General features: G+C 35.4%; 2 protein-coding genes and 1 pseudogene across 25 annotated transcripts; all 3 read right to left on the bottom strand.

Annotated features, from left to right (window-relative positions):
- Positions 1-13,135: 13,135 nt before the first annotated feature.
- On the bottom strand, positions 13,136-109,686 carry ETV1 (ETS variant transcription factor 1). Of its 12 annotated transcripts, none has more exons than XM_063637053.1 (14): positions 109,294-109,686; positions 108,999-109,195; positions 108,738-108,869; positions 107,817-107,904; positions 106,378-106,425; positions 97,137-97,190; positions 58,955-59,084; positions 55,558-55,746; positions 51,295-51,542; positions 31,370-31,436; positions 29,755-29,825; positions 26,553-26,722; positions 20,619-20,720; positions 13,136-15,938 (listed from the first exon to the last, which is right to left on the bottom strand). In XM_063637053.1, the coding sequence occupies exons 3-14, from the start codon at positions 108,780-108,782 to the stop codon at positions 15,717-15,719; spliced, it is 1,434 nt and encodes a 477-aa protein (XP_063493123.1). In that variant the 5' UTR covers positions 108,783-108,869; positions 108,999-109,195; positions 109,294-109,686; the 3' UTR covers positions 13,136-15,716. The 12 variants fall into 12 exon arrangements, with proteins under 12 accessions (XP_063493123.1, XP_055128536.1, XP_063493125.1 ...); XM_055272561.2 differs by lacking the exon at positions 108,999-109,195 and adding an exon at position 30,644 and having other exon boundaries at positions 29,755-29,823; positions 31,369-31,436; XM_063637055.1 differs by lacking the exon at positions 108,999-109,195 and having other exon boundaries at positions 109,294-109,685.
- Positions 109,687-271,275: 161,589 nt separating this feature from the next.
- Positions 271,276-1,070,711, bottom strand: DGKB (diacylglycerol kinase beta). Of its 13 annotated transcripts, none has more exons than XM_055272542.2 (26): positions 1,070,650-1,070,711; positions 958,344-958,600; positions 864,308-864,384; positions 860,620-860,640; positions 842,755-842,908; positions 824,667-824,810; positions 815,038-815,087; positions 811,455-811,529; positions 807,974-808,093; positions 799,235-799,352; positions 796,753-796,841; positions 796,553-796,669; positions 786,972-787,070; positions 747,962-747,997; positions 739,042-739,158; positions 731,043-731,116; positions 725,154-725,228; positions 702,842-702,927; positions 700,635-700,724; positions 694,024-694,184; positions 599,362-599,426; positions 463,973-464,063; positions 457,215-457,410; positions 304,395-304,515; positions 303,162-303,222; positions 271,276-275,446 (listed from the first exon to the last, which is right to left on the bottom strand). In XM_055272542.2, exons 2-26 carry the CDS (start codon positions 958,411-958,413, stop codon positions 275,339-275,341), a joined length of 2,415 nt encoding a protein of 804 aa, XP_055128517.1. In that variant the 5' UTR covers positions 958,414-958,600; positions 1,070,650-1,070,711; the 3' UTR covers positions 271,276-275,338. The 13 variants fall into 13 exon arrangements, with proteins under 13 accessions (XP_055128517.1, XP_055128516.1, XP_055128519.1 ...); XM_055272541.1 differs by lacking the exon at positions 1,070,650-1,070,711 and adding an exon at positions 1,022,958-1,023,497; XM_055272544.1 differs by lacking the exon at positions 1,070,650-1,070,711 and adding an exon at positions 1,022,958-1,023,497 and having other exon boundaries at positions 747,962-747,994.
- Positions 1,070,712-1,105,930: 35,219 nt separating this feature from the next.
- LOC129478546 (transcription factor IIIA-like) lies at positions 1,105,931-1,120,917 on the bottom strand (annotated as a pseudogene).
- Between the last annotated feature and the right edge of the window lie 32,516 nt (positions 1,120,918-1,153,433).

The following is a 1,153,433-nucleotide window of genomic DNA, read 5'->3' as shown; positions in this document are numbered from 1 at the left end:
CTTTTTAGGTGCCAGATTACTTATTTTATCCTAGATTTCTATTTTCACAGTTGCCACAAGTGATTTTTTGATCAAGCAGCTTTGGGAAATATTGGCACAAATAAGTGATTCTTAAACTATGTTGTTCTTCAAAACTACCTGAGGGCTATTATTAATGTATCCCAACTCAAGAGTCTAATTAAGCGGATAGTCCTTGAGAAATAGGCTATAATCCCTGCTCTTTACCTTGCCATCAAAAGACTTTTAAACTTTAGTCTCAGCTTTCACTAGTCTCCTCCCCTGGCATACTTTCCTTAATCACCCACTCAAAATCAGCGAGGTCAATGAATCACCTACAGTACAATTATGTGAGATAGATTCCTGAACTTCACCCAAGGGCTACATCTGAAACTCAGGAATTTCTATTTTAAAATAAAACCCTAAGTAATTTGAATGTTAAAGAACCCAGCCCAGAACTCCAGTTCAAAACATGGAGTGGTGGTGGCGTTCATACAGGTTAAAGATGAATTAAAATCATCTTGTAACTTTGATCAGAACGAGTGTACCTCCAGATTTCTGTTGTCTTTGGAGTTAGGGATTGGGGTACATAGTTTAAGAAAGTTTTCCAGAAGAATCTGAAAATCCTAGATTTTCTCCGTTTCTCTCTCTTTCTTCTTTCTGCCTGCCCCGCCACATTATCCACCTGAAATTGTCCATCAAATTTATATCTTCAGGTCATATATCAACTCATCTATAAAAATGTCTACATATTCACATTTGAGCAAGATTAACTGCTCTCATAACTGTACTCAAATACTTATTAGATATTTATAATACAAAATTTCCTACATTGAATTATAATCGATGGCCTCTGTGTCTTTCTTGCCTACTTAACTGAATTCAAGAGAAGGTGTTGTCTTCTTTACCTTTGTTATGTCCAGAGTATGCTCGATAAATTATATTAAAGTAATTAAGAATTGCATGTTTTATAAACACAATAAAACAATTCCCTCAGTAAAAGTAATAGACAAGTAAAGCAAGTTCCAGTTTTGCAATGTTGACACCCTTGTCTTCAGCAAACTCTGTGTGGCTAGATGCACAGCAGTTCTATCCATGTGTTCTTAAATTTCTCACTATGAATATCAGTGCAGTCATCATCATCTCCTTTAAAGGTGTCATCTCCACTGTGGGAAACTTTATGATGAATTCCAATTTTATTTTCCTTTAAACTCAAAGGGCGTTATTAAAGGCTAATGGCAGATTGTTTTCACATATTAAATGCCCATTCCTGCAAAAAGATTGTATATCCCCACTCACTTCAACTCAAACATAGCCATGTGACATTCTATGGCCAATCACTATGAATGAAAGTGCTGAGCGTTAACTTCAGAGCAGAAACTCCAACAGCCAGCAGATGATTACCAAGTTGCTTATTTTTTCTCCTATGCAGCAAATATTATCAATGTTCTGGGTTGATACTGTACCATCAGAAGGAAAACTAAAACAGGACTGCAGTTTAGTCATGTGGATATGTAAAGAAAGAATAAAATACACCACGCTTTTGCAAACCACTTAGCACAGTTTGGTATATCCTGCCTGAGGAAATGCTCTTGTGACATTGAACTCTTGAATAATCATAAGCATCTTAGAGTTTCCCAAACACATATGACAATTAGCCTGAACATGGAAACCTCAGCTACTGGGTTTGCTATGGTGTATTCAACAGTGTTTTGAGCTTTTTGTGGGGAGAGAGTGAACACGGGGACATTTAGAACTCTGTGGTGTGTGTGTATGTGTGTAGGGGCTTGGTTGTTATAGTTACGGGGGACCTACTGTCATGTAGTACCTAGGGGCTACAGATGCTATATATCCTGCAATCCAAGAGAGAGCCCTGCTTAAGAATTGTCAAGCCCAAATACCCATTGCTTTGGTGGAGAGACACTGGACCATGCAAACCAGTGACAAATGTGCAGATTCATTAGTTATTTTCATAGTGGATTTATCAAAAATGTGTACTAGAATTTAGCCTTCATTTAAATAGATTACTGAATCTACTAGTTTGTCAAGAATATTCACATGTATTCTTCCAAACCCTTGTTCAGAAAGTCATTGCATTTCTAATTTTACAGTACATTCTTGAGCCAATTCGTTAATCAAAGGGTGATGTATGAAGACTTTTTTCCTGACATAACCTGTTCCCCCTCCCACCAAGATTTTTAATTGTTACTAATGTAGGTATAAATTTATTTATGCCTAGTTTTACCGGTTGTATGTTTTCCTGCCCTTTATCTTTTGCTGCTATCCTTAACAGATGTTATATATCTGCAGACTGACTTTATAGCTCCTTTCCCCTTTGTTTAACAATACCATACATATTTTGATTTTTCATCATAGGCTGATCCTGCCACTTCACATCATTCCTCTTGCTATGCTCTGATTTTCCTCTGTACCTTTTTGTTATTCTAGAAAGAAATGATTCTAAAGAGAATAAATTCTGCCTTCCAGAAGAAAATTTAATATTATATTCAGAAACCGATGAATCTTGTTCGTCTTCTTCTAATAGATCAAACATTGTGTTATATCTCTTGGGTGATACCTGACACTGTAAACTCATACGCAAGTTGCTGTTTCCTGTCAGCTCATTGCATCCTTAGCGTTGCTGCTGCGTGTTTCTCTCCTTTCCAAGTTACTCTTGTGCATTGCATTTAATATATGTATTTCTTACTTGTGCCGGGGCATTGGTGTAATTTTGCTGGCCTCACTGCTTCTAGTAGCACCTTGTATCAACTGTGAATTTGGTTGGAATACTTCTGCTCCCTTCTGTTTATTTAATTAAGTATCATATTTAACTTTCACCTTGAGGGCAGTATCTTACTTAAAGTATCCACAGACTATGGTGGAATCCATGTATCCTGATCACTAAAAAGTCAAGAAACCAAGAGTGCCTCTGTCATCTTTTCCATGGATCCTTAGTATTAGACCAGGAAGATTGGATGACTGAAAAAATTGGCTTGTCCTAAGACACAAGAAAAGACGAATAAAGGCATCCATGACCGAATTTTAGGGCGTGAAGTGAATAAATGAGTTAGTAATATAAGTAACTTTCAAAAGCAGCAAAAATCTTTGACGCGAAATCTATTTTCTTCTTTCTCTAAATCTGGATTGATTGTATATATTGTCTGTAGTCATAGGGTGCATTCTAAGTCCTTTATTCCGTTTCTTTTTATCAAGCCCAAGAAAGCAGTGTGAATGTTAATAGGTACTGAATAAACCCTGTGATCACTGTAGTACCTTATAATGATGTGTTCCCAAGCTGCCATATCACGGTTGATTATTACTTCTTTTTCTTTGCAATCCTTCATTTAATTTCCATTCCTTACCTTGCTGTTAATATTCCTGACTATTTGAATTCGTTTGAGAGTGCATGAGATGCTGTATCAAATGTTTTTGCTAAAATCCAAATGTATTACATCTCTCACGTTGCATTCATCCACTAATCTTGTAATTCAATAAAAAAAAAGCAATCAGATTTGTTTGGCATGATTTGTTCTGTGTAAATCCATGCTGCTTATTGCTCAATGGTGCTTAAATGATAAGTAGTGCTCAATGCAAATTTCCTCATCTAACTTCTCATTTTAGCTCAGAAAAGTCTATACTGTTTTTGTTCACAGATTTCTTCCTGGCACACAGCTAGTTTCTAGGTCCTAAAAACCAGAGAACAGAAAGACTACACTAGCTTTATTACAGTACCTTTTTTTTTTGCTTTTATATTATTCCTTTCCCAATTTATTATTCCTACATTTTCTCATTAGATTTCCATTAAATTTACAATAGGAGTAATTTCTTTATTCTTATTTTCATACACTATCTATTTAAGAAAAGTGTTAATGAAGGTACATGAAGACTACGAGAATACAATTTATTTCAAGCATCTCCATTGAGAATAACGGACGATGCCTTGGTTATATTTATACAATTTCTTTCTCCATATTAGTCATGTAGTATAATAAAGATAGATTAGCAATTCATCTCTTAATCTCAAATATACTGGTGGTAATCATTTTATTTATTTATTTATTTTTTTATTTTTTTTATTTTTTTGAGATGGAGTCTTTCTCTGTCCCCCAGGCTGGAGTGCACTGGCGTGATCTCGGCTCACTGCAAGTTCCACCTCCTGGGTTCACGCCATTCTCCTGACTCAGCCTCCCTAGTAGCTGGGATTACAGGCGCCCGCCACCACGCCTGGCTAATTTTTTGTATTTTTAGTAGAGACAGGGTTTCACCGTGTTAGCCAGGATGGTCTCGATCTCCTGACCTTGTGATCCGCCGGCCTCGGCCTCCCAAAGTGCTGGGATTACAGGCTTGAGCCACCGCGCCCGGCCAATCATTTTATTTTTATGGATCACTTTCATTTGGCCGTAATTTAAGAACTTGTTATGGGTTGTATTGTGTCTCTCAAAGAAGACATGTTGGAATCCTAACCCCAGTACCTCAGAATGTGACCTTATTTAGAGATAGGGTCTTTATAGGCGTAAGCTGAAATGAGGTCATTTGGGTAGGTCTGAATTCCAGTATGACTAGTGTCCTTCAAAAAGGGGGAAATTTAGTCAGAAACAGAAATGCATACAGAGAAGATGAGAGAGACAGAGAGAGGATGCCATCTACAAGTCAAATAAAGAGGCCTGAAACAGATCCAGCCCTCAGAGTTTAAACCACCGTCTGTGCTACTTTGCTACAGCAGCCCTGGCCATCCAATGTGGTACCTATCGTACATGTACATTATTTTGTTATCATTATTCCGTTTAGATTACACTCTTCTGCAATGTGACAAATATTTCTGGTTCTTACTAATTACTGTTTTTATGCACATGTACCACCACAGCAAGCTTCAAGATACTTTAGGAATCAAAATATTCTTGAAAAAATGGAAGAAAAAAAGGATATTATATATCCAGCAGTTTTACACTTCTAAAGATGGATGATACTATTTTTAGTGACTTTGAGAAAGACTTGACACCCAGGAGTTAATTTTACTTCTTTTTAAGTTTTCAATTACCTCTCATCCATCGGGCAAGGGCTAAATGAGATGGTACAATAAGACCCCATGTCTTTTTATAGTCACGGGGTAGTGACACAAATCAAGGGAAAATTTTTGGCTTCTCTCATTTGGGTTCTGAATCTTGTGAGAAGTAATACAAGAATGGAAAGATAGTTGGTGATCATTGATTTCAGCAACAGTGACCTAAATAGACCTATGATTGTCTCCTGCTGGAAGAAGCGATAGGAATAATCCAATAAATAAGAGTTTTTAAACCAAAGTTCTCTGTTATTCCATCAGTTTTGCCATCTATTCACATCCTTCTACTATGCTCTTTGTCTACTTAAAGCAGGCATGGCCATGCTACATTCATTTTCATGAAGATATATCTAAAATTTATAAACCTTAAAATCTACCCAGTTCAGCCTCACACAAACTCAGATGCATATGTCCTTAATTCCTATAAATTTCCACAATTGGTTGACTGATATAATAGAAGATGAAAGCTATTATGGGTCACCATAGATAAATAAGGGAAAAAAAGGTTAATTTTACCAGATATAGAAAAGTTTTCCTGTTTGGGATATTTATTCTGGAAGGATGTTGTGATAATTCAATCATAAAATTTCTCCTGCAAGGCAACCCATGAAGAGCATTTCAACCAGGTTTTCCGATCTAGGGTGTAGGTAAAGAGTCAATTTATTTTCTAAACTTTGAGAGTAAAAGTGGGCGCTGTTAGCAATATGCTGAGAAAATAGATGTAAACAGGAACTGTCCTGAGACAAACTGTTGTACATAGGCAGTACCAAGTTAGGAGCTTCCTTTTACAAAATAGTCACCGCAATGGACAGGTGGATCAGGGATTGGAATCCCTCAATGTCGGAAAGATCCCGTGACTCACTTCTAATGCCCTTTCTGAGCTTCTATGGTGGTGGGGTCGAGGCAGGGGGCCAGTTGTTAGGTGTGTTCCACAGCATCCACAAAATGGGGCCTCTTGGCTTTGAAAACCTCCTAACCAGTTGGTAATCGTTGCTTGGAACCAGCAAACACTCACTAATTCAATGACCCTTTTAGAACACAGTGAGGATTCCTAGTATGTACGTGTGCACAGCAAGTGGGCAGTTGATAAATGCTTTTAATCAAGATGGTCATGATCAAGGCAGTCCACAAGTTAATGAGTCAGTGATCTGCCCTGCCTTGATTTTAACTTAAATTTTCAACATCTTACTGCATTTTATGCCATATAGACCTACTTTAGTGATTAATTACTTTATTTGATAGCAACAGATATGATTGAACTTAAACATTCATAAATTTGAATGAAAGTATCCAGGCTTTTCACTGCCATCAGCAATCTTAAAGCTAATTATTTGCTGTACTCCTTTTATATAGGGTCTAAACCATACTGTTGAGCACTAAATGAGACATAACATCATATATCACTCAAGTGTGTGTTAGATCTATGTGGGTTAGTCTTAGTTTGAGGACAGGGATCACTTTTTATAGCTCTATTATATCTTCCATAGAATCTACCTATGAATTTGGATCCAGAAAATACACAGTCCACTGATGCTATAGTGGTGTTTAAAACTGATTAGGAAGATATTCATATTTGGGGATTCTGAAGGATTGAGTAAATGGATTTCCTAACATAGAACAAAGTGAAATGAATAATCCAGAGTGTGTTCTAATATGAGTGAATTAATACCCACTCAATGAATGAATCAGTGTACAGTTTTTCTCCTTTAGGATGTAAATTGTCCAAATATTTATTTTCATATTTCTTCTTGTTTTGGTTTTAGAAATACTGCCTCAAGCGTTCTACAGAATCACAAATTCTTGTGAAAATAAGTGAACAATAAATGCAGGGGAAGAAGTCTTTTTTCACTTGATTCCGTTTCACAATTTTCTTGATACTGGATTTCAGAGGTAAACATGTGACATAATTTGAATGGCAATTTTATGAGTTATATTTGTAATATTTGCTATTTATACCTGCAAAACAAGCTCTTCATAAAGCCAAGTCAGAAACAATGAACACACTTGGAATTCATCTCATTAGGGGTTGGTACCACAGGTGTCCCATGGTATATGCTAGAGATTGGTTCCAGGACCTCTATATGTACTCAAATCTGGCCATTCAAGTCTGAAAAGTCACAGAAAAATATTCAGTTTCCGTTTTAATTTAGGAAGTTCTTAATGTTTAAACCAATAATATGGTAAGAGGATAGTGGAGAGAGGGCCAATTTATCTCATTAGCCTAATTTTACTTTAATTAAATACTGTTGTTAGATCTAGCATGTTTGTTTTGGAATTTTTTTTCCTAAAAAAAGGTTATCTGAAATTATTACAGTCCTAAAGAGTTTAATAATAATCTATGCAATATGTTCGTGTCTTTGTGATGTTAATCAAATCTATTAATTCAAACTAAAGAAACATGAGTTCAAAAGATCAGTTTGTTGTTTGATGTGGTTTAAGGGGCTGTTTGTAAATATAAATATAAATTGCTGAGTGATTTCAAAATATTCAATAGGCTAGTTACTTAAACTTTTTTTTCTTGCAACGGCTATTGGAACTATGTAAAATTGTGTTTTACACAACACTATTTATATACAATATTCATTTTTTTCCTTAATAAAGCTATTAGGCCAGGTGCGGCGGCTGACACCTGTAATCCCAGCAGTTGGGGAGACCGAGGTGGGTGGATCACGAGGTTGGGAGTTCAAGACCAGCCTGGCCAAGATGGTGAAACCCTTTCTCTTCTAAAAATACAAAAGTTAGCGGGGCATGCTGGGGGGCACCTGTAATCCCAGCTACTCGGGAGGCTGAGGCAGAGATTTGGTTGAATCCAGGAGGCAGACGTTGCAGTGAGCCGAGATCTCACCACTGCACTCCAGCCTGGGTGACACAGTGAGACTCCATCTCAAAAAATAAATAAATAAATAATAAATAAAGCTATTAAACTACAGTATAAAATCAAGAACAACCTATTAGTAAGTAAACTATAATTAATTTAAATTATCAGAAGGCATAAATTTGCATGTTTAAATTACTAATTGTAATATATGAAAAAGCATTTCTTTGACCATTTTTATTTTTATTTATTTTTACTTAAATTTTTTTGTCTTTTTTTTTTTTTTGAGATAGAGTTTCACTCTTGTTTCTCAGCCTGGAGTGCAGTGGTGCGATCTCAGCTCTCGGCAACCTCCATCTCTCAGGTTCAAGTGATTCTCCTGCCTCAGCCTCCCGAGTAGCTGAGATTACAGGCGCCCGCCACCATGCCCAGTTAATTTTCTGTATTTTTAGTAGAGAGGGGATTTCACCATGTTAGCCAGGCTGGTCTCGAACTCCTGACCTCAGGTGATCCACCTGCTCCAGCCTCCCAAAGTGCTGGGATTACAGGCATGAGGCACCATGCTCGGCCCTAAAAAACAATTTTTTAAAGACAGAGTCTTGTTGTCACTCAGGCTGGAGAACAGTGGTGAAATCTCAGCTCACTGCAACCTCCGCCTCCTGGGTTCATGTGATTCTCCTGCCTCAGCCTCCTGAGTAGCTAAGATTACAGGTGCCACATCACCACGCCAGGCTAATTTTTGTATTTTTGGTAGGGACAGGGTTTTGCATTTTGGACAAGTTGATCTCTAATTCCTGACATCAGGAGATTCACCTGCCTCGGCCTCCCAAATTACTGGGATTACAAGGGTGAGCCACTGCACCTGGTTTCCTTGACCATTTTTGATAATACTTTATGAATAAAAACATCTAAACAGTTTGGAAATAGATAATGGTAATGGTTGTACAACACTGTGAATGTAATTAATGCCACTGAATTGTACACTTAAAAATGGTTAAAATGATGAGTAGTATTTCATATACATTTTACCACATTTTTTTAAGTATAAAAATATTTGTTTAAAGAATGTAATGTTTGCAAATATTTTTAAGAATAAAGAAAAATATTTCTGTGGTCATTGAAAGTAGAATAGTATTTTGCAGTTTAAAAAGCAATGGCCAGCCGGGCGTGATGGCTCACGCTTGTAATCCCAGCACTTTGGGAGGCCGAGGCGGGCGGATCACGAGGTCAGGAGATCGAGACCACGGTGAAACCCCGTCTCTACTAAAAATACAAAAAAAACTAGCGCCGGGCGTGGTGGCAGGCGCCTGTAGTCCCAGCTACTCGGAGAGGCTGAGGCAGGAGAATGGCGTGAACCCGGGAGGCGGAGCTTGCAGTGAGCCGAGATTGCACCACTGCACTCCAGCCTGGGTGACAAAGCGATACTCCGTCTCAAAAAAAAAAAAAAAAAAAAGCAATGGCCAGGCATGGTGGCTCACAGCTGTAATCCCAGTGCTTTGGGAGGCCAAGTCAGGAGTATTAATTGAGTCCAGGAGTTCAAGACCAGACTGGACAACATAAGATCATGGGGATACCCCATCTCTGCAAAAAACAAACAAACAAACAAAAAAATTGTGAGACCTCACCTCTATAAAAAAATACAGACATTAGCTGGGAATAGTGGTGCACAGCTGTGGTCCCAGCTACATGGGAGGCTGAGGTGGGAGGATTGCTTGAGCCTGGGAGGAGGTCAAGGCTGCAGTGAGCCATGTTCTCATGAAACTGCAGCCTGGGTAACGGAGCAAGATCCTGTCTCAAATAAAAATAATAAAAAAAAAAAGTAATGTCACATGTGTAATCTTAATTTTTTTCTTCCCACCAACCTTGCCAATTAAATTCTCACATTAAACTTTCTATAAGATAGTTTCAATGTTACTTAAATGTGTACAAGAATGCCATAGTCCCCTTTGCAGAAATATGTCATTTAAAACAATTAATATTCTTTCATACAATAATTTCTATGTTTCTAGTCTTTCTTTCTTTCTTTTTTTTTTTTTTTGAGACAGAGTCTCGCCCTGTTGCCCAGGCTGGAGTGCAGTGGCACCATCTCAGCTCACTGCAAGCTCCGCCTCCCGGGTTCACGCCATTCTCCTGCCTCAGCCTCCTGAGTAGCAGGGACTACAGGAGCCCACCACCACATCCAGCTAATTTTTTGTATTTTTAGTAGAGACAGCGTTTTACCATGTTAGCCAAGATGGTCTTGATCTCCTGACCTCGTGATATGCCTGCCTCGGCCTCCCAAAGTGCTGGGATTACAGGCATGAGCCACCGCGCCCAGCCTCTAGTCTTACTTTCTATTTTAAAAACCATTTTTTGGCTTTTTCTGAATCATTTGACTTGAATCTTCCATGCTTTAAAAGTTTCCTGAAAATTCTATTACTTTCAGAAGTCCTGTCTAATAATGTAAATGATGGGGACAGTATATATAACTTTCTGAAGAGTTTGATTAGTATTTGTTTCTTCATTAAGCTGTACCCATCTCCAATAGAAACAAAGAGATACTTCAATCAGTTTGATTTCTAAATGTTTAAAGACACTTAAAAAACAACTCAGTTTATTGTTGCTGTTGTTTAAATAGTGCTTGATTTCTTTTTAGATTTTTCTACGAGGAATATTCAAAAATGAAAAAAATTAACACTGTGTTTCAGCAGAATGTGTTATTATTATAGATATTTCTGTCATTAGAAATTAAATCAGAAAAGTAGCTAGGTCCAAGTTCCACAAAAAATGTAGGGTTCATGAATTGCCTGGGACCACGACATCTTGACACCAAGACATTCTGGTTTTGCCGTTAGCTTCAGTTTCTCATCAGACAAAACCAAGCAATTTGGAGGCAGTAACATAATTCACATATCTGTGCTGTCTGGCACATGGGAGTCACTGAAATAATTTAGTTAGTTCCCTTCCCCAAATTTCTCCATGATATATTTATTGAAGGATTTATGTGAAACAAGGTATTTACAGAGATTAGAACATAGAACTCAAAAAGGATTTATCAGGGTCCTGGTATCTAAATTATCTTTAAAAAAGAATAATATATGGAAAAGTAGTGCAAAGACATTACTTGAGTGCTGTGGTCATAAACTATTAAAAATGACAAGATGATTAGAAGGCAGTCAAAAATTTAGATGACATTTATCAGTTTTAGATGTGCTACCTTTCAGAGTGATCATGACAGTCCAATATTTTCGGTTTCTGGGCTTTTATTTTAGATTTAAATTTTGAGCATATTTAATTTGCTATAATCACGATTTTCATAGCATGTTTTCTCAAACCATAAGTATAATTTTAATACAACCAAGTGAATTAAAAACTTTCTTCCTCATAGAAACATAAATATAATTTTAGAATGAAAGTAAATACTATTGGAGTCTATATGCAAAAAAGACCCTGCCTTACATATGAATCCATAAACAATAGCTACGGTATATACACTTTTCATTGAAAATTCTGAAATCACTAATATTTCTATAAAGATATCCACTTAGTCTAATCAAATTCTCCTCTTAAACTATACTTTCCATAAACTGTTTTTTTTTTAAGTATGTCAAAGTGAGTCTCATGTATATAAAAAAAGAAGTCCTAAAAGTACTAGTTGAGCTCTGAATAAACTGGGTGAAATTTTCTGCTATCATGTCCAACTATTACCATCTTTTTGAAACTTGGTTTTTGCAATTCTTAGTAGAATTGCGTAATATGTACATTTGCCTTCTTTATATTTTTTCCACCATCACTTTTACCCAATTTGTATTTTTTTTTGTAATTCTATTTCCTCTCTTCTCCATATCAAATTGCAACTGGAAAATCGCTTACTCCCTTCTTATTTTTAAATTTTAGTTTTTGTTTTCTAGGATTCCAAGTAATAAACATCCAAATGACCTTCTCCTCTGTAATGTTTTCTCATTATAAGCTCTGCGAAGGCTGCATGATAGACAAAGTGGCTCATTTTAGAAACTGCTATCATCTGGCAAAATTCTGTAGCTTCTGGCAATATATTTCTTTCCTGGTTATAGAAAGATAAGTTGACTCATTTTTACAATTGTTTTTTTGAGGAATAGACATATTTTACACATTGTTCTTACCAAAAAGTAATAATCACTAGCAAATGATAAGATCACATAGTAACCCATATTAACACCAAAAGAAATGTATTAAAAAATAAAATCTGGATTAGACCACTGATTTAACTGTCATTACTATTATTATCATACCTTCTGTTTTTCTGTCTCATGACTTAGTGTTTTCCTGGCGGCTGGGGAAGGATTTGAATAATCTAAAGGCTTGATGTGATTACCAGACATTTTAGTGGAATAGATGAACTTTAATATAGCAAGTTTTCAAAATTATTTATGCAGAGCAAGGGAAAAATATCTCAGTGGTAAATAAAAACAAACTCTAGTACTTTCAAATCCTAGATCCCTCAGCAGAACTCCATTGTTCCTGAGTAAATCAATTAGAGTCTTTGCTCCACAGTCTTCCTCCTTCGTGTGGTGTTCTGAATAACAGCCCTGCCCTCACCCCTTATATCCATGTTCTAATCCCTGGGACCTATGAATAATTATCTAGCCAAAGGGACTTGGCACACGTCATCAAGGATCTTGAGATGGAGAGATTGTCCTGGATTATCTGAGCATCCCCTAAATGTAATCACAAGCATCCTTATAAGAGGCAGGAAGGAAATCTGACTATAGTAGAAGAGTATGTGACCATGGAAGCAGAGATTGAAGTGATGTAGCCAGGAGCCAAGGAATGTCAGCAGACTCTAGAAGTGAAAGCTGGAAGAATCTCCCCTGGAGCCTCCAGAAGGAACCAGACCTAAGGACATCTTGGTTTTAGCCTCTTAAGGCTTCTTTTGAACTTCTGCCTCCAGAACTATAAGACAAATTTGTGTAAATTACTGAAGTTGTGGTAATTGGTTACAGCATCTGCGGGAAACTAGACCTCCAAGATCCGCCTATGATTTGAGAAAAATGTTCTGCACTGTCAGCCTTGTGGATTTTTATTTTGAAGCACTTTTCATGGACATAACTTAAGAAAAATTATTCTTACTTAGTTATTTGAGATATAAGTGTTTGTTGCAATTAATCTATTGGGTATTAACATGTCATCATCAAGAGACAGCAAACAGCAGTGAAGATAAAAGCTGACAGAAGATATTACATCATTAATGAATGATTTCTATGTTTGAGTAGCCAATTCAATGAGAAATTCAAAACACAAGCATCTTGCAGAAATCAGCTGCCAGATTTATTAATCTACCTGAAAATAAAAACATAAAAACACAACCAAAAAGTGGAATAAAAACAGAACTTAAAAAATTTTAGATACATTTTTCAAAAGAGTTTATAATGTAATATTTTCAACCCTTCTGTATTGGAAATACACTTAATGTTGGTCAATTATGTATTTAGTTCAGTGAGTCACACTACGTTAAAACAGCAAAACATATAGTTTGTCCTTAAATATTATATAATTAATACCATTTCTGCCATTGTTGTGATAACCCATGGCCCAATTCTTCCTCACTGACTGACTAAAACTAGACTATTAAAAAGAAGAAAAAGGAGAAAAAAGAAAAAAAAAGGAACAAAAATGAATCCTCAATAGTTTTCATTCAGAATATATTTTAAAGACTCACTTAAATTTTCTCCTTCAATTTCACCAAATCTCAATTATATATCTCAATTCTTTTTCCAATAAAACTTTCACTGAATATTTTAACATCTGTTTTTATTCTAAGTGCTGTAGATGGCCACATAAGCATAGTGGGGGGAAAAGGTTCTGATTTTTAAGGCATAGTTTTCTTTTTTAGGCCCATAACGGGCCAAAATAATACATGATGTATATGAACAACAATCATTGAAATCGCAGGTTACATACATATTTTGAAATTGGAGTATTTTTTGTAGTATTAAATGTGAAGAGTAGCAATTTTGGTGTTTGGGTTTCTCGACAACTGCTCCACTTAGAGAAATGAGCTGTGATCCGTGTAGTTTTGGAAAATAGGTAGCTGGGGGGATCATCTTTAAAGAATCTTTTTCATGCTCATCACGAAATGCTTTTACAATAGGTTTATTTTGACTTTGTGTTTAGAATTTTTTTTTTTTTTTACTTTTTGCTATAGACTCTTTAAAAAAGTTGTTCTTCTGGATATTATTGATAGATGGAACAAAATTCAAGTCCCTTGCTTGAATCTTTTAGCAAGCTATTCAGAGATTCTATATCCCCATTTACTCATGTTTTTTTCAAGGTGAATGAAACAACATACCCTGCTTTCAATATTTTCTCCAAATGCAAAACAAAAACAAAACAAAAAACTTTGAAACTTTACATCTTCTTTCAAACAATCCAATCACATTTACAGAAGTGTCCAAAAAGAGATGATGGATAATATCAGTGCCAGCACTATGTCATACAGCAACTTCCTCATATTCTTTGACAGTTTGTACATAATTTTCCATATCACCAAAAGTTAAAAAAGGTTCCACAGTTTCCTTTAGCAAGCTGAAGCTTACTCTTCATTTGTCAATGTGCATAAAAGCTGCTTATAGCATAGCATGGCGTAAGCTATTTTTTAAGCAATAAATGGTTTGAGTCATCTATTTTGTCCTGAAATGCTATCTGTAGTTAACTGCACTGCTTATAAATGGTCATAGTAAATTCAGCATGAAAGAGAATACTACAGAAAAGACAGCAGCAGAAGCATTAGCATTATCTAATATTTATATATGTTATCAACATAACACAGCAGTAAAATGTTTAAATGCATATCAATGGGTACCATGTCTAAAAATTACTATAGTACCTATTTAGTGTATTGGATATTTTTCTTAAAGAGTGTTTGCTGTAACTAGAACAGCATAATACATGATTTAGTACAGTTAATTCTTATTGATTAAATAATGTATTTATGTACTGAAGAAAGTGAAAAGGAGACAGATATTTTTTGCTTCATTTTGATCCCAGATTTAACATTTAAATGAAGATTCCAAAGGACCATGACATGTCATTATTTAACTGAAATGGGCTTCAAAATATTTAAAAGACAGTATGATTTGTATCTAAACAGCAAGGTGGCACCAGATACATGTAATGCTACTGGCCTATGACTCAGTTTGGAGCCAGAGTCCAAAATTGTGCCCCTCATTTACAGTCATGGTGATTATTCAACTTCAGAGAGAATTACCCATTTTATGGTTATCCTCTGCAAGTCATATATAAAGCAAAACAAAACAACAAACAGCAAATGCAATCGCTAAATACCTTTTTACAAGAGGTGCAAAAACAGTCATTTCTAACAATTAAACTGCCATTTACAGTAGATTGGGGTTTTTTTGTACACCTGCAGAGACTCATAAATGACAGGGGAAAATGCCCAAGGCAAACAGTCTCCAAGTGGATATTTACACAACGTGAAATTAACTGTACCATAGATACCCAGATAAAATAAACATTATCTTATGTTGTTATGAAATCAAATAGACATGATATAGTTTCATTATACTCAAAACTTGTAGGACCCCATCCCGAGCCTAAGTACAAAGTAATCCCCAAATCCCTCTGCCCATTCACCCATTAGCTTCCTGTTACACAGAATAAATGTTTAGATTACTCCCACCCACCCTCAAATAAAGTGCACAGTCCATGGCAGACCATAGAATAATGCAACAGGAAAAGCCCCTTTTTGTGTATTATTATTTAAAAATAAAATACAAATAACAGAAATAAAACAAAGATTCAGCGATTCTCTGTATCTTGCAGAAAAAAGGAAAAGCGCGAAAACGCCCTGCTTGACTGTCACTTGTGTTAATACACGTAGCCTTCGTTGTAGGGGTGGGGGTTGCAGCAGCCCCCTTCCGGCATGTAGGCCATGCTCTCATCAAAGTGAGATAGAGGCACTGTGTCCTCCTCATTGATGTGACGTTCCATGTCTGTCTTCAGCAGTGGGCGCTGATTATCTGGAAAGGCCATGGAGAAAAGGGCTTCTGGATCACACACAAATTTGTAGACATATCTCTCTCCAGCCACCTGATGATAACATGGAAGAGAAAAACCCATCCTCACCATCGCCAGATGGAGAAGGACAGGGAAGGAAAAGAACAGAAACGTGGTTTAATATACCGGCAAGGATGGGTAACTCTGGCCCATAAAAAGCAAACAACTAATAGCAGATACACATAAAAAAAAAAAAAGTCTTTACATTGTGGAATAATCTACAATTCAGTCAAGGAAGATGCAAAATGTTGACCTTGAATAATAATTAATTAATTCCAGATATAGCTAGGAAGCACAGGAATTTGCTTGTTTTAATATACAGGTAAACTTACATTGTTGTTTTGAAAAAAAAGTCAAGTATTTAATGCAGGCATTTCATATTGAAAGCTTTTTTCTGCATTTTGAAAGGCAGTGTCTACAAATCTGTACTTTTAAGGTATACTGTCCCTCTTAATATTACATATCTGAAGTGGTAGAAAAACTAAATTCAAAATTTAAAAGAAAAATGTGCTTTATTCTCAATAAGACAAGACTAGTGATTCACTGATTCACAGAGTAAATGGATTCTGTACTTTTTGTCTTTGTTGGCACTGTGTGTTGAAAGAAAGAAAGAAAGAAAGAAAGAAAGAAAGAAAGAAAGAAAGAAAGAAAGAAAGAAAGAAAAAGAAGAAGAAGAAGAAAGAAAGAAAGAAAGAAAGAAAGAAAGAAAGAAAGAAAGAAAGAAAGAAAGAAAGAAAAGAAAGAAAGAAAGAAAGGATACATAGCCTCATTTAAATGAAAGATGGATCAAAAGGACAGTATTCTGGGTACATCACTTTTAAAAATGAAGGCAAGATGCATTAGACAGAGTTAAGGATGTGTGTAAAGTGTCAAATTGAAGTAAGAGGTGTAAAAAAGTGAAAGGAATTTAAAATACACAATGCATAGGGAGGAAATGAGAAAAAGAAATGTGACAACTGCCTGGAATAAAGAAATAGCATAATTTACAGGGTATGACATACCCCAAACTTAAATTCTGAGGAGTAATGCTTCCCTAGAAAATTATAAACAACTGAGTGAGACGAATACGCCTCTTGTTAATAGACAATGCTGAGATCCTCTCAAAACCCGGGGGGGGTGGGGTGGGTGGATGAATACAGTTCTTTCTATTAACTTTGATAGTCACTTTGTATGGGTGTGTAGAGGTATGAGATTTTAGAAAGCTGAAGGTGACACGACACCTCCATGTTCCTGTATATGAACAAGGCATTTGCTAGTTGATTTTTGATGTGGGGCAACAGTGTGTTCCTGGGTTATAAAGTATCGCTATATCTTTGAGGGAAAAGGAACAATTGCCAATGAACACTGCTGCTCTGAATTCAACTTTTGAACATTTTTTTGTTTTGTTTTGCCCTGAATTTAAGTAAGAGGAACCACTTTAGAGAATTCCAATAATCTGAATGTACCTAGGTTTGAAAGAATGAACATGTAGTAGTTTTTGTGAATTTGGACCTGTTTCTTAGACTACCTCTCATTGGCCTTTGCTGTGAAATGGAGACAGGAATGGCGCCTCAGAAAGCCCGTTGCGAGGCTGGGATGGAAGTCTACAGCACAGAGCACTGTGCCATAAAGAGGAGTCTGGCATACATTTATTTACTTTAGTCTTTCATACAAAGAAAACTAAGATCTTAAAGGCGAAATGATGAAATGACCATAAACATAAAAATAGGCACAATCAGGAACAAAGCTGAGATAGTAAATCCTAGTTTTCCTTTATTTTTTTCTTTGTTCAAAGAAAAAATAATTTTTTGGAGAAAAAATAAAATAAAATAAATGGCCTGCATACCTCTGAGTGTTTTATAATGTGCTTTGTTTTGTTTGGGGCTGTGGAGGAAGAGACATTTGCTTTAAGTACTGGACTTCCTTTGACGGGTTGCTATTGGCTATACTTAGAAATTATGTAATAAATGAATTAAAATGTGTAACATGTAATTAAGCTTATACAATCTCTTAAGACTCTGCCTTTCCTCACTGCTTCCTTCTGTATTGCTTTTGAATAAACATTTTTAGGGCTACTACTTCATTTGCTGGACTATGTTAAACGCTACTGAGTTTAGAACAAGGGATGACAACCAACCAAGGGGAATGATGTCTTCCATTATGAGTAATAGAAGCACTAACGTGAAAAATGCTGTACATTAAGTATAGCCAAAATGCAACACTGAGACAGACAGAAAAAACAGGAATTTTTCCAGGGAGATAAATCAAAAGTAAACAAGAAGATAGCTTTAGAGCTGTGCTTTCAATGGCTGGATATTTAAATTATGTTTTATCTCTTAAAAGTTCAGAAGTAATATGGGGATACTGAAGGATAAATTAGAAATTATCAATTAAGTTAAAACAAAGGGTCTATAATTATATCATCCAGAATATAATCACTGTTAACATATTGGTATATATTGTTCTAGGCATTTCCTAATTTTGAAATAGAAGTACACATAGGCATTGTCTGTAAGGTAAACATACACCGTTGCATTGTTTCTTACTTCTTCCGTATTACTAAAATTAATTACTGGTTTTCAATTTTTTTACCATGTTCAGATGTAAGTTATTTTTATTTTTCTCTAATCTTCTAATTTTCTATATTACATACACCACATATGCCCACAAAGTTTTAAGTTAATGAACAAATATAGCCATATAAATATTTTCTCCTACATGTTAAAATATATAATTCAACATCATAGTTTTTGCTATTTAAAAAAGGACAGCCTAGTTTTCCTCTGAATGACTATACTAGAATTTACTTGAACATCAGAATGGTAGGCATCTGAGAATGTGATTAGCTGGGTGCAGTGATGCAAACCTGTAGTTCCAGCTACTCAAGAGGCTGAGGCAGGAGGATTGCTGGAGCCCAGGAGTTCAGAGATACTTTACATTGTGCCAGTTACAATGTAAAATATCTCAAGAACATTATTTCATTTAATAATCACAGCAACTTTAATGAGGTAAGAATACCACCATTTACTAGGAAAATAATCTGTTCAAGAATGTAGTCTGGTGAGAGGCTAGCATTCAACCCTAATTCCTGACTGCCTTATCTGTTACTACGGTGCAATACTGCCCAGGGACACTGCTGAGCACCATCTGTGACAGCCCAGGTGATGTGCCCCTGCATTAGGAAGATGGTGGTGAAAAGAAAGGAATGGAATGTATTTGAAGGATCTGACTACAAAAAGGTAGGTGAGAGAAAGGGAGGAATTAGAAATGACCCCAGGGTTGAGATGAAAAAGACAGGAGGAGCAGGTAGTAAACAGTTATACATTTTGAAGGCATGATTCAGAAAACAGGAAGCAAGTGAAAATCGAAGTCAGCCTTTTCTTTTAAGGATCATGGAAGTTCTAACGTCTGAGCCAGCAAATTCTAGAGCACTGAGATAATATGCCTCTTGTTAATAGACAATGTTCTAGGAAAGTCAACAGTGCTATTTTTCGCTGCTCTAATAAGCTTCATGTAGCAACTGGTCTAGTTTTTCTCCGTATAACTATGGTGACATAAAAATGTGCCACAATCTATAACATGTAACTATGTTTACAAACACTAAAATAAACAAATGATACAAAATAAAACTGTAACGTTCATAATAGGTAAATCACAGACTTGGTTCACAGTCAAAGCAATTAGATTTCTGTACACTTGCAAAGCTAAAGGGTGTGATAAAAACAAATATCCACGTTTTATCTTCATTCATTTATTTATTCCTTTCTTCAAAAATTTTATATTTTATTTTAAGTGTAATTCACTTGTTTTATCTCTACTCTTTTTTAAGAAGCTACTTTTGGCCGGGTGCATTGGTTCATGTTTGTAATCCTAGCCCCTTGGAGGCCAAGGCAGGCAGATTACCTGACGTCAGGAGTTCAAGACCAGACTGGCCAATATGGCGAAACGCCATCTCTTCTAAAAACACAAAAATTAGCTGGGCGTGGTGGTGCGCACCTGTAGTCCCAGCAACTTAGGAGGCTGAGGCAGGAGAACTGCTTGAACCTGGGGGACGGAGGTTGCAGTGAACCAAGATCACACCATTGCACTCTACCCTAGGCGACAGAGCTAGAATCTGTCTCAAAACAAACAAACAAACAAACAAAAAGCTACTTTCAAATATTATGGGAAGCTCATTTGAAATAAAATATATTGAACTTCCACCAACCAAATGAGATCAAATGTTCATTTTTAATGAATGGTTTGGGATGTCAAACTATCAGATGATAAAACTAGGCAAGATTTGAGGCAAGGAAAAAAATGTTTTTACAAGTGAGAAAAAGAAATGTCTGTTTTAAGAATCAAAACAAGAAAAAAGAACAAATTTATTCTAAAGATTCTTTATGGCTATAAACAAAAGCATTTCAAAATTATATAATTGTAGACAACATGCAATAAAAACTTCTGAAGATAGATGTGATATTAATACTAAAACAATCTTTTTTAACCATGTGCAGCAAAGTAGGACCTTCCAGAAAGCCTATTATTCTGAATACAATATCACTACACATTTGTCTACAATGTCTATGCATTTATACATAGAAAGGCTTGTAATATCAAAACCAAGAGCTAAGCATTTGTTAAAATGAGTGAAAACCTTGCTTCAGCAATGCAACGATATGTGGCGTTTAAAGTATGATGTGCAGATTAATGTGCAACATTTCAATGAATTTTAATGCTGTATTAGCTGCTCACCTTTTGCATAATTCCTTTCTCATAGTAATAGCGGAGTGAACGGCTAAGTTTATCATAGTTCATAGCTGGCCTGTTTTTCTGAATGCCCCAACGTCGGGCCACCTGCCGCAAAACAGAATTACATTGTAGTGTTAAGTATTAACTTATCAGCATATTTCATAAAAATTATCTAATTAATTAATTACTTCCAAACCCACAAAAATGTCCAACTCAAGGATATAAGTAAAGTGGCAAGAGCTATCGTAATCTGGATTTCCTGTGTCCTGGTTTTTTTTTTTTTTTTTTCTTTTTGAGACAGAGTCTTCTTCTGTCACCCAGGCTGGGAGTGCAGTGGCGCGATCTTGGCTCACTGCAACCTCCGCCTCCCGTGTTCAAGCAATTCTCCTGCCTCAGCCTTCTGAGTAGCTGGGATTACAGGTGGGCCCCACCACGCCCGGCTAATTTTTGTATTTTTAGTAGAGATGAGGTTTCACCATGTTGGCCAGGCTGGTTTCGAACTGCTGACCTCAGGTGGTCCACCCACCTTGGCCTCCCAAAGTGTTGGGATTACAGGCGTGAGCCACTGCGCCTGGCCTGGTTTGCATTTTAAACCAGGCGTGCAGTGATCCTTCTGAAACACCACAATAGAATTATTTGTCACTATTGTTTTGGATACAAAATTAAATGGAAATAAGGAAATGTTTTTACAACAGGAATGAACAGGCTACAGTTCACCAAAATGAGGCATGTTTTTCATTCTGAGATATACTGTCTGTTTTATCCTTCTTCGTTTTTCAGACAAAAACTATAGATAAAGAGCAGCTTAGTGATCTCCTTGTAAAGGTGTTTTACTGAGGTTATGATAAGCCAAAGGAAAAAAGATACTCTGCTCAACACTATATGAAAGAGTGAACAAGTGGCAATATGTGTAGCAGAGGAAACAGTATACAAATTAATAAGCTGAACTGCAAATACTTTTTATTGCCTAAAGCAGCAGCAGAATAAAACTGTGGGCAATACTAAACTGATGAATTAAGCATTCATTCAGAGAACAGTAATTGGATGCTAAAAATAAGAAGGAAGTGGAAAAGGTCACCATGTATATGAGTCCACAAACAAAAATCTCTAAAGCAGAATGTCTACTCTGTTGTTTAATAAAAAAACTCAGAGCTTTTTATTATGTGGCTTTGGAGGAGCAATGTATCTAAGAGTTTTTCAATAGCACTTAAAAAAAAATCCTCTCTCCTCAATGTATAATATCCCTACCTCATCACCACCCCAGGCTAGCCAAAGCAGTATACAGAATAGTGTAGCTTGCTTTTCCTACCCCAGCTAAAGTCACTCTCTCATTAATTTCCACTTTTTATTAGTCTGAGAAGAAACTGCAGCTGCCATGCAAACCTAGGCAACCCCAAGAGGACATTATCTAATAGGGCTAGGGAGCGCCTTCATTTCCATAAAATTCCGAGTTGTTGCTATGTAATATATACTAAAATAGAATGCTTTTCAAAGAGATCATTCTGTCTCTCTTCGCTTTATTAGTAATAACCTTTCTCCAGGTATTTTTTTCTTTTAGAAATACTGATCCTAGCTATTTTCTCTCTCAGTAATTTTTATTCTCTGAATGAAGACATAAAGTACTTTAATAACATGCATCAATATGTTTTTTAAGAGTAGAGAGATGTGATGTAACAGGGACAACATCATACATCCCAGCAGACAATCACAGTGGCAGGTACATCTTAATTTTCCAAAGATAAACTTTTTTTAATGTAAATCTTCTGAGCAATAGTGAATTGAAGCGGGGGTGGGGAGGCTGGGGGGAGGCAATAAGAAATGAAAGCCATTTTCTAAAGAATATTTCATTCAAAAACCTAACTATGGACATCAGTGAACCTTTAATAAGCATAGCAGCCGAACTACATGCAAACCTGGAGGGGATGTGAAAATAAAGTATTAGTATCTCCTTAAACAATAATTTCTGAATCCTTATTCATTTATAAATGATTATTTTCTAGAAACTCACCAGGATGCACCTAGAAAATAAAATACAACAACTTTAAGACAATGTGGTGGAGGTCTCTGGAGAGAGAAATATGATTTTTAAAAATACCACAGATGCTAAATGACGAGGTAATGGGTGCAGGAAATCAACACGGCACATGGATACATATGTAACAAACCTGCACATTGTGCACATGTACCCTAAAACCTAAAGTATAATAAAAAAAAAAAAAAAAGAAAGTAATTGTTGGTTGAGATAGGTCATGTTTTGCTTTGTTTTGGTCCATTAAAAGAGTATTAGAACAGAAAAAATAAAAAATAAAAAAATAAAAATAAAAATACCACAGAGTTTGATGCTTCTCATGCCGGCTCATTCTCAGCATCACGGGTATTAGCGGACATTTAAAAACAATAACATGTATTCTTAGAGTTGTTTTAGTGTGATATTCCTCATAAAGTTGAGGTAAATGGGAGAGAGCAATATGCTTAAGAGATGCAGACAAGACAAAAGTTTTAAATTAACAGCATAAATAATTCCAGGCCAGGTAGACCAACCACCAACTAAGAAAGTTCATTCAGCCTGCACATACGACTGACCAATCGCCACCATATCCGACACCACTCAAAGTCAAGGCATAGTTTCCAATATGGAGTGGGAAAAATGGTGGGAAAACTTCCAGTGACTTCCTTATAATACGCTTTCAAATGAAAACTTAAGTTGTTAGCGAAGAGAGTAATAATACGCCTTCAAATGAAAACTTAAGTTGTTAGCGAAGAGAGTAAAAAGATGATGGCACTATGGCATTCACCCTTATTGTCAAGTAAGACAATGTAATAGTTCAAGCATTATTCAACTTACTTTAAAATATCATGCTTGAATATGTAACACTGAACCTGAAAATAACAATCACGGCCTGGCTATCAGACTTTCTAGTAACTCTTCCAGCTCAGCAAGCTTCAATTTCATCAAAAGACTTTTATACTGAGTCTTATAGACGACTTTCTATGTTAATAATTGTTTCCTGGCCAGGCACAGTGGCTCACACCTGTAATCCTAGCACTCTGGGAGGCTGAGGTGGGCAGATCACCTGAGGTCAGGAGTTCAAGACCACCCTGGCCAACATAGTGAAACCCCATCCCTACTGAAAATACAAAAATTAGCTGGGTGTGGGGGTGCACACCTGAAATCCTAGTTACTGGGGAGGCTGAGGCAGGAGAATCACTTGAACCCGGGAGGCAGAGGTTGCAGTGAGCCAAGATCGCACCCCTGCACTCCAGCCTGGGTGACAGAGTGAGATCCCATCTCAAAAAAAAAAAAAACAATTGTTTCCTGGAACAATTCCCTAGGAGTCATGACTAATTCAAAAATAATATTTCATTATCTCAAATATCTCAGAAAAAGAGATGTTATGTGTTTTCTAAAGTTACCCTAAACACACTGAGCAGATAACCTGTGCAGGTCTGGAGTCTCACTCAATGTCATTTTAAACTGCAAGATGAAATATAAAGAAATGGAGCCCATCAGTAATTCCAATAAGATGGCTTCAGAGACATTTTTCACGGACTGTGCTGACACAGGCACCCAATGAGCTGCTAGGCAGTAGAGGGAACAGGGTGACCACAGGTCACAAAGACAAGAAATTTCACAAACCCTTTCCAAAGAAGAAATTTAAACAAGACCCTACAGTCATTGCCTGATGGAAGTAATTGCAACAGTCAGCAATGCAGCAATCAGATATGGGATGTTTCATTTTGAACAAAAGCCTTAGGAGACATTCAGTGCTTATTGCACAATTCCCATTGAGTTAGTTATTATTTGGAAATGCTCTACTGACTCTGAATTATCCAGCCTCTTTTTAACTTTATGAGGCTGCTACAGAAGAGTTGTCTAAATGTCAGTCTGTTGTATGGAACAGATGTAATTCTACTTCTTCCCTCCATTTAAAAATCACAGTAACTCAGAATTTGACAAAAATTAATGGTCATCTGGTGAAATCCCCTACTTATTCAAATCTGAACATCATAAAAGTCAACAGTTGCTATATAAAAAGCTTAATCATTTGCAAAAGAATTTTTCTTCTTCTGAGTGGATCAAGAAATACTGGCATAATTCAGTAATGTTCCCTATCTTAACAAATATATGGCAGGAATAACAACGACAAAAACCTCTGCTCAGTTTATTTTAATCACAGGTGAAGGGAAATAACTGTTTAACTGATACAAATCCCTGTAGAATGTGCTCAGTTCCAGCATGAACCAACTCTTGCAGTGATTATTAACATCTTCCATGAGGTGAAGTGCACACACTCCCATCATGCGAAAGGGCTTTCAAATTACATTGTTAAATGCTTCTAGTCTCAATTTGTTAGTGCTTAACATTTTTGTGGTTCTTTCACTTACATCATTTAAGAGTATCTATGAAAAAACTAATCTTCTTTGACAGCTAAGTTAATTTTAAACACACTACAGCATTCAAACACCCAAACATCATCCTAGATAATGAAAATTTTCAAATACTGACATTGAGTCTTCTGTGTGTGCGTGCTTGATGTGGGGCAAGGAAGATACTGCAAAACTAACCCTCTAGTGTTACTAAAGTATTGATATAAACTGAAGGAGACTTGACTGTTCTAACCAGTGCCTTTTATTTCATACTTTCAGTACATTCTTGAGTCAAATAATCTCTTAAATTTTAAGAAGTTATGTAACCTTATCTTCTGGACATCAAATTAGGGCATGTTATCTGATTATAATTGAATACGTGGTTTAATAAAGACAGAAAATTCAAGACCCAGTAGTCAAGGCTGTGGATGTTCAGTGTATATGAAAATCACTTTGGGTTCAAACATTTTTTAAACTTACTGAATTTTTCAATATTACTGAGGTGTTTAGATTCAATACCTAATATAATCAGTTAGAGGTATGCTAGCTAAAGATCTTCCATTGCTTTTTTGGCTGATATAAACTACAGTCAATTTTAATAGTAGCAGAGAAAGTATCTTTAGTAATGAAGACACAACAACTTGATATTAACTTCACCTTTCCATCAGCAGTCCAAAATGCTATTGATGAGTTATGCTACAGGAACAATAGTAGCCTTAAGCCTAAAGCTAGTTCTGGGAAGAATAAAAACTGAACTGAGAAATTCTTCATGGAAATACTCCATTAGTATGTGGGGAGTGGGAAGGAGGGGACAATTGAAGTTAGTTGAAGGTGTCCTCCATTTCTCCGTACAGTATTATCTCTGTCCCGACTCTTCTTATTTTAGTAATTTTTTATGTGCTGTGGCAACATTTTAAACTTCATCCCAACCTTCCAATGGAGTATGCCAGTCCAGCTGACTTGGAACAAGTGTCACGGACAAAGGAAAATGTTTCTACCAGGCCTGTGCCTTGTAAGAGACACTTAAAGGCTGAGAATTTTCCACTGTTGCCCTTGCATCCCTTTATTCGCCACAGCTGTTTTTCCCTAATCTTCTTTTGAGCGTAACTTTGGCCTCTAAATGCTCCTCTCCAACCCTCATGACAAAATCCAAGTTGTCCAAATAATGATTGCTAATTTGAAAGAATCATTCGCCCATCCCCCAACCAGTTGACTTTTGCAGACATCGTTCCTCTCCCCTAAGGACCATAAAACCTCCCTCCTGCCTCTTTTCTCTAATTCAGATGCTCCTTTAGAAAGCCAGACATTCTTAAATAAAGGTGCAAAGCATGCTCTTGTTAATTTTCTCCAACATCAGTTTTGTAGGATTGTATACAACTGGAAGGAACATGCAATACATTGGTGATTTTAAGGGTAGACATGTTTTATCTTTGCATACTTTTTAATTCAGAAAGTTTCCCTAAAGTCTTGAAATGATTAAGAATACATTTTTGGTATATTAATCAAATATGTCAGTTTCTTTATGTTATAACATGTCTGAGTGTCCTAATTAAAATCTATTAAACTAACCTCCTCAGGCTCAATCAGTTTAAATTCCATGCCTCGACCAGTCCAGGCAATAAAATGAGAATTTGAAGGGTCATCCAGAAGAGCTACCAAAAACTGCCAGAGCTGAAGTGATCCTCGCCGTTGGTATGTGGGTCCTTCCCGATACATTCCTGGCTCTTGTTTGATGTCTCCTAAATTAAAACATTTTTAAGTTTCTATTATTAGCAATACTATGCTATCTTACATAAAATGTACATTAAATCAATCACTAATATGGTTAAACCACAATCAACCACTTTATGCGTGTTTATGAAATATATTATTACCATTATAGAGGAATTTAAAATAGTTAAATGGTTGAATATAAACGAGCAAGCTGTACAAACTTACAGATAACTATATACAACACAGGTGCAGAATAAATCCCGTGTCAATACGAATGACACACATCATTTACTTACAAAAATATTGTGGAACTATCCTTTTTTTTAAATTGACTTCTTTAAAAACCATCGTACCTAATCGGACTTCTTTGCTTTTATTGTTAATGCTATTACCCACTGCTCTAGGCAACACTGAAGAGGGAATAATCAATCTTAAGCTCTGGGCATTTGATTCATACAAATTAAATTCTGCAAACTATAATTTATAAATATCTTATTGACCTGCTCATGACAGACTATTGAAAATTTTAATGCAAATATTTCAAAGCAAATTTAATAGTATCCTAAACTGAGTTAAGTAATCTTCACTTTATATAAATAAGGAAAATCTTGTGGGTAATTCAGGGCATACTGCATTATCATAGTACTACCCTTCCTTCACCACATCATATACCTTCCTACTAAAGCTACTCCTTTTTCAACTGGTAACAAAAATTCTCTCTCATTTTTCTTTACCTCTTGTTTGTACTTCACTCACTTGAATTTAACTTGCTATTGTTTTTTCTAAAAGTCCAACTTAAAAATGCATGCACGAGAGATTTCTGTAAGTATGTATTTTTAAGCACAAAAAGTTTGTGTTGCATTTATTTAATATTCATATCTAGTGTAAAAATCTGTTAAATAGATCACAGCAATAAAGGTGTCCATGTTGCAATGCTTCTGGTATAAATCTGGTCAGTTATGTTAATTTTACAAAAAAAAAATACAAAGTTTTATAACTTCTGATTATTTACTTCCATCTCCAGCCACATGTCTCAAAAATATGTGGAACTGCTCACATTGGGGATTGAGTGTCTAGGGCCCTGCCAATGTATCATTGTTAATGCATAAATTGCTCTTGCTCTTCTCCACTAAAGAAACAATTCAGACAAAATATATCTAAGCCTATGTAGTCATACTAAGTGTGAATTATAAAATAGACCAAATTGCACACTTTCTAAAACTTACCTATGGTCAGCAGAGAGACATATACCTCTTAAAATAATTACAGAAAGGGCAACATTTGAAAAATCTAAACCAAAATATGAAATGTATGAGTCAATAGCTGCTAAAATCATTATGTTGTTTTGGTCTTAACATGATAATATAGAAGTGTATCTTCATATTGATTTCAATGACAGTTTTATTTATCTCAGTTTTTCCTTCTGAGATTTACAGTTTTTTTTTATGGGAGTAACTGAGTAATTATGCAGATAGAGTGAAACACTTAAATTTTATAGTCTCTATATTGCTTCTGCCTATAAATGTGACTCATCACACTGACCATGTACAGTGAAAAAATAACCCCCTCATTTTTCTTTCTTCTTGTTCTACATTACTTATAAAATACAAGACAAATACGATCTTCAAAAAAATGCTTTATTAGTGTAAAATTTAAGAGTATTTAAAAGTCGAAGGGAATAATCAAGGCAGCTTGTCCCCTAAATATTAGTGTGACTTTGGCCTGTCAGATTATATTGCAATTCTGTCCATAATTTTGAGATATTTTTCTTCCTTATATGCCCTTACTAATTTTCAAGATCTCTGAAAATATGAAGCTCACCAAACACGAAAGAAACTAATGAAGGTCATTCCAAGAATAAGAGGCTTTATATACTTGGTCTAAGAGAAAATGCTGTATTTTAAGAATTCTGATGCTCTGCTAATGTTGCTAAATAGTACGGTTCACCCCTCTGAAATGCAAAGCTTAAAGCTAACATCTATTGTAGAATAAAACCAAAAATGTGATTCCTATAGTTTTTTTTTTTTTTTGACTTTGAATGAATTTAGAAATTAAAAGGAGGATAAAAAAGCAGATCTTCCCTAGACTTACCAGACCTTCTGAGAAGGGTAAGGGTAGCAGAAAGCTCGGGAAGATGGGGTAATCTTTAAGCAACTAATCAGAAATTGAAAAGCAATCTGAGCATGTACATTGCTGTTTAAATAATGACAATTTAAAACTTTAGAGAGCACCCAAGTATTTATAGCCATGATCCCCAAAGTTTGTGCAGTTAATCAGAGGGCCCCTGCTCGTTTCCTGTCAAACGATCAAAGCAGGAAATATGAAAACCACTCTGAAGAACCACTAAATCAATTAACTGTTTACTTTTTACCCAACCTTCCTAAAGATGCCAACTTTTGTCACCTTTGTAAAAAAAAAAAAATTCAATTTAACTTGACACCCTTTTCTAACATCTGAGACCTTTGCATTGCAATAGCAAGTGATATTAAAAGGTAATGCTTTCCTAACTCCCTTTTAAGCAATTACGAAGTCATGCTACATTAGTAACATACATCTTCCCCAGTAAAAAAAAAAAAAAAGGGGACTAACAATCACTAACTAAATGGGCAGTTATGTTGTTCCTGTGTTCCATAATGCATCTTTTCATGAACAATGAAAGAAGAGAGGCAGCGTTAGTCATTGGCCCATCCACAGCAGCACGTTTTCTGCTCTGCTTTGTTAATTACAGGATCAGCTTTCAATAAATCTCGAATAACAAGCTGCATGTGCTCAGCAGGGCAACGGAAAGCCCCCTCTTAAGCTACACAAAGCTCAGCAAGAATGATGCTCTTTGGCTATTTCTCCAAAAATGAACTCTCCCCTAACATAAAAGAAAAGGTTTCTTACTGGGGCAAGGAAGAGATAAATTGTAATAGGTCAACGTTAGCTAAAATAAAGTGCATGATGAATTATGTGCATAGGAATCTTTAAGTAGGGACGTCCACTGTTTTCAGAAGAAGTGAAAGTAATCACTCCATCTTTAAAAAAATCAAAACTTGAGGCAAAGTGTAAAACTTACCATCGAATTTTTCTGGGACAACACAGGTGTCATCATAGAACTGCCTGGGGCCCTTTTCAAACATACAGCCTGTGGATGATAAAGGAATACATTTATTCATGATAGAAATGAAGCTCACAAACACTTAAAATATAACCATTTAACATAAAAATTGTGATAGAAAATGACTCAGCCACCACCTTTCAGTTCCTTGACCCCTGGACACATTACTTAACCTCTGTGCCTCAGTTTCCTCATCTATTAAATGGGATGACAGTAACACCACTTATCATGTTATAGGGTTGCTGTAGTTTAGAGTGATGCCTAGTACACAGTGAAATATAAAAGTTAGTTATTTATATTGTTAACTCAAGCCAGAGCTCACCTAAATATTGGCAAGGATTTATAATGTATCGTCTCTTTTTTCAGATTCATCTAAATTTTATTGTTCAATGAAAAAGTGAGAAAGCAAGGTGAATTACTGGTATTCACATTATATTATTAGTCTGATGCTCTGAGACAGATTTATTTTATCCCCTTACTTTCTTGTAAAAATATTTAGGTGGGTTAACCTTCCTGTACTCAATTAGCAAGATAAAAGGAAAAAATAAGTTTCCCTTTTTTTTTTTTTTTTTTTTTTTTTTGCTGTAAGGTAAGTCCACAGAAAAAAAATGCAAAATAAATCAACAGCTTTTCATAATAATTTCCTCTCTCAAATATCCTTCACTGTGAACTTTCGTTGTTGCTATCTATAACTACCAGGAATAAATTTCATAGTTTACTTTTATTTCTCAAATGTATTGGTCTTTATGGTGGGTATATAATACTAACAACAGAAGCAATGATGATTACATTGCATTTGTGCAAAACTTTTAATTTCAAATATTTTACATTTACCATCTCATACTACCCTTTAAAATTCTACTAATATCATTTATACAAAATAACCAATATTAGACCTAGCCTAAAAGAATGCATCCAAGTCGATCCTATTAAAGAGATGTAAAGTGTTTAGGTTAGGAACCATGCACATATTTCAGAAATCCTTTACTGACGATTATATCCAGATGAAATCATTTTTACCATTACTTTTTAGGTATCAAAGTCCTTTAGAGGCAAAGCTTTCCTACCACGGTTACCACAAACCTGTCTACGAGAAAACTCTTTCTCTAGGTCTCCTATGTGAAATCTCATTCATATAAATTATTTGTCCAAAAATATAAAATCCAGAACATTTAAAGGTGAAAACCTTTAAATCGATGGTATTTTACTCCAAAACTATGACTAGGTCTGTAAAAGCAAAACCAAATATTCCTCGAAGATACATTTCAGTAGTAGTAAAGTCGGCTAATCTATAAAGCATATGTTCTATTTTAAAAGGATGTGGTTGTTGACAAAAAAGAACACAGAAATCCACTTTTCAGTTGTTTCTATGCATATGACTCATGTTAACAACAAGATAGCACTACCTGAAACATCTTCTTTTTACTTTGGAGATAGTCTTAAAACAATTGCTTAGGGAACATAAATGATTTTTCCCAAATAATATAATGATTAATTAAATGACGTCATATTTGGGATGTCTGATTATTCTGAACGGTATTTACACGGAATTTCAATGGTGGACAACTTAACTTCTGTTCTGCTGGGATGAGCCAGGAAGCCTTCTTGCCTCATATAAATGGAGTGGCAGCTAGGCACTTCTGAAAGAGGAGACAATATTGGTCAAAAAGTCTGGAACTGAAACGCTGCAGTTATCAATGGACAGGGTGCAGACAGAGAAGATACAGAAACGGACACAGGTTCCCATGTGGGGAACATGTCAACATATAATCAACATTTCAGGCAGGGCCCACACATGAAAGGAAAGAATGAAGAGTATATATCTTGGTGAATGCTGATTCTCTTGAATAGGAAGGTGAATTCAAAGTTTTACCCAAATAAACCTTGCTAAAGGTCAGCTCAAATAGCAACCCACATGAATGTGATGGTGTCCTTGAAACAGGGTCACAAGTTTTAAATATGCACCAGGACATTTAGCAAATACATTTGTATAATTCCATAGCATTCTATGAATATAGCAACATTTGAAATACTTAGAAGCTTTCAAGTTGAAAATACTGTAAAATGTATTATCAAAAGCTTTATTATGCTATTATACTATGCCTTCTTCATATGAAGTATTATGAAGCATATAATTCTGACCATATAAAAGACAGAGTTAACACTGTTTCCTGATATCTGCATTTATAATAGGGTTGCAGGCTAGTTAATCTTTCGGGTTACCAACTAGTTAGCAATCCATTTTAGCTCAACTTCTTAACCAATGGTACTTCAAATTAATTTTTAATGCTATTTTGATTTATTCCCAGACATAAGGTCCCTTAAAGCAGCTGGGGCTGGAAGGGACAGTGTTAATAACTCTGCCATCAGCTCAGCAGCTGCTTTGAGGCAAGCATTTTGTTGAACTAATGTTGACACCCTGCCACAAAATACTTTTATTGACTGCTGCACACCTGGATTGCGGCTATAAAAACAGCTGGCTGACTCTGGAGGCAGCTAGAGGAAAACAGATAGGCTAAACTCTATTACATATAAGTGTGACTAAATGCAGTCTTTCCTTCCCAGAGTGGGAGAAAAGGAGGGAGAAAGGAAGTGCAAACATTTCTGAGAAATTCACTATTTAATGTCAAAGAACACCTTATAAAAGTGTTTTAACATATTACAAAATTAGCATAATCCTGGAAAACTAGGTATTTGACATCAGATTTGAGATCTGATGAATAATTTCACTAATACATACCATCTCTACTCAAATAGCTGATTTGTTTATTGCTATATTTACTTTATAACATTCTTAATAAATTCTAATCTATGATATTTAAGATATACTAATGTAAAATTCATAATAAATTAATAACTTATATAATAAGGCTAATGCCAGAATCTCCATTACACTTCCAAAGGCCAAAACTTGTGAACTCAAAAAAGCAATGGATGGCAATTTAGAAATATATGGAATACGACTGTGTTTTTGCCAATTCCTGTTACTATTTATACTCTAGTGTAAATAAAATTAACATCTAGCTCTTAAAATGGATACACTTGGCTAGCATTGTTTAAATCTGGTCTATACTTAAAATTGGTGTCCTTTATACAGTCCAGAGAAGCCTGAAAAAATATGGCTAAGGGGAGATTATCCCTATAAAGTAAGTAAAGTCATGTTATCCTTAAGTGATATCAGTTAATTTATGACTATCAGAGTGGGTCAGACTCTAATCAAATTGTAGAAACATTTCCAAAGTGATTATTCAATCAAATGACTAACATGGTTAATTAGGAGCCATAAACATTGCTCTGAAGTTCATCAAAGTAATGACTTGCCCAGAAAAATTACTGCTAATTAAATTGCCTGCTGCTTTCATTTCTACCTTATCTAATAAAAAATCCAACCAATGAAGTTTGGCATTACATTTTAACTTTTGTTAAATGCTTGACTATGATCCAAACTAGCTAAGTGGCGACTTCAAAGGCAAATGTTTTGTGGCAGAGGAAGGAGGCATTGCATATACATTCACTTCTGTTTCTTCACAAATAAAATGTACATAGTTCAACAACTGTAACAAGATGTAGTTTAACCCATGCAAAAATATTAAGATGACAGCATATTCACACTGTCCTATTATGCATCCACAGATTATAGTTTTAGGATCATTAGTACAAGTACAGCACAATGGTTATAAACAGGCACCTTGTCATCTGATAGAACTGATTTTGAATCTCAGTTCTGACATTGCATGGGAGTATGACATTTTGTTGTTATTTAACATCTCTAACTCCCAACTTCCTCATCTGTAAAATGGGAATAATAATAATGACATCCTTAAAAGAGTTGTTGGGAGGACCATATGGAGTAAGTTACGTGCAACATTTTGCACAGTATCTGCACACTGTAAGAATTCACCATACGGGAATTATTAATAACACTCTATTTTTAAGTGATCCTCACAAGTATTTAAACTAAGTACTTTAACCACAGTACTTAAAACTAGAAATAATTATATATCTAAATAAGTTACATTTGTTATCTTACTCTGCTGTTCTTAAATTATATGAGATGACTGATTTGTTGATTATTAGTGTACCTATTCTGGAATATTTTTCACAAATCTATCTATTAATCTATGATATCTAAAATACAATAAAATTCATTATAAACTTATAAGATTTAAGCCAGACTCTCCAGTAGATGCTTTAACTATTTGGGGGTACCTCTTTTTTTTGTTTTTTTGAGACAGTCTCACTCTGTCGCCCAGGCTGGAGAGCAGTGGCGCGATCTCGGCTCACTGCAAGCTCCGCCTCCTGGCTCACGCCATTCTCCTGCCTCAGCCTCCTGAGTAGCTGGGACTACAGGCGTCTGCCAGCACGCCCGGCTAATTTTTTGTATTTTTAGTAGAGATGGGGTTTCACCATGTTGACCAGGTTGGTCTCGAACTCTTGACCTCAAGTGATCCATCCGCCTCGGCCTCCCAAAGTGCTGGGATTACAGGCATGAGTCACCTCGCCCGGCCGGGGGTACCTCTTTTGAGCTTCTTTTTACAGTATTACCCCCTCATGTTAGCTCCTAAAGGGCTCTGGCTTTAAAAGTTTTAAATTAAATCTAAAAATTAAATTATGTAAATTTAATTTAGAACAAAGAATTTTATTTGTTTCAAAACTTGTGGATCAAAGACCTCTATGACATATTAGTACTGGCCAAATCAGCTTACAGAAATTAAACTGCCTATAATTTGTTACAGATGAGTTCATGGTGATGAAAGCTGATCTAATATGCTGTAAAAATTCAAAGCAACAAAGCACTGCTGTCATTTTAATGCACTAATCAATGTAGTGGAAGTTAAGAATAATAAACTAACAACCCAAACTATCTAATTTGATTAGTCTTCACGTTTAGTAACATCAGTAAAGTTCTCTTCAAATTAAAATACACAGACAAGAAACTAAAAAAAAAAAAAAAAAGAAAAAAAACTTACTTTCTTCTCTGTCTCTTGATTTGCATTTTCAAGCTATGCTGGGAAACATAATATTGATTTGGGAAGCTTTACCAAAGGTTTGACCACAAAGTGCAGTTTTGAATTTGCACATTTAAAATTGCTAGGCACTCTCTGATTTGCATATTTGCTGCCTCTATGGCAGAATGGAGGCTCTCCTTTAGGGGAGAGTTTGCTTAAAATTTCAAGGAGCTACATCAGGCCACGGCAAAGAGCAAAGATTTGCCACAATTGTCTGAAATATCTGTACAGAGGTGGCTGAAATTGCTCTGCTATCAAATGGTGTGTAAATCTGGAATTATAACATATTATAACCTCTAAATAAGGGAGAAAAACAAGTCTCTTTCATTTGATGCTTTTGGTTAAATTCCTCTAGCAATAATGAGTGTATAACTTAATTAAGCATTCGAATCTCTTAGAGTAAATGAGAAATCTCAGTAAAATATAAATATGTTTGATGTTGTATTTTAATATGGTTTTGCTTTCCTGTAAGTATATAGTGCAAAGCTGGATTGATTATACACTTCACTAACTCCTTGTGGAGGTGATATGACAAAATCAAGCCCACATAAACTTGTCTATTGTATACTGATGATTTCTAAAACTTGGCACATAAAATATCCACAGCCAAAATGTGTATGTAAACACATACCTGAAATTATCATATACTCAGTAAAAAATGTGTGTGTGTATCAATGCATACCTAGGAGTTTCAACTAGTTTTTCAAAAACATTTGTCTATTATGTAAAAAATACTGAGTTATATTAAGAATTAATGTCACCAATCTCATTCAAGAAAGATGAGCATACTGACAGATCTTGCCAATATTCTATCTCTTTTAAACTTAGTACTTTACTAGATTTTTTGTTTGCTTACTTCTTCTCATTTGCTGTTAAGCTCATAGTTTATGTTTAAAATCCAAAGGTTTACAAGGGTGCATAAATAACCTGAGTTTTATGCAGATGTGTTTAAATGCAAAGGCATCACATATATGCCATACTTTTAGCCTGCTTTTCCAATTGTCACATGTCAAATTGAGTGCAGTCAATTGAGAAAACTTATTTCATAAAGTTTCCTGAATGAATGATAATGGAAATAAATTTTTTTTTTACCACTTTTACCATATGACTACTCTATTGTAGAACAAGTCTAAAAGTAATTATCTTCCAAAATAAGGACATATATATCTGAATTCATGTGAGAATGATAGCAAAAAAGTCAAGTTTTATAAGACCTATTTGCTGTTCATTAGTAAGCTCAATGTGAATATAACATCTTAGTTACTAAACTTGATGTGAATGTAACATCTTAGCTACTGAACTGGATGTGAATATAACATCTTAGTTACTGAACTTCACATGAATGTAACATCTTAGTTACTGAACCTCATGTGAAGAAGGCAGCAAAGCTGGAGAAATCCTGACAAGGGAGTGACAAATTTAGTATTACCTCACTCACACTTAGATGGGATCTTTCTCTTTAGGGTTTTAAGTAAACTGTGAATATAAATAATGTAAAATCTGCAGAGATACTTACTTCACAATACTCAGATGTACTGAATCTACTATTGATTGAGTATAGGGGGAGAACTATGTTAATTTTTAGATGGTTTTAATATGCTTGTAATAGCATTTGCAAAATCTTAAAAAAAGAGAGAGAAAAGTAGGGGTCAGAGGTGGTGGCTCACGTCTGTAATCCTAGCACTTTGGGAGGCCAAGGAGGGCAGATCGCTTGAGGTCAGGGGTTCCAGACCACCCTAGCCAACATGGTGAAACCCTGTCTCTACTAAAAATACAAAATTTAGCCAGGCATGGTGGCGTGTGCCAGTCATCCTAGCTACTCGGGAGGCTGAGGCAGGAGAATCACTTGAACCTAGGAGGTGGAGGTTTCAGTAAGCCGAGATTGTACCACTGCACTCCAGCCTGGGTGACAGAGTGAGACTCCGTCTCAAAAAAAGAGTAGGCAGGGCACAGTAGCTCATGCCTGTAATCTTGGCACTTTGGGAGGCCGAGGTGGGAGGATTGATTGAGCCCAGGAGTTCAAGACCAGCCTGGGCAATATGGTGAAACCCCATCTCTACCAAAAATATTTAAAAAGTTAGCTGGATGTGGTGGCACACAACTGTAGTCCCAGCTACTCAAGAGGCTAAGATGGGAGGATGGTTTGAGCATAGGAGGCAGAGGTTGCAGTGAGCCCAGATCATACTACTGCACTCCAACCTAGGCAACAGAGCCAGATCTTGTCCAAAAAAAAAAAAAAGTAAAAGTAAACTAAAGAAAGAAAAAGTAAAAGTAAAATAAGTAAATAATGAAGTTATAGCAGTTATCTGAATTTAGGTGCTTTTGAAAATTTAAGGCTACATGGCAAAAAGTAACAGTATAGAATTTTATCGGCCGGGCGCGGTGGCTCACGCTTGTAATCCCAGCACTTTGGGAGGCCGAGGCGGGCGGATCATGAGGTCAGGAGATCGAGACCATGGTGAAACCCCGTCTCTACTAAAAAATAGAAAAAAATTAGCTGGGCGTGGTGGCGGGCGCCTGTAGTCCCAGCTACTCGGAGAGGCTGAGGCAGGAGAATGGCGTGAACCCGGGAGGGGGAGCTTGCAGTGAGCCGAGATTGCGCCACTGCACTCCAGCCTGGGCGACAGAGCGAGACTCCGTCTCAAAAAAAAAAAAAAAAAAAAAAAAAAAAAGAATTTTATCTACACAATTATAAACTTCTCTTGTAAGCACTTGGGGTTTTCTTTTGGACAGTACCCCACACAAATAATGACCAGATCCAAACAACATTAGATTATATGATCTACTAGGCTCGCACTATTACAAGTTTTACAAGCCTGTGATAGTCTTACTAAGCTGAAATTTTAAAATAAAGTTGAAGTGATAGAAAACATGGGCACAACTGTAACTTTGAGTATTTATTTATTTATTTATTTATTTATTTTGAGATGGAGTTTCACTCTTGTTGCCCAGGCTGGAGTGTAACGGTGCGATCTCAGCTCACTGCAACCTTTGCCTCCCGGGTTCAAGTGATTCTCCCGCCTCAGCCTCCCTAGTAGCTGGGATTACAGGCATGCACCACCATGCCCTGCTAATTTTGTACTTTTAGTAGAGACAGGGTTTCACTATCTTAAGTCAGGCTGGTTTTGAACTCCTGACCTCAGGTGATCCGCCACCTAGGCCTCCCAAAGTACTGGGGTTATAGGCGTGAGCCACCACGCCTGACCAACTTTGAGTATTTATTTCATACTACCATACTCTGACAATTAACAGAGGTTTAAAAGAAAATATGAGGCCAGGCGCGGTGGCTCACACCTGTAATCCCAGCATTTTGGGAGGCCGAGGCGGGTGGATCATGAGGTCAGGAGATGGAGACCATCCTGGCTAACACGGTGAAACCCCATCTCCACTGAAAATACAAAAAATTAGCCAGGAGTGGTGGTGGGCGCCAGTAGTCCCAGCCATGTGGGAGGCTGAGGCAGGAGAATGGGGTGAACCCAGGAGGCGGAGCTTGCAGTTAACCAAGATCGCGCCACTGCACTCCAGCCTGGGAGACAGAGTGAGACTCCGTCTCAAAAAAAAAAAAAAAAAAAAAAAAAAGAAAAGAAAAAGAAAATATGATACAGGATGCCATTAGCTGCCAAAATGGGCCACACAAAATTCTGAAGAGATAGTGGTTTTAATGTGGAATTTCAATGCTAAATTTCTCTCCTCCTGGAATCTACATGATTTGAAAAAAAACATACCATGAACAGCTTTGTCCTCTTGTTTTCATCTCTCCTTGGATCACCACAATATTCAGATAACTTTTTCTATTTGCTTTGAATATGAATAATACTAGTAAGAAGTTCAGCAAGACTGTTTCTCTTGCCGGACTAGCACAATATGACTGTTTTAAGAGTATTGTCTCTCTTATTTTATCTTATCCTGTAGCCCCAAATATTGTACTTTTAATTATTAGAAATAATAATGGCATCTTAATAAAGGACTAGTAGTCTTTGAAGAAGTATCTAGTCAAAATAAAATCATGTCAATGGAAATCCTTTATTATTGCCTGCACCCCATTATGTGCTAGAAACTGTAACTTTATAAACATAACCATATTTATATATTTATATCAGTAACTTTATAAACATAACCTTATTTACCATTACAAAAACACTAAAAGATGAGAGTTATTTGCCCTTTTATAAATGAGGAAACTGGAGGCATAAGGGGTTACAAAACATGCTCAATATGACACAAATTGTAAATGGATGTCAGGCCCAGGATTTAGTATAATATTTCCAGTGTCATACTAAGTGAGTGGTTTTTTTTTTTTAATACTAAGAAAAACAGATGAAGCAGTGAAATGTACAGACCCACATACTAAAAAAAAAAAAAAAAAAATTACCAGAACGGAGAGTTGAAAAATACTTTTAAAGAGAATAGTTAAATGAATCACAGTAACACATGCTTGTTGTTCTTTTGGTTTTTTTTTTTTTTTGATACTTTTCATATTTATCTTTGAATTACTTTCCTGTAAAATTTTCCAGATTGTTAGAGAAAACTAAATAGAAACCACACACACACACACACACACACACACAATAAGAACAATAACCATCCATTTAATCTGATAAAAATTCCTTGAAAATTTTTTCAAGTTGTTCATATCCTAGTTGAAAATATTTTATGATATAAAATGTCTCTTTTCCTCAAACCTATTAGTTAACTCATTTAAGTATAGAAATTATTTAAGTGTAAAAATTCTAAAACTATAATAGAAACCTAAAAACATATACTTAGTTATGTAAACACTTTAAAAAATGTTATATGTTCCCTTCTTTTGTTCACATTCATGAAACAGACAAAAACACACAAAGACACACACACACAGCGAGAGAGAGACAGAGAGAAGAGAGATCCAAACATGTATCTTTAAACTGTCTCATTTAATTTCAAATCTCAGTTCCACTTATAAAAACAGTTGTATGTTCACTTTACCCACTTGAAATAAGCAGTAATATTACTTACTAAATATCCTGGTTGTTTTATTAAAAAAGAAACTAAAAGTCCCACACTATAAAAGCACACTCCACCCCCTTCTAATTGCCTTTTTCCAAGCTAGTACAACTCACAAGCAGATTATCCATCCCTTCCCCCTTTCCTGCCTGTAAAATCCAAGTTAGACAAACACTGTGGGGCTGAAATGACATATTTGAATGGAATTCAGACCCACCAGTTCCTGTTTATGTTTCTGATTTGAGAATGTTGTCTTCTCATTCACTATACATTAGGAACACTGCAAGGCCATAAATAGTGTCAGGTTACTTGCAAGCAGGACCAATGAGCATTAATCATTACTTCCAGTCAACTGGCAAAAGCAGCAGCTGATGGAACACTACACCCTTCAGCTCTGTATAAATGGACATTCCAGAGACCGTGAGTGTGTGTGTGTGTGTGTGTGTTTCCTTTCAGTCTCCATTTTATGAATGAAACTCCAGGCTCTATAGCGTCCATTCATGTAAGAGAAATGCTTACAGGGCTCTGCCCCTAGGGATCAATCAGTCATGGGTAAAACTGGTATGATTGGTTTAAGACAGCCTTCAGCCTTCCATTACTGACTTAAAATGCAGTCCCTGTCCATTTGGCCTGTGTTAATGCATAAAGAGTAAATCCAGACTGTAGTCTCAATTCTCAAATCAAATCACTAGAGCCAATGCCACTTACTGTAACTGTAGATTTAGAGCATATTTAAGTATTTCTTAGAAAAACTGATACAGTGGGCCAGAGTACTGGTTTGGGAGATTTGCAATTTTAACTCCAAAAGGAATGAGGAAAACTCATATGAGACATGCTAAGCAATAAAATGCAAAGTCAAATTGTGAGGCCAATCTACGACCTCTATTATAATAACAAAATCAATTAGGAAGACATCACTGTCACTTTTCACGATTGAAGCACCTAAAAATCAGAGATTAAGTGATCTACTAGTCCACAAATCACTGGCTGAGTTAAAGAAAATTATCTTTGGATATTGAGAAAGAGCTAAGATGTTAACATTTTCTGAAAGTTCAATAGCTCATTCTTTAAAGTTCCCAAGTGATCCTATACCTGAATGTCTTTAAGCAATAGTTTTAGAGTTAGGAGGGAAAAAATGAGCTGCCATGTTTCAGGAGAAAATGTAGCCATAAGCAAATGATGTTCCGTACTGGCATAAGGCCATAGTTTGGCCTTTGGAAGTGTTACATATCAAGTACAAAAGGCCAAAGTTCATGGAATCATAATCATTGCTGCACTGGAAATTACTAAAGATGGCAATATTTAAAAATATCCAGAGTTTTTAGGGAGAGGAAGCAATATATGAGCAATTATGGAAATACTTTTTGAAGAGTCAATCCTATCCTGAAGAGTGTTAAATATGGAATGGGTTTTATTAGCCATTTGTAATTTGGTCCTTGACTCCAAAGGGGAAAAAAACACTTTTTTCTTTCGGTGACCTGAAGCCATGTGAGAAAAAAGTTGCAGTAAACAGTCCCTGTGTATATCTCTAAACCACTAATCAACAGATCCTTACCATGCCTACAGAAAAGGAAGAGGATAAACAGAAAAATTGCCCAGTCTTTGGTTTTAAACCTGGGAAGGATTATTTATTATGGCATTATGACAAATATTTAACCTCCAATTTCTAATATCTGATTAATAAAGTCATACAGAATAAATAAATTTATGGCCATATGTTAGAGCTCAAAACTAAAATACTTAACTTAGGCAGGTGGGAGACGAACCCACCATTCAGAAAAAATATGGGACAGAGGAAAGTCACTAAAGAGTGAACGTATACCGAATTATTAATTTTTTGCGAACTTTTTTTCCAGGGCTTTAAAAATATTCAATATTTTCTAAGGAATTACTCTTTAAGGTGGTTCAAAAATATGTAAATAAAAATGACAAACTGAAGATGAATATCTTCAAATGTAATATTTCATATTTAAAATAATTGTAATATGTTGTCTAACTTCCATTATTCAATATATTTCAAGTCTGATCAATGTAATACATGAATTACAACTTTATAATTATTAGGGGCTGGATATAAAATTCATAATAGATTGATTTAAGAAGTATATGCATTATCTATATTGAAATAATTCGTTTAGGTGTTCAGAGTTTTAGATATTGTGGTTTTTATCATTCTAGGCCTTCTCCTATAACTATATAAGAGAGAGGTGGGTCTTGAGATAGACTGCTGTATAGTTGCTGAGAAGAGAAGAAGGCATACATTCATAACAACTTGGTGACTCTTCCATACTTTCAAAGGGAATATGAATAGAAAAATACTACCCTACTTCCTTTCCTCCTTAGCTGCCTAATTAGAATCCCAGCAATAATACAATTTTTAAAAAATAACTGAGATAAAATAATTTCTTCAATGTGAAAACACTGAATAGTGACATTGGAATGTTCAGACAGTGGTGGTGTGCACGTGTAATCCCAACCACGGTGAGGCTGAGGAGGGAGAATTGCTTGAGGCCAAGAGTTAGCAACTTACCTGGGCAAGACAGCGAGACCCTATCTCTTTAAAACACATCAGGCAAAACAAAACAAGACACACACACACAGAATGTTCAAGAGGGCAAAATTATTGATCATGGGCTTTCCATTTTGGAAATAATGAAGCCTGCTAGTTTATGGTAAGCCTTGAATATTCAAAATAATATCAGTTACCTTTATTTCTACTCCCTGTGTTCCATCTGACTTTAATTAGTGTCTTTCAACAGCTTTCCTTTTTGTAATCACTGCATACTTTCTGTTTCCTGGATAATATTTTTGGTTGTTTATGTGTACCCCAATTGTTCAGAAAGGATGAAAGAAAAGTGTATTAGAAAATATGTGTGAGGTTAGTTTCCCTAGAATACGTATCTCATCTTGTAAGTAAATAGTAATAAATTGTTTTTTAAGGTAAAATATCCTGATGACACAATTTCTGAGATATTGCTAGATGAGTAGTAGTAATAAATGCAATAGTAATAGTTTAGAAATAAATGACTGGGATATTTTAGCCCTCTGAATGTTGTCATTTTTTTCTTAAGTTTTGTGCAAGTTTAGTCAGTTGATTGAGGCTCTGACACGTCATCTCCAAACTATAAAACACTACACATTTATATTTTTATATGGATGCAAAAAATAACCATGTTGTTCTTGCTCCATTACCCAATTATTTAATCCTACAACTTTCACTTTCAAACCATATCATAAACTCTGCAAGGGAAAGCCCACGCAATGCTTGCTACTACAGGCAGCATTAGGAATTACTTCACTACTTTTCCTACTATTTGATTAGGATGAGTATCCACCAACACAGCAAAACATAGAATAACATTTACAATATAAAAACATTCCTCTCTTGCCATTTCAGAAACCCAAGAGTATTTAAATTTCTTGATTAAAGTGCCAGCTTGGGCCTATGTGAATAGCAGATAGATTTGTCAGCTCTGACAGATGAAAGTTAAACATATTCCAGTTTTAACATATTTAACATAAGGTAAATATTTTTTCAGTATTTATTTCATCATTTTTCTGCCTACACATAATTTTTCGATGTGCTAAGGACAGATAACCGTTCTCTAAATTTACAGGCTTTTCTACTGGCTTTTGTCAAAGCCCTAATAGGGTAATAAAGAAGTATATGAGGAGCTTGGGAGGGGTTGTTGGGGTGAATAATGGATGGATTTTAAATGAAGAATGGGCCGGGCATGGTGGCTCATGCCTGTTATCCCAGCATTTTGGGAGGCTGAGGCGGGCGGATCACCTAAGGTTGGAAGTTTGAGACCAGCATGACCAACATGGAGAAACCGTGTCTCTACTAAAAATACAAAATTAGCCGGGCATGGTGGTGGTGCACGCCTGTGATCCCAGCTACTCAGGAGGCTGAGGCAGGAGAATCATTTGAATTAGGGAGGCAGAGGTTGTGGTGAGCTGAGATCGTGCCATTGTACTCCAGCCAGGGCAACAAGAGTGAAACTCCGTCTCAAAAAAAAAAATAAATAAATAAAATAAAATGAAGAATGGAAAAAGCACCCTATTCCTCAAAAACAGCTTTCTTTACATCTGTTTGAGATCCTGTAGTCCCTCATAAGCTTATTTGTGAAAAATGGATTCAGCTGACAATGGTCTGAAAAGCACAGCTCAAGGTGAAGTGTAAGCCACTGAGCCATCAAGGGCATTAAGAAAGAAAGAGTGAGGTCCAATGAGAAGACTCAAACTAAGTTCATGCAATCAAGGACTTAGAGCTTGGAAGGGCCATTAATTAGCCACTTTTTCTTCTCATTATTTTTCAGCCTTTTTCAAAAGAGCTATTACAAAAGATCACTTCTTTGATAATCTCAGTTCTTAAGAATGCTCGTGGTATATTTTTTAAAAGAAAGCAGAATGCATCTTCATCATTTATATCGTTGAATTGCTCTATTTTTCTACCTCACTGCAGTGAACACCTTAACATTTAGAGTAAAATGTGGGCACTATTTAATGTGAAATGTTCTCCTCCCAAATTAGTGAAAGCACACCTCACATCTTCAAGCAGATGCCCTGGATCATGAAGAGCCTTCGAAAACCATACAAAAACACTCAGTATTTCCCTTAAATCTGAACAATTATGTAGAAAGACAAATCATGAACTCTCCACTAAACTAAGAATTAGAAAATACTAATTTTAGTTTTGGCTGCTTCACAATATATCTGTAACTGATGGTAAGTTACTTCATTTGGATGAACCTCAGATATTTATCTGTAAAATTTGGGTGTGAAGAAGTAGTTTGAAGTAGGTGAACTTCAAGAGCTTTCATGATAAAAGGATTTAGAATTCTATGAAACATTTATTTGTGTCAACTTCCCAATTTAAAATAGCACGAACAACATTTGCCGCCAAAGAGTTACGTGCCTCCAAATTGAAAAAAGGCCTTATCAGCAGCGGCAGGAGTGGCCTTAAGAAACACAATTTAAAAATGCAAAAACATTTTCTTTGGCAAATATATGATGTTGAGTTCTCACCCCTGCCCTCTGCTTTTATTTCCTACTCTCTCCAAGCTCAAAGTACGCAGCACTGTCCTTTATTTTCTTATTTTAGCTATCTTCCTCTTGCCTTTGAAAGTTGTTCTTTCCCTCTCTTCATTCCCTACTCAGATTAAGTTGCTCCGCCACATGGCTGAGAAGCATTGTTTAATTAGGATAACAGAATAGGTCTTAAGGGCTAAAAACACCTTATTAATGTACATTACTCCTCCAACCAACTACTGGGTTAAGATTTTTAATAAACTACAATGTGCAAAGGAATAAAATCCTAATGGTAGGATTGCAAGCACTGTGCCAGGTGAACATGAATCCCACTAAGTAGGGCATTATTTTCCCTCCCTCCTCGAAGGCAGTCCTAGACACAGACCAATAGAAAGTCATTTACGCTTACAACATATGAGACTGTAACATCCTTTACTTGTTTTCACTTATAGGACTGACGTGATGACTTTGGACACTTCTCTTCTTCAACTATAAATTGATTGATTTTTTTTTTTTTTTTTTGAGACTGAGTCTCGCTCTGTTGCCCAGGCTGGAGTGCAGTGGCGTGATCTCGGCTCACTGCAAGCTCCACCTCCCATGTTCACACCATTCTCCTGCCTCAGCCTCCCGAGTAGCTGGGACTACAGGCACCCGCCACCACGTCCGGCTAATTTTTTGTATTTTTTTTAGTAGGGATGGGGTTTCACTGTGGTCTTGATCTCCTGACCTCGTGATCCGCCCACCCCGCCCTCCCAAAGTGCTGGGATTACAGGCGTGAGCCACCGGGCCTGGCCAGATTGATTTTTTTTTTAAAAATACTCATTCTGTTTGATTAGGAAAGCAGCACATAAGCATTGTTAAAATATAAAATATTAATACTTCACAGATACAAAATATCACCTGTAATACCACCTATATATAGCCAAGGTATTTCTGTACTGGCTCTTAATTTGCATGAGTTATGCTTTGCATACTTTTAAAAACTCAGTAGTCTCATTTTATTAAATATTTTTCAAAAATCTGACTTCTAATGGCTGCATAATATTTCTTTTACAGGTACCCATAACTTACTTTACCATTCACCTATTATATATTTTTAATATTTTGCTTTCTCTCTGTCTCTCTCAAACATTCACTATGCATCTTTCACTATTTCTTAGAATAAATTCCTGAGAGTGAAATTACCCCCATCAAAACATGTGAACACTGCGTGCTGATATTTTTTAAAGTCAAAGTTTAGTTTCATGTGCCCACTACCCCTCTAAAAAAATCTACTGTAAGATATCAAAAAGTAAAATAAAATGAAACAAAATAAGCAAAATATCAACCAACCAACTAACAAATTCAGCTCTAATAAAATATATTGCTATAAACATCTAAAATATTTGCCTCACTGGACATTCTGAATTTGCAAAACCTCATATGTGGTCATGAAAATGGGAAAACAGTCTTGACTCTAAGAAAAAAGAATACTTTGTACGGGAATCTCCACGAGGCACTCCAGATGAAGCACTCAATGTGTATTTAATACTTCTTATGTGGGCATTTGACCATAAGGGAATGAAAAAAAATACCATGTTGGATTTAGAAAAAAGCAACCAACCAACAACAACAAAAAATGTGTACTGCTTTATGCAGCATAATTAAGGCTAGAGAAGACAAGGAAAGGGACAAAAATAGATGGATTGGATTGGATCTTTTAGAACCTAGTATCATGATACATCATGATCATACTGTACTGGTTCATCAAATTGGCCCCAAATATCTGTTTCTTGTTTCCTCACTGTCTTCTGATCGAAGTTATTTTCTTTTCTCCTGAATAAAAATTTATACTCTACTAACATAGTATTTTGCATTTTTTATCTTAAATATTAGGCAGTTGAAATTGCATTCCTGTAATTATAACTAATAGACCTTCCATTTCCCATGTCATAATTAATGTCAGGCTTTATTAGAGCACAATCATAAGCTACCTTTTCCCTTACGAGGCTTCTTTTATTTTCACAACATTTATGGTGTATAGAATTAAGCAATAAAGAGTTCTAAAGGTCTTCTGTAAGAATAGCCTTTGGATCATAGATGCTGAGTTAACTGACTTAGAAAATGCTTTTTACGGCAGGGTGCAGTGGCTCACGCCTGTAATCCCAGCACTTTGGGAGGCTGAGGCTGGCGGATCACTTGAGGTCAGGCGTTTGAGACCAGCCTAGCCAACATGATGAACCCCTGTCTCTAATTAAAAACAGAAAAATCAGCTGGGCATGGTGGTACACGCCTGTAGTCCCAGATACTCATGAGGCTGAGGCAGGAGAACTGCTTGAACCTGGGAGGCAGAGGTTGCGGTGAGCCGAAATCACACCACTGCACTCCAGCCTGGGCGACAGAATGAAACTCCATCTCAAAATACAAAAACAAATAAAGAAAATGCTTTTCACATTGTTTTTAAACCACATATAAATCTATGTGCTTCCTAATGTGCTATTTGTTCAACACCAATAGGTGAAAAAATAAATCACTGATTCAGTGATAAATGCATTAGATTTCCTCAAAGATTATTAAGCATACTTGCAGCAAGGATGAAAAAATTAATGACAACCAAACAAAATATCTACGGATCATATTTGTTGATTGCAATGTATGACATTTACACATGTGTCAACTTAACTGCAGCAATCTCGTGGCGAGTAAAATACATTTTGATACCCACAGATTAATTTTTCATAGGCCCTGGTTATGGGGTTACTATATTTATTTTAAATCCTATCGGAAAGATATAATTTTACCATTTAACTATTCAAGCAAAATACAACTGTATCCTACTGCGAACTGAAATTAGAACTCAAAGGTGGTATACAACTTTGGTAATTTTAAATATAATTTAAGGCACAGAATGCAATATAAAATTAACAGCTTTTTAGGTAAGAATTTTACAAGTAATCTGCAAGACATGGCATACTTACAAAAGAGATGCCATACATACCTTCGACAAACGATGCTGGACTATGTTTTGAAGATTATATATGACTCAATCTGTGCTTTTGAGCGTCAAACAGTGACTGGTTCTGAAGTCCGTATTACATATGAATGTAATTCTTACAGCACAAGATGCTATATTTCGCCCTTATTCGAATTTTAAAATCTCTTTTCCATTAGGTTCACATCTTCTTAAGAAAAGTTATACATTCTCAATACCACACTACATATAACTGTATATACAATATAAATATGAGGAGAAGATATACATGGAGCAATCATAGAATCAAGAAAAGAGTTTCAGGCTGGGCATGGTGGCTCACGCCTGTAATCCCAGCACTTTGGCAGGCTGAGGCGGGCAGATCACTAGGTCCAGAGATTGAGACCAGCCTGACCAACATGGAGAAACCCCATCTCTACTAAAAATACAAAATTAGCTGGGCATGGTGGCACATGCCTGTAATCCCAGCTACTCCGGAGGCTGAGGCAGGAGAATCGCTTGAACCTGGGAGGCAGAGTTTGCGGTGAGCTGAGATCGTGCCACTGCACTCCAGCCTGGCAACAGAGCAAGACTCTATCTCAAAAAAAAAAAAAAAAAGAAAAAAAAAGAAGAGTTTCAATGTTGCTCTTTTTGGTATCATACATATAAAAACATTTCTAGGCAGGGCATGGTGGCTCACACCAGTAATCCCAGCACTTTGGGAGGCCAAGGCAGCCAGATCACCTGAGGTCAGGAGTCTGAGACCAGCCTGGCCAACATGGTGAAACCCCGTCTCTACTAAAACTACAAAAATCAGCCGGGCGTGGTGGTGGGTGCCTGTAATCCCAGTTATTCGGGAGGCTGAGGCGGGAGTATTGTTTGGACCCGGGAGGCGGAGGTTGCAGTGAGCTGAGAATGCACCACTGCACTCAAGCCTGGGCGACAGAGCGAGACTCCGTCTCAAAAAAAATTCATTTCTATAGCACAAAAAGAAATATTTTAAGTGCTATGCTATACATGTTCTTTGGAATGATTGAGATAATTTATATGATTTCCACATAAAGTTTCTTGAAATCATGATGAATTTTAAAAACTACAACAAATTAAAATGTGGTTTTGGGAATAAGGATAATATAAATTAGCAGGATTTGAAATTTACAGAGATAAATGTGTACTATTTATAATAAAGCCCACTGTATTGCAGGGTTCTTAATTATAGACACCAGTGGACGATACAAAAGGTTCTAAACTGAGCCCACAATGGGAATTTCAAGATACTCCCCAAATTACAGTCCCTGGGGCAAAAATTCAAATAAAGACTCTTAAACAATCTGCTAAAATTTCTTAAATTATAAATCAGCCAAGTAAACTGATAAATAAGGTGTCTTCTTATCTTTGCAACTGTATACCATAACAACCTCACAGCCATGTCAAATTTAGTAGTTGAGGAAATCTCTAAAATGAGCCTGGAAGAGTATGGTATGGAGAGAGCTAGTACCCAGTCTTCAGATCCTGACGCACCCCACTTTTTGTCTCTCTTCCTATCCTTGAGCTCAATACTGGGCCACGCTGTGAGAGTTTCACACACCAAGATCCATCCTCATGCCTTCACAAACAGCTGCCCTTTAGCCACCCTTGAACCTAGCACTATATATAGGAGCAATGTGCTCTGCTTTCAGAAAACAGGGCCTGGGATGAACTTGCTCAGGCCCTGGAAGTAGACTCAAGGCCACTTGGGCAGAGAATTCATAGGTTTTGGGGAGCTCGCATGCTTTCTAGAAGTTGAGGCATGCCTCAAGGGGGCCAATTCCCTTCGTCCTTTGAACTTATTGGCCAGTGTAGAAGGATGACCAGAGGGAGACTTCTAAGTCACAGGGGTCTCTTTTGCAGAGCCTTAAGGGCGTTCATTATCAAGCAGGTAATCTCATATGCAAACTGGTAGCTCCAGACCTGGAGATAGTTTTCTTTACTCAAGTAGACTGATGATAGAAAAACTCAGCAGAGGAAGCAATACTCCCTTCATAAAGAATGCCCAAACTTTATATCCAGACAAAAGGAAATGAAACTGTTCTCAAATATTTCCATATCCACAACCGTCTATTGACCAGATACAATAATGTTAACAATATTTTACAGGTACATGGTAACCTTATAAACATTAGCTTTTATTTCATAGATTATTTTTCAAAATACCTGAGATGTGTTAAAAACAGATGTCCTGACTTGGCGGATTATAGAAGGAAAAACTCAGCAGAGTTAAGTAATTCTTTTAAAGTCTCAAGGTTCAAATATTGGCAAAGTTGGTGGTACTATTTGGAAAAAAAAATTTTTTTTTTTTTTGAGACGGAGTCTTACTCTGTCACCCAGGCTGGAGTGCAATGGCACAATCTCGGCTCACTATAACTTCCACCTCCTGGGTTCAACCAACTTTCCTGCCTCAGCCTACCAAGTAGCTGGGACTACAGGCACGTGCCACCATGCCCAGCTAATTTTTTGTATTTTTAGTAGAGACAGGGTTTCACCGTGTTAGCCAGGATGGTCTTAATCTCCTGACCTCGTAACCCACCCACCTCGGCCTCCCAAAGTGCTGGGATTACAGGCATGAGCCACCAGACTGGAAAAGATTTTAAACCTTCCCTCCTTTCAGGAAACCCCTCTCCCCTACTTGACGCGCTGCTTTGTACTACTTTCTAGCTCACAGAGACAAAGCTAAACTTTACGAATAATCTGTTATTCCCCTCTTAATATAATATGTAAGAATTCTTACTTACAAACACTTAGAATCTTTGCCACCAATAATTTTTTTTTTTTTTTTTGAGATTTTTGAGACGGAGTCTCTCTCTGTCACCCAGGCTGGAGTGCAGTGGTGCGATCTGGGCTCACTGCAACCTCTGCCTCCCGGGTTCAAGCGATTCTCTTGCCTCAGCCTCCCGAGTACCTGGGACTACAGGCACGTGCCACCATCCCTGGCTAATTTTTTGTATATTTAGTAGAGACGGGGTTTCACCGTGTTAGGCAGGGTGGCCTCGATCTCCTGACCTCGTGATCCACCAGTCTCAGCCTCCCAAAGTGCTGGGATTACAGGCGTGATCCACCGCACCAGGACCCCAGTAATTTTTTTAAAAATGTTATAAGCCATATGTGACCTAGTTCAGAAGAATATTACTTTCTGTAAACATTTTTATTAAGTAGCACTGTAGTAGCAAAATAACAAGAAAAAAAAGTGCAGAATTAAGAAAAAAATTGCAATGTCCCTCTTGAGCTGAGACTGTGCATAATTCTGTAAAGTGTATTTTTCTTTAAACTGGTTTTGTTTCCAGACACTATTTCAACCATCACCTCATGTCAAAATGACCTGATAGTCCAAATCTTTACACGTAGATGAAGTTTTAATGAAGGGACAAAATCTGAAAGATCTTATTAAAAAATGATCAGGAGCTACCTAGTCTGATACCAACACTAACCAACGTGACAAGGGAGGTGAAAAAGTGCCTTGAATGTAATTTGAGCAGAGCACGGGCCTACCTGAGTCATATGCAAAATCTCTGGGTTCCTGTTTAATCATCAGAGGAGGGGGAAAGCTTTGGCTGGCCGCACTGCCAACCATGGTGTTGTGTTCATACACTGGGTCGTGGTACTCCTGCTTAAAGCCTTGTGGTGGGAAGGGGATGTTTGGCTCAGACATCTGGCGTTGGTACATAGGACGTCCTTCCCTTGGCATTGTCGGCAAAGGAGGAAAGGAGTTACAGGGTTCAGAAAGCTGGCGGCGAAATCTAGGGAATAAGAGAGTGTGTTTCAGATGAAATGGTAACATGGAACATTCTTTAAAATACGGATACGGTTTTTCATTTCTTAGTGAATGAACATGATACCAGCTGACCTGAAGTGTAAATCTTTAACAAGCATTACATTTTTCTTTCCTGGGTTAATAGCTCTATGTTTTTTAATCATATGACTTACATTCCCTTTCTAATCAGTCTCTTGCAGCACTGTTGCAGTATATGAATTAAAGATGTACTTTGAGTAAGGATTGGAGAGCAATGAACAACTTTGAGGATTTTACACACACACACACACACACACACACAACGATTAATGGCTAAAATACCTAGTTCTAAATCAATTGGATCACTGATAATTTCCACACAAAAGAGTCTTAAATGATTATATACCAGAAAAAAAAGGGAGGAGGGAAATAGAGTCTGATCTCAAACTGCATCCTCTATCTTTTAATTCTGTTACCAAACTGATCAATAAACAAAAAAACCAACCAAACAAAAACCTACTTATTGGTTTTCCTTCCATTACCATCCATTGCTGAGGAAGTAAGAGAGGAATGACTCTTCTCAAATCAGCAGGACTTTCAATTCCTCAACAATGTCCTAATTAACATTGTGTTCTAGTAAGAAACAAAACTGGGTATTATAAGGACTCAAACCCAAGCTGGTTTTAAAAAGACTACCTCTTTACTGTCAAACAGCAATGCAGACCATATTGGCTTCCAATAGATTCAAATACAGTATCAGGTTGATAAAAATAAGCATAAATCCACAGCTGATCTCCAAAGGTGAAAATAACATATAGTGTTGTATAGGTCTGGGGCAAGTCCCGCTGTTAGGACATGAGGAAGTTCTGAGGCTTCAGCAGAAGGCTAGAAATGAGTCCTATGCCTCTTCCTTCTTGGTTATACTTCATAACGATTGGCTAATCACATAATCGTTCTGTTCTGTGTTTCTCATCCATAATATCATTGACCCACCACAAAGATGTGGATTAATTAAAGATTTAAAAGTGCTCTAAAAATGCCCCAGGAGTGCTTAAAAATAACCTATAAAACACTTCTATGAGCAAATATAAGCCTATTAACCCCCCCACTAAAAGCATTCCTGAGACTTTAATTTGGAAAGTTAGCATTTAATTTCGGTAATGTTAAATGAAAATAAGGTAAAAGCTAAAGAATGGCAAAGCGATTGCTTTAGCATTTCTAAGAACACTCCATCCTGTGATTTAACTCTAGGCTCACTGGTGGTCATGGAAAGCACTGAAATTCCACCTACACCTGCAGAAAATAAACTTAGAAACTCGGATATTGCAGAGCAGTTAGGCTGACTGGCACTGCATTCATTTCCCTTCTCTTGCTTATTTCATTAGCCAAAAAAAGAAACAGAAATTATCATTAAGAACTGTCAAGGAGTGAATCAGAAAATTGTAACTTGAAGTTAAAATAAGAAACTGGCTCACTTGTGAAGCCTTAAAAGGAAGTTAATAATACTTGTTAACTGAAAGCTTTGTAAGGAATCAAGCCATTTGTTTTTACGAGTCGACCTGATTCCAGTTGGAAGTTGCTGGGGAACATGTATATATCAAACACGCATGCTTCTCAGGAAGTTGCAAGGTTTTGGTGCAATTCTTAGGAGCCACTGACCAATGGTAAAGAGAAAGTGATTCAAGAAGCTTCTGGAAAGGAGTTAACAGATAAGGAGACATACTGATGAACTCCCAGATCAAGAAAAACAGGGTGTAAGTGGTGGAAACACTGAGAAAGAGAGACAGGGCTCCTGCACAGTGGGTTCAGGAAAAAGTGCCAAAGGGCTGGCCCGAGGAGCAGAGTGAGGCTGAGGAAAGGAAGCAGGGTGCAGGCCAGTTGGCCGTAAAGCGTTCCCAGAGTGAAGTGGGGTGCCTGGCTGGAGGGGGTGTTTTGGGGAAAGGATCTGTTCCCAGAGCAAATTTGCCATTTATAACTGAGGGACTGTCATTTGTTGGCCAGAGCCCTCTAAGAAATCCTCCTCAGAAACATACGGCTTTAGAGATTTTCCTGGGACTGGCCAGCTGGTACTGTCCTCAAAACTCAGTCAGGGGTCAGTGGGAAAAGACCCCGAGCTTCCCTCTTGGAGTTCCGGGCCGGCTGTTCGCAGTCTCAGATATTTGACTTCAAGTAGAGAAACTAAAATGGATTTGGCTAAAGCATTTCAAGTTAGGTCACCTAAAACCAGGCACACTGCTTATTCAGCAGTCACCTTCCCTAAGAAATAACCAGTTTGCACAAAAAGCGAATTATACAATCTGTAATTCTGGCACTGATCAGAAGAGTGAGATTCAGTTATCAAGAACTCCGAGAAGTCACCAGTAGTGGAGAAAATAAAACTTTGTTTGTTCATACTTTTTTGTTCCCTTTTAGCTCCGCACAATGTGCATCTGTTTAATGGCCCACCCTGCAATAAGAATTCTTTCATCTGTATTTACAAAACTGTTTACACAGATGCACATACCACTGCACTCTGACAAAGTCTCAAGGCTACGGGGTGAGAAGAAAAAGATAATAGGAAGCATTTAATAACTACCCCACAAGAGGACTTAGTGATGGAAACAAGGGTGGAAAAGACAAGGCTTTGTATCACATTGTAAAGAACGCTTTCATCTTATGCCCTTTATAGCAAAATGAGTTTCTGAATTTGAGATTGAGTCCCATGAAAAAACCTATAAAAAGTAGATTTGAGTGCTCCCTTATTTTCAGAAAGTTGCCAGTGGCACATCTTCTGCTTTCCTCTGCTGATCTAGAAGATTCCTTTGGCTGAGTTATTTTTACAATGGTGTCTCAGAGCCAGTTTGCACTGACTTATTGTCAAACTTGCAGGAATTTTTTGAGCCAGTTCTTAAACACAGCCACTATTAAGAGTTAAATTATATAACTTCACAATCAAAAAATATGTTAAAAACAAAAGATAAAAATGCAAAACTCATCACTTTCTAATGATCTTACTACATTTCATTACCAATTATACACCTGAGGTTACTTATGTCTCCCGTATCCGTATGCTAGAAATACTACATTACGCTGTGCTATTGCATCTTTGCAACTCGGCATTCAGGGTTGTCACAGTGACGGCTCATAGTGGGCCATGAAAGCAATATGTACATCACAGACCCAGCAAAAGCTACTGATGAGGGCGTTTTGTTTTTCTCTCATGCAGGCTGTTGCTAAACATTTACCAGCACACCACTGCATATAGAAGCACAAGGCAGAAGAGATAAAGAAGGAGAGATGCTGTATATAAGCAACCTGGATTTTAAGCTGTATATTAAGGTAGTACATCTCAGAACCTCTACAGGTTTTATTTAATATTTTATTTAAATATGAATTTCTTAATCTCAAGGAGTCAAGAATTACCTAACACAGTATTCTCCTTAGATCTTCGCTATGTTTCTTGCCTTGCTCCTTTCTAAGTAATACTAATTGAGTCTCTATCTCTTTAATTGTATATTCTCAGTGTCCAGAGTCATGTGTCTACTGATATTAAATATTTATCACCTGGAAAAGATGGTCAACAGTTTTAATCAAATAAATTATATTCTGCAAAACTATGTACAGCTGAACCATTCAATATAAGGTAAAAAACCTAATTCCATAAGCTACCTACTAAAATTAGTCTCCTAACTTTACAGAACAAGTACACACATATGCTCATAAAAATGGGATGATCTGATTTAAAGTTTAAGTGAAGCAATTTAATTCAAGCAAAGCGAAAGGGAAATGCTCAAATGTCAGTAGATAGATTAATTTTCCATTTTAGCAACCAATTTAAATGTTTATAAAAGGAATGTTTATAAATGACTTTCTCCACAAATTATAAGTATAGATAGAGTGAGCTCTTTCTAAAAATATTTTGCACAGATGTGCAAAATTAATAGGCTCACCTTAGATCTACTCTAGGCCTTCAGAATTGTTAATACAAATTTTTTCCAAGAATGCAAAAAACAGTTTCTAGAAAACTGGTATCTGCAGGTTACCTGTGGTCCATGGGGTAGCTGCTATCTGGTATGGACTGCGATGGAGGGAGGTGAGCTGGGAAGGCCCGGTCAGGTTTCGGTGTATGAGTTGAGTTTGGAGATGCATGATGCAGTGGGGACACTGGCGTGCTGGATGGTGTGGGGGGGTTGGAGGGCCTCATTCCCACTTGTGGCTTCTGATCATAGGCACTACCCAGGGGACAAAAGAAAAGAGAACATTTCTTTCTTTGGAGCAATTTTTTTAAAAAGTTTCTAATCCAAAGGAAGAAAAGATATTTTAGACTTAAGTCAAGTGGAAATGAAAACTTTGTTGTTGCTGTTGTTGTTTAAACCCAGAACAGATAAACTTCAAAATCACAACACCCTTAAACAGAAAATAGGATAATTAATGCAAAACCTTGTAACACAACAGATATTAAATGTGTATTTTTAATGCATATACAAACAACTTAGTATAGGGAAAATTACGTCCAAAAAAGCAGTGGTATTTTTTCCATCTATTCTTGATTTAACAAAGTTTGATAGATCTTCCCTAAATCATTAAATACTTCTGATATTATATTCTTCTTTTATATTACGTAAGATTTTAAAACAAGAACATCAGCTTAATAAGGTAGAGACTATACCTGGCTTGCTTTTATTTGTGGTGGGATTTTAAGAAGGCAATGCCTTTACTTTATTTTCATTTTATTATATTAAATAAATGATGCTTGGCATTAACTTCCTCACATGGGATAATGAAGATTAATGAGGTAAATTAAAATGTCTGATATATTTAAACTTTCTTAGAGAATAAGTACAAAATAATGTTATTAGGAATAAAATCCTATTATAGTCTAACTTCTAAACACTCACAGTTACAAAAGAATAAAATGAGTAAGCTTGATTTTATATTATGATTTTAAACTGCTTTCCTATGTGTAACTTTCAGGAATGTGATTTAACTAATTTTTGTCATCTATAAAATATTTTACTAAAACTAAATTTTCTTAAAATTTTTTAACAACAGCACATTTCTAAGTTAGAATTGCTGTATTTCATTTTGCTGGGCACAGTGGCTCTTGCCCGTGATCCTAGCACTTTGGGAGACTGAGGTGGGAGGATCGCTTAAGCACAGGAGTTTAAGATCAGCCTGAGCAACATGGTGAAACCCCGTCTCTACTGAAAATACAAAAAATTAGCTGGGCGTGGTGATGCATGTCTGTAGGCTCAGATATTCACGAGACTGAGGTGAGAGGATCGCTTAAACTCGGGAGGCAGAGGTTGCAGTGAGCCCAGATTGCGCCACTGCACTCCAGCCTGGCTGACAGAGTGAGACCCTGTCTCCAAAAAAATAAGTAAAATAAAATAAAAAGCAATCATCAGTACACTTTTTTCTTTAGAAAGAAATATTTCTTTTTGAATTAAATTATGTAATAATTTATTCTGTTGCTCCATCAATGCAACGGAATTATTTCCAGCTGCAAAAATCTTTTACAAGGAGTAAAGGAATATATGCTGCACCAGGCTGCTCTTGCTTTAAAGCAAAGTCAACAGTGTTCATATAATGAATTGCATGTTTGGTTCCACCTATGTTCTTTACCAGTATTTCTGAAGAAAAACCCACTTCTTTTGTGAAATGGTTCACCTAACTCATTCTCATGAATGAAGAAAAAAATGATACTATTCCCCCATGAAATGCTGTACTCAATAATATTTTCTGTGTAGAGATGGAAGTACCAGAATTTATTGCATATACCATATATCACTGTGGGGATTATTCATCCCCCAAAAGAAACACAAAATATTCAGGTAATTCCTTTATTATTGATTTGTGGATGTCAGATATGGCATATAAAACAGTGATGATTTCACAGTCACAATTCTGATTAATGCTGAAAGGCAATGACAATTCTATATCTAACTGGCATTGACTAGAAATTCCTCAATATGTTAAATAATTATGCTGTGGATACACAGTACTTATAAGGAGAAAATGCAAAAACAAAACTAAACTATAAAATAAAACTCCGATCGATCAATACTGTCTTATCTGAACTCAGTATGCTTTAATAGTTAGCTTCTACAAGAGACCTTTTTTTATAAAACTTTGCAGTTTCAATTGAGCTAGCTCATACTTTCAGGCTCTGGTGAACCTCTTAGAAAAGCAAATATAAAAGACAAGTTTGCAAGAACAAATGGTAATAAAATATCTGAGCATTGGTCAGCTGCCATAATGGCACAAGTCTATGTTTCTTTTTCATTTTTGAGATGGAGTCTCGCTCTTGTTGCCCAGGCTGGAGTGCAATGGCGTGATCTCGGCTCACAGCAACCTCCACCTCCCAGGTTCAAGCGATTCTCCTGCCTCAGCCTCCGGAGTAGCTGGGATTACAGGCATGCGCCACTATGCCCAGCTAATTTTGTATTTTTAGTAGAGACGAGGTTTCTCCGTGTTGGTCAGGCTGGTCCTGAACTCCCGACCTCAGGTGATCCGCCCAGCTCTGCCTCCCAAAGTGTTGGGATTACAGGCATGAGCCACCACATCTGGCCTATGTTTCTAGAATCTTACATGTCTTGGACATAAAGAGTGTATGCAATAAATATCTAAGGAAATATTTAATAGAAGACCCCTTTGGGTCATAATGTACAATGAATCTGAATTGATATAACTTATAAAACAGTACGAATATTTGGAATAATTTGTGTAAGTTTCCAAACTTCTTTTAAGAACTAAGTTTCTACTGTGATTGAGAGTGATAATACTCAGTAGAGGCAGCCAACTTTTTCTTTATGCAATTAAAGGCCAATATGAAAAGTAGCATCATGCAATTTACTTTGAAGGGTTTTTAATGAACACATATGTGATCAAATTTTCTAATAAATGAACACTGTACTTTTACTGCACCACCCTTTATTATCATAAGAAGAACAACCAGCTTTTTAATAGATAATAGCCTCTGCTAAGCCTTATGAAATTCCATTTTTATTGCCATTGTCCATGAACTCATCTTATAGATCATCTGCAAAGCCTGACAGATAACTAATGTACTGCTTAGACCTGCCAAATGTTTCATTTTTTTCTACAAACTCTCTATCTAAAGTGTATAATGCATTCATTCTAATGGGAACTTTCAAAAGCTGCTTGTGCCAAGTAAAACCCCTTTTTCCAACCCAAGATGCATCACTACAGTAGAAAAGCAACTAATGATCTGGATAAAAATTATTGCTTTAAAATGAATCCAAAGTGTGTGATTGGATGGTAAATAGTTCTTTAGAGTTCTGCTAAATGCATTACCTAATTAGCTTGTTACATATTAAAGATGTAACTCATAAAATATGACTTGAGATTTCATATTATTCTGGACTTTTTGATTCAGTAAGAACCACTATCCTACATACATACACCTGGTGGCTTTACCTGACATTGTACAGGCACTTTTCTCCATAGCTGAATTTAAAGGGCTGTTCTTGACTGCAGGCAGAGCTGATTTCTGAACATGGACTGTGGGGTTCTTTCTTGATTTTCAGTGGTAGGCCATGAAAAGCCACTAGAAAAAAGAACAAACATATCCACAAAAATTAAATGCTGTTAGGAATTATGGAGATTAATGTGTTCTACTTCTCTTGTTAAAAATGTCATTCACATTTCATATTAACTTATATATGTAAGAAAAATCACGTTTGATGAATTTCAGTAGCAGAAGATTTCAGAGAATCTTCATATACTCCTTTTCTGCCTTTATTGTGTAACAAAATGCATGCTTGAATTTTCTCTCATTACTTAAGTGAATCACTTGTAATTTGCTTACCTAATATTAACAATGCTAGAAGCTCAATTTCAAGAAAGTACATTTTGAAAACATATCAGAAAGGTTTCCAATGACTAAAGCAGAAAAATTACAACTGATTAGCCAAGAATCAACTAAAGACCAAAATATAATTTTAAGCATTATTGAAAGGAAAATATATCAACTGCATCAATAATAATAGTTTAATGAAATGACAACTAGACTGGGACAAAGAAAATCCAGGTGCAGGTCCAGAAGTGACTGATATTACTTTGGGCAAAAACTCAACATCTTTGAGGCCAGTTCTCATCTATAAAATAGAGATTAAGTATCTGCCTATCTAATTACCAGAACTGTGAAGATGAAATCTGAGAAATAAGTAAATGTTGTTTGTCACATGTAATCTACCATGAAACAATTATTTGATATGAAATGATGTTTTCACCTTTTTACTGTGACTTAATGCATAGTAACGCTTACATGTATTTATGTTTAATAACGTACAAAGCTACATCACAAAATATGAAAACTAGAAAAATACGTATATGGGGAGGGAATCACAGCTGTAAATTCAATAATTAAAAAAACATGCTATAGGCCGGGTGCTGTGGCTCACGCCGGTAATCCCAACACTTTGGGAGGCCAAGGCAAGTGGATCACCTGAGGTCAGGAGTTTAAGACCAGCCTGAGCAACATGGTGAAAGCCTGTCTCTACAAAAATACAAAAATTAGCCAGGTATGATGGCAGGTGCTTGTAATCCCAGCTACTTGGGAGGCTGAGACGGGAGAATTGCTTGAACCGAGAAGGTGGAGGTTGCAGTGAGCCGAGATCGTGCCATTGCACTCCAGCCTGGGCAACAGAGTGAGACTCCACCTCAAAAAAAAAAAAAGAAAAAAAAAGCTATATATTTTTTATTCTTCGATATGAAACTGAAGAAATGCCTATTAGAAATCATATTAGAATAATTAAATTTTTGGTATAAATGGGAAATTGGTTTAAAAAAGGAAAAAATAGTCATAAGAATAGATTTTGTAATTTACATATAATATCCACAGGTATGAATAGTCAAGGGATAAACACATAACAGAGACACACGTTCTGGAGATTTATTCTAACTCTTACACAAACTAAAATTAAAACACAGTATGTTAAGTCCGCTTTCCAAAAAGGAAGATATGACAAGAGGAATTTTGTGGTTTTTGATGTCATTTGTCATTCAATCTTAATTATGCCATTATAGAATTATAAACTTGCATTAGCTTGAATGTTATATATAATTTTTAATATAAAAATTTGGTATCACAAACTACCAAGCTTCAAGAAAACAAATACTATTTGTTTTATATGCATATAATTTTGATACAAGTGTTCAATGGCAATCAAGAGTCATCTGAAATATTCTAGAAAACAAATTTGCCAAATAGGCACATTTTACTTAAGTGATCTAAGAGAAACTTAACACATAATAATAAAATAATTACCCTGGGTATACTATTTCAAAGCATTTTTTAACGTAGTGTGTGTGTACATACATGTTTAGTATGCCTATTCAAAGTAAAGAGAAAAGAAAAAGAGAAATTTTGTCTATCTCCATATATCAAGAATACTCATGTGCATTAACTTTACCAAGTCAGAAAGCTCTAATTCTTCTGATAGAAAAGGCCTAAGAGCCTCAAGAATCAATTATGAGGATTTGAATTCTGATTTGAACAAACCAACTATAAAAAGACAACTCTGCAATAAATAAGACATTTTAGTATAGACTAGTTATTAGATAATTTAATAAATCATTGTTAATTTTGTTGGATGTAACAATAGTTGTATTTAAAAAGTTTTAATGTTAGAGGCTCTTAAAATATTTACAGATAAAATATCCAGAATTTTCTTTAAAATACTCCAGAAAAAATAATTGTGTATGAGGAAAGTGATGAATAAGACTAGAAAAATGTTGGTAAATGGTAAAAGCCAATTGAAGGGCAGGAGGGAGTTAACATTATTCTCTTAACATTTGTCTCTGTGTCCTAAATTTCCTGGGTAAACATTTTTTAAATGTGAAAAGAAAACCCACGAAGAATTTAAAGTAGTGCCCTAGGCCCAGTACGGTGGCTCACACCTGTAATCCCAGCTCTTTGGGAGGTCAATGTGGGGAGATCACTTGAGTCCAAGAGTTGGAGACCAGCCTGGTCAAACCCCATCTCCACTAAAAATACAAAAATTAGCCAGATATGGTGATGTTCACCTATAATTCCAGCTACTCGGGAGGCTGGGGCACGAGAATCACTTGAACCCGCGAGACAGAGTTTGCTGAGATCGCGCCAGTGCACTCCAGCCTAGGTGACAGAGCGAGATTCTGCCTCGAATAAATAAATAAAGAAAATTGTCTCCCAGTGTATATCTGCGTGTTGTGTGTGTGTACATGAGATCTTAGAATAACAAATACTAAATGACACAGCTTTGTAATACATTAACCATGCATTTCTTTTTTCTTTTTTTTTTTTTTTTTGAGACGGAGTCTCGCTCTGTCGCCCAGGCTGGAGTTCAGTGGCGTGATCTTGGCTCACTGCAAGCTCCGCCTCCCAGGTTCACGCCATTCTCCTGCCTCAGCCTCCCTAGTAGCTGGGATTACAGGCGCCCACCACCACACCCAGCTAATTTTTGTATTTTTAATAGAGACGGGGTTTCACTGTGTTAGTCAGGATGGTCTCGATCTCCTGACCTCATGATCCGCCTGCCTCGGCCTCCTAAAATGCTGGGATTACAGGAGTGAGCCACCGTGCCCAGCCTCTTTTTTTTTTTTTAAATAAGTGGTTTTCAATTATTTATTACATCTTTGAACATATTTAGCAAAATGTGTATTTCCAAGTTTTGTTTTGTTTTTTAACTTTCATTTTAGGTTCAGGGGTACATGTGCAGATTTATTATATAGGTAAACTCGTGTCATGGGGGTTTGTTGTACAGATTATTTCATCACCCAGATACTAAGCCTAGTACCCAGTAGTTATTTTTTCTGGTCCTCTTCGTCTTTCCACCCTCCATCCTCAAGTAGCCCCCAGTGTCTGTTCTTCCCCTTTGTGTCCATGTGTTCTCATCATCTAGCTCCTACTTATAAGTGAGAACATGCATATATCCAAGTTTTAGCACTTCAGATTAAGTATTGAGTTGTACATTTTCATAAGAAAAAGTAGTAGCAACATATAAGGAATTCAAGTAACAAATCATATTATACCTGAGAGATTAGATCAGGTTTACATGACTAACAATTGATGACCTCTATAGCTAATAAATATGCATGCAGTATGATATAAAGTTTATCATATTTATCAAAATGTCAGCCATACTGGAGACTATAATGTTTAATATTACTATATTTTAAGTCTTGAGTACTATGAAGTAGGAAAATATTTATAAACAGGACACAAAAAGTACTAACCATAAAAGACAAAATATCAGCAAATTAAGCTTCAATGAAATTAAGAACACCTTTTCAAAAGACACTATTAAAAAAAGGAAAGTAAGTCACAAGCTATAAGATGTTTTAAGTAGAAAGATCTGACGAAGAACTCATATTTAACAAAATAAGAATTGCAGCATATCAGTAAGACAAGACAAATTCCCCATTTAAAAAATGGGCAAAAAGTCTTGAAACAGGCAGGTAGTTCACAAAAGAGGATATCCAGATGGCAAAACAAATCGGAACGACAACAAAATATATGCAAAGGTATTTAAAATCTTTATTCTTCAGCAAACTGCAAAATAATCCACATGAGATTATCACTGTATAGCTGTATCAGATAGATATAGATATCACTAGAATGACTAACCAGCAAAAGATAGACATTACGAAGTTTTGGTGAAGACATGAAGCAATAAGCTGCTGAGAGTATGGATTAGTATAATAAGCACTTTGGAAAACTTTCTGGCAATATCTACTAGGGCAATAGAAATCTACTCTATGATCCATTAATACGCCCTTAGGATATATCCAAGAAAAACGAGTGCATATGTTCACCAAAAGACATGTGTGAGAATTTTCAAAGAAGCTTTATTCATGATAGCAAAAACTGGAAAAACTCAAATATTCATCAATGGGCAAATGGATAAATAAATCATGGCATATGCATACAATGGAATGAATACTATACAGGAATAAAAAGGGACAAATTACATGCAAAAACACAGATGATCTCACAGGTAAAAAGTTATGGAAATACATCTTGCTGGAAACATTTTATATCTTGCTCTGGGTGGTGGTTATATGGATATATACACATGTAAAATTCGTCAAACTATACACTTCAGATTTTTGCATTATGATGAATGTATATCAATATAAAATTTAAAAAACTGAGGGACATTAATTGAAGCTACACTAATTAAGTTACTTGAACATGTCTGGCCTTCTGACCCAGCTGAGACATCTGAAAATGTGCTTCAACTTCACAGGAGAAATTATTCCAGATGGGTAGGGAATGGAGGGTGGAGAGAAATGGCATGTTTGGGGCACCATCAAGAATGGCTGCTAGCATAACAACAGCCTTCTATCAAAATGTCAATTAGCATGGACCTAGAAGCAAAAGGCATGATCCATGCTAGTGGAAATGCTATTTGGTGCTCTATTGCTTTCAGATTGGCCCAGTGAGTTTCCTGGAGTGACCTTAGAAGAAAGGGCATGTCTTCGTCTGTTTAGGCTGCTGTAACAAAAATACCATAGACTGTATGGTTTATAAACAACAGGTATTTATTGCTCACACTTCTGGAAGCTGGGAAATCCAGCATCCAGTCACCAGCAGATTAAGTGTTTGGTAAAAGCTCACTTCCTGGTTCACAGGTAGCCATCTTCTTGTTGCAACTTCACATAGCAGAAATCACAAGTGAGCTCCCTGGGATCTCTTTAGTAAGGGAATAGGGGCACTAATCCCATTGGCTCCATCTTCATGACCTAATCACTTCCCAAAGTCCTCACCTCCAAATACCATCACATTGGGGAGTAAGTTTCAAAATCCGAATTTGCTGGGGTGGGGGTGGTGGGACGGAGACACAAACATTCAGTCTACTGCAGGGCATAAGGATTCTCAAAAGGTTATCAGAGGCAAGCTGATCCCTGAACACAGGATCCCCAAATCTGGCACATCATCAAATTATCTAGGGAGCTGCTGGAGAAACACAGATTCTCAAACCTCGTTTGTTATTGGTTGGATTGTGTCCCCGCAAAATTTACATGTTGAAATTTCAACACCGGAATCTCTTATTTGGAAGATTAAATTAACATAAGGTCATTAAGGTGAGCACTAATCCAATATGACTAGTATCCTTATAAAAGGGGGAATCTGGATAAAAAAACATGCACACAGGGAGACTGCTACGTGAAAATGAGGGCATAGGTAAGAGTGAGGCCTCTACCAGCCAAGGAATGCCAGAGGTTCCCAAGAAACTACCAGAGCTAGGGAAGAGGCAGGAAATAGATTCTCTCTCACAGCCCTCCGATCCCTGCTGACATCCTTCATCTTGGATTTCCAGCCTCCAGAATTGTGAAACAACAAATTTCACAAAGCAACCTAGTTTGTGATACTTAGTTACAGCAGCTCAAGAAAACTAATACACCACTCCCAGAAATTCCATTCATTAGAGCTGGGTTGTATCAGGATTCTGAATCTTATAAAACTTTTTAGGTGATGCTCATAATTGGGCAAATTTGAATCCACTGTGATCTGATGTATGCTGCATTCAAATAGGTCCAGTAGTTGAAAAGAGTTTTTTTTTTTTTAAAATCCAGCAACATCTTCCTTTTCCTTAGATGCCGACACTCAAGGATTCTTACAAGTTCTTCCGCTCCAGCAGTTCTGGGATCCCCAACTCTCTCCATAACAGGTTCAACCTATGTGGGCCTCAGTCACTATGGGTCCTTGAAACTGATTTTTTTTTTTCTAATCGTAAGTCAAATAAGTAATCCAATGAATCTGAGATGGCAAAAAAAAAAACTTTTTTTTTTGAATTGCTACATGTGAGGAAAAAAGAGAAAGCCAACCTAAAAATCTTCAACTTATAGCACAAAAGCCGTAGGCTACACTATTTTCCTCATTTTAACTTTCCTGCTTCCTGGAGATTCTATGTCACAAAAATGACTTCTCTTATTTATTCTTAAATAAGAGTACTGTAGAGACCCCCCATCAGAGAGGGCTGAGTTGAAAACGTGTTGGGTATTTCATCACAGGGCTGAGAATCTGAGTCTGCTAACAGGCGGTTTTCCAGTTCATTGGCACAGGCACAAGCGAAAGCAGCACATTCATTTTGTGCAATTTGCTTTACCTTCCCACATGGAGTTGGTGCATGTAAAAGGCTGTTAAGTACTAAATTATTCCTTATCAAATCACCATCATCTGGAGTCATGATCAACACTAATTAAATTACTTTCGTTGAACACGGCTCCAGCCTGCTGCCGAGGCTGCTAGGTACTTTTCATTTCTCTTACAGTACCGTCCTTGCTGGGTCTGGAACAGAGTTACAGGCATCTGCATTGTTTGTAGTTTTAATTAAAGTGAATCTTTCCTTCTTCAAGTGTACCAAATCAAGTGAGTTAAGTCCTTCATTTCATTTGCAAAGCGGTGGTTCAAAATGATATTATATTTTTTATCCCTGACTTCAGACAGGTCAGATAATTTATCTAGAAAATCTGCAGTCTTCCTCTGGCATTCTTCAAACACATTTTCCATGGAAACTTTTATGATCCACAACTCCTCCGGACAATCAAATTTTTGGGAGGAAAGGCAGAAAGAACACTCAAGAGATGTTTCGTGCATTTTTTCTTTGATGGAAGCTTGACCTTTAAAACCACATCTTAAGGCTGACTAATGATCACTTGAGTTCTTCTAATGGTTAAATTTAAGAGCTCCAAAATACCAAGACTTTAAAAAATGCACTTCCAAAATAAACTTAACCACTTCTTAATTCAGAAGTTTACTTGGGGTTATGGTATTCCTCATGAAGTGTTTGCTTAACTAGTAACTGTTTTCATTTTAGAACTATGAACTATGACACATCATTGCTTTCAATTTTTTCTACCTATATTTTAGAAAGAGGGCACAATCTCATCATTATTATTCTACCAGAGGATAGAAATGCCCTTAGCTTTCTAAAAGCAACAATGCTTGTATACAACTACAGCTTTGGCTGAGGGTAGATACATAGTGTAAAATCACATCTGAACACTTGAAATATAAGTGGAGAATATGCATTTATTTATTTACTTATTTTATTTATTTATTCATTCATTTATTTATTTTGAGACAGAGTCTCACTCTGTCCCCCAGGCTGGAGTGCAATGGCAGGATCTCAGCTCACCACAACCTCTGCCTTGTGGGTTCAAGTGATTCTCCTGCCTCAGCCTCCCAAGTAGCTGGGATTACAGGTATGTGCCACCATGCTCAGCTAATTTTTTTGTATTTTTAGTAGAGACGGGGTTTCACCATGTTGGCCAGGCTGGTCTCAAACTCCTGACCGCCTCAGCCTCCCAAAGTGCTGAGATTATAGGCGTGAGCCACCACACCTGGCTGAGAGTATGAATTTAAAATTTGCTCATAGGAGAATAATTTCCCAAACAATCATAACATTGGGGCATTATTTGTATCCTTACATTGAAAACAGATAATGTTTGTTACAACTGACTGGTTAATGTAAATCCAGAGAATGAACAATGAAATCTATGAATCACGTATGTTTTTGTTTATATTTTTACAGTGAAGATGATGATGTCTTGTAAATTTAACAAAGATAACATGTTTAAGTGTTGACTGAACAAACTCTGGTTGAGTTTGGAATCCTAATAGAAAACACTAATTGTAATCCTAATAGAAAACACTAACTATACAAAAAAAAAATAAAATAAAATAACTCAAACACACATAATATTTAACCATTTTCAAAGAATTGTCCCATATTCTATTTGATTCTCATGAGTTAAGAAAAGAACATATATAATCCTTCCCATTTAACAGACCTTTTAAAAAGGCACAAAGAAGTTAAGCACCATGTCTGACTGAAGGTCTCACACTAAATCATAACACATCAAGAATTACAGCCCTGGGCTCAATCTTAAGATTGTAACTGTTGAACTCTTGAGTATATAATTCAAATTGATTTATACACACACACTCATTATTTCCTTCATGCATGAGCACCACTTTCACATTATACGAGATTTTTATTCATTCATTTCTTCAGCAATTAATTCATTAATTCATTTGTTAATTCATCTACCATGCCCCAGACACTATGGCAGGTCCTGAGAGGGTGAAGGAGTATGGAGCTATGGAATGAAGATAAATAGTAAGACACAGTCCTTATTATCAAGAGCTCATAGAAGTCCAATTAGAGCTTTATTTGGTGTTTTAAAAATTCCCTAATAAAGACATTAGGCAGTATTCTTTAAGTTTGACTAATTCATGTGTCTCTGATACATGTATCTGTATGTATGACCTTAGTACTATATTCTTGGCACATGTATCTAAATAAAAACACTTCTCAGAGTATTCATGTTTGCTTTTAGGCAATCTGCCTTCTTTCAATTTATTGCATTTAAAAATTCACACCACTCATATTCCACTGAAGGAAGAATGTTGCTATTCAACATTTGAAGCTTCCCCTATACTCTGATAACCAAAATGTCACAATGATGGAATGGTCTCCTTCTATATGTGGACAGCGAAAGTAAATACAGTGATAAGTTGTCTTGGCTCTGACCTTTCACTCTGCTTTCCTCCCAACTCTTGTCATAAGAGTGAAATAGGGTATCAGTTTCTGTGAGTAGCAAACAATTACCCTGGGAAGAGAAACACATCACATTTTTAATTCTTCTCTAAACAGAAATAAAATTTATAGTTTTGGAGGAAGAGCCTTGAAGACAGTCTCTTTATTTTGAGGTTGTGTTTTCTGGTCTGTTCAAAAATTATGTTTTAGAATCGTCTTCTGTATGCTGTTCTAGAACAGAGGTTGGCAAATTACAGCCCATGGGCCAAATCTGGCCTTCCACCTGTTTTTGTAAATGAAGCGTTAGTAGAACACTCTCCCACCCATTCATTTCGGTCTAGTCTAGGGCTACTTTGAGCTACAATGGCCAAATGGAGTAGTTGTAACAGAAACCATATGACCCACAAAGCCTGAAATATTTACTATCTGACTCTTTACAGAGAAAAGTTTGCTGATTCCTGTTCAGAATATAGTCTATAATAAAAAAAGGAGAAGGAAAACACCAAAGTGGCTGGATGGAAAGTGACACCTGCTAGTGACAGAGACAGCTCAACTAGTCAACAAAGGACACTTAATTTTCATCCCTTAACTCTTGGTTTACTCTGACTCTCAAAACCAAAAATGTGCAGACTTGTGTAGCCAATTTTACAGCAATATACACAAACTAGCTGATTAAAAAAATGACACAAAATTGAGACTAAAGCTCTACAAATTTATGTGCTTTGAGAAATTTCAAGGCATTTACTTAGATCAGGGTAATGATGTATAACATGGAGAATTTTTTGCACCTGTCTAAAAAATATAACTGAAAAAGTCAGAACAAATCATAGTGTGGATACTAAAGTGCTTGTAAAAAAAATTTTCACTTGGCTATAGCAGTGATTTAAAAAAAAAAAAATCTCTGTAAAAGGGAGGGGGGAAGTAAATGGTATACATAAATTAGATTATTTAAGACCAGATACAAGCATGGCATGAAAAATGCACACATCGTTTTATACAAATATATGTAGTTAGGAATACACTCAGTAGATGAAAAGCATTCACTTTAAGTTAATATCACTTCAATTTCAGGTAATAAATGGATCGCAATGACCTCAATTAGTGCTCAGTTAAATTCTAGAAGCAAAGGGGAAGGCTTGAGTATAAATAAAGACAATGGTGTCACATGCTTTGTGAATCCATCTTCCAAGACACACAGAAGCAGAAGGCACTTTCAGCTGCATCTGAGGCTCTCAAAGATTCTTTCTAGTACATTCACCTCTTCCAAGCCCTCCCCACCCCCACTGTGTACATATACCACTCACACATACACACACCAATATCCATTACTAAAGGGCCTAATCTGAGCCATCAGCAGAGTGCCTTTATGGGGCCATTAAACCATTTCTCTTGTTTACAGTGCCTGAAGAAAGATGTGAATTATGTCTGTGACAAAACAAGCGATAACATTTCTAAACTGCTATCAAAATGCAAACTGAAACACATTTAACGACAGGGACCCTGATTCGAGTTTTCATGATTTTCCATCATTTGCAGCATCTGGAAATACATTCACCTATAATATTTCCGAGAGAGGAATTTAGACCATAGCACAGCAAGTTGATATGTATTTTTTTCTTAAATAATATTCTTTAAGGAGAGCAGCCATTTAAAAAAAAAAATGCCACCAAGTTTTAAAGGAGTATTGTCAGTCTGCAGAGATCAGATACCCAGTTTGCCCCTGGAAGTTATTTTGGCAACACAGGGGAAAAGTGATGTGAACTCTCATCCCTTTTTAGGAACATCAGGGTTTTTAAATTGAAGCAGACATTAGATATGATTAAGTTTTCAGGATTGAGCCAGTGTTTGTTTTAGCTTCGGAGACCTTTGTACTAAAGGAATCACAATTGGAAGCCCAATGTGCAAAACAGGTAAGAGTGGAGCTACCTTTATGGGGCAGTCATCAATATGCCCCCACCTTGCTTCCTGAAGTAGATCCTTAGCACGTGCAAGGATCTTCCTGGGCAGTTCAAAAATCAGTGCTGAGTCTCAGAACTCATTTCACAGAAGGGAGCATCAAACTTTTGTGAGTGTGTTTGTGTGTGTGAGTGTGTGTGTGTATGAGAGAGAGAGAGAGAGATCCCAAACTCCTACCAGTAACAGTAACTTCACACTCTCTTGCAGGGATCCCTGAGTAGTCTTGCCAGGGTGTACCTAAATGAAGGAGATACAGTTTGAAAAAGCCCCGGAAGTGATCAGGTGTCTACAGACTTGGAAACTAGTGCTGAGGACAGAGTGGCGGCCTTCGGATGAATGCTGCAGCCTCATAAGGCAGCTGTTTCTCAAAAGCAGACTTAAACATTCAACTGTCTCTACATTGGAGAATACCATAACATCTTAATAGAAGAGAATGGGTAAGTATTCCAGATTGGGGTCCATCTTTCATCTTTTCAAAAAGTAGTGGGGATACCAAGATGTGGCCAACTCTCACTTTCAGAAGGTCACTTTCCCCCAGCCCTGATGATCTAAATCAGAGGTTGTCAACATTTCTTTGTTTCAGAGTGGTTGCAAATAACTTCAATTAACTGTGGTCATTTAAAAATCAGCTTCAAAATCTTCTGATTTAAAAATCCAAACTGCTGGCTTCTCTAGGAACACACACACACACACACACACACACACACACACACACAATATCAAGCAATACTGGGTCCAATTTCCTGCTTGAAAAACAGGTCGGGAGTTGGCTGAGCCACTCTCAGCTGCCCCTTTGGCCAGGACCTGTGCTTTCCTATATGCCACAGTCCCCACAGTCCCCACCACTCCATTCCCCATACCACTTGGGCTAAGTTCACTTCACTCACTTATCAGCCTGCCTACCCCCTATTTAACACATAGATAAGAAATCATGTTTACAAGTAAATGTGCACGTGCATGTTCTCTCTCTCTCTCACACACACATACACATCATCTCTAATTAGCAAAAATAAATATTATAAAACTTATGTTACACTCATGAGTTAAATACTCAAGTACCTACTCACGGGCAATAAGACATAGTGGCAAAGCTAGCAGGCACTTAAATCTGCCTAGTTCCAAATCTTGCCACTGCCACTTATTAACTGTAAGACTGGGCAATCCACTTAACCTCTCTGTACTTCGGTTTTCTCATCTATAAAATGGGATAATAACAGCACCTGCCTCACAGAGTTTCTGATAGGACTAAGGGAGCCACTACGTATAAAGTGTATATTGAGTCCTTAATGATGTTAGTTGTTGGTGTTATTATTCAAACCCGGAATCATCAAGTGTTACAGCCAAAAGAGAACATGTAGATGACCCGGTCACATAAAAGCTGACCGATTACAAACATGGAGACTAAATCTTGGCTTTGCCACTTACTAACTGAAGGGCTTCTGGTGAGCTAGGTAACCTTTGTGTTACTCAGTTTCCCCTTTTGTAATATCAAATATTGTAATATCAAAATTATTCATTATAATTTCAAATATTGTAATGTCAAAAATCCCACAGAACTTGCTCATGGGATTTGTGTAAGAATTTAATGAGGTAACACATATGAGAACTTAATAGTACCTGACATGTGGCAAGTACTCACTAAATGTTTGTTACTACTAGTAATAGTCCAACCACCTCCTTATACGGAAGACAAACAGACTCAAGGATGTACACTGACTTGTAGAAACAGAGCTTCAAGCCATCAGATGTTACTTCACTACTTTTTCTATTTAATCTTGTTTCCAATTTCTCTATCAGCCAACTACACACTAAGAGCAAAAAAATAAATAAAAATAAACATGGAAAAAGTCAATTAGGACAAGGTATCCTGACAGAAGGAAAAAGCAAAAGGTGTGGCCTGGTAGAAAGAACACTGGATTAGGAGTTGAGTAATCTCTACCCAGTTCCTACCCAGCTAGCTGCATAATCATGGACTAACTGTGCAACCTCCCTGGGCTTCTATTCCTAATCTGCAAACTGAAGCCGTTAGGCCAAGTCATCTTTTTTGTAGCTCTAAAATGTAATGCCTGTGTGTAAGTGCCTGCTTATTTACTGATGTAAGAGAGAAGAGGAAAATGGCAAAGGTCTGATACAAGAATTCCAAGGGCATAACATTCTAAAGCCATTTACTAATAAGGGCACAGAGCTCTACAAGCTTCAATAATAACTGAGGGCATTTGCTGCATTTTAGCAAAGGGTGGCAACCAACGTTCATAATGGCAACCCTTAATCACCACGAAAAAGCAAAATTGGGTATAAGTACTATATTTAAGAACGGAGGGAGGGTACATAATGCACATTAGAAAGAGGTACATGCAATACGGTTAACATTTTAGAATACTTGATGCTTTAAAATGTGACTACAGGGACCCCCCACTTTTCAGTAGGAAATTTGGGAAAGTAAGATGTTATTATATTAATAAAGAAAAGGCAGAATTGAAAGACAAAGTTAGATTCCTAATTTTAAAAGCATCACAAGCATCATCAATTGCAAAATAAAGAGACCAAATGCAGAATATGTTGATTCATTCCTGTAAATTTTAAAGCCAAAACTTAATATAATGGTACTTCAGCAGTAGTGGTACTAAATGATCTTCATCTTCACAGTCTAATTGCCAGGAGAAAGTGCCCTGGGAGGAAACTGGTTCTTCCATCTGGAAAAAGGATAAGAACAGGGAAAGGAAGGCCTAATGTATGAACAATCCAAATCTAATCAGTTTTGCATTTTGCATTGGCTTCAAATCAGATCTTCCTACCCCTACTGGTCCAGTAGATGGAAAGCAGCACGACACTATTTTTTTGGAAACAAATTCTGTACAGGGAGCCCAAACATACAGTACTTCATATCCAACTGGCAGGAATAAAACCTGAACAAGCTGCAGCTATTTGAGAAACAGATCTAATAAATTGAAATGAAGTGCCTGAATCAAGATACCCATCCAAATCCACACCTCTCAAAATTTGCTATACTTAATAAATTACCTAATTATGACCTTTATGAATATTGAAAACACCTCTTCTACAGAAATTGTCCCACTTTGCTGTAATAGGGACACTCTTTAAGCCCTGCAAAGTTCCAAAAATAAAAATATCTTCTCTGCCTAGTAATGCTGTAAGTTTTTTTAAATAATGGACAATACGTATTTAGAAGAGACTGGGAAGTATTTGTTGTTATTCGTAGCTGAGTAGAGGTTGGAAGATCCCAGCACTTGCGGGTGTTTCTCAGGCCAGGATGAAGTACTGAGGAATGCTACGGCAGATGGGCCTGCAGGACGTGCAGACACCAGAGGTGCTTTGTCCTGGCTACTGAGTGACTATGAAGACAGGTTCTTCCCATAAGAACATGTAAAAAAAATAAATAAATAAAAAGGTGGCCTTCCTTCTACCCTGCATCCCCCACACCTCCACCAGGATGCCAGAACAAATTCCATAGTGCTACCGTCTGTAGGCAATCTGTATAGATCTCTAACAAATAGTTTAGAACAAAGTGGTAAATATATTCCTTGAAATCCAGTGCTACAAAAAAGAAAGCAGATCATAAACAGCAGAAAATAGTGGATGAAGATGTAGCATCTAAAGATAACTTATTCAGAAGTAAATGATAAATGTGATCTTTAATTTTCCTTTTTTATTAAATCACAAACACAGGAGCTCCACCTTAAGATTTTACATTAGTTATTTTATCAATGCGCCATAGTAACATACGAAATTAATATTGCTACCAAACACTAATATGCCTGTCATCGCTTTGAAATAATAATTACTAAAAAGGCATTTCTAAGATGTGTAAGTATTACTCACTAAGAACAAGTAGTCAAATAAATTTATTAACATGAAATAAAATAAAATCATTTTCTCCAGCAGTATTTTAAAGGCAATAAAATAGGTAATCAGTGATGCAAATACTTGCTTAAATGAATTTATTACTGCGGTCTTCAGAACCAGAGCAGTATAATTCTAAATTTAGAATTCATCTCACATGGATTGGCATGATCTAAACAATTCTTCAAATAAGCCCAGAGGTAAGAGCAATAGTACATGGGTTACAAAGTGGAGAAGGCCAACACCAAGACAACTAAAACTCCACATCTATACACCACACTCATGAATCTAGGGAAATACTATTATTGTTCCATTCTTCAAATGTTTGTGCATTACCTGTTTAATATTTAGCTCCTGGAAAGGATCTTTCAATCTCAGTTTGGTGATCCTATATTGCTTGAAAAATTTTATTCTCTTTTGAGTTATTGAATCCTCACTTTTGATACATCATTTCACATACTTTTCTTCCAGTCTGTATGTAAAAAGGGTCTGTAGTTTGAATGGTCTTAAATTGACTATTTTAGCACCAAAATGACACGCTGGATAAGTAGGAAACAACCCTCAATGGTTGAAGTACACCTGCAGCATTCTTATGTCACCCTACTGAAGACATGATTGAGATTAATTCAGACATCACTAGTCACTTGGCTCCTTGTTCAAAACAACCCCATTGGTAGACAATCAAAGCTGAAAATATGTTCTGAATACCAGAGCTAGGAAAGTTTGCCCAAAAAAAGAAAGCCAGCTGGCTAGGGCCAAAAAAAGTACCTTTCAGTAAATGCCAATAAAACTTTACAGGCTGCCAAAATAACAAAGATAGAGTAATTACAAAGGAAACTTCACAATTTTCCTGACAATAAACACCTTCTTAAAACGAAATTTTCTGTCACCTGGTCTCAATTGTTACAGCTGTTAATACTGGCTGGGGTAAATCTTGCAAAAACATTTTATTTGAACCAACTACTAATTTGGCACAACATTTTTATAATTTTTACCCCAAAATAAATTTGAAAAATGTTCTTTAAAAATCCCTTCTTATATTTAATTCAATGTATATTGAAGGAGTTTCCATGAGGAACTGCCACTCGTACAGAAAAGCTTCTACCCAAAGTATTTCACCCAAGTTGAAAATTTTTCATTTAACTGTATAAGATTAAGAATCCCCCCTCAAAAAAAAGGGAGATGTATGACATACAAAAGTAAAGACTGTGATTGGGCAGGGCCACTTTTTTTTAAAGTAGTCAAATCCTTTTTTAATTTCTTAACAATAAAATAAATATTAACTTAAAAACATTTACAGCAAAAGAGCTACATCAGAATAATGAACTCTAAGAGTCTCTGCTGACACAAACCCAGCCATTGCCAATAAAACAAGTAGCAAACAAGCCAAACGCTGACAAGGAAAGCCAAGCAAGAAAGCCTTGGATAGACTTAACCGTGGCCATGAAATACACAGTGAGGAGACACTGTGTAAGACACCTATGTAAGAAACTAATTTGAATGCCTCTTTAAATATTTTGCAAGTATTGTAGGAACTAAATGTATTGGATCAGTGAATGCACAGATCACATTTCCATACCTAGAGGATATACTCCCAAGAAAATTATTATTGGAATGAAGAATTTTTGAATTATATTAGCATATTATGAGTAATTTTTGTGATTTCTTAACACACTTTTTTCTACAAGAACACATCTCTAATTTTCCATCGGGATCCATTTGGGAGTTCTGAATCACAAATGAACCAAGCCAAATTACAGCGTTTCATAAGGAGTTTAAGAGATTACTCTTGTCCATCTGCACAGTCTTTAAAATGAACAGTTACTGAGAAGTGCTGTAATCATAGATACGCAGCTTGTTAAATCTGATTTCAATACCAATACCCCGCATGCAGTTTATATTAAGTCATATTTATACAAAGTTACAATTACATTTGACTTAGTTGATATGATCTAGTGATAAAGAAATATTACAATAGCTGAAAATATAAAATCAAGTATTGTACAACTATTCATTAATTACATACACTTGTAACCTAAGAAATGTTCTTAATTTTCACCCTATTTATAATAATCCAGAAGGGCTTCTTAAATGTTCGTTAAATTCTTGTTACACTTTATAGAGTTGTTGATATAACTTCCCAGCTGCTAGTTCAAAGGATTTTTGTTTCTTTTTTATCGGCTCTAGAGTCTCCCTATTACACTGTCCCAGGAGTGTACCCTTAAGGCTATATTACAGGAGAGAACTCCATATAATAAGATCATTTCCATCCTTCAGGAACCAAGCCTTGTCTGATGGGAACCAAGATAGTTCACCTGTTACTAAATTTGCCTCCATAGCAATAGTGTCATGGCAACATTCCAACGTATATTTTTTACTTTGACTTGCTAACTGCAAATAAGGGGAAATTAGATTACTACATTAAGCATAAAATGTAGAGCATAACTAGGTAGCGGTGGTGTACAGGTGTTACTGGAAATAGAAAATCTCAGCATGGAAGCAATAATACTTGAACAGTACAAATCTTTTTACTTCTATCTTGGGCAGAGCATTTTGTAGTAACATCAAAATACATATCAAATCATACTAATCCTTGCACAATGCAAGTCTTTATGTTATACATAATATACAGTATACAGAGGCACTACATAGGAAATAAACTCTGCATTTGATTTTATTGTCACATAAATTTCATTTAAGTAAATATCAGTTACTAATTTCTGTGGATTAATAAAATTTTTAAAAGACTCCAAGGAAAATTGCAAAATGTCAAAAAAATTAAGATGTGATTATGAAGATGGATCTCTATTATTAAATGAGGAGGTATATCCAAATACTCAAGTGTTCTAATGTTTAACTGCCTTTTTAAAAAACATCAAACTATATTTACTGCTACGTAAACCTAAGGCACCTATTTATTTATTTTTTATTTTTATTTTTTTTTGAGATGGAGTCTCGCTCTGTCGCCTAGGCTGGAGTGCAGTGGCGTGATCTCGGCTCACTGCAAGCTCCACCTCCCAGGTTCACGCCATTCTCCTGCCTCAGCCTCCCAAGTAGCTGGGACTACAGTCAGCCGCCACCATGCCTGGCTAATTTTTTGTATTTTTTAGTAGAGACGGGTTTTCACCGTGTTAGCCAGGATGGTCTCGATCTCCTGACCTCGTGATTTGCCCGCCTCGGCCTCCCAAAGTGCTGAGATTACAGGCGTGAGCCACTGCGCCCGGCCTAAGGCACCTATTTAAATGTAACCTTTTGAGATGCTTAGATGGTGGCATCAAGCCCATTTGAATGAACAGTATTACAATGTTTGCTCTAGATCACAGATCAATTAAAGGGATAATCATTTTTCTACAACTTGGTGATCAAAGAGGACGGTAAACAATGACAACAAACAGCATTGGTTGTCTACCAACACAATACAATGGTGGAAACTTGCATATGGAATGAATTTTTTAATATTTCTGTCTTATTTTATTTTCTGCATTATAATCTAGTTCTTTAGAACAATGAGCTCTGCCAAAGCGTCTGCTGTAACCCCAGGTGTAAGGTGCATCAAATACTGTAGCCAGCTGATATATTCAGCAGCTTATATTAGCACTTAAACACACAAAGAAGATTTATACAGCACTCCTTTGTAATTGATAGTTCCAAAAAACTAGAAAAGTATGAAGATGAAAGAGCGCTCTGCTCTCCTTCCAAGTGTGCAAATAGAAAAGATGAACAGTGGAGAAACACATGGATACCACCTGCAAAACAATCCTATGATCACAACCATGATAGGCCTGGTTTGCATTCTCCTCCTCACCCCTTTGAAGTAAATAGAAGCTTTGTAAATTGAGGGTGTGCGTAGGGATAAAAGTTAAGTCAGATAAAGCCTGATTCTCCTCTTACCATACAAGGCATACATAAATTCTTAGCCAGTGACTATTTCTTTGAATTACTACATTTGATTCCACTGACATAAAATTTCTGGTATATATGCATTATTTAGCATGTATTTGTTTTAAATATGGTTAACTAGAAGTGTGCCTATATGCTAAAATCCATTTACAAAAATACATTATACCCTTTGCTTTTTTCTTTCCACTTTCTCCTCCCCAATAACACGACATTTTCATCCTCAGAAATTTCCAGGTTGGCCCATTTGTTGTTGTTCAGATAAACCTTGAATACATCTGACTTTTGCTAACCCACAAAATGACCTATCAAACTTCATTCCCATTGCTATCCAGTGTATATGTCTATATTCAAACACTGCTACCATTCTCTCTGATGGACAGAGCAATTAATACCTGGTCTTGTCCCAACTTAATAGGCCCTCCCCTCATCACTCGGTAAATCATACAAATCTTGAGAAGCCCAGTTGATATGTGGTAAGCACAGATATATTAAAAATTAGGTGCCAAGGAAGATCGTTCCAGTTCTGTCACTACTTGGGTACTGTGTTACTTTGGGCAAACTGTTTTGCTCCCGACAATCTCAGTTTTGGCACACAGCTCTATCTAGGAGACAGTGTAGTATCGTGGTTAAGAGTATAAACTCTGGAGCCAGATCTACAACTTGGCTGCTGTGTGACACAGGACAATCCACCTAACTGCTCTGTGCCTCGATTTTCTCACCAAAAGAGGGAGATAATAATAGTTTCTACTAAATAAGGATGTTATGAAAATTGGCTGCATTAAGATATTTATAACGTGTTTAGAAGAGGAACTAGCACATAGTGAGTATTACACAAGTATTAGCTATTATTATCCAACAAATACAGAGATATTGGGTGAATAATCTCCAGGTTCCTGTCATTTCTAATATTTCATTGAGTAGATTTCTCATTCTGTTGTAGGTGGGGCTTCATTTTCTTCATGAGGTCTTTCTCAAGTACTCCAATCTGTGCTGATCTTACTTAAAAAAAAAAAAAACACTATAGAATTTAGTGTCTGTAAGGACCACTCATTTAATTTGTAGTCAGGTAGTATTTTTTTAATTGTTAATACAATAATAGTAATAATATTAATAATTATGAATGCTCTATTTTATCCTCCTTACACATCTATAGTATCCTCACTCTTCAAAGCCCCTTTGAAAGATGAGGAAATGGAAGTACTAAGAGATTAATTGACATACCAAGGTTACCTGGCTATCAATAGGAAGTAGTAGATGGGGCACTGAGCCTAACTAGTAAGACTCCAAAGGCTGCACTCTTAGGTGCTATTTTAACTTCCCACTCTACTGTACCTTAACTAGTCCCAGCATATGCTTCCCCTTCTTCCATACTTCACAGTATGCTTTTACAAGGCAGGAATCATGTTTTTTTAAATATTTTTATGCATAAGAATTATATCCCATATAAGCAGATACTTAAGTACCTATCTATCTTTATCCTGGCATTATAACTATGCAAGTAATTCATATAATGTCTAAAATGGAATAAGTCTCAAAATGATTGCTTAAAAATGGTTTGTTCTGGCCAGGCACAGTGGCTCACACCTGTAATCCCAGCACTTTGCAAGGCCGAAGCAGGTGGATCATTTGAGGTCAGGAGTTCCAGACCAGCCTGGCCTACATGGTGAAACCCCGTCTCTATTAAAAGTACAAAAAGTAGCCAGAGTGGTGGCACATGCCTGTAATCCCACCTACTCGGGAGGCTGAGGCAGGAGAATGGCTGGAACCTGGGAGGCAGAGGTTCCAGTGAGCCAAGATAACACTACTGCCCTCCAGCCTGGGCAGCAGAGTGAGACTCTGTCTCAAAAAAAAAAAAGACTTATTCTCTGGAACTTTTTTTTTTTTTTTTAAATTGGGAGCCATACATAGATTATTTATCTTTCTTAAGTTAAATACTTAAGAGTACTGTGCACAGACAACCTACCACATAAAATAAAGAGCAGGCTCTTTCACAGATCTGTAATGTATTTGCTGCTACATCTAAAGTATTTCTTCTCTTTGAGTTGTTAGTGGAGGACAATGGAAAGGAAGATGGTATTCACCTCTTAGAGAACAATCTATAATGAATAATTACATCTGTCTAGGGAAGATATGCTACCAGTATGTGGCAGCAGTAATGACATCACAAACCAACTCTTCCATGGCTAAATTAATCAAATGCAATCATCTTAAATTCTTTTAACTATATTATCAACATTGCTATTCTGAATTTTCATTACTGTTACTGTAGCTTATAAAGTCCTCTGCCCTCAAAACAGTACATAAATTAAGTAGATATTGATACTGCCTGACTTCTACAGAGCTACTGAGTTATTCAATACTCATCTTTGTGCCAGATTCTTCAGACAAGGTACCTCATTTAATCATTACATTCACCCATTTATTTTCCCCTTTTACTTACACAGCTTAAAGAAGTTAATCAGTTCAAAATCACAAAAATGGCAAATTATAAAACTTAGATTTAAACCTAGATTTAAACCTACTCCAATCTATAAATCTATAAAATTTATAAATCTATAAAACTTAGATTTAAACCTACTCCAAAGCTCACATGTTGCCATGTGAGCTTATAGCGCTACTTTAAGATTTTACCTCAGTGCCAAATTCTCTGATGCTAGTAATTCTTTTTGGAGAGAGAAAAACTAGAACCTATTTTTCTTATATTTAGCATGCAGAATCCAATTGATGAAACTCAAATTCTAATTTGTTTTGTTGTTGTTATTGATTTTTCTTGGGAGCTGAAAATATAAGAATCTGTTATCATATGCCAGGAGTGGTGGCTAATGCCTACAATGCCAACACTTTGTGAGGAAGGATCACTTGGGTCCACAAGTTCAAGACTGCTGGGCAACACAGCAATACCTCCTTTCTACAAACAATAATAATAATAATTAAAAAATAGCTGGGCATGGTAGTGCACACCGGTAGTCCCAGCTACTCAAGAGGCTGAGTTGGGAGGATCGCTTGAGCACGGGTGGTTGAGGCTGCAGTGAGCCATGATTGCCCCACTGCACTCCAGCCTAGAAAACAGAGCAAGACCTCATCTCGAAAAAAAGAAAAAGAAAGAGAAAAAGAAAAAGAAAAAGAAAAAGAATCTGTTACTATATAAGAATGATAGAACTAATATTTGTGAAATACTTTGGGTCAAACACATCTGGTCCTGTAGAAGCCTAGCCATAGCCTAATAATTGATTGATTGGAAAAGTAGCTATTTTATAAGGTGATCTTTGGTCATTCACAATTTAAGCAGCCCATTAATTTAAAATGGGCTTCAAGAGGACCATTTTAAAGCTGAATACCACTTCATTGCAAATAGTGTTACAGCAAGGGTCCTGTGGATTCATTTTTATTATTTAAATAGCAATGATCATAAAATTAGCACCCTCGTAATGTAGTTCTCATCTTGATTATTGCTATTTAACTAGTGAAATTTTTTCTTCAGGCTGAGTGAACACTATAATTATTACAGCTTTACATTGTAAAGGTTGCATCTTAATTGAAAAATCAACACTTTTTTTTCCCCTTTCAATGAATACATCAACTTTGAAAGCAAAAAAAACATTGAGGATAGAAGCAATTTTGTTAGACCCACAAATCAGGGTGTCCTTGATTGACCAGAATTCATAACCCATAATCTTACACATAAGATGCTAACTGATCCTATAATAGGGTCTGTATTATAAGTATCAGAATGTTTCCAGCACAACACTTTTTGTTTTTGAATTCCTATGGTCAAAGTAGATTTGAACAAACAACACTTCTGAGTTTCTTCTGACAGTATCATTACAGATATGCACTGAACTACTTAGTGTGATCAACAGCAAAAGGTCAAGTTGTTACAACTATTTACAGTATGTATAGATACAGTAGATAAAGTCCACATGTTGGTAGGTGTAGACATTATTTATGAGTATGAAGAAAAACACTAAAAGGTAAGTTGATCAGAAATGAATGCACATGTGATATATTATGAATGTTATGTTTTGTGTATTTCATATATCTATATATTTTTGTATATACAGAATAAAAGCTTATATAGTATGTTCCATGTGCCAAATATATTACTTAGATATTTCACATAAACATATACAATGTTACACACACACACACACACGTGTATATGTGTATCTACACACACACACACACGTGTATATATATATATACTCATTTAGTCACCCTAGGGAAGATAATATTTATCCCATTTTTATGCAAGAAGATACTGAGGCACAATGATTTAAATTGCTTATACAAGGTCACACACCTAGTAAATAGTAGAGATTTGAACTCAAGAGGCCTAGGTCCAATGTCCTACTCTTATACAGTACAATGTACTCAATCCCATAGATAAATCTCATCACGTTTATATCATATGGCTTTAGCGTCTTCAACATCAACATTATCAGTAGCATGAAATAATATAAAAAAGTAGTATCAGACAAAATGCAAAATGCGATATTCAATTAATTTCAGCACATTAGCAAATGTTCCTGGCCTAATTATGTGTTGCCAAACAGAGTCCAAACCAAAATTTTAAAATTCTCTTTTGAGAGCATCATTATTTTGTTAAGCAAACATTCAGGATTCCTGAAGCTGAAGACCTATGTATACATAGAACTTAACCACATTTCTACAATCCAAAGCACAAGCATAAAGATTTTCATAGACAAACAGGGAACTTCAGGGATTGTCTACTCTACCCTTGCTTTCCATAGATGTATTAGTTTGTGCATTATGTTATAAATTAGAATAATTCCATGAAGAATAAAAATCATTTTTGATAAATTTTCCATTTTTCTTTTATTGTATTACACAAGCATACGAATATATGTATGTATACACAGATGTGGCTAAAACACTTATTTTACATCTTTAATTCATTTGTATAGTCATGGCAAATCAATGAATAACAACTTTGTACATTTTACTGGAATGCATACAAGGGAAAATGTGTTACAAGGTGAGTTTTGGTTCTGCCATTCAACACCTATGAATGTAGTTCCTTATATAGGAACCACAGTAAACCTGCATGAGCTTTGTCTACTCTGTCTATATCCCAAGGTCATTGTGAGAATCAAATGAGATACAGGATGTGAAAATGGCCTATGAAATGCTGAATATAAATGATTAGTATTATTGCTAGTATTGTATTCATCTTTCAGTTCACAGCACCTAGCACAATGCCTGGCACTATGAATATTTGTGAACATAACTTATTTTTCATTATGAAAAAAAGCTATGGTAAGAATTTAACCAACAGGACAAGCTGCATGTTACCAAAATAAAAATGCCAAATCTAAAGAGTTATAAAACTGCTATTCCCTTAACTATTATAAATAATATGAAAATAAGAGCATATTTTTCCAATTTTGTAATCACAAAATTCATGTGTGTTTTACTGTATTCACAACTATTGAAATTTTGCATTAAGGTTTTTGAAAACATTTTAATACCAATCTTGGCAAAAAAAAAAAAAAATGTAATGCACACACACACCTATACATATATAGAGAAAGAGAAGTTTACTGATGACTTCTCATTTTCTTAGAATTTAACAAAAGTTTACTGATGACTTCTCATTTTCTTAGAATTTTTGTTAAATTCTAAGAAAAGAATGTTATATTTTACATAAAATTCAGATGCTTGTATATATTAGCCTGCTTATATGTACATCACGCACACATAAATTCATATGTCCATCTCTACATAAGACCTATAAATAAGAGGATAGGTCTATATATTCCATAAGCACATTATCCGAACTTCAGAAATTGCTGTGTAAAAGCCAAAAGCCTAAATTTCCACTTTGATCAATGGGACAGCTTTATCACAAAATGGGATGACTGACGTTTATAGATTAGCTGATAACTTTCTAATGCGACAGCCTTTAATCTGCAATAAAACTATGAATGAAAATAGAGCTTTCACAAAGGAAAACAGGGGTTGATTTTCCTGAAAGACTACAAGAACATGGAGATTTCAGATGGCAAAAACATCCAGAGAAACAGCAATGACATCCAGGTATTTGGCTTTCCCTGCAGACCCATGAGTTGAGACAACTGCATCACCTGACATTCTGGCCCCAGTGCCAAGGACTAAGGAATCAAATCAAATCAACATAATAAGGCTGTTGTGTTCATGAGGATGGAGAAAAACAACCCCAAACAGCAGTAAAAGTTCGCTTCACAGCAGGACCACCATTTCAAAGGAAAAGCTAACACTACTGAGAGGTTTGCTTCAATACTACCCATACATCTTGATAGGGATGAGCCATTTTTAACCATGTTGGGTGGCCTTGATAGTATTTGACAGAACTTTTGCTGGTAACTCTGCAGCTGGAAATAATTCTAAGAAAAGCATCTTACGGTTTAGGACTAAATTCAGTGTTGAAAAATTCTGGGGGATAAATGGAGAAAGGGGGGCATATATTTCTAATAAAAATTTATCCAGAATTTTGTATTGGTTTATAGATCATGATCATACTTAATGTGAAAAATCTACATAATACTAAGCTAAGAATTATGCATAGATACATTAACATTGATAAAGGAGACAAAACCTGGCATAAAAATATTGAATTGAATTCATTCCTTCATCCAACAAATATACATTTGTGCTAGTGATGTAGCAGAATTTAAAAATACCCTTTTGAATAACAAAATGGGTGAGAAAAGTATTTCTTATTCCAGTGTCACAAATAGTGAATCTGATAAAGAAAAAAATCACTAATGAGTGAAAGTATCCAGGTTCATATTTTTTCTTATTTGCTATTTTCCCAACACACAACTAAGGGTGTACAATCTTTCTTTTAAAATCATAAAGAGCCTGATAATCTTTTTGGATTTCAGTTTTCCATCTTTAAATTAAAGGTGTTGATATCATTAATCTTTATCGTCTCAAGCTACAGCTTTGAAATTTCTATGAATATTTACTACTATAATGGGAATTCCATGAACACTAGTAATACTCCTACTGCTACTACTGATACCTCCGCCGCTGCTGCTACTACTACTACTGCCTCCATTCCCAAACGGCTGTTCTCCTCCAGTGAGAAAAATACGCCATGTCTGAAACATTCTGGGGCCAAAACCTGTGCATAAACAACACATAAATACACAGTGTTATCATAAACATCTCTCGAATTCTGGTAAATAAGAGAAAATCTCTGAGGCAGAGAAGTGCACACACTGCAGCCTAGACAAGGACTGGAATAGTTCCTGAACACCATGTCCTCCCATCTATTTTTCTCACAGCTATTCACTCAGATGAGTTCACAGAATATCTTTCTTGAGACAAACCTCTATTGGAAGGAGCTCTTGGTCTCTCTTCATCTATCATAACTTGGTGAGAATAATTTTCAAAAACTATTAGTGAAACACATTCTTTGTTAGCCATGCAGATTTTTTTTTTTCAGAATAGAAACAGTTTTGAAGCTTGTATGTGTAGTCTGAGTATTGGCTATCAGGGATCTGCACAGACTAAGCAACCATGAGTTGGGATTCTCAGCTGTGTAATTTCAGTCATCATGTGCCTTAGTTATTTGATTATTTTATGCCCTGGGTTTCTCTTCATGTAAAACAGGAACAATATCAAGTTATTTCAGAGTATTTGTCCTAATAGAGATTATTGAGAAATGTGTGGTGAGATAGGAGTATCTAATAATATTTATTAAAGTGCCCTAATCTGGTAACTGAGATTTAGCTCTAATGTTACATAAATACAAACAGCTTTCCATTAGCCCTCAAAGAAAAATAAAACAGAGGGAAATAAAAGCAGATATTGGCACTCGTTTTCAAACAATTCAAGCCACCTGTGCATGAATACGTTTTTTAAAAAATAAGATTCTAAATACCCAAGAAACTATTCATTCAATTCAGTATTCAATGAATACCTCAAACATGTGAATCATACACATAAACAGGGCATGAACCATCCTCTATAAGCCAATGAAAACAGGATTAAAATTAGGATCTATGTAAAGTATGTATTGGCACATAGAATTTGTTAATTCTGACTAAGATAATCAAGGGAAAAATAACATCTGATCTGAATCTTAAAGAACAAATATGATCTCAATGAATAGGACAATACTTTGTAAATAGTAATAATTAACAGTAGAGTACATCATTTTTTAAAAGTCCAAAGATATTCTTGTCAGTCCCCTACAACATGAATTTTAGCGTAGGTCAACAAGGTGTTAACACAGACACTGATAGCCATCATCCACTAGGGAATCCAGTGGCCTTGCCTTTGGAAAGAGTACATTTTGTTAAAGTAAGTATAAAATTAAGTCTGGGTGTGGTGGCTCACACCTGTAATCCCAGCACAGTAGGGGGTCAAGGCGGGAGGATTGCTTGGTCTCAGGAGTTCGAGACCAGCACGGGCAACGTGGCAAAACCCCATCTCTACAAAAAAATACAAAAATTAGCTGGGGATGGTGGTGCATGCCTGTGGTCTCAGGCTGAGATGAGAGAGTCATTTGAGCCCAGGAGATTGAGGCTGCAGTGAGCTGAGATCATGCTACTGCACTCCAGACTGGGTGACAGAGTGAGACCCAGTCTCAAAAACAAAAACAAAAACACACAAAAACACCTAAAATTACATGAAACCTAAGCACATTTTCTTCAATATGTAATAGATCAGAGTCTGAATACACAGTGATTATGCATAGATTTCACATCACTCATATAATTTCACATTACTCAATATGTGATAAATACAACTTCATTTATCAATTATATGCAGTAAGAACATAAGCTCCATGATAGCAGATATTTTTCTGACTTTTTTCACCACTGTATCGCCAGTGATTAGGACAAATCCTGGCATATAATAGGGACTCAAAACTCATTTGTTGAATGAATAAACATCTAGAGTCTTATAAACCTACGTAACACCTGTACAGACTACAACTGTGTAGCATATGTACCCAATAAATAAATTAATTAAACTAAAATCTCATAGGTAAAATAAGAATTGTTACAGTTAAGATTTATTATCCATATTTAAAAATCATAAAAATAACAGTAATGGATACGGATCTCATTTGCAAAATATAATCATTCCAATTTTGCAAACAGAAATGTGAATACAAGATTCTGCTACAATAAAAGATAATTAAAGGGTCCATCACAATTCAAACCTCTTCAACAGGACCTAAAAACTAGTCAAAACAGGACTATATAGGCAATAACTAGGAGTAACTATGAAACAAATCTCTGAATAGCTTAATAATGTCACACCTACAGCAAAACAAACCAAAAAAACTTCTTTGCTAAACTCTAGATTTACAAAAGATTCAAAAGATTACATGCAAAACCATTGCACAAAGGTACTTTTCTGATCTTAAAGCTTAATCAGACATTGTATAAACAGTATTTTTAATCTAGCCATTCCTGATATATTGCCAATAATGGAGTTCTTGAGTTAACATTACCCTTAGCTACTGTCAAATGCAAATAGTGCTTTAGATTTAAGAAAACAATAGCATCTAACCAAAATTTTTACCTAGTAAGACACAGCACCAACTCTCTTCAGGAAAAAATTCAATAACAGACAGAAGCAAATACGCATCGTGCATCTTAAATAGATGTTTATTATGATTTAAAAAAAGTGGAAAAATGATACCAATAAAAACCCATAACAAACACTAAACATACAATTACGATGTGAAGGTCCACATGTACTAGTTTAGCTCAGGTTATTTCTTCTTTATATCTTATTTTATGAAACTTACATATTCTTTGAGGTGGTAGCCCCCAAATATATTTATTTTCATGACTGCTTTTATTTTAGTTTCAAATACTAATAATTGTTGTGTTTACTTTTTTACATATCAGAATATATAGATGTATGTGTATTTATAAAAAATATGGGGACAAAAAGTATAATATTTGGTTCTACAAATAATTTTCCACTGACATCTTTTACCTAGATTTTTCCAATAAATATTGTTTGGCTTATATTTCTATCAAGTCCATTCATTGTATAACAAAATAATTATTTAATATGAGGTCAAGTTCAACCAAAGAAGGTATAGATTACTTTCTTCAAAATAACTTGTAACTAATTATAGGGAGGGTAAGTAAAAAATATTTGCTGACATAACTTCCTTTGAGCACATTTCAAAAGTCAATTTCTACAATATATTGTTATATTAAGGACAAAATTAAAGAAGAAAAATAGGAAAGAAAAAGCTAAAAACTTGGGTTAATATACATATTTTTAGCTTTCAGCTTTGGAAGAGCAAGCACCAGTTTTGTAGAGTTTTGAATTTTAGTTTTTGGTTTTCATCTGGGCAGTAAGCTTGCCCTATCTACCTTAACAAGAATAAACTGGTAAAACCAAAAATAGTGAAAAGTATCTACTAGAGCATACTTTACTAAAATCAAGACTAATATAATTTTGTCACTGTAAGTATACAGAATATAAGTATTGGCTGCACCTGTCCAACACTTATATTCCGTATACTTACAGTGAGAAAATTATAAGTATACCAATAAAGGAAAGTACACCTACTTCCTATAAAGGAAAGTGTCCTTCATAGCAAATTCTACATACATTATTCCCCCATGAATTATGTTTTTTTCTAAAACTCACTTTTCAATTCAAGCACGCATTCACCATATTTAGATAGTATCCTATCTCTTTTCTTTCTGGCACAAAATCATAATGTGGCTCTGGGCCTGAAAGATTTGTTTCCCTGTCAACTTACAGATAAGTAAATAAAGGTTAGGAGACATACCCAAGGTCTATGATTTAGATTTTATTTATTTTACTGGACTTGATGGATTCCTGGGAGGGTATCTAAAATAAAAATTATTGCAAGAGATTCTACTTGCAAGATGAAGAGTACATTTCATTGGATTTTCATTTTGATTTAAAAAATGTATTCCTTGTAAAACAATCAAGCACCAAACTAAAATTTTTGCTTTACTGGAAAGGGGGCTGCTGGGCTTTGTGACAGACATAGACCGCATTTGCACCAGTGGAAGAGTAGAACATCTAATGACAAGAATTCCTACTAGACACACCTAGAACAGGGTGGGTCATCAATGCCTTGGCTCTCTCTAATCAGCATTGGGAAGTTCCTTCTAAACTAGAATTGGTTCCAGTATAACAGAAATCTACAATCAGCAATGACTTTCTCACAGCTAAAATAGAGAATAATCTTTGGAAGTGGAAAATATATATAATTCTAGCAAAGATGATAAAAAATAAGAATATATTTAAAATATCATTTTTATATAGCCTTCATTTTTTGATTCCCTAGTATATTTTAAAAATAAGATGACAACATATTACTTAAATAATATTTTCCAGAAACTGATTGCCTCTATCACATAACGAATTGTATATGGGTATGAATGGCAAGGTTCATCTTACAACTTAATTGCAAAAGACTGATACTGCTGTCTTTATTTTTTAATTAAGTATATGAGAAAATATCTAACCTTGCACTCCACGAAAGGCCTGCATCAGAATCACCTAACAGCTCCTTAGAGATACAGAAGCCTAGTTCTAGGCCTCTAATGTCAAGCTCTCACAGGACAGGAAACAGGAAGCTGCATTTGCACAAGCTTCCCAAATGATTTTTATTCATGCCCAGGTCTGAATAAGATTAACAGACTGAAGTAGAATCAGACAGCGGATTACTGGCATTAAAGTAATTAAAACCTATCCAAAATGTTTTTCTATCTTCGTAGGACAACAGGTAAAATCTAAAACCGATAAAACAAGAAGTTGCAGTACAAGCATATTATTTAGTATGTAGGACAACTAAAAGGCAGTTGCTTCTAGAAAGGACTGTGAGTTGTGGGTTGCAGGAATGGGGAATAATTTTATTTGCACTTTTTCCTACTCTGTAAATATACTGCTTTGACAAAATATTTAAACTGGGCCAGGCGCAGTGGCTCACGCTGGGAGGCCGAGGCAGGAGAATCACGAGGTCAGGAGATGGAGACCATCCTGGCTAACACAGTGAAACCCCGTCTACACTAAAAATACAAAAAAAAAAATTAGCCGGGCATGGTGGCGGGCGCCTGTGGTCCCAGCTAGTCGGGAGGCTAAGGCCGGAGAACGGCGTGAACCCAGGAGGCGGAGCCTGCAGTGAGCCGAGGTCACGCCACTGCACTCCAGCCTGGGCGACAGAGCGAGATCCCGTCTCAAAACACACACACACACACACACACACACACACACACACACACACACACACACACAAAGCAGCAACTGCAAAAAGCATACCCAGAAGAAACTCAGAACCATCAAGAGGTAGCTATCGTATAGCTCTCAGGAATACTAACTTGGGTGAGAAGGTATGCAACTAGTCATGCTTGAAATGGATAGTTTGAGTCTATTTGGTAACATGTTTAAATATGCCTCAAAGAAAGTTTTAAATTTTTTTGAAACTGAAAACAAACCAAAAAACTCATGTTCTTAAATCCAAAAAAAATGCCATTTCTCTTTCAGTGTGTGCTCTCATTTTGGTAAAGCAGTCAGAAAAACGAAAGAAGACGAAGTTTTCCTGACCAATCATATGAAAAAAACTTAATCGGGCAAGAAAGTTTTCAAAATTAGTAATAAAAAAATCAACTTTATAAAGTACTCACTGTATGTGTTGAAAGAAACAAGATGTAGGAAGGTAACTTAGTAAAAAGGCAGGAAATTATGAAAACAAACCATAAATGGAATTTTTCTGATCCTGGACAAGTATGTGTTAACATAAATTATTCAGTCAGGGTCTACACAGGCCTGACTGACTTCAGTTTTCTAAGAAGCAGATTTGTAACAGTAATCTAAGTACTCCTTTTTTCCACTTCATTGCAAAAAAAAAAAAAAAAGTCAAATGCTATTCTTTCTTTTATTTATTTTATTTTATTTATTTATTTTTTGAGACAGAATCTTACTCTGTCACCCAGGCTGGACTGCAATGGCACGATCTCGGCTCACTGCAACCTCTACCTCACAGGTTCAAGTAATTCTCCTGCCTCAGCCTCCTGAGTAGCTGGGATTACAGGCATGCGACAACACGCCCAGATAATTTTGTAGTTTTAGTAGAGACGGGGTTTTGCCATGTTAGCCAGGCTATTCTCGAACTCCTGACCTTAGGTGATCTGCCTGCCTCGGCCTCCCAAAGTGCTGGAACTACAGACATGAGCCAATGTGCCCGACCCAAATGCTATTCTTAAACCAGAAATTCTTAAAGAAACAAAGTGTAGTTATGATTTTCATTTACTTAAAGTGTCATCCATGTAATAATAATAGTGGTTTTAAACAGTTGAGTCCCCACACAAGGGTTTGTCTGGATGATTTTTGTATGGTCCACTAGTATTGTCTTACAGTTATCTGATAAAGTATAGAAGTTTGCAAAAGATTTACTTTTGTAAATAGTGAAGAGTCAGGGTTATTATTATTTCTTTAATAACATTTTTTCCAAATTGACTTGCATTCCAGTGTGTTTTACTGACTGTAAGACAAAGCAGTAGAGTTACAAGGATCTATCCTGTTGGGAATTTTGCATAACCCTGGGACTTATGCACACTCCTGGAAATGCTCTGGAAGAAGATAAAATGTAAATGTGAAAGTCATTATCATGTGAATCACTACAGAGAAAAGACTGAAATGAACTAATGTAACCAAATGGAAACAAACTAGTTATAAAAAATAAGACATAACTTTGTTACGAAGAACAAAATGAAAGGTGGTAGATTTTTAAAGATGAATGATATAACGGCCAGGCATGGTGGCTCATGCCTGTAATCCCAGCACTTTGGGAAGCTAAGGCGGGCAGATCACTTGAAGTCAGGAGTTTGAGACTAGCCTGGACATCAATAGTGAAACTCCGTCTCTACTAAAAATACAAAAATTATCCGGGCATGGTAGCGCATGCCTGTAATCCCAGCTACCTGGGAGGCTGAGGCAAGAGACACTTGAACCCGGGAGGCAGGAGTTGCAGTGAGCCGAGATCGTGCCACTGCACTCCAGCCTAGATGATACAGCGAGACTCTGTCTCAAAAAGAAAAAAGAAAAATGATAAAACTGAATTTAAAATACACGATTTAAGGCTGGGCATGATGGCTCATGCCTGCAATCCTGGCACTTCAGGAGGTCGACTTGAGCAGATCACTTAAGCCTAGGAGTTCAAGACCAGCCTGGGCAAAACCCCATCTCTCTATAAAATACAAAAATTGGCGGGCATGGTGGTGCATGCCTGTAGTCCAAGCTACTTGGGAGGCTGAAGTAGGGTAGACTGCTGAACTGAGGATGCAGAGTTTGCAGTGAGCCAAAATCATGCCACTGCACTCTAGCCAGGGCAACCAAGCAAGACCCTGTCTCAGAATAAAATAAGATTGAAAACATAAGATTATTGATGTAATTAAAGTAAACAATTTAGGAAAATTCTGTTTAAATACAAATGTATATCCACTTTAGAAACATAAGGATCACCTATGTTTGAAATACTCCTTAATTTGTCCTTTTTGAGAAGATACACTTCTATTTCTTCTGGACTAAAGCACATCATAACATAATTCTATTTTTTCCAACAAAGTGTCTGAGTTATGAAAAGATTTATTGCTAAGGAATAAACAATTTGTTAAAAGCATGTTATTGTTTCTCTTAGCCTTCATCGATTTCCTGGCATGCACATGTAGGAACTTGTTTTCACTTGGTTTTTATTTTTATTTTCTGATAGATATAGGGTCTCATTAGGTTGCCCAGGCTGGTCTCCAACTCCCGAGCTCAAGCAATTCTCCACTTCAGCCTTCCAAAGTGCCAGGAATGTAGGCATGAGCCACCATGCCCAGGCTCTGTTTTCACTTATTTTTAATGCCTATACTTGCTTCAAAGTTAGCATCCTTCAAAGGTTAGCAATCTATAGTATACCATCACGGGATTCCACATTTCCAATTAAAATATTTTGTAAATAGCAACAAACGATGCTTAGGGAAATTTTTAGAAAGTTCTCAAGTGTTATGGTTTAATCTCATTTTCACAATTTTTGGATGCTCTGATCTCTATTATTCTACATGCATTTAAACATGTTACAGTCAAATGCATGTTCTATAATCTAGTATTGAGCAAAATTTTGTTCTTCATTCTCTTAACCTTCATTTACCAAAGGACTAAAGCAGTAAAAGCTAAGGCAGAAGCATCTTATTTCATTGAGGTATGCAAGGAAAACTGATTACTCACATTTTTAAAAATATCCCCCTAGAATTTACAGACAGGCCACACAAAGGGGATGGAGTTTCTTTCTCTTTCTAGAGATAGGATCCCTCTGCCCCCACTAAGCATACCCAGACGAACAAGAATCAAACATCTGTTTAAAGGCATTTTGGAGACCATCTAACCTCTCAATTCCAATATTTGATAAACTTCTGCATCCAGAAATCCTCTTTAGTATCTAATACAAATGCCCTATTCTTCTTTTTAAATCATTTCCCTCTTGTCCTTTCTTCGGTGAAGAATAAAATTAGCTGGTTATTATGATCTGAACAATAGTCCTTCATGTCTGTGAAAACCTGAAATAACATATCCCTCCACTTTTTTTTTTAAATTAGGCTATTTCAGACTTATTTTTGCCTCTGTTTATAGGTTTTTTAAAATTATTATGTGTCTTATTTACATGTCCCAAAGCCATATTTGTTAAACTGTAAATATTCTCTAATTGAAGTAAAATAAACCTTCACAATTCTGAAAACATTTGGTTAAACTTTCATAGTTTCGGCAAGTTTTCCCAGAATGAGACTATACGTGCAGTTTTAAGGCATATCATATGTTTCTACCTAAGAAAGGAATTAAGACTCTGAAGATGCTTAGGAGGAAATAAGCACTAAGAAGGTGATCATGAATACAATGATAATTTTACTTATTGTTCTTCTATAACATGTAAACCATGCTGAATGTGACGTGCTTCTTATACCCTCAAGAAGTTCACAATCTTATCAAAGACATAAATGTATCTAAAATACTATAATACAATAAATATAATATACAAGATGCTGTGGAGTCCAGCTAACTCTGTGGGGTCAGGGTGGCAAGAAAAGGCTGAGAAAGACTTCAATGAGGTGAAATCTAAGCTAAGTCTGAAATAGGAGGTTCACCAGATTGCAAAGCAAAAATGAAAAGTTTTAAAGCAAAATGAACATATGCAAGGCCAAAAAGATTTAAAACAACTCAATCTGCCCAGAGAACTGAAAAATTAGAAGGGCTAAAGTACAGAGGAAAGGAAAAGACAGGGTACTGGAGTAGCAAGAGTTTAAACCGAAAGGATAGTCAAGGCCTGGGTTATAGAAGAATTTTCCGTACAGCTAAAGAAATAGGACTTTGTCCTGCAGACAGTTTAAGAAGAAAAGTAACAAGGCCAAATAGTTGTGTGTTAATGCTACTGCACCGGGTGGCTTGCAAAGAGGGAAAATCAAAAGACAAGAAAACCAACCAAAAGGCTGACTCAGAAGTTCAGTCAAGGCAGAATGTAGGTGTGTGAACTAAAGCAATGAAATAGGGATGAAAGAGAGGCCATGAAATTAAGATATTTTTGAAAGCTAGGATCAACAACTTGGTTAGCAATTTGAGGTTTATTGTAAAGAACCGAGGTCTCTGAGGATAAATATCAGGATTTCAGTTTGGATGGTGATGCCACTAACTTAGAAAGGCAACAGAAGTAAAAGAGCAACGTTGGTCAGGAAAAAATCATGATTTCACTCTTAGACTTGCTGAGTGTAAATTGTCTGGGGAGCGCTGCGTTAAAGATTGGAGTTGGCATGTAGATGGTGTTTTGTGCAATGCACAGCCAAGGGCTAAGGGAGTGAGTCCAGAGGTGCTGCCTTTTTCTAATCTGCACAGGGACACTAGGGGGGATCAGGTGAGGATGTCCAATAGACAGCTTCGGAGGGAAGAACCAGGCTGGAGACAACAATGTGGAAGACATCGCTGTTCGAAGCTGTGCTGACCAATACAGTAGCCAGTAGCCAGACATGTCTAAATTTAAAATAATCAAAATTAAATAAAGTTAAAAATTCATTTCCTCAGTCCCACTAACCATATTTGGTGTGCTCAACGGCCAATGTGGTTAGTGGACACTGTATCAGGTGGCACAGGTGTAGTCATTTCCATCACAGAAAGTTCTATGGGACAGTGCTGGCATGGTGCATGTAAAATAAGAGGAAAGGGGCCCATACCTGTGATCCCAGTACTTTGGGAGGCCAAGGCAGGCGGATCACGAGGTCAGGAGATCCAGACCATCCTGGCCAACACGGTGAAACCCCATCTCTACTAAAAATATAAAAAATTAGCTGGGCGTGGTGGCAGATGCCTGTAGTCCCAGCTACTGGGGAGGCTGAGGCAGGAGAATGGCTGAGGCAGGAGAATGGTGTGAACCGGGAGGTGGAGCTTGCAGTGAGCCAAGATTGCGCCACTGCACTCTAGCCTGGGCAATAGGGCGAGACTCTGTCTCAAAAAAAAAAAAAAAAAAAAAAAAAGGAAAGGTCTGGGGACAGAACCCCAGGGAAAGAAGAGGTCCTCAAAGAGGAGGGAAGGAAGATGAGTTGAGTAAGAAGGAGTGGTCAAGGGAGTAACAAACAAAAAAAAAAAAAAAAAAAAGGAAGAAAATCACGCCAGTGTGACCTTCAGAAAAGAGTTCAAAGAGACTAAATATTCAAGAATAAGAAAACCTGAAAAGAAGTCAAATAAGAAAAGCAGTAAAAAATTACCTGTAGGTGGTTCATTTTACCCTGACAATTGGTATAGTATTGGAATTGCTACCAATTACTTTGGATGTAAAATATCAACGAGATTAATTCTTCTACTCAGACGACCTGTTTAGCTTTTAGAAAGAAGAATTCAATTGCCCACAGGAAGGGAAATGTTGGAATAGGACCATTCTCTTCCCATACTTTAATCAAGAAGGAGAGGACTTGTATGAGCCATCATCCTTCTGGGAGTGTTTCTAAGGGTGTCTAATTAAGGTCTATATAGTTGCTGAGTAAGTTTCTTGGAAGCCTATGTCAAATACCTGTATTTAGACATCAAACAGCATTATACAGTTTTCTTCTCGGATCAAAAATAAAGCTAATACAACAGTGGTTACCAGGGACTGAGGGCAGAGAAATGGGAGTTATTGTTTTACAGGTACGGAACTTCAGCTTGGGATATAAAAAAGTTCTGAAGTTGAATAGTGCTGAAAGTTGTACAACAACGTGAATGTACTTAATGCCATTGAACTACAAACTGAAAAATAGTTAAAATGGTAAATTTTGTGGTATGTATATTTTACCACAGTAATTTCTTTATAACCAAGCTGAGTTGAAACATGTAACATGTTAGAGAATCTGGACAAAACCTTGCACAACCCTCTACGCCTGAGAAATTTAACTTACCAAACATAAATGCTGAAAACATTGCCCACAACATCTGTTACTTGAAGCAATGCAGGTATTTGTATTAGAAAAAATAAAACAAATTTAGATGTCACCAGAACAAAAATGCATTAGGCCAGTTTCATAATTAAGATGGCATTTATACCCTTTTCCTTACTATTTGCTCCTTTGGTCAGTAGCGGCAGTTAGCTGGTAGAATTGCAGATTATAAATACCAGCAGTAAACCCCAAGGCAACCACGTTTGTACGGGCAAAACGCTCACTCTGCAATTAAGGGACAGTGAATACTACATGCATCACTCCTCGTGCATTCTCTGACAGACCCGGGAGCAAGGCTCAGAGAAAGGAACGCGGAAGGAGGAACCCTGAGAGAAGCCAATGGCTGCTTCCATTTGTGCTACTGCAACCAGGAAGCAGAAAATTTCAGGCTAAAAATTAAATAAAAGCAGGTGACAATTCATGAATGTACAATACTACAATAAGCCAATGAATGTTTGGTCCAGAATCTTTTATAAATTATACAATAACTAATCTCAAGTAGTTTTTAACTCTATCTCCCATCAGCATCCAGGCATTTCTCTGTAAGCATATTGGCAAACTGGAAGTAAACATGTGCATGTTCATGGATCACACCCTATTTCCTCCCAAAGATATTTACCAATATGAAGAACAAGACCATCTTTCAATCAACGCAGTCTTCCTTGCCTGCTATTTGGAGTTCTCTTCCGATATACAGAATTCAAGGATTCTGCTCAAAATAGAGTTTCTGCTGATGTCACAACCTAACAAATCAAATCATCTTATGGCTGTAAGTTAAAAAGGCGCTGGTACAATGTAATACAAGACACTGGACGTGAAAACCAACCAAAGAGAAAGAAGGAAAGAAGGAAACCAGAAAGACAGAAAAATACAAGAGATGAGTCATACTATACTTACAACTTTCAGCCTGATAGTCTGGTACAAACTGCTCATCATTGTCAGGTACCTGAGCTGAAGAAGAAAAAGAAAATTAAAAAAAAATTAAGAGAGAAACTGCCAAAAGCATAAGGAATGTCAAGTAAAATCTGTCAAGTAAGATCTTCTTGGGCTAAGATCAAACCTATGATTATTTGCCAATGAGCTCCTATTTAAAATGGTATTGACAACACTACTTAGGAGGAGAAATGGAAGGGGATCATTGATGTCAACTAGGAACCATACATATGTCAGAAATAGGATGATGGCAGGTGTATTCCCTCTGAATTTCACCTGCCAGATGGAAATAAAAGAGATGCAAAATAAAGAAAGCTATAGAATTTCCATTTCCTGCAGTTTTTTTTTTTCAAGAATAGAGCAAAAGCTATTTCAATTCACCCACTGCCAGTGTGTAAGCAGCCCATTTAAATTAACCACACAATTATTTTAAGTGATGTGCAGTTATCACACACGTCCCTCTGCTTTTTTAGAAACGTCTGCTGGTATGTTCTCTGTCCTGCAAAATACACCATATTTTAAGATGCTTGCACTAAATTTTGCCAAAGTATGCTACAAAGGTTTTTAAATGGAAGAATGGTCTTTGATTTGGCTCATATATGATAAAGTATTATATTTCAAAGATTATATTCACATTAACAAAATAACAAGCAATAACACAAATGTCATCTTTTCATTCAAAATATTTTCCTGGCAACTACTAGGCGTTAACAAAAAGAATATCACTAGTTCATCAGTCCTAATGTCAAAAGACTTTCCTATTTTTAGTAAAGGAAAAATACTGAATAGCAAGGACTTAATGCATTTGGCAGCAATCAAAACACAAGTGCATTTTTCACTTCTAAAATGTTTTCATCACAGTTGATTTAGACATCGAAGTAACCTATTCCAAACTGAATATTAATAATAAGCTTTCACAAACACACATAAATACATGCAAACACACACACATACACACATGCCCAAAAAATAGAAGTTAGGTTACTTTTAATTTGATAAAAATATAATGAATTATCATCCTAATTAACTTTAGCTGTCATTTGACTAGCTAGTATTACTTTATTAGTGTTACGTAATACTGAAACTTTTTTATCCAGCCAAGTCATATTTAAATAGATGTTAATTAACTTTCTTAAATGAGCCTATTCTGTATGAGGAATGCTTATTAAAATAAACAGTCTCTTTTGAAAATGCTTCAGGTTGGTAATTGAATGGCTTAAGAAAAAAATCTACATGAAAAGGAATTCTACATTTTAAAAAAATTTTATATAAAAAAGAATACAATATACAGAATTAAAGTTTCTTTTTATTAGTTTAATACTATTCTTCAAAAACAGACATTTGGCTGAATAAAATTTATGTTGTATTATGAAGAGCATAAAAATCTGATAATTGTGCCTGTTATAAAAATGAATGCAGTTTGACATTCAACTGTTTTCTAACAACTCTCTTCTGTACACCAATAATTAACCTTATTACGAATGCACTCTATCCCCACTACCAAACAAAATCAAACAAATTAAGAATTTTTTCAAGTTTTAACTGATGCCTATTTGATCAGCCTATATTGCAAGGAGAACTTTTTTCTCTTCATATTGCTGTAATATCTGATACTGTGGGTAACAACTTTAAAGTTAGCAAACAGCAAATCAGCAAATCTTAATTCTGTGACATGCTAGTTGTGCAACTTTGGTTAAGTTACTGAACCTCTTCGAATTGAATTTTACTTATCAGTTTACTAGTGAAAATACAGGTTTTTTGGTGAGGATTAAATGAAACAGTCTAAACACAATGCCAGCTACTCAAGAAATGTTTCTTATTTTCTTCTTTCCAGCCCTTTACCCACCAACCCTTGTCTTTCAAGTCATCCACAAAAAAGTACTTGTCATTACAATGCTCAGTTTAATATCTTTACTTCTAATGAAGTCTACTAGAGAGGCAAAGAAACAGCTAAAATCTGTACATTAGCATCCTCTCAGCTATTAACACAACATATTTTTTTGACACTGCAGAAAAAAATGTTCTAAAAGTTTCATAAATTACGAGGCAAAGGGTGTGCTTTCAAATAAGTCTTCATACCAAAAAAATTACAAGTGTTTTAAATATATATTTAATAAATAACAGCAAGTACACAGATTCAAATCCTGCACATTTTTCCCATTATATCCTTGTTTTGGTTTTCCCTCAGAATTAACAGCTAAACAGATATAACTATTGAGATGCAAATATATCAACCACAACAATTACTGGGCTTTTAAAAAGCCAACATTTACAGGAATCTAATAAAAATATAATATCCCTTTACAGGAAAAGTTAAAAATAGCTGGTGAGTAACAAAAGTATACTTGTAACTGAATATGATGGTATGAATGTCCTAAAGGTCTTTTGTTTGTTTTTGTAGTATCATAAGCAGATTTGCAACTTTATAATATATGTCACTGCAAGAGCAGCACAGAATCATTGATGGGTGTGTGATGTGTGCTGGAATACGTGTGAGGAAAAAAGGGCCAAATTTTAGGGGTAGAATAACCTAGAAGTTGTATCTCGCAAATATACAGAAAATAGCTGCACAATAACAACCTGTAAAGAGTAAGAATAAGAACTCCTATTTCTGTTCTAACTCCTTAACATACTGAATAAATACTTCACACTTATTCCTGAACATATTACAGAATTTTAACAAAAAACATGACTCACGTTTTCACAGAAGCTAATCTTAAGAAACTGAATAGACCAAATGAAGCAGCATGCTACTTAAATAGACAAAGGCTTAAGTATACATCTAATTTCAAGTTAGAGTAAATGGAAAGCAGTTAACTAAAAACACAAGTTGGATCTAGGCAAGGAAAATATGACAAAGTATTGCCACACTTGTATCATACATTTTCTTTTTTCTTCAATTCAGGGGAATACTGTGAAGGAGCAAACTGCAGCTGCCTGAAAATTTGCAGCAAGCCATACCAACTCCAAAGCTGAAAATTAACAATAGAGGTCAACCTAAAAAAGCAATGTTTTTGCCACTACTATCTATTATAAACTGTGCTTGATATAATCACCTTTGGGGAATGAAAATGTTTCCCCACACTATGTAATTAAAGATGAAGGGGAAGAGGAGGAAAGGAGAAAGGGAGAAAGTATATACCAAAAGACCAATAAAATGCTTTCAAGGAGATTAAGCATGTGGATTTTACTGGGAATAGCTGGAGCGGCTCTATCAGTTCATTGCACATTAATAGACAAGTTGCCATCAAGTCTCAGGATCTCGGCTTTAAAAGGGCAGTATCTGCACTCTCAGCTATTTGTTTTACCTAGATTATTATCCAAAGTTGTTTTACTGTTTTCTCTCTTTTTGCAACGTATCAATACATATTATCAGAAAGAAATTCATAAAAATATTAATCATGACCTATATGTCACAAACTCACCAATTCTCCTTTTTAATTTTAATACTTTTCTTAACTAATATTGCCTTAGGGATGGGTAATTTTAAATATAGCTTGCCTTTATGTTATGCTTATTTTTAACTTTCAAATGAAATAATAATCATTACTTAAGAAAAAGTAAGCGATGAAAAAGTTTCCAAGGTTGGCTGCAGGGAAGCGAAAGCCCTCCTATTCTTACAAACTATGTGCCTATTGGGTTTTCTTTTAAAGCTAAGGAAAAAGTGGAAGAATTACAAATAAAACAAACGTCAAGTATAAAAGGGGTTAATATTTAATTAAAACCAGTTCTATCCACTGTAACAATGACCTGGAGCCAAACAAGGCGGAAGATGTATGAGTCATTCTTTCTGCCCGTGAATGAGACAGCTGATCTCCTCAGCAATTCCTCAAGACAAGCAGGCAGAACTGGAGTTCTGCCTCCATTCACAAAAACACAGTCCAGCATATGAGCCATGTGGCCCAACCACAATCTTTTCATGTCACACCCTTCCAGGGAGCTAAAGCAAGTAAACTTGGACTTGCAATATAAACACACCAATTTTATTGCTGTCTCAGAGCTCAGATCCATTAAAGGAACACATTTAAATAAATGACAAGTTTACAAAGTTACATATATACATACATATATATATATATATATATACACACAAATACATACATACACATATCCCATCCTGCTTTACAAAGTAACTTGTTACAGAAACTTGCATGTATAAAACTAAGGAAGAAAAAAGGAAAAGACACACAGATGCAAAGAAGGTTTCAAGAAAGGGAAAAGAAAAACCATTACAGAAATGCCTGATTTTTCTTGCCTATTATCCAAGTATTTTTATCATAAGAATACTGTAGATTGTTTGCTGAACTTTGTAGCATTTCTCTTTGAATCAAAGAGTTAGAAACAAATTTCTTGTGAGAAATTTAAATTTTATTTTTTAAATAAGAAGTAAAAAAAGAAAAATCCACCTTCCTACAGTGGTATGCTGTTTAATCCTAAATTGAAGCTACAGGCCATGGAACAAAATAATCATGAGTCCACTAAGCTTGGTTTTATACCACATCCACTTTTAACATTAAAATGATTGTGCAAATGTAGAAGCATTAATTATGCAGAAGTATAAACATATTTAAACATACAAAAAAAGGAGGCAACTTTCCAATGACAAAAACATCTTTAATACTTGATTAAGGCATTATTTCCATATTTCTGTATTCTTACTATAATAGTAAAGTTTTAGTTGTTGTGAGTGTCAAATCAGCTTAAATTCCTAACTAAAATTGACCTGCAGTAACTTGAAAACTTAAAGGAAGCTCAGAGCCAACAAGCTGTTGTTTCTAGCCAAATATTTTCTCTAATGCTACAGAGGTCTGACTCTACTTTTTTTTATTATAACATTATACACAAGTCAAAGGGAATAAAGTTATACTACAAAATGTAACAAACTGCACATTTCCTATAACTGAAATAGAAAAGCTTAGCAATATTTCATTTATTAGGATCCTCTGGAAAAACTACACTATACTATACCAAATCCCATTTTTCTATTTTTAAAAAAAATTTTCTATTTTGTAAATAAAACATGGATGAAAAAACATTTATGCAATTCCAATGAATGTTTAGAAATAAAATATACTTACTCTATCTGCTGTCTTTAAGTCAAACTCAAATGAGAAGTCTTTCTCTCATATTTTAGATTATTTTCTAGTACAACAAAAAGAGGGGTGATAGCCCATCCTCTCCCCGCCCACACACAAATGAAATTATTGTTGTTCAATTATAAGAAATTATATGGACTTCTCTAATTCAATGCTTAATTCTAAATTCATGTTTTATGTAAACCACATAAAATAATATAGTTTTTAAACCTTTAATCCTTATTGCACCAAGTGGGGGAAAATAATTCATGAGCACATAACCAATTTTATGTTCCATTAAAAAAAAGTAGGATTTCTGAAAAATAAAAATGAGTGTATTATGACTACTGTATATTGTGGATGACATTACACATAGTGAGTAACAATAGCACATATTACTTAAGAAACATCACATAATGATTTTGAATATAAATTTAGCATCAGCCATTAAAGCGAATTGAGGGGAAAGTAATGACATCTCTGCTTTTAAGTCAACCTGACTGTTGTTTGAAGGTCACATAAAACCAAGAGGAAAAAATCCTTATTTGTATGATGTAATAACCTTTGCTGTAGAAAGGTTGTTCTTGGAGATAAAACTCCTACTCGAAGTGTGGCGGCAGCACTAAACTTGACTCAATACAAAACCACTGAAAAACATTTTAGCCTGAAGACAGAGAATATTGTTGATGAAAGTGAACCTGAAAGAACATCTAGACCCGAAACAAAATAACAGTCAAGAGAGCAGCTATACATTTACATCAGATATATACTGAAAATTATTATTTCCCTTTAAGTTGTGTTAGTAGGTGAGCTTTAAGAAGCAAGTTTGGAAGAATGCAATCCTTTCTTAATTTTTTACATCTTTCTATTTTTGTTCCCGATACACAAGAGGTTCCATTTTAACTATGACTTTCAGGTTGTTAAGAATAAGACATCACCATGATGTTGATAGGATTGATATTTAAACTCATTATTTCATGGAATCAAATAATTGCAATTGCCTTTCTGTCAGTAGCAGTCTAATTCAAAATACAAAGAATCAATAAAGAATTGCACATAGTAACATTATAACATAAAGTGACTATGGCAACATTTTAAAATTGGCATATTCCCTGACTTTTTTTTTTTTTTAACTACTGTGGTCACTGAAAACATTAACTTTTCAGTTTTCTTCAGAATAAGATAATTGTTTTAAACTGTGTTTAGATGTTAAAAAAAAAAACCTTTAAATTGCAGTGTTAGTTCTTGGGAAATGATATTAATGTAAAGTTATATTCTCCACCAACATATTTAAATCTCTGTATGGGAATTAACTTTCTTGGTAGAATGCAAGTGTATTTTTACAGAGGACTTTACTGAACTGAAAATACTGGTCCCATCCCCACCCTCAAACACTACTGCCTTATCTATTCCAACTTCCCCTTAGAAATAAAACAAATTTTATAATCCATAATAATTTACCCATGAGTAATCCATATGTTGCATTTGGGGTAAAATTTATGAAAAGTCTTACAGAAAAAAACAAACTAAACATGCTAAGATATCATTTCACAAATATTTGAGCACTTTTATAATTTTTCAAAAACAATTATCATATGACATATGACAACTAACTTGACTCTTATGTCTAATAAGGTTTTTAGACCTGTTTACTTCCCAGTGGAATTCTAACTCATGGAAGAAACTTGGTTAACTGCCAATGATCTTTTTTAAAAGGGTCAAGATGTCTTAAAATTCCGTGGTCACTTTCTTGGCTATGGAGCATTATGAAAAGAAATATGTAAACGGTTCATAGTCTGCCAATTTGGCAATGTTTTAATTTCTGGATGTCCAGAAAGACATAAATGGACACATCGCACTACAAATAAACTAGGGTAATTTGGGCACTCTTCTTAGCTAATACTGTTCAAGACGTGGGATAAGTTAAAATATCAGTGCAAAATAATATATTTAATTTCTCAAAACAAAAAAAAAGTGGAGTCTAGAAATAAGAAGTTAAAAAGATCTCTTTTCTCACTATTAGATTTTAAACATCACATTAACAACTTTTTGCTTACATCATGATTAGGTAAATTAATGTAAACTATTTTGAAAATGCTTAAATTATTCTAAAATGAAATCTTATCCATAGTTTGTAAATAGTAGTCCACCTGGGAATTCATATAAAACACTCATGATTAATTCCTGACCTTAATTGAAATTATAATTCTTTTCTAAGTAAAGGTCCACGTTCTTCCAAATACATTGATCATTTTCTAGGTTTATTTTTTGTAGTGCTAAATCTTCAGGTTTGATTTACAGGTATGTTAATAATCCCGGAGAAAGGCTATTCCCTGCAGAGTTTTAAAAGATAAATTTGGGTAAATTATTGCAACCACTTATCTGAGCTACAAGACACAAAACAAGTCAAAAGTTAAAAAAAAAAAAAAGGACTGAAACTGATTATAAAATTGTTAAGAGTCTGTCACAGATTCCACATTTTAAAATTCCAGGAACAGAGTTGCTATGCACATTCAAAATCTGCCAGCAAGTGCACTGACTTGGAATCAATGAGATTTAAACATCTAAGAACCAACAAACCTTCCAGAACAATTAAAATAGATATTTTAAGTTATTTTGGAGAAGCAAATAAATTCTCTCATAAAGGTAATGTTCTCACAACCTTTGACTTTGCAAAACTAATAGGCATAAGTTAATACAAGAATCTCCATGCAAATTTTCCTTGAAAAACTTGTATTTGAATATGATTTATGTTACAATAAAAAGTAATCTATTGCAGTAAGTTTCATTTACACAGACTAGCAAAATGATCCTTAAATATAGCCAAAACTTTCAGTAAGTCTTACCTTCATTAACATATAAATACAATCATCCTTTCAAAGGACTATTAGGAAAGCTATTTAACTTTAAAGATTGATAAAGATTGAAAAAGCTCTTTGGAGAACTAGACTATCAGCAAAACAAAGAAACTTATTTTACATGCTAACAGCAACTTGATCAAGTGCATTCAAGACCACGGATAAAACACATCAGTCTGCCTAAAAGTAGCTACAGCAACACCTGGGTTCCATTTAAAGAGACCCACTCTCTCCTTTTTAACCATCTTAAAATCTGTTCCAAAATTTGCATGTTTCCCATATAATGTGAACACACAAATAATACTGTTATACACTCAATGCTTAAATAGCTATAATTTTTCTCTTTGTATTTCCCACAAAACACACCATAAGATTAATATTTCACATTTTTATGCCAAATCCAAAAGAAAAATTTCAAATTATGAATGCCAACAAAAGTCCCTCAATATTAGGCATTTTTGAAGTTGTATAAAGCTTTATGAAGCAATCTCATTTTCCTATAAAGTTGCATACAATAAAAGATATAACAGATTGCACCACAAAATTTTAACAAAAAATAATTCAAAATAAAAGTAATGCCTTTAAATGTATCCTTGCTCTATTAAATAAATCCTAATAAAACTGACAAAATAGCAAAGGTCAATTTCAACAAACATCACATGAATAGTAACACATGGAAAACATTTTCAAAATCCTCATATCTCCCATTTATTTTAAACCCATAGATTTCCTAAGTATTAGATACACACCTAACGTTCTGTGTTGTGAACAAGGTGGAAAGAAGACACTTGCACTTAAATCTTGAAGCATCCCGTCCTGATGAACCCAGAGAAACTAATTTCTGCCATCAGAAAAGTCCTCTACCAGAACACCAAATAATGATATGCGCTGCTCTAAAGGAAACAGCAAGCCAGCCGGGTTCTGGCTCTAGGAGGTCTCTGGAGGTACAATAATATAAACCTGATCAATTGCAATTAAAATCTGAACAGAGGCTTAGAACTTGAAGTCTTGGTGCATTAGTTCTTGCCAAAAGCAGATGTGATTGTGAGCTGGAAGCAATTTCTCCTGGTAATTTGTGATGACACTGGGTAGTACAGCCCCAGAGTCCCCAAAGACAAACTCATCAGAGGCTCTAATGTATGCATGACACATGAGGTGGCTCTTTTAGAGCTCAATTAATTGGGCTGATTATTAAGACAGCAAGTTCAGGACTTCTTTTTTTTCTCCTTCTAGAGTTGCTTTTCCCCCCTTTTAAAGCAAATTTTGCCTTACCTTCTGCAAGCCATGTTTCCTGTAATTGACTTAGATCTTGAAAGAGTTCTAAAAAACAAGTCAAAGACATAAACGTAAGATTTGCAAATCTTTAGTCTTCATTAAATGGAAATGTTTGTCATGAAATTGGTGTTAAATATAAATTTAATTTCAAGAGACGCAGTCAACATAAAAATAAAAAAAGAGGCATAACTTAAATATCTCAATAATACTGCCTACTTTTCATGCCTATTAAGCAACTCTTTAAGAAATTATTTTAGTCAACTGAAGAATAAAGTCAGTCATCTTTTCTTCTTCCTTTTTAACAAACAGCTTAATAAATAAGCTCAGGGATACCAGAATTCACAAAAAGGCTGAGGTGAATGTGTGTCTATTCACTGAAATCTTTCTTAAATATATTTAACTCTTGCTAAAATAGTAGTAGGGGGAAGATTAGAAAGACTGAAAAGCATTTTATTTATATCTTCTGAATCTTACATAAAAAATATAATGGTACATGGTACAACTGTCAAAGTATTATGTTTTCAACTTAAATACCTCAAAACTAAAAGAAATCACTTCAAATACAAGTTTTTAGAGGAAAATTTCTACATTAATAGGTTTATAAAAGTCAGAAAGATAATTCTTTGGCACCAGGTTATCATCAATTTCAAAACTATATGGTCATGTTAGGGAGAGAGGGAGGTATTTAAATAGTATGAAGATTTGAGGAAGTTTCAGAATTCAGTATATCTAATTAAAATTGCCAACTAAACTTTGATACTTAAATCTAAGTATATTAAGTTTATTATGAATGTCCTCATATGGCTAAAATAATTTGTAATATATTGACTTCCTAGCAACAGTTCATAAAAAGAATCTGCAAACTAATTTCCCAAATAATTATTAAGGAGGCCGTAAGTATGATTCAGTGAACATATTATGGTCAATAAACAAGGTATTATGACCTCACAATTTAGTCATCAAAATCACCCTTGAAAATTCTGTTAATAGTAGATGGTTTTAGTGTAAAGGAGGTGGGAAACCAAACAATCACTAATACTGTTTAACTTGTAATAAAGGAGAAAGAAAAAAGTAAGCAGTGTACATAGCTGCTGAATTTGTCCCACTGTATTGGGTATTTTTAAATTGTTATCTTAGTGAATGGGGTGAGTTATATGCCATATGGACAAAGGTATTTAAACACAAAACAATGATTAAAAGAAGGTTGTCATTGAGAAGTTTTTATTTCCTTCTTTCATTAGTTTGTGATAGGACCATAAAATAGTCTCCCATGCAAACTGCCACATTGTGTAAATTTTTCCAAGTTAAAGTCTTAGTTAAATTCAGTAATTTCAAAGTTTATTATTTTTAAGATAAGACTGAAGTGCTCCTTTTCTTTTAGCAGGGTGGAGGGTGTAGGTAAAAAAATGGGGATTCAGCCCAAAATCAAACCTCACCTTCTGAATCATGAGCCAGATCTCTGTTAATGAATTTTCTTTTCCTGACATTTGTTGGTTTCTCGTTACAATTTCTCCCACGCTGACTCTACAAAGGGAAAGATAAAATGCTTTAAAAGAATGTAAACCTCAGATCACACACACATGCACACGCACACACACACACACACACACAGACATGCATACATAAGTCTAATGGATCTTCTCTCTGAATAGAAAAATAAAAGTCCATAGTATCAACTCTAATATTCACTTTCTCACTTATTTGACAGTGAAAGCTTATGTTAGGCAGGGAGAGTTGCTTCCCAGTGCCGATCTTAGCACATTACTATTTATCAGTCATATATTCATGGTATCTCAGCATCAAAACAACCTTAAGCATTTACACTTAAAGTTGTTTTTAGGCTGGTTCAATGCTAGATTAAAACAGTGGATTTTATTCTCTCTTGGACAGCCCCTCCTCCCCACCCCACCCCCACAAAAAAAAAAAGCAAAAAGAGTAGAGAAATGAAAGAAAAAAAAAGAGAAAATGAGGAAAAAAAACGAAACAAAAACACCCCATATAAACAAAAAGTGTCAGCATTTGTCTCAACTTCATTCTTTTCAATGTGGCAGACAAACCCAGCCAAAAACTTTGAGTGCAGCAGCTGCTGCTGCCCTCCATCTCCTCTTCCACTCATCTTGGGCACTTTAATCAGAAAAAGGGGTCTTAAAAACAAAACTATGCCTTATCCAAATCACTGAAAGGTAAGCTCATTTTGAAGACTGGGCTTCTAGAAGCAGAGTCGCCCTACAGTGGCAACAAAGCAGATAAGTATCTGCAATCCCAACCCCCGTGCCCCCTCCCTTCTCATTTTCTCCCTCTCCCCACCCCCGACGGAGTCAAGTTTATAAACAGCAACTTTCAAACTGATCACTCACATTGGTGACCATGTAAGGCACTTGCTGGTCATAAAATCCATCCATGCTGCTGCTCTTCGCAAATCTCAGCTCAGTATTTTATATTTTGAGCATTTAGCTGGAGATTTCCTCAGGATCTGGACTTCTATCAACCTAGAGGGGAACAAGATGGCTTTTAGGCTTAAAAAAAAAATCATGAATGAAGCTCTTGAATTTGCATAGCTAATTACCCTCCGACAGTCCCATTCACAAAAATAACCCTCCCTACACCGCCTCCTTCACCTGGATCCAAAGAGAGCCAAGAGAGTTCACAATTTACATATTTTCGGTAGTAGCAAAAATCCGAACAAGAGGCGATGTATTTATTTACACTCTCGATGTTTCCCTGCGCGGTCGGTGTACCCCGGGCAGCTCTGATTCGCAAACGTGTGCAAAACTAGCAATGGCGATCAACGAGACTTGCTTTGCACCTAACGGGACTAAAGAGACGGAGACACCTCTTTCATCAGGATAGTTTTTGCGACCCACAACCATGCAATTATCTGGAGAGACATAAAAAGTTGTTGGAAAGACCCACCTGAAGGCCACGCTAGGCGAAAGGCTGCAAAAACTTCCCTCCAAATTTAATAAAAACATTAATTATAGCGCAGCACTTCCCCCTTGGAAGCCGAAAGCGCCTCTGACAGAGCTCAATTCGGTGGTTTTTCCTCTACTTCTCCTCCAGGGGCCTCCAATCCAAACTGATGGATCGCTGCCTCCCATTGGCTCCGCGTCTCTTTCACAAGATCAGATTTCGGGCTGTCAATCAGGCGGCTTGCTGCCCCTTCCCGCCGGTCTCCCTCGCCCCTCTGCCCTAGGGGGTGCTCGGCCGGTAGGCGCAGGGTCCTCAGCCTGGAAGCGCCACGGAGAGACTCGATTTCCTCTGTAACCCGCTGCTTATTGTTAAGGCGCCTGGGGATACTGAAACCGTGTGTTTCGACTCGCCAGTTCCCATTATTGGAGTGTTAGGTCCACTATGGGGCTGGTTTCCTTAAAGCACTGTTGTGCGGTTCTGGTATACACTTAGAGGCGCGATCCACAAAGCCGGTACCACCTTATTCAGCCGCCCTTCCCTCAGGATCTCCAACCCCTCTACTCTTGCCCTGACTAGGAGCTCACCTCGCTGTCTATCCTCATTCTCACTAAGCTTTTGGCCCAATTTATTTTTCCGTTTTTCAAAACCCACCATCACCATTATGGTTTATCAAAACATTTTTTTAACAGTCATCCTCAACTAAAATTAGATCCTATCGTTCGTGGGACAGAAACATAAAGAATCTATAAGGAAGGCGCCTAGGAGATGCAGAATTGCTGATTAGCAGAGGTTGTGATGGGAGGACAACAGAGCAAGCTGGGTGAAAAAGTATAAGTCGAAATTGTCCCTACATGTGCACTGGGAAAAGGTACTTCCAGTCCACTGTGGCTGTGGGGAGTAGGAGGGAGGGCTTGGGGTTGCTCGTATATCCTAGGACCCGCACGTTTCCTGAGCTTTTGTTATGTATACACGGAGGCGGAGGGTGTCACTTACTGTACTTGACGCTTTCACTTCCTCTCCAGCTTTTAAACAGCCAGAGCCCAGGGTTGGGGGCGAGCGGTGAGATGGCTCGGGTTTCAAGGACAATAACTAGGACGTTAAGAAGTGAGGGCTGCATCTCTGAAGCCACTTGCCCTGATCCTCCTATGGGACTCAGAACAGTAAAGCGTCACTTAAAGGAGCCAGTGTCCAGCAGGGGACGGGAGGCCGCGGGGATAGGACCAGGGATTCAATGCTGTTGAAATTCATTTGTGACCAGAACTAGTGACCAAAAGACGTTTCCGGCAGCTGTTGCGCCCGTTAGGAAACGTGCTGCAGTTCTCAATTTCTATTTGAAAGTTTCCTTCCTTAAATAGAACGTTGTGGAGACACATTAAAATGGAGTGTAAGAGCGCACAGCACTCAACCCCGGACCTGGGCAGGAGAAAGACCTATTTAAAAAACAAGCAAACAAACAAAATCAACACTTATTACTGGGAAAACAGCCAATACCTATGGACAGCAAAGACAGACCCCGCGCATTCCCTGAAACTACTAAATCGGAGTTCACAACGCGCGCACCTATAAGCATTTTGAGCGGGAACTGCATTCTAACCCCGGCCAAGGAGAGATTCCAGGAAGAGCCTGGGCCCCGAGGCTGGAACAGTGAAGCTCGTGGGTACTATCTGAGGGTGCAACCAAGCAGGGGGTCAATAACAAGGGTGCTCCACCACCCTGCACTCCTGGAATAACCCAGCGCCTGTAATCTGAGCAACAGTTTCCAAAGACCTCTGCAGCCGGAGCCTGACGGGTATCCAGGGTAACCGCGAGGGGGCGGAGCTTCGGGTTAGGTCCCGGCGAGGTTCTTCCCGCAGCCAATAACGAGCCGTAAATCCCCAGCCCATTGTTGTTTATTGCTGACCCCTCAGCGCTCCGCTAGGAGATTGGCCGCTTTAGGGAAGGGGGCGGAGTCCCGCCCGCCCCAACAGCCACCTTTCGTCTCATTCACAAAATTCCGGCCCTTCTTGGTCACGTGGTGGGGGGCGTGGAGGGGTAGAGGAAATGACACAACAAAGGCCCAAGTATCCCAAACCACAAAACTTTTTTCAGCTCGCTGCCTCCTCTTTGTCCTGTCCCTGAAACAGATACTAGATGAGGAAAAAGAGGTTGGGATCTGGGAGTAATAACAAGAGAGAAAAAAATTAAGACCGAAATTAAAGGAAGGCTCACGTGGGGATAATTCCGGCGTGCACTGCTTAGACAGCTTTTGCACTAGAGGAAAGAAAGAACTGAGAGTGGGGAGAAAGTCTTAAGGACTGGGATCTTTTGCTTGCTGCTTCAAGTCATTGCTTTTAAAGGTGCAAACTGTTCGACTGTAGATGGATTTCAGTTTTTTAACTTAACATTCTGTAACTTTCATTTCTACCTTTTTTTGTATCCCACAGTGTCTTGTTAGTTTTTTAAAGCTTTTATTTATGATTATTATTATTATTATTATTATTATATATTTTTAGGAATATTGATGGTTTTCGCTGGCTGATAGTTTCTATTTCCAAAGACTTCTCACTCCTTCCCAGGCCCCCATAAGGTCTGCGCCCCTTCTCCCTCCCTTTAGTGGACTGGCACTCTCAGGCGCTGCGCTATTAGCCTCAGATTTTACTACGTATTGCGGTGGCTTCATATTTTCCCTTTTGAGTTCTTTAAACGAACTCATATCTTTTAACTCTTTAATCTTCATAGTAACTGAAAACGATATTCTCGTGTGAATAAGCAGCTAGTCTCGCTACAGCTCGGTTTTCTTGAAACAGCCTAAAATTTTGAGAGAAATGTGTCCCTCTTGCCCGTGAACGATTGAACCACGCTCTTTTCTTTCTCCCACTTTCTCTTCTGTCCTTTCTCTGCATTGATACTTAATGAAACACTATCTCTTCTGTCCTTTCTGTGCCTTGTGAGCCACTAGCTTCTAGGTTGGCAGTTGTTTATCTTCTATGCTTGGCACTGGGAAAAACCGATAGACCAGTTGCTGAAGACAGTGGAAGGGCTGAAAATTTGTTTTTCAGAAAATGTAAGATCTTGGAAAATATCTGCAAAGGCAGCTGTTCTGTCTACAAGACAGGAACATAAAAAGCTGGACAAAGTTTCCACTACTTTTTGAGAATGTCTTTAAAAAATCAGTTTAGTAAATGCCAGTCCTTTTGAACGGAAAATTTCATTTTGGCAGGATTTCAGGCATAGAATGGCAGAGCAGAGGCCAAGAGGCTTTGACATTTATTTACTTGTATTTTGAAATCCCATTTGGATTTTGAAATAGGAGTTCTTGAGAGAAAGCTACCCCCCTCCAAAAAAAAGTCCATTTTTGAGTTTCGAAAGTTTTTAGGTTGCATGTAAAACTGTTTAAATTTTTATATTTCCCTTGTTGTTATTTAATAAAGTAAAATAATATTCATTAGTGACTTCTCTACAGTTAACTTACTATGGCATTATGCTGAAAATGCATGTTGTTAAAGAAAGTGAATTTCTAAAAGCAGTTACAGAAAGGAAACAAGCTAAAATGGCACTGCTTGTTTTAAATGGTTGCTATAATTAAAATCAAATGAAGTTTGCTCAAAATTGAGTAGAGTATTAAGAAAAACAGTAACTTTTACAATTTGTTGTATTAAAACAGTATGTAAGGGAAATTGTTAAAGATCTAGTTTGCACAGAGTTACATCAAATAGATAAGAAAAAGATATAAAATTAAACAGCAAAATTGGCCAAGAAAATGAACAAGTGAAAATAATTCCAAAGGAAAACATAGAGTCCTCACAGGAGGGTGAAAGATAATCAGTGACTTTATGAACACTGTATGTGAGGACTAGCAGAAATTTGGGAGGAGGGTGGAGCCTGGGAAGAAGGTAAGGGTATCAAGGAAACTGATACTATGTAGATGTAGCCTCTCTCACTCTCAATACTGCCATTTTCACTGGTGAGTATATGTAAACTCCCTCAAGTAGAGGAATTGCAAACAACTTACAAATGTGGAAAAAAAAAAAAAACTTTTAACTGCCCCCCAAATCAGTACATTATACTGTACACTTAAAAAATAAAGAATTTTTTTATTATTTATTTATTTATTTATTTATTTATTTTGAGACAGAGTCTTGCTCTGTCACCCAGGCTGAAGTGCAGGGGCACGATCTCGGCTCACTGCAACCTCTACCTCCTGGGTTCAAGCGATTCTCCTGCCTCAGCCTCCCAAGTAGCTGGGACTACAGGTATCTGCTACCATGCCCAGCTAATTTTTGTATTTTTAGTAGAGATGGGGTTTCACCATATTGGCCAGGCTGGTCTCCAACTCCTGACCTTGTGATCCGCCCACCTCGGCCTCCCAAAGTGCTGGGATTACAGGTGTGAGCCACCGCGCCCTGCCTTAAAGAATGTTTTAACTCACCAATTTGGAAGTAAGTTTCTAATATACTTAGAGTTGGATACTAGGATAAGGGCACTCATGTGTATTGCTGGTTGGAATGTGACTTTTTGAAACCTTTTTAAAGTAAGCTTACAATGTCTACTAGACTTTAAAATGAACATCTATTAGACCCTAAAATTATATCCAATAATCCTCATTTGGGAAATCTATCCTACAAAAATAAAAGCAATGGTGCATAAAGACATTTATTGAAATATTAGGTACCAAGGAAAAAATGTGGCAGCAACTTCAGTATCCACCAATAACGAAATGGATTTGACAAAGTATGATACTCTTATAGTTCGGAATTCAATTATCGTTATATACCTGTTAAAAAGTATGCTATATGGTTGGTTCTCAAATTTGAGATTATATAAGACACTCCTTGTTAAAAAGTGACATCCCTGGGTGGATTCATAGAGTTTACGATTGTATAGGCTTGAGCAAATCACATGGGAATTCTGTTGCAGGAGGTTATGTTGCAGTTATTCTGTCAACATTTCTTTGAAAAACCATGGGTTGAACTTCTACCTAACAAGTCCAAAGGAAGCCAACATTGTGTGCTAGTCCAGACCTGTTTTGCTTGACCCACATAATGTTGACCCTCATGGGAAAGTTATTGTCAACATTCAAAATTCATATTATACATAAAAATTTAGACTTCCATTGCTTGAAAAATTAGAGAAGGTAGTAACACTGGGCCTAAATTCCCACATAGCAACCATCAGCACTAGCTGATGTAAAGGAACTGATGTTCCTTATAAAGAAGCATGGCCTCACAGTTTTGCCATGGTCTACACTCTTCCCCAAACCATGTTTGTCTTGTTGATGTTACCTACCTTACCTCTGAAATGATTTGCTTGCAACTATGATTTACATGTGACATAGCATGTTGAATGATAATAAAAGCAAGAGACAGAATATACAGTACCATATATTCTGTTTTTATTAAAAAGAAAAAAACTGTACATAAAGGTATGTGTATATACACTTACACATATATATATATTCACAACCTTTTTTTTGTTATTGCCCCCAGGGAGCTTTTTTAGACATTTTTATTCCTTATCACCTCCTTCTCATTATATTTTAATACCACAGTTTTAGTGTGTATCTGTTTGTGTCCTGTAGTCCTTTAGAGTGTCACAAACCATTATAACACCTAAGATACATCCCTTCAAGAACCAGTTTTCAACACTTGGGGGTAATATCACCGCCACTAACAACGTATGGTATATATATCTATAGTTTTATTTTTTAAGATACTATATTACCTATAAATATTAAAATTTTTATGATCAAATGAGTGGCAGGGAAGGATACACACTTATTTTTACACTAAGTTACATTTTTCTAATAGGTTGGATTGCAAGCAGGAATCAAAATATAATATTTTTTCTAATACTTGAAATGGTTTGTTACAACATGCATGTTTCATAGACGTATTTTTTCTTAATCCACTACATGAAGGAAGAAATTAGTTTGTTAGAGTTAATTAGAGATAAATTATTAGCATTCAAATTAGAGTTTGCAAGGACAACAGAATTTTTTATTTATAGAACAGCAATATATCTAGGTTGTTACAGATCTTCATTTTTGAGTGATACATAAAGTTTGCAAAAACTAATAAGCAAGAAACAAAACACGAACCTCTACCTGCCTTTAAAAATATGATTGGCCGCGCGCCGTGGCTCACGTCTATAATCCCAGCACTTTGGGAGGCTGAGGCGGGCGAATCACAAGGTCAAGAGATCTAGACCATCCTGGCCAACATGGTGAAACCCCGTCTCTATTAAAAATACAAAAATTAGCTGGGCATGGTGGCATGCACCTGTAGTCCCAGCTACTTGGGAGGCTGAGGCAGGAGAATCACTTGAACCCAGGAGGTGGAGGTTGCAGTGAGCTGAGATCGCACCACTGCACTTCAGCCTGGTGACAGAGTGAGACTCTGTCTCAAAAAAAAAAAAAAAAAAAAGGATCATTTGCATTTCTTTTAGAATGAAAAGTATAACTTTGGTGACTTTAAAGTAAACAGTGAAACATCACCAGACTTCACTAATCTCCACTTCATGGACAGCAGCGAGAGATGCAGATGTGGTGGCTATGGTTTCTTTAAATGTAAAAGACAGGTTAGCAACAAAGACAAAAAAGCATCACAAAAATTTGTTTAGAAAGCTAATTTTATTCTCTTGAGTTACAACTTGATTTGGAATGATTTAAAGCACAAACAATAAAGTTAGCGTTTTATATGTATTAGCCATTAAGAGGAATAATATTTCTAGCCTGGCTGCCTAAAGTACCTCCTCTGTAAGATCTTTCCGGAATAAGTTGGTTTTCCCCAGTTCTGAACCTCAAATTAGCCTAAGGGAACCTCGTCTTGTGAACTTTCAAAGCTGGCATTTCTCCATAGGTTTATATTCTGTATAAATATTTGTTACTGTTTTTTCATTTGATAAACTTTTTAGGACCTTGTGTTCCTATTCACTGGCACATAGAAAGTATTTAATGCATGTTTTTGGATGAATGAATTAATGAAAGGATAGCATACTTTTGAACTGCCTTTCTCTACAGATTTAAACTAACTTTAAATATTAACCTAGGCCAGGCGCGGTGGCTCACGCTTGTAATCCCAGCACTTTGGGAGGCAGAGGCGGGCGGATCACGAGGTCAGGAGATCGAGACCACGGTGAAACCCCGTCTCTACTAAAAAATACAAAAATTAGCCGGGCGTGGTGGCGGGCGCCTGTAGTCCCAGCTACTCCGGAGGCTGAGGCAGGAGAATGGCATGAACCCGGGAGGCGGAGCTTGCGGTGAGCCGAGATTGCGCCACTGCACTCCAGCCTGGGCGACAGAGAGAGACTCCGTCTCAAATAAATAAATAAATAAATATTAACCTAAGCAATGTTTTGGGAAATGACTTTTCTGAAAACAAACAAACAAAAAATACTGGACAATTAAAACAGCCTGAATATCTGAGTACAAATAAGCTTTAGTTAAAAGATTTTTCTTATTTTTGAGAGTAGATCTCTTACCATACTCTCCCCGCAAAAAAAGTAACTATGTGCAGTGATGAATATGCTAATTAACTTGATTGTACGAATCATTTCACAACGTATATACGATCATGAATAGCTTAATGATGGGGATATGTTCTGAAAAAAAGGTTTGGTTAGAGTATTAGTCCATTTTCATACTGCTATGGAGAAGTGCCTGAGACTGGGTAATTTATAAAGAAAAAGAGATTTAATGGACTCACAGGTCCCCATACCTGGGGAGGCTTCACAATCATGGCAGAAGGCGAAGGAGGAGTGAAGACATGTCTTACATGGTGGCAGAAAAGAGAGCGTGTGCAGGTGAACTTCCCTTTATAAAACCATCAGATCTCGTGAGACTTTATTCACTATTACGAGAACAGTACAGGAAAAGCCCGCCCCTCATGATTCAATTACTTCTCACAAGGTCTCCTCCCATGACTCATGGGGATTATGGGAACTACAATTCAAGATGAGATTTGGGTATAGCCACAGCCAAAACATATCATTCTGTTCCTGGCCTCTCCCAAATCTCATGTCCTCACATTTCAAAATCAATCACGCCTTCCCTCCCAACAGTCCCCTAAAGTCTTAACTCATTTTAGCTTTAACTCAAAAGTCCAAGTCCCAAGTCTCATCTGAGACAAGGCAAGTCCCTTTTGCCTATGAGCCTGTAAAATCAAAAGCAAGTTAGTTACTTCCTAGATACGATGGGGGTACAGGCGTTGGGTAAATACACCTTTTCCAAGTGGGAGAAATTGGCCAAAACAAAGGGGCTACAGGCCCCACACAAGTCCAAAATCCAATAGACCAGTCATTAAACTTTAAAGTTATAAAGTGATCTCCTTTGACTCCATGTGTCACATCCAGGTCACGCTGATGTGAGAGGTGGGTTTCCATGGTCTTGGGCAGCTCCACCACTGTGGCTTTGCAGGGCACGGCGCCCATCTCAGCTGCTTTCATGGGCGGGCATTGAGTGTCTGCAGCCTTTCCAGGCACACAATCCAAGCTGGTAATGGATCTAACATTTTGAGGTCTGGAGGACTGTGGTCCTCTTCTCACAGCTCCACTAGGCAGTGCCCTAGTAGGAACTTTGTGTGGGGGCTCTGACCCCACATTTCCCTTCTTCATTGCCCTAGCAAGAGGTTCTCCCTGAGGGCCCCGCCCCTGCAGCAAATACATAAACCAGTAATAGTCATTTATTATTATTATATACTGTATGTTATTGTGTGTGCTATACTTTTACATGACTGGCAATGCCGCAGGTTTGTTTATATTGGCATCAACACAAACAGGTGAGTATCACATTGCACTATGATGCCTTGCCCACTAGACAATAGGAATTTTTCAGCTCCATTGTAATCTTATGAGCCCACCATTGTATATGTGATCTGTTGTTGACTAAAAGATTGTTACGCAGTACGTGAATGTATATTAAAACATCACATTATATATCTTAAATATATACAATTTTTATTTGTCAATCATACCTCAATAAAGCTGAAAAATAAAAAGAAATGAGTTTTTTCTTAAAATCATTATCGAAAGAAAATTAAAAGCTGTACTGAACTAAATACATTTCTCTAATGCGTAGGTTTCTTTCCTTTTTTTTTTCCTTTGGCACAGAAACAGATTCTTTGTGATTCCTAAAGATGTGGTATTTATGTGACCCACACAGAGTATCTGAAGTTTATAATTCAGAATCATAGCTTGTACTAATGTGAACCTTCTCTTTCTCTTTTTTTAACTTATTAAATAAAGGATGTGTACTTGGTGCCCTTAAGATCCATTATAAAAGAAATCCCTGATTTTTTTTTTTTTATTTTTAATCATTGGTTATGTTGAGCTCACTAAGGAAAAAAACAAAAAACAAAAAGACAATGTAGTGGAAAGACAATTTGGCATGAGACAGTCATAGATTTGAATGTTGGCTCCATCACTGGTTAAACTACTTCATCTCTCTGAGTCTGTTTCCACATGTGGATAATGTATATAAAACCTATATTCCAAAATTGCTGTGAGAATGAATTATGCTAACATATTGCAACTGTCTTGCAGAGTTGGTACTCTGTAAAAGTTGCCATTCTTGTTTGTTAGAGCTTTTTCTCTAACATTTGACAATAGACCTCTCCTCTCTAGTTCAGCCTCCATGACCTGTTCCCATTGAGATCTATCCATAAGACCTTCCAGATGGCTTTTAGGACTGTCCTTTACATCTGGCAATAGCCTGACATCCTGCCTATGTTTAGAAAACTTTTCTAGCTTCCCATCCAGGTAGGAGCAAATTCCTGATATGCAATACTCACTTTGCCCAGACAGGGAATTGCCACATCAGAGTCCTCTTCCTGGTCTCTGGTGGTCAGCTGACCTGATGCCTGACACAGCATACCAATTATATTGCAGTTGAGATCTCACTGAGTTCAAAATGTCTAGCACAACAGGAGAATTAGTCTTAAGGAAGTTAAACACAATAGTGATCCAAAACCAAGAGTTTCTGAAAAGGGGGCAAAAGAATGGCCTCATGTCTGTCACTTCCTTAAACCCTAGAAAGTATCCCCTGAATAAGGGTCACCAATGGTATTTAAGTCAGCTTCTTGATATTTGAAGAACAATGTGTCTTTGAACTTTTATAATAGTGATTTCACTTCTTTGTGATCTCCCTGAATTCCCTTTTATATTTAAAATGTTCCTTTTGTCCTGAATTTCTTCTCAAGTTTAAAAATAGCCGTTTGACTACAGGCATTTCATGTGAGCACATCAAAGAAAGCTACAAATCTTCTTTGTATCTTATGACACACTCTAAATAAAACTCAGATTTTTGTTCTTGATTCACTTTTACATTGTAAGTTAAAATTACTCATTTCTATTGTGTCATATCACATCAATGCTCATTGGTTTATCAAATATATTTGGAAGCAAGTGATCCACCCAAAAATAAGTTATTTAGGAACAAGAGTCTTACCTTGTTTAGGAAAAATTTGTATGTAACACACTTGACAACATTTGAGTCAATAAAGGCAGGCAGCATTTTCAGAAAGGCATTCAGGAAGCAGAATACCATTACTTCAGGTACGTGTATGGATGGGACCTAAAAATAATCTTTGCATTTAGAGTTAAAACAAAAATATTCTTTTCTATACATACGCACGTTGTCACACCCACTCCTACTAAAATCTACTGAGAATTCTTAAAATAATGTGTTATCAGTTAAAATAGAGGAAAAGGCCATGACATTTATTATAAATAGCTCTTGCTACTTGACTCATTTCTGATGTAATGGGGGATATCAGTGCTTGGATTCTGGATACTTCAATCTTAGAACAGGAAGAGGCATCAGTAGATCATCTAGTTTATTATCAATGGCATAACAACTCTTCTTATTTTCCAACACAGAGTCATGCTTAATAGGAATTTGTCAATTCATATTTAAGCCTTGAATATCTTTTTATTGGCCAAGAACACTCTGAATTATTGCTTCCCAAACTATCTGCAGTGAAGGATCTGTATTAGTTATCAATCACTGAGTTACAAACTATCCCAAAATTTAGGAGCTTAAATTAATCCACATTTATAATCTTACAGTTTCTATGACTCAAGAATCCAGGAGCAATTAGCTGGTAGATTCTGGCTCATGGTTTCTCTTGAGGTAGTAGTCAAGCTGTTGAGTAGGGCTACAGTCAACTGTGGCTAGGAAATCTGCTTCTAAGCTCACTCATGGTAGTTGGCAGGTCTCAGTTCCTTGTTGACTTTTGGCCATATACTTTCACTTTTTGCCCCGTGAGTTTCTTCATAAGGCTGCTGACAACATGACCTTCCTTGTGTGAATAAACCGAGAGAGCCCGAGATGGATCCCATGGTCTTTTGCAATCTTATCTTGGAAGTGACTTAACCATCAGTTCTACCATATGTTATTGATCACACAGGTCAATCTTCTTACAATGTAAGGTGGGGTGTGAATTCATAACGGTGCAAATACCAGGATGTTGGCTAAAGACCTTTTTTCTTTTTAGGACGTTCAACCTATCACAGATTGAATAAATTTATTTGCTGTCCTTGTTTATGCAATATTGCTTCCACAATTAAACGTATGACTTCCAGGAGGACAGGCATTTTATCTTATTCATGATTGTATTCTCATCATTTAGCAGAATGTTTACCACATTGTAGATATTCAATGACTATTTGTTGATGGAATTAATAAGTATGCACACTATTTTTAAAACTGCTAAAACACAGAAAATCCATAGCTTCAAGTAACAGTTTTATTTAGGGAATTAACATCTTGGGGTTAGGTTATGTTAATTATACCAAAACTAAATCTGCTATACTGAAGTTTAAACTTATTTCCTCATATTAAAATCTCTATTCACATTCATCATCTACAGTGTGCAAACATTGTATTATATTAGGAATGCACAGATAATATAACATCCCCCCACCAAATCAAGAGAGTAAACTAAAAGTAGAGACATAATAACCACGAAACACCTCTTCATGGGGTCTTCTGTAATCCCCCTCATGTTTCCTCTGTTAAAGAAAAGATAGCAAGTTCAAAATGGAGTTACTCATGCTAAAGCTCCACACCACCAAACTGAAACCTAAGTTGATTACTTGTAAGATCTGAACTTCCAAGAAATCAAGAGGAAGATAATGGCCAAATCTCATTAAACCAGCATGTTTTTGTTTACATCCCTACCAGGAAAGTAACCTTGAAATGGCCAATCCACTATTTGTTCCTTTTTCCTGCTTTCTTTCCCTTTTTTCTGCCTGTAAAACTCACCCACTCAGTTTAGTTCATCAGAACTCCCTTCTAATTTACAGATTGAATGCTGTCTGATTCATGAATCACTAATAAAAAGCTAATTAGGTCTCTGAAACTCAATTTGTTGAAACTTATATCTTTGACACCTCTAACTCAGTACCTAACATATTAATCTGTTTTATTTTCATCATAGGATTTAGCCTGTTTGAGGCAAGATGGAATCTATTACTCTTTCCTATAAATCTTGTTTCAGATTTTCTGTGACAAGGTGTAAATTCTACTTTGTTTCATTTATGCTTTCACTTAAAGTCTTACTTCTCAACATTTTAATCACTGTTTCATTTTTACTCTGAGTCTTCATCCTCTCCCTAGTTTTTAAATTTAAGTTGGGGAGCCACAATATGAGCACGAGATTCTTGTGTCTATTCAATGATTTTGCTTTTATAATTTACATTACCTAATTTAGTTCAGAACTAAGTGATGTCAATGGGTGTTTTGCATGAATAAGGACTGTAAATGAATCTCTTCAAATTAAATGGAAATTAAAGAGACATTTTCAAGGACATTTGTTCTGAAAATTGATCTGCTTTGAAATTATCCATATGTAAAATTATTTTTCAGTAGTCATGGAAATAACAGATAGCCCACTAACCCAAGATTAGTACAGTAGACCATTTCCTTGGGATTTATAAAACTTTGAATATGAGAAGCATTTTTTAAAAATTTAATTTTTACCTGTTCATTTGTTAAATGTTGGGTGGTGGAGGGCTGAGAACAGACATTTAATGGAGTTCTGCTTGGTTCTAGGCTATGAACTGGACACTTCATTTACTGCGTGAATTATTTCACTGGATCTTTAGAACAACCCTGCTTCGGCAGACCAGTGTGTCATTTTACAGCGAAGGAAACAGATGCTCAAGAAAGTGAAAGGATTCATCCAAAGTCGTAGAGCCAGCAAATGAACCAACAGAGCCCCTCAGACTATGAATAGCTGGTTGCTAGTTAATTGTTCAGGTCTGATTGCAAGCCCTTTCTAATGTGCAGTCTAAATACCTGTGGTTACACAATAAACAGAAGGACACAGTTTCCCGAAGTACATCCTGAGGAAAGAACATTATGTTGGAATGATAATAGAAGTTATCTGGAAATGAAAAACAAAAAGTTGCCAGGGTAAGTTTGAAAGTTTGGGAAATGTTGGGTTGGACACAATTAAATTGATTTTAAACAAAAAACCCTCTGGCACTTTTCTTTTTTTTTTTTTTTTTTTTTTTTTGAGACGGAGTCTCGCTCTGTCGCCCAGGCTGGAGTGCAGTGGCGCGATCTCGGCTCACGGCAAACTCCGCCTCCCGGGTTCACGCCATTCTCCTGCCTCAGCCTCCCGAGTAGCTGGGACTATAGGCGCCCGACACCACGCCCGGCTAATTTTTGTATTTTTAGTAGAGACGGGGTTTCGCTGTGTTAGGATGGTCTCGATCTCCTGACCTCATGATCCGCCCACCTCGGCCCCCCAAAGTGCTGGGATTACAGGCGTGAGCCACCGCACCCGGACCCCTCTGGCACTTTTCAAAGGCTTTTTTTTTTTTTTTTTTTGAGATAGAGTTTCGCTCTGTCGCCCAGGCTAGAGGCTAGAGTACAGTAGCGCGATCTCGGCTCACTGCAAGCTCCGCCTCCCGGGTTCACGCCATTATCCTGCGTCAGCCTCCCGATTGGCTGGGACTACAAGCGCCTGCCACCACGCCCGGCTAATTTTTTCTATTTTTTAGTAGTAACGGGGTTTCACCGTGTTAGCCTGGATGGTCTCGATCTCCTGACCTCATGATCCACCCGCCTCAGCTTCCCAACGTGCTGGGAGTACAGGCGTGAGCCACCGTGCCGACCTTTTCAAAGCCTTTAGTAAGCAAATGTTTCCTGTGAATAAATCTCAAGGTAGTGTTTTGGTAGGGAGGGTGCCTCCAAGAGATGGGGATGGGGAGCCAGGATGAGGTAAAGACTATGCTAAACTTTCCAAATGTGTTTGATTATTTTATTCCCTTGGCAAAACATCTTGTAAGACTGATGCTCTATGGATTACAGTTTGTGAAATAGGTGTCTAAATTATGACAGTAAAAACAGTAAAATAATTTTCAGGGAGTTTACCATGAGGACTGATAAATATATTGATTCGATATCACCATGTAGACATAAAAATGCTGTTTTCCAAGAAAAGGTTATAAAAAGACTAGTGTAAGTTGGTATCAATTAATATTATCCGAAGTGATTGCTCGAGGCACATTTCTTTTTCTTTGCCTTTTTTCCCATCTCTATTTTTCTTTTTTCTTCTATGGTGCCCTGAGTCTATCGGTTCATCAAGTACCACTTAGTCATCTAGGAAAATAGAGAAATTGTTTCACATTTAGAATACCAGGAACAGTTTTTTGTAGAGACTTGATGGTTTCTGAATAGCTCATCAGTTTGCTCAAATTTTAGGTTGATAAAATTTTTAAAAAAGGTATTGAAAGGTCAACATTAAGCTAACAACATTTTATTTTGTCAGATAAGAATACAACTATTGTAAACATGGTGAATACATATTTATCATACTCTTACATTTTTCAATATATATGTATTGTATTGAAAAATTGAAAAATGCTAAGAGTAGATTTTAAGCGTTTTCACCACAAAAACGATAACTATGTGAGGTAGTGAATATGTTAATTAACTCCATTTAGCCATTCTACAATGTATATATATTTCAAACATCATGTTGTATATGGTAAATATATACAATTTTATTTGTCAATTAAAAGCAACAACAACAAAAAAGGTGGGGGAATAACCTAGTTTTGACTCTCAAATTATTTTATGAAAATAATCCATTTGTTCAATTAAATTTCTAGGAAGCCATTGGTTTGGAATGAACTCCTGTACTACACTCAACAGACCAAAACAAAATGGAGTTACTCACACTGGCGTTTCAAACGACCAAGTAGAAATTAAGCATTTATCTGATACTTGGTGAAATCAGGAAAGAGGGATAATAGCCAATTCCCCACAAGCTAGTTTTAGCCAGTATGATGAGGAAGTCCCGTCTGCTTAGACCTTTACAAAAAACAAACAAGCAAACAAACAAAAACATCCTTAGAAAATACCAGTCTGCTTTTGTTTTTTGATTCTGTTTTCCTCAGCTCTTTTCTGTCTACGTTAATAAAACCAAGTTTCTCTGCTGGGCTCATCAGAACACACATTCTATTTTATGGAATGAGGTGTTGCTGGATTCTAGAATAGTAAATAAAAGCCAGTTATGATATTTATAAAGTTGTTTAAATTTTGTCCATTGATGCATTTTAACAAAAAATAAAATGGTACAAAGAACATACACTTAGAATAAGTTCTATATGTTAAATTGTATAACCTTCTAAAACCTGTGTGTGTGTGTGTATGTATGTATTTCACTTTGCCTCATACTTGTGAAAACACTTTTTTCTGTATAAGCACTTGACTGTGGACCACAATTGGAAAACTACGTTTCTAACTTGAATCTCTAAACCAAAGTACCAACCCACAATCTGTTATTTGAAACTTCTGTTATTTTTCACAGTATGGAAAGGAAATCTATATCTCAATATACTGGGCATTGTATAATTCTTAGAGTATGGGACAACTCTCTGGAATATAATACAGTAATACTTTTGCAGAAAAATATATGGATATATATTAAAAATTGAATAAATATAGATTATAAAAAGGCCTAATGTCAGTTTACATAAAGATGCAGCATCAAAACTATCTTTTGGTGGCCAGGCATGGTGGCTCATGCCTGTAATCCCAGCACTTTGGGAGGCCGAGGCAGGAGGATCACCTGAGGTCAGGAGTTTGAGACCAGCCTGGCCAACATGGTGAAATCCCGTCTCTACTAAAAATACAAAAATTAGCTGGGCATGGTGGTGTGCACCTGTAATCCCACCTACTTGGGAGGCTGAGGCAGGAGAATCACTTGAACCTGGGAGCCGGAGGTTGCAATGAGCCGAGATAGCACCACCGTACTCCAGCCTGGCGACAGAGTGAGACTGTGTCTCAAAACTAAAAACAAAAAACCAAAAAACTACCTTTTGGTTTTCAGAGCATTTTTGGACTATGCTGTCTACCCTGTCCCCAACTACCCACTGCACCCCAATATATCTGGCTTTCCATTAATCTGGCCTGGTAAAAAAAAAAAAAATTCAGTCTCAGAATTTGTGAAATTCACCTCACCTATGTGTTATTGAGTCTACAAGCACTTTCCCTTATGATTCTGAGTATGAGATTTAGCAGTAATGAATGATATTTGCAAGAAAAGGAAGATGGTAAATAATAGGTAACTTATTGGGAAAAATTATTTTCACAGCTACATTTAAGAATGTTTGACTGTGAACGTTATTTATTAATGAGAGGTGCATGGCACAATGATTAAGAAAATGGCCGCATGTTGGTTTTCATGGGCCCTGGGTATTTTTTCCTTAATTGAGGAGGCTGCAGCGTTCTCCTGTTTTTCCCTAGATCCAATTTGTGTGAAAAAAAAAAAAAAGAAGCCAGGCGCAGTGGCTCATGCCTGCACTGCTTCCAATTACATTGACTGTATATATCATTGGTTCTAAGGAAGAATCTTAGATAAATAACTATAACCAAGAATGACTGAGATAACATTTAATGCAGGCCAATCCTAAATATTTTTGGGACCTGGGACAAAAGTACAAGTGAAGGCCCACAGACCATGTTTCATGAAAAAGTATGAATTAAGCTAAGCTCACACCCCAGCAACAGCCTTCATCGCAAGACAGACCATTTGCTAGAGGCCAGAGGACCTGAGCACTGTTGTCTGTGAGTCTGTGCTATGGCTGGGCAGAGCAGGATGGAAGTTGGTCCCGGGAGGGGGTTGAATCTGCCTCAGCCTAGGATGGGGACTGTCCCATTCCAACACTTCAAGAGCCAGGTAGGCAGGTTTCCATCTCCTGTATCTTACTTCTGCCTCTCGAGTTTTGGGCAGTTCTAGGCATCTATGAAAACTAGACCAACCAAGAAGAGAGGAGGAAATGGTTATCTGGGCAACCAAGTCTGTCTGGATACCTCTCTTGGGGTGATTGGGTGTTGTCAGTTTAAGCAAACTCCCCACTCCACCTGTGATTTCAATGGTGTCCTCTCCAACATGGACTCCTGGGCTCTCTACCCTGGTCCTCTGGCCTGAGGACATCCTCTTCTACATTTCTGTTTTTTGAATTCCCGTTTACTCAACAGGGTACCAAACTGTCAAGAAAACTTATTTATATGACAGAAAATTACACACACATACACAGACACACACGCACACATAAAAACACTGTTTTTGTATTTGTAAAGCAATGAGTTTTTCTTGGCTGAGTCTAAAGACAAAACTGCTTAGAGGCATCAGTCTCTCCCACTCTCTTCTCTCACACTTTTAAGAATAAAAAAGAGTGGGATATATACATATATTTGGTATTCATTATCTCATCCTAATGACTGGCTTGTGTTCAACAAAAGTCTCTAATTCAACGAAGTGGTATATCTTTAATGGAAGAATTACAAAGAAGGGAAATCTGTATTTTCTGTTTAGTAAAATCAATACAATACATAGAATTTAAGAAGTGGCTGCTAGTATTGTCAGGAGGTGGTTTATATACTATTACAAAAGATTTACTTCCTGACTGAAGTCGTATATATGGGCTTAATTTTTGTGTCTATAAAGGAAAGAGTTGAGAATTTTAAACCAAGAATTAAAAACATAGGTACTTTAGGGTAAGTCTTTGTGGTGTGTGTGTGTGTGTGTGTGTGTATATATATATACCTATAAAGGTAAATACATGTTTCAAAAATAACACGGGGAGGGGAGAAGAAACATATTTGTTACATATTTGTCTATTTATAAAAACTTTTTCTGCATTTTGACTGCTTAGCTTATTTTCTGTAGGTCAAGGAAATCAAATATATGATTTTTTTGTTGTTTAGATGTAAAACTGGCTGGGCACAGTGGCTTATGCCTATAATCCCAGCACTTTGGGAGGCTGAGGCAGGTGGATCATGAGGTCAGGAGATCGAGACCATCCTGGTCAACGTGGTGAAACCGCGTCTCTACTAAAAATACAAAAAATTAGCTGGGCATGCTGGTGCACTCCTGTAGTCTCAGCTACTCGGGAGGCTGAGGCAGGAGTTATCGCTTGAACCTGGGAGGTGGAGGTTGCAGTCACTTGAACCCGGGAGGCAGAGGTTGTAGTGAGCTGAGATCACGCCACTAGACTCCAGCCTGGCGACAGAGTGAGACTCTGTCTCAAAAACAAACAAGCAAACAAACAAAAACAAAAACAAAAAACTTTCACAGATACTTCAATAAGACAGGCTGCATCACCCATGGTATTATTGGGGCTCAGAACACAATATCCCGAAGTGTGGTTGCTTGGCGTGATAGGTACTTTGAACTGAAGGATATTGAAAAGGCCTCAGAAGCAAGATCTGTCTGACCTTCTCTAATCCTCCCATCTCCCCCTCCCCACTTTCTCTACTGAAGCAAGTTATTGAAAGCAGAATTCAATTTCCCCAAGGCAGGTCAAACAACTAGAACCCTTCTTCCCCAAAGTAAGCCATAAAACCTGGAAAGGTCACTCTCCTCCCTCTCCCTTCTCCCTGATGATCTCTATTCCAGAGGGGTCCTGCCCCATATCTGGGATGGAGAAATGCTACCCACTGAAGGACCAAGAATACGAACAGACAGGCTTTGTTGGGTTCCCTCCCAGTCTGTTACCATAAGATCATACTGTTTTGTCCAATCATATTTCTACCTGGCTGTCCATTCTTCATCAAACCTAAGCATCAGAAGACAGTTTTCCCTGGATCTTCGGGTCTTCATTTCTGAGGTTTCCCATGTAATTTAAATACATTTGTTATGCTTTTCTCTTGTTAACCTGTCTTTTGTTATTGGAGTGTTGGCCATGACACTTACAATGGGTCAGGAGAAGTATCACACTTTTCTGTCCCTACAGTATTCTCTATTTTGTATTAGTTCTTTATATTATTGTTTCTTTAGAGAATGTGAGAAAACTTACTTTATTGGCTAAATATTCTTGCACTTCAGTAAGTACAAAGTATAACCAGAAAGGTTTACTGAGAGAATGAATCTATCTGACATTAATTGTAATATCTATTATCATCGAAATGAAAGACAAATAGCATAAGATTATTTGTATTCTAGACTTGATAGTGCCTACTTCATAATTTTGCGGAAATCAGTGATGTCTATGCTGTAGTTTTCTGAACTATAAAATGGAATTACTACTTTTCTCTGCTTTCCAGTCCTAAAAGCATGTGGGCAATCCAAATATTTGGAGTTCAAATGAATGCCTTCATTTTAGTCTCAGTAAAGTATTACCAATAATTCTCATTGAGCTAACGTACAAAAATATGTATACAAATTGTGATTTTTACAGGGATTAGACCGATTTCCAGCAAATATTTAAGAACTTTAGATTTAAAAGAATGCTGGTACTCTGAGATTCTGGATCTTTGTTCCGCAGTTGGCACGTGCCTAATAGATGTGTCTAGAAAAAGGCATTTTTTAAAGAAAATCATAAATGAGACTAATGCACATTCCTTGTTTTTAGTGAATTGAATACAATATATACACTAAAAGATGATGCTGATTTCAAAGATGCTGCCGTTGCCTAAAACATTTTCAGATCTCATCCTTTGTAGCTGGTGTCAAGGCTGGCAACATACTCTTGGTAAATAATTTTAATATAAGATAGTCTTTGAGTGTGGGTTTTCATTGAAACAACTGAAACTATTTGGAGGGCTTCTTGTGAACAAAACAAGGTGGGTAGTGCTGTCTTTATTCAACAGTGATGTGAGTTTAACTAGTAGCATTGAGACTTTGATGTGTTGTTACTCAAATGGACTCTTAAGACAATAAGAAAAGGGAATTCTGAAAATTATAGTTGATGACAGAATCATTTCAGTGACTACTTTAACTGGCAGTATTTCTTTTAGATAAATGATAGTGAAGATGGCAAGGTTTGGGATATTTGACTAAAGATCAGGAAAATAAAATGTTTGGAAGAATTATGATTATAAAATAAATTTGAAGCTGGTGGAAGCTATAGAATCTCCTATTACAATCTTTTTAATTTACAGATGATACCGCTGAGAATCAGAAGAGTTAACCGATTTAACCAAATCCACAGTGTTAAGATCAGAATTGGGACTAGAGTCACTATACTTGACACAGTACGTGAATGGTGACAAGTTCACTGGGTTCTCTTTCAAAATAACTAAGCTTTATAGAGTCAAACCTCCTAAATGTTTGGTGATATATACAGATAAGTGCTAAAGAATGCTGTATTATTTTAATTTTAGGTTTCATCGCTTGGGTTTATAAAAATAAATTTAAGAGCTTTACATTTTTGTATGCACTGAAAAATCCTAGAGGATCTTTACCTACAATAATCTGTCATAACAAACTATAACAGTATTTTCATTCTATTGTAACGTATATGTTTATTCAATATATATGGTTTGAACATTGCTTTTTGATGTGCACAGCTGAGGAAGATAATTTTAATCTCATTATTCAGAATTATGTTTATAATTCATTTGCTAAGGACATTTTTATTGCTCAATACTTGCAGTCATTATAATTTTTAGTTCCTAAATTCACAAGCAAGAAATGTCATATTATCTTCATGTCATTAAATCAAATTGAATCTGATTCCAAACCTTATCTTTTTTGGCTGTTAAGGGAGCCAACGTTAGTTATTCTAGCAATATCCATCCACCTCTGTAGAGCCACTGGGGAATTTAGGATTTTGCTGGATGACTGAAAAATGAGGGAAGATCTCAGTGGCTCAGTCAAGCACGACTATGATGACATGCTCATTATCCAAACCCACTTCTTCTTTTTTAAAAAAATATTTTTAGTTTTGATTCAGGAGGGACATGTATTTGTTACACAGGTGTATTGCATAATGGCGGGGTTTGGGATTCTAGTATACCTATCACCCAAGTATTGAACATTGTATCCAACAGGTGATTTTTCAACCTTCACCCTCCTCCCACCCTCTCACCTTTTGGAGTCCCCAGGGTCTATTATCTTCTTCTTTATGTCCATATATATATCCATTGTTTAACTCCTGCTTACAAGTGAGAATATGAAATATTTGATTTTCTGCTTTTGAGTTTGTTCACTTAGGATAATGGCCTCCAGCTGCATCCATGTTGCTGCAAAGGACATGATTTCATTTTTCTTTATGCCAAGCCCACTTCTTCTTGAAGGTAGATAGTGTCAGCCATAGGGAACTTTGCTAAGTCCTTCAGGAACGTCCCTGGACATCTCATGTCTCAGCCAATCTCCCCCAATTCTTCCATACCCCAGGGGGTTCAGCAGGCACTGGGGCATGGATCCCTGTTAATCATGGGCCCAGCAGGTCTCCATCCCTTTCCTAGTCAAGACAACCTTCTTTCTCTTCTTTGATGTTTGTGGTACCCAGCACTTTCCCCCAATTCTTTGCTTCCCTCTCCAACCTTCAGCATCACCCCTCAATAAGCTAAGCCTTTTGAAAACAAAAGCTGGAAAAAGAGTTTACCTTCAAGTAACAAAAGGAACACAAATTCTGGCTACTTTTTGGAATGAGGAAGGAGAGGAATACAGATATAAAAATAAAAATAGATCTGATTTTTTCTAATCCTTGTGTAGCAGTGAAAACAAAACACAAAATAGTATCTCAACAAATTATCCTGTCACATGCTCCACACCTAGGACAACCTATAATTATGGATTGATATTAAAAAATAACTAAACAGAAGTCTCTACTACTACAATATCTTAAGATTAGAGGAAGCACTGGAGATGATGTCGTACTAATTCTTTATTTTACAGGAAATAAAATTAAGGACCAGAGTGGACATTTTACCATTAAATACTTTGTTGCCTGGTGAAGTTAGTATTAATTACCAGTTCAGCATTTTTTGTATTAGAAAAATTCAAAGGCTTTTTTCTTGTGAATGGGAATAAATGATCCTAATGAAAGCTGAGTAGGTTTTTAAAGCACCAACACTGCCAAAGTTAGCAATAGTTTCAGAGCAATTTGCACATAGCTCTTGCCTTGACCTGAACCCTAGTTAAACCAATTAATAAAACACTGGGTAATCATATAAAAATAAACAACTTATTTTCATCACAAATTGTTTCAAATTGGAATTCTCCTCTTGCCTCTCCACCCCACCTTATAGACACGGCAAAATAATTGAAATGCTTAGACAATAATAAATAATTTTTGGTATATTTTCTTTGATGATGAAAGTTTGAAAATGGGGGTCCATTTTCCTATGGGACCTCCTTTACCCATTCTTACCTATGGTGACTTGGGATGAATAACACACCCAGTGTGTCACCTTCTTCAGAATTCTTGGAAAAAAAGAGAGCCTGCTGTTATTAAACTGTATGTGGCAAAAGAAAAACAAAGTCAGAATTGTTCACTTGGACATGAAATTTATTGTTGTAGGCATCTTGTGTTGCTCTAAAAGAATCCTGAGGCTGAATAACTTATTAAGAAAAAAGGTTATTTGGCTCACAATTCTGACGGTCAGAAAATTCAAGATTGGACGCCTGTATCTGGAGAGGGCCTCAGGCTGCTTTCACTCACAATGGAAGATAAAAGGGAGCTGTGTGCAGAGAGCACATGGGGAGAGAGAAAGCAAGGGAAAGGGGAGGAAGATGCTAGGCTTTTTTTGTTAACAACCTGGAACAGTGAGAACTCATTCACTCCTCCCTCCATCCAACCCCTCAGGATACTAACTTATTCATTAGGGATCCACCCTCATGACCTAAACACCTCCCATTCGGCCCCATCTCCAGCTTTGGGAATCAAATTTCAACATTACATTTGATGAGGACAAACAAACCATATCCAAACTATGGCATTTATTATAAAAGTCAGCTAAGGATTTTTGATAGCCAATCTCAAGAGATTTAAAATAACAGAGAATTCAGTATTTAATTTTTAAATTTTGCCATAATAATACACCATTTATTTATTTATTTTAGATAGAGTCTCACGCTCTCGCCCAGGCTGGAGTGTAATGGTGTGATCTCAGCTTACTGCAACCTCTGCCTCCTGGTTTCAAGCGATTCTCATGCCTCAGCCTCCAAGGTAGCTGGGATTACAGGTGTGCACCACCAGGCCCAGCTAATTTTTTTTTCAGTAGAGACGGGGTTTCACCATGTTGATCAGGCTGTTCTTAAATTCCTGACCTTAAGTGATCTGCCCATCTCAGCCTCCCAAAGTGCTAGGATTATAGGCGTGAGCCACAACGCCTGGCCTACTTTAAACTATTCTTTTACTTTCATTTTCAGCTTCAAGGTTTTAGGTATGACTGTTATACAGCAGTTACTAGTTGCATGTTAATTTAAGAAAATAGTTATTAAGCTCTAAATTATCGAATCACTTAGTGCTTTCTAACACTGTCCCATCTTATATAAAAGAGGCTTGAGAGGAATTTTAGGGTTTGACTATCATATTATGAACAAAAATACAGCCAAATATGCAGTTATGGATTTTATTGAGTCGCATGGCAAAGTAGTAAACTTTTTGAAATAAGATTATATATAAATAAGATGGCCTAGCAAAGTATTTATATATAAAATGTTGCTTAGATTGTAGGTAATTATGCAAGGAGCCAAAGACTTGGTAAAATTATTAAATGTTGACTACTTTGTAAAGTGGTATCATTTTCACATGGAAAGTAAATTTATTTTTATTTTATTTTGTTTTTAAGCCAGTAAAATTTAGCCATGGGAGTTGTATACCAACTTTAGTGGCAGTAATGTTAATAAGTTCTGATAATCCATATAATCAGACCAGCCAGAAAGTCAATATATATGTGTAAAATATTCTGCAGTGTATTTATGTGCATGCTCCATGAAGTTTTCTTTAAAGAAGGGTTTACTGAAACTGATCTTGAGCAACATGTGTCAGAGTCAACCAAGGTAATTGCTAAAAATTCAGATCTTAAGAAAATTTCTCATAAATTTTATCAGTGGAAACTAAAAATTATATTTTTTCATTCTTCTGTTTCGTGCAAACAGGAACTAGAATCCAAATCCATTTATATATATATTTTTTGTTGTTTGTTTGTTTCTTTTTTTGTTTGTTTTGTTTTGTTTTGTTTTGAGACAGAGTTTTGCTCTGTCACCAGGCTGGAGTGCAGTGGCGTGATCTTGGCTCACTCCAGCCTCTGCCTCCCTGGTTCAGGTGATTCTCCTACCTCAGCCTCCTGAGTAGCTGGGACTACAGGCAAGTGCCACCACACCTGGCTAATTTTTTGTATTTTTAGTAGAGACAGGGTTTCACTGTGTTAGCCAGGATGATCTCCATCTCCTGACCTCGTGATCCGCCCGCCTCGGCCTCACAATATTTTTACTGTTTTACTCATTTAAATTGCTAGGCTGAATAGAGTCATTGTAATCTTACACAGTAATAGAACTATGAATAATAAAGAATAGTAGCCATACATATGAACATTTTGTCAAGTTCAAAGTCAAAATGAACCATATATTTTTCAGTTTCATAATGGTTACACAGAAAATATATTTCTATATGGCTAATTTTCACTTAATTTCCTACAAGTTGCAAAATGTTACAAAGAGTAACTACAATTTTATCTTTAGAAATGAAGTATTTTGATACATGCAATCCAGTTTTCAGATATTAAATATAAATATATGCATAATAAAAAGTAATTATAGAGACAGGTGGTAGGTTGGTCAGTGTGCTCATCACATCTTTCCCATGCCTCCAGGCACTTTGCTATGTGGCTTTGGAATTTTCTCCACTAGAAGTGGTGTTGTTGGGCTTGACCAAATATTTCTTTTGGTCAATGGAATGTGGGCATGAATGATGGGGTCTAGTGATATGCCAAGAAAAAAGGTAAGCCCCAGGTAGTTGCTGCCTTTTTAACTTGGCCCCTCAGAAAGAACACACATGAATAAAACATTAACCCCATTGTCCGTCTGTAGCTAAGCCCACTGAACTGCAACCTGAAGCAGAAGACAGCTGAAGTAGTTCAGCTGAACCACAGTCTCCTAAGCACGAGGATACATACTTCTATACACTACTGGAACTCTGTGATTGTTAATTATGCAGTGTTGTTGTAGCAATAGAATAAGCTTCTACAAAAATAATAAAAAATACCAATTCATGGCAAAATAAATGTATAAATCATTTGGGTAGAGACTTAGTTCCAAGTACTTTCGGTCCCAGTGTCATTCTTAGCAGTATGATTTGAGCAAACCATTGTGGTTCTCAGATTTATTAACTGTAGTGAGAATGTTTAGAGGTGGTGAATTCTAAGGTCTATACACTTTCAATAATGTAAGAATGCCTTTTCATTCCAAGAATAATTAAAAGTACCCAAAGATAAATATTTCATAAGTTGGGTATCTCTAGAGAATCATTATTGCAAGTTACATGTTACTATCATGTATTCATTCAGTGGTTACTTTAGAACAACTATCTCGAGTTCAGAATTATGTCAAGCACTATGAGGGATCATAGGATGAAGAGGCAATGTCTTCTTCACCTGTATGAAATTAAAAACCTAATGAGGGCATAGCAATACAAAGAAAAATTTAAGGGTTATAAAAGTGCTCCAAATTAAGGGTTTTAAGAGGGTACACTCCATCTGGAGAGATTAGAAAAAGCTCTTGGGAGGAGATGGTATTTGAGCTGGATCTTGGTGGATATGATTTCAACAGGAAGACATTTAATGTCATTTGCTGATAGAAGGAAGGGCTTGGAAGCAGGACAGAAGAAATTATTTAAAATGGTAAGTTTTTTTTTTGTTTCAGTGGAGTATACTATTTCATAGACAGTATAGAGATATGGCTGAACAGAGAGGCAGGGGCTGTATGTTTTGAGGATTTTGATTTCTACGTTCAGGAGCTCAGAATTTATCATGTAGAGAATGATTACTAAAAGACTGAAAAAGAGAGTGTCTAATGAGTGTTTTAGAAAAATCCAACTGATAATGTGCAGGGAAAAAAGAGATGAGTAAGACTCAAGAGAAGATGGCCTCAGAATGGAAGCAATTTTACATGGGCCTGAGCTCAGATGGCAGTGGGGTTGGGCGCTTCAGACAGAAAGCCCAGCAAGGTGCATTTATTTTCTTCCAGGAAAAAGAAAGCCTGTTGATAAGATAACATGATACAGTTACTTAAAAGAGGCTTTATAGTGCTGCTACATTATGAGAAAACAGTATTTAAAAATGAATTTATTTTTGGAATTACCTTGAAATTTTAATGTGCATAAGAATCACTCGGGTTCTTATGAAAAATACAGATTTCTGGACTTCAACTCTAGAATTCTTGAAACAGTAGGGGTTGCGACAGACCCATGAATCTGTATTTTAACAAGTACCTCAAGTTATAAGGAAGCAGGTGGTCTGCAAATCACTCTTTGATGCTGGCTGGAGAACATAATATTAACAATAAAAGGAAACATTTATCACTCACTTCCTGTGTACCCAACACCTGGCTAAGTGCAGATACAACATTACGACATTTCATCCTCCATAGTAAGCCTAGGAAGAGACTATTAATATTATTTTCCAACTTACTGAAAATCAAAACTAGGAGGGGTTCAACAGCACTTTGCAAGTCACAGAGCTATTAAGTGATGAATTCAGGATATGAATCAAAGACTGCCAACCTCAGAACTCACATTGGAGAAGTTAATGATATTAAAGAGTGTAGCTTTTGTCTTTTCTCTTGTACATTCTTTTTTTTTTCAAAAGTTTCAACTGATTGGGACCAGTGCCACATTTAACAAGATTGCCTGATTAAATTTACTCCAGTAAAAAATTTCATTCCTAAGTAGAGAAAGACCAGCTGGAACATAATCAGTCATCATAGTGGGATGCCCTAGATATGAAGATGCCCATCCTACCAAGAATAATACATATGCACATAGCAGTAATTCCAAAATAAATATAGAAAATTTCTACAGCATGTGTTATTATAACCATTTAAGCAAAAACACAAGAACTTTAAAGTGGGACATTATCATTGCCTTGAACATTTTTTTTCCTCCCTGTCTTAAAACTGACATCTCAAAATAAATTCATGGTCTTGAAGCCTAAGAATTAATTGTCTAAAGGAATGGCCCACAATAAAACACGATAAAAGTCAGATTTAATTTTATTCTTCTTAACTATCTCTTGGCCCAAACTACTGTGTCTTTTTAGACTGAAAGGCCACTCATTTATCTACATTACTTATGGTAATGGAAACATAGTAGCTTATGTTTCTTCAAGAGAAAAAAATGAGGTAAAATATGTTATGAGTCATGTTCAAAGTCCAATCAACCCACCACAGATGTTAATTCTCTCCACTTTGAGAAACAGGCTTAAAAAAGGAATCATTAATATAAATTTTCCTCCTAAAACTTAAGAAGAAAAAAATACAAAAAATTTTCCATGAGTTGGGGTAGCAATTAGTATTTGTCATCAGCTGTAATTTTCCAGTTTAAAACCCAAGAGCTCTTCATTGTGATTTTATTTGCTCTTGAAGATAGTGACTGAGGAAAAGGTGATGGTGGTAGTATGTGTCCATTTGAATTGATACAGCGTTTAAATTTGCTTTTTTATCAGTGATCATTTTTCATGTAGTGATATTTTCCCTTCATCCCCAGAAGTGAAGATGATAGTGTTAGAAAAAATCTCCTTTTAATTTCAAACTTAGTAATAAAATTCTATATATCAAGTTTTTATTATTTGTCTAGGCCTTTGTAAATCACTTTTGTTGAAAATCAGCTGTTTCCCAGACACTGTGCTAAACTATGTGCAGGACACCAGTGGACACTGATTTCTCTGCTTTACTTTCCATTTGTATCCAGTTGCCGTGTATCTTCTTGTGTCTTTAAGGAACTTATTAACCCCCCAAAAAAGAAAGGAAAGTAAAAAGCCTATTCGATACCAGAGACAGGAAGTTTAGCATATGATAAAAAATATAAAAAACTAGATTAAAAAACAATTTAATTTAATTAATTTAAAAATTAAATTGAAAAAAATACCATATGCAGAAGTTGCAGAATTTTAAAAATTTAACGAATCACGCATCACAGGTGCTGGACAGAAGGTAGGCTGGATAACCCTCAAGTCCCATTCCACATATGTCCTCTGATCTACACTTAGAAACATACTTTTTGATTGCCTGATAATGTGGAGAGAGCCTGGCAGCTTTTTATAGAAATGAAAGACTGAGAACAGAATTGCAAAATTATTATATACTTAAAATAAGATTATTTACTGGGAAACCAAAGAAAATCAACTGAAGCAGCATAAAACTAATGTATAAATATAAAAAGTGAATAAAAATGAATACATTTATATCGATAACATCCTTACAAATAGCCAAAAATAGCTAGAAAATAAAATTATTCTATTTTTAATAGCAACATCTCCAGTATAAAAATGGACAGAACTTATATGGAAAAACAATAGACTATTAGTATCTTTTTTATATAACAACCTTGCATAAATGAGACATAACATGAAAATAATTGCAAATATGTTGATTTTTTCAAAGTGTACTATAAATTTAGCATAATTTCACTCAATATCCCAATTAGATTTTTCTTATAAAAATGAACACATTCTAAAAAGCCCCAAATTTTGTCTTAAGAAGAGTATTTGAGGTACAATTTAAAATGTATTTTTTATCATTATTAATGAATGCAATGTGGTATAGGCACAAGTTTTAACAAGCAGATAATTGGAATGAAAGAGAAAATCTAGAAATGGAACCTAGTATATGTAATAACTGAAAATATAATGAGGTAGTTCTTGACTAATAGGGAATATAATTAAATATTTGATATTGAGATAATTGGCTAATCATTTAGGAAACATGTATTAAGAGTTCCTGATCTCATTCTACTTTACTGCCATTAGATTTGAAAAGGACTAAAGATAATAATAGCTAATCTTAGTTGGTTGAAAAATTTGAACAAGAATTTGGCAAAATGTATTAAAAATTTTAAAACATGGTGGCTCACGCCTGTAATCCCAGCACTTTGGGAGGCCGAGGTGGGCGGATCACGAGGTCAGGAGATCAAGACCATGCTGGCTAACACGGTGAAACCCCGTCTCTACTAAAAATACAAAAAATTAGCTGGGCGTGGTGGCGGGCAGCTGTGGTCCTGGCTACTCCGGAGGCTGAGGCAGGAGAATGGTGTGAACCCAGGAGATGGAGCTTGTAGTGAGCTGAGATGGCGCCACTGCAGTCCAGCCTGGGTGAAAGAATGAGAATCCGTCTCAAAAAAAAAAAAAAAAAAATTTTAAAACACACATAGGAAACTAATAATTTAAGTTCTAAGAATCTATAGTAAGAAAAACATTGAACAAATATGAAAATATTTATGTATAAAAATTTAGCATATTTTTAATAGGGAAAATTAGAAATGACTAAATGGCTAATAGTTGAGAATTTTTTTTGATAAATTATGGCAAATATTATATAATGAAATATTACATAACCATTTAGTATGATGACTGGAATGTTTATTCAATCCTGTGTATTCAATGTACCAAAATTTTCTTGTGCATGTAAATATAATTTTAAAATGTTTACAAAGACACATACCTTGAAGGAAATACATAGAAATTTTAATACTAGTTATCTCTTGATTGTATGAACACTTGTTTTTGAGAACACTTTCCTTCTTTTAATTCTGCTTATATATGAATTTTCTTATTTTCAAAAGTAAATATGCTCTGCTTTTAAAATTAACAGGGAACAAAAATATTCGTTTTTTTCTCCATCCTGTAAAATGGAACAGATGAAAAATTAAGAAGATATCTTTCAATGCAATGTAAACTTTCATTGCCATTTTGATGAATTTTCTACCCACATCAGTCTTGTGAGAGTAAATTCCCAAGTTATTGGTACCAGGACTCATTCACTGAGTTGTAAAGACCATTTCGTATCTCAGGGTAACACAGAGGGATTGGGGTCATTTGCTTGGAGGATCTTAGGAGATTCGACTAACTATATAACATCTATTTTGCCATGAAAGTTAGGCAACACCTTTGCACAGGGAAAACAGAGGGAATGTTTTGAAAAACTTCAGTATACCATATCCTCTCCAGTCTCTTCCAAATGTAACTTTCTTTAGTCATAGCCCACAGAACAAAAGGGTAAGTAGAAATGTTTCTGCTGTTTGTCATGTCACAGGCATTAACTTCTCTTTGATATGGCATGGGCAATCACTTGGACATTCCATGCCAGGCATTTTAAATCTTAGATTATCTTGATCATGTGGTAATGATCCTGTACAAGAACTCCACAGCCAGTGTGTCTGGATTGAAATTCTAACTTTGCCTCTCAGTCAGTTGTGAAATTTGGAGTACTTTGTACATTGGTTTTCTCACTTTCAGTCTGGGGAACTGGATTTTGTATGAATTTTTCTGATTTTTAAATGTCAACTAAAGTTTCCTCTGTAAACACTACACTGTTTTAACCAAGTACATACACAGGCAACTAAGTCTGGTCTAAAGCTATCAACTTGATTGACCTTTTGAGGCATTCAGGATAAACTTTAAACTACATGGGTTGACATGAAAGACCCATCTTTGATCTGATCCTGTCTTTCCTCATCTATTTCTTCAAACTTTCTAGTCTGCTTTCAATCCCTCACGCACAGCACTCAACTCAATGCTTTTGCATGTCATATCCTTCTGCCTGAATTCTATTCCGACTTGTTTCTTTCCTGAAAAGCTCTTCTCATGTAGAACTCAGGCACCATGTTCCCCAGGAAGCATTTCTAACTTTCACCTTTAGTCTAAGCTATATTCCCTTCCTAGATTTTCACAGACCGTCATATGTATTTGCATGGAGCAAATTGTATATTTACCTCTCTACACTAAACTACAAAGTCTCTATACTAAACTAGAAACTCTCTACACTAAACAACAAACGCTCTACACTAATTATACCTATCTCTCTCTATATATAGATATACCTGTCTATACTAAGTTATATATATACGTATCTACTTCTCTATACTAAACTACAAACTCTTTGAAGACAGACACTGCATGTATTATTCTAAGATCCTTGTGCAGTTCCTTGCCCCAAATAGATGTCAGCAAATTCCTTGTGTTTCTCTCCCTTTGCACCTGGCAAAGATGAACAAATTCACTCTTGTTTATTTCTCACAATCTTTAAGTATGGCTCATTTTCTGATCTTTACAGTAATTGTAGGTCCCCTAATGTAATAACACTAATGACCAAATACTTACCACTTTATTACTTTATTTCTTCAAGGCCAACTATTTGCTACTCTACTTATGATGCTGTGCAGAAGACACATAAAACATGAAGGATTCTGAATGTTTAATCATGGGTATTCTGTTTTTTTTTTTTTTTTTTTTTGAGACGGAGTCTTTCTCTGTCCCCCAGGCTGGAGTGCAGTGGCGCGTTCTCGGCTCATTGCAAGCTCCGCCTCCCGGGTTCACGCCATTTTCCTGCCTCAGCCTCTCCGAGTAGCTGGGACTACAGGCGCCCGCCACCACATCCGGCTAATTTTTTGTATTTTTAGTAGAGACGGGGTTTCACCATGGTCTCGATCTCCTGACCTCGTGATCTGCCCGCCTCGGCCTCCCAAAGTGCTGGGATTACAGGCTTGAGCCACCGCGCCCGGCCGGGTATTCTGTTTTAATGTTTGCCTTCTTCCTCTGTTTACTATCTGGTAGGTGACTGTTAAAATGGAGAGAATCTAAAGTGAAAAGGATAGAAGAAGAACCACTTATAAAGAATATGAGTAATCTATAAATTGGATAAAAGTTGTTTTGAATAGTTGAGAATTGACTGCTTAACACTACTGCAACTCCTCTTCTTAAGAGCAAATAGCTATAGTGTAATAAACTGCTTTAAACTCCTATTAGTAAAGACATTGCCCATTTAGGTATAAACTCCAAAACGAAGTTTTATATTAGAGAATAAACAATTCTCTAATCTCAGGGTTAAACTATTATTCCTTTTTTTGTTGTTCATAGGAGATATAAAATAAATCAAAGGGACAAATAACTAAAACATAAAATATGCTTATATTTTAATCCAGAAAGATAACCTGAGCCCGTAGAACCTGGGAGCCTTCTTCAATTTCACTATAGTCCACTTCCCTGCCTAGCCCCCAGCATTATAGCATGCCTGCCCAACATCACATCACAATCTCGAAGATCTATGTAGGTCTAACTCTATTCGAGTTTCTCATCACATTCATTCAGGACTATATCATCAGAATCATCTGGACATGTTTATTAAAAATGCAAATTCCTTGGCACTATTCCAAACCTACTAAATCATTTTCTGAATATTATCAGCAGAAAATCTTCACTTTTTCACTAGTTCTCCAGGTGGTGATTACTCACACTACAGTCTGAGAACCACTGCTACAGATGGGGAAAAAAATGCTATGTGGTGCTGCATAATTGTGGAAAAATTATACAAAATGAAAAATAATATCAGTTACACAAACCCTGAATCATGAGTCATAATTTTACTTGTTTGTCAACAACAAAAAGCACAAATATTTTATTAATATATTAGAATACAGGTACATATATATACACACACGTGCATGCACACACACACACACACACACACACACACACACAGAGGGGGAAAAAACCCTTGTAATAAAGATATTTATTGCTTTCTCATCAGATTGTGCTCCCGTTTGCATTTTTTCCCACTCAACACTTAGGGTAGAATTCAAAAAATCTGTTCTTTTAGCTTAAAAAATAATTACGACAGACTAGTTTCTTCCTTGAAATTAGTGCATTTTTTTTTTCATGAAATGACTTCCTACTTCCAACTTTTACTTCATCTTCTGGCAACTATTTATATTCTTTAAACGAATTATCAGCATGCAAACTTCCTGTTATTTTTCCTAGTTTGAAAAAGTCTCTCTGGACCTCACTAACTCCTCAAGCTACCACTTGTTTCCTCTCCTTTCTTTACAGCAATACTCCATCAAAGATTTGTCTGTACTTACATTTAAAAATTTCCCTTTACCTATTCTTTTGTCAGTTCACCTCATGTCTCCACCAGAATTCTGTTATCAAGGCCACCAATGACTTCCACGTGCTAAAACCTATGGTCCATTCTCAGTTTTTATTGTACATGACTTGCCAGCAGCATTTGACAAAACAGATGTGTTTAAACACAACTTACCTAAGCAGTTTTTTCTCTTGACTTCTAGGACACTGCACTTCCTGGTCTTATTTCCTGATAATCTGCTGTCTTTCAGAATGCTAGTTATCAATTTTCTGCAGCTCCCTGACCTCTAAATTTTGAGATGATTTTCAGTTTGGTACTTAGATTACTTCCCTTTCTATTGACGTGTAGCTCTAGAAGGTCTTATCCAGACTCAAGGCTTTAAATGCCACCTATATTATGCATATTCCTAAATTTATATTTGCAATTTGGACCTGTCCCCTGATCATTTGATTCACACATCTAGTTGATCACTTGGAGCTTAACTTGCATGTCTAACAGGTATATTAAATGGGGCAGACCTCAAACTGTGCTTTCATATCCTTCATCTTTAAATCTGCTTCTCTTATAGCTTTCCCCATCTCTGTATATAGCATATTAACCTTGTCAGATACTTTGGAGACCTTCTTGACTTTTTCCCTTCTTTCTTACAGCTTACCTCTATCCCATCAACAAACCCTTTTGGCTCTTTCTGCAAATGTGTCAGACTCTGACCACTTCTCATCACTTCCCCTGCTTCCACTGGAGTTCAGGTCTTCATCATCTCTCACTTGAACTAGGAAAATAGCCTCTAAACTCTTCTTCATGTTTCTGCCTTTATTCCCCAAAAATCATACTCAATGCAACAGCAACAGTAATCCTTTTAAAATGCAAGTCATCATTCCTCTTCCCAAGATCTTCCAATGGTTTTCCATCACATTCAGAGAGACGCAAAGTTATCAAAATGAACTATAAGATCTTAAGTAGCATATTATTAGTCATCTATGACTGCATAACAACTTGCTCTAAAATGTCACAGCTTAATACAACAAACATTTACATATCCCAGTTCCTGTGGGTCAAGAATTTGGGTGCAATTTAGCTGGTTTCTCTGACTCAGGGTCTCTCACAAGGTGTCCGCTGAGGCAGTTGTCTCCTGTGAAGAATCCACTTGTGGAAGATCCTTTTCCAGTATTGCTGATGAGGATGTTGGCAGATTTCATTTGTGTTGGATGGAGGCCTCTCTTCGTCCTTGCTATGGCCCTCTCCTTAGGTCAGCTCACAACACGGCAGCTGGCTTCCATCAGAGGGTGAGCAAGGAAGTAAGAGAATATGAGCAAAATTGGAACTAGAGGCTTTTTGTAACCTAATCTTGAAAGGGATATCTCATGATTTTTGCTGTACTTTCTTCATTAGAAGCAAGTCAGTAGGTGCAGCCCACACTCAAAGTGTGAATGTTAAACAAAAACATGAATACCAGGAGGTGGGATACATTAGAGCCAACTTAAAAGCTGCCTACCAGAAATAAACGGCACCCCTCCCATTATATATCTGACTTTATGTCTTGCGACTTTCTGCTTGATCACTCTGCTTCACTTACACTGGCTCTTTTGTTATTCCATGTGTGAGTCATACCCTTTCATGCCATTTGGGCTAGACATGTAAAGAGATGTTTGATTTTTAAAGGTTACATCGAAATTCTAAGAAGTTATCTGAAGCAACAAGGATGGTGGTGATCTCATATCAACATCATAGGAGTCCATTGTTGTCTTGAAGTCAGTAGCATGTTTAGAGTCTTGTTGCTGAGAGTGGGCTCTGTAACATATCACCATGAATTTATAGCATCATGCATGATGAAAATTATCTCAGGAGTCATATGGAGCTGGATTTGTGAATTACAGGATTCTCTTGGCCAGTTGCAATTCTATTAACAGGGAGGAAGTGAATCTCTATTATCCCAGAACTTGTTTATTGGTTAAGACAAGAATTCCCTGATGGCTGCAATGCCGAGAATGATCAGAGGAAAAATACTGTGTAAAACATCAAAGTCCAAAAATCAGATGGAAAGCAAAAAACAACATACCATATAGCTATTCATTAAAAAAGAAGAGGAAAACAAAACTACTACTATACAAGTTAACCAGATTGAGCTTCACAAGAACTTGCAGCAGAGTCTACAGACAACCCCAAAAATCCTCATAAATGAAGTGCAAAACTTAATATGAAAAGATATGGGTAAAATAAGCCCTTATTATCGGAGCAAAACCAGAGATATGGCCCTGAATTGTAACTATAAAAACAATGTACATTAATAATCTGTTTTGATAGAACAGTGATAGGAAGTGAGAAAGTCTAAAAAATAAAAATATTATTAGAATGCCATTTTGGTAAAATGTTTGTCTTTGTTCTACTAGATCTTTCATTAGTACCTCCTTACAAAGGTTGGTTATGTTACTATACATTCCCTCAGAGAAGGATCAGGATTTGTGGGTTTCCAATGAACTTTATAGATGCTTCATAAATATTAAATAATCAATTTCAATTCAGCAAGCAATGACAAGATCTTCAACAGCAGCACTACGTTTTCCTGACCATTACGTTGTATACAAATAAATGGATTTTCTAAAAAGATTGAATAGGACATTTATTTAAAATATTTCTTCTTCATTAATTTACTCTCTCCTATAAAACAGTCATAGCTCATTTATTATGAAATCATGTTTTCTACTTAAATATCAACATAATCTTTGAATATTACAATTGGTAGTGAAAGTATCAAATGCTAAGAAAGAATATTTTTAAAAAATAATTTCAGTATGTTTTTTAAAAGCCTAGAACTTAAAAATTTTTTGTTCTGGAAAAATTTTACAGTAAATTAGATTAGTAAAGCAAACTTCCCAATTTCTATATAGTGCACAAAGAGGAAGGTTTTAAATATTATATATTAATAGGAAGGGGCCATAGTTTTGATTAAATGTATCTACTACTTGCTAATCATATTCTGAGTCCTCTTTACCCAACATTGTTTACTTAACATTTGAAAATTAAATAGAAAGAAATGCATCAAAATCTATGCTATACATTTGAAATTGATAGTTTATATTCAGTGTAAAAGGGATAAAATTTATAGTCCTGGGTGACAATTTTATGTAACAAGGCATGAGAATGTAAAATTCCATTCAAATTCCTTTCTTATCACTATTCATGAAAACAGCATTTCTCAGCTGGGAAAGCTAACAGTGATATTACATGGTGACATTATTTCAGAAGAGTTGTCTACGATGCAGAATATCTAATTTTTTCACACATGAGTAAGGACTATGTAAAATTTAGCATTTAATTTGCATTCTATATGCAATATTTTAAAGGGCAAGGTTAAGTATTTTTTGAAATATTATCATAACCTAAAATTAATTTAAAAACAAGAATTTAATATTTATGTACCTCTTTTCTCCCAAGTTTTTTTCAAATAGCTTTGCCAAAAAGAATAGTATATCTTGATATACTAAAGATACAAACACTATTATTGCTGTTTTAGTAAAAAGAAAACTGGAGCATGGAATTGCATAAATGATTTTTCTAAGGCAATCCAAATAAAGTATAGGAGCATAGGAATCATAATATAGCCACAGCTTCACTATTCCTCATTTCAGTGTTTGATAATTTTCTTTAAAATATCAAAACCAGCAAAACAGCCTAATAACATCGTGTGCAGGGGATGAAGCTGTTAACTGCACTGTTTTCAAGACATTATGGAATCATGGTTAATGCAAGATCATGCAATTTAATTGCCTAACCTTATGGACAAGAAACCTTAAATCTATAAAGATTGTGACTTGCCCGAGGCCATGGAGTACATTAATAGCACAGACTACACTGAAACCCAGGTGTCCTCTATTCCTTGTACAGTGCTATGTCCACTATGATTAAAGTGAAAAATTGAATCAGGCTACCAGATGCCTTGATCCTTTATGTAATTGGATTAATGATATAAAGAGTTTTGTTGCAGTAGATTCTGACTTTAATATGTTTCAAATATAATATGCACTTGAAGCATTATTCGCACTCACCTTTTACATGTAAGAGACAATTTTAAAAATTATTTTTGCATAATCCAGAAAGATAAAATGTTCACTACTCTTCAATTCTTATTCATTCTCCACTTTACTTATTTATTTATTTCATTTACCAAACAACATCACTAATCTTGTATTCTTGCAGTTTAATCATCAAAAACGGGGTCAAAAAATTTATTTGTAAAGTGCCAGATAGTAAATGTTTTTGTAACTACTCAATTCTGGTGTAATTACTGTTGTTTGTAACACCAAGGCAGCCATAGACAGTGTGTGAATAAATGGAAGTGGCTGTGTTCCAATATAACTTCCTTTACGAAAATAGGTGATTGGCCTATGGGTTATGATTTGTCAACCCTAATCTAAAGCCTGATGATTGCAAGAACCAAGATGATGACAACTTGTGGTATTTCAGCTCAAGAGTATTTTAGTTCTGAAATAAAATCACCATCAAAGTCTGGAGCTCAAATTTTTCTAAGTTATGTATATCGGCTTGCTGAATTGGCATACCTTTTAAAAATAAAACTTTATCCTCTCTGGGATTCTTTTTTTTTTTTTTTTGGTAAAGTTATCTTTAGTATTATCATTGGCATAATTTTTTTGTAGGCGAGAAAACCCAAGAATTTGGCAATACATAGGGTTTAAATAACACATTATATGATTTCTTAATTTAAACAAAAATATTCCAAAACCTTTTATCCTCATCCTGATTTGTCTCATCTCTCACCTCTGCCTCTTTAGAAACCCCATGAAATGTCAATAAAATAATTTAAAAAGGTATAAGCCCACTAAGTTGTAGAGAACAGGAGAGAAATCAATGGAGCAGAATTCTCAGCACAGTTTGGAAGGTGAAAAGGAGGAGTGACGGTGACTCAGATTAGTGGAGGAGGCTAGCATCAAGTGCTGCAGAGGAGGGCATGAATGAGAAGTGGGCCAATTCAAACTTCGAAGTGCAAAATTTCAGGGAGATTCAGAACTCGAAGTACCAGTTAACAAGGAAGTTAAGATATAAGGCATGGGGGAAAAAAAGTAGGAAAATCAGGTTAAACTTTGCATGTAAAATATGTACTTGTATCCTTAGCCCACCCAGATCCCAAACTCTTTTGCATTCCCCCAAATCTCCTTGACACCTCCGTAAATAGACTGGAAACTTACTCTGAAAAAACGGAGCCATAGAAGCTCAGGGCTCAGGGACAGCCAGCCCAATAGCGAACTGCAGAGAGGAATGGAATAGAAGCAAAGAGTCAAGTCACAATCAGCACAGTGAATATGAAATCCTCTGGGATTCTTTTTCTATCTTGTTTCTAGAACATCACCCACAAAGCCAAAGGAGACTCCTCTTGGAAAATGCATGGTCCTTCAGAAGAAAATCAAATAGTAAACATTCACTATATATTGACGTATGAGGGTCCCAATTATCCAACTTTAAGTTCCCAAATTTCTTTCTCTTCCTTCAATCTCTTCCTCTCCCCTACCCCCTGCCCACAGTTTCTATCAGCTTTTTAGCTTCTCATGATTAGATGTGATTTATCAGCTAAGGATTACCAATTAATGTAAGAAAGTCTCCAATATGAAGAAAAAAGACACCAAAAAAAAAATTAAAAACAATAAACAAACTCCCAAAACAGAAACCCGGAGGAAACAGACCTAACACAGAAATGGAAGGAAATTTACATTTAATGTTATCAGAGAGAAGAAAATACTTATTGAATCCCTGAAATGGGAACAGAAAGCTATTATAAAGAAACAGTAGCAGAATTAGATAAATCTCTTAAAATTAAAAATATGACAATATAAATCATGGGTAGGAAACCAAAAAAGAGAAAATCTCATAAATTGTAACAGAGACAAATAAGTGAAAAAAAAAGGAAAAAAAAACTTAGAAGATTGATCCTAAATGGCCAAAATCCAACAAATAGTTTCCAGGAAGAGACAAGAGAAGGAGTAAATTATTTAAAAAAGCAATAAGGGGAATATTTTTGAGAAATTATGCATGTTTTAAAGAAATGTATAAAGTGTCAAGAATATTTGAATATTTTCTAATCTATGCTTTTTTTTTTGAGATGGAGTTTCACTCTTGTCATCCCGGCTGGAGTACAATGGCGTGATCTTGGCCCACTGCAACCTCTGCCTCTCGGGTTCAAGTGATTCTTCTAGCTCAGCCTCCCAAGTAGCTGGGATTACAGGTGCTCACCACCTCGCCCAGCTACTTTTTGTATTTTCAGTAGAGACAGGGTTTCACCATATTGGCCAGGCTGGTCTTGAACTCTTGACCTCAGGTAATCTGCCTTCCTCCGCCTCCCAAAGTGCTGGGATTAGAGGTGTGAGCCACCGCAACCAGCCTATGCCCCTTTTATAGAGAGAGAATAGTTGTATTATATATCTGAGAATGTGATACCTGAAATTTAGAGCAAGTTTAAAACTTTTACGATGGAAATAAATTACGTAAAAAAGGTGAATTTTGATCTATTTTGTTTTAATCAGACTTCAAATGAGAGTAGTGTATTCTGTGTTAGGTACCATAATTTCATAGGGAAAGAAACTCTAAGAGATTGGGTAAGGGGAATGGGCAGTTTGCTGTATTTATTATTTATTGCTGGGTAATGAAGCACACCAAAACTTTGTGGCTTCGAACAACAATCATTTTATCTGTTCATGCTTCTGGTGGTCAGCAATTTGAGCTTGGCTCAGCTGAGTGGCTCTTCTGCTAGTCTCATCTGGGGTCATTCATGCAACTGTAGTCATCTGGTTGTTCAACTGGGGCTGAATGCCTCCTATAAGTGGCTGAAGGTTGCTGAGGGCTGACAGCAGAGCTGGTCTCTCCACAAGGAGGCTAGTTCGGGCTTCTTCACAAGGATGTCTCAGGTTCCAAGTAAGCAAGAGTGGAAGTCATAAGTCTTCTCAAGGTTTCTGCTTGAAATTCCTCTAATATCACTTCTGCTGTGATGCTCAAAGCAGGCCACAAGACCAACCCAGATTCAAAGTTCTAGAGCACGTATATCCCCCACTTCTTGGGACAAGCTGCATGTGCATTCAGGGATGGAAAGAATTTGTGACTATTATTTTGCAATTGACTGTATTTACTCCAAACCACATCACATGAAGAATAGTTAAAAAAAAATTAGGCCAGCCGGGTGCGGTGGCTCACGCCTGTAATCCCAGCACTTTGGGAGGCCAAGGCAGGCAGATCATGAGGTCAGGAAATCGAGACTATCCTGGCTAACATGGTGAAACCCCGTCTCTACTAAAAATATAAAAAATTAGCTGGGCATGGTGGTGGGCACCTGTAGTCCCAGCTACTCGGGAGGCTGAGGCAGGAGAATGGTGTGAACCTGGGAGGTGGAGCTTGCAGTGAGCTGAGATTGCGCCACTGCACTCCAGCCTGAGAGACAGAGGGAGACTCCATCTTAAAAACAAAAAAAAAATTAGGCCTGATTAGCCTACAGTATAGTATAGGAGCTATGGTAACTATTTTGGACATTTGAAGTGTTGTAATGTGAAAGGGATATTCTTTTTCTTACAAACCCTAAAGGTCAGATCAAAGATGTGGATGAAAGTTTGAGAACGCCAATTTCTGCCTAATGCAAACAACAGCTCTTTAAAAATTGTGAAATGTTGTATCACAAGAAGGCTTTGGGTATATGTTGGTCCAACCCACAGACCGCGGGCTGCGTGAGGCCTATGATGGCTTTGAATGTGGCTCACACAATTTATAAACTTTCTTAAAACATGAGATTTTTAGTGATTTTTAAAAATTCATCAGCTATAGTTAGTGTAGTTTATGCATTGCTGAAAACCATTCTTCTTCCATTGTGGCACAGGGAAGCCAAAAGATTGGACAGCCCTGGTTTAGAATATGGCAGAGAGATTTGCTTTAGAAGGACGCTAGGCTAGATGACTTTTAATCTTTCTTCCAGTGCTGGATCCCTATGAGTCTTTGCAATTTGTAGGGAGCATAAGTTGGTGGTCAAGACTAGATATTATGTTTGAGAATGATCTGTGAATAAATTACTCACCTCAGTTGTGAGTTTATGAACAGGGGGAAGAACAAAAAAGAAGAGGAACAGAACCTTGGGAGATACTGAGACTCCAGGGAGGAAGAAGAAGCAATGCCAAAGAAGTAGCATGGGAAAGAAAAAACAAATCAGTACGACTGATTTAACATAGTATGTCACCTCAGCATTTATCTCCTTATGTAAAATTTTGTACTGCATTCAGAATATCTTTTTCATCTTATTCCTCTCTGATACATAAATCTTTTTCATCTGAAATTCCTATTTGTGAAGTTATTACTTGGTTTCAGAGTTATTCAGGCTCAAATGGCTCCCTCCCCTCAGAGTTTTCCATTTATTATAGCATCCTAACTAGTATATCTTTCCTGGGAGGATAAATTACTACGGCTGTGGGTTTAAAATCTATGGTTACCTCCCAACCTCCTGCATTTTTAACTGAGTTTATATTCAAGCTCTTCAGAGAGAAATATGACTGAACAACCAGGAGAAAGTTGCATTACCTAATCCAATTGTACATTAGTGGCAGGATAAAGACAAACTCTAGGTCCAATAAGCAAGGTAGACAATTTCCTGGAGACTCTTGTATCTGCTACTTCTTGATTTAACTTTTACCTGGGACTGATTCCAGTATGATAATGGTGAAAGTTATTGATAAAGAGACATCCACACTTTTATGAATCCCTCCTTATTCATATAGCAACAAGACATTTGTGTTGTAAATTTAGCTGATGGAAGACCACAGAAGAATAAAAACAAAACTGTCCGTAAAAGACTATTTAAAAAATTTCAAATGGAAAATGCATGCTGCACGTAAATCAGGTCAATCTAAAAGAGATACTTGTAGTATAAGCAGGACAAACTACGAGCAAGCAAGGCTCTGAGTGAGGTTTCCTCCACAGTCGAATTTAGAATTGCATAGCTTTTGAATGTGGGTGTGTCATTTTGTTAAGTGAGGAGGAAGGCATTTCTGGTGCTTGGGAAGATGGCGTGGCTTGATCTCACGTATTCCTCAGGCTTTGCTCGACTGTGACCTAACAATGCACAGGTATGCCTGCCTGCCTGTTTTCCTATCTGGAAATGCCCTGACTGGCATAATTGACATTTATTTCCTTGAGGAATTTCTGTTAATGCAGATGTCTCTTCTAATACATCCATTACTAATATTTCCCTATGTTCTATAATTACACTGTCTAAAGAATTCACATTCTCCCTTCTAAGTTCTAGATACTAGTGACGGCAATATTTTGCAGCAAGGTAACCCATGTAGTGTCCTTGTTCCCTCAGCTTTCTAAACAAACTTCTAACTTCTAATTTGGAGATATATATACACACACACACACACACATACACATATACATATATATATAATTATTTCAGTTTTTTCCCGTATATCTTAGGAAGATTTGAATAATCAAAACAGGTCTTTTAGGATCCTTTACGCAGCGTTTCCTTCCTGATTCCTGTGAGCCTTGGTTTTTGTCCTCACTTTCCAACAGTCAGAATACCCAGCACTTTATTTATACTCACAAAATAGAAAACAGTTTAAAGTAAAATGATCACATTTCAATAACTCCAGCACCTAATTTGTGTATCTTCTTCTAACACTTAAGCAATCTGTGCTTCAAATACTTATTGCACATTCTTCAGATTCAGGAGGAACATCCCTCACTTACCTGAGATGTCAGTAGTTACTATTTTTGCTGGTCCATGTTTTATGTGTCATTACTGGTAAAAAAAAAAACCCATATTTACAACAAATTTGAGGAGAATATATCAAGTAAGAAGTGAAAATTCTCTACTCTTTTACTAAACTCAAGTCTTTTTTTTCTTTTTGAGACAGACTTTCACTCTGTCACCCAGGCTGGAGTGCAGTGGCGTGATAAGTGCAAAAAAGACAAACAACCCAATACAAAAGTGGGCAGAGGATATAAACAGTCAAATTACAAAACTAGTAAATGACAAATAAATATGTGACAATGATTACTTCCACTAAACATTCAGTAATTACCAACTGAAGTGGTTTTTTGCCTATTAAAGCTCTAAACTTTAAAAGTACTTTGACATGGATTATTGGAGAAAAGATATTCTCAAGAACTGTTTGTGAGAGTACAAACTGATACAACTTTTTATTGGCAGGTAATTTTTAAAAATTACTCAACAATTCCACTTCCGGAATTATGCTTCATAGTAAAAAATAGTCTCTTTGTCCCTCTGTTTGTATATACATGGATTTTCTCTGCAATATTGCAACAGAGAAAACCAGAAATGCATCTTACATGATTATTAATAAAGAAATCATTAAATAAAATACAGGAATATTCTTCAGCTATTAAAAATAATGGGATAGGACCATTTTTGTTGATCCAGAACAATGTCAATGATATGAAGTTATCAAAAATCAAAATGTGTGGCATAATGCCAGATAATGAGGAGAACAAAAGAACAAGGTGGAGGGAGTTGGAAATGCTGTAAACATTAAACGCTCAGCAGCGATGACTTTAAGGCTTGAGTTGGCCAGGCACAGTGGTTCTCACCTGTAATCCCAGCCCTTTAGGAGGCCAAGGTGCATGGATTGTTTGAACCTAGGAGTTTGAGACCAGTCTGGGCAACATGACGAAACTCCGTCTCTACCAAAAATACAAAAATCTAGCAGGATATGGTAGTGTGAACCTCTGGTTCCAGCTACTCGGGAGGCTGAGGTGGGATAAGTGCCTAAGCCGGAGAGGAGGAGGTTGCAGTGAGGGGAGATAGCACCACTGCACTCCAGCCTGGGTGACAGAGCCAAACCCTGTCTTAAAAAAAAAAAAATATATATATATATATATATATATATATGTATATATATATACACACACATACAATTTTACCATATATATTTATATATATTATATATACATTCTATATAAAAATATATATTTATATCTCATATATACATTCTATATAAAAATATATATTTATATCTCTAAATTATGTACACATTTAGAAGCAATATGGTGCTAAATTTTGCTTGTTTTTGAACTCTACAAAAATGAATTTCTACTGTTTTTATTCTTGTGTACTTTGCTTTTTTCACTCAATAGTATATTTCTGAAATATAATTCATGTTGGTATTTGTAGCTGTAGTTCATTTCTTTTCACTAATTAGTCATGTTCAAAAAAAGTTGCTAAAACCTATTATTTATTTATTTATTTTTGAGATGGAGTCTTGCTCTGTCGCCCAGGCTGGAGTGCAGTGGCGCGATCTCGGCTCACTGCAAGCTCCGCCTCCTGGGTTCACGCCATTCTCCTGCCTCAGCTTCTCTGAGTAGCTGGGACTACAGGCGCCCGCCACCACGCCCGGCTAATTTTTTTGTATTTTTAGTAGAGACGGAGTTTCGCCGTGGTCTCGATCTCCTGACCTCGTGATCCGCCCGCCTCGGCCTCCCAAAGTGCTGGGATTACAAGTGTGAGCCACCGCACCCTGCCTAAACCTATTATTAATTATAATAAATTGTCCATGCATTTGGTTGTATTTTCTATGTGGACAATCATAACTTTACCAAGTAATGACTTCTATTTCTTCCATCCCAACTACTATTCCAATTATTTTTCTTATCTAATTGTTCTAACTTGGCCCTTACTCAATGTTGTGTTGACAAACCAGTGCCCTTCTACTCACCTCCTTACTCTCCCAATCCCTAATTTTTAGTATTGCCAATTTCCATAATGCAAATACTTCCACCATGGTCAAAGATGTGCTACAATAGGCTTGTGCTTGGGGAAGTCAATGGTCTTACCATCTTCCCCATTAACTTGAAGCAGCTGGCTTGATAGAATGGTGAAATGGCCTTTTAAAAACACAGTTATATTGCCAGGTAGGTAACAATACTTTGCAGGGCTGGGGAAAAATTCTCCAGAAGGTTTTATATGCTCTGAATCAGCATCCAATATATGGTACTGTTTTTTCCATAGCCAGGACTGACACTACCAACTTGATTCTGTATGATCAGGGTCCATCAGGCCACTAGATTGTAGGCACGCTAGTCTACTTAATAGTTCCCAAGCTTTTATTATTGAATCAGATGTTTGCTGTAAGTTTTGTTTTTTAAATAGATACCCTTGAAAGGTGAGAGAGTTCTCTTCCATTTCAAGTTTGCTACTAGTTTTCATCATGGTTTCTGAATGTTCTAGCAGTTTTCTGCAACAGTATAAGATTACCTTGTCTGTTTTTTCTCTACTTCCTCCTTTAAACTGTTAATAAATGAAGTTTATAAATTGTCCTGTGCTGATACTCTTTTACTCCTGGGGTAGCCTCACTTGGTAATTATCCATTATCTTCTTTACATAATGCTAGAGTCAGTGAGTATGATTCAACTGTCTAAAGGTCCCCTTCTCATGTCTCTGGATTCCAAAATACGTATTATCAGGATGAAGTACGCGATTGGTTCTACTTTGGTTTCCAGTCATTTCTAGAGCAATCATCCAAGGTCAAAGGTGGAAACATCTGTAGAATAGCTCTCCTTGCTGGAGCACTCGACATTGAATTAAAGTTTTCTGAAAAGGAGACACCATTGTTATGACATTGGCAGCTCAACTGAGAGATGTTTATTTATCCAATATGAAGGGTACTCTGAGTATAATGTATACTAGGCATATTCTACTTTTTGGAGTACTTTAGGGGAGAATGTATTGATCATCATGAAGTAAATACATCAATTTCATAAAGACAATTCAATGATAAACATTACATATGCAATGTTTTGTTTTTACATACACAAAATTCTTGACTTTCGAATTTACCACTTTCATGTTTTGGATGACATTACTGCCAAAATGTGAATTTTAAAATTTAATTTAATGTAATTTTCAATTGACAAATAATAATGGTATATATTTATTATATTAATTGCATATATTAAGTGAGGTTTTGAGATATGCAAAAATTATAGAATGATTAAATCAAGTTAATTAACATAGCCCTCACCTCACATACATTTTTTAATAGTGCAAATAATTAAAATCTGCTCTCTTCACAATTTTGAAATATATGTTACATTATCATTAACTATAGTCACCATGCTGTGCCATGGGTTTCAAAACTTTACTCCTTCTGTCTAACTGAAACCTTGTACTCTTTGACCAATATCTCCTCAATCTTCTTCACTACCACCCCAGCTCCTGGTAACCACCATTTTACTCTCTGCTTCTGAGTTCAACTTGTTTAGATTTCATGAGTGATATCGTGAGTACTTGTCTTTCTGTGCCTTACTTATTTCACTTATGTCCTCCAGGTTCATCTATGTTGTCACAAATGAGAGGATTTTCTTCTTTTTAAAGGCTGACTAGAATTCCCTTATGTATATACACATTTTCTTTATCCATATATCTTTGTCCTCAAGTGTCTTGAGGGACACTGAAGTTGATTGCATATTTTGGCCATTGTGAATAATTCTGCAATGAACATGAGAGTTCAGATATCTCTTCTACATGTGGATTTTATATACAAAGTTTCCTTTGGCTATATACCCAGTGGTGGGATTGCTAGATCATATGGTAGTTCAATTTTAAATTTTTTGAGGAATCTTCATACTGTTTTTCATAATGGCTATACTAATTTAAATTTCCACCAACAGTGTGAAGAGTGCCTTTTTCTCCACATCTTTGCCACACTTATCTTTTTTTTTTGATGAGAGTCCTTTTAACAATCATGAAATAATAGCTCATAGTTTAACTTTGCATTACCCTGATGATTAGTGATATTGAGCATTTTTATATATCTGTTGTTTATTTATATGTTCTTTTTTGAGACATACCTAGGTAGGTTCTTTGCCTATTTTTTAAACTGAGTTATTAGTTTTTTGTTGTTGTTGTTGTTGTTTTGAGACAGTCTTGCTCTGTCCCCCAGGCTGGAGTGCAGTGGCTCAATCTCAGCTCACTGCAAGCTCCGCCTCCTGGGTTCACGCCATTCTCCTGCCTCAGCCTCCCGAGTAGCTGGGACTACAGGCTGCCGCCACCACGCCCAGCTAATTTTTTGTATTTTTAGTAGAGATGGGGTTTCACCATGTTAGCCAGGATGGTCTCAATCTCCTGACCTCGTGATCCACCCGCCTTGGCCTCCCAAAGCGCTGGGATTACAGGCGTGAGCCACCGCACCCAGTGAGTTATTAGTTTTTTCTTTTTGCTGTTGAGATGTTTGAGTTTCTTATACATTTTGGATATTAATACTTTATCAGATTCACGATGTGTAAGTATTTTCTCCTAATCCATGGGTTGCCTTTTCACCCGGTTAATTGTTTCCTTCGCTTTTTAGGTTTATGAAATCCCATTTGTCTATTTTTGCTTTTGTTGCCTGTGCTTTTCAGGTCAACAAAATGTAAGTGCAGTTCTTTAAATAGATATTGGAATCTAACAGTAAAAGAAGTAAGCAATATTAATTTCACTAGGAGGTAAAAATATAATTTCTAAGATAACGAATTTATGCTTGTTATTACATTGCTATTCATTTAATGGATAGAATAGTGATTGAAAATCAGGGAATGTTACTTTACTCAGCTATGAATAGAGACTAATAATTTTGACCTATGAAAGGAGAGATTGTAAGAATTAAGTAGTATCCTTAGAGGTATTTAGGAATAAAATAAAAGTTGAAAAGATGACATTGTAAAGTTTATTCATGGTGTACTTTTTCCTGAATACCTTTACCGGATAATTTTTAGCTTATGAATTCCCTAAGAACAACAACCAAGTTCTTGTCACTTATTCCTAAAAACTGTGGCGAATGTTCAATGACTGTGCATATGATAGAAAGATAGTGGTCATGTGGGAAAAAGATAAATGGAATTACAATACAAAATATACTTAAAATGAGAATAATAAAACTGTAATTGTAAACGTGAACTGGCATAGAGACTGAACAGGAATGTGCACACAGAAGGGGGAGAATTGGAAAAGTAGAGGTCATATCTAGGCTGGCCCAGAACACAGGCACACACTGGAGGACTTGATCATCTCTTAAACTCTGCTACCCCAGGCAGCTGTCAATCTTCCTCTTGCATTTGTGCCAGCCTTTCAATCTTCTCTGATTCTATAAAACCATGCAGATTCTGTAAGAGTCCAAGGAATATTTCTCTTTTATTGCTTTGAAACTTTAAATCACATTGGGTTGATATTTGACATACTTGTTGACAGCCTAAATGGATGTTCTTAAATAGTGTAGCTTAGATAAATCTTTCTTTTGTTGTAGGGGAGCCAAAAATGTTTTTATGGCTAACTCAAGCTTAATAAGCAGCCAGAGATTTTTTGAAAAATGCAACCATTTAATTGTTAATATAGATTGGTTCCTTTTGGTAATTAAAAACTAACATTTTGTAAAATTGCCAACATTTTAATCAAAATAATGTAGGATTTTATACATAAGGCATTTAAATATGTTTTAAACCTTTCTGAGATGGAATCATGAAATAAAACAGATTGAAATAGGGTCTTTTATTGCCTATTTTCTATTTAGACCAAAAGTCATATATAAAGTTCAGCAAAGGCTCTATTAAATTTTAATAGAGTCTAAAGTTTACTTGGAGTAATACATGTCTAAATATTTTGTCACTATACTAACATGTGGCACCAGGAGGTATAAGAACTAGGTATCACGTTGGTTAAGTAGGCCTTGAAGTTTTTGTCACTAGTCAAGTTTGATCAATGATGACCCAAATCTCTTCCATTTTTCTCACTAGTGGCAGTGCCAGTATGTTGCTTTTAAGTCAGGATAACAATGCAGCCAGAAGGTTTTGACAACTGGAGATAGACGGTCTCTTGTTTAGCCAGAGACCAAATAAAAGAGGCCAAGAGGAAAGTTTTACTTTCTTTTGTGTGCTTAGAAGTCTATATCTCTGGTAAGCGTTCAGACATAAGCATTATCAAATATAATCATCTCAAGGGCCTTGAAATGGTTATACTTTGTGCATTTCTATACAGTGTGCTGCATTTCATTCACTTCTTTCATTTCTGTACAGCCAGAGGTATCTTGGAATTTCTTCTGCTGTCTTAGCCATTATATCAGTAAAACAGAAATCAAATACTAGTTACCTTACATTACTTTGTAATAAACATTAACATAGTAACATTCTTAATATTAAACATCATGTGTTTTGCTCTTTTACTAATATCTTACTAATTTTCCAACTTCAAATTCTAATTATTAAATATATATTCTATAATGCCATCCTGACAGCTTTTTTAGTTTATTCAGTCTTAGATAATTTGTATGTAAAGAATGATCAGACATATTTTGACTATCTCAATTTCATTCTTTCAAAAGGTTAACTGAGACCATGATAAAGTTCTTAATTCTGAACTTAATTTTTCTCAATAAGTAAAGCTAGTTTAATAATATTAAATAAAAGCCATCAATTAAATAATGAGCTCCATTGAAGTCAGTTTAACAAACTGAATTCAAAAGAATATTATCTCTGCTCAAAGGCAATGCAACATCATTATAGAGACCTAATAGGTTCCAAGTGCTAATAGTTTGGCCTGCATCACATTTAGAAGTTTTAAGCACTTCAAAATAATGTGAAAGTATATGTGGAGATGGAGTTTGGGCTGAAATTTGAACTGCTGTATAGATCTGTCTGCTTCCTCCTGATTGTTAGTTTTTTCATGTATTTTTGCAGTACTATGAAGGTGAAGATCACTAGACTCTTATTTTCTTTATGTTGATGGAGCCACTGAAAGCCCCAAACTACCACAAAGTCAGGAAATGCAAAGTGTGGTCACTTGCCACAACCTATTATGAAATAAAATTGCTTAGTATTCTTGCGTTATGTGAGGTTTCAGTTATTGATCTTGAGCACATCATCAACAAGCAAATAAGTGAATTGTGGCCCTCTTTCCCCCCTTTATTTTCTATAAAGAATTAGCCTGATATTATAGCCAACCACAAACTTTACTCTGCCCCCAAAACGATTAGTGCACATACGCTACAAAAAGCAATGATTAATGTGTTATTATTGTATATTATTAATGTGTAGTTTATGTTTGTGATAAGATTCTAAAATTACTGTTTTTTAAAGGTTAGCTGTAGTTCTGTGTTTAGGAAATACAAGCATAAACATTAAGAGATGCTTCAACTAAAATAAATTGTGCTGAATTTTTGGTCTTTGGGGTATAAGGCAATTGTATAGATGCCACTGACCTGAAATGGTCTTTAATTATTCACTGATCAAAAGATAAGACTTATATTTTGCTAATTAATGCAGCTTTCCAAGTAAAAACATACAAACACAAGCTTCTATTTAAAATAAATTTTCTCCACACTGTGAAGTATATCTGTTCTTTAAATTTTTGATGTTTCCTTAAAAAAATTTATCAATTTCCCCCCAAAATGATCTGTCTTCTTCTTGCCTATGAACAGAAATTGGTAAGAGACATATGGAAACCCTCCATATTTTCTCTAAGGCTGCCCAAAGTCTATAATACAAAGACTATAGGATTTAAACTTGTTCTTTTTTTTTTAGCATCATTCTTCATCTTTAGAGAAAGACATAACACATCTAAAACAAAACAAAAAATGAACTACTCCCCAGCTGCAAAAAAATTCTGTAAGTACAATGTGGGTGTTGAGGATGGAGAATTTGGAATCAGATAAACAATTTGGGTTTGAATTTCAGCTTTCCTGTATTGCCTTGGACAAAATATGAACTTTTCTCAGCTTCAACTTCATATGTAACATTCCAGGCAATGACTGAGTTAGACTTACAAGATTCTTATAAAGATTGTGTGATATACTCTGCCTAGCAGAGCACCCGGCCCACTCAGGATGTAGTGATTAGTAAGACAAATGCTTGATGGCTCTCACCTTTGTGTATTGTTATGGGTTGAATTGCGTTCCTGCAAGATTCACAGGTGGATGCCCTAACCCCAGTACCTCAGATTGTAGCTGTATTTGGAGATAAAGCCTTTAAAGAAGCAATTAAGGTAAAATGAGGTCGTATGGGTGGGCCCTAATTCAATACAATGGGTGTCTGTATAAGAAGAGACAATAAAGACATAGACATGAGCATGCACAGAGGGAAGTCCATGTGAGAACACAGCAAGAAGATAGCCATCTGTAGGTCAAGGAGAGGGGCCTCAGGAGAAGTCAACCCCGCCAACAACTTGATGTTGGACTTCTGGCCTCCAGAACTGTGAAAAATCAATTTCTATTGTTTAAGCCAGTTAGTCTATGGTACAGTCTGTCCTCCATATCCCTGGGTTCCCCATCTATGGATTCAACCTACCATGGACCAAAAATATTTGGGGGAAAATAGTCAATAAAAATAAAAATAACAATAAAAAATAATAAAATTAAAAAACGAATGTTGAACAACTATTTACAGAGTAATTACATTATATTAGGTATGATGAGTAAATCTAAGTAATCTAGAGATCATTTAAATAATAGGGTAGGATGTGTGTAGGTTATATGCAAATGCTATGCCATTTTATATAAGGGACTTGAGCATCTGTAGATGTTGATATCCACAGGGGTGTCCTGGAACAAATCCTTCATGGATACCAAGGGATGACTGCATTTTGTTACGGAAGCCCTAGCAAACAAATATGCCTACCCAGAACAACTTTCTTCTCCAGTTTTTGGATAAGACTTATTGCATTGGACAAAAGTGTTGGGCCTATGACTATGCTAGGCCATGATCATAATAACTATAGCAACCACAGTCATTGCCCAGGCCCAAAACAAGGTTAGTCAGAGTCCTTTTCTAGGCTTTTTCTGTTGAAGGACACGGGGTTATTTTCGAATTCTTTACTTAAAATTGTGGTCCTGGAACATATACTCAGTGATACAAAGATAAGCCTGAGAGGAAACGCAGGTACTCAAAGAGAAGAAAAGGTGAAAGATAAAGAGGGAGAGTCCCAGAGCTACCCTTAGTTTCAACAACTTTCTTTAATTTTGTGAACTTCCCTCCAAAAGATTTTCTTTTTAAGTTGGCTTATTGTCATTTTTAGCTAAAAGAAATCCCTACTACTCTTTTCACTTTTGTTATAAAACTGAATATACAATTCCATGAGAAAAACGAATCCTTGCATCAACAGAGTTGATACATTACGGGTTGAGTTGTATGTTCTTCTCCCCATCCAAAAAGATATGTTGAAATCCTAACTCCCCAGTTCCTTAGAATGTGACCTTATTTGGAAATAGGGTTTTTGTAGTTATATTTAATTAAAATGAGCTCACACTGGAGTCCCGTGAGCCTCTAATCAAGTAAGACTGGTGTCGTTATAATAAGACAGCCATGTGAAGATGCAGAGATGCAAAGGCAGAATGCTATGTAACAATGGAGGCAAAGACTGGAGTGATGCATCTACAAGGCAGATAATGCCAGTGATAGTCGGCAGACTACCAGAAGCTAGGAAAAGGCAAGAAAGGATCCCCCTACAGATTTCAGAGGAAGCATGGACATGCCAGCATGTGGATTTCAAATTTGTAGCTTCCAGAACTGCGAGACAATAAATTCAGTTTGTATTAAGCTTCCCAGTTTGTGGTAACTGTAACTTGTTGCAGAAGTTCTAAGAACCTAGTACAGCATATAAAAAAGGGGTTAAGGTTCATGGCAGTCTTAGTTTTTCATTGAGATCCCACATTTTGTGTAAGACCCTCCTCTGATCTCCTCTACTCTTTATTTGCACTTTTCAGTTTTTAAAAGCACAATGCAATTTGTATGTGTTTTAACAATTTGTATGTGTCAACAACTAGATGGTAAGTTTTTTGAGGTCGGGATCTATGGCTTTTAGCTCTCCACTGCCCAGCACGGTGAATAAATTCATGTACATCATGTTGTCATTGTCATCATCAACAGCATAAACATCATCACTATCATAATCATCACCATCATTACCATTAATACACCATTAATACAGCTACTGTTTATTTATTATTATACGGTTAAACAAGGTGCCTTTCATACATTATACCATGTAATCTACACAAGACCCATGTTAAAGAGCTATTAACCTATTTAAAGAAGATGAAACTGTTGCTGAAAGAGAAGTTTGGGAAGTACATTCTCAAAGTTCCCACGGTTGATGAGAGAGGAGGATTAAACATAATTTTAAGGATCTCCAAAGTAAAAGTCTTGAAGACAATGTGATTGTTATTTTGTAAATCTTTTCTAATTTTGCAACTGTTAAGCATTCTAGAATCCCACTCATGCTCTGAGTCACCCAAAATGATGCTCTTACACTTTTTCAGGGGCTGCAACTCGAAGTTTCTATCTTTGTTATTCCAAGAGATTATTATAATTATTGTATTAGTAATACTTCTATCTTCATCTCTCTCTCTCTCTGTCTCTTTCTCTCTCTCTCTCTTGCCTTCTCTCACTTTACTTAATCTTCTGGCTGTTATTGTAGTTTAGGTTGGATGAAATGAAATTACTACTTTTTCAATACTATAGAGATTTAAAATTTCATAATTTCATAAACAGATTTTCAGAAAATAAATGATACAGACATTAACTATTTTTCTAATTTCTGGAACAAAATAAGACTCTCTTAAAAACCACTGGGACGACCCTCACTCCCTTTCATTCCCAACTCTGAACTAAAGCTGCCCTGTTGGGTTACCCAGCACCTCAGATTTCAGCTCTTTCATTGTTTTCTCAGAAAACTTTTCTTGGCTTCCCACTCTAGATCAAGCTCCACATTATGTATTTTAATAGTACCATGCACTATCCTTTTATAGCAGTTATTACTATTAGTTTTTAAAACTGTATTTGTGTGATTATTTTTTCATTTTTATCATTGACATGATCCACTTTTCTGTAAATGTCATGAACACATGACAACTTCTACCTTTTTTTACTCAACACTGTCCCTGGTAAGAAACTAATTCAGTGTCTCGTATGGAAACAGTATTCAAAAAATTGACCAAATGGATGAATGAATACATGGCCCTAAGTGTAATGCCCCTTTGGTTCTTCCCAGCCTTTATTCTAGGCTTATATGACTTGAGTGGTTGAACAATCCTCCTACCTCAAACTATCTTTCGCTTTGTTTCCGTGACATGGTACCCTGAGTTCTTCCATCTCTGTTCACACTCTTGATGTCTTCTAGATTCGTGTCGTCTTCTTCCTCTTTATGTGGACATTTTCACAGTCTACTTTTTTCCTTCTGACATTTTTTATTGGACAATCAGTGTCAGTTGTCATCCTGTCTCCCTCTTCAGTCAGCACCTTCTCAAGTACCAGGATTGCAGCCTGTATCTGGTGCAGTCAGATGTTTTCATTGTGGTACAAAAGCGTCAGCTTTCATAGCATTTCCTTGCTTAATGTGTCTGTCTACACTCTCCTGTTTCCCTAAGTGATGAGAAAAATTTATGTCTTCCTTATTTTATCTAGCATGGTGCCTTATACATATATGTATGGAAGAAAGATTGAATCAACTGTCTGCTCAAAAGCCTCCAATTGTGTTTGTCACACTTAGAGTAACAGCCAAAGTGCTTGGCATAGTCATCAAGTCCTGACCTCAATTACTATCATTTGCTCTCTCACTTAGCTCAAGTTAAAATGGTCTTTTTGCTGTTTCTTGACATACTACACACCTTCTCATTCCAGGATTTTTTTTTTAATTTTAATTTTAATTTTTATTTTTTGAGACGGAGTCTCACTCTTTGGCCCAGGCCAGAGTGCAGTGGCGCTATCTCGGCTCACTGCAAGCTCTGCCTCCCGGGTTCACGCCATTCTCCTGCCTCAGCTTCCCGAGTAGCTGGGACTACAGGCGCCCGCCACTGCGCCCGGCTAATTTTTTGTACTTTTAGTAGAGACAGTGTTTTACTGTGTTAGCCAGGATGGTCTCGATCTCCTGACCTCATGATCCACCCGCCTCGGCATCTCAAAGTGCTGGGATTACAGACGTAAGCCACCGCGCCCGGCCCATTCCAGGATTTTTGATCTGCTGTGCCATAAGCCTTGATTCTATTAATGCATAGATTTTAGGACATCTGTGAAATTGTTTCCCCCATATATTCCTAAGGCTTGTTCTCATTAAAGCCTCCATTCAAATGCCATCCTCTTGGAGGAGGGCTTTACTGACAACATTATCTAAAATAGCAACACACTTTACTTTCCATCCTGTATTCTGCTCTACTTATGTTGCTCTTCATAGCACTTAATATCAAAGATTACAGGTTTATCGCCTATTTATAGGCAATATAGGCTTCTGCTACTACAATGTAGGCTCTGAGACAGAAGGGTCATTGTCTATTATACTCATTGCTGTATTCTCAGCATGGGAAGAGACCCATGGTAGGTATGCTGAGTGAATGAGCCAATCAATATTCTCAAGCTTTTCAATGACAGGCATCATTTCATGTTCCATTTTTATGTTACCAATCACCTGGCACCCTGTCCTCAATACAGCAGGTTTTCAAAAACAATTTGTTGAAGCTACATTCCTATGAGGTTCCCATTTCATGAGAGGGAGGAGCTCCAAAACAGGTTCTATTTGAAACTTTAGATCACTATTCTGTTAGAGATCAGAAAAGGGTCTTGACTTTGAATTTTTGATTTTGAATTTACTTCTTACTTTTTCTGCCATCAAGTTATTTTATTTCACTTTCATATCTTATTTTTCTTATTGTGTATTCAGTTTTCAACATGCTATAATATTAATTGTATAACATATCTAAATGAATGAGCACATTTGTAATGGAGCAGGGTCTTCTAGCTGGGACACCTCTCGTACTGACAAGAATTGCGATATGTTTCAGACACAGTTATAGTAGATACATTATAAATAATTAAGAAATGGAATAACCTTTTACTGAATAATTTTCATAAACCATAACTTTGTTCTTTATGGACAAATGAAAAACATAACAGACTAGGTTTTTGATACCATATAGATGACAAATAGTGATCACTTATCAGAGAAGAAAGAAAATGCATAACTTCACTAAAATGATTATACTTTTGGGAAATATTCTGGAAAGTTTTTTACCTAATATGGGTGAGCAATAGGAGACCCTGAACTAAATTTCAGAAAATCAGATTGAGGTTTAACTGCATAATAATTGTGATTTAGAACCAAATGACTTAAACTCTTAGCATCTCAGCTTTCTTATATATTATCTTCAAAGCATCTTATCAAGATAAATGAAAAAGAGAGCATTATTCATCTCTTCTTTGAACAAAGTCTTATTCATACTTGCATGTGAGGGTTCAGCCCTTTCTTTAAAAGCAAAAATACATGGCACAGACAGTCCCGGGAAGTTGTAGCACTTCCTAAAATGAAAAGTTAAGTAGACATATAACTAGCACACAGTAGGGAATCCAGCCTTTGGTTTTCTCACTTAAACTTTACATTTTGATCATACCATGCAAACTAAAACAAAAAAATGAGACATTTTTGCCTTCTCTCAGATTCACCCAAATAACTAGCGTTTAGAGAATTTTCCATTTAAGTCAAACACAATACAAGCTAAAGGGATGGGGAAAAAGACAAAGAAGGAATCAAATCTGTGTTCACTGTGAAAGGAATTAAAAAAACTAAACAACTTCGTGGAAGACATTTCAAATTGTAGGTATTATAAGGAAGGCACTTTTGTAAAATTTAAAATTTTATGTCAGAGGTTCATAACATCAGGTTCACCAACCCCATGGTCCATAAATTGATTTCAAGGGCTGTGTGAAGTTGGATGGGGAAAAATTACATCTTTATTCTCATTAGCCCCCAAAAGAAATTTAGCATTTCCTTCGATTATGAATGTAGGCAGCAATGGAAGTAGCAGTACTTATAATTTTATCATGAATAGATATTAGAGATATATTTAAGTCACATTACAGTTCTTGGCGGTATCCCAAATTATTGTTTATGATCATCATTGCTTTGGTAGTTATTTTGCATATTGCTAGATCTTGTTATTTGATGTGTTAATAGAATTACACAATTGAAAAAATATTTGAATATCAGTATTTCAATATAGTAGGTTTCCTTTATAATTCCACATATTTTGTTTATGCATTCCAAAATATTTTTCTGATAACTTAGGCTTCAATAGACTACCAAAAAGGTCCATGGAACAAAAAAAGGTTAAGAATCTCTGATAGTTTGGTATTTTGTATTGAATTATATATTCAGCTAAGACTTTTTTTTATTATACTTTAAGTTTTAGGGTACATGTGCACAACGTGCAGGTTAGTTACATATGTATACACGTGCCATGTTGGTGTGCTGCACCCATTAACTCGTCATTTAACATTAAGTGTATCTCTTAATGCTATCCTTCCCCCCTCCCCCCACCACACAACAGGCCCCAGTGTGTGATGTTCACCTTCCTGTGTCCATGTGTTCTCATTGTTCAATTCCCATCTATGAGTGAGAACATGTGGTGTTTGGTTTTTTGTCCTTGTGATAGTTTGCTGAGAATGATGGTTTCCAGCTGCATCCATGTCCCTACAAAGGACATAAACTCATCATTTTTTATGGCTGCATAGTATTCCATGGTGTATATGTGCCACATTTTCTTAATCCAGTCTATCGTTGTTGGACATTTGGCTTGGTTCCAAGTCTTTGCTATTGTGAATAGTGCCACTATAAACATACGTGTGCATGTATCTTTATAGCAGCATGATTTATAATCCTTTGGGTATATACTCAGTGATGGGATGGCTGGGTCAAAAGGTATTTCTAGTTCTAGATCCCTGAGGAATCGCCACATTGACTTCCACAATGGTTGAACTGGTTTACAGTCCCACCAACAGGGTAAAAGTGTTCCTATTTCTTCACATCCTCTCCAGCACCTGTTGTTTCCTGACTTTTTAATGATCGCCATTCTAACTGGTGTGAGATGGTACCTCATTGTGGTTTTGATTTGCATTTCTCTGATGGTCAGTGATGATGAGCATTTTTTCATGTGTCTTTTGGATGCATAAAAGTCTTCTTTTGAGAAGTGTCTGTTCATATCCTTCGCCCACTTTTTGATGGGGTTGTTTGTTTTTTTCTTGTAAATGCTCATGGGTAGGAAGAATCAATATCGTGAAAATGGCCATACTGCCCAAGGTAATTTATAGATTCAATGCCATCCCCATCAAGCTACCGATGACTTTCTTCACAGAATTGGAAAAAACTACTTTAAAGTTCATGTGGAACCAAAAAAGAGCCCACATTGCCAAGTCAATCCTAAGCCAAAAGAACAAAGCTGGAGGCATCATGTTACCTGACTTCAAACTATACTACAAGGCTACAGTAACCAAAACAGCATGGTACTGGTACCAAAACAGAGATATAGATCAATGGAACAGAACAGAGCTCTCAGAAATAATGCCGCTTATCTACAACCATCTGATCTTTGACAAACCTGACAAAAACAAGAAATGGGGAAAGGATTCCCTATTTGATAAATGGTGCTGGGAAAACTGGCTAGCCATATGTAGAAAGCTGAAACTGGATCCCTTCCTTACACCTTATACAAAAATTAATTCAAGATGGATTAAAGACTTAAATGTTAGACCTAAAACCATAAAAACCCTAGAAGAAAACCTAGGCAATACCATTCAGGACATAGGCATGGGCAAGGACTTCATGTCTAAAACACCAAAAGCAATGGCAACAAAAGCCAAAATTGACAAATGGGATCTAATTAAACTAAAGAGCTTCTGCACAGCAAGAGAAACTACCATCAGAGTGAACAGGCGACCTACAGAATGGGAGAAAATTTTTGCAAGCTACTCATCTGACAAAGGGCTAATATCCAGAATCTACAATGAACTCAAACAAATTTACAAGACATGTTTTTTAAACAAAAAAAAATTTTTTTTGAGATAGGGTCTTGCTCTGTAGCCCAGGTTGGACTGCACTGGCATGATCTTGGCTCACTGCAGCCTCAACCTTCCATGCTCAAGTGATTTTCCCTTCTCAGCCTCCCCAGCAGCTGGCAGTACAGGCTTATGCCACATGCCCAATTGTTATATTTTTTGTAGAGTTGGGTTTTATTGCCCAGTCCAGTCTCAAACTCTTGGACTCAAGCAATCTGCTTGCCTTGGCCTCCCAAAGTGCTGAGGTTATAGGCCGAGCCACCGCACTGAGTCTTAAACAAATTTAAAGGTCAAAATAATACTAAGAATTAGGGGAGAAGAATTTCTTAAAAATTTTGAAACTGATATTGTAATGAGTTTAATACAAGAAATCATTATTGAAAAGCATATAGATTAAACGTATAAATTACATATTATAAAATAATAAAATAAATGGGAAGGTAACTATCTTCCAGTAAGGAGTATCCAAATAATCCTGAACATTGACTCTGTGGCAAAAAGAAAAGCTTTATGACCGGTCAGAGCATGTCGATAGCATGCATATGGCCTGCCAGAGAACAGATAGCAAGACTTTCCATTGTCTTTATACTGCCTTTAAAGTTACACATGTATAAATCACTTAAGGATGATTAGATTTCTTGATATATTTAACATTAACTCTTCTATTATTTGCAAATTTTTGTTAAGAAATTTCCTAGACAATATTGTTTTTCTGATGAAAACAATAAAAAACAGGTTTTGTTTATTTAGAAATCTAAAAAATGAAATTTTGAAATGTAACATTGGATTTGAGGCACTGCAAATACAATGTATATCAATCTGTACTTTGAGGACATCCATCTCTGTTTCTAGAAGGATATAACTGAATTCTTTTTATTTTAATTTCTGAGGAATTATTGAGGTATTGTTTCTTTCTTTGAGTTCTATTTTTTTCTTTTTTTAAGTAGAGGTGAATGAGTTGTATGTTAACCATTATATTAAATAAATGTGTATACAGCAGTGAAAAATCACCAGATTGGTTCTGAAGATGTGAGGGAAACATGTTGACAAAACAAAATAAGCCCCAACATCAATAGCGAAGGAGACTGATAGGTCGAGGAATTACTAACCTATTTTTAAAAACTAGTGGGCTTAAGAATAGAGTAAATACATATTATTTACTTTAGAAAAGCCATACGCTGTTTCTATTACATCATTTGCATATTAGTTATGATTTATACATGAATGTGTCTTAAGGTCTTCCAAGTTTTTCTCTGAATTTATCTTCTTAAACTTATGGAGTGCGGTGAAGGAATGAGGAAGAGAAGAGGGATAATGAAATATTTTAAAAGTTCCCTTTAATTTTGCTTGAAAAGGTTACAGTGTGGTAGATACCATTTCTCTCTAATCACAATATATATACTAAGGTAGATATTATGATACCTTTTAATCTCTACTTAGAGATTTTTTGAAGGTGCATTTTATGAGAGGTTAAACTAAAAATAAATATGCCTTTCAAAAAAAGGTAAATATATTTAGATATTATGAAACTAAGGCCACATGTATTAATAACTATCTAGTTTATATTTATTTCTGCACTTTGATAAACAACATACAATCCACAAGCTTACAATAAAATATGCAGAGAGTTCACCAGAATTAATACATAGCTCACTGTCTATGCACTGTGAAAAAGGTGTTACTTAAGCTTCTTCACCATTTGTGTCTCTTATTATCAGATGGAAAGGATTCTTAATATCAAATGGTACTCAAAATTCCAAAGATAACTAGCTCATAACTTAAATCTCTTAGAAGTTGTATAGTTGGCCCTTCTATGTATAGAGAGATGCATGTCTAAACAGTAAAATAATAAACCAAAAAGAGTAAATTGATCAACTCTGTAGACATTGAGTAAGAAAAGGTTAAAATCTTCTTCCATATTTATGGTAAGAAGCTTTTTTTCTATCTCACCTAAGTTAAGTGAGAAACTTAACTTGTTCATTAATTTTTAATTCTTCTGTTTGAGGATACATGATAAATTCCAACAAAAATAAGGCGGTACTATATCTTTTCCTTTTCTTATTTCTGCTATAACATCTCAAAATAACACTTTATATTTATATAGGTTTTGAACAAATTTAAGCTATTATTATTATTATTATTATTGAGATGGATTCTCACTCTGTCATCCAGGCTGGAGTGCAGTGGTGCGATCTTGGCTCACAGCAACCTCCACCTCCCAGGTTCAAGCGATTCTCCTGCCTCAGCCTCCTGAGTAGCTGGGACTACAGGCACAAGCCACTACGCCTGGCTAAATTTTGTATTTTTAGTAGAGACGGGGTTTCACCATATTGGTCAGGCTGGTCTCCAACTCCTGACCTCGTGGTCTGCCTGCCTCAGCCTCCCAAAGAGCTGGGACTACAGGCATGAGCCACTGAGCCCGGCCTAAGCTCTCCCTTATTATTTTATCCAACCCTTACTAGAGGGCAAGAGTAGGTATAGTGATGTGTTGGAGCCAATTTATCTTTACTGAAAGCTGATTGTTAAATTTTATTAAAAGTAACAATAATCTTAATAAAATTTATTAAAGTTAATAATTTTAATAATATTAAAATTAAATTATATAAACTTCTAATTACATAAATTATATTTAAAACAGAAGAACTAAGCACTCAAGAGTCATCGTTTTCTAATTACTTTGCCGCAAATGCTGTCAATAGTACTTTTTCCCTATACTAAGTATGATATGGTTTGGCTCTGTGTCCTCACCCAAATCTAGAATTGTAATACCCACGTGTCAGAGGAGGGATCTGGTGGGAGGTGATTGGATCATGGGGACAAACTTCCCCTTTGCTATTTTTGTGATAGTGAGTTCTCACGAGATATGGTTGTTTAAAAGGATGTGGGATTGCCCCTTTTGCTCTCTCTCTCTCTGCTGCCGCCATGTAAGACAAGCCTTGCTTCCCCTTTGCCTTTTGCCATTGTTTTAAGTTTCCTGAGGCCTCCCCAGCCATGTGGAACTGTGAGTCAACTAAATCTCATTTCTTCCTAAATTACCCAGTCTTAGGTAGTTCTTTATAGCAATGTGAGAATGGACTAATATAAAGTAGCTATTATGAGCCTAATTTTATTAATGAGAAAAACTGAATCTTTTTTTTTTTTGAGATGGAGTCACACTGTCACCCAGGCTGGAGTGCAGTGGCACAATCTTGGCTCACTTCAACCTTTGCCTCCCAGGTTCAATGATTCTCCTGCCTCAGCCTCCCGAGCAGCTGGGATTACAGGTGCATGCCACCACACCCAGGTAATTTTTGTATATTTTAGTAGAGACGTGGTTTCACCATGTTGGCCAGGCTGGTTTCGAACTCCTGACCTCAGGTGATCCACCCACCTTGGCCTCCCAAAGTGCTGGGATTATAGGCATGAGCCAGTGCGCCTGGCCAAAAAACTGAATCTTAAAGACTGTAAATAATCAACCTACTCAACACAGTAGTGACTAGTGTTGGACCTCTACTGCATAGCTACTGCCTTTCTTTTTTTTTTGGTCAATTACACAGTCAACAAATATTAAATGTTGTACCTACTAAGTGAAAGACATTATAAACAGGAACTTACAGAGAAACCTAATGCCTCCTTCCCCATCCTCACTCTCAGCTGATGACTTCACTTTCTATTCCACAGTGAAAGGAGAAAGTCTCAGAAGAAAATGCCAAACTTCATTCTTACCTGTGCTTATTCTGCTGTTCTTTGAACACACTTGGCACTTTGCCAACACAAGGCCTCTTTTGTTCTTCTCTCTGCCTAGAATTTTTCAAGTGTGTTCATAGTAGTGCTCTTATTTTCCTCAAACTTTTACTCAAAAGTAACCTTCTGGGCTCGGCGCAGTGGCTCATGCCTGTAATCCCAGCACTTTGGGAGGCTGAGGTGGGCGGATCAGGAGGTCAGGAGATCGAGACCATCATGGCTAACACAGTGAAACCCTGTCTCTACTAAAAATACAAAAAATTAGCCGGGCGAGGTGGCGGGCGCCTGTAGTCCCAGCTACTCGGGAGGCTGAGGCAGGAGAATGGTGTGAACCCAGGAGGCGGAGCTTGCAGTGAGCCGAGATGGCACCACTGCACTCCAGCCTGGGCAACAGCGAGACTCTGTCACACACACAAAAAAAAAATAAAAAAAAAGTAACCTTCTGGCCAAGTCCTTCCATGGCCACCTTATCTAAAAGTCATCCCTCCTTTTTTTCTTCAGTATACTATACCCCCTTTCTTTGTCTTACTTTCTTTTTCTTAGCATTATCACTATCCTATAAACTATATTTAACTTATTTATTTTCTTTATTGTTTATCTCTCTTTCTATGATGTAATTTTCAGCAGACTAGGGTTTTTTGATCTTTTTTCATTCAACATCTTACTCTAAAACCTAGAACAGTGCCTAATGCATAGCAGATGCTAAATAAATATTTACTGAATAAAAGATAAAACAATAAGACACAAATGTAAAAATTAGAGCAGTGAACTATCTAGTTAGGTCTATTTTGGTATGAAAAGCGAAACTCAGCCAAGCTTCTCCACACTTTGGGGAAGTGATTGTGAGTACATATGCCCAGGAAGCCAGGAATTTTGAGGTTTACTCCGTGATAGTTCCCAGTCAATTCAAGGCAGTCAAGTGTAAGCATTCGTGGGTCCTTACTCTCATACTGAACCATGAACTCAGTTTAGCAACTCCAGTGAGGTCTTGCTCTTCCTTCTCCCATTCAGTTATATAATATATACAGAACATACTTTCTGTTTTGCCTAGTTTCTATTTGCGTATACTTTCTGCTTAAATGTAACTCTTGTCTGCCCTGTACCCCACACAACCACACTCCTGTCTCTGTTCATCATAAACTTTTGGCTTCAGTTTCCACTACTGTTTGCTTTTCTCTGTCTACTACATGAAGATTATAAGAGACACTATCTTCCTTAGCAAATATTTTTACAATTTAGGTAACTGACCAGACTAAGAACTGACTGTCTTCAGACAAACTCCCAGGACACCATCTATGACCATGGCAGTACTGTCTTATAGTACAGAATGGTTTCCTAAGGACTACTTGTTTAGTAGAGGCTCTAAACAGGGCATGGTACTTAGAAAGAGTCATAGGAAAATTATGGCATCAAGACTGTTGTGTTCAGTAAGACCTAAATATATAAAAAATATCACAATTATTCTAGAAAGCTCACACTTATGACAACATATGCTTGATTGGTCAGTTGCTGAGCACATTAAGTGAGCATTTTTAATCTCCATATACTGTTCTAGGCACTATACCATGGTGGCAAACGAACAAGTTCCTTGTTTGTGACACTTAATGCTGAAGGACAAGATGGACAATAAACAAGTAAATTAAAGAAGTTCTGAAAGCAATAAATGTTATGTAGAGAATTAAGGTATCAGGTACTATTTTAGAGTAGGAAAGAACATCCCTCTGAGATGAGTATTAAGCTGAGATGTGCATGATAAAATGTTATCAGCCAGGTGAGTATTGAGAGGATAACATTGCAGGCCAGTGGAATACATTTGGTAAGTTCAAAGATAATTGATAAAATTTTGGTTGGGGCATACTGGTTGAGATGGTGACTAATATGCCATGAGACCAAAGAGACATTCTGAAGTGAGAATCTTCAAGCTGTAACCATCCAAGTGAGAAATGAGAGTGGCCTAGACTAGGAGGTGTTAGTGGAGATAGCAAAAGGAAAGGACCTAGGATTGTTTTAGAAGTTGAGTTGATAGGACTTGCCTGATGTGCTGTATGTGAGTTACATGTAAAAAAAAGGACATGGACACATAGTAGGGAACAACACACACTGGGGCTTGTTTGAGGGTGGGGCATGGGAAGACAGAGAGGATCAGGAAGAATAGTTAGTGGATGCTGGGCTGAATACCTGGATGATGGGATGATCTGTGCAGCAAACCACCAAGGCATATGTTTACCTAAGTAACAAACCAGCACATCTTGCACACTTATCCCTGAACTCAAAATAACTGGTTTGAAGAACTGAATGTATTGTAATATTATTTATTGAGTTAGAAAGGCTGAAAAGTATGAAGTTTGGTTGTGTCTAGATATTGCTTATCAGTTCTCAGAAATTTTACTCTTAAATTGTCCTCTGTATTGTAGTGACAGAAAACCTGGAATCTACCTTTCTTAGATTCACTTACCAGCAATTACTGGTTTAGGTTTTGCCAATGAGAAACTCATGTGTGAGACTTGGAAGGTGAACAAGAAGAAGAAGCCATTGTTCTTCAGTGGGAGCTGCAGGCAGCTATATGGGCATTGGAGATGGCAGGTATGGAATTTTCCCCAGTGGCTTCAAGATGTCCTCCTGATAATCACCTCCCTGAGTGCTGCAAGTAGCTGAGACTATTAACAGTGGTTTCTGTGTTTTCTGCATATCCTGATTTCCTGTCCCTTGCTGTGGCTTCCGCAGTCTTGCCAATGGTTGTACAACAGTCCCCCCATTATACACAGGGGATATGCTCCACAGCTTCCAGTGGATGCCTGAAACTGTGGATAGTACCAAATCCTGTACATACTATGTTTTTTTTTTTCTATACATACATATCTAGGATAAATTTTAATTTACAAGTTAGGCACAATAAGAGACTAATGATAACAAAATAGATAAAATAAAACAATGATAACAATATACTGTAATAAAATCATGTGAATGTGGTCTCTCCCAAAATATCTTACTGCATGTAATATTTTTGGACTGTGGTTAAACATAAAGTAACTGAACTAAGGAATGTGAAACCATGGGTAAGGGAGGAATACTGAATAATTCTCTAGTTCTCTGAGTTAAGTCATTTCTTGTATAAAATGCTTAGCGTGGTTAATATTCTCCTCAGCAAACTGACTGATATTGAGAGAATAATCAATAGTTCTGCTTTCTGGACTTCTAGAGGGAGAGGTGTGAGCTGGAGATAAGGATTTTGGAGTCACTGGTGTTTATATAATAAACATGGGACTAACTGAGGTTTCTTTACAGATAAGAGAAATGGAAATGGGTGCCGGGCATGGTGGCTCAGGGCGTGGTGGCTCACTCCTGTAATCCCAGCACCTTGGGAGGCCGAGGCCAGGAGGGCAGATCACCTGAGGTCAGGAGTTCGAGACCAGCCTGGTCAACATGGTGAAACCCCGTCTCTACTAAAATACAAAAAAAAATTTAGCTGGGAATGGTGGCACGTGCCTGTAATCCCAGCTACCCAGTAGTTTAGGCAGGAGAATAGCTGGAACCCAGGAGAGAGAGGCTGTAGTGACCCGAGATTGCGCCACTGCACTCCAGCCTGGGCGACAGAGTAAGACTCCATCTCAAAAACAAACAAACAAAACAAACAAACAAACAAACAAACGAGAAAGAGAAATGGGGCAGAGGGGAATCCAGGGAATATAAACCTTTTGAAGCCAAATAAAAGACAAGTCAGAAAAGAATACCAAACAGGAGAAGGTCAGTGAATCAGAAGGAAATTCAGGTGGACATGGTATTATAAATGCCAAAAGAAGAAAGTATTTCAGCAAGAAGGTGTTGGAGGCCTTTCTCCTTAGCTCAGCTAAGAGATGGGTTCTTGTCACACGGCCGTGAAATATTAGGCACGCAGACACTTTGAAGGGTGAGAAAAATAAAACTTATTGGGTGAAAAGGGAAAAAAAAAAGGGGAAACAGGGACTCAGCAGAGTGAGAGTCCTGCTAGTATAGGCTTCTCGCCTGGCAGACTGAATCCCAGGTTCGACACAGGAAGATGAGGGACCCGCTCCACACCCCTGCAAACACACGAACTTCCCCAGGCTCCACCCCAGTGTCCACTCCTCCCAGTGTGCAGGCCAGTCACAGGCTCTCCGGGGACCTCTTCATACTTGGCTGTTTCAAAGGGAGGTCATTGAAGGCTAGATGGGCTAAGGAAGGTTTCGCTGAAGTAAAGAGGCCTTTGCAGACGGAGGAGGAGTGTAGGGAATGGGTAGCGTAGTATTCAGGGGAGATGGTTTATCTGCCAAAAGGGCCCCAGGTTCTTAATTTAGCTAATTTAGAAACCAAATTAAAGAGCATTATGGCTAAAGTCTACTGCTACTCTCTTGGTCACATAGAAAACCCTCCCTGTTGAATCTTTTGAAATAAAACATGCAAGTTCTCTAGGCTGCGTAGCCTGCATGCTGTCACCTTGAATTCCAGAGAGCATCTGTGCATGGAATAGTTCTCCACCTCTCTGCCTCCTCCTCACTTTCTGTGCAAGACGATTTCCTGGGTTAACTTCCTTCTTTCCATCCACCCACCCACTGGAATCTTTTTCCAAGCACTTTTCCATTTTCTTGTAGATGGGCTTTGATTTTCTGCCCCCTCTCCATGCCTGTAAAGCTCCAAACTTTTCTCAGGGAGAGGAAGCCTGGACCCGACTGGACTGCCCAGTGAACCGGGATCATTGAGTACAATCAAGTGCTCATGGATCATGGATCATGGATCAAAGGGGTGTGCTCCTTCTCATCCTAGATGCCTTCTCCATGCCTTTCACAGCCCCCTGTCTTATTATGCCACTGCCCCCATCATGCTCAGCCATCCCAGTTTTCCTTTGCCAGTAAGCTTCAGCCTCATCTAGGAAAGGGAGAGTGGGGTGCAGTCACACTGCAAGACTGGGTCTTCCCTTATCCCAGCGTCCCCATCATCCCAGCAGGTCAAAATATCAGACAGCCCTCCCCGACCTTCCCCCTTGTAGATACCAATTCCCGAACAGAGCCATTTTTACTCTATATTTATAGTCACACACCTGTACAGCATTTTTCATAAGTTATATAGTAAATCGTCTGAGTGATTTGTGTTTCTAGTGCTCTCATTTGGAACTGAGGCAGGGTTCTATGAAATGTGAGGGGAAAAAAAACACTTTGTATATTTTGTAGTACTATCTCTGTGGCCATGCCTGCCCTGACACAGTCTTTAAATATGTGGGTTAAACCAGGGCAGGAGCTGTGGCCATCTTTGTACGCCAATGATTTTTAAAAATTGAATCCTTGTACTTGCATTGATTGTAATTTCTTTTGTTTTTTTTTTACTTGTTGTGGGAAGAGATAAATAAAAATAATCAACTTCCCCCCACCAAAAGAAAAAAAAAAAAGAAAGTAAAGGGGCCTTGACAGGTGAATATATGTTGGATTAGAAAGGAACAATTGTTTAGCTGCTTATTGAAGGTAGCCAGATGAGTGTGAATGTGAAAGTAGAAGGGCTAATGCATGTGGGATCTTTGTGGATGGAGTAGTGCGAAAAAGAGAGTGTAAAAGAAACAGCAAGGCAAAGATGATCAGTTGCAGGTGGCCGTGAGAGGCAGCCAAGGAAGTCTGGACTTTTTAAGTAAGCAATGAGAGTCACTAGAGGTTACTGTGTTGGTTATGAGTGGGGCAGGCCATTGAGAAAATAAGGTGAGATAAGCAAAAGGCATTTTGATGGAAGACGTGTAGTAGGCTTTGATGACCTTAAGTATTGACATAAAATAGATGATTTTCACAGTTTTAAGTTGAACTGATTAAGAATAGGATAATATTATTGATAAAAAGGGAAGAGAAGAGGAAACTGATACTGCCTTTTCTGTAGAGGTGACTTAATTTTTTTAAAACAATGGGGTCTCACTGTGTCACCCAGGCCGGCGTACAGTGGCATTATCATAATTCACTGCAGCCCCGAACTCTTGGGTTCAAGCTAATTTTTTTTTTTTAAGTAATTTTTTAGAGACAGGGTTTGGCTATCTAGCTCAGCCTGATCTTGAACTCCTGGCCTCACACAATCTTCCATCGGCCAACCGAGTAGCTTGAACTACAGGTGCAAGCCACTGTGCTCTGTGACATTTTTAAATATAGTATAATGGTCAAAAATTAAGAGTCATTTAATAAAAATTTTATTTGGAAAGAATTTGGTTTGCTTTGTTGCTCTCATCATTAACAACATTTCAAACAAATACCAAAGTAGAGAGAACAATAAATAAGTCTTTGTGTGTGTGTGTTTTTTTTTGAGACGGAGTCTCGCTCTGTCGCCCAGGCTGGAGTGCAGTGGCGCCATCTCGGCTCACTGCAAGCTCCGCCTCGCGGGTTCACGCCATTCTCCTGCCTCAGCCTCCCGAGTAGCTGGGATTACAGGCGCGTGCCACCACGCCTGGCTAATTTTTTGTATTTTTTAGTAGAGACGGGTTTTCACCATGTTAGCCAGGATGGTCTCGATCTCCTGACCTCGTGATCCACCCGCCTCGGCCTCCCAAAGTGCTGGGATTACAGGCGTGAGCCACCGCGCCCGGCTAGTCTTTGCATTTCTAATATCCACTTCAACAATGATCAACACATGCCGAGTGTTGTTTCACCATTGCCCCACCTACTTCATGTCAATCTCCCTATTACCTTGAAGTGAATTCCAGTCATTGTATCATTTAATCTGTAAATATTTTATGTGTGTCTCTAAAAGAGAACTCTAAAAAAAACCCCATAATATCATACACATCTTAAAAATTGACATTATTCCTTAATGTCATTTAATGTTTGGCCAGACTCCAAATTCCCCGATATTTTCATAATTTTTTTGTTGGTTTGTTTGAATTAGTATTCAAGTTATGTGGACAATTCTCTTTTTAAAAAAATGTAATTTTAACACTCACAAAATAGTAAACATAGAACTTATATGTAAGATATGAAGTATAATAATAAAACAAATACTCTGAATCCCAAATCCCAACTCAAACACTAGAATTTATCAATGCTGATAAATCCACCTGTTTTTCCCTCCACTATCCAAACGTTGTACCATTGTATCAAACATTAGCTAGCACTGTTAATGTAAATTTCACCTAGAGCTGCCTCACATATTTTAAGTATAGCCAAATGTTTCTCTGAACATAGTAAATTAACCTAACTGGATGAGGAAACAGACTGTGGCTCATTCTTATGCCAATCACCAAGTTTTGACCTATCAAAGACAGCCAACTGTTCAAACTGGGTTCAAATAAGGCAAACGTGGAGCTGTAACCAATCTGACTACTTCTGTACCTCACTTCTGCTTTTTGTACTTCACTTTCCTTTTTCTGTCCATAATGTGGCTACATGGGAGTCTCTCTGAACCTATTCTGGTTGAGGGGCTGCCTCATTCGCAAGTTGTTCATTGGTCAATTAAAGTCTGTTAGAATTATTTTGTCTAAGATTTTTCTTTTCACAGCTCTATCCTGACTTTTATATTTATTATTCCCTTGCTCTCTTTTCTTCTTTTTTTAAAAAAAGTTTTACCACATATGTACGTGTTCTTAAACAATATATTGTTTAGTTTTGCTTGTTTTAAGCTTTAGAAAAATATCATATACTGTGATTTGCTTTTTTTTCATTCAACATAATGCTTCTAAAGTTCATCTAAATTGTTTTGTGTAGCTATAGTTAATTTCTGTGGCTGTATAATCTTTCAAAGAGTGACTATCATTGTTTACTTACCTGTTCTGTTTGTAAACAGGTTATTTTGTTTGTTTCTAGCTTTTTCCACTATGAAAAAATTTTATGAACAATATGTCTCCTATAATTTGTACAAAAGTTTCTACAGGGTGAACCAAGGATTGGAATTGCTAGGTCACAGATTACTGCCATGTTCAACTTTGCAACGTAATGCCAAATTGTTTTCCAGAGTACTTATACCAATTAACATTTTTACTAGCAGTTCATTAGAATTCTAATTACAGCACATCCTTATCAAATTAAGAATTTTCAGACTTATTAAATGTCGCCCATGTAGTTAGTAAAACAATATCAAGTCTTGGTTTTAAAACGTATTTTTTCTGAGCACTAGTGAGGTTGAACACTTTTTCGTATGATAGTCATTTAACTCTCTCACTTCTGTAAAATGACTGATGTCCTATGTTTGGCTTTTTTATGGCTTGATTTTTAAAAAGCCTTAATATGCAGGTATTAGTGTTGTCAATAGTAATCCTTTATTATTTACATGGTTTGAAATATTTTCATCTGACTTGTAGCTCCTGTTTTTCTTTTATGGTCTTACTTGATAAAGAGAAATTCTTAATTTTAATTCAATCAAAAGAATAAATTACGTTAGTGTTTGTGATTTTGGGGTCTTGTTAAAAATCCTTTCTATTAATACTTCAAGTTTACAAAAATTATATTTTCTTATAAAAATTGTATGGACTATAACTTTAAACAGGCAACCTCCTTAGACCAAAGTAGTTCCTGGTGAGGGACTGAGGTCTGGGCCTTCAGTGACTAAAACTTTTGGCGGGTAAGGAATAATCTTCCTGAAGAGCATCTGGTAGCACACAAGGTTGCTATGATGACTTTGCAAAGTAAGATTAGAAAATTATGCTGGCCGGGCGCAGTGGCTCACACCTGTAATCCCAGCACTTTGGGAGGCCAAGGCGGGTGGATCACGAGGTCAGGAATTCGAGACCAGCCCGGCCAACATGGTGAAACCCCATCTCTACTAAAAATAGAAAATTAGCTGGGCACGGTGGTGGGCGCCTATAATCCCAGCTACTCGGGAGGCTGAGGCAGGTGAATCGGTTGAACCAAGGAGGCGGAGTTTGCAGTGAGCCGAGATCATGCCACTGCACTCTAGCCTGGGCGACAGAGTGAGACTCCATCTCAAAAAAAAAATTATGCTAATTGTTGTGTCTCCAACAACAACACAAAGTCAGCAACACAGTAGGCATCCAATAAATATTTGTTGTGAGAGTGAATGTATCATGAAGTTCACACAGTGGAAAAATATTTCCATTCCCCCTAAGTTGCTTTTAGCCATGCATTAAACAGTTCAATACAGCACACTGAATAGGCTTTAGGGAAGTCTAAGTTTTGATCATCTTAGTTGATAATTGTTGTTGTACTTGATAACACTCTGGCTGCATGTGATGGAAGTTCAAATGGAAATAGCTTAAGAAACAGAGGGTAATTTATTTCCATTTAGAATAAAATAAAAGTCTAACAGACATTTCAGGTGTCATTGGTTCTATGGACTGAAATGAGTTCAAAATGACTCTCTTACTTTACTTATTAGTTCTTTCTTTATATTGACTTCTTTCTTATTCAGGCCCTCGCTACACAGAAAAAAAGATGGCAATCAGCAGCTTAAACTCAGATCCTACTATGATGGCAATGGCATAAAGATTGAGCTTTGCTCCTAATCACTTTTAAGAAGGTCTAAGTAAGACTTGAAGTGACTTGGCTATGTCCCATACCCAGCCTTCAGTCATTTGCTGTAACTGGCTGAACAGAATACTCTGACTAGGCCTGACTCACGAGTCTCCCTAGGAAGCACAGAGAGCAGGTATCCACTTCCCTGCAACTGCATAGCCTGAATGGCACTGCTTCCACTGAATCTCGACCCTATGAACTAAATTACATGGTGTCCACTTCACCCAAGCCACAAAGATTGAATACCTTTATGTCCACCTCACTCCAACCATATGGACGGAACAGGAGTCTTATGAGGGTAGGACGGTTTCTTAAACTAATGGTAGAAAGATATGTATAAATATTTATGTACCTGTAATTTTTCAGTTTTAAAAATTTTATTTTGTATAATAAAGGAAACAAATCTTTCTTGCAAAAAGAAAATAAATGATATTATGTCCTTGCAGAATTTAAAAATTGTTAGGCCCATTCAAAATAATATACTAAGTATACTACCTCTTTCAAATTAAGCTCCTTAGTTTAAAAAATTAAATCTGCTCCAAAATAATAATATGTCAGTTATATATAAAGTTATAAAGTTTATCATTTATTTTGTATTTTAAACTATGACTCAATAGCTATTTATTTGCACATACTTAAAAATTAAGTATAATGAACACATCTTCAAATATAAATGAAGACTTTCCCTGGCAGCATTGTCATATCAAGAAATCCAGATGGACAAAGTTGTATCAATTTGGAAGGATTTGAGCCTCCAGACTAGTCTAGAAGTAAGGATCCTTTAGGCAATAAGTATCCTATTTCTACTTTCTAAGTCAATTTTTGAGAAATTATCAATAGCTTTTAAAGATGATTGTCTCTCTTCCCTGCCCAACTTATTCACTCACTCAGCCTTCATTGCACCTTGTGAACTCCACTGAGTTGACTTTTAACTTTATCATTATATTAAACAGGCATGAGATTTAGGTTTGAGGCCTTTTTCCTTTTTAATGAAATGATATAATGATTAAAAATTATCATTAAGGTAATCATCGAGATAATGATAAATCTTGAAATATTTAATCTTCAGTAATTTCATCAGGCCATGAATGTTATTTTGCTTAATAGATGGCTATGTCAATTAATGTATATAGAACACAATACTTGTCTGAGACATTTCTTCTTCTTTATATGTGAAATTGACATAGCTGGGGTAGTTTTTGCCATGTTGTTTATTATTTTTTCACGTGGCACCCAAGCTTATACCACTATACAGTCTATACTGAGAAGCCATGGTTAAGGTTCTTCTACAGTTGCTAATGAAGTTCTGTTTCAGGATTTGTGATATGTTGGACAAGTATGGTTGGATAGAATTTTCTTTTTATTCTCCGAGGGAAACAAAGGGACTTGCCAAACAAGTGAACATTATGCATTATGTTACTGAGGAAAATATTCTCTTAAGAGAAGCAGATGCTTTCAACTTTTGATGAATTTTCCATGAATCTAAATTATATCTTCACTATAAACCACATAATTTTAGTCTTTGACAGGTACTGTTCAGCTCATATTGGTATTTTGCCAAATTAATTTTAATTATTTTCTACCCAGTAAGGTAAAATATCTAAGTTTTTTGGTTATGCTTGTTGAATGTAAAAAAATATCTTTTAAAAACAGTCAAATATTCAGGTTGTATGGTAGTTTGAGTAGGTTTTCTTCAATTAATTTCAATTCACAGGATTTTTTTTGGACTACTTAATTCTTTTGTGGATAGAAGGAGATGGCAGAAAAGAAGTGATACACTGAGGAGGGTAGTTATCAGAGGTTTTCGGGAAGTATTTTTACCTAAGACAACCAAATATTTTTTTAATCGAGTGATAACATATGAGAATGGGAAGCATATGTGTAATTTTTCTAGACATTTGATTTCCCTCCACATGATTATGCAGAGCACCTAAGAAATTGATGACCTGTGATTCCTTCTTTTGAAAATTAACTCCTACTCTCAGGGATATGGTTATAGGGAGGCAGGAGAAGTTTGGCAGAGCATCTCTCTGTGCCTCTTCTCATAGTTTCTCAATCCAAAGGTGGGCCTTGGACTTAAGTCTGGTTGTTCAGAATCCTGTCTCAGGATTTTTGGAATGGGCAACCAAATATAATATAATACGATATAATATAATATAATACATATTTAATATATATTAAATATATATATATATATACTCCAATCACTCTCTCAGGGCATGGCCTCTTGCAATGAGGAACTATCCATCTATGACTTCTGCTGTAGAGGGTTTTCTGGGAGCATGTTTTTTATTATGTGACTCAGCTCCAGGTACAGAACCAATTAGACTAGGAATGGGCTGCAGAACAGTTCATGTATATGCTTAATGAGGCTGGCACAAAACAATAAAGTTTGTTAAATAGGCTCTCTCTTTCAAGAACTTAGGATATTAACTACTGATAGAAAGCGTCATTTAGAAATGGAAGTTGAACTGAAATGTCTCATACAGAGAACAGTTAGAGAGCTCGTGATGGTCATGTACAAGGTAAAATTATATAGAGCCTAGGTGCGGTGGCTCACATCTGTAATCCCAGCACTTTGGGAGGCTGAGGTTGGTGGATCACCGAAGTTTGGGAGTTCAAGACCAGCCTGACCAACATGGAGAAACCCTGTCTCTACTAAAAATACAAAATTAGCCGGGCGTAGTGGCGCATGCCTGTAATCCCAGCTACTCGGGAGGCTGAAGCATAAGAATCGCTTGAACCCGGGAGGTGAAGGTTGCGGTGAGCCAAGATAGCACCACTTCACTCCAGCCTGGGCAACAACAGCAAAACTCCATTTCAAAAAATAAAATAAAATAATACAGAAGGAAGCCAACAATAGGGCCAGAAGGATAGACTGAGAATTATATTGAGAAAAAATTTTCAGTCCAGAGAGAGAAACAAACCAAAAAACTTGTTTCTAAGTACAGACTTCATTCCTTATGATTTTCTAGTGTCAGTTATTCCATTCTCATCTGTGCAATAATTATCACTTTATTGTCCCTCAGCTTTAAATTCACCCTGTAGTACCTGCACTGCAATAATGGATTGATCTCCAAGCATTTCTCTGTTATGGTGAACACATGTTAAGTACTGTCAGTAGAGGATGCAGGAGAGACATTGAGAGAGGATGAAGGATTCTTCTAATTCTGTACACCTGCCACAGTCTCACCTCAGCTGCCTGCCTAGAAAGGCTGCTTCCCATGACCCTCTCTACCTGAAGACCACATGTTCTAATTCTCATGCAAAAGCCCCATCCTCACTCCCTTTATACATTCACTTATGAACTGTGGCTCTCTGCCACCTCATTTCCTGCTTGCCCAGTGACAATGGACCAGGTCTGATCTGAGTGTCCTAGGAAACTTCTCTGGAGGTTGCAACTATACCTTTTCCAACAAGGTGGGCCTGAACCCCACCTTGGAATCCCCACTTCAACCTTGTCCTTCATTGCATCCTTTCCCTGAGACCTAGGCTAACCAGCAGAGTTCTCTTTACATCCTTATATTTACTTCCCTGCCATATTTAATAATTCTTTACATTAAAAAGTTCCTGTTCAAATTACTGTGATTTCTTTTTCCTGATTGAATTTAGATGGATATATCCTCTTTATAATAAATTCCATTTCTCTTGGACTAATTTGAATGAATGTCTGTTTCTTGTGGTCACAAGAGCTGGCTACAAATAGGCAGGACACAACTGATTTTCCTCTGTTTGAGATTCTTGTCCTTGTCCTTTGACTCTCACAGAATTTTATGAAACTGACCTCAGTGCCTACAACTAACTGCACATGACAAAATGCAGAACACTTATATTTGATGAACGCAAGGCTTGACATATTTGTCAATAGTACCAGGAATAGTTTTGCATACTATAATATTTAACAGCCACAGGAGAAGGGCAAACCAATATAATTAAGGTTAAATATATGTGGAGTAATTGAATAAGAGAGGCTTAATGTGTCCCTATTTCTATTTTAATTTGTTCAGTCTCATGAATCAATGAGCTAAAGCAAAGATATGTAAAAAGAGTAAATATCTAAACAGGATTTGCTTGAGTTTCCTTAATGAATTGTTAGCCAGGCAGGTTAATTTATCCTTTGAGAAAGCATGTAATTTTGCTGACATACCCATATGCTCTGGGGCTGTAAGTCAACACATGGACACAGGGAGGGTAACATCACACATTGGGGCCTGTTAGGGGGTGGGGGGCTAGGGGAGGAGTAGCATTCTGATAAATATCTAATGTAGACGATGGGTTGATGGGTGCAGCAAACCACCATGGTGTGTGTATACCTAGGTAACAAACCTACATGCTCTGCATGTGTATCCCAGAACTTAAAGTATAATAATAATAAATAAATGACAACTTGTACTCCATCTAAGGGCAGAAAGGAGTACAATAGGACTGATATGGTTTGGCTGTGTCCCCACCCAAATCTCATCTTGATTTGTAGTTTCTATAATCCCCACATGTCGTGAAAGACACCCAGTGGGAGGCAATTGAATCATCGGGGTGTTTACCCTCATGCTATTCTAGTGATAGTGAGTGAGCTCTCACGAGATCTGATGGTTTTTTTTTTTTTTTAAATACTTTAAGTTCTAGGGTACCTGTGCACAACATGCAGGTTTGTTACATATGCATACATGTGCAGTGTTGGTGTGCTGCACCCATTAACTCGTCATTTACATTAGGTATATCTCCTAATGCTATCCCTCCCCCCTCCCCCCACCCTACGACAGGCTGAAGCTGGAAACCGTCATTCTGAGCAAACTATCGCAAGGATCTGATGGTTTTATAAGGGGCTTTTCCCCCTTTTGCTTGGCACTTCTCCTTCCTGCCTCCATGTGAAGAAAGATGTGTTTGTTTCTCCTTCTGCCATGATTGTAAGTTTCTGAGGCCTTCCCAGCCAAAAAAAAAAAAAAAATTTTTCATTAAAAAAAAAAAAATCTCAAAATATCTTCAGTGGTTATTCAATGATTGGTTTCTCTAGGATGAGTGCCCAAAAAATTTCTGCAGAATTAGATTCATAGATATTCGTCTACTGTGGCATGGAAAACTTTACAAAATGGAGAGTAGAAGTGAAGCTTTTCTCCATGTGAATGTGCTTAGTCATTAATTACATAGCTAATACGCTAAAAATTTGCTGTACAATTATTTTTGGTAAACATTGATACAAAAGTATAGAATAGAATTAGGAAAAAGATTTAAAGGATATAACATGGTAATTTATGGGATTTTTAAATATAATACGTATTTTAAAATGATATATACCAACAAGAGAGAATTAAAAGTATTCTGTCAATCAATAATTATGCGATAATACTGGAAAAAGCAAAGTACAATGGCTTCCAGTATAGCTGACTCTTTAATTACAGCTAAAAGATCTTATAGAATTTGAAGAAATGAAGAGCATCTCTGCTTAGAAAAGCTGATTAAACATTATAGTGTGTAATCAATATCGTATTTGCAGAACATCAAAATTTAGTACCTAAATATTAACTTCCTCAAAGAAAATTATGGCTAGATCATGCCATATTAGAGAGTGACATTGAAAGGAGACATTAAAAAATGTCTGTCTTAATAATTTACTCTTTTATAGTTGAAAAGTATAAAATTAGATTAAAATAGCAAATCAAATGTTTGGGAAAAGCTTTTAAAATGCTTTAAAATATATTTTTGAAATAGCACTCAACTGAAATCTATGTTTCTACTACCTGGAGTTGAAAATAATAAAGGCTGCCAGCCGCAGTGGCTCATGCCTGTAATCTCAGCACTTGGGAGGCCAAGGTGGGCGGATCACCTGAAGTCAGGAGTTCGAGACCAGCCTGGCCAACATGGTGAAACTCTGTCTCTACTAAACATACAAAAATTAGCTGGGCATGGTGGTGGGCCCCTGTAATCCCAGCTACTTGGGAGGCTGAAGCAGGAAAATCGCTTGAACCTGGGAGGCGGAGGTTGCAGTGAGCCGAGATCACACCATTGCACTTCAGCCTGGGCGACAAGAGTGAAATTCCATCGCAAAAAAATAAGAAAGAAAAAGAAAATAATAAAGGCGTGAGTGTTTTTGGTGAGGAGAGGTGAAGAACCAATTTCGATACCACAGGAGTGCTTTCTTCTCAATTAAGTAAATAAATAGCATTTAACTATTTATAGAGAGTAATGAATTTCTAAAGCAAGTATCTGTATTCTAAAGAACATGCTTTTATGCAATATTTTGTGGGTATTCTCCTTAACTTAAACATTTTATTTACAAGTAGAATTATCTACTTAGAGTATAAGTCAGAAGTGTTCAGATATTTTAAAAGCGTTTAATAAAATTGAAGTGAAAAGATTGTAAGAAAACACCCTCAAAATGAAGTATTATAGATTGTTAGTGAAAATACTTAAATGTGAAAAAGAAAAGATTCCAGGAGAAAATATTTAATAACTAACTCAGGCCCTACATAAAAGGAATTCATGAAAAGAACACAATGAAAACATATACAGAAAAGTAAAGTTCTCATGCCTTTTTAAAAAGATAATTGAATGTCTGGTGAATATAGTTCAAGAGCTGATAGGTGACATTTGATGAAAAGATTTCAACTATTCCTTAGAAATGCTGAGCCAAAATTTGAAATATTTTATAGGTGAGTCCACATGTTGTCTATTCCTACTGTTTTTAAAAAACTTTAAAATCCTGTTATCTCCATAGGATTATGGAATGATAAGATCAAGTATTGATATACAGTGCCACTCAGCTCCATATCTTATTACCTGAGGTGAACTTGGACAATTTTCTTAGCTCTCTGTGCCTCAGTTTCCATCTGTAATAGAAAAAAATAATACTTAACCTCATAGAGTTGCATGAGGATTACATAAGTACATATAAAGTGTTTAGAATAATATTGAACCCATAATAACCACTCAATAATATTATAACATAATCTGGTTATTTAGTGTCTTTTCAACAGTATTTGTTTTTATATATACATGACAGTTATCATTGAAGAATATAATTGTTAATTTTATATATGAGACTACTCATTGCTTCCAGAATAGTCTCATTTAAATTCTTTTTTTTTTAATGCTACTTCATTGCTCAAGAACTTCTAATGATTCCCCAGTGCCCAAGCCATCAGAGGTAAGTTACATCTGGATTTTAAAACTCTCCATAATCGAAACCAATCTTACTTATTTAAGTACCTTTCCGGTTTATCCAGCATGATAGCCCATTTGTTTCACTTTAGATTTCCCACTCTTTCCTAACGTGCCATGCCTTTGCCTTTGTTCATCTATCCTGCCGGCCTAAAACGGTGTTTCTCCTTTCCAGTCTTTCAGAGACAATTACAAAATATTTCATCAAGCTATTTTTGTGCTGGAGTTGCCATCCTCTTCATTCCTTTTTTTTTTTTTTTTTTTTTTTTGGAGACAGAGTCTCTCTCTCTATCCCCCAGGCTAGAGTGCAGTGGCACGATCTCCACTCACTGCAACCTCCACCTCTGGGTTCAAGCAATTCTCCTGCTTCAGCCTCCTTTGTAGCTGGGATTACAGGCATGCGCCACCATGCCAGGCTAATTTTTGTATTTTTAGTAGAGACGGGGTTTCACCATGTTGGTCAGCCTGGTCTCAAACTCCTGACCTCGTGATCCACCCGCCTCAGCCTCCCAAAGTGCTGGGATTACAGGTGTGAGCCACGGCGCCCAGCCCCTCTTCATTTTTTAATCAGCAATATTTATTAAGTACCAAATCATTGCAAGACTCAGGTAGGTATAGCAGAGAGTCAGTGGGCATGGTCCCTGACCTTGTTAATCTTACAGACTTTGAGGTGAACAATGAAATAAGCAACTAGGCCATAATCAATCTGCCTAGATTGTTCTTCCCTAAACTCTTCACGAGGCCAGTTCCTTCTCATCATTTGGATCTCAGCTCCAACATCAACTTCTACAAGATGCTTTTTTTGGCCATCCTCTCTAAAAGCTACCCACAGTCAGTATGTATCATAATACCTGTTGATTAGTCTTTATAGCATTTTACTATTATCTGAAAGTATCTTTCCAGAGATGGATTTGCTAGTGAAGTGGAGAGTTGCATTGTCCTCCACCCTGCAGCATCCTTTGACAATAGTGATGTGGTTACTTGGCACTGATACATTCCCAGCTATAAGGTGGGACCTGATTGGCACAAACTCATCAGAATAATTTCTCCACCCTTGGCAAATTAAATGGTTCAGTAAAAGGCAGTAACCCAGGGCTAAGTCCTTCCATGCAAGAGATGCCCCTAACCACAATTGTATAAATCGGAGTTGCTCTGGAGAGTGTGGTATATGCTTATGAAATCTGGAATTGCTACAGCCATTTTGCTGCTCCAAGGGCAATTAGCTTGAGGTAGAAGCTGAAATGTTAAGGAGGATAGAGCCAGGGGATTCCCAGAAAACAGAATCCCAACTTTGATCAAACCTATTTTGAAGGCCACATTCCTATGGAAGTTCTGTCATAAGAAACAATGAACTCCTTGATTTTTAATCCACTGTTCAATGAAAAATTTTATTAAGACAATTATGGATTCATATGTGTTTATAAGAGAGATAATAATGAGAGACAGGACTAGCTGGATTTCCTAAGCCAACTAAGAATCCCTAACCCTAGCTGGGAAGGTGACCGCTTCCACCTTTAAACACGGGGCTTGCAACTTAGCTCACACCCGACTAATCAGGTAGTAAAGAGAGCTCAATAAAATGCTAATTAGGCAAAAACAGGAGGTAAAGAAATAGCCAATTATCTATTGCCTGAGAGCACAGCCAGAGGAACAATGATCGGGATATAAACCCAGGCATTCCAGCTGGCAATGGCTACCCTTTTTGGGTCTCCTCCCTTTGTATGGGAGCTCTGTCTTCACTCTATTAAATCTTGCAACTGCCTTCTCTTTTGGTCCGTGTTTGTTACGGCTCGAGCTGAGCTTTCGCTAGCAGTCCACCACTGCTGTTTGCTGCCATCACAGACCTGCCTCTGACTTCCATCCCTCCGGATCTGGCAGGGTGTCCGCTGTGCTCCTGGTCCAGCGAGGGGCCCATTGCCGCTCCATCGGGCTAAAGGCTTGCCATTGTTCCTGCACGGCTAAGTGCTCAGGTTCATCCTCATCAAGCTGAACACTAGTCACTGGGATGCACGGTTCTCTTCCGTGACCAACGGCTTCTAATAGAGCTGTAACACTCACTGCATGGCCCAAGATTCCATTCCTTGGAATCCATGAGGCCAAGAACCCCAAGTCGGAGAACACGAGGCTTGCCACCGTATTGGAAGCAGCCCGCCGCCATTTTGGAAGCCACCCGCCACCATCTTGGGAGCTCTGGGAGCAAGGACCCACCCCCCCATCCACTGCCCTGTGACAATAACATTTACAAAGCCACTATTACAATATCAAATTCAAGATGTTGGCACTGATATAATCTACCTGTCTTAAACAGATTTACCGTTTTTGCTTATACTTATCGGTAGGTGTATGTGTGTGTATTCAGTCTGTACAATTTTATCACATAGTGGTTTCATGTATCCACCACAGCTAAGAGAAAGAACACTTCCATCACCGCTAGGATTCTTTCTATTGCTCTTTTATAATCACATTCACCTCCCTCCCCACAAAAGTTTTCCATCTCTATCCCTTGCTGACCACTAAGCTCTCTTCCATGTTTAACAAACTATGGCACATCCATACTATGGAATGCTTCTTAGCAACAAAAAGGAAGGAACTATTGATACATACCAACTTGGATACATCTCCAGGGATTTATTGAATTTTAAAAAGAAGTCCATCTTAAAAGGTTATATATGATATTACTCTATTTAGATAACATTTTATTTATTTATTTTTGTATTATTTTCTTTGTACCATGTATATAACTTTTTTTTTTTTTTTTGAGATGGAGTCTTGCTCTGTTGCCCAGACTGGAGTGTAGTGGCGCCATCTCGGCTCACTGCAAGCTCTGTCTCCTGGGTTCAAGCAATTCTTCTGCCTCAGCCTCCCAAGTAGCTGAGACCACAGGCGCCCACCACCATGCCCAGCTAATTTTTTGTATTTTTGTAGAGATGGGGTTTTACTGTGTTAGCCAGGATAGTCTCCATATCTTGACCTTGTGATCCTCCTGCCCCAGCCTCCCAAAGTGCTGGGATTACAGGCGTGAGCCACCGAACCCCGCCTATATAACCTTTTAAGATGAAAAATTTTAAAAATAGAAAAAAGATTAGTGACATTACATTGTGGTTTGAGTTTACATTTTCCTAATGTCTAATGATATTGAACATATTTTCGTATGCTTATTACTGAAGGATTTTTATATCTTCATGGGTGATGTATCTCTTTGTATTTTGCCCATTTTCTAATTGGATTGTTTGTTTCTTTAACTGTTAAGTTTTGGGAGTAATTTATCTAGTCTGGATACTAGTCTTTTGACAGATATGTGTTTTGAAAATATTCTCTTTCAGGCTTTGGTTTGTTTTTTCACCCTCTTAATAGTATTTTGCAGAGCAAAAGTTTTTAATTTTAATGAGGTTGAATTTATACATTTTTTTCTTTATGGATTGGGCTTTTGGTGTCAAGTCTAATAATAATTCATTGCCTATTCCTGGACTGTAAAAATCTTTATATATATGTATATATATAATGTTATATATGTAAAATTATATATGTATATATAAAGTTATATATAAAATTATATATATGTATATATAATGTTATATATATAACATTATATACGTATATATAGTTATATATAACATTATATATGTGTATATATAAAGTTATATATATTAAAAATTATATATGTATATATAAAGTTATATATATAAAAAATTATATATATAGAAAAAATATATAACATTATAGTTACGGTTAAAGAGTAAGCCTTAACGTTGAGTAGACTGACTCCTCTTGCATTATTCTCTTTTATTCTGTTTTTCTTTCTTTCCTTCTTTGTCAAAATTGCATAAGCTATTGTAGGTCTTTTGGAATTACATTAAGTCTATAAACCAATTTGAAGAAAATTCCAACCCAATTCATGCAAGGTATGATTCTCCATTTACTTAGATATTCATTCATTTCTTTTGTCAATATCTTAAAATTTACAGCATGTAGGCCGGGCGCGGTGGCTCATGCCTGTAATCCCAGCACTTTGGGGGGCCGAGGCAGGCAGATCACGAGGTCAGGAGATTGAGACCATTTAGCCAACATGGTGAAACCCTGTCTCTACCCTAAATACAAAAATTAGCTGAGCGTTGTGGTGAGTGCCTGTAATCCCAGCTACTTGGGAGGCTAGGGCAGGAGAACCGCTTGAACTAGGGAGTCAAATGTTGCAGTGAGCCAAGATTGCGCCACTGCACTCCAACCTGGCAACAGAGCAAGACTCCGTCTAAAAAAAAAAATTATAGCATGTGGATTCTGTATATATTTGGTTAAGTATAGACCCAAGTATTTCATTTTCTTTGGAGTGATCATAAATGATACTGTTTTTAATTTCCGTTTCAGAATGTTCATCATTACTGTATAAATACATGATTCATTTTTGTGACTTGATCTTTTATTGTACCACATTGTTGAACTTCAGGAGCAGTTTCTTTATAAGCCGTATCCCTTTTATTTCTTTATCTTGCACTATCGTAGTAATTAAAGTTTCCAGTAACATGTTCAATAAGAGTAACGAGAGTGGATATTCTTATCTTCTTCCTGATCTTAAAGAGAAAGTGTATAGTCTTCAACCATTAAGTGAAATGTTGACTGTAGGGTTTTTACAGTTGCTCTTCAGCAAACTGTGGTACTTCTTCTCTATCCCTCATTTGCTGAAAGTTCCTTTTTTTATAAATCATGAATCAATGTTGGATTTTGTTATTTTTGTGGGCCCTTTAAAATGGTCATATGATTTTTTTTAGCTTATTGACGTGATTGTGATATGGTTTGACTGTGTCCCCACCCAAATATCATCTTAAATTGTAGTTTCCATTATCTCCACGTGTTGTGGGAGGGAACCAGTGGGAGGCAATTGAATCATGGGGACAATTACCCCCATGCTGTTCTTGTGATAGTGGGTGAGTTCTCACGAGATCTGATCATTTTATAAGAGGCACTCCTCTCCTGCTGCCCTGGGAAGAAGGATGTGTTTGCTTCCCCTTCTGCTATTGAGAGGTGACAGCATGCTGGCAGTCCTCATAGCCCTCGCTGGCTCTCGGTGCCTCCTCTGCCTGGGCTCCCACTTTGGTGGCACTTGAGGAGCCCTTCAGCCCACCGCTGCACTGTGGGAGCCCCTTTCTGGGCTGGCCAAGGTGGGAGCCGGCTCCCTCAGCTTGCAGGGAGGTGTGGAGGGAGAGGCACGGGCGGGAACTGGGCTGCGCGCGCCGCTTGCGGGCCAGCTGGAGTTCCGGGTGGGCGTGGGCTTGGCGGGCCCCTCATTCAGAGCAGCCGGCCAGCCCTGCCGGCCCCGGGCAATGAGGGGCTTAGCACCCAGGCCAGCGGCTGTGGAGGATGTACTGGGTCCCCCAGCAGTGCCGGCCCACCGGTGCTGTGCTCGATTTCTCACCGGGCCTTAGCTGCCTTCCCATGGGGCAGGGCTGGGGACCTGCAGCCTGCCATGCCTGAGCCTCCCACCCCCTCCATGGGCTCCTGTGCAGCCCCAGCCTCCCCGACGAGTGCCATCCCCTGTTCCACGGTGCCCAGTCCCATCGACCACCCAAGGGCTGGGGAGTGCGAGCACACGGCGCGGGACTGGCAGGCAGCTCCACCTGCAGCCCCGGTGCGGGATCCACTGGGTGAAGCCACCTGGGCTCCTGAGTCTGGTGGAGATGTGGAGAACCTTTATGTCTAGCTCGGGGATTGTGAACACACCAATCAGCACCCTGTGTCTAGCTCAGGGTCTGTGAATGCACCAATCGACACTCTGCATCTAGCTGCTCTGGTGGGGCCTTGGAGAACCTTTGTGTGGATATTCTGTATCTAACTGATCTGATGGGGAGGTGGAGAACCTTTATGTCCAGCTCAGGGATGGTAAACGCACCAGTCAGTGCCCTGTCAAAACAGACCACTCGGCTCTACCAATCAGCAGGACGTGGGTGGGGCCAGATAAGAGAATAAAAGCAGGCTTCCCCCAGCCAGTAGCTGCAACCCTGCCGGGTCCCCTTCCACGTTGTGGAAGCTTTGTTCTTTCGCTTTTTGGGTCCACGCTGCTTTTTTTTTTATGAGCTGTAACATTCACCGCGAAGGTCTGCAGCTTCACTCCTGAAGCCAGCGAGACCACGAGCCCACGGGGAGGAACTAACAACTCCAGACGCGCCGCTTTAAGAACTGTAACACCGCGAAGGTCTGCAGCTTCACTCCTGAGCCAGCAAGACCACGAACCCACCAGAAGGAAGAAACTCTGAGCACATCCGAACATCACAAGGAACGAACTCCGGACATGCCGCCTTTAGAACTGTAACACTCACCGCGAGGGTCCGCAGCTTCATTCTTGAAGTCAGTGAGACCAAGAACCCACCAATTCCAGACACACTGTGATTGTAAGTTTCCTGAGGCCTCCCCAACCCTGCGGAACTGTGAGTCAATTAAACGTTTTTCTTTTATAAACACCTAAAACACCAGTCTTTTTTTATAAAGTCTTTTTTTATAAACACCAGTCTTTTTATAAACACCAGTCTTTTTTTATAAACACCTGAAACACCAGTCTTTTAAAACACCTGAAATACCAGCCTCAGGTGTTTCTTCATTCAATGGATTACACTGAATGATAGTCAAATGTTTAATCAGTCTTACATACTTGGAATTAATGTTATTTGGTAATGCAGGAAAGTTCTTTTTATGCATATTGTTAGATTGGGTTTACTAATATTTTTGTTGATGGTTTTTCATGTAAATTCTTTTTTGTTATCAATTATGTAATTTGGTTCTTAAGAAATTTAGAACACTAATTTGTGAGGATAAGTTCCATTTGTCAGTGCAAACACAGATGCAGGTGGTCCTGGAGCTGAGGAATAGCTTTCATTTTGGGGAAAATTTGTGAGTCCACAGTTTTCTGATCAATCTTATGCTGCCCTGTAATCTCGTATATGTTTTTTCTGTGTTGAAGATCTCACCGTCCTGGTGTGTGGGCTTCCATAGCCGCTTCTTGTTGAAATGTCAGTAAGATATTTTGGGATTTTTACATTACTGATATTAATTTTGGTTGAGATGGCAATGACGAATTTCTGGTGTGTTCTTTGTAGAGGAACTCAATTAAGGACCAGAGATCCAGTCACAAGTAACAAGCCACTAGCCACCCGCTTCAGGAAAACCACCCACTTGCCTCTGTAGCACTCAGTGAGAATGATCAGAATCATCCCGGGGGCGACTCTGGCTGGTAGTTTTCTCAAGTGCTGACTGAAGGGTTTTTTGGCTGTGGCTCAACAGCTTTCGAGGCACATCTTAAGTAGAATAATATCTAGGGATTTTGTGAAGTTTAACTACCTGGGCACCACCCTACTTGTCACCACACAGCTTTCTTTCATTTTTTTTTTTTTTTTCAATTTGGATTTAGCGGCTAAGTACTTCCACCTGTACATGGCGCTCCTGCAATATGTAGCAGATTGGGAATATCTGCCAGTTCCTCAGACAAGGACAGGATTTTAGCTGCAATGAGGCTTCCCTTTCATGGGCTTTTTAGCTTTGAGGTCACCCTTTTTCACCCTGTCACCATCAGCCTTCTTGGCTTTGAGTTTCTTCTCTTTAGTATCTGGCTTATCAGCTTTTTCATCTGCCATCTTGCAAGATGGGAAAGAGTCATGTAAATTCTTGAGAGATACTGGCTGGTAATTTTTTTTTTGTTCTGTCTTTGGCTTTGGTAAAATAAATTAGAAAGTGTCCCTTCTTCTAATTCTGAAATAAGTAGTGTAAAATTTGCAAAAGTGATGTTAATTCTTCTTTAAATGTTTGGTTGAATTCACCAATAAAACCAGCTAGAGCTAGAGATTTCCTTTTTATGTCCTTTTAAAATATGAATCAAATTTCTTTAATAGCTATAGGAATATTTATAACATTTATTTCACCTTGGGTCAGTTTAGGTAGTTTGTAGCTTTTGAGGTATTTGTTACATTATCAAATTTATGTATGTAAAATTATCTGTTATACTTTCTCATTATTTTATTATTTTTTTGAGATGGAGTCTTGCTTGTTGCCCAGGCTGGAGTGCAATGGCAGGTTCACACCGTTCTCCTGCCTCAGCCTCCTGCGTAGCTGGGACTACAGGTGCCCGCCACCACACCTGGCTAATTTTTTTGTAATTTTAGTAGAGATGGAGTTTCACCATGTTAGCCAGGATGGTCTCGATCTCCTGACCTCGTGATCTGCCCGTCTCAGCCTCCCAAAGTGCTGGGATTACAGGCGTGAGCCACCGTGCCTGGTCTCATTATTCTTTCAATGGCTATAGAATCTGTAATGATATCCCCTGTTTAATTCCTGATATTGATGATTTGTGTTTGTTTTATTCTTGTCAGTCTTGCAGAGGTTTGTCAATTTTGTTGATTTTTTTGGAAGAAACAGCTTTTGTTTAGTTGATTGTCCCTATTGTTCTCCAATTTTTAAATTTTATTGACTTCTGCCCTTTATGATTTTCTTCCTTCCATCTTTTTTATGGGCTTTTTGGTGGTTTGTTGTTTGCTTTCCATGTATTTAGACATTTTCCTGTTGTATTTCTGTTATTGATTTCTAACTAGACTCATTATAGTCAGAGAACACACTCTATGATTTCAATTCTTTAAATTTTCTTAAGGTTTATTTTCTGGTCAGGGTATGACTTATCTTGGTAAATTTTCCATAGGTAATTTAAAAAAATGTACATTATGCTATTGTTGGGTAGAGTGTTCTATGTAAGTTTTTCATAATTTTTTTGTTCAATTCATCTGTAGCCTTGCTTATTTTCTGTCTAGTTGTACCATTAGTTGCCAAAAGGAGATATTTGAAGTTCCTGGCAAATTACCCCTTAATTCCTGAAGAAGAAAGTTAACAGTTTCTTTCTTTCAGCACTTGAAAAATATTGTGCCATGTGCTCTGGCCTTCATGGTTACAGAAGAGATATCATGTGAATTGGTATTCCCCTGTAGATAATGTGCTGTCTCTCTGGCTATTTTCAGAAGTTAATGATTTTGTGCTTTAGTGTAGATTTGCTTGGGTTTATTCTGTTTGGGGTTCGCAGGACTCCTTAGATCGAAGGTTTGTGTCTTTTGTCAAGTTTGGAGAGTTTTCAGTAATGATTTCTTTAAATACTATTTCAGTCCCATTCTTTTTTCTCTCTTCTTATGGGACTCTAATGATATGACTGCTGTATATCACAGGCTCCTGAGGCTCTGTTCACATATATTTTGTGTATTTTTCTGCCTTTTATTCAGATTTGGTAAATTCTATTGATTGTCGTCAAGTTCACTGATTTTATCCTCTGTCATCTCCAGTCTTACATTGAACCAAGCCAGCAGTTCTATATTTTCCATTTGTTTCCACTGGTTCTTTTTATAAATTCTATTTCTTTTCTGAGTTTTCTGTTTTTATTTATTTCAAGAAAATCTATAATTGATGTTGAAGTGTTTTTTGATGACTGTGTTAAAGTTTTATGTCAGATAATTCCAACAGCTGCTTTATCTCAGTGTTGGCATTAGTTGATAGTCTTTTTTCATTCAAATTTTTATTTTCCTAATTTTTAGTAAGATGGGTGATTTTTTTATTGTATTCTGGAACTGTTATCTATTGTGTTAGGAGATTCTGGGTCCTATTTAAATCTTTTATTTTAGCAGTCAGTCACGCTGTTAAGCTTTAGCATGCACATCTTAGCCTACTTTTGTGGGCTGCTGTTCTAATAACAGTTTAATTTTATACTTTTTTTTGGGTCTTTATGGTTTTTATTTTGGCCTTTGGTTTATCTGGGACTACCGAGGCTCCCACTGCTCCCTGTTCATACTGCTTGAAGGGATGGAAGTGAGAGGGGGTTAGCCAGGCTGGGCTGCCTGGTGTTGCTCAATGTGAGAAGAAAGTCTCAGGTCTAGAGGGACAAAGAGGCCTTCCTTTCCCGGCATTTGATGTAGTGGGATACTCCCTGATTGCAACCCTTCACCTCCGTGGAAACAAGCTCCCTCATGGGAGGCAGGCAATAACTTTTTTTCCTTCCACTTCCTCATATGAAACTTCAAGATAATAAAAGAGGCAACTATTCAGAGTCTAATTACATCGAAGAGAAGTCCTGGGATGGCTGATTAAAATTGGTATGCAAAAGGAGGAAATTGATAGTGTGATCACCTGAAGCTTGGTGGAATTTCATAGGAAATTGTGGGATTCATAACCATCTCTCCTCAAATACCCCCTGATGTTAAAAACATCAAGAAAGACATACTCAGCTTATTTGCACCTAGATAAAATACAAGCAAAGAGAAGTTCTAATGAGCTTCCAGTATTAGATGCCAAAATGCTCTCTTTTAACATTTATTTTGTAATATAAGAATAAAATTGACATGAAGGTCAATGCCTTTAGATCCAGTCTCCAGTAATACATTGTGTGGTTGAAATGGCCTGGAGGTGGAATGGAAACTATTTGAGGACTGTTAGATAAAGAAGCACAGTGTATAGGGCTGCCTAGTCCTGCTCATGAGTCTTTTAGGGCTAACAAAATCAATTTACAGGGATGTGGGGATGCTATTGTAGTAGGGTAAAAACTTAAAGTCTGGATAGCATTTGTAATGTATGATTAAAAACCCTTGAATTCTCTCCTATAATGTTGTGATATGATAACATGGGTTAACACAATGGCAGTTTTCTATTGATGATATTATAATTATTTTAGAACCTAAGAATCAAGCCAAAATCAAATTTACTATAGTCATAAATTGCATGATAATCAGGAATGGTTGATTAACCTCACAAAAATTCAGAGCCCCACATAGACAGTGAATCTTTTGAGCATTGCATGGACTTGAGCAACCTATGACTTATTGCAGACCACTAAAAATGAATTATTTTTTACTGCCTGTTTCTTAACCTGAGCAATGTTTATTGGTCTTTCTTGACTTTTAGAGAAATCACATCCCTCACTTTGGAATACTGTTGGATCTGATCCTTAAAATCATTTAAATAAGGCCATATTTAATTGAGGGCTGTAATGCTAGTTATTCTTTTGGATAACATGGTCCTAATGTTGAAATGATACTAGAAGTGTTGGCCACTCATATTTAGCCAACTGGAGTCTTTCATAAAACCCCATAACCACTGCTACTCAACAGTTATCTCTTGTCTTTTGAATTATAAAATGACCAGATGCTCCTCTCTGGTGTACTCCTTTTAAAAGATAGTTACTGGCTTATTATTGGGCACCTACACAGACAGCCCAAATAAGTAAATGGTTTAAGGCCATATTAAAGCCCCAGTAAAACATTGCAAAAAAAAGAGGGAGATGCCAAAAGAAGTTTCCACATAAGACGGAATGAAAAGGGCACATATAAGAGCATCCTACCAGATAATTTATAGGAAAGACTCCTTACATTAGTAAGCAAGTAGCCTTTTTCTTCCTATGACCTACTGTAAAGCTGCTTATGGACTTGTTTGGTACTATTGTTGAATGGGCATATTTTTGAGCAATTGTCTTAGAATGTAAGGCAATTTCCCTGGTTCACAAAGGACAGTTCCAGAAGCAAATGCCAAGACTTGGCGTGAAAATCAGGGCTGGGTGCAATGGCTCACACCTGCAATCCCAGCACTTTGGTAGGCTGAGGTGAAGGATTGCTTCAGGCTAGGAGTTTGATACCAGCCTTGTCAACATAGCAAGACCCTGTCTCTAAAGCAAAATAAATCAGCTGTTCTGCATTCAGCAAATAATAAAATACTCATAGAAAAGTAAAGAGCCTGTATTACAGGCTGTGTTCTTCACACTGATAGAAGAACTTAAAAAAATAAGGCTCTACTCTTTGGCTTTTTAGAATGACTATATTGACTTTTAGGCTTTCAATTTGTTCTGGAAAATGGATCAGATGGACCACAGAGGGGCCTCCACATTGTGTACTGCTCTTTGTAAATCTCTATGGAAATTCTGAGAAAAAAAAATCAAAGGCACACTGATGCTCAACACAGCAACCCTGTGTCAGGATCTGAGATGACTGAACTCAAGAAGTTGATGTCCTAATTGGATTTCTTGAAGTGGTAACCTCGGTCCATGACATGGGTGAACACACACAAATTCAAACCATGCAATGATGTGCCATATTACGACACACTCTGGTGGCCTCTACCAATATAATTTTTTCTGTATGCCAATGGAAAAGGCAAAATCTGCAGTTCACCCTTGCCAGCATATAGTTGGCAAGTAGATTACATTGGCTTTTAACCTATTGCTCCAGGGGAGGGTACTTAAAAGGATATTGACAGAACTTGATACACATTCTGGGTTTGGATTCCCATACTCACTAACTGAAGCCAAAGCTGCTTATGTTATCAAAGAACCATGACAAAAAAAAAATACTGTATCATTTTGGTCCTCTTAATTACATTTCATCAGATTGTTATTAACTTCTAGAGAAATGATGGGTAAAGAAACAGAAATATCACATTCAATAGACTTTTAAAATATATTCCCAAAGTGGTGGGTTAATGAAAACGGACATGTGCAATTAAAACACCTATTTAAAAAGATGCAGGTAACAAAGGATTGAAGGGCTGCCCTACAACTTCCAGCTTTATCTTTATTAATTTTATTTTACCAAGAGGATTATTATGGGTCTTTGTTAGATAAATTATTGTGCATTTGAAGTAAAATTGGAAAAGACGGGAGAAGAGACGATGCAGGAGCTTACATTCAAATCTTCCCTTGTATGTAAACAATTTCTTTTCAGTGCTATACCCAATTATTCCTAGGTTAGAGTTACTGTTCCAGAGGCTGGTAATATCCCAAAAAAGAAATTATGTCTATTAATCCGAATATAACTGAAAGAATCCCAAAGCGATTGATGGGATAAATTATTTCTTCTCCAAACTTTGCCAAGTTTGGCCTGACAACCTTGTGGCAAATATTCTGTGCAATGGTTCTATTTCTTTGTACTTTTCCCATCTAACTCACTATGACTGGGAATAGAATAAAAGAGGAAGCCTCAGCATGTGTCATCTTGTTACCAGCAATATGGACTAGACCATTGGCTGGACCAGAGAGACCCATCTCAGTGGAAAAGCTTTAGATAAAAATTAATGACAGAAGGAAGAAAAGTGAGATTGTAAATGAGGGAAAGAGAGTTAATTAATGGCAGTTAAAAAAAGGAAATGCTAATATAATTTTGTCTCTCCTTGTGAGAGACTTGGAGCAAAAGAATACTAGCTCATTTAGCTTTGACTCAGATGCCCTGGGGCAAGCACTCTGCTGGAATCTCTTTCTCTTCCAAAGGAAGAGAAGGACTAAACTGAGCTGGCTAACAGGCATACTAACAAACTCACATGAAGGAGTGGTCTATGTCCTCAAAATGGATAAACTGATAAAAGCTCTGACTATGACTACATGAAACAATATTAATATGGCCATGTATTTTGATTCTTGTTTCTCAAGATATATTAACAAAGACCCATGGAAGGAAACAACTTACTGAGAATATTTATCAAATGAAATCTGAAGAACACAGATTCATAGTAATCTGAATGAACATTGTGTGGCCATTAATTGTGATGATGAAGATTAAAAAAAGGAGCTGGCATATGATCATAGAAGATTTCCTGCTGTATGTCCCATCTGTTACACTATCTTATATACAAATAATTGTTTACTTTATTTTTATTCTCTCTATTACATCTTTTTCATCACAGTTAAAAAATTTAAAAAATAGCCTAATGTTGATGTGATGTCAAATGCATTAGCAGAATAAATAAAAAACTTCTCAGATAATTATGCCTATGGAGGAGAATTGACCTGAAGAGGATTCAGACTTGATTTAGCAGATGTATACTATAAAATACAGATAGCTGAAAATTAGAAAGGCAAAGGACTTGTAAAGTTAATATAAAAATAACAAGAAAGTTTGTGCTGATATTGATGGCTAGTCTAGCTATCTATTTCAACACATACCAACCTTTAGCAGGCTATTACAAAAGTACAAATGTAACCTGCAGGTGGATTTTTGCTATCTTTTTTCTTTTTTTTTGAGATAGAGTCTCACTCTGTTGCCCAGGCTGGAGTGAAGTGGCACACTCTCTGCTCACTGCAACCTCTGCCTCCTGGATTCAAACGATTCTCGTGCCTCAGCCTCCCAAGTAGTTGGGATTACAGGCACGCGCCACACCCCTGGCTAATTTTTGTATTTTTAGTAGAGACGGTTTCACCATGTTGGCCAGGCTGGTTTTGAACTCTCAACCTCAGGTGATCCACCCGCCTTGGCTTCCCAAAGTTCTGGGATTACAGGTGTGAGCCCACCGTGCCGGGCCTACTATCTATTTGATTATGCAATGCTATCAGACTAGTGAGTAGTTAATGACTAATAGAATCACTACCACCCCCGAATCTTATTTCACCATAATAAATGCGCATTTGAGTCCAGATTACATTCTTTGTTTCCAATACTAATGTACTAATAAGTCTGGGCGACTATAAAGAATTAAGCCACCAGGCTTAAACAGCAGAAATGTCTCATAGTGTTGAAGGCAGGAATTCCAAGATCAGGGTACCAGCATGATTGGGTTCTGAAGAGAGCCCTCCTTCACTTGCAGACTGCCAACTTCTCATTGCAGCTCAGATGGCAGCCTCTCTGTATGCTTGTTATTAGGGCACTAATCCCATTCATAAGGGCTCTACTTTCATGACTTAATGAACTCCCAAAGGCCCCACCTCCAAATGCCATCACATTGAGATTAGGATTTCAACTTACGAATTTTGGGGGAACACGAGCACTCTGTCATTTCAAATAGTAAGTTTTTTGAAATGACAAATAATCAGGGGTAAATGTCGTTTACTAGCCCAACTTCCTATACAAAAAAATTTCTACTTTAGAGCTCTATTGTTTCATTTGAGACAGCGAATGCTAATAGATTTACCAAAAATTGGTTAGATTTCAAGAAATAGAGGTGAAAAGTCCATTTCTTTAAATGACCAAAACTGCTGTGATAATTATTAAAAAATCTGAGACTTTTTCCCACTTATAAATTTTTTTAAATCAATGGTACAATTACAGTAATTATTATTGCCTTTTGTACAGTTCCACTAAAGAACTTGACTTTTCAGCTGCCTTCATAGTTTTGAGACTTTCATCCCTAGTTAGAATAGTTAATAACATGCTGGATTATTAATATTGACTATAACGTGTATTTGAAATTTTTTTGGTGAGATTCTTATGGAGCAGATTGGGGATAGGATTTTCAGAATAGTTTTGAGTAAAAGAGAAGTGCCAGGTAAAAAGTGCTCTAAATATTTCTACCAGCTTTCCTAATGCATATCTAATTATCCAGCCATCTATATATATGTATGCATATATATAATATGCATTAACTATATATATACACATAATATACATTAGCTATGTATATTCATATATATATATAGCTTTCCTAATGCATATTATATATATACATTTCCTAATATGCTTCCCTAAAGCTATATAATCTATGAATATAGAGATATATATAAATATAATGCCTCATTTATATATATATATATACACACACAATACACATATGTATATACACAAACATGAGGGGACTTCAAAAACTTTGCAGAAAAATGGAATTGGGCTGGGCACAGTGGCTCATGCTTATAATTCCAGCACTTTGGGAGGCCAAGGCCGGCAGATCACCTGAGGTCAGGAGATCGAGACGATCCTGGCGAACATGGTGAAACCCCATATCTACTAAAAATACAAAAAAATCAGCCAGGCATGGTGTCACACACATGTTGTCCCAGCTACTTAGGATGCTGAGGCAGGTTGCTTGAACCCGGGAGGTGGAGGTTGCAGTGAGCCAAGATCGTGCCACTGCACTCCAGCCTGGGCGGCAGAGTGAGACTCTGTCTCAAAGAAACAACAACAAAAAAAAAACACGGAATTAAGATAAAAATAAAAATTATAAACTTTGTTTCTCAACATAAACTCCATCAAGGTCAAGATGCTTTTGTAAGTAATGATACCAGCCATTTAGTCCATTCCTAAAAAAACTGAGGGTCCTGGAAATTTAACTATGTCAATACAGCCTTTTTTACATTATTAATTAAAAAAAAATGGATGCCTTTTAAAGATGTTTTATGATTGGGAAACAAAAGGAAGTCAGAAGGAACCAAATCAGGACTGTAAGGTGAATGCCTAATGGTTTCCCATCAAAACTGTTGCAAAATTATTAACGTTTGATGAGGGGAATGAGCAGGAGCATCGTCATGGTGGAGAAAGACTCTCCGGTGAAGCTTTCCCAGGTGTTTTCTGCTAAAGCTTCGGCTAATTTTCTCAAAACACTCTCATGATAGGCAGATGTTACTGTTCTTTGGCCCTCTAGAAAGTCAACAAGCAAAATGCCTTCAGCATCCCAAACAATTGTTGCTGTGATTGTTGCTCTTGGTTGGTCTGCTTTTGCTTTGACTGGACCACTTCTACCTCTTGCCCTTGCTAGTCATTGATTGTGCTTTGTCTTCAGAATTGTACTGGAAAGGTCATGTTTCATTTCCTATTACAATTCTTCAGAGAAATGCTTCAGAATCATGATTGCACTTTTTTTTTTAGATGGAGTCTTGCTCTGTTGCCCAAGCTGGAGTGCAGTGGTGCGATTTTGGCTCACTGCAACCCCCGGCTCCTGGAGTTCTCCTGCCTCAGCCTCCTGAGTAGCTGGGACTACAGGTGCATGCCACTACACCTGGATATTTTTTTCTGTTTTTAGTAGAGTTTCACTGTGTTGCCCAGGCTAGTCGTGAACTCCTGAGCTCAGGCAATCCTCCTGCCTCGGCCTCTGAAAGTGCTGGGATTACAGGCGTAAGCCACTGCACCTGGCCGATTCTACTTGCTTAAAATTTCCATTGAAAGCTCTGCTCTTGTCTGCAGCTGATCTGGGTGCAATGATTGTGGCATGCATTCAGTGGAACGTTTGCTCAACTTTAATTCTTCAGTCAGAATTGTGAAGCTGAACCAATTGAGATGAGTATGGTGCTGGTTTTTATCTGTGCTGTTAATCATTTTATCTGTGCTGTGTTTATCTGTGTTAATCATTTTATCTGTTTTATCTGTGCCGTTAATCTGTCCTCTCAAGTTAAGTCATAAACAAGATTAATTTTTTCCTCACAAACTGATGTGGATGATCCGCTGCTGCAGGCTTTATCCTGCAGATCCCCTTGTCCCTTCGTAAAATGAGTTACCCATTTGTAAACTGCTGCTTTCTTTGGGGCATTGTCCCAAAAAACTTTTCATAAAGCACCAACAATTTTACCGTTCTTCCACCTAAGCTTCACCATAAATTTGATATTTGTTCTTGCTTCAATTTTAGCAGAATACAAGTTGCTCTGGACTCTTTTCAAACTGATATCTTGTCCTTTTCAGTGACTCAAACTCGGATCCTGTTCAGACATGTTTAACAAGTTAGTACCATTTTTTAAATGCAAAAACCTTGAAATTCATGCTTGTTTTTTAAATAATATGCATTGTTTATGAACTTTTGGGAAGATCCCTTATGTGTATGTGTCTGTGTAAAAACTGAAGCTACAATTATCAATAGTCATCAACCAATCTTTTCTTCAAAAATGATACATTCACAAAAGCCTCTACAAAGTCTTTATTAATTTGAATGATGTTATAAATTTGGTGCTTTTTTGAATTTCTTAATATTTTTTTCTTGTATTTTTTTCATTTATCTAATTGGTCCATTTCAAAGACCATAAAACTTAAAGGTAGGGGAAGCATCCTAATTCTCTCATGAATTAGCTTCTGAAAAAGACCTCTAGACCTCCTTTTGTTAAAAAAAAAAAAAAAAAAAACTAGAGTAAAGCACTGATAGCATCAATTACATTGTTTTTTTCTTTTTTAAGTGATGGAAAAGTTTATTCAAGTGTATGAAGAATCTTAACATGTAAACCAGATGAAAATCAAACTTCTCTGACGAGGATGTGAAAGCATCTAAGAACCCTGCTTATTTACATTACCCACATTTCTCATGCCCTTGTTTCCATCAAATCCCCACCCAAAAGGATTCTTCAAAATTGTTAGAAATCCACTTAGTTGAATTCGAAAACCTGTGAATTTAACTATTTCCAGCTTCATTTACTGACCTAAAGTTCTAAGTACAAGACTTAGTTTACATTTTAATGATTCACCTGAAAACCAGTCCAATATTTTAGCACATTTCTAATTAATAATTTACAGTAATTAAATAAAATGTTATTTATATTTTGTTCCTGCAAGGCTTCAGGACAAAGTAACATAACAATACAACACTATGTAGTTTCATATTTCTGTTCTAAGGGAGCCAGAATTTGAGATACAGTAGCTTATAGCCTCATAAATTAAAGTAGATTCTTTTCTGTGTGTGATAGCCAAGAGAAAGTATAAGATTCCTAAGTTATTTAATTCAAGTCAAAACAAGACTGGATGCACGAAATAAATGTGTTGTGTTATTAAAATTCAGAACTTAAGAACTCTAGCTCCATCAGAACATTTACATTTTAAATCATTGTCGAGAGGACATTGCTATACTCTCATTTTGTGTCAATGGCAATTCAGCATCATGGAGTAAAAAAAGCACTCAGCCCAGAAAAGGTAAAACAAATGCCTAGAGGAAATAAGGTACAGAGATGCTTTGGGCAACCATGTCATGAGTATTCTGATGCTCAGTTTAATTTTTGTTTCATTAGACCCAGATGGTGCAGTTTCTCAACATACCTAGTAGAAAAGCAAGAGCAAGATGTTCACAAACTAACAGACTTCCAGTGATGAAAATGTGACTGTTAATTGCAAGGTTTTATTTCCAGATGTTCAGATAGCTGAATGCTTTTCAGACAGCATGGAAAGCTTGGCAGAATAGTTCCAAGAAAGTAAAAAAAGACAAGAGATAAAAAATACTAAAGTTTGAGAAATATAAAACTACCATAAAGGACTGAATATCCAAAAAAATCTTATTGATGGGAACATCTGGAAGATATGTAGAAGAAGATGCAGCAGGAAATAAAACCACTAGTAGTTTAGGTTCATGTATGGAAGATAAAACTCATCATAATTGGTTTAATTTGTATAGTAAAATATACAATATCTTTCTTTTATTAGGCCTTTAATATGAATATCAAGAATTCAAGAAGAAAACTAATTTAATATATAGGTACATGTTTAAATAAGTAAAATGATTCTCTGCAAAAAGTATATGGTTCTTAGCTGTTTAAAAAAGTGCTCCTAACGACATGGACATAAAAATGGGAACAATAGACACTGTGGACTTGTACAGTGGGGAGGTAGAAATGTGTGTGTGGGTGGAAAAGCTACCTATTCAGTATTATGCTCACTACCTGGGTGATGGGATTCATACCCCAAACCTCCACATCAAGTTTGTCTCCATGTAACAAACTTGCACATGTAACCCCTGTATCTAAAATAAAAGTTGAAGTTTATTTAAAAATGCTCCTTTAGTTCATCATTCTTCCAAAGAATTCCACCAATGAAGAATATTGCTTTATTTTTAAGGACAGTTGCAAACATCTGTGTGTATATATTTTCTATAAAAATCAGTTTCTTCATATGTATAAATATTTCTCAGCAAATATTGAAGGACTTGAATTCATCTGAAGTCGATTTGTGAACATGCTCAGAAATCAAATATGGGTGGCCTTTGGAGAAGTGTAAGAGTATAATTTTCATGAATTGTGATGACCAAACACTGTTATACCCACATCCGTAAAGCAATTTTTAAAGTATGTTCCCCCAGTATAGTGTATTGATTTTGGCAATAAAGAATAAACTTGTACTTCTACTCTAGGGTTCGAACTACATTGTAAAATATATTTTAAAATATCACTTAAAATGAAAAAGGTGGCTTCTGGGACAGAAGACGTCTGCCACAGCAGACGAAAATAATAGATAATTTCTAAAATCAGAATTTTGAGAATATCAGAGTACTCTATGTGAGTGAAGACTAGGTGAAATAAAATTCCAGAAATGAAAGAGACTTTCCTAGGAGAGCTACAATCTCTAGACCTCCAGCTGTTTTCTTTCCTGGCGGCATTTAGAAAATACTGGTGTGAGGTGAGAATAGTTTGGTTTAGATAGGGGAACTCTGCTGTGGGAAAGAGAAGCCAGCAGAGCTTTTAACAGTTGCATAGTTCTAAATTTAGATTGACGCTTGAGGAATCCCAAATATATGGCAGGCATTTACCCTGATATATTTGCAGGCTTGTGGAGTGGTATGGGAGACTGGAGACTGAGTTGGAGGCATCTTTAAAAGAGACTGAAGGCCGGGCGCGGTGGCTCACACTTGTGACTCAGCACTTTGGGAGGCCGAGGCGGGCGGATCACGAGGTCAGGAGATCGAGACCACGGTGAAACCCCGTCTCTACTAAAAATACAAAAAATTAGCCGGGCGTCGTGGCGGGCGCCTGTAGTCCCAGCTACTCAGAGAGGCTGAGGCAGGAGAATGGCGTGAACCCAGGAGGCGGAGCTTGCAGTGAGCCGAGATCGCGCCACTGCACTCCAGCCTGGGCGACAGAGCGAGACTCCATCTCAAAAAAAAAAAAAAAAAAAAAAAAAAAGAGACTGAAATATTCTGTATTTTGAAACCTCCTCCTGGAGGAACTGCTTGCTTGTCTTTGCCTCAAGATACATGTTGGATTTTGAACCTCCATGGCCCGAAAGCCTAAAAAGCCAAGCTCAAAACCTGTTAATGGGGGAAATGAGTCTCCTACAATGTTTCACAGCCAAGGAAGCAGAGATTAGCTAGGCACTCAATCAAAACTTAGATGAAGACCTAATTAAAACCCAAATTCACCTAGACTACCATTTCTTTTTCTTTCATTGCTTTAAATAATTGATTCCACTCTCTTCTTGCTGGTAGTTTCTGAAGAGAAATCTGATGTGATTTTTATTCTGTGCCGAGATAGGTAAGCAATTATTTTCTCTTCTGGCTTCTGTCAATATTTTCTGTTTGTCGTTGGCCTTTTGAAACTTGAATATGATATGCCTAGATGTAGACCTTTTAGTGTTTATCTTGTTTAATGTTCTCTGAACTATGTTAATCTGTGATTTGGTGTGTGATTAAGTTTGGAAAATTTTGAGCCATTATTTCTTCACATTTTTGTGTTCCTCTTTCTCATGTCTCCTTCTGGTTTTCCTTCTGGTATGTGAATTTTTTTTTTTTTGAGACGGAGTCTTGCTCTGTCGCCCAGGCTGGAGTGCAGTGGCGCAATCTCGGCTCACTGCAAGCTCCGCCTCCCGGGTTCACGCCAGTCTCCTGCCTCAGCCTCTCCAAGTAGCTGGGACTACAGGCGCCCGCCACCACGCCCGGCTAATTTTTTTGTATTTTTAGTAGAGATGGGGTTTCACTGTGGTCTCGATCTCCTGACCTCGTGATCCACCCGCCTTGGCCTCCCAAAGTGCTGGGATTACAAGCGTGAGCCACCGTGCCCGGCCTGGTATGTGAATGTTACATCTATTGTAATCATCCTGAAGTTTTTGGATCTTCTATTTTTTGCTGCTATTGTTCCTTTTTGTGTTTGGTTGGCTTTGTTCAGTCTTCTGATCAGGGCATCAAAAGCATTCTTCATTTCTGTTCACAGTGTTTATTTCTAGCATTTTATTTTAATTCCCCCTTAGTGTTTCTATCTCTCTGCTTATGTTACCAATCTGTTCTTGCCTATTGTGTATGTTTTTTCATTAGGGCTTTTAGTATATTAATCATAGTTATTTTTGATTCCAAGCCCGAGAATTCCAAAATCTCTGCAATCCATACCTATGTCTGGTTCTGAAACTCGCTTTGCCTCTCCAGACTATGTTTTAGCATGCCTTGCATTTTTTTTTCTTGAAAGCTATACATAATGTATCAGGTAATAAGAACTAAGTCCACACTAAATAGGACTTTGGTGTGAAGTTTATGTTTATCTAGCCAGGAGTTAGGCTGTGCTTAACGTTTGATGTAGGTGTCAGAAGTTTCCTCTAGACTTCATTCCTTTGTCTTCCTTGTTGTGTTTGAGTTTACATAGAAACTATTTTTCACCTCTCTTATAAATCTATTACTGGATTTCCATAGAAAGTGTATCTTTTACCTCTCTCAGTTATAATTCATTATTACACTGGGCTCTGTTGATGTGGTAGTAGGCATAGGGGAGGTGAAGCTTTTCTACAGTGTGTGTTTTATTTAAATCTCAGATTTTTTTTAGTAGGCCTGAATCCCTGGGATGTGACTTTCAGAAGAGTTTCTTAGTCTTTGTTTTTTCCTCTCTTTATTTGAAACAGGAAAAATAGCATGGGGTAGAGTTGTTTCATTGACCTTCTAGGTCAGATAAGGCTCTGGTAAAGAAGTTTGCCTTCAAGGTAGGCCTTTGATATGGAGAATTGAATGTTCCAGGCATATTTCAAAGTGTTTACTTTTTCCTTGTGTGTTTTCCAAAGTGGTTACTTTTCCTTCTCCCTTCCAGAAGCACAGAGAATCTTTTCTCTGTTCTTTATCAGGAGAATCAGTTGGGACTTCTGGAGGTAAAACTCATAAAAATGTGAGGAACCTTCCAAAAATTGTCCTGCTAGGAATTTTAACCCTCAAACTAGTCATGCTCAGCCTCTGGCAATTTGTTAACTATGATTTCAGAGTTCTTATAAGTTATTAGCTCTAGCACCTTATTCTTCTAGTAAGCTGAACTCAGCTCTGATGTTCTATTTGTTTGTTTGTCTCTGTAATTTTCAGGGTTTGGGGTTGTTCTGTCATCCCAGTTCTCTGAAAGCTCTAAGAATAGCTGCTGATTTTCAGTTTGTTCAGCTTTTTTCTCATTGTGAGCATAGAAATGATGACTTTTAAGCTAATTAAATATCATAACTAATACTGAAGACTTATGGATGATTTTTCAACAGAAACTATGGAAGCCAGAAGACAGTGGAATAACATGTAAAATACTGAAAGAAAAAGTAAATATCAACTCAAAATTCTATAACCAGCAAAAATATATTTATACAACAATGAAGGCATTTCTTGTTGTAATTCTGGTACCAGGCCGGGCGCGGTGGCTCACGCCTGTAATCCCAGCACTTTGGGAGGCCGAGGCGGGCGGATAATGAGGTCAGGAGATTGAGACCATCCTGGCTAACACAGTGAAACCCTGTCTCTACTAAAATAATACAAAAAAATTAGCCGGGCGAGGTGGCGGGCGCCTGTAGTCCCAGCTACTCGGGAGGCTGAGGCAGGAGAATGGCATGAACCCTGGGGGGCGGAGCCTGCAGTGAGCCGAGATCGCACCACTGCACTCCAGCCTGGATGACAGTGAGACTCTGTCTCAAAAACAAAAAAAAAGAAAAAAAAATATTCTGTTACCAGCAATTGCAGACTAAGAAATAAAAAATGGATAGAGGAAAAAAGATCCTAAGTCAGAAGTATGGAACTCTAAGTGAAATAAAAGTAAAGGGTATTATAAAGTTTACAGATGTGGGCAAATGGAAAATAAAATTATATTTTTAAAACTTCCTGCTTGTTTGTGTCTGTGTTTGCATATAAGACATTTTATAGGACGTGGAAAATTTCTAGTTTAAAATATATTGTAATAATTTAAAGATGCATATTGAGAATGTTAGGCTAATGACTAATATAATAGCATAAAAATGTAAAATCATAAAGCTAAAAATGAGAAAAAATGATTATTAAAAAGGAGGGGGTTGAAATAAGCACATATACAAGTTTTACTGTCTTATTTTGCATTCTGCTGTATCATCTTGTGTATCCATTTTGGTTCACATACTTCAGTTTGGAGACCATTGGTTAAAAGAACCCAGTATTAGACTCAAATCTTGAATGCATTTGATTGTTCCTCTTCTATGGTATTTTGAATCCCCTTTGTTTAAACAACAATTATTTCGTAAAAAGAGCTTCATATTAACAATATATATGTTAAGCAAATAAATATCAAATGTAGGTGGCTGGTTTACACTTCTACAATAGTTCTATGGTAACAGTTGCAATTAGTATATCTAAAGTCAGGTTACATATGAGACTTAAATTTATAAAATTATTGCTAGTTTTTGTTGCTTTCCAAAATAAACATAAAGTATAAATAATTTTGGATTATTTTAAAAATGTCATCTATAACATTTACTAACTGGTTTTAGTGCCAAATCCTTGAATTTTCTGTGACCTTTAAGTTAGTAAATCTAGAAATGCAATTTTTATGTGAGGTTCTTTGTACTAAATTATTTTCTGTGGCTGTGGTAACAAATTTAGGAAATGTGTTTTATTATGTTCCATTCATTCAAACAATATTTGTGAAAATACTTATAAATCACAGTGAGGGAATTAAGCAAATGCTTAAGAAGTATTCCAATGCTATTCTGATTGCTAAGTGATCATCTGTATGTTTTCTTTCTTATATAGAAGATCAGGTAACAGCTAGATGGTAATGCAGTTTAAGCTAAGTCCTTTTGAGAGACAATCCATTTTCTAGTGAAATGATCAGTGAAGGTTGTGAAGAAGTACCTTTTCTTACTTTTAAAATATATATTAACTTTTTTCACATTTAATGATAATTGTACAGTGAGATTTTTCGTTATAGGAAAGAAACTCATATTTGGAACAAAATATAAAAATCATCCTTCAGTCCCCCCGGTTGCTATCTTCTCAGAGGTAACTACTTATCAAATTCTGGTGTGCCTTACATTTCTAACCAGGCAATCGCTCATTCTGCAAACAAGGTAGTTGTATCTCTTCTTTTCCAATGTGTTAGACTTGTCCTATGTGCCACTTTAGGTCCTCTGTGGTTCACCTGTCCCCAGTCTTGCATAATGTCACCCACTGTTCACTCCTTACCTCAAACTTCATGGCTTCCCTCTTGATAATAAGGTATAAGATACTATACATTTTCAAGCATTTGAAAACCAAAAGTTTGGTAGTATTAACTCTCAATGAGAAACCAATAGAGCATAGGTGTTAATGGATGAATCTTAACTCCATTTTTTTCTCCAAGACTAGACTTTTTGAAGACAGCACTGAGACAGAGCAACCAGTTGTGCTTGACTCCAAATAGTGGCCAACTCAGTAATGCAACCTCGTATTGTTTGTTTTGCCGTTCTTGTTTCCTGGCTCACTCCTGCTGCGTCTCACATATACTGGTGATTGGTTCTAGGACCTTCAAGGATAGCAAAATCCGAGGTTGCTAAAGTTTTTTACGGTCAACCACCTGTATTTCTGAAAAAATAGTAGCACACAAATTTTTGCCTCAAGGTCTGCTTCTTTGGAAATCTAAGCTAAGACACCACTCACCACTATTTGCCTGTCCTTATAACATTGACTGGGAGCTCTAGAAACATGTTTTTTTTTTTTTTTTTTTTTTTTTTTTTTTGAGATGGAGTCTTGCTCTGTCATTCAGGCTGGCAGTGGTGTGATCTCAGCTCCCTGCAACCTCTGCCTCCTGGGTTCAAGTGATCCTCCTGCCTCAGCCTCCCAAGTAGCTGGGATTATAGGCGCCTGTCACCATGCCTGGCTAATTTTTGTATTTTTAGTAGAGACAGGGTTTCACCATGTTGGTCAAGCTGGTCTTGAACTCCTGACCTCAGGTGATCCGCCCACCTCAGTCTCCTAAAGTGCTGGGATTACGGATGTGAGCCACCATGACTGGCCTAGAATCATGTTTTAAAAAGGTGGTTATAATAGAGATTTCTTATATGTCTAAAAATTATTGGCCTATTCATTCAAATTATAATTTTTATGTATAGACTTATAAATTCAAAGTATTTTTACTCTAAAATGTAAAATGTTTTGGTCTGACTTCCTATTTGTGATGAGAATTCTAATGTCAATTTTATTGGTTTTTTAAGGGATCATATACTATTCCTTTTAGAAGACTTTAAAATTTTCTTCTTGTCCTTAGCTTATTACCTTTATTATTTTTATTCTTAACTTTAATGGAAGGTATCTTTATATAAGTCTTTTGTTCTATAATATATTCCAATTTTGTTTCTGATATTCTCTTTCCATCTGAAGACTTGAGTCTTCAGCTTGAAAATAAAATATTCTCTAGTATTTCTTTCTCACTTTTAAATTTCTTCCTTTCATTCTTTCCTTCTAATAATTTTCTGGGGACTTGATGTTGGAGTTCCTAAATACATACTTTATGTCTTTCAAACTTGACATTAACCATTTTCATCTCTGCGTTTTGCCTCTATATTCTAGAAATGTATTTGATTTAAATTTTCACAGTACTGATTTATTCTTCATCCATTTATTCTATTGTTTGGCTTTTTAGTAAATGTTTAACTTTGGCAATAATATTTATTTATTTTCTTCTCATACTGATTCTTTTCCATAATCTCATCTTCTCTTATTAGTCTTATGGTGTTAACAGTAACTTCCCCAATAACTTCAAAAAATTATAATTTTAAAATTTGTGTCTGTTTCCTAAGTTATATTCCTTTTCTATATGCTTATTTGTTCTGTTTATTTTTCTCAGTCCTTCTCTTTTCCATAATGACAGATAAAACTTAATCATCTGCTAGGTTTTGCTTAAGCCATAAGGAGTATTTTTGACTTTTATAAATGGAATCCCTAGGAGTGATGAAGCATGCTGAAACAAGATCTCTCTCTTCCATTTCAAATCTCTGTTTTCTTATAGGTTCTTTTTATTTTCAGACAGCAATCTCGTAGTAGTAGAGATGGCCTCTGCCAATTCCAGGCTGGTATAATACCATCTAACAACACCGAAACACTAGCTTTGCTTTTGACAACTTCAGCAAATATTCCAGAAAATAATCTGTTCATCCTGATTTAGATCACATACCATAAGTTCATTATAAAAGAATTACCAAGAAAATACATGTTAAGTATAACACATTTCAATCCTAAATCAAACATAATATTCTTTTCAAAAATAGTCCTCCCACTCTTATTTCAAACTATGAGATAGATTTTTTCAAAATCTTGGGTTATAGAAATCAATCATTTTTTCCAATGAGATTTAAAAAGTAAATGTTTCTTTTTCAAATTGCTGTCACTCTTTTCCATGTAACTCAGGCTTTAAAATTCTGCCTTTTGATATATTATGATATCACAAATGAGTTTTTTTTCCATTAGAATAAATGCCAAGATACTAGACAGTTCTCTTCATAGAACACAGATGAAGGGGTGAAACCCTGTGAAAATGTAAAATGTTACCACTTATTTACATCTTCTATATTTGAGCATTTATTCCTGAACCTACTTGGACTACTAGAACAAAATACAGACTGAAAACTATAAGAAATCATTATTCTTTTTACTATAATTGGTTCATAAGTTCACATTTATTATAGGGTTTAGTTTGAGTTCTATAAACTTGAAAAGATCATATATAACTTATGACTTAAAAGAATGGTTATTTGGTATAATCTAATCCATTTACTATCAAATCTATAAATTATTCAAAGTTTGAAACATCAGTAGAGTTGTAGATTAAGTTGTATTGATTTAGGATAGGAGGACTAGCTTATTGGAAAGGGAAATATTTTCAGTACAAAGAGATTGCTACCAACTAGTGAGAAGTTGAAGAAAGAACTGTGGAGATCAGCATGAACCTGGGACAATTGCATAAGGAGAAGAGCTCTAACCTAGAGATAAAAAGCCTATTTCAGAAAAGGATCAAAGTGCTGATGAGAGAAAAACTGCAAAGAGCAAATTGCTGGAGGAGATCATAGAAATAAGCTTTCTCCTCTTGAAATGAACTTGCTGAAATTTTGTTGTACCATTCAAAAATGCTTTAAATACATCATTGAAGGGTTTCTTCAGAGACTCTATCTAACAGCCAAAAGTTCTTTGGTTGAAAGAGAGAGAAGAAAAGGTTTTATTATGTAATGTGCTATGCTTGCTTTGGAAAACTTTGCAGGTATTGAATATCTATTGTGTATATATATATATATACATGCAAAAAAGTGGTACACAGGGAACACACTCTATGTAACCAAACAATGCTAATTCAAGTGAGGAAAAAAGTGCATTCTGAGGTGCAGGCTAGAAGATAGATATAATAGAATGTAGGGTACTCTTGACATGATAGATTTAACACACTGCTTAAGATGATTGTTGAGAGATTCCAAAGGTCTGTGTATTAATCCATTTCTGCTGCTGTATAGATTACCACAGACTGGGTAATTTATATAGAAGAAAGATTTATTCAGTTCATTGCTGTCGAGGCTGAGAAGTCCAAGAACCTGGTACTGGCACCTTGTGAGGCCTTCTTGTTGCTTTATTTAATGGAAGAAGGGTAAATGAACATGCAAGGTAGAGAGAGGAGAAATTGGGTCAAACCTGTTCTTTTTATCAAGAGCCCAGTCCCAAGATAACTAACCCATTCCTTGATAGCAGCATCAATCTATTCTTGAGGGTAGAGCCCTCACCCTCTAATCATCTCTTAAATGTTCCACATCCCAATACTGTTATTCTGTCAATTAAATTTCAACATGAGTTTTGAAGGGGGCACTCAAATGATAGACGTCTATATTATATAGTAATTTGTAATTTAGCTAATTATGAGCTTGAGCAACTAAAAGCAAAAGGCTAGAGTGTAGAAATGAGCTCCAGGTAGTGAGTGAGGTGACCACTGAACACCCACATTTCATGGTGGCTTTACGTTCTCAAATGTACAGCATACAAAATTCCAGTAGAGTGCTAAAAAAAACTCTGTTTCTTTATAAAAATGACTCTGGAATTGTGGCTTTACGTTCTCAAATGTACAGCATACAAAATTCCAGTAGAGTGCTAAAAAAAACTCTGTTTCTTTATAAAAATGACTCTGGAATCAAATCCAGGTGCCAGTGGTGGAGCTTTATTAAAAGTATTAATGGCTGTATCCAGAAATTAACAGTTTCAATAAGTTAAAAATGAGTGTGTCAAATTATATGGCAACATGAAAATTTGAAGTTATCAATCCTACCATAAGTTCTATATGAAAACAAGAAAAACTGATTGTGAACCTGATTCAGCAAATGTTCCAAATAGTACAAAATTTGTTCTTGTTGTGAAAGATAAAACTTTAGTAAAAATCTGAAAAAGCAATTAACTTGTAATATGAAACATGTAACTTTAGAAGAAAATGTGCTTTTGGAGACATTTATTTTAATAGCTGTGTAAATACACTGTGGTCCCATATTATAGATGCATTTAAAGTCTGAAGGTATCATTGACATCTTTCAGTTATATTCCATTGCATTTGAAAAAATAAAATTCATGCATCTTGAATTTGAGAAGGTTTCAGAAAGCACTTTACCAGAATTTGGAGGGTGTTCTATATTCACTTACCATTATCAGGAAGAATTCATAATGTAGTATAAATAAAACATGATTGGAATCCAGGAAATCTGGATTCTAGGCTTGATTTTACTATGGGCTAGATGTGTAATTTAGTTCAGCCCATTTGATCTTTCCCTGATTTCTACCCTTTCTCTTTTAACTGTAGGGAGTGAAGTAGTAAAGGTAGATATAACCCTTCTCATTCTAAGTTGCTAGCTTCCTTTGATGTTCTTTGTACACAAAAGAAGTTATCAATGTCCCAAAGTGTGTGCAGATGATTACAAGCCACTTCAGCTGCTCCTCACTTTGCATGTTGGCAGCACTACAACTAAAAAAAGCTTTCTGCCATGAGATGAGTAAGAGATTGAGATCCATCTACTCTGCGAGCAGACTGGCTTCTCTCCTCTCTGCCATACGCCCTCAGAATGAGTGGGATGTGACTGCCAAGCCAAACTTGATGAAACTGTGTATTTGAACATTAGCCTAAAATACAGAAAAAGTTAAATGCTATTACAACTGCCTACAGTTCCATCTACCCTTCAACTAAGTATTCATTGATGGGATTCTGTCATTTTAATACATTTTGGTATTCAAATATTTCTGTAGCTTTCCCCCCTCATCCTTTTATCCTTAAGAATAATGTTTGTGGCATTTTCTTTGATCTTTGAAGACATGTAAAGAGGAGGAAGTAATGGGTTTCATAATACAAACCACTTATGCTCTATATTCATCTGTGACTTTTGTTAGAGAGAATTAAAGAAGAGCAAGAAATCTAGAGCTCGTGTCAACCCCATGCCTTCGCCTAAAGTCCCAAGACAGATGTCAAGATAAAGTTTTATGATACATTTAATTTTAAAGGGCAGAAACTTTTATAATGCTTCTTGATAGCTAAGATGTTTAATCACTAAAATAGAATGGGTTTTTCAGTCAGGCTTCAAGGATCCATTCAGGTCCGACCACATTTGTGAATCTGGGCTGTTGCTGCTGAGCAGATGTAGTTGCTCGTTTCCCCCTCTGTTCCCTGTTCCACAGTCCGTTTTGGATACGTTCACTGCAGCACCATCACTATTAAATGAAATCTATCGACTTACATGCTTACAAATACAATGGAGCAGTTTTTGAGGACAGACTTGCTCACTTTTTTCTAATCTAGCACATATTAGGTACTTAATAAATGAAAGTTGAATAAATGTATGGGCCATGCTTCCCAAATTCTGGTTGTACTCTCCGGAATTTCTTTTACAGATCTTCAATAGGTGATGGTGGCGCTTTGCCCAACAAACTAATTGTCAGAATTTAAGAGACATTGAGGTGGTTTTTCTGAAAATGAGAGAAAACTATTCTAGCTAATGTTTATTATAGCAAATATTCATATAGAGCCTAATTTATGCCAGGCTATGTCCTAAATTCTTCATATGTATTAACTAATTTAGTCCTTACTCAAACATATGTGAAAGATAGCATTATGATTCCCACTTTATAGATAAGGAAACACACATCAACAGGCTAAACAACTTTTATCAGTGCCACACAGAAATTGGTAGACTCAGGATTCCAAGGCATGCAGTCTTGTTTCAGCATTCATGTTCTTAACCATTATGTTCTGGTTCGTTGGAACTATGCTGTCATCAGCCAGATGGAACCATACTTTTAGAATTAATAAAGCTGACAAATAATTAAGATTGTAATACGTTATTCAGAGGAATCCTTAGTTATACCAGTTAATATATTTCATTTGAGGTTGTTTATATTATTTAAAAATAATTAGCTCTCTAGAATAAATGCAAAGGATTGTTCTAATTAGAAAGAGAACTGGTTTCTTAAAAAATATTTTGCCTTTGACTTTGGTTTGCAAATCTGAGAAAGTGTACTACTCAGCCCTGCCACATAGTTATTGTAACTAAGTTGTAGAATCAATGAGCAATTCAAGGAAGCTTTGAAAATTGTCGCATGGCTAGCCACTCATGATTTTCGTTTTCCAAATTGCCTCACTGACCTCCCTATACTATGTTGGCTGCCTAGTGATCCTTGTCAACACAAGAACAGTGAAAGTATGACAATATGGATTTCGATGGTCCAGATATTGAAAATAATTTGGACAATTAAGAAGAGCTAATAACTGGGACTCCCTGTAACTCTAACAAGCAGATCGCTACATTGTATTTCAGCATTGAGGGGAATATATTAATCTAAGGTTGCCTAAAGGAATGGAAGAAAAGGAGAAAAAAAGCCAAAAGTAAACATGCATTTGGCCTTTACTGTAAAACATTTTGAATTTTCTAGGTCCAGAAGTTATTACAATATTGAGCAAATTATGAATATATATTATGTGGTGTATATATATATTTTTTAACTCAAAAAAGTGTTAATAAAGCTGTCAGACTTAAGGGGCATATCCTAAATTGTGGAAGGATTTCTTATTTCTTCAACTTCGGCTTCCTCTTTGTAAGCCCTAACTACTGTAAATTAGTATCTCAGGACTTGAGTTCAGGACTTGACAGGATTTATAGTAGTTATAAGTTAAATTCCTTTTAGTGAATAAATTACATTTTCATTACATTGAGTGCTAAATTTTGTTTTGCTTAAGAAAAAATAGTCACTTAAGGCGCTCTACATATAATAATTTTTTAATTTGGAAATTGAAGTTGATATTATTAACTTAAAAGTTGTTTACTCAAGTTCAATAGATACTGTATTTAGTATAGGAGATTTACTGCACAATAGTCATCTGTGATAAATTACTTTTCTCTACAAATTATTTCGCCACTATTGATACATATTTAGAGTATACTCTAACAAAACTGAACTAATGTCTGTACTGAAAATGGCATTTGCAGAGGCTGATTTATTAGTTTTTAAACTGCTAAATACATTGTCTAACAATAATGCTATTTAAATCACTATGCCTGAAATAAATATTTTAAATTGCAGACTATGAATAGAGCAGTGAAATTATTATATTATACTCAAGTCCATTGAGTATACTCAATATTCCATTGAGTATAATTATACTCAATTCTCCACTGAGTATAATATCTTATAATAATCTAAACTTCCCAGTGCATTGAAAATAATGGAATAATTTTCAATGTTCAAGAAATCTGAATACTTAGTAGCGTCTCATTCCAGAAAATTCTGGGCAGCTACGCAAGTAGAAACTATGGGTGTTCCATGTCGTAAAAATCAACTGACATTTTAAAATCTTCTCGCTTATTTACCTGTTGGCATCTGGCATCTTTCTGACTATTGATTTATCTCTCCTTCCTGTTGTATGGCTCTTGTAATAACACAGGCTTCCGAAGGTTTTTCTCTGACCTGTCTGGCTGCTTCTTTTTAGTCTGTTTTGCCGGTTCTTCAACCTCTACCCAATCCATAAATGTTGATATGCCACTATTTCCATATCCCAGACAGCTTTTTCCTCTGGCAGATACTCAGTTCAACGTCTCCATTTGAATCATTAATTTATCTTTTTTCTCCTTCAATAATGTTTCAATGAAACAGGCTACAATATCTATGTCCTTGGGCAATGTTCCCCATATAGTCATAGCTTAATGACAGGGATACATTCTGAGAAATGCATCATTAGATGTTTTTGTCATTGTGTGAACAGCATAAAGTGTACTTACACAAACCTAGATGGTATAGTCTACCACACACCTAGGCTACGTGGTATTCCCTACTGTTCCTAGGCTACAAACCTGTGCAGCATGTTACTGTCCTAATACTGTAGGCAATTGTATCATAATGGTAAGCATTTATGTATCTAAACATAAAAAAAGTGGTAAAAATGTGGCAAGAAAGATTAAAAAGGGACTGGGCATGGTGGCTTATGCCTGTAAACCCAGCACTTTGGGAGGCTGAGGTGGGCATATTGCTTGAGGTCAGGAGTTTGAGACCAGCCAGGGCAACATGATGAAACCCCATCTCTGCAAAAATTTAGCCAGATATAGTGGCGTGAGCCTGTAGTCTCAGCTACTAAGGAGTCTGAGGTGGGATGATTGTTTGAACCCAGGAGGTTGAGGCTGCAGTGAATCATGATGGTGCCACTGTACTTCAGCCTGGGTAATAGAGTGAGAACTTGCCTTAAAAATAAATAAAATAAAAAGATAAAAAAAGATACATCTGTGTAGGACACCTACCATGAGCGGAGCTTATAGTACTGTTAGTTGCTGTGCTTAGTGGGTAAATGAGTGGTGACTGAATGTGAAGGACTAGGACATTGCTGTCCACTACTACAGACTTCAAAAACATTACGCTTAGTCTACACTAACTTTATTTTAAAAATTTCTTCAATAATAAGTTAACCTTAGCTTACTGTAACGCTTTTACTTTATAACTTATTTTTTTAACTTCTGGACTCTTTTGTAATAACGTTTAGCTTAAAACCCAACACAGGGTACATATAACTACACAAAAATATTTTCTTTATATCCTTATTCTATAAACTTTTTTTTCTACTTTTAAACTTCTTTTTCTACTTTTTAAGCTCTTTTAAAAATTAATACTAAGACACAACATACACATTACCTTAGGCCTACACAAGTTCAGGATCATCAATTTCACTGTCTTCCACTTCCCCACCTTGTCCCTGTGGAAGGTCTTCAGAGGCAATAACATGCATGCATCTCCTATAATAATAACATGATCTCCTATAATAGTAATGCTTTCTTCAGGAATACCTCTTGAAGGGCTGCTTTACAGTTACCTTTTAAAAAATGTAAGTAGAAGAAATACACTCGAAAATAGGAACACAGTCGTTTATCGTCATTATCATTGTCCGTTCGTACTTGTACGTGCTATCTTTTACATGGCTGGCAGCACATTACGTTTGTTTATACCAGTATCACCACAAATGCATGGGTAATGCCTTATGTTATGATGTTATGACATCTACAGTGTCACTAGGTGATAGGAATTTTTCAACTCCATTATAATGTAACAAGACCACCACCGCATATGTAGTTCATCACTGACTGAGAGTTTGTCATGGGGTTCTTTTTTTTTTTTTTTTTTTTTTTTTTGAGACGGAGTCTTGCTCTGTCACCCAGGCTGGAGTGCAGTGGCGCAATCTCGGCTCACTGCAAGCTCCGCCTCCCGGGTTCACGCCATTCTCCTGCCTCAGCCTCTCCGAGTAGCTGGGACTACAGGCACCCGCCACCACGCCCGGCTAATTTTTTTGTATTTTTAGTAGAGACGGGGTTTCACCGTGGTCTCGACCTCCTGACCTCGTGATCCGCCCGCCTTGGCCTCCCAAAGTGCTGGGATTACAAGCGTGAGCCACCGCGCCCGGCCGCCATGGGGTTCTTGATTGTATTTGGTAATGACACCAAAAGCCATTCCATGGCTTAAGCCACAAATAAGGAATCATTCTTTTCTCTTCTTTCTCTCTTATCTCATAATCAATCACCAATAACTATATATTCTACCATTCAAATATTCTATCATTTGTCCCATTTCTTTCACTTCCTCTCTGTTCTTCCATCATGCTAGGGGAAGCTTCTTTAGGGAATAATTTAGAATAATACTAAGAGTATTGCCTCCATACCATCTTACAAACTGTGCATACTTTTTACCTCTCTTCACTCCAGTCACCAATTACCACCAGATGTTGGAGCTCTGCAGTTTATATTATTATTCTAGTCTTATCTCTGTACCTCCTTTGATATCCACTAAGCAGGCCTAAGCACCCACAAATCTTTCCAACAACAACGTCTAGGTCACCCTCTCTGTAATCAGAAAGCTCCCTTGTATCCTTAGCCTCCTCTTAGAATAGTTTTCTTTCATTCTTCCTTTAAGTGAAATCTAGACATTTACTAGGTTCAATTCTTCTTCTTTTTCATAAATTGAGGTTGTTTTACTTCTTACTTACCACAGGATCTAGGTATATTTCTTAGAATTTCTTACTTTCCATTGTTACTTATAATCCATTACTTCCTTGAATTCATTTTTTTGAGATTCATTACTCTGGATAAAATACCTTATCCATTTCATTTCTGCTGTCATCTAACAACTGACTTTTCACCAAGTTTGTTCATGAAAGACTCAAACTTGATTTTCATTTTAACTCAAGTCACTTTTCTTGATAACTTTAATATGTACAAATCTTATCCCCTGGCCTCTCAGCTCCCTGACATCCTGTCTTCCAGTGACCTTTACTTTTATTCTATTGCCACCTTTCCCTTTTATAATAATATTCACAAGCCCTGTTATCAACAGACTAAAAAATGAGACCCAAAGTAATCCACTCTGAGGCAAAGAACTTTATTTCCATAGCTCTTCTATCAGATATTTCTGTGGCCACAAATATCTGGCTTCACTAATCTTCCCGATGCATTGACTTCATCACTTTTAAAATATCCATCAGCTTCTTAGATCTGCCTTGCTTCTATGGTCCATAAACAGTTTTCTTTTTCTGCAAATATTTTCAGTTTGTTGTCTGTTTCTCCCTCTGTTTTACTCACCTTGGAAAAAAACTAGCTCTGGGTGAACCCCACCACCTCTCTTTTCTGTGTCTAATGTGAGCTGCAAAGCTTGGAGGAAATTACCCAACTGAGCCAAGGGGTTCTCCTATACATTTGATTACATATTTAAGCTTATTGACTTAATACATTTTTGACTTATAGTCATCATGGCCCAGCGATCATATGTCAAGTTGGCTGATTTCCTTACTATCTGAAATTGTTTCACACTACTTTCTTGGTTATCAAACATTTAATTATTCATCAGAAGCAGAAACTAGTTAGCTTCTCTCCAATTTCCTCTTTCTCCTGGACTCACAAACTGACTACATTTTCCAGCGTCTTTTGCAGTTAGATGTAGCCATTTTCCTGAGTTCCATCCAGTGAAATGTAGGCAAATGTTATATCCATCACTTTCAGATCTGACCCGTAAAAATATCTTCTACACACAATCCTCTTTCTTTATCTGCTGACTGAATAGAGAAGATTCTGAAGAACTGAAAGATGGTGAAGTCACAGGCTGGAAAGAACTGGGTCATAAGTGACCATGAGGAAGATAACTTGACCATTAGGAATACTCATTGAATTTTGTGTGCACAATAAATACATTTTTGTTTCTTTAACCTGGAAAAGCGGCACATTAAACATTTTGTGCATTTTTTAATTTTAAAAATAACTGCTATTATTTATTCCAGCTAATCCAATATCCTCTCTTCCTACTGTATTCTCAGACAATGAAGTGGTTACTTAATTCATCAAGAAAACTGAAACCACCAAAATTAGATTCTCTATATTTTCCATCCCTAAACTTGCAACCTGCTTATATTTGTGCCTGTTTTTCTCTTCCTTTGTTTTGTGACAGAATAACTGGCACTCCTTATTTTCAAGGACAATCACTGCTAGTGCTCTGGGTCCCATCCTTTATAACCTCTTTAGAAAACTGTTTTCCTTCACTTTGTTATCTCCATTATCACCTTCAGTATCAATGTTCTAGATATATAGGATCCTTCACATCAGAATAGAAACATCCTCTAGTTTCCTCTATTTTAATAAAAACCCTATTTTAAGCCCACGTGTCCTTTCCATTATGGCCTTTTCTCTGTCTTATTCATCACCAAACCTTTTCAAATACTTTTCTACATTTCTCCTCTTTCTTACATTTACTCACCTTACTTCCATGCATTGGTTTTATAATTTTTTGACAGTAGGATGGGGTGAGGGAAACAGAAGATTGTAGAAAAACACAAAGAAGAAAATAATAATTTACATTTCTACCATTTGTAATTAATGATATTTAACATTGTGAGGTTTTTGCTTTTGTGTTTTATTATTTTTTATAAATCACTTGTTTCTGCAAAAGTGATAAATACTAATTATATAGTTTTCAAATTATGCACAGAAATTATAAAAATGAAAGTTTAAAAAAAATCTGAGTATCACTCCTCAAATTTACCTTCATGTACACAAAGCAAATATATATGTCATTCTATACATAAACAAATGACTGATAAAATATTTTTAAAAATAAAATTATACTGTCTGAGTTCTTTTATATAAAATATTTTCATTTTAATTGAATTTTATTACCTTTAATTTGTGTGTCTATATTGTTATATACACTGTATATTTATTACTTATTTCTTCTGTGGAAATGATTACTTTTAACATTGTTCTGATTTGTTTTTCTATTTTATTAGGTTAATGTTTACCATCAACCACTTTGTGCTTATGTTGACTTTTCTATTTGAGCTTTCTCTTAATTTGCTAAATTGCTTTGTCCAAATTTTTGTCCAGAAGGGTTTGTAGGTTGTATATTCTTTGATATTTTTCAAATCTGATATGTCTGTGGCCATTATACTTGACTGATACTTTGGCTGGGTGTAATCTTTTGGGTCACACACTATTCTAAGAACTCTGTAGAAATCACTTCATTGTATTCTGGCTTTGAAGGTTGCCGAAGAGAACTTTGGCAGGTCACTGATTTTCTCCTATTATACATGATTTGTTTTTTCATTTAAGATTCCCAAAAAAGCCTTTTAAGAAATAATACTTAAATATCTAACTTAGCTTATAGTTTGATATTGAGATTTCTATATCAAGTTACCCTGGAGCAGTGTTTTCCTTCAATCTGAAGATTCAGTTATTTCTTTATCAGAGAAATTCTCTTGCATTAAATTTTATAATAATCTTCTATTCTATCTTTTGTTTTGTTTTTTACTTCAAGAGCACAAATTATACTTATGTTGGCTTATCTTGCTCTATCCTTTCTGTCCAATTTCTCTTTCTAATTTCTTTAATCTTGTGTATACTGTGATGATCTCAAACCCTTCTACCATGTTAGCAATTTTATTTTTAGCTGAGTAATTTTTTTTGTGTGTGTGTTTTCTAATGTATTAATTCTATCACAACAATTTAATCTTTTTCCCTTACATTTGCAATCATTTTCCCCTTACATTTGCAATTATAGTGAAATTGTTTTTTTCTTTTATTTTACCTTGGAGCTTCTATTTTATAGAAATCATATTTTTCCTAATTTGTTCTGCTATGTGAAGCAATTTTAAAGAATTTCCTTCTGTATCTCAAGCTATGTTTCCTTATTGGATGTGCTCTTTTTCTTTCGTTTCCATACTTTCTTTCTTTAATAGTTTTGCTTTAGTATGCTTGCTTAATTGTCATGCCAGTTCCTTGTATCTGTCTCATTTATACCCTGTTGTCTCTGCCTAAACACTCTAGTTGTTTTGATAATTGGGTTAGTAATTAGGCTGTCTTCCCACAGTATTGAGGCCAGCTTTGTTTTATTTTCTCTAAGATATGTGGTGTAAAATCTGGAGATATTGCCTTTATCCAATTTTGTGGGATAGGGAACAAAATGGGAGTGAAGGTGGTGGCAATGTCATTTGCAGCAGGATCTCTGCTTTTCCCTTCATGAATTTTGTGTGTGTGTGTGTGTGTGTGTGTGTGTGTGTGTGTACCATACAAAAGTTTACTTTTCCTAGTTACAGACAATGGTGAATTGAGGTTTAGTGAGTTTATACAAATGTAAGTGCCTTCATTAAGGAAAATAATGCAAAATTCTGAATATAAAATTAGGTTTAAAGTCTTAGAAGAGACTCATGTCAGTGAGGGAAGCCTGAAGCTTAAGCTTCCTCAGCCTTCGGTAAATCTTCTTTAACTTCCACTCTGTACCCATGTGGCTTTAAATTACTTTTCTTATGGAATGTGTAGTCCAGAAGTCTTTTCTTCTAAAGAGGTCATCCTCTTTGTTCTCTGTTTCTGCTTTACAGCAATCTTTCCAGATGTTGTTTCCTTTGCTTCACGGTGAGAAGAAGAGAAAATGAATGTACTACCTTTGGTTGTTTCATTTAGGAATTTGAGATATTGCTCGGGACTCTGTGCAAACACCAGCATGATTCTGGGACCTGGGGGGTAGGATCTATTCCATGCTCTCTTTTCCCACTCTCTATAAAATCTCAGACTTCTTCTTTTCCATCTTTACTGATTTAGGTTGTTATTACCACTTGTTTGGCTACTATTTTAAAATTTTATCTTGGGTTTTATTGTATTTGAGGAAAGAAGACATAAATTTTATGAAGAATTTCTTAGAGAAGCCCTGCACCTTCTCTGCTCCTTTCAAAGGTGCAGTGACCTCTTTCTTTGAAATTGTCTTCCTAGATATCTCAACATAGTTTACCACAATTGTTCATTGTCTTTCTTTTGAAAGATGACCCCCCGCCCCTCGAGCTTCCCTGAAACAGCCTTCTCCTACTTCATTGCCAGAAATTTTTGCTGTCTCTTGGTTAGAGTTTTCTTTCTTAATTCTGAACAAAAGTTTTCTTCAGAGTTCAACCTTAAGCCATCTTCTTTTTCTCCATACTCATTCATTGGCTAAATACCGATTGCAAGCTAAAGATTCCCAAACTCATGTTTATAGCAGACTGCTCCTTTGAGCTCCAGAAATGAATACCTATCTCAACTTAGATATTTCACAACCAGCTGAAACTTACCTGAACACAGTAGGATTTTACTTTCCCCTCTTAAACTCTACCTTGGATTCCACATGAATTCTTCACTTTAGTAAATATGAATAATAAATTATATTTGTGCTCACGTATTTACTGTTGACAAAGCATATGTGTGAAAGGTATGTAAATATAATATACATGTACAATGTAATGGTTATTAATATAGGTTGAGTATCCCTTATTCGAAATGCTTGGAACAAGAAGTGTTTTGGATTTTGAACTTTTTCAGATTTTAGAATATTCTCATATACATAATGAGATATCTTGAGGATGAAACCAAGTCTAAACACAAATTTACTTATGTTTTATATACACTTTACACATATAGCCTGAAGGTAATTTTATATAACATTTTTAATGATTTTGTGCATGAAATAAAATTTTGACTGCCTTTTGGCTGAGACCCATCACATGAGGTCAGGTGTGAAATTTTCCACTTGTGGTGTCATGTTGGTGCTCAAAAGGTGTCAGATTTTGGAGCATTTTGGAATTTAGATTTCCAGATTAGGGATGCTCAACCTGTGCTTCCTACTGAGTTTAAGAAATAGGCCCAATATTAGCGGCCTTTGAGATCACCTGTGTGCTCCCCTCAGATGTGTCACTTTCCCAACTCCCTCCTTGAATCACAATCTTGACTTCTCTTGATTTTCCTTATAGTTTTTCCATATATATGTAGATATCTATATAGCTGTGTGTGTGTATCTGTAGGCAGGTAGCTAAAGATAATGTTATATGACTCTCCCCATATATATGTAGACATATAGATATAGATAGAACATATATAGAAATACATATATTTACAATTTCAGAAAAATTAATAAAAATATAGTGAGTCATGAAACTGACATTGACATGAAAATATGACATATAACAGAGGTGGTACTAGACATCGTTGGGGCAAAACTATTGCGTAAATAGCACTGGGACAATTAATTCTGTGTATGGAACAAAATTAAATTGGATGTCTACATCACACCATTCATACGAAAACACCCTTTAAACAAAAACAAACAACAAGGCTTTGAAAATAAAGGTGGCACACATCAGAACAGGAAGACTTGCTATCCTCTTATACATGGCAGCCACTCTCTTCACTGTTCAGTCATCAAGAGAAATCATAAAAATAAAAATAAAGAGCAGATAAATTTATGAGCAGAGAAATATGGTTAAAAAAAAAAGGGACAGTTGTAAATCAAAACAGAAGCAACATTGTAAACCAAACAATTGGTTTAAGTGAGAAAGAGAAAATTAAAACAAGAGGCTAAAATATGGAAAATTATGAGGCTAAAGATTTCATATTTTAGAATGAAGTAATACTTAAGAAAAGTAAAAGTTAGGGAGATTTTTTTAAAAAGTGATAAAGTTACAATAAATCTAATACCGGAAAGATAAAGACTTAATAAACATTTTAAAGAAATGAAATTAAGGGTTGACAGAAGAGAAGGAAAAAAAGAAAAAAAAAAGAAAAAACATTAGAAAGAGACAAGGAAGGTGCATCACACGAAGGTTGCTGAGGTCTGTCCAACTTCCTTGGGTATATTGTCTTCTACTAAGAACTTCATTGTCTTTGCTTTCTTCTCAGAGATCTGAGGGACAGAGAATCACAGACTGCCATTTCTTTATTTTATTATATAATTTATTCTATACAAGTTGACAGAAATCTTTATTTCTGATATACACCATAATGTTGCCATTTTACTCTTTTTTTTTTTTGATCACAAGAGAAAACTTCAGTTTGTCCATTTCACATCTCTAAAGTTGTAAGGTTGTTTTCATGTACAGATAAAACCCATGCCATACTCAGACAGAAAGCTTTTTACAGTGTACTGAGCATAATTTACGTATTTAATGGGCAAGTATTTGCTCCCCAAAACTTGGGAGCAAGAAGTACCATATTATTATTATTTAAAAACGAGTTTTACTCTGATGTCCAATAATGAGAATCTTTGAGGCTTACAGAAACTCAGGTGAAGATTTGGTCCTTAAGCTGTGGTAAATTCCATTGTTATTTTTTCTCCTTCTGTTACTGGTAAAGGAGGGTCTTGACGATGAGTCCTCCAGGTTCTTGGCATTTTGAATAAAGAATTGGACAAAATGCACTAACAAAGCAATGAAAGAACGAACCAACAAAAGCATAGATTTATTAAAACAAAAGTACACTCCATAGAGTGGGAGCCAGCTTCAGCAAGTGGCTTACCAGCCCTGGTTATAGAATTTTCTGGGGTTTAAATACCCTCTAGAGGTTTCCCATTGGTTACTTGGTTACATTCTGTGTAAATGAAGACCTGGCATGTGGCCAGTCTGATTGGTTGTGGGAGGCAACCAATCAGAGGCTGAAGTGAAATTACAAAGGTACTGCCTCTATAGAGTTGGCTCGTGACCAATCTGGTTGCAGGAGGTGACCAATCTGGTTGGTTGCAGGAGGTGACCAATCTGGTTGGTTGCAGGAGGTGACCAATCAGAGGTACTTTCCATTTTTCATCTGCGATGCAGAAAGGTGAGGGGTTGCAAAAGGAGTGGCCTCTGATCCTTTTGTTACTTAGGCATGGAGAGCTGGGGTTTTCCGTTTGATCCAGTTCTAGGAAGTCAGCTTGAACTGGCCTTAGGTTCCCTGCCTCCAGACCCTATTCTCCTGCTGCACTTCTGCTGCACAACCAATGACAACCTCCTCCTATTGAATGTCACTCAGAGCAGACTTAGCCGCAAAGAAACTTGCTCCTGCTCTCACGTGCTGTGTTTCAGAGCCAGGCTTGATAGGTGTCCTTTTTCCACCTCCCCTCAGGCCTGCTGAAGACAAACACTGGCTGTATATGTCACCATTCAGTATGTCATTACTGAAGAGCTACACTAATTTCCTCAAAAACCCCTTCTCTGAAAGAAAAATTTTAGGTTGATATTGACCCTATACCTTCTATGATACTTCTTTTTTTTTTTTTTTTTTTTTTGATACGTCTTGAATTGCAATCTAAAATAGCACCTCCATTCTCCAATCCACTTGCAATGATACAGAACTTCACGAGGTAACTGTTTCCTGTCCAGTTCCCTGTGGGCTACAGAGATTCTAGCGAACTTCCATACTCAGCCAAATCGTGAAAAGATTTTATTTAGAAACTCACACTCAAAAAGGAAAGCTTTCCTTTTATCGGCTAGCTTTGTTTGGCAGTGTCTTCTTTGTAGCAACTGACTCAGCTCTTACCTAGTCTGACAAAACTGAGATGGGGCTTCGCTTCTATTGTCTCTCTTAAACGTCTTAGCTCTTTCATTGTTTCGTGTTAGAAAAGATTGAGGGGGGGATAAAAAAGCAATGAGATTTACCTCTGGGGTTTTGGAAACAATCTAAAACTTTGAAATTTTCATTTTTGTTCTAGAACAATTCTCTGGGTGATAAAATTTTCATTTAATTCAGGTATTTTCTTCTTCCACAAAATGTTGCAGTTTCTAAAACCCACCTTCTGGAAAATACTGGTCTGGTTTAGCCCTCTGCTAAAAAAGGTTACTATTGTTTTATTTAGAAATACTTAAATGAATCCTTTCAATTTCCAGAATTCTCTTAACATCCAGAGCCTTATACAGGAAGATAAGCCTAAAAATCAATAATCAGTTGGTAATTTATTTTCCATAAGTCACAAAGTCAATTACATTAAGTTCTTAGGTTAAAATGTACTTTTCTAAAATAAAAAGTTATGGCTTTTATGTTCACAGGGCATTATTATTTTTGTAAATAACAGAATAAACACCGAGAATCATATTACTTTTTAATAATTGGGACTGGAGTTTTTTCGGAAAAAAATCACTTAAAAATTCTTCAAATACAAGTTGGAGTAAGAATATGTACTTTATAACTAAACTATAGAAAAATTCCTCGGCTGCCTGGATGTACACTAAACACAGCCATCCTTGGATAGCACTTTTCTGTTACTTTCTTATTCTATTAGCGCTATTTTTGAAGTTTCTGACCTTCACTGCCAGTGAAAGTTCTTTTGATGCCAGTCTTTGATCCGTGTGCATTGTAATTCAGATGGAAAGTATAGCATAAATCTAGCTTGAGAGTAGCAAAGATATTTATATATTTGAAAAAGTTTGCCGGTCTTGGCTAAACATTTAAACTTTCAAAAAATAATTTATTGGAAGTTAAATGTGAAATATAATAATAGTACACATTGTAGTTATGCAGGGCTGAATATATTTTATACTTCTTTAATAGGCTATTTTACATATATGATATACATGAAAATCTGCAATATTTTTTCTTTGCTTTCTATGTTTTGTTATATGCAGAGAATGACTCTTTTACCCCTTGCCTCTGCTCACTATATAACTTTACCTCTTCTTTTAAACAAGCCATGAGGTGACATCATCTCTTAGCACAGACAACAATTTATTCTTTTGATGTAGAGAGGTTCAAAAAGTTAGCCACACTAAATATGGTTTTGGTTTTTCTTATATAACAAATGCCACAACCTATATTGACAGCAGAGTCACATCTCTGTACTGCAGATATAAAGTGAGAGAATGGGAACTTGCTGTGCTAAACTGCTGAGATCACCATCATACATTATTAATTAAAATAAATAAGAAATAAAAGAAAAAATGACTTTTGCTCTTGCTATTTGAAAGGTCTGTAGTGCATTATCTAGTCATCAATTCAATTTCTTTTACCACATCATGCACCATGTTTATACTATGTGGGTGCCAAAATTCTCTCTATGACCTTGTCACTTTAAGTTTTCATAAATTCTCCCCCTCACCCGAGAATCTATCTCATATTCACAAGAAACTCACTTCCCTGAATCTTATATTTACAATCACAGAGCCTAGGAATAAAAGCCAAGCTATTGTCATCGATAGGTTATTTCAAAATAACTAAAAATAATATGAGCAAATCTGTCACTGGGAAAACTTAAACTGGATCCCACATTTGGTTTGGTGACCTTGGAAGAAACATTTAGGCTATATCTATTAGATTCCAAAACAGAGAGCTGAGGTGATCATTGAGTAACTGATTTTAGAAGAAGGAGGAGGAGGAAGATAAAGAGAAAAATGAGAAAGGAAAATGGAAGGAAAATCAATTTTCTGAAAATACCAAATATTTTTAAAAGAATTTCTTAGACATAAGACTAAAAGAATTATCACTTAATTTAAAAAATGTGGAAATCAATCTACCATGTACTCTTTGATAATTTGAAAATATTTCTGCAAACTCACTACTATTCCTTCCTTTAAAAAAAGAAGCATAATTTCTCTATTCTTGAATGTGGGCTGGACTTATGACCCACTTTTAACAGCTAGAATATGCTGGAAATCTTGCTATGTGATTATAAAAGGCATAATAGGTTATAAAAGGGATAGCTTTTGCTTGGCTATGGTTCTATTGTATCACTTTTGAAGGAGACCAGTTGCCATATCGCGAGGACACTCAACTTCCTTGAAAAGGGTTTATATGGAGAACAAGCAAGGCCTTACAACAGTCAGTGTCAATTTACCAGTTATATAAGTGAGCCAACTTGGAACTGGATCCTTCTTCCTTAGTCAGGTATTCAGCTGACTGCAGGCTTAACCAACATCTGGCTGCAACATCACAGGAAATCCAAAGCCAGAGCTGCTCCTCCAAACTACTCCTGAATTTACGACCCATGGAAACTGAGAAATAACAAATGCTTACGGCTGTTTTTAGATATTAAAGCTTTGGGGTAATAGCAGTAGCTACATAGCAATGATAATTAATATTTAGTCAAAATGTTAATATTTTATTTACTATCTACTCTTTGAGTTAGAGAAATGTCTATTATTTTATACATCGTCTACTACCAACTTGGTTCTTATATTTCTCCACTTGAATTGCAAAATTAAAAAATGTTTAATGGAAACAAAGGTTAGTATTAAAGATGAGTTTTTAGCTATGATGCTGTAAGCACTCTCAAGAATAGCACTTATTTCAGAAATGACACTTTTGATGGATAGAGGATAAAATCTTATAACCAAAGTTTTTCCAGAAATGGTTTACATTGTTTTTTCATTTTATTTAATGTCATACCACCTTTTCTGTATACTATGCATTTTTCCTTTCATCATTCTTTTCTATGGTCTATATTAATGATATATTAATAAGAAATCAGTTATAATGCTGACCAGTAAATTTCTCAGTAATGGTTGAAAGATAGGAAAATGCTGTTCTTTTGGAATGGGGGAATATATATATTTTCTATCCTTTTTGTTTGGCATATATCTGGGAACGTGCCCCCGATGGTCATGTAGGTTCTTTTCTATTTTCCCTAAGCGTCGGCCGGGTTGAGAAATAAAGGGACAGAGTACAAAAGAGAGAAATTTTAAAGCTGGGCGTCCGGGGGAGACATCACATGTTGGTAGGTTCTGTGATGCCCCACAAGCTGCAAAACCAGCAAGTTTTTATTAGTGATTTTCAAAGGGGAGGGAGTGTATGAATAGGGTGTGGGTCACACAGATCACGTGCTTCACAAGGTAATAGAATATCACAAGGCAAATGGAGGCAGGGCGAGATCACAGGACCATAGGATGGGGCGAAATTAAAATTGCTAATGAAGTTTCGGTCATGCATTGTCATTGATAACATCTTATCAGGAGACGGGGTTTGAGAGCAGACAACAGGTCTGACCAAAAATTTATTAGGCGGGAATTTCCTCATCCTAATAAGCCTGGGAGCGCTATGAGAGACTGGGGCTTATTTCACCCCTACAGCTCAACTATAAAAGATGGCCACACCCAAGGGGGCCATTTTAGAGGCCCACCCTCAGGGACGCATTCTCTTTCTCAGGGATACTCCTTGCTGAGAAAAAGAATTCAGCGATATTTCTCCCATTTGCTTTTGAAAGAAGAGAAATATGGCTCTATTCCACCTGGCTCACCAGCGGTCAGAGTTTAAGGTTATCTCTCTTGTTCCCTGAACATTGCTGTTATCCTGTTCTTTTTTCAAGGTGCCCAGATTTCATATTGTTCAAACACACATGCTCTACAATTTGTGCAGTTAATGCAATTATCACAGGGTCCTGAGGTGACATACATCCTCCTCAGTTTACGAGATGACAGGATTAAGAGATTAAAGTAAAGACAGGCATAGGAAATCACAAGGGTATTGATTGGGGAAGGGATAAGTGTCCATGAAATCTTCACAATTTCTGTTTAGAGATTGCAGTAAAGACAGGCATAAGAAATTATACAAGTATTAATTTGGGGAACTAATAAATGTCCGTGAAATTTTCACAATCCACGTTCCTCTGCCATGGCTTCAGCCGGTCCCTCCGTTCGGGGTCCCTGACTTCCCTCAACAGGTATAAGCATTTATTTTGTTTCATTCTTTCAAATGCATTCTAATATAAAAGCAATGTTTATTTATATTATTTATTTAGAGCTCCAATTTGTAACTACATAAACAAATATGATTTTCAAATACCCGGAAGTAGAGTAAGTAGAAAAGAAAGTTAATGTATACAAAATAATTTGATTATTTACCTTGTCAGTAGGCTAGTATATTGGAATTTTGGAGTCAGAGCCTTCAAATTTATCTGGTATGACCTTCTCAGTTTATGTCAATGAAAAATTAAAGCCCAAATAAGTTGAGAAAACAGTTGGGGGAATAATACTAGAATGCAAGTCTAGTAGACTGTCCATTCCACTTTATCGTGTTGCTTCTTATTTTGAAAATATTTTTATCAGCTTGCCAAATTTACATTTGTTACCAGAGTCGCTATCTTATTGTCAAAATTCTATACCATTGTTTTCCTTCCCATCTGACTAGGCTATGAAACATAAGCTTTTGTCTTTGTTGTACTCTCTTGGCAAAGCCAGCGTGTGTCACATATACATCTAACTTGTCTCCCTTCTACTTCTGCCCAGTAGAAAGCTGGCTGGAGGAAAGCACACCACATCACTTTAAACATGACCACAAATTTAAAGTGAGCTTTTAATGATGCCTAGAATTCACATTGTGGCTTCCTAATCTAGTCACTCTCCCATTTTCCTTGATGACTATTTCAAATTGTCTTTCCTGTCTTCACATCTTCAACACGTACTCCTTTATGCTCATTCTCAGTCCATGACCCAACATGCTATTTTTCTGAGAATATTGGAGCACTCAAAAGAGAATTACAGAAAGCCTCAGGAAACACATTTGCCTATCATTACCAGAGCCTGTGAACTGTGTCTGTTGCCGAAGCCTATCTTTACTGCAAGCACTGGCCAATTCTTCCATCTATGTGCCAGTCTCTGTGTGCCCACTCAAGTATATTGCTTAAGAAAATCTTCTCTCTTTGCTGTGTCATTCTTTTCTCTCTACTGAAATTGTTCTCATAAATCAAATTTTCTATGTATCTCCCACCTTAAAATAATTCTCCTTGGATCTTTCACCTCTCCCTGGTTACCACACTAGATTTTTCCATTACTTAGAACTTCTCAAAACAGTTGTCACCAGCACTCTCTGATTTCCTTGCATTCACCGTAGTCAGGCTTTCATGCTTACAACTCCATTGAAATCACTCTTGACCTCTGCATTGTGCCTATTCTTAGTCCCATCTTTGGTCTATCAACAGCATTGGACAGAGTTGAAGGGCTTCTTGTCCTGAAAATGCTGTCTTCACTTGGCTTTCAAGATACTCCACTGTCATGGTTTTCCTCCTGAGTTATAAGTTGCTCATTCTCAAGCTCGTTTACTGATACCTCCTCTGCTTGTCTATCTAAAATTAAAGTGTTCCAGGGTTCCATCTTTTGTTTTTAATTCACACTTGAGCTTTAGGTTTAATAAAATATCAACTTTAAGATAATCAAATCTTGACTAATCCTAAATGAACCAAGAACTCATCCTTGAATTTCCAACTTGCATAATTAACTGCCTATTTGACATTTTCACCTGGACGTCTAATGGTCTAATGGACATCTCAATATTAACATATTCAGAAATAAATTCCTTATATTCTTCATTCTAAAAGCTGGTTTTTCTTCAATCTTTCTCATCACTTAAAGACAATTCCATCCTTCCAGTTGCTCATGCCAAAATTCCTTGAATCATCCTCTTTCTCTAATACCATAAATCAGTCTGTCAGCAAATTGTTTTGGCTTTGTCTTCAAAATATATCCAGAATATCATCATTTCTCACCATATCTTCTTTTACCACCCCTGTCCAATCCACTACCATCATTCTCAAGCCCCTCCACCAGCATCTGCCATGAACCCCTTCAGTTTGTTCTTATCACAACTGTCCATAGCTTTTTATAAACATAAATTGGATCAGATCAACTCTCTGCTCATCATTCTTCAAAAGGCTTTCCATCTCATCTCAAGTAAAAGCTAAGTTATGGCCGGGCGCGGTAGCTCACGCCTGTAATCCCAGCACTTTGGGAGGCCGAGGCAGGCAGATCACGAGGTCAGGAGATCAAGACCATCCTGGTTAACACGGTGAAACCCCATCTCTACTAAAAATACAAAAAATTAGCTGGGCGTGGTGGCGGGCGCCTGTGGTCCCAGCTACTCAGGAGGCTGAGGCAGGAGAATGGCGTGAACCTGGGAGGCGGAGCTTGTAGTGAGCCGAGACCGCACCACTGCACTCCAGCCTGGGCGACAGAGTGAGACTCCATCTCAAAAAAAAAAAAAAAAAAAAAAAAAGCCAAGTTATTGGAAATGATCTAGACTCCTGTTAAAACCTCTGGCCTCATCTGCTACAATTCCACCTTGCTCACTTTGTCTAAACCACATTGGCTTCCTTGCTCTTCTTTAAACAAATCAGACATGCTCCCACATCAGAGCCTTTGCATTGGATGTTTCCTCTCCTGACGCTTGCATTTCCGTTGGTATTCATGTGGCATTTTTTACTTCCACCAGATCTTTGCTTGAATGTCACTTTCTCCATGAAGACTTTTTGTCAACTCTGTTTAAAATTGCACTTCCATGTACTCCCTACAATCCTTCCCTTCTTCTGTTTTCTTGATAACACTGTCTATTATGGTGTGTGTTTGATACAGTTTATCTATTGCCTGTACCCACTCATTAAATTAAAAGTCTTGTGAAGATAGAGCTTTTGCTCTTTTCACTACTCTATTTCTAGCACCTAGAATAGTCCCTGATACAGAGTACAAATATTAGTGGGATTTATATTATTAGTGATATTACATAAAGGAATAAATTGAGCAATAAATATGGGCTGAATTAACTTTATAAAATGTTGTATTTCTTTTACATCCATGACGATATGAACAACATGTACTAGAAAGTGTGTTGCTTTTAATTCTTTATTTTATTTAGCATCGGGTGGTTCCTAGCCCAGGTCCAGAGATGAACAAGAGTGGAAGATCAGGATTCTTCTTATATTGGGTAGATATGGCAAGCCAGCTTGAACATGGTTAAGAGGGGAAACATGAGGACAATTAGTATAGGTAAGGAAGGCCTGTTTTTTTTTCTGTGGGTTCAGAGCTAAAACAGAGCAAATAAATATAGTACATATGCACACATCAAGGCATGGAAGACAATTTTATGAGCTACACATATGTCCAGTAATTCAGACCAACAAAAATGGACAGTCTTATAGGCAAATAAAAATAGACAAGGTGGAGCCAGCTTACACCTTTTAAAGTAGGTGCTGAGGAGTAGCAATTATTAATATGGACTCTTACTCTCTTACCCTTTACTGATTTCAAAGATGTTTTTGCATGAATTCACTTACTTGATCATAACACTTGGAACAAGGAAAAGACTAATTTCAGTTTTACTGAAATGATGTTTAGTAGTTATGTGCCATGCTCCATGTCACATGTCTTCAAATGAGTAGAGCTAGTGTCTTTGCCAGTCTCTTAGTCCAAGCATTTCCCTTTGCAACATTCAGACATTAATCTGGGAACCCTGATAGGCTTGAATGTACACAGAGAGATGGCCTTCATCTATTTTGCATGAAGTTGCTGTATGGCCTTTGGGCTGGGGCCTTCTGTTCCAAGATGCCATGGGCTATTTCATGTGGACAAATCCTTTCAGTGAAGCAGCGCTCCATAATTATTCAACAAGGGGTACTGCTGCTATATTAGTCACCTAATATGCATAACAATTTATCCCAAAACTTAGTGGCTTAAAACAATAATAAACATTTATTATCTTTCACCTTCTGTAGATTATGGATTTGTGAGTAGAATAATTGTTTGATTCTGGCTTAGGGTCTGTCATGAGGTTATAGTTAAGATATCTGCAATCACCTGAAGGCTTGATTGGGACTAGAGAATCTACTTTTAAGGTTGATCACTTGTGCATCTGGAGTGTTGATGTTGGCTCTTGGCAAAATGCTTCATTTCCTTGACATAACACTTTGCCCTAAGGCTTCTTGACTATCCTTATGTAATAACAGCTGGCTTCCCTGTGATAAGTGATCCAAGATAGCAAAGTGGAAGTCTTAATGTCTTTTATGAACTAGCCGAAGACATCACATGTCATCATTTTTGCAGTATTCTATTGATTATACAAGACAGCTCTATTTGATATGAGAAGACACAACACAAGGGTGTGAATACCAGGAGGTGAGCATCATCGGGGTCATTTTGAAGGCTGACTGCCACAGCTGCCCACAAGAGAACTTGTTCCCACATTTCTATCAAGAGCATTATATTTATGAGAGGATGGGTATGAATGATGAGACATAGATAAATGAACTTTTCTAATGTTATAATATTAGTTACTTTAACTCAGAAAAGTAGTTTCCAATTCATACTTCCTTGCCTGCATTCAAAATACACCTCAGCATTCAATTCTTCAGGAAGCTTTGCCACATCAATTAGTGTACAAGCAAAATAGTGAGGAGACGGAATCTCTCTACTCACATAATAATAAAACATCTATTACTGGCACTCTAAGAGTAGTGATGGTTGCATAATCCTCATTAATTTAACATTAAATATCCAGCAAGCATTATCTCATCATATAGGTCCTGTTGATACAGCACTATTGGTTCAACTATTTTCTAATCAATTTAAATGTACCTTTTAGTGGAGATGGTGGTGAAACCCAAGTAATGTGTAGATTTACAATGTAATTTTTAGATTGGAGGTAAAAACACATGATCCAATTGAATGGGATTGATTGCACTGAGAATTTAATCACTCTTAGGGATTTAGTATTGTTCTTTATTTGTTAACAGATAAGAACATGTTATCTACGTTAGCAAAACAATTTGCTCCAAATCAAACAATAAAAATACACAGTAATTATAATTTTAAAGTGTCACATAAAATTTAAAATAATCTCATCCAATAGTTAACCCAATAACCCCTTTTTCAACGTGCCTAACAGGTGAGCATCTTGACCAGCAGTCAGCTAACTTTTTCTGTGAACAACTAGATAGTGAATATTTTAGATTTTCAGACTACTACAAGGTCTTCTGCAAACTACTAAATTTGTACTTGTTGTGTGAAAACAGTCAAGTAATTCACAAGCTAATGGACATGGCTGTGTCACATACAACTTTACTTGCAAAAACAGGGAGCAAGCTGGATTTGACCCATGGGCCATAGTTTGCCAACCTCCAATCTACAACATGGATCATACACTGACAACCCAGACTTTATATATGGTCAGGGTATTAGTTTTGTTTATTGTTTATTGATTCCACGTTCTTTTAGAATGAAGCACATTAAGCAAAAACATTCTTGGAAATACAGTCACCTTACTTCCTGTTTTTTCAAAATGCAATCAGCTTTTACCCAAGTGTGTTTATTGTACACTTCCAAATGCACTTGGGTCCAATCAAGATTTGACTTCAATACCTCCTGTGTTGGGGATTGCAGTAGCTTTTCAGGTAACCCATGAACTGATTAGCCACATTTAAATGTATTAATCACCACATCTCTGTGTTCCCTTAGCACACAATTTACATTACTTTATCACATCTTGTTGCTTTTAATTTTGTAGCTATTGGCCTTTTCTATTCTGTCTCATTTAAAACACTTTGAGAACTGTTATCATGTCCTATGTATTTTTGTACCCCAGCATCTAGCACAGTGTTGCAACATAGAACATATGCTTAAGAAATGTTTTTTGTTTTGCTGGATTAAATGAGAAGATTCCTTATCTTTCCCTCTTGAACTTCCTTCCATGGGCCTGTCCTGCCGTGGGGAGACTGATTCTAATATCACTTCCATATCAAAGTCACATGAATTTTTACAGAAAGGTGTCATGCCACTAAATTCATCTTTTCCCTCAGGCTTAATAAATTCAGTTCTTTAAATGATTCTCACCTGACATGGTCCTTAGATTTGTAAACTAAAAATCCTAATCCCTCCAACTAACTGAACAGAACCCCTCTTGGTCAAGGGGACTGACCCCCAGAAAAGCCTGAAAATCTGAGTTCTTGTCCTAGATAGGAAGGGAGTTCAGGCATGCCTCATTATACCCCTTTCCTTTTGGAGTTTAGGCACAACTGATCAGCACTGATGTTAAAATAGACATTAGAAAACTGACAAAACAGACTCTTTGTGGCAATAAGATACCAAATTATAAACAAGACATAAGGCTATGCCAGGCAAGTGTTAAGTTATGCCAGCAGGCCATCAATCTTGCTTCATAGCATCCGTATCTTAAAACATTCCTTTCTGCTGACTCCAAGTTTTAGACAGAGCCTTACTCCTTTAACCAATTACCAATTAAAGAATCTCTGAATCCACTTATTACCTGTGAACCGCTGTTTCAATATATCTCACCTTTTTGGGCCAAACCAATGTATACCTTCCATACATTGATTTATATCTTTGCCTGTAACTCTTGGCTCCCTAAAATGTATGAAACCAAACTAGTTCAACTGCCTCAGGCGCACTTACTTGGGACCTCTTGAGACTGTTTCCCGGGGCTATGGTCACTCATACTGGCTATTTAGAATAAATCTCTTTAAAATTCTTTACAGAGATTTTTTTTTTTTCTGTTAACAGACTGCTTGTTACCTTCAGCATCCATCACTAGCCGTGCTCTCAGTTGTTGACATCCCTCTTAAGATGCAATGCCCACAGTACCACCATATTGTTTAGTAAATATTTATTTAGCACTTACTGCATGTCACTGCACTGGGCAAGACCCTAGTCAGCACTGTGCTTAACAGCACAAGTACAGGTGGCACTTTTTCTTTTCTTTTCCCTTAAAAGTGTTTACAGATCATTTTAAATATTCTGAAATTTAGGTAGGAATGGCTGTTAAGCCTTTGATCTACCAGGACTGTCTCTGCACAATTCTCACCTTTTGACCTCTCCATTGATCTTCACAGAGCTTCAAATATAATGATAGGGACTCTTTGGAATCCTGGGATATCATGCTTCTGGACTACAGATAAAACTTCTTAAAACAGTCAGTGCCCTCTTTCAGAGTCCTCGTCTATTTTTGACTAAATTCAGCCTGGCAAGTGAAGAGTTTGTCAGATGCTACTGGGACTCTTTTGGAATACTAATGAAGTAAGACTCCTTCATCTGTAACACATATAACTGACAGAAGATTACTATTCAGAATATGTAAAAAAAAAAAAAAAAAAGTTTCTAGAGATCCATGGAAAAGAACGAACCAGCAGATTGATGGGCAAAGATAAGACTACAAATACACAGAAGAGGAAATTTGCACAACCAATAAACCTCCTTAGTAATCAGGGAAGCCCTGTAATAATTATGTGGACATATGTAGCTACTTATGATAAAATTTCATGTTTATCTTATCATTCCCTGGGTATTTACATATAAGAATCTGATGCCAAAATTATGTTCCTGACACTGTTTTCAGTTGTTTCAGTTATGTTGGTTACTCTAATTGTTATTTTTTAAAATTCTTTTTTCTATGTACTTATTTTTCTGAGATTTTTAAGCTCCAGCCTTCAAATTTCCTTTAAATCTCTTCTTTAATCCAATAGATAGATAGATAAATAGATACAGAAACTTTTTCATTTCTATATTTTTTATTTCCCTTCCAAACTCCTAATTTCCTGTAATGAAGAGTTTGAAACCATCAACGGTACCCACATGACTTCTGATTTCTTATCACAAAAAGATGTAAGATATGTTTCACTTCTCTTCTAGAAACATCCTAGCCTTCAGCATTGTAGAAACTCAATAAATATTTGTTAGATTGAATTGAAATGCAGAATTTGCATTTTTGTCTTTACATGAAATCATAAAAGCAGCCAGAAGTGAGTGGGGTTGATAAAGAACACTTTCCTTATAGCCATGTTACACTAGGCATCTTAAGTAACACTCATCAATGGGTAGTTTACAAGCCAATTGGTATGAGAATTGGTATAAATATTCTTCATCTCTACTATCACCCGGTGTCATTTTTTTATTTGAGATTTTTTTCTTCCCAAGCCTAGATTGCAGTATTGCAAATTAATGCATCATGAAATCAATTCACAATCAACATTAAAAAAATCAAGCGATATCTTAGTCTGGGTTTCTCCTAAAAAGAGTTATTGAGCCTAGAGTACCTGTGCAAATCGTTTATATGGAGTTTGATCCTAAGGAATCGCAGTTGGGGACTGAGAGTAGTGAAGCTGGCAAGAAGGAAGAAACAATCCACAGGTGTGTTATTCTGTCATTATGTGCATGAAACCCCCACTGCCGTAACTGAAAAATTGTCATTCATGTGCTTCAGAAGAAGGGAAGAATATTTTTTTTCACTGACTCCAGTCCCCTAACAGTCAAGGATTATTCCAAAATATATTATTTACCTCACACTTTTAGTTTTATGCATCTATCAGAATGGTTGATGGCATTCTTATCTAGTGCTGAGCAGGAATGGTTAAGCCTCAGGGCAGAAAGCAAGAAATACATGATGCAGCTAGGGCACATCTACCATCTGTATGCGTAATGGCAATAGCAAATATCTGGAGCACAAAAGTTGCCCCAACACAGGTGAAACAGAATAGAATAGGATAGGATGAGATGAGATAACATGGAAATTGTAGTTTTCATAATCTTCATGTGTCATGGGAGGGATCTCGTGGGAGGTGATTGGATCAGGCGGCAATTCCCACATACTGTTCTCTTGATAGTGAGTGAGTTCTCATGAGATCTGGTGATTTTATAAGGGGCTGTTCCCCGCTTTGCCCTGCATTTCACTCTCCTGTTGCCATGTGAGGAAGGACATGTTTGCTTCCCCTTACATCATGATTGTAAGTTTCCTGAGGTCTCCCTAGCAATGTGGAACTGAGTCAATTAAACCTCTTTCCTTTACAAATTACCTGGTAGCAGGTATTTCTTCATAGCATCATGAAAATGGACTAAGACAATGAGATGGATAGGTTGGAAAATACTAGAATATGTCCCACATAATGATAAGTGCTATTTCATGAAAATCGTGTTTTAGCTCTTTCTCTTCTCATGTGTGTGTATGTGTGTTTGTGATGGTGTATGGGCATATGTGTATATGTTACTGGATGATGAAGTTGGATGTATTTCTTGTTCTATTCTGTGTGTAAAAGTTTGAAAGGCACTTGTGCCATGCTCTTCAACTCTTGCACATAATGACTCTCCCTTAATTTTTGTCCCTATAGCCCAGATTGGCTTTTTTTTTTTTTTTTAGTTTCTCTGTGATAATTTTATCTTAAACCCTCTCAAATAAACAGAATAATGAAAAGCAGTTCCTCAACATTGTTCATCTTTCTTTTACAATTTATATCTGAGTCTTTGTAGTTTGACTATTTTGAACCAAGTGCAAATAGCATTTGGGCTGGAGTGTGGTTTACCCAGAAAATTAGGCAAAAGCTCTACATTATACTTTGTTCACGTAACTCAGAATACACCTTTGAGAAAATCAAACAAAAAATGTGGGCAATGAATAGAATCAAAAAAGAAGGAAACTCCTGGAGTTTGAATGCCATTATTATAAACTAAATCCCATTTTAATCACTTGCTTGATGCCCAAGAAGAAAAACATACAAAATAATATTCAAAGGCCTGCAGATAAGGTACAACCTCCTTTTCACAACTTCTGAGTTTTGATTATTTGATGATCTTTTCTGATTTCCTTCTTTATACAAGTGTTTTTTAGCTACCACTGGGATATTTCCCAAACAGTGGTAAAACGTTAGAGCCTGAAGGAAAAACAATGAGTTGGATCTTTCACCTTCTGTGGCATTCATGTTGAAAGAGTACATTAGGGCATATGAATTGACAGCTTTAGATGAATTATTCAAAGCCCTCTATATATTTTGGTTGATCAGGGGCAAAGCATTTTTCTCCAAGATGTTCTACCTGACTTTCTTCAGAGAAATGTTATAGAGGTTAGCATGGCCTGGAAGGTGTGAGTAGCATAGCATGGAAGGTTTTATTTCATGTTTAACTTATTTGGTAGTATTAGTAATGTAAACACTTTCAGATAGACTAAGGAAAGATTGTGTTTGCTTTGAAAATATTATATTAGTGATATATAGGTTTATAAGCATTTGAAATATAATTGTAAGCAACAGAAGTCAAATAAGAAATTGTTGATTTTTCAGCTTCGGATTTGGACACTCATTTGTCATCACTGTGACACTTTCTTATTTAATACTTGGGCATTTCTAACTTTTAAATGAGATAATACTTTCTTCCTTTCCATTTTTTATTACCTTTAGTAGCTTGAATCCTAATAACGATTTGCAGGCTAATCAGTAGCATTTTAGCTTTTATGTGTGGTTTTTTGAATTCAGATATCATTAAATGAACTCACCTGGGAAAGGTACCAGAAGCAGTTTGGATAATGATGAAAATGATCTCTCCTTGAAAAAAATCATTTGAATATAGATAGATGGATACTTAGACTGACAGACTGAGAGAGAAGGAAAGACAGAATTGAGGTGTCATCTTGATGGTAATTACAAGAATCTCAAACTATCAATTTTTGATGGCCTTCTGATATTGCACGATTACAAGAAAAGTTACAATATAGGATGGCGCCAATAACCCCAAATCCCTGTTTACTCTTTCATCATACCAAAATAGGCAGGACCTTGTGTGAGTCAAGATTCCTTTTGCTTCTTTAACTTAAGACTGAGACTAAGTCCAGCCAAATAGTATACCTTGCTCTTTTTCCTGGTCTTAGACCTGAAGATTTACTACCCTCATATGTGTAGGAAGCATAGGAAATGTAACTCACAGAAAAAGAATGCCTATCTCCATAAAAGTGTTCTCCGTGGTCTCAAACCTCAGCTGGACCTGCTAGTCTTTTCAAAGGAGGAGAAGCAGGTCTGTGCTTGTCTCTGTATATTCTCCATTTGGGAGGGAATATACAGAAGAATGAAAATGCTGTCCAAATTCATTAATATAATATGCAATTTTTTGGCTCTTCTGTGCCAGAGTACATGTAAGCTCTTTATATATAGTATCTTATTTTATTTCATAGAATGTAAGAACTATTACTCATGCCATGGTGTAGATTAAAAACTGGGGGCAATTAAGAGTTTAGTAGAAGGCCAATGTCAAAAAGCTAGAGGAGGAGCCATGGTTCAATGGGGAATTTTGAGACAGTGTCACATAAATGAAATGCTTTATTCACCTCACTCTTCCCACCTAAAGCCTTGCTCTCTAGCCATATGGCTCCATCATGCACACTGAAGTCCTCCTATTTAGGGTATTGTAGGGACAGTCAGAGAATTTGGTCTGCAGAGAAGGTGTTTAAATATTACTATTTATTTTTAATTTTTTGCCTCTATTATTACATTCTTTCCTATTACAGACTTCCATCGACTTCCAAGGAGGGAAAGTCATAGGTTTCTTGAGAATGGAATGTGTTGAATTATATGCATTTACAGAGGTGGTTCTACAAACATTTAGCTTCTGTTTAATACCAATGTCAAAACATCCATGTGTGCTCACAGAATCGTGCATAGCTAATCATCTAAAATTATCTATTCAGAGCCTGTGCCATTGAGAGTTAGTGTCCTAAGGGATGTCCTTACTTAGGATGCAGTTTAGAGAGGAAGAGATATTTTTTACCAACTCCGTTTTTAACATTTATTTTACTCTCCTGATGAACTTGCTTCTTCAAATATTCTCTAAGGACAGGAGAAATTAATAGTAATGAGCTCATTTAGAAAGAAATGGGCTCGTGATCATTTTGGCTTTGTTCACTTTGCAGTAATGCTCCTGCTCATTTTATTTTAAGGAATTTTGCTTAGGCAAGGTGCTGAGTGAAGCAAGGTGGTTTTCACTAAAATAAACTTATTGAATTTTGGTGAGCCTCTGGGACAAAAAAGGAAAGACAATTGCCTATAAAATGTGGAATTGTTATCTTTTGGTGAAGAAGAACAGTAGGTGTATGCAGCTTCTAAGTGATAAACATGTACGTTTCTAACTTCATTTGTACACCTGCCAAATCTCCCCAGCAGGTGTCTTTATTACAGCCATCTGAGCACTAAGAGAACAAGTCCAAAATTTTCTAAACAACATGCATCATAACTAAACTTTCAAAAGGTTTTTATATCATACGTTGGAAAGTTTCTGACAGCATGCATAGTAAATTTTAGAGTGCAAACTTTGTGGAGATCTTTTTTTTTGTTTGTTTTACATAAACACTATGGTTTCAGAAGAGAGCACATTTAATAAATGAGAAGGAAAACAACAGAGTCACTTTCGTGAACCGAAGTATCTGTACTGCTTAGAGAGATGTTGGCTAGTAAGACTGTCTTAACTTAATATTCTTAAGGAGATGATCATATCCTGTCACAGGCTATTATTTTCAACGCACGCAGTTTTAAATACCTGATTCCCTATTTTCTTGTTTGAAAAGCTTGGAGGAAATATTTTCTTTGTTTCTGGTGGAGATTCCTCAAGGCAATGGTCTTAGGCTGAAGTCTGACCAACTCATTAATTTGCTTCTCCAATGTAAGCATTATAAGGTAGAATTTGGAAGTAACCTTATTTGTCACTCTCTATTGTTCATTGGTGTTTTTGTACCAGAAGAGTAGGTAAAACAACATATATATTTTTTAATTTTTAAAGTTGTACGTCCTGTCAGATTCTGAGGTCTCCTGATAGACTAGATAGTTGATGGACTTTCAAAGCTGTCACAGTTAGGTTTGAATTCAGCATTTCATATGGCTAGGGAGTTTTTAGTCTAGTCAATTTCTTGGAACTGAATGTCCATGTTGAGACAATGATGGATTTTAATACTTACCTTATATGATTATTGTGAAAATCAAATTGAGTGATGTATGAAATACCTAGGCGTGTGCCTTATTGTAGGTGCTTGAGACATACTATGTTAATCTCCTTCCATTTAATAACAGGAGGTATTATGTTAAACCAGGAGGATGAGGTAGCTAAAAAGTTGATGAATATAAATAAGAAAAGAAGTTTTATATAAAATATAGTAATTGAATCAGATGGTATTAGGAGAAAATAAGTAAAGCCAAACAGTAATTGAAAACTAGTTTATTGAACTCTTATTACATGCCTGACACTGTTTTAAGTTCTTTACATACATCATCACAGCCAGTCCTCACAAAAGCCCTATGACAGTGATTACTTACATCTTAAAAATGAGCAAACAAGCCTAGAGAGATTTAGCGCTGTGCTATTTTTCTTGGTTAATGCTAAATATTGCTCTCATTACATATATAAGATAAAAAGCAGATGCAACACATGTACATAAATAGGCAAGTTCTGGCTAATTTTCTTAAAACTGTTATTTTCTAATTTGACCTAAAACAGAAGAGGAATGTAAGAATTTTCCATATTTTGGTTTCAAGTAAGACATTTAAATTACTGAGAGGAAGTTGGATACTGTTTTGAAGTACTGTTTGTTTTTAATAATGACACCATAATAATGATACCTTAAACTTGCCTGTGGTATATATTTCTGAGAGTTTTAGAATTTCACTAACCTTTCACGGGGATCCTGGGGTTTTAATTCCAAACCTACTGCAATCTAACTTTGTAACTTTGAGAAAGTAAAACTTTTTGGACCTTTCTTTTCCCAATCATGAAAATGAGAGTGTGGGCTAGATTTTCTGTTATGTCTTTTCTCATTCTAAAGATTGTTTCAAGGTCACATAAAAAAACTAATAAAAAAAATTTGGAGTGACTGCTTTTCAGTGTAAGGTTATCACCACAGTAAAGTAGCAAAATGTTTCCTTCTTCATACTGGGAAGAATCGGCTGTCTCATTTTCACAACATGGTGAAGTGAATATTTGAAATTATTCACAAGACATTCTCATAAGAAATATTCAATTAGATTTGTAATTTTATTCTTTCAAGGGTTGCAGGTTGGTTATGTATATGTTGACTCAAATTACATCTGAATTTAAATTATCTTACATTGTAAATGCCATCGTTGAATAACAGATATCAGTAAAACCCTTTCCAAATCAATCCATATTAATTGCTTTCATATTCTGATCTTTTGGTTATACTAACTGTACATTTTCCTATATGAATGACATGTAAAATTATAGTGCCACTAGTAATAAAACATATAAAAAGTGTTCTGTAATCAATTAATATTGCATATTAAATTTACTCTTCTACCATTTTCCAGAAGAATTCTTAAAGTTGGCATTATAAAAGACTTTTATTTAAAATTAGGGGCAAGTGGAGTGGTTTCAGATTCTGGTTATATGAGGGAAACATTAGCAAATGAAATAAACGTGATTTGGGGCCTTCTAGCACTTAGAGGCATGGTTCACTTTGAACTCTAAATTATTTATGGCACAGAAGGAGACACTTGGTAAATAACAGGAAAAGCACAGAAATCAAATGCAGATTGTGGTATTTGCTAACTTTAACACTTAGGTTACCAAAACCCATGTCTGGTGATAATTTATTCTCCCTGAATTACTTACCAAAGAATAGCTTTATTTCTGAACGAAAAAATAAATTAGACCATTAGCAAATGACTAAGAAAACATAATTTGGAAAAATAAAATAATAATTTTTATTTGATGTTAAAGCAAATTTTTATAAAGCTGCAATGAATCTGAAAGTATTTTTTCTTAGAACTGATGGGTATTTTATAAATAGCTAGTCTTATTTCGGTATAAATTAAGGACAACATCTATCTATGAAATGTAATACGTCACTGCTAGGGTATTAAATAAGCAAAGATAGGAAAGTTGAAATCTAGGTGTATGTATAAATTGTTACATATGTGTAAGTAAATATATATGTATATGTATACATATATATCAAAAGTTTGAGAGAGCTACTGACTCTTAAAAAACGAAATCAGAAAAAACACTGTGCAAAATACCATGAATTAAAGTTTACCTATTCTAAACCAAATTAGAGTTACAAAAATGTTGAACTCATGAATTCTCTTTCATTTAATGCATTTCAATCTCCTCTGTGATATGCAAATAACTATCCTGTACTTTTAAGCATTTTCTTTTAGAACTTCTCAAGAGTTTCTTTATTCTTCATTTGAATTGGTTTTACTAGTGAATTTCACTTCAGACACCATGGGCTTGTATCCCAAGGATCTGGCTGGCCTCCTTTTTTACAGAAGGAAATGGTCATAGACGATGCTTCTTTCTATTGAATTCAGTAGTAAAATCTTTCATTGCCATCTGCTTCTGATGACATCTGAATTTTTTGTTATGAACAGATTTACTTTTTATAATGGCTGAAATCAGAATACTATTTTTTTCCCCCTGGAATTTCCTTTTAAGTTTCACTCTGCATACCTTTTTAAAAAATTCCGTATTCATTATTTATACTTCTCAAGTTCATGGCAAACTCCCTTGAAATATAAACACTGCATCATTCATTTCTGTTTCCTAGTGGCACAGTTTAAATGCAATAATGACGATTAGTACAAGAGCAGCTTTTACTTCTTTTCTCATTAATCGTTGCACACTTCTTCTGTGCCTTCTTTTCCTTCTCTTTTTATTTTCATTGTTTCAGGATTTTGGAATTATGTCTGGCTGACTGCAAACCCAGTGAGCTTTCTGCTATTCTAGATTGTTTCTTAAAGGAAAGATTTTGTAAAAACGAAACCCCTGCATATCAAAGACCTGGTAATAAATATTCCACACTAATGTGGGTAACATGATCAATTGCTTGATCACTGAATCAGTAATATCAGTTTCAGTGGGAAATATTAATCAATTTTGATAGAATGCAATAATCTATAGTTGGCACTGGCAAGGGGATTCTAAAAGAGGTGAAGAAACACTGAAGGAGGGTAAGCTTTGCTAAACTAACAGTTTTTACCTAGGCCAGACAAGGGTACACACACTGGTATAAAAAAGGGTGCTCGAGCAGGCAGAATTTAGTTACTTATGTCTCCCAGGAGAAGCTGCAGGTAAGTAGACATCTAAATTATGGATTGTGAAGGAGAGGAGCTGAGGAAGGTGAGAGACCTATAAAAGGATATAATAAAACTTCCTGTGAATCCATCACGACTATGAGTTCTTGAGGTTCTTGCTTTTCTTCACTGGTTACAGGAAATGAGAAGGAAATAATGAGATGATTGTGAGACATTGTACAGAAATCTCAACCCTTTGCCCCTCCCTGAGATTTAAAGGTAAAGAAGCAAGAATGGAACAGGGTATTTTCCAAAAGCCCTACTAGTAGGAAAAAGAAACCATCTCCTAAAATAAAATATTGAGGAAGAGTAGAATTTAAGCTGGTGTTTTTGTTTGTGACAAAGGTCTAGTGGTAATGAAGGAGAGCTGGTATGTGTGCAATGTTTACGTGAAGGAGAAAGCCAAATTCCACAGAGCAAACATTGCATGGTGTCGTATTTGGGGATAATAATGGTCAGGCATGAGTAAGGAAGAGAAATGCAGCTTCAGAGCTTACACTTGGGGTGTTGTGGCTCCTGCAGGACTGTCAGGCAGTTACACCAGCACAGACATCAGCACAAGCAGATTGTCAAGCTTGCAAGACAGTCTTCAACCCTGTCACCTAGTGGGTGCGACAACACAATTGTATTTCACAACTCTTCTTGGCCTTACTCTGTGTCATCGTACATTCCCTCACATATTACAGGGTCCTGATGATTCCCCCACCAATAGGAGATATTGATTGGTTTCTGTGCTGATAGGAAATGTGATAAAGTGAGCCATCAATGGTAACAAAAAAATATGTGATTATATTTAAATGCTGGGTTGGTGGAGGTCAAAGACTTAAACATATACCCATTTTCTTCTCTCTCTGCCTCCAGCTTACATAAGTGACCAGAAAAAAGACCCTGTAAATCCACTGAAAACACACTAACAAGTGGCCCAGACACCACTGCAGAACAGAAGTAGATGGGGAGTGGCTGAGCAAGCACAGGCAGTGGTGTAAGAGGGAAGCACCCTTCCTGGCCATTTCCAGGCAAAACAAAGGCTGAAGATAAGCCTTGGAGGTGGCTTTTGACTCTAGTTTAAAATCCATATTAAGTTGGTAAAGAAAAGCTAAAAGTGAGTTAGCACATTACAAAATATACATAAGGCATTTACTCTTTTAAGTGTTGAACTAAGCATCTCTATTTTATTGGTAAAATGGCTTCAAATCAGCTTTTAATAGATACATTTTTTGTTACCATAAAGTAAGAAAAGTATGCCCTTCTCTATCTAAAATCAAGTGATATTATAATACTAATCTTACTTTTTCAGATGATTGTGGCTAGACAACACTTTTGTTACCTGGCCATGGTGTTTCTAAACCAAAAAATCTTGAAAGAATCAGGAGCCTAACATTTAAATTAACAAATAATATCCTAATAGTTAATATATGTGTGTGCATGATTAAGTTTTCTTTTTTCTTTCTTCTTAACAAAATCTATCTCTTAGTATCAGTTGTCGTTTGTTTTTTGTTTTTGTTTTTGTTTTTTTGAGATGCAGTCTTGCTCTGTCACCAGGCTTGAGTGCAGCCGTGTGATCTTGGCTCACTGCAACCTCCGCCTCCTGGGTTCAAGCGATTCCCCTGCCTCAGCCTCCTGAGTAGCTGGGACTACAGGCGCACGCCACCATGCCCGGCTAATTTTTTGTATTTTAGTAGAGACTGAGTTTCATCGTTTTGGCCAGGATGGTCTCAATCTTCTGACCTCGTGATCCACTTGCCTCTGCATCCCAATGTGCTGGGATTACAGGCGTGAGGCACGGTGCCTGGCCTAGTATCACTACTAGGTTCTTTTCCCCAGCCGACTTCTAAAACATTAGTTCTCAATTATTATTATTATTTTATTATTATTTATCACAATCACCAGTATGGCTTGTTAAAAGCAAGTGCTGGGCCCTATCTGCAGATATGATCTGATGTGTAGGTTGGCCATGGGCCCTAAGAATATGCATTTCTTGCAAATTCCCAGGTGATGCTAATGCTGCTAGTATGGGGCCCATGTTTTGAGTACCTCTGTTCTAAATAAAATTGAGGTGACTCATGGAAATTACTCTTATTGGCCACTATAATAGCTAATACACCTAAAAAAGTAATAAATAATCATCTTAGTTTCTCCTCAGGAGAAGTAACTCAATCATATTTAATCTTCCAATTAATATCATTTTAATCAATTCTACTGCTCTTCCTTAAATTCTCTGGGTAAAAGAAATTACCCTGAAAATACAAAAGTTAAAATTGGTCACCATATGTTAATAAGGGCCTAATAGTGAATTAATTGGAAGCAGCATTCCTTGGCTCTTGCAAATAACCCAATAACTTAAAAATATCCAAGTATCATATTAACTTTTTGGGTTAAAGTATGATATTGCTCATGAAAGGCCCCACTAGGCTACTTAGCTAATCCAGCAAAAAATGTATTGTTCAGATTTCCTGTTTTCTAATAAGTATATATAGAGAGAGGTAGTCTATTTTTCTTTTAATGGTTTTTTTTTTCCTCCAACTTTTATTTTAAGCTCCAGGGTCATGTGCATGGTGGGGAGGTTTGTGACATAGGTAAACGTGTGCCATGGTGGTCTGCTGCATAGATCAACCCATCACCTAGGTTCCAACCCATCACCCAGCATCCATTAGCTTCTTTGCCTGATACTCTCTCTTCCCCTGCTCACCCCCAACAGACCGTAGTGTGTGCTGTTCCCCATCATGTGTCTATGTGTTCTCACATGATTACGTTTTCTTCTGGTGTTGCTGCTATTTTTCAGTTACTTCAATGATAGCTTTCAATTAACTAAAATGATTTGGGGTTTTGCATTTTACCTAAGACATATATTAAAATTATCTTAAAAAATTGCCAACTACTGTCAACCCCACTCCTCAATTATCCTCATTATCATCAGACATTGTTTATTCAGGGGAAGCAAAGTAATTCTAATACTTGCTTAATAAAACATAATTATGTAAATTGCCTCTAAAATTATTCATACTGTTATCTAAAACCAAATATTTTGGAAATAACCATTCTCTCACTCAGATTTGACTATACTTCTTTTGTTTAAAAAGTCTCAGGATTTTTTTTTTCTTTTTCTTTGCCAATTTGAGCTATTTCTGGAGATAGGAGAAGTTCTGGAGTAAATGGGTACTGTATTTCTAGCTTTACCATTAGTTAACTCTAAGAATGTGGCCAAAGACTTAAGTTGATACAGGCATAATTTTAAAAAGTGTTTAGTAATGAGTTCTTCCAGCTCTAAATATTTTTTGACTCTAAAATGTGCAAATTAGAATTATGATAGAAATTAAACATCTAATAGAAAAAAATAATACTTTCGTTCAGATTAAGATCCCAGAGAGTGAGCATGCTATTCAGTATTTGAAATACACATTCTTTAAGATTTAGAAAAATAATAATTTAAAAAATTAAAATGAAGTTATATACTTTAAAATGTTAATGTATTTAAAATATTTTCAAATTTGAAAAATAAAATTCCAACATAATTCTAAAGTAAAACAAATTCCCAGGAATTTCACTATAGCTACAAAATTAGTTGCTATTATGCTTTGCAAAAAATATGTTAACTAGAAACCAGTAGAAGACTGAGGTCTAGAAAGAAGTATAGATTTGATGTTATTGTTTTCTATTTTTAAATTTTATTTTCATTTCTCTTAAGTTGACAGGAGTTTTAAATTTAAGAGCATTGATAAAGTAGGAGAATGACTAACACTCAGAATAAGATAAAAATAACTGTTTGTTCTTAAATTTATACATTTTCTTGTTCTAAAGTGTTAATAGTATGTATTTGGCAGCAAAAATAAGTAATTTGAAATCAATGGATTATTTAGAAAGCTTCATTTATGCATTTATTAAGCAACAAACCATTTTGATCAAAGGGTCACCACTGACCTTTTAGTTGCATGAACAAAAGGGAACATCTCTTTTGGCCAGTGTATTTTCTTATTCTATAAAAAGACAAAAGATATAAAGTAACAACCAAATGAACACTTATCAATAATACTTTTAAATTCCATTCATTAATATAAATTTTAATGCCTTATAATGAAAATATGTTATACATGACTGCAATCTCTTCCATTTCTCAATTAAGTTTACTTTGCCAAATTGTGTGAGGTGGCCTGTGTATGTGTGTGAAGAAATGAGTGTTAGACAAACTTGTCTTGCTCTAAAAAAGCCTCTAAAAGGTAGACACCACAGATTGAGAACAAGAGAAAAAAACCGTATCTATGATATAACAACGTTAAAAGAAATGCCAGATATTTAGAACTACATCTGTTAAGGTAATCCAAAATATTACAAGCCAAAACCCAACTAATTCTTCATGGATATGCAAATAGAGCTCATGGCACGTAGTTTCTAGAGAGCACAGAGAAAGTTGCAAATATATATAAACATTTTGAAAATATTATTTAGCCCATCTGCAGCTTTTTATAGATTCTAAGTGCTTTAAACTCCTATTTTATCCATTATTCCTTACAGCAATCCATTGTAAGTCACGAATTTGTTTTATGACTGGATACAGTGAAACAAGCTTTGAATGCATTAACGAGTTCTCTAGTGAACAAGTACACATTAAAAGACATGCATTTTCTAACATAGTAAGGATAGAAGAGGGTAGTAAAAAAAATATGAGGGCAGAAGCCTTGGAATTCCTTGGAGAATTCTGATTATGCTAGAAGGGTCTTCCAGGTCAGCTATTATCCAAAAACGTTTTCTACCAATGTGTGGTCCATTCTTCACTACCACCCACCTAACTGAACTCTGGATTATGATTTTGATAAGATGTTGCTGGTATGTGTTTCTAATAATCTTGTCCTTTCCTAACTCATTCAAAGTAGATTATACTAATACAAAGGGTTAAAGACACATTATCATATAGGAACTTTGAAGCTAATTCACAAATAGGTGAAAAATAAAAAATTCACTTTATTCAGTAATGAATAAAAAGTAATTCTTCAGTACGTTTTGGTAGAATATTAGTAATTCTTTCATCAAATGATTTGTGATACCTTAAAATTAATGGTCATATCATTTATTCATTTCCTTAATTTTGTTGCATGCCCTCTGTGAACCAGGTTTTATGCTAATTATTGAGTAAAATAAAATGTAAATATAAGACAATTTTCACTATCTTTATGAAGATTACTTTTCTCTGAGAGAGAGATTAATTTAAAAAATACATAAGTGAGTTGGAAAAGTGCTAGATGCCATGGAGTTGGGATATACAATACTATGAGAATATATAGCAGGATTTTTTGAAGTTGAGATATATAATGCTATGAGAATATATAGTAGGATTTTTTGCAGATTTTCTGTTGGTTATAACTCCAAACATGTTGTCTTTTGTACCTCCAGGGTTGGAAATCTGCAAACTACATTTCTTAGAAAACTTTGCCATTTGGCTTCTTTACTAATAGGAGGTACTCTCAGGAGGCTCAAAGCAAAAAAGAAGGCATTAAGACTGTTTTTCCTGCTGCCAGTTTGTGGCTGCCAGTGTAGCAATATCAGCAGACATGGTGACCATATGAAACTCCAAGTTCATCCCAGCAGCATCAGGAGAGATTTAACACCAGTGAAAATCTGGGTTCCTAAATTTCTGCTAAATGGTGACATTGTGATTCCAACAGCTGCAGTTGCACTGGTGGCACCTCTCATAGTTAGTTGAACAACAGCAAGCCCAGGGAAAGCTTTTATTAGAAAGGGCTGTTTTAGCTATCAGAAAGTACAGGCTACTTGGCTCTGCCTGCAAGATACTTTTTTCTTCCTTTGTTATCAAAGCAAATAGGCTATGCAAAGAAGCCCTCTATGGAGGTATATTTTAGGGACTAAATGAACGTCTATATGGCTGAAGACCAGAAAGCAAGGGGAAGGAGTAGTAAGAGAAAAGGCTGGAGAAGAAGGTAGGTGAATGAATATGCAGAAAATTCTAAGTACCTTCTGATAGTACAGAGAAGCCATAAAAGGATTTGAAACATAACATATTTTCAGTTTTTCATTTCAAAATGTTAACTTTGAACTTTGCCATTAAAAGATTGCCATGTAATATATGGGAAGTTTTGTTCTAGATTACTTGAAATGGAGTTCTCATTCTTTGGGACATAACAGGATTTTGTTTGTCCATTTGATCTACATAATAATAGCTGTGATAGCAACAGAAACAGTGGTCATAATACTGTGCATAATAGCCCGTTTTTGAGCACTTTCCCTGTAGCAGATACTGTTATAAGCGTTTAACATGTATGTGATAATTCTAACAGAATTAACCTTGGTGGAAAAGTCTAATTTGTTTTCACTTTATAAATGAAGAAACTGTACTTTAAGTATTATTAACTCTCAGGAAGTCAAATTGCTAATATGGTATAATACTGTCCCATTCCCTATAATTTTAGCCTTGTACTTTTCTGCTTTCTAACTGCCTTCTTAAAAAAGAGGAACAAATATGTTTCTCATCGTTGATATTTTGACTAAAAATAAATTTTTCTTTTTCCTCTCTCAGTTATATAGTGTTTTCAAGATATTTAATCCTGAATTTCATCTGTTTACATGGTTAAATGTGGGATAAGTGGATTAAAAAAGAGGGGGCATTGTCTTTGCACAACTAAAAGTATGATACACATAAGGTTACTGTGATGGCTACAATGCCATACTAACCAAATTCTCTTTTAATTTTCTTAATTTTGGCACATAGAAAATCTAGATTTTTGACTTCCTTGCAGTTAGGTTAGGGCCATGTGGATGGAGTCTGGTGTGACTTGTTCTGCTAATAGAATGTGAGCAGATACGATGCAAGCCACTTACATGCCTGTTTGTAAAGGATCTCTGTGTTTATCCCCACTCTCCTTTCTTCCTGTAGTGACCTCAGAGGCCTTATGCTTAATTTAACAGCATCATATCATCCAATTCATGAGAGATTATAATGTGAGTGAGAAATAGACTTTTCTTTTTTGTTCGTGTTACCACTGAGATTTGTTTTTTTAAAAATATGACCTAATGTTAACTACCTTGGCCACTAGAAGACAGGCCAGCTGTAGTTGATTTAGAGTGTTCTGTACCTTCTTTGGGAATGTCCATTCTAAGTACAACTGCTGGTACTCTGTTCTAGAATTACTCTGTGGTTGAGGCTGTAAAACTGGATCCTGGAACCTACTGCACTTGCAAGATCTCTTCTGTTTTCGCCTTTATTTCAGAAGAATTCCTGCTATTTCAGTGGCCTGAGAGATCTACTTATTGTTAATAGTATATTAATTTCTACTATGCTATCTTTAGCTTCCCAGGGTATAATTTTGGCCTGAATCATATCTAAAGTCACACTTTGGTGATCATAGCTTCAAACTCTAGAAGTACAGACCTTTATCTTATTAACTTATCAACGTGAGTTTCCATCCACATTTAATTCAGAGGAAGAAACAAGGGGGAAATTGCAGCTGCTTAAAGACTCCTCAGATTTAGGGGACGATAAGAAGATATTGGAATATTAATACCTGAGATGAATAAATAGGGAGTTGACATTGAAAACAAGGGGGATTCTTTTGAGGAGAAGGCTGGTGTGCTTGTGTGTGTACTAAATATTATAAATGCTGGGAATGTAAAGATGAACAAGGATCTGTTGTTACCCTTGAGAAAGTTCAAATCTATTTAAGAATTAGGTATCTATGTAAATTATTGCATTACTGCAATAAAGCAAAGAGTTTACATGGTGAAATTAATAGATTCTAGATTGGGAAAGGGCTTCAGTATGATCATTAAGCTGATCAGTAAAAGAGAAATGGAAATTTGCACGGTGATCAGTATGGTTAACTAGCAAAGATAGAAGTGTCTTGTAAGATGAAGTCTCTTGAGAATTATATTAGAGAATAGTTTGAGTATAGAATATTAGAAGGTTGGAGTAGCAGGAGATCAAACTGTATAGGAAGCCATAGAGTTGATCACTAAAGGCCTTGTTCACTGGGTTAATACATTTAGATTTTATAGTAGCTTATGGGAACCAGTGAAAGGTTTTGAACAGGTAAATGGCATGAAAATATTTTTCAGAAAAATTTGTTGCGTCATGTGGTAGAATCAATTGAAAGCAGAAATTATTGCAAGGAGGTTAGGTAATTTTTTAAAGAGTTCAAATGAAAGATAAGGACCAAAAATTAGACAATAGCAGTAGAAACAGAAGTAGAAGATGAATGAAAAGGTGTGCAATAAATTGAATGGAAAGACTTGATGACTAGATATAAAGGAGTGGGTCATGCTTCTGCTAAGGTAGAAAACCAAATACAAAGTGGAAAGCAGATTGTCATGTGAGAATGTGGTTGAGTCACATTTTGAAGATGTTGAGTCTGTGATGCCTCTGGAACATCCAAGTAGAAATACAAGTAGGTTACTGGTCTGTAACTTACAAATGAGATCCCAGCTGTTGGTAAAGATTTGAGTGTGGGTCAGTGGTTTCCCAAAGCACCTTCCAAAGTTCTGACTGCATAAACTAGGGAGCTTGGGGGAATAATTTAAGTGACCTACTGTAAACATGAAGTTTTGCTTTAATTTGTTTTAATTTATTTTTTCCATCTTACACATATATGGATTTGTGTTAGTTTTTGCATAAATTTATTTTTTTCCCAAATGTTAGGTAAATCTTAGATTCCAGAAGAAACTAACTTTCCCTTCTGGCATATTGTTACCTACCCTACCTTGAGAGGCATTCATGCAGGGTAGTGAAAAGTATTCGAGGGAGTCAGAGCTGTATTCACTTCCTACTTTGAGCTATGCGATCATGAGAAGATTATCACTAGCTCCAATAATAAAAAATAGCAACATTATATAATGTAAATAAATCACCTACGACATTGACTTTTTAATCCCTTTCATTTTATTATGTGGGAGTAGTGGTAAAAGCCCTGAGTAAAATAAGAGTCAATTAAGCTGATTAGAATACCTGAGTAAAATAAGGAAAGAGCAAAGGATGAAACAAACACTGCAAACCTAATAAACAAAAAATATAACATGAAAGCCATTGCTTCTGGTATAAAAATACTTGCATGTAAGCATCCCAAGTATTAGTACAGGTTATGAAAGTTACAAATTATAATTCTTAGATTAGGTAATGGTTTACAGAAATGGCCCAATAGTCATACCAGTTAGAATATAATCCACATGAGGCCAATGGACTTTGGCTGTTTTATTCATGGATGCTTGTTTAGCTTATAGGCATTCAATAAACATGCCGTAAATTTATTAAAGGATTCAAGAGATACACACTTTTGGTACATCAGTGTTTCAGCACATTTAATTTCAGTATTTCAGTTGAAACAAGTCATGGCAATTGTGATTCCGAATATGATCCAATTTTGCAAATAAATTGGAGCTGGTAAGACAGTAGTGAGTCTTACCATTGTCAGATAAACACATGGTTCAACTACTGACTTTAGATCTGATATTTTCCAAGGAAAAATGTTTTCAAATAAAAGGTGATGAGAACTTAGATTTCATGGGTTAAATGAAATTTACAGAGGTATTTTTGTCTATTTGTCAGAGCATTTTAAAATTAAGAGGTGTCATATAAAAATATTAATTTGTCACTTTCCTTGAGTAATAGGATAAATGGCAATGGCAGTCTAACTTTTTCATATAGCAACAATTTGCTTATCGTGAGTACCTATGGCCAGCTATAAACAAAGTATGCATTCTCCAATTGCAGTACAGTCCTCACCATCATCCAGTGCCTGCTTATGCAGTTTTACCCAGGGGATTTCACTCTTTATGTTACTCTTTTGGCCTCTTGAGGCATTTGATATGCAACTTTTCCTTTAACCTTTGATATTTAGGTCCCTTTAAAAGAACAAGCTTAGGCCAGACATTTATACTGTCTTTGTCTGTGTTCCCTCAAAAGTAGAGCCTGAGACAAGGACTTGGGAACTGCTAATTTATTTGGAAGATAAAACTAGGAAGCTAATGTAAGAAATAGAGAAAAGTGAGACAGAGAGGAAAAACAAGCCAATAAAGGGTACATTAATGAGTGAGTTACTAATGTGGACAATTTGGGCTCCGTCTCCCTGGGTGGATCATACCTTTGAATTGTCAGACCTAAAAGAATAGGGACGCTGGGACATTTCTCAGGGATTCCCATCTCCAGTTGGTTGGGAGTTGAGCCAGGGGATATTACTTTGCTGCACTTCTGAGTTGAGCCTAGGTATGCCTTAGCCTGCTTGCTTCCTTGTAGGAGAGTGTTCTCAGGCACAGAAGTGGTCAGTGAGTAGGGAACTTTCCACAGCCGCAGGTAAACTCAGCTGGGGTCTGAGAGTTATGGCCCTCTGACAACTGTTCATGTCATGGAATTGCAAATCATCAATTTTTCAAAGCTTTGCATGGGCAAAAACAATTATTTCTACTTTCTAATTTAAAATTTATTTTTTTGATTATTGTAAATCTACTTGAATTGGAATGTAGGGTGAATAATGCCATTAAGGAAATGTTAACTAATTAATTAATTTATTTATTGAGGCAGAGTCTCACTCTGTTGCCCAGGCTGGAGTGCTGTGGTGCGATCTTGGCTCACGGCAATCTCCGCCTCCTGGGTTCAAATGATTCTTGCTCCTCAGTCTTCCTGAGCTCAAGTGATCCACCCATCTAGGCCTCCCAAAGTGCTGGGATTACAGATATGAGCCACCGTGCCCAGCCTGGGAACATTATTTTACATAACTGCAATTCTGGAACATTCCTTAGGCTCTGATAATATACAAACTTTATGCCAATCTTCCATTGTACCAAAGCAAAAGCTGTACTCAGAAGACCATTAAATAGATCAATTAATTTCTTCCATATATATGGATAGCAATAGAATATCTAATAGTTAGAACTAACTCAGTTACAAGAGTGAAGGTCTTGGAATAGGAAAAATCTCAAGAACATGCCAAGCTTTCATTTTGCTGGCAACCTTTCTATGACTGTAGAAATTCTGATGTATGAACAAGACAAGAAATCTAGAAAGTTTTTATACTGTAAAATATTTGCAAAGAACTTTAATTTTTCCCTCTAAACACCTAGTAATTTACACATAAACTAGTTTACATTCATTAGCATTTGTCAGTACACTTTGCTTCTGAAGCTTCAAACTGGAATATCAATCCAAATGCAAAAGTAGGACTCTGACCCAGCTTGCAAAGACGCCTTCATTAGCAACTCTGTTCAGTTATTGCTCCCACTGAAGCTGAACTTGTGAAATGAATGTACCAGAAAATGTGGAGCAGACATAACATAAACAATTTAACTTAAGAGGAGCACTCTAACCCTCTCATTTACAGCCATCTATATTATTTTGTTATACCTACAGACAAAAGAAAGTGCCTTAATTGTCCTGAGAATGGGGGAATACACATTATATTGCAAATTTTCCAATACTTAAACCCAGAATTAAATAAATCACCTGGAAAAATAAATTGAGATAGCTGTCTTCAGTGAAGTAGGTCTCATTACAACAGATGCTTTTACTTTTTCATTTTTTTCCCTGTTAGAATGACATCAATAAAAAGCTATGAACCAAACAATAAAATGAATCTTTCTCTCTCTCTCACCAATTTATCTATGTTAGAATCAAAGATAAGAACATATATGTACTGGGTTCTAGCAATCCAAATGCAGTAAGTGAGGATTAAACTATCCAAACATTTTAAGGATTAAGTGAGATGATATTTATTTTAAAGAGCATCAGTGTGTAGTCTGCTTGCCTAGAGCAGCAGTTCTGAACAGGAGATCTTACTTTAATATCTCCATATCATAGTTTCCAATTGCTACTGTAACAAATTACCACTAATTTTATAGCTTAAATAATACAAATTTATTATTTTATAGCATTTCTGGTCAGAAGTCCAAAATGGGTGTCATTGAGTTAAAATCAAAGTATTGACAAGGCAGCATTTCTTTTTTAGGTTCTAGGGGAAAATCTGATTCTTTATCATTTGCAGCTTCTAAAGGCCTACTGCATTCCTTGGTTTGTGGTCTCTTTCACCATCTTCAAAGCCGGCAGTGTAGCATCTTCAAATCTCTCTCTGACACTGAGCTTCCTTTCTGCTTCCCTCTTTCACTTTAAAGGATCCTTGGCATGGATAATCCAGGATAATCTCTTTATTTTGAAGTCACAAGATTTGCATCCTTAATCCATTGCAATGTAAATTACCTATTGCCATGTACCATGGCATATTCACAGATTCTGAAGATTGGGATGTGGACATCTTTTGGGGTCCATTATTCTGCCTACCACCTTTCAGCATTCCTTGGAGAATCAAAGACAGCTGTCCATGACTCTCCACCCCACTAGCATGCAGATCCTAAACTGGCCCAGTGATTGCCACTGTGAGTTACAGTGTGCCATACTGGTTATTGAATCAGCTGAAAAGTTAGAAATGTTTGGCTGTTGCATCAGGAAAGTGGCACGAGGTAAAAAGGACATCAGGATGAAGTGTACGTTTCTTCAGCCAAAGTTTATAAAGAATAATAAAAATACTTCTTTTATAATGCTGACATAAATTTATTATGCTTTCCCCAGTATAGATGGTTTGTTTTTTCTTTTTATATCTGAAACAAATAATTTATTGCAACCCAGAAGTATTTTTTGGCAGCTGTCAGTTATTCATTCAAAAATGATTGGATATGTAATATGAGATTGCCTGAGGGGAATAATAGTGAATGGGACCCAGGGCTGGCTTTCAAGTGACTCACCAGTTCAATAAAAGGATAAAACAAGTAATCATTTAAAATACAGAATAAGAAGAACTTTAGTATGGGTGTCAGGAGGTCTTAAGGGAGTGCAAAAGAGACTCACTAGAAAGAGTCAACATAATCTCTGCTGGGTCACAGTAGTTCCAGATATTCTTCCAAAGAAAGTGAACCAGTCTTTGAGGAAGGGGATGTGGCAGTGAGTATAAAACTTGCAAAAGTGCACAATCATGAAAGAACATGGGTGAAATGCAAGTGCAACAGCATCACTGTAGCTAAATACATGGGGATAAAAGGGGAGCGGGCACAGGAAAGGTTGACGAGGTCCGGCCCACGAACATCCTTGCTTACCTGAGGACCCTGGACTTTTATCATATAAAAAATGGTGATCTAATAAGGGAGATTACCTATTTGTAAAAAAAAATACAACTGGCATTGTAGAAGAAGAATGATAGTAGGGATAAAGAAGACTTCATGCTGCTGATAGAACTAGTATGACTATGACTACTGTCACTAAAGATATGACTTGAATGCTTGCCAGTGGAAAATAATCTTGAAAATTATATCCATTTAATCCTCACAACAACTCTCAAACAGGTGCTATACTTATCCTTATTTGAACAGATGAGAAAACTATAGTTGAGAGAGATTTAGTAACTTTCCCCGGACACACATTCTGTAAAAATGAGCAGCTGGGGTACAGGTTTACACCGCTGTCCCCAGGACCCTCTTACAGCCCCCACAGGCTGACTTACCTTGAAGTCCTCAGGCTGAAGCTACCAGTTCCCTCATTTGCATAGGTCCTTTCCCAAACTTGATGAATTCAAGTAGGGAGCAAGAACCCAGTCAGTCACATGGCAGAGTCACAGACTGCTGCCCCACTATGGGGGCCACCATATCCGCCAGGACCATATCCACCAGACAATATCCACCATATCCACCAGCCACTATATCCGCCAGACAATACTCTGAATAGCCTAGATGAGCATCTCCACCAGTCTTGACTCCAACAAGGAAGATCACAAAGAGATGGTACTATAACCTGTGCTTACTGGGCATTTCGACCCCAGCCACCTATTCTCCTGGCCCTGTGTAAACCTGAATAAGCTGGACCATGACCAGCAAGGTCAAAGGTCCAGAATTCTCATAGGCACCACCTGGGCAAGACACTGTAAAGGAATTACTGTTGTGACATTAACAACAGAAATTAGGAAGCCAAAATAAATTTCTAAACTATCAATTTAAAATCTTTTTAGCCATTCTAGAGAAAAGATTGAGTTATATTTATATCTTCTCGGTAGAAGAATATTATAAAATTGTTGTCTACAGAGGATCAAAGATGCAGCCAAAAATACAGGAAAAATTATGGAAATGGGTCAGGTATTAGTTTTCTTTCTAAATATCTATTTTGCCTTGTAATTTTATATTCCATTTCTTAGTGAGATCTCCCTAAATGTGGGAGCTTCAGGACCCACAAAAATTGGATCCACCCCTGCCTACAGCTATAATTTATGCAGGAAATGATGAAGGTCTGAACAAAGGTGTCCACCAATGGAGGTGGTGAAAAGGAATGGACTTGACAAATATTAGGGTGACAGGTAGAGTGGATGGGACTCATAGGAATGGCAATCTAGAAGAACGAGTGGTTGAGGATTTTCCTGGGATGCTAACTTAAAAAACTAGGTAGGTACTGACTGGTGAAATTCACTGGGAAAGTTACACAGGTGGTAGAACAGGTTAATGTTGGGAGGTGAGATGAATTTCATTTGGAAGATTTTAATCTAATATGCCTGTGAGATATTTAAGTAAAGCTGTAGGAATAGCCAGTAAAGTTATCAGCTGAGTTCAGAAAAGGTTGGATTGGAGATATAAATTTGGAAGTCCTAGGCATATAGGTATATTCAAATCCATGGATAAGGAAATGTATATATAATTTTTAAAAAAGAGAGATGGTTGAAAAAAGCATTATTAAACTGATAGGTCAATGAGCCAGGGCTAAAATCTGAAGTATTCAATAGCCTACATTAGTGGTACCCAACCTTTTTAGCACCAGGGACAGCTTTTGTGGAAGACAATTTTCTCCGTGAATGGGGGGTGGGGGAGGGTAGGGTGGGAGCAGTGTGTAGTTTCTGAATGAAACTATTCTGCCTCAGATCATCAGACATTAGATTCTCATAAGGAATGTGCAACCTACATCCCTCCTATGTGCAGTTCACAATAGGGTTTGTGCTCCTGTGAGAATCTAATGCCACCACTGATCTGACAGGAGGTGGAGCTCAGGCAGTAATACTTGCTTGCCCGCTGCTCACCTCCTGCTGTTCAGCTTGGATCCTAATAGGCCATGGACTGATACCGATCCATGGCCCCAGGGTTGGGGACCCCTGGCCTACATAACAATATAAATGAATTTATGAATCAAAAGTGTTTTTATTTTTTTAATTCTCAAAAGAAAATTATCTATTCATCTATCCTTCTATCCATTGATCTGTTTCTCAAATGATATACATTTTATCATTTGAGTGCAAGTAATCCATCAAATCATTGTAATGATTTTAAAATTACTTGTTACAATACAGAAGTTGCTGATGTGATCTTTTATTTGATGTGGTTATTGCCAGATGAGTACCACTTGCCTCTGAGCTGTGTTTTGACATTAAAAAACATCACCAACAACTTCTCTATTAAATTGATAGTCATTAGGTTATTCCGAGTTTCAATAGTGTCCTTTTAACATCAGTGATATTGTTCATGGTCTTGAATCTTCTTGTGGCAATTGCCGTATTAGTAGCAATTGAATCAATTTTTTTCTACTCATACTATGAGATGAGAATTTTATTGTTTAATATTTCTATTACGAGTTAAGTAATAAATATAGTTTATTATCATGTTACATTTAACCTAATCTTTCAGGCCAGGTGAAAGATGAATGTATCATAGTGATTATGAAAAGAAGATCCGTTGTTGCTTTTCCGGGCTCCATTACTGACTCTGTCAGAGAAGGGTTTTTCTTTTTTTAGTTTTAATTTTTTAATTGACCAAGAATAATTGTACATATTCATGGGGTACATAGTGATGTTTTGATACATATAATGTATAGTGATCAGATCAGTGTAATTAGCATATCCATCATCTCAAACATTATTTGTGTAGGAAATATTTAATATCCTCTGTCGAGCTATCTGAATGTACATAATATATCATTCTTAGCTGTAGTCATCCTACAGTGGTATAGAACACTGGAACTTATTCCCTTTATCTAGCTGTAATTTTGTATCCTTTAACAAATCTCTCCCCCTATCGCTCCCTTCTGAGCATATCTAGTATCCTCTGTTCTACTTTTTACTTCTGTGAGATTAACTAGAAGTTCTAAGTGATGTCTGTGGACCTCAATTTTCTAATGTGTGAAATGCAAATGGTGTTGATAATTATAGAACTCCAGTGAGTTCATTTATGTGTAGAATCATGCCTGGAACAAAGCAGGCACTATATAAACATCGGCGTCTACTTTTATTACTAAAATTAACATTGTCAATGCCTGTGATGAGTGAGGTTTTGGTGGGTTTCAACAAACTTGTCCACTGAAGTGGAGGGGTAATTTGTCAGGATAGCGCAATATAGGATACCTATGAGGGGCCACCCCTGATTCCATAGTGCTCCACTGGCCTTCTCTATCCACTGCAGCCTCCTTTTTGTAGCTCAATGGCCCTGCTTATGCCACAGTGGCCTCTCCTTACTGCCCGCCCTCCTACTTTTCCAGCCTCTCCTCTGTTTTTGCACAGTCTAAAGTCCATGAAATCCATGGATTCTGCAGTTTCTACCAGAGCCCTTGAGAGGGCAGCTATGGAGAAATGCTGGCTGGCAGGGTGAAGCCTACTGATGCCCTTGCTGGTGTCTGACCAGGGGCAAATAAGAACGACACCAGTGTGTGGGAGCCATGGAGGTGTAATGGGCTATAGACAGGGCCTTCCAGGCCTGGGTATGTGGTATAGCAGGAACAAGGGGAGCTTTCTGGATCCCTGCTGGGTGGGTTAGTGGGAGGAAAGACTGGCAAAAGCAATACCAATGATGTGGGGCTTCTGAGATCTGACAGGCCTGAGCACCAATCAACTATTATAGGTCCTGGTGTTTTCCAAAGAGAGGTGAGTCTCAGGAATGTCAGAGGTTAAGATGCGCACTCATTGCAGACTTTGAGTGTTGACAATGAAATTTGGATAAAACTAATTTGGGTTTGAAGGATGATGTGTGGGGTGGAGGGAGAAGCACAGAGAAGAATATGAATACAAATTTAATGGAGACTTCAAGAAAGGCATGCCTTTGGACAGTGGCCATGGATTCTGGTGATGTGTCTCATGATGACATTATATTACTTTAATTCTCAAAATGCTATGAAGTTGTACAACTGTAGAATTCTCTTCGTGGTCTAATAACATTTGCTCAGATTTAGAGATTGTAGGAGGTTATTCTGACATATATGTCTATGTCCAGATAATTTTGTGAGGCAATTAGTTTAGGGAGAGTCTAATGCTACATACATAACCTGAACATACAATGACAAGTTATTTTGAAACTGAAGATGACTACTAGCTTTCTAACAGATAGACACCAACCATTTGTCAACTGTTTTTACAGAACAGAATAAGATCTTCTGCGCAATGGATTTTTATTGTCCTGCTATACCACACACCCAGGCCTGGCATATTAATGTCTACATGCCAGAACTGCTCTAAATTATTTGATGTATTAATTTATTTAATTTTCAATACATATTTCAACTTCACAGTTGAGAAAACTGAGGCTCAGGGATCATAAATGACTTGCCCGAGGTCACACAGCAAGTGAGCAGCAGATCCAAGAGTTGTACTCAGGTCTGGCACCAGAGCCCTCATGCTGAAACATGTCAGTACGCTGCCCTCAACTGCGAAGCTGAGAAGGCATTGGGAGACGCACCATGGGGTGGTCTTCGACCTTTTCACAAAATGTTGAAAGAAACTTTTGTGAGACTGTAAAGTCCCATCATTTTTGAGTTGAGTGGCAAAAAAAGATGTAGAAGCACTACATGCTACTTGAAGGTGGAAGATCTTAAAAATGCAGCTACAGTAGAAAAAATATACACACTAGGCAATCTTTTTTTTTTTTTGAGCAGAGTCTCACTCTGTCACTCAGGCTGGAGTGCAGTGGTATGATCTCAGCTCACTGCAACCTCTGCATCCCAAGTTCAAACGATTCTTGTGCCTCAGCCTCTTGAGTAGCTGGGACTATAGGTACGTGCCACTACACCTGGCTGATTTTTTGTATTTTTTGTAGAGACAGGGTTTCACCACGTTGGCCAGGCTGGTCTCGAACTCCTGACCTTGTGATCCGCCCGCCTCGGCCTCAAAGTGCTGGGATTACAGGCGTGAGCCACTACGCCTGGCCAACACTGGGCAGTCTTTCAGCTCAAACATGGTTTCTAATTTTTCAACCAATATATTATCAAGTCCTTGGTAATTTAAGGATTATTATTACCAATACTATTTTAAACAGAAATGTTTTTCTGAGATCAACTGACTTCAAGGGATGAATGTTTGGATACAAATGTGGAGTAAAAGAGAGAGAGCTTTTTGGACCTGCTAGTGACTCTGCCACCAGTTGCGATTTGTTGGAAAGATTTAATATTCTATTATACATTTTTAACATATTATTTTATATGTATTTTTAATACTTAATTTTTTTTAAAAAACTTAGCATCAACATTTTACAATTAGTGTTCTCTAGTTAGTTTCATGAGCTTCAGAGTTTATGAAGTCACTTACATTCACAGAATATAATCTAATCAAACTCCCTGGAAATGGAGAATGGGCAGATATTGCTTTCAGAGTTTTCAAGCCAAAACACCTGGGAATTATTTATTTATTTTTTCATTTTTTTCTCTTCCAGAATGTAAAATTAATTTTCTAATTTGAGGGGTTTGTGTTATTCTTTCTCCTTCCCTCTCTTACTTGCTTCCTTGCCTCTTTCTTGTACTTTCTTCTTCTCTTGTTCCTTGGTGAGCTAATAGTTTTAAGTATAAGCATTATCCAAATCATTCATCTGTAAATTCCCTTTTTTATGAGATGAGTCAGTGAAGAATTTAGGACTTGTTTTCTGTTTCCCTGCTCCCATTCGCCTTCTCTTATTATGAATTTCCTTAATTCGACTTCTTTCCTCATGTAAAGTTTTAGCTTTTCAAAAAGTCACTTGCAGATTTACTTTCTCTAAAGGCCTTTTCAAATTTATTCACCAAATCATCTTTTCCTCCTTTGAATATGTCATATCATATTTTACTTACCTTCATTCTTCCCTTATCCAATTGTGTAATATGGTCATCTGTTTACTTAATTCTTCTAAAAGATTCAAAGGCGTTTAGAGAAGAAATTGTTTCCTTAAACATCTTTTAATTGCTGCAGCCCCTTTGCATAATATGTTTAACCTAGTCAATGCCCAAGAGATATTTGTTGAAGTCTGCTACACAAAATAAAATAAGAAATTGGTTTCATCCAGAAAATTCAACTTGAGTTCCCACAGTTACATCATTCAGGTTGTTGGCTTACTTGGAATCTAAAATTGCTGGAATAATATGCACAGCAGCAACTTGGGGCCCAAAGCACCACAGATTGGAATAATTTGGTTCTTAATTGCCTATAATTCAGTCCCTAATTACTCCCTGACAAAAGGTAAGGTGTCTGGCCTCATATCCCTAGTGGATATATTCAGTGGGGTAGATGGATTGTTGAGCTGCTGGAGGAGTTCATTTAAGAGACAAAATCTGTCCAAAATGGCAGTAAGAAATGACACTGAACTGAGTGGTTAACATTTTTATTTCAAAAAGCAGGATATTGTATATATCATTTCTGAGAAAATAATTAAGGTACTATAATTAAATGAGTTCCATGTTTTTAAACACAATAAGGTTATACAGAGTCTCTCAAATGTGAGTTTACTCAAACTTTATTTAAATACAGCAGAATTTAATTGGGAGTTTTAAGTGGTGATTTCTGCCTCTCACAAAATAAAAGCTCTTTTACAGGGTTTTATTTATTTTCTTAACGTTTACAGCTTTAATATATGTTACAAGGGTTTAATCTTTTAATAGAGATATTATTCAGTTATTTGAATAATAACGGAGAATATGATTCAATATTAATTATTCGGTATTGAATAATCCTTTGGGGGTTATATGTGCCATGAAAAGTACATTTTCCTTTTTTTTTTTTTTTTTTTGAGACAGAGTCTGGCTCTGTCACCCAGGCTGGAGTACAGTGGTGTAATCTCGGCTCACTGCAACCGCAGCCTCCCGGTTTCAAGCGATTCTTCTGCCTCAGCCTCCCGAGTAGCTGGGATTACAGGCATGCGCCACCATGCCTGGCTAATTTTTGTATTTTTAGTAGAGACGGGGTTTCACCATATTGGCCAGGCTGGTCTCGAACTCCTGACCTTGTGATCTGCCTGCCTCGGTCTCCCAAAGTGCTGGGATTACAGGCGTGAGCCATTGCGCCTGGCCACATTTTCCTTTTTATAACCAATGAACAACAAACTAACATTGACACAAAAAGGAAAAGAATGATCTCAAAATCTTGTCTCATTCAAGGAGAATACAGTTGTGAGATTCAAGGAGAATACAGTGTGAGATTCAAAACATATTCTTCCCTGAAAAATTGCAACTACTTCCCATACATCTAAAAAACGAAAACAAAATAAAATGTGGAGACACGTATGTGATTCATTAGCCCTCAGTGGATTTAAATTTCCATCTGCAGTAGACTACGCTAAACATCTGAGCCTTTTGTTTTATTCTGGCTATGATCACATGAACCTGTTTTAAATAAAATAAAAACTGTTTTAAAATGTTAATTTTTAAACTTCCTACAAGATATCTCCTTCCACCACAATAAATTGACCAGCATTTTCACATGAAATACATGGTGTACACATGGAAGTGGAAAAAATAAATTTATGTCTTTTAAACTTTCTGTTTCTATGTAGATACCTCCCTTCCTATTTCTTAGAAGTGTGGATATCAAGGTTTACTCCGAAATCTCTCTCTGGAATCTCATCAACTCAGTGCCTAGCAATGTTTAGCAGAGTGCGTGTCTGTTTTCCCTCTTTGTTTCTGACTGCTGTTAAGTCCAGCATTAATTTACATTTAAGAGTTTCATCCACTTAAAACTTTGTTTCCTATATTAAAAGAGGGCGACTCAATAGCTGAAAATTTATCTGCACACATAGAAGTTTCCATCTTGTAAAGCTAACATTCATCATTCAATATTTTAATATACTATAGAATTTTCCTTAAACTATATATTTTTCATATGAAGCTGTCATAAAACTGATGAGAATATCTTCTCTGATTTCAAACCCATCAAGTTACGTTTTTAAAAACTACTTTCCAAACCCCAGGGGCAGTATACTTGAAGGGGCAAGTACATCAGTGTATTTAGAAAATGAGTTGAGAAAAGTCAAATTGGATTCATATTTGAACATTTATTATTGGTACCAAAGAATCCATCTGACTGAAAATGTAACCACTATTAGCACTAATTGTAGTTATACAGCTACATTGAAGTGAAGCTGCGTCCCATTATTTCAATTATTGAAATCTTACAAGCAGGTTGTTTAATTTGTCTCATCCCACTGTCTATCCAACAGCTTTCTACTGCACAGATTGTTAAGAATGATTCACAAACTGTTGCTGCCTTCAAACTATATACTATAAAAGGTAGCCAAGACGTAATTGCATGTTGTAGCGAACATAAAATAATTTGTGGCTTCAAAATACGTTTTTGACACAAAGCCTGCCTGCCCATTGTAGAAAATTTTGTCAATTCATGTGAAAATATTTATTACCTGTAACCATAGATACAAAAAAATCAATGTGTGTGTTATGTAACATTATGTCAGTAATGTACTTGTTACTGTTTTGAGATTTCTTTTGGTCTAGATTACTGTTCTGCCAAACAACTTTTTTATTTTTTATTATACCAGGGCAAGCGATTGCTGTACTAAATTTGCAATTGTAATCATAATTTTCCTGGGAATGCTAAATTATGTCTTAATTTCATTCAAAAGCTTTTATTTTTAAAGTAATTAAGCTTATTGTTGATTGATATTTACGGTCCAGTGTTCCAGGAACACTAAAAGAATACACTTTGTACGTAATCTTCCATTATAGCATATTGCTTGAGAGCAGCTATTTGATATAACGGCATTCAGTTGAGTTTTCAAACCAAAGAACTAAAATTATAGCAATTTCACTTGAAATCCATAAATCCATGCACAGGACTGTGTTCAACAGAATCACTAAATGCTATTTGTTATTCAAAGATGAATGAATCAATAACAAAATAGAACTGATAAATCATTAGCACTTTAATGCAGAGTGGAGAGAAACTAATAAATCATGCAGTTCAAGCACTCGTTTTCCTTATGGCATGTTTGAAAACATAAAACATGCAATGATGAGATGCAGGTCAATATGAATGAACAATATTACAAGGCTGCTCAGAAGCATTTCATTTTACATCATAGGCTTAATGAAACACTAAAAGAAAAGTACTGTTCCATGATTTCTTTAAACAATCAGAGACTCCAACTATGCCATGAACACCTTCAACAGTGATCTAGGCTGTTGTTTCCAAATAAACATTTGAAATGTCATAAAGATGGGAGTGGAGTAGGTGAGGAGGAGGGAGCTAATTGCATGCATGATTCACTTCCAAGAGCTCAGTATTATTACAGGTGCCCATTTATACTAGAAAGAAACTGATAGAATAATTTACTTCCTTCAAGTGTACTTAACTGATCCATGAAAAATTACACCTATATTTATAAATGACTAAAAAAACCAAGAAATCATCTATTGAGCTTTGATTGTGTTGTCTGGCTTATTGTCTGTGAAAGGTGAGAATTTTAATCATAATTAATGGGTAACTCACTCTCCAGCATTTTAGTTATCACAAAATTAATCACAGGAACCATAAATTTGCTCCACAATGCTTAATTAATTATGCATTAACCCATTTCTCTCAAGCATCTTTTTCTGAATCTTTGGTGGGAAACACATTGATTAGGCACATAGTTTAAAACATCTATTTCGTTATTGGTGTGGTTATGAATTCTCTCCTAGATTCTCATGCAGAAAGGAACAAGGCTTGCCATATTACCACACTTGACTGTCAAGTAACGTGTTTTCACTTATTTATTTCTGGAATTAAACAGAAAACTAAACCAAATAAAAACCGTGTTCTATTTTTCAGCAAGGGAAAACCTTATACCTGATATTTTTGTTTCCGCTCAGAAGAGTTAAGATGTTGATGAAAAACTATGTATATATAGCAAGGTATTGTAGTCAACTATTTAATAAAATCTTTGAATTAAAAGTTTCTCCTCAAGTCATAGGTCATTGATACACTGATTCTAAAAGGGAAACGTATAGCAATCTGCAATTATGATCATTGTAGCGTTACTGATTAGTGCTTCGTAATAATTGGAATCACACTGAGAATTACGTTTCCCATGGTATTTCCTCTTTCATGTTACACAGGTTTTTCTCACAGGTTAGTAAATGGAAATTGAGGAAGAGATGGGTGGGAGATTTAAAAATCTATGGGAATGCATGCAACAAAAATATGCAGTATCACTTCGGGTAAACTTCTGCTTTCTTCATGCAAAGATGCCTATAAAAACTGAGACAATAACTTTTCTAATAGCTGAATTTTACATTAGCTTAGTAACAAAAACTGTTAAACCACTTCCATGATTTTGCATGAGCAGGAGACTTGAAATGGTTCAAAGAAAGATTTCCAGCATATGTGTTCCATGGCCCAATTATGCTAATTCAATTTCTAAGAATGAAACAATACAGGATTATTCCTTGCTTCGGTTTCTTGTCCTTTTGACCAGGGAGCAGAATAAACCGGTTTTTGGAGGAGGGCCCATCAGCATTGGGGCTTGGTTCTTGTGTGTAATTTTTATCTAGAAAAAAAGAGAGAGAAAGAGAGAGAGAGTAGAGTAATCTCCAGATACAATACCAATTTGTGAAACTCTCTGTTAAGGTTAATAATATTTCATGAGTGACTGAAACACCACAAGTGTAAAATGTAATTTCAGAGTTTCTATTATTTCAAAAATGTTTTTAAGGGAGATAGGGATATGTACTTAAATAATATCCCAATACTCAGGATAATAATTTTAAAAATTATCTGAAGTCGTATTTTAAATAGTATGTTACCTCTAACCTCACTTGTAGTAATATTCCAGAACTGCTTGCTTAGGTTACATGATTATTCAGTATTATTTCTTGACCATTAGTTACGTATTATTTATTGAAGTCAGGAAAGAATGCACCACTGTAGTTTCCAGAGTCCTAGTTATAGCCCAATATCAAGATGTACTTGGTATCAAGGCAAGCCTTATTTATCTTGCTAATCAGATTGTTTCTCTCTTTCAACATGAACTGCAGGCTTAATTTCAAAACAGTCATTAGAAATGAAAGTTAAAAGTTAACATGCATAAAAGGTCAGAAATGATGAACTAGCTTTCTAATTTGTTAATTAATTGGTAATATAATAGAATCAAATATTGAAAAGCCTGCTTAAAACACTTTGAGAGACTGTTCTAAAGCTACTCGTTTTGATTTCTTTGATATAAAACTACGAATCACCTTAAATGAGACAACCTTAAAGTAGATTATGTCTGCAATTTTCTCTAATTCAACTCTAAATTAGAGAAGACATTTTATGAATATATGCTATGCTCAAAGCTAATTGAAAGCAATTATCAAAGTGGCATTTTGTCTGTGACTTTAAGATACATTGTAAGATAATAAATGATTCTCATTATGTAATAAAAAGGTCACATCTTGCCTTTGGGCTAGTGACGCTAAGAGTTTTTCAAAAGCAATCTGAGACATTTTCTTTAGCGAACTGCGACTAATACAAGAACCATCGCTTATTAAATATCAGTTGTCACCTGCACAGCATTCGCATCAGAGATGAGTATTTCTTTCAAAAAGAAACACCACCTCATTAAAAGCTGCAAAAAATATATCTCTTAAAGTGCATACCTGACATTTTCAAGTTAAAATGAATATCCTTCACTTGTCATTCACTAATAGCAATGAAACAAAAAATGTATATCACGTGGACAGGATCATTAAAATCTGCAATGGGGCTTTTGGGAAATGGAAATTTACTTCACAGTCTAGAAAGACAGAAGTATGTGAAAAACCTTGAAAGAATGAACAACTTTATTTAAGTCTGCTGGAATCAGGCTATTCTGGAGGGATTCAGTGTTCTCTTTCCTGCAAAAATAAATTGCACCTGTAAAAGGCCACTAAGGCTAACCCAGCCTCAAACTCTATGGATATCTGACTTCATCTTATTTTTGTTATCTTGTGAACTAGGGAATTGATAGTTAGATAGTTAAGACACCAGAATGCACTTAACTATGTAGACTGAAAATGATCTATACCAGATTTTCTCTCAGTAAGTCAGCATTAGATTATACTGTACCTTATGTCATTGAGTTTTAAACTCCTCCGAAATTCTAGCTGTAGACAGGATCTAATACTGCATCATTCATCATTTATTCATTTCACAAAATTTGTTCAGCCCCATACTATGCTTCAGACACTGTATCAGGAACTTTGAATAAATAGACAATATACAAGCTCTGCCCCCACGAAATTATAGTCTAGCAGGAAAGATAAATTGAACAAGCACATTGAATAGTGTTACAGAAGCTGAAATGGGAGGCTAAGCAGAAAGACACTATTTTTTAACATTGAAAATGAAAATGAATCATTTTATGCACAAATGTCATTTTTAAATGAGTACTGGAAAAGCAGTTATCACATATTACTTACATGATGACCTTAGATTCAAATAGAACATTAAGAGCTAAAGTAAGAAGGTTGAGATTTCTGGTTCATGATTTCTGGACTAAATGCTTTACAGAGTATAATAATATTAGGGCATTTTGGGAAATTAGATCATTATTTCCAAATAGTTGTTAAGACTATGAAAGAAATATATCTTCCTAGCCATTTATATATATATATATATATATGTTAGTATCAATTTATGACAAAGCATAGCCAAAATGTCACATAATTATTATCTATAAGACTTAGCTTCTTCTCTGTGTTTTTTTTTTGGGGGGGGGTCATATAAATTTTGTTTGATTATGACTATTCTTATATTAAAAACTTTTTTTTTAAAAAAAGAAATTACATGATTTTATGCCTTTGAAAAAATAGCACAGTATCTCATTCAGTGCTCTTGGCACAATGGGACCTTTAATCTATGTGACTAATTAAAACACAAGTTCTAGTTTTCAGTCACTAATCAGAACAACGGCCAGTACTATTTTAAAAATTAGATGTAACCTGTCTTCTTGTTTAATCATTTCTATAGTCAAAGTACACAACTGTTTCTTTAACTTTATTTCTGCAAAAAATGAAATCCACATCCTTTTTGTCTGTTGTTTGTGGAAACGAGAACCAATTGGTTGTATTTTCTTCTTTGTTAGGGGAGACCACATGGAGGAAACTAGCATTCAATAAATGCCTATTATGAATCCTGACTCTTCACTTGCCTTATTTCATTGGATATTTACATGTCTTGGTATATCTGGGCAGAAGCAAAATTCTATGACAATAATTCCAAGCCACATGGATTGTCGGTGTCACAGTTACAGAAATTCCAGGTGTAGGCTCTAGGAAGCTGCAGACACTCAAGTGAACCCTCAGACTCAGGTTGCTCATGTGGGAAAATCCTGGTTATGGGGGGGTTAACAGGGCCTGTAATTATGACTCTGATGCCTGTTTTGTATACATTGAACATTCCTTTTTTTATTATTCTTAATTTTCTATCCACTAGAGAAATAACAATGAGTAAAATTTTATCCTCAAAGACTTTAGAATATATTAAGTTTCAGCAATCTGAGGACATGAACCAAATGGCCTTTGAGTGCCTCCTTAATCTATTAAGAGTCAGGTAATTACTTCTCAGTTATTCCTTGATACATCAAATATTTTGGGGGCACTGGCTGTGAACAAGGCATTTTGCAACACGATTTTGGTTGTTTAGTTTCTAAGAGACTCTGACATTATTATTTGAAAGAGGATACTGGGCACTCATAAACAGTGGTGATGGGGCTCCTAGAAACTGGAATGGTTCCATGAAGGTAGAAGAGCATTGCTTACAACATGGAAGGCAAATTCTATCAGATACAGAATGGTGTCCTCCTATAAAACTCTTCCTTCTCCTTATCATGTACCCTTCTAGAAAAGCAACAGTGGCAGAGAAACGTTCTTCCGCTGCCCATGACTATTTCTACTTCTGTCTTCCTGTTTTAAATTAAGACTGGCCACTTCCAAAACTATAAATGTGAAAAATGTGGGTTCAGTTTCACTTTTATAATTATTCAATATGAAATAAGGATGCACATATAGAAACCAGTAACAGAATCAAAGATTACAAAGCATAGTCTTCATCTTCTTATTTCTATTACATTTGTAAGGCTGCATAGTTTGATAGTTGTGATAGTTCCACCTCACAGTTGTAATGTTAAGAATAACAGCCCAAATAAAAATAATATTGATCTGGCTCTTACTGTGTGCTAAGCTTTTTGCTAAGTGTTTTACACATGTTATTCAGTTGCCACCTATTTCACCCACCTCTTTGAGTTGCCCTCAAAGTCCACTCCCATAAAAAATATTATTAGAGAAGAGTGCAAAACTGAAGTAGAATTTCATAAAAGGGATAGAAGAGGGTATTTATAGCTCACAGCACATAGCAAATAATGTTTATTCCCCAGATATTTGTGTTCTCTTCAAAGACTTTCTTCAGCCCAACTAAAATCAGAGGGAAGAGAGATGGGTCTTCCCTGAGTAGTTTTCCAGACAGTATTTGGTTCAGCTCATTGGTGATTTCTTTCTTGCTTCCCTGTCTTCCAGCATCAAATATTTCCAAACCCTTTATTATGAAAAGTAGCATTTCTCTTTCTTTTGTTATCTGAACAACTGCTCAACATCCTTTCCATAAGCATTTATTGAAGCATTCTGATAAGTTTAGAACAGAGGTGGATCTATTTTCTTTCAGGAATTCTTGTACCTGCTATTGAAATTATTTTAAAAATAATTTTACTTTTATAATATCTAATTTTGGCCTCCTAACAACTCTGGGAGGTAGCTATCAACATCCTTATTTTACACTGAAGGACAAAGAGACTTAAAAGGGTTCTGCTACCTGCATAACATCACTCAAGTGGGTAAATGCAAGAGCTGGGTTTGATAGTTGACTCTCAAATCTCCTAGGCCCTCCTTGGTAATTCCCACCTCTGCACCTTTGTGCTAGTTATTGCCCTAGAGAGCATTCCCTCTCTTTTTTTGCCAATCAAATTTCTATCCCTGTCCTGCCTAGCTTAAATCACACATTATTGTAAAATTTCAAAGTGAAGGGATAAAAAGAAGATTCTAAATGTCCTCAGAGAGAAAAAAAAATAGGTCACTTACAGAAAAATAAAAATCAGCATGGCATCAGGCTTTTCAAAAACATTAGTGCTAGAAGACAATGAAGAAACACCTTCAAACCCCAGAGGAAAAGTTAATTTTATCTGAGAACTCTATACTTAGTCAATGTATTGATTAACTGCAAGGGTAGAATGAAGACATTTTCAGTCACAAAAGTATCTAGAGAATTTGCCTCTTACATACCCTTTATAACATATTTGGGGTGTTCTCTAGCAAAGTAAATGAGTGAGCTAAGAAGACGAGTCAAAAAACAAAGGATTCAACTCAGATTCAGGATGACAGATTTGCAAGACAGCTAGACAGAAACCTAAAGGGGGAAGGGCTTCTGGCATATAAACAAAAGGAGTGTGGATGATAGATAAATTGATATGGTAGAGTTTTGTCTTTTTTTTTTTTTTTTTTTTTTAAGAAAAATGAGAACTATTATAAGGATCACTTTGCAGAGAGAAGAAAGAAATTCTAAAGCTTTACAGGAAAGAAAATGTGATTGTGGGTCAGTACTTGGTTCTGCAGTTGACAATATTTTTATAGTCTCAATGATTATATATTTTTTATTGATTTAAATAAAATTATTATATACTTCTCAGAAGCAGAACAGCTTAGTGGCTGCCTGGGCCCACCATTTCCTATCTAGGGACTTTGAGCAAGTTACTACGATTCATTTCTCTCATCAATACTGTAGAGCTTTTCATATAGTGTCTCATTGGTTTCTTGTAAGGACTAAATGAATCAATGTACACGAAATGCTTAGACTGTTACCTGGTACAAAAATAAGCACTCAGTAAATGTTAACTATTAGTAATAGAGGTAAATACAGTAATGCAAGAGTGTTAGAAACCACCTTTCTATAGCACTAAGTAGAGTATACCTAAAACTAATCCATAAAAAAAAACAACAAAGCATATTTCCAGATATGGAGTAAATAATCAGAAGAAATTGGTAGCATCTGATGAGAAGATCTGTTGACACAGAAAAAAGGACACGGGATGGCTATTTTTCTTGCAAGTCTATACATTCTGCTTTTTTTTGTTACATGTGCATATACTGTTTTGGTACCAACTTCTAAATACTTTTCAAAAATCCCTCTGCAGGTGATTCTCCTGCACTCTAGTGTTTTAGTTCTCCAAATGTGGTCCACAGGCTAGGAACACTGACATCATTGTTAGAAATGCAGACTCCCCGGTCCCATCACCAGATCTTCTGATTCAGATTCTGCTTTCTAACAAGAATGCCAAGTGATTCCTCTGTGCTTTTAAATTTCAGAAGCCCTAGCCTATTTGTCATTTTACTTCTCTTCTTAAGTGGCAAGACCAATAAGAATCTGTTGACTGACTGACCAACTGAATAAATGAATGAATGAAAGTCCCCTTTTCTACACCCCCAAAACACATGAAAACAAATGTCCTAACTTACTCAACTTTAATTACCTTTATTGTTAATGTACTAGGTACCAGCCTACTTTATTTTAGTGTGGAGGACTGCAAGTTAAATATATATATATATATATATATATATATTTTAAACCTAACTGAGGTGCTTGTAGTATAATGATGATAGAAGATATGTGATGGTAGATTGTAATATGCTTTGAGCTAGGGATATTCTCAGGGTACAATAAGATTAAGAAAATATGCCATTTAGATCATGGCGGAAGGACAGTGGCAGAATTAAAACTGAGTTTTAGTCACATCACTCTGACAGCAGAGATTAGGGGCTGGTGCCATACCAGAGGCATGGAGATCAAATGGAAGGTTAATGTAGTAATCCAGAAAAGAAGTGAAATAGACTTTAGTCAGGGCAGTGCCAATGGGAACAGAGTGGAGGTAGATTTAAGAGATATTGAGGAGGCAGAAGTACAGGATATGATAGGTAAGTGGATGTGTGCGGCACTGGAAAAAGAGGAAGATTTTACTGCAATTTCCATGCTTTTGCTCTTCGTAATGTGTGTAGTGATGCTTTTTATAGAAAGAGAAGCATTTTTGGTAGGGGTAAAAACCAGGAAGTTGGTGAACCCACTGTTGAGGGTGACATTCTGAAGGAGATGCTCAGTATCTTTTGGGTCCGTGGATGTGGTGTTCAGAAGGGAGAACAGGTCTTGAGATAGATTTGGGTTTGATCATCTTATAACAATGTCAGCAATTGAGAAGAAATTACTGAAGACCAGTGGGGCAAATATAAAGAGCAGATGTTAGACTTTGTAACTGGGGAATGCTGCCATTTAAGAGTGCAGCAGGAGAATACAAACAGAGAGGTAGGAGAAAAACTGAAAGAAGTGCTATCATATAAACATTTCCAATCAGTCCTCAGAGTGCCTATTAATTAGGCAGTCTTCCATTAATTAGGGTGAAACCTTCAAACTAGATGAAATAAGGTGAGGCATGCCTCGGTTTGGTACAATGGTCTATATGTCCATCATATAAGCTGTTAAATTATTTAACTTAATTCTAAATATAGAATTATTATATTAGAGAGTGATCTATTGAATGATATTTAAGTAGTCATTCATATTGCTTCAGGGGTTGGCAAACATGTTCTGTAAAGGATTAGATAATAAATGATTTAGGCTTTGTGGTCTCTGAACTACTCAACACTGCCCTTATACAGCAAAGGCAGTTTTGGGCAATATATAAATAAATTAATGTTGCCATGTTCCAATAAACTCTATGTCTAAAAACTATAATTTTAATTCCATATAATTTTCACATTAGGAAATATTACTCCTCTCTGAATTTTTTCAGCCATTTAAAAATATGAAAACTATTCTTAACTCTTTGGCTACACAAAAAGAGGCAGCTGGTCAGATTTGGCTCACAGGCCATAATTTGCTGACCCTTGATATAATTAAGTCAAACACTGAAAATTAAATTTAGAATTATGAGGCATAAGGTGATAGAAATAATTTTAATTTAAAATCATGATTTATTGGGTCAATAGCTAAAAGATGGATAAAAGTGGAAACAATTTTCTTTGGCGTATCTTTATTATACTAAGTGCCACCATTCAGAAATCGCTCTGTGAAAATTCTGAATTAGAATGTATACTAACATTCCTCAATTTTGATAATATACCAACTGATCAAATTTGGCTTAAATGCATTCTCTTTTTAATTAATTCTCATTGCTTTGCACCAGAGTGGGCTTAATAATATTATGGTTCTTCAAACATACCTCAGCAGGTAGCATTTTTCCTGTTAAATATTCACCCTGTATCTAGCCAAAAATTTTCTCCCTGCTTCATCTCTTTAAGAGTTTATTATCACTGAATTTATTCAGCTACCTTAAAAATGAATGGGGTTTTCAGAGCAAAATAAATGCCATAAAATATCTGTGAGTAGAGCTTAATTTAGCAATTATCTGGAACATTATAAGTTACTTAGCTTGATTCTGGAATAAGATTGTCTCCTTCTAATAATGGAAACCATTTTGAATTCATGTGTGTAGCTGAGCCATATGACAGCGGGAATAAAGTACATGCTAAATTTTTCAGGTCCATAACTGCCAAAAAAGCAAAGCAATGAAACATAACAATTTTCTAAAATCCTTTTGCCAGTTTTTTTTTTATGATTCTAGCCATTATTTTCTGGAATGATAATTTCCAAGTTTAATGTTAAAGTCTTTGATCTAACATCAAATTCAGAGAAATCATTGTGAAAACTTAAAATCCTTAAAAAATAGGGTTGGGAGGTTTACTTGCCAATGAAATTCACAGGAAGTTTAAATATGTATGGAAAATTCCTGAAAGTGATGGACTGTTTGGCCACATTGCATGGGAAATATTCATACCTGGATTTGAAATCTCTTTTAACATATAAATTGTATTCTTCATTCCAAAATATTTTTGTGGCTCTAAGTTAGTTGCCAAGGAAGGTCAAAGACATTTTAAAAGCATTTTTATTATTTCCATGTCTCTACAGAGAAATGATCCTCACAATTTTAAAGCAGTAACTGTTTATCTTTTCTCACAGTATCTCCAAATCTTTGGTCACATGGAAAATAGAAGTCAAAAACATAACAAAACAATACAAAAACACTTCTTTTCCTAACTAGAGAATATTTACAGCTTGTGACTTGACTTTTCTTACTGAGTAATATTTCAACTAAAATTTTCTATATGGCCTTTTTCATGTAGTAATGGTGTTAAGGACATAGACCCAGGACATGAGGCAAGGATTTATTTCCCAGATTAGTCACTGGCAGCTATAAAACCCTGACCAAAGAATCTCAGTTTTGACCTTCAGTCTCTGTTTGCTAAGGTAATATAACAACAGCATCTACTTTGAAAGACCACTACAAATACCAAATAAGGCTATGCATGTCATATACATGCTTAATAAATGTTATTATTTTTAGTGTTACTATATTTAGGCCCGTGGAAACACATTTTGCTAACCCCTCTTCTATCTGAGACAACACAGCTTTCTGTGTTCCTTGGGTGGCATTGGGAAATGGCATATTATGGCCATCTGCCTTCTCCCTGTGGCACCTGGCAGCAATCCTGCCACATGCCAGACACCAATTTTACCCAAAAGAAAGATTAGAAAAAAATTAATATGGGGCATTTACTAACCATCAGAGAGCATAATTATTTTTGTTTTTTTGTTTGTTTAACCAAGGGAGTCCAATAAGCTCACACTGTCTTATTAGAAGAAGAAACTTCTTTAATGGCCCAATTTCTAGACTCTGCCATAACCTTGGCTATTTGGAGCATCATAACACTGATCTGAAAGACTTTCTCCTCAACGTTAAACTACATCATGGTAATACAATTGGATACAGATGTTCAATTTTGATAACTTATCCATAAAAAATTGCCATCGCTTGGTGTTATGATAATTGATATTTCTTTTTTTTTTTGAGACGGAGTCTTGCTCTGTCACCCAGCCTGGAGTGCAGTGGCATGATCTCGGCTCACTGCAAGCTCCGCCTCCTGGGTTCACGCCATTCTCCTGCCTCAGCCTCTCCGAGTAGCTGGGACTACAGGCGCCCGCCACCACGCCCGGCTAATTTTTTTGTATTTTTTTAGAAGAGACGGGGTTTCACCGTGGTCTCGATCTCCTGACCTCGTGATCCGCCCGCCTCGGCCTCCCAAAGTGCTGGGATTACAAGCGTGAGCCACCGCGCCCGGCCGATAATTGATATTTCTAACAATGTGCTTAAGGTATTGAATAGGGAGAATAATTCAGTTGAAATAGTACTGGACTAGAGAGGAAACTGATTGTTTTTCCAGGTCCTCCTGGTTCAAGGTATGGTTTCATCATTCATTCAGTTGTTCAAAATAATCCAGAAATCCAGATCATCCTTGACACCTTCTTTTCCTTACCTCCTATAACCAATCATCTATTATTGAATCTAATCATTTTCATCCCTCAAATATTTTTTGTATATCTTGAAATTTTTTTCCTTTTTACTACCATGTTCTAAGGCCTGAACAATTATATAATTCTTCTAAATGGTCATTGCCTCTCCCGCCAATTAATTCCTCACCTAGAATCATCTTGTCACCGTGCACATCTACTCACATCACTTTCCTGTTGAAACCTCTCTTTACTTCCACGTTACCCTTAAATTAAAGCTAAACATTTCTCCAGAGGGCTCCCAGGTCCTGCCGCTCTGCTCCCACTGGAGGACCGTATGCCTCACCCCACACTGCCTCTCTTCTTTCATGTCTTCCTTCTGAACCCTGTACACACCATGTTCCTTCCCACACTGTGCTGTTTTCTCTGCATAAGACACTCTTCCCTCTCTTTGGGGCCTAGTTACATCCTCCTCCTCTTTGAGTTTTCAGGTCAATTTTGAGTTTCTTTGAAAGCTTTCCTGGACCTCCTACAATGAGATCAAACACCTCTATTATACCCTGTCACAGTACAATACTACTACAGTACCGTAGTATCACAGTTCAGAGGATCATGAGCTTTCCTTCACAGACCTTATATCATTATTGAAATTTTATATTTGTGGGACTATTTGAGTTATGTGTACCTGCACTGAGTTCAGAGATCATGTCTTTTTTTGGTTCACTTCGTATTGTTTTCTCTCCATTGTAACACTAGGACAAAATGTCAGCAGCTTCATAGAGATGGAATGCAATAAATGTTTGTTAAAAGAATAAATGAATCACTGATACTCATTTTTTTTTTTTGAGATGGAGTCTTGCTCTTGCCACCCAGGATGGAGTGCAGTGGCGCCATCTTGGCTCATTGCAACCTCCGTCTCCTGGGTTCCAGTGATTCTTCTGCCTTAGCCTCCTGAGTAGCTGGAATTAATAGGCACCCACCACCACACCCAGCTAATTTTTTGTATTTTTAGTAGAGATGGGGTTTCACATGTTGGCCAGGCTGTTCTTGAACTCCTGATCTTGTGTGATCTACCTGCCTCGGCCTCTCAGAGTGCTGGAGTTACACGCAGGAGCCACTGCGCCTGGCCAATCACTGATATTCTTGACCTGGCTTGGATAAAAGAGTTGTAAATTATATTTATGGATTTAAAAATCATGTTTAATAATAGCCATTTTGTTCACCTCACAGATTTGTCATGAGAATGATATGATATAATATATTAAAAGTCTTTGAGTTTTTCAAAATAATAAGAGCTATTTATGACAAACCCACAGCCAATATACTGAATGGGCAAAAACTGGAAGCATTTCCTTTGAAAACTGGCACAAGTCAAAGATATCCTCTCTCACCACTCCTATTCAACATAGTATTGGAAGTTCTGGCCAGGAGAATCAGGCAAGAGAAAGAAATAAAAGGTATTCAGATAGGAAGAGAGGAAGTCAAATTGTCTCTGTTTGCAGATGACATGATTGTATATTTAGAAAACCCCATTATCTCAGCCCGAAAACTCCTTAAGCTGATAAACAACTTCAGCAAAGTCTCAGGATAAAAAATCAATGTGCAAGAATCACAAGCATTCCTATACACCAATAATAGACAAACAGAGAGCCAACTCCTATTCACAATTGCTACAAAGAGAATAAAATATCTAGGAATACAACTTACAAGGGATATGAAGGGCTTCTTCAAGGAGAACTACAAACCACTGCTCAACTGCTCAAGGAAATAAGAGAGGACACAAATAGAAAAACATTCCATGCTCATGGATAGGAAGAATCAATATGAAAATGGCCATACTGCCTAAAGTAATTTATAGATTCAATGCTAGTCCCATCAAGCTACCATTGACTTTCTTCACAGAATTAGAAAAAACTACTGTAAATTTCATATGGATCCAAAAAGCCCGTATAGCCAAGACAATCCTAAGCAAAAAGAACAAAGCTGGAGGCATCACGCTACCTGACTTCACACAATACTACAAGGCTACAATAACCAAAACAGCATGGTACTGGTACCAAAACAGATATATAGACCAATGGAACAAGGAACTTAAATCTACAAGAAAAAAAACCCCATCAAAAAGTGGGCAAAGGATATGAACAGACACTTCTCAAGACATTTATGCAGCCAACACACATATGAAAAAAAGCTTATCATCACTGGTCATTAGAGAAATGCAAATCAAAAACTACAATGAGATAACATCTCACGCCAGTTGGAAAGGTGATCATTAAAAGTCAGGAAACGACAGATGCTGGAGAGGATGTGGAGAAATAGGAACACTTTTACACTGCTGGTGGGAGTGTAAATTAGTTCAACCATTGTGGAAGACAGTGTGGTGATTCCTCAAGGATCTAGAACCAGAAATACCATTTGACCCAGCAATCCCATTACTGGGTGTATATACCCAAAGAATTATAAATCATTCTACTATAAAGACAGATGTACATGTATGTTTATTGCAGCACTATTCACAATAGCAAAGACTTGGAACCAACACACATGCCCATCAATGATAGACTGGATAAAGAAAATGTGGCACATATACACCATGTAATACTATGTAGCCATAAAAAAGGATGAGTTCATGTCTTTGCAGGGACATGGATGAAGCTGGAAACTATCATTATCAGCAAACTAACACAGGAACAGAAAATCAAACAGCACATGTTCTCACTCATAACTGGGAATCGAACAATGAGAACATATAGACACAGGGAGTGGAACATCACACACCAGGGCCTGCTGGGGGGTGGGGGGCAAGGGGAGGGATAGCATTAGGAGAAATACCTAAGGTAGATGACGAGTTGATGGGTGTAGCAAACCACCATGACACATGTATACCTATGTAACAAACCTGTACATTCTGCACATGTATCCTGGAACTTAAAGTATAATTAAAAGAAAAAGTCTTTAAGTCTCCTCCAAAGAAATATGTGCAACTGTCTTCTGAATATTCAAGGAAATAAAAATAATAAACTATGATATTCTAGTCAGTTCATTTTTATTAAGCACTTTAAGTTCAAATTTTTATTTAAAATTAGTATTCTATCCCAGGAAGATCCCTGTGAAACACTGGACTAGTTCTGTATTAGTGATAAGCAGGCTCACTCTTTAAAATTTTCAACAATACAAAAAGATTATTGCCCTTTAATGAATAGCTTAGAATATAGTAGCCTTGTTTTCTAATTTTAATACACAAAATCAGAGATCAGAGAAAATTAATAGTTAGAAAAGGCAAGGTCAGAAGGCAAATGTGAGAGGATAGTCAGGCCCAGACCTTGTGAGTCTATAGTCTGTATCCACCAGCAGAAAGATTTCTAACTGCTGAAAGCAATCAAATCTGTGCATTATTATTCTGATGATAACCATCAACTGGGAGATTATTTCCAATTTTGCACATTCCAGAGGAAGATATTCAATTTCAAACTGGATGTGAATATTGGTCTTCTTGCAAACTAATGACAAAATTCTGATAAGTACATACAGTTTTATCATTTTTATCGTATTTACAGGCTTGGGTCACATCAATATAAATACATAAGGTATTACATATCTGGCATATTTCTCATTTAATTTTTAACCTTTCATGTTTTTAGATATTGTGTCCAACATAGGTTTGGAGTTCCTACATGAGAATATGATTATGAGAGATATTACTATCTGCTAGCCAAAATGAAATTAATTTTTTGAATTGGAAACTAATGACTAGATTAATTCAGGTTTCAAAGTAAAGAATAAAAGAAAAACTTACATTCATTGAACAATATTTAAATTGAATGCATTAAAGTGAAGAATGACAAAAACGTAAGTTTAATTGTAAACATAACATTTGGGATGGATAACATTTAAAATATGCTATGACAAGAAAAAAATCTTTAAAATATTTTTATACAAAAAGCAATCATATCTAATCAGCTTGGCATTAATTAAGCTCTAATAATGTACTTCAGTATCTTTCCAAAGTAGTGTGATCCATTTCCCCTTTATCCAGGTCGATTTGTGCACATTATGGTGTCATCATAATTTTTAAACATACTGAGAAAATGACAGAGCTGCAAAATTAAAATAAATGATTAATGGTATTTTTTTCATGTTTTGTACTAATAGGTATTACTGAGCCTTTAAATTAATAGAGCTGTCAAGCTCACGGGTGTTACAGATCCAGCAATGAACCAAAATGGAAATTATATATTCCAGAGACACCTAAAGATGACACCTTGGAATATTTTAAATTTTAATTAGTAGGTGCAATGGTTTTGTTCCCCTGTAACTACTGCAAATTAATTGGAAATTAGTCACAATCAATCCTTTTTTTTAACCAATCTGAAATGAAAAGATTGGTGCTTTACACCTTAACATTGTTGTTTGAGGGCCAGAAAGCATACATGCAGTAAATTGTGTTGTCAATTACAAAAAACAACAACTGTGATGAAATTAGGAAAAATTATGCACAGGTAAACAAAACTAATTAATGCATAAGTAACAGAGGAATGCACAAAATAATGTCCAACTAAACACTAATGTGCCAGTCTTTGGAAAAATAAATGTTTAAAAATGTAAATTTATGCAAAAGCCTTTACTAATGAAGATTTAGATAAAAAGGTGCTTTTAGTTTATGTTTTATTTAATTGCTTTTGGAGTCTCACTACCACTCACACCTTAAAACATATACTCACAAGAACAGCAGTCTGCTCATGCCAGTATGTTTCAAGGGGGCAGAAGACTATTAATTTTCTATCTCTTCAAAATATCAACATTTAGGCTTATTAAATAACAAACTGGCCAGGCGCAGTGACTCACGCCTGTAATCCCAGCACTTTGTGGGAGGCCGAGGCAGGCAAATCAGCTGAGGTCAGGAATTTGAGACCAGCCTGACCAATATGGTGAAGCCCTGTCTTTACTAAAAATACAAAGATTAGGTGGGTGTGGTGGCAGGCGCCTGTAATCTCAGCTACCCAAGAGGCTGAGGCAGGAGAATCGCTTGAACCTAGGAGGCAGAGGTTGCAGTGAGCCGAGATCATGCCATTGCACACCAGCCTGGGCAACAAGAGAGAAACTCCATCTCAAAACAAAACAAAACAAAAAAACCTCACCACAACAACAACAAAAAAACAAACTAGTATTTATTTCTTTAACAGATAGCTATAGTATTTAAATATTAGGCAAAATGCAATTTCTAGGCACATCAGGAAAATACTAAATATCTACACCTACCTGTTAAAGCATTTTCTTACTGTTTACATGTGGGTTACTCTTTTTCTTTTATCACTAAAAATACACATGTTCTTCTATTGATTTTGTCTCCCACCCTGGTAAAATAAGCCATTAGAGCAACTTAAGATTCTTTAAAAATGGTGTATCTACCAAGTCAGCGAGTGTTCAGTTACAATTGCTGTGCAAATTTTGACTAGAAAATAATATTCTTTTCACACTTTCAAAACAAGGCTACTATCCAGATAATGAAACTGGTACATTAAGAATTATTTAATGATATTTAAAGTTTAACAATTTAATGCAAGGGTCTTGGGAGATTTGAGAGTTATGTACCTATGTGGATAACCTTCATTGCACTATTTCAGAGCACTATTTTCAGTGCATCTATTCTAGATGAGTTTTAACATAATTTTCTTTTTATGTAATTATGAAAGTTAAATATTATGATAAAACAATGTCCTTTAATATCAGTTTAACTGTAAATGATAATGAGGAAACAATAATGATGTTGCTACATTTTCTGTAACACTTTGGTCGAATTTCAAAGATGTCAAATATTGTCCCACTGTAGACTAACATGGGTTTAACTTTTTGGGGGGGTATAATTGGAGATTACAGGGAATTCAGTCTAAATTATGAAAAAGAAGAAAATTCAGATGTATTATTAAATATAACGATACTTAATATATACCAGAAATTAATTAATGCTTTCTTAATATCACTAAATGTGATACATGGTAATTTTCAACAACCATTCAATATTTCTTTGTGACTTGTAGGTAGCAGGTTTTAGGACTAGGAAAATAATTCCAAGAAAAATATTACATAACTCTCCAAAGTCCAGAAGTCACTGAAAAAGCAAAGACAGGAACGTGGATTCCAGCCCTCATTTCTATTTTCTACCCCTTTGGATAGTAATCTTCCTAAGCAGTTTTTCCCTTCCTTCCTTACAGATATCCCAGAAAACATTATTTTCAAGGAGTGAAAAATATTTTTAACCTCAGACTACATTGAATTTCTGTTAAAGTGCTAGCAAAGTTGACTATTTCAGTTGCAGATGCCAACTTTCTCAAAATAACTTTTAAAATAGTAGAACCTAGAATGGGTTTTAAATACAAATCTGGTAAACAGAAGTTTTAATAAAATGGCTGAGATTCTGTAATAAAAGAGTGGTAAAGTTGTATAACTTACTAATTTGTTTCCAGTCCTTTGTTCTGTGATTAGTTAATTTACGTAGGAGGTAAAAGGAGATCCACCTATCACAAAAAACTGCGAATTCTAGCTATTTTTTAATTTCTCAAATTTGCCCTATTCCTGCTATAAATCTTTTCTCATGTACTGTTTATATTTAGGCTTTAGTATCTTCTAGTCAAGAAACATAGTTCTATCCCCAAGTGAAATTAAAAAATACCTATTGTTTCTTGAACTAAAAATTAAGATAGAAGCACATAGACTCTGGGAAAAAAGTGATCAACAGATTCCATTATATTTTCCAATATATATTATGTGAAGTGCTTATTTAAATGGTATTTGAAATAGAAAGGATTTTCATGATATTCAACTTTGAATAGGCCTTTGAAAGGACCATTAAAACAATCTCTTCTTACAATGGTTTATGTTGCTTCTTCACTTAGATGCCCTAGGCTGTGTTTGCTAAGTGTGGAGCTGCTAAAGAAAGCCAAAATATAAAGGAGTCTCATTGGACTACTGTCTGTTTTACACCCGTGCTCCTTTATTCATCACGGCACATTTCAGAAAGCCTCAGAAGCATGGTATTTCTTCCTTTCTGAACCTTTTATCCTTAGGCAAACAAGCTTAACGAACTGATGACAATTTCAGGAATAAGAAAATGTAGGAACAGTCCCGCTTGTATAACTGTTTGCTTCATGACCTTGGACATTCACCTAACCTCATCCGTGTAGTCTAAAAGTCTCTCATACTAACAGATAATTTACTTGGGATAGTCCTAAAATGTGTTTGCCTACAATGTAATTTAAAAAAGAAAATCTCATGTGGTCATCCACATCATTACTTGCCTATAGAAATACCTAAAACCTTAATCTTATAAGTGGGTAAAAACAACTAAGCTTTTTTTGTCAATTATTTTCTCTCAACATGGTAAATGCTGTCTCAAACTGCTTAAATGTGGGGCACAAGAGTAGAAAAAATATCAGTGATGTTTTCTCAAATTGGGTATGTTTTAAGATTCAAGGTTTAGGGCATTTATTAGACTTATTTAGCATTTTTGTAAGGAATATGAAATGGGGAATAATCTATGAAATCTCCAAGTCAGCACGTAAGTAGTTCTAGCTAATAATATGCCAATCTGATGGAGAGAATTTAGCCAGATCTCAAAATAGTCATAAACAAGAAAATCTAATGGGGTGGGGGTGTGGGTTCCAATTTCAGTTAAGAAGGAATAAGCACTCTTCACTCTATCTTTCCCACTGAATGCAACTATAAACCCTGGGCAGAACACATGCAGCAGATATCTGAAGTTGCTGAAAAGAAAATAATAAAAGGCAAATTGGGGAAGAAAACCAGAACATGAAGTGCCATCAAACCAGTGATGAGTTTTTAGTTTTCAGTTTTTTTCTCTACTTTTGCATCTCCTGGCCTGGACTTAAAAGCAGACCAAAAACTGGAATTGTATACCAGGTACAGATAGAAAGCGCCAAGAAAAACCCTGTCCTACTGGTACAAAAATAGGAAAGAAGGGCCCTACAGATCAGAGTGAATGGGAAATATATTCTGTTAATCAGGCCAGACACGGTGGGTGGTTTGCGCAGGTAATCCTAGCACTTTGGGAGGCCAAGGCAAGCGGATTGCCTGAGCTCAGGAGTCTAAGACCATCCTGGCTAACACGGTGAAAACCCATCTGTACTAGAAATACAAAAAATTAGCTGAGCATAGTGGTGCATGCCTGTAGTCCCAGCTACTAGGGAGGCTGAGGCATGAGAATCACCTGAATGCGGGAGGCGGAGGTTGCAGTGAGCCAACTTCATGCCACTGCACTCCAGCCTGGGTAACAGAATGAGACTCTATCTCAAAAAAAAAAAAAAAAAAAAAAATTCTGTTAATCATTTCCATCCCAGTCCTCTGGCAATTCAGTGGCAGTGGAAGGTAATTAAAACTCCAATGGAGGAGACATCTTTTCTCTGACTAGAGAAACTATGTTCCCAAAGCATGGGGGATTCCTACTCCTTTTTTCTCTCTCTATTCCTTTATCACAGAGCCCTGGAGGCAGATGCTACTTCAAGAAATATATGACAAAGCAAGGAAACAAAAACCTTGGATTCTTAGTCAGAGAAACAATATGAGAGCCCTGGGAGTAAAAAAAAAATATATATATATATATAATCAGAGAGATCATGGAGAGGAGGTGGCTTGAGAAAGCTATCCTATGAAGTTGCATTTGATTACCTGAGTTTATCCCTGAGCTGTGTATGCATAGACTTGACCTTAACAAACATACTGATGACTTTGAGAACTGCATTTGGGGGTATATCATCACCAAGTTTTCAGATAGGCATATGGATCTTTTACAAGTAAGTTACATCTGAATAACATTGCAAACACTCTGGAAACCAAACATATTGGAACCACAACTCACAGAAGATAGATCAGCTTTTGTAACCTGAACCTAACAGAGTCAACTACCTGCTAAAATAATAACAGCAACAACAGTAAATTAACATTTCCTGTGAGAATTGAAAATACCTAGAGTCTCATAACACAATATTAAAAATGTTCAGAATATAATAAAAAGTTTCTCAAGATATGAATCACAGAAAAATCTCAAAAACACACAAGGGGAAATATAGCCAATGATGCAAACCCTGAGATGATACAATTGTTGGAATTAACAAAAAAAGACTTAAGAAGTATTATAACCATGCTCTAAGAAGTAATGGCAGATACTCTTGAAATGAAATGAAAGACAGAGAGCCTGAACTGAGAAATAGAAGACAGTTAAAAAATGAATCATTGGAAATTTTAAAACTGAAAAATACAATGAACAACATAAAAAATAACTGAAAGGACTCAACATCAGAATGGAGAGAAAAGAGAAAAATGTCAGTGAATTCAAACACAGGTGAATAGATATCCAATGTAAACAATAGAAAATATAGAAGGAAATAAAAAGTGAACAGACTCAAAGATCTATGAGACAATACATAAAATGCTTAACACATGTCATCAGGGTTTTAGAAGGAGAGGAGAGTGTGTGGTGTAGAAGTCAATATTTGAAGAAATAGTAGCTGGAGATGTGCTGATTTGGCAAAACATACAGCTACAGATTCATGAAGCTCAGTGAAACTAAAACAAGATAGGCTCAAAGAAACCCATGTCCAGACTCATCAAAGTCAAACTGCTGAAAACTAAAGGCAAAGAAAAAAATCTTGAAAGCAGTCTAAGAAAAATGACGTATTACATATTGTGAAGCAATGATTCAAACGACTATGAATTTCTTATCAGAAATTGCACTATGTAAAAAGACATTTGCAAAGTATGAAGGGGAATTAAAGATGAAATTTAAAAATGCTTACAATTAAGTCAGAAGAGCTGGACGCAGGCATGTGTAGCCGAAATACAAGTCTGTGAATTGGAATGCTGTTAAGAAGATATCAACAGAGCCACAGGAGTACAAAGGACCAGGCAAATATTTCTGACAGATGGGAAGTTAAAAAGGCTTCATGAGGAAATTGCTTCTAAGCTTGGCATTGAAGGAAGAGATTTTATTTTATTTTTAGTATGTATGTATTTATATCTCATTGCCTTCCAGAAAGATTTTGAAGTAACTTATAAAAATACATATATCCCAATAGGACAGAATAATTAATTCAGGCAATCTGAGTAAAAGGGAAAAATTAAGTGTATGAAATTAATAAACCATAGGTAAGACTAGATGAAAGAAATGCAAACCATGTGCCAGGTGCAGTGGCTCACGCCTGTAGTCCCAGCACTTTGGGAGGCCGAGGTGGGCGGATCACGAGGTCAGGAAATCAAGACCACTCTGGCTAACACGGTGAAACCCAGTCTCTACTAAAAATATATAAAAAGAAACTTAGCTGGGCGTGGTGGCAGGCACCTGTAGTCCCAGCTACTCGGGAGGCTGAGGCAAGAGAATGGCGTGAACCCAGGAGGTGGAGATTGCAGTGAGCCGAGATGGTGCCACTGCACTCCAGCCTGGGCAACAGAGCAAGACTCCGTCTGAAAAAAAAAAAAAGAAAAAAGAAATGCAAACCATGGGTCCTAGATAACTACTGGAAGAAGCCACAGATTTGGAGGTAGCCTGCCTGGAGACCAGAAGAATGAATCTATTTCTAAAGCACAAAATAGAGGGTAAGGATTTGAGGCAAAAAACGAGGTACTATGCATGGTAAACCTCTGGGAAGTGGTTCCTATGAGGCATAGCAGTCTGGTCCTGGCCTTGGGAGAATAATTTAATGTCATGACAAAGATTCCGAACTTTTTTCTATGTAAAATGAGGAGGCATTGAACTTTGAGATCAAGGAGTAAGATCATCATAGCTGTGTTAGTCAGTAGTAATTCTGGCAACTATATGATGGATAGCTTTGGCTGCATTGGGAAGCAAAATATGTATTACATAAAAATAATATAAATAAGATGAAAAGGGATTTTCTGTTTTAAACGATAGAGTTGTAATCAATTATTAGTATTAGGAATACATTAAGGCAGCCGGGTGCCATGGCTCACACCTGTAATCCCAGCAATTTGGGCAGCCAAGGTGGGTGGATCACCTGAGGTTGGGAGTTCAAGACCAGCCTGACCAACATGAAGAAACCCTGTCTCTACTAAAAACACAAAATTAGCCAGGTGTGGTGGCACATGCCTGTAATCCCAGCTACTTGGGAGGCTGAGGCAGGAGAATTGCTTGAACTCAGGAGGTGGAGGTTGCAGTGAGCCGAGATCACGCCATTGCACTCCAGCCTGGGCAACAAGAGAGAAACGCCATCTCAAAAAAAAAAAAAAAAAAAAAAAAAGACATTAAGCCTCTGAAGAGTGACTGAGTGAGGCAGCAAAGCATCATAATTAAGAGATTAAAACCCAGTGGCCTATTTCTGCCTTTTGCTGTGTGGCCTTGGGCAAGTTACTTGACTTCTCTGGCTTCAGGTTTTTTCTTAAATTTATAATATGGGGATTATAATAACTTTACTGACATCCTAGGGTTGCTGTGGGGATTAAATAAGTAATAAACATGTACACATACAACACAAACTGGTACATGGTAAGCAAGGTAAATTTTATATCTAGGCATTGTCACCAGGGTTTCCTCTAAATATCTCCAGGCTTTTCTTATGTCTTGAAAAATCCAGCGACCTTTGTCTAGTTGATATTAACTTGCGGGGTCTTGAAAAACTTAAATTTATACAACCTTTTACTTTATATCTTAATGGCCTGAGATTATTGTGTATTTAACAAGTGATTAAAGGGTAACTAACACTTTAATGTTATCATTTTAACGATTTGAAAAAACAAACACATAAACAAAAAATGTAATAAGCTCCAGAATACTGTTTTTCTTTTTAAATAGCTTGTATTTTAAAGTTATGGTGGGATGTGTGAAAAGAAGTGTCAAAATGAACTCCAGATAACTGCAGTGGCTAGGGCAATAGAGAAAAGACCAAGTCTTCCTAGTAGAGGACACAAACAAAGGCAAAGCAAATAGTCAGTGTCCAAGTCAAGGAGGTGCTAGTGTCAGGGAGGGGAACTGGCAGTCAAGTCAGAAAATAGCATCTCATGGAATGGGTCACACAGTAGAAGTCTGGGCAGTAGGAGACAGGTGCTCATAGGGTACCCAGGATTTTAAAGGATCATACCTAAGACAGCAAGACTACCAGGCTTGGTGGGGATTGGTCCCGCACCAGGTCAGGGCTCAATTGCACATTGAAGGTAGTTGTAAGCTAAGATTGGGTAAACAGGTTTAAGATCTTAAGAGGTATTATGCCAGGGAAGGTAAAGAAAAAAGGCAAAGAGGGGTTAAAACATACGTAAATGTTTTCTAGAAGTTGCCGTGGCCTCAGCTATCACTTTGTAGAGTCTTCTTAGTCTACCTGTGATCATTTCACTATTTAATGTATAATCTGTTCATGATTTCCTTTCCGTTCTCTACCACATGGAAGGAAGTTTCAGGAGTTTTTTCTGTCTTTATCATAACAAAATGCCCAGAGTAATTTTGCATTAAAATCTTATTCACATTACTTTTCATAAATGTGTCATGAGTAATAATACATGCCTATTAATATTTCAAGTAATTAACAGAATGCAGCTTTTTTAATGTGAAAAAGCAATATACAATTGATAATCCAGAGGGAAGTGGCCCAAAGAAGTTTAATCATACCATACAGGAAATAGAAGGATTAAATCTTTTGAGATTGAGAAAGAATTTCTTTTCTGATACATTCAAATTCTTTGCTTTGAGAATATAATGAATAAAGATAACTCAAAATAACTTTTACATGTATTTATATATAAAAATATGTGAATGAATTGCTAGCCAACCTACATTATGTTCAGTGAAAGAAGATTTAGTAGAAAAACACTTTTTAAAAATGTTATACTACCCTAAGAAGTATTTCAGAAATTTGCAAATTCAAAGTGCGTTTGGTATTGGCAATCTAATTATGTGTGAGGCACAGTGCTATGCTCTGGGGCTACCAAGATGATTCAAATTGTGGTCCATGACCTCAGTAAGCCTGTGTCTAAAAGGAGCTGGACATATAACTGAGAATTCCAACGTAATGTTATTGTTTTGATAAAACTGAAACACAGGCTGAGCTTTTAGGCTATTTGGAGAAAAAGGAGTGGAGAAGTGGAAGGAGGGGTTGTGTTCAGGGAAAGATTTATGGAGGAGGGACAGCAAGGAATGAGTCTCAAAAGATGAGTTGTGTTACCAAACTAAAGAAGAGGAAAAATTTGTTTGGACAAGAGGGAAGTGCATGAAGAGACTTTTTAAAAAGTAAGAGATTATGTTGGTAAAACAGGAAGCCTCACTCAAACTACATTTTATCAGACAGAAAGTAACTAAACGATATTTTAAGTAGAAGAGTGCCATGGTGAGATTCATATTTTATAGTGACTATTCTGATAGAAATGTGAAGCATGGACTTAATTGGAACAAAAATTGAGATGGGGAAATATTGATGTGGTTTTGCCAGGAATGAGAGAGAAATGAATTGGGCCAAATCTAAAACAGTGGTTAATAGAGAAAGAAAGGAAAAGATTCCGGAAATAGGTCATATCATTATATGGACACGTAAATTGGATTTGAGGGTATAGAGAGAAGTACAGGATGACTTTCAGATTTCTAGCTTAGGAAACACCAGGTGTTTCAATTGTTTCACTATCTCAGTATGATATAGGGAAGAATCGCAGATCTAGGATGTGAGAAGACCTCATCTGGGGAAGGAGAGATGTGGGGAAGCAAATGATGAGTCCATTTTAGTTGTAATAAATTTGAGGTTCCTGAGGCTTTGAATAGTCACTTCTCATTTAAACTTTACTGGTCATGTATCACTTAAAATAAATGGGTAGTAAAGGGGTGCTGTTTGTACAGATACAAAATAAAATGTTACCTAGTCTGTGTCCTCTCCTATCCTACCACTCTATTCCCTCTACCCTCCACCCCAAGCTGCTCTTTCTTCTTCCCATTATAAGAACATATTGACTACAGAATCATATGTTCTACATGCTCAGGAGGAAGGATGGGGGAGGAAGAAGAAAGAATAAAATAGACTCTGGAGTCTAGCCTAAAGACAGCTCTTCTAAAACGATTTTCAATATACACTCTTCTAGAATTAATATTGTCTTGAGTTTGATATGCTTATTATCACAAGCAGTAGTTATATGGCTAAAATAATGGTGTTAACTCAGTGACTATTACAAAACAATGAATACAGGAGCACTTAAAAAATTTATGTTGATGGCTTTACAGTGACAGAATCTAGACGGTCCTAAAAATAATTACCAAGTACGTATTTGAAGAGTTAGTACTAAGCTCTTCGGTTTTTTCTTTTCCTGATCTTTGAACTCAATATTGGTGAAATTTATAAATAAATCTTACATTAATTTTTTTCTCAGTGACTTTTTTATTGTGGTAAAATATACATAACATAAAATTCACCATTTTCACTTACATTTTTAAGTGTGCAGTTCAATGGCACCAAGCGCAATTGCACTGTTGTGTCACCATCACTACCCACCAGCTCCAAAACTTGTATTATCTTGATATTTAAGCATTAATTGATATTTCTATTTTATATATTCTACTTACAGAAAAAACAGAACTTCTACTCTCCTCTAAAATTATGTCTAGAGCAATTCTTTCATAAATTGAATATCAGCTTACAGGTATTTAAATTCAGCAGAGAATTTTAACATTGTAGCATTCTTATTTTCTGTAAGAAAAATATTGGGTTATTCAACTGAAGCAAAAAACGCTCCATAGTTAACCATACCAATGCTATGAATACTAAATATTCTCTTCAATTACAGTGAAATTTACAGTTCAGAACCCCATGTGGCTCTAGGAAAAGTAGAGTATGCCAGAATGTAAAATCACAATAATGAGCCATAGTCTACTATGATTCTTGGCCTACTGTAAGCTGCAATAAATGTTTTAAATGAATAAGTGAGTTTACAAGGGAAGAAAATTAATATAAATTACATAAAATTATTATTTAACAATTGTAAATCATGATAGTTAACAGTGAAATGAATGTCTTATTATTGAAATAAAAATTAACAAAAGTAGTGTTAAAAGTGCTTGTGTTAAGCTTAAATTCTTCTAACACATTAATTAAATTTCAGTAGGCAGACATTTTCAAGCTGGAGAAGCTTGAAAGGTAGTCAGGGAGAAAGGTAGTCTGTCATTTACCAAAGGTCACACACTCTGGAGGGAGATTTACAGCATGCACCAGGGCCATTTTGTGTTGAGCTTCACAATAAGGAGCAGAGATGAAGTGTGCAGATGCTGGAGCCAGACTACCTGGGTTTCCATTTCTACTCTGCTATTTATTAGCTGTGTAGAATCAGATGAACTATTTAACCTTTGTCTTCCTCAGTTATTTCCTTCATAAAATAAGGCTAACCATAGAATTTTTGTGAGAATTAAATGCATCAACATGGGTCAAGTGCCTCCAACTGTATGTACAGGACATTCTAAGAACTTTTTTTTAGATATTATCATAGCTGTGACCGCTTTTTGAGTCAAAACATGGAATAAGGGCTAAATGCCTCTTCTCCTGAGAAGAGTCCAAAATAATACAAAGAGTATTCATGGAAGCTAGTTGGTTTTATTGTCTTCGATTTACTTATTCTTTTGTTACTAAGGCTGATGAAAAGTGACTTTTCATTAAAAACAACACTACTAACCACTACTATCTTGCATCACAACCACCACCATTGAAACTACCATCACCACCATCATCACAAGTTTTCCCACTATTTCCACCATCACAGTAGCCACTATTACCCCCACCACCATCATAACCATCACCACCCCTGCAATACCATCACCACCATCACTACCACCATTATCATCACTATCACCATCACCATCATTAAAAACAACATTTTTAACATCCATGTGATTAGAATAATGTGAATTTAGAAGTGTCACTTGGAGAGTGAAGGATTACAGAAAAGATGTATGTGTATACATACTGGTGAAGGGAGGAAAAAGATGTAGTGTTCAGGCAGCTAAAGGAATACACCAGAAACAAACAAGAAGTTATGTTTATGTGTTGTACACGAAGTTTGAGCCAGTAGCTTCAGAGTAAAACCATTACAAAGGTAAAATGAAAAATTCCTTCTTACATGCTAATCTGTGCTGTTTGAAATCTGTAGCTAAAGTTGTTTACACTAGTGGTTGAGAGAATGGGCTTTAATTAAAGAGTCTTGGATTTTAGTTCCATATCTACTTCATACCTGACCTTGAGCATGCTATTTAACCTCCCAGAACTTTGTATTTTCTCCATCTAAAAAATGGTGGTTCCATTATTTAGAATTTGTGTGAATATTTAATAAATACTCACATATAACATAAGCATTTAGCACAATGCTTGTGCAAGATTAAGACCTTCCCCTGTTGCCCTCTAACCAGTTTTCTCTCCGAATTTTAACTACTCAGTAAATGACACTATCATTCTTAGGTAAGAGTTAACTTCAATTCAGCCCTTTCTCTCCTCCACCTCCTGCACCCCCAGGAACTCATTAATAAATGTTTCCTGTTCTACCTCTGGAATATAGCTTAAATTCATCCACTTTCATTTTACTTCCCTGCTGCCGTCTTTGCCCAAGCCCAGAGTACTAGGATAGACCAATCTCTCAGTTGCTGCTCAATACAATCAATCCTCCACAGAGCAGCCAATGTGAACTTAAAAAAAGGTAAATCAGATGATGCTTAAAGTTTTCAGTAGTTTCCTATTGTACTTAGGATCAAAATTTAGCTCTTTACCATCATTTTTTCTACATGATTTGTTCTCTGTCTCTACCTTTTCTATTAACCTCTCACCATTCTCCCCTAATTCTAGAAGCTTTGGCCATACCACCCTCCTTAGTGTCTTTTTTTTTTTTTTTTTTTTTTTTTTTGATGGAATTTCACTGTCACCCAGGCTGAAGTGCGGTGGCACAATCTCAGCTCACTGCAACCTCCGCCTCCCAGGTTCAAGTGATTCTCCTGCCTCAGCCTCCCGAGTAGCTGGGACTACAGGTGTGTGCCACCAAGCCCAGCTAATTTTTTTTGTATTTTATACTAAGCTTTTGGCTGTGTCCTTTCAAAGAGGTCTCCCTTATCTCAAGTAGTATTCTCCACACCTAATCCAGTTTCTCATCATCATTTCACCTTAGTTTTTAATAACTCTTGCAGTCTGAAGTTATATTTATCATATATTTGTTTATTTATTTGGTCCTCTATTATAGGAATGTAAGTAACTTGAAGGAAATTACATTGTTGGTCTTGTTCATGTTTCTACTCCCCGTGCCAAAAGCAGTTCCTAGCATGTTTTTGAAATGCAATCAAATATTCACTATGCAAATGAAAACTGATTTTTTTTTGAGAGGGGCAAAGTGTCTGACTTAAATAATATCTCATTCTGGAAAACACAATTATGGTAGAAACTGGAGAGAAATTTTTTTCTTATGGCGAAGAAAGCCCTCAAATCCCCAAATGGAGGCAATAGAAAAGCTGAGAAATAAATTCACATAGTCTGCATGTCTCATAAATAATATTCTCAAAATGTGCTCTGAAATAAACACAAAAAAGCTTAAAATAAACTTTTATTAATATTTTGTTTAGCTCCGTAGTTTATAATTGATCTATGGTTTATAATTGATCTATTTAAAAGATCTATTTATACTTAGGCTAACACAAACATTCAAGGGCTAAATCATTGCCAAGGGTATATAATGTCTAAAGCCTAAATGTAGTGGCTCTGACACACAAATAACAACAACAACAAAAAGACTATTTGTTGATAGGTTGAAAAGACATGAAAAAAATCAGTTATTGTGGTTATTTAGTCAAAGAGGAAAGCAAAACTGAGACTGACATAGCATATCAACTACTCTGTACTCACTGTACATGGCGTCTGCATCCATGGCTCCCCATCAATTTGCATTGGCAGAGACTTGCTTGTCCTGGGGGAAAATATTTCATTTTAAGTATTGCAAGGAAATACTTTATATTACAGACTATATGTGAGATATAAGATGATGAGACCAGAGAAGGCAAATATGGTAATAGTTGGGCTGTAAATTTATCTCCTATGAAAGGAGCTTCAACTCTCCACTATTAATAAATACCCTGAAAAGTACCTTAGTCACAGGAATATTATGAGCTTCCTGGTAAATGTAGTGATATTAAAAAAAATTCTGGATGCCAAAAGAAAAATTTCAGGGTTTATGTTTAATGACACGATCAGAATTTCTACAGCCAAAAGAGATTCCTTGTTTTTATAACCCTACATTACAAACTGGGAGAAAGGTGTTTCTCCCAGTTTTTCCAGCACAAACACTTTCAGATAAATAACATCAATTATGCCTGTGCTACAATCTGTGGTTTCACCTGGGCAGATCATGAGGTCAGTAGCTTGAAACCAGCCTGACCAACGTGGTGAAACCCCATCTCTACTAAAAATACAAAAATTAGCCAGGTGTGGTGGCGGATGCCTGTAATCCCAGCTACTCGGGAGGATGAGGCAGAAGAATCCTTGAAACCGGAAGGTGGGGTTGCAGTGAGCCAAGATCATGTCACTGCACTCCAGCCTGGGCAACAAGAGTGAAACTCCGTCTCAAAAAAAAAAAAGAAAAAAAAAGAAAAAAAAACAAAAACGAAAACAAAAAAAACCTTTTTTTTTTTTCCTGCAGGTGAAATTTTGGGGAAAAAAATGCTTGAAAAAGTTAAAATTTAAAACATATATAAAATCTTAATGTGGCACTTTAGTCCATGAAATGATTTAAGTCAATGGTGTCTCATCATTGTTTTCATTAGATAATCTGCCCAGTAAATACTTTGGTGCTTCAGCAGACTAATATGAGTATAAATCATAAAATTTGTATGTTTGAATTCGTGCATCAATATGTCCATTGTAGTCAACAAGAGAATCAGATTCCAACAAATCAGATAAGTAATAGCTAACCAATATTTTATACAATCTGCCAATGTCCATTATTTTGAAATATATTAGTATTAATCACTGATTATTTGGAGCCCAAAGAAGACAATGTTACTATCAGAGTTCTGCATACTTTTAATTAGTTTGAGGCTATGCCATATCAAATGCTTTTGTCAGTTACAGAAAGGGAACTACCTGATGAGCACGCAGGAGCATTGAGCCAGCCGCCGGCCAGCACTTTTCAGGCCTGTGTATATTTGCCCCATCTCCATGGCTCCTTCTAAGCCGACCACCTCCAGCAGCTGGTCACTGAGATCTGAAAGAAAGTAGATGCCTTTTAAGTTGCAATGTGTATACATATGTCCAAAATTTAATGCCATTTGATATTATGGAGATTAAAAAAGAATAACAGCCACTTCAGAAAGAAAGCTTGTCTTAGAAACTTAAAGTAATAAAAAGATGGCCTACTTTTATAACTCAGTTTAACTAAACCTTGAGGTTCTGTGGAAAATGATTTGCTGTCAGCTTATTCTAAAACAAAATGGGAAGCACAGATTCTGAGCCAAATAATACCAAAAAAAAAAAAAAATACCAGTAGTTTTTAACATCAACAAACTTAATGTTATTCCACATGTATATAAGGACCATTTATACATCCCACATCAGACATTTGGCAGCAAATACACATTTCAACACTATAAATAAAATATGAGGATATGCTGTCAAACATGATTTTGCTAAATTAACTCGAACAAGAGACCTTGGAGATCATGGAGTTGGAGCTTCTCATTTTATACATTAGAAGATGGGAGTCCCTAAATCTTTGAGTAACTTGTCTACAGTAATAGGTAACTGTACAGAAGTTCAAGAAACAATAGTAATTTTGTGAAATGTTTTTCCGATGTTAAGGAATATTCTACAAAATACTGTTTGGTAGTATACTAGATACTTAGTCCCATGCAATCATTATTATTAATTTTTTTCAAGCAGAAGACATTAGAAAGGGGCTAATAGTAAGAGTTGTCGCTTGTTGAGTATTTACTAGGACTAATTACTTTATATTATCTCATTTGCTCCTGCTCCAGACCAATTTAAGATAAATGTGATTCTCCTTATTTACAGATAGAGAAGCTAAACATTGGAGATGTTAATAATTATTCATATTCACATACCTAGGAAGTTACAGAGCCAAAAGGTGAACCTAATTGCTTTGATGCACTATGCTACATTTGATAAATCAATCATATGAAAAGGACAGAATTTACAAAATTTTAGAAATCATCTTAACATAAAGGTGGAGGTTGGACTGCGTGAACTTCAAGGTTCCTTTCCAATCTGAATATTTGCATTCAGCCAGAAAGCAGAAGCTGAACTCACATCAATAGAATCCCATACAGTCCTGTCCCAAGACTCAGTGACAGCCCATCTGCTCACCTATTTAACTCAGAGTGCTGAGACCCTTGATTTGGAGGCCAAAGTCTAGGTGCATATATATGGTTCTTTTCCATTTTAATATCCTTATGTGTTTTTGTGTATTTTCAAATGTAAATACATAATTGTATATTGTTTAGTAGCAGAAAAACTAGAGGAGTGGAATACAGTGGGAGGCATGATTATTATACAAGATAGCCATGTAATAGTTGGTCATATTTGAGGTCGGACTCATAGAAAAACAAGCAAATGTGTTTTGTATGGAATCCACTTTGTACAGAAAGTGCTCACTCCTCACTAATGACTCCATTTTAGCATAGCGTTTAGAGATGCTAATGATTTATTTTCAGTGTAGTTCAACTGTGTGGCAGCAAATAGTGCTTTGCAGTCTCAAAGTTCGTTAAGCCCAAGATCGTAGGTAAATTTAATAAAAGCACTTTAAAAAGAATACGCAACCAAGCCACCAAACTTTTAAGTAAATAATAAAAATCTATTATTTGTAACTTTAAGCTGTAGCTGTAGCATGAGATTACTCCAAGTAAAAACAATATTTTAGCTACAAAATCAAATGTTAACTTAGAGCTTCCACCTTGCTGTTCTAAACCCCATTTAGACTTATTTCTCATGAAACTTATTCTGTGTTTCTAGTTTAAATTCATGTTGCCAAGAACAGATGGACAAGGAATGGAAACATATTCTTTCAGCTGTAGCCGGCACTAAAATGTGCTTGGCTCTATAGCCTGGGTGTTAATATACGCATTTCTTAGATATATGTCAACCAGAAAACGACATTGTGGCAAGCACTAAAGTCCCAGATGTGTGCCTGCTGATATTTATAAAACAACAACCACCACCACGATGATCACCACCACAGGATTGGAGTTCGCATTTAGTATTATAGATTTTGCACGGCCTGATTCCTAAATAGGTAGAATTCTGTGTTAATTTCTGCAATGATCTGAAACTGGTTGATGGGAACCATTCTATAAGAAATGAAACACTTTCTCAAGACAGAGTTAATCTGTGAGCCCTAACTTTTTCATGAATCACAGGGATCTGTCTACACCCACACCATATTGCTACTGTCTACCACCCTCCTTCTGATTTTTTTCTTTCTTTTAATTTGTCTTTGTTTTTCTGCTTGCAAAAATGCCTTGAAAATCAATTCTGCTGTTAATAATTAGTAATGAAGATATTTCTCATAGATTTAGAACACCCAGGCTTTTAAACTTTCATGTTCTTGCTAACACAAATAATTTTATAGGAATAGTGCCATGTTTACTGACTCTAGCAAAGGCAAATAAATACCATACTCCTTTTAATTAGGCATTCAGGGAGAGAAAACAAAAACAAAATGAAACTCTAAATTTGTGTTGCACAAATTTGCCCCCATAACACTTCCACATTTTTTGATACAGCACAATCTGCAATCTGTCTATATACAATTGATGCCCCCTGCATGTTATCTCTGAGATCAGGGTCCTGATTGATTTCAGACAGAGAGAGTTTCTATCTATGCAATTTTGAATTCTGTTTCTATATGTGGTATCCTTTGGAACATCAGACTTCCTCACCTCACATTCTAGCTAAGAGTTATTTTAAGAACAGTTCTCCTTGGGATGGCCTAACCAGCTAGATCAACCTATTTAATTGGTTTGCTACCTGGCTATTGGCTTCATATTTGAGTGCGAGCAGCAAAAGATGACCTATGGACCAAATCTGGCCTCTTGCCATTTTTGTATGGCTCACGACAATTAAGAATGGTTTTATATATTTAAAAATATAAAAAATAAAGTACTATAACATGTGAAAATTATATAAAATTCAAATTTCAGTGCCCACAAATTAGTCTTCATTGGAACACAGCCACGTTCACTGGTTTAGGTCTTGTCTATGTCTCTTTTTGTACTACAGAGGCACAGTAGAGACCATATGGTTGACAAAGCTGAAAATATTTCCTATGTGGACCTTTAGATAAGTTTGCCAACCTATGCTTTAGAGAAACATGAACACTTTCAGGTCACTAAGGTTGTCACTTTAGTACTGCTGCTAAATGCTAAATGGCAATTTATTTTTTAGTGCCTGAAAGACGTAATGTTCCAGCATTAATTCTACAGTGTATGTAACCATGCATAGAACAGCTGTTCTCTACCAGGGAGTCTCACCACACTTGTGTACTACGAGCATTGCCACAATCCATTGATTATTTATCACGGAACACCAAAAGTTTCCAAATAATTTTATTACAAAAGAAAGTAGAACAGTTTAACATTCATTAATGTGCTCAATCATTGCCTCTGGTTGGCTTTCTTGAGTGTGAGAAAAAGAAGAATCATAGATAGGAAGGCAGAAGTTGCAACCAGACCTGGAGATTCAGGTGGGAAACAGCTCTACCTTCAAAAGTAATCAGTCAAGAACTGTGAAATCCTGACACCATGATACTGAGATGCATTTGTGTCTATCTAGAGGAAGATGTTGCTTTTGTTCAATTTAATGTTATAAAGTATACTTTTGAAGGAAAACAAAGTACGTTTCTGAAAGAGTTTACATGTCTTTTTAAATACCTCCATGGGGGTAAACAGAGACAAGACAAGCTTTCAAATTAGGTATTTTCACATTTAAAACAGAACATCTATAAAAGGTATTTCAGAGGGAAGAAACTTAATAAAATCATCAAAATTGGGTCATATTGGATCAAGATTCTTAACACATGGTCTGTGAATAGGAAAAATGCAACTTTATTTTCACTAACATGTAACTGAAATTAAGCATTTCTTTCAAATATAAATGTAGTCAGGAATGCCTGTGACTTTGTCACTGATAAATATCATGTTATAGTTGTTACAATATCTCCTACTTTAAGAAAGGGTAATACATTTTAATTATCCACAATACCAAAATATCTACAAGTCTCTATAAAATAAAATAATACATTAAATTTTATTTAAATTTTTTATTTTTATCTTATGTAATTTTTCAAAATGATATTTATATTCATTATGTCAAATTTTAATAATTATTATACTTCTAGAATTTAATTTGTTAATAAGAAAGCATATATATCTCTAAATCAAAATTTCTTTTTTTTTTTTTTTTTTTGAGACGGAGTCTTGCTCTGTCACCCAGGCTGGAGTGCAGTGGCACAATCTCGGCTCACTGCAAGCTCCGCCTTCCGGGTTCACACCATTCTCCTGCCTCAGCCTCTCCGAGTAGCTGGGACTACAGGCGCCCGCCACCACGCCCAGCTAATTTTTTGGATTTTTAGTAGAGACGGGGTTTCACCGTGGTCTCGATCTCATGACCTTGTGATCTGCCCGCCTCGGCCTCCCAAAGTGCTGGGATTACAAGCGTGAGCCACTGTGCCCGGCCTTAAATCAAAATTTCTAACAGTATTTTAATTCAATTTTTCATAGAAAAGCATATATATCTCAATCAAAATTTTAACAGTATTTTAATATAACTAACTCCCTTTTTTAGCCTACATATTTTATTTTATAAATTTTAAAACATTATGTCTGAGAAGAGTCCGTAGATTTCACCAGACAGGCAAAAAAGACTACAGCACAAAAATGGTAAGGAACCCTACTTTAGAATGGAATTCGTCATTTTAAAGTTTATAAATCTTTATAAATTTTAGAAATCTCTTTGTGAAAATAATTAGTGCTGCATTCATTTGTTACACAGGTAATCGGGATATGAATGTAAATCTGAAAGTCAGGGGCACGTATAGATTAGAGGACACATGAGCAGCTCAGCTAATAAGTGGGTAATATTTATTCATAGCTTAGTCTTCATTTTTGACAGTTATGCCCTGATAATATATCTCATTATGTAATTGTTTCAGACTGCCATATGTGAAGGAACAGAAGAGAATGCATTACAAACACAGAATGAATGTGGGTTGTAGCATTTCGCAGAATATAGTGGGTACTGAAGAAAGGGGGAGAAAGGCTGGAGCAGAGTAGGATAAACCCCTTTGTGCAGAGTGTCCAGCAACATTCTGCACCACTGTCGGAGGCCATGTGGAGGTACTCATTGACTCAGCAGGAGCATTCTGAAATCAACATAAATTGCTAATTATATTGACACTTATTGAGTCATTATTTGGCCATAGTAAGACCAGGTTGGCTATGGAGTTGTACCTTTTGAGTGTTTGTAGATTGTATGCCTTCCAGTGATGTTTCATTTATCCAGCAACATTATGAAACATGTCTGAGGACCAAGAATAAACTTTTAAAAAGCCAAGGAACATATGAAATCCATTCACTAAAGTGAATAATTCAATGATTTGTCTTCAAAATGTCCATCTATTTCTAATTGATTCTTAATTTAGATATACTTCTCACAAGCATAAATACCTGTTTTTCCTGACCTACATAACCCAGAAGACATAAATTTTAAAAAGGGGTGAGTAGAAAGAGTTTTAGCAAAAATTTATTAATATAAACTGTGTTTCAGAGTACAAGTATGTAAAACATAAAGGCAGGCTTTTCACACCTGAAGGAACATATAATCCAATTGTAGGTCTATTCATAAAGGAGAAACTGTGTGGGGAGGGCTAATATATCTACTATACGCCTGCTATGAGCAGGCTCCCTGCTAAGGGATTTACAGGGATTTTTCCATTTAAGACTCTCAACAGTCCTTTGAGATAGGTATTATTCTCCTCATTTTATTGACAGGGAAACTATGTCACTTGTTCAAGTCTTTACATAGAATTGAAAATCTGGTTTTCTAAATAGGTATGCTTGACTCTAAATTCCATGTTACTTACTGTGACAACAGTAAGAACTAACCAATTAAATGTTAACAGTTCTCTTGGATCATCATGGTGGACAGGAGGCAGCACTAGATTGCAGCTCCAGACAGAGCAGCTCGCGTTGTAAATTTTAGCTTGATAGACTGCAAGAACAAACCAGCAATCTCGAGAGGACATACAGACCCTCTGAAGGAAGTGGACTGCTCCTGCGGAACCTGGGAGACCCCCCAAATACTGTGAGTGCCCAACTGAGGAAGTGGGAAAGGGAGACCCTCCTCTCCTCAACACACGCCCCCACTAGAGAAGCTGATGGTCCATTTGCAGGAGAAGTTTCCGGCTTTACCTGGAGCTGAGTCGATTTGGAGAGCCAAGCCAAGTACAGGAGTAGAGGAAGCAGCAGAAAGGCCCTGGGAGCTCCTGGAGTCCCTAACTGGCCATTCCTGCCTGGCAGCACACCACAGGGATCCAACGGGAGGGTGACCAGAGGAGCAGGGGGTAAAACTCCACAGGGAGAAGGAAATCTCTAGCTAAACTTTGTAAAAATTTGAACGGGGTGAGAAGCCACCTGGCTAGAACTCAGGAGAGGGCGCACATCTGGTGTGCAAACTTCACAGGCAGGGGAAGAACGAAGACCTTTTCTTTCGCAGCTGGGAGGTGGGTTTTCAAGCCGGTCTCACCTTCTGCCTGGAAACTAACTCGGGGCTGCTGGTGGGGGCACGGTGGGAGTTAGAACGGGCCTTCAGTTTGCATGGAAGCTGTGTGAGGCCTGTGACTGTGGGCTTTCCCCCACTTCCCTGACAACCTGCATGACTCAGCAGAGGCAGCCATAATCCTCCTAGGTACACAAGTCCGGGGACCTGGGAATCTCACCCCCATCCCCCATGCTGCAGCTGCAGCAAGACCCACCCAAGGAGAGTCTGAGCTCAGAAATGCCTAACCCTGCCCTCCTCCTGACTGTCCTTCCCTACTCACCCTGGTAGTGGAAGACAAAGGGCATATAATCTTGGGAGTTCTAGGGCCTCGCCCACCGCCAGTTCCTCTCTGGAAAGCACCACCTCCTGGCAGGAGGTGCAAAAAAAGCATTTGATTAAATCCAGCATCTCTTTATGATTAAAACTCTCAGCAGAATCGGTATACAAGGGACATACCTTAACGTAATAAAAGCCATCTATTACAAACTCACAGCCAACATAATACTGAATGGGGAAAAGTTGAAAGCATTCCCTCTGAGAACTGGAACAAGACAAGGATGCCCACTCTCACCACTACTCTTCAACATAGTACTGGAAGTCCTAGCTAGAACAATCAGACTAGAGAAAGAAATAAAGGGCATCCAAATTGGTAAAGAGGAAGTAAAACTGTCACTGTTTGCTGATGATATGATCTTTTACCTTGAAAACCCTAAGGACTCCTCCAGAAAGCTCCTAGAACTGATAAAAGAATTCAGTTTCCAGATGCAGGATTAATGTACACAAATCAGTAGCTCTTATATACAATAACAGCAACCAAGTGGAGAATCAAATCAAGAGCTCAACCACTTTTGCAATAGCTGCAAAACAAACATCTTAGGAATATACCTAACCAAGGAGTCGAAAGACCTCTACAAGAAAAACTGCAAAACACTATTGAAAAAAATCATAGATGACATGAACAAATGGAAACACATTCCGTGCTCATGGATGGGTAGAATCAATATTGTGAAAATGACCATACTGTCAAAAGCAATCTACAATTCAATGCAATTCCCATCAAAATACCACACCATCATTCTTCACAGAATTAGAACAAAACAACTCTAAAAATCATATGGAACCAAAAAAGAGTCCACATGGACAAAGCAAGACTAAGCAAAAAACAAATCTGGAAGCATTGTATTACCTGATTTTAAACTATACTGTAAGGCCATAGTCACCAAAACAGCATGATAATGTACAAAAACAGGCACATAGACCAATGGAACAGAATAGAGAACCCAGAAATAAACCCAAATACTACAGCCAACTGATCTTTGACAAAACAAACAAAAACATAAAGTGGAGAAAGGACACCCTTTTTAACAAATGGTGCTGGGATAATTGGCTAGCCACATCCAGAAGAATAAAACTGGATCCTTATCTCTCACCTTGTACAAAAATCAATTCAAGATGGATTAAGGGCTTAAACCTAAGACCTGAAACTATAAAAATTCTAGAAGAATAACGTTGGAAAAACTCTCCTAGACATTGGCTTAGGCAAGGATTTCATGACCAAGAACCAAAAAGCAAATGCAATAAAAACAAAGATAAGTAGCTGGGACCTAATTAAACTAAAGAGCTTTTGCATGGCAAAAGGAACAGTCATCAGAGTAAACAGACAACCCACAAAGTGGGAGATAATCTTCACAATCCATACATCTGACAAAGGACTAATAACCAGAATCTACAACAAACTCCAACAAATCGGTAAGAAAAAACCAATCCCATCAAAAAGTGGGCTAAGGACATGAATAGACAATCCTCAAAAGAAGATATACAAATGGCCAACAAACATATGAAAAATGCTCAACATTACTAATGATCAGGAAACGCAAATCAAAACTACAATGCTATACCACCTTACTCCTGCAAGAATGACCATAATCAAAAATCAAAAAACAATAGATGTTGGTGTGTATGTGGTGAATAGAGAACACTTCTACACTGTTAGTGGGAATGTAAACTAGCACAGCCACTATAGAAAAACAGTGTGGAGATTCCTTAAAGAACTAAAAGTAGAACTACCATTTGATCCAGCAGTTCCTCTACTGGGTGTCTACACAAAGGAAAAGAAGTCATTATTCAGAAAAGATACTTGCACACGCATGTTTATAGCAGCATAATTCACAATTGCAAGATTGTGGAACCAACCCAAATGCCCATCAATCAACGAGTGGATAAAGAAACTGTGGTATATATATTCAATGTAAGACTACACAGCCATAGAAAAGAATGAGTTAAGAGCATTTGCAGTGCCCTGGATGAGATTGGAGACTATTATTCTAAGTGAAATAACTCAGGAATGGAAAACCAAACATCGTATGTTCTCATGGATATGTGGGAGACAAGCTATGAGGAAGCAAAGGCATAAGAATGATACAGTGGACTTTGGGGACTTGGGGGGAAGAGTTGGAGAGGGGCGAGGGATAAAAGACTACAAATATGGTGAGTGTATACTGCTCAGGTGATGAGTGCACCAAAATGTCACAAATAACCACTAAAAAACTTATGTAACCAAATATCACCTGTATCCCAATAACTTATGGAAAAACAAATAAATAAATGTTATCAGTGATGGAAGAGAAAAAAGTGCTACAAAGGAATACATATAACACCTTAAAATAGTCCAGCAAACAATCCTACCACTAAATTATTTCAAATGTAATCACAAAATTAAAATAAGGTACAAGGCTCCCATATATAATACCATGTGGGGTAATGTATGAAGAATACTCTGAAGAATCTCAGTAAGACGGCTAAGAGCCTGGCCCTGCTGTACTCACATGCACCTGTGCCTGGCCCAACAGCTGGTTCAGCAGCAGCCTTACCTCCCTGGACAGATAGCCACAGGCCTGCTTGGCATCACCACACCTGCACACACCTGAGCCCAGCCTGACAGCCAGTCTGGGTGGCCCCATTTCCCTGCAAATACCGTTGCAGGAATGCCTGGCACCATTGCTCTCATGCTTGGTCCAACAGCTGGTCCAGTGATAATTCTGCTTTCCCAGACAGATTGCCACAGGGTCCGACAACCAGCCTAGCGCTCCTGTCCTCAGCAAAACTACACTGCTGCCATCACAAACTCCTGCAGCCTAGAGCACTGAGGCAATATATATCACTGATGAGGATTACAGCTGAAGAAACTGCACGAAGACTACAGTACTGAGTCGACCTAGAGCTAAAGTCAATGCACCACATTTAACCCTAGGACTTGTTTACAGGAAAACATTTATCCCTACAAAAGCTACTCCATAATGTTGGAAAAAAGTGACTATACAATTAGATCCACAGATATAAATGTAGGGACACAAGAAACATAAAAAAGCAAATAAACATGGCACCCACAAAATGTCTCCAGTAACAGACTCCCAAAAAGGACATTCATATAATATCTGAAAAATACATTCAAAATTATGATTTTAAGGAAACTGTGCAAGATAGAACACAGAGAAACAATTCAATAAAATCAGGAAAACAATCCATGATCTGAATGAGAAATTCAACAAAGATATATATAAAATAAAAAAAAAAGAACCAAGCAGAATTGGAGCAGAAATATTCAACGAACAAAATGAAAAAAATATATAACTGACAGCTTCGACAACAGACAAGATGAAGGAGAAGAAAGAATTTATGAACTTGAAGACAGGTCTTTTGAAATAGCCCAGCCGGGGGCCGGGCAGGGGGGGAAGTAAGTAGAAATAAGAATAATAGAGAACGAAGAAAGCCTACAGGACTTATGGGACACCATCAAGTGAATAAATTTTCTCATAATAGGAGTGTTAGAGGGAAAGAGATGGAGAAAAGCACAGAAAATTTATTTAACAAAATAATAGCTGAAAAATTCCCAAGTATTGGTAGAGTTATGAACATCCAGATTCAGAAAGTTAGAAGATCCCCAATTATATTCAATCCAAAAACTTCTCTCTGAGGCATATTATAATCAAACTGTCAAAAGTCAAAGACAATGAAATAATTCTAAAATCTACAAAAGAAAGGTATCAAGTCTCATATAAGGGAATCTGCATTACACTATTAGCAGATTTCTCAGCAGAAACCTTAAAGCTGGGACAGAATGGGATGATATATTCAAAGTGCTGAAAGAAATAAAAGCTGTTAGTTGAGAATATTATATAAAGCAAAGATATTTTTCCAGAAATGAAGAAGAAATAAAAATTTTCGCAGATAAGAAAAAGCTAAGGGAATTCATTACCATAAAGTTGGTGTTACAAGAAACGCTTGAGAGTGCTACAAATGAAAACAAAAGGACCATAATTACTAACAGGAAAACAAGTGAAAGTATAAAACTCATCAGTAGAGTAAGTTAATAAATCAAATTCATAATATTTCCAGTGATATGATACATCTTTCAATCCTCTAGTATGAACGTTTAATGTCAAATGGTCAAAACCAAGAATTACAATTAATGGCAAAGGAACACACCACAGATAAATAAGTGAACAAAAGTATAAATTTTGGGGGGAAGGAAAACTGTCTAGAGTAATTTTATGTGACCAAAGTTAAGTTGCCATCATCTTAAAATAGTCAATTCTAACTACAAGACTCTTTATGTTAGCCTGTGGTAATCACAAACAAATAATGTACAGCAGACAATCAAACAAGAATGATAAAATAAAGCTTAGCACCACAGAAAACCACCAAACCACAGAGGTAAATAGCAAAAGAAGAAGAAAGAAATAAGGAATCTACAAGATAAGGAAAAAATAATTAACAAAATGGCAGAAGTAATTTCTTATCTAACAATAATAACCTTGAATGTAAATGGATTAAATTTTCCTATTAAGAGATAGAGTGGCTGAATAGGCAAAATAAAATAAAATAAGACCCAACTATATACTACCTAAAAAAGACTCACCTCACCAAAAAAGGCAGGCTGAAAGCAAAGGGATAGAAAAAGATATTCCATGCAAACAAAAACAAAAATTGAACAGAATAAGCCATAATGATATCAGATAAAAGATATTTTAAGTCAAAAACTGTTAAAAGAGGCAGAGAAGGTTATTATATATAATGAGAAAGGGATCAATTCTACAAGAGGATATAACAATTGTAAATATATATGCAACCAACACAAAAGCACTCAAATATATAGAGCAAATGTTATTAGATCTAAAGGGAGAGATAGACCACAACACATAATAGTAGGGGACTACACCCACTTTCAACAATAGGAAGCTAATGACAAAAAATCAACATAGAAATATTGGACTTAAACTTCACCATAGACTAAATGGATCTAACAGACATTTATAGAACATTTCATCCAACAGCTGTAGAATATATATTCTTTTTGGTTGCACATGGAACATTCTCCAGGATGAATCACATATTAGGCCACAAAATAAATCTCAACAAATGTAAGAAGAGAGATCATATCAGCTATCTTTTCAGGCCATAATGGTCTAAACTAGAAATTAATAAAATTTTGGAAATGTTACAAATACATGGAAGTTAAACAACATCCTTTTAGATAACCAATGGGTCAGTGAGTAAGTTAAAAGGAAAATTAAAACTTTCTTGAGACAAATGAGAATGAGACACATCTTACCAAAACCCATGGAACACAATAAAACCAGTACTAAAAGGGAAACTTATAGTAATAATTGTCTACATCACAAAGGAAGATTTCTAAGAAACAATCTAAGAATGCATCTCAAAGACCTACGATTTGTCATTGATTTAATAATAAACTGAAGCCAAAATTAGCAGAAGGAAGGAAATAATGAAACTCAGAGCAGAAGTAAACAAAATTGATACTAAGAACAAAAATTCAGAAGATCAACAAAATGAAGAGTTTATTTTCTTGAAACGATAAAGGAAAATCAATAAACCATGAGCTAGGCTAACTAAAAAAAAAAAAGACTCAAATAAATCACGTCGAGGATGAAGTAGGAGATATTAAAGCTGATACCAACTTTGTTTTGCAATAGGTTTGCAGCTAGAACACCAGTGTCATGAAAACCATTCCTGAAGTCAAATGGGAAAGAAAAGAAAAAGACTCGCATCAACATTGTCAAAACTGGACACATTGATTCAGGCAACTCCACCACTACTGGTCATTTGATCTACAAATGTGGTGGGATTGACCAAAGAACTATCTAACATTTTGAGAAAGAGGCTGTTGAGATAATAAAGAGTTACTTCAAGTATGCCTGTGTCTTGGATAAACTGAAAGCCGAACCTGAACATGGTATCACCACTGATACCCTGTGGAAATTTGAGACTAGCAAGTACTACTTGATTATTATTGATAGTCTGAGACACAGATGCTTTGTGAAAAACGTGAATACAGCCACATCTCAGGCTGACTATGCTGTCCTGATTGTTGCTGCTGGTGTTGGTGAATTTGAACTGGTATCTCCAGGAATGAACAGACCTATGAGCATGCCTTTCTGGTTTACACACTGGGTGTAAAACAGTTATTGTTAACAAAATGGATTCCACTGAGCCACTCTACAGCCAGAAAAGGTACAAAGAATCATTAAGAAAGCTGAAACTTAAGAAAATTGGCTACAATGCCAACACAGTAACATCTGTGCCAATTTCTGGTTGGAATTGTGACAATATGCTAGAGCCATGTGCTAACATGCATTGGTTCAAGGGATGGAAAATCACCTGTAAAGATGGCAATGCCAGTGGAACTATGTTGCTTGAAACTCTGCAATGCATCCTATCACCAACTCATCCAACTGACAAGCCCTTATGTGTGGTCTGCCTCTCCAGGATTTCTACAGAATTGGTGATTTTGATACTGTTACTGTGTTCTGAGTGGTGACTGGGTTACCTTTGCTCCAGTCAGTGTTACAACTGAAGAAAAGTCTGTTGAAATGCACCATGAGGCTTTGAGCGAAACTCTTCTGGGGGACAAAAGGGGCTTCAATGTCAAGGATGTGCGTGTCAAAGATGTTCACTGTGCCAACATTGCTGATGACAGCAAAAATGACCCACCAATGGAAACAAATGGCTTTCCTACACAGGTGACTATTCTGCACCAAACAGGCTAAATCAGTGATGGCTATGTCCCTGTACTGGACTGTCACACAGTTCACATTGCTTGCCAGTTTGCTGAGCTGAAGGAAAAGATTGATTGCCATTCTGGTAAAAAGCTGGAAGATGGCCCTAAATACTTGAAGTCTGGGGACGCTACCATTGTCGATATGGTTCCTGGCAAGCTCCTGTGTTGAGAGATTTTCTGACTATCCTCTGAGTCATTTTGCTATTTGTTCTATGAGACAGATAGTCACTGTGGGTGTCATCAAAGCAGTGGATAGGAAGGCTGCTGATGGTGGAAAGGTCACCAGAGTTGGTGAGGAAGAAATAAAAGGCATCCAAACTGGGAAGAAGGTAGTCAAATTGTCCCATTTGTAGATAGTATAATATTTTACATAAAGAAAACTCTAAAGACTCCACCAAAAACTGGTCAGACTGAAAAACAAATTCACTAAAATTGCAGGATACAAAATCAACATACAAAAATCAGTAGCATGTCCATATGATAATAGTGAACTCGCTGAAAAAGAAATTTTAAAACTTTCTTTTACCATAGCTACAAAAAAACTAGATACCTAGGAATATATTTAACCAAGGAGGTGAAAGATCTCTACAATAAAACTGTAAAACTTTGATGAAATAAATGGAAGAGGACACAAATAAATGGAAAGACATATTATATTCATGAATTGGAAGAATATTTTTAAATGGCCATACTACCCAAAGTGATCTACAGATTTAATGCAATTCCTGTCAAAATAACTATAATATTCTTCAGAGCAGCGGTCCTCAATGTTTTTGGCACCAGGGACCTGTTCATGGATGACAATTTTTCCACAGACCAGCCACAGGGTTGGGAGGTGGTTTTGAGATGATCCAAGTGCATTACATTTATTACATTTATTGTGCACTTTATATTATTAGCACTTTATATTTTTACATTGTAATATATAGTTATATATTATTTCATTATGTATTACAATGTAATAATACAACTGACTGTAATGTTGAGTCAGTGGGACCCCTAAGCTTGTTTTCCTGCAACTAGATGATACCATCTGGGGGTGATGGGAAACACTGACAGATCATCAGGTGTTAGATTCACATACAGAGTGCTCAACCTAGATCCCCTGCATGCACAGTTCACAATAGGGTTTGCACTCCTATGAGAATCTAATGCAGATGCTGATTTGGCAGGAGTCTGAGCTCAGGCAGTAATGCCAGTGATGGGGAGCAGCTATAAAATACAGATGAAGCTTCACTCTCACCTGTTGCTCACCTCCTGCTACGCGACCCAGTTCCTAATAGGCCACAGACCCATATGCCTGTTTGTGGCCTGGGGGTCAGGGACCCCTGCTTCAGAGAAATAGAAGAAAAAAACAACTACAAAATTCTGTAGAACTACAAAATACCCTAAATAGCCAAAGACATACTGAGCAAAAAGAACAAAGTGGAAGGGATCACACTACCTGACTTCAAAATACACTATTATACAAAGATATAGTAACCAAAACAACATGGCGCTGGCACAGAAACAGACACACAGACTAATAGAATAGAATGGAGAGACCAGAAATACATTCAACACCTACAGCCAACTGATTTTTGACAAAGATGCCAAAAACACACATTGGGGAAAAAGTAGTGTCTTCAATAAATGGTGCTAGGAAAATTCAATAATCACATGCAAAAGAATGAGATTAGACCCTGACTCATGTTATGTACAAAAATTAACTCAAAATGGATTAAAGATTTAAATGTAAAATTTGAAACTATGAAACAACTAGAAGAAATCACAGAGAAAATGCTTTATGATGTTAGGGTGGGCAAGGACTTTTTAAATAAGATCTCAAAAGCACAGACAACGAAAGCAAAACGAGACAAATGGAATTATATTGAACTAAAGAGCTTTGAAGAGGAAACTATTCACAGAGTAAAGAGATAACCTAGAAAATGGGAGAAAATATATGTAGACTATACTTCTAACAAGGAGTTAATATATAGAATATATAAAGGAACATAAACAACTCAATGGGAAAAAAAACCCAAATAACTCATTTTAAAAATGGGCAAAAGACTTTAATAGACATTCTCAAAAGAAGACATACAAGTGGCCATTAGTTATATGAAAAAAATGCTCAATATCACTAATCATAAGGAAATGTACATGAAAACCACAGTGAGATATTGCTTCATTCCAGTTAGACTGGTGGTTATCAGAAAGACAAAAGAAATCAAGTGCTGGTAAGGTTGTGGAGAAATGGGAACACTTACATGCTGTTGGTAGCAATATATACTAGTACAACCATTATGGAAAACAGTACGGAGGTTCCCCAAAAATAGTCAAAATAGAATTAACACGTGATCTATCAATTCCACTACTGGATGTATAGCCAAAGGAAATGGAATCAGCACGTCAAGAGAGATATCTGTACTCTCAACTTCTGTGTCACTATAATAGCCAATATATGGAATCAACCTAAGTGTCCAACAGTGGATGAATGGATAAAAAATGTGGCAAATATACACCGTAGAATATTATTCAGCCATAAAAAGAATAAAATCCTGTCATTTGTGACAACATGGATGAACCTAGAGGACACCATGTTAACCGAAATAAGCCAGACACAGAATGATAAATACCACGTTATCTCACTCATTTTTAGATGTGGAATAGTAAAAATAATCTTTAAATATAACAAGAAGATTAGAATCTGGTACATAAATGGATTAACAAGAGTCATTTAAAAAATCTAGCAGTGTGAAATGTCGCATTCCTTGTTGAAATCTAAAAAATGAGGGGTTAATATATGTTATATTACGTTATATATGTATATAGAATACACATATTCTGTTATATATGTATACAGAAATACATATATATTCATAGTGGAAGCCTGACTTTAAAAAGAACTTTTAAAGAATGGATTTGATCATCTCTTTTAAAGCCATCTAGTTTTTGAAAACAACCAGCCAGAGCTGACTATAACTTTGTTTTTATGCTAAAATTTTGAACTCCTTTAAATGAGTCTAAAATAAGGAAAGACCAGAAATCACAGTACAGCATATTGTCAACAACCTCTCTATAGTGACCAAAGGAGCTCAGGGCCTGCAAGTCACTGTGTTATAGTGTACTTGAAAAGTCATCTACACCACAGGAACACAACCAAATAAATCATAAGTATTTCACTGACAAAACCCATAGAGAAAGAGTTTAAAGACTTCCCACAGCAATCCATTGTTGCCACTGGCCATGTGTATTATCAGTAAATGTAAATGGAGTTTATGAGGATAAACTAGTGGTGAATATGAACACTGCTGCTTCTGGGTTCTTGAAGCAGTTTGTTCTCTTTAAGCTTTGTGAAGGGACTGAAGGCTTTCACTTGTTTTCTGTGTGAATGAGCCGTTAGTGTGTGTGGGAATGTTTTCACAGCACCATGCCTCTTCTGCCCTTTTCTATAAACTGAGCTACTTCACGTGTCTCCTCATATTAGTGCCATCACTAAACAAAGCAAGCGCTCATGAATGAAGGCTGATGTCAGCAAATTCTGAATAGCTTCTGGAGGGGCATCCTGCACCCTAACACTGATGCCAGCTAAGGGGATGAAGTCACCAGGGAGATCACCCACTCTTATTCTCCTAAGAATTGAGCAGTTCCAGCAATGAAAAGCAATACATAGCAAACAAACAAATATTCAAATTAAAATGCAGTGTAATACAGGGCAGTGCCAATATTACTTTACATATGACTACACGGTCTTTACACTAAATATCCAGAAGTACTGTGAAAATCAGTTATTTTCTTGAAATATATTATAAACTGTAATGAGATGTTTCTATGGTCCCTTTAGTTTCAGTGAAACATGAAAAACACATAAAAATAAAATTTTAGAAACATGGTAGTACATTTGAACTCACTTATAAACTTAATAATGCTGAAAATTAAAATAAGGACAGAACATGATGATGAGGAAAAGTGATTTACAGTAAACATTTCCTTGTAAAACAGAACTGTTTCTGGTATCCAATTTACCCTGGTTACATATGAGTCTTACATGCTTAGCAAGAGATTGAAAGACTTTATAATATTTGAGGTTATTGTGCATAAAACCATTGCTGGTCAGAAGTAAATCTTACTGTCTTGGCAGTTTGTCTTCAGAGAATAGGCTACATGACTAAATAGAATTAAATCTCAGCAACCTTCACGTAGAACTGCTTGGTGCCGAAAAATATCAGATTATATCATGAAGTCTGGTGACTTGCCAGAGAACCCTTGAAAACCTGCTGAGTTCAAGGCTCTGCACAACAGGAATGTCATAGTTTCTGCTTAGAACAGTGTGTGTATTTAAGGAGTTTTGCTGTTAATGCAGGACTGAGGACCCCTCACTTATGAACCGAGACAGGGACTGTTATTGTCAAAAGAACTAAACACACTTTCCTCATTGCCTCACCATTTAAAGATGAGCAGTTTTTGACTCACGCCTCAAAGAAAGGATTATTCTAGTCAGTAAAGACTGCTAAAGTTTTCTTTTTTAAAGCTTATAAACAGACTGTGGGCAGACGGACCATCATATCTAATAAGCTAACTGTTAACAAGTTAGTACAGTTTAGTATACACCTGAATACTTCTATTTTCTATATTTTGCTTCTCCCCCCACACTCCCTTTCTTTTGAAGTAATTTCATTTCATGACCTTATGTCTACAGAAAAAGAATTATATTACTGTCTTGGATTACTAAATTGAATTAATGTTGACAAAAATAGTTTTATTTGGATGGAATTTTAAAATTAATTCCATTTGTAAATAACCATAAGAAATACAATCTCCTTTGTCATTTCGATCACAAAGTAGCAGAGAAATCTATTCCACACATAAAATCACTTAGAAGAGAGAACTTGCAACTTACTACAGTATAAGAGATTTTCAGTATCTAGTCACCTTATGACTCATATTAATCATGTACTGACAAGTTTCCAAAGAACTTGAATTAAAAAAAATAAGCCCTTGTATATAGACATGTTGAAGGACTTAGATAAGTACAAAAAATCTCTGTGAAAAAGTTTTCATTGATGTTTTAAAAAGCATGTTATTTTATCTTTACAAAGGAACTGCACTAATACTAATCTAGCTTTTGGAAAATATAGCAACATTCATGACTAATAGTAGTGTGAAAAGTAGAAATGGACATGAAAAGTATCATCACCTCTAGCAACACTTGAAACCCTAAGAGAGGTTCAAATGCAAACTTTCAGATTTTCGACACTGAAAAACTAAGGACTTTATCTTCCCTTTCAAGGAGTTGCTTTGTGGGGCGGGGGAAACCAAAACCTCTTTTGTAGTACAAACTTTGCCAATATATCTAATTCTTTTTCTACCTCCTCTTAGAAGAGATATACCCCCTTTTTAATAGTTTAAAAATACTATTGCAGTGAAACTCTTGGTACAAAGGAAAATTATTCTATTTAGTCGTATTCTTTTAAAAGTTATTTGTTTAAAAGGGCTTCACTGTATTGGTCTTGCAGCCCTTCATACAACAGAACAAAAGCAGTTCTATGAAAGAAGACTAAACTTGAACAAACCGTAAAAAAAAAAGCAAAGTTCCTCTCTGTTTTTATCAAATTTGATTGCTGCAGCTGTTCCCAGTTTCTGTATTTTAAAAATAGCCTTATTCAGTGCCTTGTTGGCTAAAGGCCAGAGTGCCATTAGAACATGCTGTACGGAAAACCTCTATTCAGTTACAGATACAGAAATATATTTAAGATCAGTGGGGGTCATCTGCAGCAAACACTTGTAAAGGAAAATAGAATTTTAATGTGTTTGGACTGATTGCCACTTTTACCAGATAGTTTAAAGCTTCCATATAGAACCTTCCTATTATTTTTTCTTTTAGGTAAAAATGCAAAATGAGTATCAACTTCATTGGAAAAATATTATTAGAAAGGTCTGTTTCTCAAATAACAATTGTACAGCTGAGATACACATTTCAAAGAATACCTACTAGTGGTTTCTGTTTGACAAGCTCACAGGCATTCATCGGGTAAAAAGGTATGATTGAGCAAATGCTACAAATGGAATCATAACTTCTTTCTGATGTAGGCCTCCTAACTAAGGTCACGAGGTGTGAAATAGATTGATCTGCCCAAGGAAAATGAGTCTGGGGACTCATTTTGGACTTAAAGTGTGTGGGGAAAGGGTGAAAGAATTGAGTTATTCAGTCAGTGATGTTTCAGAGTTGACCTTCACATCTCTTCAGTTCTTTCCTTTGCCTCAACAAAGGATTGAAATTAGCATTTGGGACTAAACAGATTCCAGTAGGAGTCCTAATCTGAGTTGTAACTAAAAAGGATCTGCTTTGCATAAATCATCAATAAAAAGGAATTTTGATTCCAGGTATTGAAAATAGTAAGAAAAAATTAGAAAGCAGAGGTCTAGGGAACACTAAGGTGAGAAGAGAAAATTTCATTAGGGAAATATATACCAGTTGTCAAGGTATGGGAACATCTGAGATTTCACCTTTCTTGAGAGCTAACATGTTAGCCTGCCACAGCTTTGTTGAGGCTGGCAGAAGACATGAGTCCCCTGCATCAGAGACCCAAGACTTCACTACCTATAGCAACAGCAGTAGCCAGTCTTAATATCTAAATCAGTCCCCCAAACCCCAACTTCCGTTGGGTGAAACAAAGAGGTCTGGGAGATACCTGCACACATAATGGGCTGCATTATAGAAGAGAAACCCATGGCTTAGGATACCTTGATCTTTCATAATGGAAAATAAGCCTGCCTGGTCTCTTCCCAGCTGCCAAACTGGCTAAAAAATGAAGCTCTTATTGACATTTTTATGGTCATATGTGAATTGCTACCATGATGGTATTAAAATAGAGGAGATATCAAAATATTTCACAATCAGCAAGAGTACTGGCCACAGTGTATCCTAGATATTGTAAGAAAATAGGGTCCCAGAGGTCTCTAAGGTACCTGGCATTGACACTTTAAGTGTTGGATCTGGAAAAGTCTGGGAGGTCATGAGGGAGGGACAGGGGGAACCTGGAAGGACAGGGCAAACTGTACAGAAATATTTAAATAATTTAACATTTGGTACAGCTATGCTGAAGGTCCAAGTGGAAGGTACTAAACTGAAATATGTCTCAGAAGTTCTGATTTCTAGTCCTAAATTTTGATTTAGCTAAAGGGCAACTTCAGGTAAGTCATTTAATGTTTCTGGGACCCAGTTACCCCATCTCTAAAAGAGAAATGGTACTGACCTTACATTGTGATTAAATATATTGTTTCAGTCAGTCACATAGTAATTTTTTTGCTCATTCGCTTTCTCCCCTAGACTAAATAAACTTTATGTATAAGTAGTAAAATTATAAATTCTGTGGCTATTCCACTTTTGATAGACAAAAATTTCCACGAGAATAGCTTGAAAAATACTGGAAGTGAAGTAATTGAGCGTGATGGGTCTCAGATGAAAGACATTTGGCTACAAATATTAAAGTGGTGGGGGGAATGCAGAATGAATAGGAAAAAGGAATAGAAAAACAAAAGAACAACAAATAAAAATGTCTGATCTAAGAAAGCATTTGGATCAGATGAATGGGAAATGTAATTAGGCTGGACACCTCAGGAAAGGGCGAAAATATGAGCATTTCCACCATGAAATCAAAGTAAGATAGAGTAACTAGGTCAGCACTCTGCAGGCTGCCTAGGACAGGACTGGGCTCACTGTGAACCTAGAAGCAGAAATAAAATCCACATGGTCACATTTCCACAAGGAATGGAACAAATAGATGATGCCCAAGTGTTTTAGACATTAGGCATTGTAGAGCAAAAAGTTCAGTGGGATTCAATTAGTAAGTAGAACAAAGCTTCACTATAACTGGGCAAGTGGCAGTGCACTATAATGAAGCTCTTAATTAGCCTAATAATTTAATATAATTATGTTACTATGTTATTGCTTTAAGATTCTGAAATAAAAGCAGTAGTGATAACAAAGTATACAATTTCTTAGCTTTCTGGATAACAATATTGCAAAGCAAGATATTTGTCATTTAGCAAATACTTATTACAATGTCAGAAATTACGAAAACAAGGATCAAAACAAACAAAAACAAAATCTAGCTCCTGAGTATATAGTGGTGTACAGGGCATAAAAAGAGACCTTTACTACAATAATTGACAAGGAGATGTTCAGATTTCACTCCAGGTTCAGAGCTGGCCATAAGTCTAGAACTTCTGGAGGCCAACGTGCCACTGCATGGAGGTCATTCTGGTTAATAAATGGAGCACAAGGATTCGCCCATTCCTGAATCTAGTTCTTTAAATTTGTTTAGTAACAATTCTCCTTTAATACTTTCTCTTATGTTGCCAGTCCTTTGCTAAATGTTATAAAAACACAATATGTTTACGACTCTTTGGTACTCAACCTATACTAGGAGGCAGCAATGAGAGAATCAAAAATTTACATAGTGTGGCCCCCAGAGTGCAAGACCTAGCAGTTAAAAAATGATACATATCACTCTGCACTTTGGCTACCTCATTACCTAGTGAGACACCTCCTCATTGTTGAGCGTAATCACTAGGAATATTTTAGTGCAACTCATTTATTCCCCACATTACCCACAAAAGCCATCCCCATTTTTACATAGCTGTTATGAATTTCTAATTGTCTCTTTTTGTTTCTTCTTGATTACGAATTAGGCAAGAATTTTTATTTTCCTGGCTTACATTTTATCTCGATGATTATTTTCTTATACATATTGTTTCATAATACTACGTATGATTTCTTTGCCCATTTATCCATTTACCTCATCCAACAAAGTTACATTGAGCACCAATAGATGCTTAGTAGATCAATGTATGCCAGGTACTCTGGAATGTGACTGAGATAAATGTAAAAAGCTATTAGTCTCCTTAAGAGCACTAACATGTAAAAAAAAAAATGTAATGTAGCATTGTCAAAAAGGGAGAGTGTTCAACTCTATGGAGGATGGTTGGTGGTGGGGAGAGAGTTGGGATTGTAGAAGCTTAGAGAAAGCCTAAAAAGTTGTGAGAAATTAGGTAATGAAGATTCAGTCATGAAGGGCCTGAGAGCTTGGATTTTCCTTACGTTTGACTAGGGTGTAGTTAAGAATTCTAAGCTAAGTAGAGAAGCAGTTAGATCACATTTTATAAAGGACATTTAGGGAGTTGTGGAAGATGGTTTCTTCATTCATTTAGGCTGCTATACAAAAATACCATAAACTGGATCACTTATAAACAACAATGTATTTCTCACAGTTCTGGAGGCTGGAAATCCAACATCAAGGCACTGGCAGCGTCTGGTGAGGGCCTGTTTCCTAGATAGCTGTCTTTTCACTGTAACCTCACAGGATGGAAGGCTTGAGGGATCCTTGTGTGGTCCCTTTTTATAAAGGCATTAATCCCAATTATGATGGCACCACCCTCATAACCTAATCAACTCCCAAAGGTCTCACCCCTAGTAACATCACCTAGGGGTTAGGATTTCAACATATGAATTTTGGGCAGACACAAACATTCAGACCATTGCAGATGGATTCAAAGGCAATGAGGTAAGAAACAGCAGGGTGATCAATTAGAGAAGCGTTGAAATAATGCTGATGAGAGATGATAGGGAGTTAAAGTAAGCTGTGACGAGGTGCATGAGAGTGACAGTTGCTTAGGAGGTAGAACTGACAGCATTATGAATAGCCACCTGGGGAGTGTCGGAAGGCATCGCAGTGGCCACCGGGGTTCAGGGTTGGTAGACAAGTTGATGATGATGTCACCAACTAAGATGCAAAATGCTGGGGGAAAAGCAAGTGGGAAAGTAGAAAACATGGTAAGTTTGATTTTGGATGTGCTGGTATTGTGGACTCTGTGGAACATCCACATGGAGCTCTCTATAGAGAGGACGGCCGGGTGAATATATATCTGTAGATGTGAACATTATTTCCAAATTAATTACAAATTAAAAAAATAAGAATCATATATCATGTTGCTTTGGAGTTTGTTGTTTTGTTTTTAGATGTCCAAATGCATAACCTGGCACAGAGCAGACAATCAATAAGCATACGTTGAATTAGTAATAATGTATTATATTAAGTACACTTGAAGCTTTCCTGATAGTCTTCTATAAGAGGCTCCAATAAAGGATAGACTCACCTTTAAATTTGGCTTACAATGAGTACTAGCTAGGAACAAAATAATTGCTCATGACTTCAGAGAACACTTCTTGAAGTGACAAATGTATTTCTTTTGATAAAGGTAACCATTAATGGATTATCTTTAATGTGATAATTCTTATATTTATCTAGCTCTGTTTAGTTTCCCATTCATTTTTATGATTTAATATACTCATAGTATTTATATGCTTAAACCATTGTTAACTGGATTTTTTTTCTGGTAACCAATAGCATTTCTTACTGATACAATTTTACAGATGGAGGAAAGAAGTCAGAGAAGATGAATTGTTTGCTCACAGTAATTCAGCAGTGTCTAGGGTTCTTCCCATGATATCATAATTCCTCTCAACATCATGAGGCTACTGATGGAAAGTGCCTTTAGGTATCTGTCATTAATTACTAATATCAAGGTATTTTTCAGGGGCAAAAGCTGTTGTTACTTAGCCACACTGTTGAAAACTCCTTTGTCATGACTAACTCTTGTCAATCCTGACAGTGATTCAAGAAAACTGGTAACTTCATTATTTTTATACTGACTTCACTAAAGATTGAAATCAATTTGCTACATTTTTGGTGTCTTTTAAATAGTATAAATTAATTAGAACCAAATCTGTAACAATAAAATATTATATAGAACTGCCTATTAAATGTTTTGTGTTTTCAAATATTTCTAAAAATGATTACAATTTGATAGTATTATTAAAATTTAAGAATTCTTTTTGTTTTCAAATATTTTTAAAAATGATTACAATTTGATAGTATTATTAAAATTTAACATTCCATCTTTGAAACAGAAGTAGCCAGGTACTGATCTGTTACTGTAAGATGCCAATCATGTTATCACATTTCTAGTTGCTAAAGTATTTTATGAATTTTGAATTCTATTAAATGGTGATTTATTTTTTTCCAGATAAGTCACCATGCAAGAGGCACTTATTACACATGTTTTTCAGCATATGTTGCAAGTTTATTTTAATGCTGAAGAGGCACATTATGATCAAAGCAGAATTCTGCCCAATTTAAACTGTTCCAAGCTATTTTCATACATTCACTCATGTAATACTGTAAGATTTACATTAAAATGAATGCTCGTCTACAATTAAGCGATTCAGTCAACATTTTAAAAAAAGGTGCAAATGTGTGCAACGTGAAAAAAAATCAACAGATGTGCGAATAATCTCTACTTCGGGGCCAGTATCAAAAAGAACAGTAGCCAAAAAAAAAAAAAAAAGTTAAAAGTTTCAGCATTTATTTTTTTGTCTATCCTCTAAGGTTTTCTATACCTAAGTTAAAGGACACACACATAAAACAGTCATAAGACATTTCCTTATGATGATAATTGGATTAGTCAATAACAAATTCGGTTGAGGAACAAATAATAAACTACAATATTCACAGTAGAACTTAAAGATGGATATATATTTTGTTTTCTTCTGATTCTTATACTCTCCTATTCTGATGATGAATATATTCCAAAGCAGCAATGATTCACCTCTGTTCAGAGAAGAGTACACATGTAAAACCAGAATATTTAGCACTAATGTATTGAAAGATAGCCAGCTAGGATATAACAACAAAAGCCAAAAAAGCTTCTGATCCTAGAGGTGAATAAATCTGCAAGCCAGTGCATGCATGCAGTTTTGCAGGCTGTATAATACATAACTGAAGGGGTCACCATTCACATTGTGGTCTAAATGAATGGCATCTTCTTGAATTTTATAGAGCACATCCTGCACAATTATAATGTACTGGGGCCATGGAAGACATCATGAGTATGATGGAAATGTAAAGAGTTTGTTCAGATAGGATAACTGAGATCAAAGTGCTTCTTAAAACCTCATCTCTGTTCCATGAGATATATTTTGGTGACCATTGGAAAGATGTCCAGTTTTCACCTACTTCAGTAGTAGATGTGGGGCAAAGAAAACCTTGATGCCAATTGACAGTCTGTAATATTTAGACAGTCTAAAGCTTCTGGTCTGATAACATGGATAAAAACTACTCAAATCTCATCCCTATTCTCTCCTACCCCAGTGAATTAATTACAGGATATTTCTTCCTTTATTATTTTAACTGAGCTTCCCAGTGACATCTATTTGAGAAAATAAGAAGTGAAAATGGCACTCACTGACAAGCACATTCTTAGATAGGGAGAAAATGAATTGGTATAATTTTACTTAAAAATATTGTCCATTAATGTTTTTCAACATGATTAACATTTATGAAAACATTGATCTATGTTATAGTAAATTACATACTGTACTTTAAAATGAGGACTGTGCTTTTGTTTACAAATTTCAACATGCTTTGCTATCCTAGATGAAATCTGAATACAGGAAAACTTGAGGGGCCTTATATATGTACCCATGTTGAATCCTGATGTGGCCCAAGGCTTCATCTGTTCTAATTTATTGCAGCTCTTCTATACAGTTCTACAAGTAGCTTGGTGAGCTGACACATTTCTGTGTCTATATGGATTAATCTGAGCAAGAAAATGATTAGCCTGAAGTCTCTGGTTAAATCACTAACCATACTTTAATCCATTAGATGAGACCACCTCTCTACTTACATTTTAAATTGGGAAACATACAACTGCTGAGAAAATACAGGACTTATGTTTTTTGATGAGCTAATATAGCCTAAATTGTCTTGGTAAACTCTTCATTGGCCGTTTGCCCATGAGAACTAAAAGGTTCAAGTGCCTAGTCAACTGGCTAAAAGGAAGTTTAGCATGTTTCTGGAAATTACAAAATAGCCAAGACCTGTGTTGTCACAACAGGGCAGCAAAAATTCTCCACATTGAAAAAAGGGATGTTAAAAACAGGGCCACGAGTATGGGAAGAGAACGTATGTTCATGTAGATCAATTCTAGGGGAAAAAGAAATGTATTACTATGAATTGTTGGTAGTTATTTTCTAGCAATTCTTTGATATCAGGGAATGTATTTTTATTTGGAAACACTTTAAGCACTTGTATAAGCTTTCGTTGTGTGTGTATGTGTCCACAACTTTAGCTATTCAAGAAATATCATATGTTTTTATCCTCTTAACTTTATTCTGCCTTCATGTTCCCATTGCTCCAACCTATCAGTAAATCTACTCTCAGATATCTTACAGGCTTATTTCCTCTCTAAAGATTGTATAATAGCTAGGAAAATGTGAAAATAGCCTCTTATCTTAGTGTGTCACACTGTCACTGTGTATTCATGTGACACAAGCTTGCATTCTGATGCCATGTCCATGTGGGGCTGAGGAAACTTGCAGAGATTCATCCTGACATCTGCCTCCCCAGATGCATTCACATCTCTTTCAACTGATAATGTCTTTCCACCTCCTCAAAACTCTTCCAAGGGCCGGGCGCGGTGGCTCACGCTTGTAATCCCAGCACTTTGGGAGGCCGAGGCTGGTGGATCACGAGGTCAGCAGATTGAGACCACGGTGAAACCCTGTCTCTACTAAAAATACAAAAAAATTAGCCGGGTGTGGTGGCGGGCACCTGTAGTCCCAGCTATTCGGAGAGGCTGAGGTAGGAGAATGGTGTGAACCCGGGAGGCGGAGCTTGCAGTGAGCCGAGATTGCGCCACTGCACTCCAGCCTGGGCGACAGAGCGAGACTCCGTCTCAAAAAAAAAAAAAAAAAAAAAAAAAAAAACTCTTCCAGGGAGCAGCTATGGTTCTACATTGTTCTTGAGACCCACCCAGAGTAACCATCTTCTCTGCTTGAACCATCAGAATCTCTCCTGTCTCTTTTATTATGTTTTAAAGCTTCTCTTTCTTGGGGACACCTCATATCATCTCTTCTGGGAGCAGAAGTTATACATTGTTGGCCAGAGGGTTGAATCTGGTTCACAGAATTATTTGGCTCATACCGTATTATGTTCTAAATTTTCAGCATTTGCTAAAGGTTTTAAAAAGTAAGTGGATTCTACATAAACATGTGATTCTGAGACTATTTTCAAAGACTGGAGGATCAGAAAACATTGGGCCATCTTATCCTTCTTATAATCCTTTTCACCTTTAGACAGGATATGCTCTTTCCAATCACCCAAGTCCCTGCCCAGTGTGCTTCATTTCTGGTCCACAAAGCATTTGTGATTTGTCTTCTGATCTTTCATTCTCAACTGCTTCTATCTCGTACTCTGCAAAAAATCACATGGCCAGAATGAGGGAACGAACCTTACTACATATGGGAAGTAGAGTCTTACTGCAGCTTACTAAAATAGGATGGCAAAATACAGGCAGATGAGCCAAATAATATGATATATGTATGTATATTATAGAAGAGAGATCAATTGATTGACAGGTAGATAGAGGCAAGAAAAACTATAGACTTTGGATAAGATCGTTTCTGGTATACAATACCAACTAGTTGATAATTAATTTAATAATGCACATATTCAAAATAAAAACTTGCATATTAACTACAAAATGTAAATTCTCTTAAAACTTGGCTTTACTGAAATGAGCTACACAGACATAATATGTGTCCTTGTAGAGATTACAGTCTATACTAAGAAAGACTGTAAAGAGATGTGGAATCCACATAGGAAAATGTGTAATTAAAACACCAATTGAAAAACATAATAGGGGTTATGACAGGGCTAAGTCCTAGGTGATAGATAGTTTGTAGGAAGAAAAAATTAACCAACCTTAAGGGAAGATTTGCCTGAGGAATTAATGTGTAAGCAACAACTGGAAGCATGTGAGACTCATATCCAGGTGAAGAAGGAGGTGATGGTGGTTTCAGGAGGAGAAACAGCAAGTGCAAAAGTACTGCGAAAGGTGAGATGAAATCTAGTGCTTAAATCTACCTAGAAACCATTCAATATGGTTGCAGCACAGAATTTCAGGGCATGTGGGAGAAAAGGCATATTAGGCTCAATAAGGCAAGCAATACCTGGGCATATGACCTTATAAATCATGTTAAAGAGTTTGAACTTGGCCGGGCACGGTGGCTCATGCCTGTAATCCCAGCACTTTGGGAGGCCGAGGTGGGCGGATCACGAGGTCAGGAGATCGAGACCCTCCTGGCCAACACGGTGAAACCCCGTCTCTACTAAAAAATACAAAAAATTAGCTGGGCGTGGTGGCAGGCACCTGTAGTCCCAGCTACTCCGGAGGCTGAGGCAGGAGAATGTTGTGAACCCGGAAGGCGGAGCTTGCAGTGAGCCAAGATCGTGCCACTGCACTCCAGCCTGGGCGACAGAGTGAGACTCTGTCTCAAAAAAAAAAAAGTTTGAACTTATATAAGGGACTGTGGGTCCCCATTGAAATATTTTTTACAGTAAACGACATAATCAGATTTTTGATATTGAGAAATCACATGAACCTGCTGAAATTTAGTTTCTATATCCATAAAATAGGAATAGTGTCATATATCCTGGTTGCCTCATTGGAGGCAAAGATGAAATCAAATAATATATGCTAAAATTCAGCAAATTCTAATATGCAAGTAATATTATATTGCATAAAATTTATTTAATGTTGCAACTATTTTTTGTAGAAAGTATGTGAGCCAATCTCTGATAGGCAAATAGATTGTACTACAGGACAATGAGTAGTAAAGCACAACTCATATCAGTTATTAGCAAACATTAAATTAAGAAACGTGAAGAAAACCTCATAAAAATGTATGAGATGGAATTTATAAATATTGGCAATAACTTTTAATTAATCTTTTATTATACGGTTTTTCTTACTGGGAGTTGAAGAGATTGGTCATAGTTTCTTGCTGCCCAACACTTTTTAAGCAACTTCTATGTTTCAGGAATAGGAACCCCGCCTTTAGACGGCTACAGAAGCTCTCTCCCTCCGCCTCCTTTGAGGTTAACATGTGATCCATCAGTATGTGATCCATCAACATATGATCTGATAGCACCTGATCCCTCAGACTGTAATCTATCAGAGTGTGAGTTGTCGAGTGTGGGAACTTTCAAAGTGTAATCTGCCAACATATGACCTAAGCTTTGCCAATCGGGTGCATTGGTGTGAGATGTTTGGAATGTAGTGGCTTGAAGAGGGAGATAACAGGCAGAAACAGTTCTGGCCAGGATGGCATGGAGACATTCTGTTCTCTGAGGGCATGAAGTCCGAAGTCCTAGGGGTAACATCAACATCCTGTGCCCAGCTTCTCTATGGTGAGGTGTTGGACTCACGCACAGAAGCAGAGACATTAAGGTTACCTGTGGGAATGCCAGGCTATGTACTTTGTGAGTGGTTCCTGGCTATATGGCTTTTAAGCCTAATTATCTGTCCTTTGGAGATATTTTGGGGGTAACTAATATCAGTAAATATGTTCCTTTTCTCCTTCCACAAATGAGAGCGGATTCTGTTGTTTACAAGTAAAAATCCTAACTGATATATATGTCAAAATGAAACTATTTTTTCATCTTAAGGTGGCAACCTTTTTTTACTCCTTTATTGTACTTGGGAACCAGGGCACGAAAACCATGAGGTTGAGTGTATAAATGTGGAACAAAAGAGGGGAAAGAAATGGATTCCAATATTCTATCTTCAAAGTGAACTAAAGAAATTTAAAATGAATAACCCCCAAAATTATATATGACTTGTCAGCACAATTTCTCATTTGATCCTTGAACCAGCATCTACAGAACTTTGTAGATGAACTTCTATAGAAGTTTGTTTGTAAAGCTCTACTCTATGATATTCTCAGTAAAGTTTTATAGTGATTAAACATGCAAGCTTTTATATGAGTTCTGGGTCCAGATTGTTGCTCCTTAAGTTATTAATTGTGTGACTTTGAAAAAAGTATTTAATCTGTATAAGCACCTGTCTCTCCAGTAAATTAAAACAAAATATCCAGTGAATGAGTATATCCAACACATTTAGTGCTATGCTTGGCCTAAGACAGACCTTTAATAGTTGCTAGTACTGCTAACAATTAAAATGAAACATTTACTTGAGCTTGAAAAAATATTTCAAGGGTGGAACAGGAATAGTGGGGACTAGTATTCGGGTTTTTAAACTGCTGGTGGAAGTGCAATATTAGAAGGCCTTAAAAACTTGAAGAAAACAAAGACCAGTCTAGGATAAAGAAGTATATTCTACTTAATCTTCATGTTTGAAGTAGGAGGCAGGAAGGATTAATGTGGGTTCAACTTCTACTTCAAACAGTTTCCCTCCCTTTTGCTGGTTGCAAGGGATTGTAAACAGCCTCAATTTCTCCCTCGTTATACATCTTCTTCTTCCCTCTTTCTTCTGTTATGCATTGATATTTCTTTATGTTTGTGTGTACACATATACCAGTATTTCTGTATTGAATAAAAGAATTCAAAATGAGAATAGTTGCATTAATTTTACAATAGTTAAAGGAACCGGCTTTATTGGTTCCATTCTTTATTTTTCTGCATTCTAGTCTTCTTTCTTTGGTTTTGAAATATAGAAGTACTAGGTAGCCTCTGCAGCTAGCTTGATTCTTTATTCACTGAAAACACAGCTAGTGTTTTTTCAGTCCTATATGAGTGCTCCAAGAGTTGTTAGAAATAAACAAAAGAATATTCATAGCCTCCTGGAAATAGCTAGTTTTTTTTTCATTTATCCTTTTTACTTTCTTCCTTTTGGATTCTCCTCTTCTTTCCACTCCATCTCTTAGTTGGCTTGCTTCTTGGTAGCCTATATATTCTATACAATGACTTACTAAATTACTGGAGCAATATCGACATACTTGCATACATCGTTTCTCTTTTTTTCTGTGGGGCACATGTCTCAACCAGAATACAATTATAGCTAGATGCTGGGTGGGAAACAAGCAGTCCTTATATATTGAGGACATGAGTATAAGCCTGAGTAACTATTACTACTGACAGAAAAAAAAAATGCCAAACAAATTTAAAAAACCATCACCTTTCTTCAATTTTAAAATTGTATCTCATGTTTAAACATTTATTTGCTTCAAATGAATAATTAAAGTCAGTCCCATCTCCCCCTAAACTAAAATTAAGTAGCATTGTAATTCCTTTTCATAGAGAGATATATATGACAAAATTGGGTATTTGGAAAGATACAGACACTGCTTGCAACTATAAAAACAAGATCAAAACATTTGGATGCCCTTTCTCCACTTCAGTAGGACAGCAACTACACAAGGCTATTCTCTGGAGTAATGATCTTGTCTCCCTCCAAAGGCTTTTTCATGCTATATTCAGGAGGTCATATGCAGTCTTCAGCTGCACAGAGCTCCACTCCTATTAATTTAAAATGGGGGCTCCAGAGGTTCACATTCAGCAAAATCTGCCCCTTAAGAGGTAAGCTTTACCAATCTCCCATTCGAAGAAAAAAGAAGCATTTATCTTTGGAAAAAATAACCTACTTAAATAATCTATCTTCCCTAATAAGAAATAAAGAAAAGCTTAAGACATAAGTTAATAAAATATCCTTTTTATTAAACAGAGTTCACTTTATTTTCATGTTTTGGCAACATCGTTTTAGTGGATTTGCACGGGGTGGGGGGGCTCTGATATTGTTATTTTATCATTATATTATCATTTTGTTAAGCTATCTGGCAAATTGAAAAGGTTGTTCACCCTATGGCTGTCTTTTTTTTTTTTAATATTGAGCATTCATTGAAAAGAATGAAAGAAATCTGGTTGAATATGCAGGTGCACTAATAAATGGGTGGTCTTTGGATTACGGTATTTATGTGTACTGTGGCAAAGCTGAACAGAAACCTAAATGTTATACATACAAAGTGGTACAACAAGAACATCTGTGTTGGGGGGATTGAACTGGCATGGCTAACACCTCCAGTGCCAGGTGCAAAGGAAATTTCAATACAGCTTGAGTAATCTTGACTGCTAGCATCTGCCTGCATCAGATTATCTCCTATGTTCCTAGGCCACCACTATCCATTAGAGTATTTATATGATACATCTGGTGGTGCAATGGCCAAGCAAGAAGTAGCAATGCCTCCGTTACTGGGGGCAAATGCCTGACTCTTTAACTCAGTACAAAGGCAAACAGGAATTCATTTCAGGCCCACAGGCAGCCAGCCAACTCTTCAAGACTAATTAGCAGATAGCACTCCAGTGTGATGGCTGCTTTGTCCTTTCAGTTTAGTTACTTACATATCCATGTGCATAATCTGGAGACATTTAACTTTTCATTTTAAAATCCTATTTCTAAATATCATTTCCAGGAAAATAACAGGGTTTTAATATGTTGCCAGAATTACAACAGAGCTTTAATGTGACTTGGCTCAATCCAAAGTCTCAACATACATCTGATTTTCAGAATGAATCAATGTGGTCGGGTGAGAATGGTGGAGATCATCAATCCATTAGTCTCCACAACATCAAATCTCACGTGTCCAACAACACAAAGATTATGTCCCTCTCTTCAAGTCTTCAAATCTTTCTCACCTCAAGAGATGACTGTGTCACCTAATGCAGAGAAAATCAATGGGCATTGCTTTAGCAGTCCGCCATCTAAGAATCTACATAAACCAGCACCTACCTTTCCTCTCTGCTTCCTGTTACCATAGATGTATGACACCTCTGTCTTTGACTTTATAAAGCAAACCCATCTCTTCCTGCTTTATATACCCACATTTCCCTGAATTTTGCATGCACCCCTCCTCTCCACTGTATCCTTGCCATCTGAATATATTAATCCACTTGCAATCCTCTTCAAAGAAAACCTCTGTAGATGTTATGTTCCCGTACAACTATCACCTTCCCTAGGGTGAAGGTATTCTTTCACAATCAAACATCTTTATAGGTTTCTTCACTGTGTTCTCCTCCTACTCACCTCTCAAAGTGTTCAAATCTGGCTCCTTTCCTCAACATTTCATGAGACTGTATCATATAAATTTTATAGGTCCCATCTCTTCACACTGCTAAAATCAAAGGGCTTCATCATCCTAATAGCTATTCCTGCAGTATTTGAAATGTGTGACCATTACTTCCTCATGAAGTCTCTTTCCTTAGCCTCTACTATGTGATATTTACTCTCATGTTTTGTGATATTTACTCTCATGTTTTGTGTTCCTCTACATCTCTGGACACTTATTCCTAGTCTTCTTTGGCCTCCCTTTTCACTGTAGTTAACAATTAATGGATGGAATTATGCAGGGATTTGTCCTGAGTCATCTCTTCACTGTACTTTTTCCTTAGAAATTCTCATTCACCAATACGGCTTCAATTGCCATCATCTTGCAGATGAGCTACACATTTTAATCCCCAGCTTAGAGTAAATCTGTCTTCTAAACTTCAAGCCCTAGCATCAAATCATTCATTCAACATCTGAATTTAATACTTCCGAATCTAACTCATCGTTCTCTTTGCCACCAAAATACTTTTTTTTCTAAAGTACCTAGTCCTTCCAAATTTCACCACCATCCATCTAACTGATTAAGCTAGATAATTCACCATTTTTGACATCTCTGTCTTGTTCCTTTTCCAAATCGATCAATTAGTAAGTGTCACCAATTAACTTTTAAAAAAGTAAACATTATACATGACTATGTTCTTTATAAAAAATGGCAATAATGTCCTTTCATCATCACTCCTAAACCTTGGGCATCTTTCTTTACACAGAGGTAATACTAATTATGAAATATATTCATTCAAATTTTTTTCTATTCTTATATATGTACCAGTTCAATTTGAAATATATCAGTTTTGTATATCAATTTTTATAAAAAAATGGTAACACATTCTAAAATTTGATTTATTCAGACAAAACCATGTCCTGGAAAGCTATTTTTGTATATATATCAATTTGATTCATTTTAATTAATGCCCAAAATACCACAGTATATATATCCCTCTGTTAGAGTTTCTTCTATTTAAAGTTGAGCTTTCTCATTTTTTCTGTTACAATGCTGCAATGAATATATTCAAGCATGGCTCCTTATATGAATGATTCTCAAGATAGAGAAATAGAGACTGAAAAAATATTGACAGATTACATTCCCAAGTGGTATTGGGAGAAAATTCTCCATGGATTTGTCACTTTTCTGTATGTCTGGGAAGCAAAGCATTGTCTGTCATTGATTCCATAATATCTTTTAAAAAGATGTAGAGTGAACAGCCTTGGAAGGTAACAAGTCTCCATCTAGAGCAACAGGAAGGCATGCTAACTCTTCAGTATAATAGCATTTCCCCTAAGCTTGGAGTTCTTCTCCTATGATGCAAACCATTGCAGAAGCAGGTGTTACCTGGCCCCCTTAGTGTCATCCTGTGGGAACTGGGACTTCAGGAACTAGTGCAAAAATGCTGATTATTCTGGTTGCTATTATTGCTCTGAATAATAAACTAAATTTATCTCTGGCCCAGGATTCTTGTGCCTTCCACCAGCTTTCACAGAGCTGTGATGATGGTGATACAGTTTACCCTCTCATCATACAAGTCTGAACAATTTCAGCTTCTCCACATTACAGCCAATGATTGATAGTAATAAATGTTTCTTTTTTTCCAAATAAAAGAAAAAAGTATCTTATTTGAGTTTGCATTTCCCTAGTTATTAGTATTGTGAGGTTTTACATGTTGTATTCTCTCTTTCCTTCTTCCTCTTTTTCTCTCTTGCCATTTATCTCTTCCCAAGTACTCCTTACACTTTCACTTTTGTTCATCTCTGATGCCACCATCCTAGTTCAAAGTAGCTGCAATTATTTCCTAACTGATCTCCCCAAGTCTACTCAGCCTCCCTCAAAGACAGATCTGATCACATGGCTTCCTTCCTTAAAAACACTTGGTCTTTCCAATTGTCTTTAGGATGAAACTTGAAACCCTTGACAGGGCCTACATGCTTGGGATAATCTTGTCTCTAGCTCTATTTGTTGACACTCTTGTCTTCATTTTCAACTTACATTTAGCTTTTCACTTTCTTGGATTTGGCACATTCTTTCTTCTTTTGGGGATTTCATTCATTTAGAAAAAAAATCCCATGTGCTATTTCAAATTAATGTTTTTTAATAAAGAAAATGTTAATGTTTAGGAAATAAGGAGAAAAAATATGCTTTGGCTGTAAATTGCAATGAAAAGAAAAGAAAAAGTTTCGGAAGAAAATATATATAAATATTATAGGGTACTTATTTCTGGATAAGGGGATAAACGCATTTTCTTATTTTAGTTATTTTAATTTTCTCCTTTCTTTCTCCAACAAACATATTTTCCTCTATTAATTAGAAAAAAAATCTTAAAAAACTTCTTTTTTGGCCTCTATCCTGCTCTCTTCTATTACATAATTACAACAAAGCAAGTAATGAAGTTTCAAAAGAAAAAGTTTAGGAAGAAAATATATAATTTTACCAACAAAATGTAGCACAATTTCAAAAATACCAAACGAAAACTAAATGCCCAAACAGCTTCTTTGTCATCACCTAAGCTAATTTCAAATGAATAAGACTAAGGGAATGCAGTACTGAATTGAGAGGAAAGTCCATTGCCTGCCTCACCAGTTTTAGAGTCAGAGTCACACGGTACTGTCCTGACATCCATTTGCTCCTCCCTCCTTATCCCGCTCCTTTGCTTCTCCTCCCACTCAACATTTAATAAGCACTGTCTATATGCAGTGAAGTGAAAGTCCAAGAAGTTCATGCTGAAATAGAGGAGTTGATCTGTAAGTACCTACACTCATCCTGATGGCAAATGAACAGACAAAAGCATGAACGCAATGATTATGATCGGAGGCAGCAGTTGAGTGGTCTTGAGAAAAGCATGGACTCTTGCCTGGTGGCTGAGAGATGTAGTGAGATTTCTCATACAGAATAAACAGGAAGAATATGGCAATCTAGGGCAAATATAAACAATCCCATAAGAAAGGAACCTGTAGTATAGGCATGCATGTGCGTCAAGGTGATTAATGATGAACCTGGGAAAAAATTGAGGTTTTCGAGCCACATTATTCTCAAGGGTAAAATAGAGGTAATGTATTTATAAAGTGCCCCACAAAATGCAGGTCCCCATAGTAAGCAAAAATATTATTCATTCTTCCTCTTCCATCTCTTGCATGCACACTCCCTTTCAAATTTCATAAAAGTCTCTGTCATGTAGATGTATTCCAAATAATAATAAAGATGGTAATAATAGTAAAAATAACCACTAATATGTAATAAGTACAATTAGTATACAAATGTTTTACACGTTTTATCTCATTTAATCTTCAATTACTCTCATAAGGTGGCTACTGGTATTACCTTCATTTCGCCAGTGAGGAAACTGAGACACAGAGTTTAGTAACTGGCCTAATTAAATTAATTCATGGTTGAGGTAGGATTTGCAATCAGCCATTCTGATTTAGGATTGGAGCTCCAAGATAATAACAGTAACTAGAAGTGTAATTAGTAACCAGTGTTACTTCTCTGTGCAATGAAATTATATGTAAATGGAAAAAACAAGATTTGAAAGGTATGCATTTTATTCACAAAAGTCAAACATTTAAAAAAATTATTTATACAATGTTAAGCATGTTTCTCTCTGTATGTTTACCGCTTTGTATATATGGCCTGCATATTATTTCTTTAAGCTGATTAATTTTCAGATTCATTCACAAACAGTTACAAAGCTCTTACTATATATCAAGTTTTATGTTAGAAATTTAGAGTTGAAACAAGCAGATAACATTCTTGCCTTCCTGGAATTTATGGTCTAATGAGTATAACACATTTAAAACAAAAACGAAGATATATAATTGTAAAATATAACAAATGCCATTAAGGAAATAATATGAACACGTTATGAAATAGAACAATAAGAAGAAATAATTTAAATTTTTTCTACTTTAACTTTTTAATCTGGGCAGAAGTGGAGATAAGGAATGTGGTTAGAGAAGAAATAAAATGACACTGGTAAATATCAGTAAATATTACTCAACTCTCAGCCATGTCTAAGATTTTTTTGGACTTTCAAGGTCACACTGGTGTACTGTTATATGTCATGAGTAATAAATTTGGTTTAAATATTATGAACCCAAATTATAGAATAAAAAGGTGACTATGAAAATGCATATAGCAGGCCGGGCACTGTGGCTCACGCCTGTAATCCCAGCACTTTGGGAGGCCGAGGTGGGTGGATCACCTGAGGTCAGGAGTTTGAAACCAGCCTGGCCAACATGGTGAAACCCCATTTCTACCAAAAATACAAAAATTAGCCAGGCGCAGTGGTGGGTGCCTGTAATCCCAGCTACCTGGGAGGCTGAGGCAGGAGAATCGCTTGAACCGGGGAGATGGAGGTTGCAGTGAGCCGAGATTGCAACATTACACTCCAGCCTGGGTGACAGAGCAAGACTCCGTCTCAAAAAAAAAAAAAAAAAAAAAAAAAAAAAAAGAACCACATAACAAGTTCCCTCTTTTGTCAATGTGTATGTGTATATGTATGTGTGGGTGGGGAGGGAGGTGTGTGTGTTCTTAAAATAACTTACAGGTCTTTTAAAGGATTTATACCAATGTGTTGGTAATTACTGTCTTTGGTAGATGGAATTATGAATGATTTTTTGTTTCTTTCCAACAATCTATTTTCTATACAGCTTATCAGTTTTTATGTAGTACACTGAACAAGAAAAATGTACAAATATATAGTTTTAAATGATTTTCTGAACCTCTAAGCTAGTATCTTATTTCATCTCACACAGTGAATGAAAACTTATGAATTGAGAAAGCCACTTCATTCCCCGGCCTTCACATCAAATGACAAGAAAAAGGGCCAGACAGTCTAGTCTCTAAGGAACCCCTAGAGAACCAGAGTGTATCTAAAGCAGATGCCTAAGTATTGTAAAGTCCTATTTATTTATTAAAATTTTAAAGTGAGAATAATTCAGTTTTATCTGTAAGTAATATTTTTTCAGTAATACTTTTTATAATTGTGAACAATTGTTCACTACTTTCCTATACCTTTATTTGAATTTCATGTTTGGATTTTTGTTTGCTTCCTCGGGACATAGGTTTTTTTCCTAGACGTCAAATCTCTGAAGCCAGTACCTTATTCCAGTTGCGATCTCTATAATTTCACTTTTTCCATTTTTAGTAACATTAAAGAAAAAAAAAATCACAAATATTATTGGTTGTTTATCTGGACGAGTGTTCTCAACTATTCCAAAGCTCTAAGACCACTGTAAACTTTTGAAATGAGTAATTACACCAGGTTTATATAAAAGTCGTATGCTGACCAGTGACATGGGAAATTAAAAAAAGAACTAGAACATACATGAGAAGGGCAAGAACGGGCCTCAAAACAAGCTAAAAGTGAGATGCAAGTGAAAAAAAAATCATTCTTCCACATATAGACCTGTATGAATATTTTCCACATGGAGCTCAAACTATCTAGTCCCTTACGCTTTCCCTGTGTGGTCACCATGGGCGTAACGAATGTACCAGTGCTTGATAGAATGTTAGGTTCTCCTCAAGACAGTTGACTCTCCATCTTTCTCACTTTTTATCTTTTTCTTTCTTTGTCCATTGAAGTCTAGGTGGTGTCTCTCTATTGCATCTGAATCCATGGTCCTGTCCACACTTTTATAATAATAAATACCTTTGTAAATAAACCCTTCTGAGGACATCCTAACTTGTTTGTTTCCTAGTAGGATCATTACTAATATGCAAATATTAGCTTTCATTTGGCTTTAAAATAAACTAATCTTTATTTGGAAGGGTGGATTCATATGAAAACAGACACATGTCCCATATGAAACTTTGTGTTCATAACACTTAAGCCTTCAAAGTGTTCAGATTATGTAAAATTTGAGAGAAAAGAATAATCATTTTCAATATGAGGTATTCCAGTATTAATGTGTTCAAAATAGAGAAGAGGAAAAGAAATGGAGAAGGAATTTGAAATATTTTCTAAACAGTTCATACACTCGACCTCTAGCTTAACTTAGCTATGATACTTGAAGTCATATTTACAAGGTCATAGTTTTAAAAGGAGATAAATCTTGATCAAGATTACTCTATTTGTCTCTACACTGAAACCACCTTGCAAAAGCACTCAATAGTTAAATAAAAATATCGTTCTAATGAAAAACTAGTGAAAACCACAATGATATTTGCTTAACCCCATAGGTGAATTTGTTGGTGGTCTAAGATGTCTGCCAACAGAAGCTCTTTTTGTGCTTTGAATTGACCAAAGGCCAAATGCTAATGGAAATGAATACCTGATCTGCTTTGAAAGTGAATCCTGCCTACAATGAATAAGAGATGGCTTGAAGGAAGATAAGGGGAAGCTGATCATATTTTTGTCCATTTATGGACTTTCTAAACTAAAATATTACATTATATCCTTTGAGAAAGAAGCTGAACCACCATTCCCGGGACAGAGTTTTTTTTATAGCTTTATTGAAATGTAATCCACATATCATTCACCCATTTAAAGTGTGAAATTCAGTTTTTTTTTAGTATATTCAAAGATATGTGCAACCATCATCACAGTAAATTTTAGAACATTTTCATCACTTCAGGGAGAAACCTTGTATCTTTTAGATATTGCTGCTCTATTCTCCAATCCCCCACCTCCCACCCTCAGTCCACTATTCTCCCAGCAACTAATGATCTACTTTCTGCCTCTGTAGATTTTCGTATTCTGAATATTTCATACAAATGGAATCATAGAATATGTAGTATTTTGTGCTTTGCTTCTTTCACTTAGCATGTTTTTAAAGTTACTCCATGTTCTAGTTTGCATCAGTACTCAATTCGTTTTTATAAGTGAATAATATTTATTTGTATGAATATACCATATTTTCTTTATCCACTTATCCCCGATTGGCATTTTGATTGTTTTGACCTTTGGCTATTATGAATAATGTTGCTTTAAACATTAATGTACAGGCTTTCTGTAGACATAAGCTTTCAGTTTTCATGGACTCTGACCTAAGATTGGAATTGCTGAGTCAATGTTCTAAATCTATGTTTAGCCATTTGATAAACTTAAAAGAATGTTCTCTAAATTGGCAGCACTATTTTACAATGTGACCAGCAGGGTATAAGGGTTATGATTTCTCCACATTCTTGTCAACACTTAGTGTTATCTGACATTTTTATTCTAATTGGTGTGCAGTGGTATTTCTTTAGGGTTTTGATTTGTATTTTCCTAATGACTAAGGATGTTGAGCACCTTTGCATGTGCTGATTAGTATCTCTTCTATACGTATATATACCATTTCTATGTGTTCTTTGGATAAATGTCTATTAAGGACATCTGCCATTCTTGAATTGGGCTATTTATTTTTTGTTATTGAGTTGTATCATTACATATTATAGAAATAAGTCTCTATGAGATGTATGATTCCAATTATTTTCTCTCACTTGTGTTGTCTTTTCACTTTCTTGATAGAGTCCTTTGAAATGCAAGTTTTAAATTTTGATGAAGTCCAATTTACATATTTTTTCTTTTGTTGTTCATGCTGTTGGCGTCATATATAAGAATCCATTGCTGAATCAAGGTTATGAAGATTTACCCTTGTTTTCTTCTAAAAATTTTATAGTTTTAGATCTTACACTTACGTCCTTGATTATTTTTTAGTTAATTTTTCTATACAGTCACGTGTCACTTAATGACTGGACTACTTTCTGAGAAATGCATCATTAGGTGATTTTGTCATTATGAGAACATTATAGAGTGCACTTACACAAATATAGATGATATAGTCTACTACACGTCTAGGCTAAATGGGATAGCCTATTGCTCCCCGGCTACAAAACCGTACAGCATGTTTACTGTACTGAATACTGTAGACAACTAACTGTAACACAATTGTAGGTATCTCTGTATGTAAGCATGTCAAAACATAGAAGAGGCATCGTAAAATTAAGTTATTATAATCTTATAGGACTACCATTATATATGCAGTCCATCATTGACTAAAGCATTGTTAATGTGAGGAATGACTGTATAGTACGAAATAAGAGTCCAACTGCATTCTTTGTATGTGGATGTCCAGTTGTCTAAGCATTTTTTGTTGAAGACTATTGTCTCCATTAAATCGTCTTGGTGCTCTTATCTAAAATTAGTTGACCACAGATACATGCATTTATTTATGGACTCCCAATTCTATGCTATATATATATGTCTATCCTTATGTTACTACCACACTGTCTTGATTACTCATGGTTTGTACTCTTTTTTCGAAATCAGAAAATGTGGATACTCCAACTTTGTTAATATTTTTGAAATATTATTTTGGCCTGAATCTCTTTCAATTCCAAATGAATTTTAGAATCAGCTTGTTGATTTCTGTAAAGAAGCCAGCTAGGATTCTGATAGTGATTGCATTGAATCTGTAGATCAAGTTGGGGAGCATTGCCATGTTAACAATATTAAGTTTTCCAATCCATGAACACAAGATGTTTATCTATTTATTTACATCTTCTTTAATCTCTTTCGACAATGTTTTGCAGTTTTCAAATGTTTTCTTTCAATTTTAATTTTTTAAAATTTTTTAAAAAATTATTTCAATGATATTTTGCAGTTTTGAATTTCATTTGCTAAATTTATTTTTAGCATTTTATTCTTTTCTGAGGCTATAACAAAAATTTTTTTTGATTTCATTTTTTGTTGTGTTGCAAGGGTCTAGAAGTACAATTGATTCCTACCTATTGATCTTGTGACTTATAAGCATGCGGAACTCATTGATTAGTTCTAATATTATTTTGGTGAATTCCTTAAGATCTCATATATATATAAGAACATGTTATGTGCACGTAGAAATAGTTTTCCTTCTTCCTTTTCAATCTGATGCCTTTTATTTATTTTTCTTGCCTAATTGCCCTAGCTGGAACTTCCAGCACGGTGTTGAATAAAAGTGATGTAAATGGATATCCATGTCTTATTTCTGATCTGAGAAAGCATCTAGTATTTCACCATTAAGTATGATATTAGCTGTGGGTTTTACATAGAAGCCCTTTATCAGGTTGAGTACCCTCTATTTCTAGTTTGTTGAATGTTTTTTATTATAAAAATTATTAAATTTTGTTGAGTACTTTCTCTGTGTGTACTGAGTTGATCATGTGATTTTTGGTTTTTATTCTGTTGCTATAGTGCATTACATTGATTGATTTCCAGGTGTTAAACCAACTCTCATTCCTGGGATAAATATCATTTGTTCATGTTGTATAATTCATTTTATATGTTGTGAATTCAGTTTGTTAGTATTTTGCTAAGAATTTTTGCATCTATATTCATAAAAATATTGGTCTGTCATATTCTTTTCTTGTTATATCTTTATGTGATTTTGGTGTCATGATAGTACTGGCCTCATAGAATTAGGGAGTATTTCCCCTCTTATTTTTCAGAAGGGTTTGTGAATAGTGGATATTAATTTTTTGTTTTACATATTTGGTAGAATTTGCCAGTGAAGCCATCTGGGTCTTTGCTTTTCTTTATGGGTAGATTTTGGTTACTACTTTGATTTCTACACTTATCAGTTCAGATAGAGTCCATTTCTTCTTGAGTCATTTTCAGTAGTTTGTGTCTAAGAGTATGTTCATTTTATGTAAGTTATCTGATTTATTGGCATTAAAATTTTTATAGTATTGTTATAGTCTTTTCTTTTTTAAAGGCTGATATTAATACTTTCTGTTTCATTTCTGATTCTACTAGTTTGAATCTCTTCTTTTTCTTGGTCAATCTAGCAAAAGGTTTGTTAATTTCGTTGATCTTTCAAAAAAACCTGTTTTTGGCTTCACTGACTTTTTATATTTTTTTCACTTTTCTGTTTCACTAATTTCTGCCTTAATCTTTGTTTTTTCCTTCCTTCTGCTTAGTTCAGGCTTAGTGTGCTCTTCTTTTTTTGTTTGGCAGTGTCTGAAGATAGATTGAAGTATAGGCTATTTATTTAAGCTATTTATTTTTTTAATGCATACATTTAGTGCTTCAAATTTCTCTCTAAACACTGCATCCCCAAAATTTGGTATGTTATGTCTTCATTCATCTTAAGGTGCTTTCTAATTTCCCTTTTGATTTCTTCATTGATTCATTGGTTATTTTAGAGTATGTTTTTGAATGTCTAATGTTAGTAAATTCCCAAAATTTCTTTTGTTATTGATTTCTAATTTTATTCCATTGTTGCCAAACATGTTTTGTATTATTTTTCATCTTTGAGCTTTACTTTATGGGCTAGCATATGGTCTACCCTGGAGAATGTTTGATGTACACTTGAAAAGAAAAGCATAGTCTACAGTTGTTGGCTGGAGTTTTATATAAATGTTATATATTTATTATATTGGTGTTTGTACAGATGCTGATACATATACAGTGGTTCACAGAGTTCCAATGTTCTATTTCCTTGTTGATTTCTACCTAATTATTCTACCACTTTGAAAGTGGGATATAGAAGTCTCCAGTTATTACTGAATCATCTATTTCTCCTTCCACTTCTGTCATTTTTTGCTTTATTTTGATTTTCTGTTGTTAGGGCATATATGTTTACAATTCTTATATCCTACTGAAGGATTGACGATCATTATTAAATGTCCTTCTTTATCTCTAGTATCATTCTTTGTTTTAAACTCTATTAGTATAACCACTCCAACTTTTTTGTGATTGCTGTTTGCATGATCTATCCTTCCCAGTCATTTACTTTCAATCTATTTTTGTCTTGTAATCTAAAGTGTGTCCCCTGAAGGCAGCATATAAATAGATCTTGTTTTTCCTCCCCATTCTGACAATCTCTGCCTTTGATTAGGTTATTTAATCCATTCACACTTACTACCATTGTTGATATGGCTGGATTCATGTCTGCCATCTTAATTTTTGTTTTCTATAAGTCTGATGTCTTTGTTGTACATCTATTGCTTTCTTTTGCATTTAGTATTTCCAAATGCAGAATTTATCTTACTTTAATGATCTTTTTACTATCTCTTCTTAAGCAACCTTAGTGGTGGCTCTAGGGCTTACCATCTACATCTTACCAGAATCAGCTTCATATTTATACTAACATAATTCCAGTGAAATACAGAACTGCTACTCCTACATAATGCAATTTCCTTTCTGAATTTTTATATGTTTATACCTATTACATCTATAAATGTTACAAACACATTACTTTCCTACATTATTACATTATATAATCTTGTATCTTTTACTGAAGTTGAAAGAAGAAAGAATAGCAAGGAAATATTTATAGCTTTTGCTAATTAACTTTCTTATTATCATTTCTGGATCTCTTCATTTGTTCCTGTGGATCAAGTTACAATCTGGAGCCAATTTCTTAGCCAATAGAGCTTTACTTTCACCCATGTCCTTTCTGCTATTACTGTCAAATATATTACATTTCCGAGCTATGGGTTGAATAATATACTATATGCATAATTTCTTATACTATCATGTATTAGATAAGTTAAAAGAGGGCAATGAATATGTATCTGTACTATCTTTTATAATTAAATAACTATCTTTATCAGTGCCTTTTGTATTATAATGTGGATTCAAGTTATTATAATATCTGGGGTCAGCTGCTTTCAACCTGCAGACTTGCCTTTGTTACTTAACGTGAGTGAGTTTGCTGGCAACAAATTTTCTCAGTTTTGGTTTATTTGGGAATATGTTTATTTTACTTTCATTTATGAGAGACTTTTGATCAATATAGAATTCATGGTTGATTTTTTTTCTTTCAGCCCTTTAAATACAGTATCTCATTGCATACTGACCTCCATTGTTTTAGGTGGGAAGCCATCTGTTAGTTTTCTTGAAATTCACTTGTAATTTATCGAGTGGGGGTTACTTCTTGCTGTTTCTAAATTTTTTTCCATGTCTTAGGTCTCCAAAATTTTTCCTATGTGTGTATGTGTGGATTTCTTCATGTTTATCCTATTTGGAGTTTGTTAGCCTTACTAGATATGTATATTAATATTTTTCAATAAAGCTGGGTAGTTTTTAGTCTTTTTAAAAAATATTTCTCCTGCTTCCTCCTATCTTTATTTCCCTTCTAGTACTCCATCATGCATATGTTAATATTTCTCTGAGTGGCATTTTTCTTCATTGTTAAAAATTGTTTGGAATATATAATCTTTACTGATCAATTTGCGAGTCATTAATTATTTCTTTGCCAGTTCAATTCAGGGGAATTTTCACTTCAGTTATTTTTCAACCCTTGAATTGAAATATGTTTCCTTTGAAATAGTTTCTATTTTTATTTATAATGTATTGATAGCATTTATTTGCTGTGTTATTGTTATTATTCTCTACTTTAATCATGATTTCTTACTTCTTTGAATGTACTTATAATGGCTAATTTGAAGGCTTTGTCTGCTTAACTCAACATCTGTTTGCAATCAGGTAGTTTCTGTTGCCTGTTTTTTCTCCCTTGTGTATGGGTCAGATTTTCGTTTCTCTTCAGGTATCATACTTTTGTATTAGAAACTTGACACTTTAGGTAATGTAGTTTAGCTATTCTGGGTACTTATATTGGGACTTGTTTGCTTGTTTGTTTTGTGACTGTCTGGCTTATCTCTGTGAATTCTAGTCCACCACCACCACCAAATGCCCCATTTTTCCCTCTTGTGGTGTGAAGTTTCTAATAATGCCCCTAAGGGAATACAGCCTTGGCTATATGCCCTGCAATGATGGTGACTTTTTCAGGACACTCTTTGACTGTCTCTTTCTTTGACCATATTCAGTTTCACTAATTGCCAGCCTCTTATGCTCTTGTTTTTAACAATGCCCTGGTGCATAGATTGCTTGACCAACAGATCCAATCAAATTCAGGATTATTTGAAGAGATAGTTCCTGAGGTCAGTGTTTGAGACATGTTTTGAAGTTAGGAGGACACTTCCTAGTTGCCTCTATTCATAGTTCACTCCAGCAAAGTAGCCAGCCTCCAGTGCAGCCTGTATTTCCAAAGAATCCACCAATCTCCTCCCAATTGCCTTTCATCATTACCTTCACTGTTTTTGAAAGCACCCTTAGGTTTGAACTCATTCACACTCTATGACAAATTAAGTCAGTTCTTGTGGGAAGAGATATGGAGCTTTCTGTTTGGCAGTCTGTTGCTTCCCTTTGCAGAACCTCTGACAGCTTTCAAACTGGCATGGGGACAATAGTACAGTCTTTCTGCCTGACACTCTAACTTTAGTTGCTGAGTATGGGAGACTCAAGAGTTTTAATAGATTTTCTTGACTACATATTTATTTATTCATTATATGGTCCATGTGTGCCTTTTTAAGGAACATTTCCAGAGATTTGTTGCCCCTAAGACCATGTAGAGAGACTTAAACACTTTCTTAAAGAGGTTTTTATCAGTTTCACCGAGGAGTGGGTCCACAGAGCTCCCTATGTTGAAAGAGAAACTTTTACTTTTAAAAAAATCTAGCTACTTGTATTAATGAAATGTTTGTCCTTTTTTTATAGCTTGAATGTGGCTAAGGCCACATAAGCAAGTAATTCTTGTATATAGATATAAATAAGAGTGATCAGAATATTGTGATGGATTACTTTTGATCAGGTTAATGATATAGACAATCACATGATATATTTTTAAAAAGTGACAGAGATTGAGAAAATAATAACAATTAGTGGAGTAATTCAGAGTATAATTTTCTACTTTGTCTACCACACAAAGGCCTAAATTTAGTCTTTAAATATAGCCAGTCAAATTTATGATAATAAAATGTGCTATTATTATATAAAGGGAATTATTTATTTATTACTTAAAAATTTAGACCATTTAATCTTATAATTAATTTCTCTAAAATGAATTTAAAAATATTACTGTCCTCTATACTTAGTAAAATTTCTATTTATTTTTGCCTCCCCATAAGTCACTGATCTCCTAGTTTCTAAACTAGTTAGTAAGTTTCCATTTGAAATATCTGAAGGTCAAATTATTATTTGGCTATAGATATCCAAGGATTGAGAAAATGTCCAATCACATAATAAATAACCTTTTAGAATCCCAAGAAGGTATAATAGAAGTGAAATAAGTAAAAATAAATCCACACACAGAGACAGAAGCATATCAGAAATTATTATAAATGGTTGAATTTCAGGGAAAAATGCTATTACAAACATATAATCCCTAGTAACTCATTTTTTTTCTTGATTCTTAGATTTAAAGCCAGATTCCTTCATTATTTCTGACCTGATATGAAACACCATCTGGCATGTGCGTGCTAAGAGGATTATATGTAAGCAAAATAGATATGTTTTTTTCTCCTTCTGACTCTAAGACTTTTTAAAGGCGTGTAGATTATTTAGGTTTGAAATGTGAAAATTAAACTGGTAAAGAGAAAAGACAGTTTCTAGTAATATATTTTTTAAAATTAAAGCAATTATACATTGCTTTAACAATGAAGTATTTTAATTGGCATTCTGCAATATCTCTTTTAAATTTTAACATCATGACTATTTTCCTTGAAGATTATAAATTAAGATTCCCTAGAGGAAATGATAAGGATTTTCATAATTATCTTATGATTTATACACATGTCAAACTGAATCTCATAGCTCACTAAATCTATGTTGGCCAAATTTTTCAGATAATTATCAAATATTTATCAATATCCAGTTTTATTTAACTTATAATACATGAAATGAATCAATTATATAACACATAAGATTGCAATTCATGTTTGTGGTTACTTTTGAAAATTAAGAATTTTTGCTGTTTTTAACATTTACTTTAAATTACAAAATTTTAAAGCTAGTAGTTTATAAGTCATGTGGTTAAAAAAGAATCTCATATATCTATTTAATGGGGGTCTCACTATGTTGCCCAGGCTGCACTCAAACTTCGAAGGGCTCAAGCGATCTTCTCACCTCAACCTTCTAAATAACTGGGACTACAGGTGCCCCCACCGCACCAGGCAAGAATCTCATTTTTTTTTGTTTGTTTGTTTTAAGAGAAAGCTGCCATCCAGAAAGGATATGTGACTTAGCTCAAGGCCCACAGCTATTCGATGAGAAGTCCAGGGTTAGACTGCAGGTGGTCCAAGCTTTGGTCCATTCTACTTTGGACACTACTGTGTTTCCTTCACAATCCTGATGAACTTTTGTTCAAAAAATGTCACTTTGGAGGGTCTGAGAATATATATAGTTGCCCAGACTTCATGCACACCACACTGTAAATTGAACCAGATTCACACTTTGGAAAGTAATCTTTTCCTACATTCTTACTCAAATGATTATAGTGGCTAATGTTTGAATTTCAAAACATTTCCTAAATATGCAAACTACCAGAGAAATCTATGAGAAACAGCCAAACAAACTAGGCAATGCAAATGAAAAGAATAGATCATATGAAAGTATCCAAAAAGGATCTGCTAAGGTCAATCTACCAGGCATACAAGTGATCTAAATTTCTATTTTATATATGGTATAACTAAAACTTATATGATTTTATCTTGACAAAATTACACAGAAAATAGAAGAAGGAAGGAGGGAGGCAGAAAGGAGAAGGAGGCAACAATCTTGTTTATTGGCCTAGTCCTTCGTGCTGGAGTATATTAAAAATGCAAATACTAAAAGCATGGAACAAGGGCATATAATGGCATATATATTTCACACCTACCCATGTGATAACATTTATCCATAATTTCATTAAAACAAAAAGCAGCAGGCAAAATGAGAGGGCACTTAAGTTGTGAAATTATATTAAAATTTTATCTATTCTCTTTTATCTCTTGCATATAAAATCATATCTATGTTCAGAATTCTGAATGACTACGTATGCCACAAGAAAATATAAAATAAAATAGTTTAGCAAGCTTTTTGTTATTGTTGTCAGCTGTGTCTGACAAGAATATCAATTAAGATGGCATTTGTTAAGCCCTTGTCTATGCTGAACTAGCTACAGCATAGAGTAGTTTAACCCATCTTATCCTATAGGCTCAGAGAACTCAATTTCAGAATCATAGAGAATTTCTGGCTTTGAAGATGAGGGTTATTATATCATCAGCTTCTGTGTCTCACTAATTCCAGTGATGACAAGATTTTTCATCATTTATTTTTATTTCATTTTTACAACTGGTGCATGTTAGGTTTGTAGAACACAGGGTAGAAACAGCTGGAGTTAGTGTTATTTTTCACTTTGAAGGAAATAAGAGGCTGACAACAGTGAAGGACAAAGACAAAGTTGTTGCTGGACATGCTGTGGCACATAGGCCACCTCCCACTGCAACAAGTTCTAAATTAATTATTGTTATTTTAATTGCTGTAACTTTCTGAAGTGTCCTATCTATTGTGAATGGGAGTTTCAACTCATTATTGTTTTGTAAAACCTAAGACTCTAACTTGAAGCGACACTAAATTTAATATGAGTAATCTGAAAACAATTTTAGAGTTGTTTATAGTATACACACACTCGCACCCACACACACACTCGCACACACAGTACAGTGCTACACTGGCTGCTTCATAATGCCACTCGGACAGGACTACCCACAAAGCACACTGGCTTTGCCCAAAACTAATGGATGTGAGCAAAAGTGAAGCTTCATGCTAAAAACTCTCAATAAATTAGGTATTGATGGGACGTATCTCAAAATAATAAGAGCTATCTATGACAAACCCACAGCCAATATCATACTGAATGGGCAAAAACTGGAAGCATTCCCTCTGAAAACTGGCACAAGACAGGGATGCCCTCTCTCACCTCTCCTATTCAACATAGTGCTGGAAGTTCTGGCCAGAGCAATCAGGCAGGAGAAGGAAATAAAGGGTATTCAATTAGGAAAAGAGGAAGTCAAATTGTCCCTGTTTGCAGATGATATGATTGTATATCTAGAAAATCCCATTGTCTCAGCCCAAAATCTCCTTAAGCTGATGATTTTGAATTTTGTAGCGATCAGTAAAATCAATCATGAGAGAAATTAACACTAAGATTTTCAGGGTCAAATGAATACTCAACCTCTGCCATTGCTCTGTACATATTAAAACACTTTCAAAAAATGTATTCTTTTCTGTCTCAAAACTCATTACTTCTGTCATCACCAAAGAAGAGTAAAGCTTCAACTACCTAGCATCAGTTTTTTTGCCGTGTGTGTGTGTGTGTTCAAAAATAATTTGCTGTGAATGGTGATAATGAATTAAGAAGAGTAGCATTTAGAAGTACTCACGGTAAATTTGAACATATAAATTTCATTAAGAAAATGAGCAGGCTGTGCTGAAATTATACACAAAACCAAAGTATATGTATGAGAAAATCTATTCTACAAAAGAAGGGCAGAACGAATTTTGCATTATCCCAAATTAATTTACTTATATATAAAATCCAGCAGATCTGATTATTTCTTTGTTAGAGAAGTTTTCCAATTTTAAACTTTCTATATTGTTTTACTTGTTTATAATATGTGGTTAGTACTACCCATACATATATACACTCATATACAGTAATGCATTGCTCAACAATAGGGATACATTCTGATAAGTGTGTTGTGAGACGATTTTGTCATTGTGAGAGCATCAAGAGTGTACTTACACAAATATAGATGGTATAGTTTACTACAAACCTGTATAGCATGTAACTTTACTGAATACTGTAGGCAATTGTAACATAATGGTAATTATTTGTGTATCTAAACATATCTAAACATAGAAAAAGTACAGTAAGAATATGGTATTATAATTGTATGGGTCTAGAGTTGTATATGCAGTTGTCATTGACTGAAATGTCATTATGCACTGCATACGTGAATAGATATGGGTATATATGAACATGTGTATGTATATTTATGTCTGTAGCATTATTTATTTGTTTCTATGAAATTTATACCTCTATAGAAATGCCAGAAAATTAAGCTATCCGAGGAGAAAATTACTTGGGTTAATCTTCAGGGATATTGTTTTTTCAACAATTACAAAATACACTTATGATCAATGACCATCCTTCATTCCCAAGAAATCTGTCTCTAAGTATAAAATTGTTAAATAAAATATTTTGTTAAGTGTAACAAGATAAATTATGATATATTCCATCCATGCCAAGATAACCAAATAGTTTTAACTGATTGATAGAAAAAAAATGTAAAAATAAATATTAGACAAATTTTATATGTATTAATAATAATAATGCAAAAGTCAATGTAGTTTGTACATAAATGAAATGTAATGAAATTTTACTATCTTTGCCAAAAGGCAAAACTGCTTTATAGTGAAAGACGTGTGGTGGAGGAGGTGTGAAAAAGAGTTGGTCTTTGGAAAAGTCTTGTTGCATCATTTTTTTCTACTATTGTTACCTCCTATGGGCTAATACTTATCTTGTACTAAACCTGAACTTAACATTTTTAGGGCAAAACAAATATTTAACAAAAGAGTGCCTCAAAACAACAAGAGTAGAGTTCATGTGCAATAAACTGAAGTACTTTGTCTTCATTCTTTTACTTGGCAAATACACACAATTCAAATTTATTCCATATGATTTTCTTTCTAGAAAATGTAACTTCACATAAATTGATGAATGCTTTTTTTGCCTGAAACCATGATGTCAAAATAATACTTATCATGGCCTAGTCACTTAGTGTGTTTTTGGGGTAAATGTCATTATACTGAAGGAAAAATTTCTCTTACCTGAAAAATGGTGTATGTTTTCAAAAGCTGTTATGGTAAAATTTCATTAATTAAAGAGTTATTATGTGAGGTAAACCGTAAAGTCAAAAATACTCCACAAATTAAAAACAGGAGTAGAAATCAATGCCATCAAATAAGACAGAGCAATAACTAAACTCTTTCAAGTGAAAAACGCATATAATAAGAGAATTATTGTAACACTGCCACATTTTATTATAACTCTATAGATTCAAACATACTTTAAAACCTTAGTTTAAACTTTAGAATAAGCTTCTGAGATCAACCGATCTTTCTTACTAGTCTTATTTCTTTTCATTCTCCTTGTTTACTTTGCTCATTTCACTTTCTATAAAGAACCATTCTCTATTCAGAGTAATGTTTATACACATTACTACCTCTGTGTGTAAAGCTACCCTCTCCATATTTACTACTAAGTCAAAGTACCTCAGGGAAGTCTTTCTTCCTCTCCTACCGGATGAGATGTGTTCTTAACATGTAAGACTATTATAAATATTTTCACAACAATTAAATAATTACTATGTTATAATTTGTGTCTTGACTACTATTATGCTGTGATCTTCCAGGAGGACAAGGGCTAAGTCTCTAAGTCTCTGTTGTTCATTGTTGGCTGACGAATTGTATTAAACAAGGTTAAAAATACTTTCTTTCTTTCTCTTTCTTTTTCTTTCTTTCTAAAAATTCTTTCTTTTCTTTCTTTCTTTCTTTCTTTCTTTCTTTCTTTCTTTCTTTCTTCCTTTCCTTTCCTTTCCTTTCCTTTCTTTCCTTCCTTCCTTCCTTCTTTCTTTCTCTTTCTTTATTTCAGTAAAGTCTCACTGTGTTGCTCAGACTGGAGTACAATCATAGCTCACTACGGCCTTGAACTTCTGGGCTTAAGCAATCTTCTCACTTGTGCCCCTAGAGTAGCTGGGACTACAGGCCTGCATCACCACCATGCTCAGCCAATTTTTAAAATCTTTTCTAGAGACCAGGTCTTACTATGTTGCCCAGGCTGCTCTGGAACTCCTGGCCTCAAGCCATCCTCCTGCCTTGGCCTCCCCCAAAATATGCTTTTTAATGACTGTCCAGTTCATGTTATATTTTCTGATAACATTCTATAAAAAACTATTTAATAAAAATAATTTATTAGCATTTGAAAGAGCTATATCAGAAAATCATGAAAAGATTTCTGCAGGAAAATAATTTTCATATTATAAAATTATGTATATTTTATGTGTGTATATGTTTATTATGCATAAATGTAATTGCACATATGTGTGTGTGAATGTGTGTGTGTATATATTTATATATAGTCTTTTGGTATGAAATGGATGGTAATTTTCTGCTATACAGAAAAAAAATAAAACTCATACTGTGTTCTATTCCCTAATAGTGTCTGAAGGTTCACTTTAATGTGATTCTGATTAAAGATGATCATCTTTATTGATTTTCAAAGAAAAAGGGAGGAAAAATAAGTCGAGTTGATGTGAAGTTTTGACATTTCTAAGGAAAAAATACCTTGTGCTTGAAGTATGTCAGTAACATTATTCAAATATCCCAAAGTAATCAAGTCTTCCTTGTAATGTTTAACTTAGCTTAAGCCTCATTCGGTGGGTTTGAGAGAAGTTGATGTGTTTATTGGATTTTATGCTTTCAAGACCCAAAGATAGGCCAGGTGGTTGTGTTCTGCAGAGCACTAGCCAAATTCTTCTATGGGCCCATCCCGGTTTGCTAAGGACCACTTCAGATTGCTTTTATCCTCTCATATCCTTTTGCCTCCCTCTTTTCCTCTCCTATGTGTGATAAAATGAAGTGAAGATCTAAGAGTAATATAAGAGGATTAAATGAAGAACTGTAAAAGGCTAAAGGAGATTAGATATTCGAGCTCCCTAGAATCCATCTGTCTTATTTTCTCAGAGACCCCTACATACTGGCCCATTTTGTACTCAATCCTTCAATATTTTGGTGTTTTAGAATCCATATGTCTTTTTAGGCAAAAGTCTGCCCTGCTCAAAATTCCTTGCCCTCAAAATCTAGAGTAATTTAGTGAAAAAAAAAAAAAGAATTTAATCTCTTCAGGGGTTAAACATGGCTTATTATTATTATTATTATTTGTTTTGAACTTAGGATGATTGGCCATATGACCATGCATTTGCTTTAGGGGAAGAATCTCATGGCACTATATCCAGACCCTGGAGACAAAAGCAAGAGAATCATAAGAGTGAACCAAATGTATCTCAAAATTTGTGTGATTCCATCTTAAACTACCTAGCGTATAGCGTGCAGTCAGGACTAATTCAAATTCCTAATTCAGAAAGCAAAAAAACTAACTTTTTAAAGGGCACAGCCTGATTAGAAACACCCCAAATGTGTTACTAATTAGAAAACAATATTTAGTGTAAAGTGTTTTATCATTTTACTAGCTTAGGGTTTCATTGCTCTCAAAATAATGAAGAGGTACTTATAAGACAAAAAAGTACTCACTAAAGTAGCAACTCCCAGAATGATGAATCTGTTTTAGTGACAAATTCTAGGCTCTATTCTACAAGCAAAACTTTGCAAGCTCTAATGTGTCAATTTCCAATCTCCAACAATTTTAAGTTCTTGACTACATCCAGAGCAACAGGAAGAATCTGCTGGTCACTCTGAAATAGCATTTTGTGTTTGCTACACAAAGACTATTCAAGCTTATTATTCATGCTTGTTATTTTGCCTTAATGGTTGCAAAAAGAAAGAGTAATTTCTTGAGGTGTCTTGGCTTGAGTTGGAAGACAGAGGGGAACACACTGAAGATCCCTCAAGACAATGCAAGCTTATGTGTAAGAAGGGACTTGCCTTAAGCTATGCACAGGCAAAGAAGGAAAAAAGGGACATAGAAAGGAAGTGGTGGGGAAACAATTTTCAGACAATTCCCCACCCTAGTCTGGTGATCCAAAGACAAATGGGACTGTCTGAAGCAACTCTGACTGAAGAGCAATGTCAAAGTCTCTCTGTCTCTCTTTTTCTTTGCCAGGGGAGGATGTTCATATTTGCTATTTTGTAAAGTAATATTTCATGCCAGTGTCCTTTGTTCTTGCCTATAAATTGAGTCCCAGAATTTCCTTTTTGCTATCTTGCAAGCGTAAAGTGGGTGTGATTGGGGATAATATCCCCCATTGGCAGTCCACACTCCACACTAATGACTCTTCTCTTAGTCAGACGTGCTGTGAACTGAATCATTGAAGGAAGGTTGATAAAGCAGCAATATTTTCAAATGATTTTTCTACACACTTCTATAAATTGCCTAAAGATGATCATTATCATCTGAGAATATGAAGTATACGCTGCGTGGAGGAGGGGAGAAAAAGTGGACAGGTAGTCCAAGAGGAAAATTATCTGCATCATTAAGAACCAACTGTCGGCCGGGCGCGGTGGCTCACGCTTGTAATCCCAGCACTTTGGGAGGCCGAGGCGGGCGGATCACGAGGTCAGGAGATCGAGACCACAGCGAAACCCCGTCTCTACTAAAAATACAAAAAATTAGCCGGGCGTGGTGGCGGGCGCCTGTAGTCCCAGCTACTCGGAGAGGCTGAGGCAGGAGAATGGCGTGAACTCGGGAGGCGGAGCTTGCAGTGAGCCGAGATTGCGCCACTGCACTCCAGTCTGGGCGACAGAGCGAGACTCCGTCTCAAAAAAAAAAAAAAAAAAAAAAGAACCAACTGTCAAAGCAGAGAAACCAGAGTCCAGGGAGTGTGTCGAGGTCGCAACCATAGGTCGATGAAGAGAAGAGCCACGCACTTCTCGATCCCCCTCCCACTCCACACCTACCCCCGAGAGAGTGAGAGAAAGCTGGAAATAAAGCTTCTGTTTGTCACTCCTCACATCACAATTCCACTTAACTAAACAAAGGCCTGGCAAAGGCAGTTTTAACCCTAAACCTCAGAGTGAGAAGTGCACCTGTTTTAGATTCAACAAAATAGCCCCAAATGCCTGGAAGGCACGGTATCTTTGTGGTCCCCCTTGCCAGGCAAGTACAAGCCCTTGTGAGCTACAAACCTCTGGCTATGAGTTCTTTCTTCTTTGTCTCCTTGGGATGAAACTGTCAACTATGGAGAAAAAGTAAGGAACCTTGTGATGGACTTTGAAATTCAACATAATACCTAAATAGTAAAGACAAAAGAATCCTCTCCTCCGTCTCACAAACACAGTTGCATGAACCTTTGTCCTTGCCAATTGACCAAGGGATGAAGTAGAAGATAGCAACTACAGATTTAAAAGGAAAAAAAATTTCATACACTATTCTCCAAAAGTAAGTGTAAGATTTCTGAAATTTACAAACACATATGCTACGTGTATATTTATGGTTCTTAAACTACTTGAATGTATCTTAGCAGTAAAATATCCCCCAATAAAATATTCCTCTCCTTCTTGAAAACATGAACCACACAATGCTAAGTGAAATATTTGTTACAAATATTTTTCCAGTGGTTTAAACACTCCAAATGCCAAATAAATTGCAAGGAATGAATAGTATTTTTGAAAATAGTTTTATGCGAATGAATTGTTTATGCAAACATAGATTTAATAATCTGAATCCAAATAACCAAAAACCATTCCAAAATATTTTACCACCCTATCCAGTTTTTACTAACCTTTATGCCCTCAGAAAGTTACTTTATTTTTATGCGTTTCTATTGGCAACAGTAAAATCTCAAGGGACTTAGAAAAGGTGATGTAGGGGGCGTATTCTCAGTCTTATATCATTGCAGTAGTCACTTTAAAGCAATGTAGTCCTTTTCTGTTTCTGCCCCAACATTTCATAATTATATCATTTTACAAGAATTGTGTAATTTACATAACCACCTAAATTGTCATAATTGCTAGAAAGTGCTGAAAAAGCATACGGTAGGCATTTCACATTCATTTCTGCTCTCTGTTTGAAACTCATTTTAAATGCCTTTTGCATAAAAATTCTTTTGGTCAACAAAAAAGTAACTTGGATTTAATTTTGCGGGAACCTTCTCTTCTTCTCCCTCTCAGACTGACTTCTCTTCTTTCAAGAAGCCTTTCTCAGGTATTAGACCTGAGTACTAACAGGGTCACCTGGTAAACAAACCCCTCCTCTTGATCTTACAGAAGAAGCTGAGACCACAGAGGTTAGCTGACTTGATCTGAGTACCACAGGTCACATCTGCGGAGCCAAGCCTAGAAATCACTTTTATTTAACTTGCATGTTTTTTCATTGTTCCACACTGTTCTACACTGCATTTTGAAAGAGGAAAAGGAAAAATACAAGAATGGAATGGTCTCTCTACAGTTTTCTCAGCATGCCATTTCTATTATAATTATCTTAACCATCTGTTTTGCTTGGAACAGGCAAAAGAATTTGATATTAAGAAACAAAACTCATTCTATACAACAGAGAAGGGCTTCAGAAATGGGACCTTATTTCAGAATACAAGAGTGGATATCAATTTTATCAAAGGTTTCATCCGTGAAGTAGAATGCCAGTATTTGACCATTACTGTTTTGAAAATCAGTGGCTCATGTGGTTTTGTAAATAAAAATGTGCAACTCAAAGTTATTGCAGCATATTGTTTATAATATTTGCTAAGAGTATAATGTGGAAACCTGAACTAAAGCACTACTAAACAGTCAAGGGCATTGGAAAATGGCAACTTTTCCCAATACCCTTAATGGTTTTTCTTTCTTGAATTCTGCTTCAACTTCTCTCCTAAAAAGCTAATCTATCCTTGCATACTTAAAAGACAATGTATTAAGACAATGTATTAATGTTTAGCTCCTTGAAACTAATTTAGCTGTTATGTGAGGCTATAAAACTTAGTGGCAACATATGTGATAGGCATAAATAATGGACCACATTTCTGGAATGCTTACCTAGTGCACGTGTGCACATATATGGACACACACACTGCACAACACACACACATGGATGCATAAGACGTACGCGCAGATACACAAAAACAATTTATGCTACTAATAATTCAGAGTTTTGAAATAAATAAGAAATAAGCTGGTTCACTTATTTTCCTTTCTGTCAAAAATTACTGTAAAATATGTATTTTATTGCAAATTAAGAAAAAAATTGAGAGTGATGTACCTGTCTTGCAGTTATAGGCTTTTCAAATTATGGATAGTACTTGAAAGAACCAATAATACTTCAAAATCATTATTTTAAAAAATTATAATTATTACAAATTAACCAAGCTTCAGAACAGGTAAACTCCCAACATGAAAGACAGCTTATCACTTTTGAAATAAGCAGGGAAGGCAGAACAATTTTCATAGAAAAATGGGGAGTATTCATTCCAATTAATAAAAAGAAACGAGCTATTTCGGCCAAAAAAAGGAAAATTAATAGCAAAGGTAGGACGAACCAGAGACCCTTTCAATATTGTCTTCTAGAACATAAAGTTATTATAATAACACTAAAGAAGAAAAAAACTTGAAACAACATATACATTGATAAAAGAACAATTTTTCTGTTCAACGAGAATCAAATTTTTTACAGCTGATAGATGTAATATAGTTCTGTAATTTTTGTGAAATAATTTTAGAAATGCTGGGAAATCTCAGCTAAAGGAAACAAAAAGTTCATAAAATTTTCTAAAAATCAGTCATGAAATTATTTCCCCTTATGAATTATATATTAGAAACAAGTAATTCAATTCCAACTTTCTCTTTCCTGTGATAGTTAAAAGACTTACAAACCAATAACTTAACACACGAAAGCCATTTTAATTCTCACACCAGCACACATCTCACAAAAATTGAAAATAAATAGAAAAATATGTAGCGAAAACAGTCATGTAGACCCCTAAACATTTTCAGAATTTAACATTCAGCACTTTTTTTTTTTCTCGTGGTCACTTTTCTTTTTCCGTTTCCTAAGTTGTAATGTGATATTTATCCTCCACTTCTTAATTTCTTGGCAATGTGGTAAAGGATCAATAAATCAATCTGGCATATTAACCCTAGTAATCCGTTTGGATTGTGGATAAACTTCTTTCTGTTATTGCTTAAATTCGTGCTCTTCTTGTAAATGAGGTTCATTTTATAAACCACAGGTAAAGTTCCATAGTCCCACATTACACTCGCCTAACACATTTCTACATGAATCATTTGTGATATGCCACTACTTTGTTTAAAATATATACACCCACATATATAAGTATTTATATGCATATATATTATTTATGTATAAATGTGAAGGTGAAATTGACTCCTTCACTGAAACAAGCAACATGGGCTGTAAATAGTATGCTCAATGTATTCATGTTTCATTCTTCCCTTCCTCCATTCCTCCCTTTCTCCCTCTATCCTTCCTTCTATTACTTTTGACTTCCCTCTGGTTTGTGTATTGTCCTTTATTCCTTCAAGAGGCAGGCTGTGAAAGTGCTAATATATGAGGAATTTATTCTTTAATGTAGTGTCTTCAATCCACTAACATGCCTGACTAGCCACCAAATAGGCATTAATGTGAGAACACAGTCTTGAGTAAGTATAGATAATATATATTTTATTTATAATATTTTACAGTTACTCAAGGTAATTTTAAAAATGCCATTTGAATTTTCATTCATATATAATTCATGCATTTATTTTGAATATGAATGAGAAACAGGCCTGAGAGCAACAAAAGTTTATATAGTGGAATCAATAATATGATTACCTAAGATATGCAACAAGATGCTAAAATGCATTGTTATCTTGGCACCAAAAAATAGATCATCTTTTTTAATTTGCCTTGTTTAAGATAACATAAAAAACAAGATATTTGTTTTTTATTTTTCTTGATAAACTTTGTAGTGTTTAAGGAATGTTAATCATTCATTCATTCAATATTAATGTAAAAACAAAAAGTAATCAAGAATCTTGTCCCTAGTAGAGGTGATAATTATTAAAGGCCATTTATATTACTACATATATCACTAAAACTTAACAATAGTATTTTAGTATTAACACATTTTGAATACGTCTATTAGATTGGTGTTTCCTATATATACAACCATATGACAAATATCTCTCAGGGGTTGGTGAAAGAAAAATTTCTCTGAAACTCATAACTCTTTTATCAGAAATAAGAATTAATGAAAACTGTTTGATACAGTTTGGCTCTTTGTCCCCAACCAAATTTCATGTCGAATTGTAATTCCCATGTACTGAGGGAGGAACCTGGTGGAAGGTGATTGGATCATGGGGAAGATTTGCCCCATGCTTTCTCATGATAGTCAGTTTTCATAAGAACTGACGGTTTAATAGTGCTTGGCAGTTTCCCTCTTCATTCTCTCTCTTTCCTGCTCTGACATGTGAAGACTGTGCCTTGCTTCTTCTTCTGCCCTAACTATAAGTTTCCTGAGGCCTCCCCAGCCATGTGGAATGGTGAGTTAATTAACTTTCTTTTCTTTATAAATTATCCAGTCTTGGGTAGTTCTTTATAGCAGCACAAAAACAGACTAATACTTTTGATTTTTTACTTAGTTTCCAGGAATTTCCAGGCTACATTTTGGGCTTAACAAGAATAACTTTCCTTAGAGTACATTTTCTGATTTAATAAAAATAAAACTTGGCAATGATCATAGCAAATCATTCTGAAAATGGTACAGGACAGAGGGTTAAAGTTGTTGTCTTCTGTAGAGAGAAGACAGGTGGACGTGAAGTTGAATCTAGGCAGGGTAGTTACAAGCAATCCTCTCTATGTGGGATGTCTGGGTGGTTGAATTGCTGAATGGTTACAAATGGTTGAATTTCATATTATATCTATGTGTACTTAGTAATTAATTTTTAGATGCTTATTGAAATATCATGAATACAAACTAAGGATGTTAGCATGCTTTATATTGGGTCTTACATTTTTAAAAAATAATTTTTTTATTTGTTGTTTTTACTAGGTCAAAAAAAGATAGAGACATCTAAAACAATGATTATGTTACAGTGAAGAAGGACTTTGTTTTGTCAGCAATGGAGCATTTTCCAAGGGAGATAGATGAACGCCCACTCCCAGTGCCTAACTTTGTAACCGCTTTTGCTGTTTGTTTCCTCTCATTCATTTTGCATTCGTGTTAGGCTTGCATCTGTTTATGTTACTTGTCTATTATTCATCTACAGGATAACTGCTCAGCAGTCGTTACTTCCTTTCATATCTTTTCTGCATCTTTTGTTTCCATGGGTTGTTTTGGCAATAAAACCAAGAAAAGGGTACAAAGCTTATAAAAAAGTGCAGTTGGAACATCATGTTTTTACAGCTCTAAGAACATTATTGCTGATTTCAAAAAGTTTTTTTAAATGTTAAAATGCATTCAGCAAAGTTTAAAGCTCATAGGTATGAAAAATTTGAAAATTTGAGAAAATGAAATTAAAAAATGTTTCCAAAACAGCTCACTATTGTTTGATCTTCACATGGCAGTCTGCCTTGTGCAATTTTCTGTTTACTGTACATTTTAATACCTAAGTTTCAAGCAATGAAGTCATAGTAATTCCTTACATTTATATAGCACTTCATAATTTTATTGTGTGATTACTCATTCATTATGTCCTCTAATCTTTCTAGGTAGATAATTAGCATCTTCATTTTAGGACAGGAAAAAACAGAGTAATAACTTTGTTAAATGACATGCTAAGGTCAAAAGGTCAATAGATCTCTGTGCCTGGAATCTACATTAACTTGATAGCTACCCAGCCTGGTATGGGTCAGGAGAATCCTCACAATATAAAGTTGCTCCAGACTTCCTGCAAACCTAAGTGGTAAAATAAGGTTTGGGGATTTTAGATTATGTTAGCATAGTTTTATGTGTGATTTTAAATCATTATTGTCTCCAAACTTATTAAGACTCTATTATCAGGGGATTGAAGTTTAGTTGGGAAAGGGGACTAGTACGTATCTATTTTACCATATTACCTTTATAAATCCTTAAAGGAATATACTTTAGGTCTTATTTTTGACATGAAGATAAAATTAAAAATAATTTGATACGGCTACCTTACCAGCCACTGCATATACGTTTTGTTTAGAAAATAATGGGAAGAAAGATGTGACAAAAGTGGAGAAGATAACACCATAGAGGCACACATATGTTCTGTATCTTCCCTTATCAACTACATATTACCAATATATACATGCCCAATAAGCAGAAAACTTTTCTGCCAAAGAGATTTCACTTTTGTCTCTCTGTTAAATAATTTCTACATTCTACATCCCACTGTTGCAAAAGAACAACCCAGTAATCCCTCAAAGCCTAGGTTCCATGTAAAATAAATTTTGTACGATCATTATGTAGTACTTGTGAAAAGTCATAGGATTTTAACAAAGCATTTGATTTGCACCTAAAACAACCAAGAAGTGTCAATGTTTCAATATTTGCATAATTGCTTTTAAAGTTATCATCTTTGGAGTGCTAAAGCTATCATTAAGTGATGAATAGCAACATAATTTTATTTTGGCCTGTGCCATCCTGGACTCTCCTAAGAAAACTTAGTTCATACCTCCAGATCATTATCAGAGCTGTCCCTGTCACCATGGTGTAAGATGACTCCTAAGGAAAAATGAACTATGTCTCTCTATCTCCTCAATCAAAAATGTCAGAAAGTGCTCCCTTACCTTTTCTTCCCTCCCCAAGAGAAAGATCTTTGGTGAAAAAACTTAGTTTCTGCCACGTGGGTCTCTTTATTTACTTATAGTGGCGAGAAGCCACCTTTCTACTCTGACATCTTGCTCTCTGTTGCTATCTTTCAGTTGTTGAGTAATCAACTCTTAATAAGCTGAGTGACAGTAAATGGTTACAGTTTAGGAGGATTAATAAAAGGTGCTATTAAAATATACATATTTAATAAGTACAGAGGTATCTGAAAATGTTTATATATTCTCCTTATTGAATTTGTAGAATCTGTTTCAGTAATCACTAACCCTTTAGATAGGGTCTCTCCAAGTTTCCTTCAATAGATATGGCTTTAATATCAAGTCAGCTCTGTCCTTTTGTTGACTTTCAGTCATAAATGCCAACTAGAGGTTGGAAACTCAAGCATCATCAAGAAATGGTCTGACAGTGACTTACATTGTGTTCTGGCCTAGATTAAGTCTTTCAGAGCAACTATAAATGTACGGCGCTTTCATCCAACCTAGCCCCATGGGCATTTAATGAAAGTAAGTGCTCATTGTTATTGTTACGAATTATAATATAGAATGTATATAAGACAAAATCACAATAGAAAAAACAACCCGCAGCCTAATTTACATGGAGTAGTCCAAACATACAATTTCTCCCACCTAAAATTTTCACCTTGGCATTTTCTTTCATGGCTATCTCTAATTCTATAAAGGTCAGCAAAATACTGAGCTATTTTGACCAGGCAAAGAAGGGTTAAACATAAATCCTAATATACTATAATTAAATATATAAATGTTATGTTCCTAAACCCAAGTTATATAGCTTAATATAAAAAACGACATATAAGTAATAACCTATAGCATACATACATCAGGAAATTGTCCTTAAGAAATCAGCTGACTTTAAGTAGCTTATAAATACTAAATAAAAATATATTGCAAATGAAAAGCTTTTTTAAGTTGAATTGGAAATTTTTTTTATAACTGGTTTGATTTTACCTGAAAGTAGGAAAGCAAAGTAAAATGAACAAGTAAAATTTATTTCCCTAAACCCCAGGGAGTTTATAAATATATCATGAGAACATTTATGTAGACACAATAACAGAAAAGGAGAACATTAGAGATACAATATGCAAATTATGGGAGAAAATATTAAAAAAACAGTTTTACTAACATTATAACATGACTGCAAATTAATGATTAAATCATTAAGAAAATATCTCACAATAAATTATTTTTAGAAGCAGACAATCGGGATAAGACAAATTGCATCAAGATATATACACACACACACAGATACACACACACACATATATATAGACACAAAAGTGACCTAATTTATACATTTCAACACATTTATATTGAAAGGCCAATATGGAGCAAATCAACTTTATTTAATTTATATTTATTAGGCAGATGATGCCTGAAGAATGCAGAAACCTTAGCCATTTTGATTTGATTCTTTCAGTCCCTGACCTGCCTACAGGCTGACATAATTTTCCTTCACAGAAACCAGTCTCCAGTGGTTACCAATCTTGATCTTCCAGTGTAGAATGAATTCTCTTTGAATTGCTGGAGCAGGGTGTATGCGAGGATGGATAAATCAGCCAAACCGAAAGGCCCTGCAGGGCAAAGAAGCAGTAGGGCACCTGTCCTTACATTGTCCTGAAAGTGACCTCCAGTGTGACTTTCTGCGAGGTAAGAGGTCATTCTGCCTCTACTTTGGCTTAGCTTATGTCACTCACAGTAAAGGTCACAAATCCTGACAGCTTTCTGTGCTTGAGACTCAGATTACTGTGTGTCTGAGAAGGAGCAGAGAGCTGTGAGACCTGCTTCTCTTAGGAATCTAGGTCAGAATTCATTCAGTAATGCCACCCAGGCCCTTCAAAGCAATATCTTACATTGTAGAAATACTTTGAGCAAATCCTGACGGTTGTTCATAAATTATATTACAACCTGAAGGGAGAAAAAGTTATTCTGTCCCTTTTTGACTCCAGCTTCTCATAAGATAAGTCATAAAATTTAATTGGTGTCCTCAGAGCAAGGTCATAGTTCTTAAATTCACCTATACCCTTCATAACCTCCAAGTCAATAATAATAACTGAAGATGATGTTAGTGCCACTAAATTTGATGAAAGTGTCGGCAGCAGTTAATGTACAAGAAACCCATCCAAATATATGAAGGCTGTTTTTTTTTTTTTAAAGTATGTGAAGCTTTCTGAGTGTCTCTGAAATACTGCAAATGTTTGGAATTTGGACTTTATGTAAATAGGAAGCATATGCACATTTGTTAACAGAGGCGACAGTATGAAGATTGGAGATTGGAAAAGGGTAAGATCGAGGGAGAGAATAATCTTTTAAGAAAGCAAGTTCAGGCATTAAATGTAAATAAATGGAAAAGTCTATCAGGAAATGCTGTAAGCCTATTTTTAGGTAATTTACCTTTCCTATACAAAAAGAGAGGTAGGAAAAGAAAAAAAATATAGAAAAGGGGAGACTGAAGTGAAAACTTGCTTATTGCTTTGAGGTTGTATAAATGTTGCCAAAACTATGCCCAATGCCTACTTAAGTGTGGGAAACAGAGTTGACACTTAAAGAATTGTGGAGTGGTGACTCTGGAGTCTAGAAGCCTGTCGCTAGTGTGAATGGAACTGAACTCATTTCCTTTAAGGGAAAGGCCAATCAAAGACAGTGAATAAGTGATAGAAACTTGTGGTGAGAATCAAGCAATGCAGAGACATTAAAAAATTCCTAGAACCATATGGATGCTAACATATTAGATTTTAATAATGAATAACTAATTCAAATATCCTGGTTCTTTTTAAAAATCAAAGTCATGTGTTGCATCCACCTCAGACACTATTAGAAATATAGGAGCTATACTTTTATACCTTGGCATGGCATTTCACTTTCCAAAGCAAATATTTGAGACTGTCTCTTTTTAAATGTTTCATTCAGGGATAAAATATGACGTTTGGATTATCCCCTTAACCCATTGCATCCAATAAATAAAAATCTCTCCTCTTAATATTACCTCTATTCTCTCAGTAAGACTGATGATAACTCAATCTTCTTTGACTGCAACTTCTCTTTCCAATTCATCTACAATATTGTCAGATCTTGCTTCAAAATGACCCCAGCTTTGTTTTTTCTATTTCTACAGCCATTGTCATAACTTGAAACTAAACTGGGATCCATGATAACTGATTTATTGTACAATCTTTGCTATTTGATGTTGGTCAAATCACCTAACTTGATTAAAATGAAGGAGTGGAAGACCTCTAAATCTAAATCTAAATTTCTCTTATTGATATTTTCCTTCTATAAAATAAAGTGTTATGAGAGATTCTGAGAGAGAGAGACAGAGAGAGGAGAGATCAATTTACCTTCCAGGTGCTTATTATCACATAAGGGGAATAAGGTGGCTTCTGACAGAGTGATTAGGGAAGACGTAAAAATGAGATCGAATGTGGACTAGGCCTTGAATAAGGTGCAGAATATTAACAAGTCAGAGGAAAGGGCAGTAAGATTAAACCACTGTTGCTCTTGTCAACAACGTTTTCTCAAAATTTATTCTTTCATAAGAGCTTTTAGCACAATGACACTGTTATAGACTGAATGCTTGTGTTCTTCCCACATTCATCTGTTAAACCTGATCCTCAACGTGATATTAGAAGAGGGTGCTGGCCAGGCACGGTGGCTCAGGCCTGTAATCCCAGCACTTTGGGAGGCTGAGGTGGGTGGATCATGAGGTCAGGAGATCAAGATCATCCCGGCTAACACGGTGAAACCCCGTCTCTACTAAAAGTACAAAAAGAAAAAAAAGAAAAACAGCAGGGCGTGGTGGGTGGCACGTGCCTGTAATCTCAGCTTCTGGGGGAGGCTGAGGCAGGGGAATAGCTTGAACCTGGGAGGCGGAGGTCGCAGTGAGCTGAGATCGCGCCACTGCAATCCAGCCTGGGTGACAGAGTGAGACTCTGTCTCAAAAAAAAAAAAAAAAAAAAAAGGGGTGCCTTTGGGAGTTGATTAGGTCATGAGGGTAAAGCCCTCGTTAGTGTGACTGGTCCCTTTCCAGAGAGTTTCCTTGGCCCTCTCACACGTGAGGGCACAGAGAAAAGACAGCTCTCTCCTCTATGAAAAGTGGTCCCTCACTAGACACCAAATATTTGCCAGTACTTTGATATTGAACTTTCAGCCTCCAGAACTGTGAGAAGTAAATTTCTGTTATCTGTAAGCCACCCAGTCTATAGTATTTTTGTTATAACAGCCCAAATAGACTAAGACAGTAATGAAGTTCGGGCAACTCTTTTTACCCCATGACTCGCATTAATTCTGTTCTTCATATCACATATGCGGGAGAGTCATGTATGCAGTACTTTTTGAATGGAAGGAAAATTGAGATTCATGAAGATGTCATGAGTAAATCTCCCCAAATCTGAAACTAATTTAGCCTTCAGATTTACTGTATTTATATTAGGGAAATATGCATATGTACACATACACACACACACACACACACACACACACACGCACAAAACACACACTGTGCTGAACTTTAAGAATAATAAGAGAAAAGACTATTGGCTAAAATAAATGTCCTACTCAAAAGTTTACTAAAATCCCATATTATGATTATTTAACAGTGATATCAGGTAAGGATGATGTACATTTGAATGTAATTGATTAAACAAAAATATAGAAAGCATTTTTAATTAAATATACCCTATTGGGAAAAGTACTCAAAAACTAAAAGAATGGAGCTGAATAAGCCAGGTAAGCGTCGGAAAAGGGATATCACAGAGGTAGATTCTGGCCAAGAGGTATGAAGCCTGTCACCAAGCAGCCTCCAGCATTCAAATATTGTGGGTTCCTTGGCAAGACTAATGGTATAATGAGTAAGATTGCTTCAGGCTATTTTAATTAAAGGACAAGTTTACCAAGAAAAATTATAATAATTTTTTCCCCCATTTAACATGATTTCTGCCAGGCGAGATGGCTGACGCCTGTAATCCCAGCACTTTGGGAGGCCGAGGTGAGTGGATCACCTGAGGTCAGGAGTGTGAGATCAGCCTGGCCAACATGGTGAAACCCCGTCTCTGCTAAAAATACAAAAATTAGCTGGGCATGGTGGTGTGCACCTGTAGTGCCAGCTACTTGAGAGGCTGAGGCAGGAGAATTGCTTGAACTCGTGAGGCGGAGGTTGCAGTGAGCCAAGATCACGCCACTACACTCCAGGCTGGGCAAAAAGTGAGATCCTGTCTCAAAAAACAAAAACAAAAACAAAAACAAAACAACAGAAAACATGCTTTCATGACGAGAATGTGCTGGCTAGATTGGACTGAAAATAGAATTATTTGACAGTTATTTCAAGTTGCACATAGGAATTGGCATTCTGGATAGAAAGGAGCCTTATTAGGGGACATTTCTGTACTGGTTTGTCTGCAGTGTTCCTGAAAGCTTCAATTAGCCTAGGCTTCTCTATATATTACTGCTTGAATAATATACTTTATCAGTATATGATATAAAATAAAACCTATATATATTGGCTAATAACTTTTGAGTGGTGATTGTTTGACAGATGTTGCTTGACGTGCTTCACATCTAATCTGTAACAGGACTTTATGTTATCTGTTTTAAAATTAATGTAATTTTATAGCCAAAAGGACTGAGGAACAGAAATGTTAAGTACTTTGCCTAATACCACACAGCTGGTAAGTGAAGGAGCCCAAATTCAGAAGAAGATAATCTAGCTTCTGAACCCACATTCTTAACCCCTGTGGCAAACGGCTTGTCAGATTGGGCTGACAATGCTTAAATCCATCTTCCCTGCTGAGAATACCATATATGATTCGCTATAAACTAAGTAACAAATTATAAAGAATATACTCTGTAAGTTTTGAAATCATACTCAATTTTTTTGTTGTTGGCTAAGAAACTTTGGGTAACTTTAGCAAATGTGGCTCAGAGATTAGTCCCCTGATTTATTATCACCCTTCCAGCTTTATTGAGGTATAATTAAATAGTGTATATATTGGAGGTGTACAACATGATGTTTTGATATACATGCAAATTGTGAAATGATTACCACAATCTAATTAACATATCATCTCACATTGTTACCTTTTGTGTGTGTGTGTGTTGCAAGATCTATTCTCAGAAAATTTGAAGTTTACAAAACACTATTATTAACTATACTGCTGTATGTTATTAATGACACTGCAATACATACTTTATATTAGATCTTCAGAATATATTCATCCTGCATAACTAAAGCTTTGTACCCTTTTTAAAACATAATCTCCTCATTTCCCCAACTGCTAGTTACTGGCAATGATCTTTCTATTTTCTATTTCTAGAAGTCTGCTGTTGTTGCTGTTTTTTAAGATTACACATATAAGTGAGATCATGCAGTATTTGTCTTTCTGTGTCTAGCTTATTAACTTAGCATAATGTCCTCTAGGTACATGCGTGTGGTCACAAATGACAAAATTTCCTTCTTTTTAAGGCTGAAGAATATTCCACTGTGTGTGTATATGTGTGTTAATGTGTGCATGTAGCACATTTCTTTATCTATCCATGAACACACAAACACTAAGGTTGGTTTCATATTTTGGCTATTCTGAATAATGCGGCAATGAACATGAGAGTACAGATATTTCTTCAACACATTGATCTCATTTTTTTATATATACCCAGCATTTAGATTGCTGGATCATATGGTAGTTCTGTTTTTAATTTTGTGAGAAACTTCCATACATTTTTCCATAATGGCTGTGCCAATTTACATTCCCAGGAGCAGGGTACAAGTGTTCCCCTTTCTCCATATCTTCTTCAACATTTATCTCTAGTCTTTTTGATCATAGCCATTCTAAGAGGTGTGAGGTGATATTGTGATTTTGATTTGCATTTTCCTGATAATAAGTGATGTTGAGCATTTCTTTGCATATCTTTTGGCCATTTGTATGTCTCCTTTTGCAAAATGTCTATTCAGGTCTTTGCAAATTTTTTAATCTGGTTATTTGTTTTCTTGCTACTTAGTTGTTAGGTTCCTGATATATTTTTACTATTAACTCTTTATCAGACATGTAATTTACAAATATTTTCTTCCATTTTGTAGGTTGTCTCTTTATGCCTTTATTTCTTTTGCTGTGCAGAGATTTTTAGTTTGATGCAATATCACTTGTCTATTTTTGTTTTTGTCGCCCGTACTTTTGGGATTATAGCCAAAAAACAAATCATTGCGTAGACTAATGTCGAGTAGCTTTTCGTAATGTTTTCTTCTAGCAGTTTCTAGTTAAAGGTTTTATGTTTAAAATTTTAATCCATTTTAGGTTGATTTTTTTTATATGTTGTGAAATAGGAGTTCGATTCTATTCTTCAGGATGTGGATATCCAGGTTTCCCAACACCATTTGTTGAGGAGACTATGATTTCCTGATTATGTGTTCTTGGCACCTTTGTCAAAGATCAATTGACCATAAATGAATGGATTTATTTCTGGGCTATTTTGTTTCATTGGTTGACATGTCTGTTTTTATGCCAGTACTATACTGTTTTGATTACTATACCTTTGTGGTATATTTTGAAATTGAGTCGTGTGATGCATCAATGCCTCAATCTTCTGCTTGTACAAGATTGCTTTGGCTATTTGGGGTCTTTTGTTGTTCCATATAAGTTTTAGGATTGTGTTTTCTATTTCTGTTGAAAAATGCCATTGGAATTTTGGTAGGAATTACACTGAATCTGTAGATAGCTTTGTATGTAGTATGGACATTTTAACAATATTAATTCTTACAATTCAAGAACATGGATATTTTTCCATTTATTCATGTCTTCTTGAATTTCTTTCATCACTGCTTTGTAGTTTTCAGTGTATAAATATTTTACCACTTTTGACTTTGTCCCTAAATATTTTATTTTTTGATGCTATTTTAAATGGAATTGTTTTTTTAAATTCTTTTTCTGATAGTTCCTTTTCAGTTTATAGAAATGCAACTAATTTTTGTGTGTTCATTATGTATACTGCAATACTATTCAATTCATTTTTAATTCTAACAGTTGTTGGTATAGTCTGGAGTTTTCTGTATATAAGATCATGTCATCTGCAAAGATACCATTTTACTTCTTTCTTTTCAATGTGAATGACTTTTATTTTGTTCTTAGCTAATTGTTCTGATTCAGAGTTCCTGTATGTGCCATATTGAAAACAAGTGGTAAGAGAGAGCAGTCTTGACTCATTCCTGATTTTAGGAGAAAAGCTTTCAACTTATCACTGTTGAGTGTGTTGGCTTTGGGTCTCTCTTATATGGCGTTTATCATGTTAATGAATGTACATTCCTTCTATACCTAATTTGGTGAGTGTCTTTATTACAAAACTATGTTAATTCTTTTTCACATGTTTTTTCAGCATCTATTTAGGGGATCACATGGTTTTTGTACATCATTCTGGAAATGTGGTATATCACATTTATTGATTTGTGTATGATGAAGCATCCTTACATCCTTGGAATAAGTCCCACTTAATCATAGTGTATGACCCTTTTAATGTGCTGTTGAATTTGGTTTGCTAGTATATTGTGGAGTTTTTGCATCTATGTTCATCAGGAATATGGGCCTCTAATTTTCTTTTCTTGTAGTGTTTTTATCTGGCTTTGTTGTCAGTGTAATCCTGGCCTTGCAAAATTAGTCTGGAGGTATTCCTTCTTCTTCTTCTTCCATTTTTTGAAGAGTTTAGGAAGCATTGGCATTCTTTTTAAATGTTTAGTAGAATTCACCAGTGAAGCCATCAGTTCCTAGACTTTTCTTTGTTGGGAGGTTTTCATTACTGATTCAATCTCCTTACTCATTATTGGTCTGTTCAAATTTTCTATTACTTTATAATTTAGTTTTGGTAGAGTGTGTGTTCCTAGAAATTTAACAATTTTTTCAAGGTTATCTAATTTGTCAACATATAATTGTTCATTATAGCCTCTTATGATCCTTTGAATTTCTGTGGTAACAGTTGTACTGTCTTCGCTTTCATTTCTGGTTTTAATTGGATCTTCTCTTTTTATCCTAGTCTAATTAAAGGTTTGTAATTTTTTTTATCTTTCCAAAACACCAACTCATTATTTCATCACTTTTTAAAATCATTTTCTCATGTTTATTTCATTTATTTTTGCTCTGACATTTATTATTTCCTTCCTTCTGCTAATTTTGGGTCTAATTTGCTCATTTTTTAGCTTCTTGAAGTAGAACATCAGGTTGTTTATTCAAAATCTTTTTCCTTTCTTTTCTTTTTCTGTTTTATTTTGTTGAGACACAGTCTTGTTACGTTACCCAGGCTGGAGTGCAGTGGTGCAATCATGGGTCACTACAGCCTCAACCTCCTGCATTCAATGGGTCCTCCTGCCTCAGCCTCCCAAGTAGCTGGGACTACAGGTGTGGGCTACCACACTTGGCTATTTTTTTTTTTTTTGGTAGAAATGGGGTTTCACCGTGTTGCCTAGGCTGGTCTTGAATTCCTGGGCTCAAGCAATCTGCCTGCCTTAGCCTCCAAAGTGCTGGGATTACAGCCATGAGCCACCACACCTGGTTTCTTTTCTTAATGTAAGCATTTATTATTAAATTTCCATCTTAGAACTGCTTTTGCTGTATCACATGGGTTTCAGTAGGTTTTGTTTCTATTTTTATTTGTCTCAGTATATTCTTTAATTTACATTTTAATTTTGGCTTTTATCTAATGGTTGTTCAGGAGTATGTTGTTTAGTTTCCTCATATTTTTAATTTTCCAATTTTCTTCCTGTTATTGATTTCTAGTTTCATAGCATTTTGGTCAGAAAACATATTTAATATTATGTCAATCTTCTTAAATGTGTTAAAATGTGTGAACTAACATATATATCTTGGAGAATATTCTGTGTGCCCTTAAACAGAATGTACATTCTGCTGTGTTGGATGGAATGTTCTGTATATGTTTCTTACGTTCATTTGGTCAGTAGTGTTGTAGAAGCCCACTGTTTCCTTATTGATTTTCTGTCTGTGTGAAGATAATGGGGTATTGAAGTCCCCTACTGTTACTGCATTGTGGTTTATTTCTCCTTTCAGTTCAGTAAATATTTGCTTTATATATTTAGGTGTGCCAATATTTGGTGCGTATATGCATACAATTTTTATATCTTCTTGATGAATTGACTCCTTTATCATAATGTAATAACCTTCTTTGTCTCTTGTGATAGGTTTTGACTTAAAATCTATTTCATCTTATGTAAGCAGAGCCACTCTGCTCTTTTTTATTATTATTCGCAGGAAATATCTCTTGATTTCTGTAAACTTTCAATCTATGTGTGTCCTTGAAGCTACAGTGAGTCTCTTTTAGGAGGTGTGTAGCTGGATACTGTATTTTTATCCATTCAGCCTCTCTGGGTCTTTTGACTGGAGATTTTAATCTACTCAAATTTAATGTAATTGTTACTAGGACAGGACTTCCCACTGTTATTTTGTTGTTTTCTGACTGCTTTGCATTTCTTTTTTTTCCTCTGACTCTATTACTTCTGAATTGATGGCTTTTTGTGGTGCTATACTGTGATTCATTTCTCTTTTGTGTATCTACTACAGATTTTGTTTTGTGGTTATCTGGGGATGATTTAAAACATCTTATAATTATAAAAGTCTTTTTTAAAGCTGGTAACTTTGACTATAGATAATAATTCTACATTTTTACTTCTCCCACATTTTATGTTATTGATGTCACTGTTTACATTTTTTATTTTATGTATCCATTCACAAATTACTGTAGCTATGGGTTTTTAAAGTTTTGTTTGTCTATTAACTTTTAGACCAGATTAAAAATAATGTATATACTATCACTACAGTATTAGAGTATGCTGAATTTGATGATATTTTTACCTTTATAGGGAGTTTTACTTTTTACTTTCATATGCTTTTGTGTTAATTAGCCTTCTTTTGTTTCAACTTAAGAACTCTAGCTTTTCTTTTAAGTTAGGTCTGATGGTGATCAATTTCCTAGCTTTCGTTTGTCTGGGAAAGTATTTTTCCTTTATTACTGAAGAACAGCCTTGTTAGGTATTATAATTCTGGTTAGTCTGCTTTCTTTTATCTTTTGTTTTTATCTCACTTGATATGTCACATCTCCTTTCCTGGCCTGCAAGATTTCTGTTGAAAAATCCACTGAATGTCTTACAGAGATTCCCTTCGTGTAACAATTCACTCTTCTCTTGTTACTTTCACAATTAATTGTCTTTGACTTTTGAAAACTTGATTATAATGTATCTCCATGAAGATCTTTATGTTTAATCTATTTGGATTATTTGGGCTTCATGGATTAGGATGTTCATTTTCCTCTCCAGGTTCAGAAGTTTTCTGTCATCATTTCTTTAAATAAGCTTTTTTGCCCGTTCTCTTGCTCTACTCATTCTGAATCTTGTATAATGCATATTTGGCTTTCTTGATAGTGTCCCAGAAGTCCTGTAGGCTTCTTTTAGGCTTTTTTATTCTTCTTACCCAGATCAAGTCTGCTGTTGAAATTTCACCCAGATCAAGTCTGCTGTTGAACCCTTGTGGCTCACTGAGCTTCTTTAAGATGAATATTTAAAATTCTTTTGTCAGGCAGCTTGTAGTTACCAATTTCCTTAGGGTTGGTTACTGGTGCTTTACTTTGATACTTTGATACTATCATGTTCTCCTGATTATTCATGATTTTATGGCTTTGCTTGATGTCTGCTTATTTAAAGACATGGCAGCTCTTTCAGTCCTCATAGACTACTCAGGAAGGGAAAACTCTTCACAAGTCAATCTATCCAGAGATTCTGGATGAGATCCAGGGGCAGGCTTGATGTCAGAATACTCTGACAGTCTGGCTTGGTGCCTGGGTCAGTGGGTAAGCATTGCTGGCACCTGGGTCCACAGGGCTCAACCAGGCGCCAGTCTCCACAGAAATGGGCCTTGTCCCTAGGCCTTGTCCCAAGGCCTGAAGCCTTGGACTGTGGGGGCAGGTATGTCTCTGGAATGGGCTTAGAACTTAGGTCCATGGGGTTTAACTGGAGCTTGGGTACACAGGAGCAAGTCTGGGGCCAGGGTCCACTGGGATGGGCATGGTTCTGGGGTTGACAGAAAGTGGAGTACTCGTTTCACTCTTCTTTTCCATGTGGAGGATATCTCTCTCCACGTTGTGCTATACGGGCTTGGACAAACTGGTGTTGTGTGTAAGGTGAAAATGTTCTTTCTGCCATCTTTAATGTATGTTTGTTTTCTTCTTTCTGTGTTCCACTCAGGTGCTATAATCTGTCATCCAGATTCCTTAGCTCTTGTGAAGATATCTTTGCATGCAAATGATTGCTTAAATTCATATTTTTTTTTTTTTTAGAGGTGGAGTCTTGCTGTGTCACCCAGGCTGGAGTGCAGTGGTGCAATCTTGGCTCACTACAACCTTTGCCTCCCGGGTTCTAGCGATGCTCCTGTCTCAGCCTCCCAAGTGGCTGGGACTACAAGCATGTGCCACCATGCTCCACTGATTTTTGTATTTTTAGTAGAGATAGGGTTTCACCGTATTGGCCAGGCTGGTCTCGAACTCCTGACCTCATGGTCCGCCTGCCTCAGCCTCCCTAAATGCTGGGATTACAGGCGTGAGCCACCACACTCGGCCACTTAAATTGATTTGTATGTGAGGGCAAGAGTGCTGCCAACTCCTATTCTGCTGTCTTGCTGTCACTTGAGGAGTCCCCTGATTTTCCTATACGTGATCTCCTCTACATCTCCAGCTGTCTGGCCCAGGCTATTAGCACTAGATTGTCTAACAATTCATTAAGGGCCCTATTGCCTAATCTTAATAATTGATTATTAACATCTGAAATAACTACAGCTTCCTATCCCTCTATCCTTACTGCTATTATGTCTGAAATCTCTCTGGCATCAAGTTTATCTTACCCTCAGTGGGATTAGATTTTTGAATACTGCGATATAAATGCAATTTTAAAATGCATTCAATTAAATATTTTTATACTTGAAGTTGAAAACTAAAATGACCTCTTTACTTTTTATTATCCTCTCAGAAATATGCATCTCCTCTGTGTTAGACTTCTGTCAGACTGCATCCATGGGGCTTCTCTTGTATGTGTCCATTTGTCTCCCAAATATATAGTATGTGCCTTTGGTTTAGGTACTAATACTTGCCAGTATCAGTTATGACTAGGTTAATAAGATCATATTAAAATGAATGATAGTTTATGCTCAGAAAACAAGGTATGCCTAGGTTATAAAGGTTATGTGTTATTTATAACTGTCCAATGCAACTGATAAACATTTCCCTGACATTAAACTGTTTAGACTCAATATTATGTGGGTCTCACTTTCGTTGATACAAACTTGTGAAGACAAAGAGAAAGAAGGAGTGAGAGGTACAAAAGAAGAAGTAGGAGGGGACTATATTCTATAGATGAAAATTTGCGATCTAGAGGAACAAGTAGCTTTTCTGAGGCTATAGAATCAAGAGAAAGGACCAAGATTTGAGTTGAAGGCATTGTACCTGCCTTATACTCTCTTGCTACATCCAGAAGAGATTTCAGATTATTTTTATCATGCTTTCTTCACATCCTCAATCCAACCTCAATGAAAGTATTCAGCCATTTGTTGAGGGTGCAGGAAGATATACACAGCTAGTGAATTATTGGAAAAAATGAATCTATTTCTCTGATCTTGATATCACATGATGGAACATAGAATTTATCCTCATTAATGAGGAAGGGTGCTATTTAAAATGGACCACAGAATATAGAATCAGATGATTGCATTTGAGTTTCAACTCAGATATACACTAGATAAAATGTTAGTTACATCACCCAACAACCCTGAATCTTACTCAGTTTAACCATATGCATGTTAATTAGCATTGATCTATTTTAAACTGTTGTAATATATATTGGAAAGTACTTCTCTATATATTTTATCAACCCTACATATCCATACGTAGAGTACTTTATATATTTCAATTATTATTTTTAGCTACTTCTAGATACCTAAAAACCTATTTTTCTGTGCAAAATTGTGTCTCTTTGTTTGTTTTCCTCCATAGCAAATGCAGCAGTGTGTGATCAAGTATATTCTGAAAGTAAAATAAGAAATAAAAAATAGAACCCATCTGAGATTTTTCCTTCTTTACCCCATTTTCAGCCCTTCCATAATAACCTTGTAAGGAATTTTCTTATCATGAGTATTCACAAATTCGGATTCATTCCCTAGAGTTAACAATGTCCCTAGCACTGGGTAGTGTAAACAACTGGGTTTTTCTTTTAAACGTGGCAAGGCACCAGTAGAAGTTGGAGGAAGTCCCACATTCAATTCATTATAGTAACAACATGAAAAATTCACAAAATTTTAAAATAAATAATAAGTTATGAAAAAAAGACAAATGGGCACGACAATGTGAAGAAGTCCGAATATGGTGTCAGAAAAAAGTAACTTTCTTAAAACTGTTCTCCATTGCCTGGGTAAGAATTATTTGTAATCAACCAGCTTGAAAACTCCTTTTGAAAGAAGATGTAAACTTGAAACAAAAATGAAAACATTCCCATTTAAGCCTTGGAAAAAATAAAATAATTTAATTAGAGGTGTTTTAGTGATTAAATATTTTAATATTAATCACCCTCCTATTGCTACTACACATAATGCAATCAGCAGAGTCAATATGTGTATACTCTTATGATGATAAAGATCAAGACATAGAATTCAATTAAAGACATTTCACTCTACTTGCAGCATCTCCCTTGGCCCCTAATTAAGTGGGAAGAAAGAAAAAAATAATAAGAATTCTTGAAATCTTTTCAGAGCACTGCGAAACACGAAGCACATCCAGAGATAACTGGTGACCCGTATGTTGTTGCAAAAGTAAGAATAAATAACAAGGTTAAAATAATGCCCTTGCTAAAGACTTTCACGTATAAAAAATAATATAATGTATACCTACTCCTAGCTCCTGAACTTAATGTTAATTCTCTCTATTGATTCATTCACCATAGTTTGTAAAAAAAAAAAAAAAAAAAAAAAAAAAAAAGCCCTTCATCTTTATTACACTGTCTTCTCATCTCTTTTTTTTTTTTTTTTCTCCTCTTCTCCTTGCAGCTAAGCTTTTAGCACGGTTATTTGTACTTTCTTCTTCACTTTCTCACCTTCCATTTCCCTGTTCTGTAAACTGCAATCAGGCTTTGAGTATGTGCTCCAACCCCAACGAACCTGTCGCAGCAAAGATCACTGAGGTACTATTAAGTGTGAGACACAGTGCACATATTTCTGTCCCTATATTCTTGACCTTTCTGAAGCTCATGAAATAATTCTATGTGCCACAAACCCTTATTTCTAGCTTTTTAAGATAGTGTTCTCTTATGATTCTCCTCATTCTTTATTAATCATTCTGTCTAAATACTGGCAGAGTTTTGTCCATTTCATTAGACTTTCAAAGAACTAGCTTGTTTATTTGCTTATCTATTGAATCTTTGCTTTTTACTGAATCAGCTTTTACTTTTATCTCTCATATTATCTTCCTCTTCCACATTTTCTGCATTAACTGCCATTTTCCTAAATTTCTGAGTTGATCTCTTAGCTCATTTATTTTTATGCTTTCTTCTTTCCTGGGATTTCTTTCTTAGTACTTTCTTCTTTTCTAGTACTTGTATTATAGTCATATTGATTTCTTAGCTCATTAATTTTTAATCTTTTTTGTAGTACTTATATAATTTTCCCTTTAAATACCACTTGAAAGCCTCTCTTAATCTACAGTATTTTATTTTTATTTCCATTCTAAAATAAATATTTTATTTATTTATTTCATTTTGATAGTTCAGAATTTCCAAATGTATGAATACTTGAAGTGCTATTTTTTGTACTTTATAAAAAATATTTTAAGTGGGAAAATGAAATGATCTGTTTTACATGTTTTAAAAGATTACTCAGGTTGTTATGATAGTTAATGGAATATAGCCAGAGTGGATATTTTGAAAATAAATTGGAGGTTATTGCATAGTTTGAGAGAAGATGGTAGTTTTATTAGGATACTCAGTAAAGGCAGAAGAGATGTAGACAGATTCAAATATGCACTGAAGGTATAATGGACGAAATAAGTAGTAGCATCAAAAATAACATTAAAGAGAAAAGTGAGGAAAGGGTGCGCAAGGGCCAGGGCCAAGAAGCTTCTCCTTGGTTTTTCTATATGTATCTCTTCTAATTAAATTATGAGAATAACTCAGCTGGGCGCAGTGGTTTACATCTGTAATCCTGGTACTTTGGGAGGTTGAGGTGGGAGAATCGCTGGAGATCAGAAGTTTGAGACCAGCATGGGCAACATAGTGAGATCCTATCTCTGAAAACAAACAAAATCGCCAGGAATGGTCGCATACTCCTGCAGTTCTAGCTATTGGGGTGGCTGAGTTGGGAGGATTAATTGAACACAGGAATTCAAGGTTACAGCGAGCTATGATCTTGCCAATGGACTCTAGCCTGGGTGACAGATTTTTTATTCTGTCATTTATTAGGCAGAATTTATTCTGTCATTTATTAGAATAAAATAAAAAAATTATTCTCTTATTAGAATAAAATTTTATTCTAATTTTTAAAAAAAATTAGAATAACTCTTATTAGTTCTAGGCTTTCTGTTATCTGAACACTAAATGCATTTATGATTTCTACCCTCAACAAAACACAGACATTTTTATTAGCTTGGAAAACAGACTGTAAGTGGTGTCAATACAAAAGAATGGCATTCTTTATTTGGAAGAGTCTCTGAGTAGGATAACCAAATAAACCAACAGACTATGATGTGTGATAGAGTTTGGCTGTGTCCCCACTCAAATCTCATCTTGAATTGCAGTTCCCATAATCCCCATGTACGGTGGGAGGCACACAGTGGGAGGTAATTGAATCATAGAGGCTGTTACCCCCATGCTGTTCTTGTGATAGTGAGTTCTCATGAGATCTGATGGCTTCATATGGGGCTTTTTCCCCTTTGCTTGGCAGTTCTCTTTCCTGCACCCCTGTGAAGAGGTGTCTTTCATCATGATTATAATTTTCCTGAGGCCTCCACAGCCATGTGGAACTGTGAGTCAATTAAACCTTTTATTTATTTTTTTTTTGAGATGGAGTTTGGCTCTTGTTGCCCAGGCTGGAGTGCAATGGCACGATTTCAGCTGACTGCAACCTCCGCCTCCCGGGTTCAAGCAATTCTCCTGTCTCAGCCTCCCGAGTAGCTGGGATTACAGGTGCCTACCGCCACGCTCAGCTAATTTTTGTATTTTTTAATAGAGATGGGGTTTCACCATGATGGCTAGGCTGGTCCTGAACTCCTGACCTCAAGTAATCCACTTGCCTCGGCCTCCCAAAGTGCTGAGATTGCAGGCGTGAGCCACCGCGTCTGGCCTAAACCCTTTTTCTTTTAAGTTACCCAGTCTCAGGTATTTCTTCATAGCAGTGTGAGAATGGACTAATAAAATGAGTAAAAGTTGATATATTTAACAGAAAAAATTTCTTCTAACTGTGAAAGGGATTAATATAAGTTTTATTCAACATTCACATTTTCGTAGACCAGTAGGACTTTGTGATACCATGTATTCAAATATGGTTGAATTTAATTTTTAAAAGAATACCAGAATAAGAAGACTGTGTGTTAAGAATAGAGGTAATCATGCTTGGAGAAGGTATTCTGGATGAGAAGAAGAATATAGATTAGTTTTGTTTGTACATTATAACTTTTTAAAGTTAAGAGTCAGTAAATAGTCTGGATTAAACACTTTTTAGATTTGTTGACTAGGAGAATAATTAACGATATGTTTTCAAAGACTACAGATGAAATTTATAAACAGCTGAAATTAGGGGGAAATGCAATAGGATATTCTGCCACTTTGTCCTATAGCTTCCTTGCATAATCCAAGAACATTTAATCAGTTCAAATTTGCCTGAATGGAAGAGAACAAGAATTGCTAGAGGGTGAAAGGAATGGGAGGGAACAACCCCAGAGAAGGCAAATGCAGCTGCAGCTCTCCAATGGCAACAAGTGTTATGGAAATACACATAAGCACAATCAAGTCTATGTACAGCAGGAACTTGGTCTTTGGTGCAAAAAGGAACAGACTTTTCACAGTTGATTTAATTTGTCTATGTTATAAATGGAATAGTAATCATATAAAGGAATAAAAAGAATCCATAGCCCTAGGGTACGTGTGTGGCTTCAACTGTGCCTATTCCTCAAAAACATGTGATTCTTCCTAAGAAAATCTGCAGCTTTTGAATTATTATTGGGGGGCACTTTTTTTAAAACCAAGAAAATTTTGACCCTTAAAGCCTGATTTAAGTCCTGCTCTAATTTGTAATGTAGATTTTAGATGGCTTTGTCTATGAAATTTGTTCAATAGATTCAAAGCAACCATTCTATACAGTGTAACTTTCCTTGTTGAACATGGTTTAAAAAAAACCCTTGAACACTCATCTCTGTCTCTCCTAGTATAGAGAACAGATTCACAAATGGGCATTGACTGTCCCTGTCCTACCTAATGAATTTCTTCATAGAAAGGCAAAAGGTGAATACAACTCAAAGACGATAGCGCAATTATGTGTAGAAATTGTTGTCATATAAAAGCCTGTTTTATATATTTATGAGCAAAAATTATGTAAAAATGCAATACTGGCAAATTAACAAGGTCTATTAAGTTAACCTCAATTAAATCTTTTGTGTTCATTCAAAATACAGTAAATTCTCATCTAGTAAAGTTTCTCTCTCTCTCTCTCTCTCTCTCTATATATATATATATATAGATGGTTTTGTTTTGTTTTAAGACGGAGTCTTGCTCTGTCATGCAGGCTGGAGTGCAGTGGTGTGATCTCGGCTCACTGCAACTTCTGCCTCCCAGGTTCAAGTGATTCTCCTGCCTCAGCCTCCCACGTAGCTGGGATTACAGGCGTGAGCCACCACATCCCGCTAATTTTTGTATTTTTAGTAGAGACAGGTTTTGCCATGTTGGCCAGGAAGGTCTTGAACTCCTGACCTCAGGTGATCCACCCACCTCAGCCTCCCAAGGTGCTGAGATTACAGGCATGAGGCACCGCGCCCAGCCAAAGTCAATATATTTCAAATGTTCATTGTCATTGCATTTGCCTTGTAACTATAGATCACAGGTGGTGCCCAGTGGGTAGCTATGGGGTTCTCTTTTCTGGTTCGTAATAGGAATGTCTGACATTGTCATTGAAACATTAAAATTATAGGAATGTTTTATTGTTTGCTACCATTTCTCTTTTTACCTTTGATCCAATATTAAATGGTGTTCCTCAATTTCACAAGCATGTTATGTAAAATAAACACATTTCAAATTGTTGAGCACTTTTATCTTCTGGGTTTGAAATTATTCATGTCCTGACTTTGAAACTTTATTGCAGATTAAAAACAAATTAAAACACATATACATCCCTACATATGTGTACACACACACACACACACACACATGCACACGCACACACACACACAGTTGAATTTGCTTAGGAAAGAAATCCATCAAAATAAATAATTCATGTTGGGATGGACTGAAATCTAGTCTTTTAGGAGGTGCCAACAGATGGTTTACATTTATAGAATGCACACTTGCTGACTTCCAAACAGAAATTAAAATTCATAAAGTATATCATTAGGACTCCTTATAAGCAGCATTATGTTTATGGTATGAATTTGGATTTTCCCAGGTGAACAGTTTTCCATCATAATTTTACTAAGAAAAAGTGAAACAAATTACTTTCCAGTTACTATTTTGTGTTAGCAAGTTTAAAATCAAACCCTGCTGCTGATCATCCAGCAGCAAGCACATGCCAATAAACTCAGACCTCAGTAAGGCTGTTGTTCTCATGATGATCATCATTTTATAAGAAGTCTTGGGCATTTTTAATCCTTAAAACAATGGGCATTATTGCAACTAATAAAATAAGGCAGTTTCTTTAGCTTTCACTTCCTATTACATCAGTTAGGTTAGGAACTTTCTATCAGTATAATTAGGGGTGAGACCTCAGCTTATTAAAGTTCAGGCAACAAGGCACTTTTAGTTAATTTTAGCAACCCTTTTGGCTTAAGTAGAGCTACTTAATACCATGGGATAATAGTAACATTTTATTTTTAGTAAATGTTGTTGCTACTCACCAAAACGTTAACATTTATATCAGGTAAGGATATAATTAAAACTTGTTTTACGTCTACAAAAAGTTAATTCATTGCTCATGAAGATTTTGTCTACACAGTACAAAGTAAAGTGGATTATGATTGGTTATACATTTAATGAAATCAAAGAGTCATGAAAATCACTTAAAACCAAAACAAGCCTGAGATTTTATTCACTAAGTGTGTCTAGTAGTTCACTTGCTCAAATTAGCTAAATAAATGACAAACCCTATCCAGAATGGTAGTATTTACAATATGGAGAATATAAGAAAATATAAAAAAATTAATTGGGCAATTGCTAGATTTTCTTAATGATATTTTAACTGGTCTAAATTATGCAGGCAATTGTTTTCAGTCTCTTTTTCAACATGTTGGGTTGCCCACTGCCAAAATAATTTAGACGAATATTACAGTGGGAAAAATCTGTCATTTCAGTGAAAAAAGCCAAACTATAAATGTTTTGTATCAAGAAATAAAATAACTAGTGTTTTAGGCTGAATTTGTTGCTTTTAAATCAATGATTTTAATAATGTATAGGTGGCCTCTTCATATTTTTGTGCAGAAATACCTAAGTATTGGCATAGATCATTCCAAGCAAATACAATATTCTCCGTCTGTAAACTTTAGACATCATATACCATATGGTGAAGGATGAGTGAGGAACAGAAGTTTTAGACACATCTATTCAACAAAAACACCTAAGGTTGATATTTTTGCCTTTCCAGTGATTGACTTGATATCCTCAATTAGGGGAAAAAGCTAGATATTATATTTGGATTCAATTAATCCATAATCAATTCAATATATAGTATATATGTGACTAAATATAAAATAAGATTGAGCAGCACTTTCTTCCTTAAAATGGATATAGGAAAGAAATAAAAACATAGTTTATATAGATATAATTTGTGATGTTTAAATAGAGGTAAAATAATCTAGTGATATTTTTGAATTTTATATTGTAGAATTCAATATTTTAATCTGTCAGCCTAATTCTTTTACAATTAGACACAATATTCCAAAAGCTTACATTCCATATTTTTCTTGGAAAGCAATTGGCATTAAATGTCATTAAGAACACAAAGCTGAAATAAATTCTTCCCTGTAAAGCTCCTTAATTAAATACCTTAACAGCAAGCCATGATAATAAGATTATGCATAGTGAAAGGTGCCTTACACACTACAGAAAACTGTGAATGAATCCTGGGTTGTGTGGCGAATAATCAAGATGTATTTATCCTATCTTGTCTTAGGTTAGGAGAAAGTATAAGTGAGAGCAGAGGAGTCCTCTGGAATATAGGAGCTCCCAAGATAATGACATATCAGTTGAATTTGCAGCCTAAAAAAGGAAACCCAGTAGTCCAATGGTCTTGGGTAGAAAGAGTTTAGCATAATTGAACCCTGTAGAATTTACCTTGTAGAATGGATGGTACTGTGGTTTGAATGTTTGTGTCGCCTCAAAATTCATATGTTAAATGGGATAGCATTAAGAGGTGGTGCCTTTAGGAGGTAATTAGGTCATGAGGGCAGGACTTTCATAAATGAGATTAATTTTTTTATAAGAGACACTGAAGGGACCTTGCTTGCCCCTTCTACTTTGTGAGGACACAATGAAAAGAAGCTGTGTATGAGTGAGAGTGAGAGCACAGGTCCTCTTCAGACATTGAATCTGCCTGGGCCTTGTTCTCACACTTTCCAGCCTCCAGAACTGTGAGAAATAAGTTATGTTGTTTAAAAGCCACCCAGTGTGTGATATTTTGTTACAGCAGCCTAAACAAACTAACACAGATGGGACCCAAATGTAGTTACTGTTCCTAGAAGAATAGCTTGGAAGATTTCCGGGCTCAGAGCCAGGCATCTTTCTCAGGGCTATTGCAAAGGCCAGTCCAAGAGGATGAAGGGGCAAGATAGGGAGTGCATGTGGAATGATAAACTCAGAATTAGGGCCAAACCAGCTCCAACTAATCAGACCACTTTAAAGTAGAATCAGACTGCAGCTTAGAACACTAACTGGGCCAGCAGCAGCAAACTGAACAAGGGTCATTGCCCAGGGAACCAAGAAAATCAGAAGACGTTTTATTAAACAAATCATTCCCAGCAAGAGGTAGCTTGGGCCACAATTTTCCCATCACACATCAAGATGATGTCTTGGAAGGAATCTGAGGACTAAGATGGGTAGCTAACATCCTGAAGGGCTGCACATTCTATTTTAGAAATACTAGGCATTATGTAAAGGGATTCATTAAGAATCAGAATAAGCATGTTTTAAAGTAGGTAGGACTATACCTTGTTTTTCTTCCTCACTACTCAGCAAATGGAGGTGAATTCAACTAGATTAATTATTGATAACATAAACTGTTTTCTTTTTTTTTTTTTTTTTTTTTTTTTTTTTTTTTTTTTTTTTTTTTTTTTATTATACTTTAGGGTTTTAGGGTACATGTGCACAATGTGCAGGTTTGTTACATATGTATCCATGTGCCATGTTGATTTCCTGCACCCATTAATTCGTCATTTAGCATTAGGTGTATCTCCTAATGCTGTCCCTCCCCCCTCCCCCCACCCCACAACAGTCCCCGGAGCGTGATGTTCCCCTTCCTGTGTCCATGAGTTCTCATTGTTCAATTCCCACCTATGAGTGAGAACATGCGGTGTTTGGTTTTTTGTCCTTGCGATAGTTTACTGAGAATGATGTTTTCCAGTTTCATCCATGTCCCTACAAAGGACACGAACTCATCATTTTTTATGGCTGCATAGTATTCCATGGTGTATATGTGCCACATTTTCTTAATCCAGTCTATCGTTGTTGGACATTTGGGTTGGTTCCAACTCTTTGCTATTGTGAATAGTGCCGCAATAAACATACGTGTGCATGTGTCTTTATAGCAGCATGATTTATAGTCCTTTGGGTATATACCCAGTAATGGGATGGCTGGGTCAAATGGTATTTCTAGTTCTAGATCCCTGAGGAATCGCCACACTGACTTCCACAATGGTTGAACTAGTTTACAGTCCCACCAACAGTGTAAAAGTGTTCCTATTTCTCCACATCCTCTCCAGCACCTGTTGTTTCCTGATTTTTTAATGATGGCCATTCTAACTGGTGTGAGATGGTATCTCACTGTGGTTTTGATTTGCATTTCTCTGATGGCCAGTGATGAGGAGCATTTCTTCATGTGTTTTTTGGCTGTATAAATGTCTTCTTTTGAGAAGTGTCTGTTCATGTCCTCTGCCCACTTTTTGATGGGGTTGTTTGTTTTTTTCTTGTAAATTTGTTTGAGTTCAAACAAATGGAAGAACATTCCATGCTCATGGGTTGGAAGAATCAATATCGTGAAAATGGCCATACTGCCCAAGGTAATTTATAGATTCAATGCCATCCCCATCAAGCTACCAATGACGTTCTTCACAGAATTGGAAAAAACTACTTTAAAGTTCATATGGAACCAAAAAAGAGCCCGCATCGCCAAGTCAATCCTAAGCCAAAAGAACAAAGCTGGAGGCATCACGCTACCTGACTTTAAACTATACTACAAGGCTACAGTAACCAAAACAGCATGGTACTGGTACCACAACAGAGACATAGATCAATGGAACAGAACAGAGCCCTCAGAAATGATGCCGCATAGCTACAACTATCTGATCTTTGACAAACCTGACAAAAACAAGAAATGGGGAAAGGATTCCCTATTTAATAAATGGTGCTGGGAAAACTGGCTAGCCATATGTAGAAAGCTGCAACTGGATCCCTTCCTTACACCTTATACAAAAATTAATTCAAGATGGATTAAAGACTTATATGTTAGACCTAAAACCATTAAAATCCTACAAGAAAACCTAGGCAATACCATTCAGGACATAGGCGTGGGCAAGGACTTCATGTCTAAAACACCAAAAGCAATGGCAACAAAAGCCAAAATCGACAAATGGGATCTCATTAAACTAAAGAGCTTCTGCACAGCAAAAGAAACTATCATCAGAGTGAACAGGCAACCTACACAATGGGAGAAAATTTTTGCAACCTACTCATCTGACAAAGGGCTAATATCCAGAATCTACATAAACTGTTTTCTATGTGCCCGAGCAAACTGTGAGTTTGCAACCCTACAACAGCAGGTAGTATTACTACGATTGTCATCACCTTTTTCATTGTATTGTCTTACAGTTTCCTTGCAGACTAGTATTTCTAATACACTATAGCTGTAGCTCTCTTTAAAATATTTTGGTGGATACATAATGATGAGACGAACCTTTGCTTTTTAAAACCTATTTATCTCCCTAAACTCATCTATTGCCATTTTGCCCCAACCCACAACTCATTTTCCAGCCAACGTTTAGATTGCTATTCCTGAAGCATGCCATTTTCTCTTTTGCCTCTGGGTTTCTGTACATGACATGCTCTCCTTACATGCTATGCATGGCTAAATCCTGCATATCTATTAGGAATCAGTTCAGACATTAACTTTTCCAAAAATCTTCCTAATTTATGTTGGCCACCTTCAGAAGAGCAACATTCTTTCTTGCTCTTGAGGACTCCTCAGAACCAAGGTTGAGAAATGATCATTCTTGAGAACATTGTAGATTCATGAAGTTAAAGGCAAGATCTTCCTAATCTGAGATCTCCACTGTCCTAGGAATTGCTACTTGAGGTTTCTTCATCCCTTAGGCAATCATTTTTTATTGTATTTGTTGTTTTGGCCAAAGGAATACTTTATGTTATATGCCACTTCACACACTGGAGGTTTACATTGAAACACGAGAGTTAAGTCTCCAAGTAATGCTGATTATTTATTCTTAATGCATAGCAAGGCTTCTGTATGAGCAGAGTCCTGACATCTAGAAAAAAATCTTTTGCGGAAATATCACGATTTTTGTAATAGGGAGAGCGTCTATGGTTTGAAGTTTGTAGAGGGAGTGCAGTTCTATTTTTGAAATGTATCCAGGGCTTCCAATAGGTAGAGTCACAGAGCTCCATGTGATCAAAGCAGATTCATCATGAATTGCCAGTAGTAAGATGAGGGACTTAATGGTATGAAATAGACATTGGTAGATGACAGTGGATTGACTGTTATATGTTCTGTTCTTTATTGTATGATGATATATCCAGGTGAAGCAGAGAAACAGGAAAAGATAATTCACAGCTCTTCCTAGGATTAATGCATTTTTATCAGAAATTTATCTGAAATAGCCAAACCACACACTTTCAGGTTGGCCCTGATTTCTATATTAAATAGGCCCTAAAGACAAATGAAAACAGCTGCTTCTGGGGACCTCAGTAGCCTGATTGTGACACACATACGCATGCCTCTGTTGCTTTGTTTTTTTAGGTAGAGGTCCTAAGAGAATACTGGTAAGTCCTGACCATAATTAAATATCTCACCCACAGTAGAGGCTCAACTCACGAGTACTAGAGATTATTAATGAACAGGGCCTAAACCTTAAGAAACTCAAGCAACTTCTATTTTTGTAATTTTTAGAACTATGAGTTGCCATATAAGAAGTCTGGCTGTTCTACACAGTGACTTTTAGAGAAGCCATGTGGAGAATGATAGTCCCTGAGACAACATAGAAAGAAAGAGAGGTCAAGGTGTGCAAGCATCCCAGTATAGGTGGCAGCTATGCAAATGAGACATCTTGGATACTTCAGCCCATTTGTGCACCCAGATAACCACAGCCACAGCCAACATCACTAGAAGCAGAAAAGCTGCCAAATTTGGCCCAGTAAATGCACAAAATCATGAGAAAAATGGGGGTTGTTGTTTTAAACTACTAAAATGTGTGAAGGGTTGTCATACAGTAATAAATTGCTGAAACAAAGACTTTACCAGAAGTAGGGCCTTGCTGTAACATAAATAAAAAATATATGGCATTTGCTTCGTGATGGACACTGGCAGAATCTGTAAGGACTTTAAGGAGACTGTCAGTAAAAGCTGGAGGGACTTCTTTTTTCAGGTTTCTATCCCCGCCGCACCCAAATTTATGCAACAGCATCTTAATCTTCCTGTCTCCAATCTGGAGATCATTTTTTTTTTTTTCACCTAAAAACAAGTCTAAAACATTCAGAGACACTCACTAAACACTAAACCATATTTTTCAGTTTCATACAGAGGGCTTCATGGTTTGGCTTGGGCTTACTTCTCTGATCCTACTGGTTAGCATACACTTTCTCAATTTGGAATGCTGTCTTTTCTCTTGCATTTTTTTTTTTTTTTTTTCTTTTGCTTAGTCTCATTCAGAAATTACCCATCTTAACATTAACTAGCCATGCTTTTCTGCTACTCTCCCATACTGTGCTAATTGCTCCAGCTAGCATATTTCCCCCCTAATCCTGTGACAGTTTCGTATTATCCTCTTTCTTTGTGTCTTCTACATCCCTTCCTTGGCCAGGCTAATTCCCACATGCCCTTCTGGTACTTCTTTTGGAAAACCTTTACCCACTTCTCTAAGACTGAGTTAGATGACTTCTTCGTGTATTCCATAATATCTCATCCTTGCTCTAATAATTACATTTTTTAAGCTGTGGTATAACTAGCTGTTCGTATCTGCCTTTCCCTTAGATTCTCAGAATATTGAAGGCAAGAACTGTGTCTGTTTTTTGATATACCCTCATGGTTGACAACAGTATCTGGCACATAGGAGGTTCTTTATCAATATATTTTAAATGAATAGATGATTGGGCCAAGTACTTGTGTACTTTTTTCCAAATACCATGCTCATTCTGGCAAAGTAAACATATATAAAACAATTTCCAAATTGGGGTGTTTATGTGAATTTTAGTTTGTTTCTTATCTTTACTGCAAGGGGATTATATAGTAAGAACAGTGGCAAAAGAGGGTAGCCTATTTTGTTTTTGAAGCATCCTCTTGCCCCTGCCCCAGACTAAGTAGATAAATGCTACCGAGTGCATGTTAGTGCTACATAAAAGGCAACCTTTTCTGTGGCGGCCTGTTCTCTGTGCTCATTCAATTGTTATTTTTATAAGGCAAATAGCTATCAGTGTGTAGAGAAGCCATCAAGCTCTTATAGCTGGTTTTAAAATACTGTTTTTAGTTTGTATGCCTTCAAATTGCGCCTAAATAACACAGTTATTTTTGACTGATTGATTCTAAGAATTTTGCTATTACAGCCAAACTATGACATTTTGCATCATATATTTTTAGCATTTTAAAAGAATGAAATGCATTTCTATTTTTTAAAATGATTTTTTCATTTTGAGTTTCAGCCAAATATCTCAAAAATCCATAGCTCCTAGAACTCAACAGAAAATTTGCAAGGCCAAATAAAATATATGTGGCTTACTGCTGCAGCTGGATGTTTTAAAGAAAGCTAATATATTGACTAATTCTTAGAAGAGCATCCATAAATTGCTGTCTTTGAAAAATGTTTATAGTTATAAAGGCTAGAGATGATGTCATTTTTGCTGCTACAGGTAAAGAGGCATCTGTGTTTTTGACCTTTTAAGTATTTCTGTTGAGATTCTAAATACCAATGCACCAAAATACATCTACCATTATTTATCCAACAACACTCTAAATAAAATGACAACATTTTGTCATTCCACTCTATCAGTTTATGTCACTTTAACCCTTTGATTGCTTTAATGGTTCAGTTGCTTTTAATACACAAAGGAATATACAATTGTTTAACTAAATGGACAATACTGTTTATTTTAATGTAACCTCATAAGGTGAGGTTTCTGTAACCAATTTCTTTGATATTAATGATCATCACTATGTTAAAATACATTAGTACTTAAACAGACTGATGTACATAACTGTAACTGAAGGTTTTTTGTTTTAATTTCTTTGTCATCTAAACATTACCTTATATTTTAAAGCCAATTTATTTTGTAATATAGATAATGAACAAGTTGGTTTCCCCCTAGAGATGTCTATGATATGTGAAACATGTTTGTGAATGAGTACATGTCTTTGTGTGTATTCTATGGTGTGACAGATTAAAATGCCACAAGTTTTTTGATGTTTTTCCTATCAAGTCTTAGAAGATTCTATGACTGCTTTGACCAAAAGAAAATAACAGAAGACAACTGCCAATTTCTGGGCCAGATCTTAGGAGAGTGGCGGCCTCCACCTCCTGTCTCAACACTTGGTCTTGGAGCCCTGAGAAACTGTGTAAGAAATTCAACTAGCTATTCAGCTACAAAAATCATGTGAAGAGGCCCTGAATCTACATGGAGAAGAAGGTGGACCTAGGTGAACTCAGCCTTTCAGACACATACTGAAATGCCAAGTGATCTTGTCATGCCACATGGAGCAGAAAGATGACTAGCCCAATTGCTGGCCCAGAAAACCATGAGTTGTAATAAGTGCTTATTTTTTTCTTTTTTTTTTATTATTTATTTTTTTGAGATGGAGTCTCGCTCTGTTGCCCAGGCTGGAGTGCAGTGGTGCCATCTCAGCTCACTGCAAGCTCCGCCTCCTGGGTTCATGCCATTCTCCTGCCTCAGCCTCCCGAGCAGCTGGGACTACAGGCACGTGCCACCATGCCCAGCTAATTTTTTGCATTTTTTAGCAGAGACGGGGTTTCACCGTGTTAGCCAGGATGGTCTCTATCTCCTGACCTCGTGATCCACCCACCTCGGCCTCCCAAAGTGCTGGGATTACAGGTGTGAGCCACCGTGCCTGGCCTATTGTTTTAAGTCACTAAATTTCAAGGGATTTGTTATATAAATATAGGTAACTAGAACATAGGGTAAATGGCGTGATTATCTGAGCTGACACCCCATTTTATGATTCTTTCTCATCAAACTATTTTAGAACAATTCTACTAACTAGGTTACAACAAGATAAATATCTAAATACCAGAAAATTACTCACAAGGGTACACAGAAATATTGAAACTATTAAGTCTGTAATTCCAGGGTTAATAAAAAAATCAGGATTTTGCCAGCCAAGTATTATCCAGTTTCCATATTCGTTTTGGAAATGAGTCAAGTCAAGTCTGCTAGCTTACTATCTAGCTCACTGATCTAACCACTATACAGAACTACATGACCTCTAGATTTAAAAACCTTTATCTTACACATTAAAATCACACACACCCGTAGTCACTGTACCACACACACACACATACACACACACTGCCTCTCTTCAAATATTTCTCACATCACCAGATTATAGGACATTTTCTAAGGATGCTGTGAGATTCACCCACCACCCACAGGCAGCTGCTCTGAAGAGGAATTAATCTACAACAGAAATAAATAAATAAATAAATAAATAAATAAATAAATAAATAAAACATGGAATGAAAAACACACGTATTTTAATATTCAGATATACATATATAAATACACGGAGATACTTCAAGCATATGCAAGGTTATTGATTTAGAATTCAGCAGGAAGAGGTACCCAAAGAGTTCTCAGAATAACAATGTAAAAGCACATGAGAAATTCTTCTTTCATTTGTTTTTTTCTAAGATTTAAAAATGAGATTAGTGCAATTTAAGAAATGAATAAAAGAAATATGTTAGAAGATGTAGATTCTTTGGGGATTCCTAGCATTCAGTTTTGGGGAAATTTTGCCTTTCCTTTAATGAAGCAGGTACATCTTATGTTGGTTTAGCAATTTAATCTATTTAACTCCTACAAAGCATAACTTATTTAGAACTTAAAGTATAAGTATTTATTATTAAACTTAAAGTATAATAATAATAATAATAAAAAAACAGTTTCTTTAAATATGTGGCAAATATTCAATTATCTGTATTAAAAGCCTGTAACACTTCATAAAATTAAGACAAGGAATTAATAAGTAGGTACCTTGGCAAGATTAAAATGTACTGACCTTTCTCAGTTGAGGGTCATTGATTCCTATGCCATTCACTAAGTTTATTATAAGGCTTTTTTTGCAAAAAAAAGAGAGAGAGAGAGAGATTCCTGAATGCACTTCACGATAAGGGGGTTTTATATATAATGTGCATGTAAGATGGTAGTAGAAACAGAAAAGTAAAATTGTCAAAAGTGATGCAGTTCTAGCCTTAGGTTACTCAGTTTCTCTCTCATGGGCTATGCTCTCCATTTCTCAAGGCATCTCCATTTTTAGTGCACATATGCTGCATTCTCTTTTCTTTCTCCTTTCTAACCAATTTCCTCTGCTTACTCATAGTTTCTGCTCCGTCACAATCTTAGCTGGCATATGAACCTTCCTAGCCTCTCTTGCCTCTCTTTATACCTTGTTAGCTTCTAAGTCACTGGTCAGCCTATGGTTTGTAGTGTGTAATATGGGTCAGGGTCCCTCTTATCCTATCAACCAATCAGCTCTAGATGGGGTAGACAGGGGCACAGAGTTTACAAAGCACTTCTTTTTCAGGAAGGGCTGTGGTCACATTCATTCCTTTCAAATGTGAGTTATTGGTAGTACAGACAATCTGAGTCTTTGTCCATGTGGTGCAATGATAAATAAATAGGTGCATAAGTTAAAAACTATATTTTGGTTCTCTTTTCTAATTGATGATCTTAAGAAAACATATACATAAGAAATATTTTCTCATCTGTCAAACAGAAATTCATTTGCTCATTTACTAAACAGATGTCCTGAAGGTCTATCGCCTGTGAAGCCCTGTGCTGGAATTTGTGGGTCTTGAAAGTTGCTTAAGAAGATTTCCCACCTTCGAAAGCTTTCTGTAGAGGGGGTGGGGTAGAAGGGTTAGGTATTCAAGCAAACAAGTAAAATATGATGTAGAAAGTGATTTTTCAAGAAGAGAGAAAACTTAAACATATGGTTACTGGAGTCCAGATTAAAACTAAGTAAATCAGAGATAATAATATCTTCTTTCCCATCTTACAGAACTACTAACATGTTAACTGTTACAATACAGGTACAAGCCTAGAAGGATGATTTTGGGGAGAACAGAGTTCTACAGAAATACAAGCTGTCTTATGAGTAAATAATAACAGAAATCGTTTACAGGGCAATTTTTTAAAACTGACTTGAATTACATAACATATTTTTTATGACTCATATCTTTTTCAATAAAATGTGGCCAAATTTAAGTTCACTTTCCCTTGTATTTTAACAGAAATCTGAACTTCCATTCAAAGAGAGATAACATGAGAAGCAGAATATATAGTGGTCCAAACTGTGTTGCTCACTATTTTTATGATCATGTGCGTATCTTTGAACATCCAAGGCCTCAGTCTTCCTTAAAAATATGAGATGATTAGACCAAAGCATCTTAAAGGTCCTTGTAGCCCTGTGATTCTATTGAGCCTGAGCCAATTAGTCAGTTACCTGTCATTACAGAGGCTGCGGTGTACACATACATTTTAGCACCAAACCACAATTTAATAACAGGGCACAGAGGCCGCAAAGCCTCCTGATTCTGTTCCATTACTAATTTATCAGGGGCTAAAAGCAACCAAACTTAGGATCCCAGGCAGACAATGGAGCCTTTGAGGGGCAAGGGAAGCATCATTTAAAAGGAAAGCATTACCATTCTAAAATAATGGCAAAGCACATGAACTGAGTGCTCTGAAAGAGAGCACTACAAAAAAGGTATTCTCAGCTTAAATGCCCCAAACACAAAAGCTTTTAGTTGGGACTTAGAAGGGAAAAAGAAAATAGCTCCCAATAAATTGGTTTTACCAGTATCCTTTTGTGTGTGCTGGTGCCAAGGGGGTGAGGGTACAGGCAAAGCGTGATTTTCCAAAACCTAGCTGAATTATGTTTCTTCTTTAGAACAAAACCCAACATTTTGCTAATGAGGATAAAGACAGCAAAACGGATATTCCTGTGCTCTTACTAACTTGGGTATTGAAAGATCATTCATACAATAATTATACCATGTTAGCACTATATTTGCACATCTTCTATTATCTCCTCTCCTTGATATTTTGATTTAAAACCAGTAGATAACCATACAGTACCATATATGCATATACAACTTAATAATCTGATGTGCAAGGCAAAATGAGATTAAAAACTGAACACTTCATGCTAACCAATTGTTATCTATATACTATTTTTCATAAACAATGCAAGATGACAGTGTATTTATTTGAAGAACTTGGTAAGTTAATGGTGTGTCAATTTAAGACAATATAAAACATGTAAAATCTTTTAGCATCCCCAGTCAGGTAGGCAAGGTGTTTGTTCATAGATTCTCAGTACTAACACTCTTTTTGAAAAATTCTACACAAATGCCAGGCATCATTATTAGCAATACATATGTAAAATTATAGGTTTGAAGAAAAATCTCATATGATAAAAAAGAAATGCATTTTATAGATCTTTATAGGTGGCAGAAACTATAAAAAATTGAAGATTTAGTTCAGAAAAACCTATTTTCCAACCATTTTTTTATTGAGATTTATGTCTTTGAAGAAGCTATGCACATAATGACTTCAAGATTCATTGCACAGTAGTTATCTTTATCTGCCATACTGTTAGCACCTCCTTAACTATATCTATGGTCACTCTACTTTTGTTGCTTAAAGCAGATGTCCTACATGACTGAAAACATTTTCTCATAGACCCATTAGTGTCTATGAGACATACATAAAAAAGTGAATCCCGTAAGAACTAGGAGATGATCCTAATGCATATTGTTGGTTTTTAACTATTTAGCAATTTCACTTATCTTGCAGAAATGGCTGTTGCCCTACCATCCTTAAGTGAAAGATAAGTTCCAATCGCAAATTCTTTCTGAATAATGAGTTTGAAAGCAAAAAAAAAGATATAAAATGTGTAGATTTGCATATTGAGACTAGAGAATCTATTTGGGGGAATACATGGAATAGTTGAGTGAAGGGATGCACCTGATAATATCTGATACACCAGGACCAGGAAATGGAGACAATGTGACCAAATATGTTTGTTACACTATTAGTTCTGAATTCATTAGAAAGATCACAATGGGGTCTAGCATGGTGGCTCATGCCTGTAATTCCAGCACTTTGGGAGGTGGAGGCAGGTGGATGGCTTGAGTTCAGGAGTTTGAAACCAGCCTGGGCAATATGGTGAAACTCCAATTCTACAAAAAATACAAAAAATTAGCTGGGCATGGTAGGGAAATCCCATAGTCCCAGCTACTCATGAGGCTGAGGTGGGAGGATTGCTTAAGCCCAGGAGGTGGAGGTTGTAGTGAGCCATGATCGTGCCACTGCACTGCAGCTTGGGTGACAGAGCTAGACCCTATCTTATAAAAAATAAAAAATACATAACAATAAATAAAGAAAAGAATGATCTGTAACAGGATACATGATAATATGTTTGGCAATCTCATTTCAGATGTAACAGTAAAGAAATGAAATGTGCACATGTAGCTTACGGATTCAGGGTCATTGTTCTATAGTCATAGCTAAGATATTTATATCAAGTACTGTGGGCTTTCTGATTTATTACATTGTTGTATTGACACAAGGCAGAAGTGCTAGTTTTGAGAATAATTTGGGATATTAGTTGAATGGTGAATTTTCACATGATAAGGTTCAGAAAATAGATTTTAACTGAATGACAACTCTACATACAAATACTGGCTGTATCTCCACTGGCTAAGCTCATTTTTCTTTTGAAAGGGTGTCTTCTAAAACTATACAGACTCCTAGGTAGTCTACTTACAAGGGATGTGAAGGACCTCTTCAAGGAGAACTACAAACCACTGCTCAATGAAATAAAAGAGGATACAAACAAATGGAAGAACATTCCATGCTCATGGGTTGGAATAATCAATATCGTGAAAATGGCCATACTGCCCAAGGTAATTTATAGATTGAATGCCATCCCCATCAAGCTACCAATGACTTTCTTCACAGCATTGGAAAAGAACTACTTTAAAGTTCATATGGAACCAAAAAAGAGCCCGCATCGCCAAGTCAATCCTAAGCCAAAAGAACAAAGCTGGAGGCATCACGCTACCTGACTTCAAACTATACTACAAGGCTACAGTAATCAAAACAGCATGGTACTGGTACCACAACAGAGACATAGATCAATGGAACAGAACAGAGCCCTCAGAAATAATGCTGCATATCTACAACTATCTGATCTTTGACAAACCTGACAAAAACAAGCAATGGGAAAAGGATTCCCTATTTAATAAATGGTGCTGGGAAAACTGGCTAGCCATATGTAGAAAGCTGAAACTGGATCCCCTCCTTACACCTTATACAAAAATTAATTCAAGATGGATTAAAGACTTACATGTTAGACCTAAAACCATAAAAACCCTGGAAGATTTCTAGGCAATACCATTCAGGACATAGGCATGGGCAAGGACTTCATGTCTAAAACACCAAAAGCAATGGCAACAAAAGCCAAAATTGACAAATGGGATCTAATTAAACTAAAGAGCTTCTGCACAGCAAAAGAAACTACCATCAGAGTGAACAGGCAACCCACAAAATGGGAGAAAATTTTTGCAACCTACTCATCTGACAAAGGGCTAATATCCAGAATCTACAATGAACTCCAACAAATTTACAAGAAAAAAACAAACAACCCCATCAAAAAGTGGGCAAAGGACACGAACAGACACTTCTCAAAAGAAGACATTTATGCAGCCAAAAAACACATGAAAAAATGCTCATCATCACTGGCCATCAGAGAAATGCAAATCAAAACCACAATGAGATACCATCTCACACCAGTAGGAATGGTGATCATTAAAAAGTCAGGAAACAACAGGTGCTGGAGAGGATATGGAGAAATAGGAACACTTTTACACTGTTGGTGGGACTGTAAACTAGTTCAACCATTGTGGAAGTCAGTGTGGCGATTCCTCAGGGATCTAGAACTAGAAATACCATTTGACCCAGCCATCCCATTACTGAGTATATACCCAAAGGACTATAAATCATGCTGCTATAAAGACACATGCACACGTATGTTTATTGTGGCACTATTCACAATAGCAGAGACTTGGAACCAACCCAAATGTCCAACACGATAGACTAGATTAAGAAAATGTGGCACATATACACCATAGAATACTATGCAGCCATAAAATAGGATGAGTTCATGTCCTTTGTAGGGACATGGATGAAACTGGAAACCATCATTCTCAGTAAACTATCACAAGGACAAAAAACCAAACACCGCATGTTCTCACTCATACGTGGGAATTGAACAATGAGAACACATGGACACAGGAAGGGGAACATCACACTCCGGGGACTGTTGTGGGGTGGGGGGAGCGGGGAGGGACAACATTAGGAGATATACCTAATGCTAAATGACGAGTTAATGGGTGCAGCACACCAACATGGCACATGGATACATATGTAACAAACCTGCACATTGTGCACATGGACCCTAAAACTTAAAGTATAATAATAAAAAAAGATCCCCCCCAAAAAAAATAAAAAAAAAATAAAACTATACAGACATGATACCACTCAGTTGTTACTAGTAAGTAGCTTTAAGTTCATTCTTTAATTAACTTTTTAAAAATTTAGTTCATATTGAGGTGAGTATGTATATATGTGTGCAAAAAAGATGTCTGAATGTCAGTAATTTCTCATTGTACTAACAGATAATCAAGATGACAATATCTAAGATTATTTACAAACTTTACTTCAGGAATTACTCTTTAGAGGATTTTAAATTATTAGAAACATACTTGTATTTCATTGTTTTGTGGAAGATTATCCTAGACCTCATGACCAATGTCCCTTTTTGATACACTTGAGGGGCTTTAGCTAATAGGAGTACATAATTTGCTTTGCTCAAGTGCAAGACGGTTCCAGGATTTACAGTAGCAGGTGATTGCCAGTTTGGTCAATGAATGGCTGTTAGCTCCTGAATAGCTCCTCAAAAGAATGTGACAGCCCCATGATCCACATGTTCCTCTGCTCTTGGCACTGTGCTCAGGAGATTCCTTGAAGGTGATATGCAGTGATAGTTTCTTTGTTTGGCAACAGCCTCCAAATTTTATTTTATTTTTTTCTCTTGGCAACGACTAATCCTACATTAATCCACCTGGCCAGAGTTTTCTTACTAAAATGCAGACCTTCTCAAGTCACTTTCTACTAAACTCTTCAGTGAATCCTAGTTACCCCAAACTCAAAATTGTTGGCATGGCATAAAAGGCCCTCCCTGCTTGCTTTTATATTATCTTTATCACTTGATACCTTTCCTCATTGACATCAGACTTATAGTTTCTCACTCTGTATTGTTTCTAACTTTATGTGTGTCTTAGTTTGTGCTGCTATTAAAAAATGCCATAGACTGAATGACATAACAATAAAATATTCATCTCTTACAATTTAGAAGGCTGGGAAGTCCAAGATCAAGGTGACAGTGAATTTGGTATCTGGTATTTGGTATCTGGTGAGGGCTCTCTTGTTGGTTTGTGTACACTTTCTTCTCGTTGTATTCTCAAATGGCAGAAAGAGGGAGAGGGCTCTGGTCTGCTTTTATTTTTCTTATAAAGGCACTAATCCCATCATAGAGGCTCCACCTTCATTACCTCATCTACACTTCATTACCTCTAAAAGGCCCCACCTCTAAATACTATCACATTGAGGATTAGAAGGTCAAATATGCATTTTTGGGGGGGGCACGCATTCAGTCCATAGCAGTGTGTGTGTGTGTGTTATAAATGTGGTTTCTTCTGTTTGAAATGGCCTTCTCTGTTGGCCTAGATGAAAGCATTTTCCTTCTTTAAAATTCAGATTAAACATCACTTTCTCTGAAGCATCTCTCTGTCACCTCTGGGCAGAAATAATTCAGTTTTTATGTTACCATTGCCTTGAATATACTTAAGTTCTATGTTTATTCTCATGACATTATAGATTTGTTTTGCTTTGTATTGTTTTGCTTTTAAATGTGCATATCTTCTCATCTTGAGGCAGTTACCATATTTCATATCTTTATAGTCCCAACTCCTAACACAGGCACTGGTAGAGGGTTGACACACAATAAAAAGTTTTTGTATGAATATTTCTTGAAATAATATTGGATTATGAGCATTCTTTTCACCAAGAATGAAACACAAAGTCCTTGGTCACAATTTGACATGAGTCTACTTCTTCAACTAATCCAGGCTTACATTTAAATTTTTCCACATTTTTTTCCTTCTAATAGCTTTTCATACAGACAGAGGAAAGCAACATTTAACAAGCACTTAATTGCAACATGTGGGAATGAGTCAAATAGTGTCCACGTGTGGAGCTTTTAATAGTGCCAATTCACATAGGGTCTCTGCCCGCTAGAAAGGCCATGCTTCCTCTGCCTCAGATATTTGACAGAAGACAAGCAACAACTGAAACAAATACTGTCTTTAAAAAAATCAACTAGCAATTCTTAATAGTGGTAGGTTTAACAATTACATAATGTCAGTGATGTCCCACCAGTAACAGATTAGAATAATTCCAAGTTTGGAAACATCTCTAAAACTAATTCATAATTGCCATGATATGATGATGAGGCCAAATTTTGGCACAATGCAAATTTTAAATTACAGAATAAGCTGTCGCTTAGTCTTGCCTTTGTACATTAGGTGAGTGTTTAATTCATTCTTATCTAATTCATAGAGTAAAGAAATTACTCTTTACTAACATAAACACAAATTTCTGAAATCCTGTTCATGCTTTTAGTTGCTAGCCTCACATACTATAGTGATAGACCTATTTGTATACAGGGAATATTTGGGGGCTTTTTATATTCAAAAATTAGATGGTACAAAGTTCCTATCACTATGAGGTAAATCACTGAAGCTTTATTCTTAACTTAGCACAGTTCCATGTAATCTGCTCTGCTAAGAATTCAGCCTCAGTATTTAGTAACAGAAACATTTCCAATGATACCACACAGATCTCCATTCCCTAAAATAAAGGCAAGTAAATCTATGCATCATTCTCATTGCAGAACTATATATTTTCTTACATTGTATCGACACCATGCAAGCCAACATCTTTTAATAGTTTAATATTTCTTGCTATTGTACTTCTTTCAAAAAGTATTTTCTCAACCAATAAAGACATGAGAAAATATGAATTAAGTCGATTACAGTATGTCTACATGATAGAATACTATAATGCCATTGCCATCATATTTTAAAAAATATTTCTGACATAAAGGAAATACCCAGAGTACATAAGTGAAAATTTTTGTTCTGCAATATTATATATATATTATTATATATATATATATTACTATTCTACATTTTTGTAGACTATACATCATATGCATGTTAGAAAAATTACTGGAATATATATATAGTAAATTATTAGAGCAATCATGCCTCAATTGCATTACTATGAATGGTTTCTAATTTTTTGATGCTTTTAAGTATTATAAAAATAGTAGCTATTGATCTTTAGCGAATATGTGAGCCACTTTGCTAAGATATTTTATATGGATTATCTCACTTAACACAATAACCACATGATGTAGATACTATCATGACCTTTAATTTACAGATAAAGGAAGAAAACATTTATATTTTTAAATTATTATTGCTTTATAATTTTACATCTTTTAATATTTTTTAAAGAAAAATTATAATTGTATATATATGGGTACAATGTGGTGATTTGACATAAGTCTACAATGTGGAATGATTAAATCAAGCTAGTTAACATATCTTTTTTGTGGTGAGATGTTTGAAATTTGCTTTCTTAGTTATTTTAAAATATAAGATACATTATTATTGACTATAGTCACTCTACTGTGCAGTAGATCTCAAAGTTTATTTCTAAAAAATATCTAACTGAAATTTTATACCCTTTGACCAACAACTCATTATTCGTTTCCTATACTTCCATGAGTTCAACTTTTAAATTTTCTTACTTTATTTTATTTTTTTAAGATGCCTGGGCTAGAGTGCAATGACGTGATCTTGGCTCACTGCAACCTCCACCTCCTGGGTTCAAGCGATTCTTGTGCCTCAGCCTCCCAAGTAGCCGGAATTACAGGTACATGCCACCATGCCCAGGTAATTTTTTTTTTTCTTTTCTTGTAGAAACGGTCTTTGCCATATTGGCCAGGCTGGTCTTGAACGCCTGGCCACAAGCCATCCACCCACCTTGGCCTCCCAAAGTGCTGGGATTACAGGCGTGAATCACTGTGCCTGGCAAGAGTTCAACTTTTTTAGATTCCACATATATGTGAAATAATGCAGTATTTGTCTTTCTTTGTCTGGCTTATTTCACTTATCATGATGTCTTCCAGATTCATTCATGTTGTTACTAATGTCAGCGTTTCCCTCTTTAAGACTGAATAGTATTTTATTGTGTACATTTACCACATTTTCTTTATCCATTCATCTGTTGAGCATTTAGGCTGATTCCATATCTTAACCACTGTGTATAGTGCTACAATGAACATGAGAATGCAGATATCCTTTCGACATATTGATTTCAGTTTTCAATTTCTTTGGATATATACCCTGAGGTAGGATTGATTGCTGGATCATATAGTAGTTCTGTTTTTATTTTTTTGAGGAATCTCTATACCATTTTCCATTAAGGGCTACACTAATTTTCATTTCCCACCAACAGTATACAAGGGTTCTGTTTTCTCCACATCCATACTAACCTTTGTTATCTTTCATATTTTTTATAAACACCATTTTAACAGCTGTGAGGTATCTCACTGTGGTCTTAATTTGCATTTCCCTAATGATGGGTAATGCTGAGAATGTTCTTTGTGAATTTGTTGGTCATTCGTATGTCTTCTTTTCAGAAATGTCTACAGATTCAATGCAATTCCTATAAAAATCCCAATGCCATTTTGGAAACAGAAAAAACACTCTTTAAATTCTCATGAACCCACAAAAGACCCTGAGTAACCACATCAATCTTCAGTAAAAAGAGCAAAACTGGGGCATCACATGCCCTGAGTTAAAAAAAATATTATGAAGCAATTGCTATCAAAAACAGCATAGCACTGGCATAAAAACAGGCACACAGACCAATGGAATGGGATAGAAAAACTAGAAATAAACCCATATATTTATGGTCAATTGATTTTAGGCAAAGATGCCAAAAACACACAATGGGGAAAGGACAGTATCTTTAATACATGGTATTGGGAAACCTGGATATCCACATGCAGAGGAATGAAACTTGATCCCTATCTCATACCATGTTCAAACATCAACTCAAATGGACTAAACACTTAAATACAAGACCTAAAACTATACAACTACTAGAATAAAACATGGGGAAAATGTTCATGACATTGGTCTGGCAAATGATTTTTGGGGATATGACCCCAAAAGCACAGTCAACAAAAAGTAGAGAAATGGGATTGTATCAAACTAAAAATGTTCTGCATGGGAAATGAAATAACAGAGGGAAAGGACAGCCTACACAATGGAAGAAAATACTTGCAAATTATACATCTGATAGGGAGTTAATAAGCAAAATAATAATAATGAGAATAATAATATAAGGAACACAAACAACTCAATAGGAAGAAAATAACCCAATTAACAGTGGGTAAAATGTTTATTATTTTAAGAAATGAATTGGAAAATTCTACTTCTAAACCTTACTTAGTGAGTGATACTTTGTCACTCTGCATCCTTAGAGACCATTATTTCTTTACATTGAATAAAAAATAACATGATTTACTTCTATTTTCTAATATATGTATCTTATTAATTTGACCATATAGGTATGCTCTGCCCTAAGAGGGCTCCTAAAATATACTGCCATTTGGTGGGTGCTACAAAGTTGAAAAAGACGTGCAACTTACTAGCTTGTGCAGAGGCAAGTCACTGATTGAGTCCACCACAATTACTGCTCTAATAGAGGGGCTACAAATTGCTATTGGAGCAAAGAGGTGGGAGGATGTAGTAAGTACATGTCTCATACAGAAATGCCCTTTTCACTGGTGTTTCAGCTGCTCATCCTATTCATCTTTCTCAAGGCATTACAAGTGCAGAAGTCTGAGTGAAGACAAAAAAACCTAAAATTAAATATACACTGATTTAGCAAAAGCCAATAAAATATTATTTTCAGCTGAAAGTCTCACAGACTACTTCATGGATGAAGTATCAGTTGGGCTGGGCTCACTAAAGGTTGTACTAAACTGCACTTGATAATTCACATTGTATATTAATTGGACACTAATATGTGCTGAAGGATAGATATGAAATGCTTTTTATATTTGAAAACAATTATGAAATACATTTTTGGAAGGTACATCTATGTATGTAGGAAGATGTTATATAAATGATTTAGAGAAACAAAGAACACATTTATGAGACAAATCCATATTTAGCATATTTGAGAAATACTTGACCTTAAAATCCCTAATGGCAGTCAGCATTTTTGGAGTAAGTTCAAATACTTAAATATCACGTCTTCTTTGTGCTTAAAAAAATAAAAAGAAAACCCTGTGTTTGGATCTGCCTTTTCTGTATTACTAGAAATTGTATGCATCATTGGATCAGTATAGGTTTATGTTGTAGTTGTTTTCTAACTCCCTTCAGAAGGTGACAGAAATTAAAGGCTGGAGATCTCCTTGCCTATTGACTCACAAAGTTTGCAATGTCAGAAATCATTATTTACAATTAATGCCAGTGTACAACCAAGCATTCTCCTCAACCAGAGGCTGTCTGTAACCATAAAGAAATTTTAGGGAAGCCCTACATGAAATCTATCTTACAGATTTCACACAACACCTGTGAGTCAGCCTTGCCCAGTGCTATGTCATTTCACTTCCTATCCATCTGAAAAATGTGCCTCACTGAGAGGGCATAATACTTTGGAAGGGCAGAGTATTTATAACTGAAGACATGCAATATAGCTTCACATGTTAGCATGGTGACGATATCAACTTTTTGGCATCTAAACTTTGAATAGTGAAAGAATACAGAGAATGTATTACTTGGGTACTAAAGTCTGCTCTAAAGGATATAAGATAAACCAAGATTTGGAATTGGATGTTAGAATCTCGTATGGTTAACTATTACTATTTTAAAATGGGAAATACGTCTGAATTAGGAATTGGGTAAGTAGTCACATAATGGAAAAGTTTGCTTGTGAACTTACAGCTGACTTTGTTACTTATACTCAATACTTTTCTTTGCCCTAAATTTTCATTTTTGCAGTCCTTTAAATATGCTATGAAATACATGTTTTTCAAGTCTTTCTGGATAGGAAACTTTCCTAAGTTTATTGAACATTAAATGTCTGGATAATTTCTGAGATTCCAGACTGTGTTTCAATAACTGTAGTTATAAATACATAAGCATATTATAACTTAACATATTTTGGTTATTATTAGAATTACAAAATATGTGCCAACAACCCAAGATGATTTTAGAAAAATGTTTCAATGGACAAAAAGGCATGAACAATATGACATTTTTTCACCTGCAACCAACACATTCGCCACTTACATTACCTTTCCTATTGGTCACATCTTCCTAGATAAGGTGATATATATACACATATGAACTTTTACAACAAAACGTGTTATTCTTGGTGCATGTGGGGGTGGGGGAAAAGCAGCCCCATGTGATCTCAACCGTTTCTTTCAGCGTTAAAATTCTGTGACTGTGATGTAAAATATGGTATTTTTGTCCATTAGAAAAGCAGATTTATGACCTTATTATTACAGAATTATTAATCAGACCCTAAAGACTCTAGAATTCAAACATGACAGAGTAAAATTTAGGTTTTGAGCATGTTGAATATATCTGATTTAAAAATAATGAAACTAGAAGGTTTAAGATTTTATTGATCCCTTTACCATCTGTCCTTTTAAAACATTTTAATGGGTTCTCGGGTTCTACATTTCAGTGTATCTCTTCTGTTAAGATTAGCTTTATCTCAATGAAATCGGGTTTGTGATGCCACTTTTTCTTATATCTAGAATTTTTAATAGAAAATTGCTAGGAATTTCTAAGTTGTTCTAAATGATTTTCACCATGGTTGGCATTTGGTAAATACACAATGAAGATGTGTTGAATTAATATCAGCTTATTTTCCTATAGTTGTCTTTTACTTATCTCTCCTGCATGGTCTACATGGCTGATAATGAAACTGCGTCACTATAAATAACAAGAGTAGTATCTGTGGTTAATGTGATATTAGACCCTCAACAGGAATACGCAGACGACTGATAGACTTCAATCAAAGCTTTAAAGTTAAGCATGTTCTTAAAGAAGGTGACGAGTCATGAAGATGGAAAATAGAAAAGTATCTTTGATCACATGGGTCCTGAAATGGAGCTTTCCAGAAGTTGGTGTCCAATTACCATTTAATATTTCATGAACATGTTTAGATCTAAGACATTTTAACAATTTTAATTAATAGAAGGACAGCCTGACCTCATAGAAGTCATTGTGAAGTATATCTAAAAGGTGAGATTTTTAAACATAATTATTCTCTTAATACTGGGTATATACCCAAAGGACTATAAATCATGCTGCTATAAAGACACATGCACACGTATGTTTATTGCGGCACTATTCACAATAGCAAAGACTTGGAACCAACACAAATGTCCAACAATGATAGACTGGATTAAGAAAATGTGGCACATATACACCATGGAATACTATGCAGCCATAAAAAATGATGAGTTCATGTCCTTTGTAGGGACATGGATGAAGCTGGAAACCATCATTCTCAGTAAACTATCGCAAGGACAAAAAACCAAACACCGCATGTTCTCACTCATAGGTGGGAATTGAACAATGAGAACTCATGGACACAGGAAGGGGAGCATCACACTCCTGGGACTGTTGTGGGGTGGGGGGAGGGGGGAGGGACAGCATTAGGAGATATACCTAATGCTAAATGACGAGTTAATGGGTGCAGCACACCAACATGGCACATGGATATATATGTAACAAACCTGCACATTGTGCACATGTACCCTAAAACTTAAAGTATAATAATAATGATGATAATAAAAAATACTGCCTCATTTCCACATTAGTCCTGTTGGAATACACTGGACCATATAATGGAGAGAAATGACAGAACCAGCCAAGGCTATGATGCTTCAGGAATAGTGCAAGGTTTTTCTGCAAATAGCTTCTTAAGATTCTTATGGTTCTTATATTGTTAAAAGTAGAAATAGAAGCAATGGCAAGTAGTATCATATTGGAGCCAGAAAGACCATGTTTGCTTGTATATAAGAAATTATACTTTGAACTACCTGAACTGATCAGGCAGAATTTCAGGGTTTCTAGAATTCTTGATAATGTTTTATTTTATTTATTTTTTTATTTTTATTTTTTGTAAAAAAAAGAAAAACAAACTATCCTGAGTTTTTTTTTTTTTTTTTTTTTTTTTTTTTTTTTTTTTTTTTTTTTTTTTTTAACTGGTGTAGCTCTATACTGCTGCGACCTGGGAGAGAAGGATCACAGTGTTTATTTTTAAATAAATTTTAATGTCATTTCTGTGTTATATTTCATATACTGAATTCAAATTCCTCAATTTAAAAAGAACTCAGGTATTGATTGCAAAGATATATTTCTAGTAGTTATGCCTAATTGACAATTGCTGTCATTTACTTCTGGCCAATTTAATAGTCCCAGGAATAAAGTGCATCTTTCACTTTTAATCATTCATTACTCTCTCCTTTTCCTCCCTTGCAAAGTTTTTCCTGATTTTCTTTGTTTTCCTCTTGGCCACCCACCTTACACCCCTTATTCCTACTCTTTGCCTTCATCATTTTGTCCTTGTAGAGTAGCTCAAGTCAGCCTTTGATTGTTAGTCAGACTCCATGGGCAATTCCCTCAATGTTTTCATTGTTTACATGAAAGCATCCAAATGTATAGCAAATAGACCAGCTGGAAACCTCCCCACAGACAGACGCATCCAAACAGGAGGTTCCTTGACGTGTTGTGGTGGGTCAGTCTGGTTCTGCTATCAGAAAGAACAGCCCACACCCATATGCACTGTTGCTCTTGAGTGGAAGGCTTGTGATAGCATCCACATGGACTGGGCCTCAGCCAAAACTTAGCCTTTAGCACATACAGCAATACAGAATGATGTGACAACGACAGAGTTTTGGAATACTGTTTGTAGCATGCTGTTCTTTGGCATACTTTTTCAGAATGTAAGAACAGATTTCTCCTAATTTTCCCAAGACATATTGTTTATTATAGAATCAGGCTTTAAAAATGACTATAGATTTGAAGGCAATTGATCAACTTAATATTAAACTCAATATTTAGTGTACATATCTTGGAAATTTATTTTGAAATGTTGCATTGGTGACTCGTGCTTGAAAAAACAACCTAATTTTAAATATTTCTCCAGGATGTGAAAAGGGCAACAGTAATGAGACAAATAGAGTGATCCTTGACTCTAATTAGAGAAATACAGTGAAAATTTATCAATAAAAGTAAAATGCTTAAAACCTAAAGCAAATATATTTAAAGACATTTCACAAATATAATATTGGCAGTTTCTGAACAATAATAACATATTTGCATGAGTATACATTCATGTTATACACTACACTAAAATCTTGTTTAAAAAATAAGCATAACATTTATACATTCTATTTAGAAGATGATATATATTGTCTAATAACACACATTAAATCAGTACATATTTTTATCATCAGTGACTTGAAAGAATAATGTGTTATAAATTTCTATCTAATTCATAGCACTATGCCATAATAAAGATAATACTATTAAAAAATAACCATCTTGGTTTCATTTTTTAAGTCTCTTTCTTTACTTATCACTATTGTTTTAAAATAAATAAAGCAAACATAAATCAGAAATGGACCAAAAAAAAAAAAAAACCCTAAGGAAAGCAATTCTATGGGGGCAAATGTGGTTTGAGAAACATGGCCTTAGCCTATTCTAAACAAACACCTTGATAAAGGCAAACAGGACTTTGCAAATCAAATATCATCATTAGTGAGAGGAAAAAACAGTGGCACTTTTCTGCCTTTCATGCTTGTTACTTCAGGTGGTTAACCTGAACTACAAACTCATTACTTGACACTCAAGATGTAGGCAAAATCAAATGCTATATTCCAACCCAAAATGTACGTAGCAAGTCCCCAGATTTGTCATACAACATGGGCAGCATGCAACCACCAGTTTAAAGGGTTGCAACCAACTTCTTCTCTGTGTTCACAGACAAACTGCAAGAACCTGACCTCAAAGCCCAACCAGGCTCTGGAGGAAAAGCTGTGTGCCTCATTCCAAGCAACCTCAGAGTTTCAATGGATTTAAGACCTAGAAAGAGATCTGGAAAATAATAAAAGAGTAAAAATAACATTTCTTATCCCTCTTGATGAAAGACATATAATTGAATTCCAGAGAATGACTGATTGATTGAAATTTAATTATTTGGTTTTTTCCAATTTGCTTATCTAGTGTAGACTTCATTTATAGCCTGAAAGCCTATAAATTATGAGAGAGAGAGATATAATACCACTCACAAGAAGCTAGGTTATCCTGCACACAAAGAACCTCAATGTGTTTGTGGTTTAAAACCATGGAGCTTTATTTTTCACTGGTGCTCATGTCCATCAAAGCTGAGTTGTCAACTGGCTTCATCTTTCCTTCCCTCAGACTCAGGCTGCCTGAGTACCCTCTACCTGATTATTGTTGGTGGTTGTGATGTAGAGGGAAATGACATACCAACCACATGTTAGCTCTTAAAGCTTCTTCCCAGAGGAGACACTAACTACTCTTCACATGCTATTGGGTGAAGAGTCTTATGCCATGGTGAATGTCAACAGGTCATACAAGCAAATATAACTATCTCCTATCAAGAAAACATCTCTGTGGACAATAATATAGTTTACCACAGGTAGCAACAGGAACCATATATTCTGAGAGTTAGGTAGAGGAATGGCCTGCTACTACGGACTTAAGTAGAGAATGTTGGCCAGGCATGGTTGCACATGCCTGTAATCCCAGCACTTGGGAGGTTGAGGTGGGTGTATCACCTGAGGTCAGGAGTTCGAGATAAGCCTGGCCAACCTGGTGAAACCCTGTCTCTACTAAAAACACAAAAATTAGCCAGGTGTGGTGGCACATGCCTGTAATCCCAGCTACTTGGGAGGCTGAGGCAGGAGAATCACTTGATCCCGGGAGGCAGAGGTTGCAGTGAGCCGAGGTCATGCCACTGCACTCCAGCCTGGGCAACAAAAGCGAAATTCCATCTCAAAAAAAAAAAAAAAAAAGAGAGAATGTTAGACTGATTGATAGATACTTGGATGAGCTATGACTTAAGTAAGGCCAAGTACAATGGCCATGAACAGCAGATCCATGGTGCTACCATTAAAGTATTAGGGAGGAATTGGCAAAGTATCATGCTATCTAAAAACAGGCAGATGTTATTCAATGTTAAGTATAGGGAGATGAAATATTAAGCAACTTCCTTTCTTGCAAATTCAAGGGATTTCTTCATTTTTGACCCAGATATAGGAAAGAATTTTATTTATGCTTTAAGTAGCCATGAGACTGCACTGCTTGAAGTAAAATGAGGTCTAAAATATCTTCTCAGATTTTGGCTCTTTCCTTGGTAATCTCAAAATTGGTTTGGTTCAGAAATCAGTGAATTCTCCTATCTTTATTATAGGGAATCTATAGTTTTTGAGGTTCTGAGGACCTGATCTCTAATAGAAGCTTGAACTCTTTCTCCCTGACATTTTTGTTTTGATGGGAAAATTTTTCAATGTAATCACTTTTATAGGACCCAGACAAAAGTCCCAAATTTAAAATTTTATTCTCAGAAAATTTTTATAGATTTTTACAGTGAATACCAGGAATGCATCCAATAGAATTATTCAATGAAAGCAGAAAATACCACCATTATGGTTGAGACATCATGAACCCTATGGGGCAAAGATCTTGTTGCCCTGAACATTTTGCTTCTCTAATCAGCAGCTCTGGTTGTCATTTTAGACAACAGGGCAAACATTGGCATAGAGAAGCAGGAGGTAATATCAGGAGTTTCAGATGGGGTAACTTCTGGAGTTGTTAGTAGGTTCTACTGTTTACCTCCTTTTCAATTTTTTTCACAAAAAAGGCACAATATCTGAAGGACACATGCTTCCTTTTAAAGTGTGAATGTTATTTTTAGCACTGGTATGGAAAGCAGCAGAAAATATGACAATTTATTTGCTCTGTTTGTGACAAGTGATTGTATTTTTGGGTTTAAAGAAATAATTGTGAATGTCTTTTGGGAAAATACAAATTTTAAGGTTTAAATTCAAGAATCCCTTTCTGTAAGAACTTTTCTCATTTATGCGTTTTCATCTATGGTGGATATGACATGATTATTTATGTCATCTTTTCTCCTTCCTACAGGGTCTTCCCTTGCAAAATGGCGCTGCACTGTCAGCACTGACTCAGAATGCGGAACATGGTGAGGCTGCCTTTCTCACAGTATTTTATGTGTATTCAAGCTGTGAAAAGTGTCACAGCAATACTCCCATTCTGTGTCAGCTGAACTGTATCTGCTCATACTCATATCTCGGATTGACTACAATTCAAACCTGGTTATTTGTTTCTTTATCAATTGTCACAAAATAAAAGGCATATTTTAGCAGTGTTTTTGAGCCCCTAAATAGGAAACCAATTTTTATACAAATCTATACCATTCCGTCTTTGGGAGTATCAATCCTTAAACCAGCAGGTGAGACTACATTTTGTTAAATGGCTCATTCCAATTCAGATCCTGGGGTGGTCTTACTTATGGATGAATTGTGCTGCTACCCCAAGAAAACCATTTAACCTATCTGCACTTACAGAGTGCCTCTGTGTACCTGCTGTCTGATTTCAAGCCATGAAATGAGAGGCTTCTGTTTTTGAAATCAGTTTTTCAGAGGTGCTGGTTTTGGCAGTGGCTACTCTTTATTAAAGAAAGAACAAGACAAATAAACAGAGGTTTGACCACTACCTGTTCCATATTGGCCATTTCTACATGATACAAAATGCCAAGTCATAAATGAGTCATTCAGTATTCTGGGCTTCTCTGGATGGCCAATTCAGAGACTGAGGAAACTAAAATTACTGCCTGTAAATCATTCTTAGGATGAGAGAGAAGAAAGAGGGAAAAGAAAGATTCACTGGATACATATTGACATGTCCTTTGAGTACATGTATAAAAATTATATTCTTTATATTTTGCTTACGGATATTGCTATTTGTTAAATATGCACATGGTCAGTTTAATACATGCATTATGCTAACAAAATTTCAATTATTGAATAATTTGGGAATAAAGTTTCTTTTATAAATTCACTCACATAAAAGCAGGAAAGCTCTGCAGAAATCATGTCAAGAACAGTTTACCTGAATTTGCAGGTGCATGATAAAAATATCCCAGTGCCCAGCTTCTATTTGTACCTGCCTAGATGAAGGTAAACAAATGCAACTAAGATCTTCCAATGATTTCTGTTTTCTATTGCATTGCTGGGTTATTCTTTGTCTTCTTTCTTTACAAAATAGGAACTAACATACCTGTGTCTGATTTATTCTCCATATGTTATGCCATTTATTGTTATTTAAAAAAACACAATGTAAAATGTACTCAATAAAGAAACTTGTAAGACAGAAATAAATAAATAAATAACACATAAATCATCTGTCATGTCATCATCACTAAAAATAACTAATGGTAACATATGGTTTGCCCTTCCAGTAATTTTTCTATGTCTGTGCCTCATCTCTTCCTTGGCCGCCTTCTCTTTTCTATCTGCATTCTTTTTCTAGGTGATATCCTCTAGGCATGCCTATAATCCATCCTTCACAGGCTAGATGGAGTTTACTTTTAAAAACTCTCCAGTTTGAAACCCTCCAATGGCTTCCTGCTGCACTTGGAATACATTTCAAAGTCCTTATGTTCTTCTTGCTGAGTCTTTTACAACCTTCCTCTCTGACTTTGTACAGTCTGATTTTCTTGCCCTCCTCATTTTTGTCTGCTTTCTATTGCTGAAATAAATTGCTACTAATTTAGTGGCTTAAAGCAACACAGATTTCTTATCTTTTTGTTCTGGAGTTCAAAAGTCAACAATAGGTCTCTCTGGGCTAAAATCAAAGTGTTGACAGCTCCATTTCTTTCTGGAGGCTCAATGGAAGAATCCATTCCTTTGCCTTTTCCAGCTTCTAGAAACCATCTGTATTGCATGGCTCATGGCCCCCTTCAAAGGCAGCAATGTTTGGCTCAGTGTCACCCTGTCATCTGTCTGGTCCTCCTTCTGAGTGTCTTCCACTTATAAAGACCCTTGGGATTATATTGGGCTCACCCAAATATTACAGGATAATCTTTTGGTTAGCCACCTTATCCATCTGCAACCTCAATTCTCCCTTACTATGTAACATAATGTATTCATAGATTCTGAAGATTAGGATGCAGTCATCTTTGGAGAGGGGCCATATTCTATCACACTCTGAAGAATTCCTTAAAGAGTCAAAGATGGCTATCCATTATCCCTAACTTCACCAAGCATGGAGATCCTGCATTAGCCCAGTGATAGCCACTGTGATATAAAGATTACCATACTTGGCCAAATGAATAAATTGAGAAGTCAGAACTGTTGGAATATTGCAAACAGTATAAGGTGAGAGAAACATTGGGAGGAAGTGCAAGTTTATTCAGCTAAAGTTTATAGGGCTAATAAAAATACTTGTTTCATTGTCCTGACATCAGTCTATTGTAATTAACCAAATATAGACTTTAGCTTTCTTTTCTTTTTATAGAACTTCCTCAAAAACAGGTAATACATTTTGTTGCAACCTATTATCTAACCACTCAAAGATTATTGAATATATTATATGGAATGGCCCTGGGGATATAGTTTTGAATGAGACTAGAACTGCCTTTCAAGTGACTCACTAGTTTAATGAGATAATCAGATAAATGACCATTTAAAATACAGACTACATAGGATTTAGCCTGGGTTTTGGAGAGTCTCGTTGGAGTTCAAAAGAGGCTAAGCAGAAAGAGTGACCTAATGCAGTCTAAATTAGAAAGGTTCCCGAAATTTTTCCAAATGGAGATGAACCAACAAACAATTGAGGAAGGGCATCCATCAACAAGTATCAAACTTCTTTCTTAGTTGTATTTTTCCTTCCCCTAGAAGCAGCTTTATGAAAGACTCTTACTTCTCTCATCTCATCCCTGTTTCCCCAGCATGTAGACGGGTTTCTGGCACATAGTAGGTTCTCTATTGATATTTACTGAATATGAGAATACTATATGTATACAAAATATTCAATTTTACTTTATAGAAAGGAAATCATACAAAATGGCCTATTTGATAACATGTTTGCTTTTAGTTAGCAATATGTAACCATCATTGTCTGATAACCATTTTGACAGAAATTCAATCTCAAATAAATGTTTATTCAATCAATCAGAGCTTTCTATGTTAGATTTCTTTATTTATAATTATGGAAGAATAAACATTGTTTCCTTTAGTTCTTAAAGGAGCTTCGGGGGCCAAAAGTGTGTTTGAATTATAATTCTCCAAAGCCTAAAATCTGCATTTGTTTAACAAGAGTCTATTCAAAGTCCTTTGTACTTTAAATCTTTCCTTGTATCTGTTTCCTGCCTGAGCTTGGAGCTATGGATCCTGGAGGCTCACCTATTTTTTTTTTTTATAGACAGCTTTTCTGTGATAGTTTATTTTCAATACAACTATCTCAAAATTTTGAGCATCCTCTTGCTTCCCAGGAAATAAATATGCCAACCTTCAATCTTCCATCTACCTGGTTCCAAGACTTTTTTAAAAATTATTATTATTATGCTCTAAGTTCTCGAATACATGTGCAGAACATGCAGGTTTGCTACATAGGTATACACGTGCCATGGTGGTTTGCTGCACCCATTAACCCGTCATCTACATTAAGTATTTCTTCTGATGCTATCCCTCCCCTAGGCCCCTAACCCAGACAGGTTCCAGTGTGTGATGTTCCCCTCCCTGTGACCATATGTTTTTATTGTTCAACTCCTACTTATGAGTGAGAACATGCGGTGTTTGGTTTTCTATTCCTGTGTTAGTTTACTGAGAATGATGGTTTCCAGCTTCATTCATGTCCCTGCAAAGGTCATGAACTCATTTTTTTTTTTTTTTTCAGACAGAGTCTCACTCTGTCACCAGGCTTGAGTGCAATGGCACAATCTCAGCACACTGCAACCTCCACCTCCCAGGTTCAAGCAATTCTCCTGCATCAGACTCCTGAGTAGCTGAGACTACAGGTGTGCACCACCATGCCCAGCTAATTTCTGTATTTTTAATAGAGACGGGGTATCACCATGTTGGCCAGGATGGTCTCGATCTCCTGACCTTGTGGCCCACCCACCTCAGCCTCCCAAAGTGCTGGGATTACAGGCATGAGCCACCATGCCCGGCCAAACTCATTCTTTTTTATGGCTGCATAGTATTCCATGGTATATTTGTGCCACATTATCTTTATCCAGTCTATCATTGATGGGCATTTGGGTTGGTTCCAAATCTTTGCTATTGTGAATAGTGTTGCAATAAACATACATGTGCATCTGTCTTTATAGTAGAATGATTTATAATCCCTTGGGTATATACCCACTAACGGGATTGCTGGGTCAAATGGTATTTCTGGTTCTAGATCCTTGAGGAATTGCCAAACATGAGAAAGTGGGAAAAATCTAAAATGGACACCCTGACTTCACAATTAAAAGAACTACAGAAGCAAGAGCAAACAAATTCAAAAGCTAGCAGAAGACATGAAATAACTAAGATCAGAGCAGAACTGAAGGAGATAGAGATACAAAAAACCCTTAAAAAATCAGTGAATCCAGGGACTGTTTTTTTTTTTTAAAAAAAAAAAGATTAACGATATACATAGACCACTAGCCAGGCTAATAAAGAAGAAAAGAGAGAAGAATCAAATAGACACAATAGAAAATGATAAAGGGGATATCATTACTGATCCCACAGAAATACAAACTACCATCAGAAAATACTATAAACACATCTACTCAAATAAACTAGAAAAACTAGAAGAAACAGATAAATTCCTGGACACATACACCCTCCCAAGACTAAACCAGGAAGAAGTCGAATCCCTGAATAGATCAATAACAAGTTCTGAAATTGGGGCAGTAATTAATAGCCTACAAACCAAAAAAAGCCCAGGGCCAGGCGGATTCACAGCTGAATTCTACCAGAAGTACAAAGAGAGCTGGTACCATTCCTTCTGAAGCTATTCCTAACAATAGCAAAAGAGGGACTCCTCCCTAGCTCATTTTGAGGCCAGCATCATCCTGATACCAAAACCTGGCAGAGACACAACAAAAAGGAAAATTTCAGGCCAGTATCTCTGATGAACATGGATGCCAAAATCCTCAGTAAAATACTGGCAAACCCAATCCAGCAGCACTTCAAAAAGCTTATTCACCACGATCAAGTCAGTTGCATCCCTGGGATGCAAGGCTGGTTCAACATATGTAAATCAATAAACGTAAACCATCACATAAACAGAACCAATGACAAAAACCACATGATTGTCTCAATAGATGCAGAAAAGGCCTTCAATAAAATTCAACTCACCTTCATGCTAAAAACACTCAATAAACTAGATATTGATGAAACGTATCTCAAAATAATAAGAGCTGTTTACGACAGACCCACAGCAAATATCATACTGAATGGGCAAAAGCTGGAAGCATTCCCTTTGAAAACTGGTGCAAGACAAGAATGCCCTCTCTCACCACTCCTATTCAACATAGTATTGGAAGTTTGGCCAGGGCAATCAGGCAAGAGGAAGAAATAAAGGGTATTCAGATAGGAAGAGAGGAAATCAAATTGTCTCTGGCTGCAGATGACATGATTGTTTATTTAGAAAGCCCCATCATCTCAGCCCCAAATCTTCTTAAGCTGATAAACAACTTCAGCAAAGTCTCAGGATACAAAATCAATGTGCAAAAATCACAAGCTTTCCTATACACCAATAATAGACAAACAGAGAGCCAAATCATGAGTTAACTCCCATTCATAATTGCTACAAAGGGAATAAAATACCTAGGAATACAACTTACAAGGGATTTGAAGGAACTATTCAAGGAGAACTGCAAACAACTGCTCAAGGAAAGAAGAAAGGATACAAACATATGGAAAAACATTCCATGCTCATGGATAGGAAGAATCAATACCCTGAAAATGGCCATACTGCCCAAAGTAATTTATGGATTCAATGTGATTCCCATCGAGCTACCATTGACTTTCTTCACAGAATTAGAAAAAACTATGTTAAATTTCATATAGAACCAAAAAAGAGCCTGTATAGCCAAGACAGTCCTTAGCAAAAAGAACAAACCTGGAGGCATCATGCTGCCTGACTTCAAACTATACTACAAGGCTACAGTAACCAAAACAGCATGGTACTGGTACCCAAACAGATATATAGACCAATGGAACAGAACAGAGGCCTCAGAAATAACACCACACATCTATAACCATCTGATCTTTGACAAACCTGACAAAAACAAGCAATAGGGAAAGGATTTCCTATTTAATATATGATGTTGGGAAAACTGGCTAGCCATATGCAGAAAACTGAAACTGGACCCCTTCTTTACACATTATACCAAAACTAACTCAAGATGGATTAAAGACTTAAATGTAAGACCTAAAGCCATAAAACCCAGGCAATACCACTCAGGGCATAGGCATGGGCAAAGACTTCATGACTAAAACACCAAAAGCAATGACAGCAAAAGCCAAAATTAACAAATGGGATCTAATTAAATTAAAGAGCTTCTGCACAGCAAAAGAAACTATCATCAGAGTAAACAGGCAACCTACCGAATGGCAGAAAACTTTTGCAATCTATCCATCTGACAAAGGGCTAATATCCAGAATCTACAAAGAACTTAAACAAATTTACGAGAGAAAAACAGACAACCCCATCAAAAAGTGGGTGAAGGATATGAACAGACAATTCTCAAAAGAAGACATTTATGCAACCAGCAAACATATGAAAAAAAGCTCATCACTAGTCACTAGAGAAATGCAAATCAAAAACCACAATGAGATACCATCTCATACCAATTAGAATGGTGTCATTAAAAAGTCAGAAAACAACAGATGCTGAAGAGGATGTTGAGAAATAGGAACGCTTTTACACTGTTTGTGGGATTGTAAATTTGTTCCAAGACTTTAATGTTATTTTATTTAATAGTAACCAATCCTCATAACTTTATTCCAAATCTATCAAATTATAGTGAGGCATGGCAGTAGAAGGAGAGTATTGGAGGAAAGGTAAGTAGTAGCAGATAGAAAAAGAGGCATTTCATAATCATTTCAGGTTGTCTATAATGTATAGTTTTCAGAGGAAAAGTAAACATAAAAATGCCTAGATAGAAAAGCCTGTTTAATATGTAGAATTACATTTCTGTAACAAGAATCCTCTCCCCAATGTATCACAATCTTCTAGAACAGCTTTTGATTAATTTTAAAGACTCAATCTCAAATGAATAGATAAATTACAGATTAGTGAGAGGTTTTGAAGAAAAGTCAGTTTTGTTGCAATACAGAAAGCTAAATAAACTTAACACTACAAAGATGCTTCATGCAGACCAACAAGAACAATAGTTAACAGTTGAAAACCTGTATCTGTGTTTTAGCCGCCCGTCACCCACAATGTATACCCATAGTGATTACATTTTCTTAAAAAATTGAATCACATCATTTGACTGAATGAAAAGGAAAGGGAATGAGGGGAAGAGGTTTTGGAAGAAAGGGAAAGAAGCCACAGTGCATCAACTCATGAGGAATGCTTTCACACCTGCCGCTTCCCTCCCCCTTTGTTACACATCCCCGTAAGGCATGCCCTTCACTCCTCATTTCTGAGAAGCACTAGCCAGTGAGCTATATTAATCAAGGTATTATTTCTCTAAAAGTTATTCGGCCAAAAAAACCTTCAAAGTAAAGCAAAACACAAAAAAATACAAAAAAGCAAAAACCTTGTATTTAGCACCATATAAAAATATTTTAAAATGGCATGATCCTCTATAATACAGGATATATGGCCACTATATTTGTATGGCAACTACTTCCAGACATACACAGAAGAATATGTTATTATACTTTGATGAGTTCTGAAAGACATCTACCAAAAAATAGTATAAAATACTATAAAAGAGCTCCAGTGTAGTTTCCAAAGTCCACCAATATTTTCAAATCCTATGTTACATAAAAACTTTCTTTAAAAATTGACTTGACAAATGTTTCCTATTTTAGATGTCACTATGATTTTAAATGTTAACCTATAATAGCAAAGTGTACTTCATTTTTCCTATTTCATTTTTTTTCCTCATCAATCTGACTTTGTTTTTGTAGGGAGTGCTCTAGGTGAGGCATGAACTTACAACCTTGGCATCATAAATACCATGTACTAATCAACTGTGCAACTGGCACAACCAGACTTTTCTTAAAGGGTTAATGATATGACTCATACATTGATACATACAATGATATTGTTAAAATCACCCAATGTATCACTTACTCGACATTTAAAAGCCCTGTGTGAAAATCACTCTTATTTTTATTAGTAATTAATCATTATAAAGCCATTTAATGGAGTTATGTATTCTTATAAATCTCTGAATACCTGCAGTCAAATTTAAATATTCTCTTAATTTTATATTTCATCTCTACATTAGATATTTTTGTTGGTTTTTTAAAGACATGCCACTTTTGATGTTAATATTAAGCATATTGACTTACTTAAGGACATGAAGAATCCAGTTTTAACAAGTGTTATCATTCATAAAAATGTCTCCTATATGGCTGTACTCTTTTTCCATTTCCTGGTTTTGAATAGTCTTATTTCTGTCATCAACAATGAACTTTAAGGTACCTCATTTCAACTAGAGCAAATGGCTGTTGAATTCAATGACTCACTCAGCACAGAAATTCATTAGAGATTGGTTTATCAGTCAAAGATGACATTTGTTTTGAGCCAGATGGGTTTTCTTGAGGAAATCCTCTAACTGGATGCAGATTAGATTGGATTTTAGCTTTCCTACACTATTAGACATCACTGTTTCATATGGCACACACAGCCTGTAATATATTTGTATATATTTGACAGGATTTTAATAGCCATGGTTTTAAAAATGAAAGATTACACTTTTTCTGTAGTTTATCTGTTTGCAGTATTTGATATTTTATTGGTTTTAAAACATGCATCATTTTATAAATATATTTCCAAAGCCTAAAATCTTGGGATATATTTTTAAATTAAAATGTTAATAACACCAAAGAAGAAAATCTCATTCGACTAGGCTACATAGTAACAGTGGGATAGAATAGTTGATCCTCAGTGCAACTTTTCTTGGGCATTGGTCTCTCTATCTTTTCTATTTTCCATATTCTACACACCCTAACAATTGGCAAGTCATGAGATTTCTACTTAGAAGAAAAAACATTCTATTTTCACAAATACCATACCCAGTCAAGACATCTTCATGTACTGCAGAGACAACAGCAATACTGATCTAATTTGCATCCCATCTTCAATTCTTACTATTTAAATTAATCCTCATAAGAGCAGTCAGTAATCTTTTAAGAAGATAGATTAGGGAATGTTACTTATTGTAATAAGAACTTGGTAATTTGGGGCAATCCTACCAATGTGGACAACTTGTGCTGCTGTATACATATACATCTCCAGATGCATCTCTGTGTATATATACACGAATAGGTGTGTACACACACACACACACACACACTTGAACGCTTAGAAGACTAATAAGAGAGTAAAAAAATGGTGTCACCATCTGGCTAAAGATGGAGATCTGGAGAGATGGGCTACTCTTGCCTTACGGGCTTTCACTCATTTCAGGAGGGATGGTTGATAAAGTGTGCAGTGCTTTTGTCAGACTCATGGGACTGAGTCCAGGGTCTACCAAAGTATGGGGCTTGGCAAATGTCCCTGGTATTGGGTTGGGACCCCAAATGGCAGTAATTAGCAATAAAGGAAAATCAGAATCATGTACTCTCACAAGGACCAGAGCTTTGCTTTGATTCTCTCCATCTCTGTAATCCTACAGAGCAAGGACGATGAACAAACCAAAGCCAAAGTGAACAAAAAGCAAGTTTCACAAACATAGCATGGAATAAATGAATCTAGACACAAAAGAATAGATACTAAGCTATTTTATTTATTTCAACACACAAATTAAAATATAATGTTTAGGAATATATTCTTAGGTGTTAAGGTCATATGAAATATCAAGAAAGTATTTATAATAAAAGTCAAGATAATGGTTCCTCTGGTGTACAGAGGAGAGAGAATATAAGAAAATCTTCTGTGTTACTGCCAATCTTCCTCTATTTTGGAGGGATGTGGACACATGTGATCACTTTGTGATAAATCAGCAAGTGTATGCTTTATTTTGAAATTTGTGTACCTGTGTGCTGTATTTATACTAAGAATGTTAAATTGTAAGTTAGATCATATTACTCTGTACTGAAAATATTCCAGTTACCTGTGATTGTCTACCTCCTTGTTTTCATCTGGAAACAGCCTGCCCCCGGCCCCATTGCTCGTTTTACTCTAGGTACATGGAATTCCTTGCTCTTGTTCAAAACGACAAAAATCTTGCCCATTTTAGTCTTTGGACTTGAACTTTCTTCTCTTCCTGCAATACACTTTTATTAACTTGATCCATAATTGTTCCCCAATCCTTCAGCCACCTATTAATTGTAGCCTTCTTAGAGATGTATTCCTTGGCCACTCATTCCAAATTGACAACTGAAAACCCAACAAATGCTCCATATCAGCTTGCTTATTTCCTTCATATCAGAAAGCAGATGATGTCATTCAATTTGTAATTAATATATCTTTTATCCAATGTAAAATATCTGCTGTAATGTAAACTCTATGATGGGAGGTATACTTTTGGTTTTTATTCTCAGCACTAAATGAATCATAGGCCAGCGAAAATTATTTTGAGAAAAGACTGTGCAATTCCTAAAATTTAGTCTATTATACCATGGGTGGTAGGAGAAGCTTAGGATCTCATAATATAATTTGGTTATCCTAGCTATGCTGCTAAGCAATACAAATATTTATTTAGTCCAGATATGTAAAATTATCTTAGACAAATTTTCCTATGCGTCCAGTGCCAGTTTTCGAAATGACATCTTTTTATGGCAACACCTAAGTGAAGTATTTCTTTCAGGGACATTATACACAAAGGAAAGTAAATGTTTTACTTCAGGTAGTAATGACAAAGTTTTCGCAATGATAAAAGTTATTTGTAATGCTAAAGTTATTGCATTTCATTTTTACTTGAGGAATTACATATGCCATTTTAGAAACTTTACTTTGATGTATATGACTGTATTTCCCTCCGTAGTTAGTTTTTAAGAAAGAATGCTTCACCTAAAGCCATATTCACCTTTCCAGAGTAAAAAATGAATATTTAGCCTTAAATTAATAAACTATGTTTTTGTTATTATTGGTCCTTTTGATACTGTATCTCTTTCCATTTTATTAAAATTAAATAACTTACCTGCCATATTTATTATTTGAATACTAATTTATTTTCCCATTTATTTTTTTTCTTTACTCTGGTGTTTCTTTGCTCAGACCAAACCTAGTCACGATCTAGCTGCACTGTGCTTGCATTGAAGTTCAAATGCATCTAGTGAATCATGGCAGTACTCTCTAACACCTTACAGGCATCAAAGTAAATCAGCCAGAACAGGGATAGAAATTCCAAAGGTCCCTGCCACCTGTGCTGCAACATTGACTCCAAGTAAACACTTAGTCATCTCTTTAGTTGTGAACAGTGATGTGGCCCAGGAGCCTTTCACTGAAGGTGGCCTAGCACTTGCTGCAGAGTTTTCATGCACTTTGCTTGCATTTATCACCACCATGAAAATTACCCAAGGATTGAAAAGTCTATCAAGTATAGAGGAGAGAAAGCTAACAGGTTCACAGATGCAGATAATTTAGTGTTTTAATGAAACCCTGGATTAGATAATGCACTTCTTCTCTCTTTTATTTAATTTTTTAATGTTACCTGTCTGCTGTTATACACTGTTTGTTCTTATAGAACACACACACACACACACACACTCACCCCTACCTCAAGCAAAGGAGGTTGCAACTATTTTTCTCAAAAATAACAAATCAACCAGTAATTCTTCACACTAACGGTAAGGTTTATGTGTTTGCTTCAAGTTAAAATTACTACCTTTCAGATGGATTATCTTTTTATTTTTATTTTTTATTTTTTTGGAGATCCACCTAGGCTGTCAGAGTTCCACATTTGGCATCATTACACCCAGTTAATGTAAGACAGCTTATTTTTATATTGCCGTGTTTTATAGATTTTTTTATTGCACCATTAAGAGCATTTTGATTTCTGCAATATTCCCAGATTTTCTTGTCATAATGCACAACATCCCACAGTCCCACTTTGTGCCAAATCTCATAGCATTCACTTGCATCTACTTTTCTGCCTCAGAAGGCTAGGTAATGAGCTGAGCTTCAGAAAGAGAAATTGCTGGTTTAGTTTTTTTACATTACAGCCCAAACCGATTGTTTTCTTTTCGATAACTAGCCAATGCTCAGTTCACAGATATTTCCCCTGGTAGGTAAGCATTGCCAATTTAGTGTCCAGTAGCATGTTTACAGTTCATAAATGTCATTTGATTTTCAGTTTTTAACCTGAGAAATAAAATGTTTCTTTCAATATTCTGTAAATTTTAATGGAAATTTTGTGGAATTTCTCAATTGTTCAATGAAGCAAAAATTTGTTCAGCAGGCCCGTTTTAATCCTAATGAAAACTATTAAGGAGTTTATATTCTTGACATTGACTATTTTTGACAATATAGTATTAAAAAACATTTCGACAAGCAGTTTTAGCTTTGGAGTTTACACAGATTATTACTGTATTATCTATGACTTTCACTCACTCAAAGTACATACATATCTCATAAAGACACCATTTGAGATTGCGACCATTTAAAAAATTAATAAATAATAGTTGTTCGCATTTATGAGGTACATATGGTATTTTCACATACGCATACAATGTGTAATGATTTAATCAGGGTAATTGGGATATCTGTCACCTCAAACATTTATTGTTCCTTTGTGTGGGGATCATTAAAAATCTTCTCTCCTAGTGATTTTGAAATATATGATAAATTATTGTTAACTCTAGTCACCCTACTGTGCTATTGAACACTAGAACTTATTCCTTCTTACTGTATTTTTGTACCCATTAACCAACCTCTTTTTGACCCCTTCTCTCTGATACACTTCTCAGCCTTTGGTAACCACCATGCTACTTACTACCTCCATGAGATCAATTTTTTTTGCTTCTACATATGAGTGGGAACGTGATATATGTCTTTCTGTGCCTTCTTGCTTCATTTTTGATAATATGAAATAAAGGTCTAACACCTAGTGGTCAAGTTTGAGGTTGACATGGAGGAGAATAAGACAGTCATATTTAGGCTGAAATGATTTTAAAGACAATGAACTCTCTCATGTACATGGATATACATTTGGGATTCCTATTCAGAGCTGGAAATCAAAGCATTCTAAACATGTTAACAACAGCATTTATTTATAGTTCTAGTGGCTTGCGATCCATCAAATGGCACAATTGCTACTGGCCTCAGGGTAGACGGTCTTCCTGGCAGTGGTCCCACAGATTGCACCAGCGTAATTTCAAGGCCTTGATTTGCCAATGATCTTATCATGGTAGTGATCCCTATATTCTCTTTAGCTTTCTCATTTTATAAGACTGACATTAGAAAGCAGGTTCACACTAATATCATAGCTTGACCAGGTCTTAACAGACAGGATGAGTAAACTACCAGTCTATTTGAATTTGTTTTCTCAGAGGTCTATATTTAAGCTTTTTTTCCAAAAAATTAATGTTGGTTAGCATGAGAATAGAAGACAGTGAAAGTAGATGAAATTTCAAGGAATAAAAAGAATTCATGAGACCTAGGGTTAATTCTAGAACTTTGAAGATTAGATTTATTCATCTAGTTGGCCTGAAATCTAAGTGATTTTTTTTCTTTTTTTCCTCAGAGATAATATTCCCAAATAAATTTTTTAAGTTCATTCTAAAGCAGCTAAAATTCTTGAGTAGTTATCTCCTTATTTGGACTAATTTAATTTTATCCCAGTGATATTAAATATATACATATATACACATATACTTAAATATATGAATTAATATTTTCAATAAAGCAAGATTTTAGAAGTTAAATAGACTGGAATCAATCAGCTTTATAATGCATAACACCAAAAGAAAGTAAGAAAGGAATAAAATAAAAAAAACATTAGGGGAAAAGCAGGTAAGTTAGGAGAGGGATAAATGATTCTACATTTCCTTGTTAAGAAAGAGGTGCTAATTGATTTCACAAGAGCCAGCTGGGGTTTTAAATGCTCACTCTTTTTTTCTGGTCAACATTAATAACAATAAAATTAATGCCTAATAGGATATTAGCCATTAAATGGTTATTCCATGTTCATATTTGGGCTTTCACAAAGTCACTGAAGTTTTTTTTTTTTTTTCTGAGAATCTGTGGATAGTCCAGTTGGTACAGTAGATAATTGAAATAAAGTGTTCCCTGCATCCTTTGGCTCTGTGCTTCAGAACTGGGCCATGGGTTTTCTTTTAAGAGGCATAATGTTGTGTTGGAAACCACATCAGCTTTGACAATTGAGTTCTTATTTTCACTTCACTATACACTAACTTTATGAGCCCTCATGGTGCTTAAAGTTTATTAGGAAAGAAAGAAACAAAAGCTGCAGGGGCCAATAAGTAGCTAATTCCATTGTGATTTCATGCTACGATGCTTTTGGGTCTTCAAATGTGTCCTCTTGCCCTACCAGGAACATGGAATAACATGAGCATTCGTCTTCCCCTTAGCTTACTTAATTTGTTCCTGTTCTTCAGGTCTCAGTTTAATATCATGTATTCTATTACTTCCCTAATCTTTTCAACAAGATTTGATGCCCTTAGTGTGCCTTTATCATCAGTACTTTCTCATTATAGCACTTATCATACTTTATTATAATTACCAACTTAATTTTCTTTTCCACCTTATTTCTATTTGAATCTACCACATTTCTTGGCATATAATATTAGCACAATAATATTAGTAGAAAATGGATAAATAATTGAGGGTTACTTTTAATTGTATCTGGACTATAGTAAGAATCCAATGCCTAATAACTATGATCACTATCTCAAGCTATACCTCTTTCTAATTTCTAAAACAAAAGACTTTTAATAGTATAGAAAATGCTGATAGTCATTTAATATTTTCTGACTTCAATTAAGTAAAGTCTTTCATAGAAAATGATGTAGTGTTATAAGCTTTCATCCAAGACATTTAATTCAAGTTTTAACATATTTCTAATGTATGACTAGGCATATTAATTGAATAGAGTTAAATAACAGTAAAGGTTAAAGATTAGATGATGTTCTAAATGAAAGATGAGCAGTTCGCTGCTGTATATGCATATAGGAAAAGAACAGCTGGGACTTCTCTTAGGATAAAGAAATGTGCTCAAAACTGTACAAATAAAATACAGATCTTTACCACATATTATTGTATTGAACATCAATTTACAAATGGACTAATCTGTGGAGAAAATGTAACATTTGTAGTTAATATGAATAAAAGTAATGTTAGACAATTTAAAGCAGGTAATTTGTTTCACTTATACATTGCTAAGCAAACAGTGTGCTTTTCCCTGAACACAGAATTGTATCACATAGAGCTTTTCTTTTCCTTTTAGAATCATGTCTTAGTCAAAATCTCATATAAGCTCTAGCTTTTTCTGTCATTCAAATATTCCCACACTGACTTCCTTAAATTATGTGGAAATTTCCTTCTCCCCAGCTCATATGTGTCAATGAATTTATCTAAAGATCTTACTGGCTTAGGACTTTAACAACAAATGTCAGTAAGAATCTTTTTAAATAAAATTTTTTGAAATAACACATTTTCCTGATTTTAAAAGTAATGCAAACTAATATCAGAAAATCTGAGAAAATTAAAATAATGTAAAAATTATATTATCCTGTTTTAGAGATAATTGCTTTTCTTTTTTATATACTTCAAGAATGTATATATTTTAAAAAGAAAATCATAAAGATACCCCATATAGTTTTATACCAGGATTTCCTCATGTAATTTCATGTCATAAACATTTTCAAATGTTATTAAAATTATTTAACATCAGATTTTAATGGCTATGCCATGAGTAATTTAATAATACCCCTAAATTTGGATATTTTTATTATTTATCCTTATGCAATGAAGATATTTGTATATAATTTGTTTTCTGTACTTAGCAATTTGTAATAGGTGTTTTCTGTAATGATTATGAAATTAAAACACATATACCTCTAATAGGATATTTCTAATATTTAGATACTATTGAATGGTATAAAAACATGTTTAAAAGAATATCCAAATTACAAATGAAATTTTTCTTTTATCAGAAATATCTTTGCCATATCGTATAATAGAGAAAGTAATATTGAGGCATAATTATCTTGTTTAATATTATATGAGTGAATGGGGATATGCAATTAGTTACAAGACCACAAACATTAAACAACAGAAAGTTATCAGCTAAACCTAAAAACAAGTGTAAATTTGTCAATATGAAGGTAGATAAAAGGGAAATGTGTGGGCTATATTGAGGACCTGAAAGAAGGACTAGGCACTATTAAACCTGATGGGAAGCTTAAGTGAAGAAAGCCCTTAGAGATTATGCCAGGATAGAATGAGGTCTCCTTTGTAAAATAAGTGAAACAATGGGACACATTTTTTTTCAGTTTCACAAGTAGGTTTCTAACAATCTCGATGTTCTTTTGTTACAGCATTTGAGTTAAATGGTCTGAGTTTCTTCAGCTTTGAAAATGTTAAAATAGGCTGTGCATGGTGGCTCATGCCTGTAATCCCAGCACTTTGGAAGGCTGAGGAAGAAGGATTGCTTGAGCCCAGGAGTTCCAGACCAGCCTCGGCAACATGGTGAGGCCTCATCTTACAAAAAATACAAAAAATTTAGCCAGTGTTATGGTGCTTGCCTGTGGTCCCAGCTACTTGAGAGGCTGAGGTGGAAGAATTGCTTGAGCCCAGGAGGTCCAGGTTGCAGTGAGCCATTATTGTGCCACTGCACTCCAGTCTGGGTGACAGAGTGAGACCCTGTCTCAAAAGAAAAAAAAAAAAAAAAGGAAAACACTGTTTTCTTTGCAAGCAGAGCCCTATCTGTCTTTGCACCATGTATCAGCAGGGGTTAGCACATAGTAGATCTTCAATACATTTATGTGAATGGTTCTATGTAAAAGCAAACACCACACTGATTAATCACTAATTAAAAGCAAAAAGCAAAAGCCAAAAGTCCTCTTATACAAGATTCTGCAGCCAAAGAGCAAGGACAGCAGAGGACCAGGCTCAGAATCTAATCATAAAAGCAGCAGACTTCAAAGAATTCTGGTCTATTCCATGATCAGAACCCTGATAGTTGTTATAATGATACATGAATATCTGGAGCAATGCAATTTAAAAGTTTGAACTTCTAGATTTGTAGATTTTCTCTGGGCCTGCAGAAGTTGTTCACTTCCTCTTTTCACAAGATAGTATCTTCTACCCACTTGAAGTCATACAGAGGCTGACAAAGGGTAGATTTCTTTTAGGATAATTCTTGTTTTTCAGGGATTATTCTCATCACTCCCTCTGACAACCAGACAAATACTGAATGTCAAATACCAGCACAACTGGGACAAAGATGCTATGGGATTTCTAAGAGAGAAGAAGGGCTATCATTGAAGTTGCTGAAGGATCTGCAGGCGCAGGAAGAGTACACAGAGCATGCAGCCTACAGGGCTCTGACAAAAGGTGAAAGAATATACATTTGGATACAGTAGCTAATGGATATGGAAGCACTCTACTATGATATTAAGATTTAAAACCCTGGCATATACCCCAGATGATGTTTACAGCTGCTAGGATGGTACTTGGAAAATTTATGGCTCACATTAAGTGAGGTAGAAATTCCAGAACTGCCATGGAAGATGAAGGAAGAAGGGATCAAAGGACTCAGTGTATTGAGCATGCCTAAGAAAATATATATGGAAGCCTAGAAATCCTGCAAGATAAATGTAATCCAAAGGATGGACCACTGGACACTTCATTTACCAAAATATAAAGAGTGTGTTGTGGAGAAGGACATCAGTATTGTTGAGAAGCTCAGTGGTAACTGTCTTCTGAAGGCCAGCTGGTAGGAGATCACATTACAGAACAGGGATTCTTGAATAAAAATGGGAATGATAGAATCTCTAAATAATAGATACCAAGAGGTGATATTTCATTGACAGAAGAAACACAGATGTAGATTTGGCAATGAGAAGGAAGACAGCAGTGGCAAACATGGAGTCTAAAATTTAGCAAACAGTAGAATAATAAATAGAGTATGGAGTCCCTATAGGCAAGACAGATGGACAGCCACCAAGGATTTTGATTAATTTATACAACCAAAACCAATCAAGAATGGATAATCAGGAGGTTAAGGGCAGGCACCCTTCTTCTTCCTCCACAACTCTCTCTCTTTTGCCCAGTTTCTAGACCTGCATTGATTCTCAGACTTTTAATTGAAGATGACTGATAAAGTAGAGGACAGATCTTTCAGAGAAAGAACCTAATAATACCATGAACATATGAAGTTGTAATTTTCCCAGTCCTTTTCCAATGGGACCTGAGATGCTTTACTCAAGTGACTATGTACTAGGTAACGAGGAACATCCAGAACTTCTGAGGTTTGCTTGATTCAGAATCCAAACTCAAATTAGGCCAGGTATGGTGGCTGATGCCTGAAATCCCAGCACTTTGGGGAAGGTGGGAGGATGCTTTGAGACCAGGAGTTTGAGACTAGCCTGGGGAACATAGTGAGACCTCGTCTCCACAAAAATACAAAAATTGCCAGGTGTAGTGGTGTGCGCCTGCAGTTCCAGCTACTTAGGAGGTTAAGGTGGGAGGATCACTTAAGCCCAGGAGGTTGAGGCTGCAATGAGCCAAGGTCACGCCACTGCACTCCAGCCTGGGGAACAGAGCAAGACCCTATCTCCAAACGGAATGAAACAAAACAAAAATACTGAAATTAATACTTTGATATCCAAACTGATTGTATAGTCCTCCTAATAGAATGAAGGCATATGGGAGCCAGATAATAAGTAGAGTTTTGACTGGCATTTGGCTCACAGTGTAATCGCTGGGTCCACAGACCAACCAGATGGTGTTTTCCAAGATCTTCCAAGGTATTACTGGATTATACATCCTTGGTAGTTGGTGGATCCCCCACACTGGTTTTTTGTTCTATATGTAACAGCCATCAGCTATCACTTCACCCACAACTTTATTCATTTTTCATCATTTTTTTTTTTAGACAAGGTTTCACTCTGTCTCCCAGGTTGGAGTACAATGACATGTTCGTGGCCCACCGCAGCCTCCACCTCCCTGGGCTCAGGTGATCCTCCCACCTCAGTCTCCTGAGTAGCTGGGATGACCGGTGCATGCCACCATGCCTGGCTAACTTTTTTTGTAGAGACAGAGTTTTGCCACATTGCCCAGGCTGGTCTCAAACTCCTGGGCTCAAGTGATCTGCCCACCTTGGCCTTCTGAAGTGGTAGAATTAAAGTCATGAGCCTCCATGCCTGGTCATTTTTTTAATCTTTATTGATTTTCCTTACATTTTTATTGTCAGAAACAATTTTTTACAATGTTTCCATATTTTTGGTATAATATCAAAATACTTCTATAGTAAATCATTTGGGTTATGCCATTTTCTTCTTAAAGAAGACGGGGGAGGTGGTCTCTGGAACACTCCCATTTATGACACCAGTCTAGCAACTATAAAAATATGGATAGATAATGGTATTTGACAGTGGATAACTGTAAACTTATCCAGACAGTAACACCAATTGCTGTTGCTGCACCAGATACGTTATTTTTTTTCTGAAGCAGATTAACACAGCCTTCAGTGTGAGACATAAAGCCATCAAAATGAAAATGCATTTATTTCCAGCCATTTCAAAAAGAAAAATCAGAATCACTTTAGATCCACATGGAACAAAAAGAATACACTTATAGCGTTTTAACTTGAGTTCTGTTAACTCTCTTGACCCCTATTATAATGCAGTATAGAGACCTGAAACATTGACACAGTATGTGGAATGCCACATTGGTCCATTATATCAGCAGTTCTGCAAATGTGGTCTTTGAATCTTGAAGGTCCCTGAAACACTTTCAAGAGATTAATGAGGTCAAAATTATTTTTATATGCATTGTGTTAACATTTGCACTGATGAGGCAAAACAATGTTGTATAAAATTGCTGGATCTCTAGCATGAAACAAGTAGCACCTAACTATACTTGTTATTAATGCCTTGTTCATTGCTATGAATTACAGCTTTTAAACAAAGCTTTAAAATGTCCTTGAGGAAGCAGTAAAAATTTTATTAAATATTTACTCTTGAGTACAATTTTTTAGTATTGTTTGTGGTGAAATGGGGAATATGCATAAAGCAATTGTGCTGCATAACAAACCGTGATACTTGTTTAAAGAAAAACTTGTGTGATTGAGAACAAAATCAGCCACTTTGTTCATGGAACACCTTCAAAGGTACTGATGGTAAAATTATGGTTATTCAGACTTGGGTATCTTGGAGTAGTTGGCAGATATTTTCTTAAAAATGGAAGGAGTTTTTCAGTTTGATGGAAAACAACTGACAGTATTTGTTCCCAATAATAAAATTCAATGTTTCTAGTGAAAATTAGGAATTTAGAAACTTTTTGTATTTACTAGTCTTAGCTTGAAATCAACAAGTATGATTTTTGATATTGTATAATAAACTGTGTCAATATTTGAAAGCCTGCGTAACAGAACTGATATTACTTTCAAATGATTAATTCATGGTGTTAAAAATCACTCATAGTTAAGAAATCCATTCAAAGTTCAAGACATACCTGTAGATTTTAATGCAAAAGAGTACAAAAAAATTGATTGATCTGTTTTTATATTTCACATTGCAAGTAACCTTTAAGAAACTACTACTTGTTGAATTTTGATATAATGCCAAAGAATAATATCCAAAAGTATTTGAACAGACTATTAACATATCACTCTTTTTTCCAACTACATATCTGTGTGAGGCTTGATTTTCTCATAGACTTCAATTAAAACAACATATTGCAATAAATGGAATGTAGAAGCAGATATGAGAATCCAGCTGTCTTCTATTAGACCAGACATTACAGAGATTTATAAAAAGTAATACAGTGCCACTCTTCTTACTAAATTTTTGTTTTTAAAATATAGTTATTTAAAAATATATATTATTTATAGTAACATGTAATAGGTTTATTAAGACTTTTAAATGAATACATATTTTAATAATTTCTCAGCCTTAATGTTTTATATGGTAACAATAGATGTACCTCACATAAGCAAAAGTTCTTTAGAATTTTCAATAATTTTTAAGAGTATGAAGGGATCCTGAGACTAAAAGTTTGAGAACCAGTGTACTCTTTTGCTAATTGGGCTAGATGAGCAATAAATGATATGTAGGCTGTAGATCTTGTAAGATAATGACTTGCCAGAGTGTGAAAGATAAATTCTTTAAAGAGTCAGGGATTCGTCTTTGTATTATGCATCCAGTGGTCTGTAGTATGTCAGGACATGTTCTCCAAAATGAAAGATAAAGTATTGTATTTTATATTTATCAGCGCTAAGAAAAAGTGCAATGTTGGTACCTTGTCCCCATGCCTATAAGTTCATCCATAAGCATCTTCTTTGGAACACTTTGTTAAGATCTACAGGTCCATGTGTATTCTCACCTTGGGCTACTCTCTATACAAAGGATAACTGGGCAGGCTTCCCAGAGCTTTGCTCATTGGGAATTTCTCCTTTCTGCTACCCCAAAAGCAGCACTGCTAGAATTGCAGCCCTTTTTTAGAAGCACACACTAACAAAGCAAGATAAACTATTCATGAACCCTCATTAAAGTTTTTCCTTCTCTGACATTTGGTCCTAAGAGTCATAGGCGGGAGCTGAGGGAGAGGTGGGGGTCCAGCAGTGGTGGGAACAAGAGACACTCATGCAGCTTTCCTTGCTCTCTGGCCCTACACATGTCTGATCCAGGTGTTCTATCTTACAATGAATTCTGAGCTTATGACTTGCTTGGTCTAACAAAACTCAGCATATGGTGGGCCCTGTGATTTCATTACGGTCACTTGCTACGGTCAGATGTTCCATATTTATAGAGTCCAAGTAGCATGTCCAGAGCTTGTTCTCAGCTGACGTATAGTTTTCTGCTGCCAATGCCATAGCCTTGCTCCACAGCCTTAGACTACATTGTGATTCTCTTATTGAAGTGTATCATCAACTCCACAAAGCATCTTTTCCATATATATATATATATATACACACACACACACATACTGTATATATATATGTACTGTATATATATATATACATACTGTGTATATATATGTACTGTACATATATATATGTATGTATATTACTGTAGGGTCTGTCCTATAACTTAAGTTACAGGGCTGCTTGCATTTCAGTTTGACCTATAATAGAATCATTTTATGGTCTGCATCTGACACAAAGCTATAAGCCTCTGTTATTAGATAAAGTAGTTAGAGCCATACTCACAAGTGCAGGTCATACTGCCTACCAACTTTGCCCTTTTTTTTGTATAACCTTATTAAATAAACCTAATGATGACATGATAGGAAAAATAATTCATGATCATTCTCATGAACATAGATGCAAAATTTTAAATGTAATATTAATAAATAAAATCTAGTGTTGTATAACAAGATAATACATCATTCCAAGTTAGATTTATTTAAGGAATACACGGTTGCTTCAAAATTTAAAAATTAAGCAGCCGGGAAAGGTGGCTCATGACAGTAATCACAGCACTTTGGGAGGATGAGGTAGGCGGATGACTTGAGCCCAGGAGTTTGAGACCATCCTGGAAAACATGGCAAATCTCTGTCCCTACAAAAAATACAAAACTTCGCCAGATATGATGGCACACGCCAGTGGTCCTAGCCGCTCGGGAAGCTGAGGTGGGAGAATCTCTTGAGCCCAGGAGGCAGAGGCTGCAGTAAGCCAGTATCACATCACTGCACTTCAGCCTGGGCAACAGAGTGATACCCTGTCTCAAAGAAAAAAAATTAAGCAATGTAATTCTCCACATTCACAGGATAAAAAACAAAAAGTATGATTCTCTCAATAGATGAAAAACAATAATTTTATAAAAATCAACATGTATTTATAACAAAACATAGTAAATTTGAAATAAAGAAGAAATCTTTAACCTGAAAAGGTGTATCCGTAAAAGTATACAAGGAACATTAGAGAAATGGTGAAATACTGAAATCTCCCTCACAGCCTCCAATATCAAGAACAGGACACCAATGTCCATTATCACCCCATGTATTCAGCCTTGCACTGGAGACTTTAACCAGAGAAATACGAAAAAAAAAAAAAAATGAAAAGGATTAAGGGTAAAAAAAGAAGGAATGAACCGTCATCATTTATTGATGGCATGATATTTATTTAAAGTCCAACAGTCTATAGATACAGTATTAGAATCGATAAGTGATTTTAGAAAGCTGTGTATTTCAGTACAACAAAAACAATTAGTAAAAGTTAGAAAACATATTTTTTAGAATAGCATTGTTAAACACCAAATATCTAGGCATAAGACAGCTACATAGAAAGTTATAAACCATTATGAGAAACTAAAATGAAAATAATGGAAAGCTATACCATGTTCACCATTTAGAAGACTCAGACTTTAAAAATGCCAATTGTCCCTAAATTGATCAATGTAATTCTATTCAAAATCCCTGTGGTATTTATTTATTTATTTATTTATTTATTTATTTATTTATTTATTCTAGAGGGGAGACATTAACAAACTGATTAACATTAATTAGGAAACTGTAGTATTGGCATAAGGACTGATGAATAGACCCATAGGGTAGAACAGGTGTCAGCTAACTGTGGCTTGGTGCCAGATCTGGCCTGCTGCCTGTTTTTGTTGGAGCAGAGCCATGCCCATTTATTTAGGTATTGTTTTTGGCTGTTTTTGTGGTACAGTGGCAGGGATGAGTAGGTACGACAGAGAGTATATGACCCAAAGCTTAAAATATCTACTATCTGACACTACAGAAAAAGCTTTCTGACCCCTACTGTGGAATACAGAGTTCAGAAATAAATAAACTCATAAATAGAAACTTGGGATTAAGATTATGTTGCCACTGAGTAGTGGGTGTAGGAGTCTTTTCAATAAATACTGCTGGGTCAGTTGGATAATGATATGAAAAAAGAAATTATTCTTGATCTAAATTTAAACCATGCACAAAAATCAATTCCATCTTAATGTTAAAGTTAAGCAGATAAAGCTTCTCAAAAACAATATAGCAGATGTTCAAAATTATTTTTAAAAACTACAGATAAAAAGCAATAAGAAAAAAGCAATAAATTGATACATTGGACTTTAATAAAATTAAGATGTTCTGATGTTTAAGACATTGTAAACTATAGGCAAGGCACACAGTGAAAGAGTGTATTTGCAACCCATAGAGACAACAACAGATTCTAGTTCCTTCAAATATAAATAATATATAATACCAGTTAAAAATAGGCAAAAGACTTGGGCAGATATTTCACAAAAGAAAATTTCCAAATGATCTGGTCACATAAAATGATGTTTCACATCATTAGTCATCAGTAAAATGCATATTTACAGAACAATAAATTAGGATGCCTAAATTAAAAAGACTCATCATTCAAAGTGTTGGAGAAGATGTAGAGCAGTGATAGCCCTTGTGCACTGCTGATTGTAGTGCAAATCAGTACAATCACTTTTAGTAGCATCTACTATAGCTGAACATGCACATACTTTATGACCCAGCAATTTTTATTACTCAATTTATACTCAGAAAATTATATAATGTTCAATGATAATGTTCATATCAGTACAATTAGTAATAGCTTCCCACTGAAAAAAGCTGCATACTCATAAAATGAATACTATAAAATAATGAAAATAATGGAATTTAAAAGGCCAGATGCAAATGAATATATGCTATATAATTCTACTATAAAATATGAAAACCAGAAACATTTATTCATAGTGAAAAAAGTCAGCATATTGAGTAGGGCAAGTGAACTAAGGGTTTCTGTGGTGTTGGCAATGTTCTATTTATTGATCAGAGAGAGTAGTTACATAGGTATATTGACTATCAAAATTCATTGACTGTACATATAAGACACGTACACTTTTCTGCATATATGTTATAGTTTATGACAGTGTACAGGTTCATTAAAAGGATAACACATAGAGAGGGAGTAGAGAATAGGAGGAGATGGGGTGATATTTTAGACAGGGAATCAGAGAAAGCTTCTCCTAACAGAGCATATTTTAACAATGACCTGTTTACAGTGACCTGAAAGAAGCAAGTGAAAAGCCATGTGAAGCCATGGAAAGTCATATTAAGATCTGAGATAAGAATATTCTAGGCAGAGAGAATATCAATGCAAAGGCTTTGAGATGATATCATGCTTGATGTGTTTGAAAAGTATCCAAAAGGCTACTTGGGCTTGAGTAGAGTGAGAAGAGTTGTCATAAATTAGATTGGCTGACACATATTAAACTATTGAGTAAATGACTTATATGAAGATTGACATTTCTGGTCTTAGCATGATTATTTCTTGTTATCTGTCCATTAAATATACATGAAACATTGTAAAATGGTTTTCAAAAAACCTATCTATTAGCCTTAGAAAACAACAGATTTAATACCAGGGTAATCACTTTACTCAGTTCAAGAACTGAATTCCGTTTCACTAAATTTTCAAAGTCTAGACAAAATGTTTTGTCCATCCTACACAATTCCTAATGAAGGAAAAAGACAGAAACCAGCAGTTAATCAAGACATTAGTTAAGTTGAGGGAAAATATGTTAATAAAAGCATAATCTCCTCATTTACTGATCATTTATGGGAAAAGAGCTGTACGCAAATTTTATATATGCATATGAAAGTTTTGGCGGGCACAGTGGCTCATGCCTGTAATCCCAGCACTTTGGGAGGTCAAGGCCGACAGATCATTTGAGGTCAGGAGTTTAAGACCAGTCTGGCCAACATGGTGAAATCGTCTCTACTAAAAATACAAAAATTAGCCAGGCGTGGTGGCATGCGCCTGGCTACTTGGGAGGCTGAGGCAGGAGAATTGCTTGACCCCGGGACGCAGAGTTTGTACTGAGCCAAGATTGCACCACTGCACTCCAGCCTGGGTGACAGAGTGAGACCGTGTCTCAAAAAAAAAAAAAGAAAGAAAGAATGTCAGATTTAAGATACGACACCAGCAGCAATGGAAACCGAACAATAGAAAATCATTCTTTCAAGGACGTACTTCTCTTAAAGATAATAATTACCTAGGATTGTCCATGAAGAATGAGCAATGTCATTTGAGGTGATGGAAGCTCATTACCAGGTGTCAAAAAAACAATAATTATACTTTCTACATTTTATAAGAACCTAGACATACTACACTTTAACCCTGTGATGTTTTCCTTTTTAATTTAAAAATAGCAGCATCAACAATCACCACCAAGAATAAAACAATAACACACACGAGAACAAGGTACATATTCAAAGTCCTGAGACCTCACAGTTTCCCTGAGAGTTGCGAGTGTCCTGCAATAAGACAATGATGCTTCTGCCTAGAAAGAGTTGCTGCAGAAGCAGGAGACACTAAACTTTAAACAAAATCATAGAACTCTTTCAACCTTTCCTCTCGTATTGAGTCTATGTTAAAGTGCCATAAATCTTGTTGACAGTTATTGCCACATTTATTGGCACACAGTCAGCATCTGTTTGAAAAGAGTTTTGCAGCATAGGTTGGGCCCATTACCTGTTCTCTGTCTTCTCTTACTATTTATTTTCACCCCAGCAGGCAGCACCTCACAATGTCATTAATTTCTTAGTCAGCCCGCACTTTCCCTTAGAGCCACTTAGAGAGTGCTCTTATAAACAGCTCTGTGCATCACCTGAAATGCATTGCACCTCTAGAAGGAAATCAGAAATTTAAGAGCAGCAGGTACAACCTGAACTGGCTGCTGAGGTGACGTGGTCTCTGCTGCCAGATCAGTGGGGGTCGTCATGGTGATTTGGTTATATGGTTCTGAGGGAATCAGTGCTGTTGGCCAACACAATCTTAAGAAAGTGAGCGATGGTAGATGTGCAACTGAAGGGAAAGCAGCAAGAAAATACGATATTCCACGATTCACCATGAAGAAGAAAGCAACAAATGGGTAGACGAGACAGCAAGAAATTACCTGCATAAAGAAGGCGTTCTAATCATCCCAATACCTGAAAAGAGTGAACTGTACTCTAGTCAACTTTTATTGTAATAGGAATTGCCCCTTTCTTCAGAAAGGATGATTAAAAAACATCATCAATCAAAGCTGGACCAGAAAAGCAGTCAGAATCTAATTCTTCATTAGAACAGGTTTAAAGATGTCTAGTCATGAGGACTCTACTACTTTAATCATAATATGTTTTAGAAAAATTAAAATTTTCCATAAACTAAAATATGGATCACATTTATTTTTATTCTTCTGTTGGGCCAGGACTCATTTCTAGAAGGGCTACTGGTCCATAGTTAGAAAATGGCCCCTTCACCTCTGTGGTAAATGTGGGCTATATGTTTGGATGTGCTTCAAATATTCTAGATGGGTAGCTTTGTGCATATTTTAATTTTTTATAGAATAATAATATCATCTTACATTTCTATTTAATCATTGTTTAAAATGTATTGAGCTGTAAAAATCACACAAGGAGGTAGAAGTCAGAAATGTTTATGTCCACTTAATAGGTTATGAGACAGACCTGGTAAAGATAATTAGGTCACAGATTTCTTTTTTTTTTTTTTAACCATACAAATTATTGTATTCATGTGCTCATCGTCTAGGAAACTAAAAACTAAAACCTGTGTGTAAGAAACTCAGTAGCCTTCAATGTCCATGTCAAAAGTCTCCCCTATTAGCAGCTGCTAAGTGGAAAAGAAAGTTGAAGGAAAGCAGCTTGGGTAAGTTGAGAATTCTAATAAACCAATTGGTATGATACTAATTTGCTTTTTTTTTTCCTTGCCGAAGGAATATGATAACTCATTTTTATTGTGCACCTTTGGGAAGATTGAAAACCAAAAAAACGAAAGAAAAGTCAATACAGTATTAGAACTAATGTCTTCCCACCCAAGCTACTGTGTTCTGGTGCATGAGTCAGGTGGAGCGGTGCTACAAGGGTCAACCAAGAGAGTGGGTTGTTCAACTACTGTGGCAGGAATCACCATAGAATGGACATTCTCACCTGGAGGAGGACTTGTAATGAAATCTGAAGAAAACATGATTCTCAAGAGATAATATGTAGTGGAAGGAAAGAAAATTAAGACAGAAAAGAAGGAATTCCCTTCTCCTGTCTACACATTTTCATCCTCCTTTCCTTTGCGGTAATGGCATAATGATTTGTTTCTTAGAGAACCTTGTTTTGTTATTCCCTATCAGCTTCCTCTGCAAAACAAAAACACTCCTGAACCCGCCTTCCTCTTGAAGTAATACTTTGGTTCCCTCATTTTCTGATTAGGGCTTCCAAAATAATTTCTGTTCAAGTATGTTTTTATTCCAGGCTTCATTTTGATATCTACATGTCCATTATTAGCCTGTCCCCATTAACCAAATAAGTACACATGCAAACACACACATGCACACACACACACACACTCTATCACAACACATATACCCAAGACATATCTGAGTACTCACTAGTAAATACTCATGTGTACTAAAGTCTACCACAGGGGTTTCAAATGTCAGTTGTGTTTTTTAGTTTAATTCAACTTTTATACCTATAGTAATTCATTTATTTCATTTTTGATTCTTTTAAATGTTTTGGATAACAGAATGGCTCTTGAATTGCAAAGGAAGTTAAATTTCAGTATCTACCATAAACAGCACATTCATTTCATTCCTCAAGAATGAAAACACCTGTTATAGTTCCTTTTTCATTGCTGACTTTTATATGAACATTTGGATGAAAAGTAATGTTTACAAAGATAACTTATATACAAAATATTCAGAAGACAAACAGCAGAAATGAGAAACAAAAAAAAGCAAACAGAAATTTAAAATAGTTTGTCTTAAAACAATTACAATAAAGAATTTATTAAAAACCTTTGGAAGAAACTGTTTCCAGTAATTTAAAAAGAAACAGAATTCCCTATTTAATAAATGGTGCTGGGAAAACTGGCTAGCCATATGTAGAAAGCTGAAACTGGATCCCTTCCTTACACCTTATACAAAAATTAATTCAAGATGGATTAAAGACTTACATGTTAGACCTAAAACCATAAAAACCCTGGAAGAAAACCTAGGCAATACCATTCAGGACATAGGCATGGGCAAGGACTTCATGTCTAAAACACCAAAAGCAATGGCAACAAAAGCCAAAATTGTCAAATGGGATCTAATTAAACTAAAGAGCTTCTGCACAGCAAAAGAAACTACCATCAGAGTGAACAGACAACCCACAAAATGGGAGAAAATTTTTGCAACCTACTCATCTCACAAAGGGCTAATATCCAGAATCTACAATGAACTCAAACAAATTTACAAGAAAAAAACAAACAACCCCATCAAAAAGTGGGCAAAGGACATGAACAGACACTTCTCAAAAGAAGACATTTATGCAGCCAAAAAACACATGAAAAAATGCTCATCATCACTGGCCATCAGAGAAATGCAAATCAAAACCACAATGAGATACCATCTCACACCAGTTAGAATGGCCATCATTAAAAAGTCAGGAAACAACAGGTGCTGGAGAGGATGTGGAGAAATAGGAACAGTTTTACACTGTTGATGGGACTGTAAACTAGTTCAACCATTGTGGAAGTCAGTGTGGCGATTCCTCAGGGATCTAGAACTAGAAATACCATTTGACCCAGCCATCCCATTACTGAGTATATACCCAAAGGACTATAAATCATGCTGCTATAAAGACACATGCACACGTATGTTTATTGCGGCACTATTCACAATAGCAAAGACTTAGAACCAACCCAAATGTCCAACAACGATAGACTGGATTAAGAAAATGTGGCACATATACACCATGGAATACTATGCAGCCATAAAAATGATGAGTTCATGTCCTTTGTAGGGACGTGGATGAGACTGGAAAACATCATTCTCAGTAAACTATCGCAAGGACAAAAAACCAAACACCGCATATTCTCACTCATAGGTGGGAACTGAACAATGAGAACACATGAACACAGGAAGGGGAACATCACACTCCAGGGACTGTTGTGGGGTGGGGGGAGGGGGGAGGGACTGCATTAGGAGATATACCTAATGCTAAATGACGAGTTAATGGGTGCAGCACACCAACATGGCACATGGATACATATGTAACAAACCTGCACATTGTGCACATGTACCCTAAAACTTAAAGTATAATAATAATAATAATAAAAAAGAAAGGATTTTGATTGGCCAGCCAAGATTTTTCCCCATGAGATCACTGAAATATATAAAGATCATGTACTAATAAAAAAAAAAACAGAAAATATATTAACAAATAATTGAAAATAATATCTAACTACACAAATGTATAAAATATCCAACTCAAAATAGCATGTTAATATGTCAGTATATTTTAGTTAACATACTTTTAAAATGAGACACACGGATTACTTCATTGCCTATCTCTGAGAGCTCCTCAAATCCTACACACATTTTAAATTGTTAAATTTGATACAATTACTGTCTTTTTAAAATCAAAAGAGCATTTTCACACTTTTAGACTGAGTAAAAGATGCTTTGACTCCTTGCTTCCCACTAGACTCACTAGATATTCTGATAGTGCACTCGTGGTGAGCCGGCCAGAGTGAGGTTGTGAAAAAGAAGACAACAATACCGAGGACATTTGGGGAAAAAAGTATTTATCACCAAGTATAAAAATTTTTGTAAAGCCATCACTGATTAACACATTATTTCATTTTTGCTCAATTACTTACTAGAGAAATGTATAAGTAGCATCTTCAGTTCCTTGCAAATGACCATGGTTAGCTTACTTCATGGCAAAAACATGTTAAAATATGAAATGACTTCTCAAACCTATTTTATATGTTAGTCACATTTTTGTGCACACGACTTTTTAATTTTGAAAAGACCTTTTATCACAAATTCCATGAAACTTTCTTTCAGTAAATCTAAAAATGGAATGTTCTGTGATACTAGTTGACTTCCCATCTCTTACTATTCTTCTAACAGGATACTCTGAAAATTTGAATATCATAGACTTAGTAAGAAAATATGTTTTATGTAGCTTTTTGGGTTAAGAAGCATTAGTAGGAAAACAAGTCAGTGTGCTAAGGGCTTTAATTATCCGAAGAGACATACATTTATACATTCTGTAAAATAAAATTATTTAATGTTCTTTGTTATTCAATATTTTTGAAAATATTGTTATGTTTGTGTTTTATTCACAGAAATTCAGTTTTACAAATAGCAGCTGATTTTTTATTAAACCAGAGCCAAATTACTAATTTCAGTATTAATAGTTAGCTTTGACATGTTTAAAAAGGGTAGATAGTACTTAATAGACCTGTCTTCAACTCTGAAATGAACACTGCTCAGGGAAATGGAATTGTTCAAAGATACATTTTCTTTCTGCCAATCTGTGAAATATAATATAATTATTCTCTTTTAATGAATCTCTCAACGAGGAGCAATCTTTCAGAGCTTGAGCAGGTAAAATATAATGATAATGGGAACAGCTTTGTAAATAAAAGGATGAAATGAGATTGTTATTTTGTGCCATATTATGGGATAATTAAAATAACAGTGCAGCTTCCATCAGGTATTTGAACTTTCTAAAAAATGCTCCCCAGGGCTCTTTTAAACTAGTCATGTTTATCCATGTAGATTTGTAATCTTACTGCAAATGTCTGTCACCTTATAATATTCAGACCTCAATACTTAACTTAATCTGATTAATATCTGATACCGTACAACAGCTAACAAAACTTGCCTAAAGCAGACATTAAAATAATAACCCGAGTTGATAAACTCAAATTTATTAAAAGCAGAACAATGGAACTATTTTCATTAAGCCAGGAGAATGATTACTCTCACTGTGGTGGGACTCATGAACTATATGAGATTCTATGTATTTCCACAAAACAGAGTGGCTGCACACTTCCAAGGAGCTACTATTCACATGCTAATTAGCTCTATATAATAAAAGACTATATTCATGGAAACTAAACTCATGGCAATGGAACTCCAATGGCTAGTTGCTTTGTTTAATTCAAATTCATACAGCTCGAATACAAGTACATGATGAGATTTGATTTTTCAAGAAACAAGTTTCTTTGCAGTTCACTGGACCCTCCTAGCACCCTTCTTAGATAAATGTGTGCAAGCAGAATCAAGTGCTAGAGTGTGGCCATTATATCACATCCATTAAAGTTATTAGAAAACAAAATATAAATAAAGAAGGTAAAATAAAAGTCTGATATCTCTTCTGGTATAACTTTAAATTGCTAGTGAGATATCATTTCACAAAATGGTACAATTGAAGTTTTATTCTCAATTAGGTTATAGTTTTTCTCAGTTATTATTCTCTATCTGGAGGAACAAGGAAAATGGATTTAATATCAATAAATAAGTAACTATGACTTATGTTTCATAATTTCTGTAGTTGATTTCATGTCTTTTTAATAGTTCTTTCATGCTTATAATTTTTTAAAATCCTCCCCAACTTATTGTCAGATATCCTGATGATAGAAAAAAATTATTGTAATTTCCTGGGGAGCTATCTACCACCTTAGCTTCAAATCATTACCCTCAAAGGCAAGATTGCTATCAGGCTTTATATTTAGGAAACTTGTATGGATAGCCTCATATTTGGAAACTTTATATGTCTACTATTAGAAGGTATACTCTACATGTGTTATTTAATTACTTGAGCGTTATATTATCAGGCAATATTTATTTAGTTTGGAAATCTGTTTTATATGTCTACCACTGCATACGTTAAATTGACTTAAAGTTAAGATGCAGCCTTACTCTAGGTAGGTGATCTGCCACTATTTTCAATAGACAGAGGACTGGACAACTGTGCCACAGAAACAAATAAGATGATAATTTTACCACTGATATAAGATATCAGGGTCTACAGAACATACCCATTAAAGCATTTGTATTTTCTAATCTTCTCTGCAGTTGCAAAAATCAATAGCTAGAAATATAGAAGGGTTTTAGAATAGCATGTAGAATTTTGAAAATAAACAAGGTATTCTTCCTCAGAAGTCATACAAGATTAACAATCTGAGCCTTAATTAAAAATCCCGAGTAAACACATTCATTTCCTTTTTCCCTTGCAACTATTAAATTGATTAATAAACCATATATTTTTCAAAATGCGACTGGTACTCAAAACTCATTTTTCTTGTTTCCCTACATTCATTAGGTGATAGAGAGTTGCTCATTATTCTGCCATTCCTGTGTACCGTTTTGGATTTTGTCCATTTTCCTAATTTCAACTTCTTTTCAGGAATGAACAAATTGATGATCAATGATGATGATTTCATTTATGTACTAGAAAATACCACTTTTCTGTTTAAATGATTACTTATCTGTTATATTCAATTTAAAATGGCTTTGCAGTCTTACCAATTCTACCATAAAAAGTTATAGCATTGTACTTCTTGTCAGATTTTGTTTTTAAAATTATACTGCACATCAGATTTTTAAAATTTTACTGTTGAACAAGGGGAAAGGGAGCAATAACGATGGTCATGAAAAGGTAATTTGTATACCTTCAGAAGAGATATGAGAATATTCTAAATATTGTCATCTAGTGGCTCAGTTCCTCTAAAATATTATTCATATTTCTAGTTTGTGCTTTTTAAATTTCTAGGAGCTACCAGTGCCTGCAGTTTTTACAGTACTATGACAAATAGAAATTTCATTAATGCTTCTCAATAATGCATATGCTTTTATAGGATAGCCAAACAAAGGATAAGAGTACCTGGTTTTATATATTGAAAATACTTTTATTTTTACATTTTAGAAATATGCCTTATATTCTCGAACTTTTTATTACTTTCTACAAACTTTAAAATTATAACTTAAAAAAAATCTTAGTGCCATCACATTACGATACCCAGGTATATGATGTAATCTTAAATTTAACAGCAATTTTGATATTTAGTCTTATTAAGCATATGCTATTATTTGCATTAACATTGCTAAAAAATTTCAAAGGAGGCAGTTTAAAAACATAGTTAGGAACTCATTTTGAGACATCTACTTAAAGGTTACTAGATAGCAAATGTTTGGATCTGTTTTCAACCAATGAAAATATCATGGTATTAGTGTATGCCTATACTTTTGTGAGATGCAACATCTCAAATGCCATACTATTTTTCAACAATTTTAACAACCAGGTATAATAATGCTGCATGAAATCCTTTTCTTGTTTCTAAATTTAATTGATTTAATCACTGAAATTAAATGCTTGGAAATTCTTCTGCTTGCCGGTGTTTGAACGCCAAATACATCATCTACAGTTCTAAAATGAATATTGCATTTATATTTAGACAACTTAAAACACTACTTTCTAAATTACCCTAAATAACCCGTAGAAATGTCTAGAAAAATTGATAATAGTGGATGACAAATGTCCATTGCCATCAACTTTCAAATAAGAATAACTTTTACAAGGTATACAAAGTGTACAATTATCTGGGTAATATAATGTAAAGCACACATAGATTAATCTTACTTCTTCTAGCACTCACCACCAGTGAGCTCTTCCAAAACTCATCTTTAAAGATGAAGATATTGGAGCTAGAAATCATATTTATCTTCAGAAGCAAAAGAAATTTAAGTTTTGCCAAGCTTTCACACACATCAGCTCATTTATTCTCTTTGATCAATTTGGTTTGTATTGCTTTGTTTTGCTTTTCTTCATAATTTCTGGGAGTTAAAAAATTAATAGTAATAAAGTCACTTGAGTAGAGAGACTCCTTGACAGCCAGTCAGATACACAGTCTCTCCCAACAGTGCACAGAGAGATCAAATAGGGTGGGATGAGGATATGTTTGGTGCAAAGTATGTGGAAAAGCTTATTCTGGGGGAAACAATACATAGTAAATTTTACCCAAGATGATGAAGAATAAAAACAATGTTTGCAGTAAAGTATTTCCACATGGGGCTACTTATCCGAGTTTTTTTTGTTTGTTTTTTGTTTTTTTGGCCTGAATTTTTTCATGAGAGATAGTAGCTAGCATTAACTAGGCATTTGCTACGTACTGGCCCCTATTCTAAGCTTCTAATCTGGGCTATCTTTTCTCATTCTCACAGTCACCATATGAGGAAGGCACAATTCTTTGTGCCCATTTTAGAGATAAGGAGATTAAAGTACAAGGAGATGAAGTTACTTGCCCAAAGTTGTCCAGATAAGCAGCAGAGTTGGAGTTTCAGCCCAGCCAGCTGGAATCTGGTGCCTGCACCAAGAACCACGAACACTATGCCGCCTTCGTGAAATGTGTAGGAGTGATTAAACTAAGTATTTCCACATGGGGCTATGCAAACACTATCCAGGTGGTGAAAACTGCAGCAGCTGAGCGTAGTTTTCTAAACTTTAGTCTTTCTGGCTTCACCTTCACAGTTTTGGCAACGTCTAAGTATCTTCTAAATTATCACTTAGGTAGGTTGTTTTACTCTATTTTTACTTAAATGAATTAATTTTTAAAAGAAAATTTTGATTAATATTATAAATGATAGTAAAAATTTCAGCATTTCTTACCACAAAGAGAAGACAACTGTAATAGTAAATATAAAACCATTAAACTTTTAAAATATTTATCCATGTACCCACTAACCCATCTCATTTTCCATCAGTGGAGCCCTTGCTGGGTTTTGGGAAATTCTGCCCAAAGAAAAGAGTAGCATTGTTAAATGTGAATGAAATCACTGAAAATTGTCTGGACAATATAATATGTTAATTAGTTTTTAAATAAACTTTTGCATGATGGGTACCTGGACAGTTGTATCCATATGCAGGGTAGACAGTCACCTATTAATGAGGTTTCAAGCAGAAAGTCCAGCTGCTCCCTTAGCTTCTGGCAAATGTTTGAAACTCTATAATTTGAATATAATTACTTTCGCTCAGTGGTTATCAAACTTTTTAAAGCAGTCAACAACTTCATTTTAAACAAAGCAACATTTTATAAACCAGTAAATAAAAGAGAAAATTGAAATTTTATTTGTGCAAATCCATTTTAGAAGTTCTAATTGCTAACACTCTCAATACAATCAATCAGTGAGAGGCCGGGGGCAGTGGCTCACACCTGTAATCTCAGCACTTTGGGAGGCCGAGGATGACTAATGATGAGGTCAGGAGTCGAGACCATCCTGGCTAACACGGTGAAATCCCCCTCTACTAAAAGTACAAAAACAAAATTGGCCGGGCATGGTGGCGGGCGCCTGTAGTCCCAGCTACTCTGGAGGCTGAAGCGGGAGAATGGTGTGAACCCGGGAGGTGGAGCTTGCAGTGAGCCGAGATCGCACCACTGCACTCCAGCCTGGGCAACAGAGCGAGACTCTGTCTCAAAAAAAAAAAAAAAAAAAATCAATCTGTGAGAATAATGGATCTATTTTGATGAAGACAATTGCAATGCAATAGTATCTTATTTTTCATAGATTTCTGCATTTTGTTTTGGTTTTGTGGTACTGGCAATATCCTGATACAGACATATATATAATTAAATAGTATGAATGTGTTGCTTCTCAGCCATGTTGAACCCTTCTGTCTCTACTACCAAAAACTGGAATAGTTAGACTTGGATCTTCAAAGCTAAATCAATTAGAATAACTAAAATGGTTCATATTCCTTGAGAGGTCCTCACTCTTGGTTAAAAAATACTTTTCAAAAGTGTCTTTTTAACAGAATTTTTCACTTTCGACAAAACAAATTCATGACATAATGATACTTGCTGTATCACTGAATTGAATTGAATTGCAAAGCTTCAATTAGTCAAATTTATTTTATTCCGCGTACATACCTGAAATGCTCCAGTTTCATTGCTGGCTGCTTACACACAGTTGTGAGCATGTTTAAAATCTTCTCTGATAAAAGTGTGCTTGATATATAAGCCAGTACAAAATTATTATTAATATTTGGGGGAGTTAGTTAACTGATACAATTTCTTTATGAGGAAAAATACATCTTATGGTGGTCTGCAGTTTCATTTAGGTATTGTCACTTTGTTTTCATGTCCACTGATTGCCATATGTTGTTTGGTGCTTGTGCCATGCAAAAGTACCTGAATTTGCTGGCCTTTTAATTGCATGTGGTTCCCATGCACTGTGGTGGTAATGTGCCCATTTGCACAATATTTCTCATGAAATACGCAGATATATTTTTAAATGTCCATTGCAGATCTATAGACTTTCCAGTCAATGCCACAGTTATTTATTTCTTTATATGTATATACGTGTGTGTGTGTGTGTATGTGGGTATGTATAACTATCTATATATGCATCTACCTATATAGAGAGGAAAAAGAGGAGGAAGAGAAGGAGGAGAAGTTGTTTTTGTCTGGTAACACAAGTTAATGATTTGAGAACTGTTAATATGACAAACATATTTTTATTATAGATTTTTTTTATTGTCCCCAAATCTGGCAATGAATTTTTTTTTACATTTATTACAGAACTGCTGAGGAATTGCAGTTATAACTCAATGGAACACAGTTTGAAAAATAACGTTTTAGCTGAAGGCCTTTATATCTTTTAAAATGCAAATACCTCTACTTTAATCTGCAATCAGTCATTTGTACATTAATGTGAACGAATTTATTAGACATCTTTCTGAGTTTAATTCAGAAGAGGGGGAGGAAAAGATGAACTCAGCTACTGAAAGACATGGGAAAGATCGAATATTAACGCTAGGAGAACTGAAGACTAATTTGGCCTAGTTTACAGTTTTGCTTCAAGACTATGCCATCTATATATAATACATTTATTTGTATTTATAAACACATATGCACACAAAGAAAATGTCTACTGCATTAGTTGAGTGTGAGTGTGATTATGTTTCAGAACTGCATCCAACTATTTTAGAATATTTTGCTGGAATAATGTAATTACATGAATTACTTACAATTTTGTCAACTCTAAAGTAAGTCAACAGTAAAATTTCCAACCAATGAACTTATTGAAGACATTCTGTTTTTATTGAGTGTCTTCAAAGATTGCAAGCAAATAAATTATGCAGAAGTCCCAGATTATGTACAGCTTAACATAAATAAGGACTTAATGCTCCAAATCTGATCTCATACCTTTGTGCTATGATATTTCTTTAAATTAAAATAAAAGGGTAAACTTAAATCCTTTTATTAAATAAAATAATTACCTTTATTACATGAATTTAGTTATATGCATCCCCCATTTTCTCCCCCTCCAAAGGAAACTATCTAAAGTTTATGAAAGCAAGTATCTATTTCAACAGTGTAAAAATTTCGTTGAAACTTCTGATAATTTTTTACAGAGGCATATGAGAAACAGTGTTAGTTAATATTTTAAGAAAGAACAAGAAGAAAATTACATTAAGTTTTTCATTTCATTTCACGTATTTTCTAACAGTGAAAGTTATTAATTTCATTGTAGGTTAAAAATGTGTTCGACTAGAGCCATATTGGCCATATTCATTCTAAAGTCAGTGCTTATAGTAATTTTGTGTGAATTTGAAATATATTTAAATTTGAAGTACTGATTGATCCTCACATTTAATACTATTGCTGCTTTGTTGTGTGTTTTTGATGATCCTCACATTTAATACTATTGCTGCTTTGTTGTGTGTGTGTGTTTTTTGTTTTTTTTTTTAAGAGACAGAGTCCTTGCTCCATTGTCCAGGCTGAAGTGCAGTGGCGCAATCATAGCTCACTGTAGTCTTGAACTCCTGAGGTCGAGGGATTGTCCCTCCTCAGACTTCTGAGTACTTGGGACTGTAGGCCTGTGCCACCCACCAGGTGCTATTCCCACTTCCTCCTTTCCCAGTATGTTGCCTAGGCTGGGCTTGAACTCCCTGCTTCAAATGATCCTCCTGCCTTGGCCTCCCAAAGTGTGAGGATTGCATGTGTGAGCCACCATGCCTGCCCTATTGCTGTTTTTATGTCAAGAAATTGAAAACAAAATCAAGTAATAGAAATATTACTATTTGGGAAAGGGGTAAATGTAACTATCTCAGCAGCAAATTTTGGTTTTGGCTATTAAGAATAACATTGAAGAATTAGCAGAATAAATATGAAATCAAAACTTAGAAGCATTTCGAGATACTTTTGGTATTCTATTGCAAAATATCTCAAAGTGAAAACAATACTGAAATCACTAAAAAGAAAAGACTAATATATAACAGGTTTTTAAAAAATATTCAGCTCAAAAGGTCATTCTTGGTTCTGAGATTATATTTATCCTGAAATAATACTAAATCAAAACTATAAGCTAGTCAGTTAAGTCAGGGAACAAAATTGAGCCTAACATACTTCTGTTTTTGCTCATAGAGTGACCTTTGAAACCTCTCTGAGCTCTACTGTTTTTTAACTTTTTCCCATCTGTGTACTGAGAAAAATGTATTACTGAGTCACAAGGCCTATATGTTCCCACTTCCTCATTTCCCAGAATTTATGGGAAATTGGTTCTAATAGTTCCACAGTAGAAAGCAAGAAGACAGAAAGAGAGCGCTTTTCCAATAGTTATAGGCACTGACAGCCTATGACAATATTTGAGTCTGGTTTATCTGTGGTTTATTCCAAATGTGTGTTCCTGAAAAAAAATCATAGGAAGGAGGGTGAGTGAGCCTAGGTAAATGACATGTATGCAGCAGCTCCAGAGAGAGTGTACAGATGTGTGTTTCGGTGGAGCACGGTGGTGTATCTAAGAAATGTTCAACAACTCAGTGGGTGAATGTAGTTGGCAGCTGAGCCATTGAGAATCAACTTGTATAAGTATCGGGAATGTGTAGATGCAAACGACATATCAAGTATGAGATGCAGTGACCAAACAGAAAACTTAACCTGGAAATTATTTTGTATATATTATTTAGTGAAAATATTTTTAAGGAAGGAAGCAAGAAGTACATACCTAGTAACCTAATAATACAGGCTATACAATTACCAAAGAGTTTTTTAAGCTTGGTTTTAGTATGGTCCTTAAGCTAATTCCAATACTTAGAATTTTTCACTACCCTTTTTAGAAATCTACTAATTTTACATTTAAATGTATATTTAAATACAAATATAAATTAATTTCAATAACTTCTAGTAACTAATAATTATATTTATTTTCCTCCTCTAATTCACATAGCACAAACCTCATTTTTTCTATATATTTCTCCTTCAAAATATTATTTTCCTCCATATTTTCATACAGTTATATTCTGAGTATATTATTTTTTAATTGATTTGTTATGAACTTGCTTGTACTAATACAGTTCTCCAAGATCACTTACACATTTTAAGGGCATCAAAACCACCTGTCATTGGCAGGTTGTGATAAGCATTTCTTTCAAGAGAATACCTAACACTTTCTCCATCAATCTTTTCCACTTTCATGGTACCAAATTTTATATAAAAGAAGTCACTGCTTGTTACTGAAACTTGAATCAGGTACTCAAAGACACCAAAACATAAAGCTATTGCCCACCACCGTAAAGCCCACCAACCATCTTCTCACTTTATTCTATTTCATTTTTTAGTAATTTATTTATATTAGTCCATTAACACTGAAATCTCTTCATATTTTGTCCTTGCTACACTGAGCTGAGACAACATGTTTTGATTTCTCAATGTCATCAATAGTATTAGGTAAATTCTAGAAGGTAAAAATGATATTATAGAATTACATACACAAACTATTGGGACATGATAGTTATCAGAATATCACATTGATATCTTAGTTTATAAAATCTCTAAGAATTAGGTATCACGTCCCAATGAGAACTATATTACAATAGAGTTGAAAATTCTGACCCATAGTTAGTCTAGTCTACTTTTTTTAGGTCTCTGCTCTCTGTTTCCCAGGTCTCCTACTCGTTGTTACTAACTTTCTGGAAAAATTCAGCAGACAACCAAAATTTATCATGGGATATTTAAACATTCTGTTATATATGGTACTTAGAACAACAGCTCTGTAAAATAGCTTCAATCTCATAGCCTGACCAAAGCAGAAAAAGAACAAAATCTCTTATAACACAACCTTAGAAAAGCCTTAACTAGGTCCTTATTCCAGTAACTCAAATGTCCTATTTAAGACAATCACGTTTCAGAAGAGCTTAATATACAATATCTTCTATTTTATTATCCACGAAATACCCCACATGTATTTTATTTTCTGTGGGAAGAGCTATATACAAAGAAGAATAATGAAAAATGTAGCCAATTTATACTTGAGTTGGAATCTATTGTGATATAAGTTAATCACACACGGGTATCTCATAATATGAAAAATACAACTGTAAAAATATATACATTATTATAGTGCAACGGAAAACTCTTTACTTTTCAAGAAGCCTTTGAAAGCAGGTTAACAAGCAATTTAACAACTGATTGTTAGAAAACTGACCTTGACTTGCAAACTTCAACTCTTTGGCATCTGTGACGGTGGTCCTTTTGTCAGACCCTTTTTTCTCTATTCGTCGATGGCTTCGTCTTTTCTTAGACTCTCCCCAAAGATTGGATCCTCCATGCATGCTTGGTATATTCAAAATAGCAATTCCTTCCAGAGAGATGTTTATTAAATCTATCTGTACTCCATCACACTGATCGGTAAAAAGAAAGAAACAGAAACAGAATATTTTATTTCCCTGATTTCTTCTTTTTCATTTCCTTATCTTTTAATAAGTGGGTTGAAATCCATAATGTTGTCATTTCCAAACAAGCCTTTCAAGAACACTTAAACACTTACCCTGAGTCAATATAAAAGATAAAACAGCCCCTAACATTTGCCAGTTATCTCTAGTAGTCCTTAAAATTGATCAAATTAAATCACCAGTATATCTTTGTTTGTAGAAAACCTTTGGGACAGACTTGTTAGCATCTGCATATATATTTAACCAGCTGCAAATTTCCAGTGTGTTACAAAAAGGTTAATTCTGGAAACTGTGGTCAAATTTTAGGAAGAAATTGTGATGATTGCCCCTATTTAATACACACTGCAAGGTACTGTTGGGGGAAAATAAAGAAACAGAATTGATGCCTCATGGTCTCACACCTTTGGGGCAGAGAAAGAAGTAGCTTAAAAGACTTTCGTTTAAAAAAAAAAAAGTAAAATTCAAAACAGTGATTCTAAGAGATTTCAATCACACTGAATTTACCAAGGATGGTTTCTTGGACTAGATGAAGTCCTAAGGAGATGTCAAAGGCCATGAGAGGCACAGTTGTCCAAATGAATATGGAGGGCCGGGCAGATTGAGTGAGGGAAATAGGAGTAGCAGTTAAAAGATCTTCAATCCAGAATGATTTTATAGCTGCTGCAAAAATGGTTAAAAAAAAAAAAAAAAAAAAACAAGGTTAATCAGCCCAATTTTTCTTATTTTCCTGGTGACAAAACACCCTGATGATTATGAAAAATATAAAATTCACTAACAAAGAATGTTTTGTTATATTCAGAGTGGTCACTTCTTAGTTTTTTGAGTTTTCCATTCATTTCCACTAATGGACATATGTGGACAGTGATAAGACTATTCCGTATTTTTAAAATTACAATTTATTTATTCATTTGCCTTCTCTAAAATGCTAGTTATTAATACACATTCTAGAAATTATTATCCCATTTTCAATTATAAGTGAATATGAAAAGAGATATAAGCACTTCGTTTTTTAAAGAATTTTGTGAGGGATATGCATTTCCTAAATTGAAATATATTTACAGTGGCGTTGTTTCATTTGCCATGTCTTAGTACAGAAAAAATTATTGACACTAACTTCATCATTTCTCATGGCAGTCATGATTTTTGAACTCAGAAGACACAGCGTTCCATGAAAATGATGAAAAACAAACAAAACAAAACAAAAAAAAGCCCTCTCTTTTTCCACATTCGCCTCATCCTACTGAAGCTAGGATTGCATCTTGTTCACTGAAAAATAAAAACTGTGAAATAAAGAAACACATCTTGAGACTACTTGGCAGGGATAGAAACAAATTCTAGAGAAAGTGCCAAGTTTTCATTTAATTTGTTTCAATGAGGGCGAAACCAAGATCTGGATGATGCTTTTTTTTTTTTTTCCAGAAAGCAGTGCTTTTTTCCTCCTTTTCTTGTGCTAAATTAAGATGATTTCTTTTTACTAAAGAATTCTGGTCATGTGTATACTCACTTACCGCTATATATTCTAGATAAACAGATATTAATTTCATAATTAAAAGTAATCTTGTGTAAATACCCTGCAGGCCTCAATGAATCAAACACATACTGTGTGTCAGGCCTCCCACTGTCTTCAAGTGGAATGTACTGGCTGGATAATTAGATAGTACATATTTTTTAACCTTATTTGCATGCATATTATATCTTTTGCACACTGACAAGCAGCAGTAACAACAAAAGTCAGATTACCACAGGGAATTCCCACAAAGAAGTCTTCATTCCTTATAATTTGCAGCCTAAATTAAAATAATTTGATCTTTGACAAGGATGAAATGTCAAGCAGAAGGGGGTCCTCTACAAGCCACGGCCTGTGGCTTCTGAAATCTGCCTAATTTATGTCAGTCACTTCTTAATACATATTTAAGTATTACACGAAAAAGATGATAAATATGCAATCTGACACCTTTGGTATTTCCCTGCTGTTAATTTATAAAGGTCTGGCTTCCCCCAAACTGGCTAAAATCATTTAAATAACAGAAGAATCATGAAATAAGCTGAAGTCAGGGCCTGGCTTCCATTTTCACTCAATATTGAACACAGCAGGTAGTACACTAAGACAATTATTTGACTAGGCCTTAGAATCCCACTGTGACAAGTTACTTTCAGAATTAGTGAAGGAGGATTCCTTTGTTCATCTGCAGAAAAGGAGAACATGTTGCAAAGAGGCTTCTTTTTTTTAAAAAAAGAATTGAACCAGCTGAGTTACATGTGACAACTGAAAAACATGAGTGTAAGCTATCATTCATGTTTTCACTCTTCAGAGTCTTGTCATGTGTAGTTTTAGGGAAACAGAGTAAGTAGCTCTCTGAGAAGTGAAAAAAAAAATTCTCAAAGAGTCGCAAAGAACAAGGACTGATGAAGAACATTGATGTTCCTTTGAGTGCAGGACAATGTACTTAAATAAATTGCTATTTATTAATGATTTGTTTCCACTTGTTCTTGACCCCAGGCTACCTTCCTCTGTTTACTTTAACGTTATGTTCATTAGTCTGGAAAATTTCAGTGCTGGTTCTGATGGAGACCAGTAATTGTAGCACACCAGTTGAGGGCATGAAAGTAAAAGCTGAGGTGAAGGCTATGAAATATAAACAAGTTATAGTACTGTGTCAGATAATATTTTCATTCCCTTTGAGATTTATGACTTTTAAAAAGGTAGCTACAGAGGAAAAGAATATAAAAGCTTAAAAGCTAGCAGCCTCAGTTAGTCAGTAAATCCTGAATATTTTTATTAGGTAGAAAAAAGGTCGTTAACATATAGTACTATGGGAGCTATTTACAGAGTGCAAGGCTGGGATGCCATTGTCCACTCTTCAGTTTTAAAATAGAAGATCTTATTCCAGAGACAAATTTAATTAAAAGAAAAGAAGACGCTTTCAATTTTTCTGCCAATGTGTTTTAATCTTCATAAATAAGTGCGTCCTGGGTCGCACTGTACAGAGGTGTTAACAACAAGCTTTATATGTGACTTTAGTGTTTCAGATCCACTTAACATGTCAGTTGATAGGACTATTCAAAACGTGAAGACCTTTGGAGAGCTCTAAGTGTGGATGGTAAATGTGATGAGATACAATTAATGATAAACTGTAATTTTTTTCCATAGTAGGTCTGATTCTATGTCTATATCAGATAAAAATTATTTCTATTTTTACTCAGTGAAACCTAAAACATTACTTTATAGGTAATTTCAGTATTAGGACACATGGGGCAGAGACTATGCTTGGGAATTCTGGCTATTGCCTTTAAGATCCCTGTTTGCCAGGTTACTGAGCAATAAGAATATTGTCTTTTGAATCCTGCTAATTTATTTTGTGTTTTTGATGCTACTCATGCCATTTATTAATTCTTGGGATCATTTAGGTTTCTAGGGGTATTTAATAATTACAATAAATCAGTACTTTGGGATGGAAATTCTTGGCTTTAAAATTTACCATCTTTCCCAGTATCCCTGTCAACCAAAAGACTGAAATATCTATAGAATAGGCTTTCTTATTCTCTCATTAACTTTGCCTGGTACTCTGAGCACACTAAACATTCATGAACTCTGTATCTTCAATTCCAAATGCTGACCTGAGTTTCTTAGGCACACATTGCACCCCTCCAAATACTTTAATATAAACATTGGTTTTAAAATATTTTCTTGTAATTTTAAAGAATTTATTTTTATCTTTTGTAATAAAGTTAGAAGATAAATATCTTTAAAAAATTCTACTTCGTGTATCATTAAATCTTTACATGTATGTGTAAATACATATATTTTCAATCCATTTGCTCATTAGATTCAAACATTGTGGCAGCAACATAATTCTTATTTCTCTTAAATTATTGAAGAAAATGCTTATCTCTGCAATGGAGATATAATAGTATCATAAGGTTTTGATGAAGACTAAATCAAATAATATATGTGCATTGTTTAGCATCACCTGTGAGATAGTTAATAATAGGTAAACCTTAACTATTATTCCATGATATTCATATCAACCCAAATATTTGCCCTCTTTGGAAGGAGCTTACTATGTGAAAGAGAAATATTAAATAAAAAGACACACAAAAGATAGTTTGATTTTGAAAAAGCTGCCAATAAAACATTTATCTATTGCTGGAGGTTCTGTTTTTACTGAAGTAGTTTATTCTGTTATATATTTTTCAAACCATAGTAGGTATAATTTTAGGACAAATAGGAAACAACCAGAAACAATCAAATTTTCGAATTGCTGTTTTTGTTATATTTAATTATAAAATAACCTTGAGGGTAGAAAGGCATATTCTGCTAATATGATAGACAGGATTCATTAAAAAGTGAGCAGAGAAGCAGATTTTGCCTAGCTATCCATACACACACACACACACACACACACACACAACAAGATATGCAAAAATACAAGGGGGCACGCACACAGTGCTGGCTGTGATTTATAAATATTATTGTAATAGCACCCAAAAGAAGCCAGGGATGCAGAGCTAGAAGGCCAGGCTGAGAGAGTAAGTAGAAACAGCACTCCGAGCAACATAACTTAGTTCTAGTGGCCCAGATTTCTTGGAGAACATTCTAAATAGTTTTTCTATAAGATCTCAAGCTCTGTGGATCAAAACCACTTAATTTTATCATTATTTAGCACATTACAAATCACCGTTTTCAAATGTATTTTCATTAAAATTCTTTTGCTGTAAACACAACACTTGTCTTAAAGATTTTTTTTTGTACTTCGTGACACATAGAATCTTATTCTATAGATCAACGGCTTTTCAATCTGTGCTCAAGGGTAGGATAAAGTAAAGGGAGGCGCAGGAGGATTCAGGATCTCCACCTACATTCAACTAAAACCATACTTCTAATTTTTCTAAAACTTTTCAGCTTCTGCTGCAAATTGTATTTGAGCATAATTTTTGAGGATAAGAAATATTCAAAATCTAGTACATAAAGCAGTTTTTTAAAAAAATAATGATTCTAAGAGTAAAGGGGAATGTATATGTTTTATTGAATACATATACATATAAATATGTATATGTATATAACAATACATATGACACATATATAACTATTAATACTATATATTTAACTATAATATGTAGTTATATATGTCATATATTATCATATATAATAATATGTAACTAAATATATAACTAAATGTAGTTATATATGTCATATATTATTATATATAATAATATATAACTAAATATAACTATAGTACACATATAGTTATATAGATATACATGTATATAGTTATATATGTGTTATATATATCATTTTTATATACAGTTATATATGTACATATATCATACATATACACAGATATATCATCCTAAATAGTAGTAACAGAAAGTCCATGTTGAACCCAAATCCTTCACCTCTGTAATTATGTTCCTTTCAAAGGTTATGGTCTGATCCCGTTATGAAGGGTTTTTTCCCATTCCATGACCATCAATTCTAATACTTAATTATATTTACCAATCATGATGAGATAAAAGTACTAAAAGGTTGCACTGAGAGTAGTATCATTTTTTGGTATTATTAATAACAGCAAATTAGAAATTCAGGATAATGAAGAACCTAGCCAGGCCATTGTGTGGTCCATAACTACTTCTGTTTACCAAACTTATTACCTGAATATGAGGAACTAATGATTTAGGTATCAGTAGCAAATTTTTGCATTTATTTTTAAAATGAAAAGTGTTGAAGCCAATGTTTCTTAATTCGTGTCAACTAGTCATTAAGTGTTCATGTTTCATAATTCTGTTCCTCTGGTTTTGTCTTTATCATTTGTCAAAATACAACTTTTCTTTTTTCTTTAACCCCTAAAAATCTCTCAATATAATGAAGTCATTTTCTTTTATAATATTTCTCCAAAATTTTGAGTCCTACAGTGTCTTTTTTTTTTTTATAGACCTATTTGCTCCAAGTCTTTTTAAAATGTGTCTTTTCTGCTATCTTTGCTCTCTTTCTTGGCATTTCCACTTTCTATAAATGTAATGGGGAAATGGCAACCTTGGGAACCGAGAAAACCTAGTTAATGAATGGGAATGGAATGGAAAAGTATACTTTTTAACCTTTATTCATAAAAGTAAGTACAATTTTAGCAAAGTGTGTTTTAAAGGTTACAAGATATTGAGACCCGAAAATAATATTTTTTATGTAATCTGCAACTTTTTTCTTTCCAACTACTTTTATCTTACACCTTTCTATCTGCACTGTGCCCAGTAACAACTGCATCGGTTTCCAAAGTTGTGTTCCACTTCTCATTCTTTTATACTATAATAAAACAACCCATATCTACACTTAACTTTAGTATGTCAGATAGTGCTGTATTCCAGATGAGTGAAAGGAATGACAATTTAAAATCTTGAGTAAGTCTCTGTGGATTGCTAATATATATTTCATTCCATGGGCTCCAGTGCAAATATACTAACAACAAAGCTCAAGCCATTTCATCGTATTACAAGAGAGAATTCATTTTTTTCTTACTTCTATTTCTACAGATTCATGTAGCTTCTTGCAGGTGGCTGAGAAAGTTTCAGATGTGCCGAACTCAAAATACCAAAATTTGTTCTTCATTCTGAAAAAGAAAAGGAAGAAGCACCTTAGGCAATTATCAATAACACAGGGATCTTTTAAAAAATGGTCTAACTCTGTCTTGTATTAAAATAGAAAAGGTCTGAGGACATGTGACATCTAAAATTTAATAGATGGTCATATAATTTTCAAAGCTTAAATGTTGGTGCCAAACTGTATGATGACCTTGAGGGGATTATAAGAATGTGTTGATCTAGCAGACTCAAGCAGACCTTTAACTTTTTGTGGGTTCATCACATTTTAAAAAATGGTTTTAATGCTCATGATTCTTAGCTTGTTGTTAGGCAACAAGTGAAGAATGTACAATAGTGGGAAATTATGATACAGCATAAAGTTTTTTAGTTCTTTCAAGAATTAACTAATAATATAGAATAAAATAACTAAGAAAGTAATAACAATATTATATCAATAAAAGTTGCAAAGAAATATAATTAAAATAATTTCAGTATTTAATCTGAAAGTAAAAGACTCAAAATTTATTTTCTTCTATGACTTGATATTTTTGGCTTTTTGTACCAGGTAATTAAATTTATTATCACTTAATGTAATTTTACAAAGGTCAAATAGATTTTTATATTATCTAGTATTGGATTTGAAATTTTATTCTTGTGAAAAAATGCAGTATTTGATTATACATAATTCTAACAGTGATCATGCCCTCAATTAGAAGACAATACATGTAAGTGACAGACATTTTCACACATAGAAATGAAACAAAGAAGTTTTTGTTATGGTATTTGAGTATGTCTCTCATATCAAATCAAAGCATTCTGTTTGACTTAAAAATATTGATATCTGCTTCTTACATTAGAATGTAAAACATTTTGACAATTAAAAAGACATTTGGCAAGGGCCTTACTACTTAATTCAAGCCTATTATTGGTTTGGAAAATGACATTAAACCTAATAGAGTGCTTATTATTATGCTATGTTAAATCCAATAGAGTGCTTATTATTATGCAGAGTTCTCTGATATAAAATTATAAAATACAAAGTAATGTTATATTATCTATCTAAACATAGTCAATAATGTTTAGGCTCTCACAAGGTTTTATTTGCTTACAAAATTCACAATCCCTTCATGAATCAGTCATATTCAGGCCAGTAATCTGAAGGTCAGTATAAGTTTCATAGGATTCTAGCACCATGAATCTTAATTCTTTTACAGAGAATATTTGACTTAGTTTATGGCCTTATTTCATATATGTGAGCAGATATAAACAGATGATAGCTAGTGAGATAGGTTAGAGGTAAATATTTAATGACAAGATTTGTGGGCCTGTATCTACATATGCGTCTATATTAAAATAATGTAAATATCTATTTTACAGAATGGATATGCTTTTATAAATTTACACACTGAAGTCATGTAAAATTAAAATATTTTACTATTGAGATTTATCATTCTGATGAAAAACATATCATTCTATAGATGGAGAGAAAAATATTGGTTTATACAAAGAGGTCTGAAGACATTCTTAATGAATATTTTATGACTATTGGAATAGTCTTTCCATATTCAGCAACTTTCTAATAATATTTCTGTGTTATTCTTTTCTCCAGACCTTCCAGGATTCATTCATTCATTCAACAAAAGTTTAATGAGAACATTCACTGTGTTAAGTACTATAGACACAAATATAAATGCAATTACCTTTGTCCCCAAGGAGCTCAGAATGTTATAAACTTATGGGCATATCAGTTTGTTAAGGGAGGCAGGAAGGTAATGGAGGGAGTATGCCTGGACATGTGAGTTTCACTGGGATCTTAGTTATTATGGACCTTATGTGCTAGGACTGAGTCTCTTCCCTACACTGTCTCAAAACCACAATTAGATATCACCTCTTTTTTGTTAGGATGGCTATTTTCAAAAACACCTCAGATAACAAGTACTGGCAAGGGTGTGGACAAAAGGGAACATTTGTATACTGTTAATGAGAAAACAAATTTGTACAGCCATTATGGAAAACAGTACTGTTTCCTCAAAAAATTAAAAAATAGAACAACCATATGATCCAGCAATCTCTCTTCTGTATATATACCCCAAAGAAATGAAATCAATACCTCAAAGAGGTATTGTTGGACCTTATGCTAAGTGAAGGAAGCCAGAACAGAAAGACAAATCTTGCATGATCTCACTTATATGCAGAATCAAAAAAAGGCAAATATATAGAAGCAAACAGTACAACTGTGGTTATCAGGGGTCAAGGATTGGGGGAAATAAGGAAATGTTGGTCAAAGGATGTAAACTTACAGTTATAAGATAAGTAAGTTTTGGAGACCTAATGTACAGTATGGTGGCTATAGTTAATAATAATGTATGGTAGCAAGGGGGAAAATAATGTATTACATATTTGAAATTAACTAGAGTAGTAGATTATAAGTTTCTATGTGAAGTCATGGATATGTAATTAGCTTCACTGTGATAATTATTTCACAATATATGAAAACATAATGTACATCTTGAATATATATATATAATTTTTTAAAATTTGTAAATTGTACCTTAATAAAGCTGGAGAATAATAAATAGACATTATTTTGAGATAAATTTAGATTCACGTGCAGTTGTAAAAAGTAACACAGAGGAGTCCAATGTGCCCATTACAGTTTCTCCCAATGAAAATATCTTGCAAACTGTAGTACAACAGGACAACCACAATGCGGACATTGATACAGTCAAGATGCAGAATATTCCCATCACCACAAGGTTCCCTCATGTTGCTCTTTTATAACCACATCCACTTCCACCTGCCCCCACTCCCTCCTTTCCTTCGATCACCACTAATCTGTTCTCTAGTTAAATAATTTTGTTATTTCAAGAATGGATATAAATGGACTCATATAATAAGCAAAGTTTGGCATTTGAATTTCTCACTTAGATTCATCCAGGTTGTTTCACGTATCAACAATTTCTTCCTTTTATCACTGAGTAGTAGTACATGGTATGAATGCATCATAGCAAAGGACTAGTATTTAGAATATATAAAGAACTCCGATGATTTGGCAGTAAAAACAACCCAAACAATTTAATTAGAAAGCAAGAAAAGACATAAACAGACATTTCACCAAAATAGATATACAGATGAAAAAAAAAACATGTACAGATGCTCAACAACATTAGCTTTTAGAGAAATATAAGTTAAAACCACAATGAGATATCACCCCACACTTAACAGAATGACTAAAAAAAAAAAAGTAAAAAAAGTCTTGAATATATATAATTTTCATGTGATTTGTACCCCAATAAAGCTGAACATGAAAACATTGGTCTATTATGAAAAATAATAAATTGAATTTCTAAATGAAATATGAGCCAAGTATTGTAGGAACATACTTCAATGATTCAGCTAATTTTATCTCAAGAGTCCTGCAAGCTTTAGAATAAAAGGTAGCATGTGAATGAATAAGTAGTAGAAGGCAAGCAGAGAAAGAAGAAGAGAGAAGTTCTGTGCATCTTTGGGAGTGCTGTATGATTTAAGAGTAGGCTAAATACCAACTAACAAGTGTGGTAGGGTCTGTTTCAGAACGTGTAAACCAAGTTAATGGTTTTAGACTTGACGTTATGATTAAGAAGAAGCTGACAGAAGTTTATTAGCAGAGGGGTGACATGGTGAACTTTGTTTTATGGGCAAACAAATCTGGCAGAAACATAAAAATGGGCTGGAGTGTTGAAATGCTGGTGTCATTAAGAGAACTGTAGTTATTGGAATAATTCATATAAAATATAATTGAAGGCCTAACTAAATGGCAACAGAAATGGAAAAGAGGGGCTCAATTCAAGAGCTATAAATGAGGTAGAATCAATAGGAACTGGTGATATTTGATTTTACTGATTTATGCCATACCTAGATTATCTCTGAATGCATAGACGAGAATACCAGAGTCTAAATCCAGCATAAAAAGAGATATGGGTTTATATTTTGGCAGGTTCTGTGATCTAATGTACACTGTATTGTAGTTTGAAAATTTTACAAATATATATATGAGGCTTTGGCTTGTATAGAAATGATTATTCCCTGTATTTCCATTATGTCCATCAAAGTTCTTCACAGCGTAATTAGGATTATGTGTGTTTCTATCAGTTATCCAAGATATACTCACTTTAGCAAACATATCACAAGAAACAGAAATTCTGAGAATTTACATTCAGCTCTTATTCACCATATTAGTTAGCATTACTGCTCATGTGCAAAAGCTACTTTAAATTCTCCATTATTACAACCATTTTATGTTTCACTTAGATAAATATATGGAGGTAATAAAATGCACATGGTATCAGATTCCACATGACAAATTAAAGGCTGTTAAATTTTATTTTTTTCAACCAAACTGGTTTTAGGTTGTAGAAATGCAAAAAAGCACATTTAAGCATTTATGCTATCTACTTTTATGGTTCACATTAGAAAATGATCCAAATAATTCAAACTCAAATTTGTCAGTGAAAACATAGCTTTGGACTTTAAGAATATGGTAACTCGACATTTAACCTATTGTGAAATGGTCACAGCAAAGTCAAATTTATCGTATTCTTGGACAGATTGTGTGACTCCAAGGAAAGTAACAAAGGTCCTATAAACCTCACAAAAGTTATTCATATAATTATTATTTGAATTGACATAGTAAACCCTATGCCAATGAATGTAATTGTAAATCTACAAGTTTCTATTTCATGCTCAAAGTGCTTGGCTACCAGATAGTCAGGTAAAGACGAAGAAATTTGCTCCCATTTACCTGGCATTTTCATACTAACTGTAATTTTGCTCCTTTTACATATCCTGAGTAATGTGAACTATCAGAGACTTTGTTCAAGCAAAATCCTTCTTGTTGCTATGAAATTTAGTTAATATTCAGTTCTTCAAGTTTTTAACTTTCAAATGGGTAATTTAATTCCAGCAATATATTTTCCTTGGAGTTTTTCTTCCTGCCTTACAGATCTTTTATTTTGGCTTTCATCGGCTTAGTAACATTAATGCAGCAAACATAAAACAAAACAAACAAACGAAACTGTAAAGTACCTGTGCATTTTCCAAAAAGAATACAAAGTATCCTAATTAGACATGAAACCCATTTCTAACAAAGATGCAACATACAGAGGACGATGAAATTATCTCATTTGTCTTACTGTAGAAGGCTCAAAAGTCATAACCAACAAAAAAAGTTTTAACTTAGTGAAATTACTCTGAGAGGTCATATTTTTATTTTACAGGTGCATTTGTTTTATTATTTTTCATGTATTTAGTGGGGATTTAGGTGGCATAGGAAGATAATTTATCATGTATAAAACAGAAAGACTTCTACTAGTTACTGAACCCATTTTCAAGCATCGTTAACTAAGTAATTTGACCTATACTGTATGGATAACATGCTCAACCGAGGAGAAAATAAATCTCTTTTGATCTTTGCTTTTCAAATAAAAACAAAATCATAATATTCTAAGTAGCTTAGTTAAAATGAAATTAAATATTTAATTACTAAGGATGTTTCAGAAATCCTATCTTTTTTATTAGTTGTTTTCACTTTTGTCCTGTTATTAAAATATTTTATGTGTCATTTCAAATCTGGTTTTAAAATAATTTTCTTGTGGAGAACATAGTCTTTAACTATGTTATTCAATAACTTTATTTTAATACTAAAACAGTCTCATAATTCTATGGCATACCCTTGAAGCATAGCAGGAATTTGGACTTGCTTAACTAAGCTGGTTAATGGGAAAGGTTGACTTATAGTAATACTGCAGAGTAAGTGTTTAAAGTGGGTACATTTATGTCATAGAATCAATTCAGTTTTATTCACTTTTTCATTGCCAAGAAACATTACACTAAACATGGGTTATAGGGTTACTCATTTATTCCTAAATGTAGTGAGGTATTACTTTAAAAAATATACCACAAGTCAAATGGAAGGGCCCCAGTGGGACCTGATTCACCAGTGAATGAGCAGTGTCTGAAAGCTGCAGTTCAGGGAGGGAAAAGCACTCCCAGAGTAGCTGCAGCAGACAGAATGTTGGCAGGGCACAGGGAGCCTGGTCGGCAAACGAGCCCTAGGTCAGTGCAGAGGGAAAGGGAGGATACATTTGTAGTTTGTTTTTCATCACTTCTTGAAGTCCCCTGGGAAGTTAAATGTCATCTGTATGAACTATGGCCATAGGTATTTGTTAAGAACTAAGTCCTGGCCCAGTTGAATAAAATCAGCAATGTAATTTTTTTGATTGGCAACTATAAATTCACCAATAAAGAGTTACGAAAAAGGTTGCTCAAAGTATGTAATAGTGGCATGAATGGGAACTTTTACTCAAATTTTTAAAAATTATAGTATCAAATTTAAGTATATAAAAAGTTATGCATTTGCTTGTAGAAACTTGAAACTACAATTTTATGGCAATTGCTATTCAGATGAACACATTAGTGGTGGAAGTGACCCTAAATTCTACACATGTTATAGAAAGAACTCCATTTTATTTAAACTCCTAAACCTAGGCTTTTTTGTTCACAGAAATGTGTACTTTTTTTGGAGTAAGAGAATAATGTTGACAATATTATTCTATAAGGAAGAAAAACAGCTATGATCACTGCAGTGGAGACATTTAATATTCACACTGAAGAAGGCAAACATTTTTCAGATTTCTAGACAACAGGTAGAGATATAAATTTATTCAAATGAAAGATAAAAATGCTTCTATCTCATGCTCATTCATAAGATGTGCTTGTTAAGTCCCAGGGAGACAATGAAACAAGCTATAGAAACTTCAGACAGAATCATATGCTACTCCATCTTAGTTTGTAAAAGAAAAGATGGATATTCTAAAACTATAATTTTTAACCTGAATTACTTTTACAGGAGTAAAGAAACTTTTTTTATATGTAAGTGTAAGAAAGGGATGCACCCAAAGATCAAATATTTTAGTTTTTAATTATTTCAACAATTCCCTATGGAAAAAAAAGTGGTTATTTAAGTGTTTTGATGTGTAAGAATTTTCTATCATAATACTAATTATTTCTTACCTAAATGTTCTCTAGTTCTCTATTTGTATTGTATATTAGAACTAATTAACAGAGCAAAAATGGAAAAAGTATATAAGTAGTAGTGATCCCACATTGCAGAGTCATACCAAAAAGGTACACAAAGTCCCTAAGAGCAGTGATAAGATCATAATTATTTGAAACGTAAAATGAAACCTGTAAAATGTTTAAACAATAACCAATCATGTTGAGAATTGAATACATTTCAATAATAATTAAATCTTTACTATTAGTGGCTCACACCTGTAATCCCAGCACTTTGGGAGGCAGAGGTAGGCAGATCACGAGGTCAGGAGTTTGAGACCAGCCTGACCAACATGGTGAAACCTAGTCTCTACTAAAAATACAAAAATTAGCCCAGCATGGTGGTGCGTGCCTGTAATCCCAGCTACTCGGGAGGCTGAGGCAGGAGAATCGTCTGAACCCGGGAGGCGGAGGCTGCAGTGAGCTGAGATCGTGCCATTGCACTCCAGCCTGGGTAAAAAGAGCAAAACTCTGTCTCAAAAACAAACAAACAAAAACAAACACACACACACACACACAAAACAAATAAATGTTTCATAATAATAAAAGTGTCCCTAAGAAATTTGTTAGAAAGATTTAATGAAATGTATGATAGTAGTAATTGCTGTTGTTACGGATCATAGCACTGTCTCAAATGAGCTTAGAAGTGATGCTTCCAACATTTTATGGGAAGTAGCAAAATCTAACTCAAGAAACCCTAGCTTTTTTCCCAAATGTCTCTCATTATATACAATAATGAATGCAGCATCACTTGAACCTTTTTTTCCTGAGCCATAAGGAAAATGTTTTAGGCCAGAAAGGTCATCATTAGATGACACCTTTGTTCATATTTCTGTTTAAGTGCTTTTATTTCCCTCTTCTGAAATAAGCCAATGAAGACAATGTAACCTAGAGCTGACTAATGGAACCTGAGGGAAGTATACCATGGGCATCTAGGAAAGATTTTTTTCTCTGATCAAGACACATACAAAGTAAAAGCTCTGCCCCTCTTTTCCTGTTTTTGCATGTTGTCAAGGAAAAATAAGTGGAGATGAAGGCAGCCATCTTGCCCCTATGAAGGAAAAGACAAGGGAAATCCAGAGATGACCCAGATTCTGGACAGAGCTGAACTGGCTCATCAGCAACCTTGAAATAGTCTCTGAATTTTTACTTATGAGAGATACATAAATAGAATCATTATTTATTTTGCATATTCTGTCACTTGCAGCCAAAGCACACTCAAAACATAACTCATTATGTTTTATAAGAGAATTTTCACATATATTATTGAGATATTAGAAAACCTAAATGAAGTGATATATTTTTCATACAATACTATTTTTCTAAATGTGAAACTTGGTAGTGGCTGAAATAAAGGAGGTAAAGTAGAGAATTTCTGTTCAGCATAATTCCTTGTTTTTATCTTGTGCCAAGACATGCAAATATCACTGAATATGCTTTCCTCATCTGACTTGCTGTCCCCCTAAATTTTCTAAGAGTCATTTTCACACTTACATGCGTGAAATAATTTTTTTAAAAAACATAAAACACTGCTTTTTTGGAGTGCTCCCAATTTGCATCTGATATTTTATCATTGTCAATGAAGTGTATATAGACCAGTGAGTGGTAAGTTGACACTTTTCATCTTCCTCCATCCCGCATCCAATAACTTACAAATAGAGTCATCTTGTGGTGTTTGAATTAATAAAATATACCTTGATGTCTGAGATTATCTGTAAAAATATTTAAGATAGGGTATTTCTCTATAATATAAATAGGAACATGTACAGCCTAGTGAAAATTGATAGCAAAATGTAATAAGGTATGTGTTCTTATATACACAAAAAGCTGTAGTTTATTTAACTGAATTACATTCATAAATAAAAAGTGTCCAACAAACAAAAATTGTTTTCAATAAGTTTTAAAAAATAAGAGGGCACTACAAATGCAGATATTAGCATGTTTCCACTCCTGACTTTGGATATCAGGGGAGGTTAGCATAACCCTCTGTCTGGTAGAATAGAAATTCATTTATTCAACAATCTGAGCATTTACTATAGGTCCAGTACTGTGATAAGAATTGGAATTATGTTTATACAAGAAGAGATTTCTGCATAACACTTACTTTGTATTAGAAAAAATACATTAAATTAAATTTTTTAATATAAATTGAGATCAAGTGCTATAAAGAAGATACACAAGACAGTATGTGTGTATACAATAAAAGCAATTTGAGAGTCTTCCTTAAAAAGAAATTGGCCAGGCCTTCCAAAGGTTCTTTTGCTGAAATTCCACAGTTACCAAGCAATCTGGAAGTTAATCTGGCTTTCTATGGTTTTGATATAATTAATGGGATGTCTTAAATTATGGAATTGTGTATCTGAATCCTTGGAAAGGAATTATCATCACCTCCCCTATATATTAAGTGGTATATAAATTTTATAGTAGATAAAGTTGAGCAAGTGAATAGGAGCCTGACCATTTCTGGGTGTCATGATTCAATTATGTTTCCACATTTACCAAGATGAGAGTGAGACTCCGGACTATGGATGATCACATAATCAAGATAGTGCCCACTGGAAAACCCAAATAACCTTCCTAGGCAGCAGAAACAACTAGCTGGATTATACTAGTTGACTGTGTTGAGCTAGACAGCAAATAGTGGAAGAATTGCTTGTTCCCCCATCCCCTTTCTGCCATTCACCAGTTGGCTTTCGTGGCTCTCTCCCTCTCTCCCCCTCCCTCCCTCTCTCTCTTTCTACACCACCCCCATCCTATTTAGTGGTCTTTATTGAATGCATTAAGTCAATCAATTGTTTAAGCACAATTAAACAATGTGTGAGAATATAAGCATATAAATGTGTGAGAATATAAGAATATAAAGTTCATTTCTTTCTCTTGCCTGATTGCCCTGGCCAGAACTTCCAACACTATGTTGAATAGGAGTGGTGAGAGAGGGCATCCGTGTTTTGTGCTGGTTTTCAAAGGGAATGCTTCCAGTTTTTGCTCATTCAGTATTATATTGGCTGTGGATTTGTCATAAATTGCTCCTATTATTTTGAGATACGTTCCATCAATACCTAGTTTATTGAGAATTTTTAGCATGAACGGCTCTTGAATTTTGTTAAAGGCCCTTTCTGCATCTATTGAGATAATCATGTGGTTTTTGTTGTTGGTTCTATTTATGTGATGGATTAAATTTATTGATTTGTGTATGTTGAACCAGCCTTGCATCCCAGGGATGAAGCCGAATTGATCATGGTGGATAAGCTTTGTGATGTGCTGCTGGATTTGGTTTGCCAGTATTTTATTGAGGATTTTTGCATCAATCTTCATCAGGGATATTGGTCTAAAATTCTCTTTTTTGTTGTTGTGTCTCTGCCAGGCTTTGGTATCAGGATGATGCTGGCCTCATAAAATGAGTTAGGGAAGATTCCCTCTTTCTCTATTGATTGGAATTGTTTCCAATCAATTGATTGGATTGTTTCAGAAGGAATGGTACCAGCTCCACTTTGTACCTCTGGTAGAATTCGGCTGTGAATCCATCTGGTCCTGGACTTTTTTTGGTTGGTAGGATATTAATTATTGCCTCAATTTCAGAGCCTATTATTGGTCTATTCAAAGATTCTACTTCTTCCTGGTTTAGTCTTGGGAGGGTGTATGTGTCCAGGAATTTATCCATTTCTTCTAGATTTTCTAGTTTATTTGCATAGAGTTATTTATAGTATTCTCTGATCGTAGTTTGTATTTCAGTGGGATCAGTGGTGATATCCCCTTTATCATTTTTTATCACATCTATTTGATTCTTTCCTCTTTTCTTCTTTATTAGTCTTTCTAGCTGTCTATCAATTTTGTTGATCTTTTCAAAATCCAGTTCCTGGATTCATTTATTTTTTGAGGGGTTTTTTGTGTCTCTAACTCCTTCAGTTCTGCTCTGATCTTAGTTATTTCTTGCCTTCTGTTAGCTTTTCAATTTGTTTGTTCTTGCTTCTCTAGTTCTTTTTTTTTTTTTTTTTTTTGAGATGGAGTCTCGCTCTATTGCCCAGGCTGGAGTGCAGTGGCATGATCTTGGCTCACTGCAAGCTCCACCTTCCAGGTTCATGCCATTCTCTTGCCTCAGCCTCCCGAGTAGCAGGGACTACAGGCGCCCGCAACCACGCCCAGCTAATTTTTTGTATTTTTAGTAGAGACGGGTTTCATTGTGTTAGCCAGGATGGTCTCGATCTCCTGACCTCGTGATCTGCCCACCTTGGCCTCCCAAAGTGCTGGGATTAGAGGCGTGAGCCACCGCGCCCGGCCTTGCTTCTCTAGTTCTTTTAATTATGATGTTAGGGTGTGGATTTTAGATCTTTCCTGCTTTCTCTTGTGGGAATTCAGTGCTATAAATTTCCGTCTACACACTGCTTTAAATGTGTCGCAGAGATTCTGGTACATTGTGTCTTTGTTCTTATTGGTTTCAAAGAACATCTTTATTTCTGCCTTCATTTTATTATTTACCCAGTAGTCATTCAGGAGCAGGTTGTTCAGTTTCCATGTAGTTGTGTGGTTTTGAGTAAGTTTCTTAATCCTGAGTTCTAATTTGATTGCACTGTGGTCTGAGAGACAGTTTGCTGTTATTTCTGTTCTTTTACATTTGCTGAAGAGTGCTTTACTTCCAAATATGTGGTCAATTTTGGAATAAGTGCGATATGGTGCTGAGAAGAATGTATATTCTGTTGATTTGGGGTGCAGAGTTCTGTGGATGTCTATTAGGTCTGCTTGTTGCAGAACTGAGTTCATGTCCTGGATATCCTTGTTAACCTTCTGTCTCATTGATCTAATATTGACAGTGGGGTGTTAAAGTCTCCCATTATTATTGTGTGGGAGTCTAAGTCCCTTTGTGGGTCTCTAAGGACTTGCTTTATGAATCTGGGTGCTCCTGTATTGGGTGCATATATATTTAGGATAGTTAGCTCTTCTTGTTGAATTGATCACTTTACCATTATGTAATGGCCTTCTTTGTCTCTTTTGATCTTTGTTGGTTTAAAGTCTGTTTTATCAGAGACTAGGATTGCAAACCCTGCTTTATTTTGCTTTCCATTTGCTTGGTAGATTTCCTCCATCCCTTTATTTTGAGCCTATGTGTGTCTTTGCACGTGAGATGAGTCTCCTGAATACAGCATACCAATGGGTCTTGACTCTTTATCCAATTTTCCAGTCTGTGTCTTTTAATTGGGGCATTTAACACATTTAAATTTAAGGTTAATATTGTTATGTGTGAATTTGATCCTGTCATTATGATATTAGCTGGTTATTTTAGTTGATGCAGTTTCTTCATAGCACTGATGGTCTTTATAATTTGGCATGTTTTTGCAGTGGCTGGTACTGGTTGTTCCTTTCCATGTTTAGTGCTTCCTTCAGGAGCTCTTGTAAGGCAGGCCTGTTGGTGAAAAAATCTCTCAGCATTTGCTTGTCTGTAAAGGATTTTATTTCTCCTTCACTTATGAAGCTTAGTTTGGCTGGATATGAAATTCTGGGTTGATAATTCTTTTCTTTAAGAATATTGAATATTGCTCCCCCACTCTGGCTTGTAGAGTTTCTGCAGAGAGATCTGCTGTTAGTCTGATGGGCTTCCCTTTGTGGGTAACCCAACCTTTCTCTCTGGCTGCCTTTAACGTTTTTTCCTTCATTTCAACTTTGGTGAATCTGACAATTATGTGTCTTGGGGTTGGTCTTCTCGAGGAGTATCTTTGTGGCATTCTCTGTATTTCCTGAATTTGAATGTTGGCCTGCCTTGCTAGTTTGGGGAACTTCTCCTGGATAATATCCTGAAGAATGTTTTCCAACGTGGTTTCATTCTCCCCATCACTTTCAGGTACACTAGTCAAATGTAGATTTGGTCTATTCACATAGTCCCATATTTCTTGGAGGCTTTGTTCATTTCTTTTTACCCTTTTTTTCTCTAAACTTCCTGGTTTATTTCATTAATTTGATCTTCAATCACTCATACCCTTTCTTCCACTTGATCGAATCAGCTATTGAAGCTTGTGCATGCCTCATGTAGTTCTCGTGCCATGGTTTTCAGCTCCATCAGGTCATTTAAAGTCTTCTCTACATTGTTTATTCTAGTTAGCCATATTCAATAAGGAAAAGAAGTCAAATTGTCCCTGTTTGCAGATAACATGATTGTGTATTTAGAAAACCCCGTCATCTCACCCAAAATCTTCTTAAGCTGATAAGCAACTTCAGCAAAGTCTCAGGATACAAAATCAATGCACAAAAATCACAAGCATTCCTATACACCAATAACAGACAAGCAGAGCTAAATCATGAGTGAATTCCCATTAACAATTGCTACAAAGAGAATAAAATGCCTAGGAATCCAACTTACAAGGGATGGGAAGGACCTCTTCAAGGAGAACTACAAACTACTGTTCAATGAAATAAAAGAGGACACAAACAAATGGAAGAACATTCCATGCTCATGGATAAGAAGAATCGTGAAAATGACCATACTTCCCAAGGTAATTTATAGATTCAATGCCATCCCCATCAAGCTACCAATGACTTTCTCCACAGAATTGGAAAAAAACTACTTTAAAGTTCATATGGGACCAAAAAAGAGCCCACCTTGCCAAGACAATCCCAAGCAAAAAAAACAAAGCTGGAAACATCACACTACCTGATTTCAAACTATACTACAAGGCTACAGTAACCAAAACAGCATGGTACTGGTACCAAAACACACACACACACACACACACACACACACACACACACACATATATATAAATGGAACAGAACAGAGGCCTCAGAAATAACACCACACATCTACAACCAACTGATCTTTGACAAACCTGACAAAAACAAGCAATGGTGAAGGTGTTCCCTATTTAATAAATGGTGCTGGGAAAACTGGCTAGCCATATGGAGAAAGCTGAAACTGGATCCTTTCCTTACACCTTATACAAAAATTAATTCAAGATGGATTAAAGATTTAAATGTTAGACCTGAAACCATAAAAACCCTAGAAGAAAACCTAGGCAATACCATTCTGGACATAGGCATATGCAAGGACTTCATGACTAAACCACCAAAGCAATGGCAACAAAAGCCAAAATTGAAAGTGGGATCTAATTAAACTAAAGAGCTTCTGCACAGCAAAAGAAACTACCATCAGAGTGAACAGGCAACCTACAGAATGGGGGAAAAGTTTTGCAATCTACCCATCTGACAAAGGGCTAATATTCAGAATCTACAAAGAACTTAAAAATTTTCAAGAAAAAAAGCAAACAACCCCATCAAAAAGTGGGCAAAGGATATGAACAGACACTTCTAAAAAGAAGACACTTATACAGCCAACAGACACATGAAAAAATGCTCATCATCACTGGTCATCAGAGAAATGCAAATCAAAACCACAATGAGATAACATCTCACACTGTTAGAATGGTGATCATAAAAAGTCAGGAAACAACAGATGCTGGAGAGGATGTGGAGAAATAGGAACGCTTTTACACTGTTGGTGGGAGTGTAAATTAGTTCAACCATTGTGGAAGACAGTGTGACGATTCCTCAGGGATCTAGCACTAGAAATACCATTTGATGCAGCGATCCCATTACTGGATACATACCCAAAGGATTATAAATCATGCTACTATAAAGACACATGCACTCGTATGTTTATTGCAGCACTATTCACAATAGCAAAGACTTGGAACCAACCCAAATGTCCTTCAATGATAGACTGGATTAAGAAAATGTGGCACATATACACCATGGAATACTATACAGCCATAAAAAGGATGAGTCCATGTCCTTTGCAGGGCCATGGATGAAGCTGGAAACCATCATTCTCAGCAAACTATCACAAGGACAGAAAACCAAACACCACATGTTCTCACTCATAGGTGGGAATTGAACAATAAGAACACTTGGACACAGGGAGGGGAACATCACACACTGGGGCCTGTCATGGGGTTGGGGGCTGGGGGAGGGATAGCTTTAGGAGAAATACCAAATGTAAATGATGAGTTAATGGGTGCAGCAAACTAACATGGCACACGTATACCTATGTAATATGTTGCGCACATGTACCCTAGAACTTACAGTATATATATATAATATAAAGTTCATTAGTTTTAATAGAGTTCAACAGATATTTAAGGAGCACCTACTAAGTTTCAGGGAAGTTAATTTAATGTAGATGTTTCAGTAGACTTCAAAGACAGCTGAGATTTCCCATCCTGAATCATGGGCAACTTTTTACAACTAGAAGAGACATCAATTGGTAACTTTGGGCATCTAACAAATATCTGAAGGGGACTCAGATTATTAAACTAGATAACCTTGTTTAATAACATTTACTTGGCATATTCAAATATTAATGACACCCCAAATCACTAGGCAAAGCAATCTCAAAATGCAACATAGGGAGTTCAACATGTGAGAAAAAAGGAGTATACATGTATTTTGGAAAAACACGTTTACTTTCATCACTGAAAGACCAGTTAATACTTCTCAATTGTCTTCAGTGGTATAGAAGAATTTTAAATCACTAATTATGTAACATTAGAACATATTATGTCTGCTACATATATTTTTCCTAACCAATTTTTAGATGCTATATTTTGTAAAACTTGCAAAAATCGAGAAAAAATTACACCTCTCTAGCTCCTTCACACATTATTTCCTTTACTATATTCTGTGAAGACTACCACAGCTTCACAACTTAAAAAAAATCCTTCTAATAAAACTTGTTTCTGTTCTCTGAAAATTAGTTAAGTGTTCTTTACCTTTTGTTTTTCTTCACACATCAGCAGTCTTTTTCCAATTCTGTAACAAGAAGCATAACTTTGCATTTTGAAAATGCCAATCACCTTAAAACTTCTCTCATGCTAGAAACAGAAAAAACAACAGTTCTCCTTTTTCTAATGCTATGGAAGAGTGGTTTTACATACACATTAATTATCTGGTATAAAAATCATAAGAAATAAGAATCAGGCTACTTGAATTATATTGAAAATATTGATATTTTTAATCAAATTGAATAATTCTATAGTCTAACACATAAATCAGTAAATCCATTATTATTTAGATTGCATTTTTTGTCATTGATTTACATCTTGAGGGACTCAGATGACTCCCTGAAATATCATGATCTGTTTTTGTTGCCAGTCATGATGCTATAATTTATATAAAATATTCAAGCTGACTTGTACATAAACTAATTGACAGATGTAGGAATTGTCATTTGGGGATTAATCATTTTGCCAGTACATTCAAGTACATGTTAGATCATTCTAAGATGTACGTAAAGGAAACATCCCCTCTCTTTTTCTCTCCAATATTATCTACTGTTTTAGTTTTAAAATATGCCTACCCTTATACCATTTTCTCCTATTTAAAATTATGTCCATATAAACAGATAATAAATGGAGATGAATTCCAATTGGGAATAGTTTTATAAGATAAAACTAGTTTCAATTTGCATTACCATCAACAAATAGCCAAATCACCCTTTTTTCCTATATTAAAATACTAGCAACATGTAGCATTCATTTACCAGATTTAAATTTTAAAAAGACCTGTATTTTTACATGAGTCAGAACAAAGTGAGACTCTTGTCCAGAGAAATAGTACTGCAGTCTGAATCTAGATACAGTATTGAAATCAAATTCTGAATATTTATTGGATATTTACGGTCACTCATTTAGGTTAGTGACTCATTTACATACGCTTTCTATACTGAACAGATTACAGAGATTAGGGAAAATACATTACTGTCATTTTGTACCAATCAGTAAGAAAGCAAATTCTCCTGGAGGCTCCTTTTAGTGGGTGATCAAATATTCATAAAATAAATCATAAAGATTATTCTTACTTATAAGTTTTAGTGTCCCTACATTTTGGCAGTTGATTATCAAGAATTCATTGAACAACATATGTGAGCAGGACCTCTATTTCTTATTTAGCCATTTCTCTAAAAATCTGGAATTTAATCATTTGAGACAGATGAGAAAAAATGACAACTTCCCAATGAACATAAAAGGGAAGACCACAGAAAATAATGCCTATTATTTTTGCTCATTAATTCATTCATTCAACAAGTATTTATTGAATACCTGTTATGCATGAAGCACTATTCTAGTTGCCAGAAATTCATCAATGATTAAAATATATAAAGTTTCTGCCCTCATATTGCTTATAACTTTTATTTAGCTAAATGTGAGATTAGATTGCTTATATAACTTAGAATTAATGTACCACTCTCTCCACCTCTTCTCATTCTTAGAGTGTATATACAAGAAAAACCCAAAACAAAATGCAACAAAACATAAAACAGTTAATCTAGCCAATTTCTGGACTAGGTTTTATAATTAAATGACAATTACATTCATATTATTATATTATTTTGTATTGTCTTACATGCATATTAATGTATTACAATGTACTGTTTAATACAGTGGTAGATTGTTTAATGGGCATGAGTTCTTCCCATTCCTGTAAGCTCCCTTCTATGCAGTGAGACTGTGCTGCTGCTTCTCCCTTCTAGACGTGAATCTCTTTCTAGGCCCTCTTGAATCAGGACCAACCTTGTGACTTATTTTGACTAATGGAACATTACGGAAGTGATGCACAAGCTCTGGATCCTAGGCTTCGTGGGGTTCATAAATGCCACCTTCCCCCTTTTGGAACATTGTCATGAGACCTCCGTGTTAATAAGCCCAGGATGGAAAACCACTAGGAGAGGGAGACACAGTATCCTGGCTGGGCTTCGCCTCCAGCTCATCCACCTGATTACTATCGCTAAAAAACTGCCAGGCTAATTGACAGAAATATGAGAAACAGTAACTTATTGCTGATTAAAGCCACTAAGTGTTAGTCTGGTGTGCTAAGAACAAATAGATAAAAGACACAAAAACGTATATACCGACACTGTGCTAGATACAACATATGCAAAATTCAGCAAAAGCTTTCGTAATCTTCGCCTATAGTCTCTATCATATTGCATAGTGGAGAAGACACGAACTCTACAAGTATTCACACAAATATTGTGAAATTGCTATGGTAGCAAACAAAAGAAAGAAAAGTAAAAATATTTGATGAGAGGTTGTGATTCCTAGAGGGAAGCACATTTCTGGTACAGGTGACAGGTACAAAGTCCCTGTCGGGGAAAGGAGCAGATTCCAGAAACCAATAGAAAGAAGGCATTTGAGCCTGCGATAGAGGGTTAGCTCATGAAGAGATAAGATTGTGCTAGTGGGTTACGGCCAGGTATTTAGCTGTGTAGCATATTTGATATATGGAGGATACAGTTAGTAGCAGCTCTTGTATTAAAAAAAGAAAAAGAAAATTTGGGTTTCTTTGTGTATGTGCATTTTATCTTTTTGAGCAATTACTGGCTACAAGAGCATTCAGGAAATAAAGCAAAACATGCTCCAAAATATCAGCAGAGGCAGTGCTTAAATTTCATTACTAAGGCTTCTTTCATATCTACACTCTTAGAGTGGAAACTAAGTAACCTAAATAAATCTAATAATGAAAATGAATTAGAGAGAAATGAGCTTTGGTAATTGTGATTGTCTTTCAATTGAACAATTAGGCTTTAACATAGAAGAAAAGAAATATGATAGGGCAATTAAACACTGTATATAACCAAGCAAATCAACAAGTTTCTATAGTACAGGTCAGCTCTGTATTGTGTGACCACCGACTTTATTGACTCAGTATAATACAAAGAATATGCAAAAGTTTGAAAGTGATGAAATTTTTCTGACACTACTATTATTCTCATAAATGTGCCAAGTGAAAAAATAACAATTATTCCCAATAAAAAAACAACTAGTGCATAGTTCTGTTAAAAACAAGATTTGTCTTCCTCTAAGCTCCAAAAATATAGACATAGCAATTAACAACCCTGAAATTCCCTTCCTTTGCCTGCAAGACTCACAATAAAATTATTGCCCAGAAGTGCTGGCAAGTGACCAAAATGAGGAGGCATTTTTGGGGATTACTGGTTTAAACAATAACTCCTTCAAACAGGGCAATCAAAGGAAAAAAAAAAGGAAGGAAGGAAGGAAGGAAGGAAGGAAGGAAGGAAGGAAGGAAGGAAGGAAGGGAAAAGAAGAGAAAAATCTGTATTCTTTTTGTTACATTCAATCGTCACAATAGAGTAATTTTCTCTCATCATCCATAAATCTATCATCTTGCTAATACTTAGGTAAAATCATTTTCATTGTAGCACATAATATATATTAATAAGCTACTAGACTTTTTCTAATATTCTACTTTCCTTTCCACTTTAGATTTAACAATCATATAATAATCACTGTTCTGCTTGCGAATGAATCATATGCAATAGTAAGGAAATAGCTAAGAGGGAGATGCCGCCCATGAGAGATTTAATCATAGGAAATGGCTGACTTTTTATTTCCAATAACCATCTGCACTCATGGTAAATCAGGTGCTAATGAAGCTCAGGCCCAGACTGCACAGGAGCATAAATCTCAAGAACCAAAAGTCGTGGAGCAACAGACCTCAGAAAAACAGAATTTTCTAAGGAAATGCACCAAAATTATCATATAGAAGGTCACCATCTGCAAACGTGTCACATAAGTGAAAATATATTTGGTAGGCCTAATACCACGTTATGACACTGGCTGTAAACATCAAATCTCTACTTTTCTTTTGAAACTTACCACTTTCAAATATTATGATCACTTATGGTTTTTTATGTCCTCCTAGATAGTCAACATCTTGAGGGTAGGGGCTCCTCATTCCAGTTTAATTTTTATCGCCTCCTTAGTGGTTTGTCCTTATAAGTACTTGATATTTGGAGAATGAATAATAAGAATAAATTTATTAATTGTGGAATCCTACTTTTAGGGCAGAAAAGTTTTGCAGAATTTTTTTCTCCAGCGGAGGAGGAAGCCAAGTCTTTTTTTTTTTATTATTATTATACTTTAGGTTTTAGGGTACATGTGCACAATGTGCAGGTTTGTTACATATGTATCCATGTGCCATGTTGATTTCCTGCACCCATTAAGCCAAGTCTTAATGCAGTAGAATTTGTACCAGAATTTGTCTTCTGAGAGTCAATAAATGTACCTATATCTTCTAAGAGTTTTTGTCTCTCAGTAATTATAATCCTTAACTTCACATCTTGCTCACTCATTGTTGGAGTGATATATGTAAAAGAATCAGAACAGAGTTAGAAGGAGAAGGGACAGCCCAGAACCGACAGTATAAATTCAAATCCTGTCACAAAATGATGCAAGTCTAGGACTTGACAAAATAATTTCCTTTTTCTATATGGTAGTATAATACATAGATCATATCTACCTTGTAATTATTAATCATTATATTTTTTAGCCACTGGCAAATAATATCAAAGCAAAGACCTGGTAAAGAAGAGGTATGATATCTCTATTAACTCTTGAACCAACCTAAGTTCTATACCATCCCACACTTCACTTAGCCTCATTATTCTCTACTTGTTTCCACGAATGCAGAAATCTTAGTCAAGTGTTAATAAGCCTTTTATTTTCATTTGTTTTCTGTAAAAAAATATAATTAGCACAAAAAAGAAATCTGGTTGCTAGAGCCAATTAGTCTGTAAATAGCTTTATAAATTGTCTTAGGTAAATATTAATACTTAGAGCAGTGGTTTTTAATTTTCTGTGGATCACAGATACTTGAAGAATTTGATGACAGGTGTGAACCGTCTGCCCTGATATAAACACATGATATATATGTGCAGAATTATGGCTAAAATTTCAGGAGTTTTACAGTCTTGAAATCTATTAATAGTGCCCAGGACTGTGTAAGTCCAGGTCAGAATTTCTGACTATAGTTGTATTTGCAAACTGAGAAATTAACAAAATCTTAGGTGGAATTCATCATACATAACAGACTTTAGATGTAGATTGTTTTTTATTTCTTATCCAAAAAGTTAATCAATACCAGAATATATCATGCTATATTACAATTTGAACCTGTGTTTTCATATATCCACATGAAATCCACATGAAACAAAATAATGAATCTTTTCATTTAAAACTGAGCAGACAAATTTTACCATTCAGTGTATATTTTCTGGACATGATATATAGAGTTGTATTCAGGTAATGTTATGCAGTACTAATAAGCATTCACAAAATTAGAGTTGCTTACATCTGATGAGTGGGTTTTAACCCTCAGAAGCTAGTTAATGCATAGCCCTGCCCCAGGCAAACTGACATTGCTGGATCCCGAATGTGTTGGCATTTGACCTATGTGAAGCTAACTTGCTGTTAGTGAGAGGAACATCTGTATGCATATCCTACAACACATTATTTTCACATTTACTGCTTTCTTCTCTTTCATTTATCTTAATACATGACAAAAAAATTGACAAACCTTTGTTTCATAATGCAAATTATTGTACCTGAAGCCAAATCCAATCTATTCTCAATTCAACACATAAGATGAACTGAGAAGGGATTTTATGGCATCTAATATTATAATTAGGCATATTTTTAAAGAAAAATTAATATTAAATATAGATGCTAGTAAAAGCTAAGTATCAGATTTGAACTTCAATTTTCTTCAAAGATTTTCTCTGCAAAGGAACATATGTTCATAATTATATACTTTATTGTGTCAAAATTGCAGAAAATTAATTAATAACAAAATGTGAAGAAACCTATAACTTGCGTTATAGCCTGTAGTGTAAGGACAATGGTTTCCAATTTACGTGGCTCAACTTATGATTTTCATAGTTTGCAATGGTGTGAAAGCAGTGCACATTCAACAAAAACTACACTTCAGGTTTTGAATTTTGATCCTTTCCCAGGCTAGAGACATGTGGTGCAATACTGTCTTGTGATGCCAGGCAGCAGCAGTGAACCTCAGCTCCCAGCCATGCTATCTTGAGGGGTAAACAAATGATAGTCTATAGTGTACTGTGTTTCTAGATAATTTTGCCCAACTTTAGGCTAATGTAAGTGTTCTGAGCACGTTTAAGGTAGGCTAGGTGATATGGCTTGGCTGTGTCCTCACCCAAATCTCATCTTGAATTGTAGCTCCCATAATTCCCATGTGTCATGGGAGGGACCCAGTGAGAGGTAATTGAATCACGAGGGTGGGTTTTTTCCCATGCTGTTCTCCTGTTAATGAATAAGTCTCACGAGATCTGATGGTTTTATAAAGGGGAGTTCCCCTGCACACACTCTTGCCTGATGCCATGTAAGATGTTCCTTTGCTCTTCCTTCACTTTCTGCCATGGTCGTGAGGCCTCCCCAGCCATATGGAACTGTGAGTCCATTAAACCTCTTTCCTTTGTAAATTACCCAGTCTCAGGTATGTCTTTATTAGCGGTATGAGAATGGACTAATACACTAGGCTAAGCTATGATGCTGATATGATGTTAGGTATATTGTATTAGTCTGTTTTCACACTGCTCTTAAGAAATACCCAAGACTGGGTAATTTATAAAGGAAAGAGGTTTAATGGACTCACAGTTCCACATGGCTTGGAAGAAACTTACAATCATGGTGGAAAGGCGAAGGGGACGCAAACACCTTTGTCACAGGGTGGCAGGGGAGACAGAACAGGGGAAACTGCCAAACACTGTTAAATCTTCAGATCTCATGAGGACTCTCTATCATGAGAACAGCAGGGGAGAAACCACCAGCATGATCCATTCACCGCCCACCGGGTTCCTACTTGATACATGGGGATTATGGGGATTACAATTTGAGATGAGATTTGGGTGGGGACACAGAGCCAAACCATATCATATATTAAACGCATTTTTGACGTGATATTTTCTTTTATTTATTTTTATTTTTAAATAGAATTCATTTTATTTGGAGCAGTTCTAGGTTCACAGCAAAATTGTGCAGAACATGCATAGAGTTCCCATATACTTCCTACCCCTACATATGCACAGTCCCCCCACCATCAAAACCTTATACTAGAGTGGTACATTTATTATAATTGATGGACCTACACTGACACATAATTATCACCCCAAATCCAGAGTTTTCATTAGAGTTAACTCTTGGTATTATACATTCTGTGGGTTTTGATAACTGTATAATGACAGGCATTCACCTTCATAGTATCATACAGAATAATTTCACTGCTTTAAAAATCCTCTGTGCTCCACCAACTCATTCAGATTTTTTTAGGGTTATTTTATGAATCAAATGAGATATAGGTAAAGTATTTAGCACAAGGCCTGGCACATAGAAAGCGCCCACTAACAATAGCCAACATTAACATTAATCATTAGCTTGAGTTGACTGGTGAGGGCTAAAAGTAAATGGTTGCAACAGAAATAAAGAAACAGATGCAGACGGTATTTTCTCTGTGAGTGTGTATGAAAAAGGTAGTGTATGTAAATACACACACAGATATAAAGAAAAAGAGGTAACACAGAAAACACTAGGAAAAAGTTAGTGAATACAGGGGGAGAGAGAGAAAAAAAGCTAAGTACAAAGAATCAAGCCTTGTATGTTACTTTTTACTCAATGAGATGCAGCCCAAATGTGATTAGACATGCAAGATAATTTATTAGGGAAAATGCTTGTGAGGGAAAAGTAGGCAGGCACAGGAAGAGCCTGGGAGAGCCCTCAGACCATCATGCAGATCCGATTTCTGTGAAAGAGAAAGAGAAAGAAGTTCTGGACAGTGGTGCTGTGTTTTGCTGTTGTTGTTGTTTTTCAAGTTCTAGGATACATGTGCAGAAGGTGCAGGTTTGTTACATAGGTACACACGTGTCATGGTGGTTTGCTGCACTCATCAACCCGTCATCTACATTTGGTATTTCTCCTAATGCTATCCCTCCCCTAGCCCCCCACCCCCCTGACAGAACCCGGTATGTGATGTTTCCCTCCCTGTGTCCATGAATTCTCATTGTTCAACTCCCAATTATGAGTGAGAACATGTGGTGTTTGATTTTCTGTTCCTGTGTTAGTTTGCTGAGAATGATGGTTTCCAGCTTCATCCATGTCCCTGCAAAGGACATGAACTCATCCTTTTTCATGGCTGCATAGTATTCCATGGTGTATATGGGCCATATTTTCTTTATCCAGTCTATCATTGATGGGCATTTGGGTTGGTTTCAAGTCTTTGCTATTGTGAACAGTGCTGCAATAAACATATGTGTGCATGTGTGTTTACAGTAGAATGATTTATAATCCTTTGAGTATATACCCAGTAGTGGGATTGCTGGGTCAAATGGTATTTCTGGTTCTAGATCCGTGAGGAAACACCACACTGTCTTCCACAATGGTTGAACTAATTTACACTCCCACCAACAATGTAAAAGCATTCCTATTTCTCCACACCCTCTCCAGAATCTGTCGTTTCCTGACTTTTTAATGATCGCCATTCTAACTGGCATGAGATGTTATCTCATTGTGGTTTTGATTTGCATTTCTCTAATGACCAGTGATGATGAGCTTTTTTACATATGTTTGTTGGCTGCATAAATATCTTCTTTTGGAAGTGTCTGTTCCTATCCTTTGCCCAATTATTGATGGGGTTGTTTGTTTTTTTCTTGTAAATTTGTTTAAGTTCCTTGTAGATTCTGGATATTAGCCCTTTGTCAGATGGATAGATTGCAAAAAATTTCTCCCATTCTGTAGGTTGCCTGTTCACTCTGATGATAGTTTCTTTTGCTGTGCAAAATCTCTTTCATTTAATTAGATCACCTTTGTCAATTTTGGCTTTTGTTGCCATTGCTTTTTGTGTTTTAGTTATGAAGTCTTTGTCCATGCCTATGTTCTGAATGGTATTGCCTAGGTTTTCTTCTAGGGTTTTTATGGTTTTAGGTCTTACATTTAAGTCTTTAATCCATCTTTTCTTCTTCTTATTATACTTTAAGTTCTGGGATACATGTGCAGAATATGTAGTTTTGTCACATAGGTATACACGTGCCATGGTAGTTTGCTGCACCCATCAATCTGTCACCTACATTAGGTATTACGCCCAATGCTATCCCTTCCCTAGCCCCCCACTCCCCGACAGGCCCCAATATGTGATGTTCCCTTCCCTGTTTCCATGTCTTCTCATTGTTCAGCTGCCACTTATGAATGAGAACATGCGGTGTTTAGTTTTCTGTTCTTGTGTTAGTTTGCTAAGAGTGATGGTTTCCAGCTTTAATCCATCTTGAGTTAATTTTTGTATAAAGTGTAAGGAAGGGGTCCGGTTTCAGTTTTCTGCATATGACTAGCCAGCTTTCCCAACACCATATATTAAATAGGGAGTCCTTTCCCTATTGCTTGTTTTTGTCAGGTTTGTCAAAGATCGGATGGTTGTAGATGTGTGACGTTATTTCTGAGGCCTCTGTTCTGTTCCATTGGTCTATATATGCTGTTTTGGTTACTGTGGCTTTGTAGTATAGTTTGAAGTCAGGTAGTGTGATGCCTCCAGCTTTGTTCTTTTTGCTTAGAATTGTCTTGGCTATAGGGGCTCTTTTTGGTTCCATATGAAATTTAGTTTTTTCTAATTTGGTGAAGAAAGTCAATGGTAGCTTGATGGAGATAGCATTGAATCTATAAATTACTTTGGGCAGTATGGCCATTTTGATGATATTGATTCTTACTATCCATGAGCATGGAATGTTTTTCCATTTGTTTGTGTCTTCTCTTATTTTCTTGAGCAGTAGTTTGTAATTCTCCTTGAAGAGGTCCTTCACTTCCCTTGTAAGTGATTGTTAAAACATAATTTCAACTTTTATTTTAGATTCAGGGAGGGCACGTGCATGTTTGTTACATGGGTATATTGCATGAAGCTGAAGTTTGAGATAAAAATGATCCTGTCACCCAGGTAGCAAGCATAGTACTCAATAGTTCGTCAACTCTTGTCTTTGATCTTCTCTCCATGTTCTAGTAGTCTCCAATGTCTATTGTTGCCATGTTTGTCCATAGGTACCCAATATTTAGCTCTTACTTCTAAGTGACAACATGTGGTATTTGGTTTTCTGTTCCTGAGTTAATTTAGTTAGGATAATGACCTCCAGCTGCATATGTATTGCTGCAAATGACATGATTTCATTCTTTTTATCACTGCATAGTATTCCTTGGCATATATATAATACATTTTCTTGATCCAATCCACCACAGATGGGCACCTAGGTTGATTCCATGTCTTGGCTAGTGTGAATAGTGCTACAATGAACATATGAGTGCAGGTGTCTTTTTGGTAGAATCACTTATTTTCTTTTGGATATACACCCAGTAATGAGATTGCTGGGTTGTATGGTATTCTGTTTCAAGTTCTTTGAGAAATCTCCAAGCTGCTTTCCACAGTGGATGAACTAATTTACATTCCCACCAGCAGTGTGTAAGCAAGCATTCCCTTTTCTCTGCAGCCTCACCAGCATCTGTTGCTTTTTGACTTTTTAATTATAGCCATTCTGATTGGTGTGAAATAGTATCTCACTGTGGTCTTGATTTGCATTTCTCTGATGATTAGTGATTTTGAGTATTTTTTCATGTTTGTTGGCAGCTTATATGTTTTCTTTTGAGAATTGTTTATTCATGTCTTTTGCTTAATTGTTTTGTTTTTTACTTGTTAAATTGTTTTGTTTCCTTATATATTCAAAATATTAGACCTTTGTCAGATGCATAGTTTGTAAATATTTTCTCCCATCCTGTAGTTTGTCTATTTACTCCCATCCTGTAGGTTGAGAGTTTCTTTTGCTAGGCAGAAGCTCTTTAGTTTAATTAGGTTCCACTTGATAATTTTTGCTTTTGTTGCCATCACATTTGAGGACTGAGTCATAAATTCTTTCCCAAGGCTGATGTTTCCTAGATTTCCTTCTGGGATTCTTATAGTTTGAAATTTTACATTGAAACTACTTAGCAATAAGAGAGAGCACAATTCCAGCACCTACAGCTGAGGTATTTTCCACAGTTCTGGCTGTGGAGGCTCCTACTTCACTCCAGAACAGGCACGCCAATCTCTGGCATGAGACTAAAATGTCTCCATGGCCATGCTGCCGGGTCTCCAAAGAATGACTGACTTTGTATGCACCTGGATTAAAAATGGCATCCTGCTCTTGGTCCTGGGTCTGGGAAAATTTCTGCAGCTTTTCCCAGTGTCTTTCTGTTTCAGCACCTCCAAGCCTCTCTCCAAGGCAGTTCCAGTGCTCAGGAGAAACAAAATGCTCTTCTTCGGTCTAGATTGCTCAGATCTCTAGTGGAAATGTGAGTAACAGAGGGAGACTCTCTGCCCCTCTCACCTACCCGGGCTTCAGTCACGTTTATCAGCCAGATGCTACCACGGGAGCTGTTTGCCAACAACCCCGGGACCTGGGGTGTCCTTCATGGTTCTGGTTGATTCCTTTTCCTTCTTGAATTAAAGTTCACATAGTTGATCTTTATGTACTATCCTGCTACTTCCAAGTGGCTGAGGCACGCTACCTCTAATCTGCCATCTTGGGAGTGGGTAGACGGGGGAACTACATTTTTAATTTATAGTGGGTTTATGGTGAACTTAACCTCATCATAAGTTGAGGAGCACATGTACATCACTTGTGACAACAAGTAGCTGACAAGTGAAAGAAACACATGACAAAGTACCACCTTGACAAATATCTTTACATCCTTTGACTTGGCTGCTACTTGCTTTTTGATATCTTTATCATTATGAGAGATGTGTATAACAGAAAGAATTACAGATGATGATTTCTTAAAGTAATTAGTAGGTACTAAACATAAAATATTTATATTTATTAATCTATACTGTTATCTACTCACCTTGTTTTAGGGGCTCATATAAGTTCTCGAAAAACACATAAGTAGTATAAATGGCTATTTTTTCAAACATTTTAGCTCTAGAAGGATTTATTCAAGTTTATCCATTGAATCTGCCCATCCATATCTGTTTTACTTCTTTAGTCCTATTAATTATCCAATTAATTATTACCTTGATTATTGAATCAATGCAATCTGACAAATATTTCCACTTTCCCCCTTTTGGGAGCAAGGTGGGAGTATATCTCTTGGCCATTTTATGGAGGGGATAAGGCCACAAGTCTACGTTTGATCAATAAGGTGTTAGGAAACATGGTGTGGGTAATTTCAAGTCTGGAATATTTAATCGCCCATGTGAGATTCGCTGGAATTCTCTTTCCTTCTTGCCCATTGAATGACAAAATTCGAGTTAACGGCCACTGTGTCATCTTGGACTCTTGAATAAATATAGAAACAGAGCTCCACAACCCCTGCTAAGAATTTGGAACATGATAGAGAATAATTCTTTGTGGATTTAAGTCATTGTTATTTTGGGGCTCTTTGTTACCTTGGTGTAATGCTTCCTAACATGTTTAAAACATGCACTAATGTGTCTTTTCAAATATAGTTGTTCCACTTCCAAATTATTCTTCAGAAAGGAACCACATTTTTGTTTGTTTCTATTTGTGAAACAGTAACTGTTATATTGAATAAAAATGACAGAAAGATGCCATCATAAAGTAAATAAAATTTTAAAATTTGTTTTACATTTATTCCGTAGAGTGAGTTCTTTGCCAAAAATAAAATCTGAGTTCAGTAATTAAAATGCTAGTCTCATCAAAGCTCTGAATCTAATTTAAAGTTGAGGTTACTTCCCTGCCTTAGCTATTGGCTGATGCGAGAATAAAGCCCATGAAAAACAAAGGGAAGGGACAACTTCTTCACTCATTTCTCACCTAGGACTTCTTTTCTCCTGCTCTATCTTGGCTATCCATATTCTCTGACTCCTCCAATTTAGAACAAGCAGTAGAAGAGGTAAGGAGAGAAGGGATAGTTCTTCCTTGAGTGGTACCATGGTAGACGACTCCCACTAGTATTTTCTACTTTTTCCATATTTTAAAATTCATTTTGCATGGGCCCGTGCTTTCATTTTTTCATTTCTCATTGTTTCATTTTTCTGAGATTTCTCCCTATCCTTTACACCCAGCCAGTCCCCTGACATAGTCAAGTGCATGTTTTGAGTTTATCCTTATCCCCTGGGCATCTGCCAATTTAATTCTCATTTCCTCTGCTGAGGTCCCTTTGCCCTTCCTGAAAGATCTAAGACAGTCACAAAGCAGCTCATGCTGTCCTCTTCTCTTCTCTTCCAATCTCTCTCTCTAGCCCACATGCTGAATTTCACCCTGGCAAACTCAGGGTCCACAACACTTCCCAAACTGCAATCCCCTACTCTACTATCAATAGCTCCCTAACCTTTACTTGCTCATATGTGGCTCATACTTGATGACCTACAAAGCAGTGGATACTAAGACCTCCAAGTGAGACATTAAACATCCTCTTTTGACTTTGGGTTAGGAGGGGTTACCCCACTGGGAGCAATGAAGTGGACCTGACAGCATATTTCCCTCCAGAGACACCTCTTAAAAACCTTTTCCCTCTCCCCATGGGCGCTCTTCCATACTTTTGGTTTCAGAGAGTGCTTTAACAGCCCTCAAACTGGTTCTGCATTAGCATCTCTCTTTGCAATGTGCCTCAGCTGAAATTTCCATTAGAATCATTTGCAAACAGAAATCAAGTCTTGCCAACTCCACCTGTCTCCTATACCCTCACCACCAGCCCCCGCACACATTCTGATAAAAAGCCTTCAGAGACTTCATTTGAATTTAGGATTAAAATCTAATTAAATCCTACATGATCTAAATTCTGCCTGTCTTAACAACCCTTTGGTATGATAATAAGAGCTAGTCGCATGAGTCTTCTATTTCTCTTATGAAAGAACTCTCTGGCCGTAGAGCAGGGTTTCTCAATCTCAATACTATTTACACTGATTGGGCAGATACCTCTTTGTGATAAGGCACTGTCCTGTGCATTGTAGGATGTTTAGCAGTATCCCTGGCCTCTATCAACTATATGTGATTACTACCCCCAACCTTGTCGTGACAATCAAAAATGCCTCCAGATATTCCCGAATGTCTCCTGAGGAGGGCACAGATTGTCCGTCTGTTGCCTTAGAAACTTCATATGTGATATTCCCTCTGTCTCAAAGTCTATCTTGCTCATTCTCTACCTAAAAAATTCCTACTCATCTTTATCCCTGAATGAGTTCCCAAAACTAAGTCAGTTCTTCTGGTGATAAAGCATCTCAACATTACTTTTCCTTTGTAGCTACACAGGTGGTTTAGAACCCTCCCTCTCTCCGCCTCCCACAGAGATACTTTTGGAGCATTGGTTTATGGCATATGCCACATACCCAGGCCACTACAACAGGATGAGGCCTTTATAATGCAACTGAAGGCTGAGGAAACACCCAGACCTCATTGGAGAACCTTCCAGGCAGTGTAACAGTTTCAATTTTCTCTTTTCTCTTTTAGATGTGTCATCAGCTGAATCAAAAGCCTTCGCTGATGTTTCTTTTGTGAGTAGAATGGATGAAACTGAGTGAGAGATAATAATAAGAGCTAACATGTATTGAACATGTACTATGTGCTTTACATAAAATAACACATTCAGTCCTCACAATGAATTAGCACTAGCTAGCTTCATCTTACAAAAGACAAAATCACAACTCAGAGAGAATAAAGTATTCATTTCAGATCAGGTATTGGCTTCATAAATCTGCCTTTATTCTTCATCACTGCTGTTCCCTCTGTTGGGAAGTTTCTTCCCCCAATTAACCACATGCCTTTCCTCCTCACCTTCCAGGTCTCTCTTTAAATGTCACCTTCTCAGGTAGGATTTCTTGAGTGCTCTATTTAAAGTTATAAATAGATGCCCCACGCTGGCATTTCCTGCTTTGCTTTCTTCCATAGCACTTCCTGCCATCTGAAATGCTGCTGTTTTACTTTGATTGCCTCTCTCCTCTGAAAGACTGGAAGTTCTTCGAGGGCAATGATTTTCTTGCAAGGCTAAATCCTCAGTACCTGAAACATGCTTCACACTTGGTGAGTTCACCATAAACATTTGTTGAATAAATGATGAGTAAATTTCAATCCTCAACATGAAGGTCTTAGTATTTGAACTAGGCATACAGTCTTGGGGTGAAATGTTGGTTCAAACTTGTTTCAAGAATGCTTTCATTTTAGTTTTCTAGAAACAAGAATACTGACCGTGCAAATTGTATACAGGTAATCCAGGGTACATACAGATAATCCGGGGTAAAAGAGACTAGAAGTGACTCTCTCCTGCCTCCATAGTTAATTTCTAGAGAGGAGGGCCCTGAGGCAGAAAGCAAGTAGACAACCAGCTTGCATTTGTGTTGGCCACCTGTCAGCCAGGGTTGAGTTTGACCTGGCCCAGAGCACCCACAGCAGCTGTGGCCAAAATCAGACTGGGCCAAGAGAATTTTTCATGGTGCACCAAAATCACCTGCTGTGATAATCTACCCTGGTAACGTTTTATATTTCTCAAAACTCGCCTTCATTTATATAAGTAACCTAAATCCATCATGCTGTTTTTAAAATACATTTTCTATCCTTCTTGTCTCAAAAATTATAGAAACAGATGTATACTCTCATCACAAAAATAACCTTACATCAGATGAAAATTTTAGCAGGTCATGCCCCCAAAATTAACAAAGTTACTAACTATGCAATTTTTCATTTTATATTAAATCATAGGAATAATTTTCCTATCTCCCTAAATCCATTAAAAGTCCAGTACTTTATAGCAGAGATGACATTGAATGATTCACAAATTAATGAAACCATTGTTACAGTGCTTTAAATTTTAGGAACTAGAATTATAAAACCTTATAAAACCATGGCTCCCCCCAGCCCCTTCAGCAGCACATGTGTTGCCTGTTTGAATACTAAACGTGTGAGAAGCCATTTTATGAACACTTTGTGCTAAATAACTCTTCTAGGATGAATAAGCGTGCCTAGATATTTCCACAGAGGCAGATTAGTGACATTGAAATTGTAATCTTGTTCCTCGAAGCAGAAGTAAGCTTTCTATAAAGGACTGAACTTGAAAGGGAAATTTTGCTGACAGTGAGAGTTTGAGTTTCAGTCCCTAAAGCCAGGGGCAAGTTTTTCAAGAGACCCATAGTGCAAGGCCACATTGTGGACTATGTAACTTCAGCTAATTTCTTGGAAATGTGAGTATAATTGTCTCTGCATTTTACATGTTTAAGTGATATGATGTGACAGCATCTGGGTTATAGGATGGGGGGTTCTGAACCATGAGAACCCCTAAATTTGAGACCGTTTTGTGTGAGGATAGTCTGAGCTCTGTCTCAAGGGATTTTATCCTCTGACCCATAGTGCAGAATTGTTTCCTGATTAGGCTGTTTCAAAGCTAAAAGGGACAAAAATAGGGCTGAGCAGCCAGCCAGCCAAATGTGCCTTTTATAAATCTATCTCTAAACTTGCAGAGAACTCTAACAATGGTTTCATTAATTTAACAATCACTCAATGTCATATCTATTATAATGTACTAAGCTCTTAAGAGAGAAAGAAAAAAGAAAATTGTTTTATTCCTGTGATTTAATTTAAAATGAAAAATTGCATTGATGGTAGTCTTGTTAAACTTTTTTATTTGCTTTATGATTTAAAGTATGGACTTTCTTTTCTTGAGGGCCATGCTTCTGTCTTCTATTTTAAAACTTCTAAATAATCATTCTTATCTTCTAGGACAGGTATGAAAACACTTGATAAGTGATTTTAATAAAAACATATACTGTGTACTTGTAACTTGGTAACAAATGCAGCCAAAAAGGTTGCATATTGAAACAGTGTATATCCAAACCATATACCTAGCTTGGCCCCCAAGATGCCTGTGGGAACAATGAAATACTCTGACTGATCCCCATTGCTCACCATGTAGCTTACTTTGGCTAGGTCACTTTCCTGGGTCCCTGGGATCTTCCTGGGATTCTTGCCAAATCCAGTTTCCAGTTCCCAGGGTAGGTTATACTCCTTTTGCACAGTTCTTCACAGCCATGGTTTGGGATTGTCCCACCAAAGACTCTTTGTGGACAATATAATACTCTCCCTTTCTCAGAGAGCTCCTTTGATAATGTCCTAAAACTTCCTTCTAATCCACAAAGGATTTTTCCGAGGTTCAGAATTTTCTGGACCTGCTAGGCTACTAAATTCCCCTGTGATTCTGGAGTATAGTAGAAACATCAGAGTTACTTAGTCAGACATTCTTGAAATAGATTAGACTTTACCGGGGGTGACTGAGCCAAAATTGTTACATTTCGTAACCATGAAAATGAAAGACTTCCACTGAAAGCAGGACATATTGGAAGACAAATGCATTTGATTCTAGGCTCACGGGGTCCCTTTTTTCTGCTACTAATTTTGAAGTTGACCTCTTTATGAACACTGATTCTCTTCTGAGATTCAGTCATTTCAAGGGGAAGAGAAGATGATATTCTAATCCATTTGCCCACATAAACGGAGTCAAAAAGCACAATAACATTAATTTCTTGGTTTTGAATATTCATTTCTTAGTTTGAAAAGTGTATCATGATTATGTAAGATGCTAACTTTAGGGAAAAGTAGATAAAATGGATTCAGTTTATCTATGTAACATCTTCGTAAACTTTCTGTAAATCTAAAGTTATTCCAAAATAAAAAATTTATTTAAAAAAATTGTGGATGATAAAAGGGGACCCCAGTGATTCAAAAAGTCACTTAAATCCCAGAGAATGATACAATCAATATTTGTAGAGGATAGAAAATGATCTAACGCCTCTCCTAGATACATTGATAATTAATTTGCATTAGAGACTGACATCAAATGCCTTAACCTATATATGTTTCTGTGTAAAACACTCAGAATTAGAAGGAGGTCTGCAGCAGGACATATACTGAAAACTTAAAATTCAAAATGTGCAGAAAGTCCCTTATTTTAAATCAACAGTGTACTTAAAAATATTTACCTACTCATTTTCTTCAGGCTTCTTTTATACTAGATGATTATGCAAATAGAATTTAAAAGGGAAAAAAACAATCTATGTTTTTGCTCTTGTCCATTATAAATATTTATGCATTTTGGTGAAGCAGGAAAGTGGTTGTTAGCAAAACTGATTTGGATGGATAGGAGGAAATTTTGATTAAAAATAAAGTAAAGCATAATGAGATTGGGGAAAATGTCATCTGAGGAAAAAAATCTCGTTTTTTTTTTTTTTTTTCAGTTTTTACCAACATCCTTTTTTTGAGAGTACTGCAGACAATTATGTCACATACACATTTTTAAGACTTTTTCCCATTACACTAGACTTCTTCATTTTCTAAATTTGTTATTTGTAAATGGAATTCATTTCTCTGGCTTCATTTTCTTGTCTCATTATGCTGAATTCAGCGAGTGTTTGTTTTGAAACCCTCTTTAAATAAGAGCTCCCATTTCTTTTCATCATCTGTAAGTTCTTAACCATGTACAAAATCATTTTTGTTGAACCAACTTTCCAGTTCACGCACCACTGCTACTAGAAATTCTAGGATGAAATCCATCATTAGGCGACTCGAAGAAATTATGGAGTGTTTTTTTTTCCACTTCCTGTTTCTTGCCAGTTATTGAGAAATTTGGTGATTCAGAGAATAAGGAAAGAGAGTAGGGAGCGCACTGACTAGTGTCTAGTAACCCCCTAGTGGATGACTTCAGCTGGCTTTGAGCAATTGCTTTTTCTTTTCTTTTCTTTTCTTTTCTTTTCTTTTATTTTATTTTATTTTCTTTTCTTTTCTTTTCTCTTTGAGACGGAGTCTTACTCTGTCGCCCAGGCTGGAGTGCAGTGGCGTGATCTCGGCTCACTGCAAGCTCCGCCTCCCGGGTTCAAGCAATTCTCCTGTCTCAGCCTCCTGAGTAGCTGGGATTACAGGCATGTGCCACCACGCCAGCTAATTTTTTGTATTTTTAGTAGAGACGGGGTTTCACTGTGTTAGCCAGGATGGTCTCGATCTCCTGACCTCGTGATCTGCCCGCCTCGGCCTCCCAAAGTGCTGGGATTACAGGCGTGAGCGACCGGGCCCGGCCTTAAGCAATTGCTTTTAATACAATAATTCCTCTTCTAAATTCACTGTGAGGCTGCAGTCAGGAATTGGTTTTCGTAATTGTAAAGTCCAGCTGAAGTGCTGGTGGAAACTCTAGACTAATAAGTGCTTGGCAATTATAGTTATGTCCCCATTGAAGTGATCCAATACATGTTGCATACTTAGCTATATCCAAAACTGGCAGAAATTTGTCTTCAGTGATTAAAACAGTTATCACTACCCAGTCTTAAAAGATTTATAAACACTGTATACATTTAGAAACCCCTTGTCAATCTAAAAATAAATACATAAATAAATAAAAAATAAAAATAAACAATGGCAGCATGTTTTTAATTATGCCTAATTGAAAAAGGAATAAAATCATTTGGAAGTTAGGTGAAGAAAAGGGGATGAAAAGTCTGATAATCAGTGGTTATTCTAAAGAAAATAAAATTCTTCTCAATGTAAATCATATAAACAATACCAGAATGCTTTAAAAATACAGCTAAATAATCACACTGTTTTACTGTTTTGGCAAAAGTTCCATTTAGCATAGAAAATAAATATCACTCATATTGTTTTCATTTTGCTTTATGTGTTCAAATAGGATATATACCAGCTCTACACATCATCCAAATATATAATTATGTGGTTAATTATCACAACATAGTGTTATTCTTATTAACTTTAAATATTTTATTTTGTGATTATTCGAAAACAAATTTAAAAATAAGGAGTATTCATTGCTTTCATCACACATTGATTAAAAATGTTTTTCTGAGGGTCTGTTGAGTGCAAAGAATTATGCTGTAATAGTATATATTTTTTCCAATTTTTCTTTCTAACTGTTGATTTCTTATTTCCTTAGCAATCAAAGCATATGGACTATTTTTTAATTCTACAGACATTGCATTAGGCAGAACAGCTACCAACACCCAATCCCTGAAATTTGTGATTATGTTTTGATACATGGCAAAAGGAACTATGCAGATATAATTAAGGTTAAGAACTTTAAAATAGGAAGATTAAATCCAACAAGTTCTTCAAAGTAAAGACCTACTACATGCAGAAGGTATGTGCTGACTGGGGCACCTTGTAGTTGGAAGGAAGGCTCCTCACAGTGCATGATGGAGCTGTGGGCGGGAAAACAAGAGAGAAGGCCATTGGCTGAGAGCTCAGGGGCTCCTTCTCTCTGTGCTGCCATCTCTAGGTGAGAAACTCCAGTGTTGGAACCTGGCCTTCAATGTTGTCATGCCCAGGTAATCAATAAGGTAGAGCCTCTTTTATTTAATGCCAATAAGCAAGTAGGTCGGGGGATTTAAAACTTTTTAAATACATAGGAATGTGCTATGTGGGTCTCCATTTGTCTTTTTGCTCCAGGTCCTGACAATTTCAGGCGTAGGCCTGAGATGATAATTTGAATAATGAACTTATTGAAGGCTTACTGAATGTCCTCTGTGTGTTGGATATCATGCAGACTGCTTGGCATGTACTATTTTTTTAAGTTCAGATAACAATTCTTTGAGGTAGGAATAATGTGTATACACATTTTAGAGATGAGTAAATGACATTACAGGAGTAGAGTGATCTAACTAACGAATCTTACCAAAGAAAAGCATTCCTGTGAAATCTGTGTGACTAAAGGGAGGGTAGAAATAGTTGTCTTCTCCAGTTTCCTCTTGTTTTGTTTATTTTCTTTAGAGATGCCCAGCTGGAGTGCAGTGGCTATCCACAGGCGTGATCATACTGAACTGCAGCCTTGCACTCCTGGGCTCAAGTGCATCTACCTGCCTCAGCTTCTCCAGTAGCTGGAACCACAGGTGCAGGCCACTGTGCCCAGCTTCCTCCTAGCCACACTGTAGTCACAAATCACAAAAGTTTTCTTAAATTATATTGGTCCCAGAGGAATAGTGATGATATTTGCTACAGTTTCAGTTTTCATCTGTACTTAAGGAGGAATAGCACCCAAACTCAGCAAGCAACCCAGAGCTCTGGTTCTTGATTCTGCAAAGTTTTTGTTATAATTTTGTCAGTATGACTTCTTTGTGGAGTCTGAGGTATGCATTTGACATGAATTCAAGTTCAGTTATCATTCGTCTCTTTTGTATTCACACAAAACAATTAAGTCTAAACTGCAAATAGTTTTTGTCTCAGGTTTCACCTCTGATAGGCTGGTAGCAGCTGTCTGGATAGTCCCGTCAAGAAGGATCAAGGAGCTGCATGTAGATGCAGTAAGAAAGAGCACAATTAGAAGAGGAGACTGGGGATGTGCCTACCATGAATTTCTTATCCATAATCAGTAGAGCTGAGCCCTTGTGGACAGATATACAAACAGTGGCATTTTTTTTTTTTTTGTCCACCAAAGGATTATTCAACAAGGCACATACAACCTATAGAGAGGAAGATGCCTCTCTATTCACTCGAATACATAGTTTTCTTTTTTTTTGCATTTCCAGTTATCTATTTCTAATAATCTTTTCAGTGCTTACATATGTGCATGCCTGTACACACACACACACACAGACACACACACATATCCTAAAGTTTGTAAAACTATAGTTTGCCTTATGGAAGGAAAACACTTGATCCTATTCACAGGGGTAATTTTTAGACATCTCTATTCATAGGTATAACCAGCTTAGAAAATTTACTGCTTTATTAAGGTCAGAATAGCAACTCACAGGAAATTGAACATTTGGAGAACTCAACAGATAACTTTTAAGATAGGAGTATTTATGATATGAAAGAACATAAAAGTTTTGTTTTTACTCCCTTTGGTTTTCTTTTGTAATTCTAGATTGGGAAGAAATAACAGAGAGTGCTTGAAGAATAGATGCGGCTAGGACAATATTTCTGAATCTCTGAATGGCCCATGGTGGTGACCCCCAGCCAGAGTGAACTGTGTAGCAGCAATGGTGCCCAGTGGGCAGCAACAGTGGAACAGAGGGTGAGGAAGGGGCCAGAAGGGATCCATTAGGAAATTAAGAAAAGGATAAAAATATGATAAAAATGTGGTGTCCAGGCAAGAAACAGAATAACCTCATCCCTGTTCTGACTGACAATTTGGTAATATTTTGACAGTTTTGAACAAGAACTTCCTTCTCCTTTTCTTTTGGAGTACATCGTAGTGAAAGACCTGTGGTAAAAAGCAAGGTACAACTGGAATACTGCTTTTTATTTTTCTATTTTCAAGAATATCTCCTGTTTATAATGGATTGTTTTAATCTCAGGGAAGAATATCTGAGGAGATCACAGGGTCTCTAAATATCAGTTCTTGTCTCTCCACACCTTTTTTTGGGGGGACTGATGCCTGGTTATATCTGCGGTACACCATTTCCTAAAGCAATACCCAAGAAAGTCAAGGTTTCCTAGGTAAACTTGACTTTCATCAAATGATACTTAGAATCAGTTTTAAACTTGTGGAGTATTTCAATCAATTATGATCATATTTTGCAGCATATATCATAAAGTCCAAATCATTTTAGCTTAAAGAAAACAGAGGTGTATTATCTCTTCACTTAGAATAAGTCTGGGGGTGTGTAGTCTTATGTGTTGGCTTTCCAGTGTCATCAGGGGCCCAGATTCCTGTCTTTCTGCTCTGCCATCTCCAATGTGTGGTTTCTAACCTCATGATCCAAAGTGGCTTCTTTTGCTCCAGCCCACATATCAATGTACCAGGCCAGCAGAATGAAGAAACTAAGGAGAGCAAAAGGAGGCTCCTTCCTGAGTCAACTTTCTTTAAGCATTTGTCCTGAAGGTCCCACATAATATTTTTGCATATTTCTCATAGGTCAAAACTTAGTTATGTGGCCACACAAAATTTCAGAAGAGGCTGGAAGGTGTTGTCTTTTAGCTGAATGCATTATCATCCTGGAATTAAAATCTGGGTTCTAATAGTAAGGGGGAAAGACAGCTTGGTTATTAAGTGGTGTCATTTGGCACTGCCTGTCAACAGAGGACATGTTAATTGGCATTCATACTGATGTTTTAATAAAGCATGTAGTGTGCTTATGAGGACCAAGATTGACTATACTTTGGTCATCATCAATCATGGACTGAAAGGCTTTTAAAGATGAGGTATGTACTGCCTAGCATTCAGTAACAACCCACTTAGTCATTCCTACCTTAATTTTAGGTGCACGATACCAAAATGTTAACATATTTGAGAAACAGTCCAAACTAATTTAATTTATGTAAGTACATTTTTAGATAAGACAATGATAAATCTGAAAATCAGTTTGGTTTAATGATTGGTTAGTTAAACATATATCAAATAAATAACTTTTTCTACCTTAGCATTTTTAAAATTCTGGACCTAAAATTATTACATAATATTTAGGGCAAGGATTAGCAAAATACAGCTTACAGGCCAAGATTGTCTTGACTTCCTTTTCTGTAAATAAAGTTTTTTGAAACACAGTTACTCTCATATGTTTACATATTGTCAGTGGCTGCTTTCACTCTATATCGGCAGAACCGAGTAATTGTATTAGACAACCCCACCACTGAAGCCAACGTGTTTACTATCTGGATTCATACAGACAATGTTTGCTGATCCTTGGCATAGGCAAAACAAAATACAGGACACAATGAATTTCCCTCATATTTAGAAGTTAGGGCCCACAGAACTCACCTGAAAAGTTGCTTAATAGTTATTTAATTATATAGCAGATTAATCAGTTTTTAACTTGATTCTGATGTTCCTGAAGAATGGCAAATTCCTTCCTAACACAAACTAAACCTTTACCTCAGTGGTTCTCAACTGGGGTCAACTGTGTCTGCTAGAGACTCCATGGTAAGTGAGAACTCCCTAGGACTGAATAGGTAGTTGTCAATAACAAAAAGGAGAAATTACCTTCCTTAAAGGTAAAAATAATTGTGGCATTCTTTCTTGGTGGTGGAGGTTTTGCTGTATTCCTTCCTTGTTCTTATTCTCCAAATGAAAACACCATTTTTATCTGAATTAGTAGCTCAAAGTTTTCCATTAATCACTTCAAATGGACTGACACAGTGTTTCACACACAATGTCACGCATGCTGTATGCTAACTCCTGCGTTTTGTTCTGAGAGAGAAAAATTTGTTCTGAGAGAGAAAAATTCTCTGGCCAAAAGTACTAGAGGAAGAACACTCATCATATCATCATCTGAGAGGTTCACTGTTTACCTCCAGGATATTAATGGCACTCAGAAGACTGGTGGTGAAGAAACCTAGGAACTGTAGAGATGTAAAATCTGATGAGGCTGCTATTTGTAGACTAGTTCCAGGGAAGATGTACTAGGTCAGAGGAGAAGATATCATGGCAGAATCTTCTGAACAGTGTTTCATGAGTGACTTATTCATACATGGTCCTCAAACATGGTCCTCAGAGTGAAAAATAAAAGAATTCCTAAGTAAATGAATTTGGAGATTACTACCTTTTACAGAGTTTAACAAGTTTAATTATAGCAAGGGATTTTAACCCTCTTTTTCTGTGTGTGATAAACCCCATTGGCAGTTGCAGATTCCTTCTCAAATTAATGTGATTAAATACATAAAGCAAAATGTATAGGGTATCAAAGGAAATAAATTGCATTGAAGTGTAATTAACAAAACAAAAATAAATTGGTGATATATGAATGTAAGCATCTCTTTATTATCACATTAAATAATAAGATCTAGCAGTAGGTCTACTAACTACCATACTTTTAAAGTAGTAGTGAGTATAAATAATATTTCAAGACAGCTGCAATAACTGTGATGTGATATGAAAACATCTGTCATTTTTGTTGGGGACAAAGTCACAAGGACTGCTAATATTACTATAGCTTGTTGTCTTCATTCAAATGGAAGAAAATGCTAAATTTCAGTGAAGTGAAAACTAAGGTTTAAACCATCATAGAGCCTTTAAAATGTTATGTTACTTGTGAGTTTCCAAAAGTAAGGGTTGTGGGACTTGTTTGAACTTATTTGAATATAGAAACTTTAATATATTTTGAAAAGATAATTTCACATGCCATGTGGGAAACGTTGCCTTGAGCTAGTGCTGTATGCCTGGAAGCTTCTAATGTAATGATGCAGTATTGCATTTATAATCATTGTTTTAAGCTAGCGTTTTCAAATCCAGTTCAGCTCCATGATAACAGCTGTTGTTTTCTTTACTGATGTATTTCACTTTCAGATATGATTTTTTAAAAATTTCTTTGAACTTCATACTTTTTCTTAGCAAGTATCTCCATTTAAATTCTCAGAATGAAAATAAAAATGAGTTGTCTCACACCTCCACACTTAGAAAATCTAGGCTGCCTGTGGCCCTTTGCCCTAACATGTGACTCCTGTATCATGTATGTATAACTCCCTTCTAATTAAGCAACCTCATTCATCAAGAAAGACCTGCGGCGATAAGGTAATTTTTGCCACAGGAATATGACACTACCATGTGCCAGTTGCTGAAACAGTTGCACAGATTTTAGTGAAATGCAAGAGACAAGTGAGTAAGAAAGTGAAAATTGTCAGCCCATAAATTACCGCTGCCCTCAGTCTACAGTAGTTACAGCAAAGCTGTAGATAACTGTCCCTCTGATGAACTCTAGCAAAATGGTCTTTTAAGTTTATCAGCATATTCAGGTACAACTCTCTCAGGAGGCTTGGCCTGTTCTAAATGATCAAATATTCTGAGGGTGAGTTGCAGAAGGACAAAAGATGAAGAAAAAGGAAAGAGAAACATTATTTACATCAATTAAAGTAATTTTTAAGTTTATTCTTTTAAAATTATCTAGTAGAAGCCTTCTTTCTCAGTTATGATTTCTTTAAATGATACTTGCTATTTTAATGACTATTAAAATGTCATTAAAATATTAAGTGCTAAATGGTACTTGCTATTTTTATTAATAGATGTCGAAAACAGGCAGGGAGCTAATTATTATATTGGGAAAGTAAAAATATATATGAGATTCATGTAAAACAGTTTTGTTTGTTTTGATTATTTATTTATTTATTTATTTATTTAAAGACAGTGTCTTGGCTGGGCGCGGTGGCTCACGCCTGTAATCCCAGCACTTTGGGAGGCCAAGGTGCGTGGATCACGAGGTCAGGAGATCGAGACAAGCCTGGCCAACATGGTGAAACTCTGTCTCTGCTAAAAATACAAAAATTAGCTGGGCGAGGTGGCCTATGCCTGTAATCCCACCTACTCAGGAGGCTGAAGCAGGAGAATTGCTTGAACCAGGGAGTCAGAGGCTGCAGTGAGCTTAGACGGCGCCATTGCACTCCACCCTGGTGACAGAGTGAGACTCCGTCTCAAAAAAAAAAAAAAAAAAAGACAGGGTCTCATTCTGTTGCCCAGGCTGGAGTGCAGTGGCATAATCTCGGTTCACTGAAGCCTCAATTTCCTGGGCTAAAGCAATCCTCCCACCTAAGCCTTCAGAGTAGCTGGGACTATAGGTCTGTGCCAACATGCTCAGCTAATTGGTTTGTTTGTTTTCTGTAGAGACAGGGTCTCACTATGTTGCCCAGCCTGGTCTTGAACTAGCGGGCTTAAGCGATCTTCCTGCCTCAAGCGATCTTCCTGCCTCAGCCTCCCAAAGTGCTGAGATTACAGTTGTGAGCCACCATGACTAGCCTCATGTAAGTTTAGAACTATAAACTTAAATGATGGGTCATCATTCTTATTACTTTTTTCCTTTTTTACATTTTTATTATCTCAATAATCTTATAAGGTATGGACTCTACTATTATTCCCATTTTATAGGTTAGTACAGGTATCATCAGTTGAAGTGTCCTTTTCTTTTTTTTTTTTTTTTTTTTGACACAGTTTCACTCTGTCACCCAGGCTAGAGTGCAGTGGTGCCATCTTGGCTCACTGCAACCTCCACCCCCGGGGTTAAAGTGATTCTCCTGCCTCAGCCTCCCAAGTAGCTGGGATTACAGGCGCCTGCCATTGTGCCCCGCTAATTTTTGTATTTTTAGTAGAGACTAAAAATAGTAGATGGGGTTTCACCATCTTGGCCAGGCTGGTTTTGAACTCCTGACCTTGTGATCCACTCGCCTTGGCCTCCCAGAGTGCTAGGATTATAGACATGAGATGTCCTTTTCAATCTCTCACTGCTAGAAAATGGTGGTGCCATAATTTGGAAAAAAAAAAAATCTTCTGCAGATTTGGTAAAATGGTCCTGAAATAATGTTAAGCCAAAAAAAAAAAGTGCGTATGCAGTTGTTCCATTTTTAAAAATATTAAGCAAATATATACATATATTCATTTAAATATATATACATATTTTAATATATACATATATTCATTTAAGTGTATATACGTATTTAAATATGTATGTATATAGGTGTGTGTGTTTGTATATGTGTATATATATTATATATAAAATATATATATCTAAGTAAAAACGACAAATTAAAAATACTAAAAAGACAACAGTGCTGATTCTTGTCTGAGGAGATAATATGTCATCTTTTCAACGCTTAAAATTTTATGTATTGTCTAAATTTTCTATAGTAGGTAACTATACTTTTATTGGCAGGAAGAGAAATTCTTATGAAAAATGATTGACAGTATATCTTTTAAAATTGTAAGAATAAGTAAATTAGTAAATTCCAAAGTTCAAACATTAACTTCTATTGATAATAGAGTTTTAAAAATTCTTTCAGGAAGATGGAGAAAAAAGAACACTGACAACTCTCCCAAGCAGCACCATTTCAAAAAACATTTACAAGATAGTGTGTGGTGGTGACAACTGAGGAAAGAGCTCAGAGACAAAATCAGAAGCTTGTTGAACTCCTTCTCTCTCTCCTGCCAACCTGGAACAGAGAGCTTTTATATAGAATTTCAAGTGCTGTCCTTTACCCCTTTGTTAACTCATTCTAAGCATGAAGACAAGCACTCTTGGAATGATCATTTAAAACACTCATTGCCCTTTCATGATAGCCTTCTCAGACCTTGCCAGCTTGAACAATAAATTACAAATCATTTTTTTGCTGCTATTGCTGAGGTATAGCTTTCAATATTATCACTGATTTAAGAGTTGATGTATTTTGAAAAGTCAGACTAATATGGCAGCATTTCGGATGAGGCCTCTTTTGTGTGTGTGCTTTATTCCTTTGTTGCAGTTCCACATTTTCTTTGTGTGGGACCGAGGAATCATGGAAAATTGCCACTTGTGTGATAAATTACTGTTTTCACCCATCAAACATAGAAAATACTCCATGTGAGCCTTGCACACCATTATGTTGTCCCATCTAGGACTCTTTGAAAGTCAGCAGGGTGCATCTGGCTGAAATTCAGTCAGGCGATTAAATTTATTCAAGCTTGGTGAACTTGAGAGCTTTCAAAAGGAGAGTAGCTGAAGGGATGAGATTATAGTCCTGACAGGGCTCTGGAAAGGGTGTCTGACACCTGACGGCTCACAGCGAGCCGTGGTACCTGTTCCCATTGATTTGCAACAAAGTCTTTCTCAATAAGTATTTCCACTTAACATTTCCTCTCAGGGAACCTGTGCCGTTGAAGATATTTACAAGTTGCTTTCAGCTTAAAAATAAATCACCTCTAATTCCTCTAAGCGAAATCAATCAAAAACCTGTAAAAAATGGACTGGTTGTTTGGTCGATTCTGGCAGAAAAGTAAACAGCACTTCAGCTTTTCTCTGCCATTAAGGCCTAAATGGCCTAGAAAGTAAATCAATATTTCTAGTCAGCCTTCTGGCTATTGTTTAGCCAGTAGATATGGATTTCTCTGGCTTACTGAACTCCTTCGGGACTAGCCTATAATCCTCTGAGAGGAATAATAAGTTCGTTATCTAGTTCAGCTCTCTGTTGTACATTTAAATGGACTACATCCATCAGCAGCCCTTGTTAAAGTTAAAGGGTGAGGGCATCCCATTCAACCCCCTTTAGAGTAAAACACTTCCAACACAGTGAGGGGGAAATTATAATTCAAAGTTCTACTAGTTGGCAAATGGCTTAAAAACCCGAAGTGGGGGTGAGGCAGTAATTTGAGTATGAGGAGGCATATCATACTGCTGTTTCAAGCTAGGAAGTGCTACTTGCCCATTTCTGAGTATACTATGATACATACATAAGGCTATTTGCTAGAGAGTCTCTCATTATTCCTACTAGTCCTTCTTGAATGTTTTTATTTAAATACTCCTGTGATTCTGGACAGTAAAAGCTATTCAGAACTTTCCTGATGTAGCAAACCAACATGCTTCCACCTCTCCATGTCAGCAAATGGAGAATCCCATACTTTTACTAATTTTACTTTAATAATTTAAAAATGACTGTACTAACGGCTTGGCAATACGGTTTGTGAGGGTTTTAGAAGATAAGAATCCTGGATAAAAGACCATTCCTTAAAGAAATTAATTTCCCCTTGCCTTTCAACTTGATAAACTAAAATTCTCCTTTAAATTCCATCCATGTATTCTGGCTTCACATGAAGAAGTGATAATACAGGAATAATTTATTTTGAACTATTTTATACACTTAATTTTTATGTTATTTTGTTGATTTCTTAATAAGAGTCACGAAGACAAAAATGAATTATGATTACTTGAAACTTTCAAATGTAGGTATTTACGGTATCCAAGACATATCTTCAACAAAACAAAAACAATAGTGTTTCCAAAGGTCCCAGGTGTCTCTTGGCATGTATTTCATTTACAGATTGTTTTCACAATTTTTTTAAGTAAAATTATCACAACAGAATTAATAAAGGGAAATATAATTATTTAGATAAAACAGTCACAACAGAATTTAGAAGGTAGAATATGCATGCAACATATACTCATTTAGGAATGAAAGTTATTATATTAATGACTAATATTGAGTAGCATATGAAGCTGACTTGTTCTGCAGAGATTTTTGCTGCTGCCTTCTTCAAGGACTCACCTCTTCAATTTCCAGAAAGTTTGTTTTGAGAGAATACTTAATTATTTGGAAATCTGTTATGGGGAAAAATTAAATTCAGTAAAAATCAACCTAAAAGTTTGTATTCAATCTGATACATTTGTTAACTACACTTGCTAGAGGTATTTTGTGATTAAATAATAACTTTACTAATTATTAATGCCACATTAAATTCACTTTTAAGAATTTGGTTAACAATTGTTTTTGCATGGAAATGTAGAATTTTATCTATTTTGTTTTTTGCTGTATTTTGAAGAAGTCTATGCTGAGAATCTTACTGTGACAGATTTTGCTCCTCATAAGCCAAGTCAGCTTTCTCACTATCACCTTTCATATTCTCCATCTTATTTGATGGCTGATGTTCTTCCCAGGAGGAGATAAAGAGGTGACTTGAATGATAATGGAGGCCAGGCATGGTGGCTCATGCCTGTAATCCCAGATGTTGGGAGGCTGAGGAAGGTGGATCACTTGATCCCAGGCAAGACCAGCCTAGGCAACATGGCTGGTCTACAAAAAAAAAAGGAAAAATTATCCCAGTGTGGTAGCAGATGCCTATAGTCCCATAGTCCCAGCTACTCAGGAAGCTGAAGTGAGAGGATCACTTGAGCCTGGCAGGTTGAGGCTGCAGTAATCACACCACTGAACTCTAGCCTGGGCAACAGAATGAGACCCTGTGTTGGAAAAAAAAAAAAAAAAAAAAAAGAAAGAATGGTAAAGACAAAGGGCTCTTCTCTGTCTTTTAGATATATTGACACTTGATTTTCATACTTTTAATTCTTCAGTAGTGTTCACATGCTTAAAGTTAAAATAAATGGAAAATGCTCACTGTATTCTCATTCTAAAATTGAGTTGGTATGATACAATATTGAGAGACTTTACCAATCATATGAAATGAGAATCAGATAGAAATGATGGAATTTATTTCCAAAATTGAGTTGATTTTTCATCTTTGATTATACTTGAACATCCCTATTAAAGTTTTACTTAAATTGTGTGAAAATTTACATAAGAACTATAACTCCTAGTACATTTATAATATACATTTCATGTGTTTTCCAAAACAATTTGGAAATCAGGTTATGTCTGCATAACCTGACAATACCGAAATGTATCTATTTCTTACTTGTCAGGAAACATTTACTACCAACTGATTTGGAAGTATGAATGCATGTAAATTTTCTCTGTATTAGCTTCATTTTTATTCTGATGTTTGAGAAACACTAACATATATAGAGAAATATTATTATATCAATAAGGTTTAATTTGCTAGTCAAAACCTTTCAAGATTATAAGGTTATAGCCTTTATCTGGGAGTTGTCAGTACTAGATAAGGGTGCCAACACAAAAAGGTAGTGAGAATCTAGTTGTTTATTTTGTTTTTTATTGCATTAACATGATATAATCACTTTTCTAAGGAACACTCATAAGTTATTTCTGCATCCTCATAATTATCAGTGAATGGAACATACTATTTATTCAACACATGATTATTAAAAGAACATATGAATAAATGAATATGTAAATGAATATATATGACTATAAATTAAGACTACTATTTTGTTTCTGCAGCAGAAGCTTAGACAATTTATTAATGTGTGTCCCTGGGTTCTTACCAGGGCATGCAGTGGCATTGACAGAATGAATTAACTGAGTGAAGCTGTTTTGGTGCTGTTGTCTAAACTCAGAAAGTGGAGAGTAGTTGACAATAAAAGAGTTTGGTCAAATCCTATTGGAAATTCCAAATCCCATTCGCAAAAAGTGGCTATAACAAGCAATTACGATGAATAAAATAAGAATTTGATCAGTCACATTCAACTGACTAGAAGACATTTATTCTATATACCAAGATAGCTTTGGAATAAGAATTTCTCTAATATTCTTTCACATAGAAGATAAAACTTCTACAGAAATAGCTCTGTGCTACATCAAAAGCATTTTAGGGAAAGGCTCAGCCAATTATAACCTGATGGCCAAAACAGACCTGTTTTTATACAGCTTGTGTATGTGTAACTGATTTGATGATAAAGAACACCAATTTTCAACCACTATTAAGCAAAATGTTATTTCTCCAAAACAAATAACCATCTTTCTCATTAGTATACCATACCATTTAAAAAACCACTCAATTAATATTATATTTTTAATGCTATTAATGCACACTATGTCGAAATTTATTCTTTCTTTTTATGTAATAGTTTACATAAATATCTTTAACTTTGCATCTTGGACTGCAAAGTTTAAGAACTCATTAAGAAAAGTTTGCCAATCCCAGTGCCAGTGTATCACACTGGTCTCTAAGGATCATGAAATATTTACATTGCTAATTTAGCTGATACAACATCTTTAGGCCTTTATCTTCTCTCCCTTCATCTCACCATCTATTTAACTCTCTTATCAATCTGTCTTGGATAGGGAAACCTCAAGGACAATGTTTTTATAGTGTCTAATGATTTCTTTGTTCTAAATCTGAATGAGAAACTCTGTGTCTACTATTTGGTCTAGAAAAACCATAAGCAACCTCTCTGAACTGATGTTACATATAACATGAAGATTGTGTATACCACCTTAGAGCCATGCAACTAAGAACAACGTGAGTCTGATGACACAGATCCAATCTGAGGGGAGCTAGCTGGACATGGCTGTATGGTGAATTTTTAAAAAGAAAAAAAATGTAAGCACTTAGTTCAGTTCAGTTCTTTTTATCTTAAATAGCACAAAATTATCCTTTTGTCATTTAATTCACAGTGGTATCTAGAAATCAGTGATGGAAAAGATCAATTAGGTCATTTAGCTCCTTTCCAAGGTTCCAATTTTCTCTTTCAGCATATTAACTTTGGCCTGTCCAAATTTAAGTGACTAAAGAGATGGGTTTCTACAACTTGGGAGATATTTCTAAATCAAATTTATCTGTACCAAAGCATCATTAAAGACTTTGCTATTAGAGTTATACTAAATTATTCTCTGCTTAATTGCATCTCATTTTTCCTTTATTCCTCTTGGCTACTCAAAGCAAACTTTGTTTTTCTTTGAATAGATTTATTTTAGACCAGCTCATCCCCATGTATTATTGACAAAGAATATATCACTAATTGTTTCTGTTCATTATATGAATTGTTGCTTAAATATTTTTCTTCTTTTGCTCAGAAACCACAGTGCAAAGGAGGCCACTTTGTATTAAAAATAACAATATTTCACAGGAAATTCTCTTAAATTCATCAAGGGCTCCAGTGGCTGTGTATAACCTTTTCTAGCTTCAACCCATCCAACATGGATGCCGTATAAGTTGTTGTTATATCTTCGCCTTTCTTCCTGCTATTCATTTCCCCATCAATGACCCTTTTTTTAATTTTCTGAAACCTCAATCACATTAAGCTTTTCTTTTTCTGCCATAAAACATGGCTCCCAGACCCCTCATTGATTAAGTCTAACTCAAGATATTCTAAGGATGCTAGGCTCAACAGCATATTGTTCTCTTCTTCCTGCCCAATTGATGGATATCCTGTAACACAATCTTGAATCCAAAAATGAGCTGATTAAAGAAGTATTAAGAAAATCCATGTATATGACTAAGTCAACCCATCAGTGTCTTGCTCAGTTGGGTCAACTTTTCTGTATGTAGAAAATACCACTGCCAGGAGATAGTAATGAACTACGACCTCTGAGAGTGTTGCAACAGGAACTAACAATAAGGAAACATTTGCTATTAGAGCAAATAGACTCCTAATCAACATATTATCGATCCTTCATTTTTGTCAAGGTTATTTTGTGCTTTAAAAAATGATCCTACAGCAAGGCTTTAATAGGAAAAGTAGACTAATTTGATGTAAAGAGTAAATGCTATTAATTATGAAAGACAGTCAATAAAAAGCTTGTTCTTCCAAACATAAAGGCAAATCTTATAGTGCCTTTGATTTATGGTAATGAATACAATGATGAAATATTTTGACTATTTCATCTCTTACTCTCTTACTCTCACCCTACCTTTTGCTGCTTTTCTTGCTCACACATTAGAAATACTTGAAATAATCTCTTCAAAGCCATTTTTGGAACAAAATAATTTTTATAATTTAGTAAATATACTTTTTAAATAGATAAACCTATTACACAATATTTTGATATTTTTCCAGAACAAATGTAACAAAAAGGAAAAATTTCATTTTATGTTTAAAGATATGGGTAAACATTTTAAAGTTGCTTATTATAAGTTGATGTTCAAACACCATATAGTGATGAGATTTAAACAAGAATTTTAGCATTCTAAAATCCAGATAAGTAAAAAATTTCAGAGAACTACCATGTTTAAAAGATATATTACTATATGTAAAAATATGTGCAAATACCAAACGTAATATTCTGTATTCTGACATATTAAATCTGTTAAAGCCATTTTTAGGTTCCATTAATTTATTATTCACATTATTTTATCTGAAGGAAATTAAGATATAAGTTATTTCATGATAATAAACAGTGAATTTAAGAAAAAAATTCTTGAACATCTATATATAACCTATTGGATTACTAGTTTCTCTAAGAAAAAGGGTTAATGCTTTATTTCCCTAAAATGATCTAATTACATGCATTGCAAGTTATTTTATATCTCACTTCATTAAGGTAAAATTTCTTGGTTATAAATTATACATTTGAAGGACTGCTTTCAGTATAACTTTTCTCATTATGAGTCATCAATAGGTGAATTGTTTAGTTTTCTAGACTGTAATTACATGACTATGTCACTGGAGAACGGTAGGGCAGGTTAACCTTACACGTTGGTTAGGATGAGATTTTCTTCTGTTATGAAAGGGTATATTTATAGGTTAGGAATTAATATATTTTAAATATATTAACTGTGAATAGATGCAAAGTCTGTTGCCTGAAAAATTTCACATTTTTTTCTAAATTTTACTGAAGATTTATTTGATAAAACAATTAATTTCAAGGTGAAATAAAGTAGCATATCTTGTAAGAAACAAGAGGCAAAGTAGCCTAGCCTTGCATAGTGACTAAATTATCAAAACTTACATGGAATAAATAGTTTGGGTCATTCATTTAATTACTAACAGATTATATTTTCTACATAAAGAAAGCTATGTTGGCTTACCATCAGGGACTCCATTAATTTTAGATTCATATCAGTCTTTGTTAGACCTTACATACTGAGATTTAATGCAAAGATGATACTCAAGTTTACCTCAAAGCTGAAAGCCCCACGTCTGTGTGACCATGGACCAAAAGGCTGTTTTGAGCTTGGATTTGTTGATGGGCTTCTTCAAAAAGCATGATATTCAACAACCTTAATGACATGTAGGTTAAAGCAGATGGCATATTTAAACAGAACCAGTATTTATTTTTAAAATTGCTATAAGCAGTACGTTTTAAAGTGCTCTGGCCACATTTCACACCAGGGTGACAATATGCTTCAATCCACACCAAGCTCTCTTTTAGCTAAAGCTGCCATGCTATGTAACTATCTACTGAGTTTATAGAGTAATAAAACTCTGAAGACTGTAGTCAGATCTCTGAATAAAAGAGGCAGAGTAGTTGCTGTAGTCTCTGTATCTTACTAATTCAGAGGAAGAAGAATTCCTAACTTTGAACAAGGTTGAGAAGATGGCTACGATTTCACTTCCATGATTTTTATTACAAAAATTATGTTATATGGAAATATTGAAGAGATTAAATTATTCCAGTCAATAAGTTTTCCGAGCTTTCTGGGAGAGAGAGAGAGAGAGAGAAATTTACGTACAGAAGAAATTGAGGGGCATGAAAATCTCTATTAAGGGTTACATGTTTTCTCGCAATTTTACATAGGTAGACAGGACATGATAACGTTCTTGATGATAGAAAATTAGATTATTAGTATGAATAATTGTGTTGTACTATATGAAGAGCTAAAGTTACAAATACCAGTTTCATTAGTACAAGACTGGGCAGGGGATAAGAATTGTGAGGCACTGACCTATGGGAGTTTGCTATTCCCTGTTTAAGTGTAGTGGTTGGCCTACTGTTAACACGTGGACTATTTGAGGAGAATAGAAGTACTAGTGCATATTTGCACCTTTCTCTTTTTCCATAGTCCAGTTGTTAGAAATATTCTGTAAGTATATTCTCAGGCTCTACTGTGGAAAGTTGGTTCTTTTCTTCTTTACTCCTTTTAAGATAGTAAAGATCACCTCTCTGAGAGTCTAGAACTGCTGGGTCCTTCTAGTCAAAAAGTTGCTTTGCTCATTGCGTTTCTTCATTGCTCATTTTCTTTAGCCTTTCAGAGTCTGTTTACCACTTCTATCACTACGTGTGACCTGCATGTTCACCACCAGGGTCCAATGGACCCTTCTTTGCCGTATATTTCTCCTTTTGATTACTTATTTTTCACTTTTGTTTGGTTACGTTTTGTTTCATGTTGCTTCTCTGGTACTTCTTAGCTTTCATGCAAAAAAAAAAGTGGATTGTGCTTGTTAGGTAATTTGAGCATTTTTCATTATGAATGCTTTCTTATATCAAGTGTAATATTTGGGTTTTCTCCTTTTAGATAAATTAATTGTTCCTGGGTGCTCAAGAATTCGGCTTTATTTTCAAGGAACTGGGAGTCTTCTCTTTTGTTTGTTATTTCAAAATGAATAGTGGTACAAAATAGTAGTGCAAAAAATAGTGGTGCAAAAAATCTGATTTCAGAGGGCCACAATTTTACTGAAATATCTGAACACTCAGCATCAATATAAACATTGGAATCACTTCAAAGGATGTTTTACGCATTGGAGAAATGCAAGATAGATAAATGCTCACCTACTGCAACTATCTAAATATCTACTTTGATCTCATCCTCTTGAATGATTTTGATCAATGGTAATGACTGGGTGAAGAGATTAAAGATAGGAAAAATGAAGAAATGCCAAGTTTTACAGTAGCCATTGTGAAACATTATGTTAAACCACATTTACCAATAAATAAATGGTCTTCTATGTTTCCTTGAGCTGAGGCCTTGAGACTGTCCTTGTGAATACAAAATGAAAATTGGAAAAACAGACACTTTATAATGAACACCAGGAGGATCTGTATATGGTACTAAAGGCATAATTCATTCAAAAGGCTGAGCAACTGACAATCAATGCTTTGAGCACAAATTCACATTATGATTTTGACAAATTCACACTATCATTTTCAAAAGAAATAGTGAGGCAAAGCTACAAAATTCTTTTATAAAAAAGAAAACTTACTGGGATGTGTGAAGGCAAAATCTTGGACTCTGTTTTTATTATCATTTTGCTCTTCCAAAATGAGCAAATCATCTACAGAAGTAAAAGATTTAGTAGTAACTTTATTCTGATGAGCTAGAATGAGAGTAGAGCCAGAATAGAGATTAGAAACTCATCAAGGGGATGGAATCAGAGTGAACAGTTGTTGGCATTTGTTATCTGGAGTCATCTATGAAGTAATGTGAGCTCAGGATGCTAACACATAGTCTATGACTAAAAAAAAAGTTGCAGAAACAAGAGGGAGGCAAGATATTGACTTGCAGAAGGTTATGATTTTGAAATTCATTAAGGTTTTCAGGTTGGTTGTGGGCCCAGACTAATGCTTAGGAAAAGATCTAGGGGCTGCTCGAATGCAACCCCAACAAGTTATGTGCCTGTAAAATTTGCAGATCTGAATATCTCACATTACAACCCGTAGACATGAAGAGAAAGTATAGTGAAATTAGTAAGAGATTTGGACTCAAGAGATATGAGTTCAGGAGTTTCCTCGGCAACTTATAAAACATATGTATCCGAGTTGATTTTTTAACTTCTCCAAGGCTCATTTTCTGATTGGCAAAATGGCAATACCACTATTACCACCACCATTACTACTCCTAGAATAAAAGTGGTCTAAAGCTATTGAGAATGTATCAAAAATATATTTGAAAGCATTTGGTACAGAAAACAACATGTTAGTATTCATTATTATAAATATATAATAATGGTTAAATATCCACAACTTTTTGTATATGGAGCTATTTATGTGAGAAAAAATAACTTATCATATTTGAGTTTTCAGTTATTTTATAATCAATAGCTCCAGTTAATGCCCTAAAACCTAAATATTAGTGAGACAGAAGTATGTAACTTGTTTGATATTAGCTAAATTTAGAAAAATTATATTTTATTAATAACAATACTTACAGTGCCTTTCATCCTGAAACAATATTACCTATAATACAAATAACCCTTAACTAATTTTATAACTAAGTGCTAAGATTTAAGGAAAAAAATGTGAATTGATTACCATGTATAGTGACTGTCCTATATATTTACTTGTATAAAAAAGCAAGGTTTGATTTTAGCTTGAGATAAAAGAAAACTTAGAGTTGATAGTACTTTAATTGAGACAGACTATGGGATGACATCCAAATTATGTGTTTCTAGAATGGCAATGAAAATCTACTTCAACAGGGTTTTCTTTGAAAAAGTCATTCCTCTTGAAGTTCTCAAAAAGAGACAGAATAGGGAACAGACTATTCTGAAGCCTTTGAATCTAACAAAATGACAAAATGAAAGTTTTTTTTTAAACAATCTTCATAGACTGCCAGATTTTTCTCTTTTGATAGAAGAGATACACGAAGGACAATATTAACAAGAAATTTAGAATATTACAAAAACACCATAAATTTTGACAATAAGAATATTTTCAAATTATTTTAAAAGAAGTTCTAAAGTATTTAACAGACTATCCATAAAAAAGCATTTGTATGCTGAAGTGCTTGTAAAAATAGTTACTAAAAATCCATTTTGAAGCATCATATAAATCTCTTCAATTAAATTGCAAACCAAAAAGGAAAACACCCTTTACGGTATCCTTTAGAGTAAGGACCATGATTTCATTTCCTTGTGACTCTCAGTAATGTCAAACATAATGCATGTTCAGTAAATAGTCAGAATAACCCACAGACTTCCTTACATTATGTTTAATAATTTGTGACTCCTAGAGAAGTTAAGCAGTGATTCCTCAGAGAAATCACTGAGCTAATCCAATAAAAATTCGAGTATTTCAGGTCTCTTCTGCTGTTTCTACACTAGCCAAGTACAAGTATATACTCTGGCATTTGGACATATACTTGTGCCTCTACAGAAAGCACCATATTCTCCAGAGATCTGGCAAGTAACAGACTTCATCTTGCCAGTGTAGAAATAGCATTAGAGCAAGACTAATTGCTGGAAAGCCTGTTCAGAAAGATTTGTCATTCAGGATGGTAAAAATAATCCTGCTTTTCAGCGTACATTCAAACTTTTTTTTTTATTTCCAGTATTTAATGGAGATCAAAACATTACCATTTCCACAAGTGAATGCGTTTTATGTAATGCAGCTATTTCCTTTGATTTGAGTTCAGGCAGAAAGGCTAAAATGAAAAAAAAATTCTGTCTAGACGTATCATGTTTGTTCCTTGTGTGAGATGAAATTTATTAATCCTGAAATGTGGCTTAAGGACATATTTATATGTTTTATAAGTATCTTATTGAAAAACATAAATGCCAAAAGGGAGAGACCTCTTAGATATACCCTTAAAAAGATAGTCAAGTTTAAGCAGGTCACACTCAGTGGGGGGTCCAGAGATTTATATTCAGGGAACCTACCGAGCTATCCTTGACTGCTTCCCCACTCAATTTGCTGTCCTGTACTAGATATGCTGTCTTGTTGACTACAGAATCACCACCAAATATGTCTGCTTATAGTAGCAGCAGCCAACACCTTGCATGAACTTATTAACCTGATTCTGCCAGTGACAACATCTCTAATAAAATCCAGTGTCTCTGATTATTTTAACTTTTGGCTCAAGTTTCCACTTTTAAAAGAATATTACCTACTAGATTTACAATCATAATCTAAAATGTCTTCCATTGTGCACGGCCAAATTGCCATAGTCTTATCTAAACCGTTCAGATCAAGCCAATTTCTTAACTCTCAACCTTTAATAGTAATGTGAACATAGCTGTTGGATTTCTAGCATCTTGTTCCCTTATCTACCATCTCATAAGCCTGAGAAAGCATATCTGTGATTTGTAACACAAGAGAGCCAACATAACCACAGTAAATAAAAGAGAAACATGTTATGATGTTAAGCCAGTGCACTGCTTGGCATGCATTAAGTTCACTGTAGCTGAAAAAAATAACTGTGAGGCTCCATATCCCTTTAACACTGTGTTAATTATTGTCATTGTCTCATCAGTGTTTTGTTTATGACAGCTCTGGCTGACAGGAATAGTGGGATGTTCTGTCAAGGCCATCACCTGATGAGATTTTACTGGCAAAAGATCTTTCTTCCCTTTACTAAGTTAGGGGTATCAGTGCTTCATTAACTCCAAACATAATTGCTTGCAATAGGCCCAGTTTTTAAATGTTTCAAATAATTGATATAATAGTCCCTTTCCAGCATTATAGTTAACCAATTCACCCTCTAAAAATGAGAGAGATCCCTCAATCTCTCTCAACTCAAAAGACAACTCAATGGCAGTCAAATATGAAAGGAAAATACTGTCTCACTGGGGAAGACTTTTTAATACTGATAGGATGTTTTATTCCTTTATGTATGATACATGTGAATAGAGAGAGCCTCCACAGAGGAGGAAGTCTATGTCAAGAAAAAAATAAAACACAATAATTTGTACACACACACACACACACACACACACTATTCAGCTATGATGAATCATTGCCCTCTCTCTTTTAAATCTTTCTCAATGAGTGGGCTGTGGGGTACTACAGATTATTGGGCAGGGACTAATAATTACCATTCTCTTTTTAATTATTTATTTCTATATATAGAAATAGATTATATAAGATAGATCTATTTCATTTCATATATGACACTCAATCCTTATTTTTTAAAAGAAAGAAGGAAGATTGCATCATTCTTACCATTAAATTGTCTTATCACAGCTTAGCTATTTCTGTAAGTGAAAATATTTCAAGCTAAATGAAAGTTGCTTGCAATTTCAAATTCACAGAATAATTCTAATTTAATGATAAAGATGATACTCCTACCCCTATCAATGCCTAATTTTAATTCCAGGAACATAGTTTCTTACTAACATTGCTTTTGCTTTTTTTTCCTTATTGACTGCTAATAAAATTCTTTATGACACTGGGTGTGGGCTCTAGTCTACAATTTAGGAATTGTATATTTTAAATGACTCAGTTTCCTCACTTATGTCATTAGAGTCAAATTTGGTACTCTGTTTAACTAGCTAACTAGCATGTTGAACAATTTATTTGTACAATATGAGATATGACCATATTGCATCTCATCTTACGGCAATACTGTTATGACAAGATGAAATTTATGAGAATGACAGTATGTAAAAATAGCTATCAAAATGTGAAAAGTTATTATCTATAGCACTGACCTGAACCATAAGTAGGTACTGTAAGAGTGATCGTTAATTTTATGTGTCAATTTGGTTAGGGTATGATACCCAGTTTGGCCACATACCAGTCTAGATGTTGCTGTGAAGATGTTTTATAGATATGATTAACATGTAAATCAGTAGATTTTGAATAAAGCAGATAATCCTCCCTAACATAGGTGGGCCTTCATCTAATCAGGTGAAAGCCTTAAGAAAAGAGATCAAAGGCTCCATATTGCAACCTGAAAATTCTGTCTGAGTTTCTAGCCTTTTGGACTATGCACCACAACATCAATTCTTGGAGGAATTTCTAGCCAGCTGTCTTGCCCTGCAGTTTTCGGACATTTCTGCTTCACAATAGCATGATCCAATTCCTTAAAATAAACCTTGTCTTCTTTCTCTCTCTATGTATCATTCTCAACCCCATCTATCTGTGTATGTATATACATACATAGATACACACACATTCTATTGGTTCTGCTTCTCTGGAGAATACTAATACAGTGTTTGTTAGATGAAATTATATATATTTACATACCCCTCCCATAAATTGAACACAGACTCCCTCTTTTAATTAAAAAAAACAAAAGCCTGATATTCTGGAACAGGATGTTCTCTCTGTATCAGAATCAGTTTCTGCTCCTAGACAGCAGTCAAGTTCTGCCAGTAGATACCAGCCCCTCCTTCCTCTAGCTTATACAGGCATGAGAGTAATTAATCCTCATGCTTATTGGAGTTTGGTTTGGCTTTGGCACAGTATGCTTTCCCTAGCAAACCATAATTGATTCTGAATAATTGATCAGCAATGAACATTCAATTTTCTTTATCTTCTCTTCCTCTCATTCTCCTATGATATATGTTTTCTTTGGGGAACCATTTTCCATTTAAAAAAAACCCCCAAATGCAAGGCCTTTTAGTGATCAAATCAATTCATGCTGCTTTCTGCCAATTCGCATCAACTCCAATGCAACTCCTCTTGGAGAACTCTTAGGGAACCCTAATTAGTGTCCCATTGTATCCATTAGTTTTCAATAAGGAAGTAAACTTCTTATGTAAAAACCTCGGAAACTATTTACATATGACTGCTTTGCCATTTATCAACCACCACACTAGCTTGCTTTTTTCAAATATCCTTTGATGAGGACTGTTATTGAAACCACTAAACCCTACATGAGTCATGGAATCTGGCTAGACAAAGACACCTAAAATCAGAATCTGTGATACTCATCTAAGCTTTGTTAATTCACCTAATGATGATGTCCCTCACTTTTCTCTTACGTAAAAGTAAGATTATAATGATACCCCACTTAAATAATTATTATAATTCCTGAGGCACCAGAATAAAACCTCTTATCAAAACAGAAGTAAAAAGTACTTTGAGGAAAGCAGTCTTCAAAAAGTCAAGGCATTTTATCACATCAAAGAGAAGTGGGTCACTTTCAGGCCAAAGGCATGCTTAGTGTAAGGTGCAAAATTAAGCTTACTTATTTAGCGAGGTTGGATATCTACTTTCTTCTAATAATCAAACATAGATGGATACTAGATGAAAAGTAACAGAATATGTGAGAAACTTGGATGCTGTTATTTTGAGATGAATCATACATATGTCTCGGATATCCCCATTTAACCTACTATTCAATTTAGATGCAATGCTGTTTTTTTTTTTTTCTTTCAACCTCTGAAACAAGAAATGTTATCATGACCTTCTTTTTATCAAATATTATGCTGTTACATACATACTTTTCCAACTCTTGTGGGAGTCAAATGCTTAGAAGAACAAATCTACAAGTGGACTTTTTCTCATTGTCCATTCTACCCAACAGCAAATTAGCATGCACACTCAACTGCCTACCCTGCTATACATTGTTCCTTAAAACAAATTATAACTCAGCATCCCATTTAATCCAGTTGCATGAAATTAACATTTACCGAGTAGCCACTCTGTGCCAGAATCTAAGCCTAATTATGGAAATAGAGCTGCAGGCTCGTTTTGAAACAAAATTTCTCAAGGCCATGTTCTCTAGTCACTTTCTCCATCACCCCGTGTTGCTTCTTACTCAATCCCTCCCTTCAGTCCCCTCCTCTATACCAGAAGTGTTCTTTTCTGCTCTGCTTGTCCTACTGGGCCTTCACCACTACTTCTTCTTGAATTGCTCCTCCTGCTCGTGTCTGGGAACCTACACTCTCTGCTTTTCCTTGTCTTTCATTGGCTGCTCCTCTTCTACTTCCTTAGTCACTCCCACTTCTCACCTCAGCCATTAAACATTAATGAAACCCAAGCTTCAGGCCAGTGCTGTGTCCCCATCCTCTCCCTGGTTAATCTCTGTGTAATCTCATATAGTGCTACTGCTGAAAGCATCACATAGAACTTGATCATTTCCAGATTTATATCTAAAGTTTCAAACTCCAATAGGATACTAGATTCCACCATTTAGAGCTCATATTTAATATATCTAAATTGAAATTCTTGATTTCCACATTTCAAATCTATTCTACCTCAAGTTTCTCAAGACTAGAAATTGTGTACAGTGTTGCATATGTGGATAACTGAGACATAATCTAGTCAACAGAAGAATGGGTAATATTTTTCTACGTGACCTTGTCAGTATCATTCTAATGATTTTTTAAAAAAATAAATTACAGTAAAGAGTATCAGCTGGGGAATCACAAAAACCTGCTTTTTAAATACAGAATCTACCATGTTATTAGCTTTTCAATAAGTTACTTAATCTTATGACTTCTGAAATAATTCATGACAAGCTACTTAATCTCTATAAATGTCAGTTCCCTCAACTGTTAAGTTTGGATAATAATAGCAATTATGAAATCAGCTTGTAGTAAGAATTAAATGATATAGGCTTCTTAAAGGACATAATCAGATTTTATTCATTCATTTTTTCTTTTACTCATTTAAGAAATCTGTATCATAAATCTAACATGTTTCATTCTAGGTGTTGAGGATACAGAAACAATCAAGACAGACAAGGTTTTAGCCACCCTTGAGCTATAATCAAGTTGGAGAAAAAAGTCAGCATGCAAGTAAACAATAATCATTCAAGCTATATAGGCTGTGCCTCATAAAACAAAAGGACTTTGTATGTGAGAGAGTAATGGAAACCAGGCACAGCTTTGTAAGAGATGATGTCTAGAATGAGACCTAAAGAAGAAGGAGCTCTCCATGAAAAAATATAAGAAAGCCCATTCTAAGCGAGAGACATCAGGAAGGACAAAGGAACGGAGGCAGGAAAGAGCTTGGTGTCTTTTAGGAATAGATGAGAATCCAATCTTGGGCTAATGAAGCAACACAAGATTAGCAACAGCAGGGAGTTGTTACTATCTTTAGCTTGCAGGAGAAAAAGGAGGAGGTTGTATTACCAGAGCCCAGGGGTGGAGTGACCCAGCATAACATAGAATCTTAGTTGGTATATTCAAGAGAAGTTGGATCCAAAGAAGAGATACAGCCATTATTAGAGATGCTGCCCCAGATGGAGAAGGAGAGGTACCTTGAAAATTTCCCTTAATCCCTCCATTCATTATACCACAAATGACTTCCAGTGACTGAACCAAATCAGATGCCAGATGACACAATAGCCTAGCAAATGCAGTCTAAGAATTCAATCTCCAACACACCCAGTAGAAAGAGCGAAGGGTAAGAAATTGACCTGAGAGCAAGTTGGCTCAGAACAGTAGACCCTTAAAGTCATTAAGGGCCAACTACTTTAATACTTTGGGAAAATAATCCCACTATGCAGGGAAAGAGGATGAATTTTAAAATGTCATATTTTAGGTATATAAAGAAAAATCCTGCCTGACCCTGATGTAAAGAAATGAGGATATCAGAAAAAAGTGTTGGCTGTACATGTCCATGTACTACTGATCATGACAGCACTTACAGGCTCTAAATGGTTAACTTCCTGAAAAGTGGCTGTTATATGGAAAACCATATAACAATCAATGGTGATCCTTGTTTCTATTTAAAAAAACATGCTCTTAGGTTCAAGTAGACTGACCCACTTTAGGACTCTCTATCCCTGGGGTTCTTGTAAAATGCAGAGAATGAGAGAAACCTTTAGAAGATGCTAAACTCTCTGCTTTTAAGCTAACTAGCATGTTGAACAATTTATTTGTACAATATGAGATATGACCATATTGCATCTCATCTTACGGAATTACTCGAGTTATATACAATTTTCTCAAGTGCTATTGCTAGTCTGGATGTAGGAGTGAAGAGAATAAATTGAGGGCTTGATCTATGTTTGGGGTTTTCAGAGAAGACATAGGAAATGAAAGAAGAACAGATTGGTTGAGAATATAATGAAGTGATTATGGGTTCTGTATTGAGCAGATAATTTAGTCCAAGAAGATGCTTATAGTTATGAAAGAAAATGCAGGATCAAGTACATGAGGTCTACAGAAGGTTAAACAGTAGTTAAGAAGGAGTGAAGAAGTGTGAGAGCTAAAGGATGTAAAGTAGAAGTCAGAAAGTGAGGGCAATGAAGTATTCTAGTGCATGAATGTGACAGGGAGTGGCTGAAGAGAATGGAAATGATAGTTCTAATTCAGGAGTTCCAGGAACTACCATGTTAGGGAGTTAGAAAGTTGCCCACATGGATTTGAAATTTGTCCTTAATTTATTCATCAAAGGTAGTAAGTGCTATTATGTCTATTGGTCAACGTTGCTGAGTAACAAACAACCTCCAAAATCTTATCGGCTCACAATAACATTGTGTCTCATGCTTATCAGACTGTGGTTTGATAAGCCAGTTGATCTAGGCTGGACCATTCTGCTCCACGGTGTGAGTCTGGAGAACTTTGCTCCAGGATTTCAGTCTTTTCTATGCGTGTTCATTTTAAAGGGCAGGCTGATGGAGAAGAATCTACCTGGGTATGCTCTTCTCATTGTGAGTGACACGAGTACAGGAGGAAAAAGCCTAACCACACAAGCAAATTAAAGCCTCAACTCACTTCATATCTGTTAAAATTTCATTGGCCAAAACAATTCACATTTTATTAAAATAAATTGAAAACTGAAATTAATAAGAGGTTTTTCTTTTCTAATGAGTTGTATTATAAAATTATATGGCAAAATCTTTGGTTAAAGGCAGAGCAAATATTTCAAACGAGATGCAATAAGAATGAAGACAAATGCTATAAATCATGTGCTTCAGTAGACTTTGAGACTATTGGCAAGTGAATGGAAGTCGACAGAGACCAGCAACAAGAGAGATAGAATAGACAGAATTAGGGACTAATGTTAAAAAAAAATCATGATCCTCTCCATGCCCCTACAAGAACATAGAAGAATAACAGTCTGGATAGGGCGTAATGCAGTGAAAAATAGAAACTACCGTCCCCCAATCCTCACAAACCATAAATAGCAGGTTGTGGGGGCATACTGATAATTATCAGTCATTAGAAGCTAACTTGTGGAACACACGCTGTAAGAAGACAAAACGTATTTTATCAAACACACTTACGAAGATAAAACATGGTGGTTCCTGACAAAGTAGGCACATCCCTCTTTCAGAATTTAATGATCAATTACTCAGTTGAAGTTTTGGTCTCTGAGGATATCAGAGTAAGTGTGATTGATTGGGATTTTATAGAACTTGTCATTAGTAAACCCTAGGTGTTGGAGGCAGGAAAAACGCCCATAACCTGGTTAATTATCATGGAAGTACTTAGGATTTTTGTCTTGGAGGGAGTAAGAACAGAATAAGGACATTTCTGAAATCATTAAGCAATTGTTTATGTGACTGGTATGGTTCTAGCAATATGGGGATTATAGAAGCCTTGTAAGACAAAGCAATCATTTTCACAGGGTAAAATTAACCACAATATTAATGCTACCTGATTGTAGGCTGAACTGGAAAAGTCTGAATAATTTATATATTGAGGTGCAGGCAAAATACCATTGGAGGATACATTTAACAACCTTCCAAATACATAGAACAACTGCCATTTCTAAGTTATGTTATAATCCTATTCTTCTAGCTCACTGATTCTTCTAAATTCAAAATATAGTATTTTAAATTTCATATTTTTGGTTCGTTATTCAATAATGAATCCAAGCATTAAAAACAAGCTAAAAAATAAGTAAATACAGTTGGCCTTTGAACAACATGAGGTTGAACTGCATGGGTCTACTTGTATGTGGATTTTTTTCAACAAATATATTGGAAAACTTATTGAAGATTTGGGACAATTTGAAAAAACTCACAGATGAACCCTATAACCTAGAAATATGGAAAAACATGAAGAAAAAGTTAGATATGCCATGAGCACTAAAAGATACTAGTTTAGTTTATCATTTACTACCATAAAGTATACATAAATTTATTATTAAAAGTGAAAATGTATTGAAACGTACACACACGAACACTTGCAAACAATACATGGCACCATTTGCAACTGAGAGAAATGTAAACAAACATAAAGATCCAGTAGCAAATCAGACTTGCATAAAATTAACTATAGTACATAAGGTACTACTGAAATAATTTTGTCGCTATCTCTTATGGCCATTGTGGTGGGCTCAAGTGTTGTGAGTATCTACTTAAAACTCCTTGTGATGCTAATCATCCCGAGGGAGCAGTTCCTTTCTCTAGTAAATTCTGTAGCACAGTAAAAAGCCATCATTCTCAGTCCTTGTGTACTTTTCATCGTGTTTAGGGCAATACCATAAACCTTGAATAATACCATGAGACCCACATGAAGTGCTACTAACGATGCTTGATGTGCTCCTGAGGAGCAGAAAAAAGTCATCACATTAAAGAAAAAGTTGAATTGTTTGATGTGTACTGTAGATTGAAGTCTGCAGTTGTGTTTGTCCCCATTTCAGACAAAAACGATTCATCTTATAAACAGACAAGTACTGTAAATGTATTTTCTCCTCCTTATGATTTTCTTAATAACACTCTCTTTTCCCTAGCTTACCTTGTTGTAAGAAAACAGTGTAATAGTACACACAACATACAAAATATGTGTAAATCGACTGTTTATGTTATCAGTAAGGCTTCTACTTAACAACACGCTATTAATAGTTAAATTTGGGAGGGAGTCAAAAGTTAAACATAGATTTTTGACTGTGTAGGAAATTGGTATCCCTAACCCTTGCAATGTTGAAGGGTCAACTATAAGCCAAAACACTCTGATACCGCAACTAACAAAATCTGTATTCACACTCGAATGTCTCAGGTATTCTTCCATCAATTTTTCTGACCTTTTAATTACACTAAATATATATATATATCTATATACAAATATATATACATATACATGCACACATGTATATATATACTCTTTATAATCTTCCTTCAGATAAGCTTAACACATTTTAAAATTTTAATATAGTTGTATATTTTTATAAAGTCTGGTTCTGTATAACTTTCTATTCATTTTTCTCCAAATTCATCTCATGTGTACATTCATTCTATTTCTAAACCTTTTGCTATTCCTATCTCTAAGACATTTTTATTCAGCAAGACACATCTAAAATAGATTTTATCTGCATTCACTTATATAACCAAACGTATTTATATTTCCAAGCACATTTCTTTCAAGAATTATTTAACATTTATCCATTGTTAATATGTTTTCAAATGTCAAATCCTGTATATGACAAAAGTTATGACTGAATAAATCTGGCTACATAAAAAGGTTAAAATGATGGTAACACTAGAAGTACACATATATGTGCACATACATATCCCACAAATAAAATTAAAAGAAATTTGACAAAATGAGTAAATAGTTACCATATCTGAGCTACGTAAATATCTTTAATATAAAAAGAGCTCTGAGGAATCAATGATATTTAAAAAATTATATCAAATTAAAATGATAAAATAGAAGACTAGATAACCCACAGAAAAATGAAAATGTGTTGAATTTCTATTGAAATATAAATATATAAAATTTTATTAAAGTGAATGCCTATACAGATGGTCCCCAACCTATGCTCGTTTGACTTAAAATGATTTTGACTTCACAATGGTGTGAAGGTGATACACATTCAATAGAAACCTTACTTGAAGTCTTGAATTTTGCTCTTCTCCCGGGTTAGTGATATGCAATACCCCTGAGATGCTGCGCAGTGGCAGGTTTCTGCAGCTCCCAGTCAGCCACACCATCAGGAGGGTAAACAACCAATACGGTAGTCTATAGTGTACTGTATTCAATATATTGCATGAGATATTCAACACCATTATAAAATAAGCTTTGTGTTCGATGATTTTCCCAACTGTTAATGTAAATGTTGAGTGCATCTAAGTTAGGCTAGACTAACCTATAATGTTCGGTAAGTTAGATGTGTTAAGTGCATTGTTTATTTATTTGACATTTTGTTGTAGCTTTCAAGTTACAATGGATTTGTCAGGACATAAACCCATTGTAAGTCAAGAAGCATTTGTATCTTCAAATGGCCAAAATATTTTTCTTTAATAAGTTGGTAATGGCTCAGATATGGGAGTAAAGAACTATAAATTAATATAAAATCTCTGGAGAATGACAACAAACATTGAAATATTTAAAGTGTATTATTTAACAAGTCTTATGTTAATCAGAGTTCTGGGTTCAAATTGTTGGTCTACCACTTGATTGCTATGTAATCTCAGTAATTTATTTTACTCCATGAGTTTTAGCTTAAATTTCTGCATAATAGGATCATAACAACCATCTTTCAAGGTGGCTGTAAGATAAACAGTATAATACACACATCTTAACACATTTTCTGACAATGATAACTGTTCTTCAGACAAAAACTTCTATTCTAATAGTTTCTCATCATTCTCCCCTACCTTTTTCTTTTTTTATGGAAATAATTATAGATACAAAGAAAGCTCTGTATACAAAGATGTTAACCAAAGTATCATCTCTAACAGTAAAATATGTGGGCATTGGTTTAATACATTATGTCGTATTATTATAGTAGAATAATATGTGACCATTTAAACCATATTATAGAAAAATTAATGAGATTATTTAGTAAAATGCTCAAGTGATATTGATATACCAGAAAATCAAGTTGTATAAGTAATATGTGTTTTATTATCACAATTTTGTTTACATGTGTGGTTATGCCCTTATAAAGGGCAGGTATTTCTGTGTATGGGTCATGCATGAGCATATGATGTATAGGCATGTGTGACTGTGTATGTGTATGCATAGGCACAGAGAAAGACCAGAAGTCTATAAAACATTCACCTATTCCGAAAAAATTTGCTGAATTGCTGCTATAAAGCAGATACCGTACTAACTTCTGGTGATAAAAAGTAAGAAAAGACAAACACAAATTTGTACAGCAAACAATATATTGGGAAGCTAGATGTTGTTAGAATAATCTCTAAAATAGATTTCAAATTCTGATTGGGATAATGCTACAAAGGGACAATGTATGCAGAAGAATGTAACAGGCACATTGACTTTTGAAAGCAGGTCAGAATTCCCTGCTCAAGACCCAGTTGAACTGAAATCTGCAAAAAGTACAAGACATACAGAGTAAAAGGGGGAGGAAAGAGAGCCCGGGGAAAGGAGCAAAGGAATTTGGTGTGGCTTTAATAGATGAACCCGGGGCTCAGGGAGTCTGGAAAGGCAGGTGACAGATCAAACCGGGTTTAAAATACATTGTTAAGGAGAGTTGAGGAGGTGATCATATAAGAGAAATGATCAGATATCTGTTAGGAAAACATCACCTTAACTATAGACTGAAGGAGAGCAAAAGTCAGCAAGGAAGGCCAGGCACCGTGGCTCACGCCTATAATCCCAGAACTTTGGGAAGCTGAGGGAGGTGGATCACCTGAGGTCAGGAGTTCAAGACCAGCCTGGCCAACATGGCAAAACCCCATCTCTACTCAAAGTACAAAATTTAGAAGGCGTGGTGGTGTGTGCCTGTAATCCCAGCTACTCAAGAGGCTGAGACAGGAGAATAGCTTGAACCCAGGAGGCAGAGGTTGCAGTGAGCTGAGATTACGCCATTGCACTCCAGCCTGGGTGACAGAGCAAGGCTCCATTTCAAAAAAAAAAAAAAAAAAAAAAAAAGTCAGTGAGGTGAGGAGTACTGTGAAGTCATTTGAGTAACGCAAGTGAGAGATGACAGCAGCCTGGACTAGGATGGAATGAAATGGAATGAAGTGATGGATCTAGAAACTACTTACAGGGCAAAACTAAAATGATATAGCAATGGATTGGATATGGAGAGTGCAACATGGAGAAAATAATAATATCTACCACACAAGGATATGAGAATGAAAAAACAATATGCCATTTCAGCATCCCACATGGGGCCAGGCACAGAAAGGGACTGATGTTGAGTGAGACGCAGTTGATGAAGGTGACTTATAGAACCTTTACTTGCATAACAAAATGGATAGCGTTGCCATTCATGGAGATGGGAGATAGGGAACAGTATTAATTTTGAGGGGGACAGTCATAAATTCAGTTTTACATGTAAAAATTTAAATTATTTTCAAAATATTCAAGAGGAGATGCCAATGTGGTAGTTGGGAAAATGAGCCTGGATCTCAGAGGAGAGGTCTGGGTTGTATATAAAACTTATGAGGTTACATATGTGGTCAATAAAGCTAAAGGCGAAAGGGCCCAGTAACAAGTCTTGAGGTATTCCAGGTAAGGAGAAGAAGCCTGAAGCAGGATAGAGTAGGAGATATAATGTCACAGAAACCAAGGGAAAAAAGGGTTTCAGGTATCTAACTGTAATAAATCTTGCTGAGAACTCATTTAAAATGTAGATAAAAGAAACCTCCCTGAAGAAAGAGAGATGGAAGTCATTGGCACGCAGAGCAAGAGTGATGAATGTGTAGAGAGTATTGGATCAGACTTGAGCTGTGAAAATAGAAAATATGTAAAATATCTTCAGTATTTTGGCTATAAAGAGGAGGAACAACAAACGATATTCACCAGAAAGACATGTGCAAGGCAAACTAGTGTAGAATTTGCTTCTTAATGGGAGAGATTTGAGCACATTAAGAGTAGAGATTTGCTCTTGGAAGTTAAAGGCTAAATCCACACTAAGTCCTTTTATTCAATATTTATACGGTTTTAACAAATTGTTGTACATTTTTTAAGTTTACAAGTTGTGATATTTCACAGATAATTCAAGAAAAGAAATATTAAATAGATTACAGCAAAAGATGTAAAGTTTCAAAATATATCAATAAAAATATAAAGTAGATGAATTAGAGGGATCTGTATGCCCTTTACAAATGTCTGGAGCTTAGAAGGTGAACAATCATTGTAAGAGACTGGGATAGAACAAGTTGGAGATAAGTGAGTATAAAGAATCTAGAGGGGTCAAGAAAATTTACCCTCCAAAAGTAAAACAGAGCAGGCTCTGGGAAGATTTTAAAACTTACTCGAGCAACTGAAAATGAGAGAGTTGAAAAGTCTCCTGTGATAATAATAAGGTTATTTCAATATTATATGACATACAAATTGTTTTGGAGACAGCATAGTGTGGTACAGCTGCAAAACAGCCCTTCCCTAGAAGCCAGACACCGGGTTTGGTTTCGTCTGTGTCAATAATAAAAGGCAGTAACTTGGAGAAGTTATTTAATTAATCAGAGCTTTAGTTTCTTAACCTGTGTATTTAAAGAATTTCCCTACATTTTCTGTAAGTTTCTTACAGTACTAAAATTCTTTGCCTCTATAACTAAGAGAATAGGTATGCTGTAAGAAAAAAATATGTACATTAAGGTAAACTTAAGTATCTCTAGAGCATAACGTTATCAAACTTTTTTTGTAGGTCCTGTGTAAGTGAGAATAAAAGCTCCACACAGTCCTTGACTTCATTCTAAATAGGTTGACAGGGGTGTGAAATGACATTCTCCAGTCTTGGGGATGTGTGAAGGGCACTTAACATTTCTGACAAGCTGAGTCATTTGACATTATTCCCTGTGTAACTTATCCATTAAAATTTTATCTGTTGTGCACATAATTTTTAACAACTACATAAAATTTAAATACTCTGAAGAAAGCACCTAGTCATTTCAAGACTTTCTGATGTGATCTATGTTGAAACAAACAGACAATAAAAAAATACCCTCCTATAGAGTCTCAACAGAGTACAGGTTTAAAAGTTAAAATATGTATTTCTAAAAGTAAATGCATTATACAAGCATATGAAATAATGAATATATAATACATATTATATAAAGTGATTACATATAAATATATTTTTATTCCTTTTTGGAATTTGACTATTTTCTGGTGAATATTAATATTAGCTTGGTTTTATGTATCAAATTAATGATTAACATTGAGTCAAATGACATTCATATATATTTTTTTAATTTTATTATTATTATACTTTAAGTTTTAGGGTACATGTGCACAACGTTCAGGTTTGTTACATATGTATACATGTGCCATGTTGGTGAGCTGCACCCATTAACTCGTCATTTAGCATTAGGTATATCTCCTAATGCTATCCCTCCCCACTCCCCCCACTCCACAACAGGCCCCGGTGTGTGATGTTCCCCTTCCTGTGTCCATGTGTTCTCATTGTTCAATTCCCACCTGTGAGTGAGAACATGCAGTGTTTGGTTTATTGTCCTTGGGATAGTTTGCTGAGAATGATGGTTTCCAGGTTCATCCATGTCCCTACGAAGGACATGAACTCATCCTATTTTATGGCTGCATAGTATTCCATGGTGTATATGTGCCACATTTTCTTAATCCAGTCTATCATTGTTGGACATTTGGGTTGGTTCCAAGTCTTTGCTATTGTGAATGGTGCCACAATAAACATACGTGTGCATGTGTCTTTATAGAAGCATGATTTATAATCCTTTGGGTATATACCCAGTAATGGGATGCCTGGGTCAAATGGTATTTCTAGTTCTAGATCCCTGAGGAATCACCACACTGACTTCCACAATGGTTGAACTAGTTTACAGTCCCACCAACAGTGTAACAGTGTTCCTATTTCTCCACATCCTCTCCAGCACCTGTTGTTTCCTGACTTTTTAATGATCACCATTCTAACTGGTGTGAGATAGTATCTCATTGTGGTTTTGATTTGCATTTCTCTGATGGCCAGTGATGATGAGCATTTTTTCATGTGTTTTTTGGCTGCATAAATGTCTTCTTTTGGGAAGTGTCTGTTTATATCCTTCGCCCACTTTTTGATGGGGTTGTTTTTTTCTTGTAAATTTGTTTGAGTTCATTGTAGATTCTGGATATTAGCCCTTTGTCAGATGAGTAGGTTGCAAAAATTTTCTCCCATTCTGTAGGTTGCATATATTTTTATATAGGGTTTAGCTTTTGATGTCAATACATTTAAGAAAAATTTCTATGTTTTTTTCAGTTACGTTTCATAGAATCAGGATAACTTCTGAAATTTTGGAAGGTAAGAGGATGTCCCTCCCACTCTTACTCATTCCTAAGAACTTTGTAAAATGTATGCTGTTTAAAAAGATATATACCCTTCAAATTGATTTACATTATGGATTATGACCAAAATATTACCTTTGGCCTCAAGTCCTGATACGGTTTGGCTGCATCCCCACCCAAATCTCATCTTGAATTGTAGCTCCCATAATTCCCATGTGGTGTGGGAGGGACCTGGTGGGAGGTAATTGAATCATGGGGGTGGTTTGCCCCATACTGTTCTCATGGTAGTAAATAAGTCTCATGAGATCTGATTGTTTTTTAAGGGGAAACACCTTTCACTTGACTCTCATTCTTTCTTGTGTGCTGCCATGTAAGACAAGCCTTTTGCTTTCCACCATGATTGAAAGGCCTTCCCAGCCCTGTGGAACTGTGAGTCCATTAAACCTCTTTTTCTTTATAAATTACCAAGTCTGAGGTATGTCTTTATCACAGTGTGAAAATGGACTAATACAAGTCCCTTTTTACTGGGTTTAAATTAGTTAGTTTCTACATGTACAGGTAATTTTACTCAACGCTCCCTTTGTCTGGCAATCCACTCAAAAACTTTTTCGAATTGCAACCATTGCCTTCAATGAACAAGATTGTCGTCTGCTCCCCAGGCATCACTGACTGGGCAATTTCTTCCTTAGTGTAAGCAATCCAACAATGAAATATTCTCACAGTTACTGTACATGTTCTTGATTATAAAGATACACATATTTAATGGAAAGAACTAGGACCATAGGAACAGATTTGGTATTTTTTTTATTTCTAATAAATTAACTTGTGACCTTCAGAACGACACTTAAGTTCTCTGCACCCTGCTGGTTTCCATAATTAGGTGTTTTCCAAGATTACATTTCCTCTAAAGTTTTAGGCTTCTACATTTTTGAATATATTATAATTATGATTAATTTCACAATTTCAAAGATGTAGTGTAAACTTATTTTGAGATTGTTATATGCAGATGCTGTATTAAAACAAAATAAAAACTGTGAAATAACTAGCAACTTTAATGTTCACATAAAAGACTTCAAGAAATATAACAAAAAGTGGAGTTATCCTGGCTCCGTGAACTAAGCTATAAAATTTTTGAATGGTAAGAGCTGTTAGAATTATGAGGTATCCACTAATTCAGAATATTAAATTTGAGATATACTTTATGAATAATTTTCTTTTTTATCTCAGCTGGGAAAAATTATTCTTGAACCTCAACAGAGAAGTTTGATAAATGACATTTAAAATGATTAAAAATCATTCACCCAATTTAAGAAACTCCCTAAATAATAATCTGCAGCTCAATTTGGGTTAAGTTTCTGCATGGACATGTGAAAATTGGAAAGTAAAATAAATTGCTTCTGGTGATTTTTTACTTTTTTTTAACTTGTACAGTATATATTTATTTAACTATGACTGCTAGTAAATAATTAAGTATAAACCTCTGTAAAGCTTTCTGCTGTAACATTTTGGAGGAGAAGGATAGTTTGAACAGCAACGTCTTCAGGATATTTGAGGGTTTATACCTCGCAGTAAAAAAGGAGACAAAATAAAACAAAAAACTTTTACCTAGTTTGGATGGAAACCTTCTGGAATTCATTATACACTAATTTGCTTCTTTCAAAAAACGTCAGAGAGTTATAAACATAAGTAAACTCTGGTTTGCTGATGCCTGGTCATCATTTGCTTATTAATAAATACAGCTTTCTGTATCACACTGGTGTTTGTAGGACTCTGTATGTCTCCATATTGCTGCATTACACAGCCTCTGATTATAATGCTTCTAGAGTTAGAGTTTTTAAAATATGTATATTTATATATAAATTTATATTTATATATTTTATATTTTATAAATATATATTATATATAAATATATAATATTATATATTATATAATATATAATATTATATAATATATATTATATAATATATAATATTATATAATAATATATATAATATTATATATATTTTATATTTATATATGTGTATACATATTTCCTTTATGTGAGTATATGTATTTCCTTTATGGCAGAGTGTAAAATAGCAATTCCTTCTAATTATAATAATAAAGCATACAATACAAAGTGAATCATAGTGTCTCCTACAAAGTAACCACCCTACAAATGTTAGCTATCATTGGTACTATTAAATAGCTATAGAAACCCTGATGGTTTGTATCAATCCATTTATTTCTTTTTAATAGGCTATCATTCTGATGCAAACATAAATAACAAACAATCTTGGACTATGTAGAAAAATGGGTTAGGCTTGCAGTCAAAACATCTAGGTTTAATCCTGGATATGTTGCTTCATAGCTAGGTTAATTTCATTAGCGTCGTTACCCTTAGGCTTGTTGTCTTAGGTTTTAAAAGCAGGACAATAATGGTGATCTTGCAGATTCGTTATGAGTAGCAAATTAAAAATAAATGAGACAAAAAGGTGAGAAATTCACTGTCACAAAACTATCACACAGAAGGCATTCAGTAAGGGTTAACTGAACCTGAAATCAGGAAATAAGGTTGCTTCTAAAATATAAACATTTATAAACATTCACAATATTCCAGGCCATATGTTCTGCATAGCACATTAGGGAGACAAGACCCACTTCTATTAAGAAACCCATCATTGAATATGATTATTGTGATTGAGAGAGCAGAGAAAGGAGAATAATAGAATCCTTACTCTGGGACAGCAGAATGTTTGTACTATTAAAAAATTCTTTACACAATTATAACTTACTTTATTCAAAAAACAAATTCACTATAATAATGTATGAAGAAAATAAACCTCTGCAAAATTACCTATACTATGGGAAAAAGAAAAGAAAAAGAGGCCGGGCGCGGTGGCTCACGCTTGTAATCCCAGCACTTTGGGAAGCCAAGGCGGGTGGATCACGAGGTCAGGAGATCGAGACCACAGTGAAACCCCATCTCTACTAAAAGTACAAAAAAATTAGCCAGGCGTGGTGGCAGGCGCCTGTAGTCCCAGCTACTCGGAGAGGCTGAGGCAGGAGAATGGTGTGAACCCGGGAGGCGGAGTTTGCAGCGAGCCGAGATCGCGCCACTGCACTCCAGCCTGGGTGAGAGAGCGAGACTCCGTCTCAAAAAAAAAAAAAAAAAAAAGAAAAAGAGTGAGAAAGTAATTGAGTAAATTCAACTGTTAATATGATATATAACACATTTTAAAATTTAGAATAGAAACTATAAAGCTATGTTGTAATCAAAATTGTACTAGGAAATACACATGTAAATATACTTCCGAATATTTCTTTGTCCAATTCTCAGTCAACTGTAAAACTGCTGAGTTTTGGAGCTATAAACTTTGCAAAACTCAGATCATTACTCCTTTTGGGCTTTTAGTTACAATTAAGGAAATTATGATTATCTATTTGTTTATATTTGCTACGTGGCAAAAGACAATATGAAAAATGTCATTTAGTGGGGGTTTGGTGATCATTACCAGCCTCCACATTATCCTTAAAGTTGTGTTGAAATGATTGAAGATAAATGTGCTTAATTTGAAAAAAAAAAAAAATGTTGGACTGGAACTGATAGTGTTCCAGGAAAGTTGAAAGAAATCATGAGCAGGGAACAGTGAACAATCTTATTAGACCTAGAGACATATAGGCTCTCAGTTAGCTCTCAATGGCCTTTACAATCAAGATATAAACTATGTGACAAATGAGTGTAAAATACCAAAGCATTGGCTTCGTTTCATGAAGATAAGAACAGTCTTAAAGTCCTTGTGTTCCATATGGTCCATGGATTTCCAAAGAGAAATATGCTTGGCCAGATCAAAAAGCAAAATGGACATTGTGTCTGGCTGGTATTTGGGACATGGAAGAGCGACATCTAATTTCTTAAATAATGTCAACTTATACTGCTGTGCTTTTATTGGACAGATATGTGTGAGGCTTTAAATACATCCAAACTGAAACTTCAAGAACAAACATCAGTATTATTGATTATTTTAACATTTTTTTAGAAGTTCTAACTAAAATGCAGCCCTGGGCATAGAAAACTGGTGTTTAAAAGAAATAGTCTTATTCTAAACAATATATATACATTGTTTATATTTTATATAAACAAAATTTTTTGTTTATATATGTATTTTATGTTTTATATTATAATACATCTACTATGTATTAAAGATGAATTCAAGTGGTAATATTTTCATTGTGATATGGCTCAAAAATACGTTTACATTTTGTGAGGTTCTCTTGTCTCATTGATCCTTAGGCTCCTAAAGCTAATCTGCAAGAGGGTTTTCAGATTTCAGTTTTAATTCATTTGCCAATATAACTGCTAGAAAATCACGTTTAGAGTAAATTTTGGTAAAATATCTACCTTATTACAAACTGAGCAGATTTGGGTGGGGAGCAGTATCTATCCTATTTATATTAATAAACATATTTCAGAATCTATTTTTTCTCTGTACTTCTGAAGTGAAAAATAAATCATCACAGTAGACTTAAAAGTGAAAGTGGCTGCTGTTGTCCTAAATCTATCCCATTTGTGATATGAACTCAGAAGCTTCAGTTTCTTTGGAAATTATTATAGACATGGACTACTGCATGAAGTTTCATTTACCTTAAACTTCTAATTCAAGTTTCACCTATATGTGGCTGAGATGCTGATTCAGTTCAATTCAAATATTAACTAACTAAATCCTTATCTGGCTGATGAGAAAGAAAGAGTTGCCCATATGAAGCAGGAGAATAGGGTCTGGAGGCAGGGAAGCTAAGGTCAATTCATGCTGACTTCCTAGAACTGGATCAAAAGGAAAACCCCACCTCTCCATGCTCAAGTGACAAAGATCAAATGCTACTCCTTCCACAACTCCCACCCCTTCTACTGCGTCAAAAAGGGAAGATGGAAAGTACCTCTGATTGGACGTGGGCCAAGCCTGGGCCAATCCTTCATTTGCATAAGGTGCCAATCCATTTCAGCCTCTGATTGGCCAGAGTCAAACCTCCACTTCCATCCTTTATTACATAGCATATAAGCAATGGGAAATCTTTAAAGGGTACTTAAACCCCAGAACATTTTGTAACCAGGGCTCCTGAGCTGCTTGCTTGAGCCCGGTCCAATTCTGTAGAGTGTATTTTCACCTTAATAAATCTATGTTTCTGTTGTGTTTTGCATCAATAAATCTATGCTTTTGTTGCTTGTTCATGCATGCTGTTCAATTCTTTGTTCAATACATCAAGAGCCTAGATGACTCACGATCAGAACTCTTTGTCTAGTAACACTTTACAAACATATATGCTGATTTTAATTTTTAAAATAACTTTTTGAATAAAATAATGTATGTTTATAAAGTGCATAATAAACTGTAAACTAGTATGTAATAAATGAGTTATTGTTGTTATCCTTATCTTTTTCTAATCAAAGTAGATAATATCTGTTCTAAAATAAGTTATTCAAATGTCTTTTGCCCTTTATCTTATTCAAATGTCAATTGCCTCTAGAAGTTTTGATTTTAAGAAAAGGAAATGTTTTGCCTTTCAGTCTTTATCAATGGAAAACATTTCACTCAGTCTCAAAATGCAATTTCCACAGATATTTTATTGGGTAGAGTACTTTTAAAAAGCTCTAAAATAAGAAAGTGATGATAATGGAAAGCAATATTTAGTATCAACATTGAATAGGCACAAAGAGCACTGATGTAATTAGAGATACTTAGACATGTAGCTAAAGAAAATATACCTCTGGGAGAAAATGTAACTGCTGTTACTATTTTCAAACAAATATGGGGCTCAGAAGTATCTATTTCAGTGCCAATATTAAATATCTCACCATGTTTCCATTATAAACTCTTCTTTTAGGAGTTTATAACTGGGCCATAAAAATTCACTTCAGGCACTCCTTGGTATCCAAAAAAGCTATTACAGCCTTCTGGGAAAATAATAAGCATATTTATAGAAGGTATATATAAAAATATTGATTTTATGTTTACCTATTTTTAAAAATGCACTTGTGACAACTAATCTCCTTTATCAATTTGCCGAATCATATTACCTTCTTCAGTTCCATTAACCTAAATGGAAAAATACAATTAAATTTAGTCTCCTTTCAATTGTTTCTAAATATGATTAATCTGGTGTCAACAAAGTATCACTGTACTTCAGAATTTGCTTGCTGACCTCTAAAAAGTCAAGGAAGGGATAGTAACTTTTAATGGAGTAAATACATGTTTATTTTTCTGAAGTTAACTTTTTTGTTGTTATTGTTGAGATTTTTCTGTTGCAAACATTTTGTACAGTCAAAAACTCTGCTAGTAAAGAAACAGAGACACTTATACTTTTTGATTATTTCTTTAGAATCAGAAAGACTTAAACCCATGTACGTTTTATTTTGCCAGAAGATCGTGTAATTTTTCCACAATTACTCACATACCGCAGCAGAGGACACAAAATCATTCCAGGCTTTATTAATTTCAAATATCCAAAACTGTCTTGAGAAGAAAATACCTTTATATTATTTTATTTGATAGTGAAGTCTTAAAGTTCTATTTCTCTCATAGGTTTTTTGTTTGTTTTAGCAGTTAGCTAAAAAGTTTCCCGATTAAAACATTTTAGTACTTAATCCTATGGTTGTCATGCATGAGACTGGTTCATTAACAAGGTGGAAGGTAGAATAGTGAATAGATTTTTCACAATATAATGAGTATGATAATAATAATAGTAGTAGTAATAAGAAATAACAACAATATAAAGAATACTAACAGCAAACATTATTTTTGAGTACTTTCCACCTCACTGGTATGCGGTTAAGTTCTTTACATACATTATTCCCCAATTAAATCTAGGAGATCAGTGCCTGTTTTGCTAGGGAAACTAGGCTGTAAGGAATGAAATCACTAATGCAGTATTATATAGCTAACTATTGGCAGTGCTGGGACCCAAGTTACATTCTGAAGATGAAGTCTGTGTTTAATAATCAAGTTCTACCACTCTTTCTACTTTAGAAGAAAATCAGTATGATTTGGTTAAATTAGATGCTCTAACAAGAAGGAAATCGCTGACCCAAATTATAGAAGGAAAACTATATGGTAAGATAGCTGGATTGCTAGACAATAGTCAGAATAATATCACTATTATTAAAAATTCATAAATATTTTTGCCATCCTAGGAACTAGTCTTTAAACTTACTACATACCTTGCTATTCAATTGCAAAATGTAAGATTTAAAAAATGGCTCTTCTTTAAAATAAATGTCAAAAAGAATAGTGTTATTTATCTTTGAAGTTAGCAATATTAATTACGTGAAAATTAGTAAAATTGTCTGACATTTAAGAGGATATAAATGGTCTCCTAACTATTATACTTTTAGATTTTACAAAATGAGTGTTCAAATATCATCTGGTTTATAATTAATACATAAAAGCCAGTGAATCTAAGTGCACATACATTTTTATTTAACTGTGTAATTACTGATTAGTAGTTCATAAAATTGGTTTTGATATATTTTGAGAGCCTTTACAATAACTTTGCAACTTTTAACTCATGCAAAAGTGATTCAGTATAAATTTGGACTAAAATTCAGAACAGAATTTCTTTTACAAAGTTAACAGAGATAATTGATATTTCACTCAATGATGACTGCATTAAAATCATTGACACACGTTTAACATTCATTCATAACTGCTCTAACCCTTGAATTTGGTATATGGCAATATATTGAATCTAAAACTCTTTTTTTTTTTTTTTTTTTTGAGACGGAGTCTCGCTGTGTCGCCCAGGCTGGAGTGCAGTGGCACAATCTCGGCTCACTGCAAGCTCTGCCTCCCGGGTTCACGCCATTCTCCTGCCTCAGCCTCTCCGAGTAGCTGGGACTACAGGCGCCCGCCACCACGCCCGGCTAATTTTTTGTATTTTTTTTTTTTTTTTTAGTAGAGACGGGGTTTCACCATGGTCTCGATTTCCTGACCTCGTGATCCGCCCGCCTCGGCCTCCCAAAGTGCTGGGATTACAAGCATGAGCCACTACGCCAGGCCGAATCTAAAACTCTTAATTGCTTTCTCATCAATCTGTTTCTCCCCTGGTCTTTTCCTCTTTGTAAATGGTAACTCTATTCTTGTAGTTGCTCAGGCCCAAATCTTTATCATTTAGTTGTCTTCTACATGTCATTTAAATCAACCAGTAAAACTCATTAATGTCAACTTCAAAATATATCCAGAATCCAGCCATATTTCATCACTTTCAACACCATCACCTTAGTTCAACCAGTATCACTCCCTGTCTGGTCTTGGGCAATAGGTTCCTAACTGGTTTCACCATTTAAATCCTTACTCTCTACGTCTTCCATGCAAAAACCAGGACTGGTCTCTGTTCATCTAGCCAAATCCTACCATTCAGTAAAACCAAATCGTCATCACTATCTCTGGGGTCATGTGTGGCCTCAACCTCTGCTCTTTTTCTGTCCTCATTCTCCCTGCCCAGTTTTGTTTGTTTGTTTCTTTGTTTGTTTCAATCACTCATCTCCTGCTACATTGGTCTTTCCTTGAGTACACCTAATCTGGTCTGTCCTTGATGCTTCATGACTATTTTCCTTCCTGTTCAAAATATTCTTCCTCCAGATTTCCACCTGTCACATTTTCTTCATCTCTCTTTTTTTAAAGTCTGTGCTCAAATACCATTTAGCAAAAAGCCTTCTCTGACCACCCTATATAAAAGAGTTAGGTCTATCACTCTCTGGAAGCTTTTTTATATTAATAATAACCATCCCTTATATTCTAGGCATTCTGCTAAATGTATTATACCTGCTATTTCATAATCTTCAAGACACTACTGAGAGGTAGGTTTTATTATTTCTCTTAAATAACTGAATAAAATTTAAATAAAACACTAAAGGTATGGCTAAAGTTCAAACTGGGTCTCCGGATTCCTCAGTCCTTGTTCTCTATCAACTGCATAATCCCATTTATGCTTTAAAACTCTCCCAATTTAACAAATGGGGAATGTGAGGCTCAAGGGTTTGAGATAATTGCCCAGATCACACAGCGAGTAAGTAGTAGAACAGGAATTCAAATGTAGGTTGATCAAATCTGATGATTACTCCCCTGCACCACACTGCCTTCCTGTGGACAAGGTGATATCCTTATTGCCAATTGCCAGCCAAAGATAGATAAGATGAGTTCTGTCTCCATTCTTCTGGGCTTTATTTTTGCTTACTTACCCAAGTCTCACATAAATACATACCCATCTTAGATCTATAACTTGGTTGATGTAGAAATATAAAAAAAGTGCACATATGATATAGAACATTAACAATATTGACAGTATCCCAGAAATTATATAATTAAGAATTGAAATTTATATGATTTTCATTGAGTTTTTCTTCTTTTATTTGCTAATATTCTATCCTCTCAACAACATACTGCTAAACTTTGCTTTGTTCAATGTCCATGCTTGATCATTGAATTAAAATCCCTCTAAAATAGGAAGTAGGACATATCTCAAATATATTTATCCATAATATAAAACATATTCATTTAGAATCTTTGCAATGTACCATTATACTATGGCCATAATAAAAATTCTCACTTGTCTGTATACTTGGTGAAAGAATAAGATCAATTGAACCATGTAGTTGCCTTATACAGAAATCAGCCTGAACATATTTAATTGAATTTACTCATTATCACAGGTGAAAAAAATGCCATTTTCATACTGAAATCAAATATAATCCTGACATAAAGGTCATAAATTTAAAAATTTATGCAAAGATACATCAAGCTACTACTGGAACACCTATATCCAACATACAGAAACAATCAATAATCTGATAGTCAGTATTAGACATAAAGTGACTGAAATAGAGCTTGATTACAAGAGCAATGTCTCCTGCTTTGAGAATAAACATTTCAGTTTTGTCTCAGCATTTATGTAACAGCAGGAGAGAGAAGACAAGTTATCTTGTGACAACATCCTGCAGTATGTCATTGACATTATCTTATAATTAGACTTGCATTAAAGATGATTAATAGTATCTTCTTTGGTGCCTAATCAGTGCAGTCTCACAGCATATATACAAAAATGAGTATTTTAGATCACTTTAAGTCAGTATTACAGCAGTAAAATCGTTATGTTGCTTTTCCCTCAAAGCCATCTCAAACAAAATAACAATATCTTCCTTCAATTTTTGTTGGTAACAGTTTGAAAGAAAATGCCACAGGTATTTAGATTGTTGAAATTCAAATTTTATCTAATTAACCTGAAACTCCTGTATTTTTTGAATCCAGATTTAAACCACTATTGTGGCTACCACTAATAGCTATATATGAATTAACAGAAAATGAAAGATTTACTTCTAAGAGAAACATAACACAAGCTAGTTTCATGTGTAGTCAATTCAAAGTTTTATAAATTATTGGACTCAGATTACCTACAGGCCTGGAAGACAGTGGCTCTGTCTACTACTGGAGATGCTGGCTCATTGCACTGAAAATTTGCTATTTATGTATAAAGGATAAGATTGGACTTAGAACACGGCACGTGGATACATATGTAACAAACCTGCACATTGTGCACATGTACCCTAAAACCTAAAGTATAATAATAAAAAAAAAGAAAAAAAAAGAAATCTGTAAATTAAGCTAAGTGATTTAAAGCCATGCAGCATACATGTGAGACACAAGAATCAAACCCTTAAGCTTTATTTGTGAGGAAGTAGCATTCATGTGTACTTAGCCTACCAAGGGGGATCAGCAAATGTTTGCTGAATGGACGCATGAATGGATGGAGTGGATTCATCGCACGATAAAGTCATGTACCACAATAGTTAGGGGGTACAGCTAGAAATAACAAGTCTTTATAAAGTGACCAGACTAAAACAGCTTTAATGCTACCCCACTACTACCTATTTGCCTACTGGGATCTGAGTGATTTGTTGAGAATGAAGTATCCTAGGCAACCATGCTAAAATTATGAGTTCAGAAAAGGCGAAATATTTAACAGGCTAGATATACTGATGAAAGCTATTGTGGGGCCTTCAATTTAAAATTCGTTGAATTTGTGTACTTAGTTCCACTAACCCTGTATTATTAAGAAATTCCACTATGGGCCAAGCGTGGTGGCTCATGCCTGTAATCCAAGCACTTTGGGAGGCCAAGGCAGGTGGATCACTTGAGGTCAGGAGTTTGAGACCAGCCTGGCCAACATGAGGAAACCCCATCTCTACTAAAAAAAATACAAAAATTAACCAGGCATGGTGGAGTGTGCCTGTAATCCCAGCTACTTAAGAGGCTGAGGCATGAGAATCACCTGAACCCAGGAGACAGAGGTTACAGTGAGCCAAGATAGTGTCACTGTACTCCAGCCTGGGTGACAGAGTGAAACACTCTCAAAAAACACAAGGGGGAACACACACTGGGGCCTGTCAGGGAGTGGGGGGTGGGAGAGCATCAGGATAAATAGCTAATGCATATGGGGCTTAATACCTAGGTAATAGGTTGATAGGAGCAGCAAACCACCACGGCACATATTTACCTATGTAACAAACCTGTACGTCCTGAACAGGGGCAAAATGTCACCAGTCATTTTGCTAAAATGTAACAAGAGTCACCTATGCTTCACTTCCCAACAAGTTCTTCATCTCCATCTGAGACCACCTCAGCCTCAATTTCATTGCCCATATCACTATCAGCAGTTTGGTCAAAGCCATTCAACAAGTCTCTAGGGAGTTCCAAATTGTCTCACATTTTCCTGTCTTCTTCTGAGCCCTCCAAACTGTTCCAACCTCTGCCTGTTACCCAGTTCCAAAGTTGCTTCCACATTTTTGGGTATCTTTTCAGCAGTGACCCACTCTACTGGTACTAATTTACTGTATTAGTCCATTCTCATACTGCTGATACAGACATATCTGAGACAGGGTGATTTACAAAAGAAGGAGGTTTCTTTACAGTTCCACATGGCTGCGGAGGCCTCACAATCATGGCGGAAGGTGAAAGACACATCTCACATGGTGGCAGACAAGAGAAGAGAGCTTGTGCAGGGAAATTTCCCTTTTTAAAACCATCAGATCTTGTGAGACTTATTCACTATCATGAGAACAGCACAGGAAAGAACTGCCCCCATGATTCAGTTACCTCCCACCAGGTCTCTCCCACAACATGTGGGAATTCAAGGTGAGATTTGGGTGGGGACACAGCCATACCACATCAATGTTTTAGAATACATTTGGCCCTATAAAACTGTAGATTCAAGTCTACAATAATTTCTCAAAAGTTTTCTTAAATTATATCTTTCTCTCTGTTTTAAATTTTCCTGTTTATACAGTTTGTTTCTACCAGCACATCAATTTTGTACTGACGGTTCATTTATTTTTCAACTGGCAATCAGAAATAATAGGCAATTATTTAATGCCTATTGTATGCTAGACAGTGTTCTATACTTTGCTTCATAACTTTTTCTGCAATATATATAATTTTCTTTACAATCGTCTTCCAATATTCTTTCATTTTTGACTCATTTTGCTTACTTTATCGATTCTGTTCTCTGAGCCCCTTCTTACTCTCATCAGTGACTTTTTACTGCTTCTATTTTGACTTTCACTTCTGTAACTGCTTTATATTTACCATTAACATATTCCTTAGTCTATCCTGGTTTGGGTTTTATCTTTGTGTCACTATACATTCTGAGATATTGATTTGTTGTTTTGCATCGAGGTTGTTTGGGGGTATGAGGAAGTGAGAGGTTCATAAAATAAAAGTGTGATTTCTTTCTGCTCATACCAATAGTTTTCTTGTTGCTTTTCTCAGCCTGCTCCTTCCTCCCTTTCTTTTTCTCTTTTTGTTTTCCCACATCATTGTATAGAGCCTATACTTGTTCATTTTCTTCATTATTGCTCTTAAATGAAGTGAGTACAACAAAAATTGAGACTGCTAAGTGCAGAGTATCAGAGGTTTCCTCTAATTAATGGGAAGTTTCTTAGGATTAAAAATAGGTGCACATGTGATTGTGTAAGTGTGTATGTTTTTGCATTACATTGTATACCCCTCTCCCTTTAATTTTGCCACTCACTGATTCAGCTAATGGTAAGATCTGAGAACAAAAAACCCATGCCCGTTCAGATGCTAGCAAAACAGGCTGAAAAGAGCCGAGAACATTCCCCAAGCCCCTATTTTACTAAAGACTCTTTGTAATATAAAAAATATAAATTTTTTATCTGAACAAATGACCATTTTATATTTCTATATAAAAGTTGATGGCTTAATAATACAGGACTAGAATAATGTAGATACTTAATTTTCATAGAAATTAAATTCTGTAGCCAAAGGCCCTCAGAGATTACTAAACAGAGAAGGCATATTGAAAACAGAAAATTCTATTTTGACAGAAGGATTAGACATATTTTTGTTACTGAGAAAATACTATTTATTTTCATAGACTGAATGTTTGAGTCCCCCCAAAATGTTAAAATCCTAATCTCCCATGTGATGGTGTTAGGAAATGTGGCCTTTAGGAGATAATTAGGTCTTGAGGATGGAGCCCTCATGAATGGGATTAGTGGTGCCATAAGAAGAGAGGAGATAACTTGCTCTCTCTTTCTCTTTTTTTCTGCCATGTGAGGATACAAGGAGAAGATGTACATCTGTGAATCAGAAAAAGGGTCCTCACCAGAACCAAATGTGCAGACATCATGATCCTGAACTTCCAAGCCTCCAGAACTGTGAGTAATAAATGTTTGTTGTTTAAGCCACTCAATCTATGGAAATTTAATACAGCACTCTGAGCTAAGACATTTATGATCACTTTTAAGTGCCTTTAGTTCTGGTAGTCATATGGAAGATGTATCTGAAGAGTCTGATCTCCTCTTCTGCGCCCTTTCCACTTTATAGTGGATGCACATGAAAATGTATTTTGGGGGCCAGGCACGGTGGTTCTCGCCTGTAATCCCAGCACTTTGAGAGGCCAAGGCTGGCAGATCACGAGGTCAGGAGTTCAAGACCAGCCTGGCCAACATGGCGAAACCCTGTCTCTACTAAAAATACAAAAATTAGCTGGGCATAGTGGCGTGTGCCTGTAGTCCTAGCTACTCGGGAGCCTGAGGCAGGAGAATTGCTTCAACAGGGACCCAGAAGGCGGAGGTTGTAGTGAGCTGAGATCACGCCACTGCACTCCAGCCTGGGCTACAGAGCGAGACTCTGTTTCAAAAAAAAAAAAAAAAAAAAAAAAAGGCAAAATGTATTTTGGGGAAATTCCTGCAAGCATACTAGTCTTAGCAAGTATTGGTGTGGCTTCACTTGGGAAATGATTGCTTTTTACTGATTGTTTGCTCTTTCTAGACTTTTTAGTTACATTCTTTCACAGGAAATATGTTTGGCTTGTTGTTCTTAAAGTATATAGTGTTTCTCTGTGGCCTGTTTTGGGTCCTAGCAAGTGGCTGATGGCTTCCTTGCACTTTCACACACTGATGGCAACATTCAAAAGCAAATGAAGTCAGACTTGGACCAAGATATACGCCTTTAGTTGATGCTATGAAATGGTCTTTTAAAAATATTTCATCAAAGTTCTTTGTCTTGAAAGACTAACAATGCTTGTTAGATTGTTAATTTTTGAGATCCATATGACTTATATCTATATTTTCATATCATTAAAATATTTCACTGGCTATTGAGATATAAGTCACAATCTGCCAATTTGTCATTCTTTTCAATGACACCTGGATCCAAAATCATGATTGGTTCACATGTGAAGTTGGTCCATTAATTTTACCCAGGAAAAAGTTATTGGAAGCTACATACATAGTTTTAAGATTTAAAATTTCAAATTTCTATGACTAATAAACTACAGACTCGCCCACGCCAAGTCTCTAACACATCGATTCAGTAAATGTGTATTAAATTATGTTCACTGCTAAGATGCCAATAAAGTTTCATTTTAGATGAATACAATATAAATTGATTTATTAGTTGAATATTTGTTGTATATTTGGGCAAACTGTCCAAGTGACTTTATTCAGATATCCACATTTTATGTATATTACTACTTTCACATTTCTGAGTAATTTCACTGGCACATTTTTATGTGTCACAGAAGCGCTTTATGATTTGGTGAAAGTAATATTTACTTTAATATTCATACCCTACCATAGCTATCTAAGAATCTACCTTTATTATCTAATTATAACCATCCTGCCAACAATTCTACCTCTAGATTTGTTCTGTTCTGCATAGACATATCTACCTAGAAGAGTCTACCTCAGAGAGGAATTTCCCTCTGAAGTATTATTTTCCCATGGCCTGTTTTCTTGCCTTCTTGTTTTGATCTTTCAGGCAATGTGACTTTCCTGGCTATAGTTGCTCTCCTGAGTCTCTGACCAGCTCCCAACATGAAAAGGCCTCTTCTCCCTTGTGTTGCCTCCTGGTTTTCTCTTTCATTGTTATGTGTGTAAGCCTTCCTTCTGCATGATTGATTGACTTTCTTCCCTGATCTCCTGTTTTGGAAGCTGGATCATCATGACCACTTACCTGACCGCTGAACCATCACTCGTTCTGCAGTGTAACTTTTAACACTGTTTAGGGTTCCTTAAACCTCACATTTTTATCTACTGAGACTGTGATATAACTTTAAACTATAATATTAAAGCTTGTAATATTCATTTACAACAGATATTTTTTCTGCTATTTTAAGTGAAAAGTTGAATATTAGCCATTTAATTGGATCAACCTAATATTAAGTGTAAACATAAACTGTGCTGCTGAAAATGTTCAGAAATTCAAACTCCTCTACTTCAAAGCTCTGACACCATGTCACAAACCAAAGAAACAATTTAGTAGCTCTTACATAATAGACTACGTATCAACAGTATCAAACAACACTGTTTACTTTCTAAAGGCAATACTCTAGGTGCCTTAATGAATAAATTTTATCTATAAAAAGTACTTTTAAAATTATATTTTATTGTGGTAAGTCATTATGTAGCAAATTTTCTGACAATATTTTAACTAGTTTTGCACTTAATCCAATAATCAAATTAAGTTTTATCTATGTTACTATAGAACTGATACATTCTTGAGAAAGATGTATATATTGATTCATATGAGATTTTTCATAAAAATTATATTAAAGAAAAATAGCCCCCCATATGCAATAATGGGAAAGCCACATGGATTTATATTGTAGTTATGGTATAAGAGATCATGTCCTTATTATAATCTTCACATCTATGTTTACATGTGCTATTCATAAATGTACATTTTGCAATGTCTTGACATTTGTTAGCTGTGAAAGACTATGCCAGGTATGCTTCAGTGGAAAATGAAAGTGCTTGCCCAGAAATATAAAAACAATGATGTCTCTTCTCCTAATATTTACATTTTTATTTCTGTTGATAAAATAGACTTCAGTGTGGTAGCATCTATACAGAAAAAAATCCTGATTTACAAAATCTCCTGCAAACAATTATTGGTTTCTCACTGCAAAGTGTAGAAGTTGCTACTGTCAAATCAGAAATATTTCCCTTTGTAAATTTCTGTACTTGCTGTTGCCCTACCATCCCTATAAAGGGATTTTTTACCTTGAGTAAGAATTGAGCAATTTGCAAAACAGGCAATAATGAGGAGTAGACATAACCCTTCTAAGAGCCATGTACTCAAGCCCCATCATCACTCCCTCCATGCAAAACAATAGGCTGTAAACACCATCCATGTCTGTAGCACTTTTCCACATGTCTTTATTCTTTCAGGATATACTCCTAAATTAATTCCAGCTCAAACTACTTTTAGCTCTTCAACTCTGTTTCTCATTTATTATCCTACTTCTACTTCCTCAGATTTAGTTCTCCCCTCTCTAAATAGTGACTGTCAGTTACTCTTCATGGCCTCTGGCTTGAATTGTATCCACAAGATTTTCTGGCTTGCAACTACTTTTTAAAATTTATAGACAGAATTTGATCTCTAAGAGTGGATCCATCAACCATAATCCCAAAAGGAGAACAATTTGAGATGTGGTTTCCATGTTGGCCTTCATCCTGTGCCTTAGTTTAGATTTCTTTATCTTTATTTCAGTTTTTATTTTATCTCCTCTATTTCCCTCATTTCATGCTTCTCTCTCTTTCCCTTGTCTTTCTTTCTGCTATTTAAGTGCTCCAGAACCTTTTTATTTTAATGGCAAGTAACACGCTCCAAAAGTATCACCTGGGAGGAATGAGGAAATATGAAGGCCTAGAAACCTAGGGAAGAAAATCAAATGCAATGAATGGAAGGAATTGTAATAAACACAAATGGCAAAAGCATGGTGGAGTGGATGCTTTGGTGATATTCCCAGATCCCCTCCCTTAAAGACTAGAGTACTCATTCTTCCCAGCTGCTGCAAATGCTGACAACAGACAACAGCTGGGCAAGGGGAGCCTCCTTGTCTGAAGTCACAGACTCTCCCTGGGAGCATGTCACATCTATTGACTGGCTAGCAGGAAGATAAAAGACTTGGTTCCTTTGCTTCAAGGATTACTGTCAAGAGTCATTCCAATTCTAGAGCTCCCCATGAGATTAGCTGATGCCTTTTTTTGGGACTTCATTGCAATTCAACTCTTCTCAATCCAATTTCCTCCACTGCTTTGCAGGTATTGATCTCAATAAAATACTTGCATGCAAATTTCCATATCAGAATCTTTTATCCAATAAACTTGACTGAAATAATAGGCTTTGGGGGTCAGAGAGATCTGGGTTTGAATTCAACTGCACTTTTACTTGCTAGCTGTGTTACTTTGGGGTTTATTTTCTCTATAGGCAAAAACAGGTAATAAGAAGGCAGAAGTATTCTATGGTGGTGACATCCTTGAAGTTGTAAAACACAATTCCCTGAAAAAAAAACCACTACATAAGTGAAAGATTAAATCATATATTTAAAGCAGTTACCGTTTTGCAGAGTAGCCACTTAATACATTTTTTGATCCCCACTTTTAACTTTGGACAGATTGAGGAAAATAAGAAGGTAACCAATCAAAATAGTTAATTAAGAATCTAATTAAGGGTAGAGTATTCCTTATCTAAAATGTTTGGGACTGGAAGTGTTTTGGATTTCACATTTTTTTCTGCCTTTGGAATATTTGCATATACACAATGAGATATCTTGGGGATGGGACCCAAGTCTAAACATGAAATTAATTTATGTCTCATACACACCTTACACTCATAGCTCGAAGATAATTTTATAAAATATTTTAATGATTTTGTGCATGCAACAAAGTCTTGACTGTATTTTAACTATGACTTGTCACATGAGGATAGGTGTTAAAATTTCCACTTGTGGAGTTATATCAGTGCTCAGAAAATTTTGGATTTTGGAACATTTTGCATTTCAGAGTTTAAGATTAGGGATGGTCAACCTCTTTCATTTTTGGAGTATAAGATAGTTATCTTAGAATCAAAGAGATTTTTCAATTACTTTAATTGGATGAAGACAAATTAAGATGGACAAGCAAACAATTTGCCACTGCTGAGTTATCTTTATTTTGACTTGAACCTATTAAACCCTTTGTGTTAGGCAGAAAGTCCTTCCCTGTCCCAAATATGTCCACGTCTCAATCTCTACAATCTATAAATGTGTTTCTCTGTATAGTAAAGTGGGCTTTGAAGATGTGATGAAATTTTAGAATTTGGGGAGGGAGAGATTATTCTGAATTTTCTAGGTGAGCCAAATGTAATCACAAGGGTCCTCAAAAATGAGAGGCAGAAGAGAATTAGAGGGACATATGACTACAAAAGAGGTTAGAGTTAGGCAATGTGAGATGAGTTCAGCCTGGCACTGCTGGCTTTGCAGATAGAAGAAAAGGAGCCATGCTGGAAAAGATACAAAAGTAGCTCCTCCCATAGAGCCCCAGAAAGGAAAGCAGCTCACTGGACACTTTGATTCTTGTTCAGTGAGACCTGTGTTGAATATCTGACCTATAGAACCGTAAGATAATATATTTAACAAATGTGTATGTTGTTTTAAGCTACTAAATTTGAATTGATTTATTACAGCAGAAATATAAAATGAGTACACATTTCATAACTCATGGAAAAGTTACCAATAAGTAGGCCATGTCTAGGGACCAAAGAGCCTCAACCACGTGGAAAAAAAGGGAACAAGATGGGAAACCAGTAAGTGTATGACATTAATCATTGGAATAAAATATATTTGGCATATAGCAATGGTTGATTGTACATTTACAATATGTTTCTTTCACACTAAGCTTGTTTTGCCAGTTCCATCTCTTGACCTTCTAAGATGCACCTTCTCTTCCCCATTTCCTTTCAATTGCATCCATAACCAGAAAAGTTATATTTCCCATCACATTGAGAAATATCTGAAAACTTTCCTTCATTATTTTTGCCTATTGCTCACCTTATTTTGCTTAATATTAACACCCTGTTAATTCAAACTAGCTCTTGATCTAGATTTTTATCTCTCAACCTCTACCTAAATTAACTTTTTTCTTCATATTTCTCCAGAAATAAGCATTGCTTTCACTTGTTTTGTTGTCATAGTTTATTTATATCACAAGGAAAGACTATAACACAACTAAACATCCATTGATTCATCAAAATAGAAGAAAGGGAATCCCTGAGTTTTTATGTGATTTGAACAAAATACAGAGTTCAGGAGAAGAATGCAGTATGTAGAGGACTAATTAAAATCACACAGGCTCCAGTTCAGTTCCTGCTCCTCCAATTGGTCAGTATCTCATGTCAAGGAAATTATTCAAATGTCTAAATCACAGTTTATCCCCTATGAAAGATGGGCTATACTGACCCAACAGAGTTATGTGAGTATAGTAAGTGAACATAAAGTACTCTAGCAAGATAATAGACAATAAACTTTAAATAAATGTTATTATTTTTACTACAAGAACCATTGACATTAATAAATATTGTCCTGATAAAGCTCCCAACATTATATTCAATGCCATGTTATCTTTGATGGCTTTTGTGCCCATGTCCACATACTCTTCTAATTTATGGTCTATTCTTCATGCAACAATAATCAAGAAAAAAGTGAAATTGAATAGTTGGTTTTATCAACTTGAAACTTGGTTTTGAAAATTATATTTAAATTTCTATTATAAATTATGTAAGAAAGCAAGTTTATTATTTATAAACCTATTTTTGGAAATATGTTCTGAACTTCCAACAACTGTGTATAACTTGAATTTTGGCACCTATTATTGTAATATTCTTTCCTGGATGTCTATGGGATGTAGATATTCTAATAGACTATGACTTAGAATAATATCAAAGGGAAATTCAATAGAAATTATCAGTCTTTTTGGCACAAAATATTTCAAATGGAATCTAATGCCTAATTTTTCCCATTGTATGTGTTGGCATATTAACTTAGATACTATGGACCTTTACAGTTGGCATAAAGTCTTGATTATGCTAGATAAAAAAATTTGAGAGATCTGCTGCATAACATTGTCTCTATAATTAAAAATACTGTAGTATACATTTAAAATTTTGTTAATACGGTGGATCTCATGTTAAGCGTTACACTGCAGTAAAAGAAAATAAATCAGAGAACTTTAAAAATTAATTTCCTATACCAGATTATTGTCTATTTATTTTTAATAGTATTGTATGTTTAGCTCTTTGACCAAATAGCATTATTAAATAAATACAGGCGAATACTAACTTCATCAAAGTAATATTTAACAAGAGTTTGATTGATTTGCCAGCACTATGGGTGTTGTTTTTCCTCTGGGCCATGGCTGAGACTGAGAATTCCTGCCCTCTCTCTTCATAAGCATTTCTGACCCCCTGGACATTTATTTTGGTATGCTGTCCACTTGGGGACAAGTTGCTATAGCTGTGACCACTTTCTGGCCTCTTTCCCTAGAAAAAGCAGATCACCACCCTTCTTTCCAAAATGCAGCATTTTGTTTTTAACCTAAATTCAGTAATTAGATATTTAAATGCTATTAGATGTAAGTATATTACTTTGATTTTTTATTTCACTCTTAGTGATTTTCCAGTGATTCATTTGCAAGAGGTACACATATTTCTACTACAAAACTCATTAAAGATAGTCTAGCCTTAGCTCAAATTTTAAGAGTTTGACCTTTGTTTTAATTAATGAAGTGGCAATATTAAATTATTAAAAGTACTGGAATAAAAAAAAGTGAGAATCATCCTCAAAAATATTTCAATGAACCCCAGAGTAAAATTAGGTAGGTGAGTTATTAAAAACTATATTATAGTTAAAATGCTTTCCTAGTATCCATTAATTAACACAATTAATTTCACCTTTCTTAATGAACATAACTCCATTGGCATTTGGCATTTTTTCCTCTTTCTTGGGTTTCTTTCTGCTTATTTATGTGTTTTAGCAGCAAAGAACTGCAACCTCAGCAAACTATAAATTTTATTTTTGGAACACAAAATATTTTCCTGGGAGCCACGACTTAATGATTTATGTAGAGGTATTTTATTTTTAAATATACAGAGGATCTGAAAGAACAACAACAATAAGAAAAAACTTTACATCAGTCCCAGAAAAAGTGGTTCTAATTAAAAATTAAGCTAGAGTTTATTAATTTAGTAACCAAATCCATAAGAATAGAGAATAACTTTTTCTTTATTCAGTAATGCAGAATTAACATTAAATTACTTTGATAATTCTAAAACTATCCATGCTTTCGTATTTTAGTTTTCTACACACTTACTAGCTCATTGGTTTCTGGATTAGAAAAATAAAGTTAAACACAAACTGAGGAGCAGTACTGACTGTGCAGAAAATATGCTCCATTCTTAAAAGTATGCTAAATATGTTCTTTAAAGTTTCTAATTAAAAATTATTTACTTACCAAATGTGATTGCACATGTTGGCTTTATTTAACTGATTTAATATTTTGATTGCATACCTCCTAAATATGTTTTCAACTAAGATAATTGTGTTAATTTGCATCTTGAAAGGGAATCTTTCAAGACAGAGAATTGTCTTCAAGGTAATCTCTGGTGAATTAAAAATATATTTTTTCAATAATTTATGATATAATTTTTAAACGTTAATTCCCCACTTACTCTATAACCCCCGAAGTTTTCCCTAGGGTTATCTTGTAAGCCCTTCTTAGGAAATGACCATAAGATTGTGCCTTGGAGAATTCTAGAGAAAGCTTTTCAAAGACAGGACGTATTGGTCTTTACATAACTGAAAAACACGTCAAAGAATTAGAAGCTCAGAGTTCAATATTTTTTCTTTAGCATAGGATAGATAAAATTACAAAAATTCCTTCATTGTTGCATTACAGAATGACAAAAATAATGTTACAGTACATAAATGACAAAGCCTTATTATCTATACTGCTATGCTGAAGTTTGAGAAATTTTGAAGTTTCCAAGCAAGTCTCCCCACAACACAACCCCCAAAACGAATATCTATCTAAATCAAATAAAAACTCAGAGATACTAGGAGAAATTAATTCAAACCTGACAGATTTCTGACCCAAGTTGTCAGTGTAACACTAGAATAGTTAGGACGAAGAAAATGGGGCTCAAGCTCTCTGCCTCATTATCAGGTTCTATGTTGTCACTGCTTCTTAGTGAGGCTGATGGAGTCGAATTAGTAGGTCAAGAGAGCAAAGCTAGTCAGTTTTTTAACAGTGCTACCAAGCACGTCACATTTGGAGGACTCAGCACAAAATCCACTGAAAACATTTTGTTAATTTTGTACTCATGTTCTAAACATTATTTAAAAAGAATCAAACGCAGACCCTCTCATTAAAGAGATATTGTCAAGCCTGACTTTGATTATGTGTTAGCTGAGAAAAATTTACTGCCCAAAGCCCCTATACAGTTAACACAATAATTTAGATAAAAACAGAAAGAAAAGTGCTATGAATCTTGCTTCCTGGAGTGACAGAGGTTGGAGCGTGGGTGAGATTTCAATGAAATACATTTATGAGTGGCCAGGAATTATAGATAACAGCATAGTTAGATGCATTATTTTATCTCAAATTAGACCCAGACATTGTGAAGCAAGATGTCCTTCTAGCAATCTTAGTAAGTGTTGGCAGCAAGAATAGGTTTCCATCCAACAATACATTTCTAAAAGAAGCAGATAATTAAGTATCACCTAATTATCTTCCCTATATCTTTTGAAAGGTTAACACTTTCATGTTTTAAAATCTAAGTAATAAGGGGAAAAATGTAGTGACCTGAATATACTCCTTAACCTTTAAATTTCTAAGACTTTTTTTTTTAATATTTCAAATCCTGTATGTGGGAAAATTATATTATAATGGGGGAAGGCTCTCTTTTTTTTTCTTTTAGTTCAAGTTTTTTCCAAGTTTCTTGTATTTCACTGGAAACAACATAGCCAGATGAAATGTCTCCAACTAAAGTGTCTTTACAAAACAAACAAACAAAAATACATTAAGGGGGTTTGGATTTTTTAAAGGAGAAGTTACTTTCATTACACGTACTAATCCCCAAACTCTCCTCCTTTACATTTGACAGTGGCCTCATTCCTGGTATTAGCTAATGTCATCAGTGTTACTTCTATTTCAGTAGAGAAGAAAATGTGTCTTCTCATGATACTTCTAAATGTTTGTTTAAGCAAATTTTCAATATACAGTAAACGAAATAGAAATATTTCTAAAGTATCTAAAATCTTTGCCTGAATAATGATGAATAGAAATAATACACAAAAAGACCTGTGTTCTCTTCACCCCTTGATGAAATGAAATGCCACAAGTAACAAGTGAAACTCCCTGTATTGGCCTCCTTACTTCCTCTCCCATCCTCTGTTGTCATAGACAACCACTTTCTTCAGGCTGGCATTCATCATTTCCATGAATTTATGCTTTCTTTATGTATGTATGGGTCTCTAAAACATAAACATTACAGGCACAGTGGCCCATGCCTGTAATTCCAGCACTTTGGGAGGCCCGAAGTGGATGGATCATTTGAGGTCAGGAGTTTGAGACCAGACTTGCCAACATGATGAAACCCCATCTCTACTAAAAGTGCAAAAAATAGCCAGGCATGGTGGCAGGCACCTGTAGTCCCAGCTACTTGGGAGGCTGAGGCAGGAGAATTGCTTGAGCCTCGGAGGCAGAAGTTTCAGTGAGCTGAGATCATGCCACTGCACTCCAGCCTGGGCGACAGAGTGAGACTCTGTTTCCACACACACACACACACACACACACACACACACACACACAAAGTAATGAATAAATGTGGCAGACTGCCACAGTTACTACTTGAGATTGTCACTACAACAGTTACTACTGTTACTACTTGAGACCATCATTACAAGACTGAAGGAAGGAGGAGGAATGCAGAGATGCTAACAAAAAACAAAAAAAACTGTTTTCAAGAAAGGGTCCGGGGAAGAAGAGAGCTCCCTGCTTCTAGTGAGCAAAGGCAGCAGCCCTGAGCTTCTACAGCCCTTCATATTTATTGGGTAGAAAGAGCAAGGAGGAAGAGGTAACAATTGGTCAGCTGCTTGATTGATCACAGGTTCACATTATCGCTAACAGGCTTCAGATTTGCCTAATCACAAGAAATACTTGTGCCTGGGTTCCGACTGCCCTCAGCATTCCTTCTTGGCAGCAGACGCTGTTTGTCAGTTTGCCAACATCCTGCTTTCATGAGAACAGTTTGCCGTTTATTCATGTAGCCTCCAGTGATTTACTGAGTTGATCACGACCCTCACTCATGTAGCCTCCAGTGATATACTGAGTTGATCATGACCCTCATTCTTTTGGCCTTCAACAAATGAAGGTATGTATTTGTTTTGTAGTCTGTTCTTTTAAAAGCCAAAATGTGGGTCTATGAGATACATTCAGATTGATAAAGGTAACTCAAATTCCTTCATTGTCACTGCTGACTGATATTCTATTGCTTGAATTTGCTAACACAGTCTACTTACTCATCCACTGTTGATAGTACAGTAGGTTGACTCCAATAAATTTTATGTAAGTAATGCAAATAATGTTTAACACTCTTAAACAATTATCCTTATACATATCTAGGAAGGAAATTGCTGAGTGTTAGCATGAGCATGTCTTTAAATTTATGTCTACTGACAAGTTGCTCTTCAAAGTGTTTACATCAATGTATATACAAATGAGCATTGTTTAACATTTGCTTTTGCTACCTGATTCATGCCAACACTTGGTATGGTAAGATACCATTTTTAGTATTCTGATAGCTGTGAAGTATCAGCTCTTATTTTTATTTGACTTTTCCTAATTGAAACCAGTTGAATAGTTTTTCTTCTGTTTATTGAGCATTCATTTTTCTTCTTTTAGAATTCTTTTTTTCTTTCTTTTCTTTTTTTTTTTGGACAGAGTCTTGCTCTGTCACCCAGGCTGGAGTGCAGTGGCATGATCCTGCAACCTCCACCTCCAGAGTTCAAGTGATTCTCCTACCTCAGACTCTCTAGTGGCTGGGATTACAGGTGTGCACAAACACACCCAGCTAATTTTTTGTATTTTTAGTAGAGGCGGGGTTTCACCACGTTGGCCAGGCTGGTCTCGAACTCCTGAACTCAACTGATCTGCCCATCTCAGCCTCCCGAAGTGCTGGGATTACAGGCATGAGCCACCGCCCCTGACCCATATCTTTTGCCTATCAAACTGCAGATTGGCTTGTCTTCTTCTTCTTATTCACAGAAGTTCTTTTCATATTTCAAATAATAATCATTTGTCAATTATAGACCTAGAACTTTCTCAATAAAGTTTATCTTTAGCCTTTCATTTTGTGTTTATTTAATGCACAATTTTCAATTTTGATAAAGTCAAAAAATTTTTTAACTATGAAAACATTTGTGATTTTGTCTTGCTTAAGACATTATTTTTTACTCCGGCCTCATAAATTGTTCTCTTATATATTTTTGTAAAAGTGTTAAAATTTTGTTTATTACATTTAGATCTTCAGGGCAGTACAAATTATTTTGTGTAATTTACAGAAATAATAGTGAGCATTTTGGATCATTCCTGAATCAAAGGACTGGTTCTAATTTTCATCATTATGTGTCTGGCTTGTTAAAGTTTTTTTGTACAATCATATGTGTTTTGCTCTTATCAACTGCTTTTATTTTTTGCTTTTAATGACACATTTAACAAATTATTTTTATATATGTTCTCCTTTGATAGATTTATTCTATTATAAATATCCTGATATTGAGTCATCCTTGTATATTTGAGATATCATACAACTTTGTCATAATGCAGTAGATACATATACATATCAGGATATGATTTCCTAGTATTTGCTTATAATTTCACATCTATGCTGGTACTTCATATTAGCTTTTAATTTCCTTCCTCATTCTGTCTTAGATTCAAATGTCATAAAATGAGTGGGAAAGGGTTCCCTTCTTCATACACTCTAGATTTGTAAGTATGCTTCAGAATATTTGTTAAAATTGCCTTTGAAAATATCAATGAATGAAGGGGTGAATTGATTCTTAATTACTGACTGAATTTCCTTCATGGGTTTTTTCATTTAAGGTTTTCATTTCTTTTGTTATCAGTTTTGTAAATAGCATTTTTCTATTTGTTCTAGTTCAGTTTTCAAGTACACTGAAATACATTTCTTTATAACATTCTTTTTTTGTTTCTTGGGTTTCTATATTTTAATTCTTAATATTCTTAATATCGATTCTTAAAATTCTTCATGATCACTTCTGTTGTTTCAACCTGTATTGGTAGAATATTTGTCTTTTCAATAAACAAATATCTAATTTTATTTACTCTGTCTAGGTTTTTATTCTATGACTTTAATATCATCTCTTACAAATGTGTTTAACTCTCCTCAAATTTTTGGAGTTCATCCTAGCTTTAAAGTTGATAATTGGGTCATTAATTTTTTGGTCTTCCTCTCACAAAATTAATTGTTTGCAGACATAAATTTCCTGTAAATTTCTACAATAATTCTGTCATAACAGTTTTAATATGTAATATTTTACCACATATTATTTCTAACTTTTTTCTAATGTACAATATGATTCTTTGTTTTTTGGGATAGGATCATGCTATGGTGCCCAGGCTGGACTCAAACTTCCTGGCTGAAATCATCCTCCTGCCTCTGCCTCCCATGTGTCTGGGATTTCAAGTATGTGCCACTGTGCCCCACTCTATGCCATATGATGTTTTAAATCTATAACGTACATATGATTATGAATTTCTAAGTAAAAATCTTTTTACATATTTTCTTTCTGTAGTTGATAAAAATTCACCTTGACATTGATTACCTTTCATGCAAAAATGTGGTTTACCTGATAATAATTCTTGAAACATAGCATCACTTATATAAATTTTATAAATCCAAACTGCCAATCTTGTTTTATAACTGTCTAGTTTACTCCATAATAATATGTTGGATGTGTACTTATTTTGTCTTCTCTATTTTTATTGCCTTTTCTAAGCATTTTTACAAATATTTTCTTATTTCTTTTGCATTACTTGAGATTTGCTTCCTGTTTTCCCTTTACTGGTTTGGAAGAATAGAGTAACCTTAGAACAATTAGATCCCATCATTTCTCTCCAAAGTTACACGTTCGAATTTTACTTCTCAGTAAAATTCGATATTGACTTCTCAGTCAGACACCATTAATTTATTCAGCCAATTTATTTTGATTTACCTACTTTTATACAAGCTGCTTTTCTTCTCATAAGCAAAACCTTCTATTCTGGGAAGAAATAAATTTTAGCACTTCCTTAAGTGAAAATTAATTAGAAATAAGCTCTCTTGCTTTGTGTAGAAACATAGTTTCATTTCCTATTTGGCCTCCAAATGATAGGTTAGCTTATTTTCAAATCATGGGTTGACAATTATTTGTTTCAGAACTTTAAAAATATTATTCTCCTGTACTGTGACTTCTGTTGTTGACGTTGAATAATCAGTTGTCACTTTAGTTGTGTTCTTTGGAAGATAATTTGTCCTTTCTCTCTGGAACTTTAAAGGTTCTCTCATTCTCTCTTTCTTTTCCTCTCCACTTTGAAGCTTTACTAAGACAAATTTGAAAATTTTGTTGGCTTGTTTGAGTGTTTGTTGTTGTTGTAGTTTTTGAGGTGGTGTGATTCTGCATAGGATTTATGATCCCTGGATTCGAAATTTGTGTTCTTTGTAAATTCAGCAACATTTTTTATGCACTGTCACTTTAAATATTAGCTCTCTCACCTTCTATTTATCATTTACTTCTGGATTCTAATCTCATGCTTCTCTACTTAATATTTAATTTCCTTTCATTTTTTAAAGCTCTTTCCCTCATGTTTTATTCTATCTTCTATTTCATTAATACTCCTTTTAGCTGTGTTTAATATTTTCCAATCCTCTACTATGGATTTTTTATAATTTAAATATTCATATTTTACATTTATAAACATTGAATTTGGCTTGTTTTTCAAATAAATTGGTTTTGTAAACAATAGTGAGACCTTGTAAAAAATATTGGTATAATATCACCTGAGTTTTATAAGTCCTCTTTATATCTACAACTGCAACATTTTTATTTTCCTTCCTTAAAAATTCTAACATTTTTGTGTACAATTTTCACATTGTATATGATAGCTATTATCTTAGTTTTATTCATTTGGTATGTACATGCATTATTATATCTTATTGATAATTGTATATATGAGTTATTTTTTCTTAGTAAATTTTCACTTAATATTATAGCAATATCCCATATGATAAAATGATAAGCTATGTGTTCATTAGCAACATTATATAATAGTTGAGAAGTGTACGGACTTTTCAGGTGGATGAATAAGAATTCATATGCAGTCTCCAACAATTACAAGTTTTGTAACTTATTTGATTTCTCTAAACTTCAGTTTCCTAATCTAGAAAATTTGGATAGTAAATTGGTAGCACTAAATACTAAAATATAAAATAGTTACAATATAAATAACATCTGATGTTTGTTGAAAATTACACTAAGCCTTTGATATCAGTCAGACATTTTAATCCTTAAAGGAGAATATGATGGTAGTCCTATTACTATCCCGACTTTACAAATATATGTAATGCATGTAAAGCTTTTAGAACATTGCCTATTACATTATAAATTCTCCAACAAATAATAGTTATTATTATGTTTACAACCCTTCAATTTCTGAACTCACGAATATTGTATTATTAAGAGTGGTATAAAAAAGCATAAAATATAAATAATATGCTGTCACAACTAAGATTCACTGGGCCACTAATAAATATTTCTGTTTATGCCTTGCAATAAGTATATTTGAGAAATATTGTAACTATTTAGTTATTAGCTCAAAGTGCCATTTTTTTCAGTTGCCAAGTAATAGAAATATGGCATTAATTCTTAAAGTATTTCAGATTCTCTACCTGTACCACTATTGTTCCCGCCTCTGTCACTTATATATTCTCATTCTTCCTTTGAGAAAATAGTTGTAAAGACTTTAATCTTTTCTCTCTCTTGTTCCTTTATTCTTGCTCTTTCTTTTCTTTGTAGCTCCTCGCCATAATGTATAGAGTAAAAACTTTCAAGTCTTCTAGGATGACAAACACTGAAGGAAATGGAAGAGTGAAGTTTCTAATTTCTTGATTTCCCTTTTCCCACTATATATTTTAAATATATGATCCAAGAGCTGCTACATTGCTTTGATTTATTATGTGGAAGAGGAAACTTGTAATTATTATCAAGCAAAAGTCAATTGATATTGAGGAAAAAATCCAAATGGAACTATCCCCCAAAGTTTGCAGTAGTCTTTTTCTTTGTCAGCCATGTTTCTTTTTATTTTCCTAAATTATTTCAAAATGTTTTACTAGGATATAAAAATCAGAAATGTATTTAAAGAAGAAGAACCAGCAGAAAGGAGATAATGAAGGGGTTATTACCCCTTTACATGAAGGTAAAATGCATAATCTGAAGTTCTGTGTACATTGGTCACAATTTGCCTTTAATTAACAGCGATTATAAGATAAATTGAAGGAACTGCTCAATAATGATTACAGTTTCTGATCTTAACAGGTAGAAATTTTTCCCAAGGATCATAAAGTGAAGTCTGTATATTAAAAAATAGTGTCCCTATTTAAACACAGGTGTAAGTTTCATGTTTTTTATAAACCATCAGCATCTTATGAAAATGCTATATCCTTTTAAAATAATTTTAATATTCTGAAATATAGTCTTAAAGTTGCCTTCCATGAAAGTCTACTTGTTTGTGCTGTAGGAATTAACTAGAAGTTCTACCAAAAGTGAATATCCACACTGAAGGGCTCACAGATATTTTCTACTTTTACATTAAATTTAAATCACTCTAATTTATAACATAAGGAAAACCCGTGCTTTGTTGACTTAATTAAATATCTAGTTCCCCTTTCACACATATCCCAACTAAAACTTTCTCCAGATACTTCTTGCAATCTCTTGTTTAGTCAATGTATTAGGTACCTCATGAAGGGAATTCCCTTTGAAGTCAATTTGTCCTCTAAAAGACTTAGAGAAAATCCGGGCAATAGTAGACCCAAGAGCCAGACAAACTTACTGTGTTTTTAAAAAGCAGCTACTTAACCAACGTTTAAGTTAATCAAAAGGGGTTCTTTTCTTGGATAGTTATTTGCACATCCTTAAAATCTCTTCTGAGATCCTTATCAAAGTTTCCTGAGAACTTAGGTAAATTGATTTACTTAGTCTTTCATCAGTTGCTCTGTTTACTCTTTAAGAGTGATACAATAGGGTAAAGAACAGTTAAATAGAAATTCACCTTGTTAATTTTTACCACCTTTCATATATTACTTTAGCACATGACATGCAGACAGACACTGAGTCGGGTCATTAATGGCAACTTAAAAAACAATTCAACTACACCTTGACTTATGATCAAATTTTTGAATGGTAATGTATTCAACAAAATATGATAAAACACAAATTTATAAGCCATGTTTTCTGAGCTTTCTCTAAGTTTTCCTCTTACTTAGCTCAATATTTGCTCAATTTGTATGTAAAGATGTGTTTAAAGTACCTGGTACAGGGTTCTGTCAAAAAGACTTTTTTCTGGGGACACATAGAGTCTCATATAAAAACAAATTCATAAATTTGGCCTCATTAATGCCATGATCTAATCCAATAGTGAGAGAGGAGGCAGTTAGAGGCTGGCTAGGCAGATAGAGGGAGAGTTTCAAGAGAGAGACAGTGCCTATGGGAATGCACCTGTATCGCCCCTGTGGTGTAACTAGCAGGTGGAAATGTGGTTAAGAACTTCCTCTTATACCAGGATGTCTGCTCAGAAGGGACTGCCCAACTTAGGCACAGGCACAATAAATTAACTAAATGTCCTTAACTTGACCCACTGCTAATTGTAGTATCATTATCATTGTGGTTTTGGCAACCCCCGTGGGTTTCACTTAGGGTAGTAACCAAGATGGAGTCACTATGGCCAACCCCAGGTATACACAGATGCATCACCCCTAGTGGGTAACTTTACCTCCCCCATCAGGGTGGAACCCACAGAAGACTTCCTTGTTTTTGCCACATAAAAGAAACAGAACTCAGCCCCATTACTGGCAACCCTCTTTTGGGGCCCCTCTCACTGCTGAGAGCTTTTCTTTTGCTTAATAAATCCTACTCTGCCTTACTCATTTTCTGGCGTCCATGTGCCTTATTCTTCTTGGTCATAGGACAATAACTTGGACCTCACTAAACTAAAGAATAAGGAGACAGCAACAATAGCTTCCACACGTGGATCAGGAATAGGGTACATAATTTATTGATATGGGTCTGAAAATTCATATATGCAGAGTTACTTATCTATAGAAATAGCTTTTTGTTGATATACACTGATAATTTGTGAAGATATTTATTTTTAAGTTAGATTATAAGATAAATTTAATTTAAAACATTGGTATATTCATGTTTAGTTTGCATTGTTTTATCATTTTTAAAATTTTCTCCGTCATTGTGTCCTAAAAGTAGAGCCAGCAACATGTCCGGATCTCACACATGAAAATGTTCAAAACACTTCTAGATACCAAAAAACCTGTGTTAATAATCATACAATGTATCACAGCCAAGTTGTCACAGCACACTTACTGGTTATAACCACTGACTTTTTCTAAGCTCTTTTTGTGTATCAAAAGCTTTTTCTTGACTTTGACGGTGTCAGGAAATCCTAATTTCCGCAGTTCACTGGGAATTTTAGATGATTTAATCTGCTTTTTAGAGGGTGCTTGGTTAAAATAAAACTGTCTAAAAACTCACAGAGTGACATTTAAATGCCAAGAAACTTAGACATTTCAATCTCTTTAAAACACAATAAATCTCTTTGTTGAATACTCCAGTTTATGCATGCATTCACTAATCTGCTCATTAATTTTCTCATTCTCCATAAATTTATTGAGCACTTTTGTGTGCAAGACAGTATGCTGAGTGCTGGTGTGATGTTTTCTAGGAATTTAACAATATAGTGGGAGAGAGATTATGAATTACAAAAATAATTGAAGAGCCACATAATGCTGTTATGACCTCCTCTATGAATACTGGGAGCATTTGGAAGAGAAAGATACTTAGGAAAATGGGGTGAGGAAAGAAAGCATTATGCAGAAAGTGGAGTTAAAGGAGGATGCTGAAAGTTGTGGTTGATCTCCTGTAATTTGGGGGTAGGGATGGGTGTGGTGTTGGAATGATAATCAGCATCCTAGTTTGAGGAAAACTACAGGTTAAAAGATACAAGGAGGAAAACACAACGTACACTGAACACTGATTAGAATGTCTTCCTGTAGTTTTGATAAGACTGGAAAGTGGAAGGCAGATGGTAGTAAAGACCTTGAATGTCTGGCGAAGAATTCTGAATGCTGTGTTATACAACAGGGATCCTAAATGTTCCTGAGTATGACCATGACATTGTAAGTTAAACCCTTACAAATGCACTTGTGATGTACATTGTTTAAAATACTTTTGCAAAAAACAAGTAATTTACTTTTCATAACAACTTTCTAAGATGGTTAGTTTTATTATCCATGTGTTTCATACCTGGAGAACTAAAAAATGGATACATTAAGTAAGTTGCTTAAGGTCACAATTAGGAAGTGGTAGAGCTGGGATTCAAATCCAGACAAGTCTGTTTCAAATTCTGTGTTATTAACTATTACACTATCAAAGTGAGGGAACAAAGTCAGATTTTAAGATTAATTTGAGTGCAAATATGGGTGTGTTCAAAGAACTGGAAAGACTAAGAACAGAATTCAATAAGAAGAATTTTCAGCAGTATGAGCATGAGATAATGTTATTTAAACCAGAGTGGTGGCTGTAGGAAACGGATGGATGCAATAGATACAAGTATCCTTAGGAACTCACAACTACATGTAAAAACTACAGAGTAAGTTAAACCATGTCATTTCTCAAAGAATCTATGTCTACCAAATATACATAGAAAATATTAGAACTTAATAATCACATATTTTAAATGCTTAATAAGATCTGATCTTTTTACGTACAAACTCAGAGAGTAATTTTAGTAATTTTTCATAATTAGGGAATTATTTTTTTGTTGATGAGCAATAGCCAAGTGTTAAATGTGGAAAACATTGACTATGGTTTGGCATGTTCTGTTTTATGTGGTGTTAACTTTCTGTTTGTGTACCTTTCCATTTTACTGATTCCCTACAGACGAAACTGTGTCTTTGAGAATTGTCTGTAAGCCTTCTGGGATATAAATTCCAGGTTATTTTGAAGTTATGCCTGTTTGTATCATTCGCCCACTCAAGACATCACACATTCTTCCAAACACCCCCTACACTTGGAACAGGCACCCAATTAATATACGCCATGCAGGCCACCTTGCTCTTCTCCTTCAAAAACTCCTAAAAAACCATCTGCTCTGGGAGGCATTCCAGCTACAATAACCACCTACTACTTTCAATTGCCTATAATATCTGCATTCACTTTCCTGAACACTGCTTACATCTTTTACCATTATAAAATCCATAAGACAAGATAATTTCTAAATATCTTGCAGAGATATGTAACCTCCTCTACAACATCTACATTCCTTTAGGGTAGTAGTATATTCTTGCAAATATTTCTGCCATGACAGATTAAAGAAATATCAGCTTTAAAAGAATAAGAGCATTAACATTGTCTCTTGTACCAAAATGTTCAGCCAACCCATTTAGGTGTTCTGATTATGATTTAATGCCAAACTCTCACGGAGAATGTTGAGTGACACTATCTAATTAGTTCTTTATGAACATATGATAGTGTGGAAAGTAAACAAAGTAGTGAATTGTTTTTAAATTAGTGTACTTTGCTTCTCAAAGTTCATTATGTATTACTTGCTAGGCGGCAGGAACTAATTTTGATTTTATGATATTTTGGATAAATTGTTCCCTGGGATTAAAAAAACAGAAGCTATGACAACAACACATTTTACCAATATGCAAAATAGATGAAATGGAGACAATTTCTTTTTAATTTTTGAAATTGTAAGTCCATATATTGCCATGCTGGTTAACACCAAATTCCTGAATGCCTGTGAATCTCCTACGAATTATGTCAACAACATGCATATCTTCATAGGGATGCCACTGTCCAGGTAATAATCTAAAAACATGTATTTTTTACTCTTGCAAGTGTTAGGCCTTGCTGAATGATAAAGCGTTTTTCTTTGTATTTCCACAGCAGAGATTTCAGATCAAGAGACGAGTCCCAGAGGACTGAGGACAAAATAATTAATATGCCAAAGTTATATAATAAGAAGGCACAGTGGGAGATTTCTGCCAAACTAAGGGCAAAGCCCTACAGTGGCTGAGTGGAGGTGGCAAAGCCCAAATCATGGGATTAGAGAGACAAGATATTGGATGTCAGGATTGGTCCCCTTATTCTTCAGGTCAACACCTAAGAGTGGAAAAAAAAATTCCTAAGTAAAATATGGCAATCAAAGAATCCTAGGGGTAGTCTTGGGAGACCCTTTCTGTGACTGAGAAGAATGATGCCCATTTTCATAACTCTGTGCCATGGATTGCATGTAGTACATGGATTGCATGTAGAAAGTAACAAAGAGCAGAAGGATGTGTCCTATCAAGTGGTTCTGAGTAAAGTCCTCGCCAAGTCACATAGACCTTATTATGTTGGAGGAAAAAAGCACCTTAGAATTACAAGACTCTTGAACAATGTGGACTCAAAAATGCTGAGAGAATGAACTAGGAGGAAACAGAGGGCAGGACAAGTAGTTGGTGGGATGTTGAGAATGAAGGTAATTACACAGTCTACAACCATCAGGAATAGCTATCAGTCAGATGCCCAAAATATCAGATGGGTCTCCACAGCAGATACCAGTGTAAGATGCCCAGAGACCAGGTGGCTTCTGCTACACTTCAGCAGAAATAGAGACCATCTGCCATCTGGGAGACAGAATCTTCCCCTACTGTGACTATTAATATTATATGTCAACTTGGCTGAGCCATGAGGTGCCCAGATATTTGGTTAAACATTGCTCTGTGTGTGCCTGTGAAGGTGTCTATGAATGAGATCACCATTTGAATTGGTAGACGGAGTAAACAGATTGCCCTTCACAATATGGGTAGGCCTCATCTAATGTGTTGAATGTCTAAATAGAGCAAAAAGCCTGGGTAGAAGAGAATTTTTTCTCTCTGACTGATATATTTAAGCTGGGAGATTGGTTTTCTGCCTTCAGGTTTGGACTCCACTAAAACCGTTACCCTCTCCTACTTCTCAGGCTATTGGATTCAGACTGGAACTATAGCATCAGCTCTCCTTGATCTCCAGCTTGCTGACTGTGGATCTTGGAGCTTCTTAGCCTCCACAATCATGTGAGCCAATTCCTTACAATAAATCTCTCTCTCTCTCTCTCTCTCTCTCTCTCTCTCCATCTAATCTCCAATTAGTTCTGTTTCTCTGGAATACGCTAAAATACTCCTATGTTATGAGAAACTGTGCTACGCCCTTTGTACTTAAACATTGTTCTGAGAAAGAGGAAAGTAAAGTCAAAGCCAGTGGGTCGAGAAAGATACCCAGTAAAACTGGGTAGTTACATCAATGAGAAAATGTGCTAAACCAGAGAATACTGAAGTGCTTTTAATGAACAAGATCAGCTATTTATTTAATCAGTGAGATGCCCCAAACTCTTACTTCATCAGTAAGAGTGGTGACTCAAAAACAAAATGGGATCAATTATAGAAATTAATGGAACTCACTCTTTTGCACAGTCAGGCTTATGATTGTTTAATATTTTACTGTTTGTATTAAAGTAGTTATTGCTAACATATTCCTAATCTGAAGCCCATCAAGGAAATTTTTGACTCTTTTCTGAAGTCATTCAACAAGTTTGTTTTGAATTTTGAAAGGTACACCTGTTTTTGACTGTTTGGAAAATATTAATTATCACCATCAATATGCTTGCAATATTTCCTGCCAAATAGAAAAGAGCATGCATGACATACATATGTGGGCTTAAATATCTCAAGAGCAAATAAAATAATTTATACAAAAGCAATTATTTAAAACTATAAATCAGTAAGCATATGTTATTTTATTACTGAAGCGATAATAATAAGGATCAATAGGTTTCTCAGAATGTAAAACAACCAGGGTAATTACCTAGAATCTATTAACAACCTTATTCTCATATAAATTCCAAATTATTTGACAATATATTTAAAAATAATATTTACTTTGAAATTGAGAAAAATATCTGAGGTCCTAGAATTGCAAATTATATCATTTAGAATGAAATATTTATGCTTCATTTCTTCTATTAAGTCTCTAAAGAAATATGTGGATAGCAGCTAACATTTGGATAACTACTCTTGGCAAATCATTTCATAGTGCAACTTGATAAGGGCATTTCTTACTGAAATTTTTAATAAGAGTCACCTGAATGTGAATTTAACTCAGAAGACTATAAAGACAAAAGTGGGTCAAGTGAAACTGACTGAATTTATATTATGTAATAAAAATCATAGGTAGAATGCAAAAAGGAAACAACCAATATAAGCTAATTTACGATCTGTGTGACTTTACAGAAATACCTTCTGAGAAATGCATTGTTTGGAAATTTTGTTATTGTGCAAATATCATAGAGTGTACTTACACAAAACTAGATATTTTTATTTATATATATTATATGGAAAACCAAATGTCCTAGCACCATTACTGAATATCAATCATTTCCTCTACTTGATTTGCAAAACCAATATCACATGCCCTATATTAAGTTTCTATAAAGGCTCCATTAAATCTTACAGAACATATGCGTTCCATCACTGGCTTAAACATTGTAACGTGGTCCATGACTGTATATATGTGCATGGAAATGGAAATAGCAATGGCTTACACATATCGTGATTACTGCACTCCAGGCACTGTTTTTAGTGCTTTAGATGCATTAACTCATTTACTCTTTTGCACTCTATGGAGTAAGAACTACTATTGTGTCATTTTACAGAGGAGGAAAGTGAGGCACAGAAAGGGTTAAGCTGCTTGTTCAGGGTCACCCAGTTAATAAGTGGAGGAGCCTGGATTTGGACAGGGGTTGTCAGGTTCCAGAGCCACCACGGTCATTTCTTGTCACCACCACAGCCATTTCAAGCATCCAGTTATGTGGTTCCAGTAGGTATTGCCTTTTCTAATAAACAAATCAGCAAAATCGACACAGATGAGGAACTAGTTTACTCCAGAGTCTCTATTCCATGCATTTTGTGTAGCACATATGGATCTGGACTAGAAAGCATTACACTTTGCAGAGAATCTCAGTTTCTCCACCTTGGCTCAAATTTCCCGGGCTACTTAAGATAAGAAGTCTCCTTCAGTTCCCCATTCACTGCATTTCTAACCATCTCCATTGTATAGTTATCTGACAGAACAAGAAGTTTTTACTCCTCTTATCTGTTCTGAAATTTATCTGTAATTTTTTGAACACCTTCTCTCAGAGCTACAGTTTTTCATCTATCACAGGAGTAGTAAACTTTCTTTGTAGAGGCCCAGATAGTAAATAATTTAGGCTATATGGATCATATGGTCTCTGTCACAACTCAGCTCTGCCCTTGTAGTTCAAATGCAGCCATAGATAGCAGAAAAACAAGTGAGCTTGACTGTGTTCCACAAAACATTTCTTTTATAAAGTAAGCAGAGGGCCAGAACTGGCATATGGGCCATAGTTTGCTGACCCCTGATCTGTCTTATTACTCAACAGTGGGAAGTGTTTATATCTTGCTTTGTCTTTTTTGAAGGGAGTACAATTAAGGGTTTTCTTGGAAGTGTTTCATTAATATTATTTTTGTATTATATCTTATTGATATATCATAGTTACACACATTGCAGATACATGTGCTATTTCGAAACATGTATATAATGTGTAATGATCAAGTCAGTGTAATTGGAATATCCATCACCTCAAACATTCAACTTTTCTAGTGTTAGAACATTACACTTCTTCTCTTCTACCTATTTTGAACTATACCGTACATTATTGTTAACTATACTTTTCCTACTGTACTACTGAATACTACAACTTATTCCATCTATCTAAGTATATTTTTGTACCCATTAATCCACTTCTAATTTGAAAATACTTCCCTATTTTAAAAAATCACTTAATTCTATGGTATTTCCTGTATGTCTCTAGCAAACCTATGTTCTTTTATTGACTATGATTTTGACTGCAAACACATTTTAAGGCAATTATTTAGTAGCCTATGTTTTTACAAACATTCATGTTCAATAGTTGCAGTAACTCTGTGAGATTGTCTTAAGAAAACCATTCCAATTTACAAAGGTAGCTTCCACATTCAGGAATTATAATATGGCTTTTTAATCTAAATTTTGTGCTCTTGTGATTATGTGACATGATCTTTGCATTATATAGAAATCATATATGATTACTATCAGATGCATGTTAACTTTTAAATAATAAAGCTTTCAATGAACTTTCAACTCCATTTTTCACTTTCCATGAATCACCTAATATTTCTGACACATCTTCCTAAATCCCAGAGAGTTATTGGACCCCTGCATTATAGCATCAATATCCTGCATACACTTGAGTCACATGATAGTTTTGATAGTAAATTCTGATGGGAATAAAAACAAAAGAAATGGTATTACTTTAGCTACATGATGTGTATTATTCAATTTAACTTAATAGTATAACAATCCTGAGAACTGAGAATCACTATTCTATTCTCATAGGTGATGAAATGGATGCTACTAAATTCTAAATAATTTACCCTAGGCTCCAGAACTGGTAAGAGGCAGAAGCAGAATTCAGACACAGACAGAACCGAAAGTTTGTCTTTTCTGTATGACATCAGAAGTGTCTCCTGGTTATCTATGGAACCCAATATCAGGTTCAAACTTCCCAACCATCAATATACTTTTTAATTTTCTATAAACTCTGTATAGAATTCTCTGTATTTCTTTATGACAACCAGGAAAACTTGCTTATATCATTTGAGCAGTGAAGTTAAAAATCACAGACATAACTTCAATATGAGTTTTATTATTGGTTATCTGCTAGAGAGCTTGGAACATTCTGAATGGAATTAAAATGCATTTCATTGGTGTGGAATCATGAACATTTGTTAAAACTGTTTTGTAAAAAACTCCCTAGGTTTTCACAGCTGTAGAAATGCTCCCTCAAAGAAATAAGTGCAGAATGAATAAAAACAGATGTGGCATTTTTGCATATTATCAAGAAAAATCTTTTTATTTTATCTTGTCAATGTCTTACCATAACATTATTTATCCATTATTCTGTTCACAACAAGTGCAAAGAAATTACATGACATTTCCAGTACATATACTGGTCTTCAGTAGGGTTTTCTGGTTACTTATATTTCTCTAGAGAGTACCTTTGCACAGGAAGTAATTTTCTGTGTTTTCTAACTAAAACCCAAACTTTCTGGCTGTGCACTCTGAGAAACAGCAAACATTCTCCACTCTATTAAAAGTAATTGAGTCGGAACATTTAAAGGTATTTTAAATGAATGTGCACTGAACATTCTTCAACTTGGTTCAGGAAATAGATATAGGAAAGTTTTTAATACCCTGAAATTTTTAAGAAGAGGAAATTACCTTTGGTTATTTAAAGCTAGAAAAGATTGGGTTTAAGAACTTTAAGACAGTGTGCTAAAATCAACTCCAAGGCAATGAAAGGGTCTTCCTTTAAAAAGTCACTAGCGTTTTGTGTTTATAAATTGTGCCTTCACTGTTTAAAATGTATACACCATATTCAGGTTTAGCATTTCTAATCCAAAAATCCAAAATCCGAAATGTTACAAAATCGAAAACTTTTTGAGGGCCAACGTGATGCCACATGTGGAAAATTCAACACATAAGTACTTAACTCAAACTTTGTTCCATGCACAATATTATTAAAAATATTGCATGAAATTGTTTTCGGGTTATGTGTATAAGGTATATATGAAACATAAATGAGTTTTGCGTTTTGTGATAGACTTGGGTCATATCACCAAAATACCTCATTATGTATATGGAAATATCCCAAAATGTGAAAACGTCTGACATCCGAAATACTTATGATCCCAAGCATTTCACATAAGAGCTACTGAACCTGTAGTACTCTTCCAGGCACTCAGATGTAGAGTGAAGTTAATTCTGTATAATATAAGCTAAAAAACATAATCATTGGCAGTACCTAGTGGTAATTCAAGCTTTCAACATCATTAGAATTTGAGGATGTTAACATACCTGCACAAAACAATTCTATGTGACGTTTCAAAGATGAAGTTTCACTCAGTATGGTCAAATGAAGAAATTAAATCGTGCTATGAATAAGTGATGTTTTCTTAGGTAGATGTTCTAGAAAAACCTAATGCTTTACCTGAGAAGTTAATCACTTCTTACATTATTTTTCCAATTGTTAAGTCTTCCCAAGAGGTGTGCTAACTTAATATTAATTTGATATATTCGCTGTATTCACTTAAAAGTTTACACACAAAATATTTTACAATTTGTAATTGTTTCAAGTTTATATAAAGAATTAAATATATTTTAACAAGCATCTACGTAATTGACATGATTTTTTTTCTAATCTGAAAACCTAATTATCACCTTCTTATAGAGGGCAAGGAACAGCTTTGCAGGCAAATTAATGTATCCTATCAGTGGGACAGTTTGTCACTTGCTTAAATGATCATCATCTTTGTTATAAGCTTTACAGAATGAAGAAAAGAGATGGGACCCCCCTCATACTATTACACATTAAAATTAACTTCCCACAGGTTTTTAAACAGTTTCCTACACTTTCACTGTGCTGAATCATAAAGTAAAAAGACAGCATTAACTGCTTTTCAAGAGATAAGAAGCAAATATATTTCATATCAGCTTTGTAAAATAAACAGACTACACAGATACATCATATATTTAATTGTGCACAAGTTAAAAAGTATGCCACATGTTATAATAATATGATATCATAGTGCACTAGTAAAGAGGGATGTAAAAAGGACTGCATTATTAACAATTAGTTGATAATAAGTAATTATCTAAAATGGACACCTGCCATTAATTTCTGTACAATAAAGAGCTGGTACATGTTAAAACTGTTGTCCTTATTTGCTTATCCAAATGGGAAAAGTGATTAAAATTACAGTAATAAATGCACCTAAAATACACAAGATTTGTTAAAATGCTCTTAAAGTAAATATAGTATTGCTTGCATTTTGGAAACTTTAAAAAATAATATTCTCGCTATTAATTGCTATATTAAAGTTATTATTTCTAAACTGAATTACTTATAAATAAAAAAGAATTTTTAAAAGACTGATCTCAGTTCCAACTAGCAAATTATTTCAGACATTTTGCATTTATTTAATTTGCAGTGCTGCAGTTAAGAAAGAGCATCAACACTTTGACTTTTAGTTGGTCTGAAGCAAAGTCCCTTCCACGTGAGATTAAAACTGGTCTTGTTCATCAAATGGGGTCAAAAGCTCCTTAATTAGTAGGCTGGACTAAGGTATACAGAAGCCCTTTGACCTCCCATGACAGATTGCTAACATTTTAGCATTTACAACAGACTCTCAAGTATGCCGGCTGACATTCAAATATAACTCAAATTACACTTGGCTAAAAGAATCGTATACATCTATATGAGAAGGAATACTGGTGTAAAAAATCTAAGTCCTAGCAACGCAACACAAGTCAAAACAATGACTTTGCCAATATGCTTAATAGGGAAGGACTCATCCAGTGTTCTCTGGATTGCGGGAAGCGCGGCAAGGCTGAGTGCATGTGGGCTAGCGCCCTCTGCTGGTTGGATTCTTCACTTCAAGCCTTGATTACAAAAACAATGCTCTAAAGACTCTCTTTCTGGAATTAGGAATCTATGGGAAGCCTTTTAAAAATTTAAATTTGAATTCAATTTCAGGTATTCTAACCACCTGAATATTTATATGAGGGTCACAATAAAATTAGATTCCCAAATTTCTTATAAAAATTAAATTAAAAATTTAATAAATTCTTATGACTGCATAATAAATAAGTGAACCATCTGATAAAATAGTGTAACAATAAATAACATAAGTTAAATAATTTAAATTTAAATATATTCTGAATAAATACCTCTGATAAAACTAATCGTTAATGATATAGTGTGCCCAGCGGTGGCTGGCAAGATGGCTGAGTAGGAACAGCTCCTGTCTGCAGCTCCCAGCGAGATCAATGCAGAAGGTGGGTGATTTCTGCATTTCCAACTGAGGCACCCAGCTCATCTCATTTGGACTGGTTAGACAGTGGGTGCAGCCCATGGAGGGTGAGTGGAAGCAGGGTAGGGCGTCGCCTCACCTGGGAAGCACAAGGGGTCAGAGAACTCCCTCCCATAGCCAAGGGAAGCCATGACGGACTGTGCCATGAGGGATGGTGCATTCCAGCCCAGATACTAAGCTTATCCCACAGCCTTTGCAACCCGCACACCAAGAGATTCACTCCAGTGACTACACCACCAGGGCCATGTGTTTCAAGTACAAAATTGGGCTGCCATTTGTTTGGGCAGACAACGAGCTAGCTGCAGGATTTTTTTTCATACCCTGGTGGTGCCTGGAATACCAGCGAGACAGAACTGTTCACTCTCCTGGAAAGGCAGCTGAAGCCAGGAAGCCAAGTGGTTTAGCTCAGGGGATCCCATCCCCACAGAGCCCAGCAAGCTAAGATCCACTGGCTTGAAATTCTCGCTGTCAGCACAACAGTCTGAAGTCAACCTGGGATGCTCCAGCTTGGTGGGAGGAGGGGTGTCTGCCATTACTGAAGTTTGAGTAGGCGGTTTTATCTTCACAGTGTAAACAAAGCCACTGGGAAGTTCAAACTGGACATAGCCTACCGCAGCTTGGCAAAGCCACTGTAGCCAGACTGCCTCTCTCAATTCCTCCTCTCTGGGCAAGGCATCTCTGAAAGAAAGGCAGCAGCCCTAGTCAGAGGCTTGTAGATAAAACTCCAATCTCCCTGGAGCAGAGCACCTGGGGGAAGGGGTAGCTGTGGGTGCAGCTTCAGCAACTTAAACCTTCCTGCTTGCTGGCTCTGAAGAGAGCAGCAGATCTCCCAGCACAGCACTTGAGCTCTGCTAAGGGACAGACTGCCTTCTCAAGTGGGTCCCTGACCCCTGTGCCTCCTGACTGGGAGACACCTCCCAGCAGGGGTCGACAGACACCTCATACAGGAGAGCTCTGGCTGGCATCTGGTGGTTGCCCATCTGGGACAAAGCTTCCAGAGGAAGGAACAGACAGCAATCTTTGCTGTTCTGCAGCATCCTCTGGTGATACTCAGGCAAACAGGGTCTGAAGTGGACCCCCAGCAAACTACGCAGACCTGCAGCAGAGGGGCCTGACTGTTGGAAGGAAAAGTCACAGACAGAAAGGAACAGCATCAACATCAACAAAAAGCATGTCCACACAGAAACCCCATCTGAAGGTCACCAACATCAAAGACCAAAGGTAGATAAATCCACAAAGATAGGGAGAAACCAGTGCAAAAAGCCTAAAAATTCCAAAAACCAGAACGCCTCTTCTCCCCCAATGGATCACAACTCCTCGCTACCAAGGGAACAAAACTGGATGGAGAACGAGTTTGACGAATTGACAGAAGTAGGCTTCAGAAGGTGGATAATAACAAATTCCTCTGAGCTAAAAGAGCATGTTCTAACCCAATGCAAGGAAGCAAAGAACCTTGAAAAAAGCTTAGATGAATTGCTACTAAAATAACCATTTTAGAGAAGAACATAAATGACCTGATGGAGCTGAAAAACACAGCACGAGAACTTCGTGAAGCATACACAAGTATCAGTAGTTGAACCGATCAAGTGGAAGAAAGGATATCAGAGACTGAAGATCAACTTAATGAAAGAAAGCATGAAGACAAGACTAGAGAAAAAAGAATGAAAAGGAATGAACAAAGCCTCCAAGAAATGTGGGACTATGTAAAAAGACCAAACCTACGTTTGAATGGTGTACATGAAAGTGACAGGGAGACCAAGTTGAAAATCACTCCTCAGGATATTATCCAGAAGAACTTCACCAACCTAGCAAGACAGGCCAACATTCAAATCCAGGAAATACGGAGAACACCACAAAGATACTCGCTGAGAAGAGCAACCCCAAGACACATAATCTTCAGATTCACCAAGGTTGAAATGAAGGAAAAAATGTTAAGGGCAGCCAGAGAGACAGGTCGGGTTACCCACAAAGGGAAGCCCATCAGACTAACAGCAGATCTCTCTGCAGAAACCCTACAAGCCAGAAGAGAGAGGGGGGCCAATATCCAACATTCTTAAAGAAATGAATTTTCAACCCAGAATTTCATATCCAGGCAAACTAAGCTTCATAAGGGAAGGAGAAATAAAATACTTTACAGACAAGCAAATGCTAAGAGATTTTGTCACCAACAGGCCTGCCTTACAAGAGCTCCTGAAGAAAGCACTAAATATGGAAAGGAAAAACTGGTACCAGCCAATGCAAAAGCATACCAAATTGTAAAGACCATCAATGCCATGAAGAAACTGCATCAACTAACGGGCAAAATATCCAGTTAGCATTATAATGACAGGATCAAATTCACACATAACAATATTAACTTTAAATGTAAATGGGTGAAATGCCCCAATTAAAAGACACAGGCTGGCAAATTGGATAAAGAGTCAAGACCCATTGGTGTGCTGTATTCAGGAGACCCACCTCACGTGCAGACACACATAGGCTCAAAATAAAGGGATGGAGGAAGATTTACCAAGCAAATGGAAAACAAAGCAAAAAAAAAAAACAGGGATTGCAATCCTAGTCTCTGATAAAACAGACTTTAAATCAACAAAGACAAAAAAAGACAAAGAAGGGTATGACGTAATGGTAAAGGAATCAATCCAACAAGAAGAACTAACTCTCCTAAATATATATGCACCCAATACAGGAGCACACAGATTCATAAAGTAATGTCTTAGAGACCTACAAAGAGACTTAGACTCCCACACAATAATGGGAGATTGAACACCCCACTGTCAATATTAGACAGATCAACAAGACAGTAAATTAACAAGAGTATTCAGGACTTGAACTCAGCTCCAGACCAAGTGGACCTAATAGACATCTACAGAATTCTTCTCATCTACATTCTTCTCAGCACCACATCACAATTATTCTAAAACTGAACACATAATTGGAAGTAAAACATTCCTCAGCAAATGCAAAAGAACGGAAATCATAACAGTCTCTCAGACCACAGTGCAATCAAATTAAAACTCAGGATTGAGAAACTCACTCAAAACTACACAACTACAGGGAAATTGAGCAACCTGATCCTGAATGACTACTGGGTAAATAAGAAATTAAGGCAGAAATAAATAATTTCTTTGAAACCAATTAGAACAAAGACACAATGTACCAGAATTTGTGGGACACAGCTAAAGCATTGTTTACAGGGAAACTTACAGCACTAAATGCCCACAGGAAAGAGCAGGAAAGGTCTAAAATCAACACCCTAACATCACAATTAAAAGCACTGGAGAAGCAAGAGCAAACACATTCAAAAGCTAGCAGAAGACAAGAAATAGCTAAGATGAGAACAGAACTGAAGGAGAGACACACAGACACAAAAACCCTTCAAAAAATCAATGAATCCAGGAGCTGTTTTTTTTTTTTAAGATAAACAAAACAGATAGACCACTAGCCAGATTAGTAAAGAAAAGAGAGATGAATCAAAAAGACACAGTAAAAAATGATAAAGCGTATATCACCACTGATCCCACAGAAATACAAACTACCATCAGAAAATACTATAAATACCGCTATGTAAATAAACTAGAAAATCTAGAAGAAACGGATAAATTCCTGGACACATACACCCTCCCAAGACTAAACCAGGAAGAAGTCGAATCCCTGAATAGACCAATAACAAGTTCTGAAGTTGAGGCTGTAATTAATAGCCTACAAACTAAAAAAAGCCTAGGACCAGACAGATTCACAGCCGAATTCTACCAGAGGTATGAAGAGGCGTTGGTACCACGCCTTCCGAAACTATTCCAGCTGATAGAAAAAGAGGGACTCCTCCCTAACTCATTTTATAAGGCCAGCATCATTCTGATTTCAAAACCCGGCAGAGACACAACAAAAAAAGAAAATTTCAGGCCAATATCCCTGATGAACACTGATGCAAAAATCCTCAATAAAATACTGTCAAACCAAATCCAGCAGGACATCAAAAAGCTTATCTGCAACGATCAACTTGACCTCATCCCTGGGATGCAAGGCTGGTTCAACATATGCAAATCAATAAACATAATCCATCACATAAACAGAACCAATGACAAAAACCACATGATTATCTCAATAGATACAGAAAAGGCCTTCGATAAAATTCAACAGCCCTTCATGCTAAAAACTCAATAAACTGGGTATTGATGGAACATATCTCAAAATAATAAGAGCTATTTATGACAAACCCACAGCCAATATCCTATGGAATGGGCGAAAGCTGGAACTATTCCCTCTGAAAACTGGCACAAGGATGCCCTCTCTCACCACTCCTATTCAATGTAGTATTAGAAGTTCTGGCCAGGGCAATCAGGCAAGAGAAAGAAATATAGTGTATTCAAATAGGAAGAGAGGAAGTCAAATTGTCTCTGTTTGCAGATGACATGATTGTATATTTAGAAAACGCCATCATCTCAGCCCCAAATCTCCCTAAGCTGATAAGCAACTTCAGCAGTCTCAGGAGACAAAATCAATGTGCAAAAATCACAAGCACTCCTATACACCAATAATAGACCGAGAGCCAAATCATGAATGAACTCCCATTCACAATTGCTACAAAAAGAATAAAATGCCTAGGAATACAACTTACAAGGGATGTGAAGGACCTCTTCAAGGAGAACTGCTCAAGGAAATAAGAGAGGACACCAACAAATGAAAAAACATTTCATGCTCTTGGATAGGAAGAATCAATATTGTGAAAATGGCCATACTGCCCAAAGTAATTTATAGATTCAATGCTATCCCCATCAAGCAACCATTGACTTTTCTCACAGAATTAGAAAAAACTACTTTAAATTTCATATGGAGCCAAAAAGGAGCCTGTATAGCCAAGACAATCCTAAGCAAAAAGAACAAAGCTGGAGGCATCACGCTACCTGACTTCTAACTATATTACAAGGCTACAGTAACCAAAACAGCATGTTACTGGTACTAAAACAGATATATAAACAAATGGAACAGAACATAGGCCTCGGGAATAATGCCACACATTTACAACTATCTAATCTTTGACAAACTTGACAAAAACAAGCAATAGGGAAAGGATTCCCTATTTAAAAAAAGGTGTTGGGAAAACTGGCTAGCCATATGCAGAAAACTGAAACTGGACCCCTTTCTTACACTTTATACAAAAATTAACTCAAGATGGATTAAAGCTGGAAAGCATCATTCTCAGCAAACTAATACAAGAACAGAAAACTAAACACTGCATATTCTCACTCACAAGTGGGAGTTGAACAATGAGAAGACATGGAAACAGGGAGGGGAATATCACACACCAGGGCCTGTTGGGGAGTGGGGTGCTAGAGAAGGGATAGCTCTGGGCATAATACCTAATGTAGGTGACAGATCGATGGGTGCAGCAAACTACCATGGCACATGTATACCTATGTGACAAAACTACATGTTGTGCACATGTACCCCAGAACGTAAAGTATAAAAATAAGAAGAAAAATGGATTAAAGACTTAAATGTAAGACCTAAAACCATAAAAACCCTAGAAGAAAACCTAGGCAATACCATTCAGAACATAGGCATGGACAAAGACTTCATAACTAAAACACCAAAAGCAATGGCAACAAAAGCCAAAATTGACAAAGGTGATCTAATTAAATGAAAGAGATTTTGCACAGCAAAAGAAACTATCATCAGTGTGAAAGGCAACCTACAGAATGGGAGAAAATTTTTGCGATCTATCCATCTGACAAAGGGCTAATATCCAGAATCTACAAGGAACTTAAACATATTTACAAGAAAAAAACAAACAACCCCATTAATAAGTGGGCAAAGGATAGGAACAGACAATTCCAAAAGAAGACATTTATGCAGCCAACAAACATATGAAAAAAAGCGCATCATCACTGGTCATTAGAGAAATGCAAATCAAAACCACAATGAGATAACATCACATGCCAGTTAGAATGGCGATCATTAAAAAGTCAGGAAACAACAGATTCTGGAGAGGATGTGGAGAAATAGGAATACTTTTACACTGCTGGTGGGAGTGTAAATTAGTTCAACCATTGTGGAAGTCAGTGTGGTGATTCCTCAAGGATCTAGAACCAGAAATACCATTTGACCAAGTGATCCCATGACTGGGTACATACCCAAAGGATTATAAGTCATTCTACTATAAAGACACATGCACACATATATTTATTTCAGAACTATTCACAATAGCAAAGACTTGGAACCAACCAAAATTCCCATCAATGATAGACTGGATAAAGAAAATGTGGCACATATACACCATGGAATACTATGCAGCCATAAAAAAGGATGGGTTCATGTCCTTCGCAGGAACATGGATGAAGCTGGAAACCATCATTCTCAGCAAACTAACACTGGAACAGAAAACCAAACACTGCATGTTCTCACTCATAAGTGGGAGTTGAACAATGAGAACACATGGACTCAGGGAGGGGAACATCACACACCAGGACCTGTCAGGAGGTGGGGGACTAGGGGAAGGATATCATTGGGAGAAATACCTAATGTAGATGACAGGTTGATGGGTGCAGCAAACCACCGTGGCACATGTATACCTATGTAACAAAACTGCACATTCTGCACATGTATCCCAGAAGTTACAGTATAATAAAAAATAATAATTTAGTGTGTCTAGTAATTTTTTTCATTACATATGAAGTATAATTTGCCAATGATTTTTTCAATCTTTTAAAAAAATCGGATTACAACGAGTATGGTTCAAAATAACAAAACTTTGCCAACTCATTGAGTTACCACTACTCTGGATTTTACTGATACTACAGTTTGCAGATAATAAAACAATAATGGCTCCTTTATTGCAATGACTATTCAACTCCATCATAAATATCCCAGGCCAGTAAAATTTATTGTCCATGTAATTGACCTAGATATTGCTCCAATACCTCACATTCAGCAGACACAGAATCAAATGCATAATCTTGATCCCACACAACACCTCTTCTTCTACATTCACCTCTTGGTTGGTATTGCCAGTTTTCTGCCTTCATTCACATATTTTCACTCATCATTCCATTCTTTTTCACATTCATAGCGATATCAATTACCAAACTTGGTGTTGGTAACCCCTTTTCTCTTCTACAAATCAATTTCCTTGGTCTTATCCAGTCTTTGTTTAAAATCTATAGTTTCATATTGTGTCAAGGATAAAGGGCATGTTCCAGTAGGACTGCCCAAGTTCTTTGTGATCTGACTGTGATCTACATATTCCTTTGAATCTTCTGTTTCTCACATTTATTTATTTACTTATTTCTGTATTTATTTGAACTATTTGTGGTCACCACTACTCATTGATGTTATACAGCTCCAAAGTCATTTGTAAAACTTCTCTTTATCTTTTAAAATAATGTATTACGTTTTATGCAAAACCTTCCTAATCAACACTATCCCATCACTGCATAAGAAGTATTTTCTCCTTTATATCCTCTGTGTATGGTATTCCAACTATTACACTCACCTTACAGTATTATATATGTGTTTCCATGTATCTTTTCCCCACTAAGCTATAAACTCGAAGTGGTTGGAATGGTGTCAAACTCATCTTCTACCCTGAGCAAAAGAAGTCTCTTCTGGAACATATTAGCCTTGCATCAAATGAGTATTTATCTAGACAGAATGTTTAGTAAATTGCTAAATATGTAAATTAGGGCAAGCTATACTTCTGAATTTGTTTTCTAATATGTGAAGTAAAAATAATTGTAACTATCTCCTAAGATTGTGTGTGGATTAAATAAAATAATCCAGAAAAACCATTTAGTAGAGTATCTGGAACACAGCCCAGCCTTAAAGAAATATAAATTATGAGTTTTATTGTAGTCTATTGGCACGAGGACACACAACTTACACATTAGGTTTACAACTGTTTATTAGGGTATAATAATTGAGAATAAAAGTAAGATTGGGACTAATGATTAGTGATATTAGCTTAAGTTTTCATGGTAACCAAGCTTTTTTTTTCCCTAGTAAGATGTATAGATCTAGAAAAAGCAATAGAATTTTTTTTAACTTTGTGTTCTTTTCTATATGTCATATGATACTTTAAATTACTTTAGTTATATTTGAAAATAATTTTTATCATTAAGTGAGTAGAAAACAGGCTAAAGCATCCAGGTTGAAATGTAAAACAGCCAAAATGATTAAAGTAATTGAATTTAAACATAAATGAGTTTTATATTCATAAATTTGCAAACTACATGAATCACAGTACATGAAACTTTCTGGTATTTTAGAAGTTATTGCCAAAATTCCAAATGACTTTTGTAATTTAAATATGCCTTAAAGATTAAAGCAAAATGAATTAAATAAGACAAAGTTAGTAAAAGATGAAAAATAAGTAAACAAAATACTAAAAGAATATGTATAAAGAACAAACTGTGTCTACATATTAAAAGCCAAACAAATTATGCCATCACAGTGACTAATAAACTTATCAGTAAGTAAGAAGAGTGCATAAGTGGCATGTGCTCTGCATAGACATAAATGTACATGTAAAGATTTATTCTTTAAAAGCATATAAATGTACAGATGCTTGCTTGCACAGCAAATGGTTTTGTTGCATCAGGATTTCTCCGTGTACTTGTTAGTATTTTTATCACATCATTAAAAAGTTTCAGTAGAAGATGAGGATCATAGAAATTCAGATTTAAGTGACCTCCTTAAAGCTGAGAAATGAACTGCAAAACCCAAAGTCTTTGCAAAGCCCAACTCATTTTTAAAATATATGAAGATTTTGGCAGAGAGTGCTTTTTGACCCCTCTTATTCATTTTTCTTTCTTTCTGTGTACACAAGAACCTCTCAGACTTTATGTGAGCACATGACACCACCACCACCCCCGCCAGAGATCACATTTTCCTGAGCTCTTGCCTTTAAGGGTGGCTGGATCACTAAGTCATGATATGAGTAGCAGCCACAGGGGCGACTCCCAGGGAAAAAACTTGGTGAAGATGCTGTGGGCATTGGGCATGGGTATGAGAAGAATACTTTTTGGAGATGTCTTCTCCAGTCCTCAGACAGAAAGAGGCACTTCCTCCTGGTAGCATATTGTACTCCATTTTGCATTTACCTCACTGATAGTCTTTACCATATTTTATTGTGATTACATGTTTGGCTTTTGTCTTCCCTGTAGGCCCAAAGGCTTTTCAAGAGCAGAGAGGACATTTCATATTAACATTACTCATTCTCCAAGTACTTTCACATTATAGAACTATAATAAATATTTCTCAAGCTATACAAAATAATGAAAAGAAAACATAAGAGTCTGCAGGTATGATCCTGATGATGAATTCCGACTTTGAAAGAACAATCAAGGCAAAATGAGGAAAGCTTGGAAGAGAGTCAGAATGTCCTGGGAATAGGTATAGAATGAATCCAAGGAAATGCCAGATGGTGAGACTTGGAGGCAATAAGTGACAAGATGATCAATCATAATTGCTAGTATTTGGGGGAACACAGTATTTGCTAGACACTGTTAAAATGTTCTTCATCCAGTGTTATTTTTGCAACACACCCCCCAGGTTGATGCCATTAGTATCAATCCTCATTACACTGATTAGAAAACTGGGGCATGGAGAGAGGAGAAATTTTCCTAAAGTCACACAGCTAGGAGGTGGAAGAGCCACTATTTGAAGCCAGGGCCTACCACGTTATAAATATCTGGGGGAAAGAAGAGGTAAATTGAGGAGACCCCAGCATGACTCCCCAATAAAATATCCTGCTTATTATTGTTGTCTCAATTCTTCATAGTGAAGTATGGCCCATAGGTCACACTTGCTCACATATGATATATGTAGTGTGAGCCTTACTCCTAGCTGCTGGTGTACACCACAATTATTGAGACTTTCTGTGATGCATTATCCATCGGATTTGCATGAGTTGGAAGCAGACGTTTGCATGTGCACACAAGCTGGCCTAAGAACAGAAATGGGCCATCAACTGGGAGGGGAATTATCATTTAAATCCTAAACATTTCAGTTGCACATCTACTTCCAGGGATCATAAACATAAAAAGAGTTAAATAAGGCAGGAGTTGTCAGTGGTTCGGTGACTATGAAACAGGAATGAGGTAATCAAACTGGTCTTATCTTTCATTGAAAAATATGAACAAGCTCTCATTGAGTGCCTAGGAGCACTCAACAAGCTTTGATCAACAGAGCTTTGGACCATACTTAAAATAGCAACATTAAGGCCAGGCATGGTGGCTCACGCCTGTAATCCCAGCACTTTGGGAGGCCAAGGCAGGTGGATCACGAAGTCAAGAGATTGAGACAATCCTGGCTAACATGGTGAAACCCTGTCTTTCTTAAAAATGTGCCAAAGAAAGTTAAAGTCGACTTTAGTACCAGCAAGACCAGTAAACACCTTAGAAATGTTTTTTAAATACAGTGACAGGCCTAAACAGTTGCAGCCAGTCAACACAGTAAAATAGGGGCAAGAACCTTGGACCATGATTCACTAGAATGTAATTTACTAATCACAAGGAGGGTTTCTTGTTTACCACTGTATCCTCAGTGCTCCATAAATACATTCAATAAATCTTTGTTGAATGAATAAACCAAAAAAAAAAAACACACACTAAAATTAGCTGGGCGTGGTGGTGCGCAACTGTAGTCCCAGCTACTTAAGAGGCTGAGGCAGTAGAATCACTTGAACCTGGGAGGCAGAGGCTGCAGTGCGCTGAGATCGCGCCACTGCACTCCAGCCTGGCGACAGAGCGAGACTCGTCTCAAAATAAATTAATAGCAACATTAATAAGGATGGCATTTATATAGAGAGGCTAGATGGATTCAGCCTGATGACTTGTAGTCAGTCTCTTATTTTGACCAGTCAAGCTACTAAAGTTCCTATCTAGAGAGTGATGTGGAGCTGTGCTTATCGAAGCACAGTTCTTGGACTATGTCCATCAGAGTTTCTGGAGGACATGGTCAAAAATGCAAATTTCTGGACTATGCCTTGAACCAATGAAATCAAAGCATAAAAGGACAGAAAGTTGTATATATATATACCATATTTATACTTTATGAGTTTCTATATGTTATGTATGTAATTATTATATGTTTATATAAGCTAATTGTCATATATTTATTTATATAATTATTTTATTACTTACTGTTTTTAAATATTTTATTACATACTTATTTCTATAACTATTAACTATATTATTTATATAAAATTGCTAGAAATTTTCTAAGAGATTTTAAGTGTTAATTCCACAAAAGTATATGAGTTAATGCAAGTGTGAAATATCTTGATTTAGCTATTCCACAATGTATACAAATATCAAAGAATCTTATTGTACATCATAAATAAATACAACTTATATTTTTAATAAAATAAAATATAAAATATAAGTGACAAATATATGTATGTATATTATATATATACTTATACAAAACATAACATATATTTTTAATTCTATATGATGTAATTATTATGCTGACTGAAGTTTGGGAACCATGGCTTTACGTATCCCAATATGAAAACACTGTTAATGCAGAAAATACAAATTTCAAAATGCTGCATATGTGAGAATATTTTTTTCTCTTCAAAGAGCAATGTTTATGAGTGAACCATTTTTTTAAAAATAAATCATTCAAGGTTAATATTTTAGAATTAACTTTGTTCAGTCAGAAAATAATGTCGAACATTTTCACATAACTACATGCATTCCAAAAGAAATGCATGAGTAACTAATACTTATGTGGAGGTAGAAGCAACGCAGAGGGTCTAATTAGTTCCAATTAGCCATGCCAGGGCAATACTTTCTAGGTAAGATTACCTTATAATGAGGTGATTAACCTCTTTGGAAAAAGTTCAAGCCAGGCTTACCTTCTACTTAATATGTCCTGTAAAGAAGTGTTAAAAAGAGGGTCCTCAAAATTGTTCCCTGGGATAATTTCCACCAAGAATCAATTGATTCTATTCCAGAAGAATCAAAAAGCATTTTTATTATATTATTGATAGAATGAATCCTAACACATCCGTATATTAGAAATTAAGTATTTAAATTTCATATCAAATTAACTAAATTATATGGCACGGATTTTATTTATACTAACAAAACAGCAGTTGACCTCTAGTCAATTCCAAATACAGATCTATCGGCTATCTATGAACATCAAAGGGGAAGAAAATTCTATCATTGATATTGGTTAAGGTCACAGGCTTATTTCCAAAAGTAGACTGTCCATTGTCTAATTAGTTTAGAGGATCCCTTCTGTCTCCAGAACACAACTGAATTTTGTTGCAGCTGGAGAGGCTGATGCTAACCTAGGTGGCAGGGCTGAACACAAGGGAACAGAAGCTTCAGTGTTTTCACCATAAACACTAGATAAATTGAGGATAGGGTTTTTGGAAATAATAGATTTAACTGTTCTCCAAGCTTATCTGTAGTTTCTTCCCTTTAAACTAAATTGATAGTTTACTTATTATGGACTAATTAAAATTACATATATATAATATTATCTATGTAATATATCTGTTACATATATATATTGTTGTCAGCTTATAAGGAACAATAAGTAATTTTCTTTGCGTTTTAATTTAACAAATACTTCCTGAAAGTTTCCATGTAGGCACACAAGCTACAACAATGAGTAGAAATTTTTTCTAAAAGTGGTTTTTTACTGTTTAATACTCTTCCCTATAAGAAAATACTTAAACTTGAATTATTCTTGTAATCTTGTGGACATCTCTGAATTAATTACTGTTACTTTACAAATCTTGTTTCTTTATTTGTTATCCTGGAAGTATTTGTATGTGTGTGTATATAAAATTTTTGCATAGACCACATGCAAATTCATGTAAAGTAATAATACGAACGCTAGGAATAGAAAGGCAAAATCAAGGGGAAAATATTTAAAATATTTGCATGGAAATGATAATAATAAAATGTAAGTGCCTTGCAAACAGAAACTAGAAATAAATATTTCTGTTTTATTTAAATTAGAGCATATACAATCAACCCTTACTTCAGCATATATCTGTTAGAGCTCAATGGTCACCTCAATTTGGGAGCCCCAGGAAATATCTTCCCTCTGTACAGTTACAAAGTATAATTTTTCTCTGGTTTATATTCTTCTGCAGAACTTATGATTATCTAAGCTCTCTGTAATCCCAAGTTCCATTTCTTCATTTGCCTTAGATTCTAAAAATCTAGCCTTTAGCTGAATGTCCATCACATAAACATTTTAGTAAATGTTTGCAGAAAAAATAAACAACCAAATCAATAGCAGATAAGCAGTATTTTATCCAAGCTTCAGAAACTTTATTAATTTGTTACTTCACTGCAGTGGCAAAAGTAAAAAATGAACAGGAGAATAAAAAATTTGGCGTGAAAGAAGAAAGAGAGTGGGGGCAAAAAGGGAAGGGAGAAAAGTTACTCTCTTCTTTATTCATCCTCCAGTCCTCACTCACTCTATTCCAAAGAGCCATCTTACAAACATGATTTTAAACAGCCTGGATACAGAAGTAAGTGTTCTGGTGTTATTAATGGTGCCAAGAAATGATGCAGGAAGGTTCAGGTGAATTGAAACCCCCTGCATGAGAACACACACAGTCCTGACTCATTTAACCATTCTCATTTCTACCTGCTCAGATCCAACAAAGTATTTAAACAAGTCTCAACATACAAATAAAAATACATGAATCGAGGAGCATAGTAAATTATTTTGAAAGTTTTACATTAGAAATACACAGAAGAGCACACATAATTATAAGAGATTTATATAAATATGATAAAATGAAAACTCTTAGCAAATATATGTGTATACAAATATATAAATCTATGTATCACAAATACATATATGTATACACATATATACATCTATATATTTACCTATTTATTTATCTGTACACTATATGGTTTATAGGCAAACTATAATTTAGTCATATGGAAAAACTGGCCTCATGATAATGCTTACACACACAAATTTCAAAAATTCCATTTAAATGATATAGCAAAGTATTCTAAGTTAGAATGAAAAATGAGTATGTTTCCTCTTTAAAAACACATCAATTCATTCTAGTACACAGAAACTAAAGATATAAAAGTGCTTTAGGACATGAAACTCTCATGAAGATATGATTCTCTTCAAAAGGTCCCTGCACAACACCACTATTTATAATAAAAGTGATTTTATTCAAAACACTAAAAATGACAAACATTTAACTTTTAATTTCAGTAGCATTGTTTACCTAGTTGGCTTATAAAAGATAGTGACATATACACAAGGTAGAAGTGTGCCTTAAAACATGATAATAATTTACATTTTTAAATGAAAAAAATTCAGTCTACAATAATGAAGTTGTCTTGACTGAGGCAAAAGTGAGGTCAAATACCTGAATGATGACATTGTGATGTACTTCATCCTTTCTTAACTTTCACTGTTTTTAATAGATTGTGAATGTCAGTAATTTAAAAATCAATTGTACTCCTGAAATGACAGTTTAATTCCTAAAAGTTTAAAGTGAAAGAAAACATGAATTCCTACAAATGTGATTCTACAAAGATACATGTTAAAAGCCTTCAGAGGAAAATAAATACAAATATATTCTATATTCTATTTGCTATGTCATACCTGACTTAAAAATATATGTAAGATATACATATAAGAGAATATGTCACGAAATTCATTGGATGCCAATTTTCAATTGGCTTTTATCATTTGTACATTAAAGATTCTTACAGAAGATCAAGAAAATTATAAATATGAATACATCAACAGAATATATCATCATGATGTAAGACAATTTGAATTGCTCTGGAACTTCAAAAGTATTTTGTTGAATTCACAGAAATAATTTCTCAATGGTACTTTACACGGTAAGTAAAAATATTTGGCTTTGATATAGCATTTTTCTGTCACTACTGAAATATTTTATTTTTAACTTCTCATTATATTCTAGAACTTTAATGGAATTTTTTATCTCTAGATAACAAATGGCAATTTTGTGTTCTATTACTCTAGTCTGTGGGTTTTTCTTTGTCTCTATAGCAAAACAGAAAAAAAATACACAGGTCTGATTTTTCTATTCTTAGAAATGATAATTTTCCATATATAATGGTGTGTGTGTGTGTATATATATATGTATATGTGTGTGTATATATATATGTATATGTATGTGTATATATATGTATATGTATATATATACACACACACATATATAAGCATACATATAAGGAGAGTGATATTTTATATTTAGTCTTCAGTTCAATACCATCAACACATAAAGAATAATAAGTTGAAAATTGTATACTGCTGACATATAAATTGATAATAAGAAGCACAAACTAATCTACAAGTAATCTCATATTATTTATTTGTAGAACACAATGCTCAGGGATTTATGTTGAAGAATTTTTGTTTGTTTTGCATTGCTGGTTCTTGAGGGTTACATATATAAAGGCTGAGAAAGCTAAAAGGTATTAATATCTGAAATAATAGTTATGTAGAATCAAGACTCACTCTACATATCACAGTTCAATCTTTATTGCATTTTTTGCACTATAAAAGCATAAACTATAAAGGTAGTAAGATATATAGAAAAATATAGAGATGATAAATATACCATGAAATAGTAAATAACTTAAAGAATAAATATCTATTGAGTACACAGTATGTTCCACAAACTGTGTAGTTACTAAAGCCCAAGAAAGAAAAAGCAGAAAGTAGTACAGAAATAAATCACATATTTCTGACCAGGGGGCTGCGAAACTATCTTTGCTTCATTCCAAAAATTAGAGACCAGATACTTTAAAATAAGCTGAGTGGATTTAAACAGTATTATTGTGATCACTGGCCATAAGTGCTTACTAGCTAATTTCTTTTAGTTTATTCTAGTAAAATGAATCATTGAAACCATGCTATGACTACATTTTTAAGAAATCTTTGTAAGACCACCTGATATGGTTTGGCTGTTTCCCCACCAAATCTCATCTTGAATTTCCACATGTTGTGTGAGGGACTCAGTGGGAAGTAATTGAATCCTGGAGGCAGGTCTTTCCCATGCTGTTCTCATGATAATGAATAAGTCTCACAAGATCGGATAGTTCTGTAAGGAGGAGTTTCCCTGCACAAGCTAGCTCTCTCATTGTCTGCCACCATCCATGTACGATGTGACTTGTTCCTCCTTGCCTTCCACCATGATTGTGAGGCCTTCCCAGCCATGTGGAACTGTAAGTCCAATAAACCTTTCTTTTGTAAATTGCCCAATCTCTAATTAATGTCTATCAGCAGCATGAAAACAGACTAATGCAATAAATTGGTACCAGTAGAATGGGGCACTGCTGAAAAGATACCCAAAAGTGTGAGAGCAACTTTGGAACTGGGTAACAGGCAGAGGTTGGAACACTTTGGGGGACTCAAAAGAAGGCAGGAAAATGAGGGAAAGTTTGGAGCTATCTAGAGATTTGCTGAATGGCTTTGACCAAAATGCTGATAATGATATGGACAATGATATCCAGGCTGAGGTGGTCTCAGATGGAGATGAGGAACAGGTTGGGAGCTGGAGCAAAGGTGACTTGTTATGTTTTAGCAAAGAGACTGGTGGCATTTTGTCCCTGCCCTAGAGATTTGTGGAACTTTGAACTCAAGAGAGATGATTTAGGGTATCTGGTGAAAGAAATTTCTAAGCAGCAAACCATTCAAGAAGTGACTTGGGTGCTGTTAAAGGCATTCGGTTTTATAAAGGAAGTAGAACATAAAAGTTTGGAAAATTTGCAGCCTGACAATGCTATAGAAAAGAAAATCACATTTTCTGTGGAGAAATTCAATAGGCTGCAGAAATTTGCATAAGTAATGAGGAGTCAAATGTTAATCCCCAAGACAATATGGGAAAATGTCTCCAGGGCATGTCAGAGACCTTTGCAGTAGGCCTTCCCATGATAGGCCCAGAGGCATAAGAGGAAAAAATGGTTTTGTGGGCTAAGCCCAGGGTCCCCATGCTGTGTGCAGCCAAGGGACTTGGTGTCCTGTGTCCCAGCTGCACCATCCATGGCTGAAAGGGGCCAACATAGAGCTCAAACCATAGCTTCAGAGGGTGCAAGCCTCAAGCCTCAGCAGCTCCCACATGGTGTTGAGCCTGAGAGTGCACAGAAGTAAAGAACTGGGGTTTGAGAACCTCTGCCTAGATTTCAAAGTATGTATGGAAACGCCTGGATGCCCAGGAAGCAGTTTGCTGCAGGGGCAGGACTCTCACAGAGAACCTCTGCTAGGGCAGTGAGGAAGGGAAATGTGGGGTAAGAATCCCCACAAAGCATCCCTACTGGGGCCCCACCTAGTGGAGCTGTGAGAAGAGGGCCACCATCCTCCAGACCCCAGAATGATAGATCCACTGACAGCTTGCACCATGTGCCTGGAAAAGCCCCAGACACTCAATGCCAGCCTGTGAAAGCAGCCAGGATGGGAGACTATACCCTGCAAAGCCACAGGGGCAGAGCTGCTCAAGGTCATGGAAGCCTACCTCTTGGCATCAGCTTGACCTGGATGTGAGACATAGAGTCAAAAGGAGATCATTTTAGGGCTTTAAGATTTGACTGTCCCACTGGATTTTGCAGTTGTGTGGGGGCAGGTAGCCCCTTTGTTTTGGCCAATGTCTCCCATCTGGAATGGCTGTATTTACTCAATGTCTGTGCTCCCATTGTATCTAGGAAGTAACTAACTTGCTTTTGATTTTGTAGGCTCATAGGCAAAAGGGACTTGCCTTGTCTCAAATGAGACTTTGGACTGTGGACTTTTGAGTTAATGCTGAAATGAATTAAGACTTTGGGGGACTGTTGGGAAGGCATGATTTGTTTTGAAATATGAGGACATGAGATTTGAGAGGGGCCATGGGCAGAATGATATGGTTTGGCCATATTCCCACTCAAATATCATCTTGAATTTCCATGTGTTGTGGGAGGGACCTGGTGGGTGGTAACTGAATCATGGGGGTAAGTTTTTCCCATGCTTTTCTTATGATAGTGAATAAGTCTCATGGGATCTGACGGTTCTATATGGGGTAGTTTCCCTGCATAAGCTCTCTCTCTCTTTGCCTGCTGCCATCCACATAAGATGTGACTTGCTCCTCCTTGCCTTCTGCCCTGCCATGATTGTGAGGCCTTCTCAGCCATGTGGAACTGTAAGTCCAATAAACCTTTCTTTTGTAAATTGTCCAGTCTCAGGTATGTCTTTATCAGCAGTGTGAAAACAGACTAATACACTGCCGATACTTTTCCTGTAACTGGTTCCATTTTGCATGTTACTTGGAAGTCCTTTTCAATGTTACATAGTTTCACACAAGGAATTCCACACTGCTTTGCATGTTTTTCTAAAATCATTATACGCCTTTATAATTGCCCTTTTTAATGTTGCTTATTTTAGTGTGGTAATAAATAATTATTAATATCCTTTTTTTCCAAAAAGGAAGTATTTAAAGTCATCTATCTAAGTAGCACCATGAGAAGTATTATGTATGTGAATTATGAATGTAAATATGTTTATGAATACTAATTGCCAATTTATATAAATATTTTGAATATCAATATTATGTAATAAATAGTTTAAAATTCTAGTAGCATAAATATTTAAAGTTTTTTTTTCTTGAGTCTAAAGGACTGGAAGTTTTTATTCAAATTCAGTTTGTTGGAAGAATATCTTAAAGTTTAGAAAGTTAAATAGCATGCTTTCTTTTAACAGTTAACTTAGATTTATATAGAAATTGGGAAGAACATGATATAAACCTTTCAACTAGCACTCTCTTAAGCACCGGAAAAATCATTACCTTTCCCAGTTCTTTCAATTTCTGTCATAAGAAGCATAGAGAACAGAACTATATATTTTGGTAATTAATTTCCTTAAGATAATGTTAGAAACATCATGTTCTTTAAAATATAAATGAATTTCAAGGTGAGCATGCTGGAGGATAATATTAATGGCATGTGATTTATTGTGACAAGAGATCTGATCTGAAATACCATTATTAGGAGTACTTAAAAAAGTCCATTTGCAAATTCCTGAAAATATGAAAGTGTGCTATGGCTGAGCCTGTCGCAATGTTGAAATCTGAACTATCTGCCATTGTAAGTACGAAATTGCTTGGGTACAATATGTCTTCCTCACAGAAATTCATCAGAAAATGTTCATATCCTGAATATATCACATTATGGTTTACGGAATTGCCTAAATGCTTGAAATGATAACTGTAGACTTAATCTGCAAATGTATAGATTGAAACATACATGCCTAATTGACTTGGTAATATATGGAATTCGGTGGCTGATCATTATCTTAAAAAACATTTGGCCAATAATACATTGAACATCTACTCTATACCTGGTTCTTGAACTCGCCATAGAAACCTGTGACTTTGTGTCATTTTAGAGAGTATTTTCTATGTTATTATCTCTAGCAAAGAGTCCCTATAAGCTATTTATAAGCCAGATTCATTCATTTTCTTTGCAAAACTCAAATTTGCAAAGAAGTTTTAATAGTTAGTTTTACATCTTGTAAAAAACATTGCAGTTTACGAACACATTGTTGTAAATGGCATCTAATCACAAATTGAGCAGTGAGAAATGTCACAAATTAGTAGAGCTATTAGTAATAAAAAATTAAATAGATATGTGAATAATAGAAGTCTTTATGAGTAAGAAGACTTAAAAATTATTCTGCAGAAAGAAATTCATTAGCCTCTTATGCTTGAGAGAGGGTAATAAATATTGGCATTCTTACACATAGGTTGTCAAATATGATTAGCACATAAATATATTGATATACCTCTCTATACATTCAATTCTCCCCTGCCCTCTCACCCTGCTGCCACAATTCTCTCCTTTTTCTGTTGCTATGGCTCTCTTTTTCTCTCTCTTTCTCTCCTCAATAAGTGTAGGACAGTAATGCCTTATAAATTGTAAACATTTGTTTTCTTGGTATATTTCTTAAAGCCTTTAACTCTCTAAGAGGTACACTCCAAAAGGTATTATCCAAACACACTTTTGTTTTTGCTTGAAACCTATTTTAATATATGAATATAAACTTCTTTATGAATATAACATAAATAATATATATGAATATAAATATGAATGCTTCATAGAATGACATGTGGAAAAGCATAGACTACTCTATCTTATGTTTTGTATACATTAATAGCTATATTCATTTCCAGGATATTTGAGGTGTATAATCAAGTGCTGAAATCTATACAGTACATATACTTTCACTGTTATGTCAATTTATTTTTACATGTGTTTCATGAACTAAAACTAAATCTTGTAAAATAAAAATGTCTATTCTAGGTACAAAGACAACTTATAGGTGCAAAATTTTAATTAGATTACTTTGATTTAATTTTGAAATGCACCTGGAGCAAAATTCAAACAGTACAATAAAGAAAAATACAGTTGTCACCACAACCACTTTGTTACCCTCTCCAGAAGCAACCAGAGTTATAAAATTTGTGTGAATTATTCTGAAAATATATGTACACATATATATCCATATATGCATTTATTTCATTTTCTTTACAATAAAAAGTATAGTTTTCTGAGCTATGAGGAAAAAAGCAAATCATAAGGTCATGATTTATTTGTAGGGTAAAAAACAAATCAAGGCAATACCCAACATAGGTATTAGATTATGTTTTTAGTTACTAAAAATATATATATATTTTTTGAGATGGAATCTCGCTCTGTTGCCCAGGCTGGAGTGCAATGGTGCAATCTCAGCTCACTGCAACCTCTGCCTCCTGGGTTCAAATGATTCTCCTGCCTCAGCCTCTTGAGTAGCTTGGGTTACAGGCACCCACTACCACGCCCTCATTTTTGTATTTTTAGTAGAGACAGGGTCTCTTCATGTTGGTCGGGCTGGTCTCGAACTCCTGACCTCATGATCTGCTCGCCTTGGCCTCCCAAAGTGCTGGGATTACAGGCATGAGCCACCGTGCCCGGCCTACTAAAAAGATCTCAGTTGGTAAATTTAATGAAAAATTGATACAAACTCATGAAACATTTGCTGTGATGATTTATGCATAAAGTAGTGCGCTCAATTTTAATATTTAGAAAACTATAAAACAATTTTGAAAGAGTTTTTAACAGTATTTATTATGAACCTACATGGGAGATTACATCAATGTACTCATGAGTGACAAAATTGAAATAAATGTAAGAATGTCCGGGGCAAGTATCTAATAAATGGTCTGTAACATTTATGGCAAGATGTAAGCCAAATGCAGAGACAATAAAGCCCTTGGCTTTGAATATTAATAGATAAAGTAACTTAAATATCTATACAGAAATGCTAGTTATGGTTTTGTAGCTTTGTGAGCTGAATAAAGTGGAAATGAGTATAATTGAAGCAAAAGATAATTCACTTCTTCTGCCCCACTCTTCTAGGGGAGTGAGGTGGAGAGAGCCATATTTCCTTCTAGAAATGGGGAAGATACGGAACCAAGGCTTTCCTATTTCCCTGAGTAACTGTGAAGGTCAGTGTCTACATTTTTGAAGAAAAAATGTTTGCCTATTGCTCTTATGAGGAAAGAAATTTTGTTTGTCAAGGCTTTTCTCCTTGAAGAAATGTCTCTAAAAATAATTTATATTGGCATTGATATTACTATAATTTCTTTTGCATTTAGTTTAGGCCAATTTGAAGTTGAGAGTCCAAAGATATATAATCCCTATGTAATATACACTTAGCATTATCAAATCAGAACCCTGTGTTTTTCCTTGGGATTAAGGTTGATTGCTGTTAATATAAGTCATGCAAACTTCCAGTGTGTCTTAAAACTATTATTTTCATATTTTACTTGAGATCTTTCTTTATAGCACATGAGAATGAAATAGAGATGACTCATTGCATTCTTCATCATAGTTTCATCACAACCTAAGAAAAATTTAATTCATTTATCCTATCGTCTTAATATTTACACACACACACACACACACACACGCACACAAAGCCTCATTAAGCCACTATATTATAAAATATTCTACACCATCTAGTGATCTTTTTATGGCAAAATTCAGTAACTATATCTATAATTTCATCTCTTTTGTCATCTTACCTACTGTTGAATTTCTCTGGGTGTTTTTCTCTCATGATGTGGAATCTGTGTGCAATGGAGGCATCCTAAGGGGAGAAAATAGAAAACAAAAACAGGACGGTTTATGATCCTATTATCTTGTGAAAATGTAGGCTAAAATAAAAAAATAACATTTTAAAATGAACTTTTCTTTACAATATTATTGCCAACAAGACTATGTGAAATTAGGCAAAAATGTGTGATCCATATAAATTCTATGCAGAAGTGATTTATGTAATAATTTCACAATTGATTATTTGTTACATTTACATCCAAGACTTTATTGCTATTTAATTTCTATATCTCCTTTAATGACTGGCTTTGGCCTCATGTTCAACGTATGTTGAAGATAGCACATATGAATGTAAATGTCAAATAGTAATGGAAAATATTGTTAAGCAACAGTTAGAAGGATGGCCTAAGTGGAGAAATGATCAGTACAGAAGCTCCTAATTATTTGAGATTAATTATAGATAAAAGGATAGTTTGAGGGTGCATGTCTAGTAAAGATAAGTGCAATACTTGACTTCAGAATTTGCTCAGGTTGTCTTGATGTGTAATTAATAACTGTTTGGACCACAAGCAACTTTCTGGCATATCTCGTTGAATAGAAAAAAAAAAAAAAAAACAAAACAAAGAGAAACATTAATTTTGGGGGAATTGGTGGCAAATACAGTTTGTTTCTGAGACCCCAAGTGCATCAGTTCTGACCCTAATGGATGTTTTTTACTTTTAGCAAATACAGAATTTTTCCATGAGATAGAAATCATACTCAATGTGTGAGACTGTTGAAATACTGCTATCCAAGCTTTTCAAGCACGGACTGCTCCAACTGACTCTAAACAATTATCTCTGTTATTCCAAGTGTGGAGATATTTTCCCATTCTTCATCCACACATGATTAATCACTCAAATGAGGAACTAATATATTTACCAGTCATCTCAACAGAAAAGGGCTATTGTTGACATTCACTGTTAATTTTGTTTCAAAGTGGAGATAAAAGAAAAAGAAAACCAAACTCAAGGAAATAAAGAAGTTGTGTATTTGAGAGAATCTTGAAAACACTAATCAAGGATTAAAAGTCTAATGAATGAAATGAAAGGCTAATGTGCTTACTCATGCATAACAAAGCACGAAGCACAAAAAGAGAGGGACCAATGCCCACTGCAGATGGCAGAGAGTTGCAGGATAGAGCTAACTGTAATTTTTTTCTGTATAAACATTTGATACCCTAAAATTTGTCAAGTAATTGAATTAATCCATGAATGAAAATCACCCAGACATATAGATAGAGGTGTATAGAAACAATGCTTATAATAAAGGTTACAAAAATCCCCTTCTACGGTTTAATATTTAAGATGTTATTTTGTTATATATACATGGCCAACTTCCTGGTTTGCTAGGAAGTACAAATATCAAGATGGTTCACTTTTATTCATCCAGCGATAACTCTCTAATCTAGTCACAGAGTTCCTTTTTATAAATTTAATTCTATTAAGTCATAAACATATTATACTTTATAATATGAAGTTGTCTTACTGTGGTATGAGATTACAGGAAAAACATCTGAACTGGGCTATTTATGGTATATGTAGCATGATCAATTAATTAATTTTGAAATGCACTTACTTTTACTTTATCCCTAATCTGGTACAAAATCAATTTGGAACACCTTCCAATTAAAGGCATACATTCAGCAGACTAGTTAAACAAAAGCAAAGGAATATGAATCAAACACTAAGAATGAATGATCAATATTGCTTCCCAAAAGGAGAGTATCATTGAATTTACTTCTGCTTGAATTGTTTCTGCTAAGTTGGGGAGACTGAGACTTTTAAAAATAGATTGTGTAGTACAATTTTTTTACAAATGTATATTTTTGTAATAACAAATTTCTTCCTTTACAAAGCAACATAAACAGAATAGAGAAAGGGAGAGAGGCAAGAAGAGAAGAGGGAGAAGAGAGGGGAGAGACAGCAAAAGACCATTTAAGTAGACTAGACTATAACTGGGTAAACTCCTAGAAACACAGGACTGCATAGCCAAAGATAAAACTGATATTAGCTTATCTATCTTCAAGATACTTGGGCAATGGATCATTTAGTTAAGAGGGGAAAAAATAAAACTTAGTGTCAAACACTAGCAGGTCTTTTCCTTGTGTTGAATAGGTTCCACCATAAAAAGAGAGCTGGCATTGCCAACTACAGGATTGATAAGGAACAATGACAGCAGGTGTTCATTTGGATGAGAATTCAGATCCAATTCACATGGGACCCTGTCCCTTTGGCATAACTCCAAAGGGCTTGATAGAGTACTGCCAAAATCTGCAACATTATCCAGCAGCCATTTTTCAAGAGACACTAAAGGTTCTCTAAAGACAGGCCAAATCAGAAAAAGCTAAAATGCAATTTTAAAATAAATTTTACCATTTCTGTCTGAATGCATTACAGTTTTTAGACAACAGAAATAAATCAGCATTACTTCCGCTTCCTAGAAGGCAGAAACTCTGAATTCAGACTTTCTACTTCCAAGCCTTGTGACTTCAAACAAATTATTTATTCATTGAGAATCACAGCTTCCTTATCTTTAAAAGAGGATACTGACATCCCTTCAAAGCACCTTGGTGGAAATTTAATATCATTCTCTATAGCAATTGGAACAGTATTCTGTGTAGCTCGTATTTTCATACATCTTGTATACAAACCAGTATTTTCTTAAAGTTAAATGAGAATGCTAAATATGGTTAAATGACATATTTTTGAAATATATTTTTAAAGACTCAAATTGCTTTTTATTATTTCCTTAACCTATATAGCTTTATTTTTAATTAATTAAAAAATCTAAGAAATGAAAATAAATCAATTTTATTAAAGCAAAACAAATTTAAGCCTCATTGTGTTATTCAAACAGTAAAAAAAATTAGCAACTTTTCTTGCTATATTTACATATATAAGTATATACAAATATATGTATATCAAATAATCAGCTTATTAGCCATATCTGTCTCCAATTCTTGGTCACTAGTATTTTTCTGAAACGTATTTTTCCTTTTTCTGTATAGACTTATTTATGTTTTAAGTAAAATTGCCCTAAATCTCCAAATTTGCATTTTATGATATTAATTTGAAAAGCTGATTATTTTCTATGGATCATAGCATTTTCAGTTGAGAGAATATTCTATATGTATTGAGATCCCAGAGCCTATAGCAAATTCTGCTGAGGAGAATATTGTCTTTATAAAAGGTAAAATATATGTACCCAAATATTATCATCAATATTATCTTTTATTCTGTTTAAAGAATCTTTCTCTCACAAATAGTTTCTAAAATTTGTCAAGTAAATTGTTCGTTTTTGATGATTTGACCATTGCACCACATTAAATGTCTTTTCAATTTTATTCCATTTTAGAATCGAATATAAATTTAGCCAATTAGAAATGAGTGTCATCAAAAGAGTTATTCCAAAATCTAATTTTAGAATTAAAAATATCTTGCATACTATATGGGTTTTTATTGTTGAAATCATTTAGTTCTTCCTTGTTTTTGGAGGAATAAATTCCAGTCTCTCCCTGTGTGCAAACTTTTCTTTTTCTCAAAAATTGTAATTTACTAAAAAGTTTCAAAAGCTGGTTTTCGGTGCTGTATTTGTTGAATATTTTGTTAAAGATTTCCAGTAATATTTTTGAAGTGTTATTGCATACAAGAAAATTGCCAATTTTAAGTGTACACTTCAATAAGTTTTGTCAAAGGTATACAATAACAACAATCTTTTCCTAAGCTTTTGTTCATTCATATTTCTTCTTACGTGGACTACATATTGAAGTCTGTGTCCATTTATCTCTGTATATTAAATTGACTGGGTTCAAGACCCAGCTCTAAATTTTACTGAATATTTTACCTTGAAAAGTTTGCTTAGATTTCCATTATTGTCGTTTTCCTATATTAAAATAATTTTAATAATGCCTGCCTTGCTTTGAAGATCTGGTGTTCTAATACCTGGAAGATAACGAGAACTGTGCCTGGTGTATAGAAAGCAAGAAAATAAATGTTAGCTATTACTATTGAAATATATTCATGATTTTGAGATTCATAATACCTTCTCCTTTGGTTTATTGAGATGGTTAATTAAATAAATTGCATAATCTTTAAGATAAAGTATATGAGGAAATTTTTGCTTTGGTATTCAGAATTTTGTGGGTTATGCATTCATACATGATAAATTAGCTAACAAACTCAAAAGGGTGAGGAATATCACACTATACTTAAACTTCACATAAATATTTCTGCACTAGTACATATGAATATTGACTCAAGGAAAGATAAATTAACAATGTGAGATAGAGCTAACTGTAATTACAGTTACACTAGAAACACTACACTTTGTAATACCACAAAGAGCAGCTTAGTTCAGGTTATAGTTCTCACTAAGAAACTATAAAAATTTGGGTTTACAAAGCTTTGTTAGATTGAGCTTTTAGATAAGAGATTGTGGTTCTGTATTTCCCATCTGGAATAAAACAACGTTTGCTCTCCTGACAGTCTTTACCTGAATGTACTATGCTCTCCTGACAATCATTACCTGAATATAATATTTATATAAGGCACTATTTTTACCTGTTAATAGTTTTAAAGAAAATTACAATAATAGCCACAAGTGGGATTATTTCCCAGGCAGATTGCATCAGATATTGATATCTGTAGTGCTGGGTTGATAAACAGAGCCAGAAGGTTTTCTTCTTTATGCTGCAGAATAGTTAATAATGCATGGGAATTATTTGTTCTTTAATCATCTGTGAAATGTTGGCCTGGCATTTTTTTTAGAGCTAACATTTTGGTTTTCTTGATTTCTCTGATATATTAGTTTTTCTATCTCTTCATAAATTATGTGCTTTATTACATCATCTGTAGTGGGCTCAATGGTGCCCCTCAAAAAGTTATCAAATGCTAATAGCTGGAACCTGGTAACTTTTTTTTACAGAAGTGACCAAGTTCATGATTGATATCGACTGGAACCAGTGACTCCTCTCTACATTGCACTTTCTTTTTGCGGGAATAGGAATGTGTACAACTGTCATACTACGCTTTTTTTGCCACTGTATTTTGAAAGCACATAACTTGTTTTCTACTTTCACATGTCCACAAATGGAGAGATATTTTACCTGAAGATGGATCATACCAAGTGTCATCTATATCTGATTTAGGTTATTTACATGATGAGCTTTGGGACTTGGAGCTGAAGATATTTAGATCAGATTTTCTACTTAAGCTGATGATGTAAAGGACTGAGCCATTTGGGGATATCAAAATGAGGTAAATGTGTTTTGCACACAGACATGAATCTTTGGGGGCCAGAGGACAGTTAGCAGTGGGATGACTGTGATCCCTAAACATATCAGGTCCTAATCTCTAGAACCTTGAAATGTTACCTTCGATGGTAAAGGTTTTTGAAAATATGATTAATAATTTGGTGATGAGAAGATTATCCAGGTGGGACCTAATTCCCTTCACAATTTCCTTATGAGAGAGAAACAGAGATTAGACAGGAGGAGACGATGCGACTATAAAGGCAGACATTGGAGTGGTGCAGCCACAGCTTAAAGAATGCTGAAAGCCACCAGAAGCCGAGAGCGGCAAGAAATGTTTTCTTCCCCATCGCCTCTGGAGGGAGCATAAACCTGGGAGCACCTTGATTTTAGTCCAGGGATATTAAATTTGGATTTATCATCTCTTGAACTGTGAGACAATACGTTTCTGTTGTTATAAGCCAACAGGTTTGTGGTAATTTGTTACAGCAGGCATGGGAAACTTATACTTCATCTGTTCATGTAGGGTTTTTTTTTTTTTTTTAGAAAAACATTATTCAATAATATTTTAATTCTTTCTTGAATCCATGGTTATTTTTATCCTCTTAATTTGAATTTGCATTATTTTTGTATTTAACACGCAGTTTAGAATCTATAACTTAGCAAAAAGGCATATGAGCACATTAGAATAGGCAGAGCAAAGTCTATATATATGTCAACTCCACAAAGTCGACATATAACAACCAAACAGTAAAACTCTAGAGGTAAAAACTGTCGTTTTGAAAAGAAAGACTTATTTTAACGCGACGATATAGCGTGGCTGTTTTCCCCTCTGAATATCATGTTGAATTGTGGTACCCAGTGTTGGACGTGGGGCCTCGTGGGAGGAAATTAGATCATGGGGGCAGATTTCTTATGAGTGCTTCAGCACCATCTCCTTGGTGTTGCCACAATGGGTGAGTTCTCATGAGATCTGGCTTCCTAAAGTGTGTGGCATCTCCCCACACCTCTTGCTCCTGATATTGCCATGTGAGGCACCTGTTGCCCCTTTGCTTTCTGCCACGATCGTAAGCTTCCTCAGGCTTCAACAGAAGCTTATGCTGGTGCTATGCTTCCTGTACAGTCTGCAGAACCTTAAGCCAATTACATCTCTTTTCTTAGAAATTACCCAGCCTCAGGTGTTTCTTTATAGCAAGCAAGAATGGCCTAACACACCCCAGATAGCACTGCTGAGTATCTATTTAACATTGTATGTGCGGTCTTTAGAAATATAACAGATCAAGAATTAAACAATAAAAGTTACATGTATCATAAAGAAAAAGAAAAGCTATCATTATTTGTACATGATATAATGTTACATACAGCAAATTCAAAGAAATAAACTGAAATCCACATAAATTGAGAGAAGAGTTTAAAATTTCCCAGATATAGGAATAGTATATAACAATTAGTGGAATTGACAACATTAAAACAAAGTAACAGAAAATAATACCATTTACAATGGCAAAAGTAATTATAAATATATAGGTAAAAAGTCTGATAATCTGAGTCCTATGGGGAAAAATGATAATTACTGAAAGACACACACCCAAACACACACACACACAATCAGTGGAGACTGTGTGTAACACACTATCCTGAGTTACAAAGATTTAGGGAGTTGATGTTACAGTATCTGAGGAATGATACAAGCTGTTCTAAATGTGAGCATAGGTAGGAGCACCTGGACTTTTCTCTATTAGACTGCATTTTTTGTCTTTTAGAACTAATGCTCATGAGGGGTGTGTGTGTGTGTGTGTGTGATTCCACAGGAACTCAGATGCATTATGTTGCACATCTGCAACTTCGCCTGCTGTGAATACATCAGATGGAACCCATTGTAGATTTCTGTTACGTACTTTTGGATTACACTGCTGGAACAACCAGGGCATTTTTCTAGAATGAAATAACTTAGAGACTTGGAGAAATACATGATTGAGAGCAAGTTAATGGGATTTAGAATAAAGCAAATCCCTAGAGTAGGATATAGGATTTGCTGAATGGTACATGAAAATTCAAAAGCAGATTTTAAATAGGGACACCTGGCCGGGTGCAGTGGCTCACGCCTGTAATCCCAGCACTTTGGGAGACTGAGACAGGCAGATCACTTGAGACCAGCCTGGTCAACATGGTGAAACCCCGTCTCTACTAAAAATACAGAAAAATAAAATAGCCGGGCATGGTGGCAGGCACCTGTAATCCCAGCTACTGGGAGGCTGAGGCAGGAGAATCACTTGAACCCAGGAGGCGGAGGTTGCAGTGAGCCAAGACTGTGCCATTGCACTCTGGCCTGGGTAATGAGAATAAAACTCCAACTCAAAAAAAAAAAAAAAAATAGGGACACTTTGGATGAAGGTGGCTGCACCTGTGAGCAGGTTCCAAGTGAATTATTTAATTTCTTGGGTATTTGATATTAGGCGATGGCAAAATTTATAATTAGAATTTAGTTTGTTATTAATCTCAAACTTTACAATCCATTTTAGTCTTTTTTTTAAAAAAATAATTATTCCATAAAGTTGGACACAGTCATATCACTCTTGTGATTGTGTTGCAGAGGGCAGTGATACCCGGGTTATCTGTGAGATAAGGCCTGCCTTACTTCAGCATATTCCCATTGTCCCTCCCATTCAGGAAGGGACCCTAGGGAAAGTAGTAGCTATACACTGGGAGAAGGGGCAGCATCATTATTCTATCTAATCTGAAGAAGTGCACTGTTGTAATTGGAGGAAAGTTTACTGTTTTAAAATGGCTACCAAAAAGTCTGTGGGAAACCACATAGGATCATGCAGAATACTGGGGTAGGTAAAACACTTGTATGTCCAAAGGGACAATGTGAGGAGCTAGTTACCAGACCCAGAGGGAAAGAGTTATATAGAGAAAACGGCCTTGGGAGGAAAAGACATCTAGCCCCAGGTGACTTTTTCACCAAGGTATCCAGGAACATAAGAACCCGAACCCTGCTTTATTTCCTCTCATCTACTGTGGGGATCTCAACTGGCCAACTCCACTAGAAGAAAGAGGGCAAGGGAACTTTGCTGTCTTCTACACAGGACATTTCTCAGGGAGACAGCAGAATGGACAAGGGCAGAGAGAATATCTAGAGAGGCAAACAGAAGCACCCAGAACACAGGGACCACAGTCCTTGAGATTCAATGCTTGTGGTAGAATGGAGAGCTGTGTGTGCACAGAAGTCTAAAAAGCACCAGTACCAAATCTATGGTAAAGTATTGACAATTATTAAATAAGGTGAGCACTGGAGTATCAATATAAATTGTTTTATATTTTCCTCTATACATTATGCATTAAACATTTACATTTAAACTTCAATAATTTAGATTAAAAGTATTTCATTAAATCTATAGATTTAATTGAAGTAAAAGATTAATCTTTGTCTTATTAAAATTGATACATAGCATTACCTTTAACCTTTTCATAATGGCCAGAGTCATCTTGTTAAGTAACACACGCCATGTACTGTGGTGGGCAGAGCGTGTAGGGCTATTCACTTTCCATGAAATGACTCCAGACTGCCGAGTGGTAGTTGTGCCTTCTAATCTTTTCAGTATTTTTAACTTATTTCCTCTTCCATCATATTAGACTGTTTAACATTCACATCCTGCTGCAAACAACATGTCTGTCGCTAGCAGTTTCCTCCTGTTTGCTTGATTTTAATTGTCATGTATTGAAAAGAAATGAAACCTTAGAATTTTAAATTTAGAATTGACCTTAAATAATGCTCATAGGTTAGACTAGTAAGGTGGTTTTAAAAAAGCCAAGATGAATCTAGAATAGGACCAATAAGCATAAAAGCAGCTGGATTAAAACTCTGTGGGCTTCTACCGTAAGTGAATGTTAGTAATTTTCTATGTGAACTTTAAGTTAATCATTGTAACTACTTCTAAATATTTAATTATGCCTACTGCCTAGATTTCCATTTTACTCCAAAAAGTCAAAGTTCCTTTTTTTTTTTTTTTTTTTTTTTTTTTGAGATAGAATCTCTCCCTGTCACCAAGGCTGGAGTTCAGTGGTGTGATTATAGCTCACTGCAGCCTTGAACTCCTGGGCTTAAGTGATCCTCTTGCCTTGACCCCTCAAGTAAGCCGGGATTATAGGCATGAGCCATCATGCCTGACTAACGTTTCTTTTTTTCTTTAGAGATGAGAGATGAGGTCAAGCTATGTTGTCCAGGCTACTCTCAAACTCCTGGCCTCAAGTGATTCTCCTACTTCAGCCTCCAAAATGTTGGAATTAACAGGTGTGAGCCAATGTGCCTGGCAAAAATTACCTTTGACAAATCAATTATTATTGGAAATAAAATATATTTCTCATCTGCTGTAAATAAAAACTTATGAAAATTAGAATATGACAGGATTGAAAGCAAATGTACAAATGATTACTATGCGTCTCAATTCCAAAACAGAAACCCATGACTACAGCTAGGGAATCAGATGAGGAGATTTTAATTAAGTATTAATAATCTTACTGAGAATTTCTCTAGGTTACAAATATTTCATACAGAGGAGTTCATGAAATTGGGCAGACTAATTCAAAATATGAAACAAATTGACCTCAGAGAATCTAGAGACAACTTCCAAGAAGATAATATAAATTATAAATCCCACTCTTGCTCTTTCCTGCATACAATACATAGCATTAGCAATGCCAGAAAATGTCTGTAATGGTCATTTCACATAATTAACTGTAAGCTTCAGAAACAAACTTGTAGAAAGAATAAACTTACTATACACTTACTATAACCACAAATAGATCATTTCTGTGATTAAAATGCTCCCTTAAATACAAAGTTTCTTCTACCAAGCAAATTCCAGACTCATTTTTAATGGATTAAAGAGATGGAATTTCTCTTAAGGCATTTATTTTAAATCTCTAGATTTAGGCCAGGCACAGTGGCTCATGCCTGTTATCCCAGCACTTTGGGAGGCTGAGGTGGGCAGATCACCTGAGTTCAGGAGTTTGAGACCAAAATGGCAAAGCTCCATTTCTACTCAAAAAAAAAAAAAAAAAAAAAAAAAAAGAATATATATAAAATTAGCTTGGTGTGGTGGCACGCACCTGTAGTACCAGCTACTCGGGAGGCTGAGGCAGGAGAGTCGATTGAACTCAGGAGGAGGAGATTGCAGTGAGCTGAGATTGTGCCACTGCACTCCATCCAAACTGGGTGACAGAGCAAGACTCTGTCTCCAAAACAACAACAACAACAAAAACCCCTCTAGATTTAGGTCTAGAAATCTAAAATGAAGAAAATTGTACAGAGCATACAATCAGAACTGAATTAAAAGTGTAACCCAACATGTCATGGAAGAAACAAATCATCTGTGTCTTAACATAGAATTAATCTACTTCCCTAAGTGTCATCTGCCAAGAAAATACTTAACAAAAATCTTTACTAAGATGATCGTAGGCCTAGAATATTTCACAAACTCTGCCTGTATCTATTGAATAATGTAGGGTTCCAATGTGTTTTGGTCTCCCTCTGATAGAATCCTTATTTCATAGTTTCCATTCCTCTTTCCCAGTTAGAAAACAATGACAGTTAATGGGTGCAGGAAATCAACATGGCACATGGATACATATGTAACAAACCTGCACATTGTGCACATGTACCCTAAAACCTAAAGTATAATAAAAAAAAATAGTAAAAAAAAAAAAAAGAAAACAATGACAGGTATATAAACTTATATAGCTAAAATATTTACTATAATCACTTGATTGAGATTTTGAATTGAGAAATCAAGTCAATATAATATACTTAAAACTTCATTTCACAGTAAATTAGATATTTAACTCTGTTTTAGTTTCTGGAAACCCTAAGTGTTTTTGCTGATATATATTATTTTCAATAATCAAGGTATCTTTTTCAGTTAATGCACAAAGGTTGTATCCATCAATTACATTTATATGTCTCAGGCTGATTGGTCTTTGCAGTGTTCATTCAATCTGATAAAAGCTGCAAATGTGTTCAGTGCTTTGATGTAATTTCCGTAACTCTGCAAAGAAAGACTTATCATCTTTGAATGCCCAAGGGTTTGAAATGTGACAGCGTAATACTTAATTTTGCAAAACAAATCCAAGTCAAAACCTCATGTGCGTTCGCAATCATTAAATTGAAGTGGGGAATGACCAAAGTGGTATGAGTGGTCACCAGTAACTTGGGATGAGATGGGAGAGTAAGAGGTAGGGATACAGGCAGCAGTGGAGCCTGAGGTGGACACAAAGGAGGAGGGGAAATGAGATAGAAGAAAAATCATGTTTACTATCTACAAGTAGGAATGAGAATAGATCTCAAAGGTGAGGGAGGAAATAAGCCTGCAATTGAGGCTAAGGGGTCCCTTGAGAATTATATTGGGACAGAGAGAAGGGAGCTGGATATGTGGTGGAACCAGAACTAGAAATAATACAACTTTCACGGCAAAAGTCTGAAGGTAAGGCTCTCTATAACATTCATTAACTCAAGAACGCCAATAGTATCGATGCTGCACCAAGAACAGAGCGCAAAGTGCAATTACAGAGTTTTTAATCCCATTTAATTTCCTTAGTGAGTCTATGAGGTAAATATTGTTTTAGAGAAAAAGCTGAAACTTAATTGGTTTACATAACTCAGCAAAAATCAAGTTAAGGTAGCCAAAACTTAAACCAGAATATATGTACATATATGTAAATTGCATATAGTTACGTAGTCTACTATCTCAAAAGGCTTTAGCTTATGAATTTCAAAGAGAATCAAGCTTTATTATAAGAATAATTTCCAAAATATAATTATATTCTTTATACCTGAAAGACAATTATATTAATAATTTGGTTAATTTCAATTAGATATCTCAAAGTGGCAGCATAGTTTATTTATTTGCATCTCATTTCATCTAGGCAGCCATATGCCCAGCTAATAAACAAATAAATTCTGAATTTCCTGGGTTCTTTTGTAACTAGAAATGGTTATCTAAATAGAGGTCCCTTCCACCCTTCATCACTACCACCTTACTCACAGGAATGTGGACTTAATTCCTGAAAGGTGAAAAAGGGGACAAAAAGGAGTCCAGTCCTTTAAAACAACTTGAAGCTGTCATACTGGCTTTGAACTAACTTCTTCCAGTTGTGCTGGGAAAAGAAGCCCATGACTTAGAACTTTGCTATTGTTCCATAAGGCCAATCATGATCCTAACTGAAACAAAGGTAATCATTTATTCAGCACCTCATTCCTGTGAGAACAGAAAATTAGGGAGTCAGTAAATTCTGTAATGGCGATTTCTACAAAATATTTCACTCAGTTATTTTTCTTTAGAGACAAAATTACAAAACTTTGTATTTATATAGAGCTGTGTGATTTCCAAATGATTTTCTGGTAAATTATACATTTTGGCCTGATTAATTGTGGTAATTTTTTTTTAAATGCAGAAACAGGAGAGATGCTAATGTTTGCCTTTTAGAAAGAATAGATTCGAGTTTAAGGGGCTTTCTAGAGATTATGCAGCTCCCTAGAAGTGAGAATGAGTTTAGTCTTTAAACTCCCAATCCATGACTCATGGTGCTACTTCCATATTGATATGGTTTGGCTGTGTCCCCACCCAAATCTCATTGGGAATTTTAGCTCCCATAATTCCCATGTGCTATGAGAGGGAGTAGGTGGGAGAAAATTTAATCATGGGGGCGTTTTCTCCCATATTGTTCTCATGGTAGTGAATAAGTCTCATGAGATCTGATGGTTTTTTAAGAGAAAACTCCTTTCACTTGGCTCTCATATTCTCTCTCTTGTCTGCTGCCATGTAAGATGTGCCTTTTACCTTCTGCCATGATTGCCAGATCTTCCCAGGCACATAGAACTGTGAATTCATTAAATCTCTTTTTCTTTATAAATTACCCAGTCTCAGGTATGTCTTTATCTGCAGCATGGAAATGGACTAATACACATCTCGCCAAGCAATACGGATTACTGGATAATTCACTTGATGTTAATTTTCATGGAGAACCACTTCTGCTTTTCTCTAAGGTATTTCTTCATTTATTGTTGCTAATGCTATTAGCATCCAATATTTCCTAAAAGAACACATATTATTCAGAAATTTAGAGGCTGCTTGTGTCCATAATTCTATTCTTAACCTAATGGTAGGTTTTATTTAATTAACGATTTAGTTCCTGGAGGATGTTAAAAAACAAAATAATGTTGATTGATTCTTTTTAAATGATAAATAACATTTGTCCTGGTTCTTTGTTCTCAAGTATAGTATTATTTTAAATGTCCTTTATTGTAATCATAGTAATTAAAGAGAATCAAATCAGTAAATTAATAGCTTAAAACCATAATGAGAGACTCCTAATTTATCTAACTTAAGTTAGAAAAATTGAGTCCAACATCCCTCAGCAAAAATATCTCATACCTCAGTGCTACAAAGAACATTGTAAAAAGTGACTGCAGAACTCCCACAATACTAAACTAGTATTTGAAAGAGAATATAGGCCTATTACATTATCCTCATAAATGATTAATATTTAATTCATAAAAGTTTACAGAGATAAGTGTTTTGTTTATGAAGTAATATAAAAACTAAAATCTATTGTGTATCTAGAAAAAAATTTTAGACATAAAACCTATAAGAGGAAATTGCTCCTGTTAATCTTTGCTTTTATTACCCTAAAACAGGGCTATAACTAGTCTATTGAAGACTTTCCTATGGGCAGCAGGGAAAGGAACAATAATGTGAACAGGTTTTATGTACTGCAGAAGATCAAATCTTGTTGAGGGAGTGAGGGGGTAGCTATTGTCTAGGGTGGGGGTGAAGGCTGGAGTTGAAAGCCCTGGGGGAAAATTTAAAAATATCAATAAAAGAACATATATAAGATATTGCTTTGGTGGCATTTAAAATATTTGCTCATGTTTTTCCAATCTAAAAACAAAGGTCTAGTCTTTATGCAAGGAAAATTATCTATATTTTGGATTGTTTGAAGAAAAGAAAATACAATTGACACATTTGTTAGTGTGGTACAGCTTACAGGGATTCACAGAATTAATGGGTATTAGATATATTACTTCAATCTCTGTTTTCTGCAAATCATGAACTGCCCCCCACTCCCATGATGGGTTTCTACAGTTCTAGACCTGATGTATTTCTAGGTCTGACCTATTATGCCACGATAAAGTAATTTAACAAACACCTCTAAAAATAAAAGACATGGTTCACCTCAAAAATAATAAGGGCCAAGAAATTTAAATCCTTTTGATAGTTTACATTCAATAGCAATAACAACTCAATACAATTACACATTTGAAGTACATGACAAAAAGGGTTAAACTTTAATGGATTGAAATATTTTAATTATACTGTTTGTAGGTTGTAATAAATAGTAATAGCTATAGTCAAATTTTGCAAACATGGAACTATCCCTGTACGCTTACATAGACATAACCATTTTTCAATACATCTACTTTGAATGCTGAATCCATGCAAACTTTCAGAGGCATATTTGCCTAGTGTTAGTATTTCTGATAAAATAGTTTTATGTTAGTTTCCAGCAAAATGGTTCTCTAATTAGGCACGTATATGTGGTCAATTATGTTTATTTGAATAAATTATGGATTGAAAATGGAGTTTTATGTTCTACTCTGCTATTTGAAGACTAAAAGGAAGAGATGGTGATGCTTGATATAACAATGGATACTAAAACCATATTTTCCCCTTATCTACGGGGTATACATTCTAAGACTTTCAGTAGATGCCTGAAACTGCAGATAGTACAGAACCGTGTATATAAGTATATATATGGTTTTCCCACACATATGTACATACCTATGATAAAGTTTAAATTAGAAATTAGGTACAGTAAATAGTAACAATAACTAATAATAAAATAGAACAATTATTACAATATACTGTAATAAAAGTTATGTGAATGTGGTGTTTATCTCTCCCAAAATATTTTCTTATACCGTAGTCACCCTACTTCTTGCGATGAAACAAGATGATATGAAGCTTACAGGATGAGATAAAGTGAAGTGAATAGGCACCGTGAATGTAGCATTAGGCTACGAGTGACCTAAGTGGCAGGTAGCAAATTCAACGTGGATTCCCTGGACAAAGGGATGATTCAAGACCTGGGTGGGAGGTCCAGGGATGGTCCAAGATTTCATCATGCTACTAGAACAGTGTGCAATTTAAAACATATAAATTGTTTATTTCTGGAATATTTGATGAATATTTCAGACTATGGTTGACTGCAGTAACTGAAACCGTGGAAAGCACAACCGCAGATAAAGGGGACTACTGTAATATTAAGCATTCTACATTTCTGGACTTATCCAGCATGTAAACTTCTCACATATAAAAACATCATCATAAAATACCATGGCTATCATGGTATCATACACACACGCACACACACACACACACACACACACACACACACACGGTTATGTATACATCATAGCAATTAAACTGAAATGTGATGTTAATCATATGCCATATCCAGTATAAAATCTATAATTACATGTATGGCCAAAATGCTCCACGTTATTTTGGCACCAATGTATTAGCTTCAATGTTTCAAGCTCTTTGAAGGTTTAAAATATATGAAAATGTTCTGCATATTAAATTATTTTAAAGGCCCCTTTGTTCAGAAAATATACATAATCAAAATATATTGTCTTATGGAAGTATTCCTTAAAAGAGTATATTTTCTATGATATTAACTTAGTAGTCAAGTATTAGTATTCATTCATTTCTTATCTAGCATTTTATCTTTTATATTCATATAGTATTTTAATTTTAGAATTTTATAAAATGAGATTTTAGATGCCTAACAAAATGTATAAGCATCTTGAGACAATCTACATTTAGTGATTCAAATGGGACACTTTTCTCTGTATTGTGCTAATCTTAATTTGTGACCCTACCCACCAAAAGAAATAAAAATTAGTCTTTGCAAATATAAGAATACAAATTTAGCCTAACCTTTTCCATCTTTTCAAATAAGCAATATTTATGGGTTAACCACACTTATGGCTTAATATGGCATTCACTTATTAAGAATGATAACCACCTTAAATTAGTCTCACAAACAAAATATCAGGGGACACCTTGTATTGCAATGTTTTGCCAGGCAAAACATAACTCATTCTCTGACATCAAACATGCAAAGTGAGTAGAAGGTTGAAAGCGCCTATGACTTTTTAAAGGTATTCAAAATTACACATTTGTAAAACACTGCTTTGCTTCCATGATTTAGTTAAATCATTTTATGTATTTCAAATTGCATGTCTTTGTTTCACTCTAACATGAAATTTAAAAAAATACATACACTTGACCAGTATCTAGTGCTACTAAGATATACAATCCATGTGGATCTGCATGTTATATGGCTTCACCATAAAACAGTAAACTATCTTCACATGATTAGTAATACTATTTTTAAAATGTCTTCAAGAAAGACAAAGGTTTAATAGGCTAAATTTGATAGTATTGTTGATATCCATTAGAACCAAATTATTTATTTTCTGTTGCTTAAATGAAAAGCACAAATATATTCCTATTGTATTTCAAGTTGACCCATGATTCTCTAGATGTAGTCCCCACTAATCAGTGGCACCATTGAATTCAGAGACAAATCCTTCCTGATACTCACAATGGAAAATACTTTAATAAGTGAACACATAAGAATCTATAATACCATTGCACAAAGAGAATAATGGTCAACAAATGGCTCTTTTAAAATGCATTATTTGTCACTAAATACACTGCCATTATAACAAGAAACCTTTTGTGCTTTAAAAGGGTATGTTTCTCAGTAAAATATTTATGCTTTTAGAAATTACCACACTATATAGCCCATGCACAACAATTTCACTGTTATTACACAAAATTGTAAATTATTTCTTTTAAATTATTAATGCAATTGAAAAAAGAATTTTTCAGGCTTATAGTCTTTTGAAAGGACAGTGAAATAGACGAAACAAAACCAAGATGACAATTTCAGCATTTAAAATCTACACATGATAATTCAAACAAATGTTATGACATTTAAGATAATGAAACCCTTCATTTATTCTCCTATCTGGTATGAGTTTTATTTCACATATAAGGAGTCAGAACAGATGTCCAAATATTGTAATGCCAAAAGAAAGTTAGGGCATATCTTGATTAATACCCTCAGAGCAGCCTGTAGTGTCTCTTTAAAACTGGCATGGTTTACTTCAAAACAACTATTCAAAATCCATTCTAGGAAGCCTAGCTAGACAAAGCTTCCCAAGACAAAAAGAAAACAATAAAGCTTAGTATAACCCTTTTAGCAATGTGAGTTGCGTATTATTGACAGACCATTCATTGCAATCAGTAAATGATTAATTGCAAATTTGTTGCTAAATTGACCACACAAAAAAAGAGACAAGCTTCAGGCTACTGTTAAAGAGGAAAAACTTATGTTAAAAATTATTGGAGACTTCTTGTAGTGAATTAATTCTAATCAATATACTTTTTGACTACACAGTGGAATAATGACTTCCTTAAATATCAGAGGTACCCATTATTGTAGACATTCAAATTAATAATTAACCTACTGACTTGCATTTTAAAAAAATCTACTGAAGTAGCTTTTTCTTTTGCCTTACCTTTAACAAATAAATAGTTTATGTTTCATCAAACATGTGCATAAGATTTGTTTTTGAATTTCAAATGTAGATTGCAGAAGTAATGCCCATATGGTCAAACTTATAATAATTGCCTGAAGCAATTTTTTCTTGGGTTTTTATGAAGATAAACCTCAGTGGCATATTAAAAATATAAAAGTATAAAAGGTGGTAAGATAGATGGACGGATATTTGTTTCTCAGTTACAAATGGCAATGCTTTACAAAAATGGTGCCTTTGGGGTTCTTTTATTCATATCAGAATGATCAAGGAAAAATGAGTGGTATTAAGGGTACAATATAATATTTTGCACAAAAGGAACATTTTCATCAAAATAACCTGCAAAGTCATTTTCAGAATATTTATTGAGCACCTATTGTATGCCAAACACTGTGCTAGATTCTGAAAAGACAAAAATTAAACATAGAACTTCTGTTAGGAAAATAATATTTGTAAATCTCTTCTTCCCTTAACTACTCATTTTTCTTTGAAACTTACTGGGAATGCATCAGTGACAAAGAGGCAGAAACATTATTCTAAAGTTTTTGAAAACAGAAGCAATAATTTTTGCTACAAAGATGAAAACAGAGGATAAAGCAAGCTGCTTCAGGTATTTATAATAATTTAATTACTAAAAAATTATGTCGGTGATTATGCAGTTCTATTTCTAGGTACGGTATCCAAAGTCACTACAGCTAATAAGGATATATTTCTAAAAATATGTGAGGGTGCTTCAAGGTCTATATCGCAGGAGGTGAGGTGGGGGAGTGGTAAGAAAAGTGCACATCTTTAAAATGTGGTATAATATACACAATGGAATACTACTCAGCCATAAACAAATGAAGTAATGTCTTTTGCAGCAACTTGGATGGAACTGCAGGCCACTATTCTAAGTGAAGTAACTCAGAAATCGAAAACCAAATACGCATGTTCTTATTTATAAGTGGGAGGTAAGCTATGGATACACAAAGGCATACAGAGTAGTATAATGGACATTGGAGACTCAGAAGTGGGGAGAAAGAGAGGAGGACAAGGAATGAAAAAATACCTATTGCATATAATGTACACTAGTAGGGTGATGGGTGCACTAAAATTCTAGACTTCACCACTATACAATTCACCCACATAACCAAAAACTACCTGTACTTCCAAAGCGATTAAAATAAAAATTTTAAAATAAAACATAAGAAATGTTTTAAAAAAAGAAAAGTGAACATCTTTAGTTTCTACAGTAGCCCTCTATATTGAGACTGTATTATACTTTTGGGATGACTTTACAAAGAACTATGAAGTCCATCCCCCCATATCATAAAATGCCTTCCTTAGCTCTATGTTCCTAGGCTCTCCTAATGGTATTTAACAATCGTGTCACTATATTTCTCAGTGCACTTTCAGCCAGGCATAAATGACCATAAATAGCCTCTGCTGCATAATCCAGAGCACCAAATGGCCTGGAGCTAGCAGACAAGAATTCGAACTTTGCTGCATCACCCCGAATAACAATAATTCACTAAGCTATTGAATGCCGCATGTGACTATGCAGAGAGGGAACAAACTGACATTCAACAATGCTAGACAATTTGTGCAATACTGCAAAACCAATAGGTGGGTACGGCTGGTATTTGAACACAGTTTAGTTGCTTCCTTCTGTTCTAGGAGATGGCTCGTTATCTTATTTCCACAATACTCACTGAATATTGAAAAAATTGCTTTACATAAGCAAGTGACACTCATGGAAGGATAGCTGATCTTCTAGCACTCAAAGCATACGTTTTGTTGTACATTTAACTTTATTGACACAAAGATGCATTTAATATATTCTTATTTATGAATTATGTTCCATTTTTGAGTCAGATTCTTAACTGTTACAATACATGGGGAATATCCATGCTTTATCATATCTGAGAGTTTTAAGTATAGAAATATTTTTCACTTAAAAAGGTATGTAATTTATATCTATTTCTGCTTAATTCGTGAAAACAATCTTTTAAAGCAAACAATAATTGTCTTAGTGAAGCAAATTTGCCACCTTACACATTCTCCTTAATAGCATTTGTTGATTTGTTGAAGATGCTTACCTTGCTCAAATGTGTTTAAATCTCATTAAAATATATTCACAAACAAGTGCTCCATTTTTAAAAATTGCTCTGCTAAGGATACATTAATACAGTCAACTTAATTAACACAAAGTATTATACAATCATAATGATACAAATTTAAAAGGAAAATGGAATAGGTAACAAGCCATCAAATTTTAAAAACTTGAATGGTCTATAGAAAGTCAAGACCAGAGATTCAGAGAATAAAATAACCTGTCTAAATGTTAATGCTGAACAGGAGTAGAACTAAAGTGTTCTGAATTAAAATGCAGGCATCCTTTTCGATTTTATGATTAATCATCAGAATTAAAGTCAATTGAAGGTAATTTTGGGGAATTGCTAATTTAGTTGATTTTTTTTGCCTTGAAGTTTACAGCATTCTGTCAATGCATGCTATAATTTATCCAGTAGTAGTAGTACACTTTTTGTTAGCAAGGAAAAGAGAATCCAACTAATTCGTATTTTGCAATGAGTAAATATTAATTCCAACAGAATAACAATGTCAGAATTACCAATTACCTTATACAGCAATATAGTTTATTTACTTGCAGTAAGTTTACCAATTGCTCACATAAGGGAAATAGATTATATTTGGTAAGGAAGGTCAAGAGAGAGGAATCACTTGGAGATGGGCTGGAAACTGGGTTTTGAGGATGAAGAAAAGACACTGTGTGTAAACATGAAGGATTTTGAAAGTATGAAGGTAAAGAGTTTTAATTTCATTTGATTGGAAGTTTAGTCCTCTGAATTAAAACTTCTTGAACAGAGGTAGAGAAAAGGTGTTTCTTAGAGATGGGCATCATTCTAAAAAGATAACTCTGTGGTTCCGTTTTTGAGTTATTATTATTATTTTATAAATGGTAAATTTTGCACTGGTTGCTTGAGTAGTAAAATGTAGCAAATAGCCCCAAACTTCTATATGTTTAAAATTATTTTCTGTCTCTTTTACTGCTTTTTGCCCAGAAAAATAACTAAGTTTGTTTTGGGTTGGTATCTAGGAGTTAATATCATTTATTATTATTGCTTAAGGCTGAGACTTAGTAGCTTTGGCAGGAAGCAAGTCTTCATTTGATTTGAAAAATATGGTTAATTTTGCAGTATGTTTTGCTCATTCAGAATAATTCTTCAAAAGAAAGATGGGTGAGTATTTGCTACCATGATCCATGAAAACATTATTGGCTATCACCCCCGAAAGATTAGTTTTGGTTTGATTTCTCTCCCTTCTGGCTTAAGTCTTCTTGAATACCAAAAGTTAAAATGAAGACATGGCAGATCAGTGATAGATTACCATAATCATAAAATCACAAAGGTGGAGCCTCACAGATCATCTTGTTTGAAAATTCTTTTTACAAGCAAGGAAACTGAAGCAACACCTTAAATGGAATGATTTACAAATAATGAGCTGGTGGCAGAGCTATGGCTCATGATTCCTAGTGTATAACCTTTATACTACATAAACTAACTTTAATGTCAAGTAGTGGAGAAATCAAATATTCTTCTGAAACGTAAATGACAGAAATTGCTCAAAGCATAGCCTAGTGTAGTAAGATAAAGGAAAGAATGATTAAATATTTTCCAAATGTGGAAACAAAAAACATAAGAACTGTCATAGTGAATCAGACCCGTGGCTCATCCCAGCGTTTTCTTTTAGGCATTGGCTTTGAGAAGAGAATACATTTCCTTTCCCACAGGTCAACTTCAAATGTTAGAAATTCAAATAAGTTGAACCAGGACTACTATAACCTAAACAGGTTATTTTCCCTTGTGGAGCTAATATTCACAATTTCGTTCTGGCCTTTTTCAATATTTCATTTATTTTTATGTTCCCTAATTTTATATGCTCCACAACATTTTAAAACTTTTAAATATTTTTATTTGCTATAAATCCATGCTAACTTTTAAAAATAAAACAATATCCTCCTTTTCTTACAGTTTAAGTTTTATTAACATCTTTGCCCTTTAACTGTATTGATCCAGACTACAAGTTTTCTTAAGCTTCACCTTTTTGATAAAAAAATCAAAGTGTTTTCATATTATTTTTATTGATCAGCCTTTTAAATAAAATTATTTTACCTTTATCAGCATTTAAAAATAGGTCTTTTTTATTATGAATTTGTTTATTCATTGAACCCTTATTCTACGTTTAGTACTGGAGTAAGGGTTTAAGATAAGAAAATGAACAAAACTAAAAAGTTTCTTTTTTTTTTTTTTGCTATCATCTTTCCTGAAATAGTACAATTAAGAGTACAAGTTTTATTTCAAGTAGCATTTCCATATATTTGGTAAAAATCTTTTTACCTCCATGCTTTTAATTTCACTATGATTGTTAACCATAAAAAAATAAAAAGTAAATAATACCTTTACTCCTACAGGTAAGCAATCTAGTGGTGTTTTAAGTATGATGCCTGGTAGTTGGGTGTGAAATTGGTTTGGGTACTAGGTGATGGATAGAAGCTCAAAGGACCTTATGGAGTCTACTGGTGAAGATTTGAAGGACAGTGAGAAAAGTGTTATTGAGGGCTAGAAGAAACAGGACTCCTGTTGTATAGTGGTGAAATGTTTAGCAACATTCTTGCTTCTTTTTACATGAAAAATATGAAAGATATCTATAAATATGACAATGGCTGCAAACATTTCTAGGAAAAATGTAGAAAAGTGTTCAGACATATTCTAGCTGCATATAATAATAAACAGGACAAGAATAAAGGAATTTACAAGTTTTAAGGCAAAATTTACAGCAAATATTAATAAGCATGATGAGGATAAAACTATTTCTCATCCTGAGACACTCCCAGAAAAAATATTCTCAAGATAAGAATTGGCTTCAGGGAAAAAATAAAATCCAGTGTACTACCAATAATATGGTAGAATTTAGGCTTATAGGAATCACAAGGTTGTGACTGTATGATTTTTGTTAAAATCTTAAAAATATTTAAGGGCCTTCCCAGCAGGGCTTCTAGAACTCTTAAGAGAATGCTTTATAGACAGATTCAATTAATAGGGATCTTCTTAAGGACACTGTCCCAAAGTAGCATCTCGAGTTAGAGAAATATCATCAGGAGGAGGTATGTGGTTATGGCTTTTGTCTGATTGAGTGGACTTATAATTTAATACATAAGAAACATACAAAGTTTTTAAAGGAATGCTTATAGTTTGGCTAAAAGTGATAGATATAGTATAAAAATGAAAAGAGGTTGTGGAACCTCCAACCTACTGTGAGAAGGCAGCAGATGGAGAAACTTGCTTAATGAAAAACAGAAATTTCTCTCTCGAAAAGAGGTAATGACTCAAACAGCAGAATCAGCAGAGAGCTCAGAGAATCATCTCCAGGAAGCTGAACTGAGTTATAAACAAGAAACTGGCAATACGTGTTCTGCTGAATTTCAGAATTGCTATGAACAAAAGACTGCTATGTATTTTGCGTTTCCTTACTTTTCGAATGGGAGTGTCTATTGCCGTTATCCTATGTCATTTTATGTTGGATGTATATATGGGGTGCAGATAATTTGTTTCTTTAGTTACTAGGTTTTTATTTTAAGATGAACTATATTCAAGGAGCTGTACCTGAGGAAGTGCACTCAGGAATCCCATCTATACCCTGATCTGATTTAAATAATGGGTCTGGACTTTGAACAAATGCCATAATGGGATGAGGTTTTTGAGGGTCTTGGAAGATGGTGAGTATATTTTGCATGTGGGATTGCAATATATTTTTGGGTTAAGAGGGTGGACATTGTAGCTTGTCTCAATAGTAGCTGCCATTATTTTTTTCCCTACTTGTTCACAAGTGTCATACCCCAGTGAAAGAGGAAGTCTACTTATCTTTGTGTCTTGGATGTGGGCTTGACTAATAGAATGTGACGAAAGTGACATTCTAGGCCTAGCAGCTTTCACTTGTTTCTCTTGGAAAGCTTGTTTTGGAAAAAAACAGCTTTCACATAAGAAGTCCAACTAATCTGTTACCTTCATGTTTTGAGATGAGAAAGAAGCCTTCTCCTGGAGAGAGAGAAGTCAAGTAGAACCAAGGTACTAGGCATGTGAGTTAAGAAAATATTTTAGAATTTTATCCCCAACCCCATCTGCCAGAGCTAATGCCCATGAATCAAAGAAAAAAACATCCAGCTATGCACTTTCCAAATTCTCCCCCTACAAAATTGTGAGTAAAATAAAATTGTTGTTTAAAGCCATTACACTTTGAAGTCACATGTTATACAATATATAACCCTTAAGTAAATCAAACACAACTATACTATCATTTCAGGATTCATTTATGATTCTGAAGTACTTTTGGCAATAATTAGTTTTCTGGTGGGAAAATATTACGTTTACAAGTTGGAGCCTTAAATGTAGTTGATAGAAATATAGAGATCACAAATTTTGACATTAGATTGGAAACTTAATTTGAGGCCTGATTTAGATTATACATAAAGTATCTATATGCATAATCCTTAAAAATATGATGTAATCTATATACCACTATTCTCTTCACAGAGCACCCCAACTGCAAAAGCACTCTGGCTGTATGCACTGATCATTCAAATCCCATCACAATTTCTATCTCCTTTGAAAAAAAACATAGCTAGGATTCTGGCTTTCAATATTCTTTTCCCATTCACCTACTCCTCTCATCTTCAACACTTTCCAATCTTCCCCTAAAGGATCAGTTTACTTACAGAAAACTGGAATCAACAAAAGAATCACTAGACAGCTTAACATTTGAGAGGACTAGCTCTTTCTTTGACTTTCTGCCTTCACTCCAGTAACTGTTTTTCTCCCCTGTGATTTATGCCTCTCCAGAATCTAATTTCTGTAAAATATCTGCATGCTTGTGCTTCTACTATTTTTTGTTGCTCAATTGCTCAAAAAATATGTTTCTTACCTATTTTAACATGTGTGTAAGATCTACTGCTGAATCTACCTGATATTAATTGTTCTTATAGAGACAATAAAGCTTTAAGCTTGTAAGTTTTTAGAGATAGTTTGGTAAGATGTGATTCTTAAAACTCTTTTGAAAAACTAACTCCACATTTGTGTGTCTATCATCTCCAAGGACCAGTCAATCCCTGCCTATCACATTTTCCCAAAGAGGAGATGGTCATTTGAACAGATTGCTTTCTCTCTTCTATAACACTGCATGAATTACTTCTATTACCTTATTTTTTACCTATTTTAAATTTATATCATGATCTATATTTTGACTCATTTTTACTTAATATAAAATGTTAATCATTTAATTATATTGGGAGTACCCTTGAGGCAAGAATAGATTCTTATCTTTTTATGGAAGTGGTTTTAAAAAATTATATAAATAAAAAGGTGGTTTTCAACAAGTAGTATAAATAAGATTAACTCCGAGATTTATTCTATGGGTCTGAGATGAGGCTAAGAATCTGCATTTCACTTGCTTTAGGACTCCAGTTGTTTCTGGTGCAGAGGGCCAAAGACTATACAACAAAATGCTGCTTTAGACAATGGGGATGTGATTTAAGATAATTTCCTATAGTAATGTAAGGCAGTGAGTGACTAAAGGGCAGAGTCCAGTTAGAAAACCTTTGCAAAAGTCCAAAGAAGATATCAGGAGAGGCCTGATCTCCACAGAAGCATTAGGAATAGAAAGGAGGGGACAGATGGAAGCTAAACTAGCTATTAACAAGTTCCTGAAACTGTTTTCTATTAAAGCTGCCTTAGAAAATGAAAATGTACTGTTGTAAGCACTAAAACAAACACAACCAAAAAGATGTTTTCCTAACTGGGAAATTATGATGTGCAGTTATGTTTGGTATCTAAATGCAAATTTTGCATGTAGGCTGCATTTATGGAAGAACTGCAAACAACCACAATATACTATATCATAGTAGAAACAAAACAAACTAGCTGTACTTGGCATAGTAATGATAAGCCCTTTAAATTAAATCTTTATGCAGATTCTATTTTATACTCCAAACTTTTCATGGAGCCTTGTGTAATTCTGATGTGTAAACCAACAAACAGAGAGGCTCTGTGTATGGAGTAGCTGGTTTGGATACCAGCTGGCTTGGCTGTGCGCCTTTCTAATGGTAATCAAGTCACACAGCTGCTAGGACAATCAGCTGGAGTTCAGATTGTCACTAGCTAAATGGATATCCATTGACTAGCTTCTTATCCGGACTCATTAAAGTTTAATATTGACAAATAGTGGCTGGAGGTTTACAACTAAGAGGCACGTAGAAATGAACTTGTTGACTATTTTTTCCCTATAGCTTTTGCTTTGTGATTCACAGAATGTCATTCATCTGCTTGAGATGCGTGATTACTAATGCACTGTAAAATTTTAAGCACTCTTCTGCTTATAATTTTCAGAGTGAATGTTCTGAAGCAAGTAGTCACAGGCATCAATAAGAAGTTGTCAGTATATGAAAACACAAAGAACAATCAGAAAGTACTATTTTTCTTTAAAACAAATAAAAAGAAGATATGATTCCCACAAAAAGTTTATAACTTGTGGTTGATTTTTATTTTAAATATTCTTATAGGTATTTTACTGGATAATTTCTAAGAGTTGACTGCATCTACACTAGTCAACATGCCACTAAATACTAGATGATTTCTTTCAACCAAGCAAATTAGATAGATAAGAATAGTCAGTGGCAATTTTGTTAATTCAATAGTCATCTCTTGAACATGCTAACACTTTTCCAAATCCTCAAAGGAACAAGAGCCAGAAATCAACACCTGTTGGGTCAGAAGTGAAGAATAAGCCTTCATGTTGATAAAGCTCTACAGTGCTATCTCTTAATCCCTGGCCACACTGAAGGCATAGAGCTCAGATACAATGTTCCATTCCTTGTCCTCATATCCTATGCAGTTTGTGTTCTTAAGAACGTGTTTTGTCTTGTTTCAAGAACAGACTAAACTTGGCGAGGTGCAGTGGCTTACACCTGTAATCCTACCACTTTCGTAGGCCAAGGCTGGCAGATCAATTGAGGTCAGGAGTTTGAGACTAGCCTGGCCAACAGAGTGAAACCCCGTCTCTACTAAAAATGCAAAAATTAGCTGGGCATGGTGGCACGCATGCTAATCCCAGCTACTCAGGAGGCTGAGGTCAGAGAATTGGTTGAGCCCAGGAGGCAGAGGTTGCAGTGAGCAGAGATTGTGCCACTGCAGTCCAGTCTGGGAGACAGTGTGAGACTCCGTATCCAAAAACAAAACAAAAAAAACAACTAAATTCAAACTTACTTCCCCACTCATTGTCATTACAGACTAACTTCTACCTTTCACAACTTTGCTGCCTTGTGAAGGTTTTGAAAACACTGGGTCCATGCTACCCATCTTTTGCCTCCAAAGACCAATGTAAAATTGCCTCCTGACTGTGTGTGTGTATAATTATCTGCCTTAGACTATGATAACACCTTTAGGCTTTTTGTGAACTAGAAAAAAAAGTTAGCAGACCTTCCTCAAGAAGATATGGAAGTAGAAAATGTAGAGCAGTATAAAATGTGAATGACGCTCAAATGCCAGTAATTTGCTTCTTTACCATGTCCTCATGTGTAAATTCTCTTTCCCTTTCCTTGATCTACAGGACACTTGCTTACTTTCCAGGTCTCTTTCCTGCAGATTCCAAAGGCAGAGCAACATTCTTCCATTGTCAGTAGTGTAATTAAAAATGTTCTCATTTTTATTCATACCCCGATTTTTTTATAATTCTGCCTAATATCTTCAAGTGTAAGTAATACAAAGCAGGCCTATGGCATTCATGGTTAAATGTATACTCTCTAGCTCACAATGTGAACCACAAAAAATATTCCAGCTGTTTCTAGTGCAAATGGCCAAAGACTATACAACAAAATACTTCTCTAGACACGATGACTAACCACACTGTCTGTTAACTCAGAATAAAGATTTTGGCAAAATTTTCCGATTAGAGTATAAAATTTCATGCATCCCACAAATCAATAGATGTAAACTCACCCACATAAAGGATGTTGTCTTGACTCAACAGAGCAAGCTTAGCACAAGTCCAGACCTTCATATGATGTAAAAGTTTTTGTAAGGCAAAATGGAAAATTCCTACAGTTAAAAACTTTTGCTTAATCATGTTTTCAACTTCTTAAAGAGAAAAAAATAGACTATGTAGCTATAAAACGTTTATAAAAAAAGGTAGACAATATGCAAATAAAGTTTCTGTACATTGGCAGAGAGCTGTACCAGGATTTAGAAGGCCTAGCTAACTCTGGGAACTCAAGCAAGTCATTTAATCTCTCTTGATCTGATAAGCAACATAAGAGTTTTGATTTCATGAGTTCATTCATTCATTCACAAAACAAAGATGTGCCATAGATTGAGCAAGGCACTGGATAATTGGAGAGCCATGCACTAGCCTCTGAGGGCAGCATACCTGGAATCCCTAGAGTCCCTGCCAGTCCAGGATACTATAAGTGGGTGAATAGAGATATCATTCCTTGGAATTTTCCACACAAAAAAGAACACTGACTGCTGATATTCTCTGCTATGGCTAAGGCTGCTGGTACTCCCTGATATCCTGTAATTTGCTGTCTTTTCCAGCAAGCTGACCATTGACTAGCTCTGGCCAATGGATTGTAAGTAGAAGTCATATATATCAATTCCGGCCCAGAGTAGTTATGTATCAAGAGTTCCATTTTTTGCGCTCTTTTCTATTCCATCTGCAGGCTGGATGATGCCAAGGTACATACAAATTTGTATTCACATTGTGAGGACAAATATGGCAGAGGCACTAGCTGCAAGTGCCTGATGTCTGGGTTATTTAAAAGAGAGCAGCCTGACTGATAGACAAGATATAACACAATAACTTCTATTGTGTTAAGCCATAGAGATTTGAAGGCCTGCTTGTTGTTGCAGCATAACCTAGCCTAGTGTGCTTAACTCGAATAACTATATATTATTTTAAATCTCACTCAATGACATCTAAAATTAAGAGCAATGTATTTTTTTGATGCTTTTTATGGCAATTCAGAATCTAGTATCTTATTCACTGGCCATCATAAATTAAAATTAGTATTTAGATTCTGATATTTTCTATAGGGCATATTGCCAATTTTAATGAAATACTTAACTCTCCTGAGCATACTGTCAGAAATGCTCCAAAAATTTTTTAATGTGCCATGTGAAAGTCTCAATGGTCTCTTACTAATCAACATTATAATGGAAAATACACATACTAGTTAATAATTAAATATGTCAAACCATGAAGTATATGAAGATATTTTCATTTTGTATTACACTTTGCACAGAAAATTTCACAGTGTTGTCATTTTTTACTGCTGTTAGGAGGTATCTGTGGTTTCCATTTCTTCTTTCACCCTTTCTTTTCAGGTATCCAGGGAGGGCCATATGTTGAACCAATGTGATACCCCCTGAAGCAGGCTTTCCTTTTTAGTATGCTACATCTTGCAGCATTCTATGTACTATCTATCGAAATTCCATTATGTTGGCACAGGTCTGACCAACTTGCAAGTAGGCACAATGCCAAACATGCAGATGGCAGGAGGGGAAAGAGCCAAAAAAACATGTGAGTCAACTGTGGGTACTGATGGCAAAATTCCCAGAAATTCAGGTCCAAACACTTGTCCATCCTAAGCTTATAGTACATACTTACAGAGACACAGATTTGTCAACAATAATCTAGCACTGAGTTAGATCAATTATTTAAAATATTTTAAATCTACTTTTGGCTACTGTGGATAACAACAAGGCAATGACTCAACAAAGGTTGGTGTTTAGTCTTTTGTCTTTACCCAGATGACTTCTCAATAGAAAATCAGGTGGCACATTTAAACAATTATTTCCACCTATATTAGATATGAATAAAGGAGAAACATGTGTCTTGTCTTTATTTATATAAACTATATAATTAAAACACAAGAAAAATATTAAGACACTATACACTGAGACTAAATACTGTTAGCACAGTAGGGCTCAAATTGTGGCTCTGTTAAATGTTCTTCCTTGGCCTCTTCTGCCTGCTTGATCAAAAAAATTTATTGTGTTTTATAAACTAGTAAACTTCATTATCAGGGTTGGATCTGTGAACACATAAAATGAATAGTACCTGATTTGAAGATCTTTAAAAGGCTCATTCATTTAAATAATCCATTTTCTGCTGTTTTGGCAGTTTGCCTGAAATGTCTTAAATTATTTCCACTTAGGTTAAGCTATTGTATCTCCTGAAGGTGTCGATTTTAGAAGGAAAACATTTTATTGAGAAAATAATAAAATTAGGTTTTGAATATATAGGTAGGATGAAGTTTAATCATTGCAGTAAATGCTCCTTAGCAACTAGTGTAGAAGGTTCCCAGAATCTCTACACCTTACTTGTAAGCTTTAATAAGTATAATTCCTATTAAATCAGTTTTAGGGAGAGCATCTGTTAGATAAGTTGATACTGAACTTCTAGAGGTAAGGTTGAAAATACATTGAAAATTAATTTGGGGTATAGATGACCTATTTACTCAATGAGTCATATAATTTAGTCATGTCTCTTGATCCCAAATCTAGTGTTTTTGTTACTATACTATCATTCTGACATTTTACAGAGTTGAATTGGTTCATTTATGTAAGCATTTTCAACTTAAGGTATATGTAGGAACATCACATTCACTCTTCAAATGAGTATTTTGTGAACAATGTCATATAAATTTAGAATTTTAATCTAGCATGAAGAAAATAATTTGCCCTTTCAAAAGTGAGTCTTTACATCCTGCCATATTTCCATAAATTACTTAAATTCCATAGCATTTAGTACACATGACATTGGTCTCTCTTTTGTTTGGACACCATACTGCCATTTATGTTTTGATTCCTAGTCAATTTATGTCTATTGCCTACAGGTATAGCTTGTATACCAAACATTGATGGCATATAGGAATACCTCAGAGATATTGAGGGTTCAGTTCTAGGACACCACAATAAAGCTAATACTGTGGGAAAGAGAGTTTCTGGGGTGCCAGTTGAGTTAGTCTCCCCTGTGTGAGACCCCCATGGGGAGCCATGGGCGGCCTCTGAAGAGAAAAGTCTCCTTATTGCCTTCATGTCTTTATGCCCAGAGAGCATAACCTCTCAGCGGCATTCCACAGGTTGCTCAGGGAGGTAACACTGCCTTGAAGCAGTGGAGTATAATCAAACATCTTGGCTCCTCCTGAAACCCACTCTCACCCATTTCAGTCCTTGTAAGTTAAAGAACTTAAGTATAGACACACGCCTTTGCTCAAGGAAATTCACAGAAACCGCCACTGCTATACATTTTATTGAATGACTCACGAGTTTTCCTTCACATATTAATCCTTTTCCTCATCGCTTCCTCCCCCCTCATCTGCCCTAAGAACAAAGGGCTTGTAAACCAATAAATTGGGCGGAGGCCGAGAGCTCTGGGCCCTGAGCAAGCCTCCGACGCTCCGGTCCCCTGGACCCACCTTTTAAAAGCTTATTCTGTCTCTTTCTAACTCCTTTGTCTCCGTCGGACACTCAGGGTACCTGCTGGGTGGTGTGGGGCTGGTTTCCCCAACAAATCCAGCAAGAAAGTGAGTCACACAAAATTTTCTGTTTCCCACTGCAAATAAAAGTTATAATCACTTGGCCAGGCATGGTGGCTCGCCTGTAATCCCGGCACTTTGGGAGGCCGAGGCGGGCGGGTCATGAGGTCAGAGATTGAGACCATCCTGGCTGACACGGTGAAACCCTGTCTCTACTAAAAAATAGAAAAAATTGGCCCGGCATGGTGGCGGGTGCTTGTAGTCCCAGCTACACCGGAGGCTGAGGCAGGAGAATGGCGTGAACCTGGGAGGCGGAGCTTGCAGTGAGCCGTGATCACACCACTGTACTCCAGCCTGGGTAACAAAGCGAGACTCCGTCTCAAAAAAAAGAAAGTTATAATCACTTTATACTGTAGCCTATTAAATGTGCAATAGCATTATGTCTAAAAAGTAGACATACCTTAATTTAAAATACTTCATTGATGATAAGTGCTAACAATTATCTAAGCCTTTGGTTACTTGTAATCTTTTTACTGGTAGGGGGTCTTGTCTCAATGCTGAGGCTGTTGACCAATCAGGGTGGTGGTTGCTGAAGGCTGGGGTGGCTGTGGCAATTTCTTAAAGTAAGACAACAATCAAGTTTGCCACATCCATTGCCACCTCCTTTCAAAAATTATTTCTCTGCAGCATTTGATGCTGTTTGATAGCATTTTATCCACAGGAGATCTTTCAAAACTGGGGTCAGTCTTCTCAAATCTTGCTGCTGCTTTACCAACTAAGTTTTCGTAATAGTCTACATCCTTTGTTGTCATTTCAACAATGTTCACAGTATCTTTACCAGGAGTGCATTCCATCTCAAGAAACCACTTTTTTTTGGCTCCTCCATAAGAACCAACTCCTCATTCATTCATTTTTTCATGACATTGCAGTTATTCAGTCACATCTTCAGGCTCCATTTCTTATTCTTGCTATTTCTACCACGTGTGCAGTTACTTCCTCCACTGAAGTTTTGAGCCCCTCAGAGTCATACTTGAGGGTTGGCATCAACTTCTTACAAACTCCTGTTACTGTCACTATTTTGACCTCCTCCCAAGAATCATAAATGTCCTTAATAGCATCTAGAATGGCAAATCCTTTCCAGAAAGGTTTACTTTTCCCAGGTCCATTTGATAAATCACTATCTATGACAGCTATAGCCTTAAAAAATGTATTTCTTAAATAATAAGATGTGAAAGTAAAATTACTCCTTGATCCATGGCTTGCAGAATGAATGTTGTGTTAGCAGGCATAAAAACATTAATCTCCTTGTATACCTCCATCAGAGCTCTTGGGTAACTAGGTACATTGCAAATGAATCATAATATTTTGAAAGGAATCTTATTTTCTGAGCAGTAGGTCTCAACAGTAGGATGAAAATATTCAGTAAACAATGCTGTAAACAAACGTGCTTCTATTCTGGCTTTGTTATTCCATTTGTATTGCACAGTTAGAGTAGATTTTGAGATGATTATTAAGGGTCCTAGGATCTTCAGAATAGTCAATGAGCACTGGCTTCAGCTTAAAGTCACCAGCTGCATTAGCTCCTAACAAGAGTTAGCCAGTCCTATGAAGCTTTGAAGCCACGTACTAGCCTCTTTTCTCTAGCCATGAAAGTCCTAGACAGCATCTTCTTCAGTAAAAGTCTGTTTTGTCTACATTGAAAATCTGTTGTTTACTGTACACCTTCATCAATGTAGCTAAATCACTAAATCTTCTGGATAACTTGCTGCAGCTTATCTGTCAGCACTTGCTTGCTGTGTCACCTTGTACTTTTAAGCTCTGGCGATAGCTTCTTTCCTTAAAACTCAAGAACCAACCTATGCTAGCTTCTAACTTTTCTTCTGCAGCTTCCTCACCTCTCTTAGCCTTCACTGAACTGAAGAGAGTTAGGGTCTTGCTCTGAATTAGGTTTTGACTTAAGGAAATGTAGCTCGTTTGATCTTCTGTCCAGACCACTAAAACTTGCTCCATATCAGCAATAAGGCTGTTTCACTTTCACATTCATAGTTCATGGGAGTAACCCTTTTAATTCCTTTGAAGAACATTTCCTTTGCATTCACAACTTGAATAACTGTTTGGCTCAAGTGGCTTAGCTTTCAGTATCTCTTGGCTTTCAAAATGCCTTCCTCACTCAGCTTAATCATTTTTAGCTTTTGATAGAAAGTGACAGATATGCAACTCTTCCTTTTACTTGAATACTTAGAGGCCACTGTAGGGTTATTAATGGCCTAATTTCAATATTGTGTCTCAGGGAACAGGGAGGCCCGAGAAGAAGGCGCAACAGAGGAATGGCTGCAGCTTCTCCATCAGCAGTCAGTGAAGAAGTCAGAATGCAGAATTGACGAAGTTCACTCTCTTTTATGGGTGCATTTGTGGTATTCCCAAACAATGACAATAGTAACATCAAAGATTACTTATCACAAATCACCAAAGCAGATATAATAATGAAAATATTTGAAATATTGCAAGAATTACCAAAAAGTGACAGAAACATAAAGTGATCACACGCATTTAAAAAAAATGGTGCTGATAGATTTGCTCAAAATAGGGTTGCCATAGACCGTCAATTTATAAAAAGCACAGTGTCTGTAAAGTGCAATAAAGCAAAGCACAATAAAATGAGGTATGCTTGTACTTCAGAACAACACCAGCATACTTATGTTTGCAAAACATGAAACGCAATCATAGAAACTGATGTTTGAGAAATCCACGTTATTTTTACCTTCTTTACAAGATGGAATTATTGGGCTTCATTTGATTACCAAGAAGGATTTTAATAAGTTATACATAATCAATGACTATCCAAAGAGTAGAATTTTCTCTATCAGAACTGTGTTTTTCTTGTAATATATTAACATGTTAAGAGATAGCCTTACTCTTAAAGTTCAACTTGTAAATTAGATAGATTAAAATGTCATTAACTTGCTGGAATGCTCTAAAATCTCTTCCTGACAACTCAATCTTTTATTTTCTTTTTAAATTTTTCTGAAAACATTCCTATAGATATCTCAGGTTTTAGAATCTGTCTTCCAGTCACTGAGAAAACAAAGAAACTAGTATGGTAGTGTATGGTTTTCTTCAAATTATAATTAAGGTGTACATATAAAAATTTACTGTTTCAACATCTTTTTTTCTCTACTAAATGTGATTAAAAGGCTCCCTGTCCCTTATATATTATAGAACTCAATCATAACACAGCATATTATACAGGTTTTGAAACACCAGAAATTATAAAATCTCCCTCAGCCAAAGTTTACACACCAAAACCTGAAAGAGCTTATTTGAACTAAATAAGGAGGTTTTGCTTTATGATCATTCATTTTACTCTCTTCTATATTCCTTCCTTCCTTCAATCATGTGGTCATTTATTCATTCACCAGGTAATTGTTGAAAATTTACTACATGTTAAGAACTGGGGCAGATACAAAGGAGATATGGCATGTAGCCAAAAGAAAATTCCTCCTTGGTACAAGGTTCAGAATTGAAAAGATTATATAACTTCTGCAATGAATACATGAAAGGAGATGAGGTTTTCATTCAAGGTAGAAAATGACATCCATTATAAAAGTGCTATTAATAACAGCCTTTTAATATTTAATAGAGAAGAGTGATTAAGACAGAATCCATACTTTATTATTCTATCTTCTACATGTATTAAGTACGTTTGATCACATTCAGGTGTATTACATATAATTAAGAATAAAGCTAAAAGTTCTCTTTTTTTAATCCATATGGGGCACGGTAGATGGTTGTGCCTGTTTTAAGCTATCATATTTATGTAAACAGCTTAACTTGCCTTTTCTGAGTGTAAATTTGTTGTGTATTTTGCACTTTCTCATCAAATTAAAATGAATTTGTTATGTGAGTTCAATCACATAAGACCTTTGAGAGTTTATTCATTCAACTTTAAGACATAGTCAAACTGTCTCATTCTGGGAGCAATTAGCACAAAGATAATTATTACCTATATTTTCATACTATGCCAACACAACAATTTTATTAAAACAAAATTTTTTAATACATCTATTGCATTTTGGGCACTAAAGTTGAAGGTCATTTTTAAACAAGAGAAGTGTCAAATTTTACATTAAAATATAAATAAAACACAATCTTTTATTACTAGATTGTGAATGTCTTTATATGTAGGAACTACATGTTGTTCATCTTTGTATACTCCCTAGGACCTAGAATAATGTTTAGTTAAAGCAGAAAGTTAAAAAGTTTAGGATTAAATTAAAATAATGAGCATATGGATGGTTTTCTAAATATAAAAATGTTTTATCTAGTTAAAATGTTCTACTAGTTACTAACTAGATAAATGTTCTACCTTTTATTTTATACCAAAATTTGCTGGTATTGCTTTTGGTCTACTGACATTTCTAGCGTTTAATTACCACAAAAGCAATCTGATTCTTTTTTAACATGTTACTTTTTTTATCAATGTAAATTAAAATCTTAAAATCCATAAGATAAATGATAAATGTTAAACATCTATAAAATGCCAATGGAAACCCTACTAATTAACTTGAGAGCTGATTTGATTTTGGGTACCACTTAAACCACAAGGCTTTTATAGTTCTATCCAATGAAATTATTTTTATAATTTCTTTCTAAACTGTGATATAAATTTTTAAAAATATTTGATTTTCTTGTTGACCATGATGATACATTTCCCCCCAAAATATATACAAAATTGAATAGTCTGCTGTCTTTAAAATTAAACATTTAGTTCAGAATTGACAATGAAAGCATATATATGAGGATCATTTTTCCACCTTGAAATAATCTTTTGAAAAATAGGATATTAACTTGACTTTTCTCAAACTTACATGTAGAATTCTAGAACTATCAGTTGCATTATTTGGACAATATGAAGATATTTTCAGCTTTTACTTGCACTCAATAGAATTTTATTATAACTGCAGATAATTGTTTATTGACAGATTTGAATATACAATTTAATATGGATGGGTAACTTAATTATAAAACCAGCATGGAATTAAATATTTCTATTATTAAGGCAGATGCTCATCAGAATCACATATATTGAGATCTTATTTGTATCAAATAAAGATATTTTTATTTTTATCTTGTATCAAATATAGTAATAAAATGAATGTTCTCAATTAATTGTTTCAACAACCTTATGAGAAAGATACCATTAGTGTCCCATTTTAAAAAAAAAGGAGGCCAGGTACAGTGGCTCACACCTGTAATCTCAACACGTTGGGAGGCTGAGACAGGAGGATTGCTTGAGCCCAGGAGTTTAAGATCAGCTTGAGCAACATGGGGAGACCACAACTCTAGGAAAAAAAAGGAATTGGCCAGTGGTAGTCTGCAGTCCTAGTTACTCAGGAGCCTGAGGTGGGAGGATCACTTGAACCCAGGAGGTCAAGGCTGTAGTAAGCCTGCATGACAGAGTGAGAACCTGTCTCAAAACAAAAACAAAAACAAATAACAAATAAAAGAAAAGGAAACTAAGGGTTAGTGGCCTCAAGATCTCCAAATCAGAGCTGGGACGTTCTCTGAATAATGCATATTTCTGAACTACCAATTCTTAGGTTTAAAGGGTTAGAAAGAGTTGATTAACAAATATCAAAATCAAATAAAAAAAGTAGAAACACATTATGACATCAATATATTATTTCATTGTTTTTCCTCAATTAGCAATTGTAGAAAAATTACACAATATCTCTGAGGAAATTGATTATGGCAGATTCTGTGATTATTTGCCAGGAAAACATTAAATCAGTGATAACTGTATTCGAGATCCCATAATAAGGAAAAAAGTTGTTTGCATTGAGATGGATTGTATCTTTGATGCCCTTGACAGGCAGACCAAACACTTTTTCCCTGCTGTTATAAATAAGTCAGAAACTGAATCAAACAATCTAACATGTTTAATAATTAAAATATATTAAATTATGTTTTCATTTACCTACTAAACTTGGACATCAACAGATTTCAAAAAGAGATTTAGGCACCTCATCCAAAAATGTATAAATCAAGGAAAAGAAAAAAATCAATAAATTTCACATTTTAAGTGTTCAATACCAAAGTATTTATTCAGCACTGTTGTAATCTGACAAACTCAACCTTCTGTCTTTGTCATCTAGAAATATAACCTTCATCACTAAATTATTTGAATAATCACCTTGACTATTTTTCTTAAAGCTACTTGGATTATACGTAAATAATGTAGTTATTACAGAACTATAAGAGGACTTCTCATTCCAAATTGCTACTTTAGAAGAGTTAGATTTTATTTATTTTTTGAGAGAAAGGTCTTGCTCTGGTTGCCTAGGCTGGAGTGCAGTGGCAAGCTCATGACTCTCTGCAGCCTTGACCTCCTAAGCTCAAGCGACCCTCCTGCCTCAGCCTCTTCAGTAGCTGGGAGTACAGGTATGTGCCACCACCACCACCTGGCTAATTTTTTTATTTTTGGGGGGATAGGGTTTCGCCATGTTGCCCAGGCTGGTCTCATACTCCTGAGCTCAAGCAATCCGCCCACCTTGGCCTCTCAAAGTGCTAGGATTACAGGCATGAACCACTGTGCTCAGCCATATTTTTAAAGAAAAACAATTTTTCATATCTCAAGTAAACTAAACAATGTATTACTGTAGTTATGAGTAATATGTTGTTGGAATTCTCAGCAAATGAAACAAAAAAAAGTAAACTTTAAAGAAGTACATATTTAAACAAAGTCATTGAATGAAGACAAAAAATGTCTATGAAAATCAAATATCCACTATCTCCCAGTGCCATTTGTAACAATACTGTTAATGCTTTCTTGCCTAGTTGAAGGGTTCAATATACTTTCCAAAATCTGTAATTTGCATTCATAGTTTGGAATTAAGTTGAAGATCTGATCTGGAATAAGCCATTCACATAGTGAAGATGAGTGAAGAAAGCTGTGTGGTTCAGAGGCACACTGAAGAAGAGCCCAACCTCTCTCAAGGGAAATCTGGTGCCCTGCTTCAGTTCAACACTGCCATGTAAGAAAGATGTGAGGGAAGTTATATTTCTAGGCATTTTATTCTTTTTGTGGCTATTATGAATGGGATTGCATTCTTGATTTGGCTTCAGCTTGAATGTTGTTGGTGTATGGGAATGCTACTAATTTCTATACATTGATTTTGTATCCTGAAACTTTGCCAGAGTAGTATATCAGATCAAGGAGCTTTTAGGCAAAGACTATGCAATGGAAATTACACAATACTGCTCAAAGAAATCAGAGATAACACATCCATGCTCATGGACAGGAAGAGTCAATATTGTTCAGTTGGCCATACTGCCCAAAGCAACTTACAGATTCAATACTATTCCTATCAAACTAACTATGAATTCTTCACGGAATTAGAAAAAAAAATTTTTAAATTCTTACAGAACCAAAAAAGAATCTTAATAGTCAAGTTGATCCTAAGCAAAAAGAACAAAGCTGGAGGCGTCACATTACCCAACTTTAAACTATTCTACAAAGCCACAGTAACCCAATCAGCATGGTACTGTTACAAAAACAAACACATATAGTAATGGAATGAAAATAGAGATCTCAGAAATAAGGCCATGCACCTACGACCATCTGATCTTCAACAAAGCTGACAAAAACAAGCAATAGGGAAAGAATTCCCTATTCAATAAATGGTGCTGGAATAACTGACTAGCCATATGCAGAAGATCGAAACTGGACCCTTTCCTTATACCACATACAAAAAATCAACTCAAGATAGATTAAAGACTTAAATGTAAAACCTAAAACTATAAAAACCATGGAAGACAGCCTAGGGAATACCATTCTGGACATAGGATTTGGCAAAGATTTCACAACAAAGACACCAAAAGAAATTGCAAAAAAAAAAAAAAAACAAAAAAACCCGAAAATTAACAAATGTGACCTAATCAAACTAAAGAGCTTCCGCACAGCAAAAGAAACTATCAATAGAGTAGACAACCAATAGATTGGAAAAAGCTTTTGTAAACTATGCATCTGAAAAAGGTCTAATTTCCAGAATCTACCAGAAATTTAAACAAATTTACAAGGAAAAAACAAAACACCTCATTAAAAGGTGGGCAAAAAACATGAATGGACACTGCAAAAGAAGACATACACACAGTCAACAAGCATATAAAAAAGCCCAACATCAATAATCATTAAAGAAATGAAAATCAAAATCACAATGAGATACCATCCCGTACCAGTCAGAATGGCTATCATTAAAAAGTAAAAAAAAAGTTAACAGATGCTGGCGAGGTTGTGGAGAAAAGGGAACACTTATACACTGCTGGTGGGAATGTAAATGAGTTCAGCCATTGTGGAAAGTGGTTTGGCAATTTCTAAAAGAACTTAACGCAGAATTATCACTTGACCCAGCAATCCCATTTTGGGGTATACACCCAAAGGAATATTAATAATTCTGCCATAAAGTCACATGCATGCATATGTTCATTACAGCACTATTCACAATAGCAAAGACATGGAATCAACCTAAATGCCCACCAAAGGTAGTCTGGGTAAACAAAATGTGGTACATATACACTGTGGAATACTATGCAGCCATGAAAAGAATGAATGAGATTATGTCCTTTGCAGCAGCATGGATGGAACTAGAGGCCATTATCCTCAGCAAACTAACACATGACCAGAAAACAATATACTGCATGTTCTCACTTGTAAGTGGGACTAAACATCAAGTACATATGAACACAGAGAAAAGAATAACAGACACTGGGATCTCCTTGAGGGTGAAGATTAAGAGGAGGGTAAGGATCCCAAAACTACCTATTGGGTACTGTGCTTATTACCCAGGTAACAAAATAATCTGTATACCAAACCCCCATGACACACAACACATAATTTACCTACATAGCAAACCTGCCCATGTACCCCTGAACCTAAAAGTTAAAAAAAAAAGATGAGAAGAGTACTGCCACATCTTGCGATGCTTCAAGAGATATGTGAACTTTAAAACTTTGTGTGTAATATATAATACTTCTATTTAAAAATGTTTACCAAGCTCACATTAAAAAATAAGTTTTTGGCTTGTGAGGACTCAGGAAATAAGAGTTGTTCCCAAGAAAAGAGAGAATTCTACTACTATAGGAATTTATAGGAATGTGGCTCTTAAATTTTAGCATATACCACCATCACCCAGGGCATTTGGCTCATGGGGACTCAGGAGATAAGAATTGTTCCCAAGAACAAAGAGAATTCTATTACTATAGGAATTTACAGGAATGTGGCTCTTCAATTTTAGCACATACCACAATCACCCAGAGCTTGTTAAAATACAGATTCTTTGGGTCCTTTCCTTGACATTTGGATTCAGTCAGTTTGGGATAGGGTCTGAGAATTTGCATTTCCAAGTTCCCAGGTGATTGTGATGCTGCTGTTCCAGGGGCCGTACTTTGAGAATCACCGACCCACTTTGGTCATAATTTGAGAAAACCCTACACATGGAGTTTTTTCATTTAAATAAAAGGAATAAATTATGAGCCACTGTTAACTTTTTAAACAATTTTATTGATGTTAATGTATGTATCATAAAATTCACTCATTGTAAATACACAACTCAATAATTTTTGGTAAATATTTTACAGAGTTGTGTAACTATACCAAAATTCCATTTTGGAGCTAAAATTCAGAGCTACAATTTTTTTTTTCCAAATCTGTTTGCAATCAATCTCTCCTCTGACCACCAGCCTCAGGCAATCTCTGATACAATTTTTTTTCTGTGTAAATGGGTCTGTTCTGCATTATTTTACATAAGTGGAACATACATGCAATCTTTCCATCCAGCTTCCTTCACTTACTATGATGCTTGTGAGGTTCTACCATGTTATAGCACATAGCAATATTTTGTTTCTTTTAACTGCAAACTAAATTTTACAGATAAATTGCATTTTGTTTGTCCATTCACCAGTTTATGGGCATATGAATTTTCCCAGTTTTTGGCTATAAAGAATAATGTTGATATGAATATTACATACAACTATTTGCATGAGCATAAATTTTCATTTTTATGAGGTATATTTCTAGGTGTAGAATTAACTTCTTAAGAAACTTCCAAACTGCTAAAATAGTTGTTTCATTTCATCTACTGGAAGCTAGCGGAGGTTCCAGGTATTGGACATACTCACCAACACTGGGTACTGTATGGTTTTTTGATTACAGCCTTCTCAGTGGGCATGTAGTGATGTATCTTTGTAATTTTAATTTGTATTTCTTTAATTATTAATAATGTTGATGACATCTTCATTTTCTTATTAGCATTTATAAAAAATATTTTGTGAAATATCTGTTTAAGTAATTGGTCTACTTTTTAAATTGGATTGTTTGTCATTATTATTATTGGAGAGAGATATTTATATAATCTGGGTTCAAGTCCTTTATCAGATATATTTACAAATATTTTTCCACTCTGGCTTATCTCTCCGTTTTCTTAACAGTATCTTTTAGGCTGGGCGCGGTGGCTCACGCTTGTAATCCCAGCACTTTGGGAGGCCGAGGCGGGCGGATCACAAGGTCAGGAGATCGAGACCACGGTGAAACCCCGTCTCTACTAAAAATACAAAAAATTAGCCGGGCGTGGTGGCGGGCGCCTGTAGTCCCAGCTACTCAGAGAGGCTGAGGCAGGAGAATGGCGTGAACCCGGGAGGCGGAGCTTGCAGTGAGCCGAGATTGCGCCACTGCACTCCAGCCTGGGCGACAGAGCGAGACTCCGTCTCACAAAAAACAAACAAACAAACAAACAAACAGTATCTTTTAAAGAACAAGCAGTTTTAATTTTATCAGATTCCAATTTATCTTATTTTTTATTCATGGGTCTTTCAATATAATGTCTAACCCAAAGTCACAAAATATTTCCACATATTTTTTCTATAAGTGTTACAGTTTTAGAGCTTATTAGTATTATTGACTTTGGTGACTTTTATCTTTTTTCCTTTTTTTTTTTTTTTTTTTTTTTTTTTTTTTTTTTGCAGGAGGCAGCCTAACTGGATTTTGTCAGTTTTGTTATCTTATATAAAAAAACTAGTCTTTGGTTTCATTCATTTTCTCTACTATTTTTCAACTTTATATTTCATTGATTTGTGTTCTAATGTTTATTATTTTCTTCCTTCTGCTTTAGATTTAGTTTGCTTTTCTTTTATGATTTTTAAGGTATAAATTTAGGTTACTAAGGCCTTTTTTTCTCTTCTACTATAGGCATTTACATCTATAAATGTTCCTCTAAACCCTGCTTTAGCTACCTTGCATAAAGTTTTGTATGTTTGAGTTAAATTTTCATTCGGGTAAAAATATGTTTTATTTTTCTTTGTTTTTTTTTTTTATCCATGAGAGATTCAAAGTATATTTAATTTTTACTCTGTTGTTTTCCCAGATTTTTTTCTGCTGTGAATTTTTAATAAAATTTTGTCATGGTCAGAGCAACACCTAGTATGATGTCAGTCTTTTTATAGTCATTGAAACTTGTTTTGTGAAACAGTAAATGGTTCCTAATAGAAAATGTTCCACAAGTGCTTGAACAGAATGTGCATTCTGCATTCATTTGGTAGGGTGTTTAATATAAGTCGAGAAATGCCAGCAATGGAATATTTGTCTTTTTTTAATCTGGGAAGGTCTCTCTTCAGAGATCTTCATTATTAAATGACACTATTGATGACCACACTATTGTGTTCATCAAATTTCATCATCATTAGACCATAATATTGCTGAACATACTATTCCTATATGAGAGGGTTTTTTTCTTTCAGCCCTTTGAATATGTTATTCCACTATCTATTGGCCTTTGTTGTTTCTGACTAGATGTCAGGAATTTTTTTGTATTGTCCTTTACCTGTATGTAAAGAGTTATTTTTATCTGGCTGCCTTCAAACTTTGTGTGTTGTATGTAATACTTCTGTTTAAAAACATTTGCCAAATGCACATTAAAACAATGTACTGGTACAAAAATAGAAACATAGAGCAATGGAACAGAATACAGAGCTCAGAAGTAAGGCTGCACACCTACAACCAATCGACCTTTAAAAAAATTGACAAAAACAAGCAATAGAGAAAGAACTCACTATTCAAAAAATGGTGCTGGAATAACTGGCTAGCCATTTTCACTTTCTCTTTGTCTTTCCACAGTTTGACTAAGTGTATCCTGGTGCAGGTCACTTGATATTTATCTTATTTGTGATTGGCTGATTTTAGAGTGCTGTAGATTAATGTATTTCATCAAGTTTGAGAAACTTTCAAACATTATATTCTTTTTTCTGACACCACAGACCTGCTGTTGAGCCACTCTAGTGAATTTTTATATTTTTCAGTTATTGTACTTTTCATTTCCATAATTCCCAGTTGTTTAATTTAAAGTAACTGTTATCTCTTTTTTGAAATTATCTCTTCAGTGAGTTATTGTTTTCATGGATCCTTTTAATTCTTTGAACAACTTTTATTTTTAAAACACATTTATAATGACTATTTTGGTAACAATGTCTATGTTTGAACATCTGGGAAAATTCAGAAACTATTTATACTGACTGCTTTTCTTCCTCAGTATGAGTCACATGTTCTTATTTCTTTGCATATCTCATAATTTTCTGTTGAATATTGAACTTTTTATGTAACATAACAACCCTTGATTTTTACTTTCTCTTCTTAAGATGTATTTTTTTTTGGCTTGTTATTTATTTTGTAATTTTGCCCAGACGAAATCAGTGAAGTCTGCCTTTTCACTGTGTATGACCTCCTGCAATGCAGACCTCTTCTAGTTTTGTTTTTTCTTGTTCTTTATTTTTAAGCCTTGCATCCTAAGGGTGTAGTAGTGTGTTGTTGTTACACATAGCTTAGCGTTCACCCAGAGATTGGTCAGAGTTGCGCTTACCACCTTGGTTATTAAGTGTTTCATTTTTTGCTGATAGATATATATGTGGCCTAAATAGAACATTTACATTTTAGATTACATTTGAAGTTTTTCCAGACTTTTACTTTACATAAGGCTTTCTGACATCTTTGTTGCACATGCATAGGCTTTAAAGGCCCAGGAGGTGTGGGTAGCTTGGGCCTGTTGTGTTCTCTGTTGTCCAGGCACATAAACTCTAGTCAACCTGAGATATATGGGGTGTTTATCAAGCCATCTTTGACTGTCCAACCTCCCAAAAATGTCTGTTAAATCCTTGGCTAGTCCACTGATGCACTGAATGCACCATATAAATGTGCACACTCATACTAACAAAATTGCCATCCTTCCTGTTCTCTTGCTACTGAGATGGCCACTTAAACTGGTGATACTCCAAATCAAATAAGCCCCTTCGGCAGTGGCAGCAAGCCCTGCCCTGTCCTGGTTGAACTACCATATTGACACAACTGGAAAGAGGGTGGATGGGAGTATGCCCAGGAAAAAATGCCATGGACTTACAACTGAAGTTCATGCATTTCATTCATAAACACTTAGTTGGTATTATGCCTTTGGTTGAATTCTGGAGCAAAGAATTACTTGTTTTTGACAAGTTTGTCCATCTTTACAGTTTTTTGGGGAAAGAATTTGTCAACTTCTCACTTTGTCATGCCTTCCATTGACTTTTGACTGCTTGATTTATACAAAATTATTTAAAAATAACAAAAGTATAGATAGAGAAATATGTGGTATTCTTATACAGATAAAAGAACTGAGACAAGAAAGCATATGGAATTGGCCTAGTTTTTCACTAAAAGTTAATGATCAAGTTGAATGTAAACCCAACTTTTTTGATTAACAGTCCCATATTATCTATGGCCTGATATTTTCTGAGGCCAGAGGATTCAAAAATATACTTCATAGTTCATAGCTATTGGTTATAAAATAAAAGGTAAATATTAATAACAGGAAGCTGTGAACCAAGATTAAATGGATGTTAGATATATTTTTAAACTATGGTTTTAAGTAGATTTCCTTCCTAAATAATGACTTCTCTTTGAAAGCATATTTAAAAGTGAAAACTTTTCTCGGCAGTCATAATTTCTCTAAAAACCACTTTATTTTGACACCATCTCCTTTGAAGAAGGCATCATGGAAACCACCTCTGAAAGGAGACTACCATTTCCTTGTTCATGAAAGTTGTTTCAAAATGAAATGACTACATTATTTCCAGTAGCTGGTATGAGCCATAGCCATGCATGCTCCCTCAGGTGCGGCCTTCTTAATTGGCTGAAAAATAGGTCAGTGCTCTATACTGAAGAACTGTTTCCTTCTTATAGCTCAGTTAACAGCCTACAATATAGTCTTCCATACAGTAAGCTCAGGATCTCAGGATATTTGTGCTAAAATTATACTCCAATCAAGGCCACACATAAAACATAAATGCTTTTATATTATAACATAATCTGAATAATATCAATAAAATAGTCATTATTATCTTGTTTGGAAATTGTACAATACAAATGTATATAATGCAATGAATTCTATTATAAATATTATCTGCAAACAATAATGAGGTATATGGAATCAAATTGCTGCTGAGTACGTTTCATGGGGAACATTGTGTGTTGTAGTAGAAAGAGCTTAAGTTTTAGAGTCAGATATATCAGTGTTTGAATCCTAACACTATTACTTAATAGCTATGTGATTTAATGTTATTTAGTCTCTCTTTGCTAAACACTAGTCATCTTATTGAAGGTTACAGTGTTATGTTTCTGCAATGACTAAATGGTTATACTACATATAGAACACCAATCTGACCTATAGACCAGCGCTAACACTGCTCATTGCTGTGCATTTCCCAGCTCTGGATAGAGACACACGGGCATATCAAATCAGCTGATAATTTTGTATCTTCTCCAACTGATGTTTTAGAAATGTTTGTTTAATATATATTTAACGAATACTGAGAAATTGATTGTCTAATGTTTATATTTTATATTTATTGTGTTATATTCAGAATATAAGACATATTTCATATTCTAAAAATTTCTTAGATGATACACCAAGAGTTTAAATTTGAAAAAAAAAATCTGCTGCTCCTGGAAAAGAGTATTCATAAGGAATTGGTTTCAGCTTCTTTCTCTCTCTGGGATTAGGTAACTGCTACCATTCTTTGCTTCAGATCAATAGAGTGGTAGAAGAATACCTTTTCCTAGATAATTGCCAGGCTACTGAACTATCCCTTGTCTCTTGGGCTATCTTCAAACTCTACTTACACCTTGAGAAATAGTCTGTTCATTAAACTATTCTTTGAATAATCCTAATTTAGGCCAGGCGCAGTGGTTTAGGCCTGTAATCCCAGGACTTTGGGAGGCCAACGTGCATGGAGCACCTGAGGTCAGGAGTTTGAGACAAGCCTGAACAATATGGTGAAACCCTGTCCCTACTAAAAATAGAAAAGTTAGCTGGGAATGGTGGTACATGCCTGTAGTCCCAGCTATTCGGGAGGCTGAGGCGGTGGAATCTCTTGAACCTGGGAGGCAGAAGTTGCAGTGAGTGGAGATTGCACCACTGCACTCCAGCATGGATGACAGAGTGAAGACTCTGTCTAAGAAAAAAAAAAAAAAAAGAAGACTCTAATTTAAATGTGACATCTCTTTCCTGATGAGGCCATGAAAATACCAAAAAATTACTGTTAATTTTGTGAGATATGATGAAAGATGGTCATATATCATGTATAATGAATAAAAAGTCCCATCACTGAAATACATACACACTAAAATATTTGTAGGAAAAATGACACTAATTGCTAAATATCCTCAGCATTTATATTCAATGGTGGTGTAACACTACTTTGAATTTACTGTCATATCTCAGCATCGATTTCTGGTTGCTTTCTTTCATCTCTGCAACTGCATAGTTAGTCCAGTTGGGTCACCAGGTCTTGCCTACTATTAAGTGTTATGCCTATAATTGAAAAGTCATTAAAGCAAGTTACTTAAATGATCTGCCAAGGACATGTATCCAATTATTAGTCCAATGAGAGATAATCTTTTATTGGACACAATTCATTGGTTAGCATTATCCACTGTATGCAGAACAGAATTGGGAATTTATTTAGTGATTGGTTTAGTAAACCTAGATAAATATTTGAAAACTTATACTGAGCTTTCCTCTGTTTTGTGGTCATTTTAGTAGCTCTATCAAAAGCTGTGAGTATTATTTTTCTCATTCACTGGTGAAAAAAGGAGAAAATTGAATAAACATCCAAATTTCTGGCATATTAGCAATTCTGCAATTATTATACTGAAGAACGCACCAAGAACATTAGAGTTAGAATGGATTTCAACTGAAAATATTCTCTAGATCCTTATGCATACTTGACCCTATATAAATCACTTTTGGAAGGTTCAGAAGAACTGTAGAATAAGATTATCCTGAAGAGCTATAATTTTTCTTGGGTTTAAGATCTATTTTTCCCTGTTAACATGAATACTTCCAATTTCTTAATGAAATATAATTATAATATTTATAAAATACAACATTGTAGAATGAAATTACATATTTTAGTAGGAAAATAGAATCATAGAAAAATGGTTTCTAAAGCAGCAACTTTTATTTAACTCCCAGAGTAAAAAACTATCAATTCTTGCCATGCAACAACTCAATAAAAAGAAAACGTGCTAACTATGATCTTTTGTGGAGGTGCTGAGTACTGGCACTAAAAACTTCTGCTGTATGGAAGAAAGATGGAAATTTTTAGTGTGTGAACCTATACTATTTCATTTTAAATGGTTTGTTAGTATCCAAAAAAGCATCTTTGGGTAAAGTGAAATAAATACCTTAGAAAAAAATAACTTGCTGAAAAGTACAAGTTGATGAATTTCATAAAATTTCAACAGTCAGTGTAAGCTCTGGATTTTCTCTTTTTATACATATTTTGTATTCATTTGCTAAGTCAAAAATCTTAAAAGCCAGTCACCACAACCTCCCTTTAACAGGCCTTTCCACTGCACTGACACCTGCTCTCACCTTCATAAAATAGCTCATTCTCTCATGGAGTTTTTGCCCTGATGCAGACTGCAGTGACCTTTCTATGACTGAGTCATAAATCCCTAAACACAGGGGATGAAATCACCCACGATGCCTTACATATGGTGGTGTGAATGTCTACAATAATTGCTCTGTAATTACATGGTAATTATTGACCATTTAAGTACATTTAAGAACAGGGTGAGTACTATGTAATCAAAGACTAATTATCTGATTATTTCTGTCTTTTAAACTGTAGGCTTACAAGATATAAAAATTGCAAGTAACATGGTGATTAGTCATTGAACTACATAGTAACTTGCAGTATAATTATGAAGTAATCTGTAGAAAATGTATTTGTATTGTGGTACTCCTCAACAGTAATTGCAGAGTAGTTATATGGTAATACACATTCTATGAAGTGATAACAGAAAAAAAATATCAAGACATTATGCTAATAGAGCATAAATCTGTTAACCAAAATATTACATGATTCATTAGAGAAATATATGAATGGGATATATCTTTTGCAAGACGAGTAATTGGTACTTTAAATTAGAATTTCTACGGTTTGTCTATAAAATACAGAAGTGCCACTGTACCTTTTAATATTTCTTATAAAATTCCCTTGCATATTTCTTTAAAAAATTGCTGTGATATGGCAAATAACTTGGGCAGGAACAGATAAAAGGAAGGTCAAAAAAGATGGAGTTCAGAAATTGGTCCATTGCACTGGGATTCAGTGGCTAAACCCAATCAAGAGGGTAGTTTAACTTCATTAGCAATTACTGGGACCCAAGTTGGAGTCATTTACAAACCCTCAACCTTTTCTTCCTAAAATAATAAAGTAACATGAGAAGTATATGGATAAGTATTTACAATGATTCTGAAACACACTAAAAATGTTTACCTAAAATATTTTAAAAGCTTCTACTTTAAATTAGAAAAGCAAATAATAAAGAAGTTTCCCCTAAAAATTCATTTGATGTAGGATGAATGTAGAAATTTCCTGAAGAAATACAGAAATGGTGGAGTTTTGAAGATGGGCAAGAAGAGAAGTGTTTGGAGAAACTATGGCTTAACATGTGTTTGTTATAAAAGTTGAAAATCAACTATGTTGTTGAGCAATGATGCTAAAAATGAGTAATCTTTAATCTTCAAAGTCTATTTAAATAAATAAATACTTTTTTCTTGGTAATATGATTAAAAACATTAATGAGCCCTGAAATAAAGATCATGTTGATTCCATCGTGAAGTAATTATAATAATATTTTGTACATAAAAAGGTATGGAACTCTAAAATGAAAAATGGATTCTACATGAAAAATATATCACTCTACATGAAAAATATATTGGAGCAATAGTTATAAATCCCTTACCTAAGGAATATGAATAATTTGACCACATCTAAAGAAATGATAACGCTCTAAAAACTAAACTTGGTTACTTTCAAATTCTGCTTATTTGACATAGTTTTAATATCATAATTTGTTAGTGATTTTCTATATTCTCCAACAGGTCCATGAAACAAAATACACTTTTGAGTATTGTTGCATGGTTTATTTTGGATTGTCAATTTACATTGTTTGCCTGGTATGTTCCTTCTCTTTGGAATTCTACACTGTAATAAAGTATGAAATCCTCTCAAATATTCTCTTGTCCAATTAGTTAGATACAAATACTTAGTCAAGTGAAATGCTATTAGTAGCAACTTATAAAGTTGTTACTCTTTCGACCTGAGCAGCTACTCATAAAGTGAAATCAAAATGGACTGGAGTAGATTTATTTGATCAGGATCGATTAATTCATGTATCATTACTGAAGTATTTCCTTTGATTGAGAGCTCATTAAAGGTCTCTGCTTTATATCAAAATGTCAATAATGTTTCTAAAATTGAAATGCCATTTTATTAAGGCTATGCTTTTTAAAGTAATAACTTAAAATTATTTACAATTGCTTTTCAAAAAATAAAATTTACAGTCCTTTTTTAAATATTATGTACACTGTTTTACAAAGCATACAAAAAGGGAAAATAATGAAAAAATATCATGTTCTGAGTTATGCCTTTGGTCATCTTGAAAAAAGGAGTTAATAAGTGATTAATAAGGCTTGTCATTCTGTATATACAATAACTCATCTCAAATTGCCTTCTCCCTTGATCCCTTTCCAGAAAAACCCCTCTATGGAAGTATGATTGATATGTAAATAGTTTTACATGCCTCCCTTGATTGCTTCTTAACCTATATAACCTTCAATTTAAAATTTATACCTCCTTTATAAACAGGTGAGACTTGAAAATTGGATCACATATATTAAACATGAAACAATGTTTTAAATGAGTTTACCATACGATATTGGGATTCCCATGAAAATATAGATGAGATAAAGCTACCCATTATATCAAATTCCTGAGGAGATATGTGCCATATACAAGATATAGCAAGGTAGTTCAAACTGACTTCTTGACAATCTCACCAAGAATAATTCATGTAACTTACAATTAGACTAAATCTTTCCTTTGTCTCTCATTTCTCCCACTAATTCATTGTTCTCGTATAGAATGTCATTTTCTATAAGACAAAGATGCTAGCAGAAAATGTCATGAATGAATACAAACTTTATTTCCCAGTTCATTTTATCTAGGCTATTTTCTTTACAAAATAAGAATATATACAATGTAATCAAATAACCTAAATTTAAACCAAAAAAATCTATAAAATATGAAACACAACGATAACTTTAGACCAGTTAATATCATTGCCAAATATTGTCACAGACATTTTATAATTTCTTCCACATTTCTGTATTAGAAAATACATATAAAGTGCAGCTTGTTTCTCCAAATATACTTATCTATTCCTTAAAAATCTGCTACACCAAAGGGAATGTTGACTTTTACCACATATAATCAATCTTTCAGTAGAGGCTATTTCATTGGATGCTATAACTAAAGCAATAAAGAGAAAGGGAAATAAACTGAAAGTGTCTAAATTGAAGGAGAAGAAAAAAAAACAATGCTTTCTTTGACGACAAAATGATCTTGTGTGTAGAATATTCCAATTTTAGAGCCCAACAAAAAAATTACTGGAATTTATAAATAAGCTTGGCAAGGGCACAAGATTCAAAATCAATACAGAAAAATTAACTATTTCTATATACTAGCAATTAATAATCATACAGTAAAGTCAAAAAAGTATTCCATGTATGGTAGTTTCTAAAACTAAAATATTTTGAAATGCATTTAATCAAAGAATGGAAACTTGTATTATAAAAACTAAGAGACATTGCTGAGAGTATTGAAGAAGGTCTATAAAAAGAATGGAAACTTTCATTATAAAAACTAAGAAACATTGCTGTGAGTATTGAAGAAGAACTAAATGAAGTAAGAGACAGTTTATGTTCATAGATCGGAAAATAAATATGCCAAGATAGTAATTGTGAAAAATAAATGTAATAAAATCCTTATCAAAATGGCACCAGATTTTTTTTTTGAGAAATCAGTAAGATGATTCTATGTGGAGAGAAAGAACCCAGAAGAGCCAAAAGATTTTGAAAAGGAAGAAGAAAATTGGAAAAATTACACTATCTGATTCAGAAACTTCCTACAGAAGATATAGGAATCAGGATTGTGGTATTGGTATGAGAATAGGCATATAAATCAATGAAAAATTAAAGAAAAAATACTCTTATATTTATGTTCAATAGCTTTTTGAGAAGGGCATCAAACAATTCAATAGAAGAACGAATAGAACTTTTATCATGCTGGTGAGATAATTAGATATCAATATGCAAAAAAATGAAGTTAGGCCTTCCCTTTAAACTATATACAAAAATTGCAATGAATCCTACATCCAAATAAATGGATTAACACTGTAGTACTTTTAGAATAAAATATAGGAGAAATTCTTCATGACCTTTGGGTTAGGCAAAATGTTCTCAAAGAATAGTTCAGAAAAATAAATTAAACTTCACAAGGAGCAACAAGAAACCTAAAATGCCATGAGATCTACAAAAAAAAAGAGACAAAATGGTAGATGGAAAACCAACCATATCAATAATTTCATAAATATGAATGGACTAACACATGAATCAAATGTCAGAGATTGTCAGCTAGGATACAAAACAAGATCTAACTATACATACTGTCTACAAGAATCATGCTTTAGAACCAAATATATATATGGATTAAGTGCCAAAGACTGGAAAACAGCTATACCACATAAATAGTAAAAATAAGAGAGCTAGAGTGGATTTATTAATATATGAGAAAATAAACTTTAAGTAAAAATAGTGTTAGAGATGCACAGTTATGTTTCATATTGATAAAACAGTGAATATATAAGAAATATATAATAATAATAAATGTATATACATTTAGCAATAAATCACCAAAATGCATGAAGTGAAAAGTGACAAAATTGAAATGAAAAATAGATAATTTAACACTTACATGCAGATGTTTAAATGCCATTCTCTTAATATTTGATAAGACAGTTAGAAAATCAGTAAAGACATGGAGTCCTAAACATTATCAAACAAATAGACTAGACTGACATAGAAAACTCCACCTACCAACAGGAGCTACATGCTCTTTTAGAGTGTCCATAGAATATTACCCAGGAAATAAAATATATTAGGCAATTAAAATTATAAGTGAAAGTCTTTTCTTGACACTGTCAGTCTGTAAACTCTTCTGCAAATGTGCAGACACCATTGCAAGAATAAAAGGATCACAAAGAATAAGGGTTACATGACACTACTAAAGGAAACTAATAAAATTCCCATAACCAACTCTAAAGAAATGAAGGTCTACAAAGTACCTGTCAAAGAATTCAAACTAATTATCTTTAATAAACTCAGTGAACCAAGAGAGAACACAGATAGACAACTAAACAACCGAATACAAACAGAAAGTTCAGCAAATAAACATAAGCCATAAAATATAGAAATCTTACAGCTGAAGAAGACAATAAGTCAACTAAAACTTTCAATAAGTCAACGAAAACTTTCAACAGAGAGCCGCTATAGTAGACTCAATCAATAGTAGATTCAATCAGAAGAAAGAAGAGTAGATTCAATTAATCCAGTGAATGAATGAACTTGAAAACAGGTCATTTGAAATTATCCAATCATAAAAGCAAAAAGAACAAGAATAAATAGACTGAATAAAGCTTACAAGACTTTTGAAATACCACCATGTGAAACAATATATGCATTATACAAGTTCCAAAATGAGAAGAGATAAGAAAAGGGAAGAAAACTTATTTAAAAGTTATTATTTTTAAAAGTTATTATTTAAAAAAAATAGCTAAAAACTTTCTAATTCTGGGAATGGAAATGGACATCCAGATTCATGAAGCCACAAGTAACCCAAACAGTTTTAAATCTAAAGAAGTCTACAATGAGAAACATTATAATTAAATTGTGAAAAGGCAAAGACAAACAGAGAATTTTGAAAGCAATAACTCATCACAAAAAAAGGCAACACCTATAAACTATCAGCAGATTTCTCAGCAGAAATGTCTCAGTCCAGGAGAGGGTGGAGTGATACATTCAAAGTACTGAAAGAAAAAAAATGTTAACCAAAAGTACTCGGCAAAGCTGTCCTTCAAAAATCCAAGATAGATAATTTCCCAGATAAACAATAACTAAGGGAAATCCTTATCACTAGACATATCCTGCAAGAAGTACTAAGGAAGTTCTTCAAGTTCAAATGAATACAGGCTATTCAGCAACATGAAAGCATATGATAGTACAAATCTCACTTGTAAAGGTAAATATGTAAGCAAATACACAATGTTCTAATACTGAAATGTTATATAAATCATTTTAAATACTGGTAAAAAATTAAGAGGCAAAATTATTAATTATAACTATCACCACAAATTTTGTTTAATAAATAAACAATAGAAAAATAAGTAAACTGATAACAATAACATAAACTACATATGGAGGAGAATAAAAGTATAGAAGGCTCATAAACAGTTAAAGAAAAGTTGTTATCAGCTAAAAGTAGACTGTTATAAGAGGTTAGTGCAGGCTTATGGTAACTATAAAATAAACAAAGGTAGTAGATACGCAAAAGACAAAGAGGAAAAACTCAAAGCGTATCACTACAATAAAATTACCAAACCACAAAGAAAGCCAGGAGAAGAGGAGGGGAACAATATAACTACAAAACAGACAAAAAACAATGGACAAAGTGGGAATAGTAAAACCTTAGCCAACAATATTCACTTTAAATGTAAATGAATTAAATGGTTTAATCAAAAGACATAGAGTAGATGAATGGACAAAAACAAACAAAAAACCAACTAGATGCTTTCTCCCAAAACATGACCCAACTAGATTCTCTCTATAAGAGACTCACCTTAGATTTGAAGACACACATAGGCTGAAAGTGAATCAATAGAAGAAAGATAATCTTGGAAATGGAAACCAAAAGAGTTGGGATGACTATACTTAGACAAAAATAGACAAAGTAAAAAAAAGAAAAAATACAAGAGACAAAAAGTAGAATACATTTTCTTTTAAAGCACACACAGAATATTCTCTGGGATAAAGCACATATTAGTCACAAAACAAATCTTAAAATTTAAGAAGTCTGATTATTTCAAGTATGTTTCCTCACCATAAAGGAATAAATATAGAAATCAATTGCAGAAAGAAAACTGAAAAATCACAACTACATGTGAATAAAATAAACTCTTGAAAAGTCATTGGGTGAAAAAATAAATCAAAAAGGAAATTAGAGAATATCATGAGACAAAAATGAAAACAACGTATCAAAGCTTATGGGATACAGCAAAAGCAGTATGAAGAGGGAAGTTTATGGCAATAAACATCTCTTTTAAAAAGAATAAATGGCAAGGCACAGTGGCTCACACTCGTAATCCCAAAACTTTGGAAGCCCAAAGTAGAAGGATTGTTAAGACAAGGAGTTCAAGATTAGCCTTGTCAACACAGTAAGAACTGTCTCAACAAAAAACAAAAAAAATTAGCCAGGCATGGTGGTGTGAGTCTGTAGTTCCAGCTACTCAGGAGGCTGAGGCAGCAGGATTGCTTGAGCCTGGGAGTTCAAGGCGGTAGCAAGCTATGAATGTGCCATAAAACTCTGGCCTGGGTGACAGAGTAAGGCCCTGTCTCTTAAAAAAAAAAAAGAAAGAAAGAAAAAAAAAAGAGGAATTAAAAAGAAGAAATATCTCAAATCAACAACCTAACTTTATACCTCAAGTAACTAGAAAAAGAACACGCTAAAGCCATAGTTAGCAGAAGAAAGAAAATACTAAAGATTAGAACAGAAAAAAATGAAATAAAGAATAGAAAATGATCGACAAAACTAAGAGTTGCTTTTTATTTATTTTTTTAAATTCATTTGGAGACGGAGCCTTACTCTGTCACCCTGGCTGGAGTGCAATGGTGTGACCTCAGCTTACTGCAACCTCTGCCTCCTATGTTCAAGCAATTCTCCTGCCTCAGCCTCCTGAGTAACTGGGATTACTGGCACCCACCACCACGCCCAGCTAATTTTAATATTTTTAGTAGAGAAGGGGTTTCACCATGTTGGCAGGATGGTCTCGAACTCTTGCCCTCGTGATCCACCCACCTCGGCCTCCCATCGTACTGGGATTATAGGCATGAGCCACTGCACCTGGCCTGTTTTTTTAAGATAAACAAAAATGATGAATTCTTATCGATAGACATACTAAGAAAAAAAGAGAGAAGACCCAAATAATGAAATAGGAGTCAATACAACCAATGTCACAGAAATAAAAATAACAAAAAGGATTATTATAAACAATTATATGCTAACAAATTGGACAATCAAGAAATGAATAAATCCATAGGCATATACAATCTACTAAGACAGAAAGAATAAATAGAAACACTTTAAAGATCAGTAATGAATAAAGAGTTCCAATTAGCAATAAAAACCTATCAATGAAGAAAATCTCAGGACCAGATGGCTTCACAGGTGAATTTTACCAAACATTTAAAAAAGAATTAATACCAATCCTTTTAAAAGTCTTCCAAAAACATAGAAGGGATAAGGGGCCGGGCGCGGTGGCTCATGCTTGTAATCCCAGCACTTTGGAAGGCCGAGGCGGGCGGATCACCAGGTCAGGAGATCGAGACCACGGTGAAACCCCGTCTCTAATAAAAATACAAAAAATTAGCCGGGCGTGGTGGCGGGCGCCTGTAGTCCCAGCTACTCGGAGAGGCTGAGGCAGGAGAATGGCGTGAACCCGGGAGGCGGAGCTTGCAGTGAGCCGAGATTGCGCCATTGCACTCCAGCCTGGGCGACAGAGCGAGACTCCGTCTCAAAAAAAAAAAAAAAAACGAAGGGATAAGGAATACTTCCAAACTCATCATATGAGGTCAGCATCACCTTGATAACAAAGTAATGACACTACAAGAAAAGAAAATCATATCCCTGGTGAACATGAATGCAACATCCCTAATTAACCTGGATGCAAAAATCATCAATAAAATATTTAGCAAATCAAGTTCAACAGCATATTAAAACAATTTTGCACCATGACCAAGTGATATTTATCCCTGGGATGCAAGGATAATTTAACACATGCAAATCAATCAATGGGATACATGACATTAGCAAAGAAAAGAAGAATAACCACACAATAATCTCAAAAGATGTTGGAAAAGCATTTGATAAAATTCAACACTCTCTCATGCTAAACAACTCAACAAATTAGGTATATATTAGGTATAGAAGGAAGCTGTCTCAACACAATAATGGTCACATATGAATATCCTACAACTAAAATCATACTCAACAGAGAAATGCTGAAAGCTTTTCCTCTAAGATGTGAAAGAAGGCAAGGATGCTCATTCTCACCACTTCTATTCAGCAGAGTCCTGGAAGTGCCAGGAAGAGCAATTAAGAAAGGAAAAAAAACAACAAGGCATCCAAATTAGATAAGAAGAAATAAAATAATCTCTGTTTGCTGCGGCATTATATGCTATCAAGAAAACTGTAAAACCTCAAAACTGAGGGAATTAAAAATCAAAATGAATAAAGTTACAAGATAGGTAGTAAACACAGAAAAAGAAGTTGCATTTCTGTCCACGAACTATGAACTATCCCCAAATGAAATTAGAAACACAGTCCCATTTACAATATCACCAAAAAGAAAAATACACCCAAGAATAAATATAACCAAGAAGGTGAAAGACTAGTAAGTTGAAAAATGTAAAACCCTTATAAAAGAAATTAAACAAGACACAAACGAATGGATAGTGATCCTTGAATATGGATTGGAAAATTTAATATTGTTAAAATATTCATTCTAGCTAAAATTGATCTATATATTCAGTGCAATCCCTATCAAAATATCAAAGATATTTTATACAGAAATAGAAAAATAATTCTAAAATTCATACAGAACCACAAAAGACCACAAATAGCCAACGCAATTTTGAACAAAGCTGAAGGAATCACACTTCCTACTGTAATCACGATAGTCTAGTACTGACATAAAGACAGATCTATAGAGCAATGGAACACAATAGAGAGCCCAGAAATGAATCCACAAATATACAGTCAACTGATATTTGATGAAGATGCCAAGAATACACAACAGAGTAAAGAGAGTATCTTCAATACATGGTGTTTGTAAAATTAGATATCCCCCTCCAAAAGAATGAAATCAGACACCTATCCCACAGACAAAAATTGACTCAAAACGGATTAAAGACTTAAATGCACAATTTGAAACAACAACAACAAAAGAAAACTTTCAGAAGAAAACATAGGTAAAAACATTGTTAACATTGATCTTGACAATGATTACTTCCATGTGGCACCAAAAGCACAGGCAACAAAAACAAAAATAAATACGTGGGACGGGCTGGGCACGGTGGCTCACGCCTGTAATTCCAGCACTTTGGGAGGCCGAGGCGGGTGGATCACCTGAGGTTGGAAGTTTGAGACCAGGCTGATCAATATGGAGAAACCCCATCTCTACTAATAATACAAAATTAGCAGGGCGTGGCAGCACATGCCTGTAATCCCAGCTACTCGGGAGGCTGAGGCAGGAGAATCCCTTGAACCTGAAAGGCGGAGTTTGCGGTGAGCTGAGATCATGCTGTTGCACTCCAGCCTGGGCAACAAGAGCAAATCTCTGTCTCACAAAACAAAACAAAACAAAACAAAACAAAACAAAAAAAACAAAAAAAATTGGGACTACATCAAACCAAAAAGCTTCTGCACAACAAAGAAACGAGCAACAAAATGAAATGGTACTCTATGGAGTGGGAGAAAACATTTGCAAACCATGTATTTGAAGAGTGGTTAATTTCCAAAATATATAAGGAACTCCTACACCTCAATAGCAAAACAAAACAAAACAAACAAACAAAAAACAACAAAATAACCCAGTTACAAAATGGGGAAAGGACTTGAACAGACATTTTTCCAAAAAAGATACAATGATGCTCAACAGTTGTATAAAAAGATGCTCAATATTGCTAACCCTCAAGGAAATGCAAATCAAAGCCACAATGAGATATCGCCTTATTCCTGTCAGGATGGCTATCATCAAAAAACATAAGATAATAACTATTGGTAACGTTATAGAGAAATTGGAATGCTTGTATACTTTTGGTAAGAATGAAAAGGTTGCAGCCACTATGATAAAATAGTATAGAGATTCCTAAAAAAAAAATTGAACTACCATATGTTCTAGTGATCCCACTTTTGAATATGTATCTGAAATAATGGAAATCAGAATGTCAAAGACATATCTTAACACCATGTTTATTGCAGCATTATTCACAATAGCCAAGACATGAAAACAACCCAAATCTTCATCAGCAGATGAATGGATAAAGAAAATTTGGCATTTTATGCATTGGAATGTTTGTCAGCCTTTAAAAAGATGGAAATCCTAGCATTTGTGACAACATGGATGGACCTGGACATTATATTAAGTGAAATAAGCCAGTCACAGAAGGACAAACACTGCATGATTCCTCTTACATGATGCATCTGAAACAGTCTCATGTATAGAAATAGACAGTAAAATGGTAGTTACCAAGCAATGGTGGAGGTGGGATATGGGGAGTTGTTGCTTAGTGAGTGTAAAGTTAGTTATACAAAATGAGTAATCCATTTTGTAATTGGACCAATTACAAAATTGAGCACTAATAGTTAACAATAAATTACTCACAATTAAAAATTGATCACAGTAGATATCTATTAAATGTTCTTACTCCAAAACAAAAACAAAACAAAGGGATACAAGGGAACTTTGGGATGTAGTGTATATGTTTGTTACCTTGATTATAGTGATAGTAGTGAGAATGTATACATATGTCTAAACTCACCAAATTTCATTAATTACGTGTGGTTTCATTTTTTTGTATACCAATTATTCCTCAAAGATGGGGAAAAACAATAAACCAAATCCCACACTGTCATGTTTTCCTTGCACTAATACATGAAATAAGATACATGAAGTATTGTAAAGATGAATAAAGCTTAATCAATATGGCAAAAATAAAATAGCATTCATAAAAGTGATTGTATAACTTTATAAATTTACTAAAAAATCATTAAACTTCACCCCTAGAATGGGTTAATCATGTGGTATGCAAATTATATTTCCTAACCCTGTTTTAATGCTGAAACATGAAAGTTAAGCAAGGGTTTTTAAAAATCTCATTTGTAATTTCAAATCTTACATAACATGCAGTCTTCTTGATAGCCATGTTAACTCAGTAATGAAAAGCACAGTCCTAGAATTGCTACTCAGCTCCTCAGACAGCACACTATAAAGGTTTACACTTAGTATATGACCTTTGTTCACCTTCACATTGTTGATTTGCTTTAATTCTTAATCAAAATCTAGAGGTGTGTATTTTATCACAAACTAAATATTCATAGTATGTGGACTGACTTCCAGGGGTAACCACTTCAGGGTATAATACTCAGGGTTTTATTACTGATCACAATATACCTTTTTTATTCTCTATAATAATTTGAAAAATAATTTTAATTAATCTCCTGCAGCATGAATTTATGTGATATGCAGAAAAACATCATTGAGCATGTTTTTCTCATTTATATACTACCCATTTGTGGAATTACCACATCATTTACTTAATATTTCACTTAAGTAAAATATTTATTAACATGCACAGACCCTGTACTTAGTCTTCCAAGGAAGAAGCCAATGATATTATGCCAGAATCAATAGTATCATTTAATAAAGGAACATTCCCATACATCATTTTGGGGGGTATAATATTTGTTATTAACTTTGCAATTGTTGCTATAATACTATCAGCAAACATGTGACATATTTACTATAAAGATGCAATTATAATGATGCCTTGGAAGCGCTGGTCTTTGCCTTGCCTTTGGCAAAAATAATAATAATTTATATTGTAAACATTGTATTATGTATGTTCTGACATAACTCAATTGGTTTACCAGAGAGGTTATTGTGCTTTGTTTGAAAATTAAACAAAAGTTCATGGCCCAAATTGGCAGGGATGTCTAACCTAAAAAGCTCCGGGGTAAGTTAAAAAAATCATCAATCCAATTAAACCTCATTTTAAAAGACTTTTATCTTCATAATTCCTATCATACTTTTCTGTTTTGACTGCTTGTGCAAAGTCATCACAGTTGCTAATTCGTTTATCTGAGAATATACAGATTTACCTTCTACATTGGTAATATAGTTTAGTTTACTATTTGAGTTACAAATTTATGAGTGGTTTTATTTTATCATTACTTTCCGATTGCAGTGATTTATTTCAAGCTTTTGTTTCATTTTCTACAAATTGTGGAACGAACTCAACATAATAGTAACAATGCCAACTACATATTTAAAACACATAAGCAGTAACAGGCAAACAATATGAACATATTGGCTGAGGGGAAATGTAGCCTGTTAGCTGAACATGTTCTGAGACAAACTGATCAACACTGTCTTCTTTTTAGCCTTGATAGAACCTTTTGAATTCAATGATTTATAGTATGGTAGAATATCTATGAAAATGGTAATCTTCCGTTTCAAATTTATGCAATGTATATGAACGCAACTACTTCGTTGTGGCTGCATCTGAAGCCACCAGACTCCTTCTTGATATTTTTGATAGACCACAATGATCCACTAGTAGCAGGTAGTTGACACCTTGAGAAACACTGTATTAAGAACACTCTTGGTCTCCTTTTTTTTTTTATCTAGACACATTCATATGACAAGTGATGCCATGTCCAAAGATCTGTGGGATTCCTTCACTAGTGGGAGCAGAGAATAGCCCAAGCAAGTGGCAGCTGTAGTATTATGGTTATACTAATGATGCTACACTAATAAAAATGAAAATAAACATCATTTACAAACATTAGGTCAGCTATCAATATCACTTCACTTCTGAGCACACTGAAGCGCTTCTAAACTGCATGAAAATATTTGGCAATGCCAAAGAACCAAAAAGAAAAAGTGGTTTTGTAGTCCATATAGCCTGCGCTCACGTAACACAGCGAATGGAACAGGAATGAACTGAGCCTATTGAGAATAAGCAAGTCATAAACAGATAAAATATTACTGAAATGCCACCACAAATACATGTATAGAACAGCACATCTAAAAGTTAATTTCTCTGTTTATATTAGGTCACATATATAGGTCATATTTAGAAACAATAGACTGATAGTTATTTTTAGAGAACCACATAGAAGCAACCTAATCCAAAACCTTCCCAAAGCATATCGTGACTAATTCACTATGTCCTAGACTATGTCGTCGTACATTCTATAGGCTTTTCTGAGCAATCACATCCACATCAATCTACTCCTTAATTTTTATTGCTGAAACCCTTTCTTCCATGTTCCAGATCTACATTCTCAATTTGACATCAGTAAGTCAGACAATGTTGTAATAATATTTTAATAGAGATTTCAATTTCGATGCCAAATTCATTACCAGATGCTATCAATAGTCTCTTTTGTTCTTAGCCTATTTAGATTTCTAGTATTTCCATCCAAATTATCCTACCCAATTTCCTTACATATCATCTCATAGTACTGTGACTGTGCTAGCCTCCACACTTGTTACTGGCCTCCCTGCCTTCATTTTTGTCAAATGTAAATAGATTTTTTGTCTGCAGTCAGAGTACTCTTCTTAAAACACCATTCCTTTTAAGTGATCAATTGCTTTTACAAAATTCTACAATGGTTCCTCATGGGCCATTCTTAACTTCCATGCTCTTTTTAAATAAATTAATATATCTATTTATTATCATTAGTATTATTATTTGTAGAAACAGACTCTTGCTAAGTTGCCCAGGCTGGTCTCAAACTCTTGGCCTCAAGTGATCACATCATCCTGTCTCTTCTTTCCAAAGTGCTGGTGCAAGCCAGGTGCTCCCTGCTGCTTTTTCCTAACTTTTAAGATCATCTCCTTCTCCTCTGCATCTACTTATCTTCTGTTAAGCCACAACAGTCACCTTCCCTAAACATGACTTGTACTAACCGTGTTCTCTACTTCAAAGCTTTACTCACAACATTCTTCTTGTCCAGAAAACTCTCACACCCTATATTTTCCTATTTAATCCCTACACTCCCTTACATGATCCTAGAGAAGAAGATTTTCTATCTAATTTCACTAGTTTTGCATTTCACTGCTTTGCCTGGTCACCTGAACCATCCTGTAGCTGCCACTCCCCAGCAGAGGCAAAAGATTCAGACATTCAAACATAAGTATAATATTTCTGCTTTCCAGGGGTCCAAGCACAGAATTCAAGGATCTCTGATGCTAAGGGTTTCCAGTGGGAATAGCTGCCTGAGATTTTAACCATGTGTCTCCTGTCCCGGCAGATTGCCACTCACTTACCAATTGCATCCAGAGGACTTGTGGAGATTTTATCTGTTGTTACTCAAATAAAATGCCCTATCTCTAAAGCCACACTGCTCTCAAATCTGTGTTTACAGAGATCCCAGGGAGTGCTGTTTCAGCTGACTTTGCTGTGATGATTTTGAAAAACAGAGATGGGTTCACTTGGGCCAATTAAGGATTTTGAGATAAAGATAAAGATATGGATATGTCAGTGTGTGAGCTAGTGTTACACTCTGGGTTGTAACATATTACTTGTCCATGTCATTTTTCATTCTATCTCAGAACTGTTAGAAATTGAAATAATGTATACACAATGAAGAGCAAGTGTCCATTTTATTAATACTACAGTATATGAAAAGGATATGTTTGTCAAGAAAGACCATGGCCAGGCATAGTGGCTCACACCTGTAATCCCAGCACTTTCGGAGGTGGGAGGATGGCTTGAGGCCAGGAGATTGAGACCAGCCTGGGCAACATGGCAAGACCCCATCTCTATAAAAAATAGAAAAATGAGCCAGGCATGGTGGCATGCACCTATGGTCCCAGCTACTCACGAGGCTAAGGTGGGAAGATCGCCTGAGCTTAGGAAGGTCGAGGCTGTGGTAAGCCATAATTGCACCACTGCACTCCAGCCTGGACGACAGTGACACCCCATCTCAAAAAAAAAAAAAAAAAAAAAAAGAAAGACCTAAATATAATAGAGTTAGATGTTCTATCTGAAAGAATGAAAATAAAACACTGTTTGCATTTTGATATTGCCCTCTCAATACCAGCTGCACGAACTTGAGAAAATTAATCTCCCTGAACTTCACTTTTCTCTTCAGTGGAATAAGACAATAATAGTAACTTGCTCACAGTGGTGTGCAGATAATTAAAAACTATTTGTAAAGAATCTAGCACAATGTTACTCTCACACATAGAAACTCAATAAAAGCCAGAAATTTTTTTATGGCCACAAATTAAAAAATCAAGACATTGCTAGCTCAGAAGGTACTGACTGGTTATAATTCTTACAGAGAAAGCTCCAAAAATCTTGTCCAGACACCTGCATACACCACAGGGATTTGATACACACACCACAGGAGCAGAATGATAATATAATATAACAAGGGACAGGTAGAGGATTTTTAAAATGAAGTATATAATGTGCATTTAAGAATAAATTTGTGATAACACATGAATAGGTACACTAAAATTTCATTTTCGTGTTTTTTTTTTTTTTTTTTTTTTTTTTTTTTTTTTTTTTTGAGACGGAGTCTCGCTCTGTCGCCCAGGCTGGAGTGCAGTGGTGCAATCTCGGCTCACTGCAAGCTCCGCCTCCCGGGTTCACGCCATTCTCCTGCCTCAGCCTCTCCGAGTAGCTGGGACTACAGGCGCCCGCCACCACACCCGGCTAATTTTTTGTATTTTTAGTAGAGACGGGGTTTCACCATGGTCTCGATCTCCTGACCTCGTGATCTGCCCGCCTCGGCCTCCCAAAGTGCTGGGATTACAAGTGTGAGCCACCGCGCCCGGCCTAAATTTCATTTTCATGTCTTATTAAATAAATTGTATTGCTATTAGTATATGATTTTTATTTCCCTGGAATTAAGGATTATTTCTAAGAATCCAAATCAGGAGATAACTGAAAATATTCCTTGAGTTATAGATATAAGACAATCATTTGATATGTAAAAATCGCATATATTTAGAAAACCTCAGCAGAACATCAGAATAAAGCTGTTGTAATTGTTCTGTTTATAAGATAATGGAAGAAAAATGTTCTCACTTTTGTAGGCCTTTAAAAATGAAGTAAATGCAGTTATTGGAAATATGAACTGACTAAGCCATCTAATAAGAATTACACAGTGTAAATTTCTCTGACATTTTGTTTGCAGATCCTTAGTAGAAAAGTAGTGGTTTGTATTAGCCTTGAAGACATTTTAATCAAAGGACACACTGCTTGTAGAACAAAGTGAATAAATGTAAAATACAGTTTCATTCAAATAATGAGAAACCTGTGCTATAGAAATTTAAATCTCATTTAACTTAAATTACATATTAAGTTACACATTTGTAAATTCACTCATTTTTTTATATAAAAATGTCAATGACATCTCCTTTTATTCTCACAGGGTCTCTAACATTGCTGATAACACAAGTCAAACTTCAGTATTTAATGGAAAACAATTTAGGTTATTATTTTTCAAAGAAAAAATTCTAAATTATATTAGTCACATTTATAATTACATGGATAGTCAAAAACATTGGAGTCTGGATAATAGTAATGATCATAAAAACTTGGCATGTTGTTTTTTGACAGGAAAAGTCTTCTAGGACAGGGTGTTACATTCCTTAGGAGTGTTTTTTTTCTCTTTTATAGAAATCCATCTTTGCTTTCCGGGCCTATCACACTGTGTTTTTCCCCTGTAAGTCAGTTCTTCCTCTATCTCTGCTTTCTAGGCTTTCTCCCAAATGTCAATTTTCCCCTTTATTCACTCCCACTTGTATTTTTACTGTCAGATGCTTCTTCATGTTGATGCCAAAATGTTTTTTTTTAAAAAACAGATTTTAAACATTCCCATTTTCTTTATACTTGCTACTATATCCTCTTTTCTGTCACTGACTTCAGCCTCCCTCTTTATGTTTTATCTCTTTGTCAATTTTTTTCTAAAATTTTGTTTTATTTTTCTACTCATTTCTATGCATCTATGCTGTGATAACAATTAAGGCACACTAAAAAAAGTTAGGCTAATAAGATGATACACAGTACAATTTTTTCAGTTGCAAAAGATGACTCGGGGGAAAAATGATTAAGGTGAGAGACTCCCACTGAAGTCTATATGATGAAAGTAACCTCAAATACAATTAACTATGAGTATGAGTATTAGACCATGTTCCTGACTGAAATCAAACAGGTAAGAATCCAATGAAGTTTGTGAAATATATTGCCAAAAGCATGGACGAAAAGAGATTGGGACTCTTTCAGATTTGCAATAAGCCATGGAGCCTCAACAGTCTGTGAGCAGAAAGCATACTGAGAAAACATCTCTCAAAAATGGCATGTATTACGAGATATCTACATCAGATGTGGCCAAAGAGGATAATAAAACAGACTAGAACAAGGGAACTATGAAGAACAAGGGACAATGGAGCCCAGATTAAAGGCTTAATCAGCTTCTGCCACAAATCTCACACTTGGAATCCTCACAATAGCTGCTCAGCAGGATTTAAGAATTGCTACACTGGGATCTGCTGGGCAATGCCCATTCTTCCCTTTCTGGGAACGTTTATTTTTGTTAACTTGTTCCTGATCTGACATCATACACTGGGTGAGAAAGAGAGCAGGAAACTTGTTATTTTTGATTCTAGGTCCCTACCTCTGGAAAGGCCATATGAAGAACTAAAGTAGACCACTTTTATCACCTCTTGAAGAAGAGACAATTATAATTAGGCCAGAGCATCTGGGCTTTCACCAGTCTGCACAGAATTCACAGGGACTTTAAAGTTAACAATCTTGATAAGGGAATGAGTGTATTGGCTGTTGTGTAGAGATTAAACTGAATGTTTTCTAAGCAAAGGAGCTGACTGATAATCATTAGACATGTTCTCCAATCTCCAATAATCTGGTTTTTCTTCTAATGCTTTGTCAAATCTTTTCAGTTACATTGCAAACATCTTTGGAGGAAATATTACTTATTATGATACTTATGTGATTCACATCACCAAGGAAAATTCCTTCCATAAATATGGAACCCAATCAATCCCAATTTAATTTCATTTGAATTTCTTGTTTAATTTTTTTTTCTCAAATGACTGCCCAAGTTTTTGAATAACTTCTAGTGAAGAACTTCTTGACTTTGCCTATCAAGCAACATAGAACTTTCTTTACTATGCAGAACATATTCCCTGTGGCTCAAGTAGAAATATCCTCATCAACATTACCTCTCCTCTTCTTTCGCATGACTGTAACTCAGGCCATTTCTGAAACAACTGAGACTTGAGTACATGCAGGGCTGGCTTCATGGGCATGGAACTGGTGCAGTGCAGGTCTTAGCCTTCAGCAGGGCCTCCTCACAATTTAATGCTCAACTACTGCATTTTAAACATCACCCTACGGTTTTCTGGTGGAACTGGAAGGTAAGATTGTGTCTTTCCTCTACGGATCTGGAATTTCAGGCAGCAAATTTCCACTAGGTCGGGAGCATCTGAGGCAAGCAGATCCAAAAGTGGAAAGAGAAATTGAATCCACACCATACTGTTGGGAACCAGCTAGGAAAGAATGGACTCAACTGACCTGAAAGGTGCAACAAGTGACATGGCATTAATGATATTAAGTTTCTAAATCCAGCCTGATGCCAGAAACACTCCTGGACCAGTGAAATGAGTGAATGTAGTCTCATTTCAGTTTAAAGTTACATAAGTGGGATTCTGGCCATTTGAATACCAAGGAATCCTGATCAAAACACGTTTTCTTTCTGTACTTAGTCTAATATTTTTCCCAACTTTCCAGAACTATTCTTGAATATGCCTAAAACCACCATACTTTGCACAAAATAGGCTCTTTCTTAGTTAACTCATATTAAAAGGAATCATTAAGCTTGCCATAAATTCACTGCTCAATACAGAGTGAGCGATATGAAATTTAAATTGTTGATATGTGTTTTAAAGGTCAAAATCCTTTTCTCTATTTCTTTTGAGTTTTTTTATACTTAATGTTACTCAGTGCTATGCCTCTGCTTTTGGCTCAATATTGATTACATACACCTCCACATCCTCAAGAAGCCAAAATAAACCTTCTACATCCTGTGCCAGTGATAACTAATCTAATCATAAGAAATCAGCTTTATTTTCAAATTTTTAATTTCTGTACATACCACATAAAGGATATAGTTACTTCGGTCTTTCAAATAGTAACAGTAAATGGAATAAAATGAAAATGTATGACAATAATATTATGATAATATGACTAAAGTATTAAGATGAATTGTTAATCATTACTTAGCAAATTACAACTTTCATACGGAGAAAATAATACCTTACATATATAATGAATAATATTACACTTGGGCTAATATGGTTTTGTAAGTTAATTATAGACTACACAGCTGATTTAGTTTCATTTACCTAAGGAGCTGTTCTGACCCTGTTGCAGATTAATTACATCTTCAGGAATACACTCTCGTTTATCATTGTCACTTGGAGCATTATAGCTCTTAGCAAGACTGTAGAACTTTTTTTAATGTTAAAAAAAATTCCTTAGCTGTGATACATTTTGCAAGTTTAGTCACTAAAAACACCTGACAGCTAAAAGCAGGTAAGATTAAATTAGCTATGGAACATTAAGAAAGTTCATGTCCTAGAAATTAAATGACTGTAAGAAAATAAAAATTCTGTTAAAATCATTCATGACAGACAGAGGCTTCATCTACATCCTGGAGCATTTTTTAGAAGATCCCTTGCTTTGAAATATGTGTATGAAAAACGTTTGTCACATTATAAATTCCTCAGCACACATTACACAGCTTTTTACTATTCCCATTTTCTATAATTGTTGGAAGTATTTAAAAGAATAACATGGTTACCTTTATCTATATCTAGAAAGTATTATTTAAATTATGATGGGAAATTTATACCATTTGCTTTTACCTAATGATGGCCATGTTCTTAATTGTGAACATGAGAAAGAGCTAAATAAGTCTGTCTGTAGCTTTGAATACTGTAGAATATTTATTTACATGTGAGTGATCATTTAACATCTGTTTGAGAACTATGTGTCAATGTATGTGCAGAGTAGGCACACTTGAACAACTTACATTCCTTCACCTGGAGGAGCTCAGATTATAGGGGAAAATAGACCGACAGGTGCAACTGAGAAACAATGTGTAAAATGTGGTTAAGGTTAGATAAAGATATGCAACAATTAATACGGAGTGCCCCAAATGAGTGGCAAACCCAGTTTGGTAGGTCAGAAAAGGCTTTTGGAGGGAAGAGAGGCTTCCACTAATTATTCAAAAATGGACAGGAGCTAGCCTTGTAACTCCTGAATGAGGAAAAGGTGGATGTAAAGAGGAAATTGGAGGAAGGGGATGGGAATGGTCAGTTTCATCCAAACAGAGTTGATGATAGGAGCAAAGGAAAAGAGTAAAGTAAAAGCATCTTGGAAACTACAGGCAGTTTCTGGAGATGAGATGGGAGATTGAGGCAGGCCCAGAACGTGATAGGAAGCTTGGAATTCATCTGTATGCAACAGCAGGGCCACTGGAGCCATGACTAGCTATGGGGAGCATGGGTTTGAGAAATCAAGACTGGAAGCAGAGAGCAATGAGGAGGCACGGTGATCGCAATGGTAAGAGGTAATGAGAGTCCCAGATACCCAGGGGACTATATAAATAAAAACAGAAAAGATTTAGAGAAGATTGAATGAGAACATGACAGGATTTCTTGGTCAGTAGTGGGGATTTGTGAAATGCTGAGATGAGCTCTAGATGAGTGATCTAGGGCATGCTGTCTTCTGCATAGATGGTGGTTGAAATCAATGAGGAGGAGTGAAATAACCCAGGACAATGCAGAGGAAAGAGTAGAACAGAAAAACAACCCTGGGGATCATCAGGAATTAAAGGACAAGTAAAGTTAGAAAATCTCTTGAAAGTGACATAAAACCAGCAAGGTGGTCAGAGAATTATAAGACTTGAGAGAGTGTAAGGTCATGGATGCCCAAGGAAGTAAGAAAAACATTTCAAAAAACAGAAAGTGAGTCAAGTGCTGCAAAACACTCAGAAAGATGGTACTACTGAACTGGTTAATGTGACGTCAAGGGTGACCACAGCCAAAGAAGTTTTAGGCATGTGATAGGGATACAAGTAAGTCTGAGAAAACAGTTTGCACTGGTTGCACAAATGGTGAAGTGGTAACATAAAAGAAGTTGTTTTACCCCCAGAAATTACCTAGGAATAAATATTTTTTTAAAAAAATTGATATATATTTTCTGTTTTCTTCTTTCACCAAATAACCTATATAGTTATTTTTAAATATTCTATTTAATACTTTGTATTTTTTAGAATAATTTATATTAAATACTACATTTACTATTCTTCAGAAATCAGAAATTCTGGTTCAGTATTCAAAACCCATTTTAAACTTTGTTGAGCGATAAAGAAAATGCAGGGAACAATAACACTGAAAATTATATTTAAGTCTGAACATTTAAAAACACAGAAAAGTTATCTGGTGAAAGGAAAGACAATTAAAATCTCTAGCTGGCTGGGCATGGTGGCTCACACCTGTAATCCCAGCAGTTTGGGAGGCTGAGGTGGGTGGATCACAAGGTCAAGAGATCGAGACCATCCTGGCCAACATAGTGAAACCCCGTCTCTACTAAAAAATATAAAAATTAGCTGGGCGTGGTGGCATGCGCTTGTAGTCCCAGCTGGTCGGGAGGCTGCGGGAAAAGAATCACTTGAACCCCGGGAGGTGGAGGTTGCAGTGAGCCAAGATCGCGCCACTGCACTCCAGCCTGACAACAGAGCTAGACTCCGTCTTAAAAAAAAAAACAAAAAACTCTAGCCATTAGTTGCTTAATGAACAAGCAATTTTTGAAAATTTATTAATAAAACTAAAACAGCAATTTTGTTTTATTCTGTCATTTAAAATTCTAGTTTGGGGTTTTAAGTATTACAGATAAAAACAAATTATTCATTATTGGTTACTATGGATCTGTTTTGAAAAAAATCCTATTATATTCAATTTGCTGCTTAACATACAACTTATTTATCATTCATTAGAGATTAGGTTAATTTTTTTCTAAAATACTTATTTACTAAGGAATTTAGTGTGACCTACTTAATAAAACAGAAACAAAATGTAATCGAAAGAAAATAGCTGAAATTACATTTGCAATGAAATCTTATGGTAAAATAAATTGCTCTGAGGTAAAATTATCAAATATTTGAGATTAAGAATCTTTTTGTGATTGGTAATTTACTCAAATAATCTAAGTCATTCTGGAGATAAATAATCTGTTTCAGAAGCCAATGTCCTACTAGAAAGCATCTTCCAACAGGGTATGTAGTTGATTTTCCAAGAAAAACATTACAGCAGTATAGCATTAACATCATTAAAAATTTCTTTATGTCACAAAACAATAAAAAATACAACTGAGGACATTGTCTTTCTTTAATGCGCTTTATAGTCTTCATTTGGTTGCTATGATCATCCATAACTTGTCAATTTCTCTAACGTAGACTCCAATCTCACTTAAGAACCAAATAACAATGATTGTCATTAACATGATGACAGAATTATCTGCAGACCAACAGAATTTTATCAAACCAAATATAAATCAAAGTAATAGAAAATGACAGCTTCTAAAAATTATATCACAGTTTTACTAAAGAGGTAGATAATGTAGAAATAAAAGAAAATGAAATTTAAAAAAATGACTTTGATCATTTTCAAAGCCCAATTATATTCATCTCAGGACTAGACAAAAAATTCTTCCTTTTTAATCCGTCTATGAGCATTGCTAAATTTCTTTGTTTAAGATATTTCCTTTGTGTTTTCAGTAAAGATATAGGAGAATGTGTTACAAAGGGCTGAAAATTGGAGAAATTCTGTTAACTATTCCACTAACTTGAAATTTATGGTTATGAGAATTAAGTAGTCATAATTTTCCTACACTGGCAGAATAAGAGGCTCTTAGTGACTGACTAAGGCTGAAGGATATTAAATCATAACCATGCAAATAACTATTTGATAGGACATTTGGGTGGTAATATATATGTGTAGTAAAAGTCCACTTGTCTTTGTCAGATTTCTTCCAGACTTAGAAGATTTCTACAGTTAACATAGACCCAATTCTGATTTCAGAAGAACTAATATGGATAAGGTTTTCATTTTCATGTTGGCTTTCACTTTTTACACAGCATGTGATACTAATTTGTTTCTGGATCTGTTCTACAAAAACCGGAGGACCTTTCCAGAAGCCTTTACAATTCTTATTGCTTTGCTTGTTTCTTCTTGCAATGCTGACTTCTGTGTTGAAGAGTGTCCAAATTGGAACTTACTGGGATGATTAACAGCTGCTACAAAATCAATACTCTATGTAGGGAAAACAGAATTGGGCTAAGATGGTCTTACAAGAGCACTATTTTGTGGCTGAATATCTATTGATGTCAGCAAGCCAAATATAATTTATCTTGGTGGAAGCATTTCCATGGATATAATACATGAGCTTTTCAGACTCAGCCTCAGAGACATAAGAGGTGGGGAAGATAATTCATAGGTCTTAATTATGCATAATTATGCATATTCTCAGTTGCAAAGATGATCACTGTTATACTTAGTAAGAAATGGGTTTGCTTAACTCTTTCATTATGTTAACATTTATTATGGTTGAAACACTAAGTCATACTATTGTTACTGCAATCTGTCTCACAGTGAGTCTTAAATTTTTTTTCTTCACAAATTAAATTGAAAGATAATACAGATGTTTGTGGATTTGGTTTATTATGCCCTAATGTTCTAATTACAGAACCATAAGGTAGTCGCTAACATATGACCTAAAAATCTTTTATATCTCTTTTTGGAGGGCTAAATATGCTTTATAATATTATATTTAATATTAAACAGGATAAATATGCTAACAGTTTAAAAGGTAATAAACAATTCCCTGAGCCCTTACTTATTTGTATCTCCTCTAACCACATGCAAGGGAATATGCTTGTGTGTAATGTTTCACCTCCAATATACTAGAATTCACACTTCTTTCTGGCACCATGTTCATCTTTGTATCCACTATAATGTCTATGTCAGCAATTAGACAATACGCATTTGTGGAATGAACTAATAAATGAACTCCTTTGTGATTAAAATACCAAGGAGCTAAATGCTAAATGCCCATGATAACTCAATATTTTAGATTTTTATACTAATGTAAGTACACTGTCAGAAGTAGTTAAGAAATGTTTATTCAACAATGCCATTTGTAAAGCCCAGTAAGTGACCCATAAAGAGTACATTTTGCAAATCTGTTTAACTGGATTATCCACTGGGAATAATATTGTGTGCTAACCCTCCTCCCTCCCTGTCTCATGATACTCTCCCTATTTCATTGTTGCACATGTTGCTTGGATAAGGAATATGTCATCATGTTTTTTTATGTTTTTAAACACAAAAAGCTATCAGGTTTAAAAAGACTTAAAATAATTGTTTTGTGGGGCAGCTACCATGAATTTGACTACACTTTTAGCACATTAAGTAAGGAACCTGTTTTCCTTTCCTCCGCACTAGGAAAAATTAAATGTTTTTCAATAGGGAGCTATCACAAAATATGGATTCTATAGTTCTCAGATGTGTGGACTTTCTACCAACATTTTAACCAGAAATTGATCCTGTAGCTCAAAGCCACAAGGACAAGAACATGATAAGGCAGGGTCAGCATTGTTATGGACTGGGAAAGCCACAGCTATCAATAAACCAGAAACCTAGAAAATAAAATTAAGGAGCCAGTGGTCTTAAGGCTAATAGTGAGGGCTTTGAGATCTTTGGGATGCTTAAGGCCTAATCCCCAAAGGGGAAAGCAAAGAGAAAGTCAAACGTTAAGAAGCAAATGGGAAGAACAATACATAAACCAGAAGAATTTGCCATGGTTGCCATCAAGCAGCTCAGCACAGATGAATTCATTCTACAAAATGAATCTAATAATGTATTGCAAGACAAAAATTATTTTCCATCTAACAGTGATATAAAGACCCCATAAAATACGCACATTCTTTGTCACTTTCCTTCATGGTACCCTGCATCTTTTCCTTCAAAATACTGAGGGCTGTTTGAAATTCACTTGTTCATTGTGTCCCATTCCTAAGAAAATGTAGACTAAATAAGAACTGGTTTTCCCTCTTGTGTTCTCCAATACTAATTCCGTTTATCTTCTAGTGCTTTCAAGAGTATCCAGCACATAGTGATTAGTCACATAAATAAACAAAATTGCTATATAAGTAAGTGAAGGAAAGGAAAAGACAAAAGAGTGTGTGAAATGTAAAAGAATCAGTAGAACAGCAGCTATAGTTATATCTATCCAGTTAAAATGTGATCTAAGCAAAAAAACCACATCCAATCGCAAATCATTATTAAAACAATTCAATAAAAGGCAGCACTGTAGAACAGGTTGAAAGTGAATATTTGAATGGGAATGTTAGCATCATGGTATGTACGGGTTTACAAACGTTTAAATACATTGAATAATGCTATGAAACTTTAAAGATTACCCATAGTCCCACCACATTTTAAATTTATATTAAGAAGTTTTATTTTTCTCTGTCTCCTCACATGCTGGAGGTATATATATTTGCAGATTCATGTATATGTTTTTACATACATATTTTGATAAATATTTGTGTGCTCCTTTACATGTTTTTTTTTTTTTTTTTTTTTTTTTTTTTTGAGACCGAGTCTCACTCTGCAGCCCAGGCTTGAGTGCAGTGGCGCCATCGTGGCTCACTGCAAGCTCCGCCTCCTGGGCTCACGCCATTCTCCTGCCTCAGCCTCCGGAGTAGCTGGGACTACAGGCGCCCGTCACCACACCAGGCTAATTTTTGTATTTTTAGTAGAGACAGGGTTTCACTGTGTTAGCCAGGATGATCTCGATCTCCTGACCTCGTGATCTGCTTGCCTCGGCCTCCCAAAGTGCTGGGAGTACAGGTGTGAGCCACCACGCCCGGCCTTCCTTTACATGTTTTAGGAGACAGCTATGTAGACATTGATGTTTGATCACCACTGTGTTCCTTAACATTTCTGGAGCACTACTGTTAAGTGTTGTAAGAACTTTAGAAGTTCGGAACAACTCCTTAAGATAGTTTCGGTATTGTCTTCCTTCACAAAAGTAGGATATGAGAAATAACGTTATTTATGGACAATTTGTTTTTGTAATTTAATGTTAAATTTTGGGGACCTTTTTTCTGGTTGTACATTATTTTCAAATTGATAAATTTTTAGGTTCCCCCAACTATTATGTCTTTAAATATGTTTTGTCCAGCTTACACTTTTATACTCTTTTCCCTGTGGAATAGATTTTTAGAAATGAGACGGATGACTCAAAAGGTATTCATCACATTTTTAAATTTTAATAGATACTATCACATAATGAAATATTTTAATTTATAAGTCCATCACACAATATGGATGTGGTGACTTTTCTATTAACATCATCATGTCAATAAGTACGACAGCATCATACTTACTGATTTATTGACTGATAGAGATCATCAGTCTTTGTAATTTTGAACAATTTGAAAGGCAAAATATGGTAACCTATTGCATAATTTTATCTTTCATTGTTAACTAAAAATATTAGGAATTTTTTTCATCTGGCTATTTAGTATTTTTCTATTACATGCTTATGTTTTAAACTGGAATTCAATATTTAAGTTTATTAACTATAATTTTTGTTGAAAACATTTCTTTGAAATTTAAAAGTTAATGAGTTTCAATATCTATTTTTAAAATGAAAGATCAAGAAAACACAACCATAATTACCTTGCTGGTAATTTCTAGATTTCCTGCTGGTCTCTGACAAGTTTTCCTGTTTCGGATGATAGCAATTTACTTCTATATTTTCTTCTAATATAAGTGTATTGCTTCTATTTGTATTTTTAATCTATTTGATGTATACTTCACATGGCTTTGAAGTAGAAATATGAAAATTTATTTTTATTTAAATGAATAACCAATTCTGTCACTTCATTTATTATATTGTGCATTTTATCCTTCTCCAATGATCTGATATTTCAACATCTAACAAATATTAAATATTCTGTATCTCTGCCCTTTGTTTTTGTCTAACTTTATATTCAATTCTATTAATCTATTTTTGTGCCACTGTATTTTAGTTAGAGAAATTTGGTAGCATTCAGTACACGGCAAGGAAATTGACCATTGTAGGACATTATTTCAGAATATTTTAATGGCATTTTTGTTCTACTGCAAATTACAATTAATCAAAAACAATCCCCAGTGACCCTATCAGAATTCTCAGAATCAAGGAATTAATATATAAATTAATTTGGGGAGACTTGATCTCTTAATAATATTGAATCTGTCCATGAAGGAATATCAGAGGCATTTGAACCAGAGCAACTCCATCTAGAATAGGAGCGAGGTAAAATAAGGCTGAAACCTACTGGGCTGCATTCTCAGACAGTTAAGGCATTCTGAGTCACAGAATGAGATACAAGGTTGGTACAATATACAGGTCATAAAGACCTTGCTGATAAACAGGTTGCAGTAAAGAAGCCGGCCAAAACCCACCAAAACCAAGACGGTCACAAGAGTGATTTCTGGTTGTCCTCACTGCTACACACCTGCCAGCACCATTACAGTTGACAAATGCCATGGCAACATCAGGAAGTTACTTCTTCGTAGGATCTAAAAAGGGGAGGCATGAATTAGCCACCCCTTGTTTAGCATACAATAACAAATAACCATAAAAAAGGGCAACCAGCAGCCCTTGGGGCTGCTGTCTATGGAATAGCCATTTTTTCATTCCTTTGCTTTCTTAATAAACTTGCTTTCACTTTGTAGTGAAATTATTAATTTTTCTAATTAATTATTTGTTGCAGGAGATTCAAGAATGATCTCTTGGGGTCTGGATTGGGACTCCTTTCCGGTAACAGGAACATAAGACAAATTCTTAATATTCAAGCCTTATTTTATAACTTTGCATAAAATTATTTAGATTTCCTCATATATGCTGAGTGGTTTTTTAACTAAATGTAAACCTTGGCACATTTTTAGTTTTGCTGGTATTGTTAACAAAATTTTATTCATATTAACATAATAACTGGTAATATTAAAAAGGAATATTAAAAAGGAATATTAAAAAGGAATAAAATATATATATTTAGTATTTATTACATTGCTTTACTAGTTTCATTTCTAGTTGATGAATATTTATTACATATATAATCACCTTCAAATATGAATGACTGATTTCTCTATATTTATAAACATTTAATTTTTCATTATTAAATTAGTTCACTTTAAAAAAATTGTTGACTGAAATAGTGATAGAAGAATTATGGTCTTCCTCCTCATTTTATTTGGAATGTGTCCACTATGCCCCTATATTTTGATTTATTAAAAAAAGCTTAAATTTTTTTCAATTACTTTTTAATCACAAAAAACAGCAACTCTTGTTTTTATTTAAATCAAATAATTGTAGTAATATTGACTCGTTTTGGCTTTCTTGAAATAAACCCTATTGGGTCAATAGATTTTTGTCCTTAGATATACTACTTGAATTTTTTTCCTATTATTTTTGTCTGCTATTGTTGCATTTATATTCACATGTAAATTTTATTTTGGAAGCTATCGTTATGAGGTATTGATATTGAGGTTTTCAATCTATGTAAAATGAATTGGAGAAACTCTCCCTTTTAATCTGCATTCTGAAATTTTGTTAAAATATAAAAACTATTTGTGCTCTTAAGAGTAAATGGAATTGACACTAAGTTTAGTAGTTCTCTTACTACATTTCTACATTTTCCCCCTTTGGCTAACTGAAAGCAGTGGTTCTCAAAATAAGATACCGGACAAGCAACATTAGGATCACCTGGAAGCTTGTTAGAAATGCAAATTCTCAGCCCCCGCCCCCAATCTCAGGCCTACCAAACAGAAAACCCAGGTGTAGAGACCAGTAATCTGCATTTTAACAAGCCCTTTAGGTGTTTCTAATTCATGCTTAAATTTAAGAACCACTGTCTTAGATTTGCTACTGCTTTGCTCTTCAGCAAATTTTATATTTGGATGCAAAATGTTCCATTTCTTCTATATAAAAAATTATTGCCATATAAACACAGATGATATACTTATTTAAATATTTTCCATAGCTGTGGCTATGTCTTTAAGTTTATTATGCTGTGTATTTATTTCTTTCTGTTAAAAAAATATTTGTGCCGGTCTATTTGTATTCTATTTGCCATTTTTTTAGGGGAGAAAAAAGCTTTGGGCTTTGTCTATCATTATACTTCTGCTCTTTTTTTCCAAGTTGTTTTCTGTTTGTCAATTACATCTTAACTTTCTATTTGTCTGGTAGCTTTTTCCTAGTTGTCTTAATTTGACTATTGCTTATTTTTATCTTTTTTAAAAAATAACATCTTTATGGCTATAATTTTTTCCTCCATATACAGTTTTGGCCATATGCATACTGGCTTTTGATAGAAAATCTTCATATATTTGTTAACTTATAAATAATGCTTTTTCTATTTTTATTTCCATTTAACCTAAAAAAAAATTTAAATGATGCTTATGGAAATTCTTAAATTTCTTAATTTTTTGGTGTCCCTTGGTTTATTTTTATTTCCAAATTTATTTCAGTGTCATCAAGGAAATTATCATTTAGACTTCTTACATATTTTTTATTATGGTATACAAAAATTCTTAAAATTATTTTCCTGCAACATTGGTTGATTATTTTATTTTATCTCATTTATCATTCTTAATGTTTACTATTTTGTTCTTTTACTTGTTTGCTGTAATCAAATTTCTAAGATGTTCTTTTTCCATAGCTCTTTTTCAAGAAATTCTTTCTAGATGCATCCATTATTGGTCTTATCTGGAAACACATCTCCACATTTTTATCTCTCTTTATATATATCTATATGGTTATTATATATAATTGCCATTTATATATTTACGATAAATATCTATATAATATATAATTTAGATATATATACATATGTATACCTTCTGTATAGAGGATGACTATATCATAATTACAGCATTGTTAGTAATGAATTTTCTTAGTTTATATTATCTTTGTATCTAAATTTCTGCTATAAATATTAAATTCTTTTTTTGTTCCAGAAATGAAAGTTTATAAATCTTCCTCTGAGGATGCCTTTCACAATTTTACATTAGAATTGTATATTTCCTGTATAGTTTGCCATTTTTCCTTTTTATTTCAACTTTGCTCCAATAATTAACCAGAAATGTTTTACAATTTTCAAATGTTAAGATTTTTAGACCAACTTTTTGCATATTTCTAATATGACTGAATTATATGAGATCAATTTGCCTTTAAGATTTCTGCTTTTTTTAAAAAAAAAAAAACTGATTTTCTTTGTGGCCACATGTGTAATTTCTTTTAATAAATTGTTCATGGATATTCCAGAAAACACACATATTCCCTAAAGATGTAAATTTCTTGGTATCTTTTGAAAATCCACCAAGCCACTGAGGAAAACCAAGAGGCTGCATCCAGATGTCTAAGTAAGAAACTTTACTCACCTGCTCAGCAATTTTATGGCTGTTGGAGACCAGAACACTCATGTAGGTTCAGTCTGTTTGGCTCTTGTGTTCCTCAGATCTGCTGCTTTCCAGTCCTTAGACCTAGGACTCCATTTGCTTACTCAACCCTCTTGGGGAGAAATCCGTGCCTAAAGTACCTCAGCTAAGGCTCCAACAAAGCCAAAGCATACTAGCTCCCAGCTGCCCCTGGTCTCCAGCATCCATTTGAATCAGGTGAGTTGAAGCAATTAAACAAAGGGGATCAGGTGCATGTCCCTATTTTCTTAGAAGCCTCCAAATATTCCCCTGGGAAAGCCCACAGGTGTGTGTGAAATGTGCTAGTATGTGTTCCCTGTGACCAACATGACCTAACACCATTTCCAACGTAATGGTGATTTTTTTCAAGAATGTAGAAATACTCTGTAATTACATCAATTTTCTTAGCACATAAACTTTTTCTATCTCTAAATTTCTGTAGTACTTTAGGCTAGAATAACCTATAAAATCAATTATATTTTCCTTGCAGTTTTCTTTATCAATTATATATACCAAGTTTATTGAAGAATCTCTCCCTATACACTATACCATGTTATGTCTCTAAAGTCTCAGTTACTTTTTGCTCTGCAGTCCTCCTACATCATTTTGGAGGAAGGCGGCACAGAGGGTAATGGTCTGCTCATTCTGAACTGAAATCCCTCAAAAAACCCTCTGTAAAGGTAGCTGACCTAAAATTCAGGCAGTCTCTTTAGTATGCATTCAAGTTGGGCCTTAGTTCTGGGGTAAAAGCAATAATCTTATGCAACCTTCTATTACCTACAGCGTATGCCCCTTAGAGGTAATGGGGTTTATACTATACAATTTATTTTTAGAAAACTCAACTACTTTTGTCAATTGAATTTTTTGTTACATCATGAATTTATTAAATTATTTCAAAAACTTGATGCATTGAAAACAAAATATTTAGCAGTTGCCTAATCACAGTAAAGTCACTGAGATGTCAAAGCCTTGGATCTGAAACATTTGTGAACAGAGTTGTGATAGCAGCTATTTAGTGAAAGTCCAGGTTGTCATTTGGTCCCACTGGGCACTGGGCTATTTCTAACTTAAGAATCTTCAAATTATTTCTTTCTTCTTTTCTTTTCTTTCTTTTCTCTTGTCTTTTGTTTCTTTGTCTTTCTTCCTTCCTTCCTTCCTTCCTTCCTTCCTTCCTTCCTTCCTTCCTCCCTCCCTCCCTCCCTTCTTCCCTCCCTTTCTCCCTCCCTTCCTTCTTGCCTTCCTCTCTCTCTCTTTCTTTCATTTAAATGTGGAGAAACGTTTATTCAATCTTTTGCCCATTTTGTAACTAGGTTATTAGATTTTTTTTTTTACTATTTAGTTGTGCTAATTACTTACATATTTTGGAGATTAACCCTTGTGATGTAGTGAAATATTTATATTTAGTCTTTCTTCTCTTTTTCTTTCTCCTTTTTTTATTGTTGTAAGAACACAACATCAGAACTTAACATGAGATCTACCTTCTTAACAAAGTATAAAATACATTATTGTTGAGTATAGGTACAATGTTTTACAACACATCGCAAGAGTTTATTCCTCTAGCTTTACTGAAACTTTATTTATGTGCGTTGATTAATAATTCCCGTTTCCCCCTCTTCCTAGCCCTTGTAGCCACCATTCCACTCTTCAGTTTTATGAATTTGACCATTTTATATACCTCATATAAATGCAATTATGAAGTAGTTGTCTTTCTGTGGTGGGTTTATTTCATCTAGCATAATGTCCTCAAGGTTCATCCTTTTAGTTGCATATTGCAAAACTTTCTTTTTTAAAAAATTGAATAACATTCAGTTGTATGTATAGACCACATTTTCTTTATCCATTCATCAGTGGTTGGGCAGTTACATTGCTTCTATATCTTGGCTATAGCAAAGTGTGCTGCAATATACATGAGAGTGTGAACATTTCTCTTCAAGATCCTGATTTCAATCCTTTTAGATAGTCAGGAGTGGAATTGCTGAACTATACAACAGTTCTATTTTTCATTTTTTGAGAAACCTCCACATTGTATTGCATAGTGGCTATACAATTTTGCATCCCAACATTGTGCAGGAGTCCCAATTTCTCCAAATCCTCACAATCACCTGTTGTTTTTGACAGTACCCATTCTAGCAGGTATGAAATGATATCTCATTGTGCTGTTGATGTGAAATTCCCTGATGATTAATAATATTGAACATTTAGAAATATATACTGGTTCATCATTTGGAGGAAAGTTTGTTTGGAGAAACAAACTTTTTTTTTCTTTGGAGAAAAGTTTCAATTTTCTACCCATTTTGTAGCTAGGTGATATGGTTTGGCTGTGTCCCCATCCAAATCTCACCTTGAATTTTAATAATCCCCACGTGCCATTGGAGGGACCCAGTGGAAGGTAATTGAATTATGGGAGCAGGTCTTTCCCATGCTGTTCTCATGATAGTGAATAAGTCTCAGGAAATCTGATGGTTTTATAATGGAGAGTTCCCCTCCACACACTCTCTTGCCTGCCACCACATAAGATGTGCCTTTGTTCCTCCTTTTCTTTCTGCCATGATTGTGAGGCCTCTCCAGCCATGTGAATCTGAGTTCATTAACCCTATTTTTCTTTATAAATTACACAGTCTCATGTATGTCTTTATTAGCATCATGGAAACAGATGAATGCAGTAAATTGGTACCAAGAGTGGGGTGCTGCTTTAAAGGTAACCAAAAATGGAGACATGACTTTGGAACACAGTAACAGGCAGAAGATGGAACAGTTTGGAGAGCTCAGAAAAATATATAAAAATGTTGCAAAGTTGGGAACTTCCTAGAGACTTGGAGGGCTCAGAAGATAGTGATATGGACAATAAGGTCCAGGCTGAGGTGGTCTCAGATGGAGATGAGAAACTTGGGAAATGGAGCAATGGTAACTCTTGCTATACAAAGAGATTGGTGGCATTTTGCCCCTGCCCTAGAGATCTTTGGGGCTTTGAACTTGAGAGAGATGATTTACAGTATCTGAGGACAGAAATTTCTAAGTGGTAAAGCATTCAAGAGGAAGCAGAGCATAAAAGTTTGGAAAATTTGCAGCCTGACAATGCAATAGAAAATAAAAATCCATTTTCTGGGGAGAAATTCAAGCCTGCTGTAGAAATTTGCATAAGTAAAAAGGAGCCCAATGTTATTCACCAAGAAATGGGGAAACTGTCTCCAGGGCATGTGAGAGACATTGTGGCAACCCCCCTCATCACGGGCCTGGGGGCCTTGGAGGAAAAAATGGTTTTGTGGGCTGGGCCCAGGGCCCCCCTCATGTGTGCAGCCTATAGACTGGGTATCCCATGTCTCAGCTACTCCAGCTGTGGTTAACAGGGACCAAGGTACAGCTCAGAATGTGGCTCCAGAGAGTGTAAGCCCCAAGCCTTGGCAGCAAGCTCCAAGCCTTGGCAGCTTCCACATGGTATTGAGCCTGCGGATGCACAGAAGTCAAGAATTGAGGTTTGGGAACTTCTGCCTAGATTTCGGAGGATGTATGGAAACATCTGGATGTCCAGGAAGAAGTTTGCTATGGGGCGGGGGACCTCATGTAGAACCTCTGCTAGTGTGCAGAAGTGCAAAAGGGAAGAGTGGGGTTAGAGCCCCTACACAGAGTCCCCACTGGGGCACTGCCTGGTGGAGCTGTGAGAAGAGGGCCACCATCCTCCACACCCCAGAATGGCAGATCCACTGGCAGCTTGCACTTTGCGCTGGAAAAGTTGTAGACACTTAATTCCAGCCTGTGAAAGCAGCCAGGAGGGAGGATGTACCCTGCAAAGACACAGAGGTGGAGCTGTCCAAGGCCATGGAAGCCTACCTTTTGCATCAGCGTGACCTGGATGTGAGACATGAGTCAAAGGAGATCATTTTGGAACTTGAAGGTTTAATGACTGCCCTATTTGATTTTGGACTTCCCTTTTGTTTTGGACAATTTCTCCCATTTGGAATGAGTATATTTACCCAATATCTGTACCCCCATTGTATCTAGGAAGCAATTAACTTGCCTTTGATTTTACATGCTCATAGGCAGAAAAGACTTGCCTTGTTTTAGATTAGACTTTGGACTATGGACTTTTGAGTGAATGCCGAAATGAGTTAATACTTTGGGGGACTGTTGAAAAGGCATGATTGTGTTTTGAAATGTGAGGATAGGAGATTTGGGAGGGGCCAAGGGTGGGAAGATATGGTTTGGCTGTGTCCCCACCCAAATCTCACCTTAAATTGTAATAATGGCCATGTGTTGTGGGAGGGACCCAGTGAGAGGTAATTGAATCATGGGGGCAGGTCTTTCCCATGCTGTTCTTGTGATAGTGAATAAGTGTCAGGAGAGCTGATGGTTTTATAAAGGGGAATTCTGCTGCACACAGTCTCTTGCCTGCCACCACTTAAGGCATGCCTTTGCTCCTCTTCTGCCTTCTGCCATGATTGGGAGGCCTCCCCAGCCGTGTGAGACTGTGAGTCCATTGAACCTATTTTTCTTTATAAATTACCCAGTCTTGGGTCTGTCTTTATTAGCAGCATAAGAACAGACTAATTCACTAGGTTATTCGTTTTTTCACTATTTACTTGTGGAAATTACTTACATACTTTGGAGATTAGCTATTGTAATGAAATATATATTTGGCTTTCCCTCTGTTTCTTGACATAAAACTTCTACAATTCTTGAAATCTTCAAACTGGTGTCATTTTGTCTGTTAATGAGTTGACAGAATTGAGTGAATTTTTTAGTTCAATTATTGTTTTCTTCCATTCCATGATTTCTATTTGGTATCTTTTAATATTTTCTATCTTTTTGTTGAAATTCTCACTTTGTTTATGCATTATTTTCTTGACCTCAGTGAGTATCTTTATAAGAGTTATTTTAAATTATCTGTCAGATAAATCATACAACTCTGTTTTTTTTTTTTTTTTTTTAAGTTGGTTTTTGGTGGTTTACTTTGGTCCTCTGTTGGGAATATCCTTGTCTACTTTTTCATTTTTCTAGATTCTCTATGTTGATTCACCTCTCCCTGTCTTCATAGACTAGGCTTGTATTGAAAAGACCCCCAACAACTAGCCAGGTGAAATATTCTGGGGTCTTCACCAACTTTTCCTTCCCCAAGGAAAAGCAGGCCGCTGTAGTTTTTCTGCTCACTCTGTGCTCAGCCAGGGGAATGAAAAAGCTATGGTTTCTACTAGCACAAGCTGCCATTTCTGTTCTCCCAAAGGCAGCTCTGTGTTGGACCTATCAGAGCTTCAAGACTGATAAGACAAATGCTAGCTCTTTGGGAAGCCTTGGAGAAATTTGGGTGATGAACTCGTGGAGCTACTTTTTATTTAAGCAGACAGAAGCTGAGAGCTGAAAATTTTTGTCTGCTTGCTCTGTGCTGAGCAAGGGGAAGGATCAATGGTATCCATTAGTGTAAGCCACTGCCTGTATTCTCTCCTAGGTGGCTGGCTTTGCTGGATCCATTAGTGTTCCAACCTGGAAAGACAGAAACTAGTCTTCCAGGGAGATACCTTGGAAAAGTGGAAGCGCTGGACATTCAAACTAATCCCTTCCTTCCTCTCAGTAAAGCTAGGGGTTGAGGGGTTTCTTACTGAACATATGATGCTGTGCCTGGGCCTGGTCTCCAGTGAGAGGGTAACCCAATTCTCCCTACCAACTTAAATGAGTCTGGTTTTGCATTCTCCCAGGGTACAGTAGCATTTCAAAGATTTTCAGATTTCTCACAAAGGGAATTAGTCTGTAAAACATTTCTGAAGATACATGTTTGTCCGGGGAAGAAGATGAAGGTCTTCCTTGTCTGCCATGTTGCTGATATCCCTCTCATTATTTGTATTTTAATATCAAATGGAACTTAAAAACTCCTGTTTAAAATTTCTCATCTCTGTTACTATATAGTCTTTATAGATGCATCTTCACTGGCCCAGTTTCTTCAGTTTTGTCCTGTTTTTACCAGACTTCTTAGCAGCTTTCTATTTAGTTGGCCATTCTTTTCTTAATCTTTTTTTTTTTTTCTTTTTTGCTTACCTAAACATTGTATACTTTTTATTTTCCTCCTACTTCCTTGGTCATTGCTTTCCAGGGCATGCTTTCCCATGCCATATTCCTCTAGCAGACTCTAGGTATTAATAAACCTCAAGACTTTACCCTAAAGTTCCATTTCTTCTCTTTTTGAGCTCTCCCTATTAATCTCATCAGTCCACTGATTTAAGTATATGTTCAGGTAGATGGAAAATAATGGATAAACTTTTCTCCCATTCCTGAATGTCCCCTTGCAATGTAACTGTCTTCCATCAAGAGGTAGATTCTATATCTTCTCTCCTTGGATATAAGCTTAGTTATGTGATATTTTTGGCTAATGACACATTAGCAAGCTGGATGCAAACAGATTTGCATCAAGAGGTTTGCATTGGGCTTTACCCTCTTTTTCTACTGAAAATTTTTCCACCATTATGCAACAAAGTCTGGCTTAACCTGTTGGATGCTGGGAGTCATATGGCCCATTATCATCATCAGCCTACTAACATCTAGAACCAACTGCCAGATACATGAGGGAGACCAGCATAGACTAGATCTAGGTAATCTTCCACTAATTGCACAACCACCCAGTTGACACACAGACTTGTGAATAATAAAATGGTTAGCATATTAAGCCACTGAATTTTAAGAAGGGGATTCATACAGCCATATAGAAATAAATATGTCAATGACTCCAAATTCTCCCTAATTGAGATAGTCTTCTAAGCTTCCAACTTAAATATCCAACCATAGCCCCGAAATTTCCACTGACACACACCTCAAGCTGAGCATGTCTTTATATCCTCCACCAAACCTGACTCATAAATAACTAAGGCCATCTCAGTAAATGAGACCACCTAGTTGTTAAACATAAAACCTCAGGATACTTTATTTCCTTCCATCCCCTGGATACTGTCGATTTTATTTTCAAAATATTTCTTAAGTCTTTCCAGTTTTTTTCAGTATTCATGGCTCTTAGTGTACTCATCTGTCTCATTTTACCAGAAGATATTCTAGGATAGTCTCTTTGCTTCCATTCCTGAAAACTTCCATGTCATTCTCCATGTGACAACCAGAATGATTTTTATTACAGTAATTTTTTTAAAAACTGAGCTTCCTTTAAGTGAGTGGCCAGATTATTATTTTTTCCTCATAAATTATATTGAATCTAAATATTGTTAACAGACTACCGTCTAGTACATCTGCACATTTTTCTTTTTAGTTTTTGAGGTTTATGATGACCAAAAGTCCCTTGTGTTATTTCCAAACCTGTTTATGCCTGTTCTGCTTTCCATTATACTTATATAATTTAATCACATATAATTGGAAAGTATAATTTTAAAAAGAATCATTTTATAGAAACTAAGTCAAATGCTTTAGGAAGATTTAATATAAATGTAATGCTGAAACTTTGCTGTATAATTATATGTAAGGGTAATAATTATAAAAGATTTTTAAAAACAATTGTAAGTATCTAGAAGGATTTTACTCATATGGCTTCACAAGTGTCTTCTGAGTTTTTACTCTAAATAAACTGAAACTGAAAATACTAGATGGTTTATTATGGACTGTGGTTTACACAAGGCAGAGTTTATAGAATCTCAGTTACTCACATTCAAAAAAAAGACATTGGCTGGGTTTATGAGAGAAGATGGCCAATTCAATTATATTTATAGATTTTAGGTAGAAAGAAAACATTTAAAGTTGTTTGTGTTATTTTTATGACAATTGTTTTATTTTTCAATTAATATCCAACTATCACCTTTAGTAGAAGAATTTCTGCTGCAAATGGATTGGGTTACCTCATTCCCTAATTATAATTATTTAATTATTCAGTGACCTACCACTTAAAAGGCAAATATCACACCATAGTCTTATAGGAGACTTCAAGACATGGTGGCAGCTTTGTTAACAGCAGCCTTTCATGTTACTCACTCCTACTATCCCTCTCCATGCTCCAGGTACATTGACCTAGCAGAGCTTTGAAGGCACTAAGCTCTTTCTTACCTCAAGTTTTTCACATACAGTTATACTTGCCTGCTATGCTCATGACATCTCTTTGGTGTCCAGCTCACTTACGTATATTCTTCAGATCTCTTCTTAAATGCGTCCTCTTTATATAAGCCTTTCCTGACTCTCAGATCTACAGTTGATGTCCTTCATGGTAGCTTTTGTTTTCTTTCACAGCATTTATCATAATTTTCAAAAATGCTATATTTGTGCATTGGTTTTTTACTTTTAAAAAATATCTCCTTGCATAATTAAACTCCAAGTGCTAATAATGAGATGACCTGTATATATATATATATATTTTTTTTTTTTTTTTTTTTTGAGACGGAGTCTTACTCCGTTGTGCAGGCTGAAGTGCAGTGGTGCAATTTCAGCTCACTGCAACCTCTGCCTCTCAGGTTCAAGCAATTGTCCTGCCTCAGCCTCCCAAGTAGCTGGGACTACAGGCATGTGCCTCCGTGCCCAGCTAATTTTTGCATTTTTAGTAGAGATGAGGTTTTACCATGTTGACCAGGCTGGCCTTGAACTCCTGACTTCAGGTGATCCGCCTTCCTTGGCCTCCCAAAGTGCTGGGATTACAGGCATGAGCCACAGTGCCCAGCCAGATGACCTGTGTCTTTAATTCACTCCCATAACCCTAGAGCCTGAAAAAAATAATTGCTTAGCTTTTTTGTTTAATTAAAGAAGTGAATGAAGAATCAACTATGGAAATTAAACTAATGGGGTAGAAAGTTTTATTCCTGGGATATTTAAAGATATATCTTAAATAATATAGTTGGCCAATAAGATTATAGTTGGCTTTTGCTTCTACTGTCCAGCTGTCTAGCATCTCATGACAATCTTCTTTCACCTCACTGCCATGTAAGCTTAGTGACTACACAGACTTCTATCATGTTCATTGCTAATCCTCAAACAGTACCTGGTACATAGAAGGTACTAAATAAATATGCTTTTATTTGATGGATCATCATTGTGGAAGAATATCTATTTTTAGAGTTAATTATGATTTCAGGATCATTTCCAATAGCTCTGGCTAAATTGGAAAAGCATTAAAAAGAAGGAATTGGCATAGTGTCTAGTTATTGATCAATTTCCCTTTTCTTCCTAGGCAGACAAAATTTATTTCCTCAGCTTCCTTACAATTATGTGCAGGCAAGTGATTGAGATCTGGCCAGTGAGTTATGAGTAGAAATGATGCTATATCTTCCAGGTATGGGCCCACTAAAAAACCCCCACTTTCTTTAGCCATTCAGTTGTTGAATAGAGAAGGTTATCTGTCAAGATGGAAGGAGCCTGGGTCACTGATTGACAACATAGAGCAGAGCCGCTCCCCAATTTTTAACCCATCCTGACCTGTCATGTGAGGAAAAACTGATTTTTATTCATTGTCAGACCACCGATAATTTGGGTTCGTTTGTACCAGCAGTCAACCCATTCTGAATAATACAAAGGGTATATCACAATGAATATGAAGGTGATATAGCTACATATTTCTGACCTCAGGCTTTCTAAAAACTGGAGGCAAGGTTCTTTGTATATTGTACATCACTAGCAGTCAGTAAATAAGGGACAATAGTTGAAATAATGAAAACAATACTGAGATTAGAATCAAACTTGGAAATCACTTTGTAACTAGACAGCAGAAGGGTTCCTAGAGATAATTTTAAGTACAAATTGTGTGCTCATCTTAAGCTTTTTCATGCTGTTATAGCATAAAGTTGAGATGCATCCCATATGTTTTAAATCCTTCAACTCCACTATTTATTATATATTCAGGAATGGTTTGAGACAGTTAATTTATTTTATTTCATTATATTCTAGATTCATTGATTGAGGAAGAGGAATGCAAGTTGCTGAGTAGATGACTTTGTTGAATGACATTCAAGGTAGAAGATCTATTGATCTGATTATGTCCCTGAGCATTGAGATTTTGTGTTCCTGGGGCAGGAATAAATCTTTCAGGGAGGAATGCCTCCTCTCTTTATCCCCCTAATCCCCATATTATGCTCAGCTAAAGGAGGTCCAAGTCAAAGGAAACAAGACTCTTTAAAAGAAAACTCAGTCAAAGCCACCTTATTTGTTTAATTTGTTCTGATCTGCCTTAAAATCATAAACATTCTATCACATGGTTTTTATTAGTTTCTAAATGTTATCTTTTAAATTTAGATCTTTAGTAAGTCTGGCATGTACTTATATAATACAAGGTAGAGTTCTAACAAAAGTTTTTTGTTTCTAGGAAGCTAGCTTTGAACATTATCAACTAAGTAATCTGTCATTTCCTCAGTGAATTTTTGTGCCATCCCTATACTAAGTTCCAATATGTGTCTCTGTACTTCCTCACTGATTCATTCATCTATTATTTCATAGGACCATTCTGTTATAATTATACAATTCAATTGTAGCATGTATAATTTGGTAAAACAAATTTATTTCTGTCCTTATTGTTAAAATTGACTTAGCTATTTTGTCATACGTATTTTAAATAAGTTTGTCATAAAATCCAGCTCCAATCTTGAGTAGTTATACATTAAATGTATAAATTAATTGAATATTATATCAAGAAATCTCATATAAGAATAGAAAATGTCTCCATTTATTCTGATCTTGTGTGTCTTTGCAGAGAGTTTTAACATTTTCTTTATATAGGTCGTGTATTTTTTATTAATTCTTAGATACTTTCAATTTTTTTGCTATTGTTTCTGGAAATTCATTGATTATTGCTAATATAAGAATATACTAGTGAATATTTAAGTTGATTTTATATTTGGAAAATTTGCTATACTTTCATACTAGTCATAGTATATTTTCAATTAGATATATATTTTTTCAATTGGAATATATATAAATATATATTTATCATTTTTGTATTATTTTTTGTATTTTTTCTTTTTCACCATATATGGTTTACTTATAATTTTCTTTAGAGTACTTTTGCAAAGTCAATTTTGCAATAGGTCTGATTAACTTTTCTTAGTAATGCAGCTTTCAGTTTTGCTAACATTACGAATTTTTGTTGTTGTTGTTACTCTCTGCCATTTTCTGCCTCATTTCTATTATAGCTTTCCTTTCCAAGTTTTTTGGTTTTGTATCATTTCTCTTTTTCAAACACCTTGACTTTTTGTATTTAAATACAATTGACCCTTGAACAACATGGGAGTTAGGGGCACTGACCACTCTTGCAGACAAAAAAAAATTTGAGCATAACATTTGACTACCCAGAAACTTAACAACTAATACTCTACTGTTGACTGGAAGCCTTACCAATAACATAAAGCCAATTAATATATATTTTGTATGTTATGCATATTATATACTGTATTCTTACCAGAAAGTCAGCTAAAGAAAAGAAAATGTTAAGAAAATTATAAGAAAGAGAAAATATATATACTATTCATTAAGTGGAAGTTGATCATCATTAAGGTCTTTATCTTCATCATCTTCAGATTGAGTAAGCTAAAGGGGAGGAAGAAGAGAAGGGGTTGACCTTGCTGTCCTAGACGTTGCAGAGGCAAAATAGGTGGAGAAGGTGAAAGGGGAGGCAAATTACTCTGGGTATAACTTTTATTGAAAAAAAAATCTATAAGTTGACCAGTGCCATTCAAACCTGTGTTGTTCAAAGGTCAAGTGTATTTCTGTTTCCAAATATAAGGGTTTTACAACCTTGACACTATGGACATTTTGAGCTGTATAGCTGTATAATTCTTTACTTTGTATTTGAGGTGTTGTCCTGTGCAGTAAGGGTATTTAGCAGCATTCCTAACTTTACCTACTAGTTAGCAAAAAAACCCTGCTTTAGTCATGACAATCAAGCAGACATTGCCAAATGTCTTCCAGGAAGACGCAAAATTCTCCTCTGTTGAGAACCACTGGAAATTGACCAAAGCATATAAAAAAAATGAGAAATGTTTATTTAGGAAAAACTATTGAGCCTCAGATAAGAACTCTCTAATTAGTGATGTTTCAGATTTGGGTTGCTTCATTAGCCTTCAGCTCCCTGGATGCTGTAGTTCCATCAGAGTGGAATAAGCTAAGAAAACAAGTAGATTCATTGTCAGTGGAACTGACTTGATTTGAAATGGAAGCCAGAAAATCTCTATGGCTTAGAACATTGTTTTACAACTTACGCTTACAGTAGTGATATCTGTGGCAAATGAACAGGGAGAGCCAGTGTCATAGCTAGCCTGAGTTTGTGAAACTGACTTTAGGGCCAGCAGCTAACCAGCAGATTGGCCAGAAATTTAACAAGAGATCTTGGAATCAAACTTTCATATGGGCTGTGATAAACTTCTATATATTCCTGGCTGTCTGAAAATCTGTATGGATTTGCAAGGCTACACAAATGCTCAGAAGAGAAAAAAGAGGATCCTAGTTATCTTCACATCCTTGGTTAAATGAAAGGTTTTGTACATGAGCAGAAGAGACAAAAGAAAGGCCAGATTATATTAAAAGCCGAAGGTGATTTCTAATTGCCTGAACTTTGAATATATTCTTCAGTGAACATATGGATGCGATGACAAAGAAAAGAAGACTTACTGGCTCAAAGTGTTTGAGCACAATCTCTAGACAACCATTTTGACACAGGGGTGATCTCTAGGAAAGCAGTATACACCATAAGAAAGAAAGGCTCCACAGGTAAGCCACTAAATAGACAAACACAGAAACAATGATAACCACTGTGGGCAGATAAAAATCCAGGGAATTAAAGATATAAACCATTTTCAGTATTCAACAAAAAGCAAGGAGATATGCAAAGGAATAGGAAACTGTGTCACACATTTAGGAAAATAACAAGCAAACAAACAAGGTCTCTGATGGGTCACAGATATTTGACTTCACAGACAAATACTTCAAAACAGATATTATAAATATGTCAAAAGAATGAAAAGAAACACCATTTAAAGAATAAAGTATAGGCCGGGCGCGGTGCCTCATGCCTGTAATCCCAGCACTTTGGGAGGCCAAGGCGGGCAGATCACGAGGTCGGGAGATTGAGACCATTCTGGCTAACACAGTGAAACCCTGTATCTACTAAAAATACAAAAAAAAGTTAGCCGGGCGTGGTGGCAGGTGCCTGTAGTCCCAGCTACTCGGGAGGCTGAGGCAGGAGAATGGCGTGAACCCAGGAGGTGGAGTTTGCAGTGAGCTGAGATCGCGCCACTGCACTCCAGCCTGGGCGACAGAGCGAGACCCCGTCTCAAAAAAAAAGAGAAAAAAAAAGAATAAAGTATAGTAACAATGACTCTCCAAATAGAAAATATTAATTAAAGATATAAAATTATAAACAAAAGAACCAAGTAGAAATTCTGGAGTTAAAAACTCTGGTAACCAAAGCAAACAAATAATCCTAAGAGACTTAAGAGACTGGCATCATTAATATCTAAAGATTGGAAACAATTGAAATGTCCACCAATTGGTGAAGGGATAAGCAATATTTGATACCTCCATGCCACAGAATCCTATTCAACAACAAAAAGGGAAACAATATTTATACAGTTCACATGAGTGAACTCAAAAACTTCATCCTAGGTGAAGGACTCCAGATGCAAAACTCCTATATTGTGTGATTTTAAAAATTATTTTCCCATAAGCTTTTGGGGTACAGGTGGTATTTGGTTACATGAGTAAGTCCTTTAATTTGTGAGATTTTGGATATTTTTAAATACAGAATGTCCATAAAAGACAAATCGTAGAGGCAGAAAGCCAATCAATTCCTTCCTGAAACTCGGAAAAAGAGCCAAGATTGAATAAAAATGGGCATGAGCGTTCTGATTTGCATAATAAAAATGTTCTAACATTTGATTAATTTACTAAAATCATTAAAAAGTACACTTACAATGAATGAATTAGGTTGTATGTAAGTGATACACTAAGAAAGCTGTTAAAAATACTGTTTTTATACTAATGTGAATAGGAGGGCTTCCCTGGATCAAGACACATTGCATTTTTCTTTCAAATAATAATAGTCGTTACAGTATTAGTAACCATTGTATATTTAGCCTTTATTATGTACCACTGTATGAGATTCTTTAAATGTACAATCATATTTGTAACTCTATGAGAGAGGAAATAATAACCAGCATGGCACAGATAAATAAATAGATACTGAGATTAAATAATTTGCTTAAAGACTCTTACCCAGGTAGCTTACCTCTTAAGTTCATGGACTCAACCAATGCTTTCTATATTCTACTAGCCTTTTTATAATCTATCTGTGTGTGTGTGTGTGTGTGTGTGTGTGTGTGTGTGAGATGTGACATGACATAAAATTAGCATGGCGTGACATACATTAAATTGAATGTAATGCTTTATTTTCTTTGTTTTTAGATTTCATAATCATTGGCTAAAAATATATATAATCACTGTTAAAATTATTCCTTTAGGATTAAAATTTTAATAACTATTTCAACTGCCAAATAATATTTTACTCTGTGTAAGATTCTAAAAGAAATGAAGTGAAAAGTCAGCCCTCTGACTTATTAATCACTTGAGAACAGTAGCAGGATTTCTTGCAGACTTTTCATAGATTTTTAGTAAGTTATAATGATTTTATAAAATGAATCTCAAAGTAAGATAAAATTTAATGCAATATTTTCACATTTTCAATAATATGGAGTTTCAGCTTATACTCTAAAACTTGTAAGTATATTAAATCATTCTAAGCTTCATTTTAGTAACATAAATAAACCAATTACAAAGAATATAGTTTTTTGCCTTTGCTTAAGACATGAAAAACGTCAATTGCTGATACTCTGACTTTAAATTGGTAAGCGATGATAAAAATAATAGTCATTAGAGCAATAATAATTGCCTATTAGAAGAGATGCTTTGATGGCACAAAGGTAAAATAAGTTATTTATAATCAGCAAATTTTCATAGTGTAAAAGTTTTCTCACTGTGATTATCCAGTACAGGTAAAAAGGTAAAATTTAGTGGAAAATCTTACCACGCCAATGGAAAAGTAATTATTGATGATACTGTAAGGCACTGGGTCTCCCTTCTCATCTTTGTCATTAGGTATGACTTCAAACTTCCACCTGTCCAACATGATTTCTGTGCTGTTTTCAATGTCTTTTAGAATTTTCACCAGATTCTCACCTTCATAACCTAATGGGGAAAAAAAAAATACCTTGAGAAAAGAACTCTAACCAAATAAAAAAGCTGTATTTTTATGTTTCAGTGTGCTTATGCATATGTAATATTCTAAAGGTAAATAATGATTTTGAAACACATTCTACCACCAAATGAAGAATTAATTATAACATTATACTCATACCCACATTTAATTCTTAACTTTAATTTGTAACATGTACTGTATTTCTCTTTTGTGGTGTAAATTCTCAGCATATACAACTGCCAAGTGAACATTTCTACTGTCTGCCCCACAAAACTTTATATCAATAGATTCAAAATTAATGAATTCTCTGCTTCCATATCTTCCTCCTGTGCAGCTGACCTCACAAAGACACCATCCTCTACGCAGTTGCTAAAGTCAGAAACACGGATGCCATTTTAGACTTTTCCCTTTCCATCACTCTCTTACCCTCACCTTTTCCCCTCTAGTGATATAAAACTTTCAATTTAAGTAAAAGGTCCTACTCTTTGTAAGTTTAAAAATTTCGTTTCTTATTCTATCTACTCAGGGTGCCCCTTTTCTTTTTGGCTGGTTTGTATCTATTTCCTTGGCATTGTTTTATATTTGCTAATACTTCTTCCCAGCGCTGCTGCTTATGCCTGTAGTCTCAGCTACTCAGGAGGCTGAGGCGGGAGGACAACTTGAGGCCAAGAGTTCCAGGCTGCAGTGAGCTATCATTGCACCACTGTATCCCAGCCTGGGTGACAGCAATATTCCATGTTTAAAACAATAAAATTAAATAAAATGAATAAATTTGCTAACACTTCTTTCTGGAAAGCACCCTTTCAAAATAATGGCTCAGATGCCCCTCTCACAGTCCCCTACACGCAGTTCTCAAAACTAGCCCTATCTTAGAACTAGTACGCCACATTGTCATTACTTGTGTTTTTCTCCCTACAGGTTCCTCTTAACCCGGCCTGCCATAGAGTAAATGCTCAACAAATCAGTTTTTTAATGAATCTATGATAGATGGTCAACGTGACCTGAAAATAAAAGTCTTGCCAATATTACATTCTCAATATTCAATTTATTTGTAGGTATATAACATTATAGTTATAACTGCAGGCTAACCCTGACACAGTTACTGTTTTTGTTTCTTAATCTTCCTCAACATTAGTTTCCTTCCCTGTAAAAACCTTAGGGTTCTTGTGAAAATTAAGCAAGATAATGCCTAAAAAGTTCTCAGTACATGAGTCCTAAAACAGAGAATAAAAAGTTCTCAATAATATTTTACTACTGATGATGATACCATCAGAATCTGAAGTATGGTACTAAGTTAAATCATCTCTCTCTTCACCCATACAAAAGCACACACATAGTCCTAAAAGGATTATTTTGAGTTCTGTTCATTATTTAATTGTTGAACAAGGAAATGCCAGAGGCTATGAGTCCTCATTAGAGCTATTAGCATACATATCATTGAATAAACTCATTGGGTTAAAAGAAAACAGGCACTCTCATATGCCAAAATTCCCTAAAGAGGAATTCATTACACTTAAGGTGTATCTGTTCAATTAACTATTAGAAGGTGAAAGCCACCAGAAACTAGAAATACCTCTTCTGGAGCTCATCATCACTTCTTACCTTACACAGGCTTGAACAGTAATTACACGCTATTTAATACATACAGTAAAGGGTACAATAAGTAATGATTACATCAACATTGAAAATATTAAATATTATTTCAGAGGAGATAGGGCACATTCAGGGTGGTATGGCCACAGACTAAATATTATTTCAAAAGCTATCATATATCTTATAGTATAATTTAAAGCCGTGTTAATAATATGCATATAACTGTACTCAGTGGCAGAACACTGAATGGCTTAAACTGCAAGATTACAATAATTATATTTACTAACGTTTCATGTTTCTTAATAGTGCTACCTTATTTTAAATGTTTAATTTCTAATTGTTAATTTCTTTTAAGAAGTATAAGTAATAGCTCCCCAAATAAATTTTATACATGTATATATTATTTTACCTACTGAATTAAGTAAAAAACACTTAAATATATTCATCTGTTTTCCAAATTCTGCTTTCATGTTAGAATAAGCTTGATAGTCTTTAGGCATAAATTAATTTGCATATAATATATATTATAATATAGGAGTATCGTGTATGTGTATGTGTATACATATATACAATTAGCAGAAATACTAGTAAATAATAATGCTTTCAAAAAGGTTGAATTTGTTCTCAGTCATGTCTCAGGTTAATAGCAGCACCGTCCGATATAACAGTGGAACAATGTAGGAACAGCAACCTAACCGGGAGAGAACATGATAGGAATGAATGTAGTGAAAATCAATTACCACAGCTAGATTGTAGCAGGGTCACTCAGCTTAAAATCTTTACCACTGGATATGTGTATAGCGATTTTTATGACTAAACATGAAAAAAGCTGGTTTAAATCTGTCTTCTAGCCAAGCAAAAGTAGAAAGAGGCAATAAATAAATCTTGAGAATTACAACATCTGCAATTCAGAAGTGATTCACATAGATAAACTCTAAACTGTAGTCCCCCATTTAATAAATATCTTTTCCCTACTTCTCGTATGTATCTATGCCCGACATTGTTAAATAATGATAAGTAACTATTAATAGGGTTCTTGTACTCAAGAAGATCATGATTTTAAAAAAGATAAATCAAATCCACTAAATATGCCAGCAAAAGATTTTTACAGAAAAGAATAATGCTATTTTACTTTCATTATTTTGATTTAAAGCCTGTAATCAATCCAGGCTAAGAAACAAAATGAAAACATGAATAATATTTATTTTATATTTAATGATACTATGTTATAATGACTGAATCTAAAAAGTCATAGAAATTTTTGCAAATGAAAATCACATAAAGAAACGCAACAACAAATCTGTATAAAAGTGTGTCCAGGCCAGGCGCAGTGGCTCACGTCTGTAATCCCAGCACTTTGGGAGGCCAAGGCAGGTGGATCACGGGGTCAGGAGATCGAGACCATCCTGGCTAACACAGTGAAACCCCGTCTCTACTAAAAGTACAAAAAATTAGCCTGGCAAGGTGGCGGGTGCCTGTAGTCCCAGCTACTCGGGAGGCTGAGGCAAGAGAATGGCATGAACCCGGGGTGTGGAGCCTGCAGTGAGCCGAGATTGCGCCACTGCACTCCAGCCTGGGTGACAGAGCGAGACTCCGTCTCAAAAAAAAAAAAAAAAGTGTGTTCAATTTACAACTATTACTTGCCTCCTTAGTCTACACAAACAAGATTTTCCTTGCAATTAAATTTTTGTTGAGAGACTAATGATTGCCAGAAATTTACAAAAAGAATGCTAATTAAGCTAGGATATCCTACATTCTTACAGTGTCAACTTTTCCAAAATATGAAAATATATTCCTACAAAAAGGAGGCTTCAAGTCAATCGATTCCCTGAATCTTAAGTGAACCAAATGATTATTGGTTGAATGAAGTACTTTCTTCTACAAATATTATGCATAATAATAATTACTGCAACTGCATAAAGTACGTAACACAAACATTGATATGGTTTGGCTCTGTGTCCCCACTCAAATCTCATTTTTAGTTGTAATCCCCATAATCCCCATGTGTCAAGGGAGGGACCTGGTGGGAGGTGATTAGATCATGAGGGTGGTTTCCTCCATGCACTTCTGGTGGTAGTGAGTGAGTTCTCATGAGATCTGATGTTTTATAAGGGGCTATTTCCCCTTTGCTCATTTGCTTCTCTCACCTGCTGCCATGTAAAACATGCCTTTGCTTCTCCTTCACCTTCATGATGGTAAGTTTCCTGAGGCCTCCCCAGCCATTTGGAAGTGTGAGTCAATTAAACCTTTCTTTATAAATTACCCAGTCTTGGGTATGTCTTTATAGCACTGTGAGAACAAACTAATACAAACACTGTGCAAACAATTTATCAGTTTAGCACAAGAACCTACAAGGTACGCACTGTTATTTTCTTCAAATTCTGATGAGGAATCTACAGCACACAATTTTTAAGTAACTTACTCAAGTTACACACCTGTCAAGAAATAATCCCACTGTAAAGCACATTTCTTTGTTAATAATCTCTAGCAAATGGCTTCTCCATTTCCCTAATTGCTCAACTTGGGCATCTTGATACCTTGCTTTCCCTAAAATTCCTAACCAATCCACTGGTAAGTACAATTAATCTAAGCCTGAAAATGTACCTCCAGTTTGTCTACTTGCCTGATTTACATCATGTAAGCTCTAGTCTACTCACTTTATTATGTAATTAGGACAACTATAATAGGAGTTCTCATTTGGAAAACTATAGTTCTGCATGTTTTCACATTTTCTGACCGGGTTATTTTCTACCCCCAAATTAATCTGTTTTTGAAAATGTGTCAGTGTGTTACTCTGCTTCTGAGACTTTCAAAGCTTCACTTTGCATGACAAATTCAATCAAATAAAACTCTTACAATGACAAATAGTTTCCTGCATTATTTGGCTCCCAATTATCTTTCCAAAGTCATAGTACTCACCATCCCTACTTGCCCACCACTGCATTGCTGCTTCAGCAACCCCACCTGCATTCCTTCCTTCAGTCCTTGAAACACAGGGAGCTATTTCTCCTCCTTATATTTTAGGTCCAGCTTTAATGTTACCTCCTCAGTGAGACCTTCTTGGCCATCTAGCTAGATAGTTCATCTCTATTATTCATTCTTCTGATTCCTTGATATCATTTTATAATTACATATTTCATTATTGTTCAATTTATTTTCAATTATACTCAATGAAAATGTAATCTACAGAAGGATAGAAGCCATTTGTTTATTTCCTCATTGTATATTTAGCACCTAGAACAGTGCCAACACATATCAGACACTCACAGAGAACTCATCACTAACAGATACTTTCACACATGCTACAGTCCTTGCCTTTGTCCATTATTAGTACTTTGTATGTGGTTTCACAAGAATTATTAGAGTATGCCAAATATGGACTTCTTTAACAAATTTGAGATTTAGGCCATTTGTTAATTTGGAAGCAAAAATAGAATTACTAATTTTCATAAACATCAAATATATGTTCCAGAAGAACATGGCAAGAAGACTCACATATTTTCTTTCTTTTTAATCAATGCACTTGTATGAACACTGGCAAATACAAGTATCTTATCAGAAATGGTGATGTCTTTATTCATTTCTTTAGATTTCACGAACTCTAATGCAACTCATGAAAATACTCCTAAAGTATATTCTTACTGAACATCCCAAATAGATTACATACTAAGTTCTTGACTTAGTCAAGCACGTACACAGCTTAGAGCTAGTTGGTCAGATATTCACGGAATTATTCTCCAACTTTGCTGTAAATCAGAGTTACTTAGGGAGTTTGTTTAAAAAAAAAATCATCTGCTCAGGTCCCAACTCCAGATATTTCCATTCAGCATTTCTGGGGTGGGGTCAGGCCACTGTATTTTTAACAAGCTCCCCAGGGACTCTGTTCACCTTGTCTTAGTAGACACTTTTCAAACTTCTCTAAGTGAGCTTTGATGCTAAAAATATTTAGCATTCAAATCCTGCTTCTTTACCAAAGTCTGATGGTGTTTAGTGATCTTATCTAGTGGTGTTCAGTGATTTTCAGATAAATATAGCCTATTAGTGACTCTGCAAAATGTTTTAAGACCTCATCTCAAAATATTCTCTCTTTGCTTACCCTACTCCATCCACAGTATTTCAGTTTCAGTTCCTTGAATATGTCAAGTGCCTTGCCACCTCTGGGCCTTTGAACTCGATGTTCCCTCTGCCTATAAAATTCACACCCAGCTTTACATGGCTGTGTCATTATCTAGCTAGTAGTTTTATCTTCTATGTCATATCCTCAGTGAAGTCTTTCCTTATAATGATCATCTGTTTACTTGTTAGTGTAAAGTCTCACATATGATTTTATGGGCCACTAGAAATTAAGGTACTTTTGTTTTTCTTTTGTCAACTCTGTATCCAAAGTGCAAAGCACAGCTGGCTAGCATAGAGTGAGTCTCAAAAACTGAGTATTATTGAACATATTCACTCCTGGGAAACTAATTCATTAGCCTTTCATTTTTCCTTTGTTTGTGATTTTACCTCCCAAATTATAAATTAAAAGTATAAAAATTACCTTGAAGTGCATCCATGTGTACCTTATTTTCTAAACAAAAAAATCAAAAACAAAAACCAGAGATGTTTGGAAACTTGCCCTCCTTTAGTTTAAGTCTCTATTTAATATCACATTAAAACCCAATATCCATGGTCTCTTTGCCCACTATTTGTTCTTCTATCCAAGACTATTGTTCAAAATCATATATTATATATACATCAGTTATCTTCACTGAAATCATATGGTTTTTGTTTCTTTTCTTTTCTTTTTGTTTTGCAAGGGAAAGGGGTGTTGTGTACTGTTTCTGCTTTTGTTGTTGCAGCTGCTTTACCTCCTCCCCATCGCAGGCATCTTGCTAGATCATTGCCAGTCCCAAGAGGCAGAATTGCAACTGGAGGATGCTTGCCTACATTGGCCTTTTCTGCAGAATAAAAAAAATACAAATAAAGAAAATTTTAAGTTCAGATAAAACAACAGAAATGAAAAGATAGCCTGATGACATTAAATGAAGGAATTCCAACAGGTACTCATAAACAAAACATAATTGTATTTTTAGATATATACAATAATGAATTATGGATAATTTGTACACATTTGTAGCAATTGATAAAACACAAATACTATTATTCACAGAATGATGGAATTTTCAAAACTCAGGCAAGAGGAAAGCTTTTTAAATATCTTAACTCAGCTAAAAATTGTGGTGTGTCTTATCTCCATTACAATCCTCAGGGATATTATTATATACAGCATAAGATTACAATACAGAGACACAACTAGGATGGATGGGTAGGTTCCTACATAAAGTCCTTCTGCAACATCAATTCCAGGTACATTTTACTTAAAGGAATAAAATATTTGAAAACTGTTGAATTATAAAAGTGAGTAAATTGCTAACAATGTCCTTGACTTTTTCCCACCCATGGTGTTGCTTTGTGTCAGAGCAAATGGAACACAACATTAACAGCTGGAATACAACGAGATCAGCAGGTTTTCCATGAGATTAATCTTTACATCACATAATACTTTGGGTTCAGAGCAGTAAAGATCTCTGCCGCTGACATCCCATATGCTTTGGTTTGAATCATCGCATGCCTTGAATTAATCTCACAAATGTATATCACTTTCTTTTATTTTTCTTCCTCCTTAGCCCCTTAAAATCAGTGTACCTGTGTGTGTAGGGATAGAGGGGATAGATAATGTAGGGATATGTCACAATGAAATAGCCAACAATAAGATTTTGAGGGCTAAAACAAGCTAAGAACTCCTGCTATTTTTCCTCTAAAACCCTTACAAGTCCTCAGATACTTTTCCAACTAACTCATTAACTTTTGTAATTCTTGAATTCTGGTTGTCTTCTCAGATAAAACATATAAATATGATTTAGATTGTTTAATGGAAGGCCAGATCAGAATTTTCAGTTTCTTTTTAAATCAAATATTAGTAGATTAAAGCTGTTAGATCCTTATCCTTATCAAAAGTGTTGCCAACATGTATTTTTTTAATTTGAATATTTTTGGTGTATGCAAAGACAAAATGTTTTCTGCATTGACTAAATAGGTGTCTGTTTCAATTTATACAGAAGGTAAAACTTCTTTTGAATCAATTCGTTTCATGAAAGTGCCTGTTTTAAACAAAGAATTGATCAATGCAGTAACTGAAATGAGACCAAAAAGTGTCAATATTTGTTTTGGATTTATTTCCTCATAAAGGCCAATTCATGATCTCTTTTTCTAACTAGCAACCAGTTCCAACAACTGATTAGATCTAAAAAACCAAATAATTTTCCTTAATTTATAGTTTTTCTTGTGCTACATACTTACCTTATATCCTCAATGATGTTCCTGTATTATTTGCTCATAAAAATCGAGCTTTTTCAGTTTAAAGAGAGAGGCAATATAGAATAAGTCTTAACTGTGCATTCTAATCTCAGCTCTCTCAGTTCACAGCTATAAGACTTTGTTGTAGTTATTTACTTTTTTCCAAGTTTTAGGTTCCCTCTCTCTACATGGGATTATTAATACTATCTGTGTCATAGAGTTGTGAGGAATAAACAAGATAACATGATGAATAAAAATTAGCTATGATGATGATGATGATGATGGATGATAACGATATGAATGTATAGAGAGGGTAAGGTTTTGAGGGTCCATGTTTTAATAATGTAAGCACATCAATTTTGCACAGACTTTATCACAAATACTAAGACTGCTCCTTCAGCTCCTTGTCTGGGGCATGCAAACAATCTGATTTCCTAAAGCTGCATTTGAAAACAGCCCATTTGAAAACAACTCTGAAAATCTGGTAAACACTGTAAGAAGTGGATTAGAAAGGAAGGACTTCTATGTACTTGTAAACTATTTTGCCAGTTAAATTTTTGAACTACAGAATAATAAGTTAAACCAGTGTACAACCTTCCAGATGTCCAATTATATAACTGCTTCCAAAGATAATGATACAAGCAATAGACACACAGATGAAACAGGATTTAAAGCTATCGCTCTCTCCCCAGCCATATTAAGTATGTGTCTGCATTACCTATGCAATCCAAAACCCAGCCCACGGTTCCATCTCCACCACAGGCTAACACTCTGAAGTCAGGAACATCACGGAAAAAGTTTAACCTGAAAAATAAGCATGTTATGGCACATGATTAATAGTTTAAAAATAAGATATTTTTAGTTTTGTATCATTAGCATTTTACCTGATGAAATACGTTATTTTATAAAAACTGTAAAATATCTCAGTGATAACTTACATATCCTTTAATCCTATTTTATAATTATATATTCAAGATTCTATAACTTAAAAATATTTTGTAATTATATATTCTAGATTCCATAATGAATATACTCTATTTTTCTTTAATAAACTCTAAAATTTTAAGAATAAAATTAGTAAATTATAATAATTTTCATTGATATTCTCCCAGATGTGATTTGCAGTTCACATAACCCAGAATGACATATACTACATTATTTCATTTAATAAATTTCATCAATCCAAAATTATCTTTTGAGTGAATATATAAATGTGACAGTTATGTCAGTAAATATGTCTTTAACAATTTTCTACTTTCTCCATTACTGGGAGAAATTGATCAGACTGCAACTGGGGTTCTAGCCAACTTTCCTTTTGACTGAGAATCTGCAAATAGGAGTCAGGCTTCACCTTGTATTTTGACCTGGTTGACAGTGTTTTCCACCCAGGAACACTCTAGCCTAATTGCTGGGTCAGCTGCCATAAATACCCACTGCTTCTGCTGTTACTGCATGCAGCGTGCTTAATAATGCAACCTACCTTGGGAAAAGTCACAAAGGCAGGTAATGCAGCCAGCTATACAGTCATAGCCTATTTTATTGCAATAAAAAAATTGAAACAGGACAGAAATTTTGGTATGTGTCTCTTCACCTCCCTTGTCCCAAAGATAACAACTGATAGCGATATAATATGCAACTATCCAAGGAATTTTTCTATGTACTTACATATACAAATTTTCATACATAAGTCTTTATTACACACATATTTTCAACATGAATAAAACTGTGCTATACATACTGTTCATTAACTTGTGTGGTTTTATTTTAACTTCAAATATGTCTAAGAGAACTTTGTGTATCAGTATATAACATATGCATATGTCATGTGTTGCATTCTGTCAGATTATTATTTTTAAGCACTGCATCATGTTTTATAAGTTCATGTACTACAAGATAAAATGATTTCTTTTTATGAATTTTTAAGCTATTTCCAGTGTCTCATTATTACAAAAAAGTATTGTATTTAACATTATTTGAAGAACATTTGTGTAAACGTGCACATATGTTTTGAAGGCTACTCTAGAGAAAAATATTCCATTCCATTATTATATCCCTCTGAATGGCTCCCACTGTCAAATATGCAAGGATCCATTTCCTTGCAATCACAAAACACTACATATGAACAACTTTATGATATTTCTTTAATAATGAGTGAAAGCCAATGTCTTTTAATTTGTTGTAAAATCACACTTCCCTGTTTACTAGTGAGTTGAGCATATTTTTATACATTTCCTGAAGATGTGTAACTTCTCCTATGAAAAGAACATTCAAAGATGTGCCTTTCTTTCTATTGAACTGTCTTTTAATTTTTTATTTTTATTTTTTTTTGAGATGGAGTTTCGCTTCTGTCGCCCAATATGGAGTGCAATGGTGCAATCTTGACTCACTGCAACGTCCTCCTCCTGGGTTCAAGCGATTCTCCTGCCTCAGCCTCCCAAGTAATCTGGGATTACAGGTGCCCACCACCACGCCTGGCTAATTTTTGTATTTTTAGTACAGATAGCGTTTCACCATGTTGGCCAGGCTGGTCTCATACTGTTGACCTCAGGTGATCCATTCTCCTTGGCCTCCCAAACTTCTGAGATTACAGGTGTGAGCCACGGCACCGGGTGAGTTGTCTTTTAATAATACTTTACAAACTCTTTGCATATTACAGCAATCTTTGCATTTAAATTTGCATCATTTAAAAAAGTTTTGTCAGAGTAATACCAACACTGCATAAATATAATAAAATATGTATAAAAATTACTAAAACCCATCATCTGATTGTAATACCCAAGAATATTTAGAACAGGAAACTTTCATGCATTTTCTCATTTATTATATTGTGAATATTTAACCTTTGTGAGACATGTTGCAAATATTTTATTCGGTTCTAATACTCATTGTTTTACTTATACTAATACATATACAATAGGATAAACACATATGTACCAGTTGCCCATTCCAGGAGGTAGAACATTTCTAATAACTTACGTATTTCTCTGTTTTCTTTCCCTATAGCACTGCCCTTTCTAATTTACAAAGGTGAGCGCTATTCTGAATACTGAGTTACCACGTGTCTGACATAATCAACATGTGTCTTTCTACTTTTCCCACTTAGCATTGGTACACGGATTCATTCATGTTGTAGCTGAAGCTTTTTCCACGGGTAGCTGAAGTTCTTTTTACTTCTACTGCTGTGTTAAATACCACTTATATGTCTTTTAAAATCCATGTCAATGGGCATTTCAACTGGTTTGCTTTACATTCTTGCAAAAAGTGCATTCTTATAAAGGCATACCTCATTGTATTGCTCTTTATTGAGCTTAGCAGATACTGCAATTTTTACAACTTGAATGTTTGTGGCAACTCCGCTTCTAGCAAGCCTATCAGTGCCATGTTTTCCAACAACACATGCTCACTTGGTGTCTGTGTCACATTTTTGTAATTATCGCAATATTTCAAGCTTTTTCATTATTATTATATCTGTTCTGGTGATCTCTGATCAGTTATTATAGTAATTGCTTTGAGGTGCCATGAACCACGCCCATGTAAGACAGAGAACTTAATCACGAATGTTATGTGTGTTCTGACTGCTCCACCCACCAGCTGTTCTCCTGTCTCTCTTCGTGTCCACAGGCCTCTCAATTCCCTTAGACACAACAGTATTGAAATTAGGGAAATTAACAACCCTACAATGTCCTCTAAGTGTTCAAGTGAAAGGAAGAGTTGCATTTCTCTTTCAATCAAAAGCTAGAGATTATTAAGCTGAGTGAGGAATGCATGTCAAAAGCACAGGCAGGCCAAAAGCTTGCCCTTTTGTGCCAGTAAGCCAAGTTGTAAAAGCAAAGGCAAAGTTATTGAAGGAAATTAAAAGTGCTATGCCAGTGAACACACAAACAACAAGAAGCCGAAACAGCCTTATTGCTGATATGGAGAATGTTTTAGTGGTCTAGACAGAAGATTGAAGGAGCCACAACATTCCCTTAAGCTAAAGCCAAATCCAGAGCAAGCCCCTAACTCTATTCAATTCTATGAAGGCTGAGAGATGTGAGGAAGCTGAAAAATAGTTTGATGCAAGCAGATGTTGGTTCATGAAGCTTAAGGAAAGAAGCTGTATAAACAGCAAGTGCTGAGGAAGAAGTGGCAGCAAATAATCCAGAAGATCTAGCTACAATTATTGATAAAGGTGGTATGCTAAACAACAATTTTTCAATGTAGACAACATAGCCTTCTAATGGAAGAAGATGCCATCTAGGACTTTGATAGCTACAAAGGAGAAGTCAATGCCTGGCCTCAAAGCTTCAAAGAACAGGCTGACTCTCCTGTGAGGGGCTAATGAAGCTGATGACTTTAAGTTGAAGCCAATGCTCATTTGCCATTCTGAAAATCCTAGGGCCCCTAAGAATTATGCTAAACCTACTCTACCTGTGCACTATAAATGGTGGAACAAAGCGTGAGGGATATCACATTTCTTTACAGCATGGTTTACTGAGTATTTTAAGTCCATGATTGAGACATACTTCTCAAAAAAAAAAGATTCCTTTCAAAATATTATTTTCATTGACAATGTACCTGGTCACCCAAGATTCTGATGGAGATGTGCAGAAAGATGAATGTTGTTTTCATGCCGGCAAACACAGCATACATTCTGCAACTCATCGATCAAGGAGTAATTCAACTTTCAAGTCTTATTTAAGAAATACATTTCATATGGCTATAGGTGCCACAGACAGCGATTCATTTTGGGGATCTGGGCAAAGTAAATTGACAACCTCTGCAAAGGATTTAATAATCTAGGTGTCACTAAGAACATTCATAATTCATGTACAGAGGTCAAAATATCAGCATTAACAAGAGTTTGGAAGAAGTTGATGCCAAGTCTCATGGATGACTTTAAAGGGTTCAAGACTTCAGTGGAGGAAGTCACTGCAGACATCATAAGAACAGCAAGAAGTAGAGTTATAAGTGGAGGCTGCATGTGACTGAATTGCTGCAATCTCATCATATTTGATGAGAATTGAATTTGAAAGGATGAGGAATTGACTTTTAGAGATAAGCAAAAAAAGAGGTTTCTTGAAATGGAATCTATTCCTAGTAAAGATGCTGTGAACACTGTTGAAATGGTAACAAAGGATTTAGATTATTACATAAATTTAATTGATAAGGCAGCAGCAGGATTTGAGAAGACTGACTCAAATTCTGAGGGAAGTTCTACTGTGTATAAGATGCTAGCAAACAGCATTACATGCTAGAGAGAAATCTTTCATAAAAGTAAGAGTCCATCAATGGGTCAAACTTCATTGTTGTCTTATTTTAAGAAACTACTAGAGCCACCTCCACTTTCAGCAACCACCACTCTGATCATTTGGTTCCCATTAAAATCAAGGCTAAACTCTCTACCAGAAAAAAACATTATGACTTCCTGGAGGCTCAGATGATTGTTACTATTTTCTTTGCAATGAATTATTTTTAAATTAAGGTATATACATTTTTTAAACCACAATGCTATTGCACATTTAATAGACAACAGTATAAACATAACTTTTATATGTACTGGGAAACCAAAAAATTTGTGTGACTCACTTTATTGTGATATTCACTTTATTGTGGTGGTGTGGAACCAAACCCACAATATAGCCAAGGTATGCCTATACATACTTCCTAGCACTTAAGAGCAGTGGCCACTTTAGAGTAATGCATATTAATGTGCAACTTTACCAGATAACATCAATGTTTTTCACAAAGAAGTTGCACCAATGGATGTGCTCTATTGAATCCATTCTCTTTTAACACTTGTCACACTTTTTCATTTTATTTATTTCTTATTTTTGTGAAATGCCTATTTATCCTTTTGGTTTTTATTATGTATTCCTTTTTACCTTGTTGGTTTGTAAAAAAATTTTACACGTCTTTGATTTTAGTCCTTTTTGAATAATTTTTTTCAAATATCTTCTACAAATTTAAAGTTTTTTCTTTTACTTTCATTAATGTGTATTTTAATGAATAAGAACTTAGTTTTAATATTCAATTTCATCATCCCTTTGATAAGTAGTTAGTACCTTAACTAGTCTTCTGTAAGACAAACTTCTTTACTCAGAGCTCAGAATTCACATATACTCTCTTAAAATGTCAGTTTTGCTTTCGACATAGAAATTCTTAGTTTGTTGTGGTGTGAAGTACTTTCTTTTCTTCTCTCCCCACTTTCTCCCATCTCCCCTTTATCCTGGCCTCCGGCCCTCCCTCTCTTCCTTTCTTACTCCCTTTCACCCTTCCTTTTAGCTGTAGTGCAGCACTTTTTTTCTATTTATTTTTTATCCATCTTTTCATTTATTGAATAATTCAACTTTCTACTATGCAAAGTCCATGATAAGTATTATTTCCACATATGGGTACATTTCTACTTGTATTCTCTATCGTGTTTTACTCACGACGTTGTCCATCTCTGCACTAGTACCACACTCTCACAGTTACTATAGCTTTCTAGTAAGTCCACATCTCAGGGCATGAAGAATCTTACCAATTATTTCTTCTTTTTTTCATATACATTTAAACTCATATTTCACCAAAACTAAAATAATAGTAAGAAAAACCAATCATGATTTTGACTGAAGTTGCATTAAAACTATATATTAATTTTGGGAGAAATAACACATGTATAATATGAATTAAGTTTCCTTATTCATGAATGTAGTATTGCTCGATTTATTTAGATATTCTTTAGTATCCTTCAACAAAGATTTAAATTTTCTGCTAACAGGTCTTGCATATATTTTGTTAGATTTATTCTTGGTTGTTTTAGTTTTTGTTGGTATTTTAAATATTTAAAAATTATATTTATTAATAACATTAATATTTTTGTTGCTGGCATATATAAACATATTGGACTGTTATACATTGATTTTATAAATAATTATATTACCACTGTTTTTCTATTGCTTACATTTTGTTTATGGATACATTTGGATTTCTATGTATGTAATTGTGACATTTGCTACTAGCAACGGTATTATTAGTAATCTCCAGTCCTTATAATTGTTATTTCTTTCCCTGTGTCTTTTTCCTTGACAGAATTCCAACATATGGTTGAATAGGAGTATTCATAGTGAATATCCATATCTTGTTCCTGAAGATAAGAATTACTTTTGGAATCTGCCCATTTAGGATATCTGTTTTTGAGATTTTATTTTTCTTTCTTTTTACTTTCATTTATTTTTGATGGAGATTTTTTACGAGGTTAACAAGTTTCCCTTCTACTCTTTTTAATAAGAATTTTTACTATACATAAGTAATAAGTTTTTCTGCATTTTTGAGATTTGACAAGGACTCTGTCCTTTAATTGGTTAGTGTGAGAATAAACATTTATATATTTCTGCATTATTAAACCATTGTTGTAGTCCTTTCATGCACCCAAATTGATTTTTGTGTATTAATATTTTTAAGATAATTGAACTTCTTTGCTAATATTTTGTTTAGAAATTTTGCATCAATATTTATGAACAAATTGACCTGTTTTTCTTCCTCATACCACTTTTGTCTACTTTTTAAAATTAAAATTATACAGCATTAAAAAATATGTTGCAGAATATTCCTCCTTTTACTATTTTTGTGGAAGAATTTGTATAATTATTGAAGTTATTTGAAAACTGGTAGCACTTGCATATAAAACCTGAATTTCTGGTGTTTTTTTTTTTTTTTTTTAAGAGAAAAGTCTTAAATCATTGTTTAAATTACTTTAATAATTATTCTTAAAAATTTATGATTTTAAATTCTTCTTAAGTCAGCCTTTTTTCCAGCTATACTTCTGCAGCAATTTGATTCTCCCTCCTAGATTTTCAAACATTGGCACTGAAGCTTAAGAAAACTTTGTAAAACATGGCAGTAGCTGCAACATTTCCCACCGAGCTAATTGTTTTTGGTGAAAGCCTAACCATCCAGTTGACTCACCATTGTTCTTCCATTCCATGATGTTTCATCTGTTATTCATTCTTGTTTTCTTTAAAAATTGTCATCATTGGTTCTTCAGCAGCATCCTACCCCCAAACATAAACCCCATGTGACTGTCAGACCAGCTTACTCTCTGTAAATTGATTGCTAATTGGAAAATTTGACCTCTCTTTATCTCAATTTCTTGATCCATTCAATCCATGCAGTTTTCCCTAGAAACTCATTCATTCCTTACTACATTCATTCATTAATATCCTTGGGATTTATTTAGTGATTCTGAACCTCAGTTTCCGTAACTTTAGAATGGAATTAACACCACGTGGTTTGTTGGGCTCTTTATATACACATAAAGTAAATGTGTATGTAAATACAACTTACTATTCACATGTTATTACTAATTTAATTATATATTTTTTCTTTATTAAAAGTAGTCTAGGTGTGTTTTAGATCAGAGTGCCACTTCTCTATTTCCCCACCTCCTCCACCTGCACTGTACTGGCAGAATAGTCACAATTTTCTAACAAGCAGTAAGGAGAGTTTTTCTGCATCCAATCTGAAACTGTAACTAGTGGACAATTGGGAGACCTGCCTACAGCACTGGAGACACAAGGTACAGAGGAAAACAGCTGTGATAGAGGACAAGTAAATTGAAGAGGCTCAGCAGGAGCCAAAATGCAGGGTCCTGCATGGCACCGACTTTTCACCCAGGAAGGCTGTGATGAGGAGCAGCTGTGAGGCTTCCACATCACGAGTCACCCTTCCAATGGAGAGAGGTGAGAAAATGGGGAGTGTCAGGAAGGACTTCACTCTGGAGAAACTTTTGTACTGTGTATTGTACTTTTTACCTATCAATTCCACAATGTTCCATGTGAAGAATGAATAAGCATAAACATTTTACAATGAAATCATGCTTGGGTCCTGAATTTATTTGCACCATTTTATTAATTTTTTTGAAATTAAAAGTTCAAATGATTTATGAAGAAAATGAATGATGATGAGTTTCCAATGTTGGCCTTTATAGCACTGATTCACCTAGAGAGTTTCCTATGTATCTGCAATAGCTACATTTGAAAGCAAGCCTATTATTTGGGTTTAGCAGCCTTCTGTCAGACGCTTCTTTTTTTATCATATTTGCTCTATAATCACCACTATAACATTCCATAAAGTTTCAGTTACGCAGGATGAATAAATTCTAATATCCACTGCAAAACACTGTTCCTATAGTTAACGATACTGTTTTATACATTTAAAAAGTTTAAGAATGTAGATCTTATGTTAATTGTTCTTACCACGACCACAACAAAAGAGCAGGTGGTGAAATTGTGATGCTTAATATTACTAAAAACAAATCCAGAAAATTTCATCTAAGATTCAGAGGCTTACTTTGTGTTAAGATAAAACTGATACAGAAAAGGCAGTAAATTTTCATTTGTACCTAATTGTTATTAGGTACAAAGCACACCAGGAAAACCTTTTTTAAAAGAAAAGAAAATTATAGTACTGATTCCAGAGTCTTGGAAAGTGTCATAAATCAGAATTCTTAACATCAGTATGTAAATATTACTTTTCCAATCTTATATTTTATTATTACAAAATACTATCACTTATATACAATGTGGCTGTATGGGTTAGAAACAGATTAAGTATATAAAATAAATATATGGCTATAAGTAGTATATATATTATAAATTATAAAATAATATTTTTGATACTTAGAGGAAATCAGTGTGAGAGTCATAAATATTTTCAGCATATCCATGCATGGTGAATGCTCACTTTAATTATACATATTCATATCTCTTTGTTTTAAAGAAACACAAGGCTGAAGGATCCAAAATGGCTTTACCATATGTCATCAATTCTTTTTCCTCCTTCTTGTTTAGAAAAAAATAATTTCAAGAGCTTGCCTTACGAAAGGGCTGCATTCTGATTTAAGCATTTAGAGACAGAAAGAAGCATACGTATCTCCGATTATTCTATTCAATTCATATTTATACTTGCATGCATACAGTTACATACTATATTATTCTTAAAGTTATAAGATTATATGGATTCAAAATTGCCTCAATAAAATCTGGCTGAATTTTCTGATTTGTGATGTTACCATTGTTTTTGAAACAATATTTATGGTCTAGAAAACCAATTTTTAATAACTTTCAGCTTATTTATTAATACCCAAACTGAATCTATACATACCTTGGTATCATTGATATTATTATTATTGCTGGTGTAATATCTTTTAAAAATCCATGCATGAATTATTTATGCTCCCCAATGTTTCATTCTATTGTATATATTACAAAATGGGGGAAAGGTTATTTGATGTTTTTCTCTGTGGATTTCAATGTTTCATGAATTTAATGTGACTCTCTCAACATTTTAATTTAAAGTAAAATTAATTATAATAATATCCTCCAATCTAATATCTTATGTACTTTATTTCAACAATACACTATAAAATTTAGTTAAACTAGGAAATGCACCTGTTCCAGCTAATTTGGTTAGAGTTTTGAGATATTGTATGGAAGCTGAATTTACACTGCTTTGAGAAGATATTCCATGTGGATAAGTGGGATAGTTATAAAAAATTAATTTGAATTAATCTTTATAAATGCAGTGTAACTTAATTCTGTTAACATAATAACCAGAAATAAGTCTTAGAGTATTTGAAAAATATACATATTCCAGTGGACCATTAATAATTGAAACATTTATTTCATTATTTCTGGAAATCTCAAACAAATCTTTTATGCTTAAGTGTGTTAAAAGTGAAGGAGAGGGACAGAGAAAGGGAAAAACATAGACCGAAATGACAAAAGAGAGCATGAGACACAGAAAATGAGAGAATATTTATTCCTGGGGAACCTATAATGTTATCTCTTTAATATTCCTCCTACTATAAAATGAGTTAGAAATGAAAGGTCAGTAAATGACAGGTTCTATGATGTAGCCTAAATATTTTTCCTTTCCTCACTAATGTACATATTTCTTTAAAAATTAATATTGGCAGAAATATCAAATTTTTAGAGTCATTTCTGAGTGAATAGAAACATTAATATTTAGTTGAAATATTCTTGCCCTCATATAGAAAACATTTATAATTTTATTAGTGTAAGTAAAACACTTTTGTAAATATATTTTGTTAAAATATAAATTTTTTCGATTGCATGGAAAATTATAACCCTTTAAGGATATTTTAAAAAAATATAAATTAATATTTAAAAACCAAGTAACTGATGATAAACAAAAATTATGAGTGGTCATTATTTTAGACTGAGCTTCTGCACTGGGCCCCAACAGACCAGACCAAACCAGAATGGAGTCTCTTGTGCTAAGTGCCATGTAATCAAATTGAACTTTGAAATGGTCCAGTTAAAAAAAAAAAAGAAGAGATTTGCAGCAACCAATCAGAAGGGGGCCCAGTTTACCAGAGCTAGCATGATAAGGAAGTCCCCTCTGTTTTGACCCTGTAAGAAAAGTAACTTTGAAATGACCAATCTGCCTTTCATTCCTTATTTCTGCTTTCTTCAGCCCTCTTCTGCTTATAAAGCCAAACTCCTGTGCTCAGTTCATTGAACACTCATTCTATTCTATAGAATTAGGTGTTACCCAGTTCTAGAATTGCAAATATAAGCCAATGAGATCTTTAAGCTAAATTTGTTGTAAATTTGTTTTTTGACACCAAAGAACACAGAACACCTTTTAAAAAGCCATTTTCTCTCATCTGTAAGTGTAAGTGTTTTCTACATTAGAAAGGGAGCGATTTAATTGAACTCCGTATTTGCATACTGTATTTACTGCTACAAATATGCAGTAAAATTTATGGTCATGCTACATGAAAGTCCATCCCTAAAAGTATAATGAATATGCATAAGTTATGTGTGTACTGATATGTATATATATGTTTGGAAATGCAGTTTAAAATATTTATTGTAAGTTACATGACTAAACAGAGAATTGACAGACAATTCTGATGTAAGTTGATGGCGATATTTCATAGAGATTTATAAAACATGTACTTTACACATAAACATGCCTGCTTGTTGTAGAGCTGATATAGGCTGTGCTCTACAAGCACAGGAATAATGATACATTTAATATCATGTAACTTTCATCAATAATAAAAATTTAAAATTGTTTATACTGCATTGTTAACTGTATTCCTGGAAGAATAACACTTCTGTTTTGATGAGGCATTAAAGAGAACTGAATGGGATGATTAGAAGAATTTTCCGCAGATAAGCTTTGAACTTTGTACATTTCAAACCTCATTTCTCCCCTACTATACATATATTCTGTTACCAGGCAGGCTCTGGACCATTTTTATCAAGACATGTCTTCTGGCTCTTTAAATTTATGTCAGAAAACCAGTGTAAAGTCACACTGGGCAATGGGGATATGCTTGGAAGTCATTTTTACACCAGGAGAACTAGCAATAACAACCATACACAAAAATATCCATGAACCACATATTATAAGTCTCAGGATTCAATCATGTAATTGGACCTCATTCTCTTTTAGTCAGATCCTAAAATGCTCATGCTCATTCCAGTGCTACTAGTCACTAGGTAAAGTGTGATGAAAAAGGAGTTGGAATGGAGACAAAAGTCTTTTTTTTTTTTTTTTTACTGTTTTATTTTTCCATATAGATGCCCAATTTTTCTGGTTAATACCAATACATATACAGGGCATGGGGGAGGGCTCTTAATTATCTTCCATTGATGTATTTGCCTCTCTATGCATTACTACTGAGCTGGCTTAACTAACATTGTTCATAAAAATTCTTATAGTTAAAATACCTTCTTTTTAAAATATCAAAAACTCAAATGAGAAAGGCAATACAATCACATTGCTAAGATCCTTCCTATAGTCTTGAAAGGAGTCCTTGCAAGTGAGAGACACTGAAGTTGAAGATTCATTGCCTTCAAGAGCATCTGCTTCTGTGCACACATCTTACTATAGCATAATACTGGTCAGAGACCATAGTTTAAAATATGACAGCTACTCGGGAGGCTGAGGCAGGAGAATGGCGTGAACCTGGGAGGCGGAGCTTGCAGTGAGCTGAGATCCTGCCACTGCATTCCAGCCTGGGCGACAGAGCAAGACTCCATCTCAAAAAACCCCATGAATAATTTAATTACACAGAATTCTAACTATAGGCATAAAGGTAACTAAATGAAAAATATATGACTCATCAAGAAGAGATAAATAAAAGTAAATAATGTAATTGGAGAATAAAACATTACGAATTCAACAAACATCTGCCATTTTCAGGAAATGATATGTACATAATTGAAGATTAGTATCAGACACTAAGATATTTATGATTTTAATAGTTGTAAATATAATTTGTATCAATTTTATCAAATGTATTATATTCCAAATCCAATTATCTGCTTTTCAGATTGTGTTTATTAGGCTAAACTTGTCTTGATTACGAACAACACTGTTACCCAATAATATAATTCAAGTTGTAGATTTCTATATGCTGATAACCTCTATATTAAATTACCTTAAATGTTCATGCTCCTTGAGTTGCAGATTTTAAATAGAAGAGGAGGGTATATATAATCAGGAAAAGACTGGCTGAAGGAGTGTTGTCCAGAGAGATTTTTACAGGGTTTTATTACTTGAGTCACCTAAGACTTGAGTCTTATTATTATTATTATTTTGGTCCAGAAGGTTCCTGGGTGACTACTGAATCAGTAGGAGAATAACTGAATAATTTATGTGTGTGTGTGTGTGTGTGCATGTGTACAAGCAATATAATTATGGCTTTCATTTTAATTATTAGAAAATTAAAATTTCCTTGGATGTGATTATAATTTATGTGAGCAACGAATTTAAAGCACAATTTTTTATCAATCAATTCATTACTGTATTAGAAATCATGTTTTTGCCATGATGGTGTGCTTCACCAAAATCTACATTCAAATTATTCCCACAGGAGGAAATTATTGTATCAGTAGTGCTAAACTTTTATACTGATTTTATGATAGCATTATTACTAATATCTAATATCTCCCCTTCATCCAAACGAACTTCCAAAAAACTTTATTTAGAGTGCATGAATTGAATGAATTCAAATCATCTTTACAACAAACAGATGTTTCATTAAAACATTCTGATCACTCTGATATAGAAATGGCATTACTTGATCTTTTGGAAAAGTTATTCCGCTAATGGAGTCAAGATATTAACAGCTATAACTTCATTAATAATACACATAAAGAAACTTGGAATTGAAAATGAACACTAATTTTGAAAAGTCATTTGATCTAAACGAAAAGTCATGCTTCAAAGGGTGATATGCAAAGGGACTTTCTGCATATTAAATGATTGCTTTGGGGCAGAGAATTAACTATTAATTTTAAAGCAGATGCTGATGTTTCTTCAGCATAGTTGTGTTTACTGATTTCTGCATAGTCAATGGTATCACTGGAGCTCTCATTGCAGATGGTAAATGTTCATAAATATTTCACACAGATTATGTATTCATCAACTCTTTAAGAAACAGAAATTCAGAACTATTTTTTGTTTTGAAATTCAGATTATTTTTATTTAAAAGGCATTTTATTTTTAAGCTATCTTTTGCTGAAAAGTGTTATTGCAAAATATAAATCTATTATAAAGTAAATATTTATAAACTATATATTTAATGAAAAATAAAACATTGAGGAAGTATATTCAAGCCATTCGCTATACATTCTTGGTAAAACTGCTCATGCTCTTTTTCTCACATACATTTCATGAACATCTAACCTATGATTTGTCAATATCTCCACAGGCATTTCTGATTGGTATATTTGTGACCCTTTGCAACTCTCAGGGAGCTGTGAGGTCCAGGCCACAGCATAATGGGCTGGCATAAAAGGGATACCAATTCTTCAAAAGTTGTCACTTGTTTTTGTGCTTAAAAAACAATGGAAAATAGTTTATTTTTGGTCACGTTTTAGGTGTAATGATTACTATTAAAGTCAGATCTCTGTTCCTTGGACATGTGTCTTACACATTACAAGAGGATAACATAGCAAAAGCTGGATTTAGAAATTGGAGGGCTGCCAAACACATCATCATCATTCTTCATTGCAATGCACTTATTAATAGCAGTACTTAAAATACAACAGTCCTGGGCAAATGCTAAATTGGGCCAGATGCTAGGACACCAGAAATAACCGGAAGAGTCTTAGGTAAACCTAATTATTATGGTCACAGTAATCCTAAAACCCTGTGTGAACTAGCCCTTAGTACCTTTCTGACATCCGACTGCCCTTCACTCTGTTCTAGTCTCCCTGGCCTTCTTGCTAATGTTTCCCAAACTTATACAATATTTTCCAATCATTATGCTTTTATGCTTGCTGCTCTCTCTGCCTTAAAAGCTCTTGTATAAGATGACAATGAGCTACCTCCTCATCTTCACATCTATACTCAGCCAGCTGTTCTCTGTCCACCTCATTTAAAAGAACAACCACAAAACCTTCACCAACAATGCACACTCCTTGTTCACATTCCCTGCTAATATATGTATATTTCACTGGTTTATTAGTTTAATATATGTTTTCCATCACTAAAATATAAGGCTGTGAGGGCAAGAGTTATTATCTGTTTTGTTCAGAGTGGATTGGCAGTGACGAGATTGTTCCTGGCATCTGGCAGCCATTGGATAAATGTTTTGAACCAATTTATCTGCTATGGGTTTTCTTATTTTTACTTATTGGTAAGCTATGATCAGTTAACTGTCTGGGGCTGGAGGTAAATTTGAGCCAGTAATTTTACTATGTACACTTAGATAACAGTAAATGGGAGGATATTTAAGTAAAATATGTTATTTAATAAAAAAAACTCCTATAGAAAAAAATCAGAAACAGATTATTTGAGTTCATTTGTGCTGCAATATGAAAATAACTGAAATTGGATAATGTATAAATGACAGGTATTTATTTCTCACGTTTCTGGAGGCTGGGAAGTCCAAGATCAAGACATCAACAGATTTGTTGTCTGGTAAGGCTTATTATCTGCTTCAAAGATGGCACGTTCTTCATGCATCCACTCATAGCAGAGGGATGAATGCTGTATCTTCACATGGCAGTAGAAGGGGAAAGGAGAGAGCTAGTTCCCTTGAGCCATTTTATAAGGGCATTGATCCAACTCATGAGGGTGGAGCCCTCATAACCTAATTATTTGCTCATTGCTCCACCTCTTAATATGATTGCATTGGTGATTAAGGTTCAATATATATTTTGGAGAGACACAAGTATTCAAACCATAGCATTCTGCCTCTGCTCTCCCAAAATTTATGTTCTCCTGATATGTAAAATACATCCATTCTATCCCAGGAGCCCCAAAAGTTTTAACAATTTCCAGCATCAACTAAAAAGTTTAAAGTCCAGAGTCTCCTCTAACCATCATCTAAATAATACAGAGTTACCACTCCAGGTACAATTTATTTTGAGGAAAATTCCCCACCAGCTGTGGGCCTGTGAAATCAAGCAAGTTAGGTCCTTCCAAAATACAATGGTGGACCATAGAATGGACAATACCATTGAAAAGGGATAAATAGGAAAGAAGAAAGGAGTAACAAGTCCCAAGTAAGTCCAACACCCAACAAGGCAAACAACATTAACTCTTAAAGCTGGGAATTACAAAAACCAAAAAACCCTCTTTGACGATGTGTCCTGCCTTCTGAACACACTGTGCAGAGTTTAAGCCCCTAAGGCTCCCGAAACCCCCATTCCTTCCATGGCCGTGCTGTGTGCAGCCCACACTGCATTTCTCACGTGTTAGAGTTGAATGCCAACAGCTCTCTCAGGCTGGCTTTACTAGCCTGGAGTCTCAGAGGTGGCCCAGCCCCCATAGCTCCACTAGGCATTGTCCTAGTGGAGGCTCTCTGCAGGGGCCTGAACCATGTAGCAGTTCTCTGTCTGGGGTCTGGGGATCTCCAGGACCTCTCCGTCCTTTGAAATCTAGGCAGAAGTAGGCATGCCTTCACAGCTTTTGCACTCTGTGCCTGCAGAGTTAGCACCAGCTGGATGCTGCAAACCTTTACCACCTCTGTCTCCTGAAGGGTGGCCCTGGTTGCACTGAGGCTCACTGGAGCCACAGATGGAGTGGCCCAGGAGTGCTGCACTAGAATGCATTTAGCAGAAACTTGAGGCAGCTCTGGGAAGTGAGCCCTGAGATCCCACAGGTGCTCTGAATCCCTCCTTTGAAGCCTTTCTGTCCTCAAGGCCCTGACACTGTGGGCTTGTGATGGGAGTGGCAGCCTTGAAGATCTCTGAAACGTTTGCAGGGCCACTCTTCCATTGTCTTGATGAATAGCATTCTGGATTCCTTCTAGACATACTAATCTACTCATCAAACTTTCATTGGTAACACCGTTGGTGTTTTATCATGAACACATTTCTCTTTCTTTACAAATTGGCCAGTCTGAGAATTTGTCAAATCCTTAATTTCTGCTTCCATTTTGATGACGAATTCTGTCATTAATTCATTTCTCTCTTATTACATCTTACTATATGCAGTCAAGGGAAGCTATGCCACATCCTCAACACTTTGCTTAGAGATTTCTTTTACCAAGTATCACTCCATGGTATTTCAGCACTCTAAAATTCAACCTCCCACAAAACAGTAGGTCATGGATACAATTGAACAAAGTTCTTTGCCACTTCATAGCAAGGATTGCCTTTCCTCTGGTTGCAAATAACTTGTTCCTCATTTTCGTATGAAACCTCATTACAATGGCCTTTCTTATCCATATTTCCAGCAACATTTTGTTCACAACCATGTAGATAATCTCTAAGACTGAACCTCTCTCTATGGTCTTCTTTCTTTCTTCTTCTATCCCCCACCTCTCCTCCTCCTCCACCTCCTCTTCCTCCTCCTTTCCCTCCTCCTCTTTCTCCTCCTCCTCATCCTCCATATTGCAGCCTCTACCCAGTCCATAGCACCTTCTACGTTTTTAGGAATTTGTTGCATTAGCACCTCACTCCTTAGTACCAATTCTCTCTTAGTCCATTCTGGCAGCTATAACAAACTACTCTAGACTGTAAAGACTACAAGTCTATAAAGGGTAATTTATAAACAACAGAAATGGTTTGATATCACGGGGTACAGCAGAAGAGCAATTTAGCTCAGGATGGATCATACCTTGAGTCTCATCCATATCTGATTTAGAAGATATTTAGATGACTCTAGATTTTAGATTTTTGAGTTGGTATTAAAACAAATTAAGACTTTGAGGGCTATTGGGATGGAATGAATGTAATGTATCTGTATGTAAGAAGAACGTGAATTTTGGGGGACCCAATCCAGAATGCTATGGTTTGAACTTTCATGTGTCTCCAAAATTAATGCTTAAAATTAGTGCCCAATGCAACAGTATTAGGAGGTGGGGTACTGAGGATGTGATTAGGTCATGAGGACTCTACGCTTACGAATGGGATTAGTGAATTCATAAAGGGGCTTGAGGAAACTAGCCCGCTGTTTGTCTGCTCTTCTGCCATGTGGAGACTCAGCATTCATTCCCTCCAGAGGATGCAGCAAGAAGACACCACCTTGGAAACAAAAAGTGAGCCATCAGCAGATACCAAATCTCCTGGTCCCTGGACCTTGGACTTCCCAGCTTCTAGAACTGTGAGAAATAAATTTATGTTGTTTGTAATTAGCCAGTCTAAGGGATTTTGTTATAGCAGCCAGAACAGAATAAAACACAAGTTAAAGCTCATACACAAATACGAACCGGTCATTTCAAATGGCCAATTCAGAACGTGTTTGTTTCTTTAGAGTGTTTCAGCAATTTTGATAGACAATAATCTTTAAACAGTGACACACAGATCTCTAGTCTAATTGCTATTTGGCCTTCGTTGGTGAGACAGATAATAAAAGCTAGACTTTTCAACATCTTTAAAATCATAGTGCATTTGTGGATGCATGTAAAAGGTGACTAAAGGCCTACAATGACTCAAAGGGGGAAATTTGTGTGAAAGGCAAGCAATTATGTGATCTTATTCATTGTGGTAACATATTTTTGTGACTTTTATTAATCCTTAGATCTTTAATTTAGAAGCATGAATCAATATTCAAACTCCATCACTCCAGTGACCAAGGCAGAATCAGAATTATGCTTACACATTTAATTGGGGAAGAGCTTGCAGAATCATCTGCATTTTATTTTATGATTAATCATGAGGAGAGAGTTGAGTGCTTCACTTTTATATTAGCAAAGAAAATTTTTTATTTTTGAAATTTGCAACAGAGCTCAATCAAATTTTGATGAACATTTCCTTAGCCTTTTCAGGATTCTGTTCATTTCTGTGTCATAATTTCATAACAAGAGGCATATGTAAAAGGTCATAAGCTCTGATTCAAGAGAGATTCTCCTTAAATAAAATATGGTAGAAATTTGGTTATATAAAATGATATTTTAAATTAAGAAGGTAATGAAATCTGTGAAATCTGTTATGCATTTTCTAAATTATACATTTATTTTAATAGGAGAATATACTCCAAAGTTTCACTATAGAAATATGCATGATATTTGAAATATGTAAATCTGTAGGTTGACTGTTGCATTATATTTTAAAAATTATGTGTCTTTTGCATTTAGTTCAGGTAGACGAAAGCAAAGATTTCTAAGAGCAGCTTTCTCACAAACAATTAATTATTCTTAATCATCCTGATCAATCTGAAAAATAATTTACATATTTTAAAGTTATCTTGTATTTTATTTCAACTCATTAAGTGCTTCCTATTTCTCACTTAAAATTTTAGAAATAATGTGAGAATAAACCATCTGTATTTTCATGAAGATTAGACTTAGAAGGGGAAAAGTAATGTCACAAGTACACAAAAAACTTGATATGAACTTTTCATAAGTCACATTAACATGTGAAGTTGGTGTACAGCTAGAGCTATACATACTTATTTTAATGTAGTGAAGGAAAACATATTTTTATGTAAAACCCAAGAGTAATTTATATTTTATATTTCATCTCTTCTAACGAACCTATACCTCCAAATAATTTATTCAATTATATCACAACATGTTCCATTAGGAAGGAAACAACTTATTTGAAACAGACTATTGTTTCAGACACCTTGAAACAGAATAATCAGGATCAGGGAGAGATGATTTATATAAAGAGATAGAATGGAAACACATAATGCATACCCATTTCTGTTTTAAAAACAAAGATAAAAAATGAAATGCCCAGTGAGTTTTAGTATTTGCGAGATAATCTAGATTAGGAATAGTTTCAGTTCAAGAAAGTTATTTCCTCTTATAAACAAAGTTTTTGAAAAAAAAAAATAAAGTTGGGATAAAAGAAGAGTTGTATACCAAAAGAATACATCAATCTGGTGTGGTAAAGAGGAAAATTTTTTTAAAAAAGAATTTGGAAGAATGAATAACTGCAGGTTTAAAGTAGCAGAAAAAATGCATACTATACTTTCAAGAGTATGCATTCAAAAATCTATTGTTAGCACTGGAAAAGTAATAAACTAGAAATGGTGATAAAACTAAAATGTATAAATCACCAAGGGTATCAGAGTAATAGGGAGACCTTATGAAACAGAGCAACTTCTAACGCCATACATTAAAAGGGAATCACTGCAATAGGACACTCTTAGCATGATCAGGGGCAATACAGCTAGAAAGAGGGCTGGGAGGATTCACAAGTGAGCAGATCAGTCATTGGGTTCAGAGAAAGGGCAACATCATAGCCTGGCCAGAGTCCCCGTTCTGAGCAACTACCTGTGGCATTTGCCTTTAGGATAAACAAAGACTAGCTCTCTAACAGAAGTCTGAGTCTGACACTAGGGATGCAGCGTGGGCATCGGTATCAGAGGCAAACAAGACATTCTCATGTTGATCAAGATGAAGCTAAAAGTTCAACACAATTATATTTAAATTCATTTTTTAAAACAAACTTTTGACATTGAATATTTTCAGCCAGGCAATTCTACCCATAGCCACTGATTCCATAAAAATATTTGAACATACTTTGAAGAATATGCAGATAAATTGATAGATATTGATGCAGCATATTTGGTAATAATTGTAAAACACAGGCAATATAAATATTCATCAGTAATGGGATGGCTCACATGATTATGGAATATCATGCAGCAGTTAGAAAAATGAAACTGATCAATGTCTACTGAAATGGAACAATGTGTATCCCCTGCTTTAGAGTACAGAAAGCAAGTTGCAAGATAATATAAAATCTATATTCTGTTACGTAAAAAACTATCTACCTATATTTCATATATATATATATTTCATATATGTATATACCTATATATATATGTATGTGTGTGTGTGTGTGTGTATGAATACGTTATAGATAGAGGGGAATATGCTCATTTATATGTGTGTATTAGATTGGGAAGCTACACCAAACAACCACAATAATAATTTCTGAGGAGTAGTAGTGCTCAAAGTGGGACCTTTAAATTTTTTTCTAAATAATATTCATTGTAGTGTAGACTTTTTACAGTTAAGTATATTACTCTCATTTTTTAAACATGTTAAGATAGAGCAGAGGATAACAGGATGCCTAGAACTGAAAGAGTAGAAGGAAACATGTAGTACATATTTAAAGTATAGTAGGAAAAAAGTGAAATGAGAGAACACGGCTAAAATCAAATTTATTCCAATATATTTACATACTGCTACAAAACAGTCATGTTTTTATTAATTATTAATTCATATTTGTAGAAATAATATGGATAATAAACCACATTCATTGAGGACATGCTATGCAGTGAGAACATTGTTATTTGCTTCATAGGCATTATCCCATTTAACTTCACAACTACCCTATAAGGCAGGCACAAATCCTCATTTTACACATAAGATAATGAAGCCACACAGAGGTTAAACTATAAGGCTTGTAATTAGCAGAGCCAATTGACCTCTTGTTTAACTATGAAATACAGGAAAATCCTGGATTAACTTGGTTTGAGTCAACTTATAGGGGTCTTAGAATGGCAACAGTTTTGAATGCACAATATCCTAATTCTACAGAAGAGCTACTTTTTTGAAGTCCAGAGAATATTAAAGGACAAGGAAAAGAGCCATCCTGACTGAGCTTCTGAGTTTACAATACTTTACTTTTGCTTGGCTTTATCTACTTGGGGACTTCCTGCGTGTAGCTAGCTCACTTAGCCAACAGTCTGATCCTGATCATCTAGATTCTGGAGTGTGGAGCTTGACAAAGACATTGTTCTGAACTAAATTCCTGTGGTGAGCCTATCATCCACAGGAAGGAGGTTCTGCAGATCGCTGCTCAGCGTTGGGAAACTGATCCCAGACAGCAGGCAGCAAGGCAGTAGAAGAAAGAGCTGAATATAATGCTGAAAGACTATGCTAATTAATTATACTTTATGAACGTATTTTTTGTATAAGACACTATGGTACAAAATTTATTCTGAGTTTTTAAAGGAGTCCAATTTAAATATTTGGTTTCTGGTTCCTGAGAGTGAGAAGTAAGACTTATTTTAAATCAACTGCTTTTTTTTAAAAAAATGAAGCATGCATAAAGCTTATAGAGCTTCCATCCACTTCATGTGGTCTAATGCTTACCCTCATGTTGATAGAAAGAAAAGAGGACAATGAAATAAAATGACATTAATTATTTAACTAAACCAAATTAATGGTGATTTATTTAGGTGCATATTAGTGACTTCAAAAGTATACAGTTTATGTTAAAAAATATATTTTATTTTACTAGATCTTACCTGTTAACAATGAAGTATAAGAGGGTGATATTGATTAGATTTGGTAAGTAGTAAATGAAATCATATGATTTTTTTCATTAACCCATTTATACTGGAGGTTGCAATTTTTAAAATTTAACTTGAATTTAAAAATAAGATCTTGGCGATGACCTTGAGTTGTAGAATATAAATAACTCCTACATGCTTAGACTATTTTGGAAAACCAGTATTTGCACTGGTTTCTGTTATGTAGTTGATATTTCATTTTTATGTACTAATATGCTGCTGTGTTCAAATAACATTATTTCTAGATATGTCAGGCAGCTTATTTAATTAATTAACATTAATTGAGTTAATGGTAATAATATTATCCTTGGACTTACCCTGGCATTGGTCCATTTCCAGAAAGACTGTAAACCTGACGAGGATTTAGTAGATACTGGAATTTTCTGTAAATTCTATAAAGGTGAAAATGTGGGAAAAAAATTTAATAATATTCAATACTTTTAAAATAAGTAATGTCTCTCAGTGTTATAAAATATATATAGTTGCAATTAATTATATAATTTAATAAAAAATTTCTATCAATTTAATAAATTTTGAATCAATATCAGAAGTCTAACAGCTCAATAGGAATTAATGGTTTTTTAAAAGACTTAGTAGCCACTATTAAGGCAATATAGTTCATAAGTTAGAAATATTGCTTGGATCCTTAATATGCACATACATTTAGAATATTCTCTAACCCTCTTTTGAACATTATTTAGCTAACTAGATTTCAAATAAATATATTTTTTTTAATATTTCAGTATAAAATTGCTTAAATATCTTCTCTCAATAAATCCTTGTGAATAATTTGTCCTCTATAGATCTCTAATAGATCTGAAAATTATCTATCTCCTATATGAAATGGGACTGTACATTGTATATGTGTACTTGTAAGCAAAGAATGTAGCCTCATCTGGCCTAATCATTTCATATAAACAATATCTTGACCAGTCATCTCACAAAATTGCTAAACTGTCTTAGCAGCATATATCAAATAATTCTTTTTTTCTGAAAGAAAACAATCTTTATAAATAAATACAATAGAAATGTTTCTACGCACGCACATATCTCACATGGTTTGAATTCTTAGACAAATACTAAAAGTAAAGAGATAAATAGTACATCAAAAAGTTAATTTACCACAATCAGGCATTATTCCTGGGATAAAAGTTGGTTCAACATACATAAATCAATAAATGTGATTCGCCACATAAGTAGAATTAAAAGCCAAATCCATGTAATTATCTCAATAGATACAGAAAAAGCATTTAATAAAATACAAAATCCTGTCTTGAAAAAAAAAATCAACAGATTTTGTATCAAAGGAACATACCTCAAAATAATAAAAGCCATCTATGACAAACCCACAGCCTACATCATACTGAATGAGCAAAAGCTGGAAGAATTCCCTTCAAAACTGGAACAAAACATGCCCACTCTCACCACTCCTATTCAACATAGTTCTGGAAGTTCTAGTCAGAGCAATTAGACAAGAGAAAGAAATAAAATATATCCAAATAAGAAAATAAGTCAAGCTCTCTCTCTTCACCGATGATGATTCTATACTCAGAAAACTCTCAAAATTCCACCAAAAGGCTGCTAGAACTGAAGAATTTTAGCAAGGTTTCAGGACACAAAATAAATGTATAAAAATCAATAGCATTTCAATAACATCCAGCCAGAGTCAAGTCAAGAATACAATATCATTTACAATAGTCACACACAAAAAATGAAAATACCTAGGAATACAACTAAGGAAGGAGGTGAAAGCACTCTACAAGGAGAACTACAAAGCACTGCTGAAAGAAATCAGAGATGACACAAACAAATGAAAAAAAATTCCATGCTCATGGAAGAATCACTATAGTTAAAATGGCTATTCTGCCCAAAGCAATTTACAGATTTAACACTATTTCTATGAAACTACCAATGTCGTTCTTCAAAGACTTAGAAGAAAACTCTTCTAAAATTCATGTTTAACCAATAAAGAGCCTGGATAGCCAAAGCAAGCCTAAGCTAAAAAGAACAAAGATGGAAGGATCACACTATAAGGCTACAACAACAAAAACAGCATGGTACTGGTACAAAACCAGACACTCGGGCCAATGGAACAGAGTAGAAAACTCAGAAATAAAGCTGCAAACCTTCATCTGATCTTCAACAAGTCCAACAAATACAAAACAATAGGGAAAGGACTTCCTATTCAATACATGTTACTGGAATAGCTGGTTAGCCATATGCAGAAAAATGAAACTGGACTCTTACCTTTCACCACATACAAAAATTAACTCAACATGGATTAAAAATTTAAATGTAAGATCCCAAACTACATTTCTAAAAGAAAACCTAGGAAATACCCCGCTCGACACTGGCTTTGGCAACACATTTTTTATTAAGTCCTCAAATTGCAACAAAAACAGAAATTGACAATCAAGCTACAGAGCTTCTGCACAGCAAAAGAAACCATCAACAGAGTAAAGTGACAATCTGCAGAATGGGAGAAATTATTTGCAAACTATTTACCCAACAAAGGTGTAATATCCAGAATCTATAAGAACTTAAATCAATGGGAAAAAAACAACAACAAACAACCCCATTAAAAATGGGCAAAATACATGAACAGATACTTCTTAAAAGACATAGAAGCAGGAAACAAACATATGAAAACATGCTCATCATCACTAATCATCACGGAAATGCAAATTAAAACCACAATAAAACACCATCTCACACCAATCAGAATGGCTATTATTAAAAAGTCAAAAACCAGTGGATGCTGGCAAGGCTGCAAAGAAAAGGAAATGCCTCTATGCTGTTGTTGTGAATGTAAATTAGTTCAGCCATTGTAGAAAATGGTTTGAATATTTTTTTTAAGAACTTCAAACAGATCTACCATTCAACCCAGCAATCCCATTGTTGGGTGTAAACTCGAAGGAAAACATACCATATACCAAAAAGATACATGCACTTTTATTTGCATCCCTGCTCAATTCACAAGAGCAAAGACATGGAATCAACCTAGGTATCCATCAGTGGTGGGCTGGATAAAGAAAATGCACTACATATATAGCATGGAATACTACACAGCCATTACAAAAGAGTGAAATCATGTCTTTTGCAGCAATATGGATGGAGATGGAGGCCATTTCCCTAAGAGAATTAACACAGAAACAGAAAACCAAATACTGCATGTACTGCACGCAATGTTAAGCAGGAGCTAAACATTGAGAACACACAGACATAAACATGGGAACAATAGACATGGCGGACTACCAGAGTGGGGAAGGAAGAAGTGGAGGAAGATATGAAAAAAACTACCTGTTGGGTACTACGCTTGCTACCTGAGCATAATATACTCATGTAACAAACCTGCACATGTACCTCCTGTATCTAAAGCAAAAGTTGAAATTAAAAAGATTTTTTTTAAGTTAAGGGATATATTTAGGTTACTAAATTGGTTTTATATACATGTGAAAATATGATTATTTTATAAACAAATTCTTATGATATATACTGATAAAACTCTCCAAATTCAGTATGTAATATCTGCTCATATCACCTAGAGTTGTTCTCAATACCCTCTTTTCCCTGGCACCTGAACCTACTAGTGGACAACTCTGTGCCTTCCTGAAAGAAAACCTAGGAAATACCCTATCTGACGTTGTCCTTGGCAACAAACTTAAAAAAAATGCCTATCAAACCTGGCTATTTTATCCCACTGCCTTACTTAAGGTCTTCAAGTTCTTTCACCAGCTTTATAAAATTCTTGGCAACCCAGCCCTCCTCTATACTATTGTCTAAGTACAGTCAAGCCTTATCCATGATGCAAAGTTTATGCCAGTGTCCAGTTATTCACAATATAAAATTAAGACATCTTCACAGTTCAGCCACAGTTTCTGTCTCATCTTTCCCCTCTTTCTCCTTACATTGTTATCCCGGTAAACTCCTCTTGGTTGACACCCTGCCATTTCACAAGTCTGTCTTTCTCCTTCTTTCATCGGACAAACATCTATCATATAAGAACCAATACGGAAGCTACTTCTTCTCTAAAGACTTCTTGGTCTTCAGAGATAGTTATCTCCTCTCTGAACTTTGATAGCACTTTTATTTTAAACATTTCTACTTTAACCTGTAGTATATGGTATTGCAATAGATCTATTTATGTCCCTGCCTCTCTGCATGACTGTGTATTATGCCTCTTATTCCCAGTCACTAGTAGAGTTTGGATTCAACTAGGCGTTGCTGCCTGAACACATATGTGAACATTTTCAGTCTTATTGATGGATATGGAAAACTTCATGTGGATTTATGATTCTGTGACCTTTTGCAACTTACCTAACATATCAAAGTCAAAAAAGCCAAAAAATTTGGAAAGGAAAACACTGCATGGGATCACCTTGTGAAAGGTGCCTTTTACGCAGGCAGAAAAATTATGTTTGCATTCAAAACAGATCACCTTTAAAACATATTTACATTTCATTTGACTTTGCGTGGTCCCAGTCAATGAATAAAGAACAAAACACAAGTGGATGTGTATATAGAAGAGCTCAAAGTTGAAGCCCCCAGTAAGTTTAATTTCCTTAAGATTTTAAGTGTAACTATATATATATTTTTTAGTTAGGGAAAATTATTTATATGTACTGGTAGAAATGGAAGGCAAATATTCAACTAAGGGTCATTCTACATGATTCATATTATCTTAATTGGAGAAAAAATTATTTTCCTTTGAAAATACTACTTTTTTTTCTCTTCAAACTTCAATATTCTGTAATTTCCAATGTGGATTTAAGTCTCACCTAATTCTTTGTGGAAAGTTTTCTTTTTTTGTTAAATATATACAGCGAACAGAATGTAAGTAGTAAAGAAGAAAGTAATTTCAGCATTATTATTTAATTATTATTTTATGAGTAAAATTATTCCCTTTAATAAAGCATTGGGAATATTTTTAATTATTAAAACATTATTTAAAATAATTTCTATCATGTTTAGAGGAGTAAAACATAACTATATATTGATGAAAAGAAAAAAAATCTTACTCTTTTTATTTTATTTTATTTATTTTATTTTATTTTATTTTGAGACAGTCTCACACGGTCGCCCGGGCTGGAATGCAGTGGCACAATCTTGGCTCACTGCAACCTCCCAGGTTCAAGCGATTCTCCTTGCCTCAGCCTCCCAAGTAGCTGGGATTACAGGCGTCCATGACCACGCCTGGCTAATTTTTTTGTATTTTTAGTAGAGACAGGGTTTCACTATGTTGGCCAGGCTGGTCTCAAATTCCTGACCTCATGGTCTGCCCACCTCAGCCTCCCAAAGTGCTGGGATAATAATCTTATACTCTTAAAGCAAAAATGCTTTGTTGATTCAATAATGAAAAGCATTCTTCATTTCATGGAAAGAAAGCTGGAAAGTTAAATGGTAGAAAAAAATTACTTTATTCATGGAAACATTTCAACTTTGCTATTTGGTGAGCCACAAGGGAAATTTGTTATACTGTTGTCATGTTTGTTATGAGGGCTTTTATCTGCTTGCTTATTTTTGGTTGAGATTAGGAGAGGTATCTGAAAAGCATTAAGGCAGGTACAACTGCATTTTTGTTTATGACTGTCATCTTTAGTAAGACATAAGATTTACTCTTCAATGTAGTGATTTTCATATTTGTATTAAATAATATGATTTAATCATTCATTCATTACAAAATAAAATGTTATCGGCCAGAATGCTGAAATACCTGATAATGCAGCTCATTAATATTCAGATTAAGTATATTGTACTTCTCCAGGAAATATAGCATCATATTCTCCAAAATGCACATGCAGAAAATCATTATAATATATTTTGCCTAGATGTTGGGTATAAATTCTGTTCCTCAGTACTGAGTTATGATTTATGTGGATTCATCTTGTTAACGATTTAGAGAACCAATTTTCATTCAACAGTATTTATGAAGCCAGACTCTTTGTTACGGGATAGGGGTGATAGGTGGGGTAGAGAGAATTCAAACACCTGAGCTATAATAGTAAAAAATAGTTACAAAAGGCCATTGTATTAAAATTTCAATCCTAAAAACAAGATCATATAAACATATTAAATGCTAGCATCATTTATTTTGCATTAAAATTAGCAGAGAGGAATAATTGTTTTTAAGCATTTTTATATCATAGTTTTGTCTATTTTTTTTACATATATGTGACATAGACACTAAAATTAATCAAAAAACGTACCGTTCTCCTTGTTTTCCACCACTTTTGGGGTTCACAAAAACTAAAAGTGGGTGAGTACCAGGCACAGGAGTAATCTATAAGAAAAGTTATATACATGGAAAAATTATTAGGCCCATATATATGAGGAAGACTCCTTGTTATTTCTAAATTATAAAATACCAATACGCAATTTCAATATTACTTTCCACAATGTGTGTGTGTGCGTGCGTGTGTGTGTGTGTGTGTGTGTGGTGTGTTCAACAGGAAAACCTCCTCCACAAAGAAAGGCATGCCTATCTAGGTAGAGGGCAGAGGGGAAGGCAGTCAGGAAGAGGGAATAACGTTTGTAATTCCTGTAAGATAAAAACAAAAGTTACGATTTTCAGACAGTAAGTGAATGAGCCAGAATGAAGCAGAATTTGAGGAAAAAGGGATGAGTAGCAAAGAAAGAGATCAACTTATAGAGAGCCCTCCTTTTATGCAGGAGTCCTAATTGAGAGTTTTGAGGCACGTGTGGAATCCATCTTCCCAACCACCTGTGAACTAGAAAGAAACTCAATAAGATCCTTTGAGGTCCCTTTTGGCCTAAGAGTCCTTATCTACACAATTTGTTCAGTGCTTTCTTTTCCTGCTTGCTGAATAGGTTGCTAGTTAATCAAGTCTATTTGCTAAATAGAGTCCATTAACTACTGATCTCTCTTTCAGGTAACACGAATTGACTCGACTATACATCATGTGCTACCGCTTTCATCACAACTCAGCTCTCAGTTGAACAAGAAAGATGAAGTTTCTGTCCTAATGGAGCTTATATTATAGTGGAGAAATATACAATAAACAAATACATATTTAGGAATGAAACATGCCATGACGGGAAATAAAGCAGGTAAGGTGATAGCACGTATTTGTGTGGGTAGAGTTGTTTTACATAGGGTGGAAAAGGACAAGTGTTGTCCCTTACCTGATTCCAATGTTAAATAATAGACTTTTTAAAATAAAAGTATTCCTACTCAGTGTAACCCTATGTAACTCCCATCTAAATACAGTTTGACGAAAAAAATTTAATAACAAAAGTATTCAGCTAATTGTGTCCTCTAAATACTAAGTTGAACAGTTTTGAATCAATCTGCTTTTTTGAAAGTAGATTCAAATTATCTTTACTGCAGTGTTATTTCTCCCCTAGAAAGCATTCTTAAATATTTAATGAGACAATTAAAAACACTCATTTTATCATATCATGCCCTTCCTTCCTGTCTGTTTAACAATATAAGTTAAAATATTCTAACATATTTTCCTCCACTTCTTTAGTAAAATGGCATTTTTCTAATGAGAATAGGCAACGGGGAAATGTTAAAATCTTCACATTACCGAAATGGGAAGACTGACTGAGATATTCGTAATTGTTCTATTCATATCCAACTAGCTCTCATTATAATTTACTGTGTCTGTTTCTATTTTACTTTCCATAGGAAAAAGGACAAAGTTTCTTTCTTCCTAATTTGTCTCCAATTCAGCTGGGAGAAGGATGAGCAGGAAAAACTTATGCACTAACTTCCCAGGTCTCCCCTGAACCAAATGTGTGCAATCAATTAACGTACGTAAAGTGCCTATTATCTTTAAGCCATGGTGGCTGCAGATTGCAATGGGTACCCCTTCCTCCCATTAAAAACTAAAATGAAAAAAACACCAAAAAACAACTGTATCTAAAAACCTGTGTTTGATTTTCTTTATTTCTCATCCTATTACAAAATTGAAACTCCTAAAGTTTTCATAAGCAAATACGCAATAATAAATAGATGTAGATTTTAGTTGACTTTTTAGTTGATCTGAATTGTTTCTACTTGTTTTTAAGTAGAAATGGGAATCTCAAAGTAAATAGATTTTTAAGCATGAGCAAAGTATTAACTCTGAACCCAAATACTCATTCGGATGAGATTTCCTTTTCTCCCTAAAGTCAACATTCATTTTATAACTATATGAGATTATACAAAAATTCATGCTGAGTCCAATATATCGAATTATTTTCAAACTATGTTTTGAAATGTCTTTCAGAGATATTTAATTGTTAGAATATTTGTAGACATCACTATAAATTGTCAAGTAAAGGGGAATTAAAATTGTGTTTTAAGTTATATACTGTTATGAACAAATAAATATCCCACTGGAATAGATTATAGTCTGTAAGGCATCTCAAAATAAAATACAAAATCTTGATGTAATTTTTAGGGGTAGTTAAATGGAGAAACAGATTAAATGTATTAGAAAAATCCGATAATTTAAATAATTTAGAACAATGATGATATTCCACAGGTGGCAAATGTTGAATATCTAATATGGATATACAGGAATAATATCAATCAATTAGCAACCATTATTTTACATAATACATTTCTCATTATTGAGTATGATTTCATTTTCAGACAGTCCTAACATATAAAGTATGAGATAAGTAAAATTGTGGATATTATTACATGTAGTCTTTCAATTAGTCAATTTGATCTGTTTGATTCCAGATTCTGGTTTTCAGAGAAGTCAATCAGATAAGAACTATCTTTGCATAGTATTGCAATGCAAAACATGTCTACTGACAAAATGAATATAAATAGTTTTCTTAGTTTCTGAAACAGTATATCTGATTTTGGTGAATAAAGTTTTATGGAAATATCTTACCTTAATATTTTTTAAATTTTACAGTCATATTTTTATTTTTTTGAAAAAAATCTCAAATTTGCAGAAAAGTTGCAATGACTCTCAATTAACTTTTTCCCTCAACCACTTGAGAGTAAGTTGCCAAAATTCTGCTCCATCACTACTACTCCCATTTACATTAGTATTTCCTACATATGAAAACATTCTCATATATATACATATATATATACATATATATATATATATATATATACACAATACAACCATCAATAGCAGAAAATTAATATGATTCTGGACTAGTTTTGCAGAAAAAAACTATTATTGGGACAACTGATGAAACCTAAATGGGATCTGAGGTACCAATGTAGTTAGGTACCAATGTTATATTCAAGCTTACTAATTCTCTTTGGGACTGTGTCCAACCTGTCTATGAATTTAGGATTTTTACTTTCACAAAACAATTGTGAAATAAGATGTAAAACTCAGTTATTCTGAAAATACATTTGCTGCCATCCTAAAATATTGTGTCCTTTTTGTTATAGATTTTGGTGGAGTAGGAGGTGAAAGACAAAAACACAACTATATCAAAAATTCTGTCAGCTTAAAACTATTCCTTCTTTGAAGTACATATTTATACAGCATTTGAGATCATCTGAAGTAGAACAGCATATAGAACAGATGACATCCCAGTTGATTTGTTTAAAGGATGAAAGAACCCTCAACCTGCTCTCAATCTCCCATGACTCTTCCATTGTGCTTGAGGCTCTCTACAGAACCCTGTGTCTTTTCAAAACAGTTAAACAATAATTGAGATAGAGTCATATGGTTTCACACGCACAAAAAAATACTGATGAAGACAGAAAGTGTTTAGAAAGATTTTATAGCATCTGTGGTAGCTGAAATCTTGAAGAATGGTTATAAATTTGATGTGCAGGGCATTTCAGGAGACTGTTCACACTGGATTCTCCACCATACTGAATAGAATTCATCATGTAAAATCTTTTTTAATCACATAAAGGGGCAGTTAAAAACAGCACATTTAAAGAGCATGATTTTAGAGTTAGACTGGTTTTGGATCCCAGTTCAATCACTTCTCTCTGTATACACACTCTGTCCTTTAATGATCTCATCTATCTGATGGCTGCCATCAATGCCTTTCACTCCCAAATTCATGTCTGTCTTTTCTTCTAATTTCCAGGTTTACATATTGGTCTACCTACTTGATATTTTTATTTGGATACCTAAGATCAACAGAAATTTCCCTCTAAACATTCATACAGATGCTCCCCTATCTCAGTCAATGGCAATTTCATCATTTCAGTTACATGGTCCAGACTATTAATATCTTGGAGAAGTTCCTGATTCCTCGCTTTTCTCATAAACCCTGTAGTCAATTCATCAGCATATCTTTTGCTCATTCCTCAAAATATATGTAGAATCCCATCACATCTCTCTACCTCCACTGCTCCATCCTAATAAGCCTACATCCTATAACCCCTGAATAACTTCAACAGTAATGTACTGGACTCTTGGCTCCCTAACAATCTAATCTCTGTAAGAGTAAGCCTTTTAAGATATCATTCAATCATGTCACTCCTCTGCTTATCTCTCCCACCAATATCTTCTCATCACACTCAGATCAGAAGTCAGTCTTTATTGGAGCCTTCAAGCCTTTAAAAATTCTAGCCCCTGTTACTTCTCTGAATTACTTGCTACCACTTTCCATCTTGCCCACCCTACTCCAACTACAGTTCTTATTGACCCTAGGCATATACTTACCTTAGGGCTGTCCATTCCGCATATATCCAAATGACCAACTGCTTCATCTCTTTCAAGTCTTTACCCAAATATCACTTTATTAATGGGGCCTAAACTAGCCATTGTTCTTAAAATTATAGACAATTTAGACTCTTAGCCCGGATATTTCTTATCTTACTCAGCTCTATTTTTACATCATTTATTATCTACCATTTTATGTATATGGAGATACTCAGTTTAAAGTTTGCTATAATGCTCAAAACTATAGAGTAATAACTCTGGAATTACATAGAGAGTTAGAATGTCAATGAAGTGCTAATTATGAAACAGTCAACAGGGTTGAGAATTCTAAAATGAGCAAAGGACATACACACACATGTACACACACATACATCAAAGAAAGTGAATTAATTATATAGAGATAATTAATTTAATATACATATATACTATACAGTTACATTTAGTGCATGGGTGCATGGTTTATAGTCTTGGTGATTACAAGAATAAGATATTACAAATAAGGAAGATAAAATAAAGAGGCAGTTTTGTGAGGAAAGACACTGGTTCAGTTTTAGATATTTAAGCATAAGGGTCCTCCTTTCTTTCTTGTGCTACAAGTGTTCCAAACTAGATTCGTTACTTCTTAAGTGACCCTTTTATTTGGAAATGTTTCTCAAAGAATATTTAGGAACAAGGTAACTTCAACATAAATACAGTTTAAACAATTGTTCTGTTTTCTCCTTATTTCTTCACATGTGGGAGAGCCATCTGTAATTTTATATCTCTTGCATGTTAAGAAGTCGTAGTTTCAATTACATTTGATCATACGTATTAAGTGTAAACCTATGGTGTGAGTGATGACAAAGACAGAGTGCCTAACCACCTCTATTTGAAGTCCCCTAGGACTTGGGTTAATTAATGAGACTCATCCTAAGGTGATACATGATCTACTACTTCCTCTAATTAGAAATAATAATCCTGATCATTATGCTGGTTAGCTGGAAAGAAATAAGATGAATGTGCTTAACTATGATTAATAGTCTTCTTTATGCAGTGTAGATCTCTTCTGTCACTGAGTTATATGCAAACTGGGCTGCAACTCAATGCTTTTTAATGATATATATTTTTTAAAGCTCATGGAAAAAATTAATTTTATGGCAGATCTTTTTACCTTTCTTGATAATAAACAAACATTTTGGTATTTTAAAATTGATAAATACAACACAAAATTACTATTTTTTTCATTTTGCATATAACAGCTATCTAGAACTTTATTCTTTTATTTTTTTTCTCCAAAACTATGTGGCTATATATATGTATTCTATTTTGGTCCTTTCTGCTGAGGTACAACAGACTTTTGCACATGATTATATACCAACTTTTTTTAATTCAAAAAATTATTACTACACATATGGTATTTTTTTAACTGGTGTTTTGTTAGGGCTGATTTCTATACTTGTCCCACTCACAATTTTAGCTGACAGTTTTATATGTCAAAGAAAGTTATAAAAAGTTATTATCTGGTTAGAGAGATGAAACACATCCACAAAGAATGTTAATCATCTAAGATTTTTAATGTGACTAATTTAGTTGTAATAAGGTCGAATATTTCAGATTATTTTAAAATAGAAAATAAAATCAAACACATTACTATGTAGGTTTAAAGTCTTTAAAATACTGCATGTACTATTTAATTTTGGTTTTGATGTCTGGGCAAATTGAGGCACGATTATGAAAATCTTGGAAAACTGAGATTAGAGGAGTTAAAATTCTGTTGCATACATAAATTGTATCTCAAAGCCTGCAGCAATATAAAAGTACATAGAAGAACAAGATGTTCAGAAGTTTAGCAGTTACATACATGTTGAAAAATTTTAAGCAAAGAGACAGGGTGTCTTGGGAGTGAAACACATAAACTCTAGTCAGATGGTCTTCATTCAAACCTTGGTTTTACCACTGACTGTGTCCTTGGGGAAGTTATCTTACTTCTGAGCATCAACATGATTTTGAAAATGATAATAATAATAGTATTGATCTCATATGTTTATTGAGAGAATTAAACAAGCTAATATATATAAAATACCATCATAATGCTTAAGCTATCCTATTTAACAAATGATATATGCTTCCCATCTGTGATGAGAAGTATGTGCCTACTCATGTGAAATACAATTAGATTTCAGAATTAGGCTTCTCTTTCATTAATTTCACTCCAGGAACCCAGAGTAGCTGAAGATTTAAACTTATCAACATTAGCCATCCACGTATTGAATTAAAATGTTGATTTTTTTCAATAAAAATTTAATAGGATAATTTAATTAATGAATTTTTCGCTAATAAAATTGTGGATAGATTTTATATTTGACAGCTCCTATGAAATTTCTAAACATATGGATATGAGTTCCAAAATGTACATATTGATTTACTTTTTTATAATTAAATTTTCTGTTCTCTGATATATAATAATTTTATTATTCAGAATTCCCTCCTTTTATATTTGAGTTTAATAATTTATGAAAAATTTTCTATTCACAATGGATTTTTAGATAAAAAACAAACAGTAACTTAGTTATAAATATTTAATAAATTATCATTAAATTTTAATGACATATTCAAGATGATAAAGAAGCAAGCATTTAGGCATCTACTATGTGCCCTGAACTGTGTTTTCATATTGAAAAATACAAAAGACATAATCTATAGTATCAGAAATAAAATAGGAAATAAAAAAAGATGATAGAAAATCAAATATAATGAATGCAAGTGTGTGACATAATGTCTGTATGTTAAATTGTTGGTAAATATTCCCAGAGAATGTGAAACTTGAAGTATAGGCAGTTGGAACACAAAAACATAAGTAGAAAAACATACTTAAATCCACAATTTCATAAATTAAGCCAACTTTATTGACCATTTTTCTGTTGAAGTAAGAAATACAGGTAAAAAACAGAGGTAAGTAAATGTTATACATTCACCCCATACAATGTCTTAAAATGTTATTCTTGATGCCACAAACCATAAAGATAACTTACACGTTTTTATATAAAAGCATTAAAAAATGACTACCTGTGTTTATTTAACCTAGATATATCTTTGAGGTTTAAATTTTGACTTAAAATTTTGACTTAAAAATTTGAAAGCTAGAAATATATTATAATAAATTCTTTATTATTAAAAATTATTTATTTAGAAAAAATGCATTCAGAGTTCAGTTTCTTCTCTCCTAAAGAGTTTTTTGCTATCAAAGTGACTCTTCATATCATACCCATACTAAATATAAATATATAGAGATATAAAGCATACCTGTAAATAAATAACACATATGTATTTAATAAGTGTGTATATTTAGCAAAAATTTGCAAATCTTTCAAAAGATCTCTTGCCAATTTGAGTTTAAATGGAGATAAAATCATAAATGATTAATTTAACCAGAATGTTACTCTGTCAATCAACTGTAAGACTGACATCTTGATAAATTAATAAAGATCTTTCTGAAAGAGTCTACTAAGCTAATATGCAGATTAAACAAATGTGTTGATAGCTGAACATATGCCCCTTTAGAGCCTAGAAGTATCAAATATGAAACCTACTAAAATTTTGATTTAAAAAATCATACCTGCAGGCCTTGTCCATCTACAGTAACAGAGTTGGCTCTTTGCATTTTATTCTTGTCGATCACTTTGTTTGGCTGCTGGGGACCACTCTTTTCCTTTTTCACTGTTGATTGTCTTTCCTGTAAAAAAGAAAATTTTGATAAAAATAAAAATTAGGAAAATAACATAATAAAATGTTAAGTTGTTTTACTAATAGAAGAGTTTCATGGTTACAAACACAGGCTCAACTTTCTAATTTGAAGTTCCTAGTGAATAATATGAAAGCTGTTGTTTTCAACTGGCTCAATATATATGATAGCTTCATGATCGAACCACCATTTAGAGAAATAATGAGAAAGAATACCAAATTGTATTATCCCTATGTGCCCAATTATGACTCTTTATCAAAAGTTACTAAGGATTACTAAAGTTGATTATTTTCATATGCAATGATACAGATAAAGTGTATAGGATTACAATTTAAAGAATGTGGTATTGAGTACTAAGAAAAGCTTATAAATACATGCAATATTGAAAATTATTTATAATTGTATGATGGACTTTTAAGCTACTATTTATATCAAAAATAGCATATATCTTAAAACTGACATTCCATCCCAGGTAATTACTTTGTTCCTCATAGTAAAAAATTTCTTTTAGGAGTTGCCTGCTCCCTGTTTCTATTTCCTCTCTTTTCACTCTCTCTTAACACAACCCAATCAACCTGTATCACCATTACTCTACCAAACTATCTTTTATTAAAATCACCAATGACAGTCTCAGTTTCACATCTAATGGTCAGTCTTCATCTTCTCAAACCTTTCAGCAGCAGCTGACAGAACTGCTCTCTTCTTACTCTTTGAAAACTTGCCTCATGTGGCTTCCAAGACACTTCTTTCTCTGAGCTCTCTTCTTCCTTCACAACTTCGTCCTCATAGTCTCTTTCGCCCATTGCTTCTCCAGCTTCGCCACCTGTAAGACTCAGCCTCTTCCTTGGACCTCTCATCTTCTCTATCTACCCTCACTCCCTAGGTAACTTCATTCATCCCCACAGCTTTCAATTTCATTTTTATGAAGATTTCTAAATGTATAATTCTTGTTCTGATTTCTACCTGAGCCTTAATTTCCACATGCAGATACTGTTTCTATATGTCCACATGAGGGCCTAAAACACAAAATTGTAAAATGTCCAAGATTAGTTTTAAAATTTCCTGCCTACTCTGTCCCTTGAAAATAAATCTCAAACTGGATGACTACTCACCACCTGCCTCATTATATGGTTTAAACAGCCATTATCTTTTTTTGCTTGGATTATTGTAACTATCACCTAATGAATCATTCTACTTCCATTTTTGTCTCCCTACACTCAGTTCTCTACACAAAAGCCAAACTCATCCCTTTTTTTACCCTACTCCAGCTGCACTGGTCTCCTCATTGTTCCTTGATCATAACAATCATGCTTTAAATTCAGAGCTCTTGCAATCATTCTGCAGTCTGCTGGAAAACTTGCCACTGCACATTTGTTGGCCTTGGTCCTGACTTCAGGATGTGGTCAAATGTCAGAGAAGTTTCTCTAGTCCTTTCAGCCTCCTTTTAAAACATCAATTATCACAATCTAAAGTATTATTTATTTGATTTGTTTAATTGTCTGCATTCTTTCATCTTAATCAAAGTTCCATAAGTAAAAGAACTTTCTTTGTTTCACTGGTCTATATCAGATCCTAAATCAGTGACTAACAAAAGTCAGGATAAATGAATGAAGAAATAAATGAAAACTTTTTACAAAAAGTTTTCTAAGTTCTTGAAGCAACTGTTGAGAAGGATTCTTGGAGATTTTAGGCTTGATGTGAAAAATTGTCCTAATTGATTGGCAATGCACGCCATGGGTGCTTAAGTGCTTTAGTGCCACACATTTCCTATCACTTACTCAGCTATATATATTTCCTAGTTCCTATATTTGCTTGTTAGAGTACCATTTCAACTTCTGTAATTTAGAAGGATAGGTTTTTATTTGTGTAAATGTATGGGGTAACTGAGAAATGTTTTACATGTATATGACATGTAGTGATCAAGTAAGGGTATTTAGAGTGATCATCGCCCAAGTACAATACATTTTTTAAGTATAATCACCCTTCTCTGCTATCAAGCACTGAATTTATTCCTAGAAAGACATTTTTAAATAGCTTTGAAAGTAAAGCTGTTTTTAGATATATTAGGGCTAGATGGATCAGAAATCGTCTCTGACTAAAACAAATGCTAATCCGCATAGTCCATTTACCTTGCAATTCCATGGTGCAAAAACACTGAATATATTTTGTGTGTGGCTGAAAATGGATGCCATAATAGGATTCCTGAAATTCAAGTTGTTTGGAAAATGATGTGCTTTCATATAAGCATAATTTCTGGCAAAAATATTGATTTTTAAAAGAAAGTTCCTTCTTTTTAAGTTTGCAAATTATAATTTTATTCATAGATAGTTAAATGGCATAATGTATATAGGAGTGAATTATTAGATGAGGTTTGAAATCAGAACGCCTGAGTTGAATCTCATCCCTACTACTTAAGTATTATGTAAGCTAGAGGGTTTATGCTTTGGCAAAATGGAGAGAGTGATACCTATTTCTCAGAGTTGTGTAAGGTTTAATAGAAAACGTATAGTCTGTAATATTGTCACTACATTAAAGTATGTATTCAATATAAAAGTTACCATGAATGATGTAAAATAGTTGTGGTTGCCTTTTTGGGTACTCATCAACATTGTTTTTATATTTCCAAATGTGTGTGTGTATGAAAAAAAATTCAGTGGATACATCAGGAACATATTTAAAATTTAAAAGTTCAACGCTTATATTTGAAAATGCATAGCTTGTGTTAGCTGTTGAAAAACTTAATGCTGTTGGTGAGTGTGGAAATAATTTACTCCAGCATTCTTGCATGCACATATATAAAACATGGCATCAATATTTTGTAAAAATCTGCAATGTGAAAGATATACCTTAATACAGTTATTCTTCCTAATTATCCAACAATTGTTGTTTGGCATTTGATTTATAAAATGCTTACACTTGAAGAATTAAATAAAATTCAATTTGATTAGTTACAATGGAACTGGGAATTTGCACCAGATTAAATATTCATGTTTTAATGGAAATTTAAGACATGCAAGTATAAGTTTTTAAAGAGCTACGAAACCATCTATTAATATTACTTTACTCTTGGCCACACGTATAGCTAGGGAAATTTTTGTGTTCTAAGAACCTCCAACTGGCAGAGATAGTAGTTGATTAAATGGCATCATGTCCCTCCAAGTAGTCACCCCCCTAAGTAAGCTGGGCAGGAGACTAAACGATTGCACCCCCTAAGTAAGCTGGGCAGGAGACTAAATAATACAAACGGGCTGCATGTGGTGGCTCACACCTGTAATCCCAGCATTTTGGGAGGCTGAAGCAGGCAGATCGCTTGAGCCCAGGAGTTCAAGACCAGCCTGGGCAACATGGTGAGACCCTGTCGCTACTAAAAATGCAAAAATATAGTCGGGCATGGTGGTGGACACCTGTGGTCGCAGTTACTCTGGAAGCTGAAGTGGGAGGATCACTTGAGTCTGGGGATGGAGGCTGCAGTGAGCCAAGATTGTACCGCTGAACTCCATCCTGAGTGACAGAGTGAGACTCTATCTCTAAAAATAAATAAATATATAAATAAAAACAAATTTTAAAACCCTAAATTGAGTTTTCAACTCATGAGATTTCATTTATGAAATCCAGAATTATGAGAAAGAGGTATATAACAAGTTAATTTTTAAATCCTCAGTGTATCCATCTGTCTGTGTATTTTATTATAGTATCTAGCTAATACTAAAATGGTAAGCGTTCATTTAAACACAAACACACAGACACACGCATCAAGAAAACCAAGTGATTTCTTTGGGGAAAAATGCAAATGTGTGGAATTTGTGGAATTAATCCAGTCTAAAATCTTAAAAACAGGAGAGCCTCATCACTATTTAATTTTTCTTCTATTTCCATTGAGAAAATTGTCTCTCCTTTTTATATGAGAGACAGGAAGGGGGAGGCAATTGTATCCTTGAAAAATTTCCTGTCCACCGGGTTTCACTAGCTTTTTTGGGGAGGTAAATTGACCCTGACTGGCAGACCTCTATTATGATATTTATGAGAGTTAATTACCAATGTTGAAGTTACTGAAAAGTTTCAGAAAGTGCTCACCAATCTTAGGTTGCACAATCATTCAGGATAAAATTGCTCTCTGATAATAGGGGACAGTGTTTGCCACTTAACCTTCAGTTTCTTTCTTTAAGTTTTGGGGCTCTAAATCACAAAATAAATTACACTGTTGTAATTAAGGCAAATTTCCTTCTGCCAGATAAATCATCCTAGATATACAAAGAGTTGGAAAATTGTTGCTTTAATCAATAGAAATTATTCAAACACTGAAAAGAGCTATTCTAACTAACAAAAAAAGTCATGAAAGAAAATAGAACATATAACTACAAAATATAAAATACAGTTATTGATATTTGAGCATTTTCAAATATCAACCATTTGTGTTTGCTATGTAGACATTTTAAACATAGAATTCAGTGTTTTGTGATCCGTAGACTCCACAAGTAGCACAACAGATCTTAACTGGGGAATATATTGTATTAGAATTCCAAAAGAATAATCATCATAATAAACAGAGAAGAAAAGCCAAAAAGACCATTCACAGAAAATAGAAAGATGAAATAAATAAAATAAAAAGACCTCACTTTAAATATGTGCTCTAAAAAAAAAATCTTTGTCTACATCATGCTGATTCTCAGAGGTAGAGTATTTGTACACTGGTGAAAACTGCTTTCACAAAAGGGTTGTTTACCACAATACTTAAGCCTGCTGTTATCGATCGCTGGCAAACTGCAAGCAGCAAGTGATGATTACCTCAAGAACAGGGTTTTCTTCTTTTTGTCCAATCTCAGCATGAGAAACTGGCAGCAGCAAAGCACCTCCACTGGTACAAAGCCACAAAGGCGAGTGCTTTCCTGCCAACAGCATCCATCACTTGAATCGTAGAACTTACTTTCCCGGCTACTACTGCACAACTTGCCTGAATGGAGATTTAGTCCTTTCTGCCACTGGAGCTAGGCCACATGAATTTTCCAGAAACCCTAGAGTTTTTAACCCAAGGTATCACATAGATTCACAGCAGTTAAGATCGCTCTGATGCAGAAATCTTATCATATTCAGCGGGGCTTACGAAGGTTCGGTCTGAGACACCAACTTACTAACAAACTGCAAAGCTGCACCTGTAATCAATATGGACTTAATGTGGGATTTGAACATTTTAGTGGCTGAAGGAAACAAATTCATTTCAAAAATGATGAAGGCTCTAAATCTATTAGTAATCTTTGGAAATTGCAGGAAAACTATTTGCTGACTAGAAAAAACAGTTTTGATTTTTTTTAATTATAAAGTTTTAAACATAAATATAATAAACGATATAAGGTCTAAAGATTTTTATTTCTTTTAAACTTAGTTAAGTAAGTACTTTTAAAAAAAGCAAAAACAACTTTTTGTAAAGGCAAAAGTATGAGTTTAAAAGCCAAATTGCAGCTTTGTCTTTTATTTCTGTGTAAGCTTGGGCAAGTTATTTGCCATTGCTATGTTACCATTTATTTTAACTATAAATTGGAAAGTTTATGTTAGAAAAAAGTAAGAAAATTTAGATAAAAGTACTGACATAAAACAGCCACTCAGTAAATGGCAATGATTTTAAAGTATAGATAAAAATTTTCATATATTTTATTATTAAGTTAATCACAGGTATACTGTTTGGTCATAGCAGTAAAAGGTAAGTGTTGTAAAGAAGTATGATTTATTTAACATACCGTACTTTATTTGTCCACTAAGTCACCATAGCTGAGAATAATTGCTGTGGTGATCTGGGTGGTATCTTTTTTGGACACGGGGGGCAACAAAGCAGAAAAAATGACAACTGGCCTTAAAGTACCTGGGGGTGTTAGTCACTTCCTACACTTGAAGGTACACTTGGTGACTTGATCCATAAGTCCCGGTTTTCACACATTACACATGAAGTTCATATTTTCTCCTAGGATAATTTTATTCTGGGTATAAACCACTTGCAAGATTTCTGTTAAGGAAATTCTTATTGGAGGGAATGAAATTTAGGAATAAGAGGGTCTATGCCAAAATAATTCAATTTTGGCTATGTGCTAGTACATGGCAGCACCATTATAAAATAATGTGTGTATGTCTGTGTGTGTGTGTGTGTGTGTAGTATACATACACATATATGTATGTGTATACTTTATATACAAAAGCAGACTTTGGGCTGGGCGCGGTGGCTCACACCTGTAATCTCAGCACTTTGGGAGGCTGACGTGGGCAGATCATGAGGTCAGGAGTTCGAGACCAGCCTGGCCAACATGGTGAAACCTCGTCTCTACTAAAAATACAAAAAATTAGCCGGGCGTGGTGGCATGTGCCTATGATCCCAGCTACTCCGGCGGCTGAGGCAGGAGAATTGCTTGAACCCAGGAGGCAGAGGCTGCAGTGAGCTGAGATCGTGCCACTGTACTCCAGCCTGGGAGACAGAGTGAGACTCTGTCTCAAAAAAAACAAAACAAAACAAAAAAAAACAGACTTTGTAACCAACCTCAACATTCCTCACTCTCCAATCCCTTTGTAAACCATACTGACTGTCTGTCCACAGTAAACTGAAAGTAAGTACCAGGAGGCAGCTCTCTTATGCTCACACTCATTGTCTCTTTCTACCACCTAAGCTAAATGCTCAACATAGTGACTTATTAGCCCTCAATCTGTTTATGCCAGTTCTAAGTAAAACTCACCTTGTAATTGTAACGGTGTAATTTAATTATTACTCAGATCATTGAATTTTGAATACAAAATGAAAGAGTCGTCTTTATGAAAAATAACCTGTAAGCTTTAGAAAGACAAAATAACACAAGTTGTGTGTGTGTGTGTGTGTGTGTGTGCCTATGTGGTGTGTGTGTGTGGTGTGTATGAGGAGTGGTCAAATTAAGTTTAGAGAGAACAACTGTGCAAGCTCTGGGTATTAATAATAGAAATAGTGAGTATTTTTACACTCAGATTTCTTCACAGATGTTGTTGAGTTTTTGTTATACTTTAAAAGAATTGAAACCATTATAAGTGATAAGCTTGTGATATATGCAAGAAAGGCAAGATACCATTTCCAATTAGAAGATCTGTCCTCATAGAAAAGCCCTTAATCTTCAAAAGTATAGCCAATGAATATAAATGTATATATTTTAAGTTAAACATTTAATGTATGTATATATCTTTCTATATGTTCTCCCACATACACTTTAACCACATTTTCCGTTAACCAAGGAGCAACTGTTCCTGATGGTAGAACATAAGGTTTCTTGTCTTTCTGTGTGTATATATGTGTATTCACACACTCAGCCATGCATATATCCATGCATGGGCTTAAGGAAATTTTTGGAACAACAAAGTTGAAAAATCTTATATAATGACTTTGAGGGATACTGGGAAGTTTTACTTAATGTAAACCAATATATAGTGCCAGAAAAAAATAAGTATAGGAAGACTTTTAAAAACTTCATATCAAAATAAAGACTTTTTTCCTAAAAATTAAAAAAATATATAAAAACAAAAATTCAGATCTATTTACTCAATCTATATGACACAAATTATATAACTGAATACACAGGGATGCTTTGGAGATTAACAGATCTAAAGAGAAAACTTTAGATCTCAAATGCAATGCCTATATTCGCTTGATTGGGCTGGTAATAGGGGCAGAAACAAACTCAAGAACCTGAGGATGCAAAATTAATTCTCTCACACTTAAATAATCCAATGAAATAATAAACTGTCCTAATACTTTTGTCACTTGAGTGTATATTTTAGCATCTCTATTTTATAATAATAATTTTGATAATAATGTCATCAACTCACTTAAAGAATATAAAATCAGTTTAACATTTTCTTAGATTAGAAACATTAAGTGTATCTCCAAGTATTTTTGAGTATGTCTCTGGTTAAAAATGAGAACTTTTTTTTTAATTTAACGAAGGGGTCTACACTGATTAAAAAGTCATTTTTGGTGGGGAGAAAAGAGCAGTTATTAAACTTTTTTGCAAACATGTTATCCTCTAAATAAATTCATAATCTTATGTAGCATTCATATAAGTAATACTTTCCAAAATAAGCAGATTTTAATTATAATTTTAAGGAAAACAATACCATTTGGGCATTTCCTATAGAGATAATAACAATTGAATTGGATATTGTCACAGAACATTGTGGAGGCTTTGCATCATCAATGCAAAGGTAAAGCAAAAATGTTACTGAAAATAATTGTTGTGGCAACGCTTACATTTATTTTCAAAACAAAAGCCATTTATTCTGACTATATTTTATTCTGATGTTTTTCTATACAATGGCATGGGCTAGGTGATTAATGTTGCATTCATTTGAAAGTGATGGGCACTTCAAAGTAAGCAAGAGTCTCTCAACATACTGCCATTGAAACTTATATTTTGATGGCTCAAAGAATAAATTGTTTTGGATTTCCAGCAATGTATCTACATTTTAATGTGAAAAAATGGGAATGGCACTATATTTTTCTATGCTAGTAAAAACTCTTTGTAAAGTTATCTTTATTTTTCTCTGTGAAGTCTAGGTCACATAACTTCTTGTTTTCTTAATGCTTATAACAAATATAGATAGAAAATTCTTCAAGTCTATCCCATCATTGAAAATATGAAAACCACCACTTCCAATTAGCAGAATATGAAAAAAATAAAATATAAAATGCTGGTATTTGAATGTCACTGAGCCAGCACAAAATGTTCTTTACAGCAATACAAGATGTATAATGACCTATAATTGTAAGTGTGAAAACCTGTTTTTGCTTACGCACCTCAGGAACTGAAACTCCTGAAGTGGGCAGAGTCTGCTGAAAAAGAGAAGTTCATATGAAAGCTGAAAAAGAGTCAAACTCAAAACAAATCAATGAAGTTTCTCATATCATTACATGCCTGTGAAATAAATGAGTAAATTAAAAATACATTTCCTTGGTATAATTTTACTGCTTCCTTGAATTAAATAATTAAATATCTTTTCATTGAATAAGAAATTATCTAACACAGAGTGGGTTAGGTTGTGAAATTATTTATCCAAAACACAACTTCATCTACCCAAAGCATGCTGATCAACATCTTTGGCCAGCTTTAGCTCCAAGTTCCATTCTCTTTAATAAATAATTTCCACTGTTTTTTTAACTTGCCCCTTTACCCATCCCAATTTTCATTTTGAAGTCCAACTCTCATTCTTTCCTAAAAATATTGTGTCTTTTGAACATAGACATAGCTTATGATGTTCATTTTGTTTTGTGATACTCTGGAAATAAGAAAAAATATTCCATTAATACCAGTAAAACAATAAAAACTATAATTAAATAAGTAGCAAGAATTTTACTTGAGAGTAATTTTTTTAAGATGGGGTTAAATACATTGACATTAGTCTTCACAACTGTATTTTCCATTATCTACCACTACTACCCACTTTGTAGTTCATATTGGAAAGCCTTTTTTTTTTTTTTTTTGACAAGAAATGATAAAAAGTCACTGAATTCCAAAAGCCTGCATTCTGTGGAAATGAGAACATAAAATACAAATTTGGATAATTAGTTGACAAATCACACACACAATACCAGATAAAGTTTCCCCATGCTGCAATGGGAGAAGAAAACTTGGATGGGATGCCAGGAGTTCTTAGATATTTGTGTGTCCCTGAAAAGAAGGAGGTAGTCAGAATATTCCCTTTTCCTCCCTAGATACGAGCTATCTGAGGGAGGGTCTGGGCAGTGCTAGATCACCAAGATGGGTATGAAAAATCTGAGAGTCCAGATATTATTATATCCCTTACCCAGGAGAACTTTAGAAAGGCAGCAAGAACAACAACAACAAAAAAATAGCTGAATCCGAGATAGGTAAAACCTGACACCCTCACAGCTTTGCAGAATAGAGATGGACTAAAAGCATTCAGTGCACTCAAAAGTGACACAAGGAGAAGAGGTCTAGCACAGCCCCACAGAAAATTAAGGTGTTCAGGAATACAGCTCTATTTGGAAGATATTTCCATAATACAAGTAGAAAGTACTGTAGCTGCAGATTTCTAGTCAAAAGAAGCCACGAAGTGGAAGAGTATGAGCTCTGGCCAACTATCCATTCCACAGGAGAATCTAATGGAATTAATTATTGTTGTTTTGAAGATGAATTGACAGTAGGTTTGGTAGAGCCTTTACCAAAAACTTTCTGATTTCAGTAACATTCTTGACTTCTGAGTCCAAATCAGTCTACATAACACCAGGGACAATGAATATTTGTGCTAGTTTCTCTCTGGGTCAGTTCCAAGATATTTGCCAATCTTATTATCATTCTTTCTTAGCTTCAGGTTGAAGCTTAAGGTCTGAATAAACATTGCAAGACATGGATATAGTCCTTCCATATATATCATAATATATACAAGTTTGTTCTTCTTCAAATTCAGATCAGGAATGTAATCCTACGGATCCTTATCCTATTCTGTGCCATGGACCCAGGAAACTCTCAGAGACTCTCAAGCAACCAAAATAAGAGACTTCAAGCAGCCTCCAGAGCATGAGTCAGAGATGCCTTTTACCTTAGAAGAGTGTATGCTTACTATGCACACATTTGCAGAGAGCAGGCACCGGAAAGCCAAGTGAAAAGATTATGGCTGTCTAAATGGTTCAGAATAACAACCAAATGCAATTCAAGAGCTTCAAACAGATCCTAGTCCACTGCCACTTTTACCATGCCCAAAAAGTAAATAAATAAAAGCAACAGAAGACACTTTTGGGATAACTGTAGACATTTGAATATGAACAAGATAATGACTGATATTATGGAATCATTGTTAATTTTCTTAGGTGAGAGTATAATAATGTCACTAGGTAGAAAATTGTCCTTAGTCTTAGAAGGTGCTTGATGAAATATTTAGGGATGTGGTGTTATACTATGTGCAGCTTACTTTCAAAAGCTTCAGCTTCATATATATACACATACATATGTATTTATATATAAAGAAGCATATATAAAGAAATTATGGCAACATAATAGAAATTATGCCAACATACGGCAATTATTGAATATATGTGGGAAATATATTGGATTTTTGTATTGTTAGTGAATACTTTCTAATAAAATTTGAGAGAAAAAAGTTCTTTCTACCTCTTCATTATATCCTTTAATGCCTAAAAGTGTGTAAAAATGTTTCTACAATGAAATAAAAATATGTACATTATCTCAGTGAAAACTATGAAGTTGCTAGAAGGTTGGGAGAAAAGTCATGGGAGTGGGTGGGAGAGAAATAAGGAGCACTATTTTCATGGAAACAGAGTTCTCATTTAAGATGAGTAAATAGAGGTAAGTTTCTAGGCTGCTGGGAAAGAAGAACAGAGAGCGAGGGGGAACTGTTAAAGATAAATGAAAAACAAGGGTTTTTTGAAAAAGCAATATTTCAGTTTGAGCAGAAGCCCTTACTGACAGGCATTGCACTTTTCCAAATGTGTTCCTTTTGGGTCTCAAATGCAGAAACCCACAGGGGCCAAAAGATTATACAAATAGGTAAAACAGGTCCGACGTTGCAAAGGGAAAGACTATGCCATGTTGAATAATAATCTTCCCATTTGAAGTTATCCAGAAAAAGAAAAAGAAAAGACACTGTGATATGAAACTGAAACCTAGCTACCACTTTGCAATTAATTGGTAATTTATGGATAACATACTTAAATTCTTCCTCTTTCTCAGAGCAGCAGGGATATGAGATATCTACTGATGGAGAGCAAGTGAGGTTGGCAGAGAGGTGGTACAATGAAAAAGGTAATGAAACAGAGGTTTGTCACTTCTTTTCTGAAAATAAAAAAGCAGTTTGCTAAGGATGAGTAGCAGGATCAACTAACACTGATGACCCAGCTGGAGCTAGAAGTTTTAAATGTGTAAGAGAAAGCCACCAGCCCTAAGAATTTTCTTGTGCAATACTCAGCCTTCTGAGAGCAACACTAGAAATTTACTCCAAGAATGAGAGTGACAAAACCAACATATATCTAACCTCATTTACAATCAAAATGTGTAAAGAGTTATATATTAAATGTACATGCCCATCAGTAGTTTATTCCTGTTACAATTAGCAAAACACGGTACTTAGATCTAAAAGAAAAGTAGAAACTTATTAGAAAATAAATTTAGCTATCATGTTACTTCTTTTTTCTCTCCTGTACTTAATTTTTAAATATCAAAGATGAGCAGAGAAAATGTTTTAGTTTTTTTGAAAATTATTATGAGTGCATGATTCTAAATGTAATATATTTTTAATCAGAATTAATACAGAAACTGTATATTTTTATTTAATCCAATGTGAGGTGTGACTACAGAGGAATGTGATTGATTTTATTTAATCAGTATCTTTTTAATATTAAATAGAATACACAGTACAGATAATTAGTTTAAAAGATGCATTTGCCTTCAGGGCACTTATTAAGTTCAATTTAATATCAAAGAATTTTTTAAAATTCTATCACTCTTAAGTATTAGGATATCTCTTGGCTTCATATTTTCTAATGTGTAATCATTTTAAATTGACAATTTAATCCAAATTGTCATAGGACAAAGAAAAATCTTTGGTGGAGATTATTGGAGGTTTGACTTAGTTAAGATATAATGAGAGCACAGTACTCACATTAAAGGGTCATTAGTTATTTCACGCTAAAGGAAAATTTTAAAAATGATACCTTATACCTACATAAGAACATTTATATTTTTGTATATATATATTACATTTATATATTTTTCATGTTTGCTATCTTGCCTCATTTAATACTCCCACTAAAACAAGATACTTTATCTTTCAGGTTGGGAAGCTGAAAATCAGAGAGCTTAGATGCCTAACCCAGGAAAATTAAGTTAGTGACAGAATATTGCTTCCCTAACCCAGGTTATATTTATTCAAATAACAGTAGTTGCAAGAAGAGATTTTTTTTAATTACTATTTTTAGCCTTGCCTTCATCTTTTAAGTGGTTTGGAAATAAAATTATTTTAAAATATTGATGAGGAATGAAAAATATTTAGAAACCACTATATCTACAAAGTGATACACACACACACACACATACAGACACACACACACACACACACACACACTTGTTTTGCCTGAAAAACTGGCTTGAATAATGTAAATTAATTTAACACAATAACTTCCAGCATAGTAGTTAAAGTGTTCCAAACAAAACTATTTTAAATAGCTTTTTTTCCTTCATATACAATTGGAGATCTCTGGCATCAAAAAAGAAGTAAGAGACAGAGAAAAAAGCTAGAGTAAGGTAAAGAAAAATTGTCTTCATAAAATGACACTTTGTCTTAGCTGGACAGGTAAAGTTCTCTCAAACAAGATAATAAAACGTATTATCTCTAGGATATAAAAATTACATATACTTTTGGCTTCCATGAATTTTATTTTTATATTTCAGTTTCATAAAATTTGTTTAAACTTTATAATTCTTGAGGTCCTTAATTGTGTACACTCACACATATGAATACAATGCAAGTTTTAAAAAGGACGTGAGATAAAAATGATTTTAATACTATTGTTGTCTTTATTAAAACCTTTAGTAAGAGATTATTTCAGTCATAATACAAGCAAGACACTGAAAAGAAACATAAATTATTTTTCTTTTCCACATAAACTCTGATATGTCTAATTAAGATGTAACTATAAAAATAAAACATTTTAAAAGCTACACATATTGTAATCTTATCCAGGGTCCCTTGACTGCTTCTCACCTGAATCAAATTTTAAAGTTTGTATTAACAGAAATGTAATGGTAAAATATATTTTTAACTGTGGTTATTTTACTACCCTTCAAATATAATTACTCACAAAATATTCCATTCTTACTTAGTAAATATGATTGTTTATGTCTATTTGTAGAGTTTTGTCTGGAGGCTATTGACAAGAAGGGAGCTTAGGCTCTATCCATCCTCTCTCCCTCAATATGTATCTATGTGTGTGTCTGGAAAGGAAATGCAATCGAAATTTCAGGAAAGGGTACCTAGTGCAATGGATGTTTAAAAACTTAAAAGACACCAAATGTTTTCAATAAAATGTAAAGAAGTTATCTTTACACAGCTATCCAAATCATCTCAAGCACGGATTTCAAATTTAAAAGCAATCAGCAAGAACAACTAAAACAAATTTTAGCATTTTTGGCTTTCCTACTTGATTAGCTAGCAAAAGACGCCATTAGAAATGAGTAACACCCTCTACTTAGCTAGGTCTCATAAAATCTTTAGAAGTAAATATTGTTAAAGAGGTGTTCTTCAATTTAAGTCGTGACCCACCGTAAGAATATTTGAATATTTACACACTTGTAAAATAATTTTACAATGACTACTCATTCTTTTGACCTCACTCTCTGGTATATTCTACTCTTTTTACTCTTCACGTCTATTTTTCTCTAGTCTCTCTAATCTATTGTTTTTCCTTCCATTCCTTTTCCGAGAGTCTGGTCTAGGTTCCTTAAATTTATTTCAAGCATTATTAATTGTTGGGGACTGCAGCACGAACATAAAAACAGCTTTAAAATATGGGGTATTGAGTAAAGCAACTATTGCTTCTGCCACTTGCAAATTGAGTGGTTTTAGGTAATTTTCTTAATCTCCCTAAACTTCACATTCCTCAAATGTTCACTGGGCATCATGATTATACCTACCTGCAGGATTAAAAGGATAATGTCTGACACATTTAAGTTCTCAATAAATGGTTAACTGTTTTATTAACATTAGAACCAAAATGATTCCCTTAGTTTTCACTGCCTGCTTAAGAACTCAGCAAGAAATGATGGGTTATACTTTCTTCATCTGAACATTTTTTTTGTTGCTAATGAGTGGATGGGAACGAACAGAATTTTTAAAAATAAAAACATCTATTTGGGGGCTATTAGAGACAGAAGAAATGATGGAGGAGGGTAGAGAACAGATCAAAGATAGAAAGCAATAGAGAAAAATGGAGACAGAGGAAGCTCTTAGAAGAAAGAAAGAGAACTCATGGACACAGGAAGGGGAACATCACACTCCGGGGACTGTTGTGGGGTGGGGGGAGGGGGGAGGGACAGCATTAGGAGATACACCTAATGCTAAATGACGAGTTAATGGGTACAGGAAATCAACATGGCACATGGATACATATGTAACAAACCTGCACATTGTGCACATGTACCCTAAAACCCTAAAGTATAATAAAAAAGAAAAAAAAAAAAAAGAACAAAATTATCTCTGTTGTTTTCCTCAGTTATAGAAACTGTTCTTTCCAAAGACTGAACAAAGAAAACAATGAAATTGAGGAGGAGAAAGATGGGAGCTGATATTTAGAGCAACCATCTTCAAAACACATTTCAAAATGAAACATGCGCATCCTATTGACTATTTTTTCAGATTATTCTTCAGAACTCTTAATTTACATATAATTCATTAATAGATACCTATTTATGAGTGTGTATATGTATATGTGATTGTGTTTGTATATGTTTGGGACAGGGATCTGAGGGAAGTTGGTACTTTGAAAAAAATCACCCCCTTCAAAGAACTCAGTATAATAGACTGATACATACAAATTTTATGTTCATAAAATTAATCTATAATATTTCCTGTTATGCCTATTTTATCTCCCTATAAAAACATTAGCCAGTTCTAGAAATATATCATTGTACAGTTAGCGTATTGCTGCTTTCCAGAATACAAAAATAGCACTATAGGTAATGAAAGTATATTGATAATAATATTTAGAATTAAAGCCTAGGTCTCCTTTTCACCATCCTTGGAAAAGATCTTGAATTAAAAAACAAAGAGGTTATAATGGAACTTGCTCTTGTCTTTTGCTCCTTTAAATATCCATTGATCTCATGCCAAAGTATTTTCTAACCAGGTTAAAGTCCAATTCTGTACTCACGTTAGGCTAAGATTCAATTGAGTTAAAATTTTACACTGACTGCCAGTCAACCTTATCATGAACTTTCATTATGTGCATGTAATTAATTGGGTCCAACGAACAATATCAGTTCTGAGTTATAGACTCTTTTCCCCGACCATATAATTAGAATATAATTACCCACAGGATATCAGAATGATGCAGAACCTTTCCTCTAAATGCGCCCTCATTAGGAAACAAGTCTCAATGTACATTTATTCAATCAGTGTGAATTAATTAAAATGTTACTGAAATAAAAAAGGGTAGCAATAAAGAGTATCTGACATCTATTAAGAGACTATCACTTGAGATCTGTATGCACAGTTTATATTTAAGTCCTTTTAGCTGAAATAGAAACTTTGCTATGTAATGTTATATACATCCAGTGTACTAGGAAATCTGAGTACATAAATCGGTGTGTGTCATCATTTTTGAAAAGAGTACAAGATATGATAACTATAGAATCTTTAAGAATTGGGTAGGAATCTAAGAGCCTCATTATTCCATAAATATGTCATCATCAGATATAATCTACCTGGCGGGCAAAAATCATTTTAACTCAAACTACCTAAGCAATTATTGGTTTAACCCACAACCTTATATTACAAATCTGAAAATATTTGTCCCAAAATGGCTTAGGAGACAACAATTGGAAAAGCCTGGATTTGTTAAAACACTAATTATTTTTGTCTTTATAAAATAACCTGAATTCCTTAAGCTAGCTCAAGTTATTACAGTAGCATATTTTCTTTAAGCAGCACATTCAAATACAGCTAAGAATATCTTCTTTTTAAAATAATAAACAATACATCATACCACACATTCTGATTATATAAAACATGTTTTAAAATAGTGAATGCACAAAGAAGCTGAGGGACACATTATACGAGCTATTCATCTTTATTTCTCCAGGCGTATAGTTATATTCAATCAAACTGTGTTAAATAAATAAGTAACCCTTGTACAAAGGAATACTCAGCATTAGTCAGAAACAATGCCATGAACTGTTAACATAGAAATTTCAGAGCTGCATGTAATAAAGTAAGATATATACATTTTCAAGCTTTCAGTGTTATTATATATTCCTCAGAAATTTTTAGATCCAGAAAAAGGTTTTACAAAACATACTTCTGGTAATAAAAATTCGGCATTCACTTTTATAAGTAGACATACACCACTTCGTAATGGAAATTCTGCATGAGTATTAAGATAAACTAGGCTATCTACAAATTTATACTTTTTATATGCTCTTTAGGAGCAAACTCCAACCAGTTTTAAATTATTAGTCTTTTTTTACAAGAATGTTTAACTCTATAAGATTATATATTTGTGTGTGTGTATATATATGTGTGTGTTTACATGTATATACTTGTGATTACAACATTCAAAAATATGTTTTATACACATATATACACATATATACATATATATGTATGCATGCTGTAATCACATTCTGGTATAATATTCTATTCAGACACTAAACTCATCTTGGTGGAGATCAAAAGTAAGAGAAATAATGGCTCCACTCTGCTAAGCAAATGAAGATTGTCTCACAAAGGTTTGCTTTATTGTTAACTTAAAAATTTTTTTTGGAATTTCAGTAATAAATACATGTAGCTATAGTTGCCTGCTGAAAATATTCTATTGGAGTAACACTCACTAAAATGCCACATTAACTAAGAGTAATTACTACCAAAAAGCCACAATTTCTAAACAAGAGATGTGAATGTTTTTGAAGTTCCATTTTATAATAAACATCAATTTTCATTTTCTGAACACAAAGAATGAATATTTATTATATTTTACATGGAAAACTATATGGCTTAAATTATATTTAAAAATCAGATTTTTAAACACAATTTAATATCCAGAGAAAAACATCTCAATTCTCCTCAGAATTCTGAAAATGTTCCCTTTATATTGTCTACCTGTTGTAACTCCTCATTTTACATGTGAGGCATTTTACAGTACCATCTATTGGATATTTTATATAACTACAACACATAACAATCACAAGCTTTTCGAAATTTAGTAGTAACTATAAGAATGCAAGAGCCATTCCGGAAACTAAATACAATGCTAATTTGGTATCCACTAACATTTCCTCATCAGCACACACTTTAAACTCAATTTTATTAGCTTGTAACAAAATGATTTAATTATGAGTTATCAATGATTTTTTAAAACTAAGCCTCCTTGTTATGTATTTGTTTTAATTTTTACTTGATATATATGTTACTGTCTGATATATTTTTTCTTGACTCAGGGAAAAGAGTGATAAATGATGGGAATTTTCAAAAGCTGACTGAATGTTATTCATTCACTTAACAAATATTTGTTAAGCATCTAGTCTATGACCAAATCAAATTAGCACTAGACATAAAGAGATACACCCTCTTGCTGGGAGTGATAAGAATAAATGGGGGTGCTAGTCAGTGAGCATAAGGGACAGTTTCACAAGAAATGTTTCAAGTTCAATTCCTGCTATGTTGACTTTTAAGCTACTGTGGGATATATCTGAGAGGAGAATTAAAACATGAAGTGAGGGCCGGGTGCAGTGGCTCATGCCTGTAATCCTGGCACTTCGGGAGGCCAAGGTGGGCGGATCATCTGAGGTCAGGAGTTTGAGACCAGCCTGGCCAACATGGAGAAACCCATCTCTACTAAAAAAATACAAAAATTATCCCGGCGTGGTGGCGTGCTCCTGTAGTCATGGCTACTTAGGAGGTTGACCCAGGAGAATCACTTGAACTGGGGAGGTGGAGATTGCAGTGAGCTGAGATCATGCCACTGCACTGCAGCCTGGGCAACAAGAGTGAAACTCCGTCTCAGAAATAAATAAATAAATTTATTTATTACGTTAAAAAAAAAACATGAAGTGAGCATTTCGATCTAGATGTATGTGGGGAGAATGGGCACATACAGACACATTCAAACATGGTAGCTGTAGCCTTGGAATTGGATAATATAATTTAGAAAGTGTGGGTGTAGTAAGATGAGAATTGAACAAAAAATGGAAGTTTTATACATATTAAAGAATGAAAGGAAGACTAGGGATTTAGCAATATTGACTAAGTGTGGCTTAAAAGGTAAAAGAAAACCTAGTGGAAATGCACTGGATGAGTGTTAGAGGCTATCAAAGGTAAGCATTTCAGTGTCAAACACTGCAGAGCATTCAAAAAAGATTATACTCGGAAAGGGTTTCCAGTAGATGCTGTTGGTAGCTCAAAGCAGATCCTTCGCTACCTTGCCAGAGCAACTATCACTAGCTGCTGAGTGTTAACTTCTGAAAGTGTGCAGCCATCCCTAAGAATTAACCTTTATCCACAGAAATAGGCTGTGCCAGGAGGCCCTAGATAATGACTGACACATAAGTGAGGAAAGGCCAGCCTTCTTGCCTTAAGTTAGGAACAAACCTATGATAGGATTTTTGCTACAAGGCCCTAAAGGTACAGGCCAAGGCTAACCTGTCACTATGATCAACATTCTCGCTTAGAGCTTGCCTCTTCCTTTTTCTGCCTCCCTCCCTTCATTAAGGGTTGTTTTTTGTTTTGTTTTGTTTTGTTTTGTTTTGTTTTATTTTTCTAAAGAACTTTTTCTCCCTCCATAAATCACACAAAGCCAAATCTTGGCCTAATGCTCTACTCCTTGGAAATCCACCTAAAAGAGTGCAATTCGATTTAGTAAGGATAGCAAGAACAATTTCATATCCATGTTACAGTCAGAAGTTACAGTAACATGGGCTGAGAAGGAAGACAGGAATGTGACACAGTGGGTATATCTACACACCTGCACAAACATACTTATGGTTATGTGAATAGCCAGACAAGAGTCAGCATGCAAATACAGGAAATAGAATTGCACAGGAGAAGGACAAACAGCCCCTTCACCGGAATGAGTTCTACAACACACTAACAGTAAAAACAATATTGAACTACTGGACTCAAATCATGAAGCTGTTTAGTACTAAATTACGTAAGTGTGCTGGATTACACCTTGTCTGGGTTTTTCCTCTTGTAAATTAGGAAATTGATATTTTATTAAAGATTTGTGACAAATGCCATGAAAGGAGAAAAATGTGGAATTCCAGGAGAATTAAGGCAGAGAATACTAGAATGAAAGAAATCTGAAGAATATATGCATTGGGTGACTCAAGGATGTTGAAGAAATGATAATCAAAGGAAGTAATTTGAAAACATTTGTGGTCAAGATAAAATGAGAGTAATGTAATGAAGAATAGATCACTAGGTACAGAGCCGTAATCTTCCAGGGTTTGGGTTTCCTTGGGCAAATGAGGCTGAATAAGCCAAAGCTCTTTAGAGTATTAGCAACAGAATTTCAACTGATAGATTTTTATCAACTGGACTGGACAGCAAGGAGTGGTCATGGAAAGCTCAAGAGAACTATCCTTATTCCACATAAAGGGGAACACGGGTTGAACTAGGGAACAAAGACAGGCAATGAGACAGAGATCATGGTATTATTTACAAAATTGATGTGCAGACCAAAAGTTATCTGTGACTGAATTCTTCATCAGGTTTCAAGTAAAAGTTGAGAATAAACAGGCCATATTTAATAGTAAAACAGAGGAAGTCATGTATATAAATACTTTCTGATCACCACTGTTTCAGCAGGAATCATTAAAACTACAGATTACCTTTGCAAGGTGGAACTTATCCTTCAATGTCTAGTGGTGGTTAAGAATGCCTGGTTTTGACTGCATTCAAAATTTAAAAATTAAAAGATAAAAATGATATAAAGCATTTGTTTCTACTATAATGCTATTAGATCTAGATATATGCCTTGCCCCAACCCCAAATTTCTTTGAAAGGTGAAAGCAGAAATATCAACGTAGACGTTCACATATTTGGGAGCTTTTATGCCATAGTTTGTGGCAATTTAGTTTCACCAGTGTTTAATGAGAATAGCAAATTTTGCACACTCTTGCCAACACTGGGTATTATCATTTTAAAAATATTTGCCAAAATGGATAGAAAAATTAAATCTCATTGTTTTAATTTATATTTCTTCATTACTTTTTACAATATAGGGATTTGGTTTACAATATAGGGATTGCATTTTACAATACAAAGATTTGTTGTTGCTGTTGTTATTGTTGTTGTTAGGATCCTTATCTTTAACTTGATTTGTAAGTTTTGGGATTTAGCATTTTCTTTAAAATAAATTTTCATTGCTCAAGGCAGTCAACATTTTATCTTTCTCATTTTGGAAAAAAAAGAAAAGGCCGTGCCTAGGCAAAAATTAAATCCTGAATTCACGTTTGATTTTTTTTGTAATAGATGTAATGTAGAATTTACTTTATTTTCACGTGGTTATACAATAATCCTGACACCAATGATGCTCCACCAGATTTCATTTGTGACTTTTATTATAGACTACATAATTACATACAGTTGAATATGTCTTTAGACTTTCTATCACATCTTTACAATTTTTAGAGCCATATTATTTTGATCACTGCAAATTTAACAAACATATTTTAAGATTTTTTGTTAGAACAAGCATTTTCTTATTACTTTTCCTTTTTAAGATTGTATAATGTTTATGTACATTTATTCTTCCAGGCAAAATTAGAAATCATTTTGTCCAGCCAAAAAATTGCATGCAAATTGCAACAAGTAGATAAATTAATTTGAAGTGACGTAGGTTCTTTTTCTTTCAGTTTAATTTTCTTTACACTTAAGAGAACAATTTAGTTTTTTGTTTGTTTGTCTGTCTGTTTTGCTTAGGCATAGCATGATCTCTTTTCACTTTGTTGCCATTCTCTACAGTAGTAAAAGGAGATTTTCTTAATCCTCTTCTCCAGATTACTTATTTAGTTGTCCACAGTGTTGATTTTTGCCTTATTCTAATACAGATATAGTTAGTTTCTGCTAAGACATTATTTTTTTCTATGCTCTTTCTTAATTCTTTTGTTTCTTTCAAGTCAGTGCGTTATAAAGGAAATGTTATCTTTAGTATTCTTGACCATCTAAAACAATTGCTATTGATGTTTTCTTATGTTTGATGCAATAAAACTTTATGTATGGCATTCATCTAACTTTTATCTGCCATCCTTTTTCTTTATTTTCGAGTTGTATAACTATTAGTATTTTATTTGGCAACAGGTAGACTCTTTAATACCAAAATGCACTTGGGTCATAAACCATCAGTCTGCATTGGCAGTTGTTATAAAAGAGAAAAGTCAAAGGAAACAAATACAACTACACTGATTATTGCAATATTGTTTAGGTACTGTCCAATACAGAAACAACTTCACACAGAAAAATTAATCCAAGGTCTCAGTAACCACAAAATAATAAAAAATGTTTTCTCTAATTGAATACAATCGAGCCTATAATATTTATTTTTGCTAAGGCTACCAAGAATCTCAGGGAAATTCTGAAAAATTACCTCCGTTAACGTTGAATGGTATTGTGAAATAAATTTGAGTTTTAACTTAATTTTGGCACAACTTACTATATTTTATTTTGCTGCAATATGGTATATTATATAAGCTGTTTTGAATACTGTTAGCAATAACTTGTAGAATAATTTAAATCATTCATGAATATATAATTTTCCATCCTCACTTCAGAATCATACATATATCATACTCTTTGTTTTAAGTCTATTTTTAAAATTTAGCTTTTAATACATTTTAATCTCTCTTTGGATAATGCTCATGTATGGCTATATGTTTAAGATTTCCAGACACCATCAAGATGGCTGACTAGAGGAACCTAGCACTCACCTCTTACACAAAGAAGGGCCACGACAGCAAATAAATAACCACAAATCAAATGGAGCATCTAAGGGAGAACACAAATTCAGCAAGAAAATGACGAAGCCCTTCTAAGTCATGGAAACTCCTGATGGCACCATAAAAATAAAAGCAAAGCAGCTAGCCAGGATCAGCCTAGAGGCAGGAGAGACTCTCCACTGCAGGAAAAAGATAGGTGGGAGATTCCCCAGCCATCTACATTCCCATCAGAGACATCTGGGATCCTAGGGAGAGAAAAGCTCCTCTGCCTTCACAGACCCTCAGCCTAGTGCAGAGAGTTTCCTGGAGTTCACATGACTGTATTGTTCCAGAGAGGAAATTCAAGCTGGGTGCCCTACACTCCTGGGACCAAAGCTGATGTATCATGGCATTATTTTGAGAGAAGAACCATCACCAGAATACATTCTGACTTGGGCCAAATAGCCCCTGTATCTCCACATTCATAGTATCCCACTGATATTCCCCCACATCCACTGAGAAGGCTACAGTCTCATGAAACCAACTGGAACCGGTGGTACAACTGTGTCCCCAGCATCTGAGCCCATGTAGCTCCCTGTACGCCAGAAAATAGGTGATCTAAAACCTTAGGAAGGCTGCCTCCAGGACATAGGTAGCTGAAGCAGGTGCTCACCAGAGCTTGAGAGCCGTCTGTCTTATCTGCCACCACGAACAGTGACCTCTCCCCCTCTAGCAGTGGGGCCACCACATGTCCATGTGCAATGTCAATAACCTGCAAACCAGCTTAACTGGTGAAATACAAGAGAACACAGATAGGCAATACCATGATATCAAGAAAAGAATTCATGATCTGAATGAGAAATTCAACAAAGATATCCAACAGAAATTATAGAACTGAAGAATTCAATGAAAATATAAAAAATACGGTTGAGAGCTCCAACAATAGACTTCTCATACAGAAGAAATAATTTCTGAGCTTAAAGACAGATCTTTTGAAGTATCCTAGTCACATAAAAAAAAAGAGAAAAAGAATTTTTAAAAAGAGTGAAGAAACTCTATGTGACATACAGGAGAACTTTAAGCAAATATATTTTTAAATTCTGGGAGTTCCAGAAACAAAAGATGGGGAAAGGCATGGAAACCTATTGAATAAAATAATACTTGAAAATATCCTTTATCTTGGGAGATAAGTAGACATCCAGACACAGGACGCTCAATAATCCTCAAATAGACTTAAATTAAAAAGGTCCTATTGATAGTGACAGAAGACAGACAAATTCCTAGGCAGACAGGGATGGGTCTCCAGTGACACCCAACCTTCAAGCAAAGGACAGTTTAAAGCCTGAAAACCAAGCTGCCAGTTCCAGATAGAGTCCACAACTGGCATGAGAACTTCTATCTCCATCTCACCCACTCACTCTTGATTGATTCCTTCTGAGTGATGCCTTTTAACTAATCAAATGATGTTTTTTTCAAGACCACCCATGGACCCATCAGCATGCATTCCCCGATTCTAAGCCCATAAAAACCCCAGACTCAGACTCACAAATGGCTACCTGTTTTGGGGTCCTCTCTCATTGCTGAGAGCTTTCCTTCAGTGACTCAATACAATTCTACTCCATCTTACTCACTTTCTGGTGTGTGCATACCTTGTTCCTTTTGGTCACGGACAAGAAACCGGAAATCCTTGAACTGCAGGAGCAAAAGAGCTGTAATGTTCCTGCTTGTTGAGCTGCAGGTGGTGAGAGTGAAAGAGTGGTAACATTCTCTGCCACTCGCCGAACAACAGGAGAGAAAAAGGCACTGGGTGCCACCTTCTCCTGCTTGCTGAACAATGGGAGCAAAGAAGCCACTGGGTGCCCTTTCTGTCACTCACTGAACTGTGGAAGCGAAAAAGCCACAACACTCTCTGAGGCACATTATAGTCAAACAGTCAATAGTCAATGATAACAAGAGAAAAGAATCAAGTCACATACAAAGGAGTTCCCATTAGACTAACAACACACTTCTCAGAAGAAACCATGTAGGTCAGAAGAGCATGAGATGATATTTTCAAAATGCTAAAAGAAAAAAAAAAAAAAAAACCTGTCAGCCAAGAATACTATACCCAGCAAAGCTATCTTTAAAAAATAAAGGGCCGGGCGCGGTGGCTCACGCCTGTAATCCCAGCACTTTGGGAGGCTGAGGTGGGTGGATCACGAGGTCAGGAGATTGAGACCATCCTGGCTAACACAGTGAAACTCTGTCTCTACTGAAAATACAAAAAAATTAGCCGAGCGTGGTAGCGGGCGCCTGTAGTCCCAGCTACTCGGGAGGCTGAGGCAGGTGAATGGTGTGAACCCAGGAGGCGGAGCTTGCAGTGAGCTGAGATCGTGACACTGCACTCCAGCCTGGGCGACAGAGCAAGACTCCATCTCAAAAAAAGAAAAAAAAAAAGAAATAAAGAGTAAAGTTTTCTCAGACAAGCAAAAACTGAGGGAATTCATCACCACCAGACTGGATATGCAAGAAATACATAAGGGAGTTCTACATCTGAAAGCAAAAGGATGGTATCTGCCATTATGATAACAAATGAGAAAGACAAGGAATGAAATGTTATTTCTACAGAAAACAAGCAAACTGCAAAAAATAAATACGAGAGAAAGAAGAAACAAAACAATACAAAACAATCAGAAAACAAATACCAATGGGACAGTAGTTAGTCTTCACCTATCAACAACTATGAAGAGGTTTAATTCACCAATTAAAAGATAGAGATTTGGCTGACTGGATTAAAAAACAAGATCCAACTATATGCTGCCTACAAAAATCTCACTTCACTTGCAAAGACACACATAGACTGAAAGCAAAAGAATAGAAAAAGATATTCCAATGCAAACTGAAACCAAATGTAGGGAGGATTATCTATATTTATATCAGACAAAGTAGACTTTAAGTCAAAAAAACATAAAAAGAGACAAAGAGGGTCATTAGATAAAAATTAAGTGGTCAATTCAGTAAGAGGATATAACAATTACAGAAAAATAAATAAACATATATATACACACTCAACATTGGAAACCATAATACAATAATAGCTAGGAACTTCAATGCCCTACATTGAGTATTAGACAGATAATCTAAATGGATAATAAATTGTAAAATATTGGACTTAAACTGCACTATAGACCAAATGAACCCAATAGATATTTACAGAGTATTTCATCCAACAGCTGCAGAACACACATTATTCTCCTCAGGACACAGGACATTTGCAAGTATAGACTATATCTTAGGCCTCAGTATAAATCTCAAACATTTTAAAACATCAAAATTCTTTCAAGTATCTTCTCAGAACACAATAAAATAAAATCAGAATCAATATCAAGTCGAACTTTGGAAATTGTACAAATACATGGAAATTAAACAACATGCTCCTGAATGACAAACGGGTCAATAAGGAAATTAAGAAGAAAGTACAAAAAATTCTTGAAGACATGAAAATAGAAATACCTATGAGATAGAGCAAAAGAAGTACTAAGAGGGAAGATTATACCAATAAACACCTATATAAAAAATTAAAATATTTAAAATAAACAACCTAACAATACATCTTAAGAAACTAGAAAAGCAAGAACAAACTAAATTCAAAATTTGTAGAAGAAAAAAATAAAGATCAAAGTAGAACTAAACAAAATAGACTAAAAAATTACAAAAAGTCAACAAAATGAAAGATTGGTTTTCTGAAAAGATAAACTAAAACGACAATTAGACTAAGAAAAAAATAAAGAAAACCTCAATAAATAAAACCAGAAACAAAAAAAGGAGACATTACAACTGATACCACATAAATACAAAGGATCATTAGAAACTGTTATGAACAACTATACACCACCACAGTGGGTAATCTAGAGGAAACATATAAATTCCTGGAAAACTTACAACCTGCCAAAATTGAACCAAGAAGAAATAGAAAATCTGAACAGACCAATTATAAGTAACAAGACTGAATCAGAAATAAAAAGTCTCCCAAAAAGAAAACAACAACAACAAGGCCCAGGACAGAGAGTTTTACTGCTGAATTCAACCAAACTTTTAAAGACAAACTAAACCAATTATTTTTAAATTATTCCAAAAACAAAAAAAGTAGACCATTCTTCCTAATTCACTTTATGAGTACAGCATCACGCTGATGCTAAAATGAAACATAGACACAAAACGACAACAAACTACAGGCCAATATCACTGATGAATAAGGGTGTAAAAATCCTCTACCAAATACTAGCAAAGCAAATTCAACATCACATTAAAAAGATAATTCACCATGATCAAGTGGGATTTATCCCAGGGTTGCAAAGATGGTTCATATATGCAAATCAATAAATGTGATATAATACGTCAATAGAATAAAGGAAAAAGTCTTATGATCATCACAATAGAAACCAAAATAAAGCATTTCATAAAACTTCATCCTGAAATTTCTTCATCATAAAATCTCTCAAAAATTAGATATAGAATTAGATATACCCCTACACAATAAAGGCCGTTTACGACAAACCCACAGCTAACAGTATACTGAACAGAGAAAAGCTTAAAGCATTTTCTACAAGAACTGGAATAGGACAAGTATGCCCACCTTTACCACTCTTATTCAACATACTACTAGAAGACCTAGGCAGAGCAGTTTGGCAACAGGATGAAATAAAGGGCATCCAAATTGGAAAAGCGGATGTCAACTTATCCCTCCTTGTAAATGAGATAATCATTTTTTTTGAGATTTTCTTTTTTTCTTTTATTATTATTATACTTTAGGTTTTAGGGTACATGTGCATAATGTGCAGATTTGTTACATATGTACCCATGTGCCATGTTGGTTTGCTGCACCCATTAACTCGTCATTTAGCATTAGGTAAATCTCCTAATGCTGTCCCTCCCCCCTACCCCCACCCCACAACAGTAGCCAGAGTGTGATGTTCCCCTTCCTGTGTCCATGAGTTCTCATTGTTCAATTCCCACCTATGAGTGAGAACATGTGGTGTTTGGTTTTTTGTCCTTGTGATAGTTTACTGAGAATGATGTTTTCCAGTTTCATCCATGTCCCTACAAAGGACATGAACTCATCATTTTTTATGGCTGCATAGTATTCCATAGTGTATATGTGCCACATTTTCTTAATCCAGTCTATCATTGTTGGACATTTGGGTTGGTTCCAAGTCTTTGATATTGTGAATAGTGCCGCAATAAACATACGTGTGCATGTGTCTTTATAGCAGCATGATTTATAGTCCTTTGGGTATATACCCAGTAATGGGATGGCTGGGTCAAATGGTATTTCTAGTTTGAGATCCCTGAGGAATGGCCACACTGACTTCCACAATGGTTGAACTAGTTTACAGTCCCACCAACAGTGTAAAAGTGTTCCTATTTCTCCACATCCTCTCCAGCACCTGTTGTTTCCTGACTTTTTAATGATGGCCATTCTAACTGGTGTGAGATGGTATCTCACTGTGGTTTTGATTTGCATTTCTCTGATGGCCAGTGATGATGAGCATTTTTTCATGTGTTTTTTGGCTGAATAAATGTCTTCTTTTGAGAAGTGTCTGTTCATGTCCTTTGCCCACTTTTTGATGGGGTTGTTTGTTTTTTTCTTGTAAATTTGTTTGAGTTCATTGTAGATTCTGGATATTAGCCCTTTGTCAGATGAGTAGGTTGCAAAAATTTTCTCCCATTCTGTAGGTTGCCTGTTCACTCTGATGGCAGTTTCTTTTGCTGTGCAGAAGCTCTTTAGTTTAATGAGATCCCATTTGTCAATTTTGGCTTTTGTTGCCATTGTTTTTGGTGTTTTAGACATGAAGTCCTTGCCCATGCCTATGTCCTGAATGGTATTGCCTAGGTTTTCTTGTAGGATTTTAATGGTTTTAGGTCTAACATTGAAGTCTTTAATCCATCTTGAATTAATTTTTATATAAGGTGTAAGGAAGGGATCCAGTTTCAGCTTTCTACATATGGCTAGCCAGTTTTCCCAGCACCATTTATTAAATAGGGAATCCTTTCCCCATTGCTTGTTTTTGTCAGGTTTGTCAAAGATCAGATAGTTGTAGAAATGTGGCATCATTTCTGAGGGCTCTGTTCTGTTCCATTGATCTATGTCTCTGTTGTGGTACCAGTACATGCTGTTTTGGTTACTGTAGCCTTGTAGTATAGTTTGAAGTCAGGTAGCGTGATGCCTCCAGCTTTGTTCTTTTGGCTTAGGATTGACTTGGCGATGCGGGCTCTTTTTTGGTTCCATATGAACTTTAAAGTAGTTTTTTCCAATTCTGTGAAGAAAGTCATTGGTAGCTTGATGGGGATGGCATTGAATCTATAAATTACCTTGGGTAGTATGGCCATTTTCACGATATTGATTCTTCCAACCCATGAGCATGGAATGTTCTTCCATTTGTTTGTATCCTCTTTTATTTCATTGAGCAGTGGTTTGTAGTTCTCCTTGAAGAGGTCCTTCACGTCCCTTGTAAGTTGGATTCTTAGTTATTTTATTCTCTTTGAAGCAATTGTGAATGGGAGTTCACTCATGATTTGGCTCTCTGTTTGTCCGTGATTGGTGTACAAGAATGCTTGTGATTTTTGCACATTGATTTTGTATCCTGAGACTTTGCTGAAGTTGCTATCAGCTTAAGGAGATTTTGGGCTGAGACGATGGGGTTTTCTAGATATACAATCATGTCATCTGCAAACAGGGACAATTTGACTTCCTCTTTTCCTAATTGAATACCCTTTATTTCCTTCTCCTACCTGATTGCTCTGGCCAGAACTTCCAGCACTATGTTGAATAGGAGTGGTGAGAGAGGGCATCCCTGTCTTGTGCCAGTTTTCAAAGGGAATGCTTCCAGTTTTTGCCCATTCAGTATGATATTGGCTGTGGGTTTGTCATAGATAGCTCTTATTATTTTGAGATACGTCCCATCAATACCTAATTTATTGAGAGTTTTTAGCATGAAGAGTTGTTGAATTTTGTCAAAGGCCTTTTCTGCATCTATTGAGATAATCATGCAGTTTTTGTCTTTGGTTCTGTTTATATGCTCGATTACATTTATTGATTTGCATATGTTGAACCAGCCTTGCATCCCAGGGATGAAGCCCACTTGATCATGGTGGATAAGCTTTTTCATGTGCTGCTGGATTCGGTTTGCCAGTATTTTATTGAGGATTTTTGCATCAATGTTCATCAAGGATATTGGTCTGAAATTCTCTTTTTTCGTTATGTCTCTGCCAGGCTTTGGTATCAGGACGACGCTGGTTTCATAAAATGTGTTAGGGAGGATTCCCTCTTTTTCTATCAATTGGAATAGTTTCAGAAGGAATGGTACCAGTTCCTCCTTGTACCTCTGGTAGAATTCAGCTGTGAATCCATCAGGTCCTGGACTCTTTTTGGTTGGTAAGCTATTGATTATTGCCACAATTTCAGAACCTGTTATTGGTCTATTCAGAGATTCAACTTCTTCCTGGTTTAGGCTCGGGAGGGTGTATTTGTCGAGGAATTTATCGATTTCTTCTAGATTTTCTAGTTTATTTGCATAGAGGTGTTTGTAGTATTCTCTGATGGTAGATTGCATTTCTGTGGGATCGGTGGTGATATCCCCTTTTTCATTTTTTATTTCATCTATTTGATTCTTCTCCCTTCTCTTCTTTATTAGTCTTGCTAGCAGTCCATCAATTTTGTTGATCTTTTCAAAAAACCAGCTCCTGGATTCATTAATTTTTTTGAAGGGTTTTTTGTGTCTCTATTTCCTTCAGTTCTGCTCTGATTTTAGTTATTTCTAGCCTTCTGCTAGCTTTTGAATGTATTTGCTCTTGCTTTTCTAGTTCTTTTAATTGTGATGTTAGGGTGTCAATTTTGGATCTTTCCTGCTTTCTCTTGTGGGCATTTAGTGCTATAAATTTCCCTCTACACACTGCTTTGAATGTGTCCCAGAGATTCTGGTATGCTGTGTCTTTGTTCTCGTTGGTTTCAAAGAACATTTTTATTTCTGCCTTCATTTCATTATGTACCTAATAGTCATTCAGAAGCAGGTTGTTCAGTTTCCATGAAGTTGAGCGGTTTTGAGTGAGTTTCTTAATCCTGAGTTCTAGTTTGATTGCACTGTGGTCTGAGAGACAGTTTGTTATAATTTCTGTTCTTTTACATTTGCTCAGGAGAGCTTTACTTCCAACTATGTGGTCAATTTTGGAATAGGTGTGGTGCGGTGCTGAAAAAAATGTATATTCTGTTGATTTGGGGTGGAGAGTTCTCTAGATGTCTATTAGGTCCACTTTGTGCAGAGCTGAGTTCAATTCCTGGATATCCTTGTTAACTCTCTGTCTCGTTGATCTGTCTAATGTTGACAGTGGGGTGTTAAAATCTCCCATTATTATTGTGTGGGAGTTTAAGTCCCTTTGTAGGTCACTCAGGACTTGGTTTATGAATCTGGCTGCTCCTGTGTTGGGTGCATATATATTTAAGATAGTTAGCTCTTCTTGTTGAATTGATCCCTTTACCATTATGTAATGGCCTTCTTTGTGTCTTTTGATCTTTGTTGGTTTAAAGTCTATTTTATCAGAGACTAGGATTGCAACCCCTGCCTTTTTTTGTTTTCCATTTGCTTGATAGATCTTCCTCCATCCCTTTATTTTGAGTCTATGTGTGTCTCTGCATGTGAGGTGGGTTTCCTGAATACAGCACACTGATGGGTCCCGACTCCTTATCCAGTTTGCCAGTCTGTGTCTTTTAATTGGAGAATTTAGCCCATTTACATTTAAAGTTAATATTGTTATGTGTGAATCTGATCCTGTCATTATGATGTTAGTTGGTTATTTTGCTCATTAGTTGATGCAGTTTCTTCCTAGCCTCAATGGTCTTTACAATTTGGCATGTTTTTGCAGTGCCTGGTACTGGTTTTTCCTTTCCATGTTTAGTGCTCCCTTCAGGAGATAATCTTACATATAGAAAAACCTAAAGACTTCACCAAAAACTCTTATGACTAATAAATGAGTTTAATAAAGTTGCAGGATATAAAAATTAACATACAAAAAAATCAGCAGCATTCCTATTTACCAAAAACAAGCTAGCTGAAAAGGAACTGGAGAAGGCAATCCCATTTATAATAGCTTAAATAAAATAATAAAATACTTAGGAATAAATTTAACCAAGGAGGTGAATAATCTCTACAATTAAAACTGCAAAACACTGATGAAAAAAATTGAAGAGGACATAAAAATCAAAAGACATGCCATGCTCATGGATTAGAAGAGTTAATATTGTCAAAATGACCATACAACCCAAAGCAATTTATAGGTTCAATGTAATCCCTATTAAAAATTGCAATTACATTTTTCTTCAAATAAATAGGGAAAAATCCTAAAATTTGTATTGAACCACAAACAAATACAAGTAGTCAAAGTAACACTGAGCAAAGGGAGGAATCACACTATGTAACTTCCAAGTATATCACAAAGCAATAGTAACCAAAACAGCATAGCATGGCTATAAAAACTGACACATAGACAAATAGACCAGAATAGAGAACCCTGAAACAAATCTATGTATTTTACACTGGGGAAAAGACACCCTCTATAATAAATGGTGTTGAGAAAACTGGATATTCATATGCAGAGGAATAAAACCAGATTCCCATCTTTCACCAGATCCAAAAATTGACACAAAATGTATTAACAACTTAAATGTAAGACCCAAAACTATAAAACTACTAGAAAAAAACAGAGGGGGATTTCTTTGGGACTCTGGTCTGAGCAAAGATTTTTATGGATAAGGTTGCAAAGGCACAGGTACCAAAAAAAAAAAAACGGACAAACAAGACTATAGGAAACTTTTAAAAAGCTTTTGCTCAGTGAAGAAAACAATCACAGAGTGAAGAGACAATCTGTAGATTGGGAGAAAATTTCTACAAACTATTTATCTGACAAGGGCCTTTTACCTAGAATATACAAGGATCTCAAACAACTTAACAGCAATAACAATAATAGTAATAATCCCATTAAGAGGTGGAAAGAATCTGAAAGACATTTCTCAAAAGAAGAAATACAAATGGCCAAAAAGTATATAAAAAATGTTCAGTGTCAATAATCATCAGGGAAATGCAAATCAAAACCACAATAAGATATCATCTCATCCCAGTTAGAATGGCTACTATCAAAAAGACAAAAAATAAGAAATACTGGCTAGGATGCAGAGGAAAGGGAATTCATACATTGTTGGAAGGAATGTTAGTTAGTATAACTATTAAGAAAAACAGTATGGAGGTTCCTCAAAAAACTAAAAATAGAAATATCATATAATCCAGCAATCCTATCACTGAGTATTTAGACAAAGGAAAGGAAATTTGTGTATCAAAGTGACATCTTCACCCCCATGTTTATAATAGCGCTATTCACAATAGCCAAGATGTGATATCAACCTAAATGTCCATCAATAGATGAGTGGATAAAATAATTATGGTATATATACACAATGGAATACTATTCAACCATAAAAAGAAATGAGACATTGTCATTTTTTGCAACATGGATGAACCTGAAGGGCATTATGTTAAATTAGTCAAGCACAGAAATATCAATACCACATTCTCACTTATATATGGGAGCTAAAAAATTGACCTCATGGAAGAAAAGAGTAGAATTGTGGTTTTCAGAGGCTGAGAAGTTAGGGATGAGAAAGGCAAAGAGAGAAGTTGGTTAACTGATACAAAATTACAGCTAGATATAATACATAAGTTATGTTCTATAGCACTATAGTGTGAATAGAGCTAACAATAATTTATTGTATTATGTTCAAAAAGCTAGAATGGAGAATTATGAATATTTCCAATACAAAGAAATGATAGATGTTTTAGGTGATGGTTATACTAATTACTCTGATTTAATCACTGCATATTTCATACATGCATCAAAATATCATTCTGCATCCTATAAATATGTAAAATTATTATGGTAACTAAAGATAAAGTGAAGAAAACAAAAAATGCAAAAAAGCAATCAAAATCATGTAAATACAATTTTTAAAGAATTTTTATGACTTCATTATTATTTTTGATTTGTGGGACTATATATTTCAAAGCAATTTCAATGTACCTTCTAGATCTTATATAGACACCTATGATCTGAACTTAAAGTTTTAGAACATTTCTACCTATAATAGGTTTTTGGATATTTAAATTTTGTTTTTTTTCCAGGTTTGAGGTCAGCGAAGAAAATTGACATTTTAAATTAATCATAGGCATCATGGCCTAATTAATCTTCTTGACTGTGAACTCTTGTGTGTCAAGAGTCAATCCACAGGACACTGCATCCTGAATATATTAACTTCCCAATTGTTCATATACTAAAATAAAAGATTTTCATCAGATTTCTCCTTAGCTGAACTTCCAATTCATGTCTTATCGGGCTTTTGTTTTGGCTTTTCCGTAAATCATGGCAAACCCAATGTGGCACAAGGTTGTTTTTTGAAAAAAATTATTATTGCTTACCCTGGGTACAGTTATACATACAGGATATATATATATATATATATAGGATATATATATACAGTATATATATTTATATATAGGATATATATATACACACACATATCCTATATATATGGTATATACATAGGATATATATACATATCCCTGTTTAAAAAATCCCTTTAAGTATACAACTCTACCTTATGCATTTAGGTAGAAACAAAAACAATTGTCCGTAACACTGAACTTTTTCTTTTAGACTAGACCCTGTTTATGATTAAACATATTCCACATAATATAAACTAGTTCAATATAAAGATAGTTTGTCAGAAAGCAACAAAGCCAATCTGAGACAATGTAACAGATAAATGGTTGTTTAACCTCCCAAGGGTAAGATGATGAAATCACTTAGTGAGGCTGGGTCCCTTCCAGTTTTCTTATGCTATGTCTCTTTAAAATGTATGTACATGAAGAATACATGTATTCTTTAAAATATATGTACATGAAGAAATACATGTACATGCTATGTCTCTTTAAAATACATGTACATGAAGAATATTTTAAACCAAAATGGATGTAGACATATTTTACAAATATTACAGCACCCTAGTTCTTAATGTGTTCCTCATCAGAATTTGAATAGTGAGAATGTAATCCTACACATTTAAAAAATTAAATAAATAAAAGGCAGCTATCCTTTATGAATAATACCATGAAATTGAGTCTGAGTTAGATTTCCAAAATATGGAAAAATGAGGTTTCTTTTTGCCTATCATTACTATGATGACAATTATGAATTGATCTATAATGAATATTAATTAAATGAATATTAAGTAATGACACTGATGAAACATTTATTGAGAGCTGACAATGTGCTTTATCCCTGCTCTTTCAACAAAAAAGAACGTTGCATAGGTACAAACCTTTGGTAGATGACATAGGATTTCAAGAAAATAGATGACTTCAGTAACTTTGCTTAAAGGTTAAAGAGGTAAATTTAAAAGAAGGGTGAAACAGCCATAATGATGTGAAATAAAAGCTGAAGCTCAGTGCAGTAAGACACATCCTTGGTTAGTTATACGTTCACACCTCCCAACCAGACTCTGCATTTCTGGAAGTTTTGTAACTAGCCTAGGAATAATATTACAGAGAATTCAAAATTCAAATTTCAGAATCACAGAAGATTTAAATATCTCCCACCCTCCTTGAATTAGCTGATGTGTAGCATTGGGATTGTCATTATTAACTCTTGCTGATAAAAGTCAGATGAAAAAATATACAGAAAGTTTCCACACTACTGGAGCTGTGAGAAAGAGACACACACCAACCATACTTCTACTTCCTAACAAACTTTCTGACATTGCTGAGAAATAATGACTTAAACACATGCTCTAAGGAAAGATTTAACACACTCTATGCTATTTAAGACTTAATCACCATATTTACAATGCATAATTTAGTAGAATTCTTAAAATTGTGGAAGAGCAAGCAAGATCGGAAGAAGAGGAGAAGTTAATATGACATATGGTTTTCTGAGGGTGTTATAGGTAGAGATACGTAGATTGCTGCTTCAGCAACATCACAACTTAGCCAAGTTTTCAGAGTTACAGTGAAGAAAAAAGAGATGCAGAACTGGGACCATTTTAAGTTTCAGCAACATGGATGGAACTGGAGGTCACTATGATAGGTGAAATAAGCCAAGCACAGAAAGATTAATATTACATGTTCTCATTCATATGTGGGAGTTAAAAAGTTAATTACATGCAGGTAGAGAGTAGAATGATGGTTATCAGAGGATGGGAAGAGTTTGCATGTTTGTGGAGTAGGGGGATAAAGAGAGGTTGGTTAATGGATACAAACACGTGGTTAGATAGAAGAAATAAATTTTAATGTTCAATAGTAGAGTAGGATGACAATAGTTTCACACATTGTATGTTTCAAAATAGCTAGAAGAGAGGACTTCCCAACATAAAGAAATAATAAAATACTCAAGGTGATGTATACCCTAAATACCCTGACCTGATCATTACACATTTTATGCATGTAACAAAATATTACATGCACCCCATAAATATGTACAAATATTATGTATCGATAAAGAATAAAATTTATAATTTTTTGTATTTATAATTTTAATAAATACGATTTAAAAAATTGTTTATAAGAGTAAAACAGGATTAATTAATTTTAAAACTAAAGAATATTTTTTAAATATACATTTTTTCTTTTTTTTTTTGAGTCAGAATCTCGCTCTGTCACCCAGGCTGGAGTGCAGTGGGGCGATCTCGGCTCACTGCAAGCTCCGCCTCCCGGGTTCAACGCCATTCTCAGCCTCTCCGAGTAGCTGGGACTACAAGCGCCCGCCACCACGCCCGGCTAATTTTTTGTATTTTTAGTAGAGACGGGGTTTCACCGTGGTCTCGATCTCCTGACCTCGTGATCCGCCCGCCTTGGCCTCCCAAAGTGCTGGGATGACAAGCGTGAGCCACCGCACCCGGCCTAATATACATTTTTTCAAATAGTTTTGTTGTCCTTTCTGTGAACTAACAAGCTTCATAATTTATCTGGATGGTATTTTTATTAACTCTATTCTTGTTTTTTAAATTTTACTTTAAAGTTCTGGGATACATGCGCAGAATGTGCAGGTTTGTTACACAGGTATACATGTGCCATGGTGGTTTGCTGCACCCATCAACCCATCATTTAGGTTTCAAGCCCCACATGCATTTAGGTATTTGTCCTAATGTTCTCCCTCCCCTAACCCCCTACCCCTCGACAGGCCCTGGTGTGTGATGTTCCCTTCCCTGTGCCCATGTGTTCTCATTGTATTAACTGTATTCTTAAAGGTTCATCAGATATTATAACAAGAGAGTGTATTCCAGGAAGAACACACCATAACTGGTCTAAAGGGCTATGGTGCTGAACATATTCATTGTTTCACATCCTATCATTTCCTGCTAATGGATAGTAATAATATGGTTAAGTTCAAAAGTGAGATAAAGAATCATCTAAAAATGATTTTAAAATTTTAAATAATTTTCTATTCTAAGACAAATGTTCTGTTTTAGGAAATATTTAATCATTATTTTCTTCATTAGGAATGGGGTTATAGTACAGAAAGAATTACACAACTGTAAAAGCTGACTCATTTGTAGGACAAAATAACACAGTATGGGAAAAATGATCCTTTGCACTTCTGAGTAGAGAACAGCCAGAAGAAACCATTCTTCATAAAGATGTTTACTATCATGTTACTTATAATAACAAAATAAGGAATTGAAAAGATGCTAGACAAAAACAGTTTCAACTAAAATATGACATCTTTACTTAATGAGACTATGCAGGCATTAATAGTGATGTCCCATAGTATATGGAAATACATAAACATTTAATGATATCAAGTTAAGTGTTAAAATATAATGCCACATGGTATAGTCAGGTTAACTTTAAAAAGGTGAAAAAAACCTAAAAATCAGGAAGGTAATTTTAATAGTGTTCCTATTTACATATTAATTATGATTCTTCTTGTATAACTGTATCACAGGTTTTTAAATGTTTAAATTCTTTTTCTTTATTGTTTTAAAATTTTGTATGAGTACATAGTTATGGTATGATAAAATGTTAAAATTCACTTTTCAAATTACAGCATAACACTTATAATAGTAATATTAGATGATATCATCTTAGCACTCATCATCAGCTATGCATAGTTGTAAGCAATTTTCATGAATTAACCCATTTGATTTTATTTACAAATGGAATACAGAGCGACAAAATGTTACTAGCTTGCTTCATATCACAAAACTAGTGAAAAACCCAGGATTAAAATGCAAATGGTATACTGCCAGAGTTCTAAGGTGACTGAACCAATTTACTCTCTCACCTGCAATGGATGAACAATTTGGCTGCATCTTAACAAAGCTTAGGCTTTTTAATGTGCTTGTATCATTCTCTTCAGTGTCTAGTGTTATCTCCTGATACTTAATATCAATTTTCCTGATAAGTAATGATGATGAGTGCATAGTCATATGTTTATAGGTGGTTTATAAATAGACTTAGTTCAAATGCCTGTTTAGGTCTCTTGCCCTTTTCAACTGAATTGTTTATTATTGATGTATATCAATTCTTTTTATATTTCACATACAAGTCATTTGTCACCATTTTGAAACTACTGGATGGAAACGACTTGCCCACAGATCAGGAGTTCATGTTAGAACTCTGGACTCCAGTCTTCTACACTTTCTGGCTATCATTATTCTCTTTTCTTTCTTTCTCTTCTTTCTTTTCTTTCCTTCTCTTCTTTCTTTTCTTTTCCCTTCCTTCCTTCCTTCCTTCCCTCCTTCCTGCTCCCCTCCCCTCCCCTCTCCTCCCTCCTTCCTTCCTGCCTTCCTGCCTTCTTTGCTGCCTGCCTGCCTTCCTTCTTTCCTTCCTTCCTTCCTTCCTTCCTTCCTTCCTTCCTTCCTTCCTTCCTTCCTTCCTTCTTTCCTCCCTTCCTTTCTCTCTCTCATAAATCTTCCACACTTCTCCTCTTTTCTAAAACTTTTCACTGGGCTCTCTGGAACCAGTGTGCAAAAAAACAAATTATCCTTTTCCTCTCTAAATGTTTGCCACTTTTGCTAATAACACTTCTGAAAAGAGGCAGCTCGCTCTCTCAACCCTTACAAGTGCTATAGTTTTAAGGGCAATCTCTTGGCCTTCCATCAAAATTACCATTTGTCCGGCTCCAAAGTAGAATCTCTTTACACTTGAGGTTCATGAAATCTAATAGTTCTCCTCTTTACCCTTATTCATTACTGTCAAGTAATAACTATTTTTAAGACTGCAACTATCCTGGGTTGTTTTAAGGATAATATCCAATAAACCATTCTCAGAGTTCCCTACTTTCTAACATCTAATGAACTTCCCCTGAACATCAGTTGAGCCACCCAGATTCATGGCTGCATATTGGATCTTACTATCATCTGAAAATAATCTATTTTGAAATCACATCAAATCCTAATATTCTACTCTCTGCTGCAGTCTTATCTCCCGGTTGCCTGATTTTCTCTCTCTGTTGGTGTCTCTTGACTATTCACATTGCAATCTCCCGCTGATACTCTCATATCTCTTCTGCTCCCTGCTTTACATTTACTTTACACCACATTGCTAGCAAAGCTGTCTTTCTACAACACGAAGTTAATCATTTAAGCTCATATTTATATTGGATAAAGCCAATCTCCTTGACAAGACAGGCCAGGAAGCCATTAGCTTGGACCTTGTATTTTCTCCCTCTCCAGCCTCACCCTTACACATACCCTTTGAAAAATATTTTGGAGTTTCATGATCACACTATGTACTCCCTTGTCACTGAGACTATTTATATAAACATCACTTTACATTTTCCTTCAAAATACCTATTTATGCTCAGGCATCTTTCTTTAAGAAGAAGTTTAATTTACTGTTTACCCTTGGGATGGATTAAGATTCCCACCTCTAGAGCCCCTGTAAGTGAGTATTTATCACACCATAATATTTAACCTCTTTGGATGCTTCATCTAATTTACTCTGAATTGCAGGAGAGAAGAGAACTGCTCTTATCTGGATTTTTAGCTCCAGTGTCTTTAGTAAAAATTAATGGGAAGAAAAGAAAGAAGGAAGGAAAGAAGGCAGGAAGAAAAGAGGAAAGAGAGGAAGAATAAACAATAGGAAGCTAGCACTGCAGATATTGTGTATAAAAATAATGCAATGATATTAAAGGTACCTTTAAGAAATAAAAATAACAATGCGTATAAAACAATGGTTACTTATGTATCATACAACTTCAACTTTAAATAATCAGCATATTAACACTATGTCATTCATAATTCCAATTTATCAACATAAAATATTGATATTGACATGTAAAAAATGGCTAGGTAATTAACCCCTTTATTAGAGAATTAAGAACCTTGCTCTTCAAGATTGATCGTGTTCTTGGCAAGAACGTGGATGGAGCTAGAGGCCATTTTCCTTAGGAAACCAATGTAGGAACAGAAAACCAAATACCACATGTTCTCACTTATAAGTGAGAGCTTGATGATAAGAACACATGGACAGATAGAGGGCAACAACGACAGAGGGCGGAGGGTGGGAGGAGGAAGAGGATGAGGAAACATAAGTAATGCGTAGTAGGCTTAGTACCTGGGTGATGAAATAATCTGTACAACAAGCCCCCATGACAAAAGTTTACCTATATAGGAAACCTGTACATGCACCCTTGAACCTAAAAGTTAAATTAAAATAAAGAATATTGTTTTTAAATTATAACACAAAATGTGTACATACAGAAAACAAAACTAAATTATGGAGGTGAATACAACAGAAATGATTTTTGTGATAATCTGCTGATTTTACTCTTCAAAGTTTAAAATGTGATTTTCTCATGAGATATCTCAAGTCTTCTTTTGTTGATGGTGGCAGAATTAATTGAATAAAAGCCCCTCCAAAACTGAAAAATAATTACATAAATATGTGCACTCTTAAAGAGCCACTTCACCTCATCATAAAAATTATATAAAACTTAGAATGAATGCAAAACTAAAATAAAATTCTAGATAAATTGATCAGATTTGTAGTCTCCTATATGAGATTACGCTAAAATCAAAGGGATTCTATAGGCCTATTTCATCGATTTCTGTGACCTCACAAATTTACGTACAACCCAAAATAATTTCAAAAGTATGAACTTAAGCCATTACAGAGAAACAGAAGAGAAATTTAAGAATAGAATAAAGTTATATAATAGCACATACAAATAAATAACATGCATTCCAACATCATAGTTCAATGTTAGTATAAATTTAATTCTAAGCTTAAATACAAAAAAAAACCATGATGGTAATGACACATGAAGTCTAAGAGATAACATCATGATAAACAGAACTGAGAAGAACTTTTGTCAGGTAATGAAGGACATTTCCAACATATCTTTTTTTGTTAAAATAGGGAGTTTTATATGATTAATTTTAAAAAATCCCTTTCAATGCAGGCTGATGACATAATTGTTGAAGCCCAATTTAATTTACGTGAAACTGCGAAGGGCTAAAACAACATAGACTACATCTGTCTTGAGTTAGGGGTAAATTAGAACATAGAAGAGTGGGTGGCTTGCATGTGGCCTCATTAGGCCATATTCCATACGAGATTATTAAAATTTATTTGCAACGTCACTTTGTTTTGGATTGGCCAGCTGAGATTTCAGTGTGTTATCTGCAGCAAGAACCAAGAATACATTTTTTAATAGATTCTGTTAAAGGCAGAACATCTGTTTTGACAATCAGTTGGGAAGGGTTAATGGCCTTTTATAAATTAAGCAGCTTATCATGAGTCTCAATGAGTTGGGATTCATCCTACATTTTTTTGGAAGTACAATAAGGGGAGGATTTAAGGAAATCTACCTTTGTAAACAGTTTCTGACCTCTCTTCAATATGGCAGTAAATGAACTATAGCTATAATTGTTACCAGAACTTTTTTTTTTTTTTTTTAAAAAAAAAAAAGCATTCTAAGTACCTAAACACAGTCATGGAAAAATCTTGACTAAATCCCACATTAAATAAATTTTAAGTAATATAGGTTTTTGATAGTACTTTCAAAAGATACTAGACACCAATTGCAACCTCAGAAAACTAATTATATCAGATGTAGGGAATCATTGTTTAATTTTTATTTGAATGAAAAAATCATATGATAATGATTTTAATTTTAGAGTAGTTGATTTTAACCCATTTTTATGGCAATAGCCATTATCAAGGCCAATTATCTGTGAAAGCCATTTATAGTGCATGCTTATAAAAAGCATTTCATCAGTGCAGAGGAGATGCTTACCTTGCTAATCTCTGGAAATGGTGAGCATATATCTACTGAATCATTAACCTGCAGCTTATAACAACTGTTGGGGAGGAATGGGAAGGCCGAGAAGGGTGGTACAAATTTTTTTTAATGACCCTGGAGAAGGTGTTCTAAAATATGAGAAGACAATGGCTATGGATCTTGACCTTGTGGTATGTCATTAAGATACAAGGCTATGTGAGCTTCAACCAGAAATTAAGGATGCACGCTGTATTTATAGAGGTCATTCAATAACCAATTCCTAACTACAGAGTCAAGGACTAAGGAAAAAATAAAACTAGGCATCTTAATTCCTCTAATATTTTCTATAATGTGATAGAGATAATATCAATATCCACTTTGTATTAACTGAGTCTGAACCTCATCTGCTCCTCTTAGAGAAGATTAGCACAAGAAACTGGGGCATACAATTTCTTAAAGAGGAAACTGGTATTACGTAATAAAAAACAAAACAACATGATATACGTGAGGACTAACGATTTGCTTTAAATGAAGGGCTACAGGTCATGCAGTGTGAAATTATTCCTGGAAAGTTACTGGAAGTTCACAGACTGAAAAGGCTCAGAGCCTATCAGCCGGAGCAGATTAAGCAATTTTGTGGGCAGAACAGTTTCATTAATTTGTTTGAAGTATGATCATTTAAATAGCTAATGTGTACAATTGTCAATATTTTTATTCCATGACGAGAAAGTAACCTTTTAATTCTGACTTAGCAAGGTGGGCAAAATTTTAAAGCAAAGTGATTTAGATTGATGTATTAACACATACGAGACCCCAAAGGCTTGAGAGAACAGGTGTACTTAAAGAATTACAAGCAGTTCAATTATCCTTGATTTCTAGTGCATAAGGTACTATATGAGAGAATGAGTAGGTTGATCCAGTTAAAGACCCCTGTTTACTGTAATAGAGTGTTTGGGATTCAAATAGGGAATCACCAAAAATATTTTATGAGTGAGAGAGACTTACGATATTTGCATTTTTTGAAAGTTGACCCAGGAAGCAGGTTGGGGTGTACAGAAAGGAGGTAGTTCACAAGAATGCTACTGGGACAATCCTAGAATAAAATTTGTGAGGCTGGTATACAAGAGAGTCACAGTTGGGCTGAAGTAAAGAGACAGGATTAAGAACATTAGAATAGAATGAGGAATCTTATATTCCAGATGAGAAATCAAAAATGCTACTTAGGTTTCTAGTTTGGGAAAGTTGGGGTGTGAAGGTTTCAGTAGCTGAGATACAACAGATAAAATCTCTCTATTGGGATTTGGAGAAAATCTCAGGGCACAGCTCTGGAGTGATAACCACTTGGGCTCCACTTCTAAATTGCCATGTACTACTCATGGGACACTGGGAAATTTACTTAACCTCCTTGTTTCTCAGTTTCCTCATATGGAAAATGGGAACAATTATAATATTTATCTTATGCTGTCACTGTGAAAACAAAATGAATTCATATATTGTGTTACTTATAACCATACCCTTTCATAATCTCAATTCCTACCTCACTCACTCTCAACCTGACACCATTAACCTTGATTCCATCAACCTTTGACTTCACTGTAATTTACAATGTACTGTTTCTAAAATCTATTACTGTACCTCATATTTAATGTCCTTACTTCCCTCATTTCCAGCTTAAATTCCATGATTAAGCCTTACAATTACTCCTTCACATATATTCTCAACTCTCTGGCTGCCCTCTCTGTACATCACATTTGCCAAAAGACACAGTCACATGAAGACTGGGCTATGCCTATTCCATTCATAAAGCTGGAATGTAACTAGATAAATATGACTGAATGTGAGTAGAGAAATATATTCATCCAAGCTGACTGGAATTATATACTAAATGGATGATTATTAACTAGAGGTAGCACACTGTTGCTTTGATCAATTTTGTTCCCACTTTCCTAGACGACACAGGCTTCTTACACATCTTGCACCATCCTCACTCTAGCTAATGACCCAGGTTTCTATTTCTTTGAGAAAATAGAAGTATTATATCTTTTTGCCATTGTTTCCCCTTCAACACAGCACAGATTGTTCCTTTTAAAATATTAGTCAGATAATTTCTGGTTCTGGTCAGAATCCTCTAATGGCTTCCTATTTTATTCAGAGTAAAGGCTAAAGATTTTACAATGGCCTAAATTGTCCCACCCAATATAAAAATCGTATTATATCTTTGAACTTCTATTTTCCCTCCTATACACTCAGGAGTGTATTTTTCCTCCTATAGACTCCTATACACTCAGCCACTAATCCCCCCAATGCCTTTGAGATCTGTCAAGTGTCTACTGCCTCAGAATCTGTTGGTGAAGTTCTGTCCCCAGATAGCCACAGGGGTGACTCCCTCAAATCACTCAACTCCACTCAACTGTCTCTTCAGTGAATATCTTGACTGCCTCTTTTATCACTGCAGCCCCAGCATTTCCTCTTTCTCTGCTTTAATTTTTCCCTTTACATTGAAAACAAAACCAGTACTTATTTATTGTATATATTTAAGGCATATGATTACTGTACAATTAATGTTTTGATATTGTTAAACAGAAATTATCAAAGTCCATTGTTTTGGACTGAGCTCCTATGGGAGGCCCCAAAAGACCAGACCAAACCAAAATGTAAACCAAACTTTAGTACAAACAACTTGTACTAAAGTGTCACATAATCAAGCTGAAATTTTAAGGAAGCAAACTGATCCCAGAACACATCAGTTGTTTCTAAAAATGTGAAATTCAAGTCTACCTGACTTGGTATAATAAGGATGTAACCTCTGCTTTAACTCTTTACCCAAAGAGTAACCTGAAGTAACATGATGTTAAACAATCAGCTTTTGTTTTGTATTATTGTGTTTTCTTGTTCCCACCTTACAAAACCCCCTGTTTTATGTCTAGTGGGAGCTCTCCTTCTACTCTGCAGAATTGAGGCTGTCCTAATTCATGAATAAATGCCAATTTGATCTATAAACAAATTTGTTGTTATTTTGTTTTCAATAGCGTAAATATTCATAGTGAAATGATTATTATAGTCAAGCAAATTAACATATCCATCTCCTCATATAGTTACCCTTGTGTGTGTGCATGTGTGTGTGTGTGTATCTGTGTTAAGAGCACCTAGTCTCTTGGCAGATTTTCAGTATGTTATACTATATATATATATATATATATACATACGCACACACACATTTTTTTTTTGAGACAGTGTCTCACTCTGTCACTCAGGCTGGAGTGCAGTGATGCAATCTTGGCTCACTGCAACCTTCGCCTCCTGGGTTCAAGCGATTCCCTTGCCTCAGCCTTCTCAGTAGCTGGGATTACAGGTGCCTGCCACCACGTACGGCTAATCTTTTGTATTTTTAGCTGAGATGGGGTTTCACCATGTTGGCCAGGCTGGTCTTGAACTCCTGACCTCAAGTGATCCACCCACCTCGACTTCCCAAAATGCAGGGATTACAGGCATGAGCCACCATGCCCAGCCATGTTACACAATATTAGCTATAGTCATCATACTGTACATTGGATTTCTACACTTATTCACCTTACATAACTGCAACTTTGTACTCTTTGACCAACATCTCCCCACTCCTCCCCTCTTCATATCTTTAGGAATCAACATTCTACTCTGTTTGTGTATTTTAGTACAACCAGGTACTAAATAATTTATTTATTTTTATTGTTTATTGTCTACATTACCCCTACTGGAATGCAAACTCCATAAAAGCAAAGATTTGTCTTTGCTTTTAATGTTTTCTTTCCTAACTATAATACTGTTTAGCACATACTAAGCATGCAATGAATATTTGCTGAATAAATTAAATAATATTTTAGCATAGTCTCTGGGATAGTATATATGCTCAATCAAAAGAGCTATAATTATTGTAGTAGTAAATAATAATATATTGGGTATGTTGCACTTAAAATAATATGGTTCCTGCAGGTGGCAGTTCTAGGTTTGGAATTTAGGAGCATGAGCTGAATATAAATTAACATGGTAATGCAATCAACTGAATAAACAAGATCTTATCGAGAAGAATACTAAGAGAGGAACGCCATGACATAGGAGGGTAGAATCCAGGGATGCACCGACATGGGCGTGTCGACATTGTGAACCCAGGAAAGATACTGAAAGCAAGTATCCAGAGAAACAGAGAAAGGACCAGGAGTGAGGTATAATGGAAGTCAATGAAAGGTAGACATTTTGGAAGGATGAAATGCTCAATAGTCATCACACACTTCAGAGTAGACAGTACCACAAAAATGGTAAACAGCAAATGCCGAGATACAAATCATTATTAAAACTGTGGGGATATTTAATGATTAGAGATAAATCTTCAGAATAAAAATTGTCTAAAAATAGCAATGAAAGGTTTTTCAAGATTGTTCAAAGACAAGAAAATTCACGTAACACATGCTCTTTACATTTGATTCTCTCAAAAAAAGAAGTGATAGCATAATAAAAAGAATACACCTTATGTTTGAATTTATATAACTAGAGGTTGACATAAGTGGGCCAAAGAGGCAGACCCCAGGCTCACTGAATTGAGTGGGGTCTTGCACAGACAGATGGATAGTAGGAAGAAATCACAGATCTCATCTTAGAGTTAAAATCTGAGATCAAAAATGCATCTAAACCAGTCAAATTGCTGTATTTTAAAATAAGAATACAAATAATACAAAAATTCTAGAAGTCTTCAAGACACTTAAATGAATAAAAACAACATTTAAATTAACCTAAAATGTAAAGTATTTTTACATGACTCTCATTTTATTTAATTAATCTTATTTACCATACGATGTCTAATAAACCTTACATGAAGAAAGGAAATTTAGAATTAGTTATTGCTATACTCAGCAATATGGAGGTATTTTATTTTCCTCTATTTTTGTAGTTTGAGAAAATGAAGCATTTTTAATAATTTTGTGAAATAAAGGCATTTAAAATACAACCAGTATTTTACAGATAATTACAAAATGAATCATAAGTGGTACAAAATGAGTAATATGATTAATTTCTAGGTTGACCTTTAGAAAAGTATTTTTCTAACATTTCTTAGTTGTTATAATTTTATTATATCAAATGGAAGTTCCAGCCATTTAATTTCCATGTTGTTTTTCAAAATGAGAAGGGCATCATGGATATAAAATAGTTTGTTTTTTAAAATAACTTTAATTTTCGAAGCAATTTGGGTTTTGAATATGAATATTATTTGAATATCTGCTTCTCTTCCTACCAAGGTTCGTTCTTTTCATAGTTACTTTACTCATGCATTTTCACTTCTATATTTATTGAATTAAGTAATTATTTTGCAGGTAGTTAAATTTATTGTTCAATAAAAATTTTTTTGAAAAAAACAGCTAATAGCAGTGCATAACTTTCTTCATGGATGTGTCATCATTTTAGGTAGCCTCTAACCTAGATGAGAGCCCTCAACCTTGCAGATATATAATGTGCATCTCCAGCAAAATTGCCCATAAGAAAAACTTCATTATTCTGGGAAGCTAGATCTATAAAATATATAAAATGTTGAAGTGTTCTGCCTTTACAATTCCTGGTAAGTACAGCATGACTAAGTGAAAAAACCTGAGTCAGCGTCAGTTCAAGCATACCGTTCTAGAAAGCGTATTTTGACAGAAGGAAAAAGGAAATACAGTGGACAAAGGTGTTCTGTTTCAGAGTAACAACGTATTTTAGATCTATATACTTCTACCTTAATTGATGAAAAATTATCTCTAGAAGCTTTTAATGGTATACGATACTGATAAGTCACAGCAACCCTGAGTTATAGCAGAATGATAAGGAAAAACTCACCAGTACCACTGGACAGATTGTTGTGGGTGGTAAAATATGGTCCTTCAAAGGGCCACAGTCACATTCAGGTTTTAGATGAGAAGCACATTTATTATGCAGCTAGAAAAACAGAAAGGGGGATAGTATCAAATTCTACATGACAACGCCTAACATGGGGGAGATTATATTTCAATTGAGATACAGCAAACACATTAAAAGTACAATAAAGAAATTATAAGAACAAATAAACAGTCATAAAGGAATTCATAATACATTTGTCCTTATATATGTACCTTAAATAAACCATCTAGCAGCTTCTGTGACCCATTCTATACATTTTGTAATTCTCAGAAATGTTTATATTAAAAATGTACTTTAGGTTTTGCACAAAGAACCCTGATTTCTTTGACAAACACAAATTATTGTCCATTACAGTTCTTCCTTTGCTTATCTGATAGCATAATCGTGAAACCACTGTGCCTGTGTATGCTTTTTTTTTTTTTGACCCTCCTGTTTTCTCAAAGTCATTCCAAAGCGCACAGCTCAGTATGGGGCATAATTGATCCCATCATTAGTTTTAACTTTGTAATTCAATATGTAAATGTAACCAGAGATTCATCTCAGTAGGAGCAGGATATAAATAAAAGAAGATGATTATGATTATAAAAATTTATCTGTATATTGTATTTATCAGCTCAACGTTAAGTTAGTATATAATCATACAATGTCTTATTTATTTTTTAATATGTATGAGCCGAAACGAATATTTTTATTAACCTGGTCATAAGTTTACATTAAGGTGTTATAACATGATGTTTTAAAAAGTGATGTTTTAAAACTGAGATGGTAGTTTTTTAAAGAATTACACAGATTTGGTAAAATAATACTTGCTTGAGGGCAGCTAGAGATTTCTCCCTCCTGCACTATGCATTAATTTGATATGAACTCTTCATACTTTAGAAAAAAATATACATTTCAACAAGATAACATGTCATGTTCAAAACAAAAAAGAGCTACATTATTTTTCCATTTTGAATCAAAAGCTACCTCATTTAAGCCTTGGCTGCATTAATTTCCACAATATACATACCTTTGTGAGCAGTTAATTATCAACTAAGCATAGGAGTCTAATGAGTGTTGATTTATTTTTAGTAATAGAACAGTATCAAAGAGGTATTTCTGCGGTCCTAGAATCTAACACTGTTGTCATGCTAACTCCCTGCATTGGAGTTAAGGTGACTTGTACTATAATTAATACCCATTAGGTTACATTACATGAAATAAAAGCATCTTTACATGTTCACCCATAATTAGCAGCTCTGCTTCTCAGGGGCATACAAACTTCTCTATAAAAAAGTGATTTAATCGTATTAGGCACTACTGGTCTTTGTCAAGAGGCAAGAAGTGTTGAAGATAGAGAAGCAGCTGAATGCACAATAGAACTAAATAAACTCATACTCAGAGCAAATTAAAATGTATAGTTTCCTCAAAATAAAATTAGTGACTGGTTTAAAATGTATTATTAATTTATTGGACCTAGTAACTAACTTTCTTAGAATGTGCCATGGCCATGGATGTTTGGATTTAGAGTTAACAGATTAGCAAGTGTTGGGATGGATCAATTTCCCCCGAAAGATATGCTGAAGTCCTAACTTCTGGGACCTTTGAATGTGAACTTAATTGGAAATAGGGTCTTTCTAGATGTATTTAAGTTAAGATGTTGGTTTAGCTGGACCCTAATACAATGACTGCTGTCCTTATAAGAAGAGGGGAATCTGGATGGAGAGACAACGGCACAGAGAGAAGTCCATCTGATAACATAGGTCGAGATCTGAGTGATGCACTACAAGACAAAGAATTCCAGGGATTGCTGGCAACCACCAGAAGCTAGGAAGAAGCAGAAAAGGATTCTTCCAGAAAGCCTTCAGAGGGAGGATGACCTGCTGACATTTGGAATTCTAGCCTCCAGAGCTATGAGTGAATACATTCTTGTTGTTTTAGGCACCTATTATATGACATTTTGTTACAGCAGCCCTAGGAAACTAATAAACCCAGTACTATGAAAACTGCACTAAAACCAAAGAGAGATTATGGATCTTAAGACTCTGCTGCACTATGGATGCCACAGAGAAAGAGCTTTGGCTCTTTAATCTTGGGCAACTTCCTTAAAACTGAGAAAACAGACTCTAAGAACCCTCTACAAAAAACAGATCCAACATAAAAATCTGTTTGTGTTTACAGCAAGAAAGTGTTGAAATATTACCCTTCATTACAGTGTAAAGCTAAACATGTGACTCTGAAGGCCATAGGGGCAGGACATACTGAGTCTTATGCCAACACTGACTACAGATGCAGTCAGAGGCCTCAGCCTCCTCCACGCCTCCATCCATGTGTTTCCAACAATTTGTAACTGACATGGTAAAGGACGACTAAGCTCTCTGTATAGTTATTTGAGGGTTACTGATGTAAGAAAGGATGGCAAAAATAAAACTAATTTAATGATAGTGTGGGGGCATTTAGGCTAGTTTCCCAGATGGAAGGAAAGAATCGAAGACTCAGATAGAATCATGCAATAGATGAGCTTACCAGAGTGTGTGTGAAGGGGCAACTCTATATTGGGATTTGGGAGTTTCAGAGCATAGGTACTGACAATTGATCCCATGAAATTCTGGCCTTTGCAGAGCCAAATAAAGCTAGTATGGGATTTCCCAGTTTGATTGCCACTGTGGTCCAGATCCCTGAGTTTTGTCTAGGCAGTCGTAAGGCACTCCCCCAGACATAGTGGGATCTATAAGTTTAGTAACCATATTATCATCTGTTAAACAGAGTCACACAATGCAAGAAAATTCTCCTAACCAAGAAGTCTATATTCGATAATATGCAGTAATACCTTATGCTTGTATTAAGACTAGAATCTGGCAGCTAATAAATACATTTGCATAACCATCAACATTATGACGTTGTTTGTAGCCAACAGTGTTAAAACCGAGGGCATCATGTTAGGAGTACGGATCATTTTACAAGTCATGAATCAAATTTGTATGACAGGTTTAGTTTATGCATCATATTTCTTGGAGATATACTTGAGGAAAAAATATACAATGTGAAAGCCAATGTGAAAAATGCGTATCATTTTCAGGACCACCTATAAAGTGTAAAAGTGAATATCATTTTTGCTGTGAACTTAAAATTGCTCTAAATCATAAAGTCTATTTTAAAAAGCAAAAATCAACAAAATTATACAATAGAATTCAAAAGCTACAAATTTTTTTCTTTAAGATACTGGTAATATTTTGTTTCCTGATCAGGTACTGCTTACAGAATATTCACATGGGGAAAATTCATTGGGCTCTGCCCTTTGGATATAAATGCCTTTCTGTATGCACATTTTCCATCAATGAAAAGCTTTTTATAGTTTGAAAGAATGAATAAGACTTACTATGTGATAGCACGACAGGGTGACTACGGTCAGTAATAATTTAATTGTACATGTTAAAACAACTTAAAGTGGGTAATTGGATTGTTTGTAACTCAAAGGATAAATGCTTGAAAGGATGGATACCCCATTCTCCATGATGTGCTTATTTCACATTGCATGCCTGTATCAAAACATCTCATGTGCCTCATAAATGTATATGCCTACTAAGTACCCATAAAATTAAAAATAAAAAAATTAAATAAGTGAATATTATCAACAATAAAAAGTTGCTTAAACTTGTCATCATATTTCGTGGACAAGAATATAAGAAAAAGACACAGCTGAGTCCTTCTCAGTGTAAATAAGATGCTGAAGGCTGACAATTGTTTTAAAGATAACCTATAACCAAATCAGCAAAATCCTAAATACCGAGGTCCTCATCAAGAACAGAAATAAACTGGAGCATTGAAGATGCTGCCTCTTGAGTAAAATAACCAATAGCGCACCAGAGAAAATGAACTGTTCACTATTTAAAATTTAAAAAAACATTTTTGTTCAGTTATCTTTGTATTTTTTTCAAGCTAAGGCATAGAAATCCTTAGCCCATTTTTAAATATACATCCAGAAATTCCCATTCATGTTAAGGGATTCAGTGCCATATGTAGGAAAATCATATAATAGCAACCAGCTTTTCCTGGAAGTGAATTAAACACTTGGAAATAATTTCAGAGTTTATGACAACTTCCAGTAGCACCTAATTTAGAGCCAGATCTACGTTTATTAGAAAAAGCTGTCTCAAGATAGAAAGAAAAAGAAAGTGTGTGCATGTCTGTGTGCATGTGTGCCGGCATATAGTTCTATGGGTGGAGTTGAGAAGAGTGGCTGTGCTGGTCAGAGAAGAAAATGGAATCTGAGAAGTCAAAAGGAGGAAAAATAGAAAATAAGTGTTCATAGGAATTTAGAGGAAAATAAGAAGAGAGATAAGCTATTCTTCTAAAGAAAAATTTGAAGGCCTGATTTGGAGGCATATATTTATTGGTTTACCCATTACACTGGCCCCTAATATTTTGCAGTTTGGGGTACTTCCTAAGACTGGCATTTACTGAAGCAGAAATGTTTCCATGGCATTGGAAACCTTTAAACATTGTTAGGAATTTAGTATCTTAATAAATACTATTGTCTCTATATCATAGCAAAAGTTAGTAATTCATTTCTATGAAATAGGTGTTCTTTTTTCAAGCCTAAATAAAATGCCTCAACTTCCCATCCTGGTGAGTCCTGCCTGACCAGTGAGAGCTTACCTTGACCAGCAATGATTCACAACATATTATACAAAGAAGGTCAAGAAAAAGCACTTTCAGAAGAAATGAACGGGTATAAGCAGTGGGATATTAAGGATGTTAGTAATCAAGACAGAAAAGAGAACTGAGGTAAGTATTTTGCCTGTCACAGAGGTTTGAAATATAAAACACAGCCACTGGTTGCCTAAATATCAGAAGGCAGTTTTCCACTGACCTTTCCTAAGCTTTTCTTATTTTTAATTTTGAAGTGGCTAGATTTACAAATGAACAGAAAATTTCATTCTAAGAGCCTAACTTTATATCTTCAAGATGGCCAACTAGTAAATCAAGAAACCACAAGTATGAACTCAAAAATGGGTTTGAAAACGGATTCTTAAGTATTCGTTTAAGCTTACTTGCATATCTGATGGAGATATGAGTATTACAGGATGATATTATAAAACAAAACTTAAATAGGACATATGTTTGAAATTTAATATTCTACTGTAAGAATAGCATATCAGAGATTACAGTGATCTTACTGAAGACTTTTCTACACTCAGTACTTTGTCAAGAACTTCAGGTGATTAGGAAAAAATGTGTGACATGAACAAACAACAAGAGTGGACTATAGTTAACAGTGCAAACACTGTTAGCCTGTGATGTGAAACCAATGGAGAGCATTTGAGTTTTTCCTTTGGATGTGGAATATAAGTACAGAAACTATTCAGAATCAAGATATATTAGTGTCAAGAAAAATTTCAAGGAAGACAGGTAACCTAACTTGTTTCCTAAGGTATGATTAGAATTTAAGATAGGTGCATTCAAGGGAAGGGGATGGACAAAATAGTAGGCATGAGGGAAACATGGCCTCCCCAAGGGACTGTCAACAGAAATACACAGCTATGGCAGAGGGTGTGTGTAGAAGAGGAATATTATATACAGTTATGTTTAGGTTTGGTTCTGATTTCTAAAGAACTAAAAACCAACTTGATGCAAGGGGTGTTGAGGGCTGCATTTATTATCACAGAACTATTATAGATTGCTAAAGAAGGCATATAACAAACTAGTATTTTCAGAAGATCTTTCTGGAGGTGGTATGCAGCCTGCATTATAGGAAAAGTACCTTCTGTTAGGGAGATGAGCCAAGAGATTTTGACTCTAATCTAGTCAAGAGGTGCTAAGAGCTTGCACTAGGGCTGCAAATGTGGAGACAAAACCTTAAATCTGAGAGAGATATTTTAAGTAGGAAATGACAAGACTCAGTGACAGGTTGTGTACATGAGATAAAGGTAAAAGACAAGAGTAAAAAAATTGATTTCTAACTTTTTTTTTCCAATGACTGGAAGCATGACAGTACCAGGTCTGATAGAATGAGAGTTGTAGTAATAGTCTTTGGGAATGAAAATCAGTCAGTTGGGCTTAGGATTTAGTGAGATTCAGGACCACAGGATTCTGGATGTTTTTTTGAGTGCATGCAGGTGCTGTTCTGACTCAGACCGGGCAACTAGCCATCCTTCTACAGGTGAGAGAGAAATGACATAAGTGTTCTTCATGGAGTGCCCTCTGGAAACCAGGGATTGGTTATGTGCACCCAAATGTATTTCATAATACCCACAAATATAATTGTTACTTACTAAGCACTTAATATGTATGAGGTCTTGTCCTAAACATATCTACACAGATTTTTGCCCCTTTAATCCTCATAATAATCTAATAACTTAGATATCATTAACTCCATTTGACACATTAGGAGATTTGTCTGAACTGGTTACATAAATGGCCCAAGATGGCACAACTAGTAAGTGAGGAGACGATCTTAAGAATCTGGTTTGTCTGACTTACAACAGTCAAGTCATTTCCAAAAGTCATATATAAAAGGAAGTAATGGCTTTTGGACAAACCCTGAAAGAAAGCCAAGCTTCATTCTTTCTGTTCCTCTCCACAATATATTCTTCATGGAACCCATTCAGATAGGCCTTTCTGAAGCCAGCACTGGCAGTGCCATATCCCATTACTCCCATAACTTCTGCAAGCTCTTTGTTATGTTCATAGTACTTTCTGGAAAGTGTAAGAGCAAAAGAAAGTACATTCAGTTGTTTAAAGGCAAGCAGTAGTAGTAGATACTCATCAGTCAAGAGCAGATCAATTTTATGCTGAAATTTTCATGCAATGGCTCAATAGAAAACTATAAATACTACTAAATACATAAATGTTCTGAGGTAAATATATCCTGTTTAACCAAGGCACAAAATCAATAATTAAGTAAATGTGTCCCTAAAATTGCTTAAAATTAAAAATCCAGAACTGGGTAGAGGCTGAAGTGACTTTTGAGAAGCTGATATAGTCTCCTGGATATATGATAACTTTTCAAAAATTTGCACAAGTTGTGTTTTATGAACTTAATACCCATAAGACCCCTGGAGCTCATGGTTTATAGAAAATAAGGCTGAGGATGGCTAGAAGTCTCAGGACCTGAGAGAGCTTAGTAAGAGGGTAGCTTTTTTTTTTTTTCTTTCTGACTCTGCCTTAACTCCATCAGAGATTCCTGGTTAGACTTGTTTCCTGAATAGAACTTTGAGATTGATTAATTGATTGATTTATTAGTAATTTTGAACTTGGGGATTTAAGACATTTGCTGTTTATGTTGTGCTTTGCCATAATGACAAAACAAAATCACATTCAGCTATTCAATGGTATTTAGTGTAGGAACAAAATACTAAGGGTATATTGTCTTACCTGATTTGGGACATACGATATTTAGATTTTTAAAAGTACAGTTTATTGAAAAGTGATATCCTTTTTCCTGTAAAAGAAAGTGCCTCTTTTCTTGTAAGGCTAGGATCAGGATCAAGACCAAAGAAAAATGCATAACTTGTGAGTGGTAGGGCTAGGTGTGGATTCTGGAGTACCAGATAAAAAGAACTATTAAAACAAAAAGGAAGAGAATGAGAAAAACAAAATGGAATATAAAACAAGGAAAGGAAGAATTTTAAGATGCTTTGTGTACCAATAAGAGATCACTAGCAATGGTAACTTTGAGGACAGTGGTTCCTATGACTAGAATGGGTAGAAGACAGACTTCGTGGAGATTAAATAGAGAAAGAATGAGAGGATTCAAATACAGAAAATTCTAACAGCTTTGAAAGCTTTTCCATTAGAAAATGCAGCAATGCATGTTTTTAGAGGGTTCAAACTGAGTACACACTTAAAAATATTGATTTTTTTAAGAAATAAAAAAGAAAATATGAATAATAAACCTAAGACAATGTTTGTAATTTATGAAGAATAGGAAAAAATTGGAGATACAAAGAAGAAATTATTTCTAATATTCTCTCATCTCAGCTTATGTTAAAGTTAAGATATAACCAGTGAAATATTCACTATATGAAAAAAATAAGAGAAAGCCCCCTACAAGGCCTGAAACAAAAACTACGTATTTTTGTAAATGCTTAGCAAAAAAAAAAAACCCTGATTTTTAAAAATGTACATGAATGTTTTTAAAAATGAAGTAGTTATGATCTTCTTAAAACTGAGAATTCAATGTTTGAGTAATTCATGTGTAAAATTTGAATCATCGTTAGACATTTTATTATACTAACCACTTTTAAAAAACTATCTTTCATAATTGAGAAAATTTCAAATGTAAACATAATTTAACTAATAGCTGAAAATGATTGCAGAAAATGTGTTCATTTAAAGGAAAGTACTTAATTGTATTTTTGAAAAGTAAGTCAGTTGTTTTTCTCATCATTCTGTATGAGTGTGCATGTGTGTGTGTGTGTGTGTGCATGTGTGTGTGTGAGAGACAGAGAGAAAGAGAGAGCATTTAAGAGAATTGTTTAAGCCCTGGGTTGAGGGTGGGGCACTTGGGGGCACAGTAGAGACAGTTATTTGCTTAACTGATTCAGTGCCTCCTACTGTTTTATTCTGACAAAAGTAAAAACTTTAGTCCTGTAACACGAATACTCACTCTATGCTGGAAAACAAAACTTCAGCCCCATAAATATTTTGTACTACATTATCAAAAATAGCTACTATTGAAAATGTGTGATTCTAATTAACTTCCAGAAATTACACATATAACTGTAGAAGTACCATCTAACAACTGCATTCATTCCAAAAATTTTTTCAAGCTAGATTTGACAGTCATTCAAACCAGGTGAAATTCCAGTGTCCCAGAAAAGACCAATTTATCTCTTCTTTCTTAATTGTGAACACCATCAAGACTAGCATTTACATCAGTCTCTCTTATACCCCAATGTACGATTTAACTGAAACAGGAAGGCAACGATATGTTGGAAGAAGGGTAAGATGAATTTTTAGATGCATCAAGTTGTAAATAAAACACGGCCTACTTGCACTTCTATCTAGTCACGTGGTCAAGGACAATTTGCTTAACTTTTTTTGGTCTTAGAGTCTTCGCTATATACTTAAATCATTGAAGCTCATTGTTCATTTTTCTAACCGTTTTAAGCCCATAGGTTTTATAACTAAAATAAATTTACAATAAGCAAACCAGAAAACCCTTATTAAACAGGGCTGTGGAGCAAAGGGAGAGCTGAGTTCTACCCAAACAATATCCTATTCTCATTGCTTACTCCTAGCCATGGCCTCTGATTACCTTCCTGGGAACCTCTAGCACTCCATGGAACACAGTTTAAAAACCATACCATGGTATCATCTCTTAAGATTGTCACCAGCTCTAAAATTCTGGACTCTATGGGGACAAATCCGACCCTGAGCCTATCTCTTTGCAAACAAGCTGAAATAAGAAGTTTCCATGGTTTTATGCTTACACTGAGTTTCAGGAAGCCCTTCTAGGGTAGGACTTTCAGAGAGTATGATATACACAGTCTTCAGTGTGGGTGAATGCTGGGATTTGTTTTCCATTTGTTACTCACTGTGATCTGACACCAAACACAATGCAGTCCTGTCAGGCCCTGGTAACATTTAACAGTTTTGTGGCACTTATCACACTTGGTTGGGCAGTTACCTTCAACCCAGTAATGGTGCATGACCTAGAACAGAATGACATCATTGTGATAAGAAGACACACCACATAATGGCCACCTTCAGAAAGCAAGCATGCACACAAACTTACATCAGTGTTCCTTTTGGACTTCACATAGGTCTTGATGCAAGAGGGAGGTGCTCGAGCCACACAGCGCTCATGGACTGTGTACTTGCAAACTGAAGGGAAACAGGTACACAAATTCAGAGCTAATCCTGGTCCTGGTTGTAATTTTATAGAGAAAGAATGATATTAACAGAACCTCATTTCATATCCACTGCTCCCTAATCAATCCAATCAGGCACATCAAGGAGAAGTCCAAGTCGACTGTTTTTACCATGGAATATAAAAGGCCAATTAGTACAGGAAATATTATGCATGTGAAAAACCAAGGCTCCTCTATCACGGCATAGCAGGAAATGCTTAATTAAATCAGTCCTCACTCAAATTTTTCACAATAATTCCCAGATGACAAAAATATTAAAGACAAATTGATGACTGCCAAATGGCTTGGTGTCATTTGCTAGAAGGCAGAGATCTATATTTTACAAAGTATAGGCATGAGAGCAGCTGGTGGGTACGGGAATAAAAGCCCATGTGTTTATGCTATTTTGTCTCTTACCTAAATCTTAAACGGCTGATTAGTCTATTTCCAGAGAATAGATTTCATCATACATGCCAGGCCTTTGGTAAAAGTTCATCCTTCACTTGCTATCATGGCATCGTTTGTCCAAAAGCAACAGCCTTTGCTGGGCAGCATATTGTATACATATGCAAAAATTTATGTTACTATGCAAATGTATACATACACATAAGCAAATATATGTATCTATGTATATATATAATATGAGTCAGAAAACCAAGACATACATTTTTGGCACCTTCAAATTCTTTATGGTTTGAGTCTGAATCTGATTTAGGGTCAATTACATGTGTTCTTTTAATAAAATGTTGGTTCCAGATGAAGGGTTCTAAATGCATAAATATATAACACAATACTTAAAAATAACCATATAGCCTCCTCAATAAAAACAAAAACAAAAAACTAACCACTGCCTCAAATTAAAATGAAAAACACTAAATCCACATAATATTTATATAGTAAAACTCTTCCAGAATATTCATATCTGTGATTTTCTTTGACAACATGAGGGAGAAAACATGCTTTCTCTTCTCCTCCATATTAAAAATAATATTGAGTATCGCATTCACCACACTAATCAGTAAAATCTTACGAGCAAAATTCTCATTCCTCATATAATATCACTCATCTTATTTGAGACCTATCATTTTGTTTTATGTGTTCTTATTAACAGACTCTACCACAAAAATTCCTTTTCTTAAAAATAATAGAATTTTAAAAATAAAGTACTTCCTTTGTATATGGAGAATGTTCTAGTGTAACTAACATGTAACTAACCTTTCAAACGTAGCTGTCAGAGACTATGTTACACATGGCAAATTTCAGATAACTTTATTAAAATTTGTAAATAGTTCAGAAATCATATGCATATGTGGCACTAAAACATGGTATTAAATTTCATATAATACAGCTGAGAGAAAGGAACTTCTCAAACATATTACCAAAGAAGCTGCTAGCTAACGACAAACAAACAAAAAACCTATAAACCATGGATAGTATGGAAGCCAGGTAAGAAATTAGATTTAATTAAAGGCACAAAATGGAATGTGTCTAATGAACTTGACAGTTTCAGTAATTTTGCACAAGCTGAAAAGGTTGGGGAGAGATAAATTGATGGATTAATGGAGAACTTAAATGAAGTGGGTATAATATCTACTCCTCTTTATCAGGACTATTGTGGATTGTAAAATTTTCTCAGGTAGATATGCTGTAGATTTAAAATTACTTAGGTGATTTTATAAACTAACTGTTATATACACTATAAGAACATTCTAATTGGCAGACCTGAGTTAACAGAATAAAATGAAAATTGCAAAGATGGGTGAACTGAAATTTGTAAAATGGCCACAACTCATTAATCGTCAATGCTTTGCATTTCAATATCTATTAACCATATATGAAGACTTTCTTTCTGTTAGCATTAAAAATAATAGGCTTGAGGTGTAAAATTAGTTCGTATATCTTGCGATTTCTTAATTTTAATGCAAATCTATTTTTAATCAATTAATGTAACTTAAACAAAATACCCAAAGGAATCAACTCATTATAAGATGTTCATGTGAATAAAGTGACTAACATGTGGGGAGGGGGGGACGAATATGAATAAGATGTAAGTATGAAAAACTAGTGGAAATATTCAAAATAATCCCTGAAGAAATGGGAAACATGAATAAATTAAACTACAGTGGAAAGAAAATTGCTGAAGACTTGGAAAATGTCCTTCATTTTTTTCCAAGGGTAGGTTTTTCCAAAACTGAAGAAATTAGAGTAACCTAAACATTCCAAAACACACTACAGGAAAATATAAATTACATGTACAGAGACAGTCCAGATCAAATTTTAGGTCTCCATCTACAAATAAGACTATTCCATGAAATCGACCTTTCCTCACTTGAGGAGATGATGTCCAGGCAGAGCAAATGTACTCACAGGAACAGCAGAGGCCCTGCTTCCCCACGCCAATCAGCATGTTCAAGCAAAGGTTGCAATAGGCAGGTTTGTTAAAGTGCTTCAGTCGCCACACGTGCTGTCCATCATCCTTCACGTTCTGCATGGGACGTAAGAGAAACAGATTTCACTTAATGAAATAAACAGTGAAAGATGTAAGTGCCAATAAAATTCAGAGCTGGACTGAAGCATCTGAAGACAATCTGTTATTTCATCCCTGACTTTCTCCAAGATCACCGCAGAGCCTTTAGAAAAACACATGTGCTCCAGTGAAATGAGATACTGCTAACAAATCACCGATGCTATAGCAACCCACAAAGTCTTGTCTAATATTAACAGCTCAACAGCGTACCCCAAGCCATCATCATGACCTGCCAAATGGATCAGGGACGTGATTGCCTCTCCTTTAAATACTTTATCCTTAGCACAGTTCCATAAACAAATAAATAAATGAAGAGAAAGAGAAAACACCCTTCAGTGGAACAGCCTGATAAAAACTTGCAAAGACATAATTAACCCTTGCTTACTGGTAGTAATACACAAAATTCCTGATGGTGATCAGGTCATGTAAGGTGGCAGAGAAATGGGATGGAATGGAAAACGAATACTAAAAGGTTAGTTATTGGTGACATTCTAGGGCTTCATTCGAGGAGTCCTTATACTATATTCCAATTTATATTAATATATTGAGTATGCCACAAATAGTATATTTTAAAAGATAAACTTTTTAAAGGATTTAATTATGATACCATTTTGTTTACCCCCCTTATAAAATATAAGTAGTTTAAATCTCACAGAAAGATGGTAAAAATATTAAAACTGTATTAATATTTATATTTATAACAATCACTACAGTTATTTGCCACAATACAACCTTGGGTTTAAATTAATTCCCACTTCAGCAAAACACTTTATTTTTTTCTCTTCTCAGTAAAACTCTCTATATCATAATAGCTACTCCTGTAGGTGTTTAATCACAGCTGCATTGTTCAAGATTAAAATAAAATGAAATAATATGATGCTTAGGAATTTCTTGAACTCCTTACAAGAAGGTCAAGATATTAAATGAAATTATTATATATTATTACTTTTGCTACCATCATTTTCTCCATTAACATGTACTTTTTGTAGTCTAATCACCAAATTATATCAAACATATTAACATTTATTGGTATTCTATTGAAAACATTATTTGCCATAACTTTTCAGGTTAGCCAAGTTGTCATATTTCTTGGAACACATTCACCTAATAATTTCTGAGCATCTTTTAAGTGCTTGGGCATTAACATTACTCCTGTAGTAGTGAGACAATATAAATATATTCAGATCGTCTTGTTTCTCTTGATAATAAAATACTAATAATAATGCTCCTAACTACCTTTCCTATTCCCAGTCAAGGGATAAACCACCAGATTTGTAATACTAGAGAAAATCTATAGTAACTAATTCTTACATTAGAACCAGAAATGTCAAATTTGCATCATAACATGAAACATTAATGAAATGCTTCCTGGGTGATAATTCTCGGTGGGTCTCTTGAATTTCTTCATGTTTTGGAAACAGAAGCACTGTCCTTTCTTTTCTTTCTTTCTTTTTTTTTCTTCTTAAGACTATCTTTTCAAAGATGTTTGAGTAACAAACAGCCTAGCCTTGGACAATAGAGACATGTCTCCCTCCTGAGGAGAGGGCCAGTTTGCTTACTCTACTTACAATACAATAAAAGTAATCATTCCCTTGTAGGCAAAGGTTAAATGGGTTTGTTTCCTACACATCATAATTCATTTAGTTTTCCTAAGTCAGGGTTTCCAAAACTTGATGCTGTGCACAATCATTAGTTGGGTCCCACTCTGTCGTTCCCATGAGATTTTGGAGGCAAGGTGAACTCAAACGTGAAGCCCCTGTTGCTTTCTTTGCTGTGAATAACAGTCCCTTGTCTCTGACTCAGGAGTCTCGTGTCCTCTGTCATCATCCATAAAACTGTGGCAAGCTAACACGTTAATTTCCAATAGGGTAAATTCTGGACCCTTTACAATTCTTGACATTGCTCAGATTTACCTTTCTGACACGGGGCTAACAAAGTCTCAACAACTACAGCTACGCAGGTGTCATACAGAAAATTTCAGAAAACACAGGTGTTTCAATTTTCTTTCAAAACCTAAGAAATAGGCTTCGTATTAATCTGAATTTCCTGTTTTGGTTTGGGTGAGTCATAGCTTTCTAGTAGCTTTATCACGTGAATAGACTACTTTATATATTTAACTTTGCTATATTTTCAAAACTGTCTATATTTTAAAATTTATATCCCCTCAAATAATATTTAAACATCCTTATGTGGAAAGGTTAAATATGGGGTTGTAATTTTTAAAAAACTTAATATTTTAAAAATTAAAAGTAGTAGCTAAGTACTTAAAAACATTTTTAAATAAAAAGGACAAAAATCTAATTTTCGTATGTATTACTGTTCTTGTAATTCTTGTCATTTTATTTTTAAATGATTGTACATTACATGTGAATAAGCTTCATCCTTTGAAGAGCACATATGGAGTAAGTTAGCTGGCATTTTCCTTATCAAAAAATAAACAAGTCTGAACGTGGGTGTTCTGTCAATCAGAACACTTAGCCATGTTACAGGCTGCAACTGATGTACAAATCCATTATCCAGGCATAAAATGCTTTACCAAAAAACAAATTAAATGGCTTTATAGCTCTTAGCTGGATACATTGCCAAAATATGCAAGGGATGAAATATGTATGTGACTTCTTTAAGAGAAGAAATTGAAACCAGGAGCCAATTACTTCTCAGCAGTGCAAATTATACTCCAACTCTATATTTTCATGCCTTGTCTTGTTTATGTTACTTAGATTGTAAACTTAATGGGGGAGGGGAAGAATCTGTCCCTTATGTTCTATCAGCCAGTAGAGCACATTCCTATTAGTACTTCCATTGCAAATATATATTTTTTGTCAAAAAAGGGAATTTATTTTTTATAAAACAAAAATAAGCAGGGCATCCAGAAAGGCTTGATTCCTAGCCTACTATGAAAATGTGAATAAGCCATTTCACCTTTCTTCCTATTTTCCTCTCTAATGAAAGGAAAGTACCCACTTCCCTTTTCCAGGCCGTGGTGTGAGGTTTCATTATACAATGCCTGTGAAGTTAATTTGGTTTCTCAGAAGATGGGTGTTATATAAACAGCAAATATTATTACCCTCCTTGGGTTGCGTTGTGTAACATCCCAATTTTCAGCCAAAAGAATTGAGAAAGATACCTAAAATTTCACTTTATTTCATTAAAATTGCTCTTTTTTCATCACCAGACATAACATTGTGTATTGTAATGAAGCTGTTCAGGTCTGTGTTTATGACAGAGAAATGTTTAATGAATCCTAGGCTACTCCATGCTGAGAAGGAACTTTACATTTTTCCCCAACTCTTAGTTGCCTAGAAGGCAAATGGATGTTTCAAAGGAAATAATTGCTCTTCAGAACTTTTAAAACCTATTATCCTAGTGATTCTAAAATTTTAGTTTTTCCATAAATAAAAATCATTATCCTAGTGATTCTAAAGCTTTAGTTTTTCCATAAATACTTCCAAGATCACATAAAATGTTCAAGTGAACAAGGGCTGCTATAAATAATTTTTTTTCAGAAGACCTCAAGGAGAAATTTCACTGATGTCCTAACCCACATGCTTCTCTCCCCACACCTATGTTTCAACTGACTTAACATATATATATAGAGAGAGAGAGAGAGAAGAGTTAATGTTACAAATAATTACTTCCAACTCATTAAATAACAAAGAACATCAAATTACCTTACTTTTTGTCCAAGGTGTCCAAAAAAAAAATTATCACAATGTGAAAGAAACTTTTTTTTTTTTTTTTTTTTTTTTTGAGACGAGTCTGGCTCTTTCGCCCAGGCTGGAGTGCAATGGCGCGATCTCGGCTCACTGCAAGCTCCGCCTCCCGGGTTCGCGCCATTCTCCTGCCTCAGCCTCCGCTCCCGCCACTGCACCCAGCTAATTTTTTGTATTTTTAGTAGAGACGGGGTTTCACTGTGTTAGCCAGGATGGTCTCGATCTCCTGACCTCGTGATCCTCCCGCCTCGGCCTCCCAAAGTGCTGGGATTACAGGCGTGAGCCACCGCGCCCGGCCGGAACTTCTCTTTTAGACAAAAAGATGAGCTCTATTAGGCCTGGGCAAAGAGAATGCAGAGAAAAGTTTTAAAATTCTGAGTGGAGCTGTCATCAACTCTTCATCTCCAGACCACACATTGTAAGGTCACCTGCCATTCCTGAGGCTCAAATGGAAAATCAACAGCAGGTTACACCACGTAGTCATTTTTCTTAAATGACACAATCTGGAATCTCAAGAATTTTTGCATTCACCTAGTTTTGTAACTGCTTTCTACATTGAGCAAAGTATAGACAGAACAAAAACTCTTAACCAAATTAAAAACTTTTAAAAATTGATGTGCTGAACATCAGCTCCCAAAATATAATACATTGTCTTCTATTCTCCATCACTCAGGAATTTCATCAGAGAACACATTGCATGTTACTTTACTGAGAGCCAAGTAAAAAATGTGTCTTAAACAATCTCAATCAAAGGCAAAGTTTAAATGACCTATAAGAATTGAAGACCAGGATTTTTTGCACACATATAGTGAGACCAAAATATAAACCATCCAGAAACCATGCAGGCTAGATTTGGGTACAACAATCCACAATAACAAGTTAAGGTAAGGTATCGCTATTTCAAGCTAGTCTACTGCTTAAATGTACATTTCTCTTTTCCCTATAATATAAATTCAGGAATTTTCCTTGAAAAAATTAAACAACGATCCAAAATTAGAGATTTCAGAAATTGAAGCATTATTATCTTGTTCATGCAGGAAAAGGAATGTTCGAACTGAAAGAGTATTAGGAAACACTAAATTCTCTTCTTGACTAACTTCTCATTTTTCCAGAGAGAGCAACTGCCTGGCATAAAAATGACCTAGTTAGTTAATAACAGAGGTAGTGTCTGTTATTTGATCAATTTGATGATGTTCACTGCTCCTATGCTTTCTATTAGTCCTCATGTCTTGCTGTGGTTGTCTGATTGTGCCAAGTAAAAGGTGTTAGATTCCTTTCTTCCGAATGAATTAAAATAAATTAAAACTTTTTCTGTTTTTTAATCTGAGAAATTGGTGATAGAATAGATGAGTGGTTGGCAAACTATGGCACTGAGTCAAACCTGGCCAGCAACCTGTTTTTGCACATACAGTTTTATTAAAACACAGCTTTTCTGGTTCATTTACGTAATTTCTGTGATTGCATTTGTGCTGGAACAGCAGAGTTTAGCAGTTATGGCAGAGATCTTATGGCCCCATAGCCAAAATTACTTAATATCTCTCCCTCTGCAGACAGTTTCCAATCACTGGAACAGAGTTTACCTCTATATAAAGTTATTCAACAAAAAAAGTGTTTTAGTTACATGGGATATTTTTTAAAAAAAACAATTCTCCAATGAGATGAATTCTGAAGGAAGAATGAATAAGTCTCAGGTATAAATTTTTATTGTGGTAATCAGAATCACAAAGCCATCCAAATTCTCAATTTTCCTTCAAATGTAAGAGACACTAACACTCTATACCATTTCTGACCCACTCATCTTGTATTTTGTAAAGTTTGTAGAGCCTCTTCTAAGAGAAAAGAAATGGCTCTTACTCTCTACTATTTGGTATAGAATCTGGTCCCCATCAACTCCATTTCTGATTTTTGTACAAAAACAGATATTCTTTAAAATAGACTAGTTTTTAAACTGCTGTTGGTAGAGAAAAATATATTGCATTGAAATCGTAACTGTTGTGCCTTACATTAGAAGTGAAGATTACTCTCCCAGGACTACTTCCTTTGCTGTGTAATTTGGCTAGGACACCACAGTCACTTTCAAATACACTGTGGTATTTTACGTGCACTATCAGTTAGAACCTACTCCCCGAGCTCATAATTGACAATAGACAATAACGTAAGGACAACCTAACAAGACAAGTTTCACAATAAATGGCCAACTTCAAACTGCAGTATCTAGATTTTTCAATTAAATAAGCAAAGGTGAGGGGATAGATTCATGGATCAAATTCTCTACAGGTAATAATGTAACACATTAACTGCCTACAGAAAGGAAGTAAATCTCAATTACTAAAAAAGGCTCTTATCACTCAGTTGTCTTGGTGTCATTCCCGCTTTTTAAAACAATTACCATGCCTTAGAATTCAACAGCTCTAACAAATAGATGCTGTATTTTGTGATCATTACACATGATTCTATGGCTTATACATTTTATTAAAAGACAGCTTAAAATGTAGGTGGCTTATTTTTTTCACAAAAATGAAAGAAAAGGGAAATTTCTTCTTTTAAAGTTGTTCTTTACAGAGATGGGGTGGGGGGCGGAATCTAATCTCAGATTTAAGGCAGTCTCTTAAGGTTAAATAATGTGCCTCTGCCATCTAGCGGCCATCACTGGGAACACAACTCTGTAACACAGCTCTGATTGCTATCATAAAACCTTAGACTTACCTTATTTAACTCCAGACACTCCCTTTTTACTAAAAACTTAAAAAATAAGTTTACAAATACTATTAGAAAGTAAATTATGTATGATTAATAGAATGACATTAAATGCATAGAAGTGCCTTACAATTTAAATAATACTACACCAGAAACTAATGAGGTATTATATTGGTTTAAAATACTTTGAGTTCAATCGTATAGATTTGTGGACTCTATTACCTGTGATAATTTTTATAACTTCACAAATATCTACATTTATAAATTAAATGATAAATAATGTATCAGCAGTAGTTTCCAAAGAAAAACATCATCATTTCAAAAAATCTCTTGCGACATTTAAAATACGGGCAACTGACTGTCCCTTTCCGCACTTTTCTATCCCATCCTCGACTACCAGATGATTTACTTGCTCATTCCTGCATCTTCCCTCCTTCTCTCATCCTAGAATTTCCATAAGTGCTTAGAATATACAAATTTCAGCTTTACAAACATAAAATGTCCTTCTAGGGAACCATTATTATTGGAATTTCCTGGCCAAAGTTATCTGACAACAATTTTTCAGGATAAAGTATACATTAAACCTTAAAATGTCAACATTTTGTCAATTTTTCTTTTGTTTTCTCCCAGTAGTCTGATTTACATAATGCTTTTTGTCAGAAGGTACATGAACAGTTAAATAAATATTGATAATATAGAGACAAATATCATGGTATTATAAAAAAATACTCAGTTATGTATAGTATAAGAACTTCAGGTACAAGGAAACACTATTTCACAAAAGTTTTAAGTGTAGAACTATATACCTATTAACAATAATATATATATTATATTTTGTTTAAATAAATTAGTTTAAGGGTAATTTTCCATATGTCACTTATTAGTATTTTATTGTTTTCCATCCTCTGACCATGTCTCAGATCCCATGGGCCTCATGAAAGGTAAGCTTCAACTGAGTTTAGAAGAAATTTGAAGACCCAGGTAAAAAAGAAGACAAATGGTAATCTCTTGAAGCCCATTATTTATTCCTAAACTTATACATATTCCTTAACCCTCAGCTCATTTGTATGTTCCTAAAGCCCATTTATATATTCCTAAACCCATATGTGTCAACATATTTTTATATACACTCATATGTTTCACAAACACAGACAGTAAGATATCATGAGAAATGACTTTTAAAAATTTGGTGTCTTGAATAACTATGATACAGTCTTGAATCTGTAAAAATATTTTAGCTGGTAATAAGAAGTATGAAAAGTTTTGGGTTTGGCAGCAAAGTGGTGAATACTATGGTCTTCCACCTTAAAACTCTAAATATTACAATTTCATTGTTCTTTCCACCCCTAATGTTCTTTGAAATTAAGTAGACATATTATTCTATACATAGTATATCTAATTATTGCATTAACTATTAATGCTGATTTAAAAATCTGGCATCCACTATAGATTTCAGCAGATTTTTAGAATAAAAATAACTGAAATCTGCTTCAAGTCTGGGTCAGCAAGATTTTCTTTCAAAGCCATTATTATATTACATTCTCATCTTAGGTTGATTTATTTTATTCCTTCACAATGGTATTTAATTGCAACTAGAGGAACTACTCCAAGAAAACTTTTGACAGGCATGGAATGAGAACCAGGCTGCTGCTGATACAAGAAAAACTTATGTTTACATAGGTTGGTGCAAAAAGTCACCCCTAAACTTTGCACCCCTAATCTTTAAACCACTGGAGATATTTAACTGCCTCCTCCAAGTATCAGTTTTCAATAAAATAGATTACCTTTATAGGTAGGAGGAACATTGAAATAATGAAGCACCACAAGAACTGCAAAATACAATCATATTGGAGAGTCTCTTGCTTTAGATAATATGAGGAAGTCAGTAACTTAAAAACACTACATTGCACTTTAAATAGAGGAAAACAAAAGAGAGAGAATATATTTTTAATCCTAAAGTAATACCTAAAGTGAATCAATATGTATGTGGCAAGTATTACTACACAAGGAGTTACTGTCAAATTGCACCATGGCATACTTATTAAAAGTTCCAGGCACTCACTGCATGCTTAATGGTAGAAAATGGTCAGATCAATCTGTAATCAAAATGTGTAATAGAGAGCCCCACTGACTCACCACCAGGCCACCCTTCTCTGTGGAAATGCTTACATTTTCTAAGCCCAGGAGCACAAGAAGTGGAATCGTTGTCATTCCTCCTTGAATCCATTCCTGCAGAGACACGGTTCCATCATGATCATAGTCAATTTCTTCCATCATTTCATGGAGGATCTGGAGTAGAGGAGATAAGGGGAAATTTGTGGTCAATCAATAAAATAAATTTCATAGGCTACAACATATGAAATTGTGCCTAACAAATAAGTGGAGAGTTGGGATAACTGTCTTGGTAACTCAGTACAACATTAATTCTATTACTGATGAAGTAGTGACTTTGTTAGCATTTCTAAACCTGGCCACTTACACTGATCACTTTTTAGAAATAAATGCTTAACTTTTCAATATTTTTCCAATGAACAGCACAGCTAAAACAAGAAGAATCTTTAATAAGTATGAAAGTGGTCTTTAATTACTTTCTCCAGATTATTTTTTAGATTCATATATATGCCAGAAAATGTCTGAACAAATTAACTTCATGGCAAAGAGCTCATATAATTCTTTGCTAAGTAGTAAGGGGCGAGGGAATTTAGTTGCTTTTAATTGCCTATCAGAATTTAATAGAGTCAAGAAGTTAAAGGATCAAATCAAGTTTAATTAAACTTCGTTTCTAAAGATGACTTGCACGTAATGTCTTAAAATGTTCTCTGCAGTGTTTGTTTGCAATACATTTACCTCTCTGTGGTATGGTGGCAATATCAGTACTTACCTAGAAGGGCTGTTGTGAGGATTAAATAAGCTAATGTATTATAAGCAGATGAGCCCCTGGCACATAGAGTCAGTGTCATATGGTGTTGTTTGTGTTATTATTAATGGAAATTATATATAAGTTCCAAATACATTACCCTTGGTTGCTGGGAAAGCAAAGTACTTCCCATCTAATGGCATCAAGATGGCAAACATGGTAATAATTCTAATGAAGAAAGGAACTCACTGTCTTTATATAATACAAAAATGTTAATCAACTTGGAAAAAAAGAGAAATGCAGAGAGCATTGGAACAGAGATTGGAAAAGTTGCAATGCATGAAATATTTGATTTGTTGGTAGAAGTATTGTCTGCCTAGACACTCTTGTGCTTGGTGTCTTCACTCAGAAAGTATTTGTATTTGAAAATTAGATTACTTTTCTCCCCCTGCCTCTCAAGAGTTTGCTGATGAATTAGAAGAAATGTATCAATCAAAAGAGAAATAAAACAATGACATTTGTTTCAGATGGGTGGTGCTTTCCTTTTTGTACCTAATAAATCTCATGTTAAAGCCATCCTCTGACCGTGTCTCAAATCCCATGGGCCTCATAAAAAAATAAGATTGAACTGAGTGTAGAGCCTGAGTTAATTTGATAAAAACTTCTAGGGACACTCCAGTCTTCCCTACTACTATAATCAACCTCGAATGTTCATTTCTCTCGCTCTCTCTCTTTTTTTTTTTTTTTTTTTTTTTTTTTTTGAGACGGAGTCTCACTCTGTTGCCCAGGTTGAAGTGCAGTGGCGTGATCTCGGCTGACTGCAAGCTCCGCCTCCCGGGTTCACGTCATTCTCCTGCCTCAGCCTCCCGAGTAGCTGGGACTACAGGCGCCCGCCACTACGCCCGGCTAATTTTTGTGTGTGTGTATTTTTAGTAGAGACAGGGTTTCACCATGTTAGCCAGGATGGTCTCAATCTCCTGACCTCATGATCCACCTGCCTCGGCCTCCCAAAGTGCTCGGATTACAGGCTTGAGCCACCAAGCCTGGCCCATTTCTCTTTATTTATATATGCAAACCTATGAGAAGCCTGCTGATGTGTACATTTGTTTACAATGAGAACTACTGAAGCCTTAGGCAAGATAACGAGGCAGTTCCCATGACAGCACACATAATGTACAACTTTGTACCATTTCAGCTCCCTGGAATAGTAGCAGACTTATCAGTAACACACATGTCAAATAATGCTATAGTTTATTACTTGTATTCTCCAGTCAATAATCTGACAAATACACTAGGTATTTGTTGTAGAAAGACTACTCAGCCACCAGCTTTCCCCTTCTTCCTAGCATCCTGATCTCCTTTTTCTCAAATCTACAAACACCTCCCCCACCCCACCCACACACACACCAAAAATGCTTTTGTTGAGAAGTGGTAGTGCCCGCTGTTTAGAAACCTGAATGGAAAAACAAATTCCCCTCCCACTCTCCATGTAGTAACAAGCTGGCTTGATTGACAGATGACTAATCTGCACAGGTAGAAAGGTGAGTAGGAGAGGAGAAAGCTGTTGTCGATTAAAAGGGCAACAGAAATAATCAGAAATTCCTGGCTTTCAGTGAAAATATTAAGGTGAGTCAAACAATAAATTAAATACATGTTACCATCTACTTTATCATTCCACATACAAATGGCAACCTGTTAATGACATCTGCCACTCACTGTAAGCACAGCATATGCATTTCCCAATAGTTGATTTAAAACTGGAAAAATCCTAATCCCAGTAAGACAGGAAAATGCTATCAGAGTTCTTGCAGCATATACTCATGCCATTATCCTGTTGTTTACTGCATAGATGTGAACAGAGGTTAAATATACACTTCTTGAATTTGCATAAAATGTAAAATCATTTAAATAAAATTTATTTGCATTTGCTTTATTCATATACACTTTGCTAAAGGTTTTAAAAATAATATAAACTCAATATCTCTTATCAACTTTCCCCAAAATATTTTCTGTGGCCGAAGTTATGGTTTCAAGTCAAGTATACTTTAATATGTATTTGAATAATGTTGAAATTTTGATGTTTATTCAAAATAAGAATTCTATGTTCTTATAAGCATTTTTAGATACTCTTTCTCTAAACAATTTAATTAAAAATTCCTGACTAGCTGAAGAGCTTTGGGCAAGTAATTTTAACATATTTGGGTCTCAATTTACTCCTCTGCAAAATGAAAAACAAAATAGTGTATCTACCACAGAGAGTTGAAAGCAGTATATAACATATATACAAGGTAACACAATGCACTGTGCATGGAAAACTACCATCTTCTTTTATGGCATGGCATGGCCTTGGCAGTGTCTATCAGGACCTTCTGCTTATCCACATGTATGTAAGAACACCATTCAAAATAACTTCCATGAGGAAGAAAGCAAAAGTTACTGTTAACAGCTTCAGAACTCCACATATACCTTGTTATCTTATTCAGAATCCACTTTGACTTCTGATTAGAAATAGTAGCTTAGTTATCAAAAGACAAAATGAAATGACAGGAATATATCAGGGTCCCAGACAAGAGAAAAAAAAGAAAAAGAAAGAAAAGAAAAGAAAAGGAAGGAAGGAAGGAAGATGAAAGATAGAAAGAAAGAAAGAGAAAGAAAGAAAGAAAAAGAAAGAAAGAGAAAGAAAGAAGAAAGAGAAGAAAGAAAAGAAAGAAAGAAAGAAAGAAAGAAAGAAAGAAAGAAAAAGAAAGAGGCCTTCCAGAATTTAGCCAATAGTGAAATCATTCATATACCTACTGGATTAAGTTCAGTGACATCCCACTCAAGGTATTCTGCAACATGCATCATCTGACTGATGATATTTTCTAGCTCCTGGAAGAGAAAGATAAGAAATATGAATACAAGATCTTAGTGAGTTTTAAATCTTTCACTTGCAGAAATTGTTTTGTTCAATGTGTAGCTAAAAAAGTTACATGAGTTCCATGGGAATATATATATGTACATAATCCTTTTTAAAGGTCTAATTAACTATATAAAGAAAAGAGAATCCTAAATATAAATTTATCTTGTACATTGTCTAGAAATGTTCACCAGCAGAGGGCACAACTTTACAAAAAATACATTTTCTTCTACTAAAAGAGAGTGTGAAGAAAGCAGGACCAAATACATATTGTCACATGTGATTTTTAAGACACTGAATCCCCTGAACCTTTGGCTTGTAAACAGATGTGAAAGGGTGGAAAAATCATTTGAGGACAAGTGAGAAGTCTATTTTTATCCTGATGCACTGAGAATGTATATTGACTGTTTTAGTCATGTATTGAATAATTTGCTCTTGAAAGAAGAGTGTTCAGGGTCAAGGTTTGCAGGACAAGTATATGTAGCATTTATTTTGTGAGAGGATGAAATTTGAGTTTGAATTTCCATATTATTCTGCTCAATTATCAACTCTTTGAAGAATTGCAAGTTAATACATATGACCTGGCTAAATTAATTAAAACATTTTCCTGCCTATTTATCTAATGTTTTAATTTTTCTCCACCTACAGAAAAGATTAAACATGGCTTTGTGAAATGCTTGTAATTTTACACGAAAACATGACATAATTTGAAAAGTGGTGTTTTACAGTATGATTTAAAATGTAAGAAGTATAAAAGAATAAAGCTTGAAAGTACAATAGTTAAAGATTATTTTACTCAAATCTCTCATCTAATATATGTAGTCGATGTTCATGGAATGGAGAAGAAATATGATAAAACAGATTCTGTTTTGGGGAGCCGTGGTTCCCTCCGAGGAACTAATGAAAGCTATATTCCCTCTCTCCACACACACACACACACACACAAAAAGTATAATTATGAATACGCTACTTAAGTAAGACAGGCTGCCCCAGAAGTAATACAAATATAAACATATTTATTACAGATTAACAAATATTAAGACATAAATCCCTTGAATTATAGGTTAAGAGTGTGCATGTGTGTGCATGCATGCATTACTAATCTCTCACCTACTTCCATCTTTGCTTACACGTGCCTTAACGGTTTGTAAGTGTTAAGTTCCCGGATTTAAGAACAGAAACTATTTTTGGTGGACTGTTACGTAGGCATGTGATATTAGGTAAGCCACCCCACCTAAGACTCAGTTTTCTCGTCGGTAGAATAGCTACTCTAAATTTACCTCCTTCATAGAATAGCTGCAAAGATTAAACATGTTATTATACAAAATGCATTTATTTTGTTGTTTGCCATATTGCAAATGACCAAAAAATCTTAACTATTATTATTAGAAATAGTGGACATTTTTCAAATTATCATTTTCTTTCTGTTTTGCCCCCAGTAGGTGAACTGGCACACCTTAAAGCTACCAAGACACATGATGTCAGAAGGTACAATTTAAACTTGACAGTGAAGGAAAAATATTGGAGCAGTAGGTGTTGTGGAGAAAACCCTAGAAATGAAATCCAGGCCTTTAATTGCAAAAAAATGGAGACTAGTTTAACCAAAACTAAATATATTTATCCCCAACTCATTGTTTAATATTGGGACTATAGTTCTAAATGTTGCTAGTAGTCTACTGTATATGCTAACAAAAAATAAAAGAGACAAAAAAAAGGACTATTTGACTGAATTTTCAAATCAACTGCCAACCTATGGCTAAAGCCTAGTAAAGAATCATCATTTTAATTTAATTAAAAAAGAAACATTAAATAAAACAACTCTCCATTAAAATATAATTTGCATTAGTGTAGTCACAAGTGCTATAATAAGCATATTAAAGTATCTAGAAGAAATTAAAATTTCTAGTCGTGAAATGGCGCCATAAAATGAGCAAATTTATTATGTAGCTTGGTATTTCTAATGGGAAACTGAAGACCACTAGGCACTTAAAAATAATAGCATTTGAAAAAAAAAATTTTTTTTTTTTTTTTTTTTTTTGAGATGGAGTCTTGCTCTCTCGCCCAGGCTGGAGTACAGTGGCGCAATCTCGGCTCACTGCAACCTCCACCTCCCAGGTTCAAGAGATTCTCCTGCCTGAGCTTCCCGAGTGGCTGGGATTACAGGTGCCCACTACCACGTCAGGCTAACTTTTGTACTTTTAGTAGAGACGGGGTTTCACCATGTTGGCCAGGCTGGTCTCAAACTCCTGATCTCAGGTGATCGCCCACCTTGGCATCCCAAAATGCTGGGATTACAGGCATGAGCCACCGCACCCGGCCAGCATTTGAAAAATTACTGAGACTTAAACATAATAAATCTCACAATCACAGCATCAATTCAGAGTGATGGTCATTTCCTAGAGTAGGAGTTATATATTTTAATCTCTCTCTGGAGAAGCTAATATACCATTATCCTACTCAAAGTTACATAAATAGGCTTCCAACCTCATTGCTTTGCTTTTAAAAGTCTATTTTAGCTGCCATAGGGTGGTCTGTCAGATGATGAGAAAAACTCACTCATTTTCAGAGATCATGTCTATTTCAGTCATTATTAAATATATCATAACATTTGTTTTTAACAATATTAAATATATTAAAAATGGTGCACTTCAAAATTTCCATAATATGACACTTATTCTATTAATATTCTTATATTTCCTTGATAGAACAAGAAATAATATAATATGCAAAATATGTTACCAAACATAAGGTAGATTATTGGATGGAATCTGAGATGGACTTTCATGCATGGTACTGATCTGTGCACTAAGACTAAAAACTACTTTCTATTTCTCTGAAAGCTAGCAATGATTTCCATATATTACAAATAAACGTTTAATTATTCCTTTCAGTTAATCATATAAAGATGGTATTTTCTTATTTTTTGTGACTATAACTATAGAATGTAAATTGAATATTAAATTGGATGAGATATTTAAGAAGCAAAGTTTGTGAAAGCAATCTGTAAGTATATTTACCTATTTCAGCAGCATATAGGACTAAAGATACCAGGTAAAACTGGGAAAATAATGAGATAATTAAATTGACTTCATAAATCCTTAAAATTCTACTTATAGTCTCAAGTTTCCTTAATGCCAAATGTTACGGATAGTTTTTCTCTCATTCTAGATCGATGGTTTCAACTTAATCTTATGTTTTATTCAGACAAGGCTGGTGCTTTTCTCTTTTTTACCTAACTTCAGTGCAGGAAAAATAAAAAAAGTCATGTAGTGGTAGCAAAACTATTCAGTAGAACAATTGTAATCCCAACAGTTTCCTCAGATCACTCTCTTTCCAAAACTCAAAAGATAAAAATGCCATATGAGTGGGTGTAAATTACGTTAAGTGTGCCTTCTGTGGTAATAACTATACATTTATTCATTACATTTTTCAGAAGAAACTCTTTGAAGTTTTCACAGAAACTTTGAAGAAAAAAATTACCGAGCTGTCCAGGAAGCCATTCCCATCCGTGTCATAAAGGCGAAACATAACTAGAATGAAAGAGGTGTTGAAAACAAGATTATAGGCAAATAAGATCAATGTTAGTTTAAAGCATATTCATTAACATTTAGTTTGCATTGAAAACAAGTACTAAATTCCTTCCCTGCTCCAAACAATTAATTTGTGGGATTATTTCTCAAACTAAATCGAAAATGAATTAATTAGTTAATGGAAATACTGGATAGCACAGACAAAGTCTATCAAATTTTGTTTGTTTCTAGAAGACACTAAAAAGTACTATTATTTGTTTAAACTCTTTGTTACAAGATCATTAAATGTCAACTCAAAAATGAAAGAGAAGAAGTTGAAATATTCAAAGCCTGGGTATTAAAGAGCAGAATGCATAAGGAAAAACAACTATTGTGAAATTTTAGAAATCAACTATAATTTGAAATCTGCCATTCACAATGACAAGAGCTTGGTCAAAAACTGTTTTCTTTATCTGTAAAGTGAGAATAATCATTCTACCGTAACACACATTTACTGTGAAAGTTAAGGGAGGTGATAGACACAAAAGTGAATGAAAGTCATAGATCATAACACAAATAGATGCCATTGTTAGGACTGATCCCCAAGCAATACGGGTGAAGAAGGAGGAGTGCAAAATAACGGATTCTTTCTGATGGAGGAAGCCAGCACAGAAAAACTGCATTATGATCATGGCTTTCAGGGTTTATTTGTTTAAATCTGAGGTGGAGCTTCAGAGGGTAACTGATCTTTGAACTAATCAAGTAAGGGAAAGGAGAACATTGGCTCTCTGTTAGGGGGTTCAGAAAAGCAGATGACAGAGGTCCCTGATGGGCCTGAGGATTCCCTTGTATAATTCACACATCCCCAGGAGGCTGTGGAAGAGGCCACAGGTGCCATTTTGAGATAAATAGAGAAGACAGGCACAGCTGTAAAAATAGAAGAATGGAAGTAAGGGTTTGTCTTGGGTTTGTATAATTTCCTGAATGATCTTGATGTCTGAGGTCTATAATATTAATAAAGACGTTGATAACTAAGCAGGCTCATTATATAATGACCCTGATAGTCTATCTGTAGGTGATTTTTAAAATTTAATGGTTACTGCATTTCACCAATTCTATCATATGATTATTAATAGGATGCATAATTAGTCTATATATTGCTAAAAAGAAAGAAAAATGTTAGCCATATAACTCTAATATTCTATTTATTGTAAGAGGCAAACAAATGTTAAAGATGTTAAAGTGTAAGAAAACAAATGTCTGTCTATTGACATAAGGGCGATAATACTAAGCTGGCTAAAAGACTTATATATCTGTATTTGTAAATCATGGTAATGATTCCTTCTCATACAGTCAATAAATAAAATAAAATGCAGAAGGAAAGAGCAACTTACTGCATTGTGGATACTAAGCATTTCAAGACATTGCAGTGCAGCAGCAAATAGTGAAAAATATCTTCGTAAGTGGCAAGAATTGACCGACTACTCAGAGAAAGGATTAACTACCAAGAATAAGGCAAATATCTAGAAAAGCCTAAATATATTTTAGATTGAGGGACATTTATAACTCTGTTAACCCTTAATGGAGTAAATGACTGCAAAATGACCATTTCATGTCATTCAAGTTTGTGGAAACCCTGTTCCTATTTGTTGACCTTACTGGGAACGTGAACTCAAATAAACACACATGGGTACAATATATAGATATTGGGCAGTCATTATTGACAGTGTCTGAAACTTCTTCCTATTTTCTGAAAATCACACTTTATGAAGACCATTAGAAAGAGACATAGATCAATGGAACAGAACAGAGCCCTCAGAAATGATGCCGCATAGCTACAACTATCTGATCTTTGACAAACCTGACAAAAACAAGCAATGGGGAAAGGATTCCCTATTTAATAAATGGTGCTGGGAAAACTGGCTAGCCATATGTAGAAAGCTGAAACTGGATCCCTTCCTTACACCTTATACAAAAATTAATTCAAGATGGATTAAAGACTTATATGTTAGACCTAAAACCATTAAAATCCTACAGGAAAACCTAGGCAATACCATTCAGGACATAGGCATGGGCAAGGACTTCATGTCTAAAACACCAAAAGCAATGGCAACAAAAGCCAAAATCGACAAATGGGATCTCATTAAACTAAAGAGCTTCTGCACAGCAAAAGAAACTGTCATCAGAGTGAACAGGCAACCTACACAATGGGAGAAAATTTTTGCAACCTACTCATCTGACAAAGGGCTAATATCCAGAATCTACAATGAACTCAAACAAATTTACAAGAAAAAAACAAACAACCCCATCAAAAAGTGGGCAGAGGACATGAACAGACACTTCTCAAAAGAAGACATTTATGCAGCCAAAAACCACATGAAGAAATGCTCCTCATCACTGGCCATCAGAGAAATGCAAATCAAAACCACAGTGAGATACCATCTCACACCAGTTAGAATGGCCATCATTAAAAAATCAGGAAACAACAGGTGCTGGAGAGGATGTGGAGAAATAGGAACACTTTTACACTGTTGGTGGGACTGTAAACTAGTTCAACCATTGTGGAAGTCAGTGTGGCGATTCCTCAGGGATCTAGAACTAGAAATACCATTTGACCCAGCCATCCCATTACTGGGTATATACCCAAAGGACTATAAATCATGCTGCTATGAAGACACATGCACACGTATGTTTATTGCGGCACTATTCACAATAGCAATGAGTTGGAACCAACCCAAATGTCCAACAACGATAGACTGGATTAAGAAAATGTGGCACATATACACCATGGAATACTATGCAGCCATAAAAAATGATGAGTTCGTGTCCTTTGTAGGGACATGGATGAAACTGGAAAACATCATTCTCAGTAAACTATCGCAAGGACAAAAAACCAAACACCGCATGTTCTCACTCATAGGTGGGAATTGAACAATGAGAACTCATGGACACAGGAAGGGGAACATCACGCTCCGGGGACTGTTGTGGGGTGGGGGGAGGGGGGAGGGACAGCATTAGGAGATACATCTAATGCTAAATGACGAGTTAATGGGTGCAGGAAATCAACATGGCACATGGATACATATGTAACAAACCTGCACATTGTGCACATGTACCCTAAAACCCTAAGTATAATAAAAAATAAAAAATAAAAAAATAGCTATGTGACTTAAAAAAAAAAAAAAAAAAAAAAGGAAATGAAAACTCTGGATACCTTTTCTTTACTAGCCTGACTTGAAGCTAGACTGTGCACATGGTCCAGGCTCCACCACACAGAAGCACAGTCCCAGGTTATCAATCAGATGCTAGTGACCTAAGCAAAAGAAGCTTGCACAGAATCCCTTCTGGTGATGGGAGGTGGCAGTGGTTTCAGAGAGAATATCCAGGGTTCTGGATGAGTCAGGGGTGTTTCAAGGCAACCATCCCAGCCCAATTTAATACTTCATTTGGTCATCGCTCCTGAAGAGGCAGCCTCTAGAATTTGTTCTCTACCTCTCCCAGTGATTCTGTGTGCTTCTAAATATTGCTTAAAAATAATAACATGCTTTATTAAAAATAACCAGTTAAAATAAACCTGATTCTATGTCTTTCCCAAAGATAGTGTGTACTTAATATTGGTTTTAAAAATGAACTTACTATTGAAATATTACACTTACAGATAAATGTATTATTTAATACCTTATTAAAGTGTACACACCAATGTAACTCAGTGGCCAAGACTGTGCCACTGCACTCCAGCCTGGGAAACAGAGCGAGACTGTGTCTCAAAATAAATAAATAAATATAAAAATAATTAATTAAGTTAGAAAAAAGGCAATTATTAACTCCATGGAAAATAAAAATTGTTTGGCCTGGTGAGCCTATAAAACCTTTCCCTTTTAAAACTATATTTAAAAATAATATTGACATTATTAATATTGAATTTTCAAATTATATAGTAAGGCTATTTCTTAGTATTTAAAAGTAAAGTCAGCCCCAAAGGTCAAGGGAATCACTGAACAAAAGGATCATATTTTTAAAAACAAAATAAATATATAGCTGTTTGTTTGCAAAAATTTAAAAAGCCCAATATTAAAATTATTCTGATAACACGACAGCTTCCAAATATGGGTACTTGCTTCAATGTTATAAAGTAGTTTAACCCACCTTTTTTCCTATTTTTATGCTCATGTAATTTCACTTTATATAGAAACAATTATATGCCCACACATGTATTTAGTTAAAAGATCAGAGCAAAGGTATATTATGCAAGATAATTTTTTATATCCAAATTTTTTTCTCTTCCAAAAGATTTGCAAGTTTCTATCTGTTTTCATAATGGATCTATCCTACTATATATACTCTGGTGTTTTGCACTTGCCATCATATGTTGTTGATGTGAGCATTATATATGTTATTAATATAAACAATGTAAAATATATTTATAAAAGGCATTTAAACTGGAATTTCTTTAGTTCACTTTTTTCCACTCTTGTATATTTCGATACTGATTTAATAAACTTTAAAAGCAGAGGTGAAAACAATCAGCTGCTTAGGTGTGTTTGACATCCAGTATAATGGAGAGATACTTTCACCTTTTATTCATAAGAGAAACAATAAAAACAACAAAAGATGGCTTTTCAAAATAAAAAGAGCCCTATAAAGTAGCTCAGAAATTATGGATTTTAGTCATAGCTAGATAAACTGGTGGTGTAATTAATAACCACCCTCTCTTGGTCTTTTTTTTTTTTTTCATTGACAAACTATAGGAAAGTTGACTAGGTGATCTTTAAGGTCTCTTCATTATTAAATCCCATTGTTTCTAAGGTTAAGACTGCACAGGGAAGTAGCTTTTAACATGTAGGTTACTGTTCAGTCTCCGTATGTCAGTTATCTACTTTCTGGATATTTCCCTATTGATTTTCTCTTTAGTGATACGTTTTAAGGAAATGTAAGATAATATAAAAAATTCTTGTTAAATCATTAATAACTTGATAAGCACAAATTCAAATGTGAATATCATGTATTTTAAAGTCAAAAATATAAAGTTAGTATTATTCGATATCTTAAATAGTTGATGTTATTTTTATTTTTCAAGCACTCATTGACTTTATTTTTACCCATTGACTTTAATACACTTCCATTTAACTATCATTTATTGAGCATCTACCTGTTGACACACACACACACACACACACACACAGACTGATGTGGGTGCAAGGGTACAAAACAGAGCAAAACAAATCCAATTAGGAGATGGCAAGAAGATTCATGATGCAGGGTAAGCCTCAAATGTGGACTAGACTTGATCAAATATACACTGTGGGGAGGCAGGGGGTTGAAACCCAGCAATTGCACATTGTAATCAAAGGGATGAAAGTGGAAAAGTTCAGGGTTTGATGATAGAAAAGTTGACCCATGTGACTAGGACATGGTTTGTGCATATGTGTGCAGGTCACAGCCAAAGCAAGCCTGGCAGAGTCGGTTGGGGTCAAACTGTGGAATCAGATCAGTGTATGCACGCCAAGTTTAGGGTTTCAATTTTACACATTATGAAATCAGGAACTATCAAAGGGAATTTTTCACTCTGAATCAGAAGAGAAACAGAAAAAAAAAGTATATTAGTTGATTAGGTTTTAAGTAAAATAAAAGGAAGTTGCAAGAACATATACTTAATGAGTAAGATGATGATTAAATAGGTAGGTGTTTGGAAAAAAAAAACATTATCTGGATTAACTTTTAACTAGAAAACGAGACAAGAGAAACACTGAGCACTGAAGGCCAGGTGAGATTTTGAGTAGAGCTATAACCCAAAGAATTATATTTTTATTTCACTAAGCCTCTGCCACTCAGTATAGTATAGGAGCAAGTAAGTTGAATGTCTGAAATTAAGTGCGAAAAACTAATTGACATCATGGATTATGAGATCAGTTTAAATTTGAAAGGATGGGCAACCAAAAGTCAGCAGGCAAATTCAAGAGGGAGTAAACTGAGCACGGGTAAAATAGTTTTAATTTACTTTTATTTCACCTAACATGCATTTATGTGAAGTAATAAATGTGAAGGAATGTATGTGAACAAATATTAGTTTAATCTAATCCTCATAGTTATCCTATGGGATAGAGACTATTTAATGATCCCAGTTTTGCATTTGAGAAAACTGAGTCCTGAGGAAGTTTCAAAAATATACTCAGATCACTGAGACAGTTAATTTTCAACCTAGGGTTTGCATTCAATCATTATAAATCAAGAGTCAAGGTTCTTAATTACTGTACGATGCAATAATTAAATTAAAAGTAGGAGAGTGAGAAGTTAAGTGAACATAGGCTGAGATCAAAGTAAAATTGACAGTTTAGTTTTAGAATAATAGCGGTTCTCGGCAGTTACAAGGCTTGGAGTATTGTAACAGAAGCGAAGGGCTGAAATAAAATGGAGGCAAAGCCACAGGATTTGAGGGTAAAAGGTTGATGACTTTCCCTAAAGTACTATGGAGCACTTGAAGTTAGAAGGGCAAATCAGCCCTGAGACCATGTCCTCGTTCATTCACAGGGGCTGTTGGTAATTGGTACCAACAAGGAGAGATAAAAATGGAATTCCCCACAACCCCAAAATACACAGGCATACATGCACGTATGCATGCATGCAAAAGCACACATCCAAGGGTAACAAACACACCTTCTACCTAATAGAGCCTCGGGACGGGAAGGTCCTCAGAGAGAAGAATTAGGATTGCATAAAGGAAATAAAGTTGAAGACATGGCTTATATGGTAAGTCCTCCATACGATTGCTAGATACTGGGAACCTGTGACTTCAAGCAAAACAATGTACAGAGAGTTCTCGAATAACACCCTTTCCTTCCATGACATTTTGTTATAACATTGATGAGCAAAAAAATGGTTTTGTTATATACATTGTTCAACTTCAAGTCACAGCTTCCAAAAACCCACTGGGGATGTTAAGTGAGGACTTCTGTAATCAGTAAAACATTTGGGAACTTTTGTTTGTTATTTTTTAATGGAATAAGCTTTATAATAAACATTGTGTAAATACCTGGCAGAAAAGACAGGCAATGGAAAGTGGTGGGAGGCACTGAATAGATTTTAAAAATATTTGGGGAAACAAAGTATTACTTATATAAACATTGACAACAGTGTAATTCATTTATCTAATAACCCAGGTAAAATACCTAACAAATACTGCCACTATTCAACAAGTCCAAGAAAAACAACTGTTATTTCAGGTGAATTCCTTGTGTATATGTGTTTTCACCGGACAGAAGGAATTGCATAAGCCAGTGCTTCTCAAAATGTGATCCCTGGAACAACAGCATCCGCATCACCTGGAAACTTGTTAGACATGCACATTTTCAGATCCCACCCCAGGCCAGCTGAATCAGATACACCAGTCCTGCAGGTGATTCTGATGTGTGATAAAGTTTGAGAACCTCTAACCTAAATCAAATTTCTTTCTGCTTAGCTACCTGGAAGTAAGAGCCAAATTCAACATTGACCTGCAAAAGTTAATTTTAGGTGCTTGTTCACGTCTGTTTCTGTGTTAATTATAATTGCTTTTTATTATTTTCATTCTTCTGGTCTATATTGTATTTAATAAATTGTAATCCTTTTGGAGTATTTATTAAACTAACAATCAATACAAATTTTTGAAGTCTTACTGAGAATTTGTTTTTAAAAATCTGTAACTGAAAAAGAATACATGTTAGTAACTTTTACATATGCAATTTTAGAAGGGTAAACATATGTGGTAAATTGTTAAAAAAGTGGATGAGGAAGATTGATTGTTATTTAATTGACACAGGAAAGGGCCAGGCATTGGCATTAAAAAAGAAAAAGAAAGAAAACCAAACTTAGGATGATTCTGATGTATAGCCAGGGTAAGAATCACCAAATTAGAGGATAGGAGAAAAGAAAGCCACAGCATCATGTATTTTGAAGAGTTTGGTGAAAATGAAAGTGGTGATTCTGGGCCATAACAAGACTGCCTATAAGAAGATTCTGAAGAAATGGTTGAAAACAAAAGGAAAAGGCAACGCATCCAGTGTAAGCTTGAAAAAAAGCTGGGAAACTCAAAGAAAAAAACGGAGAGAAGGGGGTTGAGAACACTAAAGAAAAGTAAATGGCAGGTCAATTGGACAAGATTCATCATATCTTTTTGAATAGTGTGGGGAGTTAACATTCTATCTGCAACTGTAGACAAAATCTATGTGGGTTCAAGGATGCACACTCAAAAGCGTTCTTCTTAGGAATTCCACCTTAAAAGCAATATACATCCAGCTGACCTAGAAATAGTTAAGCAGCAAGACCAAATACTATCTTGGGGAGGATGGATGGTGCCTTTATTCGTTTTCAGATGTGGAAAAAATGTTTGTCTTTATATGTTTATAATCATCCCAAATGTACTCCTGATAACACCTGAGCAAACTTTCTCTCTGGCTGTCACTTCAATAGAAATTCACTGAACATTAATATTTACTTTGGAATGAGACAGGTTTCTGTAAGTTCTTAGGAATACAAAATAAATCTTGAAATGCAAATATTCAACATTTATGAATAATAAATATATATTTAAAGATGATATTCATATGGTTTATTCATAACCTAAGCAGGTGTGACTCTTAAATAATCACATTGAGTAAATCCTTTATTGGACGGAGAAATATTATCAAAAATTACTATTAAATTTAACTAAAAATGCCTCCCAATAATAATTCTGAGACATCATGATTATTTGTATTTGCTTTAGAAGTACTAAAGTTTAGATTTATTATCTTCACTATCATTCTAGTAGCAAGCATTTTTCATTAAATTTACCATATCCTGTATAATCAAATTTATCAGATTATTGAGTAAGCTGCCAGGACTATATTTAGAAAGAGCCTCAGAGATAGAATAGATGATCAAATGATCAGGTTTAGAGTAGATGCTTGAAAAATATTTTCTTATATTGCAATGAGTATAGTTAGCCACCAGAGAGAGCTCAGTCACTAGGTTTTATTAAAGACAGTAATTATTTACTTTCAAGTGAATAGAAATTCTCTATCTGCCATATCCTAAAAGAAACAAAGCTATTGTTTAATGATTTATAATATCCAGAATCAAATACTGTAAATGACACTTTCAGGTTTAGCATTTGAGAGATAATGTGTCTCTGCCAACAAGAGTGTTACTGCTGAAGATTGCAAGGGAGATTTCCACTGGGGAAAAGGTGCAGGTTGCATATTTATAGGCAATTTTCTCACTCACTAATGGGAAAGTTTCTTCACACACTAGAAATAAATGCTTTATGAAAACAGCTCAAAGGCTATTTTCTAATAGCATCTTGTTAACTCCAGAGAACTGAGGAAGAGCTTTTTAAAGTCATATGACAAACATAATCAAGAAATAATCAGTAATAAATGGAACTTGATAAACAAGAATCTGAAATTAATAGATTTTAATATCTTTTGTCTGATTCTCAGCAGGAGGAAATTTTTACTATTAAGCAGGATCACTTTATTCAACAAAACTTATGCAACTATACTAATGCAATTTTAAGTTAATCAATATCCAGTCCTTTCTCCTGCCCCCAACCATGATAAGTAAACAAAATGAAGAAACACATACACTCAAGCTTATCCTCAGGTCTTCCTCTTTCAAGCAGAGACAGGTAACAGACAATGTCCTTCAGGTGGATTACTTCTGGGGAACACGTATTTGCAGGAGAAGTAGTCCGGGGAGGGGTGATGGCACCTTTATTCATTCTCAGACCTGGAAAAAAAATTGTCTTTATATTTTGTTAATTATTTACAGTGATCTCAAACAGAAAACAAATTAAGAAAATAGAGAACACACAGGCTACATAGAAATTTATACTTTTTAGGCATAGAATAACCAAATTCTCTGTAATATCAGTACAGCAGCTAGACATAGCCTACGACTGTTGTAGATGAAGAGAGTTCTTTGGGATCCACAGACATGGCACTGCCCTGTCACCCACTGGATGGTATTTGGGTCAGAATAATATTACCCCAGGTGAGTTGGTACACATTTGAATGCTTGAAGACCCACCTCCCTATTCCACTTTTCTCTGCTTTAGGTAGTGACAGCTATAAATCATTCGGGAAGATATTTAAAATGGACTTTTTCACAAAATACTGAAGAAAAAAATGTCAGTCTTTCACAATATAATTTCTCTATTGATAATAAGTAATCATCCATTCATAAAGTCATGTATTTGTTTCAAATATTTGCCAATACCATGAAGAAGACATCCTTTTTTACCATCAAGGGATTTGCCCATGAGTAAGAATAAAGAGAACATAAGCAAAACTCTGGATAAACATGATGGATATTAGAGAGGTAAAAACACATGAGTGGTTTGGTTTTTAAACGGTTCTCACTTTATTTCTGAAACTCATTATCTGTGTCTGTTCTATGACAAGAATATACGTTGCTTATTACCTGTCTGGTGATAATCTAACTGAAATACGTTCACAATAACTTGTTAGTTCTATCTTACCCAGAAGCCACTGAAGTCAGATTGTGTGTATCTGACAAGGCCTGAAGATAAACCGCAATTATCCCTTGAGGGATATATGGCATTTTTAGAGGTATTTGGGAGAAATAACTAATGGGTTGAGTGGCTACTAGATTCCTAATCAACCAGGAGCTACTGTAAGGAATAAATTGAATCAAACACCGTTCTAGAACCCTGTTCTTAGCACAGATCTACCTGACTGCGTATCTCTCACTCTAGTTTTTCAATTTGTAATTTTCCGTGAATACCCATCATCTTGTCAAGCCAACTCAAGATTCCCAGGCATATAATTCAATGTGTTGTGAAATGTCCCAAGTTAGTTTTATCATTGGTGATGTTGTCACTAATAAAGGGAACTATTTACTGAGTGCCTAATATGTGGCTGAAATCATGGCAGCAGCTTTAACACATATTATCTCACATTATTCTTACATGAACCCTGTGAGGTAGAGTGCATTTTCCCCATTTTACAGATTAGGAACTGTCTTACAGATTTTAACTTCCCAGAGTTTCATAACCAGCAAGACAAATCCATCTTCTTTTTTCTACACTGGCAGCTTACAAACCATTTTTGTTCAAGGCCAATCATAAAAGTGTAAGAAAAATAATTTACATCTTAACACTGCGCACGTGCATGCACGCACACACACGCACGCACACACACGCACGCACACGCACACACACATTAGTGGGATTCATAATTGCCCAAATATTTTCTTTTCTATATTAACCTACTCCTATTCTATCCTATTCTTAAAATTTTTTTTCAAAGACCATCTAAATTGAATTTATTAGCCACCAATGGATCAAAAATCACAGTTTGAAAAAACACTGCTTTGGGTCTTTCCATCCTTTTTTTTTTTTTTTTTTTTTTTTTTGAGATGGAGTCTCGCTCTGTAACCCAGGGACTGGAGTGCAATGGCGCGATCTTGGCTCACTGCAACCTCTGCCTCCTGGGTTCAAGTGATTCTCCTGCCTCAGCCTCCTGAGTAGCTGGGATTACCTGTGCGGGCCACCACGCCTGGTTGATTTTTTGTGTGTGTGTATTTTCAGTAGAGATGGTGTTTCACCATGTTGGTCAGGCTGGTCTCGAATTCCTGACCTTGTGATCCATCCACCTTGGCCTCCCAAAGTGCTGGGATTACAGGTGTGAGCCACCATGCCCGGCCCCTTTCTTTTTAAAATGAAGTCTTACTTATTTCAAATGTGGCTTTATGTTTTACATTAATTCTACTCCTGTTTATAAAGTTATCAACAGAGACATATATTGCAAATGGAATTTCCTTCTTAATAGAAGTATCAATGTATATCTAATACAAACTAACAGTTATTTATAAACCAAAGAAGGCAGGGAATTGAAGACAATCCTGAGCTTTAAAAAAAAAAAATAATAACCGGAATAACTGAAACTAGCCAACTAAAGCTTAGCCAGCTGCAGGAATAAGCAGTTCCAACTCATGATAAAAAACATTTTGGCACTGACCCTTGACATGACCATAACTTTCAGACTTGGAGAACACAGCACTTGAATTATGGTCGGATAAGCTATGACCTAACTCATCCTGCTGATGAGCTAATTCTCTTTTCCACCGTTTCCCCCTGTGATACTGAAATGATTTAATCAGCTTGATTTAACTCTTTTATAGAAAAATTCAGAACAAAACAAAAAAGAAAGAAAAGAATATGTTCTGACACTTATTTGAAAGAAAGCCAAATATATTATAGATCTTCACTTATTTAGAACATGGCATGATCATTTGTACTTATACAACTAAGGTACATGGTGTTTAATTATCAGCTTTCATCATACTGAACACAAACAATTGAGAATGTAAAGATCACATAATTTTGTCTTTTCTGTATGTAATGTATAAATTGAGTATGAATGTACACATATAATTTGTATTTAGCATCACGTTTTTGAAGGAATATGCTACTGTACTAAAATTATTTTTGTTTGGAAAAATGAGTATATTTTCCATTTTCTTTTCATGAAATATTGTTAACTGAACATTTAAAGCTGTATCATGTATTTATTACATGAAATATGGTTAAGTGAATATTTAAAGCTGTATCATGTATTTATTTCCATGAAATATTAACTGAATATTAAAGCTGTATCAAGTATTTTTGTCACAGTTTTACATTTAAATAGCTTAAAGCTTATATAACAGAAATAAGGGCATATATTCGATCTATACATTGAAGAACTAATCAACTCTTCTTTAAGTCCAATAGCAGCCAAATTTGAGAGGTACAATATATACTTTTGGAATGATTTATAGAGTGCACTGAAGAAGAAGATAAAATGTCAAAGACCTTTTATTATTATTACTTGATAAAAAGAAAATTGTATAACAGGACTGAATTTTTTAAAGACTCTATTCTTTTTTAAAAAGTTTGAGGCTCACAACAAAATTGAGACTGTACAGAGATTGAACATTGCTTTATATCTTTCCTTCATTTTCTTTACTAAAGTCTTGCTTATTTCAAATATCTCTCTGTGTTTCACATTAATTCTGCTTCTGTTTATAAAGTTATTACCCAGTACACATGTATATTCTTCCCCACTACCAACATTCTCCACCAAAGTAGTACGTTAGTGACACCTCATTACTGTCCAATCTCTATAATATACATTAGAGTTCTCTTTTTGTTGTATATTCTATGAGTTTGGACACGTGTATAATGATGTGTCCACCATTATAGTGTCTTTCAGAGAAGTTTCACTGCCCTAAAATATTTCTACTCTGTTTATTTATCTCTGCCCTCTTAACAACCTCTGAAACTTTTATTTTCTCCCTGATTTTGCCTTTCCCATAGTGTCACAGAGTTGAAGTCATGCAGACTGGCTATTTAGACTGGCTTTTTTCTGTTATTAATATGCATTTACATTTCCTCCATGTCTTCTTATGGCCTGATAGCTCATTTCTTTTTATCACTGAATAACATTGCATTGTCTGGATGTACTACAGTTTATGCGTTCATCAACTTGATTAAATTTTGAGGTGTTTAACTAATAAAAAAGCTCGGCCAGGCACGGGGACTCATGCCCGTAATCCCAGCACTTTGGGAGGCCGAGGTGGGCGGATCACAAGGTGAAGAGATTGAGAACATCCTGGCCAACATGGTGAAACCTCGTCTCTACTAAAAATACAAAACTTAGCTGGGCGTGGTGGTGCATGCTTGTAGTCACAGACACTTGGGAGGTTGAGGCAGGAGAATCGCTTGAACCCAGGAGGCGGAGGTTGTAGTGAGCCAAGATCACGCCACTGCACTCCAGCCTGGGCGGCAGAGCGAGACTGTCTCAAAAAATAAATAAATAAAAATAAAAAAACAAAAATAAAAAAGCTCACAGATTTATTCCTGCTCCCACCACCTCCCCAAGATCAGCCCACTTTTTTTTAATGTTTCTTTATATTATGTTTTCATTTCGTTTTCTGAAAGCAGGCCCTGGTCCTCAATCTGTCTCCATAGGAGTTATTTTTACACCCTATTCTACCCTTTATTATTTATTTATTTAGTTAGTTTTTCTTTTGCCCTTTCCCTAAATCTGGCTGAAGCTCACTACTTACCTTCCTCGATTGCAGTTCACTACCCTGAAGAAAAGTCCTTTTTCCTTTTAAGAAGTTTGCACTAATCTAATGGTTATTCAGAAGCTTAGGAGACAACATGTACAGAAACCAAGAAGTTGCAAGCTTGACTTCTTGACTACAGCTGAGATGGTAAAATAATAACATGAAATAGTAGGTGAGATCCTCTCTAGCAGCAATAGCCTCTTGTGAGGAAGCTCAAAATTCTATTTTTAATTAACAAAGGCCAATTTTACACACCCAGTCATCAGTGAATTTCTCTCTTTATAACTAAAATGAAACATAAAGCTGGGCAAAACAAAAGGGTTTGTTTGTTTGTTTTTTGGCCTCAAGTGATCAGAGCTAAATATTGCTTCAGAGTAAATATTGCAATTGACATTTAAAGCAGTATAATCTGCAGATTCTTCTACTTGCCCTAGGCTATACTACTTTAAATATTTCATCACAAAAGTGAAGCAAATGTGTGTGTGTGTATATATATGTGTGTGTGTGTGTATGTATATATTACGACAGTACAAAATAAAGTGAAAAATAAGCATTGTAATCAGAGTGTATTAGTCTTATTAGGAATAATTATCTTGTACTTAGCATTTATTTCTGTTAAAATAATTTCGTTATATATACACATACATACACACATACACATTCTTTTCTTCAAAGCTTTAGTTATAAAAAGTAGTTAGCATTAGTCAAACTGAATGTTGCCTACTATTACCATATTTCTAATCACATGATTTTCATTATACTCCAATCTAGACACTTCACTTCTTGAAACAATAACCTCAAAAGTTGTATTTAATAGATAATTTTAATTCCAGCCTCAGGTTCAATTATTAGCAGATAAGTTTTGGGTACCTGTTAAATTAGTGCCTCTGGTCCAGTTTGTTTTATTTTCAAACACTTGCATTTCATATAATGTAAACAGTGACATTTTCTCTATTTCTTAATGAAATAGTCAAAAACAATAACATGGATTACATTTCTAAATTTATAAGGCAGTCAAACACTGGCAGTTTAGCTTTTTCTTTTAAAATATTGGTTCAACTTACAGAAATGTATCAGATTTATTTATCACATAGGATAATTATATTTCCAACATCAATACTATTGGTTATAATGAGTAGCATAGATAATCAGAATAAAAATAGTTGATATTAGTATTGTCATATATTTCATGATTTTTACACTTAATCTTTCAACTATGCTTGTTGTAGTATATTATAATTATCTTTCATTCTTTATGTTTACCCAAACCGGCAGCAAAATGAGGTAGATGGCATTTCCAGTGAATAAGAAACGTAATAGAGATGGTGATTCCTTATAAAGAGAACACAGACTGTGAGAGACAGTCCCCGATATGAAACTGGGATCAGACAAACCTCTCTGAGAACATACTCTGGTTTTCATCTGTTTGGACATTGGCAAAAATCCCAAACGAGCAATTACAGGGAGAAGGACTTAAAGTGTAGGTCTTTGGGGATAATGTTTTAAGAGCAGAGTAACCTCTGTGAAGGAACAACATTAATAACAGCTCTGGTTGTGTGCAAACAATACTTTTGTACAGTGGTCTTATTTGACCCTACAATTCTGTTTTAAAGATGAGAAAGTGAAAAGTCAGTAAGTAAACTATTCGTGATCATATACCAGTCAGTCAACGGAGCAAAAAGGTGAAGACAATCATCTCATTCCAAACTTTGGGCTCTTTTTAGAAGCAGTAAAAATGAGATCTGTCTACACCAGTGTTATCCAATAAAATTTTCTGAAGGCTGAGTTCAGTGGTTCACACCTGTAATCCTAGTGTTTTGGGAGGCCAAGGCAAAAAGGTCACTTGAGTCCAGGAGTTCAAGCCCAACCTGGGCAAAATAGGGAAACTTCATCTCTATAAAAAAAAATTTAAAATTACCCATTGGGGGGCATGCATTTGTAGTCCCAGCTACCTGGGGGGCTGAGCAAGAGAATCACTTGAGTCCAGCAATTCAAAGTTACAGTAAGCTATGATCACACCACTGCAGTCTGGGTAACAAACAGAGCAAGATTCTGTCTCTTGAAAAAAAAACAAAAACAAAAAACTTTCTGCACTCTTCAATACAATAAAATTAACTACATATGGCTATTTGACCAAAATTATTAATGAATTTAAATTTAAATAGCAATGGATAGCTAGTGGTTACCGTATCAGGTTGTGTAGGCTATACACTGTATGCAGGTGGATAATTGAAAGTTATTTAAATTATTCTCAGTAATTTGAATATATATAAATATAGGACAAAAATAATTAAACCACTACATATTAAAAGAGCCCATGATGCGAAATTTTCTGTATTTATCACATGAAAAGAAATTCCAATAATCTCCTTAAATTTTACTGTACAGATATTGTTCAGAATGTATAATATCTTTAAAACAAAAAGGATATGTTGATTTTTTTTTTGAGATAGGGTCTCACTCTGTGATGCCCAGGCTGGAGTGCAGTGGCATGTTCACTACAACCTCCACCTCCAGGGTTCAAGGGATTCTCCCACCTAAGCCTCCAAGAAGCTGGAATTACAGGTGTGAGCCACCACATCCAGCTAATTTTTGTATTTTTTGGTAGAGATGGAGTTTCACCATGTTGGCCAGGCTGGTCTCAAACTCCCGACCTCAAGTGATCTATGCACCTCGGCCTCCCAAAGTGCTGGGATTACAGGCCTGAGCAACCATGCACAACCAATATGTTGAAATTGAACTTTATGCTATGTATGCACACCAAAACATTGAAACATAATTTATTTAATGAATAATGGTAATGACTGGCATTTATTAAGCATTTATAATGTACACAATACTATTTCAAATGATGTACACGCATCATGTTTTTTTTCAGTCTCACAATAGTTAATAAAATACATACACGTATTATCCCCATTTTACATTTAAGAAAACAGAGGTGAGAACAAGTTGCACAGGTACGACTCAAAATGCAGTCTGAATTGGAGTTTTATTATTTATTTTTATTTATTTATTTATTTATTTATTTATTTATTTATTTATTTATTTATTTTTGAGATGGAGTCTCACTCTGTCGCCCAGGCTGGAGTGCAGTGGTGCAATCTGGGCTCACGGCAACCTCTGCCTCCCAGGTTCAAGCAATTCTCCTGCCTCAGCCTCCCAGGTAGCTGGGATTATAGGCACCTGCCACCACACCCAGCTAATTTTTGTATTCTTAGTAGAGATGGGGTTTTGTTATGTTGGCCAGGCTGGTTTCTAACTCCTGACCTCAGGTGATCTACCCACCTTGGCCTCCCAAAGTGCTGGGATTACAGACATGAGCCACCTTGCCTGGCCAGAATTGGAGTTTTATACTCTAAGCATGATTTTGTGAGGCTGGACAGAGAAAAATAAATCAGAAGAAACTGTCTTCTGCCTCTCAATAAAAGACCTTTGTTTTAAGAGTCTGGTTTTCAAGACTCTTCAGGGTGGATACATTGATTAAATCATAAACATTTGAAAGAAAATTAGAAACCATAGCCAGAGCTAAGAACTCTAAATTTTCATCTTCCATTTGGCCCATGTCTTGGGCCATCCATCATAATATGTTTGTGAACATGTATTTATATCTGTGCTTGCATGTGTAAACATGCACATATATTTGCCAAATCTTTATGTATGATTTTTCTTATTGCTCATCTGTGTTTCTGATAGATATACAACTAGCCCATTATAATCATAAACACAATAAATATTCAGGACCCTTAAGATTAGTCATGTAAAACCAGATCCCAGGTACGGAGGATAATGCATTGAACAAAGCAGGAAAATCCCATTTCCACAGAGCTTTCATTCCAGGGGATCAAAGCAAGTGTCCAACACCCTTGCATATTTTCTAGCTATGACTAGGTGTTTTTATGAGTGAAATAATGTTATGATGGATTTGGGCCTCTGCAGGGTGTTAAATCTCTTATTTCCTTTTACTAGACTATTACAAACTATAAATAAATATTTTTGGACATGAAAGTAACAAAAATGTTAAGACAACACTATTATTTAGTATGAAATCATTAAGATGAAAATGAAAATACGGAAACCCCTGTGTGTTGGGTGAATAAATCTAATAATAAAGTGAAGGTGGAAAATTTGAGGACCAAATTTTACTTGGAATATTCAGATGGAAGAAAAAAGAAACCTGATTATTCAAGTCTAATATATTAAAAACCATTTAATGATTAAGGAGAGACTTGAAGAGAAATCATCCCTTACTGGCAGTAATTGTGTTAAAAACAGGACCACAAAATTATTGCAAGGAAGAGGTTGGCAGGATAAAATATTTTTTGAAGTAAAATAATCTGTGGATCATTACTTCTAATGATAATAATTAGAAGTATGAATTCAATACTACAGAGGTACATCAGATGTAAAGGTTGATATAAATAAATATGAATTGGTCAGTAGACAGAATTTATTTCATCTTTACTCCTGGAGCATTTCTATGTCAGCAAGTTTATTACCTCAACAGTAATAAGTATATTGACGTTAAGAAATACACCAATATATTTTAAATATCTACTATGTGTCAGAAATTCCCCCATCTCATAGTCACACAAGCTATGTAGTCTGTTCAGTTTGTGTTTTGGGGACCCTGTCTTTCCTTGTTTGCATTGTGGAAACTGAAATAACTTATCAGTTATAAAAGACCTGTTAAGGTAGAGCACAGTAATAAAAAATACACATATACACATATATATTTAATATCCTCAAGACAGTCCTAATAAGAGAAATATCTTCTTCTCAGCACAATTAATAAAGTATACCTTTCAGCAAGAACATTCAGTAAGTCTATTTGGTAAAAGAACATTTCTCCCAAGGTTCAAGTATCTCATTCTCATTGTACAATTTTCTGTTCTTAATTGATTAACTTCCTGACAGACATAAAGGAATCCTTTTTCCTTTTCTATCTAAAATAAGTACTTGGGGTGTGACTCAAATGCACAGAAAACATAAAATGACATAATCCTCCTATTGATATTATAGCTTATTGATAGGTGTAGCATCACAGTGCAAATTAACCATTGCCTCATCAAACAAGCAATGGGAGAGTTGGGGACCAATGATAAGGCACCTAATTTTTTTCAGAGATAGCTGTTACTACTCTCAATCTGAAATATCTTCTGGACCCTTTTATACCGTCAGCCTCATTCTCCTTCTTGATAGCTTCCACATCACTAGCAGTGTAATTATTTTCTGGCTTAAAATCTCATAATGGCTTTCCAATTTCTTCTGGATAAAATTCATAACTTAGCATGACAGGCAAAACTCTTCCCCACCTGGCCTTCGCTACCTCTCGCCTCTTCTGCAGAAGCACAACTGGAGTCCAGGCCAGACCCAGACCTCTCAGTGCTCCTAACAAGTCTATCTTCCTCCAGTCTCCTAAGGTCCTTGGGGCTTTGACCTTGCCAGGCCCTCTTTCCTCATTCCACTCCAGGCCATGCCCAATACTTACAAGGTCATGAGCATCATCTGCTCTGGGATGAACAGAAATGACCTTTTTGAACTCTTATCTTAGTTCAAGTGAATCATGAGAATCCCAGATTCCCAGTCATCTTCAGCCTCAAACTGCACTTTCCAGCCTTGTTTTTTTTTTTTTGTTTTTTTTTTCTCTGAGATGGAGTCTCGCTCTGTCACCCAGGCTGGAGTGCAGTGGCGCCATCTCAGCTCATTGCAACTCTGCCTCGCAGGTTAAAGCAATTCTCCTGCCTCAGACTCCTGAGTAACTAGGAGTACAGGTGTGCACCACCACGCCCAGCTGATTTTTGTATTTTTAGTAGAGATGGGTTTCACTATGTTGGCCAGGCTGGTCTCAAACTCCTGACCTCGTGATCCCCCCACCTTGGCTTCCCAAAGTGCTGGGATTACAAGCATGAACCACTATGCCCGGCCTCCAGCCTCTTTTTGTATACATTTTTGCCAATACTACTTACTACCATCTGATATGGTTCACATATTTACTTTTCTGTATGTCTGCCTCTCCCCACTAGAATGTAAATAACTATGGAAAAGGGTTTCATTTTCTTTTTTTTTTTTTTTTTTTTTTTTTTGATGGAGTCTCACTCTGTCACCCAGGCTGGAGTGCAGTGGCACGATCTCGGCTCACTGCAAGCTCCGCCTCCCGGGTTCATGCCATTCTCCTGCCTCAGCCTCCCGAGTAGCTGGGACTACGGGCGCCTGCCACCACATCTGGCTAATTTTTTGTATTTTTAGTAGAGACCGGGTTTCACTGTGTTAGCCAGGATGGTCTCGATCTCCTGACCTCGTGATCCACCTGCCTCGGCCTCCCAAAGTGCTGGGATTACAGGCGTGAGCCATCATTTTGCTCACTGATGTATCCCTAACAACTTGAACAGTAAATATAAATTTGTAAGTGATGAAATTTTAATCAATGAATACTGAATGTCTTACAGTTCATACATTGCCCTTTGATGGGACATTAAAAAAATTGAATAGAAATGTATATGTTGATTTCTGTCCTTGGAACTCCTTTCGCATCCTTTCCCACCCGTACCTACTCCCCTCCCCAACTTTACCTGGATAACTCCAAATTACACTAGATGACTCCTGCAATGGTTCACCTCCTCCTTTCCTCTAGTTTTATTTGGGATCCTGTAGGCACCTCACTGTTTTCTCCACATAGTTCAAAAGTGGGTTACAATATTTACTGTATTATAATATAATTGATCACATAATTCTTCATCTTTCTGCTTGACTTTAAAGGATCTTCAGCTTTCCTGTGGAAGTTCTAGCATATGAGTTTAAATAAATAGATAGGATGCATGAATTAATGAATGAATAAAATAAATTACTAAATGGCACACCTATCAATTGAGTGCCTATTATTATTTAAAGGGGGCTAGGAAAATCTTCTCTTTCTTTCTTATAAAACAATTAGGAAGAAACAACAACAAAAACTGTTACACTGACCTGCAACAAGTACCAGACATTTTCTATTACAGATGCAACATTTTGGACATTGTGTAGTCCAACAGAAACAAACAGTATGAGTCTTTAAATGAGTTAATATACTATATTATGTCCTATTTTAATTACTATATTATTCAAAAAACTAACAGTTACTAATAATTGCTGTTGACTGCTATCTTATATGTAAAGAAAGATAATTTCTCTGAAGGCAGTTAATTCAGTTAATGAATACTAAATGGTTGGAGTTGTCATGGGTGGGGATGGAGAAGGGACAGGGATGCTACAAGAGACAAATGGTGTCTTGTAAAAGTACCAGAGTGCCAGAGTTTCTTCCCAGTTGCACACTCCAGGTGTGCCATCTTATTAATCATTGAATTCCTAGTATGGAACACATTGCGTGCTATTTAATTAAGAGTGACACTTTAGCTGAGGCTTTAAGGAAGCATTGGGTTTTCATGCGATAAGGGCAAAGAAACATTAGGTAAGAAAACTCAGTCCTGAGTGAGAAGAGCAGGTTTAAGTCACAGCAAATAGTTGGATATGGGGTGCATAGGGCAGGGAGATGGAGCGAATAGGGCTGTAGGCAGATGCTATAACCTACGTGACATTGAGCTTCATGGCCATGGAACTCTGATTTTATCACCTTCACTGAGACTCTGGATCCTGGAGTCTCATAAAGGTAATTTCAGGTGGGAATGAATGTCTCAAAAGGTGGGGATGACTACGACTCCATGTACTCATGTATCTCCTGCACCCATGCCCTGCACTAAAGCAACTCTGCTTCAGTTAGCTTTACATATTGAGGATTTAAGTTTGCTTGAAAAATAAGTTTAACTAAAATATGCTATGATAGTTGACAGTGAAGGCCTGAAATTTAGAAACTGAGGAGTAATATAATCAGGCTTCCGTTTGAAAGAATGCTTTGGAGATGGGAAGTGAGGGCCCGCTCTGAGAGCCTGCTAATTGATAGTTTATGATGCAATGATGAATTAAACCATGACACTGGCAGAACGTTTGGGAAGAAGCAGTCATAATGAGTACTAGAGAGTATTTTGTGATTAACTAAATATGGGAAGTGACGCAGTGGAAGGTAGGAGGATTCCAATATTTTAGGACTGGGAAGTGGATAGATTCTTGGATGCTATTTACCAAAATAGAAGGTAGGAATGGTAGCAGGTTTGAGTAGAATCTAATTAATGAACTTTCAAACACAGTTAATTTGGTATCTAACTGTTTGAAAGATTTCAACATCCAGACAAAGTGTTCCATCTAAAATACAGTAAATAAATATTATTTGTGAGCTGTGTGGGTTGTGTGGGGAGTAACTGAGGCACATTACGTCTGACAGTGCCAGTTGGTTATATGATGCAAAAAAAGTCATGTGTTGAAATGAGAAGACATATTTAAATAAACTTTAAAAAGTTTAAAAAATCAACATAATTGATCTAGGATACAGTGCCAATAACAAATAATTTTTACATTGTTTTAAAAAAACTGAAGAAGTGTTAAGGTCATATAAATATCGGGTAGTAGGAATTTATAGTGACAGAAATCTGCATATTTATTAAATTCACCTTAAGTTATGTTGAGTGTTCAAGTTGTAGGGACTGATATAGGAGATGACAATTTTGATTGACGGTTGAGGTTTTGAGCCTCAACCATCTTTCTCAACCATGTTCTAGAAAACGAAAGATTCTAGCTGATTTTAAAAGTGTATAAAGAAGGAAATTAACAAATGGTGGACCCCAAGGATGAAAGCAATATCAGAAATTGGTCATTGAACTGGCAGAGATGAGAGATTAGAGACCTGACATTTGCAATGACGCAGAAGTGGTATGAAAAAGCTGAAGAGATAATGCATTAGGGATATCTTCAAAAATCAAAAGTCAAATATGGAAACAGTAGTAGTGACATCATTTTTAAATAGGTGATAAGAGGCACTTATATTACAACACATTATATTACAAAAATAAGTCATCTTCTTCATGAAATGCCAGATGGATCATTACATATTACAATCAAACAAAACCCAGCTATACATATGCATATGTATAAATACATACAACCTTTATGCCTATTTATAATTATTTTTAAATTTTTATTCTATAAAAACTAAATGTTTTACTTTTACTATATATCGTAATTGATTATCATTCAGTAGTGAGCATAATTATTTTTCCTTTTCAGTTTTGTTTTTTCTTGAGAAGCCCTTATTTTTTAGTTGCTGTATAGAGTAAAAGACTACCTACTCTATTCCTGCTGGAACTGTGGTAATGAAATATGGTGAACTATAACAGCATAAACCAAACCAGATTATAGCCCCTCTCTGTTCAAAAGTCTGTTATTTTTCAGCCACAAAGCACCTCGTTATACATTAGATAACAGATTATTGCAAAGCAAGATTCTATGAAGGGAAAGGCATTTCTTTTGTCAGTTTCTGAGTCAAGGCTACTTCAGCCTTGAAAATTTTATTGTTGTCTATTGTTCCTTCTTCCTCAGGAAAAAAAAAAATAACTATCAAAGGTGGGTCTGAAAAAAAAATAGGGTTAGAAATAGTCCTGGACAAGACACTATGTACTTAGTTCTAAAATGTGGAAGCCAAGCTTTGAAAAGGAATCAGAGTTTAATTAATCATTGCTGCATGGGGATTACATAGCCCATATTCCTTTCATGTAGTCTGTGTAGAATGTGTAATTTTCCCAAATTCAAGTACAATCTGGTTTTCCTTTTTTTTTTTCCCATTTTAAACCTGATTTGATTTTTACCCCTAATAAATCTGGCATCTTCTATTCAGTAGATAATATAGGCTATTAGAAGAAAAGGAAGTTTTAGGTTTGAATTTCTTACAAGATCACCTAAATTATCAGAATTGTTCTCTTTCTTCCATATGTGATACAGTTATTTAGATAGACAACATTATCTAGAAATATTTTCTCTTCTTTCTCAAAACTCAAGGACAATATTATATCATGTAGAATTAAATACAGGACAGCTTTCTTATTTAATTCAATTTAAGGTATGTGTGATACATTTATAGCATGCAGCAGAGAACAAGGAAGTTTTTTTTTTTTTTTTTTTTTTTTTGAGACGGAGTCTCGCTCTGTCACCCAGGCTGGAGTGCAGTGGCGCGATCTCGGCTCACTGCAAGCTCCGCCTCCCGGGTTCACGCCATTCTCCTGCCTCAGCCTCTCCCAGTAGCTGGGACTACAGGCGCCCGCCACCACGCCCGGCTAATTTTTTGTATTTTTTTTTTTTTTAGTAGAGACGGGGTTTCACCGTGGTCTCGATCTCCTGACCTTGTGATCTGCCCGCCTCAGCCTCCCAAAGTGCTGGGATTACAAGCGTGAGCCACCGCGCCCGGCGGAAGTTTTAATTTCTAGAATCATTTAAAAAATGTTCAACCCAAAACACTATTAAACTGTAATACTACACATTAAGAACAGATCCACTGAAACTCATTCCAAGAAAAACAGCAAGTGTGGTGAGGCCTCTCAATTCATGATTGAAAGAGAATTATTTAAGAATCTAAAAATATTTTATAAGAAGAAAAAAATGATGATAAATGTATTAGTCACCATACATCTTAAAGGGCTATCATGTGGAATATGTACACTTGTTTTAAAAAAGCTTCTATCAACATGTGATTACTTTAAGAAAAATATATTACATCATTAATAGATGGGAAGGCCAGATGCCATGGCTCATGCCTGTAATCTCAGCACTTTGGGAGGCTGAGGCGGGCAGATTGCTTGAGGGCCAGGAGTTTGAGACCAGCCTGGTCAACATGGTAAAACCCTGTCTCTACTAAAAATACAAAAATTGGCTGGGCATGTTGGCATGATCCTGTAGTTCCCAGCTACTTGGGAGGTTGGGGCATGAGGATCCCTTGAACCCAGAAGGCAGAGGTTGCAGTGAGCCAAGATCACACCACTGCACTCAAGCCTGAGACCCTGTCTCAGAAAGAAAGAAAGAGCAAAAGAATGAAAGAACAAAAGAGAGAAAGAGAAAGAAAGAAAGAAAAAGAAAGAAAGAAAGAAAGAAAGAAAGAAAGAAAGAAAGAAAGAAAGAAAGAAAGAAAGAAAGAAGGAAAGAAAGAAGGGAGGGAGGGAGGGAGGGAAGAAAGGAAGGAAAGAAGGAAGAAAGGAAGGAAAGAAGGAAGAAAGGAGGGAAAGAAGGAAGGAAGGAAGGGAAGCAGTACAACATAAGGCTTAATATTATGGACTCTTCATCATACTGTCTAAGTTTCATTTATGGCTCAACCATCTATTTCTTAATTACATGTTCTTACATTTTTATTTATCGGAATGTCCATTATTGAACTTACCTCTTTACCAACACGTGTGTGTGTGTATGTGTGTGTGTGTGTGTGTGAGATGTGTGAAATGGAGTCTCACTCTGTTGCCAGCCTGGAGTGCAGTGATGCAATCTTGGCTCACTGCAACCTCTGCTTCCTGGGTTCAAGTGATTCTCCTGTCTCATCCTCCCGAGTAGCTGGGACTACAGGCGACTGCCACCATGCCTGGCTAATTTTTTTTTTTTTTTTTGGATTTTTAGTAGAGATGGGGTTTCACCATGTTGGCCAGGCTGGTCTCAAACTCCTGACCTTGTGATCTGCCCACCTCAACCTCCGAAAGTGCTGGGATTACAGGCGTGATCCACCCGTGTCCGGCCTCTATACCAACAATTCTATATTCTACTTTGTGATACTAGAGCTGGGACTCTCTAGACTTGTGGCTGTCCTGGGATCCCTGAGCTCCTTGCAGGAGATATTTAAGATCAAAATAATTTTCATAACGGTATTAAGATATTATTTGCTTTTCTTACTCTTATTCTCTTTTGAGTGTACAGTGAAGTTTTCAAGAGGCTATATGACATGATCCAGCAACAGAAACATAGCACCAGATATAATTTACCCAGCTGTCTTCCATGAAGCCAGGTATCAAAGAGATTTGCAATTATGCAAAACAATGCTATCCTTCTCACTAGTTTTTGTTTGTTTTTGAAAATGGTTAGTTTTCATAAGAATGGGTTATTTTTTGTTAACAGGTAGTGGTTTGATTCTTGTTATTTTTGGAATGTCTCATCTTTAATATGGTAAATATCAATAGATATCATCCACATAAACATAAGTTCCTTCAGGTCTTCAATTTTTAAGAGTTCAATGGCTGGGCACGGTGGCTCACGCCTGTAATCCTAGCACTCTGGGAGGCCGAGGCGGGTGGATCACGAGGTCAGGAGATCGAGACCACGGTGAAACCCTGTCTCTACTAAAAATACAAAAAAGAAATTAGCCGGGCGCGGTGGCGGGCGCCTGTAGTCCCAGCTACTCTGGAGGCTGAGACAGGAGAATGGCGTGAACCCGGGAGGTGGAGCTTGCAGTGAGCCAAGATCGCGCCACTGCACTCCAGTCTGGGCGACAGAGCGAGACTCCGTCTCAAAAAAAAAAAAAAAAAAAAAAGTTCAAAGACTCCTGTGATCAAAGAGTGCTGCAGACATTTCTTCATTGCCAGTGGATTCCTGTTCCGTCCATAGAAGGCACTAGAGAGAGATGAGAAGGCACAGGGGTTGGGGCGGTGGGGTGGGGAGTCGCGGGAGAAGGGGCTGGACCCAGCAATAGAACCTGCTGCCCCTGTTGAATCTCTGCAGCGTTTCAGCACGGTAGCAGGTTGTCCAGTGTATGCTCTAGTCTCCAGCTCATGTCCACACCAACAAAGGCACAATGAGCTCCCTGCTAAGCAATCTGGGACAGGCCACGGTGATGCACCCTCCTCAGAGGTCTGAGTTCCTGGGCTATAGACTAGTCTTGAATTCCCCAGCTACCAGAGGCAGCCAGGAAGTATAACTTCCGCAAAAGTCCAAGGGCTAGGTCTGCTAGGCAACCCCTCACCTCAGAATTGCATCCTAGCTCCAAGGAATCCTTTCTCAGGGCTTCTAGGTTGTGCTTACTGCCATCTAAGGGCAGCACATGTTTACTTGAGTCTATCTACATCACCTGTCTTCTCTTTTTGCTTTTTTCAATCCTTTGAAACAGCTTAACCAATTACACTGTTTTACACTGGGTAATACAGTGAAATTTCTGTTTTCTTGACTGGAGGGAGATTAATACAACAGGTATTAATGTAATTACACATCTCTAAAAATCTACCCATAATGAGAGAACCACCATCTCTATGGTGACACAAATTTAAGGTATCTAAAAGAAAAATCAAATCTCTGTTCTGAGCTTACAAATCTAAACATGTCAATTGGCAATTAGCAAAATAGATATTAAATATTATACGTTTTTTAGATATAGTTGCTTTGTGACCACATTTTCAAATACTCAGCAATCTATACTTATCTAGTTATTTAACAAGAGCAGTTTTCCAAATTTGATGGAAATATGTCTTCAAATTATTACCTATACACAGAATTCTAAAGCAAGTGATAGATAAGGATAAATTATATTTTCTCTAATTAGCTATAATTATACTGGAAACATTTTAAATGAGTCACACAATCTTATTGTGAAAGTCTAAACCCTGTAACAAACAAATTTTATGCAAATCATCATTCATCTTTTATGATAACTCGATATTTATTTAGCCTTTGAAATTTGTACTACATAAATGTTTAAAGTAAGTAAACTTACCGCCTGATAGAAGAGCAGGCTTACTTTTTACCATTGGACTAGAATGAGGAAACTTGTTGCTAAATGACATGAAAAGGTGTGCAGTGAAATCATCAGGAAGCTCGGCTTCCAGGAATGTCTTCATGAATAGTTTGAAACCTTCAAAATCTATTGTCTGGAAAAAAAAATGTAAACATGTATTTTAAGATCCAACCAAATGTTAAAATTTTGTGCTGTGTTCAAAATCATTAGAAGTAGAAATGACCTCAAACCATTTTTATATCTAAGTTTAACAAAAGGAAAGTGCCTATTTGAGAAACAGGGTGGGCCATCCTGGGCTAACATTGGCAATGGGATATGTATGTCTTACCTGTGATGGCATAGCAGGAAGAGGAAGAAGTTTCTAGTTAGATATTTCTATTTCCACAGTATCTGTAATGCCTTGAAAAATGTACTGTTTGAAACTTTGTTTCCTCCTCTCGAAATTGGGAATAATAATCCCACCCCACATAGCTGTTGCAGTGATTAAATCAGGCGATCACTGTGAACAAGCCAATACAGAGTCATATATACACAGCAGGCACTCAGAGAGAAAGGAATTTTCCATATTTTTTGCATGTCACTAATGGTGATTATTGCTTTTGACAATGTAAAAAGAGGTTAATCTTAATGTTTCAACTAAATGCCAAGCTCTATTGATAAACCTTCTAAAACTTCAAATGCAGACTTTCCAAAGAAACATATTTTAAGATCTTACTCTCTGATACTCATTGCAGAACTATATAAATGATTAGACATTTATTTGGAGAGAATTGTGACGGTGTTGAGGATCACCATGCCCATTAGTGGAAATGGTGATGGAAGACAACTTCCAACCTCAAGCTTAATGAGAGCGTTTCACAGGAGCCATAGTGAAGAGCTTGGTTTCTCCTTGCAGATGAAGGCAGTGGACCAGGATCTGACTCTGCCTAGGAAATTGAGGACAAGCACATGGGTGCTTTGGGGACAAAGGCAAGAAAATGGTACTATTTTAAGTTGGCCAAAACTCCTCATTTTGGACTGCAGGAACAATGGTGCATGAGTATTTTCTGGAAACAGATGTAGTCCACGTGGAGGAGAAGGCCAGTGGAGTGGTCTTGGGTTCTATCCAGTAGGGCATTTGAAAGGACTGGAAGACCTACAGAGAAGCGGCTGGAATAAAGCCACATATGTCCAGATCAAGAGAGTGCAAGGGATAGGCTTTATAGGGAGCCCTTGAAGGCCAATTTTTTTTTTTTTTTTTTTTTTTTTTACCCAGTTTAATGTGCTGAGATGCAACTAAAAATAGGACAAAGAGGAAATTTGGCTGGCTGATGCTCTTAGTTTTGTCCACATTGTTGGCAGGTAAGAATAAAATTAACTTTGGAATAGAAAGTTTGTTTTTCCTATGTAATAATACTGGGGGAAAGACATGGAGAATGACCGAATTTATTATTGTATTATTTGGGACAAACCTAATATTAAACGTGACATTCAGGAATATCATTAGACATAGTAAATTTTTATAGATTTGATCATGTGCCAATTAAGTTTACATACGATGTTTGCTTTTTACCTAATAGAATCTCAGGCAATAAAACAATGAAACCAAACAGTTTATTTATTAATAGTCCCAAGATCCTGCCTATATGTTAATCTAACTTTTTTATTTAGTTTCACTTTGCTTATTGATTCTCATAAGGACACTTCAGATATTTATTTTGGTGGTAGTAAAAAGACTTCATTTTCTTCTGTATTTCATAAATTACCACCACCACCATAGAATATTGTCAATTCTAGCCCGGGAGGTGGAGGTTGCAGTCAGCTGAGATTGTGCCACTACACTCCAGCCTGGCGATAGAGTGAGATTCCGTCTCAAAAAAAAAAAAAAAAAAAAAGAATATTGTCAATTCTAGTAGTAGAGTGAACTATATAACTAAAAACTTTGAATAATATAAAAAATGTGAAGAATAGCCTCAGGTAGGAGAAGTATTTCCAAAAAAGCAATTTGCTACAATGAATTCAGCCAACACTTAAAAACATGGCGATTAGGACAACAGTCAGACACAGGATCCAAATAGTTTCCTTGAAAAGGAGCACCTACTCTTACTAAGAGAGCCCCTTAGAGATGGCCTATTAAAGAGAAGTATTCCACATTCATTTGGGTGAGTGACCAAAATTGATAGCTAATCTTCCACACGTATGAAGGCCCATGAGGAACCGGGAGTTGATTTTATTGCAAAGTTGCAGGAAGTCTGTGGGATGAAAATATTCACAAGCATTTGTGGTTAGAAGCAAAGTTACTTATGGTAGCACTTCCTTCTGTTCCTAGGTCTTCCATAGTCAGTATTTTGTTTAGCAACATAACAGATGATAAGGAGCATGGTCTTTGAAGTCAGACTACCTGGATCAACTCTTGAATCCAACACAAGTTGTGTGACTGTGGACAATTTAAGCTCTCTGTGCCTCAATTTCTTCATCTATAAAATGAGAATAATAGCACCTACTTCTTGATTTGTTAGGAGGAACATATTATTTACTATTTTTAAAGCATCTGAATGACATCTGGCATATAGTAAACATGTATGTAATTAAATAAATTTTTGTGTAAAGAATCTCCATTTTAAAAATTCATAATTCCAAACAATATTTGAAGAAGAAGCCTCAAGCCGCATTACTTCACATGTTTTCATACGCATTTAACAAACCATGCATTGTTCATTGTTGTCCTTGTTGCTGCTTTAAAAGCTGGTAATAAAATGTGAACATCCAGAAGTAGTAAAGGACTAGAAATTGGTGAAAGTTTTTCTCTGGATCTGCTTTTGGACCATAATTGTACCTTAAAACAGCTCTTTCAAGCCAAGATTTTAACTTGGTAACATAACAAACAAACAAAACAAACAAAAACAAAGAGTTCAGAATAAAGCAATTGTGTTTCAAATTCTAATACTTCCACTCACCACCTAACTGATATGGGGCAAGGAATTTATCTGCTCTTTTGAAGGAAAAATATGCCAAATCCCAAGTGTATGGTCTTTACAGAGACTTTCAGAACCCATGTCAATGCTCATTAAAATCGCTGCCTGTAATTTAATGATGAAAGCCAGAAAAATAACCAACCAAAAGGAAAAATGAACTTTATTATCTAACAATAGAGTCAGGACACAGACAAAGGTCTAGGCAGGTAAGGGAGGGTCCCTGGAGAACCTCCAACCTGCCCAGGTCATTGTGCACAGGAGGCCTGTCTAAACACGCCCATGGTGAAGAATTATTTCCCTTAACACGTGCTCAGTAAGGGAAATAAATCAACGTGGAGTGGCTCAGACTAAGGGCTCACATGTACACTGGAAAAATGGGGTGGAGCTACCAGAAATTCATGCTCTATGCAGGGGAGAATCTTGGCCTCTTCAGCTCATGTGTGGTGGCCTGGTATTCAATTTGTGAGGTGGAAACCTGAATGCAGGACCCTCTCTTTGTTGAGAGCTTTCCTTTCTCTTAATAAATTCCACCTTCTTTACCCTTCAATGTATCTGCATGCTTAATTTTTCCTGATCATGAGACAAGTACCCAGATTTAGCTGAATTAAGAAGCAAAAATTCCTGCACCATTTGATGGCCTATATGGGGATATGAGGAAGGGTGAGTAAAATGAGAACCCAAGAATCTCTTTCACTTTCATTTCCGGGCCTTCCAGTCCTCAGACTTTTTCTGAAGGCAGAGGAAACTGAACCCCCTGAGTCACTCTTCGATTTGGGAATGTCACGCTTGGTCCAACCTGGTCTTTGCTATGCCATTTTTCTTCTTTTTTTTTTCAGGACTGTAATGGCACCTATCTTTTCTTTTACAATATCAGGGGTGTTCCACCACAACCCCAAAGGCTGCCACATGGGATAGATGCGGAAGTGGTGGCTCCCTGCCCTCCCCTGCATTCCCGCCCTGCTGGGGCACATGGCCATGTCTACTGTATGTACTTTTGGCATCCAACAGCCATGCAGGGTGAGACTGAGCCACAGCTGCTTCCTGGGTCCCAGGGTAATCTTGGGGGCTAGAGGCCCCATGCAGACAGCTAGCCAGTGTTCCCTGCCACACATCCATACAGCCTTCCCCTCCCCTTTCCAAGGAGTCTAGCTCGGTGGGACAACAATTAAGTTTCTCTCTGTTGGCATAAGAACAAGAGGTTTCTTCCCCAGGCATTTCCCTGCCCTATGCTTAAGCTTTTTTTTTTTTTTCTTTTCTCCACCAGGTCAGGAGTTGATGGATTAGTGTGAAGGTAGTTACAGTTTTTGCTATTACCTAGATTGGCAGGGACCACAGTTGATTTTGCACCCACCTAATAACACAGCCCTGTGAGTACAGGGGGCGTTCTCAATGCCAGAGGATTTTTCTTGAAAAGTGTTTTATCAGGCCAGGATTCCAATTCACAGGACACCCTTTTCTCTCCCTTGTTTGAGAGGACCCAATTTTAGAGCTTCACCTTAGCATTTGGCTTATGATAGGGCGGCAATTCTTTTGTCCCAAACTCAATTCCAAGCTTTGGGTTGAAGCCCTAGGAAAGAAAACTGGATCTTAGGGATCTGGAGGCAGACAACAATGGAAGTTAAAAGGCACACACCACAGATGAGCATGACTAATTCCTGCTGATTAAGCCAAGGCTCCCATATCATGGATAGAGGTCATACTAGTATCCATGGCATAAATTAGGTGTAGGGAACTGAAAGGCTACTTATAGCAGGGAGAAAGGCAGTGAGTGCATGGGGAAGTGCGGATAATCCCACACCCTAGGCCCACCTGTTAACATGAGTGAAAGCTGCATTGACACCCATGGGTGGCACCCTGTTGTGGTCACCAGGCCTCAGGGATATAAGGATGAAAGAAAGAAAGAGGAAACTTTTTCCTTCTCTCTCTCATGTACCCTGGGCATTCGATATGAAGAGAAAGGAACCAGGGACGCCTTGCTCCTCTCTTTCTAGATGAGTAGCCATTTGTCTTTAGTCTGTGCCCCTTACAGATGCATTCTGAGCCGGGGAGCTCCTTTGAAAAAAATGCCTTCTTTGTCCCCCTTGGTCCTCTCTTCACAGGTGGTTATTGTGTCTCCATACTACAGGACACTCCTCTCGGATGCATCCTTCAAACTGTGAAAAGTTTATTTCTCAAAACTTAAACTGGTTGGCTTAGAATTGAGCTCAGGGGAGGGGAAACCAGAAGGCTGACATGCTGGCAAAGAGACAAAATATTTTTTAACAGTCAGACTTTTGGCCTCCCTCTCCCTGTGCAAACCAGTAAAAAGGAAATGTAAGGATCACTGTTATATTCTCTGTAAAGTTTTGATTAATCAAAAAGTATTTGTGAGGTTGGTCTCAAGCTGTAGCCAATCTGTTGTGCTTTGCATGTCTTTCTATATGGTTCTGCCAGAAAGAGGAGTAACTTAGGATGGGATAAGGACCTAGGACCCCATAGCCCACTGTTCAAGTCAGCCTGGAAAACTGCCCAGTATATTGTTTTTGTCTCTGCTATTTTATGGTGGCAGCCTGGGATCAATCCTGGCTTAGGGAATGAGTAGTTTCTGGTAAATACCTGTGTGACTTCTACCATTTGCTGATTCTCTCCCACTCCATGAACAACTTCTAGCTTTCTTTAGTGAACCTTCCTTTCTCTGAGCTACACTTAAAGGTTCTAGTTTTTGTAAAAACTGCTTACCACCCCTTTGAAAATACCTCATACACTCGCAGTTAAATCATAACTTTTTGGGGCTTGTTGGTTTCACCTGTAAAAGTTACTGTTGGTAAAGTTCAAAAGCCAGAAATATGAGCCATCTGGCATGGCTAAAGTTGGGTAGCTAGGGATTTAAAAGGATTTTCTTAAAGAACGTTCAAGTTAATTAAAAGTGGATATCCAAGCTATAGGTATATTTAAAAGACCTTTATGCTTTTTTCTTCGTAGATCTTGTTTTTCCGAGAAAGGTTTTTACCCCAGTCAACCGAATTGTTTTCCTCCATTTTGTCTTGCCACTCTTAATGAACTCATGAGAGACCCTAAGATAATTTCTGATGAACGGAGACTACTTGGGAAAAATGGAAAAGGTATAATGTATTCCATTTTTGGAGAAACCTGTTTTCCTCATGGAACCCCAGTAATTAGAGGCAGATAGATCCCTTTCAAAATCTGTTTTTGTCTTCCACCTGTGTCTGCTTATTAGGTACTGTTACCTCTGTTTCTTGAAGGGCTCCACTCTCAGGCCAATTATCCAATTAGGAGATTGGGAAATGAAAAATCTTACAACTACTGGATCTTCTTCTGTCTATGTAGTTATATATGTGATTTGTATATAAAAGCACTCTAATTAATTGGCCTAAAGAAAAATAAGCATTAGATCCAATTTTTTTCAAGGAAAATACAAGCTGTAGTAACTTTCAGTTCATGTAGCTTTAATCTTTGAGAAATAAAAAATCTTAAAGATTATTGGTAAAATTCAAATGTCATTAAAATTTAAATAGGTGGTCTAAATTATGGAAGTCAGATACTAGGTTTGCTAAATGTTTTCAGGTTGTAAACTGATTCTTTGGCCTTTGAGAACTGTTCGATTTGCCTGCTTTACAACTTGGTAAGGCCTGAGGACATACTGAATTAACCAAGCCCTTGAACAGGCTAGAAGGAATCAAACTTTATTGGTGCCTAGTGCATAATTAAAACAACTTATGAGATATTACATTAAAGTTTAAAATTGCTAAGAGTTACCATTATAACATGTAATTGAGACCACCATTGAAAATAGATTTACATGCAAGGTGTGTAAGAAGAGTAAAATGTGTTTTTGGGAAAAGATTATAAGAAGGCATGGAAATGCAAGTAAATTTTTGCATAGGGTTAAAGGATTGTTTTAAATTAGATAAGGTCAAGCTAAAGGTTTAAAGAGTTGTGGAAGGTTTCTAAATTTAATATTGCAAAAGAAATTCTGTGTATGAACATTGACTAAATTCAAAGGATATTATATTTTTTTTCTGTAAACTGAGCAATGAAATAAAAGCACAACAAAGTTTTCTTAAGGTACTAATCTGTTCTTTAGCAAAATGTGTAAAGGGTTATAAAAGGTTTTTAAGAATCTTACCTCATGGTCAAACTGGCTTAGATTGGATACAATTGTCTATAAGGTTTCATTAGAAAATTGGGATTAATAGTAAACTAATGTAAGGGTAAAATTTGGCTCTCTCTCTTGCTTGTTCAAGATTTTTATGTAATATTAATGAATAATGAAAGATTTTCATTTGCCTTGTAAATAGACTGCCAAGGAAAAGAAAGAGAAGACAGGAGACAAACTGTTTGGAAAGGTAAGTCTTTCCTCTTGATGACTAAAGGTTTTCCCTGTTTTAAAATTTTTGAGTCATCATTTTAACAAAATAACTAACTGGGATTTTATTTCAAATTATCAAGCGTTTTAAACCTCTAACATTTAACAGGCTTCCCCAAATCAAATTTCAGCTTCAAGGTTGTCTTTCCTGACCCCTAGCTTTTGGATGCTACAGAGGGTCCCTAGAGCATCCAGAAGAAGAGAGGTAAACAGAATAATTTAACATGGTTAGGTACATGGGATCTCCAAAATGATGTGTAATTTTCTTCAGGTTATATTTTAGTGAATAATGCTAACATACATTCCAAAATTTTATGGGATTTCTAAAATTCTAATGTTAGAGTATATGCTATCAATCACAATTAAGGTTGTTATATTAAGTTATTGTAAACCACACATTTTGTCAATCACATTTCTGACTGTAACTACCCTGGTCATTTTGTTATTCACAAACAATTGTCTTATTTTGATCCTCTTCAAAAGATGGTTTATAATCAGCTATAAAACTTTGATGGGTGTTCTTAAATACAAGTTTCTGATAACTGGAGATTGTAACATTGGACTAAAGGGAAAACGTACAGGACTCATGAAAGAGCTCAAACATTCATGAATACCAAGCAGAGCATGAGTTAACTGAATGGGCTGAACTAATAGAAAACTGAAGTAATCTTTTTTTTAAAACTTTTTCCTTGAAACATTGCTGATCCTTGTTTTGTTATTCAGAGTCAAGAAAACTTTTATTTTGAGCTATTTACAGTCTTTAATAATTGAGTAAGGTATACTCATGTGAATAAAATTTGGAGCACACTTCTTTCTCTTTGCCTGGTTCCTCTGGAATTTGGAAACTATCTGTGAATATTCTTAACTTACAGCAATATGGTTATTTGTATCAGTGCGATAGGAATTCATTTTCTTTGGCAACAGTACACAATTAGAGAAATTGGTTGTTTTACCAAGGCTTTGACTGGAGAGGTGTGCTTCCTTTTAAGGACTCAAGCTCGACTTGCAGAGCCAATAAAAGCCCCTTGGGAAAACTGGCCTCATACCTTGTCTACACCATCCTCATACAGGGTTCCTAATCTGTGATGAATAAAAAATGTCACTTTCTAATGGGCCCAGGGACTCTATATTCTAGGAACCTCAAGAAGAGAGGAATTCACCCAATTCATAGGTATTTGAGGGTGCTAACCCATGGCTGGGCTGGGCTTTCCAAAGTCCTGTCTGAGATTCCTTATGGAACAGAATTCCATCAAAAGTAATTTTAAAAGTGTATGTAAAAATAATCATTCTTGCTGCACTTTATGCAAACTGTCAGGCCAAGTATAAGACTGAAGTCTATTTTGCAAACAACTCAGTCCTATCATGAATTGTTTTTAACAAAAATGAGGACTGGGGAGAGAAAAATTATGTTTCGAAACTTATCACACATTTGTCATTAAATTCTATTCTCATTAGTTGTTTTTAATTTTTTTTGCCTACATTTTAGATTAACCCTCTTATTCCTGTGAACCACCCAGCAATTTCTGGCTGCAACTCAGAAGAAACAAAAGGCATGGGTAATGTAATAATCTGGATCAATATTTTAATTCTGAGCAGTTATCCTGCAAATCCCAACAGATGATAGGATTATCATAACCCAGAGGTTCCTCTGGGAAAATAAGACCAAAGGAACTAAACAAAGCCAAGCCCCATGCAACCAAATCTTAGCATGCATAATTATAGCCACCAGTTATCTGGGCATGCTGGCAGCCTTGGGATTTTTCAGCTGCCCTTACCCATCCCTCTTTATTTGGTTTTAATATACGTCTTCTAATAATCCCGTTTGTCTCTTCTCACCTTCAGGCCATCAAACTCCAAGCGATCATGCAACCAGAGTCTCGAAACAATGGCTCCTTTTAACAGAGACCCTTAAATAGGCTTTCGAGAGAGTTATGACTGCCATATTTCCAAAACAGCACCCCCTAAGAGCAGGAAGCAGTTAAGATCAGTCTTTGTCCCTATTCTAACTGCATACCTCTTGTGTACCACTTTAGAGGGGAGAATAATAGAGGTAGGAGGCAAATGCCTAGGCAGATAAAGAAGGGTCCGCAGAGAACCTCTGAACCACTCAGGTTATTGTGCACAGGGGGGCTTGCCTAAGCATGATCACAGAGAAAAACTCTGTCCCTTCACACATGCTCAGTAGGGAAATAAATCAATGTGTAGTGGCTCAGACTCAGGGCCCACATGTGCACTGGAATGATGGGGCAGAGCCACCAAAAATTTGTGCTTTATGCAGGGGAGGAGCCTGACCTCTTCAGCTCATGTGTGGTGGCCTGGTATTCAATTTGTGAGGTGAAAACCTGTGTGCGGGACCCCTCTCTTTTCTGAGCACTTTCCTTTCACTTAATAAATTCTGCCCTCCTCAGCCTTCAATGTGTCCGCATGCTTAATTTTTCCTGGTCATGAGACAAGAACCTGGATTTAGCTGAACTAAGGAGAAAAAATTCCTGCATCACTGGCATTTCTCCTGATAGGCAATACATTTCTTCTTGACTCTTCTTTTTTCAGCACTCAGGAAGACTTTCTGAAATTTCTGAAGTGTAGTTCTCTCTGGCTCAGCAAGCAAAATACTGTTTTATTTTCTGACAGCTCTAAGCCTTAATTCCCTCCATATAAAGTGGTATACGAAATCAATCATTCAGGCTGGGTGTGCTGGCTCATGCCTGGCACTTTGGGAGGCTGAGGCAGGCAGATCACCTGAGGTCAGGAGTTCAAGACAAGCCTGGCAAACGTGGCAAAACCCCATCTCTACTAAAAATAAAAAAATTAGCCAGGCATGGTGGCATGTGCCTATTGTCACAGCTACTCGGGAGGCTGAGACAGGAGAATCACTTGAACCTTGGAGGCAGAGGTGGCAGTGAGCTGAGATCACACCACTGCACTCTAGCCTGGGTGTCAGAGTGAGACTCCATATACAAAAAAAAGGAATCAATCATTCAGAGTTGTCTCAATATAATAAAAATTGATGTAAAGCACTTAACATACACTTGGGCACATAATATATAAAATAAATAAAAGGATTAGGTTAAAGGAAGAACTGTCCTCAGCTTAGATACATTTTTAAGTTACCTTAATTTGCCTTTTGTATTTTTTTGAGACAAAGTCTTGCTCTTCTCCCCCATGCTGGGGTTCAATGGCGTGAGCTTGGCTCACTGCAACTTCCACCTCCTGGGTTCAAGCGATTCTTCTGCCTCAGCCTCCCGAATAGTTGTGATCATAGGTGCCCACCACCACGCCCAGCTAATTTTTGTATTTTTAGTAGAGATAGGGTTTCACCATGTTGACCAGGCTGGTCATGAACTCCTAGCCTCAGGTGATCCATCTGCCTCGGCCTCCCAAAATACTGGGATTACAGGTGTGAGCCATCATGCCCAGCCAATTTGCCTTTTTATTGGTACAGAAAACTGTAAAGTTCATTGCATCTTTCTGAATAAAAACTTCAGGTTTTGTGTGTCTCAAATACTTTGCTATAACATTTCTGTGTCAGATAACAGAGACAAATAATAACTTTTATAAGGCAATAATTCTAAAAAAAAAATCTTCCTTTGAAAAATAAAAGCCTATTACAGATATAAGAATGGAGTAAAAATTTCCTCAATTCTTAAATTATTTCTACAAGATGATATCACATTATTTATTGCTGAGGTGTTAGTGACAATGTAAGTTTCTTTCTCAAACTTCTTCACTGTGTTCTTTGGAGCAAAATTAATTTATCTCACATTTTCTGCCATTAGATAGGGCTTGCAATGTGGGAAAACACAAACCTCTTTTTTTTTTTTTTTTTTTTTTTCCTGAGACAAGGTCTCTCTCTCTCTGTTGCTCAGATTGGAGTACTGTGGCCCAATCATAGCTCACTGCAGCCTCAATCTCCCGGACTCAAGCAATCCTTCCACCTCAGCCTCACCAGTATCTGGGACCACAGGATTGTGCCACTATGTCTGACTAATAGTTTTTTTTTTTTTTTAATTTTCTAACTCAGAGTTTTCAATTCATTGAGAAATGTTTCTTCAATGTGTTTCCTGGTTAACCCGTCCCTTTTCTTCTCGTTAGTAAAATCTTTTCAAATATCTCCTAAAATTCTATGTTGTCCACATTATTAAACATTTCCGATAAATGGATGATATCCTCATCTGTACATTTTCCTTAGATCATGACTTACAAGAAAATTTCCAAATTTAGGCATCAGAGTTTCTACTGCTGTCACGTAACAGCATTAGAATTGCTTTTTGAAGACTGTGACCTTTAAATAGAATGAGATCATTTATATGCATATCAATGAAGCCATTAATGATAAAAATTGGGTCAGACTTAACTGAATGACTATTCAAAAATTGAATTGCTGTAGGCTCAAACACATCTGCGTGCACACACACACACACACACAAATGTTCAAAATTTTAAAAACTGCTTTTTCATTTTTTTTTCCTTAAGGAGCAGCCACAGACTATTTAGGGAGATAACAGAGAATTTGTAAAGAATACTGACTGAGGGAGCTGCTCAGATGTTGCTGCCAAATTGGCACAGATTCAAGGCACATTTCTATATGCCTTTCATTATTATTTCTGACCATCTGGATCCTTTGTTTTTAAATCCCTGTTAATACTAAAGAGAAGATACTAGTATTCATCCACGCAGATTCAAAGTGAATGAAAATAAATGTCATCACTCTGTCCTTAATTTCTTTTGGTAGTTTTGGGTTGTAGATTTTCTCGTATTCAGAAAGTGTTCTTTGAGCACCCACTCTGCTCCAGGCTCTGTTCTAGGTGTTTGGGTAAAGATGTTACTAGAACACATAAAATTCCTTCCATGAGGGAGCTTATCTTCTAATGAAGGGAATAAGAAAACAGTAACATTAATGTGCTAAATCCACAATGTCTAATGGTATTAAGTGCTATAGAAAAAAAAATAAAGAAGAAAAAGATTTCTTGGGGGAATGTGCTTGCAGTTTTTTAAATCCAATTATGAGGAAATGAGAAGCTATTCTTTGAGTAAAGATTTAAAGGTGATGAGGCACATACTTGCACATATTTGGAGAAAGCACATTTCAGGCAGAGAAGACAGCTAGCTAGTACAATGGCCCTGAGGTATAAGGATGCCCCTGTTCTAGAGAAATTTTCACTGGAGCCAGTGAGGAGGAGCAGAAAATTGGAGCAGGAGTGAGGGAGGACTAGGGTAGTAGAATACAAGGTCAAAGACTCAAGCTGCGGCGATGTGTGGACTGGGCAGAGCATACAGGATATTAGATCATCAAAAGAGAGTTATAGCTTTAACGTGGAGTGAGTTTTTAGTAGGAAATTCCATGATCTGACTCATATTTTAACAGAACCATGTGACCATAATAACACTTATTTGTATCAGACAAAAGACAGCCTATCGTCAGTTGTTATGTTTTTCTAACTAGCTTGTATTCACCACTAATTAATAAATTACCCCTAAAACACAAAATGAATCACTCAACTATTATAGATAAAGTAACTGTTTGAAACCACAAATAAATCACTTTATCTATCAACAAATGTTGACCGAGTACCTATATGTGTAAAATACTATGCGTTTACTAGGCAAAGAACTCTGATGAAATTAAGTAGATAATAATTTAAATTAATAAGAGTTTTTTTTACAGTTTCCATTTCTATTTTGCATTCTAATTTATATCATTAACTAAATATATCAAACTTAAAAATTGATATGAAGGTCATTGAGCAAAAGTATATTGATTAAATATGCAGCATGGCTATCTTACTGAGATTTCAAAATACAATTTTTTATATTAAAATTCATTTAGAAAAATTTATATTTTAAATATTGCATTTCTTATGCTTATCTTGCACTGCAATTGACTATTCATTATTTCAAATTTCAGAGAGTTCCTTGATAGTCCCCTAAAGCTGTCATATAGATAGTTCCTTTGAAGAGAAAGAGTACAAAGTGTGAAAACCTTGAATTTAAATTTTTATATTAGTTTTGGCAAATGAAAACTATTTTAGCACTTCAGAGTCACATACTCCATTAACTCTAGCTTTACCTAAGACTAGAATTATGAAGACTCAGTAGAAAGACAATTATAAACATATTATTTTAGTAAAAAATAGGAAATGGCAGAAAGATAATGCTACTACATTCTATTAATTACAAAAAGCAAATAATGGATTGGAAAAAGTTTGAGCAGAATATTTTTACTATGATTTCAGTACGTCTTTTAACCAAGGATCTATAGCTAACTGTTTTATACTTCAGCTGAAATCTATTTTAATCTGGTGTGACCCTGTCTTGTCACACTAAACATTTTTTGGTGTTGTCACTAGGACAGGAGTGAGTGTTACTGAAACACAAACATAAATCCTCTAACATTTTCTCCTTGAAAAATAAAACCCAATAAAAATGTCTTGGACACCTTTGTATACATAATTTCAATTAATAAGATCAGTTTTTAATTATTCGTTACTTGTATGTTCACTTTTAAAGAAAATCTCCACAGGGGGGTTTTATAATGCACATATGAGCAGGCAGATTCCATGCAAAACTTCTCTTTCCTGAAGGGCTATATGATCCAACACGACTTTGCAACACTAAGTGTATGACACGGTCTTTTACCTTATAGGTCCTCATTATGTAACACTATCCAAATGTTACCATGTTTTAGGAACTGCATTAAATATGTTATATGTGTGCTATCATTTAATCATCACAATACCTATGGACAAAGAAACTGAGGCTCAGAAAAGTTCCTTAAATTGCCCAACACCAAAAGCTTCTAATTGACACTGAAGACATAAATATTTCTAACTTCAATGCGCATTATGTTATAGTTAAAGTATAATTTTCTAAACAGATTTTGCAATATTAACACATGGTACAAGGTAATTTCCCACTGGTTTATCAGTATTGGATGCATTTACAGCTGTGTCAAATTGGTCTACCATTTCAGAAAAACAAGATACACACAAACAAGGTATAACAATTAAAAGTAATGGTACAAGTATTCAGTTTCCCACTCTTGAAAACGCTGTGTTGACTGTAACTGTTTTTGTACCCTTTGATGTTCAAAGTATAACCTATTACTTCGGGTCACATACCTGAAATGTGTTCAAATCTGCCCGCCCCCATCTCCATTCTGATGCCCATTGTCATCTAGTGTTCTTACTTGATTGGGCTGCTTCCATAACTCATATCTAGTCTTCTCTTCTACGCAAGTCCATGCCCCACATTGCTACTGGAGGTATTTTTCTAAATGGAGAATTTAACTTGTTCACCTAAGAATATGATTTATACTTTCTTTCACCTATAAAACTTAAAATTCATAGACATTATAAGCCTTTTTACCAAAATGTCTAGATTTATATTCATTTAGTACCCTGCAGTGCTCTTTCGCTTGAAAAAGCTATTTCTATCTCTTTTTATTTTTTGAGACAGAGTCTTACTCTGTTGTTGCCCAGGCTAGAGTGCAATGGCACAATCTCTGTTCACTGCAATCTCCACCTCCTGGCTTCAAGTGATCCTCCTGCCTCAGCCTCCCAAGTATCTGAGACTACAAGCGCTCACTTCCTCACCCAGCTAATTTTTGTATTTTTAGTGGAGTTGGTATTTTACCATGTTGGCCAGGCTGGCAGGCTGGTTTTGAACTCCTGATCCCCAAATGATTGGCCCGCGTTGGCCTCCCAAAGTGCTGGGATTACAGGTGTGAGCCACCATACCTGGCCAAAAAAGCCATTTCTAATGATGAAAAAGCACAAGTAAAAACAACAGATAAACCCTAAAAATAAAATTTAGATGTGACAGAGTAATGTTGGTTTTAACTTACACTGGAAAAGTACAAAAAGATCACCTAAAAACCCCAGCATTAGTTTTTAACTTCTATATCATTTAATAAATGTTATTAAAGAGATGAAGGAACAAACATTCTACAATGTGAATTTAAATACCACTTTTCAAAGTTGGCATTTATCATTAAACTAAGGAGAGTTACTTGTTTATTTATTTCCCAAATGTATTTATGCTTGATTTCAAAACTTGTTTCTAAAGAAAGCAATTGGTCACAACTGGTATAATTGTATTTTATAATTGTAGGTAGACTTGATAAGAAGAGGAACATCACTGAAACTATATTGATGGTAATAGTGAAGAGAAGCAGAAATACTGGTTAACATACTATTTCTGTTCTTGCTAACTGTCCTAGCAGCATGTAGTTGGAGGAAGTGAAGCAATACAACAGACAATAGCTCTGCTATCAGGACAGCACTCAGGATTGTGGCCAGGTTTGGGAGGGGAAGCAAATTACATGTCATGTTCCCCACTCCTACCACGTGGTGGAAGGAAATTAGTTTTGTGTGCAGAAGACATCAGAGTTATAGTTCCTCAATTTAAAATGAGAAAATAAAGGAAACAGAATTTGTTGGTGGTATATCGCCAATATTCTCACTCTCATCTTTGGCATGTGCTCTAGAACTTTTCTATGAAATCACATTGGTCATTAAAGTATGACCACAGCCACTGTCTCTAAACATTAGTGGAACACCTGTTATGTGCAAGACACAGAGCTATTTATTATACATACACTTTAGAACCTAACCCTTTTAACAGTCCAATAGGGCTGATGCTCTCTTCCTTTTATAAGTGAACAAACTAAAGATAGAAAACTTGTCCAAGTTCCGTTAAGATGAATTCGGTTCAGTCAGACTCCTCAGACCATATTTTCTCTGTTATACTTTCTTTATGCTTTCCATAATGGAAAGGGTTGAATTTGGTTCTAGAAGGATAATTATAGATTACAGTAAAAAGGTTTTTATATCATTGTTAATAATTATATCAGTGTCATTATCCTTGTTAAAGACATTTAAAATATTACTTTAGGCAGCAGCACTACAAAAGGTAGGTTTTGAATCCCCAGGTTCCTTATTAAGGGGTAAAAGCATATTGTCTGAACGTAAAGGGTATACACATTAAGAGAAACTACAGTACAGAGTACAAAGTGCAAAAATAAAGCAAGCCCCTGTGGAGTTATGCAAGCGTAACTCAGCCTCAGGCCAAGGAACATCTACTGACAGGAAACATGTACGGAGAAAATCCTACACTCAGAGAACACTGATAGACAAAGAGCACACATAGAGCAGTAACATGTGCAGGCTCTCATTCTTCTCCCCTTGAATACCCTCAGTTTTGTCAATTCTTTCTATTCTGTAACTGCAATTTCTTGCCTGCTAAGCCACTGCACATGAAAAAAAGACTGGGCAAGGAAAAGGAAGGAAGACACTCATTCTGCTAACCCTCCAAAAAGTTAGAGCTTATTTTGACATGAGTTTTCAGACAGCCTCTAGTAAGGATGTAGGTTGTGCGGAAAGGTGTGTTTGTTGGGTGCTCAACAAAAGTCATTTAATAGCCAAGTCCTGAAAATGCAGACATTCTTGAATGACTACATTGGAGTAAATGAAAACAATCATTTACTCCAAGGGATTGACTCTTAAGTGTCATAAAGCCTATTTAGTCCATATTTGGGGAAACAAGTTTCCAGAAAAGTCACAGATGAAATCAGGAAAAGGCCATCCTCTGAAACGGAGGCTAGTAAATCTTGCCACAGTCAATGAGTTGCCATATTACCAATGCCTCTTTATACAATATTGTAAGATGTAGGATCTGTATCTAAGTCCACTAGTATCATTCTGATGTTATAATTGTACTTTACGTGTTGGACATGAAATTACAGTGGCTGTTGTCATTAAAACCATCAAACAATTTAAGAATAAGAAGAAGCTAGTACATATCCAAGATTGCCCAAAGGAGATAATATTACGGTTTTAGACAACTCATGCATTTTAGTAAGAAATATTTCTACAGTGGCGAAGACAATTGATATAGCTACTCTAGTGTGATTAAAAATATCCATTTAGAGCACCTGAAAATGTGTTGTAATTCTGTGCACTCGACTGAACTACTGATCTAAAACTTAATTTACAAAACAGATTTTCAGGGAGAGTGGTTGAAGCAACAGATGGAATAATCTTCCCAGGAGGGCAAAATCAGCAACTCTTTGCTTATGTTTCCCCCACAGATTCTATCACAGCACTGTAGACAAAACAAAACAAAACAAAGCCTTATCATTGCATTTTAAATGCAATTTTAAAATTTCCCATGGTAAATTAATAAATTAAGACTTTTACTAAATAAAATATAATAGCACAGCCTTATATATCTTCATGAAATTAGAAAAATAAATTCCAGAGTCTACAAAACTGAAGGCCACACTTGAGACCCTTTTTGTCTATTAAGGTACCAGCTCCTATTAAGGCACCAAATCCTCTGATGGATTAAAAAAAAATTGTCACATCCAACTCAAGTTATAACCTATGAGTATTATAGGCAATCTTGTATACTATAGAAATCATATTGGTACAGAAGTATAGTTCAGTGATATGGATGAGAAATTCATAGATCATATCAGAATAAAGAAAGAAAAGACAGACTTTAATAGAAAAGAAAATGTCTTACTTGGTTAAGAATGTCTTGTTTCTGTGCATGCAAGGAAAGAAAGAATACATGTGTTAATGTAAGATAATTTATACTCATTATCTCATATCTCTGATTATTTAGCTAAAAGTTCAAGTTTACAGGTTGATTTTAAAACATACCCTAGATCCATAGCGGCATCAGTATAAGTTAGAAAACTGATAGAAATGCAAATTCTTGACCCCCACCTCAGAAACACTAAATCTAAAACTGCGTGGGGTTGGGGGCAGGCAGGCAGCAATCCATGTTTTAACAAGACCCCCGGCTGATTCTGAGGTACACTAAAATTTCAGAATCAATGACTACATCAATCTTTGTATATAATAAGCAAACTGTTCTGACATTAGATAAATATAATATGTAACACATAGAGTGTGATTAAAATATTTTAGAGGATTAATAGAAATATAACCATCTATATAAAGGTATATTAGATTTTGAATATGTATTTCCCATTTCTAAGATTTCCTTCTATTAGCATCACACCTAGCATCTCTCCATACTCTTAAAGATTAAAATATATTTCTATATACATCTGCCACTTTCTTCCCATATCTCAGCTGTGAGTGGAATAATTTGGAATTGAACTTGAAGTCCAAGATCAAAAGAAAAAAAAAATGCGTGGAATGCTAAACTGGCTTCCCCTCATACTACCAAATTCTACTGCTCTCAGGAGACTATTTATATGGCCTATGTTTTACTGAGAATAACCTCACTGAGACTGGATCTCTGCTACAAACTAGCTGTAATAATGTTCTTAACATTATATTATTTACACAAGAGTAGGTGGAGGCTGATAAGACCCTCTCCCCTAGTGAGGCATGAGTCATTAATATGTATGTGTACTGGGAAGTGCCACACTCACTACAAAAGCAATGTTTTCCCATGCCTTGCCCTAACCTTTCTCCTTCCTATCTAAGAGGAGGTTCCTCTCCCCTATGGCTTGGTCAATGAAGTGAAGAGCACAGGGCATTAGCCTTAAACTGGGATTCTAGTCAATTAGGTTTTTGTTGTGGTTACTGTCACAAGCTAGCTGGTGAATCTTGGACAAATCATTTCACTTTTCTTAAAATAGTTTCTTTATTTAAAAACTTTGTAATTTTATTAATTTGGGAATCTCAAGACCTTTGAATGGTTTTTATTCCTACAGAATCTTTAAGGCTATTGTTTAGATTTCTCTTATTCATTTCTTCAAGGAATGATTATCAAATGATCTTTAAAAGATAGGAATTAAAAATAAATGATTTATTCACATATTATACTTAATATTTTTTCTCTATTAAAATAGACTTCAACAGGTCATATCTTTTTTGGGTTAAATTTTTATCCTCAGCACTTTAAAACTTCAGTAATTCAAGTGAATTATAAGCAAAATAATACATCTACGATTTAAACAGCTTTATGTTGTAGGAGGATAAGCAATTTAATTTTTGCAAATACATTTTATATAAATGATACAAGCTGTGTTCCTTTTAGAAAACAATGAATTAATTATTCATTCCAAATTCAGGTTGCATTACTCAATTGTCCATTTTTTCTTGTGTAATCGAGCATCATTAATTAGTCATCAGTGCAAACAACTTGGGGGTCAAATTGACCAGCCAATGGAGAGTGATAACTTCACATGTGAATTGACATTAGGAATTCTGTCATATTGTAAGAGTAATTTTTTATAAATTGGATGAGGTCATGTATTGAAGAGAACTTAAAGGGCATAAAGATTTATTTCTCATCATTAGATATTCTTAATTATTTTCAATTGGCTTTTAGAAGATACATACTAGTTTTTTAAATGGTTATATTAGCCTTAAAATTTTCTTCTGAAGGAAAAATTTTATGAAAATTAATTAAGATCGGAGAGTGGTTTTGCTCTTAATTTAGAATTGTTCTTGGGTTGTAATGAGATCTTTTTGTTTTTCAACTGTTCATTATTTTAATAACACGTTTCAACAATAGATCTGTACATTTATGAAACATATTACATTGTTGAAAAGGGTGATATGTGAGTCTAATAATGAATCTAATAACTACCTTAATAAATGCAGCATATGGTGACTGATAATTCTCATGAAATATATAATTACAGTAAAACTAAGTCTTGAGAGTCCTATAAATAAAAAAATAATTGAAGCAAAAAGGCTGCTTTGCAAACAAGATCATTTAACTGAGTTTGTTGCCAGCAGCTATCATTATGGAGAAAAACAGGTTTTATCTCTGTATATAGATTAGATAAGTTTTCAAATATTGTTGTGAATATGAATATTAATGACAATTTTTGTGTCTTATAGCAATTCAGTGCTATAATTCATCTTTACTTTTCCCACTCTGCTTTCTTAGGCTTTGAGAGTCTCAGTTTTGTAAGTTTAGCTGCTAACTTTTTTTTTCCTCCTCTTCTATGGCATCTAGAAAAATACAAGGAAAATGTAGGCCAAACATCTATTTTTTTTTCTAATACAGAAAAATGGGAACGGCTTTAAATAGCCTTTATTTTCTCCATCATTTGTAGGCACCAAATATTAATTTTATTTTTTAAGAAGAAAATAAATTCCAGGCTAAAGAGTTTTAAAAGTTACAGTAATGTACCAGAATGTAGAGAGAATAAGAAAATATGACATGAAAAATAGCTAGCTATGAGAAATACTGACAGGAAATTTCAAAACAATTTGAATATCTTGAGGGTTATGATAACTAAAATTAAGTTCTAGAAATCCCAGGGAAGTACAATATTGAAAGATAACTAAGAAGTATGGTCTTGCAAGCATACAAAAACAAAACAATAATAGCAAAAAATAAGTCACATTTTAGTCAGCAAACAAATCTATCTAGTTAATACATCCTGACAAAAGGGTCTTTTGCAAAGAGAAGTTTGAAGCAACGTAAATGTTGCCTTCTGAAGCTGCAAATGAACTAACAGTAGTGATGATCAAACATTTAAAATGTAACATCTCTCAACTAATACTAAATAGGTTATTTAACAAACAATTAGGAAGGAAAGGGCATTCATTCCAGCATGGTGTTCAAAAGCAATTGACAAGACATGCAAAGTTTTCATAAGAAAATCTTAAAGAAATCTTAAGCTTACTGGTAAAAGGTAAAATAGAAGATTAAAAAAATTCCTCCCTTTTTGTACAAGTTGGCTCCTTAAGGTAACAGACCAGGTATAAGCAACACAAAATCCTTCTTTGGTCAAGGAAGGAAGTGCCTGAAAGGGGTAATTCCCTACCCCTACACCAATATCCATTTTGGATTGAAATTTGTGGGTCATAGACTGAGAGCCAAGCATACTTCTTCTCTATTTTATCCAATGCTGTTTCCTGACTTCTAGGAAAAGAACCAACCCTACACGTAAATGATTCATGTTCTTTCAAGCATACAATATAGAAAAGTTATTTGAATGAAAAATGTACAACATTTAATATATCTTCTAGAATAGCATTGCATTATGAACTTCATTTAGTTTATGTTATGACACATGGTAAATGGTTTATGGTGTGCATATATATGCATACACACATACACATATACATACATCTGTATCATACATATATAATGTATATGTGTACATATACATACACACACACACACATACATTTATCCAAGAATTTTTTATTAAGAAATACCCTCTTCCAAGCATATATATGAAACTGATATAAAGAAAAAGAAGTTTTACCCCTTCAGGATTATACTTTGCAAGCACACCATTACCATGGAATTCTTCAAGAACATCCTTTAATTTCTTTGTAGAATCTATAAAAAACAGAAAACACAAAAATTGTTTATATGCACATACTGTGGTTGTGTAGCCCAGTCCAGAAACAGAGACCACCTAAAATGTAAATAAGCATCAGCAGAAACTAAATTTAAAAACCAACATATAAAATGTCTCTTGCCATTTTTGAAAGGCTATTTAATTGGAAAAGAAATTGCAAAGAAACAAAAAGATCACTGTGTTAAATAAAAACAATACTGCTGGATAAGAAAAATAAAATGGGTAGCTAAGCCTCAATGGTTACGTTTTAGTATCTTGTAGATATTTTTAAGGAGACTTTTCTCTGTATACATAGCACAACTAAACTAAAGCCTACTTTAGTAATTAAAGCTTTAGTAAGTAAGCTTTAATTTAGTTGTGTCACATATTTTACCTTATATATGCATGATGAATAACATTTTAGTTTTGTTATGTATAAATTAAAGCTTACTCTATTCAATGAAGAAACAAAGCTTAGACATATTACCAAAAGAATTATAAATTATTTTCTTCAAAAGTACTATTATTTTTAAGCCTTTCATCTTATTAGTTGGTAACAACAAATTTTAATAAAATAATGTCATAAAAGAATTATCAGTATTACAATTAAAGTTAAATACATCAATATGATATAGATATATTCATTCAGTCTACTAAAATATGCTCATTATACTTATTGAAATATAATTTTTGATTTAGAAATCTCAGAATTACAATGCTTTTTTTTTTTTTTTTGAGATGGAGTCTCGCTCTTTCGCCCAAGCCGGACTGCAGTGGCACTATCTCGGATCACTGCAAGCTCCGCCTCCCGGGTTCATGCCATTCTCCTGCCTCAGCCTCCGGAGTAGCTGGGACTACAGGCGCCCGTCACTGCGCCCGGCGGGCGGATCCATGAGGTCAGGAGATCGAGACCATCCTGGCTAACACGGTGAAACCCCGTCTCTACTAAAAATACAATGCATTTTTAAGTTAGAAGGAAATAATAGCTAACAAATATGGGTAAGTCATCTAAATATTTAATCAAGTTTGAATAATAATGAAAAAACCTCAAAATTAAAATGTAGGAAATACGTGGATTTCCCAGTTTTCTTTTATGGAACAGAGCATGGAAAATTACTGGCTACCATTTGAATATAATTCTTATTGACCTTCCCTAAGAGTCAGTGATACTTGGACTACCACAAAATATTTTCTAGTTCCAGAAAACTAATTCACAAATTAGCTTTTGAAACATCCTGCTAGAAAACTCTCTCATAGATGCCCATTGAATACATAATGCCTATATTTTGTGAATTATACTTTTACTTGAAGTGTACCATTTCCTTTCTTTATATTGTAAGTTCTGTGGGTTTGTGTATGTGTGTGAAACAGATAGATAGATAGATAGATAGATAGATAGATAGATAGATAGATAAGAGTTTTGCTCTTGTTGCCCAGGCTGGAGTGCAATGGCATAGTCTCGGCTCACTGCAACCTCCATCTCCTGGGTTCAACTGATTCTCCTGCCTCAGCCTCCCAAGTAGCTGGGATTACAGGGGCCCACCACCATGCCTGGCTAATTTTTATAATTTTAGTAGAGACAGGGTTTCACCACATTGGCCAGGCTGGTCTCGAACCCCTGACCTCAGGTGATCCACTCGCCTCGACCACCCAAAGAACTGGGATTACAGGCATGAGCCACCATGCTCAGCCTGTGAAACAGTACTTTTAAGTGAGATAAAATTCGTGTCACATAAAATTGACTACATTAACAATTTCAAAGTGTACAATTCAGTAATTTTTAGCATATTCATGATGTTGTGCAATTATTACCATTAATTAATCCCATAATATTTTCATCACCCTGTAAAGAAACTTTATACCCATTAAACAGTCACTCCCTGTATTTTCTCCTCTCTAACCTCTGGCTATCATTTATCTATTTTCTGTGTCTATGGATTTGCCTATTCTGGATGTTTCATGTAAATTGAATCATATAATATGTTTCCTTTGTGTCTGGCTTCTTCCACTTAGCTTAGTGTTTTCAAGGTTTTTCCATGTTATAACATGTATCAGTACTTCACTCCTTTTTATAGCTGAATAATATTCCATTATAATGAATATATTCTATTTAAAAAATCTATTTATCAGCTGATGTACATTTGACTTGTTTCCAGGTTTTGGCTGTTAAGAATGCTGCTATGAACATTCAAGTATACAAGTTTTTGTATAAACATATATTTCAATTCTCTTGGCTATATACCTGACAGTAAAATTGCCAGATCATACAGTAACTCTATGTTTAATGTTTTGAGGAACTGCCAAATTGATTTTCACAACAACTATACCATTTTACATCCCCACCAGTAAGGTATAACGGTTCCAGTCTCTCCATATCCTTGCCAACACTTGTTATTTTCTAACCATTTTTTCGTTATAGCCACTTGTTATTTTCTAACCATTATAGCCATCCTAGTGGATGTGAAATGATTTGAGTCACATCTAATTAGTCATTCACTAATGACTAATAATGTTGAGCATCTTTTTATATGCATATTGGTCATTTGTATATTCTTTGGCAAAATGTCTATTCAAGTTCTTTGACCATTTTTTAATTGGACGGTTTGTCTTTTTGTTGTACACATCCTCTGGGGAGTGTGTGTGTGTGTGTGTGCGCATGCGCGTGTGCTCACGCATATTTGCTTGATGCCTATACAGCTTCCTATGTATTTCTTTTTTGGCATATAATTTGATGGCATTTTCCATGTTGTGATCAGAGTTAATTTTTTATGTCATGTCCCTTGCTAGATTGGAGGTTGTTCTAGGGCAGAAAATGTGTGTTTTCATTTTTGCACACCTTTTAACTTTATCACAAAGTTGAAACAATAGAATTGCAATAAATATTGAGATTAAATTAATCAGAGCTATTCCTAAAGGGCAATAAATTACAATAATTGCTTCTATATGGACTTTGTTAGAAACTTACACTGCAGAGAGAGACCAAACTGTATATTAAAAAGAGACATGAAGCTGACCCCTTATTCTCAAATCCTTCTTTGTGGATAATAAGGCACTATTCTAAGTTAGCAGAACTGCTTTTACTTCTTTTTATCCATAATCATAGATGCAACCCATACTGTGCAGACCCACAGAGACACACACATATACAGATGCATACATTCTGGAATATCATATCTCAAGAGACTATGTTTATTTTAACCATATCTTAGGCCAATGATAAAATGGAAGGCAGAGAAAACAATTTTGGTTTCTCCCACATAGGCCTGCCACACAACTTTAGAGACACTGCTTAGATAGCCTTTTCGTTTCAGGTTTCTATGAGAGTAAAAAACACATTCAATAATTATTTATAAATGACTCAGAGAATGGGAAAGCTCATAAAATTATTTCTACAATATTTTACTAGTGTACTGGTCACAGTTTATACTGAATATTCTTAGAGAAATCATGAGCTAAATTAACAGCCAAAAACCTCTAGATATATGACTGCCCTTTCCGTGAACTAGGGCTCAATAATGACTTGGTCTGAGACAATTTAAGGTGCTCTAGTTGATATTCAGATGAATCACTATCAATTCAACTCACTGCCTCTCCAATTCTCAAGTTCCAGTTCTAATATCTTAATATCTGAAGTTTAACTATGACCTGATCTCCACTTCACAATCTAGTTTGGAAACTGGAGCATTATCTTGTTCTTATATTCCTGTCTCAATAACATTTATTGGGCCCAGTTTCTCTAAGGCTGAGGCCCTGACTTGACCGGTCAATCTTCTAAAGATTAGGATTTGAGTATGGAACACCAGAGAGTTCAGGATATCCATAACCTTTCAACAGCATTGTTTTTACATGAATTATCTACATGTCTTCTTGGGCACCCAAATTGCACTAGGTTGTGAAAATCCTACTGCTATGTTTTACCTTTTTTTTGTGGGGGGAACACACATTTATCTTATTTGTAACTTAATTGCTTGTCCAAATTTCTTCCTATGGCCTATCATCATAAACATTCCTATCTTTTTTATTGTGCCAACTCTGAGTTACATTCTGTCCAAAATTACACTGGGGCAGTGGAGAGGGGAAAGGATCTATAACTAGGCCTGATCTGCCTTCTAGGACAAAATAAACAGAGGAAGTTATACCTGGATGAACAGATAGTAAGACGTGGCCTCAGTCATAATTCAGCTAATAATAGAGCTTCAGGAAAGAGCACAGTGACAGATACTAGGCTGAGCAATGCTGAGAAATCCAGGCAAGCAGCCAGCCAGGCAGGCAGCTGTGAGCTTGGAGATCAGTTTAGTAAATACATGTCTGTAATGGGAGAAAGAACCTGGAAGACTGGCCAGTGAAGTGCTAGGCATCCCAGTGCTGAGCAGCCAGGTTGAAAAGAGCAGGTTTAGTTCTTGGGATAAGGGAGCTGGACAGATGCTCAGTGCAAAAGATTGGGTCTCCTGGAAAGCAAAGGAGGGGTATGACTTGGGGAAATTCTGAAACATGGGGCTAATTTCAGAGGTTCCTATGCTTGGCTTGACTAGCAGGGCAGGATACTTGGAAAACAACAGTGAATACAAATTACTGCCCTTTGACTAACATATCCATTTTCCCAGCAAGTAATTTAATACTGTGCCAATAACTACAGCTGAGACAATGGGCTGTCTTTTTCATCACTGTCAGAATCACCTTAGAGCTGAAAATGGTACTGAGCATGAAAGTGGGAGGTGTTTTATTAAGCAAACATTCTTGGAATGAGCTGGGAAAGAACAAAGAAAATGTTTATGGGGAGATGAGTTGACTTTCTCCTATACTTTACCTTTCTATCACCTGCTCTGGTACTTGAGTAATCCCAGGGGCCCCCCAAAATGCACACACCCTGTGAATCTTCTCATTTTGGCTGAGTCATGTAATAAACAATGCTATGAGAGTTAAATGAGCTACATTTTAGGGACCAACATTAAATTTTTATTTACTTTTACAACATTCAGAATTTTTACACGATTTTCAAGAAAAATTAAAGACCCTTTACATTCGTCTGAATTGAAAATAAATAAATGACTAATAGCATTTAGTGATATTTAGAAAATGCAAATGGATCCTAAAAAGTACTACACGAAAAATGAAACCGTTTTAGTTCCTCTCACATCTCTTTAGGCATCTGTTACATCTTGAGTGAGCCTCCTTTGTGATTTTCCTGCCTCTTTGTCTCTTTATTCCAAAAAACTCAAGACATACTTGTCAGATTAATCTCAAAGGCCCCATGAAGTAATGGAGAGATTTAAAGCCAGCTAGATTTAGATTTGAATCTTGGCTCCGGAATTCTTGGCTGAATGTCCCTGGGCATATTTTTAACCTCCCTATGGTTCAGTTTTCTAATATTTAAAATGAGAATAATGATAGGGATCTGGCAATACTGTGTCTAGCAAAGTGTCTGGTGCCCAATAAATCCTTGTTCCTTTGTTTCATCCTAAACGTGACTTTAAACAAATCATCACCCTTCAACAGTTTCCTGTTGCCTTTGGATTGAAGCACAAACTCCTCCTCTTGGCACCAGAGGTGTGTCAAAATATGATCCAAATCTATCTTCCAACAGTTATTTTCTGTATCTTCCATATTTACTATTCAATATCCATTCATCCAGTTCTGAAGACATCTCATCATCCCATGATTTTAGAGCTCTTCTTTTGCTGATGATTTTTTTTTTCCTCAGGAATTCCTCCAATGTCGAGTGAAGTTCAACATAATGTATGGCATGGTTTATCTGTCAACTTATCCACAAAATCTCTCAGGACCTCCTCAAACACAGTAGGTCGTAACTCATCCTCCATGGGACACCCCATAATAACTCTCTTATAATCTACATCTGATTTGTACATTGGGCACTAGCAACACTATTAATTATAGCTTGAATGCATGAGCATTTTAGGGTTTGCAAAGTGTTCTATTATATCATTTAAAATTCACAGTAATGTTAACAAATATTCACTGCACTTAACGCATGAAGAAATCAAAGTTAAGGAAATTATTACCTACTTAGGATCACACAGCTAAAAAGTTTGACATAATGATTCAAGCTATTGTATATGACCCAAACCCATTCTCGTCACTTTGGAAAAAGAACAAATACAAGTTTATAATTTGGCTTAGGAACCTTGTTATTACACAGCTAAAATCACACAGTCAAAATAATGTGCAGTAGTGATTCAAACTCCTGTACAGTAAATATATTTTAAAGGTCAAGGCCAATAATTTTGCCACCTAAATACTAGTCATAGCTGCTGTGAGAAGACTATCATATATTCTACTGTTAAAGCCAAGACCCAACTTACAAAATGCATTTGTCGTTTTTGTAAATAATGTGTTTTTAGTGGACTGACTGTAAGTTCATTATCTGGTGTTTTTTTTTTAACCAAAATAGTGCCATGTTTCCCACGTTCAGTAAAGATATTGGTTTTTCAGGCCAATATGGTAGTTTTTACAAAGTGAGAGAGGCTCAATGGGACCATGGAAAAGTCATCTTTCGGGTCTCTTAATTCAGTGCTTTCAAAAGTTTCCTTTAAAATCTAAGCCTCCCCACATAGCTTTTTCCTCTTATCACAAAAGATATTCATGGTCTAGGATACTTTTCCTGTGCTCAGCAAAAAAGCATTTTTTCAGGAACTATATTAACCCTGTAGTAGAGAGGGCTCTGCAACTTCAACTGTTTAAAGAGAAGATTTTTCTAATTTAAATACTTACCTAGCATTAATGTGCAGACACATTAATGTATTTAAATTAGAAAAATCTTTATCAATTATGTCAATGTTAAATTTAAAGTTATAATGAATTTATATAATTTAATTGTATAAGTGTACAGTTAAATTGTATAATTGTTGTGCAGACAACATAGTAGCATTCAGTCCAATGTCACATTTCATAAAGTTTCCCTTAGCTATATAGTACTTAAAAGTAGTGAAATAGTGCTTTATCTTCATCTAACCCAGTAATACTCAAACCTGGATCCATATCAGGATCATCCGGGGAGCTTTTAATATACGCTGATGTTTGCGCTCAAAACACAGTGAGGCAGATTTAATTAGCCTACATCTCCATGACTGGCTAGTCATGAGGACCTTTAAAAAAGCCTCTCAGTTGAGTCTTATATGCAACTGAGACGGAATTAATCACTGCTCTCATACTTAAATACATGCATAAAGAAAGTGAGAGTTAATCAGCAATTTTTGTCCTGCTAAATTTTCCTATGTCTGAATATATATTTTGTCTGATTGCTACACGGGGAACTTCTTTTAGGGAAGAAAAAAAAAACCTCATGAGAACATTTTATTTAAAGATTTATTTACTCTCACCTTAGGTCACAATAGCAAAAATAGCATTTTGGAATCCAGCAGAGAGATCCAGAAAATAATATTGTCATTAAATGAAATTCCCCAGATGATACAAAAGAAGTTCTACTTAGAGCCAGCAGCAGAAAATAAATACCTACGGGACTATAGAATAAGAGATTTAGAGAACTAGTCACTAAGAAACAGAAGTTTTTATCTACTTGTGTGAGAATTTTCATAAAAGTACAAAGAGATCGAAAAAGAAATACGGTACTATTGTTAAAAATAATAACAGCCATATTGTAGCAGTTTATATGCTATTTGAAATCTATACACTTGGATTTTTAAAAATCTTAAAAATAATATTCTAATGATACTGCTACACTGGGAAAAGCTGTACAAAAACCAAACCCTCTGTTCAGGTCTTTGCTCCGGGCTCACCACAGGATTCTGGGAAAATCCTTTAAGCTGCTCTGAGTGCAAGTCACTCTCTACCTGTTCCTGCTAAGCTCTTGGGATCATCGTTAGCTTAAAAGGATAATGGGCATAATATCTTTGAGCAAACTGTTATACATATAGCAATAAGTATTTCTACTTACCAAAAACAAAAACTAGTTAATTCCAAAATGAGAATATGAAGAAAATTTCCTTTCTCCTTTTCATATTTATTATCATTGTTAATCCTCTTAAACATCAGTTTTTATTAACTCTTTCTTGTATTTGCTAGTAATTTTTACTCCATCTATCTACATCTAATGTTTTGATGTATGACTGTAATCCAATGCCTTGCACAAAATATTTGTAAGAGTGATTTTTCTGATAGACAAATATCTGCTAATTTAGCCAGCAACCCTATCCAGACACTAGGAACCTGTGAAATAATTTCCACCTTTATACATATTTTATTGTGTAGAAAATACATTAAGAAAAAGAGTATACTTGCCTTCGAGCCACTCATCTATACTATAACTAAAAACTTCTATTGAAAACATAATTGCTAATTAAGAGATATTATTAGGGACAGAATTGACTGGTGTGGACCAATAGCGTGCTGGTAAATGTTTAACAACTGTTCAGGATGTGAAGGGTGCTTACTGTAGTGTTTGCCAATTGCTGTCTTGTAAATATTTCCACCATGACAATTTCAAGCCTCCCACATGACATCATTAATGTGGAGTTGGGAAAGAATGCTAACATTCAGCTCTGATAAGCAATAATTAATGAATCAATCTATATGTGATTTTTTTGTACTTTAGAAACAATAAATAGGTGTTTAAAGACAAATCTGGAGATAAAGAACAGAAATAAAAGCCTGCAGCTATGACTTCTTAATCATTCTTTCAAATACTCTCAAGCCACCTATTGAGTTTAGAACAAGTACTGTTCTAACTACTGGAATATATCACTGAACAAAACAGAAAATATGCCTAATCCTATAGTTTGTATTCTAGTGCAAGAAGATAGATTACAAACATAGTACATTATTAAGACATTCTTATATCAATGCAGTATAGAGATGTGATGGCATGAAAGTGTTAGTGGTGGAGTGGTGGAGTAGGAAAGAGGAATTATTTTGAAAGTAGAACCAAAAGGATTTCCTTATTGATTGGATATGGGTTGTGAAAGTAATGTATCAGGAGTCCCAAAGTTGTAGAAATGAGCAATTGGAGGGATAAACTTGCCAATAAGTAAAATGAGGAACACTGCAGAGGAAGCATGTTTGGAATGGGGAGTCTTCAATTTTAGTTTTAGGCATTTTATATTTAATAAATCTATTAGATATCCAAGTGTAGCCATTAGGAAAGCAATTATTTATGAGTGTGGAACCCAATAGAGAAGCCTGGGCTGAAGAACTAAATTTGAGTGTAATTTCTATATAAACCGTATTTAACTGGATGACATCACATGGATAGTGATTGTAGATAGATAAGATAGCAAGGACTGAGTTTTGGAGCACTCTGCAGTTCAAGTACCAGGAAAAGAGAAGCAATCTGCTAGGAAACTAAGAATGAATGCCTAGTGAAATAGCAAGAATACCAGGAAAAATAATGTATCCTAAAAGCAAAGTGTCATGTAATATCAAGTTAAATGAGGAGCAGATTTAGCAAGACTTTTAAGTTTAGCCAGAAGGAAATCATTTGTGTCCCTTTTAACGGCTGTTTCAATTCAGTAGCTGGGAAAAAAAAAAAACAAAACAACAACAACAAAAAAACACCAGAGTGAGTTTAAGAGAAAATATGATGAGAGGAATGGGAGGCAGCAAATACAGGCAACTCATTCAAAAACATTTTTTTTTGCCATAGAAGGAAAGAATTTGGGCAGTAGCTAGACTGCAAGAAGTGAAGACAAGATAAATTTTTTAAGAAAAGAGAAAAAAAAATAGCATGCTAATAGAAATTATTCAGTCGAGAGTGAAAAAAATAAAAAAATTTAAAAAAAGTTTTAAAACACCCACTAGAATGTTGTCCTTTAGTGGGTGAGAGAGAATGCAATCTTCTTCACAGCAGAAGGTCTGGCTTAGAGTGGAGGCATGGACAGTTTACCTAAGTAGGAAGGCAGATTGACAAGTGCTGCTTAACTACCATTCACTATTTGTGGTGACATAATTGCTATTGGTAAGTGGATATAATAATAATGTTTTCTTTGTCCATAGGCTGGGATTAGTAGCTGGTGCATAGTATATATTCATTGACAGTCAGCCCTTATCATCATCATCTGTGCCATCAGGCTTAAGCTAAGCTCTGGGGATTTCATTTTTCTATAACCTTAATTTCAGATTATTCACAATTTTCTTAATTTTCTTTTACATTTTCACTAGATGCTTTTAACTTCCTCTCTTTAACCAACAACTTGAATACAATATAAGATGTCTTAAAGTTCTATGTAAAATAGAAATTGTGTATTTTTTGTGTTGGAAAATTCACTTTTGCGGGCAATAGAATTAAATGCAGACATTTTATGCGTTTAAATCAAAATGTTTAAGGAAATGCAAGTATGAGTTACATTTTTGAATGTGTACATTAAAAATATTTAAACCCACGCTAATTCAGAAGATGACAATTTCATTTTATTTTATTTTTTAAGTTCTTATGTGGGTTGCAAAACACTTACTGAGAAACCAAACATTCTGGCAACAATTCTGTATTCTCTAGTCACAGCACTAATAACATCCTGTTTTAAGACAATACAAAATCACTAAAGTTTCCAGTTAGTTTCTGAACATAAGAAGATTCAGCTCTCTGTACACTTACCAACAAACACAATATTAGGCAATGTGGAGAAAACAAAGTCTATTTCTCCTGTGAGCATATACATTTTAAGGAATATTATTTGCTCACATACATATTTTAAAGAACACAAAACTCCAAAATATTGTCCCCAAATCTTACATTGAGAACAAAGCTCAGGAATGCGTCATATTTATCTTGTGGTTTTATGCACCCACTCATCTTTATGGTATGTCAGGAGGCATGAAGCTTTAATGTGAGAAGGAAGCTATAACTAACTGGACAAATAATTAAATGTAGTTGAAGAATTTGCTTCCAGATCTTGGCTCTTAGATGATCTATAGGATAGTCTTCTCACAAAGTAGACCTTCATTTTCTCTTTCTAATACTTCAAAGAAACAATACTTAAGGACTCTTCCAGCTACAGCATTCTCTGATTCTATGATAGTGCATATCTCCAGATACTTACTAGAACTTGCAGCCCCACATCTCCTAAACATTCCCTTCCTCATATTCCTCTCTAATTTTCACTCCTCTCTATCCCTACCACACTTTTAAAGAGCAAGTTTACATTGAGGAACTTGCCAATTTCTAATCCCACCACCAGGTAAACTGAAAAATATGAGGAAGGCGAAGAAAATATTTCAGTTCAGAAAGCGATAATTTTCTAGCACGTCAAATTCCCCAATGGTATCAGTACCTCCAGTGATATTGGCACTGGTGTTATATTTCAGGAATATCTTCAGAATTATAGTTATTACTCTAAAAATAATCATTTGATCAAGCTCTCTAAAAGCTTATATTGACTGTATTAAGCTGTGAACATTGCCTACAATGTGACAATCAATCTTTATATTTTTTTAAAAATTTAGGGGAGGAGAACTGACTGGAGTCAAAACACTGCAGGTATGCATATTGTTTCTTAGTTCTGAAAATCCCTGTGAAATAGTATTTAGAAGGGAAATCTATAATCTTGATTTGTACAAAATGGCACCTTTCACAATCTATGTTCTTACACTGGAATATTTGTTATAACAAACTTTGTCATAATTTGCTATCAAATTAAAAAATACCTGTTCAAATACTAGCTAAATGTGTAGGGTATTGTAAGCAAGGTGATTTATGATGTATCTTAGCTGTATTTCAGACATTCATCTGGTAAAAACAAAGCTAGCCCTACATTATTTAAACATTTTTAAAGAAAGAAAGAAGAAAGAAAGAAAAAGAAAGAAAGATAAATAAATAAAGAAAGAAAGAAAGGAAAGAAAGAAAGAAAAAGAAAGAAAGAAAGAAAGAGAAAAGAAAGAGAAAGAAAAAAAGAAAGGAAGGAAGGGAAGGAAAGAGAAAGAAAAGAAAGAAAGAAAAGAAAGAGAGGAAGAAAGGAAAGAAAGAAAAAGAAAGAAAAAGAAAAGGAAAGAAAGAAAGATTTTGTAAAGGAGTTTAGTTACAAAGCCAGTTTGAGATGGTTTTAGAGATTTATAGTCCATGCAACATTGCACTATCTGAAAATCAAAGATGAGCAGTTCCATTGTGTAAGGCTGCAGCAGTCTTCAAAGTGAATTGTAGAATTCCTTTGACCGATGTGCTTATATTACAAAGAACATTCTCAGTCATATTGATATTGGTATTTTTTTTAACAAGCACCATCTCATAAATTCATTCAGTAATGAAAAAAAAAACTGCCAAGAACATCAAACATAAAATCTGCCAAAGGAAAGCGAACGCTATTTATTTGTTTCCTAGGGCTGCTATAAAAAGTTACCACAAACCTGGTGATTTAAAACCGCAGAAATTTACTTTTGCATAATTCTGGAGGCCAGAGGTCTGAAATCAAGGTGTCAGCAGGGTTGTTTTTTTCCGAAGGCTCTCATGGAGAATTTGTTTCACGCCTCTCCTCTAGTTTCTGGTGGCTGCTGGAAATCCCTGGCAACCTTTGGCTTGCAAACTCATCCCTCCAGTGGCTGCCCTGTCGTCGCATGATCTTCTCCCTTTCTGTCTTTCGCATTAGGCTTAGAGCCTATCAGAAATCCAGGATAATCTCATCTTGATATATTTAATTTGATTATACTTACGAATCACATTAAATGTAATTACAAAAGTAATTTACATTACTTTTCCCAAATATAAAGTCACCTTAACGGTATCCAGGGGTTAGGATTTGGACATATCTCTTTTAAAGGGGAAACTAATTGAACTCAGTGGGCAAAACTTGAAAGATGATGTTCAACCAAAACCTTCTCTGATGCATAGCCCTAAAATCCTACCGCATTTTGTAAAATTGTTATGTGGTATGTTCATTTAGGGCCTCTGAGAAGCCTTAAGTTGCAAGAAGCTGGTAGAAACACCTGTGAAGGATAAAGAGGAGCAGGAGTAGGCAAGGAGCACCTTCAGACTGTGACGCTGGTCTAACAGCAGCGAGAGGGGACAAGAAGGTCGCGGATGGGGTAGCTAGGCTTCATACTGTGGTATAGCTCTGAGAATGTCTCCACCAGGCCAGTGAGGGGTTCTCCAGCAAACATCGTCCATTGTTGGGATTCTCTGTTATAAAGAAATGTCCTGGATTTACCATCACAACTGCATTTGATCATTGCCTGGGAGCAGTCCAGGGAGAGCATGCCTCCATGTCAGAACTGTAGCAAATCTAAAGTGTCATGCCTAAATCAAGAATAGATAGTCAAAGCTCATGAGAGAAGTTTTCTGTAACCGTTCATCAAAATTCCAAGAAAAATTGAAGAAGGAAAATTTTGCAAATATAGTTCCTTTGATATCTCTAGGGAATTCTAGAACATCCCAGGACTTCCTTCTAGAATCAGTGATTAGATCCTTTGATATCTCTAGGGAATTCTAGAACATCCCAGGACTTCCTTCTAGAATTGGTGATTATGAGACAATATCCAAGAGATCTTTATGTCTCCTAGCGCCACTGTTATGATTACAGCCAAGAGGTATTGGCAACCTTGAAGGCATATTGTGGCAGGCCAGTTTTCACTAACAGCTGAACAGACAGGCCTCCATGACAACTGTTTTGGCACTGACTGAGTTGTTAATTTAAATATTAAAAGTGGATAGAGCCAGTGCTCTTATACAAAGAGTGGAACGTAACAAAAACCCACCAAGAGTTTTGCCTAGACCATTCCTGGGCCTTGAAGCATAACAAGATAATGAAGGAATTCTTCACAGGATCTGTTTAGAATTAAACAAGTTTTATTGGGGTATCTGAAGGAACTCCTCACACCTCCACAAACAAATTTTATTGGGGTCTAAATGAACTCCCCAAATCTCCTTGATTTAGCATGAGCAAAATAAGGGTAGTCACCCCTGGCACCTGGACCCATCTGGATAAAGTAAATTTACTGAGGCTCCAGAGGAAGGTCTTCAGGACTCTCAGACCTTAGTTATAGATTAGAAGTTAATCACATATGTCTTTAGATAAATACAAACTTACATGTAGACATATAGCTAAGAAGGTATATAAGCTCTGGGAAACTCTAATTTTGAGTTGGTCTGGTGATATTTTCCCGGCATTCTCCCTGTACCCGGTAACAGAAATAAACTCTCTTCTTTCCCAGTTCGTCTGCATCTCATTATTGGGCAGCAAGAATAAGCAGCCTGACCCTCACTTTAGTCTGGGAACAATATTACCCAATGTTGGTGATGCAGTATCTAAAGGGGGTGCTTATATAGATGACTTTGCTTTGATGAAGGATTAATTAAATGGTCTTGATAGCACTGAGGACTAAGCTCTGATTTTTTTGTCTTGCCCAAATTCTTTTCTATTGGGTCTAGGGAATCAGGCCCTACAAACCATAAATTCTCATCATCAGATGGGTCTTATTTAACCCTGTATATTGTGACTTACTTTCCAATCTGACTCTAGCATAACAAGAGAAAAAATCAAAATATATTTTCCCCAAAATATATTTCCTTGCCATACCTTGAAATTGCCCTGCAAAGTGTCTTGTGGGAAAAATTCACATTCAATAGAGAATCCCCTTCCACCTTTGTTTTCCTTCCTTTCTTTCCAGATCCAGGAGATAATCAACTAAGTTCCAGGCACCCTTTTAGGTCTGATAAGAAATATTTTACAACCTGCTCTCTCCCTGAAGTCTGATATCTGAGAGATTTCTCTGCACAGTAATACTTGATCTCCACAATTCTTTACCTTAACCTGAACATTCCTTTCCATTGATCCCAGGTCTCCAGGTAAACTCAACCAATTGTCAACCAGAAAATGTTTAAATTCACCGAGAGCCTAGAAGCCCCCGGTTTTGAGCTGTCCTGCCTTTCTGAACCAAACCAATGTATTTCTTAAATGTATTTGATTGATGTCTCATGCCTCCCTAAAAATATATAAAACCAAGCTGTACCCCAACCACCTTAGGCACATGTTCTCAGAACCTCCTGAGGGCTGTGTCAAGGGTCATGGTCATTCACATTTGGCTCAGAATAAACCTCTTAAAACATTTCACAGAGTTTGACTCTTTTCATCGACAGCAAGTAGGTACTCAAATTGGTCAACTGGGCTATGAAAAGAATCTCATGCATAACAATAAATAAAGTATGGAAAATAGAAATGGTTCTATGATTTGTCGCTAAACTTCCAAAATTTTTTTGAAGAGAACTACACAAAACAGATATGTTAATCTGGTGTGGAGACCTGTTTTACCACATTGGATAGTAAAAATGTTGAAGAATTTTTATGCAATACAATTACAGAAAAGAATTACTAAACTTAATTCTTGTGAATTAGAATAGAAAGCATGCATATTTGATGAAAATCTTTTTTTTTTTTTTTTTTTTTTTTTGAGACGGAGTCTCGCTCTGTCGCCCAGGCTGGAGTGCAGTGGCGCAATCTCGGCTCACTGCAAGCTCCGCCTCCCGGGTTTATGCCATTTTCCTGCCTCAGCCTCTCCGAGTACCTGGGACTACAGGCACCCGCCACCACGCCCGGCTGATTTTTTTGTGTTTTTAGTAGAGACGGGGTTTCACTGTGGTCTCGATCTCCTGACCTCGTGATCCGCCCGCCTCGGCCTCCCAAAGTGCTGGGATTACAAGCGTGAGCCACCGCGCCCGGCCAGAAAATCTTTAAAGTTTAGATCATATAGATAAAATAATGTAGCAATTGGATATGATTATGACATGAATGCATCACACACTCTCCCTGTCACCTGTTACACTGACACCAGGAAAGTGAATGGAAGGAGACATCTAATGTGAATTTTAATCCTCCCATTGTTGTTGTCTAGGGCATCAGCTCATAGTTGATAATGGACAGCCATCCATTTCCAGAGTCAAAACAACCAGGAGGAAATCATCCATTGTTTTCCTTGTATTTGGACATGGCCAGACCTCAGGCATTTACTTTCTGCCTTTCTCACCCCTCACCAGCTCCCTCCTGCTCATCCTTCCCCTTCAGCAAGCAGCAGCACTGACTAATCTTCCAGCTTTCTCTTTTCACCACTGTACCTCAATTGGGATATCTTCAATGCCTTAATTTTCAAAAGAAACAAAACATGCCTTGTCTCCTATGTTGCTTTGTTAAGAGTTAATTCTATTCCTTGTGTTTTTAACTTATTATTTATTCTTCAAGCTTCTGCTTAGAAGAAAAACGTAATTTGTATCTAATACTTTACAAGACAGCATCATTGTACATTGCATGGATATGTACTAATAAGCACATAAAGTGCTAAATAATTAGGTGTTAAATGATTAAATAATTGATACTTTAGTGCTTTATATTATGAAAAAGTCTTTGTTAAGTTTTATATACATGTTTCAATATTTATTATTACTTGGGAAAATTTGGTTGGGTGTTTTCATAGGTTGAGAATGCATTCTTAATTTCCCTACTAAATATAACAGCATACAGGCCCCTACTATTAAAAAAATCAATGTTTAACATGTTTACAATAATGTATTAGATTCGGATAATGAAGGTTATATGCATTACACTTATTATGTAGAGCTAGAAAGTATAGAGTCAGTGAATTTAAAGTAAATGAAGAATGACAGATAAGGTAATGAAGAGACCACAAGAGTAAGAAAAGCAAAAAATAGCATTGGAAGTTAACCAAGCAGATAGGAGAGCCCGACTAAACTGGAACAGTGTAGTCCCCTTTGTTAGCTGCTCTAAATAAGGGGTTCTATCTTCATATATATATAGTAATATAATCAACAATGAGAGGCACAAAAACACATGATCAAAACCCTCTACCTTAGAAAAAGTTCCAGAAAGAAGAATGGGATGGCTTTTGCTGTGGGCAAAAGCTGAGATCACCAGGACATGTAGATGGGTCATAAATAAAAATATATATATACTTGGCCTACATTTTGTGGGAAATTCTTTTACATTGCATCCTGTATTGTTAGTGCTAAAGTTACATTTTCATGAACCCACATTGCCTTTTAAGTGTTTTGTAGTCTCTCTGCAAAGGGGGAAAAAAAGCTCCTACACAATAAGCTCATTTTCCTGAGGGTGTGGCTTTTGCAAATGGACTTAAATTACTAGAATGTGTGACAGCCAGCTGCCTTGGGTTTTTGTTTGATTGTTTGTTTGTTTTTGCCCTGACACTCCATTAGTGTTATTTATTCTCACTCATAGGCTTGGGAGGAGTGGAAGGACATGTTAAAAATCTGTCTGAATGACTGGGCAGAAAAGATTTTCAAGCCACAGAGAAATGTCTTAGGCATTGTTGTTTCTCTAATAGGAAGAGCCGAGAAAACACTTGGAAAGTATCTCCTCCAAAGTTACAGTCGATTTGGAGAAAAGCCATCTAAATAGAGAGTATTTCAAGAAATTACATAAACTTTGATTGTTACCTTGCAAAAACTTTGCCTAAGGCACATTGTCCAAGCACCACAGAAGTATAAAGAAGATTCTAACTTGATTGGATATTTGTTCCACTTGAATTCTGAAGTTACAGAAAAGCCAAAAAGAGGCTGTATGAAATGGAAAATGTCAAAAATCTTAGATCTTCTCTTATTCACATATTATTATCACTATTATTTTGCTATAGCATACTGATGATTTTACTTGAATGTTGCTATGAATGAGGTTATCTGATTAATGACTTAAACCACTGGTGCTTTGAAAATGTTATTTAAAACTTAGATCATAATTGAATATCAATTATTCTTTTTTCAACCTTAGAATATATATAGTCATATGCAACAGTCTTCTCCAAATTATTAGATTTTCTCAGGAAATCCAAGTTAATGAAGACAGATGGTGAACTAAGTGAAATTGGCAGCAAATTTATCTCAATTTGTGAGATTTTTAAAAAACAATTTGTTATTGTTTTAGAATTCTCTAATTTCTTTCCTCCCTGTCTTAAATCTTTCCATCACAGATTTCTTTGCATGACTTGGCTGTATTGTCCAGATTGACATCGTATTAAGTGGCATGTGTTTCTTTGCTGTTAAGCTGAAGTGGCTTTTGTGTTTAAAGGCAAGATCATCGCATTTTTTATGATTGTATAATTAACAATGCCCATTTCATAAAAACTAAAAGCACTTAAATATAAGAATATATAACCTTCCATGATTTCTCTACCTGGAAATGACTACTATTGTCACTGTATTGATATCATTCTAGAATATTTTGAATTTGTGAGCATAAATACATATTTAGAAAATTGGGATCCAAAATTACTAAAATGGAATTAGGGATTACATGGCATTTTGAAGCTACTTTTTAATTTAATATATTTAAATTTATTTTCATGTTAATATATATATATTCATACTATCAACAGTGTTGTTTGAATGGTAATTCCTTTATAGCTGTACCACAATTTCATTTATCAACTAGCCTCTTATTTTGAGCATTTAAATAACTGTTAAATTTGTATTCATATTAACAGTAAAATAAATGTGATATACATACATTGATATGGTTTGGCTGTGTCCCCACCCAAATCTCATCTTGAATTGTATTAGGTTGGTGCAAAAGTAATTGCAGTTTTTGCCACTGAAAGTGAAGGCCAAAACTGCAATTACTTGTGCATCAACCTAATAATTCCCATAATCTCCACATGTTGTGGGAGGGACCTAATGGGAGATAATTGAATCATGGGGATGGTTACCTCCATGCTGTTTTTGTGATAGTGGGTGAGTTCTCATGAGACCTGGTGGTTTTATAAGGAGCTTCTCCCCAACTCTGCTCTGCATTTCTTGCTGCCACCATGTGAAGAAGGATGTGTTTGATTCTTTTTCTGCCATGATTGTAAGTTTCCTGAGGCCTCCCCAGCCCTGCTGAATTTTGAGTCAGTTAAACCTCTTTCCTTTATAATTTGCCCATTTTCAGGTATGTTTTTATTAGTAGTGTGAGAATGGACTAAAACAGTAAATTGGTAATGGGAGGAGTGGGGTGCTGCTGTAAAGGTATCCGAAAATGTGGAAGTGACTTTGGAACTGGGTAACAGGAAGAGGTTGGAAGAATTTGGAGGGCTCAGAGAAGTCAGAAGAATGTGGGAAAGTTTGGAACTTTCTAGAGACTTGTGGAATGGCTTTGACCAAATTGCTAATAGTGATATGGACAATGAAGTCCAAGCTGAGGTGGTCTCACATGGAGATGAGGAACTGTTGGGAACTGGAGTAAAGATTACTCTTGCTAGCCAAAGAGACTGGCAGCATTTTGCCCCTGCTGTAGAGATCTGTGGAAATTTGAACTTGAGAGAAATGATTTAGTGTATCTGGTGGAAGAAATTTCTAAGCAGCAAAGCATTCAAGAGGAAGCAGAGAATAAAAGTTTGAAAAATTTGCAGTCTGATGATGTGATAAAAAAATAAAAATCAATTTTTTGGGGAGAAATACAAGCCAGCAGCAGAAATTTGTATAAGTAACAAGGAGCTGAATGTTAATCACCAAGACAATGGGGAAAATGTCTCCAGGGCATGCCATAGACCTTCATGGCAGCCCCTACCATCACAGGCCCGGAGGCCTTGGAGGAAAAAATGGTTTCCTGGACTGGGCCCAGGGCCCACCTGCTGTGTGCAGCCTAGGGACTTGGGGCCCTGCATTCCAGCTGCTCCAGCTATGGCTAAAATGGGCCAAGGTATGACTTGGGACTTGGCTTCAGAGGGTGCAAGCCCCAAGCCTTGGCAGCTTCCATGTGGTGTTGGTCCTGTGGGTACACAGAAGTCAAGAATTGAGATTTGGAAACCTCTGCCTGAATTTCAGAGAATGTATGGAAATGCCTGGATGTCCAGGCAGAAGTCTGCTGCACAGCCAGAGTCCTCATGGAGAACCCCTGCTAGGGCAGTGGAAAAGGGAAAAGTGGGGTTGAAGCCCTTATACAGCACAGAGTCCCTACTGTGGCATGACCTAGTGGAGCTGTGAGAAGAGTGCCACCATCCTCCGGACCCCAGAATGGTAGGTCCATCAACAGCTTGCATCACATGCCTGGAAAAGCCACAGACACTCAATGCCAGCTGTGAAATCAGCCAGGAGGGAAGCTGTATTCTGCAAGCAACAGGGGTGGAGATTCCCAAGGCTGTGTGAGTCCACCTCTTGCATCAGTATGACCTGGATGTGAGACATGGAGTCAAAGGAGATCATTTTTGAATTTTGAGGTTTAATGACTTCCCTATTGGACTACAAACTTGCATGGGCCCTGTAGCTCCTTTGTTTTGGCCAATTTCTCCTATTTGGAAGAGGTGTTTTTACCCAACGCCTGTAACCCCATTGTATCTAGGAAGTGACTCACTTGCTTTTGATTTTATAGGCTCATAAGCAAAAGGGACTTGCCTTGTCTCAGATGAGACTTTGGACTTGGAATTTTGAGTTAATGCTGGAATAAGTTAAGACTTTTGGGGACTGTTGGGAAGGCATGGTTGTGTTTTGAAATGTGAGGATATGAGATTTGGGAGACCTGGGGCAGAATGACATGGTTTGGCTATGTCACCACCCAAATCTCATCTTGAATTGTAGTTTCCATAATCCCCACATGTCATGGGAGGGACCTGGTGGGAGGTAACTGAATCATGATGGCAGTTAACTCCATGCTGTTCTCATGATAGTGAATTCTCAAAAGATCTGATGGTTTAATAAGGGGCTTTTCTCCCTCTTTCCTCGGCACTTCTCCTTGCTGCTGCCATGTGAAGAAGGGCGTGTTTGCTTCTCCTTCTGCCATGATTGTAAGTTTCCTGAGGCTTCCCTAGCCAGGCTGAACTGTGAGTCCATTAAATCTCTTTCCTTTATAAATTACACAGTCTCAGGTATGTCTTTATTAGTGTGACAACGGACTAATATATACACATTTAGAACACATTTCATCTGAACCTTACCATAAATTCCTAAAGGTAGTGCGAATGGGTCAACAGGCTCACAGAATTTAAGGTGTTTTTTTCTTTTTTAATATCCTGCTTAATTTGCCCTTCAGCAAGTTTGAACTAATTTAATTTGTCATAGCAGTGTATTAGAGGGAAATGTTGGCTGTTGTGTATAGAATCTGGAAATAATTCTAATGTGAAGCAAATCTATTTAAATTTAGCTACAATAATCACATGCTTAAGTAAAAATGTCACATTAATTCAGATTTCATATCGCCATGAATTAATTAAGGAGACATCAGTATTAGTAAATTTTCTGACTTTTACTTGCATTGTAGTAGAGTGATTAGTGAACAACATGTTCTTAAAAGACTGAAGAAGAAAATTGCTTTGAAGCAGAAAGAGAACAGAATTCAGAGTTAAAAGACCTGTACAAGTGGGGCAAATACATTCCTTGGAACTTATTGCTATTTTATCTGTAAATAAAGATGACAGATTGAGCAATCTCAAGGCCTTTCCAGTTCTAAAACATTCCCTGTATGCTATATTGCAGTCTCCATTAAGCTAATACCCACGACTTGTTTTCTTAGTTTTTTTCATAGAACCTAGTGCATAAAGTAACTTGCAAAACAGTCGTTTTTATGTGCTACACACTCCACATTACAATCTATTTTTAAATGAGCATGCTAGGCTGCTTATTAATCAGATTTCATTTCATAGGATTGTAAAAATAAAATGATAATTGATTTTCCAGTATTAATTACTCTGTAGCCCTTGGCAGATGGAATCATTGTTCCAGTTGCTTGATTTTTTAGAAGGTAAAGAGAAACTAGAAGGTAAAGATAAACTAGTTAATTGAGGTCTCATGCAAAGTTTACTAACAGAAAAATATGCCTAAACTAAGAAAGGATTGGTTTTATTCAGTTAGAAGGGAGAGGTGAAGAGGGAGTTGACTTGTAACCTTGACTCTTATAGATAACCAAGTACTTTAAATGTAGTTTTTAGCACATTTTTGTGACTTTTAAGTATGAGTTACATAGTAGAAAGAGAAAATATTTCTTTTTATTTTTATGCCAATTGCTTAAATTAATCAAAATAAATTATGTGCCAGGCACAGTGGCTCACCTGTAATCCCAGCATTTTGGGAGGCTGAGGTGGGCAGAATGCCTGATGTCAGGAGTTCGAGACCAACCTGGCCAACATGGTGAAACCCCACCTCTACTAAAAATACAAAAATTAGCTAGGTGTGGTGGCACATGCCTGTAGTCCAAGCTACTCAGGAGCCTGAGTCAGGAGAATTGCTTGAACATGGGAGGGAGAGGTTGCAGTGAGCCAAGATCGTGCCACTGCTCTCCAGCCTGGGAGACAGAGTGAGACTCCATCTCAAAAATAAATAAATAAAATATGAAAAGTTTGTCATCTTTATTTAAGACACATAGTTGCCCTGTTTTAACATTATTCTATTTTTAATTGTAAAAGCAGGTGGAGAGGGGTGGGGTTCATGCCTGTAATCCCAGAACTTTGGGAGGCCAAGGCTGGTCAATTGCTTGAGCCCAGGAGTTCAAGACCAGTCTGGGAAACATGGTGAAACCCGGTCTCTATAAAAAAATACAAAAATTAGCTGGGTCTGGTAGCACATGCCTATAGTCCCAGCTACGCAGGAGGTTGAGGCTGAGGATGGCTGGAGACCAGGAGTTTGAGGCTGCAGTGAGCCAAGATTGTGCCACTGTATTCTAGCCTGGGCAACAGAAAAAAAAGAATATGATTATAACCATCAATTAAGATTCAGCCAGTTTAAGCAAAATAATCAAAATATTCAAAAATAACAAAAGGTATAAAATAAAAAGTAAAGGCTCCCACAAATTCCAGAATTGAATATTTTATCCATTTCTGTTCTGTTTAACCATCTGTTTCTTGTCACAATATCTATTTATTTCCTGCTATAAAAGGTGAGAAATATACATCCAACATACACAGAGAGATTCAAAATTTTACTGGTTATATTTCTGGTTTTAGTCTTCTGATTGGCAGTTTATAACTGTAAATATTTTACTAAGAACTTTATTTGTTAATTCTTCAACTCCAGAGTATCTATTGTCTGTTCTCTACCAACTCTGCAAAAAATGGTTTGAGCTAGCTTTTTCTTTCTCTCACCACTCTTTTTCCACCTTTTCTTAACTATACCTTTATTTTTACATTTGTATTCCTCCATGGAGATTCCTCTTCTTCTATATTTAATTTTGTTGCTGGGTGCATGGCCAGTTAAGCTGTAGAAATGGGGCATGGAAAGTATGGAAGTGATCTATGCTGATTCTATGTTGGGACACTTAAATAGGTGATGTGCCTTCTGCATGCTTTCTCTGCCCTGCTTTTGCCAGCTGGGAAATGAGCAGGACCTAGGCCCAGCCTAAGCACATGATGAAAGTAACATGAGTCTATAAACGACCCTGTGATGGAGAGCCACCCACAGATCTGGAAAATTCTCCAGCTGACTCTTTTGTGCAGGAAGGATATAAATGTCTTTGTTCTTTAAATCTCGGAATTTTTGGTCTCTCTGCTTTAGCATCTTCGCCCACCCTAAAAAACACATTTCCGTATTTTGCCTACTTTTTTATTCTACAATTTCAAAACCACTTAGCACCATTTACAACAATAGGCATATAATAGTGTTATTTATTTCTTAACCAAATAGTGTGGCTGGCCCCTGAGAGAGCGGTTGTGATGCTAGGTTAATTCTATGCCACTTGGAGAATGTTCCAAGCATCAGGTAAATTCCATTTTCTTATTCTTATATTCAATCAGTAGCTCAACCCATGCTGTATTTTAGTTTGCATAGCATTTTGAGCATGATGTTCTACAGATTTTTTTTTTTCACACTGCTTATGTGCCTTTCTTTATTCTTACTGAAGTGCTTACTATATGAACACTAGACCTTCCATACTTCTCATATTCTGTTCTATGTGCAAAATAGATCCAGGGTTTTATATTTAGATAATTAAGATCTTATTCACCCATATAAGTTGTATTATTTAACATTCTTTATGCTGGCATCATAATGTAATTTCTGAGAAGGCTTGCTAATCTTTGTCCCCACCTCAGCATACACTTACTTGCCTTTTTTTATGATGTAGCTCTAACAATAATACATAGAAATGCATTTTGCTTCCCAATGGTTTCTTTTCCTTGTTGTCATGTGTTTGTTCAGATTCATTTGTGTCACTTCTTATTTTGATGTTTCTCTTCCTGGCTGTTCATTTTCTTCAAATATTTTGTGATTCTTGATTAAACATCCCAACTTGATGGCAATAAGTACCTATGGTCGATTTCTTTCACAGTTTTGTAAGTCTATTTAACCATAAAAGGCTGGTTCTATCAAAAGGTACGTTCCCCTTAAGATGTGTGGTTGAGCAAGGGGCTGACTAGCTCACAGCCTTCAAAAATAACAGGGGTGGAGGGCAATATACTGATATAAAGTGCTTTTGTATATTTCACTCCTACATGGGATTTGCTTTATTCTGCTTATCTTTCAATTCAGTATTCACATTCTGGGTCCTCCATAAGTACACTTTGATTTTCAAATTAGAAATTAGTATTCTTTACACCAGCTAAATGCAAATACTCCACATCCAACATCTTTGAGTGTACTAGAAGAGAGGAAACTGCTGCAACTCACTCACCATTATCCCTTCTACGAACTATTCTGCTTGCCTCCTCACAGCTCTCCTCACCTGCTAACATTCTGTCTAAAGCCAGTGGTTTCTATATTCATTTTCTCTTAATCACAATTTTTCCTTGGTTTTCCTTTCTTTGCTCTGGGCTGTCAATTAAATCACATTTATTTTGCAGTTGTAATAGAAATTACTCAGAGACTTGTTTTTAATCAGGAAACTTGAGCTTGTCTGTCTTTATTCAAACAAACCATTCTACTTGAAAAGTATGTAGTTATTTTTAAGCACCATTCTTATATGTAATATTTGTATTATAACATATAACTCTTGGCTTGTCCTCATTACTATACCCTAAGATAATATATTTCTCAAGTTTATATCCTTACAATCCTTTTGAATAATGCAGTTTTTGTGTAAGGCCATAACCAGCTAAATCAGAAAATGGTGTTTTCTTTCCTCTCTCTGTCCTTCTTTTTCTTCTTTCCTTCCTTCCAGGAAGACACAGAGTTTTGCCATCTTTAATCCCTAGTATTTAGCACAATATCTGGCCAAAAGTAGACGGCATTTTTTAAAAAACATGATTGATAGAAATATTTTATTTCATTTGAGACAGAATCTTGCTGTGTCTCCCAGGCTGAAGTGCAGTGGTGAGATCTCGGCTCACTGCAACCTCTGCCTCTCAGGCTCAAGCAATTCTCATGCCTCAGTCTCCTGACTAACTGGGACTATAGGCCTGTGCCACCAAACCCAGGCAATTTTTTGTATTTTCAGTACAGAATGGGTTTTGCCTTGTTGTCCAGGCTGGTCTTGAACTTCTGGCCTCAAGTGATCTGTGCTCTCCTCAGCCTCTCAAAGTGCTGGGATTACAGGTGTGAGCCTGTATTTTTAAATGAATGAGTTAAGTAATGAATACTATGATTGCACCATACTTAGACTTTAATATTTTGTTTCTTCAACCTTGGAAAAAAAACTTTCACCCTCTAACTGGGTATATCTCATTTGTGATAATTTTATTTTTTTCAAGAATATTTATTCAGTGCCTACTCTGTCCTTTGCTCTAGGCATGTGGAATAAAAGCACAAGAAACCAAAAGAAATACTAACTTCTTGGAAAAACTCATGGGGAAGGGATTGGAGGAAAAGAAGACAAATATTACACCAATAGTGATAAAATTGTAATAAAGAATTACAGGTGATGAAGGAGAGAGTGAATGTATGGTGGAGAGTGAATTAAATAGGGGGATTGGAGAATGTCCTTCTGGAGAAGTGACAATTCAGCAAAGATCTAAAGGAGAAAGCCCCACAGAAGATGAGAAAGTCTATTGTAGGTTAGTGTAAAGGCAAAGTAAGGAGGCTGGTGTGATTGTACCTCAGTTTCCTCACATGATTATATATATATTTTTAAGACAGATGGGGTCGTGTTCTGTGGCCCAGGCAGGAGTGCAGTGATGATCACAGCTTCCTTCTTCCTCGAAATTCTGGGCTCAAGAAATCCCCCAGCCTCAGCCTCCCAAGTCACTGGGATTACAGATGTGAGCCACAATGTCTGGTTATGTGAACATATTATTTTTTACTATTCTCTATAAGAGTTTATGAACTTTGCCTTTCTTAACTTTCCATTTGGCTATTATGTAAGTCTTCCGTAAGTTTTTTGAAGGCTCGATCATTTCAATCCTTTTCACCATCCCTACTAAGAAACATATAGTAACAGGATTAAATATTACTTGAAATAATGAATAAAAGAGCTGATTGTCGACCTGATCAAATTACGTGAATTTTAGGCACATCTACAGGATATGGTTATTCAAAATATGGCTCATTCTTATACCAAAGAGAATACATTAAGCAAGAATTTCAAAACTCGGATTCACTTGTCACACCACATAAATGAAAGAGGAAGAAATATGCACTCCTGAATTACTGCTCACAAGACATTTCAAAGATTTTTGAAGGTTTTGAAACACTTGCAAGTATGAATGTGGAATAAAGTTAATTTGCCTTCCCACTGCAACTTGCCCTTATACCTGAATTTCCTCTCACTTATTGAAGCCAATTCATCCTGCTTTAGCTGCCTGATTTTGTTGTTTGACATTAGGCAATTAATGGAATGGTTATATATGGTCATTTCTATCTCAATAAATTCTGCTCATTATAAAACTCCAATACAAGAATTATTATTGACATTGACAAGTGCAAATATTTTGTCCTTCCTTTTGTCATCATTAAATTTGGCAATTACCTTTCTCCACGGACTGTACATATATAAAGAAAGGGAAAAAGCAAATACCAAGGATGTTTAGTGCATTTTTTTTTCAGATGAGAAAACAGGCCTTGATAGATTCAATGATTTCCTGATGGCTTCTAAAGTAGAGAATGAAAGAGATTGGATCTTTTTCATAGTAAGTAATTATTTTTATTATAAAATATTTCATACACATAAAAGAATAAGTATAAAAATGATCCCTTGTTAAATTTCTGTTAAATACTTAAAATTGATTTGAGGAAATTTTCTTGTTTTCCTGGTTTACAAAGAATTACAAGAATCATAAGTATTCAGGCCGGGCGCGGTGGCTCACGCTTGTAATCCCAGCACTTTGGGAGGCCGAGGCGGGTGGATCACAAGGTCAGGAGATCGAGACCATGGTGAAACCCCGTCTCTACTAAAAAATACAAAAAATTAGCCGGGCGTGGTGGCGGGCGCCTGTAGTCCCAGCTACTCGGAGAGGCTGAGGCAGGAGAATGGCGTGAACCCGGCAGGCGGAGCTTGCAGTGAGCCGAGATTGCGCCACTGCACTCCACCCCGGGCGACAGAGCGAGACTCCGTCTCAAAAAAAAAAAAAAAAAAAAAAAAAGAATCATAAGTATTCAATATTGAATTTTGAATCATAAATATAATGTTGTTTTATTGAATGCTTTTAATTTTTTAAACATGAATCTTTTTTTTTCTTTTTTTTAATTATTATTATTTTACTTTAAGTTTTAGGGTACATGTGCACAATGTGCAGGTTTGTTACATATGTATCCATGTGCCATGTTGGTGTGCTGCACCCATTAACTCCTCATTTAGCATAAGGTATATCTCCTAATGCTGTCCCTCCCCCCTCCCCCCACCCCACAACAGTCCCCAGAGTGTGATGTTCCCCTTCCTGTGTCCATGTGTTTTCACTGTTCAATTCCCACCTATGAGTGAGAACATTAGGTGTTTGGTGGAAGTTCTGGCCAGGGCAATCAGGCAGGAGAAGGAAATAAAGGGTATTCAATTAGGAAAAGAGGAAGTCAAATTGTCCCTGTTTGCAGATGATATGATTGTATATCTAGAAAAACCCCATTGTCTCAGCCCAAAATATCCTTAAGCTGATAAGCAACTTTAGCAAAGTCTCAGGATACAAAATCAATGTACAAAACTCACAAACATTCTTGTACACCAATCACAGACAAACAGAGAGCCAAATCATGAGTGAACTCCCATTCACAATTGCTTCAAAGAGAATAAAATACCTAGGAATCCAACTTACAAGGGACGTGAGGGACCTCTTCAAGGAGAACTACAAACCACTGCTCAATGAAATAAAAGAGGATACAAACAAATGGAAGAACATTCCATGCTCATGGGTTGGAAGAATCAATATCGTGAAAGTGGCCATACTGCCCAAGGTAATTTATAGATTTAATGCCATCCCCATCAAGCTACCAATGACTTTCTTCACAGAATTGGAAAAAACTACTTTAAAGTTCATATGGAACCAAAAAAGAGCCCGCATCGCCAAGTCAATCCTAAGCCAAAAGAACAAAGCTGGAGGCATCATGCTACCTGACTTCAAACTATACTACAAGGCTACAGTAACCAAAACAGCATGGTACTGGTACCACAACAGAGACATAGATCAATGCATCAGAACAGAGCCCTCAGAAATAATGCCGCATATCTACAACTATCTGATCTTTGACAAACCTGACAAAAACAAGCAATGGGAAAAGGATTCCCTATTTAATAAATGGTGCTGGGAAAACTGGCTAGCCATATGTAGAAAGCTGAAACTGGATCCCTTCCTTACACCTTATACAAAAATTAATTCAAGATGGATTAAAGACTTACATGTTAGACCTAAAACCATAAAAACCCTAGAAGAAAACCTAGGCAATACCATTCAGGACACAGGTGTGGGCAAGGACTTCATGTCTAAAACACCAAAAGCAATGGCAACAAAAGCCAAAATTGACAAATGGGATCTAATTAAACTAAAGAGCTTCTGCACAGCAAAAGAAACTACCATCAGAGTGAACAGGCAACCTACTGAATGGGAGAGAATTTTTGCAACCTACTCATCTGACAAAGGGCTAATATCCAGAATCTACAATGAACTCCAACAAATTTACAAGAAAAAAACAAACAACCCCATCAAAAAGTGGGCAAAGGACATGAACAGACACTTCTCAAAAGAAGACATTTATGCCGCCAAAAGACACATGAAAAAATGCCCATCATCACTGGCCATCAGAGAAATGCAAATCAAAACCACAATGAGATACCATCTCACACCAGTTAGAATGGCCATCATTAAAAAGTCAGGAAACAACAGGTGCTGGAGAGGATGTGGAGAAATAGGAACACTTTTACACTGTTGGTGGGACTGTAAACTAGTTCAACCATTGTGGAAGTCAGTGTGGCGATTCCTCAGGGATCTAGAACTAGAAATACCATTTGACCCAGCCATCCTATTACTGGGTATATACCCAAAGGACTATAAATCATGCTGCTATAAAGACACACGTACACATATGTTTATTGCGGCACTATTCACAAGAGCAAAGACTTGGAACCAACCCAAATGTCCAACAACGATAGACTGGATTAAGAAAATGTGGCACATATACACCATGGAATACTATACAGCCATAAAAAATGATGAGTTCATGTCCTTTGTAGGGACATGGATGAAACTGGAAACCATCATTCTCAGTAAACTATTGCAAGGATAAACATGAATCTTTTAATGTAAATTGTGGTTGTCATATTTTAAGTGGTAAAACACCCTTGCATTCTTGAAGTAAATATAATTAAATTATGATATGTATTGCATTTTTGTTTTTTACTACAATCTACTGACTTATCCTTTTCAGCTGAAGCTCTTTTTTTGTTCTTTTACTTTACTGCTCTGTATGTTCTATCCTCTAAGCTTTTCTTTGGTTATACTGCAGAGAACAACATACATTCTTACATTATTAAAGTCTATTTTTAATCATATCAGAACAATATAAAAACGTTTTTGACCACGTTCACCTCCAAATTATATGCTTTTTTTTTTTTTTTTTTTTTTTTTTTTTTTTTTTTTTTTTGAGATGGAGTCTCACTCTGTAGCCCAGGCTGGAATGCAGTGGTTTGATCTTGGCTCAATGGAGCCTCTGCCTCCCAGGTTCCCATGTTCAAGCGATTCTCCCACCTCAGCCTCCCCAGTAGCTGGGTACAGGTGCACACCACCATGCCCGGTTAATTCTGTATTTTGAGTAAAGATGTGGTTTTGTTTGTTATGTTGGCCAGATTAGTCTCAACCTCTTGGCCTCAAGCAGTCCGCCCACCTCAGCCTCCCAAAGTGGTGAGATTACAGGTGTGAGCCACCGCACCCAGTTTATATGCTATTTTTGATTAGGATTTTTGTTATCTATTTTTTAGTCATTGTTAGAAATTATTACAATTACTTATGCACTTAAGATCTGTTTAATTTTGTTTGCCCCAGGGCAACCTGGCTTCATTATTTTACCTCCTGTGTCAACTGCTGTTTTTTTTTTTTTTTTAATGTTTTTTGGCCTTTGGGAATTTTTTATACTTCTTGTGATCACAACAATATATTTCTATGTATATTTGTTGCTGAAATACTTTTCAATATGTCCAGTCTGCCACACTACCGGTCTCTCATTCTTTTATGACAGCACAGCTATTATAAACTAAGGTTATGTATGTATCACAGTAACATGTCCATTATCTCTGTTAACTGTGAGATGGAGGTCACAACGTGCTTTCTATAAAGAAAGGGCAATAAAGAGTCAACTAAATATCATGAACGATTTTATCTATATTTTTCATTTCCCCTTGACATTTTACACTTATTTTATCACATGACTTTCAAAGTCTCAGAAAAAATATAAAGAAAAAGTAATGTTATATAAAATATGGCACTTTAAAGGTTTATAAATAACAAATTGGCATTTTGAAATTCTTTTCAGGTATCTTATTATAAGTATTTTGTAAAAAGTATACAAAATGTCAGGCAAACTCACTAGCTCATTAAAATAGTTTCAGTGTCATTTTATAATCTTCTTGCCTTGTCATTTGATTTATTTTGGCTCTTAATATCTATTCACTCATAGATTAGTTCATAAAAATAATATGTATACATGTATGTACATACATGTATATGTATATAATTATGTGCACACATGGCATAAACCTCAAACATCACGATTAAATTAAATTAAATTAAATCCATTCACTGCTGTACTTTTGTCTGCAGAACTGAAAGAGACAGAGGTTTCCTTAGAACCAAATTAAAAATTCAAGGCCACCTGCATCAAAAACATGTGGGAGAAAGCACATAACTGGAAGAGCATGTCACAGAGAAATGTAAGCCTGCTCTGCCAAGCTGAAATTCTAAAATAGAAAATTAAATATTGAAACATAACCTTGAAATACACAGCCATTGTACATTCAAAAGCCATGAGGGCTATAATTTCAGAAACACCACATGAAATTAACCATTTATTTTACACTCCAAAATGTAGACTACATCAAATTTATCTGAATATTATTAGAAAGTACAATTTTCAGACATTAAAGGAAGAAGTTTTTCTTTTATTTTTTTGCAAGAGCTGTAAGATCTATGGATAAAGAAAGTCATCTTTCAAGTTTTTATTCCATAAGCTTAAAGAATTATTTACAAAATAGTTTTTATATTCCTTGGCAGAAAACCCTTTTTGAAAGTCATCCGTCTTTCCTTTTTTTGGTCTTCATGACATTAGCAAGTAATTGTACAGTGATTTCCTGTGTCACAAACTTCATAGGAATCAAAGATTAGAAAAATTTCCAGGAACATGTACACACACACACACACACACACACACACACACACAGCCTTACAATATTATATTCCAGTATATAGTGGCTAGTTTCCTATGAACTTGGATATCTACAAATAACTAATTTCCAACTAATCCTAACTGGTTATAATTGGTTGAATGTGTGTATGTTTGTGTGTATGTTTATATTTTACCAATCAGGTTGTAATGTCTTTGGAACATTTTTGCCATTCCTCCATATTTAAACTGAAAATACCTAAAGACCATGTCAATTACTTCCCAAAACAGACTGATCAACTCCTGTAAAATTGATGGCAGCTGTGGCCCATCTGGAGTGGCTGCTGCAAAAGAGCTGCTGCAAAAGAGCTGGCTGCAGTGGGGGAGGCATGGCCAGGACTGTGTATTCCCTGGAGCCGGCAGGAACCAGGAACAGACAGAAGGCCCATCCCCTTAAGAGTTGGTGGGCCAGGAGCCCTGCACTCCCAGGCGCAGCTGCGGATCCTGTGCTCAGAAGTACCTGCTCTCACTGCCTGGCTTCTCCTCGCTCCTGGCACCCACTCTGATTTCAGAGCAAAGTTGTGGCTTAGCCTGTGTCACAACCTGGCCAGATGTGCATGCACTTGGGGTGCCACTGACACATCAGCCCCCTGCCACCTCAGCCCCTTCCAGACTTTGGGTGCCGATGAGCATGGCAGGGAAGCCAAGGGGCCACTGAGGATGGCTCGGCGTAGGCCTGCAGGTGCCCCTTTGCATGAACAGCTAAAAACCCGAGACTCAGTCAGACTCAGGCAGACGACAGGGTGACTGCCTGTGGAGAAGAGCTACGCACTGTGGATCTCCTCTCCACTGAGAGCTGCAGACATCAGGACGACCTGACTGTGGAGAGGAGCTATCCACTGTAGGTCTCTTCTTAGCTGAGAGTGGAGCAGATTTTGGGACAACCTGCCAGTAGATAGGAGCTACCCTGTTTGGGTGTCCTGAGAGCTGTACTGTCACTCAATAAAGCACCTCTTCACCTTACCCTCCAGTTGTCTGCATACCTCATTCTTCCTGGATGTGGGACAAGAACTCAGGACCAGCTTAAGCAATAACAGTAGGACAAAATTTTATAGTGGAATGTTGGGGCAGAAGATGTACCATTTTAATTTTTTATACATTAGCAATTTATTAAAAATTAATTAGCATTTCACCAGCAATGCAATTATTTAGAAATAAAGCTAAGTTCAGAGTTCTACTTATTACACAGAAATCTGCAAGAGAATGTCACTCCTATCAAACAGAATAAAAAGCCTTTTAATCTAAAACACTATATATCTTTTATGTTAATGCCATAAGTTAGCTGAGACTTCAAAGCAATGTGGTGAAATTAATTCCAGAGAGTGACAAGATCCTTGAAGGAAACATGCATTGTTTCACCACTGAAAGAGGCCAAGAAGAAAGAGTGATAGATATAGAGATGCATAAAAAGAAAACAACAGATATATTTTTTAAATTCTTAAAGGCGAATTGTGGTCAGGGGTAACAGTTTAGTCTGGAGAACCAAGATTCACCAGCTCTTCTCCACCCCTCTCTGCAGGTGCTGACAAGAAATAATGTGGGCAGGCAGGTGATTGAGAGGGCTTCCCTCCTCCAGGTGACGTGAGCAAACCCCTAGTGATTGATTTTTGCCGGGAATCAAATACAAATTTTGCACAGATTCTTCACACAGAGCAAAACTGTCTGTTGCTGGAGAAGGGACAGGAAAACCTCTCCTGCCTGCATCCTGCAATGAAACAAAGCAGTTTTCTGCTGCTGGCAAAGGGGAGGAAACTCCCTCTCACCCAAGATCCACCACCATTACAGGTCAGCATTTGACTACCTTTGACGCTGAGGCACATAGGGCCTGGCGAAGGGCCTGGCTAAGACTGAGGCTATGACAGGAGAGTAAAGACAAGGTCCAGGCCCCTTGCAGCATCGCATTGAGTAACAAGCCACAGCAGGGTGGCTGTTGGGAAAGGGTATCCTCTGGTACCTTTATCACAGACAAAACCTTATTGCTATTGGAGGATGGGCACAAATAGCTCTAATGCCCATGGCGTTGCCCTGATACAAAACAGATCTGTTTGCGTCTGGAGAAGGGTCAGGAACACAGAAAGAGCTCCATCCCTGAAGGTCAGGTGTACAGAATCTTTCTAAGTCTGAGGATGCAGCAGCAGATCTGAAAGCTTCCACCACCACCTCAAAATCCACCAAAGCCTTGTCTATTAACTATGCCCTTTATTTCTGTGTTTTCATGCTTTGACATCTTGGGGTCTTGCTAATGCTGGGGCAAGTGTTCCTCTCAGGTTAGCTAATTCCTAGGGACAGCAAAATAGTTGCCTGTGAGCGTTCCTATCAAACACAAACCAATGAATCCAGTCTACACTCCAGCACCTTTTTTAACTGGGCTTTCACACTCTGTGCCACTATCCACCTGCCCTAATCACCTCAGGGCCGGGTACCAGACAACTATGGGTAGCCCATATCACTCGGAACCTGCAGAAATTATTTAAACTAGCCCATCCCAAGCCTGTTGAGCCTCTTACTTCCCCTGGAAAACACAATCAAGTTTCTTTCCCACCTTTTCTTCTCACCCTCTCTCCTCCTCGTCTCTCCTGATGCTTCCCTGTGTACTGCCTGCCCCATGGTACAGTGGGTTCCTTTCTCTTGGGATTTGTGAGTACAACAAACTACCTTCCCAATGGCAGTCAACTCCTAATCTGTTGGCCTTGTGATGCCTAAATAATAAAACCTGCTTTTTAAAAAACCGTATGCCCAGGAAAATCCAATAGCAGTCTTCTCCCCAAAGGTGGGAGGCAGCACAGATAAAACCCCCTCTGTGTCACAGGCACTCCAGGCCTGCCGAAGGAGAACAGTGTAGCAGCAACACAGAAAAACTCAGTACTCTAGACCCAACCTTAAGCACAAAAAAGCTGCAGCTTACCACTGGACGAATTTTTTTTTTTAATTAAATGTTGAAATTTGAGATAACTGCAGATTCACTTATAGATATAAGGCATAGAGATCTCGTGTGTCCTTTCCCCATTTTCTCTAAATGGTAATGTCTTGCAAAATTATAGTACATTACAAGCAGAATATTGACATTGATATGGTCAATATACAGATCAACACTGTCACCACAAAGGTCCTTCATGCTGCCCTTTAGTAATCATACACAATTCCCTCTGTCTCTCACTTCCTCCTCAACCTCTGGCAAACATTCATCTGTTCTTCATTTCTATAATTGTGTCATTTCAAAAATGCTATGTGCATCCATGTTGTTGCATTTATTATTGATCCATCCATTTTTTATCACTGAATACTATTCTGTGGTATAGGGCTACCACAGTGTGTTTAAGCATTCACCAGTTGAAGACTATCTGGGTTGTTTTCAGTTTTGGGCTATTATGAATGAAGTGCTTTTAAAAATTTGTGTATAGGGCTTTTTCTCTTTTTATGAGACAGCCTCATCCTGTCTCATAAAAAAAGACAATCTTCACGCACTGAAGCCTCGACCTCCTGACTCAAGTGATCCTCCTACCTCAGCCTCCCCAGTAGCTGGGACTTACAGGTGCATGTTACAACATCTGGCTAATTTTTAAAAATTTTTGCAGAGTTAAGGTCTCATACAGGCTTTTATATGAACATATTTTCATTCCTCCCAGAGTGCATTTGCCTAGGAATGCATTTACTGAGTTATATAGTAGTGCCATATTTAGTTTGTTAAGAAACGGCCAAAATGTTTTCCATTTTGAATTCCCACCAGCAGAGGATGACCCATACAGTGTCTCCACACCCTTTCCAGTTGATGTCATTACCACTTTTTGTTTAGCTATTCTAATAGCTGAATGATGATATCTCTTTTTGGTTTTGATTTGCATTTCCCTAATGGGTAATGATGTTCAATAGCTTTCCATGTGCTTATTTAGCATCTGAATATTCTCTTCAGGACAATATCTGTTCATGCCTTTGGCTCATTTTCTAATTAGATTGTTTGTTTTGTTTTTACTTCTGAATTTTGCAAGTTCAGTATATATTTTACATGCTAGTCCTGTGATTTATACGTGTTTTGCAAGTATGTTCTCCCATTGTCTACCTTTTTCTTCATTTCTCTTAACAGAATCTATTGAAGACCACGAGTTTTTTATTTTGATGAAGTCTAATTTATTTTTCCTTTGATGGATTGCACTTTCAATATCAAGTCTAAGAAATCTTTGCCTAGCATTAGTTCCCAAAGATTTTCTTTTATGTTACATTTTTCACCCAAAAACTGTCCAGTTTTATGTTTTAAATATAAGGCCACATCCATTTTGTTTAATTTTTCTGAGGTGCACAATTTAGGCTCATTTTTTTTTTGTTGGCTGGTTTATTTATTTAATGGATGTTCAATTACTCAAGCACATTTGTTTAAAAGGGTATCTTTCTAATATTGAGCTCTTGTCCTTTTGTCAGAAATTAGTTGGGCATATTTTTATGGGTTTATTTTAGGGTTCTCTCTGTCACTGTTGATCTATGCTTTAATCCTGCAAATATCACAGGCTTGATTAATATAGCTTGTACATAGTAAGGTCTTAAAATTGGGTAGGCAAATTCCTCCCATTTTATTCTTATTTTTCTAAATAATTTTGGCCATTCTAGTTTCTTTGCCTTTTTAGCATACACTTTGAATAACCTTGTCCATATCTACCAAAAAAAATTCCTGGCATTTTGATTACAGTTACATTAAAATCTTTATATTATTTTAGGGAGAATTGCCATCTTTGCTATATTTAGAATCCCAACTATGAATTGTATATCTATCCATTTATTTAGATTTTATTAGATTTCCTTCATCAGATTTTTTTAAATTTTTTTCTTTTTGTAAAGAACGGGGTCTCACTATGTTGCCCAAGCTGGTCTTGAACTCCTACGCTCAAGCGATCCTCTACTTCTGCCGCCTTAAATGCTGGGATTACAGGCGTGAGTCACTGTGCCTGGCAGAATTTTTTAGTTTTCACCACACAAGTCTTGTACATATTTTGTTAGACTTACACCTAAGTATTTGGGGGAATTATAATTGATATTGTATTTTGAATTTCATTGTCAATATATAGAAATACAATTGGCTTTGAGATGTTTATCTTCTATCCTGCAAACTTTCTAAACTCAGTAATTCTAAGAAGCTATTTTTGGAGATTGCTGGAGATTTTCAAAATAATCATGTCATCTGTAAACAGTGGTAGTTTTATTTCTTTATTTCTGATTTTTTTTTTATTTTCTTTACTTGTCTCATTGCACTGGCTAGAAATTCAAGCACTATGTTGAATTAAAAAAGGGATAATGGACATCTTTCTCTTCTTCCCAGTGTTTGGAGAAAAGCCTTCTTTTACCATGATGTAGATGTTAGCTGTGGGTATTGTATAGATGCTCTTTGTCAAGTTGAGGAAATGCCCTTCTTTTTCTGTTTTATCAGAGAAGTTTTGTTTTGTTTCTCATTATTTTACAAATGGGTGTTGGATTTTGTCAGATACATTTTCTGTACTTGTTAATATAATTATGAAATTTTTATTTTCATCCTGTTAATATGAAAGATCACACTGATTGATTTTCTAATATTGAACTAACCTCATATCCCTGCACTAAACCATAATTGGACATGACATATCATTTTATGTGTTCCTGAATTCTACACTAGGGATTTTATTACGCATTTTTTCATTGTATTCATGAGGGATGTTGGTCTGTGGTTTTCCACATTTTTACTCTTTGGTTCTGGTATCATGGTAATACAAGCTTTATAATATGAATTGCTAAGTATTCCCTTCCCTTCTATTTATTGGTAGAGACTGTGTAGACTTTGTATTAATTCTTCTTTAAATTTTTGATAAAATTCCTCAGTGAAACCATGTGTGCCTAGGGATTTCTTTTTTGGAAGATATTAAATTATCAATTTAGTTTGCTTAATAGTTGTTGGAATATTCAAATTCTCCATGTCATATTGGGTAAGTTATGGTAGTTTCTTTTTTTCCAAGAATTGGTCTATTTTATACGTCATCAAATTTCTGTGTGAAGCATTGTTCATAATATTCCCTTATCCTTTTTCTGTGTAATGAATCCATAGTAGTATATGCTGTATCATCTCTGACATAATTTCTGTTTCTCTCTTTTTACTTTGTCACTCTTCCCAGAGGTTTCTGAATTTTACTGATGTATTCAAAGAATCATCTTTTTAAAAAATTTAATTTCCCTACTGCCTTTATGTTTTTAATTTCATTGATTTCTGTTCTTATCTTTATTATTTCACCCCTGCTCCTTACTTTTAGGTTACTTAGCTCTTGTTTTCTAGGTTCTTGCAGTGAGAGCTTAGAGTATTGATTTGGAATTTTTCTTTTTCTTTTTTTAAATATATCCATTTAGTGCTATAAATTTGCCCCTCAATACTTCATTAGCTGTCTTCCACAAATATTGATATATTTGTATTTTAATTCAGTTCAATATGTGTCATTTCCCTTGAGAGCTCCCCTTTGACTAGCTGTGTATTTGGAAGTGTTTGTTTAGTTTTCAATCTGTTTAAGATTTCTTATTATATTGCCATTATTGATTTCTAGTTTGATTCCATTGTGGTTAGGAAAACACAATGTTTATTTCGATTCTTTTGTTAAGGTTTGTTTTATGGCCCAGGATATGTCTATTGATATCATCTAGGGCCACGTGAAACAAATGTGTATTCTGCTATCGTTGCACGGACAATTCAATAAATGGTGATTGGATTCTGTTGGTTGATAGTTCTTTTATATCCTTGTTTCTTTGTTATATAATGTTCTATCAATTGTTGAGATAAGAGTATTGAATTCTTCAACTGTAATGGAACACGTACGTGTTTGTAATTTCAGTTCTCTCAGTTTTTTCTTTACATTTTAAAAATGTTTTTAAATTGACAGATAAAATTGTATGTATTTGCCATGTACAATATGACTTTTTGGAGTACATATACACTGTGGAACGACTAAATCTAACTAATCACCATATGCATTACCTCATATTATTACCATTTCTGTGGTGAGAACACTTCACATTCACTCTCTTTGCATTTCTCAGGAATAAAATACCTTATTAACTATATTCACCATGTTGTATTAAAGACTTCTTGAATTTACTGCTGCTATACAACTGAAATATTGTATCATTTGACCAATATCTCTACAATCACGAACTCCAACCACCCCAGCCCTGGTAACCATCATTCTACTCTCTACTTCTATGACATTTATGTTCTTAGAGTCCACCTACGAGTCAGATCATGTGGTGCTTGATTTTCTGTGCCTGGCTTATATCACTTAACCTAATGTCCTCCAGGTTTATCCATGTTGTTGCAAATGACAAAATTTCCTTCTTTTTATGGCTGAACAGTATCCCATTCTGTATATATACTATATTTTTTTTGACATTCATCGTTTGTTGGACACTTAGGTTGATTCCATATCTTGGTTATTGTGAATAAAGCTGCAATAAACATGGAAATACAAATAGCTTTTAGACACATTGATTTCATTTCCTTTCTATATATACCTAATAGTGGGTTTGCTGGATCATATGGTATTTCTATTTTTAATTTTTTGAAAAACCTCCATACACTTTTCTGTAATGGCTATACTATTATAATTTCTATCCCCACCAGCAGTTTACAAATATTCTCTTTTCTCCACATTCTCAAAAAACTTGTTACCTTTTGTCTAATAGGTGTGAAAATATATTTCATTGTGGTTTTAACATGCATTTCCCTAGTAACTGGTGATGTTGAGCATTTTCTTTTCATATCCCTCTTGACCATTTGCATGTCTCTTTTCAAGAAGTGTCTATTCAGCTCCTTTGCCCATTTTTCAGTCAGGTTGTTTTCTTCCTATTTAGTTGTCATTCTCTATATTGTAGATATTAACCACTTATTGGATGCATAGTTTATAAATATTTTCCCCCATTCTATAGATTGTGTCTTTATATTGTTGATTCCTATCTTCACTGGGGAGAGTCCTTTTGGTTTCATGTAATCCCCTTTGCCTAGTTTTGCTTTGCTTTTGTTGCTTGTGCTTTCAGGGTCATATCCAAAAGCCATTGCCTAGATTAATGTCATGGAGATTTTCCCCTGTTTTCCTCTAGTAGTTTTACAGTTTAAAGTATTACATTTACGCCTTTAACCCACTTTGAATTGACTTTTGTATGTGTTGTGAGAAAAATATCTAATTTCATTCTTTTGCATATGGATATCTAATTTTCTCAGCACTATGTATTGAAAAGACTCGTTTTCTTATTGTGCGTTCTTGTGATTTTGTCAAAAGTCAGTTGGCTGTAAATGTGTGGGTTTATTTCTTGGCTATCTGTTCAGTTCTATACCTTCCCTTACATCTCTTTACCAGCCTTTGTTAATAATATAATTGTTTTAAATATTTACTCTACATACCTTTATGTACTTGCCAAAGGAAATGAAAATATTTATGGATACAAAGACTTGTATTCAAATGTTCAAAGCAGCATTATTCGTAATTGTGGGAAAGGAAATAAATGCAGTAAGGCTGCAATTGAACAGGCTTATCAGTAAGTTTTCTATGTATCAATCACTTATAATATTTATACTAGTATGCTATACTATGCTAGTATATGTTTAATAAAACTTTACACCTGAAGTAGAGTGGGTGTTCCTTATAAGTCAACAAATCCAACCACATTTTTTAAAAGAAGGCTTTTACAGGGAAGGCCACTGGAGCAATGGGGTGAGATATTAACAAGGAGAGGCCTATGAAGGCACAAACCAGTCCTTGAAGAGAAATAACAGAAGCATGATAAAGGCAGAATAATCAGCTTGATTTTGCTGATATGTATACGTATAGTTTAAATAAATTTTAAAACAAATCTATTTGGCACATCTTATAAATTAGGTCTTCAATCTAGTTTTCCAAATAGTCCACAGAGGTTATTATCAGCTTTAATATAAAGCATCTAATACGTTCTATTGGAAATTAAATATGGGCACATCATTCTTATTGGCTCTTCTTTTGTCAAATGTTTCAAAGTGATCACTTTTTTTGTGGCAAAAACAGATAGTAAGATGGAACACAGATCAAAGGGCATCTAGCCAGTTGGAATTGTCTAAAGAATATTCTGACAAAGTTTTCAGTAGTGTGTTCCTTAAAATAGCCAGCTAGGTGGGTGGGGTTGTTATTACTATTCTAGAAATAGATTTGCTTACAAAAGTCAGGGAGCCTTGACAGATTTCTGATTGATAGTTTTACAGTCACTCACCTTGTTTCAGACCTATCATTTGTTTTCCCTTCCCGGAGCAAAATGTTCTAATAGTCACCAAATATAAGAATGAGGAAGCCCTGCTGTTTATTCATGCCACCCTAATCCCCAAATCCAATTAGCATTCAGCCTTGCCATGTAGGTACCCTTCTAATGCCTTTTCAGCTATGTGCGGTTCTGGAGTTCTGATTAAAAACAGTGGGTGGTCTTGATCACTTATGATGTCTCTTATAAAATTGTTGGGAGCCTAGCAGAGAAAAAGATCCAACAGAAGGACAGAGACTACATAATAGCTGAAAAGGAAACCACATTGATGTATTCCAAGAAAGACATTTTTTTGCCTTAAACAATTCATTGATAAAATTATATGAGGAAATGTAAAAATACATAATACTCATATTATTAAAATATCAATTTGAACAATATGACCTAGAATGAAAAAAACATAATTATTGTACCTACTATATATCACATATTGTTTAGAATCATATTAATCATCTCATTCATCTTTATAATGGTCCTCTAAGATACATGTTATTTTCCCCGTTTTATAGAGGAGATAAACGAAAAATGAAGGAGGCTAAACAACTTACCTATGTTTGTGGATCCAGTAAGTAGCAGAGCAGACTTCAAATATAGGTTTCTTTAAGACCAAGGTGTGATAAAGACCAAGGTGTGATTAAGGTATTCCATACCTACCTTTATGTATTTCTATCTTCTAATTTATCAATTAAATTCTTTGCTTCTCAATAATTATACCTTCTTTCAATAACCTTGCTGAGTCTTTGAGATATCTATTTTAAATAACTTTATAATGAACAAATGAATTCATTTAATATGAATTCATTTGTTCTTCTAAGATATATGTTATTTCCCCCATTTTACAAAGAAGATAGCCTCTTTGATTTTCATTTACCTCCTCTGTAAAATTAATTTCATAACTGCCATAAGTCAAAGAAGGATACTGCCCAATTAATAAAACAAATATACATAGCTTTGTGGATATGAAGCAAAGGACTGTTAGAGGGAAAATTCCATTAAGTAATAATGAATACAATATAGATATAAAGAAAAAAAATGAGAATGGATTTTGTAGACCAGTATAAGAATAGTTCCAGGGTTTAAGTAAAAAAGCAAAGTGAAACAGAATATCTAGCTTAGAAAAGCTGTGTTTAAGAAGGGGGAAATATGATAATGTATATTTAGATTTTGCTTGTATTTTCAAGACAAAATATTGGAATGGTAAATAAGAAACTAATAAAAAGAGTTACCAATAGAGAAGCAGAGGTAAGGAAAGGGATGAATAGGGAAACCCCCTTGTTGCTATGGAAATGAGACTTGCCATAACTAATTTTTGTTTCATTCAAATGAATGGTTAGGAGGCATCACTGAGATCGCAGTTGGAACAAGATTGGACACTAGATCAAACAACCCTGAATTTAAAATCTACCTTTTGTGTTTTCTAGCTACATGACATCTACAGGTTACTTAGCATCTCTGTGAGCTTCAACTATATTATTTGCAGTAATTATGCTATTGAATTCAAAAGAATGTAATGAAAGTTAAATATAATAATGAATGTAAGGTATTTGGTATATATTAAGTGCTTTATTGGTGTTCTAAAATATCCATTATTATCACCAGCACTCTTATCCTTTATTCCTAAATTCAGGTAATAGAAGTAGAAAGGGAATAGATAATATATCTCTTGGAAGTCACTCAGGAAAGGCCTGGGACTAGGAAAATCTCAACTCAAGTAGGTGGACAGTGATAGGCAGAACTAAGAAAAGGTACTCATCTGTTTTGGGCAACATGAATCTTTTTTTCTAATCTTTCTGTAAATGACAACCCTAGTTCCCTGAAATATCTTCATACCTACAGTAAAAATAGACTGGCAGAGAGTCAAGTGAAAAGAGGAACACTAAACCAAACAAAAAAATATCTGTTGAGCAAAGTTTGAAGATTACTTTGCAAACGTAAGTTAAAATATGTTTTGCTTGCTTAACATAGTTACACTTCATCTGTTTGCATAATCTTTTACGAAAAGACACCATATCTACAGTTTGATTATTATCCCCTGGCATTTTGTTCTATTCAGATACTTCCATTTCAATCCACTTGAAGAAATGTGTCTCATAATACTAGTCCCATAAAAGGAAATTCTATAGGAAATTACTGCTACTTTAAATTCCTTGAATTCATCAATTAATGAACATATAGATTAACTCTATAAAAATGCTCTTTTGGCAGAAAGACTAATATTTGAATTAAATAGAGAAGAAAAACACAGGTATGTGAAGATAGACAAAAAAAGTCATCTGAGGCAAAATCACCAAATGAGATTTTTGCAAAAAGACTGCCCCTACCAAACATACGTGTATGTAATACACATTTTAGAGGAAAGGAGGTAAACACAGGAGCCACAGACTTCTTAGAATGCTTAATGGGTTTAATAACAATTCTACATAAATATTATAATGACACTTAAGAAAAATACTGGCATTATTCTCATAGAAGACTATTAGAAATGCGTTCTATAAGATAGAAATGTCATGTAAAATTGTTTAGATTCAGAAAAGACAATGGTTGAATTGCTCCCCTGCCAATCCTGCCTGATTGGGACGTGCATTCCTACAACAGCTACCCCAAGAAAACATTCCTGCCTTTTCCCCTACACATCTCAGTTAGGACACTCTAAATACCATATTGCTCCTTTCTATTTCCTGAAAGGATTGAAGATGCTTTGCCTTCTGTCTGCTTTGTATTCTATGCCTAGGTTCCTGAGCCTCAGGATCTTCAGCTGTTAGAAATCAGGGATGACTACATACTTTTTAAAGTATCACTCAAACATTTTCTGTAATTAATACTCAATAGTTTTTATGATGATAATCAATACTGCTTGCCAGAAGGAGAAGGATGTACAGAACTCTCTGTGTTTATGAAGAGTATATGCATAAGCTGACAGAAAAATTGTGACAAAATTAACTATCTCTATGAGAAATTATCCTATTACATCTGTGATGGTCAGTTTTGTATGTCAACCTGGCTGGCCATGGAATACCCAGATTAAGCATTATTTTTGGGTGTCTCTGTGCGGGAGTTTTGGTATGAGATTAGCATCTAAATCTGTGGACTCGATAAAGTAGATTGCCACCCCACTGTAAGTGAGCATTACCCAATCCACTGAGGGCCTGAGTAAGACAGAAGGTGCAGGAAGAAAGAACTTGCTTCTTTTTGCTTTCTGTCTGCCTGACTGAGCTCATCTTATTTTCTCCAGCCCTCAGATAGGAATTAACCAACTACTCCACTAGTTCTTAGACATTCAGACTTGGACTGAATTACTCCATCAGCTTTCCTGGGTCAACAGCTTGCTGAAAGCACATTGTGAGACTTCTCAGCCTCTATAATCTTGTAAATTATTCTTCATAATAAATCTGTTCTGTTTCTCTGAAGAACCCCGACTAACTGACTAACACAGATTTTGGAACCAAGAGTGGTTCTAGAGGAATATAATTTTAAAGGTGAGTTTTCAAAATTGGTTCTGGAGTTTCTAGAATCGATTCTGTATATGATAATATTTCAAGATGCTAATAACTCTATTCTCAGGAAATGGCCTAATTTTTATAGAGCTATAGAAAATAGCTGCATTGGATACTCCTAATCAACTACTTACAAGAAGTAAAGAGCTAGATACCTCTGTATAAAATACTTTTGAAGATTTTCAGAAAACTAACTAATAAAATGACACTGGTTTGTTGTTCCTGATGTTGCTGATCAAGTGGTAAAAGAAAAACATAAGCTAAGGATTTGAATTCCCAGCTCAAGTGCTGCATAAATGACTTAAGAGCTTCCGTGTATGCCCTGAAGTATAGCCTTTTCTCCTACAGCTGCAAGACTGAAATTGTCAAAAATCCAAAGCTGAGCATTATCTTGCAACTGGCTGAATTACAAAGCAAGTTGAGCTTTCAGTCTGGCAGGAGGTCTACAGTTAAAATGAAGGCGTTTAATTGAAAAAGAATGGGATCCTCTAAGTTGGAAAGGCAACATGTGGGATAGATCCTGATGAAGCTGTGGACATTGAGCCCCTAAATTCTGATGAGTCTTCATTACCAGGAAAAGAGATCTCCCCAACCTCCAGCAGAATTGGCCTCCTCTACCCACAGTGACTGCAGTATTCCCACCCATAGTGGTACTGGCCTCTCTGCCTCTATAGTTATAAAAGATTGACCTTACATTGCCTAAGGAAACTGTAATGACCTCCCCCCAGGCAGTTGCCATACAAGACAATGCTGATTCTCTGCAGAACCGACCCTCACCCCAGCTCTTTGCTTCTAGACCTATAATTAGACTCAAATCTCATCAGTCTCCTAAAGGTGAGGTACAATGTGTGACCCATGAGGAGGTATGTTAAACTCAAACAAACTACTTGAGTTTTTAATTTATACAGACAGAAATCTGGAGAACATGTACAGGAATTGATAACTAAGGATGTGGGAGAATGGTGGAAGGAACTTAATGTTGGATCAGGCTGAATTTGGCATGGACTCATTAAGCAAAGTTTCTGCATTAAATGTTGCAGCTTGTGGAGTTTGGTTCTAACAGGTTGGTTGGTTAACTGTTGAGATGTGGACCAAAAGGTAGCCTGGCATGAGAAAGTTGAAAATACTTGGCATGCCTTATTGTAATGTAGAAGAAATACAAAGGCTTAGGGATATATTGTAATGTTAGGGTAGATTTGTCATTTAAGGCCTACTTACCCATAGTGGGAGAGTCCAGAAGGCATACCTTTCACCAATACTGTGAATAATAAATTTGTGAGTGGAGCCCTGTCATCCTTAAAGATCTCTGTGATCACTGTCTGTAGGCCAGACCTCAGAGTGGGAACTGTAGTCACTGAATTGAGAAGCCTAAAGGCAATTGGAGTAATTGGATCCTGGAGGGGGAGGGGCCACTCAGTCACCACATACGAGGTAGAGCTGGTTACCTGGCTACTGTAATGGACAGTAGAGTTAAAGCAGCAATCAGAATAGTCTGATATGTTGACCTATGGTCCTATGGACTAGGCTTACTGATTATGGCATTTCAAGATGTGAAATAGAAAATCTGTCAAATTGTTACTTAATCTGTACAAGGGGTCTTTTAAAAGTTTATTTAAAAGCATATTATGAAAAACTATGCATGAATTTAAAAAATATTTGCACCAAAATAAACTTGTACTAACGTTATGACATGTCTTAACAGGATCTAATTTGAGGCACTAACGAGGAATGGAGGATAAGACATCAGTTTGAAAATAGCCCTTATCTCTAATAGGAATTAATTTTGCTCTCAAAATTAATTCTGCTAAAATGGAAGTAAGAACAAACTCCAAATTTATGGTAAAGCTTGGGTGGAAGAATGGTGAAATCACTGATGCTTTACAAAAAGGTGATGGGTGCAATTCCCAGAATAAAACAGCAGTTTACAAACAGGTAACTTGCTTTAAGAAGGAGCAAGACAATTTTGACAACAAGGCCCACAGCAGAGGACCATACACATCAATTTTTGATGGAAAAATTTATCTTTTGCATTCTCTACTTGAAGAAGATCAATAATTAACAGCAAAGACAGTAGCCAACACCACAGACACCTCAATTGTTTCAGCTTATACAATTCTGCCCAAAAAATTAAAGTTGAACACTTTCCACTTGATTGTGCCAAAACTGTTGTGCCCAGATCAGCTGCAGACCAGACCAAAGCTTTCAATGGAAATTTTAAACAAGTGGGATAGAGATACTAAAGCATCTCTTTGAAAAATTGTAATCAGGGATGAAACATGGCTTTACCCATACAATTCTGAAGACAAAGCATAATTAAAGCAATGAATACCAAGAGGTGGAAGTGGTCCAGTCAAAGCAAAAATGAACTGCTCAAAAGCAAAGATCATTGTAACAGTCTTTGGAATGCTGAGGTATTTTAGTTGTAAACTTTCTAGAAAGTAAAAAAAAATGTATTTGCTTATTATGAGAAAGTTTTGAGAAAGTTAGCCAAAGCTTTTGCAAAATATTTCCCAGAAAATCTTAACCAGAGAGTCCTTCTCCACCATGACAATGTTCCCGGTCATTCCTCTTATTAAATAAAGGCAATTTTGCAAGAATTTTGATGGGAAATCATTAATCATCCACCTTATAGTCTTGATTTGGCTCCTTTGACATCTTTTTGTTTCCAAACCTTAAAAAAAATCTTTAAAGGCAAAATTACTCACTTTTCTTTAGTTAATAATGCAAAGAGACTATACTGACATGGCTAAATTCTGAAAACCCTCAGTCTTTTAAGGATGGAATAAATGGCTGGTATCATTGCTTACAAATGCAACTTGACTGGTGGAGTTTATGTTGAAAAATAAAGTCAGTGTTTTTAATGTTTACCTTTTACTGTCATGTTTTTCATGATCTTTTTGAAGTCTTCTTGTGAAAGCAGAAAAGTTCTAGGTCAAGTGAACAAAAGTCTCACCTGAGGCATGGCCCCTCAATCATTTCCCATATTTGAGCCAGTTTGCAAACCTAGAACTCCTTGAATGAAAGGTAGTCCAGGTCCTTTTGAGGAAGGACCCTAATGCACTTCCAAAACATTATAATGTTAATATTTCTTCTAGCCTTTCCCCAAAGGACCTATGGCATTTTATCAGGATAATTATACACAAGGAAGCCAAAATAATTCACTCACAAATATACTTCTTTGACATATTTCAAGATGCTTATCCAGAAGGGCTATAAATATAAGAATAAATGAAACGCTGTCTTTCGTGGAATATATTTCCATGAAATATATTCCATGAAATATATATCCAAATCTGCATGGATAAAATCAGGCTTTTTCAGAGGCTCTCCTTGTCTGGATCTCAGAAAGTTATAACTGAGAGTCTGAAACCTTTAAAATTCTGAAAGGAATATTTACCATCTATTTTTTTTTTCTGAGGGCTGCCATCTGTGAGGTTTCATCTACATAATAATGTTGGAGTTTGTTCTCTCCTGTAGTTCAGTGAGCGGGAGGGAGTGGCATCCAGTGGCTTTTCTTCTTCTCTCCCATTGTTTGGTGAGTGGGAGGGAGTGGCACCCAGTGGCTCCTTCTGTTTTTCACAGAGCAGGAGGGAGGGTTACATCTCTTTTACTCCCACTGCCCGCAGCTTGGCAAGTTCTGGGTTCTTGTCCCATGACCAAGTGGAATAAGGTACACGGACACCAGAGAGTGAGTAAGGCAGAGTGGAATTTTATTGAGCAGCAGAAAGAAAGCTCTCAGCAGGGAGAGGGGACCTGAAATCAGGTTGCTGTCTGTGAGGCCGAGTCCACAGTTTTATGGGCTTAGAATGGGGGAATGTGTGCTGATTGGTCCATGGGTGGTCTTGGAAAAAGCATCATTTGATTAGTTAAAAGCCATAATTCAGAAGGCAGCAATCGAGAGAGAGTGGGTACGACAGGGATGGAAGTTCTCACTCCGGTCTTGGACTCTATCCGGAACTGTCAGTTGTGTTTTCAGGATTTAAACTGTCCTTGGCTTGAAGACTGGGTTTTTACCAGGGACTTGTCCCTGTCTGCCTAGGAATTTGTCTGTTTCCTATCGCTATCAATAAGACTACCTTTGTTGGTCAGGCATCTTCTCCCTCTCCCATAACCTATTTTGCCCGTATAACCTGTGTTGCCATGCTTCAAGCTCCACATTACTGCTGTAACGACAAGATGAGTATAAAAGTGTCCACCATCTGGCCTTTTATTTGAGTTCTTATATTTTGTAAACCTCCTTTGCATGTTGATAAATTTGTACACTTTCCATCCTGTTAAGCTGACTTTCGTCAGTTGATTTTTCAGTGAATCATTAGGGAGCAAAGGGGAAGTTTTCCCTTGGTCCCTACAGTGCATTGAGGAAAAGAAAATAATTAGACTTCTGGGGACTGCTGGACACTGACTCTAAATTGACACTAATCCCAGGACACCCAAAACATGACTTGGGTCCACCAGTTATAATAGGACTTATGGTTCTCAGTGGAATTTTAGCTCAGGTTCATCTCACAGCAGGTCCAGTGGGTCCCCACACCCATCCTGTGGTTATTTCCCCAGTTCCAGAATGCATAATTGTAACAGATATAGTCAGCAGCTACCCACATTTGTTCCCTGACCTATGGAATAAGGACTACTATTGTGGCAAAGGCCAAGTGGAAGACAATACTACTGTCAATATCTAGGAAAATAGTAAATCAAAAGCAATACTGCATCCCTGAGGGATTACAGAAATTAGTGCCATCATCAAGAACTTGCAAGATATAAGGGTGGCAATTCCCACCATATCCTCATTCAATTTGTGTATTTGGCTCATGCAGAAGACAGATGAACTTTGGAGAATGATAGTGCATTATTATAAACTTAACCAGGTGGTTACTCCAATTGAAACTTCAGTACCAGATGTGGTTTTAATGCTTGAGCAAATTAAAACATCTCCTGGTACCTGGTATAGAGCTATTAATCTGACAAAGGCCTTTTTCTCCATCCCTGTCCATAAAGCCCATCAGAAGCTGTTTGCATTTAGCTGGCTGGGCCAGAAATACGTTCTTACTGTCCTACCTCAGGGATAGATAAATTCCCCACTCTGCCTCATAATTTAGATCACAGGGATCTTGATCACCTTTCCCTTCTACAAGATACCACAGCATTCTATTACATTGATGACATCATGCTAACTGGATGTAGGGGGCAAGAATTAGGAACTACTCTAGATTTATTAGTAAAACACTTGTATTTCCGAGGGTAAAAAGTGAATCTGACTAAAATTCAAGATCCTTCTGTCTCAATGGGATTTTTAGAGCTCCAGTGGTGTGGGGAAGTTCAAGATACCCCTTCACAGGTGAAGAAAAAGTTGTTGCATTTGGCTCTCCCTACAACTAAGAAAGCAGTACCTCTAATGGGCCTATTTGGATTTTAGAAGGAACATATTCTTCATTTGGATGTGTTACCTCAGCTCATTTAATGAATGACCTGAAAAGCTGCTAGTTTTAAATGGGGCCCAGAATAAGAGAAGGCTTTGCAGCAAGTACAGGCTGCTGCATGAGCTGCCATGACAATTGGGCCATATGAACCAGCAGATTGGGATGGTGTGAGGAGCCTCTGGTAGAATTCTACTGGTGAAGCACAGTGCAGACCTTTAGTATTTTGATGCAATGGCCTGCAGATAATTATTCTCCTTTTCTTTTCTTTCATTTTTTTTTTTTTTTATTTTTAACAGAGTCTCACTCTGTTGCCCAGGCCAGAGTGCAGTGGTGCCATCTTGGCTCACTGTGACCTCCGCCTTCTGGGTTCAAGTGATTCTCCTGCCTCAGCCTTCAGAGTAGCTGGGACTACAGGTGCACACCACCACGCCCGGCTAACTTTTTGTGTTTTTAGTAAGAACGGGATTTCACCATTTTAGCCAGGATGGTCTCAATCTCCTGACCTCATGATCCGCCCACCTTGGCCTCCCAAAGTGCTGGAATTACAGGCATGAGCCGCCGGGCCCGGTCTAGTCTCCTTTTCAAAAACAGCTCTGGTCCTGCTACTAGGCCTGAGTGTGATGGTTAATACTGAGTGTCAACTTGATTGGATTGAAGGATACAAAGTATTAATCCTGGGTGTATCTGTGAGGGTGTTGCCAAAAGAAATTAACATTTGAGTCAGTGTGCTGGGGAAGGTGGATCCACCCTTAATCTGGTGGGTAAAATCTAATCAGCTGTCAGCAAATATAAAGCAGGCAGAAAAACGTGAAAAGGAGAGAGTGGGCTAGCCTCCCAGCCTACATCTTTCTCCCGTGCTGGATGCTTCCTGCCCTCAGACATTGGGCTCCAAGTTCTTCAGATTTGGGACTCAGGCTGGCTGTCCTTGCTCTTCAGCTTGCAGACAGCCTACTGTGGGACTTTGTGATTGTATAAGTTAATACTTAGTAAACTTCCCTTTATATATATATGTGTGTGTGTATATATATATGTGTGTGTATATACATATATAAATATACACACATATATATACAGATATATATATTCTATTGGTTCTGTCCCTCTGGAGAACCCTGCCTTTTACAATGAGTAGAGACTAAATATTTAACCATGTGTCACAAAGCTACCACGCAACCTGAGATGTGCAAGAACTGGATGTTACCTGATTCATCAAGCCATAAAGTTGGCATTTACGGCAACACTTCATCACATGATCAGGTTTGAGCAGCTCTTGACCCAAGTGCCCAAGTTCCCCATTCCTGCTACACTGTTTTCTATTCCCAAGCCCGCATCTATGGCCGCATGGGGAGTTCCCTAATATAAGCTGGCACAGGGAGAAAAGACTCCAGCCTGATTTCCATATAGTTCTGCAGGATATGCAGTCACCACCCCAAAGTGGACAGATACAGCACTACAGCCCATCCCTGGAATATTCCTGAATGGCAGTAGTGAAGGAAAATCTTCCCAGGGGCAGAACTTGGAGCAGTGTACTTGGATGTTCACTTTGTTAGATGGAGAAATGGCCAGTATTGTGATTATATACCAACTCATGGGTTGCGGTCAGTAATTTGGCTCAATGGTCAGGAACTTCGAAGGAATATGATTTGAAAATTAGTGACAAAGAAGTTTTTGGGAAGAGGTATGTGGATAGTCCTTGAATGGGCAAAACACATAAAGATATTTGTGTCCCACATGAATGCTTACCAAAGGGTGACCTCAGCACAGGAAGATTTAAATAATAAAGTGGATAGGCTGACCATTTCTGTGGATATTAGTCAGCCTCTTTTCCCAGCCACGCCTGTCATCACTCAACAGGCCTGTGAACAAGGTGGTCATGTGGGAGGGATGGAGGTTATGTATGGATTCCACAATAACAACTTCCACTCTCTCAGACCAGCTTGACTGTGGCCACCACTGAGTGCCCAATCCACCAGTAGCAGAGATCAACTCTGAATCCATAATATGGCACCTTTCCCCTGGATAATCAGCCAGCTACCTGGTGGCGAGTTGACTAAATTTGACTGCTTCCATGTGGAGAGGACAGAATTTTGCTCTAACTGGAATCAACACTTATTCTGATATGGATTTGCCTTCATTACATACAATGCTTTTGCCCAAACTACCATCTGTGAACTTTCAGAATGCCTTCTCCACCATCAGGGTAGTCCACAACATCATTGCTTCTGATCAAGGAACTCCACAGCAAAGGAAGTGTGGCAATGAACCCATCCATGCTCATGAAATTCACTGGTTTTACCACGTTCCCCACCATCCTGAAGGAACTGGCTTTATATACTGGTGTAAAGGCCTTTTAAAGATTTAGTTATGACATTGGCTGCGTAACAATACTTTGCAGGGCTGGAGCAAAGTTTTTCAGAAAGCTGTTTATGCTCTGAATCAATGTCCAATAAAGGTGCCCTTTCTTTCATGGCCAGGATTCTTGAGTCCATGAATCAAGGGGTGGAAATGTGGGTGGTATTACTTACTCTTACTTGTAAGACCCACTAGCAAAAAAATTTTTTTTTCTGTTATCCTGACTTTATGCTATGCTGGTCTAGAGGTTTGGTTCTAGAGGGAGAAATGCTTCTACCAGGAGACCCAATGTTTCTACTGAACGGGAAGTTAAGACTGCCAGGCCACTTGGACTTTTCATGCCTTTGAGTCAACAGGTAAAGAATTGAGTTACAACGTTGGCTTAGTATTACCATGTCCTGTCAATGGAAAACTACAACATTCCCATCCAGGCAGAAATAGTAATGGCCCTAATCCTTCAGGAATGGAGTGTGAGTCACCCCACCAGGAAAAGAGCCATGACCAGTTGAGGTACATATTGAAAGCAAAGAGAATACAGCATGAGTAGTAGAAGAAGGTAGCTATAAACACCACCTAAAACCATGTGATCAGCTGTAGAAACAAGGAAACAAGGACTGTGATGGTCACAAGTGTTTCCTCCTTACTTTGTTATGAATAAGTGTATGTGTATGTGCATATGTATATTTGATTCCTTCCCTTTTTTATTCCCTTATCATGTGGCATAAGATGCATTAATTCTACATCATAGGACTTAAGTTGCAGGATACTGAGGAGAAGAGTAGACATGACTCCACGAACTACTTCTTTTTCTGGGAAAAGGCCAGTGCATTTTTGGTTGTATGCAGGATAGTTGCATCACATTAGGCAGAATTATGATCTTGTTACTGTCTTTGTTTGGAGATTAAGAATGGTTTAAGGGGTGTGCATGGGTGCTCAGCTGACAAGAAGTGGACATCGGATGGTTAGCTTTGTGTGTCAATTTGACTGGGCATGGGGTTCCCAAATTAAACATTGTTTCTGAGTGTGTCTGTGAAGATGTGTCCATATGAGACTAGCATTTGAATTGGTGAGCTTAGTAAAATAGATTGCCCTCCCCAATGCGAGTGGACATCATCCAGTCTACTCAGAGCTTTAATAGAATAAAAGGTGTAGGAAGGAAGAATTTGCCCCTTTTTTTCTGCCTGCCTGATTGAGCTGAGACGTCCTGGGACTAACAGTTACACAATCAGTTCCCCCCATCTCAGGCTTTTGAACTGGGTCTGAATTAATTACACCACCGTCTTTCCTGGATCGCCAGCTTGTAGAAGGCATATTGAGGGACTTTACAACCTCAATAATTTTATTAGCCTATTACTCATAATAAATTAGTTTCTCTCTCTTCCCCCATATATGTTTATGTGCGTGGGTGTATCTATATATACATGTATATATACATATGTATATATGTATCTATATATACATGTATATATACATATGTATATGTGTATCTATATATACATGTATATATACATATGTATATATGTGTATATATACATACATATGTATATATGTATATATGTATATATAGGTGTGTGTGTATATATATACACACACAAACACACATGCACACACATACACCCCATACATACACACACATACACATATGTCTTTCTGGTTTTGTTTTTCTGGAGAGAAACACGAATATATGCTATTGGTTCAGGTTTTCCAGAGATCCCTGATTAATATGTAATATTACGATTGCTGTCCAAGTCTGGGAATTGTCCCACTTATTTATAGTCCTTTTAAAGTAAGAGTTGGCTTACTTTAACTTTTATTACAAACTATAAAGATAATTTTAATCATTGCTAATCTTGATTTAATTTCCAATGATTCCAATTACTGCCACCACTAATACTGAAATCGAATTTTTTAAGTAGTAGTTATGTCTATAATTCACTTTTGGCTTTCTTATGTTTTCTTTTCTTATTAATTTTACAAAAGCAATCATTTTTCTGGAAATGTCCACTGCAAACAGTAGGCAACAGTGAGTGTTATAGCATTTAAATTAGTAGACCCACTAAAAACTAGTCAGCTTAATAATGTCAGTAGTATGTTTTCTGGCTTCTGTCAGACTATTTTTTGAAGATTTTGCAAGTATTATTTTTAATTTCTGCAATGTCTCTGAAGATTTTAAAAAGTTTGTTAACAATCTTTACATTTATAACATTTATAAACCAATGCTGAATTGAAGTCTTACCAAATTATGGTAGATGAAATTATCATCCTATTAGAAATATTTCAAATATACAGAAAAGTTTAGAGAATAAAACCATGAATAGTTGTGAACCTACCTCAAAGATTTAACGAATGTTAAATGTTTCATTTTCTTCAGTTCATTTATAAAAATCAACATAAAAATCACAGATTTACTAAAATCTGCACATACATTCCTCTCACCTTCCCTGAAAATAGCTACATTCCTGAAAGTAAAGTGTCTCTTCGCCATGCTAATTTTTTATACGTTTACTGCATATTTTTATGCTCACATAGAGAATGCTTACTTTTCTAATATTTACATAAATGGTTATAAAAGTTTTCAAAAACTTATCTCACTCATACAATTAAAAAATAATTAAAAAAATTAGAAAATGATAGTGCTGTAATAAACAAAGCACGTAAGGAAAATTTGGAGTATGTGAACTGGGAACATGTTGCAGTTTAAATAGAGATGTGAATGTAGGCCTCTTGGTGTCATTTGCACAAACTTTTTTTTTTTCCATTTACTCATTTATTTATTTTAGAGACAGGATCTTATTACGTTGTCTAGGCTGGTCTTGAACTCCTGGCCTTAAGCGATCCTCCTGCCTCAACTTCTGGAGTAGTTGAGCTTATAAGTGTGCGTCACAGCACCAGGCTTGAGCAAACAATTAAAAGAGAAGAGAGAAAGTGATTTATTTTGCTCATCTATTATTACATTGGTCTGGGTCTCCAAATACAAGGATAAAACCCTCTTTTTCCTTATTGATGCTTTTATGTTTTAATCCTTGTATCTAATACTAATATTATTATGCCAGTTAATTCTATGTGAGTGTGTTTGTGTGTAAGATGTAAGAAGTGTAAAAAGTGATTACAATGTAAACATCTCTCATCATTATTTTATTTTTACCTGTTTATTTTTAATTGTATATTTCTCATTTGTTAATTTCTGGTTGATTTTAAAGAATCAAATGGCTTTCTGTTTCTTCAACACTGTTAGACACTATCCCTTTCGGGCTGAGTTAGGTATGTTTGAATTTATTATGATTGCTTTTTAATGTAATTTATTTCTGCCACCTGTTGTGTATCCATGTGTTTTGGTCTACTAAGATCTTTTCTCGCTCATTTGTTTTTCCTCTCTGGCTTCTGAGGATAGATAAAGCTTTCTTTATTTTCTTAGTATTTACTATGGCCTTTGAAAACTGTGTATACCACTTTTCAAGTTAATTACCCTTATATGCTTAATACAAATAATCGATATAATTTTCAACAAAGTCTAACATAGCTCAATATCTTTATTACTGTTCTAAAAGATACTTAGCATGTTTTATTCACAAATGAATGTCTCCCTTAGTTTCCGTGGAATCATTATCCAGAATTTTAGTACTTTCTTTTGAAACATAAAGAAATTACTTATTATTATTATTTATACCACTCAATAACTCATTTCATTTGCCAGTTATTTCTTCACATTGACTTCACCTTTTGGGGGTGTGTGTGTGTTTAGGAATTTTTTCACTGACAGCCTAGTTGTACTGAACTTTGTGACTGCATGCTTTATTTCCCTCCCTTCCTGGACTAGTTATTATCAATTTATAGAATTCTATTTTACAGTTAATTTGCTTGACAATTTTGAATTATTTTTCCATTGTCTTCTGATGTCTCTTATTGCAGGGGATATCTTCTATCTTTAACATGCTATTATTCTCTAGTCGGTTTTTTTTTTTTTTTTTTTTTTTTGAGATGGAGTCTCGCTCTGTCACCCAGGCTGGAGTGCAGTGGTGCAATCTTGGCTCACTGCAAGCTCTGCCTCCCGGGTTCACGCCATTCTCCTGCCTCAGCCTCTCCCAGTAGCTGGGACTACAGGCGCCCGCCACCACACCCAGCTAATTTTTTGTATTTTTTTTTTTTTTAGTAGAGACGGGGTTTCACCGTGGTCTCGATCTCCTGAGCTCGTGATCCGCCCGCCTCGGCCTCCCAAAGTGCTGGGATTACAAGCGTGAGCCACCACGCCCGGCCTCTAGTCGGTTTTAAGATTTTTCTCCTTATACTATATAATTTGCAGTTTCAGCATGATAGTCTAAGTACATATTTTCTATGCTTATATTTTTATCTTTCAATTTTTCCACAAACATAAATACCTATGTATGTATGTATTATTATTTCGACCTATTTCTGTTAATTCATCCATCCATCATTTGTCCATTCATGTCTATCTTTCCAGGTCAGCACTAGGTGTTCACTTTTAGGTAGAAAACATGTGTCCTCTTTCAATTCTAGACAATTCATGGAAATCATCTTTCAAATATCAACTCTCAACCTCCATTCTCTTTACTTGGCACTCCTAACAGTCTTATTTTGCCTATTTTCAAACTATTGTTGGTATCTGTTAACTGTTCCTTTGTTACTTTAACTTCACCTATGCTACTTTTGGGGAATAATCCTCTACTCTCTTTCAATCCACTAATCTCTTTGATTGTTTCCAATATAGGCATTTTTCCCATCTAATGAGGTTATAGCACCTCAATGACTATATTTTCTTAGATTTGTCTCTTTTCAAGTACACCTGTTATTTTTTCATTTCTGTTTAATTCATTATTTCTTATTGCTGTTATTTATTTATATGTCTTCTTTCCTACCTCTCAAAATGTTTAGTCATTATATAATTATTAATTCTGGTCTTAGAGCTGATTTTTATTGTCTGATTTTCATTCAATTGGTTTTATTAGTTATTGTGCTTTGATGTTTTAGGCACATTTTGAGTAGAAGATATTCTTCTCCTTGTATTTTTCTCACTTCTTCCTTTATAGAAATATTTAGTTGCCTCCATTCAGTCCTAAATCCAACTGCCAAAAAACAAAATTTATGTTAGTGAATTGCTATTTCCAGGACTGCAGCATAGCGCTATCACTACACAACTCCAATGGACCCATTTAATTAAACTCCAAAGTGAGTGATAGCCCTGAGAATTGTGTAATACGCCATCTACACACTGTAGGCTGCTGCCTTAGGGGACACCATCCAACAGTAAAAGTGAGAATAAACCTGTGAGTGGATTAGTGCACGATTCTAGCTGCTTCTTTCTTTTTCTCTGTATATACTGTACCAAGCAGCAGGCACTTCATTTTTAAAGTTCTTTTCATTAACTGGTTAAATTCATCATAGTACCTGGATCTGACCTTTGAACCTGCTTCTGGTGTCTCACTTTTTGTGTTTTTTTTTTTTTTTTTTTTTTTTTTTTTTTCAGTTGCCATGGATTTAAAGTAACTGAAGCTTCAGCCTCTTTTATTTGAACAAAAAGCAAAGTCCAACATGTGTGCGTATTTGGTTACATATATTACTTTTTATTTCTCCCAATTTTTAGTCCATGGAGATGTCTATCTTATTCTTTAGAGAAATATATTTTTTTTCCAATTTTTAAAGTATCCAGTTTATCAACATAGTAAATGTTTGTAATAAAATGAAATGAACTTGCCATTCTATCTTGGCAAGAATCTCAAGGAAATTATCCTTATGCTTCTTTCTGGTTCTCAGATTTTCTAAGCCGAAACTTCCATATAGAGTAAATTTACCAAAAATTTAGAGAGTTTGAATCTAAAGTATATTTATATCCTTTAATTAAATACATTTTATATTTATAATAATATTTTAGAAAATATCTCATACCAGTTCAAATGGTTTCTGATTATTCTTTCATTCTTTTTCTAAAAATTTTCATGTAATAATTTCACAATATTTATATACATTCTAGGATATAAAGATTACAGTTCATCATCTTTTACCCAGAAAGTAGTTGAAATCTATTTTTTTATAAATTTACATTACAAAATGGCATAAAATTCTTTGCTTCCTGCATCGTAGGTTTGCAGAGAAGCTTAGTTTCTATTCTTGTTATGACTCTAGCTTAATTTGCAGTCTTCATGAGTAACTTTAACTCAAAGTGCTATGTTATGATGTTTATAAAGATCAAAATATATTCTTCATCCAATTGATATTTGAATGGTTTTAATTAACACTTTCATATATATGTTAGGATTATTACCTCACATTATACTATGTATACATTATATAGCTATAGAGTCTGCACTAAAAATCGTAAAAATAATCTGGGTCTTGCACATGTATAAATTAAAATTTAGTTAAGCTCATAACATTTAATACCTGACTCTTTACTACTAGTGATGTAAATATTAATTTCAAATTGAGAAAATAGTAAACATAAATGGGCAGGTAATAATTATTCCCTATTTTGTAAAAATGTGAACAGCATCGATATTGTTTTAGATTTTAACGTGAAAATATTTAAAATAAGGCATTGTACTCATATTCTTAACTCATGTGGCACCTCCTTTATGGATATATAGTGTGTCTTTTGTGTTTTTCTGTAGTACCTTGTAACAGTCACATCTTCTTTTTCTAGACAATGAATATCTGTTATATTTGCCTATTCAGTATTCATAAGCTGCCCTCCTTTTCTGATAACATATAAATTTCCTTTAAGAATCCCTGATGCTCCTATTCGCAGATCATTTTGCTCCAGAAGTCTCCTTTATTACAGGGCAACAGGGATAAATATAACCTAGGCCCAGAAAATTAGAGTCGGGGCATTTGTTGTAGGGATAAGCAAGTGTGCTGAGATGCCAATTTCAGGACTTTCCCTGAAAAATTAAAAACATGATAGCCTATTCTGCCAAGTTTGCAAACTGGTAGGGTATTCATCTATCACTGCTGGAGTAATCCTGTTGTCAGAAGGAGAGACAACGAAGCTCTTGGAGAAAAAAAAAAAAAAAGCTGAGAGATGAAGACAAATTCCTGAGGGCACGAAACTATGCCTGAAGCTGTAACGGTTCTGGTATTTTTCAGTTAAGTCTATAAATTCCCTCCGTGTCTCTTTCTATAGTAGTCAATTAGAGTTTTGTTTCTCTCTAACTGCAGGAGTTCTACCTCACACATATAATTGTCTGGTCTTTCCTCTGTTTCACCTACTATATTTTATGTTTCTTGAGAACAGAGATGATTTCTTATTTGTTTTATGCACAGTTCTTATCCTAATGACCAACTTAAATATTTAATAAAGAATAAATGAATAAATATACTAATTTCCATAGATATATTACTCTAGTTATTAAGTAAAATTATCATTAGATAATTTTTTGTATAATTCTCAGCTCAATATATTAAGTTGGCAGAAAATAAACATGATTTTTCTCCTACTCTGTCCCATGGGAAATCATTATGAAGAATTAGAATTCAAATTAGAAAAATAGTTATCAACTATGGTATCAAATCATATTGACTAAATTAAGATCAGTATTGTTGTGTTTCACAAGTGATATAAAATGATGTAGAAAGGGATGGATTTGAAAATATAGTCCCGGAAATAGCTCAATATGCATCCTCTCTTCTCTGACACAGAAGCTCTTGCTTTCTTTTTTTTTTTCTTTTTTTTTTTTTTTTTGAGATGGAGTCTCGCTCTGTCGCCCAGGCTGGAGTGCAGTGGCGCAATCTCGGCTCACTGCAAGCTCCGCCTCCCGGGTTCACGCCATTCTCCTGCCTCAGCCTCTCCTAGTAGCTGGGACAACAGGCGCCCGCCACCACGCCTGGCTAATTTTTTGTATTTTTAGTAGAGACGGGGTTTCACCGTGGTCTCGATCTCCTGAGCTCGTGATCCGCCCGCCTCGGCCTCCCAAAGTGCTGGGATTACAAGCGTGAGCCACCGCGCCCGGCCTCTTGCTTTCAATGATGATGTCATCAACCAGACATTTTATGGTAGAATAATTTTGAGTATTATTGCTCTTTAAAGCATCTCCTTTTGGGTTTTTTGAAATTTGTTTTTGTTATAAAAAATTGTATATTATGAAAAGCATGTCCCCAAAATAGCTTTAACAATTTTAATATTTTGTCATATTTGTTTATATTTCATTTGTGGTCATTTATATTTTGGTGTTATTTTAAAGCTAGGAATAGATATCATGATGTCTCATCATAAATTCTTTAATATGTAACTCCTAGGAATAGAGATGTTCTCTTACAAAGCTACAATATCATTATAATGACTAAAATAATTGTCAATCATTTACAATGCAATATCCAAGCTGTATTCTAATACTTTCAATTGTCATAAGAATGCTCTTTAGAGGTTCCTCTTTTAGATAGACAGAAGTACTGCAAATTGTTGTTTATTATAGACTAACAAGTCTTTTGTAAGTGATGTTTATATGAACAAATAGATTAGATGATCATTTCCTTAATGTTCCCCAAAATGCTAGTCCCAAAAGTGAAAATATTTGCTACACAGAAAATAGTATTATGAAGCAAATAAGTTTTTACAGTAGAAAATCCTATACAAAACTAATAAATACTTAGAAACATGAAAAGGGTAAATAGACTTGCATGTTGAGGTAGTTGCAGAAAATATCCCAAACTATTCAAAAATCACACATTAATACTTCCTAAATGTTCATCATCCTTCACTATAACTACGAAGAGTCCAAATGAAATGTAATAAGATAAGATTAACTGGAAAAAAAGAGAGATTTCACTGTAAAGAGTTTCAAGGATAGAATAAGGACACTGAACTTGAACCTGTCTTTAGTAAAGAAGTTTTGCACAAGATAAAGACTTCATGGAAATAATAATTGGGTAAAAAAATGAATGCAGCAGAAGAGATTGCTAAAAAGAAGTAAAACACAGGCTGTTACAGTAACCCAGGTGAAAACTGATGAGAATAGAATGTTTGCTTTTAATTCATATGTTTCATTTGGCCAGCAAATGCCAAGAGGCTCTTCATGAAACAGTGGAATTAATACACTAGGGTACAGGTACTCTGAGTCCTTATCTTAGATCTGTAATCAGCTGTGTAGCCTTGTGTAACTCAAGAAGTAGATCTATTTCTCAACTGAAAATAGAGGAATGAAATAGATGACAACTAACGTACAGCTCTAAATTCCTACTAATTCCAGAATACCTTTGCCACATCAGCCATCCTCCATTATATTTGGAGCTGCTTGAATTTTGCAACTATTGTAGAAATAAAAGCATTTATTTTTAACAGAGGTTAAAGAGAACTCTAGAAACAAATAATGAGAAAGTGATAACTTTAATGTAGGTTGAGTTTTCTCTTAGTATTATCTTTGCAGCTACCGCATTATAAAACAAGTTTAAAAAAGCAACATGTGATCAGAATATCTCATAAGAAATTTTATCCCGAAATTTAAGAATTCTAACTATATTATTTATATCAGGCACTTAATAGTATTTTATATGTACAGACTGTGATTTAATTTACAATAGTTTTAACTACTCACCTGGTAGCACTTGGATTCCTGCTATAGTCCTAGTCCTCCTTAATCTCTAGCATTTCAGGTCAAATATGAATAGAGGCCATGTTTTCAAGGTTATGAAACATGGGAGTGAAACATGAAGGAGGGAGGAAGTCATGAAGTTAAAGACTTCAAGTTCAAGTGAAGCTAGGACCAAGGAGTGTACGGACTACGTAGGAGATGCCACCATCCCCAAGGACATGGAGGTCATATTTTAATAGCATCCATGTAAGAAATGTAGGGCTTTTCCAAGAGACATGTAAGAAATTTGGAGTCCCCCACTAAGTTTTTATGAGTAAAGAATGCATAACACTGGGACAATTTTTTTTTGCCGGAAGTATTGTTCTTAAGTTTTAATATCTTTTGCAAAATTAACTTGAATCTCTGCCTGACAAACATCTCAATCAAATGTGTATAATAATTCAGTGCCAATGATGTAGCAGTGGCTTAGACCATAAAAACGCAAGGAATGGGGAACATTAAAAATGGTGAATGTAGTTGTTACCTCAAAAAACTTGTAGTCTTGTTGCTCTAAACTACATGTATAAAAGTGAACAATAGATCCTTTATTCAGCATCCCCTAGCAAATTTTAGGAATATCAGGGTGTTTTACAAGAAAAATGTATTTCTGTTGATTTTCAATCTGACACTTTTAGGATTGCATTTACTTCCCTGTTTTCCACTAAATCTGATGCACAAGCACTGTTAAACATGTTTGGATTCTGCGTTAACTCCTTCAAATCAGATTCTTCTTCATCGAGTCCTTTAATTTATCTAAGTTTTTCCTGGAGACTTGAAAGAATCCGTGCACATTGCAAACACGAATTACTTTTTATATTTGGGAATTGGACTGAAACTAGGAAATATGATCCTTAAAGACTAGGCTCAGAGGTCAATGGCACAAGCACCCATGGTGCCATTCTCAAGATGCTGCAATGATTTGGAAACAAGTGACCTATTGTCTGGTTTCTACCAATCTAGTGAAACCTAGTCACTCATGGCAATTAATCTATGTCCAGACTGATTGGATCTTGGTTTGAACTTGACTCTCATTGTTATTCTCAGCCATGTTTAGGCTACAACATTATGGGATAGCTCTCTGACATTTAAATATAATGCAAGCCACAACTGTGTTCTGCAAATGTCAAGTTAAAGCTTTGTAGTAGCCACATTAGAAACATAAAAACAGATATTAATTTTAATAATTTATTTTATTCAACATACCCCATATATTAACAGTTCAAAATGACACTTATATTTTTAAAATACTAAGGAATAAATTTTTCTTACTAAGCCTTTTTTTTTTTTCTTGAGACAGAGTCTCACACTGTCATGCAGCCTGCTGAAGTGCAGCGGCACAATCTTGGCACCATCTTGGCTCACTACGGCCTCCATCTCCCAGGCTCAAACAATTCTTGTGTCTCAGCCTCTCAAGGAGCTGGGACTACAGGCATGCGCCACCATGCCAGGCTATCATTTGTATTTTTGGTAGAGATGCTGTTTCGCCATGTTGGTCAGGCTGATTTCGAACTCCTGGACTCAAGTGATCTGCCTGCCTTGGCCTCCCAAAGTGCTGGGATTACAAGTGTGAGTCACGGTGCCCGGCCTACTTACAAAGTCTTTGACATGTGATGTTCATTTTATATTTATGGGACATCTCAAATTGGAGTAGGCACCTTTCACCTCTATAGCCATGTGTGGCTAGTGGCTACCATTTGAGACGATGAAGTTACAGTTTCAAATGTTTTAAACAGTCCAAGCAGAGCACCATGAGCTTGAAGATTATTAAAATGCTCTTTGATTGTGATGGTATAACTAAAAAGTGGCATTCTGGAAGCTCAGAATAGATCTCACCGAAATACGCCAGATTTCTCAATATTTATGAGCATAATCCCTGTAAAAAATTATCTATTTATTTATTTTAGAGATGTAGTCTTGCTCTGTTGCCCAGGCTGGAGTGCAGTGGTGTGATTATAGCTCACTGCAGCTTCAAACTTCCAGGATCAAGTGATCCTCCCACTTCAGTTTCCTGAGTGGCCAGCACTACAGGAGAACTCCACCACACCTGGCCTAGTAACAGAAATTGTTAATAATACTTAAGTTGCTCTCAGTTTTAAATTATTTACTCAGAATTACAAAATAAGAAAGATTACATGCTTTTAAACATTGGCTTTTCTAGATGAAAACCCATGCTTCTCATGAAATTCTTATTATTCAAATGTGAAATTATTCAAATTATTCAACATGAAATTCTTTTCATATGATTTTTAATTATTCCAAATACATAATCATGGAAATGGAAAAATGAGTATATCATATCAACTTCAGGTGAAGGTGATAATTCAAATTACTTATGTAATTGATTAAAACAATATTCTATTGTCAGAATTCCCTGAGTTGATCATTTTTAGCCTGTCACTAGAGTTTTAAAAATTGGGTTATCACTTATTTTGGGGTAAGTAAATATATATATATGTAACATAAATATATATATGTATATATACACATACATAAAAATTGTATTATTTTAACCATTTTAAGGGTACAGTTATGTGACATTAAGTATATTCACATTATTGGGCAACCATCAGCACTATGTATCTTTAGAACTTTTTTATTTTCCCCAGCAGAAACCTCTTTACTCATCAGACTAATTCCCTCTCTTCCACTCCTTCTCAGCCCTAGCCACCACCATTCTACTTGTGTTTCTGTGAATTTGACTACTCTAGGTATCTGTGTATGTGGAATCATACGTTTGTATTTTTGAGAACTGGCTTGTTTCGCTTAGCATAATGTCATCAAGCTTCATTCATGTTGTAGTATGTGTCAAAATTTCCTTCTTTTTTAAGGCTAATATTTCTTTACATGTATGAGCTACATTTTGTTTATCAAATCATGCTTCTATGGACACGTGGGTTGCTTTTGGAGCTTTTAGTTATTATGAATAATGCTGCTTTGAACATAATTTCCAAATATCTGTTTGAGTCATGGGCTTTCACTTTTATTACCTGTCTTTAGTTTGGGGCCCAGTTATTTTTCATGCTTTTGTCTCATTAAAATGGTATTGAAGTTTTCTTTCACTTTAGAATGAAATAAAATAAAGCCATTTTGTGTGTGTGTGTTGATAGTATTTATAGTCCTTCTTCCTAATAGAACAGACACATTCACTCACGTGGACATTTACATTTTTTCTGCCCCTTATTTTCTAGTTCTGATTCCACTATATTTTCTAAAGTCATTCTTCTTTAATATTAAACCATTTCACCTGTAGAAATATTAGCATACTGAATTCCAAAAATTAAAAATGTCTATAGAATATTCTAAGCTACAGCTCCCAGGGTCCCAGATAAATTATCCCAGTTTCACATTTTCTGTCAGAATTTATCTTGTCAAATATCCCAGTCTTCAATCTTTCAACTCTCTTCACTCTATTAATCTCTTCTCTTAGCTCCCACACATGAACTATTCTTGGTATTAAAAACTCATTTTTAAAGCAATACAATTTCAACAACTAAAATACCCTATGTGCTTGATTAGGGTAAATTTAGCCCTATGAAACTGCACCTTAGCAATTTTGCAGCATCAGTTAAGTGCTTCCCCTATCTCCAATTCCCTTTTATTCCCAATCCACCACTCACTTTCCGTTGTGATTTCTTCCTCTCTAGTAAATACGACTTTGAGAACACACGATCCAAACCAAGAAAGAAAAAATAAACACAGTGAAGCAACACATATGATCTAAAAATAGGAGAGCAAAGCTCATAAAATCCTGAGAAAAAGTAGACTTTTCTCTAACTTTTTCAATGCCATATTTGGAATGTTCAAAGATGTGTGAGAAGCATTCAGTAATTTTATTAATAACCAGAACTATTCAAAGGACCTTCACCGCCTGAATTTCTAACTCTTGGCGTTCCTTGCTTTAAGCTATTTTTATTTGCAAGTCTTAGAAAAAAAGGAAGAGGTATATAGTAAGCAGTTGTAAATAATGCAACATTTAATTTTTGCTTCAAGTTCAATAAACAAACTACTCTCCTATTTAGTATACCTATGAAACAAATTTCTCCAACTTTCCCCAATGAGGATTGCTCTTGGGAATGTCAAGCAACCACATAAATGAGTAGCAATGAGAGAGATAACATGGAAAAAAAGTAATCTGCAGCACAACCTCAGGCTGGCGGAGTGTGCCTGAGAGCCACCAGAATTGATGGCTGTGGAGCCCTTTAGCAGCCACCAGATATTTTCTCCCCAAAGAACATTTCTCTCCTCTTTCTTATCTAACCTTTTTGCTTCACCTTGTATTACCTTTGTCTCTTATAGACTGTATATAGCAGTATGTTATTTTTAACTGAAAATTAAACTATGCCATTTAATAGAAAAATTACATCTATTTATATTTATTGTAATAACTTACTCCTGTCATCTTGCTTTATGCTTTTAGGCTGTTTTGTTTTATATCTTTGGTGATATATAAGGTTTTCTTTCATTGAATCTTTTACTCTAGTGATTTTTTAAAATCCTTCATTAACTTCAGTAGTTATGATCCATTCGTTATATTATTTACACATTTTTATTGGTGTTATCTGAAAACTAAGAAACGAAATTATTACTTGTGTTTTTATATTATGTGTTTGCTTTTGATGAACAATTTGGAAAATTTCTATTCTATCACCATATTTTAAATATTTACAATTCATTCTATTTATATTAAATTTTAGTAACTGCTATTAATATTTATATTCCATACATTTTCTCAATTCTGTATTTTAGTTTATTTTCTAGTTGTTGCAAGACCATAGTGAACATTACAATTGATTCCTCAATATTTATTCCACCCAAGATGAGTAATCCAAGCCAACTAGAGACTGGTTCAGGGATGGTGAGTGACCCAATTCTATTTAATGGGATATAAAAGGATATCTTTCAGAGAGCTTCCAGAAAAAGTGTCTTCTCTCTTAAGATATAACCACAAGAAAAGTTGGCTCTTTTCTTTCTCTGGACATTGGCTATGACTGTCACAACCACTTAATTACCAGAGTGAGGTAAAACCAGTACCAAGAACAGCAAAGTAAAGTGACAGAAAAAAATGGGATTTTTAAAATGATAACACTGAGCTATTTTTATCGAGCCTGAAGCCTACATTACCTCTCCCTTCTTGTTGTATGAAAAAACACAGAGATATGTATTGTAGTCACTTTGAGTCAGGATTATTATTGTGGCTGAAACATTCTCTACAATAAGAATTTTTTAAATTAATTTTTTATTAAAATGAGTAATTTTCAAGATCAAAGACTTATATAAATGTTTGGGTATTGGTGTCTGTTACATGCATTTATTAATGGAAATGTGATTGAGCTAAGAATTCTGGAGTCATTTCCCACTCCACATTCAACTGACAAACATTATTTTTCTCTGAAAATTGGTTCTGAAGAGGTAAATTATGAAATCTGACCAAATAGTCCTCCTTTAGATTACTTGCTTAAGGTGCTTGTGAATGTTTTCTTTACCCTTCAAATTTTAAAATGTTATGAACATACTCTAGGTAACTTTATTCATTTAACCCTTTTGATCAACAGAGTTATGCTCTTCTTCAGCTCAGAAAAGTTTTATTCTAATACATAACTAATTAATATTTGTGATCTATTCCTTTTGCTCTTTTATTCTGGCATTTTAATTACAGGATTTTATAGTTTCTCTAACCTCCATATTTCTTCTTTTTTCAAATATTAATCCTTTTCCTGTCATTCTACATTATTACACATGAAATATTATGAATTATGAATGAATACAGAGGGGTATAAACAGGAAATGGATTGATATAGAAAGTAAGAAAACATGTTCCACTTTGCTTTTATGTTTATTGAAGTCTCCTTGTTTCCATCTTTACAGTGGCTGCTTATCTAACTGTGACTGCTGGCTGTCACTATTCACTGGGACAGGTATCAAATATCAGCAATCTCTTCTGTAGGTAAAGTCTGCATTCAGGGCATCCCATTCACAGACCCTGATATAGAAAATGTGTCTCCAGCTCATCCTCTCTTGCTCACCCTAAATTAGTAGAGTCCTTGCTCCCAGGTCCCCTTACAGCAGGTCTCCCTGTTGATTATGGCACACACAAAATAGCTCAAGTCTGGATATCTTTTGGCAAATCCATTTCACCTATGGGGAACTCACACATCCTTGCCATGCCAAAAGACGAGATACAGGTTGCCCCATTTCTGCCCTCTCTTTCTGCAGCTATTCAGTCCACATGATTATTTTTTTCTCTTGCTTACGTAGGTGCTATGGCACATTACCTAAGTCTAACCAGAGATCTGACAAAGAGTTACGTGCCTTTTTCTCTTCTAGCCATCCTGATCTCTAGGAGTGGCTCTCTTAGAGACCCCATCCCCTGGGTTTAGTGTTGGGGATAGAGAACTTCAAACCACAGAACCACCCACCAAGCAGGTTCAGAACTCCCTCTTCCTCCCTTTGATTATTTCCTTATTCGACAGCAGCACAAAAAGAGGTCATGAGGAGGTCACAGATTATGTACAATCGTGATAAGAACACATTGCTGGGAACACACTGGGGGAAAGCATTCCCTGGACCAGATTTGTTGGGCACCGGGGGATGGACAAAATATAACTGCTCAGGTGAAACTAAAGGAAGAATATGCAGCTTTTAAATGTGAATGGCTCACGCTGCAAGCTGTTATAATGTTAGGTATGGCTATATTTTATCTCTGTAGAGAGCAACCACAAAGTCCTACTCTTTTATTAAAAATTATCTCAGGTGGGCGCAGTGGCTCACGTCTGTAATCCCAGCACTTTGGGAGGCCAAGGTGGGCAGATCACTTGAGGTCAGGAGTGCGAGACCAGCCTGGCTAACACGGTGAAACCCCGTCTCTACTAACAAAAATACAAAAATTAGCTGGGCTTGGTGGCATTGTCCTGTAGTCCCAGCTACTCTGGAGGCCGAGGCAGGAGAATCGATTGAATCTTTGAACCTGGGAGGCAGAGGTTGCAGTGAGCCGAGATCAAGCCACTGCACTCCAGCCTGGGTGACAAGAGAGAAACTCCATCTAAAAAGAAAAAGAAATAATCCTCATATTCCTTTTCATTCTCCACCCAGACTGCCAATTTGCTGTTTGTTTTTCTCAACTCTTGTCCATGTTGAATCCTGGAAGTTATTGAAACAATCCTTGATCATTGCTTTTAGTCTCTAGTTGCTGTTAGGCAAAAGGATTAGTGGCTCCTCATCAGAATAGCAAGTGAATAAAGAGCATGGATTATGGAATCAGACCAGATTTACACTTCTGACTGCATGTTATAACTGTGCCACCTCTCTAAACCTTAATTTTCTTGGTTGAAAAAAATAGCAAAACAATACTATCTCATACATTTGATGTAATGATTAAATGAGATGACGAGAGCAAAGGTTTTAACATGTTTTTTACATATGCATGAATTTAATTATTCAAATAGGATGATATCTACATTCTGTCAACACTTTGTAATAGCAAAAATAAAACCACCTGTGAACCAATATATGCTGATAATAACAATGACTTTCTCCAGGTACCCAACATATTTATGTAACGTTATTCAGGGATAAGCTAGTGAGTTTGTGTTCTCTGCTGCCAGTGGGACACACTAATATAAAAACTTGCAGATTATTAACACAGTTTTCTGTATGTAAGATGTTTCTTTTCATAATATGCACTAATATTTTATCTTTTTATTTTCCTACTTTCTAATCCCTTCTAAAGCTCAGATCCAGTGCCAGTTTTTGAGATTTCAGGAAATAGCTAAGGGCTAATAGTTTCCTGAAGTCCATCACCAGGTTATTTTGATTAGAAGATCATCTTCCTCAGGGATCTTGACTTTCACTTCTGATAATATTACTTTATGGTTGCCCCTAACACATGCACATATCTGACTAGATGTTATTGAGATATTTTAGTTACTTCTTCCACTGAGAGCGCATCTCATAGTCTGATGAATGTTGTAAAGTTTTAATTTGTGAATTATAATACATGTATAGTTACACCAGAATAAGAATTGATTGGCAAGTGTCTAGGCTCAAAATTTGGTTTTAGTTTGAAAACAACAAACAAAAAAGATGAAATCTAGCCAGATGCTATTATATTTTTTTAAAAATCAAACAAAACCAAATAGAAATAAAAACATAAAAGCTTCTAAGGTATTAACAACGATAAAACAATCAGAGAATGGTAACAAAGTAATTTAAAAATAAAGCAAACATTGGGTTTTGATTTGTAAGGTTTTAAAAATTTTTCTCTTTATTGAGGCATTTCATATATATGCTGCTTCTACACTAATTTACTCATTTTTAGAATTTGAATAAGAGTTAGGTCTTTTAATTAACATACATTTTTCCTTCTTGCCAGGGAAATGCATGTTTTCATCTAAAATAAGCACAAATGACACAATGTTTAGATTATATTGTCAAAACCAATTGTCTACTCAGTGTCTATTTCCATATCCCTGCCACAGATATTGACAATAATGATATAGCGCAAAGTGAAGTCTATTTTTAAACGCTTCCTGTTGAAACCTAATAAAGCAAATGTACATGTACATATAGCAGCACACAAATTATGGCATGATGCTGACAGCAAGAATCAATTCTGGTGACAAAAAAAAAAAATCAGTAGGCGCTTCACGTATCTGCCAAGCCTAATTCTGACTTTCTCTACTAGGTGCTAATATAAGAGAGAGCAACCCAGATACCAACTGGGAAAAACTCCAGATTTTCTCTTGGGTACACAAATTATGACTTCTGCTGGGAAACAATGATAATAACAATATTCCAGAAGATTATAACGTGAATTCTTAAGAGCCTTATACCTGTATATGCTCACTGAAGGGGGCCCCGTAACAACTAAGATACATTTATTTCAAAAACATCATGGGCCATTGAATAATCCTCCTACAAGTGACTATTGAAAGTAGTTTAAAGGTATTTTCCCGAAATATAAATAAAATGACTAAGTCAAGGGAGGCCGAATTTCTATTCTTTATTAATTCAGATACGTAACTCTGCCCCCTCTAATGCATGCAGTTCTAGAATCTTGAACCAGCAGGCTCTGATGGGAATGGCAGCCTGCAAACATAAAGGGTGAGTGATAAATAGCCAGGCTGTGTGGCCCACTGTGTTCCCCAGCGGAAAGGAGAAACAGCCCACTATACTTCTGTAGGTACCCTTTCCCTTCTGCTTTCTGCCCTATTGCCACAGTATCCAAAAATTGGGTAAAACTGTGAGTAGAGGACATGAAGAAAGGAACTATAGAACAGCTACGACATAATGGAAACAGAAATAGAAGCAATGGCTGTTTGGAAAAGAAAAAGAACTGAAGAATACAATCACCTCCAGTCAGATTAGTTTATCAGTCAGGAATCTAAATTCAACTTTCAGTTGTGAAATGCAAGTTTTCTAGTGAGGAGAAGGGAATGAGGATAAAGGCAATAATACGTTAATTGCAGTTGAATCTATATTTGGATTACTGTATGCTCAAAATTCTATATATTAGGGGTGGTAGGATTTGAGGAAGAGAGAAAAAACGATAGAGAGGATGGTGTTATGTGGAAGCACCAAGACTTGAAGTCAGATTTAACTGTCTACTACACAAATAGGCATAGCTCTGCAATCTAAGAATGAATATGATAGCAAATATTTAATTACTGATTATGAAACTGAGTGTATCAAATCTTTAGGCTATTTGCTGTCTCCTCTGCACAACTCCTATGTCCACCTTCCACTTCCTACTGGTTTTCTCTTAGTCTACGCCCCATCATTTCCAGATGCCAATGATTCATTCTCTTTTCATATTCTATTTATTTTTTTCCACTCTCTTCCATTCATCTAATACATACAGAGTACCTAGTATGTATAACCCTGCTGGATAAATGGGACATAGGGGCCCTGCATTTAAGTTATACGTGTTCTTTCTGGATAAATAAATAATTTTCTAAGTGTATAACAATAGTGAGTAATGATAATAATAATTGCTGGCTGGGTGCGGTGGCTCACGACTGTAATCCCAGCACTTTGGGAGGCAGAGGTGGGCGATCGCTTGAGCTCAGAAGTTTAAGACCAGCTTGGGCAACAAAGGGAAACCCCGTCTTTACAAAAAATACAAAAAAAAAATTGGCCAGTCGTGGTGGCCTATGCCTGTGGTCCCAGCTATTCAGGAGGCTATGGTGGGAGGATTACTTGATCCCGGGATGCAGAGGTTGCAGTGAGCTGAGATCGCACCACTGCACTCCAGCATGGGTGACAGAGTGAGACACAGTCTTAAAAATGTAAAAATGAAATAATAATAATAATTGCTAGTACTACATCCCTATGACATACATATGGTACTATAATTACCCACATTTTATGGATGAAAAATCTGAGACACAGAGATGAAGTAACTTGAACAAAGTTGTATGGTTTGTAGAGTTAAAATTTAAACCTAGGCAGTTAAATTCCAAGCCCATGTTCTTAATATCTTTACCATATATCTTTAAGAGTCAAAAAATTATATGAAGTAAACACACTAGGTAAAATATTAAAACTAATGGAAGGGTCAAATAAATGGCATAGCCAAGAAATACAATGAATTCCAGAGATCAAGATTAGAATAGGTATAAATATTCAGAGACGTTTTTTAACAGCCACCCTCCACCCCAACAACCGTACAATCCATATCATGTTTTGGGTTCTTTTAGGGAGAGAAATTTTTGAAAAAAAGAGAAGGTAAAGAAAAGAGAGGTAGAAATTACAATTTTTTTTCTCTCTTTCTTTTAATACTGGCCTGATGCTAGCTCATTGTAGTAGGAATTACCTAGTAACACTCAATCATCTAATGATGCTTTATGGCTTTAAGCCATGCTTGGTCACCTTTTATATAAATAATATAGATCTTAGATCAATTAAAAAAACCTTCTAAACCAAATTTAAATTCATGTTTTTTAAAAACACCTTTTAGAAAATACTACTCCTTTATTATTATAATAATATCTAGGCAATCTCATGTTAAATAAACTTGGAATTTAGTAATGTTTTTTCATTATTTTCCAAATTGCTTATGCCATAGTGTATTGTTTAAACGCTATAGTATGGTGTGCCAAATGCTAAAATCCTATACAAACCCTGGCAATGGTATTCTGCAGTGCCTCTTATTACAGTGCATGCAACAATTTTCTTGGGTTGGGCATTTTAGAACATTTCAAATCATTTTAAACTGCACATATAATCAGGAAATTGTGTTTTACCATTTATGGTTTCCAATTAATTAAAGTTTTACATTAGCTAAGCTTATTGCAAACTTCAAACTATTTCAAATTTAATCAAGAAAAGTACAAGAAAACAGCAAATGGTCTAAATATCATTGGATGGATAGTTGGGGAATGTTTCATGTGAGTATGTTGTATATGAAATGCTATGGAGGATAATGCTCCTTCCTTGACATGACCATTCTGTTGGGTTTAAGGCGAGAAACTCTAACGATGTTAACCCAAAATTAACATAGTGTGTTATCTCAGAGATAGAACTTTGAAAAATTCTGGAGCACAATGTGACTCGGTAATTAAATCAAGCTGGACCCAGAGAACTGCATTGGGTCCACAGAAGACTTTTTGGGCCAAATTTTAGTTATTATCTTAGACCAGGCTTTTTAGAAACAACTTAGGTATACATAGTAAATATACTGAATTATCTGTCCTCTCTAGGGACATGTTTCACCAGATTCCAGAAAGGTCTCTGCTCCTACCCCATAATCCCTTAGTTACTTAGAGATAAAAAAAATAAATCTATTCACATTTAAGTCAATAATATACCTTTGACTAAAAAGGGTAAAATCTTAAAGTTAGAAGAGTTTATTTTTGTATCAAAGCATCTTTTATCCCCTAACAAGTTTCTTTCTATGTATGAAGACTATAGCTATTTTTTCTGTTTACCCTAGGTGTCATTGATTCATTTGACCCATACTTATTGAGTGCCCATTATATATTAAATGCCATGTTTATACATGGGATACATATTTGTGAATACGTAAACTATCTTCAGAAACTAAGGATGATGAACACAAATAATTTCAATAGGAAATACATAAATACAATCACATTAACTGTGTTGAAGAAAATGAACAGGGCATAGATGTAGACAATTTCAGGGAGGAGGAACTTCAAGTGGCCAAGAGAGGTCTCACAGAGTGGCCGGCATTTCAGCTGAAAACTGAAAAGTGAAAAGGAAGCTTGGGAAAAATAAAAATAAAAATATATTCAGAAAAAGGGAGCAGAATACGACAAGACTAGTGTGGCTGATCGTAGAAGGCAAAAGAGAGTGGTTTTCAGATGGGTTTCAAAGGTGGGCCAGAGAACATCCACATACATCTTACAGGACATGATAGGGATTCTGAATCTTGCTTTATGTATATCAGGACATCAAGATTTTAGGCAGGGGAATGACATAGTTGGATTTATATTTTTCAAGGATTTTATTGGCCTCTCTGTGTGGAGGACATATTGGAGAGAGACATGGAGAAGAGGCAAGAAGACAAGAAGGAGGATCCTGTGGTAGTTCAGGAAAGAGTGGTGACTGACCTTACAGTGGGAACAGCATAAATTAAGAGAAATGGTGAAATTATTTTAGAGAGTTGACCTGCTGGTAGTTAGTATGTTGAGAGTGATGACAAGTCATCTTGGATGCATTAAGGTTGAGTCGTAACTTTATTTTCCCCCAAAGTTATGGAATGATGGTAGCACAAATTAAAAATGCAATAGCCTAAGGGAGAGACAGAGATGTATTTAATTTTCAGTTTATCTTAATGGGGCAGAAAGGGAATAAATAATGCATTTTTTAACTGTTAAATGTATAATTCCAGTGAGCTATCCAATTGAAGATGTCAATTAGACAGCTGCTTATTCAAACCTGAAATTGAGAGGAGAGGTTTGGGTTAGAAATATACATTTGGAAGTCATTGTCACACATGTGATATTTAAAGCTTTGGAACAGATGATCACAGAGGAAATGAAAGTTAGGTTTTAAAAGGGAACATAATCCAGGAACCAGCCAAGATTTAGAGGTCAGGTTTAGAAGGAAGACTCTAAAAAGGAGAATGAAAAGGATAATCAGATATAGGGTAGGAAAGAAGAAATTATGGATCTAGAAGCGAGACAGTTGAGGGTTTGGGGGAGAAATGATTGGTTACTAAGTCAAATAATTTGAAGAGCTCAGGTAATGAAGTTAAAACTATTGACCATTAGAACCTTAGCCTTAATAGTTTTAGAGATTGTTAAGAGCAGAAGCCAGACAGATAAGTAGAACAGGGAGTAGATATGTTTGGTCAAGCTGTTATACGACAGGCTATTCTACAGTGTATTTAGAGGTTGATAGAATCATAGAGAAAATAAGAATTGTAGGTGTGGGTGTACAGAATAGAGGAAGTCCTTGAAATCAATCAACTTTAGAGCTAGTGAGTTGATAGAAGGTTAAATATTAACTACCAAATAACAGATCGAAGTGTTAGTTTTTTCCACAATTGTTCTAACAAACTCAAAATTGCAAATTAAAGACTTGAACTTCTGATTATGACAGTCTATTTCTACTTACCTGTTCTTTCATCTCAGAAATCAGAGATGTCTTCAAATAATATTTTTCTACCTAATATCTTAATTATAATTGGATAATTCAATCCATTTTCAGCTGAATTTACCAAGCATTTAACCCAATTTACTTATTCTATTGTAAATAGTACTTTTTAAAAAAAATTTAAGAATTACATGTATGTCTGATTATCTCATACAATTACAAAGAGTCTAAGATATCTTTGTATGTTAAAAGAAAATTAAGTTAAAAAAACTATTCAAAATTTGTAAAGAAACAGTGAGATTTCTATATAAAATAAATTAGGTAGGGTATAAAATTAGGCAAATTAATGGATACAGTATTGAAATATGTAGATAAGTTACAACATATAATTAATTGATTTTAAGACCCATTTCTGCTTAATGACTACTTTTTATTTCTAAAACCAGCAGATTAAAAATATTTTCTCAATTTAAAAATTTGATCTCTGTGGTAAAACTAAACATAGAATGTTTTTGCTGTGTTAGAAATTAGCCTTTGGAGAGAAAACACAGTTATTGTAACATATTCAAGGTAAAAATCACTAAGACATAGAGAATTTCAGATTTTTTTGCTAATTTCTACTGAGAGAACTGTTTGGGAAAACTGAGAGAAATAATTGAAAGAGTTGACTATCCATGCTTTAAAATGTCAGATTTTAAAATTTATCTCTGCACTAAAGACATCATTATTTTTGACACTGGGAAAAAGAAAAAAACAATGTTTAAAATTTGTTACCCCAAACAAAATAACAGCAATTAAAAAACACAGCAATAAAACTGTGATTGAAAACATCTTAGAAGAAAGTGAGGCTAATGGTATTAAATTTTTCCCTGCTTCTCCATATACTGCAGGTTACCTAAAAGGAATTCATATAGCTTTTAAAAATAAAATGTAATTTCATCAGTTGCCCTTGCCTACTAAACTAAATTAACATAACCTGTATCACCATTGACTTTTTTTTAAGCTCTATGTATTCATCTGTTCTCATGGTGCTAATAAAGACATACCTGAGACTGGGTAATTTATAAAAGAAAGAGGTTTAATTGACTCATAGTTCCACATGGCTGGGGAGGCCTCACAATCATGGCAGAAGGTGAATGAGGGTCAAAGTCAAGTCTTACGTGGCAGCAGGCAAGAGAGCTTGTGTAAGGGAATTCCCCTTTATAAAACCATCAGATCTCATGAGACTTATTCACTATCATGGGGAAGAGCATGGGAAAGACCCACCCCCATGATTCAATTACCTCTCACCAGGTCCCTCCCAGGACACATGGTAATTACGGCAGCTACAATTCAAGATGAGATTTGGGTGGAGACAGACAAACCGTATCACTGCATAACCTTGTTCTCCTCATTTTTTTTTCTCTCTAAACAGTAATTGATAAATTAAGTTTTCATGTTAAAAATATAATAATTTTGTTTTTGTCTTTTAGAATACTTGTTTTGTTCTGTCTGGCTTTAGAATTGGGTAAGGACATAGAAGGTGTAAGGGAGAAAAAATAGGAGAGAAATAGAAGTAAGTGAGAAGACAGACTGAGCAAAAGAGAGAGTGGGAGATAGATCAAATTTAGATATTTTGTGAAATGAAATTACCAAGTTATTTTTATTCCTAATCAGAATTCAGAAAGCTACATTATATAATATAGTTGAAAAAATAATCAAGATCCTCAAAAATGTTTTCATTAGCCTAGACTTAAAGAAATATTGGTAAAGATTTGCTTTTTCACAGCATGTCACAACATATTTTCTGAGCTCTGATCCAAGGTGAGTTACATGAGAAATTAGAAAATGTATTGTTTATGTACATTTACCCTTTTGAAAATTATTAAATTGATCTAGTCTTTGTCTTTCAAGATCATAGTATATGAAGTTATATAAAATGTCATCTAGAGGTCTATTTTTATTGATTACAATGTTACATAATTTTAGATTTTTTTGATTATTGTAATAATATAATCTATCCCATATTGACCAGTCCCAAGAAAAATAGCTGATTTGCTGGACACATAAACTGAAGCCAAACTAACAAACTAATATGTACATAAATCCATATACACATATTTATCTCATATATGTATATATATGTGTGTATATATATATATATCTATATATATCACATGTACTAGGTAAGCAGAGATATATAGAGCATGAATTTATCAACACTGTTGTTCTATATGTGTTCCTGAGTGGTGTGAAATGTCTGGCATGCAATTGGCTTGAATTGAGGAGCTGCCCTTCAGAGCAGGGCTGTCTTCTAAATCACTGGTCCCCAGACTTTTTGGCACCAGGGACCAGTGTCATGGAAGATAATTTTTCCATGGACCAGAGAGTGGGGAAATGGTTTCGGGATAATTCAACTGCATTACATTTATTGTGCACTTTATTTCTATTATTATTTCATTGTAATATATAATGAAATAACTATACAACTCACCATAATATAGAATCAGTGGGAGCCCTATGCTTGTTTTCCTGCAACTGGATGGTCCCATTGGGGATGATGGGAGACAATGACAGATCATCGGATATTATATTTTCATAAGGAGCACACAACCTAGTCCCTTGCATATGCAGTTTACAATAGGGTTTGTGCTCCTGTGACATCTAATGCCACCCCTGATCTGACAGGAGGCGAGGCTCAGGTGGTAATGCAAGCAATGGCGAGTGGCTGTAAATACAGAGGAAATTTCACTGGCTCACCTGCCACTCAGCTTTTGCTGTGCAGCCTGGTTCCTAACAGGCCATGGTACCAGTACAGGTCAGTGGCAGGGGTATTGAGGACCCCTGATTTAGATCAACTAAGCTCTCCATAAATACATTAGAAAAAGTTCACAATTTAAACAAATGATCCAGGCAATTTTTCCCTTCCTTAAAATTAACTCTCTATGCAAAACGAAACTGTAAGTGAGCTCTTACCTCTGTATTATATCAACAAATGATATACTATTACGAGGAGGATTGAAGGAACACAAACACAGAGGTCCCTTGGGCTTTCTGACTAATTCTTGTCATTTTTGTCAATTGCATTAACTCTCCAAAGTTCCCTTTGCCCACTTATTGGATTATAACTTCAGCATTTCTCCTTACTGCTGATGCCTGAGGCAGCCTATTTGATTTTGCCTACATTGCTCTGGGGCTTGCACAAAGTAGCAGTGTTAAACTTGCAGTGAAAGTGAGCCAAGCCTTTAAGTGCCTACTCAAACAACTTGGCTGACCTCATCATCCTTCTTCCTACTAACACGTGGAAATGGATTCTGCCTGGGAGAAATAGATCCTTTTCTTCGTGGAAGCTTCTGCCTATAACTTCTAATTATTTTGGGGGACTCTCGACGCTTTCAAAATGAGTCCATATTCCCTGTCAATCAGAACTATCTTAAACCTCTCTTAAAGGAAACACTTTCAAAATTATCCTTTCTTGGCCCAGTTGATTCCAGGAATTACCATACTTTATATTTTGTCTTAGTCATATCAAACATTGTCACCTTTTATGAATAATTTCAACTTAAAGCAGAATAGGGCTTCCTGGTCCCTATATTCATTTTCTTTCTTTCTATTTGCATTCCTGTTGGAAAGCAGTTTTGCTAGTTTATAGTTTGTTTTTATTATAATGATCACCTAAAAGATAATATATCAAAAGCCAGTATAGCAGAGTGACTAAGAGCATGGATTCTGGAAACAACCCACCTGATTTGAACCATGACCCTATAGTTTAAGATCCCTTTGACCTTAGGCAGAGAAATTATTGAACTTCTCTGGGCTTTAATTTCCTCATCTGAAAAATGGCAATAATAATTATAAGTACTGGTTTGGTAGAGTTGCTATGGAGACTAAATGTATTGACATAGTTAAAATTTAGGCATAATGTGACCTATAATAATAAGCTCTTTTTTATTTTTTTATTTTTTTATTTTTTTTTTTTGAGACGGAGTCTTGCTCTGTCACCCAGGCTGGAGTGCAGTGGCGCAGTCTCGGCTCACTGCAAGCTCCGCCTCCCGGGTTCACGCCATTCTCCTTCCTCAGCCTCTCCGAGTAGCTGGGACTACAGGCACCCGCCACTACGCCCGGCTAATTTTTTTTTTTTTTTTTTTTTTTTGTATTTTTAGTAGAGACGGGGTTTCACAGTGGTCTCGATCTCCTGACCTCGTGATCCGCCCACCTTGGCCTCCCAAAGTGCTGGGATTACAAGCGTGAGCCACCGCGCCCGGCCTAATAATAAGCTCTTTATAAGTGTTAGATATTATATTTGCCATCTAAGATATGCTCTGAGTGATAATAAATATCAGCATGTAAACACTCAGCTTGTCTTGAAAATGCACTACTGTGAATACTCTAAAATAGCCTAGTGAGCCATCTTTTGCTCTTATGGGCACATCCATGAATAATGGCTAGCCCTGAATGTACATGATGCCAAAACAATGGCGTTGCCAGTTTTAACACTGTGGGACTCAGGCAGGATGGAGTCAAAATACTAAGAATGGTCTACAAGAAGAAAGAAGGAAGGGAAACAGAAGAAAGACCATACAACAAATAAGCAAGTGTTTTGACCCATCCTGTGTATTCTAGGGGTGTTTTTGATTAGCTTCTCATAGTATCACATTATTTGTGGAATGTGGACTGTACAGGGACTACCTTTAAAACATTGTGTAAACTAATAAATAGCATGAGAACAACTAGATAAGGCATTACCCAGAATTTTTGACCTGTGCAATGGTCACTCCTGAATCCAAGTATGCCACTGAGTTTCAGAAGCCTCTTCTGTGGCATTTAAACTGAATAATAGAGAGGCCTAGAGCATTTGCTGGGCAGAAAGAGAGGGAGAGGAAGAGGGAGAAAGAGAGAGAGAGAGAGAGAGAGAGAGAGAAAGAGAGAGACTACACAGAGAAATCTCAGCCTCTAGCAGTGGACTTGCTGAAAGAACCTACTCTTTGAAAGTGCTGTTTCTACTCCAAAGTCATAACTAACCCATATTATGTATGTTTATCAGATTTATCCCTCAGAGAAATTTCTTCTAGGAAATATTGGGTCAAGGAGCCTGTTATAGAATGACTTATCCCTTACTTATTGTGCATTGTTTATTTTTAAAATGTGGAGACGCCTTATGGAGAAGAAAGACTTATGGGGGGTATGGTTTAGTTTGGTGGTCTACATAATATCTGGGTAATCTCCACACAGACCCTGTGTTGTGGACAATGGTGGATAAGTAGCATAGCTTCTGCTACATGTCACTAGGCACTGAAAACTCTAAATATTTGTCAGGCTATTGAGAAAGTTATAGGTAAGGAAAATTTGAACAAGCAGTAGATACGCAACAGAAATATGAACTCCGAAATGAATGTGGAATGTGGGAGGCTGGAATGTCAGCTTCAAGGTGGCTTATGGAGGAAAATCTGGAGAAACTTGGAGAAGGTGGCAGCACCACTGTTTTGCTGAGGTCTGTGTGATCAGTAGTTTATAAAGTAAATCTTCAGTAGTTTAGAAAATGCCAAGATACATATGCAAGTTCTTAACAACCTAGACAAGAGCAGATAAAATAAATGCAATTTTGTGATACACTAGAAAGTTTTTAAAAAAGGACATTACAGAGGAAGGCTTAGGAAAATAGAACCAAATAAGACTCAGTTAAGAGCTGGTGAGAGTAATATATGGCCTAGTACCAAGCTCTGCCTAACAACATAAATCTCTCCACGATGTCTGAGCATCCCTGTGATTTTCATTAATTCAGACAGAAGCAAGATGAGAAGTCAGAGGTTACTGACAAACAAGAAAAAAAAAATGAAATAGTTGAAGAGGCAAAAATCATAAATCAACTCATATGATGTGTCTTACTGAAAGCTGACATATTGGTAGATGCCTTAGACAGTTGGAATAAGAATTTCCAATCCTCACCTTCATGGGGAGGGGTGTAACAACATGGGCAAGCTCATGAATTCCCCTCAAAACGACACCCCACCTCCTGCTACCAGTACTATCTATCTGAGAGAGCATTTAGTACATACTAGTAAATTATACTTCTAAGAAATTATTTCCTAGAGTCGGACAAAATGTCACAGTATTGGATTTACTTGGATTCTGGCAATAGCATACTACAGGAGGTCCTATCTTGCAATACTCTGAGAAAAGTGTAAGCAGTCTAAAGTTTCTGCATTAACAGATGAAGACAAATTCTGGACAAAGACTCTCAAGTCACCATTATTATTTAGTCCATTTCTGGGCATCAGTGTCCACATTTTCCCACAGTGATTATTGACATAACACTCAGTAGTCCGAATGTAGGACATTATCTGCACCTGGGCAAACTGTGCTGAAGAGCCCCTGAAGTTGCCAGAGGAGATCAGAGAAGTGACACATGTGGAGCCAGAACTTGCAACCAGACTAATGTTGCTAACTAATGTTGCTAAGCATGAATATAAGTCGGAAGTTTATCAACAACCTAGAAAAAAAATAGAAATGGTTCACGAGGCAAAGATCATAAATCAACTCAGATGATGTGTCTTATTGAAAGCTGACAGGTTGGTAGATGTGTTAGACGGTTGGAATGAGAATTTCCAATCTTTACCTTCATGGGTAGGGGTGCATCATGGGCAAGCTCATGGCATTCTCCTCAAAAAGGCACCCCACCTTCTGCTACCAGTGCTGTCTGCAAATTCTAACTTCTTTTTGGTATTGACCCATTATTCATTACCACTTATGGAAGAAAGTGTCTGACATCTTATCATGCTCCCCTTAAATGCCTTTGTGCCTACTTGTATAATCAGATAGAAGTCAGAAAGTACCATGAGAAAATTTTCAGATATCTCAGCCTACAGGCTGTCGGGAAAAGAAGTCACACACAAAGTATAAGCTTTTTTGACACTGGAAGATTTTAGATACCCAAGCACTTGAAAGAATCTGTGACAGGGAAACTAGAAGGCAGGAGGAAAAGCTCTCTCATGTTTTGTGAAATGTAGACTCAGGAACAGTGGAGCAATATGCAATTCTAGGACACATGGAATTTTATCAGTGAACATTTTAGGAATGTCTGTTTCTCCAAGGTGGATTCTTTGAGGGATTGCATGAAGCAATTCTTATGTTAATGGTGTTATTTTTAAATTCTGAACTCCATGCTTTTTTGATCATACTGTAGATAAGGTAACAAGAGGAATATTAACACAGAACTCTATGATTATGGCAGCTAATAGAAGAAGAAAAAATCCTTCAAGATGCCTTCACTAGAAAGCAGCTTTGGAAAAGACAAAAAATATTATTAATTGAGGGGTATCACGTAGTAGTGCCTGATAAGTGGCTTGTGGCAGCAGTTATTGCTACTTCAGAAATACTTCCCAGAGATGCTGAGAGCAATGCCTCATGTCTTTGAAACCAAGGGAGAGAGAAGACACTGGATATCATCTGATATCTAGGAAGAGAGAAGGCTCTAGAGATCACTGGGCAGTATTTCTGGCCCCGGAAATACAAAATGTTTAAGGACCATTGTCTTTAATTCTGGCATCTGCAAGATGAGTATGGGAAGGAGAGTGGAAAGTAAAATGTGCCCTCCAGGAAGGTTTATTTAAAATGCATCTGACCAGTACTTTTAAAAAAAATTGTATGTGTTGATTTTTTTCCCATTAGAAATAGCTGATCTGATATTAGTAACAGAGTTTTACAGCAGTCATACCAAATCATATCCTATGAATAATCAGAATCTATTCTCTCTGTTCCATGGATGCTGTGGGAGTTTGTTCATTACAGACTTCCTCTCTGAATTCCTTCTGACCAAGGCAGAGCTTTTAAGAGCCCATTTCTAGAGAAATAATTTTATTAGGCAGAAATTTCAAAAAAAAAAATACCATGACTATTCTCTAATATCCATAGTGAGTCTGTAAACCAGAAATATTTAGCAGAACTTTGTAAATATCTGGGGAACTCTCCTTTCAAAGTCAAAGCTGTAGTTACTAGCATTTTATTCCTTTCCTGATATCCTACCCCAAAGCTTTCATTTTCCACTGACCTCAGTTTTGCGGGTATGTTTCAAGAGACAATGGATTGTCTTAATTCAGTAAGAAACTAATCTGAAAAATATTCTAGAAGTTTTTCATCATTTGGCAGCTGCAGTCACTCAAAAAGCAACACAGCCTGCTGTAAAGACACTACGACACCATGTGGGATATCAATGGCATGCTGGAGATTTATTCACTTGCAAGAGTTTTCAAGGCATCTTACAAAAGGAGTTACTGCAGCTGGATTAGGGCCATTTGACCTCTTGCCCCAAATTCTTTATTTTTCTATGTTAACTTTATAATAAAGTACTGAAAATAACTTAATGATAACTAATATTTGTACGAAAAACTGCGTGCACACACATGCACGTGTGTGTGCATGTGTGCATGTGTGTGTGTGAATATCTGTGTGTTAAGAGACTCAGTTTTTTTACATGAAATGGAAGAATTAAGACTATTTTTCATGGCTAGGTTCTACTAAACACAGCAATTACATGAATTCCCCTTCATTCTTCCTAGATAAATATAGAAAAGTGAGTAAATCTCCTACTTTGAAAAAGTAGGGCACAAATAAGATGTATCTGAGAACCTAGTCATAGGGCAAAGGGAGAAAAAAAAACAGTGAGAGACCAAGACAAAGAGACTTCTGTGCACAAATCTGAGGATATATTTACATGGACCAAAAGGCAACCTGATGGGGAAATATGTATTTTGATTACCTTCTGGACACTGATAATGATGCTAATGGCTACTATATGCTAATATTTATTGAAAGATAATTCTCAATGTTTCCTTCATGTTTCTGTACATTTCACAAGCAGAAGCATCTACAGCCTATGTTCCAGACTGTCATTTCAAGGATGTTCCTGTAGTGGACAACCTTGGGAGACAGAGATTATAACTCTCCCTTGAGCAAAAAGAAGATGTGTTTATTGGGCTTTATAAAATACTCAGATTCCCTAAATTTGGGGATTTCCTCCTGACACAACTCTGCTTGTGCAGATGTGACCTGGCCCTTTTCATGTTCCCAATAAAACTAAAGTAGGGGAATAGAAAAAAACATGAGGTACATGCTGTTTGCTATGACATAATTAATACAGTTCTTTGTCTCAGAGCCAGGAGTCTCATGTCTTCTCCTAGCATCCGAGGATCTGCAGCAGGCTATCTTATTACACAGTTATTACAGAAATATCTCAGACCTTCCACAGTCTGGGCAATGGTCTTTCTTGTAAAATATCTTTTTGAGTATCAGAAAATAATCATTTTTGAGTATCAGAAAATAATGGATTTGAATATAAACTACGTTTATTTACGTTCCAAGAGGTAAGAGAAGAAAATCAGACCACTATAAGCAGAAAGACATTTCTCACATAGTCTTATCAAAGCAAATTGCAAAATTCAATAAATAATATATCTCAGAGAAGCCAAGATATAGAACTATAGAAAAGGAAAAGATAGTAGAACAATAACTCAGTACATCCTAATAATAACAACGAAAGCAATAATTAACTTACATATGGTGGTTTGCAGTTTACAATGCATTTCCACACATTATTTTATTTGGGTCTTATAACAACCTTTGAAATAGTCTTTTTTATTTTCTTAATTACACAGTTGAGAAAATTAAAGTTTAGAAAAGGTTACATAACTTGCTGACGGCCAAAACTAATAAGTTAAGGAAATAAACAATTGATATAGACTCAAGCAAACTGAATAAAACCAAAAACAAAAATCAAGATTTGGCCCTAGGATCACAATCTTTTGTTACAAATTATGTCCTTTCTGTTTTAAATCTTTCACTTGTCCCCTGTGAACATGTCTTTCTCTCCTATGTGGAAGAACAAAATCCCTCTATTTACACTGTTTACTTTAGTTATAATCCTTCCACTTTGTTTTCATGGTGAAATTATATAACGAGTAGCTTACGTGTGTTCTCTCTGTCTTTCCTGTTTTCCATCCATTTCATCTATTATTGTTTTTAAAAAAAATCCATATTAAAATCACCAATGACATTCTAAATGATAAAGACTCTGGATGCATTTTGGTTATTATCTCAAGTTCAATCTCATTTTTTGAAAACACATTTCTTCTTTGGATTGTGGAATACTTTCACTTATTCTCTTCTTTCTTTCTGGTTACAATTTCTCAGTTGTTTTCATGGAGATCTCATCTTCCAACTGTCTTATAAATAAATCTTTCTAGAGTTTCATCTCCATCTTTCTCTCCTCGCTCAATCTGCTTCCACTAAACCATCTCATCTATGCCCATGATTTGATAACTACTCACAATGTAAAGGCACACCCATTCTCTATGTCTGGCACTGATTTCTTTCTTCAGCTTCAGATATGTATTTCCAAGTATCTAATTTATATCTCAATCTGATAACCTGTGAACTTAAGGTTCAGTATGTCCAAAATCAAACCACTCTACTTTCCCTCTAAATTATTTCTTTTTGTTTTCCTTTCCTGGATTGGGTGAACCACATTGACTTACTTCTAAAAGCTGAAATGCCCCATCCTTCTTCCTTAGTCTCCATATTCAATTGGTGATTGAATTTGGTTCATTCTGCCTCTAGATACTCCCTGTAACATGTGCTTATCTCTCTCTCTGTTAACAATGCCTTAACCTTCATGGAACCCCACATATTCAACAGGCTGCCCTAGTAAAATAATCTCCTAATAGGTTTTTAGTCTCCTTTTCATCAAAGATACAATTTATTTACTTCTTTCTGAAATTTAAATCTTATAATTTTGCTATCTCCAGAATTAAAATCTTCAATATCTTCAGATATTTTACTATCTCCAGAATTAATATTGAAGATATTGATTTATGTTTGTTTATGTCTTTATGAAGATTTATGTTTATGTTTTTATGTTTATGTTTGTGTTTTTAGGAAGACTGATTTGTTAATAAATAGGTTCTTAATCATGTTTCAGGAATAGGAAAAACTAGACTCCAGGATTTGGATTTTAACATCTCCATAAGGAAAGGGGAGAGGGGCTTGACTTCTTCTCAGGAGTGTACTCATTTCATTGTTAGGCAATATTGATGGATAATATTTTATCAATGGCATCTAAAGACCCAGTTTTTGTGACTATTGCTAAATTCTTCAGCCTTACCTTCAGTGCTTAGACTCATGCCCATGTACGCACACGCATCACATGCATGCTCATACACAAATATGTCTATACACCAACACACACATCAAGTTCTTCCCTGATATGTAACATTCATTCCTGCTTCTCCACATGCTCTGATAACTGCTTGGAGTTTCTTTTCTTCCCCTACCTCTACTCAATACTTTCTATTCAAATTAAAACCCCATTCCACTCTCAACTTCTATCCATATGCACAGAGTTAAAAGCTCTCCAAGAATCTTGCATACATAACATTCAGAGAATGCATTTCATTGCTTTGTCATCATTTGCTATGGGATCTGTTTCTCTGAACAGACTGCTGAATAATGAGTACAGTTAAGTTCCTCTAGCTTGTGTACTCTATTTATTTATTATTTATTGTGGCACTTCCTATAATAATGTAGAAAGTGGTAACTAAGGAAACTTGGAAAATTCTAGTGAATCACAACCTTTAAACCATAATTGAGTTAAGGATAAAGTATCAACTTAAGATACATAAGCCTTAGTGATAATTTTTGTTATAAATTGTTATAATAATATTACTAATAAAAATAAGAGCTATCATTTTATAGGTAGGGATTATTATCTTCAGTATAAACTGAGGGGATGAAATGAAAGTATAAAGAAATTTTGATGACTTGGCTAATGTCCCAAGGCAAATGGTAGGTTCTATTTTACTCCTGTGATAATGGCCAAATTAGTAGTTTTCACCAAATATCTCAGTTCTCCCCTGGCACTGGGCAGATGGAAGAAATGCTACTCCCTTAAAATTAAATATGGTTACGTGAATTGCTTAGGCCAAAGAAATATTAGCGTATCATTTCTAAGGAGAAGGTCTCAGAGTCAGCACATAGTCACGAGTGCTCTCTCTCTGTCTCTCTTTCTCTCTCTGTCACAGCAACTGCCAATTTTTAAAGCTCATGGCTGCTCCATCTGACTGGGACTTCATTGTATACAATGTGAGATTAAACCACTTGCTGACTCAGATTGGAAATGTAATGTGAGCAAAAAATAAACTTCTGCTGTGTTAGCCCACTGAGACTTTGTAAATTTTTCAGACATGGCATGATTTGGCTCACTTTGACCAATATTCCACAGATGCCATTACTTCAATATCAATGTTTGCTTGACCATAAATTGGACTGAAATGGATTTTTTTTTGGGCGGGGGGTCAAGTCTGAAAAGAGCTTACCCAACATTTTGCATCTTTAGGGTACAAAAATTATGGTAGTTTAAACATTTAGACATAGTTACTTTTTTCTTTTACTATTGCAAAATTTAGGTATTGAAAGATTTAAGACATATGGACACAGAGAAGCCACCAACAGGAAATTGTGTCTGAAGCAGTACAACAAATAGGAACCAGAGCCAGAGATGAGGCAAAAGAATGTATGAAGCCAACATACATTCTAGAAATATAATCTGGGTCAGAGCCAGGAACTGCTGAGTTAATCAGTGTGAATCCGAAGAAAGAGTCAGAAATGAGAGACATGCGCTACCTAAAACAGTTGCAGACTCAAGTTTCAGACCAAGTGTCAGGGTAAAGTCAAGACATTTCTGGTAAGTCAAAACATTTCAGATAAGTGTTTTAATTGAAAAGCCTTAAATATTTTAAAAGTCCATATTTCATATTCAACTGCCTCAGCCACCACTATCACAATCCTAATTATAACAGTAATATATTGAATTCCAAGCACTTCACATATATTTCCATATTTAATCAGCGAGGCAACTCCATGAGGAAACTGAAGTATACATCACAGCACTAGCCTTCAAACCCAGTTTTGTCTGACATCAAATTATGTGTTCTCAGACACTGCGAAATGGCCCTGTGCCATTTATCCTTCTGTCTCATACAAAGAGGGTAATTATCAATAAGTGGCTGGGCCTCCCAAAATAGAGCCAATCTAACACAGGGCTCAGGACAGAAGTAAAAGCTAATCTCAGCATGACAAATGGGCAAGAGGACTAGCGTGTGATCTAAATTTGCCTAAAAATAAATTAACTACACACCTGTGAGGAGGTCAAGTCTTTCTCTCTCCCCTTTCATGACCAAGATATCATATTATCTGAATCCTGGATTCTAGCTTTTTCTATTTTGGAAACATGACTAAGAACCTGTTTATTAACATGTCAATCTTCATGAAAAACATAAACAAATTATTACTGTTTTGACCTTTGTTATCACTTATTGTGCCACAGTTCTGGTCCAGCTACTCTGCTATAAACAGCAATAATTTGTCTCCCTCTGAGGCTTACTGCGATGATTAAATGAGTTAACACTTGTATACTATTTACAGTAAGGCACTAAAAATCCATTATTTAGTATGACGCTGATTATTGTCTCATTAAATCCTACAACAAGATTTTGAGGTGGGATTCTACTTTTTCAAGTGAGAAAGCTGAGGCTCAGGTAGTTTATGTTACATTACGAAGGCCATACCACTAATAAGTAGAAAACAGGGCTGGGATTCCACACCGTCAAATATTTGCCTGCAAAGCCAAAGCTCTTTCCACTAAGTCACACCACATGCCTCACTGCAATGGAAGAAACTACACACCAGGTCCAAACATTATGCGCATTGGTCCTTATTGAAAAGAACAAATTCACCGTAATTTTGCAACTCCTCACAATGCCAGCTGCTATAAACTGTATGAAATTAATGAAAGTTTGGAAAGGTTCCCACCATAATAACACAATATTTTTCAAAAATAATTTGCATGCTATATAACACACATTATATATAGCAAATAAAAAGCTAACCCTAAGTGACAATATGTGGGCAGATAATGAATCATTTGGAAATATCACGTAGATTTCACATAGAAAATATTGTTATCCGTGAAAAGTCCAGGAGTTTCTTAACCCTTTGCTGTGCCATGGAACCACAGCAGAAAGCACCAACAGACCAATAATGTGATAAGCTTAATTCTCTAAAGGGCAGGAGTGACAGCTTTCTGTCCTATAACAACAGTTTGGATGACTTTATATCAAGAGTGAGGAAGAAAATTATAGTCCTCTCCCACATATCAAGGGAAATGCTTCCAATGGAGTGACTCAGCCTGAAACCTTAAACCGGAGCGCGGTCACAGCATGCTGTAGGTAGCCACAGCAGGCTCCATATCAGCTGCCTTCAGCATTTGTAGGGACAACACAGAGCAGAGGCTGCCAATTACACCAGAAGCTTCCACCTTGTGAGAAGAGTCTAATCTAGTGGCAGAAAAACAGACACTGACTCTTCATGCTCCAAACTGCGGCTCTTTTCTACTTGATCATCAACAATATGTTCAAACAGCCAGAAGAACACACTCCCTCTCTAGTAAGATAATAATTGTAAACAGTTATATTACTAGCAATTTGCCAGGCATGGCTCTCATTACTTCATATATACAAATTCATACTTCATATATACTAATTCATTCAACTTAATACTTACAGCACTGGACTTATTTTTTTCCATATACAACACAGATATATTAAGTTACCCAAAGTCAGATATCTGAAGTATGGTAGGATCAGTATTTAAACACAAGCAGTCTGGTATGCTAGATACCTATCCAGGAATGCTATGCCAGTATCACCCTACTTATCCTTAATTATTTTTAAGAAAAGCCTAGCGTTTAGGAGAACAATCACAGTTACAGGGTGCATTCTGGCAATTGTGGAGAAAATGTAAAATCAGATAACTTGAGACAATTATCTTTTTGGTATTCTCTAGGTCCAACATTGAATGATTTGGTTTTGCTGGAATTGGGGTCCCATGAGCTCACTCATCTTGCCCAATAGTTCCACAGCCCCGCCTTATCCCAAGAAAGCAAATAAAACACTTATTTGATATATACCAAATATAATCGTAGCATGTTGCAAATTTAACTTTAAATCAATAACTTGATATTTTATACTTCTTTAATGCACATAAAGAAATTCTTATGAAAAGACACAAATCAATTAAACTCAAGAAAGTGAATGCATTGTATCATTTTTCTAATAGAGTATGGAGGAACGTCACTTACCAATACTGCATTGCAACATGAAAAATCTAATCTTTAAAGCCCCGATAAACTGATCGTGCATATTGAACAGCATGAAAAATGAATGACTTCTATAATCTTCAGGATGATGTTTGTTTCCTGTTATATTTTGGCACTGGCAATTTATTACACAAGAATACGTTCTAATCATGATATTCTTTGCTTCCTAAAAATTCAGGAAAGTCTTTGGAGCAGTAAATCTAGCACTTTTCATGTTGTCTTCGTTATTTAAAAAGAGCGTAATAATCATGGAATTGGCACTATTTTTTTAAAAGTCACAGTTAATCTGTTAATTTGTCTTCTCATAGAATCTATTTTAATAATGCTCTTCCACTCAGTGTGACATTTCATATTACCAATTTATTGAACATCCATTGATCTTTGTCTCAGTATGAGTTTTACATTTATGATAATTTTTATTACCACTTGTTTTAGGAATTTTCACAAATTTATTACCAATTTGTGCATTCTTATGATATAATTAAATGTAACTCCATATTCATTAGCCAATGAAATATAAGTAGCAGCCCATAATACATTTAATAATTTAGTAGAGATGTCTTTCTGCTAATCAATTCAAATGGAATTTCTATATCTGAGCAATTTAATAGCAATTATGAATAATATGTTAGCTATCATAGCAATAATTTATATATTTTATATTAATGTTTCATATAATACAGGAACTTTTCTCATAAGTACTCAAACACTGGAAAATATATTTTAATAAACAAGCCAAATTCAACATAACCTAAGCCAAACTCGGTACTTTCTTTACTTGACAGATATCACCATAATCCCTTCTTTTAAAGCTGGTGGAAAATTTCAGATCACTCTCTCTTTTCCTCTCTCTCTCTGTCTTTCAGTTGTTGTATTTTATTATTTTCCAAGATATCCTCTGTGAATTTCAATATTATAAAATCTGCATCCCCACTTTTCCAGTCGTCTTTCATGATCTACGTCATGCAGTCTACGCCAATACCCGACTAACTAGTCTCTAGTCTCTAGCATCTTTCCATCACCATATACCATCTTCTCAGTCGTCAAAGTAAACTTCTCGAAGCATAACATTGTTTCTGTTACTCTACCACTTATAACTGTACAATGACTTCATTGTTTGACTCAAGTATGGCGTATTTTGATACCATTTTATTCTTATAGACTTCACTCACTCCCTTCAATTGTGATGGGCTAAATGTGCCTCACCTCCCTTCCTCAAATTTATGCTAAATTTTCCGTTTTATCTATATCATTTCCTTTGTCATTTACCTTAAACCTAATTTTTAAAGATTTGTTTCAAATCCTCCCTCTTGTATGAAGACTTCCCTTTCCTTTCCTATCTCCAATGGAATTGTAAAACCCCATATAACCTTAAAGTCTGCTTGTATCACATACAATATTCTGGCTAGACATAGAATTCTTTATCTATTAGTTTCTAGCCTTCTTTAAACTATAAATTCCTTGAAGGGAGGACACATATCCCTTCATATTTGCATCTCCTGCAGCACCAAGCAGAAAACTCACTCTAAAGAAGATGCTCAGAAATATTTACTTAATGATTGGGTTACCACAGCAACAAAGAGCAGAGCGTGTGGAAATTTGAAATCATAGGCAAATCAATTTTTAACCAATTGAGAAAGTATTGAGTATAAGACTGCAAGTGAAAAAGAAGAATTAGGCCATTCTGAACTAAATTTTCTTTAGTCTTCTTCTTCCTCTTTTTTTTTTGACAGGGTCTGGCAGCCAGCCACGGTAGAGTGCAGTGGCACAATGGCTCACTGCAGCCTCATCCTCCTGGGCTCCAGCAATCCTCTCACCTCAGCCTGCCAAGTAGCTGGGACTACATGTGCGTGCCACCATGCTGGGCTAATTTTTTTTTTTCATAGAGACAGGGTCTCACTGTTTTGCCCAGTCTAGTCATGAACTGCTGGGCTCAAGCAATCCTTCTGCCTATGCCTCCAAAACCTAAATGTAAATATTTGTAATATGATAAATGCATATATTGCGCATTCAGCGGCTTTAAACAGTTTTGAGTGTGAGAACCATAAGTTATGTCAAAATTTCCAAATATCATATATTTTCTAATCATATTTTTATTATTATTGACTCAGTCAATAATCATAGGCATTTTTTTAAAGTTTTTTAAAATGCCTGTGAAATTATAGATTTGGAACTTCCTTACAAATACCCAGCAGCATTCTCATACCCTCATTCAATCCACAGATTAGGAAGCTTCTAGAATACCTTTGAAACTGGTCTTTTCAGATAATATACATGAAGCATTTATTAGTGTTCCTGGCTCATATGTACTCTATAATTAATGTGAGTGATAGTATTCACTATTACCATCATATCTATCTTCATGTTCTAAGTCCCTATATGTGTTTAACCCTTTTCTCTGCTTCTACTTTATAATATCATCCAACTCATTCCTGATACACATCTCTTATATCCCACAACATCTTTCTGCATAAGTCGCCCAGATGCCTTAATTTTTACCTCTTTCACTATCATGTGCTGTTTGGTTCTTTTTCTCCTTTCCACTTCTTGCATTTTATTCTCCCTGTCACCATGTTATTCTTTCTATTCTTACCATTCTTATTGCATTCTCTATATATTGCTTTTTCTGTACTCATCATTTTCCAAGCCTTTTGGTGCCTGCTATTAATTAGTTGTTTCTTTTTCTCTCTTCAACACCTGACCCAACTGCTGTTCATATTTATAGTTGAAAGTCACTTTATGAAATAGTCATATTCCTGAAAATCTAGAGTAAAAACAAATTTCTTAAGAATAAAATCTTACTCTACATATGCAAAGAAACAATATTTAAAGAAAAACTTACAGTGAAGTGAATGATCATAGCCTATCACTTGTATCAATGCACACACTAAAAAAGTTGTGCGGTCCTAACTTGAGGTCCTGACACCTCTTTCTTTCACAACCTCTGATTCTAATTCCATAATGTATCTATGACTCCCTGCTTCCTCTCTCGTTTAACAAACATGCGCGTGCACACACACACACACACACACACACACACACCTCTCCCTTTTCCTTCCCTCTTGATATCTATGAGTCAGACCATACTGTCTTAAGCACAGCATTGCTTTTTTTCTCCTCTTTTTCCTTCCTTTTCACTCTCTGCATCCATTTGTCCTTCTCCCTGTCTGTTACAGTATTACCACTCTCCATTTTGCCAGGCTGTCTCATCCCCTGCTTTATTTCTATTACAGCTAGAGTGTTTTCCAAGCCTAATTTTGCATCTAACATTTTAGTTCCTTTCCTTCAAGAGGCAATACTTGATTTAATTTCCCTTTTCCTTTCTCTCATGTCAAAAAGGTAGTCTCAAGTCAACCTGACTTGTAAACACAAAAGGCAGAGCTGGATCTATCCCCATGATGAACAGGATCTATGATCCATTCTTATAAATAAATGATACTTTGTCTAGCACAAATGTCAAATAATCTCATAATATCAATATGAATACTTACACTCAGCATATTTCTGAAGTTGGGAAAATTCCGAAGGGCTGAGGTGGGCCCATTTTTCCTGGTTTGTCATGGTGGTGATGAGAAGCTCTGTCACATACCAGGTAAAAGATTCTTTATTCAGGTGTTGCGCAGAGGTCTATGCTTCAAAGATTCCACATGGCATGTTTCATGATAAAATACCTCAGGCTTTCAAAATATGCAATCTGTCTACATGAAACTGCTTTGGATGCTTGTAATTTCAATAATGTGTTAAAGAACTGCAGAAAAAAAAAAAAACAGATCAAGATCAAAAGATTAACATGATTGCACAAAGGAAAAAAAATTCAAGGTATTGAATGTTAAATATTTTTTAAATCATATAAAAGAGTACAAATTGTGAAAAGAATCTTATAAAATACATTTTCATAAACGTAAATTTTTATGTCCAGTTTTACAAACTCCACATTCCGAGAGTTGACACTGGTATCATTTTTATCGGTCTGTACCAATTTTTTAATATGTAAACATTACATATAAAATCTAGACCTAAATTATCCAAGGAGGCTAAAATAAGCTCTCTAGCTCCCTATACATATGATTTGCTAGTTTACAGTATAGACTGCCAATAATTGCTTGGAATGTTCATCAGCACTAGTATATATATTTCCAATCATATGAATTAATTTTGGAGAAGTCATATAATTTTTTCTAGCAATCAAATAAAGATTAAGTTTTAGTTTTATGATTTAAAAAAATTCAAAAGATTGGCCAAATTAAAGCAATTCCAAATGTCTGAAAGACTTGTGTAATGACAGTAGATGATTCTATTGTGAATCACGCTTTAAAATAAATCTCTAGGTTGTCATGGACCTACATTCACTGGCTATATCTGTAAAGGCAAACAAAATGAAAAACCATCTGGTTTCAACATTTTTATCAGAGACTATAATCAATTGCTCAATAATCAGCCAGATTGGCACTGTATTCTTTATAGAAAATGAAGTATTTAGTAAGAGTTACTTTTTTGTAAAATTATAATCATTGCAAGGTTTATTTATACAGATGTCATTACTTAAAGTCACCTTACTTCTACAGATAAGACTCATTTGGTCTTAGTGCCTTGCCTTTCTTCAATATCTATTTACTGTCTTCCAATATCAACCCCAGGACCTCACTGTCAAATCCTGTCATCCTTGTCTTTAAAAATTGTTCTTTTTGGTCTCGTGGGGTCACGTCCCTGTGCTCTGTTTTACAATATGGTAGTTTACTATACAATGGGGAAAATGATGGTATTGATGTGCTCACAGAGACCAAACTGCTGGATATCTTTTCTCTTTTCTCTCCCAGGGGCAACCATGGGTTTGGGGAAGCAACACAAGTGAAAGAGAATGGGAATATGCAACGACAATTGTGGACATCTTCTACCCAGTTTCCTTCTGCTGATTTCATCCTTCACACTAATTTCATCCTGTCTGTCTCTCTCTGGTTACAGGCAGTTTTGGTGGGACTGTGAAATGATGTGTTCTGTCCTCCTCTAATCGAAGGGAGACAGATGATTCTGTCACACTGGCACATTACACCCTGTCTCCCAGGGCTTTAAATGTTGAGTGGAGTGATTCAATGACAGGGTGAAAACAGCTGTACCTAAATCATAACAGAAATAATTGGGTACTCATTCCTGTCTAAACCTGACTCTCCAGCTATCTTGTCACTTCCAGAAGCTTGTGATATTCTTTTAATAAAGGATTAAGGCCAGGCAGGTGGCTAATGCCTATAATCCCAGCACACTGGGAGGCTGAGGCAGGAGGATGGAATGAGCCCAGGTGTTTGAGACCAGCCTGGACAACATAATGAGACCTCATCTCTACAAAAAAAAAAATTAAAAAAAAATTAGTTGGATGTAGTGGTGCACATCTGTGGTCTCAGCTACTCAGGGGGAATAGTGGGGGAGCTGAGGTGGGAGAATCACTGGAGCCCAGGAGGTTGAGGCTGCAGTGAGCTGTGATCATACTGCTGCACTCCAGCCTGGGCAACAGAGCAAGACTCTGTCTAAAAAAAAAAAAAGGATTAAATGTATACATACACCAAGACATCATACTGTACCCTATAAATATATACAATTATTATTTGTTAATTAAATTTTAATAACTTTTTTAAAGTCAAGGATTAAGTGAGCCAGAATAAGTTTTTAATTGCCAACAATGCAAAAATCTTAACTGGTAACAATAACGGTTTATTTGTTTATTCAAATATTTGTTGAGCCTTGCTGTCTGCCAGAAAGCTTTCTAGGCAATGAAGATAGAGCAAAGATCAAAACATAAAAAGATGAAAATAATGCTATTCCAACAATGTGTCAGCCTTATTGAGAGCTTACAGTTAGCAAAAGGCAGTCTCTTAATCACATTACTGTATTAGGTCATTCAATCTTCAGAAAGCAACTCTGAGAGGTAGGTGCTAATAGTCTCCCCTTTTGACAAATGGAGAAAGTGATATTGGTGACTGAATCTGGTAGGTGTAGCACAGACTGCTCCAAGCCCACCCAGTATCCATTCTCTTTTGCTTACTTGGTAACAAGAAAGACGGTGAAAAGAAATCTGTTTAAATGACTGCATTCCCTAGGTTCCTTACATGAAGAAGTGGCCAATGAGATGTAAGTAGATGTTGGTGAAGCATATAGAAAAGTACTATTAGAGGAAATAGTTGCAGACAAGTGCCCTTTCAACCTTTTATTCTTTTCCTCTTTTATTCTTTTCAGGTAGTAAACCTGAAATGGTGACATGTTGGCTGCAAATCCAGAAGTTTCTTGTACTAAATAGATAACTTTAATATGGAAGCGATGTGTTAAGGATAGGAGGCCCACATAAACTAGACAGGGGTAAGCAAATAACTAATCAGGGAATAAATTGGTCCACCTCCTGTTTTTGTAAATACAGGTGATTGGAGCACACGTCCATCAGAGAAACCAGCACTAGGTTGTTTTTGAAGGGATTTCAATACTAAATAAAGAGGCCTGGGCATTATCCTCAGGGAAATAAGATACAACAAAAGGACTACAAAAAAAAAACCCAGAAAGCTGATCACTCTTACATTTCTGAAATGTCAGTGTCTTCATTGAGTTCCTTTCTCTCTCACTTGCATTGTTGTGAAAGCTTAACTCACTCCCTGAGCTCTCTCCCTTTCTTAACATGGCCATTTCCCAAACCCCCTTGGTGTCCTTGGATGGTCATGAACTAGGATGATTCCTAAGGCCTATCTGACAAATTACCAACAACAAGTTAATTAATAAGTTATAATTGTAATAATTGTCTTAATTATATCTTTCCACCTGCCTACCTGCTCTGAAATTAATTAAAATCCCCCAGCTGGGCACAGTGGCACAAGCTTGTAATCCCAGCACTTTGGGAGGCCAAAGTGGGTGGATCACTTGAGCTCAGGAGTTCTAGACCAGCCTGGGCAACATGGAGAAACCCTGTCTCTACCCAAAATACAAAAATTAGCTGGGCATGGTAGCACGTGCCTGTAGTCCTAGCTACTCAGGAGGCTGAGGTGGGAGGATTGCACGGGCCCAGGAGGTAGAGGTTGCAGCGAGCTTTGATTGCACCACTGTACTCCATCCTCAGTGACAGAGCAAGGCCCTGTGTACAAAAAAAAAGAAAGAAAGAAAGGAAGAAAAATATCCCCCAGTTCATTATGAGAAATTCAAATTTAAAATGACTGGTAAACTGCCATCCTTAGATCTGTATAGGAATGCTAACCATGTATCAAGGCTCACCTGGTTACTGAATTTAAAATTCCACACTCATACAGACCATCCCTTCATTCATTTTTTTTGTTTTGAATATAACATTTTAACATCAAATACTTCATTTATTTATATTATTTAACATTTGTCTCCACACACTACAATTAGGGGAAATGTAAGTTGTTTTGCGCCCTGATGGAATTTCACAAAAAGGACAAAGTAGCTAAAAGTACTAGGTTTGCCCTTGATTTTCATCCAACCTATATATTAGATTCTGCATCACCATCCTGTGCTACATTCCATGATGTAAGCCCCATGGAAGGCAGGAATTTTTGTTCATTTGTTCACTGCTGTTTTCCCAGTGCTTAGAACAGTGCTTGGTATATAGTCTCAGGTCAATGAATATTACTTGAATGAATTCACTTATTTCCTTTTTGTTCATAAAGAAAGGTTGAGTGGAATAATTAATTAGAAGGAGGCCCTGAGGTTGAGAAAGAGAAAATAGTGCATAAAGGAGACAAGAACAGAAGTCACTCTGGGCTTCAGTTTTCCTAGGGACTACATCCATTTTCTTCAACTGAATGGGGATTAAAAAAAAAAAAAAAAAGAAGTGTACTTTCAGGTACAAAGCTTTTAGAGTTGAAAATGGATGGCATTATTTCACATATTTTGTGAATTTTTTAAGTATAACTAACTCCATATAAATAAGCATCATTCCCAAGGGATGCCTTGTGATGCCAGCTAACCAATTTACCATAACAACACTTACACAGGACCACCAAGTATATTTTTAAATTATTTATCAATATCTAACAAAAACACCACTTAACTTTCTTTGATTTAGCATGACTTAGTCAACTTAGGTCTTCACTTTTTATAACAAGAACAGCTTCTCTGGATTGATCTACCCCTATCTGCGTTTTGACAAGTGGTATTTACAAAATAATGGTATCTCTGAGGGGCTCAAAGTAAATTTACTTTGGCTGTTGGATTTGGTTTATTCCAATACCAAAATGCTTTGAATAAATCCTCTCTTTCTCACCTTTCTTCTAGCGTAAGCCATTGGTTTCTCATAATTCTCATAGTTCTAACCCTCATCATGTGATATAACATGTAGCTAAATAGTATAAATAAGGGTGAGTTACAAGTGAGGAATTTTTTCTTAGTCAAATCTTTTTACTAGTTGAACTGGCATACACAAGCCTATGAAAAAAGAAATGTTTCACGTATAATTTTAAATACAGAGGCACAGCTATATCTCATGCCTCAGAAGGTAACGAAACTGATGGCAGCACATTCTTATAGTCTCCGCCTCTTCATAAATGGGTAGAAAGAATGTGACAATATTCAGCTGAGATTCCCTACGGTGCATTCACAAATCTCCTGTTCCCCTGCAGAAGTCTTTCTTTAAGCACATAAAATGAGTGTCAGGAGGGATCCACTTTGCTGGCTTTTAGCAAGCAGTCTAATTCTGGCTTTCTCTTCTAGTCAGTGGATGTGCCACTTTGCTTAGTTTGTAGCAGGAAATAATTACGTTGGAAGAGCTGAAGAAGGCTCTTTGGGCCATTATACCTGGGCTAAAGCACAATCCCTATAATTAGGGGGGAAATCAACCTCCTCATGAAGAAGCCATTCGGCAGTATCTAGATGAGTCAATCTGTTGGGTTGGATGCGTTATCTGTGAGTCACATTAAGTGTAGATTTATAAGTAATTATTATAAGTCAGTATTTCATGATTTCAATAATTGAAGAGAAGTTAATAAACATTAAGACATACTGGGCTGGGCACAGTGGCTCACGCCTGTAATCCCAGCACTTTGGGAGGCCGAGGCTGGCGGATCACGAGGTCAGGAGATCAAGACCATCCTGGCTAACACTGTGAAACCCCGTCTCTACTAAAAATACAAAAAAATTAGCAGAGCGTGGTGGTAGGCACGTGTAGTCCCAGCTACTAGGGAGGCTGAGGCAGGAGAATGGCGTGAACCCGGGAGGCAGAGCTTGCAGTGAGCCGAGATGGCGCCACTGCACTCCAGCCTGGGCGACAGAGTGAGACTCCATCTCAAAAAAAAAAAAAAAAGACATACTGAAGAATATATGTATACTGGGTCTCAAGGGTCATAAACTCCAAACTGTAAGATTTCCAACAGAAAAAAATCCTAGGGATGGGAAAGGATGCAGAGCCAAAATAAAAACTACAGAATTGCTGAAGAAAAAGTAGGATGAAATTACATGGAATATAAATTCTATAGGTTGGTTTATAATTGCTTGTTCATTTAACCATAAAAAGAAGTCTAAATTTGAGACCCAATGAATGAGATGCAAGGCATCATGCCAGACACTGGGGATGTAGTGTTATGCTAAACAGATATGATACGTGAGCTATTAAATTGTGTTCAGGGAGAAAGAGCTACAATAACTAAACCAACTACACCCATAAATAAATGCAAACTGTGATAAGTTATATGAAAAAAGGCAACAAAGTCTATAAAACTACAACAGGAAGTCCTGATTTCATTTAGGAGATTCAGAGAGCAATTCAGAAAACCAGGTTTATTTAAACTAACTGACAAAAGTTAAATAATTTTAAACTTGAATGAAGATTAAAAACATTCTGAGCAGAAACTTAGAAGTAAAGGAAAAAACTACAAATATTATAAGATCTCAAAAGAAGTCAGTTATGACTGGATCTTGGTAAGCAAGAAGTAAAGGAGCACATGATTAGACTGGAAAAATTAAAAAGAGCTACATAATTGAGATTATTAGAGGCCATGTTAAGGACAGTACAATTTGTCATAAGTAAATTATGAAGCCATGGAAATATTTTTGTGCAGGATATTAACATGATTGATTTATATTTTAAGAAGTCCACTTTAATCAGTGGATATGAATAGGACAAGAATGGAAGAGGGAAGACCAATTAAGAGGCTGTTCCAGTATTGTGTGAGAGCTGGTGGCTTTAGGGAATGGCAATAAAGATCAAGGTTAAAAACTGAACTCAAGACATATTTTTGAAGTAGGACTTGAAAATGAATAGGATAAGCTCTGTGCAGAAAGAGGGGATCAAGAGTGACTCCTGTATTTTGGCTTGAGTTTGGGAAATGGAAAGGTAGAATTTAAACAATTTCCAAATACTAGAATAGAACCAGGATTGATGAGAACAGAAAAATCACTATGTTGTTTTGGGATGTATTAAACTTGAGATGATTATCATATATCTGAACTGAATGTACTAGTAGATTTTGAGTTAAGCTTAGAGCTAAGGATAAGAGATAAGAGGTATAGTATTATGAGTTTTCTGTATGGATGATATTTCAAGAATTGGGAATGGCTGTTTGCCTGATGTGGTGACAAAGAAGCTATGCCCCTAAGCTCTGCTTCAAAATAGAACTTGTCATTCAGGGCAAAGACGGCAATTAGCAGTCTGTACTTCTGACAGCCTGTACTTCTTCTTGTCTTCAGAAGTCAACTTAGGTTTTGAACTGAGGTCACACTTTTCCCAGACAAGAATCAATAACAAAAAGATGATGGATGTACTGGGACCATGATATTTTTGTCCAATGGAGACCCCTTAAATGGCCCATATTTGTTCCAGAGCTCCCCAATGGGCTGGTTGAGAATTTATCAGGTCTGCACTGTGGTCTGAGGCTATTTCTGACCAACCCTGCATATCCCCTTCTCTTTTCACAAGCATCAGTTTTGTATTACAATCTGAAAGTTTTCCTTGCCCAACTCTGCTTGCTTTCTTCCCCTTTTTATGTTTCATAGGAATAATTATCTGATATGTGTTTGCATCCCTATCTCCATCTTGGTGTTTGTTTCCTAGTGAAGAATCCCACATGTCAGGATCCCAGTAGGAAACAGATGGCACACTTAAAATTGATAATTAAGAGTTTAATGAAAAGATTATTTAGGAAATGTGGACAGGTAAGGAAAGCTATTGGAGACTAATGCAGTATCCTGAACTAGCAATAGTAGGAAACTTATTGAACCTCCTGAAGGGACTAAGGATGTTTTAGCTAACAAACCTCAGAGTAGCTGTATATAGAGGGTCATCTGATAGGAGTAGCTATGATTTGAATATTTGTCCCCTTCACTGATGTTGAAATTTAATTGCCATTGTAACAATATTAACAAGTGGGACCTTTGAGGGGTATTTAGGCCAGGAGGGTTCCACCCTTCTAGATGGGATTAATGCCTTTATAAAATGGCAAGTTCAGCCTCCTTTGCCCCTTTGCCCTTCCATCTTCCACCACGTGACGATGCAGCAGGAAGGCCCTCACCAGATGCTGGCACCTAGATCTTGGAATTCTCAGCCTCCAAAACTGTTATAAAATAAATTGCTGTTTATTATAAATCACCCAGTATCAGTAATTCTGTTAAGAGCAGCACAAAATGGACTGAGACAGGAGTCATTTCCTTTGATAACAGGACACATTTCTTTTTGGATGACCTAGCTGGGCATGAGGTGGAGTAATAAATTCCCTAATGTTATCCATTTTCCTCCAGTGCCTCACGCTGACCAAACCTCACCATAAGCCAGAGGACACAGACCACCACTGATCAGTCTCACCAATTTCAAACAATCTCATGAGGCACAGAGCCTCAGGACAAGGATAAAGGGAGGATCTAAAGGGGAAAAATATACGCTATCTATCACATATGGGGCAAGAGTGTAGTGGAAGAGAGAGACAGAACAAAGCTCTGAGGAGATGATTGTTATATTTAGAGATCAGAGGTGAAAAAAGCCTCCCCCGCTTTATCCTACCCCACCCCATCCCCTAAAAACAACTGAAATAATATGGTGTCAAAAAAGACAACAGAAGAGAAAGAAAAGAATCCCTCAAGGAGAGACTAGAAGACACTTTAAAAAAGGTTCTGAGCAATTAAATGACAATTGAAGCATCCATTGGCAAAATGGTGGCCACTGGTGACTTTAGCAATAGCAATTTCTTTGAAGCTGGGCAAGTTAGACAGTAAAGGTGGCATGGTAAAACTGAGTACAGGAAATGAAGACTGACTTATCAACCCTTGGAGAGTATGATTGTGAGAAGCAGAGAGACAGAAGTAGTTATCCAGAGAAAAAATGTGAAATCAAGAAACTTTTTTTTCTTGTAGAAATTACTGGAATCTATTTTAAAGTTAATGAGAAGAGTTTATTAGTGAGACTGGTTCAAACTTCAGGAGAGAGAAGCTGAGTAGTGTTTTAAACTCCTTAGAAAAGAGGGGGAGATAAGTCCCAGGAAGCCTGTGAGGGCCAAAATTAATCTTAAGGATGGATACAGATGCAAGTAGTTTTGTGGACTTAGTCTTTAGGAAATGGAGGATGTCTGGTTGATTACTTCTGTTTTCTCAATGATGTATATAAGTCTTAGTGATGAACTGAGGGTTGAGTTAGAAGGAAATGATGAGGGAAGAGGGAATAACAGTGTGACTATATGAAAAAATTACATAAAAACGTGGTGAAGTGATCTCACTAAAGACATAGTAAAAACAGCAGAGTTAAAAGCCAATTGTATATTACTATTCATTAACTTAGAGCTATAACAATCAGCTTGCTCTTAATGATTAATTTATAGACTAAGGAATCTAAAGGACAAAAAATCATATTCTTACACATTTGAGTCAGATAGACCTGCATCCTCATTCAATTTCTGAGCTATGTGTCTTCACTGTGTAGTGAATCATTAAATCGATCTGAGCCTCAATTTCCTTTCTCATGAAAAGTAGATAATACCACCCACTTCACAGAGCATTGGCATTTAAAGAAATAGCATGTGCACAATATATAACAAATAAGAGATTCTCAATAATGATTATTTTCTCTTTGCTTTTACAAGCAGAATTGCTTTTATTAGTAGAATTGAAATTGGACATATATACAGTACATATACGGGGGAAAAGATTGGAAATCTAAACTTTTAGAGGAGTATGTGGGTGGCTTAATGTAAAATTCATAATTTTGTTATTTTTGGACTCTGCTGACACAAAAAATCTAAAATACAAAATTCAAGGGAAATCTTTGGTGATGCAAAAGAGGAAAATATAGCAAGCTTTGTACTGTGTATGTTTTTAAAGTGAAGATTTTGAATTTGGTTTATTATTTTATTCTTGTTAAGAAAGTTACTTCAAGTGAATTTTCTATTCTCTTCCTTTTTACATATGATTTTAAAATATCTTTTAGTATTGTGACTAGCAGGTTAGGTGAAAATAAAGATAGATTCTATCCATAGGGATAGAATCTTCTCAATATGAAATAATGTAAAATGCTATGATAGATCCTATTTTCCGAGAATGATGATACAATACCTTTCATCTCACATGGTCTTCAGGAACACTGTTATACTTCTTCAGCAGGTGATGGCTATGGCTTCTCCCCTTGCACTTAATACCTTTGTGACTTTCTGAAGCTATAACTTATAGCAGAAGTGATGCTCTGTATGTACATCATAAATTGTCACACACTTCAGCCTTTCTTTCTTGGGATACCTGTTCTTGGAAGCTTGCCAACATATCCTCAGAATGCTCAAAGTAGCTCATGTGAAGAGATCACTCGAAGAAGCCATGTATAAGTGTACCAGGAAACAGCCCAGCTGAAGTCCCAGTCAGCAAGCCAGCTTCCACCCCCAAACATGAGTAAAGATGCCTTCAGATGATTGCAGCCCAAGCTGTCTGCCTAGTAGCCTCATTCTCCAACCTTGAAGTTTTCTCAGCTGAGCTACCAGGATACCATAGAACAGAAACAAGCCAATTCTACTATGCCCATTCTGAATTCCTGGCCTACCAAATCTATAAACACAGTAAAACGATTATTTTACAGCACTAATTATTGGTAGTTGGTTAAGCAATAGTAACTAGAACAAGTTACTTCAGGCAACATTTGACACATATAAAGTGAAATTAAAATACTGTTACTATTCCAGTTATTATTATTATATTTTAACATATGCTGAAAGAAGTATATGTGTATGTATGTTTAACTCTTAATGTATTATTATTGTTACCATTTTTACATTTTAGCATATGCTGAAAGAAGTGTGTGTGTGTGTGTGTGTGTGTGTTTAATTTAATTTACCATTCTTACATTATATAGCCAGGTGCATACTGTTTATCAATTCTCATCTCCCTCTGAAGTGAAGAATAAGGAAGGGCTTTGGTAGTTGAATATAAATATTTAATCTGAGTTTTCTTCTTGCTTTGGACTTTGCAGAGAGGAATAGCTAAAATAGTGAAAGTCAAAAAATAAAAAACAGAAATCAAGCAGAAAGAGAAAATATCCATTTTGTAGGAAATGTTTTGTTATTTTTGCTGTATTTGTTTGTGTCTTTCATAAAAATTTTCCTAATTCAAATATGAGCCCAACTGAAGAGGAGAAAAATGACTATGAATAAAGGATAACTCTTTCCTTCCCCACCAGGATAGAATACCGATTAAGGAAGAATGCAGTTGAATGGCTTTCTCAATCTGTCTGACCCGGGGCTTTTTCAACAGAAACAGATATTTCCTAGAATGTTGATTATTGCAAGTTGATAAATTTATCTCTATTTTCCATCCCCAGCTTAAGAAAACAGAAACTTACTAAAAATAATTTTCCAGTGAAAAACTCCTTTCCCAAGGAAACTATGATATAATACATATTCTGACTTTGTATTGAATTAGGAATTCATGTGCTAACCAATTATACAATTTTTTCTATTAATTAAAAAATAATAAATTCAGTAATGAGCACTTCCTGGAAATTGACGATTGCTGGCAAGGAACTAATATCCTTCAAACCTTTAATCCCTGGAAAATAATCTACTCTAATGCTGTTATTCAACCTCAAAACAGAGTACAAAATTGCCTAAGGAAAATCACTACTGGAGTACGCGAGGGACTTTTTCACCAAACGATATTTGATGTCTGCACTGAGAAACAAATAACGCTTGTAGTAAATTCACAGTATAGAAACAGAGAAATGGACTCAATTTACACAGCATAGATGTCACCAATAGAAAAATACATATTTTGACTGTATATGGTTTTATTTTCTTCTAAAAGCATTGCCTTATACCTTTCATGTACATACTGGTTCACCATATATACCACTAAGAAACATTTACAGTATCATTTTCTCACTTGTTTTCTGTATTGTTGCTAGTACTAAAATCTATAATATTGCCTTTTTCTGCTTGATAGAATATTAAGCGTGCTTTGTTTTTTTAAAAATTATACATGACTAGGAATGTTTAAACCATAAATTGCAAACACTTTTAGAAGCGCGTTTAAGAAATTTTTGAAATATAATTATTCTTTAAAATTTATCAGGCCGGGCACGGTGGCTCACGCCTGTAATCCCAGCACTTTGGGAGGCTGAGGTGGGCGGATCACGTGGTCAGGACATCAAGACCATCCTGGCTAACACGGCTAAACCCCGTCTCTACCAAAAACACAACAACAAAAAATTAGCCGGGCGTGGTGGCGGGCGCCTGTAGTCCCAGCTACTCAGGAGGCTGAGGCAGGAGAATGGCATGAACCCGGGAGGCGGAACTTGCAGTGAGCAGAGATTGGGCCACTGCACTCCAGCCTGGGTGACAGAGTGAGACTCAATCTCAAAAAAAAAAAAAAAAAAAAAAAAATTATCATAAAATGGTAATTGGTAGAAACTTCACATGACATTCTATTAGTGAAATATATTTTGCTTTTATCCCTCTGGTCATTGAATTACTTCACACCTTTATCATATCTTGCCTGACTCATTAGCAGTAAGCTCCCTTTATTTCATTATCTGCAGTAGAATCCAAATACTGTTTCTAAAAGTCCATCTGCATATGATTTCCTCATCTGGTATCTTTTAATAGTTTTATATTACCTATAGGATTATATGCGATTTGCAAAGTTAAATGTATGTAATTTAGCCATACACTCTGAACTGATTAGCATGTGACATTTCAGTAAGGTAACTCTGGAGCTTAATCTGCCTAAAACTGTCACTTTGATATTTAAATTCTTTATACCTGATTCTCACGGTGAGCAAAAGGATAATATAAATGATCTCAGGAGGACTAAATCTGTCGTGTAAGCCACTTAATACCTGCCATAATGTTTATTACAGTAGATCAGCAGTCCCCAACCTTTTTGAAACCAGGGACTGGTTTTGTGAAAGACAATTTTTCCATGGACGGGGGGTGGAGGCAGATGGTTATGGAGTGGGGGAGATGGTTTTGGGATGAAACTGTTCCACCTCAGATCATCAGGCATTAGATTCTCATAAGGAGTACATAACCTAGATCCTTCACATACACAGTTCACAATAGGGTTTGTGCTCCTATGATAATCTAATGCGCTGCTGATCTAACAGGAGGCAGAGCTCAGGCAGTAATACTTCCTGGCCCACTGCTCACCTCCTGCTGTGCGGCCCAGTTCCTAACAGGCCACAGACCAGTACTGGTATGCAGCCTGGGGGCTGGGGACCCCTGTAGTAGATGACAGAACTGAAAGAGGGGTTGTTAGTACAAGCTATGATTTTCTTTTTAATCTACAGAAGTTTATCCACAGAATTACAAAATAACTGATTAATAAAATTGGTCTACTCTATGTTACGTGGCCTATATGAAAGGAAAAAGACATGTAATAGCTCTTAAAACCAAAGAATGATTTAAAAAAATGAACAAATTCTGAACTGGAATAATTGCATGATGAGATGTAATGCATTCAAGAGAACCCAAGAGACACCCTTCAAATGAACAGAAACTCTAAAAAACTGAACCATATTATAAAGGTTCTAATGTAGGTTTCTAAAAAAAAGCTACTAGAAATAAATTACTCCTTTTTAAGACAAATTCAAGGTGTGAAATGAGGTTGTAATATTTTAAATTAGGTCTATCTCAAAAAAAGATTGGTGCATAGCAGCAGCTGTTTGGAGATCAGCAGAGAAATAGCATGCCTCAGCCTCTCCTGGTTAGAATGAACTAAATTTAGCAACACTTGGAAATCCAGGGAGAGCCTTAATCACACCGTGACATTGACTTTCAACTAACAGATTCCTTCTTCAAGGTTCCTTCAGAGACAAAATATATATCCCTTCTACTTAGGTATATAGTTTTAATCTTGAGGTATTTATTATAAATATGTGCTATATATAACATAGTAGGACATACTACAAAAAAGATATAGAACTGAAAATTTGATTACATAAATCTGTATTTGCATTGACCAGCAGACATAGCTGACCTCCAACCCAAATAAGCACACATGCATGCACACACAAACACACCCACACACAATACACACATACCCCCATGCATATGCACACATTTTGTCAGATGCTGATTCAGCATTTTACCTTTGTAGGTTATAGGTGAGTAAGCTCTTTAAGGAAAGCCTCAGTTATTGCTTTACTTACCAAAAGATTCTTTTGATCATAATGTTTTTGGAAAGCCCAGATTCTTTTCATATTTAATTTCTTGTCCTCATTTTCATTCCTAAATATTAACACCTTATTTGATGTGGATTAGATAGGACTTTTGATATAACTTCAATTCTATTTCTGTAAAGAGCAACTCATATATATCTTTAAAAAATATTTATCCTGATTAACATATCATAAATAATAGAAACATAAACCTTTAATATGAAGTATGTAGGACACACTATATTAAAATGTTGTTACTTTTCTAGTAATACTGGTAGTATTTAGTGACAATATACTAATTTAGATAATGTATAAATATATATATATATACACCAATAATTAACATACCCCTAAACCTCTACAGTGCACTTGAATTTTGAAGCACATATGCCTGTCAAGTTTAATGACAGAAAAATCAGATCTAAAAGTCAGATATAAGTCTAATGGCATTAAGAATACTTTTTATAAGGAACCCATAAGTGGATCACTTTCAACTTATGAATGTTTCCTTATTAGTCTCCTGAGGCTTATTTCTAAGAGTTGTAAAATTCCAGATTAAAATTTGAAAACTATCTCAGTAGAACAGAAAACACAAAGATCCTGAACTATCTTTTGAAATAAGATTCTCACTGAAATACAAAAATAAAAGTATACAACTATGATTGATGTTTTTTCAATTGGTGAGCCTACATTTTATTCCACATTCCCAGAAAACTCACACCTTTTAAATTCCAGATGTTAATACCACTGTTTATTATTTCTATGCTTCGTTTATTCTTTTACTGAATGTGAAATATATATAGTATCCACACTTTATAGTACCATTTTACATGTTTGAACTTTTATAAAACTTGTATCAGATGGCCCTTTAATGCAACTTGCATTTTTTACTCAAGTTTTTCAGATGTATTCATATTAGTGCATGTGGCTCTGTCTCACTGATGTCACTGCTGTAGAGTAAAAGTATTCATTGTGTGTGTGTGTGTGTGTATATATATATATATATATAATTTATTCATCTAGCATTCTATTAATGAAGATTTAGGCTTTATTTTTAATTTTTCATTATTAGAACCAATAATGCAATAAACCTAACCACACTTCTGTTGGACACATTATTATGCATAGTATTACTGGGTTTTAAGGTACGCTTTATTATAGGCTGCCAAATTCCTCTCAAACTGCACTTACTTTAGTCAGCTTCTTAAGTATTTGCCCATAAATGAGTACGGGGAACACACCTTAGGGTAAGCACCCATGAGTCACCCCTAACCTCAGCTCCCCTTACATGTGGGTAAAACCTGAAACATGTTCCTGACCAATAGAACATGGCAACATGAATGGGATGTCATTCCCTACATTAGATGACATTATATGTCCAAGCTTGGGTGCAATCAGAATTCCTAGTCAGTTGACTTTAAGTTCATCAAAAGAAGCTTATTCTGGGTGAACTCCATCTAGTAGATGAAATTTTAAAAATAAGGTCTAGACGTCAGAGAATTGAAGCATCAAGGAAGATCTCTCTCTCTCTCTCTCTCTCTCCCACCTAACCCCCTGCTGTGTGTGTTTGTGTGTGTGTTGTGTGTTTGTTGCTGGCACTGAAGGAGCAAGCTTCTACAAATTCCACAGGTTCAAGGGAATACATTCTGTCAACAACCTGAAGGACCTCCAAAGTCGATCTTTCTCTAGTCAAACCTTCAGATGAGAATACAGCCCACAGACACTTTGTTTTCAGCCTTGTTAGACGTTAAGCAGAGAATTCACCTACACCAGGCTCAGATTCCTGATCTACAGAAACTGAAATAATAAATAGAGGATGTTCGAAGCTGCAAAAATTGTGGTAATTTGTCAAAACATAAAGTAATAGAATGGTTATGAGATGGCATCTTATTTTTTGTTTTAATTTCCATATTTCAAATTCTAAAACACTGAACATATTTTTATGTGCTTTTCGAAACATTAAATATTCTGTTCAATAAACTGCCTATTTATATCATTTTTCCATGTTTCTATTGGGATGCTTTCCTTCTTCTTTTTTATATATAGGGGTTTTTCATACATAGCTTCTTTGTTTAAAGCATTTTTCAGTTGGTGGTACTAGTTGGTGCCTTTTTTGTTAGGATTTTAAATTTTACTTTATTTAAATGTATCAATATATATTTTATAATTTATTATACACTTTTTTCATACCACATTCAGTTTTAACTATCTCAGTTAAGAAACATGAAGTCTAGAAAATATGTGTCCAATGTGAATGTATCTTTGGCCATATGGATAATTATTTACTTGACTGGTGAACCTTTAATGTTCAAATGATAGTAGTTCTCAGCCATAATTAAGGCTTTTATTCCAGTCACATATAACAGCGTTTTTCATTGTAATGCAAATGGATATTCATGACAGGAATGAGGAATGGGTATGTGATGGTAAAGTTGTTTTCCAATATTAACACTCAGCAGTTTAAAAACATACCCTGGAACCAATTTTAGGGCTTCCCTTTTGCTTTAAATTGCCACAACACAATGCTGCTTCACTGGAAACAGCCAGTATTTCAACGTGTTTATGTTCTTGGGTCTAATTGCCACAACCAAATTGTCTACAGCAGATACCTATGTCCAAGAATGACTACAATTTAACTGTAGGACTTTGAAAATAAATAGTAATACACATCAAAGAAAAAATATGAATATACTTTTCTCTTACTTATTTTAGGATATGAATGTATTCTGAGAAAATAAAATAGAAAATATGTACAGAAAAATATGAATATATGCAAAAGCAATGAAAGACTTTTGTAAAAGGGGACAATAAGCTCCATATTTGATTAAGATATTGCCCTGTGGAGCAGGAACAAACAAGATTTGTTAAGTGGGGTGGCAGCTTCAAAGGGTTATTTAGTAATTACTGGGCCTGCAGAAGGTGGATTATCATTAGGTGGCAGAGCACCGTGACGGATATTAAGTTGTCACAGTGTCAAATGGCAAGACATCAAGGAGTAAAGGAAAAGAGAAAGATCAACCAGATCAGCAGAAAGCCGAGATATGAGTAGGAGCTGTAGGTAATTGACCAAAAGACAGAGACAAAGTAAATCATCAAGGCAGTTGATAAAGACTAGCCAGCAAAACAGAGTACGGATATTCTAACCAAACATTTATCGAGTGACAAGTGCATGTCACTGTCATAGGTTCTGGGAAAAGTAAACATGATTAAGCAGTGCCTCAGATTTCAGTAATCTCAGTCTATTAGGGAAAACAGACAAACATATTCATCTTCATATGAGACAGCTTGATAAATAACAGAACGCTTGGGAAGCATAGAGGTGAAAGTGTGATTCTACCTGGAGTGATTAGAGAAACCAACAAAGAGGAAGTGGAATCAAAGTTTGACCTGGGATTATGTGTTGTTCACCAGGAGCAAAAGAGAGAACAGGAGAGAAGGCAAATTCCAGGCAGCAGAAATGTCATGATCAGTAATCAAGAAACGATCGAGGCAGAGAGTATGGGGTGTGGGTGGATGTTGGAAATAGAAACTGAAGTCTGGGAGAAAAGCGTTTTGTACCTGGACAAAAGACCTGAATATCAAGAAAAGAGGAAGGTAAAAAGGGAGGCAGAGTCAAAGTCTGAGGCTCCTTTGTCAGTCTCAGTAATGAGATTTGATTTCCCAGTTATATGTGAAAGCCACAAAATGTTATTACTTCATTAGATACATTTGTTCAGAATCAGAAACAGACTATATAGGTGAGTCAGAAATAAGATAAGAAAACGACTTCAAAAGGTGAAGCAGAGAGCTCAAGTACAGGGGAACACTGCACTCTAGAATGTGCAAGAGTGACAAAGAGGAGGTAACTAGTGGGTTACAATAGATATAGAAGCAATGGCGTAAAAGAAAAAGCTGAGAATGGGAGAAAATACACATTTTCAGGGTTTTCATTTTCCTCGTTGTTGGAATTCACAAATTTTCTTTTCCATTCTCTATCCAGCCCTCTGAAAGTAACTACATTATCTTGATGCAACATTTACTTTGGAACTTTAATTATGAAATTTACATGTTGTTTAATAAATATTTTCCTATCTCCCCTTACCTTCTTTCCTGACTAAATGCAAATACCTGAAATGCGTAACTGTGCATCTCACAATAGCTTGTGTTAAAGCCAGTGACCCCATCTATGTTATAATGTCACTTTATAATACACAACATGGGCAGTTGATTGGACACAGCACCAACTTTCACCGAAGTTGTACCCAAAGCCCACAAATAAAAAGTTAGGCAATATGAACCAGAAAGTTTTCTTCTTAAGAAATAAGAAGGAATTTGATGATACCTACTTAGTTATTTTTCACTGTTGAAAACAAAACGACAAAAAGAAAACAGTTTCTTTAAGCACCGAAATAATGGAAAAAGCAGCTCTGTATTTTCATACTTACATGATACACTCCAACAACAATATGCCAGGTATTTTCCTTGTTAAATACTGTCTTTGACTAAAAAGGACAGCATAATATATACTTAAAAATCTATCATTTTAGAAATTGTGAAATTTCAGAGCATAAATCACTTACTTAAAAATATTTTAGATTTCAAATCTATAAAGAAGTAAGCATTTTCTTACAAAAATTTATTTCATTCTTTCTAATTCACCTGCCCTGTAACATAAGTGTTTCTTAGATCAAATTTGACTTTTGATGACAATTGCATACATTCACATATGTCTTCCATTGTTTGTTTCTTTTGTATGTGTGCTTGATGCCTAACAAATTAATATTCAGGAAATTATTTCATGAAGGGCAGACAAAACCCAAGATAAGTAGGTAAGGAAAAGAGGATTTTAAAAATGGTATTTTACTATAATTTTCCAAAGATATATGCTCCATTCTCTTTTTGTCACCTTTTATAAATGAATAATATGTAAATCCCAAGAAATGAGTATTTCAGTGGCCAAACATTTATCTAGAGAAAAATTTTAATTAAATGATTTTTACTGTTAGTTATTGATTGATTTTGGAGTTGCAAAGCACACAGTTATACTATGTTTAGAGGATTGCAATAACAACTTCCTTGGCTTGAGTCTTTCCCTAGGGCATTAAGTTGTTCATGTATATTTTCAGGGGGTCTTTGAACAACCTGATTTTATGTGCAAAACTTTATGAATATGGATGCATACCTAGAAAATTTATAGATTTTGCGACATTTTCTTAGGAAAATACAATTATAAATATTAAGATAATAGAGTTTTCTGAGAATTAAAAAAGACACAATGTATGTCCTTCATAAACACTGCATGCCACACTATATCCCTGGCAATTAGTTGCTATTAATAATCACTTTCTTAGCAGTGATGTAAGAGATCGATATAGTGAGAATTCAGACTCAGAATGCAAAACCTAAGTGATTTTCACACAATCTCTTTGTATTTCCAGGTATCTGGCATATGTGTGTAATAAATCCTAGACCACTGAAATTCTCTGACCACCATACTTGGTATATGTCACACTGTTTGTGTATTTTATATTTTATATTTCATATTCTCTAACCTTGAGGCATCCAATAAGATGTACAAAACTATTTCTGCTCAGTTATATGTTCAAAAAGAAAATACCATTACTACATAGATTTTTTAAGTATAAAAATGTATTAAAATATTTGACTTTCAATATAATCCATATTTAAGAAGTTTCTGATATAGCTAAAAATAAAAACCAAAAAAAATTGTTACCAATAAGCTTTCACATATAGTAAACATAGCTGATCTTTTTTTCATTATTTAAACATTTCACTTGTGAAATATATTGTACATACAGGAAATGTATAGGATTATATAAAAAGTTGAAAGAAAAATAATAAAATACACTCCCTTGTACTTGCTATGCAGTTTATGAAATAGAACATTACCAGCACATTAGATGCCTGTTTGCCTGTCTCTTAGAGCACTCCCTTTCACACTGTTTCTCATTATGTTTTTATGATTATCTATATAGTTTTACCACCTATTATGGCCTGGCCTGTTTTGAACTTTACAGTGATGAAATCATACTCTATTTATTTGTCTGTGCTTGCTTCATTTCCTCAGTATTATGTTTTTTGAGATTCATCTACATTGAGGCATAGAACTGAATTCCTTCATTTTCACTGCTGTGACAATTCCATTGTCTGAATACATCTTAATTATTCTCTTCTACTGTTGAAGGACATTTGAGCTGCTTGCAAGATTTGTTCTTATGGAAATGCTGTTAGGAATATTCTCATACCTGTAAGGTGATGAGTCACCATTTTCCAAAGAGTGTTTCTCATTTATATGACCATCAGCACTTACCACTGATCCACATTATCACCAATACTTGATAATATCTGACTTCTTATATTTAGTCAACATGATCCATATGAAATGATACTGTGATTTTAAATTTTTGCTTCCTTAACTATTAATGAACTTGAGAATCTTATTCTCTTCCCCCCCCCGCCAGCTTCACTGAGGTAAAATTGACAAATAAAAATTGTGTATACTCAAGGCATACAAGGAGATGATTTGATATGTGTACACATAGTGAAATGATGACCACAATCAAATTAATTAACACATTCATCAGCAGACATAGTTACCACTGTGTGTATGTATGTGTATGTACATGATAGGGACACTTAATGTTACCCTCTTATCAAATTTCAAGTAAATAATCCAGTGTTCTTAACTATAATCACCATGCTGTACAATACAATAGCTACTAACAATTTTTAAGTGTTCTCTATAACCTAAGTACATTTTTTAGAATTTATGTTTATTTAGTGGTTATAACAACTTTCTGGGTGAGGTATTATAATAATATTATTTTCATATTACAGATAAGAAAACTGAAATGAAGAGTTTAAATTATTTGCCAAAAGTCACACAGTTAATAAGCAATGAAGCCAGAATTCAAACTCTTGGAGTTCAATAAAGAAGCCTCAACTCTTAGCCAATTGTAATTACACTATACTCTGTTGCCTCCCTTATATACGGACTAAATGTTTTTTGCTTGTATTTAAAAGTACAGAATTCAAAGAGAAAAAAGGCAAAAGAAAAGAATCAGGAACACTTATAACTTCTCTATACAAATTGTTCACTGTTTTTTAATAGATAATGCAAGTTCACATCCTCATTCAACGTTGAATTATTTTGGATATTTGTGTTTTATCTCAGCCACTTTAATTCTACTATGTTAAACATATTATACAGCCACAAAATGTAGTATACTAACCTTTGATTTTTTTCTGTGCTTTCCCTCTGAAATGATTATTTTAAATGACTTTCGACAGAACTCATTTTACGTTAGATACTGTAAGAAGTCACAATAGGAACACTTGTATAAAAAGTCAGGAAATGTAGATTTGGTCATGGTGGAGGGCTGAAATTGAATGCTTGATATCATTTTTAATAATATTATTTTTAATTTATTTTTATGTGGTGGTTTAAAATGCCAAATCATTTAAATTGTATCCCCTTAAATTTTAGAGATGTTGTGAAACTTTTCATATTTATTAAGCATTGGTAATTGTGTGTGTGTGTGTGAGTTTGTATGTGAATTGTCTCTTCAAATTTTTGAATTTTTTCTACCAATTTTCTTAATATAATATTTATATTAGGTACTAACCATCTGTGTCTTTTATGTTTTATAAATATTTTTCTCATTTAGATTTAAAAATTATTAGTCATATTTTTAAACTACGGTCAAGAAGGTAATAATATTTATATTAAAAATTAAATAATTTAAATTAACTATAAAACTAAAATTTCCCAATACACTATTTGGAAAATTTGATCTTTATATTAATTCCAAACAACATCACTTTAATACAGCAGAAAGTGGAAAATCACTGTAAACACAATAGAGATGGGCATATACTACATATTTATAGTGCTACCTAAATAAGAATGCTGTAATATGAATTAAAGTATAGTTTAAAGTTTTAAATTTATTTGTAATTGACAAATAATAATTGTGTATATTTATGGGGTACGATGAAATGTTTTGATCTACATATACATTATAGAAAGATTCAGTTAAGCTAATTAATACATCCATCACCTCATTAACTTTCCACTTTTTTTGTGGTAAGAATGACTCTGGGGCGGTATATGTTAAATTAAAAAAAAATTAACTTAAAAATGGAGGCCAGGTGTGGTGGCTCATGTCTCTAATCCTGGTACTTTGGGAGGCCGAGGAGGGTGGATCATGTGAGGTCGGGAGTTCGAGACCAGCCTGACCAACATGGAGAAACCCCATCACTACTAAAAATACAAAATTAGCCAGGCGTGGTGGCACATGCCTGCAATCCCAGCTACTGCGGAGGCTGAGGCAGGAGAATTGCTTGAACCCGGGAGGCAGAGGTTGCAATCAGCCAAGATCATGCCATTGCACTCCAGCCTGGGCAACAGGAGCAAAACTCTGTCTCAAAAAAAAAAGGAACATTGACACTGGAAAATTGAAACTATTTGAAAATGTATAACCAACTGTATTTGTTATTTTATAATTATATGATTTTTATTTTACATAATAGTTTTGTACAGATAACTTTCTGTGTTTTCCTAGCTGTGTTTAAATCACTTAAATAGCAGAATCTATGTCAAATATTCACCAAAAAACAGTAACAACAAACATACACGTGCACATACAAACACACCCATGTAATCAGAGTACAGCTATCTTAATGGATCATATGAGCACTTGAAATGCACCATCCTTCAATCAATATGCCTTTATGTAGCATCCACAATACGTCTAGCATGTTACCACATTCTAGTGATACAAAGGTAAATGAAACACAATATTTGCCCTTGAAAATTATACAGTCTGATTGGAAATAAATGTTATATATGTATTTTGAATATAGAAAGAAAAATACAATTAGAGTTATGCCCAGGTATATTGAGTGATAGGAAACAATTGATTCCGGGCTTTAGAGAAGAGGTTTCACAGAAAATACGATATCAGAGCAGAATCCTCTAGAAGCAGTAGCGATTAGCCAGGCAGAAAGAACAATATACTTAAAGACAGAGAAATGTACAACAGTCGGGGTGTTACAAGCCATGTAATAGGACTGAGCAAAGGCTATGGACAAAGGGATAAGAGATGATGCCAAAAAAAAAACAAAAAACGGGGCCAGAAGCCAAATCAGGTCTTAAGACTTAATCCTTTAGGGATGGGTAACTATTTTTAAAATACAAGTGGGATAATTTCATGGTTTCATTCATTTTCCAGACAGAATTCTGCTAGCATTTAAGGAAAGACTGGAGGTGGAGCTGCTAATGAGAATGCCTTGCATGGGTACTAGAAGAGACATATTAAGAGTAGATGCAAAAGCCACAGCAACAGAGATGAGGGACAAAGAGGAAAAGGCAATTCCAGAGTTAAAACTGTAAAGAATTGATGACCTATTGGTGAACTAAAATGTGATCAAGATGACCCATGTAAATGTTAATTCCATTAATGGAACTCTGGAGGAGCAACAGACTTGTGTTAGGGTTAAGAAAAAATGAGCTGAATAAAAATTATGTTTCATTTCTCTGTCTGTGAATCCCAGTTCTTGCTTACTTATGCTCAGGTCCATTGCCTTTTCTCCTACTACATTTCCTGGGCGCCCTTGCAATCTGGGTTTACCAAACTATCTCATAGGAATGAAAGAAGTAGGAGTACTCAAGGTATTTCTTTCTCTTGCCCTGCCTGCATGTGGATAGTTCTATTTCTGTCAGTTGGCTGCATCTCATTTATAATTCTAGCTCCTCACCTTATTGGCCATCCCACTGTGGACTAGGCTCCCCCAGGACAGCTTTAACATTTGGATTATTGTTAAAACTTCTCTTTACTGTCTTTAATTCTAAAGTAGTAGTGGCTTCCCGCTGTTGCTATTCTCCGTTTGGCTTCTTTTTTCCATTGTCTTTGTTACCAAATGCCTAAAATGGTTCCTGTATCTTGGCTGAACTTTGGTAGATTCTCTGTAGAATATTCAAGCCATCATATACAGTGAGAATGAGTAAATGCCAGAGTGGTAATCCAGGGTGGAGTTGAGGTCAAATTTAAAGATTTGGGAGTCATGATGTGCATAGGAGACAGAATTACTCCAAGAGCATGTGCTGGGTAAAAAGAAGACCGTGAATAGAGTTAAGCTAAAATGAGAGAGGTAAAGTTGAGGGATAGAGGACTTTGTATGGCTCAGAATAATTTGAAATGTACTTGAGAAAAAGTAAAACCTAAAGAGACCACTGAAAATATAACTTTCATGAGTTAAGGTAGAAAATAAGGCATTTCACTGTATAACCAAAGACACAGAGATGAATACAAAAATACAGATAATAATAGAAGGGAGATGAGAAGTGGTAATAGAGGAAGGTTACTTCCAACACAAGAGTCCTGGCTAAGAGGAGCATAGACTTATTTTTTAAAGACTTAATTTTTTTAAAGAGCAATTTTAGATTCATAGCAAAACTAAGAGGAAGGTACAGCAATTTTTCATATATCCCTGCCCATATACATCCCTAGCTTCCACTCTTTTTAAAATTCCCCACCAGAGTGGTACATTTGTTGCAACTGATGAGCTTACAATGAGACATCATAATCACCCAAAGTCCATAGTTTACATTAGGATCTCTCTTGCACATTCTATGGGTTTGGACAAATGTATAATGACTTGTGTTCTTCATTTTATAGAGTAGTTTTATTGCCTTAAAAATGCTTATTGTTCCACTTATTTACCCCTACCTCCCCACAACCCCTCGCAAACATTAATCTTTTGTACTGTTCTGTAATTCTGCCTTTTTCAGAATGTTATATACACTTGGAATCATTACTAAGTGAACAGTATATAGCTGTTCACTTAGTAATTTGCATTTCAGTTTCCTCTATGTCTTTTCATGGCTTGATAGCTAATTTCTTTTTAGCACTGAATAATATTCCATTGTCTGGATATATCATCATTTATTTATCTAGTTACCCTAAAAGGACATTTTGGTGGCTTTCAAGTTTTGGCAATTATTAATGAAACTGCTATAAACATTCACATGCAGATTTTTGTGGAAAGAATTCTTCAAATCCTTTGGGTAAATACTAAGGCACTTGATTGGATCACACAGAAAGAATATGTTTCATTTCGTTAGAAACCACCAAACTGTTTTTCAAAGTGACTACACCATTTTGCTTCCCACCAGCAATGAGTGAGAGTTCCAGTTTCTCCACATCCTCATTAGCATTTGATGTTGTCAGTGTTCCAGACATTGGCCATTTTAATAGGTGTGTAGTAATATCTCACTGGTTGTTTAATTTGCATTTCCCTGATTACATATGAGGTAGAGCATCTTTTCACATGCTTATTTAACGTCTGTATGTTTTCTTTGATTAAGTGTCTGCTGAAGTCTTTGGCCCATTTTTAATTGAGTTATTCATTTTTGTATTGTTGAGTTGTAAGAGTTCTTTGTAATTTGGATAAAAGTCTTTTATGAGATGTGTGTTTTGCAAATATTTTCTCTCAGTCTGTGCCTTGTCTTCTCAATCACTGAAAATTGTCTTTCACAGAAGTTTTTCTTTTAATTTTAATGAAATTCAGTTTATCAATTTTTTTCATGGACTCTGCCTATGGTGTTGTATCTAAAAAGTTAATGGGTGCAGTAAATCAACAAGGCACATGGATACATATGTAACAAACCTGCACATTGTGCACATGTACCCTAAAACCCTAAAGTATAATAAAAAAAAAATAAAAAATAAAAAATAAAAAATAAAAAAAAAAAAGTCACTACCATATTCAAGGTCATCTAAGCATTGTCTTATCTTCTGAGATTTCTGTACTACTGCATTGGATATTTAGGTCTATAATTAATTTCAAGTTAATTTTTGTGAAGAATGTAAGGTCTGTGTCTAGATTCTGTTTTTTTTATTTTTAATGTGGATGTTCACTTGTTCCACACTTTTTTAATGTGGATGTTCATTTGTTGAAAGACTATCTTTGCTCCAGTGTATACTCCTTACGTTTAAAAACTGATTTTGTGTTTCCTGATAGTGGAGCACAACTTTTTTCAACCTCATTTGCTGCATACTGTTTGTGAAAACTAATTATAAAGTTCTAAATATGTATAAATTATTAAAATATAAATGTAATTAACTCATATAAAAACCCTAATGAATCATATTTTCATTTTCTTTTAATAGATCGTAAAACTAATTTAAGCTTCTGTTTACTCCTTTGAGAACGCTCTTTCTAAATATACTAGCCGAGCAGAGAAAATATGGTTCCTTAGCATATGCATGTAAAAACAATTAGCATGGATTCCTTAACCTATGTCTAACTTTAACTGAGGTATCTGCCAAAACAACCAAATCAGCTGTCCCAGTCAAACATCATTAGCACTAATTAAGGTAGCTTCAGCGAAGAATCCCGCAGCATTCTTGAGGTGCTTCCCATTGGATTTATAGCTGATTTCAAATTGCACAAAAAGAGATATGGGAACAAAACAATTGAGATTTGAAGTCAGACTGGCGTGGATTGAATCCTAATTTTTAATCCTAATTAACACCTCTGAGTCTCCATTTCATCATCAACATATGTCCATGTAACTAGACCTTCTTCTGGCTTTGATGTAACTAAGAACCCTCCTAGGGTCAATCTTTCACTGACAATAGTGTGAATTTTGTGGATGCTTTTGTGGAAAAATACAGAGGCAGCAGCTATGGTACACATTTTTCAAAGCAAAATGCCCGTTCTGTCACTGCCCCCTATGCTTGCCTCTTGCCACTTTTTTATATAGTCAGACTTCACAGACTTTCTTTTTTCTTTTCTCTCTCTTTTTTTTTTAAGATGGCATCTCTCTCTGTCACCCAGGCTGGAGTGCAGTGGAGGATCTCGGCTCACTGCAATGTCCGCCTCCTGGGTTCAAGCGATTCTCCTGCCCCAGCCTCCTGAGTAGCTGGGATTACAGGCATGTGCCACAATGCCCAGCTAATTTTTTGTATCTTCAGTAGAGATGGGGTTTCACCATGTTGGCTAGGCTGGTCTCGAACTCCTGACCTCGGATTTCACAGACCTTCTATGTGGAATGGTAGCTCTAGCTCTTCCCCTCATCCCAATTTCTTCTCACTCTTTCCCTTTAATTCTCCTCATCATTTTACCTTTAATGAGAAATTGCCCTTCTCCTCAATTTCTCCAATTTTCCACTTTCCATTCTTCCTCTTTAGAAATGGAAGAGAAGGTAAATTTTCCCTCTTAAATATAATGTGGGAAAATGATGCCTACCTCAAAAGCTGAGGTGAAATTAAAGGCAATACTTCAGAATCTAGCAGATTCTGTTGCATATTTAAGCACTAAATCAGCGTTAGCAAACTGTTAGTTCTTTGCTTCCTTGCATGGATGCAAATTTTAAATTCCTCAGGGAAGATCAAGACATAAACAGCTCCATGAAGACACTTGGAGAAAGAAATCCTCACCACTGTTTGTCTTAGAGGTAAAGATAGAACATTTTTATCAAATTGTAAGGACAGTCCTTCTAGGTGTTATAATCCAAACATTGTCAGAATTCTTCATGACCAAATGTTATCATTTCTGACCTGGCATGGCAATCTCTAAAATAACCAAGCCCATACAGATAAGGAATAGCATCTTGCCAAAGGGAATATTACATTAAAAAAATTGTTCTTCCTCAAAGTGAGTAATGAAAACTAAAAATAACCTATTGTAGTTCTTAGAAAACAAAATTCAATTTAGATTTTAGCCTTGCCTTTTACTTCACATTGGGGTTTACCTTGGAGACTTTGAAATCCTGTCAGATTTTGACAGGATTATACACTTAAGGTTTAATTGGGTCCGTAATTTCTTGTATATTTTAAAGCTTAAAGGTTTTCTTTTATTTTTTTCCTGACACATTGTATTACAACTTTACAATCAATATACACTCCTCCAATTAAGAAACATTCTTTGTATTTTTAGAAAAGTGTTTAAACTGTCATGTGCTACCATGGTATTTTTTATTAATGCTCATTCTTGAAAAAATAAATTAATTCATATCAAGCAATTACATGCTTTACTTTTAAAATGAAATATAATCAATGGTACTTCAACAAAAGCTTTTCTGTGAGTTTATTCTCACTGAACTATGTGAAAATAGATCATTAATAGGGAAGAATATATTATACATAATTATTATGCATGGGCACTTCTCTATTCTATACTTAAGTTACTAATGTTTTTCAACAGTTATATACACAACGTATATTCATACATTTAAATTAATTTTGCTATATATTTACATACATTTACACATATCCAGTCATTATTGATGGGTTATGACACAGTAATAAACAAACAAGAGATTACTCACTAATGCTCATGCTATACCAGATCTAGTTTATGATTTGGAAGACAATTTAAATAATGTTTTATAACCTATGATTTTTTTATTACACTCTCTCCTGACTTCTCCAACTCTCTATTTTAAAATTTTTCTTTAGCAGTTTTTTCTATCAACATGTTAAATATTGAGACCCAGAGTTGCATCTTGGGTGTCTTGGTTCTAGATGCTATTCCCTGAGTGGTCTTATTCACATCTATGGATTCCATTGCCACCTGTATGAAAAACCTTTCTAAACTTAACTGCAGCCCACCATTCTCACCTAACATCCAGGCCCACAGAGCCATATACTCACTAGAGATCTTTAACTAGGTAGCCTACAGATACCTCAGATAAAGTGCCCTCTCCACTCTCCTGTTTCTTCTACCTTGTAGCTTCCTGTAATCTGCATTTTATGTGCTCAAACAATATATATTGAATAAATGAGTAAAATGAAATGAGTAAACACATAATTAATGAGTTAATTCTTTAGAAAATACCTTTGCCTTCTGCTCAGAAAATTCCCAACCATCTCTGAAAAATTATTTTCCTGTTTTCTCTAATTATGGAAATCCTGACAAAGACTTAAGTACGAACTTTTGTTAACATTATATTTTACTTTAAATTAACAAATAATTGGCCGGGTGTGATGGCTTATGCCTGTAATCCCAGCACTTTAGGAGGCTGAGGAGGGCAGATTGTGAGATCAGGAGTTTGAGATCAGCCTGACCAACATGGTGAAACTCCGTCTCTACTAAAAATACAAAAACACCCGGGCATGGTGGCTTGCACCTGTAATCCCAGCTACTCAGGAGGCTGAGGCAGAAGAATCGCTTGAACCCAGGAAGGGGAGGATGCAGTGAGCCGAGACAGCACCACTGCACTCCAGCCTGGGTGACAGAGCGAGACTTTGTCTTAAAAAAAAAAATTAACAAATAATAACTATATATTTATGGGGTAAAATGTGATGTTTTGGTACATATATACACTGTAGAATGATCACATCAGGCTAATTAGCATATGCATCACCTCATATATGTATGATTTCTTTGTAGTGAGAGCACTTAAAATCCATTCTTTTAGCAATTTCAAAGTATATAATACATTTTTATTAACTGTAGTCACCATGCTGTGCAATAGATCACCAGAACTCACTCCTCCTATTACCAGAGGCTGGTGGGGGTTGACAAAATGTGATGGGAAAGGGGAGATGCTGGTCAAAGAGTAAATAGTCTAATAATTTTGAAAAAAGATTGTCTTTAGTTACCATGATCTACCCTACTCCAATTTACTATCCTCAGAGTCAATCTTGTACAGTTTATCACTTACTTATGAAGCTATTGCTGTGCTCTGGTATGGGGATGCTAATATGCCTAGATACTTGGTATGCTATGATCACCTGGAATGTAGACTGACTGAGAAGAATTAGGCCTTTTGTTTCTTATAAAACATGCATAATAGAATGCTGAGAAAATATATTAGGAACACGCAGCTCACTCATCTATCAAATCATTAATAAACATTTTGTGAGCTTTTTCTAAGTGCCTAGCACTGTTTTTATTTTACAAAAATATTAACATATTTATTATGCAGATTGCTATATATGGGGAGGTGTGGTCATGGATGGTATCATGCAGACATTAGTGGATTATAATTAAAATGAATTTTCAATTTTACCCATTTAGTTTTCATACTTTTATTTTAAATAACCTTTAGAAGTTTGAAATACAAGTATTCTCTGAAGTTTTTTGTTAAAACTTCTATGATTTATATGGCACTTTGCCCTAAATAAAGCAATCTTCGAGACAGGACTGGGATTCTCAAGAACATTAACCTCTGCAAGTTCTTTGTGAAGCAAAGGGCAAAGTGGTGATTCACTAGATCTAAAAATAAATATGAATTTTTCAAGATGAAGGATCAAGCATCATAAGTCATCTCTAGGGTTTAATATAATAATAACCTGTCATATATTAATCTGTTCATATTTCTCATTGCATAAATATGCAACCTATAAATGACACCAATTTCTCCAATGAAATGTTATTTCTAAATAAGAGTGGTAGAACAGGAATAACAAACATACGCTATACCTGCTACCACTAGCGACAATCATAAATAAATGATTAAAACATTTTGCTGATGATTCCAGAGGCAGGAGACTCAGGATCTCCACAGAGCACACTATAGGCAAATACTACTACCAGTTGACTGATGTTGGCATATGTGATGAAAACTATTTGTCAACACCTGCTCTAGAATTGCAGAATTTACAGAAAGTAACTTCACAGCTAAGTTTCCGCCTTATGTTATATGCACTCTCTATGCTTAACATAGGTCCTATTTAAGGTAGATACTGGATAAATTTTGGTTAAATGAATAATGTAGTATTTTGGTGAATGTTTATGAAGCACAGGGACACCATTACATTCACTGTTTAAAGAAACTAAGTTGCTGCAAAAATTCTGAAATCGAAGCTTGTTTCACAGACATTAGATACTGTGCAGCCTCAAGTTTTCTTTACTCAAGGACACTCTTCTAGCTTCACTCTTGGATTCTGGGAAAGGGGACCTGCTTCCTAAAATTCTAAATTTGATTGTTTATGTAACATATATTTATATAATATAATTTATATTTATAATATATATTACATAATATATTTAATAAAGCTTTAATATATAAAAGATTTTCCAATTTAAAAATCAGAGCTGATACAAAAGGAGCTAAGAATTCAACATTTCATTTGATAATCAAGAGAGTAAGAACACAAATATTTAATGATAATCATAGCACATTAAAATGTAATCCCTTGCCTCTGATGCCAAAGTGTAAGTTCTAAAAAGTAACCAAAAATGAAAATAATCTACAATAATTTACTCAGGTAATGGGAAATTCAAACTACCCTAAAAGATTTTGTTATCAGAAAGCATCCTGGCTGAGAAATAGAATTTTCATGAGTGTTTGTTAAACTTCTCAGGAATAACTTTTTATCTTTGGGAAGTTCTTGTCTGGTAATAACTTTCCTGACATAAGGTCAATGGGGCTAGCACCCCTTTCTATTACACTTCCTGTAGTCTTGCATTCAAATACTCACTTGGTTTAGCCCATTTTTACTTGTTCAAGTATAAAAGACAAATAGGCACTTTCATATTTTGTTCTTAATCATGATAATAGCCTGTTTAATAGTACCATAACTGAAAATGTCTTAAAACATGTAATTTAATTTTTCTATATTCTGATCACAAAGTAAAGATATAAGGCAGGAAGATAATAAGGCTGCTATAAGTTTAGAAATTTACTCAAGTATAACAAACTATAGAAATTCAAGAACATTAGATTTTTATTTTGAACAATATATCTATAATTTTGGTGGGAAAAGATTCAAATCAAAAGAATAAAGATAAATATTATCAACCTAATCTCCATTAACTTATTATAGAAGTTTATATATACTCTCTCTCTCTAAATATATACACATACATATGTATGCACATTTTTCAATAATATGTACATACACAACAATTTATAGTTAACTTTGAGTCCGCTGTTTCTAGCAAAGTTGCCCTTACATTCCAAAATTATAGATTCACGATTGCCAAAAGTCTGAATTAAGTGAAAATCATTTTAAAATTATTCAGTTTCTAAAAATAAATATAATAGTTAGAATTTAGTAACGGCTCTATGTATTACGTTGGTAACCTCTTTGTAAAATATTACACAAGTAGTTGGTATAAAATATGGAATAATAATCTTATTAATCAAAACAAAAATAAAATGCTGTATTACTAAGAATGAAACAAATAATATGCAATACTAATTTTAAAACATTTTTAGTAACAGTAATCTCTCTTTAAATAAAATTCTACGAGTACACCTATGTATCAAACAAAGGTTGAGTTTCTCCAGTTGAAGATGAAGAAGCGATGTACTCAGTTATCCAGCAGCACCACTTACACATACACAAGCACAAACATTTCCTTGAGAAACTTGTTTTAAAATACATACAAATTCAGAGCCTGATATTCTCTGGTATGTCTCAGGCTCTTTGGCTGCCTTACTCACTTTTCTTTAATTAGGAGTTACTAAACCACACTTGAACTCATTGATAATTTAAGCAGACATACATTTACAAAAATACAATTTTTAGAGAGACAAGTTAGTTGATAGCTTAGCATTGGAAACAGCATGCATTTTCCACATTTCAGATTAATCCACTAACATTAATGTATAGTTTTCATTCATTTGTATTAATATTATCAGATGAACATAATCTATGAGAATTCCAATTTTTGTATCTACAAAATCTTATGAGATTATAGTGAGGAAACTCCACTACAATATTTTACAAAGCACATATCATATAATTTTCTCTCTCTCTCTTTTTCTATATATAGAAGGATATATATACACACACATATCTATATATAAATGGGGTAGTTAATATGTTTCCTCTGTATGGAAAAACAATAATAAAAGATGTGGGGGAATATTGCTATAAAAGATTAAAGCCATCTGACATACTGCTTTTTACAGTAACAACTGAAAAAAGCAAGAACTGCAACAAAATTATATGCCGATCTTCTAGGCATTATTCAAAATCAATTCCCCCACACAGATTTATTAGTAGATACAATATAAAGGTTTAGATCACACAGTCCCCTGCATGTAAATATTCAAGTTGGTTTTCCAAAAGAAGTAGGAAAAAACAGCTTTACAGTATCTTCCCTTCCCAAACTCTTTTTTATTTTTCTAGCTTAACGGGGAAATAAAAAAGAATTAAACAGCTAGATATTTTACATAATTCCACAAGGGCCTTTACATGGTAAGGGGTTTTTCTTCTGTTAGAAAAAAATACCCACTGTTCAGGGAGGAGTTTGGTGTGCCATTAAATAGATGTGATGGAGCTAAGATGAATTTCCCTGAAAGCCATAGGGAAGATATCAAAATAATAATAATAACAATAACTGATCAAACAGTTTGATCAATATCACAGTAAGATAAATGATTATGAAGAAATGAAGCTGTCTCTATAAACTACAAACAAAATAAGTTTCATACCTCTATATTTATTTGCCACCTGGCTGTTTCTAACATGCTCATTGACTGCTGAATGCTATTTTCTTTAATTCAAAAACAAAATTCTGCTGCTTCTACCTGCTTATAACTTAAAATCTGGGAGTACTTTAATCGTTCGCTTTTTAGGAGTCACCATGCTTTTTTAAAAAATTAAGCCACATAGGTAATTAAACACCATAATCTGAAATATACCAATTTGCAACATTGTGAAATAAGAATGCCTGTGTCAAGCATAATATAATGTCTTTTGCTTTCACCTTTGTTTATTTATTGGTAAAAGTAGATAAGGCAAAACTGTTAGGACCACTGTTGATCTTGTTGCTCAATAATTATCAGTGAAGATCATTATGAAAGTCATGAAAATTAGTAAGTGTGCACATGTTGAATACATTGCATATTTGTGTGCCTATGACATTTTAATCCCAGTGAACAGATTAGGATAAAACAAGCTTTTCTAACCCACCTTGGGCCACATGTGACCCAGGACAGCTTTGATTGTGACCCAACACAAATTTGTAAACTTTCTTAAAACATTATGAGGTTTTTTTGTGATTTTTGTTGTTGTTGTTTTTCATCAGCTATCGTTAGTGTTAGTTGTATTTTATGTGTGGCCCAAGACAATTCTTCTTCCAATGTGGCCCAGGGGAGCCAAAAGATTGGACACCCTTGGGATAAAAGGAAATCATCTCCTTACACGGTTAAGCATTATTCAGGTAAAAAATAAGACCTTTATAACTATCATATCTACATTTCTGCCTTTGAGGTAGGAGGCAGGACTCCACTCCAGCGGCAGGGTTTGGACACCATATCAAATTGAGGACCAGCTAAAACAGGGCGGAGTGGAAGCAGCTTTCCATAAGACATGCCCACCAGTGTGCCATGTCTGTTTACCATTGCCATGGCAACACCAGGGAGTTACTGCCTTTTTCTATGGCAATGACACAATGACCCAAAAGTTACTACCCCTTTTTAAAAAATTTCTGCATAAATGGCCTCTAATCTACATGTAATTAAAGGATATAAATATGACTGCAAAACTGCACTGAGCTGCTACTCTCTGCCTAAGGGGTAGCCCTGCTCTGCAGGAGCAGGGACAGAGCTCTAACAAGGCCAGAAACATAACACTGCCTGTTCAGTAAAGCTGTTTTCTTCTGTCTCTGGCTTGCCTTTGAATTCTTTCCTGGGCAAGGCCAAGAACACTCGCGGGCTAAGCCTCACTTCGGAGCTCGCCTTTGCAGCATCACCTTGGTTACTGATCAAGCTAGCACTCAATCAACTTTCCTAAACTTCTTAGGTTTCTTAGATTTTGTTGCTTATTTACTAGCAGTTCTACGGTGTAAGTTTTATATTGTTGTTTTTACAAGTAGCATCAAATTCAGCTCATACAACTTGGTTGCTTTCCTGGACTTGTTAGCTGTACAACTGATGTTGAGACTCAATCATCTGATGCTACATATTGTCAATCAATGACATAGACTCAATATTCTACATACCTCCTCAACTAACTAGGCAACATGTGTTAAAAGTACATTGTGCCTAGCAAAATTACCATACATTCAGTGTAAATATTTGTATTCAGTTGAATCAAATTATAAATAAAAACCTACATTTCAAATTACTTTTCTTATATGTTGTTTACTAAACAAGATTAGTAATATCCTCCAAATTCTGTTTACAGAATAGAAAAATTAGACCATGCCTGTGATTTCAATATCTTGCACATTTTATGTGCTAAAACTGTGTTTAGTGCTACGAAGAAGCACTAAATATGTGGAAAATACATAAAAGAACTCATATGACCACAGTTAATCAAGAACTTTTTTCTCATATAACAATGCTGAGATGCTAGGGAAGTTTTATAACTATATACCACATGTTGTCCTCTTTTTAATCTCAGAGAATTCAGAATTCACATGTGGTTTACCCTCTATTATATTATTGCTGAGAGCTGGCCAAATTTTTGGTTTCATTCTTACTTAAATATCCTTTTGAAAAATTTTATGGCTGGGTGTGGTGGCTCATGCCTGTAATCCCAGCACTTTGGGAGGCTGAGGCTGGCGGATCACCTGAGGTCAGGAATTCGAGACTAGCCTGACCAACATGGAGAAACCCTGTCTCTACTGAAAATAAAAATTAGCCAGGTGTGGTGGCGCATGCCTGTAATCCCAGCTACCTGGGAGGCTGAGGCAGGAGAATTGCTTGAACCCAGGAGGCAGAGGTTGCGGTGAGCTGAGATAGCGCCATTGCACTCCAGCCTGGGGAAAAATAGCACAACTCTGTCTCAAAAAACAAAAAAAAAGAAAGAAAAGTAAAGAAAAATTTTATTTTGGGTTACCCCTCTGGCACTGCATTTCCATCACCCTGTGAGGTTTGCGTAAATAAATGGTTTATAACTTATAACCTTTGTTTTCAAATGTTCTGCAGAAAACTGAGCTTGTGATAAATGCTTGAGGAATGTTTATTTACCAAGTTGACTTCAAATTTTAACCTTTTACCAAAAAATAAATAATTCTTCACAATGCTAAGTTCCACAAACAATAGTTCCTTGAAGCTTTTGAAAATATACTGACTTGCTATCAGGAAAAATCATATATAGAAAAATTAAATCTAACTCCCAGCTTTGAGGGGCTGATTATCATGTTATGAATTTTTATATCTTTAGTGCCGGATTTGTATGTATTTGTTCAAATAAAGAATCTCTATTTGTGACAATAATTCTTATAGAAGGACAAATATAGACACTTTTAATTCATCGAACTTATGGTGACTTTAGGATTGCCCCAAAACAGAAAAAAAAAAAAGCCAACAGCATTTTATCAGTGAAATATGTACATAAACAAATAGAGCCTGTCCACAAAAATTATTTGTGTATTACCCTTGCACATATAAATCTATAAACCAAGTTGACAAGAAAATTTCATGGCAATAATAATTCACAAGTTAACAATAGTTTTTACATCCACCTTTTGATTTTACCTGCATTCATAAATGGAAATGTAGAGTAAAATTTTTACTGACTGCTTTATCTCTCTCTTTTGCAATTGCTCTAATGTCTCTGCACCATAGCTTTAAAAGATTGTCAGCAGCCAGAGCACTTATGTGACTATACATTTCACTCCATAATTCGAAAGTAGGTGAAGAGTCACTTATAAACTATAATTTTATTTGGATATTAAAAATATCAAAGAGTTGGCCAGGCATGGTGGCTCACGCCTGTAATCCCAGCATTTTGGCAGGCTGAGGCCGGTGGATCACGAGGTCAGGAGATCAAGACCATCCTGGCTAACACGGTGAAACCCCATCTCTACCAAGAATACAAAAACAAAATTAGCTGGGCGTGGTGGCGGGCACCTGTAGTCCCAGCTACTCGGGAGACTGAGGCAGGAAATTGGCGTGAACCCAGGAGGCGGAGCTTACAGTGAGCCGAGATTGGGCCACTGCACTCCAGCCCGGGCAACACAGTGAGACTCCGTCTCAAAAAAAAAAAAAATCAAAGACTTAAATATTTATTATTTATGTCATGTGATTTATTAAAACATCTCACAAACTAATTTTGCTTTCCTTCTATTGAATCCATTGCAAGTCTTGCATATGTTTTATCATATGGGCTATAGGTTATAAGATCTGCCGGCCATTCTACTTCATATCGAAAGTCATCAATATCTATTTAAACATCACTACCAAAATAAATTTTATAGCTCTATAAATCATTATATTTTGGTGCTCAAAAACACATGATTTTATGTTATACTAAATTAAATACTCACGGTCTTGTTACTAGACAGGGCAAAATGTCACACAGATCCTTGATATATTTGTTTTAGCAAAGAACTAATGTATATCAAGACAATGATTCACAGATTAAGGTAAAGTAGCTCTTCTCAAATAACGACAAATAAAAATAATCTACTTTAGTGTATTTCAAAATATTCATGACCTGAGGTATAGAATATTCTGTTTAGATTCCTGATTTGTCTATGTTAGGGAGCTCAGTCTATCTAAAAGAATATTTAATATGGTAAACTTCCATGCTTTGCATTCAGTAAATGAATGCGGTCAGGATCAGCTGTATCAGTCGAATGATTGTTTCTATCACTTCAGATGTGAGTTTGCTCTTTAAATATAAAACACTTTGCTTTTCTTTCAGGTTATTTGGCTATTTCATATGTTATCTTGTCAGGCTCTCTTAAAGTAAAACTTGCTTTCTATGTAAATATTTATGTCTTTAAAAGGTACTAACCTGAGTGGCAGAAAGTTTTTAAAAATATCTGAAATGACTTAAGGCTATGAAGCCCCAAGTATCTCCCTATGATCTTTAATATTTCTGTTAGTACACAAACTTGTAAAACCCTTTTCTTTGACCCAACAAAAACATTCATAGTAACAGTCCCTTCAGTTGGGAAGAATAATCAACAAGCCATTCATTCTTCTCCACAGTAAAATACCTCAATGCTGAAAGAATCTTTCCTCCTGAGACTTTTGTATGACAAGTTAAAATTCTCTTAAAGCAAAATAATCCCGAAACTGTGCAAAATCACTAATAAATGACAATTGTATGTCTGATTCTTGTTTTCTCTCATAATAGGAATCTAGTTTTAAAAAATTATATTTAATTTCTAGTTCATCATGCCCAGCATACTCAAAATCTTCCTATTACTTAGCATTTCTCAGCCTCACAAGATGCCAATTTGGTTTCTATTTAAAAAACTGTGTCCCTAAGAATCCTTATGAGAATTCATAACTGGGGGAAATAATTTCAGTTGAAGGATCAAAGTGGTAATTTCAGGAAAGTGATACTTAAAGGGAAGTAGCAGAATATGGAAAAAGTGGATCTGGCCAGAGGGAGTGAGTCAGGAAAGGGCAGGTTCTAAGGTAAGAAAGAATTGCATTCTTTCAAAATAAAATAAAAGTTGGTCAGCATTTTGGGAGGCTGAGGCAGGCAGATCATGAGGTCAGGAGTTCAAGACCAGCCTGGACAACATGGTGAAACCCTGTTTCTACTAAAAATACAAAAATTAGCCAGGTGTCGTGGTACACACCTGTAGTCCCAGCTACTCGGGAGGCTGAGGTAGAAGAATTGCTTGAACCTGGGAGGTGTAGGTTGTTGAGAGCCAAGACCGTGCCATTGCACTCCAGCCTTGGCAACAGAGTGAGATTCCATCTCAAATAAATAAATAAATAAAGCAAATAAAAGTTGTATATTGCTTCTAGATGAAGCAACGGATTGCTAGAGTTACTTAAGGTCAAGTTGGAACAATAGCTAGTTGAATTGCAAGGAACTTACAAATGGAAGAGGTTTGGATTGCATCCTCATGCCATAAGAAGCCCCTCAAAAGACTTTGAGCAGGGAAGCTGAGATATAATAATGTATAATAACTTATAATTATTCCTAGCTATAATTGTGAAATTAATGCTCTTCTTAACGAAATGCTTAAGTATCAAAACTAACGATGTCTCTAGGAGCCTCATACCAAGCTCGTAACTTTAATTTAATCACCATTAAAACTTAGTGTATAGATTTATATTTGCTTATACAACTACATAATATATAGGGAATAATGTTTTGCTACTAATTCAACCATATTCCTATTTATGTTTATTTGCTCGTTTCCAGTTTTATGTTATAGTAAACAATGCTGCAATAAAAATTCCTTGTCATATGTCTTTCTATTCAAGTGTCCATTTTATTGAATAAATAAATAACAATAAGGCTGTTAGGCCAAAGATTATAGGAAATTTGAATTTTAATAAGTTATGACAAAATATATTTCTAATATTTTACAGTAATTTACAGAGTTATGACAATTTATAAGAAACCATTTCCTTACACCATTGCCAGACTAGATGCTACCAAATGTTTTAAAATTTTGCCAATCTGATCAGAGAACTTTGGCTTATAATGTTGTTTTTGGTATTATGATCATTATTTCAGTTCAATAACTATTATTGAAGTTGAGCATCTTTTCACATATTTGGCCATTAGAGTCACCTCTATAAATTGATTGTGTATATATGCCACATTTTCTTTATCTTATCATCTGCTGATGGACACTTAGGTTGATATCTTTGCTATTTCATTTTTATTTTTATTTTTATTTTTGAGACGGAGTCTCGCTCTGTCGCCCAGGCTGGAGTGCAGTAGCGCGATCTCGGCTCACTGCAAGCTCCGCCTCCCGGGTTCACGCCATTCTCCTGCCTCAGCCTCCTGAGTAGCTGGAACTACAGGTGCCCACCACCACGCCCGGCTAATTTTTTGTATTTTTAGTAGAGATGGGGTTTCACTGTGTTAGCCAGGATGGTCTCGATCTCCTGACCTAGTGATCCGCCTGCCACGGCCTCCCAAATTGCTGGGATTACAGGCGTGAGCCACTGCGCCCAGCCTATCTTTGCTATTTTAAATAGTGCTGCAATAAACACAGGAGTGCAGGTATCTTTTGACATATTATTCATTTTCTATTTCTATATGAAATATGGAATATGGCTATCTGAGAGTGGGGTGAAAGACAATGGCTGAAGATTTAAGAAGAATAGAAAAGTTGTGTCATTTTTGATGACATGAAAGCATGCTTTCCGGGAAAAATGTAACATTATTACAGTGGAGTACTTGGTTGTAATCATGAATGTATAAAGATATTTTCTGGGATATATTTTCTCCTCCTCCTTTCTTGTCTTTGCCTAACTTAGATTTGTAATTTACTTATAAATTTTACATATATACATATATGTATACACATATACAATATATACCTATATATCTGTTTGCAAAGTTTTAAGAGTCTATCTTCCCCTAAAGTATGAAGCCTCAATAAAATTAGGAAGCAAGCCATTTTGCTCCCGTTTGGGACGGAGCACAGTGGTAATGTTTGATTAAATGAGTATCGCTGAATGCCAGTGAACCACAAACAAATGCATACTATAACACAAAATACGTAGATCTAGAATATATTGAATGAAATCAAAATTTCTAGCTTTTTAAAATAAATATTAAAGTGGGAGAATACACACATATACACATAGAGATAGAGATATAGAGATGATAGAGTTAGTTATATGGAGATTGAGATAGCTGCGAGATTTTTCCTTGGAGTGTACACTCAGAGCCATGTGGTTTTATATTAACCACTGTGACTATTCATACTTTTGAACAAATTTGAGAGTCCCTTTTTCGGAACCTCTTATGAAAAGAAGAGACCTGAAGCTAAAGGTTTAATTGGCATTTTGCACACATAAGTGGATTCAGGAGCTCTGCAGATAATACCTAATTATGTGCCACATCTAACTAAGGTCATAACAAATGCTGTAGTGAATGAAGCACGTATAAATTTATTTTCTTTACACTTTTATCCCTGTTCTAAACACAATGATACCAACAAACAAGTGGATTAGTAGAACAAGACCACCAATTAATAAATAGCTGCTTCCATCACCATTCTGTCACTTATCACAATGAGAGCCAACTTTGTATTAATGTCATTATAGAAAACAAAGTGAACCAAAAGGAATAAACATCGTTGAATCTTAAAGTGTCCTTCTAGGCCTGTGGGCAATCAACTTTTTCTTAAAGTACCAGGTAGAAAATATTTTAGAGTTTGTGGGCCAATAGGTCTCTGTTGCAACTAGTGACCTCTGTTGTTGCAGTGCAAAAGCAGCCCTAAAAATATGTAAACAAAAGAATTCAGCCATGTTCCAATAAAACTTTATTTACAAATACAATCAGACCCTTGTTCTAGGCAACAGTGAGATAATTTTTAATATAATTATTCATTTCTCTTATACTATATCCATTACTGAAACTGAACCATTTAACTATCCATTTTCCCTCAGTATTACAGGAAAAAAGAAGTCCATCATTGAATGATTGTGAATTTCAGTTCATTCTTTATGTCCAGGCAGCCTTTAGTTATAAATAAAATGAACAGAAAGCCATGGCAGATTGACCTTGTCCCTTACCTTAGAAGGTTTTCACACAGCTTTTTAAAATAGCTGTACTTCTCCTGCTCTGCTTCCCAAACGTGGAGATAAATATGTTCCCTGACAGCCTGACTTTTTCTGAGGCAGCACTCAATTTATCACTCTGTTCCTTGAGCACATTTTCCAAATCCTGACAAAAACATCCCTGAAACCTTCAGAGGGGAAAAATAAACCCTCATCTCAGGCTCTGTAAATTACCACCAAGTATAGCCATGAATAAAATAAGAATCAATCCTGATTCATGTTTTAGAACATCCCACAAAACAGCAACTCATGCTCCAAAGGCCATTGTCAGAATTTAGACCAGAGGAAATCAGGTAGGAAACAGAAAAGACACTAAATATTCTCTTTCATGCCACTTTTTGTTAAGAAGCCAATGATTAGAGATCTCTGAGTGAAACAGTATTAACCTCATGATTTCTCCTAAGCCTGCTTTCCTTAAATTACGTAAAACTCAGAGAAAATGAAAAACAACAAAAAACTAAGGACTTAGAACGCAAAAGCAGGCCCATCACTCACAGAAGGGCTTAGTTGAAATGCTCTTAGACTTCCTGGGAGCACAGAAAAATACATTAGCCTTGATTGGTTTAGACAATTGCTGACTTGAAAGCTCCTATTTTTAAGAAACATCGGAGCGAGGTAACTTGATGTTCCTTGAATGATGAGTGTAGCCAAAAACAGTCTGTGTAGGAAGGAAAGGAGAGAATATCTACATGTTACTGAAGGGATTGCTAACACTGCAATCACTTATTCTCAAATATTGTTATAACTATGGGCACTACACAAATAAATTTCCTGCACTCAAGGACAACCATGTAGTAGAAGATCTAAGAAAGCTACAGACATACAGGAGGCAAACAAGATTAACATCAAAATACATACAAAGGTGGAATAACAGAACCTGGAGTAGTGGATGAAGAAAGGGTTGGGAGAGAAAGCAATGTTTCTTGGAGACAGTGAGAATAGAGCTGCTCCTGGAAAGATGGAAGAAATTAGACAGGAAGAAACTGTTGTGAGGAGGGTCAACTGCTATGAGAGAAGAAGGAGAATGCAAGGACTACAAAGTGGCACATAGAGACAAAATAAAAGGTGTGCTTCATTAAGCGATTAAATGTGCCTACATACATGGATGGGGCACAGTTAAAAATTATTCTATTATTAATAGAATAATAATAGGAGTTGCATCAATTGATGCTAATTTTGTACCATGGACTGTGCTAAGATAATTCCATGGATTTAGGCCTTAAAACCATCATTTAAATGAGTTGCTATTATTAATCCCATTTGAAAAACTGAACATTGTGATTAAATGATTTAATAAAAATCAGACAACTAGTAAGTGCTAAAGTCAGGATTTAAGCCAAGTAGTTCTTACTCACTGTGCTAAACAATTGTAGCAAGCTAAATCTACAGAATTTTTTTTTCTTTTTGCTTGAATGCCAGGCCAAGGTGAATCTATGGCTAATTTAGAAAAAATAAAGGAAGGATCTACTGAATTATTTTGTGCAAGAACATGGGAAAATTAAAACCCTATACAAGAAAATTGATAGTGAGGAGGATAGAATACAAGTATTAAGCAAGAATGGATTAAAAATGAAAAGACCATATAGCAAGTTAAGAATACAGTCGAGTGAAATGTAAGAGTTTGTAACTGTCTAGTATGGGCAGAAATTGAAGGAAAAGGACAAATGTGAGAGGCAACAGAGACAGAAAAGATTGAAAGTTAGAATTTCAATTAGCCAATATGGAAGCTGGGAGGTTACTAGAAAGAGGGACCATTTCAAGCTTACGGAGAACTGAACATGGGAAGAAGTGTTTGGAAGGATGCAGATAAACTCAGTTTTGATACTATTCTTGAGGTGACAGCAAGATATAAACACAGAAAAATCTAGTAGGCAGATGAGGACGGCTCAAAAGTCCTTCATATTCAACACGTTTAAACTGAATTCATGAGACACAAAAATAACAGCAAACCAGACTCCTGCTCGAACTCTCTCTCTCAAATGGTACAAGGCACTGGCTCCCCTGTTGCAAATACCAGAAGGCTAAAGGTCATTCTTGACTTTTCTGCATCATTTCCTCATATACTAATTTCAGACTATCACAAGCCCTGTCAATTTCACTTCATAAATATCACTACAATTTCTCTTTCTCACCGTTGACACCATTACTGCAGTAATCTGGGCTAAAATAATCACTCACCTTTATTACTACAATAGCTGGCTGGCTACCACCTTCCATCTGGCCGACCTGCAGTTCATCCAGCACATTGCAGCTAGAGTAATCCCATCGAAACATAAATTATGTTGTCCACATATCCTCACCTCCCTTAAATCCTCAATTATTTCCAATGCTGTAAGGTTAAAGATAAAACAGCCTTGCACCATGACTCCTGCTTAATCTCCTATCATACCCACTCCAGCCAAAATGGACCTCTAGCTCTTAAGTCAGCCTTGCAATAAAGTTTTTTACATGATTTTCTGCATTCTCTTTATTATCTAGTTAATACTGACTCATCCTTCAAATCGCAATTTATAATTATTTCCTCAAAAAGCCTTTCAAATTCTCTTGACTAGGTCAGATAATACTGTCATATTTAGAACATTTCTGGTGTGATTTCCTATTTATTTGTGTGGTTATTATATATGTTTTCTCTCAACTTTAACATCAACAATTCACATTTAACCTGCCTCAATCAGGCTTTTGCTCCACCACACCACTGAAATTCCCCTTTAAAAGGCCAGCAAAGATCCATCTTTCCCATTCCTGTAGTTGATCTGCAATCATCTTGCTGATCTTCTCAGCAGCAATTGACACAGCTCTTTCTTCTTGAAACCTTTCCTTTCTTGGCACCAGGGGCAGTGCGTTCTCTTGGCTTTCTCTTCCTGTTCCTTCTTAATTACTTTGCAGATTTCTCTACCTCTTCTCTATTGCAAAAAAATTTGTTTACTCCAAAGCTTAGCATTGGACCTTCTTCTCTATGTACACTCAGTCCCTAAGGGGTCTCTTCTGGTTACAGGTCTACAAACAACCCCCAGATTTTTGTCTCCAACAACTCCCCTTAATTTCAGCCTCATATATCCACTGTCTACTTAACATCATCACTTGGAGATCTTAGAGACATTTCAAATATATTATGTCGATAGAAGAATGGAACACATTTTAAAAATAAATCTAAAATAGCACATTATTTAAAATAGCACCCACTCTCCATCACTCTTGTTCCTCTTGCCCTGACTTATTTTCTTCATGACATATATATAAAATTGTATCATATATTTAATTTTTACTCTCTATCTTCTCCAACAAAATGCAAATTTTAAAATATGCTACTTTAAAACTGCATTTCCAGTGTCTAGAACAGCACCTGGCATCAAGTAACTGCTCAAAATATATTTGTGAAATTACATCACAGATAATATCAATCACTGTCACTACACTGAAAACTCAACGGAGACAGAAACTTCTTATGTGTTTAATTACCATTGTTTTCCCAACACCTGTTGAATGGAGATTATTAAATGCTTTTTGGCTGCTTGATTAAGTAGAAATAATATCAGGGTAGTGCAATCTTACCAATGACAAAGGAGGACAGAGTTGCAACAAGGTGTAAATCTAGTAAAAACAGGAAATGCGAGAACGACAAGAACTGGTAAAAGGAAAATGTATTTAATAATTAGGAAGTTATCAAATCATTTTAAGGCCAACTTAAGTATGATGCATACTGATAGCAGATGGTAATTGGCTAAGGAAGTAGTGGGAGACACAGAGACAGAGGCTGCAAAGGTAGGCATGATACGGTAGATACTATTCTAAACACACGGGTTCTTTTCATTCCATACACCAGTGTTGAAATTCCCCACACAAACATAGCCATATCCCTCTCACCCATAAAGTCCTCTTCCTTACTGGGCATCTTAAATCCTAAAAGATTGTCCCTCTTCATTTTCCTCTTTGTGTGAATAAGGAGCCATACATCTGAAAGTTGTGAGGATTGATCATTGCTTAGAATACATTACATTGCATTCTGCATTTCAGACTTTATAGTGAAAATATAAATGATATCCCCCTTACTTATTTGTTAGTGTAAGGAAAATAAAATGTCACTGGTAGATTTAAAAGCAAAGTGAAACTGGAATACCAATAAAAGACTGAGCAATCTAAAAGAGAATATTTGTTAATTCTTCAAAATTTCCCTTGGTTCTGTTCCTTCACTTCATCTTTGTGTAAAGAAGGTTTTGTACGTCTGAAAATTGTCAGGGTAGAACATTGTTGTGAAATTAAGTTTCAAAGTTGGCTACATTTAGGTAGTGTTTGAAGCTTCTTATTCAAATATTGAAATTGGGAAGTATAAGTACACAAGGATTTGGTAAGTGTAATATTTCCTGGCCTGTCATCATTTTCTAAGTTTAATGATTTTGAAAACTCTTAGCTAGACTATGTAGCTTGCATCTGGCTGTTTGACTCTGGGTAAAAGAGTAGCACCATGGATTGTAGCAGCCAGGAAATGTTAATTACATTATTAAAAAAGCAGCTAGAAGTGTAGGAGCCAGTCCACAAAAGACTCTAAACTGGTCAGAATAAAAAGGCTGTTCAGGTTCTAGCATTGGCAAGAACGAGGACCATGACTCAGCTATGTTTAGCATTCACTTTGATTTACTATCATACGAGCAAATTATCCTTGTGAAGAATAAACACAAGATTAAGAATGCAAGTGAGTAGATGCTCCCTGAGGCTTTATTTTATTCCACACAAGGGCATATCCAAAGTTCAGCTCTACCAGCATTCCATGTAGAGGAAGCAATCCTCTCAGTCAGCAAAGTGCAGAATATGGGAATTTGATCTCTTATAACCATCTGAATGGGAGGTTGTGTCAGGACTAAAGGGCTAGCCCCTTTAAGGTAGCTTCTTGTCACATTTCAGATAAGCACCTCTGCATTTTATTTCTTAGTGCTTTCTTAGATCATCTAAACTTCCAGTGTAGTAGGCCTAGTTATGGCCCACCGAAAAACCCACTTGAAAAGGAGATGGGAGATGGCAGAGGACGCTTATCTCACAAATCAGTGCTTGGTTTGGGAAACTGAAGTTGTGTATCCAGCTAGCAAAGAATAAATAATCCTTGAGTAGTAACAGACCACCAAAGTTTTTCTCATTGTAAAAGAAAAAACATGTTTCATAGGGATTAATTAATAGTTTATACTCAATCTCTAAGCAATCTAAAGTAGAAATGGAAAGGAAAAGGGTCTAAAATAAAGACATAAAATTCCACTCCAAACAGACAAAAACAAAAAGTATGGAATTGGAATCTGAACAGCATAAGATAGGGACAACTTTGACTTGATAGAAGTAGACATAATTTTTAACCCAGACCTGTCAAGGAAGTATTTCTGCAAAGTCAAAATAAGTTTTTCAATTATTTCCTGATTGGCCTGGGATAAATATAATACAGAAATATATTAACCCCTTTGGGTGATGTCTAAAACCAATGAAAAAGAGGAAAAGTAAAACATGGGCAGCCAGAGAGAAAGGTCGGGTTACCCACAAACGGAAGCCCATCAGACTAACAGCTGATCTCTCAGCAGAAACTCTACAAGCCAGAAGAGAGTGGGGGCCGATATTCAACATTCTTAAAGAAAAGAATTTTCAACCCAGAATTTCCTATCCAGCCAAACTAAGCTTCATAAGTGAAGGAGAAATGAAATACTTTACAGACAAGCAAACGCTGAGTGATTTTGTCACCACCAGGCCTGCCCTAAAAGAGCTCCTGAAGGAAGCACTAAACATGGAAAGGAACAACTGGTACCAGCCACTGCAAAAACATGCCAAATTGTAAAGACCATCAAGGCTAGGAAGAAACTGCATCAACTAATGAGCAAAATAACCAACTAACATCATAATGACAGGATCAGATTCACACATAACAATATTAACTTTAAATGTAAATGGGCTAAATGCTCCAATTAAAAGACACAGACTGGCAAACTGGATAAGGATTCAGGACCCATCAGTGTGCTGTATTCAGGAAACCCATCTCACGTGCAGAGACACACATAGACTCAAAATAAAGGGATGGAGGAAGATCTATCAAGCAAATGGAAAACAAAAAAAGGCAGGGGTTGCAATCCTAGTCTCTGATAAAATAGACTTTAAACCAACAAAGATCAAAAGAGACAAAGAAGGCCATTACATAATGGTAAAGGGATCAATTCAACAAGAAGAGCTAACTATCCTAAATATATATGCACCCAACACAGGAGCACCCAGATTCATAAAGCAAGTCCTGAGTGACCCACAAAGGGACTTAAACTCCCACACAACAATAATGGGAGATTTTAACACCCCACTGTCAACATTAGACAGATCATCGAGACAGAAAGTTAACAAGGATATCCAGGAATTGAACTCAGCTCTGCAAAAAGTGGACCTAATAGACATCTACAGAACTCTCCACCCCAAATCAACAGAATATACATTTTTTTCAGCACCACACCACACCTATTCCAAAATTGACCACATAGTTGGAAGTAAAGCTCTCCTGAGCAAATGTAAAAGAACAGAAATTATAACAAACTGTCTCTCAGACCACAGTGCAATCAAACTAGAACTCAGGATTAAAAAACTCACTCAAAACCGCTCAACTACATGGAAACTGAACAACCTGCTCCTGAATGACTATTGGGTACATAACGAAATGAAGGCAGAAATAAAGATGTTCTTTGAAACCAACGAGAACAAAGACACAACATATCAGAATCTCTGGGACACATTCAAAGCAGTGTGTAGAGGGAAATTTATAGCACTAAATGCCCACAAGAGAAAGCAGGAAAGATCCAAAATTGACACCCTAACATCACAATTAAAAGAACTAGAAAAGCAAGAGCAAACACATTCAAAAGCTAGCAGAAGGCTAGAAATAACTAAAATCAGAGCAGAACTGAAGGAAATAGAGACACAAAGAACCCTTCAAAAAATTAATGAATCCAGGAGCTGGTTTTTTGAGAAGATCAACAAAATTGATAGACCGCTAGCAAGACTAATAAAGAAGAAAAGAGAGAAGAATCAAATAGATGCAATAAAAAATGAAAAAGGGGATATCACCACCGATCCCACAGAAATACAATCTACCATCAGAGAATACTACAAACACCTCTATGCAAATAAACTAGAAAATCTAGAAGAAATGGATAAATTCCTCGACAAATACACCCTCCCGAGACTAAATCAGGAAGAAGTCGAATCTCTGAATAGACCAATAACAGGTTCTGAAATTGTGGCAATAATCAATAGCTTACCAACCAAAAAGAGTCCAGGACCTGATGGATTCACAGCTGAATTCTACCAGAGGTACAAGGAGGAACTGGTACCATTCCTTCTGAAACTATTCCAATCGATAGAAAAAGAGGGAATCCTCCCTAACACATTTTATGAAGCCAGCATCGTCCTGATACCAAAGCCAGGCAGAGACACAACCAAAAAAGAGAATTTCAGACCAATATCCTTGATGAACATTGATGCAAAAATCCTCAATAAAATACTGGCAAACCGAATCCAGCAGCACATCAAAAAGCTTATCCACCATGATCAAGTGGGCTTCATCCCTGGGATGCAAGGCTGGTTCAACATACGCAAATCAATAAATGTAATCCAGCATATAAACAGAACCAAAGACAAAAACCACATGATTATCTCAATAGATGCAGAAAAGGCCTTTGACAAAATTCAACAACCCTTCATGCTAAAAACTCTCAATAAATTAGGTATTGATGGGACGTATCTCAAAATAATAAGAGCTATCTATGACAAACCCACAGCCAATATCATACTGAATGGGCAAAAACTGGAAGCATTCCCTCTGAAAACTGGCACAAGACAGGGATGCCCTCTCTCACCACTCCTATTCAACATAGTGCTGGAAGTTCTGGCCAGAGCAATCAGGCAGGAGAAGGAAATAAAGGGTATTCAATTAGGAAAAGAGGAAGTCAAACTGTCCCTGTTTGCAGATGACATGATTGTATATCTAGAAAATCCCATTGTCTCAGCCCAAAATCTCCTTAAGCTGATTAGCAACTTCAGCAAAGTCTCAGGATACAAAATCAATGTACAAAAATCACAAGCATTCTTGTACACCAATCACAGACAAACAGAGAGCCAAATCATGAGTGAACTCCCATTCACAATTGCTTCAAAGAGAATAAAATACCTGGGAATCCAACTTACAAGGGATGTGAAGGACCTCTTCAAGGAGAACTACAAACCACTGCTCAATGAAATAAAAGAGGATACAAACAAATGGAAGAACATTCCACGCTCATGGGTTGGAAGAATCAATATCGTGAAAATGGCCATACTGCCTAAAGTAATTTATAGATTCAATGCCATCCCCATCAAGCTACCAACGACTTTCTTCACAGAATTGGAAAAAACTACTTTAAAGTTCATATGGAACCAAAAAAGAGCCCGCATCGCCAAGTCAATCCTAAGCCAAAAGAACAAAGCTGGAGGCATCACGCTACCTGACTTCAAACTATACTACAAGGCTACAGTAACCAAAACAGCATGGTACTGGTACCACAACAGAGATATAGATCAATGGAACAGAACAGAGCCCTCAGAAATGATGCCGCATATCTACAACTATCTGATCTTTGACAAACCTGACAAAAACAAGAAATGGGGAAAGGATTCCCTATTTAATAAATGGTGCTGGGAAAACTGGCTAGCCATATGTAGAAAGCTGAAACTGGATCCCTTCCTTACACCTTATACAAAAATTAATTCAAGATGGATTAAAGACTTAAATGTTAGACCTAAAACCATTAAAATCCTACAAGAAAACCTAGGCAATACCATTCAGGCCATAGGCGTGGGCAAGGACTTCATGTCTAAAACACCAAAAGCAATGGCAACAAAAGCCAAAATTGACAAATGGGATCTCATTAAACTAAAGAGCTTCTGCACAGCAAAAGAAACTACCATCAGAGTGAACAGGCAACCTACAGAATGGGAGAAAATTTTTGCAACCTACTCATCTGACAAAGGGCTAATATCCAGAATCTACAATGAACTCAAACAAATTTACAAGAAAAAAACAAACAACCCCATCAAAAAGTGGGCAAAGGACATGAACAGACACTTCTCAAAATAAGACATTTATGCAGCCAAAAAACACATGAAGAAATGCTCATCATCACTGGCCATCAGAGAAATGCAAATCAAAACCACAGTGAGATACCATCTCACACCAGTTAGAATGGCCATCATTAAAAAAGCAGGAAACAACAGGTGCTGGAGAGGATGTGGAGAAATAGGAACACTTTTACACTGTTGGTGGGACTGTAAACTAGTTCAACCATTGTGGAAGTCAGTGTGGCGATTCCTCAGGGATCTAGAACTAGAAATACCATTTGACCCAGCCATCCCATTACTGGGTATATACCCAAAGGTCTATAAATCATGCTGCTATAAAGACACATGCACACGTATGTTTATTGTGGCACTATTCACAATAGCAAAGAGTTGGAACCAACCCAAATGTCCAACAACGATAGACTGGATTAAGAAAATGTGGCACATATACACCATGGAATACTATGCAGCCATAAAAAATGATGAGTTCGTGTCCTTTGTAGGGACATGGATGAAACTGGAAAACATCATTCTCAGTAAACTATCGCAAGGACAAAAAACCAAACACCGCATGTTCTCACTCATAGGTGGGAATTGAACAATGAGAACTCATGGACACAGAAAGGGGAACATCACATTCCGGGGACTGTTGTGGGGTGGGGGGAGAGGGGAGGGACAGCATTAGGAGATATACCTAATGCTAAATGACGAGTTAATGGGTGCAGGAAATCAACATGGCACATGGATACACATGTAACAAACCTGCACATTGTGCACATGTACCCTAAAACCTAAAGTATAATAAATAAATTAAAAAAAAGTAAAAAAAAAAAAATGCATCAACTTGTCAGAATTTACCTAATCATAAAATCTAATGATATTCCTGATTCTGAGAGTCTTTTCATTCCATACAGTTTTCATTATCTTGCAAAGTTATACCATTAAAAATCCCACAGATAGAATTAATGAGGGCACATGCTATATTGTGTTTCAGACAAAATGACTGAGTATACTTTTTTTAGGTCACAGCTAACCCTATTTATATAGCTTACGTAAAATTACATAGGAAAGAAATGCCAGATATTTAAAAGTTATTCCAGGGACAATCTCATTTTATGATTTCTGAAGCTAAGTAACATGATTTTTGATAGATGAGAAATGTACACTTGCAAAATAGACTAGTATACTACTATGGATAAATCCATTTGAAGCTACAGTTTGCTATAAATCATGCTTTTCCTCTAACATGCCTTCACTTATCTCATTAGATAATATTTACTTTCATGGAAAGAATGATGTGGGGATAGGGCTGTAAGAAACGAAGTCCTAGCACAAGTGACCACCCACTCCTGAACTGAACCTGGAAATCATGACAAAAATCTTTAATAAGCATTTCTCCACACTTCATATAGTAAATATGGGATGTGTCTGAGAAAAATATTTTCTTTCTGTTACTATGGACATATTATCATTTAAATGAGACTCTGAGAAAGTGACATTGCACTGGGGAAAATACACCGGCTAATCATCCATTCTCCTTACGTGTGTGACCTCTTAGCCTTCTGTTTACTTCCTATAAAACCTCGAAGACTCCATGCTTGTTCTTGTCAGACACTGAAAATAACGTTCATCCCTCCTCTTTATATCCAGGTTCACAATCTGAATACCAACGACCAATTCACAGAATGCCACAAATGAAAAAAAATCCCTAAATCTAACTTACGCTTCTGAAATTGATTAACGAAAGCTCCAATGACTACACTTAGTCGAATTAAAAATAATTTCATTATCTCAAAATAGAATAACATTATTGAGTGTTATCTCCAGAACAAGAAAATATAAATATTACTGTTAAATATCAAAGAGGGGAAAATATGGTAATGTACAAGTAGTTGTTCAGCATCAGTACAAACCATACTGATAAATGGGCCAAGAGGAGGTACCAGTACTCCCATCTTATCCACAGGGAATACGTTCCAAAGCACCAACTAGATGCCCGAAACCGCTAATAGTATCAAACTCTATGTATACTACAATATAGTACATTTCAGAGAATGAAGAAGATAGTCACTTACCTCTTTAATAAAGTAGACAAAATGATAAAAACACTGTTGACCCAGAGAGATGCTTTATGAGATAACTCATCATATCTAATCAAGAAAGGGGCATTATCAGAGTTCACCTATGTATTCAGTGCTTTTTAGGTACCTGTTTTATGCCAGGCATGTTCAAACCACTGGAAAAAAAACAAAGAACCAAAGACACAATAGGAGTGCAAGTAAAGTGGAAAAGCAGCACTGAAAGAATGAATACTTTAAGCAGCTTAATGTTAAAGGAACATTAGATTGGAAGAGAACAAAGTGACAATAGGTATTGTTGAAGAGATAAAGAGGGACTATGTTATGAAGCTTTGCCTAAAAGCAAGAGATACAGAGAAGGTGGTGAGTAGAGAGAAGTAGGGTTAAAGTCGTTGTGGATATTAATGATTTTTAAATTAAAATCCAAATTTATTTCAAATATCTAAACGCTAGTACCCAAAATAAAAATAAATGACACAAAGAAGAAGTCAAAATACTTATCTCTCTTTTCATAAGAAAATATGAAGTAACTGGGTGGCAGGGCTCTGTAAGAAAACTGCTGTGGACAGTGAAAAGAAAAATAAAACATGGACATTTAGAAGAATTACCAGGGTCAGACTGAGATGAGAGATCATAGACTTATTATGACACCAGTTTTCATAGTTTTGTGATTTTCGATAGCATTCAATACCCCAGTTGAAAAATGCAAAGCCAGATTACTCAATTGAGAAAGGGTAAGGATTTTGCCAGACAGAAAAAGGAAGGAAAAGAGTAATACAGGGAAATAAAGATTTGTGCAATGAGCACAAATTATATTTATATTTATTTTGTATACAAATTAAATTTAATTTGTATACAAATTATATTATATATTTATATTGTATACTAGGTCTTGTTTGGACTGTAAGGGGAGGGAGAATGAGAAAAAAGTCATGGAAGAAAATGAGGTGGGTCAAGCTACTGGATATTGGTGGGAGGAAGAGAGAGCAATGTGATCATTTAGTGTATCTCATGATTTCACAGTGGAGAAGTTACAGGTAATACCAAGATCCAGAATGGAGGCAATGCCCAGTGGATAACATGGAAAGAAGTGGAATGTCAATGAAGGTAAGGCGATTAAGGGATTTCTGCCAAGGATAATTGACTTACCTTACCTATGTACTTTAACCAGTCCTAAAGATTACAAGAGATATAAATAAAGGAAAATTGCCATACAGACCTCTAAATCAGAAAGAGTAATAAGGAAGATAATAGATGACCCTCAGGGGTAGATGGTGGTAATGTAAGTCAAGGCAAAATGAAAAACATATACATATATATTTATATATAAATATTTATATATAAATATGAATAAAGTTACACACTGAGGTAAATTGTTATCATTATAAATTCATGATCATCTTGTCAAATATCCACCCCCACCTGCCCCCACAATACAACCTAGATCATGGTACATGACTGTGGTCCAAAACCTGTCTAATTTTATCCATAAACTCAAATTTTCTCTACCTTGTTCAAACTCTACAGAGAAAATTTAAATTCCAGAAATGTCCCTAAATTACAACTATAAAACCTAAATACCTGTTCAAATTGTTATATTCTTTCTTTTCTCTGCTTTTTCTTTATAGGCAGTGTAACTTCTGGTCAAAGTCAACTAATACCCTATATATATATATGTGTGTGTGTATATATACATATATGTGTGTATATATACATATATGTGTGTATATATACATATATATGCGTATATATACATACATACATATATGTGTGTATATATGTATATATGTGTATATACACTTTTCATAGATATTAAACACAATCAAAAATTCCCAATTCAGAAAAGTAAAAGCTCTTTCAAACTTCTATTATTCTCCAGAAATAGCTCTACCTTTCTTTAAACCATCATAGATTAACTCTTTGAATGAGTCACTCTGTCTCCATTTCCTGAACTCCTACTCACAAGTTTTTGCCTGGGTTTCACCCCTCATCACTCCAGCAATACATGTTTAGCTATAATCACCAGTGATCTTCCAGTGTTCAAATCCAATGGGTATGTTTTAGTTCTCATCTCAATTAACCTCTCAGCAACATCCAACAGTGATGATTACTTTGCCATTCTTATAAGACGTTTTTTCCTGGTCTTTAGAACGTGCCAAGTTTCTGTTGTTGTTTTCTTCCTCTATGACAATTCATTTTCACTCTTTGCAAACTCATCTATTCCAATTTACTTTAAAAGTATTAGTATATGTCAAGATTTGTTCCTAAAATTACCTCCTTTTTCACTCTACATTCTCTTCCCAGGGATTTGTAGCGATGCCAAGACTTCATTCCCCATCTATGCCACCAAATTTTTATATCTCTTTCCTGGTTCATTGCTGTTATCTCTTTAATCATATAGCCAACTGTTCACTCTAGAATTATGCTTGAATAAATGAAAGAAATACTCATTTTTACAGGAGGATAAAAGAATAATGATTTCTAGATATATCTTGAGAATTGCTTTTATTTTCCCCTCTTGAGTAAATTTCTATTCTTCCCTCAAGATCTAACTCAAATTCTAAATTATCTGTGATTAATTCCTGAGTCTCTTGTTCTCCCCATCTCCTATAGCAACATGCGCCTACTTCTACAACTGCACATAGCCCATGGTATTATAATTTATACATATATCTTCCTCCAAATCCCAGTATAGGATCTCCATAATGTCAAAATCAGGTTCTGTTCACATATTTTTTCCAGAACCTGCTACTCTGATGTATGGTAGGTGCTCAAAAATTTTAAGTGAACATTTAAATGCCAATAGACCAGTACTTCCTAAAATGTGCTCCAGGGTTTTCAAATATATATTAATAGCTGCTCCCAGAAGGAGGGATTCTGTGGTTAAATAAGGCCAGGGAAGTTTATACTAAATCCTGTTTTAGAGATGCCGATTCTCATGTGAAGGACTATAAGAAGTTCCTAAAATAAAAAAACTGTTCAACTTTATTTAATATTTAAATAAGGAAGATGTCTTTCTCTTTTCCTCTTTTAACATACGTATTAGCATTCCTCAAACAGCCTTTCTTTATCTCTTAACATAGTTTGAATTTTAACTCATGAGGATGAGCAAAACACATATTAGAGAACAAGAGAGGATGGCATCTTCTCTTTGATCAGGATGCTCCATGATGATAAGACACAGGCGCTAATTCCTTTAATGTAGCTTTGAAACTTCTTAGTGGAGAAAAATTTTTTATCAATATGGCATTGCTATATATTGACAAAAACATCAAATCTAACATAGTCTTTTTGTGTTTTGTTTTCTACAAAGTCACTAATTCAGGACATTGCCTAGCCATAAAGAATAGCAATATAATTACAGCCACATTCAAGCCATTGTTTTGTTTTGTTTACTGAAAGTGCTCTTTCACTTTTGATATTATCTTTTTGATAATATAGTTGCCTAAGCACCAAATGTACCACCATGCAGTTAGGCGAGTAGCTTGGACAAAAAAAGCATCAATAGCTCTAAAACAAAATTTCCACTTGAAGCTCAAAAGCCTTATCACTTCACTTTCAGAATACATTGTCTAGTAGTTTGGATAGAGTATATTCAAAACCAGACACCCAAAACAACAGTCCTCCCCTAAATGGCTTTTATGCTATGTTATCTTTAATGTGTAACAAAGAAGAAATCTCTATTTGCCAAATAGAAACTTCTAATATATATCATGACAAACAACATTATATATCAATAATAGAGCACCCCTCCTAGTAATCAGAATTCTCATTAAGAACAACATGATAGCAAAATGACTCATCAGCTTGTTGTGCTCTTTTTCTATTTGGGACAAGTGTGAGGAAGTTACAGGTTGTTTGTGTGCAGCCCAAAATGACAGGCAAGAGAAGTTACTAAGCAACCTTAAGTACTTGCATTTTTCTAATCTTTAAAAGCTGTCCAAAGCTGAATAATCCTATAATATACAGGTAACAGGAAAAGCAATGTGGGAGGTATGTTTTTGACTGAGTGAAAATGTTTTATTTAATAATTCTAAAATTCTGATTCACTATGAGTTCATCTGTTTTAGTCTTAAAAATTACTTCAGGTGTATAAGCCTCTTCTACTCACTGTCACCTCTTATACTCACTGTCAACAAGACAGACCAGGTCTACAATGAAAAAAAGCATAATGGAGGTTTGCAGGTGGGGCAGGAGTGGTCCTTATGCCTCCTGAAACCAGCTTGTTTGCCTATTAATTATATTATTCCTATTATGTAAATAGGATCTTCTGCTTATCTCAACATCAGCTCTTTGTTCCTTTCACAGCACTATTACAACAACAAATCATGCACTTGTTTCCTTGTTTAGGTCTGTTCACATTTGTCTTTCACCAAAGTGCAACCTTTAGTACTGTAGAAACTTTTCCATCCATTCCTCTTCTTTCACTGATCCTGACAGAATGCTTGACACAGAGTAGCCCGTCAATGACTAAAGGATGAATAGGATACAGGGCCGTAGTATAAGTAAGTACTTCTGTCTCCTAAGGGATAGTTTTCATATCTCTATATGAATCTTAGACTTCCCAGAACTAGCTGATTATGACTGACAATCTCCATCATACACACTAGGAAAGGCAAGACAAGTGAGAATTCCCCAGCCCTTATTTCTTTTCATTAAGGAACCAACAAACAGAGAGCCAAACAAGAGCCAAACAAGAAACACTTCCTTATATTTTCTGTCTCAGCGAAACAAGTTACTGAATAAACTGCAAACTCATCTTTTCTGCCTCAAGTTTTGTTTTCAGGTCAAGGATCTTGTCATGCTTTTCTATACCACCTCTGTTTCTTCTTCCTTTCCAGTTCGGATAATCCAAAGGGAGTTTGATCTAGAAACTAATAGGTTTCCTCACATCAGAGGTCATGTTTCCCCAACATGCTTAGGTACAAATAGCAGAGTAGCCAATATAGAGCAAAACAGAATATCCTTTTGTATATTAAAGGATGATAGCTATGACTATGTTTTAAGAAGATCAGAGGAGAAAGAATGAAAGACCTTTCCTCATCATTTCAGGTAAGGGAAAGAGAGTTAAAATTTCTGAGGATTAATTGCATGCTAGACGTTCTTCTGGGTAGTTTACGTGTGTTGTTTAACTTATCTATGTTAATAGTTACCTCTTTTTATATTTTAATAAGAATATTTGGAGCACAACGGTAAGTAATGAAATCTTACAAAGTGTTTATAATAATATTTAATAAATTTTGTTGCCTCAATATTTTATTAATATAAAACTAAGACATATTTTTAGATTTAGATTTTATTTAGAACATTTTCTTTACTACTGATACTTTTTCTCTGAGACAATATTCCAAGTGAGTTGGAAATAATAGCTAATATTTTTTAATGTTTATTATGTGTATTCTGTTTAAGCCCCTTACATCCATGATTACATCATTTAATTCTATGAAATGGATTGCATTTTCGTTATTCCTGTTTTACAAGGAGAAGTCTAAAGCATAGAATTTAAGTTACTTGCTTAAATTCATCCGAATAGTAAGGATTTTACATCCAGACAGTTTGAACGCAGAAACTAAGTTTCAAGTCCTATATCGTCAAACCTAAGAAAATGATGAAACTCAATAAAGCTTCTTTTCAAATTGTGAAATTATATATAGAGTTGACTTCTCCATACCCTTATTCACAATTCCATCTCATTATGAACAATCAAAACAAAATATACAACTTGGGATTCTAAAAGAAAGTGTATTATAAAGCATGGCCCAGCTGCCTCGCTGGGGGAAACTCATTCTGAGATTACTCTATTGATGGAACTCTAAAGGCATTTTAAATAGCTACGCATTCCTCATCCCATCTGTCCTTCCTCTGATTATTTGATAACTGATTCATGTGGATTAGAAAGAAGACTAAAATAGAATAGTTTGACCTAAGATGGTACTTAAAAAAAAAATGTATTTGGAAAGTCCTATGTGTTATACAGCTCACATAGATACAATATTTGAATACTAAATGAAATCAATGTATAAAAATAGAATTTAAAATTAGAATTTGAATTATCACGTAACCTGATAATTTGTAGGACAGGGTTTCTGGATTGAATTTCCCACCATCAACCATCACTTTTCTCTTCTCTAGTGGTAGTGAAGTCTTGAATGTCTGCTTGCAGATATGATTCACTATTTACGAGCTATGATTGAATTAAAATCAGTGTGTTTTTTCTCAAGGGAAATAAGTGTTTAAGAAACAATTAAAAATTACCTTTTCACAACTTCACTCTATTGTCTCACAAGAGCAAAACATCTTTGATGAACCACTTATTCTGCTATTTGGGGTTTTTTTCCCCTCTAAAGCTACATTAATAACCTGAAACCAGAAAATAGGTATCAGTAAAAATTTTAACTTTGTGATCTGGAAATAAATATTTTATCTGTCATATTCCAAAATATTGCCCCATGTATTCTAAATATGTAACACCATAGAAGGTAATAAATGTGTTCTGAGTAATTTTATACTAATCATGACTTCTACTTATTAAAATACACACTTGCTCTCAGACATCATAGTTTTTATTTGAAAGCCAATTCTCTAGTCTTTGGTGGGCAGGGGGCAAAGGCTAAATATTGTGGAAGTGGGACTACCTATTCCTTCAGTGGATAGAATTAGAGACTGTAATACAGTTTATTAAAAGAAGTGTTTATTAAGCTCCAAGATTATGTTAGACACTGTGTTAAGCACTAAACTTCCAAAGATAAGTAAGGTTGAACCCCTTCCTCAATGTAGAAAACAGATTATTTCAATTCTCTGTGGCATATTCAATAATAAAGGCAAGCACAAGTTTCAGTGGAAGCATATAGAAAGACTGTTGGGCCCGTGGTAGAATCCGACTAGATACCTCAAAGTGTCATGCATGATACTAGAGTAGGAGATTAAAGGACAAAGACACATTACCAAATGAAACACATTAGCGTGGAGAGAGGGCAGAGGAGTTTGGGTGTCCAAAAGTAAATTACAGAGAGGCAAATGTAAGCAGAGACAAAGAAGGTGCAACATTGTGGGAACTGTGGAGGGTTATAATAAGCCAGTGGTCATTAATAGTGGATTTAGAGCCTTTTGGTTAGAAGAGTGGTCTCCAGAGCTAGACTGCCTGGGTTCAAACTCTGGCTCTATTCCTACCAGTTTGTAACTGTGACAAGTCATTTTACCATGTTGTCCTTCAGTTTGCTCTTTTATAAAAGAGGAATGAGGATAATAATAAAATTATCCCATAAGGGTACGATCAAGATTAAATATGCAAGATATTTATAAAGGCAAATGCCATGTAGTAAGCACTCAATGAAAGTTACTATCATTATTTTTAAACTAGAAGACGAAGGGAGCCAATGGACAAGAGAGCTGATTTTAGCACCACATTCAAAAATCAATCCTGAAAACTAACTCTATTCCCAACCCTAACCTGAAGTGTCACAAATGACAAGAGAATGAATCAGGGCCAACAACGTGAATGTATTTGCAAAGCTCTGTCACCACATACACATCTGACAATAGCTCAGGAGCGTCAAGTTCCCTTATGGAGCGTGTCCATTTATTCTCTGATTTTGAAGGTAACAGCTTTTGTGCTCCTTGCATCTATAGTGATTGGCATATTGCCAATCAAAAATAACTGAGTTGAGGACATTGTGTTTCAAATTTACAATGCAATACAAATTCCCTGTTAAAAGGCAAATCCTTCATTTCAAATTGTTGACTCAGAAAATCCTTAAAAAAGAATTTCGGCTGTTTAAATTTAGCATGCTGAGAAAGACCAATCTTAAAATATCGTTTGGCTCTAGGCCCATAACATTTTCGCTTTATTCTTTGTTAGTGTTTGTCTTCTGTGATAAGAAGACAAGTGACAGTAATCATGTTAGTCTCTGTAACACTTCACATTTTACCTAAATGAACCATTTTGTTTTTATCCTCACCAGTTAAAGATGGCCTTTTGCTTCCTGGCAAATTTTCAGAAAGTGATTGTGCAAGAACCAGTAATATTTCCAATTACTCTTTTACCTCTTCAGTCAGCATCTGGCCTTTCTCCCCCACTTTTCTTTGAATCATTGTTTTTCCACTTTTAAAAAGAGTATGTAAAGGAGATTATCTGATGACAAGCATAATCTAATTTTTGTAAGAAGATCTTACAACTATTTAAAGAGATATTTTGAGTTTGCACTTTATCTGTGACTAAAGCTCTCTACCCCGCACACACACTCCAAAGAGTTTGTTATTTAGTGTCCCTCAGGACAAAGAATGTGGACATATTTTTGGACCAGCCTTCCACTATATGATTGCCTTATTTTCTTTTTATACCCTCTGTGTTTAGATCTTCCAACTTTCCTCCTCTCATATTAACTGCATTATCTTCCATTCTGGCAATGTCCGCATGTTCATTTTCAGAGTTTGTGTAGCCAAAGCAAAGCCTGAAATTGGAATGGTGAGTGTGCCAACTTTGGATCTGGGGTCAATGCAGGTGGATTCCAGTTTAGGTGGATCCAATCTTGGATATCATCAGAGAAGGAAGATCTCTGAAGCACTATCCACCCACGGCATCCACAAAATAATATGCTCAACCCCACCCCGATCCATAGTAGAGTACCATTTTAATTTTTTTTTTAAGTAGCAAAGCAATTAAGAATTAGAGGTAGTCACACCTAGTGGTAAATTCTAACCCAGCATTCACTAAATATGTTGCTTTCAGAAATTTGTTTATTCCCTCTGAGTTTGAGTTTTTTCTAAAGAGGAGAAAAGGCCATCTCTCTCCTGTGAGGGGCATATGTAAATGAGACAGCCTATGTAAAGCTCTTGACCCAGTATGTGCAACTGCTGCACTCAAAATAACCGCCCACTATTCATTCATTGTGTGACGAACAAAGCACATGAGGAAATAATCCAGGGCTATCAAGTAGTTGAACCTACTTCATAGTAAATACCCAAGATATTGACTATGGTATTGGGAAAACCATATGTGACTCACTTGGTCAGAATTTGCATTGGTGTTTTACAAGAGAAAGAAAATGCTATTGCTGGGAGAGAGGCAATAGGAATAGGCTTCTTCACTATTTTTCCTGGAGTTTGCCCTGGGCAAGTGCTCCTCGGCTAGAGGTATTACTCTTTAGAGAATACTGCAACAGTACTGTGCATATATAGTATGCACAGAGCCTTCAGCTCTGTTCCTGAAGGCAGCCAGAAGAAGCATCCAGGAGAGGATCATCTTAAGATGTCATTTCAAGCCTATCCGTCCATCACAGTCATTATTAATAGGCAGAAATAGATTTCGCGATCAGCAGCTATCTTCATCTGGCTTGTCGGACTATAACTCTTCCCTTCTTTCAATAGTGTGCAAGAAAAAAACATCAGTCATAGGATACTAGTTCAGACACTATCCCAGCAAAACTTACCAATGGTTTAACTTAAATTGTTAAAACAATTTAAATAATTGTTTTATTACACAAATGATTTTGATAATCTTCTTCCCAGTCATAACATGAGCTTTGCTTACCAGTAGGACAAGAAAGTATGAAGCAAAGGCATTGCCACCACTCAACTCCAACTACCTAAGTTTCTATATTTAAAAATAATTTTGTCAATTTTTTATCAGTGCTCTTAACCTAATTTTCCTTCTCTTTAGCTACATACAGGTTTCAGGTAATAATAGTTGACTCTAGAGTATTAGGGAACTGCTTGCAAATTTGCTCCAACCATATTCTTCCATTCTTCTTATAGACTTTTCGTTTTCTTTCTCATTGCTGTCAAAAATTTTTAATCACCCTCATGTATGCACTATTGTAGCAAATATATTCCCTGCATTATATTTTACTCAGTGATTCACAAAGTCACATGTAGACTTTATGCACAGGGATACTATGTATGTGTGTGGGATGGATCGCCTATAACAAATTGGGTACTCCAACAATGCCAAAAAATATTAAGTAAGCCTTTACACCTGGAGATGCCCGTGATGAGTAGAAAATTAGCCAACACAATTCCAATGACATTCTTGACGTGTTTTATTTTTGGTAAAAGCATGAAGATTTGGTGGATTAGAGAAAGAGTAGCACAATTTAAAACTGAAATTATAGGATAAGAGTAGACCTTGGTTACCTATTTGCTAAAGACAGAGGATTTCAGAATTACTTTGTTTTTCACAATTGTTATTTCACAAATTTTGAAGCTGCTTCTCCTATGGAATATATGATAGCCTATGGACGTATCCAGATTAAAATCCTACATTCTCTTTTAGGTAATTTCTGTTTTGTCAATAATTTTTCTTGGAGAAAAATGTACTAATACAGTGTTTTCTCCAATGATCCTCCAACTAAGTCTAACATTTTTGTGTAATATATCCTTTCTGCTTGAGGGATTTCCCCCCCGCCAGCCCCCGCTGCCCCACCACCACTATCAAAATCTGGTCAGTGCAAGAGGACCTGGTTAGGTACCCCAACATTTTTAGATTAATTATTTCTGATTTCTTTTCGAGAAAAGACCTTCGGTATTCTGCTTGCATTCATGTTTATTCAGTCATTTGCTTTACAATGGACTGGTCCTTGCTGACCTGTTTTTAAAAGAGTTGGTTATCTGCAATCTGAGCAACCAGTTGAAGTTGTTTTTGAAAAGTTTTAAGCCTTCATTTTCTGCCAGTGAACACAATGCTGCTTGGTTTCTAAGTATAGAGCCATCTATGTAAAAATCGCCACTTTAAAATCACAAGAAAGAGACTGTTCAGCAAGTGGAGGAGACTGTTGCAGCAGGAAGAAACTGAGGGAACCCTCCATGTAGCACCCACTAAAGAGTATTTGAATGTTTATCGTATCATCAGTGCGGCCTAGGCTGTTGCCTAGCAGTTATCTAGAGACCTACTTCACATTTTATTTTAATTTAATAAGGTAAATCAAAGACTTTTGTTTGCTTGCTTGTTTAGTTCACAGATTAGGAATAAATCTGGACGGGAACTTGTAGCAATTAACTAGGGCATTTGAAAGTCTAAGCCAGCCTCTTTATGAATTACCTTTTGAAAAGGCAAGCTGCTATCTCATTGGTAACTTTCAGGAGACCACTCTTGGAGTTAAATTTAGAAAACATTTACCACTTGTGTTGCCTAAAATCACAATGAACAGGGCACTTTCTGCATAGCTAATACACAAGCGGCATCCGCCTGCAAATCACAGAGCACCCCTACTATAGCATAACTAGGACAGGAGTCAGGGAGACGAACCGATTTAACATTTCATGGAGAATTCAAAGCTATGCTTCTCTAACTTTCTCCCCATTTCTTCTCAGCTTCCCTTCCCCCGCACCACATACCCAGAAGCCACTCAATTTGCCAACCATGTCCAGTTTAACTTACTGCAGTGTGATGCAGGCGAAAGCTGGGCGCATCTCTGAAGCGAGAGCCACTGCTTTTCCGGAGAGGAACTGGGACTAGCCAGCTCTCAGGATCCTTTCCAATTCACACGCTCCCCGCACAGTAAGAAGGCTCCCACACAGCTCGGCTTCCCCAGAGGAGTGGAGCTTCAAGAACTCTGCTCACAGCATCCTCCTCCCCACTGCCACCCCCTTCCAGAACACCCGGCCCATTGGAACTAGTGTCTGAAAGATGGAAGTCTACTTCCAGGCAGCAACACAGGCTGCCTGCAGTTCACCCGTCTCTGATAATTTGCAACTCAAAAACAGCGGAGGCTGAAAGACGTAGGTTTCCGGAGCCTGAAAGTCATCTTTGGCGTCCCCCTTCCCCACCTCTCACTCCTCCCACTTCATCCCCGCTCCTCTACCGCGTCCACCCCCAGTCCTCCAGTCTCCCACTCAAGCTAGCTATCACAAATGATTATTTTATCATCCAAACCAGTAAGCAGCTGAAGGAAACAATTTGTCAGAGATGAAATACCTGTTGTCCATGAGTAACGCTCTTCTTTAGTCTCTCTTAGTCCTTGATTTATTTCAAGACGCGTTGATATTGGAATTCTGTGCTGTGTGTGTGTGTGTGTGTGTGTGTGTGTGTGTGTGTGTGTGTGTGTGTGTGTGTGTTGAGGAGGAGGCGATTTGCGGCTGCAAGCACCAGCCCTGCCTCTCTCTGGCTGCCGCTTCTCCAGCTGCTGCTGCTACTCTTGCTGATGGAGCTCAGGGGAAAATGAGACAGGGAGACAAGGCTATACAGCTGTTTAACTGCTGGTCCAGTTATAAGACAGGGGAGGAGACGGTGCAGGTGAGAATCTGTTGAGACAGTGAGCTGGATTCACTGCAATTACTACCACTCACTATACATCTCAGGCAGGAAATATGATACCTGTCTCCCCTCTCCCTTCTACAACTGTAGTCCTTGATGGGTCATTGTTCAGCAATCATCTGCCTAACCCACTTCTACCAATTGTAGCAGCTGTAGACGCTCTTGCTGCATTCTGGCTTGGTAACCTCGGAGCAGGTGACTAGAGGATGGATGAAGTAGAAAGGCAGTTAAATAGTGAGAGAAACTCTATGCACGTGTAACCAATCAGGGCACAGATAAAAATAACAATTTTGAAGCATGTGTGTAAAATAGTGTATTAGGGTAAGAAAAATGTAAGTAAGTCAATAATCAAGATTTTTGTGGACTGTGTACAAAACCAGACAGTTATCAAGCAGTGTGCTTACCAGCTTATAGCTTATACACGGGGTATCTTGACATAGAAAGTCCCGTGGTTGCTCTTATCTATATAATATGCTCAATGATTTCAATGCATTAACATCTCTCCGTAAGCTACAGACTCTGGTAAAATCAACTTGATTCTGTCTTCTATTAACTTTCATTTGCTGTCCTTATTGGCTGCTCTCTTTAATCTCCAACATATTCTCATAAAAAATATGACATTTGGCAGAACTTAGAAATGGAAGACGTTCTCAAATCCCCCAAAGAATAGAATACTTCTTAATTACTAGTAACATTTGCTCTAGTAATAGTCTGTCTTCACTTTCTTGTTCTGTAGATTGAGTAATCATGAAAAACCCCTCCTAAATACACACACACACACACACACACACACACACCCCACTTAATTGAATAGTACTTTTAATCCACTTTCAGCCTCCAGTTGTCTGAGCTAAAAATAAACTTAATTCCTTTTGATTTTATTTGTAATGCATGCCTTTAATTATTTCTGCCTCTGAGTACTTTCATATTGGCCATGTTTTTTCCCAGGTGTTAGGGCTTGTGTAATCAGGGTTAATCAGGGTTAAATTAAACAGAGGGGAACACGGAAGAAAGAAAATTTAAGAAAAGACCCAGAAGGAAGAAAATAACCCAAAAGGATTAAATAATACATCTTTTCCTGATGTGTTTATATTAGAAAATTACTGCCTTTAGCTAAACAAAGACCAGTTAATGGGCAAAGCATTTATCAATTATCCAACAAATATCAATTTGCCAAAGCCAGCCTAACTTCAATTTTAACAGATTTTATCAGAGGCTAATATTTTGTTTTAAAAATCGTATAATACCTTAAATGCAAATAGTATCCAGGATTTTTTAACCTCAAAATTCTAATTAACATGATGCCAAATACCTATTTTTTTCTCTTCATTTGTTGTCTGTCCATTAAATAATTATTATATCACACAATTAATATTATTAACAGTCTGAAGAGTACCTTTTTTATTCTTGTGTACTCTACAGTGTAAGGAAGTAGGCAAAAGAAGTCTCTAGCACATAAAAATATATTTTGATGCAAAAGGCCAACTTTATCCACAAATGGTACGATTTTAAACCTACCCTGCTCCACAAATTCATCCCTTACTATAACTACCAGGATCTTGCCATTTGTAGTTTAGCAGGGATTTCTTTTTGATTTTTTGGTTATTGTTTTTTGTTTTTACCTTTACTCCTATTTTGAAATTAAATCATATTTAGGAAGAGTACTAACACTTTAGACATTATTGAGAGATGTAATTTATTAGCTCTCTTCGTTATAAATAAGAAGGAGTCTAAACATCTGGTCTGGGTAGAGCTGGAAGAACCACAAGATGTTAAAATAATTGGTAATGAGTATTTAACGTCCATCTTGTTAGTTTTTTTTTTTTTTTAACAGCTTATAGCATTACTAAGATTCACTTTAAGAAAAAACCACTCTCTTAAAACTACAAGGTTTGGTAATAGAGGAAGAAAATTTTCAGTTAAGGATTGGTGATTGAATCTTACTCCTGACTCATAACTCAAGATTTTCCATTTTGTGGTAAAACTTACAAATCACTCCCTTACAACACTGTGCCCATTTCTCCAAGATGCTTCTCTGCTCCCATCACTAGATTTTCAGAAACTTCATGGGAATCTATTTATCGTTCATCAATCTAAAAAATAAGTAAGAGAAAAATGAACTTGCTCTATAGATACTCATTACTCAACATAATCATCAATTTGTGAAAATATATAGAAATGAATCATATTAATTTTCATCTACATCTCCTTCATCATCAAAACAAGTATTCCCAAACTAAATTTTGTAACTTAATGATAGTCATTTACTGAAGAGAACCCAAAAGTTTGCAAACTGTACAACAGCAGAAGCAAGCCATGTTTGCTTAGTTCATTCATGTGTCTCTAGCAGCTACCAAAGTACTTAGAAAGTGGTATGTGCACAGTAAAATAACTTTTGAATACGTGAGTGAATGAATTAATCTATGAGTGCAGGGCATTGGGAAGATAAGTGAGCTGGAAATAAGGGTGTTTGAATTCTTTTCGTCTTTTTTCTGCTGCTAAATAACTGGCACTTTAAGGATGTGACTCACTTCTTAGGGTCTCTAAGTGTCCTTTCATATCTATCACCCACAGGCTCCACAAAACTGCACAATAATGCCTGTCCTTAAGATTCCTCCAAAATGAATTTTCAGCTATGCAAATGCAATCAATAAAGTTATCTAGAATCTAATTTCCTGACCATTTTCAAGGTCCTATTTAATCCCTAAGAAATTCACAGCTCTCTCTCTACTCCCCTTTTGACTTTGAAATCCCTACCTAGTCACTGGACTAGAGCCTTAAAAAAAAAAAAAAAAAAAAAAAGATTGTTACACATTTATGTGTGCTTGTTCCTAAAATGTTAGCCTTATATCAAGGATTACAAGCAAGATAACTTTCATTTACCTTTCATCACTCTTAATAAATTAATTCTTAAACAAACAAAATAAATGATGAGAGACAGAGCTTAAATTGTGAAGTATCAGAAGTTACTGACATTAGAAATCTATCTTTTTTCTTTTTTCTTTCTTTCTTTTTTTTTTTTTTTTGAGATGGATTCTCGCTCTATTGCCCAGACTGGAGTGCAATGATGCGATCTCGGCTCACTGCAACCTCTGCCTCCCGAGTTCTAGCGATTCTCCTGCCTCAGCCTCCCAAATAACTGGGATTACAGGTGCATGCCACCATGCCCAGCTAATTTTTGTATTTTAGTGGAGACAGGGTTTCACCATGTTGGTCAGGCTGGTCTCGAACTCCTGACCTCATGATCCACCCACATCAGCCTCCCAAAGTGCTGGGATTACAGGTGTGAGCCACAGTACCCGGCCTCCAGAAATCCATCTTTAATCACAGCACTGTATGTAAACTGGTGCTTAAAAATTACTTTGTCATGTTAATGTTTTTCAACAAACATTTATTAAACATCTATTATCTGCAAAGCATTGGGAAAAGAAACATAGTTCAATAGATATAGCTTTAGCTTTTAAAGAATATACAATCCCATAAATAAAGGTATTCTCATTTTAAATTTTTTATATAAGTATTTTATCTTTCAAAAAAAATTAAATTGCTCAATAATTTAAATCCTTACCAACTTTGGCTTTAATCATGGGAGGATAGCTACTTCCTAAATTTAACAAAGTGTCATACGGGAACTTTTCCACTGGTTTTAAATCAATGAATCAGTGGGACATAAGCTGAAAGGCTAGGAGAAATTCGGAAAAGACATGATATTATTGCACTCCCCTTGAAAAGAATAATGATCATAAAATATGGGATTTGATAGGCCTTCAGATCTCTTTGGGTCCAATTCTCCTCTTTTACAGGAGAGGAAACTAACAAAATAGATCGCCATCACTTATTTCTGGGCAGGCCATTTACAGGTCTTTCCACTGGACTTCCTGGCTTTGTCACAAAACAGACGTGCTTCAATTCCCAATTAGGTCAATTACTGGCTCCATGACCTTGGGAAAATAATTTTTTTCTACACCTTAGTTTTCTCACCTATGAAATGAGGATGCCTATAGCACCTACCCCACAGAGTGGTTGAGAGAATCAAATAATGTGTCATGTGTGAAGCACATAGCACAGTGCCTGGCAGCATTCTGCGTGTGCACTTACATGTATACGTGCATGAACACACACACACATGTGCACGGGGTAATGGTTTTCATAACTGTGTACCCTGTCTTCATTGAAACCACAATTTCTGAGGTTAATATTTAAGTATATGACTTACAAATTATTCTTATTTCTTTATACATAAATACGTAACTGAATGGTGATGGCAGAATGTGAATGATTCTTAGGGGCAGCAAGCTTATTGTTGGCCTAGTAGGCAATTTTAAATCAGAAAGACAATTCTTCCTCTGCTTCGATGAAGGTACCTGGTATTATAAAGTGCTCTGAGCAATGATAAATAATATGAATTAGTGAAGAAGATATTCAGTAAAACTTTCTGAGCCACCCACAATGTGTGAAGTCCTAAGCTGGACACATAATTAAGGAACCACAGAAAATGCAGCAAAACACGATTTAAAGCACAGCATAGAAATTCTGTGACAGAGAAATTGTAGTTGTCCAACTGAAGTTTTATGTGGAAAATTAGCAGACTGTAATATAGCCCAGCCATTTATTTGGCTGTCTCAGTGATGGATGTGGAGTAAACTATAATTGATTTAACAATGGTCATCCACACAGTGTTCCTGAAGATGTCCATGTTTTATACTGCATGACCTCACTTTATTATTTAGACCAATCGTTTAAAAAAAGAGAAGGCATACATATTGTTGTGACTTTTTATTTTATTTTATTTTTTCTGAGAAACTACATAGGCCAATTTAACTAGTTCTTCTATACCCACTCTAACCCTTGAGCAATATCCCATCACTCTTCCTAACACGACGGAGGCATTTAGGTGTCTCTACATTAGACTTAGAGGCCAAATTATATTCATATTTACACAGAGCCCTACTCACAGAAGGCACTCAAAAGATTTTCAGTTGCATTGATATGGACTTGTATCAAATAATCATTTTAAATGTCAGTTTTGAAAGAGAACAGAAAACCTCCATCTAATAGCTAAATCTTTAAAACACCATGCTATAAATTGCAAATAAATACATTAGCTTTATGCCATCTAAATGATTAAATCTGTTTATATTGTTTACAATTTAGAGAAGAATGCCTTAAGATAAAAGCAGATTTTTTTTGGCCGAGTTGGGGAGGGCTTGAATAGCTTTCTATTATATCTTATATGTGATTTAACCTTAGAGCTATTTTTTATTAAATGAAATCTTACATTTCTGTAACTTTTATAAAGACAGATAACTTGAAAGGAAGAGTGGAAAAATTTGTAACAGTAATGATAGCCTCATGCAGTATGCATCAAAATGCATATACATATAGACTGGTTTTGGGGTGACTTTAACAAAGCACTTTGTTGAAAAAACAGATGCTATGTAATTGTGGAAATTTAATAACAAAATTCATTATCATTATCTTCACTGTTGTAAATCAGCCATCTGTGTGGTATTTGTCCTTGAAGTTAGTTTGAAAAAGTAAGGATGCATTTCTTCAATTAACCTTCTCAGTCTATGACTGGCTGGAAGATAAATATGGATATTAAAATAATAAAATGTGTTTGTAAAATAGAAAGGCTCATTCTAAGCCTCAATTAATTGTCCTTAAAATTGAACTATTGTTTTTAGCGATGGCTTTCTATTGTACATTTCCTGCAACCAACTTGAAGAATTGAAGAAGAAAAACTTAATCATGTATGTACTGTGTAGCTCACACAGCTATGTCTGTTAAAGCCAATTTGTTTCATCCTATGGTGAATAATGTCTTATCTTTATATTGTAACTATATTTTAAAATGTCAGATTCTCAAAAAAACTCAGCATAAAGAAAGACATGCTGAAAGAGGGGGTGTTTTGTGCAATGTTGCCTTTTACTAATCATTCTTACATGCTTTTAATAGCCTCTTTATTCTTATGAATATCAATATTATGCATGCACTATATTATTGGGATTTAGCTTCATAGGTCTATGCAGAGTGTTGTTAAGAAGCACTTTAATAATTTGTAGAAATTGAAAAAAAAGTTTTTCATTTAACATGTTTAAAATAGTTATACCCAGCCCAATGTTTAAAACTGAGGTTTCTTGGCTAGTATAAAAATTTAAATCTGCAAATGGCCTTTATCACATGTCAGATTGCAAAATAAGAATACATTGCCTAATTAAAACAATGATTAAATATATATTTAAAAATCAGTCACTTTATTCCTCAATTGGGATGACCTGAATTCAGAAACCATATTTGTCTTGGGTGATTTATCTAAAACTGGCTTTTGAGGTTGAATCGTTTTTTTATAAAACATTAGCACATAATGTGTACTTTTACATCAATAGAAACTGACATCAAAATTAAGAGGGGAAAATTATGTTCCATTGGGATAATCTTGGGACACTGCGATTTAATGATGCTTTAAATAATCAAAATCATGTATTAGCTGGGCACGGTGGGTCACACCTGTAATCCCAGCACTTTGAGAGGCCGAGGTGGGTGGATCACTTGAGGTCAGGAGTTCGAGACCAGCCTGGCTAACATGGTGAAACCTTGTCTCTACTAAAAATACAAAAAATTAGCCGGGCATGGTGGTTCATCCCTGTAGTCTCAACTACTTGGGACTAGTGACTAATGTAGTCCCTAGCGACTTGGGAGGCTGAGGCAGGAGAATTGCTTGAACCCGGGAGGCGGAGGTTGCAGTGATCCAAGATTGCGTCATTGCACTCCAGACTGGGTGACAGAGCGAGACTCCATCAGGAAAAAAAAAAAAAAAAAGAAAGAACCCTATATACTAGAAGGCAAAAAACAAAACAAAACAAAAAACACACCTATGATAAGTAATTTATTATGCATTGAAAAGATTTTTTCCAAAATATATTAAAAGAAAAAGACTGGAAGACATACACCTTTATGGAAACTTTTGATTTTCTTTTTTGTCCACCAAAATTGTTCATTTTAGCGAGAAAAAATACTTTTATGTTAGGATTTAATCTAAGATATATGATCAACAAATAACACATTATTTAACTATTATAACTATCTTACGAAGAAGATACTCTTGTTACTTTCAATTTTCAGATGAACAAACAGAAGTACAAAGAACTTAACTAATTTATCCAAAGATATACAACCTGTGGGAATGACAAAAGCACTGAATCTCTGTAATCTGGCTCCAAAATTCCTATTCTTAACACCTCTGCTACATTGCTTCTCCACTTTAAAGAGACATATATTATTTAAGATTTGAAATTTGAATGCTGAGGGCAACACAACAGTTAGTTGATTAATCTATGTTTAATCAGTATAGAATATCACTTATGCTTGAAATATTGATATGTTATATTAGCTTTAAATCACCTGGGGGTGATAATTTAATAACCTAATTAAACTCCACATTCAAGCTTTCTTTCATTTTTTCATGTTGTAATCTATCTCAAGCATATGCATATTTACTGCCATGTATAGTATGTATCATATACTTTATGCCAAAGTAAGAAATAACTGTATACAGCCATTAATTCATTAATCTTAATATATACATATTGACCTTGTGATGTATACATGTAGTAAAACATGTTATGCTATTATAGTTATCAATTTTTTGTAGTGATTTCCAATTACAGTATGAACTCATTGACAGAAGGGCCATATTTTATTTGCTTATATTTAGTTCTTTGAAAAAAATAATGGAATTAGAAGCACTACCAAAATTATCACTGTATCAATAAACGTAGTTGTGTAAGGATCTGCCCAAATGCTGAAAATATTTTAAATAATTGATCTTATTTCATATTCTGGTGTTGGAGTATAAGTATTTATATTTTCATTTTTTTATTGAGCTTAGGATAATTAATTATACAGTATATTTATTATTTTAAATATTTTTCAATGTCATTAACTTATAAGCTCTATAAGTACCAGGATTCTCAGAGTTTTTTTCCTCCCACTGGGGCTCCAACACTCAGCTCAATGCCTGGTGCTTTGTCACTGAACTTTAATGATTTATTAACTACCCAAGTGTAAATTGAATTAACAAATTCAGGAACTGTTGATAAATCTCTTCTTTTTCTGTGTTTCCCTTTAAAAAACAGACCGGCTTTTTCAAATCTATATCACCTGAAAAAGATGTATGTGTCCACCTGGGGTTTTCACAAGTACCTTAGCTATAGGAAAAGCATCTGGGTACTATGAACCAGGACAGCAAAACTGCAACAACGCTGTTTCATTCAACCTCAGGTGGGAGACCAAAGATATGAAAATAAAAATGAAGGCAATTAGTAAAATTAATGGACCATTCTCTGTTATACAGTTTCTAACTTTGTTTACATAATAACATGTTAGAATATTATATGTCAATAAAACAGTATGCAGATGCCAGAAAAAAGGAAAGTCTGGCTAATATCTAAAATGTTTGGACTATGTTCAAAACACATCTGAGTTCTGATTGTTTTGTACTTGTTTTCGTTTGTTTGCTTCTACTCAGTGTCCTGTGCCCTTCTTCTGGTAACAAATTCTGATTTTTCTTTGAATACAATTTTATTGGAATATAAATAGAGGCAACTTTGTTTCCAAGGCCAAGTGGACATATATTAGATGAATCGGATTCTCTCTCTAGAAATTTAAGCTTTCCAAAGTATGCAAAGCTGTTGGAGGTGATAAATTCCACAAGAAACATCCTCATATGTTTCATATCTAGATCTCCAAATAGGCCTATTTCCTAATGTTTCTAAGCCCAGTCCTATGGTGGTTTCTTTTAGTCAGTCAACTACTTCATATTTGTTGAATATTATAATTTTGCATCAAGTAAGCAGAATTCATTTAATTTTCCTGCAATAAGAACATCAGCAGTTAGATCAAGCAACAATGAAACGTTTAGAGTGTGCCTCAGAGGAATGAGTTCACTGGGGGACTGGTTGGGGCAATTCATCTGATAGCAATAGGTAGAATGTGCTGGAACAAAATGAGACAAGCACCTGGAGGACCACACAGGAGGCTGTTGAATAGCTTACATGAGAAGTCAGAACTGTTTTCATGGAGTTAAAATAAGAAGTATTTAGTGTTATGTAGATTCAGCCACAAAATTCATCATTATTTCTTTCCTTAGCTGCAACAAAGTAGGACTAAGTGGATGCCAGTGTCAAGGCTAAATATTGTCGTGGAAATCTATCATCATAGGTTTTATCGCTTATGTCATTTTATGATGTTAATTGTGGCTCCAGGCTCCATTTCTCTTGTAGGGTGCAGAGTTTCCCACACATATGAGTGTCCCATATGTCTACCTCTTACCTACAGATAGACCATCTTTCATATTGGTTTGTACAGAAAGCACTTCTCTGTTCCTTTTAAGTTGTCCCTCATTATTTTAAATGAATGTTCCTTATTTCACTTGTCAAAGGTAATTATTCTCCACAATTTCTTTCTGATTTTGTGGTTCTCGTCAACTGCCCCACTTTGTTCAAACTTCTTTCTCAGAAGATGTCATTTCCTTCAGTTTCATCAAGAAAGGTGGTGCTGGTTAGCACTCTTCTTAGCTTTGCCAGCCTCACTCACAGTGTTCCAGCATTGTGGATCAGTCTTCATACTACTGTCCTGTCATTCACCATCATACCCTTACTCAAGATGTCTTCTCTGCCCTGAAAGATTGATAGTGCTGTGACCTTTCCTTGCTTTGTTTGGCACACAGTAACTCCTTATTTCATACTCAGCTCTGTTCTCTTCTCCTCTGGAAAATATACGATTTCACCCTTTGTTGACTACATTTGCACATGCATACTGAGCAGTTATTCTGTTTTCACCATTATGGCACTTTTTACATTTTCTAGAAAATTTCTGTGAATGCTCCTGCTGCTCCCACTAAAACACGTAACTTCTTGAGGTTATGTATCCTAATCATCATAATATTTCCTACCTTTGATTAAGAAAATTGTGTCCTACGTACTAGATATTGTGCTAATCACTGTAAATACAAACACAAATGCCACATATTTCTCTGACATTAAGGACCTTTAACTACGTGGAACCCAAGGAACAATTCTAATATTTCAGAGGAGAGTGATAACAATAGGAAAAGTAGGTCTGGAAGAGCAAAGAAGCAGGCAAACTAAATTAAAATGGGAAGAAAATGACATGGAAGTTTTTCCTGGGGTAGTTGACATTTGGGAAGAATTTTCAAGGATGACTTGCTAGATAAAAAATAATGGTAAAATCTTTTGACTTATAGTTTCAACTCACTCCAACATATAAAGGTCATGGAAGTCATCACTCTCATCCACACATCAAGACAAAGCTAAATAAGCTAATCAATAACTTTTCTTAGGTTAATCAGCAAATGGAGTTCACAGAGTAAATACTACCCACAAAATCGAAGAGACAAGCAAACACAGAGAATCACAGCTGAGATCAGCCTATCTAGAAAAAGACACTTGAGCAAGTAACTGGTATCAATAGTTAAATGTAGCCCTACTAGGTTCTCGTGGTGAAGACTGGAGAAAAATTACTTTCCCTCATGCTTTAGGGAGAGGAAGGGAAAAAGTAATTGTTTTAAAATATCACAGGGGAAATTAATGATTTTGAAATAAGTCCAGAGTATTTATAATGAAGAATTGCTCTCAGGAGAAATACTTTGCCAGAGCCTCTCTGACCTGGAAAAACATCAGTTAAAAAGCTCAGCTCCATCATCCCTTCTTGTTTCACATAAGGGGAAGGAAAAGAAAGGCTGATATACCCATCTGAGGTCTCTGCCAAAGGACTCAGATCCACTAAGAAAACTGAGATTTAATCATAAGATTATAGAAAACTACACGCCCAAATACTTAGAACTTCATCAACAGGGCTTACCACTGAAAGAGCTACAAGACTCAGACTCTAACTAAGAAGTTCTTCGGGAAACCCAATAACAAAAGGAAAGAAAATGAAACTAGGAGAAACTAAATCCTTTAGCACATACAATATAGCAAATATTAAGCACAACCCTCACTCCTAGCCACATTAACATAAATGATCACACCAACGGCTAAGTTACCTCAGTTACCAAATACAGCATGTCTGGGTTTCAACAAAAAATTGTAAAGCATACTAGAAGCAAGAAAAAAACAAAGTCTGAAGAGACAAAGCAAGCATCAGAACTAGACTCAGATATGACACAGATTTTTAAAATTATTAAATAGGGAATTTAAAATAACTAGGACTAATATGTTAAAGGATCTAACGGAAAAAGTAGACAACATTCAAGAACAGACAATGAATGTAAACAGAGAGAAGACTGCTCTAACAAAGAATCAAAAGGAAATGCTAGAAATTAAAAAACAAAACAAAACAATACCAACACTGTAATAGAAATGGAGAAGATTTAAGATGGCCTCATCAGTAGACTGGACAGAACTGAGGAGAGAATCAATGAGCTTGAAGATAGGAGGAAAAGAAGGTTTTCTGAAATAAAATACAAAGAGGAAAAATAATTTAAAAAGTATAACAGACTAACCAAGAATTATGGGAAAATTACAAACATAAGCATCATCTGAAAGAGAAGAAATAAGAAACAACAAGAGGCCAGGCATGGTGGCTCACACTTGTGATTCCAGAATTTGGGGAGGCCACATTGAGAGAATTGTTTGAGCTGAGGAGTTTGAGACCAGCCTGGGAAATACAGCAAGACCCTGTCTTGACAAAAAATAAAATAAATAAAAATTAGCCAGGCTTGGTGACACATGCCTCTAGTCCCACCCAGCTACTTGGGAGGCTGGAATGGGAGAATCACTTGAGCCCAGGAATTCGAGGCTTCAGTGAGCTATGATCAAGCCCCTGCACTCCAGCCTGGCCTGAATCACCGAATGTGACCCTATCACCATAAAAAAAGGAAGAAAGAACAAGAAAAATTTGTTGATGTTATGACAGCTGTCTTCCAAAATTAATGGCAGACGCTAAACCACAGATCCAAGAAGGTCAGAGAACACTAAGCAGGATATATTCCCAGGCATATTATATTCAAGCTGCAGAAAAGCAAAGACAAAGAGAAAATCTTGACAAACGTCAGAGAAAATAAATGCTTTGCCTATAGAAGAACAAGAATACGAATTACATTGGACCTCTAATCAGAAACAATGCAAGCAAGAAGAAAGTGGAGTCAAGTATTTAAAGTGTGGAAAGAAAAAACCCCACCAACCTAGGATTCTATATCCAGTAAAATTATCCTTCAAAGGGGAAGAAGAAATAAAGACTGTCTCAGAAAAAAAACAAACAACAAACAAAAGAGAAACAGGGAATTTGTTACCTGTAATACTGTCTTGCAGGAAATGTTAAAACAAGTTCCTCAGAGAGAATAAAAATACATAGTTCAGAAGTTTGAATTTATCAAAGAAAGAGTATCAGAGAAGGCATGAATGAAGGTAAAATAAAAGGTTTTGCTTTTCTTATTCTTAATTAATAGATAACTATTCAACATAATAATAAGAATAATGTATGGAGTGATAATAGTTTATGGATAAGTAAGATGGATGACAACAATGTTATATGGAATAAAACTGAAAAATAGGATATATGCTGTTATTCGGTACATGCATATACCATCTTTGAAACAGCATACTATACTTCAAAGTGAACACAGATTAGTTGCTAATACATATTGCAAACTCTGAGATAACCCCTAACATTTTTGAAGAAGTATAATTAATATAATAAAATAGAAGAAAATAATATAATCATATCAAACAGTCAATTAAAAGAAGTGAAAGCAGTGAAAGAGGGAAAGATTTTTTTTTAAAAAAAGAGCAAGTGCAATGTGTAAAAAGCAGTTACAATCAAGCTAGACACCAGTCCCATTATATAGTCATTTTTAATATGATTGATCTAAATACATACAATAAAAACTTGTCAGAGGACATGTAAAAAAGATTGAACAAATATATTAAAGGGATGGAGAAAGATAAACCATGGTAATGCTAATCAAAGTAAAGCTGGATTAACTGTGTTAATTTCAGACAAAGTCTATTTTAGAGCAAGAAAAATTATAAGCGATAAAAGAGGCATTATATAAGGATAAAGTTGACAATTCCCTAAGAAGGCATAACTGTTCTTTATGTGTGTGCACCTAAAAACAGAGCATTAAAGAACATGAGGCAAAAATGATAGAAATAGAAAGAGAAATAGAAAATTCATTATTATGGTTGGAGAGTTCAACACCTCTATAACTGCTATTGACAGCTCCAACAGGCAGAAAATCTGTAAGGATACAATTGAACTGAATATCACCATCAATCAACTATATCTAATTGACATTTATAAAAGATTTTGTCCAACAACAACAGAATACACATTCTTTTCACATTCCCATGGGGCACTCACCAAGATAGACTACATTCTGGGCCATAAAACATACCTTAACAAATTTAAGAGGTTATAAGTCAAGCAAAGTATGCTCTCAAATGGAACTACGCAGAAATCAATAACAGAAAGATAGCTAGAAAATAATAAAATATTTAGAAATTAAACAGCATTTTTAAATAACAGGAGTCAATAAAATATCTCAGAAGAAATTTTAAAATATTTTAAACCAAATGACTAGGAAAACAATATTTATGTGAAAATATGTGGAACACAACAAAAGCAGGCTAAGAGGGGAAGTTTGTAGCACTGATTGATATATTATAAAAGAAGAGAGATCTAAAATCAACAATTGACGCTTCCATCTTAGGACTAGAGACAGTAAAGCTATATAAATATAAAACAATCAGAAGCAAAAAAAATAAAAGTTAGAGCAGAGGTAAACAGAATGGAAAACATGAAATCAATAGAAAAAAAAATCAATGAAAGCAAAAGTTAGATCTCAGAGCAATAAAATTAGTGAACTTCTAGCCAGGCCACTAACAAGAGAAAGAAAGAGAAGATGCAAATTACTAACATCTGTAGCAAAATAGCGGTCATCACTGACCCCATCTACAATAAAAAGATAATAAAGAAATGCTGGCCGGGAGCAGTGGCTCACGCTTGTAATCCCAGCACTTTGGGAGGCCGAGGCGGGCAGATCACAAGGTCAGGAGATCGAGACCACGGTGAAACCCCGTCTCTACTAAAAATACAAAAAAAAAATTAGCCGGTCGTGGTGGCGGGCGCCTGTAGTCCCAGCTACTCGGAGAGGCTGAGGCAGGAGAATGGCGTGAACCCGGGAGGCGGAGCTTGCAGTGAGCCGAGATTGCGCCACTGCACTCCAGCCTGGGCGACAGAGCGAGACTCCGTCTGAAAAAAAAAAAAAAAAAAGAAAGAAATGCTATACACAACTCTATTCTCACAAATTTTATAGTTTAATTAAAACGGACTGATTCCTTGAAAGACATGATCTATCAAAACTCACATAAGCAGGAACAGATAATCCAAATAGGCTTATTTTTACTAAAGAAATTAAATGAACAATGAATAACCTTTTAAAGCAGAAACACCATTCCCAGACAGTTTAACATTTAAGGAAGAAATAATACAAATTCTCTAAAATCCGTTGCAAAAAAATACAAGCAGAAAGACCACTTCCCAACTCATTCTATGAAGCTAGCATTACCCTCATATCCAAATCCGACTTTTACAAGAAAGAAAAACTACAGACAATTATATATCATAAATGATCCTCAACCACATATTAGCAAATTGAATACAAAAATGTATAGAAAGAACTGTACAGCACTACCAAGTGAGATTTATTCCAGTAATGCAAGGCTAGTTGAACATTTGAAAATCAATAATACAATCAATCCCATCAACAAGCTAAAGGAGAAAAAATTATACGATCATATTAATTGATGCAGAAAAAGCATTTGCCAGAATTCAACACCCATTCTTCCTGAAAAATCTCAATTGCTAACAGGAGAGAAATTCCCCTATTTGATAAAGAATATCTACAATAAATCTTCAGGTAACATCATACTTAACGATGAGAAAATAAGTGCTTATTTCTAAAACCCCAAACCATAAAAATATGTCTCCTCTTACCATTCTTACTCAACATTGTACTAAAAGTTCTAGGTAACATCGTAGATAAGAAAAGAAAATAAAAGGCATTCATACTGGGAAGTAAAAAACAAAACTCTTATAGGAGACATCGTTGTGTAAAAGTACAAAAAAAAACCAAAAAACAAAAATGAAATAAAGGAAAAGCTTCCTGAAACTAATAAACAAATGTAGTAAGGTTGCGGGATACAAAGGTAATATATAAAATTAAATTGCCTTTCTATACACTGACAATGAACAATTGGAATTTGAATTTTAAAACACAATACCATTTACTCTAAAATTAGTGAAATAGTAAAGTGAAATTCTTAAGTGTAAATTTAACAAAATATATACAGGATGTATATGATGAAAACTACAAATTCTAAAAGAATCAAAGGAGAGCTAAATAAATAGAAAGATGTTTCATATCCATAGTAGGAATATTCAATATTGTTTTGATGTCAATATTGATCTATATGCCAACTTGGTCTATAGAATCAATGCAATCCCAATCAAAATTTCAGCAAGTTATTTTCAGATATTAACAAAATGATTCTTAAGTTTATATGGGGCTGGGCGTGGTGGCTCACGTCTGTAATCCCAGCACTTTGGGAAGCCAAGGTGGGTGGATCACGAGGTCAGGAGTTCAAAACCAGCCTGGCCAACACAGTGAAACCCCGCCTCTACTGAAAATACAAAAAATTAGCCTGGTGTGGTGGTGGGTGCCTGTTATCCCAGCTACTCAGGAGGCTGAGGCAGGAGAATCGTTTGAACCCAGGAGGCGGAGGTTCCAGTGAGCTGAGATCATGCCACTGCACTCCAGCCTGGGTGACAGAGCGAGACTCCACCACACACACACACACACACACACACACACACACACAGTTTATATGGAAAGACAAAAAAGACCCAGAAACAGGTGACTCAATACTGAAGAAAAACAAAGTCGGAAGACTGACACCACCCAACTTCAATATTTACTATACAGCTGCTGTAATCAGGGCAGCATGTTATTGACAAAGAATAGCCAAATTAGATATGGAATACAACAGAGAGCCAAGAAATACACCCACAGAAATATAGTCAACTGATATTTGAGAAAAGAGTGAAGGAAATTCAATGGAGAAAATATAGTCTTTTCAACAAGTGCTGCTGGAAAAATTAGACATCCATAGGCAAATGTATACATACATACATGTAGAAACCTACACAGAGACCTTACATGTTTCACAAAAAATAATTCAGAACAGATTATAGAAATAAATGTAGGACACAAAATTATAAATCATTGATACTACTTAGATATTTGTCCCCTCCAATTGCAAGTTTTTAATTGCAAAATACTGAAAGCAACCAAGGTGTTTTTCAACAGACAAAAAGATAATAAGTAAACTACGGTACGTCTCTAAAATGAAATGTTATTTGGTGATAAAGGGAAACGAGCTATGAAACGTGATCCCCAGTGTTGGAGGTGGGGCATAGTGGAAAGTGTTAGGGTCATGGGGTGTATCTCTCATGAATGGCTTGGTGCCATCCCCTTCATGATGAGTGAGTTCTCACTCCATTAGTTCACATGTGAGCTGGTTGTTTAAAAGAGCCTGGCACCTCCTCCCCTCTCTCTTGCTCCTTTCCTCTCCATGTGACACGCTTGCTCCCCCTCCACCATGACTGTAAGTTTCCTGAGGCCCTCACCAGAAGTAGATGCCGGCACTATGCTTCCTGTACAGTCTGCAAACCATGAGCCAAAATAAACCCCGTTCCTATATAAATTACCCTGTCTCAGGTATTCATTTATAGCAACACAAAACAGACTAATGAATACAAACATGTAGAGGATAACACAGAAAATCTAGGTAACTTTGTGTTTCCTGATGAGATTTTAGAAACACTGCCAAAGGTGAAATCCATGCAAGAAAAGAAAAATGATAATTTGGACATTAAATTTAAAACGTATGTGCAAAATATACTGTTAAGAGAATAAAAAGACATGCTACAGCCTCGAAGACAGTATTTGCAAATTACATATCTGATAAAGCACTTTTATTAAAAATATACAAGGAATTCTTGAAACTCAATCATAAGGAAGCAATTTAAAAAATGGGAAAAATATATAAAAGACACCTCATAAAAGAAGGTATACAGATGGCAAATAAACACATGAAAATATATAAAACATCATGTGTTATTAGGTAATTGCAAATTATAAGAACAATAAGGTGCCATGATATGCTTATTATGATGTCTATAATCCAAAAAATTCTCCAATACGCGATGCTGGTAAGGAAGTAGAACACCCAGAACTTCATTCATTGCTAGTGGGAATACAAAATGTAAATGTGACTTTGGAAGATAGTTTGGCAGTTTCTTACAAAGCTAAACATAGTCTTGTCATATGATCCAGCAATCACACTCCTAAGTATATACCCAACTGAGTTGAAAACTTATGTCCACACAAAACCCTTCACAGGAATGTTTATAGCAGCTTTATACATAATTGCAAAAAACTGAAAGCAACCAAGATGTTTTTCAACAGACGAAAAGATAAGTAAACTATGGTACGTCTCTAAAATGAAATATTATTTGGTGATAAAGGGAAATGAGCTGTGAAGCCAAGGAAAGACATAAATAAACTTACATGTATTTTTCTGAGTAAGCCTGAAAAGGCTCTCATACTAAATCACATTTTCTTTTTAATTTTTTTTTCATTCCCACTTTAAATTTTCCATTCCCACTTTAGGTTCAGGGATACATGTGCAGATTTGTTACATAGGTAAATTGTGTGTTGTGAAGAGTTGGTGTACAGATTATTTTGTCACCTGGATATTGAGCATAGTAGCCAATAAGTAGTTTTTCAATCCTCACCTCCTCCCATCTGACATTTTCGAAAAGGCAAAACTAGAGAGATAGTAAAATAATCAGTGGTTTCCAGAAGTTTTGGAGGGAGAGGGGAAGTGGTGAGTAGGTGAGATTTTTAGGATGTCAAAACTATTCTACATGAAACTGTAATTGTGGATGAATGAAATAACATTGTACCAATATTGGTTCATTAATTATAAGAGACGTAGGACACTAATGCAAGATGTGTACTGGCAAAATGGGGAAGGAGAAGGGTATATACGAATTCTGAACTATTTGCTTAATTTCTCTGCAAAGGTAATATTGTCCTAAAAAATAAAGGGTATTAATTCTTAAAAGGTGATATTTATACCAAACTGAACATAATTAGAAAATAACATAACTTATGTGAAAAATGTAAGTTGTTTGTGTATCACAGTGGTTCTCCACCAAGGGTTATTTTGCTCCCCAGGAAAAATTTGCAATGTCTGCAAATGTTTTTGATTGTCATGACTAGGGCACAGGCAGTGCTAGTGACATAAAGTAAGTAAAGGCCAGAGATTCTGTTAACCATCATGTAATACACAGGAAAGCTCCTCAGAATAATTGGCCTAAAATATCAATACGGCAGAAACTGAGAAAACCTGGGCTAATGTGTTTTGTGGGCCCAAGAGTGGAAGGCAAGACTTAAACCATAGATTATTTTGACAACTATACTAAGGAATTTGAAACTTACCCTAAATACTGTGGATGTCTTTCAAAGGAATTTTAGCAAGATACAATGGGATTAAATTTACATTTTATAACAGTCATTTCAGTAGCAGTATAGAAAAGCTTTTCTTAACCTCAGCATCTTCCCAATCCACTGTGTTCTGATTAGGAGGTATGTTGCAAACTATTTGTTACTTATCATTCAATCAGAGCTTTACAAATCTTTACCAAAACCCTACAATAAGTGCATTTTTCAGGAGAGACGCTAAAATGGTGACTTCAACAAAGAGTGTCTTTTCTGAATGATATGCACCATGATGTTTAGTAGAGGTAGAATTATGTTCATAAATATTGATGTAGAAAAAATGGAAAGAAAAGCAAGATGGAAGAGCAATTACAAACTGTTTCTATGACCAAAGCGGATAATTAAAAAGGCTAAACCAAAGCAATGATATTTACAAGGGGAAGGAGAGTAGGTGATTAATTTAATAGGTTCCAGGGATGGGGTGCCATGTACCTCTATACTCCCACTGTCTTTAGTATAACATGAAGACTATGTGTGTATGTGTTTCTACATATATATGTGTACCCATCGTGTGTGTGTGTGTGTATATCAGACTTATTAGGGGAATAGTATGGCTCTTCATAAAAATAAATATTGTCATACTACATTGTTCTAGCTACTGCCCTCACTCAAAGAGGGTGGGTATGGGAAGAGAGAGAGAAAGACAGAGAAGGTGGGGAATTCTTTACAGAAATGATTTAGAATACCAGCAGGGTTTAGAAGACAAGAGGCAGAAGCATATATCCTTGCTTCATTTCAGCATGGTGTAGCCAAGAACATCCTCAGTTGTTAGCCTGAATTTTTATCCTCTCTCTGCTTCTAAATAGTTGTGTGATTTTAAAACTCTTATTAAATTGACCAATAATAATTGAGTATATTTATGAGATACAATGTTCTGTTTTGAGCTATGTGTAAATTGAAGATAGATTGAGTCAAGCTAAAAACCACACCCAACACTTCACCAACTCATCATTTTTTGTGATGAGAACATTAAAAAATCTATTATTTTAGCAATTTTGAAATAGACAACATATTATTACTGTGATCACTATGCAGTCTATAGAGCACTAAAATGTATTCCTTCAGTCTAACTGAAACTTTGTATTCTTTGGATTAATATCTCCCTTTTCTCCGTCCCTCCTTTTCCACCACAGCCTCTGGTAACCATTCTTCTAGAATTGCTGGGTATCCAAGTATAAACAGGTATTTTCAGTACACAGTTTGAAGCTTTTATTACACTCTCCTATGGGTTCTGATATTGCTATTGAGTCAGCTGTCAGTCAAATTGTGATTTTTTAGAAGGCAATTTATATTTTCTTTGGTATTTTCTAATTTCACTATAATATTTATTTCTGCTTTTAGTTTATGGACTTCCTGAATCTTTCCAAAGTTATAAAAAGTTCTCAGGTGCTGTATCTTCAGTTATTCCCCTGTTGTAGTTTTGTTCTTTTTCTCTTTTTGGAGCTCCAATCAGATATCTGTGAGACCCTTTCTATTTATTTTTATGAGATTGTCTTTTGTTGATTCCACATATAAATGAGATTATATGCTTTTGTGATTTTTAAACAAGTCACTTTTCCACTCAAAGCTCTGTTTCCTTATTTGTCGTATATGTAAGTTAGAAGACAAATTATCTAAAATTATTTGAAATTCATAATCCCAAATATATTCTCCTTTTCCTTTTCTGTGTTGTGGTTCAAACCATCATTGTTTCCTCCTTGAAACATTGTATTTATCCCTTTTGATATCTGGCATTCATTCTTGCATTTCCCCAATCCATTCTCCATGGAGCAACCATCAAAATCTTTTTAAACTCCTCTATATAAAAGCTTTGTCCTGGCCAGGCATGGTGGCTCATGCCTGTAATCCCAGCACTTTTGGCGGTCGAGGCAGGCGAATCAACTGAGGTCAGGAGTTCGAGACCAGCGTGGCCAACATGAGGAAACCCCGTCTCTACTAAAAATACAAAAATTAGCCGGGTGTGGTGATGCATGCCTGTAATCCCATCTACTTGGGAGGCTGAGGCAGGAGAATCTCTTGAACCTGGGAGGCAGAGGTTGAGGTGAGCCGAGATCATGCCACCACTGCACTCCAACCTGGGTAACACAGTGAGACTCCATCTCAAAAAAAAAAAAAAAAAAAGCTTTGTCCTATTCTCACAATAAAGTTTCTGAATATGACCTGAATGCAGAAGGCAGGTCTGTCTTGGTTACCAACTAATTGTAACTGAGCTCTAACGACACTGTCCTCATTCCAGCTGTTTAGTTTCTTGGTTTTGTGGATTTCTATTTTTGTTATAGAATTGTATTTATTTTTCCATAGTTCTTAAAAATATTTTTGCTGGGTATGCAGTTCTAAACAGGTATTTTCTCTATGCAATTTGAAGCTTTTATTCCACAGTTCTATGGGTTCTAATATTGCTATTGATTCAGCTGTCAGTCAAATTGTGATTTCCTAGAAGGCAAATTCTATTTTCTTTGGTATTTTCTAATTTCACTATGAAATTTATTTCTCTTTTTATCTTATGGAGTTCCTGAATCTTTCCAAAGTTATAAAAAGTTCTCAGGTGTTACATCTTCAGAGATTTCCCCTGTGGTACTTTTTTTCTTCTCTCCTTTTGGAGTTTTAATCAGATATCCATTAGACTCTTTCTCATTCTACAATCCTGAAACTCTCATATTTTTCCTCTCTGGGTTGCGTTGTTGATGACTTGGTCAGATCTATCTTATAGTTCATTAGTGCTCTCTTCAGCTAGGTTTAATCTAATAAAAATTCATACATCAAAGGTTTCCAATTTTTTTTATTTCTAGATTGTTTTGTTTCAATAGTAATCATTGAATTTTGTGTAATTTGCCACAGCATGATATTTTTAAAATTAAACTTTCTATTATGGTTATTGTAGAGTCCCACACAGTTATAAGATATAATACAGAAACACCACAGTACCCTTTACCCAGTTCCTCTTATGGGAAACTTTACAATTTTATTACATTTATATAGACTTACAGTGATTCCTCAGGCTGCCTTTAGATAATCACATCAACCTCCCTGCTGCACAGCTTTTCTCCTCCCCCTGTCCCCAACCTGGCAACCATAAACGTTTTCTCTAATTCTCAAATGTTGTCTTTTTAAATCTGTTATACAAATAGAATCATACAATAGGTAACCTATAATGATTGGCTTTTTTCACTCACCATAATTCTCTGTAGATTCACTCAAGTTTTTGTATGTATTAATAATGTTTTCATCTTGATTGCCCAGTAGTATCTGATGATATGGTTGCCCCAAAGTCTGCTCAACTATTCGTCCGCTGAAGGATACCTAAGTTTTTTCCAGTTTTTGCCTATTACAAAGAAAGCTACTGTGGCCATCATTGAAAAAGTTTTTGTGTGAACATATGCTTTACTTCTCTGGGATGCTGAAGAGTAAAACTGTTGAGTCACATGGCAGTTGTCATCAGTATATCTTCTTTGATGAATATCTATTCATGTATTTTGCACATATTTTTAGGCAGATTGCCTTATTTTTACTGCTGAGTTTGGAGATTTTTAAAATGTATTCCAGATGCAAGGCTTTGCTTGAATTTTTATAGGAAAGGGATTAAACTTATAGGTCAATTTATGGAGTATTGATAGATTTTATTATGTTGAGTTGTCTAATTCATAAATATGGAATGTCTTATTTAGGTCTTCTTTGAGTTATTGCATCAAAAATTTTTAAGTTTCAGCCTATATATTCTACACATCTTTGGTGAGATTTGTACCTGAATATTTCATCTTCTTTAGAGCAATTGTAAATTGTATTGTGTTTTTAATTTCAGTTGTCATATGTTCATAATTAGTATATACAAATCCAAGTTATTTTATATTTTGATCTTACATCCTATAATCTTGCAAAATTCATTTATTGTTCCAAGGTTTTGTTTGGTTTAGTTTTTTAGTTTCTATGTGATTTTCTATGTGGACCTCCATGTCATTTGCAAATAGGAGTAATTGGGTTCCCCCCCACTTCCAATATGCATGTCTTTATTTCTTTTCTTTGGTTTATCACAGTGGGTAGAAAAGTTCTGATATTGTGTTGAATAAGAGTAGAGAGAACAGAAATCTTTGCCTGATCTTGAACATTCGGTTTTTCACCATTGAGTATGAAGTTAACTGTAGATTTTTGTAGATTTTCTTTACCAAATTGAAAGAAAAATCCTATAATCCTAGTTTGCAGGGAGTTTTTATCATGAATAGATTTTTTTCAAAACTTTTTTTGCACCTATTAATATAATCATGATTTTTCTTTAAACTGTTTCTGTGATGGATTACATTTCATACATTTTTTTCACTTGTTTTAAGAGACCTTATTACTGCTTTTTAAAGAAATTATTATGGCTGCTTTGAAATTCTTGTCAGACAACCACACCATTTGATTCATTTTCATATTGGCATCTGTTGACTTTCTTTTCTCATTTAATTTGTGATTTCCCTTGCTCTTGATATATAATGAGTCATTTTTGATTGAATATTTGAATATTTCATTTTTCAAGTCCTGCAGTTCCTAGACAGCTCGCCTACTTTTTTTCCACCTTTTGGAATCTTCCTATTTTTTTCTCATTGTTTTGCATTATGTTTAGTGTTTTTTTTTTAGTGGTAAGTGGGAGGATCTGTGAAGCATAAGCTTCTCTATCGTCATGGAACCAGAAGTCCCATATTTGAAGATTTTTTTTATGTTTTTGGTTTGTTTTTACAAATTTAATTGGTCAATTTTTATGTCTTGTGCTGCTGTCTCATATTCTCAACAATTTTTATTTCTTTAAATATATTTAACATAAGTATTTTATATTTTATTTCTGATATACCCAATATGTAATATCTCTGAAGGTGAATCTGGTATTAATTATTCCTTCTGGCTCTTGTTGGTAATGCCTGCTTTCTTTTTTTGTGTTTTGTAATTTTCAGCAATCTGCTCATTTTCCTTTAAAATATACCATGGAAATCCTTTGATGCTTTGCTGAATTGGTTCCCTACAGAAGATTTGCATTTGCTTCCATCCGGGTGGAAGGGTTCTGGTGACCCTTTCATTTGAATATAATTCTGAGCTTTCGGTTTTGAAATACCAGATCAGTGAAAATTTGGCCTGCAGACTCCTGAAGGAGCATGTTTATTATTACAGAGTCACTGGAATGATGATGATGATGATGATTTGTCTACACCAAGCATCAACTTTCAAGACAGGCCATGTTTCTCGGAGTTTCTTGTTGGAGTGGTTGGCTGGTAGATATTTTTACTTATCTATATAAATGACGATTTAGAATTTGTGGGGTTTGATTTTATTAAGGGATAAGGAGGACAGTAGTTCATTAGAATGGTCTCCTTAACTATGACTTCCTTCTTTTCCTTAGTTTGAGCTTCCTCCCTTTCCTTAGTTTGAACCACTAAGAATTAATTTTATTTCCAGTTCATTGATTTAAGTTTGAAACATTTTATTTAACTTTTTTGTTTGTTTGCTTTCTGAAAGTGGGTATGGCAAAACATCTGTTCTACCACACATTATCCTTATCTTTTAAAAAATATCCATCCTGATCTATGAGGATGCTAGGTAGGTTTTGTTTTGCTTTGCTTTGTATCAGCTCTCTAATTGAAACATTTTAAAACTATAAAAAATTCAAAGCAAACTCCTACACAAATCTGGCAGTATTAAACACAGAAGTCATGGTCAAAGAATATTAAAATAAAGGTTGAATTATATATACTTTTAAAAAAGTGTATTGTTTTCTGCTTTTTATGAAGAAAAATATACCTTTTTCAATTACCATTTCCCCATTTTCTCCATAAGCTACAATATCTGTGTTCATAGAAAAATATCAGAGAATGGAAAACAAACTCAGGATCATCAAAAGAATATTTCAAAACATGATAACAAGTTGTACATAAAGTAGCAGCTGACTTACATTTTGCATCTTCTTTTTTCCTAAATATTTATATGTAAAATCTGCTCTAAAATTTCTAATTTTGAGATCTCAGTAAAGATTCAATTTACAAGAATTACATTATTGGCTAGTATCTTGGAGGCAATTTATGGTAAATTCTGAGCAAGTCTATAAAAAGGCAAGATAGTTACTAGAAATATACCCTTCATAGTGCGGCATCTAGATGATATGACAAGTGGAACTAATGAAATAGTCTGTGAATTTGAAAAATCTAATTAAATATAAGTCTTTTCAACTTGAAAAAAATACATTAAACATTATAAGAGTTAAGATAAATATGCTAAAATTTAGATTCTTTCAACAGATATTTAATGAGCAGATGTGAACATACAGCCCTGAACTTGTAGAGCTTGCATCCTAGTGCATGAGTTTATAGAAATCTATTTAGTTGTAATCAGAGAGACACAAGGAATTTTCAAATATTCAAAAAACTTTAACCGTCTAAATACCTAGTGATCCTACTGATACATTGATTTTACTAAAATTTTCTCAGAATTTCACTTAAGAGTTAGTTTCTCAAAATAATGAACAAATATGTATCTTGTTTCCTCTGTTCACTCAAAAATAATCTCTGATCACACATATGTTTATGTTATAGAATTTCTCTGTTCTTTCACAAATAAATACTTTTTCTCTAATTAGTGATATACACATGCTATATTAACTTCTCCAGTGCCTCATCCTACTGTTATCTGCAATCTGTGTTCAATTTGTCAGCGAAATTGCTTTTAAGAATGTTATCAGTGACCTCTTGTCAAAACAGAATCACACTGTTTCTGAGTGTATGTTCATTTTTTATTTATTTTATTTTAATATTTTTATTTGCACAGATTTATGGGGGACAAGTGCAATACTTTTTTACATGTGTAGATTGCATGGGGGTGAAGTTAGGGCTTTTAGGATATACATCATCAGAATAATGTATATTGTACCGATTAAGTAACTTCTCATCATCCATCCCCCTCCTACTCCCTCATCCGAGTCTCCATTGCCTATTATTCCACACTCGACATCCATGTGTACATATTATCTAGCTCTAACTTACAAATGAGAACATGCAATATTTATCTTTCTGAGTCTGACAAGATAATGGCTTGTTCCTGCAAAAGACATAATTCCATTCTTTTTTTATGGCTGAAAAGTACTGCATTATGTATACACACACACACACACACACACACCACATTTTCTTTATACAGTCTAGTACTACATTGTGTATATACATCACATTTCTTTATACAGTCATCCATTGATAAACACTTAGGTTGATTCCGTAGCTTTGCTCTTGTGAATAATGCTGTCATAAACATATGAGTGCACATATTTTTTTGGTACAACGATATTATTTCCTTTGGGTAGATAACCAATAGTGAGATTGTTGAATAAATTGGGAGTTCAATTTTTAGTTAATTGAGAAATCTCCGCACTGTTTTCATAGAGGTTGTACTAAAGTACTTTCCCATCAACAGTGTATAAGTGTTCCATTATCTCCGCATCCTCACCAACATGTATTATTTTTTGATGTGTTAATAGTAGCCATTCTGATCGGAGTAAGGTTGTGGTTTTAATTTGTACTTCTCTGATGGTTAGTGATGTTGAGCATTTTTTCACATACCTGTTGGCCATTTGTATGCCTTCTTTTGGAAAATGTCTATTCATCTTATTTTCCCACTTTCTAATAAGATTATTTGTTTCGTTGTTGTTGAGTTATTTGAGTTATTTGTATATTCTGGATATTAGACCCTTGCAGAATGCAGTTAGCACATATTTTCCTCCATTCTGCAGGCTGTCTATTCACTCTGTTGATTATTTCCTTTGCTGTGTAGAAGCTGTTTAATTTACTTAAGTCCCATTTATTTATTTTTATTGCTGTTGCCTATAATTTTGAGGTCTTAGTCATGAATTCTTTGCCTAGACTAATGTCCAGAAGAATTTTCCCTAAGTTTTCTTCTAGTATTATTGCAGTTTATGGTCTTACATTTAAGTCTTTAATCCATTTTGAGTTGATTTTTGTATATGTTGAGAGATAGGGGTTCAGTTTCATGCTTTTGCTTACAGCAATCCAATTTTTCCAGCATCATTTATTGAAAACTGTGTCCTTTCCCCAATATATGTTCTTGTCAGCTTTATCAAAGATCACTTGGCTGAGAATATGTGGCTTTATTTCTGAGTTCTCTATTCTGTTCCATTGATCTATGTGTCTATTTTTTACACCAGTACCATGCTGTTTTTGTTACTATAGCCTTATAGCATAATTCGAGGTCAGGTCATGTGATTCCTCCAGCTTTGTTCTTTTTGCTTAGGATTGATTTGGTCTTTTGGGCCTTTTTGGTTCCATGTGAATTTTAGGATTTTTTTTCTAATTCTATGAAAAGTGAAATTTGCATTTTGATAGGGATTGCATTAAATCTGTACATTGCTTTAGACAGAGTGGTCATTTCAATGACAGTATTTCTTCCAATTCATAAGCATGGGATGTTTTCCTATTTGGTTGTGCAATCTATAATTCTTTTAATCAGTGTTTTGTAGTTTTTCTTGTAGAGACCTTTTATTCCTTGTTCGTATATATTCCTAAGTATTTATTTTTTATAGCTATTGTAAATGGGATTGCCCTTTTGAATTTGTTTTCAGCTAGGTCATTATTATATAAAAATGCTAATGATTTTTGTAAGTTGATTTTTATTTTGAAACTTTGCTGAATTCATTCATCAATATAAAAGTTCTTTGGTGGAGTGTTTAGGTTCTTGTAGATATAATGTTATGTCATCAGTAAACAGGGATAGTTTCTCTTCCTCTTTTCCAATTTGTATGCCTTGTATTTCTTTCTCTTGCCTAATTGCTCTGCCTAGGACTTCCAGTAGTATGTTAAATAGGAGTGGTGAGAATAGGCATCCTCATCTTGTTCCAGTTCTTAGAGGGAATGATTTCAACTTTTCCCTGTTCAGTATGACGTTGGTTGTGGGTTTGTTGTACATAATGTTCAGTATTTTGAGGGATGTTTCTTCTATGTCTGGTTTGTTGAGTATTTTTATCATGAAGGTGTGTTGAATTTTATGGAATGCTTTTTCTTTGTCTATTGAGATAATCATATGATGCTGTCCTTAATTCTGTTTATGTGTTGTATCACATTTATTAATTTGTATGTATGTTAAACCATCTTGCATCACTGGTATTAAACCTACTTGGTTATAGTGTATTAACATTTTGATGTGCTGTTAGATTCAGTTTGCCAGTATTTTTTTTTTTTTTTTTGAGATGGAGTCTCGTCCTGTCGCCCAGGCTAGAGTGCAATGGTGCTATCTCAGCTCATTGCAACCTCCGCCTCCTGAGTTCAAGTGATTCTCCTGCCTCAGCCTCCCGAGTATCTGGGATTACAGGTGCGTGCCTCCACACCCAGCTAATTTTTGTATTTTTAGTAGAGACGGAGTTTCACCATGTTGGCCAGGCTGGTCTCAAACTCCTGACCTCGTGATCCACCTGCCTTGGCCTCCCAAAGTGCTGGGATTACAGGCGTGAGCCACCGTGCCCAGCAGTTTGCTAGTATTTTCAAAGCATATTTGTATCTATGTTGATCTGAAATATTGGTTTGTAAGGTTTTATTTTTTGTTGTGTCCTTGTCTGGTTTTGGTATCTAGACAGGGGGAGTGGGGCAGTCCTCAGACCTTTGGTGAAAATGCTTGTGTGTGAAGTGACTATTGCTGTGCTGAGGTCTGGGCATGTGGATGGTGGAACAGTCCCCATAGCCACAGCTTTGGCTGGAGGGAGTGGAACTTGCATTCCTCTTATGACCTAGTCCCAGCATGGATTCCTCTCAGGCCATGGCTGTGGCAGAAAATCTGCCAACCAGTCACTTCTAGCAGTTTGTGCCTCTTCTGCCTCTAAGTCCTGGATTATAAGATACACCACGTGGCTCAAGACTAAGCCTCAGTAGCAACTCTTCTCCTGTTCAGGTCCCAGGGAGCGGGGTAGGTGGGGGGTGGTGATACCTGGTTTCATTGCCAGCTTCTGGAGCCCACTGCACACTCACTTCTCAGAACTGGCTGCAGGAGTCCATCCCCTGCTCAAGCCCTGGTGTTTAAGTACTACCTGAGTTTCTCCAACAGCTGCAATCAATGCTGCTTGTTCCCAGGACCATGGACAGACTGCTAAGAGTTAGGATTGAAAATGACACTCCAGAACAGCTGCCTAGATTGGAGAAGTTTCTTCTCACAGTCTCCCAGCTGCTACCCAAGTATGGCTTATAGCTTGGGAGGGTCAAGGTGCTCTCCCATGTTCTGGACTGTACAAATCCCATGTGGGAAGATGGGCTGCAGAAAGGCACTCACTCTCTCTCCTGTGGTGGGGATGTACTCCTGATTCCCAGCCAGTCCCAGACACTCAGGCTACCTATTTTCCTTCTTCATCCTAGATTTCAAATCTTCCCTTTGCTTTTCTGTTGAATTCCTATGTTTGCTCTTTGATAATGTATTGAAAGTGTGATTGACCATACACTGTTTTGGTTCTTTTAAGTAGATGAAGCATGATGGAAATGCTTCCACTCAGCCATCTTGGAAAAAACAAAGACTGTTTTTCTTTACCTAAACTACTAATAGTTCCTCCTAATGAGCATCATTAGCCAGATTATTGTATATTCTGTTAATACTGCAAACCACAAAATTACACTTTTAAAAGTACATCACTTTATGCCACCCCTATGGGCAAAATATCTCAACGCTTTCCATATCAGGTAAGGCACATTCAAAACATAGACATCATGCTAGGAATTTCAAACATAAGTCACTTAATGTAAATAATTGGTTCCTCAGGTATTAAAAATGCAAAACAATATAGGATCTAAAAGAAGCAGCTATAGCACCTAAGGCTTGAGAATCAAAGTATCATCAGGGTCGCCAGAAACTAGGAGTTTATCAAAGTTAATCTGTTGACCACCAAAGGGCTTCCAGGCAATTGGCGTTGGTACCTAGTGGGAGGCTGGGGGTAAAAAGGGGCAGTGAGTGATAGGAACTTTATAGGTGGTCTTGGGCCACCTTGGAAAGTGCTATTTGGTCCGTCCAGTAATACCAAATGGCACTGAAGCTGCTACTATCTGCTGAAGCTGAAATAACTTGGGGGCAAGAATAGTCTCCTATCTGCTCCTCTGTCCTTTCAATCTCAAACTATTACCTCTTGGATGGTAAGGGAATCTTAGAGATGGGTTTGCAAACTCCCACCTTTGTTGTCACAGAGCATATTATAAAAATGATGAACCTGGCATTGAGAGGCACTAACCACCAGAATTTCCCTCCCTTACAATAAATCTTTGTTTCCCTGTTAATCTACTACTAAAGCATCACTAATTGTTTTCTATTCAATTATTTTCTATCAACAGAACATTTTTAAACTTTTCCATAATGCTCATTATATCACAACCATTTCGTATCGCTGGAGGACATGTCCTATTCCTTCTCTGTAACTGCAAATTGGATCTATCAATCCTTCAGTTCCTCTCTTAAATCTGATGGGCCTATAAAAATTCTCCCTGTGCCCCCAATTAAATTCTTACTCTTAGCATAGTGCTTTGCATATCATATATGTGTACTCTATGTATTGAATGAATAGAATGCATTTTTCATTGACATTTGTATTTCTCTTCTGCCTCTTTCTTCAAACAATTATTGTTGTGCTAATTGCATCACTCCAAAAGTTCCTTCAGGATAGAAATTATGTCTTACTCTTCTCTGTATTCCTCAGAATTTAAATGTTTATTAACCTATGCAATTTCCAAAACTAATGTATACAAAGATAAAAAAGGAACTAAGGTCTTATTAATATATGAATTTAAATTTTAGGAAACTGAAAAGTTTAACAAGCTTCTACAGAATACAAATTTCCTAGTTTGTCTCTTTTATGTTTTGCTGCTCTTCGATTATGATTAATATTTAAGATATTAAAAATACCTAATTTTCAACAGCCCTAGAAGTTCCTCTGTTTGGTTGATATCTGAAAATTACAAAAAATTGTTTTTTTAATCAATTACAGCACATAAGCCAAGAACTATGAAAGCTTATGCTCTTGACTATATGATATCCCAATATGTTCCTCTCTGAAATTCACCCATTGAGTCTGTAGAAAAATGATGATCTGTCAGTAAAAATTTTTTTCCATAGCATAGCAAAATACTATGGGCCTGAATACCCTTTTGTTGTTTTATTTCTGCAGAAGATCAATTTCTTCAGGAAAAACTGAGCATTTGAATGACTTGTCAGCTCTGGATTCAATTAACAAGACTTCAGTGCTTCAACCCCATGAATAATTTCAACTTCCTTTTATTTGATCAGCAGAGAAATAATTTGAATTATGTTTCCCTCTTGACTTGACTAATATCCAAAATTACTTACATAATAAATTGCTCACAGGAGAGAAATGTCTCTTTTTAAAAAGTTTCAACAGAAACATTATGTATTTGTGTGTTGATGTTCTAAATAAGTGTTTGTAATATGAATTAAAAGTGTAATATAGAGAAAAGCAAGCAATTATGTGAAAATATGCTAGATTATCAATTCTGTGAGTGCCGGAGTACTTGGCATACTATAATCTCATTCAATTAAAAATTGGTTTTCATTTATTTATTTTTAATCATTTTACGGTTAAGCTATTACTTTCTGAAAGTGCAAAGTAGACGTCAAACTAGAGAAGAGACAAGCAACAAGAAATCATCAGATACTAATTTTAACAAGTAAAAGTGATCTTTATACATACATTCTACCAATCTTTGTTTTGTTTATAACTCTAAAATAATATTCTACCTGACATAATAAAATTTATCATTTAAAATTAAAATGCAAAGAAGGGTATATTTCAGAATTAATACTGAAGCAGGTGAGAAACAAAGTGAAATGATTATAATAAAGAATGTCTATTTCAATCAATCCCCTAACTTGATTTAAAACTCCATGTGGTTATTGATCTGTCCTTTGACATTTGTCCAACTTTTTAAATTTAAAGCATTTTTATCAGTGACTGAAACCAATGAAAGTAAATCCACGTAACTGAATTTCTTTGCAGTCATAATTCTACCTACAGCCTAATGTTACATGTAGAGGCTCCTGGTTCTGAAAGCACATTATGTACTAACATTGAGAGAAGCCTTAGAGCTAATTTGAGTATTATTGTACAGGAAAGCATTCAAGCGCCTGCTTCTTTCTGAGAATATCAGCTGACAAATCGTGGTGCTGGGGCCTGTCTCTTTATGTGCTCTAATGAGACTGCAAATGGTTTTCCAATTTAAAGTGGCTTTGGCAGGCTTATCGATCTGTGAATTGTAGCTGTTTTTAAAGGGAATAACTAACAAAAAAGAGAGCATTTATTGTAAAAGACGTAGGTGTGTCACACTGAGTTATTTATCAAGGAGAAAAACATTTCTTTTATAGCAACAGCAAGATGAACTCTTTGGGTTTTGATTGAATTACAAGAGTTTCACCAAGGCCTAATAACAGGCATCAGTGATTAGAATGCCAAGCAAAATGTTTTTTTTTTTTTAATTAAAATATCCCATCAGACAATTTTCGACAAAAAAAGATGTTTATATAAAATAAATGAAACTATTACATGCATTTTCTACTGAATGCATGCAAATACACGTTTTCATTAGTTATTTTCAGTCAGGTCATAGTAATCAATCATAAATAACAGCAGTAATTTTATAGAAAATGAGGAAATTAGTGAATGTAAAATAGTTACTATGTATATGATGATCTTTACAAGATCTTCAATGTATATACATGCAGAATACTACTTCTGTATGGTAAGACTTTACAGACGAATTATATTGTGGATACCCAAGAAGCAAGTAACTTTTTCTCCTCTTCTCGTCTCCTTTCCTCTCCTCTCTTTTCTCTCCCTTTCTCTCATTTCTCACTCTCTCTTTCTCCCCATTTCCTCCCAAAAATCTCATGGAACTAATATTTTGTAGAAAAGTACTTCTCAAAACAAGTCACCCTAGATCCTTGTTGAAATGTAGATTCTAATCCTAATGTTTAGGGATTTTACATTTCCAAAAACTTCTCTGGTGATGCCCACATTGGTTGCCCATCAACTACATTTTGAGTAGCAAGACTATAGAACTCAGTTTGGGAAATGCTAATCCAGGCAGCAAGTAATGAATGGGTGGCTGATCAGAGGATGTTGACTATGAGTCTCAGAAAGAAGAAATTAAGACGCGTGATTTTTCAGAGCCTTGAGTTTGAGCGATAAGGAGCCTCTAGGTTTTTAACATGGTTTATATAGGTAAACTCTAATATATTTTCAGAGGAAACTGAGGTTGCTAGATGGAGATTGGACTGTACAAACAAGAATGTAGAAAACCGATGAAGAACTTATCTTTGTAAAAATAGACTAAATTGGATCAAAATCACACGTAGAAGTATTACATTTGAATGAAGAGAAACTCTTATTTCAGGAGCAAAATGAAAAGGAGGCTAAAATTGAGCATGAGGTCATTACTTTTTGCAAACTAACATGGGAGGTTCATAATTTCCTTGTACACTGTCCCCAGTTTTAGAAAGTAATTAAAGACAGGGCTTGGAACCTTCTGAAGGGTACAGTAGGAGGAACTCATAAAGTGGCAGACAAATACCTCTAAAGTACTCTTTCTATTTCTTTACCAATCCTTAAATGTCTCAAGTGCCTTGCTTTGACTTGTCTATAATGATTTTTCATATGTCTTCAAAAAGAAGCAGGAAAGGAAGGAAAAAAACTTAGGAATGGAGGGGGTCATAGCTCAGGGTTGCAGGGAAACACAGGGCAGGCCTGTTTGCGGGCTCAGCATCCTCCACCCCCACCTTCTTTTGGCAGCAGACTTAGACTTTCCTTTGGTAAATGATTACTCTCCCATTCCCATGTCATCCTGCTGCGTTGTTTCTCAGGCTTCCAAGTTTCCAGGCCAATAAAACTTGCCTTTCTAGGAATGTGAACCTTGAGCAGTGTTACAAAAGGGCAGAGAATACTTAAATCATTGCAGTGGTGACACTTGGAGGGGACTAGGCTTTAATTTATATCACGGTGGTCCCTGCCCCGTCTTTGTTTCTCACATGATGTAAATGATTAAATATCTCCTTGTAATGACTTTCTGCTTCAGGGTTATAAAACCAGCTATTGATCTGATTATGTCCATTTACTACACACACACACACACACACATCTTTTGTTAAATTTATAATTTTGCTATATTTTTTACATTTTTATTGTCCATGTAATACATGTCTTCATGGCTTTTACAATGTATATACTATCAATGTATTAATCAATTAATCTACTAATAGAATTTAAATAAGTTTTCATGTTTCCAAATATAGCTTGGTTTTTTTAAGTGTATTCAAATTCTGATTTAATATAAAGTTTATATGAAGACTCTCCTATAAAAAGACGCTCTGCTTTCAAAGAAAGGAGACAATCATGTATATCTATATTTATAAGAATCCAGGTACATTGCATATTTTCAGCATAATATGGGCAAATCAGCTCCAACCACTGAACTATCACATTCACAGGTACATATTAATGGAGACTCCAAGTTTATTTTTTTAAATAACATTACTATATATAGTCTGTGTGTATATGTATAATTTGCAAAATAGGAAGATGATTAATACCAGGTTCAAAGCATCATTGCTAATATTAAAGGAAGTAATCTTAGCATCTGACACACAATGAGAAATATGTATGTGTTTCTTGACTTTTCTTTTCCCTACTGTTTTTGTGGTTTCTCCCTCTTCCTTGCTCTAATATACAGCTGGCCCTTGAACAACACAGGTTTAAACTTTGCGGGTCCACTCATATGCAATTTTCTTCTGCCTCTGCTACCCCTGAGACAGCAAAAACAACCATATACTTCCTCCTCCTCTTCTGCCTACTCATTGTGAAGACAACAGGATGATGACCTTTATGATGATCCACTTTCACTTAATGAATAGTAAATATACTTCCTCTTCTTTAATGATTTTCTTAATAACATTTTCTCTTCTCTAGCTTACTTTGTCGTAAATGCAGTATATAATACAACAAACGTGTTATTTGACTGTTTATTAAGGCTACGGCCAACAGTTAAGGTTTTGGGGAGTCAAAAGTTATATGTAAATTTTTTGTTGTGCTGGGGATGGGACCCCCTAACCCATACATTGTTTAAGGGTCAATTGTATATGAATATGTGCATACAAATACACAAGTATTTAAGCAGGTACACATCTGTGTGTGTGCCCATATGCAAAGAGGAATCTAGAAAACTATGGATATTCTGCATGTGGTCTCCTAGTCCTCGGAACACACAAAATATCAAAGTGCTTTAAAAATGTGCATATGTTGCCTACTGATGCTGAAATGGCTCCAAATATAATTTTCAAGGCGGTATCTAAGAGATTAAACAGAATACAGAGCAAGTAAGAAGAGCTGGAGGGTAAACATGTTTAGGGGTTTGAGATGGACTGACAACAGATAAGCACACAATTAGGCACTGAGTTTCCTTCTGAACTAATATAAATAAAGAAAACTTTCAGTTGCATTATTTTTCTTACCTGATAAAATGTATAAACAAATCTGTAGAGAGAAAGACAAACATATTTCTGGAATTCTCTGTAAGGCACGTTTGTCTGGGACCACATTTTATCAAGAACCCAAAATCACTATTCAAAATCTAACATTTCTTGTATTATTATTCTTTTCTTATCTTTTTTTTTTTTTAGTTTTCTGATTGCTTTTTATTTTAAAAGTAAAGGTGTATTCCAAAGGAAAAATAGTTCGCAGAAGACAGAATTGAAAACATATTGTGAGTTAAAGGTCAATGTATTAGGTTACTAGTGCTGTACTTGCTGAGAAATGTAATGTGTAACTATTTGCTTATATTTATTCCTTTCAAAAAATTATTCTTAATTTCCAGTATAGTATCATAAAAATTAAAAGCATAGGTGTCAGCATTAAACAAATCCTGGCCCTACCATGTAATTAATACCTGTATGACCTTGGTCATGTGATCTAACCTCTTTAATTCTCTATGAAATGAGGTTAATCACAGTGACCACCTAACACATTACTATGAGAATAAAAGGAGGCAAGGCATTTAACTACCAGATTCACACACACTGCTGTCCTATAAAGACCATAAGACTTTCTCTGATTTATTTTTTTCTGTTCTTAAACTGTTTTTTCTATTTATCTTTAATATCATGTTACCTGTGGTGCCTCTGCCTATATTACCCTAAATTAGGCTTTGCATTAGTCCTTTGTACATAGTACGTGCCCAATAAATATCTATTGGCATACATAAAATGAATTTCTTAATGTATATGTTTTATAAGTTCAAATTTTGATATATAGAATTTACCTCATGCCCAGAGTCCAGTGCATGCCAAGCCTACAATAGATGTTCAGTAAATATTTGTTGAGTGCTGAAAAAAGTAGTGCTTATTGCATTATCAAATAGAAATACCCTTTCTCAGTGAAGTTTAACTAGAGAGTAGACAAAATCCCCTCTCCTGTTGTGATGGCTCCAACTCCATCACTTAGGTGGCATCTTGACCTGGCATTCTAACTCTTGGAAATTGAGCACTCTGACAGTTAGAGCAGAGGCTCAGAGAAGTTGAAAGCATGTTCCCTGCCATTTTTAGAAGTTTAAAACATACTTGAGGAAATAAAGCACAAAGTAAATGAAACTGCTATCATGAAAATACAATACTTTTTTTTTTTTTTTTTTTTTGAGATGGAGTCTCCTTCTGCCCAGGCTGGAGTGCAGTGGCACTGCAAGTTGCACCTCCCGGGCTCATGCCATTCTCCTGCCTCAGCCTCCTGAGTAACTGGGATTATAGGTACCCACCACCACTCCCAGCTAATTTTTTTGAATTTTTAGTAGAGACAGGATTTCACCGTGTGAGCCAGGATGGTCTCGATCTCCTGACCTCGTGATCCACCCGCCTCAGCCTCCCAAAGTGCTGGGATTACAGGCGTGAGCCACCGCGCCCAGCCAATACATATTTATAAAATTGGAAAACTGTATTTAATTTGAATGTTGACTTCTTTTTTCTTATGGTTTTACCACTGAACAGGGATGTAAGAACACTGTGTGGTGACTTGGCTTCTGCACCAGGCCAGAGAAAAATTTCCCTTTAGATTGGATTTTCTCTTATACACAGTCTCCATACTAAGCCCCAACCTGCTAAAAAATTATGGTCTTATTTGAATCAAAAATTAAAATGTGCTCATTTCAGTACTGTGTGCCTTACACACAGTCAGCAAATATTTAATGAATGGCTTTATATGTAATTATAAGTTGCCAAAGTCGCTCTGTTCTCACAAGAATACAAATAGGGCATGTGACAGTTTTTTAATCTCAAAGAGGGAATGTACTTTCAGGTAAGACCTTTGTAAGATGACAGATACCTCCAGGGTCCTCAAGCCTTTTTTTATTTTTATTTCCACAAGTTTTTATTGACAAAATTCAAAATGTAATAATTGAGTACAATTTTTTTTTGTAATATAATTCTGCTGAGAAGAACAGAATTATTTTTTTCTGGGATAACATTTCACTTAATTGGGCTCAAAGTTAATGTGCCCCATCATCAAAATTGACTGCAAAAATTTTCCTTTAATAACCATATCCAGCTTGAGGTCATACAAAAACAACTGGTGATCCAGTTTTGGCCCACAGGCCATATGTAGTTTGCCAACCTTTGTTCTATTTGTTAAATAGATCCATAAGGCCAAATTAGAAAGAGTATATACTCAGATAATATAATAATTTACATGCATAAGAATATGTATATTAGCACACTTGTGAATTTTTATATCAAAACCAACTATAATTTGCTTTGTTTCCTCTTTATTCTTCCTTTATTTATTTATTTTTTGTATTATTATTCTATAAAATCTATTAACATTGACAAACTTTATTTCAGTTTAGGTATGTAGCTCTGGACAGTGAGATGAGATTCCAAGTATTTTATTTTATGAAGACACAGCATGATATTTACTGATTTTTAAAAATTTATTAGACTTGTCTCTCTCAAATAGCTTAGGTCTGAAATAAGACTTTGATAGGAGAGAACATAAATGTATTATTGAATTCTCAAAGTGTACAGATCATACTTCTTGTTATGGTAAGGACCATCATTTAAATACTAGATGTGAGGAAAACAGTTATATTTTTTCATAAAAATATATGAGATGAATTACTTATTCTTGCTGAAAAAAGCCAACTAACTTCAGTAGGGCAGGGATAGCAGGAATGAATATAAATAGAACTGATTTTGTCATTAAAAATTACCACTTTTCAAGTACTTGCAAAAAAATAAATTACTAAAACAGTAGTGCTCTATGTGATGAAAAAGGATCTTAATCTGAGATTGTGTGGAGTCTGGTCTTACGAACAGCCTTATCCACAAAAGTATTGGATATGTGATTTTTGGATAGAACTATATCATTTTGGGATCCAGTTAATTAAAATTAGCCAAATGAATTGAATAGGAAAGAGATATGTTTTTCAAATATTAATTTACATTTAGATTCTTATCCTGCAGTCCATGGACTTATAGCATAATTAAATGGGTTTCATGCAAAGTCAGTGTTCATTCCAAAAATTGTATGCATAATTTTTAAACATATATAGTTATTTGTGGAGATGGTTTACAGTTTACCTAAAATTCTTGAAATGGCACTCAAACAATTAATGAGGGGGATTTAAATATTGGTGAATGCTACTAAATGTAAAAACCAATTGATTTACTCATTTTGAGAAACCAGGTAGCAAAAGGAGTCAATTCCTAATCATAAAATAAGACTACATAAAATTTTTTAATGATGCTAGATTTCAGGTTTGAATATAATGGAAAGACACTGAAAGATTGCGCTAAATAATTTAGATACAGATGAATAAAAGGGATGATTAGAAGCAAAATAGACATAATAAGTTATAATTTCAAAACATTTTAAATCATTACTTTCAACTCAACCTTTAGTAACAGTTAATTTTAGAATTCAGTAAGTAATCTTATATTTGGAGCCTCATTAATTTTTGCTTATTGGTTCATAAACCTATCTTTGCAACTGAATGAAAGACTTGTCAATTTAAGTAAATTAAGTAACATAAAATGGCAGATTTATTGTTTGTCCACTCAACCACTATTTTGTTCAATCCCTGCTTGTTAGCAGACCCCAGATTAAAAAAAAATTTTTTTTAATTAGGCAAAACAATTTGTTTAATTAAGGCAGCCTCTTTTCCTCATTCCGGATCCTGAATCAGATTTGTCCTAAATGGTAATCTGACTATTGCTAATGACTAATTTACCACTGGAAATGAAGAGAAGGCTTCATCCCTTTTCAAAAGAAAAAGAGGGGCGAGAAAGGCATGCATTATAATTTACTTCTCTTTTAGGCTGGTTTAAAACATGATATATTCAGCAACAGGATACAACTTAATTTAATAGTAATAACATTATTTCCATTCCTGTTCATTTACATTATTACATTATATTTATATTATTAATATTAATCACTTAACCTTATTTTAAAGTTCTTTTATGTTTCCATGTTTTTACAAGTGGATGATTACGGTCATAGTCTCCTTATTTGTGGCTTAATAGTGGGATATATTCTAACAGTGCTGAAGTAATTACAGCTTCAGGCTGTGATTTTGCACCTGGTATCTCTTCCCTCTACCACTCTTCCTCCAGTTTAAAGTGCTCTGGCTTTACTCACTTCTTTCTGTTCCCTGAACTCTGCAAACATGCTTCCCTTTCAGGTTCTTTGACTTTTCCATTTTTGTCTGTCTGGAATTCTCTTTCCCCAGATATTTGCATGACTCAATTCCTTATTTAATTTAGTCCTTATTACAAAGTCAATATTTTTTTCAAAAGTCTTCTCCTTATCCCTTTACCTAAAATACCTTTTGCATTTCACTTGCAATCTTCATATCATGAATTATTTTATTTTCATAGCACTTACTTAATTTGTCTCAAAGCCTGACCTAGCATTATATGTGATTTTTTTTCATTTGCCCAATGTCTGTTTTTATCCCTAGAATAAAATCTGTTTGAGTACAGGGATGTAGTCTATTTCATACATACGTAGAATAATTAAATGACCACGTTGTAATTGCTCATTAAATATTAGTTGTATGACTGATTGACTTACTGATAATGGTGTGCTTTATTTTCTTTCTTTTTATATTCTATATGGAAAGATGTTTTTAAAATGTCATGCTTGCATTCTCTTGAGATATATTTAAACTTGTCTATCTGTTGTGTTATAACATTGTTCTTAGATACAAATATTATACATTACTAAAGTTAATGAAGTCCCAGTTTTATAATGAGAAAAATCATGTTCGCATACATCAATTAATTTCTTTCCTCAATTCTAGTATTATGCATAATATGCCATAAGAACAAAACCTCTATAATTAAAAGTCATATTGACATAATAAATCAAATGAAGTGTACAATAGGTAAAATGATTACTTCTAGACACTTATTGAATAGACACATTTTGTGTTCATGGACCACTCCAGTAGATAAACTTAAACAGACAATTCTGAGAAGAAATCGTCCTCATTATTTTTATTGTTCTAGAATAATGAATATAAGTATTAAACTTGGGTTTTTAGATGTTTTGATAATCCAGAGACATTTTTTGGCCAGACATTTGTTATAAAGAACTTTGATTTGTAATAACCAGTTTTGAAGTGAAACACACACACACACACACACATCTCATGTGTTTCCACAGTAACTACTCAGAAGAGACAAGAGCCAATCATTAAATTTTCAAGAATTTTGTGATGCAGTTGTCAAACACAGCTATCATTAAAATTAAATTAACTTATATTTGTTATATTAAAAATAAAATGGAATGAATATTAAAAATCTATTACTTCTGAATTCTTTACTACATTTCACTATTATTAAGTCGATTAACTCCTTACCTGGCCCTCACAAATCGTTATTTTCTTTTAAGGTTTCATCTGTTGTCTCTAGCAGTGGATCACTCTTAACTCACTACCCTACGAGGCTATTTCTCACCCTCTTGAAAAGTGTATTCATTACAGTCCAATTTATTAACACAGCCGAGTTTTCTGTAAGCTGATACAATAAATTAGAGCTCATCATCGATGCTATTGTTACAATAATATTTCATTCTATTACCTAACAAATTAATTAGTGTTGTTTTGCTTATCCCAATACCTTATATACAGAATTACACTTAGCTGTCATAATTCTACATGCTAGTGGCAAAAATATTCTTTAGCTAGAAGAACTGAGAACTGCAGAAACTAACCAGCTCACTTTTGATCATAAAATTAGTAAATGATAGATCCAGAAATACAAATTTATTTTGTATCATTTAACACCAATAGCAAGTAATAGAATTGTCAGTATTGAAATTACCTAATGAAATAGGAATTTGTGATATTTGTGAAGAGAACAGAAGGCAGTAACAGCTGACGACAAAGGATTTTGAAATCTAGAGTAACTAAACATTGTTCTTTTGGAATTATTTTTGAAAATGAGAAGTTCATAATCACATTTGCCTTTAGAATAAAAAATTTTTAAAGAATTTGTCTATGAACTTTCTTGAGAAGTAAATCACATAATTTCTCTCCTGTAATACATAAATCACTATTACTTATTAATTTTTCTGGAAATTTCATCCCAGTGACTCCTAATGGATGGTGATTTCTCCCTTCCTTGACCAGGTTATTTGGCATTTCTGGAGACAATTTTGATCATGACTGTGTGTGTGAGGAAGTTGCTACTCATAGGGACGTCTCAAAGGTAGAGGCCAGAGATCTGCTAACTAGCCTACAATGTACAGGACAGACCCCCACAATCAATAGATATGCTATCAAAAATGTCAATAATGCTAAGATTGATGGAAAAAAAACGGAATTAAATCTGCATTTTATTTGGTTTGTATATAACATAAGTATATCGTAAGGTAATATTAGATGCATAAATCTTAGAATCAGAATAATTTTGTCAGGTGATAATCATACCATAATCATATGATTATCACCTGAAAATAATCTAGTAGAAAAATAACAAGCGTTGAAGTATATATGTAACAGAATGACTTATATGTGTTCTCTAAAGGACATATACATGTGCTTATAACAGCATATTCATAATAACATAAAAGTGGGAATAACCTAAATATTCACATCAGAAGAATGGAAAAATCAATTGCGGTATAATTCACATAATGGATACTACACACCAAAAATGTAATCAGCTACAACTACAAGCAATGACAAGGATAAGTCTTCACAGGCATAATGCTGAGAAAGATATAATAATGTATATATTATATAATTGTGTTTACATGAAACATAAAAGCAGGCAAAATTCATCTATAGAGTTAGAAGGTGGAGGTGTGCTTGTCTTTGGAGAGGCGGTAGTAACCAGAAGGAAGTAGGCACATTTGTCCTGTTCTAGTTCATGAACGTGGTTCTGGTTACATGGGTGCGTTTCATTTGTAAAATTGTATTGCTCTGTACACTTATAATTTGCCCACTTTATTTTATGTTATAAATTAAACATGTACTTACAATATTAAAAACTGATCTGGTCACAAATAAACATACACAATCAGATCTTTTATAAATATCCATTATTGTTAGCAACTGTAGTAATTGTTCTCCTATACATTCACACACAGGCACACGCACAAGTACAAGACCGCACATATCAGAAGCAACTAAATCAGAACACATGCCACTAAACAGAGGCAACTAACAGATGTTATTACAAATATTCTATTAATAGAAATACAACTTTTTAAAATGAAGATAAATGAAAAAACAAAGTAGAATCAAACATCAATATTCCAGCTATTTATGTTTATTTATTGTACTTTTGTTATTATTTAGAATTAGTAAAATTCCTATTCTTTGATTACTTATCAATATCATATGTAATATATTTCCATTAGGTAAATTAACAAATTTTATTTATAGTAGACAAGTCACAACTTTTTCCTGAAGTTTTCTACATCTGTAATCTAAAAGAAAAATCTTGAATTTCAAGGGGAGAATATTTCATTACTAATATTACTGAGACTTTGCGTAATTAAATATTTTCCTATCAGATGTATCAAAATGAATATATATTAAACATCTAATGTATTATTTTGACATTAATAGATAAAATATTGTTAATATATGGGTATTCTTGAGATCTCTTTCATTTTGATTTGTTGAGAATCTATATACTGTTTAGTATTAAGTGTTTCTTGCTAAGTTTTCCATAATTTTCCCAGTTGATTTTGTAGTTTTATTCCATATAAGTTCTACAGCATTTGTGCTTTTGGTTTTTCATAATCTGCTTAATATTTCCAGTAGAATTTAATCTTGACTTTTGACAGAGTTTTAAGGAAAAAAAGAAATCATAGACCAAGGCTTGCAGAGAAAATGAATGGACCCTCCATTTCCTTAAGTACATCTATCCAAGCCAAACTCCCATTTGTTTTTACACTGTCTTCTTAATATATTTCTTTGCATCGTGATCATGGCACTATTTTATTCAAACTGAATCCCCTCATCTAACATATATACACACAGCATATAGAATAAAATAAAATCTACAATAAGATATTTAATCCTACCTTTTGAGATAACATAGTTCAATAACAGCATCCTTGTCCCCACTTACAAACTGCACACATACACACAAATATCAGGCCCTCATGTTTCCAAATGTCTTGCACCACAAAGGAATCTGTCATTATATGAGTGGGAAACAAAGAAGTTTTCAAACGGAATGTGACTTGTACCAAATAGCCATTGAAGAATAGAAACTGGAAAGCCTCTTGAGTCTTCTGAAAGTGTAGTTCTAAGCTCATTTCTCAATATTATTTACCACTGTATCTGTACTATTTAGTAAGATTCCTCTAACATTTGAATCAAATTCTTCAATCTATTTTTATATTATACTTGGCACTGTATAATCCAACAAATCATCAAACTCACATTTATTACCTGATATAAATAATTTTAAAACACTTCAAAATGAAATAGTTTATTTATAACAATTAGGAAATAAGTTATACTCTAAGAACATATTTTAAGAAGTGTTGTATTTTTTAAAAGATTAATTAGCATTAATAATTAATTAGCATTAATAATTAATTAAAATAGAGAGTTTGTTTTACTTAAGAGAAGAATTAAAAAGGGAGAAAATCAAAAAAAGAAATCAATATTTATTGTATACGATATTAAGGACATTTACTAGGAAAGCAAATTTCTAATTTTTGAGATGATTCACCTTCTTATTTTACTAAGTATCTTTATAATGTTTCAGTTTGTTATGTTTAAACCTAAAAAGTATAAGGTCTGTTTAGGTATCTGAGAGCCTAGCAACAAGAAGATTGTTTTAAGCCATTTGTTACTTTGCTTGTAAAACAAACTTCTTTATATAGAAATGGAAAAACAAAACTGTTCTGTTAAGGATCTTTTAATTTATGTTTCTGGCATTCCACTTGTTTCTGGTTGAATTATTGTCGACATGTAAACTTTTACTTTAAAAGATTTATTCTTCAACCCTTAATTTTTTGAAACATATATAGAAATTATACATATCTTTAACTGAAGCATTTATGTTAAAATAAAGAGTCATAAAAGAGTCAATTTAATGTAATTATATGGTCATACAATAGGATATATTAAAGATACTCATAGGAGAAAAATGTTCTTCCTCATATAGACATATGAAGAGCTTTAAAAACAAACCTGAAAGTTTGTATGTGTGTCTCTGTGTGTAAGTATCTGAATTTATATCATATATGTGTTAACATGTATGTTCAAATAGAAGTTGGGGAAAGAGTTGCATTAGATGAGTGGTATATACTCAGTTCCCCAGAACCTTTTTGGTCCAAGCATGTTATTCTTTCTCAGAGCAACACGTTCCATAATTCCAACATACCCGTTATCATTCATCTACTACTTTCATTGCAGAACTTCTCCCCTTACTTATTCTTATTCTTTCCAATTAATTGATTTCCATACCAAACCAAAATACTGTGATGATTGGAAGGAAAAAAATAAACAATCCCTCCCTTCAGGGAACGGATTTCAGACATTCGCTCAACCAACACACCTGAAGCAACACTTTACATGATTGCTCAGAGAGAATGGTTACATTTTCACAAATTTGAAGTTAATATATTGGCAATTTTATTTTCCTTATCTGAAGGGGACCGTATCAACAAAAGCAAATAATTTTTATGGCACACTGAGAATGAAATTCAGGAGCAAGAATGTAACAAAGCATCTGAAATAGAATAGCAAATCTTACCAGATTTCTTTTCCTCATCTATACTAAGGGATAATTTATTTTAACTTTTTTATTATAAAAATGTTTAACAACTCCTAGCCCTTGTCTTTGCACTGAATTTTCCTTGTAAAATTTCAGATTTAGAAGTATGACATTTAAATCATATTTTGTCAGACACAACTAAGCCTCTGCATGAACTACAACGTACAAGAAGTGTCATGCACTACTGGTTTCATTAGAATGTTAAGGAAATTTCTGAAGCTTAAAACAACAGCAACAAATTTAGCAGTGATACACGGCAAGAAAAATATAAAACATAAAATGGTCCACCATAAGATATAAGCAATCAGAGATCTGTATACTAAAAAACAGATCTTCCAGGAATGTGAAGAAGTTGAAGCTAAATCTTTCACATTAATCTAAAGACCATGAAAAAGATCAAACTTGTCAGTAGCATCTCTGGTCATCATCAGAAACAGACTAAAATTCTATCAGGAAGTAGAGATTTCCAATCTACTACCAATTTGAGATTGTGGTATTCTCTATTACATTTAGTAAAATATGAGCTACAATAAAAATTACTACTAAGAATAAGAATCAACAAAAACATTAACAACGTAATAAGTTAATATCAGACTTCTCAACAGCAAAAATAGAATCTAGAAGATAGGGGAGTAATATCTTCAATAAAGAGAGAACAAACTCCTTAAAAAGAGAGAAAAATAAAGAAATAGAAAGAAATATGCCAAAAGATTTGCATTTAAAAAATCAAAAAACAAGAAACAACTAAATGATATATTGCAAGATATAATAAAGTGAACCCAGATGAGAGATTTAAGATACAAAAAGGAATAATGAAGAAACAAAACACGAATTGAGAAAAGACATTTGCAACTCATATGAGCAACACGGAATTTATATTCAGTACACAAAGTGAAATTTTGTAAGCCAAACAATATTTTTTAAAAATATGAAAAAACAGGTATTTTACAAAAGAAACATTAATAAAAAAATCAATATAGAAATATTCAATCTCATTTATAATAGGGAAATGCAAATTAAGTAAGCAATAAGATGCTAGTTTACACTCATTGCTTAAGCAAATATCAGTATCACATGTTGGAGATGACTTATAGCAAAGGGTTGTATTGTAGCATATGACTGTATTAAATTGGTACGAGTATTTTGGAAAACCACTTCTAATTGTATTTTTAATAAGTTTTATCTTAGAGATGCTTTAACAGAAAAATTACACACATCATACAAAAAATTGTAAACATAATATAGAAATATTATAGTCAAAAAATAAAGAGGAAAAAGAGAAGAAATATTAACACATGCTCAGAGAAATGTGGTATCTCACTAAGGAAATCAATATATGCATAACAGAAGTAATAAGAGTGGAGGAGATTTAGAAGCAATAAAATATTCAAAGTAATAATACCTGAACACTTACTAAATTTGATGAAAAACATTGATCTACAAATTTAAGAGGTACAACAAACTCCAAATAGTATAAATACAAAGAGATCAACACAGGCATACTATAGTAAAAATGATAGACTGGATTAAGAAAATGTGGCACACATACACCATGGAATACTATGCAGCCATAAAAAAGGATGAATTCATGTCCTTCGTAGGGACATGGATGAAGCTGGAAACCATCATTCTCAGCAAACTATCGCAAGGAAAGAAAACCAAATACTGCATGTTCTCACTCATAGGTAGGAATTGAACAATGAGAACACTTGGACACAAGAAGGGAAACATCACACACTGGGGCATGTTGTGGGGTGAGGGGAGGGGGAGGGACAGCATTAGGAGATATACCTAATGTAAATGACAAGTTAATGGGTGCAGCACACCAACATGGCACATGTATACATATGTATCAAACCTGCACATTGTGCACATGTACCCTAGAACTTAAAAGTATAATAATAAAAAAATAAGAAAAAAAATGTTGGAAAGACCAAGACAAAGAGAAAATCCAACATGCTGGGATTGCAGGAGAACTTGAAAGCAGTTAGAAAAACATGACTCATCTCTTACAAGGAAACCCCAATAAAATGCAGCTAATACAATTTCTAAAGTGATATTTATAACTGTAAACTCCTATGTTAAAAAGAAGTAATAGCTCAAATTAATAACCTAAATTTTCAGCTTAGTCACCAGAAAAAAGAAGAGAAACATTAAAGCTTCACCAATCAGAAGAAAGAAAATTATAAAGATTAGAACAGAAATTGATGAAACGGAGAACAGAAAAGCTGTAGAGAAAATTAATGAATCCATAAACTTTTTTATTTATAATGATCAGGTATTGACAAAATTTTAGTTGGATTGATCAAGAAAAAAGGAAAAAGTCGCAAATTACTAAAATCAAGAATTAAGTAGAAAATCCAAATAGACCTACAATAAGGCAAAAGGTTAAATCAAGTACAAAAAATTACTTACCAAGAAAAGTCCAGGCATACATTGCTTCACTGGTGGGTTCTACCAAACATTAAAGAATAAATATTAATTCTTTCCGAAAAATAGAAGAGAAATAAACACTCTCTAACTCATTCAATTAAGACAGGATTGCATTGATAACAAAACTAGACAAAGATATCACAAGAAAAAATATTATAGCCCAATATATTTTGTGAATATCAATACAAATATCCTCAACTAGATACTAGCAAATCAAATCCAGTAAAACAGAAAGTTGATTATACCCCATGCTCAAGTGGGATCTGTTCCATGTATGTAAGCTTGGTTTACATCCAAACATCATTTAATATAATATATAATATTAATCGAATAAAAACAAACTATATGATCATGTCAATAGACACAGTAAAAACATTAGACAAAATTCATGATTAGTGGAAAAATCACTAAAACTAGGAACAGAAGGTAACTTCCTCAGTCTGATAAAGGGCATCTATAAAAATTCCACAGCTAACATCCCGCTTAATAGTGGTAAGACTAAGTTTTTCCTTCCTGAGATGAGAACAACACAAGGGTGGCTGCTGTTGCCACTTCTACTCCACAGAAAATCCTTCACAGAAATGTTTCCGGCAGCTTTGTTCATAATTGCCAAAACTTAGCAGCAACCAAGATATCCTTTAATGGGTGAATGGATAAACACGCTGGCAATAGGAATGGACAAAGCCACATAAAGACATGGAAGAACATTAAATGTAAGTTAAGTGAAAGATGACAATCTGTAAAGACTACATACTGTATTATTCAAATTATATAAGATCCTGGAAAAGGCTATGAAGACAGTAAAAACATCAGTGGGTTGCAGAGGTTTGGGAATAAGATGGAGGAAAAAGAGATGAACAATCGAGGCACAGGAAGTTGTTAGAGCAGTAAAATTATTCTATATAATACAATAATGGTGAATACATATCATTATATATTTGTCAAAACCAACAGAATGTACAATGTAGAGCAAATCCCAATGTAAACTATGTGCTTTAGTTAATAACAATGTATCAATATTAGCTCATCAATTATAAAAAATTACCACACTAATGCAAGATGTTAATAATAGAGAAAACTGGGGAGAAGAGGCATTGAGGGGGGTATATAGAACTCTATTTTCTATTCATTTTTCCTATAAACATTAAAGTGCTCAAATAATAAAGTCTATTAAAAATAAAAACAAAACAAGTTAAAAAAATCCATTCTCTGAAAACCATAAAACATTGTTGAAACAAATTAAAGAGGATCTAAATAAAAGGAAAGATATGCTATAGGTTACAGTGTCCCCCTACCCCATTGATATGCTGAAGTCTTAACTCTCAGTACTTTAATAGGTGAACCTATTTGGAAATAGGGTTTTTAAGGATATTATTGGTGTAGATGAGGTCAGACAATTGCTTGCAGTTAATCCAATATGGCTTTATCCTTACAAAAATGGAAAATTTGGACACATACATATACAGAGAGGAATGCTATGTGAAGAATGGAGTTATACTGGTACAATTTAAGGAACTACCAGGAGAGAGACCTGGAACAGATTCTTCCTCAGCACCTTCAGAGGAGCAAGACCCTGATGATACCTTAATCTTAGATTTCTAGCCTCCAAAATTATAAGACTATAAATCTCTGTTGCCCAAGCCACCCAATTTATGGTACTTTGATATGACAGTCCTAGCAAACTGATATAACATCGCATGTACATGAATCGAATGACTTAATATTGCTAATATAGCAGTGCTTCGCAAATTGATCTACAGAATCACTGACATCTAAGAACTCAGAAGTTTGGCTGAATTCTCTGAAGAAATTAACATAGTGATTCTAAAATTCATATAAATATTCAAGGAAGCTGGAAGAGTTGAAATAATCCTCAAAAAAAAAAAAAAAAAATACAGCCTGAGCAACATGGTGAAATCCCATCTCTTCTAAAAATACAAAAATTAACCAGGCATGGTGGCGCACGTCTCTAATGCCAGCTACTCAGGAGGCTGAGACACGAAAATTGCTTGAACCTGGGAGGAAGAGGTTGCAGCAGTGAGCAGAGATCGTGCCACTGCACTCCAGCCTGGGTGACAAAGCGAGAGTCTGTCTCAAAAACAATAAAAATAAAATAAAATAAAGTTTGAGGACCTATAGTTCCTGATTTCAAAACTTACCACAAAGCAACAGTAATTAAGAAAGTGGTTCTGGCATGAGGATATTATATAAATCAATGGAATATAATTGGAAATCTAGAAATAAACCATCACATTTACAATTTGTTTCAACAACAGTGACAAAACAATTCATTGGGGGAAATACGGTCATTTCAACAAATGGTGTTTTAGCAATTGAACATGCAAAAGTATAGAATTAGACCCCTACCTACCTCACACCCAATATAAAAATTTTCTAAAAATACACCATAGGCCTACATGTAAGTATAAAAACTATATAATTATTACAGAAAGTATCAGGGTAAAATTTCTGACTTTGGATTTGCCAATAGCTTCTTAGATACTTTACTAAAACATAAGCAAAAAAAGAAAATATGTAAGTGAACTGGACTTCAAAATTTTAAAGTTCTGTGCTTCAAAGAACATCATCAAAAAAACTGAAGCACAAACTACTGAATGGATAAAGTATTCGTAAATTATTTACCCGATAAAGGAATTCTATAAAGATCATGTAGAGAATCCTTACAACTCAATAATAAAAGACTGATCATTTTTAAATGGGAGAAAGCTCTTAACAGACATTTCTCCAAATAATATATACAAATGGCTGATAAGCACATAAAACAATGCTCAAAATATCTGGTCATCAGGAAAATGCAAATCAAATCCACAATGAGATAATCACATACCACACACGAGGATGACTATAATAAAGACAGATAATAACAGGTGTTGCCATAAATGGAGACATTAGAAAACTCATACACTGCTGATGGGAACATGTAACAGTGCAGCCACACTGGAAAACATTTTGGCAGATCCTCAGAGTTAAACCTTGAGTTACCAGTTCACCTAGCAAATCTGCTCTTAGGTGTAGACCCGAGAAAAATGAGAACATATGCTCATGCATAAACTTGTGCACAAATGTTCATAGTAACATTATTCATACTAGACAAGAACTGTAAAGAATCCAAACGTGAGGGTTAAAATAAAAATCCTCCCCCAGTTGACTCTACTGCACAACAAAGGCTAAGAAGTGCTTATGAGGGCACCACTGGTTCTTAATGTATGGGCCCCCAGACCTGCAGCATCAGCATCACCTGGAAACTTGTTAGAAATGCAAATTCTGAGCCTTCCCCACCAGCCCAACTGAAGAAGAAATTCTGGGACTGGGGCCCCAATTTGTGTTTTATTAAGCCCTCCAGGTGATTTTGATACTGGCCTAATCACTTTATTAGGGGATCAAACAAGGCTTTCTTGAAGATGTTTTATCTGTTCTGAGGCCTACAATAGGTGTAGAAAGTGAAGGAGGTGTGGGCCTGTTTGCCTAAGTCAATAACCTTGACATCCTTTCTGTCTTCTCTACCTTCAAACTGAATTGTTCATTCCGTGCTGAGATTCTGCATTTCTAACAAGTTGGCGACTGATGTCCACGGTGCTGACCGTAAAAGAACAGTCTATTGGTAGAGGGGATGTAGAGCATTTCAGGCAGGTGAGCACTGAAGATGAAAAAGTTGGGAGAAATACATTAAGTGTCAGAGAGGTATGGGATAAGACTTTAAAAAGAAAAAAAGCAAAATCATGCAAAGCCTTGCAAGGCCTCTAATTTATCCTAAGTTAAAGCAAATCATTAATGATTTAAGCAGTATTGTGATTTGACTCGATTTGCATTTTAAAAAATTACTCCAGCCACTGAATTGAGAATAAATTCAAAAGAAACCAAACTTGAATGGTAGAAGATTAGGAGGTTATTATAGACATCCAGGCAAGTGTGATTTTTTTGGGGGGTTACAAATATGGTGGCAAGATATACAAATGTGAACATATTTAAGATGCATTCTGCAGGAAGAACAAATAATTATTTATGTGTTGGATATAAGGTGAAAGAAAAGGAGATATGGACAATAAGACATATGTGTAATAAAATATATAAAATTGTAGATACCTACTAGATCGCCAAGTGAAGATAACCAGTAAATAGTTGGTTACATAGAGCTGAAATGCTCAAGATAAGTTTAGGTTCAAGTTCAAATTTGAGAGTCTGCATATCATATACTTTGTATGTATATATTTTTTCTAAATCAATGACAAACTATAGATAGAGCATACAAAGATACACTGATCTACAACTGAGCCTGAACAAACTTCAACATTAAGAGATTTGGAAGAGGAAGAGTACAATAGAGGAGACAAGAGAATCAGCTAAGGAGTCTGGAAGAGCTCCCAGCTGACTGTAGGGTTGTGAAAGGCAAGCAAATAAAGCTTCTGGAATAATGGTGAGACCAACACTATAAAAAAATTGCTGAGAAATCGAATAAAATTAGGAGATAAATGTGGACATTCAATTTAACCAAAATCATTTGCAAGAACAAATCTAATGAAAAATTTAGGGCAGAACCAAGATTTTTTGTTACCATTGTTCCAGTTTCAGAGTGAATAAGAGAAGAAATAAAATGTGTGTGAACAATTCTTGCCAAAATTAGTGTTTCTTAATTTCCTTCATAAGAATCACATTCTTTCAGTTTCCAAAATGTTAGGATTCCTCTCTTTTTTCTCTTATTGTATACACTTTTCCTAAGCTATCTGAACTATACGCTTTCCTTTAAGCAAAACTTTGTCCTCAGAGCTATTTATATTCAACTAACTTCCTTCTGGAAGCCTCAAGTGACTGAGGATAAACATATCTCAGAGGCATCTCAGAAGAATGTAGTCATCTCAGAGGGAAATAACTAACAGCACTGATGTAAACGTTCAGTTTAAGTAAAGCCTAAAGCTCCCTGCCCAACAAGATGCTGGAAGGAAAGAAGGAAGTAGCTGAAAGAATAGAAAGAAATGCTTGAAAACTTGAACACACAAAAGAAACAGGAAAGCAATGATAAACCTAGTTAAAATATCTGGCTGAAACAATGCTGCTGCTGATAAACGTAGCTCCTCTCTTTAGAGAAAACGTCACAGATGATGTGTGTAATCATAAGTATACAGGTAATCACCATGTAAGTAATTCTTGTTACAAATAATATAAACAGACGGCGTATTTGAAGGATCCTCATAACCTAATTTGATTTTAGGCCATTGGAGATTAACTACTTTGCAAGAACTACTAGAATGACATTGAAGAGGTAGGCATGAGGTGTGTATAGCCTGAATGAGAGTAGCACCTGTCACGGAGTAAATATGATCCTTCTAAGACAGATAGACAAATAACATTGGCAAAACTCATGATAACAAGGTATATCAAAATATAAAACAAATAAATAGCAATTCAAAATATGCTAAGACTCATCTCAGGGTAACTTTAAGAAAAATGATAACCGATAGATGTAAAAATTTTTCAAATAGAGATTAGGAAATTAACTAACTGCCTTTTCCATTTATGCATAAAGGAGATTTCACACATTTTGATAATTTCAAATGCAGTGCACTTGAATACTAGGATCCTCCCCAAACCAGAATGAATCTTGCCCCCTACAATGACTCTTGTGTCCACATAGTAAAGGACTCAATAAATTTGTTGAAAGTTTGAGTTCTATTACTCAGCAAAGTTCACTACCAGCACATAACTATGTGCTGCAATTTAATAAATTAAAGTTTTGGTCAATATTTGGTAAGGATTTTAGGAAGCCTTTGTTAAAAATCAAAAGGTTTTGAAAAGTAGTAAGTAATTTACTAATGGGCTCATATCTTTAGGGGATATGAAAATGAACTGCTAATTAATTCCTTTTAACCAAGAATTAATACACATTATATTAGTATCAAAGAGGCTACATGAATAAGACAGCTTCTTAACCTCTAGAAGTTCTTAGCTTTCAGCAAAATTTCATTGTCTATACAAGAAATATTATTGTAACATCAAAGACCAATGTGGTTGCATATAAAGGCACTTGAAGAGAAGAAGATAAATATACCCATGAGTGCAACGGAGCAGATGTAAGGATCCGTAGGTGTCAGCATCAAGGTGAATTTTTGTTTGTATCTGAAGTGTGATACTTCTACTAGAGGGAAAAGTCATTTCATTTCTTTTTTAAGGCAAATGAGCAGTTAACACGAAGTTAAACATTCTTGTAGCCTTTCTTCCTGTCTGCTACCTCCTGGCTTCCTCCCTCCAACCCAACCTTCACATATCCATTGCAGAGGAATTGAAATTTTCACTTAAAGCCTGTCAGTCATACACAAACATTTTTCAAAGGCTATCAAATGCCCAAATAGGAACTTGAGAACCTTTTGAGCTTTCTAGTTTCATGGTTGAAAATTTTGTTTCAAAGTTTAGCATCTAATTAAATCGAATATCCCAGTTTTTAAAAAAACAAAGGGCGTAAAAAAATTTTTTTAAATGCTTAGCCTGATTCAATGACTAAAAAGAGGGTTCCCCAGACAGAATTTGAACATCCCTAACAATCCTTTGTTTAAAAAGACTACATTACTTATGGAGTTTTCTAGTGATATACTGAGAAGAAAGACTTAGAATGCTGCTTTGGTCTATTTGAAGAGTTATTTATTGTGTGGTACCAATGGGAGTGATACAATAAATAATGTGATCCTAGCATTGGAGACAGTTTCTTATGTAGCCAACTATAACACAAAGTAGAATGTGATAATTGATATACAAAAGAGCATGAGAATATAAGAAGTTGAGAGAATAATTTCAACTAAGAAGTTGAAGAAAGACTATAGAAATGTGCCTCAAACAATCAGGAGGAATATATGAATATATTTCCTGAGGCTAGCTTTTGTGCACATAACAATGATCTTGAAACTCCTTCTTTATAAGTTACATATTGCCATTTATATACTATATGTTGCTTTGTTAACTGTTTCTATTTCATATAAGACTGCCACAATATATAACCATGCCTATTTCTATTTATCGCTTTTTCTGTAATTACTTTTTCTGTATTACCATTTGTATTTATTACTTTTTTCATGATTTTTTCTTACTTGCCCCAAAGTATTTCATATAGTGTACCTGAAATTATTTGACAATAAAGTAAATGGATTCATTTATAGAGTCTTAAATGAATGATACAAATAAAAAGATAGTGAAAGTTCAAAATTTAGTTGACACTCATAGCAGTATAAAATCATAAATTTTAAAAGTATTTCTTTAAAATGTTTTTTAATAGAAAACAAACCTTGTTAACAAATAACTACTTGATAAATATTGTGTTTATGTAGAATCAGTTTAGGGTAGAATCTGTTATATATGTAGAATTTAAATGCATTAATTTGTAACCCTTACACAAATTTTAGATTGTTCTTATTCAAACAATTTTGGCAGCATCGGTTTATAAAAATTAAGTCAACGTCCGGTCAATCCTGGTGTCCATATTACTGTATAGAGGAGACTCACACATCTAACAGGTTAGTTTTTCTTAGAGATGCAAAGTTTTCCAGGATAGAATGAAGAAAGCTTCTGAGAGGCCTGAATGGTCTCATGAGGAAGAGCTCATTCCTTGAGGGAAACCTACATACAACACAATGGTTTTATTTTAGACAAATAAAGGGAGTAGATGTCAGACAGTGAACGTGTTACACAGTTACGAGTTTTCCTGTTAAGCCCAAACCCCACAGCAATACCTCTCCCAACACATACACACACACACACACACACACACACACACACACACACACACCCTACACTAGATGTTAATAAAGTCAGAAAAACAAAAAAGAAGCCTAAGCTTTGGGAAATTTCTCTTTCAATATTCTTCCTTTAATTACTGGCTTTATGACCAAATGTCCCAAAAATGCCATTTCCTTTTCTTTTCTTTTTTTTATTTTTTATTTTTTTATTATTATACTTTAGGTTTTAGGGTACATGTGCACAGTGTGCAGGTTTGTTACATATGTATCCATGTGCCATGTTGGTGTGCTGCACCCATTAACTCGTCATTTAGCATTAGGTATATCTCCTAATGCTGTCCCTCCCCCCAAAGTAACCAGTATTTTCACTGCTTCAAGCCTTTTCACCTCTAGCCTGTTTGTGGCATATGACTGCAGGAGTATTAAGCACATCCTTGGCCATGTTTTTATCACCTCCTCAGATGTAAATGTAACTGTTTTCATAAAGCAAGTTTCCTGACACCTGCTGGGCACAGAGCTGGATGTTGTGAGGATGTTGTCCCCACATAGCATGCTGGAATCTCTCTCTCCTCCATGGAAGCCTCCCTTAAGAACAAGCCTTTAGGTGGATTAAAATCCTATATATGAGAAAATGACTGTGTTTATTTCTGAATAAATAATCCAGATTCAGAATATCAGAATCCAAATAAAAAGCTAACCACATGATTCCAAAGTTTTATTCTGGAATTTATCTCTGTCATTTGGTTGAGGAATCACCACTGATATTGATGTGGTGTTTTATATGATATTTTGTTTGGGATTTTATTGTTGTATAGATCAACAGGAGGACAGGTGGATAAAATGTGACGTCTTTAAAAATGTGTCTTCTTATTTAGGAATATTGAATATTTTACCATTTGTTCAGTTATTTTATATTCTTCAGAAAAAATATTATACATTTCGTCATATAATTAGTACATTTATTGGTAAGTTTATTTCTAGGTACTTTATAGTTTTTTTTTCAGTTACATTTGCTAATGGGTTATAGCTGGTTTATGCGAAAGCTATTGATTTTTACAGACCGATTTTATACCTAGCTGACCTGCATTTTTCAGTGAAATAGAGAGTTTTTTTTTAATGTGTGTTTTATCCTCAGGGCATTTTAGATGGGAGGGGAGTTATATGCCTTTGTTCCTTCGATCTGACATCATAATCCAGTTTCTTGAATTTAATATTTTTAAATTTGGGGGAGGAAACTAATTTGGGTATTTACAGCCCTAGGATTCACTAAGGACAACATAACTCATTTGTAACCTAGTAACCATGTTTGTCACCAAATTACATATTGCCATGCTTACTAACTGCTCCAGTGTGCTCTTTCAGTGTGCCTGAAAGAAGTAACTGGAAAGCTCAGTAAAAATTTAAGAATGTCATTTCTGGAGAGGTGATTGTATTTCCTCCACAATCATATCTGCGGGGAGAAATGAGTTGAAAGCTCTATAACATTAGATTTTATCATGAGATTAAAAAAAAAGGCAGTTTTCTATAGTATTTATCCTTTGCTTTAAATCTATTTACCTAAAAGATTTTATCCCACTTCATATGAAAATGTCTATATACATAAAAATATCTAAATATGTACCCATATACTTATAAGAATTATTCGTGCTTTTCCTTAAGCAAAATGATCCTAATATTCAATCATGAGGGAAAACATAACATTTTCTTTCATCACTTTTACACAAAGTGGTCACATTGGCTGTATCTTTACAAGGAAGACAACTTCATCATCAGTCATTTAAGAACACAGGCATGAGATACAAATTAGAAATTTACCTCAGTGTGACTTTTGGAAGACTAACTTAACTGCGAAGTTACAGATATATGATAACTAAGATCAGCCTCTTAACTTTGATGTATTTATGTATTTTGAAGATCAATTTGTGAAACATAAGAATCAAGCGTGAGGTGTGACAAATGCGTTTAGTTCACTTTGAATATTTTGCTGCCATTCAAAACAGTACTTAAAGAATATATAACAGCTTGGAAAATTGTGATCTATTTAAAAAAGCAAAATCTGAATTTTTTATACTACTTGATTACAGAAAAGAAGTTCTCACCTAAAAAGATTTTTTAATGAATCAAAAATATTACCAGGACTTACATTTATATACTAAAACTCCAGGTAATCCTCTGACTTTATTTTTTACTGTGTTTTACAAGATGGACCTAAGAACTATATTATTTTTAAATAAAATATATTTTGAAAGTATCATCAATAAAGAAATAATACTGTGGTAAAGGTAAAAAAGAATAGGAATATATAAATATAAGCTCCTGTATATTGTAATTTGAGAAAAATTTATTATACAAATATAATTTTGTATAATGAAGTTAGAGAAAATCCAGTCAAACAGTGAAACTGACAATGAAAGTGAGGAATTTCCCTAAACTTTATATGATACCAGCTAAGGTCAATCTGTGTTATTATTACCAATTTCACATCACAGACCATCTTTTTGCCCATTCTGACACCAATGTGAATACTGTATACTTTGTACCATGAATACATTTATCTTATCTTCCTCCCAGATGTTATAATTTATACTAACAAATATTTCTCTTGTCAAATTAAGTCAAAGATAAGCCATTAGTAAATGTTTTATTACCCATGGTCTCGGGTGTGGGCAGAGGGCTTAGGACAAACATCAGAGAACATGACATCCCAATTTAAAGATTTATTATAGGTTATTGTGAGGGCTATAGGCTCTTTTCCCTAAAGGCTCACTAAAAATCACTGACATGAGGTGGACTGACTAAGGAGGAAAAGCATACAAATCTATTTAATGTGTATACAGGGGAGCCTTCCATTACATCCATCTTTGACATATGTTCAGTTATAATGCTTTCTATTTCTGCTTTTTCCTGAATTTTTAACATATTTTGAAAATATTTGCATTTTATTGTATTTGTTTTGAAGACTTGTGTGCATGCAGCTTAGCTTTTATTTTTTTCCAAATAATAAAGTTTTTTGAACAAAACATTGATTTTATTTCCATATTCCTCCATTTTCTCTTCAGACACACCCTGGTGATAAAGCCAAGACTCTTTAGTAACAAAACCTTTCTAATTTAAGCACATATAATTTAGGATTTAATTAAATGGTTCTGTCTCAATGAATTGTGTTTAGTAAGTTGATTAAAGTGCACTCCATTTTATTAGCCTCACGTGGCTGAGATGTGGCAGTCAGGGCCATGCCTATGGAGATGCAGGGGAGAACCACCTGCCCAGATCTGAAAAGTGTGGTTGGGAGCAACAGCTTCCACCTATTAGCTCCTTCTGTTTCATCACAGCGTTTGAGCTGGGGTCACTCTTCTTGAAGTGGCCACAGCAGATAATTGCGCAAACTATGATACAAATGTTGGGCCATTTTTGTTTCACACGGAACTCTCCTAACCAGCAATGTTTCTTTCAGACCTCCCTGTTTTGCTGATAGATTTTATAAAATCCAAAATGTGGTCTGAAAGTTCCTCCTACACAATCCTGCTTCTTTCTCACTCCACCCACAGCCCTTTTTTTTAATAGGGGTTACTCTCCAATAAACTTTGCTAGCCCTCTAAACTTCAGTTTCAGCCTCTGCTGCGCAGAGGATCTAAGTTTCACACAATGCAGAAATGATCTACCAGTAACGCAGCCCAAAGTATTGCAGACTAATTAACTATGCTATCTATCCAATGGGTAAAAACGTGTCCTCTCAGCCTTGACATTAAGTGGGATGATATATTTACGAATTCTTTAAAATTACAATATCACCAGTCATAAAACCGTTTGTCTAGAACTTTAAAAAAAATTGTAACTTTGAATAGTATGTGACACAGGTGTATAATTCTCAATCATCGGTTTAATTCATTATGTATGAAATGGTTTACATATTTTATGAGGCATTTCCAGATATTCAAAATAGAGAAAAATCTTGTATATCCGTATTCTGAGTACCATTTCTTCAATTTCAGAAGTGAATAAGGTAATTTTCAGTGCGAGAATGGCTGTTTCTATTTGCATTTTTTACTTCAGCAACAGAATTTTAAAAGACATCCGACCTTTCCTACTGTAGTGATTAAAGTAATAGCAGCAACAACATAAGCATTGTGTTGTCTTTTCTAAAGATCAAAATTGCATTAATATTTTTAGATTTTGAATGAAATAATTTATTCTGAGGTAGAGAGTATGTGTTCATATTTATAAATAGACGCCTTTCATCATGATCCTGATAGGTCAAATTTTGTCTCTTTCTTTTTACTCATTCAGAATGTAATGAAATATCTACCGGTGCTTTCACATAAGAGATTAATATTTATGGAGTGCTTTGTAAATAGCTATAGCTGTCTGTGTGTGTGTGTGTGTGTGTGTGTGTGTATGCACATACACAGGCAAATGACTAGAAAACATGTTAGTAAAATTGGCAAGGCTAATAAACTTTCTTACAATGATTTCAAGTGAGATACAATTTTTCCTTTTCCATTTTAATATTTTCATTAAACATACAATGTCACAGCTACTAATGTATAAGCTATTATATGATTCAGGATTCTACCAGTTGCAAGTGACAGAAACTCAACAAAAATGAGCTTAGGCAAGATATAAACTATATTGACTCATTAATTAAACTATAGATCTCAAAGCAACCAGAGCCAAAAATTTATAAGCCACTTGCTCAGTTGAGCACTTTCATTCTCTCTCTTTATTTCTCATATGAGTTTCTCTTGCCCTGCTTGTCTTATTCTCTCAAACTGTCTTTATAAAGCTAGAAACATTGACCAGACGGTTTTCAGGCTCTCCCCTCTTAGGTTTCCATTCCAAAATAAAGGATCCTTATCCCATAACCCCAGCTTTAAAAATACATGAGCAGAAACGTTTTGTTATTTTGCTTGGTGGATGCTCTCTTCTGTGTCCAGGAGGGGGGTTACTAAAAGGAGAACCTTATATAAAACTAAATAGTCGCTCTGGAAACCCTGAGCTTCGGAAGGACAAAATAAATACACAAATACACAAAATGTACTTTTCATTGTCTAACAAAAGATGGGAAGTGTGGTAGCCAGGGAAAATCAGTTGATGTGCACATTTGTTCCTTTGATCTATTTCAGTGGAAGTTCCTACTAAGTATTTGATTGAAGTAATCAAATTCGCGAAAATAAAAGTTCAGTGGAACAGTTAGAATTCAATTTATTTAGTTTATAAATGGTAAGATGAACAAATATTTGAGAATTCAAAAAAGTGTTTAACCCTTTTATGAATAATTAATCAGGTGTTTCCTTGAAAGTAAATTCACATCGGAGTGGAGGAATGGTGGGTCTGCCTGTTGAGAATCAATTCACTTACTAAAATTCAGAGACAATGGTTGGACAATCATTTGATATGCTACAGAGTGATGGAGAAAGATTTGATTGCCAGATAGGTTTGTTGTAGCGCCCCTGGTTTTAAATATGTGATAAATTCCCATTTCTTAGCTAACGTTTATTGAGATTTTTTGGTCTTCCTTGCAGTAGGTGGGAGATTTGCTCTAATTTGATCAATATTAATAAAATTTACCATGTTACAGTCAAGCACTGGCAAACATGAATAAATATGAATAAATATAGCACAGATCTTGCTCTGTAGCTGCACATAGTACAATTAGGAAGACACAAAGGTAAAAATAAAATTATGTATACATATATATACACAGATGTATGATATTTGTTATAGTAAAGATATTCAGAAAAATTTGCAGTAGGAAAATTATTTATAAGAAAATGTGTGGAAATTTGGGAATAGGGAGAGGTTTTACTTTGGAGGTGATGCCCAGTGAACATTTAGAAGAATCAATCTCCTTATCAGTTGAGTTATGAATGAGAATAAGGAATAGAGTCACATAATATGTGCTAAGGCATAGAGTCACAAAATGACATCATATTTTGAAGAGTTATAAATATTTAAGATTGCCCAGCCCAGTGGCTCACACCTGTAATCCCAGCACTTTAGGAGGCCAGATAGGCAGATGGCTGGAGCTCAGGAGTTTGAGATCAGCCTGGGCAACATGGCAAAACCTCATCTCTACAAAAATATAAAAATTAGCTGGGTAGATTGCACCTGTGGTCCCAGCTACTTGGGAGGCCGAGGTGGGAGAATCACATGAGCCCAGAAGGCAGAGTCTGCAGCGAGCCAAGGTCGCACCATTGCACTCCAGCCTAGGTGACAGAGCTAGACGTTGTCTCAAAAATAAATAAATAAATAAATAAATAAATAAATAAACAAATAAATAAGATAAACGGAAAACAAAACACATGAGTATTACAGACAGAATTTAGATGGTTAGTAAAGGCCAGTAAATCAATGATCTTGCAGGTTATGCAGAGGGCACTGCAATTTAATCTATCATAATTGGAAGTTTGTAAACAGGAGTTGAGCTAGTTAGGGGGAAGTGAGAAGATCAAGTTCTCATTTTTAAGAGATCTTGCTGGCAAGATTGAGGAGGAAATATTGAGGAGGAATTGACTGTTGGTCATTAAATGAGATAAGATGCAAAAGGGATAATTTCTTGAACCAAATCAATGACACTCAAGATTCACATTACAGGCTTTTATGGTATTCAGGGTTATATTAGTTGCAAGTGACTGAAACCCAACTAAGAATGGCTTATGCAACAGATAGTTGGGTTATGATCCAGTACTATGATTACAATTTGAATAGCACAAAGAAGACAAAATAAATAAGGGATATGGATTGACTAGATCTGAGTAGTGAAAAAAGTAGAGGTAGAGGGAATAGATTCACAATATTTCCTTCTTCATGATTGGTTTTATGATGTTAACACAAATTTCATTTGGGAGGATCAGAAGAATATAAGATACAGGGCTAGTTGGAAGAGAATACATTTTATTTTGATATGTAGAATTGAATATAGTCTAGATATGCAAGTAGAAAAATCCTAGAAGCAGTAGATTACATTGATTTATACTTCAATGGGGTTAAGTCATTTTAAAGACATAGATTTGGGAAACAGTTGTGTACACTGTACTTTAAAAATAAATATATTGCCATAAGTATATAGTTAAGAATGAGAGGAGTTATAAAAATTAGTATGCAACTAATATGCAAGTATGAGTAGGAGAATAGTTTTTAATACCCCAAGTAGAACTCAGAGCATATTTTTATATGAATAACTTATCTCAAGTAGATGGAATTTATTAAGAAGTTCTTGTGAAAATTGCTAATAGAAACTTGAACACCATTTATAGCATGGTTTCTAAGAAAAATGTGCCCCAAGTTTTAGAACATTAAATAAAACAAAACACTTTTTTATTATGGATTAGTAGCAGTGTATATTCATGGTTATTAATTAATGATTACTAATCTGACATACATTCATAAGTAAAATTATAATTTGGTTTAACACATACCAGTGAAATAGAACTGAGTGATAATAATATAGCAAAACCACCCTTCACGCCTTGTTAAACTTACTTTGGCCTGACATCAAAAGAATATAAAACTATTAAAAAAGAAGTCTCATTAGTTCAAAAATCACATGTTTGGCCCCTCAATGCTCTCTTTTATTTGGCACTGGTCCTACATAATGAAAATCATTTTTCAACTCACACATAGGCATACTCTAAAACAGCCATTTCCATTTTGCTCTTTTGATTACATTTTTGTGCATCATGATATGGCTCTATACTTCTGTCAAAAAAACTATATCCTCCCAAATCTGATACCCTGGTTGGAGTTTTTTTTCTTTAAGAATAGGTTTATTGACAATAATTTTATAAATATTCTAAAACAATTTCAAAATTTCTTAAACTTAAAATGTCTAAAATTTTCTGTTTAATGGTTGAAATAAAATCTTAATATTGGTTGAAGTTTTCTCATCCATAAAAATTTTATTTCAACAGTCCATGCTAACAATTTCCTTCTCCTATTTTCTACTGGCTAAAAAGTAAAATATAATTTGACTCTTAAATTTGTCCCCCTAGTTAGATATATAGTACACTGATGAACCAAGTCTGAAGAGGCTTTTTTATATCTCACATAGCACAACATGAAAGACATAATAAAAACTTACTAAATAATTTTTAATGATTCAAGGCGGTAATATTGGAATGGATTCCCATCCTTTTCCTTATTCAAGGGAAAATTCTAATTAGATAGAAATGGTGGAAGTTTCAAGGGAATACATACATATGTGTGTGTATATATGTGCATTATTATTTTTTAATAGAAACAGGGTCTCACCATGTTGCCCAGGTTGCTGGTCTCGAACTCCCGGCCTCAAGCAATCCTCCCATTTCAGCATCCTAACGTGCTGAGATTACAGGCTTGAGCCACCATGCCTGGCCTTTAAGGGAACATTCAATCAAAGTTGTTTACTGCCTGAGCTTGTGCTGCTTCCATTAGAACAGACTGACCAGATGAGAGATCTGTTTGGATTTTTATTTTTGGCCCCATTCCGTGGAATAACCTCAGGCAATCTAATCAATTTTTTATTTTCTTTCCTTTTTTTTGTCATCTCAAATATAGAGATATTATAAAGATAAATAATTGAGAATCAGAGAAGGGGCTATATATAATTACTGAGATTTCATTACGTACCATATAAAATCTACATTGCAGAATGTTAAATAAAAGTAAAATAATGCAAGATGCTTAATATCTAAAGCTCTTTCAAATTTCATCTTAAGGAAATATTATGCATGAATTGTACATTGTACAATAGATTTTGATGTATTTTATTCATTTTATATATAATGCAAACCTTTGCAATAAACCAGTTATTTGAAATGAACCAATTTAGTGAAATGCTTTATGGTAGTTATTGGTTCACTTAAACTACTGAATTGATTTTAACTTTTATTTTTAGACTGAAACTTTAGCTGGTTAGCTGCAGAATTTTTTACTTGAAAGATGGAAAATTTTAAATGAAAACCTTAATCCATATGTGCTGGAGAAAATCTAGAAGGATTTCAAAACTCCTACATAAGAATGCAAACAAACTATTTCATTCACAGCACATCCTAAAGAACAAGTGTTTCCTGACTTGATTTATTTTTATTTTTATTTTTATTTTTTTGAGATGCAATCTCTGTTGCCCAGGCTGGAGTGCAATGGCGCTATCTCAGCTCACTGGAACTTCTGCCTCCTGAGTTCAAGCAATTCTCCTGCCTCAGCCTTCCAAGTAGCTGGGATTATAAGCATGCATCACCACGCCTGACTAATTTTTGTACTTTTAGTAGAGACAAGGTTTCACCATGTTGGCCAGGCTGGTCTTGAGCTCCTGGCCTCAAGTGATTCACCCACCTCGGCCTCCCACAGTGCTGGGATTACAGGTGCCAGCCACTGCGCCCAGCCCCTGTTTTCTGACTTTAGAAGCATGTGATTGACTCTCTAAAAAAAAAAAAAGTCTTTCATAATTAAAAACAAAACTAATTTTCTTGGCCTAATTTTATGCTTATTTTTCTGCAAAAATGTAATTATAGAGCTTAAAAAACTTGAAATATTTTTACTGGTGAATTGTTTAAAATGCTAAAAGTAAGTAACTTACGTAAGACTAATGAATTGCAGTGGAAAATTTTAGTCAGATAAAATAATTAGAGCAAAATGTATTAGTGAGATCGAGAGAGAGAGGGAAAGAAACCTAAAGTTAGTGCAAAGCAATAACCTACTCTAATAATTGCTGAGGATCAATGAGTATTTCTATTTCTGACAAACATATAGTGAGGAAAAAGGGGTGACAGCTCATTCAGCCACACTCTATATAGTAGAGAAATTCAAAACTGAAATACCTGTGTCCATTTCTGCTTAATGCTACCGGTTGCAAATAGGTAATAAATATTTATATGATCCTCTTTACATCTCTTTATCTCAAGACAAGTTTGATCTTTGTTCTCATCTCTTTTTTTTTCAACAAAACATTGAAGTATGGAGATTATAAAAACAAACTGCCATTGACATACTTTCACATTAGTGAAGGAACACTAAGCTTGCTTTTAGTTGATAAGTAACAATTAGAACGTGAACAATTTTTTTAAATTAGTTTCTACCTTGAGGCTTTAGAACATTTTATTTGAATAATCTTTGATCTATTGTGTTTGTGTATATGACTACTTGAATCAAGCTAAATGTAATATTGTATTCACAGTAAAAAAAAAATCTATGGTAATAAATTACCTATTTGTGGCTTCTTTAAATATAGATGGAATCAAAATTATAAGATTTCAAGAGGGCTCTTTGTGAAAAAAAATTTAATAAGTTCTTTGATGATTGGAAATATAAAAATCCTAACTGTCTTTTCCCATTCACTTTCCTGGGATTCCCTTTTTGCATTGAGTAATTTACCTAATAACCAAATCTCAGACTTTGAAGGAACCTGAGTGTCATCCAGCTGTTTCTATTAGCCATTGTTTGGATTCTCCCTACAAGGCCACCTGGAGAGAGTTACTCATTCTTTACCCAAAAATTCCCAGTGACAAAATTCAGGCCCTTTGTCTGGAAAAGCAGACCCTGTCAAAATGGAAGTAAAATGTGATATTTCTCTTGAAATGTAGTACATGACATTCTTTATTTGAGCATATACATTTATTAAATCACAGGTAATTTAATGTTTTTAGCATACTGACCATACATTTGCATCATGCAAATAACGTGATGTATTTGTTTAAAAGTTAATACTGTTATTTTGGGCTTTTTCTTACTATGTATTATCAGCTAGATATTTAAAACTAAATATAAGAGTCCATTCATTTTTGCAGAATTCATTTTACTGGTTTTCCAGTCTGTCATTTATTTTGATGATTTATTGTCTTGACCAGCATTATGCTATTCGTAAAAGAGTTAACAAAAACAATCATAACAATTACAGCAACAGATTATGGTGATATCAGAGAACAACCAAAGGTAGGTAGAATCTTGATATTACCGTCTATCAGTTTTTCTTAAGACTTCTAGTATCACAAAAAATTTAAATGAATATCAACTTCATACTTTCAGATGTTGCAAAATACTGATGCTAATCCTTGTCTAACACAAATATGCCTGGGTGATACTAAAGAAGGGTGATTGCAGATACCCTCCAGCTTAGGAAACTGAGTTACAGTCAGGCTTCAATGAACAATGGGGATACTTTCTGAGAAGCCTGTTGTTAGGTGATTTCCTCTTTGTGTAAACGTTGTAACTGTACTCACACAAACCTAGATGGCACAGACTACTGCAGGGGTCCCCAACCCCAGGCCAGGGATCAGTATCAGTCTGTGGCTTGTTAGGAACCAGTTTGCACAGCAGAAGGTGAGTGGTGGGCCAATGAGCATTACTGCTTGAGTTCTGCGTTCTGTCAGATCAGCAGCAGCGTTAAATTCTCACAGGAGCATGAACCCTATTGTAAGTAAACTAAGCATGCAAGGGATCTAGGTTCTGTGCTCCTTATGAGAGTCTAATGCCTGATGATCCCAAAACCATGCATCCCCCAATCCCCATGGAAAAGCTGTCTTTCATGAAACAGGTCCCTCATGCCAAAAAGGTTGGGACCATTGGTCTACTATACAACTAAGCTAAACGTTATAGCCTATTGCTCCTAGGCTGCAAAACTGTATAACATGTTTCTAAACTGAACACTGTAGGCAATTATAACACAATGTTAAGTACTTGTGTATTGAAACGTATCTAAACATAGAAAAGGCAATGTGTTATACTGACACATTATGACATTATGAAGTCTAAGACATTGCTAGACTGTAGAAAATTTTCATTTTCACTAGAATTTTATGGGACCTCCTTGAACATGCAGTCCATCCTTGACTGAAACATCATTATATGGCATGTGACTGAAAGTGAAAATTTATGGGATCAATAGATCATTAAGTGCAGTAACACGAGTTGGGCTTAATTAATCCCAATAAATTATATGATATGACTTCAATCATTCATTATTTCATTTACTGAAAAAAATAAAAGTTTTGTAAAGATTGGCTGCTACCAATGATGATAATGATGATGATGATGATGATTAACTATCGGCATCCCATGCCAGGCATCCTCCTACATCTGGGGAAGTCAGCATTGAACAACATAGAGTTTCTTTACTCATGAAACTTAACACTTCGTAAGAGGGAACCAGACAACATAGCAAACAAATAGTATGGTTTCCAGAAGTGACAAGTGCTATGAAGAAATAAAACAGGGTAATGTGAAACTGTAAAACCTTGAGGCAGAAACAGGTTTGGCAAATAAAGTAAAAAAAAAAAAAAAAGATTTATAAAGCTATAATGTTCAATGAATGTTAGTCGATTGAATACATGAAAAAAATGAGTTGCTCATAGGAAAAATGAAATAAAGGAATGAAGGAATAAATAAATAAATGAACCAGAGGAGAAAAAAACACATAGCATATCCTCAAAATGCTCCCGTGTCATCAATCACAAAGTGAAAGTGGGTAAAATTGCCCTCTTGCTTTCACATCCCTTCCCCAAAGGTGAATGACTGCCTTTCTGTAATTCTCCCCCTGACTCCCAAAGGCTATACTTTTATCTTGCTTTAACAGGGATGTAAATCTTGAAGCTGAGAATACACTGCGTAGTATTCTTTGAATCTCTCTTTCAAATGTTAACCCCAAACTCCTCCTCAGCCATGGACACCATTTCTGAATGGCAGGCTGGAGTGCAGATGGACAGTGTACACTAGGATGGCACAGATACCAGGGAAATAAGACCAGGAAGTGGCAGGGAAGGTGTCACAGAATTCTTGAACCACTTTTTTGTAAAGCCCTAAAGTTTCAAATGCAAATCTGAATGAAATATAATTAGCATTTACTTTCATTTTCCCAAGGAGTCAAATAAGGTAAACTTTTGTGTCACAATGAAAAGACAACAAGTCAGAGCTCTCTTCGTGATGACTTCAATTGTTGGGATTAATTTCTCAGTTGAACAGCATCTGCAGGTGGGATTATTCTTCTGCTGCTTCTGTTCAACTCAAAATATTTTCTGACAGATGGTGATAGCAAGTAAATAAGACGTGTATTTCAGAAGCCGGAGAATTCTTGGGCTCATGAAAGGAACAATAGTCATAGATAAATATATTTCAAAGTGCCCTATGTTGACTGAGCTCTGAGATATTAGAGGAAAAAATCTCATTCGTATTGCAGGAAATCAAGTTTCCTACCTCCGTTCCCACTTCTGAATAATATTAACAAAAAGCTTTTGGTGTACTCTTGGCAGAAAACTCTAGCCACAAGATAGCTGACTGTGTGAACATTAAATACAGTACTTTTACAAGAATTATTTGGTTCAAGATTTGTAGCTGAGTAAAAATTCCTATCCAATTTTTCATATTCTAACGGCAAGACAGTCAATTGAATTTAAAGCAACATTTCTGAAATCAACTAGGCTTATTTAGGAAAAAGAATGAAAAAAGAAAGAATAAGTGCATTAAAATTAAATGTATCAAATGCAACACTGTGGAAAATTTCCTGGATAGATGAAAATCTTTAATTTATTTTTATTTTTTTCAAAAAGTAACAGCAATGCCTAAACTTTCCTCCAAAAAGATATTGAAAGTATTTTTTTTTTTTTTTGAGATGGAGTTTCACTCTTGTTGCCCAGGCTGAAGTGCAGTGGCACAATCTCGGCTCACTGCAGCCTCAGCCTCCAGGGTTCAAGTGATTCTCCTGACTCAGCCTCCTGTGTAGCTGTGATTACAGGCACGCACCACCACGCCCGGCTAATTTTTTGTACTTTTAGTAGAGATGGGGTTTCACCGTGTTGGCCAGACTGGCCTCGAACTCCTGACCTCAGGTGATCTGCCTGCTTAGGCCTCCCAAAGTGCAGGGATTACAGGTGTGAGCTGCCACGCCTGGCCTATTGAAGGCATTTTTTTTTTTTTTTTATTATACTTTAGGTTTTAGGGTGAAGGCATTTTTAAAGAAACTCAAGATTATATTGCTACAGAAAATAAAGGCAGGCCAGTTTACATTAGGTTCTAGGTGTGAAAGAAATTAGAGTCTGGAATGTCTATTTTATTCACAAGTGCCACTTTTACCATGTATTGCAAATAAACTAAAGCTTAATATATCATCATACTATAACATAAATACTAGTAAAAATCTCCATTTTAGATTTAATATATTTCTAAATTTTGGTATTCCTTATGTACTCTAAAAGCTCTTTGATGTAACTTTTGCTGGCAAACTGGACTAAATCATTTTGGGACTAACAGAGATTGTGCTTCTCCTTTTATCCTAAATTTATAAGCAACAATTTTTATTCATTTCCAGATCAGTTAACTAAAACATTTGTTTTCAAATCCACAGGAAAGGAAAAGAAAAAAATAACTTGCTATCTTCTCTTTCTGACTTGCTATAAAATCACTGAACTTAAATAAATTTAAAACATTAGATGAAGGAGTAATCATCACACTGAAGTGATGAATTAAAGATATGACTAGTATTCCATTAGATCTGAATTCAATTTCTTGAGATTTGAATGCCTCTTATAAGAAGATGATTGCTGATGTCCTCTCAAAGATTGTTAAAAAAAAAAAACAGACAAAATCTGCTGTTTCTTAAATCTTCAAATAAAAAATTATTCTTAGGAAATTGGATTCTAAGTTTGTTTACCTCTTTAAAAATTTTTAACAGAGAGATTAAAATGTAGTTATAGTGAAATATATCATTTGGATTACAGAGAAGAATATGCACATACTTATCTTTCCACTCTAAACACAAAGCATGTGAATGTGTGTTTGCATATGTGTGTATATATACATATAGGTGGGAGCTTGCAGAAAGTGGGTTAATGTTATATAGGGTCTAGGAAATCCAACTAATGCTTGTATTACATGTTAAAAATAGGTTAGATGGATGGTTTGAAACAGATTTTTTTAATGATATACAATATGCTCTGCTAAAGGCTTATTTTAAAATAGAAACTATAATTTGTAGGGGAAGTATGCCTCTTGAAAATAAATCTCTTACAAGGCAATCAATTTTGAAGTTTTTTCACTAAAAATACAAGTCTGAAATCCTCCCTTCTCGGAGTTTCTACATATCCAATAGACTTTTGAATATATTTCTTCTCTGCTTATCTCTAGGCTTACCTCTATTTAATTTTTATTTAAAATACTATTAAGGAATATTCAAAACATTTTTAATTGAAATTAAATGTATTTTCTTCCTCGTCTATATTGTGTATATTATAGCCACAGTCAATATAAGTTAGAAAATACTGTTTAGTTAAAATTAATATAATCAAAATATGTATATCTGGACTCTAAAACAGAAATTGATATAATAACATATGGATTGAAAATAGAGTGAATCATACTATTTCTCAGAGAGACCTGGAGCTACTTATTTTCCATGCTCAATTTTTCTTTTTCTCAATTGTTCTAAATAGATATTTGCGTAATACTAAAAACATACTTGAGTTTTTGTGTTAGTTAATACACTCAGAATAACACACCCTTCACCAAAGATATTTCTGTTTTTCTTTCAGTGTCTCTGGCACCAAATTATGCATTAGAAAAAAAAATAGCCTTTTAATCATGTTTATGCAGCTAAGAAATTATAAGACATCAAAGTGACCATCTCTGAGATTACAGCCCGTATTATATATGATGCATAACAGTCACATTGTCTTAATTGACCAAAATAAATAGTAAAATTTTAAATTTCAGACAGGTTGTGTATATATAAATTACATATAAAAATAAATCTAAAATATATTATTTTATAATAATAAATTTAAGATATTTAAATTTATAAATATTTAAAATAAATTTAAAACATATAAATTTAAAATTATTTAAAATAAAATTAAAACATACTATTTAAAATATATTATTTAAATTAAACAAGTGTTACCAGGAAGGAATTCCTCTTAAGAGTTTCGGATTTGGCTCAGATCAAATAAAAAGGCAAACATTACTGGGAAAATTGCCATTTGTCAACTGTTCCATGTCATATCATGTGGTAATACAGTTCTTTAAACACCAAATGTCAGAATACTGACACTATACTGTACAAACTAAAACAAGTACAAAATTGAGCATAAATAACCCAAAAATACTGGCAGCTGTCCATTTGTAAATGAATGGTGTTTGTGATGACTAATATTTTCTTCCTATGGTTATAACGCACCGTGTTTATTTTCTACAGGACACCCCTGGGGAAAGGGGGCAGAAAACACATGAGAGACAGGTTATTTTTAAAGTTAACAACAACAACAAAGATTTAAAATCTTTGCTTAATTAAAAAAGGAATAGTACAAGTAGATGACTCACTTCTATCTTTAAAAGCTGAAAATTAAAAATTACGCAATATCCTAAAAGTATAAAGACTGATTCAAATGTTGCTTCACATAATAATCTTCAAATATATCTCAAAACTCACCTATTTAGACTATTTGTTCCTATAACTGAATTGTACTTTAAGTGCAAAATATAAGCAAATAAAGAGAAGGGCATTTATTCCATCAAATAGGTCTTTATATTATAATGATAAAACCATGCTTCCCTTTAAATTGATCAAAAAGTTAAAGTATACATTTTCCAGATATCCAAATCTTACCTTTAGAGAAACATTAACATGAATTGTTTCTTCATCCCACTGTGATTCAACATTCCCTAGCCAGTAAGGTACTAATTTATGTACAAAAGCAGAGGTTCTGTGTGTTATATTTTATTCAGAAATAAAGATGACATTTCCTTTTACTAGGTAGCTTAGAGTGACTAGTTCTTGTCACAATGTTGTCATAGTGATAGTGACATCAATGTACTTCATGGTAATCAGTGCGGCGATTTATCTGAGAAAAATAACAGCACCGATTTCTAGTGTATTTTACATTTCAAAATGCCATCAAGTATACTATTTAATCTACTACAGGTAAATTGATTTCTTAAGTAGAGCACCCAGGACTTTAGATGAATTGATGGCTATATGTGTCTGTGAAATGCAGACAAAAACAGTGTCTGAATGGATGATGGGGGTATTGGTGAGCATAGCCAAGAGATCATAATTAACCGGTTGCTAAGGAAGATTTTGCTCTCAAGTGCCTTTGCCAAATACAAAATCTCCTCAAGTTATGAGCTCAATTTAATTATTTTGTTAAATCCTTTTTAATGTTTTTTGGACTCCAGGAGTGATATAGTAGTGGTGATAGTCCAGAATTCTGGATTCTATGCTACAGAACATTGACAAAATGCTTTCGGTCATCATCTTTCATGACAAAGGGCTGTTACTGAAACTTCAGATGTTATTTAGTGGTCCAATTACCTCTTGGTGCTATGCAGGTTGCCATTACAATAAACAATAAGAATGACATTCGCAGAGCCTCTCAGAGATAGAAAGCTCCAATTTTTAGGTCACTATCATATCAAAAATGAAAAAAAAAATGTGTTATAATTTTTTTAATATTTAAATATTTTTCTATAAACCATTCTAACACTAAACTATAATACAAAATAATTGAACTTTTCAGACAAATGTTATAAGATTTATTTTTGAAATAATAATTAATAATGAACCATTGTGTTAGGCCATTATTGCATTGCTATAAAGAAATACCTGACTGGGCAATTTATAAATAAAAGAGGCTTAATTGGCTCATGGTTCTGCAGGCTTTACAGGAAGCATGGTGCCAACATCTACCTGGCTTTGGGGGAGGCCTCAGGAAGCTTACAATCATGGCGGAAGGTAAAGGGGGTGCAGACACGTCACATGGCAAAAGCAGGAACAAGTGAGAGAGAGTATGGGAAGGAAGGGGCCACACACTTTTGAACGACCAGATCTCATGTAAACTCAGAGTAAGAGCTCCCTTATCACCAAAGGGATGGCACAAGCCATTCATGAGGCATTCGTCCTCATGATCCAACACCTCCCACCAGGCCCCACCTCCAACAGCGGGTATTAGAATTCAACATGAAATTTAGGTGGGAACAAATATTCAAACTGTATCAATCATGGATTTTGGTCATATTGGTCCCATGATGACATCTGGAAGAAAGTTACTCCCTGTTCTAGTCTTGGAGGCATATCTCTGATGGCTTGTGCAGCCTCATTTTGAGAAGACCATTATGTTGTTCATGAATGTGTGAATCTGGCCAGACATCGATTCCTTATCTGCTAAGATAATTTTAACTAATTATAATTAAATAAAGGGGTATCAGAGGCTCTCTGGGCAAAGTAACATTATTTTCATAAAGATTTTTTGATTTGTGTTAAAACTCTCAGTTTGTAGAAGATAAACCACGAGAATTGCAATGTGACTACTTTCAATTAACTATTCGCCTCATTTATCGTTCTCATTGGTTGGACTCTGAAAAGTAGCATTGCTCCTTTGTCACCCTTGTAATTTTACTTCAAAAATAATGACTTAGATATGATCATATATAATAGTCTACATTGAAAAGGCCATCTTTGAGATGATTAAAAAATTGATGTGTTTATTAAGGGCTCTATTAAGGAAGGTTTTCATAGAGCTGATTTTGATTCCATACTGTTAATAAAGAATTTTCTTTTTGTACAGGAAATTTTCACAAGCCACAGATTTGACATATGATGTTTTGAATATGTATTTTATGCCACACAGTCTCAGACTGTTTTAGTGTGAGCCATTTGAGACAAAAGAGGTAGAAGATGGTGTGGCTATTTAGGCTTCTAAGCACCATCTCTTTCTTAGTTGATCTGACACTCCAGTACAGCCTGAATCCCTGCCAGTCTCTCACATTTCATAAGGCCTGATCCTCCTACCTTAATGTTTGTTGGGGCTGCCACTGAAGCAGAAAGTTGCAACTGTTTCCAACAGAGTTGAGCCAGAGATGAGGTTCATTGGCAACCATTGCTACTCTGCCATTACCTACAACTGCTATGAAATCTGAGTCCAGGTCTATTTCAGCCAGACAGGAGGATTGCTTCCTTATATTACCGGAGTCTAAGAAGGGACTTCTAGAGCATAACATATAAGAACTACTTTCTCTATCTTTCCTTTATTAGGAAAAAGGACTCGACCTTCCCTGAATGCCACTAGGCCAGGGCTAGCTTTTCAAATCCTAACAATCTCAGAAACAGGTATCTGATTTTTATTTTATACGCAAGAAAACAAAGTTCTTATTACAATGTGCCCAGCCCAATGTTGTATAGAATTAGAGAAGGCTGATTAAACCATGTCTAAGTCAGTACATTATTGTAACTTAAAAAAGTAGATGAGTAAAGCTCTGAAGTCATAAAGAAAAATCACTTTTTACTCTTCTATAATACTGTGCCATACAGTGTGTAGCCATGTCTGCTTTAAACAGTATAACTTTGTGTGGCTATACTCAAGAGAGACATTTGCTATTGCGATACAGGAGGCATCAAGGAGTTAATGATTTTTGCATAGCAATAGAGACCTTGACCTAGGATTCTCAACTCAGAGTGTGCTTTCCTTCCACTCAAACCAAAAGACCTAGTAGACATCCCTCTGTGAGCCTAGCAAAGGATTGAAGGGTTTTTGTTTTGTGTTTTGTATTTTTTCCCACTATTTCCAAGTTCATACCAGATAACTAAAAACAGAGGCAGAAGCCTCACTACAAATTCATGCAACTATGCTTAAAGTGAGATTGAAATGGTTATTCCTTGTTATTAAAAGATCTAATACAGAGATTTGACCATGTAGTAAAGAATATTATGTAATTTATGTAATATTTTTAACAAATTTAAAAAATTATCATGAAAGAATGGAAAGTTGAGGTCCAGACCTTAAATAAATACCTCCCAGCCCCAGTAGCTCTACTATATTGTTAGTAAGGAGGTATTGAAGGCGAAAAGTAGCACTAAATACCTGTTATTAATAGCACATTATATTTTCATTTATAAACATACTTATACTGTCTAATAAAATGTACTTTTTTTGCATCATTTGTATTTAGTCATTATCACTTCTTTTACAGTCTCACTTTTAAAAGGTTACCATAGATCAGTGCTTCCCAAATACAGACTATTTTGCCCTCCTGGAGACATTTGCAATGTCCAGAGACATTTTTCATTGTCACAAATGGGTGAGTTGGAGGGGTGCTGCTGGCATCTAGTGGGTAGAGGCCATGTTGCTGCCAAACATCTTGCAATACATAGGACATTATGACCCTGACAACAAGGAATTATACTGTCTCACATGCCTCAAATATCAACAGTGCCAAAGTTGGGAAACACTGCTATAGACATACACACATACACACACACATACAGGATATATAAAACTGAATGATAATAAGGGCCACATTCATTGACTCTAAAGAGCAGATCGGATCATTTGCATCTTATAAGGATGTTAATGTAACAAAGCTTAATCTTAAACATGGCATGCGACGCACCATCCTAGTTTTCAGACAATGAAAACTAGGCTACCTCAAAACCAGTACCAGTGTGGAACACTCTTTCTTATAGGTTATATAAAACATATATGGGCATGTAATTTATTCAATCAAAGTAAATATGTCTGCTGCAATGCATATATAATTGGGAAAGTAACCATCCTTCAATTCAGCAGGCCTTGCCAGAAAGTCTAATCCCAAAGGATGGACTATTTACGTTATGAACAAGCCGTGTCTGCAGGGCTAACCATCTTGTGATGAACACATTTTCAGAGCCATCCAAGGAAGGCTTCTTGGCTTTGTGAAACAGCGTATGCTTGGTTTTTCTTTTTTTTTTTTTTTCCAAACATGTTAAGGAAAACCTTTACCACCCGGAAGATTAGAGGTCAAATCTAAGATAATGTGTTATTTCTGGTCTATCATAACAGACACTTTATCTCTGTTTTCTTTAGCTTAAAAAATGAAAAATAAAGTTTCTGGTAACTGTGTTCTGTGTCTTACTTCCCATAACTTTTTCTCCCAGACTATCTGATCTTACACTTAGGTTAACATATATTCAAATAAAATATCTCTGGTATACTCCATAAAAACTCTTCCTAACAAATAATGCCAGTAGTAAATGAAAGAATTAATAGGCACACATATTCTAGAGAAAAGATCTCCAATCATACTTTCTGCTATGAAAAAAAGGCTCTCCAGCACTGGCTAATATCATAGCAACTAGTCATATGTGCCTATTGAGCCTTTGAAATACAGCTAGTCACTAGGAAATTAATTTTTAATTTTATTTACAAATTAATTTTTGGTTAATTTAAAATTTTAAATGCTTTAATTGTATTTAATTTTGACTAGTAGCTACTGTATTGAGGAATGCAATTTAGGATACCAATGATAAAAAAAACTTGAGGCCAGAAGAAGCAGACACAATAGATTTGAACAGAAGGAAAAAAATAAACACTAAGACAAAAAAAGAATATTTATGAAGAATCAATATCAGTTTAATCTTTTGACATTTGGGTTACATGCCCTTATTAAGGTGGAAATGTCCTATTATCAATTTCTATTTAAATGACATGACTTTTTTTTATCTGAGGACGATTCTAAGCATTTAGAAAATTTCAGATTTGGGCAGGGCATTCCTCTAATTGCTTTACAGTAAAAGAGGATAAGTTACATGTTTTATGAGATGTAAATACTTTTTTGATGGTGGGACACAGCACATTGATACTAGGATAAATAAAGGCAGAACTCTGCTATTTACTGCTCGAAACAAGATGTGACTGCCAGGTAGGGCCAGATAGGAAATTGTATGCAGGAACAGGGTAATGACAATCTATAGCTGTAGGGGCAAGTAGGATGGGTTTAGCTAGTTACATGGGCCCCCTGCAAATTTGCTGGTTAATAAGTCTGTAGGCTCTGGGCATAAGGGGGTGTATATTGGTCCCAGAGTATAAGAGCCTGATAAGTTGGGGTTGGAGTGTGGATTTCATTAACTTCTCAGAAGGGGAACTGACTGGCCTCTAGCCAGAGACTCAAAACTAGGTTAAGATACCTAGTTGGACCCCTTGTTGTCTTGACATTAGTGAAAACTCAATTATTAGGGGTATTACAGTGGCCCAAAGAGTAATGGAGACTTTTAAACAGTAGGGTATAAGCTCCCCTAAGCAGTATAGAAAAACATTTTAGAATAAGACTAGAAAGGAAGCAAACAAGTAGAAATGTAAGGAGTCCTTGCAGGCCATCCTGTTACCAAGTTTCCCATGCATATGGCAAAAACAGTCTGAAATTCTGGGGTCTCTAACAGTATCTTGGTGGAGTTATTGTGTTTTCTCTTTACTATTATTGTATATTGAAAGCCTCTTAAGCCAGTGTAGGCTCAGAGACATCCAATAAAGTATGTTTAAATTATGAGTTTTATTATGTTTTTGTGGTAATAATAACTCAGTGTATTTCTCAAATCAAGGTGGCAGGTACAGCAGTTTTGTTGCTGGAGAATGTGAACTGAAAATTTAATAAGGTATATGTAAAGGTTAGCAGTATTTGTAACTGAGGGGAGGAGTAGTTGTGGTGGTCATGGTCAGATAAGCAAGGCAGGAAGTTGCAGTGGCAACCTGGCAGATGCAGGAGGGTAGGAGAAGTTTTCTGAGGAGTAAGAGGTCCAGTCCAAGTATGGACCAGTATGAGGCAATAACATACATTAATTTTAGAATGGCACAGACAGTAGCAACCTCACAAGGTTTCCTTTTAGGAATGGGAGTATAGATAAAGAGCAAGGAGCATGCCAGGATTCTGGGCTAAGCAAACAGTAAGCTCAGGAAATGCAGTATAAAACCTAATATCAAAAGAAAAAAATAGTAATAAATGTCCAGGGTTCCATTTGAAAGAGCGTCAGGGGAGGTATCCTGGGAGTGTTGTTGATGTGGTAGTCTTGGAGTTGAGATGAAGTTGTCTTTGGCACAGGGGATGAAGCCATCGCCAATTCTGTGGTCTCAGGCTGGGTTGACATTGCCTGAGGTGATGTCATCCCCAGCAGTGAACTCCTGAGACAGGTCAATGTGATCTGGTCTATGAAACTAGGGTTTCATAGTAGGTACTTTCATAAGTAGTTACCCACTTGAGTTGTTGTGGGTCTTGTTCACCAGTATTATGGTAAGACTGAACCTCTTGAGAAATTTTAAGGCAACGTTGCACCTGGGAATTTGACTTATACATATCTTTTAAGACAAGGTTTTATGAGTACATAGCTAAGAATGATGATACTGGCATTTGTGATGTTGTTGTAATTGAACCAAAGCCCTGTAACCTGGCTGGCACAATTAAGGCCTTAAGAGTGGCTGAACCAAAAATTCCCCAATAGTCCAAGGTTTTGTCTGGATGGGTGATGGGGAGGGTTTTGCTGCAAATAGGTTTTAAATGATATGGCCAGATTTGCATGCATGTGGTTAATAGGGTGTCACAATTTTGCCTATTAAAATACTGTGGTTGAGCTTGGAGGATCAGCATCAGCCTGTAGGCAGGCCCTCCAATTTAGCCAATGGGCCTTTTGCCTCATTTGCTGGTTTGGTTGCAGATGAGCAAACCAGGTGAGTGTTTTGTTTGTAGGGCTTCTACTCGCCTTGCCAAACTCAATGGAACGTGGACCTAAGCATTTGCTGTGGTCAAACAACGGCTAACTTGGAGAGTTTGAGCCTCTGGGCTGCAAACCGACAGAAGTATCCAGACCTATAGTAGGGAAACCAATGGTCAACAGAATGGTGTGTAGCTGCACTTGACAGGACTTTGTTGTCTGATGCTCATTTTCCACCAGGACATATTATTGCCAGTGAGGTGTTGTCTGCTTTTGTCATTATGAGATATGACATTGATTTCACTATTACCTTTGAAAGTTACTTTTATTTTATTCAGTAAGTGTGGTTTTCTGTCTCTTTTCTTGGTAGTCCACACTGTCTATTGGAATGGCCCTGGAAAACCAATTTTAATTTTTCTAGAGAGAATCGGAGGGAGAGCCTGAAGTAATCATCCACTTTGTACAATGTAAATATTAAAGAAAGTCAATTGGATGGTGGAAATTTTGACTCAAATGCTTCCCATAGCACATGGGCAGTGTTCTGGCCTATGGAACAATCCATGGTTAATGGGTTTCAAAGGAGTTTTTTTTTTTTTTTTTTTTTTTTTTGAGATGGAGTCTCGCTCTGTCGCCCAGGCTGGAGTGCAGTGGCCCAATCTCGGCTCACTGCAAGCTCCGCCTTCAAAGGAGTTTTTAATTAGATCTGGCGTATTGCCTTTATGGGGTAGAAGCAAAATAGAAAATCTAAAAAGATAGGAGACATTAATAAGGGGCCACATATATAATGAGTCTTCATAATAATGGAAATGAGACATTTCCCTCTCTTTAAATATAGCAGAGGGTGATAAGAAAATTTTTATTTTTTTATTCATTTAATTACACTTTAAGTTCTGGCATACATGTGCTGAACATGCAGGTTTGTTATAAATGTATACACGTGCCTTGGTGGTTCACTGCACCCATCAACCCGTCATCTACATTAGGTATTTCTCCTAATGTTATCCATCCCCTAGCCCCCATCCCCTGACAGGCCCCAGTGTGTAGTTCCCCTCCCTATGTCCATGTGTTCTCATTGTTCAACTCCCACTTATAAGTGAGAACATGTAGTGTTTGGTTTTCTGTTCCTGTGTTATTTTGCTGAGAATGATGGTTTCCAGCTTCACTGATGTCCCTGCAAAGGACATGAACTCATCCTTTTTTATGGCTGCATAGTATTCCATGGTGTATATGTACCATATTTTCTTTATCCAGTCTATCACTGATGGGCATTTGGGTTGGTTCCAAGTCTTTGCTATTGTGAACAGTGCTGCAATAAACATATGTGTGCATGTGTCTTCATAGTAGAATGATTTATAATCCTTTGGGTTTATACCCAGTAATGGGATTGCTAGGTCAAATGGTTTTTCTGGTTCTAGATCCTTGAGAAATTGCCACACTGTCTTCCACAATGGTTGAAGTAATTTACACTCCCACCAACAGTGTAAAAGCATTCCTATTTCTCTGCATCCTCTCCAACATCTGTTGTTTCCTGACTTTTTAATGATTGGCATTGTGGCTGGTGTGAGATGGTATCTCATTGTGGTTTTGATTTGCATTTCTCTAATGACCAGAGATGATGAGCTTTTTCTCATATGTTTTTGGCCACATAAATGTCCTTTTGAGAAGTGTCTTTTCATATCCTTTGCCCACTTTTTGATGGGGTTGTCTTTTTCTTATAAATTTGTTTAAGTTCCTTATAGATTGTGGATATTAGCCCTTTGTCAGATGGAGAGATTGCAAAAATTTTCTCCCATTCTGTAGGTTGCCTATTCACTCTGATGATAGCTTCTTTTGCTATGCAGAAGTTCTTTAGTTTAATTAGATCCAGGTTCCTATATACCAATAATAGACAGAGAGCAAAATCATGAGTGAACTCCCATTCACAATTGCTGCAAAGAGAATAAAATGCCTAGGAAGACAACTTACAAGGGATGTGAAGGACCTCTTCAAGGAGAGCTACAAAACACTGCTCAAGGAAATAAAAGAGGACACAAACAAATGGAAAAACATTCCACACTCATGGATAGGAAGAATCAATATCATGAAAATGGTCATACTGCCCAAAGTAATATATAGATTCAATGCTATCTCCATCAAGCTATCATTGACTTTCTTCACAGAATTAGAAAAAAACTACTTTAAATCTCATATGGTACCAAAAAAGAGCCCACATAGCCAAGACAATCCTAAGCGAAAAGAACAAAGCTGGAGGCATCATGCGACCTGACTTCAAACTATACTACAATGCTACAGTAACCAAAACAGCATGGTACTGGTACCAAAACAGATATATAGACCAGTGAAACAGAAAGAGGCCTCAGAAATAACACCACACATTGACAAGCATCTGATCTTTGAAAACCTGATAAAAACAAGCAATGGGGAAAGGATTCCCTATTTAATAAATGGTGTTGGGAAAACTGGCTAGCCATATGTAGAAAACTTAAACTGGACCCCTCCCTTACACCTTATATAAAAATTAACTCAAGATGAATTAAAGACTTAGACATAAGACCTAAAACCGGCCGGGCGCGGTGGCTCAAGCCTGTAATCCCAGCACTTTGGGAGGCCGAGGTGGGCGGATCACGAGGTCAGGAGATCAAGACCATCCTGGCTAACACAGTGAAACCCCGTCTCTACTAAAAATACAAAAAAAAAAAAATTAGCCGGGCGAGGTGGCAGGCGCCTGTAGTCCCAGCTACTCGGGAGGCTGAGGCAGGAGAATGGCATGAACCCGGGAGGCGGAGCTTGCAGTGAGCCGAGATCGCGCCATTGCACTCCCGCCTGGAAGACAGAGCAAGACTCCATCTCAAAAAAAAAAAAAAAAAAAAAAAAAAAAAAAAAAAAAAAAAAAAAAAAAGACCTAAAACCATAAAAACCCTAGAAGAAAACCTAGGCAATACCATTCAGGACATAGGCATGGGGAAAGGCTACATGGCTAAAACACCAAAAGAAAGTTTGTTTAAAGTGGGTGTGAGTTGGCTGAAGGGCCTTGAGTTGAGAGATATTAGTGCCTGGGGCAGGACTGAGATATCGATTTAGGGGTTAATTGGTTATTTTGCAACTTAAATACAAGTTCTTTGAGTAGCCCATTAGGCCTCACAGTTAAACCAGTTTTCTTGGACATATTTGGGATATGAAAGTTATATTGAATGCCTTCTTCGAGAGCCTGGTGTGATTCTGAGAAATGAAATGTGTGCTTTGATTACTACCACTAATGTCTGGAACTCCAAGGGGAAAAAGGAGTGTCCTAGAGAAGCTTCATATTACAGTCTTAGTTATACAGAGAGATGTGTGCGATTTTGATTATATTTTGGATATCTGTGAAGCAAGGGATTCACAGAGTTCTTTATTCTGAAGGGACAACTCCTAGGCAATGACCAAATAATTTGTGAACATTTGCTTGTGAGGCAATTTGCTGACCAGGGCATCCAGTGCTAAGATGACTACCTGAAGTCCAGCCAATCATGCTGACCTTGGGGTTCTGTCCTTTTATCAGGAGGTAAAGTCACAAAATTTCAGTGAGTTCTATCACTTACAATGGTGACAGTGCCATCCATACAGCCTACAAACTCCCATTGCTGAACACTCAGTTAATCCCAAGTGGCTCTTCATATAGCCAAAGGGTTTGAGGGAAAGGTGACTTCATTTAACACCATTGCATCTGTCAAGGAATTGACAGTGGAGACCACCCCTTCCAGGTTAATAATCCAGAGGGACTAGGTTCGGCTCCATATTATATTAAGGAGGCCTCAGTAGCAGTGCTGAGTTTTTGGGATGCTGGTTTTATGACCCAAGGCATAATGGGCAACTGGTTATGGAGAATCACAGGCTCAAGGTCTGCAAGGGCCTCTATTTCCAGGAAGTCCCACTATGTGGCCAACATTTTTTGCTCTAATGCTGTATATAGCACAGGGTCAGGAAGGTCAGTTTCTTGTTTCAAAAGTCCATGGGCTACCTATGGCCATCATAGGTTGTCCAGAGACTTCAGGAGGCATGAAAGGAGGTTGCTAAATCTTCTGTAGTGAATCTATCAAGTGTCTGTCATTCTTTTTTTTCTAAATAAATGATTTTAACAACAAAAAATATACTTCTGAGGGAAAATAACTGAGCTCATTGGTCTGTAGTCCTTCAAACAAAGAAATCTGATTTTTAGCTGAGAGTAAGTATTGAAGCTGTCGAGATCAATACAATTCAATGACTCTCCATTTTTATGCAAAGATAAACCTTGTTCTTGTTTCCTCTTACGAGAGATATTTTACTGAGATGAGAGGCCAAATTTCATTTTTCAGAAGATAGCTTTACTTTGATCTTCATTTTCTTCCTGTCAAGCTCATACACAATAGCATGTCTTGTGAGAGTTTGTTTCATAGCCAACCTTTTGCCACAGCCAGCATGTTCACACATAAATGAGTGCTTCTCCTTATGAAAAGAAAGAAGACAGCTCTGGAGATTAAATACAGTTCTTCTGCAGTCTTCTCTTGGATGTTGACATACATCTCTTTCTGAGGCATGAGTTTTCACAGGTTATCTGAGATAATCTTCACATTTTAATGTTTTCTGGCATACATCATATGTTATTTCCTTTCTATGGATTTCTCTCATGTGCTTTGGAAGCTCTGTCCATGTTTCTGCCACAAAAGAACATCCCTATTGACATATAATTTTCTGACGAGTGTGCATCTGTACTCCCAGCCTGCAGGGTGAAACAAAGTGTTTTCCACATCCTTCAAGGTTAAACTTGAATAGGGGTTTCTTTTCGTGCTGGCACTGATGGATTTTCAGCTGCTGGTGCTTCTTAAAGGTCTTCTTACATCCTTCAAAATTGCATACATATTGCTTTTGCAGATTTTCATATTTGCATGCAAAATGTTTCTTCCAGTTGGATTTTGTGTGGGATTTTTTTTTTTTTATCACAGCCACTAGCTGCACAAATAAAAGGCTTTTCTCCAATGTGAATCAGGATGTAGCGATTCAGAAGGTAGCTCCTGATGAAGGCTTTGCCACACCCTTTGTAGTCACAGGCCTCTGCAAGATCAGCTAAATTTAAGATGGAAAGAATTTAGAGCCTTTTATTTGAGTGATCCCCAATTAAGGTGAGCTTATTTGGAAACAGCAGCATCAGAGACATTAAGTAGAATTTGTAGATAGGAGTATATTGCCTCCAGAATGAAAAAAAGAACTAAAAGATGTTGAAAGTTTATGTTTATAATGAGCATGTCAAATAAAACTCCTTAGGGGAAGATGTTACCAACTTAATATCAAACCTGTGCTGCTGGAGAAAGGTGGGTGCAGTTAAGCTCTTGTCTGCAAAGATTGCATACAATGGCAACACTGTCGAGGTGCCCTGTAAGGTGACCTAGGAAAAGCATACTTTTTTCCTTGGAGATAAAGGCAAAATACAGTTAAGAGGCCATTGAAATAGCCACCAAAGATAAATATTAGCAAAATCTATAATAGCAAAGTATTTACTGGTTATTAGTTAAATGATGTGAGTAATTTTAATAATATTGGGTATTACACATGAGGATCACAATAGATGAAACCACAGCATTGTAATAAACCACCCTGAGGCGTCTGTCTTTATTTATTTTTTTGAGGTTTGCAAATATTAGTTAAGTTTTATATAAATAAGTTTGAATTCTTGAAGGTCCTTCTAAAATTTACATTGAAACATCTTAACTGTTTTAATAAGGGGGCCCACAGGGTCTTGTTTCTCAGGCTAATTTTTCAGTGCCAAAAACTTTATTTAATTTTAATGCATTGCTCATTGTATCAGAACATACATGCTCAAAATGGAATTTAGAAAACACTATAATTAAAGAATACCTATTTTTTCTCTATTTAAAAAAATTTTTAAACTTTTTGTTTGTTTGTTTGTTTGTTTAAGAGATGGGGGTCTCATTATGTTGCCAGGGCCTGTGTGCAGTGGCTATTCACAGGTGCAATCATAGCTCACTACAACCGTGAACTCCTAGCCTCAAGTGATCCTCCTCAGTCTCCCGAGTATTTGGGACTACAGGCATGTACTACTGGACCAGGCTCTATTTTATATTTAGTTACTCTCCCAAGAATATAGAAAGTATTATGTTTAAATTTAGCAAGATCCCTGAGTAAAACTCTAAGTTGAGACCCAGTATGATTAAGTCTGTAAAGCTTTGTCAATTGGTGTATTTTAGCAGATCTTAAATTTAAGTTAGAACCTATCATTGACAGACACAAAAGCCCAATCAGTACACATTTCATATTAGTGTTATAAAAAATATTTTAGCAGATTTTTAGATTTCTAATTGGGTTAATTTATGTACAAATTTTTTTTGTGTATATGTATATATACAGAGTTATATAAGTAAATAAATAAATATGTATATATATACACACACACTATTTATTTTAAAATTTCTTCTCCTATATCAAGGTTTTCTCTTTATTCCATTATTTTTCCTCTGTTTTGGGCTTCTAGCCTCCTGAAGTCATGGTTTTTAGTTTCCATCTGTATCTAATAGTTCATAATTCAAAACTGGGTGGTTACAGGAAAGGAGTTGGGGAAGGAGCCCAGTGGTCTGCCTCATAGGCAGCCATTCTTCATCCTAAGGCTTCTCAGTCTACCTGTGAAAGAATGAGATTTCACTTGAGAGCTGCAGTCACCCCTCCTCGGGACAGGCAATAAGTTCCTTTAAGTTTTTGTTCCTTTGCATGTTGACCTGCAGGGGCACTTACTAAAGCCCAGTCACACTGGCTAGGGGCCTTGCATCATTTAAGCAACTGGGTAACTTTTGCAGGTGTACAGTAGGGGGTTGCTGAGGTGAGATATTTGTTTCCTTGCCACAGACAGCCTCTCTGGGTTAAACATTGAATGGCTGGTATCCAACGGGGCAGCCTATGATATTCCTGAGGATCTGGGGAACTTGAAGTTCCCTAAAAACAGCAACAAAATATGCAGCAAAGAAGGCAGGTCGACGGCTACCCGACCAGAGCAACACTGACTATGAGACAGGGGTGCCATTTCTTTACCATGGGGGAACCCAGCCAACACCTTTATTCACAAAGGTTGCCTGAAATACATGGACAAATCATCATTCTGCCCTAATTAATGATTATAAAGCAAAAAGTATCTGCAACAAGTCTCAATCAATTTAGAAGTTTATTTTGCCAAGGTTAAGGGCATGACTGTGACACAGCCTCAGGAAGTCCTGACAACATATGCAGGGCAGTTGTGCTACAGCTTCGTTTTAAACATTTTAGGGAGACAGAAGACATCAATCAATACATGTAAGATGTACATTAGTTTGATCTGGAAAGGTGGGACAACTTGAAGTGGTGGGGGCTTCCAGGTCATAGGCAGATTAAAAGATTTTCTGATTGGCAATTGGTTGAAAGAGTTTATCTAAAGATCTGGAATAGAAGAAAGTGACTGCATTAAGATAAGGGTTTGTTGAGATCAAGGTTCTTATTGTGCAGGTAAAGTCATCAGGTAGCAGGCTTCAGAGAGAATAGATTGTAAATGTTTCTGATCAGACTGAAAGAGTCTGTTCTATCAGTCATAGGGTCTCTGTTTTATCGTTAATGCTGGTCAGTTGTGCCTGAATTTCAAAGGGAGGCATGTCCAGCCCTTACTTCCCATTGTGGCCCTGAACTAGTGTTTCAGGTTAACTTTGGAATGCCGTTGGCCATGGAGAGGGTCTATCAGTCAGTTAGTGGGCTTAGAATTTTATTTCTGGTATACATAATAAAAAAGGAAACAAAGAAGTAAGGGCATCTGGGGTCAGCCTCTGTTGAACACAGTGACTAGAAAGAGGATAGAATGCCCAATGCCAGAAAGTGCAGTTTTAGCGGTGCATCACTCCCATATCCATGGGGTGGGCCTCCACCAAGGTTTTTATTGAGCCTCCAGAGTTTAATCTGTTAGCACTGTTCATTAGAATATTCTGAGAGACATGGGGATACATGGCAAGCACAGACAGACACAGCAGCAGGCAACAAGGCTAAAGCACAAGCTCAAGTTCTGTCCAAGCCACTCTCATAGAGGTCTGGAACTAATTAGTAAGCCAAGAGCAGCCTCTTGAAAAGCTATCTGAGTCAGCAGTCATGGCCATGCTATCTGCTCACAGTGCAAATTGTTTTATAAGATTTAAGGATTATTTTGATGGAAGGATACAACACACTGTCACTCAAATACATGAAAGGCAGAATTTCTTATTACTTTCAGCTATTAATAAGAGAAGGCTACCAGGCAGGACCATATAGGGAATTGCACTCAGGGACAGGGTAGCAGCAAAAGAGAGCTGTAGGAGGCAACTATTTAGGGTATCCATGGCAAGCAAAGTGGGGTTAGCTAGGTTTCTCAGACTGCCTTCTGGTTGGTTATAATGCTGTGCCTAATTGTCTGGTATTTGGCCTGGGGCAATTAGAGCTTGTGCATAAGGACCCACAGTGTAAGAACCTGATTAAGGAAGTGGTTGGAGTGTGGAAGAAATCAGGCTCTCAGAAAGGGCAATTGACAAGTCCCTAACCAGAACCTCAAAACTGACTAAAGATATTAAAAAATTAAAAATCCCAAATCAAAAACTATATGTCTACATTATACTACAGGTAAAACAGGATTATGAATTAATAGTGGTAATAATTTTTAATTTTTTAAATTCATTTTGAAAAGTCTTATTCTAAAATGATTGAATTAGGAAAGTTACCTACATATTTTAAATTTCCATTCCTGAGACAGGAAGAAAAAAAGTGTTTGTCTTTTCCATTTCTAAATTCCCAAGAAACTATAGACATAAATTACTAGCTAAAACAACAGCATAAGGCCAAACAAAAAGCATCTCAGAAAAAAGAACAGGTATTTATGCTTTCTTTGTTCTGTTGATGACTTTCAAAAGTTGCATATATAGCAAATATGATAAATTAATATACTTATCTATAATTTCTATCTCATATTGAATAAATGATAGTGACAGTTACAATAAATTCTATACCTTTTCACAGGTATATTGCACACATTTAAGGAAAATAAGTGGCTTTACTGAAGTACAATTGATATAAAATAAGCTGTCTATATTTAAAGTAACAAATTTTATACTTTTTAATCAAATATATCAGTATACATCTCTACATATTTACATATAAAAAATAGATTAGGTAAATAGATGATAGATAGATAGATAGATAGATAGATAGATAGATAGATAGATAGATAGATTGCTAGGGTTGCCATAACAAAGTTCCACAACCTGAGTTAAACAACAGAAATTTATTTTCTCATCATTCTAGAGGCTAAAAGTTTAAGGCATTAGCAGGGTTGGTTTCTCCTGAGACATTCTCTTTAGGTTGTAAATAGCCATCTTCCTCTCCCCGTGGTCTTCCCTCTGTATTTACTGAGTCATAATCTCTTCTTCTTATAAGGACACCAGTTATATGGGATGGATTAGGGCCTACCTGAATGACCTGATTTTCATTTAATCACATTTCTAATGACCACATCTCCAATTACCATCCCATTCTGAGGTGATGCTAGGGGTTAAGACTTCAACATATGAATTTTGGAGGGATGTAATTCAGCACACACACATACACACACACACACACACACACACACACGATTGACCCTGTTTGCGGATGACATGATCTCTCATCCAGGAAACCCTATCATCTTAGCCCAAATCTTCTTAAGCTGATAAGCAACTTCAGCAAAGTCTCAGGATACAAAATCAATGTGTAAAAAAATTGCTAACATTCCTATACACCAACAGTCAAGCTGAGGGCCAAATCACCAACAAACTCACATTCACAATTACCACACAAAGATAAAATACCTAGGAATACAGCTAACTGGAGAGGTGAAAGATCTCTACAAGAACTACAAACCACTGCTCAAATAAATGAGAGAGGACACAAATAAATGAAAACATTTTACATGCTCAAGGATAAAAAGAATCAATATCGTTAAAATGACCATACTGCCCAAAGTAACTTATAGATTCAATGTTATTTCCATTATATTGACATTTTTCACAGAACTAGAAAAAACTATTTTAAAATTCATATGGAACAAAAAAGAGCCCAAATAGCCAAGGCAATCTTAAGCAAAAAGAGCAAAGCTGGAGGCATCACGTTACCTGACTTCAAACTATACTACAGGTCTACAGTAGCCAAAACAGCATGGTACTCGTACAAAAACAGACACATAGACCAATGGAACAGAATAGAGAACCCAGAAATATGACCATACACCTATCTGATGTTCAACAAACCTAATGAAAACAAACAACGGGGAAAGGATTCCCTATTCAATACATGGTGCTGGGACAACTGGCTAGCCATATGCAGAAGATTGAAACTGGACCCCTTCCTTACTCCATATACAAAAATTAACTCAAGATGGATTAAATACTTAAATGTAACCCATAACTATAAAAACCCTGGAAGAAGACAACACAGGCAATACCATTCAGGACATAGGCTTGGGCAAAGATTTCATGACAAAGAAGCCAAAAGCAATTGGAACAAAAGCAAACATTGACAAATGGGTTCTAATTAAACTAAAGAGTTTCTGCACAGCAAGTGAAACTATAAATGGAGTAAATAGATGACCTACAGAATGGAGGAACATTTTTGCAAACTGTACATCTGACAAAGGTCTAATATACAGGATCTATAAGGAACTTAAACAAATTTATAAGGAAAAATCCCAACCCCATAAAAATGTGGGCAAATGACATGAACAGACGCTTTCCAAAAGAAGACATACATGCGGCCAACAATCATATAAAAAAAGCTCAACATCACTGATTGTTAGAGAAATGCAAATCAAAACCACAATGAAATACCATCTAACACCAGTCAGAATGGCAACTACTGAAAAGTCAAAAAATAAAAGATGCTGGCAAGGTTGTGGAGAAAAAGGAACACTTACATCCTGTTGGTGGAAGTATGAATTAGTCCAGCCATGTGGAAGACAGTATGGTGATTCCTAAGACAGAAATACCATTCAACCCAGCAATCCCATTACTAGATATATACCCAAAGGAATATAAATCATTATATTATAAAGACACAGGCATTCATATGTTCATTGCAGCACTATTTACAATAGCAAAGACATGGACTTAACCTAAATGTCCATCAGTGGTAGACTGGACAATAAAATGTGGTACATATACTCCATGGAATACTCTACACCATAAGAAAGAACAAGATCATGTCCTTTGCAGGGGTATGGATGGAGTTGGAGGCCATATCCCTAGCAAACTAATACAAGAACAGAAAACTAAATACCATATGCTCACTTATAAGTGGGAGCTAAATAATGAGAACAAATAGACACATAGAGGGAAACAACACACACTGTGGGCTAGGAGGAGGGAGACGATCAAGAAAAACAACTAATGGGTACTAGGCTTAAAACCTGGGTGATGAAACAAACCCCTATGACAAAGTTAACCTATGGAACAAACCTGCACATGTACCTCTGAACTTAAAATTTAAAAAAAGAGTTTTTAATAAATGACTTCAAATTCCACTTTTTAAAACTAGAAAAATCAAAGATGCAAAGTCGAAGTAAATGAAAAAAAAAAAAGATCAGAGCACAAATTGATGAAGTACAAAGCAGAAAGGAATACACAGAAATTAATAAACCTAAAATCATGTTCTGTGAGATTGTCAGTATCACTGGTAAATCTCTAGCAAGACTGAAAAGAAAAAAATATACAGAAGACACAAATTCCCAATATCAAGAATGAGAAATGCTGTATCTGTAAAATTCTTGAAAAATTAAAAAATAATAAGAATATTATGAACATCTATATGCCCATATATTCAATAAGTTAGGTTGCAGGATATATTAGCATACAAATATTTTATTTCATTTCTATTTACTAACAATAAACAATTAGAAATTAAAATTTTCAGTAGCATCAAAAATATGAAATTCTAGACACAATGAAGATGAGAAATTTTGGGAAGTCGAAACAAACAAAAAAAAATTATTTTGAAGTTCTTTCCAAGTCTTTCATGTCTCAATCAGCATTGCCTTTTTCCTACACTTAAAGGAAAGGCATTTAGTCTTTTGCTATTAAGCATAATGTTAGCGTTAGGTTTTTCAATGATGCTGTTAATCAGGTTAAGGAACTTCCCTTATACAGGTATTCCTAGTTTGAAGAAGATTTTTATTAGTAATGGAATTTAAATTTTTTTTCAAAAAAATTTTTTGTTCCCATAGGAGTTTCTGTTTAGTTAATATTGGTGTATTACATTAATTGGTTTCAAATACCAGCCTTGCATTCCTGGGATAAACCTAGGATGTATGATCTTCTTTATATTGTAAGATTTGATTTGTTTATAATATGTATATCTATATTCATGAAGTGATATTGTTAGATTGTTTTCTTGTGATGATTTTGTCTGGGTTTGGTTTGTATCAAAATTGTACTGCAGGTTCTTCCCAGTGCTATAAGGCAATTAATACATAATAGGCATCCAGAAGGATAAAGAATAAATAAAACTGTCTTTATCCACAGACAATATGATCCTGAAAACTTACTAACCTCATTTATTTGTCTAATAGCTTTTTTGTGGATTCTATAGGATTTTCTGCATAACAATGTGAGAATGAACTCCACATCAGGAAATTTATGCAGTCATTCTTGATGAAAATATTCCATAAATGAAGAATAGATAGAAGCATCTTATATATCCTATGGATGACAATTTGATAAACTGTACAAAAGTTATAATTCAAATACCTCTAATCTAGGCATCCCACTGTGGAACATTTATTCTACAGCTATCTCTAAAGCCATGCTAAAACTATAAATGTGAAAGTTTAATTATTGGTAATAGCAGTAAGTGTTACTTAAATTATGAACCATCTTTTCAACGAAATGGTAAGTACAGAAAAAACAAACTGCAAACAAAAACCCTAACAACAACAACAACATCTTCAAGCTATCTCATGTTAGAAGGTAAATGCCACAAAGTCAGGAGTTTTTAAACTACAGTGTTCTGTTGTATATCCGATTATTAGAACAGCATCCAAAACACAGTAGGTACTCAATAATAGTTAATACACCTGAAACGCCATGGGTGTATGAATATACCATATACAGTACATGGCATAGCTATAAAAGTACATTGTGCTCTAGTAAAAACTCAACAAATATGTAGTATTATTATCTTATGAAGTAATAAAAAAACTTTATATTATTTTATGAGTACACTGTTAAGTAAAAAAGTATAGGACAATGCATCTAAAAACAACCTTTATGTAAAAAAAAAAGGTAGAAAATAAGAATCCTATTTGTATTTGCTTGATAAGCAAAGTATGTTTTTGTGTGTGTGTGCGTGTATGTGTGTATATATGCTAAAAATTTGACATTAATAATTAATTATGATGGTAAATGAAAGTCAGGGATAGAGGTGGGTGAATTTTATTGGAAGGCACCCAGGGTAGGTTGGAAACTTTAAACTGCATGAATACGTTTTGAATTGTGTGAGTATATGATCCAAGAAGAATTTGCATAATTACACAAAACTTTGTGTAGTCATAATTTTGATAAGTGCTGCAAATAAAAATACAGTATCATGATATATATATAATACAGTGTGGGTACACTATATATAGTATAGCTGTAAAAGCACATTGTACTCTAGTAAAAATTCAACAAGTATATGGCATTTTTATGAAGGAATAAAAAACTTGATATTAATTATTTTATGAATTCATGTGACAATATTGGGTAGAGTGTTTTGTATTATGTAATGAGATGTATGGTTTAGGTGTTTTTACCTCAAAGATATCTTGCTAATACTGTAAGTGTTATTATGTTGTGTTTTAGTGTATAATTTATCATTCACTTAAGGTGAGGATGGTCTAATGCAAAATTTAATTCTAAGCATTATTCAGCCATAAATTAATTAAGATAACTGACTCAATCTATCAGGGACTATGACTTCTTGACATGGAAAACTAACTTGAGAGTAAAACTCCAATAAGTGATACTTCACTTGCTAATAAAACTTTCTTTTCCATTTAATACAGACCACAAGTATGAAATGTTTAAAATGTTGCTGCCGATTTCATATTCCAAAGCAAAATGCAATACCAAATAATAGATCTGGGAATAAGAAAAGATATTAAATATTTTGTTTGCATTTTTATTAGAAAATAATTCAGCATCAAAATATAAGATATTAAATATTTTCTTTGCATTTTTATTAGAAAATAATTTAGCATCAAAATATACGGAATGTTAAATTAGAGGGAAAACTAAGGTGAAATATATCAAGACTGCAAGTACACTAACAACAAAAATAAAATAATGTGGATTTATTTGTGATTTTTTTTTTTTTAAAGGAAGCAGTGACTTACCAGTCCCACTTTTGATGACCCATTCTTAGTCCCTCTCCTTCTTAACGTATCAATATTAGACCTGGTTGATAATGCCCCCCTTTTTCTTTAAGGTTATCACTCTCTCTTCTGGGTACTTTATCAACTTACTGGTTTCCTTTTAGTCTCTCTAAGTGGCTTTCCCTTATTTCTCCAACTTTAATCCTTAAATGTCTAAGGGCTCAGTCCTTGGCCCTAACATCTTTTTTTTTTTTTCAATGTATACCCATTCCCTTGATGATCTCAGCTAATAAAACCTGTCTTTAAAAAGCCATCCATTCACTGATAACTCTGAAATTTATCTCTACTGTGGTACGCTCTAATTAAGTCCAAGTTCATATATTCAATTATCTATTTTACATTTGTAATTCTAAATAATGTCAATCTACATTAGTCATACTAACCATATCTAAAACCGAACTCCAGCCCCCAACCCCACCTCACTTTCACATTTTGCACTCTTGCTTATACAAATAAGTTGAAATGCTATTCTTCCAATTTCCACTAGCCGGAGGATAGGGAATAGTCATCACTGACTCTTTTCTCATACATTTTTCTCATACCCACAACCACCCATCAGCAAATTCTGCCAACTCACCTTCAAAATATACCTACTATGCTTCTAAGTATCCCACCTCTTCTTTGTCCAACTCACCAATACATTTTACTTGGATTATTAAAATATCCTCCTAACTGGCTTCCCTGCTTTCACTCATCCCTCTGAAGGATATACTCCACGGATAAGCCATAATAATGATCCTTTTATAACTTAATCAGAGCATGTCTTTTCCCTGCTCAACTCTTACAGTGAGCCTTCACCTTAATTAGAGTAGGAGTCAAAGTCCTTACCATGGCCTATAATCCCTAATTGCCCTATCTGATGCTGCTAACCATCTGACCATACCTGTATCACCCTCTTACTTACTCTGCTTCTGTCTCATTGGCCTTTCTGAACTTCCTTGAATGCACTCCAGTGTAATTCTTTTTCCTCAAAATGTCCTCAATTAAGTCACCTGCTCAGGTCTTTGCTCGGATGTCACCATATCAGAGATCTTCCCTGAGTGTCCTGTATAAAATAAACCTAGTGTTTCCTAGCTTTCTTGTTCTGCTTTATTTTCTTTTCAAGTTTTCATCACCAAATATATATCAATTTGTTTACTTTCAGGCTTTCTCCAGAATATCAGTTTCATGAAGGCAGAGCTCTGTCTATTTTTTTCCTCTATGTATCCACAATCCTTATAAAATGCTTCTCAAATGATAGGAAGTTTAATAACTACTTGTTGAATGAGTAAGTGATCAGAGAGGTAATAAAAATACCAATTATTCATGAACCTAGCATTGTCAAATAAGACAGTAAGGATGTGAACCTGAAAATAGACATTTTTGCTCTCTTGTTATGCAGCAACAACTAAAATTTAGTATGTAATCAATAAATCTTTGTATTAGTAAACTTTTAAATATAATTGCAAAATAATAATTGGTTATGTGGATAAATACATAATCCATTTTCACTAATGGTGAGGAATATAAAAATGAAATTAATGTGGAATGCAATTCCACAAAAATGGAATGCAATTATGCCAAATTACCATCTACCTGTATTTGTTTCATTTTGTTTTGTTTTATGTTTTTTTGAGGGTGGGATATTTAACTTGTTGACCACAGCATTATATATGTTGAAATTATTTAAAAGAACTATTCACTTATAGAAACTAAACTATTTATCTAAATGGCTAAAGAACTGATAGTTCTGATTCTGTGGTCTTTCTTGGATTCCTTTATTGTAGTTGAGAGAGTACAAAACATTTTAAAAATTATACCACTTCTAGAAAGCACTGATAATTCCACAATGTTCTTTAACATTCACAGTCAGATGAAACCAAGTTTTGCTTTGCATAAATCAAAAAAGAAATCATCCAATATAAATTTGTAAAAATTATGACAATCTAATTTGATAAAGCCCATTTGTGTTCTCACATCTGCTGAAGAGGTGGGAAAATGTTCCTATAAAGGCCAACCATAAATATGTCCTCTCATGATACCCACCTTTAAAGGTAGAGACCAGGTAGAGAAAGAACTAGATACAAATCACAGAGATCTCAGGTAGCAAAGATAATTACATATGCCTCTATCAATAATGACTCAAAGGAACCCCATGTTATTTGAAAACCTCATTTAACCACCAACCATGAGAAAATTATTTTCAAAAATAGGTTATATGCCTATTTAGAAAGATAAGCAACATGGTCCATGCAAATACAGTTTAATGGATCAAATTAGGTATTTCAATTCCTAATAAATGTTGGAAATTCTATGTGAATGTATTGACAATGAATTATCAAGATAATCTCTATAGGATTTTAGTGTATTGTGCTTTGAATACAATGAATTATCAAGATAATCTCTGTATGATTTTAGTGTATTGTGCTTTGAGAGGGTAGGGCGTCCTGGATTACTCAACCTGTAGGTAAGTGGCGAATCTTAAGTCTCAAGCAGTAGTCAGAATCTCTGAATCTGCTCTCAGAGAACACCTAGGCTTGACTCAACTTTTCAGAGCAACATGGTGAGCTTTAGCAAAATGCATGACACATTCAGAAGTCTAAAGAAGTCCCACTGCTAGGGTGAAAGCACGGCATTAGATAAGTGCCCAGCTCACAATCTGTAAGCACCTAGAGACTGGATTTTTAAAATAATATGTTTAATGATTGAGAAATGCATGCTGGCCGGGCGCGGTGGCTCAAGCCTGTAATCCCAGCACTTTGGGAGGCTGAGGCGGGCGGATCACGAGGTCAGGAGATCGAGACCATCCTGGCTAACACGGTGAAACCCCGTCTCTACTAAAAATACAAAAAATTAGCCGGGCGTGTTGGCGGGCGCCTGTAGTCCCAGCTACTCGGGAGGCTGAGGCAGGAGAATGGCATGAACCCGGGAGGCGGAGCTTGCAGTGAGCCGAGATCGTGCCACTGCACTCCAGCCTGGGCGACAGAGCGAGACTCTGTCTCAAAAAAAAAAAAAAAAAAAAAAAAAAAGAAATGCATGTTGTTTTTAATCCTGGGAAAAAAACCCTGAATGTTAATATGTGTACTCAATTTTCTTAATTATTTTTAATAAACATGAAGCATTGGCTTATTTGACGAGTTTCTTTTTAGAATTTTTTGTAATTCCAATAAAAGAGAAATGATGTCATGTTATTAAAATCTCTTACAAGAGTGTTAATTTTGAAGCCTTGGGAGAGTTACTAAATTTATAAAGTTTGGTATTTATCATAAACCTACTGACTAAAGCATTGCTAACAATTATTAATTAAGCAGGATTAGGCAGAATAAAATTATAGTTTTTCTAATCTTGGCCAGTAAAATGTTTTATAAAACAAAAAAATTAACAGAAACTATAATAGATGTAATTTTTGGGCTTTTTGACATCCAAGTTGATATAGCAATCCACTGAACTTGAATGTGCAGTTCTAATGGTTTTGTGTAGATTTGTGCAAGGTAACTTCAAATAGTTCTTTACTACTGCTCAGCAATCCATCTGTGTTACTCTATAAACTTTGTCTCAATTTTCCCAATGATTACTTCAATTTTCTCCACATCTGTGAATGTCTTCTGACTTCCTGTTACATTCCATCATCCTTCCCATTGGTATGTTTGTGCTCCATTATACTTTCTCAGGAATATTAGCCAACTTCTTTTTCCAGAGTATTCAACTACAATTTCTCAACTATATATTTTCCATCAAATATATTAATCTTCAGGCCTCTATCCCCTATCTTTCTGTACTTACAGCCCTATCTGTCCTCCACTCTGTAGATAATCTTTTAAAAATTATTTATGGCTGGGTATGGTGGCTGAAGCCTGTAATCCCAGGACTTTGGGAGGCCAAGGCAGGTGGATCACCTAGGTCAAGAGTTCAAGACCAGCCTAGCCAACATGGTGAAACCCTGTCTCTACCAAAAAAAAAAAAAAAAATACAAAAATTAGCTGGGTGTGGTGGTGGGTGCCTGTAATCCCAACTACTCAGGAGGTTGAGGCATGAAGAACTGCTTGAACTGGAGAGGTGGAAGTTGCAATGCGCCAAGATTGTGCCACTGCACCCCACCCTGGGTGACACAGCGAGACTCCATCTCAAAAAAAAAAAAAAAAAATTACACTTCTTTGTCTCTGTTCTCCAATTACTAAGACACTCCATGCCAACATGGCTCGATAGCATTATTTTATGGAACATTCCTTCCTACAGTCATCAATGACGTCCATTTTGCCAAATCCAAGGCACATTTTTAGTCTCCATTTAATTGATTTCTCAGCAACATCTGACACTGTTTCCTCTTTTTTGAATTACTCTCTGCTGTACTTTGGATATTTGAGTCTCTAAACCTCATGTTGAAATTTGATATCCAATGTTGGAGGTGGGGCCTAAAGGGAAGTGTTGGGTCATGGGGGCAGATCCCTCATGAATGGCTTGGTGCCTTCCTTGTGGTAATGAGTGAGTTCTCTCTTAGTCTCCCAGGCCCCACTGCCCCTGTGCTGGTTGTGAAAAAAATGTCTGCAACCTCGCTTCCCTCTCCCTTGCTTCCTCTCTCACCATGTGATCTCTGAACATGCTACTGGCTCCCTTTCACCTTTCACCAGGCATGGAAGAAGCCTGAAGCCCTCACGAGAAGCAGATACTGGCACCATGCTTCTTGTACGGCCTGTAAAAACATGAGCCAAATAAACTTCTTTAAAAAAAAAGACCCAGTCTCAGGTATTCCTTTTTAGCAACACCAACAGACTAACAGACCTTGTCACCTCATCAGCTTATTCATCAGCTCTCTTTATGCAATATACTTGACCAATGCCAGAATTAAAGCAAGTACTCAAATAAAAGCAAAAACAATGGGAATGTAAGAAAAAAAAGAAACACAACACATGACCAGCAGACTTGATCATCCACAGATAATTATGTCATCATTGCAGAGACTATCAGCTGACTACCAAAATCCTTTCTCCTTTCTTTTACAGAAGATGGGTATGTTATTTTTAAACTCTATTACATTTTTCACCCTCCCTTGCAGTGATCTGTGACCATGTGCTGAATTTCTTATAAAGAAGCACTGTAACTGTCCTAGAAAACGTCCCACATATAATTACACTTTCCTTTTTCATGTGGGCATGTTGAGGATGACAGAGATTCAGTCAGCTTGGGTCTTTGAATGACCGTATGGAGTAGAGACAATCTCCTTCTCATCCTTGGGCACACACATTTTTCTGGATTGATTGCTCTGTGAACTTCAAACTTTGATTTGCATCAGAATCACCCAGGAAGGTTTGTTTAAACACAGATTGTTGGCCTTCAGTATCCGTTTCTGACTCTACAGATAGAGGGTGGAGCTCGAGAATTTTTATTTCTAACATCTCCCAGGTTATGGCTACAGGGATCCTACTTTGAGGAGCACTGCCTTAGACTATGGCATAGAATGAAACAAATGTCTATTTTTCTGAGCCATTACATTTTGAGTCTATTGTTAAAGAGCTTTAGTCTTCCCTATCTCATTCAGAAATGATTATGGAAACTTGATGAGAATTATTTTATTTTTATGCTGTCATGCACACTTAATTTGGCATAAAATAGAGCAAACCCTTATAAGGTAACACTGAGTGACTGGAAAATGGGTCAAACTACTGCATCCAAGTTCTCCGGTTTGTCATCTTCCTACTTTTTATGCTGTTCTCTTAAAACTGATTCCCCAGGTCCCAGGTAGCAGTTTCCACTTCAAAGTTGTTCAAATGCATGAATAATTAAAAGTATTAAGGATTAGAGCCACAGAAATGAGGAGGCAAAAAAAGAGGAGAAAAGGCACTTCACAAAACAACATGGTTTTGCATTTTGAAAATAGGAAATAGTAAATAATATTTTGTCCCACAATTTATCTTGTATTATTTGGGTGGGGATGGTAAATACATGTGCTGTTTGGAGCTTAGAACGAAAAAATGCTATTCAGAGAGGGTGGATGCACTGGATAGGAGTCAACACTCAGTGGAATTGCTCACTGATTCAAGTTCTACAAGTGATTAGGTGAGAAATCTTGGACAACCGACTTCCACCATGAGGGGAGTATAATCTAGACGAGTGCTAATATGCCAACTAGATTTGACAATTTGTAACTCTATAACTAACTGCTTGTTTTATAAGAAGGGAAAGAATACGACCATTAAATACTGTAATAACACATACATAGCAGGCTGAAACATTTTTGATAGACACATATATTTTACAATGTTTAAGTAGAATAGAAGGAGCCATCCAGGCTTATACTTAATATATGTCAGTTTAAATACCATAGCGTTAAGTTTCCTGTTTATGAAACAGAAAATTGAGAAACGTTGAGTCTTAGCAATTTTCAAGTAGTAGGGACAAAGAAGAGAGCATTCACTCTTCCAAAGATAATTTGTATAATTGACAGGGGTGGAAAATCTTTTGCTTCCTTGGGCCACATTGGAGGAAGAATTGTCTTGGGCCACATCATATTAAATACACTAACACTAACAATATCTGATGAGCTTAAAAAAAAAAAGGTCCATGCATAAATCTTATAATGTTTTGAAAAAGTTTACAAATTAGTGCTGGGCTGCATGCAAAGCCGTCCTGGACTGCATGCGGCCCACGGGCCCTGGGTTGGACAAGCTTGGCAGATTTACTAATGTTTTGTGCTTTAATTTGTCTCAAGAAGTGCTTAATTAATTATCTTATAAATGCAACTAGGCTGTTTAATAACTGAACACAGATTTTTTTCTCTCTCTGTCATTATTGTTTGTTTTCTACTAGCAGAATTGAGTTATTCAAATTGACAGTCTCTTGATCGGTTGATATTCAAGACACCACTTAGACAAAATAATGTTCCCCAGTTTTTTGTTTTCTTGTTTATTTTTGTTTTATTTTCTTCATTCCTTTCATTTTAATCATAAATCCTAAAGGTTACACTAAAATTGTCCCCAGGTTATTAAAGGTAACCTAATTTTTTTTCCTGGAAAGAAATCTTTTAATTCCTATAATTTTCTCTCTCTCCTTCTTGGCTACTATATAAAAAATGGGCAAATTTCCAAGGAAGAACACAGTGTGGTAAGTTAGGCAAACCTGAAAATGAAAGGATAAATTAATAAGAAAAAGAAAAACATCCTACTGAGGAAGTGTAAAGTTCATATGGTTTCTTTAAGGCAGGAAGAGAAGTGATGGATGACTACTAAAATCAGTACATTGTACAATGTATTAGAAAGCCACATTCACTGGAAGTAAAACCCATAAGAGATTATATTTTAATATTAAGATGATTTCTAGGAGGAGTAGAAATCAATTATGGTGTAGAAAACTTGACAAAAATATTGGAGGTCTGTTCTCAAGTCCCAGCTTCTCCATTCCATACCTTACAAGGTTAACTGGTTATTGAGTGAGCTAAACTTAAAAATGTGTTCAAGAAGCCCCTTTATCTTTCATGAACTCTTCAAAATCTTTCCACCCCCTGATAGCACATTATGAACATCCCATAACTTTCAAGTCACTTCTATTTTCTTTTCAATCATTATGACTCACTCTCTGTTATTCAGATGTTCTTTCCAATCTAAATCAGAGCTCCAAACTCTAATTCCATTCAAAGTTTCTCTCTTCTGCACAACTCAAGATTGATCTGTGGCTCAAAGGCTTCCAGTGACAAAAGGCATGTTGACATTTTTTTTCACTTTCCATCATCCTTTTCTTTCTTTTTCTACCTCCTTCTAGACTGAGGTGAGAAAGGAAAGTTGGTGGAAGAGATACAAATGTCTTCCTTCCCCCTATTTTTATAGTTAGGCCTTTGTTTTTGTTGCCTGGCAGCATTCATATATGATTTCTTATATAAGGTATGTATGTGAATATTTAAAGAGTTCTTGTAGGGACCTCCACAATGCATACTATTGTCACATGGGTGTCAGGCCCTGGAGACTCTCCTTTTGGTAGGCTTCCCTCTTTCTTAGGGTACATACAAAAAGACTTAAGCTGGGCTATGTTATTCTGCCTCTATTGGCCCATGCACCTTTGCCAGCTCCAATGGTGAAAGTGCAAGTCCCTTTATTCTTTTCCCTACACGTTCCTGTGCAGTAGTGGGCTGCTCAAGCCACATTCTCACCCATAGAAGATTCCATGCAGTAAAGAGGCCTAAGCTTTCATATGCATAAATGCATCCACCTTTCAGAGGACTCAGTTAAGCACTGTCTAGTGTTCTCCTCCAAGAAATGCCCCAAGATGAGACTGAGAATCTGTGGCTCATAAACATTCAACCATGGTGTGAGAAACAGTCTACATCTTTTAAAACCACTGCCAGTCTCTCTGCATGCTTTTCTAAGGTTACATTGCCTTGGGAGAGAAAAAGCTTCCATTCCGCATTACTCTCCTCTGGTCTGACAAGCCAACAATCCAAATGAATTCCCTCTATACGTAAACTCCTCTAGACCTAGCCTTATTTAGTCTGGATGGGTTGTGGGTATGAGGGTCAAAAGACTTACCCTGCCATCTTTGATTAAATACTATAAGGGTTACTTGTAACTACTTGACACTCTAAAATATGGGGGCAGTTTCTGCCTAGTATTATCAGCCTTGGGTCTTTGGCTGAGAATACAGGAAAATAACATTAACTTTCTGCTGCAGAGGTATTGTAATGTTGGACAAATTATTTAACCTTTACCCGAGTTCCCCATCTGGGCTGCTGTATTAATTTCTTTTGGCTGCTATAACAAATTACCACAAACTTGGTGGCTTATGACAACACAAAATTAAAATGAATCATCTTATATTTCTACAGGCCAGAAGTCAAAAATCATTTCCACTGGGCTACAGTCAAGGTGTTGACAGGGCTTGTTCCTTCTAGAGACTCTGGTCGATTATCCATCTCCTTGCCTTTTCTAGCTTCTAGAGGCCACCTGCCTTCATTGGCTCATGCTTCTTCCTCCCATCATGCCCATTTCTTGCTTCCAAAGTCACTTCCTTTCTGCTCTCCTGCCTCCCTCTTATAAAATTGCTGTGACTGCACCAGGCCTATGTGGGCAATCCAGAACAGTTTCCTTCTCTCCAGATGCTTAGCTAAATCACATCTGCACACTTTACCTATATGGTACACATTTTACTTATATGGTGGCAGTCACAGTTTCTAAAGATTGAGATGTTGATATTTAGGGGGTCATTACTCAGCTTGCTACACTTGCTTTGAGGATTAATAATATTAAGCACTTGCCATGATATCTGGCACATATGAGCACTTAACATAATTTCTGTTCTTCTTCCTAACTTCTCATCCTATTTATTAGGTTGTGTGATATTTTGGTTAAGGCACTTGATTGCCAAAGGGTCTTTGCTGCCTCATCTGTAAAACTAGATATATTTATAGTACTCTCTTTGAAGATATAATGATGAATAAGACTGATTTAACTGCTGTCATCCTTAAGCTCACATTCCAAGGGAGCAGATAATAAAATAGCTACATATATAATGAGATATTAATTAGTACCATAAAACAGTTCAGCAATCTAGTCAGGGAAGGAGAGATCGTTTGATGCAGAGTCATGCATGCCTCACTCTCAGTTTATTAGCATCTGCAAATGGCACCTACATAGAAAAGACTTGGGTGACCACATGACCTGAAAGAGTATCCCTGCCTGCTCTATCCTTTATTCTGTGTCTTTTTCTCTGACTTAACTTCTTATGACACTAATTCCTATGTTATATTATATTTAGCTATTTTGCTTTTTTTTTGTTCACATCATTCAGAAAAAATGTAAGTTTCAGAACAATGGGGGTGGAGTTGGTCTCTTTCATTATTATATGCCTATAACAGTCTGACAAGAGTCGAAGTGCAATTAATGCTTATCAAGTGAATAAAGTTATAAATCTCATAAAATGATAGTTATGAAAATAGGAAATAATTTCAAGCATAGTTAGATTAAATATTTTAATCTGTCCAAATAATAAAGATAATTGATAAAACAGTTTTATTAAAAGTAAAGCCGGTGGGGATATTTAAACTTTACAAAAATTATTCTAGTTGTAATTCACTGCCAATTATATAGTTTACAATGATGATTTTACTTGTTGATACGTTTACAAACCAGCAACTCTTAATTTATGATTTTCAGGATGTCAGACATTGAAATTTATGCCCTTGTTAATGAATTGTTGATTGAAAAAAGAACACATGTATTTCACTATTAGTTTAATTAGTAACCTTAGATATATATTATTTTGTTTAAATGTGCAAATTGATAATAATGAAATTCTTGCTTTGGAAATCTATTTAAGTAAATAATATTCTAAGGAAAAAAAATCTTCTTTAAAAACAAAGTCCCATTTAAGAATCCAGCATATTTTCAAACTCGAGTTTGGTGTAAGTTATGTATATAAAATTCAAATAGTTTTTCTTAAATTAAAAAAGGTGTATATATACGGATTATATGACCTAGAAAAAATAAATGCAGAGCTCATGTCTTGTCTAGACATATATCTTAGTCAGAAGTTTCTGCTAGTTCCAGATATCTACATCATAACTAAAGTCCATTATTTTGAGAACTGGTGAACGTGAGCACTCTAAATTGTTTCCAAGCTACATTTTTCTATGATGAGGTCAAATAATATATTTTCAGCAAAAGGTACCAGAAGGGTTCAGGATGGGCGATGCTTAGTGAGTACAGCCTTTCAAACTTCCTCAGTTCCCTTACAGGAAAAGTGTGCAGAAGGCGGTGAACAGATTCTGCCTATAAGCTGAGATCAGCAAATATCCCTTGCTTATCTCAGTTTATCATTTTCAATCTACTCTGTTTTGCACAACCCTTCTTAAAGCCACTTAAGCCAAGCCCGAAGACCCTATTTAAAAAGCCTGTCCTGACTTCCTCAGATTCAGAAGCTCCTAAAACTTGCCTGTGGAGTGTTCTTCCTTGCTGCAGCAAGCTCAGTAAATTTGACATTGTATGACTACAGACGTATCCCTGGCAGCCTTTGGCCAATGAGCTTCAAAACTACCACGAATTAAACATGTAGTCTTGCCTTGTTACTTAATAGTCACGAACCTCATTTATTTTTCCTTGTATAATATTGATAAATACATATCATATAAATATATATCAGTTTGTTGAGAGGTCTTGCAAAGGTATACAAAAAGTACCCAGTATGATACATAGTAGATATAAAGTGTCAGTAAATAATAAATCATTTTTAAATTAATAGATTTATAGGTTTTGGGGGGGATTTTCTAGACCTTTATTTACTCTGCTTTTAAGTATTATATATATTTAGCCATTAACGTTTTTATTTTTTCCTGTCAAACTTTTTTTTTTTAACTTTTAAGTTCGGGGATACATGTACAGCGTTGTTACACAGGTAAACTTGTGTCACAGGGGTGTTGTACAGATTATTTCGTCACCCAGATATTAAGCCTAGTCCCCATTAGCTATTTTTCCTGATCCTCTCCCCTGTCCCAGCCTCTACCCTCCCAAAGTCCCCAGTGTGTGTTGTTCCCCTCCATGCGTCCATGTGTTATCATTTGGCTCCCACTTGTAAGTGAGAACATGTGGTATTTGGTTTTCTGTTCCTGTGATTGTTTGCTAAGGTTAATGGCCTCCAGCTCCAACCATGTCTTCGCAAAAGACATTACCTTGTACTTTTTAATGGCTGCCTAGTATTTCATGGTGTATATGTACCACATTTTCTTTATCCGGTCTATCACTCATGGTCACTTAGGTCGATTCCATGCCTTCGCTATTGTAAGTAGTGTTGCAGTGAACATATTCATGCCCATGTCTTTATAATAGAATGACTTCTATTCTTTTGGGTGTATACCCAGTAATGAGATTGCTGGGTCAGATGGTAGCTCTGTGTTTAGGTCTTTCAGGAATCACTACATTGGGTTTATGTTTTTTAAAAAATATACATTGCCCCTAATAGAAATATAGCAGTGTTCTGGATATAACTTTTGGTTTATTTCTTTTAAACTTAATATTCATAGTAGCCCAGTGTCTGCAAATATAAATCTGAACTATCAGACAAGGGCGTTTTTGAATAGAGATGACTAATGCTAATTTGAAGGACTAAATAAAATGTTCATAGTCTATTGGTTTTTAGAAACTATAACTAAAACAGAATTCAATGACCTTTCAAATTTCTTTGTCCTTATTAAATTATGATTTTTATCATCTAGAATAGAAAAAGTCAGTGTCCTGCATTCTTGATATGATCAGAATTTGATCAAGGATGTAATAGAGGAAAAAGAGGAAAGCATTATAAGGATTTTTGAGACAAATAGGAAAAATATTTTAATAAAATGATGGCAAAATAATGAGAACATGCATAGATTTTTCAATTTCCTGTTACAGTGTGTGCAGTTTCAAAATATTATTAATTAGAAAGGAGGCCAACTCTGAGACTTTATATTTGCATGCATCTGTTTTATCAGGTAGAGCTCTTCAGAGCAACACCAGGAAGCGAGTGAAGAATACAGAATTGGGCAGAGAGAGAAGGTGAAGAGCGACAGAGTGGAAACAGGACTTAGCTGATCCGCAGGGGGAGCTCTGGAGTTGGTATGGTCCTTCAGAATTTTCCTAGATTGAGTCAAGAGGGCTTAGCCTTTATACTCTTCCACTCCTGGACCAGTGGAGAGAGATCGCTCCTTTCTGCGGAAAGCAGTTATTGGGGAAGGATGCTTCTGTGAGCCAGGCATCACTCCCAGCACCTGGGGAAACTAGGGCTTTGGTCCTAAAGGAGCGAATTCACTACAGCGAATTGACACATTTATTTACCGTTGTGTTTTAGGACATGATATCTGTTGAGCTTCTATTTGACCTTTGAAAATGTAAGCAAAGTTAAATATTAATTTAAGATTTATTTAGAAAAGGAGTTTGAATGAGTCTGTATTATTAAACTTAATATTAAGGCTTTCTTTAATTAATTACTCATCCCTTTTGTGCATGTAGTTTTTACCTCACTTTTCTGATCTGTATTTACTCTTTGGAATATTAAACTAGGTTTATGTGGGGGTGAAATAAATGTCTTCAGTAATGGGTTCCTCATGCCTTTATTCTTTCACTATATTTTATTGGGTTCCTACTTATTATTTTGTCAATGGCATAACAGTTTAGTTCTAATTTTGTTCTTTTCCTTACTCAAAATTGGTGGGAAGCTGCATGAGACAAGTGGTGTACCAAGTGCAGCATAGCTATTAAATTTTCTCCATAGACTATTCAATTGCTATTGCATAGAAGAAGGGAACAGCTTTAGGGGAATTTATGTGGGACACAAATCACATGCTAATATATGATTGCAAGTGCATTTGGTTTACAAAAGAAACTGTTACCACTTGAATCATTTATTTAAATGGTGATATAATATAAAACAATCATTTATGTTTATATGATGTAAAAGAAATTTTCTTTATTCAATTTTTTAAGTCTATTCAATTGAATATATTTGATTTTTTAAGTCTATTTCATGCTCCAGTCCTTGGGTCCACAAAGACTATGTCTAGTACTTCATCAAGCAAACATGAAAATTAAATAAGTAATTTGTAAAATGTGGATCACAGGATTAGGCACAAAATTCTTTTTTATTTGTATTTGTATTTCTTTTTTTTTAGAGAGAGGGTCTTGCTCTGTTGCCCAGGCTTCAGTGCAGTTGCAGGATCATAGCTCGCTGTAGCTTTGAACTTCTGGGCTCACACAATCCTCCTGCCTCAGCTTCCTGAGTTACCCAAATTATTTTATAATAAGAAATGCTAGTTAATAATGTACATCACCACACTTAGATTTTTTTTCTTTTTCCAAGCATTAGTTTCTGTGATATCATCTTGGAGTCTTACAACATTTATGACAAATACTAAGTGAATAAGGGTAAAATGTTACCCTGCAAATATTTAGGTATATATTTTAAAATATAACATCTTCTTAGCAAGGTTCTAGAACTAGGACATTCTTGGAGACATAGAGAGTAAAATATGAGGCTGACATTTGGCTGAAAATGATGGCTTGTTCTGCTTGAGATGAGTGATAGGAACTTAGTATGTAACCTATGCTTCATTCCAGACAGGGCATTGCCATTATTTATATTTTGCTCACTGGAGTCTTTAAATTGATTGTGAAAGGTTAAAAGGCCATTTTAACTTATCTGTGGGGATACACTTTTGGTTGGTGCTGCTCATTTTCCATTCTCTATTGAGATTCTAAATTCTCTCAGTGGGTACCTTATCTTATTATCTCATTGAGTCTAACAAATCCTGGCGAGTTAATCAATAGTAACTGTGGGATATTTTTTACACTGTTAGTAAATCTCTGAAGGGTGACATAATACTAGAAATGAGAAAAAATGTTCTCTTAGGTCATGTGTGTGTGCTATTTGGGATGCACAAAACTCTCATTTTAAAATGAATTATACTTGCTCGTCTTTTTTTAGATCAGCAGAGGTAAACACATTTTCTTTTCTGTCACACTGTTTTGAGTGTGCTATTCTGATCTAAGTTAAAAAAATAGAAATGCATTGATACATTTTTAGGACTTATCTGGTATATTCAATAAATGAAGTGATGTGATAAAATTTAAGTTATTTAAATGCTATTTATATTTTTATTCTTTTTAATGGGTGTGTATTATAGGTCTACAATAAATTTAGTTGTTATGGTTTTAAATAAAAATTAGTGTTTCAATTTTGCATAATACAATGTGCTTTTAGAGTTTAGAATAATAGGATATTTCATATTACTGGAGATTTAACCTTGAGAGGCACCCATTCCTAGGCTCCATTTCATGTATGAGGCCTCAGCTCAGACAAGTTAAGCAACTTGCTTGAGTCCATAGTATGTGACAGAGCTAGAGCTTAAACTTCTGATTCTAAAAACAATTTCTTCACTCCAAATTATTGTACCTGTATTTATTGAAACAAATAAGTACGCTTTTTTGTTCTAGTTGAAAAATCCTTCGTCTATGAAAAGCTATTAAAAATTCCAGCTTACTTATCAGTGCCAGGCAGCACTACTAAGAGTTAAAAACTAAAAAAAATTGCAAGCAATACTTAATAATTGAATTGAAACATATGAGGCAGCAACCTTTAAGAATTATATCTCTAAATACTCAATATTGCACCCTATTTTCTTCTAAGTTATTCCATTTCACACGTAAAAGATAAACATGAATAAACTAAAAGCAAAGTTCTGTAGGCCGAGGAACTATTTTTATAGCTCTGTCTCCAAGATGCAAAGTAGTGCCTAGCACATAATAGGCTCTTTACATATCTATTGAGTGAATGAAATAATTAACAGCTTTTGAACAGTCAACCTGTGAGAATAATTTATACAAGAATCTCAGTTTCCCAGAAAATTTGTAATAAGACCCTTTGAGAGGACTTTTTTGAAAGGACTATTTGAATGGCTTTATTTTGAATGACTGTTTGAAATGACTCATTGAAGGGTGATTTGGGCCATAGAATAAATGCTTCATGTTCAACAAATTTAAATCTTGGATTAATTTAAAAATAAATGTTATTGAAATAAATGGATGGATAATGCAGACTTGGGAATCTGTCAATGATCCACTTATTTGGTATGATATTTTCTGTAACTTTTACTGAGGCATACCTTTGGTTTTAATGATGTTTCTTAAATGGTTTATAACCAAGCTACAAAGACCAATAGAAGACTCTCCTCTTGAGGAAAGAAAATGTTGCAATTCATTCAAACTTATAAAAATATACTATCTCACTAGATACTATCTTACTTGTAAACAATTATTTCTGATGCTCAAATATTTGGACCTTTAGAAATATGTATAATTTATATACTAATAATGCCTTAAAATAATTCTGCCTTCATTTCTGAATTAAAATGGTTCCCAAACACATTTAGAAAGTCATTTTGACCATCTTTTGTGTGACATTTTTACAATTATTCTCAATTACATTTGAAGAGTAAGCTGTTTGCTCTATCAGATAATAGACACAAAGAATCATAGAATGTTGAATCTGAAACGAACCTCAGATAATCTGGTGAAGGCACTTTACTTTTATAAAAGAAACAGAATGAGATCCAGAAAGATGACATGACTTGGCCCAAGGTGAGAAAGTGAGCTACTAACAGAGTCAGGATAGGAGGCAAGCCCTCAACCCATTTTGCACTGGAGGACCCAATCACTATAGAAATATGACCCATAAAAAGGGTATTTTTTTCTCTTTTTCTTCTACCCATCTTAGATTCAATGGCTGGTGCCCTAAAAATTTAGACCGACAAAAGCCAGGCCTCTTGACAACCTTGTTGCATTTTGCTGTGGCTCTTATAGGCGAAGTCTGTCCCCCCAGCCTCACTGGTCTCTTTCCTGTTACTGGGAGGCAGCAGCATCTTCACCTGTGGGGCCTGTATGCGTTGTTCCTACTCCCTGGAATGCTCTTCTCACAACTACATTTGCATGGGTCACTCCCCCACCTCTTTCAAGACTTTTCTCAAATGCTATTTCTCAGTGTCATTGTCTCTGACTACCGTGTTTAAAATTGCTCACTTCCCAGTCCCCTCTGCTCCTTTCTCAGCTTTTTTTTTTTTCCCATAGCGCTTACGACCTTTCAATGTGCTAAACGATTTCCTTATTTATTTTGTTTTTCAGTGTCTCTTTCCCCACTAACCTACCTAAACATAAGCACCATGGGCATGGACTTTTGTTTTGTTTGCTGATGTATCCCTAGTGCCTGGAACTAAGCCTGATTACATGCTAGATGTTCATATAAAATCTGTTTAATGAGCAAATGGAGAAAATTGGGACAGAAATATCCACTTGAGAAAGAGCAGATAGATCTTGAAGCCCCAACTCCTAGCCCCAGATTCTTTTTTCTCTTGTGGATCTACTAAGCACAGCTGCAATGACATCGAAGGTTCCAGGTTATGCCACTTTCCGCTTACCCTTCTGGCTCAGGTATGCCACAGGCCTTTCCTGTAAGGCTCACAGCTAAATGAAAAAAGGTTGTCCAGATCTCATTCAAGGTTCGAGGGTAACAGACCAGAGTTACAGCAGAGGAGATAATTTGTAATTAACTTCCTAGGTTGTCTCTGGAACATGCTCGCTGGCCCTTGCCCAGACAAGATTGGCTGACATTCATCTACTTCTTCCTTGCTAATGGAACTCCTTTGGTTCCAGAGATGTGGCTATTATTTCAGGATAAGGCAGGGATGGATTTTATTTATTCTATTCCAGTCACAGTACTGGCATTCTCCTTGCCAATGACTGATTCAGAAATAGGAACATGATGCAGGCCCATGAGAGGTGAGAGGCAAGTCAACCGAAGCAGCTGCCAAGAGGATTCCCAGGCTTTTCAAAAGTGTACAAGGAGGTCGCACTCTCCTCCCCACACACCGCCCCCTGCTCCTGCTTTGGAACATTGGATGTTTTGTTTGAGGATGCGACTCTTGGAAGTGCAAGGTCGTATTGTGTTCATAAGGGGACAAAGCCAAGGAACTAAGCCAACATTGTGAGGATGGCAGAAGGGAATGACAGCAAGAAACTCTGTCCTTGATTATATTGTTGTTCACTCATTCATCCCACCCTTGAATCGGCTTATTGCCAAGCTCCTTACAATGTGAAATAATACATTTTCTTAATCATTTGAGACATTTTGAGTTGAAGTTTTCTTTTAGGTGAAGCCAAAATCATTCTCATGGACAGAAAACCCTCTATCTCTACCCCATTTGGCTACCATTTTCTAATAAGCCGAGATATTATTCCCTTAGTCATGTTAATATTCGCCGAAAATGCCAGCTAAAAAGATGGATTCCCAAGCATGTGTGTGGGAGGGTCCCTTCCAGATTCAAACTTTCCTCTCCTACAATCTGTTCTCAGGAAGTTGCCAAACCCTGTGGCACCAACCAAGCAGCTGGGGCATACGACCAAATTCCCTGTCTGCACAGAAGGTCCCACTTACTTTTTTTTTTTTTTCCTGGGTGTTTAACATATTGTTTTTGGTGTTTAACAAGTGGTAGCCTGAACATAGCTGAAGGAAAGTTTCTGATTCCTGGAATCTGGAAGCAGGTATCCTACCCAATAAAGCGATATGGGTCCCTTTTGGACTAATAGTTGTTTACTTCTCAAGTCCAGAGTCTGCATTGAGGACAGCGGGTTTTTCTGTGAGTTATATAAGCCATTTAAACCTCACATTCGAGGGCACCATATAAAATGAAACAGGAGTCTTCGATATATATTTTTTTCCTCATAAAATAGCCTCTAGAGGAAAAAGCAGCTGAAAAATTTGAGGGGCCTGATTTGTGGCTGCATCATCCACATGAACTTGTCCTTATGGAAAGGCTTTGCATTTATGTGAAGTGTGCTGCAAAGTCTCCCAGCATTTCTAAATTTCTGTATGTGCTATACATATATGACTAATTTGGAAAACTACATTTAAGTCCTAAGTAGTGTGGAAGCTAAAGCAACTCCATCTTGGATGTTAATCTGCCATGCTGACTTCTTCTTATTATTATTTTTTAATATTTTAAATAGAGATTGGGTCTCCCTGTGTTGTCCAGGCTAGTCTCAAACTCCTGGGCTTAAGTGATCCTCCCACCTCGGCCTCCCAAGGTGCTGGGATTACAGGCATCAGCCACCTTGCCCTGCCTCACCATGTTGACTTCTGATTAACCTCAGTTCCAGGAATGCCTCTAAGATTTCTATTCTATCCCTTGCTCCTCGTGCAACAGCATGTACTACTTACTGTAATTCCTGCCCTTAGGTCAAAACAACTTTGACGTTAGTGTATGTACCATAAATTTAGCCCTTAAGCAATTGCTGTACATATCTCTTTCCCTATAGTATATAAGCCCTGAGTCTGGGGGATAGTGAGGCAGATCGTCGTATCTCACCGCTGCCCAAGTCTATGGCTGCTATTCATAAGTCTCTATTAAATGTTTCTTTCTGATAAACTAGATTTGTCAGCCTCTTTTTCCAGCCTCTCAGCTTCCTTTAACTTTGGGACCTGCTTACCACAGAACAAATAGAAAATGCAAATAACTAAAAGAGTGCAAATCAGGGTGTAGCTGCATTAAAGGATCTCATCCCCACAATATTTCATAAATAAACCATGCCTTTGGTATAAGTATTTTAACTTGTGGTTGGATCTTTTTAAATGGTGTCAATACTCTAGGGAAGGCACAATATTTCATAAATAAACCATGCCTTTGGTATAGGTATTTTTACTTCTGGTTGGATCTTTTTAACTAGTGCCAATACTCTAGAGAAGGCATTATGAAACTAAAGTATTATCTGAATGAGTTTATCAGGTCTTTCCTTCCTCATCAAAAAGAAGACAGTATCTAAAATCAGGGTGGTGGTGAGTGTGGGGGAAATGAGGTCCTAAAGGGAAGTGGGCAGATCGGAAGAGAGATGCCTATTACTAGATCATTTTACACATGTGGAAACTGAGGCTCAGATTGCAGCCTACCAAGCCTAAGGGGTGAAGCCTGGATGTGAGTTCACTTCTAGCTGACTCCAAAATCCATAAGATTATTCAGGACACCAAAGTCACATTGACATGAGGGTTAATTATGTTTAATGTTATCAAGCTGCCTACCTTTCCTCTGCAATTTCTCTCTTAAAGGAATATACAACTAATATAATGTCATGAGGAAATTGTAACAATTTTTAATATGAGAGGCATGATGACATGGTGGTTTATACTGCTAAGAAATATTGGAAAACTTATCTGTTCTTCAGGTCCCTTCTCTGGAAAAACAAATGGGATAAAAATACTTATTTCCTATTTTTTTTTTTTTTTTTTGAGACTCAAATAAGTGCTTAAATACTTCCTGGCATTCAGAAAACATTCAATAAAGGTTTTTGTAATTATTGGAGTTATTTGCTTCATTCATATTCTATAACTTTTTTTCCCAACTGATCATAATATCTTTATTTTTAAAGGCATTTTATTTTAATTTTTGGATTAGTTTTGTGTTTTTAAAAAGCATCATGTGTTTGTTTAAAATGATAAAAAACAAAACTATTTAAATGAAAATTAAAGTACCCACTTTTGCCTTCAACAGCACTTCGCACTCAGATATTACTACTGCCCATATACAAATATACATATTATATAGATATAATATATTCAACATTAAATACTAATATAATAAATTATATATATATAAGTGCTCTTCATTTGTTTCCTGGCTACTAGTGACCCTGAAAATTAACTTGAAACATTGTTTATCTGACAAAAAACTAGCTGAAATGACACACCAAAGTGTAGAATATGTACACTTAGAGCACAGAGTGAAGTGCCTGAGTGTACATCTATCCATTTGCAAACTGGATAGATGACAAGATAGGCATTTTTCAAGCCAGCTGATGGTCACAAATAGTAATAAAATATTCCCAAACTGGCATGGGTTATATTCCGAAAAGAGTGTAAACCAGCAAAAAATAAAAATTGCAACTGCAAAACCTAGGTCAACCCTCTCCTCACCTTTCCTTCACTCCTCCATCTTCCCCATTCTCCACCCTCACACATGTTAATCCAGGTGCGACCTACTTAAAATCAACTCCAAGGGCAAAGTCAGTGAGTGAGAAGGGCGGGGAGCCTGGAGGTGCTGGAATGGAGGAGGTGGGAAAGGAAGAGGCTGCCTGGGTTGCCTTGGCAATACAAAGGAGAATGTCAAGGGGGAGGGATTTATGCGCTGATGCTAATTGCATTTGTTAATTACATTCTATTGTGCTGACCTGCCTGCTTCCCCAGTTTATCTTTCTGAGTCAATAAGCAGTTCCAAAAGCTTCCCTTAGCAGTGTGTCCCTCCTCATCTAATTTTATCCCTCTATCAGCTTCAGGCTCAGTTACCAGAGTGCTACCTTTGGCAAGGAACCGGGGAAGGCTCTGCTGAAACTGAGTGTGCAAGGTTTTAAAAAATCCTGTAGAAAAATATATCCCTGTTGGAGCTTGCTGGAATATTGCTTTGCTGCTCAACCACAGCATGGATTTACAACCAAAGAAAGCTGCTGAAAAACCAGAGAAAATAAATCTGAAAGAAACTTCCCACAGTGAAAAGCAGGCTGCAAATGATTCACCAGGAAGAAAAATAAATAAATAAATACTGAGCAGTTTCGTCTGGTATCTAGCGTACCTTTGGTTGGAAAGGAGCCTGTACATAGGGCCTTGAGCTTTATTTTCTTGCCCCCTCTAGTGGGAGTTCTATTTAATTACAACAAGAGTCCCAACTTCTGTGCACATCCGAATAAATACATTGATGCCTACTGTAAATAATGCTGTCTTATAATCTCTCATCACTGACATGAAGTATTAGCTTACAGCACTGTTGTATGTGATAAAAATCAGCAAAGACATTGCGATGCATGTAGTTGTAATTGCTCTGTAGATACTTTCTTAAATCTTACTATAATTTTAAGTATTTAAAAAGTAATACATAGAAGTTCTGTGCTAAAGTAAGTTGTTCACAGCAATGCTTTTTGTTTCCAGTTATATTCATTCTTCCCGTTGGTTCCTTTTTACAAACAGGGTCTAAGAAATGGTAAAGTCTTTCTTCAGTCTATGCTTTCCTTAACGATTTTTATTCTCCTTGAATTAAACAATTGCTCTCAGGGTGGTTCTGTATTTATTTATTTTCCTAAGAATAAGACTTCGATTTTAACAAAAAAAAAAAAAAAAAAAAAAAAAAACCTTTTGCATTTTAACAAAAACCTCTTCTGAAGTTTCACCTGGTGTTTCTACATTTCTCAAGCACTGACTCATTTCATTGCTCAGAGCTCAAATTGGCTCCTTGAAGGCAATAAAAGGCAGGTCAGGCTGTCTCTAGGCTGTTCAGTGTCTATCATCCTGTTTTGCATTTGCTCATAAAGTGTGGCAGATTTATCCGGGTGGAAAATTTTTTCAATGGAAAAGTTTAGTCACTGTGCACATTGAAAGAACGTTCCCTGCAAAAATACAGACTCCTCATCATTCCTAGTCCTTAGGCTCACATTAGTGTTTTCTCCTTTTATATGCATATGAAATTCCTTGGAATCATCAGTGGTGGTATGGGAAAAAGGAGAAAGAAAGAGGTTTTGGCTGGGATCCCTGATGATTTTGATGGATTTGCTATATCTGTACCCTAGGCCCCTTGCCGCATCGGTGATGCAAAAACCACACTAATTGTTTTGCCTTTGTATAGTGTCACAAGACATAGCAATGCCAGGTGGATCATCACGTTTGAATTGCAAAACATTTCCCATTAGACCTGAACACAGATCTGAAGCTGCCTGGCTGCCATGTCTGTTTCCTTACTGAAACAAAATTTGGAGGTGTGGGAATCCTCAGTTGTGTTCCATGTCCAGGAAACAGTTGAGAATTGTTCTCTAGATATGTATGTGTCTAAGGGATGTAAAACAACTCTCCTTGGAGAGAGATCTGTTTTTGAACCACGTCTAAGCCTCAATTATTAGAAGGGTAAAGTAATTATGAGAAAAGCATGGAACAGTCTCTAGACTTGTATCTAATTCAGGGCCTCATGGATTTATGCCTGAATTCTAAAAAAGGTAGCCATGAATTTAAATAACATGAATAAATTATCAAACTCTTCTCTAAAAAATCTTCAGAACACTGGAATACAAGGTGTTATTATTTCATGAGGTATAATTCAGGAGAAAGGAAGGAGCCCTCTCTCTTTTGCTGTATGTTACTCAACAGAGTGAGTCTACACAAAATGTTTCACCCAACACTTCCAGAGCAGCAGTGGCATGGAGGTTGGCAGAGATTGGTGATTTTATTAAAGGGTAACAAATGGAAGTCTGCCTTGTCGAGAGTTTGGGAGACAGTGGCACAGTACCTACACATGACTCTGCTGGTGACAAATATTAAGAAAGCAATGGGTCAAAGACGAGGAGACAAAACAGCAGACTTCATGATGGCTGATGAAAATGGCTCATGAGCACACATGCAAATCCCTCAAGACTTCCAAAAAATAATGGAAGATAACTTTTCAGAGAATGAATATCCTGTATTAGTAAGTGAGGATAACAGCTGGTGTCATACAAATTGATTTGTGTTAATGTTAATTAATTTGTACCGTGGGAGAACAGGAATCACAGATTCATGAGTTCTAAATTTTCATTTGCCTCTTGTCTACAAACACGTAACAGATACTTATTGTGATGGTTAATATTGAGTGTCAACGTGATTGGACTAAAGGATGCAAAGTATTGTTGCTGGGTGTGTCTGAGGGTATTGCCAAAGGAGATAACGTTTGAGTCAGTGGACTGGGAAAGGCAGACTCACCCTCAATCTGGGCGGGCACAATCTAATCAGCTGCTAGTGTGGCTGTAATAAAAGCAGGCATAAGAATATAGAAGTAGTAGACTGGCTGAGTCTTCTGGCCTCCATCTTCTACCAGGTTAGATGCTTCCTGCCATCAAATATCAGACTCCAAGTTCTTCAACTTTCGGATTCTTGGACTTAGACCACTGATTTGCCAGGCGCTCTCGGGCTTTAGGCCACAGACTGAAGACTGCACTGCTGGCTTCCCTACTTTTGAGGTTTTGGGAGTCGGACTGGCTTCCTGGCTCCTCAGTGTCCAGACAGCCTATTGTGGTATTTCACCTTGTGATTGTGTGAGTCAATTCTCCTAATAAACTCCCTTTCATATATTGATTTATCCTATTAGTTCTGTCCCTTTAGAGAACCCTGACTAATACACTTATTTAGTCTCAATTCTGCTCTAGAAAGTTTGAAAGAAGCTGATAAGGTTGCAGTAAATTTGACAGACTTGGTCCTTAAGGATGGTAAACAAATGCTGCCACCAATAAGATAGGTTAATTATAAACTGGATAGGGATACAAATTTAAGGTACCTAAAAACACATTTTAGAGGAAACCTACGCAAGACTCAGGAGGTGGGATGGAAATCAGGCAGGGAAAGCTTCACTGACAAAATAACTTTCAGTTGAGATTTGATGGGATAACAGAATGAGGAAGAGTTAGCTAAAAGGAGCGTGAGTTGAGAGATCACTATAGGCAGAAGAAACAACATCTATGAAGACACTCAGGGAGTTACATGACTCATTCAAAAGAGTGCAGAAGGCTGGTGCTGACTGACATGATGAATGTAGGCAGGTCCAGATAACATAGAACATGCTATTAATTTAAAACTCATTGCAAAATACTGATGTGCTCATGCTAAGTGTGTTTCCATAAATATTCAAACCATTTATTCTTGCAAATATTTATTCTGAAAGTACCATGTGCCAGGCTAGATACTATGGCTACTATAGCAAACAAGACAGAAAGATGAGATCTCTGCTTTCATAGAGTTTACACTGCAGAGGGCTGGGCTGGGAAGAGTTAATGCTGGTAAAGAAATAAATGAAGCTGTAATGTAAATACAATATAAATATTAATTTTATCAATATTCATTAATAAAATAATGAAATAAATAGGGCGATGTTACAGAGAGAAACGGAGTGGAGGGAGTTACTTTAGATAGGATGGTCAGGAAATGCCTCTCTGCGGAAACGTTTGAGCTGAGACATGAAATAGAGAAGGAGCCAGTCACCAGGAGAGAAGCGAACACCATGATCCTGAGAGGTACAACAGCTTGACTTCTTCAATAGCAGAAGGAAGGCTTATGTGGCTCAAGAATAGTGAATGGGGGAATAGTGAGTTATTAAGAAGTGGGCCACAGAGAAAATTATATCATTTGTTTCAACAGCAATAGAAGTCACTGATATATGGAGGAAAAATGTTGTTGCTGTTGTTTTTCTTACTATCGTCAAATATTTCTCCACTGCTGACAGAGTGTAGATCGAAAAGGAAAAAGAATCAAAGCAGAGAGACCAATCTAAAGGTTATTGTATTAATCTAGGCGTGTAAAATTATAGCAAAGATTAGTGGTAGTGAAGACAGGGAAACACAGATGCATTCTAGCTATCTTTTGAGTATTAGAAGTGACATAAGTTGTTGGTGGATTGAGTTATGGGTAAGAATAGAGAAAAGTTACAATTAAGTGATTATTAAATTGATAATGGAACCATTTCCTGAGATAGGAAAAATTAAGGAAAATAGTAAAGTCTCTGATTTAGATATATTAAGCATGATCAGTTTTAGACATTTGGTGAAAATTTAGGAGCAGTTGGGTGTGAATCTGGAGCTCAAGAGGAGGGTAAGAGTCTAGAGTCATGAACTGATTTATAAACTAGTTGTCCATGGGGAAAATCTGGCTCATAGATATGTTCCACTGGGCTATATAATATTTTGCTGTGTTTTTAATTTTTAAATAGTCATCAACTTTTATAAATCAGGAGAATTCATATTAAAATGAGATCTGATACTAATATAGCAGCTCTGCATTTTCACATGACCTCAGTCACCTGGAGCTCAGTGATGCCTGTGCCTCTTCCATAGGGCTTGTATCCTTGCACTTGTATTCACCACACCTCATTGTCTCCTCCACAATGAGGCTGAGTATCAGCTACTATAGATGAAATTTTTTATAGCAGAGAAATATGTGTTTACTCATGTCTCAAGAGGGTAAACAAATAGGAGAAAAATAGGGAAAAACAGATAAGGCCTGAAGGCCCAATTTCTCTTATGTCCAACCTGTATCATAGACAGAAGTGAGAAGAGGGACCATAATACAGTTTAAGATCCTGATGCTTATAAATGGTGTGACTCTTCCTGGGGTGTACTTCACTGTGATGAATAACCAAATCCTTTTTTTTTTTTTAAGTATTATGTATTTATTTAACAGAGTCTCTCTCTGTTATCCTTGCTAGAGTGCAGTGGTGGGATTATATTCCACTGCAGCCTTGAACTCCTGGGCTCGAGCCATCCTCCTACCTTAGCCTCCCAAGTAGCTGAGAGTATAGGTGCACACCATCATGCCATGCTAATTTTTTTTTATTTGCTATTTTTTGTAGAGATAGTGTCTCACTATCTTGCCCAGACTGTTCTTGAACTCCTGGCCTCAAGGAATCCTCCCACCTCAGCCTCTCAAAGTACTGGGAATACAGGTGTGAGTCACCGTTCCTGGCCAAATCCTTTTAGAAAGGGAGCAAGCAGAGAATGAGAGGAGAAAGTCAGAGGAACAGATGCCAAGAAGATGATACAAAGGATAGGGGATTAAAAGTGATATTGAGTTTACTCCAGAATAGATGGAAAATAATGAGGTTAAAAACAAACAAACACAGAAAGCAAACTGTCCCTTAACATCGTGTTCACAATATTGAAGAATGACCACGGTAGGATTTTTCCATGGTAACTAAGCTCCCTATAGAGATCATGCTATTATGGCTCTAAACTTATGGCAATTTTAGAAAAACAAGTCTTCTGTTTTCTGACTTCATGAAGGAATGTGGTGGTCTAGTTAATCAACTATTCTAAGGAATGGTGGTGATATAAGTCCCGTTGATATACCACATATAACGCAAATGTATTTCCACACTTCAAACTTATGAAAAGCATGACTGCTTTCATGCAGAGAAGGTAGTTGCCTTCATGACTTGGCCAAAATAAAGTGTAAATATTCTATCTTTCAGTATCAGACAAACAAAATTTCAGCATCTGAGAGTAATTATACAACTATCAATCTTCAATGTAACAAAAGTAAGTGCAATTTTCAAGTGAATAGATATTTCCAGACCCTTGAACCCACATAGTCCTTGTGACTGTTTTTGGCCAATAGAAAGACCCCAGTGGAGATGATGCTATGAATTCTGGATACAACAACCCCTAACTGAGCTCGACTGCTCCTCTCTTTTGAAACCACATAAGAAGAGTGACTACTCTGAGATCACCATGCTGTGAGAAGCCACGTAGAGAAGCCATAAAGGATGTGAAGCCAGGTAGAGAGAGAAAGAGAACCCAAGGGGCCCTGGGACACCATATATCGAGTCCAGAAGCATATTAAAGCTGGAGCCTTTGGTCCCAGCTGCCCTAGCTGACACCACAAATGGATCTGAGACACGCCCTCCAGCAGAGACTTTCCAAATTCTTGATGCACAAAATTGTGCAAAAAGATTTAAGCCACTAATTTGGGGGTAGTTTGTTATGTGGCAATTGATAACCAAAACACCATGCAATGGGGTTGTTTTGAAAACAAACCAAAATAAAGTGTATGAAACACTACATGTTTGCTACCTCATATATCCTTCATAAATTACGCTAAAAAATTAGCAAACATTTATTTGCATAATCCACTCACTACAAGTTTACAAAGGATTTTTTAAAAACGAATCCTCAAAATTCCTCTCTGAGGCAAAAGTATTACCTTCACTTTAAAAATGAGTAATGAGAATCAGAGAAGCTAAATGACGGGCCCAGAATACTACATGGGTGTGCCAGAAATAACACCTGGTCTTCTAATTCTAAGCCAGATGCCTATGCACAGCTGTGATCTAGAAAAAGTAATTTTCTCATCTCAGCATTGATTAGACCATGGAACCATCCACACTAGGAGAAAAACAGCTAAGGGTATCTCTTTCCTTTTTCACAGTATCTGACTTTACATTGTAGAGAAAGCATTTCTAGGAAACATTTCTGTGATCAATATGGGAAAACCCTGAAGTGACATCCATTTCCACAATAAATAGAAGGCAAACTAAGGACAATTTCTTCTTTGGAGCAGAAGACTTTGGGGCATAAGAAATATGATTTAAACTGGGTTAAGTTTATAAATAAGACCAGTTATAAATTATAATAAGAGTAAATGGATTTATAAACATGTATATATTGACATGGGTATCTGTACCTATGTCAGTTTTCAAGAGCAAATTACACTTTTTCTCATTGAGCATGTACTAAATTGCAGAGTTCATCTGATTCTAAAACTCTGCCTTGGAAAACTGGTTTACCTGTCATTTGAGATTCAAATACTAGCGGGGCAGGCAAAGGCAGTCCCCAACTAGACCCATCCCCTGAGGAGAGTCAAATGCCCAGTCATCAGTGACAGCTGCTAATATTTTGTATAGTCGTGACTTGTGTGATACTGTCATTACTGAATAATAATAGTAACTATTTCACAGCTTTCCTCCAGTTTTACACCATTCCCCCCGACAAGCTGAGTGATATCAGCATTAAAGCCTGGCATAACCCATACTATTCATCAATGAACTTGTGCTTCTTTCTAGACAGGAAAGGCACCAAGAAAGAATCATGCAGAAATATACATATATATTTATGAAATATATAAAAACTTTATAATTCCTCCATGAAAACTTTATACCTACCAGCTGAACTTTCCTAAAATATATTTCAAGGAGAGACAGCTATTATAATCATCAGAAAACTGTTTATATTTTTGTTTTAAAGGCATTTTTGTATGACTGAAAACAGTAGGTATTATTCCTTTATGGCACCAAAAGGAAACTCCACATCTGCTTAGCACGAGATACTGTACAATTAGGGAAGGGAGATGGAAAGAGGAGAGATTTAGCAGTAATATGCCCTCTAAAAATTATCTCAGTTTGAAAAAATTACAGTGCTTTGTTCTAAGGACACAGGAGGTTATAGTGACTTCATGACTGATCGTATTTAACTATCAAATTATATATTTTACAAGCCTCTTGTGTTAAATAGGGCTGACAAAATGCTGTGCTCTACTTATATTTCACTCAATACTTAAAAAATTACCTTTTTAACAAAATATTTTCCTTCTTTGGGAAAGCTTGCTTAACATACACATATAAACACACACACATTTACACACATCTCTAATGGAACTGAGATATTTTATTACACTTTGACTTTTCAACTACTTTCCTATCCTTTCTTTGGTGTCTGTCTTTTTCCATTCCTCAATTTTCCAATATTCTTACAACCTCAAAACCTCAGATTTGTTTGCTTAGTTTGTGAGTTCATTTTATAGAACTCCAACATAAGTATAGTTACTTTTGTCTGTTAATTGCCTTTGTTGAAGGTATGTTTTTGTTACTATGCAGTCCATATATGATTTCCACACTAAGATTCTTATTCTCCAGGAAGGCTGAAAATTGCAAACGCTCCCAAAACTACTGACATCAGCCAATGATTCTAATACCTCTCAGTGGATATTGGAATCATAGCTCCCCAATTGCCTGTCAGCTGCAGAAGCCAGGTACCACTGAGAAATCATAATTATTATGCCGCAAGTGCCCTAGCTCACATTAGTTGGTAGGAGAGCTATCCTTAAAACAAAGACAGGAGTACTTGAAATTATTATATGTGTATTTCTATTACCGAATATTTGATGTAGTAGAGTTCTAGAGACCAAAGCCACTAAAGCCAATTTATTTATAGAAAAACAAGCCAAATTGTGGGTATATAAATGGACTGGATATATATTCTATGCTAAGGCTAACCATAAACCAAAGGAGTAATCCTCAGTCAAATAACTGGCATCAATTATTTTTCTAATATTTGTAGATATAATGATTATGAGATCTACCTTGTCATGGGTTTGCTTTGCTGTGAAATCAAGATCATAGCAAAGGTAAAGCAACTGGGTTCTACCTTAAGGTATCACTTGGCATCCTGTCTCCTACCCAGCTGGTAAACATTTATGATTACCAATGCAATACCAGTAGGCCTTAACTTTGGCTGGAAATTAGAGTCATTTAAGGATTATTTAAGACCAGTTAAATCAAACATCTAGTGGTGGGGTCTGAGCTTCAGTAAAATGAAAAAGCTTCCCAGCTGAGTCAGGGCCAGATCTGCGGAAGCCATTCTCATTCCATTATGGAAAGGCCAGGTGTTGCCAAGGCCACACACTTTGACATTCTAGTCCCCTGGATTCAATATATAAAACTTGGTGATTTGTCCCTCAGCTGCTATAGTGAATGGTATGTAGCTGTGCAAGGATTATAAACCTGAAACAAAATAATGATGCAAGACAATCCTTTTGAGCTTGTGAAACCCAACTCTAGCTTTCAACTGGCTGAATGTGTTTCAAGCCAGGTATGGAGGTGACAAAGGGTGAGCAGCCACGAGGAACAACTTTCCCTTCATATATTGGTTCAACACAGTAATCACAATGAATAGAACTCAAGAGTAAAATGAATTCTGTCAATCAACCAGTTCTGTTGTCAGATAAATCATCATCACATTTGAGGACAATAACTCGGCCTTAATGGATTTTGAAGGGAAGCCAGACCATGAATATAGAGGCCCTGGAGGACACAAAGAGCTGAAGAAGGGAACCAAGAAAGAGGAGTTTGGAGTTCCATTAGAATGACTTTCCTACATTAATTTTTTTCTGAGCTTATTATTATATGCAGGAATGACAAATACCTTGTAATCATTGGAAGTTAGCACTAAGGACCTGTGAAAGAAAAATAAATCTTGAGGTTCCCAAATCATTAAGCTAAAGGGAAAAGGCAAGCTGGGAAGTGCTTAGGGCCAACCTGCCTCCCATTCTATTCAAAGTCACCCCTCTGCTCACTGAGATAAATGCATATCTGATTGCCTCCTTTGGAGGGGCTAATCAGAAACTCAAAATAATGCAACAATTTGTCTCTTATCTACCTATAACCTGGCAGCCCCCTCCCTGCATGAGTCTTCCCACTTTTGCTTTGAGTTGTCCCGCCTTTTCAAACTGAACCAGTGTTCATCTTACATATGTTGATTGATGTTTCATGTCTCTCTAAAATGTATAAAACCAAACTGCTCTGACCACCTTGGACACATGTCATCAGGACCTCCTGAAACTGTGCCACGGGTGCGCATCCTCAACCTTGGCAAAATAAACTTTCTAAATTAACTAAGACCTGTCTCAGATATTCGGGGTTCACCGACCTATGATTTGATACTTAAACTGCTCAGCTTTTAAGTCTCTAAAATTAACATCTTAGCTCAGGAAGAAAAATATAACCTTACATAAAAATAGAGTCAATCATACTTAAGATACCCAATTTGCCTACCCCAAATTCTTTTTCTGGCAGGCATAATTATATTTGGTTTTGTTAAGATTAAAACACACACACACAAATTGCACCTAGTTACAGATGTTCTAAATTGCATGGAACAACTTATTCTTCTATTTTTGGTTCAGCTAATGAGCTTTCTCAAAGGAAATGACTGCAATGAATTAAAAGAAATCAAGTAAAACGTGATTCCAGAATCAAATTAACCATAATATGTTGGAGTTAGAATAAGTTTGTGATAACATTAATAGCTCCTATATACTAAAATGCAATAGGCAATATTCCCACTGTACTTTTCTGTGAATTTCTTACTACAGTTAAATCTTGGTATCTGTGAGTTCCATGTTCATGGATTCTACTAACCTCAGTAGTAATAATAAGGATTAAGTAAATAAAATAAAGTAAGTAAAGAAATAATAAGGAATAAGTAAATAAAAAGGATAATTGTGTCTACTGAACATGCACAGACTTTTTTCTTGTTAATATTTTCTAAAGAATGAAATATGATAACTGTTTACAAAACATTTACATTGTATTAGATATTGTGAATAATCTAGAGGTGATTTAAAGTATACATGCATGGGTTACATGCAAATACTATACCATTTCATATAAGGGATTGGAATATCCCTGGATTTTGTATTTGACGGGGGTCCTGGAATGATGGATACCAAGTAATGACTGTATTTTCTTTTTCACTGGTAATATCAATTAAGGTGTATGTCTCGATGTAGTAGAGAATGTCCTGTTTTAGAAACCAGGACACTGGGTTCCAGGCTCTAGTTATAACTGCTATAATCCATTTTATACCTTCTGGTAAATCATAAAACTGCTACTCTTTCAATTCTTTCTTCCTTTAAAAGAGAGCGATACAACTTAACTCCTTCTGAAGATTTGTGAGACTAGTAAATAAATAAACGAAAAAACACAAAGCACCTTACAAATGTATAAAACTACCTATGTTCAAGCAACTCCATCTTGTTGCTGTGGTGTGGACATACAGTTTATGAAAGTAAGTAATATAGGTATGAAAATTCACAATTCCTTCATGTGGGAACTATTAGTTCCTGGATAAACATACAATCTTAACAAAAAGGTAATTGTTACGGCTGCGAATGGAGGAGAACATTAGGCAAGGCAGCACAGAGATAAAAGTAAATAAATCTAGGAATAATGACCTTGTGTCCAAAAGTAACCATTGTAGGAGACAAAATGAGAAAGACCAACCAGCAAGGTTAAGTAAGGCTCAAAAGCCAAAGTGATTCTGGAAAGAACATGAAGGCGGCTACTACAATGGAACAGCTCTCCAGGTTGTTTCTGAGGGCAAGGTTTTTCTTCCTCCCAATTATTGAGGACCACCTCTATGCTAATGTTTTCTTCTTTAATTAATTGTACTGGATGCCTCATAAACAATGTCTAATGCTGTCAAATAAGCAATTACAACAGACTTTCTTCACTCAATTGAGAAGTTAAACACATTTTTAGACTCTGAACCAGATTTTTCTCCTTTGTTTGAAAACACCTAGGAAATTAAAAGTTGCCAAGAGAGGCAAAATATATTCCTTTTTTTTTTTTTTTTTTGAGACAGAGTCTCACTCTGTCGCCCAGGCTGGAGTGCAGTGGCACAGTCTCGGCTCACTGCAACCTCTGCCTCCCAGGTTCAAGCGGTTCTTCTGCCTCAGCCTTCCTGAGTGTCTGGGACTACAGGTGTGCACAACCACGCCCGGCTAATTTTTGTATTTTTAGTAGAGATGGGGTTTCACCACATTGGCCAGTCTGGTCTCGAACACCTGATCTCGTGATCCACCTGCCTCAACCTCCCAAAGTGTTGGAATTACAAGCATGAACCACTGCGTCTGGCCATATATTCCTTTTTAAAAGACTTTATTTGCCAGGTACAGTGGCTCATGCCTCTAATCCCAGCATTTTAGGAGGCCCTGGTGGGAGAATAGCTTGAGCCCAGGAGTTTGAGACCAGCCTGGAAAACATAGTGAGACCCTGATTCCACAAACAATTTTTAAAAATTAGCCTGAGCATGGCGGTATGTGCCTGTTGTCCTACCCACTCAGGAGGTTGAGGTGGGAGGATAACTTGAGCCCAGGAGGTTGAGGCTGCAGTGAGCCGTGATCATGCCACTGCACTCCAGCCTCGGTAGCAGAGCAGGACCCTGTCTCAAAAAAAAAAAAAAAAAAAAAAAAAAGAGAGAGACTATTTATTTATGCTTTGTGTCAAAATGGCCCGTATAATCAAATTTTTATTTAAAAATTTCCTTCGTCTCTATCTATGTATTCTTCCATTTGTGCAAATGATAGAGTTGCCTGAGATGGTAATCTATCAATCATATTTATCTGCATATAAGATATTAGATGATCTACTGCCTTTTTCTTTTGAATTTATATACATATATTTTAATTAACCATTTATTATTTTTCAAAAAATTAAATCAGTCATTCGAAACCACTATTCAAATATTTAAATATAGCCATATTTCTTATGGTGAAAATTCTCAAGAACCTACAAAACCTATTTATTTTAGTCACAGTGAGAAAATTAAAAAATGTGGAAACTCAGATTTTATCACTGACAATAATATATGGTCTCTGTCATAGCAGTCTACACATTTGTAAGCAAATTTGTTATCTGTGACAGTGCTGGAAAGCTTGCATGGAATATGTTCACCAAAAAGAATGTGATTAGGTAACAAATCCAAGATAGCAGAACAAATCCTGTAACTGCTGCTTGGAAGCTATCCTTAGCCATACTTATTTTTTTATTATTCCAGTTGGCATTAACAATCATAATCGGTATCCTTATTATTAAACTATCCAAATGTTAAGGCAATGTTTAATGTCTTCCAATTCATGGAAATCGCTTTGCCTGAAGGTAATGTTTAAATTGCAGAAAAAGTAAACTGTAAGGTACTTTAGAGTCTGTCTCATATAACTTTATGTTTCCTCCGAACAAAGAGCTTAGACTTTTAAAGCATAGAATAAGATCAACAAATGTTTGAAGAATGAATAAATGGAAGAGGTGTGGGTCCTGCTTCCTTGAGTTCCTGGTGGGCTAAGAAAAACAATAATAAACTCTATTCACCTCCTGCGTGATAGAGAGAGCATAGGCTTTTAAATTGGACAAATCTGGGCTTGAATCCTAATTTTGTCAGTTAGTAATATCCAGTTTATTATGCTAATTAGTCTTCCTGCCTACAAAGGGATCAATAACTGTCTTTATGTGTAGGATTGTTGGGAAGATAAAATGAAATTGAGATGCAAATCCTGAATAACTCCTGGCACAGAAATTGTCAAATGGAATCTTTCTATTTTTTTTTTTTTATAAAGCCAGAGGAAGAGAGAGTGATTGTATGATTTTTGGTTTACAAAACTAGATTGATGTGGGCAATATGACCAAATACAGGGATTATAGGAGGGTTCAGGTTTGAAGGTGGAGATGGAGAAAGTAAGGAGTGATGGACAAATAGAGTCTCAACCTGGACGAGTCGAATTTATGAGACTTGCTTATGGTCTAATTCAGGAGAAATGTCTTTATTGAAGGTACAAATTAAAGGATTATTTGCATTTTAGTGATTAATGAAGTCTTGGAAGTGGTGAACTAACCCAAGGAAAAAATTCAATTTTCTATGTTATTGGCATCTTTGATAAAATGGAAAAATCTCTGAAAACTTCTTAATCTTCTAAATGTGTCATATTAAATATATAGGGTCTGAAAGAAAACCATTTATTAAAATATAATTACCAAAATATTTATAAAACATATTTGAATTATGATCATACATCTGCATCTTTACTAACAACTTGAATAACAAGCTCTGTGGAAAATCTAACTACTATAACTTTAAACTAGTGATGGGTGTAAAAGGTATACTGACTATCTATAATAACTATCACATGATATCAACATACTCAATTTCTATCAGTGACAAGATATAGGTACTGTAATACTATTGTGGCTTCTTGCCTATATTCAAAATTTAAGTTATAAGTTAATAAATATGTAACATATGTATATATATATATATATATATATATATATACTTTTTTTTTCTTAGCCAAGTTTCTAGATACCTTGAATTCTAGAAACAACTTTGAGCCTATGAACCTTCAAGTTAAGAATGTTTGACTTGGAGTGACAGACCCTGGGGAGAATGAATTCTTCAGGGTGATACACAAGAGGAGGAGCTACCAGTAAAAGTACTTGGGGAGAAGTAGTAGAAAAGAAAAATATTCAAGAGAACATAATATCTTGAAGTAAAGTTAGAATACGGTTATCTATCAGTAGGTGTTTGACAATGCAATGCAATGGTTGAAGGAGATTAAATAGAATAAAGGTTGAAAAGCAAATACTAAGGTTATCAATCAGGAAGTCATTGGTATTTCATTGATTCAGTCTCTACTAAGTACACAAAAGAACTCAATGCTCACTTTGAGTCCAAAATAGAATTTAAGAGATATTTAATAAAGCAATTAGTCAGGGAATTTTGACCATATACATGAGACTTAGTAGATATTTTGTAATAAATTAAAATTAGAACAATTCAAAAGGTTAAAAAATGGATATTTTACATTACTGTGGTCTATACTAGATTATACCACTTCACTGTGATAGTCAAATTTTTTTTAGATTAATAAGATTCTGATGGGATTTTGATGACAACAAGAAATTAACTTATTTCAGAACCTCTGAAACTAAAATTACAGGCAAATTTGGCATGCAACAAGTCAGAAGGTGAAACATATAGAACTCATTCCTGGTGTTTTTCATGAACTAAAGACAGAATTATTAAATGATAGTTAACTAATAAACAGGTAATAATTTCAAATTTGCAACATGCTAAGTAGGGTCCTAAATATTCCTATGGCATTAATGTCTTTAAGCTAAATGTTGATAGCATATGGAAACATAGAGGAGAACAGTAGTCAAATTTTATATTTTTAACAATTAAAAATTAATTAAGTATGTATTACACGCAAATGAAAAAAAACTCCAGCACTGCAAAAGCGGCGCAGCATAAAGTTCTGTTTATAAGTAACACATTTTCTTCACAAAGACTACTTTTTTAAATCATTTATATTCTCCTCAAGACATTTTCTATGTATAGAAAAGCATATATACTTAGATATTATATACCAATACATACACATATCCTTTTTATATTAAAAGAATATATTATAAACCTTTATCTACCTTTCACTTTTTACTTGAGAATATAGAGATGAATTACATATCTTCTAAAAGTTATTGCATAGTAATCTTTCAAATCTTTCAAATTACTTTCCCACATTCATTTTGTGTATGAAAATCCCTTCTTTCCCACATATTTATTCTGTGTACTATTAAACTTTGTGCTTTTGCCAAACTGATAAGGGAAAAATATCTCCTTGGTGTTTTTACTGCATTTATTTATCCATGAATGGGGTCGAGCATCCTTTCAATATCTCACAACTCTACCCCATATCTAGATGTCCAAAATAATCCTATGAAATGCAGCTGTTCTAATTCTTCAGTTATTTCCACAAGTACAAACACACAACCCTATTAAAACGACTTCAGTAGAATGTTCAAAGCATAAAACTTCTTCAGTACAATGTTCAAGCTCAACACAATTAGAGTCGATCTCGATTTCCCTCTTTCTCTCATATCCCACATGCTTTCCACAAACATATCTTTTACCCAGCATCCCAACTCTTCTCAACATCTCTATAGCTACACTTTAGTCCAAGCCATTATCAATTCTTGCCTGGATTATTGCAATAAATCCACCTAAAAGAGTTCACGTACTCACCGTTTCTCCCAGCATTCTTTTCTCAATACCCACACAGAGGGCTCCTGTTAAAATGTGAACGGTATCAAATCCTCCCAAGTGAAAGCAGGAGTCCTTATAATTGCCTCTAAACTCCACATGATCAGGAGCTCTACAAGCCACATCTGCTGCTTTGCTACTACCATAAGGCCCAGGCTTACTTGCTGTGCTTCTAATGGGCCCATTAGGACCAGGAATTTCACATTTAAATTTTTCTTCTGAGGCAACTGAACAAATAAGGTTTGCAATGGAGGAGACTGAGAGATGTGCAGGTTGTTGATGGTGGTGGGTATTTCATTCAGAACTTTTGTTTTGCAGTTGGGAGTTTGAAATATTTATTAGTTCATAGTAATACCATAACAGTAAGCTGATAAAAGTGGAAACACATGCTGATTTTTAAAAATATAGTCAAAGAATAAATAAATAAATAAAAGGTTATATTATTTCCAGAGGTGGTACAGTTTTTCATTGAGGAATTTTAGTCATATCCCCTGATTCCC

This window comes from Symphalangus syndactylus, chromosome 3 (assembly GCF_028878055.3).
Source record: "Symphalangus syndactylus isolate Jambi chromosome 3, NHGRI_mSymSyn1-v2.1_pri, whole genome shotgun sequence".
Classification (NCBI taxonomy): Eukaryota; Metazoa; Chordata; class Mammalia; order Primates; family Hylobatidae; genus Symphalangus; species Symphalangus syndactylus.
Note: the sequence above shows the minus strand (reverse complement) of the source record. Positions and strands in the feature narration are given on the sequence as shown.

Bases quoted from the DNA above. Each gene is read 5' to 3' on its own strand.
- ETV1 (XM_055272557.2), bottom strand. From the start codon at position 108,496: ATGAGTGGAAGAGGAGATGGAGGGCAGCAGCAGCTGCTGCACTCAAAG. The intron at 106,426-107,816 runs GTGAGGTTTGAT...CTTGTTTTTTAG, and splicing joins TCTGGCTCATGATTCAGAAG to AACTCTTTCAAGATCTAAGT. The intron at 20,721-26,552 runs GTTAGTTTAATA...GTTTTGCGGCAG, and splicing joins AACTGATTGAGCCTGAGGAG to GTGGCCCGACGTTGGGGCAT.
- DGKB (XM_055272542.2), bottom strand. From the start codon at position 958,413: ATGACAAACCAGGAAAAATGGGCCCACCTCAGCCCTTCGGAATTTTCC. The intron at 796,670-796,752 runs GTAAGTTTGTGT...ATTCTGTTCTAG, and splicing joins AGTCCAAAAGGAACACTGAT to GTCATGCACCATTACTGGGT. The intron at 275,447-303,161 runs GTGAGTACAGAG...CTTTTTTTCTAG, and splicing joins GGATGCAGACGCCATGTACA to ATAAAAATTACACACAAGAA.